This window comes from Geotrypetes seraphini, chromosome 1 (assembly GCF_902459505.1).
Source record: "Geotrypetes seraphini chromosome 1, aGeoSer1.1, whole genome shotgun sequence".
Classification (NCBI taxonomy): Eukaryota; Metazoa; Chordata; class Amphibia; order Gymnophiona; family Dermophiidae; genus Geotrypetes; species Geotrypetes seraphini.
The window spans coordinates 363,630,715-364,784,147 of NC_047084.1; the positions used below are offsets into that span (position 1 = coordinate 363,630,715).

The 1,153,433-nt window shown below is 42.4% G+C and overlaps 1 protein-coding gene across 1 annotated transcript; it reads right to left on the reverse strand.

Annotated features, from left to right (window-relative positions):
• Positions 1 to 6,105: 6,105 nt before the first annotated feature.
• On the reverse strand, positions 6,106 to 821,373 carry LOC117345793 (phospholipid-transporting ATPase ABCA1-like). The gene is made up of 50 exons (XM_033914956.1): positions 821,133 to 821,373; positions 774,141 to 774,346; positions 720,541 to 720,672; positions 700,275 to 700,368; positions 637,164 to 637,305; positions 635,337 to 635,464; positions 554,963 to 555,093; positions 546,150 to 546,347; positions 522,550 to 522,636; positions 514,059 to 514,260; positions 464,591 to 464,730; positions 455,198 to 455,314; positions 452,168 to 452,365; positions 436,771 to 436,976; positions 427,752 to 427,928; positions 386,143 to 386,365; positions 352,242 to 352,463; positions 349,251 to 349,455; positions 341,997 to 342,113; positions 335,068 to 335,245; positions 326,333 to 326,464; positions 324,303 to 324,442; positions 316,651 to 316,788; positions 308,734 to 308,942; positions 305,407 to 305,485; positions 301,916 to 302,118; positions 290,055 to 290,103; positions 289,229 to 289,330; positions 258,897 to 259,036; positions 236,174 to 236,298; positions 229,502 to 229,600; positions 200,916 to 201,105; positions 145,221 to 145,315; positions 140,705 to 140,810; positions 131,895 to 131,969; positions 129,280 to 129,449; positions 125,367 to 125,544; positions 124,140 to 124,255; positions 122,416 to 122,560; positions 119,333 to 119,456; positions 115,883 to 116,012; positions 106,500 to 106,620; positions 94,761 to 94,823; positions 90,663 to 90,769; positions 84,072 to 84,213; positions 66,272 to 66,406; positions 53,880 to 53,983; positions 49,038 to 49,130; positions 22,778 to 23,021; positions 6,106 to 6,769 (listed from the first exon to the last, which is right to left on the reverse strand). The coding sequence occupies exons 3-50, from the start codon at positions 720,604 to 720,606 to the stop codon at positions 6,641 to 6,643; spliced, it is 6,714 nt and encodes a 2,237-aa protein (XP_033770847.1). The 5' UTR covers positions 720,607 to 720,672; positions 774,141 to 774,346; positions 821,133 to 821,373; the 3' UTR covers positions 6,106 to 6,640.
• Between the last annotated feature and the right edge of the window lie 332,060 nt (positions 821,374 to 1,153,433).

A 1,153,433-nucleotide genomic window follows, 5' to 3' on the forward strand; every position in this document is an offset into this window, starting at 1 on the left:
TAGCTAGAGGATTACTACACAGGTCCTGGACCTGTTGGGCCACCGCGTGAGCGGACTGCTGGGCACCATGGACCTCTGGTCTGACCCAGCAGAGGCACTTCTTATGTTCTTATGTTCTTTTGCTCATAGAAATGGAGGTGATAACAGGGGAGAGCCCCAACACTACCACCTCACCGCCCAATCATCGCATATTCAAAAACTTGTTGTAAAATATGCAACTGTTTAAGATATTTGCGTTTGTGCTCTAAGGCTACACTTTTCACTCTTAGAAACTTGATATTATAACTCAAAACAGCAAACTTATCTTATAGCTTGCAAGTTCCGAATTGACACGTTTCTTTTCTGCCTCAGGGAACCAACGGAGTGTTTGAAAAATTTCTAAAACTGTGGGCGAGATAGGCTCAAAGATTTAAACGCTTCTAGCATGTACAAACTTCCTCCTATTGTGATGCAACCGGAAGTTGCATCAGAGGAGAAGCTTCCGCCCACACACATGCAACTGCAGGCACAGGCAGGCTTCGCCGGTTTCAGTAAGTTTATTTTCTAAAGCGCTGCAAAGGTAAGGGGGAGGGAGACATATTTGGCCGTAGGGAGGGGGGCTGCGCGCGATCGTTGACCGTGCACCTTACCTCCCTTAACTGCGGGGACAGGCCATGCACCGCTCCACGGGATGGTGGATGGACTTGTCCCTGTGCCCGCAGTGAGCATTTCCGCCCCCCCTCCCACCATTTTGACGGGTTACCCATGGCTACCCGCAGTTAACTTCCACCGTGTCATTCTCTAATGGGGAGTCCTCATTAGAATAGCTCCAGCCAATGGAAGTGATTCCTGAGGGGGCAAGTAATCCCCAGAATGGGGTTGGAGAGGAAGTAGCCAGGTTGGGAACTACAGAAACTGTAAATGCCTTTCTTTCAATTTAAAAGTGAACTGGCTACTGTTTGTGTACTGTGAAGACTTGCTGTGGCTCTTACCTAGAGTGGGGGATGGGATAGAAGCACTGATATCCCTGCAGTACGGGCTGAGGGGAAATGTTCCAGCTGTGTGATTACTGCTATCTCCATTTGCTCTAACCCACATGTGTCAAACACAAGGCCTGCAGGCTGAATCCAGCCTGCCTGGCTGTTTTATGCGGCTCGCAGTTCAGGGCCAGTGTCAGGGGGAAATAAACAGGGCTTCAAGATGTCGTCTTGGTTTCTGGCCCCAGTGACGCACCCCATTACCGGCCAGTAATTTACACCACTGGTGTGATTGGCAGCGCATCAGATATGAATTTAACTGCCAGCCCCAGCGACACACCCCAGTGCCGGCCCTACAGTAATTTAACAGTGCCGGTCAGTAATTTACACTGCCTTGTGATTGTTAACTTGCGTGTGCCAGCAGCGCACCAGAAATGGATTTAACTGTACCGGCCCCAGCCAGGACGAGTTGCTGGGGTTGGCACAGTTAAATTCATTTCTGGTGCGCTGCCAGCATGCATAAGTTGACAACCACACGGCAGTGTAAATTACTGCTGAAGAGAGAAGGAAGCCAGACCACAAGAGGAAAATTGAGGCACGAAAGGGGGGGGGGGGGAAGGCGCAGCACTGATTATAACCATAGGCTTGCCCTCTTGATTTCCACTTCCCCTCCTGACTTCCTCCTCTAGCTCCACCTCCCAACTGGTCTGGCCCAGCAGTTCAATGTGTGCAGGGGTGGGGGAGCATGAATAACTCTCCTGCCTCTAGTAATATTCAGCACAGCCGCAGTGGTGAGGGAGGAAGATGACGAAGGTAGGGGGAATTATTTTATTTTCAATTTAATGTTTGAATTGTGTCAATTTTGAGAATTTTAATCTGCTATCTTTTGCACTGCACAGGAAGAAATATATTTGTTTATTTTTCTCTGGGGTTGTACTGCATGCAGAGTCTTGAATCTTAGGGTTTCTTTTTTATATATTAGTACTTTTAGTTTTTGGCCCTGTATTTGCATAGGGGTTATCTGTGTTCTGGTAGGAATGAATGTTGAGAAGCAAACAGTGTGCTTTGTGGTAGTTTAATTTTGTGGTTAACCATTATGGGCTCCTTTTAAGAAGGTACACTAGCATTTTTAGCGCACGCTACAATGCCGTGCGCACTAACCCCACGCTACATGGAAAATACTAGCGCCAGCTCTATGGAGGTGTTAGCATCTAGCATGCACGGCGTTGTAGTGCATGCTAAGCGTGCGCTAAAACCGCTAGCGTACCTTTGTAAAAGGAGCCCTATGTGTTAATAAGAGTATATTGTGTGTGTGTATATATATGAAAAATGAATGGAAAAAAATTGTGTTATAATTAGTACTATTATGGGGGCGGGGTCTGGGGTGGAGATTGGGCGGGGTCTTGCCTGCAACTTAGCCTGTGTTTTGGATTTCGGCCCTGTAGTGTGAATAGGTTTGACACCCCTGCTCTAACCTGAATCCTTATCTGATAAAGCCATTAAGGACTAGTGCTGTGCACAAAACCTAAGAAGGAGTAAGGCAGTGAAGCTTTTGTTTTTGTTTGTTTTGAATGATAAGCACTAACCCTGTCCCGGTAAGAGACCCGGGAGAGAGATTTGTAAACCCTGCTTTGAGTAGAGAGAAGGGAAAGACCTCTACTAAAATGTTTCAATTTGCCCTAGAGACAAGGGTTTGTTTTTTTTTCACAAACTGTTTGAGTTTCAAAGTGATTATTTTGTCCTGTGTGAAGCTGAAGATGATTATTTTGAATTGTAAATAATTGCGGGCACTCCCCACAGCACTGTTTGTGGTCAAGTTCTGGGTTTTTTTCTTGCGACAAGAGAAATAAAGAAATTGCTGACTATTATTTGGAGGCTCATAGGAATGAATAATCATGTGTCCATCCAGCTGTCCAGAAGTGTGCGCAACGGCTGACGGCACACCCTAGACCAGGGGTCTCAAACTCAAACCCTTTGCAGAGCCGCATTTTGGATTTGTAGATACTTGGAGGGCCTCAGAAAAAATAATGTCTTATTAAAGAAATGGCAATTTTGCATGGGGTAAAACTCTTTATAGTTTATAAATCTTTCCTTTTGGCCAAGTCTTAATAATAATATTGTAATTTATAGCTAAAGAGACATATGATCAAGAAACTGTTTTATTTTACTTTTGTGATTATGATAAACATACCGAGGGCCTCAAAATAGTACCTGGCGGGCCGCATGTGGCCCCCGGGCCGCATGTTTGAGACCACTGCCCTAGACTCTGTCCATATGTATACCTACCTTCAAACTACATGCCATTGGATTTAGGCACCATTTTATAGACTAGCTCATAGCCAGAATACTGGCATTTGTGTGCATATGATCATGTATGTGTATTCTTGCCTGAGTCTTCTAAAATTGTATTTCTTTTATGATTCCCCCCTGATGCAGACAACTATTTTTATGTTTATGCTTATTTAAGTCATGATATATCATTATTATTGATTCACAGGTCAAAGCAGTTTACACACTAACAAATACAATCTCAATAAAATGAAAGGAACGCTATTAAGTTTAGGAAAAGAATCACTCATAGAAGTGAGAGAGACAAACAGCCACACCTAACATACACCACCCGCCACTGCGTACAGGACCGATACATTAGTTAATAGATGACTTTAGTAGATCTTTTTTTATCTGTCTATCCATCTATCTATCCAGATTTGTATTCTGTACAATCCTGTTCTTGATGGATTACAAAATTCTTTGTTCCCATAATTGCTCTTGATTTTGTATTTTAAACATTTTGATGAATGATTTTTAAATGCTTTTTTAAAAAAATAAATGTATATTTTGATCTAATCATTAATGACACCTTTTGCTAGATATCTTCAGTGAAGCATCAGCAAACTCTTAAAATTGATTTTAACAACAGGGGGCAATATTCAAAAAGGGTTTAACCAGGAAGAAGAGGTGCCTGTCTGGTTAAACTCCACTGAGTGAGTGAGCCACTGATATCTAGCAGCAATTACCCCCTCCCCCTTTTACAAAAACATAGCACAGTTTTTAGCCCTAGCCGCGGTGGTAACAGCTCCGACGTTCATAGGAATTCTATGAGTGTCGGAGCTGTTCCCGCCATGGCTGGTACTAAAAACCGCCCTATGCTTTTGTAAAAGGGGGGTTAACTAGGTAGCGTCACTGAATATCCCTGACTACTGGCCATCCCCTAACTGCTTAGGTTAGGGGCACTCTGGGGACAGAGTTAGGATGAAGCGGCAGCTTAGCCAATTAACGCTGATATTCAGTTCACCAACCAACTGACTCCTTTCACTAAACAGTGGTAGAGGTTTCTACTGTGGGCCAGCAAGGTTAATGCTCCGACGCTCATAGGAATTCTATGAGGGTCAAAGCATACACCTCACTGGCCCGCAGTAGAAACCTCTACCACGGCTTTGTAAAAGCCAGAGTAAATGAACATATAAAATTAGGATAGCAAAAACACTGGCCTAACTTTGGGGTCCTTTTACTAAAGCGCGCTAACTGATTTAGCGCATGCTAATGATTAGCATGCGCTAAATGCTAATGCGTCCATAGAATATAATGGGCGCATAAGCATTTAGCGCACACTAATTGTTAGTGCATGCTAAACCGGCTAGCGCACCGTAGCAAAAGAGGGGAGTTTATGCACAGAGTTAACTGGGCAACAGTCTAAATATTGGCTGGGGCTTGGTTAACTTTTCAGTCAGCACACATATCCCAATATTCAGTGGCAGGAGCCACGCAGAGCCTGGCACTGAATGTCTGGGGGATAAGTGAGCCCACGGCTGGAAGCAGCTTGTTAGGTGTTTACTGCTGCAGGCTGAGTATTACCTCCATTACATTTAAGGAAATTATGATGCTTACGCTGCTGCCGTTGGGGGGGGGGGAACCCCCCTACTTACAAAGGAAACTGTAATTTTTCACTAAAACATAGGGGGAAATTACACTTTCCTCTCTAATGGGGGCATTCCCCCTCCCCAAACCCAACAGTAGCGCCAACACTTCTAAGTAAAATTGGGGGGTTCCTTCCTTTCCCCCCCTTCGAGCGCTTTGAAGTTACCTTTTAATCCGGCGCGCTGACATCCTGCGCGTATTTGTCTTAGCGGCTTTGTCATCAGCAACGCAGCAGAGGAACACCCGGAAGATAGAAGGCTGCGAAGCAGCCTGCCTAGATTGCTGCTGACGCTGCCAGTTTGTTATAAGGTATTTATTTCGGTCTCGCGGTTCAGATGGGAGGGAGAGATGAGTCGGGGGAGGGGGAAGCACTGCTGCTCTCGGCGACTAGGGCTTATTTTCGGGGGTAGGGTTTATATTAAGACCTACCCCGAAAATCATGCTAGGTCTTATTTTTGGGCTAGGTCTTATTTTCGGGGAAAAATGGTAGTAGCCCGTATTGATAACTGTGCCCCTATGTTTCTAAAATGGGTAAGATAAACATTTATATTCAAGCACATAAATGAGTATGTTGCTGTTCCATAACAGAAATGGTGCCCACCTTGAAGAAAGCCATAACCTTATGGCTGAAACGTCTGTTCTACCTACCCAGATGTGGCAAGACCCAGGCAACTGTAACAATCATGATGCCAGCCTAAGAGAACAATATTTTAGATGTTTTATTTATGCATTTATTTTTCTGTATAGTTCTCCCAGGTAAATTCAGAATGGTTTACATGAATTTATTCAGGTATTCAAGCATTTTTCCCTGTCTGTCCAGGCGGGCTCACAATCTATTTAATATATGTAATGTAATTTATTTCTTATATACCGCTACATCCGTTAGGTTCTAAGCGGTTTACAGAAAATATACATTAAGATTAGAAATAAGAAAGGTACTTGAAAAATTCCCTTACTGTCCCGAAGGCTCACAATCTAACTAAAGTACCTGGAGGGTAATAGAGAAGTGAAAAGTAGAGTTAGAGGAAAAATAAAAATAAAATAAACATTTTAACAAGACAGCATTGATCTAAATACTTTGGAAGGTAGAAGAGAGGAGAGAAAGGAATAGAAGCAGAAGGGGGAGCCGTTGAACAGTAGAATTCTGGAGAAATTTAAATGATAGAAATAGAACAAAACAAAGACAAAAGGCAAAACAATAGATAAGATTAAAGATAAATCATAAGCTGGAAAGAAAAATAAAATAAAACTTTGTCTTCAATCCACGGTTTCAGCGTCAGTGATGAAGTGGAGCAAGTAAGTTTAGGAGATATATATATCTGAAACAATGGGGGACCGAGTAACTTGCCCAGGTTCACAAGGAGCAGCATGGGTTTGATGCAGATGTTCATCCTACATATCAACAGCACATAAATGCCCATTTCTCCAAGTAGTTTAGAACAGGCTGTACATCAGATCCTATTCTTTTTTTTTTTTTTTAACTTTATTTGGTTTTTAATGCCAACAAAAAGTGCAATATAATTTTTATACAGATCCTGTTCTGAAATACTTGTGGAATGAGATGGTTCAACCAGGACATTTAAATTCCGGTTTGAACATCCTTTCTAAAATGGTGCTCCACATAAAAAGTAAGTGCTGTATATTTTGAGTTTCCATTTACCCCTGTCGCAAGTTAAACACATTCAACTTTCCTTTGGCCATTTAACGCAACCAAACGGGGCACTAACTGTACTGTTTGCTGGAAATAATTGCTGAGATGTACACTTTTAAACGTTGCTCGTAGGAGACATCTCGTTTGCCAATGGAGGTACATCTGATTCTACTTCAACTGGATTTTCATAGACATGCTCCACAGTATCCTCTTCACTCTGATACTTAGCAAAATTGACAAACACCTGCCAAAAAAATTAAATCATTATAATTAGTTTCAAATTTGATATACTGCCTAATTAACACATTCTCTTAACACTAATCATCATAATCAATTTAATCTTTAGTATCTTAGGGCCCCTTTTATAAAGCTATAAACTAAGCCATGGTAGAGGTTTCTACCGTGGCCCTGGGTGCTAAATGCTCTGATGCTCACAGGAATTCTATGAACATTGCAGCAGTTTCGGAGCATTTAGTGCCCTGGCCCACAGTAGAAACCTCTACCACAGTTTGGTAAAAGGGAGGGAGGTTATCCAGCTAAGTTTATAGAGGCCGAAAATAGACCAGATATCATACTCTATGGGGCTCATAATCAAAACGGAAATACGTCAAAAAACCGGCCTAAATCAGCACTTGGACGATCAGTAAGACAAGTCATCGAAATGCCGATAATTGAACTGGGTTTTGGACGTATCTCAAAATGATTTTGGCTTCTTCAGTGCTGCTGTACACCCAGAGCTAAAAGGGGTGTTTTAAGAGGAGTGGTGAGGGTGGAATTTGGGCGGGACGTGGGCCGACCTAGACTTAGTTGTACTGCAAGTATAATCAAAAGTTTAACCAGGCTGCCTAGACGGAACTTATACGTAGCAATTTAGGCGATGAAAACCAGGTCTAAGTTCCCAGAAGGTTTCCAAAGTGACCAGATAACCACTGTAGAGATGTGGTACAGACCCTCACACACTCCCCCAGTGACCACCGCCATAAAAATCGTAATAATAGCTTACCTGTCTCCAGAACATCAGCACCTGGCATAGGAAAGCCTAGTACAGCAGCACAGAGGTGTCTTAAGTAGTCTGGAACTATTGGGGTTGTAAACAGGTGGATTTAGTAGGTTTTTGGGGGCGTTTTGGGGGATTTACCATGACCTATAAGGGAGTTGTGGTATGATGTTTATTGGCACCCTTTTTGTGAAGTTCGTAGCAGTGCCCAGTAAGGTGCCCCACTACTGTGTTGCCATGTCTAGGTGTCCAGTCCATCACTTTGTTGGCCCCTCCCACATCCAAAAGGTCTTGTTCTAGGCGTTTTTGACTTGGACAAATTTTTGGATGAGAATGGGGTATAATGATAGACGACTTAGAGGTCTGACTGGTCAAAGTGCTGGACGTATAATTATACGATTTTCAAAAAAATATATTTTGGATGTATTTTTTGGGCATGGACTTTAGACACTGCCAACTTTGAGCGACTAGCAACTAAGGCCCAAAAAGGACTTAGACGTTTCTTTTGATTATGCCCCTCTGCGTTTACTAGGCTGTCCTAATAAATGAACTCAGTGCACCTAATTTGAGTCTTTCCTGTTTGCTAAGCCCTTTTTTTAGGATGGCCATAAAATAGCATTTTATTAATTGCTGAATTTCTGGCTATGTGCTAATGTCAGTATTAGGGGTCTTTTTACTACAGCGCAGTAGCTGTTTTAGCGTGCACTAAATTCTAATGTGTCTATAGGGTATAATGGACGTGCTAGCGTTTAGCGCACATTAAAACAGCTAGCGTGCCTTAGCAAAAGGACCCCTTATTGAGTGACAATTAAAAAATTAATGTGGGAGCACTTTCTGTCTCCTATATAGGAGATGGATAGGTTTTCCCATTAGATATTCATTATTCAGTTAGCACGTGCTGAATAGCACATCCATGCCTATTTTTTGCCCCTTTCAAAAAACATTTTCAAAATATTACTGCATGTTTAGCAGGCTCAGATGGAAAGCTTCAGCACTTCCTGCATTAGGCCATTTTTTGCTGCATTTGGAGCATGTTAGCACCTAATGCATTTTAGTAAAAGTTCCCTGATTTATGATAGAATTATATCAAATATATTACTTACTGATAAGAGAACTATTGATTGAAACAAATTGCAAGTTACTTCTCATTTTGTCATGGTCGTATATTTTTATCTCCACATCCACAAACGGCAGTCAAACGTTACAGCAGTAGTTCCCAAACCAGACCTAGGAGAAATCCCAATCAGTCAGGTTTTCAGAATATCGACAATGAATATTTGTGCAGAGATATTTGCATGCATCTCCTCCACTGCATGCAATTCTCTCTCATGAATATATATTGTAGATATTTCAAAAAGCCAGCTGATTGGAGATTGCCCCAGGACAGGATTAGGAACACCTAGAGATATATTTCAAAAAAGTATCTTGCTAAAAAGTTTCAATTTTAAAGTCTAGTTATTTATAAGAACATACATAGTTTATTTAAATTTTGATTAAACGCTTCTCCAGAGGTACGAAGCATTGTACATAGTAATTTAAAATAGATAGGAGATGAACATATTAAATAATTAAACATTAAACAACAAAACAGACATACTTATGACGTGAAAACATTAGGAGAAAAAGGAAGAACTACAATTTTTTACAAAAGAATACATAAAAGGAAAATACAATAGTCATAGGGTTCCTTTTACAAAGGTGCGCTAGCATTTTTAGCGCATGCACCGGATTAACTACCGCCTGCTCAAGAGGAGGTGGTAGCAGCCAGCGCGTGGCATTTTAGCGTGCACTATTCTACGCGTTAAGACCCTAACGCACCTTTGTAAAAGGAGCCAATCAATATCACAAGTAGTAGCAGGTCATTTAAGTCAGTGGTTCTCAAACCTGTCCTGGGGGACTCCGGGTTTTCAGGATATGCCTGACCAGATTTGCATGCCTCCCACCTCCATTATTTGCAAATCTCTCTTAGGTATATCTATTAGGGACATTTTGAAAATCTGACTGTCTGGGGGTCCCCCAGGATAGGTTTGAGAACCAGTGATCTAGGTCAAAAAAGATATTCAAAACTGAAACGTTCAAAATTTGCACATCACAAGCCATGTGATGTCATCATGTGATAATAATAATAATAATAATTTTATTTTTGTATACCGCCATACCCTGAAGAGTTCTAGGCGGTTCACATCAATTAAAATAGAGTTACAAGTGGTTCACATCGATTAAACAGAATAACAGCGGTTCAAGACCAACTTGATCAGAGTTGCCAGGGGGGAGGGGGAGGAGGTGAGGGGGGAGGTTTATTTAGTTAGGAAGGGGCATTAAGGATCCTGGTCTTGGAAGAGGTGGGTTTTGAGCATTTTTCTGAAGCCGAGGTAGTTGGGGGCCTTGAGGGTCATTTGGGTTAGCCATGGGTTTAGCTTGGCAGCTTGGAAGGCGAAGGTTTTGTCAAGGAATTTTTTAGAGTGGCATAGTTTTAGGGAGGGGTAGGCGAAGAGTTGAATTCTGCGGGTGTTCTTGATGATGTGATTCAGGAGGAAGTGAGGGATGATGTAGCTTGGGGATAAACCAAACACTGTTTTATAGACTTCAAAATGCATCCCACAAGACCCACTCCACAGATGTCAGGCAAACTTAAGTCCCCAATCTCTACAGGTCTTGTATATAGTCCAGGCTTTTACTATTCAGAAGAAACACAAACTTCACCTCTATCTTCTGCAGTGCTGGAACCTGCTTAGCTTGAGCAGAGTCCTTAAACCAAATTCCTGACTGCAGCGGCAGCCATCTTGGACAAGAGAGAAAAAAAAACTTCCAGCAGGGCAACAGAGAAATAAACCTCATAAGGTCCAATACTTGGGAAAGTGTGAAAATAAAACTTCCCCCTTCCAGAGCACACCATCAGCTCTAATTAAATTAACTCAATCCAGAGTCCTGGCTTCAGCCAGCAAAAAAATAAAAACAAATTTCTTTTTTTTTCCCCCAAAACCACAAGCAAGCTTAACTTACTTCCATGGCTTCCACCATAGGTTGTTCAGGCATGATTCCCACATCCATGGCTTCAGACCCATTCTTTCCTGCCAGCTCACTGTCCTCCTCAGGACATACCATATCAATGTCTTCTGGCAGTTGGGGCTGCAGCAGCTCCTCCTACATGGGAGCTTCCCCATGCTGCTTCTCTGACTGAGTCTCCTAGGCATCTAAATCTTGCAGAGCTACGCCCAGCCCTGAGCGGGGGTTGGTCTCTCCTCAGCTTTGACTGCCTCCCAACTTGTTCAGCCAGCAACTTCAAAATGGATGCCCTTAAAGGGACAAAGTCCTGTTTTCCCTGGCTGTGCTTGTAAAGTAGTGCAGATAGTGTTCTTTGCCTAGTGTTTGGTCTGGGCTCAGCGGAGTCACAATACTCGGGATTCTGCCCAGCAGAGACACATTGATCTACCTTAACCAGCTTAATGGGGTTATTTCTGTGTCCTTTAACTGGCACAAGGCTGGCACTGGAGTCAGACTTGCGACAACATCCAATTAGTGGTCATACATAGATATTCAATGCCAGGAGCCACATAAGCCCCAGCATAGAATATTGGGGTTTAGTTCAGCCTGTGGCTGGAAACACTTTATCAGCTGAATATCAACCCCCATGTTTATAATTAGGACCACCTTTTATTTGCCCTTTTTGAGGCAGCTTGACACCCCCCCCCCCCCACATACACACAGTAGTACCACAAGACTACCACTAGGAGTTTCCGATACCATTTTGAAAATGACATTGGCTGGGGCAGGAGAAACTGGGGATCACTCTTGCCCTAAATCCCTTAGATCACAGGGATTATATATAAGGTGACCATATGTCCCATTTTGAACGGGATTGTCGTGTTTTGAGATCCCCTGTCCCGTTGTCCCCATGCACAGCTTCAGGATGCCAAAATGTCCCGTTTTCAGGAACAGCGACCCAAAGCTGTGCGTGGTGACAATGGGACAGGCGGTAACTTCCCCTCCCTCCAGCGCCAAAGCTGAAGCCAGCCCCACCCGGACTGTCCTCCGCTGCTGCTGCCTACTGCCACTTCAAACACCCCCCCAGTCCGCTGCCACTGCTGACCGCTGCCAGCCCCAACTAAAGAGAAGGAAGGTCCAGGCACATCAATTCTGACGTCAGAGAGGAAGTTCCGGGCCAGTCAATCGCTGCCTGACTGGCTTGGAACTTCCTCTCCAAAGTCAGAATTGACATCAGGGAGAAGGCTTCTGGGCCAGCGCCTGGACCTTCCTTTCTTGCGGTGCCCGTCCTTCCTGGTGCCGAGGCCGCGAATAGGCTGGAGATATGCGTGGCAAATGTGCTGCCCGCCAAAGGCAGTGGCGAGAGATTGTGAAAAGGAGCCCCTACTAAGCAGTTTTGTAATATCCTGGAAATACTGCTTATCAGTTACACTGTGTAAGCCTTTGAGAGGTAAGGACGAGCCCCCTAGCACTTCCTCTTGCCCTCCTCCCAGATCAGGCACAGCCCTTTTGTGCCTTCCTCCCGGCTTATGGGCAGTCTCGTGGCTGCCTCTCTTTTCTCCTTCCTCTGTTGCATGCACAACCCTCCACTGTCTACACAAGCTGCTTACGCCGTAAGAAGGAGGAGCTGCAGTGCAGCAGCACAAGAGTATTTTGCGATCCATTCTTTATGCTTTGGCGAGTCGAGTTTTAAACAACGTCCTCCTGAAAGTAATAAAATAAAAATAGCCTGTCTTGGTCTAAGTTGGAGAAATGTTGCCACTTGCTTCTCTTCTCCTGATAAAAATTTCCTGAGTAACATGGCCTTTCTAAGGGGCCCTTTTACCAAGCTGCTTGACATGGCCGTTAATACAACCCCCCCCCAAAAAAAAAAAAACCCAAAACCAATAACCAGACAAAGATGGCCTTAGCATGTGGGAAAAACACGCACATGGATGCATTAAGGCCACTTTTTGCCGCCCCTGACTAGAGTTACCATATGGCTCCAGAATAGGGTTACCAGATTTCTTCATGAAAAAAAACAAGGACATGTGGCCCTTCCTCAGTCCACCTCCAACCGCACCCCAACACAAGCCATGTGATGTCATCGTGTCACATTCACGCCTCTTCAGAGGCCTTCCAAACTTAAAGTGACCAGATCCCCAGTCCCGTTGTCCCCCCACACACAGCTTCAAGATGCCAAAATGTCCCATATTCAGAGACGGCGTCCTGAAGCTGTGTGTGGGAACAACAGGACAGGCAATCGCGGGAGAATGGGCTCTCTCCCTGCTTCCCCGACCGCTGCCGCAACTCAACCGCAGGAAAGGCATGTCTAGGCGCCGGCCCAGAAGCCTTCTCCCCGACGTCAATTCTGATGTCAGAGACGAAGTTCCAGGCCCAGAACTTCCTCTCTGACGACAGAATTGACGTTGGGGAGAAGGCTTCTGCGCCAGCACCTGGACATGCCTCTGTGTCATACTTTTAAAATGGAACGCATGGTGGCCATGCAACAGGGACATTATAAGAAGTTTATGGATATTTGGGAGCCATTGACAAAATTCTGTAAGCGTGATTGTTGATTTTCCCCTTTGATAATACATGTCCAGGGTGGGTGGGAAGATATTTTAAATTTTGAGTATAAATTTTTGGATAAGTAGAAGAGGGGAAGATATATGTATTTGTTATGGAATATAATTCTGATTGAATTTAAGTGCTGTTAAAGTATAAGATGACTGTATAATATGTTGCACTTATTTTTGGCTTAAAATGAATAAAGATTTTTTAAAAAAGATATTGTGTATACATGAAAAATGAATGGCGGGATTGAGGGTGGGGTTAGGGCAGGATTGGGGACGGGGTGAAAATTAGTAGATGTCCCCTTTTGAGGAAAATAATAAATGGTCATGTTATGTATATAGGTAGGCTTGGAAAGAGGGGGTATGGAAGGGTGGGGGTCATTGGCAGGGAGTGGAGCTCTTTGGAGTTTTGTGACTAGGATTCTATTTGAAAGAATGTGCTATGGGGGGATGTGCTATGTGCGGATGATACAAGAGGAGTTAAGCTGCAATTCTGAACTAACACAGTTAGTGACTGTTACAGTGAATTCAGGTGCTGTAAAAGCCCAATGTTTGCTGTACCTTAATAACTACTCCCTTCAGTGATAGAAATAAATTTCATATTAGGTATTCTTCTATTATTTGGTCCCAGCACACTGTATGTTTGTTTTTGAAAAGAATTTTTTGTAAGAATTTTTTTATAAAACCACATTAGCATAATGATTGCATACTTTTAAAATGAATTCATATGTGCTGGCCCAGATACATTTAATTGCATTTTGAATAATCAAAAATATGTAAATAATTAACAACAAAGGAAAGTGCAGGTTCTTAGATGCCACCTTTGTTATGATTAACTCCTTAATCTACTTGTAGTAATTATTTTTTATTTCTCCTTGTCCCCCCACATTTTACTAGGAAAACAACACAGAAAAGTCTTTATTCCATAGTCTACAGAAATCATAATTTGATTTGTGTTACCGCTTGTAGTACATAAAAGGCCTCCTTGAAAACACTGTCCACAATGTTTCTTGGCATGTTCAATGAGTTAATTGTCCTGGAAATAATCTCACTCAGCCCAGAACATATCCAGTGCCTCCCCCTCTCCCCCAGCCCCTGCTCGGCAGGTTGTTTCATCCCTCAGCTGTATAAAATACATCACTTGCTCATTCATGGGTTGAAGTGTGCTGTGGACTGTTCTGAATCTTATTATCTTCAACTTAATGTTTCATTATCTCGAGCAATACAAGGATATTAGAATTTGATTGCTGGTTCTCTTTGGAGATTATATCATTTGCGTTGCTATCCCCCCTCTGCATTTTAAATTGTATTTTTATACAACTAGTTACATTTATATTTCATTTAAATCTGATCTTTCAATCTATCGGGGTGATAAGTGTGGTAGGAGAATTCGATTTGCTAATTAGATTTTCTTTAAATAGCACAGCTAACTCCTCCTTTCCTTCACCCATTTAGTACTCTAATAGTAAGAAAAATAATAGAAACCTCTAATTTTTTATCTTTTCAGAAGCAAATGGGCAATCCATTTAGACACCCTGAGGGCAGGTGGTAGGAACATATTCTCTAACAGAAGCTAGGCGCCCAAGAGCAGTTACAGAATGTTAGTGTATTGGTTTGCTTAAGATTTAAATGCCACACCATATATGTGTATATAACTTGAATAATACACTTCAATCCCCTAAAGCTCTCTTTGGACCTCTTTTACTAAGGTGCGCTAACTGATTAGCGCACGTTAATCAATTTAGCGTGTGCTAAATGCTAACATGTACATGTTAGTCTATGGACGCGTTAGCGATTAGCGCATGCTCAGTTAGCATACCTTAGTAAAAGAGGGGGGTTATTACCATAGAACCTCAGCAACACCACTCTAGCCTCAAACAATTCATTGCCTTAAGCTTTACGTGTCCTTTTGTCATAGGTTTTTTTACTTAACTTTGTGGTCGCATAGATAGGGATTAATACTGAGCCAACATGTTTCGCCACAAACTTTTTCAAGGCATAATCCCTAATCTGTCATCCATCATCCTGTTAGATCACTTTTCCAACATGAAGATCTAACACGTAAAGCTTAAGGCAATGAATTGCTTGAACTTAGAGTGGTGTCGCTGAGATTCTAAGGTAATTAAGAGTGCTTTAGGGGACTGAAGTGTGTTATTCAAGTTATATCCAAATACATGGAGGAGTGGAGGAACGTAAATCCAAAAAAATACAGAGTAATAACTCCACTTGTTAGAGCATGGCACTATAGCATTTTTTTTAACAGGAAAGAAAAAGCCTCGGTACTAGTGAACCAATTACTTCAGGCTCTACTTAACTGACATCATAGGCATAAACAACTTTCCTGTAGTAATGCAAGGGAGAACGCTCTGGTAAGTATTACATGAAAAACATGTGGCCAGAGCATTCTCCCTTGCGTTACTACAGGAAAGTTGTTTATGCCTATGATGTCAGTTAAGTAGAGCCCGAAGTATTTGGCTCACTAGTACTGAGGCTTTTTCTTTCCTGTTAAAAAAACACTATAGTGACAGTGCTCTAACAAGTGGAGGTGTTATTCTGTATTTTTTTGATTTATTCAAGTTATATGCACACATATGGTGTTAGAAAGAACCCCAAGCTACGAAAGAGTGCTGGACATATTACAAATAAGATTTAAATGCCTGCATGTACACCAGCCATAGCCAGCCCTAGACTAAATGTGGCAAGAATGTGTGTAACCTACAGTATTATTCTTTGATCCTAACAAACTGGGTTTGATACCCACTCCTTGAGAGGACTTAAAGGGTTTCATAATCAAGGAGTGGTAGATGCTCAGAAAAGTCTTGAGGTTAAGAAAAAAGCACCTTCTGACCATGGGCACTAGCCTGATGATTTTATTTATTTATTTATCTTTTATTGGTGATATTTTTGTATGAGAGTATTATAGACTGCTATTTTATTTGGTATATTTTATAAGTTTGATATGGTTAAGATGTAATTTCTTTATACGCTATAATAAAACCCTAAGTGCATATGCTCACTTCAAACTTCTTGATCCCTGCGTCCATGATCCATACATCCATGCCAGTAGAATGAGCCTGTGGCGTTTTCTGTGCAGCGGTTTTCTGGCTCCTACTGCGCATGCAGAGGCATGCAGTTTGAAATAGCGACCACCACGGCAGTGACTCCCCCTCCTGCCCTCACTCCACTTCCCCCTCCTGCCCAAACTCTGTCTAAGAGGACCACGGACACAAGAAGGCGGAGAACACGGTGGAAACTCCCCCCTCCCGCCCTCACTCAGTCTAAAAGGACCACGGACACAAGAACGGAGAGAAGGTAAGGGAAAAGGGGTACTTCCACAAATGTCCAGGCCTCAGCACGAGGCCGGACTGCAACGGAAGCAGCCGCGGTTTGGGAGCAGGTAATGATGGACAGGGGGAGCAGGGAAGGGGTGCTGCTGGACAGTGGGGATGTAAAAGGTAGGGAGAAGGGCTGCTTCTAGATAGGGGGAGCAGGGAAGGGGTGCGGCTGAATAAGGGGGAAGTAAAAGGAAGGGAGAAGGGCTGCTGCTGGACAGGGGGAGCAGCAAAGGGGTGCTGCTGGACAGGGGGGAGGTAAAAGGAAGGTAGAAGGGCTACTGCTGGACAGGGGGAGCAGGGAAGGGGTACTGCTGGACACGGAGGAGGTAAAAAGAAGGGCTACTGCTGAACAGGGGGAGTAGGCAAGGGGTGGTGGTGGATAGCCAAGGAGAGAGAAAGGCAGAAAGAAAGAAAAGACAGACACACACATCTATTCTAGCACCCGTTAATGTAACGGGCTTAAAGACTAGTTGTACATATTTTTTATTCTACATACATAACATATATATTCTACATACATAACATTATATAACATCAGTTACCAAATAAATTTCATGAACAACAATACAAAATAAAGTGCTCAGTGAACCATCAACCGGCTCTTAGCCAGAATATCACAGAACCCTACATATGAAAGGTTTAAATCTTATATTCATCATATTCTGTTGACTTTTATTCTTCTTTATGTTCTCAAAGTCCGTTTTAAAGATTCAATTAGTTCTAATCACTCTTATTGCATAGTTCAGGTTCCTGTTCGGCACAGCCGTGCCCAGTGTGAAGTAAAGTGTCTTAGGGCTCCTTTTACTAAGCTGTGGTAGCATTTTTAGCATGCACGGAAAAACTAATGCCAGCTCAATGGAGGCGTTAGCATCTAGCGTGCGCCGAGCGCGTGCTAAAACCTCTAGCGCAGCTTAGTAAAAGGAGCCCTAAGTGTTCGTGAATAGTATCAGTTAAAATCTGTCTTCTAAAGATGCCTCCAACTCAAGCTAAGTTTCAACACAATCGTCATCAAGGAGGTTTTAAGAGTTACTGCTAAACAAGATTTTTCATACGTCTCATCAGTTGAGATCTCCAGCTGGGTGAAACAACTTGGTGAAAAGATCCTGCCTGGGCTGGCTACAAGCAGTCTGTTTACAGTGCTGCCTCTGCTGATCGGCTGCCACTGCTGCTTCAAGAGAGCCACAGATAAGTGAAGGGGGTCCATCAGAGGCCAGACCCATGCGGAGGGAGGGCAGACCCCAGGGGGGCAGGGGGGAAGTGGACCAGAAGTGTGTGTGGAGGGAGGAAGGGACATGGATACTGAACCTGCAGGGTGAAAGGCAGGAGAGGGGAGATAGATTGATGGATGCTGGACCCATAAGTGAGTGTGGGGAGAGAGAAGGAGAGATAGAAAGTGCCTAAGACCAGAAAGGAGGGTGGATAAGAAGGAAAAGATCCTGGACCTACAAGTGGGGGTAGGGGGATGCTAGAGAGAGGAATAGAGAGTGACTCAGACCAGAAAGGTGAGGTGGGAAGGGAGACAAACTATTTTTTAATAGTAACTCTCAAGCAACCAGAAGCTATATTTATCCGACATCTACCAATCCCCATGGGTGTTGGATAACTGAGAATTGACTGTATTTACACAAAACTGGAAACCTGTGAAAACCCTTTCAAACATTACAACACCAATTGATTCCACATTTAAAACATACACACACTACCCTTCTCTATTGAGAATATTGGCCATGGTGAATGGTACCATGGTAAGGCCAAGGGATATCTGGTGGCATAATCTACTATAACAAGAAGCCTTTAGTAGTTCAATCCAATGTTCTCACTAGATCTACAGCTACTCTCTCTAGGGGATTCTGCATAATGGGTAAAGAAATCAGTGGGCAATTTTCAGGAATTCATTGGGGAAACTTCTGATACTCTGGTCAGGAATGACAATAATTCTGCAAGCCAGAAAAATCAGGCAGCGAGCTGATCCAAAGTCCCTGCCTCAGCAAAGTGACCAGTCAAAGTGTGAGAATGGGCCATGATTAGTAGGAATCTTCTAAACACAGTGGGAATCATTACTTTTTTTTTCTTTTTCTTGTACCCCATCTCTAGTTACCCGAAATAAAAGATTATTGCTTACTTCAAACCTGGGGTATATCAGATCACGCTTGGGTGTGGTTGCAGTGGACGCCCCCGGGGCAGCCCTCGCAGTCCCGTCAGTGGAGATATCCTCTTTGGCTGGGCCAGGACCCCAAGTTCTATGATTCGTTGGTGGCGTGTTGGAAGGATTATCGCTTTCATAATGATCAACACCGGGAGGACCCTGTTCTTTTTTGGGAAACTGCTAAGGCGGTTCTTCGTGGGCATATTATTAATTATGTTTCGCAAGCCAAAAAGAATCGGGATCGGGAAATTCTTCATTTGTCCCGGCTGCTGGGGACTCTTCGTCGAGCGTATGGCCGTCAGCCCACTGATGTCAACCGGCAGGCCTTGTTGGACGTGCAGGTCGTGTTGAATGAGAAACTTCACCAGCGGGCAGCTAAGAGTCTGGCCTATTACAAATATCGTCTTTATGCTTATGGTAACAAATGCGGTCGCCTCTTAGCTCGTTTGATTTCTCACAGGGAGAGCAGACAGACAATAGTAGCCCTTACATCTTCGGATTCCAGGCCTATTACGGCTGCTGCGGACATTTGTCAGGCTTTTCGGGACTATTATGCTCAGCTATATGCAGAGCCTTCGGTGCAGGGTCTCCCGGGGGAGCTGTATTTGGATTCTTTGGATTTACCTGGTTTGGACCCGGCCCATTTGGAAACGCTGAATGCCCCATTGTCGGAAGGGAAGGTGGATTCAGTTATTCGTCATAGCCCGACTTTGAAGGCGCCGGGCCCTGACGGTTTTCGGGTGGAATTTTATAAGTTGTTGCGGGAAGAAATTGTCGCGCCGCTTACAGCTATGTTCAATGTCATGGTGGATGCGGAGGCTATGCCGGCTTACCTTAACTTGGCTCAAATTATAGTTCTGCCTAAGCCGGGGCGTGACCCCGCTAGGGTGGAATCTTATCACCCTATTTCCCTGCTCAATTGCGAGGTGAAGATCTTGGCTAAGGTTCTGGCCAATCGGTTGGCTTGTGTTCTTCCTGAGCTTCTTCATGAGGCTCAGGTTGGGTTTGTGTGGGGCCGTTCGGTCGAGAAGAATTTGAGACGCATTCTTGCCTCTTTGGAATTTTGTGCACGCCGCCAACTGCCGTCGCTTATGGTCAGCTTTGACGCAGAAAAAGCCTTTGACCGGGTGCGTTGGGATTTTTTATTTGCCACCTTGGCCAAGTATGGGTTTGCGGGCCGTTTTGTTTCGGCGTTGAGGGCCTTGTATGCTTCTCCAACAGCGGCCCTTATGGTGAACGGTTGCAGCTCTTCGTTGTTTGATATCTCCCGCGGAACGAGACAGGGTTGTCCTTTGTCCCCACTTTTGTTTATTCTCACTTTGGATCCCCTGCTGCGTGCGATCCATTTGACTCCTGAGGTGCAGGGGGTTTCTTTTGGTTCCCTTTGTTTTAAGGTGGCGGCTTTTGCGGGCGATCTTTTTGTTCATCTTACGGACCCGCAGCGCTCGTTGCCGGCGTTATTGGAAACGATTCAGGAGTATGGGGACTTTGCGGGTCTTCGTCTGAACTTGGGGAAGTCGGAGGCTTTGTCCACATCGCCTATCTTGCGGAATAACTGGGGGGCTTCATTTCCGCTGCGTTGGGCGACGGATTCCTTTTGTTATCTAGGGATTCGGCTCCCGGCTTCTCTTGGTCGTCTTTATTCTTTGAATGTCGGGGCGCTTTTGGATCGCACGTCGCAGCAGTTAGATCGTTGGAAAGATTTCCCCCTTTCTTTGTTGGGGCGCGTGGCGGTGATTCGCATGGTCATTTTTCCCCAGTGGCTCTACGTACTCAGGATCCTCCCACTGCGTCTTCTCAAGAAAGACTTGAGGAGCCTGCGACGGGTTTTGGCTCGGTTTTGTTGGTGTGGGAGGAAACCTCGTTTGCGTTATGATCTACTGGTGGGGGGGTGGCAGCAGGGAGGTCTTGGTATTCCGAATTTTGGTTTATATAATTTAGCATGTCTTTTGCGGCATCTTAAGGATTGGTTGTTTGGAGATTCTCAATATACCCCCACCTCGCTTGAGACTATTCTGTACGCCCCGTATTCTCTCCTTGCCTTGCTTCACATGCCAGGGGGACCTTGCCACGGGAGGTTCGGGGCTCAATTCTTTTGGCTTCCATGCGTGGGGCATGGGAGGGTCTGGTTAGGCGCCTGGGGGGGGGACCCGCGGGTGTCTGCTCTGTTGCCCCTGATGGGCAATCCGGATTTTGTACCTGGCTCGGACAATTCGAGTTTCCGTCGTTGGAAAACGTTGGGATTTTGTTTGGTAGAACATCTGCTGACCGTCGATGGAGATCTGCGTACTTTAGCGGATTTGAGGAAGAGGTTGGGGCGATGCTGGGGAGACACTTTTGCTTACTGTCAAGTTAAACATTATATTCTCACGCTTCCCCGGACTGCCCTTCAGCACCCGTTGGGGGCTCGTATTAGGGATCTGTATGCCCGGGTTGAGCCTTTTCAGACTTCGGTGTCCGCTTTATATCAGGCTTTGCTTTCTTTTGAGGCTCCTAGGAACTGTCTGGGGGTTCGGGATAGTTGGGCCTCGGAGCTCCATCTAGACCTTGGTACTTGGGAGGTTTCCCGGAATCTGGCGGGCTTGCCGCGTTTAATTTGAGGAGCCATGTTGCAGGAATGTTATGCTTGTATTTTGTATAGAGGGTATATCACCCAAGCTCAACTATTCAAATTTGGGGGTGTTGCTTCTCCCCTGTTTCTCAAATGTGGTCGGGATCCAAACACGTTTGCGCATGCTTTGTGGAATTGTTGGTGTACGCAGGCTTTTTGGGCTGAGGTTATCTCTTATTTGAGCTCGCTTTTGGAGTCGTCGGTAGAGGGCAAGGTTGAGCAGGTGGTACTGGATTTACCGGGAGCTTTTCGTTCCTTGCTTCCGGGGGCTCGATGGCTGTGTCGTAAGGTGTGTCTCCTGGCCCGTCGTTGTATTATGCAGCAGTGGACCTCCTCGAATCCTCCGTATTTTTGGCATTTGAGAGCTCTTCTTCATGAGTTGGTTCTTCAGGAAGCTCGGGAGGTGGGGGGTTCCCTTAAGCGTCGGCGGAGCTTTCTGTTGATTTGGAATCCTTATGTCAATTCTTTGTCTCCTAGGGGACGTGGCCTGCTTCTGAACACCTTGACTTGAAGTGGCTTTCTCCTGGCTGGTTCTGGATCTCGACATCTCTCTGCTCTGGGGTCTAGGGTTTGGGAGGGGGGGTTGTGGAGGGGTTCTGTTTAGAGGAAGGGGGATGCCTAGTTGGTTTTGTTGTCCTAGGGTCATCAGAGTCCAGACCCTGGGGGGGGGAATTTGGTTTGTGCTTTTTTATGTCGGGCGTTCCACTTCCGTAGGGGGGGCGGGGGGGGGGTGCTGGTGAGGGTGGGTTGGGGGGAGGCGGGATTTTGAGATGGTGGGGTATTTTTCTGGGCTGGTATTTTTGACATGCTTCTGTATGATTGTCTGGGTTTATGCAGCCACTGTATCTTTTTCTCAGTGCTGGCATTTGTTGTTGCTGTATTCACTGCTGCGTGCCTTCTCTTTTTTCATGTCAATAAAAAATTGTTACAATCTAAGCCATGGTAGATGTTGCTACCATGACCTGCAGCGCTAAATACTCCAATACTGCTCCAACACTCCTAGGAATTCTATGAGTATCAGAGCAGCGTTGGAGCTTTTAGCGCTCTGGGCCACAGTAGAAACCTCTACCGCACTTACCCCCTCTTTTACTAAGGTGTGCTATGCTTTTTAGCACATGCTAAACACTAACGCGTGCATGTTATCCTATGGACACGTTAGCGGTTAGCACATGTGTTGATTTAGCATGTGCTAAATGAACGCTAAAACGCTTGGCACTGTGAAAAGAGGGCCTTAGTAAACGGGGGGTGAGGGCAATTTAGAAAATATGGCCATATAGAACATAAGAAGTTGCCTCCACTGGGTCAGACCAGAGGTCCATCAGTCCAGCAGTCCGCTCCTGCGGCAGCCCATCAGGTCCATGACCTGTAAGGTGATCCTTTGTCTAAAACCCTTCAATCCCCTTTATCCTTCTATCCTTTCATAATCCTATCTCTACCTCTATCTGTATCCCTCAATCCCCGTATCCTTCAGGAATTTATCCAATCCTTCTTTGAAACCCCATAATGTATTCTGTCCTATCACAACCTCCGGAAGCGCATTCCAGGTGCCCAGGATAAATTCTGTTATAGACCATGTTCTTAAAGGCACAGTAATGCTGTTGATTTAGTAAGTGTCAATCTTACCTGATCAAGAGTTGTCTGGAAAACGGAATAATCTTCAATATTCAGCTGTTCTTTGTTGTCGGTGAAGGCACTGAAAATATTTGACAAGCACGTGTGGCCAGATGGTAGCCGATACTGCAGAGTATTATGATGTTTTTCTTTAAGAACACTGCCAGGGAAGGTGTTTTCAACAAATTCTTCAACTGATGTCAATTGTGGAGTTGAACCAGCAACTCTCAGTATCACTGTGTACCCGTCTCCAAATCTAGAAACAAACATAATTGATTTGTATATACACATCTTTATGTCACTATATACACAAGCATAAACACATATATAAACATTAAATACATAGATAGATAGATGGCAATGTTATTGTAGAGAAATTTGTTGTAGAGGGTAGTAAATGAACATCTATAATGAATGAAAGCATAAGGACAAAATATACTAACTGCAATTTAGCATATGTTGTATGTACTGTACAGTATGATCCAAGGCCCCTGCAGAAAGGTGTATATAGGGAGAACCACAAGACCTGTGAAAGTCCATTCAAATGAGCATACATCCAAAATTAACCATGAATATTTAACTATTCCTTTGGTATCCCATTGGATAAAATGTAACCATCACATTTCTAATATCCTATGTATAATTTTAGACAAGATGGAAGTTGGGTGGATGAATGTACATTTTGGAGAGACTATTGAACTATAAAGACAAATGGATTAGTCACAAGGGGCTTAAATGAAGAATTGTATTGGCTTCCTTAGTAACAGCTTAAATACAAGGAGACTGATGTCATGTTATCTTGAGCTACTGAGCTACACGTTTGAGTAAGTTGAAGAAATATGGACTGTTGATAGGAATTTTCTTTGAAGAAGTATTTATCTCATGAATATATTTAGTCTATAGAAATTAGAATTATAAATTAGACATGATGAATTGAGTGAGTGTACTTGAAGATACATATTCATGAGCTGCACACATTCTAATGATCCACAAAAAATTAGATCCTATTTTGCAGTCTGATTATTCATATAAATCAGAAAGGATGATAGATGTATGGAAAAGCCTCTTACTGGAGGAGTAGGAGGAGCACAAAAGATTTCTGAATGAGAAGTGAATGAGGAGCTGATGGTATTGATGAAAAGACTGATTAGGCCTTATTGCTTTTACCTATCATGATTTGTATTGTCATTGATAGAAAGAAACCAAAACAATGGTTTCTTTAACAATGCTCTTCAATATCAAAAAGCCTTTTTGTAAAACACATTGTGTTATATTACTACAGAGCTTAAACAAAACAGGGTTAGTTAATTCTGATTTGCTATCTCGATGGCAGTAACGACATGAGATCTACAAAATTATTGAAAGCTGATACAAAAGTAAAGAAGATTAAACAGGGAAAAGAGATTGCATATTTAATTAAATATTAAAAAAAGAAACATAAGCAGCTACCATATTTAGAGACTGATTTACTAAAGCAAGATTTACTCAAATTAACATTTTACTCATCTAAGGTATGTGCTAGTAGGGGAGGGGAATGGAGAGTAATTAATATAGGCTATGGTAAGATATTGTATTTTACCATAGCAAAATTTATCATGCAAGTCATTAGCCAGTGACAAGGGTACACATTCATTACTGTACATTTGATTCAGTAGTGCATCTTAAAACATTTAGGGGCTGATTCTGTATAGGATATCGGTTGCAGCGGCCACCTAAGCGGTAGTTGATAATCACACACCGGCGTCCTATACAGAATCTCATCTGTCCCCTAACCCCGCCTAACCTGCCTGATTCTGTAACTGGCACCCATTTCACAGGTGCTGGTTAGAGAATTGCATTGCCGCTGAGCTGATCGTGGCAAGGGAATCCCCCTGCCGTGATCAGTTCAGTGGCTTTGGCAGGGAAATCTCGCCCCCACAAACATCTCCTACAGGAGGGATGCCCAAATCCCTCTTGCTGGCACCTCCCCTGAACACGTGACCCCTCCCCCAAACATCTGACTCCACAAACCCCAAAGCCAACCTGGACCCCGGACCTTTTTCAGCAAGGTCGGCCAGAAGGATGCCTACTTCCTTCAGCAGGCAGCCCGCCTCTTCAGAATGGCGGGCCTTCCCCTTCCCAGTGCATCCTTGGATGTACTGGGAGGGGTCTAAGGCCACGATTGGCCAAGGCACCTAAGGCCCCTTCCATAGACACCTGGACCAACCAGGGAGAACCACAAGACCTGTGAAAATCCATTCAAATGAGCATACATCCAAGATTAACCATCAATATTGAACTGTTCCTTTGGTATCTCATTGGATACAATGTAACCATCACATTTCTAATATCCTATGTATAATTTTAGACAAGATGGAAGTTGGGTGGATGAATGTACATTTTGGAGAGACAATTGAACTATAAACACAAATGGATTTTTGTACTACAAGCATTAGTCACAAGGGGCTTAAATGAAGAATTGTATTGGCTTCCTTAGTGACAGCTTAAATACAGGGAGACTGATGTGATGTTATCTTGAGCTACTGAGCTACACGTTTGAGTAAGTTGAAGAAATATGGACTGTTGATAGGAATTTTCAGGGGAGGCGCCGGCACGAGGAACTGGTCATCCCTCCTGCTGGACACTGTTTTGGATACAGCAGGAGATGGTGGCAGGAGGGATTTGGCATCCCTCCTGTCACAGATAATGTCAGGGAGGTTCAGGGGTAGTGGTGGGAGGAAGTGGGCGCCCCTCCTGCTGCAGACAGTGTCAGGGGGGTTCGGGGTGATGGAAGGAGGGAGTGGGCATCCCTCCTGCTGACTAACTTGTGGTGTGGTTCAGGGGTTCCCTGCCTTGGCCTTTCAACTGACCATGGCAGGGAGATTTCCTTGCTGCAATCAGTTTAACAGATGCGTATATTTGAAATGTAGGCCAGCATTTCAATGGCCTACATTTCAGGCAGCTATCACGGCTCTAGGGAGATGCCTAGGGACACGCCTAGGGCCACAAACTTGTCCAAGACCACTTCCAGGTGAAACCACGCCTACCCCCAGCCTTGAGCTGAGGCGCCTCCTTGCACCTTTGGCAAATGCCTACAATGTAGGCAGCCTGCTTCAGGTTTTTATTTTTAGAAAACATGCGTCCCGATTGACAGGTTAGACAGTGGTAGGACGTCTACCGTTGCCTTCAATTGGGACTCCGTTTATAGAATTTAAACTAAACTAAACCTTAAGTTTGTATACCATATCATCTCCATAAAGATACAGCTCGACACGGTTTACAGGTAATTCAATAAATGAGGGAAGGACATAATAAGAAATTAGAGGTTATGAAGAGGGTAACTAGCTTTACATTTTAAATAGATAGCTTTACATTTTGGAGAAAAGCCAGGTTTACAGATGCTTTCGGAATAATTGGAATGAGCCTAGGTTCCACAGCGGGGCAGGGAGGTTATTTCAAAGCTCAGTGAATTTGAAGAAAAGGGATTTCCCTAATTTCCCTGCATACATGACACCTTTTAATGAGGGGAAAGATAGTTTGAGGATGTGGGCGGATCTGATAATGTCAGGTCTTGAAGAATTCCAGGATTAGGGGAGGAAGAATGCCATGTAGGATCTTGAAAATTAGGCAGGTACATTTAAAGTGAATCCTAGAAATCACCGGAAGCCAGTGAAGTTTTGACAGATGCGGGGAAACATGATCTAATTTGCTTTTTGCGTAGATCAACCTAGCCACAGTGTTCTGGATCCGCTGAAGTATTTGAAGATTTTTCTTGTTTGGACTTAGATAGATGGAAAGAATGACTGATTGTACAAGAACAGCAAAATGTTGTTGGTGGAAGCAGGATCTCACTTTCCTCAACATGTGAAGACTAAAAAAAACATTTTTTTACCAGAGAGTTGAGAATTTGCCCCTTTTAGTGCACACTAAAGTCATTCAGGGCATGCTAATCTTAGCTTAATTTATCATTTAGTGCATTTTAAATTTAGTATACACTATAAAGTCATTTAATGAAACCATTTGAATTTTCTTGCCTGTGCACATCCCTAACCAGTAATTCCTCGGTACCACAAGTAATTAACTTGCAGAGCAGATTTCATTGTGTTCCCAAGAGGGAAACATCTTCTATTCCTGGTCATAGCAATGAAAAAATAGCTGTCTTCAGTTGGATCTACTTTCTTTTAAAAAGGACTGGTAGTGAAATCAATTAATCCCTTACCCCTAACAAATATTATTATACTCTTCTGCCCTCTGACAGTCCAGATTGCTAAAATTTAAATAATTGATTAAATTGAAATTGACGGATATAAGATATGTGCTTGCTTATTAGTTAATATATTTGATCATTGATTTTTTTTTTTATTAACATTTGCCCCACTTTTACTAAACCACGATAGCAGTTATTAGCGCAGGGAGCTGTGCTGAATGCTCAGCGCTGCTCCCAACGCTAATAGTGAAAGGGAGGAGACTGTAGGGATGATTCCTGCCTCACACCTAAGGTTAGGCCTCACTCATGTCAAGCAAGCCTGAACCATCTTTCCTGCCTGAACCATCTCTGCCTGATGCATTCTGGATGTGTTTACAAGAACTGTGTGTTTCAGTCAAGGACAAGGAACCCACCCTAACTTGTCCAGCTTCTGTATGAAACCTGTAGGAGTTATGAACTATGTTATGGTCTATGTTTAGTGCTTATCAACTATGATGCCTTTCAAGGCCTCTGCACAAGAAAAGAAAATTCTTGCTATTCTGCTTTGATTGGTCCTGGAGGCTCATCTGACATGACCTAAGGAGAAAGGTGTTTGCAAGGATTTAGATTATGTTTGGATGTGAGGGAGCTCGGATCTAAACTAAGGTTTCTCTTTACACTACACCATAACAATAAGAACTGATAAAAGTTGCCTCTTATGAGAGTGAAGACACAGAACTGTCTTTTAACAGATCTGGTTTCTATTGCAAAAGGAACTCTAGCTAATATATATTACAGCTGCTCCAGTGACAAACGGACTTGTCTGACCATAAGAAGTTCTTTCATCTTCTAAGCTGAGGACAATGAAGAATTCCATCTCCCGGATCTGCTGAGGCATAATCTAAATGGTGAGAAAAGAAATTATCTCTTCTTTTAGCTGGGCTACATAGAATTGCATTGGTTATGGATAGGAATGTTAGGTCCCTTTGGTGATAAGCTATAATAGATTCCTGCTATTATCAGGACTTAGTATTGTAAGGAATTACTTTGTATGTAAGAATTAGTCATATTTACTAAATTACTTAGTGATTGCTGTGTAATAATTGTGTGCTGAAATATATGTATGTATTCCGATATATTGTGAACAATAATTAGTTATTATTTACTGCTGGCTTGTGAATATTTCATATAGCTTGGGTTTCTCTGTATTCGTATGTTGACATAAATCCAAATCCGTGACTGCATCCGTGGGATATCCTAGATACAAGATGTGCATATGACTTGTTTATGTGGCACTAATTAGTTATACCCATAAATCTGCCTACAAGATAGCCATGATGATGTTTTTCAGTAATAACATGTTTTGGTCCTGCTTCATTGTCATGATGTTTTTGGAGTTAATCTATAATAATAAAACCCTATGCACGCATGCGCACTCCCACTTGCATGTTCCTTGATCAGTAGGGCCCTGGCAGGTAGGAGTGCGCATGCGTGCCTAGAGTTCTGTTTACCTCTAAGCCAGTTCGCCGCACCCGAATCTCCGTTGACCCTCCTACCCAACCCTCCTACCGCAAGACGACCACAAACCTCCCGCCTCCAGCAGCACTACAAACACGCTGCCTCGCGGCCCTCCATTGCCCCGATTTCCTCTGCCTTGTCCCTGATGACATCATCAGAGATGCGGCAGAGGAAATCAGGGCAGCAGAAGGCCGCGAAGCAGTGTGCCAGATGCTGCCAGAGCCAGGAGGCCCATCGGTCAACTCGCAATGGGAGGGTCAGTGGGGTTGGCTGCATGGCTGCGGTAGTGGCGGGGGGGGGGGGGAAATGGAAACATGCTTCTCAAAGATTATACTGCAAATGGGGATGGGTGGGAGGCAGGCTGGCTTCGGAGGGTGGGGAGGGAAAAAGTAGGCACTAAGGACACAGGCCAAAGACACTGGAGGTACTAAGGACATGGGAAGGAGACACTGGGAGCAATAAGGACACAGAATGGAGACAATGGGGCACTAAGGACACTGGCTAGGCACCTGGGCCAATCAGGCCTTAGGATTAGTGGGGATGGGCGGACCTGCTATGCCTAAGGCCTGATTGGTCCAGGCTTCTAGAGCCTGGGCCAATCAGGCCTTAGATTTAGCGGGGATGGGCCAGGAAGGGGCGTGCCCGTCTCATTTCCATGAGGCGGGCCCGTCGGCTGGACGGCAGCAAGACCCGTCCAGCCGACCAACATGTAAAGGTTAGTTGGGGAGGGAGGTTAGTTTTGGGGGTGGGGGGGTCGTCGGGCTTTCCAGCAGGAGGACTGGGCATCCTCCTGCCCTCGATTACCAGTTTGGGGGGGAGGGGGGTTCCAGGGGGGTTCCGGCAGAAGGACTGGGCATCCTCCTGTCGGCGATGGGACAGGCGGCCGCAACTGCGGCCGCGATACTTATTGCAGCAGGGAGATCCCTTGCTGCCATAAGTATAGCGGCCGCGTCTAATTTAACCCGATTCTCTAACCGGCGTCTGTACCATGGACGCCGGTTACAGAATCGGGGTTTAGTGTAGGAACGATTCTGTATAGGACACCTCTCCTGGGCGTCCTATACAGAATCAGGGCCAAATTGTTTGTCAGTGCTTTTTTATAGGATCTGCTTTGTCCTGTTTGAGGAATCACTGTGCATTTAAATTATAGATGATTTGCTCCTTTCTTGTGCTGTTTTAGCTATTGTGTACGTGGATATTTTGTAAACCACCTAGGAATTAGATGGTATATAAACATTTAAAATAAATAAATGTTATGTTATTTGAATCTCCTTTTTGGAAGAAGTGTTCTGCCTGTTATTAGCCATTATGGTATGAAATCTGGCTGCCTGACCAATTGGTTTTTGCAATCTGTCAGGTCTTGGTGAAGTAATATCAGCTATGTGAGCCAAAAAATTAGTAACTCCAGATGGTCCAGGCTTCTTCCAGTTTGGGGGTCTTTTTTTAACATGTTTTCCAACTCTTTGTTGTTACTTCAGGCCATTCCATAACTTTGATAATTGCCTTTTTCAAATTCTCCCATATTTAAAGTAGCCAACTGCTTCTCATTTGTACTCTACAGGGTGCTTGTCTAAATTTCACCAGTGTGTTTTCGTTTCAGCTTCAGCTGGGGGTATTTCACTCTACTAATGCTCTTCCTTAGTTCTCTGTAAATATGTTTTCTTCATATTTCTGCAGCTTTTGTGCTTCAGCTACTGCTTTAAATTTTTTATTGGAGCATATACATTTAAGCTCTTCCTCTGTTAATTTAACATGTTTCAGCTTGATGGTTTGGTTCTTTCTCTCTCTCTCTCTTTCTCTCTTTATATTAATCCTTTTAGAGAACAATCAGGACACCTCTGCACATAAGGATTTTTATCTTTTCTTCAATGCATTTCTCTAAAAGGATTGTTATTATCTTTTTCTGTTTCTTCTTCCTCTGACTCTGTATCCCTGTTGGTAGAATTCTCTTTGTAATAATTTTTACTGCTTGGTATTATATTCAGTCAATTTTTGTGATATCAACAAATGAATAAGGCCCTTAGGACCAGATTATGCAAATGGTGACATTATCAGTAGCCGCCTACAAAATGGCTACCAATCACATGTCAATCATACAATGGCACCATTTGGAGAATCATGGCTACATAAAAATTACATGCCAGAAATGTAGGCCAGGGCCAAGGCCTACATATCTGGTGCCTACCTTCCACGAGAATCACACCTAGAGAGGAACAAAGGCCACTTTTGTTGCTAACCATGCCTATAGCGGCCATAAGCGCCCTTAGATACTTCTTTAGTCAAGACAAATGCACCCTTTTTGTAGGCACCTAAGGGCACCTCCATTTTTTTAAACAATGTTTTAATTGGTTTTTAATTGGCACAGTCAATTGCTGTGCCAAATAAACTGATTAAAATTATTAAGTTAGGCGGCACTAGGGCACCTGTCACTGCTGAACAGTGCCATTTTGAGAATTGGTTCCTTACTGTTTAAAATGTCTGTCTTATTTACATTATGCTTTAGGTGCTAAGTTCCAACTTGGATAATCCTTTCCAGCATATTAATATATTTCTATTTAGGTTAGGATCTCACCTCCGAGTCTTTTTTTCCTGCCTTTCATCTTCCTCTTCATCTGACATCTTAGCTTGTCCTTCATTTATCTAATTCACTTGATGTTCTGGACCTCTTTTCCCCATTGCTAACTCAGCCTTCCATCTAGTATTCCATTCTGAACTTCCCCCTTCTCTCTCTGCTCTGATCCTTTCTGGATCCCTTTCTATGTCTGCATCAGCCCTTCTATTTGTACTTTTTTATTTTATTCCTTCTTTCTTTCTATATCTAAGCCTTTCTTCTGGCACTTATTTATTTATTTATTTTTTAATTCTTTATTGAGTTTTTAAAACCAAGAAGTGCAAGCAATATATATACATATATAAATAAGCATAATAAACACTTATAAATCATCAGTAACAATACAGAGAAAATAAAACCCCTCCCCCATCCAATATTTTCAAGCAAGGAATAAAACCAAACAAAAGGGATATCCTCTCCCATGGATGTGTGTGTGCTATAACAACGGAAAATATATATAAATGACAACTATAACGAAGCCACAAAAGACGTCAATGGACTCCAAACTAATTAAATATCTTATTATGCCCCAACATGTCAGCACTCATCTTCTCATACCTATAACATAAGCATAAATTTGCCCACCAAAAAGTAAAACTAAGGCAATCCCAATTTTTCCAATTGCGAGTAATCATTTGCATGGATATTCCGATCATAATAAGGAAAAGCCGACATTTATATTGGTCCAATGGGGGTTTAATATGCAAAATCATCCCACATATGACTACATCATATGTCAAAGGAATCAATGACTCCAATATAATATTAATCTGTCTCCATAATGACCTCCAAAAGTTGAGTATTAAAGGACAATAGAACAACAAATGATCCAGTGTCCCTATGTCTAGATGACAGTGGCAGCATCTATTAGATTTAGAACTATTTAATTTCTGCAAACGACAGGGGTCCAGAAACTTCTAAGTAACAAAAAAAACCATGTCTGTCTCACAGATGCTGACACTGTACATCTCATCCTCCAAGTCCAAATCCGTGGCCATTGAGAAGTAGAAATCTGCTGCTTAATCTCAATGCTCCAAATGTCTCTCAGACTAGTTTTTGGTTTTTTGTTCAAATATTCTAATATTAATTTATACCACTTGGTGGCCTCATGCCCTAGGAAATCTATCTGGAAGCATAGGCCCGGCAAACTATACTGATCCTTTAAATTTCGCCAATCAGGGAACCCCTTCTGAATGGCCTGCTTCAACTTCAACCATTTATAAACTTGAGACTTTGCTATGCCAAATGATTGTGCAGTTGTGAAAAATCAAACATTCTCCCATTTGATATCACATCATCTAAAGTACGTATACCTGCCTACATCCAATGCTTCCAGATGATCTTAAACTCGCCAATTTGAATCTTGGAGTTCAACCATATAGATTGACACGTGGATTGTTGTATTGGTATACATGTTAGGTTGTCAATGAATTTTAATGTTTTCCATGTATCACAAAGAATTCTATTGTCCTTATAAATCCTTGGCATCTTGATACTCAAAATATGACATAATCGCAATGGGGACATGAGTTGCCATTCTAAATAAAGCCAATATGTTTAAATGATTTTCTGATTTCTGATCTTTTCTGGGGTGGTTTGGAGGGGAGGAGGGTATTTTGGGGGTTTTGATAAACTATTTCTGAATGTTTATAAGTGCTTAATTCTTATGGTTATGACATGTATGTTGTAATGCACTTTTTGTAAGATCTAAAAATTTAATAAAGAATTAAAATAAATTAAATAAATAAATCCAATACGGAAGATGCTCCAAGACTTCAGGAAGGATCCAATACATACCCTGATGCAGAATAAATGTTTGATGGCATCTATAAAAATTTGGAAAATTTACCCCACCCGCCACAATTAGTTTTTGTAAAGACACTAAAGCAATTCTAGCAGTTTTATACATCCAAATAAATTTAGTAAGGATACCATTTAATTTTTTATAGAAGGACTCTTGAAAATAAACTGGTAGCATACTCATTTGGTAGCAAACTACAGGCAAAATCATCATCTTGACAGTTTGGACTCTCCCCTACCAAGAAAGATGTAGTGGGTTCCAATGCTCACACATTTCTTTGACTTTCAGCAATAAGGATTTTTCATTTGCTGCCATTGTGTCTTCCAATGTTTTCTGGATCATGATACCTAAATAACATATCCATCACCTACAAAGCTGCCATCCTAGAAGCGAAAAAGACCTACTACTCTCGCCTCCTACAACTAGCCCCTTCTAGATCCAAACAACTGTTCACCCTCACAAACCAACTCTTCACCAGCGCCCAAAGAAAAAGTCACAACAACCAAACAGAACTTGATAGCGAGACTCTCTCGGACTTCTTCCAGTCCAAAGTACAAACCATCCGAGATAATCTTGACACCAACACCAAACCCATTCCTATTCAGCCCCAACCGATTCCAAATACCCCATCCTCCCAATTACCCCAACCTCCAATACCCCGTACTCCAATTTCATATGGCCACTCATGCCGAGGTTCTCGAAACCCTGAGAGAACTCAAACCCTCCAACACCATCCTCGATCCCTGCCCATCCAGCCTCCTGCTGTCCACAGAAGACGCCATGGCAGAATCCGTCCTCCCCATCATTAACACCTCTCTAACCACTGGGACAGTTCCCCTCAGCTGAAAGTCAGCTATTATCAAGCCCACTCTCAAAAAACCCACCCTTGATCCTAATGAACCCGGCAACTATCGCCCAGTCTCCAACCTCCCATTTGTCTCCAAACTCCTTGAACAAATTGTGCTCCACCGACTTCACCCTTTCATTGAAGAACAAGCTGCTCTATCCCCTGCCCAGTCCGGCTTCCGAAAAGGCCACAGCACAGAGACAGTACTCCTTGATATCATTGATGACAGCTGGGCAATACTCGACAAAGGCAGTGATGCCCTACTAGTCCTACTTGACCTCAGCGCTGCCTTTGACACAGTCGACCACCACCTCCTCACATCCAGACTCTATGACCTCAGAATCAAGGACACAGTCCTCCAATGGATCACCTCCTTCCTCCATCAAAGGACCCAAACTGTCCTACTAGGGACACACAAATCTCACCCCAAGCCTATCAAATATGGTGTTCCTCAAGGCGCCCTTCTATCCCCCCTCCTATTCAACCTCTACATCAGGCCTGTCATTGATATAGCACAGAAATATAGCATTAAAATCCACTCTTATGCAGATGACATCCAGCTGCTCCTCCCACTAGGCGAGAACCGGTCGTCCCAAATTGATAACCTACAACACTGCCTATCTGACATGAAAACTTGGATGTCAAACAACAAACTTCAACTTAACGCCTCTAAAACCGAACTCTTCTGAATCAGGAAAAAAAGCACCAAATACACACGTCCTACACTAGCATGGGACTCCACTCTACTAACAGCAACAGATCAGGTACGCAGCCTAGGAGTAACCTTAGAAGGACACCTATCCCTATCTGCCCACATATCCCAAGTAATCTCCACTTCCTTCTACTACCTCCGCCAACTGAAAAGGATTAAACCCTACATCTCCACACCTGACCTCGCCCAACTCCTCTACGCATATGTCCTCTCCAGAATGGATTACTGTAGCTCCCCATTTAATGGACTAACCAAAAATAATCTCAAACGCCTCCAACGGGTCCAAAATGCAGCTATCCGCCTCCTATACAACCTCAACTATCATGATCCCGTCTATCCAGCACTCCGCGCTGAACACTGGCTCCCAGTTAGCCAGCGCTGTGCTTTCAAGGCCCTAGCAATAGCCCACAAGAGAATTTATACCACCACCCCCTCCTACATAAAATCCAAGCTTCCCATCTACACCCCCACTCGCACCCTCCGCTCAAAATCGGAAATATGCCTATGCATTCCCCCTGGAAGGTCCCTCCTCTCAGAAACTGCCCGCAAACGATCCTACAGCCACTTCATTCCACATCTCTGGAACCAACTCTCCCCTCAACTCAGACAACAGAACTCATTATTGACATTCCGTAAAATGGTAAAGACCCTCCTCTTCAACTAAAGGTCACCCTCAGTCTACACCCCCCCTTAAACCCCACCTCTCTCTTCCCTCCCCTGTCTAACTTCTCCCTAAATTTCAGTATAGTCCTCTCTTAGTCTGTACTCGGATAAATTGTATCTAAACTCAAATAACTTGTACTAACTAAACTACTCATACTAAACTAAACGACATACTAAACTAAACTACTTATACTTAAACTCTACTCTTAATTTGCTGTATACTCCCTGTATTTAACTACTGCACAGTCCTGTATGTCCAAACATTTAATCTATTGTACATCTTATTTGTCTAATTACTCTCCATTGTGTATGTTTATTTGTAGACCGTTCTGAGCTACTGGGAGGATGGGATAAAAATCTAAATAAATAAATAAATAAATACTTTATATCCTCTTCCTTTCAATGGAAAGGGAATGGATCAAATAATCCTATTGCACAATGTATGTTTAACGGAAGAACCTCCAATTTACTCCAATTTATTTTGTATCCAGAAAATTTACCAAACCTATTAATTCCAGCAAATGTGGAACGGTGGATTCGGGACTCTTCAAATGAAGCAAGATATCATCTGTATAAGCAGAGATCTTATATTCCCGACCTGCATAAGGAATCCCCTGTAACTCCTTTGCCTGCTGTATAGCTAACAACAAGGGTTCCAGAACAATGTCAAAAAGCAAAGGAGACAAGGAACACCTTTGTTTAACTCCCCTCTTCAGACAAAAACATTCAGAAAATGTATTATTAATATATAGCCTGGCTGAGGGGGAACTGTACAAGGTTTGAATCATTTGAATAAATCCAGATCCTATACTGAACCATTCCATTGCTTGATACATGAAAGTCTATTCTACATGATCAAAGGCCTTCCCTGCATCCAAAGAGACAGAGAAGGCCAGATCTTCCATTGTTTTTGTTAAATTTAGCATATGAAATGCCAATCTGGTGTTATTGGAAGAATGTCTTTGAGCAACAAACTCGATTTGGTGCATACCAATCATATAAAGGAGAGCCTTGGCTAATCTCAAAGCCAACAACTTAGCCAGGAGTTTACCATCAACACTGATTAAAGAAATAGGCCTGTAGTTTGACACCAAAAGGGGATCTTTATTTGGTTTTGGCAAAACAATGGTTAAAGACTCTGCCATAGTACCTGAAATACAACCTTTAGTTAGTTGTGATTGATATAATTTTAGATGAGGTAAAAGAATAATTTGAAATGATTTGAAAAACTCAACCGTAAAACCATCACCACCCGGAATGGATCCAGCTCTGAGGGACTTCAATGCGGTCTGGAGTTCCTTAAGTGATATAGGCGCATCAAGATTTCCTTTCATATACTCAAGAATTTTTGGCCCATGAATTAATTTTAAAAATTCTAAACCCTCAATTTCTTTATTTGAATAAAGCTCAGAAGAATATAAAGCATTGCAATAATCCAAAAATTGGTTTAAAATACTTCCAATTTGAGAATGGATTTTACCTTTCTCACTTTTAATAGCCACAATATTCACTTTTCTTTCTTTGGCTTTGAGATAATTTGCAAATAATCTTTCCACTTTATTTGAGTTTCCGTAATACAGAGCTTGTTGAGAAAAGAAATCTTTCCCAGCCAATTGTGAGGAAATCTTATTATATTTATATTTAGCTTTCAAAAGAGCCTGCAAAGTGATTTGATTCCAATTTAAGGCCAATTTTGACTCCAAAGTCAGAATAGTTTTTTCCAAATTAAGAAATTCCATTTTTAACAACTTTTAAACATGTGCCGAATATGAAATTATGTGCCCTCTCGTTGTAGCTTTGTAAGCGTCCCAAATAGCTTCTAGAGAGATTTCCTCCGAGTTACTGAGCTGAAAATACTCAAGCATTTTATTTTGAATTTCCTCGAGAAAGATTGAATCTGCAAGCAATGTATTATTAAATCTCCAAACAGGTCTATTAGTATCTTTTTCAGTAAACTGGAACTCTATCCAAATTCCAGCATGATCCGTCAAAAGGATCGGGTCCATACTGGCTTTTACAACCTGTTGAATTAACTGATCTGACACAAAAATGTAATCAATACGTGAAAATGATTTATGAACATGTGAGCAAAAAGAAAATTCACAAGCATTAAAATGAAAAATCCGCCATATATCCTTCAATAGACAGGCTTGTACAAGATTATCTAAGCCCAATGATTTCATCTGCCTACTAGGCTGCTTATCTAATAATGGATCCATGACAGCATTAAAGTCTCCGGAAACGATTAGATTAGATGTAGCCAATGACAATATTGTTAGTTGGAGTTTTTTTTTTTTTTTAAGTCGGCCTGATTAGAATTAGGAGCATAAATATTAAAAATCGTCTATTGGCATATTGGTAAGTTATCCTTCAGCGGGCCCTCCTGACTGTTTCAGGCCCTAGGCATGTACCTACTGAGATATTCATTAATCCTGCCCTGCCAGCATTGAGTTGGCGTTAGTTCTAGCCACGTAGTGTGGGTTTAGCATGCGCTAAAATGCTGTATGCGCTAAAAACGCTAACGCAGCTTAGTAAAAGGAGCCCTAAATGTGATACTGTCTAGATAAAAGTGTGATATGGATTAATGACAGTGTCAGAATTTTGGCTACAGAATAATACCTATTTATAGAATAGCACCTAAGTGTTTCCACATGGATCTGCAGCGGGGGAGGGTCATGGGCATTTCCATAATATGTGTGCAGTGTTATAGAATGGTGCAGGAATCTGCACCCAACTTGCATACTGGGATTTATATCTGGTTTCATTTGGAATAACTCCTCATGCCCAAAGTTGGGTGAGGATTCCAGTGTTACGTTCTATTCTATAAAGGGCACTGAACCTGGAATACCCATTATAGAATGCTTTCAGTACAGATTTTTTTGGGGTGCACCACATTTTAAGTAACTAATAGCAAGTTTGTTACTGATGAATTGCAAAACGAGTAATCTGGGAAAAATCTTTAACAAATAGCAAGCCTCAAAATCAAACAACAAGTTTCAAATTGAACCATTATTAGACTCAGAAGCCTCACTCATATCACTGGCTTAATTTTAATATTTATTTAAAAATTTATATACTGTATATTAACTATATGGTTTACAAAAATTACGATCATAACAGGTTAAACACCACATACAGACACAATTGCAAACAGCTCTCATAAAAAAAAGAAAAGAACACAGGAATGTACTAACATACAATTGAGTTTTCAGCACAGTATCCTAAAATTCCAGGCAACGTATTCCAAAGCTTGGCACCTGCCCCAGACAGCATCGCTACACCAATCCTAACATGAGAGATTGACATCTTGCCCTCTAAACTCAATTTCATACTATTTTCTGATCCCAAACACCTTCTAGGCTGATAAATTTTAAAAAACCCGTAAGACATCCGGAGAAACATAATACAAAATCTGATGTATAGTCGGGAAAAAAACAGAACAGTAAAAAAACTTCACAGTATTGTGAGAGAAAAAAGACTGTTATACAAAAAAACAACTTCCTAATTCCAAATCGGAACCCCCTTAAGCAAAACACCAGCAGTGTAATCCCCTCAGTCACTTATCTTAACATCGTGAATGTCCGTGGAGTTCATAACACATCACATCCAGATAACTTTTTTCAAACCATCTTGTAAATCCCAATCCAGCCAGAGAGGATAAACGATCCTAACAATCCTGACAAAGGCCCCTTGTTTTGGGGCTTCCCACTGCTTTGGGAGAAAAAACATTTTACCTTAACTGCCTTGACCAAATTTTATGTGCCATTTCCTGAATCCACTCCTATATGACTCATATTTTCTTTACTTACGGTTGAAACATGCCATTTTTTTCTTCCTTCAGAACTGTCTTGCAGGAGTTGGTAAAAACTTGGTATATAGTTAGTTAAGCAGTGGAAACTAAATATATTGTCACCATTATGCATTATAAATTACAGAATAATGAAGTGAAAAGAAAGAAAGTGAGCTTGGGTGCTATGTACCTTATGTTGAAACTATTTATTATAATTAGATATTTCATAATGATCTGTATAATGTCAGTAGGTTACCGTGGATAAATGGAAGCAATTTACAGGGTCAGTAGATTTAGTATACTGAGCTACCAACTAAAGCAAGAAAATGAATTAATTCTGTACTGAAAAAAATGATTACTAGAGGACACAGAATAGACATGGAATACAAAATTTTGCTGTGGAATGGTGGGGGGTTCTGAAATATCTAACAATTTTGAATGTCAAAACTTAGAAATTACTATGAACATAGGTAACTGGTATAAACTAAACTAAACCTTAAGTTTATATACCGCATCCTCTCCATAAAGATAGAGCTCGGCACGGTTTACAGGTACTTTAATAAATGAAGGAAAAACATAATAAGAATTAGTGGTTATAAAGAGGGTAGTGAGCTAAGCCTCCCCAACTGCAATCACAAACTCATTTAACCCCCCCCCCCTCCTTTTACAAAACTGCAAAAGTGGTTTTTAGCATAGGCAGTCACACTGAATGTTCTGCGCTGCTCCCGACACTCATAGAGTTCCAATGAGCATTGGAAGCAGTGCCGAGCATTCAGCACGCCGGTCTGTGCTAAAAACCTCTTCCATGGTTTTGTAAAGGGTGGGGGGTTACTTTGGGGGCAGTCCAACAGGGCTTCAGAGGACCTTCTCTTTCTGGAATGGTTTTTCTTGTTCCTCCCTCCACCACCCTATCCCAGCTACTCTACTGCTCCTTTGAACACTGTCAGGATGATGGAAGGGTGTCACAGAACAACCCAAATGCTACTAACAACACTTCAGTATCCTCCATCCTTCACAATCTTGATTCAGTAAAAAAATCACAGCATCGAGATGGTAGTCGCAGTACTAGTAACATACGGCAAACAACTACTAAGCAATGGTCACAGTACAGTCATGATCCAATTTGACCTGAGCAGCACATTTGACCCAGTAGACTTCAATCAAATGTCCAAGATCTGCATTGATTTTGGATTTAGTGGTCCAATTCTCTCCTGGTTCCAAAGCTTCCTACCACTCAGCACTGTGCTGTATGTAAGGATGATGAATTTTCTGGCATCTGACACCTTCCCAATGGGGGTCCACCAAAGATCTCCACTTTCACCATCAGCATTCAACCTTCTAATGCAATCCTTGGGAGCCAACCTAAATCTGGCACGAATAAAACATTTCACCTATGCAGATGACATAATGATAATGCTACCTGTAATGACTGCATTAGCCAACACTCTCACCAATATTAAAAAATATGTCCACATCATAGAAAGCTGGACCTCAACCCACTGTCTCAAAGGATATCAAGCCCTAATAAAACTTGGAAACTTAGGGAAGGCCGAGGCCCCAGAACAGACTATTGTAATCTCTGCAGTGCTGCTACTGGCAGAATAAAGGTAAGTGCAGGGATTATTAGTCCATGGGAAGGGAGTGAATGGCACTGAACAGCATGGGGGAGAGTTGCAGGGCCTACAGGATAGAGAGAGAGAGGGGTGCTGGTGCATTAGTGCTGCTCTTCTGTAACCATTTAGAGGGGGGTTAAAGAGAGGAAGAGGTGCTGAATGAAGAGAGGGTAGGAGGCTGCACTGGGAAAAGGAGGAGAGATACAAGACCATGAAGGGTTGGGAGGAAGTCATACTGGCAACACAGTAGGGGGTGCAGGAGGAAGGGAAAGGGGAAGGTGAGCACCAGGAAGACAGTAAAAAAGATATTGGGCATGGAGGGAGTATAGAGACAAGAACACAAAGGGGCAATGCAGGCTGAACAGAGGATAGGTTCGCACAGAGGGAAGGGGGTAGGGACACGAGGCAATGCTAATCATCAGGTGAAGAATAGGGATGCAGGGGCAATGCTAATCACAGGGGTGAGGGAGAGAGATATTTGGCAATGCTGATCATGTGGTGAGAAATAGGTATGCAGGAGCAATGATAATCATGGGGAGGGGGTAAGGGCATGGAGCAATGCTGATCACAGGGGGTGAATTAGGGACATGGGGGAAACTTAGGATAGGACAAAGTAGGAATACAAGGGAGATGCTGAAAATAGGCGGGACAGGGACACAGAGGGCAGATGTTGAACATAGAGAACGGGATAGTGAGAGAGACACAGAAGGGAAATATGAACAGGATGGATAGGGACTCAGAGAAACAATGAACAGTGGACATGGATAGAGAATAAATGTCAAATGGACAGGAGATCCTGCAAAGACAGGAAAATAAACAGAAAAAAGCTGACATGAGATAATAGGGCAAAAGTGGATTGAAAAAATAAAATGTTCAAATGACAAAATAAAATGTTCAAATGATGAAGGTAGAAAAAAAATTATTTTATTGGAATATCTTGGCTTTTGGAAATGTGCATCTCTAATATTTTGCATTTAAGTGTCTGTTTCTCAGTTGGTGATGTATGCAGAGTCTGACCTTGAAATTTCCAGTTTATTTTATTTTAATTTTTTTGCCTTCATATCTTTTATGATGGCCAGCTTTTCACATTTCTGCTTCCTCAGGGTGTAACGATTCCAATCGACTATCATTTGGACTATCGTTCGGAATCGTTACACCCTGAGGCTGTAGAAATGTGAAACGCCGGCCATTGTTGGTGTACCAGTCAACTTTATGAAATAAATGGATTATTTCATCTATCTTTATTGTTTAAACTTTATTTTGCTCTGCACAGGGCCATTTTTGCAATTCTACGGGTGTTTTTTAATGCCAATGAGGTTTAGCCTGAATTCCTTAATTCCATCTATGGATGGTGGGAGGGTTTGTTGTCTGAGGCTTTTTCCTCCCCGGGTATTATAGTTCTGGCCTGTGTGTAAGCACTGTCTTTTTACCTTGCACTGTCCTGCAGAAGAGAGAAGACATCAGGCTGGCAATAGAAGGGTAGTATCTGTGAATTGCTGCTGCCACTTTACCACTTCTGAAATAATTAAAAGTAGACTCGGAGTGGAAATACCAGCCCAGGAAGGAAAGAATGGAAGAGTTATCGAGGAAGGAAAGCGACAGAGATAACTGATGAGCAGGAAGGCGGCTGGCAGCAAGATGCCGCTCCCAGAAAAGTGCCTCGTTTGACGTCATTATAGGGCCACCCCTGTATTCTGGTCTTATATAAGGTTTGTGTAGAAATCTTGTTGCAGTCTTGTTTTGCTTTTGCTTTGTTTGTTTTTTTCACTAGGTAGCACATTGGTGTTTTAGAGCCTGCCACAAGATTTACAGAACTGCCTTTTCATGTATACGGTTGTTGCTCTTTCAGTCCTGGGAGTTAGTGCTGTTATTGGTATAGTAAGATTTTGACTGTATTTTTGCACAAATTTTGGGTATATAGTAGTGTTTTTCAGGCATGATCTGATGGCTGAGGGCAAGTGAGATGCATAAGAGTAGAGGAGCAGACTGACTGCAGGTGTAGCCCTCATCTACAAACATGTTTTTCAATCTTCTTTAATTCAGTTACCTAAGATATGTATACTGAAGTTTGCACTGCTTAATTTTTTTGCCACTTTATTCTTTGGCTCGGTATATATTTAATATCTACATTTTTAGAAAGGTGTTATTAGCAACTACTTTGCTGAACTTTCTGCATGTTGTCAGATAATTATGGACTCAGGCTCTGTCTACTTTAGCCTCCTAAATTAGCTGAGTCATTGTCCGCCTATGACTATGAATAGCTTTAAGAAAGGATATTTTATAGATGTCTAGTGGAGAAAACCTCAGCTGAATATTCAAATCTATTAGAGGCTAAAAAGGAGCAGATGCATTCTTGGAATCAACCAATTACGTGCATTGCCATGCCAAACCTAGTTTGCTGAGTGTATGACAATTCATTGATTTCCATGTTGTGATTTCTGTATTGTGAAAGTAATAGGAATGTGCAACTGGTTTGGGTTTGTTAAGAATCCTTAAATTTTTTATGGTATGTGAAATAAATTTAACGTTAATTAGCCCATGAATTAATATGCACACATGATTAGGGTAGGGAAATAAAGGGTCTCTTCTATCAATCTGCGCTAGCAGTTTTTAGCGCAGAGAGCCACGCTGAATGGCCCGCGCTGCTCACAACGCTCATAGGAACTCTATGAGCGTCGGGAGCAGCACAGGCCATTCAGCACGGCTCACCGCGCTACAAACTGCTAGCGCAGATTGATAGAAGAGACCCAAAAGCATATAAACTAACTAAAAATATTACAATATCAACAATACTGAAAAAAAGTAAAGAACAGGGCAAAAGGAGATGATTACAATAATTGAGAGAAAAAAGGGAAAAGGCAAAAACATAAGAAGGAGGGGAATAAAATAATCAGTTCAAGGTAATATTCTTCAAGGTTTAAGGTTCAAGGTTTATTAATATTTGATGTATCGCTGAATCTGTTTACAAAGCGATGTACACAAGTAAAAAAAGAGATAAAATTATAGAGATACAAATTAAAATTCATTAACATCCAATTTAAGACAAGACAGACTTGAAATGGGGAGGAAAGAAGGGCAAAGATTACATCTGTTATATCTAGAAAAACAAATACGGGAAAAAAACATAAGGAAACGGGGGTAGGTAAAAAATTAAAAACTAAAATTTTTTTTAATATTGAGTATTAAAAGCATCTTTAAAAAGAAATCTAAGAAAATTGCTATGTACTAAAGGCCTTTGATAAATAGTATAGGGCTCATAATCAAAACAAAAAAAGTCTAAAAAACTATTCCCAATTCATAAATCTACAAAACAGTCTTTATGGGTAAACTCCAAGACCCAAATTGGCGGAGAGAGACTAGTCTGGAAGCACTGGATAATAGCAGGAATACGAATATTGGATGACGTTATTTATAATGGTACTATGCTTGAATTTTCACAGTTGCAACATAAATTTGGTCTTAAAAATTCAGAAAATTTTAGATGGTTGCAACTGAAGCATGCCATTCAGGCGGGGTTCCCTGATTGGAAAAACCTTAACAAACATTATAGTTTGGAGTTTCTGTGTTTTCAGACAGACTTCTTGGGTCACCAGGCCGCCCAGTGGTACAAAGTGTTAAGTGGATTTAATAAAAAGAAATTAAAAACTGGTTTAAGAGATATTTAGAGTATTGAGATTAAGCATGAAATTACTGCATCTCAATGGCCACGAATTTGGTCTTGGAGGATGAAATGTACGGTGTCAGCATCTATGAGACAAACTTGGCTTTTTCTGTTACATAGAGCGTTGTGGACCCCTGTTAGGTTACAAAAATTAGATAGTTCTTTGTCTAATAGATGTTGGCATTGTCATCTGGAAGCAGGAACTTTATATCATTTACTGTTTCATTGCCCATTTATTATGAATTTTTGGAAATCAATTTGGGACCAAATTAATAATTTATTAGATAACCCAGTGGCATTATCCTATGATACTGTGATATTTGGTATGGAAATGAGAGCAAAGAGTCAGATTTCTGCGAATAATAATAAATTACTACTTATAATGACCGGTGTTGCCATTCAGCAAATTACATATAATTGGAAGGATTGGAGGAGATTAAATTATAACTTCTGGTGGAACTCTTTATGCCATATTTATAAAATGGAAAGATTTATTGCATTGCAACGGGGATACTTTAAGAAGTTTCAGGATGTGTGGAAACCATTAACAAAGTATTGTAAAGATTAATTTGAAATTGTTTCCCTTATACTTATCGATTTAAGGGGTAGGGAGGGGGGAATTTTATTATTACATGTTTTATATGATAATGGAATATAAGGGTGGGTGGGTTGGGAAAAGGGAAGGGATATGTTTTTATGTAATATATCAATGATTGTTTGTAAGTGATGTAGTTAATGTTAATCTGAATGAATATATTTAACACTTAATGTAATTTTGAAAATGAATAAAGAATATTAAAAAAAAAAAGTCTAAAAAGTGGCCTAAATGGGTACTTGTACGATCAAAAAACCTGATCGCCCAAGTACCCATTAATTGGTTTTGGACATATCTAAAACCAGCCTAGGTCTTTCCCCTGTCTCTAAACGCATAGAGTGAAAAGAGGTGTTTTTAGAGGAGGGGAAAGGGTGGGAGGTGGGCCGACCTAGACATAGACATACAGGAGGTATAACCAAAAGTTTAGGCAGGTTGCCTAGTCGGCACTTATACATTTTGACTTAGACCAAGTCAAAACAGGTATAAGTGCCGAAAAAGGGCCGCTGAGCTGATCGCAGCAGCTCAGTGGCCCCAGCAACCTGCCTACCACCTACTGCAATGATTATGGCAGGAGTGATGGCTCATCTCTCATGCTACGATCCACCCCTCCCCCCTGATAGGATCGGGCAGGAGGGAGACCAACCCCTCCTGCCATGCCGAAACTCCACCCGCCCGATACAATCGTGATAGGAGGGAGCCCAAGCACTCCTGCCCCAGTGAAACCCCCTACCCCCCACCCCCACTAAGATACGGGCAGGGGGATCCCAGGCCCTCCTGCCATTGGTGCACCCCCCGATTGCTCCCCCAAACCCCAGATCAGCCTCCCACCCAACGACCCCCCGACCCCCCCATACCTGACAACAGTTGGCCAGATGGACAGGTCCCAAGCCTGTCCATCTGGCAGGTCCACCATCCATCGAATGGCGGGCCTTAGGGCCTGATTGGCCCAGGTGCCTCAAATCCCACCCACAAGTGGGGCCTGAGGCACCTGGGCCAACCAGAATCGGCCCAGTAGTCTTAGGCCCCTCCTGTGGGTGGGGCCTTAGGCACAGGCTGGGTCCATCCGGCCAACTGTTTTGAAGTACAGGGTGGGTGTTGTGGGGTGGTGTTGAAGGGTCGGCAGGGGGTGATCGTGGGGGAGGGTGCGCTGAGTGCAGGAGGGCCTGGGATCCCTCCTGCCCATATCTTAGTGGGGATGGGGGTAGGGAGTTTCGCTGGGGCAAGAGGGCTTGTTCTCTTTCCTGTCCCGATCGTGTCAGGCGGGTGGGGTTTTGGCGGGGCAGGAGTGCTTCGGCTCCCTCCTGCCCGATCCAATCGGGGGGGGGTGGGGGTGTGGATCACGGCATTAGAGATGGCTCATCTCTCCTGCCACAATAGGGATCCCAAGTGCCTTGTTTGGCGGCACTTGGTGGTATTGCTATTGCGGCAGGGATGATGAGCCATCTTTCCTGCCACGATAGTTGCTGGGGGGAAGGGGGTGTGAATTCTGTAACCGGTGTTATTTTTGACAGACACTGGTTACAGAATCCAGCTTTTAAGCAAAGAACTGGCTCATCCTTTGCCTAAAAGGCCTGACTTTGGAAGTTTGGGACTTAGGCTTTTTTGGAGTTTATTATATGTCTTAAGTGTAGATGTAGTGGTGGTCTGGGCGTTTAAACAGCTGAATGTAGAGGCAGGCCATTATTTTTTTTAAAAACCCTCCTTTTGGACATTTTTTTTGAGAATGGACAGTTTCCCTGCTTCTACTTTCAACGTTTAGGGCCATAGGCCAAAAGGAGACTTAGACCTTTTTTTTTATTATGCTCCTCCATGCTTTTAGTTGAGCTTTAAATATAAGAAGGTATAAGGGAAGGGAATTCCAAAGAGTGAGGGCCATAACTGAAAAAGAAGAGTTTTTATGAATATCCAAAAAATAACTGCCTGAAATGAAGGAACAGTCAATAAAGATTGAGATGAGGAGTGAAATGTTCTCTGGAGAGAACATTGAACTAAGTAAATAGAAATGAAGGAAGACCACTGGAAAGAATCTGAAAAGTAAGTATGTTGTATTTAAATGGAATCCGATAAGAAACAGGAAGGGTGTGTTCAGCCTTTAAGAGAGGAATAACATGATCAAATTTTGAACAGTGATAGAGTAATCTAATTGCAGTATTTTGAATTAACTGTAGCAGATGAAGTTGATAGTATGGTAAAACCAGTTAAAATAGAGCTGCAGTAATCTAGCTTTGAAAGAACTAAAGAATGAATAAGAATGAGGATGGAATAAGGCTGAGGAAATGAATGAATAGATTGAATTCGATGAAGAGCAAATTGTTTGGTGCACAGTAGAGAATGACACGGTGAAAAAATTGGTCCACGTCACCGCCCCGTCCCCGTCTCACCATCCCCGTCACCGCCCCGTCCCCGTCTCACCATCCCCGTCACCGCCCCGTCCCCGTCTCACCATCCTCTTCACCGCCCCGTCACCGCCACTGCCACCCCATTCACCGCCCCGTCACCGCCACTGCAATCCCATTCACTTTTCTTTATTTACGTATAAAGGAAACATTCTTTAAAACTTTAAAACTTAGTTAAATATTTGTTAATAACTATACAAAAACAAAACACGCAGAGAAAAAATTAATTAATATAAATTCCCTGACTTCCCTGCACTGTCCCCCCTTGAAGGTCTGTCCCCATCCTGAAAGCCTGATGCCCCCCCCCCCGACGTCCGATACATCCCTCCCCCCGAAGGACCGCCGACTCCCCAACAATATCGGGCCAGGAGGGAGCCCAAATCCTCCTGGCCACGGCGACCCCCTAACCCCACCCCGCACTACATTACGGGCAGGAGGGATCCCAGGCCCTCCTGCCCTCGACGCAAACCCCCCTCCCCCCAACGACCGCCCCCCCCAGCCGACCCGCGACCCCCCTGGCGACCCCCACGACCCCCCCACCCCCCTTCCCCGTACCTTTGGTAGTTGGCCGGACAGACGGGAGCCAAAACCGCCTGTCCGGCAGGCAGCCAACGAAGGAATGAGGCCGGATTGGCCCATCCATCCTAAAGCTCCGCCTACTGGTGGGGCCTAAGGCGCGTGGGCCAATCAGAATAGGCCCTGGAGCCTTAGGTCCCACCTGGGGGCGCGGCCTGAGGCACATGGTCGGGTTGGGCCCATGTGCCTCAGGCCGCGCCCCCAGGTGGAACCTAAGGCTCCAGGGCCTATTCTGATTGGCCCACGCGCCTTAGGCCCCACCAGTAGGCGGAGCTTTAGGATGGATGGGCCAATCCGGCCTCATTCCTTCGTTGGCTGCCTGCCGGACAGGCGGGTTTGGCTCCCGTCTGTCCGGCCAACTACCAAAGGTACGGGGAAGGGGGGTGGGGGGGTCGTGGGGGTCGCCAGGGGGATCGCGGGTCGGCTGGGGGGGCGGTCGGAGGTTCTTGGGGGGGGGGCGGTCGTTGGGGGGGAGGGGGGTTTGCGTCGAGGGCAGGAGGGCCTGGGATCCCTCCTGCCCGTAATGTAGTGCGGGGGGGGGTTAGGGGGTCGCCGTGGCCAGGAGGGTTTGGGCTCCCTTCTGGCCCGATATTGTCGGGAAGTCGGCGGTCCTTCGGGGTGGGGGGGCGAGGGGTCCTGCCGGGGGGGGGGGGATGTATCGGACGTCGGGGAGTCGGCCGGGCAAGAGGGCTTGGGCTCCCTCTTGCTCCGATCGCGGGTGCGGGTGGGAGCGCGTGCGAGCGGTCGTTCGGGGTGGGGGTGCGAGCGGTCCTGCTGGGGGGGTGAATCGGGCGTCGGGCGGTAAATAGCGGTTCCTAGAAGGGGGTACATTGGCCCGCGGGGACAAACCTGTTCACCGTTTCCGCGGTCGGTGAATGGCCTTGTCCCCGTCACCGCAGCGACTGCTAGTTTTCTTCCCCGTTTTCGGCGGTGACCCGCGGCTTAAATGCGGTGGCCGCGGGTAAACCGTCACCGTGTCATTCTCTAGTGCACAGTGATGCAGCTGCACAGTTCCACCCTGGCACCATTGGTTGACGTGACCCACTTGTGTGCATAACCCAATACTGCTTGTCAACAGGCAATAAAACAAAATCATTCCTTATAGAGGTTGAATTCCAAGACATCTGAACAATAACCGCTATTTAAAGTGGTCCTTAATTAGAATGGTTGTATTGGAAATGCATACACAATACATTGCTGAGAATGTTCAGATTTTGACAAACTGGATAGAAAATCATTTGATATACTTTAAATAATGTTTGGGGAAAAAAGCACACGTAGTAATTCTACATGCAAAAATACATGAAAGAAGAGGATAGAGTACCTGTTTTTCAAATGTTGGATGCTTCCAAGACATTTGAACTGGCCATTCACCATGATTGCCATTCTGGTGCATAACGCTTCACATTCTTCCATGCTGTAAGAAATAAAAATTGTGAAGTATTAGTACATTGAAGTTGCCACTAGTCACACATTTGGGTTACCCAATCATTACTTGGCGCTGATGAGACTTTTCCCAGAATACATATTGCAAATGCAATATGTATTTCTTGGCACATGCAATAGTTCCTGTGCTCCCATGTCCATGCAACATATCTCAGTTCAATGTAAAAGCTGAAAGTCTAGCTTTAGAAAGAGATGCAAGAAGGGATGTGTGACTGATAATTGTCCTGTCCAGATTAATACCAGTTACATGCAATGATGATTGTGATGGATTCTTTGGCCTGATATTCACAGGATTTATGCTCCTAACTTTGAGAATTATGTTCCTAAAATGGATTATAACATAACATATAGGGGGGTCTTGTACTAAGGTGTGCTAGCCAATTTAGCGCACGCTAAAAATTAATGCACACTAAGGCCTTGATTCTCCAAAGTGCGTCCCGATTTTAGGCAGCTGTAGGTGTCCTACAGCTGTCTAATCAGCCAATTGGGATGCACGTTTTTTTAAAAAAATGCTCCCCAGGCAGGCCGCCTATATTGAAGGCACCTCCGGGAGCCTAGGAAGGCCCGCAAGACACCTAAGCTCGCCTAAGGGCCTTAGGCGAACCTAGGCAGCCCTACGTGTCTCCCTAGTAGAGGAAGAGATGCTTAAAATGTAGGCCAGCAAAATGCTGGTCTACATTGTAAGTAGACGCAGCCGCTTTACTTATGGCAGCAAGGGATCTCCCTGCTGCAATATGTATAGCGGCCGTGGTCGCGGCCGCCTGTCCCATCGCCGACAGGAGGATGCCCAATCCTCCTGCCGGAACCCCCCTGGATCCCCTCCCCCCAAACTGGTAATCGCCGACAGGAGGATGCCCAATCCTCCTGCCGGAAAGCCCGACGACCCCCCCCCCCCAAATCTAATCTCCCTCCCCCAACTAACCTTTACATGTTGGTCGGCTGGACGGGTCTTGCTGCCATCTAGCCGACGGGCCCGCCTTGTGGAAATGAGACGGGCCCGCCCCTTCCCGGTCCATCCCCGCTAAATCTAAGGCCTGATTGGCCCAGGCTCTAGAAGCCTGGACCAATCAGGCCTTAGGCATAGCGGGTCCGCCCATCCTCATTAATCCTAAGACCTGATTGGCCCAGGCTAGGCATTTGCTGCCATAAGTATAGTGGCCGCGTCTAATTTAACCCGATTCTCTAACCGGCATCTGTACCATGGACGCCGGTTACAGAATCGGGGTTTAGTGTAGGACCGATTCTGTATAGGACACGTCTCCTGGGCGTCCTATACAGAATCAGGGCCTAAATGGTTACGCGCCCATTATATTCTATGGAGGCATTAGCATTTAGCGCACACTAAATCGGCTAGCGCGTCTTAATAAAAGACACCTATAAGCTTTTATTTATATACCACAATACACCATTAAGTTTGATGCAGTTTATATGGTTATCCAAAGGCTGGGCATGACCAGAATATGTTATAAATTGGGGACATTTAAAAATGTAGGGCTGATTTCCCAATTTTATACTCAAAATTTCACTAAACTCAAAAATTTAGAGAGATTCCTGCCTGGTTAAATGCCACTGAACTGGTCATTTAACAATACCCCCCTCCCCTTTTACTAAGACATGGTCGAGGTTTCTACTGGAGTGCTAAATGCTCCAACGCTGCTCTGACACTCATAGGAATTCTATGAGCGTCAGAGCATTTAGTGCTCTGGGCCGCGGTAGAAACTTCTACTGTGGCTTAGCAAAAAGGTAGGAGGGCAATATTCAGAGGCCTTTAACAAGGTAGTGCTGCTAAATATCAGCTCTAACTGGTCATTTGCTAACCAGCTAAAACCGACATAGGCATGATTTAAACACACAGAGCAATATCAAATCACAATAAAAGGATAACATAAAAATATAAAGATAAAACAAATAAAATGATCTGACAGGAACAGTCCCCATACTGGCCACATACAATTGAATACATACTAATAAAATTATGTGCCTGAAAATACAAAAATTCTTAGCAAGGTCCTCGCTTAGATATTACTAGTCTTGCTTGATAATAGTAATAATTGTTCTGTGCAAAGCCTTGGACAAATAAGTACACTTTCAGCTGTTTCTTAAAATTAGCTGTCTCAGCTATGTTCCTTAAATCATTAAGAATATGATTTCATTCTTGTAGCTTGGCTAAGGAAAAGGACCTTGCAAGATTGGGAACCTGGGCAGTGGCGTAGTTTGAGGGATGGGGGGGTGGAATGCCCCGGACGGAGGCCATGGTGCCTCTCCTCCCCTATAGCATACCTCTTTATATGTACACTGGCGTGAGCAGTATCTTCCACCCGCTGCTTGCAGAGACTTTCTTCTCCCTTCTGACATCACTTCCTGTTCACGGGACCTGAACATGACATCAGAAGGGAGTCAAGGCCATCACAAGTAGCTGCTCACGGTGGCAAACATTTCAAGAGGTACATGAGGGGCATGAGCTCAAGTGGCGAGAGATGGTGCTCAAGGGGTAGGGAAGAGCAAGGGGTACACAGTAGGACAATGTTGGGCATCACTGCCCCAGGTACCTACCTTCCTAGCTACACCACTGGAAATCAAAATGGAAGATGACCTTTAATGTGAGCAAGTGCAAAGTGATGCATGTGGAAAAGAGGAACCAAAACTATAACTACATGATGTATGGTTGTACATTAGGAGTCACTGCCCAGGAAAAGGATCTAATGCTAGCCAGTACATTGAATGCTCTGTACTGCTCCGATGTTCCTATGAGCGTTGGAGCAGTGCAGAGCATTCAGAGCCCTTGTCACTTGCAGTGTTCCCGCTAAGCTGCGCTGGGGTGCGCTGGCGCACAAAATATTACCTCGCAGCGCACATGTTTCTCGTCACAGCGCACACAGTGTAGAGCACAGTTCTTCAACCGCCGGTCCGCAAACAAAATCTTGCCGGTCCGCGAAGGATTCGGTCCCCGCCGCAACGAAAGGCCGGCGTCAGCTGACTTGCAACTTCCTGTTGCAGTCGCTGTGCCGGGACTCCTGCCTTCGCCGGGACTCCTGCCTTCCACCGCGTTTGCCTCCTGCCTTGTCTCCGCACCTCCAGACCAGCAGCGGCAGCTGTGTATGCTTTTAACTTCGGCACAGAGCTGCCCCTAATCAATAGTTTAGCGCGGTTTCATAAGGCAGCCTCGGGGCCTTTGCTAGGCCGGCCCACATCGCATCATCGAAGCGGGCCGGCTATCAAAGGCCCCGAGGCTGCCTCATGAAACCGCGCTAAACTATTGATTAGGGGCAGCTCTGTGCCGAAGTTAAAAGCATACAGAGCTGCCGCTGCTGGTCTGAACTCTTGGGCCGCTGAAGGAGGGCAAAAAGCAGCTGTCCTGGAGGTTTCCCTTCCTCTCGCCTTTACAGGTTCCTTTTTTCCACCTTTTTTTTTTTTCCTTCAAACGGCAACGGGCCCCAGCATCGACATCAATCAAGTAAGTTCCACTGTCAATCAAGCGGTTCTGCTCGGCCAAAGCTTCCCCTGTGACATGAGCCACCCTCAGGGGAAAGAAAGTGACCCACAAAGGTGAGGGGAAGGGGGGCAGATGATGGAAGTTGGGGGGGGGGAGAGAGAGAGAGAGAGAGAAGGGGCAGATGATGGAATGGAGGAGATGAGAGAGAGAGAGAAGGGGACAGATGATGGAAGTGAGAAGAAGGGAGAGAGAGCAGAAGGCAGATGGATGTCAGTTGAGAAGGGAGAGCAGATGCTGAATGGAAGTGGGGAAAGAACACATACTGGATGGAAGGAGGAGATAAATAAAGGGGGAAGAAAATAGTAAGATAATGGAGGGGTGAGGGAAAGGGGTGACAAGCTGTGTGTAGACACAGTGAAAAGAGGGAAACGGGACTAAATAGTAAGAAAGAATTTAATTTAGATGGAGGCAGAAAATAGAGAAGGAAGACCAGAGAAGAAAAGGGAAGAGAGAGCAGAGAATGATCAGATCTGAGTGGAGGAAATGAGAAGAGAGATATGCTAAAAACCACAGGGGGGAGGGAAGGATAGAGATGCCAGACCATGAGGGGAACAGAAGGAAGATGATGGATGCTAGACCAAATTGGGGGGTGGGGGGGGGGCAGGAGGAGAGATGGCAGGGAAAGACAGACAGTGAATGGAAGGGGCAGATGCTGGACTGAAGAGACAGAGAAGGTTATCATGCTGCTGTACCGGGCCATGGTACGCCCTCACCTGGAGTACTGCGTCCAGCACTGGTACTTTAAGAAGGACACGGTACTACTCGAAAGGATCCAGAGAAGAGCAACTAAAATGGTTAAGGGGCTGGAGGAGTTGCCGTACAGCGAAAGATTAGAGAAACTGGGCCTCTTCTCCCTTGAGCAGAGGAGATTGAGAGGGGACATGATAGAAACATTCAAGGTACTGAAGGGAATAGACTTAGTAGCTAAGACAGGGAGAACGAGAGGGCACTCTCTAAAGTTGAAAGGGGATAGATTCCATACAAACGTAAGGAAGTTCTGTGGTAGAAAGCAACATATTTATTTGGCTCATAACTTGCTGGCGCCCGATATTTTTAGCTCACAGTGAAAAAAGTTTGCTCACAACACCCGCCCGCTTAGAGGGAACACTGCTTGTCAGTGCTAAAATCCTCTTGTAAAAAGGTGGGTTTATTTTTATTAATACTTAAAGATAACAGAAGATGCCAATAGTTTTCAGGAATTCATTGTAAAGGCAGAAGCACACCAACCTGTGTGATGTCAAAACAACTGATCTCCCTTCCTTAATAATGCTAAGAATGCAGTCCCACAGGAAGCGCCGAGCCTTTGGATCCATGCCAGTTGTTGGTTCATCCTACCAGAGTTACACACAAGAATGTGTCAGTGAAAAATACTGGTGTGACATTTTGCAATTTTGGTTTTGAAAAAGCAGATTTTTAAATTACTCTACACCACTCTAGCAAATTCTTTAACAATGTGTCCTTGGCACTAGTGCCTTCCCATGTCCTTAGTACCCCTTCCTATGTCCTTAATGGCCCCAGTGCCTCCTTCCCATGTCCTTATTGCCCCCAGTGCCTCCGTCCTATGTCCTTAGTGCCCCCAGTGTCTCCTTCCTGTATCCTTAGTGCCCCCAGTGTCTTCTTCCCATGTCCTTAGTGCCCCTAGTGCCTTCAGTGCCTCCTATGTCCTTAGTGCCCTCAGTGCTCCATCCTATGTCCTTAGTGTCCCCAGTGCCTCCTTCCTATGTCCCCCTCACTGCCTTCCAAACTTTGTCTCACCCCCACCCTCCAAATCCAGCCTGCCTGCCTCCCTCCCATCCCCCTTTGCAGTATAACCCTTGAGAAGCATGTTTCCATCTAACCCCCTGCCACTACCGCCGCCGTGCAGCCGACCCCACTGACCCTCCCATTGCGAGTCGACCGACGGGCCTCCCGGCTCTGGGCACGCTACTTTGCGGCCTTCTGCTGTCCTAATTTCCTCTGCCACGTCCCTGATGATGTCATTAGGGATGCGGCAGAGGAAATCGGGGCAGTGGAGGGCTGCAAGGCAGCGTGTTTGGAGTGATGTAGATGCTGCGGGAGGTTTCTGGTCATCTCGCGGTGGGACGGTCGGGTTGGAGGGTCAACGGGGGTTCGGGTGCGGTGGAAGGGTGGGCGACAACGACGAACTGCGTTACGGGAAAACAGAACCCTAGGCGCGCATGCACACTCCTACCTGCCACGGACATACGGATCACGGAACACGCAAGTAGAAGTGCGCATGGGCGCTTAGCGTTTTATTATAGTAGATGTTCTTATCAATTTCTAGTCCAAAGATTCTGGATTGTAGTTCTACTGAAAATTCTCTGTCATCTACTGTAACCCTTGGAGTATAGCATGTATCAGTTGAGGGTCCTAACCAAAGGAATTTAGTTTTGTTTAATTTGAGGTGGTAGGCTAAGGTCCAGTTTTTAATGTGGATACATTTTTCGACAGTGATGAGAGTGTTGGCTAATGCATCCATTACAGGTAGCATGATCATTATGCTGTCTGCATAGGTGAAATGTTTTATTTGTGTGAGATCTAGATTGGCTGCCAAGGATTACATTAGAAGGTTGAACACTGATGGTAAAAGTGGGGATTCTTTGGAGGCCCCGCTGGGAGGCCTGAAAATTCACCATACATACATACAGCATAGAAGTGCTGAGTGCTTAGGAAGTCTTGAAACCAGGAGAGGACTGGGCCACTAAATCCAAAATCACTGAAGATCTTGGACATTTCATCGAAATCTGCTAGGTCAAATGCACTGCTCAGGTTGAATTGGATTATGATTGTACTGTAATTTGAATAGTTATGCAGTGTATATAATTAGAGGAGCTCCCAAGTCCTTTGTAGGCTTATTAAAGCAGTTGATAAATGCTCAGATCAAGGATGGTTACTTTTCTTCAGATTCTGGGAAGATTATTTTGACATCTGTAATGAAAAATTCCTCTATAGAGGCCCATGAAATCACCAGTTACAGACCAATTGCATCTATACCACTGCTTCTCAGTAACTAAACCCTCCAGAAGTTTGGTAAGCAGTGGTATAGATGTAATTGGTCTGTAACAGGTGTGATTGATTATCTGTAACGCGTTCCATACCCAAGATGTGTTCCTCAGGGGACACTAAAAACATAAATATATGTTTTTAATAATGTTTATAATAGTGTCCCCTGAGAAAGGCATCTCTGATGCCTAGGATCATCTAGGATCCCTGATAGTACAACATTCTTGAATAAAGACTCCACCATTGGTTGAAAAGACGTCTCCCTTGCCTTTTGTTGGACTGTCTGTATCTCAAGGCGAGGTGTTCTTCTTTTGCCTGTCTGCATTAAGGAGCAAAAATCCAGCCAAGTGTGGTGAGAGGTTTGCAAGCCACTTATCAAGGCATGCATGACTCCCAGCATTGAATATCTGTGTGTATCCAGTGACCAGGAAATGAATCGGACACTGGCTATTATTCATACTGGTGTCTGGTTAACGCAGACATAAAGTTAAGATAACTATTTTTCTGACCTAGCTTTAGCTCCCTTTTAGCTCTGATGCTCATAGGAATTCTATGAGTGTTGGAGCTTTTACCATCACAGCCGGTGGTAAAAAAGCCTAACACAGTTTAATAAAAGGGAAGGGGGTATGTGATTACTTAGCTGGTTAATTGGCTAAATGCTGCTAACCAGCTAATTTGATGCTTTACTCACATTTCACTTCCAGCCTGCCTCTAACCTAGTACGTTAGAGAATGGCTGCTAAAGCAGGGATATTCAGCAGCACTAACCAGTTAAGTATTACTGAATGTAGTTCTACGTCTAATAATAATAATTTTTATAGCACTACTAGACATGTACAGCTCTTTACACTAAACACATAAGACAGTCCCTGCTCCACAGATCTTACACTCTAGTCAAAACAGAGAAATAAGACAAGTAATGGAGTACAGAATTGCTTATGGTGGCTCCAGTACTGGCTAGCTCAGAGGAGTTTAATCTGGCAGGACCCTTTTTAATATCTACCCCTGTATGTTCGGCTAGTATTAAAAGCCATATGCTAAGCTTTCTGAATATGGTTCTAATGCAAGCTTTCTGTATCAGCCCTTAATTCAGCATCAGTGCATCTCTGCAAGAGGGCGCTGAAAAGTTCTCAGCCCAACTAACCAACTTCCTAAATTCTGAGTGTTATTTTGCCATTGTAGCTGAAAAGAGTGTCATCTTTTTCATAAAGGGGAAAATTCTATGACCAGCACCTAAATTTAGGCATCGGTAGGTGCCCTGCCGATGCCTAAGTAATTGAAAAATGCAGTTTAAATAAAAGGCGGCTGAAATGGCTGCTGGAATCATGGCTAGGTAGCCGCTTCAGGCCACGGAACGCCAAAGTAGGCATGGCCAATGCGGAAGTGTCGTTAGGCCGGCTAAAGCAGCTACCCAGCCGTGAATCACGCCAAAATAGGCGGCTGAAATGTAGGCCTGGAAAACCATGGACACACTAGAGAAATACAGGCAGGCAGGGGGCCAGTGAGACAGAGACAGAAAGAAAGACAGACAGATAAGGGGCCAGAGAGAGACACACTGGGAGGCACTATGGACATAGGAAGGGGCACTAAAGACACAGGAAGGGGCACTGAGGGCACTAAGGACATAGGAGGCACTGAGGGCACTAAGGACATAGGAAGGTGGAACTGGGGGCACTAAGAACATAAGGAGGCACTGAGGGCACTAAGGACATAGGATGGGACACTATGGACATAGGAAGGAGCCACGGAGAGACAGACAGGCATGGCGCAACAGAGAAATATAGGCAGGCAGGGGACCAGTGAGACAGAGACAGAAAGAAAGACAGACAGATAGGGGGCCAGAGAGAGACACAGAGAGAAAGAATGACAGACAGACAGCATCCAAGGGTGACAAAGAAAAAAAAAAACAGACATCTACTCTAGCACCCGTTAATGTAACGAGCTTAAACACTAGTAATAAAATAAGAGTTGCCACTGCTGGGTCAGACCAGTGGTCCATTGTGCCCAGCAGTCCGCTCACACTGCGGCCCTTAGGTCAAAGACCAGTGCTCTAAATGAGTCCAGCTTCACCTGAGTACCGGAACTTGTTCAACTTTTTCTTGAATCCCTGAGGGTGTTTTCCTCTATAAAAGACTCCAGAAGAGTGTTCCAGTTTTCTACCACTCTCTAGGTCAAGAAGAACTTCCTTAAGTTTGTACGGAATCTATGCCCTTTCAACTTTAGAGAGTGCCCTCTCATTCTTCCTACCTTGGAGAGGGTGAACAACCTGTCTTTATCTACTAAGTCTATTCCCTTCAGTATTTTGAATGTTTCGATCATGTCACCTCTCAGTTTCCTCTTTTCAAGGGAGAAGAGGCCTAGTTTCTCTAATCTCTCACTGTACGGCAACTCCGCCAGCCCCTCAACCATTTTAGTTGCTCTTCTCTAGACCCTTTCGAGTAGTACCGTGTCCTTCATATATGGCGACCAGTGCTGGATGCAGTACTCCAAATGAGGGCGCACAATGGCATGATAACCTTCTCCGATCTGTTCGTGATCCCCTTACCATTCCTAGCATTCTGTTTGCCTTTTTCGCCGCCGCCACACATTGCATGGACAGCTTCATCGACTTGTCGATCAGAACTCCCAAGTCTCTTTCCTGGAAGGTCTCTCCAAGTACCGTCCCGGACATCCTGTATTCGGGCATGAGATTTCTGTTACCGACATGCATCACTTTACACTTATCCACATTGAACCTCATTTGCCATGTTGATGCCCATTTCTCGAGCTTGATTATATCACTTTGCAGATCTTCGCAATCCCTCTGTGTCTTAACTACTCTGAATAAATTCATATCGTCCACAAATTTAATCACCTCACTCGAAGTACCAATGTCCAGATTATTTATAAAGATGTTGAAGAGCACGGGTCCAAGCACTGAGCCCTGCAGCACCCCACTGGTGCGAATATTGTCCATTTACCCCCCCCCCCACTCTCTGTTCCTATGCTCCAGCCAGTTTTTAATCCATGTGAGTATTTTACCCTCGATTCTATGGCTTGCAATTTTCCGAAATAGTCGTTTTTTGTGGAACCTTGTCGAACGCCTTCTGAAAATCCAGATATACAATGTCGATTGGGTCGCCCTTGTCTATCTGCATGTTTACTCCCTCGAAGAAGTGCAGCAAGTTTGTCAAACAAGATTTGCCTTTGCTGAAATCGTGCTGGCTGGTCCTCATCAGACCGTGTCCATCAAGGTGATCAATGATGCGGTCCTTTATTAGTGCCTCTATCATCTTTCCCAGTACCGAGGTCAGACTAACCGGTCTATAGTTTCACGGAACTCCACTCGAACCTTTTTTGAAGATTGGCATAACATTCGCCACCTTCCAGTCTTCTGGAATCTTTCCCGATTTGATCGACAAATTGGCTATTAGTTGAAGCAGTTCAGCTATAGTCCTTTCAGTTCCTTGATGACCCTCGGATGGATGTCATCCGGTCCCGGGGATTTATCGCTCTTAAGCTTATCAATCTCCCTGCATACCTCTTCTAGACTGATCGTCAGACCTGTCAGCTTCCAGTCTTCGTTTCCAGCATATAGCCTGATGGGTTCCGGTATGCTGTGTATATCCTCTTCGGTAAATACAGATTCAAAAAATGTGTTCACTTTGTCAGCAATTGCTTTGTCCTCCTTTAGCACTCCCTTTATTCCATGGTTATCCAATGGCCCCACCGCTTCCTTCGTGGGTCATTTCCCCTTAATATATCGAAAGAACGGTTTGAAGTTTTTTGCCTCTTTGGCTATTTTTTCCTCATAGTCTCTTTTGCCCTCTTTTACCACCTTATGGCATCCGCATTGATGTTGTTTGTGCTTATTCCAGTTTTTGTCCGTTTTTGACCTTTTCCATTCCTTAAACAAAGTTTTCTTGTCTCTGATCGCTTCCTTCACCTCTACAATGAGCCACGCCGGTTCTTTGTTCTTTTTCCTCTTGGATCCCTTGTTGATAAGTGTTATATTTAGATTTTACACCTCAATGACTGTGTCCTTAAAAAGGGACCAAGCTTGCTCTAGCATTTTTACAGTGCTTATCCTCTTCTTATCTATCCATGAAGCGCCATGTACAATCAATAATAAAACAATATTTCTTTGTGATGGGAAAGCTAAGATCCATCAGAAAATACTTCAAAACAGAGGCTTTCAAAGGCTGTGTTGACTAGACTACTGTAATGGAACACTATGGGGCTCATAATAAAAAAAAAAAACAGTTTAAAAAGTGGCCTAAATGGGTACTTGGACAATCAAAAAGCATGATCGTCCAAGTACCCATAACCAAAGTTGGTTTTAGACGTATCTAAAACCAGCTTAGGCCTTTCCCCTGCCTCTAAAAGCATAGAGTGAAGAGGTGTTTTTAGAGGATTGCAAAGGGCGGAAGGTGGGCCGACCTACACCTAGGCGTACAGAAGGTATAACCAAACCTTTTGATAGGTTGCCTAGTCAGCACTTATACGTTTTGACTTAGACCAAGTCAAAACAGGTATAAGTGCAAAAAAAGGGCCCGCTGAGCTGATGGCAGCTGGCGCGATCAGCTCAGCAGACCGGCAACCTACCACCCCCCACCGCAACCATCACAGCAAGAGAGATGGCGGGGGGGGGTTTCGTAGCTCGCCAGGGCAGTTGGTCTTGGGCTCCTTCTTGCCCCAATCATTGGGAGGAGGGTCACGGCTCACCAGGGCAAGAGGACTTGGGCTCCCTCTTGCCCCGATCTTGTCGGGGGTGGGGAGGTGTGATATATCATGACAGGAGAGATTGGCTATTTCCCCTGCCTCGATGCGATCACCCCTCTACCTGAACTTCTGCAACCCGCAGCAAGAGAAATGCCCAATCTCTCCTGCCTCGGTTTGTGGCAGTTTGGGTAGAGGGATGATCGCATCACATCAGGGGAGATAGCCAATCTCCCAATGATCAGGGCAAGAAGGAGCTGCGACCCCTCCCCATCGATTACGATTGGGCCAGGAGGCAGCCCAAGCCCTCCTGGCCAGTTGAACCCCATACTCCCTACCCCCACTAAGATACGGAAAGTAGGGATCCCAGATTCTCTGGCCCTCGACGCACTCCCTCCCATGATCGCCCCCCTGAACCCCCGATCGCCCCCCCCCCCCCGGTGACCTATGAGACCCCCCACTGACCCCTTGACTCTCTCACCCCCGTACCTGTAGAAGTTGGATGGACAGACGGGTGCCAAGCCCGTCCGTCCGGCAGGCCATCCATCCCTTTAATGGCTGGCCTTAGGGCCTGATTGGCCCAGGAGGCTGAAACCCCACCCACAGGTGGGGCCTGAGGCGCCTGGGCCAACCAGAATTGGCCCAGTAGGCTTAGGCCCCTCCTGTGGGCAGGGCATTAGGCACATGGGCCAAACACACCCACAGGAGGGGCCTAAGGCTACTGGGCTGATTCCGGTTGACCCAGGCACCTCAGGCAGGAAAATTGGGCTCACTCTTGCCCCAATCGTTGGGGGGGGGGGTCACGGCTCATTGGGGCAGGAGGGCTTGGGCTCCCTCCTGCCCAGATGTTGTTTGGGGGGATTCTGTAGCCGGTGTTGTTTTTGACAGACACCAGTTACAGAATTCAGCTTTTTAGGCGAAGGACTGGCTCCTCCTTTGCCTAAAAGCCCTTGTTTTGGGTGTTTGAGACTTAGGCTTTTTTTAGGTTGATGATATTTTGTAAGTTTAGATGTAGTGGTGGTCTAGGCATTTAAACAGATGAACGTAGAGGCAGGCCATTATTTTTAAAAAATCTCCTTTTGGACTTTTTTTTGATAATGGACATTTTCCCTACTTCTACTTTCAACGTTTAGGGCCTTAGGCCAAAAGGGGGACTTAGACTTTTTTTTTATTATGCCCCTCCACATCCTTGCTCTAAAATGTTGCTATCGCATCTACACCTAGTTCAAAATACAACAGTAAGACTCCTATATGGACTATGGAAATCAGAACACCTAAAGCCCTTCTATATGAAACTACATTGTGTGACAGGGAAGCCCCTGTCCCAATGAAAAGAACCTTTAAACCTCCCCAGCATGCATCAAGGGGCTCTGGAAAACCTGGCCTGGAGCAGGCACAGCTGACCCAGCCAAGAGGAAAGGTGCAGAGGCAGGGTTTTGCACAACCTAACAGCCAGGGGGGAAGGGCACTGCAAACTAATTATCTCCCCTATCGATCCTTTCCTCAGAGTGAGAAACCTAAAACCAACCCAGGAGGGGGTGGGGTCAGCACTCGTGGTGTCCGGGACAAGCTGCCTCAAATAGAAGGGAGGCAGAGCAAGCAGGGGAGCTCAGCTGGCTCCAATCAAGGGAGGCCAGCAAGCAGCCGAGACTGCAGCTTCCAAAGTTTGCCTGTTCCCCGACCCAGGACGCTATACAGAGGTCAGCCCAGCAGGAGGGAGATTGTAAGCCCTGGGAGATTTATTGCCTTGCCCAACAAACCCTGGGAGGTTTGCCTTGGAGAGGAAATGATAGCAGAGAGCTGACAAGCAGGCAAGGAGGGGGATGGGAGGAACAGCCCAAGCTAGGGACTTGGAGATACAGCCTGGACTCCCTGACTAGTGAGGGGGAAATGATTAGTGTTCCCGAGGATAATGAATGGGAGGAGGACATGGCTACCGGGGGAGAATGAGATATGAGGGCTGGTGGAGAATCCCCAAGCTAAGGCAGGCTGTGCACAAGGCAGAGGCAGCTCTACCTAAATTAAGGGTAATTTAAGGGAAGTCTGTTTGCCAGGCTTTCCAGTGAACTCCCACAGACTACAGAGGGAAAGTTCTGAGATTTGGTTACTTCTGGGAGGGAGACAATTGGGGGAGAAACGTGTGCTAGCAGCAGGAGTGACTGACTGTGTGAGCGAAGGAACACTGGCTGGGAATTGCCAGCCTGCCCAGGAGGAAGGCGTGGGTCCAAGAAAACTGAGCACACCTTTGAATGTATGTTCTGAATATGTTTTTTTTTTCTGCTGATAAAAACTGTGAGGGGGTGCCCAGTATAAAGCTCAGGGCAGGTAGCCCACACTGGAGCGAGAGTGATTGCTTTAATGGACTAATGGAATATTGATTTGTTGGACCAATTTTTGTTTACCTTATTCCTGGAGGTGTTAATAAACTGGAGAACCATCTTTTTTTCTGAAAATCCTTTTCCTGGTTTTTCTTTCTGCCAGCCATACAAAAGGCGCTACATAAATCTGCCTGTGGTCCGCGGCGGGCTTCCCATCTACTCGGGAACTGGCCCGGCCACAATTGGCTGCCCATAATTACAAGGATCACTGCTTTTAAGATCCTAACAGGCAATGCCCCCAACTACTTAACAGTTAGCCATCCTACTCCAGGGTGTTTCCAACAGATATTTCACAAGACCCAAATTTCTAGCATGCAATAATATAATGTCTGTAGCGTGATATTATATGTTACCACACTTCGTACCCAGAGTGGTCTCTCTTTGTGCTGTATGCCACACTCTGTACACCAAATGGTCTCTCATTCCCCTCCCCCTTTTCCTTTCTCTTCCTTTCTTTCAAGGTTAAATAAGTAATTTGTTATAGTAATTACATCCTTAGTAGACTATGTGCTTCTATTCCCAATTATTATATGTAGTGTTGGAGGTAAATCATTTAAGTGCGTGAAATGATGGACTTAAAGTAAAAATGATTTCCAACTGGGATTCTGAAAAGTTTGGAGTACAGCCCTGCCCCCAGCCATCTTGTCCAGGTGCTGTGCGAGAAGGCACCTATTGCAGGGGCATGGCTGAGTATGCCAGAAAAAGGACTGCGCCAGTTTGCCTTCAGACAGTGTTAAGTAAAAGGACAAAAGACATGGCTAGACAGCTGCAGCTAAGATGAATATACAAAAGCATGGCTTGGAGAAAATCTCATCATGACCTCACCGAGATAAAGACTGCCCTGCTCTGTGATGCACTGCTATATGATTAGATGTGAGATAGAGACTGCCCCTAAGTTTTGATGCATCCTGGAAATTCTCCCTACATCTATAAAGCATAGATACCATGTGGGGTTCGCACTCTTTCCATCTTCCTTTGGACCAGTGCTAGACCTCTGAAAACATGTGCTTCTAAACATGTGCTGAGCCCTATCCTGCGGCCTTTTAAGGACTTTTCAACCAGTAGTGTGAGTAATTTTAAACCTTTAATCTTAGAGAAATTTTACTTTTAATTAGAGTGCAATTGTTGGATATGTATAAAGGGGGATGATATATGAATTTGTCATAAATATAATTTGATAGAAGTTAAGTGTTGTTAAAGTGTAAAATGTCTGTAAAATATGTTGCACTTATTTTTGGCTTTAAAATGAATAAAGATATTTAAAAAAAATCTTAGAGAAATTTTGTCAGTGTATGTCTATTAATTCTTTGCTTAAAGGTCATATCTGTAAACTGCATCTACCGGCTTGGTTGTAATTTTATACCTACTCTAAAAAGAAAATAAACTTTAAATTTGCTTATAAATGTTCTGAGTCTTGGTCCTTAAAAAAAAAAATATATATATATATATATATTTAATTATTGTTACCAAGCTGAGTTTTAATCAAGCGAGCTAACTTCCCCCAAAATTATAAATTTTATTGGTGGAGATTAATAATTTTTATAACATGTCTGCCAGACAAATTAACTAATTCATCTAATATCAAATGTCTGGAACCAACTACCACTTACACTTTGATCTTCTGACCACTATCTCAGATTCAGAAAACTTTTAAAGCATTTCTATACCAAGAAAGGAAGTCAATCATGAAATAACTGAAATGGCAATTGCAAAAGCCTATTTCTAAACTGGCTAATAGAACTCCTGGAATATAATGATAAGCCGATGACCTACTTGAACATATAACTATGTATTTGTAACTATGACCTAACTGTATTAATAACTGAACTAGCAACTCTATTGAATATCTGTGTCAAACTGTCCATTGTAACTTCCTGGGTAACTGACCTAACCTCTTTTAATATATTCCGACCTTGAACTGTACAGGTAAAGGCAGAATAGAAAACCTGATTAACATAACATAACAGATGAACTGTACTTATTAAGCAGAGCTCTTAATGTGATGGAATCAACCAATTCAAAATCAGTCCACGATCTGTCTCCAGGGTTGCTAAGCCTTTCAAAGTGCCTAAGCTGCTAACAGTCCGCAATTTGAATATCCAAATTTGAATTTAGTTGAGATATAATAACATTAATTTTATTTTTAAAAAAATTGACAAGATCAACCTAGATTCATGAATATTATCGAAATGTAAATTAGTATCTTCAATCAATAGAACAAGGCATACAAATTGCTGTCATGTTAAAAAGTGTACACTATCAGGGAAAAAAACCACACCATGACAGCAGCTGTTTGTTGCTGAAGGGCAAAAAAAAGGTCTCCCTTGCTGTCAATATGTGAGCAGTGATTAGCTCATGAACTAACAGGAAGTAAATAATTTAAAAATAAGCCTGCTGCCTCAAGTTGACTCTACCCCACCCTCCAAAATACCTTCATGTCTACTGAAATCCTCCAAAATGTATGGTCAGGTGCTGGAAGCAAAAGTGAGTGGACATCATTTCTGCCTCTTGTGAATCATATTTAAGAGTGGGTTCTTTGGGAGGGGGCAGGAGATTGGGAGATTCAGATTCCTCTAGACTATGAAGGAATTTGGTTGTTGAGGGGATGGGAGAGGGTCAGCCTTTGAGATAGTCCACTATACTACTACAGGAGGAGTCTTAAGCAACCTGGGCCAATCAGAGCCTCAGGCCCCTCCCTAGTGCATCCCAGGGAGAAGGCCTGCCATTTTGAAGAAGTGGCCCAGCTAGCCGGAGGGAGTAGGCATCCTTCTGGCCAACCATATAACCAAGGTAAGGAGGAGAGAGCAGGGGTCGTTGGAGGCATTGGGGTGTGTTGTGTAGTGGCAGGAGAGCATGGGCATCTCTCCCATTGTAGGGGGGATGGTGTTGTGTGGCAGCGGGAGAGCGTCTCTCCCATCACCAAGGTGTGTTAGGGGGGTGTTTTTTGGCAGCAGGAGAAATTGAGCATCTCTCCCGCTGCTGGGGGTGTTGTGGGTATGTGTTAGTTGACGGCAGGAGTAGTGGGCATCTCTCTCACTGTCCAATGGAGGGTTACTTTTCCTTGTGGCTCAATTTTTTTGTTTTTGTTTTTCTGGGGTTTTTTTTGCATTTATTCAGCGCATGTGCCCATCATGCGCTGAATAAATGCAAAAAAACCCCAGAAAAACAAAAACAAAAAAATGCCCATCGCTATCACCAGTGATAAGCACATGCAAACTTAGCAAATTTTTGTTACTCTACACCAACCTCATTTGCATGAGCGTTTTTTTGGAGAATAACTTGGTTTTTAAAATCAGTACTATAATGGCTACGGCAGCGGCTGTCGGTTTTTAACGTGGATTTTTGAGAATCTAGTCCTCAGTATTTTGCCACTGTTTGTTTCAAGTAAACATTTTGATAATTTTTATTTTATTTTTAAAATTTCTATACCGTTTAAAACTAAGCAGTTCACATGATTTACATAAATAAAATTGTAAAAAACATAATTAAGCAAACAAACAAATGAATAGCATGTTCTGTTTAAACAGACAAAATGCACTACCAGGAAAACTATAGGTGGACATCCAATCAGAGCTATGGCTGTTGAAAGTTTTCTCTTGTTTCCTCCACTGTATGTTCCTGCTGACTTTGTAGCATATTTGATCAGTCCCAGTTTCTTAATACCCCACTCAGCTACCTGAAAACAATAGAAACAACATTAATGAGAAGAAAAATCAGTGTAGAATACATTATGAAAAGCATTGCTGCAGAAGTCATATCTCGAGCCAAGGTAATTTTGATAGTGTATTTAATGCATTTTTGGTGGATGCAGTGGTATCCTACCAGAAAATAAATGCCAAAGTATGAATGAATAAGAATGAGTATGAATGGGCACAGCCACCAACCCTCAAGCCTTGCATTGAAGAATGCCGGTGTAGAAGGACTGAGGTTGAGATAAACTTGAAACTTGGGCCCTCTTTCACAATGGTGTGCTAAGTGTTTTAGCGTGCATTTAGCGCATGCTAAATCAATGCATGCGCTTACCGCTAATGTGTCCATAGGATAACATGCATGTGTTAGCATAACATACCTTTGTAAAAGAGGGGGTCGATGTCATTCTTTAGTGTCTATTATGATTTTATATACCGCCTATCAAGGTTATCTAAGTGGTTTTACAATCAGGTACTCAAGCATTTTCCCTATCTGCCCTGGTGGGCTCACAATCTATCTATGGGATAGCCTCCCATGACCACCCGTGGGGACAGAGATGGTGACAAACTCTGTCACCGTATCACTCTCTTTTGTCATAAGGCATATGGGGACAGACTTAAAGATCTAAATATGTATACTTTGGGAAAAATGCAAGATATGATTGAGATGTTTAAATATCAATGTGCATAAATGCACATGAGACAAGGACAAGTAACATGGACACCTGGACTATAAGTCCTATACAAATAATGTGTTGGAAAGGTAGGATAAGTTTTGAGGCTGTTGTATTAAATTGCACTTCTATAAGGGCTTATGTGTATTAATGGTAGTGTTTGCACACTCTAGTTTACATCTGGCAGAAATCACAACTACATTGAAGGCATGGGCCCTGACACCTGCTCAGACACAGCCACCCAAACTTCTCCCCTAAGCATGTTTGCTTGGGACCTGGGTTGGCCACTGCTGGAAACAGGATACTGGGCTTGATGGACCTTCGCTCTGTCCCAGTTTGGCAATTCTTATGTTCTTACTCTATGTGCCCAGGTGCACCACACCAGAATTTTAGACATAAACCAGCATTTTATGCATAAAGAGGTTTAAAATATTGCTCTTTGGGAACAATTCTATAAATGGATGCCTTCTTTAACCCCCCCCCTCCCTGTCCCCCCAATGCCACATAGTAAGAGACTATTCTATAACAGCATCTGGGCACCCAGATTCCATTATAGATACTAGAGTAACCTAATATCAGTGTGCCTTACATTTATGTGCCTGCAGTTATACCAGCCATAGACCTGGTGGATTCATGAGCATCTGAATGCAACAAGCGCAGATGTAATTTGCAATATTCTATTAAGTTATATAAGTGGCAGCCCTACCCAATCTCCACCCAAGCTCTTCTCAAGTGAGCATAAAGAAAGACAATTCCATCATAAATTAAGAACATAAGAACATAAGCAGTGCCTCCGCCGGGTCAGACCATAGGTCCATCCTGCCCAGCAGTCCGCTCCCGCGGCGGCCCAAACAGGTCACGACCTGTCCAAATCACCAGAAGGGGCCCCCATGCCACCCTGGTTTCCCATTGAGTCCTATCTTCCCATCAAAGTCCTAGCCCTCCGGTCTTGCACATGCACGACCTGGTCGGGTTTCTATACTTATTTTCTGGTTAGCTTTCTCAGTATCCCACGATCCCTTTATCCCTCAGGAATCCGTCCAGTCTCTGTTTGAATCCTTGTACCGTACTCTGTCCAATCACGTCCTCCGGTAGCGCATTCCAAGTGTCCACGACCCTTTGGGTGAAAAAAAACTTCCTTGCATTCGTTTTGAACCTATCTCCCTTCAGTTTCTCCGAATGCCCCCTCGTACCTGTTGTCCCCTTCAGCCTGAAGAATCTGTCCCTATCCACCCTCTCTATGCCCCTCATGATCTTGAAGGTCTCTATCATATCACCCCTGAGCCTCCTTTTTTCCAGAGAGAAGAGCCCCAGCCTATCCAACCTCTCGGCATATGGGCAGTGTTCCAGCCCTCTTACCAGTTTCGTTGCTCTCCTTTGGACTCTCTCGAGTACCGCCATGTCCTTCTTGAGGTACGGCGACCAATATTGAACGCAATATTCCAGATGCGGACGCACCATCGCTCGATACAGTGGCATGATGACTTCCCTCGTCCTGGTTGTTATGCCCCTTTTTATGATGCCCAGCATCCTGTTGGCTTTTTTGAGGCCGCTGCGCACTGTGCAGATGGCTTCAGTGATGCATCCACCAGCACTCCCAAGTCTCTCTCAAGACTGCTTTCTCCCAACAATGCCCCCCCCAATTTGTAGTTGAACAACGGGTTCTTTTTCCCTATATGCATGACCTTGCATTTTTCCACGTTAAAGCGCATTTGCCATTTGTTCGCCCAGACTTCCAGCTTGTCTAGGTCCCTTTGCAGGTCCTCACACTCCTCCCTGGAGCTAACTCTGCCGCACAGTTTGGTATCGTCTGCAAATTTTATAACCTCGCACTTTGCCTCCTTTTCCAGGTCATTGATAAATATGTTGAAGAGTAACGGCCCCAGCACCGATCCCTGCGGCACACCGCTCGTGACTCCCCGCCAGTCAGAATATTGGCCCTTTACTCCGACCCTCTGCAGTCTACCCGACAACCAGTGCTCTATCCATCGGTGCACATCCCCTCCCACCCCGTGGTTCCACAGCTTCCTAAGCAGCCTTTCATGTGGCACCTTGTCGAAAGCCTTTTGAAAATCGAGGTAAATGATGTCGACGGGTTCCCCATTGTCCACCCGACTGCTTATTCCCTCAAAGAAGTACAGAAGGTTCGTTAAGCATGACCTTCCCTTACAGAATCCGTGCTGGCTTGTTCTCAGTAGGCCATTTCTCTCAATGTGCTCGCAAATGCCGTCCTTTATCATAGCTTCCACCATCTTCCCTATAATTGAAGTCAGGCTCACCGGCCTGTAGTTCCCGGGGTCACCCCTCGATCCCTTTTTGACATTCGCCAATTTCCAGTCCTCTGGTACCTCTCCAGTTTTCAAGGATAGGTTACAAACATGCTGTATTGTGCCCGCTATTTCTTGTCTTAGCTCCTTCAGAACCCTCGGGTGGATCCCGTCCGGACCCGGTGATTTGCCGCATTTTAACCTGTCTATCTGTTTGAGGACATCCTCCTTACTTACCTCTATGTGCTCCAATTTTTCAGCCTGTTCCCCACTCATGAGCTCCTCTGAGTCCGGTATATTAGATGTGTCTTCTCTCGTGAAAACCGACGAGAAGAACGTGTTCAGCCTCTCAGCTACCTCTTTATCCTCTTTAATCACTCCCCTCCTATCCCCATCGTCCAACGGCCCCACCTCCTCTCTCGCTGGTCGTTTCCCCTTTACGTAACTGAAGAATGCCTTGAAGTTTTTCGCCTCCCTGGCCAGCCCCTCTTCGTATTTCCCTTTTGCTTTTCTAACCTCTCGGTGGCATTCTTTTTGGCATTTCCTGTGCGCCTGGTGATTTTCCTCCGTTGGATCCTTTTTCCATCTCCGGAAGGATACTTTTTTGTCGTTTATTGCCCTCTTTACTTCTGCTGAGATCCAAATCGGGTCCTTTGACCGCTTGTTTTTGCAGCCTTTCCTGAAACTGGGGACGTACATTTTTTGTGCTTCCTGCAGGGTGTCCCTGAATAGGGTCCAGGCGCTTTCCACAGTCTCCATCCTAAAGATGTTTCTGAGCTTCCTCCCCACCATTTCCCTCATAGCAACATAGTTCCCCTTCTTGAAGTTGAGAGCAGTTGTTGCGGTCCTCCTTACTATTGGTGTCCCCCTTTCTAAAGTGAATCTAATCGCATTGTGGTCACTGTTGCCTAGTGGTCCTCCCACTTCTACCCCTCTTGCAGGCCCTCCTAATCCGTTCAGGATGAGGTCAAGAGTAGCACTCCCCCGCGTCGGTTCCCTGATCAGTTGCTCCATAAAGCAGTCCCTCACAGCTTCTACAAATCCTGTTTCCCTAGTGCAGTTGGAGTGACCCGTACTCCAGTCTATCCCCGGGTAGTTGAAGTCCCCCATCACTGTTACACTTCCAGTCCTGCACTCCTGTCTCAGTTCAGCTTCCAAGTCGTGTCCGACTCCTTCCGGCGCACCAGGTGGGCGATAATACAGCCCCAGTTTTATGTCTGCACCCTTGTTTCCCGGCAGTTTGACCCATAGCGATTCCAGCCCCTCTGCCTTCGTTGCCATATCCATCCCGACCGAGTAGATAGAGTCTTTTATATATAGTGCTATGCCTCCCCCCTTCTTGTGGGTCCTGTCTCTCCTGTAGAGCTTGTACCCCGGCAGCGCCACATCCCATTGATTCTGCTCTGTCCACCATGTTTCTGTAATTCCAATTATATCTAGGTCTTCCCCCTTGGCCACGACCTCTAGTTCACCCATCTTGGCCATGAGGCTTCTTGCATTTGCGTATAAGCACCGCAGGTCCCGTTGTTTTTTCTCCACCTCTGCATTCACCTGGGCCGCCTCTCCTGTTCCCTGTACTTCTGCTTTGCCCTCAGCCTTTACCCTCGTAGCTTTCAGCTTCCCCACATTTCCGCCACCCCACTTCCCCGCTTTTCCTCTGGGTTTTCTTGCCCCCTCCTGGGCCCCTGCCTCTGTTCGATCCCCCTCGCCTTGTGTAGCCCCTATGATACCCTCAGCTTTCGCCCTCGCGCCACCCAGTCCCCCTGTGTCTCCATGCCCTTTAGTCTCTTCCCAGCAAGCTCCCTTTACCTGTTGTTTCCCTCGCTGTCTGATCATAAGGTCCACTGGTCTCTCTACTTCCTCCGTGCAGTCAGCCCGTTCAGCATCTGTTCTGGATACTGTTGTCCGAAGCGTCAACATCAGATCAGCTGTCGGCTTTCCCCCTCTCCTCAGTTTAAAGCCCTCTCGATCTCCTTCTTCACATTGGCAGCCAGTAGTCTAGTTCCCTCTGTGCTCAGGTGCAGGCCGTCCCGCCGGTAGAGCTTACTCTTTCCCCAGAAGGACGTCCAGTTCCTCACAAAGTGGAAGCCCTCCTCCTGGCACCATCTCCTCAACCATGCATTCACAGCCTGGATGTCTGCCTGCCTCTTTGCATCTGCTCTCGGTACAGGCAGGATCTCTGAGAACGCTATCCTCCGGGTACTCCGCTTCAGTTTTCGTCCCAGGACCCTGAACTGGTCAGTCAGCGTGGCCATGCTGAAGTTCCTCCGGCTCACATCATTTGTTCCGACGTGGATTATCACCACAGTCTCCTCTGCCTCTGCTCCGTCCAGGATCCTCTCGATCCTATCAGTGACGTCTCGTGTCTTGGCCCCTGGGAGACAAGTCACTAGCCGGTCCTCCCTTCCTCCAGCTACGTGACTATCTACCTCTCTCAAGATCGAGTCTCCCACCACAATAGCAGACTTCCCTTTCCTCAGCAACCTCCTCTGTCTCAGGTCCGTGTCCTCGGTGTAGTGTGGTGTCTCACCCTCGGGGTCTCGGTGAGTCACGGTCTCCTCCTCTTGCGTGGTTCCTTCGCTAGGTCCTTCCTCGGTGTCGCCTTGTGGATCCTGGGTCTCGTCTGCCAACATCCGTCCGTGCAGCTGCTGGTCCTGTCCTCCCGCCTTCCTATAGGCCTCCTCGATGAATCTCTCGAGATCCCTCACCTGGTCCACAATGAGGCCTGCTCCGTCTGTGTCCTTGGTTGACCAGCTCGTCTCCTCTGTGTCTCGCAGTCCCTCCAGTCCCTCCAGTTCCTGGACCTTGACCCTCAATCTGCCGACCTCCATCCTCAGGCTTTCCAGTTCCTGACACCGACCGCATATGTATGCCCGCCTCCCGGAGGGGAGGTAGTCATACATATGACACTCGACGCAGTAAACTGGGTAGCTCTGCTGGGTTCCTGTAGCCTCCATATCCTTCTCTTTGCTCCTGCGGTCCCTCGGTGGTTGAGAGTGGCTTTCGGTGTGCAGCTAGTTGAAAGAGTAGAGAGAGAGAGAAGAGTGAGAAGCTGAAAGGGTAGAGAGAGAGAGAGAGAAAAATGAGAAGCCGAAAGGGTAGAGAAGAAGAAAGTGGAGAGAAGAAAAATTTATTTATTTATTTTTTTTTTTTAAATTTAGGTTAAAGTTAGGTTTGCTGCTGGGCTGCCTGGGCTCCTTCTTAAGGCTCCTTCGCAAAGGCGTGTGTGACTGTTGGGCTGACTGGATGTACTTTGCTTCCCTTTATATTATCCCTATTCCTATTGTATTTATTCTTTTTAATTTCTGTAAACTGTGCCGAGCTCTGTTTTCATAGAGAAGATGCGGTATATAAGCCTAAGGTTTAGTTTTAGTTTATTTATCAAAATTTACTAAGTTACCTGTGAAAATAGTGCCATGTTGAAGCAGGAATCCAGTTATAGAATGGCCATTTAAATATGCATTAATTAACATGAGTGTTTATACACAAAACCCAATGCTAGGAAGATAATAAGATGCAAAATTTTGCTTAGAAAAATATCATGTTTACAAATTTGCAAAATCAAGCAGACACATTAATACAAAAACATCTAGGGTCTGTAGCTAAGATTTTGCAATAGCATCTGCCTTATTAATGCAGATCTCGTGTATTTCATTAACACAAGTCTCTTATGCAAGCTAAACAAAATGCATTAAATAAAAATGATCATATACTGTACTTTAGTATATTAGTGTCATAGAGCACAGTTTCAGAAAATTGACAAAAATGTGAAACATTAGCTCATTTGAACCCGTGGAAAGCATCGAGAAGAGCTTGAGAACCAAATTTTCCCAGAGATATCTAAAGATGCCAGTAGATACAGCACTTTAAACTGAAAGCGTGATGTAGAACTCAAGATTTATATTTGAAAATTATCTTGGAGAGAGTTTGGATAACACTCTGGCGTTATAATACTACACATAACATTTAGGGATTCCTTTACGAAGGTGCGCTAGCGATTTTAGCGCACGCACCTGATTATCGCGTGCAATAGCACGCGCTAGCTGAAAAACTACCGCCTGCTCAAGAGGAAGTGGTAGCAACTAGCGTGCGTGGCATTTTAGCGTGCGCTATTCCACGCGTTAAAGCCCTAGCGCGCCTTCGTAAAAGGAGCCCTTAGTTTTATTGGAATAAATGATCTGTGAATTTTGGGATGTTGAAGAACATCTGTGTGAGGCAGACTTATATGAATGCCCCTCTTTTTCATTGTTTAATTCAATATGATGAGAAGTACAGTAGACCCTCAATATTTGCAGGGGTTAGGGGCAGAGCTAGCCCGCAAATAGGGAAAATTGCAAATAATTTCCTGGGCCGGCTCTGACCCACCCCTGCCTCCCTTCTGTGTCCAGGGCAGCGTTTCTTAATTTAAAAAAACAAGGGGCAAAAAAAAAAAATAATAATCGCAAATAACCAAATTCGAGAGTGGAGAAATTGTGAATCGGGAGTGGGAACTGTACTTTCTTATACAGTATACTCATATTTCTTCATGCCTTGATTCATTGATATCAGTTTTAAAATTTGTAAATTATAAACTTTTAAAATAAATCTTTAGATTTTTCTTAAAGAGATTATAAGACAGTAATTTTTTGATAATTTGGAAGGGGCTGCCGGGTCTGAATTGCCTTATATGAGAAAGAGCTCTCCAATACCCTCATGTATTGAAACCCTAAGGGAGAGGATAAATCAATGTGAGTTGTTGTTCTAGAACATCTATGATTAACAGGAAATGAAAGCAAACTGTGTACATGATAGAGGCTATGGCTCTCAAATATATATTTTTTTAAAATAAAACAAGCAACTTATAAGCTATGGGGCTCATAATAAAACCAGAAATATGTCTAAAAACCTGCCAAATTGGCACATGAATGATCAAAAAGACAGGTAGTCCAAGTGTCGATATACAAAACGGGTTTTTAGATGTATCCAAAGACTTTGTAGGCCTCTGAATCCTGTTGTGCGCCCAGAGCTGAAAGTAGCATTTTTGAAGGAGTGGTTAGGGAGGGATGTGGGCTGACCTATACTTAGTCATATTGCAGGGATAATGAAAAGTTTTACGAGGCAGCCTGAACGGAACTTATACGTTGTGACTTAGACGATCTAAAAAACCAGTCTAAGTGCCCAGAAAGTATCCAAAGTCACCAGATAACCACTGCAGACACAAAATACAGACCCCCACACACTCCCCCATTGATCACTGCCTCCCCCCTCCACTGCCATAAAAATCAGAATAAAAGCGTACATACCTGCTTCCAGAACTTCAGCACCTGTCATAGGACAGCCTAGTAGTTCTGTACAGAGGTGGCTTAAGTAGCCTGGGGGTTGGGCTAGTGGGCCACAGAGAAGAAGACCCAGGCCCATAAGCCACTCTAACCACTGCATTCATGGTGAAAAATGTGAGTCCACCAAAACCCTACTGTACTGCCATATAGGTGGCACCTGCAGCCATAAGAGCTATTGGGGTTGTAGACAGGTGGGTATAGTAGGTTTTAGGGGTCCTTTGGGGGGCTCACCATGACCTGCAAGGGAGTTGTGGTGAGATGTTTATGTGGCACCCTTTTTGTGAAGTTCATAAAAGTGCCCTGTAAGGTGCCACACTACTCTGTTGCCATATCTAGGTGGCCAGTCCATCACTTTGTTGGCCCTTCCCACATCCAAAAGGTCTTGTTCTATGCGTTTGGGACTTGGACGATTTTGGGATGAAAATGTAATATACAGATAGACATACCAGCGGTCTGGACGATCAAACAGCTGGACATAGAAGTAGATTATTTTTTAAAAAAATTTTGGGACGTATTTTTCCAGAAAGAATTTTGGATACTGCCAACTTTTAGCAGCAAATGCCCTAGGCCCAAAACATACTTAGACTTGTCTTTTGATTATGATCCTCCACACAGGTTTATAAAGAACCAGTTTTATCAATGATGGAGTTGCTCTATCAAATTTCTTCAATTCAAAATTTTACTTGGTTGCGTTATTCTGGAGAATTTCAAGCTTACAGAGTAATTTGTCTGTGAGAGATCTATATAAGTTGTTGCAATAGTGTAGAAATGATAGAACTAAAACCTGAACTAATATAATAAAATTTTTTCAGAAAAACACTGTTGATGTACAGTTTGGGGGATGGGTTCATAATTCCTTATGTTGCTACTTAGGGAGAGGGATAAGGTACAGAAGTAGTTCTGATGAATCATTTATTGATGTATGGAGCTGATTTACTATGCCTCTGTTAGCTGAACACTGGGCTGTGGACCATGATCTGGGGGAACCAGAGGGATGCTTCAACATGGATATGGGTTTAGCTGGACTGATTGGAACTGGTCTAAATTCCAGGGCCCTAGGTACCCAAAGCTGATTTACAGTGTCCCTATCAACTGAGCCACTGGGCTAAGGCAAATGCCCATGACTTAAATCTAGTTATGATTTTTTCCATTTTTCCTTAGTATTTTATAAAGACCTATAGGCACCTATGGAGCCTGTTTACAAAAATGTGGTATGCAGTTATTACCTGAATTAGTATGCAAATGATTAGCTGGATTATTCCCTTGATTTTTTTATTTTCACATCCAGGGTGGGTGGGTGGGAGGGTGGAGGGATAGCAGATTTTGATCAATATGTTCAATATGATTTTTATTACTTGTCTGAAGTAATGCATTTTGTTTTTTGTTTTTGTATTGGGGTGGGGGGGGAATGTCTTGAAGTATTTTGATGATTGATTCAAGTGCAATTTTGAAGTTATTTAATATGTCTATGTATATTTTAATGCATTATTTTTGAATTTAAAAAAAAAAATCAATAAATATTTTTTTATGCAAATGCTATTACCACATAACTTCTGAATGACCTGAAAGGGATGGGAAGGTTATGAGCATAGCCAATGTTGGTTTTAAGTGGGTTATGAGCATAAACAATGCTGATTTTAATGATACACTTTTCAGACATGAGCAATTAGAAAATTACACTTACTGCCCAGGAACAAAAATCATGTTTCATAGTGTATTCAGCCATTTCAAATATTTGACCCACTTCAGCATCTCCAATAACCCTTTCCTCTCAATTTGCATCTCTACCCTGATAGCTTACAATTAGTGGTCAGAACTACTATTTTGAGCTAGGGTGGCAAGGACATGGGACAATCTTGGAACTGTTTCTCCCTATACTATCTGATTAGGGATAACCCCGGTACATGTTGGGAACACTAGAAATGTGAAACTGTTTTCCCAAGCCCTTTGCTTTTCTCCCATAGGCTTATGGAGGACAACTTTAAAGGAATTTATACAGATATATAAGTATATTCAGTGTATTTTCAACAGTTTAGACAGATTGAGCCCACCAGTAAAGCTAGGGAAAATGCTTGAGTACCTGATTGTAAATTGCTTACATAACCTTGATAGGTGGTATATAAATACATTAAAGAATAAAAAAAATAAAAATACATTTTAAAAAGTGGTCAATAAATCCCAATAAATAAAAAATAAAATATAACTGGATAACTGGACAAAATGACTTAAAGGAGGAGTGTGTGGCGCAGTGGTTGGATATACAGCCTCAGCACCCTGGGGTTGTGGGTTCATACCCCGCGCTGCTCCTTGTGACCCTGGGCAAGTCACTTAATCCTCCATAGCCCCAGGTATGTTAGATAGATTGTGAGCCCACTGGGACAGATAGGGAAAATGCTTGAGTACCTGATTGTAAAAACCGCTTAGATAACCTTGATAGGCGGTATATAAAAAAATCCTAATAATAAATAAAGTGTCTTCTTCAGGTGTGGCTAAAAGTACCATGAGTTCCATAGTATACTCTTTCAGTGACTTTAAAAAGAGGCATTCCATAGAGGCATTAACTGTAGATGTGAGGAGCAAAATTGCATATATATGATTTTTTTTTAATGTGCATGTGCTAATTTGACCTGAAACAAACAAATAGCAGATGCAAAGTAGGCAGACATTTTAGGACATATATTTAGAGCTGATAATTTTCGTGTCATTGCAATTACATAGCCTGTTATGCTAACATGTGTCCTGATACTCCTTGGCACCATCTTTAAGAGGTTTCAGAAAAAGAAAAAAAAAAAAGAAGAAAATAGTGTTCTTCCCTCCTGAAAGACCCCCCACTCCTTGCTGTAGGCCACGTCCTGAAAGATTCACACATACCATTATAGATCTTCCACAAAGACCTTCAACTCTCTATAACCCTCTACCGGCCCCTCACCAAAAACACCACCGCTTTTAGACACCCCAGGGCCTAATTCTATAAATGTTTGGTGGTCTAGGGTATTCCATATGAGGCAGATTGACTCTTCATGGTAGTACTGTGAGGCTACTGCTAGGGACTGCTGATACAACTTTGAACCTGGCACTGGAAGGTAGGAACAATTTGGGATTGTTCTTGCCTTTGATTAGGGTTACCAGATTTTCCCAAAGGAAAATCCAAACACATGGTCGTGCCCTGTAACCAGACAGACATTGTGCCTGACCTGGTTCCAGCTAAAGTTCCTGCTAAGACACAAAAGAAAACCCGGAAGGGAATGGACAAGGATTGTGCTAGGGATGATTTTCAGGTTAACCACCAGGGGGAGCCTGAAATATCCAAAGATCTCCTGGAAGAGCCATATCTAGGTCACCACAGGAGGAGCCCAAGAGCCACAGGCAGGTCTGCTGACTCAGGTAGAATAGGGCGTGCCCCTGCAGTACAAAAACCAGCAGCTGAGCACAAGCAGGGAGGCAGGCTAGGGAGAAGATTCAGACCTCTCTTCCCTGAGAGTCTCCTCGGGCCAAGCAGGGACGATACAGCCTCACCCATGGAGATACAGGAGGCTGGTGAAATGCTGGAGGAAGTTCTTTCTGATGCTGATCTTCCAATGGAACTGGACAATCTGCCTGAGGAAGTGAGTCCTTGTGAGGAAGCCATGGAGGTTGGTCTTTCCATCAGCTGCAGATCCTAATTGGCAGAAACAGTGAGTGTGGTTTCTGCTCCCTGTGATTGAAAGTGACTGTGTGCTGGAACTGAACTTTTTGGGATTTTTTGCTTTACTTTTCTTTTGCTTTTGTGAAGCTGATAGTGTCTAATTTGGGAGAGGTTTGCTGTTACTTGGGAGGGCAATTTTGTAGGCTATATAGTAGCTAATTGAAAGCAAACCTGTGACACTCTCCTTTGCCTGGCAGTTTAGTGTAGGGCTGCCAGAGGCTTCACTAGAGGAGCACTGTGGATAATGAATCCAGTGCCTTGAACTCTATTTGGTACTACACAGTATAACCTGTTTGGGAGCAGGTTGCATTAAGCTCTGAGGTGAGTCTAACCTCAGGGAAAGAAAACAGTTGGAGCTTCATTCTTTGGAACTGATTGTGGCATTTGCTTTTGTATTTGAACTGTTTTTGTTGCTCTCATTTTTGATTTTGGACTGCTGGAAGATTTATGGTTTACTTACCTGTGTGTTTGGATTCCTGATTTTCCTGATTTTTATTTGGAAGGAATAAAACTGGAGCATTCTGATTTAGAACCTTTTTGAGAAGATTGTGGTTTTTGATTTCCTATTGATGTCAGTCCAAGCCTGCAGGGTGACTCCATTCCGGGTCACACGCTAGTGCTATTGTTTGTTGTAACCACTGAGGGGTGCTGTTGAGTCCCGAGTAGACCACAGTCCCAGTTACAGCCCCCAGGTCCACCCAGTTCCACCCCTATCCTAATCCCCTTAACCTGTTCGTGCATCAGGACGGCATCCACACATGCATGGATGCGACGCCATAGCGTTGCATCCGCGTGTTTGTGGATGCTGTCCCGCATTGGAAGCTTTTCAAAACCCGGACAAAGTGCCGGGTTTTGAAAAGCCATCTGGACCCCCTCAAAAGGAGGACATGTCTGGGAAAATCCGGATGTCTGGTAACCCTACCCTTGATCCCCTAGACCACAGTTCTTCAACCGCCGGTCCGCAAAAAAATCTTGCCGGTCCGCGAAGGATTCAGGACCCTGCCGCAGCAAAATGTACCGGCGTCAGCTGACGTGCAACTTCCTGTTGCCGTCGCTATGCCGGCACTCCTGCCTGCCATCACCGACTTCTGCCGCGTTTGTCTCCACACCCCCAGAAAAGCAGCAGCAGGTCTGTGTGCTTTTAACTTCGGCACACAGCTGCCCCTAGGCAGTATTTTAGCGCGGTTTCATGAGGCAGCCTCGGGGCCTTTGGTAGGCCGGCCCACATCGCATCATCGAAGCGGGCCGGCCTACCAAAGGCCCCGAGGCTGCCTCATGAAACCGCGCTAAAATACTGCCTAGGGGCAGCTGTGTGCCGAAGTTAAAAGCACACAGAGCTACTGCTAGCCTACATAGAGGGAACATTTTCTGGAGAGGGAAGGGAGAAGGGGTACTCCTGGACAAGGTAGGGGAAGAGGCTACTGCTGACAGGGGAGAAGGGAAAGGGAAGGGATGAGAATTACTGTTGGATAAGGGGAGGAGGAAAGGGAGAAGGGGTACTCCTGGACAAGGGAGGGGAAGGGGAAGGGAAGAGAGTTACTGTTGGATAAGGGGAGGAAGAAAGGGAGAAGGTACTGCTGGACAGGGGAGGAGGAACATTGGAAGGAAACAGCTGGCAGGGAGATTAGAGGAGGGGAAGGAGTCAGGATGGAATGGAGAGATCAGATGAGGGAAAGGGGAGAGACAGAGGAATGACAAGGTAGAGAGAGATTGATGCTGGGAAGGGGGGGTCAGATGAAAAATAAGGAAAGAGGGACAAAGATGCTAGATCTGGTGTAGGAGAGAGGGGCATAGAAAGAACGCAGATACCATGTGGGAGGGGGAGGGGTAGAGGGCAGACAGTGGATGGAAGAGGCAGATGCTGGATTGAAGAGACAGAGGGCAGACACTGGATGGAAGAGAGTGAAAAGAAGATGAAAGCAGAAACCAGAGATGACAAAAGGTAGAAAAAAATAATTTTATTTCTATCTTGTGATTAGAATATATCAGATTTAAAATATGTATCCTGCTAGAGCTGATGTTAGACATAATTGGGGAGTGCAAAGCCCAGGCAGTGCGTCTTTAGCTTCCAGCTGGCTTAGGGCTCTCTCTGACCAGGAGGCAGTTGCCCTAGTTGCACTCCCCCTAACACCATTCCTGCCATGTGTGACTGCGGTATTCTGTTAGCATGATATTTGTGTAGTATTATGTAATAATTTGGCTTATTCAGTTTTCTTGATAGTAGAGGGGATATATGTGAAGGGGAGGGGAGACGGGGGTTTTGTTGATCCTTGCCCTGTATTATTTATATTTATAAAATGACAATTGTACAGAATATTGTTTCTTTTTATACTTTAATAAAGTATGTTCAATATAAAATCATAACTATTTGAGGCTTGTGCGGATGGGATCAGATGGTTAACGGGACCGAGCTTGCGGGGACAGGGCGGCAATGGGTTTTTTAAAAATTTCAGTCTTATTAGTTTGCCGGTCCACGAAATAATTACCGTATTTTCACACATATAACGCGTGCGTTATACACGATTTTACAAACCGTGCATAACCTTGCGCGTTATACAAAATTTTTTTTACATAGTTCCCCCCCGACGTCCGATTCACCCCCCCCCCCCCCGCAGGACCGCTCGCACACCCACCCCGAAGGACCGCTCGCACGCACCCGCACACATGCACGCACCCGCACCCCCACCCCGAAGGACCGATGGGGCAAGAGGGAGCTCAAGCCCTCTTGCCCCCCCCCGACTCCCCGACACGATCGGGGCAAAAGAGAACCCAAGCCCTCTTGCCCGCCGACTCCCCAACTATATCGGGCCAGGAGGGAGCCCAAGCCCTCCTGGCTCTGGCGACCCCCCTCCCCCGCTAGTTGTTCGGGCCAGGAGGGAGCCCAAGTCCTCCTGGCCCTGGCGACCCCCCCTCCCCCGCTAGTTGTTCAGGCCAGGAGGGAGCCCAAACCCTCCTGGCCACTGCGACCCCCTACCCCCACCCCGCACTACATTATGGGCAGGAGGGATCCCAGGCCCTCCTGCCCTCGAAGCAAACCCCCCTCCCCCCAACGACCGCCCCCCCCAAGAACCTCTGACTGCCCCCCAGCCGACCCGTGACCCCCCTGGCTGCCCCCCACGACCCCCCCACCCCCCTTCCCCGTACCTTTGTGTTGTTGGCCGGACAGACAGGAGCCAAACCCGCCTGTCCGGCAGGCAGCCAACGACGGAATGAGGCTGGATTGGCCCATCCGTCCCAAAGCTCCGCCTACTGGTGGGGCCTAAGGCGCCTGGGCCAATTAGAATAGGCCCGGGAGCCTTAGGTCCCTCCTGGGGGCGGGGCCTTGGGCATATGGTCGGGTTGGGCCCATGTGCCTCAGGCCCCGCCCCCAGGAGGGACCTAAGGCTCCCGGGCCTATTCTGATTGGCCCAGGCGCCTTAGGCCCCACCAGTAGGCGGAGCTTTGGGACGGATGGGCCAATCCGGCCTCATTCCGTCGTTGGCTGCCTGCCGGACAGGCGGGTTTGGCTCCTGTCTGTCCGGCCAACAACACAAAGGTACGGGGAAGGGGGGTGGGGGTGTCGTGGGGGTCGGCCAGGGGGGGTCGCGGGTCGGCTGGGGGGGCGGTCGGAGGTTCTTGGGGGGGGCGGTCGTTGGGGGGAGGGGGGTTTGCTTCGAGGGCAGGAGGGCCTGGGATCCCTCCTGCCCGTAATGTAGTGCGGGGTGGGGGTAGGGGGTCGCCGTGGCCAGGAGGGTTTGGGCTCCCTCCTGGCCCGAACAACTAGCAGGGGGGGGGTCGCCAGAGCCAGGAGGGCTTGGGCTCCCTCCTGGCCCGATATTGTCGGGGAGTTGGGGAGTCGGCGGGGCAAGAGGGCTTGGGCTCCTTCTTGCCCCGATCGGGGGTGCCGCGGTTGGCTGGGGCAAGAAGGCTTAAGCTCCCTCTTGCCCCGATCGTGTCGGGGAGTCGGGTACGTGCGAGCGGTCCTTCAGGGTGGGGGTGCGAGTGGTCCTTCGGGGTGGGGGTGCGAGCGGTCCTGCGGGGAGGGGGGTGAATCGGACATCGGGGGGGGCATCAGGCTTTCAGAGTGGGGACAGGACTTCAAGGGGGAGAGGAGAGTCGGGGCAGGCGAAAGGAGAGTCGGGGTGGCCAGAGGAGAGTCGGGGCGGGCGAAAGGAGAGTCGGGCAGCATGCGCGGTATACGGGTGTGCGCGGTATACAAATTTTTTTTTTACATATATTTGGGTTTCCCGCGCGCTATACCCGTGTGCGCGTTTTACACGGGTGCGCGTTATCTACGTGAAAATACGGTATTTTATTTCTGCCGGTCCATAGGTGTAAAAAGGTTGAAGAATACTGCCCTAGACCACAAAGGATTCATAGAAGTAGGCCTAGGGGGTGGGACTGGGAAAAACATGGACCTCACATACCTCACCCACATGTCCTTACAAATCAGCTTCCTTCAGCTTTGGTTTCAGGTTTCAATTTCACTCGGACGGAGTTTAAAGCACTCCCCCTCACTCCTGTAAAGGCCACATATTTGATTTAACAGACTTCAACTGTTTACCCCTCCAAATCTGGTTACTTCAGTTTCAAACCCATAATGTGAAGCTCTGACGCCAACCTCTAGGCTACATTTTGGTTGTGTTCTAACCCAGTTCCCCTTTGTAATATAACTACTTCAGATTTAATAAATATTTCAAACAGAAGCAGATACTTAAACATTTGATGGAGATCCAAATGGCTTTTCAAAACCCGGCACTTTGTCCGGGTTTTGAAAAGCTTCTGACGTCGGGCTATGGGTAGGTGAGGGTCTTTGATGTTTTCTGAGGGCTACATTGAGGTAGGTGTCTTTGGGGAAAACTTATGGAGATATGATTCTTTGTGTAAGCTTTGGGGGACCTCAGAAGGTAGAGTTCTTTTGGGTGTCACTTGTGAAAGGTGTGGGTGGCTTAGTGGTGGGGAAACACAATTCTTTTTTTGAAGCTTCAGCTATTTTAAGAAGAGCTCCCTGGGAGCATCAGATCACTCAGCACCACCATGTTTTTTGGGAGCTGAATAATACAAATTGTGAGGTCGATTCTCAGTTGCATTATTCATTTACCACAGAAGTCACTAACCTCCCCAATTCTGTATACTGCAGCAAAAGTTGTGCATGGAACCCTATGCACATTGCCAATTTGCATATACAATTTAATTGTTTAACAAGCCAATCTGTGCTGATAATTGCCAATTAACAAGCAATTATTGGCGCTAACTATAATTTATGCATGCAAATTTCTAAGCGTAATCTATAAAGTGGTGCACGCAAATTCTAGTGAGTGGATCGCAAAAGGGGACATGGCCAAAGGAAGAACATGGGAGGCTCATGGGTGTTCCTAAAAGTTAGGTGCATATCTTAGGCACAGTTTTTTGTCGGCAGAAATGCCTGCACCTAAATGTTACTCATGCAGATGGGTGTTTCTATAAACTGTGCCTAACTCTGGAGGTGGTTTATGGAATTGCACCAAGTGCTGACCTTTTCAGCATCAATTTTGTTTAGGTGAGATAAATAGAATTTACTTATCAGTTACCCTAGGTTGGTGACTATAATGGTAAACATAACAGCGGTAATATGTCAACTTAGTAACTTTCCTCCTAAAATTCTTCATTCAAATTTTGGGTGATTTGAGTCCTAAGATACTGATATATTAATCCATCTCTCACAGATACAAAATTGAATAAACTATTACCTTCTTTACATCATTCTCAGGAACGCCACGGAGGCGGGCATAGAACTCTAAATGTTCACGTCCATTTAAGAGATCATCTAGCGCGTCAAACTGAGGGCAGTAACCCATGTTCTGATGCACCTCTCTCATTTGGGTTAAGATGCTGTAAAATCAAAGATCTGATCACTTTCACAGTTTTAGTTATCAGCTGTAGGGGTATATCATCTGCAACATCCATATTTTACAGCTTAACATAATGTAATAAATGGTAGCAGAAAAAGTCAAAAGTGATCCATCCAGTCAATCCAGTAAAATGCTTAAGGTTATAATATGAATAAAGAATCGGCTAAACAGTCCTCATCCCTTGAGGGAAAAGCAAAGGCTCAAAACTAGAATAATGGACATCAGTATGAGCCTTTATGGATGGACGATAGGCTCGGGCAGTACCTCATGGATGTCTAGCACCAGATATAATGAGGATAGCCCCATACATCATATAGCCCATGTAAATATTAACACTCAATAATATGAAAAACTCAACAAAACTTCATAAAGAGTTCATATGAACTCATATGAACTCTTAATGAAGTTTTGTTGAGTTTTTCATATTATAAGCAATATAAGCAAGGCTATGAACTTCATATTTATGAATTGTATTTTTATTGATTGATTGTTTCATACATTTTCTATTTTTACATAAATTTTTTCTATGGATGTTATCACGTTTACAGCTTGAGAGAAATTTGGACTAACGACTATTGATTTTTCAATTTTTATAACACGGAATTTTATAGTACTATACTTGAATTTTTTCTAAGCACTAAGCACTTGCACTTTAGTTCTTACGCATTTTGTGGTTTTTGGGAGTTTATTGACGCCTGTTTAAGATTTATAGTTTTTCTACAATACAATGTATTCACTTATTATTTGTTCAGATTTTTTCATTATTTTTTATTTAATCCTCCCCCTTGATGGCAAAGTCAACAAGGCATTGATTATTCATTATTTTCACTTATTGAGTGTTAATATTTACATGGACTATATGATGTATAGGGCTATCCTCATTATATCTGGTGCTAGACATCCATGAGGTACTGCCCGAGCTTATAGTCTCTCATTCATCCATAAAGGCTCATACTGATGTTCATTATTCTAGTTTTGAGCCTTTGCTTTTCCCTCAAGGACTGTTTAGCCGATTCTTTATTCATATTGTTTTGGACTCTATTGGCTATTTTAGTCTTTTGGGTTTTGCTTTTTGAGCTGTTTAAGGTTATAATAGTCACTTCATATTGGTAAGCCCTCCCTCCCTTTGCTTAGGGTTTTAATTGATTATACAGTAGAGAAGTTTTGATTCCAAGTTCATACAACGGGAATAAAATGACACATTTCACAAGTTCACTACCATTTATTGCAAATTTATTAGAATATTGTAATGAAAGACCAGAAAGACTTAGGCCCTGTTTTACTAAGAAACAGAGTATGACGGCAGAAAAGGGCCGACGGCCCAACAAGTCTGCCCCCTCAAGAACCCTCCCTCCTTCGAGGATCCATCTTTTAAATAGAGTAAATAAGGTGCGCTAACCGATTAGCGCGTGATAATCTAATTCGCGTGCGCTAAACACTAATGCGTGCATGTTAGTCTATGGACGCGTTAGCGTTTAACGCAAGCAAATTCAATTAGTGTGCGCTAATTGGTTAACGTACCTTAGTAAAACAGGGGGTTAGGGATCCTTGTACTAAGGCGTGTGGGCCGTTTTAGCACATGCTAAATGCTAACGCATCCATTATAGTCTATGGATGCATTAGCGTTTACCACATGCTAAAATGGCTAGCGCGCCTTAGTAAAAGGCCCCCTTAGCTTGCTACCAAAAATGTTTGGAAGTTGTTATTTCTGTCGAAGAGGAGTCAAAGTGCTGACTGAAATAGTGTCCACACTGTTGCAGTTGCTTTGTTTACTTTTATTATTTTAAATCTGTTAAAAATCAGCAAATAAGTAGTAATTATGCACTAAAATGTGCAGAAAGACGTGTTTACCTTTGTACAGTATAAAGGTTGCATCAGCTTCTGTTCACTCAGGGATTCACCGAAGCATGCATTAGATGAAGGGTGCATAAACCATTTCTCACAATTATTACTCAGTCCAAATTGATTCTAACTGGTGAGCACAAAAATATGCTACAGGCTTGATGCTGTAATTTTTCAATAAGCACAAGCAAATAATTGATCCTGATAACTCCACAGAGGAGGAATCCGAAAGGAACAAAAACGTCCTTGGAGAGTTGATGTTCAAGATGTAGGCTTTATTAGAAGTTCAACTTAATAATCCACATAAAAATTTAAGAACCAATGTACTGGGAACATGGACCCAAAACGGTCCGTGTTTTGACAATACTCTCTTCTTCAGGGGATCCAACAGGACCTAACGTGAAAACTTGTGGATTAAAAATAAGTTCAGAAAAACTCTGCACTGAAGAGAGGTTCTCAGTATTGGGTCCATATTCTCTCATCTTTCTTCCAAAGTATACAGGTCTATGAGTCTGACTCTATGGCTCGGATTCTATATAGGGTGCCTGGTCTCAGAAGCCGCCTGAGCAGCTTTTGAGAATTTCACAGGGTTGGCCTATACAGAATTGCCCTAAGCCACCTAACCATCATGACTCTCTGATGCCCATGTTACAGGCGCCAGTTAGAGAATAATGTTGCTGCTGAGCTGATAGTGGCAAGGGAATCTCCCTGCCACAATCAGTTTAGCAGCCACGGCAACCTTCCCCCCTCTGCAAAGACTACCGGCAGGAGGGATGTCCAGTTCCTCCTGTCGGGACCCCTCCCTCCTGCTGGGACCACCCCAACACACCTCTCCCCCGCAAAGATCGCTAGCAGGAAGGATGCCCAATCCCTCCTGCTGGAACTACCCATCCCAAAGATTGTCAGCAGGAGGGATGGCCAGTCCCTCCTGCCAGAACTCCCCACCCCAAAAGGTAGCCTACCCCTACCCCCCCCCAAGTCCATCTGGATTCTGCTTGGAAGGACTTTAGTAACCTTCAAAGTATATAGAAACATTAACTTTGAGGTTCGGTCCCCACCCACTTTAAAATTCAGAAGGATGTTTTATCACGTGGTAGGTAATTCTGCAAAAGGTGTCAATTTTTAGGTGTCAAGAAGGTGCCAATTAGAAATCTAAAGAAATATAGGTGCCTATTTTATACTATTTATACTATTTAGGTGCCTATTTATACTATTTTATGTGCCTATTTATACTATTCTAGTGTATCTAGAATAGTATAAATATTTTAGGCATGACCACTTTATAAATACAGTACTTGCTCCTATATTGCTAAAAAAAAAAAAAAAAAAAGCATGCATATAGAATTTTAGAAATTTAGAAATAGAATGGATGACACTAGTTTAGGCTCCTCCCACCGAACTGATGTAATCAGTGAGGTAGTTAATGAGTCACCTGATTTAAATAGAACTAAAAAATGCCGCGGCCATCTTTACATAGAAGAACACACGTCGGGATGCTGTGGAGCAAAACAAAAGGGGTAATTTTATTTCTAAAACTAGAACTGCTAAGATATTGAGGAATTAGTTTAAAGTTTTAGAACAATGAAACTATAGTATTTTAAGTGCATAATTTTGCATTTTGCCCGTTCCCCACCAAAATATATGCCCACCTTCAAACCAGGGCCGCCATCAGAAATTTCTGGGCCCCTTACTGAGCAATCCTATTGGGCCCCCCACGCACCCCTTCTCCCTCCCCCCCCTTCTTCCATGGGCCGAATACACACATACTTTTCTGCTAATGCTCCACCTAAGCCAGTCCCTTAAAATCTTCTCACATCCATTGGGTAATTTGGCATAGAGGAGATATTCATAAAAAGAATGTCCGTCAAGATCTTTACTCATAGACTGTGCCATTTGCTTTAAATCATCTTCCATCATTAATCCAAATTGCACAATTCTTTCTCTGTCTTTGTCCTGAATGGCATCTGGCCACATTGCTGGATCCTTCCAGTCAACAAATTTATGAGCAGGCGCGGAGAACGCATTTTTAAACAAATGTAGTTTATCCTTGTACTCCTTATGTAATTTTAATCATCTATGGATATGTTTTGTATGTTTATTGTTCAAATGGTTTTATTTATTTCCCCAAATTTATTTTTGTTATACGCATTGAAAATATTTGATATTGCGTTTAAATCAAAATCTCAATAAACTTGAAACGAGTGCCCGTGAGATTGTGTGAGGGTTAAATACTCAAAACTTAGAAGAATAACAATTTACTTAAAGTTTTTGCTATGCCAGCTTTCTGGTATCTTTACATACAGTGGCGTACGTGGCATATGTAACACCCGGGGCCCATCATTTTTTGGCACCCCCCCCATCTGTAAGAAAAACATGATTTTTAGTAACAAACCACACGTCACACATGAGTACCTAGGAAAAGGCAGCATCTTACATATTGCAGTGAGCAGTACATCAATACACCCATTGTAAAACTAAACAAGCCAGACCAGCACAGATCAATCCTACACCGTCAATCCTAACAGAAAACCATGTCTTTCGAACACACAGAACACAGAAAACACCTTCGCCTAGTATGGAATATGTCATCACAAACTAACCCCTCACTCTTTTACAAAACTGTAGTGTGGATTTTAGCCACAGTGGTAACAGCCCTGACGCTCATAGAATTCTGAGCATCAGAGCTGCTACCACCACGGCTGGCGCTAAAAAACGCTCCACAGTTTTGTAAAAGGGGGGATAAAATAGAAATACACAGTTTCAACGCTCTAGCTCAGAGGTGCCCAAACATTTTGAGCTTGTGAGCTACTTTAAAATGACCAAGTCAAAATGATCTACCAACAATAAAATTAAAAAACACAAAGCACACTATACGCTGAGAAAATGTTAATTATCATTCCTATTCTGGGTTTTTTTCAAAGAGGTCAAGGCAGATGACTATGCATTGTCACCTCAGTAACAACCATACAAAAATAGACAAATATACCCTCCATCCTTTTTATTAAACCACAATAGCAGTTTTTAGCGCAGGGAGCTGCGCTGAATGCCCAGCGCTGCTCTTAACGCTCATAGGCTCCCTGCGCTAAAAAACACTATTGCGGTTTAGTAAAAGGGGACCATATTGTAAAATATAGACAGCAGATATAAATTCAGAACTGTGCATAGTAAGTGAAGGGAAGTTTTCATCTCTGGGAATTTACCCAGTTAACTATTAAGTTATTTGGGCAAATTCCTTTGAAAACTGTGGTAATACTGCCTCCACTTTGCTAAATTTAAAATAAAATCATTTTTCCTACCTTTGGTGATTTCATGCACTTTCTTCTTCTGACTGTGCATCCAATCTTTCTTCCCTTCTTTCAGCCTGTATGCTTCCTCTCCTGCACACCTCATTCCCTCCCCCAACTTTTTCTTCCTCTCTTCATGCCCCCTTTCTTTTTTTCTGTTTCTCTTCTTTCCTTCTGTCTCCCTGCCTGCCCCCTTTCTTTCTTTCTCCCTGCCGTTCCCCAAGCCACTGCCACTGCCATCGGGGAACAGGACCTACCAATGGATAACAGGCCCCAAAGCCAACGCCGACGCATGCTCTCCCTGCTTCGGGCCGATCAGTCTTCCTCTCCCCGACGTCAATTCTGCCATTGGAGAGGAAGTTCCGCCCAGCCAGGCAGCGATTGGCTGGCCCGAACTTCCTCTCCGACTGCAGAATTGACGTCGGGGAGAGGAAGACTGATCGGCCCGATAGATTAGATCGCCAAGACAAAGTGAGTCCTGGGTGATCAACACTGCCTAGGACCCTGGGGGAGCCCGGGCCCCCTGTCAGCTCTGGGCCCCTGAATGCAGGACTGGTAGTACTGCCCTGAAGGCGGCCCTGCTTCAAACTATGCACTGTCATATGCACTGTCATTTTATAGAACAGCTTATAGATGGAATATGGCTGGTATGTATGCATAAGTACATTAACAATAATTGTTTATGTATACATAAATATGTACCAGCATTCTGGTCATTTACATGCTTCTTGGCACCTTCATTTTGGTTTCTTCCATACAGAATTACCTCCTAGCTGATTAATATGGAAAATAAAGTATACAAAAAGTTCATGTGCTGTGTCAGCCTTTAACATGGGGATGTGCTGTTAGCCTGTGGCAATTATTTAAAAATTTTATTTAAAAATATCTTTAAATAATCTATCATCGGAGATTCCAAAAAGCATGTCAATAAAATATCAATCAAAATAAAATTTGATCTAGCATTTCATTGATTTAGGGCCCCTTTTCCAAAGCCATGGTAGCAATGCTGCTGTGGTAAATGTACCCACCAAAGCCCATTCAATTCCTATTGGCTTTAGTGCATTTACTACAGCAGCACCACTACCACACCTTTGTAAAAGGGGCCCTTAATACTGGGATCACTATGGCCCTCTTTTACAAAGGCGCGCTAAGCTTTTAGCGCGGATTTAGCACGCACTAAATCAATGCGTGAGCTAACCACTAATGCGTCCACAGGATAACATGCACGTGTTAGCGTTTAGCGCGCTAAAAAGCTTAGCGCACCTTAGTAAAAGAGGGGTTTATGTTTATCAAAGCTTCATACCTGAATCCATTTATGAATGCATCTCCACCAGTAACAGAAATGTCTCCTGTCAGCATTTGGAAGGTTGTTGTTTTGCCAGCTCCATTTATTCCCAACAGACCAAAACACTAAGAAAAGAAAGACTTTAAAATTATGTGTGTGTATGAATTTAAAATCCAAATGTGGACATTTTGCAGAAGATGTACAAAAATCCAGTACCAAACATGCCCATTTTCAAAACTATAAAACGTCTTTCTTGTTTTTCTTAAAAAAATGGCCATTTTTTTCAGATGTGCATCTATCTTTTTGAACCATTTTCGGGGGGGGGGGGGGGGAAATATGTCCAAAACAAAAACACACAAAACAAGCCATTTGGGATCTAGGAGTGGTTAGCATTTTTTGTAGACTGGGCACACAGACAACCCAGCAGAGCAGTGGGACACCTTAGGAAGTACTGCAGTGAACTTCACATAAATAGGACCAGGTATACAGTACATCTCACCATAACCCCCTTATACTGTATGGTGATCCCTCCAAAACCCACTTAAAATCTACTAGATCCAAGTGTATGCCATCCCAGTAGTCCTTATGTCTGCAGGTTTCACCTATATGTAGATACATGGGATATGGGTGGATTTTGGAAGGCTCACAGATTCCATCATAAGTGTAGTAGTTAAGAGTGAAATATTGACTACACCACCCACTCGGCTACTCAAGAGACTTGCTTGCTGCTCTACTAGGACTGGTTATAACATCTGGAGCTATCATACAGTTGGATATGCACTGTTTTATTCATATCTTTGGGTTCTGAGATGGGGTCAGCGACCACGGAGGGAGTGTGGTGAGGTCATGTTTATATTCCTCCAGTGATCATCTTATCACTTTGGGCACATATTCATTATTAAATCAGATCTAGCCCCAAAAGTCCAAAATGTGCCCTGGACGTATTCTTAAATGTTCGATTATGGCATAAAAATGACCAAGAACACAAATAAGAAATTGACCCTTGAAGCTCCACAGAAAATGCAAATCCAGCAAAAACAAAAAAACTGTGGAGATGGTGATGTTCAAGATGCAGGCTTTATTAAAAGTGCAAATTAATAATCCACATGAAATTTATACCTAAGACCCAAAGCGTTGGGAACTATGGACTGAGTCATAACTGCGCAGGTGAGGAATTTGCTTTTGAGAATTCCTCACCTGCGCAGAGTTATGACTCAATTTGTTCTTAGTTATTAATCCATGAGCTTTTATATCTGGATCTTTAGGGACCCCTGAGGAAGACAGCATTGTCGAAACACAGACCGTGTTGGATCCGTAGTTCCCAATGCTTTGGGTCCTAGGTATATATTTCATGTGGATTATTAATTTGTACTTTTAATAAAGCCTGCATCTTGAACTTCACCTTCTCCACAGAGTTTTTGATAAAAATATCTAAGTCATAGGTCTGCCCTAGTCCCGCCCATACCACACTTCTAACATGCCCCCTTGAGATTTAAATAAACTATTGAGTAACAGCATTGAAATCTATCTAGAAAATAGGTTTCAAAAAGAGCAAATTGGAAATATTTGGTGAGGAAAACTTCATTTTTGCCTCTTTATGCCACTTTATGGATTTTTTTCTCTTTTGAAAATGTATATGATAGCATATTCATACTTTATCTTGAATTGTCCTTACCATTATCAGGGCACAGGCCATATAAATCTGTGCCAAGATGATAAAGGGAATGGAACACCTCGTATGAGGAAAGACTAAAATGGTTAAGGATCTTCAGCTTGGAAAAGAGATGGCTGAGGGGAGAGGTGATTGAAGTCTACAAAATCCTGAGTGGAGTAGAGCGGGTGCAAGTGGATCAAATTTTCATTCCATCAAAAATTACAAAGATTAGGGGACACTCAATGAAGTTACAGAAAAATACTTTTAAAACCAATAAGAGGAAAGTTTTTCATTCAAAGAATAGTTAAGCTCTGGAAATTATTGCCAGAGAATGTGGTAACAGTAGTTAAAATAGATGAGTTTAAAAAAGGTTTGGACAATTTCCTAGAGGAAAAGTACATAATTTGCTTTTCAGACAAATAATGGGGAAGCCACTGCTTGCCCTGGGATCGGTAGCATGGAATGTTGCGAGGTTGAGACCACTTGAGCTGCAGGCACTTCCCTGGCTACCCTTGCCTGACATCGGAGGGACTTTTCCAGGCACTACATCTGCCGCCTACCCTGTGCGCGCCCCTTAAGAGCAACTTTGGAGCATTGAGCATTGTGCTCTGCTCCATATTTTGTTTTGATGGGGAAAAGAAGAGGAGGTGTAAAAGGAAAAATTGGACCGAATGAGATCAAAGTGCCAATGGACAAACATCTGACTCCAGCTGGTGTATTACTGCCAGTAAGTCCTCCTAACCTCCTAGAAACTTCCCTACCATTAAGGGGCAACCCTTGAATGGAAGAAAATAACTTTCTAATTTAAATCTTAGTGACATTTCTCAAGAATCTCAGAGAGTTCAATTAGTGGGGGGATGTAGTTCAGTCTTCTCAGACCATAGAAGACCACAACCTACTTCACCCCTCATAATCTGGGTTCAGAATCAACCAAAGCACAGAGACACTTGTAGAAAATCTCCTAGACACAGCCCGACAGCACCTAAGCAAAGGCAGAAAGATGTTGATAATTCAACTTGCTCTCTCCGCTGCATTTGACCTGGTAGACCACACCATACTACTACAAATACTAGAAGCCATAGGGATCTCAGACAGGGTATACACCTGGTTCCAAGGATTCTTTAAATCAAGATCATACAGAGTAAAGACAAACGATCTTAAATCAGACTCTTGGTCTAACCCCTCTGACATTCCCCAAGGGTTTCTACTATCTACAACACTCTTCAACCTCTTTATAGCCTTCCTTGGGTCCAGTCTAGATAATGTAGACGTAACATCATTCAGCTACGCAGACAACATCACCATTCTCCTCCCCTTTGACTCACCAGCCCCCACCTCAATAGAAAAACTGAAAAAAACACTAGAAGCAGTGAAAAAATGGATGATAGACCACAAATTAAAGCTGAACTCAGATAAAACAAAATTTCTACTGCTTGAAAAGGACAAACCCCCATTCATAACAGAATTATAAATAAATGCCACCAAATACCCAATACAGTCCGCCCTAAAACTCCTCAGAGTGATGATAGATAGATGCTGCACTATGCAAGTTCAAATCAACAAGACCATCCAGAAAGCCTTTATAGTCATGCGCAACTTGCGAAAAGTAAGAAAATTCTTCAATAAAGAGCAATAGGCCAAACCCTAGTCCTAGGACTTTGGACTACTGCAACATCCTCTATCTGCCCTGCCCCGCAAACATGATAAAACAATTACAGACAGTACAAAACACAGCCCTCAGACTGATCTATTCACTAGGAAAATATGACCACATCACTACTGCATACCTAGACTCACACTGGCTACCTATACAAGCGCGAATACTATTCAAATTCTACTGTCTATTATTCAAAGTAATGAATGGCACTGCCCCCACATATCTAAACAATCGCCTAAACTGGAACAAATCAATCAGACAAAGGAAAACTCAGATCCCATTTACCCACCCCCCAATCAAAGGTACACAGCGCAAGAAGATGTATGACAACCTACTAGCAACGCAAGCAGCAAAACTTGATCACCCCATCTCCAACATGCTGACAACAACGACCGACTTCAAATCATTTCGAAAGGAAATTAAAACCCTTTTATTCAAAAAATTTATCAAGAAATCATAACACATCTCCATGTCTATCCCCACTCTTGTAAATTTCCCATCAAAGTCTCAACCATGTAAACAGCACCCTAATTTGTAATTTTCCTGAAAATGTCCAGTTATCTTCTTTTGTAATCCGCTTAGAACTGCAAGGTACTGATGGAATAGAATTCACTAATGTAATGTAATGTATTCTGATGTGATTATACTTGCAAACCTAAGTCACAATCCTCACATGGAAAACAGACCTTGTGAACACAGTTTTTGATTACAAAAATAGTATTATGAAATGGTGTGATTATGTAATATTTTCTAATTCAATACCCATGAAAAGCCTGAAGGGTTTTACAAAAGGATCCATTCTTACCTCAGCTTGTGGAACACCCACAGAAATTCTGTTAACAGCAGGTTTCTTCTTCTTTTTATAAACCTATTACAATAAAGCACAATGCATAGCTAAAAGGTATGAAATGAATTGTACAGTATAATTGATAGAGCATTCTGTATAATCAAAGATAACAAAATGGCATATGTGAGCTCTAAAATGACTCATCAACCATCAGAAGAAGATTAAGAGGCCCTTCACCTGAATTCCATATATGGAGCTTAGATTTGGGCATCCAAATGTAGGCATGTTGAGATGCATGCACAAATTAATTGGCTAACAAGCCATCAATATTCCATCTGTTACCAAATTTAGATATTTAGGGATCATTAACCCTTAATGATCACATTTTAGAAGTGATTCAAAAAGGCTTTTACATATTGAGACTTCTGTGCTCAGTAAAACATTATTTTGATGATAAAACCTTACACCCATTAATCGAAGTTCTATTCATTTTTAAATCGGACTAGGCACTGATAATTGAAAACACCATTAAAAACAAATTTAACAAAACATTAAAAATTAATTAGCCAGTAGGCGCCTAACTCAGTAGGTGCCTACACCGAAGTACCTAATGGTAAGTAGGTATAGTTAAGGTCAGATTTGGGGTGGATTTTGAGCATGGTTTGACTTAGGTGTCCTTATTTAGGTCAAGAAAACCCTGGCATAAATGGCAAGGAGTCTAAGGTTTTAATGCCTACTGGCACTTAAGACCACTTAGGTGCCACTAGATACAATTCTATAAACAGTGTCTAGCAGATGATTGACAACCACGCTCAGTGGTACTTAAGAGCTAGGTGCTATTTTTAGAATCAAAATATCATATATTAATTTATATTAATATACCATATATTAATCATTCAAGGAGCTCAGGACCCAAGCTGGAGAGTATGGCATAGTCAATGTCAAGTGTGGAGTGCCTTCATGAAAGCCCAAAATGCAAGCAAAAGGATCTTCAATGGAATATGAAATTAAATTAGTAACCAATGATAATTATTTTCTGCGGGCATGACATGATCTGTTTTATGTAAGTGAAAAAATAGCCAAAAACACATCCAGATAAATAATATTGCAATAGTCCAGTCTTGTCATAAGTGGTGCTATAATTAATGAATGAAAGGCATCAGTGCTTAAAAAAGACCATACTGTGTACAGTTGACATAAGAAATAACAACCAGTTTTACATATTAAAGGCACTTGTGAGGGAAAAACATGGACATCCAAATCTCAATTTTATAAAGCCAGATTATGGATGTTTAAAAACTGCAATGGCAAGGGCATATGATTTGGGTGGGAATAGGGAAGTAACACTTATGGATATCAAATTCTTAATTTCAATAGGAGAAAACAAGTCTATGTCCAAAAAGATGAGTGTTAGTTAAACCCAATACTAGCCACATCAGGATCACAAAAAGATGCTTTGAGTAAACACTTCTCCATTGAAGGTATTAAGGCATGTCACATCCATATGGTTGCTCTTCCCCACCCTCCCTCCAAATGTAAAACTAGCAATGAATACAAGGCTTTATGCCAGTTTCAGGAATTATAGATTTCATGGTACTAATTTTTTTTAAATTCACTTCTTAATATACTTCAATGCAGATTCAGTGCAATGGGCTGAGAACCAAGGGACCCAGATTTAAATTCTACTTCAGCTCTTGACTTCTGTTTACTTAGGGGAAGAGAAAAAATAACTACTGTACCTGAACATGTAAGAAACTTATAGATCTGAAGACCATGAAGTGGTATACATTCAGGTACAGCAGGGTGTCCCTGGAGAGCTCTCAATTTAAAAAAAGTTTACAAACAGCAGAAGTAGGACTTAAGGGTGAATCCCCTTCTCACTGCTCTAACCATTAGGTTATCCATTTGCTCCTCATGGATATCTAGGTGGCACAAAGACATTCATGCCCCTTGTTTTCCCCTGGTTTGTAAAATGGATATTCATGCTGGCCTTTACCAGCAACTGGGCATTCATTTCTTTTTTTAAAATTAATCATTATTTAATTACATATTTCAAATGAAATAATGTAAATGAAATACATAGCCCACACCAATGAGAAGAGGCAACAAGAAATTATTTAACAATTAATAGCTTAGAAATATGGACCCTATCTCCTTTTCACACCGGAACCTCCTTTTATATTTAACATGTCCCCTAAATCCCCTAACCTACTACAGAAACTTTTTTTCAATCAACAATCTCTCAAGCTGAGAAGGGTCAAAGTAAATATATCTATTAGACTGTAAAGTTATTACACATTTGCAAGGAAATTGAAGAAAAAAATATTGCCTCCAAAGGACATAACTCTATCCTTCAATTTCAAAAATTCTTTGTGACGTAGTTGTGTGGACCTAGCCAAATCTGGAAAAATCCAGATGGGTTGACCACAAAACGGAGAATTTTTAATCCAGGAATATTTTTACAAAACATGTATTTTCTCCTGTTATGTTGATAAGGTTGCAAAGAGGGTTTCTCTAGTAATTTCCTCCTGAGAGGATTTAAGGAAATCTGTTAAATTAATTGATTTGTTCACACCTTCCTTTGCATTGCCTTCAACAGTCTCGGCTTTTATCACAGAAATATACCTACAATCAGAAATACTTACCCCCTCTTCTACGAAACTGTGCTAGCAGTTTCTAGCATGGGGAGCCGCGCTGAATGGCCTGCGCTGCTCCCGACGTTCACAGAGCGAGCCATTCAGCGTGGCTCTCTGCGCTAGAAACTGCTAGCGCAGTTTCATAGCAGAGAGGGTTAATTCTTCAACTTTATTCAAAAGCAATACCTCCTTCAAATATTTGCATAACAAAATCTCAGGTGGCAGTCGATAAATACGAAAATTCAATGTTTTAGCTCTCATTCGATTTTCAAGACATTCTAATTGCCTATGTTTAATCAGACTGTCTTTAACAAAAGCTGAGGAAACCGATTGATAGGCAAATTTGAATTGGGCATCCATTTCTCATGTACAGTATTTTAGAATAGGCTGTTCTAACAAGCATGAGAAATGGACATCCACTCGTAACATCCAGAGATGGGCATCCATATTATGAGTTGGATATCCTTTGTAAAATGCTGCTCCACATTTCTTTTCATAACAAAAATGTTGCACATACTGTACAAAATGATACTATAGATTGCATCCAAGTGTGCTACGAGTCCTCCATGCCGAGGCCTGAGATGAGTTATATTTACTTTTTTCCATTTTCCCAAAGCTAGGAATTGTTGCATTCTTATTGCAAAACAGTTTATCATTTCTTTGAATTTGTTCAATTGACATGTAACTGTGATGTCATTAGAAGTCATTTCTAGTAAGAGAAATGAACATGTTCTTGAATGTTCATGAATTGAATTAAAATTCCTTCATCAATCTGTTTTGAAGACCAAAGTCTCAGCAGGCGACTGTCATTTCTCAAATCTAAAACAGTCCATTCTGTTCCATATGAGTTATTATGAATGTGCCCACTGGATTAGATGTGTGCAATGGTTTTGTTTCATTCTGTTTATTTGTGTGTTTTTTTATATATACTCTGTTTTGATTTCTATCAGTACATGTACTGGTAGTATATGAAAGCAAAATCTGTGCTTTAAATTTTTTTTACCCCATTTTTACCTTCCACCCTATTCCCAAGATCCTTTCTCTGGGTATCTAACCCCATCAAAGATTTAAAAGAGGGCAAAAATGATTTCTATTTGCTTAGGCTTCACTGTTGCCATAATCCAAAATGCTGTGAGCTCACCCACAGCAAATTCAATTGTGGAGTAAAGGAATTTTTGTCAAATTTTTACTTTTAAGATATATAATAACTGAACAAAAAAGTCACTACTCTGAACTGTCACTGTACACAAAAACTTAATCAAAACGAAACGCAGACATCGGCTCCTCTTACATGTAAGGTCATGCACCTTGGCAGCAGAAATCCGTGCAGAACTTACACACTAAATGGCGAGGCTTTAGCCAAGACTGTAGCGGAACAGGATTTAGGAGTGATAATCAGTGAAGACATGAAAATTGCCAATCAGGTAGAGAAGGCTTCATCCAAGGCTAGACAAATGATGGGTTGCATCCGCAGAAGCTTTGTTAGCCGGAAGCCCGAATTCATCATGCCGTTGTACAGATCCATGGTGAGACCTCACCTGGAATATTGTGTTCAATTCTGGAGGCCACATTACCAAAAAGATGTGCTGAGAGTTGAGTCCGTTCAAAGAATGGCCACCAGGATGGTCTCGGGGCTTAGGGATCTCCCGTATGAGGAAAGGCTGAATAAATTGCAGCTGTACTCGCTTGAGGAACGTAGAGAGAGAGGAGACATGATTGAGACATTTAAATATATCACAGGCCGTATCGAGGTGGAAGATGATATCTTCTTTCTTAAAGGACCATCGGCCACAAGAGGGCATCTGCTGAAAATCAGAGGAGGTAAATTTCATGGCGACACCAGGAAGTATTTCTTCACCGAAAGGGTGGTTGATCATTGGAACGAACTGCAGGTGATTCAAGCAACCAGCGTGCCAGATTTTAAAAGTAAATGGGATACACATGTGGGATCTCTAGAAGGGTAAAGTCGAGGGGGTGGGTGATTAGAGTGGGCAAACTTGATGGGCTATGGCCCTTTTCTGCCATCATTTTTCTATGTTTCTATGTTTCTATGTTTCTATGTCAGGTGGGAAATTCAGTAAAAAACTCAGACATTTAGTCTGAGAAAAACCTGAACACTACCTGACTGTAGAGTAGGGTATAATCACCAGTGTACAGCCACCTGGGGGCGGGGCCTGAGGCACATGGGCCCAACCCGACCATGTGCCCAAGGCCAAGCCCCCAGGAGGGACCTAAGGCTCCCGGGCCTATTCTGATTGGCCCAGGCGCCTTAGGCCCCACCAGTAGGCGGAGCTTTGGGATGGATGGGCCAATCCGGCCTCATTCCGTGTTGGCTGCCTGCCGGACAGGCGGGTTTGGCTCCCGTCTGTCCGGCCAACTGCAGAAAGGTACGGGGAAGGGGTGTGGGAGTGTCGTGGGGTTCGGCCAGGGGGGTCACGGGTCGGCTGGGGGGGGCGGTCGGAGGTTCTTGGGGGGGGCGGTCGTTGGGGGGAGGGGGGTTTGTGTCGAGGGCAGGAGGGCCTGGGATCCCTCCTGCCCGTAATGTAGTGCGGGGTGGGGGTAGGGGGTCGCAGTGGCCCGGAGGGTTTGGGCTCCCTCTTGGCCCGAACAACTAGCGGGGGGGGGGGGGGGGGTCGCCAGGGCCAGAAGGACTTGGGCTCCCTCCTGGCCCGATATTGTCGGGGAGTCGGCAGGGCAAGAGGGCTTGGGCTCCCTTTTGCCCCGATCGTGTTGGGGAGTCGGGGGGGCAAGAGGGCTTGAGCTCCCTCTTGCCCCGATCGTGTCGGGGGTGCTGCGGTTGGCTGGGGCAAGAGGGCTTGAGCTCCCTCTTGCCCCGATCGTGTCTCGTGTCGGGGAGTCGGGACCGCCAAGAGGAAGCAGCAGGAAACCGGTAGGAGCTTGTACATGATGGGGGGGTTGGGAGGCTGTGGGGGTGCGAGCGGTCCTTCAGGGTGGGGGTGCGGGTGCGAGTGCGTGCGAGTGGTCCTTCGGGGTGGGGGTGCGAGCGGTCCTGCGGGGTGGTGTATCGGAGGTCGGGGGGGGGGCATCAGGCTTTCAGGGTGGGGACAGGACTTCAAGGGGGAGAGGAGAGTCGGGGTGGCCAGAGGAGAGTCGGGGCGGGCGAAAGGAGAGTCGGGCAGCATGCGCGGTATACGGGTGTGCGCGGTATATAAAAATTTCTGTACATAAATTTGTGTTTTTCGCGTGCTATACCCATGTGCGCGTTATACACGGGTGCACGTTATCTACGTGAAAATACGGTACTTAGCTGGGAGAAAAAATAGTAGTGGGTACTCCTATTCAGTTCAGGAACTGTCTCAACTCCAGTTGCACACACTCTGGTCTCTCAACGGCTGGCAGCACACAGCAGGTCCAAAAACAGAAAAAGAAAACTAGCCGTGCTTCTACACAGTCTTACAAAGAGTTCTCCCAGGAGCCAACTTCAGTTGTAACACACACTTGATCCCAAAGGCACACAGTTCTTCAGCAACATCCAAAGGCAGCCCAGCACAATATTCACAAACTTCCCAGAGAGTACTCACAGCCAATGGAAAATAAAGAAACCAAAACAAAACAAACCCCTCTTCAACAAGAGTCTTGTTTCACATTCAAATTGTTTCCTCAGGAAAAAGGGCTTCAAAAGCACATAGCACATTCTTTTCCTTAACCACGGCATCAACTCAGAGACAGCAGACAGATTTAAACTCCTTCCTGGCCCTGCCCTTGATGTCAAAGGGTTCACGCACACTCCCTTTGCTGGCTAATAGCAGGCATCCAAAGCAGCCAGTAATCAGAAAAAGACTTGCCATTCAATAGCTGCATTTAGTTCTTCCGGTTCCATGGACTGCAGTTTAAAAATCCAAAACTGCTCACATTGCCTCAATTTTCTTTTCAGATCCCCTCCTCACTTACCCAAGTGTACTTCTTCCAAAATTAAACATTTTAAAATCTCAAAACAATGTCCAACTGATAGACAATGTTGCACCATAGGTGCCTCAATCTTTTTAGTATTAATGCAGGACCGATGTTCAATAAGGCGGGTTTTAAATGCTCTTGAAGTTTGCCCCACATATAATCTGTTACAAGGGCATTTTATCACATAAACTACCCCTGTAGATTCACATAAGGTTTTATGTCTCAGCTGTAACTCCACTCCGGCTTTTTCCCACTGGAAAATCTCACATTCTTCATTCTCCTCATACAGTGATTACATTTTTTATGACCCATCTACTCATTTAATCTGGCTGACCAAACATCAGATTTACTTACAATGTCCGCTAGATTAGAATTACAAGCAAAAGATATTTGACATTGAATTTGAGATAGCACAGGATGAACTTCAAACAAAGCCAGATGTTTTTTCACAGCTAAAGCTAACAGATTGGATGAGCTGTTGAACTTCAGAGTGCATTGGACCTTATTGTCCATCACAGGCTTAGATCTTTCTTGCAACAAAAGTTCATGGTTATTGCATAAAGCCCGTTTAAACGCATTATGGACTGTCACTGTAGGATAACCTCTGTCTTCCAATTTTTGTTTCAAATTCCCTGCAGCCTGTTTGAATCACATATCAGCCGATAGTGGATAAATTGTGAAAAAGGATTACTAGTCTTGACTTGTTTAGGGTGTATTCTGTCAAATGCCAGTAAAGTATTCTGATCTGTAGGTTTAACAAACTCAGAAGTAGAGAAACCACCATCCACAAGTTATACTTTGATATCCAAAAAAGTAATACTGTGTTTATCAGAGGTACAGTCAAATTGGATAGTCGGATGAAAAGCATTTCATTCTCTTACAAACTTGTAGAAGGTTTGCTTGTCACTTGTCCAAATGACAAATATATTGTCAATATATCTCACCTAGCAGTGCACATGTTGAAAACTGCTGCTGGTATACACGTATTTAGCTTCAAATGCAACCATAAAAATATTAGCTAAAGACGGGGCAAACGAGGCCCCCATAGCCACCCCTCTTAGTTGAAGAAACAGCTTATCATCAAACACAAAGTACCGTATTTTCGCGGATATAACGCGCGCGTTATACGCGTTATTACGTACCGCGCATACCCTTCGCGCGTTATATGCCTGAGCGCGGTATACAATTTTTTTTTTACATATTTCACACCCCGCCCGACGCCCGATTCATCATCCGGAAGGACGCTCGCACCCCCACCGCTCGCACCCCCACCCCGAAGGACCGCTGACTCCCCGACAATATCGGGCCAGGAGGGAGCCCAAACCCTCCTGGCCACGGCGACCCTCTACCCCCACCTCGCACTACATTACGGGTAGGAGGGATCCTAGGCCCTCCTGCCCTCGACGCAAACCCCCCTCCCCCCAACGACCGCCCCCCCCAAGAACCTCCGACCACCCCCCCAGCCGACCCGCGATCCCCCTAGCGACCCCCACGACCCCCCCACCCCCCTTCCCCGTACCTTTGGTAGTTGGCCGGACAGACGGGAGCCAAACCCGCCTGTCCGGCAGGCAGCCATCGAAGGAATGAGGCCGGATTGGCCCATCCATCCTAAAGCTCCGCCTACTGGTAGGGCCTAAGGCGCATGGGCCAATCAGAATAGGCCCTGGAGCCTTAGGTCCCACCTGGGGGCGCGGCCTGAGGCACATGGGCCCAACCCGACCATGTGCCTCAGGCCACGCCCCCAGGTGGGACCTAAGGCTCCAGGGCCTATTCTGATTGACCCACGCGCCTTAGGCCCCACCAGTAGGCGGAGCTTTAGGATGGATGGGCCAATCCGGCCTCATTCCTTCGTTGGCTGCCTGCCGGACAGGTGGGTTTGGCTCCCGTCTGTCCGGCCAACTACCAAAGGTACGGGGAAGGGGGGTGGGGGGGTCGTGGGGGTCGCCAGGGGGATCGCGGGTCGGCTGGGGGGGCGGTCGGAGGTTAAGAACATAAGAACATAAGCAGTGCCTCTGCTGGGTCAGACCAGAGGTCCATCGTGCCCAGCAGTCCGCTCTCGCGGCGGCCCAACAGGTCCAGTACCTGTGCAGTAATCCTCTATCTATACCCCTCTATCCCCTTTTCCAGTAGGTAATTGTCTAATCCTTTCTTAAACCCCATTACTGTACTCTGCCCTATCACGTCCTTGGTTCTTGGGGGGGGGGCGGTCGTTGGGGGGGGAGGGGGGTTTGCGTCGAGGGCAGGAGGGCCTGGGATCCCTCCTGCCCGTAATGTAGTGTCGGGACAGCGCACGGAGAGGCGGGGCAGTGCACGGAAAGTCAGGGCAGGTGAACGGAGAGTCGGGACAGCGCACGGAGAGGCGGGGCAGTGCACCGAAAGTCAGGGCGGGTGAACGGTGAGTCGGGGCAACCAGAGGAGAGTCGGGGAGGGCGAAAGGAGAGTCGGGGTGGCCAGAGGAGAGTCGGGCAGCATGCGCGGTATACCCATGAGCGCTGTATACAAAAGTTTCCGTACATACAAGTGTGGTTTCTGCGCGCTATACCCGTGTGCGCGTTTTACACGGGTGCGCGTTATATCCGCAAAAATACGGTAGTTGTTATATAAAGCCAGAGCAGTAAGCTGCATTAAAAATTCAGTGGGTACTGTCATAGGACGGGGACGAGAATCCAAAGCAGCCTCCATAGTGTTTTGAGCTTCATCTAAGGGAATAGCAGTGTACAGAGATTGCACATTAAAAGTTACCAAAGTACATTCTCCAAATTGTCCTCAAGCTGATTAAGTATCCCTAAAAAAATGGGTAGTATCTTTGATGTAAGATTTGGGATAATCCCTATTGTTGCCATGCATTGAGAGAAGAGAGACAGTTGGAGATTTCTACTATCCCCTTTTTTCAAACAGGATAAGACTGGGGTATAATATGAGATAGTAGATGAGGAAAGGGCTATGGGAGCTTTTGTTCATTTTTGTTTTGGAGTTTCCTTTTGCAGTCAGTGTGGGTTCTGATTTCTTTAAAATCAATTTAAACCATTCTCTTTTTTCATTTTGTTCTACAAATGAACGGAACCAAGATAGAAAAAAATAGCAACATTTAATGAAAGCGTATCTTTACAATCTCTGAGTTTGCTTTTGCTCCTGCTGACTAATGATAGCAATATATATTTGCACCTGTTATCGATCGTTTCAGGATAGGCACGTAAGAGATGGGTGATGTAGGTTTTGTGCTGCTGCCAGCTGAGCTCTGATAGACATACACAGCTCATCTTGCTTACCAATCATGAAGGCACCATTGTTGTAGTCTTACTTGTGCATTTTCCCCCTAATTCTATAAACATGTGTGCACAATTTTATACTTTATTTCTATTTTATATCCCGTCCTACCCAGGAGCTCAGAACGGGTCACAGTAGTACATTCACAGTCACAAAGTTACATGCACAAGTAATAGAATACTGTCAATTATACACAATTCAATAATTACTATAGCTGCTAGTTGGCATTAACCAATTATTGACTATAATCGGTATTAATTGGGCTAATTGGCACCACTAATTAGCATTCCTAATTTTATAACCATCATACAAAATTCAAAGCAGTTCTCGGGACACACCTAAGCAGTCACATTTTCAGGATGTCCACATTGAATATGCATGAATTAAATGTGCCCTACCACTAATATATGCAAATATTTTTCATCTGTAACACTATGGGCGCCTTTTACTAAGCTGCGCTAGACGCTAACGCCAGCATTGAGCTGGTGTTAGTTCTTGGCACGTAGCACAGGGTTAGCGCACATGGCAATGCAGCGTGTGGTAAAAATGCTAGTGCACCTTAGTAAAAGAAGCCCGATGTAACAAACTTTTATTTTATTTTTTGTTCCTGGGTAATGTTGTTTCTTAATTGCCTATGCCACAAAAGTATATAAAATGGCTATCATCTCCCTCAAACTTTGCTTCTGTGACCATGACATTAATATTTTGAAATTTACCTTTTATGCAGAACATTCCAAAAAGGAAAAAACACCAAAAAAAAAAAAACCCACTGCCAAAAAACTCTGGAAGGTAAGACAATTTTGAGTCTCACTAGGATGGTGGAATTTTCTGCAATAACATTTCTTAGAATGTTTAATTTAAAAAAATATTAAAATTTTCAATGTTATTTGAAAATATATCATATAAAAATATGTTGCGAAAATCTCTTACACATTAGCCATAGGTAAAATAAATATATTGTTTTAATTACCACAATTTCATTTTGTTCTTCTACACCATGGTACAGTGGGGAGAAGAGAGCCATGAAGCTTGCTATTCCAAGAATTTGGCAGGATCCCACTGACCACTCAAGCAACTACCGTATTTTCACGCATATAATGCGCATACGTGTATAAAACGCATACGCGGATAGCGCGCGGGAACAAAGCATTGCTGTAAAAAAAAAATCTATATAGCACGCACATGCGTATACCGTGCATGCTGCTATAACCTCCTCCCGCCACCCCCGCTTACTCCCTCTTCTGGCCTGCGAACCGGCATCCTCCCCCCCCCCCCGCTCGCATCACCCCCCCTCTCCCGCGATCCTACATCCCCCCCAGCACTGCAAAGACATCGCTTACCCGATTGGGCACCGGCACCAGCACCAATGCACAGGACGTGCCAGTGCCAGTGCCCGAAGATCCTCCCTCGCCTGGGCTGGGCGGTGCGAGGGAGATCCTCCCTCTTCCCTGTTATGTGCTGGTCTGGGCTTTAAGCATTTGTGCATGCTCAAAGCCTTCTGGTCTCGCTCTCTCCGAGATTCTGAATCTGAGAATCTCGGAGAGAGCGAGACCAGAAGGCTTTGAGCACGCATGCTCAATATTAGATTATTGTAACCTGGGTTGTTTGGGTTGTACTAAGTGTCAGTTGAAAAGGCAACAGACTGTATAAAATATGGCAAACCACTTGATTTTTAGCTTGACTAAATCTGATAGATATAGGTAGATTTCCTATGAAGAAGCTAGATATTTTTTGTGAACATTTTTGATGGAAAAACACCATTCAGATCAATTGCATGAAGATTAATATGAGTTGGTACCATAATAAAAATTTCCTGCATAGCTGGTTCTCTGCTGCATGGTAATGCATAGCTCAGTACATCAGTCAATTCATCTAAAGAACAGGGAATAAAAATGACTTAATTCAATCATTCTGAACTGCATATTAATAATAATACTACCTTGGTCAGTTCACATATTCTCAGAAGATCAGATTGTCCACCTCCATTCAAGATTCGGGCACGCTCTAGAGACACGTCCTTGTCCTCTTTCATTATAGGCAGCACATTGAGTTTGATGGTCCTGCAAAAATGTACAACTAAAAATGTCTTCTATAAAGCTAATATTTAGATGGTATGAATAAATGAGTCGCTAATCCAAAGCATTTATATGGCCAGCATAAGGTGTAATGGTATTAGGCATATTGTTTTTATTGTATTTTGTTTTGTTTTGATTTTTAATTTCAGGCCACCATACTACTACTACCACTATTACTTATCTCTATAGCGCTTCTAGACGTACACAGCACTGTACATTAATATATAAAAGATAGTACATGCCCAATAGAGCTTAAAATCTAATTAAAACAGACATACAGGACAAATAGGAGTTAGAAAATTTCTCACAGCGGGAATGATAAAACAGACATAGGTACTTTAGTAGTTGTTGTTAGGAGTAGTTGTTAGGAGTTAAAAGTAGCCTGCCTCGAAAAAATGGTCTTTTAGCCAAGATTTGAATACTGCCAGAGATGGAGTTTGACATACTGATTTAGGCAGTCTGTTCCAGGCATATGGTACAGCAAGATAAAAGCAACAGAGTCTGGAGTTGGCAGTAGAGGAAAAGGGTACAGATAAGAGAAACTTACCCCATGAATGGAGTTCCAGGGGAAGAGTATAAAGAGAGATAAGAGAAAAGATATACCAAGGAACTGCAGAATGAATGCACTTGTCAGTTAATAAGAGGAGTTTGAACTGACTTGAGGAGAGAGGTAATGTGAGCATAGCTACACTGGCAAAATATAAGTCATGCAGCAGAAGTTTGAACAGATTGAAGGGGAGAGAGATGGTTTAGTGGAAGACCTATGAGACGCAAGTTGCAGTAATCTAGACGAGAGGTGATAAGAATGTGGATAAGTGTTTTGGTATTGTGCTCAGAAAGGAAAGGTCAGATTTTGGCAATATTACAGAGAAAGCTGTCTGTTGAATTTGTACAGAAAAAGAAAGAGAAGAGTCAAATATGACTCAGATGTTGCAAGGATGAGAGTGTTATCCATAGAAAGAGAATGGAGAAAGAGGAGAGGAGGATTTAGGTGGAAAGATAAAAAGCTCAATCTTGGCCACGTTCAGTTGTAAATGATGGTGAGACATCCAGGCAGCAATGTTGGACAGGCAGGCTGAGACTTGGGCCTGGATTCCTGTAGAAATTTCTGGCATAGATAAGTAGATCTGCAAGTCGTTAGCACAGAGGTAATACTGAAAACCATGGGAAGAGAACAAACACTAAGGGAATGAGTACAGATGAGAAAAAAGAAGAATTCCCAAGACAGAACTTTGAGATACACCAACTGGTAGTGAGATAGCACTGGAGGAGGATCCACAACTGTAAAGTGTGATGGTAGAGCTAAGAAGAAAATCAAGAAAGAACAGAGCCCTGAAATCCAAGTGACAGCGTGTCAAGGTCAACAATGTCAAAAGCAGCAGATCGATCGAGAAGGATGAGGATAGAATAGAGGCCTTTGGATCTGGCCAGGAACAGGTCAGTAGAGACTTTAGCAAGGGCAGTTTCTGTAGAATTCAGAGGGTAAAAGCCTGATTGGAAGTGAATCAAGAATAGCTTTGAGAGTGCTTTTGACTCCTAACTCTTCTCACCTTGGGTTCTGCATCCCCCTACCCTCTATGTCATGTCTGCCTGTCCAAGTTAGATTGTAAGCGCTTCTGAGAAGGGACCATCTATAAATGTGAAAATGTACAGTGCTGTGTATACCTTTCAGCGCTATATACGTGATAAGTAGTAGTAGTAACAGCTTGAGATGAAAGAAAGTCAAGACAATGGCAGTGAGCAGCACGTTCAAGTAGCTTGGATAAAAAAAAGGAGGAGGGAGATAAGATAACTGGAAGGGCAGGTAGGGTCCTGTGAGGATATTTTTTGAGGAGTGGTGTAACTATGGCATATTTGAAGATATCAGGAACAGTTTCATTGGAAAGGGAAAGAATGAAGATATGACAGATAGAAGGGATGACAGTAGAAGAGATAATGCTGAGTGGTTGGGTGGGAATCAGATCAGAGGAACAAGTAGTAATTTTAGAGGAGGAAAGAAAATGTGCAGTTTTCTCTTTGATTATAACCATTTCTTCCACATGCTCACTCAGTGCACCTCAAAGAGGCTACAACAGCATCAAGCCTTTACTAGGTGCCTTAAAGCAAAATAATTATGACTGAAAGATCAGAGTCATCAAAATGATGGCATTCTTAATGGGTCTCCAAGGTGGTTTTACCAAGTTTCCTGCTATCTCTGGATGTTGAACACTTTGGAGCGTGTGTTTTTTTGGAGGGGCATTTTCAATATGATGTCTATATCCAGTCCACCATATGCATAAACTTTGGTTAGGCAGGTCAAGGAGTGGCCTAGTGGTTGGAGCTACCGTCTCAGCACCCTGAGGTTGCAGGTTCAATCCCACCACCACTCCTTGTGACCCAGCAAAAGTCACCTAACTCTCCATTGCCATAGTTAGATTGTGAGCCCATTGGGGCAAATAGGGAAAATACTTAGAGTACCTAGTTACTATCCAATGTAAACTGCTTTGTAACCCTTAGGATATATAAGCAGTGTATAAATAAAAATAAAATATATCTGTTTAGTAAAATGAGAGGCTGGGGACATTCTAGGGTAAGACATAAATGTATCCATTGTACAGAGACATTCATCCTTTGTCTACATAAATACATTCATTTAAGTAAACTGTATAAATATCAGACCTGATTTTAAATCAGGGGTTTCCAAACTTTTCCTGGGGGAACCCCAGACAATCAAGTTGTCAGGATATCCACAGTGAATATGCATTTGCACAACAAGGAGGAAATTTATGCAAATAGATCTCAGGGAAACGATGATGGATTTCAAAAAAGCATGGGATAAAAATAGAGGATCTCTAATTAGAAAACAAAGGATGTAAATTAAAGAACTAAGGGCTAGATTCACTAATCTGCTCGATCGTACCTGATCCGTGGCCGATCTGTGGCAGGCCGACAAATTCACTAGAGGCCAGCATGCAAATGGGGGCGATCGGAGGAACGCACCCCCCACCGACTACAAGAATCGCTAGTGAGCGATCCTGAACTATGCGCAGACCATCTTTGTCTGTAGATGGTCTGTGAGCTGCTTTTTTTCTGTTTTTTCACTTTTCTATATACTTCGCAAGACTGTGGTTTTAACCCACTTTAAACCCACAGATTAAAACCACGGGTTCACACTGCGGGGAAGGGCAGGCGAGTCGGGGCTGAGCAGGGCAGGAGAGTTGGGGCTGAGCAGAGCTGGAGAGTCAGGGCAGAAAGCATAGCAGCAGAGAGCAGGGCAGTTGGAAAGGACATGAACAATTGGTCCCCACCAGTCACTTCTTTTTGGATCGGCCAGCCCAATCGGTATTTCTGGAAAAGTTTTGTGAATCGCGTCCTTCCTACTTTGCATGCTGTTTACCTTCATTTGCATGCGCGGATCGGAATCGGGTCGGGGTGACAAAGGGGTTGCAAACTGATTGGTACACGATCGGTTTGCTTAGTGAATCTAGCCCCAAGGCTGGGATTGAACAGACTTTCATGGTCTGTGTCCCATATATGGTGATTTGGTGTAGGATGGGCTGGGGTGGGCATCAATGTGAATTCCACTAATTTGAAACATGAGGATGTTACTGGCTTGACTTTACGATAGATATTCTACAAACAATGGGATGGTTGGATAGGCTGGAGTGAGCTTGGACGGCAAATTCAGCATTTGGAATCTAGGACAATACCAGACTGTACAGTCTATGGCCCAGAAATATCAAAGAAGAGACAAGTTAATTTAATCATGTATTTTTTAAGGGTATAACTTATGGGCAGACTGGATTCCAGTCTTTATCTGCCGCCATTTACTATGTTACCTGGATGACTGAGTTTACCCCAAGATAGGTTTAGGAATCACTGCTTTAAATGGATAATCAGCTTAAATATCCAGTAAATATCAGATATAAAATAAGTAGATAAATTGTCTGTTTAACTTTATGTCTAATCTAATCTAAACCTTAAGTTTATATACCGCATCATCTCCATGAGTATGGAGCTCGACACGGTTTACAAGAACTTAAAATAGTGAGTAGAGAAGAAGAAAAAGGATTACATGAACTTATGTGTAGAAGGGGGGAGAGAAAGGGGGGAAGGATAGAGTTACAATTTGCTGAACAGCCAGGTTTGCAGAATAACTGAAGGGAGCTCAGGTTCCGCAACGGGGTGGTGAGGTCGTTCCAAAGACCTGTGATTTTGAAGAGAAGGGATTTTCCCAGTTTGCCTGCATAGTGGATGCCGCGTGGAGAGGGGAAGGCTAGTTTATGCCTTTGGGCAGTTCTGGAGGAGTCGGGACTGGAGGAGTTGAAAGACAGTGGGATAAGAGGAGGGAGGATTCCGTGAATGATCTTGAAATCCAGGCAGGAACATTTGAAATGGATTCTGGAGATTATTGGGAGCCAGTGAAGTTTGGCTAGGAGTGGGGAGGCATGGTCAGATTTGCGTTTAGAGAAGATCAGTTTGGCTGCAGTATTCTGGATTAGCTGGTGTCTTAGAATACTTTTTTTTTATAGATTTAAGTAGATGGTGTTGCAGTAATCTAGTTTGGAGAGGATGATGGATTGGACAAGGATGGCAAAGTGTTGTTGGCTGAAGTAGGATCTAGCTTTCCTCAGCATGTGAAGGCTGAAAAAGCATGATTTTGCCAAGGAGTTGAGGTGGTCATTGAGGGAGATAGAGGAATCGATAGTGATACCAAGGACCTTGCATGAGAATTTGAGCTGTAGTGTATCGCCTGTGGGTAGTGCGAAAAGTGTGTTCGAATTTTGGGCCGAGCCAGAGTAGTTTTGTTTTTGATTCGTTTAGTTTCATCTGTACCGAGAGGGACCAGGCACGGAGTCTCATTATGCAAGCTATAATGTTTTCGTGGAGGTTGGTGAGGTTCTGGTCAGTCTCAAGGAGGACAAGGATGTCATCTACATAAGTGTAGATTGTTTCCAGGGGGGATAGTTGAAAGAGTTTCAGGGAGGACATGTAGATGTTAAAGAGAATAGGGGAAAGGAGTGATCCTTGAGGGACACCGCAAGATGGAATCCAATGAGTGGTCATGGTGCCATTTGTGTTGACGGTGTAGGAACGGGAGCGTAAGAAGTTTGAGAACCACATTAGGACGGTGGAGTCGATTCCAATCTCGTAAAGTTGGTAAAGTAGTATGTCGTGGTGGACGACATCAAAAGCAGCAGAAAGATCGAATTGTAATAGGACAGCAAATTTGTTACATGAGTGTAGTTGTTGTACCTTTGAAATTAGGGAAACTAGGAGGGATTCAGTGCTAAAGCAAGGTCTGAAGCCATGTTGGTAGGGGTGAAGAATGGAGAATCTCTCGAGATAGGAGGAGAGCTGGGTAGCAACTATGGTTTCTAGAAGTTTGGTAAGTAGAGGGATATTTGCTATGGGACGGTAGTTTGATGGTAGGGAGGGGTCGAGATCGGCTTTTTTCAGAATAGGTGACAAGGCAATGTGGCCCATTTTTGTGGAGAACAAACCTGATAGTAGAGCAGAGTTAATGAGTCTCGTAAGGGAGGAGATGGCCTGTGCAGGAATGTTTTCATAAAGGTGGGATGGGAAAGGATCTAAGATGCATTTGCAGGATTTCAGTCTGAGACAGAGTTTAGAGATCTGGGGTTCAGATATGGGTTCAAATGTCGTCCAGGATCTATCCGCTGGGATAGGGTTTGAGTCATTGGGAGGAAGAGAACTGTAAGAGACTGCTGAGGGGAAAGAGCTCCTTATGGTGGAAATCTTTTCATTGAAAAATTTGGCTAAGTCGTTTGCAGAAGGAGGGGAGAGGGGGAGGTGGAGTCGGTTTTTGAGGTAAAGTTTCGCCAGATGTAGAACAGAGTACTATTTTGATTTTTTGATCTGGTGATTTTATCTCCATAGAAATTCTTTCTTGCTTTTTTTAGTATTGTGTTATAGCACTTGATGTTGTCTCGCCAGGATTGTTTGTCTGAGGGGGATTTCGATTTTTTCCATTTCCGTTCCAGGGCTCGACAATTCTGTTTTAGTTCCCTGTGGTATGGAAGGTACCAGGGGGCTTGTTAAATATTACCACCCCCTTCCCCTAAAGAATTTAGTTCAAACCTGTTTTTAATTTATTTATTATTTTTCCTTCCAATCAATTAGCCTTTGTATTGGAAAAGTATAGACATTAAAGTCAGCATACTTATTTATATATAATATTTGGCAAATCTGGTATAATCCTGTGATATTTCTTATGTAGTTTTTTCATGTGGTTGAACGTATATTTCAGCAAACACAATAGATTTGTTATGTGAGTCAGTAAATCCTAGTACAATATACCCTCATAACTAGAAAATCTCATGTAATTTTTGCATATTCATTTTTAGGGATGTGCATTCATTTGAAATGGCATTTCTCATGTTCTTTCACTCCTCTACCCCCAAAAAAACTAACAACACAGAAAGCCTCAAAATATAAATTATTCTTGAACCCATTTAAGTCAGATGAATTGTAAATTTGGGGCCAAAATTTTAAGAGGGATCCCCTTTTGTGGGGAGTATATGTGTGTGTGTGTGTGTGTATAGGGTTATACAAAACTCATTTTCTGCAATTCAACAAATCTATTTACTTAAATCATCATTAGATAAGAAAGTATTTAAGATATTACTGAATGCACAGACTTTCCTGTATCCCAAGTCAATCATGCATTATGTCAAATGCAAATCCATAACTGATATCTAAATTTGCAGCCAATTGAGACAAAGTTATCTGTCAGTCTTCTCTAAGCAAGACATAAATATATCCATTGTACAGAGACATTCATCCTTTGTCTTTTATTTATTTATTTTATTTTTTGGGGGGCGGGTTGTGGCCCAGAATGCCAGTATTCCCTGAAAATACTGGAGCCTGTCGAGCTTGGAAGGTGATCTTCTGTCGGTTTGAGCGTGTCGGTTTCGTGCAGAGACTATTGTTTTAATCCATAAGTTCATTTTTAGGACCAGTAGGGAAGATGGCCCCTCACTCCCCTGCAAACCCACCAAATGCCCCCCCACTAATCCAACCTCCCCACTACCATGGAACTCCCCATACTAACCTTTTAGTTGGCCCAGTTACCTAAGGCCCCTCCTATGGGCAGGCCTTAGGCACCTGGGCCAATCAAGCCCTAGGCCCCTCCCCGGTGCATCCCACAATGCAGTGGGAAGGGGCAGGCCTGCCATTCTGAGGATGGCGGGCCTGCCGGCTGGCATGACCAGAGACCCAGCCGGCTGTCCACCTAAAAGGTTAGTGTGGGGTTTACAAGGTAGTGCAGGTGTAGGGTTAGTTGGGGGGGGGAAGTTCTGGGGAGTTCGGGGGGGCCATCTTCAGCAGGAGGGCTAGGGATCCCTCCAGCCGGTATTTGCAGGGGTGGGTGGGTTCAGGGGTTCGCCTTCCGGCAGGAAGGCTTCTGATCCCTCCTGTCGGTATTGTCAGGGGGGGGGTTTGGTGGTTCGCCTTCCAGCAGGAGGGCTTGGCATCTCTCCTACCAGTATTCACGGGGTGGGGAGGAATTCTGGGGTGCGACTTTGGCTGGAGGGCCTGGGTTCCCTCCTGCCAGTATTTGGGTTTTTTCAGGGGGGGTCCGGCAGGAGAGGCATCTCTCCTGCCAGTTTGCGACAGTTCGGGGGGGATCGCAATCGCGGCTTGAGAGATTAGGCATCTCTCCTGCCATGATCGTTGCAGTGGGGGTGGGCAGGTTTCAGGGGCTGCTGAGCTGATCGCAGCAGCTGCGATGAGCTCAGTGGCCCCTATTCGGAACTTATACCTGTTTTGATTTGGTCTAAGTCAAAACATATAAGTTCCGACCAGGCCATCTCCCTAGACTTTTGGTTATACTTGCAGTACAACTAAGTCTAGGTTGGCCCACCTCCTGCTCTTTACCCTCCTCTAAAAATGCATCTTTTCACTCTCGGAGTTCAGAGGCAGGGCAAAAGCTTAAGCTGGTTTTAGATACGTCTAAAAGCAACTTTGATTATCAGTACTTGGACGATCTGTCTTTTTGATCGTCCAAGTACCAATTTGGGAAACTTTTGAATATTTTTTTAAAAAATTATTATTATGAGCCCTTTAGGGTTCTTCAGCTTGGGAAAAAAGACGGCTGAGGGGAGATATGATTGATGTCTACAAAATCCTGAGTGGTGTTGAATGGGTACAAGTGGATCTATTCTATACTCCATCAGAAATTACAAAGACTGGGAGACACTGGATGAAGTTACAGGGAAATACCTTTAAAATCAACAGGAGGCAATATTTTTCACTCAGAGAATAGTTAAGCCCTAGAACGCGTTGCCAGAAGTTGTGATAAGAGCAGTTAACATAGCTGGTTTCAGGAAAGGTTTAGACAATTTTCTGGAGGAAAACTCCATAGTCTGTTATTGAGACAGACATGGGGGAAGTCACAGCTTGCCCTGGATCAGTAGCATGGAATGTTGCTACTATTTAGGTTTTTCCCAGGTACTAGTGAGGAAAGGCTACTGGTCTATATGGACCATTGGTCTGACCCTACTGGGCTATATGGACCATTGGTCTGACCCAGTTAGACTATTCTTATGTTCTAATATCTTGGATGTTTATAGGCCTATAAAGCCCCAAGGTTTACCGAGATCAGGCCTTTTTATAGTTGGGTTGTTTGGAATACAGTCTAAAATATCTGTTACATTCTATCAAAGGCTAAATAATAAGTCATCAAGAAATTTGAAAAGAACTCTGGTCTGAAACCATTTGCGGTAAATGAATAAGATTTGTCCAATATTCTCAAAAAACTGAAACTGATGATACAGTTGCTCAGATAAGACAGAAGATCAACTATGTCACCAATCTGACAACTTAATGTAAAACTTTTCCTTTATTATGTTTATTTTCTGGGGGCTAAAACAGCAATCATTACAGGCTGGGTGACAGCAGGAATAATTAATACCAGAAAACACATACCACACTTTATGTACCTGAAGTTTTTAAACAGCAGAATATGAAAAATAATAAAGTTGTGAAAAAATTGCATAGTCCCATTGACCCTATAACACCCAAAACTTTCAAAACTTAAAGATACCCCAATTAAACCCTCCAAACTTTTATAGCCTTTATCTCTGTTATTTGTAACCACCCTTTGGTACCAGTTCATTCAGAAGGTCATAAATAGAGTAATATAATAATAAGTTAATTTCAATTTCAACAAGCATTTTCCCATATTGTAGCATCCAGGGCATGAAAAGAAGGTTTACTGGTAAGTCTTGTTAATGTGAATTCCTACCATGATCTGATGAAGAACTTGTATTGCAGAAGAAGGGTAAAGATGAAGAACACGATGCCTTCTATAAACATAGCACAGATATTTTTCCCTACTAGGTCCCAGTTAAAGGGGTTTTCAAAGCGATCTTCACCTTGGAAAAATAGAAATATACAAGACGTTTTAATTTATATTGTACAAGCAAGAATGCAAGAAAAAAATTGTGTAGACAGCTCTATTACTTCACAATAAAGTCCCAGTCAATTCTTTTCATGCGGCTGACTCCTTGCCAGATCCAAATACTGTGGCAACTAATGTCATCTCAGGTCTCTTCTAAATATATCCCAAATTCATATACTTTAGGAATATCCTGAAAGATTATCTCCTACCTTAGCAGTCTTCTTTCTACACAACTGAAGAGACATTAATCACATAGGTAGTAACAATATATCTAGTCACATTCTGTGGGGAGTGAGCACGTATGGGAAAATTCTATACGAAGTGCCTAAAGCTAGGTGCCTAAATAAATCACTAATTAGTTGGGAGATAGGCACCTATCTTCTTAGGCGTGATACTACAAAAGATAGGCGCCTAACAGCAAAGTAGACATGTTTAGGAGTGGAGAACGACTTAGGCGCCACTAAGCACAATTCTCTAAAGGACTTAGGTGCCTATAATATAGACCTTTAAAACCATGGCCTACATTATAGGCATCTAAGTTTTAATTAGGTGCGATTCTGTAATGCCTTACAGCCACCTACCTTAACTGGTTTAATTAATTAATTTTTTTAATATATATCTTTATTCATTTTTAAATCAAAATCAGTGCATACAGATATTCATACAATTTACATGAAAACACTATCAACTTTCAATAATATTTACGAAAAACATTTTCACCCCCTCCCCCCAATCTCAATGTAATAAGTAAACAATACAGTATTTTATCCATATATAAAATTTTAAAAAAAACCAATCCTAATATGCAAACCCCCCCCCCCCACGGAATATGCAACTTATAACCAGAAATAAGGGAATAATGAACTATTCAAGTAGAATCAATGAAATTAGTCAATGGGCCCATGTCAAATTGAGCCACAATTTTTTGTAATCATTTGGATGGCTACCCCAGTCATTATGCCCAATAACCTGTTTTTATACCTGTCCACTGGAGATTTAGGAAATAACAGCATCCCACATAACACCACTTCATATGATAACGGAACCACAGTTTCTAGAATCAGATTAATATGTTCTCAAAGAGATCTCCAGAAGTTAAGTATCGAAGGACAATAGAATAATAAATGATCCAGTGTTCCTATATCCAGATGACAGTGCCAGCATCTATTAGATTTTGAACTATCTAATTTATTTAAATGAACAGGGGTCCAAAAACTTCTATGCAACAAAAAAAAACACAAGTTTGTCTCTTACATGCTGACACTGTACACCTCATCCTCCAAGACCAAATCCGTGGCCACTGAGATGCAGAAATCTGCTGCTCAATTTCAATGCTCCAAATATCTCTCAAACTTGTTTTTGGTTTCTTATTCATATAACCAGATATTAATTTATACCACTGGGCGGCCTGATGCCCTAGGAAATCTGTCTGGAAGCATAGGACCGGAAGCTATACTGATTTTTTTAGATTTTGCCAACCAGGGAACCCCTTCTGAATGGCTTGCTTCAACTGAACCATTTATAAATTTGAGATTTTAAAATACAGAATGATTGTTGCAACCATGAAAAATTTAACTGGTTTAATTGATAATAAATAGTATGTGGTAACTGACCTTGTCATTTAAAATCAATTAAAAATAATTTTTTTTTTAAAAAAGGTAGGTGCCTGCAGGCGCCTACAAGAATGGCATCCAAGTCCCATCTATAGAGGTGCCTACCAGCATCTATGTCAAAAGTAGGCATGGTTTGCACCAAAAGCGGAAGTAGGCACCTCTTTATATGTGTTGTAAATGAAGATAATGCATATAAATTCACAAACTAAAGAGTAGAAAATCACTTGGACAAGATGATATGCACCCAAAGTACAGACATGTTTTTCTGAAAAGTTATAGAAATTACTCTCATGGTATATTATAGGGTAGATTCAAGAAAGTACATCACAATTTAGGTGCTAGGTTGATGTACTACAAGCATGAATTGAATGAATTGTTAGCTGGATGGATGGCTCTTGTCTGCGTCCGGCCGGCAGGCCTGCCTCCACTGTAATGGCGGGCCTGCCCCTTCCTGGTGCATCTTGGGATGTACTGGGGAGGGGCTTAAGGTCTGATTGGCCCAGGCATTTAAGGTCCCTCCTGTAGGAGAGGCCTTAGGCACCTGGGCCAACCGGAATCTTAGGCCCATCTCTCAGTGCATTCTGGATGCACTGGGAGTGGCCTAAGATTCCGATTGTCCAGATCACCTAGGCCCCTCCCTGGTGCCCTTAGGACCCTCCCCAGTACATCCCATGATGAACCAGGAAGGGGCAGGCCCGCCATTGCAGTGGAGGCAGACCTGATGGCCGGACACAGGCAAGAGCCGTCCGGCCGATTCCAGGTTAGAGGGGGTCTTGGGGGTCCTGGGGGTGTCTGGGTGGGGTTAGGGGTGTCCTGTGGGGGGAGGGGTGAACTTTCAGGGGGGAAGGGTACCAGGCATCCCTTCTGCCGTGTGATGTTTGGGGGTGGGGGTGGGTTCCGGCAGCAGGGATTGGGCATCCCACCTGCCGGTAGTCTTTGCAGGGGTGGGGGCATATTGATGCTAAACTTATCACGGCAGGGAAATCCACGATTCTTTAACCCATGTCTGTTAGAGAATTGGGTTCTTAGGCGGGTTTAGGCACGATTCTGTATAGGACACCTGCGTGTGATTCTCAAAAATCACTTAGGCAACTTCTGAGACCACATATTTTATACAGAATCCGGGCCAAAATGTCCAGATTATAAGCCCACCCTAGTCCCACCCACACCACACTTCTAACATACTACCTAGAGATTTAGACAAATTACAGATGAACAGCATATAAATCCATCTAGAAAATAGGTTTTCAAAATACAATTGGAAGGTTTTGGTGAGAAAAGCATTCACATGTAGCTTTAAATCACTTTTTGGATTTTTTTAAAAAATGAGCCCCTAAATAACAAACCTCCTCCTTAACAAAGCTGTGCTAGCGTTTTTATTGCCAGCTGCCATGGTAACAGCACCAGTGCTCATGGAATTCCTATGAGTGTCCAAGCTGTTACCGCCGTGGCTGTCACTACAAACACTAGCACGGCTTTGTAAAAGAGGGGGAAAGACATTTTGGCAACTCCCAAAGTTACTTAAACACAGCTTCTGAATATCAATCTCCATTTTTTTCCCCCTTCATTTATATCTATTTTTGTGTTGTTAACTTGAATATAAGAGGTTCCTAGATCAAACTGTGGCATGCAGCATAAGTTCAGCATTGAATATGATAAGAGAAATCATGTAACAACTTACCAAACCTGGAAAATGCTGTTGCTATGCCTTGGTTTCTTGCCATGTCAATAAGTCCTCTTCCCAAACAAAAGTGTGGAAAAATCAAAAATATTTTCTTCAGGATATTATTTACATTGTTCAAGTTCTATTACATAAGAAATAAAAAAAGAAAGAAACAATAATCATAACAAGATCACAAATTCAGAACATAGAGCCTCTTCTACTAAACCACACTAGCGGTTTTAGCGCAGGGAGCCGCACTGCTCCCGATGCTCATAAGAACTCTATGAGTGTCGGGAGCAGCGCGGACCATTTAGTGCGGCTCCCCAAGCTAAAACTACTAGCGCGGTTTAGAAGAAGAGGGGGATAATGTTATCATATGGCTCCAGAAAACAGAGGACAGATTGAGACATCCAGATTTTACTTCCATTGAAAGCAGTGTGTTTTCCTTACTTTAATAAAGGAATGTTTTAAAAGTTCAAAATAGAACAGATTGCATAGTTTATGGACCTTTCTATTGGAACATGGGGTAAGAGATATTTTGAGTCAATAAGTGAAAGTAAAATAAATAAATGCAAAATAGAAACATAATCAACATAATTACATAACTTATATATAGGAGTATATTGTGTCCCCCCTGTGAGTGGGGCCTCGGAAGGATCCTGGAACATTTCACTTGATTAGCATAGTTATTCATCTGTAGCAGATATTTTTCAAGGACAGCAGGCAGATATTCTCACATATGAAGTGACGTCATCCATGGAACCCAGCATGGACAAGCACCAAAGTGTACTGTCACTTTAAAAACTTTAGTACCGCCTGTATTGCACGTGTGCCTTCCTGCCTGCCATTGGCTTGCGGAACCCTCAGTTCCATCTAAAAGCCAAGAAGCCAGCTATGGGAGGTGGGTGGGTTGTGAGAATATCTGCTTTCTGTCCTTGGAGAACCTGCTACAATTGAATAACTATGTTTTCTCCAAGACAAGCAGGCAGTTTATTCTCACATATGGGACTTCCAAGCTGCCAGGCTCATGCCTCAAGGAAGAGGGTTAAATATAACTGTCATGAAGATGGCTTCTGAAGAGAGAATACATTTTTGAGATTCCAAATGGATTAGAAGAGCTAAGTCAATTTGTCTTATGAAAGCTGTAAAAGAGAGATTTTCAGGTAGGGATCTTTTCCTAGGGAGATGAGGTGAAGGATTCAATGGAATTCCATAAGACTCCTCAGCAGAAATGTCCTCAGATGTGTGGATGGAGAGATCTGAGTTGAAGTCTTTGACGTGATCTCTTCTTGCAGAATGTGATGTAGAGCTCCGAGAAGAAAATCAATAATATGGAGCAGTGGTGCATCGAGAATGCCTCGAGTGAGATGAAGAGTGTTGAGAGGAGGCTTGGGAGGTATGCCTGGATGAGGAGGCATGTTGTGAATGACATCAAGGTGTCGAAGCACAATGTCATGATGAAGATCAACGTCAAGGCAGTGGAGGTTCCAAAGCATACTCTTATTGCTTTATATCAGGCTGGTATGAGGCCGAGGCCTGCTGTGTCAAAAGAAGCAGTGTCAGATTACATTAAGGACACCAACTCCTACTGCAACAATGCTTTTAACTGTTGCTGCAGTGAAGGTGCTAGTACCAATGTGGACAAAGTTAGAATTGGCTCTAACTGAAACTGACATAGATGTTTTAGAGACTTAGGTGCAAGAGGACATCAAGATGGAGATAGCATCTGCAGTGATAGGAAACACATTGGCCATCAACAATTTTTGAGATGTTGAAGATGGTGATGAGGTAGGTCCGTCTTGGAGGTGCCTATGTTTGTCTTTTTCCAGGGATCTTCCCGACACCTGAAGTGCAGAGGAAAAGGATCTAGAGAATCCCTGAGGAGGCACTGGAATTTGCAAATTCAATGCAGGCAACATTGATGGAGGAAGCTGAGACACGGTACTGAATCCCCAAACATTTTAGATGTACAGTAGAACCGAAAAGCTTTTCAAATTGAAGTTGACACACTTTTAGAGCCCTCTTTTCCATGCAGCCACAAAGGGTACAAGAAATATCCTGATGCACAGGACCAAGATACTGCACACACCAGTGCATACCCAAGATGGTCCTATTACACCGAGTACACTTCTTGAACCCACTAGGAATTGGGAACATTGATGGAAATACCACTGACACAAAATAAAGGGTTCAATTGTAAGGGAATAGAACCATAGTGAAGAGTTTATGTGCACAACAGAAGAGCGGGACTTGGCTTGGGTGTGATTGTATGTGATGATCTTAAAGTGGCTGAACAAGTTGAAAAGGTGATGGTGAAAGATAGAAGGAAGCTAGGTTGCATAGGGAGAGGTATGGCTAGTAGGAAAAAGGAGGTATTGATGCCCCTGTATAAGACTTTGGTGAGACCTCATTTAGAATATTGTGTACAATTCTGGAGGCTGCACCTTCAAAAAGATATAAAAAGGATGGTGTTGGTCCAGAGGAAGGCTACTAAAATGGAGTGTGGTCTTCGTGATAAGGCGTATGGGGACAGATTTAAAGATCTCAATCTGTATACTTTGGAGGAAAGGCGGGAGAGGGGAGATTTGATAGAGTCATTTAAATACTTATGTAATGTAAATGCGCATGACTCGAGTCTCTTTAATTTTAAAGGAAACTCTGCAATGGGAGGGCATAGGATGAAGTTAAGAGGTGATAGGCTCCGGAGTAATCTAAGAAATACTTTTTTACATAAAGGGTGGTAGATGCGTGGAAGTGTCTCTCAGAAGAGGTGGTGTAGACAGAGACTGAATTCAAAAGGGCCTGGAATAGGCACATGGGATCTCTCGGAAAAAGAAAGAGATAATGGTTACTGTGGATGGGCAGACTGGATGGGCCATTTGGCCTTTATCTGCCATCATGTTTCTATGTATGGGGGAAGGGAAGGGGGGCACATGCATGGGGGGGGGGGGGCAGAGGAGAGGTTCCAGTGCCCCGGGCACCTCTCACCTTACTTTCATCATGATGAATGCTTTCAAAGAAAAATAGCCAATGTTTAGAAATTCATTGTTTTAATAAAGAATCTTTTTTGAAATCTGTAAATAATATAATTAAGGACTAACCTCATCTTTAAACATCTCCAGTACAAAAGTGGCCACACTTCCATTGATGCCAATGAACATGTTGATACTTGTCAAAACAACATATGCTGTACTGGGAATGCTAAATATAAAAGATGATGGATACATCAGAGGGGTGATCGACCACCTATAGGAAGAAGAAGGGAAAAGGGTTAATTGGGGTGGGGGCATGTTTACAAAGGCCCCTTAAGCAGCCAGTGTAGGTTGTAGTGCACAGTGACTAAGCACTAGCCTGCATTAACGGCCAACACATGATAAAACAGACTGTAGTAAAATTCTGGTGCTGTCTCCTTTGTGCAGGGTGGAGTAGGGACTGGGCAGGGATTGCACATTTGAGTCAGTGCTCAATTAGTGGCATTAAGTGCAAGGAAAGTGGGTTAGTGCAGTGTTTCTCAACTAGGTCCAGGAGTATCCCCTTGCCAGTTAGGTTTTCAAGATATCCACAATGAATATGCATGAAAGACATTTGCATATAATGGAGGCCTTGTATGCAAATCAAGTTTATGCAAATTCAATGTGGATATCCTGAAAACCTGACTGGCAAGGGGGCACTCCAGGACCGAGTTGAGAAACACTGGGTTAGTGTACTTATGTGTATAGAAACTGTAGAAGGAATGCTGGGTACATCCCCAACAATGCCTGCAAAGCCTTTGCACTTAAGGCACCCTGATGTGTGTAACTTATACAAATACAAATGGAGCTCAGGAACTCTCATTGCTTTATTAGTCATACAGTATATAATTACATGTACTTCCAACTTAAATGAGAAAAATTCCAGTTGTGGACTATAAATTTTTCTGAGGCAGAAAGCAGGCACATTGAAACTGACAGGGTGGGCTATACAGACTCCTATGTGTATTAACAGAAAGATTTTCCAGGAAAGAACCTAATCTTCCATTCTGTTACCAAAAACATAGGAATCTGTATTCTAGGTGATGTACCAAAGTAGTGGACGATGCCTAGGGTGGGACAGATGAGCCTGCCCGCAAGACCAAAGACCCAAAAGTGGTGTCCTCCTGAGCTGCTACATCCACTCTGTAGAATCTGGTAAAGGTATGGAAAATAGACCAAGTGGGCTATAATGGGCAAAAATAGGACTGCTGTTTAGGCAGTGCAATTTGTCCGCTAAACTTAGCTAATCAGTGCTGAATATTGCCAGTTATCAAATGATATAGACGGTTAACTTTGAGCCGCTAACCATGAATATTCAGAAGAGATAAATGATTATCTCAAGCTGAATATTAATAGTTAGCCGATTAAACACTATTTAACTGGTCGGTGGCCATTTTTGGCCAGTGAAATAGCTTTGGATATTGGGGTAAAAATGTCTTCCAAGTCTGTTCTCCTCCCATGACAAGCCCCCTAACATAAAAAGCATTTAATTTGCAGTTTGCCATGCGGTAATTTGAAAAATACACATGGTAAAACCATGTGTAAAGTGCTCAATGTGATTTAGTAAAAAGGATCCTAAATGCAGTTTCTCTCTTAAAATGAGAATTTTAATCTATAGCTTGATGGTATTGTGGATATTGCTTCCACCCGGACAGTTTGAAAATTGATGTCATATTTAATTTAAACATTATCGTCTGCCTTTTCACTCCACACACAAGTAGATTGTATAAAATTTATTTCATGAAACACAGTTATGAATAGAAACACAATACATGAACCAGCATACTATTACTAAGATGGTATCAGTAACTTACCCATAAAGTACTAATAAAAGAATAAGCACAGGAAGATTTGATGAAGACACATAGGCTTTTTGCTGGAAGCACAGGAAGAGAATAATAACGATAACACATGGGACAAGATAGTTGCACTGGGGAAGAAAAAAATATATCATGATATACTGTAATCATGCATTGGAAATTAAACAAATGCTAAATGGCCCTTTTACTAAAGTGTGGTAGGCTTTGCAGTTGGCACATTTTGATTTTAGCATTGATCATGCAGTAACTGCAAAGTCATTGCACTTAATGTAGGATGCATGTCTAGCACAAGAGAGATACGTACCACAGGGCACAGCACTGCATTATGTGCAGTTGCAGATAATATGGCAGCAACAGCATTACCTGAAGTACTGGGCCATTTATCAAATAAATAAATAAGGTCTGACACAGCGCTGTTCACCTCCCCCCCACACCCACACTGCATACATTCCTCAATCAGCACTGTCACACTTCCTTCTACTGCACTCAGTCTAAACCCCAGAACCTCCTGATGCCAATAAAAAGACTCTCCTCCAACAAACAAGCCCCCCCAGCAACAAGCAAATCCACCTCCAGAAGAACCACAGCCTCTGTCATCTGACCTTGTCCCCCACGCTAGCCCATCTCCCTCTCTCAGTTTTCTCCCAGATCCCTTGCTAGGGACAATAGGTGCCATTTTGGTTCCCAGCTCTGATCAGGTAGCAGCATGGGAGGATTGCTTCTGTCTGGGACTACTGACTACCATGGATAATTCCTGGGTAATTGCTGGGATTAGATTAGGAGGTTGAGGGCAGTGGGCTAAGGCAGAGTGTGGGGTTCAATGGAAAAGGACATGGTTCCTTTACCTGGGGAATAGGTTTATCTGTTGGGGAGCTCAGTTGTTGAGGGAGGACCATCTTATTGGCATCAGGAGTTATGTGGCATGTGTTTAAGGGCATCAGGAGGTGTGGGGATTATGATCATATATGCAAATATATTTTCTGATGTAGCAGATCACATGCGACAGTTTACTTGTGAAAGCCAAATTACATGAAACACACACACAGAAAATGTTGAACATAAATCCTTTGATTAACAGGCCCATTATTAATTGCATCTGTTAGATTAATATCAGAATGTTTTAGAAAGGGTGTTTTGTAGTATTTATATTTAAATTTCATGTGCTTTTGGCTCAGCATAGCATCAATAGTGATTGAAGGAATATTTTTAAAATAAACGTACCATATCCCATGCAAAGTTAGATAACCAGTAAACTACTGGATTAACACCACTAACAAATTGCAAATGTTTGGCCTTGGAGACTCTCTCCTGTATCAAAAAGAGGACAAAACTGGCTGGGATAAAGGACATGGCAAATATAACACAGATTGATACTACCACATCTGTTGAAGAAAAAGCTCTGTGGAGAGAAAGAGAAAGAGAAAAATAAAAACACTGTACAACATCCCAAAAAAACCTTAAGGGCTCCTTTTACGAAGGCGCGTTAGGGCCTTAACGCGCAAAATAGCACACGCTAAAATGCCCCGCACGCTAGCCGCTACTGCCTCCTCTTGAGCAGGCGGTAGTTTTTCAGCTAGCGCGTGCTATAGCGTGCACTAATCTGGTGCGTGTGCTAAAAACTCTAGCGCACCTTCGTAAAAGGAGCCCTTAGTTAATATTCAGCCAGGAATGGTGAGAGTTATGCTCTCCCCTGACAGAGTTATTCCTGGATGTTCAAAGTTGGGCCTAATATTCAGCTGGCAGTGATCACCACCTGTGTTAAAGCCAAAAATGTATTGAATTTCTAGGTTTTGGGAACTAGCTAACACATAGCTGGTTAAGTACAATATTCAGCATTTAATTGACTATGGGTTACCGTATTTTCACGTATATAACGCGCGCGCTATACGCGTTTTTACCTACCGTGCATACCCCTCGTGCGTTATACGCGTGAGCGCGGTATACAAATTTTTTTTTACATAGTTCCCACCCCGCCCGACGCCCGATTCACCCCCCCCAGCAGGACCGCTCGCACCCCCACCACGAACGATCGCTCGCACGCGCTCCCACCCGCACCCGCATCCACGATCGGAGCAAGAGGGAGCCCAAGCCCTCTTGCCCGGCCGACTCCCCAACTCCCCGACAATATCGGGCCAGGAGGGAGCCCAAACCCTCCTGGCCACGGCGACCCCCTACCCCCACCCCGCACTACATTACGGGCAGGAGGGATCCCAGGCCCTCCTGCCCTCGACGCAAACCCCCTCCCTCCAACGACCGCCCCCCCCCAAGAACCTCCGACCGCCCCCCCAGCCGACCTGCGACCCCCCTGGCTGACCCCCACGACACCCCCACCCCCCTTCCCCGTACCTTTGGTAGTTGGCCGGACAGACGGGAGCCAAACCCGCCTGTCCGGCAGGCAGCCAACGACAGAATGAGGCCGGATTGGCCCATCCGTCCCAAAGCTCCGCCTACTGGTGGGGCCTAAGGCGCGTGGGCCAATCAGAATAGGCCCTGGAGCCTTAGGTCCCCCCTGGGGGCGCGGCCTGAGGCACATGGGCCCAACCCGACCATGTGCCTCAGGCCGCGCCCCCAGGTGGGACCTAAGGCTCCAGGGCCTATTCTGATTGGCCCATGCGCCTTAGGCCCCACCAGTAGGCGGAGCTTTGGGACGGATGGGCCAATCCGGCCTCATTCCGTCGTTGGCTGCCTGCCGGACAGGCGGGTTTGGCTCCTGTCTGTCCGGCCAACTACCAAAGGTACGGGGAAGGGGGGTGGGGGTGTCGTGGGGGTCGGCCAGGGGGGGTCGCGGGTCGGCTGGGGGGGCGGTCGGAGGTTCTTGGGGGGGGCGGTCGTTGGAGGGAGGGGGGTTTGCGTCGAGGGCAGGAGGGCCTGGGATCCCTCCTGCCCGTAATGTAGTGCGGGGTGGGGGTAGGGGGTCGCCGTGGCCAGGAGGGTTTGGGCTCCCTCCTGGCCCGATATTGTCGGGGAGTCGGCGGTCCTTCGGGGTGGGGGTGCGAGTGGTCCTGCCGGGGGGGGATGTATCGGAGAGTCGGGACAGCGCACGGAGAGTCGGGGCAGTGCACGGAAAGTCAGGGCGGGTGAACGGAGAGTCGGGACAGCGCACGGAGAGTCGGGGAGGGCGAAAGGAGAGTCGGGGTGGCCAGAGGAGAGTCGGGGCGGGCGAAAGGACAGTCGGGCTGCATGCGCGGTATACCCGTGAGCGCGGTATACAAAAGTTTTTTGTACATAAAATCGTGGTTTCTGCGCGCTATACCCGTGTGCGCGTTTTACACGGGTGCGCATTATCTGCGTGAAAATACGGTACTGCATAAAGATAGGATTGACTTTTATGCAGTCATATTTATGTGGTTAACCTGGCCAGTTAAGTGCTGAATTTCATTCAGCCAAGATAGCTGGTTTTGAGTTTGGTGCTAATTGGTTATTTTCGGTAGCACTAACTGGTTAAATGACACTGAAAATTTGTGGTTAGCTCCAAAGAGGCACTTTAACTGGCCAGGAGCCATTTCTGGCCAGTTAAATTACTTTGAATATCGACCCCTAAATTTCTAGACAAAGGAACACCCTAGAGCAAGGATCTCAAAGTCCCTCCTTGAGGGCCGCAATCTGGTCGGGTTTTCAGGATTTCCTCAATGAATATGCATTGAAAGCAATGCATGCAAATAGATCTCATGCATATTCATTGGGGAAATCCTGAAAACCCGACCGGATTGCGGCCCTCAAGGAGGGACTTTGAGACCCCTGCCCTAGAGAGTTAATCTATCTTAGCCTTATGTTTGTAAATTCCAACTATATCTAAAAAGCTCCAACACCCACCAGAATAAATCCACATTAAAAAAAAAAAAAAATGAAACAAAGAAACCCACACACATATAGTAAATGCTCCAGCAAACACCTACATATTTAAAGTTGCACCTGGACATTGTTTAGCATTTAGAGTCAACTGTACCATATATAATAATATTCGTAATTCATATGGTGAGATTAGACTCTGCACAGCAGCTTTGTAACGCGTCTGTCAGTAAATTAGCAATGTTCTCACAAAGGTAGATAATAATGCAATGACCTTCACAGGGTGACAAGTTAAATTCATTATGTTATTCAAGTTATAGCAAAGAACAGGGTGAAAATTGGATGCCAAATCATTCATATGCATGAATATACAAAATTCCTCTCAACATTTTGGTCACATAAATTTTTGATGGTACCATATCCTCTTTCAACACATTTGTAGGCATTAGAGAACAGGAAATCTCATCAAACCATGGTGTCTTTGACATATTCTTTACAGAATAATGTTCTTTTGGCTTTCCATAGATTACAATGCCTATCCTTCTCTGGTAGTTTCCCATTGAGGAACAACTCTATGTGACTTTTGAAACCTGACATGTTCAGGCTCTTCCAAGATAGTGTTGCTGGGATAAAAAAAGATTAACATAACATAAAAATAGCCATACTGGGTCAGACCAATGGTCCATCTAGCCCAGTATCCTGTTTCCACAGTGGCCAATCCAAGTCACAAGCACCGTACCTGGCAAAATCACAAATATCAGCAACATTTCATACTACTGATCCCAGGGTAAGCACTGGCTTTCCCCATGTCTGTCTCACACTATAGACTTTTCCTCCATGAACTTATCCAAACCTTTCTTAAACCCCAGCTATGTTAACCACTCTTACCACATCCTCTGGCAATGCATTCCAGAGCTTAACTATTCTCTGAGTGGAAAATATTTCCTCTTATTGGTTTTAAAATACTTTCCCTGTAACTTCATCAACTGTCCCCTAACCTTTGTCATTTTTGATGGAGTAAAAAATTGATTCACTTGTACCCATTCTACACTATTCAGGAGTTTGTAGACTTCGATCATATCTCTTCTCAGGAGTAACTGGAAAAAGGGGGGGGGGGCAGGAAGGTGAAATGCCACAGATGAAGAAAAAAAGAATGGGTCACTATAGCTGCCTATTTCAAAAATTTCCAAATTGAAAAAATATTCTATAAACATCCAAAGTAGTACAATACATATGATATTGACCTATATGCTATTCACCTTTTCCTTGTCTCCTGATCATATTAGCATTCACTATATGATACCTTTAACTGATGAGTATGAAGCTATATTATTATTGAACTTACAAGGACATGTCTGACATTTGTTGCTTTGTGAGATTGAGTGGATGATTGTACGCTGTTATTCCATAATCTTTAACAGTCTTCCAAGCAGGTAGATTTCCCCGTAGAATAGCATTGTTAGCAACATTGATAAATGACACAATGGCATGCCATCCTTGATTATAAAACCACACCTTCAATGAAAACAAAGAAATAAATACATTTAATGATTTTAAGCACATTACAAGGGGATGCTGAAAAGCTTTCAGCCCAGCCAAAAAGAGAATGTTGCGGATATGATTCAATCAATGATCTGAAACAATGTCAAAACACAGAACTTTGTTTCTGCAAATTGGCACTTAACGATATAAGATAACACTCTTTTCGCTACAGTGGCAAAATCACACTCAGAATTTAGGAAGTTGGTTGGGCTGAGAACTTTTCAGCACCCCTCATAAATTTTTTTTTGGGGGGGCAGTGAGAGGTTATTTAAATGGATGTCTTATAGAAGAAATTTCAAATTGTCCTTTGTGCTGCAAAGTGAACATGCTCTTTCTTGGATTGGCAGCCAGTGTAACTGCTTTAGAATTGGTGTTATATGTGCCATTCTGGGTGTACCACTAACTAACCTTGCTGCAGAATTAATATGCAGCTGCAATGCCCTTATCTTCAAGTTTTTATTAAAATTTGATTCTATCGCTTATCAGAGCTTCTAAGCGAGTTACAGAGAGAATATAAAGGGGATTAAAATTAACACCACCAATAAAAATACAAATGATTATAACATGAGCATTTAAAAACAGCATTTAAAACAAATAGCATTACTAACATGAGACAAGTTGAACTTAACTGACATGAAACCCCCATGTACAATGCGTTGCAGTAGTCTACCCTACTCAAAATTAACGCTTATACTAAATGAGAAAAATCATAATTTTGAAGCATTGGTTTTAACCTGTACAATATTTGCAAATGCATATATCCTACTTGAATTGTCTGCAATATTTGTTTTTCCATGGTCATTGCACTGTCCCCCCCCCCCCCCCCAACACATTCATCTCCTTTTAAAATTAACAGTCACTCTCCCATCACAGTCACATTCTCTTTGTCAAAACTATCTCGTGGAGTTTTTATAATCATCGCCTCTGTTTTGTTCACATTCAATTTGAGATCATGATTATCCGTCCATTCCACAATCTTTTCCATATAACCCTGCAAATACTGTTCCACCTTAAGAACATCATCACTGACTGGGAAAAAGAAAAATACAAGGTCTGCATACAACTTGTACTGTACTCCTAACTGCTGAAATACTGTTCCCAATGTAGACATATATATGTTGAATAGTACGTCAGAAAGAGCCGAAGTCTGAGGTATATCTCTCTTGACATCCACAGCCCTGGAACCACCTAGATGGCTGTGTCAATGGAACTTGGAAACTTGGATTTGTATTCAATGGAGGTAGAGAATGTCCATAATCTGATATTCTAGGCCACAATTATCAATCAGTCTTACTTAGGTTACACTTTACCTCTATTTAACCATTCAAGTGTCCACTTTAGATCAACAAATGGTTCCTGGAATAACATTTTGGCCTGGATTCTCTAAACGGCACCAGTAGGTGACAAAATTCAGTAAAAAATGCAGTTGAAATAATGTTTATAAATGAGTTTCAAGGTGCCAACCAGCACCTAAAAAATCGGTACTGGAAGCCCACCTTCATAGGTGCATGGCGTGGCTAATGCCAGAAGTGGTATTAGATGACCTAAAGCAACTACAGAGGTGCAATTCACATCATAGATAGGTATTAAAAATGTAGGCCAGGAAAATCCTGGACTACATTTCTGGCGCCTACCTTTACTGGAGGTTCAATTCTGTATATGGTGCCATCGCATGATTGACACTACTCGTTATATAATCTGGGCCTTTGTGATCCCACTGTACGTATGAATTTACCACTTGTTTTTCCTCATTTGTTGTCTAAGAAAAGCCCTGGACATTTTTTAAAGGTTTGATTATCCTTATAGAGCATGCAAGTCCTAAGCCCACCCAAAACAATCCTCTAACATGCCCCCTTACGATTTAGTGCACCGGAAGCAAAACAACCAGAAAGAAAGTCTGTTTTGAGAATGCCCACTTGGACATTTTGACTAATAAGTCATCCAAGTGCTAGATTAAGCTGTCTTCTGGATGTCTATCTTTTTTTATAATACAAATATTGTACAATCAATAGCATTCTAGAAAAATACATACAGTACTCCCCTGAAATTTGCTGGGGTTTCTTTCCAGGAACCCTCACGAATTTCGAAGAGAATGCAGCTGGAGAGGAAGGACAAGGCAGCTGGAGTGCAGGCGGGTAAAGAAAATCACTCGCAGTCTACTCTGACCGCCTCTTCCTGTAGTAAAGTCGGGCTACACCAATCAGGAGCTGCTTTGAGATGCAGCTCCTGATTGGTGAAGCCCAACTTTACTACAGGAAGAGGCGGTTGAAGCAGACTACAAATGAGCGAGTCCGCGATTCGCAAACCACAAATTCGCGAGGGAACACTGTACACTAAAACCCAAAACATTATGAAGCCAGATTAAATTCAACAGCCAGATTATGCATTAGAAACTTTTTCAAATATTTTGTGTAATACCTTAACATTGTGTTTTGTGCCAAGCCTCTTCATAAGTATTTCAATGTCTTTAAGCATTTGATCAGTTGTATTACCCTAAAAAATGTTAATAAACCATTAGTTGAGCCACTAACATAGTTTAGGTTCCTCCTGCCTTTAAATTAATTATGCATTTATTTACAAATGTCTAAAACCTCAATTTTATTCAAACTTATCCTTGGTAAATTATTTTGTATAATCAACTATGGAAGTTCTCAAACCTGATAATAAAGTAGATGTGTAGGGTCACATTAGGTTGGTCACAGTTAGAAATAGGATACAGGGACCTTAGGTGTGTCCCATTCTTATGTTTTTATGACTTTTAAAGAAAAACAATATATGGAACAGTGTTTTAAATAAGATTATACAACATAAGAACATAAGAATTGCTGCTGCTGGGTCAGACCAGTGGTCCATCATGGCCAGCAGTCTGCTCCCGTGGCGGCCCTTAGGTCAAAGACCAGTGCCCTGAGTCTAGCCTTTCCTGCGTACGTTCTTGTTCAGCAGGAATTTGTCTAACTTTATCTTGAATCCCTGGAGGGTGTTTCCCCCTATAACAGCCTCCAAAAGAGCAATCCAGATTTCTACCACTCTCTGGGTGAAGAAGAACTTCCTTACGTTTGTATGGAATCTATCCCCTTTTAACTTTAGAGAGTGCCCTCTCGTTCTCTCCACCTTGGAGAGGGTAAACAACCTGTCTTTATCTACTAAGTCTATTCCCTTCATTATCTTGAATGTTTCGATCATGTCCCCTCTCAATCTTCTCTTTTCATGGAAGAAGAGGCCCAGTTTCTCTAATCTCTCGCTGTACGGCAACACTTCCAGTCCCTTAACCATTTTAGTCGCTCTTCTCTGGACCCTTTCGAGTAGTACCGTGTCCTTCTTCATGTACGGCGACCAGTGCTGGATGCAGTTCTCCAGGTGAGGGCACACAATGGCATGGTACAGCAGCATGATAACCTTCTCCAATCTGTTTGTGATCCCCTTCTTTATCATTTCTAGCATTCTGTTCGCCCTTTTTTTACCACCGCTGCGCATTGCACAGACGGCTTCATTGACTTGTCGACCAGTACTCCCAAGTCTCTTTCCTGAAGGGTCTCTCCGAGTACTGCACTGGACATCCTGAATTTGTGCGTAAGATTTTTGTTACCGACATGCATCACCTTACACTTATCCACGTTAAACCTCATTTGTCATGTCACGGCCCATTTCCCGAGCGTGTTTATGTCACGTTGCAGGTCTTTGCAAACCTTCTGAGTCTTCACTACTCTGAATAACTTTGTATCATCCGAATAACTTCGTATCATATGCAAATTACCTCACTCGTCATACCAATCTCCAAGTCGCTTATAAATATGTTAAAGAGCATGGGTCCAAGCACTGAACCCTGCAGCGCTCCACACGTGACGCTTTTCCATTCGGAGTATTGTCCATTTACCCACCCCCACTCCCCTCTCTGTTTCCTATCCGCCAACCAGTTTTTAATCCACATGAGTATTTCACCCTCGATTCCATGGCTCACAATTTTTCGAAGTAGTCGTTCATGCGGGACCTTGTTAAGAACATAAGCATCGCCTCTACTGAGTCAGACCACAGGTCCATCATGGCCAGCAGTCCGCTCCCGCGGCGGCCCCCCAGGTCAAATGACTTGTAAGTCATCTATTACTCTAAAGCATTCCGTATTGCATAGTAGCCCTCTATTTGTACCCCTCAATCCCCTTTTCCTTCAGGAACCTGTCCAGTCCCATTTTGAATCCCACAATCCCACTTTGTTCTACCACTTCCTCTGGAAGTGCATTCCAGGTGAACGCATTCTGAAAATCCAGATTTACAGTGTCGACTGGGTCACCCTTGTCTATCTGCCTGTTTACTCCCTCAAAGAAGTGCAGCAAGTTCGTTAAGCAAGATCTTCCTTTGCTGAAGCCGTGCTGGCTGGTCCTCATCAGATTATGTCCATCAAGGTGATCAATGATGCGGTCCTTTACCAGCACCTCTACTATCTTTATTGGAACTGAGGTCAGACTCACCGGTGTGTAGTTTTCCGAATCTCCCTTCGAACCTTTTTTGAAAATCGGTGTAATATTTGCCACTTTCTAGTCTTCCGAAATCCTTCCTGATTTGATCGACAGCTTGGCTATTAGTTGGAGCAGTTAATAAGAACATAAGAATTGCTGCTGCTGGGTCAGAAGTGGTCCATTGTTCCCAGCAGTCCACCCATGCGGCAGCCCCTAGGTCAAAGACTAATGCTCTAAATGAGCCCAGCCTCATCTGTGTACTTTCCAGTTGAGCAGGAACTTGTCCAACTTTATCTTGAATCTCTGGAGGGTGTTTTCCCCTACGACAGACTCCGGAAGAGCGTTCTAGTTTTCTACCACTCTCTGGGTGAAGAAGAACTTCCTTACGTTCGTACGGAATCTATCCCCTTTCAACTTGGAGAGGGTGAACAACCTATCTTTATCTACTAAGTCTATCCCCTTCAGTATCTTGAATGTTTCGATCATGTCCCCTCTCAATCTCCTCTTTTTGAGGGAGAAGAAGCTCAGTTTCTCTAGTCTCTCGCTATACGGCAACTCCTCCAGCCCCTTAAACATTTTAGTCACTCTTCTCTGGACCCTTTTGAGTAGTACCATAGTACTCCAGGTGAGAGTGCACCATGCATGATAACCTTCTCAGATCTGTTCGTGATCCCCTTCTTTATGATTCCTAGCATTCTGTTCGCCCTTTTCGCCGCCACTGCACATTGCGTGGACGGCTTCATCGACTTGTTCAGCTATAACCCCTTTCAGTTCCTTGATTACCCTCATATGGATGCCATCCGGTTCATGGGATTTATAGTTTTTAAGCCTTTCAATCTGCCTACATACCTCTTCTAGACTGACCGTCAACCCTGTCAGTTTCCCGTCTTTGTATCCTGTGTATAGCCTGTTGGCTTATGGTATATTGTGCATAGCCTCTTCAGTAAATACAGATGCAAAAAATATGTTCAGTTTGTCAGTGATGGCTTTGTCGTCCTTTAGCACTCCCTCTAATCTATGGTCATCCAATGGCCCCACTGCTTTCTTCGCGGATCGTTTCCCCTTAATATATCGAAAGAACAGCTTGAAGTTTTTTGCCTCCTTGGCTATTTTTTCCTCGTAGTCTCTTTTGGCTCCTCTTACCGCCTTATGGCATCTGCTTTGATGCTGTTTGTGCTTTTTCCAGTTTTCATCCATTTTTGACCTTATAAAAAGTCTTCTTGTCTCCGATTGCTTCCTTCTCTGCTGCAGTGAGCCACGCCTGTTCCTTGTTCTTTGTCCTCTTGGATCCCTTGTTGATACGCAGTATATATAGATTTTGCACCTTGGTAACTGTGTCCTTAAAAAGGGACCATGTTTGCTCCAGTGTTTTTTCAGTGCCTATCGTCTTCTTAATCTTCTTCCTCACCATGAGTCTCATCCCTTCGTAATTCCCTTTTCGGAAGTTCAGTGCCATAGCCGTCATTCTGGATCTATGTTTTGTCCCTGTGGATCATATTGTGATAACTGCTTCCCAGCATCCCTTCTACTTCTACACCTTGCACCGGTCCTCGTAGTCCATTTAGAATTAAGTCCAGAATTGCATTTTCTCTCGTATTTTCCTTGACAGGTTGTTCCAGGAAGCAAACTACAATTGAGATATCTAGGATTGGACATCTAAAATTTTGCAAGTATGTTAGAAGTTTTCTACAGATGTTTATCTTTTTTTAAATGCAGGGCTGAACATGCATGGGGTGGCCATGTCTGATGGGAAGACACATTTGAAAAATATACACATTTGTTGATTTAACTGGAAAATTGCAACACATAATACACAATCTTAGACATAATTAAATATCATACCCCCTCTTCTACAAAACTGAGCTACGCTGAATGGCCTGCACTACTCCCGACACTTATAGGAACTCAATGAGCGTCGGGAGCCACATGGGCCATTCACCGTGGCTCTCTGTGCTAAAAAATGCTAGTGCGGTTTTGTAGAAGAGGGGGATAGTCTCCACATGTTAAATCACGGAGAAGAAGAAAAAAAACTATGAAGATCAAATTTAGGTATCTCCTGTTTTGGTTATTGGCACTTGGACGACCTGTCTTTTAGGTCGTCCAAGTGCCAACTTTTTTTGTCTACAGAGTAATTGCAAGTGATAGCTCATCTCCCTCTTGATTTTCAGAATATCTGGTCCTTTGCTCTGCCTTCAAACCCTACTGCTCTGAGGCTGAGGCTAGTATTAGTATCACTGGAGAACATTTGGGGTCAGAAGAATCTCCTCTCCTTCCATTACCACCTTAAAGCGAGATTCAAGACTCAAGCCTAAAATTGCTGCTGTTTCCCCTTCCTGACATAGTTCTCTCAGGGAATTCTGTTTGAATCTCCTTGGCAAGCTTACAGCAGTCAGCTGGTGTGTGTGTGTGCATGTATGGGGGTGGGGTATGATCAGGTGGCTCAATTTGATTTCTTCAAAGCTGAGAAGACCTCCTTCTCCTACTCTGCCAGCAAAGTGTCTTCAGCTTGCTCCTGGGACCTGAAAAGGTTGAGTAAACTTTATTATCAACATTTATTATCAACCCTTCTTTCTGTCTTCTATTTTCCATACAGATATGAACTAATGTGCACACAGGTGATTATAACACACACCTTCTAACACTTCTCAGTGCTCAGAGAACCATTTTTAGCTTATGAGACTGCTGGGTGAAGCAAAATTTTAGCCCACTACTGATACGGCTCAATTCTCAATCAATGCACTGGTCCCTGTAGTATCTTTAAGTATAATACTCTCTCACTTTTTTAAAAACTTTTTAAAATACTTTTTGTCTTTTTAAATGCTCAACTTCAAAACAGACAGCTTTTAATGCAGGGGTTCAATGGGTTCTGATGTGTTTCGCCATGTTGATATGGGTTCTCTGAGGCAGCATGGCAAAAAGCGTCAGAACCTGTTGAACCCCTGCATTAAAAGCTAAGTTTGTTTTGAAGTTGAGCATTTAAAAAGACAAAAAGTATTTTAAAAAGTTTTTAAAAAAGCAAAAAAAGTGAAAGAGTATTATACTTTTAAAAAAACCCTAATGCAGCTTGATAAAAGGGGGCCAGATTGATTAAATCAGTGGCTGGACTTGTTTTGACTACTTTTCTATAAAGTTGAAATAAAATCCTTTCCTTCAGATGAAATATACATGTTCCAAACATTATTCATACATTCAAGGCCTTCCTGTCATAACATTTCATTGGAGATGCAGAAGATAACTTTTCTCTAACAGCAAAACAGTTTTACTGGTACACAATAGAGAAGAAGGCAGTGCCATTTGCAAGAAATAAATCCTGCTTTGTTGTAATTCATTCATTCATTTACATAAATTGCTGAGCAAGAGCAGAAGCCAGTAGCTAAAACAAAACTCTCTCTTAAAAGGGTGCATTTCTATTAATGTTCTTTCTTGCCACTGATATAGAGAACCTAAAGGAAGGAATAATCTGTATACTCTCATCTCCATTGTGACATAGGCTATGAAATCCTGTCCCTTCCTCGGGTTAGGTCAGCTCCTCAGACAGAAAGTTTCCTGGAGGAACCTCCAGCACTTCCCCCTCCAGGCCTTCTAGAAGAAAGGTAAGGACAGCTTAGAGAATGACATGGTGACTGTTACCCATAGCTAACCACATGTAGCCGTGGGTAACCCACAGGAACAGGGAGGAAAAAAGACTTGTCTTGGGTACAGGGACAAGGCCATTCACCGCCTCGTGGAGCGGTGAATGGCCTTGTCCCCACAGTAAAGTATCTGCCGTGTTGCCTCCCTTGCCACCCTTCCAAGTCAGCAGCTCTCCTCGCGATCACGCATCTAGCAGTCCCCTCTTGTGATTGCAACATTCGCTTCCTCCCGATCACCAGCAGCAGCAGCAAAAAAAAAAAACAAAAAACCAACAACAACAAACCTTCAACTCTCTTAAACTGTGTCGGCCCCTACATGCAGGGCTACTCCGACCGGAATCTTCTTGCCGTCAAGTCCCTCCTTCTGAAGTTACAAGATGGTTCCAGTTGGAAGTTCAGGTCGGAGGAGCCCTGCCTGGAGGAAGTTTCGAAGAGGCTGGTAGGCCCACCCTGGGAGCTGCAAAGGAGCCAACACAGGCAGAAATAAGGAAGGGAGAGATAGGGGAGAAGATGCTGAAGGGAAGTGGAAAGAGAGGGAGGAGCTGGATGGAAGTGTGTGTGTGTGGGGGGGGGAGAAAGACAGGGGAACAGACCCTGAAGTGAAGTGGGGAAGATAGAGAGAGCAGAGCAGATGCTGGATGGAAGGGGGTGAGAGAGGAGAACAGATGCTGAAGGGAAGTGGGGAGGAGAGAGAGAGTAGCAGATGCTGGATGGAAGGGGTGTGTGAGAGAGAACAGATGCTGAAGGGAAGTGGGGAGGAGAGAGAGGGGAGCAGATGCTAAAAGTGGAGAGAGAGGGAACAGACGCTAGAAGGAAGTGGGGAGGAGAGAGGAGAATAGGTGCGGAAGGGAAGTGGGGAGGAGAGAGAGGGGAGCAGACACTGGATGGGAGAGGAGAGAGAGGGGAACAGACTTTGGAAGTGGAGAGGAGAGAGAGAGCACATACTGGATGGAAGGAGGCAATAAAGAAAAATGGCGCATGCTGGATTGGGGGAAGAGGATAGAGTTAGTGAGATAGTGGAAGGGGTGAGGGAAAGAGGTGGCAAGCTGTATGTAGACACAATGAAAGGGAAATTGAGGACTGGAAAGCAAAAAAGTAGACAAGAGGTAGAAAACAAATTGAGAAGGAAGAGCAGAAAATAAAAGGAAGGGAAAGGAAAGGGAGAGGAGAAGAGAGAGATATACCAGAACATTGAAGGAGGGGGAGATCTGAAGGAAGGTAAGGAGGAGAGATGCTAAAAACAATCTGGGGGAGGGAGTGAGAGTTATAAGGGGACAGAGGTGCCAAACCATGGGGAGAGTGGAGAGCAGAAATAAGGGTGCCGGACCAATGGGGGGGAGAGGGAGAGAGAGATGGAAGGGAGAGGCAGACAGTTTCTGGTAGAGGCATCAAAATAGATCAGATGCCATATAGAACAAGCAGAGAGAAGGCAGACAGTGGATGGAAGGAGAAAATAACGAGAAGATGAGGAAAGCAGAAACCAAAAGGTAGAAAAAAATTATATTTCTCTTCTTTTCTTTATTTTTGCTTTAGGATAAAGTAGTATTGTAGCTATGTTGATAAATGTTTATAAACAAAGCCCTGCCAGCTTCCTCTAGTTTGGCAGCCAGAACTCTGATTTATAAAATTACAATTGTACAGAATATTGTTTCTTTTTATACTTTAATAAAATAAAGTACAGTATAAAACTTTTCAAGACTTGTGTGGATGGGATCAGATAGTTTGCGGGGATGGGGTGGGGACGAGGACTGAGTTCATGGAGATGGAGCGGAGACAGGGACCGATTTTACGGGATGGAGAGGAGGGAAGGAGCCCTAGTGCTTGGCCATTGGCCAAGGACCCTATCTGCAGTGATTGTGCTATATCAGTGGTCCCGCATGCGGCCTGCCACATACTCCCATCATTCCTCCATCCTACTCGCACACGCATACTCCTTCATGAATACCACCCCTATAGTATCTCCTAGCCAATTCTTCAAACCATATCCCCAAAATTATATTCAGAAACCTAAACAAGCAACCTCCATCTGTAACCAGAATATTTCTTCCCTCAACGTTATGTAATAATCTTCTCTAACCTGAATATATTGCTATTCTTACCTGATATGTAAACTTCCTGGAAATGTCCAGATTTAATCTAATTTTGTAATCCGCTTAGAACCGCAAGGCACAGGCGGAATAGAAATCACTAATGTAATGTAATGTAATGTAATGTGAAGACAAATGCTTTCCCCGTGTCATTCTCTAGGACAGCTCAGAAAGGCAAACAGCTTCAGGAGAGGGGGAGGGGAGTAAAGTGTCAAAGCAGGAAGTAGAGGAATTTAAAAGGAAGAGCCAGGATCAGAACCAGGGGTCCCAGAGTGAAGGAAGGACATGGAGGACCAGGAGAGAACTGTAGCTTATTCCCAACTGAGGTAGGAACCCACTGAACTGAAGTTTTTTTGTTACACAGGAATACGTAAAAAGGATGCATTTTAAAACTCTATCTCGGGGGAGGGGGGGGGGGGGGTTGCATGAACTACGCTCCAGGCTGAATGTGAAGGACTATCATCCAGAATGCTGAAATGACTAAACTAAACTGAGAGGGTATTTGGGGAAAGCAGGGGGTTTTTGTGAGGGGAGACCTGTAATGAAAAAAGACCCCCTAATTATTTGTAAATATAAGCTTATTCTCCCACCTCCCAAGACTGCTTGTTAGCATTTGTGTTACTTTTGTTTGGGTAACTGGGCTATGGCTGTTACATCCATATATAAATGTTATAGATAAATCATATCACCGCTACTTATGAGGAAGAGTGGGGTAAGTGCTTTTTGCTGTTGAGGTTAATTTATGAGGGTGGTTTTAGAAGTTTAGTAAAAAAAAAAAAAAAAAAAATCAGGTTAAACAACTCCAAATTTTTCAAACCACCCTCATATACTTAATGCTGTAAGTAACTAAGAGGAAAGTTATCAACATTGGCTATGTTTAAGATGTGTAGTCTTACTGTTAACCCAGTTATTTCTGACAAGGTCTCAGTGCATAAAAGAGATCCTATATTATAATATCATGTTAATGGTAAAACAGCATGTCTTAACAGTATACATATTTCTCAACCTTTCTTAAATTTTATATATTGACTCCAATCACATAATGAAAGCTATTTTACCTTAGAAATGTTGAAGAGATTTTTCAGCTCCTGGAATAAATATGTAATTTCTGTTGAATTTTTCTGAACCTGTGAGTTTACTTCGCCTACTGAAATTCCCCCATACCTTTAATAGAAATCAGACACATGGGGTATTAGCATATGTTATTTGGCACAGGAGCTAGTTGATGTACTATAATTAAAAGAGCCTGTAAATAAATTGTTCAGGATCAAATTCTATAAATGTCATTGAAAAATCTGCTCAGAAAAAAAAGAAGAGCTAAGAACTATTCTCTAAATGGTGCAAAAGTTAAGCACCGTTTATCGAATAGCCCTTAGCATCAGGATCCATAACTAACTTCAGATGCGAGGATTTACACAAATTAAACCCTAGTGTAAATTCTCATACTTAAATTAGGTGTGGCTCCCCTTTATTCTATAACATATAGGGCCAGATTCTATATAGGATGCCTAGTCTCAGAAGCTGCCAAAGTGGCTTTTGAGAATCGCACATGGGCGTCCTATATAGAATCACGTCTGTCCTCATGGACAGACGCCTAAGTCCGCCAAACAGTACGTTTCTCTAACCGGCGTCCATGTTGCAGGCGCCAGTTAGAAAATCGGTTTGCCGCTGAACTGATCGTGGCAAGGAAATTTCCCTGCTGTGATCAGTTTAACGGCTGCGGCAGAGAAACCCGTCTACCCCATATAGACTAATAATAAAATGATTTATTTTCTTGTATACCGCCCCACCAGCAGTTCTAGGCGGTTCACAACAGAAGAACTGAAATTGGCAGTACCTCCTTTTAGAACCCCCGAAGATGTCCCCCCACCCCCAAAAGTCTGCGACAAGAGAAGTGCCCAATTCCTCCTGCCGCCACACACCCAAATATCCACTGGTTAAGGGATGCTGATTGGCCCAGGCGGCTCAAATCCCGCCCACAGGTGGGGCCTGAGATGCCTCGGCCAATAGACCCAGTAGGTTTAGGCCCCTTCTGTTACAGAATCCAGCTTTTAGGCGAAGGACTGGCTCCTCCTTCACCTAAAAGCCCTTGATTTGGGCGTTTGGGACTTAGGCTTTTTGTAGGTTGATTATATGGTGTAAGTTTAGACATAGTGGTAGTCTGGGCGTATAACCAGCTGAACGTAGAGGCAGGCAATTATAAAAAAAACCCTCCTTTTGGATGTTTTTTATTGATAATGCACAAAATAACTAATAGAGGAACAAACAATAATGCTTCAAATACCTTTTAAATTTGAGTCGTGCTCAGAATCCAAGATGGATGAAAAAACTCGATGTGGGGACGAGCCCCTAAAGAGCTTCTTGCAGAATCTATCATTGCACCATTATGAAATAAAAGGTAATTCGAAGTGCTTATTGAAGATACTTATAACTGTCTGTAATCCATATAGTGAAAAATATTGTCCAAGTTCTAAATAGCTTCAAAAGTGAACATTCAAAAAAACTTAGCTTAAAAGTTCAAACAGCGTTAGTCCAGCTAGGTTCTGACGCGTTTCGCCGCCCTGGCTTCCTCAGAGAACCCGCTCAGCTGCTTATGAACTCCAATTCAATACGTGTCCTGATCCGAAGAAATAATTTTTTCCATTTCCTGTGACGTCACAGACCTTTAGGAACAATTTCTTTTGCTTTGACTATTACCCAGTCGTTTATATTGGGATTCAGGATTTTTATTGATAATGGACATTTTCCCTGCTTCTACTTTCAATGTTTAAGGCCTTAGGTCAAAAGGGGACCTAGACTTTTTTTTTATTATGCCCCTCTATGGGTTTCCATTTTGGTTTTTCTTTATTTTAATATTGATTTTATTGTATGTTTTTATGGTTATTGTAGTTGTTGATTACATATTTTATTACATTACATTTGGTGACAAATTTCACTGCATTATATTTGTTGATAAATTTAATTATCAACATAGCTGCATTGTTCAATATTTAATCATTAACCTATGTATTCATGGCATATATGTATTTTAAAGTTTTTTACCTCATGTATATGAATCATTCTTCATTTTTACTTTATTCATAATATTTTATGTATGTATTTTATACGATGCTTTCAATGTTTTTCATATTTCTGTATACTTACTTATAGACTCCTGAGGAAGGCCTGTTGGCCGAAACGTGTATGTCGAGTCATTGAGTCGTTGGATGTATTTTTATGTCATTGGATGAATAAAGATTCCTATATTATCAGATGCATTGGAGGACACTTTCATTAGTGCACATCATTCTGATCTGGACAATTCCACTTAGCCTTTGGTACATTTGAGTTTGTGGTTTTGTTTTTTTCCCCTGTTTTTGCCCTTTTTTTTTTTTTTTTACACAGTAGTTTTATTGTATTCATTCTTTCAGCTTGTTTATTTTATTTACTAGTATTTTAGCCCGTTACATTAACGGGTACTAGAATATATGTCTGTGTGTCTTTATTTTTCTCTCTCTCTCCCTCCCGCTGTCTGTCTCTCTCCCAGGCCCCCTTTGTCTGTCTATATTTCTGTGTCTCTCCCTGCCCCCTCCATTTCCCTGTTCAGAAGCATTTTTCCCCTCCCCCACTTCCCTGTGCAGCAGCCACAGCATTCCCTCCCCCTCCATTTCCCTGTTCAGCAGCATTTTTCCCCTCCCCCCACTTCCCTGTGCAGTAGCCACAGCATTCCCTCCCCCTCCATTTCCCTGTGCAGCAGCAGGATTTCTCCATCCCCCTAATCTTCCCGTGGTCTGGCCAACTCCCTTGCCGGAGTTATTTTCAGTTTAAAGGTGCCGCCGCAGCTCCTCTAACGATCCTCGCCTACATCGGAAGTCTTCTCTGAAGCAGGTGCGGCTCGTGACAGGAGCCGCGGCGGCACCTGTAAACTGAAAAATAACTCCGGCAAGGGAGCCGGCCAACTGGCAGTTCAATTCGGAGCTTCGGTCTGCCCTGCTCCCTGCGTGCCTTGCCGTATTGTATTTTTTAGTTGAAAGATGCGGCGGTGGCTCCTCTCATGATCCCCACCTGCGTCGGTAGTCCAATCGTGAGAAGAGCCACCGCCGCGTCTTTCAACTTAAAAATGCAATACGGCAAGGCGAGAAGGGAGCAGGCCAGATCGAACAACAGGACGAAAAACAACCCTAAACAGAACCCATTCCATGCAATACCTTTAGATTCAGCATCACTCTAGCCCCTACCAGCAGCCAATATCTAATATAATAAAATGGTAGCCGCGCATGCGCACTCCTACCTGCGGGGAAAACGGAACACGCAGGAGGGAGTGCGCATGCACGGCTAGCGTTTTATTATATTAGATTTGTAGTATTTATATACCACTTATAACCTAAGTGGTTTACATTCAGGTACTCAAGCATTTTTCCCTGTCTGTCCTGGTGGGCTCACACACTAATGTACCTGGGACAATGGGGGATTAAGGCCTAGATTCATTAACCTGGCCGAGTCAGTTCGCTCCGTGTCCGATCCGACACAGACCGACCGATTCACAATGGGCCTGTATTCAAATGGGGGCGATCAATCACTCTCCAGCGATCCAGATGCATGTGCAGACCATCTACTTTGCCTGTAGATGGTCTAAGCATGCATTTGATGTCTGTGTTTTTTAATTTTTTTTTAAATTTTACTCACGAGCCTGTGGGTTTAACCTGCGGGTTTAAAGTGGGTTAAAACCACGGGCTCGAGTCAGGGCAGGAGAATTGGAGCAGAAATCAGGGCAGGAGAGTTGGGGCAGAGCTCGGGCAGACAGCAGGGCTGGAAGATCATGGCAGCAGATTCGGAGCAGAGCTCAAAGCAGAGAGTAGGGCAGGAAGATCAGGGCAGAGAGCAGAGCTAGAAGATTGGAGCAGAGAGCAGGGCAGCAATGGAGCAGGAGAGTCGGCAGGGACGTGTGCGACTGGTCCCCAATACTCGCTTCTTCTGTTGATCAGCCAGCCCAGTCGTTGTCCCAGATTTGTTTAGTGAATTGCATTCCTGCCTACTTTGCATACTATTTCCCCTCATTTGCATGCAAGGATCGGAATCGTATTGGCACAGAGGTTAGTGAACCGGGTTGTAGGAAAATTGGGTTGCAAACCGATCGGTACACGATCAGTTTGCTTAGTGAATCTAGACCTCAGTGACTTGCCCAGAGTCACAAGGAGCAGCATAGGATTTGAACCTACAACCACAGGATGCTGAGGTTGTAGCTCTACCCACTGTGCCAGGGTTTGGGATCTAGCAGCATAACTGTTAATTCATGATTATTTGAGGATTTTCTCTTATTTTAAATCTCCCAACCCCAAACATGGCAAATTTGGCCATAGCAGTGATTGTTTTGAGCTGAATGTTATGCAGCAGCATTCCTACAGAAGCTCTGAAGCACCCCAGCCAAGGTTGACTCAGGGATCTGAAATTCTAATTTTAGGAACTAACTGATGACTTTCCATGTAGAAGAGCCATCTGGCCAATAAGCTAGTTCTAATGAGCAAATGTTAATGCATATAAAATATAATACAGTTGGGGGCAATGTGCTAGCTAGATTTTTTGACACAGTTGTACCTGATTTTATAGAACTTCTGATATGTTTTTAGAAGATAATCTGTAAGATTCCTTTCCATCAAATTCTCCAATAAATCTGTAGTATTTTGAAGTCTCTGAAAATCAAATATAAACAGAACCAGCATAAAACACAGAACTCGAATCCAACACCATTTTCTCTAATTTTATTTTCTCTAAACAGTGGTGCCTGTGAAAAGGTAATAATTAAATGTCATCAAAGCCTTACTCCTATTAACAATTAATTAATGGGAAACAGTAGTGCAAGATCATTGGTCTAGGGGTATGATTCTCACTTTGGGTGTGAGATCCTAAGTTCAATTCCCAGATGAGCTTCAAGATAGCAGAAGGGCATGGCTTGGTACTAGTCAGACTTCTGATTCTGAGAGGACATTCCTTTTTTGACAGGAGAGGAGTAGATGACATATCTCTAGATAAGTCTACATTATTTTTGCTCTGAGATTTAATAATTTGGAGGATAAAATCTAAGTTGTAGTTTCTTTCACATAGACAGTTTAGACATTAAAATAGCAAACTTTACTTAGAACAGAATAAAGGTCTTTTATAGTTTTACAGCTTTTAAACTTGAACTTTTTTCTAGAGATAGTCTCTGGCAGGCAGAGCAGTTACTTCATTAACAAAGAATGGCATACTTTAGATCTAGTTGGTACATGTAGGGACCAATAATATTTATTTATTTAAAAAATTTCTTCTCTGCTTAGTGCCTAAGCGGCTTACAATATAAACATACACAATCATGTATACATAGACCTAGTAAATAACAACATTTTCCTACCAAATCCTCTCAACTCATCACTTTTCCACTAAAACTAGAACATAGTTAATAAAACTTAGATAAAACAGATGATCAAATCTAAAACACCGCTACTTAATAAAAAGCTTTCACAAACAAATATGTTTTTATTTGCTTTCTAAAAGACATCTTATCTTTGCATAATCTCAAATATCCTGGTAAAGCATTCTATTTCAGAGGACCCACCACAGAAATGTAGGAGGTAGGTTTTGGAAGCCAAATTTAGGATCTTAGGTAGAAAGTTGAAATCCAGATCCTCTAGCGTAGCATTTTCAGGAATGCTCCCCATTCCATGTGCAAAACACAAGAGACAGGCAGAGTTCTGGAGTTTCAATGCATGGTTGAAATGATGGTGAAGGGATGAGGGCTTTAGATTTGTTAGGAACTGGGCAACTTTCTTGAAAAGGGGGGAGCTTATTCCAAAAGGATGGACTCCACCTTAACCGGGATGGAACCAGGTTGCTGCTGCTAACATTTAAAATGGAAATAGAGTAGTTTATTTAAACTGAGATGGGGTGAGTCGACAATTGCCTAGGAGCAGATGATTTGATGTGGAGTATCTTTTGAAGGATACTATTGACACAGGATTTTTAGGGAGTTTCAAAAGAGAAGCTTTAATAATGGTAAAAGAAAGTCAGGAGTGTTAAAGAGGAAGACAGTATAAGGGACTAAAATTAGCCCTGTCATCTTCTCAGCAGGCTATAGAAACAAGGAAAAAAAACAACTATTTGAAGTGTGTGTATACAAATACTAGAAGTCTAAAAAATAAAATAGGAGAGTTAGAGTATATAACACTGAATGATGAGGTAAATATAATAGGCATCTCAGAGACCTGGTAGAAGGAGGACAATCAGTGGGACACTGTGTTACCTGGATTCAGATTATAGCACAAGGATAGAGTAAATCAAATTAGAGGGGGAGGTTGTGCTATTTGTTAAAGGGGGAATTGAATCAAATAAAATAAAATAAACATTTTGCATGACATAGATAGCAGTGTGGAATCATGTGAATAGAAATTCCATGTGTGAAGGGAAGGAATTTACAGGTAGAGTTATAGTACCATCAAGACAGAATGAATAGACAGATGAAGAAATGTTTTCAGAGATTAAGAAAACTGGCAAATTGGGCAACAGTATAACAATGGGTGATTTCAATTACCAAACAACAAATTTCACACTCAGTACATATACTGAAAAATGTTGAACTTTGAGCCTCTAGTTAATAGTCAGTACCATTCAAAAAATACTCCCTCTGTTTCATACACTCCTGCAGAATCCAACAAAAAACAGAACAGGCTCAAAGTTCATTTTTCAATATATGTACCAAGTGTGAAATTTGTTGTTTGATTAAATGGTGAAACAAAAAACAATGTGGAGAAATGATGTACCTGAGATGGACTTTATTAATATTAAAATAATATTAAAACTTGACAAACCACATAAAAACCTCTAGGACGCAGTCCGTTGAAAAGCTTTGAACCCTGGACCCAACACGGTCCGTGTTTCGATAGAATGTCTTCTTCAGAGGTCCCTATGAAGTCATATGGTAAAGATACGTGGATAAAAATGCCAGTCGGAAATAAACTGATCTGTAAAAGCTGTGGGCAGGAGCCCAGTACATCCAGTGCCCCTCCCCTCTCCTGCCAGTTTTCTCCCTTATCTCCTCACAGAGATATTTTCTTTCAGGAAACTTTTTCTTTAAAACAACAAAATGAACTATTTCTTTTTTTAAGCGTTAAAGTATTCAATTCTCTCAGTTCGAAAAAAAAAACCACAAAAAAAACCATCACCACCACCACCAACAACAGAAAGATCCTGACAAAAATGTCTCTTCAGAAAACTTACTATGACAGCCAGCAAAGTCTTCCCCGGCAGCCTTCTCTTTCCGGAGCACCATGTTTTTTCAACAGGTAGGCGCTAGGACCGGGGAGAGACCTTTTCTTTCAGCACTGTTAAAACATTTTCTTTCAGCACTGTTAAAACCGCGAAGGATAGCGGTTCCCGCGCTGGCGCGGCTCAGCCCACAGGGATGAAAAAAATCAATGCTGCTTGCTCCATCTTCCCAGGGCTTGATTTTGGCACCGCAAGGGGAGGGAAGCCACCTGCCTCCGATGCTGCAAGTACAGAAAAACCCAGCACAATCGGTAGGCCAGCACAGGAAAGCCCCAATGATTGAGCAGTGCTCTACCCCTTCACCGTGGTCTTTGCCCACCATTCTCATGGGGCAAGAAGTGGAGTTACATACTAAATGGGCTTCAGAGAAGACTCCTGTGGGCTCAGTCTCAGCCTCGCTCTCCTCTCCTGGTCACAAACAGAAGACTTCAAAAGCTACAGGTACGTCTTCCAAACAAGGGAAATCTTCCTCAAAAATCAAGCAGGGGATTTTACCACTTTCTCCCCGGGACCCTATCCCTGCAAAGCGCCCATCTCCGATGACCATACAGATGGACCAAATCTCCAACCAGGTGCTTCCAATGTTATTCTCCTGCTCCAGAGGCTGGTACAGGAAAGTTTACCTTTATTACAGCCTCCTCCAATGTTGGAGCCCCAGTAGTGTTCTCCCTGTCCGGCTCATATTTATTCACAGACTCCAGATCTAGTCTGGCAGCCCTGCATCCTGCTCTGCTCATCTCCATCTCAAAGGGCACTTTCGCCACCAGATTGGTCAGTTCCGGAAGACCTTTCTCTGCCAGATCTGGGTCAAACCATTCAGCCAGACCAGTCAGTTTTTCCAACTGAAAAACTCTCCTATCCTAATTTCTTGCAGAAGGTGTTTTCCTTACTCAGACTCAATCAAGAAGCGATCCCTGTGGGGAGTAAGGATTTTTAAGCCATTCTTCACTTCTGTAAAACCCCAGTGAAAGGGCTTATTTCTTTGCCAATACACTAAGTTTTACAAGATCTCCAGTTGTCTAACTGGCAAAAACCTTTATCTGTCTCTACAGCTTCTAAACGTCTTGATTTGAAGTAAAGTCCAGAATGCACCTGTCACCAGCTTCAGCAGCTACCTCATCACTCGATGGTGTTGGAATCAGCTGTTAAGAAGGCTAAGATATCTACATCACCGTTAAGTGCACCTCCGGGCAAAGATCTTCACTTCATGGATTCCATTGATGTAGAATATACCAAGGATCTATGCTTACTTCTAGAATCATTGCGCACCAACTCCAGATTCTTCCTTTCCAACATTCTGTACTTCAAAAGATTGACTCAGCTTCCCCAGATTCTATGCCTGCCCTGCTGGTTGCTCTTCAAGGGTCTACTTGCCATCTGATCAAGATTAACTATGATCCATATGATATGATGTCTCGCACAGCCAGAGTAGCGATAGCGGCTAGGTGCTCAGCTTGGCTCAGAGTATCAGATCTTAGGGAAGATTTACATGACAGGCTAGCTGATGCTCCCTGTTTAGGTGACAGCTTATTTGGAAAAAAAGGTACAAGCGACAGTCTCACAGCTTAAGGAAGACTCCTCGACCAGTAGAGAACTCTCAGCACATTCTTCAGAGCACTCTCATCAATTTCGACGTCCTTCTTCTTCATCTTCTTTTTCTTATAGAAGAGCTTACCATCAACAATATTATCCACATTGCAAATTTACTCCTTACACTCTTCCTCTTCTACAGAGGTTACATTCTGCTCCTTTTCTCCAGAGGCAGCGTCCAAGAGACAAGAAGCAGATAGCTACACCTCAACTCCCTGCGCTTCAACCTAGTCCCAGTTTTTGACCATCTACCGGGGAAGGGGGCCGCTATCCCATTTCCTTCCTGCCTGGCAGGTCATCACAACAGACCAGTGGGTTCTTCACATCATTGCTCAGGGATACTTCTTCAATTTCCTCCCCGGTTCCATTCCTCTACAACCTTTTCCTCCATCCAATATACCCCAATCTCACATTCCACAACTTGTGACAGAAGTTTCTCTTCTTCTCAGCAACAATGCCATCGAGTAGGTGCCCCACATGGTTGTAACTCAAAGCTTCTACTCCAAGTTTTTCCTTATCCCCAAGAAGGCACATGGTTCCCGTCCTATTCTAGATCTTCATCCACTCAATGCCTGCCTCAAGAAGGAAAAATTCAGAATGATCTTGCTTCCTATAATTTTACCTCTACTGAAGCAACACAATTGGCTGGCCGCCTTAGACCTCAAGGATGCATATACTCACATTTCAACTCATCCTTCCCACTGGCATTTCCTATGTTTCATGAATTATCATTTCCAATACAAGATACTACCCTTTGGCCTCGCGTCAGCTCCAAGGGTTTTTACAAAATGTCTAGCGGTGGTGGCAGCGCACCTCAGAAAGCAATATCACATGGTACTTTCATATCTGGATGATTGGCTTCTTGTAGCTCACTCAAGGGACCAGCTATTTCTCATGATTCAGACTACAGTCCAGATAATGCACTTTCTGGGTTTTCTCATCAATTACCAAAAGTCCAACCTCACTCCTACTCGCTCCCTCACATTCATCAGAGCGCTTCTGGATACGGTTGCAGCAAGAGCCTATCTTCCTTAGGAGAGACAGACCATTATTGCTCTGGCAAATCACTTCAGGCGATCCCCATCTCTTCCGGTCCATGCTGTGCTCCATCTCTTGGGTCAAATGGCAGCCTCCATCAGTCTGGCATCACATGCCAGACATCACATGAGACCCTTACAATGGCACCTAAGGTTAAACTGGGATCTGAGGCATCAATCTCTCAACAAGACAATTCCTCTTTCAGCAAAGTTTCAAGATTCCCTACTTTAGTGGATCTCCTCTCCATCCCTACAAGAGGGCTGCCTTTTTCAACCTCCGGTCCCTCTTCTCACCATCACGACAGATGCCTCCAATCAGGGACAGGGAGCACATCTTGACCAATTGCGAACTCAGGGACGATGGTCAATCACTGAATGTTCCCTTCACATCAACCATCTCAAGCTGTGTGCAGTATATTATACGCTACAGGCTTTTCACCATTGGATTTGCAGCAAGCGCAATCTGATTCAGACAGACAATCAAGTCACGATGTTCTATGTGAACAAACAGGGAGGTTCCGGCTCCCTACGTTTCTGCAGAGAAGCTTACCGCCTCTGGAGATGTGCTCTGTCTCTTCAGGTCCATCGACAAGTGGTGTACATCCCAGGTGAGCACAATGTCCTTACAGACTCTCTGAGCAGGAAACTCGATGCTCACAAATGGTCCCTCCAACTGTCAGTTCTGAACCAAGTTTTTCAGCTTTGGGGAACTTCCATACTGGATCTCTTCGCTCCACAACACAACGTCAAATGCAGCAAGTTTTGTTCTCTTTGAACCAACTCTTCAAGCCATGGCAACAGATGCTTTCTCAATTCATTGGGGTCACAACCTCCTCTATGCGTTTCTGCCATTTCCTCTCATATCCAAAGTACTGCAAAAGGTTTCCAGGGATGCAGCTCACATCATACTCATTGTTCCTCGCTGGCCCAGACAAATATGGCACACACTTCTCCTGGACCTTCTAGACGCCCCCCCCCCCCCCCAATATATCTGGGAGACCATCCAGCTCTTCTGTCTGAACAAAATAGAAACATAGAAACATAGAAAATGACAGCAGAAAAGGGCCATAGCCTATCAAGTCTGCCCATACCAATGACCCACCCCCCTGACTTTACTCCCCTAGAGATCCCACTTGAATATCCCATTTTCTCTTAAAATCTGACCCGCTGTTGGCCTCAATCACCTGCTGAGGTAGCTCGTTCCAATGATCAACCACCCTTTCGGTGAAGAAGTACTTCCTGGCATCACCATAAAATTTCCCTCCCCTGACTTTCAGCGAGTGACCTTTGGTGGCCGAGGGCCCTGTAAGACAGAAGATATCATCTTCCACCTCTATACGTCCCGTGATATACTTAAACGTCTCAATCATGTTTCCCCTCTCTCTTCGTTCCTCCAGTGAGTACATCTGCAGTTTTTTTAGCCTTTCTTCATACGTGAGATCCCTGAGCCCCAAGACCATCCTGGTAGCCATTCGCTGAACCGACTCAATTCGCAACACATCCTTCCGGTAGTGTGGTCTCCAGAATTGAACACAATACTCCAGATGAGGTCTTACCATGGATCTGTACAGCAGCATTATGACTTCAGGTCTTCTGCTAACAAAACCCCTACGGATGCAGCCCATCATTTGTCTTGCCTTGGAAGAAGCCTTCTCCACGTGATTGGCAGCCTTCATATCATCACTAATGATCACTCCTAAATCATGTTCCACCGTGGTCCTGGCCAAGGTCTCACCATTTAGTGTGTAAGTTCTGTGTGGATTTTTTTTACCTAGGTGCATCACTTTACATTTTTTAGCATTGAAGCTTAGCTGCCAAGTCGATGACCACTGTTCCAGTAGTCGTAGGTCCTGCGTCATACTTTCAGGCACACTGCTTTTACCTACTATGTTGCATAGTTTGGCATCGTCGGCAAACAGTGATACTTTTCCTCTAAGCCCTTGGGTCATATCTCCTATGAATAAACTGAATAGAATCGGTCCCAAGACGGAGCCCTGTGGCACTCCACTCGTCACGGCTGACGTTTTGGAGGGGGTACCGTTTACCATTACCCTTTGAAGCCTACCGCTTAGCCAATCCCTAACCCATGTAGTAAGTGTATCCCCCAATCCCATCGATTTTAGTTTGTTCAACAGCCTGCGGTGTGGGACGCTATCAAAAACTTTGCTGAAGTCCAAATATATCACATCCAGGGACTCCCCGGCATCCAGTTGTCTAGTGACCCAGTCAAAGAAGCCAATTAGATTAGATTGGCAGGACCTGCCCCTGGTAAATCCGTGTTGGTGGGGATCACGTAGATTTTCCTCGTCTAGAATTTTGTCGAGTTTCTGTTTGATCAGTGTTTCCATGAGTTTGCACACTATGGATGTGAGACTCACCGGTCTGTAATTTGCTGTCTCTGTTCTGCAGCCCTTTTTGTGGAGTGGAATTATGTTAGCCGTTTTCCAATCCAGGGGGACTCTTCCCATGCGCAGGGAAAATTGAAGAGCACGGATAGTGGTTCCGCCAGAACTTCACACAGCTCTCTGAGCACCCTGGGGTGTAGGTTGTTTGGTCCCATGGCTTTGTTTACTTTGAGTCTTGAAAGTTCGCAGTAAACTCGAAATCTTGAAACAGGTCATTTGGCTGTCTCTTGTCTGTAATTGTGGACCAGCTCCCGGCACTTCACAGGTGAATACTGAGCAGAAGTATTCATCTAGTAGTTCTGCCTTGGTAGAATCAGATTCTACGTAGTTTCCGTCTGGTTGCCTAAGGCGTTCTATCCCATCTTTGTTTCTCTTCCTGTCGCTAATATACCTGAAGAAGGATTTATCCCCTTTTTTAATGTTCCGTGCTAGATCTTCTTCTTTTCGGAGCTTGGCCTCTCTGACTGCCTTTTTGACAGCTTTAGATCTGACCAGATAGTCTTCTTTTGCCTCCCTCTTACCAAGATGTTTGTAGGTGATAAATGCTTCTTTTTTCTTTTTAATGAGGTCCGAAATTTCCTTGCTGAACCATTGTGGTCTTTTGTTTCTCTGGCGCTTGCTTACTGTATTTATGTAGCGGTTTGTTGCTTCGTTCAGGGTGGATTTCAGAGTTGACCACATAGTTTCCAGATTGTCAGTTTCTGCTTGGTTATGCAGCTCCCGATGGACAAAATCTCTCATGTGGTCGAAGTCTGCACCTCTAAAGTTGAGGACCCTCGTTGCTGTGTTTGATTTAGAGAAACCTTTCCTGAGGTTGAGCCATACCATGTTATGGTCACTGGAGGCCAGCGTGTCTCCTACTGATACCTCCGAGACACTGTCTCCATTGGTGAGTACCAGGTCCAGTATTGCCTGTTCTCTAGTGGGCTCTAATACCATTTGTTTGAGTCGTGCACCTTTAATGGATGTTAATATTCTTCTGCTACCACACGTAGTCACGGAGAGTGTGTTCCAATCTGCATCTGGCATGTTGAAGTCCCCTAACAGTACTGTGTCCCCGCGCAAAGTGATGTTCTCTTATGTCTTCAATCAATTCTGTGTCTTTGTCTTCCTGTTGTCTTGGAGGTCTGTATACCACACCGAGGTAAAGTCATTTTTCATTCCCTCTGGCCAGGTTCACCCAGAGGGATTCCCCTGTGTTTCTAACCTCTGTGATTCTGGTAGTTTTGATGTTTTCCTTAGTGTATAGTGCTACCCCCCTCCTAACTTGCCCTCTCTGTCCCGACAAAGTAGATTGTAGCCTGGTATAACCATATCCCACCCATGCGAGTCTGTGAACCAGGTCTCGGATATCGCTACCACGTCAAGGTCAGCATTCATTATCTCAGTTTCTAGTTCCAGGATTTTGTTGCCCAAGCTGTGTGCGTTAACATACATAGCTCTCCAAACCTGTGAAGAGATGCCTGTCCGTGTTAGTGTGGCTCCTACTTTTTTGTGTATATTATGGGTACTTACCTTAGGCTCAGAAGTGTGAGTGCTACTTGCTTCCTCAGGGTGGATCCTTGCTGCTCTGGAATGTGAGTATGTACCCTCCCCCAACTTACCTAGTTTAAAGCCTTCTGAAGTAGGCGGGCTAGTCGATGTCCAAATACGTTCTTGCCTCTCTTGGTCAGGTGTAGTCCGTCAGGTCCCTGTAGTCCTTGTAGCGCCTCTCTGTGGTCTAGGAATCCAAAGTTCATCTCCAAGCACCATTCGTGAAGCCACTCGTTGGTCGTATGGATACGCAGTTATTTCATCCCAATCTACACAGTCTCAGTTTGACAGCCTGGAAGCTGAAACCTCAAACTTAACATTTACCTCATCCTGTGCAGACAGTCCTGCTTGCAGCTAGATGGCCATCTACCAGAAAGTCCTATCAATCCATGTGGAAACGCTTTGCTCTCTGGTCACAGCAACATCAGCAGAATCATTTTATTTTTCCTGTTGGCTTCATTTTATCTTATCTCCTACATTTGTCAGATTCTGGACTCAAATCCAAATCAGTCTGATTTCATCTGGCAGCTTTCCATCATATTATAGATGGGAAACCAATTTCACATCATCCGCTGGTTTCTTGTTTTTTCAAAGGTCTAATAACCTTTGACCTCCTCTGCAAGATCTTCCTCCAGCTTGGGGTCTGAATTTGGTTCTGGATGTTTTGATGCATGAACCACTAGGATCTGCTTCACTTTCTTTTCTTACGTGGAAAACTGCTTTTCTAACAGCTTTAACTTCAGCAAGAGTTAGTGAACTTCAAGCACTAGTCACCTATTACCCGCATCTCTAGTTTTTTTCCTAATAAAGTACATTTACGAACTCATCCCAAATTCCTTCCTAAAGTCGTCATGGACTTTCATCTTAACCAAACCATTACTTTACCTTCATTTTTTCATCATAGAAACATAGAATATGACAGCAGAAAAGGGCCATCGGCCCAACAAGTCTGCCCACTCTAAGAACCCTCCCCCCTAAGCACTTCCTCGAAGTGAACCCACATGCTTATCCCATTTTTTCTTAAAATCGAGCACGTTGCTGGCCTCAATTACCTGAAGAGGAAGATTATTCCAACGATCAATCACCCTTTCGGGTAAGAAATACTTCCTAGTGTGTCCATGAAATCTTCCACCCTTGATTTTTAACGGATGCCCTCTTGTTGCCGTAGGTCCTGTAAGGAAAAAGATGTCTTCTTCTACCTCAATATGGCCAGTAATATATTTGAACGTCTCTAACATGTCTCCCCTCTCTCTGCGTTCCTCGAGAGAGTATAGCTGCAACTTACCCAGACGTTCTTCATATGGGAGATCATCTTCTGTATTCCTCTCCAGTGGAGCAGATGTTTCGTACCTTGGACTGCAAAAGAGCATTACTTTTTTATCTTAAAGCAACTGCTCCATTACATCAGTCAAATCAGCTTTTTATTTCCTATAACCCAGCTACCCTAGGAAAACCAGCATTAAAAAGAGTGATCTCCTCTTGGATAGCACATTGCATCAACTTTTGCTACGCAAAGCAGCAGCTTCAATCACCTAGTCAAATTGGAGTTCATAAAGTACGAGCTACAGCTTCTTCATTTGCAATTCTGAGATCCATTCCTCTTCAAGACATTTGCAAAGCTGCAACCTTGTCCTCTGTGCATAAGTTTCCAACGCACTACTACCTGGATCAGAGTTTCGCTCAAGATATACGATTTGGACAATCAATATTACGGAACCTTTTCACATTATAAGGTTTTTTTTTCCTCCACCCAGTTTTTATTATATCAGCTTGGGACTCACCTGCAAGTGTGCCTGCATTTCCCCTGTTTGTCTATGGAGAAAGCATAGTTGCTTACCTGTAATATATGTTCTCCGTAGACAGCAAGTGAATGCAGCCACACTTGCCCGCCCACCATCCCCTCGTCTCCTCTTCTATTGCTAGGAACAAAACTGATAGGAGAGGGAAGGGGCGCTGGGTGTACTGGGCTCCTGCACATGCCCACAAAGTTCTTAAAGTTTTAACTAGCTAAGGGAGAGCTCCAGCACTTAGGCTTAGCCAGCAGAATTCACCTGCAAGTGTGGCTGCATTCCCCTGCTGTCTATGGAGAACACCTATTACAGGTAAGCAACTTTGCTTTCTTGAGACGAGTGCCTTTCAATTGAAAGGAAGCTCTGGAATAAGGAGACATAGGATAAAGATGAAAGGGGATAGACTAAGAAGTAATCTCAGAAAATACTTTTTCATGGAAAGGGTGGTGAATGAGTGGAATGGCATCCTGGTGGAGGCAGTGGAGATGAAAAATATAAAGCTTTACAAAAATACAATGGATCTCTAAGGGAGAGAAAAGGATAATAAATGGCATAGTTAGACAGACCAGATAGGACATATAGGGCTCCTTTTATCTTGGCGCGCTACGGGGGTTAGCGCGTCGGACATTTCATCACACGTTAACCCCTGCGGCAAGCCAAAAAACTAACACCTCATCAATGGAGGCATTAGTGGCTAGCGCGGCAGGCGGTTTAACGTGCAGTATTCCGCGCGTTAAACCCCTACCCCACCTTGATAAAAGGAGCCCATGGTCTTTTTCTGCCTTCATTTTTTATGTTTCTACATTTTCTATGTCTTAATGGAGCCAACATTAATGACCTCACCCCCCTAAAGAATTTATTTCAGAAAATTTAAAGAATTCATTTCAGAAAATTTACATATAAAAATGTTCCAATCATAAACAGCTAGATCCGTATTAACTTAATAGTACTATCAGAATTGGTAGTAGTGGTGAGTATACATATCGAGTGTTTTGATCGCACTGGCTCTATCCATTTAATTTAGTCCTGCCTGCTGTAGATTACTGCAAAATGGATATATTCTAGAGACCTACTTTGTTCAACTCCCCAAATCTCGCCTCTAATTATACAGATGTTATCTTACCATTTACTGATTTAAATGGCCAGATATTATCCCTATAATGGGAAACTGTGCTTTTGCTATGAGCTGGTGAACAAATAATTTTGCTGCATATCAGCCTGAGTAATTTTAGAAAACCACTCTTTATATGTGTATATCTGTGGAATGCGCTGCTTTCAAGGGGGCTTGTTGTAGGTGCATTTTGGGTGAACCAGAAAACCAGGCAGGTAGCTTCTTTTTTTTTTTTAATCTGGCCACGCAAACTGAGTTAAACATGGATAGTCAGTGCCAGCTCTTATTTATTAATAATAATAGTTTATTTTTATATACCGCCATACCCGGGAGTTCTAGGTGGTTCACATAAATCAATCATTATACATACAGTACAAATAGATATTTAAAATTGAAATCATCTAAAATTTTGGCAAAGTTAAAAGCTTACAGTAGGAAGATACAAACAATTTAAAATGGGAAAAAAATTATAAGTAAGTAATAAGATACATTAGGTTGCCAGTCTATTGAATAATTGAGGTTTTATCTGTTTTCTAAAATCAAGATAAGAGGAAGCTTTTAACGCAATTTTGGCAAGCCATGTATTCAGTGTGGCCGCCTGAAAAGAAAAGGTTCTGTCGAGGAATCTTTTGTAATGACAAGATTTTATTGAGGGATATGCAAACAAGTGTATTCTTCGAGAGCTCTTATTAATGTAACTCAGGGTAAAATGAGAGATTAGATAGCCTGGTATCATGCCAAATACTGCTTTGTAGCAGATACATGAGAACTTAAATAAGACTCTGGATTCCAATGGCAGCCAATAAAGCTTTTGATAGAATGGAGTAATATGCTCCCATTTTTTTAAACCAAAAATAAGACGAATAGCCGTATTCTGAACTACTCTCAACTTTTTGAGAATTTTCTTAAAAGCACCCAAATATACGATATTACAGTAGTCCAGAATACTTAAAATTGAACATTGAGTTAATAAGCGAAAAGAGGCTTCATCAAAGTACTTCTTGATGGTGTGGAGCTTCCAAAGCACTGAAATGCTTTTTTAAAATATTAAATCAGAATGTTTTTCCAATGTGAGGTGTTTATCCTAAGTTACTCCCAATATTTTTAAAGATTGTTCAATAATGTAATCCATCCCATTTACATGTATCATTGTTTCTTTGATTTTATCATTGGGAGTTGCTAAAAAAAAAATTGTTTTTTTCTGAATTTAATTTGAGTTTGAAAACAGCCATCCAGAGTTCAATCTGATTTAAAATGGTTGATAATGAATTTGTAAACTCAGATGACAGACAGGTTAGCGGGATGACTATAGTGATATCATCTGCATAAATATAGAATTTAAGCTTTAAGCTCTGTAAAAAATTTCCTAAAGAAACAAGATAGATGTTAAATAGGGTGGGAGACAAAGGGGAACCCTGAGGAACTCTGCAGAAATTAACCCAGCAGAATGTCGTCCTTAAACACCTGATAAGAATATTATCCTTAAACACCTGATAAGATTGTTTGCCCAGAAACCCACAAAACCAGTTCAGGACTTTTCCTGAAATTCCAATGGATTCCAAGCAATCCAGAAGAATGTTATGATCGACCAAATCAAATGCACTACTTAGATCAAGATGCAAGATCATAGCGTTTGAACCTTGACTAAATAGCGAGTGCAGATAGTCAAACAGAGAAGCTATGACTGTTTCGGTGCTGTAACCTGATCGAAAACCTGATTGGTTATCATTCAAGATGTTGTACTTCTCCAAATATGTGGTTAGTTCAACATTTATCACCCCCTCCAATAATTTAGTGGCCAAGGGGATATTAGCAATAGGTCTGAAATTGGATGCAATATTAGATGGTTCTTTAGTATTTTTTCTAACTGGAAATTTTCTTAAGGATAATAATTAACCCAAATCAGCAATTTAGCCTTAAAATTAACTGGGGCTGTTTTCATGACATTCGGAGGGCAGGTGTCCAGTCTACAGTAGGATTTGGCATACTTATTGTATAATTTACTAAAGGTTTGCCAATCAATAGCTGTAAATTTGTTCCAACTCAAATCTGCTCTGGAAACATCAGAATCCAGCAGAATGGGGAAACTCCAATGAAGATCAGTGGGGTTGACTAAGGCTGATCTTAGATTTTATATTTTAGTATTAAAGAAATCAGCCAAACTGTTTGCAGATAGGGTAGATTTTTCTGCAGTATCGGATATCGTACAAATCATTAACTAGTTTAAAAAGACTGCTGCTATTAATTGATACATTGCCAATTTTTTGAGCATAAAAATTTTTTTGTTTCTCCTTTGTCAAATTTTTATAATTTTTTAGTTTAACCTCCAAGCGTCTCTGTGCTCTTGGGCTCCTGATTTTAACCATTGTCTTTCCAATTTTCTCAAGTCCCTCTTTACCATTAGTAGCTCTGTGTCAAACCATCCGTCTAAATTTCTAAGTCTCTTTCTACAGATTTTAATTGGGGCCATCTTATTTAAGATATGAATACTAGAATTAATCCAAGAGTCTATAAATTGGTCAATCTCATCATTTTGTTCTGAAATTATCTCATAATGAGACCAGAATTCCTTGGGATTTATCCTACCTCTACTGGCATGAAATTTTTTATTTCTTATTGTATTGTTCTTAGTTTTCGATTTAGTTGTCTTTGATTGCCAGTCAATTTCAAATTTACAAAGTCTATGGTCAGACCATAAAGAGTCTGCCCAATTTTCTAATTTCCAACAGATTTTAGAGTTAATCAGTTCTTTGGAAGAAAAAGTGATTAGATCTAATTGATGACCTCTTTGATGAGTTTTAACTGGAGAAGGTATATGAAAACCTAATGACGAGATGAAAGTCCAGAATTCTGTGGTTTCTGAGTAGTCTGTTTGTTCAAGATGAATATTAATATCCCCACACAGTAAGTTGTATGGATCTAATAGCGAATTAGTTAGTAAAAATTCAAAGATATCTTACTTCGCTAAGTTCCATTTTTTTGCAGGGACATAGAACAGGATAGTTGTTAACGCATCCGCTAGAGATTTAGATGTTAAAGTAAAGGATATGATTTCTAGATTAGAGGTGGATTTAGAATTTAGAATAGAGCAATTTAAATAGTCTCTAAAGATTATTGCTAAACCCCCTTTCCCAAACTCTTGCTAAAGATACAATTTTAAAACCTGGGGGTAGGCATTCCTGAATAATAATATCATTATCTGATAACAACCATGTTTCTGTATGTAGTACAAAATCAGGGTTAGTTTCTTTCAACCAATCATTGATTAACATAGACTTTTTTCTCATAGATCTTATATTTAAATAGTAACCACATAGATTTTGATAGCTGGAAGGGTCAATTGGGAGATAATGGGAATATGTAAAATTTTTCATTAATCGTTTTTTTATATAAGGCTTGTTTGGTCTAGGTAGCGGTGGTATAACTGATATTGGAAATGGACCAGATTCCATGTAATCATGTAAAATATGGTGCGGAATCATTGGAATTCTGATTTTAGCCACACAAATTTTAGAATAGTGTACTGGAATCGAGGCAGAGTAAAGTAAAGGGGCTGCCCTACTTCTGGAACTAATTAAGTAGAATAAGAATAGCAGTAAAGTTTCAAGTTTCAAGTTTATTAAAATTTTTGATTAATCGCTTAATCTTACTTCAAAGCAATGAACATACATAAAAAGAAACAATTAAAATTACAATATTAAAAAAATAAAACATTAATTTAAACATAACCCTTAAAATAAACTAGACTATATACAAACTTAACAAACTTGGCAAACTTAACTTGCCAATTCCTCATCCAGGCATCAGAATTGAATATTGGTTGGTCCTAGATAACTTCTAGGTCAGCCCTGAGTCTACCTCCAGTCCAGACTGCCCCTCCCCAAGAAATCCAGCACTAAATAAATAGTACTGAGTGGTCTGCTCAGATATTTTGCAGCACTATCTTAGTACCACAGAAAATCCAGGTTTGAGCTGGTCACCAGACTTATCCATCTAAGAGGAACTCTTAACCAGATAAGCCTTGCTGAATACCAACTCACATGTGCATATTTCCAAATTACTTTGGAGACACTGTACACAAATACTTTAATCCAGACACAGTGTTCACACTTGATCTGAGACAGGTGTAAGTGTCAGGTAAGGATTCGTTTTCAGCTGGAATTTGTACCAGTGATTTGAGGATGCAATTTTTCTTTAGGGACAAGCATTCATTAATATGTGTTCAGTTCATTAGCTTGACTAATGAGAATAATCATGCATTCAACAAATTTTGGCATCTATTACTTTTTGAAGGTTCTAAAAAAAAAAAAAAAAATCAGAAATAATATATTTTCCCTTAATAGGCATGCAAGAGATTATCACATTTTCATTAAATCTTAAGAAACTCTTGTCATACCTACCACAAACCTATCAGAAGGTTCAGAATAAAAAGGTATTTCTGTATTGTTTTGTGGGGAAGGAAAATAACAGAATATTGTGGTGAAGGTTGAGAGGTGGGACCCATGGATGAAGTGCATGGAATAGAAGCATCACGTATGGAAAGTCTGAGAGAGTGAGTCAGCAATGGGGGTGCTAATGAACTGAAAGAGGAAAACCAGGCATAAAGTAAAAAATGGAGAAAAGAAGTCTAGAATAAACACATTTTACAAGAGGCTAAGCTAAATGTAGAGTCACTTGTAAAACAGGTTCAGGACTATGCAGATATATCCTTCCATGTACAGCAGGAGCAGCAATGTCAAGAAAACATACCCCCCTCTATTACTAAGGTGTGCTAACTGATTAGCGCACACTAATCAAATTAACGCACTCTAAATGCTAACATGTCCATAGACTAACATGCATGTGTTAGCATTTAGTGCACGCTAATCGGTTAGCACACCTTAGTAAAAGAGGGCCATAATCTCATTGACATTGCTGTGAGAGTGATTGTCCTGAAGAATTTATAAAGTGTTATTGCTGAGATATTCTCCTGGGTAAGCAATGTTGATAGTTCTATAATTTAGCTTATCCCTAAAGTTTATTCTCAAATAGTGCCTGGTGCGCTGTTTAAAAAAGCATATGCTTGAAATCACTGTTCCTGCTTTCCACGTGCTCTAATCTCGCAAATGGCATTCAGTTCCTTCACTCTTTCCCTTCACAACATACTCAATCTCCCACAAACCCTTCAGCACATCAAACCCCCCATCCTGAGCTCCCTGGAGTGACAAATTAAAGTCCCAACCAAAGCCCTTCCAGAAATGTTGTGGCACGACCTGAAGCAAGTTGTTCGCGCAACAAATCACTCAAATGTTACCAAAACGAAACAGTTCTACATGGAAGAATGGGCCAAAATTCCTCAAAATGATTTAAGACCCTAATCAAGGTTAGAGGAAACATTTGGTGGAAGATCTTGTTGCCTAAGGAGGTGCAACCAGGTATAGACTGCAAGATTTACTTATTTTTTTCCCTCATACAAAGGCATTTATTGTTTTGTTGAACAAATAGAACTCTCTCTTGTCTGAGTTATCTATTCATTATTATCTTTTCTCTCATTAAATTCAGATTAGGATTTAATATTTTTAACTATAAATGTTGTTACAATATAGAGTAGCCTCTATGAGGTTCACAAACTTTTTCTTGGCACTTGTAATAAATAAAATTATAGTCTGCTCTGTATAGGCAAAAACCTGAATAAATTTGATCACAATACTTAAAACAAATATTCTGTCATTTCATATATAATGCTAATAGTAGCAATATTAATACAATCCCTGACATTACCTATTCATCTAATATAATAAAACCCTTACACGCAAATGCGCAGTAATGCGTGTGACACGTGTGCGGCGGTAGAGCCTGTGGCGGTTTGTTTTATGTAGCGTAAGAAGAGCCTGTGGCGCCGATTTTCCCCATTGCCGACATCGCTTCCAGGCTAGGGCAGGGAGGAAAGCTTCAACTCGCTACTCCCGCTTACTTCGGGCCTTCCTCGCTGCCGGGTCCTGCTCCTACCTTCACGCAAAAAGAAAGTAGTTGGGAACCGACGGCAACGAAGGACCGAAGCAAGCAGGAGCAGCGAATTGTGAATGCTATGCTGCCAACGGCTGTGGGAGACCCGGGAGGAGAGGGGAGGGGGATGAGAAACACTACTGTGAGACCACCGACGGGGGGGGGGGAATGCTGCCGACGCCTGTGTGAGACCGCTGGGGGGGAATGCTGCAACAACCTTTTGGGGAGTCAGAGGGAAAGAGGAAGAACGAAAACCAGGGAAGGGGGGAAGGGCTAATGCAGGACAGGGGGAGCAGGGAAGGGGTGCTGCTGGACAGGGGGAGGTATAAGGAAGGAAGAAGGGCTACTGTTGGACAAGGAGAGCAGGCAAGAGGTGCTGCTGCACAGGGAAGGATGGGAGGGAAATGCTGCTTCTGCACAGGGAAGTGGGGGAGGGGGAGAAGGAAAGAGGGCCAGGGAGCAAACTTGCTATGCTTTGGGGGGAGGGGTGTGCTGGGGGGCAGGCAGCAAACTTGGTTTGCTCTGAGGGGGAGACAGAAGGGGCCACGGAGAGAGACAGAAAGAAAGGCAGGCAGGCAGGGGGCCACAGAGAGAGACAGAAAGTCAAGAAGGCAGCACATGAGAATGAAAGACAGATGCACACAGAAAGACAGCAGGCAGGGAGAGAGATATAAAACAAGAAAGACAGACAGACAGACAGACAGGGGGCCAAAGAGCCAGCCAGCCAGCCAAGGAGAGAGAGAAAAAGAAAGACAGCAGCCAAGGAGAGAGAAATAAAAAAAGACAGACAGCTCACATGGTAAGTCTTCATTAAATTTTGTGATCTGTTAAGTCTACACATTTATTCTAGCACCCATTAATCTAACAGACTTAAACACTAGTAATAAAATAATTTTAAGATGACATGAATCACGCATATACCTACATATGTGTACCATTGTTAGTGTTCTGTACGTATTACTACATGACATGTAGATAGACTGTGAGCATGCTGGGATAGACAGGGAAAAATGCTTGAGTACCTGAATAAATTCATGTAAACCGTTCTGAGCTCCCCTGGGAGAACAGTATAGAAAATTGAATAAATGAATGAATATCTGATTCTGTATCCCCACAGCAACACATCCAATCCACCACCCGGAAAGCCCCAGCACAACATATTACCCCACCCCACCCTGAATCACTCCTAAATCTGACATCTGCCCTCCTGCCTGCAGCCCAACAACTCACACTGTCTTTGAATCTCCCTTCTCTGCTCTCCCTCAGAACTGTCACTAGTGGCTTTTTTCTTTACACATCCTTCCTTACTTGGGGCTAGTTATTTAGGCAGCACATACTTTCCTTCACCGCGCTTATATTTAAAGTTCCTTTTCACTCATGCACCCTAGTTATCTTACCCATGCGCATGTGTGGAATCTGTTTGCCGCGCTAGCATTTGAAACCCACATGAACTCTTTTGACGTTTGTGGAATAAATAAGAAAGAGTTTTCACTTAGGCCTCCTTTTACAAAGGTGCGCTAGCGTGCGCTAAAATGCCGCTCGCACTAGCCGCTAGCCCTTATTTTTGCAAGACACATTTCATTTTGAGTTTGCAGTCATACTTAGCCACTCCAGTTCTGCTCGGCTGATGCAATGTGAAGGTTAAAGTCAAACCTCACACTTCCGCCTTACTCCCTGCCACAGCATTCATATAGGCCCTGATTCTGCAAAGTGCGTCCCGATTTTAGGCAGCTGTAGGAGTCCTATTTAAAAAAAAAAAATGCTCCCCAGGCAGGCCACCTATATTGAAGGCGCCTCCGGGAGCCTAGGGAGGCCTGCAAGACGCCTAAGCTCGCCTAAAAGCCTTAGGCGAACCTAGGCGGCCCTATGCGTCTCCCTAGTAGAGGAAGAGACTCTTACAATATAGGCCAGCAAAATGGCCTACATTGTAAGTAGACGGGGCAGCTATACTTATCGCGGCAAGGGATCTCCCTGCCGCAATAAGTGTAATGGCCGCCAGCCCGATCGCTGGCAGGAGGGTGCCCAACCCCTCCTGCCGGAACGCCGCCCCCCAAAAACTCCTGATCACCGGCAGGAGGGTGCCCAGCCCCCTCCTGCTGAAACGCCACCCCCCAAAACTCCCGATCGCCAGCAGGAGAGTGCCTAACCCCTCCTGACGGAATGCCGCACGCCCAAAAAAAACTCCCGATCGCCAGCAGGAGAGCACCCAACCCCTCCTGCCAGAAAGCCGCATCCCCTTCGGACCCCCACGCTAACGACCCCCCCCCCGCGCTACCACCCCCTAACCTCCCCCCAACTAACCTCCCCCAACTAACATCTAAAGTGTTTGCCGGCCGGCCGGGTCTTGCTGCCGTCCAGCCGGCAGGCCCGCCTTGTAAAAATGAGGCGGGCCCGCCCCTTTCCGGCCCATCCCCTCTAAGTCTAAAGCCTGATTGACTCAGGCTTTAGCAGCCTGGACCAATCAAGCTGTAGGCATAGTGGGTTCGCCCATCCCCACTAACCCTAAGGCATGATTGGCCCAGGCTCTAGCAGCCTGGACCAATCAGGCCGTAGGCATAGCGGGTTCGCCCATCCCCACTAACCCTAAGGCATGATTGGCCCAGGCTCTAGGCACTTTAGAGGTTAGTTGAGGAGGGAGGTTAGTTGTGGGGAGGTTAGGGGGTACGGAGGGGGTGCAGCTTTCTGGTAGGAGGGGTTGGGCGCCCTCCTGCCATCGATTTGGAGTTTTTGGGTGGCGGCGTTCCGGCAGGAGGTGTTGGGCACCCTTCTGCCGGCGATCAAGAGTTTCAGGGGGAGTGGCGTTCCGGCAGGAGGGGTTGGGCACCCTCCTGCTGGTGATCAGGAGTGTCGGGGGGCAGCCTTCCGGCAGGAGGGGTTCGGTACCCTCCTGCCAGCGATCGGACAGGCGGCTGCTATACTTATCGCGGCAGGGAGATCCCTTGCGTCTACTCTAACCCGATTCTCTAACTGGCGTCTGTAACATGGACGCTGGTTACAGAATCGGGGTTAGTGTAGGTCCAATTCTATATAGGACACCCTTCCCGGGCGTCCTATACAGAATCAGGGCCATACTGCCTATCAAGGTTATCTAAGCGGTTTACAGTCAGGTACTCAAGCATTTTCCTTATCTGTCCCAATGGACTCACAATCTATCTAACGTACCTGGGGCAATGGAGGATTGAGTAACTTGCCCAGGGTCACAAGGAGCAGTGCAGGTGCTTCCATAAAAAAAAACAAAAAAACACCTTATCAATTCTTTTGTTGTATGCTTTCAGATTTTATATATTCAAATGCCACAGTCATCATACGTCTGCATATTAAAACATTTTGGGATCCTTTTATAAAGGTGCGTTAGGGCCTTAACACGCAGAATAGCGCACGCTAAAATGCCCCGCGCGCTAGCCGCTACTGCCTGCTCTTGAGCAGGCGGTAGTTTTTCAGGTAGCGCATGCTATAGCGCGCGCTAATCCGGTGCGTGCGCTAAAAACGCTAGCGCACCTTTGTAAAAGGAGCCCTTTGTTTTCGGCATTTGCTTAAATAGTGAGTTTGTGTTCAAGAGGCAAATATAAACAAGGTAGAGGAACGGGGACGGGTGGTTAGTGGGGAGGTTAATTACCAGTGCGTGATGGACATTTTTCCTTTTCATGTTGTATTGTTTTATCATTCTCCTCGGAGATCAGGTCTCTCATTTAGTCATTCAGCAGCAAGCTCTCAGACAGCCCCACCCCAAATTAGTATTATAAGCTTGGCCTATTTTCACTGTTGCCGACTTCTGAAAACAATGATATAATCAAGAAGTAAAAAGGAAACCCCCCCCCCCACTGTAATAGCAATTGACAAATTACAGTCATCCTAGTAGGCGGCGAATGCTGTAAATATTAGTGCTTTCTACTTTTCTAAACAAGCTGTGCTGACCTCATTCCCTGTGAGCTTCTTTTTTCCTAATTACACTGCTTGTCATGAAGCTGTAGAGCACTGTAAAAGTTCCCTGACAAACACATTGCTTATGTAAAGGTTGTCTGTTTGTTATGTCAGCAGTGGGTAGTCATTTTTAATATCTACACCCCAGCAATCACGTTACCTCTCTGCTAAAGGTTGCAGCCATAAATTTCACAACCATTCCCTGCAGCAACAGTAATTTGGTAACCAAAAAAAAAAAAAAAAGAATATATACTAATGATGTTTCATTAAATTCCATATTTTATTTTTAAACATGATTGCAGGGGAATTGCATGACAAAGAAAGACAAATGCACAATTAGCTTTTCATATTTCCTTTGCAACTGAGTTCCTTGTATGTTATACTAAATGCTGGGCTTAACGCCTGCTCTGTAATGAATGGGCACAGGAGCCTGTGATTCTGTCTTTTACAGAATCTAATTATACCTGGGATTTATAAATCAGATCTGCTATAAGACTCTGGGTAAAAACATTTTAACAATATGATCACAAATCACAATAACATAAAGGAAAACAATTACAACTGTGCACACTGCAAAATTAAAAAGAATGGCTTGACAGTGAATCAATTTGCTAGATATTTTTCAATACCTTTTCTGTAAACAATGTAGTCCTCCTTATCCAACGGTCAGAATAAATGTAGGCATTTATCAGTCTGAGTTATTAAATCTAGGCCTCTTTCGGATTGCAAAACTGAACTTATTATTCTACTGGATTTGGAGTTAATATAAACATTTCCCCTGAGAGATGAGACAAAGCAATATCTGAGGCAATTCTTAAACTAACATTTACAAGACTATATAGAAAGTGAAGTTGCTTATCTGTAACAGTGTTCTCTGTGAAGACTGCAAGATAAATCAGTCACTCAAATGTATGTGTGTGTGTGTGGTGGTGAGGGGGCTTACCACTTCTAAACCAAGTTTGGCCTACCTTCTCCCATCAGGAGACACATTTTATATGATCTATCATTTGGAAGGCCAAAACATGCACCGTTGTATTTTGCCAAAACAAAGAGAAAGCCAACAGTTCTGCAGTGGAGAGCAAACAACCAAGCACAAAGAAAAACTGCAGAGGCGATAGGATTCAGGAACTTTATTGAAAATAAAAGTCTGTTGTTTTCCTCAGTTAGGTTCTCAATGGTAGAAACCGGGATCTGATATGGTCTGTGTTTCAATAAAAACTTCTTCCTCAGGGGTCCAAGATGTAATAAACCTAACGTGACCATTTATTTTTTTTCATCAAAAGGGGACATCTATTAATTGTCAGTCCCACCCCCAATCCCGAGGTATAGGAGAAGTGGTATGTTTCTAGTCTGTATTCAATAAATACCTATTCATTTATTTTTGCATTGGTGGTATTGTATTGGTATTTGTTACAATTTTAAATCATAAACTCTAGTATACAGCTCCTTAATATCCTACTGAAGTTGGAGGATACTGAAGTTGGGATGTACAATTTATTCAACAGTTTAGTATCCCTTAAAATCATATTGATTTTAAGATGCTCAATGATTTGACCATGTCTGTCTTGCCTTCAAGTCTTGCCTACCATTTGCCCAAGCCTACCTCAGTCCCCTCATTATTCCCTATGCCCCTTCTTGTTCACTCTGTTCTACTTCTAATCTTTTCTCTAATTTTCCCTTCCCTCTTTTTGTCTATTGATTTCCCAGGAGACCAGCTTCAGTTACTTAGGTCCATCCTTATGGAGCTCTTTGCCCCCATTGACCCTCTCATCCGACCCTCCCACCACGAGACGACCGACAAACCTCCCAGCTCCAGCAGCCACAGCACTCTAAAGACACTGCTTCGTGGCCTTCTACCGCCCTGATTTCCTCTGTTGCATCACTGATGACATCATCAGTGACGCGGCAGAGGGAATCACGGGCAGTAGAAGGCCATGAAGCAGTGTCTTTAGAGTGCTGTGGCTGTCGACGCTGCTGGAGCTGGGAGGTTTGTCAGTCATCTCACGATGGGAGGATTAACGGGGGTTCGGCTGCGCCGGGGGGGGGGGGGGGGGGGCGATAAACACGACACTGCTGTCGGCAAATCCAGCGAGGGTGGGAAGAAATGGAGGAGTCTTCCGAGGGAGGCTTTTTTTTCATGCAGGGAGGGACAGGAAGAGATCACCTGTCCCATTGTCCCTGCGCACAGATTCGGGACGCTGTTCCTGAAAATGGGACATTTTGGCGTCCCAAAGCTGTGTGTGGGGACAACGGGACAGGGGATCTAAAAACAGGACTGTCCTGTTCAAAACGAGACATATGGTCACCTTAAATAAACCTCAATTATGGAAAACCATTTGGAGTGCAGCTGAATTGGGACAGCTGGTAAGTTCCACTACCACCAGCTATAGCAGGATCCATGTAGCCAGAGATGCAGCGCCACCCTGACCATGCACGGACACAAGAGCAGCAATAAAGACAGACCGCACATTGGCCATCTACTCTACCAAGTCCTGGTTCTCTTGGCCCACAGGAGGAGGAGGAGGGGCTTCCAGTTCTCCGACAGTGGCAGTGCCCCTTTGTCTTGCTCCCTGCAAAGACCTAATTCTCCCATCAATAGTGTGTTGTCCCCTTCCAGCCAGTCTCTCTCTCCCTTTGTCTCATCTACCAACTGCCTTCACTCAATCTACTTTCTCTTTTTCATGAACCACCCCATTCCCCCCCACCTCCCGGCTTTACCCAGTCTGTTTCTCCCTACCTGACTTCAGTTGTAAAACAAATAATGGGCTTCCTGTTTCCCCGGTATGACTCGACTCTGAAAGTCTGAGCTGCATGGTTTCAGAAGTTCAGGTTGGCTTCACAGTTTCAAGTCTCACTGCAGTGAATGTCATACAAAAGGTCTCAGGTAGACATCTTACCATAACCCCCTTATAATGTGTGGTGAGCCCTTCAAAACCTACAGTACTGAACCCAAATGCACACCACAATAGCCCTTATGCCTGCAAGTGGTACCTATATGATGGTCCAGTACGTTTTGGGTGAGTTTTGGTGGGCTCACAAATTCCACCACTAGTAGATAGAGTGGAGTATGGACCTGAGTCTACATCTCTGTGGTTTACTACACTCATCAGGCTACTCCGGGAACTTGCTCACTGCTCTACTAGGACTGCCCAGAATATCTGAAGCTGTCATACAGGCAGGTATATACCGTTCCATTTACATTTTTGGGATTAGGGGACTAGGAGGAGGTCAGTGACCACTGGGGGGAGTGTGTGTGTGTGTGTGTGTGGGAGGATCATGCTTATGTCCCTCCAGTGGTCATCGGTCAGTTAGGGTACCTTTTTGTCACTTATTTGTTATTAAAACAGATATATCCCAAATGTCCAAATTGTGCCCTGGATATATTTTTAAATGTTTGATTATGGCAGAAAAATATCTACGTCTTAAGCCCACCTAAGTCCGAACCACACCATGCCACCAACACTCCCCTTTGAGATGTAGACTAACTGTGGTTGAACAGCATAGACATTCATCTAGAAATTTGGAAAATAGCAAATTTGAAAGGTTTGGCAAGAAAACATCCTTCTGCCTCTTTATGCCACATTTTGGACATTTTTTATTTTTGAAAATGAGCCTCCTAATCTCTTATGTGTATGTGTAAAGTGTTGTTCGCATCTTGTTGTAACTCAGTGACGTACTAAATGCACGGTCTAGAGATGTATGCACATCTTCATGATTAGGCACTGGTGTACTTAATCTCTATCTTTACCTACCAGTTCTGGGGGCACAGACTGCAGAACTCTGCCCTGCACTGGCCTTACTTTCCAACCACCGGAGTTGCCATCAAAGCCCGCTCCAGTCTTGCTCCTGATCTATCTTTGGTATTTATGGGACCCAGACCTTAGAAGTCTGCCTGGCACTGGTCTAAATTCACGGCCTGTCAAAGCTCACTCCAGCTATGAGATTCTTTAAATTTTGCATTAATTAGATTATAGTAAACCCCCGCAAATTTGCGGTTTGTGAATTGCGGACTCGGTAATTTGCAATATTTTCTGGTTACACTAAGCAGGAGCTGCTTTGACACGCTATCTGGCATGTCAAAGCAGCTCCTGATTGGTGTAGCCTGACTTTAGTACCAGGAAGAGGCGGTCGGAAAATACCGTAAATGATTTTCAGCACCCGCCGGCGCCCCAGCTGCCCTCTCCTGCCTTCGTTCAGCCTCTTAAACCTCATTCACGTTTTTTTTTTTAATTCACGGGTGTTCCTGGAATGGAACCCCCATGAATTTCGGGGGAGTACTATACATCCTTTTTTTTCTAAATAGAGATCCTCTGTGTTTATCCCACGTATTCTTGAATTCCATCACTGTTTTGGTTTTCACAGTTTCCCCCAGAAAGGCATTCTAGATAGAGTTGGCAGATTTTCAAATCGGCAAATCTGGCCCCCTAGACCCGCCCCCAGGCCTGCCCATCCCTGCCTTGTAAATGCCCTAATCCCACCCTAGCCACACCCCCTGCTGCCTGCGCTTGTTGGGCAGGGAGGAAGTCCGCGCATCTGCTGATACCATGCAATGAGATCATGCGCATCGTGGCATTCGTGCATGTGCAGATATCTGGTAACCCTAATTCTAGGCATCCATCATACTTTCCGTAAAAAGTAATTTCTGACATTGCTCCTAGTGCTAGTACTAATCCAAATCTAAGCAGTCTCCTTTAGTTCTTAATAATGCACGTGAGATACCGTAGATCATTGCAGGGAACTACTGAAAGGCAAATATCCTGTTTGATGAACACAGTAGTGTATTCTAATTTTCCTGTTGCTCTGTGTATTCCTGTATTATTTAGAATGAGAAAATTAGCATGAAATATGCAGATTAATTAGTCCTGTGGCGTTCTGAACAGCATTAGTGAAGTAAAAACAATATTTTATTTCAATCAAAAAGCACATTTTAGATTAATAAAATTGTTTCAAAAGCAGGGATTTTAACGAACAGTGTTGTGAGAAGTGCGATCAAGATATTCTCTAGTGTGAAAATGTCCTACCTCTTGTCAAACTTGGAATTAATATTTATGTAATACTTATAAATCAGTTTCTTTAGGCTGTTAAGCACCCCACCGGGGCTCATTGGAAGACACAGGAATTTGGTAGATAATGTAATAGCTTATTTTAATGGGGTCCTTGGATATTTTCTCCTAATTGGCCACACTGAATTTATGAAAACATATCTGAAAGGTTAGCTATCCCTAAAGAAAGCTGAAAATATTTTCAATATAACTACCATTGTTCTCATTAAAATTAATTACAATTCTCTTGTATTGTATCCTGTATTTCCAAGCAGGCCAAACAATCCAGAGAAGTTTGACTTTTCTTCTTTGATTAAATACAATTTGTGTAACACATCAAACTGGAATGCTTTATCAAATAATTACAACCCTTGAGGGCTAGAAAGCATAGAATTATTATCATTATTATTATTTTAGTCATAACCAGAAGTAGATCACACTTTCCAATTGTCATTAATGTGGCCTTATCATTTAAAGATTGCAGAAGATTATTAGGTTGTCATCAATTGGACACGTTATGCCAAGAAAGTATGAATTTTTCACAGCCCCTGAGGTGGTCAGCACAAGTGTCTTTTCAAAGTATGTGCATTAAATTCAATATTCCATAGGCATATTTTTATTGAATTGGTATAAACCCTTGAATCTAAACCCAAGAAAATTAAAACACTGGATGTACTGGATATAATCTGGATGCAGATTGAGTATCAGCCTTAGACATCATTGTTCCAGGGCTCACCTTTTTAAAAACAAACAAAAAAAATTAATGATTGCATTATCAAAGAATTGCACTGCATAGCATACAAACCTGTGCCAATGAATTCACTGGCTGGGCTGTGCAGAGTGAATGAGCTACTGTAATTTAATCTGAATTCCCCTTGTTCCTTCTTTTGAACTAATGGAAAATGAATATTTGCTCGCATTAATTTTTTTTTCCCCTGCAAATGTCCTTGACATCTAACCTAATTTTAATAAGGCTTTCTCCTCCCAAGTTTTGCTGTGCAGTAACATAGCTATTGAGTTCCACGAGTGGTTAAATAATTGTGATTAGAATATTCAATTTACAATTCATTCTAGTTTAGAGTCCTTTCAATTCATTGGCAGGAGAAAGGTCTTTCAATGGCACACCTTTCCTGCATCAGAGAACTCAAACAGTCCTACTAGGACCATACAAGTCAGAACCCAAACCTATCAAATACGGTGCTCCCCAAGGTGCCCTGCTGTCCCCTCCCCCCTCCTATTTAACCTCTACATCAGGCCAGTCATCGATATAGCTCAGAAATACAACATTAAAATCCACTTCTATGCTGATGGCATTCAACTACTCCTCCCACTAGGTGCAAACCGGTCAGCCCAAATTGCTAACCTCCAACTTTGTCTTTCCAACATGAAAAACTGGATGACAAACAACAAACTACAGCTGAACGCCGCTAAGACTGAGCTCCTATGGATCAGAATGAAAAACGCCAAATACACCTGCCCAACACTATCATGGGAATCCACCTCCTTAACAGCAGCAGACCAGATACGTAGCCTTGGAGTAACATTGGACAGCCACCTGTCCCTTTCTACCCACATCTCAGAAACTCAAGTGCCTCCATCAAGTCCAAAACACAGCAATCTTACTCCTATACAACTTCAGCTATCATGACTCTATCTCCCCAGCCCTCCGCACAAAACAATGGCTACTGATCAACAAACGCTGCACATTCAAGGCCCTTGTAATAGCGCATAAAAGGTTCCTTGCCACCACCCCAGCCTATATAAACTCCAAGCTACATATGTAAGCCCCTACCCGCCCCCTCCGCTCTAAAACAGAGAGATGACTATGCATCCCTCCAGGAAGATCACTCTTGATGAAAACTGCCCAAAACCACTCCTACAGCCACTTCATCCCACAGCTGGGGAACCAACTCCCCCCTCAAATCAGGTCACAGAAGTCATTGATGACCTTCCGCAGTGCAGTGAAGACCTTTCTCTTCAACTAAAGTCCAACTGCAAATAGTTTCCTCTGATCTCTCTCTTGCTACCAAGCGAGCCCCTGGTCCAATCTGCTGTAATGCTCCTCCAGGAATTCCCTATGACTGTCCGCAAGTTACTGTACTACCCAGCCTTGCCCTTTTGTGACTATATTTTATAGTATCTATATCACCAAATGTACTGTCCAATGTAACTTCTGTGAATGTTAACTTGTAACCCATTCTGAGCTCCCAGGAGGATGGAATAGAAATCAAATCAATATTAAATATGTGGTCTTGGTAGCTGAGAATCTTGGTGGTATGACTTAGCTCCACCCCCTGTGATACTGACAGAAGTCTGACTTTACCACAAAAGTGCACCAACCCTGAAGCATGCCTAAGAGTGTGACCTGTCCTTTAGTTTTCCTCTTTGTGGACAGCATTGGGGTTAATATTGAATAGAGGATTTTATAATTTGAATTTTATAGTAAATTATTTTTATTGCTTTTTTATATTGTTTACAAAGTGCCTTTATGGTTTACAGATATCCTAAACTTCTGTTGGATACTATTTGTAGTTTTAAGTCTACTGGGGATAATTTTGCAAGGAGGTAGGTTTGACTGTCCACTAGTAAGGACAATCCGTTATCTCAACATCTTCCCAAAAACCAAAAGCAAAATATGAAAATTTTAGGAAAGGCTTGCACTTTGTGAAATGTTCTTCCCTCTCTACAAATAGCATTGAGGTTATAAATGGAAATAGACCATTAGGCCCGGATTCTGTATAGGACACCCGTCCCGGGCGTCCTACACAGAATCAGAACAAAACCTGCCCAAAGTAAACCCAATTTTGTAACCGACGTCCATGTTGCAAACACCGGTTAGAGAATCGGGTTTGTTTAGGCGCAGCCGCTATACTTAATCGCGGCAAAGGATCTCCCTGCTGAGATTAGTATAGCGGCCGAAGCCGCAGCTATGTCCGTCAGTCCCCCTCCTCCCCCCTGACGATCATGGCAGGAGGGTGCCCAACCCCTCCTGCCGACAGAACCCGCCCCCCCAAAGATCGCCGGCAGGAGGGTATCTAACCCCTCCTGCCGGACCCCCCCCCAATGAAACCCCCACCCCGGAACCCCCCCTCAGGCTTACCTGCAAGTTTGCCGTACGGGTCCTCGTACCATCTGGCCAGCAGGCCTGCATCTGTCCAAATGAGGTGGGCCTGCCCCTCCCCTGCCCAACCCACAGGATCCTAGGGCCTGATTGGCCCAGGTGCCTAAGGCCCTTCCCAGAGTTGAGGGTTCAATGGGGGGGTTGGCAGGAGGGATTGGGCACTCTCCTGTCAGTGATCTTTGGGGGGCCATTGGGGGATCCAGGGTGTGGATATTGGGGCATTTTGTTGGGGGGGCCGTTGGGGGGGTACAGCAGGAGGGTTTGGGTATCCTCCTGCCAGTGATCTTCGGGGGGGCAGCAAGAGGGGTTAGGCACCCTCCTGCCGTGATCATCAAGGGGGGCTTACCAGCAGGAAGGGTTGAGCACCTTCCTGCTGGCGATCACAGGTTTTGTCGACAGGAGAGGTTTGGCACCCTCCTGCCACGATCTTCGGGGTAAGGTGGGGGGCCTACCGGCAGGAAGGGTTGAGCACCTTCCTGCCGGTGATCGCGGGTTTTGTGGGCAGGAGGGATTGGGTACCCTCCTGCCACGTTCGTCGGGGAGAGGGGTTGGGGGGAGACTGGCAGCCGTAGCCACTATACTAATTGCGATAGGGAGATCCCTTGCCGCGATTAAGTATAGCGGCCACATCTACTTACCATGTAGGCCAGCATTTTGCTAGCCTACATTGTAAGCATCTCCCGCTATGCTAGGGAGACGCGTAGGGCCGCCTAGGTTCACCTAAGGCTACTGCCTAGCCTTTTAGAAAAAGTGCCTCCTGATTGGCTGATTAGACAGCTGTAGGACGCCTATTGCTGCCTATAATTGGGATGCACTTTGCAGAATCATGGCCTTAGTCTACACACACTGTCATATTTGAACAAGGAACTTGAGTAATTACCGTAGACTTATTCCTGTTAGGCACTTCTGTTCCTTTTATAGATTTTATCAACCAGGTACCATGTTATTGTAATGTGAAGTCTGTAATAAATCATTTTTATTAACACTGTAATATAGTAAACATCAGCAGATAAAAACCTGCATGATCCATCCAGATTGCCCAACAAGGTAACTGGAGTTGTATCTGGCACTCTGCACAGGTTCTGCTTTTTCACGACTTAACAGTGGCATACTTAACCTCTACCTATTCAAGTATAGAAATCTGCTCTGCACTGATCATGCTTCCCAAATACAGGAGTAGCTATCAAAGTCAAGTCTAGTCTTGATCCTGAACTGTCTTTGAAATTTACAGGCCGCAGACAGTAGAAGTCTGCACAACATTAAGAAAAATGATAGGGGATTCTAGGGTGGGGTTTGTTCTTTTCACTGAAATGGTTTACAGATATTGAAAGTCCATTTTTACAGGATATTTGCCCTTTATATTATGTTATATGCCAATGCCTAACCTTAATAAAGAAAATATCTAGGCTCTTTTTTATAAGTCCTTTCTCTCAAACTTTATTGTGTCTTTGGGGTCAATAGTCAGTGAATGTTAACTGGCCCAAAATCTCTCCTGGCTGGTTAAATTGCTTGCTCTGGACTATCTACCCATATTCAACGGCACTTAACTGATTAGTGCCACTGAATATGTTCTGTTAGCGTTCTCCTCAAAATTGTCTATGTTGAGGGGCATTCCAGGAATGGACGCAGCACTTGGCCAGTTAAGTACTAATATTCAGTACTTAACTGACCAAGACAACTGTATAAATAAGAACACATAAAAGTCAATCCTATTTTATGTGGTTTACCATAGCCGGTTAAATGCTGAATATCACACTTAATTGACATAGGTTTTGCTAGCTCCATAGACCTGTAAATTAAATGCCAGAACCTGATCATGGTCTGGCATTGAATTTCCAGGCATGATGCTGATGGTGGTCAGCAAAACACTGACTGCTGCCAACTGAATATAAACCCCCCATTATTGGGCTACAACGGATGACATAAATTTCCAGATCTTCTTATCGCCCTATTTTAGTATTAGATCCCATAACATCAGCATTCACATTCTGTCACCTGCATATTTATAACAAAACCAACAACCAATAAACACACTCGCACTAATTTATAGAACAAGTATTTGGCCGCAGCTCTATTAACTATTCACCTCAACTTAACTCGCAATTCAATCCACCTAAAACATCAAATACCCCAAAGCAGCTTCATAATTCCAGAGAATTATTCGGTGATGAAACTAGCTCCTTTTAATTTTGTACTTTTAAAACATCATACAAGCATGACCCTTAGTAACGTCAGGTCAGGCATCCCCTTGTAGTGATGTTGTCTATGAGTGCATCTGAGACCAGTGCCCCATTTTCTACCCTCATGCCACAGCTCTGACCTCTCTGTCCTACCCCAAACCCCTGTTAAAGCCTAAGCACCACTCCAAGAACCACTAAAACCACCATAACTCAAAACAAAATACACGAGAAGAGGGGGGGGGAGATTGCAGGTGCCATCTAACCCTTTCCTTCCCTGTTCCTCAAAGACTAATCCCTCAAACCCACGAAAAGTTTCCACCAATCCCACTGTTTAACTCCACCAATCCAGAATCTGTTACATCTCTACTTTCTATCTCTTCCATATGCACTGTCCTATATAACTTTCATTGCACACATCACCTCCCTTTATCCCTCCACACCCCCAACCCTTTTACCCAAATCTCACCTGCAGGTGCTAAGCACAGCTAATGTTATTAACACACCAGATTAGTCTGGTGTGTCTGGTTTTATGCAATGGAACCCTGTGCAAAAAATATCATGACTTGTGGTATAATAACCCATCTTAATGGCAGCACATTTTGATAGCGTCTCCTAGGGTTACCAGATTTAACTTGCATAAACTCCGGACCCATAGACCTGCCCAGTTCTACTCATCCCCGCCCCATTATGCCCACATCGGACAAAGCACCAGATTTTGAAAAGCCATCCGAACACCCAGACATATCCTCTAAAAAGAGGACATGTTCGGATAAATCCAGACATCTCCACTATAAGGGGCGTGGCGATGATTTATACTCTGTCAAAATTGCTACCAAGGCAGAATTTGTGTTTTAAACGCATTTCCTTTTTCTTTGCCTTTTTTAATTTGGTTTAGAATAAAGTTTATTTGAAGAAAAAAATGCCCTCCATGTAAGCGGAAAGAATTTTAATTCCCGTTGTTTAAAACCATTATGTATGCTTCCGTTAGTGTAATAAGGGGGGTCCTCCCCATGCACCATATTGGTGGGGGCAGCAGCACCCATCCTCCTCTCTGCTCCCTTGCCTCTTCCAATTCCTCCCCTCCACACACGCGCCCCCTTCCCCATACCTCTATTCAAAGTTGTTTGCGGCGGTCAACAACGTGCTCTTCATGACCACGTCAGCTCTCCCACTGACATCACTTCTGGGTGCTGCACATAGGAAATGGCTTCAGAGGGAGAGCCAACAGGGCCACAACGAGCACGTCGTTGACCACTTCAAAAAACTTCAACTAGAGGTATGGGGAAGGGAAGGGGAGTGCACGCAGCTTGCGGGATTGGGATAGGAGCGGGGGCGGAGACAAGGGTAGGAGAGGGGTGCCAATGCCCTGGGTGCCTCTTACCCTCACTACATCACTGTATGCATCAAACCAATTTCCTAGGTATCTTCATTTAGGAGGCATGGGTTTACATATGAAAAATGTTTCACCGATATGAATGTCTACATCTTTGCTTTTTTCTTGAAGTTTCTTCATATTATCCTTTTTATCTGCTTTTACATTTCACTCATTAGATACAACACACCTTTTACAAAGGTGTGTTAGGGCCTTAACGCGCAGAATAGCGTGCGCTAAAATGCCATGCACGCTAGCCGCTACTGCCTCCTTTTAAGCAGGCAGTAATTTTTCAGCTAGCGCGCGCTAATCTTGTGCACACCCTAAAAACGCTAGCGCACCTTAGTAAAATGAGCCCACAGTGTCTTATTGTTTTATTATAATTCCTGTTAACTTTATTTCCTCATGTACATGACTTCTTGTATCATGATCTGGTCATTACATTGGGAAATTTACTGTGTATTTCTATATGACCAGACACCATGCAAAATTTAATTGTAAGGCCTTCTTATCAAGAGGGAAAATAGATAAAGAGCATTTTTGGCAACAAGTTATTCCTGAATTCCAGGTTGAACATAATGAGTCACATTGAGTGAAAGGTTTCATTCTATTGTCTACAATGACACCTAGATCCTTTTCTTGGACACTAACCCCTAAGATGGACCCTAGCATCCGATAACAGAGCTGACCTTATTTTCAAAATATGAAGCACAGTAACATAGAAGTTTTGCAGCCTTCTGTGGCTGGCCTAGAAAATTCCAAAGTAATTGAAAAATCTCAAGGTGTAGTAGAAATATAACCTAAACATGAAGGAGCTTCCAGGCCTCATACTGCATAATTGAATCATATTTTTGATATACTACCATTTTGTGGTAAAACGAAATTGGTTTACATATTACAGTATATATAGTACAGTAACTTTCTTTCCAAGTACATCCAAAAACATCACCACCAGTCCCTCTAAGATTGTAGAAGTCTGTTCCTAGAGGACCTCGTATTAAAACATCTTCTAAAATACAATGAAACTGAAAGAAGCCAAGAGAGAAATACATCTGGTGAAATAATAAGCAGAAGAACAAATGGCTAGAAATGTAAAGAAAAAAGGAGTCAATTTTTTCAAGTATATTAGGAGGAAAGGAGGAAGGCAATGGAATTGTGAGACTGAAAGAAGCTGTGAACTACTGTACTATGTGGATAGTGATGAAGAAGAAGCAACATGCTAAATAAATCTTAAAGAAGGACCACTATTGACTGGCATGAGAATGGACACCGCACCATTCATGGAAGAAAGCGGTGTATGAACAACTTTAATAAATGAAGGTAGACAAAGCCTTGGGACTGGACAGGATCCATCCCAGGTTATTGAGGGAACTCAGGGAGGGTCTGGCCAGGGCCGGAGTTCAGGGAGGCCTGATGCCCGGACATACAGTGGTGCCTCACACAACGAACTTAATTCGTTCCAGGAGCAAGTTTGTTATGCGAAAAGTTCATTATGTGAAACGCGTTTTCCCATAACAATACATGTTAAAAAAAATAATTCGTTCTGCAGCATAAAATATGCTAAGATGACATAAAAAAAGATAAATTTGTCAAAATGGTGAAAATGGTGGTCTTGCTGAGGCCATACTCTTTGACGAGGTCACACTGTTTTACCCCACATTCACTCCTTCTAATTATTTCCCGTTTCATTTCAACAGAAATCACCTTCCTGCTTTTTTTAGAAGCCATGATATATAAAAAATATTGAGTTTATCTTAAAAGGACGACTGTATACAGTGAGAGAGGGCAGTTAAGCGCAGTGACTAACGACTGCCTGCAGTGCCTGCGCGGAAGGATGCAATACATCGGCAGCTCGGGCGACTTCGTTGTGTGAAACGAAGTTCGTTGTGTGAAACGAAGTTCGTTGTGTGAAGTTCGTTGTGTGAAACGAAGTTCGTTGTGTGAATCAAGACATGAAGTTCGTTGTGTGCAGCGTTCGTTGTGTGAGGCGTTCGTTATGCGAGGCACCACTGTATCTTCCTTTTGGAGATGATTCAGGGCATCAGGGCAGATTTTGAATTTTCCCTCAGAAGGCCTCATTTGTCCGGGTTTTAGTGTTGCAGGGGGACAGAAGCAGGAGAGCAAAAATTAAAAATCAGCGCTGCGCTGCACTGTGCTACTCTGGAGGACCCAGCTGTAGCAGTCGTTGAGCAGACGCATGCCAGCTGATCACCTGATGCTGCGCTGGAACCTCCTCTTCGCCCTCCAACTTCATGCACACACAGTGCAGTGCATGCAAGACGGCCAAAGACAGAAGGTCTCTGATATCGGCATTCACTTATGGGAAGGCAGCATTAGGGGAAGGCAAACTGAACTGCTGCCCATTTCTCTCTCCTTTTTCATCTCGAACAAGGCACTAATTTCATGCCTTTTAATCTTGGTAGTTGCTTTTTATTTTATTGGTGTAGCTGTTTCCCCCAGAACGGACAAAACAAGCTGAGGGTTCAGCCTTGCCACCGGGTTCTTCAGAGTGAAAGTAAGGGGTGATAGGCAAGAGAGGTGAGGCAGAGAAAATAAATAAAAGGAATGGGAAAGCAAGGAGAATTAAGTCCAGTTTTATTGCCCACGTCTGTGTAAGGACTGGGTTTGAGCTACCTGTGTTAGTGTAGTTTCACAGTGGTAAGCAGAAAGTGTTTGTTTCCTGTAATTACTGCTACTCCTGCTGTCCAGTATTTTATTGATGGGAGGTGGCATCAACGTAAGTGCATATTTATGTTCTAATGTACAAAACAATACAAATTCTCTTCCTCAGTGGATGGAGAGAGAAGTGGGTTGGGCTGTGGAGGTAAGGGGAAAAGGGAAATTAAGGTAACAGGTTAGGAAGGAAGAATTGGAGAGCAAACTACAAATGGGAGGGTTAACCACTAACATCATGTACCAATTAGATCACCAAAAATCAGTCTTACTTATCTCACTGGATTTATCATCAGCCTTCGATACTATAAATCATCAATTGCTAATCCATGGGCTTTGTGACATAGGGATCTCTGATCAAGTATTAGATTGGTTTAAATCATATTTTAAAGATCGTTCCTCGAAAGTCCAGTTTAATGGTTCTACCTCTAACACTTTTTCTAACAGTTATGGGATCCCTCAAGGTTCCATTCTTTCCCCTATGTTGTTTAATACAGTGGTGCCTCGCATAACGGCCGCCTCGCACAGCGAACGCTGCGCACAACGAACTTCTTGTCTTGATCCGTACAACGGACTTCGTTTCACACAACAAAGTCGCCCGAGCTGCATCCGCGCCTACTGCTGATGCGTTGGGGGGGCGGAGCTACTCTCGCCGCTTCCCCGATGCTAAAAAAAAAGAAAAGAAAAGTGGACGGTTTGCTCGTTAGGGAGCTTCGTTGCGTTTTAGACATAAAAGGCAGCCCTTCCACTCCCCGAGCAGGAAGTGAAGGGAGGAGCCCGGAGCTCGCGCCGCTCAGCTGATCCCACGCTCGCGCTCCGCTCTAGCCGGTGCAGCCCAGGGCCATTGGAAGAGAAGCAGCAGCCGCTGGCCGTCATGGAAGTGCAACTGGCTCCCTTCCGGGCCTGGGCCGACTTCTTCCCGGGCTCCGATCGCTTCGCCAAGCCCGATTTCAAGGACATCAACAAATGGAACAACCGAGTGGTCAGCAACCTGCTCTACTACCAGACCAACTACCTGGCGGTGGCGGCGCTGACGGTCCTGGTGGTGGGGTGAGTCTGATGGGCCCCGCCCTTTCGGACCCTCTCGAGCCACCGTTTGCTTTCTTCCCGGAAGGGTTTGGGGCTAACTTCAGCTTCTGTGTCTGGAGGTTTTCCAGTTCTAGCCCTATTTTACAGGGATGCTTAAATTAAGAACTAGGACTTCCAATAATGATTAAAAAAAATGGACGTTTAACTGCAGTATTGGGTCCCTTCCTTTTACTTTGCTGAACAGCAGAAGGTGGTAGATGCTGGATTTGGCAAGGCCTTAACGCATGGCACTGCCTGCTCACTCCATTAGGAAACATACAGTGAAGATGTGCAAGATTCGATAGACTCTACTTAGTCTGTCTTTAAATTTAAAAAATGTGTGTTTTTAGATGTATCTAAATGAAAATAATAACAAAAAATTTATCTTTTTTATGTCATCTTAGCATATTTTATGCTGCAGAATGAATTATTTTGTTTTACATGTATTGTTATGGGAAAATGCGTTTCACATAACGAACTTTTCGCATAACAAACTTGCTCCTGGAACGAATTAAGTTCGTTGTGTGAGGCACCACTGTATCTTCCTTGCTCCACTTATCACACTAGGGCAATCTATTGGGTTCTCTATCTTTGCTTACGTGGATGATATTCAATTTACTCACATTGTTGATTTGGACAACCCCGCAGATACTTCTTCTATTAATTTGAAATTGGAACAAATCAGCCACTGGCTAAGCACAAATATGTTAGCCCTCAACATCAGCAAAACCAAAGCAATGATTTTCCCAGTCGAGGACAGTCTTTCTTTTTCCTACCCCATATTAATAAAATCAGTTCCTGTTCAGATAGTCACTTCCATTAAACTTCTTGGTGTTACCTTCGATGGAAAATTCTTATTTTATGAACAAATAAGTTCAGTAGTCAAGAAATGTTTTTACCGCCTCCAAATGATTAGATCACTTGCCACCTTATTAGATTAATCCTCATTGAATATTCTTATTCATTCGCTTGTCATTTCATGTTTAGACTACAGCAATGCATTATATAAAGGAATCACTAAGAAAGAATTAAAATGTCTTCAAATTATTCAAAATACTGCCATTAAAATCATTTCAAAAGCTCGAAAATATGATCATGTCACACCACATTTGATCAACACCCATTGGCTTCCTATAGATCAGGGGTAGGGAACTCCGGTCCTCGAGAGCCGTATTCCAGTTGGGTTTTCAGGATTTCCCCAATGAATATGCATGAGATCTATTGGAGCCGTATTCCAGTCAGGTTTTCAGGATTTCTCCAATGAATATGCATGAGATATATTTGCATGTACTGCTTTCAAGGCATATTCATTGAGGAAATCCCGAAAACCCGACTGGAATACGGCTCTCGAGGACCAGAGTTCCCTACCCCTGCTATAGATCATCGAATTTCCTATAAAATAAGCTACCGACACATAAGAGCATAACTTCCGGCCAACCAGATTTCATCAACAGGTTATTAATCCCCCATATCAGTGGTTCCCAAACCTATCCTGGGGAACCCCCAGCCAGTCAGGTTTTCAAGATATCCCTAATGAATATGCATGAGAGAGATTTGCATACCTGTCACTTCCATTATATGCAAATCTCTCTCATGCATATTCATTAGGGATATCTTGAAAATCTGACTGGTTGGGGGTCCCGCAGGACAGGTTTGGAAACCACTGTCCCATACCCTCCATCGTACACTATGTTCATCTAATCAAAATCTGCTATCCATCCCCTCTTTAAGACACATTAACACTATGCGCACTAATATCTTTTCTGTTACAGCCCCTACCACCTGGAACTCAGCATCAAATTATATAAGAGAAATTTCATCACTTGATAAATTTTAAAGTAACTTGAAGGCCTTTCTTTTTAAGACGCAATCGGAGTACAATAGTCCTTCTAAGGATGGTAATGGAAACCTGTTCCTTGCCATCTTTTAGTCATTTTAACCTATTTTACAAGTACCTGACTATTTATTTTTTCGTTCCCCTCCCTTTTGTTTTAATCCTTCTCCCTCTCTTTGTCTTTATTTAAAATGTATTTCTGCCCTTTTCCCTCTTGTATTGGTATGTTAATGTTTGTCAGTGCGTTTTGATTGTTTGTAATATTAATTGTAATTTGTTTTTAACTTGTCCTTTTTATTCTTTGTTCTCATATTATGTAAAACCGCTTTGAATTTTGATAAGGTAGTATATCAAATTTTTAAATAAACCTGAAACCAGAATAAAGAGAATATAGTATAAACAGCTAAGAGGAAAAAGTGAAGAGGTAGAGTTGAAAGTCTGAGATCTTAAGGTGGCCAAACAGGTTGAAAAGGTGACAGCGAAAGCTAGAAGGATGCTAAGGTGCATAGGAAATAGGAAGAGGTATGGCCAGTAGGAAAAAGGAGATATCGATGCCCCTATTTATATATTCTAAATGAGGACTCTGGTGAGACCTCATTTAGAATATTGTATACAATTCTGGAGACCACACCTTCAAAAAGATATAAAAAGGATGAAGTCAGTTGTGGTCTTCATCATAAGGTGCATGGGGACAGAATTAAAGATCTCAGTATGCATACTTTGGAGGAAAGGCAGGAGAGGCGAGATATTATAGAGATGTTTAAATACCTACATGGTATAAATGTGCATGAGTCGAGTCTCTTTCATTTGAAAGGAAGCTCTGGAATGAGAGGGCATAGGATGAAGTTAAGAGGTGATAGGCTCAGGAGTAATTTAAGGAAATATATTGACTGATACTTGTGATCTGGATTGGCCACTATGGAGGCAGATACTGGGCTAGATGGACCATTGGTCTGACCCTGTATGGGTATTCTTATATACAGATCCAGGGGGCCCCACGGTCTGAACTTCTCTTCCCCTTCTCTAAATCTCCCTCGCTTCCCAATCTGTTACTTTTCAGTGGGGCCCTGACACGGCAGCTGTCCCGAAGCTTTCCCTCTGCGGCGATATGCCCTGTTGTAAACGGGAAGTTGCGGAAGTGGGAAAACTTCAGGGTAGCTTATGAGAATGGCTGCCGTGTCAGGGCCCCACTAAAAAGTAACATTTGGAGGGGAGGGGGAGAGAGGAGGAGAAGCAGTTTGCCCCAGGTGCTCCAAGGCCTGGCGTCATTAACTTCTTTGGGCAGCAACAGCGTTTGCAATTCACTGCTGTTGCTGGCTTCGGGCCTTCCTCTCTGCCGGGTCCTGCCTACTTCTTGTTTCCATGAAGGCAGGACCCAACAGAGAAGAAGGCCTGAAGCCAGCAACAGCAGTGAATTGTGAATGCTGCTGCCTGAAGAAGTTCATGATGGCCTTAGTTCTCTAAGGCCTTGGAGAACCCGCTTAGATGATGCACTGCCAACTGGAGACGGGGTGATAGGGGAGAGAATTGCTGTACCCAACTGGAGGGAGAGAGAGAGAGAGAGGGAAAAGGAAGATGAGAAAGGGAAGGGGGGAAAGGAAGGAAAGGAGATGCCAGGGCAAGGAGGGAAGGGAGGGAGGAAGGTATGCTAGGGCATGGAGGGAAGGAAGAAAGTATGCAAGACCAAGGGAAAAGGAAGGAGGAAAGGAGATGCCAGAGCCGGGAGGGGGGGAGGGAAGGGGAGGAGACAGATACCAGACCTGGGAGGAAGAAGGGAGGAGGGAGACAGATACCAGATCGGAGGGGAGGAAAGGAGAAGGATGCTAAAATCTGCTGGGAGGGAGGGAGAGATGGAAGGGAAAAAGACAGATGCCACACCATGGGGGGAGCGGAGAGAAGTAGATGAATGCCACACCAATGGGCAGGGGAGGGAGAGATAGAAGGAGAGGCAGACAGTTTTCTGGAAGAGGCATAGAAAGAGAGCAGATGCCATATGGAAGAGGCAGAGATGGCAGACAGTGGATGGAAGGAAAGCAGAAACCAGACAACAAAGGTAGAAAAAAAATTGTATTTGTTTTACTTATTTATTTTTGTTTTAGGATAAAGTATTATTGTAGCTGTGTTGATAATCGTTTATTAATAGAAAATGGAAATAAGGTGATCCTGTTTATTGGACTAATTTTAATGCAGTTTTTACTAATTCAGAGACCATAACTCTTTTCCTCAGGTCAGGACAGGGATACTGTAACAGCACTATAGTTTACTGACCTGAATAAAGAAGTTTTAACCTCTGAAAGCTAAGTGAGAAATGTATTAGTCCAATAAAATGACGGGCACTAAATTTTCTTCCCACCATGCCCCATGCCTCCTACCCAAATGCAAAATATAAATTGGTGGGCTTCCCAAAGCCCTGCCAGCTGAAGATCTCTTCCTCTAGGAAGGAAAGGGGGATTTGTTCAGAGATGTTTAGAAGTTGCATAGAAGAAAAACTGTACACTGGTAATCTTTATTTGTTTTGAATTTTAAAATAAAATAAAAATAAATAAAGAAGTAAAGAGGAAAATGGGTAAATAAATGGGGTGGGGCAGAGGGTCCAGTGGACTTGTGTGCCTAGGGGCCCTCAACAAATTAATCCTGCCCTGGGTCTGGCCAGTCCTCTTAAAGATTTGTTCAATAAATTCTTGGAGATGGGAGTGGGATTGGATAAGAACAGATATGGTCCCTCTTCATAAAAATGGACACAGAGATGAAGCAGGAAATTATAGGCTGATGAGCCTCAGTTCAGTTATTGGAAAAATAATGGAAACATTGCTGAAGGAAAAAATAGTGAATTTCTTAGAATCTATTGGGTTACAAGATCCAAGGAAGATGGTTTTACTAAAAGTAAATTGTGCCAAACAAATCTGATTGAATTATTTGACTGGACGACCAGAGAACTGGATCGAGGATGTGCACTAGGTGTAATTTACTTAGATTTCAGCATGCCTTTGACACAGTTCTTCATAGGAGGCTCCTGAATAAACTTGACAGGCTGAATTTAAGACCCAAAGTGGTAAACTGGATTAGAAACTGGTTGATGGACAGATGCCAGAGGGTGGTGGTTAATGGAATTTGCTTGGAGGAAGGAAAGGTGAGTAGTAGAGTGCCTCAAGGATTGGTCCTGGGGCTGATTCTGTTCAATATATTTGTGAGTAACATTGCTAAAGGGTTAGGAGGTAAGGTTTGCCTGTCTACAGATGATACCATGTTTTTTAACAGAGTGAACATCCCATAGCGAGTGGAAAACATGAAAAAAGAACAGCAAAAGTTGAAGAATGGTCTAATATCTAGCTACTAAAATTCAATGAAAGAAGTGCAGAAGGATATATTTGGGAAGTAAAAATTTTAGGGAGCCATTATATGCATGGACAGGGAGAGGGACCTTGGGGTATAGTGTCTGAGGATCTGAAGGTAAATAACCAGCATGACAAGGTGATGTCCGTAGACAGAAAGGCACAGGCTATATAGAAAGAGATGTAACCAGCACAAGAAAGGAGGTGTTGATTCAAGTTTCAAGTTTTATTAAAATTTGATAGACGTTTATTAAAATATTTCTAGGCGAAATACAAAAGTAAAAGTTTTACAATGTTAAAGGCAATAGACATAATGCCATACCAAATAGACATACTGGAACATAGAGGGAAGAAGGGGAGGAACTACATTTGTTATAGAACACTGTGTTAAATTTTGGAGACTGTATCTGGTGAATTATTTAAGATGACTTGAAACAATTCAGAGAAAGGCAACAAACCTAATAGGGCACTTGCACCAAAAGCCATACGAGAAGAGACATATACTCTAGAGGAGAGAAGGGACAAAGGAGATATGAATGACATTTTAATATTTGAAAGGTATTAATACAGAATTAAATCCTTTCCAGAGAAAGGAAAATTGTAAAACTAGAGGGCATAAATTGAGTTCGCAGGGTGGTAGACTTAGGAGTAATATGAAGAAATTATTTTTCACAGAGAAGGTGGTTGATGCTTGGAATGCTCTCCTGAGAGAGGTGGGGGGGAGAGGAAAATGGCAATGGAATTCAAAAAAGCATGGGATGAGCATATGGTAGAGGATCTCTTTCTGATGGCTGGCATCCTCCAAGCACTCCACTTTCACCATCAGTGTTCAACCTTCTAATGCAGTCCTTGTGAGTCAACTTAGATCTTACACATATAAAATATTTCACCCATGCAGACGACATAACAATCATGCTACCTGTAATGGCTGCCTTAGCCAACACACTGTCAAAAAATGTGTCCACATCATAGAAAACTGGACCTCAACCCACCGCCTCAAACAAAATAAGAACAAAACCAAATTCCTTTGGCTAGGACCCTCAACTGTCTCATGTCATACTCCAAGGATTACAGTAGAAGACATAGACTTTCCATTTGAACTACACTTTTGAGTCTTAGGAGTAGAAATTGGTAACCACCTATTCATGAAGAGCCATGCACAATCAATAATAAAATAATATTTCCTTGTGATGGGAAAGCTAAGCTCCATTAGAAAATTCTTCAAAAGAGAGGCTTTCTGAATCTTTGTACAATCCCTAATCCTATCCCAGCAATCTAATTTTAAGATTTTCAAAAAAGATCGAAAGACTTATCTATTTCAATAATTTGTTATTAATAATTCCTAAATATTGTAATATTGTTTAATAATTTGTATCTTCATAATTATTTATGTAAACCACTGTGAACTTCATGGAAGTATTGGTAGATAAATAAAGATTGTATTGTATCTCAACTAGACTACTGTAATGTAACTCTAGTTCTTTGTTTTAAAACATTGCTGTCACATAATAATAACAATTTATTTTTATATACCACCTAATCAGCAGTTCATAATGGTTTACATAATTATGAACTAAGCATACAATATAATAATAACATCATACATAATAAAATCTGAGAACTAATACAAGCATTAAAACTAAAGAATAAGGATAACATAATATCAACTAAAATAAGTGCAAATAAAAAGATAAAAAGTACATTATAACTACATGATAATATGAAAATCAGTAATGTATATTAAATTGTTTAAATAAATGGATTTTAAGATCTTTTCGAAATTGATAGTAAGTAAGAAATGGAGAAACAAGAAGATTCAAACATGAATTCATTAATCCTGCTTGGAATGCTAGGGTCCTATCCAAACATTTTTTGTAACGACATGCATTTGTTGAAAGAAAGGCTACCGGATCCAACAGTATACCACATCAACAGCCCTTATACCTGCAGGTGTCACCTATATATAGGTACAGTGGGATTTGGATGTGTTTTGGAAGGCTTACATAGTTCGTCTTAAGTGTAATAATTAGAGTAAACAATAAACTATCTTTGAGAGGTGGGAGAAGGTCAGTAACCACTGGGAGATTGGTGGTTCATGCCTTCATCCCTCATAGTAGACATCTGGTCAGTTTGGGAACTTTTTTGGCATTTACTGCATCCATTGTTAAAACAGGTCTATACCCAAATGTCCAACTTGTACCCTGGACATTTTCTAAAAATGTTCAATTATGCATCTAACTCATGTTTCTATCCTAGTCCTGCCCATACCAGATCTCTAATCTTGAGATTTAGATGCACTGTGGACAAGCACCATAGAAATCTGTCTAGAACATGGGTTTTCTTGAAAATGTGTCCCATAGTAACATAGTACAAGGTGTGTTCAATAATTTATCTACCTGAATAAGGAAGAAAGTAGTAAGTATGTTGAAACAAGTCTGTGCATGTTGTGGCATGTCTCAAGGTTACTCATGTAGAGCTGCAGCTCAGTGCGAGCCTAACATTCGAAAAGACAGTATGACAGAAGAGTCCTTGTGTGAATCAAGTAAGAAAATTCTAGATCTGGAGCACCATTCATAGTAACATAGTAGATGACGGCAGATAAAGATCCGAATGGTCCATCCAGTCTGCCCAACCTGATTCAATTTAAATATTTTATTTTATTTAAATTTTTCTTCTTAGCTATTTCTGGGCAAGAATCCAAAGCTTTACCCGGTACCGTGCTTGGGTTCCAACTGCCAAAATCTCTGTTAAGACTTACTCCAGCCCATCTACACCCTCCCCGCCATTGAAGCCCTCCTCTGCCCATCCTCCACCAAACGGCCATACACAGACACAGACCGTGCAAGTCTGCCCAGTAACTGGCCTAGTTCAATATTTAATATTATTTTCTGATTCTAAATCTTCTGTGTTCATCCCACACTTCTTTGAACTCAGTCACAGTTTTACTCTCCACCACCTCTCTCGGGAGCGCATTCCAGGCATCCACTACCCTCTCCGTAAAGTAGAATTTCCTAACATTGCCCCTGAATCTACCACCCCTCAACCTCAAATTATGTCCTCTGGTTTTACCATTTTCCTTTCTCTGGAAAATATTTTGTTCTACGTTAATACCCTTCAAGTATTTGAACGTCTGAATCATATCTCCCCTGTCTCTCCTTTCCTCTAGGGTATACATATTCAGGGCTTCCAGTCTCTCCTCATACGTCTTCTGGCGCAAGCCTCCTATCATTTTCGTCGCCCTCCTCTGGAATGCATCAAGTCTTCTTATGTCTTTCGCCAGATACGGTCTCCAAAACTGAACACAATACTCCAAGTGGGGCCTCACCAATCAACACCTTCTTCCTTCTACTGACCACGCCTCTCTCTATACAGCCCAGCATCCTTTTGGCAGCAGCCACTGCCTTGTCACACTGTTTTTTCGCCTTTAGATCTTCGGACACTATCACCCCAAGATCCCTCTCCCCGTCCGTGCATATCAGCTTTTCTCCTCCCAGCATATACGATTCCTTCCTATTATTAATCCCCAAATGCATTACTCTGCATTTCTTTGCATTGAATTTTAGTTGCCAGGCATTAGACCATTCCTCTAACTTTTGCAGATCCTTTTTCATATTTTCCACTCCCTCTTCGGTGTCTACTCTGTTACAAATCTTGGTATCATCTGCAAAAAGGCACACTTTTCCTTCTAACCCTTCAGCAATGTCACTCACATACATATTGAACAGGATTGGCCCCAGTGATAACATTTCTCACAATAGAAGGGAAAAAGCCAAAGGAGATCCATAAGTGCATGACAGCAGTTTATGATGAGCCTGCCCCATCATTCAACAAAGTAAAATTTTAGAGCAAGCAGTTTAAGTGAGGTAGAGAATCCATTGAAGATGACCCTCACACTATACGGCCTGTGGAAGCAACTGCCACAGGAATGTGCAAGAAAGTTGAGGATTTAATTTTCTCAGACAGACAAAATAAGGTTTCCTGAATAGCTGAAGAAATGGCCATCTTGGTGGGTACAGTTTGGAAAGTAAAACATGAAAAGTTAGGCATGTCCAAAGTTAGTGCAAGATGGGTTACAAGAATGCTGATGCCATGTCAGAAGGCCATTAAGCTCCAGTGCTGTCGGGAGATCTTGGAGATGCTCCATATAAACCAAGTTAATTTTTTTTTTTTATCGTTTGGTGATTGGAGATGGGACTTTGGTCTATCACAGAGATCCTGAGTTCAAATTGGAGTCAATGCAGTAAAAGTACAAGTCATCCCCCACCCCAAAAAAGTTTAAAACAGAAAAATCTGCAGGCAAAGTCATGGCAACTGCCTTCTGAAGGACTTTTGCTTCTGGAGTTCATGCCACACAAGACAACCACAACTGGGGAGAGTTATGCTTACACAATGATTCCTTTACGGGAGTCAATCAAGGAGAAAACATATGAACGTAAAATCAAACACTATTAAACTTGAAACTTAAAACATAAGAATTGCCGCTGCTGGGTCAGACCAGTGGTCCATCGTGCCCAGCAGTCCACTCCCGCGGCAGCCCTTAGGTCAAAGACCAGTGTCCTAACTGAGTCTAGCCTTAACTGCGTACGTTCTGGTTCAGCAGGAACTTGTCTAACTTTGTCTTGAATCCCTGGAGGGTGTTTTCCCCTATAACAGCCTCAGGAAGAACTTCTAGATTTCTACCACTCTCTGGGTGAAGAAGAACTTCCTTACATTTGTACGGAATCTATCCCCTTTTACTTTAGAGAATGCCCTATTGTTCTCTCTACCTTGGAGAGGGTGAACAACCTGACTTTATCTACTAAGTCTATTCCCTTCATTATCTTGAATGTTTCGATCATGACCCCTCTCAGTCTCCTCTATTAAAGAGAGAAGATGCACATTTTCTCTAATCTCTCACTGTCTGGCAACTCCTTCAGCCCCTTAACCATTTTAGTCGCTCTTCTCTGGACCCTTTTGAGTAGTACTATGTCCTTCTTCATGTACGGCGACCAGTGCTGGATGCAGTATTCCAGGTGGGGGCGCACCATAGCCCAGTACAGTGGCATGATAACCTTCTCCGATCTGTTTGTGATCCCCTTCTTAATCATTCCTAGCATTCTATTCGCCCTTTTCACCGCCACTGTGCATTGCGCGGACGGCTTCATTGACCAGTACTTCCAAGTCTCTTTCCTGGGGGGTCTCCCCGAGTACTGCACTGGATATCCTGTATTCATGTATAACATTTTTGTTACCTACATGCATCACCTTACACTTATCCACGTTAAACCTCATTTTCCATGTTGCGGCCCATTTCTCGAGTGTTTTTATATGTCACATTGCAGGTCTTCACAATCCTTCCGTGTCTTCACTACTCTGAATAAATTTGTATTGTCTGCAAATTTAATCACCTCACTCTTCGTACCAATTTCCAGGTCGTTTATAAATGTCCGAGCACCGATGCCTGTGGCACTCCACTTGTGAGGCTTTTCCAGTCCGAGTATTGTCTATTTACCCCCCACTCTTTGCTTCCTATCCGCCAACCAGTTTTTAATCCACACGAGTATTTCGCCCTCGATTCCATGGCTTGCAATTTTTCGAAGTAGTCGTGCATGTGGGACCCTGTTGAACACCTTCTGAAAATCCAGATATACAATGTCGACCGGGTCACCCTTGTCTATCTGCCTGTTTACTCAAAGCAGGCATGCTGCTTTTTCTCAACAATGGGTTCACATGTCACAACAATCACAAACTGCAGTGTCAGAATGCGAGTTTGAACAGCTGAAGCATCAATCCTACAGTCCTGACATGGCTCCCTCAGATTATTTCCTATTCTGAGTTTTGAAGAAATCTCTCCGTGGACAGCGGTTTCTAATTGATGAAGACAAGCAAGATGTGACGTCCTGGTTTACAGGTTAGACAAAATAATTATTTTCAAAGGGGTTAAAGTCATTGCAGGAAAAGTGGATGAAGTGTATGGAGCTATCGGGGGACTATATTGAAAATTAAAACATTTTTTGAAAACTCTTTTCTTTCCTACTGAGGTAGATAAATGACAGTCCATCCAGTCTGTCCAGCAGTCAAACCCATTATCAATTTATGATTAAACCAACAATGAATGTGATATAAAATACCTGGTTATGGTCCTTTTTTTTTTTTTTTTTTGCATTTCTGAGACATAGACTTTATAAATCAACCTGGTACTGTTCTTGCATTCTAACTACTGGATCTGCCTTTAATGCCCACTCCAGCCTATCCAAATCCATCCTTGTCATTTGGAGGACATAGACCCTAAAGGTTTGTCTGGCACGGTTCATGTTCTGGTTACTGAAGTTGCTGTCAAAGCTCTCTCTCCAGCCCTGGAGTACCCCCTTGCCAGTCAGGTTTTGGGGGACAGTGTGGTACAGTGGTTAAATCAATGCTCAGGATGAGGGTTCAAACCCACACTGCTCCTTGTCACCCTGGGCAAGTCACTTAAGGGCAAATTCTATAAGAAGCGCCCAAAAGTTAGGCACCTATATAGGCACTGTTCAGCGTGATTCAAGTAAAATTGGGTGCTGTTTAGTGAATCACACTGAGCGGCTCCTATTTGGGCACCTATTTTGGGGGCGCCCATTAAATAGGCCAGCTCTAGGAACACTTAAAAGTTAGGCACCTAGCTGAGCGCTTAAGAGCAGTGATTCTGTAAGAAGGCGCCTAACACATAGCCACACCCATGCCTAACATGCATAGCGCCTATTTTTTTGAAGGCCGCCTAAATTTTTAGAGGCGCCTTGTTACAGAATCGCGTTTTCCTTGATAGGCGCCTGTTTCAATCAGTGTTGATTAAAAAGCTTAATTATGCTTGTTATTCAATTTATATAGGTGCCTATCTTGATGGGCACCTCTGAAATAGGTGCCTAACTTTAGGCGCTGGTTACAGAATTTGGGCCTTAATCCCCCCATTGCCCCAAGCACTTTAGATAGATTGCAAGCCGACCAGGACTGACAGGGAAAAATGCTTGAGTACCTGAATAAATTTATATAAACTATTCTGAGCTCCACTGGGAGAACAGTATAGAAAACTGACTATATAAATCTTTGCATATAATGGAGTCAGTGTATGCAAATGAATCTCCACCATTTCCTCTGGAACAATTCTATAGCTGGAAGGTTATTTCAAGCATTCACCAATCTTTGTTACTAAGGGTTTTTTTTTTACTAAGCTGTGTTAGGTGCTGATGTGCACCCAAAACAGCAAAAAAAAAAATCTAATGCAGGATGTGATAAAGCATACTATATTAGCTTCGGTACGTGTGCGCTAAATGCACATTAATTTTTTTTAGGCTTGCATTTCTGAAGTAGGTTAAAACTGTAAGACTGTTTATAGCTATTCTGCATGCTATTTTGGATTCTTTAATATGTAATTTTTCAATTTTTATTTTGCATTTTTTAATCTTCTCAGCAATTTTATGTCTAATGTTTTTAGGGTACATTTTCATTAAAATTTGTATCACATTTAATCACACCATTAAAGGTATGCTATATATTTATTTTTCCCCACGACAGTGGGACAATAAATAAATAGCATACTTTTAAATGCAATTAAAATATTAATTTAAGTACAGCCTTTTTATATATATATATTTTATTGGGTTGGGGGGGGGGCGGTGTTAGGGCTAAAGAGTGGTTATTCCTGAGCAGTCATTTAGTACATCTCTACACCACTGTACACTAACTAGTTAGTAGATGGTTAATTCAGGAGCCCTTACTGCCACGTAAAGAGGTGGCAGTAAGTTCTCATATAATAAATTTTTTAAATGGCTGTGTGATGTCATTACTGAAAACAGAAAAAAAGCCTTTTTGTTGGCCATGGTAAAAATATTAGTATATGTAAAAGTCCTGTGTAAGGGTATGCTAAGGCCAGTTATTACTACTGCTTAGTAAAAGGACTCCTAACAATTTGTGGACATTATTTCTTAGCATATATCTGGTCACCTTCATTTCTCGACCCCTAGTTCTAAAGCTTCCTTTCCTTTTACAAAGATTTGCTTCCTGCAAATTTTTAACACCAATGTGCATAATTTTAGCCATGGAGGCAATTTGTAGACCATGAGTAAATGGTATTTATACAAAGAATACTTTTATTGGTAGTAGGCATCTGTAAATGTGGTTTAATATGGAGTGTTGGTTTGAAATGGATTTATTCTATAAATGATGACAAGTTCATTGCTTGACATAGTAATTAAAAATCAAATTAGTTTTTAATGAAAGATATAAACAATTGCTTCATCTAATAAAAATGGCCACAAGATGGAGACACCACCACACAAAGTTTTTAAACTAATTTTCAGCAGTTAGGTATAAAATATGAATAATACTTCAGAAATAAAGTAAGAAACTAATACAGCACACTTTGCTCAATAGAATTATAGATTATGATCATACCCTAGAGTCTATCTATCCCAACAGATTCTGTACCACCCATCTTATTCCCATTTATATATTTGCACTTAACCCTTTGGCTACACGATAAGCTGTATTGTAGAAAGCATTAGCACTATATCTATGCTATCCAAATATTCTGTGTGCTATATTCTTGATACTGTTTCTGGTAGTCCAATTATTAAGTTTAAATCTGTTGATTTCAAGTTTACCTATTTATTCTTCCTTTCATCAAGTCACACTGCCAAGCAGCGCAAATTAAATACCAAACTGCCCATTCTAATCATATGGGCAGCTTGGCATTTAGCTCACACTGCTTGACAGTGCGACTTCATAAAAGGGGGAGTTATTGCATTTTTATTAAATTTGATCATTTTACTATCATTACTGTTAACAAAATTGCAAGTTTTATTTTAAACTATACCGCGCTGAGTGGATCTTTTTATAAAGGTGGTCAGTAAATCCCACAAAATAAATTAAAGAAACAAAGAAATACAAAGAAAAACAAATATACTTTCCAGTTGCTTTTTGGGGATAATATATTTGGCTACCAAATTCCTCCCCACATCTTTTTTTTTTCAAGCTGCACTGCCGAGTAGCACAAGCTAAATGCTGAGCCACCTATTGAAATAGAATGGGTGGCACGGCATTTAGCTTGGGTTGCTTAGTAGTGTGGCTTGATAAAAGGGGAGGTATTACTAATATAGCTCTGCCCCTTGCATTTGTTTTGTTGGGAAGTAGGGCAGTTGGTACTTTTTTTGTGCTGTCTAAATTCTTATCCAGTTACCAGAACATATTTTTTATCTATTTTTTGTTTGTTTATTAAGTACATTTTATAACAAAATGGCGTTTCCCTCCCCCCCCGGAGGGGGTTAATCGAAAGGGACGTCTAAGTCCGTTTATGTCCATCTCGCAAGATGTCCAAAGTTAAAAAGTGCCTAAGACACATTTTCGAAAGATACGTCCAACTTTTTTTTACTTTCGAAAATCGTCTAATTATACATCCTGCCAATCTGATCGTCCAAACCACTAAATCGTCTATCTTTATACCACATTTCCATCCAACTTTCCGTCCAAGTCCAAAATGCCTAGAACAAGCCCTGTTGGACGTGGGAGGGGTCTGCAAAGTGATGGACTGAACACCCAGACATGCCACCTAAATATACCTTACAGGGCACTGCTGTGAACTTCACAAAAAGGATGCCATGACTTCTCCTCACTACAGCTCCCTTATAGGTGATGGTAAGCCCCCAAACCACCTCCAGAATCCCCTAGACCCACTTATCTACCACCCCGATAGCCCTTATGGCTGCAGGGTTTGGGGGTGTATAGGGGAGTGCACATGTTTCAGCATCAATGCAGTGATTACAGGAGCTTATGGGCATGGGTCCTCCTCTCTATGGGTCCCTAACCCACCCCCAAGATAACTCTGGGCTGGACGACTAGGCTTTCCTATGCCAGGTGATGATGGTCTGAAGGCTGAAATCTAAAGTTGTGAATAAAATTTTTATGAGGGTGGGGGGGTTGGTGATCACTGGAGTAGTGTGTGGGGGTCCGTGTTATGTATTTTCAGTGCTTATCTGGTGAGTTTAGGTGGGTTTTTGTGACTTAGACCATATTTTACATGGTCTAAGTCACAACGTCCAAATTCCGTCGATCGTCGGGTGTATAACTTTCGGTAATACATGCTGTACGACTAAGTAAGTCTAAGCCGGCCCACGTCCCACCCAACTCCCGCCCTCGACACGCCTCCCGAAACGCCCCATTTAACTTTGGACGTTGATTGGCACTATGAAGGCCTAGGTCATTTTTAAATACGTCCAAAACCCGGTTTTATTATCGGCGCTTGGACGTTTTTGAGAAATGTTAATCCTAGTGCCGACTTAGGCCGGTTTTTGGACGTTTTTCTCTTTCGATTATGAGCCCCTTGGGTAATAAGTACTCTTGTTGCTTATGCCACAAAGTATAGAAAATGGCTATCATTCCCCTCAAGCTTTACTTTTGTGACCAGGACATTGATATTTTTTAAATTTACTTTTTGCATAATATTCAAGATTGATTCCAACTTGAGTAAACATAGGGCCCTTTTTATTAAGGTGATAACATCCCAGAGATGCATTTGCTATGTAGGCGGCCAATTTATCAAGATAAAAGAGAAAAAGTACTCCATAGAAGCATCTGCTAAGATGTCTACGAAGCAAGATCAAAACAAACCTTTGGCATCTCACTTCATATGTGAGCAGTGCCCCCCCCCAAAAAAAAACAACAACAACAACAACTCTGGAAGGTAAGACAATTTTGTTTCTCACTAGGATGATGGAATTTTAATGCTATAAAATTTCTTAGAATGTTTAATTTTAAAAAATATTTAAATGTTAAAATGTTCAATGTTATTTGAAATTATATCATATGAAATATGTTGCGAAAATCTCACACACATTAGTCATAGGTGAAATAAATTTGTTTTCATTACCAATTTTATTTTGTTCTACAGGATGATACTGAAGGGGAAAGAAAGCCATGAAGTTTGCTATCCAAAGAATTTGGCGGGAACCTACTGACCTATTGTTACCCCTATTTTATATGACGAAAGTTGTATTTTTACTGTACACCGCTCAGAAGTCTCATTGAGCGGTATAAAAATTTTTAAATAAACTTGAAACCACTCAAGAAACTCCTACATCTTCATGGTGGACCGTTCCAAATATCAAACTATCTGAACACATATCACATATCCGAACATTCTTTCACCCAGTGCCACATTGCCCTGAGCTCCCCATACCCACTCCCCCAGAGAAAGAGAGCAACTGTCTTGAGAAGAGATCAGCAAGTCAGAGAGTGAAGGCGACGTTGTAGATCCAGCTTACAATATCAGTAGTGCAGCTGATGAGAGAAATCCATACTATCAAAGCCAAAAAGACTTCAATGACTTCTGGTCTCACCAAGTCCAATTCCAAGCTTTTGACATCTAGGCTCAAGCACTGGAACTTCTTGGATGAAAGTTTGCAAATCACAGATCAAAGGAAGCATCACCAAGATTCTTCCACCTTCTTCACTCAAGATGGGATCTGCTTCTGTTAAAATGTGACCAGTCTGTTTGAGGTAATTGGAATTGCCTGTAACCTGAAAGAGTAGTATCTCTGCATTAACATCAGGATCATAAAAGCCGTGCTGCTTCATAACAGGAACAACTGCCCGTCTCTTCCATTGGCTCACTCAGTGCACCTTAAAGAGGATTACAACAGCATCAAAACTTTACTAGGTGCCTTGTAGTATACTGAGTATGGCTGGTGGTCATCGGAGACTTCAAACAACATTCCTAATGGGTCTCCAAAGTGGATTTACCAAGTTTTCCTGCTATCTCTGTTTTTGGGACAGCAAGAATACAAAGATGAACTACCAAAGATGGGACTGACTATAGCAGACCAAGTTCTCTGTGGAGAACCCTCAGAAGGTTCTGATGCCACCACTGCACATCAAATTGGGCCTAATGAAACAATTTGTCAGAGCTCTAGATAAAAAGTCAGCAGCCTTCAGATACCTTCAAGACATCTTCTCTAATCTGTCTGAGGCAAAGGTCAAAGGTAGTGTCTTTGTTGGACCACAGATAAATAAGAATGCAAGGAATTTCCCAAGAAGCTAACTAGGAAGGAAAAAGCAGCTTGGAACAGCTTTGTCACAGTAGTTTGGAGCTTCCTGGACAATCACAAGGCTGAAAGCTACATGGAATTGGTTAAGAATCTGGTGAAGAATTACAGTAAAATGGGCTATAGGATGTCTCTCACAGTCCATGTCTTGATGCTCATCTTGAGACATTGAAGGAGAATATGGAAGCATACTCGGAGGAGCAAGGTGAGTGCTTCCACTAGGATATACTGGACTTCTAATGCTACTTATCAAGGACAATATAATGAGAACATGATGGGAGACTAAAGCTGGGGGCTGATTTTTGAATGTGACTTAAAATATAATTACAAACCTCAACAAACTACTCACTTCTAAATCTTCTGTGATCATCTTTGTAATCTTCAATATAAATACATGTTAATTGTGATTCATATGTTGCTTTCTATGGGCTCCTTTTACTAAGGTGCTCATGCTATAGTGCGCACTAGCCGAAAAATTATCACCTGCTTAAAAGGAGGCGGTAGCGGCTAGCAATTTAGCACGCACTATTCCGCACGTTAAGGCCCTAACACACCTTTGTAAAAGGAGCCCTATGTTTTTATAAGAATGAAAAGATGAAAATTTGGTATTTCCACATTTTAAATAGGCAAATTGCAAAATTAGACTCTCCTGGTCACAAAAGCAAAGTTTTTATGGAAATAACACACATTTTCTATACTAGACATGAGTAATTAGGAAATTACACTTAGTGCATAGGAACAAAAATTGTGCTTCTTAGTGTATTCAGCCATTTTAAATATTTGAGCCACTTCAGATGCAAATATTTACAATTTACATGTATAGTTGAAGAATTCATGGAGTTGATATAAGCTAATGCAGTTATTCATTTTTAAGAGAAAAGGCATTTAAATTTAACAAACTGTATTTAGCAATCTACTTATAAAATCTATTATTGTTCATGCCTCACATACCTCTAAAGGGGGAAGTCCTCCAGCTCCAACAGGGCAGTCTGGCAACATAATTGGCCTTTGTGGTGTGCTGCATCGACAGGATGGAGAAGGATTCTGCATGCTCCAGTTGCCATTCAGAAATATATCTGAAAGTGACTCTGACACTGGTGGAGTATACCAATCCATCCAGCTCATGATACAAGGAAGGTTCCTAAGTATATAAAGAAAACACCAAATGAAATAAAGTATGAGAAAATACATGCATTTTATTATTAAAAATTGATTATATTGCAAAAACCATTACCCATACTATTAAGTTTCTCTACACTGGCTGCAGGGGCTTCTGTTCAAATAGAAGTCATATTTTTAGTACATGTGGGAACATAATCCGTAGACTAAATAACAAAAATATCTATTTTATGGAACAATTTTAACACTGACGTTCATTGGTTGAATAGTATCAAATCCATTTCTACTCCTTGCCTTGCTATGCTTGATGTCCTTAAAAGCCCTGTTTCTATAAAATATGCCTAAATTTAGGTTTCTAGATAAGCATGCCTAGCCTATCTGGGGACCTAACTTAATTTTTTTAATTGACTTAATCACCACCTCCTCCTAAACAAAGCTCTCTGAAATAGGAGTGACAGATACCGTTCTAAATTGGTTTAAAGATTTTCTCATAAAAAGAGAATACCTCGTCATGAAAGGTGACACCTGCTCCAACAACTGGAAGGCATTGTGTGGAATACCCCAGGGCTCTATATTACTTAATCTATATATGAGATCACTCGGAGATATTAAATTCAATGATGAAAGCTTACTGTCATATGCAGATGACATCTTTCTCCTCATTCCAAGCACCAACAACCAATCTGATACAGTTCAAAAAATCTCAGACAACATAGAAAAAAATACAAATATGGGCAACAAACAACAAACTAAGGTGACTATTTCCAGATGCATAGGGATTAGAATGGGGGAGGGGGCCACAGGGGTCATGGCCTCCCCAAATATTGCCCATCCTGTAGGTCGGGGGTACACAGGCTGACTGCTGCTCGCCGCCACTGTTCCTTGCCCGCCGCCGCTGCTCACCGCCGTAACTTCAGGAAGGGAAAGGCTAGGTGTGTGCAGCGAATGCATACGGCCCACAAACCTCCCCAACATCAATTCTGATGTCAGAGAGAGAGTCCGGGCCCCCTTCTTGCCAATGTCAGAATTGACATTGTGGACCGGCGCTGCTGCATTCACCTGGCTCTTCCTTCTTGGATTTGCTGCAGCAGCGGGCAGCGAGCAGTGGTGGACCGTTGAGGGGAGGAAGAATCAGCAGTGGGTAGGCCAGGCTTCAGCGTGGCAGGGAGGGAGGCACACTGGCTTCGGCAGCGGACCAGGGGGAAGGAAGAATTGGCGGCGGGTAGGCCAGGCTTCGGCGCAGGAGGGAGACAGGCAGGTTGGCTTCGGTGCAGCAGGGTGGCAGGCAGGCTGGCTTCAGTGGAGGGAGTGAGACAAAGGCTGGAAGGCAGTGAGGGGGACATAGGAAGGAGGGAGGAAGGAAGGAAGGAGAGAGAGAGAGAGAGAGGCAGAGAAAGGGGAGGGGGTTGTAAGCAGAAGGAAAGCATATAGAGAGAAAAGCCTGGACCAAAGGGGAAAGACAGGAGGCAGATGCTGGACTATGGGTAAGGTGACCATACGTCCCGTTTTGAACGAGACTGACCCCTTTTTAGATCCCCTGTCCTGTTGTCCCCACGCACAGCTTTGGGACGTCGAAATGTCCCATTTTCAGGGATAGCATCCCGAAGCTGTCCATGAGGACAACGGGACAGGCGATCTCTTCCCCTCCCTCTAGCGCCGAAGTCGAAGCCTGCCCTCCCCCCGGACCAGCCCCTGCTGCTGCCTAGCGCCTCTTCATCCCCCCCTTCCCCCGTTTTGAAGGCGACATAGAACCGGCACGCTTAGCTGCCCTGTTCTCACTCCCTCTAACACCGGCCCTGCAGCTCTGGACTTCCCTACACCTGCTCCCCCCCCCACCCAGATCGCTATTATTTTAAATGTTATGGCAGCCACGGCACTGTATCTATCAGAGGAGACTACTAACCTCGGCCTGCCCTGGAACTCTTCCTGCAGCAGCTGCCCGCCTATGCGGGAACAGGAAGTTGCTGTTGCATATTAATAGATGTCCCGTTTTGATGACAAAAATAAATGGTCACATTAACTATGGGAGGTGCAGACAGAGGGGGAGAGACCCTGAGGAAGATCGTAACAGAGAGATGGAAGATCATAACAGAGGAGGGAGAGAGAGGGAGACCTGGAACAAAGGTGGTGGTAGGTACAAAGGAGTACTGACACTGGATCTGGGGAGGGTAAGCAAAGGGAAAAGAGAGAGAGACCTGGACCCAAAGGGGATGGGGCTAGATTGTGAAAGAAATGTTGGATAAGAAATAAATAAATAAATATTGGATTCACAGTCAGAATGAAGTGCAACCAGAGACTCATGAAATCACCAAACAACAAAGGTAGGAAAAATGATTTTATTTCAATTTAGTGATTATATCTGCTGTCTATATTTTGCACTATATTTGTCTATTTTTCTGTAGTTGTTACTGAGGTGACATTGCATATTTTAAAGTTATCTGCCTTGACATCTTTGAAACCCCCCCAAATATAAATGATAATTAACATTTTCTCTGCGTACAGTGTGCTGTGTGGGGTTTATTTTTTTAAATTTTGTAGTTACCATTATGTATTAATAAGATTATATTGTGTGTATATGAAAAATTGATAGAACAAATTGAATTACAATTAGTATTATTATTATGGGGGTAGAGTCAGAGGCAGAGTTTGGGCAGGTCTGGGGCAGAGCTTTTGGGCCCCCCCCCCCAAACATAAAAGTGTTCCTCTGCCTATGTCCAGATGAATTAGTAAGGCAATCACATCATAAGAACATAAGAATTACCGCTGCTGAGTAAGACCAGTGGTCCATCGTGCCCAGCAGTCCACTCCCGCAGTAGCCCCTAGGTGAAAGACCAGTGCCCTAACTGAGACCAGCCCTACCTGCGTACGTTCCGGTTTAGCAGGAACTTGTCTAACTTTGTCTTGAATCACTGGAGGGTGTTTTCTCTATAAGAACCTATAAGAGCATTCCAGCCTATAAGAGTTTTCAAGTTTTCCACCACTCTCTAAGTGAAGAACTTCCTTATGCTTGTACGGAATCTATCCCATTTTAACTTTAGAGAGTGCCCTCTCGTTCTCCCTACCTTGGAGAGGGTGAAAAACCTGTCTTTATCTACTTTAGTCTATTCCCTTCAGTATCTTGAATGTTTTGATCATGTCCCCTCTCAGTCTCTTCTTTTAAATGGAGAAGAGGCCCAATTTCTGTAATCTCTAATCTTTCACTGTACGGCAACTCCTCCAGCCCCTTAACCATTTTAGTCGCTCTTCTCTGGACCCTTTCAAGTAGTACCCTAACCTTCTTCATGTACGGCGACCAGTGCTGGATGCAGTATTCCAGGTGAGGGCATACCATGGCCCGGTACAGCGGCATGATAACCTTCTCCGATCTGTTCATGATCCCATTCTTAATCATTCCTAGCATCCTATTCACCCTTTTGTGCCACTGCCACAGATGGCTTTGAAAAAGGTTTCCTTAAATTGAAATATAGAAGGTAGGAACTGGGCAAGATAGTTTAAAAGGTAGAATTCCCTACTCTTTAAAAAAAAGAACACTGCCCCATCCTCAAAAACTTGCCTTTTTACAACTGATCCATACACAAACTATCCCCATATAGAGAATTTGTTCCTGTCTCCATGGATAATTGACTCCCACGGGTGGGACATGGTCATACCGGGTTACAACTTGCTTCGCCAGGACAGAGAGGGTAGGAAGGGAGGGGGTGTAGCATTATATACTAAAGATGACATTAAGGTCACGAGAATCTCAGATGTCCAGTATACTGGGGAATCCCTTTGGATTAATTTGGCCAGAGGAAAGGACAAATGCTTGTATCTTGGCGTAATTTACAGACCCCCAAGACAACAGGATGACCTGGATATGGAAATAATCGAAGATATAGAAAATATCACCTTGCGTGGGGACACAGTATTGCTAGGTGACTTCAACATGCCTGATGTGGATTGGGTTACACTTACCTCTGCTTCCGGCAGCAGCAGGAGGCTATTAAACTCTATGAAAGGAGTAAGCCTCAGGCAACTGGTGTTGGAACCGACAAGGGATCAGGCAATACTGGACCTGATACTTACCAATGGAGAAAGTGTCACAGAGGTCTCGGTGGGCGACACATTGGCCTCCAGTGACCACAACATGGTATGGTTCAATATCAGGAAAGGTTTCACTAAATCTACTACACTAACCAAAGTCCTCAAATTCAAGGACACAAATTTCAAAGAAATGGGAGACTTCGTTCACCAGGCGCTACAAAGCCAAGAAGAAACCGATAACGTGGAAAACATGTGGTCGACTTTGAAAGCAACCATACAAGAAGCAACAAACCGCTATGTAAAATCAGTAAGTAAACGGCGAAGGAACAATAAGCCACAGTGGTTTACTGCGGAGATCTCAGACCTGATCAAGGAGAAGAAAAAAGCATTCATCTCTTACAAACAATCAGGGAAGCAGGACTCTAGAGCAGACTACCTGGCCAAATCAAAAGCCGTCAAAACAGCAGTCAGGGAGGCTAAATTTCTCATGGAGGAGTCTCTAGCAAAGAACATCCAGAAGGGAGATAAATCCTTCTTCAGGTATATCAGTGATAGAAGAAAAAACTCAGGCGGGATTGTACGTCTTAGGAAACCAGTCGGAGACTATGTGGAAAAGGATTCGGAAAAAGTCCAACTATTAAATGAATACTTCTGCTCAGTCTTCACCCGAGAAGCGCCAGGGCTCGGCCCTCAGCTACAGACAAGGGTTGGCTCAGTTGACCCGTTTAGTAACTTTGAGTTTACGCCCAGCAGTGTCTACGGTGAGCTGTCAAAGCTCAAGGTTAACAAAGCAATGGGGCCGGACAACCTGCAACCCAGGGTGCTTAGGGAGCTGAGTGATGTCTTGGCGGAGCCACTGTCCGCGCTCTTCAACCTCTCCCTTAGTACAGGCAGCATCCCGTTGGACTGGAGGACGGCTAACGTCATTCCACTCCACAAGAAAGGCTCAAAGATGGAGACAGCAAACTACAGACCAGTGAGTCTAACATCGATAGTGAGCAAACTAATGGAAACTCTAATCAAACACCAATTAGATAAGATCCTGGATGAGGAGAATCTACGGGATCCCCGACAACATGGATTTACTAAGGGGAGATCCTACCAATCCAACCTGATCAGCTTCTTTGACTGGGTAACGGGGAAGCTGGATATTGGGGAGTCCCTGGACATCGTGTACCTGGACTTTAGCAAAGCATTCGATAGCATACCACACCGCAGGTTACTGAGCAAGATGAGTTCTATAGGATTAGGTAACACATTGACGAAATGGGTTGGGAGCTGGCTTGGAGATAGGCTCCAAAGGGTGGTGGTGAACGGCACCCCCTCCGAAATGACGGAGGTGATTAGTGGAGTACCACAGGGCTCAGTCTTGGGCCCAATCCTATTCAACATCTATATAAGAGACTTGGCAGAAGGGCTTCGAGGTAAAATAACATTATTCGCCGATGATGCCAAACTGAGTAATGTAGTGGGCAAATGCACAACAGACGAAGATTCAATGCCCGACAACATGATGCACGACCTACTCCTACTGGAGCGATGGTCTAGGACATGGCAACTCAACTTCAATGCCAAAAAATGCAAAGTTATGCACCTGGGCAGCCAGAATCCATGCAAGTCTTATACCCTTAATGGCGAGATCCTAGCAAAAATGGTAGCAGAACGAGACTTGGGGGTAATCGTCAGTGAGGACATGAAGTCTGCCAATCAAGTGGAGCAGGCTTCGTCCAAGGCAAGACAAATCATGGGCTGCATACGAAGGGGTTTCGTCAGTCGTAAGGCGGAAGTCATTATGCCATTGTATAGATCCATGGTGAGGCCCCACCTGGAATACTGTGTGCAATTCTGGAGGCCGCATTATCGCAAGGATGTGCTGAGACTGGAGTCGGTGCAAAGAATGGCCACCCGGATGGTCTCGGGACTCAAGGATCTACCATACGAAAAACGGCTTGACAAATTACAGCTATACTCGCTCGAGGAGCGCAGAGAGAGGGGGGACATGATCGAGACGTTCAAGTATCTTACGGGCCGCATCGAGGCGGAGGAAGATATCTTCTTTTTCAAGGGTCCCACGACAACAAGAGGGCATCCGTTGAAAATCAGGGGCGGGAAACTACGAGGTGACACCAGGAAATTCTTTTTCACTGAAAGAGTGGTTGATCGCTGGAATAGTCTTCCACTAGAGGTGATTGAGGCCAGCAGCGTGCCTGATTTTAAGGCCAAATGGGATCGGCACATGGGATCTATTCACAGGGCAAAGGTAGGGGAGGGACATTAAGGTGGGCAGACTAGATGGGCCGTGGGCCCTTATCTGCCGTCTATTTCTATGTTTCTATGTTTCTATGAAACCAGCCTGTGTAATTCTTTAGTATAAATCTCAGCCTCAGTCCTTCTATACCAAAATTCTTCAATGCAAGGCTTGAGAGTCAGTGGCTGATTCTTCCCTCTCTCTATTTAAAAAATGACACCAGGATGGTTTCCTGCGGTTAACTATGGGGATGGGGATGGCTTACCCCCACACCACCTCAAACTGCTCATTCTCCAAAAAATCACCCTTGCAACATCCTCGCCACCATGGAAACTGTCCTATCCCCAAAAACATAACCCCTGCTGTGGTTCCACACCAAAAACTACCCCCTGAAATTGACATACCGTATATATTTGAACATAAGTCAATCCGAGTATAAGACAAGGTACCCTTTCCCCCCCCAAAAAAAAAGGAGGAAAAAAGGTTGACTTGAATATAAGATGGGGGGAGGGTTAATATTCATGTCCCCTGCAAGGATCTGTGCCCTGCCTACCCTCCCTCACTCCCTCCCTTGCCAGGCTCTGCACCCAACCCCCCTCCCTGCCAGGCTCTGTACCCAGCCCCCTCGCTGCCCTGCCCCCTGTCTCCCCTCTCTCCCGATGTCCTACAGGGCCGGGCCTGATGTATGACATGATGGGCTGCAACAGGAGGGATATCTCCTGTGCTATCCGACACTGCCATTTTTTATTTTATTTTTTTACCTCCCTCCTTCCCACGTACCTTTTTGAATCCCTGGTGGTCCAGTGGTGTACTGGGCAGGAGCGAGTTTTCTGCACTCCTAAGCTGTGCTGAGCCCCTCCCTGAATGGTTGCCTCGAGTTCTCGCAGCTTAGTGTACCGGGCATGAGTGAGCTTTCTTTGCTCCTGGCCAGCACTGAGCTGCTCGCTGACTGACTGCCATAAGTTCTTACGAGTCCCATGAGAACTCAAGGCAGCCATTCAGTGAGTGGCACAGTGCCGGAAAGGAGCAAGGAAAGCTCTCTCATGCCCAGTACACTGTTGGGCCATGAGAACTCGAGGCAGCCATTCAGGGAGGGGCTCAACGTGGGGCAGGAGCACAGAAAGCTGGACTACCAGGGATTGAAAAAGGTACACGGGGAGAGGGAGGCAAAACAAATTGGCAGAGTCAGCTAGGACAGGAGAGATCACTCCTGTCTCGGCCAACCCCACCAGGCCATACAACAGGCCCATCAGAGGCCTGCAACAAGTCTGGGAGGGGGCGGGTGGGCAATGACCCACATATAAGCCAAGACCCCCATTTTTAGGCTATTTATTTGGCCCAAAAATCTCAGTTTATATTTTAGTATATACGGTAATACCCTGAATACTGCCCTAATTGCAAAAATGCCCCCTAAACTGCAATACCATCCCTAAACTACTGTAAAATTCTCCACTCCCCAAGAGCACCCCTCTAATGCCTTATAAACTGCCTCACATCCAGAAACATCCTACCCCTAATTGATAATAACGGTTCATAAACTACCACAACCCTAAAAGCGAATCCTCTGGAAATGACTGATCCTCAAAATTAGTTGACCTCAACTACCCATATATACTGTAGTTGAAACTATACCTGCCCCCTCAACTTTGCTGCCTCACAAGTATCCCCCCAATCCTATCTACCTTCCCCACAGACACAACACATGGCAATACACACATACTAAAGCAGGGGTGTCAAACTCAAATCACATAAGGGGCCAAAATCTAAAACACAGGCTGTCATGGGCTGAATTTTTTATTAAGATACTTACCCCCTCCTTTACTAACGCACAGCGTGGGCTCCAGTGCCGGCAATGGCGGCAACTGCTCCAATGCTCACAGAACTTCTATGAGCATCGGATCAATCACCGCCGCCGCAAAATCCCACGCTACGCGCCAGTAAAGCAGGGGGTTAGTTTTAGTAGAAGTATAGGGATCCAACCTCTCCAACCCCACACCTGCTATGTGTTACATACAAAATAAATAAAAAATACTTTTACTCTCTCTTTTAGGTCCTAGTTCACACTTGCTGTCTAACACCAGCTCTGACAGGATACACATTTCAAATCTGACATATTGTAATCACTAACATTAGCATTCACATTCGCGTCACCTGCAACTGAAAGCTAATCACCATCAATCAATAATCACACAACTCAGTTTTATTGGAATAAATATTTGGCCGCAGCTTTATTATCTATCTGAATATTATCTCCACTTACAATACAATCTGTGTCAAAAACCAACAAACCCCCAATGCATATTTCACACACCCCCAGGGAGCTATTCGGTGTCGAAACTAGCTCCCGTTAAGTCTTTAAATTTATAACATTCCCCCAATCATGACCCACGGTGACACAAGGCCATGCTTCCCCTCCCCTCCCCCCAAACATGACCCACGGTGACGCAAGGCCATGCTTCCCCTCGCAGCGGTATCGCATACGAGTGTTACATTTATTTATTTATTAACTGCTCATCTCCCAGAACCAACTGGGCCAAACCCCATTTTCCGCCCCACCCAAAGCTGCGACCACCTCCCCCAACCCCATAAGCTCCACCAAACCCACCCAAGTTGACATATAACATGTATACCCCCACCCCACCCCACAACACTGACACAAAACATAACACCAGCAAAAATGGGAGGGAGGGAGGAATAATCTTTTCCTGAAGAGACTACTCTACTGTTCCCCTTTCCACACAGAATTCACTCCAGCCTGCCACAACATCCAACCAATCACGTGACTGCTCCAACCCATCACCTTAGAAACCTCCCTAATCATTTCTCTTTCTTACAAGCTCTGTCTATTAACCCTTTCTTACCTCCTCTTATAAACTTGTCAATCCTTATTCTACAGACCCTTGACAACGCCTCATATATTCCCCTCTCCCTCTGCCCCCCCTCCCATTTTACCCACACCATCATTCAATAAATATTACTAGTTGGTGACATTAGCTCAGCTAATGTTATATCACACCAGATGAATCTGGTGTTCTTCTAAAATAGAAAATAAAAATATTTTTTCTACCTTTTGTTGTCTGGTCATTTTGCTTTTAGTCCCAGTTTCTCTTTCTGATTTTGTCTATCTTCTAATTCTCTTCCCAGTGTCTGCTGTCCATTTCTTATTAATTACTATGCATATTCCAAATTAACATCTGTTACTATGAGCAGGACCAGATTAAAGTACAGTCAAACCTCGGTTTGCGAGTAATGCGGTTTGCGAGTGTTTTGCAAGACGAGCAAAACATTCTCGCAAACCGAGCGTTGACTCGATTTGTGAGCATCTCTACCCCCCGCCTGACTACCCATGACCTCCACCCCCAAGAACTGGCATCGCTCCTCCCCGCTCACAAACGCACCCCACGCGAACTGGCATCCTCCGCCCGCCCAAACAGAAGCCTTACCCCATCTGCCACCGGCACGCAGCCCACAGGACGTGCTGGTGAACGAAGATCCTTCCTGTTGCCTGGGCCTTGAGCATCTGCGCAAGCTCAAGGCCTTCTGGTTCTCGCTCTCTCTGAAATTCTCAGAGATCTCCGAGAATCTCGGAGAGAGCGAAAGCCAGAAGGCCTTGAGCATGCGCAGATGCTCAAGGCCCAGGCAACAAGAATGATCTTTGTTCACCGGCACCGGCATGTCCTGGGGCTGCGTGCCAGTGGCTTCTGTTTGGGCTGGCAGGGGATGTGGTTCTCATGGGGGTGTGTGATGCAGGTTCTCGGGGGGAGGGGAGAGTACATAAGAACATAAGAAATGCCTCCACCGAATCAGACCACTGGTCCATCCAGTTCGGTGACCCGCACACGCGGAGGCCAATCCAGGTGTTCCCTGTTTACGTCCTAGGTGTTCCCTGATGAAGACCTGAGTAGCACCAGTTGCCTCAGGGGTGGGGGTGGGGGAATGAATCAAGCGGGTTTCCCTTACTTCCTATAGGGAAACTCGCTTTGATGTACAAGAAATTTGGTTTACAAGCATGCTTCTGAAAATAATTATGCTCGTAAACCAAAGTTCCACTGTATGTGCAAAGTTTACTGTATGTCCACATTTTTGGTGGTGGAGGGATGGGATGGGGGCTGTGAGATATGGTAAGGAAGTTAAGATTGTCAGCTGTCTGGCACTTCTCAGAGGTCAACAACATTTTTTATTAATGTCCAGAAGTTGAGTTCATAAACCCCTATCTGCAATTCTTTAGTTCCCCCCCTACACACACACACATCTCCTCCCATATGAGAGAGCCTGCTTCTGTTGTCAGCAGCAGAGACTGTAGATCAGTGGTCTCAAACTCAAACCCTTTGCAGGGCCACATTTTGGATTTGTAGGTACTTGGAGGGCCACAGAAAAAATAGTTAATGGCTTATTAAAGAAATGACAATTTTGCATGAGGTAAAACTCTTTATAGTTTATAAATTTTTCCTTTTGACTAAGTCTTAATAATAATATTATAACTTATAGCTAAAGAGACATATGATCAAGAAATTGTTTCATTTTACTTTTGTGATTATGATAAACATAACGAGGGCCTCAAAATAGTACCTGGCAGGCCGCGAGTTTGAGACCACTGCTGTAGATGGAATCCAACCAAGAGAAGGCAGTAAGAGTGAGGAATAAAAGGCAATGGTGGAGGCAATCTGGAGATAGCTTCTATACTACAAAAGTGAAGTTTTTGCATTTATTGAGAGGTGGAAGATTAATGAACCCCTCAAAACTGCCCTAATACGTTTCTATGGGAAAAGCAGTTAAAACAGTTGCAGTATACATACTGTATACTGATTCACTTTAACATAATGATTAAGGACTTGTGCCTTCTCCTTTCTTTCTCTCATCACAGACACTTAGAAATCACACACATACACACCACCACCACAAAATTTCATATGTATAGACACATACATAAGAACATAATGATTGCCGCTGCTGGGTCAGACCAGTGGTCCATCGTGCCTAGCAGTCTGCTCATGCGGCAGCCCTCATGTCAAAGACCAGTGCCCTATTTGAGTCTAGCCTTACCTGCTAATGTTCTGGTTCAGCAGGAACTTATCTAACCTTTTCTTGAATCCCTGGAGTGTACTTTCCCCTATAACAGCCTCTGAAGGAGTGTTCCAGATTTCTACCACTCTCTGGTTGAAGAAGAACTTCCTTAAGTTTGTACGGAATCTATCCCCTTTTAACTTTAAAGAGTGCCCTCTTGTTTTCTCCATCTTGGAGAGGGTAAACAATCTCTCTTTCTCTACCAAGTCTATTGCCTTCAATATCTTGAATATCTCGATCATGTCCCCTCTCAGTCTCCTCTTTTCAAGGGAGAAGTGGCCCAGTTTCTCTAGCTTCTTATCGTACGTCAACTCCTCCAGTTCCTTATCCATTTTTGTCACTCTTCTCTGGACCCTTTTGAGTAGTACTATGTCCTTTTTCATGTACGGCAACTAGTGTTGGATGCAGTATTCCAGGTGGGGGTACACCATGGCCCAGTACAGTGGCATGATAACCTTCTCTGATCTGTTTGTGATCCCCTTCTTAATCATTCCTAGCATTCTGTTCACCCTTTTTGCAGCCGCTGCGCATTGCGCAGACGGCTTCATTGACTTGTCTACAAGCAATCCCAAGTATCTTTCCTGGAGGCTCTCTCTGAGTACAGCACCGGATATCCTGTATTCATGATTTTTGTTACCGACATGCACCACCTTGCACTTATCCACGTTGAACCTCATTTGCCATTTCATGGCCCATTCCTCGAGTGTGTTTATGTCTCTTTGTAGGTCATCACAATCCTTCTGTGTCCTCACTACTCTGAATAACTTTGTATCGTCCGCAAATTTAATCAACTCACTTGTCGTACCAATTTCCAGGTCATTTATAAATATGTTGAAGAGCACGGGCCCGAGCACCGAACCCTGCAGCACTCCACTCGTGATGCTTTTCCAGTCTGATTATTGTCCATTCACCCCCCCACTCGCTGTTTCCTATCTGCCAACCAGTTTTTAATCTACGTGAGTATATCACCCTTGATTCCATGGCTCTCAATTTTTCAAAGTAGACGTTCATGCAGGACCTTGTCGAACGCCTTCTGAAAATCTATATAAACAATTTCGACCGAGTCACCCTTGCCTATCTGCCTGTTTACTCCATCGAAGAAGTGCAGTAAGTTAATCAAGCAAGATCTTCCTTTGCTAAAGCCATGCTAGCTGGTCCTCAACAGATTGTGTCCATCAAGGTGATCAATGATGCGGTCCTTTATCAGCACCTCTACCATCTTTCCCTGTACCAAAGTCAGACTCACTAGTCTGTAGTTTTCCAGATCTCCTCTCGAACCTTTCTTGAAGATCAGCATAACATTCGCCACTTTCCATTCTTCTGGAATCCTTCCTGATTTGATCAACAGATTGGCTATTAGTTGAAGCAGTTCAGCTATAACCCCTTTCAGTTCCTTGATTACCCTCGGGTAGATGCCTTCTGGTCCCGTGGATTTATCATTTTTAAGCCTATAAATCTGCCTGCATACCTCTTCTAGACTACCCATCTTCATTTCCTGTCTGCTTCTGGTATATTAGATATATCCTCTTCGGTAAATACAGATGCAAAAAATGTGTTTAGTTTGTCGGCGATGGCTTTGTCCTTCTTTAGTACTCCCTTTATCCCATAGTCATCTAACGGCCCCACTACTTCCTTCGTGGGTCGTTTTCCCTTAATCATGTACAAGAACCCATGCCTACACCAATCTCCCACTCTTCCTCCCACACCCATGCATTTACGTGCAGAAGAATTCAAGTTGTTCCCCTTGCATTAAATTATATTAGAATCATTATTTTGTTACTTAATATGCTCTTATGTATTTCTACTTTGTGCCACTTGAACCCTTTAGCATCGTTAGAAAACAAACAACTGGTCTGTTAATACTCTCTCTATTTGTACATTATCAAGCTTTATAAGATGACCTAATCCAGCTGCATGCCAAGCAGGGGTTGCTCCATGCCAACTGTATGCCAAGTTGCAAGTTGCTTTGACAACACACCATTCATCTTATCAAAGTTTTACCTCCATTTGTAAGCAGCTCATAAGAACCAACCCTAGCTTTTGATCATAATATATTTGCAAATACAGTATAAGCGATATGTATGCAAGTGTGATACTATTCATTCCAGCACACTTAAAGATAAACCTTCCACTGTTATAAGACAAAGCAATCACATCCATTTCTCTTTTCAGTTCTCCATTTCCTAGGATTGTATCAGCAGATTGACTTTCTGTGCAACTGTAAAAAATCGTGACCAGACTGCTAATGTATAATGGGCAGGCCTAAAATCCATCTCTGATCAGGAAAAAGTACAAGATATATGCAAGTTTATTCACAAATGATGTGTTACATAAAATATTTATAGACATATTACATTAAATGTGAAATTAATCCTCCACATAATTAACTCTGAAACAGCTGCGATTTACACAGCAGTGAAATGATACATAGGATATTTTATTCCATGAAGGATGATTATCTTTATTACACAACTGTGAAAAAAACCTCATAACTAATGTATAACTAAGCTATTAACATCTCCCTCAGTTGACAAAAATAGCCCTTTTCATAGTCTGCCCAATTTTTTATTTTTTTTTAATGTTAGATTTCTTTGTCATTTGCGACTGATGTCAGCGGCATGTCTTCATAATGGTTTACTTAAAGGGAAAGTGTCAGGTTTTCTAGAATAGGAATTTGAACATTGCTGACATTTGTTGTCAAGCAGGGTTCAGCTGCAGCAACAAAATATACAAATTAAAGCAACAGATTTGGCTTATCCTCCAGGCCCATTAAAGATCCCAGGATGCTTATCATTATAGTGGCACTAATCTCTCTCTAATGGTTGAATTCCAACACAGGATGCAAGACTTGAACTGTCAAATTTCCTTGTACAGATGGTCCTGTTAGTTTCCAAAAATGTATTTGTCCTTACTTAATCTCTGATATCTCATGTGAAGACTTAAACCATTATATACTTGAGCTTTATGAATAACCTAAAATAACTGTCTTGTTATATATTTATTAAGTCATTTAGAATGGCAACTAGTAAAGTAGCATTCTAATTTACTTAGACTCAGCAATGCAGACCTATGATAAATTAATTTTATGTTTGCAAACAAATTATTTATTTGAAGTTTGTCCATGCTTAATAATCAAGAGCATTTTACATAAATCAAAGGTGTTACGGAATGTGGAATAGAGTGGAAGCATGAAATGGCACTCCAGCTTAGTTTACAAACTGTGTTCTGATTGGCTGCAATCCTGTTCTCCTGTTCTCTTAGAACCACAATGATATTTGGTTTTAATTAGTGAATTAAAACTGCTCTTCACAGTGCCTTAGGGTCTTTTGCCAATTTCACTGCCGCTTCATGGGCAGCAAAAGGCAAACCTGTGAAGGTCAGACATCCAGCTTCCAAAGTAAGTGTTACATTTGCAATGCACAGAAGACAAATCCCCTGGAAATGAACAAAAGCTTCCATACTTTGTAACTGTACATTTAAGTTTAATTTACCAGTGATGAAATTTAATAGGATGTAAGAAAGAGGGTTGTCAATAATAATGATAATAGGGCTGAACAATGAATGGAATAATAACACAATTAATGCATTAATCAAGTTTCAAGTTTATTAGGATTTTATATACCGCCTATCAAGGTTATCTAAGCGGTTTTTTACAATCAGGTACTCAAGCATTTTCCCTCTCTGTCCCGGAGGGCTCACAATCTATCTAATGTACCTGGGGCTATGGAGGATTAAGTGATTTGCCCAGGGTCACAAGGAGCAGTGCGGGGTTTGAACCCACAACCCCAGGGTGCTGAGGCTGTAGATCCAACCACTGCGCCACACACAAGAGTTAAAAATGTTAACGTATTAATATGGTCTGGCCAACCTTAGTCCCTAGAATTCTCCTTGGACAGTCATGGTCCACTTTCCTTCCCTATCATTTCTGGTGTGCTTCCTCTAGAAAAGATATCAAGACTTCAGAGGAACTGCTGTCACCCCCCCCCCCTCCCCAAACTTGAGAACTGCCATTGTCACCTTTTGTTGCATACCACGGTCTACTATGCCCCACTCCCTATCCATGGGGGGGGGGGGGTGGAGAGAGGAAAGAAGGAGAGAAAGTGATACCCAACTACGGGGGTGGGAAAGAGGCATGAGAGAAAAAGAAACCCAACTATGAAAGGAGGAAGGGAAGAAGAGAAAGAGATATGCAAGTACAGAGGGAGGGAAGGAGGAGAGAAAAAGATACCCAACCATGGGAGGAGGAAGGGAGGGAGAATGTAGAATCACAGGAAGATTTCTTGGAAGAAAAAGGTGCAGTCGGGGGGGAGGGGGGTTAGAGTGATGTTTGAGAAATCTTGATTCTGGAAATAGGGATGGAATAAACAAGGGAGATGTCAACAGAGGAGGGAAGGAGAGAAATGGTGAGTACAGAGTGGTAGAGAGAGGGAGGGTTGGGAAGAGAGAAGGGAAAAGAGGGTACCCATGGAAAAGAAAGGAAGGGGATGGGAGAGAGATGATAGTGTCCATGAATGGCAGGGAAGAGAAGAGAACTAGTCAGCTTTGAAAAGGAGGAAGAAAAATGGAAGAAAAGATCATGAAAGATGGATATAGGGTAAAAAGTAAAGAGGAGAACAAAAGAAAGAGGGAAGCAGAACCAGAGCTGAAGAAAGAGGGAAGCAGAACCAGAGCTGAGGAACAAGATGATTAGAAAGATAAAATCATCAGATAACCAAGGTAAGTTTAGTAAGGAGGTAATGGGATTTCATATACTGCTTTTCTATGGGAAAATTGAATTAAAATGTGTCAGTTTTGAGAATTTATATCTGCTATGTATATATTGCACAATATAGGAGGAGATGTGGGAGTGAGCTTTTTGCGATTAATCATGATAAATCATGGGATTAAAAACTATAATCAATGTACAGCCCTAAACAATAATAATAATAAAGATCCATAAAAAAAAATAAAACAAGTATGTAGAGATCAATATTCAGCAGGTGGAGGGCAATGAATAGAGATATCTGTATAGGTTTATGCAAATTTTTTTTTACAAATTTATCCTTATACTGTAAGTTAAACAATAGAATATGTTACCCTAAAACTTGTACAGATAAGTATCCATGTAAAGTTAGGATTCCTATTTATGTGATTCCATTATATAGATAAACATCATGATAGTTGTTGAATATCACTTTTCTATGGACAAATTCAGAACCTGCACCCAAAAACTTGAAACTTGAAGATAAATTAATCTATATAGAAATGAAAGAAAACCTCGCACTGCTCCTTGTGACCCTGGGCAAGTCACTTAATCCTCCATAGCCCCAGGTACGTTAGATAGACCGTGAGCCCACCGGGACAGATAGGGAAAATGCTTGAGTACATGATTGTAAAACCGCTTAGATAACCTTGATAGGCGGTATATAAAATCCTGATAAAACTTGAAACTTGAAATAAGGTGATATCATTTTTATTGGACTAATTTAATACATTTTCCCCCCTCCTTTACAAAGCCATTGGCATTGCAATTTTTAATTACATGTAGAATTTGGAATTAAATAGGTTATCTCAGTGTCCTAATTGTACGCTATTCTGCTTATTTAGCAAAGGCAATTTAGGAAATAGTTTTATTTTAGCATCTAAAACTTCTCTTACAGTTGCACTTACGGTGTTAAAGCATACCATTGCATCAGTGTACAACACAGATAAAAGTCCTAGGAAACCTCTATTTAAAGTTTAATTCCCTCACCCACGCACTTGCCCCTGGCTTGATCTTTCATTTATAGGCCTTTCAACCAATTAGGAAGCAAGAAGGTTTAATTAGAGCTTCCCTATCAGCTAGTAACTAGCTCTTAGAAATGCAGTCTACTTAGCTCTATAGAGGCAAACCTTTAAATAGCACTATTAAAAAAAACCAACCAAATACTAGCATAGCCTATAAAATAACAAACATGTTCTTACTCTATTAGTAACTTAATTAACAAATCTCCAATACTAAGATGCAGACAGCAGCAAGATGAGGGCTCTCCAGTCTTTTAGTATCACTTTTTTTAAAAAATTATATTTTATTGCCATTTAGGGGTCCTTTTATCAAGCTGCGGTAGGGGTTTAACGCGCATTAAACCGCCTGCCACGCTAGCCGCTAACACCTGCATTGAGCAGGCATTAGTTGTTTAGCCGGCCGCGGGGGTTAGCGCGTGATAAAATGTCCAACGCGCTAACTAACCCCACTAGCGCGGCTTGATAAAAGGACCCCTCAGTCATAATTCACAAGAGTACTCTCGCTTCAGAAATGCAGAAAGAAACATTTTAAAGAAAAAATATAAACAGGAAAAATATGCATATCTTCCTTAGACGACAATAATAGGAGGGAGGTCCAGGTAAATGGAAGAGAAACTCAGGCTACATAAAATAAAACAGGTATTGGCCTAACAACTTGTCCCATAATTTCAACAGCTGTTCATAATAGCTAAAACAGTTCCAGCCACCAACTTCTTCAAATCTCAAAAGAGCTCTCACCTAAAGTCATTGTTTCAGTTCTCATTGCCAAAAATAATTTCCTTCGTTCCTGTGTCTGTCTGGTCACATCTGGGAACATCCAAACCCTTTTCCCATAGAATAGAACTTGAGAATTATGATAGTATAATGTGAATATAGCATTAAAATCTTGTTCAAAGACAAATGATACTAGTAGAGTAGCTCTGTCAGAAGTTTCAAATAGATCCATAACATTAAGAGATTCTTTTCACTTATATTCATTTGTTCAATGCCTGGGCTGGCTCCTATTTCATTTTTTACAGGTAAATAGTATATTCACTTCACTGGTGAAATATTTTCAAAATTTTGGGGAAAACACACAATGTACGATTATGATTTTCTAACTGCTCAATCTTTCTATTAACATAGTAACTTGGAGGGGCATAATTTTTTTTTTTTAAGTATAAGTCCCTTTTGGGCCCAAGACCCTAAGCTCCCAAAGTAGGCAGCAAGGAAATGTCCATCTATCCAAAATGTTTTTTGGATTTTTTTCAAGAATGTCCTACCTATACGTTCAGACATTTAATCGCCCAGACCATCACTATGTCTATCTTTAAGCCCTATTCCTGAAAAAAAAAGTGCCAAAGGCCCAAAACAAGACCTGCAATGATCACACGGATCTGGTCAATTGGAATTACAGGGATCTGGTCAATCGGAATCTTAGGCCACTCCCAGCGCATCCCAGAATGCTCTGGGAGTCTGGCCTAAGATTTTGGTTGGTTCCTATGGGAGAGACCTCAGGCACCTGGGCTAATCAGGGTCTTAGGTCCTTGTCTGGTGCATCCCATGATGCACCAGGAAGGGGAAGGTATGCCATTTTGGTGAAGGTGTGCCTGCCAGCTAGAAACTGGAAGGTTCCCTCTGGCCAGCCAACTACAAAGGGTACGGGGTTTTGGCTGGGCTGGGGTGGGGGTCAGGCGGCCTACCTTGGCGGGGGATTCAGGGTGTCCAGCAGGACAGACTGGGCATCCCTTCTGCTGGTGATGCTTGTAGGGGGCTTGGGGGTGTCCAGCAGGAGGGATTGGGCATCCCTCATGCTGGGAAAGGTTGCAGGGGATCACAGCAGATTTGGGCAGGAGGGATTGGGCATCCCTCCTGCCAGCAATCATTGCAGGGGGGATGGATTGCCTGGGCCACTGAACTGATCGCGGCAGCCACGATTAGCTCAGCAGCCTGATTCGGACCTTATACCTGTTTTGACTTGGTCTAAGTCAAAACGTATAAGATCCATCCAGATAACCTGTTAAACTTTTCAGTTATGGCTGCCGGATGACTAAGTCTAGGTTGGCCCATATCACGCCCTACCCACGCCTCCAAAAATGCCCCTTTTAGCTCTGGGCACACAGAGGCAGTCAAAAGGCCTAAGCTGTTTTTTTGATACATCTAAAACCCTGTTTGATATCGGTACTTGGACAACCTGTCTTTTTGATCATCCAAGTGCCAATTGAGACGGGTTTTTAGATATATTTTCATTTTGATTATGTACCTCATAGTAACATAATAAATGACAGTCTGCCCATAAGTTATACCTATTAAAAAATACATGATTAAATTAACTTGCCTCTTCTTTGATATTTCTGGGCCATAGACTGTAAAGTCTGGTATTGTTCTAGGTTCCAAATGCTGAAGTTGCCATTCAAGCTCACTCCAGCCTATCCAACCATCCTGTTGTTTGCAGGATATCTACTGTAAAATCTGGCCAGTAACATCCTTCTTCCTTGTTGGGATACTGATGCCATTTGAACCGGTGTCAAAAACTCAGACTGGACTGGCACTAAAGTGTCATTGTCGACACGGGCAAGGAATGGGTCGGCACCAGCATCAGAAAATGCTCACCCAATTCTTCCCCAAGCAAGTTGTGCATTTTTTTGAATTAGGGTAAGCACCAGTAGCGCTGCTTTGCAGACTAGACAGGCACCGAGAGAGTTGGGGTTGACAAGGATACAGTAAAAAAACACACACCCAATTCCTCCCATAGCTTAAGGGAAAGCACCAGTACTGGCAGTTTTTTCTTCGGTACCATCAGTATCACATTCCGGTCCCATAAGGATGAGGTCGGGACTAGATGGTGATGGAACTCCATCAAAAAACAGTATGGTGAAGCTGAGTCCAGGATGCAAAGAAGAAACACTGGTACTGTTGACTGTTCAGCAGTATCGCTGACTCATCCCATATGGATGAAGTCGATGTCGAGCCTCAGATTGGGATCGGCCACCGACGGAACTGTAGCAAAGGTAGCATGAGTTGAACTTGAAGTGGAGCTTAAGCTTTTGAGTCTGAAGGAAAAAAAAACACTGGTACCATTTGCTTTGTCGCCAGAACCATCGGTGTCAAGGTCCAGTGCCATAAAGATCAATGACAAGGCACTTCACAAGAACAGGTGACGGGTATGGGACATATATTTCTGTAAAATTGCTGTGAATTCCTTCATTGGGCTACTAGTGCCAATTACATTCCAGTAACCTTATCCCTCTTCAAGAGAAGCCTTTTGGGTAGTTCCCTGCTGGGGTTTAGATTACCAACCCTCAACAGGGCTCTGTACTGGGTCTAGGTACCAAATTTTTGGTACTCAGTTATAGAATTGCTCCTCATGTGTATTCCTCTTGTAAAATTAGAAATACACACTCATATTTTGTGCCCAAACTAAACCCTTTTGAAATCTATATGTGGTTGCTCTTTGCACATGTGCAGTAGCTACTCTGGATATGTAAATGCTATTATTTACATGTGGAGATACTTCTAAAATAAACTCCTATGTGTCTTTAACATATGCAAGTGTGATGGATAGGGGTGGGGAGCTAAAGAGATACAAATTCAAACAGAGCTTAACATAAACTACACTTTCATAATTTACTGGTGCGCATCACGAGTCCATTTTAGGAGTGTTGAAAGTGCATTATATATCCAAACTTAAAAGTATCAGTTAGGGCAGTGTTTCTCAAATTGTTCCTGGAGTACCCCCTAACTAAACATCAAAAAAAGAAATAGGCGAGGTCCACAAAAAATATATTGCTATACAAAATTACAGAGTGGAACCAATTGAAGCTTAATGGATCCTGTGTCTACATAAAGCTATACAGTATAGCATTCCCACATAATATTTTTCTAGTTGTTTTTGGTTTGTTTGTTTGTAAGGAGGCAAAAGACCTCGGCACAAATGGAGGACCGCCAAGACAATATTTATAATGGGCCCCCAGAGAAACACCTCAATCATCATTATAAGTATTGTCTTGGCAGTCCTCCATTTGTGCTGAGGTCTTTTTCCTCCTTACAAACAAACAAACAAAAAACAACTAGAAAAATATTATGTGGGAATGCTATACTGTATAGCTTTATTTAGACACAGGATCCATTAAGCTTCAATTGATTCCACTCTGTAGTTTTGTAGCCCCTAACTAGACAGGTTTCCAGATTATCCACCATGAGCATACACAAGGTGGATCTGGATGTGAATCTATTTCATGATAGAAACACGGGGCCTGATATTCAGTGTTATTTAGATGGCCAGGAATGGCTCCATGCTGATATTCGGCAAGCGATAGCCGGCTATTTCACGCTGAATATCTCAGTCACATGACATAGCCAGCCACTGTCAATATTCAGTGCCTTGCCAGCTAAGTTTAGCAGCCAAAAACAACTGCCTAAAAGGGTGGTATATCTTTGGCCATTGAGACTTTGGCTAGCTTATGAATATTGGCATAGCTGGCTAAATCTTGGTAGGCCAAAAATAGACTAGAAATTCAATGCCAGTGGCTAGATATAGCATAATCACTGAATTTTTAATTATATTTATTAAAGGAACCTTGCACAGAAGAAAAATACAGAATCCAACTCAAAAAAGAGAGAACAACAGAAGGCAATGTCTCAAAACAACAAGAGACAACAAAAACAATTAGGTACTCTGATAGGAGTATCTCCCATGCAAATTACAACTTTTAATTAGAGAAAGATGCCTCCCTCCCTCCTACCCGTGCGTCCCAGGACTCTAACCCACAGAATTTTTAAACCGATTGGCGACATGGGTTATCCAAGAAAATTAATTCCAATACCAAGAGACTTTTTATAAACAAATATAGGGAGTGGCGATGGGGGCAACCCTGGCACCCTCAATCGCAAACCTATATTTAGCAAAACTTGAGGATTCCTTTGTCTATAGTTTATTTTTTCTCCAAAGTTATGGTTTGGATTCGGTTCCTGGATGATGTCCTGTTTATTTGGCAGGGCACCCGAGAGGAATTAGATGAGTTTGTAAACTATCTGAATTCTGTGGATAGTCAAATGCATTTTACTCTGACCTGTCATCAAACCCAAATTGAGTTCCTTAATCTTCTGATTACTTTAAAAGATGGTAAATGTTTAACTTCCGTATATCGGAAGTCTATGACATGTAACACCTTCCTCTATTTTGCTTGTTTTCACCCCAAAAAACTTAAATTTAATCTGCCGGTTTCGCCATATTAAATTTAATCTGTGGGTTTGCTATATTGGTTCAGACTTAGCAGATTTTAAACAACAGGTGAAAGGGTTAGAACAGCATTTCTGTCAAGAGGATACTCAAAGAAATCTGTAAAACAAGCTTTTCTTAAAGCAAGATTTGCTCTAAGGGAGTTACTTTTATTAGAAAAAGATAAAACCTCTGAAACATCGGGGCGTTTAACCTGTGTTCTGCCATATTCCCAGGCAGCAACTAAGTTAGTTACTATAATGAAAAGTTACTGGCATGTTATGCAATTACATCTTGCTTTACAGCAGTTTCCATTAGTGACATATACTCGGGGTAAAACAATAGGGCAGATGTTTAATTTTCATAAGTTCCAGTTTTCTGGCGCTAGAAAAAAGGAAGAGATGGGGGAAGTCATAAAAAATGTGGAAGATATCAATGGTGCACTAGCACTATTGAAGGCACTGAAAGGGTTATTCCAGGAAAGAATTTTACACTGTCATCAGCACACACTGGGCAAGGTGTCCAGGCTTACTGGGACAAGATTTGAACACTTGTGAGCCGCGAGAGGCTACACAAGGAAAAGCAAACCCTTGCTTGAAATAAGAATTTTGCCACAAGTTAGGAAAGTTTTATAGCAAATCCGGACTGGATTTTATTATGCTGCATAGCATTAAACAAACAAAAAAGAAAACCAAAACAACCTTTCTGTCAGGATACCAACTTTAAATGCAGTCTTCAAAAATCAAACTTAGTTTCAGCAAGATATTTCAAAGTCCAAACTTCTTTCAGTAAAATAAAGAAAGGCTCTGTAATTCTGAGCCACAGTATTAAGTTCTTTCCAAGAAGATGCAAACTAGAAAACAAACAGTGTTCTTTCCTCTGTATAGGATTCTATCCCAAGGAACAGCAGCACTGCACTGTCTTTCTTCAGCAGATTGAAAAATGCTGGCCAGGTGGTGTGCTCCACGTGCTGGAATTCGCTACACAAAGAGCCCTCAATCCCACCTCAAAAAACGTGGGGCTAAATCCCCCCACCACACTTGGCAAAAGTCAAACAAAACAGTTCAGTGTCCACAAAGACAAAATAAATTGTTGTACCTTTTTCCTTAGGCAGCCTGGGTATTGACCTTGGAGACACATACTTCCATTGGTAGAACTTCAGAGACTGGTTCACTTTCCAATTCCATGGCTTGTGAAATTTCCATGCATTCAGGAGACAAAACAGAATCAGCTTCCTCAATTTCCATACCCTCTGGGTTTTGAAGTTCCTGCAGAGCTCCTAGTCCTGAGCTAGACTGCCAGAGCTGTTCTTGTGACTGGTCTCCTGTTCTCCAGTTCTCCCTCTGTCTTTCTAACTGATCAGCTCTACATTTAAGGAGCTTACAGCCCCGCCCAACCTTCCCAGGTGAAACGCATTTCCTGTCTCCAGCTTTGGGAAGGTGAGGGGGAGGGGAAGCCTGCAACTCTGCTCCTAAGCTCCCTCTGCTGGATTTAGAAGGGAAGTCGGGCAGGAAGGCAAAATGTTCTTTACTTTGCACAGCATGAGAAATACCTGCTCTAGGCATGGGCATAGTAGTAGGGCCAAACCTAGCAGGCTTATCTCGCATACCACAACACACTGTAACAGCAAACAAGTGATATATGCCATCTCATGTCCTTGTGATCTACTATATATAGGACAAACTAGTAGATCTGTAAAGTTGAGGCTCAATGAGCATAAACCCCCAAATTCTAGCGAGCAATGAACAAGCTCCAATGGTTACCCACTGGCTTCAGAAAAGTCATTCAATTGAAGATATTAAATGACGGGTGGGTGGGAGGTACTGTAGAAAAAACTTTAAACTTTAGAGAACAGAGATGGATCTACCGGCTAGCTATAGAAGATCCAGAAGGGCTGAATGTTGAAGTAGAATGGGGGACTTTGGTTTGTTTTTCCCAATGGAAAGCAGGGGGTGGAGCTATGGAGGCAGAGAAAATATTCAAATACGTCATGTAGAAGACGCCGCGGCCATCTTGACTTTGAAAATTTAAGCGGGGTGGATCGATACCGGAGGTTGTGGTAAGAGATGTTTTGAAATGTATATAAATAATGTGTTATGAAACTATTAGGTTTTTAGGGTTGATTTATTTTATAGTTTGCTGGATGAGGTATGAACATAAGAACATAACAATTGCCGCTGCTGGGTCAGATCAGTGGTCCATCATACCCTGCAGTCCACATACGCGGCAGCCCTTAGGTCAAAGATCAGTGCTCTAAATGAGTCCAGCCTCACCTGCGTACGATCCAGTTTATAGGAACTTGTCCAACTTTGTCTTGAATCCCTTTAGGGTGTTTTCCCCTATAACAGACTCCAGAAGAGCATTCCAGTTTTCTACCACTCTCTGGGTGAAGAAGAACTTCCTTACGTTTATATGGAATCTATCCCCTTTCAACTTTAGAAACTGCCCTCTCGTTCTCCTTACCTTGGAGAGGGTGAACAACCTGTCTTTATCTACTAAGTCTATTCCCTTCAGTATCTTGAATGATCTTTTCAAGGGAGAAGAGGCCCGGTTTCTCTAATCTCTTGCTGTATGGCAACTCCTCTAGACCCTTAACCATTTTAGTCACTCTTCTCTGGACCCTTTCGAGTAGTACCGTGTTCTGCTTCATGTACGGCAACCAGTGCTGGATGCAGTACTCCAGGTGAGGGCACACCATGGCCCGGTACAGCGGCATGATAACCTTCTCCGATCTGTTCATGATCCCTTTCTTTATCATTCCTAGCATTCTGTTCGCCCTTTTCGCCACCGCCGTGCATTGCATGGACGGCTTCATTGACTTGTTGATCAGAACTCCCAAGTCTCTTTCCTGGGAGGTCTCTCCAAGTACCACCTGGACATCCTGTATTCGTGCATGAGATTTTTGTTACCGACATGCATCACTTTACACTTATGCACGTTGAACCTCATTTGCCTTGTCGATGCCCATTTCTCGAGCTTGATTATGTCACGTTGCAGATCTTCGCAATCCCCCTTGTGTCTTCACTACTCTGTATAACTTCGTATCGTCTGCAAATTTAATCACCTCATTCGTCGTACCAATGTCCAGATCATTTATAAAGATGTTGAAGAGCACGAGTCCAAGCACCAAGCACTCCGGCACCCCAATGGTGACGCTCTTCCAGTCCAAGTATTGTCCATTTACCCCCTCTATCTGTTTCCTATGCTCCAGCCAGTTTTTAATCCATGTGAGTATTTCACCCTCAATTCTGTTTTGTAGGGAGGACCCTTGAAATAGCAATGTGCGAAACATGTCGGGTCTAACCTTCCTGAACCCAGTTACTGACCAAACTAAAGAATAATGAAATGCTGAGTGATGAGTTGAGTTCAAATTTCTCTGAAAGCTAAAGGCTCCTTTTACTAAGCTGTGTTAGGGCTTTAACGCGCGGAATAGCGCTCGCTACATTGCCACACGTGCTAGACCTTAACACCAGAATTGAGCTGGCGTTAGTTCTAGAAGCGTAGCGTGCGGTAATTTCCTGCATGCTCTATAAATGCTAGTGCACCTTAGTAAAAGGAGCCCTAAGTCTTTTTAAAAAAAACTTTATTATTAATTTATTTCTAATTTATCTATGAATTGAGGTAAATATGAAATGATAAAGCACTATACACTTTACTAGAACAATTAAGCTAAATGTAGCATGAAGCACAGAGCACTTTATAAATTAATTGAAGTGAAAAGATTTAGATTAAAAGAAAAGAGCTGATGAGGATATTACCACATAAAGCTCCCGCTATGAAAGATATTTGATGCAGTGGAGTGGTGGGGCTGAGGCTCATAATTTTCTTTAAATGAAAAATATTTAGGGGTTGCTTTGAGTGTATAATAATAATTAAACTGGAAAGGAATGCGGCATAGGGTGCAGTCACCCACATCTATGCTATGGATGAGAAAGAGCAAGAATACTACACCCCATTCAGGATCCTGCTCCCTTGAAGCTGGTAAAAGGGCTTGTGATGCACCCGCCCTGATAAAGCTTCCAAATAAATATGCCATATCTGTGTCTTTAGCCTGGACTCTTGTCTTTTGGCTTCTCTTGCTCACGTTATTCTAACCTTAGAAGCAGGCTCAGTCCCACCCACAACACAGAACGTTCTGGTAGTCCCAGAGAAAACTGGATCAATCCCATGGCACTTGGTTTAGGGTCCTCCTTCAGTTATTTAGCAACTGTTCTGTTTGGAAAAAATAATAATAAACTCCTGCTGGGTGGTTCTATGAATTGTAGGGGTGCCCCATTTTGGGCTAACCTCTCAATAAACTCTATTCTTACAATCCATTATAGTACTTTTTTCCAGCTGAAAACTCAGATCTGTTGAACAGTACAGTATATCCTCAGCACTGTTCCTAAATTAGAGTCCTTGTGACCTTGGGCAAGTCACCTACCCTCCAGAGCCCCCAGTACAAAACTTAGATTGTGAGCCCACCGAGGACAGAGGAAGTATTGGCATAGAACAGGGGTGTCAAAGTCCCTCCTCGAGGGCCAGAATCCAGTCGGGTTTTCTGGATTTCCCCAATGAATATGCATTGAAAGCAGTGCATGCAAATAGATCTCATGCAGATTCATTGGGGAAATCCTGAAAACCCGACTGGATTCTGGCCCTCGAGGACCGACTTTGACACCTGTGGCATAGAATGTGTAGAACACTGTGCATGTCTAGTAGCACTAAAGTAGTTATTGAATGCATGTCTGCATGAGAGCAGTTCAGTAAAGATTCTGATGTTTTCCTGCAGCAGTACTGTAGAATGGCAAAGTAATATTAAAAAGTAGAGGTAGTGTCCTGTACACATGCACCAAGCCAAAGACAACAGTGACAACCATTTGTGAGATGGTTTCTTGGCAGATGAACAACAGGATGGTTTTATGTTGACTTCCCCAGTCACTGTTATACCTGGCTATTGCTTTACTGACTGAAAGTTGATGGATGGTCATGTTGGCCACAGGTTTAGGGTGATCAGACATCCGGGAAAACGCAGACATGTCCTCATTTTAGAGGACTGTTCAGGTGCCCGGACGGATTTTCCAAAACCTGGCAGTTTGTTTGGGTTTTGGAAAGCCCCGACAAGCTCCGGCTGCGTCTGGAGGGCCTCTGAGCATGAGTGGAAGACAGAGCTTGCGGGGAAGAAGAGAGGAGGTTTGGGGGGGGGGGGAGGCAGGGCTGGAGGCTGAACTGGGAGAAGCTGGGGCATAGCCAAAGGCAGAACTGGGTAGGGCTGGGGTGGAACAGAGCAGGGATATGTGTCCCTGGTTTTGCAGCCCAAAATATAGTAACCCTTCACAAGCTGGCTATCAGACAGAAATCCCAGTGTAGAGTTTGAACTCAAATCTTGGGTACAGCATGGAAGTCATATCACACGGCCCCTCTACAATACTTTTAAGGACAAGCAAAGAACAATATTTTGAACTCACACATTTGTGAATGTGCCATGCATTTGACATGAAAACATTTCTACACTTGCTACAGAAAATGGCAAAAGCTTGCCTTTATTTTTGCAGCATCTCACCTTAAATAAAAATTCAGCTATTCACTTTGGTTCTAAATACGTGTATTTTCAACTGTCTCTAGATACCATATTCTGAAAGCTGATATGTAAACATTGCACTTAAGGAAATAAGAGCTATGAAAACTGAGAGATTCCAATACTGGAGAATACCAGCAGCTGCGGGCTTTATTTCAAAAGGACTTTTCTCTACTCTGTACTTTTGGAAAAAAAAAATCTTTATTGAGTAAGGCCATGCATACCTTTAGTTTTCACAGCTGTTGTAAGCTCTGGCTTAGCTCTATCCTAGTGTGAATATTGTAATTACCAATTATAAAACAGATGTGTTTCATACATAATCCTCAGTATGAATCTTTCTTTAGGCTGCACATGTTATTTTAAATAGTATTTTCCCTTATTGATCATATTTTATTGGGGAGAAGGGTTGTGAGACTTAACAGAAGGATTAATGATAATACGATCCAGATTTGCAATGGTGTCCCACTGGCTCTGGAAGCATCTATCAAACCTTCCTATTTCAACAACAAATTCATAATTTAAAAAGGCAAAAGCACTAAATAATTTGTGAAACGGAAACTCACGGAATGGGGTCATTTCTCATGCATCGTGTCCCAAACCCAGGATTGTCTGTCAAGGAATCTGTCACATGTGACACTTGAGCGTTAGCAGGATCATCATTGCTGTGAACAAACACAAGATTCAATTAATGCTTCAGCATTTTCCTAGGGTCATGAAGTAGTCAGGGGAATGCTTGTTCCTCATCTATGGTGCATTCCAAGCTAATTAAACAGCATGGTGATTAAACAATATGACAGATTTCATATTAAAGAGATAACATTTAAAATTAAAGAGTATAGCTGAACCTACCGTGTGTTGTTGTTGTTTTTTTTTTTTCTTCTTCTTCTTTTTGCACATCTTCATTAGGCTCTATTTTTAAATTCTACAGAGATCTGCAGGAGAATGTTCAAGCTTTCTAAGGGCTTTTTGAATCTGTCCATCTGTCATTTAAAATTTGCACAATGTTTGTGAGGTTTTGGTCTTTTGAAATCAAAGAAAAGAACTATAATGATGTTCCTTTCTAGCTATTATAAGAAACATGCCCTGTCTTTCTTAGCACCACAGCTGAGGCAGATTATCTCATATCAGTCTGTGAAAAATGATTTTTCACTCCAAGAGTACCGGTACATCTGTAAGTTTATTACAGGTAATGTTTTCTCAACTTTCCTAGTACACTAGTATGATTTGTAAAAATCATTCATTCTTGGATTTTGTTTGTGTGTTTGGTTTTTAATATAAATTTTTGAGACTACTAATTTATTTGACAATTACCAGGGAGAATATATTTTGGACTAAGGTATTGTCAAAGGATAAGGAACTTAGGGTATCTTGACAAAGAACATGTGGCAAAATCTATGGGGGTCTATTTATACATTAACCTTTATTAAGGTAGACCTGGGGAACACCACTGCTTATCTCTGAGGGTAAATAACATGGAATCTTGCTACTTTTGAGGAATCTGCAAGATACGGAGAGAGTGGTAGATGCCTGGAATGCCCTTCCGAGGGAAGTGGTGGAGAGGAAAACGGTGATGGAATTCAAAAAAGTGTGGGATAAACATAGAGGATCTCTAATTAGAAAATGAAGGATGCAAAGTAAAGAACTAAGACCGGTATTAGACAGACATGCACGGTCTGTGTTCCATATATGGTGATTTGGTGTAGGGTAGTCAGGGGTGGGCATCAATGTGAATTCCACTAATATGGAACGGGAAGATGTTACTGGCCAGATTTTACAGTAGATGTCTTGCAATGATGAGCTTGGATGGCAACTTCAGCATTTGGAACCTAGGACAATATCAGCCTTTACAGTCTACGGCCCAGAAATATCAAAGAAGAGACAAGTTAATCTAATCATGTATTTTGTAATGAGTATAACTTATGGGCAGACTGGATGGACCATTCAGGTCTTTATCTGCCGTCATTTACTATGTTACTAAATCGTGACCTGGATTGATCATTCTCAGAAGCAGGATACTAGGCTAGATGGACCTTTGCTTTAACCAGCATTTTTTCCATAGATATAAAAACCAGTTAATTTTATATCAGATTGTCTATGTTGGGAGTCCAAACAGGTCCCTGTTTCAAGCCTATTTTGTAAAGATACCTATTCAAAGTCAGCCCCTATTTGACCTTCCAACCTAGCTAATCAGACCACAATTGATTTTCATACTAAAGTTTGAGTAGGCTCAATTGTGGACGGCATCATTCCTGAAATATTTTGGTGAAGTAAAGGTGATCCAACTCAAGATGCCTTAGGGGTATATTGTTACCATGAGAGAATTGTAGAAGGGACGCTGGGAAGTAGCGATCTCAATATGATCCGCTTCGAACTGGATGCAGGTGAGAAACATTAGTCCAAAATGATGGCCACGGCACTGAACTTCCGAAAAGGGAATTACGAAGGGATGAAACTCATGGTAGGGAAGAAGATTAAGAAAAGGATAAGCACTGTATAAACACTAGAGCAAGTGTGGTCCCTTTTGCAGTGCTGATCCTCTTCTTAATCTTCTTCCCCACCATGAGTCTCATCTCTTCGTAATTCCCTTTTCAGAAGTTCAGTGCTGTAGTCGTCGATTTGGATTGATGTTTTGCCTCTGTGTCCAGGTTGAAGTGGATCATATTGTGATTACTGGTTCTCAGCGTCCCTTCTACTTCACCTTGCGTCAGTCCTGGTAGTCCATTTAGAATTAAGTCCGGAATTGCATTTCCTCTCGTATTTTCCTTGACAAATTGTTCCAGGAAGCAATCACCTACAGCATCCAGGAACCTGTTCTCCCTACCGCAGCTGGAGGTGCTTAGGTTCCAGTCTATCCCCAGAGAATTGAAGTCACCCATGTTAACTGCTTTGCCTCCCTTGCAGTTGCATTTACTCTCCTCTGTCATTTTTTCATCAATTTCTTCGAACTGCCCTGGGGATCAGTAATAGATGCCAATCTTCGTTTCCATTCTTTTGTTCCTGGAATTTGACCCAAAGGGACTATAACTTATCCTTCGTTTCCGGCATTTTCTCTCCAGTAGACTCAATTCCTTCTTTGACGTATAGGGCAATACCCCCACCTTTTTGACTTACTCTGTCTTTGCAGTATAACTTGTATCCCAGTAGCACAGTGTCCCAGACGTTTTCCTCGTTTCACCATATTTCCATGATGCCAGTCATGTCAAGGTTATCTTTTTGTGCCATAGCTTCCGGTTTCCCCATCTTATTCCTTAGGCTCCTTGCATTCGTGTACATACACTTGAGTTTGCAGCCTGTTACTTTTTTACATTTCCTTCCCTCGTGTCCCTTTCAATCCGTCAGGATTTCTGTCTTTGCTATGATCCGGCGACTCTTCCCTGCTATCTTCCTGCTCAGTATCCTCTGGGTATACCGGTTCCCTAACCATCGACTCTTCCCCTTCTTGCTAGTCTTACAGTTCATATACTACTGTGTTTTTATTCCTCAAAACAAATAAGCATAAGCAACATTGCAGTTAGGCAAAGAAAAGAATAGGTGCAATAAGAACATAAGAAGTTGCCTCCGCTGAGGCAGACCAGAGGTCCATCTTGCCCAGTGGTCCGCTCCCGCGGCAGCCCATCAGGCCTATTGCCTGAAGAGTGGTCCCTGACTAATTTTGTAACTGCCTCTAATCCTCTAATCCTATCCCTATAACCTACCTCTACTCCTATCTGTACCCCTCAATCCCTTTGTCCTCCAGGTACCTATCCAAACCTTCTTTGAAGCCCTGTAGCGTGTTCCTGCTTATCACATCCTCCGGTAGCGCGTACTTTAGGCAAAAAGGCCAGACCCAAGCTCAATCGTGGGCCTAGGCTTTTCCACAAACAAAAATGTCCTTGTTTCCAGCCTCCAATGGACAACAGTCTTTACTAACACAGTTCATTGACCTTGTCTCACAATTTCTGTTCAACTGGCTCTGGTTTTACAGTAGCTGAAGCCTCCAGCTACTAAGAGCTGGGCAGGAAGGATTGTTGAGTCTGCTTTCTATGGTTTCATAAAGCTTCCAAAAACCCTTTCCCAAGATATATTAGCAGACTCCTCCCAAATAATTTTCAGCGTCTTGCTGAGTCAAAATAAAATAGCAAACTAAAAGAAAGCTCAATACTCTAGCAACACAAACAGTTTCTTCTTCGGCACAATGTGGTGCAAACGTGTAACAAATGTTCTTCACTTTTCACACCACTAGTTTCATTGAGGGAAAATGAAAAACCCTCCACAAACAGTCCAACCATTTTAGGCACAAAAAGAAAAACAATGTTCATTTTAAGGTTTTCAAGTAGAATTCCATGTCAAGGCCAAAACAGTAAGTTGCCAAACTTACACTTACTTCCATGGGCTCCTGAAAGACTCTGTACCAACCATCTTGTACACATCTGTATATTAGCACTTGGCCCATTAGTTAAATAGTAAGCTAGAATGTAGAAAAGCATTAGCATTATATCTGTTTTATCTGAATGTTCTTATGTGTGTTTAATAGGTGTTTCATAGGTATTATGCTTACATTATATTATATCTCTGTTATTTGAATTTCAGTGCTGTTAAATGTGTATATTTTTTATATTGTTTTATGATACTCCTATTAAGTTTCAATTTTCTGATTTCAAGTTCACCTCATCTGTTGTACTTATGCTTGCGTTTGGTCATTTTGTTATGCTGTTAACAGAATTGTAAGTTTGATGTTAAACTGCACTTGCTGTACCCTTCCTCAGGTGAATCTCTTCATAAAGATTGTTAATAAATTCCAATAATTAAGTAAGAAAATAAATAAATAATTGGTGATTGTTGCTTCAGCATCTTGCGCTCCATGAGACTCCTAAACATTCAAAGTATGAGAAGAAGTCAACTCACTGTTGTTGGAATATACAGTATATAGTCCTCAGCTAACCTAAATATTTAACTAATTTCTGAAGATCCTTACCAAACATTAACCTTCTCTTAAATGGAAGCTTAATGAGATAAGACTTAAAAGCCAGATCTATAGCCCAATTGCAAAACCATAACAGACACTTTACAGAAAATACCAGAAGATCATACCAAATCATATATGTCATCTGTTACATAGATCAAGCCTTCCTCCAGTCATACATCTTGCTGAGAATCCTGGGAATCAAGCTCCTGATCTGAATAACTAGACCTCTGAAACCAATAATCACAGACCTTGACCACGTATGAGGGGGTACTGAAAAGTTCTCAGCCCATCAACCAACTTCCTAAATTCTGATCATTATTTTGCCACTGTAGCTGAAAAGAGTGTTATCTTATTTTGTTAAATGCCAATTTTCAGAAATGAAATTTTATGTTTTTGAAATTGTTTCAGATCATTGATTTTATTTATTTATTTATTTATTTATTTATTTATTTGGATTTTTATCCCGTCCTCCCAGTAGCTCAGAACGGTTTACAAATGAACATACACAGTGGGGAGTAACTAGACATATAAGTAGTACAACAGGTTTAGTGATTGGATTTATAGATTTTGGAGAGAATTAAATACAGGGAGAGTATAGCAGAAAGAGAGAAGGGGGAAATACAGTAGTTTAGTTTAAGGAAAGTTATATGCGTTTAGGTACAATTTGTTAGTGGAGAGAGTAAGAGAGGGTTATACTGGAGTTCGGGAAGGTGATAGGAGAGTGGAGGGGTGGGGCGTAAGGGGGGGAAAAGACAGAGGAGATCTTTAGTTGAAGAGGAGGGTCTTTACCGATTTACGGAATGTTAATAATGAGTTCTGTTGTCTAAGTTGGGGGGGAGTTGGTTCCATATCATTCCATATCATTCCTTATCATTCTCTTCTTGGTTGGGCTGAGAAGGGGCAAAATGATTAGAATACGTCTCTAAAAAATGTTTCTTTTTAGAGACATATTCTAATCATGATGCTTGCCACCTCCCCCCAACCCATCCATTAGTGAGAGTAAATGGTGCCAGGAGACTCTGAAATCTACCAGATGAACTGTCTTCTTTCCTATTGTATTGTAATTCCATTCTTTTTAATGAAAACTACTCTGAAAGGACCAAAAAGAGAGGTAAATCAATTAATAATAAAACTTGAAATTAAGTCCCCAAACCCTTATACAATGACAGTCTCTGAAGCTCTGAAAAACTACAGCTGCAGACTCTTCTGTTGCCAATACAAATTGGAGAACCAGAACTGCCTCAGAACAGGGAAACAAAATGGTCACTTTCCTGCAATTTCAGTGAGAGCTGGTCCAATTTGAAAATATCTCCCTGGTGTAAAGAAAAGTTCCTAGACGCTTCCAAAGTGCCATTCCCAGGATCATCATTAGGAAATAACAGTATAAAGACTGAAGAATGGCACAAAGTACAGTGCCCCAAAGCATTGTAACCAGGCAACAGTGAGCATGGTGATTCCTAATCTCCACAGGGGCTAGAAAGTTTTCCTTTCTGTCTGCAGTGACATAGGTATAAATACTTATATTGCCATTGAAACCACCCACAAAAAAGGGTAGCAGACATGAAAGCAGTACTACTATACAACCATTGTCTTCCACTTGCTGGAGATAGAGAAATGCAGATGTGTGATTCTGTTTTCTCGAGTTCAAATATGTTTATTGATTTTCATGAAAAAAAAACATTAGAACAAAGAAAAGAACATTCAGTAAGGAATACATTGAGATATGCATATATGCACTAACAAAGTTAGTGCCTTAATATATATCAGAGTCAGAAAGATATTAGCAAAATAAAGAGTCATAACAATATTCTGGAACCAAGAAATCTCAATGCAATTGTAATCAAATTCTCTATCGCCACCTGCTGATAGATTAGCATAACCCAAGTTTCTAAGTTTATTCAGTACTTACTTTCTTGCACATCAGGAAAAGTATCTAAGCGGCTTACTTTTCTAATAGAGAGCATAAAGAAGGATAGAGAAAAGGGGTGTGTGTGGGGGGGTCAGGTATGATAGTAAGAGGGTGGGGAGGAAAAGGAACTACAATAATTGACAGAAAAAGTAGAATATGAAAGTCATTGAAAGGAGGGATAAGGGCATGTGTCTATGCAGTCTCCCAGGCCAGGGGAGCAACAGACACAAGTGTGAATAAAGGCATGTTTGGGATGCTGGTGAGGATGCTAAGGAATAATATATTAAGCAAAACATATTGTAAGATACAGTACATTTCAAAGGCACTTGAGAAAAAAAAAGTATTTGTTTGCAAAAATTCTAATTTTAAGTCATTACTCACCTGATGAATGTTCGCTGGAATCCATACATCCAAGGTTGTAATTCTAAGTTAGGGTACTCCACGAATGGGGGCATGACCATTGAAAATATAAGTGACAAACAAACAAATGCAGCTGGCAGCACCACCTAAGACAACACAGCAAAAGAAAGGAATAATAATTCATAGGATGCTTGAGGGATATAGAATATAAGTAAATAAAGAATAAAGTAAATAAAAGAATAAATGTAATACAGTGTGACAAACAATTAATTGACTACACTGGACTGGTTAAGTGGTGATATTTAGCACTTAATTAGCCAGGTGAATTGCATAAATAGGTCCACATAAAAGTCAGTTCTATCTTTATGTGGTAACCCATAGCTGATTAACCCCCCTCTTTTACAAAGCCATGCTAGCAGCTACCGCGTGGCAAAAGCCCTGAAGCCCTTTAAAACCCTAAGGGCTTTGGGCTAATTACTAAAGCAGCAGCCACATGCACAGCTATGTAAAAGTGGGGTAAATGCTAAATATCACACTTAAACCAGCTTTGCATTAGTCGGCTCCAGAAACCTGGAAAGTCAAAGCCTGATTCTGGACATGGCCTGGCATTAAATTTAAAAAGTTTAATGCCGGTGATGGTCAGTAAAAAGCTGTTCAGCTTAGCAGTATTTCAAATAAAATCAAGATTAAAAATATGAAATACTAAAGAGTTAAGAGATTATTTGCCCTTTAAGAAAACAATGCATATTATTTTTTTTTTTTTCTCTCCAGTGTTTTAGCTGGTTTTGACTTGCTGGAATATCTTTCCTGAGACAGTGCAGAATTTAGTTTTAAAAATAATTGATTACCATACCATGATAATTTTTTGGGAGGCCTGGTATGTGGCATGTTATAAGACTACTGCTTGTTTGAAGGCTGGCAGCATCTGAAAAGGTTCTTTCTTCTTTCCTGCATGCTATAAAGCACCATCAACCAAGTGCCAAAACATGCCATATTTAATATTAATGGGTGATCCAAATGCCAGAGTTGTAAAAGACAAAAAGAAAGAGCAGCATTTGGAGCGCAATATATTAGCAACAATTTGTTTAGCTTTGTTAACGGAATAACTTAGGGGTTCAGGGTAGAGAATGACACAGGGAAAAAAATCTGTCCCCGTCACTGCACCGTCCCCAGCCCACCATTCTCTGAACCGCCCCGTCACTGCCGTTCCCTTCACCACCCCGTCACCGTCACCGCCACTGCCATCCCATTCACCGCCCCATCACTGTCCCCGCAACATCCATATAAGCCTCAGTACTGCGAAACACCATGAAGACAGAAGAGAGTCCTGCCACTACTACTACTGCACTGAGAATCTGTTTCAGGGCCTCTGCCCTGTAGTAAAAACAGAACATAAAATAAATCAATTGACTTGTCCTCCCTTGCAATGACATGTCCCCCATGTTCACCTATAGTTTGAATCAGGTCAATTGTGCACACTAAAAATGCAGGAGGATCTGGAACGTGAGTGCAGGCAGGCAGTGATATAAAAACAGCAGACACCTGACCGACTGCAGCATTCGGCCATCTCCCTCCCTCCACCTCACCTTAGATGTAGAGTATGCCGGCTTTCTTTTTCGCCCAGCCGCACGCGCGGCTGCTCATTTGTTCAATATTCTCCTCTGACGCAACCGGAAACAGGAAGTTGCAAGAGAGGAGAAGATTGATCAACTCGAGCAGCTGCGCGTGCGACTGGGCGAAAAAGAAAGCCAGCATACTCTACATCAGTGTTTTTCAACCTTTTTACACCCGTGGACCGGCAGAAATAAAAGAATTATTTTGTGGACCGGCAAACTACTAGGACTAAAATTTTAAAACCCTGTTTCTGCCCTATCTCCGCAAGCTCAGTCACCTCAGTAACTATAGAAAAATAGACAAATATAGTGCAAAATATAGACAGCAGATATAAAGTCTCAAAACTGACACATTTTGATCACTAAATTGACAATAAAATCAATTTTCCTACCTTTGCTGTCTGGTGATTGATTTCATGAGTCTCTGGTTGTCCCTTCTGTCTGTGTATCCTTTCTTTCTTTCTGCACTCAGGCCCAAGAATTGTCCCTTTCTATTCCCTCCCTCTTTCCGTCCTATGTCCTTAGTGCCCCCAGTGCCTCCTTCCCATGTCTTTAGTGCCCCCAGTGCCTCCTTCCCATGTCCTTAGTGCCCCTTCCTGTCTTTAGTGCCCCTAGTGTCTCCTTCCTATGTCCCTCTCACTGCCTCCCCTCTGGCCTCGGTCTGCAAATTCTCAGCATGTGCAGCGTGCTAAGATGAGCCTGCCTGGCCGAATACAATAATGTAGTAGATATTCTGGTTTTAGCCCCACCTTTAGAGCAGGACTACACAGTAAAGCTTTTAAACCATGATTTGTGGCAATGATTTGAATATATCTGAATTCTGAAACAAATCAGACTTGCTTTAACAGCAATATAGGTGTCATATAAAGTGTAAATACACCCTCTCTCCCCTTCCTTTGTAGTTATCCCATCCACCATACCAATAATTTTTGTCCCACAGCCCCGAAGCCTGCCTGCCTGTCTACCTTTCTCCCTTCCTAGCCAAAGCCAGCCTGCTGCCTCCCTGCCGCTAAAAAAAAAAAGCCTCCCTCCTTAGCCGTGGGTAACCGCCACCGTGTCATTCTCTAGTTCAGGGCAGCCTAAAAGAAGGAGCTGCCTGAATATGTATCTTCCCTCCCCTGTGCCCAGGTTTGACATCATACCATATCCCCCAAGGTCCAGCATTGCTCCAGGTTTCTCCCTCACAAGCCAGTCCTGCACACACAGCAGAGAGGATTCTTAAACCTGCCATGTCTTATCCACAGGAGTTCCATCAAAGAGGTAGAGTACAGCAGAGGAAAGGTCCAGCTGATCAAAGTGGCATGTTTCAGCACTCTTTTTGCCATGTGTGGAGAACTGGTAGGATAAAGGGAAGTGGAACAATGTGGGACCATGTGTCTGTGTAGAAGAAGGGGATGGAGAGATAATAATAATAACTTTATTTTTTTATACCACTATAACCAAAAGTTCTAGGCAGTTTACACTAAAAAGAGCTGGACAATCAACAAAATACTTGATAAAGAACTGGCTAGTGGGGGGAACAGAGAAGAAGAGAAACTGGATGGGGGGGGGGGTAGAAATCAGAGGGAAAAGAGAGACCTGGAACAAATGGGACAGGGAAGAAAAGGGTAAGATGGTGGATTGGGGATGGGGAATGAAGGAGAAAAAGAGAAAGAGATAGAGAGAGACCTAGAATAAAGACGAACAGGAAGAGAACTGGCAGATGCAGGATGGGTGAGGAGTGGAAAGAGATACTGGACCATGATGTTATGGATTTGTTATACCACCTTTCTGTAGTATAGCAGAAGAGAAAGGGACTGATGCTGGATCAACAGAGAGAAGGAAAGAGAGAGATGCCAGATTACAGAGGGTAGGGAGGTAAGAGGGGTACAGGATGAAAGGAAGAGAGAAGCTGGGCATAGGATGAGACAGGAACAAAGAAGAGACGCTGGTCCTGGAGGGAACATAGGGAAAAGGATGCAGAGTGGCAATACTGGACACAAGAGGAGGGATAGGGTCACAAATGGATATGTCAGATAGGATACAGAGAAGAGATACTGAATATGGGGGGAGGATAGGGACAGGGACACAGATGAGAGATGCTGAACAGAATGGATATGGACATATAGAAAATATAAATGCTAGACATAGAGAAGAAATTTCAAAAGGAAAGGAAAGGAGACCCTGGAGAGAGAGAGAAGAAGAAGAAGAAAAGAGACACACGAGGACAAAAGAAATGCTCAGACAACAAAGGTAGAGGAAAATATTTTTTGTTGAATTTAAAACACTGGTCAACAAAAAAAAAAGTTTCTTTGCTACTGAGAACTTAAGAAGAGTTTTTAGTTAATGAGATCTGTAATTGAAATTCAGCTAGCACATCAGGTTTCTGAGATACACGTTAATGATTTTTTGGGGGGAGCAGTTTGCCATATCAGCACAATATTGCGAGTATGAACTGTCCCACCAAACCTGCATTAAGGAGTTTACTCTGAAAACAAACAAAAGACAGTAAATAGACATGTTACAGCATATATTTATGCCTCTCTTAACTAACACAAAAGTGATGTCAGCGTGTTCAGAAATGTTTGAGATACTTGCTTTTCAGGTTTAGGTTTTTAGGTTTCAGGTTTATTTAAAAATTTTATATACCGCCTTATCAAAATTCAAAGCGGTTTAACAAGATTTAAAAACAGAGAATAAAAAGACATAGGTTAAAACCAAATTATAATTAATAAAACAAACAATCAAACACACAGACAAACGTTAACTTACCGAAACAAAATGAAAAAGGGTAGAAATACATTTGTATAATATAAGAGAGGGAGAAGGATCAAAACAAAAGGGAGGGGAACACAAAAATAAATAATCTAGCACTTTGTGGGAAAGATTAAAAAGAATAAGAAAAAGCAAGGAACAACTTCCTTTGCAGTCCTTAAAAGGACTTTTATACTCCAAATGCATCTTTAAAAAGAAAGGCCTTCAAATTACTTTTAAATTTATCAAGTGATGAAATTTCTCTTATGTAGTTTGGTGTTGAGTTCCAGATGGTAGGGGCCGTGACAGAAAAAATATTAGTATGCATGGTGCTAATGTGTCTTAAAGAGGGAATAGATAGCAGGTTTTGATTAGAGGAACGTAATGTGCGATGGGGGGTGTGGGGGATTAATAACCTGTTGATGAAATCGGGTAGACTGGAAGCTAGGGTCTTATGTATCAGTAACATTATTTTATAAGTAATTTGATGATTTATGGGGAGCCAATGGGCGTTTATCAGAAGTGGGGTGACATGATCAAATTTTCGGGCTTTTGAAATGATTTTAATAGCAGTATTTTGAACAATTTGGAGGCGTTTTATTTCTTAGTAATACCTTTATGTAGTGCATTGCTATAATCCAGACAAGAAATGACTAGTGAATGGATAAGGATTTTTAAAGAAGTTTGGTCTAATAGAGTAGCAAGAGTTCTAATCATCCGGAGGCGATAGAAACATTTCTTGACTACTGAACTTATATGGTCATGAAATGATAATTTTCCGTTGAGGATAACTCCGAGAAGTTTAATAGAAGTAACTATTTGAACGGAAACAGAGTTTATTGTAATAGGGACGGAAGGGGAGAGACCTTCCTTAACTGGGAAAATCATTGCTTTGGTTTTACTGATGTTGAGGGCTAACATATTTGTATTTAACCAGTAACATATTTGATTCAGTTTGATTATGCTTGTACTGTACATTTATCTCTCTTTGCAAGAACCAACAATAATCTCCCATCATACTGGGATTGAACTTTCCCTGATATCTGCTTTCCATCACCTTGATATCTTGGTGAAATCTTTCCCCATGATCATTGCTGACATCAATATTGGTTGGAAGAAGTTGAGGTGAGAATGAAAGAAGTGCATTTTAAGTGACATTCTGGCACCCATTAGCTGATATGCTATCAACATGTTCTCCACAAGCTCAGCATAATTCTATGAACTGTGATTACCTAGAAAATTCTGAACAACCAGCACAAATGCTTCCCATGCTGCAGATTCAGCTGGGTTTAGCTTCTGTTTGAACGCATCATCAAGGATCAGTTCACAGATTTTGAGTCCAACAAAAACACCTTCTTTGATTTTGGCTTCACTTTTCTTGAAACCAAATGCACTTCTTAGGTACTGAAATGCATCACCATTTCTGTGCATTGCCTTGACAAAATTTTTCAGCAGACCCAGTTTTATGTGAAATGCTGGAAGATAGATTTTCTCACAATGTACTAATGGCAAATGCTTCACATTCTATCTGCCAGGTACAGATTCATCTCAGTTTGGCCCTTGTTTCTGCCTGTAGTGGTTGGCATCATCACGACTGTTCCAAAGATACAAGAAGCCCATGTATTTGGTGTTCATGCTAAACTGGTGAGACTGGATTCATTTGGAGCACTGATCTTGACGTAGGGGCCGCCGCGTGAGTGGACTGCTGGGCAGAATGAACCACCGGTCTGATCCAGCAGCGGCAATTCTTATGTTCTTATGTGTACTCCGGTTGTAGACCCAGAAGGAGTGACACAACTTTGAGATCACCACAGCAACAGTATCAGATGGCTTCTGGTTTCCATTGTGTAAAAGTACCACTTTAAGGCTTGCTTTGCTTGTATCAATGAATATTCGCCATTCAACAGAAACATGTTCAATCCCAGTTCATGCATGAGACCATTAATACTAGTATAGAAACAAATATTTCCTTCCATTTGGTAAAAGGAAGCCAGGATGGTGTGACGATCACGTTAAAAAAAAATATTTTGGTGAGTTGCCTTAAGATTCCATTTCTTCAGCCTTGAACCCAACAATTCTGCTTTCTCCTTTGACAGTGTCAAGTCTCTAACCAGTTAGCAGGTGAGGCTGTTTTTTATCCACTTCAGGTTCATTCAACTCCTCCACAGCAGCAGAGGCACATTCTTCATCTGAACTTTCGGCACACTGTGCTGCAGATGTAGAAGGAGGAATTGGAGCTAGATTCTCCAAGTCATGAGGAACGGGTTTAACTGCTGATGGACAATCAGGATACACAATTTTTTTATTTATTCCTCTTTGTGAATGCAGCAATTTTTGTGATGCAAAAATAATCGTCTGAGTGATGATTTGTTGGCTCATGCCACACCATGGGTACAGCGAAAGGCATCTTCTTCCGTTTCCCATTCAGCCACTGTGTTAATCCGGAATAGCAAACAGTCAACACACATGAGGTGCCTTTGCTTTATCTTGGTTGCCAACTTTACAGCCAAAATAATGCTTGTATGCACTTTGAAGTCTGCTGGACAGATTCTTTTGCTGATCTTCTGCAGTAAACTGTTCACAGACATAACAGAAATTATCAAGATGGTTAACACAATCTTGTCTGCTCATAATAATTATAATATCTTAGACAAAAACAAACAAAATATAAAAATTCACAGGTTGAAAAAGCAGCACAATCACTTTTTAGTATAAACTTTCAAATTACTGGTCTACAGTATGTGATCGATGAGCTGTCCTAAAATGCAATATTGTGTTACAGAAACAGAAAAATACTGACACTTTATGGTAGCGATATTAACAAAAATGATATAAACACAAACTGATGCATAACTTAAAAACTGGATGTGATAGATGAAAACTGTTTCAGATTTAGAGTCAGCATGTAGCTCTTGTTAACGTACAGGTGACAGAACTCCAGTAGCAAAATGCTTGTTAACTAGTGTAATTCTAAATTGTCAGCTTAAATGTGCCCCTCCTCCCCCCAGTCTCCGCTACATCGGAGGCAATGGTTCTATAGAGATAACATCTCAATTTTTCCACCTAGGGCCCATTCAATCCTAGTTATACTACTGGCATTAAGGGTGATAGGGTAATTCTTTGATTATCAGTTAGTATGTGGTAATATAGTTGGGCTAACTGGTCAACACAGAAATGCCAACTTTTTGTCCCCAGACATGCTCTCTCGTTGTAAAATTAAAAAAAAAAAAATAATAATAAATTTGTATATAGAAAAATGGAGGCAGAGACTATCCTCCCATATTCAGCAGTATAGTCAGCATGCTAAAAAAGTTAGAAGGGGGTGAACAGAGATTGAAGATGGGCTGAAGAAAATATCCAAATAATATAAGAAGCAGCACAAAAGGAGACATGAAAACAAGGCATTGCACAATCAATTAGTTAACAGGAATGAAAGAAAGAAAGCTATTACTCATAAGACAAACGTGGAAAAAACCATTGCAGACAAAAAAGTCCAACATTGGGAAGAATATTTTAATGAAATACTAAACCACTCAAAGCCTGAAACAGCATTAGACCAGTTGATTGCTGAAACATCAGCAGAGCTGCAAATAGAAACCAGACCATTCACAATAGATGAGATAATCAAGTTTATTAATGGGCTAAGGAAGGGAAATTCACCAGGATTAGACAACATCTGTGCAGAACTTGAAGAAAGGGTCAAATCAAATGACAGAATGGCTTAGTACAATTGTGCAAGATGGCATGGGAAAGGGAAAAACACAAGATAACTGGAAGAAAAGTATACAGTAATTGTAAAGCTGCTGAAGAAAGGAAATTTAATTGCAGTAACTGGAGAGTAATTGATATCATATGTACGTGAAGAAAAAAAAAAAGAGTGCAATGATTCTTAGCTGGTTTAAGGCTCAAAAGGACAACTTACTATGAGAGCAAGAAGCAGGGTTTAGGCCCAACAGGTCTTATGTAGACCCTTTACTAATCATTAGTCTTTTCCTGTATTTAGCCAAATACCATTCATTTTAGATTTCATTCCCAAACAATCCAAACCTTGATCAGAGTGGCAATTATTTTATTTAATTTATTTATTTTAAAATTTTCTTTTCCGCCTACAACCTAGGCAGATTACAATAAAACAAACACAGAATATTTCACATAATCTTCACAACAAAACAAACTACTACTACCATTAATTACTTCAATAGTGATACCAGACGCACGCAGCGCTGCACAGAGTCACAAAGAGTAAGAAAACCGTCCCTGCTTGAAAGAGCTTATAAGCTAAACAGACAAGACAGACAAACAGGATGTCACGGATACAGTTAAGGGGAGCGGTTAATCAGCGGGCTGGGTTGGAGGGCAGAGGAGTAGCGTTAAGAATTGAAAGCTATATCAAAAATGTGGGTTTTCAGTCTGCTTTTAAACAAGGGAAGGGAAGGGAGCTTGATGGACAAACTCAGGTAGTTTATTCCAGACATAGGGGACAGCTAGATGAAAGGAACAAAGTCTGGAATTGGCAGTGGAGGAGAAGGGTACAGCTAAGAGCAGCTGATCTGAGAAATGGAGTTTTCTGGGAGGTGTATAATGAGAGAGAAGTGAGGAGAGCTATTGAGGGGCAGCAGAATGAACACACATATAGGTCAGCAAGTATTCCTACTATCTCATTTCCTCTTCTAAAATTTCAAATAAAAAATCTCACAAAGACATTTCAATGAAAAAGGAATATTTTAAAACATTTTGCTTTAGAAAAAAGCTCGTACAAATAAGTAAGTTTTCAATTCCTTTAAAAAAAAATTTTAATTCCCTACATTATCTCAAATGACCTGGCAATCGGTTCCACAATCATGGACCTGCAATTGAAATTGCTATTGTCTGTGTCCTTTTATAATGAGTCTCCCCATCTGACTCAATCAACAATCGCATTGATGTTTCAGATCTTAAAGAACGTGTTGGTAGGTACTTCCTCAGTGCATGTGTTATATACTAAGGTGCTGATGCACAATTGTCAAAACTTTATATTGAATCCTACACTCCAGTGTAATTGTTTTAATACTGGCAAAATATGCTCATATCTAGGTGCAGCAGAAATCAATTATGCTGCAGTATTTTACACAACCTGCAGAGCTTTCACTCCGTATTTTACGATACCTAAAAGCAATGCATTACAGAAATCAATCTCCTCTTTTACAAAACTGCGATAGCAGTTTCTAGTGCGGAGAGCCACACTGAATGGCCCGTGCTGCTCCTGACGCTCATAGGAACTCAATATGTGTCGGGAGCAGCACGAGCCATTCAGCATGGCTCCCTGTGTTAGAAACTGCTATCGCAGTTTCGTAAAAGGAGGCCCAAGTTTTGTAATCTACACCACTGTCCGAAAATTGTACACAGCCATCGTAGATTTTGATGAACTCTGATTTATTCCTCTCTCAACACATGAAATAGTGAATATTTTCTAAGTATGGTGTTCCAAACACTCAGGAACCAAAAAAAAAGAAGAAACAAAGCTTCGAAATACTATGAGAAAAATAGCAAGAAGAGGCACTGGAGACATCCCAACCAGCATGGAAGTTCAAGTCTTTTATTGAAATAAAGTCATAAAATATCAACAAAATCATTGATATTTTATGACTTTATTTCAATAAAAGACTTTAGCTCCCACTCTGGTTGTGACGTCTCCAATGTCTCTTCTTGCTATTTGTTCCAAACACTCATGCATTCATTGTCTTCTTGAGATAGTCGGGATAAAGCCGGCGATGCTGTTCAACCACTTGCAACAAGGCATTATGCAGGCTTTACCCTGACTATCTCAAGAAGGCATTGAATTTCTGAGTGTTTGGAATGCCTTTGGTAGATGACTACACAAAAGTGTATATTTTCAGCTATTAACAAACTGTGTTAAATTTCTGTTATTTTCCACAAAAAGTGCAGATATTGAAAGTTCATTTAATAAAATCATAAAATACTGCTAGATTTTTTTGCATCAATGTGTGTTTGCTGAGTGTGAAAACTTAAAAGTTATGGGGCTCATAATCGAAAGAGAAAAACATCTAAAAACTGGCCTAAGTCGGCACTTGGATGATCATCAGTCAAAAATATCCAAGTGGCGATAATAAAACCGGGTTTTGGACATATTTATAAATGACCTAGGCCTTCATAGTGCCGCTAAATGACCATAGCTAAACAGGGCGTGTCAGGAGGAGTGTTAAGGGCGGGATTTGGGCGGGACGTAGGCAGGCTTAGACTTAGTCGTACTGTATATATAACCGAAAGTTAGACAGCACAGAATCGATGGAACTTGGTCAAAGTCATAATAACCCACCAAAATGTAACCAGATAAGCACTGCAAACACATAATACAGACCCCTCCCACACTACTCCAGTGATCACTGACCCCCTCCATAAAAATATTAATCACAACTTGAAAATTTTGCCTCCAGAACATCATCACCTGGCAGCCTGGCATAGGAAAGCCTAGTCGTGCTGCACAGAGGTATCTTAAGCCATCTTGGGGGTGGGTTAGGGACCCATAGCTGTTAGGATGGGAGGACATAAGAGAAGTGGAAAGACAGTGGTCTAAGCTGAAAAGAGCGATAAAAATGGCTACGGACCTGTATGTGAAGAAAATAAATAAAAACAAGAGAAAAAGGAAGCTGATATGGTTTTCCAAACTAGTGGTGGAGAAAATAAAGGTGAAAGAATTGGCGTTCGTGAAATATTAAAAAAACCCAAGAAGAGAAGTGCAGAAAGGACTACAGAGTCTGGCGAAAGCACAGGCAGAAGAACAAATGGCTAAAAATGTAAAAAAGGGAGACACAAATTTTTTCAGATATATTAGTGAAAGGAGGAAGATGAAAAATGGAATTGCTAAACTAAAAGATGCTAGGAACCGATATGTGGAGAGTGATGAGGAAAAAGCAAATGTGCTAAACAAATACTTCTGTTCTGTGTTCACAGAAGAAAATCCTGGAGAAGGACTGAGATTGTCTGGCAAAGTTACACAAGAAAATGGAGTAGCTTCTGCACTGTTCACGGAGGAGAGTGTTTATGAGCAACTTGAAAAACTGAAGGTGGACAAAGTGATGGGACCATACGGGATCCATCCAGGATACTGAGGGAGCTCAGAGAGGTTCTGGCGTGTCCTATTAAAGACTTGTTCAACAAATTTCTGGAGACGGGAGTGGTTCCAGGGGATTGGAGGAGAGCAAATGTGGTCCCTATTCACAAAAGTGATCACAGGGATGAAGCGGGAAACTACAGGCCGGTGAGCCTCACTTCGGTTGTTGGAAAAATAATGGAAGTGTTGCTGAAAGAAAGGATAGTATACTTCCTTGAATCTAATGGGTTACAGGATCCAAGGCAACATGGCTTTGCAAAAGGTAAATCGTGCCAAACAAACCTGATTGAATTTTTTGATTGGGTGACTGGAGAGCTGGATCAAGGACATATGCTAGATGTAATTTACTTAGATTTCAGCAAAGCCTTTGATACGGTTCCTCATAGGAGGCTGTTGAACAAACTTGAAGGGCTGAAGTTAGGACCCAAAGTGGTGAACTGGGTTGCAACCTGGTTGTCGGACAGACGCCAGAGGATTGTGGTTAATGGAAGTCGCTCAGAGGAAGGAAAGGTGAGTAGTGGAGTCCCTCAGGGTTCAGTGCTGGGGCCGATCTTGTTCAATATGTTTGTGAGTGACATTGCTGAAGGGTTAGAAGGAAAAGTGTGCCTTTTTGCAGATGATACCAAGATTTGTAACAGAGTAGACACTGAAGAGGGAGTGGAAAATATGAAAAAGGATCTGCAAAAGTTAGAGGAATGATCTAATGCCTGGCAACTAAAATTCAATGCAAAGAAATGCAAAGTAATGTATTTGGGGATTAATAATCGGAAGGAACCGTATATGCTGGGAGGTGAGAAGCTGATATGCACGGACGGGGAGAGGGACCTTGGAGTGATAGTGTCCAAAGATCTAAAGGTGAAACAACAGTGTGACAAGGCGGCGGCTGCTGCCAGAAGGATGTTGGGCTGTATAAAGAGAGGCGTAGCCAGTAGAAGGAAGAAGGTGTTGATGCCCCTGTACAGGTCATTGGTGAGGCCCCACTTGGAGTACTGTGTTCAGTTTTGGACTCCGTATCTGGCGAAGGACGTAAGAAGACTTGAAGCGGTCCAGAGGAGGGCGATGAAAATGATAGGAGGCTTGCGCCAGAAGACGTATGAGGAGAGACTGGAAGCCCTGAATATGTATACCCTAGAGGAAAGGAGGGACAGGGGAGATATGATTCAGACGTTCAAATACTTGAAGGGTATTAACGTAGAACAAAATATTTTTGAGAGAAAGGAAAATGGTAAAACCAGAGTACATAATTTGAGGTTGAGAGGTGGTATATTCAAGAGCAATGTTAGGAAATTCTACTTTACGGAGAAGGTGCTGGATGCCTGGAAAGCGCTCGCGAGAGAGGAAAACAGTTACTGAGTTCAAAGAAGAGTGGGATGAACACAGAGGATCTAGAATCAGAAAATAATATTAAATATTGAACTAAGGCTGAACTGGGCAGACTTGCATGGTCTGTATATGGCCATTTGGGGGAAGATAGGCTGGAGAGGGTTTCAATGGCAGGGAGGGTGTAGATGGGCTGGAATAGGTTTTGACAGAGATTTCGGCAGTTGGAACCCAAGCACAGTACCGGGTAGAGCTTTGGATTCTTGCACAGAAATAGCTAAGAAGAAAAAATTACAAAAATTTAAATTGAATCAGGTTGGGCAGACTGGATGGACCATTTGGGTTTTTATTTGCAGTCATCTACTATGTTACTATGTTACTTAGAGAGGAGGACCCATGCCCATAAGCCCTGTAATCACTGCATTTATATTGAAACATGCGTACACCCCTAAAACCCTTTTTTACTAGCATATAAGTGGCTCCTGCAGCCATAAGGGCTATTGGGGTGATAGATAAGTGGGTCTAGGGGATTCTGGAGGTGGTTTGGGGGGCTCATCATGACCTATAAGGGAGCTGTAGTGAGATAACACATGGCACCTTTTTTGTGATGTTCACAGCAGTGCCCTGTAAGGTACCTCACTATTTAGATGCCATGTCTGGGTGTTCAGTCCATCACTTTGTAGACCCCTCCCACATCTAGGCATTTTTGACTTGGACGAAAAGTTGGATGAAAATGTGGTATAAAGATGGACGATTTAGCGACTTGGACGATCAGATCGGCAGGACGTATACTTGGACAATTTTTGAAATGAAAAAATATTTGGACGTATTTTTCAAAAATGTGTCCTAAGCTATTTTTTTACTTTGGACGACTTGCGACTTGGACGAAAACGGACTTATATATTCCTTTTGATTAAGCCCTCCACAGCTATGAGGGTGTTCAATAATTTACCTCAGTAGGAAAGAAAAGAGTTTTCAAAATTTTTTTTTGCTTAATTCTGTTAGCTGCATACTAGTGCTGCCTGATTCAGGAAAAAAAATTCAATTTGATTCAGCTTATTGAATCAATTTTTTGATTCAATTTGCTTTTCCTGCCCAAATGGGTGCTTTTTTTCAAATATCCTGGTGGGTTTATTTTATCCTGGCCAAGGAGGAAGGAAACAGCCCAAGAAGCCAAATGTGGAGCGGCTAAGAAAACTGCTTGAGAGAAAACATGAGCAGCAAAGATCAAGACATTTTACCATATCTACAACTGTCGCACAAGCAATAAGGCGCCTTCAAATAGTGCAAAACTCGGCATTAAAAATCATTTCAAATGGTTTTCTTCCAAGGAGATGTCAGGGATTGCTCCTCATTCAAAAGCTGATGCTCATGAGCCATCTAAAAGTGTGCGTGTGAGTGTTAATGTCCCGGTGGCCCTGACGCAGCGGATGTATGTAATTCCCGCGAAACACTGGCCGCGTCGGCAGACGGACATGAACTAAATGAGGTTTTTAAAAAAAGACTCCCACAGTGAAGACTACTAAAACAACAAGATAAGTTTTGTGGTCTAGTTTTTCAAAATTGGAATAATATGCACAGTATTTGCTGTAGATTCTTTGAAAAAGTATTATATCTTCAATATTGAGTGGTGAAGCTTTAAGATAAACACTATATTTAAAACACTATTGAGTGGTGTTTAGCTTTAAGATAAACACTATATTTAAAACACTATTGAGTGGTGTTTAGCTTTAAGATAAACACTATATTTAAAACACTATTGAGTGGTGTTTAGCTTTAAGATAAACACTATATTTAAAAATAGCAATATACCAAAAAACAGCACAAAAAAAGTATTTCTTGGCCAATGATTGGAGCAGGAGTATTACAACTACGCGGATCATCTCAGCTTGTGATTGTACTGCTGTGCGTAGGCTCCATTTCTGAGGCCGTTTAGCAAGCCCTAAATCGTTAGGGACTAACAATACTGTTGTGTATTGTTCTACATAAGTGGTATTTTACATTATTTTTGTGATTTTGGGTTTATTTTATAGCCTCTTCACCCCCTTTGCCCTCTCCTACCCACACTGGCGCTGTGGTGTAAACAAAATAAACAAACAAAGAAGACTTTTCCTCTCTCTTTTAAATCCTAGCTCACTTTCGCAGTCTAACACCAGCTCTGGCAGGATACATTTCAAATCTGACATATTGTAATCACAAAACAGAGAATAAAATTATTTTTTCTACCTTTTGTTGTCTGGTCATTATTCAAACACAAAATACACTCCGAAAAAACTGCCACAACCTAAACACCTAAACTGGTGTTCTGTAGCAGTTTTATTCTTGTGCTCCAGATATGTTTACAACATTCAGCTAAGTCTGTTTTTCATTTTGGCACTTTGATTTTTGCTGGGGAGCTGGCTGGACTGGTTCTGTTAGGGGCCGCTCAGAGGTTTCACTTGTTTTTCACCTCAGTTGACTTTTTGATTTGATTTGTGAGTGTTTTCACTTTGATTTATTGCACACATTGGGTGCCCAGTGATGGTGTGCGGGTGGGGGTTTATGACCTCTACCTGACTTGTGAAGCGTTGGAGCTTGTCTCCCGTCGCTGCTCGTTCACACTGAGGGCACCTTATATATAGAGTATTTTTCTGCTTAGTGTTTCGCCGTCTTACGGTGTGTACAGTATTGCCTCTGAGCGCCCCCTTTCCTGAACCTGTTGACTATTCTGTCTTTTCGTAGTATCTGGTCATTATTCAAATCATGTTGATCCCAGGCTCTGATTGCCTTCTGATAACTTTCTTTTCTTGGCTAATACGAACAAACCCCCTCCTTTATCAAGCTGTGCTAGAGGTTTTTAGTGTGGGCAGGCGGGGTACATGCTCAGATGTTCATAAGCATTCTATGAGTGTCAGAGCATTTATCACACTGGCTTACAGTAAAAACCTCTAGCACAGCTTGATGAAAGGGGCCCAAAGTCATGAGACTCAGTCTGAAGTACTTTGCTCTCAAAGAGACAGTATTATCTAGTGAACTACCCAAACAAAACATTGATTCATGTTTATTATTTCCAAAATTTTCCTGATAGTTGGGTGGGTTTTTCTTATTGGTTCATTTCACATATTTGTTTTTATGGAAAACCATTTCCGTTGTAGGCAGATCGCTTACATTTTCTTCCTTTAAAACCAAAGCAAATAAATCATTCAGTCTCTCCACAGGACCTTGTCTGAGTGCCCAATTTTTTTCTCCTTGATGATCTAACAGTCCCACAGATTCCCTTAAAGGCTTTCTGCTTCTGATGTACATACATACCTAAAATAGTTATTACTATGAGGTTTTCCTCTGTGGCAAGTTTCTCTTAATATTCTCTTTTAGTCGCCTTCATCAATGCTCAATGCTGACATTCAGCTTTTCGACCCTCTAGCTATGCTGTGTGTTATTGTTACCATCTTTTGGCTAATTGGTTCCTCTTGTGCCATCAGGTGTTCATTCCATTCTTCATGCCACTGTGCCCTGCAGTACCTTTTATCTCTGTTACTGATGCCTGCCTGCTAGTTTAATAAACTAAGGTGAAACATTCAACGCCAGAAATAAGAATTGCTTCCTCATTGATTTTAATGGAAAATTGAATATGCACAGAACAAAAACAAAATAACTTGATTTAAAAAAAAAAATAAATACACAAGATCAAATGGAAAGAAACATTATGAAATAATGGTATTTTCTGTGCACTTTACTGCACTGAATCCTGTAACAATACTGATGCCTGACTTTCTTTAAACCTTGGCACAGTGGGAATGTGTTTACATCGTTTCTATCTATTGCCATATCATTATTACTGAGATAATTCTAGACTGGAGCAGAGAGACTTGTTTACAGTTTAATCTATACAAGAAACTTTAAACTTCAATTTCTCCTAGAGCTGGTCAGAGCTGTTGCTTTCCTCTCTGGTAAGAACTCTGACAAATTCCATTTTTGCAGCCCTATCTTCTAGAGAAATGCACTAATTAGTACACTTTTGGATAATTATCACACCTTAAAAATGCACCTCCTCTGCATAAGCTCCATAGTTAGTATTGCTTTAAAAAGATTGACTGCAAGATTTAAACATATACCCAGATATTCAGAGCTGGGCCATATCTGAATAACAGCACTGAATTTCTGGTTATAAGTCAGCCACTGGAATTAATCAGGATATCACTGATATTCAGCACCAGTACCTAAAAACAAGTTGGATAAGTTAGGACAGCTATTTTATTATTTAGATATTGGCACTGAATATTAATAGTACCCTAATAACTATTTGGCTATACCTTGGCTTCACCCTCAGAGTACCCTAGCACATCAAGATTTTCAGTAGCATTATCTGGGTACTTATCTGGACAGGGAGTGGCACTTATCTGGACAGGAGGGGCTACTTCCTAGCAGTGGCGTACCTAGCATATGTGGCACCCGGGGCCCATCATTTTTTGACACACACCCCACACTCATCTGTAGGAAAAACATGATTTTTAGTAACAATCCAAATGTCACACAAGAGTATACCTAGGAAAAGTCAGCATCTTACATACTGCAGTGAGCAGTACATCAATACACCCATTGTAAAATTAAACAAGCCAGACTAGTACAGATCAATTCTGCAGTCAATCCTAACAGAAAACCATGTCTTTCGAATACACAGAAAACACCTTCGCCTAGTATGGAATATGTAATCACAAACTAACCCCTCCCCCTTTTACAAAACTGTAGTGTGATTTTTAGCCATGGTGGTAGAATTCTGAACATCAGAGCTGCTACCATCACGGCTGGTGCTAAAAAAAGCTCCACAGTTTTGTAAAAGGGGGGATAAAATAGAAATACATAGACAAAGGTTAAATTGAACCAGCAAGAAGCTGGACTCTGCATGCAAAGCAACACCACATAAACAGTGACACATGTCTCCTAAAGCAATAAATAAATAGAAAATGCTTGTTCTACCTTTGTCTTTGCTGGTTTCTGCTGTCCTCATCTTCTTGTTACTCTCTTCCTTCCATCCACTATCTGCTGTCTCTCTGCCCCTATATGGCATCTTCTCTCCTTCTAAGCCCCTTCCAGAAACTGTATGCCTCCCCCTTCCATCTCTCCTTTCATCCCCATTGGTCTGGCATCTCTCTCATCTCCTTCCCTCTCCCACACCTCTCCTTTGCAATCCCTTTCCCTTTTTTCCCTTATTTTCCTTTTCAATTTATTTTCTGCATCCATCTAGATTACGTTCTTACTACCCTCTCATCAATTTCCTTTTTTACTGTCTACCTATATACAGCTCACCACCTCTTTCCCTCACCCCTCCAGTATTTCCCTAACTAAATCCTTTTCCCCCATCATGTGCCCTCCTTTTATTTATCCCCTCCTTCCATCCTCTTTCTCTACCCCTTCCATCTAGTACCTTCTCCTCTCTCTGTCCACTTCCATCGTCTGCTCCCCTCCCATTTCCTTCCTGCATTTGCTCCCTTATCTCTCCCATTCACACTTCCATCCAGCATAGGCTCCCCCTCTACCCTCCCCACTACCATCCAATGTCTGCCCTTTCTCTCTCCATCTACCCCTTTTCAATCAGAATCTGCCCCCTTTCTTTCCCTCCAATCCAATTACATCTAGTATCCTTTCCCCTTATGCCACTCTCCCCTTTCCCTGCACACCAATTCCATCAATACCACCCTTCCATACCATCCTACCCCCTTTCTCTCCCTCCACCACTCTTCTATACCAGAAGTCCTGCTCCCTTCTCTCCCTTCATGCAGCAAGGTCCCGCGATGAGTACGTCTGCTGGCTCTGCTCCGGAAGAAGTAAGTTACGCTAGAGGGGGTGGACCTGGCAGATGCAGTCATTGCAACTCCCTGAGTCTGCCGGGTCCACCCCCTCTGATGTAACTTATTTCTTCCAGAGCAGAGCCGGCAGACGTACTCATCGTGGGACCTTCCTGCACCTCAGCGCGGCTGCCAACTCTGCTCCAGAGCAAGTACATCGGAGGGGATGCACCGGCAGCCGTGCTGAGGTGCAGTTATTTTTCAACAGTAGGGAAAGACATTCAGGACCGCTATTCACCCCCCTAGGGCGTGCACCCAGGGCGGACTGCCCCCCCCCCCCCGCCCTGGTACGCCACTGCTTCCCAGATAAATGCTGCTGAACATTAGCATGTGCAAAGTTGATTTAATACACCCAAACAGGAGATTCTACCTCCTCAAGGTGGAACAAAGAAAAACAAAATAGGCGACCTATGGTGCTCAATCATTTTATTCACACAAGACCCACTTGTCTTGGGTGAATTAAAAGATTGAGCACCATAGGTCACCTCTTTTGTTTTTCAAAGTTGATTTAATATACACATGATTGATTTTTGGATGTTAAAAGATAACTTTGTAAGTGATGGCAGATAAAGCCCCGAATGGTCCATCCAGTCTGCCCAACCGTACCCTCTCTTTAAATTACTAATTTAATTTAAATTGTTCTTTTTCCTAGATATTTATAGGCCAGAAACCCAGAGCTCTGCCCGGTACTGTGCTTAGGTTCCATCTTCTGAAGCCTCCATCAAGATCACTCCAGCCTATCTAAATCATCTCAGCTACTAAAGCCCTTCCCAGCCCATCCTCAACCGAATGGCCATATATGGGACACAGACCGTGCAAGTATGTCCAGTACTGGCCTTAGTTCTTCATTATATACCATTATTTTCTAATTAGAGATCCTTTGTGCTCCCATGCTTTTTTGAACTTGTCACTGTTTTCCTCTCAACCACTTTCCTCAGGAGCACATTCCAGGCATCAACCACCCTCTCTGTTAAGAAGAATTTCCTAACGTTACTCTTGAGTCTTCCAGCCCTCAGTCTCAAATTATGCTCTCTGGTGTTACCATTTTCCTTTCTCTGGACAAGATTTCGTTCTGTTAATATCTTTCAAGTATCTGAACATCTGAATCATATCTCCCCTGTCCCTCCTTTACTCCAGAGTATACATATTTATGGCTTCCAGTTTCTCCTCATACATCTTTTGTTGCAAACCTCTTACCATTTTCATTGCCTTCTTCTGGACTGCTTCAAGTCTTCTAAAGTCTTTTGCCAGATACAGTCTCCAAAATTGAACACAATACTCCAAGAGGGACCCTCACCAACTACCTGTACAGGGGCATCAACACCTTTTTTTTCTACTGGTTATGCCTCTCTCTATACAGCCTAGCACCCTTCTGGCAACAGCCACTGCCTTGTCACACTGTTTCTTTGCCTTTAGATCTTCAGACACTATCAGCCCAAGGTCTCTCTCCTAATCTGTGCATATCAGCCTCTCACCTCCGAGTACATATAGCTACTTCCAATTTCTAATCCCCAAATGCATTATTTTACATTTCTTTGCATTGGATTTTAATTGCCAAATATTAGACCCTTCTTCTAACTTTTGCAGATCCTTTTCATGTTTTCTACTCCTAGCTTGGTGTCTACTCTGTTATAAACCTTGGTATCATCTGCATAAAGGCAAATCTTGCCTTCTAACCCTTCAGCAATGTGCTCACAAACATATTGAACAGGATTGGCTCCAGCACTGAACCCTGAGGGACTCAACTACTTACCTTTCCTTCCTCAGTGAATTCCATTAACCATCACCCTCACCCTCTAGTGTCTGCCCATCAACCAGTTTCTAATCCAGTTCACCACTTTGGGTCCTAACTTCAAACTGTCAAGTTTGTTCAAGAGCCTCTTATGAGGAACCGTGTCAAAGACTTTGTTGAAATCAAAGTAAATTATATCTAGCATATGTCCTTGATCCCAAAAGTTTGACAGGTTGCCAGACTGTCGCTATCAGATCAGCGGTCCAGGCAACCCATCCCTCTGCACCTGTAATGATCGTGGCAGGAGAGATGCCCAATCTCTCTTGCCAGAACCCCTGAACTGGCACACTCTTCATGGGCAGGAGGGATGCCCAGTCCCTCCTGCCAGGCCCCCCTGAACTGCTCTTCACTGGCAGAAGAGATGCTCAGTCTCTCCTGCTGGACACCCCCCCAAACCGCTATTCAAACTCGCCCATAGGAAGGGCCTTAGGCACATGGGCCAACCTAAGATTACGGCTGACCCAAGTGCCTAAGGCCCCCTCCTATGGGTGAGGCCTTAAGCACCTGGGCCAATCAGGTCCTAGGCCCCTCCATGGTGCATCCCACAATGCACTGGGAAGGGTCAGGCCCACCATTCAGACAAAGGCGGACCTGCCGGAAGGACGGAGGACCCATCCGTCTGGCCATCAAAAAATGGTTAGAGGGGGGTTGGGGGAGGTCCAGGAGTTCAGTGAGGATCACGTAGGTCCTAGTAGGGGTCCAGGAGTGGGTGGGGAAGTCCGGCAGAGGGGTGGGAGGTGTCCAGCAGGAGGGACTGGGCATCCTTCCTGCCAGTGAAGAGCAGGTTTTCTTTTTTTTTTTGGGGGGTGGGGGTCCAGCAGGAGAGATTGGGCATCTCTCCTGCTGTGATGTGTTGGGGGGGGTCACAGCAGGTGGCAGCAGGAAAGATTGGGCATCTTTCTTGCCGCGATTGTTGCTGGGGGGGATGGTACAGTTCTATGATGCTCTAACCAGCATTGTTTATGACAGACACTGGTTAGAGAATCGTGCTTTTAGGCGAGGAACTGACCCCTCCTTCGCCTAAAAGGTCTTGTTTTGAGCGTTTGGGACATGGGCAATTTTTTGGTCAGGAATGTGTTGTAAGCATACATGTAGTGGCGGTCTGGGTGATTAAACTGCTGAATGTACAGGTGGGCCATTTTTGAAAAAACAAAACAAAACACATTTTGGACTTTTTTCATGAATGGACATTTCTCTGCTGCCTACTTTGTGCACCTAGGGCCTTAGGCAAAAAAGGGACTTAGACATTGTTTTTGATTATGCCCCTTCACAAGTATATCTTATTTGTTTAACTTTATCTGTAGATGTTTATATAGTACTGCAGAACATCTGCATAAAGTTAAACAAACAAGATACCTGTTTAATTTTATGCAGTTTTCTTGTCACTAAAATTTAACCTCACAGGATTTTAAAGCATTAAGAGATTAAGCAGGCTGAAAGAAAAATATTTTTACAGGGTTTGGAACTGATAAACGTCTCTTTGGACTTAGACGTCCTATCAAAAATACCCTTCCACTTGAATAATTAAGTTAGGCGCCTAGATTGGCTAGGCGTTCTGATCTAGGCACCTAACTTCAGGTCCCACTTCTAGAATCTTGGTCTGGGTGCAAGATTTGCTTTATGGGTTCTGATGGACTTTGACTGGAAGCAATTCTATAACCTGAAGGTGCTACAATGGGGCATGCTTAGCATCAATTCTTCAACAGCAATTAGGTATGCTTAAGTCATTATAGAATACGAGCAGAAACCAGAATTGGTGCACCAAAACTTAGGCACAACCCCTTAAGCCAAGTCAATGGCAGGAGTACATGGGCATGCATAAGTGCTACAAGTAATGAGTGAAACTGATAGTATTCAAAAAGCTACACACATTACTTAGCACCATATCCATGCTCCTCCCATGTTTATGCTCACCTTGGTGTTATGCATTGTAGATCTTAGTCACTACTTTAATGAATAGTGCATAATGCACTTATGTTCTAAATGCCAATAAAGTGCCTTTGATGTGCATTAGTGGAGTGTGGCTCCAGGCATGAGCTCATAGAATTTCCTTGTTTTAAATTTTATTGTTGCTTTTTTTATTTTTTATAATTCCTTAGTAAGTCTTCTTTGGTATGGAGCAAAACTAGACAAGGATTATTATTATTATTTTTTTTTTTAGTAAGAGTAAGCAGAGTGAGTGACTCCTCAGTGCTTATGAACTCCTAGTTGTTGCTGCTTCCATCCCTAATTTGTTTTCAGATGCTGCAGATGAGCTGTCCCTGTAGATGAACCCACTTGGCAAACCACACCTAAAAAGGGGTTGCACAGGTATTGCGGTAATTGCTTATGAGCCAAGGGTAATATTTACCTGAGCAATAAACCCTTTGCGGCTTCTCCGGGCATGGTGGAATCTTTTTATGAAAAGAGCAAGGAACTGCCTGTAGATCAGTGTCCAGCCAGTGATTACAAAAGAACCTTTTCCCTTCAAGTCATCAATGCTTCCAGTATCTGTATTGAGAATAAAAACATAAGAATAGCTTTACTGGGTCAACCCAATGGTCCATCAAGCCCAGTAGCCCGTTCTCACAGTGGCCAATCCAGGTCACTAGTACCTGGCCAAAACCCAAGGAGTAGCAATATTCCATGCTACTGATCCAAGGCAAGCAGTGGCTTCCCCCATGTCTTTCTCAATAATAGACTATGGGATTTACATCCAGGAATTTGTCCAAACCTTTCTTAAAACCAGCTACGCTATCAGCTCTTACCGTAACCTCTGGCAATGTGTTCTAGAGCTTAACTATTCTCTGAGTGAAAAAAAATTCCTCCTATTGTTTTTAAAAGTATTTCCCTGTAACTTCATCGAGTGTCCCCTAGTCTTTGTAATTTTTGATGGAGTGAAAAATCGATCCACTTGCTTTATTTGTTAACCTCTTTTTAAAAAATTATCCATTTATCCTCACTGAGGTAATTTTCAGATGGAGTTGCTGTCTTAATAAAGACAAAAAACGATTGTATAAGCTACAAAGGTGCGCTAGCGTTTTTAGTGTATGCACCGGATTAGTGCACACTATAGCGCGTGCTAGCTGAAAAATTACCGCGGAGGCGGTAGCGGCTAGCACACATAGCATTTTAGAGCACACTAAGTGTGCACTAAAACCGCTAGTGCACCTTTGGAAAAGGAGCCCTAAATTTAGCTCCTAAATTTTACTACACATCTTTTTTTTTTTTTTTTTTTTAAATTCTTTATTGATTTTCAATTCAAATACACAGTGCAAAAATTTTACAAACAAATAATACAATACAAAATATATTCCCCCCCCCCTCCCTCCCATCCTCCCTGGGTGTGTGTGTGAAGATCAAATAGGAATTAAAAGCTTGTACAATTAATCAGATTTAACAAATTCTGTTACTGGACCCCATGTTGTTTTAAATATTTTATGTCCCAATATTTCCGAATTTATTTTTTCATATCTATAACATTGACACAAAGTTTCCCACCAAAAGGAAAAATTTAGCCTGTCCCAGTTCTTCCAATTCCTGGTGATCATTTGCATGGCAACCCCTGTCATAATTATAAGAAGTCTGCTCTTATACCTGTCTAATGGATTTTTAGCTTTCAACAATGTCCCACATATGACCACATCGTAGGACAATGGAATCGATGTTTCCAGTATCATATTAATTTGTTCCCATATTGATTTCCAAAAATTGAGTATCAAGGGACAATAAAACAACAAATGATCCAGTGTCCCTACTTCAAGATGACAATGCCAGCATCTATTAGACTTAGAACTGTCCAACTTTTGTAAATGAACTAGGTTCCAAAAAATTATACAAATTAACAAAAAATTAACAAAAAATTAACAAAAAGGACAAGGTTTGCCTCATAGATGCTGATGCTGTACATCTTATCCTCTAAGTTCAAATCCTTGGCCACTGAGTAGCAGAAATCTGCTGCTTTTATCTCAATGCTCCAAATGTCTTTTAGGCTTGTTTTAGGTTTTTTATTTAAATATTCAGATATTAATTTATATCACTTGGCGGCCTGATGCCCTTGTAAATCTTTCTGGAAACTAGGGCCCAGCAAGTTATACTGATTTTTTAAGTTGTGCCAATCAGGGAACCCTTTCTGAATGACCTGTTTCAACTGCAACCATTTATAAGCTTGAGACTTTGATATGCCGAATGATTGTTGCAGTTGTAATACATTTAGCATTTTCCCATTTGAGATCACATCATCGTATGCCTGCCAATGTTTCCAGAGGATTTTAGTCTCGCCAATTTGTATCTTGGAGTTTAACCATAGAGAACGACACGTGGATTGTTGTATTAGAGTAGATGTTAAATATTAATACATTTTAATGTGTTCCAGGTGGAAAAAAAGAATACTATTGTCCTTATACATTCTAGGCAACTTGATACTCAAAATATGGCTCAGACGTAATGGGGATATGAGATGACTCTAATATCAGCCAATCTGGCAGATTGTCCATGAATTCAGGAAGGATCCAATATATACCTTGATGCAAAATGAAGGCTTGATGATACCTATAAAAATTTGGAAAATTTACCCTCCCCCCCAGCTAATTGTGACTTTTGCAAAGATACTAAGGCTATTCTAGCAGTTTTACCCAGCCAAATAAATTTTGTAAGAATCCCATTCAATTTCTTATAAAAGGAACTTTGAAAATAAACCGGTAACATACTCATTTGGTAACAAACTACAGGCAAAATCATCATTTTGATGGTTTGGACTCTCCTCCACCAAGAAAGATGTAGTGTAGGGGTGTCCAACCTTTTGGCTTCCCTGGGCCGCATTGGCTGAGAAAAATGTTTCTGGGGACCAGCATACGCTGCAGCAAGACAGAGGATGGAGCCGTCAAGACGGTAAACACCCGTGGGCAGCAGAGGAAAACACTGCGTCGCCCTCGACCGGTACCACACAAAATACATCACGGAGCCGCAGATTGGACACCCCTGATGTGAGGGTTCCAATGCTCACACATTTCTTTAACTTTCAGCAATAAAGATTTTTCATTTACTGTCAATATGTCTTCTAATGTTTTTTGAATCATTATACTCAAATATTTTATTCCCTCTTCCTTCCAAAGGAATGGGAATGGATCCATTAAACCCTTTACACAACGCACATTTAATAGAAGAACCTCTGATTTGCTCCAATTTATTTTGCAACCAGAAAATCTGCCAAAGCGATCAATCAATTCTAGTAAATACAGGATGGTAGATTCAGGATTCTTCAAATGAAGCAAAATATCATCTGCATAGGCTGAAACCTTATAATCTCGACCTGCATATGGAATTCCCTATATCTTCTTTGCCTGCTGAATGGCCAACAACAAGGGTTCCAAAACATATCAAAAAGCAAAGGAGATAAGGGACTTCCTTGCCTAACTCTCTTCAGACAAAAATGCTCTGAAAATGTATTATCTATCATAATAAAATCCTAAGCACGCATGCACACTGTCACAAGCCCGAGTCCAATGCCGGCCTTGTGCCAGAGAAGAATGAAAGAAAACATCCCCTGAAACTGGTCCGGGCTAATCACTGTGTCCCTGATAGGCAGGAACAAGACCAGAAAGCACAGGCTGTGTTCAGACCTAATGCAGAACACAGCCTGGTGAAATCTGGTAAGGCCCCTTTAAATCCTCCATTTTGTGGAAAGCTGGCTAAGCAGGGGAAAAGGCAAACACAGCTGAAGGAAGTTCAGCCCCGGAGTAGGGCTAGGCGTGGTACAGCAGCTTGGCAGCATTTAGAGAGCTGGCTGACCAAGAGAAAGGGAAAGACTGGAGAAGCTCTCATGTGGAAGGAGCCTCCAATTCCTCCAGAGCCACGGGATGTGGAAATGTTGGACTCTGAACCAGTTGAAACAACCTTGGTAAATCCAGAATGTGAAGATATGGATTACAGTGTTTCACCAGAGGTGGGATTGCATGAAGCAATGGAAATCAGTTAGTTTGGAATTGTTTTTTTTTTTGGAATTAAGTTGTGAATATTTCCAATTCTGCTGGGCATGAGGTTTTTGGTAAGCATGCTAGCTAAAGGGATGTATGCTAGTGAAAATGTGTTTGCTTTAATGGGAAGTTTTTTTTTTCTTTTGCCAAGATGGCTGCTATGAAAAGAACCTCAATATTTTCTTTTCATAAGAGGTAAACATCCTGATAGCTGGAACAGGATTTACCCAGCACCTTAGTGAATTGTTTGCAATTTATTTTGCCCTTGATAGCAAGGAGCCGTCTTGATAAATCCGCCTGCCTTATGCCTCTGTTTTTGAAAGGGCAGCGCTGCACAGTGCAGTATAACATAATTGTTTGTCAATTTTCAAATAAGACTTTGAGAGAGTCAAGAACTGCCAGAGACTTTGTGATACCTGGGACATTGATAGTTGAACTTGGAGAAAGTTATCCAGACCAGGCTGGTTACCTGCATATTATTTTGTTTTCATGTTTATAACCAAGACCTTTTGGAATTCATGTTCTTTTCATATTTTTTGCTTGGACTTGTGAATTGAACAATAAATTTGATTTTTTGTTATTTCATAACTTACCTGTGTGAGGCCATTCTGATTAAACTCATAGGATAAGTTTTGCACAACAGGGACTTCCTCCATCTTGGGGAAGCACGCTGGGGAGAATATTGTAAGCGTGGGCCGGATACCGCGAGCCTTGAGGGCCGGCCACGCTACACGTGGTATCAGAGTGGGATACAGCACCCCCTGTTGAAAATTTTTTTTTTTTGGAAAAAAAATAATAATTGTTTTTTTTTGGGACTTACTTTTGAATTTGTTGGAGCTGATTATTGAGAAGCTGTGGACTTATGCTGGTGGACTAAGGACTTACAGACACCGGAAATCAGCTGCGCTGGGACCTTGGAAGCCGGTGTTCCAGTTCTTTTGGAGAGCAGTCCAAGCTCAGAGAGGCTCGGAGTCGGACGCAAGACCCATCCTGGAGGAGCAGTGGTATCCAGACCAGAGTCGGAGTGTTCCCGAGTACCAGAGTGATACAGTGCGCAGACTCATCAGTACCGCGGGTAAGAGTACCTAATCTAACGGGCTGTTGAGGATAAAAGTATCACTCAGGGAGGCTGGTCGGCTACACTGTGGGAGGAGGGTCAGGCAAAACTTAAAAGGAGCCACACTTGGTTTTGTTTTCTTTTTGGATTCCATTTCAGGTGTTGGAGATGGAGCAGCAGCAGGTTTTGGCCCTGATAGCTGGAGAACGCCAGAAGCAGATCCAGGAGATGCAGGAGGTTTTCCAGACAAGCCAGGACCGCTGGAACCAGGCGCAGGACCGCGCACAGACACAGCACCAAGAACTCATGGCTGCAATGGGGGAGCAATCAAGACTGTTTGCACAGTTTCTTCAAGCCCCAAGGCAACCGATGATGGGTGCACCGCTATTAAATCCAGCACCCCAACAGCTGGTAGGAGCCAATCCTTTGGCTTGGATGCACTTACATAAAATTACACCCACTGATGAACCTGATGACTTTTTATCAGCCTTTGAAAGGACGGCCAATGCCGCTGGTTGGCCGCAGGAACAGTGGGCAGCACGATTGCTACCATGTTTGGCGGGCGAGACTTTGGCTGCCTTCCAAACCTTGAACCCTGATTTAGCCAGCAACTACCAAAATGTTAAAGCACACATTTTAGACTACTTAGGCTACACACATGAACATTATAGGCAGAAATTTAGATCGGCCATAATGGGAGAATACGAAAGACCTAAGGCCCTTGTCCAACGCCTAACTAAAATGGCTGAACGCTGGTTACAACCTTGCCTAGCTGACCCTAGGGCACTCTTTGCTGAGATTATTAAAGAGCAATGCCTCGAATCAATGCCCAAGGAGCTCAGAGGCTGGGTGCAAAAGCAAGGATGTAAGAGCTTGATGCAAGTTTTGGAAGTGTCTGAGGCTTATTTGGATGCTAGGGGTTCTGCAGGGGAAGTTAGGGTAGTTCCTTCTTTCCGAGGTGAGGTAGGGAAAGAGTCTATACCTACCAATAAACACACCATGCCCCAAAAACCACCCTTTAGGGAGATGAAAACTCCTGAGCCCGGGGGTCCCGCACGTAGGGAGGGTCCCAAATGTTTCCGCTGTGGTAAAGTGGGCCATATACAGCGGAACTGCCGGGTAAGAAGAGATTTTGTAATAGGTCGGGGAGGCTGTGATATAATTTCAGGGGAATATAGAGTACAGGTGGCCATAGCAGGACGAAAAGTGAATGCTCTGGTAGACACGGGGGCCGAACAGTCGGTAGTGTCTCAATCCTTCTGGCACCAGCTGCTCAGAAAGGAACAAAGTAAAAAGATCGATAAAAAGGTGCCCATAGTTTGCATACATGGGGTTATTAGGAAGTACCCGTTACACCCTATTGTAGTCGATTATGGGGGGGTAAGAAGACATCTATCCGTGGCTGTCTTAGACGCCTCTCCTTATCCGGTGATTCTAGGGAGGGATTGGCTTACCCAGACCCCAGTAAAGGACCTAGCGGGAAGGGGAAAACACAAACAAAATGATTCTCTTACAGGGGTAGCCAAGCAGGTGCTAGGTGCCCACATCCCAGAGGAAAGTGGTCAGTTTAGGCGTCCCTCCTGGCGCAGGTCCCAGGGATGGGGGCCTCATCGGAAAAGATGGACCCCAGTAATTCGGTGGGTGCCTCTTTCTGATAATGCTCACGCCCCTACACAGGCTTATTCACGGGCAGCGGGCTTTGATTTGTATGCTGCGGAGGAATTGATAATTCCCTCTAAGAGTAGAGCCCTGGTACATACAGACCTGCAGGTGTCTATGCCGCCCGGGTCCTATCTTAGGATAGCCCCACGATCAGGTTTGGCCCTAGAACATGCCATTGATGTAGCTGCAGGAGTAGTGGATCCTGATTTTCGGGGTAACCTAGGGGTTGTATTAGTCAACCAAGGGAACGCAGACTATAGCGTTAAGCCTGGCCAACGTATTGCCCAAATGATATGTGAGCGCATTTGGCATGCAAAGTTGGAACGTTGGACACATCTCCGTGACACAAAGAGGGGTCAAAAAGGGTTTGGCTCTACAGGGAACACAGAGGGGGCCGAGATTCAGTGCACTTCCCCGGAAGGAACCCAGAAGAGTGCTGACACTCAGGGGGAAAACTTAGGGGCTCTGCGGGAAGATATTAAGGCGCTGAAAGGGGACTTACAGCAGATAAGCGCCCAACAAAGGGAGGAGTGGAAGAAAGAGCTGGAAGCAGCTCAACATCAGTGGTCAATTCTGATAAGGAAACAGAGGGAAGGCCATGACACTCCTACCCAGGAACCCCCTGAAGGTTGGTCTAAAAAGCTTACAGGAGATATTGTAGAACAATGTCAGCAAGAGTCTAAGAAACTCCAGAGTTTAGTGACTCAGATGGATGACCAGGTACAGCAGGTTAGGATACAGCTTGCTAGTAATTTGTCCCAACAACAAAAGGTTGTCCAGAATATAAAAGACCTTGAAACGGTATGTAAAGCTTTGACTGACAAACAGCAGGAGTCTGAAAAGTGGTCAAAGCAAAATCACATCCCTAAAGAGCAGGTGGAACAACAGAAACAACAGGTTAGCCTGATACAGAACTCCTTAAAGGGATTGGAAAAGGGTATGGCAGATATTCAAGGTCAGGTTAATAAAATACGGGACGAAGAATTGGGTAGTATGGCTGAAGTTATGACTGCCTTAGCCCAACAAGTCACCGATATGGCAACTGAGGAAGAGGAAGAGGCCAAGAGCTTAGAAGCCAAGTATGGCGGGCCAGTTTTGCGATGGCCCGATGACTTCAGGGACCCTGAGCCACCTCCAGTTCAGACAGGCAAGAAGGGCGGTAAGGCCCGTAATCGCTATTAGGCTTTCCCGTTTGCAGGAGAACCCGGAGGAAGTTAGACCATGCCCGGGTGGTCATGGTTTAAGGGGGAGGGTATGTCACAAGCCCGAGTCCAATGCCGGCCTTGTGCCAGAGAAGAATGAAAGAAAACATCCCCTGAAACTGGTCCGGGCTAATCACTGTGTCCCTGATAGGCAGGAACAAGACCAGAAAGCACAGGCTGTGTTCAGACCTAATGCAGAACACAGCCTGGTGAAATCTGGTAAGGCCCCTTTAAATCCTCCATTTTGTGGAAAGCTGGCTAAGCAGGGGAAAAGGCAAACACAGCTGAAGGAAGTTCAGCCCCGGAGTAGGGCTAGGCGTGGTACAGCAGCTTGGCAGCATTTAGAGAGCTGGCTGACCAAGAGAAAGGGAAAGACTGGAGAAGCTCTCATGTGGAAGGAGCCTCCAATTCCTCCAGAGCCACGGGATGTGGAAATGTTGGACTCTGAACCAGTTGAAACAACCTTGGTAAATCCAGAATGTGAAGATATGGATTACAGTGTTTCACCAGAGGTGGGATTGCATGAAGCAATGGAAATCAGTTAGTTTGGAATTGTTTTTTTTTTGGAATTAAGTTGTGAATATTTCCAATTCTGCTGGGCATGAGGTTTTTGGTAAGCATGCTAGCTAAAGGGATGTATGCTAGTGAAAATGTGTTTGCTTTAATGGGAAGTTTTTTTTTTCTTTTGCCAAGATGGCTGCTATGAAAAGAACCTCAATATTTTCTTTTCATAAGAGGTAAACATCCTGATAGCTGGAACAGGATTTACCCAGCACCTTAGTGAATTGTTTGCAATTTATTTTGCCCTTGATAGCAAGGAGCCGTCTTGATAAATCCGCCTGCCTTATGCCTCTGTTTTTGAAAGGGCAGCGCTGCACAGTGCAGTATAACATAATTGTTTGTCAATTTTCAAATAAGACTTTGAGAGAGTCAAGAACTGCCAGAGACTTTGTGATACCTGGGACATTGATAGTTGAACTTGGAGAAAGTTATCCAGACCAGGCTGGTTACCTGCATATTATTTTGTTTTCATGTTTATAACCAAGACCTTTTGGAATTCATGTTCTTTTCATATTTTTTGCTTGGACTTGTGAATTGAACAATAAATTTGATTTTTTGTTATTTCATAACTTACCTGTGTGAGGCCATTCTGATTAAACTCATAGGATAAGTTTTGCACAACAGGGACTTCCTCCATCTTGGGGAAGCACGCTGGGGAGAATATTGTAAGCGTGGGCCGGATACCGCGAGCCTTGAGGGCCGGCCACGCTACAACACTTACAACTTTGTGATCCCTGACTCCGTTATCTGTAGTTCCATGGCAGTGTTCGACGTATTCAGATGGAGCCTGTGGTGGTTTGTGTGCGGCGGACCCTTTTCTCTTTGCTTTAGTTGTGGCGGGCGGCAGCGGTGGCGGACCAGGGGGGTGTTTGAAGCGGCAGTAGGCCAGATGGTAGGTAGCAGCAGCGGGGGCCGGTACGGGGGAGCAGGCTTCGGTGGAGGGAGGCAGGCTGGCTTTAACGCGGCAAATAGGGAAGGAGGTAGGCTGGCTAGCTTCGGGGGAGGGGGGTAGGACAAAGTCTGGAAGGCAGTGAGGGGGGACATAGGAAGGAGCACTGGGGGCACAAAGGACATGGGAAGAGGCACTAAGGACATAGGAAGGAAGGAGGGAGGAAATAGGAAGCGGCCAAGGAGAAAGAGAGACAGACAGACAGCAGAAAAGGAGAGAGAGAGAGAAAGAAAGAAAAACAGGCAGACACATCTACTCTAGCACCCATTAATGTAACGGGCTTAAACACTTGTTAATATATAATCTGGCAGAAAGGGAACTATACACGGTTTGAATCATTTGAATAAATCCAGATCCTATTCCAAACCAATCCATTGTTTGATACATAAAAGTCCATTCTACACGATCATCCAAAGAGACAGAAAAGGACAGATCCTCAATTGTTTTTGCTAAATTGAGCGTATGAAGTGCCATTCTGGTATTGTTTGCAGAATGTCTTTGAGCAACGAAACCCGTTTGGTGCATACCAATCACATAAGGGAGAGCCTTGGCTAATCTCAAAGCCAATAGTTTATCTAAAAATTTTCCATCCACATTAATTAAAGAAATAGGCCTGTAGTTTGAAACCACCATGGGATCTCTATTTGGCTTTGGCAAAACAATGGTTAACGCTTCTGCCATAGTACCTGCTATACAACCTTTACTCAGTTGTGACTGATATAAATTTAGAAAATGAGGTAATAGTATATTTTGAAATGATTTGAAAAACTCCACTGTGAATCCATCACTACCCGGAGCGGATCCAACTCTGATAGCCATCTAAATTCATTCAAGTCAGTTTCTAGGCAAGCAGAAGGGCAAGGTTAGAGAGAGGTATAGAAGTCTGGCAGCTAATATTGATTTTCAGATTTCTCTTCATAACTTGGTCAGTCCAGTCTAAGTGCTGCTTGTGTAGGCCTAAATACTTGTCAAAAACTCACATATTAGTACCTTAGGGCAGTGGTTCCCAACCCTGTCCTGGAAGACCACCAGGCCAATCAGGTTTTTAGGATAGCCCTAATGAATATGCATGGAGCAGATTTGCATGCCTTTCACTTCCATTATATGCAAATCTTTTTCATGCATATTCATTAGGGCTAGCCTGAAAACCCGATTGTCCTGGTGGTCCTCTAGGACAGGGTTGGGAACCACTGCCTTAGGGCATAGGCGTCAGAATGGGAGAGGCCACAGGGGCCATGGCCTCCCCCCAAATTGCCAATTTTATGTGCCACTTTTATCCCTAGTGGTCCAGAGGTGCAGCGGGCAGGAGTGAACTCTCCGCACTCTTGCCCGCTACTAACCCAGTCGATCGCGGCTGGTTTCTTCTGCTGCTGAGCAGCAATGAGCAGGAGTGCGCTTTACTCCTGCTCGGCGCTCAGCGAATCGCGAGAATTTGTGGGAACCAATCAAAGAAACTGCTGAACGCTGAACATGAGCGCCAAAGCTGATAGTCTTCGTGGGGAGGGAGGGAATGGGTTGCCAAAGCTGCGGCTGCAAAACTTATCGCGGCAGGGAGATCCCTTGCCACGATAAGCTCAGCGGACGCATCTGCTTGAAATGTAGGCCAGCATTTTGCTGACCTACATTTCAGGCACCTATCATAGACCTAGGGCAGTGCATAGGGCCGCCTAGGCCCTCCATAGGTCGCCTAAGGCTCCTATGCGCCTCCCTAGGCTCCAGGAGATGCTTACAATGTAGGCGGAATGCTTCGGGATTTTTTTTTTTAATGTTTTTTAATGTTTTTTTAAATGCATCTCGATTGGCTGGTTATGCAGCAGTAGACCACCTACAATTGGGATGCCGTTTATAGAATTTGGCCCTAGAAGTCCAACAGGTACTGTCCTTAGGTTGCCGTTGAAGCTCACTTCAGCCTATCCAAACCATCTCATCATTTGCAGAATTCAGACTGTGAAAATATACCCAGCACCCAGGACCAGATTTTCCTATAAGCTAACTAGGCTTCAGGCTAGGGCCTCAAGATCAAGAGGGGCCTACATTCAAATTGTTAGCAAAATTAAAATTGCACTATTCTAAAAACAGTGAACACTAAAACACTGAACCGAAAATAAGGAGAAATTCTACGCTTCGGGATCGGAACCAGCTCCGGCCGCAACGGGGCGCCCACTCGGCTTCTCCCTTTCTTTTTCTCGCCCTGGGAGGAGGATCGGGGAGGGAAAGACGTCAGTCCGGAAACAGCTGGGCAAAGCCCAGCCTCGTGGGGAGAGAGGCAAAACGTGGATCCGTCAGGACAGGGCGGCCCAGACTGGCATCGGGGGGGTAGGGGAGGGGGGGTGGGGGGTTTCAGGGGAAGGGGGATGGGAGGCAGGCAGGCTGGCATCGGAGGGGAGGTGAGGTGAGGAAGGACACACTGGGGGCACTAAGGACATAGGAAGGGGCAATGTTGTGTGTTATGTTTGATTAGTTATTGTTACAAGTACTATATATGGTGCTGAGAATAAATGTCCAAATAAGTGTTCTCGACTTTTTTTATTTATTATCCGTGTCACATTTTTTATAAAGGTTAGTACCAATAACAACATGTTTCATTTAACATATTGATATATATCACAGTAATGATGTATTTTATTATCTCTCATGTAATTTACAAACTTAAATGGGAGGTGAAAGGGCCTCATAAGTGGCATAGCCTAGGGCCTCTTTTCATCTAAATCCGGCCCTGCCAGCACCGTCCTTGTGTTCCAAATTGCTGGGGCTCTCGTTGAAGCCCTCACAAGCCCATCCTACACCGAATTGCTATACACAGGACACAGATCATGCAAGTCTGCCCGATATTGGCCTTAGCTCTTCAATTTCATACAGCTGCTCTATGTTCCAGTGTTCCAGTTAACCATTTCAATTAATTTGAAAGGAAAATAACATTTTCCATGATCAGTGAGCGAGCACAGTTAAAACTATATACCGTATTTTCACGTAGATAACGCGCACCCGTGTAAAACGTGCACACGGATATAGCGCGCGGAAAACACAAATCTATGTACAGAAATTTTTATATACCGCGCACACCCGTATACCGCGCATGCTGCCCGACTCTCCCGTCGCCGCCCGACTCTCCTTTCGCCCGCCCCGACTCTCCTCTGGCCACCCCGACTCTCCTTTCGCCCGCCCCGACTCTCCTCTCCCCCTTGAAGTCCTGTCCCCACCCTGAAAGCCTGATGCCCCCCGACGTCCGATTCACCCCCCTGCAGGACCGCTCGCACCCCCACCCCGAAGGACCGCTCGCACGCACTCCCACCCGCACCCCCACCCTGAAGGACCGCTCACACCCCCACAGCCTCCCGACCCCCCCATCATGTAGAAGCTCCTACTGGTGTCCTGCTGCTTTCTCTTGGCGGTCCCGGCCCTTCCGCGAGCCCTGCGCCTGCGCTGCTTCCTCTTCCAGCGGTTCTCCCTTTCTCTAACGTCAAGCCCTCTTGCCCCGCCGACTCCCCGACACGATCGGGGCAAGAGGGAGCTCAAGCCCTCTTGCCCCAGCCAACCGCGGCACCCCCGACACAATCGGGGCAAGAGGGAGCTCAAGTCCTCTTGCCCCAGCCAACCGCGGCACCCCGACACGATCGGGGAAAGAGGGAGCTCAAGCCCTCTTGCCCCCCCCGACACGATGGGGGCAAGAGGGAGCTCAAGCCCTCTTGCCCCCCCTGACACGATGGGGGCAAAAGGGAGCCCAAGCCCTCTTGCCCCGCCGAGTCCCCAACTCCCCGACAATATCGGGCCAGGAGGGAGCCCAAACCCTCCTGGCCACGGCGACCCCCTACCCCCACCCCGCACTACATTACGGGCAGGAGGGATCCCAGGCCCTCCTGCCCTCGACGCAAACCCCCCCCCAACGACCGCCCCCCCAGCTGACCCGCGACCCCCCTGGCCGACCCCCACGACACCCCCACCCCCCTTCCCCGTACCTTTGTGTAGTTGGCCGGACAGATGGGAGCCAAACCCACCTGTTCGGCAGGCAGTCAACGACGGAATGAGGCCGGATTGGCCCATCCGTCCCAAAGCTCCACCTACTGGTGGGGCCTAAGGCGCCTGGGCCAATCAGAATAGGCCCGGGAGCCTTAGGTCCCTCCTGGGGGTGGGGCCTGAGGCACATGGGCCCAACCTGACCATGTGCCCAAGGCTCCGCCTCCAGGAGGGACCTAAGGCTCCCGGGCCTATTCTGATTGGCCCAGGCGCCTTAGGCCCCACCAATAGGCGGAGCTTTGGGACGGATGGGCCAATCCGGCCTCATTCCGTCGTTGGCTGCCTGCCGGACAGGCGGGTTTGGCTCCCGTCTGTCCGGCCAACTACACAAAGGTATGGGGAAGGGGGGTGGGGGTGTCGTGGGGTCGGCCAGGGGGGTCGCGGGTCGGCTGGGGGGGCGGTCGGAGGTTCTTGGGGGGGCGGTCGTTGGGGGGAGGGGGGTTTGCATCGAGGGCAGGAGGGCCTGGGATCCCTCCTGCCCGTAATGTATTGCGGGGTGGGGGTAGGGAGTCGCCATGGCCAGGAGGGTTTGGGCTCCCTTTTGCCCCGATATTGTCGGGGAGTTGGGGAGTCGGCGGGGCAAGAGGGCTTGGGCTCCCTTTTGCCCCGATCGTGTCCGGGGGGGGGGGGCAAGAGGGCTTGAGCTCCCTCTTGACCCGATCGTGTCGGGGAGTCAGTGGGGCAAGAGGGCTTGACGTTAGAAAAAGGGCGAACCGCCGGAAGAGGAAGCAGCGCAGGCGCAGGGCTCACAAAAGGGCCGGGACCGCCAAGAGGAAGCAGCAGGACACCGGTAGGAGCTTCTACATGATGGGGGGAGGGGGTCGGGAGGCTGTGGGGGTGCGAGCGGTCCTTCAGGGTGGGGGTGCGGGTGGGAGTGCGTGCGAGCGGTCCTTCGGGGTGCGGGTTCATGCGAGCAGTCCTTCGGGGTGGGGGTGCGAGCGGTCCTGCGGGGGGGGAGGGTGAATCGGACATCGGGGGGAACTATGTAAAAAAAATTTTGTACAACGCGCTCACGCGTATAACGCGCAAGGTTATGCACGGTTTGTAAAAACACGTATAACGCGCGCGTTATATGTGAGAAAATACGGTATATATTTTTCCAGATAGAACATATTGCTAAAACCTGCCACTTCTTGCTCTGTAATATTATCAAAATCTGACCCTTTCTCTCTGAGCACACTAGCAAAACACTTATCCACACCCTCATCACTTCGTGCTTAGAGTACTGCATCTCACTTCTCTCAGGCCTTCTGCTTAGCCATGTCGCTCCCCTCCACTTTGTCCAGAATTCAGCTGCATGACTTATATGACTGAAACAAAACTGTGGAATAGTACATAAGAGGTAACTTCCCCTATTCCTATCAGTCTGCTGAATAGCCAAGCAGAACTAAGAAATTGAAACAGAAATAAACAACACTCCGAACAGGAGTAATAACTAACATAACCAAATGCTGTTGGAAAATGCAGAGTAGAGATCCCAGAAAGAAAATGTCCCCAAAGCTCGCCAGCTAAGCCAGCCGAGCCACAGCCACTGTTATTCAATTCTCCCCAGCCCTAGAAAAATACTAGAACTCGCAGAAAAAACAAAATCTGCCTGTGCAATGTAAGAGCCAAGTCGTAAGACAAGATATTTACTGTAGTACCATTATCCAGTTAGGTGTCACTCAATCTCATGTCAGAAAAAGTTCAGTGGAATTTAACCAGTAAGATTCACTCTTGCCTGGTAAGCTCCCACTGACTTTAAGATGCAGTATAGATTAGAATAGTATTGCTATGGGCAGAACTTTTATTTGTAGGCTGCCTTGACTGACAGCAGAAGTCATCAGGAAACATCTTTGTCTGCAAATCCCAAAGTGGGTTAAATAAAATTTGCATGTTTGGTTGCATTTTCTTAAAATCTTTAATGACACTTGTGTATGGCAAACCCCATCAATTTCTTAGGGATCTTGAGTTGTTTTCTGATGCTTCATGAGGTCAGGGTTTTGATATTTATTTTAGAATGCTGATATGCTAAGGAAAAACTGAGTTCCTGGGTTTAGAAAGGTTGGTGCCTGAACTAGCAATCCTAGAATTATTTCCTGTGTAGGTTGTTTTTATAATGTGGAGAGACCGTTTGTGCATTTGAGTTGTGGTATGGTGCACTGATAATATGGTAGAAGTAGAAGTCATTAATAAACAGGCAGGGCCTGATTATATAAATGGTGCCTAGATTAGGAATTTCTAGGCTCCTTAACCATGGATGCTTAGTGACGCCTAACTTACTCCCACCCCACCCCCACTTTTATGAAGCCTCATTAACATTTTTTATCGGCCACAGATGTAAAAGCTCTGATGCTCATATGAGCATCAGAACTTTTACTGCTGTGACTCGCGATAAAAAATGCTAATGCAGCTTCATAAAAGGGAGATTTAGCTTTGCATGGAATTAATTGTTTTTATTTGGTTTAAATGGTGTGGCAATTGACCATGCCATTAAAAAGTGATTAAAATATATATTATTTTAATCATAAATTTAGGTTGTATGTGGATATCTGCATGACACCTAGTGATGCTTAAGTTGAGGCGCGCTTCGATGCCTAATATCTACCTGAAAAGTAGGGGTGGTTAGAGATGGAGAATAGGCGTGGTTGACTTAGATGTCACTAGGTGTTATAGTTAGTTAGACAATGGTAAATTAGGCCAGAAAACATAGAACATAGAAACATGATGGCAGATAAAGGCCAAATGGCCCATCCTTAGTAACCATTGGCCTACTACTATACCAGCACCTTACCACAAGGACACCTAGAAATGCCAAAGCACACCAAGGTGCCATTTCTTATGATTTTATAAAGGACACCTAGTGGTCGACAACCGTGCAGAGCAGTGTCTACAAGTTTGATGCCGCTAGGTGTTGTTTATAGAATCAGGCCCATCAGGCCTTGACCCTTCATGACAGAGGCTTTGAGGGTGTTATTTTTAAGCTGTTTCCATCTTAATGCTCTGTCAGCACAGCATATTCCTGGGGGTTTGTAATAAAATTGCAGATATATTATCTCATTTCCAGTGGCCACGGTTCTAAGCTTTAGCACCATTTGCAGATAAGTTACTAATGGTGGTGCCTAAGGAATGTTGGAGCATAATCAAAGAATCTTTAGATGCCTGCTGAGATCATCCATGGTTCATGGTAGCTAGCCCAGCACTCTTATGATGGGGCATGGAGATTTGTAATATTTCTTTAGGAATGGAACATTTTTTCTAAGTATCACTGATTTTATTCAGAAGGCATACGGAAAGAGTTGGTCAGCTTATGTATTGACCTCTGCATTAATGATGGTTCATTTGCTTCATAATTTGAAGGTCATGGTTACTGATTGTATTTGTCTGTGTTTGAATTATGTACGTTTTCTGTAACATGCTCAGAATTTCAGGACATATGAGTAAGAAATTCTTAAAAAAAATAAATAAATTTATCTTCTGGGTACGTAAAAGGGCAATGGAGTCTCATTGGAACACTCACTTAGGTTTGGCTGCTTTGGGAATGAGGATCCACTGAAAAGGATTATGAGGAATGTTACGGGAGCAGTCGCCATATGCTAACTGATTAGCACAGAACACTCCCCATCTTGGCCCTCAGAGCCACCCCCAGTGCTAAATTATCTCTAACATTCGAACATAAAAAAAAATTATCATTACTTTGAACTACTATACCAGCTTTTCTTACATGACAATTTTCCTGCTTTATGCTATCACAATGTCAGTAATCAAGAACTGAGCATTCTTTCTTCTAAATTAGCCAAGCAAGTATTAACACTTAAAAATGTATACACTCACACAGTTTTCTTATTAGAAATGTCATCACTATTCAGCACATGCTACTCTGCAAATTTTCCGCTTTAAAAGAGAACAGCCCAGAAATGTTTAAAAGATATTTCAAAGTCAAGTAGTCTAAGAGAATGAAACTTCCAGCATTTCAATTCCCCAGTTGTCTTATTGCTCTTATCTAGATTTGCTGCACTTTCTTTTGATCTTCCAAGGCAGTGACAAAAGTAGTAAGTCCTAATCATCCAAAATCTGAAGATTAATCTAAGCAGCGACAAAGGTTCCTTGTGATGCTAGTGCTGCAGAAAAGCTGCTCTCAGTGATTTCTAAAATATGATTTATGGCATCATGGTAATCTGAGGACACTGCAAAACTTAACTGTTGATTGCAACTCTAAGTACGGTGAACACAGCTTTTAAATGATATCTATGTCAAATAAGTAAACTTTTCAGTTCCTTCTTCACCTCCAAAGGGGTCTTTGTACTAAACTGAAGTAAAGATTTAAATTTACTATGTGCTAAATGCAAAAATAGGAAGCTATACTGTGCATATGATGAAGCTACTAAGTAGCTAAGTAGTAGATTTAAAACTAGAGATAATATTTCTTCACACAATGTGTAGTTAATCGGGAACAACACATCCAGACCAAGGAGAACAAAGGCACACTTTACCCACCCCACAGTCAAAGGCATACAAAGTAAAAAACTATATGACGGACCACTAGCAACCCAAGCAGCAAGACTAGACCACCGCCTCTCCAAACTGATGACCACAAAGCCCAACTACAAAACCTTCAGGAAAGAATTGAAAACCATGCTATTCAAGAAGTTTGTTAATTGATCTAATTAAACATTCCCGACTCCCCAGATCCTAATGCATTTTCCAACTATCAACCTTATAATCTCTCTGGGAATGCCCAGGCCAATTCTTTTGTAAGAACTGAAAGGTATTGGCCGGATAAAAGACACCAATGTAATATAATGTAATGTAATTAAACTCTGGAATCTGTTGCTGGAGAATGTGGTGAAATCAGTTAATTTAGTGGGGTTTAAGAAATGTTTGGATAAAGTCCTAAAAGAGAAGTCCATAGGCCATTATTGAGATGGTTTGGTGAAATTCACTGCTTAATCCTAGGATAAGCAGCATAAAATGTTTTACTATTTGGGATCTAGCTAGGAACTCTGGACCTGGGTTGGCCACTGTTGGAATCAGGATTATGGGCTTGGTGGACCTTTGGTCTGTCCCAGTATGGCACTTCTTATGTTCTTAACATTTGAATTAAGGGTTGGAGTCTATAAATGGTGCCAACATTTGGGTGCTGGAAAAGATCAGCACTAAGCACAAATCTGTAACAGTCTTTAAAGAACAATGCATGGTGCTGAATTCCGTACCCAACTCTGAGCACCAGACTTAAGCATGCTGAAATGTTGTGTAATTCCATTTGGCCAAGTTGGGCATGGAGACACTTTATTCCATAACATGGTGTCAATTTTTTTTTTTTTTTTCAGAATGTCCCTGACCCACCTATGTCTCGTCCCTTTTCAAGTTGTACGCTATGAGATTTGGGCATCTAGGGTTATGGAGTAGTGCACAGGCAGATGCATGTGTAAATCTAAATCATCGCCAATTACCTTCAGTGATTAACATCATTTAATTGATATTAATTGGCTTGTTATACAATTTATTTGCACATACGTTTACAATCTGCACGGAAATTTTGATGTTATCTATAGAATCTGGGAGTAACTGTGCATTTGGGGAAAGGGATTGGGACTTGTATACCACCTTTTTGTAGTTATACAGCTACACTCAAAGTGGTTTGCACACAGGTACTTCATGCATTTTTCCTGGGGCAGTGGAGGATTAAATGACTTGCCCGGGGTTTCAGGGAGCAGTATGGGTTTGAACCCACAACCTCAGGTCCTAAGGCTGTAGCTCTAACTACTGCGCCATACTCTCATCCATTAAGCAGTCAGTGCGAGGGTAATGAGGTAGGGGATGGCATTTGATAAACTGCCTTTCTTTGGTTACAAAGTAGTTTGCATATAGGCTTTTATGTATGTAAAATCCGGACCCATAGACCCACCCCCTGGTCCACCTAGTTTCACCCATCCCTGTCCCCCTCAGCCTGCTTGTCTCGGTCAGGAGGGTATCCACGCATGCGCAGATGCCTCTCCTGTCCAGACATGCCTTCTAAAAAGAGGACATGTCTGGGTAAATTTGGACATCTGGTAATCCTATTTGCATATTATATAGGTATAGCACAGTTACTTACCGTAACAGGTGTTATCCAGGGACAGCAGGCAGCTGTTCTCACATATGGGTGACGTCATCTGACGGAGCCCCAATGCGGACGCCTCACAAGCAGACTTGCTTGAAGAAACTAGAAGTTTCGAGTCGCCCACACCACGCATGCACAAGTGCCTTCCCGCCCAATGCACAGGGCGCATCTCCTCAGTTCAGATAGCTAGCAGAGAAGCCAACCAGGGGAGGTGGGTGGGTTGTGAGAATATCTGCCTGCTGTCCCTGGATAAAACCTGTTACGGTAAGTAACTGTGCTTTATCCCAGGACAAGCAGGCAGGCTATTCTCACATGTGGGTGACCTCCAAGCTAACCAGAATGGGATGGTGGGAGTGTTGGCAACTTAGGAGAATAAATTTTGTAATATAGTTTGGCCAAACTGTCCATCCCGTCTGAAGAAAGTATCCAGACAATAGTGAGAAGTGAAGGTGTGAACCGAGGACCAAGTAGCAGCCTTGCAAATCTCCTCAATCGATGTCGATCTGAGGAAAGCTACAGAAGCTGCCATTGCTCTGACTTTATGGGCTGTGACTTTACTGTGAAGTGGTAATCCAGCCTGGGCATAGCAGAAAGAGATACAAGCCGCCATCCAGTTGGAGATGGTGCGTTTAGAAATTGGATGTCCCAACTTATTTGGATCGAAAGAGACAAAAAGTTGAGGAACAGTTCTGTGTGGTTTGGTGTGTTCCAAGTAGAAGGCCAAAGCACGTTTACAGTCCAGAGTATGAAGAGCTGATTCTCCAGGGTGAGAATGAGGCTTTGGAAAAAACACTGGAAGCACGATAGACTGATTGAGATGAAACTCTGAGACCACTTTAGGTAGGAATTTCGGATGAGTACGAAGAACCACCTTGTCGTGATGGAACACAGTGAATGGTGGATCAGTAACTAAAGCTTGTAGCTCACCGACTCATCGAGCAGAAGTGAGGGCAATGAGAAACACCACTTTCCAAGTGATGAGAAACACCACTTTCCAAGTGAGATACTTCAGATGAGCCTTATCAATTGGTTCAAATTGAGGCTTCATGAGTTGAGAAAGGACATTGAGGTCCAAAACCACAGGAGGCGGTTTGAGAGGAGGTTTGACATTGAAAAGTCCTTTCATGAATCTGGAAACCACCGGATGAGCAGAGAGGGGTTTCCCTTCAATAGGCTGATGAAAAGCTGCAATTGCACTGAGATGGACTCGTATGGATGTGGAATTGAGTCCAGAGTTGGAAAGGTGCAAAAGATAATCTAAAACAGATGATAAAGAGGAATGTTGAGACTCCTTATGATGAGAGAAACACCATGTAGAAAATCTAGTCCATTTTGGTGATAGCAATGTCTAGTTGTAAGCTTTCTAGAAGCTTCTAAAACATCTCTTACAGATTGCGAAAACTGAAGAGGGGTTATGTTGAAAGGTACCAGGCTGTCAGGTGTAGAGACTGCAGGTTGGGATGAAGCAGAGATCCTTGACTCTGTGTAAGCAGAGAAGAAAAAACTGGTAGAAGGTATGGCTCCCTGCTGCTGAGTTGAAGTAGAAGGGAATACCAAAGTTGTCTCGGCCACCGAGGAGCAATTAGAATCATGGTGGCATGATCGTTCTTCAATTTGACTAGAGTCTTGAGAATGAGAGGGAATGGAGGAAATGCGTAGAGGAAGAGATTTGTCCATTCCAGAAGAAAAGCATCTGCCTCGAGGCGGTGAGCAGAGAATATCCTGGAGCAGAACTGAGGCAGTTTGTGGTTGTGGGGAGCTGCAAAGAGGTCTATCTGAGGTGTTCCCCACTGTGCAAAAATGTGATGAAGAGGCGAGGAATGGAGAGTCCATTTGTGAGGTTGCAGAAGATGACTCAAGTTGTCCGCCAAGCAATTCTTCGCCCCTTGGATGTAGATAGCTTTGAGGAAGGTGTTGTGGCGGATTGCCCAGTCCCACACCTTCAGAGATTCTTGACAAAGGGAGGCAGATCCTGTTCCTCCCTGTTTGTTGACATAATACATGGCGACTTAATTGTCCGTCCGAATGAGGACTACCTGGTCGTGAAGATGTTGAAAAGCATTGAGAGCCTTGAAAATCGCTCTGAGTTCCAACAGATTGATGTGACATTGACGATCCGTACTGGTCCAATGGCCTTGAGTACGGAGACCATCGAGATGAGCGCTCCAAGCATAAGTTGAAGAATCTGTCGTGAGGACCTTCTGATGAGGGGGCATTTGAAAAAGCAAGCCCCTGGAAAGATTGGAAGAGAGCATCCACTAACGGAAAGACTTCTTCAAGGAAGGAGTGACTGAAATATGTCAAGAAGGAGGGTCGCAAACTTGCGTCCATTGAGATGCCAGGGTCCACTGAGGAATTCTGAGGTGAAGTCTGGCAAAAGGAGTCACGTGTACTGTGGAGGCCATGTGACCCAAAAGTACCATCATGTGTCTCGCTGGGATGGAAGAACGGGAAGACACTGTATGACAGAGATGAAGAAGAGCTTCCAGGCATTGTTGTGGAAGGAACACTCTGAGTTGGACAGTGTCCAGAACAGCTCCAATGAATGGTAGATTCTGTGAGGGCTGAAGTTGAGATTTGGGGAAGTTGATTTTGAATCTCAAACTTTGTAGGAACCAGGTAGTCCATTGGGTCGCTACAATAACCCCTTGAGATGTTGAATCTTTGATGAGCCAGTCGTCGAGGTAGGGAAATACCTGAAGACCATGGTTCCTTAGAGCTGCCACTACCACAACCAGGCACTTGGTGAACACTCTGGGAGACGAGGCCAGGCCGAAGGGTAGAACTTTGTATTGAAAATGCAGATTCCCCACCTGAAATCTAAGGTATGGACGGGAGGCCTGATGAATGGGGATATGAGTATAGGCCTCCTTGAGATCCAGAGAGCATAACCAGTCATTCAGCTCGAGAAGGGCAGAGAGATGCCAGGGACAACATTCAAAACTTTTCTTTGACCAAAAATTTGTTGAGAGCCCTGAGATCCAAAATGGGTCTCACATCGCCTGTCTTCTTCGGAACAAGGAAGTAACGGGAGTAAAACCCCTTGTTCTGCTGTTCCAAGGGAACTGGTTCGATGGCATGGAGATGAAGCAGAGCTTGAGCTTCTTGAAGAAGAAGGGCGGTCTGGGATGGATTGGAAAGATACTCTCTTGGAGGAAGCTCTGGTGGAACCTGAGTGAAATGAAGAGAGTATCCTTCCCTTATGATGGTAAGCACCCAGAGGTCGGATGTAATGACCATCCATCTGTTGTAAAAATGATGGAGACGACCTCCTATAGGGGGAAAAGGAAACAGAGACAGAATGGTGGAGGTTATGCTCTGGTGTAAACAGTCAAAAAGGCTGAGTAGCCTTAGGTGCAGCAGAAGGTTGGGGTTTCTGTTGCTTCTGAGGCGGCTTCAAAGGAGGGCGAGTGTAAGGTGCCGGCTTTGGAGGAAAACGCTTCTGGTAGATAACAGGAGGGCGTGTAGGCCTAGAAGGAGCTGGCTTAGGTTTAGGTCTGACTATGGAGGCAAAGGATTTGGCATGGTCAGACAATTTCTTGGTGGCTGCCTCGATGGACTCATCGAAAAGGTCATTGCCCTCACAAGGAATGTTCGCCAGGCGATCCTGAAGGTTAGAGTCCATGTCAATGGTGCGAAGCCAGGCTAGACGATGCATGGCCACAGAGCAAGCCGCTGCTTGGGCAGAGAGCTCAAAGGCATCATAAGATGATTGTAGAAGATGGAGTCGTAACTGAGAGAAAGAAGCAATGACTTCTTGAAACTCAAAATGCATGTTATCATCTAAGTAATTCAAAAATTTTGGCAAAAGAGACAAAAGAAATTCAAAATAAGTGATGAAATAAAAATTATAATTAAGGACTCTAGAAGACATCATAGCATTCTGGTAGATGCGACGTCCAAATTTATCCATGGTTTTTCCTTCCCGGCCAGGAGGAACAGTGGTATAAAGCCTGGAAGGATGGGATCTCCTTAAAGAGGATTCCACAAGCAGCGATTGATGAGACAACTGGGAGTTGTCAAAGCCTTTATGATGCACCGTTTTATATCTGGAGTCTAACTTTCCTGGAACTGCTGGAATGGAAAAAGGAGTCTCCATGTATCTAGTAAAAGTCTGATTGAGAAGCTTATGTAGTGGAAGCTTAAGAGATTCAGCTGGAGGTTGAGGAAGATGCATGACCTCGAAGTATTCTTTGGAATATTTAGAGCCAGTGTCCAATGGAACGCTCAAGTCCACAGCCATCTGTCTCAAAAAAGAGGAGAAAGATAACTGATCTGCAGTTGCATGGCTTCGAGAAGGACTCAAGGACGTCGAGGCAGCTGGAGTCGAAGAAGAAGAAGCCTCGGCAGGAAACCGTGTTGCGAAGGAACCTGGAGACTTGGACGAGGCACTGGGAATCGGAATATCATTGAGGGCCGGCATCGGAGACTGGAACGAGGAGTTGGTGGTCTTGTTGAGGCCGGAGGGGATCGAGGCTTCGAGGAATGATGTCTAGAAGAATGCCTCGAAGCAGGCCTCGAGTGGTGTTGAGAACTGTGTCTCAAACTGAATCTCGAGGACCAAGCAGAGGTCGCCTCGGAAGCAGAAGACCAAAGATCTATAGGTGTGGAGGAAGAGCCTCGAAGCACTTTCGAAGACTGGACACCCTTTGTAGAGTGTGAGGTATCCTGTCGATGCACTCGCAAAGAATCTACTCCATGCGTTTCGTGCTTGGAAACCAGACCAAACACTTGCAGAGACTCCGCTCCCTGCATTGAGGAATAGACCGGGGCAAAGGCGGCTCGACCTCGCGGGAGACCTCTGCATGCCCAGGCTGGAGAAGAGTGAGCAGTGTGGGTCCCATGTTAGTGAGGACCTTAATAATCTGCTCCTCCACAGAGGTCTGGAACAAAGCCGGCAAGGAGGGTACCGCGTCTGAAACTGGCCCACCTGCCTTGGCTGAAGGGTCCCACACAGTGGTGTGAGAGTGTTTCAACTTGGGAGGCTTCGACACTTTAATCACAACTGGCGGAACCGAGTGCTGAGCTATCTGACCTGAGGTGACAGGAGAAGATATCGCAGCAGAGGACGTCGAAGCAAGAGCCGCTACAAACGACGAAGGTCTGATGAGGCTCGAGGTGGAAGCAGTAGAGGTAGAGGCTTCGACGGGGGTCAAGGCCGAACACACCTTCGATGTTAAGGGATTAGTAGACTCCATCTCAAAGAGGCTATCCACCAGGATGCAACGACGCTTAAAAGCACGAAGCTTAAGTGTTTGGCAAGGCAGGCACGAGGTAGGATGATGCTTCGGCCCAAGGCACTTGAGGCAGCGTCCGTGAGGGTCCATGAGAGATATCGTGCGCTTGCACTTGCTACACTGTTTGAAACCGGTAACAGGCCGGGGCATAGACAAAAATACAGCCGATGCAAAGTTGAAGCCCACGGGCTGCAGACGAGTGGCCTGTACCGGACGAACGGACGGAAGTAAATTTTTTTTTTTTTAAAGAAAAAAACCCAACAATACAGCGATTCGTGAGAAAAATAAAACACAAGCCGCAGTAAGAGAAGGCACGAACGACGAAGCAACTGGAGAGAGCCAAAAAGATGGACTTCTCGGCTCGGCAGGAAACTAAGAACTGAGGAGACGCGCCCTGTGCACTGGGTGGGAAGGCACTCGCGCATGCGCGGTGCGGGCAACTCAAAACTTTTAGTTTCTTCAAGCAAGTCTGCTTGTGAGGTGTCTGCATCGGGGCTCCGTCGGATGACGTCACCCATATGTGAGAATACCTGCCTGCTTGTCCTGGGATAAATAATGTTATACCTGGGACAGTGGAGGATTAAGCGACTTTCCCAGAGTCCCAAGGAGTTGCAGTGTGACTTAAACACAGTTCCCCTAGTTCTCAAGCAAATTGAAGTAACTAGTAGTAGGCTATTCTTCCACTCCCTATGATGAGCACTGTAGGTGAACTTTCAGACTTACACTCCCTTTAATTAACTTTCAGGGCCCTAGTCTTTAGCCTCTTCCCCTCTCCTCCCTGTGCCAAGATTTGGATAATTAAATTCAGGAATAATGACCATTGCATAAAATATAGGTTAAAGTATGTGCCGAGTGTTCTTTGAGCTTATATTGCTGTTAGGACCTATTGTTTTGCTCTAACTGCAGCTGCTCTTTACCACCCTGAAGAAATTGCCCTCTTAGGAGACAGTCTCGTCTTGCCTAATGTTTGGGTCTGTCCTCACACTGTTCCCTCTAAGCCAGGGGTGTCAAACTCAATCACATAATTGACTGAAATCTGAAAAAAAGGCTAAGTCGCGGGCCAAATTTTTAATTAAGATACTTAGAGGTCCTTATATTAAGGTACGCTAACCAATTTAGTGCATGCTAAATGTACACCTTAATAAAATGACCCCTAAGTGACTAAGGCTTAGTCTTAGTAGAAGTATAGGGTTACAACGTCTCCAACCCCACGTTAGCTCTGTGGTGTAAACAAAATAAATAAAAAAGACTTCCTCTCTCTGTTAGGTCCTAGTTCACACTCGCTGTCTAACACCAGCTCTGGCAGGATACACATTTCAAATCTGACATATTGTAATCACAAAACAGAAAATACAATTATTTTTTCTACCTTTTGTTGGTCCCAGGCTCTGGTTGTCTTCTGATAACTTGCTTGCCAGGGTCTCTTGCCTATTTGCTGTTTCCTTCTTTTTCGTTGCTAACCATCCATCTTCCATCTCTGTCCTCCTCTTCCATTTCCCTTCCCTCCCCCGGAGGTCTGGAATCTTTACTTTTTTCGTCTCAGTCCCTGCAGCAGATGGACCCCACCATCCCCAGATCCACCATCTTTCCTTTTCTCAACTACCCTTTCATCCAGCATCTCTCTCTCCTTCCCTACCACCCCAGGGTTCACAATTTCTCCCTTTTTCTTCCAACTACCCTCCTATCCAGTATCTCTATCCCCCATCTGCACCATTCCTTGTGTCCAACTTCTCTCCCTTTCTATTCCTTCCATCTCTTCATCCCATTGTCCACCATATCTCTCCCTCTCCTCTGTTTTATTTCTTCCTCACTTCCACCCCACCCCCTCCCCTCCCCTCAGTCCATCATTTGCACATCTGGACCCCTTCTTCTCTTCCTCCGGGTACTTCTACACTAGGGCCCGACCCCTGTCCCAAAGGCCTGCATGTTTTTCCTCTTCTTCTTCCCGGTCTCAATTTCAGATTGGGCCTGCCATTCCTACCCTCCCTCCATTCCGGCTTCCTGGTCTCCTCTTCAAAGCAGCCTGCTGAGGCAAGCTGGCCAGCTGTAGCGAACTTCACAGGCCGCCGTCAACCTCGATAGCACGTTCCCTCTACTGCAGTCCCGCCCCTCCTCTGTCGTATGGGATTGCGTCAGAGGGAACGTGCTACCGAGGTTGACAGCGGCCTGCGAGGTTTGCTAGTCGGCCAGCGATCCTCAGCAGGCTTCTTTGAAGAGGAAGAGGAGACCAGGCAAAGGCAGACACTCGTGAAGAGCAGCAGCGGTTCGTGCCGGCGGGCCAGATTAAAATTTAAAAAGGTAAATGTCTGGCGGGCCAACTTTTAATGCACCGCAGGCCAGAGTCTGACATGTCTGCTCTAAGCTGAGCAGGAGACCTCCAACCTCATTGCTGCCAGTGTGTTTTCAATCACTAGGAACAGGCAGGTTCCCTGACGTCCTACACAGCTTGCCAGTCCATCGTTATTGAAAATGTGATAGTGAAACAGCACTCCCCACTGGCAGAATGGTAGATGGAGGACTCCCACTCGGGCCCTGTTTTACTAAGGTGCGCTAACCGATTAGTGCGCGCTAATCAACTTAGCATGCGCTAAACGCTAATGCGTGCATGTTAGTCTATGGACATGTTAGTGTTTAGCACACCTTAGTAAAACAGGGGGTCAGTTTAGAGGGAGCCATACTGTCCTGGTGCAGTTTAATAAAGAGACCCCTTAATGATACAGGCACAAACATGCCACGTAAATAGACACTTTATTTTTGAAGTAACAAAAATGTTAACCTGTAAAATCTTCAAATACTCATTATTCCACTTACGTTCAGCAAAATACCACAGTCTACATCTCTGTAAATTATCCAGATGTCTCTGCTAATGCATTCTTAACCACAGACATGGAATGGAAAATGCAACATCTGGGAAGTACAGAGCCCTGCATAACATCTTGGATTTAATACTCCCAGATCATGTTGTTTTTTTTTCTGTTCAGAAAACTCTGCTTATCTGTGTGATGAGCATTTTATTGGCAGAGCTTTAAATTGTGAATGTCAGCTGCCATATTTTCCCCAGCTCTAACACTGCCTTACTTCAGTGACTTGTCTACTGTTCCATATAGGGCTCCTTTTACGAAGGCGCGTTAGGGCCTTAACGCGCAGAATAGCACGCGCTAAAATGCCCCACGCATGGCCGCTACCGCCTACTCTTGAGCAGGTGATAGTTTTTTGGCTAGCGCGTGTTAATCCAGTGCATGCGTTTAAAACGCTAGCACACCTTTGTAAAAGGAACCCATAATCAGTTATCTCATTGATATTTAAATATCACTAGATATTGTATCGTCCATTATAACTCATTCCCTTTTCCCAGTATTAACTACGTGAGATTGACAAGAGAGCACCAAAATCACAGAATTTTACTGCCCCTTCATCTAAAATAGTTTCATTGGTTAATGAAATACACATATGGAATGTAAATGGTTTTTTTGGTTTGTTTTTTTTAACGCATGGCAGTAGAAAATTGCCCCCTTTACAAAGCTGCACTAGGCTTTTTGAGCACCGTCTGTGGCGGTATTAGCTCTGACAGGGGAGAGAGTGTGGTGCAGTGGTTAAAGCTATACCCTCAGCACCCTGGGGTTGTGGGTTCAAATCCATGCTGTTCCTTGTGATTCCGGGCAAGTCACTTACATTGCATTACATTGGCGTCTTCTATCCCACCAATACCTTTCAGTTCTAGGCAGTTTACTACAAGGGTTGGCCTGGGCATTTCCAGGGAGAATACATGGTTAATAGATGTAGTATGCATTGGGATCTGTGGAGGGTCGATCAGGTTTAGTTAGATCATTTGACAAATTTCTTGAATAGAAATTTTTTAAGTTATTTCCTGAATGTTTGGTAGTTGGGCGTCATAGTCAGCAGATTGGAGAGGTGGCGGTCTAGTTTCTCTGCTCTGGTGGCTAATAGTCCGTCGTATATTTTTTAGCTTTGTATACCTTTGATTGGGGTGTGGGTATAGCGTGCATGAGTTCTCCTTGGTCTGGATGTGTTTTTCCTGATTAGGTGGTTGCTCAGATAGCTTGGTCCATTTCCATTTAGGGCTTTGAATAGGGTGCAGTAGAATTTGTATTGTATGCATGCTTGTACTGGGAGCCAGTGTGAATCTCGGAAAGCAGTGGTAATGTGGTCATATTTTTTCAGTGAGTAAATCAGTTTAAGAGCTGTATTTTGGCTATTTGCAATTGTTTTAGCTTGTTGGTTGGGCATGACAGGTATAGGATGTTACAGTAGTCCAGGAGTCCTAGGATTAGCGCTTGTACCAAGAGTTGGTAATTCCCCCATTGCCCCAGGTACATTAAATAGATTGTGAGCCTGCTAGGACAGACAGGAAAAAATGTGGTCCAGGGGAAGGCAACAAAAATTGTATGTGGTCTGCACCAGAAGACATATGAAGAGAGACTAGAAGTCCTGAATACATATACCCTAGAGGAAAGGAGGGACAGGGGAGATATGATTCAGACATTCAAATACTTGAAAGGTATTAACATAGAACTAAATCTTTTCCAGAGAAAGGAAAATGGTAAAACTAGAGGGCATAATTTGAGGTTGAGGGGTGGTAGACTCAAGAGTAATGTTAGGAAATTATTACGGAGAGGGTGGTTGATGAATGGAATGCACTCCCGAGGGAGGTGGTGAAGAGGAAAATGGTGACAAAGTTCATACAAACGTAGGATGAACATACAAACGTAGGATGAACATAATCAGAATATAATGGGTATACATTGAAGGAACTAAGGCCAGTACTGGGCAGGCTTGCACGGCCTGTGTTCCAGATATGGACATTCAGTTGAGGATGGGCTGGGGAGGACTTGGATAACTGGGATGGTTAATATGGGCTGGAGTGGGCCTTGACAGAGACTCTAGTAGATAGAACCTAAGCACACTAACAGGCAGGGCTCTGGGTTTCTGGTCTAGAAATATCTAAAAAAAGGACCATTTAAATTAAATGATTAATTTATGGCACATGTATGGTTAGGCAGACTGGATGGACCATTCAGGTGTTTATCTGCCATCATTTAAAATAAAACTAAAAACATTCTTGTTCCAGGACGCCTTTGGATAACAACTGTCCTTTCAAGGACAAAATTAAAGTAAATTGTTACTTTTTACCCTAATCTATTGTATTTTCCTTTTATGTTGCACTTTTCTATAACAATTGTAGTTCTTCCCAACTTTCCCATTGTTTGAAGTAGGTCCAAACGTTTTATCTGTGCTTTATTATGACACTTGGATTTTATCCAGTATCCCTTGTTTTTATATGTTTTTACGTTTTAATATGTTTTTATGTAATTTTATATGGTTTAAAAAAAATCTTTTAATAAATTTGAAACTTGATTTACTATGTTTTATGCTTGAGTACCTGAATAAATTCATGTAAACAGTTCTGAGCTCCTCTGGGAGAACTGCATAGAAAATTGAATAAATAAATAATACCGCCACAGCCAATGATAAAAAAGCCTAACACAACTTTGTAAAAAGAGTGTGGGTGGGGGTGGGGGGGAGCAAAACAAATGAAAGTAGTACAAAAAATTAAAACAAAAGCATAAGCTTTTCATCTTTGGTTTTCTTTTCTCTTTTTCTACAAAATAGAATTTAAAATTTACCCCCTCTTTTACTAAGGTGCTCTAACCGAATTGCACGCGCTAATCGAATTAGCATGCAATAAACACTAACGTGTCCATAGACTAACCCCCTCTTCTACGATACTGCGCTAGCAGTTTTTAGCGCAGAGAGCCGCGCTGAATGGCCTACGCTGCTCCCGACGCTCATAGGAACTCTATGAGCGTCGTGAGCCACGCGGGCCATTCAGCGCGGCTACCCGCACTAGAAACTACTAGAGCAGTTTCATAGAAGAGGGGGGGTTAATTGCTGTGTCATATGATAGGTGCAACAAATTAGTGAGAAATAGGTTGACATTTATACCATTTTCAGAATCTGCCCTATGCAGCCCTGAGTTACTTCTAACACTGGAAACACTCAAACGCCTCGATTCCCGGGAGCTTCTTTTCCAGTCTTTTGCTGAACCTAAGCAATAATAAAAGAAAACAAATGTTATAACAACAATGTATGGCTGATGCTGCTACTAAAATCACTGACAATATTACATCAGGGAATCGTGAGCACTGAATCTTAAGGGTAGCAAACAGGTCTGGTGTTTAAGATAAGCAGAAAATGCAAATTAACCTTCTTATTAGATCGCCAGTATTGAAATAGGCTAGATGTCTAGTCAGTGTGGATATTTTATTTATCTACTCACTTAATGGAATTAGGCACAAAAGATCACAAGATCTGTTTATGGCTTTGCAGATTGAGAAGTGAATAAATCTTGATTAAACTGACATGGCAATATAGCAATTCAGTGCTAATTTTAAGTAATTTTCCAGAATATCTCATTATGCTATAGTGTATTTAGCACTGCATGCTTAGTGCATACTTCGATATGCTATCAATGAGTCCTATAAGCCCTATTAGACTAATAGAAGCGCTATTCTTTGCAGGGTGTAATACTTTTTATTGAAACATCATAACCATCCAAAGCCAATGTATATGATACAAATCACATCAGAAGAATGAACGAGGGTGGTTTCACAAATTCATGCTAATAATCCAACTTATTGTCATGGATGCTTATATTTTTGGATCATGCAGGAATTTTAAATAGTCACTAAATACAGCAGACATCTTAGAGGGATAGAAATCACACGTGCATGACTATAGATGGAAAAATAACTAAAGTTATTTTGCTTACTTGTTAGTTCTCTGTCTACACCAGTGTCTTCAGCAATTTTCAAGAAGATCTGCAATAATAAAAGGTAAAATACAAGTGGAGACCCGTTTTACATTGAATGTACAGATCAGAATAGGTTGGGAAGTACTTGATCCTAGTAGCATTTTAGAAAAGGATCTGCCAGCGCAGAATCTGTTCTAAAATACCTGTTAGAATGCACATCTACTTAATGGCATCTGCAGCAGAACCAGCCATTTCACAAAAATGCACATTGCAAAAAACAAATGTTACAAGCCCAACAGCTTCAACATGGAAGTGATACGTCAGAGGAAAGGCCCTGCTGGGGCTGTTGCAAACACAGGCCGTGCTAACTCCTGCCTCAATGCCCTCAGCCTCAGATTAATCCGAGCATTGCCTGGGAACCCCCCTTGCATCATCCAACTTGGACACCCAGACACCAAAGAGTGACACCTATGATCGGCGCATAACACCAGCATCCACCATCAATGCACTTGATAGATGCTTAGTTTCTACATCCAGACATACATCTACTAATAATGCACTTGATAGATGGCCAGCATCAGCTTCCAGACATGCCTCATCATCAAGTGATCACAATTCTTCAACCTGTAGGACCAGCTGAGAGAACTATTACACCTAGAACTAGTGCGGCTGTTGCAAACACAGGCTATGCTAACTCCTGCCTCAATGCCCCCAGCCTCAGCTCAGTTTGAGCATCGCCTTGATGTCCCAGTAGTGTCATGCAAATTGGATACCCTCTACCACAGTGATTCCCAACCCTGTCCTGGAGGAACACCAGGCCAATCGGGTTTTCAGGCTAGCCCTAATGAATATGCATGAGAGAGATTTGCATATGATGGAAGTGATAGGCATGCAAATTTGCTTCATGCATATTCATTAGGGCTAGCCTGAAAACCCAATTGGCCTGGTGTTCCTCCAGGACAGGGTTGGGAACCACTGCTCTACCACATCCAATCTTGCCCTGGTTTTGACAAGCCACAATTACAACACCAGTCTTTGATGGTGGAGTCCACCTTAAAGAGTGCATATCACCAGAACTACTGCCAATACTCCCCACGGCAGAAAAGACAGAACTCTGGATAAGTTTGGATGTAGGGTGTTCCAAGGATCCATACTGGCAAATAGAATTCCAAACTACAATTTTTATATGACATTCTATTTGAAGTCTCTTGTTCAGTAGATGTATACATACGATAAGAGCATCTTCCTTCCTACCAGCATTTAATGAACAATCTCCTCAGGACCAGAAAACACATGGTACACTCCCCATTTGACACTTTTGATATTACCTCTAGAACCTATGCAGTCTCCATAGCAACGCAAAGACATGCTTGGCTAAGGATCTCAGACTTAGACCCTCTTTTACAAAGACATGCTAAGCGTTTTAGTGCAGATTTAGTGCACACTAAATCAATGTGTGCGCTAACTGCTAATATAGAAAACATGCACACATTAGCGTGTTTAGCGTGCACTAAAAAACTTAGTGCACCTTTGTAAAAGAGTGGGGTTATACCACCAACATTCAAGAGCATTTCTCTAACATACCCTGTGTAGGGGACAATTTATTTGGATACTGCATAGAGGAAGCTTTCCAGAGGATCAAATGTCATGCTGATTGCATGACTTCCTTATCCTCCTCAAAGTCGTGTCAGTTCCAACTGCTAAAAAGGTAATCAAACACCTACAAGTGCTCTATTTATTATTCAACAAACACATATCACAGGCCTTCTTCATCTGCTCACCCAGTGGCTCAAAGACGCTCCAGACAACTGAAACCACAGAAAACTGTGTCATCTCAGTCCAAACACCAGCAGTCCTGTTGTCATCCTCTTAGAGAGCATAGCCAATATCCATTGTCATTCTACCCAGATTCTACCCATTGGGAATCATCTCATTCACTACCATCAAGTTTTATTAAAATTTGATATTCCGCTTATTAGTTTCCTAAGCGGTATATATTTCATATCTAAAATCGGGAAGACATAAAATCAGATATAAGGACGAACTGGTACAAAAGGAGGAGGGGGGAGAACTACATGTCAATATAAGATAGAAAGACATTAAAGGATAGCACAGTAGGACCTGTCAGAAATTTTGTGTATTGGGAAGAAAAAGAAATAATTGGTCCCTGATAACATCAAATCTTTAGGTCCTTCAGATAAAAAGGCAAGGCTATACCCTTCATTTCTTGAAAACTCCTTCAAACTCCCCCCCCCCCCCAAACAAAAAAAAGAATCTTCTTTCACCTCCCAAAAGCAATCCCTCCTTCAACAGAAGCTCTTAGCCCTCCTCTGGCTCAATGCTGTAGAAAATGTTCCTCTGCAGGAAGGGAGCAGAGGGCTCTACTCAACATACTTTCTCATATCAAAGAAGTGTCTGATCTAGACCTCCAAGATCTCAACAAATACTTAATGGATGAGAAATTTGTATGATCTCTTTGGGAACTCTGTTGCCACTCTTGTAACAGAATGACTGGCTATGCTCTCTAGACCTCAAGGAAGCATACACCCATATTTTCATCCTTCCTATTCATAGAAAATATCTCTGTTTTTGAGTGGACACTCATCACTTCCAATACAAAGTGTTCCCATTTGGGCTGGCATAAGCACCAAGAGTATTCACCAAATGCCTAGTGGCAGTGGCTGCAATCCTCCTTACCCACACTTTTCAAGTGTTTCCTTATCTGGATGACTGGTTAATCAAGGCTGGTATAAACCAACAGTCCCTACATGCCACAAATGCAACAATTTGACTGTTGCAGCTCCTAGTGTTTGCAGTCAACTATGAGAAATCTTATCTGTAGACCGTAGAATTTATTGGCATCCACCTGGACACGACTCAGGCTTGTGATTTCCTACTTCAACAAGGACTAAATACTCTAATTCAGCTATGCCACACAACCTCCTCTTGTCACCGCATAACGGCACACCAAATTATGTGGATCCTTGGCCATAAGGTCTCTACAGTACATATAATTCTATTTGCCCATCCGCATCTCAGGGGACCTCAATGGGTACTTTCAAACTAGTTATCTCCAACAACTAGGCTTCTTTCACAGCCCTTAAGAGTCACCTCAGATCTCTGACAGGCGCTTCGGTGGTGACTGTCCCCCACCAACCTTCTATTCTGAGCAAGGGACATCAACGCCTTTGTGAAAGCTTCAGGTTTGAAAATAATAATACATGCAAAATGACACCAGCGCAAGGTTTTTAAAATTATAACCAAGATTTATTGAATTATTGTTTCTATTTTTCCATTATTAGATCAAAAGCGTCAGCATAATTGCTTACCGATTGCGCTAATGGGAGATCGTCATAGTGGCCAAATGCTGGCCTTCTCATAACGGTCTCGGTCTCATATCTCCAGATTTTCTATTATATACTGTTAGCTCATTATGACATCAAGTTTGACAACCAATAACATTTCATCAAAGAGGTGGTCTTAACAGTTTAGACAAAACAAAATTCCTCCACGTTTCCAAGTTAGGCAGTTTTAGAAAATTACTTTTGATTTCTGAATTAACATTATAACATTATTCAAGAGAATCTACAATTATTAATAGGGTGCTGAGAAATTCTCAGCCCTAAAGGAAAAAACTCTTCCTAAGCTGACAGGTTCAAACTGCATAGCCTTACACAGAAACCTTACTCTGGAGGAGGAGGGGGAGGGGCTGGTCTCCCCCTCTCCTTTTATGCTGACAGTCTCACACACAAAGCGCAGGAGTAGTCTCTGACTTAATCACTCCCAGATGTTGCCTCAGGATTTCTCTAGGCAAATATATTTTATGTTTTTCAAACCCTATGAGGTTCAACACAGTCACACATATTCATTTATACTTTGCTTGGCCAAGCCTCCATACATTCAATAAATCATAATTTTCATTCAAAACTACATCCAATTCAGTTTGGGGACACGCTATCCTTCTCTACCAGTCTAAAGCAAACACATCTAGTGTTAATTAACACCACGCTGCTGGGAGCGTGAAAAACTCAGAGAGGACAAAGAAGACAGAAAACCAGTCACTGGCCCAAGATAGTGTCCAAAGACAGGACAGATATAGTACACACAGAGAACCCAAAATGGATTCCATGTAATCATGTAATCATGATTTCCACCATGATTTGGCTCAACAGCAAAGTACAGTGGTGCCTCGCATAACGGACGCCTCGCACAGCGAACGCTGCGCATAACGAACTTTTTGTCTTGCTCCCTATAACGAACTTCGTTTCACACAACGAAGTCGCCCGAGGGGCCCGGGGGGGGGCGGAACTACTCTCGCCGCTTCCTAATGTGAGCCGGGAACAGCAGCACCCTCCTGTCTGAATGCAGTGTTCCATCATCTCCCTCCACCTTACCTTAGATGCCAAGTTTTCCGGCTTTCTTTTTCGGCCAGCCACACACTTTCAAAGAGCAGCACATGCGCGCATGCTCTGTTGTTCAATCTTCTCCTCTGACGCAACCGGAAACCGGAAGTTGCAGGAGAGGAGAACATTGATCAACTTCAGCAGCTGCGCGTGCACAGCTTTTTGAAAGCGTGCGGCTGGGTGAAAAAGAAAGCTGGCAAACTCTGCATATAAGGTGAGGTGGAGGGAGGGAAATGTAGGGCTGCAGAATGAATTATTTTGTTTTACATGTATTCTTATGGGAAAACAGGGCTGCAGAACGAATTATTTTGTTTTACATGTATTCTTATGGGAAAACGCGTTTCACACAACGAACGTTTCACATAACAAACTTGCTCCTGGAACGGATTAAGTTCGTTGTGTGAGGCACCACTGTACATACACAGATATTATTATGCTTTCCCTTATATTAATCCTTAGTGTATTTTTCTCTGGCCTTAGCTACATTATATTTAAATTTTTATTCACCTGATTTTCCGTATGCTTCTATTTGGGCGTGGTCCTTAACTGACACAGATGTTTGTATCTAACTAGAATTACCCAGAATCATACAAAAAACTGGCACTTTTGTAGAAAAACTCCACAAAAATACTGCACTATCATGCTCCGACATCCATTCCATTATCGTCCCATAAACAGCACCCCCTGCTGGCCACGAGCCACTACTCCTCAATTCCAGGAGCTGCCACATCAAAAAGTATTGAGGCATAGTAAAAAAAAGAATTTAGGGGTTCTTTTACTAAGGCACGCTAACCAATTTAGCATGCACTAAAGATTAGTGCACGCTAAATGCTAACGCACACATTATATTCTGTGGGTACGTATGCATTTAGCGCACACAAAGTTGATTAGCGTGCCTTAGTAAAAGGACCCATTAGGCCTCCTTTTACAAAACTGCGAGAGCAGTTTCTAATGTGGGGAGCCATGCTGAATGGCTCCTGACGTTCATTGAGTTCCTATGAGCGTCGGAAGCTGCGTGGGCCATTCAGCGCAGCTCCTCATACTGGAAACTTCTATCGCAGTTTCGTAAAAGAGGGGGGGGTTAGTCTTTAAAATGGGAGCTACACTTAGGGCTCCTTTTACTAAGCTGCGCAAGCGTTTTTAACGTGCACTTAGTTCTAACGCTACGCGGCTAGAACTAACACCAGCTCAATGCTGGTGTTGGCGTCTAGCACACGTGGCAATTTAGCACGCGTTAAGCTTGCGCTAAAACCGCTATCGCAGCTTAGTAAAAGGAGCCCTTATTGTCCTAATGGATCTCCGGGAAAAAAAAACATTGTTCACATCAAAATTGGACAAGATTGAAATCTGACTACTTTAAGTTGAATGGTCCATCTACATATATTCAGTTTCATAAGGCTTAAAGGACCATCAGAGGTGAAACTCTCAAAGGGTTGTCAATGTGAGTTGTTTTCAATGCATCTCTTCATTAGTCCCCCCTAAAATTTTTTTATAGCTATTCTCTATTTTTATTTTATCTATCTACTGAGTCAACTGTATTGTATCATAGGGCTCCTTTTACGAAGCCGTATTAGCGGCTTTAGCGCATGCGCAACCTTTAATCACGCACTAGCCGAAAAACTACTACCTACTCAAGAGGAGGCGGTAGCGGCTAGCGCATCTGGCGATTTAGCGCGTGCTATTATGCGTGTTAAACCGCTACCAAGGTTCATTAAAGGAGCCCATAGTCTTTTAAGAAATATTGACTTATCTGTAATTGTATTGGTGGTTTACTTCTGCCGACATGAATTCATGTTTCACCTAAGTAGACTGTTCCAAGGCAATCTCCCTCCCCCCTCCCCCCACAGCATTCTTTTTTCAAAGCTCATCATAGATAGATAGATAAAATAAAAATAGAGAATAATTATAAAAATATGTTTGGGGGACTAATGAAGAGATGCGGTGAAAACAACTCACATTGACAACCCTTTGAGAGTGTCACCTCTGACAGTCCTTTAAGCCACATGAAACTGAATAACTGTTTCTATGAATGTTTATTTGAATAAGCAATGTGAAGTTGGTTCTGCCATTTGATGCTTAATCCTAAGTCATTATAAATTGTGTGCCTAGTTATTTCCACCTATATATATACCACATTGTGGGGAAATAATTTTAAAACCTGTCTTCATCGGAACAAAGTTTTTATATTTATTACCTTCAGGCTTTGCACCAGTTTTTTGTTTTTTTTAAGGGAACACACATGTATTTTGAAAGATGTCATATGACCACATGATTTTATCCTTACAGGTATTGATTTTGTTAAAAAAGTAGGTGTGTCAATTTGAAAATATAATTTCAAACTTACATTTCCTCCCTTGACTTACACAAATCTCCTTTCAGTGACTGTTTTATACAACAATACTTGAAACATGACTAATCGGAGGGAAGATTAGTGGATAGCCAATTAAAATAGGTTAAATGCCTTCTGCAAGCATAAATCAGATTTATGGGGGTGTGAATTTCTTTAAATGATTTAATGTAGGTCATGTGCTAATGTTGTCATTAACACATAGCACCTGCATACAGTTAATGTGGGAATAGTTACTGCCTCCTATTTAAATGTCACTATGTGCTCCCATGTTAACTTTATGCTATCCAGTTAGCATATGCTAGATAACATAGGAACTCTCCTCCCATGACACCCCCTCCAGAAAATATTGTTAAAAAATAAGTAATGCTAACAGGCAAAATACTCTTGTGATGCCATATTGTATAATCAATTGATGTAAATTATTTAGTCAAGAAAGTCTATTTAGATGGGAAATACCTATCAACAGAAATTATGAAAGGTTGGTCAATGTTGAGACCTCCTTGTAATTTTCCAAACTATTCTTATTTATACAGTGGTGCCTCACACAACGAACTTAATTGGTTCCAGGAGCAAGTTTGTTATGCGAAAAGTTCGTTATGTGAAACGCGTTTTCCCATAACAATACATGTTAAAAAAAATAATTCGTTCTGTAGCATAAAATATGCTAAGATGACATAAAAAAAGATAAATTTATCTTGTTAGAGCTGGTGTTAGACACAACTGGGGACTGCAAAGTCCAGGCAGAGGCTTACGGCTCTCTTTGACCAGGGGGGACAGTTGCCCTAGTTGCACTACCCTAACCCTATTCCTGCTATATGTGACTGTGGTATTCTGTTAGCATGATATTTCTGTGTAGCATTCTATAATAATTTGGCTTATTCAATTTTCTTGATAGTAGAGGGGATATATGTGAAGGGGAGGGGAGACAGGGGTTTTGTTGATCCTTGCTGTGTATTATAATCACCCCCCACATACTCCCCAGTACCTTTTTAATCATCCCCCCTCGGTACCTTTTTTAATTCCTCCCATCTTTCCCAGCCAGTGGCGTACAGGCCAGAAGCGCAGAGATCAGGAGCAATTCCTCTGCACGCCTGTGTGGGCCCATGCCGATCTCCGAATGGCTGCTGTTAGTTCTTGTGAGTCCCGCGAGAGCTGACTGCAGCCATTCAGAGATCAGCGCAGGCCCAGGCAGTAGCACAGAAGGCTTGCTCTTGATCTCTGCGCTTCTGACTGGGAAATTTGCTAGACCACCAGTTACGAGTGAGCGGGTGAGATTAAAGTTGCAGCAGTGGTGGCTTTTTAAAAAAAATATGTGGCGGCGGGGGGAGGTTTAAAAATATGCAGCAGCGGCGGCAGGGGGGTTTAAAATATGTAGCGCCACTGCACAGGGAGCCAGGCGGAGAGAGGGCAGTTAAGCGCAGTGCCTGCGCGGAAGGATGCAGCTCGGGCGACTTCGTTGTGTGAAACGAAGTTCGTTGTGGGAAGCAAGACCTGAAGTTCGTTGTGCGCAGCGTTCGCTGTGCGAGTCGTCCGTTATGCGAGGCACCACTGTATATAGTATCTTTTAACAGACCCTCAGAAATGCCACCAGCCACTCAAATGCATATCATAGTGGTTGGATTTATACATTAATTCCTCACCAGGTCAATCCAACTATTTTTTAAATTTTTTATATTGATGATTTTCAAAAAGTGCATTAGTGCCTAGGTAAAACTTTTTATAAATATAAAGCTAATACTTAGCTTAGCTTAGGTGGTCCATTCTAAGGGATCCTGTCACCAACATGTTTCACCCTGCTCAGGTTTCATCAGGGTTGTAATCCCTCAGTTAGAGTTGGTTTCCCACAACGCGACCACTCCCAAGATTTTGAACCACTCCCAAGATATTTTTTAAATTTTTTATATTGATGACTAGCTGATGCCCCGGCGTTGCACGGGTATTTAATTATAGCAATAACACTGTAAATGGATTCAAATAAAGATACTTTATAGTGGTGAATGAAATTATTTTTTTACAGCTTAATAAAAAGTACAATATTCAAATTATAATGTGAAATATTTGACAAAATGAATACAATACAATTAACGCAAAACGTGATTATAAACAACATTTTTAGTTTCACCTCCTGGAGCAAGAACATATAAATTCTTGGGTGAACCCACCCTTGAGCAAGCAACATAGAGTTGTGGGCCGCGAGACCCCCAGAACATATCACCCCAGGTAGTGAGGGATCTGCATATCAAGTTTCGTTCAAATCGGTAAAGCCGTTTTTGAATTACTGTGAGAATGGCAGCTTTTTACATTTTTTCCATTGACATGAATGGGTGAAATCTGATTTTCTGTTTGTAGCTCCGCCCACATGTGCAGGTGGGCCGCGAGACCCCCAGAACATATCACCCCAGGTAGTGAGGGATCTGCATACCAAGTTTCGTTCAAATCGGTCAAGCCGTTTTTGAATTACTGTGAGAATGGCAGCTTTTTACATTTTTTCCATTGACATGAATGGGTGAAATCTGATTTTATGTTTGTAGCTCCGCCCACGTGTGCAGGTGGGCCGCGAGACCCCCAGAACATATCATCCCAGGTAGTGAGGGATCTGCATACCAAGTTTCGTTCAAATCGGTCAAGCCGTTTTTGCGTGATCGCGGCACATACACACACACACACATACACACATACATACCTCCGATTTTATATACAGTGGTGCCTCACACAACGAACTTAATTGGTTCCAGGAGCAAGTTTGTTATGTGAAACGTTCGTTATGTGAAACGCGTTTTCCCATAGGAATACATGTAAAAAAAAATAATTCGTTCTGCAGCATAAAATATGCTAAGATGACATAAAAAAGATAAATTTTGTTATTATTTTTATTTAGATACATCTAAAAACATACATCTCCCTGTCCTTTTACTTCCACTATCTTCCTATCCCATCTCTATTCCCTTTTGTCCCTCTCCCCATGATCAATCATCTCACCACCTCTCTCTGCCCTCACCCTCAGGGTTCAAGATTGCTTCCACTCTTTTTCCTGTTGTTCTCTCTGCCTGTCACCCTATGATTTAGCATCCCTTCTGCCCTTGTCCAATATTTCCCCTTCTCTCCCTCCCTCTCATCCCCTGCTCCAACATGTGCTTTCAGCGGCCTTCTCCCCCCTTAAGCGTCTTTTCTTCTCCACTCCACCTTTCCTCCCTCCCTGCCTCCACCTTTGTGGCGCTTTTGCACCCGACCGACAACAGAACAGGCCCGGTCGGACAAATCTCCCTGTCCTGTAGCCGCGAATCTAAATTACCTTCTTACAGCAGCTGGATTATTGAAGCTGCTGTAAGAGGTAATTTAGATTCGCGGCTACAGGGCAGGGAGGTTTGTCGGCCGGGCCTGTTGTCGGTCGATCGGGGGACCTGACCAGCTGTGCACATTCTTCGGGGCGGACCGCCCCCTCCCCCCTCTTTCGTTCGCCATTGCCTTCTTCCTACCTGCCCTGCCGCAGCCGCACACAGCCGAACGGAAGTCTTCCTGATGTCAGCGCTGACGTCGGAGGAAGGGAGGGCTTTGCTTAAGCCCTCCCTCCGACGTCAGCGCTGACATCGGGAAGATTTCCGTTCGGCTGTGTGCTGCGACAGGGCAGGTAAGGAGAAGGAGACTACCCTCGCGGCTCGACCAACCCCGCTGCGATCCAACCCCGCAGGAACCCCGGACTTCGTTGTGTGAAACGAAGTCCGTTGTACGAATCAAGACATAAAGTTCGTTGTGCGCAGCGTTCGCTGTGCGAGGCGTTCGCTGTGCGAGGCACCACTGTATATAGATTTTCAAAAAGTGCATTAGTGCCTAGATAAAACTTTTTATAAATATAAAGCTAATACTTAGCTTAGCTTAGGTGGTCTTGGGAGTGGTCGCGTTGTGGGAAACCAACTCTAACTGAGGGATTACAACCCTGATGAAACCCGAGCAGGGTGAAGCATGTCGGTGACAGGATCCCTTAGAATGGACCACCTAAGCTAAGCTAAGTATTAGCTTTATATTTATAAAAAGTTTTATCTAGGCACTAATGCACTTTTTGAAAATCATCAATATAAAAAATTTAAAAAATAGTTGGATTGACCCGGTGAGGAATTAATGTATAAATCCAACCACTATGATATGCATTTGAGTGGCTGGTGGCATTTCTGAGGGTCTGTTAAAAGATACTATATATAAATAAGAATAGTTGGGAAAATTTCAAGGCGGTCTCAACATTGACCAACCTTTCATAATTTCTGCTAACAGGCAAAATACAACATAACACTGTAATGCTTTTTTGTTGTAGCCTGTTCTTGTGTGATATTCCTGCATTAAGGACTTAGGGCCAGATTCTCTAAGGGGCACCTAAAATTAGGTGCCTAGCTTGCCTAACTTAATTGGAATATAGACCTTAATAGTTTCAATTATGAGCTGATAGGCACCTACCCAATTCTAAAAAAGGTAGTTGTCTATTGCATGGCGCCTAGAAGCACCTAGTTCTTAAGTGGGTGTGTTTTGGGACAGAGAAAGACGTGGGTGCCACTAGACATGATTCTCTAAAGAACTTAGGGCTCCTTTTATCAAGGTGCGCTACTGGGGTTAGCACGTCGGACATTTCATCACATGCTAACCCCCACGGCAAGCCAAAAAATGAACGCCTCGTTAATGGAGGCGTTAGCGACTAACGCGGCAGGCGGTTGAACGCGCAGTATTCCACGCGTTAACCAACTACCGCACCTTGATAAAAGGAGCCCTAAGGTGCCTGCAATGTAAGCAAATAAAACCCTGGCTTACTTTCTAAGTTTTTGTTAGGCACCATTAAATGTGATTCTTTAAATGAGAAATAAGCATGATTGACACAGGGACAATGTCATTTTTCTAGGCACCGGATGATTTAGGCGCTGTTTACAGAATCTGGCCCTTAGCACCCTTTAGTAAAAGGCCCCCTTTGTAATTTGCTTTCTTAATGTATTTTTTTTTTTAAACTTCTGAATGATTTTTTTTCTGCAGCTAACATTACTAGAGAACAGCTTTTAGAGTTACTATCTGATCCTGAAAGAATGTTAAACATTCCATTCTGTTTCAGTGATTATTGAAGTTTGTAATTTTGGTCCAAAATTACTTACTTCCTCCAGAGATGTGTCAGAAATCCCATAACTGGAAATGCCCAGGTTTGAAAGTTGCATATCTATATCTTCAAAAAGGTGAACAAAAGAGCCATCGTGTGCCCCCTTGTATGGTAATACATAGGTGATCTCTTGACCTATATCCTCTATCAGTTGAGCTTGAGGGACATGTCTTTGGATCAAAGTTGTTATCTCATTTGCATCTGCATAAAGAACAATCACATATGTTGAATAATTCAAACAAGAAAATGGGTCCATGAATAATTTCCAAATGTTTACAATTCCGTAATTCCTGTTTATAAGTTTTTGGAAATCTAATTGTACATCACAATGAGAGAGAGAGAGAGATGAAGAAAAGATGAACATCATAAATTCTATTTAGTATGCACTACATACCAGAAAATGTATTTGCAAAGAAGAAAAAATAATTTTATTTCATTTGCATTTTCATGTCATATCTTCCATTTTGGTCTCTCTGTACTTTTGTTTATTTTGTTCTGTCATTTGTTTGGTTTTTTCATTAGTGCCAAATTGGAAAGATTTTTTTTTCTCTTTTAGACTCTAACTTGAAGTTTTTTTCCCAAAATTTTAGGAAACTTACAGACAGTCTTTGAAACAAGGAGATAATTCTGCCTATAGTGATCAGCATTAAAAAAACAAACAAAAAAACGCTGACTGTTACAGGCTGAATATTGACCGGCATGCTCCTTTGGATATTGTGACTCACAAGCTATTAGATAATATTCTATTTAGTCTTTAGTAGTTTTTCCATTGTTTTCATACACCAAACATGCCAAACTACACTTTGAAGTTTTTAGCTACTTCTTTAGTCTTATCCTTTTTAAATGGCACAACTTTTTCAGTCTCTTGGAATCTCTTCTGTTTGATGATAAGCTGAAGATGTATATAAGGGATATACTCAGTAAGTATTTCCTTGAGCAAGTCTAATATCCTAGTCTATACTTTTTCAGACCTTGTTTACTTTACCCCCTTTCACCCTATACTCCCTTTCAAACTCTAAGCTCTCTCAATCAATTAATAATTCCTACCTAAAGAGAAATATTTCTTGACTTTATATGTAATTCAATTTTTTTTTCCATTCAATTATGGAACGCTCTTCCCAGTCAACCCAGACTACAGACTTCACTTGATACTTTTAAGAAAGATCACAAAACTTTTTTTATTCACTGATGCTTTTTCTTAGTAACACTGGAATTCGCACCACGCTCAGATTGTTCACAATAAAATACACCAACTCAGATATAGAGGCAAAAAACGGGCCGCAGCTTTATTGTCATTAAGAACAAACCTTAATAAAATCAACTTTTCAACATTTTCAAAAAACAGTATAGCTTATTCTCAAAATTCTGGAGCTACTCGGTGTCGAACTAGCTCCTCTTCCGAAATTCTCCCCATTTTCCAATTCCCTTACAGCAAGACTCGCGGTGACGCAGAGTCCAGCCGCCACCCATGGTGGTATCGCACATGAGCAGTTACAAAATTTAATCACCAAATCTGGTGCATAGCCACACTGATCCAAAATTGTTTCTTCAACATAAAATTTTTTCCGCAACAAAACTGCGACCAACCCTACCCCCCCAAAACAAAAAAACGCCAAAGAGATAACCCCCAAAATAGGGAAGGGAAGGGCGGGACAATTTTCCTCACCAACCCCAACCTTCCACACTCCTTCCAAACCCCTAATTCTCCACTGCCTGTCAATTCTCCTCAGAAAACTCCTCCATTTCCCAGCCAATCCTCGCTCGCTCTCATCTACACCTATCCCTGCACCTTTTACTTCCACCCCTCCCCTTACCTAACTTGCCTAACAATCCACTACCCATTCTCCTACCTATCTGCTAATATCTAATTAACCCTTTCCCCCAAAAAAACAATCTTCGCTGGCTCATCCAGCATTATAAGCCCGCAGATTAATCAGCAAGCCACTGTATCCAGTTTTATAACTTGTAATGCCGGTTACACCAGACAAAGTATATAGACTATTCCTAGACCCCATGTGTTATCCTTTCACTTGATTTTCTATTTTAAATTGTATTTTCCCCTCTATCCTTGTGTGTCACACATTGTTTTTATAATTATTTTATTGTTTATTATTTTTATCTTTAGTATTATTAGCCATTTGTATCTATCATAATTTTATTGTAAGCTACTTAACTGTTGTACGATTTGTGAGATATCAAGAATTAATAAACTTGAAACTTGAACTGTGACACAATCATGAACACTCTCTCCTTGCCAATGACAGTGTGGTCACCACACATTTTAAGGGCAGTTTTATAATTAGGCACCAGCAGCTATGTGCCACTTGCATGAGTAAATGTACACTGACACGTGTAAGTGGCAGTACAGTGACTAAGGGGTCCTTTTACTAAGGTGCACTATGGATGCATTAGCGTTTAGCGCGTGCTAATTAGCGTGCACTAAATTGGCTTGGGCGCCTTAGTCAAAGGACCCCCTAAGTGATATTTTGTAAGGGTATCAATAGAAGGGGACATTCATATAGCCAGAAGGAAGGGGCATGGGTGGAGCTGGTGTAACTGTGGACCCAGGTGTGCTGAAAACACGATTCTGGAATGGAATCGAGCATACAGTCAAAGCCGGAGAGAATCAGGTTCTTAGTGTCTACAAATCAGGTGTTGGCAAGTGATCACACACTAATTTATATTAATGGCCACATGCTAATGGCAATGCTACTTCATGGCCAGTAACAGGAAAAATGGTGTCAGGTCAAAAGCACGCCGGGACAAAGGCGCGAGCAGACAACTGAGCGCAGTGCGGAGGCGCGCGCCGAAGAAAAAGACTGTTTTTAGGGGCTACGATGGGGGGTGTGTGGGGGAACCCCCCCACTTTACTTAATACAGATCGCGCCGCGTTGTGGGGGGTTGTAACCCCCCACATTTTACTGAAAACGTAACTTTTTCCCTGTTTTTAGGGAAAAAGTTATGTTTTCACTAAAATATGGGGGGTTACAACCCCCCAAACCTCCCCACAACGCCGCCGCGATATGTATTAAGTAAAGTGGGGGGGGCTCCCCAACAAAACTCCCCGTCGCAGCCCCTAAAAACAGTCTTTTTCTTCGGCGCACGCCTCCGTCTTGCGCTCAGTTGTCGGCACGCGCCTTTATCTTCCGCGTTACTGTCTATGATCCGGAAAAATAGAAAATCACCCATTTTCGTGCTGTGGTCAAAATGACCTCGACATACAGCAAAAATATGCGTAAGGGTACACTAAGGCCAGTTTTTACCACAGCTTAGTAAAAGGCACTCTAAGGGTTTATTTTACAAAGCTGTTCAACACAGGCTGCTGTGGTAACTGCCCCAAAGCCCGTAGGGATTTAAAGGGTTTGGGGGGTCATTGCCGTGTGGCAGTTTGTAAAAAGGGGAACATCATTTATATACAAAATAGGAAAAACACATATTTATATTTTCTTTATATTTTAGTTTTAAAAGGGGTGGGAGGAGCAAACAAACCTTGCAAGTTTTCATCAGCTCCTCTTTCACTACCAATGCCCTCATCCTCATTGCTGGTGTGAAAAAACTCATCTTCCTTCTGCAAAAAAAAAAACACAAAACAAATTCCTCTGCTTGAAATACAGAAGAGTTCTGATTATACTCAGCGTGTCACACTTTGTCCTTGCATTTGATTTCAACTAAATTCAATTACACAGTGTTCTCCCTGCTGTCGTGCGATGAATGGCAGCACGAAGATGAATGAACACAATTGCTGAAACTGATTGATCCAGCAAACGCAAGCGGGTTGATTAAAGTGTCCAAAAGTGAAATGAGCAACTGTTTCCATCTGTAGTAGTGTCTACAATTAAATGTGGGTTTCATGAAAGCCCACAAAACAGACTGAATGTACTTGATTTTATGAGGGTTTCAAGGAGCCTAAGCGACTCAAGTTAATCTTGCATAACCAAAAAAGATTTTGTTAACTTTATTTTCCTGGTTTGCCTATCTTTACAAAATCACTGTTTTACTCAGATGAGAGAATAACATAATATTTGGGCTGCAATTTTTTTTCACATTCAGCCAAATAGATATTTCATAGGCCTATGCACTATAACTTAACAGATATACTAAGGCAGTGTTTTCCAAGTATGTCCTGCAGTACCCCTTTGCCAGTCAGGTTTTCAGGATATCCACAAAGAATATGCATGAAAAAGATTTATGGAAATAGAAAGTTGTGTTGGGAGGGGGACAGACTGTGAAAGAGGAATCCTTAGTGCTAGAGAATCGTTGCCGTGCCAGCAATCCCTTTGCATTTTAAAAGGTGAGAGGGGATGAGGAGAAGAGAAGGATATCTCATGGGGGCCCTCTAAAGTCTTGGGGCTCAGGGCAGTTGCCCTGTTCGCATTCCCATAATGTTGACTGTTCTTCTGAAACAGAAAATTGCATCGGAAAGGGTGGGCTAGGTCATAGGGAAAAGCCCAGTGCAGGCCGCAGGCAGCCTCTCTATATCGCTGTCACTGGTCTGCTGGGTCAAAGACTAGCTTTAAAGGTAGGCAGCAAGTGGGTGGTGAAGAGTTGACACGCAAGGTAGGGAGAGGATGGAGGTGATGCCAGACTGGGCAGGCAGGGAGGTTCCAGAGCCACAAGGTTAAGGTGTGCATGGGGACATAATTTAGTTTAACCACTCAAACCACCTAAGGAAAAGGACATATACAATGAACAACCACCTCAATGTATGCCCTAAATGGAACGCCCGGGGATCTTTGGGACAATGCAAGGCCACGCCACCCTACACACACATCACTCACTCAACCACAACCTGAGAAAGACAGACACAGAAAAAAAGTGGAGAAAAGCCTCAGTTAAGCTTCATATGGTAAAAAAAAAAAACCCTCCACTTTTGTGTCTTGCAAGCATACCAACTGAAACCACTTGCACATGTGTGTTAAATCAGCAATGGTGGAAAAAAATAAGGCACTGTAGGCCCCCCCCAAAAAACCCGCCTCACAAAAAGCACGCCAAAGATTCACAAGTCCAATGTGTGGAAATAATCTGCACTTCAATAGAACAGCCACTATTATTGCAACGTGAGCGGGAAAAAGCAAAAAAAGTCTTAGGGCTCCTTTTACTAAGGTGCGTCAGGGCATTAACGTGCAGCATAGCGTGCGCTGAATTGCCGCGCACGCTAGATCTTAATGTCAGCACTGAGCTGGTGTAAGTTCTAGCCGCGTAGCGCGCGGTATTATCCTGCGTGTGCTAAAAACGCTAGCGTACCTTAGTAAAAGGAGCCCTTAGCTGCCAAAGAAGTCCCAACTGTCTCCAAGGTGCACAGTAATCATGCACCACTGCCCAGAATCCGTAGCCAGTCAGCCCACCCAAAGGGGAAATCTGTGTCTGTCTTTCTCAGGTTGTGGTTGAGTGAGTGATGTGTGTGTAGGGTGGCGTGGCCTTGTAGCGTCCCAAAGATCCCCGGGTGTTCCATTTAGGGCATACATTGAGGTGGTTGTTGACATAATTTAGTTCCCATCCCAGGCACAATTTGTAGAATCCAGATTTAATGCCAGACTACATTCAGGCACTAGAACTATAAATCCAGGTGCAAGAGGACCAATATTTAACCCTTAAGCAAAGACAGGATGATGGGTTTTTGAAGTTTAATTTATCTGGTTATTAGTTTAAAGTGCTGACTCCATCCCAATTCTGTCCCCAGACTATCCACAGCACAGTTGGTTTTGGCTTAAGCGATTTGAGGGGTTATTCAGTGGTAGTATCCAGTTAATTGCTGCTGAATCTTCCCAGATAGTCCTGCACAGGCGATTTAACTAGGCAGAAGCATCTTCTGCCTAGTTAAATCACTTTCAATGTCAAGACCTGAAGTTATATGAACTATCAATGAACTTCAATGAACCATAACCCCCTCCTGCCCCTTCCACCATACTACCCAGCCCACCCACCCCAACCCTCTCCCCCCTGACCTACACCTCCCTTCTATCTCTAACCTCAACTACTTCGCTGCTTCCAACTATGTTCAATTGGTGTGAACCACTTGTAATTTTTTTGATAAACAAATGTGAACCGCCTAGAACTCCTTGGGTATGGCGGTATACAAAAATAAAGTTATTATTATTATTATATCACAATGTCAAGTTATTTGTTTATCCTCACTTCTCATATAGAAGGGATATTGCACAACTTATACAAGGTCTTACAAAGCTGGATATTTCTCTGCAATAAATTCATAAATTTGCTACGCTTCATTTCTTAATTTACTCCCCCCCCCTTTAAAAAAAAAAAAAAAAAAAACGTGCAAGAGGTTTTTAGAGCTGACTGGCGCGCTGAATGCTCTGCGCTGCTCTGACGCTCACAGGAACTCTATGACCGTCGGAACAGCGCAGAGCATTCAGTACACTGGCCAGCACTAAAAACCTCTTGCAGTTTGTAAAAGGAGGGGGTTAATTTCTTTGCAATTTAGATCCCTATGTTTAGACTGAATATAGTTTGCATAGGTCCTTCCTTTATATTATGGAGTTCCATTTTTTTTTTTATTGTTGTATTTGATTTTAAATGTCAGCGGATGAGAACTACTGTAAGCTTCGGCGGGATATCAAATTTTAATAAACATACACCTAATATAAATTATCCCCAGATTTCTGGTATCACGATCGCTTCATGACAATTTTGACAGCATTCTTCTCTTAATCTGCAGATATTTTAGAATTCAAGGTCAAAGAAGCCTGTGTTTCTTTGCCTATCTATTTCTTTAATTTGTACTACTGTGGGGAGATTATCAAGGTGAGCCACACATCATCATTTTACATTTAGAAGGGGGTATGAAAAATTCATTACCTTAATCAGTTCGTTTCGTGCCTCAGGCAAGAAACTGCTGCTTCCTGCTGCTGCTTTAACGAGGGTAAGAAAATAACCACTTCCAAAACATTTCTTCAGAAACATAGAAGAGCCTGAGCAGCAGAGTTTACCATGAGAAATGATGACAATACGGTCTCCCAAAATGTCAGCCTCGTCCATGTGATGTGTAGATAGAATGATGGTGCGTCCTGAAATGTGATTATGTAGTAAAGAAGTATTAGTCTTGCATGCGCAATGTTGGAATGCAAAATCACTTACTGGGTTCTACTTTGGGACCATGTTCAATTTCTATTTGATCTATCAATTTCTTTAAAACTGATTATGGAGTTAATATGTCAAGTTATATATAAAATGTCTCTGCATAGCTGCACACAAACCATAGGTAATAGCATTCTCTTTCCTTATTTGTTACATTGATTGATAGCTGTTTCAAATGTTGAGTTAGCAAAGTAATATTTATGGGTATGCTTCTTAAGATTTGAACCAATATTTAAATATCTATTTAGAGAATATTCAATAACGTGGGTGCTTTTATGCATTAAATACACACATAGGCCCAGATTCTCTAACTAGCACTAATGTTTTAGACACCGGTAGGCACCCAAGCTCAGTAAACAACGCCATTCAAATGAAGTTTTTAACTGAGTTTCAAGGTGCCTATTGGCAGCTAAACAATCGGCAACAGAATCCACTGTGGACATGGCTAGCGCTGGAGGTGACATTAGGTGGCCTGAAGTGCCTACAGAGGTGCAATTCTTGACAGAGATAGGTACCGGAAATGTAGGCCTGGAAAACCCTGGCCTACATTTCCGTCACCTATCTTTCCCAAAGGGGCGATTCTCTACACAGCGCTGTTTCATGATTGACACGCAATCGTCAGCTGCTTTTAAAGCAGACACCGATACTGGCGCCATGTAGAGAATCTAGGCCATTATTCAGGATTCTCTAACCAGTGCTGATTTTTTAGGCACTGGTAGGCCAAACTCAGTAAATAATGACATTCAAACAGTGTCTTTAACTGAGTTTGAAGGTGCCTAACAGTGCCTAAAAGTTGGCACCGGAATTGCACCTCCATAGGCGCTTTAAGCTGCCTAACGCCACTGTGTTTGTGGCTAACTCTGAAAGTAGCATTAGGGGGCCTAAAGCACCTATTTAGGTGCAATTCATGTCAAAGATAGGCAACAGAAATGTAGATCCAGAAAATCAAGGCCTATGTTTCTGGTGCTCATCTTTCCCGGAGGCGCAAATCTCTATACGGTACCATTGCGTGATTGACATGCAAACGGTGACTGCATTTTTAGGCGGCAACTGATATCGGCACCATATAGAGAATCTGGGCCATAATGATTTGCATATATCTGTGGCATTTATATGCATATGTGCCTCAATCTTTCAACATTCTAATACATTCTGTTATCATATCTAAGTTAGATTACTGCAATGCACTGTATAAGGGAATTTGCCAAAAAGATATCCATCAATTACAATTGATACAAAATACTGCCATAAAAATAATCACAAACAGGAAAAAATTTGACCATGTCACTCCCCTATTGAAAAATGCTCACTGGCTACCAATTCCTCGCCGTATCATATATAAAACAGCTATTTTCTCTTTCAAGTCTCAAAACACTAAAGAACCTGCCTTTATTCACAAACTTCTTATTCCTCATGAACCTACAAGACTCCTAAGATCTTCCTCTCAACATATTCTTCACATACCATCCTTGAAAGTCATTAGCACACGTCAGGCCACCTCATTCGCTATTATGGCCCCTATAATATGGAATTCTTTACCACTTTACATCAGGGCGGAAAAAAATTTAGATAAATTTAAGGGAAACCTAAAGTGTTACCTCTTTCAAGATGCATATGACTGTTAAACAGACTTGGATAAAGCCAGAGTTGTTCAATAATCCTATTGTGGTTAACCTTTTATGTGTTCTTTACTTTTGATTTTGTAGTTCTCCCAAACCTCCCTATTGTTTTATGTTGGTCAAGTATTGTTTAGTGTGTATTTACTTGTTTATTGTCTCCCCCTTTTTAATACATACTGTAAAACACTTAGAAGTCTTTGATTTGCGTTTTATCAAAATTTTAATAAACTTGAAACTTGATATAGGTCTTAGCTCTATTCTGTAAATATGCATATACTAGTGTTAAAGCCCGTTACATTAACGGGTGCTAGAAATCAGCCCCCTTTCCCTCTCCAGTTCCTCCCTGACTGTCTCTCTGTGGCCCCCTTCTGTCTTCCTCCCCCAAGCAAAGCTGTCTGCCTCCTAGCACACCCCTCCCCCAAAGCAGCCCCCTTTCCCTCTCTCCCTCCAGTTCCTCCTTGACTGTGTCTCCGTGGCCCCCCTTCTGTCTTCCCCCTCCAAGAAAAGCTGTCTGCCTCCCAGCACACCCCTCCCCCAAAGCAGCCCCCTTTCCCTCTCCCCCTCCAATTCCTCCCTGACTGTGTCTCCGTGGCCCCCCTTCTGTCTTTCCCCCCAAGCAAAGCTGTCTGCCTCCCAGCACACCCCTCCCCCAAAGCAGCCCCCTTTCCCTCTCCCCCTCCAATTCCTCCCTGACTGTGTCTCCGTGGCCCCCCTTCTGTCTTCCCCCCCAAGCAAAGCTGTCTCCCTCACAGCACACCCCTCCCCCAAAGCAGCCCCCTTTCCCTCTCTCCCTCCAGTTCCTCCCTGACTGTGTCTCCGTGGCCCCCCTTCTGTCTTCCCCCTCCAAGCAAAGCTGTCTGCCTCCCAGCACACCCCTCCCCCAAAGCAGCCCCCTTTCCCTCTCCCCCTCCAATTCCTCCCTGACTGTGTCTCCGTGGCCCCCTTCTGTCTTCCCCCCCAAGCAAAGCTGTCTCCCTCACAGCACACCCCTCCCCCAAAGCAGCCCCCTTGCCCTCCCATCCAACCCTCACTTCCCGCGGTATGGCCGGCTCCCTTAGTCTCTTGCCCCCCCCTTCCCACAGTCCCGACAAACGTCCTGAATCCAGCAGCGGCCGCAGCACTCTAAACACGCTGCTTAAGGGGGAGGGTTCTTGAGTGGGCAGACTTGTTGGGCCGACAGCCCTTTTCTGTCGTTATATTCTATGTTTCTATGAACTCTTAAATTGATAATTTAAACCTGTTTTTTAGTTGGCTGAAAACTGACATGATCAATTGAAAAATTTTGGAATCCACACACAAGCATTGCCTAACCTAGGCACCACGTATAGAATCAAGTCCAAACTACTCAGCTGTGTACTGTAGATGAGGCTCAATGTCACCTCTGTCTGTACAGTATATACAGTAGTAGCTGCACTGTTTCTATGGATACTGGCACTGAATATATGTGAATCTCTAACATCACAGCTGGTATTTAGAAAAACGCTGACCATAAGTTTTAAAAATTGACCAATTTGTTTCTCTTCCAATATTATCATAATGTAGTGTTATTATGATGTTTTAATCATGGATATATATGTTTATCATTGACTAAAAAACTATTATATCCATTATATCCCAAATGATACAAATTAATAGTTTTTGTTCTTATTTTAATTTGTATGATGTATCATTAAGTTAACCTTGCCTGACTCCCAGGGAAGCACTGCATTAGATTCTTTCTAATTTCTACTTCATTGCTTTTGTGACCGAATATATACAGGTGCATTTCAGTGATATATAGCAAGTGGATTTATAATTTATCCATATCTCTATACGATTTGAAACAGAAAGCCTGAAAGTCCTCTGCTTGAGGCTATTCTGCCTTATAACTAGATGGAACTTTGATAGAAATGGTGTACTAGCTTCTTAGTTAAAAATTTATGTTCCACGTGACCACATCCAATTTGTAGATAAGACATTATAATAGAAAATTGGATTCTACATCAAATACACCAGTAGTAGGCCTTAGGGACAAAATGAATATTGGCATCCTAATGCCTATGAAAAGAATTAGCAAGAAAAGAAGGTATGAAGTCCACAGTCCTGTACAAAGACACTGACAAAGCTAATTAGTGCTTTTTAAGCTGCTCCTGAGTGGAAACCTTTGCCTTTAGTGAATGCCTTCTTAACGTGTCACATTATGGTATTGCTTATTTCTGCAATTTGATTTGAACTTTTCAACTTTATTAAAATCAACTTTGTGTGACAAAATATACACTAAAATGGAATCATGGATATTTTTTTTAACATTAAAATATGAAAACTGCATTACAAATATAGATGAATTGATTGTGTGTAGGTGATATAACACTGAGCATGATTCTCGAATTAAAATACGATAGGCTGTATCACTCCTATCTCTTATGGCTGATTGCTAAGCAATAACAGTCCAAGATACAATATTAGTTTATTTGAATTCTATTTCTTATGTTCTTATGGTTTTATTAGTGCTGATTTCTGGAGAACAGTCATTGCCAACAGAGTAGAGTAGTGGAGGCGCCCTATTCCAAACTGAGGGGCCCTATTACCAAACTGTGATAAAAAGTGGTCTTACTGGATTCTTAAGAATGTCATTCCCACAAGCTAAGGCCATTTTTACCACTGGGGTAAAATGGATGATTTTTCAATTTTTACTAATAATTGCCACATGCTAATTTTTCCATTACTACCTATTACAACCTATTTTGTAGGCCATAAGGGCTGGATTCTGTAATGGGCACCAAAAAAAGATAGGCACCTATTGCTTGTCAATCACACATAGGTGCCCATTACAGAATTGTGCTTAGCGGCAATTCTTCCTACCTTCCTTCCCCTGTGGTCTGCCATCACTCTCTCCTCTACCTTTCCTTTTCTTCCCTTCCCTGGTCTGGCATTTGTCTCATTCCTTCTATTTCCCCCCCCCCCACACACACACACACACAATTTGGTGGTGCTCCCAGATGGATATGGCATTTCTCTCCCTGTGGAATCCATACCTCTCTCCATCTCCCTCACACTTTGCAATCGCCGGCAGCTTAAATATACTGCCTCCAGTGGCCTCAGAAGCTTTCCTCTCTGCTTCAACTGTCTGCCCCCACAGAGGCAGGATGCTACAGCAAAGGGAAATCTACTGGGTCATTGATGACAGTGCATTTAAGCTGCTGGTGGCCCGATGATTTTAAGCTATAGTATGAGGAAAGAAAGTGGGGGTGCCATACTGGCAGCTGTATGCTTCTTCTCCAAGGCACTCCTGTGAGCTTACCTTGGCACCTCAGGGTGTCACAGCACACAATTTGAGAAATACTGTGCTAAATGGTAAGGACATAGAAAGTGTTAATGAGGAAGGAGGAAAGAGGTTATTTCTGCAAATCTAGTCAAGATTAGTCCAATAACAAAGGTATCATTTTATTTGGCTTATTTTTATTTGTTACATTTTACTTTTATATTTTCAAGTGGATTCTCATGGACACTACACCATTCCATGCTACTGACCCCATGCAGTGACTTCCCCCATATCTTTTTCAATAGCATACTATGGACTTTTCCTCCAGAAACTTGTCCAAACCTTTTTTAAAACCAGCTATATTAACGAGTATATGGAGGAAAAATAAATTTAATGTCACTTGCCTGAAGTGGCCACATTTCACTCAAGGGCTGCATCAGAGGCAAAACTAGAGAGAAAAAAGAAAGCAAGCTTCTCTCTAGTATAACAGCTTATCAAACAATCCAGCGTATATAAACATAAAACAACAACACTTTTCACTGCTGCAATACTCCTTCAACCACTTCCTGTAAATGTGGCCACGTCAGGCATCTGTGACATTAGATTTCTTTTTGTTCCATAAACTCGTTTGGTCTGCTCTTTGTTCTACATCTGAATCATCATAGATCATCTGCCTCTTTTACATCCCCCTAATCTCGTTTACACACCAAGTGATCCACCATGCTATCACTACCAACCATGTTGTCAACTTAAGAACATGAGAATAGCCATACTGAGTCAGGCCAGTGGTGGTCCAGTGTCTTGTTTCCACAGTGGCCAAATCTAAAACACAGTTCCTGTCAAAATACCCAAATAGTAGCACCTTTCCATGCTACCGATTAGAGAATGATAGAGGGACAAATTTTCCCCTGTCTCCACGGGAACTCATTTTCCCATCCCGTACCCACAAATTCTTTTCCTGTCCCTGTCCCATTCCTGCAAGCTCCATCTTCATCTGCACAAGCCTCAAACACTTTAAAATCATAAGTATTCAAGGCTTGTGCAGTTAAGGCAGAGCTTATAGGAATGGGGCAGGGACAAGGCCAGGGATAAAACTCACAGATATAGGACGGAGAAATTGAGTTCCTGCGGGGTCAGGGACAAAATTGTCCCTATGTCATTCTCTACTACCGACCCCAGGGCAAGCAGTGACTTCACCCATGTCTTCTCAATAGTATACTATGGACCTTTCCTCCAGAAACTTGTCCAAACCTTTATTTAAAACCAGCTTCATCAATAGCTCTTACCACATATTCTGGCGATGTGTTCCAAAGCTTAAAGTATTCTCTGGGTGAAAAAAATATTTCCTTCTGTTGTTTTTAACAGTATTTCCCTGTAACTTCATTGAGTGTTCCCTAGCCTGTAATTTTTGATGGAGTAAAAATTTGATTCACTTCTGCCCGTTTCTACGTTTTATGTTAATTCTGTAACTGTGCACATTAGGTACCCAGAAGATTCAGATCCTGATTGGGTAGCATCAAAAGGAGATCCTAGCTGGTCATTACTCCTGCTCAGACCACTGTAGTCTCCTCAGATAGGTCCCAGGGAGAATATCTTGGATAGGAGGAAGGGCTTTAGTACGCCGCCTTGGTCTGGCAAAGAGCCAGGATTTGGTTTTCAAGAGAGGGGGACTGATGTAGACAGGGTGATTGGATTGGGAAGGGATAATGTGAAGGTGGGTGATCTGACATGGAGGGATATCAAGAGGGTTCCATGACATCAGAAGGTGAATTGGGAGGGTTGAAGGATGTTTAGGAGAGGATTTTGGAGACCAGAGGTTGTACTGCCACAGTCCTTCATTCCTGAACAGCCACAATTACAAACAACTGGTAGCTTAGTTGATCTTACTTCCTCCTCTTGAATAGTTCGGCTGCACTACTGGCAGTCGGGAGACCTAATGCGCAGTAAAGGCCCTTGAGCTAGCTGTCACAGCTGACCACATTTGCTCCTGCTCCGGTCATGCTCAGACTTGGCCCACTCCCATGTTAGGAAGCTAATGTGGTGTTTTAACACAAAGGCCATGTTTTAGCACATAGACAGTAGTACAGGCCTGCATTATTGACTACCACACTGAGAACACTTCATTAGCTGCTTAACACAGCTTAGTAAAAGGGTCCCTAAATGTTTACTTATGTATGCAATTTTCTTGTCTTTGTTTAGTGCTATAATGAGTGCTAAAGAAAATGGTACACCGAGTGGCATAGTAAAGACCGTCCCAGGCACTGTCTTTGTGGGGGGTGCCAGCGCCAGTGCCTCTCTTCCTCTAAACCCCCCATCATGTACCTCCTTAAACATTTGCCGTCATGAGCAGCATATTCCACTCCCTGCTCGCGCCAGCCTTGGCTTCCTTCTGATGTCACTTTCTGGGTGCGGAACAAGGATGTAATGTCAGAAGGGAGCTGAGGCCAGTGTGAGCAGCAAGTGAAAGATGGTGATCGTGCCGTCAAACATGTCAAGAGGTACGTAGGGGGTGCTCAAGTGGCAGGAAAAGAGTAGGGGGTGTTTAAACGGTGGGGAAGAGTGTGTGTCTGTGGGGGGAGGGGGGGCACACAGCATGGTGAAGCAGGCTGCCACCATCTCAGGTGCTAACCTATCTCACTATGCCACTGGGTACACCAGTTCTGTCTTTATAAGATATAATAATTATTCTGTTTTTGAACTTTATGGATTTTACAGACCCTTCACTCTATACATTATATAGACATTCACTGCTTTATAATAATAAAGCATTTTAATGACCTTGTTTGAATTTTAGTAGCAACTCCCATATTCCTCTTCTGGCATATGGATCAACACCTGCAGTTGGCTCATCTAAAATGACCACCTTTGATCCACCAACAAATGCGATAGCTATAGACAGTTTCCTTTGCATTCCACCTGTTAAGAAAATCAAAGGTTTGGTTATCTTCATTAAATGAGATTTTAATGTCAACATCAAAGACAAATACAGCTGAATGCATCACAGAAGTTAGGCACTCAAATGGTGGGTAAACATCAGTTTGGCACAGAAATATCAATAAGTGTTGTATTTGGTGCACAATGATACAATATTTTATATATAGATTGTGTGCAAGTATTCGCTCCAGTACCCAGTTCTGTTCCAGTCACACAAGTAAGTGTAAAACATATAAAAATAAATGGCCAGATAACCAGGGCCACAATTAAATGATGTGTACAATTCTGCAGACCACACCTTCAAAAAGATACAAACTGGATAGAGTAAAAATGATTAATGGTCTTCATCATAAAGCAGACTTAAAGATCTCAATATGTATACTTTGGAAGAAAGGAGATATGACATGGGACAAACTCTGTTTTGTACCACCAGCACAGAAGCTCATGTATTGTAACTCCTTTACAGAAGATCATACAAAATGCTCCCCAGTCATTAGTAGCGGTACAAAAGATTTCAATAAACAATAACAGAGTCACAACACCGAAGAAGAATGTTGCCTCCTTGTGCCCTAAATTTCTAGAAAAGTTCTCAGCACTTTGGGCCTGATTTTGTAAAGGACGCCTGGCCTCAGCAGCTGCCTAAGTGGCTTTTCAGAATCGCACAAGGGAAGTCCTATACAGAATCATGTCTGTCCTAATGGACAGACGTCTAACCCCGCCTATTCTCTAACCAGTGTCCATGTCACAGACGCCATTTTGAGAATTGCATTGTCGCTGCGCTGATCGCAGCAAGGGAATCCCCCTGCCACAATCAGCTGAGTGGTAGCGACAAGGACCCCACTACAAGTCGGCTGGCAGGAGGGATGCCCACTCCCTCCTGCCGCCACCCCCAAACCCCCACACTGTCCATAGCAGAAGGGATGCCCACTCCCTCCTGCTGGCACACCCCAAACACCCACCCCCTCAAAGCCCACCCGGAACCCCCCAGTCTTTCCTTTCTGAGCACGCTACCAAAAGCCTCTTGTCACCTCTTGTCTAGACTACTGCAACTTGCTTCCTAGGAGTCTTTTGTTAAGCTATCTCTCTTCCCTTCAATCTGTTCAGAATTCTGCTGCATGCCTCCTATTCTGCCAGTGTTGTTATGCTCACATTACCTCTCTCCACAAGTCGCTTCACTGGCTTTCTATTTGTTTCTGCATACAGTTCAAACTCCTCTTACTGACCTGCAAGTGTATTCATTCTGCAACTCCTAAGTATCTCTCCTCTCCTGCCCCTCCCTATACTCTGCCCTAGCAACTCTGTATGCCAGGCGAGTCTCTCTTGTCGGTAACATAGTAAATGACATCAGATAAAGACCTGAATGGGACACTTCTTTACTGCTAACTCCCGACTTTGCCCCTTTTACCTTGCTTGTGCCTTATGCCTGGAACAAAATGTCTGACTTAATTTGTCGAGCCCCGGCTCTGGTAGTCTTTTTTGAAGTTGCCTTTAAGTCCTACCCTGCCAACTTGTAAAGCACCCTCTTACTACACTACTCCCTCCACCTTTTAAGTGCCTTGTAATTCCCACCTAATATCATATATAAATTCACTTTTGTCCTCTATGTCTACTATAATTAGATTGTAAGCTCTTTCAAGAAGGGACCATCTCTTATGTGTTTAATGTACAGTGCTGTGTACAGTTCCCTAAAATGTAATGCTCCTAGAAATGTACAGCTATCTTAACTGTTATCTTATTTGAAGTTGCCTAGAAATGTCCAATCATCTTACTATCTAATTCGCAAGTGCTACGGAAATAATCCAGCTACACTATCTCATTTGTAACCAAAAATAATTGTAACGTTCCTGGAATTATCCAGCTATTTTACCCCATTTGTAATCAACAAAATTGCAATGTTCCTGGAAATGTCCAGTCAGCCCTTTTGTAATCCGCCTAGAACTGCAAGGTACAGGCGTAATAGAAGTCACTAATGTAATGTAATGTAATGTCTGGTAATGCTTTAGAAATAATAAATAGTAGTATTAATAGTATTAATTACCAGATTATATTCTGACAGCTAGATACTTAATTGACTTAATTTGCTGTTAAGATTCCTTATGACTGACTCTTGATCATCATCCAAGAAAAACTATAACTGGATGTCATTGACAAAACAGTGGAAAGGAAGGGAAGAGATGGAAACTAAGTAGAATTCAGAAGGAAGAAGAAAAATGGAAGAAAGTTGAATGTTAAAGATGGATATAGGGCAGGAAGTAAAGGAGAGAAAAAAAAGAAAATAAATAATGAATAGACAGGAGGCCCTGGACACAGAGTTCAAAGCACAGGGAAGCTGAATAGAGACAGGGAATAAGATGATTAAAAAAACAAAATCACAGACAATAGAGATAAGATACATGATTTTATATTTAGTTTAGTAATTGATATACAGTATGCCAGATTTGAGAATTTACATCTGCTATCTATATTTTTGCAATGTACAGGAGGAAATATAAGGGAGCACTTTATGCGATTAATTGTGCAATAAAAAATTGTAATCACAATTAATCACGTGATTAAAAATTTTAATCAATGTACAACTCTATTATAAATCTTTTTATTGTAGTTTATGAGGACAGAGATAAAAAAATATACACCAAAGATCATCATAAACTTGTACATCCGTGTCCAAGAAAAAACCCTCCCAGTCCAGAAACCAAACTAAACAGTAGGAAGTCTAAGCTCCTATGATGCCCCACTAACAATCAACCAATTCCACACCCCACACCCCCATCCCATGAGTGATGCCAGTACACAAATTGTAATATGAGCTAAGTGTTCAATATTCAACACCAGATTTCAAGCTTAATGTGAGAGATCCTGAAGATATGGGTCCCAAATGGTAAGGAACAGATTTTTCCATTTCAGCATTACTTCGGCATCTCTACCTTCCAGAATCATCAGCACATGAAACATGTTCCTCCAATGCCAAAAGCTTCAGTCCAAACTGCATCAAACACTTATACAGTAGCTGTCCTAAATTAAAGTTTAGCTGTACAGATAGTGACTGAAAATCACTTGCTATCCATACAGAGGTGACAGTCACAACTCTTTATGTATATAAAGTACTACTGCTTCTACGGATAATGGCATTGAATGCAAGTAGAGGTCCTGATATTCAAAGGATTTATGCTCCTAACTTTTGAGAGTTATGTTTGCAAATTGACTTCTTGGAAAATTTGCTAGGGTTGAGTACATAAATTTGTACTCAGAATTTCACTAAACTCTTAAATTTAGAAGCTTAGAAAGTACTTAGCAACAGAGGTGGATTTAGAGCAGGGAAAAGAAGTTAAGAGCTTAACACGGATTTTCAACACTAGGATCATAAATCTAGGTAAACAAATGGCAGGCCTAAATTCATGACTCCATTCAAGGGAAAAGTAATAAATAAATCAAAAATACTACAATTAATTATTCTATTAACGTGTATGAATCTTGTAAATAGGATAACAGGAACGAAAAAGCCTCAGACAACTGTAAGGGAATAATCTCTGAGTTGAATTTCAGACATAAGCATTAAAAAACCTTCTTGCAAATATATTTAATATAGTTTTGTGTCCAAATCAAATTGTATTAAATGTCATCAGTAAGTATATAAAAAGGCAATTATACAGGGCTTACATAGTTTGGTAGGCATGCACTGGCATCTATCATATCTGTTTTGTTTATTGTATTTTCTATCTGATAAAATTTCAATAAAAATATTTGAAATCAAATTGTAGCAAATGAAAAATTCAAAAACCTTAATCTTAACTTAAAATTTCATAGGACTTACCTAGGACTAACTCAGTATTTTCTGAATATAAGGGCCAAAATATTTAAATGCTACAGTTAGTAAAACTCCAGCTGCTCATTGAAGGATTAACCCCCACTTTTACAAAACCACACAAGCAGTTTTTAGCACAGGATGGTGCGCTGAATGCTCTGCACTGCTCTTGATGCTCATAGAGGTCCTATGAGCGTTGGGAGCAGCGCAAACATTCAGTGTGCCTGTGTGCACTGAAACTGCTTCCATTGTTTTGTAAAAGGGGGTAAGTTATCAAGGTGCAGTAAAATTCTGAATTTTTCTGCACCTTAATTTACTGAGGGAAGGACTCAGCAACCAGTGGTAGTTCAGAACATTGTTTGCGATCAACTTTGTAAACAACACCATTCTAACATTCTGGGCACATAAGGCTATAAAGCCTAGCCCCCCCCCGGACCACAATGGATGCTCCCCTGGACCCTAGCAGATACTCTCCCAGACAACCCAATGCTCCTGGGCTTTGCACGGCCCGATGTTCCTGGGTCACAGAAATAACGCCGCTTGCAAAGTAGCTTACAAACAGCATTATTCAGAGATGGCAAAGTTGCCTGTAACATAGGTTCTCTGTAGACAGCAGGGGAATGCAGCCACATTGGTTGAAGTCCTTACACTGATCTTGTGTGTTGCTGCTCTCCCCTAGCTACTGGGCATGCACAGTGACTCCCGCATTCCAAGGGGAGTGCATCATCACCCAGATCAGTCTAAGGACTTCACCAACAAGTGTGCCTGCATATCCCCTGCTTGTCTCCAGATAAACCATAGGTTTCTGAATCCCACGGGGTTGTTATGTTAAATTAACTTAGCATACAACAAACCTTTTTCAGCACAATGATGAACTGAATGCACATCCCTAAAGAATGGGCTTAACCTCCACAAACAAAATTCAAAACAACTAAAAATTCCTCCATTCGAACCCAATCTACACAAACACAGTTACAAAACTACTACTACTACTACTACTACTTTTTATTTCCTTGAGATAAGACATTGGTTTCCAAAACTGTTTTTAGTTGTTTTCAAGTTAGCCTTTTGGCTGGGGTATACTTTATCAATATGTTAAAAGCTGGGATTCTCATCCCATTTGTTGGGATACCCCTGTTTCAAGAAAATATTAGGTTCTTACCTCGATAATCTTCTTTCTGGTAGAAAGATAGATCAGTCTTGACCGGTGGGCTATTTTCCTCTCTAGCTGCGAGTTGTATAGAAGACATCATCTACCTTTTTGCTTCATCTCCTTTCTCGCTGGGCCGTGTTGAAGTTCCTCAGTTTGTCTCAAAGCAGTTGGAAACCATTATAAGAGAAGAAATAAGAAGGAGGGGTACAGGAAACCTATACAACAAATCACTTCTGCTCTGCATGTACAACATAACTTTCCCTGGGCGGTGTTGAACTAGAGGGGTCAAGCAAGTGATTCTGAGCTTGAATCTTCAGCTGACAAATCGAGAGACTGACTTTTTTTGCTTGTTTTGACTTCCAATGACAGCAAATGCATGTCGAGCACCACCAGCAGTGTACAATGCTGTCAAAATCTTTCTGAGATAGAAACTTTGCCAACTTCAATAGTCGAACTGCACATATTCAGTCCCCTTACATGCACTACTGATAGTGCTTGTTGAAGGACTTCTGCCCAGTGAAAACAACAACTGGGCCCCAGATTCAACAGAGCACTTGGTGCCTCCATTCCTGTGGACTTAGGTCACCTCTGTAGCATTGTCTGAGAAAACTCTGACCGCTTTGCTATTCAGGGTTTTCTCCAATGGCTGTAGGGCCAGACAAATGGTTTGCAGCTCCAAGCTGTTGTACCCTGTGGGGCAACCAGCAACCCTGAACAGGGTGATGATCCTCACAAAGACCCTCCCAGTTGTAAATAATATGTGGAGAGACAAGCCTTTTTCTCAACTCTGGACAAAGTCACCAATGCAAACTCTGATGTGTCTCCGCCATCCAGCTCAGCGGCTTCTGCCTGTGGAGACCAGTGAGACAACAGTATTTTTTTGAAGAGGGTGAAGATGAGCTTTTACCCACAGAACACTTCTATGGTTGCCACTATTGACTACGGCACCTGTAGATAGTGCCAAGCCGTTGGAGCTGACATCATTATGAACTCTGGTGTCTTAGTTACAGTTTGCATGTCTATAGAAGAAAAAACACGCCCTCCTGCCATGTTAAAGCAAAATTCCCATGTATTCTAGGTATTGTGTGGACTCCAAGTGAGTCTTCTGAAAACTGATGATCCAATGGGTCCTAAAGCAGTTGGACAACCTGTGTCACTGCTATGTCTCCCCCATGCTTAGACAAAGCTTAGGTAGCCAGTCTTCCAAGCACAGATGCACCTGGATTACTGTGTTACTCAGGTGCTATGGCAACCACCATCAAAGTGTAAATGTGTGAGGCTCCTTTACCAGACCAAAAGGGAGTGCTGAGAAATGGAAATGTCTTTCCATTACAGGGAACCTCCAGAACTTCCTTTAAGCTGGAAATATGGGAATATGTAAGTAAGCCTCTGTCAAGTCTAGAGAGGCCAGATATTCTCCCCACCCCCTTCAGTGCCACTGAAGCTATGACTGCACGCACACTCTCCACTCGGAATCGGGGCATCTTCAGTACTGCCCTGGCCAACTTCATATCCAAGATTGGTCTCCAGTCATCTGAGTCTTTCTTGGACATAAATAAATCCTGATACTTAGATCAGAAAGACATCTTCCAACTCACGTGTAGAAGAAAAGACTGAGGAGCTTCAGCACAGCCCAGTGAGGAAGGAGGCGGAGCTGAAAAAGGTAGATAGTCTTCTACATAATTCACAGTTAGAGAGAAAAATAACCCACTGGTCAAGACTGCTGCACCTTTTGCACCAGAATGGAGGTTTCAAGATATCTACAATAAAAATGCATAACAGATCTTTGCATGCACTGCCTTCATTTTATGCAAATCTATCTCATGCATTTTTAATTTGGATATCTTAAAAACGTGATTGACTGGACTGAGTTAAGAACTACTGGTGTAGAGTACAGATGTATACACTGCCTCCATTGTAAGCAAACACAAATCATGCATATATTGTTCATAGCCTGAAAATCCTGGAGGTATATTGAGAAATCAATAAGATGGGAGAAAAGGTTTCAAAATATTGAGATTTTAGGGTCAGATTCTATAAATGCCACCTAAGCGTGCCTACACTTAGGTGCCACTCCGCACGATTGTCAATCAACCGCTAGGCACCACTTATAGAATCACTAGCAATACTTAAACAGACAAGATTGCTAAGCAGTGTAGAGGTAGGCGCCGATACATTAAGTCAAGTTTTACTAGGCCTAATTTATTGCCGCCTAACTCTGATGCCTAGCGATGCATAAGTCAACCACGCTTATTCTCCATCTCTAACCATGCCTACTTTTCAGGTAGACATCATTAGGCATCGGAGGGTGCCGTGACTTAGGTTTCACTAGGCACCTCTCTAAGTTCCACTCAGAACTCTTAATTGTTGTTTTTTTCTACAGTTTATCAATTAACTTTGATAGTGTGATTAGTTACTACAGCATTTAAACTAATTGAAACAATTTTGTTGTGTACATATTTTTTTAAGGCATCTATAATTAGAGCGCCTAGCAGTTCTTAACTAGGGTGTTGCTTATAGAACTGTCTGTGTGCCCCTCACCTGAAAGGCTCTTGACCATGTCTTTACGCTTGTCTGATAATCCAGTGTCCTTAATCATTGAATCTATCTCTTCTTTTACTTGCTTTGAATCACACCCTTTTAGACGAGCATAAAAATAGATGTGTTCTTCTACGGTGAGCCTGAATGCATTTACGAAAAAATAACATTTTTAGTATTTTATTGCATGTCAGATAATCATTAACCCTACTCTAAGCTGTAGCTTTTAAGTCAAGTGTAGTTACTTACCTGTAACAAGTGTTCTCCATGAACAACAAGATAATGCAGACACACTTGGTAGCCTCTTCTGCAGGCTGCCTAACCGGGACGCTATATAATCTGCAAGCCAGATCAATAATGTCTGTATGAATACTGGTAATCTGAGAGAGTTGGATGGAAGGAAAGGAAAAGCTGCTAAGTTTGTTTATGTTGCTTTGCTCTGTCCAGGTAGTAAAGTAGGGCTCTTCTGCTGTCTAATGATCCTTCCGCTAAGGATGAATGAGGACTTAGGAAGAAAACTGGAAAAACAATCTGGTTGAGTTGAAAAGAGGAGACTTCTTTTTTTACAGAGGATACTGTGTCAGTTCTTGAAGTTAATTGTCTGACTTGTCTGACCGAAGTAATTTCTATTAGGAAAAGAGTCTTGCATGTCTGAAATTATAGGGAAGCTGAGGCCAAAGGTACAAGGGGGGGGGGGAGTAATATATATTCAAATCCCATGATGGAGGTGAAAGTTTGATTGGTGGTTGAAGGTGTGATATGTGAGTCAGAATAGTGAGTTGAAATTGCTGCCAGATGTACTCTAATGGAAGATGGCTTTAATACAGTGTCAGAGTGACGAAGTAAATAACAAATTAGTCTATATGGAGAAGAAAGTAGGATTGGAGTCATATTGTGTGCACCAAATAGTAAATCTCTTCCACTTTTTAGTATACAGTTTGTGGGTGGGATCAAGTACATCATGAACAGTTAAAATAGGAAGGCAGCAATCAACAACCTGAATTTCCATGCTGTTAGGGCCAGCTTTTGGGGGTTAGTACATAGGAGTTTTCCATTTTGTTGTTTTAGAAGATGTGGATGCATGCCTAAGAAGATAACTGGTTTCTACTGACAGGTTGAGAAGTCAAGGATACCATAGCTGTTGAGGCTAATTTGGAGCTATGACGATGATGGTTGCTGCATCCTGAATGACTTTTCAAAAGAGTCTGGGGATTGGTGGAAAGGGAGAAAAGCCATAAAATAGACCATTTTTCCTTTAGACCTGGAAAGGATCCATCTAAAATGAGGCTCAAGGGCAGTCTATGCAAAATTTATGGCATTTGAAATTGTGATCTGAAGCAAATAAGTCAAATGAAGGGGTTCCCCATTAATGGTGAGGGAGAGGGAAGGACGAAGAATTTTGGGAGGCCAGGAAGACAATTGAGGATATCATATTAAAAGACAAAATAGTTATGTGGGTCTCAGCTGAATATTGACCAACACATGCTGAAGCCCCAGCAGCAAGCATTAGGCAATTCAGACCTAGATTTTCAGTGCTGAGGTCCAGACATAGCTTGGCACTCAATATCCAAGGCAAATTTAGCTGCCCATGGTCAGCATTTAAAAAATGCTGACTGCCGCTGGCTGAAACATCAAGGTGCCTATGATGACCATCTTTTCTAGGAAAAGCTAGTTCACAGATTTCTGTCATTTAAGGCATGCAAGCTTCTGGTTCATGCTCTGTTTATTTCATGATTTGATTATCTTACTGTCATTTTTAAGCGTCATGTTCAGTTCACAAACAATTCAATTGATTCACAGTTTTGATTCCTGTCTTGTTTGTCACTTGTTCCACGGTCATGTGTCACCAATCTCGGCAGTCAAGAACATGAAATTGATATTAAAATGCATTTATATTAACACATTTTAGTTATCTTTTCAAATGGATATACCACAGCCAAGAGATGACTTATTTTGCTACCACTATACTTGACAATAGAAAATGGAAAATTGCTGTTGTACTTTAAAAACCTGACATAGAGAAAGACACGTACTGCTCAAACAGTACATTATGCTGCGGGCACATTCCCATGTCTTGTCGTATAGAATCCATTTCAGTTCGAATGTCTCTCCCATGGACTAATGCAGTGCCAGATGATGGAGGGAAAAGTCCTGTGAGAATTGACCTGCAATGAAAAAAAAATTGTACAGTATGTAATTTGTCAAATACAGTGGAACCTTGGTTTACGAGCATAATTTGTTCCAGAAGCATGCTCGTAAACCAAAATACTCGTATATCAAAGCGAGTTTCCCCATAGGAAATAATGGAAACTCGCTTTGATACGTTCCCACCCCCCAAGGCCAGCGGTGCTGCGCTAACCGGCACCCCCCGCCCAAACAACTTGAACTTACTCCTGAAAAATCACTTCCCCCATTTGTTAGGGGCTTTGGATGAATATGAATTTCATTCTGGTTTTTTGCTGAATAAACAAAAGGCTGTGGGCTCCTTTCCACTGACTTGGGCATCTAATTATATTATATATTTGGGGGTTAAAATTCCTAGAGATTTAGATGATCTACATGGCCTGAATATATAGCCTTTGGTAACTTGGATGAGGCTCCGCTTATTGATATGGAAATATTTTCCTATTTCTTTACTGGGGTGCATAGACCTTTACAATATGATAATTCCTCAATGGCTGTATGTTTAGCAAATGCTACCCTTGAGTTGGTCTGTGAAAGTGGAGCAGCAACTGGACCAGCTCTTGAGGGGGTTCCTTTGGTCGGGCGGGTGGCCCAGATTTCCTTTACGACATGCTGTAATACCGGTGGATAAGGGTAGATTGGGTCTGTTATCCATGCAGTGTTTCATCGAGTCTTATATGACAAGCAAGAAAACACAACAAAGTTGACCAATTGGTGCTCTGTCTCTTTGTATTGTATTTGACTCAAAACGATCGTGTTTCGGCCCGAAAGGGCCTGCTTCAGGAGTCTTGTAGTTAGATCATAATAGATAAGATATACCAAAACTCATATTCTTTCACTCTTCATGAGCGATACCACTCCATGTGAAATCAGCGTTAACTGTTAACAGCTGATAGGAGATCCAACGTGTGCTGCTGTCCATGCCAAAGTGAAAGTGACTTTATTAGCTGATTTAAAATTGAAACAATAGGTTAATGTGGTAACTCATCAAAAGGGACATATATTAGATTTAGTGTTAACTTCTGATAATATTGGTAATGATAATTTGGTGAGAACAGAGACTGAACCTTTTTCGTGGAGTAATCATTATGCAGTCAGTTGGAATATAATGTTGGGTAATCAAATTGATAAGAATAGTGGGTCAGCAAAGATAAGATATTGTAGGTCATTGCATTCTATCTCCTTTTTTCCTTAAGCTTCCCTCAGATTTTCTGGAAGCTATATTAGAGGATCAGGTAGATATTTGGAATAAGATTTTACAGGAAGTATTAGATGAACTAGCATCACTGAGAGAAAGAAAAGCACAGACTCTACCATAAATGGTTTCATAAGGGATTGCGGTTAAGAAGGGCAGAAAGAATTTGGAAAAAGAAAAAAAACTAGTTCAGCTTTAGGTCGGTGTAAGAATATCCAAAGCATTTTTAATAGGGAGTTAAAGAAAGCAAAAAAATATTATTTTCTATGGAAAATAAAAGATGCAAGAATTCTAACTAAATAACTATTTTCTATAATATCAGCTTTAAAAAAAGGGGAGTCTAATAATAGAACTAGAATAATGCCAGAGGATAGTATAAAACTAGGTAAAACAAACTGGTCAACTTTTCAACGTTGACAAAACTAGAGAAACTTTTGAGTAAAATGCATATTACTTTTTGTGAGATAGATCCCATCCCATCACAATGGTATTGTGTTCTAGACATGGGCTATCAGCTTTGGCTTTATATATGATACATAACAGTTTAAATATGGGCGAGGTCCCAGTATGCTGGAAAAAGGCAGTTATTAAACCTATTTTGAAGAACAAAGATCTAGATATATTTAATCCAGCTAGTTATAGGCCAGTTTCAAATCTTTGCTTTTTAGCAAAACTGACAGAGTGGATAGTTTTAGAGCTATTGGTCTCTTATATCGCGTCAACAAAAGTTCTTAAATCCAAGACAGGCAGAATTTCGAACTATACACAGTACAGAGTTTCAAGTTTATTAAATTTTACTATACCGACTATCAGCAAGTATCTAGCCGGTTTACAGATTAAAATAAGATAAAAGATAAAACTAATACAATACATAAGAAATTAAAAAGAAAAAAAAGGGGATTGTGAACATTTAGACTTTAACTAGACATACTGGAAAGTGATGGTAACATAGAAAGTGACGGCAGAAAAAGGCCGAGGCCCATCGAGTCTGCCCACACCGCTGACCCCCCCCCCCCTATTTAATCGCTCTCTGATGACCTTTCCCTCGTAGAGATCCGACATGAGCATCCCATCTGTTCTTAAAATCCGGCACGCTGCTGGCCTCGATCACCTGCACTGGGAGCTTGTTCCAGCTGTCAACCACTCTTTCGGTGAAGAAGTATTTCCTGGTGTCGCCATGAAACTTCCCGCCCTTTATTTTCAGCGGGTGTCCTCTTGTGGCGGAGGGTCCTTTAAGAAGGAAAATATCATCTTCTCCCTCGATACGACCAGTGACATACTTAAACGTCTCAATCATGTCTCCTCTCTCCCTGCGTTCTTCGAGAGAGTATAGCTGCAATTCGTTCAGTCTTTCTTCGTATGATAGATCTTTAAGCCCCGAGACCATCCTGGTGGCCATCCGCTGTACCGACTCGACTCTCAGTACATCTTTACGGTAATGTGGCCTCCAGAATTGTACGCAGTACTCCAGATGAGGCCTCACCATGGTTCTGTACAAGGGCATTAGGACGTCGGGCTTCCGACTAACAAAGCTTCTCCGGATACAACCCAACATAAATGGAAGCCAGCAGAGAGGCGAGAAAGAGAGAGGAAGTAGGAGCTGGGAAACACCCAGCAGAAGAGGATGTTTGCTTTCCCAGCCAGACTGAGAGGCTGGAGGACTGGGACAAGTGAATACTTTGGAAGTTATGGATTTTGAAACAACAGAGAATGTACCAGAACCTAGTGTGGAACTGATGGAAATCAACTGCTGTGAAAGTGAGTGTGCTGAGTTGTGCCATTAACTCTCTGAGGAGGACATTGCTATTAACTGTGTTTTGTTTGGAATATTTTGCCTAGAAGAAAGTGTCTTGTGCTGGCAGAAGTTTTTCCTGCTTAAGGACTGTAATGTTTCTGAGCTAGTGGTTTTTGTCTTTTCAAAACTAGCTCTGAGAAACTATTTGGTTTTTCCTATTTTTGTTTTGCTGAGGTTTTGGCATTGAGGTCCATTTGAACAGAGGCAGCTAATTAGCAGCAGTGCAGTGTAGCAGCTGTGCCTGGAAGCCATGCTGAAGGCTGAGCCAGCCTGTGATGAAGAACTGTCTCTTTTATGTCTGCTAGTTTGTGGACTGTAAAGAAGGTAAAGCTTATATTTAATTCTTTTGATTCACTTATAACCAGAGACAGTTATTTAAGAACTCTTTGGGCCAAAAGCTGTCTGAATGCAAACAACCTGCTCAGCCTGTATAAATGGACAGGATACCTTGAAATGTTAAGCCTTTGCTACTAGCTATCTTAAGAACCTGCCTGAAAGTATTGCTATAAAGTACTGTACCTCTCTGTATCTAGTGTCTGTACCTGGCATAGTGCTGGCCAAGAAGCTAAGATTATTGGAAGTTTACTTAATTGCAACAGCTGAGGTGGCTGTTGGCCAGTTGCTGGAAGAAAAGCTGTATTTTTGTTTATTGCTGAAATTCTTCGCTTTTGTTACTTTTGAACCAGTTGAATTGTTTTGTGAGAAACAGGGTGCTTTGAACCCAAACACAGAGACTGGCCAGTGGCCAAGAATAATAAATCTTTTTAAGAACTTGAACCTTTGGTGGAAGTTTCCTTCTGTTTGCTGGAAAGGGAAATCCTTACCCAAAATACTGGGGTTTAACCACAGCATAGGTGTTGCCAGGCCTGAATGGTACCCCAAGCTAAAGGGAACATGCCGGGCCAGTATTTTGTCGTGACCCAGGTGGTCTGCTGTGCTCATCAGAGACCCCGGGTTGTCACATAAGATGATATTTTGTTGGTGCATGATTTATTCCCTTCAACATTGGATCTGAGCCCTCTTTTGGATGGTTTGGATAGGATAGAAGAATGGTTGGGGGAACATGTACTAGTATTGAATATGTTGTATTTCTGGTAACAAGGTAACACCACAACTAGATCTTTCACTACACCATCAGCATATAGAGATAGTAGATAGTTTTAAGTATTTGGGAATGATAATTGACTGTCATTTGAATTTTGAGAAGCAGGTTTCATCTACAGATGTGAAAGGATTTGGGGCATTAAGACAGCTTAGAGCTATTTGAGATTTCCTGGATGAAAAATCATTACATACTTTAATCCATGCCTTTGTTCTATCTAAATTGGATTATGACAACTTGGTATATGCGGGAATAATAGTAGGGCAACTGAAACGTTTACAAACAGTACAAAATGCAGCAATTTGGCTGTTTGGTCGCGCACAAATCTATGATCATGTAACTCCATTATATTTTAAATTCCATTGGTTACCAATTAAATTTAGAATTAAATTTAAAATCCTGATGTTGGCACATAGGGCATTATTTGAGGTACAACCATTATATCTCTCTAATCTAGTGCTATTTTACACACCTAGTCGCTCACTGAGATCTTTAAATGACAATAGAGTAGCTGTTCCCCATATCTCAAAGGCTCACCTTGCCTCAACCAGAAATGGTGCATTTTTCTACTTAGTTCCAATATTGTGGAACAATTTACCAGTAGAGTTAAGGAAGGAAGAATCATTTCCAAATTTTAACAGACATCCCAAATTGAATAATGGAATGGGGACCGCAATCTGCCTTAATTTGTATTAATTTGTACTGATTCGTGTTGATTTGGGTTTGTTTATTTCATATAACAGTTTTAGTGGATATGTTTTAGAAATATTAATTTCTTTGATGCTCTCAAGCTCTGCCAGTGATGGATCTGTGAAGTGTGCTATGCCGGGAGTTGTATTAAGACCTGCACTAAAATATGACTGTTTGTTATCAGGCCGCTTCAGAGACATTTCTATCTCTTAAATTTGTTTTATTTTTAATTTTTTATCTTCTTTCATTCTTTCTGTTTTCTATCTCTTTGATTTTTGATCTTGGAAATGTATTATATGTTGTTATTACATATTTATAGTTTATCAGGTACTTTAGCTAGATTGTGGGCCTTTGGGACAGATAGGGTAGTTTTTCTTAAGTACCTAATTTCATTTTAGTTTGATACATTGTAAACCGCTTAGGTCAGTAAAATGCAGGATCGGTATATCAAATCTTAAATAAACATAAACATATAGCTCATAGCAGGGTCTTGACAGGTGATTATTGATTCTAGTAGTAGTACCATGCTCCCCTGTATCATTCCCACAATGTAAGAGGGTGGTGGTAGGTGGGTTCTGTGACGGTTTAGCATTGTTGACTTGTTTATGCTGATTCTGTATTGTATTGTTTCTGCTTCATTTGCTGTATTCAACATTGACAATCTAAATAAATATATTTAAACAAGCAGCCTGGCGAAATGATCTAGCAGTCCAAGAACAAGCACATAAAAACTAAAATTGAAAACCTTTCAAATGTCAGGAAATGTTAATTAGGCAAAGGCATAGATGAAATTGTAGGCCATCTAAGAAATGTCTCTGTTGAAGAGAAGCTTAATGGTTTGTGGAGTGGTCTGAGAACCATGTGATCTAGGTTAAATTTCCAAGTCACTTAACCTTCCAGGTACAAGACAAATACCTATATCACTAATAATAAAACCCTAAGCGCGCATGCGCACTTCAAACTTCGTGTTCCCTGCATCCTTGATCTGTAACTCCGTGCCAGTAGAACGCTACTGCATGCGGAGTTCGGTGACTACGGACACAGAGAACACACCAATGACTCCCCCCTCCCGCCCACCAAACAAGCCGCTGCTGCTCTTCATTGCATCTGCCCTCCTCTTCAAAGCAGCCTGCTGAGGATCGCCGGCTGGCTATAGCGAACCTCGCAGGCCACCCCTCCTCTGACGTACAGGATCGCATCAGAGGAACGTGCTACCGAGGTGGAGAGTAGCCTGCAAGGTTCGCTACAGCCAGCCAATGATCCTCAGCAGGCTGCTTTGAAGAGAAGGGCAGACACAACGAAGAGCAACAGCGGTGGCAGCGGTTCATGCTGGTGGGCCAGAAGAGACCAGGAAGTCGGGATGGAGGGAGAGTAAGAATGGTGGTTTGGGAGCAATACAGGCAAGCAGGGGGCCAGAGGGAAAGGGGGCTGCTTTAGGGGGGAGGGGTGTGCTGGGGGGCAGACAGCAATCATGCTTTGCTCTGGATGGGGGGGGGAACAGAAGGGGACCAAGGAGCAGCAGGCATGGCTCAACAGAGAAATACAGGCAGGCAGGGGGGCCAGGGAGAGACACAGACAGAAAGAATGACAGACAGGGGGGCCAGGAAGAGACAGACAGAAAGAAGGACAGACAAACAGGGGACCAGAGAGACAGACAGAAAGTGTCCAACGAGAGAGAGATAAAGAAAAAGAAAGACAGACAGCGTAAAAGGAGAGAGGGACAAATAAAAAAAGACAGACAGAGAGAGAGAAAAAGGAGAGAGAGAGAAAGAAAGAAAGAAAGAAAGACAAACACATCTATTCTAGCACTCGTTAATGTAACGGGCTTATAGACTAGTAATAATAATAATAGCTGAATTTATAATCCACCCATACCTTATAGATCCCAGTGGCTCAAAATGTACCTAAGAAGCTGGTCACATCCAGGAATCGTAATAATGTGCAAATTATGGAATTACAGTGCAATTTCTAAACCAATAACACCTAATTTACATAATACGATTTTAAGATATATTTTTAAGAGCAAATTTCATAAACAAGGAGGTTTTGATATTCCTTCAGAACATCATATGTAAATGGATTTGACTGTGGTCATAGCAAAGCAGTATATAAAAACCCATCCCCTTTTCCTTTGTCTACAACAAAATAACCCAACTGGCTATAATTTCAAAATACATATAATAATGAGTTCTTAATATATTATAAGCACTGATTTTGGCATTTTGAAGGTAACATTTTAACAGGGTTAGAAAGAAAGATGACACCTACATTATATTTTATTTTATAAAGAAAGGCAGGTGCCTACTTTATAAAATGTTAGCATTAAGTGGCAAGCATAGACAGTTCCATTAATGTAAATGTCTGCACCAATATTTATCATATACACACATATTTTATAATCTACAGGCACACTTGTGTGTTCCACCCAAACTCCACTCCTGTGCATTCCTACTAGCAAAGTATGAACCATCATAACATGGTATGTACTTTTTAACTAGTTGGTTCTAGAATAGGTCATTTACATGCATATGTTGTCACATTCACATGTAAAAATACCCCAAAGTGGGTGCTTATTTCACTGCTTGAGGTATGTGCCTTCTCATCGAATTACTCCATTAACGCATATCAGTGTGTTATTGCAGCTTAGTAAACACCTATGTTAATATCTTGCATCATGCTATAATTTATAACAACTGGAGTATACTGTTATAACCCATTAGAGAAAAATAAACAATTTCCATTTATTGCTTTTACTAATCAATGGAGCTGAGAATCATTTTAAATTACAATCTCATTCTTAGTAACTGTTCATAAGCATTCATACATTATTTTAATGGTTTATTTTGTGCTATCATCAGCATGCCCACAAAACCAGTTAGTAAGTAAGGATCATCAAGGGGCTATAAATACAAAAGGGTTTTAGATAGGCAGCTATAACTCTTTATTCTCATTTATCCTTTTAAACGGCCTGATTTGCTTTGGTTTATTTTAATTTATTTATTTTTTTGCCATTCTATGGCTATAAGAAATATCTTTATTAAATAAGACCCTAGAGTGTTATATGACATTTTAATTTTGAAAATAACAAAATTATACCACAAAAGCAGTATCTATCAAAATACAAACAAAACAAATTGTTCCAAGCTCATTATGTTGTGACTGCGGAAATCAGTCTACTAAAATAAATTGTTATATCACCACAGAGGTAACGATTTGTTCATTTATGAGAAGAAGCATAGGAGCAAACCTTGTCTGATCTTGATTCTGATTCATATTTTGATCCTCAAATCGCAGCTTAGGCCTCCTTTTACGAAACTGTGATAGCAGTTTTTAGTGCGGGGAGCCGCGCTGAATGGCCCACGCTGTTCCCGACGCTCATTGAGTTCCTGAGTGTCGGGGGCAGCACGGGCCATTCAGCGCTGCTCCCCGCATTAGAAACTGCTATCACAGTTTTGGAAAAGAAGGGGGTTAGTCTATATAGTAAATCATAAGTGGTAAATTCAGTTCAAGCTAGAGTAGCTTTAGCTTATGTTCATACCACTATCTTATTTTTTTTTGGGGGGGGAACAAATCAATATTTAACTATTTCACCTAAAGCAATACCTAATTACATAGCTGCTCAATTAATCCCAAACAGTTGGGAAGATGAAACACTCAATAATGTCAGTCTAATCAACCTGAAGGTGTTGGTACATAAAGAAGTGCACTGATATCATCTGAATGTAGTCAAACCCAGCTTTATACGGTATATAGGTTTTACTGTTTATTATAGAAATGAATAAACAATTGAAGCAAATCTTACATAGTGGTGGTTTTCCCTGCTCCATTATGACCAAGGAAGGATGTGATCTGTCCTTCATAGAAATTAACACTCAGTCCATCCACTGCAAGCTTTTTACCAGTTTTGTAAATCTTTACCAAGTTTTTAATGGAAACTCCTTGTTTTAAGTGGGTTGGCTCTGCTTCAAATACTTGTAGTGCTTAATGAATTGTAAAAATAAAACAATACGTCAATTGCTTATAAAACGATTAAGAAACTGCTTAAAATCTAGAATTAAGATAAAATATACTAAACTGATCTATTATAATACTTTAATTTTTAGTATTATTGACCAAAGTTAGAGTCTTGCAAACATAACCATTTTTTTTTTTACTAACTTTCGCTAAGCAGTTTGGCCCAGATTCTATAAATGGCACCTGAAATTAGGTGCCTATTCTTTTACTGCTTCCCTATTTTATAGGAGCACTGGTAGTGCTACAGTTTCAGCCCACTCATACTCACAGCAGCCCCTGAAACTCTCATTCTTTACTCAGTCATTCACCACTGCCAAAGAACTATCTCACACTGTCAACGCTTTTAAAACTTTTTCTCTGCTCACTTTCAGCTGAGCCACACACACATGCATCCTTTCTCCTTGAAATCCTGGACTCTTCTGGCAAAAGTTTCAACAGCCATCACTGAGGTAACTGGGACTTAGCTTGGCCACCTGACTCTCCTAGCCCAGTCGGCTGTTAGCACACATGGAACACTTTTTTTTGTTTTGTTTTCTTCATAGGACTTTAGAAAATTTTTCATTTTGAAACTTGTTTTTCCCATTTAAATTACTGGGAAAAACAGATTTACTAATAAAATATACCCCCTTTTACAAAACCACACTAGTGGCTGCCATGCAGCAATGGCCTCAAAGTCCATTAAATCCGTATGGACTTTGGGGTAGTTACTACAGTGGCCTGCACTAAATGGCTTTGTAAAAGAGGGCCATAGTTTCAAGTTTCAAGTTTATTAATAAATTTGATAAATCGCCTATTAGAATCACTAAGCGATGTACAAACTCAAAAATAAATAAAAGAAACAAACATTTAACAAAGTTCTTTCGTCAAAAACAAACATGAGTTGGGAGGGAAAGGATAAAAGTTACAATTTTCAGTTGGGGTAGAAGAAATGGGAAAAAACAAAAGGATAAGGGGAAGTAAGCCACAGCATAATTTGGAATCTCGTTGAACATTTAAATATTAAAAGCATCTTTAAATAAATAAGATTTTAAAAGTTTTTTAAAATGTTATAAGGTCCTTTTCATTTCGAATATATTGTGGCAGGGCATTCCACCATAAAGGTCCCATCACAGAGAATATGTCTGCTCTTCTTGTACCGATAATTTTCAAAGAGGGGACTGTAAGAAGGTTTTGACCAGAAGAGCGAAGTAAACATTGGGAAGTGTGAGGTATTAATAGTCTAGATATGAATTGAGGTTCGTCAAAGGCTAGAGTTTTAAAGATGAGCAGTATTATTTAAAGATGTAAAATGTGAAGATTACACATAATTTTAATGGAAATACCACAGATGCCCTTAACAATCCAGTACATTCTGGACCATCTTTTTAAAATTTAAATACCATTTTTTTAAAGAGATATTACACATTTTTATCAAAAATTGACTGTAAAATACAATGACATTTTCTGAAATTTAAACAACATATTTATATAATTTTCCCTATGTGGCTACAACTGACAGAAGTTAAAAATATTTTTAAAGCTTATATTTCCTCCATACCTTGAATATCAGAATCAAGGCCTTAGTGCATGAATTAGTGCACAGCTGGAGAAGCAATTACCACATTGGCATTGCAACACATGATAATTCATATGCCAACTACAGTATTTAGCCTGTTATGGGGCAAGAAATGATGGATTATCTAAGACAGTGGTTCCCAACCCTGTCCTGGAGGACCAGCAGGCAAATCGGGTTTCCAGGCTAGCCATAATGAATTTGCATGAGAGAGAATTGCATATAATGGAAGTGACAGGCATGCAAATCTGCTCCATGCATATTCATTAGGGCTATCCTGAAAACCCGATTGGCCTGGTGGTCCTCCAGGACAGGGTTGGGAACCACTGATCTAAGAGGTGTGATCAGCTATCACTAAATTGAAAAGAAATAAAGCTGCAGGATCTGATAGGTTACTGTCTGAAACAATGTTAGAGCTACAACCTCAGTACCCTGAGGTTGTAGGTTCAAACCCCACATTGCTCCCTGTGACCTTGGCAAGTCACTTAATCGTCCGCTGCCTCAGGTACATTGGATAGATTGTGAGCCCATCAGGACAGATAGGGAAAATGCTTGAAGTACCTGTGTGTAAACCATTTTGAGTGTGGTTGGAAAACTACTAAAAGGTGGTATACAAGTCCCAATCCCTCCCCCCTCCCATATTATATCCTCCATTCATCTATGGTATACATATTGAGGTTTTCAAGTCTCTTTTCAGAGGTATTCTGGCACAAGACCCTTATCATTTTTGTTCCCTTCCTCTGAACCACCTCAAGTCTTTGATATCCTTAGTGAGACACATCCAAAATTGAATACAATACTACAAATGGGGCCTGACCAAAAACTTGTACAAAGGCATTGATATCTCCTTTCTTCTACTGGATATGCCTCTTTCCATTCAGCCAGGCATCCTTCTGGCACCATCCACCCTCTAGTCACATTGTTTCACTGCCTTAAGATCTTCCAGTACTATCTCCCAAAGTCCCAAAGGTTTATACTTATCAGCCTCAAACCTCCTAGCAAATATGACTCTTTTGAGTTCCTATACCTTACGTGTATCACTCTACACTTCTTTGCATTAAATTTTACCTGCTGAACATTAGACCATTCTTCTAATCTTTGTAGATAACTTATATTGTCCACCCCCTCTGGGGTGTACACTCAATTGCAAATCTTTGCATTATCTGCAAAAAGGCAAACTTTCCCTTCTAATCCTTCATTGATGTCACTTACAAATATGTTGAATAGGATTGGCCCCCAATACTGATTCTTGGGGTATTCCACTACTCAACTTTCTTTCCTCTGTGTAAATTCCATTCACTACTACCCTCTATCATCTGTCAGTCAACCAGTTTATAATCCAGTTCTCCACTTTGGGTCTTAACATCAGCCATTCACTTTATTCAGAAGACTCCGATGAGGAACCATGGCACATGCTTCACCAAAGTTCAAATAGAACATAGCTTGCATATGCCCTTGATCCAGTTATCTTGTCACCCAGTCAAAGAAAATCAATCAGATTTTTTGACATGATTTTTCTTTGGATCTTGTAATTCATTGAATTATAGGAATTATGCTATCCTTTCCTTCACCAGTGTCTGTATAATTTTCCTTACCACTGAAGTGAGGCTTTCCATTCTGTAGTTTCCTATTTCTTCTCTTTTACCTTTTTTTTTTTTTTTGTTGAGGGATCACATCTGCCCTTCTTCAATCCCGTGGAACATCCCCTGTCTCCAAGGATCTATTTTACAAAACGTTAAGAGGACCCACCAGAACCTCTTTAAGCTCCTTCAAAATCCATGACTGTATCTCATCTGCCCCATCACTTTTAGCTTTTCTACTTGTTCATAAATACTTTCTTCTATGAACAGTACAATCTATTTGACTCCCACATATGTCTTTGTCAGCCAACAGAGGTCTTTCTCTAGGATCTTCTTCCATGAAATCAGAACAGAAGTATGTGTTTAGTATGTCCACCTTTACCTTAACATTCTTCACGTATCATAAGAACATAAAAATAGCCTTTACTAGGTCAGACCAATGGTCCATCTAGCTCAGTATCCCATATTCACAGAGGCTAAGCCAAGTCACAAGTACCTGGCAAACCCCCAAATAATAGCAGCATTCCATGCTACTAATCCAGGGCAAACAGTGGCTTCCCTTATGTCTATCTTAACAGCAGACTATAGACTTTTCCTCTAGAAACTTGTCCAAACCTTTTTTTAAAAAACTAGCTACATTAACCACTCTTACCACATCCTTTGGCAATGTGCTCCAGAATTTAACTATTGTCTGAGTTAAAAAATATTTTCTCCTATTGGTTTTAAACGTATTACTGTAACTTCATTGAGTGTCCCTTAATCTTTGTAAATCTTGATGCACTAAAAAAAAAAAAAAATGATCCACTTGTACTCTTTCTATACCTCTCAGGATTTTGTAGACTTCAATCATATTTCCCCTCAGCAGTCTCTTTTCCAAGCTGAAGAGCCCTAGCCTCTTTAGTCTTTCCTCATGTGAGAGGAGTTCCATCCCCTTTATCATCCTGGTCAGCAGCTTTCAGTCTCACAATTAAGAACATAAGAAGTTGCCTCTGCTGAGTCAGACTAGAGGTCCATCGCGCCCAGCAGTCCGCTCCCACGGCGGCCCATCAGGTCCATGTCCTGTAAGATGATCCTTTGTCTAAAACCCCTCAATCCTCTTTGTCCATTTATGTTCAAGTTCAAGTTCAAGTTCACTTTATTTTTGATGAATCGCCTAATTAAAACATTCTAAGCGATGTACATTTAAAAACAGATTATAAGAGAACATTCAGTCATATTAGTAAAACATTAAAAAAAAAACAATAAAACACGTATTTGTTAAGTAATTAAATAATACATTAAAAACAAACATGAAAAAGGGAGGAAAGGGGGGAAAAGTTACATATTTTCTAATGGTGTAGGAAAAAAAACATATATTAGGAAAAAACATAAAATAGGGATGAGAGAAAAAAAAAAAAAAAAAAGAGAAAAATTATTCATTAAAAGCATCATTAAATAAAAAAGTTTTTAAGAGTTTTTTAAAAGAGATAATATCTCTATCCTTTCTAATAAAAAGAGGCAGAGTGTTCCAGAGTTGGGGAGTTAAAACAGAGAACATATCGTTTCTCCTTGTTCCCACTTCATTCGTTCTGGTTGTAATACCCTTCTTAATAATACCCAACATTCTGTTTGCTTTCTTTGAGGCTGCTGCGCATTGTGCCGTTGACTTCATTGTTGTATCCACCAGCACACCCAAGTCTTTTTCAAGGTTACTTTCCCCTAGTACTAATCCCCCCATTTTGTAGCTGAACATCGGGTTCTTTTTCCCTATATGCATGACCTTGCAATTCTCTACATTGAAGTTCATCTGCCATTTATTCGCCCATTCCTCCAGTTTGTTCAGGTCCCTTTGTAGGTCTTCACATTCAGTCTATCCAGTTCCGCAGTTCTAACCCTGCTACAGAGTTTAGTGTCATACGCAAATTTTATAACTTCACACTTTGTCCCTGTTTCTAGGTCATTAATAAATACATTGAACGGTACCGAATTCCATTTCAAGCCTTCCTCCTTTCTTCAATAGTTATTTTTTTACTCTGCCTAGTACCTTTATTTAAATAAGCAGATTATAAATGGCAATATTAAATTCAATTATTAAACTATATTGATGATTGATGGACCTGGGGTTATCACACTGGGTAATAGCTATAGAGGCAATATGAAACCAGACCCTTTCAAAGGACACATTCTTCCTGGGTCAAGGCAAGAAGCTCACCACATTTGATGGGGGTCTATAGTTTGGCACCTTTGGCCCTGATGACAATGTGGCTACCAGAACATTAGCAGGGCTGGAGGTAGGTAGGAGAGTTCTCAGGGCATTTAAATATGATATGTTAGGATCAGGCTGCAATGCAGGTATTTAATAAATCTGCCACATTTTGCTTTGGTCAAACCTCTGTGTTGTCTTTTGTGTAATGCTTTGAGAGGAGATGCAATGAAGTGAGCATCTGTCACATTCAAGATGCTCATTTTATTGTTTTGTAGCTTGCTCAGTTATGAAGCATCCTACAAAATTGGTGGACATAATATGACTGATATTCAGGGAGGCCAATTAGCATATAAAGATATGGTCAGTAGGGAAAAGGAGTTATTGATGCCCCTGTATAAGACTTTGGTGAAACCTCATTTAGAATTTTGTGTACAATTCTGGAGTCCGGACCTTCAAAAAGATATAAAAAAGATGGAGTCGGCCCAGAGGAAGGCTACTAAAATGGTGCTTGGTCTTCATCATAAGGCACATGGGGACAGACTTAAAGATCTCAATCTGTATACTTTGAGGAAAGGTGGGAAAATGGAGATATGATAGAGACATTTAAATACCTACGTAATATAAATGTGCATGAGTCAAGTCTCTTTCATTTGAAAGAAAACTGCAATGAGAGGGCATAGGATGAAGTTAAGAGTTGATAGGCTCAGGAGTAATCTAAAGAAATACTTTTTTACAGAAAGGGTGGTAGATGCGTGGAACAGTCTCCCAGAAGAGGTGGTGGAAACAGAGACTGTGTCTGAATTCAAAAGAGCCTGGTTACCATGGATGGGCAGACTAGATGGGCCATTTGGCCTTTTTCTGCCATCATGTATCTATGTTTTAATACCAGCACTAGCCCTTAACTTTATTTATGTATTCAACAGGGCTATCCAGTTCCAATCTGATCATTCCTTATGCTACTAGAATGAAAATAGATGTCTCTAATTCATGGTCTTCATGTGTATGGCTCTACTCCTTCTTTATGGTGAACTGAATCCTCTGTTAAAAATGTTAAGGACACCTTTAAAACATGACTTTTCTGTCAGACCTATTCATAATGCTGATCTGTCTTACAACTCTTGGAGCATATAACCCAGTTGAGGGGTCAAACTATAGACTTTCTCCATGGCAGTGGCAGAAGTATTAATGAGCTCCCAGGCTAGCCAGTCAACTACCTTTTAGATATGATAGGACTGCCATGGAGAAGACATGATTAACATACCATATTATTGAACTTATGCAATGTAAATGCAAAAAAAAAAACAACAAATAAATCCAATGGTTTGTTAAAAATCAGTCAATTGCCAATATACCTACTATTATTTATTGCAAAGTGAATTTTATTTTATTATTTCTCTTACCATTGTTCTTGGTTTCTAATTCAGATAAAAAGGTACCAGTCTCATTTGTAATCCGAACTCTACACCAGTATGACCTAGAAAAAGGAAAATACCATGGACGTGGAATCCCATATTGACCTGCAAAAAATAAATATTTAAAGGTAAGTAAAACTTAGAAAAAAAATCACATGTATGTGGATAAGATATTAGTACGGTGTTTGGGGGAGATTATTGTATTGCAATTGAATATGGATAAGATAAGTATTCACTACCATTAAGATCAGTTTTACCACAAGTTGCACTATTTTTAGCACAGGGTCCTATTTTATGCGAAGAGATCCTGTGATAAAATAGCATGATTTGCAGTAAAATAATCCATCTCAATGGAAGCCAAAGTTGATACTTCCCTTAGTAATTATTACTTATAAAATTTCATAAGATCACATAAAGAAGCCCTTTTATCAAACTATGGTTAAAAGTAGCCTTGGGGCATTTGCAGGTCTTTCCTGCATCCTAAGGCCATTTTTAACACTGGGATAAAATAGCAGAATTTCCTATTTTTGTATTAAATGGTCATGCACTAATTTTGTCATTAGCACATAGTCATTAAAACAAATTAGTATATGAGCCGCCACCACCACCATTATGTTGGTGGTAAGGGCTCATGCACTAAATATATGCTAATTGATTAGCACAGAACACACTCACTCTCTGCCCCCAGATACCCCATCCCCCAAATAATTATTTTTTAAACATATAGGTAGTACACGCACATTTAAAATTACTGTGGAAAGCCTTTTTTTTTGCTGTGGTAGTCAATAAATGACAACATATACTATTATTATATCATGTATTGTTTTCAGTTGACAATGGGGCACATGGACTATTTTCAACTAACCTTTCCAATTTGTTATTTTCAAAACATATGTTGGAGATTGATTTCTATGGTGGTTGTCTTCAATGCATCTAAATCTGAAGGGGCGTGGCTTGGCTAGGACTAGGGTGGGCTTATAATTTGGACATATTTTTCCAATAATCAAATATTTTAGAAATGTCTAAGGCACAATTTGGACATTTGGGGTTAGACCTATTTTAACAACAAATGAGTGCCAAAAAGGTACCCAAACTGATCAGAGAACCATTGGAGGGATGAAGGCATGAACCTCCCCCCCCCCCCCCACACACACACACATACATATGCACACTCCCCTAGTGTTCTCTGACTTCCTCCCACTCCCCAAAGATGGTATACATTTGGATCCAGTAGGTTTTGAGAAAATTTTGGAGGGCTCACCATACACTATAAATCACTTCACTGGCTCCCTTTCCATCTTCACATACAGTTCAAGCTGCTATTGCTGACCTATAAGTGTGTTCATCCTGCTGCCTCTCAATCTCTCTCATCTCTTCTCTCCATTCCTCAGATAATCCGCTCTTAGCTGTACCCTTCTCCTCCACTGCCAATTCCAGACTTTGTTCCTTTCATCTACCTGCCCCCTATGTCTGAAATAAATTATCTGAGTTTGTCTGCCAAGCCCCATCCCTTACTTTGTTTAAAAGCAGACTGAAAACCCACCTTTTTGTTATAGCCTTCAATCCATAACCCTACTCCCCACTGCCCACCATCCCAGCCAGCTTATTAACTGTTCCCCTTAACTGTATCCATGATACCCTGTTTGTCTGTCTTGTCTGTTTAGATTGCAAGCTCTTTCGAGCAGAGATTGTCTTCTTTGTGATTCTGTAAAGCACTGCGTACATCTGGTAGCACTATATAAATAATTAATAGTAGTAGTAGGTTGTGATGTGATGTGTACCTGGAAGTTTTTTTATGTGAAGTTCACTGTAGTGCTCCTCCCCTCCTTGCTGGGATACCTGTGTGGCTTGTTTTGTGCGTTTTTCTTTTGGACATGCTTTATTTGAAAATGGTTCAAAAAGATAGACACGCTGAAGACAAGCACATCTAAGAAATGGCCATTTAAAAAAAAAAAAAATAGATGTTTTTCTGTTTCAAAAATGGTCATATTCGCTACTGGATTTTTGGATGTGTTCCACAAAATATCCAAACTGATTTGGAAATTATATCAAAAATGCCCCTCTATGCCTATTTATCTCTCATTGTATAGATTTGTTTGCATTCCTATTTTAGAAAGAGCATAAAAATCAGAACTCATATGTCCTGGTTGGGATATACTGTATACAATTCTTGTTTCAATATGCAAAAGCATCTGCTTATGCTTATGCAGAGCCATTTCCAAAATATATGGAGTGCACACATGTATGCCTACATATGCAGTAGAAGCGATCACAAAGATACTTGAAAATTTACTAAACATATTATAAGAAAAAGGCATCCCTGAATCCAGGACAAAAGAGGGGTGGTAGGAAAAAGTCTGGTCCCTCAGGATTTAGTTGGGAGTTCCAGGGGAACAGGCCAGAAAAGCCGAGATGGAGCCCAGAGGAAGGGATGTTCTCCCAAACCATAGCATGAGAAAAGCTTTTCACCTTTTTTTCCAGAAGGGGGCAGCAGGGAGCAGAGGCCAATCCCCTGTGTTAGGAACCAGTATGTAAAGCTTCCTCAGGGGAGGAGGGGAGGAGTCATCCCTTGGTTTCTACCCAACAGTCCAAGAGGTGGGACCAGAAAAATCCATAGAGAGGGAGAGGAAGGAGAAACCAAAGGACTGGATAGATGAGGGACTACCTGACCTAGAAACCCTGGAGGCCATGGATTGCAACCTGTGCAGGAACACCAGTACTACCAGACCCTAGCAATCCAGTAGGAGGCCACAGTGAGTGGTGTGACACTAAGTGGGAGAGGGGTTGCCCTCACCACTCAGCAGAGGAAGCAAAAAAAAAAAAAAGAGTTTGGGAGTACAATTAGTATTTGGGAACACTTTACTATAATTGATAGACTTGTGGGAATAAAACCCTGACTGTTTGTGGAGTACAGTGTCTATGGGCTGATCACTTTATCTGCATTTTGGATTACAAATACTTTTGCAGTGGGCCACCCTTGATGGGGTTAGGTTACAGCAAACAGACAGGGGAAAAGAATGGTGGGACGTTTCCTTTCTTCTTGAGTTGGAACCTTGCAATTTTAAAAGAAGAAAACCTGGACTGGCTCATTTCCTGGCCATGAAAGGAACTTTCTCTATCCAAGGAGGTAAGAGCAGCAGAGAGGCATAGCTGTGGGCCTGAGTGCCCCCAAAGACTTTGAGGATCTTCACAATAGCTCCCCAGATGGGACCTTAAGGCCAGACTCAGCAAAAGCAGCCTCTTGTGTTACTTGTAATAGAGCTTTCACCAGCCGCTGAACTAGGTAAGGGTACCTTCTATGGAATGCCCTGGTGATCTGAGGAGGGGAGGGGGGAGGCAAGCCAGAGTTCTTGGGTGGGGTGTGAAGCCCAAGAATGGAGAAAAAAAGGGGGAGGGACACTTGCAAAAAGAGCCACATTTGGGTTTTTTTTCTTGTTTTTCCACTTTCTTTTAGAGTCCAAGCCAGCATGGATACCAAGGACATATTTAAATTGAAGGCTATCCAGTTCCAGAAACAACAAGAAGGTGCTCAAAAGGCCCTACAGGATGTGGTGGAAGTGGCCATAGAGCAGCAAACATTGTTGTTACAATCCCCAATCCAAAATGCAGGAGAGCTCATGCAGAGAGCCTGAAGCCCAGTATTACCGGGGAGAGTCGCTATGCTGGCAGGCCAAAACAATTTTGGGGCCTTTACTTTGAACAAATTGGGGAAGGGGCATGAAATGGAGAATTTTTTAAAATTACATTTAAGCACATTGCTACCGCCATAGGGTGGCCTTTGGAACAATGGACAGTGAGGTTGGTTGACTATATTGGCAGGGGCAGATTCTCCCCTGTCATCAAACTTTAAGATGAGTATTGCCTTTTTGAAAGTATTGCTAAGTATTTAAAAATAAAAGGAAGTTTTTGAACGTAAAAAGAGAATTATATTTTGATAGAATCAATATAGAGTTTGGACCAATGACAAAGATGGTGCATTAGTCTGTTTGAAAAAGATAGTCTTCAACAGCGGCACTGCTGAGGTCATTAATAGAGTTTCTTACTCTTCAGAGTCTGAGGCTTATATTCTTTGAAGGTATTATAATATACCCAATGATTTGAGAGATACTTATTTTGTAGGCAGTAAGGGCTCATGCTCTAACCATTCACTAAATTGGTTAGCACACAGTAGTGTAGCTACACTGTCTGATTAGTGCAGAACACACTTACTCTCTGTCCCCAACCCGGCCCAGCGCTAAAAAATAAACTTTAATTTGTAGCTCACGGAAAGCATGCACACATGCAAAAAATTACCATCAGATGCCTGAGCGTTCCTTGCAGTAAACACTTTTTGCTGTGGTAAACACAGGTTAGTGCTTACTGGGGTTTAGTGAAAGGACCCCTATGATTCATGCATAACTGGAGTACAATGGTTGCAGCTGGGAGTGCATTTGTGTACCTAATTTTAGGCACCATTTATACAATTTGTGTGTCTTTAATTTATTTACATATGTACAGAAATTACGTGATGATATTTTCAGCTGCTCTTGAACTGGTTTAAGTGCTAGTACCTACACATACATGAATTCTTTCAAACCTTTGCTAGTGTTTTATAAAATTAAGGAGATGTGTACTTGAATTTATAAAATATGCACATCATCACCACTCTTAGCAGCACACATGTACTGTATAAACACTATGCTGAAGATCCTGGGTTTAACTAAGACCTGCCTACAAAGGCTCCAACTGATACAGAATACCGCCGCTAAGCTGATCTTCGGAAAAAGTAAGTTTGATCATGTGTCCCCATTGCTTTAAAATCTACACTGGCTTCTTGTCCATCTCAGGATTCATTTCAAATGTGCATGCATTGCTTTCAAGATCCTGTTTGGTATCTTTGTTCCTCTATCTTGGAATGCTCACAGATCTTATCTCATGAGAAGTACCCAAAGTTTCAAACTTTCCTTTCCCTCAGTTAAGGGAATAAAAGCTGTCTGGCTAAATTTCTTATCTTTTATTTTTAAATTTACAGAATTATGGAAAGGCATATATTTTTACTTTAAGAGGTCCTGGCTCCTTTCAATCCTTTTGCAAAACATTAAAAACAATTTTGTTTGCAAATTATTTTGGAAATCACTCTTATTAGTTTTTTTAATATTTTGATTTATGGTCCCTTTTTCTTTATTACCCCTGGTCTAGCTGGTAGATATCTTTACAATTTATTTGGCAAATATTCAGGTTGTCACACAAATCTCTATGCACTGTCGTAGGATTATAAGAGACTAACAGGGGTCTCAAGTGCTCACAGCCAGAGGCCTGAGGTAATTTTCAAAGCCACTGGCTGATATCGTGAGCTATCATCGGTCCCGTTTATGATCTCTATACCTATGATTCGTGCATTTATATTTTTTTCTTTATAAATTATTCATAAAATCTGTAATATTTAATGATTCGCCATTCCATATAATTCAGGATTACTTAGCTTTTTTTCGCTTTCTCCTGCTATTTTATTCCCATTCCATATAATTCAGGATTACTTAGCTTTTTTTCTTTCTCCTGTTATTTTATTCTACGGAAGATCTCCGTTTCGCACCCAGAAATTAACAAGGGGCTTCATCAGGAAAGCACCAACAGCCACTGTAGAAAAAGCAAACCATATCTTTATTATTTCACTTAAAAATTAGACTAAATGCTAACACTCTTACCCATAACTATTTGCGCTAAACAAGGATGCAAGGCGCTGACTCTCAGGAACACTATCTGCTCTTTTAGATAATCTTTTAGATATTCTCTATAATTTATCATATCTATTATTCTTACCATCACTCAATACTTAAGAATTATTACTCTTATTTTTCCTATTTTCTTATTTTCTTTTTATTTATATATTTCTCTATACTTGGAGAACAACTTAGTGTTGGCAACTATCTAAACCCCCATATAGTAAAAGTGCACACAGGGACGCTTAAGGACCAAGCAGAAATATTATCCCAAACCTCATAATGACCTTAGAGTAATAATTCTTAAGTATTGAGTGATGGTAAGAATAATAGATATGATAAATTATAGAGAATATCTAAAAGATTATCTAAAAGAGCAGATAGTGTTCCTGAGAGTCAGCGCCTTGCATCCTTGTTTAGCGCAAATAGTTATGGGTAAGAGTGTTAGCATTTAGTCTAATTTTTAAGTGAAATAATAAAGATATGATTTGCTTTTTCTACAGTGGCTGTTGGTGCTTTCCTGATGAAGCCCCTTGTTAATTTCTGGGTGCGAAACGGAGATCTTCCGTAGAATAAAATAACAGGAGAAAGAAAAAAAGCTAAGTAATCCTGAATTATATGGAATGGGAATAAAATAGCAGGAGAAAGCGAAAAAAAGCTAAGTAATCCTGAATTATATGGAATGGCGAATCATTAAATATTACAGATTTTATGAATAATTTATAAAGAAAAAAATATAAATGCACGAATCATAGGTATAGAGATCATAAACGGGACCGATGATAGCTCACGATATCAGCCAGTGGCTTTGAAAATTACCTCAGGCCTCTGGCTGTGAGCACTTGAGACCCCTGTTAGTCTCTTATAATCCTACGACAGTGCATAGAGATTTGTGTGACAGCGCATTTACGCAAGTGGATAGTGTGATTCACAAAATTTAACTTAGTGGTGAAATATTCAGGTTGACCAATGTTATATGCTTTGAACATCAGGCAGAGCAATTTGAATTCCATACATTTACAAATAGGCAACCGGTAAAGGTCATAAAGAACTGGGGTAATATACATGTACTCATACAGTATCTTTTAAACCCCAGAAGCAATTTAGCTGCAGTGTTTTGGACAACCTGCAAACGCTGCAGATTGTTTTTTTTACTAAGACCAAGAAAAAGACTATTACAATTAATTACACAGTATGATTCCTGAGCGAATAATGGCGTTTCATTTAATAATTTATAAAATGCCTTCCTGGCGTCACATGGAGTCATTTCCAGCAGTGTGCAAAAAAAAAAAACAATTAAAAACAATAAATGCATATTTCCTTTCAGAGTTCAAGTTCTATTCAACATCACTTAAATTGTTAACTAATGGTTGAGGATATCATGAGAGTTCAAGTAAATTGTAGCCTGTGCAAGAGAGGAAAATAAACTTTTGTAGGCATATTTAATTGTTATGCTAACTCAAGTAGGAACAATTTATGTTATGCAGCATTACATGACAACCTAATATATACAGGAAATGTATAATAGTGAGGAATAACATACCTGGAAAAACATTCTCAATATACCATGTCAGCAGAAAATAAAGACATCCATCAAACAGCATCATGATCATTGAAACCAGAAAGCTGTAGCGTTCTCCTTCTACGGGGCTAACATTAATGTTTCCCCACTGGATTCCGATTCCCTGTTGTTCATATCGAGAAAATGCATCACAGCCATATCCAAAAGCTACAGTTGAGAGAAGGGACTGGAAAAGAGGAACATGTATAATATTGAGAGCAAAAAAGTATTACCAGTAATTAATCCAATTATCTTTCTTGTTTACTTCTCTACCACTGGAGAGATAATCATAAATTCTTAAATCAACACCAGCTTCTGACTCGTCCCACCCCACCCCATGCAACCTCATTCCTTACTTTGCCTTCTATAACTGCCCCAAGCATTATTATAATGCTGGTCACCACCATCTCTACTAGAAGGCTACTCTTAGCTCTCACCCATCATTCCCTGGATTCTAGAGTATATATGGCAGATTAACACCAATAATTGAATGCTAACAATTATTGGTGTTAATTGGCCTCAGCTGGGGGTCATGCACACATCTTGCTTTGTGCTATACTATAAAACTATGTGCACAACACTCATGGCATACAATCCAAAAGGCAACATGCCATGGGGCCACAGGAGGATATGAATGAGTCATGGGTGGTCTCACAAGATGCATGCAGTTTACATAATTTGGGGGATATTTGCCTAAATTATGCACTAGGATTTATAGCAGTTTTTTTGTTGGTGTAAATCAGTGTATCATCAATTGTGCCACGGCACACTAGTGTGCCCCAGAGGATTCCAGGTGTGCCCCAAGATGCTGACGAGGAGGAGAAGTGCCAGTGTTAGTTGACTGCTTACAGGACATGCCTCTCGTGGCAAGAGGCACGCCGTGTAGTCAGTCAGTCTCTTCCTCGCTAGCACCTCTGCTCCTTCTCACCTCTCCTTCTGCAGCCCCCCCCCCCTCCCCGGCAGTAATAGGAGGCCCAGGGCCGCGGCTGGAGGACATCCACGCATGCATTTACATTGACATAATTAGTGTGCCAGAAGCTTAACAAGTTTGTGACACACTGGTGTAAATCCTTGTGACCAAAGTTTGCCATGGAAATCAGCTCTAAGCACTATTCTATAAACATGTAACTCTGAGCACTATTTATAGAATGAGTGCCAGATTTTTATTGGGGGGGTCTTATTTTTTCAATGCCATTTTATTGAATGTAGCCCCATATATTGATCCCAGCACTCAGATTTTACTCAATCTGTTCAGAACTCTGCTGCATGCCTCATATTCCGTCAATATCGCTAGGCCCACACAATCCCTCTCCTCAAGTCACTTCATTGGCTCCTTGTTTCCACATACAGTTCAAACTCCTCTTACTGATCTACAAGTGTATATTCTCCGTAGCTTCTCAGTATCTCTCCTCTCTCTCTATACTCCTCCCTGGAATCTCTGTTTATCAGGTAAGTCTCCTCTACAGCCAACTCCTGACTCTGTCCCTTCTACTTCACTGCTCCATATGCCTTGAACACACTGCCTGATTCAGTACATCTAGCTCCATTTCTGGCAGTATTCAAATCCATGCTCATAACCTACTTCTTTGAAGCTGCTTTCAATTCCTAACTCCAACCCACCTGCTAAGCACCTATAGCTGTCTTATTATATCCTCTGCAATTCCCCACCTGAGCACTGTATATAGATGCACCTTTTTTTTGTCTGTCTTAACTAGATTGTAAGCTCTTTCGAGCAGAGGCTTTCTCTTCAATGATTGGTGTATAGTGTTGTGCCTGCCTGGTAGCACTATAGAAATGATTAGTAGTAGTAGTAGTAGTTTGGTGAGTTTTCTTTTGGATATGTTTTTTTTTCTTTCTGAAAATGGTTCAAAAAAGATAGAATGCATCTAAGAAATGGCCATTTTTGAAACAAAAAGATTGATGGGTTTCGGTTTGAAAATGGTAATGACTCACTCCTGGATTTTTGTATGTCTTCCACAAAATATCCAAACTCGGATTTGACTGTCATTATCAAAAACGCCCCTCTACACCAGCCAGAAGATATTTCTGGCTGGTTAAATCACTTTGAATATCAACTCCAAGGTGTGTGCATGCATGTGAATCCTGCCGATGGCCACCCAGGCTCCACATATATGCATGCTCCCTTGTACATATGCACTATGCAAGATGTGTACATATATACAGAACAGTGCTTAGGTAGCATGATCCCAAAGAGTAAAACAGATTTCATTCTGCTTATCCTAGAAATAAGTTGTGGGTTTCCTCAAGCCCATCTTAATAATGGCTTATGGACTTCTTTTTTAGGAAGTTATCCAAACTTTTTTTAAACCCTGTAAAGCTAACTTATTTCATCACATTCTCTGGCAACAAATTCCAGGGTTTAGATTTTCTTAAGTATGACAGGAAAAATTATGCAGATTGCACTGATATTTAGATCTATTCAGTAACTTTATTTACATGCATAATCGCCCTGAAGTAAATATCATTCATATTATATATTTTGCCTACAAAAAAAAAAAGAAACAGCCCAATATTGTTACAATGTGCTATTGATAAATGTTCCGTCAATTGTTAACCTTTTTATGTCATCTTTTGAAGAAAAGTGGATATATTCGTCTCAATGGGTTTATCATTTGTTATGTTGGTGGGGAGAGTGTGGCGCAGTGGTTAAAGCTACAGCCTCAGCACCCTGAGCTGTTTGGCAATGTGTATGCAGTGGGCTTTTGATCATAGTTGTCTTAAACTATTATATTGTTATTTGAACTACTGTATATTCATAGTAGGAGTTTGTTGTTTGGGCTATTAATAAATGACCCATTTGGTATTGTAATTATTTAGGATGGGTTAGTCACATTTCACTTTTTCACTATCAATTCACGCCATACGTTAATGGACTGTTTCACCACTTGTGTAGAATTATTATGAATCAGCTTAAAAATAAAGATTTTCAATATAGAAAAAAAATCTGCTTACCACAATGACTTTGACTGGGAATTTCAGGTAGTCTTGCCAAGCAAGAAGCAGGACATGTGGCAAGTACAACACAAAATAGATAATTCCTCCACAAGCGGCAGCAAGGTTTGCTTTGGAGAAGAAGACGCTAATAAAGAAACACTGCATGATGGTGGAATAGCAGAATATAACCAAAAAGATAAAGACCACAGATCCATCACTGTACTGGAGCACATTCCCCAACTGTTGCATGAAAAAAGAAATATAAATAAAGCTGTTACTTAATCGATAGAGGTAATAGAATAAAGATAATTAACAATTCCTTTGTGAAATGCCTTTTTCCATTTATCATAGTAGTTAAGAGTGATTGTAATCAAGGCAAGAAAGGGAAGCAGACCTTAGAATAGACCAAAGCAGTCCAAAATAGAATTTATTAGCAACAGCACTGGAGGGGTTAACACCATACCCAACTTAGCCAAGTTTTGCCCTCCCGGGCTGCTTCAGGGGCCAGTGGTACCAGACTGGTGTGATAAGTGGGTTGTACAAAATCTAATAAAAATATTCTCTCCCTCAATATCAGGTCTTGTTGCTGTTAATAAATTGCATTTTGGAATACCTTGGATGACTTTGGCCTGTTTTTTGATCTGCTCACCTTTCTGCCAATCTGGATTTTGCAGACTGACCGGACTGCCTATTTGTTTTCTGTGATGTTAATCCTTACCATTACTACTCCCATTATCTGCTTATTATATAGTTCTACATCTAGAGATTCCAGTACAAAATGGGGTCACAATGAAAGGCAAGACTGATAAAATTAATCAGCAGTGTCACCGTTGTACATGGTTTGAAATGTAATTTACCCAATTTTCAAATCTAACAGTCCATCAGTTTGCATCTTATCTTGTTGATTACACATATTTCATTTATGTGTACAATCGCTGATCCTATCCACCATGGACTACTGCAACATCGTCTACCTGGGTATCCCACAAAAAACAATAAAGAAACTGAGATTAGTGCAAAACACTGCAGTTCGCCTAATCTTCGGACTGAGAAAAAACGACCACATTAGTCCATACTACAAAAAACTGCACTGGCTACCAATAGAAGCGTGAATACAGTTCAAATTTGCATGCATCTGCTTCAAAAAAATCTGGGGCCTAGCACCACACAAATAACCAGAAAAAAATCCATCTTTGCATATCTTAAACCACTGGCTGCAAATACAAATCCTTCCTTGACAGAACCTTCATGTTCCAAGCTAACATACAATCCTGGCTGGGGAAACTACATAAATAAAACCAGACAGACCTACAACGCATTCCGAAAATCAATCAAAATCACTCTGTTTGACAAATTCATCACCTAAACAGACCGACCTTCGCTCACCACGCTTTTCCCCCTACAAACCCAAAACAATCTCTCAGGTAACCCCTCTCATTTCCCTCCCCTTACAACCACTCTTATTTTCCCTCCCCTTACTACCCTTTTCTTCTGTAACATTCCCCTTCATGCATTTGTAATTCGCTGAATGTCCAGCCTTCTTCGTCTGACTATGGCGGTATAGAAAAATAAAGTTATTATTATTATTATTTATAGCCATTTAAACATGTATTCTTTATTAATATATCTTTCAATCCATTGGCAGATATTTTTTTTCTGGAAATCTTTCTTTCCTGGCAGATTTTAACAAGGTTGAACACTGTAATTCAACCCTTACCAAGGTCTTAGATTGAACTGCTCCCTTGAAAGAAAAACTAAAATTATGGAACAATCATTCATGGTACACCTCATCACATTTTAGATTTAAAATCTTGGTACATCATGAAGAATAGTACCAGTGGAAAAAAAAGTTCTAAGTGTAATCTTCTTCATTGTAAGAAGCTACACAAGAATTGCTCAGCATGTGGAAGAGTTTTGAAAGAGGAAATTTAGACTTTTATTTTTTTTTTTATAAATGCAGGGGTGAATGTATATCAACAGCTCATGAATCTATCTACCTCTCTCTCACACACACACACACACACTGGAACCTTGGTTTGCAAGCATAATTTATTCCAGAAGCATACTCGTATATCAAAGCGACTTTCCCCTTAGAAAGTAAGGGAAACTCGGATGATTTGTTCCACATCCCAAAAAGCCCCCACCCGAGGTCACTGGCACACTTCCACCCCACCCCCAACAACCGGCATCGCCCCATCCCCCACCTGTCCGCCCATACCCTAACTGTGATCGGGCATCGGAATACAACACCAACCCACAGGATGTGCCGGTGCCGAAAGAGCCTGCCGCTGATTTCTACTGGGCCTTGAGCATCTGCGCATGCTCAAGGCCTTCTGGCTCTCGTTCTCTCCGAGATTCTAATGAGATTCTCGGTTTCTCCAAGAATCTCATTAGAATCTTGGAGTGAGCGGGAGCCAGAAGGCCTTGGGGATACGCAGATGCTCAAGGCCCAGCAGAGATCAGTGGCAGGCTCTTTCGGCACTGGCACATCCTGTGGGTTGGTGCTGCACGCCGGTGCCCGATCGTGGTAAGGGTTTGGACGGGCAGATGGGTGGGGGGGGCAATGCCAGTTCTCATGGGTGGGGGCTCACATATCGAGTCAATGCTCGGTTTGCAAGGCAAGATTTGCGAGGGTGTTTTGCTCGTCTTGTAAAACACTCACAAACCGTGTTACTCGCAAACCGAGGTTTGACTGTGTATATATTGTCGCAACCCGGGCTCCTGATAAGCGCAGTGAGCCCAGTTCACAGCGACTGATACTGCTCCCAGCGCGTTCCTTCCAACTAAGGAATCCTTCAGTCTCCCTAGCCACTAGCATAGGGTGAAAATGTCAGGTAAATGACCACAGTGAAAACAGGCAAGGAAAATCACACACACCCAGAAATGTCCAAAATCAAGATATACTTTTATTCCTGACCCTGAGTCAGGCTGCTCTGGTATTATCAGCAAGATGCAATACTTTTCAACACATTTGTTCAGAAACCAAAACATAAAATGCTGGGCCAACCTGGCCATCCTGGCTTCATAAACAATCGCTTGATTCTTATTTCAAAAATAGAAAAACAAACACATATCAGAATTTTGGCTGGACTTTGGTCTTTGCAAATCAATCCTCTTCACCAGCCTTAAATGGTAAAGATAGGTTTAGCAATGCTCTCTTCCTATAAAGGAGCAGTAGGGAGAAGCACACAAAATACTTGCTGCATGAAAAATAAAATTTTTCAAAACCAAAAAGTAAACAGTTAAACTTGGAATCCTTCACAGGCTACCAGCAGCTAGGAAACTCATACAAATAGAGCTGCTCCTTGACTTCCCTGCAGAAGATTATCTACAGCTAATTAGCCTCCAGCTGTGGGGAGAGGAGGAAAACAAAAGGCTGAGTAGTTTGCAAATGTTTAGGCAGTTCAAGGCAACAAACTATGTGAAAGAATTCTTCAGAGCCTAGCTCTGGAAAGTTTAGACAATTCTGAGCACAAAACAAACTTAGTCCCAAAACTTTCAGAACACAGATAAGCATCAAAAATAGCAAAGCACTTCCAACCTTTTTTAGCTTGTGTCCATTGCTTCCAATCTCCCACTAGGAATAATTGACACACCAATGCCCATGGGTTACCAGCTTTCCAGCTGCCTCTCACTGGTGGGTTCAGACACCTCTTAAATGTCCACCATCTCACAGCCTCTTCCCAGCTCATCAGCATTCAGCTGGGGAGATAAGTCATTCTGCCTCTCAGGCTCATGTTCCCAGCCTCTCTGCTCCTCCCCCCTCTGGGTCTCAGCTGCCTTGTTTTAACAGACCCCAAGCCACCCATCCCTGCTCTGAAGAGGGGGAAGGGAGAAAGCTCCCTCTGCAGCTGTGTCTGCTCACATGATATCTTCCTGCTAGTTCTCTGCCTTTCTGGGAGCTGTAGTTTCCTGGCTCCTGAGGTCTTATGAGCTCTAACAGCAGGCTTGGAAGAGTAACCTGCAGCTGGCCTGAACTCTCCCTGGCAGTCACTGTCTGTCTCTTCAATCTTGGTGCGAGAGGTCAGCGCTATCATACTCAGCAGAGCCAACCTGGTCAGCTCTCCTGCATAAGAGGCATACTGCTCTTCCTCGTTAATCCTGTGACGAAGTTAGGAGGAGAGCTAGATTTGTCTCAATATATATATATATATATATATATATACATACTGTATACACATCACTTCCTGGCCCCGCACTTAGAAAGTGATGACAGATGGAGAGTCCATGCAGGCAAGACAGCAGGTTTGAGGTTGCTGCTCATGCCAGGAACGTTACAGAGGAACGGGGGAATGGAAGCAGAACATCGGGGTGGGGGTGGGGGGTGGGGAAGAGGGCTCTCCTATCTGATCTGATATAGGACATGTCATCAGGTTCCCGTGATAGTTAAAGAAGTTCAAATGTTCAAATGTTCTAGAAACAGATGTAATAGTTCAAAAAAATGGTTAAAGAAACAGATGTCATTCAATCTTAGCGTTCAGTCCTAGAACATTTTACTCATCATTATTGACATTTGAACTTCAACTATCACGGGAACCTGATGACATGTCCGATATCAGATCAGATAGAAGAGCTCTTTAATTAAAATCAGCTGTTTTTGTCACTTTTCAGACGTTCTACGTCAAGACGTCAGTAAGCAAATATATTCAGGTTACTCGAGGCAGTCGCCGTCCTTGCTGATTTGAGCTCAAGAATATAGCCGAGTAAGTTATGGACACAGAGAGAGGTGTTCTTTACTTTACTCATTCTAATATTGCTGTGTTTTTACCGTACAGGAGTCCACCATCCTGACGCAGCCGAGCAGCAAAACGTCAGCTAGCTCCACGTTGGCGGAAGCAGACCAGTGAGGAAAGCAAGATTTTCACTGAAATAATTCAACTCTTGAACAGCCCCTGTCTAAGCTAAGTTTGAGGTTTTTTGATTATCAATTATTCGAAATTAACAAAATCTAGGCAGGAGGAGGAGGGAGGCTGATGAGGTAGTTTCCCTTTCTAGTGCGGCTGATAAGTTGAGTGCTGGCAGCGCACGGGGATCTGAGGCCCCTCCTCTTTAAATTCAAATTAAATTAAATTATATTAATGTTGATTTAGAGATTGAGTTGGTGTATTGAGCACAGACTACTGGTCCATACTTTAACAAATAGAGTGTGTAACAGAGAGTTATATACAGTTGCAGTGTTTTCTCTCTGGTTCCTACATAACATATATTGAGGTTTTCACTGCCCCAGGTACCTTTCACCTTTGCTGTATCACTGGCTCTGCGCTCACATACACTGCCCCTCACCCATTTTAGTTCAGTTTGTATCCTGAAAAAGGAATCAATGACTCTTTACTTCTAATATAAAATAAAAGGTAAGATATCATCTGCATAAAAAAGGCAATGTTTTAACTAGGTGCCTGAGGTTTTCCCCTCCCCTTTGTGTACATATGTGCCTCAAAAACTAGTACTTACACATTTAAGTGCCCTAAGCACTATTCTGCAAAACTTGGATTGTGAGCCAATCAGGGATAGAGAAAATACATGAATATACTACCGTGTTTACCCGAAAATAAGACCTACCCCGAAAATAAGCCCTATTCGCCAGCAGCAGCAGCGCTTCCCCCCGCCGCTGCTGTGTACCCCCACCCAACTGACCCATCTCTCCCTCCCTTCTGAACCGCGAGACAAGAATACCTTATAACAAACCGTCAGCGTCGGCACTCGGCAACAATCGATACAGGCTGCTTCATGACCTTCTATCTCCTGGACATTCCTCTGCTGATGAGATCATCAACATGCCGAGTGCCAACATTGCTGGTTTGTTATAAGGTATTCCTGTCTCGCGGTTCAGATGGGAGGGAGAGATGGGTCAGCAGACTGAGGGTGGGAGGTGTGTGGAGGCGAGGGAATAGAAAGATGCTACACGGGGGATGGGAGGAATGGAGGGTAGAAGCTGCAAGGGTTCTGCTGTACAAGGGCTAGGAGGGAGGACTAGAAAGATACTGCACAAGGGGATGGGTGAGAGGGGAGGAGAGATGCTGCACATATGGGGAAGAGAAAGGAGAGATGATCATTACATGAAAAAAATAAGACATCCCCGGAAATAAGACCTAGTGCCTTTTTGGGGCAATTAATTATTTTCGTGGAAGCACGGTATGTAAACCACTTTAGTTGTAATATAGAAAGGTGGCATATCAAATCTATTGCATTTACCCTTATAAGGATCCATGTAAGTGCTATTGCATGCACATACAAGGGGAGCATACATAAATGGGCAGAGCATAGGTGGGACATGGGTGTGATCCTCAGTTACACGTGCTTATAGAATACTATGGTGGTGATTTTCAAAAAAAGAAAAATGTCTTAAAGTGGCATAAAGGGGCAGATGGACTTTTTTCCTGCCAAATCCATTCAATTCACTGTTATCAGAACCTATATTCTATACAGATATCTATGCTGTTGATCAGTAGTTCGTCTAAATCTCAAGAGGGTGTGTTAGAGGTATGGTGTGGGTTTACAGCAGGGTTATGATTTGGATATTTTTCTGCCACAATTAAACATTTAAGAATATGGCCAGGGCACAATTTGGACATCTGGGGTTAGACCTATTTTAATAAAGAATACGTGCCAAAAAGTTGTCCAAACTGATCAGCTGACCACTGGAAGGATGTAAGCAAGATCCCCACCAATTCTGTCAGAGGTCACTGACCACCTCCCATCCCCAAAAGATGTGAATAAAACAGTACATTCCCGCCTATATGATAGCTTTAGATGTTGTGGTCAGTCATAGTGGAACAGCAAGCAGGTTCCTGGAGTACTATTGGGAGGTGTAGTTAACCATAGAGATGGGAATTAAGGTCCATATTCCACTCTAACTACTATACTTATGGTGGGTTATGTGAGTCTTCTGAAATCCACCCAAATCCTACTGTATCTACATATAGGTGACACCTGCGAGCATAAGAGTTATTGGTATGGTGTATAGTTGGGTCCAGTAGGTTTTGGGTGGATTTTGAAGGGCTCAACATACACTATAAGTGGGTTATTTATTTATTTACATTTCTTATATACTGCTTCTATTCAAAACGATTTACATTCATGTAATCTAAGTATTTCTTTCTTTTTGTCCTGGTGGGCTCACAATCTAACTATGGTACCTGGGGCAATGGAGGATTAAGTGACATGTCCAGGGTCACAAGGGATTGAACCCATAACCTCAAGGGATGGGTTCTAACCCACTAGTCCACACCTTATGGCGAGATGTGTGCCTGGAACTTTTTATGTGAAGTTCACTGCAGTGCCCCACTGCTCTGCTGAGATGTCTATGTGGCCAGACTAATACAATTCTGGCTCCCCCTACATCCCAATGACTTGGTTTATGCATTTTTCATTTAGTTTTTTTTTTTTTTTTTTTTTTAAATGGTTCAAAAAGATAGAAAAAACAAAACAAAACCCCAAGAGAATTGACCCAATGATCTCCACAGACAAATCCAAGAAGAAACAAAAAACAATGTGGAAAAATGATGTTCCTGAGATGGACTTTATTAATATTAAAACTTGGCAAACCACATAAAAACCTCCAGGACACAGTCCGCTGAAAAGCTTTGGACCCTGGACTCAACACAGTCCGTGTTTCGAGAGAATGTCTTCTTCAGGGCTCCCTATGAAGTCCTATGGTAAAGTTACGTGGATAAAAATGCCAGTCGGAAATAAACTGTTCCATAGAAGCTGTGTGCAGGACATGGGCTCCAAAAGCTGAGATAGATGCATATCTGAAAAATGGCCATTAAACCCCCCCCCAAAAAAAAAAACCCAAGAAAATGCCCAGATGCCATGATAACAATTTATGCACTTGTTCCGCATCACAAAGTGGGAATGCCTATTTTGCAGTGCAGGTTCTTTCAGTGATTTGTCTACATGGGATCCCTAGCTTCTGTGAAGATATATGACTGCAATCTACACCTGTTGAAATTTTATGCCCAACAGTCAGTTCTGCACTCTTATCTTGATAGGCGGTATATAGAAAAACCTAATAAACTTGAAAAATGAATAATAATAATATTCATCTCAATGCATTATTAGAAGAAGGTAATGGACCCATCATTATTGGTAGGAATTTTAACTTAGTCCAGGATCCCCCTTTAGATCAAAAAACCTAGCTACACCTGCAAGACTATGTTTGCCTCACTGCTTTAATTTCATTAATCAAATCTTATGGGAGTGGAAGATCCCTGCAGGCTCTCACATGTGACTTACAAAGACTGTCATGGATCGATTATTGGATAAACAAGTAAGCAATTAAAATCATTAGGTTAAGACAATCTTGTGCATTCATGTGGATTGAAAGATAAATGGCAGATTCTTCATTTTAATGCTCGCAAATTTTCCTTTTGCTCCAACGTTCATAAATAATTTTCAAGAATTGATTATATTTTTGTTTCAAATCAGTTAACTCAACAGGTTACAAAAGCCAGCATAGACCTGACCCTTTTGACGGATCGTTCTGGAATTTGGATAGAGTGTCAGTTCACCGAAAAAGATTCAAATTCACCCATTTGGAGGTTTAATAATACATTGCTTGCAGATTCAAACTTTCTCGAGGAAATTCAAATAAAAATGAATGAGTATTTTCAACTCAACACCTTGGAGGAAATCTCTTTGGAAACTATATGGGATGCTTTCAAAGCCACAATGAGAGGGCAAATAATTTCATGTTCGGCGTATATTAGAAAACTGCTAAAAGTAGAATTTTCCAATTTGGAACAAACTATTTTAACTTTAGAGTCACAATTGGCCTCGAAATGGGAACAAAACACATTACAGGCTCTTTTGAAAGCTAAATAAAAGTATAATGAGATTTCCTCGCAATTGGCTAGGGAAGATTTGTTTTCTCAGCAGGCTTTGTATTATGGAAACTCAAATAAAGCAGGAAGATTATTGGCTAATTATCTTAAAGCCAAAAAAAGAAAAGTAAAGATTGTGGCCATTAAAGATGAGAATGGTAAAATTCATACTCAAATTGGAAATGTTTTAAAACAATTTTTGGAATATTACAAAGCCTTATATTCTTCTGAGCTTTATTCAAATAAAGAAATTGAGGGATTAGATTTTTTGAAATTAATTAATGGGCCAAAAATTCCTGAGCATATAAAAGGAAATCTTGAAGCGCCTATATCACTTAAGGAACTCTAGGCAGCATTGATGTCTCTCAGGGCTAGATCTGCCCCGGAGAGTGATGGATTTACAGTGGACTTTTTCAAATCATTTCAAATTATGCTATTACCTCATCTTTTAAATTTATATAAATCACAACTGACTAAGGGTTGTATTTTAGGTACTATGGCAGAATCTTTAACTATTGTTTTGCCAAAGCCAAATAGAGATCCCATGTTGGTTTTGAACTATAGGCCTATTTCTTTAATTAATGTGGATAGAAAACTCCTGGCTAAGTTATTGGCTCTACGATTAGCCAAGGCTCTCCCTTATATGATCGGTATGTACCAAACGGGTTTCGTTGCTCAAAGACATTCTTCAAATAATACCAGATTGGCATTTCATAAGGGCACAATGGACCACAGATCTGACCCAACAGCAGCAATTCTTATGTTCTTAAATTTAACAAAAACAATGGATGATCCAGCCTTCTCTGTTTCTTTGGATGCAAAGAAGGCCTTTGATCGTGTAGAATGGACTTTCATGTATCAAGCAATGGATTGGTTTGGTATAGGATCCAGTTTTATTCAAATGATTCAAACATTGTATAGTTCCCCTTTAGCCAGATTATATATTAACTACGGTAGTCTTTATGCCCGTTACATTAACGGGTGCTAGAATAGATGTGTCTGTCTGTCTGTGTTTCTTTATCTCTCTCTCCTTGGCCACTGTCTGTATCCTTCTGTCTCCCCCGCCCCCCCACGAGCAAAGCTGTGTGCCACTAGGACACACCTCCACCCCAAAGCAGCCCCCTTTCCCTCTCCCTAACTGTCTCTCCATGGCCCTCTTCTGTCTTCTCCCCCCCACCCCGAGCAAAGCTGTCTGTCTCCAGCACACCTCTCCCTATTTCTCCATGGCCCCTTCTGTCTCCCCCCAGCACACCCCGCCCCCCCCCCAAAGCAGTCCCCTTTCCCTCTCCCTGTCTCTCCATGGCCCCTTCTGTCTTCCCCCAGAGCAAAGCTGTCTGTCCCCAGCACACCTCCCTCCCAAAGTAGCCCCCTTTCCCTCTCCCTATCTGTCCATGGCCCCTTCTGTCTCCTCCCAGAGCAAAGCTGTCCCCAGCACACCTCCCCCCAAAGCAGCCCCCTTTCCCTCTCCCTATCCATGGCCCCTTCTGTCTCCCTCCAGCACACCCCTCCCCCCAAAACAGCCCCCTTTCCCTTTCCCTCTCCCCCTGGCTCCCGGTATTGATCCCCTTCTTACCCTCCCCTCCATCCCGGTGTGGACTTATTACTGCTTTTGAACTTTTTTGGATATCGTCCAGATTTGGCATTAGCCTTGGACCAATTCTCCAGCTGTTTGAGCTAAGTATTTGTGTTACTTTTTGAAGTGTTGGGGGCGTTTTGATTCTGCTCCCCCTTAGAGTGAACCTTTTATTGGCCCTTGATTGATTGACTGAGCGCTAGGGCCTTTTCAGCTGGGGTGATAGGCATTTTTAGCTCTTAGTTTTTTAGTTTTTAGTGTGTTCATGGCACTCATATATATTTTTTGATTGTGAATTTTTTCACTTCTTTATGTTTTTTTCAGGGGGAGTTTTGCCCCAGTCCTACGGCACATTGTTGTTTTGGATTTATTTATCTATTTTAGTATTCTTTGTTAGGTAGGGCCCTGTTTATCATCTCCTCATTTTTTGATATTCTTCCTTTTCTAACACCTTTTTGGTTCATTTATTTATGCACTGATTTTTGTACCAGTTTACTTTCACACATCATATAATATATCATATAAGCGGCATGATGATGTACGGGGCAGGATTTATTTAGATTCTTTATCTAGAGTGCGTGTCACTGCATAAACTCCTGCCCGGAGCCATTGGTTATTCTAAGGGTTCCCTCAGGCTTGTACTGATTAGTGCCTATTCTTTATTGATTTTTGATTTTTTTCTTTTTGATGTGTAGGAATTTCCCTACTTATTTGTAGGTTTTTACTGGCAGTGCATTCATTTATACCTTTGATGGTATAGAATTTTTGGGGATTTATATAATTTTTGTACCAATTTTTTGTGTTTTAATTCATTTATATATTGGTATATACTTTGGTTTTTGTTGGCCTATTACGATTGTGCCATGTTTTGAGTATCAAATTGCCTAGGATTTTTAAGGACAATAGCATTTTATTCTCCACCTGGTATACATTAAAAATTATTAATAATTTAACATCTATTCCGATCCATCAATCCACGTGTCAATCTCTATGTTTAAACTCCAAGATACCAATCGACGAGTCTAAACTCCTCTGGAAATATTGGCTGAAGGCAGGTATACGTACCTTAGATCAGTGTTCTTCAACCTTTTTACACCTATGGACCGGCGGAAATAAAATAATTATTTCGTGGACCGGCGAACTATTAAGACTGAAATTTTTTTTTTTAAACCATCGCCGCCCCGTCCCCGCGAGGTCGGTCCCACAAACCATCTGATCCCATCCGCACAAGCCTCAAATAGTTATGATTTTATATTGAACATATTTTATTAAAGTATAAAAAGAAACAATATTCTATACAATTGTCATTTTATAAATACAAATCAACAAAGATCAACAAAACCCCTGTCTCCCCTCCCCTTCACATATATCCCCTCTACTATCAAGAAAACGGAATAAGCCAAATTATTACAGAATGCTACACAAATATCATGTAACAGAATACCACAGAAACACATGACAGGAATGGTGTTAGGGGAGTGGAACTAGGGCAACTGCCCCCTTGTCAGAGAGAGCCCTAAGCCAGCTGGAAGCTAAAGAAGCACTGCCTGGGCTTTGCACTCCCCAGTTATGTCTAGCAAGATACATATTTCAAATCTGATATATTTGAATCACAAGGTAGAAATAAAATTATTTTTTTCTACCTTTTGTCGTCTCTGGTTTCTGCTTTCATTGCCTTTTCACTCTCTTCCAGCCAGTGTCTGCCATAAGAACATAAGAATTGCCACTGCTGGGTCAGACCAGAGTCTGACCCATCATGACCAGCAGTCCGCTCACGCGGTGGCCCTCTGGTCTAAGACCAGCACCCTAACTGAGACTAGCCCTACCAGCGCACGTTCTTGTTCAGCAGGAACTTGTCTAACTTTGTCTTGAATCCTTGGAGGGTGTTTTCCCCTATAACAGCCTCTGGAAGAGCGTTCCAGCTTTCTACCACAGAACTTCCTTACGTTTGTACGGAATCTATCCCCTTTCAACTTTAGAGAGTGCCATCTCGTTTTCCCTGCCTTGCAGAGGGTGAACAACCTGTCCTTAGCTACTAAGTCTATTCCCTTCAGTACCTTGAATGTTTCTATCATGTCCCCTCTCAATCTCCTCTGCTCAAGGGAGAAAAGGCCCAGTTTCTCTAATCTTTCGCTGTATGGCAACTCCTCCAGCCCCTTAACCATTTTAGTTGCTCTTCTCTGGACCCTTTCGAGTAGTACCATGCCCTTCTTCATGTACGGTGACCAGTGCTGGATGCAGTACCATGAGGTGAGGGCGTACCATGGCCCAGTACAGCGGCATGATAACCTTCTCTGTCTCTTCAGTCCAGCATCTGCCCCTTCCATTCACTGTCTGTCTTTCCCTGCCATCTCTCCTCCTGCCCCCCCCCCCCACACACACAATTTGGTCTGGCATCCATCATCTTCCTTCTGTTCCCCTCATGGTCTGGCATCTCTGTCCTTCCCTCCCCCTGTGGTTTTCAGCATCTCTCTCTTCTCATTTCTTCCACTCAGATCTGATATCATTATCTGCTCTCTCTTCCCTTTTCTTCTCTGGTCTTCCTTCTCTATTTTCTGCCTCCATCTAAATTAAATTCTTTCTTACTATTTAGTCCCGTTTCCCTCTTTTCACTGTGTCTATCCACAGCTTGTCACCCCTTTCCCTCACCCCTCCATTATCTTACTATTTTCTTCCCCCTTTATTTATCTCCTCCTTCCATCCAGTATGTGTTCTTTCCCCACTTCCATTCAGCATCTGCTCTCCCCTCTCAACTGATATCCATCTGCCTTCTGCTCTCTCTCCCTTCTTCTCACTTCCATCATCTGTCCCCTTCTCTCTCTCATCTCCTCCATTCCATCATCTGCCCCTTCTCTCTCTCTCTCTCCCCCCCCCCCAACTTCCATCATCTGCCCCCCTTCCCCTCACCTTTGCGGGTCACTTTCTTTCCCCTGAGGGTGGCTCATGTCAGAGGGGAAGCTTTGGCCGAGCAGAACCGCTTGCAAGGAACAGTTGAACTTACTTGATTGATGTCGATGCTGGGGCCCGTTGCCGTTTGAAGGAAAAAAAAAAAAAGGACCTGCAAAGGCGAGAGGAAGGGAAACCTCCAGGACAGCTGCTCTTTGCCCTCCTTCAGCGGCCCAAGAGTCCAGACCAACAGCGGCAGCTCTGTGTACTTCTAACTTCGGCACAGAGCTGCCCCTAATCAATAGTTTAGCGCGGTTTCATGAGGCAGTCTCGGGGCCTTTGCTAGACCGGTCCGCTTCGATGATGCGATGTGGGCCGGCCTAGCAAAGGCCCCCAGGCTGCCTCATGAAACCGCGCTAAACTACTGCTTAGGGGCAGCTCTGTGCCGAAGTTAAAAGCAATCAGAGCTGCCGCTGCTGGTCTGGAGGTGCGGAGACAAGACAGGAGGCAAACGCGGTGGAAGGCAGGAGTCACGGCACAGCGACTGCAACAGGAAGTTGCAAGTCAGCTGACGCTGGCCTTTCGTTGCAGCGGGGACCGGTTCCTTCGCGGACCGGCAAGATTTTTTTGCGGACCGACACCGGTCCGCGGACCGGCGGTTAAAGAACTGTGCCTTAGATGATATGATCTCCAATGGGAAAATGCTAAATTTATCATAATTGCAACAATCATTCGGCATTTCAAAGTCTCAAGCTTAGAAATGGTTGCAGTTGAAACAGGCCATTCAGAAAGGGTTCCCTGAATGGCAAAATTTAAAAACTCAGTATAGCTTGCCGGGCCTATGTTTCCAGAAAGATTTGCTAGGGTATCAGGCCGCCCAGTGGTATAAATTAATATCTGAATATTTGAACAAGAAGCCTAAAACTAGTCTAAAAGACATTTGGAGCATTGAGATAAAGCAGCAGAGTTCTGCTACTCAATGGCCACAGATTTGGACTTGGAAGATGAGATGTACAGCATCAGCATTTGAGACAAGCTTGTTTTTTTCTGTTGCATAGTTTTTTGGACCCCAGTTTGTTTGCAGAAGTTAGACAGTTCAAAATCTAATAGATGCCGGCACTGTCATCTTGAAATAGGGACACTGGATCATTTGTTGTTCTTTTTGTCCTTTGATTCTCAACTTCTAGAAATCAATATGGGGACAAATCAATTTGATTCTGGAGTCTTTGATTCCATTGTCTTATGAGGTGGTGATCTGTGGTACATTGTTGTCACCTAAATCTCCATTGGATAGATATAAAAGTAGAGTATTTGCCATAATGACTGGGATAGCCTTGCAAATGGTTACTAAAAACTGGAAAAATTGGGATAGACTTAATTTCTCCTTTTGGTGGGGTTCTTTATGTTTATGTTACAAATATGGGACAATGAATTCAAAAATTACGTGTAATAATAAGCTATTTAAATTAATGTGGGGTCCATTGACAAATTTTGTTAACACTGATTAGCTGGATTATCCCCTTATTTCCTATTTGATTTACACATCCAGGGAGGGTGGATATTATATTTTTTTGTATTCATTGACTAAATGAAAGTGCTGTTTATGATTTTTATTGTATGTATCCACTTTGTTTTTGTCCTTGAATTAGGGTGGGAGGGAGGGAGGAAATGTTTTGTAGTATTTCTTTGATCGATTGTAAGTGCTGTCTTGAAGTCAATTGTATGTATATTTTAATGCACTGTTTTTGAATGGAAAATTAATAAAGAGTTAAAAAAAGAAAGAATTGAGTGTCATTAAGGCCACATTTGTAGAATTTCAGTCCTGGGCTAATGCTTTTGACCCAGAAGACATGGTGTCACTTTGTATCTCACTCTGGTATAATCCCTATTTTAAAACAGAGAAAAAGGTGGTCAGCTGGCATTGTTGGAAATTATATGGTCCATTTCACAGATATTGAATGTGGAGGACTTTATTATTTTTTTCAAGTGCTATGGGATAAATTTCATCTCTCTGTCTCAGTATTTTCAGTGGGTACAATTGTACCATACCCTGATGTACAGTGATTTTGACCTTGGAAATCTAGCCTTGTGTTTGGCTTTTACTCAGATCATAGCTCTCCTGCATGTTGGCTCTATGCAATATAAATACAGTATTTACATTATTCTGAGAAGGTTTCTATGACAGGACTGAAGCAGTTATGGGAGTAGGAGCTTGAAGCTGTGGAAGAGGAAGTACACTGGGAGAAAATATGGCTAACACTATTTAAAACCTGCAGTTCTGCATCCCTTATGCATTCTGCTTACTCTCTGCTTCATAAAAGTTATTAGACTTTTGTTAAGCAATCTAAGTATCATCCAGAGGTTTGCAACCAATGCTGAACCTGTAAGGCTCAAATAGGGACTCTGTTGTACATCCTGTTTAAGTGTGGCTCCGTAAGAGACTACTGAGATGAGCTCTGGCTTCATTATTAGATATATTTGCTGTTTATCAGCTTCTTACCTATAGGATTATTGTGTGGAAATCATTGGGTTTGACCAACCCACTGCCTCAGGATTTGCAGTGATTATTTGACATGTTAATGAAAGTTGCAGTTAAAGTTATCATTGCTCAGTGGAAGGATACTTGTAGTACACTGGCGGATTACAATTTGCTTATACCATTAATATGAAGGGGTCCTGGCCAATATTCAAAATTATTTACTGGTAATCGGCCAGGAACAGCTCCTAGCTGGTTAAATAGCGATTTAGTCCTAACCATGAATATTCAGCGAGAGATAACTGTTTATTCATTGCCTAACCTGATAAGTTTAGCAATCAAATAGGCCCACATAAATAGCTATCCTATCCTTATCTGCTAAAACGTTAACCAGTTTGCACTGAATATCAGTACAACTGGTTAACCTTTCAACAGTTTTAAAAAAATACATTTATTAATGCCAGTTCCAGCATTGAATATCTGAGTTTAATGTCAGTGACAGCAAAAGAACTGCCTGCCTCCAGCTGAATAACGAGCCCCATATATCTAAAATTTATTGGACTAGGTTGGATACCAATAATCCTACTCAATAATTTCTGTTATTGCTAGATACCTTAGGGGTCATTTTCAAAGCACTTAAACAAAGTACCATAGAAGCCTATGATACTTTGTATGTCTGCGTGCTTTGAAAATGAGCTCCTTGGTTTCTGTATTTAATTTTGTCTCTTTAATGTGCTGATTTAAAAAAATAATAACAATATTTGAACTAAAAAAAAAGTTAAATACCATCAGCATATAAGCACAAATTTACACCAAGACATGATAGTACATGACAAATAGAAACCATATGCAAATTTACTGATAAAGCAGAGCCTTGAGGAAGTCTTACTGTGATACAGATCCAATCTGATCTTTCATTGGCCTTAACACCACAACCACAGTGATTAGAAGGAAATGATTTGAACCAATTCCTAACAGTTCCATCAATACCAAGACCCTTCAAATGCAGCAATAAAAGTTTATGATACATAGTGCATGTATGCCTTGAGATGACCACCAACCCATGGCTGCATGCACAGTGAGGAATCCTCCCTGTGATGTTTCAAAACAGAGTACTTTGCCTAACAACTGTCATGAAAGTTCTAGAACTGTGTTTTAAGTAATGTGCTTCTGCCTTCATTTAATTTTTCCCAGTCCTATGTTTTCTAGCTCTCTTATATTCACTGTGAGGGCCTTATCTCTTCCAAGCTGTCTCAGCCTTCCGTATCTCTTTATGCCTGTGTATGTCCTTGGGCCTGAAACATTGAAGGAGATTTTTCCTTCCTATCCCTGCTTGCTGATAGGAACATTTATTTCCAAGTTTGTTCTATTCTTACAGGTCTTCATACGTTTTGAAATTATCCTTCTATTAGTATCCAGAGGAGAGATGACTTCTCCCACATAGAGAAGACTGAGCTACAAAGAAAGAAGTGCCTGATTTTTTGCAAAGACTGTCCTTAGCTGAGTACTGCGGCCTTACATGGATTGACACAACGCACCAGGAATTTTCTTCATTGACCACCGCAAAAGGACTGATTGCCTGATTTACTATTGCCAACGGGATCATCGTGCTAAAATGGTAGAATGAAATTCAAAAGACTGGCCTTTAAAGTTTTAGTTTGATTTGTTTTGTTTTCTTTGCAACTATGGACTTGTTGCTAATTTAGATTTTTATGAACTTTTGAAGTACCGATTTACTGATTTATGTATGTAACTAAGTATGTGCAATAACAAGATAGTGCTAGACCTATTGAAAGCAATATGTATTTACTATGTGTACCGTTTAGAAGGCCTGTATGGTATTTTTCAACATGTTTTGAATCTTGAACTGTACTCTATTTTTCCTCACTTCATGGGACTCTTCCTATGCCCTTCTTGTGGCCAGCTGGAATGAAGTGCAGTGAAGAAAGGATGAAGATAACATCGGCTGCAATGGAATGGGGACCATGTCTGATGCCTCATGACTGAAACCCAACCAATTTTTTTTCTGATCCAGGGGTAGAGACTTCTCGATTGGAAAGTGGAATTGTTGAAAATTAGAGCATCGGAGATTCTAATGTGGCCGCCCGGATTTCAACATCTTGGACCTGTGAACATGATCCAGAGTAACCAAGTCTGCACAACTTTTCTTAGGAGGGCATGGAAGCAGTCTAGCATGAAGTGAAGAGTTTTGTTATCTTGTCTCTTTAGGTGTAGTCAGCTCATGACAGGATGAAATTATAAGGCCTATTTATATGTACAATAGTACAATGACAGTGTTTATGTGGATTGGATGTTTGAATAAGGATTTACTTACCCATACAATGATAGATGTTGTAAAGTTGTTAATATAGAGTACTGTACCCCACCTTAATGCCCTACACAAACTCTCAACCTTTCAGTTTGATCCTCATCAAAGTAGCCTCGGCTGAGGACTGTTTCTATTTTGTTCCGCTCAGACTCTGCTTTGGAGCATCTGCTCTGCTAGAGCATCTGGGTAACATGTATGATCACCTCTTAGATGATCAAAGGGAGGAGGCTGTAGACCTGGAAAGGGGCTACATGAGGATTAGGCCCCCCAAGGAAAACATATATAATGAAATACAGGCATAAAGAAGATTGCTCTGATATATCAGTTAAGATTTGATATGATAAAAAACTTGCACTATGCCCCAGAAACTTACTAGAACATATTAAGCAAATGCCCTAAGCCAGTGGTTCCCAACCCTGTCCTGGAGGAACACCAGGCCAATTGGGTTTTCAGGCTAGCCCTAATGAATATGCATGAAGCAAATTTGCATGCCTATCACTTCCATCATATGCAAATCTCTCTCATGCATATTCATTAGGGCTAGCCTGAAAACCCGATTGGCCTGGTGGTCCTCCAGGCAGGGTTGGGAATCACTGCCCTAAGCAATAGGAGCTTGTTAAGCAATCAGCATGTCACCTTGACCATCTACAGGAAGGCAGGAAATATAAAATTAACCTCTTTTAGGAACTGATACAACTGCCTCAGGGTGGGCCAACTTTCACCCCTTTTACTTTGTCCTAATAAACACCAAACTGTGCTTATCACTACTAAATCTAACAGATCATGTGAGACTGATACATAGAGGGTAACAATAGGGATTTCTTGCTTGTGTAATATGTATTTTTTCCCAGACCATATGACCCATGGTTTAACATCAAAAAGTGTAAGATTATGCACCTTTGTAACGGTAAACCCTGCAGAACATATACCCTGAATGGTGAAACTTTAACAAGAACTGTCGCAGAATGGGACCTGAATGTAATCATTAGTGAAGATATGAAGACTACCAATCAAGTGGAGAAAGCTTCAACCAAGGCTAGACAAATGCTGGGTTGCATCCGAAGAAGTTTTATCAGCCGATAGCCTGAAGTCATAATGCCGTTGTACAGGTCCATGATGAGACATCATCTGGAGTACTGTGTTCAATTTTGGAGGCCACGTTATCAAAAGGATGTGAAGAGAATGGAATTGGTTCAGCAAATGGCCACTAAGATGGTCTCAGGACTCAAGGATCTCCCATATGAAGAACATCTAAGCAGGCTACAGTTATATTCTCTCGAGGAACGCAGAGAGAGGGGAGACATGATAGAGACGTTCAAATATCTTACAGGCTGTGCTGAGGTGGAGGAAGATATCTTTTTCCTTACAGGTCCCACGGCAACAAGAGGGCATCTGCTCAAACTCAAGGATGGGAGACTTCATGGCGACATCAGGAAGTACTTCTTCACTGAAAGGGTGGTTCATCGTTGGAATGGTCTTCCACGTCAGGTAGTCGAAGCCAGCAATGTGCTCGACTTCAAGAGACGATAGGATAAACATGTGGGTTCACTCCGGGGAAATGCTTAGGGGAGGGTTCTTTGAGTGGGCAGACTTGTTGGGCCGTCAACCCTTTTCTGCCATCATACTCTATGTATTCTATGTTTTTTTAATTGTCTCTTGTTTTAAGACTTTTTATCTAATTCTTTGTGTCTACACTTTAAATATCAGTCACTTTCCTCTATTTTCTTCCCAGAACTCTTGTTATTGGGTACCAGTTGGAGATCATCTGTCACGTTGTAGAGAGGTCAGGACAGGGGTTTACCAAGAATCCGCCTTGTCCGCCGCACTGTTTAATCTGTATCTTGCACCTCTTTGCAAATTGTTGTTGAACTTCGGTGTTTCATATTGACTTTACGCTGATGACATTCAATTCTTTTTCCTGGTGGAGGGAGATTTCAATGCGGCATCATCGCAAATGCAGTCGGTTGTAACTGTAATTAAGAAGTGGATGGGCTGCAACAGGTTTAAGTTAAGCATCCAGAAAACAAAGGTGATGTGCATCGGGAAGTCATTAGGCTTTGATGTCCCAATTGCTCTTGATTTACTGGATGAAACTGTGTCGGTAATGCAGGAGGTGAAATATCTAGGTGTTCTTGTGGACTCAGGGCTCACATTCAAGGGGCAGATGCAGGCAGTAGTATGGACGGTGTTCTTTCAACTTCGTCTGGTAAATGGACTTAGACCTTATTTGTCAATCCATTTGTTTAAAATAGTCCTGCAGACAATTGTTCTTTCAGTTCTTGATTACTGTAGTTTGGTATTCCTGGGTGTACCGATGTCGGTGTTGTGTGCGCTCCAGGTAGCCCAAAATTCAGTGATCAGAACTATGTTTAGGTTGGGGAGAAGCAAACACGTGACAGATTATTATGTGAGTTTGTATTGATTGAAGTTAATGGATAGGATTCACTTTAAGCTATTACTAACCGTTTATATGTGCTTGCACAACTTGGTTCCTAAACATTTTGTTGAGAGCATTCTGCCACGTGTTACGTCTCATCCACTTCGAACTGCAGAACAATTAGAGCTGCAAATTCCATCTGGAAAACAGCTGAGGCTAACAATGTTGAGGGATAGTATATTCCATTGTATAGGGCCTAGGGAATGGAACAATCTCCCTGAGTGCATTCGTCGACAACAGAACATACATAATTTTTTTTAAAAACTGCTGAAATAGCATCTTTTTTGCCAGATGAAATACAGGGTATGAGACTGTAGTTAATGAGGAAGAGATGATGACAGTAAGGTGCTGGTCGCCTATGCATTTTATTGTTTGTATTTTTGCTCTGTTTTGTGGGTGTATTTATTGATGATTTTGTATGCAATTTTGTATGTTAGTTTGTAGCCTGCCCTGGGTAAGGGCAGGATATAAATAAATAAACCAAACCAACATCCAAGTAAAAGTCTTTTCTGGCTTCTTCTTTTTTTTTTTTTTTTTTTTGCACCCTACTCCCTACCTTTTCCAAATAAAAAAGGGAAGCCTAATGTCCTGCTATACTGTATGTACTCTAAAGTGTTCTCTTCTTCCTCTGGTCCTAATGGTGTTTAGCTTTTCCGCAGAATATATGAATAATTATAGTGCCCTGCTATACCATCTCAACCACATTAATTTTATTTGCACAATGCTTCCCACATAAGATTCTCTTTCTCTCTGTTCTGCTTTAGTCTTCTTATTGACACTGAAGATTATTATTAAGAGTCTGAAGAATTCATTGTATAAGTGCTTTGGAAATTCAGATCATCAGAAGTAGTCAGACTCAGTTTCCGTGTCAACCATGGAGGACAGAATTAGACTTCTAAATTAACTTTTAAGGTTTCTCTCTAGTTCTCTCAGTCACTCCATCATACAAAGGTTCATATTCCAGAGAGATATTAACTCTAACAATCTCATCAAAGTTCTGCTTTCACTCACAATCTATTTTTTGTCTGTGCATGCCTCAGAAATGTTTCTTTCAGCAGCTAACCATAAATGTCAGCTCAGATTTCCTTTAGAATGGACTTTACTTGGATGTTGAAGAAATCAATTTATTACTTTCCCAATAAATAATTCTCAAAACAATATCACAGGAGCTTCAAAGTCTCTCACCTCAATGTTGCTGAACATTCAACTCATAAACTAGACTAATAAATACAATGGTGGTTCAGTTACGAATAACTCTCTAGAGCAACCTATGCTGTCATTTTCATTACAACTTCAGCTGTAGTCTACAGTTTTAACCATTTTTCCTATCTTTAACAGCATCACAACACATCATTTCACACAGGCACTACCCTCCCAACTGTCTCTAATGGAACATTTTGAATGTCCACCCTCACCTGGCACTACCTGTCAGTTTGAGCTCCTCTCCTATATGTGCCTATCAACACAACTACAGTGGAACCTTGGTTTATGAGCATAATTTGTTCCAGAAGCATGCTCGTAAACCAAAATACTCGTATATCAAAGTGGGTTTCCCCATAGGAAATAATGGAAACTCGCTTTAATACGTTTCCCCCCCCCCCCCGAGGCCAGCAGCGCTACTCCCCTGCCGCTCGCAAAGGCCCCCCCCCCGCGTGAACTGGCACCCCCCCCCGCACGAACCGGCACCCCCCGCCCAAACAACATTTCCCCCCCCCCCGTCTGGCACCAGCCCACAGCTCACAGGACGTGCCGGTGCCGCTAGAAGATCTTCCTGCCTCTGCCAGGCCTTGAGCATGCATCTGCGCATGCTCAAGGCCTTCTAATTCTCCCTCTCGCCGAGATTCTCAGACCAAAGCTTCAGCTGGTCACAGACACATGTGACCAGAGCAGAGGGGCGCTCTAGAGGGTACTGCACTGAATATCACATTAAAATGTCCCAGGTACACTTCTTACCTCCTTATATTGTATGATGAGCATTCCAAAACCTACCCAAAACCTACTGTACCTACATAAAGATGACACCTTCAGGCACAAAGGCTATTCATGTCTTCCAGTCTCTTCTCGTATGTCTTTTGATGCAAACCCCATATCATTTTTGTCACTTTCCTCTGGACCACTTAAAGTCTTTTTACATTCTTACCCAGATACGTCTTCCAACACTGAACACAGTACTCCAAGTGGGGGCTTCAATACCTCTGTTCTTCTGCTGATTGCACCTCTCTCTACACAGCTCAGCATCCTTCTGGCTTCAGTCACCATCTTGTCACACTGTTTTGTCGCCTTCAGATCCTCAGACACTATCACCCCAATGTTCCTCTCCCCATCGTGCATATTAGCCTCATACCTCCCAGCACATATGGTTCCCTTGGATTTCTATTCCTCAAGTGCATTACTCTGCACTTCTTTGCATTGAATTTTGGTTGAAAACATTAGACTATTCTAACTTTTGTGGATCCCTTTTCACATTTTCCATTCCCTTTTGGGTGTCCACTCTGTTATAAATTTTGGTATCATCCACAAAAAGGCAAATCTTAAGTTCTAACCTTTTAGCAATGGCTAAAACAGAGCTGCTCTTCTTCCCACTTAAACCCACCTCCCCTCTTCCCCCATTCTCTGTCTCTGTGGACAACACTTTCATCCTCCCTGTATTGTCTGCTCACAATCTTGGGGTCATCTTTGACTCCTCTTTCTCCTTCACTACCCAGATACAACATATCACTAAAACCAACCCTTCCTCTCTATGTACACTACCAAAACCCTCATCCATACCCTCATCACCTCACGCTTAGATTATTGCAACTCACTATTCTCAGGCTGCACAACTCATATTCTGTGAGAGCCACTACACTCATGTTACCCCTCACCTAAAGTCACGTCAGGTGCTGCGTACACCTTTCAGTGCTATATAAGTGATAAATAGTAGTAGTAGCAATTTTGTCCACAAATATATTGAACAGAATTGGCCCCAACTCCAATCCTTGTGGCACTCCACTACTCATCTTTCCTTCCTTTGAGGAAATTCCATTAACCACCACCCTCTTACTTCTGTCCATCAACCAATTTGTAATCCAGTTCACTACTTTTAGTCCTAACTTCAGCCTGCCAAGTTTATTCAAGAGTCTCCTCTTAGGAACCATGTCAAAGGCTTTGCTGAAATGTAAGTAGATTACAACTAGCGCATGTCCTAGATCCAGTTCTCTGGTCGCCCAGTCAAAGAATTCAATCAGATTCATTAGGCACGATTAACCTTTAGTAAAACCATGTTGCCTCAGATCTTGTTAGTGATTAGATTCTAGAAAATTTACTATCCTTTCCTTCAGCAATGCTTCCATTACTTTTCCAATAACCGAAGTGAGGTTTACTGGCCTGTAGTTTCCCGCTTCATCTTTGTGACCATTTTTGTGAAGAGGAATTACATTTGCTTTTCTCCAATCCCATAAAACCTCTCCTGTCTCTTTAAGAGGACCCACCAGAACCTCTCTGAACTCCCTCATTATCCTGGGATGGATCCCATCCAGTCTCATGGATTTGTCCACCTTCAGTTGTTCAAGTTGTTCATAAACACTTTCTTCCATAAACAATGCAGTATCCACTCCATTTTCATGTGTAAATTTGCAAGCCAATCGTGGCCCTCCAGGATTTTCTTCCATGATCCAATTAATGTATTTGTAAGGGCATACCATAATACTGAATAATCATGTCTAAAGTCCTTATAGTGCTCCATTGTGACGCAGAAGCACAAGGGAATGCTAATAATAATCTACAGCAGTACACATATATTTACATTTACGACTTTCGGGTAACGGTCCTATGAAATCTATTTGCCAAATCTGGGCTGGCAAATCGCCCCGTGCCCCATTACCTTATGTGGTACTTCCCGTTCTTGATATGTTGACACACCAGACATTTTCTGATCACATGTTAGATCAAAGGAATCCCTCGTTCCTGAGCCCACCTGTAAGTAGCTTTTTCTCCAAGATGTCCACTTTTCTGATGTGTCTAAATGGCTGTACCTTCCAACCATTCTTCCACCTTAGGAATTTCATTAGTAGTTGTTACAGAAATGGTAGCTGCGGCATCTGCTTGGGAATTAAACAATCGTTCCATTGAATCAACAGGCATATGTGCATCTACATGAAATACTGACACTATTGTCTCCTGTACAATTTTTTCTATGTCTTGCCACAATTCTTTACCCCACAGTTAACCAATTATGGGACTTCCACCCCATTAACCATGTAGCAAGACCATTAGCGACCGACCAGGAGTCAGTAAAAAGATATCCCACTCCCCATTTCACTGGGGATTCATGAGCATATACTGGCTTTATGATTTCCAGCTCTCCGTTAGGAATATTAGCTATTTTTTCGTGCAAAGTAGCTACCCCATGCTCACCTATTTTAGCTCTTTGAGAAATGTACCATTTCCATTTAATAATACTTTGTTCCTGAGCATATCCTACTCTATTTGACTTGGGATCAGACATTATCCATTGCATAATTGGAATTTGTGGTCGCAATAGTACTGTATGACCTAAGGTAATCTGTTCGGTCTCAGCCAACGCCCAATAACATGCTAAAAGTTGTTTTTCGAAGGGAATATATTTTTCACCTGCTTCCGGGAATTTCCTGTTCCAGAATCCTAAGGGTACCCGTTTCCCACTTTGTTTTTGCCATACATATAATTCCACTTCCCCCTCTCTCATGGGCCACAAATCTACAGCTGTCTGTATGGCTTGTTTAGCATTTCCAAAAGCAACCTGCTGTTCTTCTCCCCACATAAACTCATATTTTTTATTCTTTGGAGTGGGAAAATCTAATATTTTTCGTTTTGCTTTCTCTGTGATTTCCCTAATATCCTCTATTCCACTGAATTCCTAAAAATTTTACCGACGTTGCCGGTCCTTGTATTTTTGTTGGATTTATTTCCCTTCCCTTCTTTTTCATATGGTCAATTAATAAATCCAACTGCCCTTTCACCTCTTCCTTCGTTGTTCCCTGTATCAATATGTCGTCAACATAATGAGAAATTTGTATAGAGGTGAATTTCTGAAATTCATCTAAATGTTCCGCTACTATTTGAGGACAAATGGTAGGACTATGTAACCATCCCTGTGGTAGCCTAGTAAAAGTAGATTGGGCACGTTCAAACAAACCTGAAACCTACTTACAGGAATATACATTAACATTTTATAACATTTCCAATATTCTTTTATCGTTCTTAAAAACTTATTTCGGACTGCTGAAAAGTCCGCGGCCAGCCTTCAGACAGTGACTAGTCAGCCTGCTTGTTACTACAACAAAAGGCACATCCTTCCTTAACACGTCTCACAAAGCTTTCTTCCACATTCTTGTACGTTCGTTCTACAGACTATCTCCCTGCTTTTAACCATCTCTTAAAGAAACAAGGAAAAGAAAAAAAAATTCAGGCTACATCAGGCAAACAGCTTCTAAATTTTTATCCATAAACCCTTTGGTTCCTTGTTTACATTATTAATTTCATTACAAGTTCCTACATTTAAATCCATAATTTGTTAATATTTAAGCATATTTTAAATATCGATCCCTGTTTTTGCAACATTCGTAGAATTGCAGACAGACCCCATGCTGTCTCTCTCTATTTTTTCTCCCCTTCCCCCTCCCCTCTGCCTAGTGAACAAAGGAGAAACTTAAAAAGCCCGCCGTCGTCAAGCTCACGTGATAGAACATAAGAACATAAGAACATAAGAACTGCCATCTCCGGATCAGACCTTTGGTCCATCAAGTCCAGCGATCCGCGCACGCGGAGGCCCTGCCAGGTGTACCCTGGCGTAATTTATAGTCCATCATATCTTTATATGCCTCTCTTAAGGAGATATGCATCTAGTTTGCTCTTGAAGCCTAGGACGGTCGATTCCGCAATAATCTCCTCTGGGAGGGCATCGAAGGAGGAAAAAGGTGGGGGTGAAAATCCCTCCCTTTGCAGTTTGCTCTTTCAAACAAAGGAACTTTTACTCCAACATCCTATTTATTCGACCGCGCCTTTTATATTTTGTGGCAGCAATATGAACTGCTAATACCCAGCTCCTTCGAGCCAAAGCAACTACATCACCCGATTTATCGGGGCATTTTTTTTTCTAAACTACATCACCCGATTTATCGGGGCATTTTTCTAAACTACATCACCCGATTTATCGGGGCATATTTTTTTTTTCTAAACTACATCACCCGATTTATCGGGGCATTTTTCCTAAACTTGTACAAGATCAAGTGGTTCTGCCCTTCCCAGAACCCAGAGCAACTACATCACCCGATTTATCGGGGTATTTTTCTAAACTACATCACCCGATTTATCGGGGCATATTTTTTTTTTCTAAACTACATCACCCGATTTATCGGGGCATATTTCTAAACTTGTACAAGATCAATTGGTTCTGCACTTCCCAGAACCTTTTCCCATGACTCTGCTAATCCATGATTATTGGCTAGTTCTTGTGCTATTAAATTATACGGTGCCTCGGTCCAGTTGGGCACCTCTGTAGGTTCTTTTGAGGATTTCTCTCTCTTCCTGAACATTCCTGTATCACAAGAGCGCTCAGGTTTTCTTTAGAGAAATCCTGCCGACTACGCCAATTAATGTATTACTATTTTAAAAAGGCAATAAAAGGCCTTCAGTCACTTTCCGCACTGGACAGAATGCCAGGAAATCAAAATAGTATACATATTAAGTTTTATTACATATATACAATATTACTAACCATAATAGTACTTGTTCTGTCCTTGTGGAATTGTTATGTGGTTTATGGACTATGCTGTAAATCAACACGACCCACGATGGTATCCTGTGGCAGTATCACTCAATAAGGACCGAATGTGACACGAATGTGAAACGTATGGTATGAAAGGATTATTAATATTGAATGACACTGCCTAGGATCCATGATAGCTGTTACAGGGAAACACAAGTATTATGAGAACGAGCAAGGCCAGAAATTTTTCAGCACCTGCTGATAAGTTTCCTATTATGAGAGCAGGTCACTGTCAGCACACGAGCAAAGCCAGGAGTCTTCAGCACCTGATGATAGGTGCTTGACAGAATCACACCCTCCCTGCACGAGATAAGCATGCGTTTGTAAATCCAATCTGGCTAGAGGGGATGAGGGAAAAAGTATCCAATCCATAAAGAGGGGCTGGGTATACAACCCACGAGCTAAGCTAGTTGTTTTCAAGACATGCTGATTGGGGATTACCCTCTCAACATGAGGTAAGCACGCGTTTGTAAATCCAATCTGGAAAAAGGGGATGGGGAAAAAGTACAATTTAAGGGAGGAAAGTTACCTGTAAAGCAGGGACATTTTTTTTCCATTGCTGACGAGCTGTGTGATGACATATTGAATAAGCCTCCTGAATGTGGTCCCCCGTCGGAGTGATGATATAATAACCGGTGACGTATTAATTCAAACTCTGTACTTAATCAATGATTATGGCTAGAAATATTGTATATATGTAATAAAATGGCTAGAAATATTGTATATATGTAATAAAACTTAATTTGTATACTATTTTGATTTCCTGGCATTCTGTCCAGTGAGGAAAGTGACTGAAGGCCTTTTATTGCCTTTTTAAATAGTAATACACATGAACACAAAGTAGAAGTTTGTGCTTGTTGCAGGTTTCTGGGTCTCACTGTGTCTTGTCAGAAGTATTTGTTTAGCAAGTTTTCTTTTTCCTTATCACTCTCCACATAGCGGTTTGTAGCTACTTTCAGTCTCACAATTCTATTTTTTGCCTTCCTCCTTTCACAAATATATCGGAAAAATATTTTGTCACCCTTTTTTATATTTCTACTCATTTGCTCTTCAATTTTTCCTTTTGCCAGATATATATCTCTTGACTTCTTTCAATTTCATCCAGTATTTCTAAAAGACATCTTGATTGGTTGGAATGAGTATTGCCTGGAAAGCATTCTTGATTATTGGGTTGTCTATATATGAGCAGCAAGCCCTGGGGTGGGTGGGAGAGACTATATGTTACAGTGAGTCAAACAAGTTCCCTATCAAACAGTACTGAATGAGGGGAAAAACCATGAGACACTGTGACACAATCAAGTTCTGCTAGATTCTAACTCTGCTGGCCCTAGCACTATCTACAGCTAACTGTTCCAATGCTTGCCCCAGGCATAAGATAATTATGCAGGTCCAGGCTGATTATTACCAGAACCCACATTTAAAAAAAAAAAATCTAGAGGCCCTCCAATTTACCCTCTTCTCTGGACCCAATTCCCACCTCTGGTCCCAGAACTCCAATCTCCCTTCCCTCAACCAAGCAAACTCCCTACCTTCTCCCACAAACAGGATAGTCATCCTGTCTACCTGAAATCCCTGGAGGTAGGAGGATTGAAGCCCCATATCAAAGGACTGCCAGGCTACCACTAGAGGTCACATAAGTCCTTTTGAAAAGGCAGCTGTAAAGGGCTTCGTTCCTGCCCCTCACTGCCCCCACTGGACATAAGAACATAAGAAGTTGCCTCCACTGGGTCAGACCAGAGGTCCATCCTGCCCAGCGGTCCGCTCCCGCGGCGGCCCATCAGGTCCGCGACCTGTGAAGTGGTTACTGACCAATTCAATAACCTACCTCAAGTTCTATCTGTACCCCTCTATCCCCTTATCCTCCAGGAACCCATCCAAACCTTTCTTGAACCCCTGTACAGAGTTCTGGCTTATCACCTCCTCTGGAAGCTTGTTCCATGTGTCCACCACCCTCTGGGTAAAAAAGAACTTCCTAGCATTTGTTCTAAACCTGTCCCCTTTCAATTTCTCCGAGTGACCCCTAGTGCTTGTGGCTCCCCACAGTTTGAAGAATCTGTTCTTATTCACTTTCTCTATGCCCTTTAGGATTTTGAAAGTTTCTATCATGTCCCCTCTAAGTCTCCTCTTCTCCAGGGAGAACAGCCCCAGCTTTTTTAACCTGTCAGCGTATGAGAAATTTTCCATACCTTTTATCAGTTTAGTCGCCCTCCTCTGCACTCCCTCGAGTACCGCCATATCCTTTTTGAGGTACGGCGACCAGTATTGAACACAGTACTCCATGTGCGGGCGCACCATTGCGCGATACAGCGGCATGATGACTTCCTTTGTCCTGGTTGTGATACCTTTTTTGATGATGCCCAGCATTCTATTTGCTTTCTTTGAGGCTGTCGCACACTGTGCCGATGGTTTCAGTGATGTGTCTACCATCACCCCCAGGTCCCTTTCAAGGTTACTCACCCCTAGTAGTGTTCCCCCCATTTTGTAGCTGAACATCGGGTTCTTTTTCCCTACATGCATGACCTTGCATTTCTGTACGTTAAAACTCATTTGCCACTTGTTTGCCCAGTCTTCCAGTCTCGTTAGGTCCCTTTGCAGGTCTTCACAGTCTTCCGTGTTTCTAACCCTGCTGCAGAGTTTGGTGTCATCAGCAAATTTGATAACCTCACATTTTGTCCCCGTCTCCAGATCGTTTATAAATATATTGAACAGTAGAGGTCCCAGCACTGACCCCTGCGGAACTCCGCTCGTGACCCATTGCCAGTCTGAGTATTGGCCTTTTATTCCAACCCTCTGTTTCCTGCCTGCCAACCAGTGTTTGATCCATCGGTGGATATCCCCTTGCACCCCGTGATTCCACAGCTTTTTATGTAGCCGTTCGTGAGGTACCTTGTCGAAGGCTTTTTGGAAGTCAAGGTAAATGATGTCTATGGATTCCCCCTTATCCATCTGGCTGTTTATTCCCTCAAAGAAGTGCAGCAAGTTCGTGAGGCACGACCTTCCCTTGCTGAAGCCATGCTGGCTCGCCCTCAGTTGTCCATTGTTTTCTATGTGTTCACAGATTGAATCCTTTACCATTGCTTCCATCATCTTTCCTGGAACCGAGGTCAAGCTCACAGGCCTGTAGTTTCCCGGGTCACCCCTTGATCCCTTCTTGAAGATGGGCGTGACATTTGCCATTTTCCAGTCTTCTGGGATCTCCCCAGTTTTTAGGGAGAGGTTACATATTTGTTGAAGTGTCTCTGCTATTTCGTTTCTCAGTTCTTTTAGTACCCTTGGGTGGATGCCGTCCGGGCCTGGTGATTTGTCGCTCTTTAGTCTGTCTATCTGTCTGAGGACATCCTCTTTACTTACCTCTAGTTGAATCAGTCTTTCGTCGTGTTCTCCGTTTATAAACACCTCGGGTTCTGGGATATTGGATGTGTCCTCTCTGGTGAAGACTGACGAGAAGAAATTGTTTAACCTGTCAGCTATCTCTTTTTCTTCCTTTATCGCTCCTTTCCTGTCTCCATCATCCAGTGGTCCCACTTCCTCTCTGGCTGATTGTTTCCCTTTCACATACCTGAAGAAGGGTTTGAAGTTTCTTGCTTCTCCTGCCAGTCTTTCCTCATACTCTCTCTTTGCTTTCTTGACCTCTTGATGGCATTTTTTCTGGTGTCTTTTGTGTTCTTCCTGGTTTTCCTTTGTTGGTTCCTTTTTCCATTTCTTGAAGGATGATTTCTTGTCGCTTATCGCCTTTTTAGCTGCAGTTGTTATCCATGCTGGGTTTCTAGTTCGATTTTTTTTTTTCTCCCTTTCCTAAACCTTGGGACGTACAGGTCTTGTGCCTCGAGCACTGTGCCTTTAAGCAGTGTCCAGGCTTCCTTTACGGTCTTCACCTTCCCTGAGCTGTTTCTGAGCTTTTTCCCTACCATTTTCCTCATGTCCTTGTAGTTTCCTTTTCTGAAGTTAAGTGCTGTCGTTGTGGTTCTTTTCACCTTTGGTGTTCCCATGTTTAATTTGTACTGGATCATGTTGTGATCGCTGTTCCCTAATGGTGCTAGTACCACCACTTCTTTTGCGGGTCCCTCTAGCCCGTTGAGGATTAGGTCTAGAGTGGCCTCCCCTCGCGTTGGTTCCGTGACTAGCTGCTCCATGAAACAGTCCCTTATCACCTCTAGGAATTTAGTTTCTCTCGTGCAATTTGAGTGTCCAATGTCCCAGTCTATTCCCGGATAGTTGAAGTCTCCCATAACCACCACCCTTCCACTTTTGCACTCCTGCCTCAGTTCGGCCTCCAGGTCCAGGTCGTTAGCTTCTGGTTGTCCTGGTGGGCGATAGTACAGTCCCAATTTGATGTCAGCTCCTTCCCCTCCTGTCAGTTTAACCCATAGTGACTCCAAACTGTCTGCCCTTGTTGTTTCTGTTCTGGATGAAGGAATAGAGTCCTTTATATACAGGGCTATTCCTCCCCCCTTCTTGTGTGCCCTGTCCCTCCTGTAGAGTTTGTACCCTTGCAGGGCCACGTCCCATTTGTTGTCCTCTGACCACCATGTCTCTGTGATTCCTATTATGTCTAGGTCCTTGTTTCTGGCTATAACTTCTAGCTCCCCCATTTTAGTCCTTAGGCTCCTAGCATTTGTGTATAGGCAATTTAAGTCCCAGTTAGTTACCTTTTCTTTAGGATCTACTCTTGATTTGTTGCTCCTGCTGGTCTCCTCACGGGCTGCCTGTGGAGTGTCTAACCCGTCCTCTGCCCGTTTCTTAGTTCTTTGATAGCCCTCTGGTTTCGTCTGTTTCCTCCTTGTCGTGCTTATTTGCTCTAATTTCCTCTCAGGTCCCTGTACTGCATCTTTGGGTTTATGTCCAAAAAGTGTCCATTTTATCTCTGGTCCGCAAACGCCATTTCCTGTTTCAGTATCCTTGCTTGATACTGTGGCCCGGTGTGTCGAGGTCAGATCGACTATCGGCTTTCCCCTCGTTGTCAGTTTAAAGTCATGTCTATGCAGGTCTGGATGTTACGTGCCAGCATCCTCGTCCCAGCCGTGCTCAAATGCAGTCCGTCTCTCCTGTAGAGCTTGTTTTTCCCCATGAAGGTTGACCAGTTTCGTACAAAGAGGAAACCCTCCTCCTCACACCATCGTCTCAGCCATCCATTTGTTGCTTGCAGCTCGGTCTGCCTCCTCGCATCTGCCCTTGGTACTGGCAGGATCTCAGAAAAGGCTATCTTCCCTGTCCTCAACTTCAGCTTCCTCCCCAGGATCTTAAACTGCTCGGTCAGTGTAGTCATGTTGAAATTCCTTCTGCTGACGTCATTTGTTCCGACGTGGACAATCACTGCTGTTTCCTCCGTCTCAGCTCCCTCCATGATTCTCTCGATTCTGTCGGAGATGTCCTTTGTCCTCGCCCCTGGGAGACATGTCACTAGGCGATCCGCTCTGCCCCCTGCTATGTGACTGTCCACCTCTCTCAGGATTGAGTCTCCCACAACAATAGCAGATTTTCCTTTTCTCAGCTTCCTCCTGGGTCTCAGGTCTGTGTCGATGATTGGGTCCTCTAATCCTTCCTCCTCCTGAATGATTCCTCCGCAAGGTTCCTCTCCCTCAGCTCCTGGTGGGTCCTGGCGGCTCTTGGTGGCTCCTGGCGGGTCCTGTCCTCCATCCGTTTGTTCCATTCTGAAGATCGGGTGATCCTGTGTCTCTACCATCCTGCAGGCCTCTTCGATGAATCTCTCGAGCTCTCTGACCTGTTCGCTGATGTGGATTTCTCTGGACCATCAGGGATTGCACATAGGCCCAGGGTACTATTCTGCATGTGGGAGAGATGAAGGGATTTGAGTCCTGGGACTGGAGGAAGAAAGGAGTTTGCACTGGAAAGGTAAGTTTGAGTCACTTTAGTACCTACATTTTTGACCACTTGTTATTTATTTGCATTGCACAACATAGAGCTTTACCAGGCCTTACGGGAGGTTTTTGCCAATGAGGTTTTCCGCTTGAACACCTTATGCCACAGCTGTGGCGGTGGGAGGGTTTTGTCTTAAGCTTTTCCTCCCAATAGTGGTTTACTCGACTCATGTTGTAGCTATTTTGTACTTTTTGCATGATCCATGTGAATGTGTTTTATATATTGATATTGGATTTTTCACTGCTTCTGAATTGTTTGTACTGGTGTTATATATACAGTATATATTTTAATTATGTGGATTCAGACCAATATTCAGCAGGTGCCTGCATAGCTAAGTGCATGAATTTAGGACAACTTTTGAACTGTCTGAAATTCACCCACTTAGCTATGCAGGTCTAGCACTGAATATTGCCAGCATCCAGATAACTTACGGCTCCTCTTCAATGCCATCCCCTGTATCGCTCCCGAACTGCCAGTTTTTCTTTTGGCTAGTCAGAGCTGATATTCAGTAGTATTATACATTACAAATTACAATTGTTTGAATATTGGCCCTTCCCTAAGTATTTTCAAAGTAGCAGCCCAATACATATTTTTGATTTCCTAAATGAAAATGGGGATCAGATATAGGCATTACAGTTCATGATATTATTTAAAGAAGAAATCAAAGCATGCATATATTAAAATGATTTTTAATTCAGAGAGTTTGTCAGCCTTGAACTGAATGATCACCTTAAGTATGAGAGTCAGCAGGAAAGCACTAATGCAGAAAGGAAGGAAGCTGCTGATGAACCAGCTCAGCCAATAGGTTCCATTCTCAAGTCCCATCATTTTGACCATTTCCTTTAGCCGAGCCTCTTTTTCATGCACTATACCTTTGACAATCATGGCCACAGAATAAATCCAAGCCAAAGTCATATAGAGGGGAAGTGAGCGAGAGAGTGAGCGTACAAATCTGGATGCAAGCAACAAGAAAAAGAAAAATGACAAAAGAGATCATAAAAAATCATGGGTATGATATTGGTGTGATGAACGGCAGAGAATTATATAATACATTCAGTTTTTGCACATTTTACAAATCATCTTTCCACTGATCCTTTGATCTCATCTGCAAGAACAAGTACTCATTCATCCTTCAACATAGATGAACGAAGACCTTAGGAAACTGGTCACTGTAGAAATGAGATAATATAACGTCAACATGATTTTTATTGTCAGAAGTGTCTTACCGCTATTACTAATTCAGCTTCAGGATGACAGTTCCTTTCATCATCCATTTATCAATAGTTACCTATGTAAATAGTGAGTTCTGAAAGCTGCCACATATATATACAGGGGATGCCTGAGACTTTGATTTCAAGGAGGCATGTCTTATTGTGTATATTCTATTTTTATCCACTATAAATATTTTAAAATATATATAACACTTTTCCCATTGGCTTTTGTAATTCCTCTGAAACTAGTGTAAATTCCATTAAAAAACCTGTTCCTTTTGGCAAGGGCTTCAAATGAAGTATTGAAGGGTGTATTACCTTTAATCCCCTGTATTTTACCTTCCAAAATAAAGACAACTTTTCCAGTTTTCCCATTTTATTGGTGCCATTTATATATATAATTTTATGAGAAGGTATAGATGCTAGTACTCAGCTGAATATGTGAAAGTTGGCAAGTGATGACCCTCTTGCTTTCTAAATAAAGTTTTGCAATATCTATGATTCTTTCATATGTGCCGGCAGAAATAAATACATGTAAGGATGCTGCCAAATGTGTGTAACCAAAGGCTTCATGTTCAGTAGATCCCTTGGAAAGTGCTGAGGAAACGTGAATGCCCCAACCTGGGCATTCTATTTCCCATGTAAAGCCCTTATGCAAAATGGAGCTTCAAATATTGAAAGGTCAATATTCAGTGATGCCACCATGATTATTTTCAGGGGCACTATCAACTTCAATGCCCACCATCAATCCTATACAGGGATTCCTTGAAAAAGCCTAATTGGTGAAACATGTTGGAGTATTAAATCCCCAAGACTGAGTGGAAAACAGTACCCTGTTTCTTTAAAAAAAAAAAAGTTAAAAACTACGTTATGTTAAGATAGTATTTATAAAATAAAAAAAAATAGAAGAGATAAAAAAGATTTAAGAATGGACTGAGGAGGAGGTGGGTGCTGAATACTTGGTGGCTAAGAGATTTTTGCCCTAAGTGGTACCGCTGAGGTCCAATAAGATTGCTTATTTTTCTTCTGTGTTCTGCTTGTTTCTCTTGTTGACTCATAATAAAAATGATTTAAAAAAAAAAAAAAGTATTGTGAATGAAAGTAATTTTAAACATTTAGCATAACATTTTGATCTACTTACCCCTTGGTACATCAAGCGGTGTATCTAGCATCTGACCTGTATTGACTGTACAGATTAGGGTTACCGCAGAGGCAACACATTAAATCCAGTACCAGATACCTTATGTTATCTGGCACTGCAGAGAATGCATTATGACCCTAACAAAATAAAGGGATGACATGCCACAGCAGCAGTCCCAATACACACACATTCCTCATTCCAAACAAAACCCTCTGCTGACCTCTTGAATCTAATCCCACTGCATCCAGATACTTAACCTGACACATCCCTAATCTAAGCCTTTGATGCCCCATACCCTAACTTGCCAATTGCATTTTTAAACCCCCCACTGCCCGCTGCCATACTCCTCCAATCCCCTGTTTCCCTCAAACAGCAATAGGTCCCTCCTCCTACCACAAGCTTCACCTATACATATGACCACCCCTCAACCTCAGCTGCCCCATCATCCAAGACTTACCAATGGGTTGGTATAATGGGTTGGGGCAGGAGTGGTCCCTCTCTGCTCCTGACTGTCTAGCTCCAGCTTACAAAATGCTTATTATGACCCATAGCAGTACCGTATTTTCACGCAAATAACGCGCACCCGTATAAAACGCGCACACGGGTATAGCGCGCAGAAATCACGCTGATATGTACATAAACTTTGGTATACCGCGCTCACGGGTATACCGCGCATGCTGCCCGACGCTCCTTTCGCCCGCCCTGACTTTCCGTGCGCTGTCCCGACTCTCCGTTCACCCCCCCTGACTTCCGTGCACTGTCCCCCCTTGAAGGTCTGTCCCCATCCTGAAAGCCTGATGCCCCCCCCCCCGACGTCCGATACATCCCTCCCCCCGAAGGACCGCCGATTCCCCAACAATATCGGGCCAGGAGGGAGCCCAAATCCTCCTGGCCACGGCGACCCCCTAACCCCACCCCGCACTACATTACGGGCAGGAGGGATCCCAGGCCCTCCTGCCCTCGACGCAAACCCCCCCCCCCCCAACGACCGCCCCCCCAGCCGACCCGCGACCACCCTGGCGACCCCCACGACCCCCCCACCCCCCTTCCCCGTACCTTTGGTAGTTGGGCCAGAAGGGAGCCCAAACCCTCCTGGCCACGGCGACCCCCTAACCCCACCCCGCACTACATTACGGGCAGGAGGGATCCCAGGCCCTCCTGCCCTCGACGCAAACCCCCCTCCCCCCAACGACCGCCCCCCCAGCCGACCCGCGACCACCCTGGCGACCTCCACGACCCCCCTGGCGACCCCCACGACCCCCCCACCCCCCTTCCCCGTACCTTTGGTAGTTGGCCGGACAGACGGGAGCCAAACCCGCCTGTCCGGCAGGCAGCCAACGAAGGAATGAGGCCGGATTGGCCCATCCATCCTAAAGCTCCGCCTACTGGTGGGGCCTAAGGCGCGTGGGCCAATCAGAATAGGCCCTGGAGCCTTAGGTCCCACCTGGGGGCGCGGCCTGAGGCACATGGTCGGGTTGGGCCCATGTGCCTCAGGCCGCGCCCCCAGGTGGGACCTAAGGCTCCAGGGCCTATTCTGATTGGCCCACGCGCCTTAGGCCCCACCAGTAGGCGGAGCTTTAGGATGGATGGGCCAATCCGGCCTCATTCCTTCGTTGGCTGCCTGCCGGACAGGCGGGTTTGGCTCCCGTCTGTCCAGCCAACTACCAAAGGTACGGGGAAGGGGGGTGGGGGGGTCGTGGGGGTCGCCAGGGGGATCGCGGGTCGGCTGGGGGGCGGTCGGAGGTTCTTGAGGGGGGACGGTCGTTGGGGGGGAGGGGGGTTTGCGTCGAGGGCAGGAGGGCCTGGGATCCCTCCTGCCCGTAATGTAGTGCGGGGTGGGGTTAGGGGGTCGCCGTGGCCAGGAGGGTTTGGGCTCCCTTCTGGCCCGATATTGTCGGGAAGTCGGCGGTCCTTCGGGGTGGGGGTGCGAGTGGTCCTGCCGGGGGGGGGGATGTATCGGACGTCGGGGAGTCGGCCGGGCAAGAGGGCTTGGGCTCCCTCTTGCTCCGATCGTGGATGCGGGTGCGGGTGGGAGCGCGTGCGAGCGGTCGTTCGGGGTGGGGGGTGCGAGTGGTCCTGCCGGGGGGGGGGATGTATCGGACGTCGGGGAGTCGGCCGGGCAAGAGGACTTGGGCTCCCTCTTGCTCCGATCGTGGATGCGGGTGCGGGTGGGAGCGCGTGCGAGCGGTCGTTCGGGGTGGGGGTGCGAGTGGTCCTGCTGGGGGGGTGAATCGGGCGTCGGGCGGGGTGGGAACTATGTTTTAAAACTTTTGTATACCGCGCTCACGCATATAACGCGCGAGGGGTATGCGCGGTAGGTAAAAACGCGTATAACGCGCGCGTTATATGCGTGAAAATACGGTAGTCTCTTAGAGGCCCTTTCACTAAGCTGTAGTAAAAAAAATTGGCCTTAGGTGCTCTTATGGTGGTCTTTATCATGCACTGAAGCTGTGTTTACCACAGCTGTAAAAATGACTTTTAAAAAAATGTATGTCCATGCACTAATGTTGCCATTAGCACACATCCATGTAAAATTATCACATGTGCATTTATTGTCACACATTTTGTAAGTAGGAAGGGCTCATGCAGTACTCTTGTGCTAACCAGGTAGCATGTGGTAATGTAGCTTCCCTGTTTAGCACAGAAATGCCCACTCTCTGCCCCTAATACACCTTGTCAAAAATATGGCAATTATTGCAAGATGCCTGAGCGCATCCCATGATACACCATTTTAAGCTGTGTTAGGCACATATTAACCCCTAATGCAGCTTGGTAAAAGGGCCCTTTAATCACATACTTCATGTAATTTCGCATATATGCATCACATGATGAAATGAAAGAAAATGTATGGCAAACAGAAGATGGAAATCTCAAACACATGCTGCAGTATATTTTTAATTATATGATTCTTTTGATTTAGATCTTTTTCATTAAAACATTTCATCCTATCTTGGGCAACAAAAAAAAGTATCTATAATTTGCCAATCAGCAAACACCAATTACTGTACCAATCAGATTTTTGATTAGATTGATGTTGATAAATCTTTGACTAACCTTTACCAGTATGGTAAGTAGTGCTGAGGATATAGTGAGGATAAGTATATTGTCCACAAACCAGGCTAACCAGAGGATACTCTTCTTAATGCCTGCCATCCTCAAGAACTCCTTCAAGTGAAGTTCTTTTTCATACACTAGACTTTTAATGATCATGGAGACGGAGAAGTTGAAGGCCAGAACCAGGAACATTGGGAGTATGTTTCCAACATATTGGGTAAAGCTGTTTTAGGATTAAAAGTTTGTGAAGAGGTCAGTGTTTTGACTTGTTTCGAACACGGAAACCAAATTATTGCTGGCTTATACAAAGCTGTGGTAGAGCATTGGAGCATTTACCTTGCTGGCCCGTAGAAAACTCTACTGCAACTTTCTTATGTTTTCTGTTCTTTCATGTGAAAGTCATAATGTCAATATTTAATCATGAAAAAGTATAACTTATAGGGAGCACTAGATAGAAATCTGATTGCCTCGTTGGTAAGACTGGATGGACCATAAAAGTCTTTATCTGTTGTGATTTATCATGTTATTGTGCTACTATGAAAAAGATCACTCTCACTTACAAAAGATCTCCGAATCAAATATTGATTTTTAACTTAGCCTCAGCCCCACCACTCCACCGTCTATTAGAAACTCACAGTGGGAAGCATTACGTGGACCTTCATCATCAGCCAGTTAGTAGCAATTTCATCTATATAAATAATGCCTTTTATATCTAAATTTAAATAAACTTATTCACTTTCAATTGTATGTGCATTTTCAAAGCTACTTATATTTTTTAGCTGAAATGACCCGGGAGAAGATGACCCGACATGTTTCGCACAACTGTGCTTTATCAAGGGTCTCCCGTGGCCGCTTCTGTCACCCGACTCACTGTTAATTTAAAGAGCATTTGTAGTGAATTGGGTGACAGAAGCGGCCACGGGAGACCCTTGATAAAGCATGGCCATCTTCTCCCGGGTCATTTCAGCTAAAAAAGATAAGAAGCTTTGAAAACGCACATATAATTGAAAGTGAATAAGTTCATTTAAATCTGTAATAATAAAATGCTAAGCGTGCATGCGCACTCTCGCCGCATGTTCCCTGAGATCTGATCTGTCGGGATGTGCCGGCAAGAGTGCGCATGCGCGCTTACTACGTCACTGGAGGCGGAAAAGACAGCGGACTTCCCCCCTCCCCTCAGAGCAGGCAGAGACTCTCCTTGCCATTTTTTAACTCAAAGCCGCTGCCGTGGCTCCTCTCTCGAACCGCACCAGGCGGGGATCGAGAGAGGAGCCGCGGCATCGGCTTTGAACTAAAAATGAACTTAAGCTGAGTACCTTTTACTTTCGCCCACACCTACGTTTCTTTTCTACTCCCCAGCTTTCAAGGCCCCTCTCCCGCACCGCGCCGCCCCTTCACGACACCAGCCACAACGGTGATGTCCATTGGCTGGCTCGACGGTGGGTTGGAGACAGCGCCGATCCTCAGGTCCCCCTCCCCACCCAGCCGTCAAGAGGAGAGTCAGGACGGAATGATCCAGGCTGCGAAGAACCCAAGCCCCTCTCCCCCCCCCCCCCCCGCCGCACTCCAACACTCCCCCGCAGTTCAGCCGTAGACGAGGTAAAAAACGCCTCCTTCTCTCCCCCCCAACCCAGGCAGAGGCGCAGCCGAATAGACATGAGGGATTCTCAGCACACCCTTCCAATACTTGAAGAAAAATTAAGACAAAGTTCATTTTTAAAATCAAAGCCGCCGCCTCGGCTCATCTCTCGAACCGCACCAGGTGGGGATCGAGAGAGGAGCCGTGGCGTCGGCTTTGAATTAAAAAATGAACTTTGTTATCCGGAGCCGGCACAGACATATTGCATCCGTCCCAGGTCGGAGAATCCCTCAAAAGTAAGCAGAGCTGTTAATGACTCGATACTGCACGTTGAAGTAGAAAAAAATAATAAAATAAGTATTTTGGTGGATAATACGTCCGCTCAGCTCTTCAGCATCACATGACCCCCCTGTTCTGTTTTAATTTAGTGATTTTTTGATAATATTGTATTTCAGATTTTGTGAAATAAATGAACTGTATTTCTGCATTCTAATGCTGGTACTAAATAGTGAAGTCATGATAATGTTGCAAACAACAAAATGAAGTACCTGAAACAAAAATATAGAAAAAGACTGGATGCAACAGTGTGTGTGTGTGTGTGTGTGTGTGTGTGTGTGGGGGGGGGGTTCCTGATCCATCGTACAGCTGGTGGCCGACTGAGTGTCCATGATCCTGCCTGCCATGTTCTTCCTGCATCGATGTCAGGAAGTCCTCCCTGCTCCACCACATTGGCTTCTTTCATTGATCCTTCATTTAGCCATATATTAGACTAACCAGACTTTCCCCCTCCTTTACAAAGCCGCGCTAGCGTTTTTAGCGTTGGCCGCTGCAGTAACGGCTCCGACGCTCATAGAATTCCTGTGAGCATCCGTGCTGTTACCTCTGTGGCCAGCACTAAAAACACTAGCGTGGCTTTATAAAGGAGGAGTGGGTTCGAGAGGTGGTCGTGCGCAGGGAGGAGGGGCCAGGGAGAGAGACAGAAAGAAAGACAGACAGGGGGAAGGGAGAGCGACAGAAAGAAAGACAGACATGGGTCCAGGGAAAGAGACAGAAAGAAAGAAAGGGGGCAGGGAGATAGACAGAAAGAAAGAAAAAAGAAAGAAAGAAATGCCTAAGTCTACACATCTATTTTAGCACCCGTTAATGTAACAGACTAAAAAACTAGTTTAGATATAAAAGCCACTATTTATGTAGATGAAATTGGTGCTAAGTGGCCGATGATGAAAGTCCACGTAATGCTTCCCGCTGTGAGTTTCTAATAGGCTGTGGAGTGGTGGGGCTGAAGCCGAGTTAAAAATCAATATTTGATCCGGAGATCTTTTGTAAGTGAAGGTGGTTATAAGCACTCCGGATTCATAATTATATACAGCTAAAGTTTTTCCATCAGTGTCTGGGAACTATGAAAAAGATACCAGATATAGCCCGTCACATTATACATTATAAAAATCATTGATTATATAGATTAATTATTCTGCTTAATGTGCTTTTTTCCTTAATTAATTTATATAATCAATGATTTCTATAATGTATAATGTGACGGGCTATATCTGCCATCTTTTTCATAGTAGTAGCAGTTCTATATAGATAGCAGTGCTGAAAATTTAGATATCATTTGCAGCATCCACTGTCCATATAGCCAGCAGTAGGCAGCCGCCTATATATTTATTCTGTGCTGCCCCTTCTACAGATATTTCCACAGATTATATGTAAAATATTTAAATGTCAAAGCTGACAAGTATAAAGAAAGATGTCTGTGGGGTTTACATATTGGCCCAACAGGCTGTTGAACAAATATACTTCCAGTATGCATACATTACATTAATGCTGTCAGAATTAAACAGAATCTTCTGAGACAGTTCAAAACACAAAATGTACAAGTGTGTTTATTTACTTCAGAAGCTTTCAAACTATTGGGTCATGTCTAGTTCAGAAGGCAGCATCCTGATTACCATTCCGCATTTCAGATGAGCAAGATGCACTTCCTTTGTTCTTGTGCTCCAGTACATCTTACCTCGCACAGATTCAGTGGGGAGCTCAATTATTCATGAATGAAATAACCATTCCAGCATGAATTATTTATAGGTAACACCAAGGAGACACACAAGAAAAAAATATATATAACTGATAAGGGAATCAGAGCACTGACAGTTTTTATGGTACTCATTCATCAGGTATTTTCTATCACTAATTTTTAGCCCTTTCAAGACAGAAAAGCATTGCAGCACGAATAGCTCCACTTCTCCCCCCCCCCCCCCACCTCATCCCAGCCTGCTGGCATTTAGTTGAAATGTGGATTAAATACACCAGTTAGTTGATAAACTGATTCTTCTATATACTAGTTTTTTAGCCCGTTACATTAGCGGGTGCTAGCAGCCCTTCTCCCTTACTTTTACCCCTTCCCTGCTCCCCCTGTCCAGCAGTAGGCCTTCTCCCTTCCTTTTGTCTAGAAGCACCCCTGGGCAATGTGTAATCTGGCAGTTATTTGGCATTATTTTTAGGGCACTGGTTTCAGGTTGTAAATTGAATGCTGTATTTTTTGTGTTTTGTTGAATTTTGTTTTAATTATGCATGCATCGTTGTTACATGCATATATGCTGAATATGTGGGATATAAAGTTTAAATTAAATAAATAAATAAATAAAGCTGTCAAAATATTCAACATTGTTGTATTTGTCAGTTATTGAACCATTGATCTATGTTAGCATCAGCAAAGGAGAGCCCGAGAGTCTCGTCTCGATGGGCGGCTGTAACGCGGGGATGGAGGGCCTGCGCAGCCTCCCATGGAGACGAGCGCTCTGCGCGAGGGGGGGGGAGGTGTAGGTGAGCAGGAGGCAGCTTAGAATAGACGGGTTTGAAGTTCCCGCTGCGGGGCTGCCTCCTGATAGGAGAGGGAGTGCTGGGCGGAGTTGATAAAGCCGGGACCTCGGAGGACCCGGTCTCTTCCTGGGTTCTCCGAGGCGGCTTTTCCTGGATCCTCCGAGGCGGTGCGAGCATGGCAGGTTCGGACGGCGTGGCGGAGATCTCCCTACTCACCGGCGACTCCCTCAGCGAAGACGAACAGGTGGGAGTTGGCCACAGTGGGAGAGGGAGAGACCGATGCGCCGTTCTAAAACGGCTGCTCTCTCGACCCTCGTGGTGACGGGGGTGGGCCTGGGCGATGCGGGAGGCAGGGCTTCGCGATCCGGTGCGGGGCCTACAGTGCCCATTCATGTGCGGGGAAGGGGGAGAACAGCCGCCCGGAGACCGCGTGACACTGCAATCCACGGTTCAGGAGATCGGCAGGGAGGCCTTCCAGTCTGCCGGTTTTGGCCGGCAGACTGTATAGGCAGCACAGCCCTTCTGCGTCTGCCCCGGGGCCTTCTGTAGCAGGAGAGAAGGAGGTGGCCAGTGTTGTGGGAGGCAGACTGTATAGGCAGCACAGCCCTTCTGCGTCTGCCCCGGGGCCTTCTGTAGCAGGAGAGAGGGAGGTGGCCAGTGTTGTGGGAGGCAATGGGACTGTTAGGGTGGGAGCAGCCAGTGACCGGCTCATGGGTCCACTCGGTGCAGGGCCTTCCTGGGGTTTGAATCCCTGGGGGTCTGTGTGGGGGATACCCCCTTGGATGTCGGGCGGCCCCCCAGCAGGCTTGTCATTTCCATGGGGTTCGGTGCCGGGAGTGGGTTGGCACCCTGGGCAGGGCCAGGGGTGGGCTGATGGAGTCAGGGGTCATGAGGGTCTTGGGGTCCACGGGAGCGGGGGAGTGTCGGTTGCTGCTCCTCTGTCTGGTTTTTCTTTACAGGTCCCGATTGCTGGTGTAGATATTCCTTCTTCGCAGAGGCTGGAGCGTGCGAGAGCGGTGCATGGCGAGTCTCCTGGAGTGATGGCACAGCATGGATCTGGTGAGGCTGTTGCTGGTGATGCTCGGGAGCCATCGGCTGAGCGTGCGGTTGCTACGGACGGCGTAGTGGATCATCTGGCTGGAGTGCTGGACCCTCCACTTCAGGGTAATACGGTGCCTGTGGCTGCTGCTGGGGGTAAGAGGGTTAAGTCAAAACGTAAGAGTCGGGGTAGGCGCGGGCGTGTATCCTCGTCGTCGTCGTCCTCTTCGTCATAGTCTTCTTCTACTACTAGTTCTTCTGCGTCCTCACATGCACGCCCGGTGGGAGGGGAGACGGGTGGCGGAGAGGCGGGGCCGTCCGGATCTCAGGCGAGAGGTGCTCCGGTGTTAGTGGCATTGTCAGAGCTCTGGGAGAGGGTTCCAAAAAGGTTGCGTCACAGGATTAGGAAGCGCGCTTGCGTAGATATCTTCCGCTTAATGGAAGGCAGGTCTCGCCATAGGAGTAAAAAGAAAGATAAGAAGGAGGGCGGGTTGTCCAAAGCGGTGCCGGTGTCGCGGAACATTGTTAATTGGGTTAGATCCTTCTTGCGCTTGGCAAGTGTTTGGGGTAGGGCGCGGCCGCAGAATTACAGGCTTTTACTATCTTATGCTGACTCGGTGTTGGATGCCTACCAATGTTTCAGAGGCTGGTCGTAGCTCAATTACGACGAGGCCTTCCGTGACAAAATGGAGGAGAACGGGTTCATGTCCTGGGGCACGCAGGATGTTAACTTGTGGTTAACCCACATGGCGTGCCGGTCCAGTTCCGTGGTTCAGGGTCCCGGCAGGTAGGTAGTCCGGAGGGGGTAGTGGACGGTCCTTTCGGCCCACAGTTGGGGGGTTTGCAGGAGGGGGCTCAGGAGTGTGTTGGCGCTTCAACCAGGCTACTTGCGCCTTCACTGATTGTAGATTCCGGCATGCCTGTTCAGTCTGTGGTCAAGCGCATTCCGCCCTCAAATGCCCCAAAAAAGGGGGTGGCGCTTCGTCAGGACCCAGTAAAGCGTAGGGCGATGGGCAAGTTGCCCACGCCAGTGCGGGTGGCGTCTCTTCGCCCTTGCTTACAGCGCTACGGGGATCGCGCGGCTGCTGATCAGCTTGAAAGGGGGTTTACGGAGGGTTTCCCTATTCCTTTTCCGAGCGAATTGCGGGAATGTCGGGTGCAAAATGCGTCTTCTGTGCGTCACTTAAGGGAGGTGGTGCAGGCAAAATTGGATGGGGAAATCGCATTGGGAAGGATTGCAGGGCCGTTTCGGGTTCACCCTTTTCCTTCTATGATTATCTCACCCTTAGCAGTGACTCCCAAGAAGGAGCCTGGGAAGTTTCGGCTAATTCACAACTTGTCTCGCCAGGTCGGAGCATCGGTTTATGAGGGCATCCCGGCAGATCTTTGCTCGGTGCGGTACGCTTCTTTTGATAGTGCAGTGCGACTGGTGTTGCGCGCCGGTAGGGGGGCATTGCTGGTGAAGGTCGACATAGAGGCGGCTTTTCGCCTCTTGCCGGTCCATCCTGATTCGTATCCTTTGTTGGGCTTCCGCTTTGAGGGGTTTTACTATTTTGATCGATGCTTGCCTATGGGTTGCTCCATTTCGTGTGCCTACTTTGAGCGTTTCAGTTCATTTCTCCACTGGGTTACGGTTTCACGGTCCTGCTTGGACTCAGTGGTACATTATTTAGATGATTTCCTTTTCGTGGGTTCTCCGGCCTCCGATGATTGTGCTCATTTGAAGCGTGTTTTTGAGCATATGGCAGCGGAGTTCGGGGTTCCCTTGGCGGTGGACAAATCAGAGGTGCCGGTGCATGTACTTACATTCTTGGGCATTGAAATTGATACGGAGGCAATGGTTACTCGGCTTCCTGAGGGTAAAATCGGTCAGCTGCTAGCTTTGATTCAACAAGTTCTCCAATCGCGGTCGGTGACCCTGAAGCATGTGCAGTCTCTGTTGGGGTCCCTCAATTTTGCTTGCCGGGTGCTTCCCATGGGTAGAGCATTTCTGCAACGATTGGCGATTGCTACTTCGGGCGTTCGTGATAAAAGGCATTTTATCAGGCTGTCTGCTGGCGTGCGTGCTGATTTGGGTATGTGTGATACCTTTTTGCATGGGTTCAACGGCACTCTTCGAATTCAGGCTCTAGAGGTGGCTAATTTCGATTTTGAGCTGTTTTCTGACGCTGCCGGAGGTCTTGGATTTGGACTGTATTGTCAGGGCGAGTGGTGTGCGGCGCGTTGGCCGGAGATTTGGAGAGCTCAGGGTGTTACGCGTAACATTACGCTGTTAGAACTGTTTCCTTTGGTGGTTGTGTGCGAACTTTGGCCTGCGTGGTTACGAGACAGGCGGATAGTTTTTTGGTGTGATAATCAGGGTGTAGTAGAGGTGGTGAACAAGCTGAGTGCGCGTTGTTTAGAGGTCAATGTGTTGGTTCGGGAATTGGTGTTGCGTTGCCTGCAATTAAATCTCTTTATTCACGCGCGTCATGTCCCAGGGTCACAGAATTCAATAGCTGATGCATTGTCTCGCTTTCGTTTTTCACAGTTTCGGCTCCTTGCTCCGGAAGCGCGACTGGAAGGTACACCGATGCCCGAAGGTTTATGGGATCTGGTCAAGATGAAGTCTGGGAGATGCTCTGCATGTCAGTAGCTGCGTCGACATGGACTCATTACTGTGCCGGCTTCCGCCTGGTGGCCGCTTTTCTGGAGTCGAGAGGCTGGGTCCCGGGTTCCGTGTCAGAGACGTTGTTGGTAGAATATGTGTTGCACGCTTTTCGATCCGGTGATTCCCGGGGTTCGGTTTCAGGGCGCCTTGCGGGCTTTGCCTTTTTCTGCAGAGCCTTCGGTTGGGCTTGCCCTACGTCGGGGTTCTTAGTGCATCGCATGCTGGCTGCCATGGGGCGCTTAGTGCCGCGTCCTCCGGATAGCCGTTTGCCCATCACACACGACTTGTTGGTCCGTCTCCTGGCAGCACTGCCGGCAATAACTCGCTCCCCCTTTGAAGGGCGGCTTTTTCAGGCAGCTTTCTCTGTGGTGTTTTTCGGAGCGCTACGGGTGGGAGAGTTGCTGGGGACTCCGTCTGTCGGGGGCACGGGGCAGGGGTTGCAGTGTAGGCATGTTTGTTTTTCGGGTCCCACCTTGCGGGTCTTTCTGGCGCGCTCCAAAATGGATCAAACGGGTAGAGGCCATTCTCTGGTCCTACATCCTATCCCTGGCAGTTTGTCCTGTCCTGTTACTTTGATGCGTAACTTCCTTCAGGTGCGGGTTCAGGGGGGAGCTCCCTTATTCCTACATGAGGATGGCTCTTCGCTCACGCGCTACCAGTTTTTGGCAGTTCTCCGGTTGGCTCTTGGTAGCTGTGGCGAACTGCCTACTCGTTATGGGACTCACTCCTTCCGTATTGGGGCTGCGACCAGTGCCCATGCTGCGGGATTGTCTGCTGAGGGTATACGACGCCTAGGGCGTTGGTCTTCTGGAGCTTACAGGTGCTATATAAGGCCTGGGGGTCTCGGGAGGCCGGATAGGGACTGAGTTCCTTAGGGCTTGGGGTGGAGCGATTTGGGGTTAGTACATGGGCATGGGCACCTTATTTCACTAACAGCTACCTGGGATTGTCAGGACTGGGGTTCAATGTGTTCTTTGTTTTGCAACCTCTGTATCCTGGGCCTGTTCTGTGTGGATCGTGGGCCACTCATTTATACATCGGGCTGGGGAGCGGGCACTTATCCGCCCCGGTGGCCGGCATTTGGGCTTGGAGAACTTGGGAGTCCGTGTTTCCTGGTGGGGGCAGCGGAGGATGCGTTGGCATCAACTTCTTCCCCTGATGGCTCGCCAGCGTCCTAATCCCCTTCGGCCGGATCTCCTGTTGGTTCATCTAGGCGGCAACGATGTGGACAACATGACGGTCAAACAGCTCATTGACCGTATTAAAGATGACCTTCGCTGTGTGCTGGACTGGTTTCCCCATTTGCGGCTGGTATGGTCGGATATCATTCCACGCCCGCCCAGATTAGAGTCGCGCAGATGGACTCGAAGGTTGATTAAAATTAATAGACAGGTGGCTAAATGGGTAGTTGGTATGGGGGGGTTGCAGATCCAACATTCTTGGGTAGATGTAACTTGTAAGGGTTTGTATGCACGGGATCAGGTTCATTTGTTGGCGGTGGGGTGTGACTTGCTGCTGGATGATTTTGCCACCTGTTGCGAGTCTCATCTTGTTGCCGCGGGTGTGTAGTCGCAGCTCCTGTTTTTGGGTGGAGGCCTGTTTTGCAGGCCTTGTGGCGGTTATCCGAGCTACGGTATGGTACAGCTCATCAGGAGATGAGCGGGGGGGGGGGGGGGCCGGCAGGGAGCCGTGCCCGAGTTCTGGTACTATGGTTAAAGGGGCATGTTGGGACATGCCACCCCCCAGACCCTTGCTGGCATGGCAGGATCTCAGGACCTTGTCCTATGCCTTAAGTAGTTCTGAGTAGGGCCAGCTTAGTTTACCTGGGCAGGTATGAGTGAGCAAACATGAAATAAAAAAATTCAGCTATTACACTTTCTCACATTGCATCAGGATTTACTAGCTAGAAAAGAAAAACTGTTGATAGATAAGGCCTAATCCAAGAGCAAGTGAGAATGTGGATTAGTAGCTATAAATTAATAAATGAAAATTGGATGAGCTGGAATAAAATGATCAGAAATACAAAAAGTAAAAAAAAACAGGGATTTTAAGTTACTATATGGATTTGATATATGTCATGTGCTTGACGGATATAGGGAGGCAGGCTAAGACATTTTTGTAATTGATGACTACCATATCAAATGTACTCCAGATGGGAAGCTTAAGTTTCTTATAGAGCTTCTTTGTGTTAGAGTGTGACACGAATGTGAAACGTATGGTATGAAAGGATTATTAATATTGAGTGACACTGCCTAGGATCCATGATAGCTGTTACAGGGAAACACAAGTACTATGAGAAGAGCAAGGCCAGAAATTTTTCAGCACCTGCTGATAAACTGCCTATTATGAGAGCAGGTCACTGTCAGCACACGAGCACAGCCAGGAATTTTCAGCACCTGATGATAGGTGCTTGACAGAATCACACCCTCCCCGCACGAGATAAGCAAAGGGGGTAGGGGAAAAAGTATCCAATCCATAAAGAGGGGCTGGGTATACAACCCACGAGCTAAGCTAGTTGTTTTCAAGACATGCTGATTGGGGATTACCCTCTCAACATGAGGTAAGCACGCGTTTGTATATCCAATCTGGAAAAAGGGGATGGGGAAAAAGTACAATTTAAGGGAGGAAAGTTACCTGTAAAAAAGGGAACATTTCCACTACTGACAAGCTGTGTGATGATATTCTATGAGTAAGCCTCCTGATCGTGGACAAGAGTAATGATGTAATAACCGGTAACGTATTAATTCAAACTCTGTACTTAATCAATGATTATGGCTAGAAATATTGTATATATGTAATAAAACTTAATTTGTATACTATTTTGATTTCCTGGCATTCTGTCCAGTGCGGAAAGTGACTGAAGGTATTTGGTAAGCCTTTTTAAATAGTAATACATTAATTGGCGTAGTCGGCAGGATTTCTCTAAAGAAAACCTGAGCGCTCTTGTGATACAGGAATGTTCAGGAAGAGAGAGAAATACTCAAAAGAACCTACAGAGGTGCCCAGCTGGACCGAGGCACCGTATAATTTAATAGCACAAGAACTAGCCAATAATCATGGATTAGCAGAGTCATGGGAAAAGGTTCTGGGAAGTGCAGAACCAATTGATCTTGTACAAGTTTAGAAAAATGCCCCGATAAATCGGGTGATGTAGTTTAGAAAAAAAAAAATGCCCCGATAAATCGGGTGATGTAGTTTAGAGAAATAAAAATGCCCTGATAAATCGGGTGATGTAGTTGCTCTGGGTTCTGGGAAGGGCAGAACCACTTGATCTTGTACAAGTTTAGAAAAATGCCCCGATAAATCGGGTGATGTAGTTTAGAAAAAAAAAAAAATGCCCCGATAAATCGGGTGATGTAGTTTAGAGAAATAAAAATGCCCCGATAAATCGGGTGATGTAGTTGCTCTGGGTTCTGGGAAGGGCAGAACCACTTGATCTTGTACAAGCTTTAGAAAAATGCCCCGATAAATCGGGTGATGTAGTTTAGAAAAAAAAAAAAATGCCCCGATAAATCGGGTGATGTAGTTTAGAGAAATAAAAATGCCCCGATAAATCGGGTGATGTAGTTGCTCTGGGTTCTGGGAAGGGCAGAACCACTTGATCTTGTACAAGCTTTAGAAAAATGCCCCGATAAATCGGGTGATGTAGTTTAGAAAAAAAAAAAAAAATATGCCCCGATAAATCGGGTGATGTAGTTTAGAAAAATGCCCCGATAAATCGGGTGATGTAGTTGCTTTGGCTCGAAGGAGCTGGGTATTAGCAGTTCATATTGCTGCCACAAAATATAAGAAAAGGCGCAGTCGAGTAAATAGGATGTTGGAGTAAAAGTTCCTTTGTTTGAAAGAGCGAACTGCAAAGGGAGGGATTTTCACCCCCACCTTTTTCCTCCTTCGATGCTATCATGTGAGCTTGACGGCGGGCTTTTTTGAGTTTCTCCTTTGTTCACCAGGCAGAGGGGAGGGGGAAGGGGGAAGAAAAAGGAGAGAGACAGCATGGGGTCTGTCTGCAATTCTACGAATGTTGCAAAAACAGGGATCGATATTTAAAATATGCTTAAATATTAACAAATTATGGATTTAAATGTAGGAACTTGTAATGAAATTAATAATGTAAGCAAGGAACCAAAGGGTTTATGGATAAAAAATTTAGGAGCTGTTTGCCTGATGTAGCCTGAATTTTTTTTTTCTTTTCCTTGTTTCTTTAAGAGATGGTTAAAAGCAGGGAGATAGTCTGTAGAACGAACGTACAAGAATGTGGAAGAAAGCTTTGTGAGACGTGTTAAGGAGTCACTGCTTGTAGGCTAGCCGCGGACTTTTCAGCAGCTCATTGATACACAGACAAATTGTCTGAAATAAGGTTTCAGGTTTGTTTGGGGAACGTACCGAAACAAAATGAAAAAGGGTAGGAATACATTTGTGTAATTATTAAAACAGACAGTCAGAAAGGCATATATTTAAGAAACAAAACAAATTATAATGAAAAAGAAGGAGAGAAGCAGCCCTGCCGGACTCCTATCACTTTCCTGTAGACTCAATTTTGGAGATGCAGGATAAGGGAAAGAAGTCAGACTCTAAATTCAGCTTGAGGTACAGATAGAGCAAGATAGTAAATTACATGAGTTTGACATATTGACATACAAACTAAGAAAGGGCAGTTGGATTTATTAATTGACCATATGAAAAAGAAGGGATGGGAAATAAATCCAACAAAAATACAAGGACCGGCAACGTCGGTAAAATTTTTAGGAATTCAGTGGAATAGAGGATATGGGGAAATCATTGAGAAAGCAAAACGAAAAATATTAGATTTTCCCACTCCAAAGAATATACAAGGTAACTAGTAAAAAATATGAGTTTATGTGGGGAGAAGAACAGCAGGTTGCTTTTGAAAATGCTAAACAAGCCATACAGACCGCTGTAGATTTGTGGCCCATGAGAGAGGGGGAAGTGGAATTCTATTAATCAAATGCATGCTAATTGGTCATTATGGCAAAAACAAAGTGGGAAACGGGTACCCTTAGGATTCTGGAACAGGAAATTCCCGGAAGCAGGTGAAAAATATATTCCCTTCGAAAAACAACTTTTAGCATGTTATTGGGCGTTGGCTGAGACCGAACAGATTACCTTAGGTCATACAGTACTATTGCGACCACAAATTCCAATTATGCAATGGATAATGTCTGATCCCAAGACAAATAGAGTAGGACATGCTCAGGAACAAAGTATTATTAAATGGAAATGGTACATTTCTCAAAGAGCTAAAATAGGTGAGCATGGAGTAGCTACTTTGCACGAAAAAATAGCTAATATTCCTAACGGAGAGCTGGAAATCATAAAGCCAGTATATGCTCATGAATCCCCAGTGAAATGGGGAGTGGGATATCTTTTTACTGACTCCTGGTCGGTCGCTAATGGTCTTGCTACATGGTTAATGGGGTGGAAGTCCCATAATTGGTTAACTGTGGGGTAAAGAATTGTGGCAAGACATAGAAAAAATTGTACAGGAGACAATAGTGTCAGTATTTCATGTAGATGCACATATGCCTGTTGATTCAATGGAACGATTGTTTAATTCCCAAGCAGATGCTGCAGCTACCATTTCTGTAACAACTACTAATGAAATTCCTAAGGTGGAAGAATGGTTGGAAGGTACAGCCATTTGGACACATCAGAAAAGTGGACATCTTGGAGAAAAAGCTACTTACAGGTGGGCTCAGGAACGAGGGATTCCTTTGATCTAACATGTGATCGGAAAATGTCCGGTGTGTCAACATATCAAGAACGGGAAGTACCACATAAGGTAATGGGGCACGGGGCGATTTGCCAGCCCAGATTTGGCAAATGGGTTTCATAGGACCGTTACCCGAAAGTCATAAATGTAAATATATGTGTACTGCTGTAGATTATTACTAGCATTCCCTTGTGCTTCTGCGTCACAATGGAGCACTCTAAGGACTTTAGACATGATTATTCAGTATTATGGTATGCCCTTACAAATACAAACTGATAATGGATCACATTTTACGGGAGGGCAGATAAAAGAATATGCTAAGGAAAATAATATTGAATGGGTATATCACATACCCTATTATCCCCAGGTAGCGGGATTAATTGAACGGATGAATGGACTTTTGAAAGAGGCCCTTAAAAAACTAACTACAGATGACAAATATGGGCAGTGGAGGGATAATGTAACCCCCAATTTGACGATTGGGAAACTGTCCATAGCCAAAATCTGGATTAGCAATCCTAAAGGACCTCCGGAACCAGCGGAGGTGATTGCAATCGGGAAAGATAAGGCTCTCCTTGTAATGAAACCGGGAGTGGAAAAATGGGAATATGTCCCTCAGGAGAAATGTTATTTGAGAGAGTAATAATGTTTTCTGAAACTTGCAGATATACGTGTGCCTTGGAATCCTTGGAATATGGTATGGGGTAAGAGGTGCTGCCCCCGGGCGACGTATTACAATTAAAGAAGGGGTCGTTACGTCATGGAGATGGAAGCATTCTTCAATGAATCGGAAGCAAGATAACTTCACTTGCAGCGCTAACTCCAGATGTATCATTGCAAATGTGACAACAAGAGACCATACATGGATTACAGAAATTAAAAGCAATGAACACACTAGAAATGAGCAGATATGGAGGATCGTGTTTAATAAACAATTTCAAGCACCAGAAGTACAATGTAATGATACTCACTGCATAGGAATGTTTAAATATGTAGTGTTACCCCTCATACTAGGGGAACCTCAGAAGCAATTTTTCTGGGCACCTAAATTTAATTTTAACATTTTGTGACTCCACATTGCAAGGGCGAATTTGTAAATTACAATCAATAATATATGATGTGTGTGAATGGACTATATTATTGAAATAGCACCACGCGTAATATGTGTGGTGACTATTGAGCCAATATTACCAAAAATGATAGTACCCTTTGCAGGATGCTTACACAATATGTCAACACTTCTTTGGCAGAATCAAACTTATGTTTGAACACCTGATATAGGATTTAGAACAAATGTATTCTGGGAGAACAACTTTTCCGTTCCAAATTGGGATTTAAAGTTGGGAAAGTTAAAAGCTATAATACTAGGAACAAAAGCATCACCAGATTAGTAATTATACTAACCATAATAGTACTTGTTCTGTCCTTGTGGAATTGTTATGTGGTTTATGGACTATGCTGTAAATCAACACGGCCCACGATGGTATCCTATGGCAGTATCACTCAATAAGGACCGAATGTGACACGAATGTGAAACGTATGGTATGAAAGGATTATTAATATTGAGTGACACTGCCTAGGATCCATGATAGCTGTTACAGGGAAACACAAGTACTATGAGAAGAGCAAGGCCAGAAATTTTTCAGCACCTGCTGATAAACTGCCTATTATGAGAGCAGGTCACTGTCAGCACACGAGCACAGCCAGGAATTTTCAGCACCTGATGATAGGTGCTTGACAGAATCACACCCTCCCCGCACGAGATAAGCAAAGGGGGTAGGGGAAAAAGTATCCAATCCATAAAGAGGGGCTGGGTATACAACCCACGAGCTAAGCTAGTTGTTTTCAAGACATGCTGATTGGAGATTACCCTCTCAACATGAGGTAAGCACGCGTTTGTATATCCAATCTGGAAAAAGGGGATGGGGAAAAAGTACAATTTAAGGGAGGAAAGTTACCTGTAAAAAAGGGAACATTTCCACTACTGACAAGCTGTGTGATGATATTCTATGAGTAAGCCTCCTGATCGTGGACAAGAGTAATGATGTAATAACCGGTAACGTATTAATTCAAACTCTGTACTTAATCAATGATTATGGCTAGAAATATTGTATATATGTAATAAAACTTAATTTGTATACTATTTTGATTTCCTGGCATTCTGTCCAGTGCGGAAAGTGACTGAAGGTATTTGGTAAGCCTTTTTAAATAGTAATACATAGAGTGACCAGCTTGAACTAGGCCAATCCTCAGGGAAATGTAGGCAGACAGGAGTTGGCTTTTGACCTGGTATCCACATACCAGGGGGCCCTAGGTTTGTCATGACTAAACCACATGTGTATCATGGTATAAATTGATCCAAAATTAAGTGTCAGAAAGTTAGGAAAAATTACATAATATAAATTTTCTTAGGTAGCTATAGGTAATAAATTAACGACCAATATAGATTAGATTAGGAATATATGTTATTTTGATTTTCATATATCTGAAATCCTGAAGAGATCCTGATAAGGCAACAGATGGTGTTTGACCTCTGACCTTGAGCAACTTTTTTTACGTAGAATCTTGGTGGGAGGGGTACCTGCTCTTTTCCATCTTTTCTTTGTGCAGTCTTAATGAGACAGAAATCTCAGAATAGAAAAGAACACTGACATTTACAGGAAAGAATATAGAAGCTGAGGAGTTTTGTAAGTATATTATAATATTGGTCTATGTATTTCTTCTTTTTATAAAATATGTAAGCTTAATGTGAGAATGTAACTTTTTTAGATATAAGAATGTAATTTGTGACACGCCTATATGAAGTTAGCCTTATATGGGAATAAATAATGTGAACCAATTAGACTGCAGATGGATTGTAACGAAGGAATGTCGTCATTTAGGATATATATGGACGTGTAACTGGTAAAACGTTGGAATTTTTTATGAGCAAGGCCAGCTTTTGGCTTCTGTAATAATTCTCTGATGCAAATGATACTCAATTGATTTGCTAATCAATTAATTGAGTACTCTTATGATCTAATATTGATATCTAATAAAAAATAAGATTTTGGATTTTATTAAAATATTTTGCATCATTATTTTTTTCCATTTTCATTTTACAACCCTAGAAAGCTATAAGTACGCATGTGTGCAATTATCCTGATCAGATCGGGGGCCGAATATTATTGGTATTGGTTAAGGTGTAGCTCGGGAAACTGTTTTTGTTATGTAAGTGTTAAATTAATGGTTTGTTAATAAACAGAGCTGCGGCTGTTTATCCATATACGTGAGTGGTGTGGTTATTGGAGGGGGAGTTTAGGTGTGGGTGGGGCAGGGGAGAGAGAGTGGGCCAATACATATCCCGCTGTTAAGGAGAGCCCGAGAGTCTCGTCTCGATGGGCGGCTGTAACGCGGGGATGGAGGGCCCGCGCAGCCTCCCATGGAGATGAGCGCTCCGCGCGAGGGGGGGGTGTAGGTGAGCAAGAGGCAGCTTAGGATAGGCGGGTTTGAAGTTCCCGCTGCTGGGCTGCCTCCTGATAGGAGAGGGAGCACTGGGCGGAGTTGATAAAGCCGGTCTCTTCCCGGGTCCTCCAAGGCGGCTTTTCCTGCCCGCCCTCCCGCCCTCTTTTGTCTGGTTTGGTAGGTAGCAGAGTTTCGGTAGGCGGTTATCCCGAGCTACGGTATGGTACAGCTCATCAGGAGATGAGCGGGGAGGTGGGGGGCGGCAGGGAGCCGTGCCCGGGTTCTGGTACTATGGTTAAAGGGGCATGTTGGAACATGCCACCCCCCAGACCCTTGCTGGCATGGCAGGATCGAGGTGAGTGGTGTGGTTATTGGAGGGGGAGTTTAGGTGTGGGTGGGGCGGGGGAGAGAGAGCGGGCCAATACATATCCCGCTGTTACAGCATCCATTCATCTGGCAAGCATTACATGAGCAGAATCTGTTGTTGCAATAGTTGTTCCCAATCATGTTCTTGCAGTCACTAAGCAGCTGTCAGTCTACAAGATGTAAACAAAGACTTAATGAAGTGTTGATACAAGTTGAGCAACAATCCAACTTGTTGAGTAAAATGTGTGAAGATTCTACTCCTGACTTTTCAGCGGTGACACGGGAAGCTGAAAATCTGTTCCACAAACCTCTGCAGTTTCCATGGATCTATGACAGCTGTGTTAAGTATAACTGAAGCAGCTAAAGAATACTACCACAGAGCACTTTACATTCCCTTCTCGGAGTAGAGGAACAGCTTCATGGTTAGTGCAACAGATTGAGACCCTGGGAAATTGGGTTTAGTTCTCACTGCAGCTCCTTGTGACCAAGGGCGTCACTTAACCCTCCATTGTTCCAGGTACAAAAACTTGTGAGTCCACTAGGGCAGGGGTAGGCAATACCGATCCTCGAGAGCCAGAGCCAGGTCAGGTTTTCAGAATATCCACAATGAATATGTATGAGATGGATTTTCATGCACTGCCTCCTTGAGATGCAAATCTATCTCATGCATATTTATTGTGGATATCCTGAAAACCTGACCTGGCTCCGGCTCTCGAGGACCGGAATTGCCTACCCCTGCACTAGGGGCAGAGAAAGTACCTGCCTATGACATAACATAAAATCAACTTATAGACCGCATAACCGTGAGGATCTAAGCGGTTTACAAAAGAATAACTTGTGATTACAAATAGAACAAAGAAAAAATTTAATCACCCCAAAATCTAGAAAATAGATGGGTCTTCAAATGTCTCCTGAACTCCAGGTATGAAATGGATATAAAGAATAGTTGTCTAAAATCTTTGTCCCATAAAGCAGCCTAATATGATAATGCACGTTCATGATGGGTTTTTTTTTTTTTTTTTAATTTGCAACCCTTCACTGATGGATAATTGAAAAAAGCACAAGCTTTGCAAGAGTATTTTGGGTTAGGGACTATGAATGTATCTAGCAACTAAGAGGGAGCTTGGCCAGTTATGACTCTATAGTAAATACAGCCGAATTTGAAAATAATATGGGCCTCCATGCGTACAGCTAATATTGCTATAGAAATGATTAGTAGAGTACCGTATTTTCACGTAGATAACGCGCACCTGTGTAAAACGCGCACACGGGTATAGCGCGCAGAAACCGAAATGTATGTAAAAAAAATTTTGTAAACCGTGCACACCCGTATACCGCACATGCTGCCCCGACTCTCCTGTTGCCGCCCGACTCTCCTTTTGCCCACCCTGACTCTCCTCTGGCCACCCCGACTCTCTTTTCGCCCGCCCCAACTCTCCTCTCCCCCTTGAAATCCTGTCCCCACCCTGAAAGCCTGATGCCCCCCCGACGTCCGATTCACCCCCCCGAAGGACCGCTCGCACCCCCACCCCGAAGGACCGCTCGCACGCACTCCCACTTGCACCCCCACCCTGAAGGACCGCTCGCACTCCCACAGCCTCCCGACCCCCCCCATCATGTTGACGCTCCTACCGGTGTCCTGCTGCTTCCTCTTGGTGGCCCCGGCCCTTCTGTGAGCCCTGCGCCTGCGCTGCTTCCTCTTTCGGCGGTCCCGCCCTTTCTCTGAGGGGGGGGGTCGGGAGGCTGTGGGGGTGCGAGCGGTCCTTCAGGGTAGGGGTGCGAGTGCAGGTGGGAGTGCGTGCGAGCGGTCCTTCGGGGTGGGGGTGCAGGTGCGTGCGAGCGGTCCTTCGGGGTGGGGGTGCGAGCGGTCCTGCTAGGGGGTGAATCGGACGTCGGGGGGGGGGAACCATGTAAAAAAAAATTTGTGCAACGCGCTCACGCGTATAACGCGCAAGGTTATGCACGGTTTGTAAAATCGTGTATAACACGCGCGTTATATGCGTGAAAATACGGTAGTAGTTCTTGGACAGTACAATTGAACAGTTTGATGACAGTTTTCTATTCCATAAGAATATTATTTATTTATTTATTTAACACATTTATATATCGCCTGGGATCTAGGCAGATTCCAATATCAATTATATTCATAAAAATTTCATAAGACCATCAACAAGATAATATTTATTATTTGCATATCTATAAAAAAACAAACAGGCAATATTCATGATTTACATGTATTAGACAGCCATATGCCCAACAGGGCACAAGAATTGTTTCTACTACCTAAACATAGGCATCGACAAATAGTTGATCTTTAATAATTTCTTAAAGTTGAACACAACAGGTAGACTATTCCATAGGTGCACATCCGTGATGCAAAACATCCTCATTTTAGAGGTCACATAACATACTCCCTTTTCCTTTATTGCTGTTACCATGTGATGTAATGCTTTAACGCCAGGTTCACATATCAGACACCTTATTTGACAGTCTGACTGAGGCACTGTGTATATACCTCCCAGTGACAGCAGATAATGATATCAATGGTGTACAAGCAGAGTTCATCTGATAGCAATCTCAATGGCAGGATGTGTCTGAGCCAGAATGACCCAGTGACTGCTAGAACTTGCAGTATGTGACAAGGTATTTTATCCCCATACTCATGTTTTGCTTCAAATTTTGGGAAGTTTACCATTTTTGACCACCACACTAAAGAAAACATTTTCAGTGATGAACATATTCAAAACCTATCTGCGTTTCAGGCTGGCATACATCCACAAGGACATTCAATTGACACTGACACAGTAATCAACCAGTTTGCGCTGAAAAATTGGTGGTTGCAGCTACACTAAGCAAATAAGCAATGTATGGACACCAGTAGTTAACGTATGCATATATTTAGCACTGGTAGTTTGTTTTGTATCCCTTACATTACATTAGTATTCATGGCTCTCTATTATGCCCCAGAAGAAGTTCAATGTGATTTACAATTTAGAAGAGCCTGGCCATATCCAGGGATTGCATTATTTCATTAGAGTTCATGACACAGATAACTTGGTTTGTGTTTGTGTAGGTCTATGATTATGGCATATGGTTAGGAGAGAAGATTGGCTATACCTGGTGTTGTAGTCTTGATATTATGGGTTTTGGTATGGGTATCACTTTCCTGGTTTGTAGGGAGCTTGGTCATCTATCGAGATCAGAGAGGTCATTTGTTAGGTTTTTTGTTGTTGTTGTTTTTTTTGGGGGGAGGGAGTAGGATATTTTCCAAATATATAGATTTTTAGGCCTTTATGAAAGTTTTGGTAAGAGGGTCTGTTCCTAAATTGTGCTAATAAAGGATTCTACCGTTTTGTTGCCAGGTATGGGAAGGTTGTAGAGGAATTGTTTTATAACTGATTCCTCTAGGATTTGGGAATCTTATTGTCATATGATTGCTGCTCAGGTTATATTTGTCTTTGGGTAGTATTGCGATTAAATTGAATATGTAGTCTGGTGTTTAGCCATGGAAAATTAGAAAAATCTCATAGTTTAAAAATACACCTTTCTTCAAAGGGGAGCCAGTGTAGTTCGAGGTACAGGGATGTCACTTCATCATATTTGGTCACTGAGAAAATAAGTCTAGCTGCTACATTTTGAATGTTTATAGGTTTTTACCCATATATTTTCTTTGCATCCTACATAAAGGACATTGAAATAATCTAGTTGGGATAGTAGCAGTGACTGAAGCAAGGTCTGAAAAGTATCTTTGGTGAAGCAATGTCAAATTTGTCTCAGTTCTTTTAGGTTTGTGAATATTTTCTTGGTTAATGTTCATGTTTGTGCATCCCAGAATAGGTTCTTGTCAAATATACCGTAATCCCTCGGATTCTCAGTTCTGATTCCAGTTTCAGTGGATCATTATGCAGTGTTATTTGAGTGTTATCATTGTTGATTGTGGGTGGACTTATCAGTACAAATGTGTTTTTTCCTTTATTTTGTTTCAGTTTCATGTTGTCAGCCCAGTCGAGGAAATCACTTGTCTGTTTTCTTTCTTATAGAAAGGAATGCTTATTATAATATCATAAGCTTAGAGGAAACAAGTGAGGTCTTTCTTTTTCTAATGTTCTATCAATGTTCTAATGTTCTATCAGTGTTCTAATGTTGATATTAGTACAAAACCAAAACAAACAAAAAAATTTCTTGGAATGGGATCAAACTTGGCTTGTGGGGAGGGAAGCATTAAATTTACATATTAAGGGCAATTCTATAGGATTGCACCTTATGTGCATAAAAGGCAGTGGTGTTCAAATGGGGAGGCCATCTGCCCGGTGTAGTAGATCATAAAGGGGTGCTCCTGGGGTCAGCGTCTGGGTCATGGTCAGGAAACTTCACTGCTCTGCCAGCATCAGGACTTCCTCTCTGCCAAGTCCTGCCTTCGCAGAAGCAGGAGAAAGGCCCAATGCCGGCAGAGCAGCAAGTTAAGGCTGCCAATAATGAGAATGCTCTGAACATGCTTCATGTGGCCAGCCTGGGCCTTCCCGCGGCAGAGATAAGTCCTGGCAAAGCAGGTCACACAAAATCCCATGGTGGGGATCGGTTGGGTCCAGAGGTACTGCACTGGGGTTTGGGAGGTAGGGATAGAAAGCTGTTGTATAGGGTGGGAGAGAGGAATAATTGTTGGACGTGGGATGGAGGAGAGGAAGGGAGATACAACAAAGAGGTAGAAAGGGGGTGAGAAGGAGAAATCCTGCTTATGGTGGAGGGGAGGGGGATATGCATGGAGAAGAGAGAAGGAGAAATGTTGCACATAGGGTGGAGGGCAGGAAGAGATGGTGCATGGGGAGAGAGAAATAAATGTTGCACATGATAATGGAGGAAGGGAGAGATGCTGCATGGAGAGGAATAGAGAGGTTTGACCAAGGGCATAAGGCAGGGAGCGAGAGATGAGAGATGATTGACAGTGGGAAAGAAATGTTGGTATGGCAGTGGAAGGGAAGGTCCAGAGATGGAAGATGGATGTTGAGTACGGAGAAAGAAGAAAATGTCAAATGGGTAGGAGACCCTGGCGAGTGAGTTAACAGATGACAAACAGAAAGTAGAGCTTGGGACCAACATGATTTGAATAATAAAATGACTAGAAAACAAAAGGTAAACAAATAATTTTATTTGGTATTTTATCATATTTGAAATGTTTTATCCTGCCAGAGTTGGTGTTAGACAGCAAGCATGAGCTAGCACCTAAAAGAGAGAGGAAAAGTCTTTTTTATTTTATTTACACCACAGTGTGGGCATAGGGTTGGAGAGGTTGTAACCCTATGTAATGTTGTATTGTAACACTGTGAAATTGGGGAGGACAGAATATAAAACTAACTAAAATTACTAAATATATTTTTTATATGGGGGGTGTTAAAGGGGTGCTAAAAAATGATCGGCCCTGGGTATCACATACCTTAGGTATGCCACTGATAAAAGGACCCTTTAATTGGCATTTTTTTGTGCATAAGTGCATTAGGTATTCTATAAAGTAGCTCCTAACTGCTATAGCATGTAATTCAAAGGTGGGTGCAAATGTGGAAGGAGCATGAGCAGATCATGGATGTGGCGCCAATTGACATGTATAACTCATCAGTTACGCATGTCACTTGATGTACTTAGGTGCCACTATTTACACCTGCCATTGACATGACATAACTATACCCCTATAATTGCCTTATGATCTCACAAAATACTCTATCCTAACACTCTATCCTAACATTACTCTATCCTAACTCTCCATACACGTTATTAACTTACCCCATCCCCTACAATTTGCCACACTGCAAGTGTTCCCTGTGCCCTGATACCTTCCCCATAGGCACAATACATTCCCAACATACACAAAGCAAGAAACAGATAAACACATGCAGACTCCACTAATTCCTATGCACACATGGAATGGGAATTTTCAACAGGAGGTGCATCTTTAACTAGGTCAGGGTTATTGCAGAGTTCCTAATCATTAGGCTCTTGCATTCGCAACTACACTATTATTGTTCTCATGTACTTTGCATGTTGTTGAGCCGAAGCTCTGCCTCCCTGGTGACATCACTAAGGCTGCCAGAATCCCTAATTATGTTCTTCAGGGCAACTCTGGTCCACCCAGGAGCTGCCCCACACAGGACCACGAGGCATAAGAGGCATGGGAGCCAAATAAATCCCCAATTAAAGCCAAATTTGATCCTATTCCATTAAGGTGTTGTTGTTTTTTTACAGAAGCTAGGTCTCCTTCACCCACAGAATTGTATTATACCATTTATTTTGAGGTATGGGGGGCTTATTTCTCTAGAATCACAGTCTGATTTGACCCATATTCAAACTCATTGTGTCTCTGTACCAGATTTTTCCTCATGCCAAATTTAATCCCATCCAGTTAAATGTTCCTATAATTATTTAAACCCCAAGACAGACAGACATCTTTGACCCCCTTTGTATAATTATTTTGAACTTCTCTTGGCTTGGAAAGAAGAAAAAATGAGATTATATAAAGAAAAAAAGAATTCTTCCACTTTTTTCTGTCTCATTTGTCTTCACCATGAAAAGGGCACAAACTGTCCTTTCTTTATTTCTCTCTCATCCCTGCTGCAGGCAACAAAAGCTTTTTCACTACCTCCATCTCTGCAACCAAGATCAAACAGGCTCTTCTCTGCAAACAAGTCAAAACCATTTCTGAGAATCTACAGAGAAGTGAAGCACTTAGGGATTTACAGAACTAAAAACAAAAGTTTGATTTGTTTTCAAATTTTCCAGACATGTTCCTTATTTTGGGTTCTTCTCCAGCTCATTTTAGGCATATGTGGTACTTATCTATATGAGGGCGTGATTTATACAGATAAGTACCAATGAAGTCTTTGAACACTGACCTGATTGATTCCATCTTATAGTGCAGATGGTATGAAGAAATGGTAACAGACTGGCATATAGGCAGCCCAAAGTTAGATTTATTTTTAAAATTATTTATAACCCGCTTATTCACAAATCTAGGCGAGAAACAAAATAACATACAAAATACACTAAAAACAAACAAAAATCAGCATTACAGAATATAAGAACATAAGAATTCAAACATTCTCAGAGCTTGAACCAAAAAAACACTCACACAGCAGAGTCTTCTACCCTTTTCTAAAATGCAAAAGCATAATAGTATGGCGCAAAGATAAAGGAAGGGCATTCCAAAGCACTGGGCCCTGGACAGAGAGCATTGACTTAAGATTACTTAAAAGATGCTATGAATCACACTAAGGGCTCCTTTTACTAATGTGCATTATGGCCTTAACACTAGGCACATTAGACCTTAATGCCAGTATTAAGCTGGCGTTATTCTAGAAGCGTACCGCACGGTGTAGCGTGCAGTAATTTCGTGCTTGCACTAAAAACGCTAGCGCACCTTAGTAAAAGGAGCCCTAAGTCCAATTCTTTAAAGGTCATTAAGCTCTAAGCATCCTTATTGGAATAGCGCGTAGTGCAGATTCCAGTTTTGGGCAGGAAGACTTATGCCTGCTGAAACCTGGTATAAAAGCCAGTGTGCAACTAACAAATCTCAAATTTGTGAAAAATGGAACCATCTCACCAAACAATTCAACAAAGTTGGTGTGCAACTAACCACAGTTGGGCTCATAAATGACCCTATTCTATATCACTGAACACTTACGTTTTGGGAATGCCTCTGACCCGCCTATGCAGCTCCCCTAGTCCCTCTCTCTTTTAAATTACACACAAGACAGTTTAGGTGTGCAATGTCATAGATCTCTCAATCCTAATTAGTGCCAATTAACATTCATAATTGTTAATGGCTCATTAACTAATTAGATATCAGCTTATCTGAGATCCATACCCAAATTTGGGCAACTTAGAGAATCCAGAAAGTAGTGTTGTGATCTCCTCTAAAAATATATTGACGCAATAAAGGACATTTTTCATTGCTAGAATTTTTTTGAAACTAGACATTAGGAGTTTCAAAACAGGGAAGAGGATTTTTGTCCTGTAAAATATGTATTTTAACCTTATCCCTCTGATGTTTAGCCTTAACCAAAAGGGATGATGTTTACTAAGAATACAACTTGCAGAAGGACTACTGATTGCTCAAAACTTGTTATTTTTTATTTTATTTTTATGGAAGAAATGGGTTTGAGATATTCAGCACTTAACCAGAGAAATTAACCCAACAAATCAGACAACATAAAGCACAGTCCTGTCTTTCTTCAGTTCAACTCATTTACTTAAGGGTTGAATATTGGCCCTTAACCAAATAAGTGCAGGCTCTCTGCACATAACTGGATATTCAATGCCAGTGTCCAGACATGGCTCAGCATTGAATACCTAGACATAAAGTTGGTGGCAGTGAAAAAATTGTTGACCACTATTCAAAATTTACCCACACGCAGCTAACGTCATTCCACTCCACAAGAAAGGCTCAAAGATGGAGACAGCAAACTACAGACCAGTGAGTCTAACATCTATAGTGAGCAAACTTATGGAAACTCTGATCAAACGACAATTGGATAAGATCCTGGATGAGGAAAATCTACGGGACCCCCGTCAACATGGATTTACTAAGGGGAGATCATGTCAATCCAACCTGATCAGCTTCTTTGACTGGGTGACGGGGAAGCTGGATGTTGGGGAGTCCCTGGACATCGTGTACCTGGACTTTAGCAAAGCATTCGATAGCGTACCACACCGCAGGTTGCTGAACAAGATGAGTTCTATAGGATTAGGTGACACATTAACGAAATGGGTTTGGAACTGGCTTGGTGGTAGGCTTCAAAGGGTAGTGGTGAACGGCACCCCCTCAGAAATGACGGAGGTGATCAGTGGAGTGCCACAGGGTTCGGTCTTGGGACCGACCCTATTCAACATCTTTATAAGAGACTTGGCAGAAGGGCTTCGAGGTAAAATAGCCTTATTCGCCGATGACGCCAAACTAAGTAATGTAGTGGGAAAATGCACAACGGATGAAGATTCAATGCCCGACAACATGATGCACGACCTACTCCTACTGGAGCGCTGGTCTAGGACCTGGCAACTCAGCTTCAATGCCAAAAAATGCAAAGTAATGCACCTAGGCAACCATAATCCATACAAGACTTATACTCTTAATGGTGAGATCCTAACAAGAACGGTAGCAGAACGGGACCTGGGAGTGATCGTCAGTGAGGACATGAAGGCTGCCAGTCAGGTAGAGCAGGCCTCATCCAAGGCAAGACAGATCCTAGGTTGCATACGCAGGGGTTTCGTCAGCCGTAAGCCGGAAGTCATTATGCCATTGTATAGATCCATGGTGAGGCCCCACCTGGAATACTGTGTGCAATTCTGGAGACCACATTATCGCAAAGATGTGCTGAGATTGGAGTCGGTACAGAGAATGGCCACCTGGATGGTCTCGGGACTCAAAGATCTCCCGTACGAAGAAAGGTTAGACAAACTGCAGCTATACTCGCTTGAGGAGCGCAGAGAGAGGGGGGACATGATCGAGACGTTCAAGTATCTCACGGGCCGCATCGTAGCGGAAGAAGATATCTTCTTTTTCAAGGGACCCACGGCAACAAGAGGGCATCCGTGGAAAATCAGAGGCGGGAAACTACGAGGTGACACCAGGAAATTCTTTTTCACTGAAAGGGTGGTTGATCGCTGGAATAATCTTCCACTGCAGGTGATTGAGGCCAGCAGCGTGCCTGATTTTAAGGCCAAATGGGATCGACACGTGGGCTCTATTCACTAGGCAAAGGTAAGGGAGGGTCATCAGGGTGGGCAGACTAGATGGGCCGTGGCCCTTATCTGCCGTCAATTTCTATGTTTCTATGTTTCTATGTATTACAACCTTAGTATTGGTAGTGGAATGATTAAAATATTATTATGCATGTGTGTAAGAATACATTTGCCCCAAAAAATGCCAGCAGGGCATCTAAGTGCTTTACTGCAATTAACATGCCTACCTGACATAGGACATCAATGCAAGGGCATATACATGGGCAGAGCATTGCTGGGGCTTCCAGTTACACACTTCATTGTTGCATTTATGCTCCTCATCTATGTCTGCTGTTCATTGCAGACAAAGAAATGTTAGGCACTCCAGTACCGAGTGACGCTAGTATTCTGCAGTATAATGGATTCTGGGCACCCATGTCTGTTATTGAGTAGCTTTCTACTGTGCATCCTCAGATTGCATAAATGGAGGTGCCCAGTTGTATAATTGCTATAAAAATGGTGTGTGGTCTTCTTGATAAGGCGTATGGGGACAGATTTAAAGATCTCAATCTGTTTACTTTGGAGGAAAGGCGGGAGAGGGGAGATATGAAAGAGTCATTTAAATACCTACATAATATAAATGTGCATGAGTTGAGTCTCTTTCATTTGAAAGGAAACTGCAATGAGAGGGCATAGGATGAAGTTAAGTGGTGATAGGCTCTGAAGTAATCTGAGGAAGCGCCAAAGGCTGTATCACCCTTAGCTGCCACATCAAGCCGGTAAAACCTGGAAAAGATATGAAGGGAAGCCCACGTGGCTGCCCGACAAATCTCCTCAGGCGAGATTGCATGAGATTCAGCCCATGAGGAAGCCATTCCTCTGGTAGAGTAAGCTTTCACCCCAAGGGCTTCTTCCCTACCGCCACATAGGCCGCACATATCCAACATGAAATGGTAGCCTTGGAATCAGGCCAACACCGATGTGCGGGGCCCGCCAGGACAAATAGATGGTCCAACAGACAGAAATCGTTAGTGGCCTCTAGGTATCTCAAAATGAGATGCCGTACATCCAGAGACTGCAAAACATGGTCCTGATACTTGGAACCCGAAGGAACAAAGGCTGGCAAACTAACTTCCTGGTTGACGTGGAAAGTGGAAACCATTTTCTGAAAAGAAGAAAGCACAGTCCTCAAAATCACCGCAGACTCCATGATGCGAAGAAAAGGATCTCTTCATGACAAAGCCGGAAGCTCTGACACTTGCCGTGCCAATGTGACTGCCACCAGGAAGATGGTCTTAATGGTAAGATCTTACAGAGAGATCCCAAACAGGGGTTCATAGGGCGGACAAGTCAGGGAGTGTAGAACCAAATTCAGGTTCCATGACTGGTAAGGCAGGCGCAAGGGAGGCCTCAGCCTTCCCGCCCCCCTCAAGAACCAGATAACATCCAAGTGAGAAGCCAGAGAACCCCTGAACAAAATGGGACCTAAACAGGAGAGTCCCGAAAACTGAACACGTAGAGAAGAGACCGCCAGACCCTTCCTGAGGCCAGCCTGCAGGAAGTCCAGAACACAAGCCACCGACTGTACCAAAGGGTCTACCTGAATCCATGCACACCAAGCTTGAAAACACCTCCAGGCTTTCGCGTAGGCCAATACAGTCTATTTCCACTTGCTCTACAGGAGTGTGGCAATAACCACAGAGGAATAACCCCTGGCTGTCAAGGCTGCCCGCTCAAGCCCCAGGCCGTAAGACCAAAGTGGGTCGGATCTTGAAGTGCAATTGGCCCCTGCGTGAGCAACTTCTGATGGCAAGGAAGACGCAGACCCCTCTCTGAGGACAACCTCACAAGGTCTGTGTACCAAGGTCTCCTGGGCCAGTCCAGAGCCATAAGGATCACCGGACCCCTGTGAGAGGACACCTGGCACAGCACTCGTCCTATCATAGGCCATGGGGTAAAGACATACAGAAGTTCCCTTTCAGGCCAAGGTTGAACCAGAGCGTCTAGTCCTTTGCTGCTGACCTCCCATCGTTGGCTGAAAAATCTATTGGCCTTCCTGTTCTGAGAAGACGCCATCAGATCGAAGGTAGGATGACCCCAGCAGTGCACTATGGTCTTGAATGCCAGCCAGGACAGGGACCATTCTCCATGGTCCCAAGTCTGATGATGAGAAAATCTGCCTGAATGTTCCCTACGCCATCCAAGGCCAACAGAGGTTGCTCCACCCAAGCAAAAAGTAACCGAGCCTCCAAGCCCAGCTGGGGACTCCTTGTACCCCCTTGACGGTTGACATAGGTAACAGCTGTCGTGTTGTCTGAGAACACATGGATAACCTTCTGGCGGAGACACCCCTGAAATCTCAGTAGAGCTAACCGGATTGCTCGCAACTCCAGTCAATTAATGGACCATCTGCTCTCTCGCACCATCCAGCGGCCCTGGACCGGGACTGACATGAAAACTGCACCCCAGCCATAGAGACCCACGTCCGTGGTTAGGATCACCCAGTCCAAGACCCACAGAGAGAGCCCTTTGTTCAGAGTGACCGGGTTCAACAACCTCAACATGCTGCTGTGTGCCGCTGCCAACCAAGGCAGCGGCACCCCCAGCGCATCTCTCTGGGGATTCCACCGTGTCAGAAATGAAAATTGAAGAGGACGCAGGTGAGATCTCGCCAACGGAATCACATCTATGGTTGCCACCATGAGACCCAACACCTGTAGGTACTGCCAGGCTGTCGGTGCCGAGACCGCTAACATGTCCCGAATTGCACTCCTAAGTTTGAGTTTTCTTGATTTTGGAAGAAATACCAGGTTTTGACATGTGTGGAACTGGATTTCGAAGTACTCCAAGTCCTGGGTCGGCTCGAGGCAACTCTTCTTCAGATTGATCACCCATCCGAGACGTTCCAGCAAAGACACCACTTGGTGAACCTCCAAGCGGCCTTGTGCCCACAAGGGAGCTTTGATCAATCAGTCGTTGAGGTACGGATACACGAGCACACCCAGAGATCGCAGATAGGCAGCCACCACCACCATGATCTTGGTAAAAGATCTGGGCGCCAATGCCAAACTGAAAGGGAGTGCCGCGAACTGGAAATGCCTCCTGAGAACATGAAACCTCAGGAACCTCCAATGATCTGGGAATATCAGGATGTGGAGATATGTTTCCATGAGATCCAAGGAAGCCAAAAACTCCCCAGGTGCCACCGATGCTATGACAGAACGCACCGTTTCCATCTGGAAATGCAGAAATCGCAAGAATGCGTTGACTGCTTTCATGTGCAGAATTGGTCTGCAATCATCGGAGTCCTTCTTTGGCATAATGAAGTAAATCGAGTATCTTCCAGAGCCCAAATCGTCCCTTGGGACCGGCTCTATGGCTGCCAGATCCGGTAACTGGCATGCCTTAGCATGCACCTTGATGGCCCTGTCTGGATTTCCCGCGGGAGAGGACAGGAAGAAGTCCGCCGCCGGCCAGAAGAAATGCAAAGACTGTCCCTGAGTACCTTTAGGACCCACAAGTCCGAGGTTATCTTTAGCCATTCTGGAAGGAAGTCCGAAAGCTGCCCCCTGATTCTGGGGGCCTAACCAGAGACCTAGCATCATAATTTTCTCTTGGAAGTGACAGAAGGTTGAGAATTAGAAGGCTGTTGGTGCACTGCACTTCCAAAGCGAGGTCTGTAGGATCCTCTGAAATGCTGCTCCACTGCAGTGGGGTCCAGCGTACTGTGAGGTTCTCTGGAAGGGGCAAAAATTTGGCCTTCTCATCCCCCTGGTCAGACGAGGTCTAGAGCCAGGAAGCGCCTTAGGTCCTGCACACTTACCATAAGGTCATCCAAACCCTGGCCAAACAAAAGCAAGCCTTTGAAGGGTAGTTTGCTCAGTGTAGCCTTGAATGAAGAATCACTCGACCACTGGAAAATCCATAACATTCTCCTAGAAGAAATTGAATAAGCTCCCAGCTTAGTAAAAACTTTCAAAATAATTAACTCCATAAACCAGGAAGATGAGATCTCGAAGGACAACCTCCTCAGGATCCTGATGAAGTTTAGTATGACATGCCCGGGCCACAAAGGAAGTGGCTGCTGCAGCTCGCACTTCCATCACAGCAGAATCAAAAAGATGCTTCATGACAAAATCTAACCTTTGGTCCTAGACATCCTTCAGGACAACCTCTCCATCCGAGGGCAAAGAGGTATGTTTAGTGACCTGAGCCACCGCCAAATCCACCCTCTGTGGGACTAGGCGCTTGGAAAATTCTGATGCCATGGTATACAATTTAGCCATGGCCCTAGCACATGGGCCCTAGCACATGGGCCTTCCAAACCTCCAAGAGCATTTCCACCAGATTCACGTGATCTGGAAAGCAGGGGCTTAGAACTCATGACGGAACATTCCACCTGAACTGTTGAGTCTGAATTAAGTTTCAATGTCTGCAGGGATTCAGAGATAAGATCGGAAAGGTGACTGGACTTAAAAGAGCCTGAACACTATCTAATCCTCTCCCAGATCATGGAAATCAGTGTTCTGGGAATCCTCGAGATCCGCTAGGCTAGCTACATCAGCAGAGCCCGCTGAAGAGCCATGCAACAGCAACGGCATAGAAATTGATGCAGGCACCGAGGCAATAGCGGGAAGTTGCTTCTGGCTTTCAGGAAGACCAGAAACAGAGCAGATTGACATGCTGGAATCCAAAGGCTGAACAGACTGCTGCACCGGAGTCTGAGAGGGAGACACAGGCATAGCCCGCTTTCTTATGAAAGCCTGATACATCATATCCATAAATTCCAGTAGAAATTAGTCCCCAGCGGCCAGAGCCAATCTGCGGGAATCAGATTTGGAATGTTTTGAAGACTTATGAGACTATTCCCTGGAACTGCGCTTGCGTTTCACGAAAGCGCCCTCCTCGTTCAATTTTAGCATCCCAGACAACGGAATCACATTTACGGTGGAATAGGATGAAAGCAGGGCCTCCCTGGAGGAAGATAGTGCGGAATCCATGCACGGTTCACACCCCTTGCGGGCCGCGGTGCACAGAATATAAGGCTGCGAAACCTCAATCCATCCACCGCATTTACAGCATGAATACATGCCATCCTGTCCTGAGGTGGCCATCTGTGGTTTGGAGCAAAAACGAAGCTTCTAAGTCCAACAAATATAGTTTTAAAAATGTTAAAGAAAATCCAAGATGGCCACCGCAGGTGCTGATTTTGCCTGAAAAACGCCCGTTAAAAATACAGGAAAATGCAAAAAAATGGCAATTTTAAGATTTTACAGGTGGGGGGACCAGGGAATTCAGGAAAACCACCCAAAACCTCAATTTTAGCACCCCCCAAAATCGGCAAACGCTGTGACTCACAGACACCACAGAGACGTACTGCAATGAAAGTCTATGGCAGCCTGCAATACACAGTACAAGCAAGGAGATCAGTACCTCAGGAACTGATTAAACTGGATTTTTCAGGTCTTCTGACTGCCTCACCTTCCCTGTCACCTCAGATCACAACCACCAGGACCCCTCAGGGAAATCAGGAAGACACGCGGTGCGGTTTCAATACTTCCATTAAACCGTAGCAGCCTGTGATCTACCCCTTTGTGGACGAACCAGGGGAGAGATGGCTCCCGATCCCAGAGACCTGATGCAATCTGCAGGCTGTCCAGAGGGCTTACTGCAGTTTAAGCTTACAGAGCACCTCCAGAAGCAGATAAAATGTAAAATGTCTGTGATCTCCCACCAAAGGATCACTCGCACAGAGTTTATCCGCAGCACGTGGGCAAACACGCAAAATAAATTTAAAAAGACTAGGAATTGAAAACAAATCACGAGCAGAAGACTGATTTCAACCAGGCAGAGAAGCTGCAGGTACAAAACTGAGCATGACAGGAAACTCCCAGGCAGGTAGCCCAAAGGGGAGGGATCAAGTTTTAGTAGCCCAGCAGCAGAAGCTACCAGACATACAAGAACCCTTGAGCTCAGCCTCCAGAGGGATTGTACAATAATACTGTATTAGTGGTTTGAAGGTATATATATCTGTATTGAATAAGTTGATAATTATTTTCAATGTTTACATGTGTGATCAAAATGTAAATATTAATCTTAATTGGTTTAAAATTAACCAATATTACAACAAATTGACTGCATGTGTTACTATTTAACTCTGACAGGTAGCAATCATGTTGTATAGAAACTTTGTAAGCTGAAAGCAAAAACAAATGCTTCAGTCACAACTTCCCAGCATCTATTTTCTTCATGGTATATAAAAGCTGACAGATGTGAGAGTGCCGAAGGAATGGCTGTCACAAATGTGTGAACAAATTGCTCTCTTTTAGAAAATGCAGCCAATCAAAGCCTATGGATATTATTTGCAAACGGAGAAGGAAGCAGTGTGCATCTGTTCCTCCTGACAGCTGATGCAAAATAAAAAAAGGCAAACAGTAAATTAACAGTGTATTTATATTGCCCTTCTTTGTTTTAGCTGGAGAAAAAATATGTTGAATTCAAATTCTATACTGTATCAGCCGCCGTCATCTGGAAAAAAATGAACTCTTAAAGTCAACAAAATTGAAAGGAGGAGCTTATTAAAAATATATACAATTGAGTTAATACTCAATCAGGGCAATTGGCATTGTTTTGTTAGATGTTGACTACCACTGCTGAATTAAATCCAAATATTCAGTACCATTGTCCATATAGGACTAGATTCAGTAAATGGCGATCAAAAAATGGTGCCGAAAAAAATCCACAGAAACTGTTATTCTATAAATGGTGCTCCGAGTTGTGCTAATACAAAAACGCAAAATGGATAACAAAGGAGGTATTTTCCAATGATAGAACCATAAAAAAGACCCTCATTTGTGAAAGTGCCCAATATCAAAAATTATGTATATGCATATGAGAGTTCCGGTATCCGGGAATTCAAGGTAACTGAGAAATCCCCAAGCAATCTTATGGAACTTTGCCAAGCAAGAAAAAAAATGTCCAGAGTTTGTGCTAACAAAAAAAGAGAGTTAAGGATGTAGCGCGGACTCTGGACATTTTTTCTTTACTTGACAAAGTTCCATGAGATTCCTTGGGGATTTCTGTTACCTTGAATTCCCGGATACTGAAATTTTCATATGCATATATATAATTTTTACTTTTGGGCACTTTCACAAATGAGGTTCTTTTTTTGGGCTCAAGAGTTGTACACAATTTCTAGAATAGCACTTAGAGCTGATTTCCATGCCAAACTTTGAGTACAAGGATTTACACCATAGAAGAGCAAATCAATAGGCACCGCTCTTCTGCACGGGTTCAGTACAGCTTATGATCACCAGAGCTCACAAGCAGCTTTTAATTTGTGACTTGCCAAGGATCAAACCCACACAATCAAGCTGCTGAGGTAGGAGCTCTAACCACTGAGCCACTCCTCCATACTGTTCAGGTCTGTGCTGTGCTCTGATAAGTAGCAGCAGCAGCAACAAAGAAAACAAAAAGAGGTCCGAGGCTAGAATATTTTTATTTGTTTGCTGCTGCCTACCAGCGCTCAAGCTCCAGACCTCCCAAAAAAGTTTCTCAGTAAGAGGTAGGCATTCCCTTCTGTACATCACAAGGAGTTCTCATTTTAATACTAATGAGCTCCTTATAACATATTTGCATAGGGTTCTCAGTGGTTGCTACCGTGATTGGTAAAAGACTCCGAGAACCTTTTTAAAGCATCAGAAACTGAGCTGCATTGCAAGTAAGACCAACTACAACCAACCTTTGACTTTTGAGCATCGGGGCTTCAGTGGTGCTTTATGAATAAGCATTAGCACTGAATACAGAGATAGTGCAGTCACTGCGCTGACATTATCCAATTAGTTTAGGCCTACTATTATCTGTTTAGTAGATAGATATCACTACTAAATTAATATTTTCTTTTTGTGCACCCCACCACTTATTTTTATACAGATAGTATCAGATTGCCAGACAGATTCTTAGCCTCACACTATAGTTATGAGATCTAAAAATCCATGGATATGCAAAATCAAAATGTTCAATCTATATGATTAACAAATGTGATTATAGAGAGAAAAATACAGTGAAAACCTGAAGTGGCTTCAGCTCCTGTGGATGCCTGTGTGGCGAAACGCAACATTGTGTTGGGCTGGCTTGAACATTTTGTCAGTTGTTATTCAAGAGAGAACAAGATCTTATCATGAAAGCAGGAGTTTAATCCATGAAGCACCAGTTTGGCAAGGACATTTTAAATAAAACACTGGATAATGTGGAACTGATTATCCAGGTTTTCGGGGCAACAAGGGCATTTGCCTGGTTGTCTGTTGAAATAGGTGTTTGGTATAAGCCAGAGGGTGGTATATTCAATATATTTATAATATATATGAAAAAAGTAAGATTGATTAATAAATTATTAATGTTGTGTGCATATATGTATTACCGTATTTTCACGCATATAACGCGCACGTTATACACAATTTTACAAACCGTGCATAACCATGCACGTTATACATGTGAGCGCGTTGTACACATGATTTTTTTTTTCATTCAAATCCGGCATTCCCCCTGCGAACCAGCATCCTCCCCCCCCCCCCCGCTCGCGTCACCCGCCCCTCCCCCGCGATCCTACATCCCCCCCAGCACCACAAAGACAACTCTTACCCGATTGGGCACCGGCACCGGCACCAGCACCAATGCACAGGATGTGCCAGTGCCAGTGCCCGAAGATCCTCCCTCGTTGGTTTGGCTGGGCTGGGCTGGGCTGGACAGTGCGAGAGAGATCCTCCTTCTTCCTGTGCTGGGCTGGACTAGGCTTTGAGCATTTGCGCATGCTCAAAGCCTTCTGGTCTCACTCTCTCCGAGATAATCTCGGAGAGAGTGAGACCAGAAGGCTTTGAGCATGCGCAAATGCTCAAAGCCTAGTCCAGCCCGGCGCAGGAAGAAGGAGAATCTCTCTCGCACCGCACCGCACCGCCCAGCCCAGCTCAGCCCAGCCCAACCCAACAAGGGAGGATCTTCGGGCACTGGCACATCCTGTGCATTGGTGCTGGTGCCGGTGCCGGTGCCCAATCGGGGAAGAGTTGTCTTTGCGGTGCTGGGGAGATGTAGGATCGCGGGGGAGGGGCGGGTGACGCGAGCAGGGGGGAGGATGCCGGTTCGCAGGGGGAATACCGGATTCGAATGAAAAAAAAAATGCTCTCTCGGGTAAGCGAGTGGGGGGGGGGAGGATGCCGGTTCGGAGTAGGCGGGAAGAGGTTTTAGCAAGCGCGGTATACGCGTGTGCGCGCTATATTAAATTTTTTTTACATAAACTTGTGTTCCCCGCGCGCTATACCCGTGTGCGTGTTTTACACGGGTGTGCGGTATATGGGTGAAAATACGGTAGTTCTTCTCTTCTTCTAAATGTATGTTATGCATATTTATTAGGGATATCTTGAAAGCCCGACTGGCTGGGGGGTCCCCCAGGACAGGTTTGAGAATCACTGTCATAGGCTGTTCAAATGTTGAACTTCCAGTGTACAATATGACAAAGATTTGCTAGTTTTGTTTGCAGAAATTTCAGTTGCACATTTTATTTTTTACTTACATTTCTTTAGTTTGTAAGAAATGGAATCAATACTTACACATCATCAACATAGCAGGGGTAAGGCATTTGTTGTGCAAATACACCAAGCAGGTCTGACTTGTTTGAATGTAATCGAATGATACCATGATCCAACATATCCTGGATATAGGCAAATCCACCCCACACGTACCTCAGGTCTCTACTGGCATCAGCTCTTGCCCCAGGTGCCCACAACCTATCATTTACAGGAGAAATACATGTTTGCATTGCATTGTATTTCATTCAGTCTTTACATTTTAAGTTACTAAGCATACACTAAAATCTCTCAGGTGCACTTTTTTTCCAAGACACAATAAAATTTAATAGCATAAGCGAGCATTACAGAATGGAGAATTAGAGTAGGGATCAATGTAATTGGGCACAATGTACACCACTCCATCAGAGACATTTCTAGGTAGAGTTCACTGCTCCTTTATTCTTTTTTATATGAATTTATGCAAGTGAGAAAATTATCCAAAGACATGTACTTTTGCTTCATTTATTGAAAATGACTTAGCTGAGTAAAACTTGGAAGATATTTGTTCTGCAACATTTTTTTTCCCTCAACTTGCAAAAGATATTCAGGCCTATTAAGGGGATAGTTGAGTCTGCACTGTGATTTACTACTCTGCATAAATTTGTTTCAAACATGAAGCGTAGTATTCTTTACGAGTCTTAACTTGATCAAGTACTGATTTTGCAAATGAAAATGCACAATGGCTTTCTGAAGCAGCAATATTTCACTGGTATTCACTATTGTAATGCATTCTCAGAATGGTGCTTTTTAACCCCAGTCTGAAGAGTGATAATACACTGGGGCAAAAATTCAGCCAGCAGCAGTGAGCATTTTGCTGACCACTGCTGGCGTTGTACCTGGCTATTCGATACTGGGCCATGTCAGGGCTTCGGCACTTAATATCTGCTTTATGTGGCACCAGCAAACACACAGCCAGCTAAATCAATATTCAGAACTTGATCAGCTATGGATTGCTGACCCATTTCTACTACTACTCATCATTTCTATAGCGCTGCTAGATGTACACAGCACTGTATATTAAACATTCAAGAAAGAGTTCTGTGGTTACCCTGACTGGTTAAGGGTTCATAGACAGTAACGCAGAAGACAAAGGCGCGCGCCGACAACTGAGCGCAAGACGGAGGTGCGCGCCGAAGAAAAAGACTGTTTTTAGGGGCTGCGACGGGGGTTTTTGTTGGGGAGCCCCTCCCCACTTTACTTAATACAGATCACGGCGGCGTTGTGGGGGGTTTGTAACCCCCCACATTTTAGTGAAAACATAACGTTTTCCCTAAAAACAGGGAAAAAGTTAAGTTTTCAGTAAAATGTGGGGGGTTACAACCCCCCAAACTCCCCACAACGCCCCCACAACATGGTGCGATCTGTATAAAGTAAAGTGGGGGGGGTTCCCCCCCACATCCCCCTGTCGTAGCCCCTAAAAACAGTCTTTTTCTTCGGCACGCACCTCCGCGCTGCGCTCAGTTGTCTGCTCGCACCTTTGTCCCGGCGTGCTTTTGACCTGACACCCTGGTTAAGTACTGACTATTGGTGAATATTAAAGGTTGGGCAGTCTCAGGTAATTTAAGCAGGCAGAAGTCTTTCCTGCCCACTTAAATCACCTTGAATATTATCTAGCTAGAACTTATACTGTATAACAATGTTTCTCAAACTTTTTTAACTCCGACACATTAAACGGAGCAAATGTTTTTCATGGCACACTAAACAGAGCAAATGATTTTGCACCACATTATAATTGAAATTATAAAATTGCAAAACCAACAAAAAATTTAAATTTGAGAGTTATTTATTTAAAGATCTTTAAGCTATGTATGGGCAATTGTAACAATGGTGAAACTAAAGTAGATAGAATAGAATTGCTAATCAATGTGATGAATGTGCTTGTTTTTGAGTGCAAATTAGCTCAAAGTGCAGCTTGACAGTCGACAAGCATCATCCACCATTTGCAGTCATGCTTTTTTCCAAAGCAGAAAATCCAAGTTCGCAAAGATAAGATCCAAAATGGTAACAAAGGCTTGATTGCTTTATTGCTCAAGTTAGGATAAGTGCTGCATAAAAAAATACAAATAAAATTACTTGCCATTAGTTTTCAAGGACTAATTATGTCAAAGAATGATGCTTGTCTGGGCAGTTGTATCATTGCACACACAGACGCTCATAACATTGACAGACTCTTGCATACGTGATGTACATGTCATCTATTCTAGTATATACCGATGAAGGGAATTTTAAAAAATAAAGTAAAATTCTGGAATGTCTTTGGAGCACACCACTGTGCAATGGCACACAGTTTGAGAGATACTGATCTATTCGCTCTGCTACCTCTCTGAGTAGCAGTCATTTACTGCCCCCCCTCCGATGAGTCCTTTCTCACGGACTTTGACTCCTGGCTTTCCTTCTTTTTTGAGCCTCCATATCCTTCCCTCATTCTTGGTGATTTTAACATTCACATTATTGACCTCTCTGACCTTTATATTCCTAAGCTTCTAGCCTTAACATCCTCATTCAAACTTCAGCTGTGCTCTACCACCCATATGCAACAGAATGGCCACTGCCTTTATTTTGTCTTCTTCTCTAACTGCTCCATCATAAATTTCTCCACTGAAGTTCTATCCCTATTTTACCATCATCTGATAACTTTCACAATTCATATCCTCCCCACCCCCAAACCCAGCCAATTTCTACCAATATATTTAGGAATCTTCAGGCTATTGACCCTTCATCTCTGTTTCACCTCTCCTCTCAACCACTATGTTATACAAGTCTGTCAATGAGGCTGTCTCCTCCTCTAATACTATTCTCTCCTCTGCTCTAGATACCCTTGGTCTTCCCACTCTGTAAGGCATGCCAAACCTCAGTCCTGGCTGACCTCTAAAATCTGCTACTTATGTTTCTGTGTCAGGTCTGCTGAATGTCTTTGGCTTAAAATCTGCACTCATGCTGACTTCATTTTGACTTAAAACCTACAATCATGCTGACTTCAAATTCCCCTAGACTGCCTTCATTTGCCATACAAGACTACTACACCCATTTAACTCTCTTGGCTCCAACTCTTGTCATCTCTTTGGCACACTGAACAATCTACTCAAAGTGCCTTCACCTACAACCCCTCCATTACTTTCCCCACAGATTATGATTGAGCATTTCTATGATAAAGATCACAAGATTAACTTTAGGTTCTCAATCAAAACACTTCTACCTCTACCTCCCCCAGCCCAACCCTCCTTCAACTCCGCTACCTTTTCTTCCTTTCCTAAAATCATTGAGGTCTGAGTCTCAACCTGCCTGCCCGACATTGCTGCCTGGATATCTCACTGCCACTTAAAACTGAACATGGCTAAGACTGAGCTACATATCTTTCCACCTAAACCTACCTCTTCTCTCGCCCCACAGCCACTTTCTTTCTCTGTAGATAACATATTTAACATATCTCTCTTTCTCTGAATAGATCCAACATTCCAGAAAAACCTGTCATTTCTTTCTTTATAATATCATCAAACTCTGACCCTTCCTCTCTGAGCACACTACCAAAACCCTTATCCACACCTTATCTCTCACCTAGACTATTGTAACTTGCTTCTTTCAGGTCATCCATGTAATCATCTCTCTCCCCTTCAATACATTCAAAATTCTGCTACATAACTTATATTCCACCAGAGTCGCTATGTTCACATCACCCCTCTCCTCAAGTCACTTCATTGGCTCCCTATCCATTTCTGCATACAGATCAAGCTCCTCTTATTGACTTACAAGTGCATTCACTCTACAGAGCCTCAGTATACTCATCCCCTAGAACTCCATCAGGCAAGTCTTTCTTATCTGTACCCTTCTCTTCTACTGCCAACTCCAGACTACGTTCCTTTTCTCTTGCTGCACCATATACATGGACACACTGCCTGAGTTAGTATGTCAAGCTCCTTTCCTATTAGTATTCAAATCCAGGCTAAAAGCCTAAATTTTGGGGGTTGCTTTTAACTCCTAACCCCTACTTGCTTGTAAAGGCACCCATGCCTGAGAAAATTCCTAACCTGCTTGTTTGATTAGATTGTTATCTCTACCTAGCAGGGACTGTCTCTTGAATGCTTTAATGTACAGTGCTGCATATATCTAGCATCACTATAGAAAAGATTAATAGTAGTAGGATGAGTGTATGAGTAAATGCAGACAGTAGAGTGGAGAGGAGTTAGGGCTTTTGGAAAACTGATCACTGAGGACAATATCCCCCAAATACTATATAGGTTGCCCAAAACTGGGCACTGGAATTTGCATGGAGATATAACTTAATGAGGAAATGTGCAATAATCAGCTACTTAATTGGTGTTAAATAGTGCTTTATTGAAGTTACACACAGATCCGGGGAAATCCAGACTTCTGGTAAGCGGGGGGAAGATTATTAAAGGAGAGTGGGATAAAGATTCTTCCATTTCTTATATGGAGCATCTCCTCCAAGAATTATAACATATGTAGAGTTATGGGGGTTTTTCCATCGCTGATCTGGTCATTTCTGTTCCTCCTCTGTTATGTTTATTATAAATCACAATAATATTTATGAACTCAAAACAAACTGGTGATTATGATAGTGCAGTTCTTGGAGAAACCCCCCAAGAAAAAGACTTAGGAGTACTGGTCAACAAGTCAATAAAGCCATCCGTGCATTGTGCAGCGGCAAAAAGGACGAACAGAATGCTAAGAATGATTAAGAAGGGGATCACAAACAGACTGGAGAAGGTTATCATGCCGCTGTAGCGGGCCATGGCACCCCCTCACCTGGAATACTGCGTCCAGCACTGGTCGCCATATATGAAGAAGGACACAGTACTACTCAAAAGGGTCCAGAGAAGAGCGACTAAAATGGTTAAGGGGCTGGAGGGGTTGCTGTACAGTGAGAGATTAGAGAAACTGGGCCTCTTCTCCCTGAAAAGAGGAGACTGAGAGGGGACATGATCAAAACATTCAAGATAATGAAGGGAATAGACTTAGTAGATAAAGACAGGTTGATCATCCTCTCCAAGGTAGAGAGAACTAAACTAAACTAAACTAAACCTTAAGTTTATATACCGCATCATCTCCACAGATGTGGAGTTCGGCACGGTTTACAAGAACTTAAAATATAGGAAGAGAAGGAAAAAAAGGTTTACATGAACTTATATATAAAAGAGAAGAGTAATGGGGGATAGAATTACATTTTAGTGAAAAGCCAGGTTTTCAGTTGCTTGCGGAATAATTGGAGGGAGCCCAGGTTCCGCAGTGGGGTAGTAAGGTCGTTCCAAAGACCTGTGATTCTGAAGAGAAGGGATTTTCCCAGTTTGTCTGCATAGCAAATACCGTGTAGAAAGGGGAAGGATAGTTTATACCTTTGGGCGGGTCTGGTAGAGTCAGGACTCGAGGAGTTATAAGATAGTGGGATTAAGGGAGGAAGGATGCCGTGAATGATCTTAAAAGCCAGGCAGGAGCATTTGAAATGGATTCTGGAAATCACTGGGAGACAGTGAAGTTTGGCTAGGAGTGGGGAGACATGCTCAGACTTGCGTTTTGCAAAGATCAACTTGGCTGCAGTATTCTGGATTAGCTGGAGACTTTGAAGACTTTTTTTTTATAGGCTTAAGTAGATGGCATTGCAGTAGTCTAGTTTGGAGAGGATAATGGACAAGGCGAGGATGAGAGGGCACTCTCTAAAGTTAAAAGGGGATAGATTCCATACAAACGTAAGGAAGTTCTTCTTCACCCAGAGAGTGGTAGAAACTGGAACGCTCCTCTGGAGGCTGTTATAGGGGAAAACACTCTCCAGGGATTCAAGACAAAGTTAGACAAGTTCCTGCTGAACCAGAACGTACGCAGGTAAGGCTAGTCTCAGTTAGGGCACTGGTCTTTGACCTAAGGGCTGCCACGTGAGCGGACTGCTGGGCATGATGGACCACTGGTTTGACCCAGCAGCAGCAATTCTTATGTTCTTATCTCCCCTGTGAGTTATTCTGTAAATTGGTGTCTAATTTCACTGTGCTATTAATCCAGGAAAAGGCCTCAGAATTGGAGCCTACGCGTAGTCCTATCATGGACTGAACTATCAGCGTAGTATTACCACTCAAAGCTCCAATCATAGGCCAGCAAAACCTGGAACTTATAAAATCTTTTAATTTATTAAAAAATAATAATAAATTAAAAGATTTTATAAGTTCCAGGTTTTTCTGGCCTATGATTGGAGCTTTGAGTGGTAATACTACGCTGATAGTTCAGTCCATAATAGGACTACGCGTAGGCTCCAATTCTGAGGCCTTTTCCTGGATTAACAGATAAGTTCTGTTGCATTTCTCGCATGTAGTGGGTTAAAAATTCTTTATATGAGTATTTGTGATCTAGACCACTTGGGTAGTTTATATTTAGGTTAATTTCACTGTGCAACAGAGGTTTGGGGGAATTAATTGTAGTGGGTATTCTATAGTGATTTGGGGATGTTGAATTGAAAACTGATTAATTTTTTGGTATAACCCTCTGATTTTTGGCAAAAGAGCATTATAATGCAAAAATTAACTGCTTCACTATATTTTCTAATGCTTGGAGTAAATGTTATAAGAGTCTCTGAAATATTAAAACAGTTTGCCTCAAATTAGATTTTTAAGCTGAAGTATAAATTTTAATGATGTAATAATGTGCTATATAATTAAATTATTATAGGTGAGGAGGCGGAGCTGGAATGTGCAGTTCTCTGTAGGCCTATTGCATCATCAGCAATTTTCAAGCTTCATCAGCACAGTTGAGATTAAATCGTCAATTTTGTATCAGGCTTCTTAGTTATCAAGTTGTTGCTGTTGAAACGTTTTTGTTGTTTTGTTAGTAAAATGTCAAGAAAGTGTGCGGACCACGCTGACATCTTCTGTTACATTTGTGGGGAGTATATAGTTAAGTCTCAGAAGAGAAATATGACTCCACTTATAAGGAAAGCCCTATTTTGGCTGCAAAATTGGAGATCAAGATAAGGTTTGGGCACCTCACATGTGTTGTAAATCTGGTACCAACAACCTTGGAGCATGGCTGAAAGGCGTTTCGTCCGTCAATGGCATTTGTTGTTCCAATGGTTTGGAGGAAGCAGAAGGACCATTGCACAGATTGTTATTTCTGCTTAACAAAAGTGTCTGGATTTTCTTTAAAAACAAAGTCAAATTCAATATCCTAATCTTGAATCTGCAATATGACCTGTGTCTCATGATGACAATCTTCCAATTCTGAAACCACCTGGAACTTGTACATTGGATTTGGAAGAAGGCTCTGAAGCATGTGCTGATGACTCTATGGAACTGGAATCCAGAAACAATCCTGAGTTCTTGATTTCAAGTTCAGGTGAGCCTCAATAACTCAGGAAGAATTAAAGGACCTCATTTGAGATCTTACTTTATCTAAGACACAAGCCAAACTCTTAGGCTCCAGGCTTTGTCAGTGGAATCTCTTTTGTTGCTGGTTCTAGAGACAGGTATGTACTCTTTTATTCAGATTTTTGGGGGGTGGGAGGGGTCTGTGAGCACTGGAGGAGTATGGGGGGGTCATACCTTCAAATATCCAGTGGTCATCTGGTCAGTTTGCGTATCTTTGTAGTACTTAGACACTGCTAAAACAAATCTAGCTCTGAAGTCTAGCCTCCTCCTCCTCCCCCCCCTCAAAAAAAAAGAAAATTATTCTGTACGCTAAAATGGCACTTACTGCTGGATGCATATTGATGCTTAATATAGCTCAGTTAAAGATCTCCTATGTTATCATGAGATGTTAATAAGAATGAGACAGGCAGTCAGGTGTTATGATTAACATTTTCTGGTAATGTTTTATGTTACTAGTTCTGTTTAAATTAGGGAAAGCTCTGGAAAGCTAGTCAAGAAATGTATTACTTCGGCCAAATAAAAGATATCATTTTATACATGGTGTTGCTTTTGTTGTTAACCCTTATTTCTATGCGCCAAAGTGGATTAATGGGGCAATCACATTATATCATCAGGCTGAAGTAATCTGGGCACAGATTTTGAAGTTTATGTGACTACATTCAATTAGAGTACTTTTATTCTCAAAGTAACTTTAGAATCTCTTTAAAGAGTTAATTTTGTGTCATAATTAGTACCCTTGTCAATTTATCCCTTTACTTCAACTCCAGAAATGATGTCTTCATTTCATTATTACCAACATGCCTCGTAAAGCAATTAACATAAAGCAGAAGGTAAAATAATTGAGTAAAGGCCAAAACAAAATGTTAGGGTTTAAATTTAGGATTGAAAGAAAATAGAATAGGCAAGGTCTGAATATTATTGAGTAATGGCTGTCAAAGAAAACATACTAATGCTAAGAATACTCAATGGGATGAGGATGATATGATTCATAGAATGGCATGAGCACGAGATGGTAAGAATGAGCTAGATAATTTAAATATTTGAAAATAAGAAGGAATCCCCTCCCCCCCTTTGGAATCTGTATTTTATAAGGAGCCAGTAGAGAACATGGCGTTATGGAGTACATAATAAAAGCAGAGGGAGAGAGAAAGAAAGAAGAATGGCTGCAAAAGTTTATAAAACCTGAAGGTGGATTGAAGGAAACCAGTCAACTGTGTATGAAAGAGTTAAAAGGAAAGGGGATGTTGTTTCTGTTATTTGATAGCTAGAAACTGAGAACTGAACAGAGAGCAGATAGTATATGTGTAGAATGGGATAAACAGGAATTGAGAAAGCCAAAAGTTTTTGCAAAGAAAGAAAATAATAGAGGAGCAGAGTCCAGGCTGACGAGTCCCAAGGGTGGAGATCAGATTAGATGGGATATAGAATATCTCAGTTTTTGATTTATGAGCTGTCTAGAGTTTAACAAGGCAGTAGTCACTTGAAGACAGGAGAAAGTGGAAAGGGGATATTAGAAGGAGAGAAAGAAATACAGATCAGTATATCAACAATGTGGCAGCAATAGAGCCATTTAAAAGATGAAATTTCGGTACCTTGTGGAAAAGAATTCTTCCATGGACATTTATTTTAAACTTTACCTGTCCTTGACTTTTTGAGTACTTTCCACTTCATCGATGTCCATTCGAATCTTGTATTTAACATGCGGAGGGATATCACTGGTTTGATCATCCATATTTTGAAAAACTATCCCTGCCCAGAACTTCTTTTCTTCAATTAATGTCAATGACCTGTTAACTAGGTCCCATTCAGTAGGAACAGATTCAAATTTATCAAGCACAAGACACTGTAAAAAAAGTTATATATATATATATATATATATTTATATCTACACAATATATAAAAAAATAATTGAACACAAACTTGCTAACGTATTAAACTATCTCCTTGAGCACAGAACATTAATTTTGCTTCAAAAGGATCATTTTGTCATAAGTTTATAGAAATAAATATTAGATATTTATAATCAGGTTGTCTTCTCAACTGGGCTAGCAGTTATGAAAATCTGGAAGTAAAATTCTCCTGGGGCAAGTCTATAAACTGGCATCTAGAAATACTCACCACTTATGCATGCCAAAGGCATCAATTGATAGCTAGGTACCTATGTGCACTAGGCACTATTCTATAAGGTAGCACCTACTGTCTGTGCCATAATGCCTAACTGCAAGATGGACTTACTTGTAGGCTGAGTATGGGTGAACCATGGCTATAGTATATTCTGGTTGCATCCATACTTTATAGAATACTATAAATTACACACCAGTCAATGCGCCTTGGTGCACCAATTTATGCCTGCCATTGAAATGGTCTAAGAGGGCTTACTTAAATATGGATCACACCAATGAAACCTTGTTCTACATCTCCAACCCACCCCATTCTGCCTCTAGCTCCACCCCATTCCACCTTCAGTTCCACTCCCAAAAAGACTAATCTCTTTTTTCCTGACCTCCAGGCTGCATCTGGAAGACCTCCAGCATGTGGCAATGTACGTGACGTCATCCACGCATGCTTGTTGAAGGCCCTCCAGACATGGCCAGAGCTCGGGGCTTTCCAAAACCCGAACAAGCTGCTGAGTTTTGGAAACTCCAGGAAGCAAGGAGTATGTGATTTACATATGTAAATACTATTATTTACCTATGGAAATACTTTTAAAATGTCATCAGCATAGAAAAGGGTAATAGAATATTGCAGTGTGTGGAACAGCATTGGTTTAACACTATAGTGCAGGGGTAGGCAATTCTGGTCCTCAAGAGCCGGAGCCAGGTCAGGTTTTCAGGATATCCACAATAAATATGCATGAGATAGATTTGCATCTCAAGGAGGCAGTTCAGGCAAATCCATCTCATACATATTTATTGTGGATATCCTGAAAATCTGACCTGGCTCCGGCTCTTGAGGACCAGAATTGCCTACCCCTGCACTATAGTGTTAAACCAATGCTGTTCCACACACTGCAATATTCTATTACCCTTTTCTATGCTGATGACATTTTAAAAGTATTTCCATAGGTAAATAATAGTATTTACATATGTAAATCACATACTCCTTGCTTCCTGGAGTTTCCAAAACTCAGCAGCTTGTTTGGAGCCAGGTCAGGTTTTCAGGAAATCCACAATAAATATGCATGAGATAGATTTGCATCTCAAGGAGGCAGTTCAGGCAAATCCATCTCATACATATTTATTGTGGATATCCTGAAAATCTGACCTGGCTCCGGCTCTCGAGGACCGGAATTTCCTATCCCTGCTATAGTGGCTCCTTAACATGTTGCAGAGGAAAGCATGTTGGTACTGTAATAGACAGGCTGGGATAAAACATGATAGTGCTGACATGGATATAACCTGGACATACAGATGATTCAACTGGACATACTGGCCTCACTTGTGTATGCTGGACACTACAGACCTATATTTTCCCATAGCCAGGCCCAGCCTGTACCTTGCTGTCTGTAAACATCTGCAGCCTTTGCAATGCTAACAATGTTTTTGTTTCCATTCCCTGCTGGGAGGATATCTCTCCAAGGTTCTGCTTAACTGTTATCAGTGCTGTATGACTTCATATGCCAGGCACCCTGGAAAGCCATAAAACTTTTATAATGAGCAAGGATCCCTGCATGACGATGTGGGTGTAGCGAGGTGAGAGAACTTGGTACCAAAACATTTGCTCCTTGTCTCTGAACCAAGTTATGGGAACCAAGCAGCTGGATTGTTGAAAGGTCACCTTTGCCAACTTTCAGCATACAAGGACACCATCCCGGAAATGCACAGACTAATTAACATCTACATATCTCAGTGCTGAAGAAAGAAAGTTCACCAAGAGTTCTCTGTTTCTGCAAGGCCCCCCCCATTACTGGGGAGGGGGGTGGAGGTGAGAGAGGCGTGGACTGAGAGGAGGAGGAGTTAGATATACATTATTTTATGTACCAATAGGGAATTACATAACCAGAATTCGGGGATGGACTTTTTTGGAACAAAGGAAGAATTGCTCTGTATAAAAATCACGTGTATTTTAGGTAGAGCCAGAGAGATTCACTTACTTATGCTACGGGGAACTGCTAGCCCCCTGCTAAGCATATGGGTGCAAATTCTTCTCTCCTTTGCATATTCTGAACTGACAAAACATTTTTCTGATATGTCTCTGCTGCTGTAATACTGTAAGTTTTTATACTAACAATAAACAAATATTGTTTGTTTTGGAAGATGCAATGCCGTCTTGTAGTTATTCCAATGAGGTAAACAAAACAGCCTTTACTTCAGTGCCATTTGAATTGTACCTGGTTTAGAACAGTGTTCTTCAACCTTTTTTACACCTATGGACCGGCAGAAATAAAATAATTATTTTGTGGACCGGCGGTTAAAGAACACTGGGCTAAGTCATGGATCAGACACCGCCCCAGACTCTGCCCCCATAATAGCACTAATTGTAACACTATTTTCTCCATTCATTTTTCATATATACACACAATATAATCTTATTAACAACACATAGGGCTCCTTTTATCAAGCCACGCTAGCGGGGTTAATGCGCATGACGTTTCATCACGTGTTAACCCCCGCGCTGGCCTAAAAATTACCACCTGCTCAAGGGAGGCATTAGCGGCTAGCGCGTGGTATTATGTGCGTTAAACCGCTAGTGTGACTTAATAAAAAGAACCCATAATGGTTAACCACAAAATTAAAATACACAAAGCACACTGTATGCTTCTCAACATTCATTCCTACCAGAACATAGATAACCCCTTTGCAAATACGGGACCAAAAACTAAAGTACTAATATATACAAACAAACCCTAAGATGCAAAACTCTGCATGCAGTACAACTCCCAGAGAAATAGAAACAAATGCGTTTCTTCCTGAACTGTTCAAAATACAGACAGCAGATGTAAATTCTCAAAATTGGCAAAATTCAATCACTAAATTCAAAGATAAAATCATTACCCCTACCTTTGTTGTCTCCCTCCCTCCATGCTTCCCGCCTGTCCATTTTATGCCGCCCCCGGTGTTATCTTCGGGCCAGCTTCAACTTCCTCACTGCTGCAGAGCACAAAACTGCGGGCAGCGGCTCCTTGTGCGTCCCACACCTCATCTGGAAGACTTCTCTCTGACACTTACAGTTCACGTGCAAGACCCGCTGCCCACAGCTTTGTGCACTGCGGCAGTGAGGAAGAAGGAGCCGACCCGAAGATAACGCCACATCGATCGCACCATGGACCGGCGGTTGAAGAACACTGTCTCGGGACTAATACACATGCTGGCCCTGTGGACGGGCAGGAAATTTCTGCAGACTGCCACCGGTCTGTGGACTGGTGGTTGAAGAACAATGGTTTAGAATGTTGCTAAACAGCGATAAGAAGGCTGGCCATTTCCAACCAAGGGGCCACATGATTATAAATTCCTAATTAGAATAAATAGTGTGGTTCAGATCTGCAAGGAAAAAGAGCGGCATTTTGGGGATGACATCCAAATTCAATTTTGGATCTTTTACAAAAAAAACATCCAAAACTCCAATGCCAAACATGCCCATTTTCAAACCAGAAACTTGCCAAATTGTAGATAGTGTGTCTTTCTTTAAGTGCTATTTTCAAACAAAAAAGTGTCCAAGGGAAAAATGCACAAACACAAGTAATTTGGGATGTCTAGGAGCCTGCATTCTTACTAGACAGGGCACACAGACATCTCAGCAGAGCAGGTCAGTCTAGGAGGCACTTCAGTGAACTTCACAAAATAGGTTTCAGGTACCTATCACATCATAACTCCTTTACATTGTACAATAAAGCCCTCCAAGAATAGTAAAATATGAACTGTACCTGACTGGACAGGTGTCACCTATACAAGAACATAAGCATTGCCTCTGCCGGGTCAGACCAGGGGTCCATCGTGCCCGGCAGTCCGCTCCCGCGGCGGCCCTCCAGGTCCATGACCTGAAAATGTTCCCTACCTAACCTAAAATGTCCATACCCTATTTGCTCAGTGTCCTGTGAGGTAAACCTCTATCTGTACCCCGTTATTCCCTTCGCTTCCAGGAAGTCATCCAGTCCCTTTTTGAACCCCAGAATTGTACTCTGTCTTATCACCTCTCCGGGAAGCGCGTTCCAGGTGTCTACCACCCGTTGAGTGAAGAAGAACTTTCTTGCATTCGTTTTGAATCTGTCTCCTCTCAGTTTTTCTGAGTGACCTCTTGTTTTAGTTGCCCCTGCTAGTCTAAAGAATCTGTCCCTCTCCACCTTCTCTATGCCTTTCATGATTTTATAAGTCTGTATCATGTCCCCTCTCAGTAAGCATTTTGTGGTTTGTTTGGTTGTTGTTGTTTTTTGAGTACTCACACTTTCTACCACAAGTGTACCAGATAAAGTGGGATATGGACCTGTGTCCCCTTTCCTACTGCCCACTGCACTGACCACTAGGCTACTCCAAGGACTGGCTTGTGATCTAAGAGGAATGGTCTTTATATCTGTAGTTGTCATAGATCCTGGATTGTACTATAACTTTCACTTCATAAGAGGGTAGTATGGGGGAGTCAGTGACCACTAGATATTAAAAAAGGGTCTTTCCTTTATCCCATCAGAAGTTATCTGGCCAGTTTGGGCACCTTTTTGGAACTTAATTATTATTTGAGACTGGTCTAGCCTAAAAGTTTTATTTCTGACTCTGGACATTTTTAAGAAAGTTCCATTATTATAGATAAATGACCAAATCATAACCTCACTCTAGTTCTACCCATGACATGCTCCCTTGAGATATAGACAAAATATGTTACACATGAGTTTCTACAGAATCAACACTGTATTCTCTCTAACCTTCTGTGATCTGGGATATATATTTAAAGAGAAAATATGTTACACATGAGTTTTGAAAATGGCAATTTCGCTGTTTTTCCGAAGAAAAAAAACAAAACATCTGATACTTTGTGCCAGTTTGTGGACATTTATCTGTTTTGAAAATGAGTCCCATAAGCTAATATCAGAGTAGAATCATATAATGGAAATTGTTTTGCCTGTCCAGAAACTGTATTTAGGAAAGTTAACTATAAGAAGTTAACTGGAAGTGATTTGCAGCTTCAAGCTGTGGGTTTGTTGTAGCAAGCCACAAGTTTGAAAACAGAATAATCCAATAATGTAAATGCTTTTCCTCTTTGGAACAAATATTTAGGAAAGTTTACTGTAAGAAGTAAACTGGGAAGGAGCTATTTAAAACCATAAGTTGTGAATTTGCTGTCTAGTGTCTAGTAAATGTTAATGTTTATATTTGCATTTATTATATTTTCTTAAAGTACTTTTCAACAGTACATCAAAATGGCATACAATTATAGTAGAAATCAGTTGAAATCATATAAAACATTGCAATATAATTACACAGTAAACAACAACAAAAGAATATTCACAATAGAAACATCTGTTGTACTTTGGATTCAAGGTTGCAGGTGGCTATGTAAGTGTCTGTTTGTAAGTATGTCCGACAAGAAGAGGCACTGGAGATGTCAAATCCAACCGAATGGTCAGAATGCCTTATTGATACAAACTGCTAATGAAGGAATTCTGGCCACTCGGTTGGATTTGACATCTCCAGTGCCTCTTCTTATCAGATTTGCTTTGCTTCGAGGCTTGGTACCTTCTTTCCCCTTCCCCATACTGTTTGTAAGTATGGAGAGTTGCTAGGAAGAAGCCTATGGAGGAGCTTCCCATTTAAACTTGTAAATAAAGCATGTAAACCAGGCTTCCCTTATGGCTTCCCTGAGCCGTATTGGCTGGAAAAAGTTTTTCTGGGGCCGCGCAAACGCTGCAGCAAGACAGAGGAGGGAGCCGGCAAGATAGTAAACGCCCGGGGGCAGCAGAGGAAAACACTGCATCACCCTTGACCGGGGCCACACAAAATACTTAATGGGGCCGCAAGTTGGACACCCCTGATGTAAATAGAACACCAGTGACATGCTAAGGCCAATGGTTCTCAACTGTGTTTTGGAGGACCACCAGGCCAATCAGGTTTTGAGGATAGCCCTAATAAATATGCATGGAGCAGATTTGCATGCCTGCAACTTCTATTATATGCAAATCTCCCTCATGCATATTTATTAGGGCTAGCCTGAAAATCTGATTGGCCGGGTGGTCCTCCAGGACAGGGTTGGGAACCACTGTGCTAAGTGATGATAAAGGATTTTATTATCAAATTCCTGTCTCAACAAATTAATCCAGAGGAGACCTTTATCGCAACATAGATTTCGGAACACTTACCCCCTCTTTTACTAAGGTACGCTAACTGATTTAGTGCGCGCTAATCGAATTACCTCATGCTAAATGCTAATGCGTCCATAGACTAGCATGCACACATTAGCGTTTAGTGCACACTAATTTGATTAGCACGCGCTACATCGATTTGCGCATCATAGTAAAAGAGGGGGTTAATAGTGGACAAAATATGATTTATACATGAAATTCATAAACACTTATATATAGAAGTCAACATAAATACGCACTGAATGACAATTTCCTAAAGACTTTCAATAAAACCAACTCTAATGTGCTATGAATACAATGTTAGATTTGCTTTGATCTGTATAAAATGCTGCTCTACATGAAGAAAACAAATATGTCCTTTTTATTCACTGCCTGTCAATAAATCACACAATTTTTTTATGATGGGGACATTTTTTAGTGGCTGCTGCACCTGATCCCATGCTTAATGAGAGCTTTCCATTGAGAATCATCAGGACAATTGCCAACTAAAGTGCATATTCCCCTACAGCTTCCAACAACTGCCTTGACAGAATAGCAGATTCTCAGCGAAACATATTTTCTTTTACAATAAGGTGTCATTCATGACTTATTTGCTTTGCAGATCAAACAGTCAGATGTTTTCACTGTGGGTCATGAACGTTCTGCATATATTTTTATTGAGCTACCCCCACCCCAACAACATCCTTCACTGATGATCTACAACTGCTTCCAAGACTAAGGGCTCCTTTTATCAAGCTGCGGTAGGCGGTTAACCCGCGCTAGTCGCTAACGCCTCCATTGACGAGGCGTTAGTTTTTGAGTGCGCCGCGGGGGTTAGCGCGTGATAAAATGTCCGACGCGCTAACCCCCTTAGCGCACCTTGATAAAAGGAGCCCTAAAACCCGCAGTATTCTAGAATCTCTCAAATTACAAGACACAAAAGCTCTGAACTCCCTTCACATTAGGGAACTGCCAATAAGATCGACTCAAGATGACTAGCCTTTTTACATCATTATATTGTTCTAAATAATAATGTCTTAAAGAACCACCTGTATAATTTTCACATAACATCCACTTGCAAGGCTATATGAGGCAATAAAGGGTTGTTCTATGAAAGAGGCACTAACATTTATCTGTATATTAAGCACATAAATGTTTAAAATAATGGCATATATGCACTAAAGAGAAATTCTGTATGGGACGCCGGTCTCAGCAGCTGCCTAAGAAGCAGCTGAGTATTGCAGACTGGCATCCTATACAGAATTGTGCCTGCCTAACCCCGCCTAACAGCCCTGATTCTCTAACCGGCACCCATATCACAGATGACAGTTAGAGAATTGTGCATGCCCCATTTTCAAATTCACACACTAGAACTGGTGCATACTTTTCATAGAAAGCAATGTTACTTACCGTAACAGTTGTTATCCAGGGACAGCAGGCAGCTATTCTCACTAGTGGGTGATGTCATCCGACAGAGCCCCGATACGGACGTCTCACAAGCATGTCTTGCTTGAAGAAACTCAGAAGTTTCAAGATGCCCGCACCACGCATGCGCCAGTGCCTTCCCGCCCGATGGTCCGGGCGTGTCTCCTCAGTTCAGGTAGCTAGCAGAGAAGCCAACCCAGGGGAGGTGGGTGGGACGTGAGAATAGCTGCCTGCTGTCCCTGGATAACAACTGTTACGGTAAGTAACATTGCTTTATCCCAGGACAAGCAGGCAGGTATTCTCACTAGTGGGTGACCTCCAAGCTAACCTCAATGGGATGGTGGGAGAGTTGGCAACTTAGGAGAATAAATTTTGTAACACGGTTTGGCCAAACTGTCCATTCCGTCTGGAGAAAGTATCCAGACAATAATGAGAGGTGAATGTATGAACCGAGGACCAAGTAGCAGCCTTACAAATCTCCTCAATTGGTGTCGATCTGAGGAAGGCTGCAGAGGCTGCCATTGCTCTGATCTTATGGGCTATGACCTTACAGGGAAGGGGTAATCCAGCCTGGGCATAGCAGAAAGAGATACAAGCCGCCATCCAGTTGGAGATGGTGCGCTTCGATACAGGTCATCCCAACTTGTTTGGATCAAAGGAGACAAATAGTTGAGGAGCAGTTCTGTGTGGTTTGGTGCGATCCAGGTAGAAAGCCAAAGCACGTTTACAGTCCAGAGTGTGTAGAGCTGATTCTCCAGGATGAGAATGAGGCTTCGGAAAAAACACTGGAAGCACAATGGATTGGTTGAGATGAAATTCAGAGACCACTTTAGGTAGGAATTGCGGAGGACCACCTTGTCATGATGGAATACTGTGAAAAGCGGGTCCGCCACCAAGGCCTGAAGCTCACTGACCCTGCGAGCAGATGTGAGGGCCACCAGAAAAACCACTTTCCAAGTTAGAAACTTTAGTGGAGCCTTTCCCAGAGGCTCAAAAGGAGGTTTCATAAGCTGAGAAAGGACAACATTGAGATCCCAAACCACTGGAGGCGGTTTGAGAGGAGGATTGACATGAAAAAGTCCTTTCATAAATCTGGAAACCACAGGATGAGCAGAGAGAGGTTTCCCTTGCAGAGGCTGATGGAAAGCCGCAATAGCGCTCAGGTGGACACGAATAGAGGTCGACTTGAGACCAGACTGAGACAGGTGTAGAAGATAGTCCAACACAGAGGATAGGGAGGCTCGCTGAGGCTCCTTAGAATTGGAAATATACCATGAAGTAAATCTAGTCCATTTCTGGGAGTAGCATTGACGAGTAGCAGGCTTCCTGGAAACCTCCAAGACATCCCTCACCATCTGAGAAAACTGGTGAGGAGTTACGTTGAGAGGAACCAAGCTGTCAGGTGAAGAGACTGCAGGTTGGGATGAAGTAGCGATCCCTGGTGCTGAGTAAGCAGTGAAGGAAACACCGGAAGGAGAAATGGCTCCCTGCTGCTGAGTTGAAGTAGAAGGGAGAACCAAGGTTGTCTGGGCCACCGAGGGGCTATCAGAATCATGGTGGCATGGTTGGACTTCAGCTTGACCAGAGTCTTTTGAATGAGAGGAAATGGAGGAAACGCATACAGAAAGCGATTCCCCCAACCCAGCAGAAAAGCATCGGCCTCGAGGCGATGAGAAGTGTAGATCCTGGAGCAAAATTGAGACAGCTTGAAATTGTGGGGAGCCGCAAAGAGGTCTATCTGAGGCGTCCCCCACTGGGCAAAGACTTGATGAAGGGGTGTTGAATGGAGCGTCCATTCGTGAGGCTGGAGTAGACGACTCAAGTTGTCCGCCAAGACATTGTCCTTCCCCTGAATGTAGACAGCTTTGAGGAAGGTGTTGTGGCGAACTGCCCAATCCCAGACTCTGAGTGCTTCCTGGCAGAGGTAGGCTGAGCCCGTGCCCCCCTGCTTGTTGACATAATACATGGCGACCTGATTGTCTGTGCGAATCAGGACCACCATGTCGTGAAGCAGATGTTGAAACGCCTGAAGAGCATTGAAGATGGCTCTGAGCTCCAGAAGATTGATTTGATGGAGTCGGTCCGCACTGGTCCAGAATCCCTGAGTGCGAAGCCCATCCAGATGCGCTCCCCAGGCATAGGTCGAGGAATCGGTTGTGAGGACCTTCTGGTAGGGAGGAGAGTGAAACAGCAAACCTCTGGATAGATTCGAAGAGGTCATCCACCAAAGTAGAGACTGCCGAAGAGCAGGAGTGACGATGATGTGTCGAGTCAACGGATCCGACACCTGAGTCCACTGAGATGCCAGGGTCCACTGAGGAATTCTGTGATGGATTCTGGCGAACAGTGTCACATGAACTGTAGAGGCCATGTGGCCCAGGAGGACCATCATGTGTCTCACTGAGATGGACTGGCGAGAAGACACAGACTGGCAGAGATGAAGAAGAGCATCCATGCGCTGAGGAGGAAGGAATGCTCTGAGACGTATGGTATCCAAGACCGCCCCGATGAAGGGGAGCGACTGTGTAGGCTGTAGATGAGATTTGGGAAAGTTGATCTCGAATCCCAAACTTTGCAGGAACAGAATCGTAGACAGGGTCGCCGAGATGACCCCCGATGCCGAGGGAGCCTTGATGAGCCAGTCATCGAGGTAGGGAAATACCTGAAGACCCCGGTTCCGAAGTGCAGCAGCCACCACTACCAGACACTTTGTGAAGACTCTGGGAGATGAAGACAGGCCGAATGGAAGCACTCGATACTGCATATGCAGATGTCCCACCCGAAATCTGAGGAATTTGCGTGAGGCCGGATGAATGGGAATGTGAGTGTAGGCCTCCTTGAGATCTAGAGAGCATAACCAGTCGTTCTGCTCGAGGAGGGGGTAGAGAGAAGCAAGGGTCAGCATGCGAAACCTCTCCTTGACTAGGAATTTGTTGAGGACCCTGAGGTCCAAAATGGGTCGCAGGTCGCCCGTCTTCTTCGGAACAAGGAAGTACCGTGAGTAAAACCCCTGATTCAGTTGGTCCGCCGGGACCGGCTCGACGGCCCAAAGCCGGAGCAAAGCCTGAGCTTCCTGAAGAAGGAGAGCGGTCTGCGTCAAGTTGGAAGGATACTCTCTTGGAGGGTGGTCTGGAGGGACCCGCTGGAAATGAAGAGAGTATCCCTCCCTGATGATAGTAAGGACCCAGAGGTCGGTTGTTATGGCCTCCCAGCGATGGTAAAAATGATGGAGGCGCCCTCTGATGGGAAAAACAGGGGGAGGCAGAACGAGGCTGGTTATGCCCTCGACGAGACAGTCAAAAAGGCTGAGGAGCCTTAGAGACAGCAGCCGGCTGAGACTTTGGCTGACCCTTCTGAGGAGGCTGCCTTTTCACAGGTTGTCTCGCAGGTGGAGCTTGCCTCGGCTGATAACGCCGTTGATAGATCAACGGTGGTCGAGAGGGTCGAGACTGTTGAGGCTTAGGCTTCGGCCGAAGAATGGACTGGAAAGACTTTACATGATCAGACAATTTCTTCGTGACTGTCTCGATGGATTCGTCGAAAAGATCCGCCCCCGCACACGGGACGTTTGCCAGGCGGTCCTGAAGATTCGGGTCCATGTCAATGGTCCTCAACCAGGCCAAACGGCGCATCGCCACCGAGCAGGCCGCTGCTTGGGCCGAGAGCTCGAAAGCATCATAGGCCGATTGCATCAACTGAAGACGAAGCTGGGACAGCAAGGAACCACCTCCTCAAACTCAAACCGAGCCTGGGACTCGATGTAAGGCATGAATTTCCGAAGCACAGGCAGAAAGAATTCCAAGTAGGTGGCAAAGTGGAAATTGTAATTCAGGACTCGGGACGCCATCATAGAATTCTGATAGATGCGTCGACCAAACTTATCCATGGTTCTGCCCTCGCGGCCCGGAGGCACCGAAGCATACACTTGACCAGGATGAGACCGCTTGAGCGAGGACTCGACCAGGAGGGACTGATGAGAAAGCTGAGGTCCCTCGAAGCCCTTATGATGCACCATGCGGAATCGAGCATCCAATTTTCCAGGAACCGCAGGGATAGAGTATGGAGACTCATGAAGGTCTGATCGAGGAGCTTATGCAGAGGAAGGCGCAAGGACTCGGCTGGAGGACGAGGCAAGTGCATGGTATCAAGGTACTCCTTGGAGTATCGAGACCCAGCATCAAGGGTAATGTCCATGTCATCCGCCATCTGTCTAAGAAATGAGGAAAAAGACAGCTGGTCCGCCAGCGCCGGTCTTTGAGAAGGACTAGAAGAAGACGAGGCTTTCGGCTCCACAGAGGCCTGTGAGCAGCATGGCGAGTAAAAAAACCTCGGGGTCCTCGAACTCCGGGGCCCAGAGGAGGAGACCCAGCCGAAGCAGCATACCCCATCCGAGGCAATTTTTTCTGAGGCGAGACGGTGGAGTGCCGAGAGGAATGCCTCGAGGAGTGTCTGGATCGATGCCCTTCCCGATGTCTGGAAGGGGAGCGAGCCCTTCTGTGAGAATACTGGTCCCCAGAAGCCTCCAAGGAGCAGATTGGACTCAAGGCCGTTGATCTGAGAGGCGGAAGAGTCGGAGCCTCCCCAGAAGTCACCCAGGCTTGATAGGGGGTTCGGAAGAACTCGTCCTGCTTCCTGCTATGCCCAGGACTGGGAGGTCTCGAAGGGGGACGCCACACCATGTCATGGGGCGGGGTAATAGGCTCCAACGGAGGCAAGTCGCCAAAGGAAGCACTCCTCGAGGGGATAGGCTCCAAGGGAGGCATATCGCTAAGGGAGGCTTTCCTCGAGGGAATCGTTTCCAAGGGAGGCATGGCACTAACCGAGGACCGCCTCGAGTCGGACACCGCCCGCTGCTCCTCCTCGCCGAGCAACGAGGTTGTGCGGCGCGGCGGAGGAGGGGGAGGGGGTGGCCCGCCCCTCGGAACCGGAACTTGGAGGTCACCCTGGATCGAGGCAATCAGCCGGGGTCCCATGGTGGACATGAGTTCCACAAAATGAGCCTCTAAAAGGGACTTCAGCGAAGCCGATATGGAGGGATCCGCACCAAAAGGGGGCCCTTCCGCACGGTCTCCGCGCTCTCTCGGTGTTCTGTGCTTCTGCTTGCCAGCCTTCGGCACTTTAAGCACCACCGGTGGAACTGTAGGGGTCGATACCTGCTCCGAGGAGACGGAGGGAGGCACTGGCGCCGAGGTCGAGGCCGAAACCGGCATGAAACGCGCTGTCAGAGTGGAGCAAGGCCGGCACGATTTCGGAAGGTGATCCGGACCCAGACACTGTAGGCAGCATCGATGCGGGTCCGTAAGCGAAATTGCGCGCTGGCGCTTGCTACACTTTTTAAAACCAGTAATCGGCCGGGACATAGGCCGGAAAATCTCCGCCGCAAGGTCGAAAGCGCGGGGCCCCAGCCACGCAGCCGACCCGGTGTCGGACGAAGAAATTTTTTTTTTTGAAAAAAGAAATCAAAGAAAGAAATAAATGCACGGGAGAGCCAAAAAAACCCAACCTGCGGCAGAATAGAAGGCAAAAAACAGATTCAATGGGCGCAGAATTGAAGTAATAGTCGATCGAGGATCTTTTTGGAGCCCGTGGTTTTAACCTGTTTAAGCCCGCTGGTTAAAACCATGGGCTTGCAGTGCGGGGAAGGGTGGGAAAGTCAGGGCAGGCAGGCAGGATGTTCGGGTTCGGGGCTGGAAGGCAGGCGCGTTCGGAGCAGGCAGACAGGTGCGTTCAGGGCTGCAGGAGGTAGGTGGCAGAAGGCAGGCAGCGTTTTGGGGGCAAGAAGGCAGGCATGTTCGGGGCTGCAGGATAGGGGCTGCAGGGCAGCAGAAAGCAAGGCAGCCGGAAAGGACTTCAGCGACTGGTCCTCAGCAGTCGCTTTTATTTTGATCAGCCAGCCCAGTTGGTGTTGCAGGGTTTTGTTTAGTGAATCGCGTCCCTGCCTACTTTGCATGTTGTTGCCCTCATTTGCATGCGCGGATCGGAGGATGGTCAGAAGACAGGTAAGTGAATCGGGCCAGGGTCGCTAAGGGTTTGCAAACCAATCGGTACACGATCGGTTTGCTTTGTGAATCTAGCTCTATGTTATGTACACAAATCGGTTGTGCACACTGATTTACACGTATATCTTAAAATGACATATACAGAATTTGGGGGTAACCCATTCATTCCTGATTTTAAAAAATATATTTTTGCAAGGAACAGGTCAAAGGCAGAGAGAGTATAAAATCATTAACCAGATAGCACATTAAGGAGTCCTTTTACTAAGGCACGCTAGCTGTTTTATTGTGCGCTAAACACTAACGCGTCCATTATAGTCTATGGACGCGTTAGCATTTAGCGCATGCTAATATTTAGCGTGCACTAAAACGACTAGCTTGCCTTAGTAAAAGGACCCCTAAACTAAGGGCTCCTTTTACAAAGGTGTGCTAACCACACGTTAAACGCTAATGCGTGCATGTTAGTCTATGGACACATTAGCGGTTAGTACGCATGTATATTTAGCGCATGCTTAATGCATGATAAAATGCATAGCGCACTTTAGTAAAACAGGGGGGGTTAGAGTGTGCTAACTGACTAATGCAGAATTAATTGAAAAATCATAAAATAAAGGTAAAAATTATTCTAGTGCAGGGGTGTCCAACCTTTTGGCTTTCCTGGGCCACATTGGCCGAAAAAAATGTTTCTGGGGCCGCACAAATGTGCAAACGCTGCAGCAAGACAGAGGAGGGAGCCGGCAAGATGGTAAACACCCGGGGGCAGCAAAGGAAAACACTGCATCGCCCTCGACCGGGGCCACACAAAATACTTCACGAGGCCGCATGTGACCCTCGGGCTGCAGATTGGACACCCCTGTTCTAGTGTATAGTTCTCTTCCTGTGAAATTAAATTTAAAAATGTCTCCCGCAGATGTGATAAATAGTATGTAAAGATATACACAGATAAAAGCGTTCAAATGAACACATTTTCAAAGAAAAATGTAACTACATCATGTGTGTTACTAAAGTTTTGTAATTTTTTTTTTTTTTATAAAAAGATTGTGTGCTATTTTGCTACTGGATTTTTTTGCGTAAAGCTCATCAAGAAAGGCTGATGAGTGGTAACGAGGAAATTGTGTACATCAATCTTGTATACTATAGTAGAATGGCCTCAGTTAAAATTCAGAAATGTTGTTTTATAGCAGCTGTTTATTTCCTGGAATATACATCACAAGCAGTTTAATTTTATTTGAGAAAATAAATGTTAGTATCTCAAGTGTGAAAATAAATATTAATGTCTTAAGTGTGAAATGTTTTAACAGTCATAAATTAGAATTTGCAAACAGAAATAAATTTTAAGATACAAACCCCAAGAAACTTTGTTATGCTTCTTATTGCACTTGTGATGTAATTATAGACATCTCTCCAGTCATATGGTGGCATTCCAGAAGGTCTCATCTCTGTAGGGCCATTGTACAGAAAACTGGCAAATTGCTTGATGCCCCACCCTATGCCATTAAGTTGGATGTCTACTATTGAAGTTATTATTGGGTTATTCAGCAAATCCTTAAAAGAAAGTAATGCAGAGTTATATATCCATAATGACAGGACTTTATGTATATAATAAAATAATTCTTAAATGATTTTGAGTGGATCTGTGTCATTTAACTCAACCCATGTTGGTTTCCTAGCTGGCTTCTATTTTTATTTTTTTTTACATCATTATGTTTTGACGTCATTACATCTCCCTGATTTAACAGTATAGATTCTTTCAGCATCATTTTCATCTTGCCGCTAACCTGCTGGTGATCTACATTGGATCTTTAGCAGTGCTGTGGTTCCCGATGAAGGGTTTTTTTTCCGCCAGAAACAGAGCCTAGTTGAACTGAAAATTGAGCACGCTTTCATGTCATACTTATATACAAGATAAGTACTGTGTTCCTTTTTGATTTTGGTACCAGCCTTGTCGTTGTTAAGAACAGTTTCCAGGCATTTGATCCTGGACACTCATATATAATTGATTTAAGGATGGACAGCAGTGGCTTTAATTATTGTTTTCATTTACATTGAATCTTATTTTTCACATATAAGGGAGCTCCAGGGATGTATCACAAGTATTGCCCAATCCAGGTTTAACCTGTGTCAACTCTAGAGTTAGGTGTTGGTTCCCCATGTTAGAGTTGTGGTAACTGAGGGCTCTCTTTCACATTTACTCATTATTCATTGGATCATATATGTGGTAGTGTTTATATTTTTTGCCACGTGTCCTTCTTTATTTCTCTTAAATATTTTTTGAAAGAATATATTTTGGTTCCCTTTGGACATTCTTTCTCATTAGGTTCTAGCATTTTGGAAGTTTCCCATATGAGAATGGCATACGGGGTTACAGGGAGTGGTACAGGGATCGAACTTGTAACTTCAGGGTGCTGAGGCAGCAGCTCTAACCACTAATCCTCTCTTCCACTTCAATCTGCATGTGCAAATGGTATTATTTTCACATGTACCGTATTTTCACGCATATAACGCGTGCGTTATACACAATTTTTACAAACCGTGCATAACCTTGCACGTTATACGCGTGAGCGCGTTTTACAACTTTTTTTTTACATAGTTCCCCCCCCGATGTCCGATTCACCCCCCCCCCCCCGCAGGACCGCTTGCAACCCCACCCCGAAGGACTGCTCACACGCACTCACACCCACCCCCCCACCCCGAAGGACCGCTCGCATGCACTCCCACCCGCACCCTCACCCCCACCCCGAAGGACCGCTCGCACCCCCACAGCCTCCTGACCCCCCCCATCATGTAGAAGCTCCTACCGTTGTCCTGCTGCTTCCTTTTGGCGGTCCCGGCCCTTCTGTGAGCCCTGCGTCTGCACTGCTTCCTCTTCCGGCGGTCCCGCCCTTTCTCTGACGGGTGCGCGGTATATGAGTGAAAATACGGTAGATGTTTCCAAAGTATGGTAAGAGGGTCTAGGCATACATCTATATAATGCAAACTCATTTTCACCAACACTCCAGGAACCTGGGATTACTATCTCCTCCACCATTTTATTTCTCTCTTTTGAAATCATGGGGAGTAGGTTTCCACTCCCCCTATTATGATTCAGCTCTTCTCAATTTATATCTCCACACTTGGGCCATAAGCTTTATTCACTTTCATGAGTCAATTTCCTATATAAAATTGTTCCCCCTGAGCTTAAAACAGCACAGAAGATAAGCAGAGGGTCTGTATGGGGAGGGGGAGGGGAAGGTCATCCTAGCATGTATAAACCAATGAATCTTGGGAGTCTGACAAAGGTATAGACATTATTTATATATTTAAGCAATGTCATATACACGCTTCAATACAAGCAGCCTGCTTCCAGTAATGTGGACTCCAGTCAAATATAAAAGAGGGGACGAGTTACAAACAATGTAACAAGAGTGATAAAATGCATATATTGAAATGAGAAAAAAGCACTCCATAGACCTATTCAAAGTATTATATGTATGATATAACAAAGTTCACAGGTTTGCTCAGAATCATGGAGGGGAAAACTGGGGCGAACCCCAGAAAAACCACCTCACAGCCCAATCATCGCATGAAAAGTAAACAAAGCGTTATATCATTTCATATATATTTTTGATGTGAAAAAACTACTGTTTACTAGGCTTGTGGTCAAAGAACTAGACAAACTTAACTTGCAGCTTGCGAGCAAACCTGTGAACTTTGTTATATCATACATATAATACTTTGAATAGGTCTATGGAGTGATTTTTTCTCATTTCAATATATCCAGTAATGTGGAGGCAGAACAGGGGCATATTAGAGAAAGGAGGGGGGAGGGCTTTTATTTTAAAAGGGATTAAGAGGTGGAGGATGTTTAATTCTATGTTGTGTTGTATGGAATGCAAGGGGAGGGTTCCATTGGCCTTTCCATCTTTGCCTTTAAGCTGGCACTTAGGTATGCACGAAGGAGGTTATACACATTCAAATAGCAGCTTTATGAAATTGTTATTTGCAAATCTCTGTTTATTTAGGTACTCTGATATACCACACTTTGCAAGACCATCAAGGAGTTTTTTTACATTCAGGTACTCTACATATGTTCCCCCTATCTGTCCCACCAGGCTCACAATCTACAGTACCTGGGGCAATGGCGAGTTACTGTAAGTGACTTGCCCAGGGTTACATAGAGTGGCACAGGGATCGAACCTGAAATTTCAGGGTGCTGAGGCAGCAGTTCTAAGCACTAAGCCACTCTTCCACTACAATCTGCATAGGTAAATGGTACTATTTTCACATGTGGATGTTTCCAAAGTATGGTAAGAGGATCTAGGCATACCTCTGCATATTTTTTGCTCAGAAACTCTTGTACTTTAAGGCATTGCAAAATAGAAAATGTTAATACCTTACCCTAAGTAAGTTGATTTGAGAACTGTTCTGAAGAAACTGCCAGATTATTGGTCCATATGTTTCCCAGGCCTCACCAAACTCCTTTATCATCTCAAGGTCCCTGAAAGTCTCATTTGCCTGGTATTTAAAAAAAAAAAAAAAAAACCCAAAACAATATAGGCAATGCATAAAAATACTTTAATTCAAATTTTATTATAATGCACAAACCAATACAGCCAACATATTGCACATAATGTCATAAGCCCTTAAAACAATAGATTGTTTGTGATTCCCCTTACTAAATATTACATTGCACATAAATGGGTAAATTCTATAAATAACGCTCATATATAGTGGGGGAGGGAATTTTAAAAAGAGCGCTAAGCAAAGTGTGTGCAAATGGGTTAGTGCGTGCTAACCATTAAAGATACCTATTATTCTCCTATGGGCATCTTTAGCAGTTAGCCGGCACTAATGTGATTGTACACACTAAAACTCTTTGACAAGGGAAGTGACGTCATCGGGAGCGATGGTGGCTTAAAATCAAAGCTCCTCCGAATCGCGCTAAACTTTTAGCTTTCAGTTAGCGGTACGAGGCTAGTATCTTGCATTTTTTGCATAATCGAGTGTGGAAAACTAGCGGGTAGCAGATGGCTTCGAAAAAAGGGCGAGCGGATTTGAAATCCTATGCTTACCAGCCATCGGATGATTCTGGGGCCTGTGAGACTGATGAACCACAGCGCGGTAAGGGCGTTGTCCAGCTGAGTACCGAGTCTGATGCTCGATCGGCCACCTGTGGGGAAATGCGTGCATGGATGGCAGATTTAAAATCTACAATGCTTTCTATCCAAAGCACTTTGCAATCGGAGGTGGCTAAGATTGGGCAGTCAGTGCATGATATGGGGGCTCGGCTGCAGGAGTTTGAAGAACGCGTTATTGACCATGATACGGATCTAGTGGCCCTGCAAGCGCGGTGCGCTCATTTGGAACGCAGACAGGAAGATTTTCAACTTCGCCTAGAAGATGGTGAGAATCGCAGCCGACGGAGTAATGTGCGTGCTAGAGGGGTTCCTGAATCTTTGGCTGCATCGGAGTTACAGGCTCATTTGTTTGAAATCTGCAAGCGCTTTCTTCAGGCAGCTGACCCAGAGGCTTCAATACCTGTGATCGAGTTTGAAAGAGTGCATCGGGCTCTGGGTCCCCGGGTAGGTGATAGGCCCCGGGATGTGGTAGCCTGTTTTACGCGCTATCCAGTTAAAAATCAAGTTCTTCAAGCTGCTCGAAAAGTGGGACATATCACATGGGAAAATTCTAAAGTGGAATTATTTGCGGATTTGTCCGCAATTACTCTACGAAAGCGTCGAGATTTTCAGGAGATTACTCGCTGCTTACAATCCCATGCTATCAGTTATAGATGGCTTTTTCCTTTTGGACTTTCCTTTCAAGTGGCTTCTCAACAGCATAAGGTTACTTTAGTGGAGGAAGCTGCTGCTATATTACGTGATGCTCAACTTTATACATCTTCGGAAGAGCCGACTACATCGTCTGGAACTGGTGCTTCATCGCAGCGCTGGAAACGGGTCCCTACTAGTAGCAAGCGCCTGCAGCGGAGATCTGGCCTGGAACAGAACTCGGCCTCTGGACCTACCTAAATTTTTAAGATGCCTTGTTTGGTTTTTGGTTGAATGATATGCGATTCTTGCTAATTTTTGTTTATTATTGGCATATATGATCTCTTTTCGTACTATTTTTTATATGTTTGGTGTGATTTGGGGTATGTTGGGATGTCACTTTCTCTTTTAGCCCACCATGAGGAGGGCCTATGGTTAGTTTGGGGATGGGAGGGGAGGGAGGTGGGGGGGGGGAATGGGGAAGAGGTTTTTTCTTTCTTGCTGCTGGTTTTTATAGTGGGGTTTGTTATTCTGGGTTGTGAAGGGTTGTTTGCGGGAGTATGGTTGCGTGTGGGTATGTTTGAATGAATGGCTCCTGAAGGTATTAGTTTCTTTACCTTAAATGTACGGGGTCTGAATGTACCTCGAAAGAGGCAATTGCTTTTTAAAGAGGCTGATAGGTTGAAGGCTGGGGTGGGTTTCTTTCAGGAGACCCATCTTAAGCCTCAATATGAAACGCTAGTGAAACATCCTCGTTATCCCCATATATATTTTGCTTCAAATGAGGAGGGGTCTAAAAAACATGGAGTAGGGATTCTTTTTGCAAAGCACCTTGATCCTCAGATTAAACAGGTAGTACGAGACCCGAGGGGTCGTTATTTGATATTGAAAGTTGAATTGCAGCAGGTGCTATATACTTTCTGTAATATTTATGCTCCTAATTCTGAGCAAAAAGATTTTTTGGTAAATTTAGACCAGGTGTTGCGAGGGGTTGTTGAGGGTTCTTTATTAGTAGGGGGGGATTTTAATTTGACTTATGATGTGGGATTGGATAATTCGTCACAGTCGATTCATTATGGAAAATCTGATAGAAAGCAATTGCACTCTTTCTTTATGACTTGGGATTTGATTGATCCTTGGAGACATCTATATCCAACTACCAAAGATTATACTTATTTTTCAACAGTACATGATTCATATTCTCGTATTGATTTTTGGGGTATTGATAAGGCTTTAATTTCCCAGGTGTCAGATGTTGGAATTGCTCAGCGTGTGTGGTCAGATCATGCTGCGGTATATTTTATTTTACATCCTCATATGGCTTCCTTTGGGCGGCGATTCTGGCGATTTTGTGATAGCCTATTGACGGATCCTATAATAGTGTCTCGAATAGAACAGAATTTGAAGGATTATATTCAGTTTAATACTAGTGATGAGATTTCTCCTTTGATATTTTGGGAAGGTATGAAGGCAGTTTTACGTGGTCATATTATTTCTATTGGAGTACATCGACGGCGAGAACGTGGGCGAAAACAGGAAGCTCTGCGCCAACAATTGCATTATCTAGAACAAAAGCATAAGCGGGATCTTTCTTTTGCTTTGCTGACGCGTCTAGATAAGGTGCGAAAAGATCTTCAGATGATGCAATTGGACGAATTATCAGACCAATTACAATCGGTCCAACAAAAACATTTTGAATATGGTAATCGGGCGAGCCGTCAGTTGGCTTATAAGTTGAAAGCTCAAAGATTGAGGAATGTGATTACTAAGGTGACAGCCACTGATGGTTCAGCCTGTTATACGCCGGAATCTATTGCAGGTGCTTTCCTTTCATTTTACCAACATCTATATACTCCTGAACAAGATGTGTCTCAAGTTCAAATTGATAATTATTTGGCACAGACACAGCTTCCTAAATTGACATCTGAAGAAGCAGAGTGTCTGTCAGCCCCTATTTTGGAAGCTGAAACTCAATGGGCGATTTCCACTTTGGCTTATGGGAAAGCACCTGGGTTAGATGGCTTTACGAATAGATTTTATAAATGTTTTAGACATTTGCTGGTAGGCCCTCTTACTCGAGCCTTTAATAGTCTGGAAATGGGTAAGGAGTTGCCTCATTCATGGAGATTGGCGGGTATAACACTTATTTTGAAACCGGGAAAAAATTCTATGCTTTGTGGATCATATCGTCCAATTTCATTGTTAGACACTGATTACAAAATTTTCACGAAAATATTGGCTCGTAGGTTGCAATGTTATATGACTTATTTAGTACAGGATGACCAAGCGGGTTTTATTGTGGGGAGGCAAACATTTGATAATATTCGTAGATTGCTTCATTTGATTTGGTTTGTACAACATGAAAAGATGCCAGCATTGCTGTTGAGTGCTGACGCTGAAAAGGCCTTTGATAGGGTGTCGTGGCCATTTTTGTTGAGCACTTTATCAGCTATGGGAATTAGAGGACAGTTTTTTATGTGGATTCAGATTCTATATACAAAGCCTTTAGCAGCTCTCCGGATTAATGGGGGATATACAGATTCATTTCAGTTAGCTAGAGGAACAAGGCAAGGTTGTGCGCTTTCGCCACTACTTTTTGCGTTGGTGATGGAGCCTTTTGCTTCTCATGTTCGAGCCCAGCAAAATATTCATGGCATGGTTTGTAATGGACTTTCCACAAAGTTATTGATGTTTGCTGATGATGTTATTTTTACTGTAACTGATCCCTATGTTACTCTCCCGGGTATTATAGGTGAATTGTCTGCCTATGGCGCTGTATCTGGATTTCGGACCAACATGGATAAGTCTGAGATATTGAATTTGTCAGTACATCCAAGGGATTGTGCTTTTTTGAAAGCTACTTATTCTTTTAAATGGGCATCTAAATTTATACGTTATTTAGGAATCAATGTGCCAGCGCGGCTTTGCTCTTTGTTTGAAGTTAATTATCCAGCGATTTTGCAATCTCTTTGGGTTGATTTGGATAGATGGGAGAATGTCTCCTTATCATGGTTTGGTCGCATACAAAGTGTAAAGATGATGGTATTGCCGAAGCTACTTTATCTTTTTCAGGCTTTACCAATTCCTTTGTCTGCTGCTTTCTTTCGTGGGGTAGCTAGAAAAATTTTTAAATACATTTGGAAGAGTCGACCCCCACGGGTGCCTAGGAATGTGTTGTATCAACTTCGCTCTCAGGGGGGTATGGCTGTACCCTGTTTGAGGCGTTATTATGAGGCTGCTCAACTGAAGTCTTTTTTGAGTTGGTGTAAGGATAGATCAAAAAGCTGGGTTCGAGGGGAAAAAATTTTGGGATCGGAAGAGCTTTGTCGGGTGATCCCTTGGTTAAAAGTGGAAGAGGCTCGACAATTGTTTAAGGGGGCTAACCCTTTTTTGCAACATACGTTTGTGATGTGGATTAGGTTGCGTAATAGGTTTTTCCCCTCTCGACTGTATTTTCGTAGTACCCCGTTGTGGGTTGCGTGGGGTTTTGCACCAGGAAGATCTGATTGTCGTTTTCGGGTTTGGGCTCAAATGGGTCTTATGGATTTGGGAGATTTTGTGGAAGAGGGGCGATTATTATCATTTTTGGAATTGAGGGAAGCTTATGATTTGTTGCCGACTGATTATTTTCGCTATCTTCAAGCAATAGATTTTATTAGGCGCAGGGCTTTTGATGATATTTGTTTGGAAGAAACCACCCTAGAGTGGGCAATTATGGGTAGTAGTGGTAAGGGGTGTATTACTAGATTCTATAAAGCTCTTATTCAACAACAAGCTTCCCCGGTAAAATATCTATCTTTATGGGAGGGACTTTTACGCCCAGTGCCACCGATTATTAAATGGGAGCGGGTGTTTAGTCGCCTGCTTCGAGTTTCTATAGCCAGCTCTTTGGTAGAAAATGGATATAAGATGCTTTATCAATGGTGCCTAACACCCCAGCGTCTTCATCTCATGTATCCTCAAGTATCTAATTTATGTTGGAGACGCTGTGGTTGTTTGGGTACCTTCCTTCATATCTGGTGGGATTGTCCGAAGGTAGTCCCATATTGGGATATGGTATTTGAACTGTTATCTGATATTTTACATACCACGATTTCTCGAGCTATGGGTAGTGCTCTTTTACATCTACCTTTGGTTCCATTGTCTTCTAATACACATAAATTGGCTTGTTATATTTTTACTGCTGCTCGTCTTTTGTTAGCGGCATATTGGAAACAGGCCTTTCCCCCAGGTCGACTACACTTATTGCGAAAAATAGATTTTATTTTTCGTATGTCTAAATTGACGGCATTGACAAAAGCTCGTCTTACACCCTTTTTTAAGGTGTGGAATCCTTATATTCGGTGGTGTGAATGTCCTACATGACCTGAGTGTTTAGCTACATTTGTGTAACCCTATGTGAAAGCTGATTTTGGGGTGGGCTAGGGGGGGGGGGTTTATTTTGATTTATATGATTCTTGTTTGCATTGTGCTGAAGATTCAAGTACAACTTTATATTTTTACTAATCTGGGGGGAAGAGGTTGGAGAAAGTGTGACATTGTAGATATCTGTTTGCTTAACCTCTGTGTTTTTGTTTTTGTTTTGTATATTTGAAAAATTATTAATAAACAATTTATAAAAAAAAAAAACAAAAAACTCTTTGACAAATTCACCCTTTAAGTGCTAGAAAAAATCTGCACCAAGCTCTCTGAGCTGATCCTGGTTTAAATCCTGTGTTAGGTGCCTAAAGCACTATGCCTAAATAATTTGCCTGCCCTGCCCATGCTCCTTCCATGGTCACTCTATCTTTTGAGTTGCACATGACACTTTGAGCCAAATTCTATAATTGGCGTACCGATTGTAGGCGGCGGTAGGCATCCTACCACTATCTAACCAGCCAATCAGGACGCAAATTTTCTAAAAATAACAACCTGAGGCAGGCCACCTATGGACCGGCGGAAATAAAATAATTATTTTGTGTACCGGCAGTTGAAAAACACTAGGCTAAGTCGTGGGCCAGACCCCGCGCTTCTCCACCACAGATCCCCGCCCCCATAATAGTACTAATTGTAACACCATTTTTTTTCCATTCATTTTTCATAAATACACATACAATATATAATTTTATTAACAACACATAATGGTTAACTACAAAATTAAACCACACAAAGCACACTGTATGCTTCTCAACATTCATTCCTACCAGAACACAGATAACCCCCTGCAAGTACTAATATATACAAACAAACCCTAAGATGCAAGAATCCAGAGGAAAAGAAACAAATGCATTTCTTCCTGAACAGTGTAAAATACAAACAAAAGATGTAAATCAATCACTAAAATTCAAAAATAAAATCATTCCCCCCACCGTTGTTGTCTTCCTCCATGCTGTGGAATGCCTTCTGGCCTGCTTCCGCCTGGCTGTTTTATGCCACCTCCGGTGTTATCTTCGGGCCGGCTCTTTCTTCCTCACTGATGCAGTGCAGAAAGCCACTGGCAACGGCTCATCGCGTGTCCCACGCCTTGTCTGGAAGCCTTCCGTCTGACATTGCGACATCAGAGAGAAGGCTTCCGGTTCAGGCGCGCGTAGGAGCCTCAGCCCGCGGCTTTGTGCATTGCAGCGGTGAGGAAGAGGGAGCCGGTCCGAAGACAACGTCGCATCGATCGCACCACGGACTGGCAGCTGAAGAACACTGTCTTGGGCCTGAAGCATGTGCCGGCCCTGTAGACCGGCAGGAAATTTCTGTGGACCTGCACCGGTCCACAGACCGGCGGTTGAAGAACACTGCTCTGGAGGATTGTGCTCATAAAGGCTCATAACCTCACATTGAGGAGTTACTTATTAGCTTCCAGTGAGCTAGATAGCCATATCACAGCACACTTTACAGTTTATAGTACAGTACAGTACCCCATGAACGCCTACTACGGAAACTGAAGAACCATGGGGTAGAAGGAGATGTACATAGATGGATCAAAAATTGGTTGCCAGGTAGGAAGCAAAAGGTAGGAGTGAAGGGCCACTACTCAGACTGGAGGAGGGTCACGAGTGGTGTTCCGCAGGGGTCAGTACTCAGACCGCTGCTGTTCATTGTATTTATAAATGATCTAGAAACAGGGACGAAGTGTGAAGTAATAAACTGTTTAGTGGAGTTAGGAATATAGAGGACTGCAAAGATTTACAAAGGGACCTGAACAAACTAGGTGAGTGGGCGACGAGATGGCAGATGAAGTTTAATGTAGAAAAATGCAAAGTCTTGCATATAGGAAGCAGAAACCTGAAGTATAGCTATACGATGGGAGGGCTGGTAATGGGTGAAAGTACCCAAGAAAAGGACTTGAGGTTAATAGTGGACAAGACAATTAAGCCGTCAGCACAGTGCGCAGTGGCCTCTAAGAAGGCGAATAGAATGCTAGGTACTATCAAGAAAGGTATTACAACCAGAACGAAAGAAGTTATCCTGCCATTGTATCGGGCAATGATGCGCCCGCATCTGGAGTACTGTGTCCAATATTGGTCGCCGTACCTTAAGAAGGATATGGTGATACTCGAGAGGGTTCAGAAAAGAGCGACACGTTTGATAAAAGGTATGGAAAACCTTTCATATGCTGAAAGATTAGAGAAACTGGGGCTCTTTTCCCTAGAAAAGAGGAGACTTAGAGGGGACATGATAGAGACTTACAGTTCATGAAGGGCATAGAGAAAGTGGAGAGGGAGAGATTCTTCAAACTTTTGATAAATACAAGAACAAGATGGCATTCGGATTAGGAGGGGACAGATTCAGAACCAATGCTGGGAAGTTCTTCTTCACCCAAAGGGTGGTGGACACCTGGAATGCCCTTCCAGAGGGTGTAATAGGACAGTGTACGGTATTGGGGTTCAAGAAGGGATTAGATAACTTCCTGAAGGAAAAGAGGATAGAAGGATATAGACAGAGGATTACTATACAGGTCCTGGACCTGATGGGCCGCTGCGTGAGCAGACTGCTAGGCACGATGGACATCTGGTCTGACCCAGCAGAGGCACTGCTTATGTTCTTATGTAACGTCATAATCTTGAGCTATGACAAAGATACTCTACATTTACCCGCAGTAAATAAATGTGGCTCATGACATTGTATCACTTGTGATAATATTTTCTCATTTTACATGTCTGCTAAGTTTGTCTGTTTGCAAGATTCTTACTTTGTTAGTTATTGGCCACATATAACTGCATTGCACTGTATAATTGTACCTGTAACTGGTCAACGACTATTTGTATGTTTCAAACTTTAATAAAGAAGATTGAACTTAAAAAAAATTTAAATCTACACTTAGGGTTCCTTTTACTAAGCTGCGTTAGGGCATTAATGCGCAAAATAGCACGGGCTGAATTGCCACGCGCGCTAGACCTTAATGCCAGCATTGAGCTGGTGTTAGTTCGAGCTGCATAGCATGCGGTAATATCCTGCGTGCGCTAAAAACACTAGCGCACCTTAGTAAAAGGAGCCCTTACTGTATATTATGTGTTGTTGTTTTTTTTTTTTTTGGGGGGGGGTTAAAATATATTTTTATTGAGAATGACAAACGGCCCAGACAAATAAGTACAATCAACAAAATGTCAATACAGGAAGAACAAGAATAACAATAAAAGAGGGAACAAATATAAGCCTCCCCTGTTTCTCCACAGGGGTCCTTTATATTATGTTCTTTCAAGTACCTTAGGTCTTTTTGACTGTTGGGGATTCTTTGTTTTTGTTTCAAAGAGCACCAAATAGCCTAGATCAAATCCTGGCTATAGCAATGTTGAACATAACAACAAAACAGCAAAAGGATGTGCTCTAAACCATTATAAATTAAAAGCAGCTAGGAAAAAGCTCCACTCCTTTTTTTTTAATTTTGAAACAATTTCATATGGCAACTTTTCCACTTTTTGTTTTCAATACTTTATACAGCTAAGAGATTTGCTTTTATATTTAGATATAATCATCAGAGAGAATTGGAAAGGGTAATAAAGAGTTTCAAAAAAATAATCCAAAGTAAAACTCTGCTGCAATAAGCACCCACCTCTTTGATAATATGCTGAGTTGCTGGATTGTCAGGGGTGTAGAGCACCTTTCCCATCAAAAGAGGACGAAATGTATTCCATAAAAACTTTAAAGATGTTGTATTCTCCAAAGATGTTATGATAGAGTGACAAAAGTCATCTGAAAGAATCAATGACATAAAATCAATGACACCTGTACCTGAATGTCACCAAAATATCACATTTGACTTTCTCATCAAAAGGGTCAAAAGCAGTTTATTTCTCAGAAATACACTTGGGAGTGTGGGAATCTTGCTGGTCTTTTGTGATGATTCACCAAAAGGAATTCAATGAGTTGACATTAATAAACAAAATGGTCATCACAAATACGCCTAGTGAAACGGTTGTCATGAATGACAGGATCTGACAGCTCAAATATATGTATGAATGCCTATTAGAGATGCATAGCCAAAATATTTTTGCTTTGTTTAATTTCCCATGCAATTTGTGGAAATTTTTATTTAAAACAAATTAATCCAAAACAAATGACAAAACTGTACTTACTGCTCAAGAAAAGATATAAAGACAGTGTACAATATACAATCCCAAAATTGATGATAAAAATGTATTATCTTATTTTTCTTTTCATCATCTGGTGTATGTGTGTGTGTGTGGAAGGGGAGACAATATCATAAAACAGTGTGGGTGGTGGGGTGGGGGTACCTTTCTTTTCAGGCAAAAAATGACATAAAGCAACAAGGGAAATGCCATTTCAAATGAACACACATTCTTAATATATATTTTTCTCAGCAACCTTCTAATAATGACCTTTCATGGATAGGTTGAGGTCTCTTAGTTGGTGAAGTAGGTAATTTCCTAACACATACACGCACCCTCGTCTTTATAAAATTATGCTGCTGAGCAGTGTGAACTAAATGCTGAGTCACCTATTCTATTCCTAATCTAATCCTTAGGTTTGTATACCGCATCATCTCCACGTTCGTAGAGCTCGACGCGGTTTACAGTAGGAGAAATAGGACGGAACTACAACAGAGGGTTAGAGGTAGAAGTGTGAAGAAAATTTAGAGGACTTGGGATGCCAAGATATAAGAGTTTCCTTGATTCCTAAGTTGGAGGGAGACTTACATTTTTTGAGAAAAGCCAGGTTGTCAGATGTTTGCGGAAAACGTGGCGAGAGCTCAAGTTCCGAAGAGGGGAGGTAAAGTTGTTCCAGAGCTCAGTGATTTTGAAGTGGAGGGAGGTCCCTAGCTTTCCTGTGTGGGAAATGCCTTTTAGCGAGGGGAAGGATAGTTTTAATTTGTGGGAGGATCTGGTGGTATTAGGGTTTGAGGAATTCCAAAAAAGAGGGATAAAGGGAGGGAGGATACCATATAGGATTTTGAAAGTTAAACAGGCACATTTATAGTGGACCCTGGCGATTATCGGAAGCCAGTGGAGCTTGGCCAGGAGCGGGGAGACATGGTCAAATTTACTTTTAGCGAAGATGAGCTTGGCTGCGGCATTCTGAATCCGTTGGAGTCTGTGGAGGTTTTTCTTAGTTAGGCTTAAGTAGATAGAGTTGCAATAGTCCAATCTGGAGAGGATGATGGATTGGGCAAGGAGGGTAAAATGTTTTTGATGGAAGCAGGATCTAACTTTCCTCAGCATGTGAAGGCTGAAAAAGCATTTTTTTTAAAATCAAGGATTGGAAGTGGTCATTGAAGGACAATGTGGAATCAATGATGATGCCCAAGACCTTGCTCGAGAACTCAAGCTGCAGAGAGGAGCCAGAGGGTAGTGGGATGGAGGTGGGTAGGTGATCTAGTTTTGGACCGAGCCAAAGAAGTCTTGTTTTGGACTCATTCAATTTCATTTGCACAGTGTGGGCCCAGGATTGTAGGTTCATTATACAAGAGGATATGTTCTTAGACAGGTCGGTGAAGTTTGAATCGGTCTCGAGGAGGACGAGGATGTCGTCTGCATAAGTGTAAATTGTTTCAAGGGGGGATAGGTGGAGGAGTTTTAGGGAGGACATATAGATGTTGAAAAGGATAGGGGATAATGGAGAGCCTTGTGGGACTCCACAATTCGGTTTCCAGAGGGAGGATGAGGTGCCATTCATGTTAACAATGTAAGAACGAGAGCGGAGGAATTTAGAGAACCAACCTAGGACTGTGGAGTTGATACCTATCTCAGAGAGTTGGTAAACAAGAATATGTTACAAGCACTACCTCACTCTAAACTGAGAAAGGGTCTAGTGGTTAGAGCTATGGTCTGAGAACCAAGAAAAGCTGTGTTCAATTCCCACTTCTGCTAGCAATCAAGACAGATGAAAAACAATCCAACTTATCTCAAAAAGACGATCAGTACACCAACGGTGACCAGCGTATCACAATTCTGCTGCCTCATGGTGTAACCAATCCAATCGCAAACTTTACAGTGGGACTCGAAAAACGCGTCTCCCTGCACATTAAAGTTTTTCGAGTCCCACTGTAAAGTTTGCGATTGGATTGGCTACACCCTGAGGCAGCAGAATTGTGATACGCTGGTCACCGTTGGTGTACTGATCGTCTTTTTGAGATAAGTTGGATTGTTTTTCATCTGTCTTGATTGCTAGCAGAAGTGGGAATTGAACACAGCTTTTCTTGGTTCTCAGACCATAGCTCTAACCACTAGACCCTTTCTCAGTTTAGAGTGAGGTAGTGCTTGTAAGAAAGCGTTGTAGAAAAATAGCAAAGGAATCTTTTAGAGCAGGGGTCTCAAAGTCTCTCCTTGAGGGCCGCAATTCAGTCAGGTTTTCAGGATTTCCCCAATGAATATGCATGAGATCTATGTGCATGCACTGCTTTCAATGCATATTCAATGGGGAAATCCTGAAAACCCGACTGGATTGAGGCCCTTAAGGAGGGACTTTGAGATCTCTGTTTTAGAGGAACCATGTATGCCCCTACTATATCTGCATCCTTGGAAGATGCCACTCTGTTTCCACTTTCCTCCTATTTGTAGGGGGCATATAAATAGGGTTAGCAAATTATATAAGAGTAAAATTCGGACACAATCTTTTTTTCTTTAAGCAATCTCATGAATTATTGTCCGGAGAATGTATTGATTTGTTACAAGAATGCATGTTTTGTTTATAGAAGTAGTTAATGTTTTGGGCCCATCTTATGTATTTATATTCGTATGGTCAGTTAGTGGTTAGTGGGTCCGCATTAAGATTGTCCTTTTTTACATATATATGAACTGTTAGTGTATTTTGGCATTTATATCATATTTTTATCACACTTGAATCCATCTTTGAATTTTATGAATTGCCAGTGAGTGCCATTTGTATTTACTATTTAGCATTTCATTATAGTATATTTTGTTTATTATTTTGAATTGCACTTTTGTCTTAACTTATCTTATTGTTATTTATCACTCAGCACTTTATATTTTTCATTGTATTATTTCACTTATTAGGTTGGTTTTTTGGGGTGTGTATGTACTTATTGTGCCTTTGTCACCTTTTTCCCTTGGTGCATAAGTCTGAACAATTATTTCTCTTTCCTTGGGAGTGTGATTTTATTCACATGTTTATCTATTTCACAATTGACTATGTGATGTATGAGGCAGTTCTCATTTAGACTGTGGTCTGGTGCTGGTCACCTATGAGATACCGCCTGAGCCATAAGTTCCCATTTATCCACTAAAGGCTCATACTGATGTTAATTATTTATAGAAGTTTTTTTTTCCCCTTAATTCTTTCCTATTTTTTCTTTAATTCAGACTTTTTACCCAAGGGATTAAGTGTTAGCCAATTCTTTAGTAGTATCAACCCTACATGAAAACATTAACTATGACTCTGCTTGCACAGAATCATATTTAATACCATGCCCATTCCACCTGAGAAGAACAAAGCCATTTCTCGGTTCTAGCTCCATTGCTTTCTCTGTCCCTAAGAGACCCCAGGGCCCTGTCTCTTACATTCCAACAATTGCTTATCCTGCCATACCCCACTCCCCTACTGCTATCCCTCTTAACCCCACCAAAAGTAGTCATGAAAGATGGATAACTTAGAAATGCATTGAAGAGAGTCAAGAAAGATTTTTAAGACATAACACACCTACAAACCAAACACAGAGTAGGTGTGTAAGGTATAGAATGAGTGGTATTACAGGTGGCAGGCTGCAGGTGCCTTCCACATAGTAAAAGTAAAATCCCACATAGAATTTCCTCAGTGTTCCCAAGAACAAGCAGACTGACAGAGCCATTTAGAAAAACACTCCATAGAAATCCTCTCGTCAAAGGTAGCAGACTTCGGAAAGGGATGATTCTAACTAAACTAAACTAAACTAAGCCTTAAGTTTATATACCGCATGGAAGTGGAGCTCGACACGGTTTACAAAGCATTAAAAATATAAGAAGAGAGAGGAGAAAGATTTACAAGAGCGTATGGATAGAGGGGATGTAAACAGGAGAAGAAATGTTATATGTTGGAGAAAAGCCAGGTTTTCAGTTGTTTTCGGAATAGTTGGAGGGAGTACAGGTTCCGTAGCGGGATAGGCCTGTGATTTTGGAGAGGAGGGATTTTCCTAGTTTGCCTGCATGGAGGATGCCGTGATTCATTGTAGCCAGTTCATTACGGGATGTTTCATTGCAGCCGAGCTGAATTGTCCCATTCCACTTCCCCTTTACCTTGCTCTCGGTTCCTCTTACCCACGTCCCGTCCACCCACCGCTGCCTCCAGGCTGAAATAAGCGTGCTCCTCCCAACTTCAGGTCAGGAGCTAGCTTTCAAGGCCGGGGAGCAGGGGTGGGTTGGAAGTTACAGATCTGTGGGAAATTTTCTTGCAGTGTTTGCGGTTTTTGGGGTGATATTCAACTATTCAACCAGTGCTCTTCCAACTGTCTCTCTGTGAATTTCAAGCCTTATTATGGGGCTCCAATAGCTTCTCTCATTGTGTGCTTGAGGGAGAGTTGCCAGATCATGGATGGGGGGGGGAGGGTAATAATAATAATAACAGTTTATATACCGCAGGACCGTGAAGTTCTATGCAGTTTACAATGATTAAAAGATGCTACAAATTGAGTAGAATTAACAAAGTTAAAAGCTAGTGATTATAGATAAGTTATTGTGGAATAAGATTGTACAGGTCAGTTACCTAAATACTTCAGGAACAGATAGGTTTTTAGGTGTTTCCTAAATTCCCCATAAGTAGTAAGCATAAGCAATTGTTCCAGATCTTTACCCCATAATGCTGCCTGATGTGAGAAAAGAAATTGATGATGTCTTTTAAATTTACATCCTCTAACCAGTGGAGAAACAAAATTCAAGTGTGAGCTTCTCTTATGTCTATTGGTTGAGAAAGAGAAAAGGTCACTTATATATTTAGGGGCTAAGCCGAATAGTACCTTAAAGCAAAAACATCCAAACTTAAACTTCACACGTGCCTCCATCGGCAGCCAATGCAGAAGTTGGTAGGAAGGTGTTACATGATTGAACTTCTTCAACCCCCAAATTAGCTTGACCGCCGCATTTTGCACCAGTTGTAATCGCCAAATTATTTGGGGGGGTGTGATAGGCATCGCCCCCCCTAAAGATGAATCAGAAAGCTGCCATAGAGAGTGGAAGACAGAGGGAGAGATGGCAGATCACGAGAAGAGATCGGATTCAGCGCTGAAACGGCCATGCTGAACAGGCCACGATGAAATGGCTACAATGAATTTTCCTAGACCCGCAGACTTTAAGTGCCGCTCACATAGGAAGCAGGAAAGTTCTTAATGCATCTCAGATTACACATACCCATATTTGAACTGTGTCAGTTTGCTTTAAAGGATTATAATTTGATTTTTTTGGGGGGAAAGTGTTTTATAATAGGCTTTAAAATTCACATAAAAATGGCAATAGCAAAATAACACATAAAATATGACTATGGTGAGAGAACAAATACTATAACTGCTATACAGCCATTATACATGTAATGCACTTTCTTTAGATGGGGTTAGGAATAGAACTTGAAAGATGAGAGAACTTAACACAGCAACAATAAAACAGGCTCCCATTTCCCATGCTGGCCTTCAGCTCTAAAAAAATATGCCCTTGATCACTAGCACTTTCTTTTTATTCCTGCATCAATGTGAATGAGACATTACAGGAGGGAAACAGATAAAGTACAATGGGCCTGATTTAGTAGCTAGTGCAGCAAATCTATAAGGTTAAATACTGGTACCAGTGCTTAATTGTTTGTGCATTAGCTGTGCTGTTTAACTGGTACTGCTTCATATATGCATTCATTTCTAGTTGCCATATCTCAGAAAAGATATACCGGAATTAGGAAAGGTTCAAAGAACTGTATCAGGAAAAAAAAAACTTGTTCTGTAATTATGGCATATTATAACCTGTTAACTGTAACTATGGCATATTATAACCTGTTAACCTGTAACCCGTCCTGAGCTCTTTGGGGAGGATGGGATAGAAAATATATTAAATAAATAAATAAGTGTGACCAAGATGATAAAAGGAATGGGATTGTTCTTGTTTGATGAAATATTAAAGAAGTTAGGGCTCCAGCTTCAGAAAGAGACAGCTGAGGGGAGATATGATTGAAGTCTACAAAATCCTATAGTTGAAATGTTTTATTGAGCCTAGACAAAGGTAAAACACAAATGTTAACCAAGACATGATAAAATCTAAATGTAATCAATAGAAATGTACACTTATGGAAAATAGATCATAACACATTACAACCATGGGGAATTTTCCCTCTCTCTTTTTTATACGATTTGCATACATGTTACAGCTACTTTTTGTGCTGGTTTTATAATGTCTACAAAATCCTGAGTGGTGTAAAATGGGTACAAGTGAATTGATTTTTTACTCTATCAAAAATTACAGACTAGGGGACATTCAAAAGTTACAAGAAAATATTTTTAAAATCAATAGGAGGAAACACTTTTTCACTTGTAGACTTGTCAAGCTCTGGAACACATTGCCAGATGATGTGGTAACAGCAGTTAATGTACCTGGTTTTTTAAAAAATGTTTAGACAAGTTCCTGGAGGAAAAGTCCATAGTCTGCTATTGAGACAAACATGGGGGAAGTCACTGCTTGCCCTGCGATTAGTAGCATGGAATGTTGCTACTTTATTTTTTAAATCATGTTTATTGGTTGCAATATAAAAGCAAATGTGCTAAAGAAATACTTCTGTTCTGTGTTCACAGAAGAAAATCCTGGAGAAGGACCGAGATTGTCTGGCAAAGTTACATGAGAAAATGGAGTGGATTCTGCGCCTTTCACGGAAGAGAGTGTTTATGAGCAATTTGAAAAACTGAAGGTGGACAAAGCGATGGGACCAGACGGGATCCATCCCAGGACACTAAGGGAGCTCAGAGAGGTTCTGGCGAGTCCTATTAAAGACTTGTTCAACAAATCTCTGGAGACGGGAGTGATTCCTGGGGATTGGAGGAGAGTGGATGTGGTCCCTATTCATAAAAGTGGTCACAGGAATGAAGCAGGAAACCACAGGCCAGTGAGCCTCACTTCAGTTGTTGGAAAAATAATGGCAGTGTTGCTGAAAGAAAGAATATGTGTACTTCCTTGAATCTAATGGGTTACAGGATCCTAAGCAACATGGCTTTACAAAAGGTAAATCGTGCCAAACGAACCTGATTGAGTTTTTTGATTGGGTGAAAGGAGAGCTGGATCGAGGACATATGCTAGATGTAATTTATTTAGATTTCAGCAAAGTCTTTGATACTGTTCCTCATAGGAGGCTGTTGAACAAACTTGAAGGGCTGAAGTTAGGACCCAAAGTGGTGAACTGGGTTAGAAACTGGCTGTCGAACAGACGCCAGAGGGCGGTGGTTAATGGAAATCGCTCGGAGGAAGGAAAGGTGAGTAGTGGAGTCCCTCAGGGTTCAGTGATGGGGTCAATCCTGTTCAATATGTTTGTGAGTAACATTGCTGAAGGGTTAGAATGAAAAGTGTGCCTTTTTGCAGAGGATATCAAGATTTGTAACAGAATAGACACCGAAGACGGAGTGGAAAATATGAAAAAGGATCTGCAAAAGTTAGAGGAATAGTCTAATGCTTGGCAACTAAAATTCAATGCAAAGAAATGCAGAGTAATGCATTTGGGGACTAATAATTGGAAGGAATCGTATATGCTGTGAGGAGAGAAGCTGATATGCACGGACGGGGAGAGGGACCTTGGTGTGATAGTGTCCGAAGATCTAAAGGCAAAAAAACAGAGTGAGAAGGCAGTGGCTTCTGCCAGAAGGAAGCTGGGCTGTATAAAGAGAGGCGTAGCCAGTAGAAGGAAGAAGGTGTTGATGCCCCTGTACAGATCATTGGTAATGCCCCACTTGGAGTATTGTGTTCAGGTTTGGAGACCGTATCTGGCAAAGGACATAAGAAGACTTGAGGCAGTCCAGAGGAGGGCAACGAAAATGATAGGAGGCTTGCGCCAGAAGACGTATGAGGAGAGACTGGAAGCTCTGAATATGTATACCCTAGAGGAAAGGAGAGACAGGGGAGACATGATTCAGATGTTCAAATACTTGAAGGGTATTAACGTAGAACAAAATCTTTTCCAGAGAAAGGAAAATGGTAAAACTAGAGGACATAATTTGAGGTTGAGGGGTGGTAGATTCAGAGGCAATGTTAGGAAGTTCTATTTTACGGAGAGGGTGGTGGATGCTGAGGAGTAGTGGCTCGTGGCCAGCAGGGGGTGATGGTTATGGGATGGTAATGGAATGGATTACAGAACATGATAGTGCAGTATTTTTGTGGAGTTTTTCTACAAAAGCGCCTATTTTTTGTATGATTCTGGGTAATTCTAGTTAGATACAAACATATGTGTCAGTTAGGGACACACCCAGTAGAAGCGTACGAAAAACTGGTGAATAAAAATCTAAATATGTAACTAAAGCTAGAAAAACACACACAGATTAAAATAAGGGAAAGAATGGTGTTCTTTTTATGCACTTTGATGCTAGGCTAGATCATGGAGGAAATCATGGGGGTTACATGGAATCCATCTTGGTTCTCTGTCTTTGCTATATTTTCTGTCTTTTGGAATCCATTTTGGGTTCTCTGTCTTTGCTCCCAGCAGTGTGGTGTTAATTAATACCACATGTGCTTGCTTTAGACTGGTAAAGAAAGATAACGTGTCCCAAACTGAATTAGATATAGTTTTGAATGAAAATTATGATTTATTGAATGGAAGCTTGGCCAAGCAAAGTATAAATGAACAAATATGACTGGAGTGGATGTGTGACTGTGTTGAACAAAAGCATAGGGTTTGAAAAAACATATTTATATATCTTTGCAACCTAAAGAAATCCTAAAGCAACATCTGGGAGTAATTAAGTCAGAGACTCCTGCTCTTTGTGTGTGAGATTGTCAGCTTAGGAGGAGAGGGGGACCAGCCCCTCCTCCTCCAGACTAAGGTTTCTGTGTAAGGCTATGTAATTTGAACCTTGTCAATTTAGGGAGAGTTTGACAACTTTTCAGCACCCTGTTAATAATTGTAGATTCTCTTGAATATGTTATAATGTTAATTCAGAAATCAAAAGTAATTTTCTAAAACTTTGTCTAACTTTGAAACGTGGAGGAATTTTTCTTTGTCTAACTTTTAAGATCACCTCCTTTGTGGATTGTTATTGGTTGTTATACTGATGATGTCACTGAGCTAAAAGTATATAACAGAATGACCGGAGATATTAAGATGAGCTCGTTATTAGAAGGCCAGTATTTGGCAACTATAACGATCTCCCATTAGCGCAACTGTTAAGCAATTATGCTTGATTCTTTTGATCTCATAATGGAAAAATAGAAACAATAACTCAATAAATCTTAATTAATTTTTAAAACCTTGCGCTGGTGTCATTTTGCATATGTTATTATTTTTCAAACCTGGAGCTTTTATGAGGGCGTCAATTCCTATGCTCAATGCCTGGAATGCGCTCCCGAGAGAGGTGGTGGAGAGTAAAACTGTGACTCAGTTCAAAGAAGTGTGGGATGAATAAAGATGATCTAGAATCAGAAAATAATATTAAAAATTGAACTAAGTTCAGTACTGGGCAGACTTGCACGGTCTATGTCTGTATATGGCTGTTTGGTGGAGGATGGGCTGGGGAGGGCTTCAATGGCTGAGGGTGTAGATGGGCTGGAGTAGGTTTTAACGGAGATTTCGGCAGTTGGAACCCAAGCACAGCACCGGGTAAAGCTTTGGATTCTTGCCCAGAAATAGCTAAGAAGAAAAAATTAAAAAATTTAAATTGAATCAGGTTGGATAGACTGGATGGACCATTCGGGTCTTTATCTGCCGTCATCTACTATGTTACTATCGTGCCTAACGAACTTATTGCACTTCTTCGAAGGAATTAACAAACGGATGGACAGAGGAGACCCCATAGACATCATATACCTTGATTTCCAAAAAGCCTTTGACAAGGTGCCTCACGAACGTCTACTCCGGAAACTGAAGAACCATGGAGTGGACGGAGACGTACATAGATGGATCAGAAACTGGTTGGCGGGTAGGAAACAGAGGGTAGGGGTGAAGGGCCACTACTCGGACTGGATGGGGGTCACGAGTGGTGTTCCGCAGGGCTCAGTGCTCGGGCCGCTGCTATTTAATATATTCATAAATGATCTAGAAACAGGCACGAAGTGTGAGATAATAAAATTTGCGGACGATACAAAACTATTTAGTGGAGCTGGGACTAAAGAGGAATGCGAAGAATTGCAAAGGGACTTGAACAAATTGGGGGAATGGGCGGCGAGATGGCAGATGAAGTTCAACGTTGAGAAATGTAAAGTATTGCATGTTGGAAACAGAAACCCGAGGTACAACTATACGATGGGAGGGATATTATTGAATGAGAGCAACCAAGAAAGGGACTTGGGGGTAATGGTGGACATGACAATGAAGCCGACGGCACAGTGCGCAACAGCCGCTAAGAAAGCAAATAGAATGCTAGGCATAATCAAGAAGGGTATTACAACAAGGACAAAAGAAGTTATCCTGCCATTGTATCGGGCGATGGTGCGCCCGCATCTGGAATACTGCGTCCAATATTGGTCTCCGTACCTTAGGAAGGATATGGCGTTACTCGAGAGGGTTCAGAGGAGAGCGACACGCTTGATAAAAGGGATGGAAAACCTCTCATACGCTGAGAGATTGGAGAAACTGGGTTTCTTTTCCCTGGAGAAGAGGAGACTTAGAGGGGATATGATAGAGACTTATAAGATCATGAAGGGCATAGAGAGAGTAGAGAAGGACAGATTCTTCAAACTTTCGAAAAATAAAAGAACAAGAGGACACTTGGAAAAATTGAAAGGGGACAGATTTAAAACGAATGCTAGGAAGTTCTTCTTTACCCAACGGGTGGTAGACACCTGGAATGCGCTTCCAGAGGGAGTAATAGGGCAGAGTACAGTACAGGGGTTTAAGAAAGGATTGGACAATTTCCTGCTGGAAAAGGGGATAGAGGGGTATAGATAGAGGATTACTGCACAGGTCCTGGACCTGTTGGGCCGCCGCGTGAGCGGACTGCTGGGCATGATGGACCTCAGGTCTGACCCAGCAGAGGCATTGCTTATGTTCTTATGTTATGTTCTTAATACAAAACCAGTGCTAAGCATACACATAATTCTAAAAATGCAAAGTCATATGCAAACAAACACATCAAAGCACTTGGCTTGATGTTTATGATGGCATCCTTTTTTATACTAACTCCACCAACCCAAAACCCTTGAAAAATATTAAAATTTGAAAATCCCCACATGCACATCCAGATATTCAGCCACAAACAGACACAACACTCATCCACAAATACACTTAGGGCTTCTTTTACTACGCTGCGATAGCAGTTTTAGCACATGCTTAGTGCACGCAGAATTGCCGTGCACGCTAGATGCTAACACTAGCATACCGTGGGTTTAGCGCATGCAGCAATTCTGTGTGTGTTAAAAACACTATTGCAGCTTAGTAAAAGGAGCCCTAACTGTTGCAAGTCCTTGAAATACATACAACATTAGTCTGGGAATCATCATCTGGTAATTTGATTTTAAAATAATTTTCCAATAACTTCATTGAGTTTCCCTTAGTCTTTCTAATTTTTGATGGAGTAAAAAATAGATATTTTTGTGCCTGTTCTACGCCACTCAGGACTTTGTAGACTTCAATAGTGTCTTCCCTCAGCTGTCTCTTTGCCAAGCTAAACAGCCCTAACCTCTTTAGTCTTTCCTCATAGAAGAGGAGTTTGTCATCTTGATCACTCTTCTTTGAACCTTTTCTAGTGCCACTATATCTTTTTTTGAGATACAATGACCAGAACTGAATGCAATACTCAAGGTGAGGATGCACCATGGAGCAATACAGAGGCATTACAACATTCTTAGTCTTATTTACTATTACCTTTTTAAATAATTCTGAGCATCTTGCTTACTGTTTTGACTACCACTGCACATTGGGCAGAAGGTTTCAGCATATTGTCTATGATGACATCTAGATCTTTTTCTTGGGTGCTGACCCCTAAAGTGGATCCTAGCATCTGGTAACTATGAGGATTCTTCAAAAAGTTTCTGCACTTTCATATTTTCATGGAAATGGCCGGGTCATGAGAAGTAAGAGGGCGGGTCATAGAATGTCATGTGACTAGTGAGTCAGGCATTATGGGGTAAAGACCTTGAACAATTGCTTGTGCCTACTACCTATGGAGAATTCAGGAAATGCCTGAAAACACATCTATTGCTGAAATACTTAGAAAACCAACCTATTCAATCTTAGTCCTTAACAAACGACCGCAAGAACCACCAATCGCTAAGTCTGTACTTTGTTTATTCATTCCATCTGTAACTTTGTTTATTCACTCAATCTGTAACATTTCTAATCATTGTAAACTGCATAGAACTTCATGGTCCTGCAGTATATAAACTGTTATTATTATAACAGGGAAAAGTGATATAATTTCCTTATGGGATATTTAAGTGTTAAAAAATAAATAAAAGTACGGGAACGTTTTGAACATAGAAACATAGAAAAGTGACGGCAGAAAAGGGCCAAGGCCCATCAAGTCTGCCCACTCTATTGACCCACCCACCCTCCTAGCTATCCTTTGAGAGATTGCACTCCGATGTCCCATTCCCTCTTAGAGATTCGACATGAGCATCCCATCTGTTCTTAAAATCTGGCACGCTACTGGCCTCGATCACCTGTGCTCATTCCAATTGTCAACCTTTCTTTCGGTGAAGAAGTACTTCCTGGTGTCGCCATGAAACTTCCCGCCCTTTATTTTCATCGGGTGCCCTCTTGTAGCCGAGGGTCCTCTCAGAAAGAAAATATCATCTTCTACCTCAATACGACCAGTGATATACTTAAACGTCTCAATCATGTCTCCCCTCTCCCTACGTTCTTCGAGAGAGTATAGCCGCAATTTGTTTAGCCTTTCTTCGTACGATAGATCCTTGAGTCCCAAGAACATCCTGGTGGCCATTCACTGAACCGACTCAACCCTCAGCACATCCTTACAGTAATGTGGCTTCCAGAATTGTACGCAGTACTCCAGATAAGGCCTCACCATGGTTCTGTACAATGGCATTATGACATTGGGCTTCCGACTAACAAAGCTTCTCCGGATACAACCCAGCTTTTGCCTAGCCTTGGATGAAGCCTTCTCCACTTGATTGGCAGTTTTCATGTCTTCACTAATGATAACTCCCAAATCTCGTTCTGTTGCAGTCCTTGCCAAGGTTTCTCCATTCAATGTGTACGTTCTGCATGGATTATTGTTGCCAAGGTGCATGACCTTGCATTTTTTAGCGTTGAAGCTAAGCTGCCAGGTCGAGGACCAATGTTCCAATAAAAGCAGGTCTAGCGTCATGCTGTCTGACAAATTGCTGTTACTTACAATGTTACATAGTTTGGCATCATCGGTGAAGCCCCTGAGTCATGTCTCTTACGAATATGTTGAAAAGGATCGGGCCCAAGACCGAGCCCTGCGGCACACCACTGGTCACCTTCGACGTTTTAGAGAGGGTACCATTAACCACCACCCTCTGAAGTCTACCACTCAGCCAATTGTTGACCCATGCGGTTAGTATTTCATCTAATCCCATCGATTTCATTTTGCTCAATAACCTGCGGTGGGGGACGCTATCAAAAGCTTTGCTGAAGTCCAAATACACGATGTCCAGGGACCCTCCCAGATCCAGTTTTCTTGTTACCCAGTGAAAGAAGCTGATGAGGTTGGATTGGCAGGACCTACCCTTGGTAAACCCATGTTGGTGGGGATCGCGTAGATTCTTCTCGTCCAGGATCATGTCTAACTTGCATTTGATTAGTGTTTCCATGAGTTTACACACTATCGATGTGAGACTCACCGGTCTGTAATTCGCAGTCTCCGTCCTTTTTGTGCAGAGGAATGACATTAGCTGTTTTCCAGTCCAAGGGGACTCTTCCCGTACTCAGGGAGAGATTGAAGAGTATGGATAACGGTTCCGCTAGGACGTCTCTGAGCTCACCGAGCACTCTGGGATGTAGATTGTCCGGGCCTATGGCTTTGTTCACTTTGAGTCTTGATAATTCGTCGTAGACATCCCCGGAAGTAAACTCAAAATTCCGAAACGGGTCTTCTGAACATTGCTTTGCTTGCATCTGTGGATTGGACCCCGGTGCCTCGCAGGTGAAGACCTAGCAGAAGTATTCATTTAGTAGTTCGGCTTTCTCTGAATCTGATTCTACATAATTCCCGTCTGGTTTCCTAAGGCGCACTATCCCATCAGTGTTTCTTTTTCTGTCACTAATATACCTGAAGAAGGATTTGTCCCCCTTCTTAATGTTCCTTGCTAGGTTTACTTCAACTCGATGCTTGGCCTCTCTGACTGCCGCTTTCATCACTGTAGACTTGGCCTTGTATTCTAATTTAGCCTCCCTTATCTCCGAATGTTTGTAGGAAATGAATGCTTGTTTCTTTTCTTTAATGAGGTCTGGGATCTCTGTGGTGAACTATTGCGGTCTACTGTTTCTTCGTCGTTTGCTTGCTGATTTTATGTAACGGTTCCTTGCTACGTGGAGGGTAGATTTCAAGGTTGACCACATAGCCTCCATATTATCGGCCACAGCTTTGTTTTGCAGTGCCTGATGGACGAAATTTGCCATGCGTTTGAAGTCAGCGCCATGAAAGATCCCTTGTATGATTTGGATTATTTTTCCCAATGTACATCACTTTGCATTTGGCCATATTGAATTTCATCATCTGCCATTTGGATGCCCAATCTTGCAGTTTCCTAAGGTAAGCCAAACTGGCTATTTAACTCTACCCTCTGTTTTCTGTCCAATAAACAATTTTTAATCCACAACAAAAAATTGCCTCCTATCCCATGACTCTCTAATTTGTTGATAGCTTTCTGAAAATCTAGATAGACTATAAAGCTAAAAATTGCTACCCCTGAGAGTAGATTCATTATGTCCCATTTAGTTAAAACAGATGAGCAGACATTATCCTCATAAAACAAAGCAATTGCATTTTGAAATATTTGTTGGAAATCTTCATTTTTCTAATAAGTCAACTCAATTTAGACTACCTACATGAAATGAATCCAATTGCATTCTGATCACCGAATGATCTGAAACTACAATACCATGAATGTGAGCATCTTTAACAGTTTCCATACGGGTCCTTAAAATTAGAAAGAAGTTGATTTGTGAATAAATGCATAAGCACCTGATAATGAGTGCAGTTTCTCTGGGTCAAGCAAATTGAGTTCATCCATTATGAAATGAAACATAGAAACATAGAAAGATGACGGCAGAAAAGGGCTATAGCCCATCAAGTCTGCCCACTCCACTGTCCCACCCCATTAAGTCAGAGTGCTGCTCGACCCACGTAGAGATCCCACTGGATGTCCCATTTATTCTTAAAGTTGAGCACGCTAGTGGCCTTGATCACCTGCACCGGTAGTTTGTTCCAGTGATCCACCATCCTTTCTGGCTCCAGATCTGGGTTTAGATTTGATTCTTGACAAAACCAACAATCAAAACAAAGATTAAGGTCTCCCCGATGATAAATGGGGTCAGATGCAACAATGTCAGCTTGATGAATTAAATCCTTGAAAAAATAAAGCCTAACGTGGCTTCGTAAAAGGGGGCCTAAATTTGAACTTTCTTGTCATTAATAGAAGCAGCAGTTTTAATCCATTTACCTTCAGAATCAACTTTGAGATGAGAGATTTGAATTGGGAGATGTTTAGAGACAAGTATGGCCACCCCATTATATTTTTTTGTATTGCAGCTAAGAAGTATACTTCTTTAACCCAGTCTCTCTGGAACTTGTGCGATTCCAAATAATTAAGATGTGTTTCCCGAGTGCTGTTTATTGTACTATTTGTTTGTTAACCTGTTGCACTTTATGTTGGCTTTTAAAAATGAATAAAGATTTATAAAAAAAAAAAAAAAAAGATGTGTTTCCTGTAATACATTACATTACATTACTGGCTTATATTCCGCCTGTACCTTTCAGTTCTAAGCGGATTACATCAGAATGATAACTGGACATTTCCAGGAAGAGAAATACAAATTACAGTTAAGGCGTAAGGTCTAAAGCAATTTTGATGAGTAGATTCTAAGAGGGGGAGAGAGGGGAAAAGGAAGGGATTAGGACGTTTGGGTGAATTTCTTGAATAGTAGGGTCTTGATTTCTTTGCGGAAAGCCTTGAGGTCAGTTGATGCTATCAGTAGGTTGGTGATGGAGGGGTCCAATTTAGCTGCATGTGTTGCAATTAAGTTGTCATACATCTTTTTGCGTTTAGTTCCTTTAAAAGGGGGGAAGGAGAAAGGGGATTGGGTTCTCCTCTGTCTGGTTGAGAGGTTCCTGTTTAGACGGTTGTTTAGGTGGGTGGGTGCCGTTCCGTTTAAGGTTTTGAATAACATACAGTATAGTTTGAATTGGATGCGGGCTTGTATTGGAAGCCAGTGTGAGTCTAGGAAGGCGTTGGTGATGTGGTCAAATTTTCCAAGGGAATAGATCATTCTGAGGGCAGTGTTCTGCACAGTCTGTAGTTGTTTTATTAGGTAGGTAGGACAAGAAAGGTAGAGGATATTGCAGTAATCCAATAGACTTAGGACTAGGTATTGAACTATGAGTCTGAATTGTTCTTTTTCAAAGAATTTTCTGATTTTGCGAAGGTTGCGCATGGTGAAGAAAGCTTTTTGTGTGACTTTGTTGATTTGCACCTGAAGAGTGCAACCTCTGTCTACTGTTACTCCAAGGAGTTTGAGAGTGGGTTGTAGGGGATATTTGGTGGTTTTTATTTTTAGCTCAGTTATAGAAGGGGTTTTGTCCTTTTCAAGCAGTAGAAATTTAGTTTTATCTGGGTTGAGCTTCAGTTTATGTTCTGTCATCCATTTTTCCACTGCTTCTAGAGTTTTTTCCAGGGTGCCTGATTTGGTGGGGTCTTGTGTGTCAAAGGGGAGGAGTATGGTGATATCGTCTGCATAGCTGAATGAAGTTACTTTGAGTTTGTCTAACAGGGTACCGAGGGAGGAAATGTAAAGATTGAAGAGCATGGGTGACAGTGGGGAACCTTGGGGTACTCCGCAGGGGTTGGTCCAAGGCTCCAATATAAGATCCTTTGTTTTTACTCTGTATGTTCTTGTTTTAAGGAATCCTTGAAACCAGTTGTATACTTCGCCTGAGATCCCTATTGCTTCTAATATCTGAAGAAGTATGGTGTGGTCGACCAGGTTGAATGCGGCAGAGAGGTCGAGTTGAATTATCAGCATCCTTCTTCCTTTGCTAAGGTGCTGTCTGGCTATATCTAGAAGGGAAGCTAGCAGTGTCTCGGTGCTGTGGTTAGATCTGAACCCCGATTGAGTTGGGTGGAGTAGGTTGTGGTCTTCAAGGTAGTTGGTGAGGTATTTGGCAACCAGACCTTCTATTAGTTTAACATATAATGGAATTGAGGCGATGGGTCTGTAGTTGGAGGGGGTGTCTATTGGTCCTTTGGGATCTTTCAGTATTGGGGTGATTATGATTTCCCCTAGGTCTTGTGGGAATTGGCCTTCCATGAGAGTTGTTTGGATCCATTGCAAGAGGCAAGCTCTAAATTTGGGGGATGCGTTTGTCAGTAGATATGACGGGCAGTTGTTCAGGTCGCATGACGCTCGACTGTATTTTCTGTAGAGTCGGTTCATGTCCAGCCATTGCACCTTTGTAAAGTTGGACCAGTGTCTGTCAGCTGCAGTGGCTTCATCTGTTGTAGGGTTTATTATGATCTCGTCTAGGAGGGACGGTGAGTTGTTGAAGGAGGCTCTAATATTGGTGATCTTATTCTTGAAATGGTTCGCTAGTTGGGTGGCCGTTGGAGTGTGGAATTCCTTGAGTGTTAGGAATGGTTGAGTGTCGGTGAGGTTCTTCACAAGTTGGAAGAGGTTCTTTGTGTCTAAGGATTCTGTGCCTATTAGTTTGGAGTAATAAGCTCTTCGTTTTTCCTTAAGTTTGATCTTGTATTGTTTTATTAGGTTTCTCCAAGCTACTTTGGTTGGTTCTTGGTTCTTTTTTTGCCATGCTCTTTCGAGTTGTCTGCAGTGTCTCTTTAGTTGAAGAAGTTCTGTGTCGAACCATTTGTCTGAAGATCTGCAGAGTTTGTGTTTTGTCTTTTCTGGGGCTAGACTGTTCAAGGTTGTTTCGCTCAGCGAGCGCCACTGGTGAATGAATACATCGTGGTCTATGGAGACGATTAATGGGTCTACTGTGGTCCAGAATGTAGAAGGGTCGATTTTTGGTCGGGTTTTGAAGGAGGTTTTGTGGGTTTCATGCTTGTTTGTGCTTTGAGTCCAGTTGATGTTGAAGGTGAATTTGAAGTGGTCAGACCAGAGGGAGGGGTGCCAGGCCCCATTGGAGATATGAATGCTCGGTGCGTGGGGGTGTTGTGACATGTAGGCTGCAATATCAAGTTGGTGGCCTTTTTCATGTGTGGGTTGAGGATATAGAATTTGGTAAGAGAGTGCGTTGAGGTATGAAATTATGCCAGAAGCTTGTTTGGAGGAGGTGTCTTCTAGGTGGAGATTTATGTCTCCGAGGAGCAGGTTGTGTGTTGAGGTTAATGAGTTCCGGAAGATGAAATCTTCAAGATCGTGTTTTGTGGTGTTCCATTTTCCTGGAGCTATGTAGCAGAGGATGCAGGTAAGGGTGTCTTTGAGTGAGTTACTGGAAATTTGGACGGCAAGCAGGTCTGATTGTGGGGTGGAGTGTTTGTCTAGGACAGTGATGGTAAGGTTGTTTTTTTACTAGGATGGCCAAACCGCCCCCTCGCTTTTTTTCTCGGCAGACTAATTCAAGTTTGTATCCCTTGGGGCAAAATTCTGTAATGCTTGGGTCCGAGTAGGAGGATAGCCAGGTTTCGGATAGGAAAAGGCAGCCTAGCTGTTCATTAACTATCCAGTCTTTTATTAGGTCTGCCTTTGGGCTGATTGATCTTATGTACAGGGGATTGAGAAAAGATGTTTGTGGTAGTTGGGGCTGATCTGTGGGTGAAGGAGGTTCTTGGGTGTATGGGGGAGTTTGTGACCTGACTTCTTTGTGTTGGGGGCTGGTTTTCGTCCCCAAGTGGGTGGGATGCTTTCTTGTTGTGCATTCTATTAGGTGCATTCTTGTTCTTTCTTGTTGTGCATTCTATTTACCTTTTGTTACGAATATGTTGAACTATTTCTAATATTATGTTATTATTCAAGTTTGATTTGTATTATATGTTTAATCTTTTTTAAGGTTTGTATTGTATTGTTTCCCTCTGAATGTATTTTAAATTGTACATCGCTTTGAATTATGATTAAGCGATTAATCAAAAAATCATTAAACTTGAAACTTGAAACTTGTTTCTTGTCTGGTGAAGTTTCTTGGGTGATAGTGTCTGCCTGTATGTTGTTGTCACTATTGGTATTGGTGAAAAGTGGTGGCCTGCTGTTCTCCAGTTTGTTGTGAGTAGGGAGAGAAGTAATAGTGTGCATAGGAGTTTGGTAGTGGGGGGTGACATGTTGTTGGTTAGCGGCTGGAGAGTGACTGTAAGGTTCAATGCAGGAGCAAAAGAAGAGAGCTGTGGCAGAGCTGGGACTGAGGGCGGTTGAAAACCGGCCAGTAGCCCTTCTCTGGTTGAGATCCACGTGGTTTCAGTGATCTGGGGGGGGGGTAGAACTGGGTCGCAACACCCAGTTAAAGTTGGGCAGCGGCAGCCAGATAAGTAACCTGCACTGGCAGGAGGCTTTCAGCGATCCCCGGTGACTGGAGGAAGCAGGGGCTCTAAGGGCGTCGGGCGGAGGAAGGAGGGACAAGATGGCAGAAACTTCCTCCTTCCTCTGCCTAGGAAGTCGCTGGGGGGAGAGGCTTTCGGTGGCCCTCAAGGGCTGAAGAAAAAAATCCGACTCAAAAGTCGGGCTGCGTCGGCGATCCCCGGTGGCTGGAGAGGCAGGGGCTCTAAGAGAGAGCAGAGTCCTCCTGCTTGCACGGCGTCGGGTGGATGAAGTGCAATAGAGGGTTTCATCTTGCCAAGGTAGGTTAGGATTTTCTACACTTGATAGGATTGTTGGGGCCATTTACATTCATTGATATAATACTGAAGTCCATCCAGTTGAGATACTAATTATGATATAATAAATATTTTTGGCACTAGCAGCCAAATAATACAGTAGACAATGGTACAGAACATAAAATTTAGCAAAGATGTACGGCATAACTCTGAAAGTGTGACTTACTTCCTCATATATACAAGAAAAAAATATAATAATAAACAACAACAAAAAAAACCCAAATCCATCTCTTCACCATACACATTCCTACTTTTGATGGTACCAGTCAGCCTCCACAGAATGGTGCAAAGGATCGCAGGGCAGTTACTTTATGGAAACATATACTGGAGCTAGCAAACAAGATATTATACATACATGTAACATTCACTGTGTATATCAAGGTATTCAATAATGGAAAAACTTAAAAGGCATAAAATGTTAATGATAGAATCAGTACATATGTACTAAGCTATCATGCTACTAAGAATTGAAAACATAGCATTCAAGACATGAGATAACAAGAATAGGCATCAGAAAATGAACATGTAAGGTTCATCATTGAAATTTACAGCATTTACTATGAACCTTATAAGACAATCATGTGTCCATACTAAGGAAGCCTTGCTGGTGCAAATAAGCACATAAGCAAATAAGATCTGATAGTTCCTGGAAATTTTTTAAAAATTATTAATTGTGATTCACATCTGGGCAGGGTAAAATAGAAGGAGCCTGTAGCAAATAGCGAAGGGCCAGAATATGGGGAGGGGGGAACCGGGGGGGCTAGGGCAGGACGAGAAAGAAAGGAGCTAGTCGGGGATAGGTAGAGGGGAGGAGCAGCGGGAGGTTTAAATAACTGGTCTCTCCCGGCACAGCCATATTTTTGTGGCACGCCAGGGGAGATCGAATTCCCGCCTGCCCATACCCAATCGTAAGGTAACGGGGTTAGTCGTAGATGGCAGGGGTACAGCTTAATAAAAGGGGGGGGGACCAACACAAGCGGGGGAGGGGGAACATTTGGTAAGGGAATAGGATTGTGCCGCTCTAAAGTGAGGGCTCCTAACCCTCAATGGCTGAGAGACCCCTCTTGGACAGAGGGGCAAGCAGAGGTTTGACCATCGCTACCCCCAATCATTTGAACGGCGATCGGGGGGGGGGTGGGGCAGCCAACAGGGCCCGGGATGCTTGGACGGTGGCTCAGGCCAAGTGGGAGTAGGGCATTCGCTTGAATGGCAGTGCCTACTTGTATGCAGTGCTGATGGACCCCCAGCTTGGCCCCCGCTTGGTATGATGGTATGCCCCTCTCCATGGGATGAGGTTGTTAGAAGTCAGGATAAATTGAAGTAATGTATTTGACAGGTTATTGGTAGTTCAACAATGTTATTCAGTCAGAATTATTGAATATGGTTGAATAGGGTAAAATAGCCCGTACTGTGCATTAATCTTTTTCAATTCAGGCCTTATTGCTAAAAAACAAACAAAACAACTTATGTTTGGCAGTAGTTGTTCTGCTGAAGACTGAACATATTATAATTCTAGGACCCTGCCACTGAAGATGTATCTTTGACCTTGCAGCAGAGAAAATATGCAAAACATGCTGGTAATGAAGTATTCCCACAAAAATTGGATATGTATATTTCTAAGCCAAATGTGGTTCTCCTGAAGATACTCAGTGCACACTATTTTAAGGGGGTTATTCAGCTGCAATGCAAGGACTTCACTGAAGAATTTCTCAAAGAATGCAATCTTGTCTGCTTCTGCATTTCCCAGAATTCTCAGAAGCCTTAAGTTGTTTCTTCTAGTGCAGTTTTGTAAATCTTCAAGCTCCATCTTTAATTTTTGGATGCATTTAATCTAATTGTTCATACCTGGCATTCTTTCATCTAGCACAGATATTTTAAGCTCTAATTTGTTAACCTGTTGCTGAAAATTCTGCATTTGCTTTGATGTCTGAGTGTAAATCTTAATTCCTGTGTGGTTCATTGTGATAAATTCTTTAATCACCTGTAATTCAGCAAGACTAAAAGTTGAATGTGCTGTGCCAGATAATTATGTTTGACCTTGCTGGTGGCAAGATGCTTGACCGCTGTTGTCACTGGGAAGAGTGTGACACAATGGTTAAAGCTACATCCTCAGCACCCTGAGGTTGTGGGTTCAAACCCATGCTGCTCTTTGTGACCCAGGACATGTCATTTAATCCCCATAAACCCAGGTAGATTGTGAGCCCTCCAGGACAGAGAGGAAAAAATGCTTGAGTACCTGAATAAATTCATGTAAACTGTTCTGAGCTCCTTTTGCTATTTAATATATTCATAAATGATCTAGAAACAGGGACGAACTACGAGATAATAAAATTTGCGGACGACTCCAAACTATTTAGTGGAGCTCGGACTAAAGAGGACTGCGAAGAATTGCAAAGGGACTTAAACAAACTAGGGGAATGGGCGACGAGATGGCAGATGAAGTTCAACGTTGAGAAATGTAAAGTATTACTATACGATGTAAAGTACAACTATACGATGGGAGGGATGTTATTAAATGAGAGTACCCAAGAAAGGGACTTGGGGGTAATGGTGGACATGACAATGAAGCCGAAGGCACAGTGTGAAGCGGCTGCTAAGAAGGCAAACAGAATGCTAGGCATAATCAAGAAGGGTATTACAACCAGAATATAAGAAGTTATCCTGCCATTGTATCGGGCGATGGTGCGTCCGCATCTGGAGTACTGCATCCAATATTGGTCGCCATACCTTAAGAAGGACATGGCGTTACTCAAGAGAGTTCAGAGGAGAGCGACACGTCTGATAAAGGGGATGTAAAACCTTTCATACGCTGAGAGATTGGAGAAACTGGGTCTCTTTTTCTGGAGAAGATGAGACTTAGAGGGGATATGATAGAGACTTATAAGATCATGAAGGGCATAGAGAGAGTACAGAGGAACAGATTCTTCAAACTTTCAAATAATAAAAGAACAAGAGGGCATTCAGAAAAGTTGAAAGGGGACAGATTCAAAATGAATGCTATGAAGTTCTTCTTTACCCAGCGTGTGGTGGACACCTGGAATGCGCTTCCAGAGGACGTAATAGGGCAGAGTAAGGTACTGAGGTTCAAGAAAGTATTGGACAATTTCCTGCTAGAAAAGGGGATAGAGGGGTATAGATAGAGGATTACTGCACAGGTCCTGGACCTGTTGGGCCGCCGCGTGAGCGGACTGCTGGGCACGATGGACCTCAGGTCTGACCCAGGAGAGGCATTGCTTATGTTCTTATGTTAAAAGCAGCTTCAGTCTTTTAAAATTTACCAGTTGACATCTACTCAAAGCTGAAAATGAATATACTTAGCAAAAGAAAGCTCAAAAAGTATGCTCCAGTTTGTTATATTAGAATGGAGGCTTCCCACATCTTCACATGCCAAGCTCAGCAGTGCCCCTCTGTCACATTAATTGACTGACTCACTGAATGGCTAAATAACTCACTGACTGACCCATCATTGACTTGCTGACTTACTGATTGACAGATGACCCATTTCTGCCACTCCTTCACCTAATAATCCTCCATGTCTGCCTTTTCAGGGATGCTATCCTTTGCGCTTCCCTCACAATGGTTCCGACAACAGTTTTGGGGATAAGTGCTGACAATTGGAGACTTGGCAACTTGCCATCCATAAAAATTACTGAAGAATCACACTTATTGGGAGCATTGTCTGTAATGTGACCCCCCCTCCCCCCACCCCCACAAACACACATACACTCTGCTGACCATATACCTCAGCTTTTCTTCACCTACAATTTGTAGTCACTAGTGGCCAAGTTACCTCAAGTTGAGTGCCTGATCCAGAGGTGTGATGTCTACAGAGAAATGCACCAGCCAAATCTTGACTTTGGGGTGAGTGCATTACATTACATTACATTAGGGACTCCTATTCCGCCTATACCTTGCAGTTCAAGGCGGATTACAAAAGAGCTAATTGGACATTTCCAGTGAAGTTACAACAGTTTTGTTTTTTATATTTTTTTTTTCGGTTACAAGGGAGGAGAGGTAGCTGGATTAATTCTGGAAGAACTTGCAAATTGGATATTAAATTGACTGTACGTTACTGTGTGATATAACAAATAGATTACAGTTAAGAGTACAAATAAGATTACGTTACATTTCAGGGATCTGAATACTTGGTTGGTGTTTTAGGGAGGAAGAGATTATTTAAGTGGAGGCTTTGGGGAAGAATTTATCTAGGAGGAGGGGGAAGGTTTGGGTTAAGATATCTGGATAAATTTTTTGAAAAGTAGGGTTTTGATTTCTTTTCGAAAAGTTTTGAAGTTGCCCGTTGCCATCAACAGGTTGGAGATGGAGTGGTTAAGTTTTGCTGCTTGCGTCGCCAGAAGGTTATCAAACATCTTTTTGCGCTGAGTGCCCTTGAGTGGAGGGAAGGCAAAAGGGTTCAGAGTTCTTCTTTGTCTTGAGGTGAGGATCTGGTTTAGGCGGTTGTTTAGATAGGGGTGGGGGGCGGAGCCATTTAATGCTTTAAATAATAGACAGTAGAATTTGAATTGAATTTATGCTTGCATAGGTAGCCAGTGAGAGTCTAGGAAGGCAGTTGTAATATGATCATATTTTCTCAGGGAGTAGATCAGTCTGAGGGCAGTGTTTTGTATAATATGAAGTTGTTTTATCATGTTGGCAGGACAAGAAGAATCTGGCCAGGAGGGTTTTTTTTATTTTTTTTTTAGTTTTATCTCTGCAGAGAACTGAAATTACCTTCAGAAAACCTGCAGATCCAAATTGTTCATTAAAATCTGCTGTATAACTACTCTAAGTAGATCACAGATTCTCAGTTTTCAGACATTCCATAAATTATTAATCCTTTCACTCATTGAGCAGGATAATTGCACACATGCATACTTATAGCTTTCTAGGGTTGTAGAATGAAAATGAGAAAATAATGATGCAAAATATTTTAATAAAATCCAAAATATTATTTTTTATTAGATATCTATATTAGGTCATAAGAGTACGCAATTAATTTTATTAGCAAATCAATTGAGTATCATTTGCATCAGAGAATTATTACAGAAGCCAAAAGCTGGCCTTGCTCATAACAATTCCAACGTTTTACCAGTTACATGTCCATATATATCCTATATGACGACATTCCTTCGTTACAATCCATCTGCAGTCTAATTGGTTCACATTATTGACATCATCCTAATCAACCAATAACAATCCTATGGGTGGTCTTAAAGTTGGACAAAGAAACATTCCTCCTCATTTAAAAGTTAGTCAAAGTTTCAGAAAATTACTTTTGATTTCTGAATTAACATTAACATTCAAAAGAATTCACAATTATTAACATGGTGCTGAGAAATTCTCAGCCCTTCCATGCTGACAAGTTCTGAGCCTTAAAGGAAAAAAACTCCTAAGCTGACAGATTCAAATTGCACAGCCTTACACAGAAACCTTACTCTGGAGGAAGGGGGGTTTAAATCCCCCTCCCCTCTGCTGGAGACTGATACAGCATCTCAAATTCTAACTTAACTACTTCCAGATGTTACTTTAGGATTTTCCTTAGTGTTTCTTCTTATAAACCATTTATATCACCACATATCACATTCAGGGGCCCCAAACATTCATAATTTCATTAATATCTTGGCCATTCATACTTCATACATTTTATATCTCAGTTTGGAATATGGAGTCTAATATGCTCTTCCTAACTGGCCTAAGCACATCTGTTATCAATTAGAACCACGAGGCTAAAGGCGGGAAGCTGAACAAAGAACAGAAACTATTCACTGGCACAAGATGGTGGCCGAAGACAGGACAGTTATAGTACACACAAAGAACCTAAACTGGACTCCATGTAATCATGTAATCATGATTTCCACCATGATTTAGCTCAACAGCAAAGTACACAAGAAAACACCATTCTTTTCCTTATATTAATCTTTAGTGTGTTTTTTCTTCTGGCCTTAGCTACATTATATTTAAATGTTTTATTCACCTGTTTTCCGTACACTTCTATTTGGGCTTGGTCCTTAACTAACACAGATGTTTGTCTAACTAGAATTACCCAGAATCATATGAAAAACTGGCGCTACAAAAATACTGCACTATCATGCTTCTGACATCCATTCCAATATCGTCCCATAAACAGCGCTAGCCACGAGCCACGACTCACTCATAACTCTCAATTTTGACCTAAATTTTCTTTCTCACACACAGAGCACACTGTCACAGCGTCTCTTCAATTGCTCTCCCTCCCAGCTGCCACTACTCAGCCAGCTTCCTGACTTGTTCCAATCGGCTTCATGCATTGACATTCTATGGAAATGCCTGCACATTTACTGCATTATCCTTGCTGGATAATATTATTTTTTTTAAAAAAACCAAACTTTTAACTTTAAAATATATATTAAAAACAAACAAACAAACAACTGTCAGGTCTCTCATGACCTGGGCCAGCTGTAACAATATATAATTATTTTGTTACCATTGCCAACAGTAAAAATTGTCTAATAGCATGGTGGCAAATGCCAAATACCCAATCAGCATATGTCTATTGAACAAAGGTAGGTATCCCCAACTTCCTTGAAACTTCCTTACCGACCAGGACATAAAATGAACACTCTCTTAGGAAATGCTCTCTGGTCTCCTCAGTGTCTGATCTTTTCTCTTTGATAACAATCTCTTCTGTTACCAATTCAGGGGGTTTCATATATTTCCTCATAGAAACATAGAAATAGACGGCAGATAAGGGCCATGGCCCATCAAGTCTGCCCACCCCAATGACCCTCCCTATCTATCTTTGCTGATAGATCCCACATGTCTATCCCATTTGGCCTTAAAATATGGCATGCTGCTGGCCTCAATAACCTGAAGTGGAAGACTATTCCAGCGATCAACCACCCTTTCAGTGAAGAAGAACTTCCTAGTGTCACCGTGCAGTTTCCCGCCCCTGATTTTCCACGGATGCCCCCTTGTTGCTGCGGGACCCTTGAAAAAGAAGATATCTTCTTCCACCTCGATGCGGCCCGTGAGATACTTGAATGTCTCGATCATATCTCCCCTCTCTCTACGTTCCTCGAGTGAGTAGAGCTGTAACTTCCCTAGCCGCTCCTCATATGAGAGATCCTTGAGTCCTGAGACCATCCTGGTGGCCATTCTCTGGACTGATTCCAGTCTCAGCACATCCTTGCGGTAATGCGGCCTCCAGAATTGCACACAGTACTCCAGGTGTGGTCTCACCATGGATTTATACAATGGCATAATGACTTCAGGTTTACAGCTGACGAAACTCCTGCGTATGCAACCTATGATTTGCCTTGCTTTGGATGAAGCTTGCTCCACTTGATTTGCAGACTTCATGTCTTCACTGACAATCACCCCTAAGTCTCTTTCTGCTTCAGTTCTTGTCAGGATCTCGCCATTTAGGGTGTAAGTCTTGCATGGATTTTGACTTCCCAGGTGCATGACTTTGCATTTTTTGGCATTGAAACTGAGTTGCCAGGACCTAGACCAGCGCTCCAGTAGAAGTAAGTCATGCATCATATCGTCTGCCATTGAATTTTAGTCTGTTGTGCTTTTGCTCACTACATTGTTTAGTTTGGCATCATCGGCGAATAGTGTTATTCTACCTCGGAGCCCTTCTGCCAAGTCCTCATAGATTTTAACTAATATGGGGCTAACTCTTGCCTGAAACACAGATAGAATCCAGCTGGCAAGCTGTTTTGTCCCAGAACCATTTTATTTTGACCAACTCCTAATGTCTTCTATCATTTATTCCTATGCCAATGGGAGCCTAACCAGCTCCTGTAACACCTCCATTTCCATCTGCTGTGTTCCTGATATTTTTTCTATATATGTCCTTTGACAGTTTTATATTTTTCATTCCATGATCATCCTGTTTTTTAATCTTTCCCTATAGCATTGGAAGAGATTTGGAAATCTGAATTTTCCATAATTCTTTTCAAACAACAGTCATAGCTACAGACAGTCATAGTCACAGAACTTTCAATTGAGCTTGGATTTTATGTATCTTCTTCTCCTCCCCTTCGCTAGAGATCAGCCTATCCAGTTTCTTTTACAGGGCCATGTATGTCCTTTCTCATTGTCTCTGGTAGTTCCTTCTTATTATATGGGGGAATTCCTTAGTCACTTCTTCATGTCTTCCTACCATCTACCTAGTATAGGAAAGCCCTCCCTTATTGACAGCCAATCCTTACACAATTCTATAAACTGTTTCTTAACCTCTTCCTGCTGTAGCAAGGTGGTGTTCAGGTACCATAGTCCCCTTCCTTGTGTGTGCTCTGCTGAGTTGCTCCAGATTTGCTGTCAGGAAGAAGTGTTCAGATAATTTTATCACTTGCATCTTAGGTACCTTAGTCTATGCTCCCCTTTTTATAAATAATCTATCTAAGGAACTCTTGAAAGACCATTTATAAAAAGGGGGGGGGGTCTAAATAATGTAAAAAAAAAAAAAAGTCGATTAACCCAGTCTTTCTCAGCATCATAGACAAAACAAGGCATCATACCTTAATACCCTGGACTTCCCAGCTCTATCTATTATCCCTGTAACTGTATTTAAACACCCCCCCCACCCCACCCAACTACTTTTTCGGATACGTTCAAAAAAGGTTTGAGCACCTGAAAAAGTTGTTTACTTTCCCATTTTGACTAGGGTGCATATATATTGATCAAACTCACAGGTATCCTTCTAAAGATCACATCTAGTACTAAACACTGTCCTGTGAGCGGTTCCATTATTCTCTGTATATCCGCTTGATCTGTTTTGAAGAGAATTGCTACCTTTCCTTATGTCTCTTTTGCTAGGGACCAATAAGATAGCCCTCATGTTTAATTTCTTTTAGCCCTTTGTAAGTTTGACACTACTGCATATTTAGCCTAGTTTCTTATATGAAAATACAATCCACCCCTTATCTAGCCAAACAATCCATATGCCACATGCTGAGCTTTCTCTATACAAATGTTTTCTGTATTCAGTGTGGCCAATGTAAGCACTATAACTTCCATTTCTGTTGACTCTACCCCCTGCTAACCTTTTACCCCCCATCTCTTGGCTGATTCACCAATTGGTAAAAATCCCTTTTGGGACTTCCTCTACTTCCACTATTTTTTCTACTTTTTCTCTTCTGCCTCTGCCTCTCACTCCACCTCTTCTACTCATTTTCTTTCTGTCTACCTTTGTATTTTTTGTTGTTTTTTTTTGTACCATCTGTAATCATCCCTTTTTGTGATTCTCCTTAAGCAAGTAGTTCTTCTCTATGCTGGTTTCCTTTCCTTGCACCTTTTTTTCCTCCTGTCTCCTTATAGCTCTTTTCCTTCATATGGGCTCTGGGCCTTAGCCCATGCTTTCTCACTATTTTCTTCAGTAGACATCATTCTTTTTATAACCACAACTGGTTCACTCTCTGGCTTCGTAGCTGAAGCTTCTAGCTGGAACACCCATGACCCTACCCTAGCCTCTTTCCCTTGTTTCCCTTTTTTCAATTTTCTTGCCAACTTCACCCAGTTCCTTCCTCTTGCCTCCTTTCCAGTATCTCCACCCTTGCCATCTTGCATTTCATGATCTTGCAAGACCTTGAACCTATGTAGGCCTACAATTAAATTCAGGTACTGGACTGACTTAATTTTCCCCTTGCCCCTTCTTTAATACTGCCATCATCTTATTGATCCTTTCCTGTTTCCCTTTTCCCTCTCATCCTTTCCGCTGGATATCTTTGCTGTCTCTATCTCGTTGCCTACCTGCTCCTCACCCATCTTCTGAAACTGTGCAACCCCCTCCTGTGACTGTGACTCCTCTCTGTCTCTCCTGAGGTTCTTCAGGAACCCCCTGGAAGATACTTCTCATCAAGGGGTCTTTGTCTTCCTCCTCCCTACTGTGATATGATTGAGGGCATCTACTGAATGCATGCTCGGCCCTTTGCACAGATTGCACTCTGAATCACAAATTGTTATATTGCGCTCTATACTATTGCATCTGTTGAATTTTATTACTGGGCCTGCATCTGTGGCACTGTCTAGGCCACAGGTGTCGAAGTCGGTCCTCGAGGGCCGGAATCCAGTCGGGTTTTCAGGATTTCCCCAATGAATATGCATTGAAAGCAGTGCATGCAAATAGATCTCATGCAGATTCATTGGGGAAATCCTGAAAACCCGACTGGATTCCGGCCCTCGAGGAGGGACTTTGACACCCCTGGTCTAGGCTATTCTAAATAAAGACACTGAATGTGGTCCCTACCTATAAATGCTGCAGATGGAATGTGCTTGACTACATGATCTTCTGGCCTTAGTTTCTCCAGGGCGTTCCAAGCCCTCTGCCCATACTCTACTTGGGTCTGGAGTCTTGTTCAACTGTGTTCTGAAGTCTGCATAATGTTTATATTTATTCACCAACTTTCAGAGAATACAAATAAAAAGGTTAATAATACTAAAACAAAGTGGGAAAGGAACTACAGTAAAACCTTGGATTGCAAGTAACTTGGTTTGCAAGTGTTTTAACTTGACATACAAGCAATGTCTTGCAATACAAGTACATACAGTGTACACACATCACAACTGAGCCGAGAGAGTAGTGACTGTTCTAAACAAGCAAAGTATTGCAATACGAGTACATAAAGTATACATGCGTCACATCATCACAACTGAACCGATGGTTCTTCTCTCTCTGATGCTGCAGGAGTGTAGTGACTGTTCTAAATAAGCGAGGTCTTGCAATACAAGTATGTATAGTATTTTATATTAAAGTTTTTGGGATGTGGAACAAATTGTTTGAGTTTCCATTATTTCCTGTAGGGAAATTCACTTTGATATACGAGTGCTTTGGATTACAAGCATGCTTCTGGAACGAATTATGCTCGCAAACCAAGGTTTTATTTGTAAATCATCAATGAGTCTAAAGAAGAAGAAAGCAATTAAAAAGAGAGGGTAAAGTATTCACAAAAAAAGATGGAAAGGTAATCAGAAAATAGCAGAAAAAATTCTTCCAGAAGACAGACTGCAATAAATAAGAGATTATGCCAGTGGGAGCCACTGAAGAGACCAGGAACAAACTGGAAATGATAATAATAATAAATATGGTGCCTGTTTGTTTTGGGTTTTTTTTATCATGTAAATCAGGGGTGCCCACACGTTTTGGGCTTGTGAGCTACTTTTTAAATGACCAAGTCACAATGATCTACCAACAATAAAATTTTAAAAAAACACAACGCACACTGTACGCATAGAAAATGTTAATCATCATTCCTATTCCAGGGTTTTCAAAGAGGTCAAAGCAGATGACTCTATGCACTGTCACCTCAGTAACAACCATACAAAAGTAGACAAATACCCACCCCCTCCCTTTTTACTAAACCACGTTAGCAGTTTTTAGTGCAGGGAGCTGCGCTGAATGCCCAGCGCTGCTCTCGACACTCCTAGGCTCCCTGCGCTAAAAATCTCTATTGTGGTTTAGTAAAAGGGGACCATAGTGTAAAATATAGACAGCAGATATAAATTCAGACACATTTTGATCACAAAATTTAAAATAAAATCATTTTCCCTACCTTGTCTGGTGATTTCATGAGTCTCTGGTTGCACTTTCTTCTTCTGACTGTGCATACAATCTTTCTTCCCTTCTTTTAGCCTGTATGCTTCTTCTCCTCCAGACCTCATTTCTTCCCCCCAACTTTTCCTTCCTCTTCCCTGCCCTTTCTTTCTCTCTGCCTCCCTTTCATTTTTTTCTGTTTCTCTTCTTTCCTTCTGTCTCCCTGCCTGCCCTTTTTCTTTCTTTCTCCCTGCCCTCCCCCAAGCCACTGCCACTGCCATTGCCATCGGGGACCAGGACCCAAACGCCACCAATAACAGGCCCCAAGCTCTCCCTGCTTCGGCCAACCAGCATTCCTCTCCCTAACGTCAATTCTGCCATCGGGAAGAGGAAGGCTGATCAGCCCAAGATCGCGATCGACCTATTAGGGGAAATGCTGCCGGGTCCTGCCTTCGCGGAAACAGAAAGTAGGCAGGACCCGGCAGGAAGAAGAACAAATGCTTGTCTCCCGCATTAGCCCGTAGCGAACGCTTGCTTCAGGGCTCTCAACATGTGCGTGCCGGCTTCTCTTCTCTCCGAAACCGGAAGTTATGTCCGGGGGGGGGAGGGGAGAAGGGAAGCCGGCGCGCACATGTTGAGAGCCCTGAAGCAAGCGTTCGCTACGGGCTAATGCGGGAGACAAGCATTTGTTCTTCTTCCTGCCGGGTCCTGCCTACTTTCTGTTTCCGCGAAGGCAGGACCCGGTTTTTTGTTCAGCAGCGGCAGATGACAGCTGGGCGGATCGCCCAGCTAAAAGGCCCTAGGGAGAAAGAAAACTGGAGAGGAAGGCTGATCGGCCCGTAGATCAGGACGGCAACACGAGTCTATCACAGAGCCCGGGATAGGCTCCGCGATCGACTCGCGTTGCCTTCCTGAGCTACTGGTCGATCGCGATCGACGCGTTGGGCACCTCTGATGTAAATGATATATAATGATTTGAACCATATCCAATGCATGAAACTTGATAAGCCATGAACTGCAAAATACCTTACAACTCTAGATTCAAAAAGAAGGAAACCTGTTATTTATTTTTAAAAAATGCATAAAAAAAAACAATCTTTGCTTTGGATTACAAGGATCACCAGATTTATTCTAGTTCCTAATGAATACAGTACTAAGATTACATCAGAAATATGCAGCTGCATAAATTGATTTTGTTTTATATTCAGAGGATTAAAAGTCAAATATAAGAGAGCAGCAGTAGTAAAAGTATTAGAAGAGAATGTATTGGCTCTTATAGCTTAGATATGTGACTGGGGACACTTAGGATATGTGGTTGGGTGCAGATAGTCTTGAATGTCTAAAGCAGTGAAAGTTGTTTTACAGACAGAAATGGAAAATAAAGTTAAATCGCAGCATTCTTGTCATTAATGGGATATTGTCAGAAATTTAGCAAGGATGATATACAGCTGTCAGCCCCTTTATGAAACAAATTGACAAATTATCACTAAATTGAGTAGACTAGCCTACATGAGCCAGTCTTTACACGGATCAAAAAGGACACATGAGGAAAGGAAATGCAAGAAAGTAACAGGCCACAAACTCAAAGTGTATGTACACGAATGCAAGGAGCCTAAAGAATAAGATGGGTGAATTAGAAGCTATGGCACAAAAAGATAACCTTGATATCATCGGCATCATGGAAACATGGTGGAATGAGGAAAACATCTGGGATACTGTGCTACCAGGATACAAGGTATACCACAGAGACAGAGTGGGTCATAAAGGTAGGGACTTTGCCCTATACATCAAAGAGGGCACTGAGTCTACCGGAGAGAATACGCCAGAAACGAAAAAGAGAGTAGAGTTTCTATGGGCTAAAATTCCATGGACAAAAGGAATGGAAACGAAGATCAGCATCTACTACCGACCCCCAGGGCAGACCGAAGAAATTGATGGAGAGATGATGGATGAGATTAAACGCAACTGCAAGGGAGGCAATGTGGTTATTAGGGGTGATTTCAATTATCCAGGGATAGACTGGAACTTAGGCACCTCTGGCTGCGGTAGGGAGACCAAGTTCCTGGATGCTGTAGGCAATTGCTTCCTGGAACAACTTGTCAAGGAAAATACGAGAGAAAATGCAATTCTGGACTTAATTCTAAATGGACTACGAGGACCAGCGCAAGGTGTAGAAGTAGAAGGGATGCTGGGAAGCAGTGATCACAATATGATCCGCTTCGACCTGGACACAGGGGCAAAATATCAGACAAGAACGTCGGCCATGGCACTAAACCGAAAAGGGGATTATGAAGGGATTAGACTCATGGTGGGGAAGAAGATGAAGAAGAGGATAAGTACTGTAAAAACGCTAAAGCAAGCATGGTCTCTTTTTAAGGACATGGTCACTGAGGCGCAAAATCTATATATACTGCGTATCACCAAGGGATCTAAGAGGAAAAAGAACAGGGAACTGGTGTGGCTCACTGTAGCAGTGAAGGAAGCGATCAGAGACAAGAAGACCTCGTTTAAGGAATTGAAAAGGTCAAAAACAGACAAAAACTGGAAAAAGCACAAACAACATCAAAGCAGGTGCCACAAGGCGGTAAGAAGGGCCAAGAAAGACTATAAGGTAAAACTAGCCAAGGAGACGAAAAACTTCAAGCCGTTCTTTCGATATGTTAAGGGGAAATGACCGGCGAAGGAAGCTGTGGGGCCGTTGGATGACTATGGAATAAAGGGAGCGCTAAAGGAGGACAAAGCCATCGCCGACAAACTGAACACATTTTTTGTGTCTGTCTTTACCGAAGAGGATATACGCAACATACCAAAAGCCAACAGGCTATACGCAGGAAACGAGGATGGGAAACTGACAGGGATGACGGTCAGTCTAGAAGAGGTATGCAGGTAGATCAATAGGCTTAAAAACAATAAAACCTTGGGACTGGATGGCATCAATCTGAGGGTGATCAAGGAACTGAAAGGGGCTATAGATGAACTGCTACAACTAATAGCCAATCTTTCGATCAAATTGGGAAGGATTCCGGAAGACTGGAAAGTGGTGAATGTCACATCGATCTTCAAGAAAGGTTTATGGGAGAACCAGGAAACTATAGACCTTGGTACTGGGAAAGATGGTAGAGGCGCTGATAAAGGACTGCATCATTTATCACCTTGATGGACACAAGCTGATGAGGACCAGCCAGTACGGCTTCAGCAAGGGAAGATCTTGCTTGACGAACTTGCTGCACTTCTTCAAGGGAGTAAACAGGCATATAGACAAGGGCGAGCTGGTTGACATTGTATATCTGGATTTTCAGAAGGCATTTGACAAGGTCCCACATGAATGACTACTTTGAAAAATTGCGAGCCATGGAATCGAGGGTGAAATCCTCATGTGGATTAAAATCTGGTTGGCGGATAGGAAACAGAGAGTGGGGGGTAAATGGACAATACTCGGATTAGAAAAGCGTCACGAGTAGAGTGCCACAGGGTTCGGTGCTTGGTCCCATGCTCTTCAACCTATTTATAAACAACCTGGAAACTGGTACAATGAGCAAAGTGATTAAGTTTGCAGAGCGAAGTGATTAAGATATTCAGAGCGGTAAAGATGCAGAAGGATTGCGAAGACCTGCAACGTGACATAAACACGCTCGATAAAAATGGGCATCCACATGGCAAATGAGGTTGAACATAGATAAGTGTAAGGCGATGCATGTCAGTAACAAAAATCTTATTCACAAATTGCACTTCTCTTCCCTCAAAAGCACAACTGGCTTTGATTACATTGGGATACTATTTCTTCCCTAAAAGATTGGAATTGATTTATTATGGCGACTAAGAGACAGGGCAATGGACTCCTGCAAGGATAACAAAATACAGCAGTGTCAGATCAGGAATAATCACAATCCACCCTTCAGGAAAAGAGGCAACTGCAGCAGACAGAATTTGGACTCAATTCCCCAACATACAATGGTCAGAATTCAACAAATTCTACAAAAAATACAGCCATGCCTCCTGTGACCTCAACCATTGCCCCTCATATCTCCTTACCACCTCTAGTGTAAAATTCCGCACCATAATTCTACAATGGATTCAATTCACGCTCACAGAAGGCACATTCCCTGCTGACCTCAGCGAAATCGTCATCACCCCAATCCAAAAAGACCCAAAAGCACCACAAAACCACCCATCTAACTTTAGACCTATAGCCTCAATTCCGCTATATGTCAAAATTATAGAAGGCCTAGTAGCCAAACTCCTCACCAATTACATAGATGACCACAACCTACTCCACCCCATGCAATCAGGCTTCAGAACAAACTTCAGTACAGAGACACTACTAGGCTCCCTTATGGATACCGTCAGACAACACCTTAGTACAGGGAAAAAAATGCTTCTCATACAACTGGACCTAACTGCGGCATTCGACTTAGTGGATCACAACATCCTTCTACAGATCTTAGACGCAATAGGCATCTCAGATAAAGTATACTCTTGGTTTGAAGGATTCCTAAAACTCAGAACCTACAGTGTAAAATCAAACAAAGAAAAGTCAGAATCCTGGTCAAACCCCTGCGGCGTACCACAAGGATCTCCACTATCCCCCACCCTCTTCAATCTCTACACTGCTTCTCTAGGAACGCATCTGGACAATCTGGGCATAACCACCTATAGTTATGCTGATGACATCACCATCCTCATCCCATACGATCATTCTAAACCTACCATGACAGACAAACTTCACCAAACACTTGAAACAGTCACAACCTGGATGAAAAATCACAAACTTAAACTCAACCAAGACAAAACAAAATTCATCCTTCTCGAAAATGACAAGATCCAAACCACAACCAACTTAGACATAAACGCAATCAAATATCCCATCCAAACCACCATAAAACTACTTGGCATGACCATAGACAGATGCTGCACTATGCAACCGCAAATAAATAAAACAATTCAGAAATCATTCGCAATCATGAGAAATCTGAGACAAGTCCGAAAATTCTTTGAAAGAACACAATTCCAACTTATAGTACAATCCCTAATACTAGGTATATTGGACTACTGCAACATCCTCTTCCTTCCTTGCCCTGCAACTACGATCAGACAACTCCAAACAATCCAAAATACAGCTTTGAGACTCATCTACTCATTGAAAAAACATGACCACATCACTGAAGCCTTCATCAACTCACATTGGCTTCCAATCCAAGAAAGAATCCAATTCAAATTCTACTGCATATTATTTAAAACCCTACACGGAGACAGCCCATCATACTTGAACAATCGCCTCATCCAAGCACCCACTACAAGACACAGAAAAACGCACTCCCCATTCATACCCCCCCCAATCAAGGAAGTAAAAAGAACAAAACTACACGACGGCCTCCTAGCCACCCAAGCCGCAAGGCTGGACAACCAGATCTCCAACCTCTTGATGACCACCCCAGACTATAGGACGTTCAGAAAAGAAATAAAAACCACACTCTTCAAGAAATTCCTGAAGCAGCAATAACATCACGACCGTTTAGTAACTCTAAAACTGACATTTGATCTACCCATTACTGCACTAATAATAACAAAAGAACTTCCACTATGACCACCTATTAACTCTTTTACAAACCACCTCACAATCAACAACCCGCTAAATGTTTATAAGATCTACAACTTACCTCTCTTGCTAATCATTGTAACTCTGTTTTTTTTTTAAATTAACCTTTTGTAATCCGCCTTGAACCGCAAGGTAATGGCGGAATAGAAATCCCTAATGTAATGTAATGTAATGTAATGTAATGTAATAATAAAAAAAAAAAACGCATACAGCTGTGTCTAACTTACTTGGTGTTACAACTCTCACTCATGTAGGCAAAGATGTCCGCTGCCGAGAACTGGTCTCCTTTATTCACGTCTGACGTCAAAACTGGACGTCACCTCTGGGAACTCATAGACAGCTGAGTTTTTTTTATTATTCCTGCTCTGACACTGCTGTTTTTTGTTATCCTTGCAGGAGTTCATCGCCCTGATGCAGCTATAAAGCAAATGCCTGCTAGCTTCCGTTGGCGAAAGCGGACATGCAAAGACAGCAGGAGATTTACCATACCTGCAGCATTTGATTAAAGCCCTGCCTAAGCTAAGTCCTCTGTTTTACATTTTGGACAAACAAATTTGTTAGAAGAGAATTAAGAGAGCATTGAACAGATTGTGCTGAATAGATCTGCTAGGCAGGAGGGGGAGTGGGGGGGGGGGGGTCAATGAGGTAATTTTTCTATCTAGTGCGGTTGTTTAGTTAACTCACTAACAACATACGGGGATCTGAAGCCCCTTCCCCTTGAAAAGGGCTTAAAGCATATAAAATATATATTCGAGACAAGTTTAATTGAAAAAATCATTTACCGCTGTTTCTATTGTAAGAAAAATTAAGATTTGATAAGAGAGGGTTTTTTTGAATAAATAGTGGGGTTCCCCAGGGGTCTGTACTGGAACCACTGCTCTTTAACATATTTATCAATGATCTAGAGATGGGAATAACTAGTAACATAATTAAATTTGTTGATGACACAAAGTTGTTTAAAGTTGCTAAATCGCAAGAGGATTGTGAAAAATTGCAAGAGAACCTTATGAGACTGGAAGACTGGGCGTCAGAATGACAGATGGCATTTAATGTGAGCAAGTACAAAGTGATGCATGTGGGAAAGAGGAGCCTGAATTATTGTCCAATCCACTCCACCTCAAAATCACGTACAGATGCAGGAAAGCGCTTGTGTGAGCAGTGAAGCGGGCAATGTTCCAGAACAATGGTAACATACTAAGGGCCTCAAAATAGTACCTGGCGGGCCGCATGTGGCCCATGGGCCATGAGTTTGAGACCACTGTCATAGACAGTGTGTTATGTACTTTCACTTTTGTCAGCATTGTATGCAGAGTTTGATACTGAAAATCCCTTAGAGTCTTATAGTACTTGGAATAATGTACTCCTAACTGTTCCTGATGACCTTGCTCCTCTGAAGTGTAAAATCTCTCTCTCATCACATACTGTTAAATGATATTCACAGGAATTAGCATGTAGAGAATCTAAGTGCCATTGCATTGAACATCAATGGCAATGCTTTCATTCTTTAGATCTAAGACAAATGGAAGACGGCTAGTAAGGCTTATAAGGCAGCTGTGTATAAAGCTAAGAAAACATATTTTTCAGGTCAAATAGATACTGCCTCTTCTTCTAAGCGATTGTTTTCCCTTTCCAGAGAATGTACTTCAGGTCCCTTTCATCAGGATAGTCATCCTTTAGTTACCGTTCTAGCAAATTATTTTTAGAAAAGATAAAAAAAAATTAGAGCTTTTATAGTTTCAGACCTTTCATAGGTTACTGATTTGTCTAATATAGTAATGGGTACTCTTGTTGCTATTCCTACCAACAGGTCTCGGTCCTGTTTTTCTAACATTAACTTTGATATTGTTAAATTTTTACTGTTAAAATTGTCAAGATCATCTTGTCTTTTAGACAGTTGCCCTTCATATCTTATGAAAAAACTACTCATTTAGGTGGGATTATTCTAACTCTGATTCTTCAAAAATCAAACTTAGATCCCAGTTTGTCTGCCAGCTATAGACCAGTTGCACTTATCCCTTTGCTTTCAAAGATGATGGAAGCCATTGTAGCAAGTCAACTAGCAGAATATTTGGCTTATCATAATTGCCTTAGTCCCCTTCAATTTGGTTTTCAATCATTCCATAGCGCAGAGTCTCCTTTATTGGATTGATTTCTAACGCTAGAATTCTTCTGTCAAAAGGAATTGCTTCAATTTTATTACAATTTGATCTTTCTGCAGCTTTCAATATGATAGATCATGATATTATTATACAGTGGAACCTTGGTTTATGAGCATAATTCGTTCCAGAAGCATGCTCGTAAACCAAATTGCTCGTATATCAAAGCAAGTTTCCCCATAGGAAGTAAGGGAAACTGCTTTGATTGGTTCCACCTCCACCCCCCCCCCCCCTGAGGCTACCGGCGCTGCTCCATTCTCCCCCCCTTGAGGAATCCGACACTGTTCCAACCCCCCCCGGCGATCCGGCATCCCCCCCCGGCTCGTGTTGCCCCCCCTCCACCGCGATCCTACTTCCCCCCCCCCCCCGAGCAGTCAATGACACCCTTTACCTGACTTGGCACCAGTGCCGGTGCCCGAAGATCCTCCCTCTTCTGGCGCAGCTGGGCGGTGCGTAGGAGATCTTCCTTCTGGGCTGGGCTGGGCTGTACTGGCTTTGAGCATTTGCGCATGCTCAAAGCCTTTTAGTCTTGCTCTCAATCTCGGAGAGAGCGAGACTAGAAGGCTTTGAGCATGCACAAATGCTCAAAGCCAGTCCAGCCCAGCCCAGACCAGAAGAAGGAGGATCTCCGACGCACCGCCCAGCCCAGGCCGCGCCAGAAGAGGGAGGATCTTCGGGCACTGGCACTGGTGCCAAGTCGGGTAAAGGGTGTCACTGACTGCTCGGGGGGGGAAGTAAAATCGCGGTGGAGGGGGGCAACGTGAGCGGGGGGGATGCTGGATCGCTGGGGGGGATGCCGGATCGCAGGGGGAGGGCGCTCGTACAGTGAAGCAAGCTCGGTTTACGAGGCACCAAGTTTGCTAATGTTTTGCTCGTCTTGCAAAACACTCGCAAACTGGTGCACTCGTAAACCGAGGTACCACTGTATTTAAATTAAGCTTGCTTGGTATCTCTGATAAAGTTCTTTCATAGCTCCATGAGTTTTTGATAAATAGATTTTAAACAGTTAAAATGGATTCTGTTCTTTCAGATATTTGGACTCATCCTTGTGGAGTCTAAGACCCCGATTCTGCAAAGTGCACCTAACAGCGCCTAAGTGTCGCCTGCCATTTAGGCATCCAATTTAAGTAGTTAATGAGCGATTTATGGGTCTTCACAAGCGTTAACATTGGGACTTAGGCGGAGGTAGGCGAAGATAGCTAGCTTAGATGGAGGTAGGCCTTAGAATATAGACGTGAGTTTCGAGCCGCTCCTGCATATTTGTAGGCATTCTCAACAAAAAGTTGCTTCTAAGTATGTAGACGTGGGCGTAACCTGAGCGTGATTAGGGATATGCTCGAGATAGATGCTAGTTGGGCGGCAGAAACATTGCGGAAATTGTAGGCGAATGAAAAACTGGTCTAACTGTGGTTTTAGCTTGTGCTGAACGCAACTTTTTATGGGCGAAACTTTGGTATGCTTTGGGCTTCCGCAATGATATTTTTTTAATAGAGTTCAAGAATATGTTTTTCCTCTTTTTTTCCCCTTCTAATAGATTTAATAAGCCACCATATCAATAGGGCACATCAATACAAACATATTGCATGCAAAACATAGTACTTTTCTGCCCAAACAGCAATATGATTTACTAATTACAGTACATGAAAAACACACACCTTTGGATTTCCTGCTTAAAAAGAACCCCTTTTTTTCTCACCAAACAGCTCTTTCTTGAAAGCAAAGAAAGAACATGAAAAATATATAAATATTGCACACATTACTTCATTTCTCAAAGCTTAAAAATAGAAAAAACAGATACAGACCTTAACATGCATTTTCCTTCATTGCAAATGGAGGTGTGCAGGTGCACAATGCTGACCTCATTGTGAGATCACCAAGGTACACCTGCAAGGTAGAATGCCACAATTAAAAGATGCGCTGGGAGTTGAACTGACAACCTCTGAAAGATTAGCACAGGATTTTAACACATTGAGCTACATCAGCTTCTAATCAAGTGGATCTCACTGCCCTATCATATCATAGCTTACTGACCTACCTATTTATCATCTGCTTAGGAATGATATCACAGTCACCACAAAGAAAGCATTTCTAGCTCACCAAGTTAATGCACCTCCTCTATCCTCTCCAGCTCACTGGTTCAAATCCCACCATCGCCTTCACTAATTTTAACAGCTTCCTATCAGCTCTCATACTATTGGTAGGTGGACTTTGCCATTTTTCATCAGCATATTTCCCTTACCAGGCAAACTTATTTTCACCTTCACATGGCTAGGACATCCTAAGATGTCATGGTAGGAAACTTCTCCTCTGACAGATTTTTCAAAGTTACATCAATTAAAACATACATAAGATAAAAGCAAACCATATCATAAAATCTACATATTTAAACAATTTCTTCTCTGCAAATGTCAACTGATATATTGCAAGAATACAATAGCAAACATGGTTAAGCAGGTTCTTTTCTTCAAATGCCAATTAATAAATCAGAAAATGCACTCTTTCCCGATAGTGCATGCATGAACCATTATGCATATGAGAACCACACATACATATGTGCACACCGTATAAGAAGAATGCACCCTTTTTCCTATAGGGCTATGTCTCCTAAAATGTTCTAGTAAATGGGCTTAGCATATGCTAATGTGGGACTTTACTGTGTGCTAAGCCCATTTCTAGCACAGCCAGAAGATAAGGCAATGGCTGATAGTTCTCTTTCAGGTCGTGCACTAATGCTGGCATCAACACATGTAACCTAGAAAAAAAAATGACAGGAGAACGCTTACTACCTCCCATTTAGGAGGTGCTAAGAGCTCCCATGTTATGGACACATTAACCAATTAGTGCAGGATAATCAGAAAAAGGTAACTGAATAGGTTATCCACGTCCATTCTCTGCCTCTGATACATTCCCTCCAATTAATAGATTCAAAAAAATATATACAAAGCACTTAACATGAAAAACAAGCTACTTACCACAAAATGCTTTATTAAGCTTTGCAGTTCATTAAATATTGTACTCCTCTTCTCCGACTTGCTTTAAAAACTTGTGGAAAATCTATCAACCTGCAAGATGTTTGAGATCTGAGGGAGGGATGTTGCTCATCAGTTTAAAAAAAAAATGGGATTTGCTATGTAAAATCTAGAATATCTATTTTCTCAATTGCCGGTAAGAATCTCTGGAATTCAATTCCAGGTATAATGAGATTATGCAAAGATCATATGGTCTTTCAAGAAATTGTTAAAAATGCAATTGTTTGTGGATGCCTTTCTCTAACTCTGTGGTTATTATTTGTTTTGGATTTAAAGAATTCTGTATTCAGGAAATTTTGGGGAGAAGATTGAGTTATTTGTTTACTGCATTTTAAAATGTTTGTGCTTGAAACTGTGAATGTAAATGTTTTGTACATTGCTTAGATTTATGCAATTCATACATTTTAAAAATAAATAAATAAGTGTTTTCATGTATGCTAAGCACGCTTTTGGGCTTAATGTTTTTTTAGTAGGAATACCCCATAGTGTGCACTCTTTAGGAAACCTACATACACGCTCTTTAAACAGTGCACATTCTTTTGCAAAGAACTATTTTGATGGCAAAAATTATATATATATTGATGGCCCAGTCCTACTAAGGTGCGGCTAGTGTTTTTAGCGCACGCAGGAAATTACCGCGCGCTACACTGTGCGCTACGCTTCTAGAACTAATGCCAGCTCAATTCTGGTGTTAAGGTCCAGCACGCATGGCAATGTAGCGCATGCTATTCCACGTGTTAAAGCCCTAGCGCACCTTAGTAAAAGGAGCCCTAAAAGCACTCCTTTGTAAGTGAGTAGAAATAAGGGTGGAAGAGGGAAGAAGGATTGAGAAAAAAGATTTTGGCTGTCTTGATGCAAAAAGCTGATTGACAAAGACAGAATGGGGATATACAGTGGGAGGAAAAACAGATACATGGTACAAGGATACAGCATGCTGAGAGAAAAAAACTGCAGAACTGTGGGCATTATGATAGTAACAGTGGAAAGATATACTGCAAAAGCCTGTGCTATTGTAGTCATACTGAGATATAAGCTGACAAACTGTAGGTGTTATTAAAGTAACACGAGAAAAGGAAAAGCTACTAAAGCCATTGTTAATTTTCCAACCACATTGACCGACAAAGTTGCAGGATTTATGATTGTTGTTACAGTAACCTGAGAGCGAGAAAAATGCTATAAACATTGAGTCTATTAATACAGGGTGTCTCAAAGGTCCCTATACACTTTTTTTTTGTTTGTTTCTATTTCATTCCAGGTATCATTCGGAGAGACCCGAGGCCATCAGCAAAAGAATAGTTACGCTTTGCAGTTTTTGTAGCGTATCATCCCTCAGCCATAGCTTGCCAATTGACATTAGAGCAGTGTTGCAAAATTGCCGCTTACGTCCGAAGCTGGCAGAAAGTTATCGAGAATAGAGACGCTCATGTGGAACTATACAACTAGTCTTCGAGGCATTGGAATGTGGTGGCAAGCCTAGCAAGTAAAACTGCAGCGACTCTTTTGTTGATGCTAAGAATATGAATAAACTCAGTTTCTTGTGTAATTTTTAAGAATGTATTAAAAGTGTGTAGTGACTTTTGGGACACCCTGTATAAACACATTGGGAAACAGGACTTCAGGAGTTTACAACACACTTAGTAGGAGCCAGAAGTTCTTTAAAGACTACTCGTAAGTTGCAGAAGAAATAGGAGGAGGCAAGATCTAAACTATTGTTGCAGCCATACTGTGAAAAATTGCCAGTAATTAATTTACTAGCAACTCTAGAAGAGTACCTGAGCTTTTCTTTGATATACTGCAGGTTTCTGGTGAAAGAAGTGCATCCTTCAGAGTAGTGCAAAATTAATCTTCATTATATCATCACATTGTAAAGAATGTCTAGGAACTGCAAATCTAGTTCTTGGTGTGCTCTCAACAAAATTTTCAAGGTTATTCTTGTTATTTTAAAATTCCAAATTAATTTTCTATATATTGTTTTCAGTTATGAACACTGAGAAAGACTGTAAAACATACAACCATTTGAGGAACTCAGTTGTGAATAATCATGTCAAATAATAAAGGAAAAGAGGTATACAACCCACATTTTCTATCATAATTAATATGGTATTGGAGAACTGTTCCAGTAGTTGGTAATGGAACTCAAGCGGGATGGGGCCATAGTGGACTTAGTGCTTAAAATGGGAAAAGTGATTCTGATTTTACAGTGGGTATACCCTGACATCCAGTGATCATTGCAATGTGTAAAGAGGTCTCATTCATAAATAAAGGATCTAGACAAAAAAAAACCAACAACTTTATTCAGATAGGGATTATATCAAGGAATTGTCTAGATGGGAATATGGAAGAAGCTGGAAAGCAGTGGACAAAACTGAAAGGAGCTATTATAAGGGCAACAAACCTTTTTGTAAGGAAAGTTAAGTAAAAGTAAGAGAAAAAAAAAAAGCCGCTTTGGTTCTCAAATGTAGTGGCTGAGAAGGTAAGGAAAAAGAGGTTAGCTTTCATAAGCTACAAAAGATCACAGAAAGAAGAAAGGCAAAAATATCTGGAAAAGTTAAGAGAGGCCAGTCGCTATCAGATTTGTGGCTTATCAGACACAACATACTCCTAACATAAATGTTGTTCTATTTTTCACTTACTAAATAATAATAAAAAAAGACATAAACAGAGTGCTTAAATGATGAAGAAGCAGACATCTTTATCATGCTTCAACAATTTTACTCAAAAGGAAGTTTGCTGGAAACTAGAAACAGCCCAATAACGGGCCTGGTGATGCAATGAAAATCAGAGGAGTATCACTAAAAAGTAACTATATAAAAGGGAATTTTTCAGATATAAGTAATATAATGTTTAGTTATTAATTACATTTGCACAAAAGTAATCATTACACTTATTGCTATACTTTTAAAAGTAATATATTACTACCCTAAGTCTAGTCCCACCTAAACCCTGGACCTAGAACAAAGGACGAGTGATACTCACTCACTCCTGCCTCCGGGCACCATGAACTGCAAAATGGCAACAATCTGTCCCGCATGGTATAACCTGGGATATATCAAACAGAGCCTGTCTACCTGGAGAGTGTGTTGTAGTGGTTAGAGCCACAGCCTCAGCACCCTGAGGTTGTAGGTTCAAACCCATGCTGCTCCTTGTGACCCTGAGCAAGTCACTTAATCCTCCACTGCCCCAGATACATTAGATAAGACTACAGAATCAGAAAATGCTTGAGTACCTGATTTGTAACCTGTTCTGAGCTCTTTTGGGAGGATCGGCTAAAAAAATAAATATAAGGAAAAAGTGGTATTCTGATAACTGGAAAGTAGATTTGTGAGGAGGTTGGCACCATGGAAAACCACCCCCCAAAACAAACACACTCCTCATTTCCAAATATGACTTTCAGAAGTTAATGATTGATGTATATTTGGTGTAGTTTCCCCCCCCCCCTCATGATTTTTGTACATGTTACAGTTAAGCACCTAAATATCAAAACATTAAAGAGTTAGGAAGTATATATTGTATGTATTGTTATAAATAGTTTAATGTACATAGCTTTTTCCATGTTTTTTTGCACATTATAATTTTGCAGTTTAATTCTGTAATATACCATATAATGGTTAAAAAGTTTATATTGTATATATATGTTTGTTTTTTATGTTTAAATATAACAAACAAAACCCAATGGGTTTAACTCTTACAGTGTCGTCTCCTGGTAATAATGGAAATCAGGTAAACAATTCCATGTCTTTTTACACGGTATGGTATGACACCCTTTGACTTTATTTATTGTATTATGCTATATTGGGCTCCTTTTACGAAAGTGTGCTAGCAGTTTTAGCACGCGCTTAGCGTGCACTACATGCTAACGCCTCCATAGAGCTTGCATTAGTATTTTCCCCACCCAGAAGAAAAAAGAAAAAAGAAAAAAGAAAAAACTCAAGGGGAGGCAGTCGTACCCACTGTCTCCATGCTGGTACAGACCGTCAACGCCCGCTGCCACAGTTCTCGATAGCAGCGTTTTTCTTTTTTCTTTTTTCTTCTGGGTGGGGGAGGTTGCTCTTTATTTCGCTCCTTTTGTCCTTTTGTCCTTCTGGTTTAGCTTTCCTGGGCAGCTGCATCGGTGTGTGTGCAGGAGTGATTTTTGAGGGTGTGGCTGTATGGTGATTCGAATGTGGTGTGTTTGTTGTGGTCTGTGGTGCGGGTTTGGAGGTTGAGTGTGTCTGGTTGGAGGGGTTTGATATCTAAAACTGTCAATTGTGATGGGCATTCACCTATGGGGGTTTTGTATTGCGCACCTTTGGTGTTATTGACTTTCATACTGTTCTGGATGCTTTGTTTTCTGCTTGTTCTACTCATGGTTGTGTGTTCCTTTGCAATTGTTAATAAAGATAATTGAAAAAAAAAAAAAAAGTATTTTCCGCAGGGGTTAGCGCGCGCTACTCTTCAGCGCATGCTAGAAACGCTAGCGCACCTTCATAAAAGGAGCCCATTGTGTTTTGGTGTTGTGTCTTCTTCAAAAATTTTCGATAAAATCTTACTGGAAGGAAATCAGGGACACATTCTAGAAATATATAGACATCAACATGTTTTCTTGTTTTGGTAATATAAAAATACAGATTTATCACGTAGATTTGTACATCAAATCAGTAAACAAAAATATAAGAGATAGGAACAATTCTATGTTGCACTGATATGGCTGAGACCAACTACCATTTACACTACAATCTTGTGACAAGTGTCTCAGGTTCAGAAAACTTTTAAAAGCATTTACACGTCTCCCTCCGTAGTCGCGGTTTCAGCATTCGCAGTTTAGATTATTTGTGGTTTTTAGTTTGCTGGCTCCTTCCCCCCAAATTACGTCAGCTTGCATAGAGAAATCGCTGATTCCAAGCTTTTACAGAGAAAATCGCCGATTCCCAGCACTTTCTTCACCATGTTTTGCCTCTCCTTCAGGAACAGACCAGATCTCCCACCATGTTATTCATGGTTTCACTACATTCATAATGGTTTTTAATAGAAAACAGCGAATAACATATGAAAAAGTTATTCACGGTTTTTCTGTATTTGCGGTTCTGTTAATTCCCTATCACAGCGAATACGGAGGGAGATGTGTATGTACCAAGACAGAGAGCCAACCCTGAAATAACTGAAGTGGTAATTGTAAAAGCCCATTTCTAAACTGTCTAATGCAACTCCTGGGACATAATGATGAGCCAATGATGACCTACTTGTAACTATGTACAGTAAAACCTTCGATTGCAAGTACTGTAACTTGGTATGCAAGTGTTTTGCAAGACAAGCAAAACATTTTATTAAATTTTAACTTGATATACAAGCAAGGTCTTACAATACAAGTACATACAGTATACACAATCAACACAACTGAGCCAATGGTTCTTCTCTCTCTCTCTCTCTCTCTCTGACACTGCAGGAGTGTCTTGCAATACGAGTATATACAGTATTTTGTATTAAAGTTTTTGGGTTGTGAAGTTTCCATTACTTTTTATGGGGAAATTTGCTTTGATATAAGAGTGTTTTGGATTACAAGCATGTTTTCGGAACAAATTATGCTCGTAAACCAAGGTTTTACCTCATTTGTAACTATGACCTAACTGTATTAATAACTGCACTGATCTACCTGCAAATCATGCACTCAGCACTTGTTGCTTTACCCCCCACCATCCATCATGACACAATGACAATATTCAGGTGTTCATCAACTAGAGTGGAATTTTATTTTGGCCGCAGCCATAACAGCACAATACAATAAAACACGAACTATAATCAATTGAGCAGAATAACAACTCATGAACTATAATCAACTGTACGTCAAAACTGACCATATGAACATGACATAACACTCCATGTATATATCACTTATTAGTTGTATGCAACATATAACCATCACATGATCAGGTGCACTGCATATGCCTCTCCATTAACTCACATTGCGGGGTGCCGTACAAGCTTCCCATTGCTTACCAGACCCATCCCGTTCAAGGATGGGTCCTCTCATCAGCAGTACTTTGCTGTGAGGACCATGGCCTGGCCTCCCCACCATCCAAGCAAGGAGACGTGCCCCTTTTTTAACCAATGTGAAGGTGTATGTCTTTTACTCATATGCTGTGCTTACTCGCCACAGGAATCTGGCTGCGACAGTAGTCGAGAGTGGGCGGGAGGGAAGTCGCGTCTGCCTCCTGTAATCGCCGGATCCAAAAGGGCGACCCCCTTCAGCCCACTGTTAGTCTGTCCCTCTTTCCCAGCCCTACTCTTCACTGATTGGCCTTCTTCTTCGACCCTCCCCTATCTCATCTCTCCCTACTTTTTGGCCCTTCCTTGTCCCCCCCCCCTTTTTGCTACGGCTTCGGCCGATTTGTCTGCGCTCCTCCCTACCCAGAATTGGAGCTTGTTTTTGCTAGCAACTCAAACTGTCCATTGTAACTTCCTGGGTAACTAACCCATCCTCTTGTAATGTAATCTAACCTTGAACTGAATAGATAATGGTGGAATGGAAAACCTGATTAACATAATATTAGTACATTAATCACCCCCAACTGGTCGGGGGAGGACAAGAAGTAAATGCCAACAATATCACTTAAATTATGTTAAGTCAAAAAAAGTTCAGAGTTCAGAATTTCAAAAGACAGTACTTACTGCTGTTACTGCTGGGCGCACTGAACCGATCATTCTTATTTGTAGTATCTGAAGCAGACTCATTGCTTTCTTTTTGTTTCATGTCAAATCCACACAAGAAAATGTTCAAAGAACGGAGAAATTCTTTAAATGAATTACCAGAAATACTTGTGCCTGATAAATTGAAATTGTTTATAGCAGCTGTAGTAAAAAAAGATGGCATCTAGAAATGGATAAAAAAAAAAAGGTTAATACTTTCCTTTTCTGGGCTGTATGCAGGTAATAAAATATATAGGCCTTATTTTATTAGCTCTATTCACGTTTTGTACATCTGAAAACTTGCATTTAAGATATTCATATTGCATGGATGTCCAAATCTGGATTTTTTAAAGGTGGATCATGGGTGTCTAAAACTGCAGTGTGTCCTAGTGGCAAGGGATCTGAACGTGGCATGAGCGTGTTTTGGGCAGGACTAGGGACATCCAACTCCAGTTTCAGAAGGAAAGGTCATCTATGTCTAAAAGCAATTGAAAGAACTGGTACCTGGTATGTCCAAGTTACAGAATGGAGATCTGATTATACAATTCTCCACTGGATAGAGTAAGGGAAGTCACACAGGTATTTTTCTGGAGGGCTTACAATTTATTGATTGATTGATATGAAAGAGCTGTAATGAGATTTGAACCATAGTTCTTTGCCCTCTTTTTTAGTCAACTATTCTAACCATTAGGCTATTCCTCCACATAGATGCTTAGATGGCCACTTTATACCATGGATGCTACGATAAGAACATAAGAATAGCCTTACTGGGTCAGACCAATGGTCCATCAAACTTAGTAGCCCGTTCTCACGATGGCCAATCCAGGTCATTAGTACCTGGCCAAAACCCAAATAGTAGCAACATTCCATGCTACCGATCCAGGGCAAGCAGAGGCTTCCCCCATATCTTAATAACACACTATGGACTTTTCCTCCAGGAATTTGTCCAAACCTTTCTTAAAACATGGCATCCATGGCCCTTGTTTCCTCCCATACATGTTTGGAGGGTTCAGTTTTTAAAATGGATGATCATGATTTACAAAATAATCACTTGGATATATGTACATTTCTCATGTACAGTATATTAAAACAGGCTATTTGTGACAGATTCAGTTCTAAAAAAGCAAGATAAATGGATATTCTTATGTGATCTGTTGACTCGAACGTCCTTATTCTGAGTTGAATGTACTTTCCAAAATTGCCTCATAGTGTAACATTTTGTTTTACTTTTAAGAACTTTAGTAAAAGGAATAATTGGCTAATGGTCATTAAAATAAGTAGAACAAAATTCTATCTGATAGGTAAAATGAAACATCCCAATTTAGCTCCATTATAAATCCAAGTAGGATATTTTGGCACTATGCACTCAAGCTTAATTTGCACTTTAATGGAATTTTGTGTGTGCTAAACAACACATACAAAGAAACAGAATTGTACTTATTTGACTTAACCCCTCCCCCCCACACCTTTATGAAGCCTCATTAGGGTTTTTTATCGCTAGCCGTGGCAGTAAGTTCTCTGACGCTCAAATAATTTCTATGAGCATCAGAGCTTTTTTTTTTGTAATTCTTTATTCGTTTTAAAAGCCAACACAAAGTACAACAGGTTAACAAAACAATTGGTACAATAAACAGCACTTACTACCATCAAATGATATAAGTACATATCACTCCCCCCCAACCCACCCTTCCTAAATGTGTATAACAATCTTACAGAAATCAAAGGGTAATACTAATGATCACGTCAAACAAAATTTTGTTAATGGATCCTAAATTTCTTTGAATTTGTTATAATGTCCCAATTGTAACGAATTCATACGTTCAAACTTATACAATTGGCATAAGGTTTCCCACCAAAAATTATAATTTATGTTATCCCAATTTTTCCAGTGTTTTGTGATTAGCTGCATAGCAACTTCTGTCATGATGAGCAGTAATCTAACATAAGAACATAAGCAATGCCTCCACTGGGTCAGACCTGAGGTCCATTGTGCCCAGCAGTCCGCTCACGCGGCGGCCCAACAGGTCCAGGACCTGTGCAGTAATCCTCTATTTATACCCTTCTATCCCCTTTTCCAGCAGGAAATTGTCCAATCCTTTCTTAAACCCCAGTACCGTACTCTGCCTTATTACGTCCTCTGGAAGCGCATTCCAGGTGTCCACCACACGTTGGGTGAAGAACTTCCTAGCATTTGTTTTGAATCTGTCCCCTTTCAACTTTTCCGAATGCCCTCTTGTTCTTTTTGAAAGTTTGCATTGATTGGACTCTTGGGCATTAATAATGTTCCAAACACTACATCATATGATAATGACAGTGAAACTTCCAATATCATATTAATTTGACCCCATATGGATCTCCAAAATCTAAGTATCAAGGGACAATAGAATAACAAATGATCTAGTGTCCCTATGTCAAGGTGACAATGCCAGCATCTATTAGACTTAGAACTATTTAACTTTTGCATACAAACAGGGGTCCAGAAAATTCCATATAACAGAAAAAAACAAGTCTGTCGAATAGATGCTGACACTGTAAAACTCATCCTCCAAGTCCAAATCTGTGGCCACTGAGTAGCAGAAATTTGTTGCTTTATTACATTACATTACATTACAGATTTCTATTCCGCCATTACCTTTCGGTTCAAAGCGGATTACAAAAAGAGTTAGTGAAGAAGGGTTACAACGTTAGATCAGAGAAGGTTTCCAAGAGAGGGAAAAGTAGGATCTGGGGTTAGGGAGGGGATGGTAAGAGGGGGGTTAAGCTTTATCATGGTATTAAGCTTTAAGAACATAAGAACATAAGAAGTTGCCCCCGCTGAGTCAGACCAGAGGTCCATCTTGCTCAGCGGTCCGCTCCCACAGCGGCCCATCAGGCCTAGTGCCTGAACAGTGGTCCCTAATTAATTTTGTAACTTACCTCTAATCCCATCCCTATAATCTACCTTAACTCTTATCTGTACCCCTCAATCCCTTTGTCTTCCAAGTACCTATCCAAAGCTTCTTTGAACCCCTGTAGCATGCTCCTGTTTATCACATCCTCTGGTAGCACGTTCCATGTATCCACCACCCTCTGTGTGAAAAAGAACTTCCTGGCGTTTGTTCTAAACCTCTCCCCTTTCAATTTCTCTAAGTGCCCCCTTGTACTTATTGATTCCCTTAATTTGAAAAATCTGTCCCTGTATATTTTTTCTATGCCCTTCATGATCTTGAAGGTTTCTATCATGTCTCCACTAAGTCTCCGCTTTTCCAGGGAGAAAAGCCCTAGCTTTTTCAGTCTGTCAGTATATGAGAGGTCCTCCATGCCCTTTATTAGCTTAGTTGCTCTTCTCTGGACCCTCTCAAGTACCTCCATGTCCTTCTTGAGGTACGGCGACCAGAACTGAACACAGTACTCCAGGTGCGGGCGCACCATAGCACGATACAGTGGCAGGATGACTTCCTTTGTCCCAGTGGTCTCAAACATGCGGCCCGCCAGGTACTATTTTGAGGCCCTCGGTATGTTTATCATAATCACAAAAGTAAAATAAAACAGTTTCTTGATCATATGTCTCTTTAGCTATAAATTACAATATTATTATTAAGACTTAGCCAAAAGGAAAGATTTATAAACTATAAAGAGTTTTACCCCATGCCAAATTGCCATTTCTTTACTAAGACATTAACTATTTTTTCTGAGGCCCTCCAAGTATCTACAAATCCAAAATGCGGCTCTGCAAAGGGTTTGAGTTTGAGACCACTGCTTTGTCCTGGTCGTGATACCCTTCTTAATGATACCCAACATTCTGTTTGCTTTCCTTGAGGCCGTGGCACACTGCGCCGATGCCTTCAATGTTGTGTCTACCATCATTCCCAGGTCTCTTTCAAGGTCGCTCACCCCTAGCGCTGATTCCCCCCATTTTGTAAGTGAACATCGGGGTTTTTTTCCCTATAAGCATGACCTTGCATTTCCCTATGTTGAAACTCATTTGCCACTTTTGGCCCATTTTTCCAGTGTTGTCAGATCTTTTTGGAGATCTTCGCAGTCCTCCATGTTATTGACCTAGCCTGTACTGGATCGTGTTGTGATCGCTGTTTTCTAGTGGGGCTAGTACCGTCACCTCCTTAACGGGTCCCCCTAGTCCGTTGAGGATTAGGTCAAGAGTGGCATCACCCCGTGTTGGTTCCGTGACCAGTTGTTCCATGAAACAATCCCTCGTGACCTCCAGGAATTTGGTCTCCCTCATGCAGTTTGAGTGCCCAATACTCCAGTTTATTCCCGGGTAGTTGAAGTCTTCCATCACCACCACACTTCCGCTTTTGCATACCTGCCTCAGTTCAGCCTCCAGATCCTGGTCGATTTCTTCCTTTTGTCAAGGTGGGCGATAGTACAGACCCAATTTTATGTCTGCTCCAATTCCTCCTGGTAGCTTAACCCATAGTGATTCCAAGTCGTCCGCCCTTACTGTTGTTTCCATCCTGGTTGAAGGTATGGAATCTTTTATATATAGCGCTATTCCTCCACCCTTTTTGTGTGACCTAACTCTCCTGTAGAGTTTGAATCCCGGTAAAGCCACATCCTATTCATTGTCATCAGTCCACCACGTTTCTGTGACTCCAATTATGTCTAGGCCCTTTTTGCTGGCTAGGATTTCCAGCTCTCCCATTTTAGCCCTTAGGCTCCTAGCATTAGTGTATAGGCAAAGTAAGTCCCGTTTGTTCACCTTTCTTGCTGTTTTTCCTCATGGTTTGGCGCTCCTGGCCCCCTCGTGAGTTGCCAGACCCCAAGCCTCGTCTCGGTCATCCTCCTCCTGTGGTGTGTCTGTTTCGTCCTCAGCCTGTTCCCCTGTTTTTGGTTGTCCCTCTGGATTCCGTTGTTCTCTATTAGTGCTGCTTGCCAGTTTTATTTGTGCACAAGACCCCTGCAATTCTCCCTTAGGTCCTTTTTCAAAAAGTTCCCACTCAGACCTAAGCCCTCTTTTACAGTGTCCTTGCTCAATATCTTTGGCCCAGGTCCCCTGCATTGCGTCCTTAGGTTCTTTTTCCAAAAGTTCCCTCTCAGTCCCGATCCCTTTTTTACAATGTCCTTGCTCTATGTCCATGGCCCTGGGCCCCTGTGTTGTATCCTTAGGTCCTTTTCCCAAAAAGTCCCACTCAGTCCCCAGCCCTCTTTTACAATGTCCCTGCTCAGTATCCTTACTTGATACTTTTGTCCGATGTGTCAGATCGACTGTCGGCTTTCCCCTCTTCCTCAGTTTAAAGCCAAATCAACGACGCTCTGGACGTTGCGTGCCAGCATCCTTGTCCCAGTCGTGCTCAGGTGCAGTCCGTCTCTCCTGTAGAGCTTATTCTTTCCCAGGAAAGTTGTCCAGTTCCATGCAAAAAGGAAACCCTCCTCCTCGCACCATCTCCTGAGCCAACCGTTTATTGCTTGTAGTTCGCTCTGCCTCCTTACGTCTGCTCTAGGTACTGGCAGGATCTCTGAGAAGGCTATCTTCCTTGCTCTCAGTTTCAGTTTCCTCCCCAGGATCCTGAACTGATTGGTTAGTGCAGTCCTGTTGTTGTCCCTCCTGCTGACGTCTTTGGTTCCAACATGGATTACTACAGCTGTCTCCTCCGTCTCGGCCCCTTCCAGGATCCTCTCGATTCTGTCGGTGACGTCCTTCGTTCTTGCCCCCAGGAGACATGTCACTAGATGGTCCTCTCTCCCTCCAGCTATGTAACTGTCCACTCCTCTCAGAATTGAGTCTCCCACCACGATAGCAGATCTCCCCTTCCTCAACTGTCTCTCTGGTCTCAGGTCTGTATCGGTGATGCAGTCCTCTATTCCCTCCTCCGGATTCTGTCGGGTCTCCTCCTCATCTGCCTGTCCAGATTCTCCGCAAGGTCCTACTCCCATGGCGTCTGGTGGATTTTGTCGTCCATCTGTTAGTTCCCTCCTGATGTGCTTGTGGTCCTATGCCTCCACCATCCTTCAGGCCTCCTCGATGAACTTCTCGAGTTCCCTAACTTGTTCTGTAATGTGGTCCTCTCTGGCGGTGTCTTCTGTTGCCCAGCACTGCTCCTCTATGGTGCAGAGTCCCTCCAGTTCCTGTACTCGAACCTGCAGTCTCCCAACCTCCTTCTTCAGGCTATCCAGTTCCTGGCATCGACTGCATATGTACGCCCGCCTCACGGAGGGGAGGTAGTCTTACAAATGACATTCGATGCAGTATACTGGGTAGCTCTGCTGGGCTCCTACTGCCTCCATTTCATCTATCCTGTTCCTATGTCCCACGGTGCGTATGAGTAGTGCCTGGCGCGCAGCTAGCTGAAAGAGTAGAGAGAGAGAAGAGTGAGAAGAGAAGAAAAGTACCTTAGATTTTTGCTGCTAGGCTACCTGGGCTCCTTTGCAAAGGCGCTCTCGCTAAGGCGAGCGCCTTTGCCGCTCGCCTTTGCCGGACGCCGAACGGCTGCGCGCCGTTGGCCCCTCCCCTTTTAAGGGGGAGTTCCGGGTCTGCTGCCGGTGATGTCAGGGAGTGGGCGGAGTTAACTCTTGCCTCAGCCCCTCACCCTCTGCCTCTCTCCTGCTCCTTCCCTTCTGCCTCCACGTGTCTCCTCTGTCTTGCCTTCTGCTTCTCTCCTCAGCCCTTTCCTCCTCTGCCTGCCCCGATCTCAGAACAAGCTGAAAGCAAGCTGATCTGCGATCCTTAGCCCCTCCCTTTTAAGGGGGAGCTCCGGGTGTGCTGCCGGTGATGTCAGGGAGTAGGCGGAGCTAACTCTCGCATCAGCCCCTCACCCTCTGCCTCTCTCCTGCTCCTTCCCTTCTGCCTTTCTTGAAGAGTATAGTTTTTATTTCCTTTCTGAACATCTTGTAGTCTGGGGTTGTTGTCAATAGGTTGGAGACTTGGTTGTCTATCTTCGCTGCCTGAGTGGCCAGTAGTCCGTTGTATAGTTTTTTCCATTTTACTTCTTTGATTGGGGGGTAAGTGAACGGGGTATGCAATGCATCGGAGCTTTTAATGCCATGGCCAGCTATAAAAGCCCTAACCCAGCTTCATAAAAGGAGGGAGGGGAGTATGAATTATTTTGCTTTGAGCTTATCTATGGAAAAAACTGTTAAGAGCAATATAAAAAAAAATCATAAAATACCATGTAAGCATAAAGATTAGAGTATCATATATAAATGAAACCTGAAGTCCATTATGCTAATTGGCCCTTCCACTTTCAGTTGGTATGTCCTGAGGAGCTGATTCTGTTAGTGCCTGCTGTGTGTCCATCACGGAATGCATTGCTTACAGAATCGTGACTAGCAAGGACCCTAGGTACCGGAAATTTAGGCGAGGATTTTACAGGCCTACATTTATGGCACCTAGGATTCATGCAGAATTGTGGTCAGCAGCGTTTAGTCATGCTGAAGTCCAGTGCCACCCCCAAACGTGCTGAACCCACAGGTGGGCATAACCATGCACCACTAGGCTACATGGGCTCAGGTGCTGGTCCCAGAAGGCATCTAATTTTTTTAAAATCATTTTTAATTATATTGGAAGCTTCACTTTCATTTTCCTATGACATAGTGTTATTTGGAACTTTATTAACACCCAAGAGTCCAATTAATGCAAGAAAGAATAGATCATTTCTTATCATGACAGGAATTGCTATGCAGCTAATCACGAAAAATTGGAAAAACTGGGACAGACTTAATCATAACTTTTGGTGGGAAACCCTGTGTCAATTTTATAGATTCGAGCGACTGAATTCGGTACAATTGGGACACTATAATAAATTCAAAGAGACTTGGGGTCCATTAGCGAAATTTTGTGAAAGTTGATCATTAGTATTAACCTGTGATTTCTGAATGAGTTTCATACACATCCAGGGTGGGAGGGAGAGGGGGGGGGGGGCAATACGTACTTATATTATTACTTGAGAGTTATAAGTGCTGTCTATTGTATCAATTGTTTGTTATTCTGTTGCACTTTGTGTTGGTTTTTAAAATGAATAAAGAATTGGAAAAAAAAAAACCAACAAACAAACCCATTTTAATTGTTTTTTAATGGCACCACTTAAAACCAGTTAAAACACTTAAGGTAGGCATGATCTTAAGTGCCTGCTGGTGCCTAAATTTTGGTGGCTTTTTTGAGAATCCAGTCCTGTGCATTCTCTCTTTAACAATGGAGGGTTAAGTGGCTTGTGCAAAGCCATAAGGAGCTACTGTGGGATTTGAAGCTGGGCTTTCTGGTTCCCAGCCTACTTCCCTAACATTAGCTACTTCTTTGTCCCTACTTCTATTCTAGGCATATCCTATTATAAGAATAAGATCAGCCAAGACTGATTTCTTTGCAATAGACCTTTGCAGGAAATTGTGTACTTGTCCTGCCTATGAACAATTATAATGCCTTGCAAAATATAGGATACTGTTCTTGTACTCGTGTAAAACAATGCTGTGTATGGCTTTTAAACATGCATCTAATTATAGGATTTAAAGATATCACTGGCTGTACAATTTTTAAGATTACCTGTTTGATAACTGTTTGGACATCTCTCATTGTGTTTCTAATCAGCTGCATCTTTTTAGTTGATTTAATTCTAGCTGCATCAGTTACCTTCAGTGGGAAAAAAAAGACTCAATAAATTAAAAATAAGAAGATCACTAGATATTTAAACAATCAGTGCTCTAGTACACACTAAAATCTCTGTACAGTAAAGGTCAAGATGCAAATTAATGCTGTTCAGAACATGCTAAATAAAAGTGTAATATTAAGTGAAACCTGTATAATGCATTGGCAGCTCAATACTGCTGGTTATTGACCCCTGTGATATATGCATAATGCTGCTTGTGATCCACCATGCAAGCAGTGTTTATTCTGTCATCCAGTTTATTCTGCCGACAGTCTTGGGCGCTGCTCTGCCGCAAGGAAAGAAGACTCCAAGGAAGCCGTGTCAGCTGTCAGTGCTCCAGGTAGCCGCGTCCAACAAGGGAGGGCCTTGGAATTTAAAAAAGGTAACGGTGGGGAGAGGGAGGCTGGGAGATGCCCTGCCTAATTAAAAATAGGTACGGGGGGGGGCTGCCTCATCAGCCGCATCAACTGTCAGTGCTCTAGGCAGCCACGTCCAGCGAGGGAGGGCCTCGGAATTTACAAAGAGGTAACAGGAGTAGTTTAGGTATTCGCTCCATAAGACGCATCCTTATTTCCACCTCATTTTTAGGGGTGGAAAAAGTGCATTTTATGGAGCGAAAAATACGGTATCCACAATTTTAGCCCAAACATCAGTCTAGAAAGTTTGAATATGGTTATAATTTACATTCAAATAATACATTTACAAAAGAACCTCTTTCTTACTTGACCAATAAACGTCATTGTATAGACAAGGAAGTAAAAGCACAGAATGAAACACAAGCAACAGGTTCTGAATTGGTTTGAATCCTTCTTATCTAATCACAATTTCGGATTGTTTCTTGTCAATGCAAATCTTAATGGATGTCTATAGAATCAGACTTCCCTTAGGGTTCAGCACTCTTCACTGTGTTTGGGGTAAATGTTTACTGGATGTTCCATCATCGCATAAAGTCTAAATAAAGCTTTCAGATGTTTGGGATTACAGGTCTTACATATGGAAAAATCTCCCTTAGGCTTGAGGTAGATGACATCACTGCTTTTACATACATACATACAGTGTGTAATGGTGTCAATGATCGAGTAAAGAGCATAATTGGTGGACCACATAGCCAAACATTTCTCACAGATCAGGAGAAGCTGATGATTGATGATTCCCCAGGCAGGGTGTCACTGGATAGAAAGCCACAGTAATTTTTTTATTATTTTTTTAATGGGATATGTACTGCTTTCTATGTCTGACATATTACTTTATTTACATTATTTTCTATGAAGCAAAAACACATTGTTTAAGAACTATTGCCTGAGGCCTAGCAGAAATTAGTGTAGACAAGCACATCTACAGCCTGAACTGCTAACACATGCTACCACATTAGTAACATAGTAGATGACAGCAGATAAAGACCCGAATGGTCCATCCAGTCTGACCAACCTGATTCAATATAAAAATGTGTTTGTTTTTCCTTCTAAGTTATTTCTGGACAAGAATCCAAAGCTCTTCCCAGTACTGTTTTTAGGTTCCAACTACTGAAGTCTCCATCAAAACTCACTCCAGCACATCTATACCCTCCCAGCCATTGAAATCCCTCCCCCCAGCCCATCCTCCACCAAACGGCCATATATAGACACCGTGCAAGTCTGCCCAGTACTGGCTTTAGTTTTTCAATATTTACTATTATTTTCTGATTCTAGATCCTCTGTGTTCATCCCATGCTTTTTTGAACTTCGTCACCATTTTCATCTCCACCACCTCTCTCAGGAGCGCATTCCAGGCATCCACCACCCTCTCCGTATAGAATTTCTACATTGCTCTACATCCTCAACCTCAAATTATGTCCTCTGGTTTTACCATTTTCCTTTCTCTGGAAAAGATTTTGTTCTACGTTAATACCTTTCAAGTATTTGAACGTCTGAATCATGTCTCCCCTGTCCCTCCTTTCCTCTAAGGTTTACATATTCAGGGCTTCCAGTCTCTCCTCATATGTATTTTGGTGCAAACCTCCTATCATTTTCGTTGCCCTCCTCTGGACCGCTTCAAATCTTTTTTTGTGTCCTTCGCCAGATACGGTCTCCAAAACTGAACACAATACTCCAAGTGGGGCCTCACCAACGACCTGTACAGGGACATCAACACCTTCATTCTTCTACTGGATAGGCCTCTCTTTATAACATAACATCATACTTCTTAACTGCGTAACCATGAGTTCTAAGCGGTTTACAAAAGATTATAAACTAAAAACAATTTAAGAATGATAAAAAAATATATATATATTTGATAAAGTATTTTAAAAAGAGATAAGTTTTCAGTTGAGTTCTGAAATATTTATAAGAGCAAGCTCCAAGCAATAACAATCGAAATTCTCTGTCGGGAGAAGCTGCTTGGAATGCTAAAGTATGATCCAGAAATTTCTTACTTTTACAGCCCTGTACTGATGGAAAGGTGAATAGGGTATGAGATTTTCTACTATTTTTATACGATGCTAGAGAAAATCTATTTACCATATAAAACGGAGCAGTACCATACATAACCTTATAGTAAAAGCAACCCAACTTAAACAAAACACAAGTCTCCATTGGCAGCCAATGCAATTCACAATAAAATGGAGTCACATGATAATATTTTTTAAGACTGTAGATCATTCTAACCGCTGTATTCTGAATCAATATGAGTAAAACCATGTCTTTCTTGGGAATTGTTAAATACATGATATTACAATAATCCAAAAGACTTAATAATAAAAATTGTACCCAAAGTTAAAAGCATTGTTTCAAATCTTGATATCATCAGCAAAAAGGCACACTTTTCCTTCTAACACTTCAGCAATGTCACTTACAAACATATTGAACAGGATCAGCCCCAGCACCGAACCCTGAGGGACTCCACTACTCACCTTTTCTTCCTCCGAGCGACTTCCATTAATCACACCCTCTGGCTTCTGTCCGTCAACCAGTTTCTAATTCAGTTTACCACTTTGGATCCTAACTTCTGCCCTTCAAGTTTGTTCAAGAGTCTCCTATGAGAAACCGTGTCAAAGGCTTTGCTAAAATCTAAGTAAATTATATCTAGCATATGTCCTTGATCCAGTTCTCTAGTCACCCAATCAAAAAATTTAATCAGGTTTGTTTGACATGATTTACCCTTAGTAATGTTATAAGGTTTGGAAGATAATTGTATGGGTATATTTTAGTGCTTCTTGTGCTCAGTGGACGGTAGGATCTTCTTTTGACTGGGTGGTAGTCTGATTGATTATGTTTTATTCCTTCAGTGTCCCCTCCTGAAGAAGCCAACTATGAAACCTGGGTTGTGGGGTCAAAGAGAGTATGACAGCAGTTTAGAATTTAAGAATGTACCCGGAGCAGTTGCAGAGCTGAATTTTTGCCACCATGCAATACAAATAAGTAACAATCTTCTTATCTATGTAGAGTTTTTAGGTGTAATGGGAAGCAGGTGGCAGAGACAGTGAACATGCTATGATGGTCTCATTTGCAACTGGCTCCATGAAAAATCACTAGAGTTCAGGTTGTGGGTCTGAGTGTTCACTTAATATCACTTTTTGAAGCCAGTTTGATAGTGTAATTTTATTATATATATTATATTTATTATTATCTCTTTAAGGTGATCAGTGATAGAACCTTTAGTAAAGCCATGTTGCCTTGGATCCTGTAACCCATTAGATTCTAGGAAGTTCACTATCCTTTCTTTCAGCAACACTTCCATTATTTTTCCAACAACAAAAATGAGGCTTACCGGCCTGTAGTTTCCCGCTTCATCTCTGTGACCACTTTTGTGAATAGGGACCACATCTGCTCTTCTCCAATCTCCAGGAACCACTCCCGTCTCCAGAGATTTTTGAACAAGTCTTTAATAGGACCCACCAGAACCTCTCTGAGCTCCCTCAGTATCCTGGAATGGATCCCGTCCAGTCCCATTGCTTTGTCTACCTTCAGTTTTTCAAGTTGTTCATAAACACTTTCCTCCGTGAATGACACAAAATCTACTCCATTTTCTCGTGTAACTTTGCCAGATAACCTTGGTCCTTCTCCAGGATTTTTTTCCGTGAACAAAGGGCAGAAGTATTTGTTTGCACGTTTGCTTTTTCCTCATAACTCTCCACATATCGGTTCCTAGCATCTTTTAGTTTGGTAATTCCATTTTTTATCTTCCTCCTTTCACCATTTGCGCTTTCGCCAGACGTAACCATTTACATGCATTATTTCACTACAAATCCCATTTTGTGCAATGAGAATTAGTTACTAATAATTCATACTAGAAGCATCAATGGACGCTAACGTTATACTGCAGTTTAGTATGTTTATCTGCTTTTCCTTGTACTTTGTGCTGCAAGGTGCCACATGAAAGGCTGCTTAGGAAGCTGTGGAACCACGGGGTGGGCGGGGATGTACACAGATGGATCAAGCACTGGCTGTCAGGTAGACTACAGAGGGTCGGAGTAAAGGGCCAATATTCTGACTGGCGGGGAGTCACGAGCGGTGTGCCGCAGGGATCGGTGCTGGGGCCGCTACTCTTCAACATATTTATCAATGACCTGGAAACGGAGGCAAAGTGTGAGGTTATAAAATTTGCAGACGATACCAAGCTCTGCGCCAGAGTTAGGACCAGGGAGGAGTGTGAGGAACTGCAAAAGGACCTCGATAAGCTGGAGGACTGGGCAAACAAATGGCAAATGCGCTTTAACGTAGATAAATGCAAGGTCATGCACATAGGGAAAAAGAACCCGTTGTTCGAGTATAAAATGGGGGGGAGATTGCTGGAAGACACAGGACTTGAGAGAAACTTGGGTGTGCTAGTGGATCCATCCATGAAACCATCCGCACAGTGTGCAGCAGCCTCGAAGAAAGCCAACAGGATGCTGGGCATCATCAAGAGGGGCATATCAACCAGGATGCGGGAAGTCATCATGCCGCTGTATCGAGCGATGGTGCGCCCACATCTGGAATACTGCGTTCAATATTGGTTGCCGCACCTCAAGAAGGACATGGCAGTTCTTGAGAGAGTCCAAAGGAGGGCAACGAAACTGGTAAGAGGGCTGGAAAACTGCCCATATGCTGAGAGGCTGGATAAACTGGGGCTCTTCTCTCTGGAAAAGAGGAGGCTCAGGGGGGATATGATAGAGACCTTCAAAATACTTAGGGGCATAGAGAGGGTGGACAGGGACAGGTTCTTCAGACTAAAAGGGACGACAGGTAAGAGGGGGCACTCAGAGAAACTGAAGGGAGATAGGTTCAAATCAAATGCAAGGAAGTTTTTCTTCACCCAAAGGGTCGTGGACAAATGGAATGCGCTCCCGGAGGAAGTGATCCGGCAGAGTACAGTACAGGGATTCAAACAGGGATTGGACAGATTCCTGAGGGAAAAGGGGATCGTGGGGTACTGAGGGAGGTGCTGGGGTGTTGCATAAGTATAGACAGCTCACCAGGTCGTGCAGGTGCAAGGCCGGAGGGTTAGGACATTGATGGGAAGATAGGACTTCGATGAGAAACCTAGGGGGCAAGGGGGCCCCTTCTGGTGATTAAGGCAGGTCATGACCTGTTGGGCCGCCGCGGGGGCAGACTGCTGGGCGGGATGGACCTCTGGTCTGACCCGGCAGAGGCACTGCTTATGTTCTTATGTTCTTAAGATGTTACTTTGTTACTTTGTTTTTTTAATGACATAATGAGTTATAAAAATTATGGTATGGAATTAGGAGCTGGAGAAGTTGGGCTCATCTAAACACTCAAGTAAAGAGGGGTGATTTCACTTTCTAAGATGAATGTCTGTGGTGTCAACCTCCTTCTACTACCTGTGTCAACTACGAAAAATTTGTTTGTACTTCAAAGGAGAATTCACTCAACTACTCTATGCATACTCCCACATGGACTATTGCAATTTACTATTAGCGAGTCTATCTGTAAAAAATCTACAAAGATTACAGCACGTGCAAAATGCAGCAGTTTACCTACTGAAGAATCTAGTTGTTCACGGCCCCGTCATGTCAGCTCTAGCCACTGTACACTGGCTGTCCATCCAGAAATGCTGCATCTTTAAAGCCCTGTCACTAGCTTTCAAATTCTTTGACAGAATGGTCCCATCCTACATGACAAAGAAACTGTCAACGTACATCCCTAACTGACCTCTGCGATCACAAGATGAGAGAAGACTATCTACCGCACCAACTCAAATCCTTCTTCTAGAAAATGCTCGCAAATATGCCTACTCGCACATCCTACCCAAATTATGGAATGAATTCTCGCCAACTATTAGATCACTGGCAGGCTTATTAAACTTCAGGAAAGCGGTACAAACCCACCTTTTTACCTAATTGTGGCCCATAAAGTCACCTCCAACTCTAAACCAACTGTTTAAATCTACTTCTACAAGAGTTGTGCACATGTTATTGAAAGTGCCCTACCACTCAAACTGTAGCTACAATTAAGTCCCAATGCATAATTTTATTTTTATACTATGCATGGACATGTCTCTCCACTTCATGTATCCACATCATTAGGGTGCCTTTGTTCTTAGTGCCCAAAATGTGTATTTGATCTTTCATGCTGTGTATCGGAAATTATCTTACTCTTGCTGTACATAGACTACCTCATCAATGGTCTTATCACTGTACCTAGTTCCCAAAAAATGTATTCATTCTCTCATGCTATATATAGAAATTATCTTACTGTTGCTGTACATAGTTCTCAAAGCCAATATTCAATCTCTCATGATATACATAGAAATTGTCTCACTACTATATGAGGACTAAACCCATCTAGTTGCTAGCCCTTCAGAGTATGGTTATGGCTCACTAATTTATGAATACAATGCCTACCATGTCGCTAACCACTATTATGAATTTCAGCTTTTAACCTTGTTGCTAACTTTACTATGTATATAAACTTGTAACTCATTCTGGGCTCTTTTGGGAGGACGGGCTAGAAAATTGAATACATAAATAAAATGTTACTTCTCAAAAGCCCTTTTTAAAAATGTAGGCTAGACGTATTTTTTTAAATCTATCTTTAGTAGAGATTTACATGGGAACATTTTTCAGTTTGATTAGTTTTCAGATCACCCCCTCCCCTCAGTTTGTTTATAGATATAGGATTCATTTTGTTTCCTTAGTTTCCATTAAAGTGAAAGGGGCAAGCAATTTTGTATTGCAACAGTAGGATTTTCCATCTATTTTCAATGAAATGTGTTTGAAAATGAAGTAGAATAGCCTAGTTTTTAGAGCAGTGGAAGGAAGGGAAGGGAAGAGTTAAGTGGGGATGGGATTAGAGGACAAGGAAGGGAAAGATGGAGCTAGGAGTGAGTGAAGAGAAGGAAGGTTTTTGTTGGGCTTCATTTCTCTGAGGATAGGTTGGGAGGAAGAGTAGTTATGTTTGTGGGTGGGAAAATTTGTTCCACCCTCCCACCCTGATAGAGCAGGCAGACCTGTTGGAGGTGGTGTTAGTAGGAGGTCTCAGCTTATGGGAAAGGGAAGTAGAATGTGGGTGAAGGACATGAAGAGGGTAACCAATAACATGTTGGAGCGCTTGAGTATGACACTGCCTTAGGCGATTTGGAGGGTAGATGGATCCAGCAACACTGCAGGCCTGTGGAGTGGGGACTTTCATAACAGCTAATATGATTCCATCTAACTAGTCTGGGAGACAATGGGATAAAAATGAGTTACAATGGTTGCATATTTGAATATGTATTTATTTGTGTATGAGTTGTATATATATGAAAATGATTGTAAGGTTAATAAAGCTGTGGACAAGGTTTTGGCACTATATGAGTTGTCGGTCATGAGTTCATTTTGGGCTAGGGGTTTATGGGGAAGTGAATGTGAATGCCTAAGTTACATATGCACCTAAATGTCATAGTGCACAAGTACAAAGGGGATGTGGTCACAGGAGGGGTTAAGAGCAGGTTAAGAGCATTCCCAGAATTTAAGCACAGAATACCTGCATCTGTGTGCCTAACTGCCATCAGTTAGGTGCTTGCATTTACACCTGCCTTTGATAGGCATAATTGCCCACATACAAAATTAAGGATGAAATGTGCACAGTGCCCTTTGCAGACCACTAGCTTAGTTTAGATCAGTGGTTCCCAACCCTGTCCTGGAGGACCATCAGGCCAGTCGGGTTTTCAGGATAGCCCTAATGAATTTGCATGGAGCAGATTTGCATGACTGGCACCTCCATTATATGCAGCTCTCTCTCATGCATATTTATTAGGGCTATCCTGAAAACCTAATTTGTGGGTGCCATTTATTGGCGTTGGCCCTAAGTGTGTGGTATGCATCATTTTATATTTATTTTCTGGAAGAGGTGAAGAATGGGCATAGATGCACTATCCAGCTGGTATGTTCCAATTACCACTTGCTAATTGATAAATATGTCTATGACCCAGGAGCTCTTAGAACCTGAAAAAGAAATGATTGAATGTGCCCTATATCCTGGGTGTGCTAAAAATGGTAAATTCACGCATTAGCATGTGCTAAGCCCATATACCAGCACATCTTAGTAGACATACCCCTATGTTTGATTTTTAAGGATCTTAATGGAAATGGTCAGAGACCTTGAATAACAGGATCTCCCTCTATATACCTCCAAGGCCATTAAGGTACTCCCAATTATTAGCCCTAACAACATCCTCTCTAAATGATATCACATGACTTCTAGCAACAAGCCTTCTCCAGATTAGTCCCCACACTCTAGAACAGGGTTATCCAACATCGGTCTTCGAGGTCCACAATCCAGACAGGTTTTCAGGATTTCCCCAATGAATTTGCATGAGATCTCTTTGCATGCACTGCCTCCATTGTAAGCAAATAGATTTCATGTCTATTTATTTGGGAAAACCAGACCCGGCAAGGACCGAGGTTGGACGCCTGTGCTCTAGAATGTATTCTCTGAAAGGTTTCACTTCGGCCCTCTTTTACTAAGGTATGCTAACTGATTATCACGCGCTAATCGATTTAGCACATGCTAAACACTAACGCATGCATGTTAGTCTATGGATGTGTTAGCGTTTAGCACGTGCTAATTCGATTAGCCCACGCTAATCGGTTAGCGTACCTTAGTAAAAGAGAAGGTTAATACAAGACAATGAAGCAAATGAAAGCTTGGCTCTTCTCCAAAGCCTTTACCTATACACAAGAACTAACAGGCTGCACATATTACAGCAGGAATTGCTTATCCACTTCTACCCTATCTGAGATCTTTCTAACTGCGTGTGTAATGTTCTTTGTTAGTTCCCTTATATTCTATGTCCTTTTATCTGCTTATGGATCCCTTTTACAAAGCTGTGGTAGTGATGTTGCTGCAGTAAATGCACTGAAGCTCTTAGGAGGTGCACTTAATGTGGCAGCATCACTACCACAGTTTTGCAAAAAGAGCTCTATATCAAGGGTAGAGAACTCAGGTCCTCGAGAGCCGTATTCCAGTCGGGTTTTCAGGATTTTCCCAATGCATTGAAAGCAGTGCATGCAAATAGATCTCATGGATATTCATTGTGGAAATCCTGAAAACCCGACTGGAATACGGCTCTCGAGGACCGGAGTTCCTTACCTCTGGGCTAGTGCATAAACATAGAACAGCTATTTATGTGGTCTATTGAGTTTTTATTTTATTTTTTGGCTAGATAATAGTCTATATCTACTACATGAGTTTTGCTGTTTTTCAAGATAGCTCTGGAAAAGAAATGTTCATGAGCAGTCCGACCTCCACTCTTTATTTCCTTGTGATTTAATTTCCTATGTTTTATTTCAGTTTTATTTTAGCTACGTCAGTAAGAATATAGAGGACTAACTATACTTTGTAATAAGGAGATATCTTAAGTATCAGCTTCCGCCTCTTAAATCCCCTGACTCTTGTGAAACTTTGAAACAGCTAATGCTTCTTTTGAAGTGATTCCCATCCTAATGTTTTGCCACTCCCCATTTACTGTCCTTTTTTATTATTAATTTTACTTCAATGTATTTTAACCAACCTTTCCCCTTCCTACTTTCCTTCTGTTTCATGTACGTTAACCTAAATTTGTCTAGTATTTTTAATATTTGGTAAAATATTCCTTTTATTTACCTATTTTAATTGTTTTTTTTAAATCTTTTTATATTGCACACCGTTTAGACACTTGTTTTGATAGACGGTATATCATAAATAAAGAAAATTGAAACAATTTGGAGTTTTATATCATAATTTCACTTTACATTGTATTTTTTCTTGTTTGACTTGTAAGAATGTCAATTGTTAAAACTATAAATAAAGAATTTAAAAAAAAAAATATTTTATTTTATATTACATTCACATTGTAAGTAGCATACTATGCCATAATATATACTGTCATTTGGATCTATATGCCTATATAGGGGGGAGGGGGGTGCTGAAAAGTTCTCAGCCCAACCAACTTCCTAAATTATGAGCATTCTTTTGCCATTGTAGCTAAAGAGTGTTATCTTATTTCATTAACCTCCCTTTTAAAAAACCATAGTGCAGATTTTAGTGCTGACCTCAATGGTAACAGTTCTGATGCACATAGAATTCCTATGAGCGTTGGAGCTGTTACCGTTACAACTGGTATTAAAAACTGTGCTATGGTTTTGTAAAAAAAGGGAGGGGAGTGCCAATTTAAAGAAATTAAATTACATGTTTTTACATTGTTTCAGATCAATTTAAACATATCCACGTCATTCTCTTCTTGGCCTGAGAACTTTCTGGCACCCCCCTCATATACAGATATATCAATTACTAAATCTATATCTTTTTATTTTTATGTTCTGATGAATTTTATGTTGGCTATGTCCAAATTGTTCTTGCTGTACAATGCCTTGGAATAATTTATTTCAAAAAGGTGGTAAAGAAATCCTATTATAAAAATATATTATTTTATTTTATACTGTGACAATCACTGACAGACAATTCTAAGCAATGCTACAAAAACTAATATTAACACTAGATATGAATAATCAGCTTAGAACAAACGCTATAACATAAATTTATGAGCACAATTAAATAATCCTATAAAGCCTCCAAATACACTAACCACCCCTTTTACAAAGCAATGACAGCAGCTGACACGTTGCAAACACTCCAGTACCCTTTAAATTCCTGTGGGCATCTGAGTGATTACCGCAGCAGCAGCTATTGCCATGGCTTTATAAAAGGAGACCTAAGAATATTAGTCTAATCGCATATCACAGTAAGACATATCCAAGGTATTTCTCTTGCTAAAGTCAGGATATCCAAGATAGTCTTCATCACAGTCTCGGATAGTCTTCATCACATTCTCATTTGGAGTCTACATACCACTTTAACATTTTTCTTTATTTCTCCATTATTATGGAATGCTCTACCAGAACCCCTATGCAAGGAAGCGTCTTTTAAAAAGTTCAAAACTCAGGCCCTCTTTTACAAAGGCACGCTAAAGCGTTTTAGCATGGATTTAGCGCACACTCAATCAACTTGTGTGCTAACCGCTAACGCGTCCAAAGGATAACATGCATGCATTAGCCTTTAGCATGTGCTAATATTTAATGTGTGCTAAAAAGATTAGCGCACCTTTGTAAAAGAGGAGGTCAGTTAAAAACACATTGTTCTCCTGGCATTTAGTGGATAGTTTTTCATTTTCTTTGTCTCTCCGGGATCATGGGACCTGTTTCATTTGGTTAATTTATTTTTAATTTTATAATTTACACTTTTTGTTTTAGAGTTATTGTATGGATGCAGTTTTGTTTGATTGAAAATAAATTCAAAAAAATATAAGTAGTGCAGCTTAGCACACAGAAAACAATTATTATAAAATACTTTAATGCACTTTCCCCCCTTTTACAAAACCTTAGTGCGGCTTTTAGCGCCAGTCGTGGCGGTAACAGCTCCGACACTCATAAGAATTCTATCAGTGTTGGAGCTGTTACCGCCGCAGCTGAAACTAAAAACCACATTATGGTTTTGTAAAAGGGGAGGGGGGTTGTGGTGTTAAGTACTTAGCACCTATTAATAGACATATCCTACAGCTCTGTTCCATCTGAGTGGGAGTCTGTTATGTATAACCCTGCCTGTGTTGAGTACCGTATTTTCACGCAAATAACACGCACCCGTATAAAACGCGCACACGGATATAGCGCGCAGAAATCACGATGATTTGCACAAAAACTTTGATATACCGCGCTCACGGGTATACCGCGCATGCTGCCCGACGCTCCTTTCGCCCGCCCTGACTTTCCGTGCGCTGTCCCGACTCTCCGTTCACCCCCCCTGACTTCCGTGCACTGTCCCCCCTTGAAGGTCTGTCCCCATCCTGAAAGCCTGATGCCCCCCCCCGCCGTCCGATACATCCCTCCCCCCCCCCCCCCCCGAAGGACCGCCGACTCACCAACAATATCGGGCCAGGAGGGAGCCCAAATCCTCCTGGCCACGGCGACCCCCTAACCCCACCCCGCACTACATTACGGGCAGGAGGGATCCCAGGCCCTCCTGCCCTCGACGCAAACCCCCCTCCCCCCCAAGACCCTCCGACCGCCCCCCAGCCGACCCGCGATCCCCCTGGCGACCCCCACGACCCCCCCCCCCCCCTTCCCCGTACCTTTAGTAGTTGGCCGGACAGACGGGAGCCAAACCCGCCTGTCCGGCAGGCAGCCAACGAAGGAATGAGGCCGGATTGGCCCATCCATCCTAAAGCTCCGCCTACTGGTGGGACCTAAGGCGCGTGGGCCAATCAGAATAGGCCCTGGAGCCTTAGGTCCCACCTGGGGGCGCGGCCTGAGGCACATGGTCGGGTTGGGCCCATGTGCCTGAGGCCGCGCCCCCAGGTGGGACCTAAGGCTCCAGGGCCTATTCTGATTGGCCCACGCGCCTTAGGTCCCACCAGTAGGCGGAGCTTTAGGACGGATGGGCCAATCCGGCCTCATTCCTTCGTTGGCTGCCTGCCGGACAGGCGGGTTTGGCTCCCGTCTGTCCGGCCAACTACTAAAGGTACGGGGAAGGGGGGTGGGGGGGTCGTGGGGGGCGCCAGGGGGATCGCGGGTCGGCTGGGGGGCGGTCGGAGGGTCTTGGGGGGGAGGGGGGTTTGCGTCGAGGGCAGGAGGGCCTGGGATCCCTCCTGCCCGTAATGTAGTGCGGGGTGGGGTTAGGGGGTCGCCGTGGCCAGGAGGGTTTGGGCTCCCTTCTGGCCCAACTACCAAAGGTACGGGGAAGGGGGGTGGGGGGGGTCGTGGGGGTCGCCAGGGGGATCGCGGGTCGGCTGGGAGGCGGTCGGAGGTTCTTGGGGGGGGAGGGGGGTTTGCGTCGAGGGCAGGAGGGCCTGGGATCCCTCCTGCCCGTAATGTAGTGCGGGGTGGGGTTAGGGGGTCGCCGTGGCCAGGAGGGTTTGGGCTCCCTTCTGGCCCGATATTGTCGTGAAGTCGGCGGTCGTTCGGGGTGGGGGTGCGAGTGGTCCTGCCGGGGGGGGGGGGGGGTATCGGACGTCGGGGAGTCGGCCGGGCAAGAGGGCTTGGGCTCCCTCTTGCTCCGATCGTGGATGCGGGTGTGGGTGGGAGCGCGTGCGAGCGGTCGTTCGGGGTGGGGGTGCGAGTGGTCCTGCCGGGGGGGGGGGATGTATCGGACGTCGGGGAGTCGGCCGGGCAAGAGGGTGCGGATGGGAGCGCGTGCGAGCGGTCGTTCGGGGTGGGGGTGCGAGCGGTCCTGCTGGGGGGGTGAATCGGGCGTCGGGCGGGGTGGGAACTATGTTTTAAAACTTTGGTATACCGCGCTCACGCATATAATGCGCGAGGGGTATGCGCGGTAGGTAAAAACGCGTATAACGCGCGCGTTATATGCGTGAAAATACGGTACTGTTTCTCTAGCATATGTGCAATTGCCACACACACACTGGCAGCAGTGCAGTTTAGAGGGAGCAGTGTCCCAGGGTGACATGAAAGAAACTATATAAGCATGAAATGCTGATGGCCAGGTGTTGAGAAACCCCACTGATTGCAAGCCAATCAGACAACTTAGAATCATAACACACACACAAAAAATAACATGCTCCACAATTACAAGTACAGAGAAACCTAGAACTATTGGAGAAAAAAAAAAAGAAAGAAAGAAAATAAATAAAAACTTTCTGGGATCACTCCATGAATATCAGGCTAGAGCAGAAATGACCATGACCTTCTCACATTCTCTATCTTAAATCCCACTGATAGCATCTGTTCTTAAACTCCTTTATCTGGGTAGCCTCAGAGGTATGCTATCATGTTAGAACATTTGCTATGTATTACACAGATACAATACCTGTAAGGGCTGCAGTAGCTTACACGCAGAGACAATAAAAAAAGCTAGCTCATATTTGATCATTTGCTTACCATTGAGGTTTTTTTAAAAAATTTCTCTAAATAAAGAATATTTGAGATTATACAGATTCTATTGCAAAAATCTCACCACATACCACTTGATTCTATTAATGTTTCAAAAATTATTCTAATACATACTGAACTAATCATTTAAATCCAGCAGGGACATTTTGGTACGTAAAACCTGTTAGTTTTAATATAAAGAAATAGTTCATTAAAATATGTGTGGATTGCATCATTGGTAAATAAAATGTACAGTCCCTCTTGCTAAATTTAACATGACTAAGAGCTCCTTTTATGAAGGTGCGCTAAAGTTTTTAATCGCACGCACTGGATTAGCGCGCGCTAGCCAAAAATCTACCTACTCAAAAGGAGGCGGTAGTGGCTAGCGTGTGCATTAAACCTCTAGCGCACCTTCGTAAAAGGAGCCCTAAGTAATTAGGTCAGATATCAGATCTCAGGCAAGCGAGATCATGGGGTATCCATGTACAAGGTAACTATAACCCCCAATCATCCTGTTTGTCTGTCTTGATTAGACTATAAGCTCATTCAAGAAGGAATTGTTTTCTTCATGACTCTGAACAGTGTTGCGTATATCTGGTAGTTAATAGTAGTATTAGTAGTAGTATCTAGAATATCCCTGGGAGACAGTACATTTGGTATTAAAATGCCACTAGATGTCACTATTACTTCATATTAATGTAGCTGAAGAATAAGAAATCAGAAAAAAAAATGATAGGCACAGTGCCAGGAATGTCTGTTCTTCCATTTTGTGACTGACAGAATTCTATCTCATAAAGAGAATCACTTGATTTTAATTTGTTTCTTGTACTGCATGAGATTACAGAAACAGCTCATTCAAATACTTGTTCTAACATAACCCATGTTTAGGTGGAGTAAAGCTGATAAAGCCATTCTAATTTTGTCCCCAAGTACAATTTTGCACTCAGAATAGGAGGCAATAGATCATTCTGTTCATCTGAAGTTGGCTGATCTCACATATATAATAGAGTTAGGTAATAAACTAATAATTTGAAGAGGAGTCAGGGAATCCTGGAAGAATTAAAAAGGAGAGATGTCTACAGAATGGTGGCGGTGTTAGAATATATCTACCATTTGTATGAGTTATTTTCTGGAGTAACAGGGCTGTACTTAGAAAAAAATAAGTAAATTAATAATTATAGATAAAAGGCAAATGATAAGTAACCCTTAACCCAACAAGGCTATGGGGCTCATAATCAAAACTTTAAAACATTCAAAAACCAGCCAAAGCGTTAATAAATATATACAGTGCTCCCCCGAAATTCGCGGGGGTTCCGTTCTAGGAACCCCCACGAATCTCAAAAAACCACAAATACGGTTTTTCATGGGGGAGCCTGAAGAGGGCAGCAGGAGAGCAGTCGGAGCGCCGCGAGTGCAGGAAATCACTCGTGGAACGCTCTGACCGCCTCTTCCTGCATTAAGTCGGGCCTTATCCAATCAGGAGCTTCGTGTCAAAGCAGCTCCTGATTGGATAAGGCCCAACTTAGTGCAGGAAGAGGCGGTCGGAGCATACCGCAAGTGATTTCCTGCACTCGCGGCGCTCTGGCTGCTCTCTCCTGCCTCTACCTGCTGCCCTCTCCTTGTTGGCGGTTCACAGTCCGAAAATACTGCGAATGACCGGGACTGCGAACCGCAAACAACCAGGGGAACACTGTATATCCATTTTGGCAATAGTAAAATTTTATCCAAATGCATTTTCCTCACGAATGATAAGGGCAGACTCTGCCAGTTTTGACTGAGCTTCTCCATGTCAATTAATAGTTTCACATTTAAAGAATTTAGGGCTCCTTTTACTAAGCTGTGATAGCATTTTTTAGCGCTAGCTGAACTTCCACGCGCGCCAAACCCATGCTAGCACGCGGAGCAATTCAGCGCCCGCTAAAACCGCTATTTCAGCTTAGCAAAAGGAGCCCTTAGTTTATTCAAATTGTACACTATGTTACCACCTGTGAACCTTCTCAAGAGTAGCCCCCATACTCTGGAGCTCACTCTCAGAGGGGTTACGTATAACTTGAGACTACCTCTACTTCAGGAAACAGGTAAAAGCCTGGCTCTTCTCTCAAGCCTTTGTATATGTTTTTTTGGTGACTGACTAACCCCCTCTTTTACTAAGGCGCACTAGCCGTTTTAGCGAACGCTAAATATTAAAGCATGCTAAATGCTAATGTGTCCACCTTATATAATAAAATCCTAAGCGTGCATGCGCACTTAGGGTTTCGTGTTCCCTGCTGCTGTGGTGTGTGATCCGTGGCAGGGAACATTCTGGCCACTCCCCTCCTCCCGCCCTCATTCACCATTTGGAAGCGCAGGCAAGCTCTCTCCCTGCCCACGTCCTCGGCAGGGAACATACCTCCCGCCCTCACTCGCCGCTGCTGCTGCCGCCGCCGCTGATACTCCTCTTCAGAGCAGCCTGCGATCGTGGCCGGCTTTAAAGAACCTCGCAGGCCGCTCTCCAACCTCAGTAGCACGTTCCCTCTGATGCATGGGATCGCATTAGAGGGAACGTGCTACCGAGTTGGAGAGCAGCCTGCCAGGTTCGCTAAAGCCGGCCACCACGATCGCAGGCTGCTTTGAAGAGGAGCAGGCCAGAAGACGCCGGGATGGAGGGAGGGTAAGAAGGGGATAAATACCGGGGGCCAGGGGGAGACAGAAGGGGCCATGGAGAGATAGGGAGAGGGAAAGGGGGCTGCTTTGGGGGGAGGTGTGCTGGGGACAGACAGCTTTGCTCTGGTGAGGAAGACAGAAGAGGGCCATGGAGAGACAGTTAGGGAGAGGGAAAGGGGGCTGCTTTGGGGGGAGAGGTGTGTGCTGGGGCAGACAGCTTTGTTCGGGGGGGGGGGGAAGACAGAAGGACACAGACAGCGGCCAAGGAGAGAGAGATAAAGAAACACAGACAGACAGACAGACATCTATTCTAGCACATGAAGAGGCACATATAATCCTTGCATATATTCCTTGTAGAAGTTTTCTGTTCCTGATTGAATTGCTGATAACAGGTTGTATGTGCCAAGAAATTACAAGGCCATTTTCTCTTTGTGTTCTGAGCTCTGTGTCTTACATCTTGTGCTTTAGAGAGATAAGAAACATTGCTAGACCTTAGATAGAAACTTCCCACTAAACCCCCCCCCTTATGTTTGCTACCTCTTTTTAATGTATCTTGTTACCAAATATGGTCTTTCCTATAGTCATGTTGCTTTTATGTATCCTGTTACCAAATATGGTCTTTCCTACAGTCATATGCTGAAAAAACTAACCCATGTATAATGCTATATAAATGAATGAAGGACTCATAATAAACGGACATCTCCTGGAACATGACGTTCTTTCTAGGGAGGTGCCCCCAGATGCATCTGTACCAGAGACGACAGAGTATGTGTGTAAGGCAGTATTGAGACCAGAACTGTTTCAGCACCCGTTAATGTAATGGGCTTAAAGACTAGTCGAATATAATGGACACATTAGTGTTTAGCGTGTGCTAAAACGGCTAGTGCACCTTAGTAAAAGGACCCCTATAAACTCTTTCTACACATGGACTAGCTTGCAACACGTGGAGGACTATTTTTGATAGCACACCTAAGTCTGATTTGGACAACTTGAGAAATGCATCCGAAAATCAGGAGGCAAAAACATCCATTTTTGAAACCGCTAAATGCCTATCTTTGGGCTCCTTTTACTAAGGCGTGTTAAACGATTTAGTGCACGCTAAATGCTAAGGCACCCATTATATTCTGTAGGCGCCTTAACATTTAGCCTGTGCTAAATCGGTTAGCGAGTCTTAGTAAAAGGACCCCTTTATTTTTTTCTGGTTTTTTTTTAAATCACCTACTAGACATTTTGATCCTTAGAATGTCAAACTTTTTTGGCCATTTTTGAAAAGAGAAATGTCCAAGTTCAAAAGGTCCAAAACCAAGCTATTTGGATGTAGGTGGGGCTAACATTTATACTATACTGGCCACACAGACATTCCCAGCAGAGCAGTGGCGTACCATAGGGGATACTTCTGTGAACTTCACATAAAGGGTGTCAGGTATATATTTCAGCAGCTCCTCCTTATAACCTCAATCATTTTGCCTCTGTCCTCTCCTCTCCCCATAGGAGGTCGTCTCCATCTTTTTTACCATCGATGAGAGATCATTACAATCCGACCTCTGGGTGCTGTCAATAATCAGGAAAGGATACTCTCTTCATTTTGCTCAGATTCCACCAGAGCTTCCTCCAAGAGAGTATCCTTCCAATCCATCCCAGACCGCCCTTCTTCTTCAGGAAGCTCAAGCTCTGCTTCATCTCCGTGCCATTGAGGAAGTTCACTTGGAACAGCAGAGCAGGCTTTTTTACTCCTAGTTCCGGAGAAGACGGGCGATCTGCGGCCCATACTGGTTCTCAGGGCTCTCAACAAATTTTTGGTCAAAGAAAAATTTTGCATGTTGTCCCTGGCATCCCTTTATCCCCTTCTAGATCAAAACTCCCCCCAAACCTACAATGCAAACCTGTCTACCACCCCAATAGCAGGTGTCAACTACAGTATATGGCAGTATATGGGTCTGGTGGGATTATACTTTCAACCACAAATGTAGTGGGTAAGGTGGGATATAAGCCTGGGTAACCCTGTCTCTGGTTCACTACACTACCTACCAGGTTACTCTACACTACCTACCAGGTTACTCCAGATGCCTGCTTGCTGCTCTACTAGTATTTCCTATACCAAGTGTTTTTAGAGAGACAGGTATGTGCTGTTTCTTTTACATATTTGGGGTGAGGGTAGGGTGGGAGGGGGTCATGACTTAATCCCTTTAATGATCATCTAGTCAGTTTGGGGACCTTTTTGGCACTTAAATGCTTTTAAAACAGGTCTAGTTCAGGATGTCTAAATGCCATTCCAGATATCTTGGTAAATGTTTGATTATGACTGCAAGACACCCAAATTCCACACATAACATGCCTCCAGCATGCTCCTTTGAACTCTGGAGGCATTGTGGACAAAAAAACCTAGCAGGACATCTAGGAAGTCAGTTTCAAAAATTGCCATTTGGATATTTTGGTAATTAAAATGCCCATGTGTCAGTTTATTTTGTTTTTTGGACATCTTTCTTATTTGAAAATGAGCCTCATATTGTTACTTTGTACAGAAACCGACAAAAGGGTGAACTATTTTAGATTTAGTCCTTAATGGAGGCATAGTACAGGGGTTAACTGTGTTCGGTCTGCTAGGAAAAAATGATCATAACATGATCAAATTTGAGCTGATAACGGAAGTGATGTCGCAAAAGAAATCTACTATAGAGGCATTTAATTTTCAAAAGGATGACTATGATAAAATGAGGATAATGGTTAAAAAGAAGCTAAAAGGATCAGTTGCAAAGGTTAGGACTGTAAACCAGGTGTACATGTTATTTATCACCCAATGAAGAGTATAGACACCTGCAGAGCTGGGACACATATTTATTTATTTCATCTGAAATAAAGAAATATATGTCCCAGCTCTGCAGGTGTCTATACTCTTTATTGGGTAATATTTGGTTTGTTGTGTACTTGAAATTCCCTTTCTTTGTGTGTCGTAATGGATGTTATTTAAAAATATCATCATGGAAGCCCAGACCAGATGTATTCCACATACTAGCAAAGGTGGAAAGAAGAGGAAACGAGAGCCGGCATAGTTAAAAGGTGAAGTGAAAGAGGCTATTAGTGCCAATAAACACCATTTAAAGAATGGAAAATGAATCCAAATGAAGAAAATAAGAAGAGACACAAGCACTGGCAATTTAGATGCAAAGCACTGATAAAGAAAGCTAAGCAGATATTGAGATCCAAGATGGCGGCGAAGGACTGACCACGGAGACACGCTTTCAGTAATTCCCCTTAAAGTTGCACTTACTTTGCTACGATGCCGAAGAGGAGAGGTAAGAGCGTTGGTGGAGCCTCACGGCGCCCAGAAACCTCTTCTCTGTTTAGGATCGACAAAATACTGAGGCGTCTGGAGCAGGAGACGGTGGCATCGGGGAATCGCCCACTGGAGGTCCCGGTTGAGAGTGAGGCCGTTGTGAACCTCCCTGGGCTAAATGCGACTCTGAGCTCCGACGCAAGGACCCCGCCTCCACAGCCGCAGGGAGCCAGCTCACCCAGAGAGGACAGTCTAGCCAAGGAAGCAGACTTGTTCTCCCAGGAGGCTTCGATGAGCCAGGCTATAGATTTCATCGAGCCCGCGACAGGAACAGCTTTGGAGCAGCTGAAAAGTCAAGGTGAGGAAGAGAGGAATCTGGAGATTTAGACAACTGACCCAATACAAGCAGGTACTTTTGCTTATGCCTTAACAAAGCCTACCAATGTTACCCTGGATTCCTTATGGGACTTAGTCGTCAGTTTGGGGCAGTCATTGTCCCCACAGATAAAGGAATTGGAAAAAACAGTATTAGAACAAAAAGAAGAACTGAAAAACTTTAAACAAGAGATTGCTATAACAAATAATAAGTTGGAAAATATTGAAAAAGAGTTGTTAGGAGTGAAGCAATTACAGACTACCCTTATTAAGGATAATACTAATATGAGAAGAAAAATTGAAAATTTGGAAAATAATTTCCGGTCTACTAATCTTAGATTATTAAATTGTCCAAAAAATCCAATGATTTCCGCAAAAGAAATGTTGAAAAAATATCTTATGGAAAATTTGAATTCAGAAGAAATGCTTCTTCCTTTTGCACAAGTATTTTATTTACAATCGAAAGAGAAAGAACAAGAACAAGAAGATTTTCCTTCTTTAAATCAGGATCTACAAAAGGATGCTGCTGCAATCCTTGAAACATCATTGAAAGATATAGTAAAACGTGCTACATTAATTCTAAAGGTGGCTTTATTGCCGGACAGAGATTGGTTACTAAAAATGTTCTTTTAAAATAGACATAAAGAATTTTTGGAACTAAAGATACAGATGTTCCCGGACGTGACTCAGGATACCCAAAAACGTAGACAACAATTCTTGCTTCTTAAACCAGGAGTATCAATGATAGGAGGATCTTTCTTATTACGATATCCCTGTAAATGTATTGTTAAATATAGATCCAATACATATGTATTTTTTGACCCATCTCAACTAATAGGATTCCTCTCTACGAGGCGCCTGGAAGGGGTTAACAAAATAACATCAATAGTAGAGTAATTGGATACTCCTTCACTGTAGTCAGATGCTTTGCTTTTCTTGTTAATAATATTATTTATTTTATTAGCACTCATTGAGAATCTTAGATCCATATTTTGGGATTAATAGTATTGATTAAGAAAGTTATAGTCCAATGGAGATACTGTTTTATTTTTTTTAATATGAGTTTTCTTTTTCAAGAATGCTATTGTCCAATGGAGATATTGTATTGTTTTCTTTTAATATGTTGTTTTCTTTCTCAATATTCTGTACAAGAGGTTTCTTGGAAAAATTTAAAAGTAATAAATAAAGAATTGGAAAAAAAAAAGAAAGCTAAGCAAAAATATGAAGGAAAACTTGCCAAAGAGGCAAACACTCAAAACAATTATTATTATTATTTTTTTACATCAGAAGCAGGTGAGAGAGTATGAGGACTGGTTCTGGGAAGTGTTGGAATTGAGAAAGAGCCTTCCAGCTCTGCTGCAGTGTTTAAAGACTCCACCCCTCTCTCCCAGTATATCAGCCAGTTCTGTTTCAGAGTGAGGTGAAAAAGTTTGAGGACAGGAAGTTCTGGAGAATGTTGACTTGAGGAACGAGCCTTCCATCTCTGCCTGCAGTGTTTACAGATTTCATTTCCCTTACCCTGTACATCATCCAGTTACATTATAGAGTGAGGCATATTAGCGCGCATTAGTAAAAGGACCCCTTAGGCCCTCTTTTACAAAGGCGCACTAAGCGTTTTAGCGTGTGTTTAGCACACACTAAATCAACATGTGTGCTAACCACTAACGTGTCCATAGGATAACATATACGTGTTATCGTTTAGTGCGTGTTTAGCGCAGATAATATTTATCGTACGCTAAAAAGCATAGCACACCTTTGTAAAAGAGGGGGTTAGTCTTCCATCTCTAGATTCTAACATCAGAACATATAGCATATTCCTTCAGGCCAAAAAATAGCCCCCCTCACATTGTGTTCACTACTGCAAGATATACTTCCTCCCTATTATCTCTGCCTTAATCAACAATAATCTCTCCCCTCTTCCTAATAGCCGTAAAAGTTTTCCATTTCCAATAAAAGAACAACTGGGCTGCTTGTTCTATGTGCCTGTAACTGGGAAAAGTACTCTCTCTGTCATTGATTGAACTTTGTGTTTATATTGGGCATTTAACTTTTGTTATTCAGTTAGCAAAACTGTAAGTACTATGTTAAACAATACCTGCTGTTCAACACCTTAGGTAAATTTCTTCATAAAGGCAGTTAATAAATCATTTAAGCGGCCATGGCAGGGAACCCCCATGGGAGTGGCCTAAGAGATCTTTCCAATCAGAGTCTTAGGCCACTCTCAGTGTATCCCAGAATGCACAGGGAGAGAGGCCTAAGATTCTGGTTGACCCAGGTGCCTAAGGCCTCTCCTATTGTAGGGACCTTAAGCAGCTGGGCCAATCATGGCCTTATGCCCCTTTTCGGTGCATCCCATGATGCATCAGGAAGGGACGGTCCGACAGCTAGAGGCAGACCTGCCAGCAGGAGGAAGTAAGCATCCCTGCAGCTGGACAATGAAAAAAGGTACTGGTGGGGTCTGGGAGGGCATGGGGGTGGGTTCCAGCAGGATGGGGAGGCATCCCTCCAGCCGGGGGATGTTTAAGGGGTGGGGGATAGTTCGTTGCCGTGGCTGCTAAACTGATCACAGCAGGGAGATTTTCTTGCCGTGATCAGCTCAGAGGCAATGTGATTCTCTAACCGGCGCCTGTGACATAAATGCCGGTTAGAGAATCATGGTGGTTAGGTAGGCTTAGGCATCTGTCCATGAGGACAAATGCAATTCTATATAGGATGCCCATGTGCAATTCTCAAAAGCCGCTTAGATGTCATCCTATACAGAATCCGGCCCTTTGTGTTTAATGACATAAGCTTAAGGAATAGCATTTTAGCACAGGAGAACCTCAACATCTTATACAGTGGTAATGAATATTTATGATTATATATGGCTATCTTTATAAAATTCATATACTTACTATCATGGAAAACTTTAAGGGATCAATGTTCTTTAAGAAGATATCAGAGGCTGTTTTCATTTCCTCAGTTGAAAGTGAACAGCTAATGTTCTGAAATATAGCCAGCTCCTCTGATGAGTTAAATTTGACATATTCCTTCAATTCTGATTTATTGCAGACAATGTGTTGGAGGCTAGCATTATTTGAAGTCAGCATGACCTATTAGAACAGCAAAGAGAAAAACCACATATTACTCAGTCTTCCAGAACCATACAATATTGATCATAATCAACTAAAGTTCTCCTAAAATACAAAACATGCATTATCATTTTTAGATTCCCAAGAATATAGAGATATTGACTATTTTTATATTCCATTTTCTTATTATTTATAATAATTGTCTTTAGACATTTTAATGAGAGGGTTGAATTCCTACTATTTCTAAAGACAATTATTATAAATAATCAGAAAATGGAATATAAAAATAGTCAATATGTCTATATTCTTGGGAATCTGAAAATGATAATGCATGTTTTGTATTTTAGGAGAACTATATAGATATATATAATATACTGTATATATAATTTTCTGGTCCGCTGGATTATATAGAAAAACAAAACTCCTTGCTTTTATTTTATTAGATATTTTATAGGCCCTACCGGCACCTAGGCTAATTAAGAAATGTTGATTAAAATGATGAAAAACGGTAAAGTTAATGTACCTACCAGTGCCTAAAAAATCTATGCCAGAATTGCACCTCCTTAGGCTGCCTAACATCACTGTGGGCGTGGCTAAAGCCAAAAGTGGTGTTAGGTGGCCTAAAGCACCTACGTAGGTACGATTCTCAAGAAAGATAGGTGCTGTAAATGTAGGCCTGGAAAATATTGGCCTACATTCCCTACACCTTTCTTTCCTGGAGGCGTAATTCTATATATGGCACCGTCGCATGATTGACACACAATCGGCAGCAGTTGATATTGGCACCGTATAGATAATCTAGGTCTATCAAGGTTATTTAAGTGGTTTATAATCTGTCCTTGTGGCTCACAATCTGTCTAACATACCTGGGGCAAAAGAAGATTAAGTGACTTACTCAGGGTCAAAAGGAATAGTGTGTGATTTGAGTCCACAACCTCAGGGTACTGAGGCTGTAGCTCTAACCACTAAGCCACTCCTTCTTCCAGCTTCTAGGATCCCCTTTGAATGTCATAAAAAAGAAAGTTTGATATAGAAAAGGATGGTTCAATATCCTTTCATGCACCTGTTATATTACAATTATTCATTCTACTTTGTTTGTTCTTATTTAATATACAGACATAAAAGTGCTTTAGTAGTTTGGCCAATTCCTAACAAAATTTGGAAGAAATGCATGCTTAGAAATTTAGCTCAAAATCTATGGGGTCCTTTTACCAAGCTGTTCTAAAAAGTGGTTGGTGCTGTTTTTAGCTCTAAGCCAGGGGTCTCAAAGTCCCTCCTTGAGGGCCACAATCCAGTTGGGTTTTCAGGATTTCCCCAATAAATATGCATGAGAGATTTTATGGTGACACTAGGAAGTATTACTTTACTGAAAGGGTGGTTGATCGTTGGAATGATCTTCCACTTCAGGTAATTGAGGCCAGCAACATGCTCGATTTTAAGAAAAAATGGGTTAAGCATGTGGGTTCACTTCGAGGAAATGCTTAGGGGGGAGGGTTCTTAGAGTGGGCAGACTTGTTGGGCCGAAGGCCCTTTTCTGCCATCATTTTCTATGTTTCTATCAATATTCATTGGGAAAATCCTGAAAACCTGACTGAATTGCAGCCTTCAAGGAGGGACTTTGAGATCCCTGCTCTAAGCTGACAGTACTGTTTTCTTACATAATTAGCACGTGGTCCTTAATGCATGAGCCCTCAATTCTGCAAATTAAGCGTTTGATTCTAAAAATAATGTCTAAGCCATAGATGCTTAAGATGCAGTGCTTAGTGCATGTCAATCTTAAGTTAGGCACTGTTTGTAGAATTGATCCTAGCAGCGCCTAAAGTGAACTTAAGGGTTATCTTGGCCTAGATACTGGTGCCTAAGCCCACTTTAGGTGCCTACACACAAAACACACCCACAATCTACTCAATAACAATACCTACTTTCTGGTAGGCACCTTGGATTAGGTGCATACCTGAAAGAATGTTAGATGCCTACCACTCAATTAATTTTAACCAATTAGATTTCAATTGCTTTTTATTCCTTCTACAAGAGGTTAAAATGAATTAATAGGGGTGGCAAGGGGTGGGAGGGTGTTGACCAGGGCTGTGGAGTCGGTAGATAAATGTTCTGACTCCGACTCCTCAGTTTTTTGTACTTCTGACTACGACTACGACTCCCCAACTCTGACTCCGGTAAACAAACGACCCCGTGCGTGAAACAAGATCTTCATCTGCGTAAAAAGATGTTGTGCGTATGGTGGGAGAGCTTGGTTGGATGAATTTTTCGAGTCTACACCAGGTGATTTCTACCAACAAGGTATTGAAAACCTTGTTGAACGTTGGAAATAAGTTGTAAACAACAACAAGGGAGAATACATTTATAAGCATTGGTGCTCCGAATTGTGCATTGCGTGCCATATAGTGAAGCATGTGTTCGTTTTCCAGTTATGTGAGGCACTACATGCATTGGTCTTTATTCTTACAGTAAAGAAGTCATTAATTATAACTTTTTGTGAATTGGGACATTTAAACTTGCAATCTAAATTTAGTCGGAGTCAGAGTCGGTGCATTGTTTGGCAACTCCGACTCCAGGTACCCGAAATTTCCTCCGACTCCTCAACTCCGACTCTGACTCCGACTCCACAGCACTGGTGTTGACAACATTGGATATTCAAGCTGAATACACTAGAACCTTGTGGTTTAAACACTGAATTGGATTGGATGTCCCTGATGTGATGTTGATGTTAAGCACGTAGGTACGGGGTGACGTCTTCGGGGTTTTAAAACAGCTGATATTGTGACGGTTTGAGTGCAATTTGTAAAAACTAATTTGTATATGCAGCCATGGGTAAAACTTAGTAAGTATTTTAAGATAATTTTTTTTATAGAAACATGATGGCAGATAAAGGCCAAATGGCCCATCTCATCTGCCCATCTGCAGTAACCATTATCTCTTTCTTTCTCCAAGAGATCCCATGTGCCTATCCCAGGCCCTTTTGAATTCAGACAGAGTCTCTGTCTCCACCACCTCTTCTGGGAGACTGTTCCATGCATCTACCACCCTTTCTGTAAAAAAGTATTTCTTAGATTACTCCGGAGCCTATCACCTCTTAACTTCATCATATGTCCTCTCATTGCAGAGTTCCCTTTCAAATTAAAGAGACTTGACTCATGTGCATTTATATTATGTAGTCATATCTCCCCTCTCCCGCCTTTCCTCCAAAGTATACAGATTGAGATCTTTAAGTCTGTCCCCATATGCCTTATAATGAAGACCACATACCATTTTAGTAGCCGTTATCTGGACCAACTCCATCCTTTTTATATCTTTTTGAAGGTGGGGCCTCCAGAATTCTACACAATATTCTAAATGAGGTCTCACCAGAGTCTTATACAAGGGCATCAATACCTCCTTTTTCCTACTAGCCATATCTCTCCTTATGCAACCTAGTATCCTTCTAACTTTCACCATCATCTTTCAACATACAATCACATCCAAGTCCCACTCTTCTGTCATGCACATAAGCTCCCTAATCTGTACCGTTCTCTCTGGTTTTTGCAGCCCAAATGCATGACCTTGCATTTATTAGCATTAAATTTCAGCTGGCAAATTTCAGACCATTCTTCAAGCATCACCAGGTCTTTCTTCATGTTATTCACACCATCCGACATGTCTACTCTAGTGCAGATTTTCATATCATCTGCAAAGAGGCAAACCTTACCCGACAACCCTTCAGTAATATTGTTTATAAGAATGTTGAAAAGAACAGGCACAAGAATAGAAATTTGAGGCACACCACTGGTTACATTCCTTTCCTCAGAGCGATCTCCATTGATCACTAACCTCTGTCACCTTCCACTCAACCACCTTTTGGTGGAATTCTTTATGTCACATTTATAAAATGAAAAGATTCATTGCATTGCAAAGAGGATATTTTAAGAAGTTTCAGGATGTGTGGAAACCATTGACAAGATATTGTACAGAGAAACTGGATACGTTTCCCTTAAATATATCAGTTTAAAAGGGTAGGGTGGGGATTGTGGTATTGATGTGTATTTATATGATTATTAGTTATGAGGTAGGGAGGGATGGGAGGGGGTGGGGTAAGAAGTTATGTAATTAACCAAAGATAGAATGTAAGTGAAATTTGCATTGATTATCTGATTGAATATGTACTTACACTTTATGTAATTTTGAAAATGAATAAAAATTTGGAAAAAAAAAAAAAATCTAGAATCTTTGCTTTTGAATGAGCCCTCTCTAAACCCATGTTAATATTAAACCGCACCATGAGGTGATCACTGGATGCCAGATGATCACCCACTGTAACATCAGAAACACTTTCCCCATTTGTAAGCACTAAGTCCAGTATGGCCCCATCCCGTGTGAGTTCCATTATAAACTAAAAGGGGATTTTTTGAAGAAGATTTGGTATGATTATATATAGAGATAGAGATAGAGAGAGAGAGAGAAAAAGATTGGTGTTTGTTTTTCTTATAGTTGAAACCCAGCCCTGATGCAAATTGTGAAACACGCATGTCGGCATGGGTTTTGGCATTTAAAGATAAGTAAAAATATTATAACAAGATTATGAGCACTTTATATATTTATTGATAAAAATATTTAAAAAGCTAGTATGCTCCTATTGAGCCGGTGAGGAAGCCCGCAACATTTTTCAAAAATAAATTGGCCCACTGTTCCCATGAAATAAGCCACTTCCGAGGCTCATTGGATAAAGTGAAGCACTAACTTGATATATATATATATAAAACACAATATAAGTTTATTGAGAGGGTGCCTGGCTTTTTATGATATGCAATTGCTTCTTATTGGCACCAATTGGTACCAATTAAGCTTTTTAAATAATTAAAACTGGATTTTACTAAACTGCAGTAGAGCTTCTTACTGCAGGCCGGCGAGGTAAATGTTCTGATACACTTACTACAAACTTCCCTGAATTCATTAACAGACTCCTAATTCCATATGTCCAAACTAAAACTTTTCGCTCATACAATCAGCATCTGCTATATATTCCCTCAATGAGACACCTTAGCATGACACGTTCAATCATTTTCTCAGTTACAGCCCCCATGCTTTGGAATGCTATGCCTACTCAATTATGTGAGGAAATGGTATTAGAACAATTTAAATGTAAACTAAAATCTTTTTTTATCTAATGTTGCCTTTGCTTTATAGACTTTGCCTATTAATTTCTATTATTGATGGGCCCCACTCCTTTCATTTTGTCCCTGTAGAACTAGTATATTCAGCAGACTTTTTCATTGCCGAGGCTCAGTGGTGACTGTTTTTTTTTTTCAACCACCTTGAATTTCCCTTGTGGAGGCGGGGTTTGAACCGGGTCCAACCTGGGACCCTAGGGACTACAGGGCCAGTGCTCTGACTGTTGAGCCACGACAGGGGTCCCTGTAGAGCTAGTACATTCAGTAGACTTTATCATTGCCGAGGGACGGAGGCGACTGTTTCCCCCCCCCTTGAAATTCCCTTGCGGAGGTGAGGTTTGAGGTGAGGTTCTATCTACAATATAATTCTTCCCTCTCTTCTTATGTTTCCTGTGTCCTGATCAATATATCCCCCAACGTTTAGCAATGTACGCCGCTTAGAAAACTGATAAGCGAATTATCAAATTTTTAATTAAACTTGGAAACTTGAAATAAGTGTCAGAGCATTTACCTTGCTAGCCTGCAGCAAAAAGCTCTACTGTGGTTTATTAAAAAAAGCCCTATGTTAGATACCTAGATTGGCTAGGCACCTCAATCTAGGCGCCTAACTTTAGGTGTTATTTACAAAATCAGGGCCTAAATGCTCCCGCAAGAATCCTACACTAATTAATCAGTGCATGCCAATGCCTGTGTGTTAACCTCCCCAACCCCCTTTCTTATTGTTGAATCAATAATGAAACTCTCTCTTTTTTCTATATTATTTGTTTAATGGGATAATCTTACTTTATTACTTCCCTTTCCTATGAGGAAAGGTTACAATGGCTAGAGCTTGTTAACTAGGAGAAGAGACAGCTCAAGGAGATATGACAGAGGTCTACCAAATTCTGAGTGGAGTGAAAAGGGTAAATGTGAATCACTGGTTTACTGTTTCCAAAAATACTAGGACTAGGGGCATGTGAATAAACTATTAAGTAGTAGATTTAAAACAAACAGGAAAAAAATATTTCTTCACTCAACATGCAATTAAACCTTGGAATTTGCTGCCAAAGAATGTGATGAAAGCCGTTAGTATAGCAGGGTTTAAAAAAAATTCGATAAATTTCCTAAAACAAAAGTCCATAAGTCATTATTGAGATGTCTTGTGGTAATCGACTGCTTATTTCTAGGATAAGCAGCATAAAATCAGTTTTACTCCTTGGGAACTTGCCATGTACTTGTGACCTGGGTTGGCCACTGTTAGAAACTGAATACTGGGCTTGATGGACCTTAAGTCTGTCCTAATATGGCAACTCATATGAAGGTGTGATGGGAAAGATGGAATGAAAACCAGGAGAGAACAGAACCCTGGAATCCCTGCGAGGACACTGTATCAAGGAGTATGTGGTGATCAACAATATTGAAGGCAGCAGATAGATTGAGAAGGATGAGGATATAGTACAGGCCATTGGATCTGGCCAGGAACAGGTACAGATTTTAGCAAGGGAAGTTTCTGAGGAATGCAGTGGGCAAAATCCCAATTGAAGTGAGTCAAGAATAGCTTGAGATGAAAGAAGGTTCAGGCAATGGTGGTGAAAAGCACATTCTAATAGCTTGAAAAGAAGGGGAGGAGGGAGATGGGGCGTTAGCCCAGAGAAATTGTAAGTATAATTACAATTTTGATTAAAAAGCATTGTTACATTAATTTAGTCAATTTTTTTTAATACTTATTAAATATATACGGTAGATAATCATGTGTGTGATTACATAAGGCAATGTAACAAAAATTGTCTCACTCATGTCAAGTAGGTCCTCTGTTCATGCATAAAAATTTTGCTCACATCTAGTCAGTTTTAGAGGGAAAAATGGGGGGGGGGGTTATCTGGTTGAGAACTCAAGATAAATTTTGTGAACCTTGTCATAGAAGAACTCTACCATTGTCTGGGGAAAGTGAAGGGGGATGGAGGTGAGGGCACTTTGAGTAGAGAGTTAAGTGTACCAAAGAGACGGCGAAGATTAGAGCTAAGAGAGTAAGTTAAATGGGAGTTGTATTCTTGTTTGGCAAGTGAGAGGGCAGATTGGAAGAGTGTCAGGCAGAATTTGAAGTATATGAAGTCAGCATGTGTGCAAGATTTAATCCGATGATGTTCAGTAGACCAAGAACAGGATCTTAAGTAGCAGATATTAGGGGACAGCCAGGACTGGGGTTTAGCAAATCTTATAGGATGTGAAATAGGAGAAACAAGGATATCTAGAGCAGAGGAGAGAATGGTGTTACAGGAGATGATGCTTTCCTTGACAGACTTACATGATATAATAGTTGAAGAGAGGGATGAAACAGTGGTAGACAGATAGATTGAAGGTTCCTAACCATATTGGTAGTGATGGCTGAGTCTTAGAAGGAGGGTAATGAGTTGTGGAGGTTAACAGATGATGGTCAGAGAGGGGAAGAGCTGATGTGCAGAATCTGGTGGTTGGAGGAGAAGACAAGGTCAAGGAAATGGCCATTCTGGTTTGTAGGGGTGCTGGAGCACAGCTAGAGATTAAGGATGTTAGGGAGAGAAACCTGGAAGTGTAGGAGTCAGAGAGGTCATCAACAAGGAAGTCACCAAGGATGAGGGAAGAAAAAAGGAGAGCCAGGAATCAAAGTCAAAGTCAGTGAGGAAGGAAGGAAGGAAGAGAGGGACTTATCATGGGGGGGGGGGGTGTCGATAAATGACTTCTACATGGATGAACTTCAAAGGAGGGACAGCAGTGATATTGAGGCAGAAGAAGGGGTTGATATCTACACAATGGTGAGAATAACAGCCCAATACCACCTCGGTGAGAATAACAGCCCAATACCACCCAATACGACTGGGAGAGGTGTACACTATGTGAGAAAAGATAGCCTCCTTGACACAGGGTGGCAGCTGAAGCAGAGCCTTCAGGTCAGATCCAGATTTCAGTGTTAGCAGGTGGAGAATTTGAGAAATAAAGAGATCATGGATGAAGGTAAGTTTGTTGGAGACAGAGCGGGCATTCCACAGGGTGCATGAGAAAGTGCAGAGAGGAGAAGAACATAAATAATATTAGTTGCATTGCAATATGACCCACATGAGTAGGGTGAGGGTTGAATAGAAGGAACAGGATTGGAACTGATGTCCCCAGCAGAGAGCAAGAGAAGGAGTAAGAGAATATGGTTGAATGTATGAGAAGCATGGGAGGGGCTATATCATGGTTGAAATACATACAAATAGAGAAGGGATAGCTGAATAAGAGGGAGAAAGTATTAACTCTTTATTCCTCACTATATTCATCTGAATTTATAGTGCAATTACACTGTTAAGAGTTTTCTGGTCATGGTATAGTGTTACTATAGCATCAAATCTATCTGTACAAAACATTTTCCTCCATACAAAGCATTTTTCCATAGAAACAGCTAGGGAGAAAAAGCATGAGTACACAGGCCTTTCTGTTTCTGATAATGCATTCTGTGCAGATTCAATGGTTTCTTACCTTCTTTGGCATTATAGAAGCAAATTTTATGCTTGAAATTATTGCCTCTGGAACATATAATTTTTCTTTGAGGTAAGCGGTAAATGTTTCATTGTTTTTCCAAATGTCCTTCAATGGAACTGTTCTTTCTGCTGAAAAAAAAGTATATATTTATGGTATTATATTTATAAGATTTATACATATGCTGATTATATACATTATGGTATCTCAACCCACTAGAAGCCATAATTTTCTTATATTGTTTATATTGAGTTTAGAAGTTTTAGGGAGAAGTTACTAAGGTGTGGTAAAATGCCATGTTTTGCCATAATTTAGGGCTCCTTTTACTAAGGTGCACTAGTGGTTTTAGCACGCGCTACAATGCCATGCGCGCTAAATGCTAACGCCTCCATAGAACCAGCGTTAGTATTTTTTCATTTAGCACATGGTTTGCGCGCGCTAAAAACGCTAGCACACCTTAGTAAAAGGAGCCCTTAGTTTACTGTGGGAGTTACTAAACTGCAGTAATTCAGTATTTCAGGCTATTAACTTGCATAATATTTGAATAATGCAAATTATCATCAATCTTGTAAGCTGCATTATTCTTCTATCTGGAAGCACTGGGCTGCCAAATTAGAATATGTGCTTCCCTTTGCACTGGAAATAATTTACTTCAATGGTCTCCAAAGTGTGGCCTCAAGCATCACGTGTCCCTCAAAGTCCTCCATTGTGGTCTTCAAAAAGATGATTGAAATGCTCTTCAAGTACTCCAAATGTGCTAATTTCAATCTTGGCCCCCTCAAATAGTGTATTAATCGGATCATTTTCAAAGCACTTAACACAAAAGGTACTATAGAAACCTATGATAATTTGAGGGGTATTTTCGATAGGACTTCTAAGTCTAACTCTAAGTTTGGACTTTTTAGGAAAGACGTCCAGAAATCAAGTAGAGAAAATATCCATTTTCAATATAGCAAGACATCTATCTTTTTTGTAATGAACTATTTAGATGTTTTGGCCCTTAGTATATCTATCTTTTTTGGCCATTTTTGAATGTGAAAACATTCAAATGAAAAACACACAAAAACAAGCCATTGGGATGTAAACAAAGCCAGCACTCTTAGCAAACTGGCCACACAGATATCTGAGCAGCGCAGAGGGACACTCTAGGGGGATCTGCAGTAAACATCACATTAAAAAGTCCCAGGTACATGTCATTATAACCTGCTTATATTGTATGGTAAGCCCTCCAAAATCCACCCAAAACTTATTATAGACAATTGTATAGTAGCCCTTATGCTTGCCGGTGTCATCTTTATGACTGGCCATCCCTCCTGCTGCGATTGTTCGGAGGGGGGGAGAGAGGGTCTGGCAGGAGATATTAGACATCTCTCCTGCCAGGGAACATTGGGGTAGGTTTGCAGGTGCTGGGCAGGAGGGACTAGGTAACCCTCCTGCTGTGATTGTTTGGGGGTGGGGGGATTCGCAGCGGCATAAGGGCCTGGGCATCCCTCCTGTGCCAGCATTTTGAGTGGGTTGAGGATTCCAGCATGAGGGATTGGGTATCCTTCCTGCCGGTAGTCTTCGCATGAGGTGGGATGGGTTGCCACTAAAATTATCATGGCAGGGAGATCCCTTGCCACGATAAGCTCAGCGGCAACCCGATTCTCTAACCGGTGCCTATAACACAGACATCGGTTATAGAATCAGGTTTTTAGGTGGGCTTAGGCGTGATTCTCTAAAGGACACCCGTGAGCGATTCTCAAAAGCCACTTAAGCAACTTCTGAGACTGGGCGCCTATATAGAATCCGGGCTAGTATGTCCAAATGGGCTGAATCAAGAAGTGGAGCGGTGCACATTTTTGTGATTTTGTTGTACCATTTTTTTATCTTCTCGGCTTATGGGGACACTTCAGGAAGGGGAACTTTAAATGTTTTTAATTGGCAGGGTTATTTAGTAGGCTCTTTGTGAAATCACTGCTACCAGCATCTTATGCCTCATTTTCATGCCAGTTTTACGGGACATCTTGTCATTTATTTAAAACTTTTTGAACTGTCAAGATCAGAGGATTCAGGTACCATTTGGAACATCATGGTTTCAGCATTTTAAGATAACAGTAACAACTGGATGTTATTAATTCAGCATGAATTTATGAGTTCACTTGTTATGATGCTATGTTTATTCACAGGCATTTTGAAAAAAAGGAAAAAGCTTCTGCTCGGCTTCCTGAGGCAGCAGTTGCGAAACACAGCTCGTGTTGAAGCTGGGGTCAACTTTTATTATCAATTATGAGATAAGCATTTGGAACTCTACATTCTACATATTAAGTATATTGATAAAAAGGTTTTATGTTATTAAGCAAGCTACTTGAAGCTTATGTACTGTGATTAGAACTTGATATGCACCACTGGTAAAAATTACTTACCGTATGGTGCCTTGTGAACTATTGATGTATGAGAACATGAAAACTACTACCTAAATTGATAAATGATTCATGAAGTTGTGTGGAATTGATTGATTATCTGTTTGTTTCTGGGGGTGGGGTTAGTGAATTGTTTATTTTTTGCTCTGTATTATTTATTTGTCTCATTGTAATCCCCTTTTTTTGTTTTGGAATAAACCTTCCATGTGAGTAAGCAAGGGAAAACCAAAATGAGAGAAAGTGGGAGAGTGACAGAGTGAGTGTTGGAGTTTGTGAAAAGAAGGTGGTCTCTAGCCTGGCAGAGGGACTGTAAAGATGTGCCATGGAGAAAGATGTCTCACCAAAACAGAGAGCAAACATATATTCCCTGGGCATAGGTGAAAAATTTCTATTTAATCTGTACTAACACCAGCAATGCTACTACAATGAAATTGCTTTAAATCAGAATTTTTGAAGCAGTACTGGTCTGACAGCAGTTAGCAAAATTTAAATCCATTCATTAAAAGGTGGCAAGTCAAATGCACGCAAGACAAAAGCGTGCGGACAAATGCACGAAGACAAGTAAGCGCTACAATTGAGCGCAATGATAATTGCGCGTAAGACAATTGCACGCAAGACAAATGAGCAGAAGGACAAATCAGCACAATGACAATCACGCGCACGTTCACGTAAACGTGAGTCATGTGAATGCATTCTCGTTACTATGGTTACTTTAGCTCCTTTTTTACGTGCTCAGAACAGCCCGCTTTCCTTTCGCTAGCCTCTTTGTGATTGGTTACGTTTTCTCCTTTTATTTGTGCTCTGACTATGAACCCACTAAACATGGGATAAGCTAGACTGAATATATGGCATTGACTCTGGGTGGAAACCTTAAATATAACATCTTATTGAGACAGAGAGAGGTGAGGAAGGACTACCTTTTCAGTGTTTTCCACCCAGATATGAGGTTTTCTATTAAAATTGTTCCCACAAGAAGGTGAAGGTCTAGCAATCATTTTTTTTTGTACCTCTTGGAAAGTTCAAGAGGTTCCAAATGTATTGGCCTATCCAGAGGTTTTGACAGTTAAACTTTGTTCACATTCTCAATATATCATTCACTGTTTTACTGCCCTCTATCTCTTAGTCCTGATGAGTGGCAACAATGATAGCAAGCACTAGTGAATGCTGTTATTAAATTTCCTAATCTTTAAACTTAGATTTCCATATCCACATCAACACCCACACACAATTGAAAGTATCATACAGTATTTTCTCTCCTTTCCTTTTGAATTGGATATTATTCATTGAGTTCACCCCCAACCCATCAATCTGGATATAATGATCCTTCCCAATGCCCATTCATCCTTTCTAATTTCTGCTTAGCCCCCATATCCTGGTCTGATCACTATATTATTCATTTTTCTTTAAGCTTACCAGCTATTCTGACCATTAATAACCTTTAAGGTCACATTATGACACAAACCCATGGAGTAGATCTCCATTATCTTCCATCACCCTTAACATTATTTCCACAAGACTTCACCATTAGGCCTCTTGCAACTCATATTCAATGCTGGGATGATGTATTTACAAAAACCTTGACTTCTAGTGTTCCACTCAAGACTGGTTATCACCATTAAAATTTAGCAATTAGCACCTAAATGAAAACTAACTATTTTGGGGTGTTCAGTGAATAGAGTCAGCTCTTGGCCAGCTAAGTGCTCATATTCAGCCCGGGTAAAATTGGAATTCATAAAACACCGTCATATTTTTCTGCAGCAACCTATGGCCGGTTAAGTTCTGAATACCAACTTAACTGGTTATATCTTAGCCAGCACCATATAAACTGTATATTAAATGCCATAGCCATCAGGAATAACACTGGTGGTGGTCAGCAAAAAATAAAACATTGCTGGCTAAATATTTACCCATGGTTTATTTTAAAAACTGCATTTATTTCAAGAAATTGCTCTTGATATTTAATACATTAAGAGGGGCATTTTGGATATGACATCCAAATCTGGTTTTGGATATTTTCCAATAATGTCCAAAAATCCAGCACCTACATGGGTATTTCTGAACCCTGAAAGATGTTTCTTTTTTATTTTGAATATTTCCCTATATTAGATACTTTTGTGATCAGAGCATCTTTCTTTAAAACCCATTTTCAAACAAAAAATGTCCAGTTAAGTGCCATTCAAAATTAGTGGATAGTCCCGAACAAGCAATTTAACAGGTTTCTGGCAGGTTAAATTATTTTGATGATAAACCAACATGTTACAAAAAAATTAACAAAACCTTTAATCATGTATTTTTAATGGGAATAACTAATGGGCAGACTGGATGGACCATTCAGGTCTTCATCTGCCGTCATTTACTATGGGGCTCATAATCAAAAAATAAATACATCTAAAAACATGCCTAAATCAGTACTTGGACGATCTAAAAAACAAGTCGTCTAAGTGCTGATAATCAAAACGGGTTTTAGACGTATCTAAAAATGACTTAGGCCTTGTCAATGCTGCTGTACGACCAGAGCTAAAAGGGGCATTTTAGGAGGAGTGGTGAGGGTGGGATTTGGGTGGGACGTGGGCTGATCTAAACTTAGTTGTACTGCAAGTATAACTGAAATTTTAACAAGGCTGCCTGGATGGAAGTTGTACGTTGCCATGTAAAAACAGGTCTAAGTGGCAAAAAGTTATCCTAAGTGACCAGAGGTGCACTGCAGACACAAAGTACAGACCCTACAAACACTGCCCCAGTGATCACTTCTCTCCCCCCCCCCACAACACCATAAAAATCATAATAAAAACATACACATCTGCCTCTAAAACATCAGCACCTAGGCAGCCTGGCATAGGAAAGCCTAGTAGAGCTACACAGAGGTGGCTTGGGGATGGATTAGTGAACCATGGAGAGGAGGACCCAGGCCCATAAGCCACTCTAATTACTGCATTCATGGTGAAACATGTGCACCCCTCAACCCCCCTCAAACTCTTTTATACTGCCATGTAAGTGGCACCTGCAGCTATAAGGGCTATTGGGGTAGTAGTGGTAGACAGGTGGATCTAGTAAGTTCTGGGAGTGTTTTCGGGGGCTCACCATGACCTATAAGGAGATTGTGGTGAGATGTTTATGTGGCACCCTTTTTGTGAAATTCACAGCAGTGCCCTGTAAGGTACCCCACTACTCTAGTTCAATGTTTGGTTGTCCAGTTCATCACTTTGCTGACCCCGCCCACGTCCAAAAGATCTTGTTCTGGGCGTTTTTGACTTGGACAAATTTTTGGACGAGAATGGGTTATAACGATAGACGACTTAGCGGTCTGGATGATCAAATGGCTGGTTGTCCAACTAGACGATTTTCAGGGGGAGGGGAAATATTTTTAACGTATTTTGGGGGAATGGACATTTTCCTTGGCCAACTTTGGGCGACTAGTGACTTAGGCACAAACGGACTTAGACATTTCTTTTGATTATGCCCTTCCACGTTACTATGGGCTACTTTTAATAAGCTATGATAGTGATTTTAGCACGCGCTGAATTGCCGCGTGCGCTAGACGCTAATGCCAGCATTGAGCTGGCGTTAGTTCTAGCCACGTAGCACGAGTTTAGCGTGCGCAGCAATTTAGCATGCGCTAAAAACGCTATTGCAGCTTAGTAAAAGGAGCCCTATGTATATATATATATAACACAAATTGAATTTGTTCAGTATATGCTATGAATTATATATAAATTCTACTTTAGCAAATGATTGTTCTGTGCATATTTAACTCCCATAAAACTAATAAGCAGAAATATCACTTTAATCACATTGTTTATAATTGTTTCAAAGATATTTTGGTATGTATACCATCTCAGTATAAAAATTACACACTTACATGAAAACAGATTGTTAAAATACAGTAGGGTAATGACAAAAATTCATATTACTGGATCTCTGTTTAATAATCTAGTCGCAATGAGAAGCAAATTGAAAAGGGGCATAATTAGATAACTTCAATACTCAATAGAACACACATTTTAATTAGGGTGTTACTGCAGACAGCAAATTTGGCTTACTGCCATAGAAATCAATAAGGTAATTTAGAAACTCATAAATATTAGTGTCCAAGTATAGTTTCATGAATTCTAAATAGGATAAGAAGCCTCTGTATCAGAGCTTACATTAAGCAATATCCCCATGCTACTAGTATGTAAACAACAGAAATATCATGAGTATGTCTACTAAAGGTCATTAAACCTGAATGTATGCTTAGCCTAGATGAACATGCTTACTGTAAAGCATGTTTAAATATTTTGCTTAAACCTTAAATAACCTTTTGTGTGCTTAGCACGCATTATCTATATTTTTGTATTTATTTTTGAGACAGGGTATGTGTTCCTGCATCACTGGCTGTTTTTTTGTTTGTTTTTCTTCAGATTAAGTATGCTAATGCAAACATTAACCTCCAGCCTGAAAGAAATACCTAAAAGAAATGCTTGAAAATATCTTGCTTCCTGGAAGTCCATGCAAGAAAGTCACATGCTAGCACCCTCTTATAGACATGCTCTATACCAGTGGTCTCAAACTCGCGGCCCGGGGGCCACATGCGGCCCGCCAGGTACTATTTTGAGGCTCTCTGTATGTTTATCATAATCACAAAAGTAAAATAAATCAGTTTCTTGATCATATGTCTCTTTAGCTATAAATGACAATTTTATTATTAAGACTTAGCCAAAAGGAAAGATTTATAAACTATAAAGAGTTTTACCTCATGCAAAATTGTCATTTCTTTAATAAGACATTAACTATTTTTTTTTTCTGAGGTCCTCCAAGGACCTACAAATCCAAAATGTGGCCCTGCAAAGGGTTTGAGTTTGAGACCACTATACCATAGTCTTAAATTAGATGGGTTTGTATTTCAGAGAACAGGAACAAAGTAGCAAAAAGTGCAGTGTCTGGAAGACACTTGTAGATGAAGGAAGTAGTAATAGGGTCCTCTGATATAATCTAATAGGTCAACATGGAAGGTAAGGAGTAAATGAACATACTAAGTAGACAGGGAGACGAGGAATTTGTACAAAATACCAATATTAGTAATTTACATATTTAAATTTAATCCTTGAAAATATGAGATTGGTACACTTTAAAGTTGGACTTGTGTTTTTTGGAGTGCATATGATATTACACATGCACTGAATTATATGATCTCCTAGTGGATAAGGTTTTGAAAATATGTGGAGATAAGGGAGCTTACAGTTTAGCTGTAAGCTGATAACAGTGGCTGAGCGAACCCTTATACAGTGGTTACAGTGGGCTAGGGTGGGGAGGGTTAGTCTGTGAGGGTTGGTAGTGGGAGTTGAAGGGTGGCAGGGATTGGTTGTTGGGGTGCTAGGACAGGAGGATTTGTTAGGAAGGGAGAAGGGCGATTGGTAGAGGCATTGTGTGGGATTAAGGGTGATTTAGGCGGGTTAAATCATTTTGGGAAGGATGGAGTGTGGGAAGAGGTGGGTAGACAGGGTTAAATTTGTTCCCTTCCCGTCCTCCCAGTTTTTGGGTGGTTTGGTTTTGGTGGGTGGAGGATGGGTTGGTTGCAGCTTTTGCGGAAATGTGTTATGGGGGTGAATTGTGGACAGTATGGTTTATAAAGTTATGTATTATATGTGCTTAGTCTGCTCATGTGTGGAACCGCCATGGGTGGCTGGCATGATTCTGTGACACCGCGAGTCTTGCTGGGGGAATGTGATGAATTTGGTGAGCTGAGCTAATTCGACACCGATTAGCATCAAGGGGTTTGAGTTTTGTGAGTTGAACTAGTTAGACACCGAATAACTCCAAGGTTTATGGTTGTTAAGCTACACTGAATTATTTATGTATAAAAATGTTATGTTTATATTGCGACCACCACTATAGCCCAGGGCAGGGCTCAGTAGAAATCATGGTGGTTACAACAGACAGTACCTTAGCGCGTGACCCGGCATGGAGTCACCCTACAGGACCGGACTTTCAGCAGCAAACAAAATCAACTCCACTCAAGAATAAAGTCCCAACAGTAGGTAGTTTAAAGAAATAGTTCATTTTACTCAATTCTTTAAAGCAGGTAAGTACTTCTTCAAACTTTATAACATTAGTCAGGGTTCCTCACCACATTCAAGAAGAAAAAAAAAAAACTGCCAAAATGAGCAAGCAAATAAAGCAATGCACAATCAGGTTCAAACTTTCTTCTTCTGCTTATTAAGTCTCAATTAGCTCCTGAGACCCCAGTTCTATAGAGAGCTAGCATTGCCTGCTCCAAAGCAGGTATTTTATCAAAACCAAAAATAAAGTTCAGCATACAAGTTTCCTCAATTCTCAGTCAGAAAAGAAAATCAAGAAAAGCCTCTGGCAGCAGAAGCTGTCTGCCAGGAACAGGAGAGAGCAATAGGTTTTGCCAAAACAAAGGCCTTCAGATAGGCTTTCAAATTCCCTCCCAAGGTGGAAGCAAAACCTCTCCCCACTCTCTCCAAGCCTTCTCTCAAAACCAACATTCAAGAGAAAGAAAAAAAAAACAGCACACAAACAGTTCCAAACGAACCTCACTCACTGTTTGTGGCTTAAAGCCAAGTCCACCTGCATTGGTTCAGGAAAATTGCATTCAAAGCCAGCCCAAGCCTCTTGGAAGTCCATAGGCTCTTCATTCATGTGGGGCACATCTTCAGTCTGTTCAGCCTCAGTCAGCTCCATGGGTTGATGCCTGTTGCCCCTGTTTGGCCCGGCAGGATCCCTAGGGAGGCAAGGCCTAAACTTCCTCCCTAACCGGCTTCCCTCTTTGAATGCCACTGCTGGCTTATCTACCCTAGGGGCGTGCCCTGTTCTGAGTGTGTCAGCTGAATTCCAGGGGCCTCTTGAGCTCCCCCGGTGGTGGCTTGGACAAAATTCGCTCTCTTCATCCTCAGATATATCTGGCTCCTCCTGGTGGTGACTCACATTATTTCCCACACTATCATCCAGGGAGATCCTGGAATTTTCCTTCCGGGATTTTACTTTTACTTTTTTTTCTAAATTACCTGGGACCTTGGCAGGCCTTGTGTCTGACTGGTCACAATATAAATTCATTGTTGGATAAGTTTAATAAAGCTGCGGTCCATGCTTTGCCATTACTAAGTGTTATGTGTCTTTATTTAGTGATGTTTATATGAGGAGTGATGTGAATGCCAGTGTTATGTTCCTCTTTTAGAAGTGGGATGGCAAGATATGCTGATTTGATTCTAGATAGAATTTGTAATGCTGTGTTTTCAACATTTGAAGCCCTTTGATGTCAATGTAAATTATTCTGACATGAAAGAGCATTACACAACCACAAATGAACATGAATAATATTTTTGTTGAGGACTAAAGGCTAGATTATCAAAAATCCATGTTAAAAACCAATGGGCTGCAGTTGCAGCCATTATTGTAGTGATTTTTTAAAAAACGAGTCATTCTCCAAACAATGCTAATGCAAATGAGGCTGGCAGAGAGTAGCAAAGATTCGCTAAATCTGCATGTGTCCATCGCTAGGGATAGTGATGGGCACATGCGCAGAATTAACACACACACAAAAAAAATCAAGCCGCCGAAGTCAAGTGACACCCCCCCCACTCTCTCCTGCCATATCGCACAATTACTGACAGTGCTGTAGTTGGAATCAAAAGGCCTGTTTTGGGGGTAAAAATGGTTTGGAAATTTCTTGTAGGAGAGCAAAGTAATTTCTGAACCTTATTTCTGTGCATGTGTGAGCATCCCAGAAGCCAAATCATCAAGGTTAGAGTTGTGGTTATGGAGAGTTTAGATATTCATTTGGGTCATGTGGGCCATACTTGCTGGATGTCATCTGCATACATTGATCCCTTAGCTCTGTAATAGAATAACTGGAGGTGTGGTAGAAAGATGTTCACAAGAATTAGGGTAGGAATAGATCCATGTGGGGCTCCATATGTTATAGCCAGAGTAAAAGAAAAAAAAGCACATACATTTTTATTTTAAACATAATAGTATAATCAAAGGCATCTGACTATGGTAGAAACCATGGATGCTGATTTGTCCAAATGTTAAACTCCTCTCCTTTCCACTTCCACAACCAGCAGCTGCTGCAGCAATAAAATATAACAGTCGATGGCAAAAACCTATCTGTTTATATGTTATCCAGCCCTGTCTTTACAAGTCCATATATATCACTAGGGAACTGGATTGTAATATAATAGGATATGATTCTACCCCACTCGTGTGAACTTCAAAAGGATGCCTCAGCCCCACCACTCCACCGCTATGTTGTCTCAAAATCGTGGGAAGAATTACATGGTGCCTCATCATTGGCTGTCCATCTTGAGTATAGTTCTGATAATTTTCTACTTAGTCATATTTTCATAATTATAAATTAAATAAATAGTATAAATATAGATCTAAAGTGCGTTTGTACTTAACTTAATCACAGCCAAACCTGGGAGTCTGACCCGACATGTTTCACACAACAAGTGCTGTCTCAAGGGTCTCCCTATATAATAACAAAGGAAAGGAAGCTGAAATCAAACCTTCTTCAACCGCTGCCTCCCCCGTTCAAACTCAAACTTGATTTTCCCTTCTTCATTCACCCCATACTCACCAAGGTCGCCGCCGTCATCTGACTCCAAGTAAGATATATGGGAAAGATGGCGGTGGTGTCATCCCCTAGCGTTTAAATGTAAGCCTTGTGATTAATAGTACCTCCCCCCTGTATAGCCCATTGGCTCGATCAACCACCAATCAAAGTAGCCCATTCAATCTCGCTGTTCAATCCCTGAGGTTCCACAGTGTCAAGTGTAAAAATAAGTCTCTTCTCCCTCTCATTCAGCCTTCTTTGATCAGGCAGCAATAAAATATGCACTTATTGCTCCATATTTGCTGTGATAGGGGATTAACAGAACCGCAAATACAGAAAAACCCACAAATACAAGTTATTCACTGTTTTCTATTAAAAACAATCCGCGAATAACATGGTGGGAGACCTGGCCTGTTCCTGAAGGAGATGCAAAACACGGTAAAGAAAGTGCTGGAAATAAGCGATGTTCTCTGTAAACGCTTGGAATCAGCGATTTCTCTATGCAAGCTGAAGTAATTTGAGGGGAGGAGCCAGCAAGCTAAAAATTGCAAATGCTGGAACTGCGAATATGGAGGGAGAAGTGTAAATAGAAAAATATAAACAAAGAGATAAAGATAGCATATATCATGAAGCCTTTACAAACGAGGAGGTGCTAAAAGGTTTTCATCCCAACCAAGGAGAGAATGACTTGGATATGGTTCAATCAATGATCTGAAACAATGTCAAAACACAGCATTTTATTTCTGCAAATTGGCATTTATCCCCTCCTTTACAAAGTCACGCTAGTGTTTTAAGCGCCAGCCGCCGCAGTAACAGCTCCGATGGTCATTGAATTCCTATGGGCATCTCAGCTGTTACAGCGGCGGCCAGTGCTAAAAACGCTAGTGTGGCTTTGTAAAGGAGGGGGTTAATGAAATAAGATAACACCCTATTCAGCTACAGTGGGGAAATAATCCTCAGAAATTAGGAAGTCGGTTGATTGGCCTGAGAACTTTTCAGCACCCCTTTGAATATAGACTTTTGAAGGTCCTTCTGTATTCCACCCCTTGTCTAATAGCAGATCTAAGAGAAAGAGATAGTGTGGCCATTATGTCAGGACAATTTGTATGTTCAGTACTGATACCTCTGGTTACCATATGGCTCCAGAAAAACGAGGACAAATTGAGACATCTGGGTTTATTTGCACTGAAAGCAATGGAAGCAAGGAGGACAGATTGAGTCATCCCAGTTTTATTTGCCTTTAAAATAATGTCTCAATCCATCCTCCTTTTTCTGGAGTCATATGATAATCCCACTGATACCTATATAACAAGCAGCACCTAATATACATACTAAGGGCCTCTTCTATCAAACTGCGCTAACAGTTTGTAACATGGTGAGCCGCGCTGCTCCCGATGCTCACAGAGTTCCTATGAGCGTCAGAAGCAGCATGGGTCATTCAGCGCAGCTCTCTGCGCTAAAAGCTGCTAGCGCAGTTTGATAGAAGAGGCCCTAAGTAAATCTGGAGCAAGTGGTGGTAGAGAATGGCACAGATAAGAGTGTCTTATAGTTGATCTAAGTTCACAAGGAAGAGTATATGTAGATAAAAAAATAAAGGAGATGTAATCAGGATCTGCAGAATAAATGTACTTAATTTGGACTACATGCAGAAATGGAATGGCCTGAGAAGAAGAGTTAAGTGAGTGCAGTCATACAGGTAGAATATAAGTTATGTAATTGAGTTTGAATAGCTTGAAGAAAAATGGTTCATTGGGAGCAATGTTCCCTCTAAGCCAGGAAAGCAGCTATGCAAGTCATGATGTGTTCTGAGCAGCAGTTGGTTAGGGCTAGGTTGGCACGTGGTGGTGGTAGGGGGTGCAAAGACAAGCAATTATTGAAAATTATGCCAAATTATATTAAAAAATTGAGAAGTCAAATTATTTCTATTGAACTTTCTATAATTTACCTAGCAATGTTTTTGGTAGGTTGCCAAAGGGCCACCAGGCTTCAGCTCCATTAGCCTTCAGTTTGCTGATTACAGTTTTAATTCTCTATAATGATTGTTGAGCAATGGACAAAATAATTTAAGTTAAAACTAAACTCAGATAAAACATAACGTTAGCATTTGCACTCCGTCACCTGCAACTGAGTGTTACATTTATTTATTTATTAACTGCTCATCTCCCAGCTCCAACCAGGCCAAACCCCATTTTCCGTCACAAGAGGTGACAGCCTCGAGCTACATAATGACTGTCGTGAGTTCCCATGGTCTCACAAGACTACAGCGGGAACTCACAGCAGCCATTTTTATTGATGGCTGCACGGGGCAGGAGCATAGGAAAATCACTCCTGCCCCACTTCACTGCTAGGTAGGCTACCAGGTATGGCGTGGAGAGGTCGAAGAGGCAGGGGTGGGTCAGGGTTTAGAAACTCATGAATAACCAAAGTCTCGAGTCCTACACCCATGAATTTGGAGAGAGAAGTGTATATTCATTTGAATCAACATAAGAAATATCAATGACATTTCCCATGTTGTTTCATGCCATTACCAAATGAAAGTGAGCAAATATTGCACATATCATTTTATTTTATCTCACAGTTAGTTTGTATATTGTTTTATGTGCCATCAATAATGCACACTCTTATTATAAAAAAATTATGGAAGTTTGGGAACCATTAACTAAATATTGTAAAGATTGATTTAATTGTATAAATTGGGGAAAACATGCACATCCAGGGATGGGGGAGGGGAATATGTTTTAAGTTCAAATATTTTATTATATTTTCAATAAACAGAAAGCAAAACATTAACGGTAAGATCAAGCTTCCATAAAGTAATGCATCAAGATATACCTGTTTGGAAAATAAATTCTGGGTTCTGACAGAGCATTACAAACCTAAAAGGAATATAAGAAAGAAAACTAACATAATAAGTAAATCAAGAGGAGAAAGAAGAGAAAGAAGAAAGAGAAGAAAGAAAGAATGACTGCTTGGTAAGTTTTCATATGTATGAGAAATGCAATACATATCATATAGGGAAAAGTATCACATCAATCAGAACAATAGTCCAATAATGGTTGCCATATATTTTGCGTTTTGAGCAGTGTTCCCTTTCGTTCAGCAGCAGCCAGTTCAAATTTAGCAATAAGGCATACCTGATTCCACCATGCCGAATAAGACAGTGCAGGCGAGTTTTTCCAGTTAGCCAAAATCTGTTTGATGGTAATAGCTATCAGAGCCTTAAGCAATTTGGCCTGAGGTTCAACTAAAGGAATCTTAAGTCCATAAGGGCCATACAGCACAATTGCCAATGTAATGGGTTCCGATATGTGTAGTATAGCACTAGTAGTAAGCCAAATTTGAGACCAAAAATGTCGAATGATGGTGCACCGAAAAATCATATGATCCAGTGTCCCAGGAGATGCATGGCAGGACCAGCATCTGCCATTCAATGAATCAGTCTGGTGTGCAATCTTGGCAAGTTTTATTGGGGGTCCAGTATGCCTTGTGGAGGAGGAAGAAAAGTGATTGAGTTATAGCTGAGGAAGCAAGCACAGAGTGAGACATTTTCCAAATATCATTCCATTCAGATAATTCCAGTTCCAAACCAGTGTCTCTACTCCATAGTGAGTAAAGAGTGTTAAGTGAGAAAGTATCGTGTTTCCTCATGATTTTATACCATTGCGATGATTCATGTCTATTGTGAGAAAATAGTTCACATAAAGTTAAGAGTTGGGGAGGCTCCTCAATGATTGGTTGTTGTTTTAAATGTACTGTAATGACCAATTTTAGTTGTATCCATTTAAAGAAATGCGACTTTGGTAGTTGATATGTGTCAACCATTTGTTGAAACGGTATCCACTGTGAGTTCGAGTAAAGATGATATAGCCGGGTTATTCCTTTGGATTGCCACAATGAATTGTGAATTGGTGCATTTTGAATACAAATTTTTTGATTTCCCCATAATGGAAAGAGTGTGGTTTCGTGCCATCTCGGAGTAAGCATGGCATCTATATGTTAAAAAGCGGTACATGTAGAAGCAAGGATGGGATGTAGTTGCAGAAGATCAGCATGACCAAGAAAAGGTAAGTCATCCAAAGACATGGTATTAGCTAGTGAACGTTCCAATTGTAGCCAGAGGGGTTCTGAAGTGTCAGGCTTAGTGCAAATCCATCGGGAACCTTGACGAAGTAAGAAAGCAATGTGATAATTTTTGAAATTAGGAAAGTTAACTCCACCGGCCTCCTTGGAATTTCTGAGTTTGCTTAGACTTATACGCGGTGGCTTGTTATTCCATAAGAATGCTGTAAGGATTTTGTCAATCTTAGAATAGAATGCAGGTTTCATCAAAACAGGTATCATACTTAAAGTGTAATTGATAACAGGGGAGATCATCATTTTAATTGTGTCCAGTCTGCCCCACCATGATAAATTCAGCGGGAACCATTTGGAGGTTAGGAGACGGACTGAGTCAATAATGTGAGTAGCATTTAGGTCCGATGTCGCTTCTAAGTCATGAGTAAAGTATAGTCCAAGATATTTCAGTTTAGTAGGCGCCCATAGTAATCCAAGGTCCGTAATGGATTGGCCTACCTCTGGGCAGTTCAATGGCATAACCTCCGATTTAGAAAGGTTGAGTTTGTATCCAGAATGAATGGAGTAAGATGACAATACTTGAAGCAGAGGAGAGATGGACTCCGGTGTGATGTATAGTAGGATATCATCCGCATATGCTGAAAGTTTGATGTTTACTCCCGGATATGTGAATCCATGTATGTGAGGTGAGGTACGGATTGCAATCAAAAGGGGTTCCAGGGCTAAGTTAAAGAGTAAAGGGGATAATGGACATCCTTGTCATGTTCCCCTGCTAGGTTTGAAGGGTAAAGAAAAATATTGATTAGCATATATCTTATTAGTCGGAGAAGAGTACAATACCTTTACCATATTAATAAATTTAGGAGACATACCAAACCATGACATTATCTGAAAAAGATATGACCATTCAACACGATCGAATGCTTTTTCTGCATCCAATCCAACAGCAACTATGGGTTAATCTAAAGAGTTAGCAAGGGATATCACATGAGCAAATGTTCTTGTATTGTCACTAGAAAGGCAATTAGCCATAAAGCCAGTTTGATCAGTATTAATCAATTTGGGTAATATGAGTTGTAGCCTGTTTGCTAAAATTTTAGCATATATCTTAGCATCTGAATTGATTAAAGATAGAGGTCTGCAATTGTGGACTTTAAGCGGGTCTTTATTTGGTTTGGGAAGTACAATAATTGTTGTCTCTGTGAAAGACCCCCTTATGTCTCCAGTGTTCAATAAGTATTTTTAAAGAATTCCAATAAATATGGGGAAAGCCATTTTTGGAACACCTGAAAAAATTCAGCCGGAAGGCCATCAGGGTCAGGTGCCTTTCCAGTGGACATGTGGTCTAGCGCCTCACCAATTTCCTCTATAGTAATATCAGATTCTAGACCAATATTATCAGGTTCGGATAATGTGTTGTGTGCAAGATCTTTAAGAAAAGGGATAGAAGTGCATTCCTGTTGGAGTTCGGATGTATATAGGACTGAATAATATCTGTGGAAATGTGTAAGAATTTCATTTGGGTCAGTAATTAAAGAGTCATCAGTAGTAGTAATGGCAGAGATATTAGTCTTATTGCGCTTTCCCTTTAGGTATGAAGCAAGATGTTGGCCACATTTATTTCCATCAGAATAGTATTTGGCTGTACTCATAAAAACTTGTGAAGGAGCTATTTTACTAAGGCATCTGTTATATTGAAATTTAGTATGTTGTAGTTTTTTCAATGTCTGAATATCACTAGGGTTTGTTTGATGAATTGTCTCTAGGCGTTTCAGTTCAGATTCATACTTCTCTAATTCCTGTTTGGAGCTCTTCTTTAAATAGGCAGTGTAGGAAATTATGACTCCTCTGATATATGCTTTGAAAGCATCCCAAGTGGAAATTCAATTACAGTCTTGGGATGAATTCAAAGAGAAATAGTCCTGAATTGCTGTTGAGATACGCTCGCAGAAATTCTTATCTTGCAATAGAGAAGAATTCAATCTCCAAGCTCTATGTGGGGATGGAGGGGGGACATTGTCTAAAGATAGAAGAACAGCAGCATGGTCAGATATACAAATAGGTTTAATTTCAGAGTGGAGAATAGATTGAACCATGGATGGGGATATTAAGAAATAATCAATCCTCGAGTAAGAGGAATGGGGAGCAGAGAAAAATGTGTAGTCTCTTTCCTCCATATGAGTTATGTGCCGTGGGTCAGTTAAACGAAATTGGGCCATGATATCCTGTAGGAGTAGCCACGCTTTTGATTGTTTATGTCTATATATGGATTTTCTATCCTTGTTAGGGTCAATTATCAGGTTAAAGTCACCACCTATAATGAAAGGAATGGCTTGATAACTATTAAGTAGTTCTGCTAGCGAGGTGAAAAAAGAGCAGTCATCCGTATTTGGACCATATATATTTAGGAAATAATATTCCTGGTTGTTTATATGTAGTTTTGTGGAAACCCATCTACCTTGGTTATCAGTGTTCTGTGAAAGAACCTTTATACAATTAAGGTTCCTGACAAATGTGAGTACACCGTTCTTTTTGTCTATTGCAGGGGAGAAAATAGGCGGGTTTCAAGTTTCAAGTTTATTAAATTGTTTGATTTAACGCTTTTCCAATTTCAAAGCGTTTTACAAAATTAAAAACAGAGTTTAAAAACAAAACTAACTTATACATAATGTTATACTACATAAACTAGGGTAACAACTTTGGACAAAAGAAAACTGGAAACAGTGGGAAAATAGGGACGAAATACAATTTTTGTTTAAAGAGAACATATAAGGAAAACACATTAGGGAGGTAGGGATTATAGAAAGGCCTAAAAAATGTCATTATAGAAGTATAAAGATATATATTTAAGGGAAAAGAAGTTAACTGATATTATTGCTCAGGAAATAACTGATAAAATTAAGAAAGAGAACTATCAGTTAAATGCTTCTTTAAAAAGAAGACATTTTAAGTTCTTTTTAAAAGCTTGCAAATCTTTTTCTAATCTTAAATACAAAGGGAGAGAATTCCATAACATTGGGGCAGTAACAGAGAAAATTGAAGCACGGCGGGTTCCAATAATTTTCAGTGAAGGAACGTTAAGGGTAGATTGGGAGGCTGATCTGAGAACTCTGGATGAACTGTAAGGAATCAGGAGCCTATCTATAAAAGCAGGAGTATTGGTTTTTAATGTGTTATGAACTAGAAGAGCTAATTTATAATTAATCCTGTAAGATATAGGCAGCCAATGAGCATTTTGTAATAGAGGTGTGACATGATCAAACTTTTTGGAACCTGTAATAATCTTTATTGCAATATTTTGAATGAGTTGAAGACGTCTTATATCCAGGGAGGGACAATTTTGCAGAGGATGTAGTATCTAAATGAGTTTCTTGGAGAAATATTACATCTGCAGAGAGAGAGGAGATATAATTCAGAATTTTTTTTAGATTTGATGGGATTATTCAACCCTTTAACATTCAATGTGACACATGTGAAAGGCATTTTGTGTTAAGATATACAGTTTGACATATGTATTTTCCACAGGGCATGTACAGCAAGGTGTAGAAATATTTGTAATATCTAAATACAGTGAAAGAGATATCCAAGCAGTCATTAGGTAAAAGAAAATTAAAAGTAGAAAAGCTATGTAACATTATGAAGAATAGCAGTAACCACGGGTCAGTGAGCCAGGTGGAACCTTACAGCAGCACCGTCCCCGAGGGGGGGGGGGAATATGTTTTGGCATCTGTTAAGAAATATAGAAGGGTTGATAACAAGTATTTTATGAAGTGTTTTGTAAATTGAAAAGTGGGTGGGAGAAAATAAGTCTTGTCTTTATTCTATTAAGTATACTGTGCGGTAATGATATTAATTTATGTAAATGCATCATCTTTTGTGCACAATTGAAGTTTTAAAAATGAATAAAGAATATTTTTTAAAAATTAAAAAAATGCTAACTCTTCCAATAATTCACATTGTTTGCCAAGAGAATATTCTATTCATGTTTATGATTATTTCACTGCTCATATTACAATATCATGCTGAATATAAATTTGCTTATATTACTTACTTGGGGGTTCTCAGAACACCATCCTGATGTATGTACACAATGTGGCAGTTTGACTTACTGACTCTTCCGTTCTCATGTATATTATATATTGTTTATATTATATGTTGTTGTTTTTTTTTAAATAATTTTTTCATCGATTTTCATCAGTTTTTCATTACTTCATACAAACATCTTAAAGTTTTAAAGACAACTTAGCTTTTAAAGTTGCTGCACCAGCCCCCACCGATGCGTTTCATTCTTCATCAGGGTCGGGGTTACTGTTAATGCAGATCAGCAAGCATAATCACTTAACCTTTTTGATTTGCTTGCTGATCTGCATTAACAATAACCCCGACCCTGATGAAGAATGAAATGCGTCGGTGGGGGCTGGTGCAGCAATTTTTAAAGTTAAGTTGTCTTTAAAACCCACACTCCGAGTCAGACTTCGAATCCGAGAAAATTTCTGGGAAAAAATGTCTAGAAGAAGTTCTGTGACGTTTTTGGTAGCAGTCCGAAGAAAAGGCAGAAGTGGATCAATGAAGTTCCTGATGTCTCTTCAAAGAGGAGGTCTAGCAGAAGAGGAACTGCGATGCCTTGGCCTGGAACACCTAACAAATAAGAAGACTTACAGCCCGAAGTAGAAGCTCTAAGTCTCAAAGGAGAGCATTTTTTTAGAAGAAGAACTTCAATGCATAGAACCATGCCTGGAGAAATATCGGCAGCAAGAGTAACACCTCACAGAAGATCCCTGAGCAGTATTTTGATGTTCCAACGGATGTGTTATCAGTACCTTGATGCCTCACAGTGATATGAGCAGGATGGGAGTGTAGGTTCAAATCCCATGCTGCTCCTTGTGACCCTGGGCAAGTCACTTAATCTCCCCACTGCCCCAGGTACATTAGGTAGAGTGTGAGAGTGCCGGGACAGATAGGGAAAAATACACGAGTACCTAAATGTAAACTACTTAGGCTATAAGTGGTATATAAATACTAAAATAAATAAATACCAAGGAGATGCATGCAATGTGACCTAAAAACAGTGCAATCTCCCTGTAAAAGAATGCATATGAACTTCTCTCAAAAAGAGTGCACCAGTAGCGATTGCTCAACAGTAAGTACCGTCAGTGCAGCAGGTTGTTTTGATATGCTGTAGCTCAACAGAACGATGATGATATTTTTTGGCCTGCATCAAGGGACTTGATTCCGTCGAGGCCTGTGATGTCTCCTGAGCAGCATGCACCATACTGAAGGCTCACCAGCTGGAGAGGGTAATCTCGACAAGGATGCACACTTAGTAGGAGATACAACCTACAGATCCTTAGATCGATTGCATCGATCTGTGATCTGCATCAAGAGACTCAATGCTGTAGAGACCTGCAATGCTTGCTGGGAAGTGGATGGTTCAGAAACTTGCTTCCCTGATGCTAGATTTCCTGATGTTGATGTAGGAGTTTTCAAAGACGATGGTGAAAAGGTTCTGGTCCCAATACTGTCTCACACTCTCTGCCGTATGTATCTCAGATGCATCTGGGGACAGTCTCTTTAGAAAGAAAACACACACTTTCATGCAAACAGTTGTGTATCTAAAGAGGTGTCCGTTTATTCAGTGTCCAAGTGCATATATTTATAGTGTCCTTGTGCATACGCACTCACAATAGTTATGGGTCTGTTTCCGTGTATAACCATATGTGGAAGAAAGCTAAGTTTTGTTTCTTTATACATGGTATCAGCTTACAGGAAATAGCAAGCAGACATGATTTCACACTATCAGGGAGGGGGGGGGAAGTTTCCAAACACAGAGCTCTCATAGCAACAGATAACAAAGAGAAAAAAGGTTTTTGGTTTCTTACAGTGCAACAGTGTCTCAGCAGCAGAATAAGCTTACAAAGAATATACTCTTACAGATGGCTCTGAAGTTTTTCCGATGTCCATAGCGGAGCCAAATAGCTTCTACTATTGGATACAAAGTGCTTTAATGGAATGCTTTTGCAAGGTGAAACACAACACACAAATCAATTTGATGATCAGGGCCCAAATACTGAAGACACCAATTATGTGGATTGGTTATAGAAATAGGTCTCTGGCAACTGCAGCACTTTTTAAATCCTGTTGTAGGTTTCGACATGGGAAAAATCTCATCAGCGAGATTGAACTCAATGGTTGAACTAAGTACTGCGAGGGTAAGAACCTCGAGGCTGAAGCCTGAGGTTGAGGAAAAGAAACAGAAATATCTCTATTATACTTTTATTTTCTTTTTTTTTAGTATACGAATAAAAGAAAAACAAAAGAAAAAGTAGACTAAATTTGAAAAAAAACCAAAAAACCCGCATAGCAGGAAGGCAATGCCGGATGAACAAAGTTCAGTCAAAACAGACTTCTTCGCTCCACAGAAATCAAAGAACTGAGGTACCTGATTCCGGAACTTGAAGCCTGGGTAGATGGCTGGCTAACTGCTGAGCTCCCTCCCAAGAGCATTATTTATTTGATTTAATTAATAATTTTTTCTTCTAAATTATTTCAAAATACGGGGAAATGACCTCAACTAAACAAAAGATACAAGAGCCGCATACTAAATCTACAGGAAAACCCAAAAGATTAAAGGAAGATCTACAGTCCAGTGAGGTTCCTCTACGTATGGATGCGCTGCACATGATTGAGGTACTGGAAGAGTTAAAGAAAATCAATTTGAATATAATAAAAGTGAAACAAGAAGTGAATATTATAAACAGTAAATTTGATTTATTAAATAGTAGAATGGACAAGATGGAAAATAGAATGGAAAAAATTGAACAATTACAACAAGATAATAAAGATGATCATAATAAATTATTGGACCTGAATAAAAAAATGTCAGATATGGAGAATAGGTCCAGAAATCAAAATTTAAGAATAATAGGTTTAAAGGAAGGAATTGAGGGAAATAATATGATTACTTTCCTGGAAGAGGTAATACCAACAATTCTTCCAATCAAAATAAAAGGGCCAATAGAAATTGTAAATGCTCATAGGATTGGATTGAAAAACAAAGATAAACCTAGAACTGTAATATTTAGAATACTAAGATTCCAACATGTACTAGAAATTTTAAGAGCAGCAAAAGAAGCTAAAGAACTAAAATATAAAAGTTCCAAACTCGTTTTCCTCCAAGATTTTGCTAAAGAGACCATTCAAATCAGAAAGAAATTTTTACAATTTAAACAACCTCTTAAAAGATATGGGAGCTAAATATGGATTATATTACCCTGCTTTTATGAGAATTACTTACAAAGGAAAATATTACCAGTTTGATGATCCAGGAAAACTTCAAGAATTTTTATCATCACAAGAAGTACCTATGAATTAGTATTTAATTTATTTATAGTACTAAAATTAAGGATGGAGTGTAATTGGTTTTAAATATTTTTATTTAATTGTTTATTTGAAAGAGAATAGTTTGGATTTGAAAGAAAATATAGTTTCAAATACTTAATGGATACAAAGATGGCTGCTGTAATTGATTTAATAACTGAAATGGAATGAGTAGAATAGGTTCTATAACAGAATGAGAAGAAGAAAGTTCTATAACAGAATGGAGGAAGCAAATAAGTAAATGAACTTTAATATATTTGTGCTTACCTGACGACAAAGGATTCTATGCGCGCCATCCCCCTGAACCAGCAGAGAAACATGCTGGGGAGGGAAAGGAAATAAAAACAAAACAAAACAAACAAAATGTAACTGGGGCCAAGTGGAATTGATGTTTCACATTTATTGGGCTTTGCGCTGGAATGATGTGGCAATATATGCTAAGCGCGTCCATAAGAACATAATGAGCACATTAACATTTAATGGCACTAAAAACACAGCTCCAGAAACGAATGGCCAGTTCCTTGACTTCCTGCATTGAGTTCTGCGGGAGGACAGAGAGCCAGAGATCAGCGAGAAGAGAGGAGCGTGGGAGCACTGCTCCGCCCCTCCACCAAACTATCAGGGGTCCTCTGAGTCTAAAAACACAGCTCCAGAGACGAATGGCCAGTTCCTTGTCTTCCCGCATTGAGTTCTGCGGGCTGTCAGAGAGCCAGAGATCAGCGAGAAGAGAGGAGCGTGGGAGCATTGCTCCGCCCCTCCCCCGAACTATCAGGGGTCCTCCGAGTCTAAAAACACAGCTCCAGAGACGAATGGCCAGTTCCTTGACTTCCCGCATTGAGTTCTGCGGGCTGTCAGAGAGCCAGAGATCAGCGAGAGGAGAGGAGCGTGGGAGCACTGCTCCGCCCCTCCCCTGAACTATCAGGGGTCCTCCGAGACTAAAAAACACAGATCCAGAGTCTCTTGCACAGTTCCCCGATTTTCTGCATTGAGTTCAGCGGACCGCCAGAGAGTCAGTGAGAAGAGAGGGGCGTGGGAGCGGTACTCTGCCCCTCCCCCGAACCAGCAAAGGCCCTCTGGGACTAAAAACAAAGTTCCCTGTCTTCATACATTGAGTCCTGCCGGTCACCAGAGAGCCAGAGATAATGAGGTGGGGAGGGGCGGGAGAGTATTGATCCCCCTCTCCCCCGAACCAGCAGGGGACCTCCGAGACTAATAATACAGATCAAGGAACGTGTGGCTAGTTCCTGACCTCCTACATGGAGTCTTGATAAGCGCCTTCGTGAAGAGACTATATGTATTCTGGAAGAACTAAGTCTAATGGTTTGTGATACTGATTAAAGGGCATTAGAAATTGTTGCGGAAGGAATCAAGATGGCGTCGGAGTGAGTCGAGTTATCAGGTGGCTCCTGCTCTGTTCGGCAATTCTTTAAGTTTTCTACAAGAAATTTACCTGTTATGCCCAAGCGCAGGGGAAAGCAGAGGAGTGTGCTTCCTGCCTCCTCTTCCACTTCATTGACTCGGCAAGCGGCAATAACATCCTATGCCGTCCCAGTTGGTGAGGGCGTATCTGCTGACCGAGGAGGGCAGACCTCGGTCTTGGAAGGCGACGTTTCGCTTAGCCCTTTCGGGCCTGGAGTACCTCCGCATCCCGGGATGATGTCGGGGACACCCTCAGACGTACAGGAAGCGCCAGAATTGACGTCTCTGGCGGCGCTGCAGGTTTCACCCCTGACCCTGGATGGGAATTACAGCTTGCTGACTCCCTTGCAGTCAGCATTGAGCTTCGGAGGATCTGGAAGTCAGTGGGAGGCTGGGAAGGTGGAGGCGGATCCCTTGGTGGAGTCCCCCGGAATAACTACCCCTGCTCCCCTGATTAAACCAGCGGTGATTGACATGGAGGCATTATGGAGTGCTATGGAGACTTTACACAAGGTATGCTCCCAAATTGTACTTTCTACACAAAATACTAATAGTAAACTTAATATTTTTGAAGAGAAACTTCAGCAACAGTCTAATAGAATGGACAAATTGGAGAAATCTGTGGCAGATGGGAAGATTACCACTAATTTACAATTCAAGGAGAAAGCCTTATTTGCCAGGAAAATTGAGAACTTGGAAAATGCTAATAGGAACTTAAACCTGAGATTTTTAAACTTTCCTATTTCCAAGTTTCAATCTCCCAGGGATCTATTTCAGTCCTTTTTGAATACCGTCCTGAAATTTCCTGAAAACAATATGCCACCATTACAAAAGATATATTACCTAAATTTACCAAAGGAGGACAAAAATAAAGGGAATGTTATACCAGGAGAATTGGATCTCACTGGTATGCTGGAGATATCTCAAGAAGATATAACGAATAGAGCCACTTTATTGGTAACTTTTGTCTTTCTTCAAGATAAGGAAGCAATTCTTCGCCTATTCTATAGGACTGATAAGGTGGAATTTCATGGATTAAAAATTTCCATATTTCCTGATGTATCTAAATGGACACAAGCCAGACATAAGAAGTTTTTGGCTTGTCGTCAGTCTGTTTTGAGCTTAGGGGCAACCTTTCAATTACGTTTCCCCTGTAAATGCTGTATTACCTATCAGAGTAATAGATATATTTTTTATGAACCCGATCAATTGCAGTTTTTTCTTGAAGGTAAAGTAACTACAAGAATTCCAGACACCTCCATGGAATCAGCCCAGCAGGCCATTAGTTAAATAAATCCAACTGCACTCTGTTATTTGTATTAATTTAGTTTATTTCCTGGAACCAACTACCCTTGGAAGTGATTGATTCCTTCTCCTCTCAGATTGTGGACTTTACTCATAGTTACTATGTGATATTATTTTATAATTAATATTTGTTTTTCCTATTGGACTGTTAAATTTCCTTCAAGCATTGATTGAATGTTAACTTGTAAAAGTATAAATAAAAAATTATAAAAAAAAAAAAAAAAGAAATTGTTGCTATTGCTCATTAAGATAAAAATGTTTAAAATACAAACCTTTTTATATAATTAGCTTAAGTTAGTTTCCAATATGGATTGAAATGAGTACTTTTAATGATTAATGTAAAGGTATTTATATAGAGGTTGTAAGTTTCAAATATGAGTATAGCTTAAAATGGTTTATTTACATTAAGGATAGGTCTTAAGAATTATAAAAAAAATAAATAAAAAAATAATAAAAAATTTTTTTTGAGCTTGGGGATCTATTGAAATGTTTATCAGTATATTATTTAAAATATGCAGAAACTCATTAATTAAATAAAGTTGTTTTTATAACCTATTTCACAGTTTAGAGGGATGTTATACTTCTGAAATAATTAATTTCATGGGTATTATTTTCTATTTAGAATGATTTATGTTAATTTATGAATATTGTGTAATGTGTATTTAAATGTGTGGAATTCTGATTTAGATGTTACGGAAATTGAGTATTTACAAAATTGATTGATCTCTCAACTTACATGTTTTGAAGAAATTTAAATAATATAATATGTTTTTAGTACAAAAATGTGTTACCACTAGTAAAAATTTTGGTAAAGAAATGATAGTGTGTGTCTTGACATTTGGTTTTTAATTTTTAACACAATGAAACAGTAAATTATTCAGTTCTTTATTGGGATGAGTTAGGCAAATAAATATGTAATATGTTTTGGGTGATAGATGAAGAGATATTTAGGGGTTTTAAAAATAAGGAGGAATAATCTGTATATTATAGAAGGAATTGTAATGTATGATGCTTGGGGAGGGGAAGGATGGCTGGTCTGATCCTATGTCTTTAAGTTATCGTATTATACGAAGGGGAGGAATAAGGGAGGGAATAGGGAAAGGTTTTAGGGATTTTAGTAATATATTGTTTAGAACATTATGGGAAGGGTGGGATATGCATTATAATAAACTAAGGGGAATGAATCATAAAAGGGAATTTTATAATAGATTGAAAGATTTGTTGAAAATTATCTATGATAGTAATAATAATATAAATGGAACTTAAAATATTGTCGTTAAATGTTAATGGTTTAAACCATCCAATAAAAAGGAAGAAAACACTTTCCTTTTTAAAAGAACAAAACATAGATATTTGTTATATCCAAGAGACTCATTTATCAGCCTCAGAGTCTCAAAAATTAAAAGATAATTGGATAAAACATGTTTTTTATGCCCCAGCAGTTAAGAAGAAAGCAGGTGTTGCAATATTGGTAAATAAGAGATGCAAAGCTACATTCAAATTTATTGCTGCTGATCCTGCAGGAAGGTGGATACATGTGGACATGGTTCTGGGAAATACTACAATGGCGCTTTTCAATGTATACGCACCTAATTCGAATCAAATTGAATTTTTTAAATCTCTACAACAATTGTTGTTACCACTGGCTGCTTCTAATTTAGTTGTGGCTGGGGATTTTAATGCTGTTATAGATCCTATAATGGACAAAAAACCTAGTAGAAATATGAAATCATTAGGATTGGATAATTTGGTACTAAATTGTGATCTGAAAGATATTTGCGAATATTTCATTTTAATGATCGGGAATTTTCATTTTGTTCCCATGTTCATAAATCTTTTTCGAGAATAGATTATATTTTGATTTCAAATTCATTAGTTCAACAAGTAACACAAGCCTCCATAGATCCAATTATTTTGTCTGATCATGGTGGGGTGTGGATTAAAATTAAGATAGTTGATAAAGAAGATAGTAGACCTATATGGAGATTTGATAATGCTTTGCTTGTGGAGCCAAATTTTATTGAGGAATTACAAATGAAAATGAAGGATTATTTTCTAATACGAAGGATATTTCAATAGAAACGTTATGGGATGCTTTTAAGGTAACCATTAGAGGTCAAATTATTTCTTTTTCAGGCATATCTTAAAAAACAAATTAAAGAACAATTTTATAGTTTGGAAAAAGATATAAAGTTATTGGAATCTAAATTGAAAGCGAAAGGGAAATATAATGAAATTTCTTCTAAGTTAATTAGGAAAGACTTATTTTCTCAACAAGCATTGTATTATGGAAATTCAAATAAGGCGGGAAGATTATTGGCAAATTATCTAAAAGCTAAAAAAAGAAAAACAAAAATAGCGATGATAAAAGACGAAAAGGGAAATAGTTATTCTCAAATTGGACCGATTTTAAAACAATTTTTAAGTTTTTACAAAAACCTGTATTCTTCTGAGCCTTATTTGGATAAGGAAAGGGATGGTTTAAAATTTTTAGAGTCAATTACGGGACCGAAAATTCCTGAGCATATAAAAGAAAGCTTAGAAAAGCCAATATTAATAAACGAATTGCAAAAAGCATTGAAGTCCCTTAGAGTTGGATCTGCTCCAGGTGGAGATGGTTTTACTGTAAAGTTTTATAAATCATTTCAAATTACCCTGTTACCATATTTATTAAATTTGTATCAGACCCAACTTATTAAAGGATATATTACGGATACCATGGCTGAATCATTAACTATTGTTTTGCCAAAGCCAAATAAAGATCCCACACTGGTTTCAAATTACAGGCCTATTTCTTTCATTAATGTTGATGGAAAACTTTTAGCTAAAATTTTGGCTATTCGTTTAGCTAAAGCTCTCCCTTTTATTATTGGTATACATCAAACAGGATTCGTTGCTCAAAGACATTCTTCTAACAACACTAGGCTTGCATTGCATATGTTGATTTTGTCCAAAGCCTTAAAAGACCCAGTTTTCTCTGTATCTCTAGATGCAGAGAAGGCTTTTGATCGTGTTGAATGGACCTTTATGTATCAAGCGATAGAGTGGTTTGGTATTGGATCAGGATTTATTCAAATGGTTCAAACTTTGTATAGCTCTCCTGTTGCTAAATTATATATTAATAATAATTTTTCAGAAGTTTTCAAGTTGCAGAGGGGAGTTAGACAAGGCTGTCCCTTATCTCCTCTGCTTTTTAACATTGTATTGGAACCCTTGCTATTAGCCATTCAACAGACAGAGGAGATACAGGGTATTCCTCATAAAGATCAGGAATATAAGATTTCAGCTTATGCGGATGATATATTGCTCTATTTGAGAAATCCTGAGATAACCATTCCTTGCTTACTTGAATTAATTGAGAATTTTGGGAAATTTTCAGGTTATAAGATAAATTGGTCTAAATCAGAAGTTCTTCCACTCAATGTACATTGTACAAAAGGTTTGTTTGATTCATTTCCTTTTCTCTGGAAGGAAGATGGAATAAAATATTTAGGCATTTGGATTAAAAATATATTGGATGAAACAATGAAAATAAATGAAAAATTGTTATTGCAGAAGGTTAAGGAAATGTGTGAGCAATGGAACCCTTTACACCTTTCATGGTGGGGGAGAGTCCAAACTATTAAGATGATGATTTTGCCTGTGGTTTGTTATCAGATGGGTATGTTGCCGGTATATTTTCAAGGGTCCTTTTATAAAAAGTTAAATAGCATTCTGTTAAAATTTATTTGGCTGGGTAAAACTCCTAGAGTAGCTTTGGTATCTTTACAAAGATCAATTTCAGAGGGAGGGGTAAATTTTCCAAACTTTTATAGGTACCATCAAGCCTATATTTTGCATCATGGTATGTATTGGATCCTCCCAGAACTCATGGAAAAACTCCCAGATTGGTTGTGGATAGAATGGCAACTCATGTCTCCATTGCGACTGTCCCATGTTCTCAGTATCAAAATGCCTAGCTATAGTAAGGACAATAGAATACTAGCAGATACATGGAAAACTTTACGATATGTAAGCAATTTAACAACTATTCCAATTTACAAATCTACAAATCAATCTATATGGGTAAACTCCAAGATTCAAATTGGCGGAGAAAGGCTAGTCTGGAAGCATTGGATGATAGCAGGAATACGTATATTGGATGATGTTATTTCTAATGGTGCTATGCTTGAATTTTCACAGTTGCAACATAAGTTTGGACTTAATAAATCAGAAAATTTTAGATGGATGCAATTGAAGCATGCCATTCAGGCGGGGTTCCCTGATTGGAAAAACCTTAATAATCATTATAGCATGGAGTTTCTTTGTTTTCAGACAGACTTCTTGGGTCACCAGGCCACCCAGTGGTATAAATTATTAAATGGATTTACTAAGAAGAAATTAAAAACTGGTTTAAGAGATATTTGGAGCATTGAGATTAAGCATGAAATTACTGCATCTCAATGGCCACGAATTTGGTCTTGGAGGATGAAATGTACGGTGTCAGCATCTATGAGACAAACTTAGTTTTTTCTGTTGCATAGAGCGTTATGGACCCTGTTAGGTTGCAAAAATTAGATAGTTCTTTGTCTAATAGATTGTCATTTAGAAGCAGGAACTTTAGATCATTTATTGTTTCATTGCCCATATATTATGAATTTTTGGAAATCAATTTGGGACCAAATTAATAATTTATTAGAGAACCCAGTGGCATTATCCTATGATACTGTGATATTTGGTATGGATATGAGAGCAAAAAGTCAGATTTCTGCGAATAACAATAAATTATTACTAATAATGACAGGGGTTGCCATTCAACAAATCACATATAATTGGAAAGACTGGAGGAGATTAAATTATAACTTTTGGTGGAATTCTTTATGCCATATCTATAAAATGGAAAGATTTATTGCGTTACAAAAGGGATATTTTAAGAAATTTCAGGATGTGTGGAAACCATTAACAAAATATTGTCAGGATTAATTAAAATTATTTCCCTTATGTTTATCAGTTTATGAGGTAGGGAGGGGGTATTTTATTATTACATATATCATACAATAATGGCGTATATGGTTGGGAGGGATGGGCGAGGGGTGGGGATAAGAATCTATGTAATATACCAATGATTGTTTATAAGTGATGTACTTATTGTTACTGTGAATGAAAATATTAACACTTAATGTAATTTGTGAAAATGAATAAAGAATTATAAAAAAAAAAAAAGAAAAAAGAACTGAGGTACCACGAGTGTCAGGTGGGAAGGCACTCGTGCATGCATGGTGTGGGCAGTTGTGAAGTTTCTTAAAACTTAAAGTGGCAGTACACTTTTCATGCTGTCCATACTGGACTCCGTGGATGACATCACCCATATGTGAGAATCTGCTGCCTGTTTTTCCTAGGATAAAATAGTTTCTCTTATTTATTTTTAAAGTATTACCATGTAACATCATTGAGTGTCTCCTAGTATTTTTACTTTTTAAAAGGATAAATCAATTCACTTTTACCCATTCTACACTATTCAGATTTTGTAGACCTCTATCATATCTCCCCTCAGCCATCTCTTTTCCAATCTGAAGAGCACTAACTTCTTTAGCCTTTCCTCATATGAAAGGAGGTCTATCCTCTTTATCATTTTAGTGGCTCTTCTATCAACATTTTCTAACTTAGGCCCTCTTTTACTAAGCCGCATGCCTCAGGGTTTCAAACATGCCTCAAGGTTTCAAACATGCCTCAGGGTGCTAAATGCTCTGATGGTGTTCTGGTGCTTATAGGAATTCTATGAGCATTGGAGCAGTGTCGGAGCATTTAGCGCTCTGGGCCACTATAGAAACCTCTACTTCAGCTTAGTAGAAGGGAGAGAAGGGGTTAGTAACAGACTAAATGACAAAAGATAAATACCTGAATGGTCCATCCAGTCTGCCTTTTAATTACATACATTACAATTTAATGATTAAATTAAAATGCCTTTTTTATTTGTTATTTCTGGGCTATAGACCTTAGAAGTCTGTCTTGTACTGTCCTTAGGTTCCAACTACTGGAGTTGCCATCTAAGCTCACTCCAGCCTATCCAGACCAGCTCATTTGCAGAATTCAGACCTTGACAGTCCTCATGTTCCAAATTGCTGGCTCCCATTGGAGCTCTCCCAAGTCTACCCTAAACTGAATTGCCATATATGGGACACAGATCATGTAGGCTTTGATGAAATCTAAGTAAATTACATCTAGCACACATCCTCAATCCAATTCTTTGGTCTGTCAGTCAAATAATTCAATCAGATTTGTTTGGCATGATTTACCTTTAGTAAAACCATGTCTTAGATTTTGTAACCCATTCGATTCTTGGATATCCACTATCCTTTCCTTTAACACCTCCATTATTTTTCCAATAACCAAAGTGAGGCTTACCAGCCTGTAGTTTTCTGTTTCATCTCTGTGACCACTTTTGTGAAGAGGGACCACATCCACTCTTCTCCATTCCCACAGAACCACTCCCATTTATTGAACAGGCTCTTGCCAAAACTTCTCTGAGCTCCCTCAATATCCTGGGATGGATCCTGCCAGGCCCATGGCGTTGTCCACCTTCATTTTTTTAAGTTAATAAAAACTTTCTTCTATGAACAGAGCGGTATCCACATCATTCTCACATGTAACTTTGCCAGCCAATTGCGGTCTTCTCCAGGATTTTCTTCTGCTATATCGTTTTTAAGATATGGTGATCAGAACGGCACTCACTACTCAGGCAAGGTCACACCATGGAGTGATTCAGAGGCATTATAATATTTTTCATCTTTTTTCCTCCACCCTATCATCCTATTTGATTTTTGGCTACCGTTGTATACTGGGCAGAAGATTTCAGCATATTGTCTACAAAGACACTTGCAGGGCTACCTTAGCAACAATAAATATTAGTTTAGTTCAAAGTCCTTTCAAATAAAGTGGTTTATAAATAAAGTAATAGAAAAAAAAACAAGATTTTGTATAGTCAGAGTACAAAATAGAGAAAACAAACCCCGCAACTGAAAGGAATAACAAAGTACTTACATGCAGGTCTCTTAGAATTGGGCACAAGCTCATTAGTTACCATGCAAGTACAGTAATTCTAGTTTTAAGTAGACACATAAATGGTGAGATTCTAGTCATTTAGATGTGTAAGTGAATACTTAAGCACATGAATGATCTCTTATAGAATTCTGACTAGAGAAAAATATGCATCATGCTTTGATAGGCAGAGCACGCATGTAAGTATGTACATTATACTATAGAATACTACTATTTACTTGTGTTCATGCATGCATCTGGTGCAGATATTTATACAAGCTGTAGGACTGGTGTAAGTGGTATCGCCTAAATGTCTACATATTCTCTGCCGCTTGTGCTAGTAGTCTGTAAAGTAAATTAAAGGGCAAATTCTATAAGAAGCGCCTAAAAGTTAGGCACCTAATTAGGCACTGTTCAGCGTGATTCAAGTAAAATTGGGTGCTGTTTAATGAATCACGCTGAGTGGAACCTATTTTGGAGGCGCCCAAGAAGTAGGCCAGCTCTAGGCACAACTAAAAGCTAGGCGCCCATGTGAGCGCTTAAGCACGCTTAAGAGCAGTGATTCTGTAAGAAGGTGCCTAACACATAGCCACGTCCACGCCTAACATGCATAGCGCCTATATTTTTGAAGGCCGCCTAAATTTTTAGAGGTGCCTTGTTTCAGAATCGCACCTTCTTGATAGGCGCCTATGTTTCAATCAGTGCTGATTAAAAAGCTTAATTGAGCTTGCTATTCAATTTAGATAGGTGCCTATCTAGATGGGCGCCTCCGAAATAGGTGCCTAACTTTAGGCGCTGGTTACAGAACTTGGGCCTAAGTGCCTACTTTTTCTTTATTGAATAGGCTTAAAATAGGTGACATAACCAACACCTTACAGTATGTACCCAATTACTGAACCACCCTCCACCTGTTTGGAGGAAAAGACAAGTTTTCAAATGAGTTTTAAAAAGAGTATAATCCATTTCAAATTTTAGAACTAGTTGAAGAGAGTTCTAATGAAGAAATGCCACATAGCTAAAGGTAGAAGAGATAAGCATGGGGGTGGGGGTGGGGGGTGGAGAGGGAATGACAAAGCTTAGGGACCCTTCTACATAACCCCTCCCTCAAGATTTTGTCTTAAGATGCCATAATGTGGTATTTTAAGACTTGGCAAGCTCAAAAATGCTGCATCATGAAGGGACATTTCTACTATTTTTTATTGCAGATCATGTGTTAACATTCAGATTAATGAGTGGCACCTGCTCCAAGTTAATGCTGAAACAATTACTGTGTTAATTTGCATAAGGCAGTTAGCATTTCTATGCCCACTCCACTCCGTGCCACATCCCCTGCCAAAATAAAAAGAGCAGTGTGTGGTTCACATGTGGAAAAAGGCAAACTACCACAGAACTCCTTAATGTGGTCACAAGATAGCCTGGTTCTGGGTATTAACTGTGTGTTAACACCCTTTAGTAGAAAAGCCCTGTAATGTGGTGGTCTCCGGTGCTAAAAATTTGCTTATTTTTTAACATGTAAGTGCACAAATTATTCAAGGACAATTAAAAAGTTTAGTAACTTTTCTAGAATAGGTGAAAGTTGTTTAGCTTACATTTTACAAGGGGGTGCTGAAAAGTTCTCCGCCTAGCCAACCAACTTCCTAAATTCTGAACATTTTGCCACTGTAGCCGAAAAGAGTATTATCTTAGGGGTCCTTTTACTAAGGCGCACTAACCAATTTAGCATGTGCTAACTGATTTAGCGTGCACTAATCTTTAGTGTATGCTAAATCAATTAGCATGTGCTAAATCATTTAGTGCACCTTAGTAAAAGGACCCCTTATTTTGTTAAGTGCCAATCTGTAGAAACAAAATTCTATGGCCAGAATTCACTAACCTGCCAGATCAGGCCCGATCCTGGCAGGTCCGATCAATTCAGAAACCAAAAATATGCAGATGAGAGCGATCAGTGGAACGCCTCATCTGCCTGCATGAATCGCACATGCACAGATCATAGGAGTAGCGATCTTTTTTTTTTTTTACTTTTTTGTACTTTGGGCGGCAGGACTTCAGGGAGACTGAACCAAATGCCATCACCTCCACTGACCCCAACCTGCGTGGCTCCCAGAAAGCTGGTCCTGCTATATATTAATTAATGTTTTATTTTTAATTTTAAAATTGTAATTTTATTTTAAAATTGTAATTTAAATATTTTCTTTTATGTATGTACATCGCTTAGAAGCAAGATTAAGCGATTAATCAAAAATTTTAATAAACTTGAAACTTGAAACTTGAAACTCTTGTCAGCTGCCGCCCTCACTAATAATAAAAAGATAAATGGAGCCCGTGGTTTTAACCCACTTAGAGCCCGCGGGTTAAAACCACGGGCTTGCACTGTGGGGAAGGGTGCAGGAAATCATGGCAGTTTGGGGCAGGCAGGAGAAGAGCTTCGGAAAGACAAACAGCAGGGGATATGAAGCAGGGCTGAGCAGGGCAGCATTCGGGGCGAGCAGGCAGGAGAGATTGCAGGGCAGAGAGCAGGGCTTCCAGTCGGAAAGACGTTTTCGACTGGTCCCCAGCAGTCGCTTCTTCAGGTGATTGGCCAGCCCAGTCGGATCGGAAATTTGGTGCTGTGAATTGCATCCAAGCCTACTTTCCAAGCCTAGTTTCACCTCATTTGCATGCAAGGATTTTAAGCGGATCGCAGGAGAGGTAAATGAATCAGGCCAGATGGAAATTTGATAGTAAAGGGGACGCAAACCGATCGGTACACAATCGGTTTGCTTTGTGAATATAGCCCTATGTTTTGACATTATTTCATATCATTGATTGAATCATATCCATATCATTCTCTTCTTGGTTGGGCTGAGAACTTTTCAGCACCCCCTCATATATATATATTCATATATATATATACACACACACACACACATATATATATATGTACACATATATACATATATATTATATATACACACACATATACATATATATATATATATACACATATACATATATATATACATATATACATATACACATATACATACACACATATATATATATATATACACACATATATATATATACATACATCATATATATATATATACACATATATATACATATATATATACACATATATATATATATATACATATATATATATACATACATCATATATATATATACATACATCATATACATAAGACCATTATTTTTCAGTACATGAATGGATTTTAAGTCAGTTGCGATGATGCTTATGTGCAATTCTGCACAAAAACAAACAAACAATTTACTAGCTTTTATTAGCAGCAAAGTATAATCCATAAAGAATTTAGTCTACTAAATATAAACAGTGTATAATTAAAATTGGTGTCTTGTCACTCATTTATGTGAGACTCACAGGCCAAAATTAATGAGCTGTTAATTATAAAAATCAGTATAAGACACATCTTTTTGTGAATATTATTATCAGTACATCAAGTTGTTTTTCTGGTATATGATAAAGGAGGTGATGCATTAAGTGGGAATCATAATTCTAATTGGAGACCATGTAATTGGCATTTGATCAAAATTCAAGTCTGTGATGCTCAATGCAAGATAATTTAGACAATCAAAAATTACTCTTTGGAGCCAGTTTAATGATTTGGTACTAGAACAGCATATCACAGTCCAGGATACTCAAGTTCTCGCCTCCTGAATACTGTTCTTACAAATGATACAACCATGCTTTAGTTGAGTGGAAGACAAGCTCAGATTCAGGTACAACTACTGTTTGCAGAACTACTGTACATTAAAGGGATTTCAAGGTAAAGCTTTAAAGTTTACAGCTATGACTCAATCTACACTGTATACTTTATTGTACATAACGCCATATGGACTCCATACAAATAGAGCAAAATCAAAATTAATGAATCAAATAAATGCTGGTCCTGTGGCAAAGATTCAAGTACTTTAGTTCACTTACTTTTCCAATGTGAGTATTAACAGTACTTTTGAAAACAAGTTTGGGAGTCCATTTGTTTGTTAACATTCAAGAACTAACCATAAATGTTATTCTGTTGGGCAGAATAGGTCTAAAGGCCCCAATCACAGATGAGCTGGCTAAATTATTGCAAATATTACTAAATTTAGCAATAAAAATAATTCTTTGCCATTGGAAAGATTTTACGAAGATAGAGCATATTATTTGGTGGAAAAAGAGGTAGTTTGCACATATATCGTAAGATATGGAAACCTCTCATAAAAATATAGGGCTCCTTTTACTAAGGTACGCTAGCATTTTTAGCGCACGCTAAAGATTAGCATGCGCTAAAAACGTGCTAACCAAAAAATACTAACGCAAGCTCTATGGAGGCGTTAGCATATAGCGCGTGCGGTATTGTAGCACGCGCTAAAACGCTTAGCTTAGCACGCCTTTGTAAATGGAGCCCATAGTGACTTAGCAGATTTATTTTGTTGAAATGTATTAATGCACATCCATGCTGTTAATTATATGTTGATTATTGTTATCTATTGGTAGTTGCTAGTGAGCTTTTATTTGTGCTTTGTTTTAATTGTGTTAATTAATACTTTTTTTCTGATGTATTATATAACTGTTATTATATATGATGATTAAGAACATAAGAACATAAGAGTTGCCTCCACTGGGTCAGACCAGAGGTCCATCCCGCCCAGCGGTCCGCTCCCGCGGTGGCCCATCAGGTCCGCGACCTATGAAGTGATTTCTGACCACTTCTATAACCTACCTCAAGTTCTATCTGTACCCCTCTATCCCTTTGTCCTCCAGGAACCTATCCAAACCCTCCTTGAACCCCTGTACAGAGTTCTGGCCTATCACATCCTCCGGAAGCGCGTTCCATGTGTCCACCACCTTCTGGGTAAAAAAGAATTTTCTAGCATTTGTTCTAAACCTGTCCCCTTTCAATTTCTCCGAGTGACCCCTTTCTCTATGCCCTTTAGGATTTTGAAGGTTTCTATCATGTCCCCTCTAAGTCTCCTCTTCTCCAGGGAGAACAGCCCCAGCATTTTTAACCTGTCAATTTTCCATACCTTTTATCAGCTTAGTCGCCCTCCTCTGCACTCCCTTGAGTACCGCCATGTCCTTCTTGAGGTACGGCGACCAGTATTGAACACAGTACTCCAGGTGCGGGCGCACCATTGCACGATACAACGGCATGATGACTTCCTTCGTCCGGGTTGTGATACCCTTTTTGATGATGCCCAGCATTCTGATTGCTTTCTTTGAGGCTGTCGCACATTGCGCCGATGGTTTCAGTGATGTGTCGACCATCACCCCCAGGTCCCTTTCCAGGTTACTCACCCCTAGCAGTGTTCCCCCCATTTTGTAGCTGAACATCGGGTTCTTTTTCCCTACATGCATGACCTTGCATTTCTCTACGTTAAAACTCATTTGCCACTTTTTTGCCCAGTCTTCCAGTCTCGTTAGGTCCCTTTGCAGGTCTTCACAGTCTTCCGTGTTTCTAACCCTGCTGCAGAGTTTGGTGTCATCAGCAAATTTGATAACCTCACATTTTGTCCCCGTCTCCAGATCGTTAATAAATATATTGAACAGTAGAGGTCCCAGCACCGACCCCTGCGGAACTCCGCTCGTGACCCATTGCCAGTCTGAATATTGGCCCTTTACACCAACCCTCTGTTTCCTGCCTGCCAACCAGTGTTTGATCCATCGGTAGATATCCCCTTGCATCCCGTGGTTCTACAGCTTTTTTAGTAGCCGTTCGTGAGGTACCTTGTCGAAGGCTTTTTGGAAGTCAAGGTAAATGATGTCTATGGATTCCCCCTTATCCATCTGGCTGTTTATTCCCTCAAAGAAGTACAGCAAGTTCGTGAGGCATGACCTTCCCTTGCAGAAGCCATGCTGGCTCGCCTTCAGTTGTCCATTGTTTTCTATGTGTTCGCAGATTGTGTCCTTTACCATTGCTTCCATCATCTTTCCCGGAACTGAGGTCAAGCTTACAGGCCTGTAGTTACCCGGGTCACCCCTTGATCCCTTCTTAAAGATGGGCGTGACATTTGCTATTTTCCAGTCCTCTGGGATCTCCCCAGTTTTTAGGGAGAGGTTACATATTTGGCGAAGTGTCTCTGCTATTTCGTTTCTCAGTTCTTTTAGTACCCTTGGGTGGATGCCGTCCGGGCCTGGTGATTTGTCGCTCTTCAGTCTGTCTATCTGTCTGAGGACATCCTCTTTGCTTACCTCTAGTTGTGTCAGCCTTTCGTCGTGTTCTCCGTTTATAATCACCTCGGGTTCCGGGATATTGGATGTGTCCTCTCTGGTGAAGACTGATGAGAAGAATTTGTTTAACCTGTCAGCTATCTCTTTTTCCTCTTTTATCGCTCCTTTCCTGTCTCCGTTGTCCAGTGGTCCCACTTCCTCTCTGGCTGGTTGTTTCCCTTTCACATACCTGAAGAAGGGTTTGAAGTTTCTTGCTTCTCCTGCCAGTCTTTCCTCATATTCTCTCTTTGCTTTCCTGACTTCTCGATGGCATTCTTTCTGGTGTCTTTTGTGCTCTTCCTGGTTTTCCTTTGTTGGTTCCTTTTTCCATTTCTTGAAGAATGATTTCTTGTCGCTTATCGCCTTATTTACTGCAGTTGTTATCCATGCTGGGTTTCTAGTTCGATTTTTTTTGCACCCTTTCCTGAACCTTGGGACGCACAGGTCTTGTGCCTCGAGCACTGTGCCTTTAAGCAGTGTCCAGGCTTCCTTTACGGTCTTCACCCTCCCTAAGCTGTTGCTGAGTTTTTTTCCTACCATTTTCCTCATGTCCTTGTAGTTTCCTTTTCTGAAGTTGAGTGCTGTCGTTGTGGTTCTTTTCACCTTTGATGTTCCCATGTTTAATTTGTACTGTATCATGTTGTGATCGCTGTTTCCTAATGGTGCTAGTACCACCACTTCCTTTGCGGGTCCCTCTAGCCCGTTGAGGATTAGGTCTAGAGTGGCATCCCCTCGCGTTGGTTCTGTGACCAGCTGCTCCATGAAACAGTCCCTTATCGCCCCTAGGAATTTAGTTTCTCTCGTGCAATTTGAGTGCCCAATATCACAGTCTATTCCCGGATAGTTGAAATCCCCCATAACCACCACCCTTTCACTTTTGCACACCTGCCTCAGTTCGGCCTCCAGGTCCAGGTCGTTTGCTTCTGGTTGTCCTGGTGGGCGATAATACAGACCCAATTTGATATCAGCTCCTTCCCCGCCTGTTTGATTGTTAGATCCTATGAAAATTTGTTATGACTTGGTTGTATCTATAAGTATTATATAATAAAATTTATTGAACACAAAAAAAAGGATTTCAAGGGTACATAGTTTGGGTGAAACTTAAATTTGCATAGACAGTCTATTCCTTATTTAAAGACAGAATACAAATGTAAGGGGCAAAAGTTCCACATTAGCTTTTTTACTTGTTCAAAATCACACATAGGGCTCCTTTTACTAAGCTGCACTAGGGTTTTTAGTGCACGCTGAAGATTAGCGCGTGCAAACCTATGCGCTAAACAAAAAAACTAACACCAGCTCTATGGTGGCGCTAGCGAAAACCGCTAGCGCAGCTTAGTAAAAGGAGCCCATAGATTTTTTTAAATGTGGTCGTTTCAGCCAAGGATTTACATTAGGGATTAAGGAAGTCATTTTCTTTAATTCTATGTATAAGTTTATATCTGTCTTTAAAATTTAAAAAAATGTAAGAGGTGCAGCTTCTCTATTGACAGCACTATAAGTATAGGTTTGTGAACTGGAGCATTTAAACGTGGAAATGTTGGCATTTACATGTTGGAAGTTGCAAAATCATCATTTCTATGCATACTGACTCTTCAACATGGAAGCTGCTGGGTCTGTACCATTCATTTTTGCAAAAAAAAAAAAAAAAGAAAAATATAGAAAAGAAAAGCACCCAAAGAGCAAACAACAACAAGGCAAATCATTTTTGGTTGTATTTTTTTTTTGGGGGGGAGGACTATTCTGATTCCATCAGAAGTTGTTTTTGCTATTTTTGCTACTACCTATCCAATATATCACGGGTGGTGCCTGACATACATTCTTATTTGTGAATGGTTTCACTGAAATTGACTGACTCCTGAGGCAGACACTCAGGGGTAAATTCTCTATTACTGCGTTTAACTTAGGCGTGCTTTGGACGTCCGATGTAAATGAATAATTATGGAGTTAAGGGTCTAAATTAATGTTAATTGGGAAATAAATGACACATAGACGTCCGTAAGAGGTAGTTGATGGACACACGTCTATAGAAAGCATAGTCCCGTCTCCAGCTCTGGACGTGGGCGTTCCATGGGCGTTTCGTGGGCGTGCCAAATGGGGACGCTATATAGGCGCTATCTGAGCGAATACCTGCGTCTAAATATCGTGTATTATGTAGACGTAAGAAACCCTGGTCTAACTTGAATTTCAATGCCGTTTCAACTTTCGTAATTGCGGCTCTTTGTTAGACGCGAGGCAGACGTTCACTGTGTTTTTTCATCAATAATTCCAATAGTGAGTTTGAATAGGTAATTTTCATCTTTTCTCTGTCCTAATAAATATAATGTCAATGGAACACATTATATTGCATGGATAACAAACCACATTTCTGCCCAAACAATAATATAATTTACACATGGCTTTTACAACCCCCTTTTTTTTCTCAACAAACAGCACTGCAATCGGCTCTCTTTTGAAAGCAAAGAAAAAACAGCACACATTATCAGCACTTAAAAAGAGAATAAACAGATACACACCTTAACATTCAAGCTTCCCTCATTGCAAAATGGAGGTCTTCAGTTGCACAAAACTGACCTCATTGTGACCTCATCAATCTGCACCTTCAAAGTAGTATGCCACAATTAAAAGATGTGCTGGGTGTAGAACTCACAACCTCTGGATGTTAGGAGCACAGGCTGGCTCCTAACACATAGAGCTACAGCTGCTTCTACTTAGGTCCATCTCACCACCCTTTCATATCATACTTGACTGAGCTGTCTATGCTCATTAGCTATCATATCAGGATGAACTCAAATAAGTTTAAGCAAAGGAATGCCTAAAGATTTGGAAGGTTTTCAAGTAGAAAACAAATATCAAATATGTATTAAAGAATTGCAGCACAAATGACGCTGATCGGTAAGGGCAAAAAAACACCACTTTTCCGGGTATGACGCCTAAACGGAACAGATTACTTACAGTCATATATCTATTAGTACAGTGCTTAGAATGAAGATTAGCGTGTGAGAAAAATGGAGCTCCACCTCACATGTATTAAAGCACACTTGGGAATATGGGTTTGGGGCTCAGTGAAGGCAGCGCTTTTAACCATTGAGCTACCACTCTTTTGTCTCAGCCTACTATGACATTATAGCTAAACTCCTTTTCCCTTAGCACTTCACTAAGATATGATATGACAAGGGAGCCAGAGACATTGGAGCAAAAGTTGCTGTAGCTCAGTGAGGAAAGGTACTCTACCAATCCTCCGGGCTTTGAGGGTTCAAATCCCAGCCTGTATTTTACTTGTGGCATATCTGCCTTACAGGTGCACCTTGATGATGCTTTCCACTTCTTATAGGAGTTGAATATAACATTACTGTACAACTTTGCTGTGTAGCAGAAAAATAAACTTTTCCCCCTTCCATGCTAAGAATTTGAGTTCAACTCATCTTATATTTCTCCTTTTAAACATGGCATACTTTGTTAGTTTTTATCATGGTAAAGTATACATTTCTGAAATGGTGAAGAAACAATAATATACAACTGCAGTGTTTTGTCTCCTAGCAGAATTAACTGCCTATAAGAAGCGGTATAAGCAAATCCAAACTGCTATAAGCACAAGAAAGCATTTCTAGGTCAACACGGTAATGATCCTGTTCCGAGCTCTGACCTCTGAAACTCCCCGGTTCGACTCCCACCTTTACTCATTTTAATAAGGTCCTAGTTTTTTCCTATTAGCTCTTATAACAGGGTCTACATGGTGGACTTTGCCATTTGTAAGGTGCACATTTCCCTTTCCAGGCAAACCTATTTTCAACTTACCATGGCTCGGACATCCTAAGCAGTGATGAGAGGAAACCTTTCCTCTGACAGCAAGATGACATTTGTGGATCGCCTGGTTAATGTGTTCTCATCACTGCTTAGGATGTCCGAGCCATGGTAAGTTGAAAATAGGTTTGCCTGGAAAGGGAAATGTGCACCTTACAAATGGCAAAGTCCACCATGTAGACCCTGTTATAAGAGCTAATAGGAAAAAACTAGGACACCTGGAAGGCAGATATACCACAAGTAAAATACAGGCTGGGATTTGAACCCTCAAAGCCCGGAAGATTGGTAGAGTGCCTTTCCTCACTGAGCTACAGCAACTTTTGCTCCAATGTCTCTGGCTCCCTTGTCATATCATATCTTAGTGAAGTGCTAAGGGAAAATGAGTTTAGCTATAATGTCATAGTAGGCTGAGAAAAAAGAGTGGTAGCTCAATGGTTAAAAGCGCTGCTTTCACTGAGCCCCAAACCCATATTCCCAAGTGTGCTTGAATACATGTGAGGTGGAGCTCCATTTTTCTCACACGCTAATCTTCATTCTAAGCACTGTACTAATGGATATATGACTGTAAGTAATCTGTTCCGTTTAGGCGTCATACCCGGAAAAGTGGTGTTTTTTTGCCCTTACCGATCAGCATCATTTGTGCTGCAATTCTTTAATACATATTTGATATTTGTTTTCTACTTGAAAACCTTCCAAATCTTTAGGCATTCCTTTGCTTAAACTTATTTGAGTTCATCCTGATATGATAGCTAATGAGCATAGACAGCTCAGTCAAGTATGATGTGAAAGGGTGGTGAGATGGATCTAAGTAGAAGCAGCTGTAGCTCTATGTGTTAGGAGCCAGCCTGTGCTCCTAACATCCTGAGGTTGTGAGTTCTACACCCAGCACATCTTTTAATTGTGGCATACTACTTTGAAGGTGCAGATTGATGAGGTCACAATGAGGTCAGTTTTGTGCAACTGAAGACCTCCATTTTGCAATGAGGGAAGCTTGAATGTTAAGGTGTGTATCTGTTTATTCTCTTTTTAAGTGCTGATAATGTGTTCTGTTTTTTTCTTTGCTTTCAAAAGAGAGCCGATTGCAGTGCTGTTTGTTGATCACTTTTGTTTCTTTGCATCCTAACAGTTCTCAGAAGTGGTGGAATTTGCTGTTTCTCCTCAGCATTCTGCAACCACAGGTGCATGAGATACTTTCATTTTCTCCTAACTGCAAGCCATTCTAGTAGGAATGTGTTTCTTTTGATGCAGTATAGGCATTGGCCAACAGCTATGAGTTAAATCAAACTTCAGAGGGCTTGGACAGGTGTTGAAGAATGATCCAGTTAGGGGGGGATGTTTTTGGTGGGGGGAGGGTGTTCAGCATGAGAGAGAACAGGTTGCATTAAATATTAGACAATGGGCTGCACATAATAAAAGCTGAAGCAAAATATTGATATGTAAAGGCAAGGCTAAAGAGTTACCAGGTGTCCTGGCTGAGAAATGAATATAAACTATTTGCTAACCTTACTCAAGACTTGAACCCCCTGATGTATGGAAGATGAAAAGCAATGCCTTAAGGCATAGAGCTATAGAGGTAACTTTGTTTAGAACATAGAGCTTCGTATCAAAGCTTAGAGATGTGAAGGAAATGACTACAACGTCACTACAGCTGTATATGGCAAAACGACATCCAATGCGCATCCAATTAGATTTGAATCCTAACGGTTCCTATGACGTCAGACGCTAATTAGGCGTGCTTAGTATATAGAAAGCTTTGGCACAGCCATTTTTCCTATGTAAGACCTCCTCATGTGAGTTGGTGTTTGTGGTGTTCCGTTTCCTCAATGATGAAACTTTGTGCTATGACTTGCCTGTTCTCCTTTATACTCCCTTCTGCCTTTGACACTCCTCCCCACCCCCATTATCTGTATTTCTTTAGTTTATGGATTTTTCTGGGTGCTGGTGTGAGGGATTGTTGAGGACTTAGGTTTTGTGTTAAGTGTGGAGGGGAATCAATTGTTAGGGAAAAGAAGGGGCCAGGTCAGGTTACACACAGATGCCCACACCCACCACTCTCCCTGCTTTCATAATGTCATGGTCTGCCCCACCTCCATTTTCCATATTAGCAAAGTACACCAAAAAGAAAGAGCAGAGGGGGCCTACAACTTTGAATTAACTCCAAGTGGAATGGATGGGAACCTGTGTTTAAATATGGGAAATATGTCATCAACCAAGGCAGCTACAGCACCAAATGGGATACATATTAATGAGATTCTTAAGTTGAATGCAGGAGAGGTGTCTAGATATGGCCAGACTTGGGGGGGGGGGGGGGAGAGATATGCTGGATAGTAGTCTGGAATGAGAAAAGATAAAAGCAAGAGGTGGAGGATGTCATGGAGGCAAGGAGAGATTAGGGATGCAAGGGTATTTGCAAACAGAAAGGGTGAAAGGTTGACACTGGGGATGGAAGGAGATTAGGGAGAAACACTAGGTTTTGAGGTGGAATGGAGAGATGGCATGTAGGTTCCAGCCCTCCCCTCCCCTCCCCTGGTATGCATCAAGGAAAATAACAGAAAAGAGAGGGACAGATGTTGATGCATAGGGAGCTAGGTTGTGAAAGGTGGGATAAGAGGATTGTAAGGGATAGCCCTAATGAGCATGCATGAGAGACCTGCATCTAATGGAGGTGTCAGCCATCAAATCTACCACTATGCATATCCATTAGGGGTATCCTCAAACCCTAACTGGCCTAGTGGTCGTTCATGACACTGTTGGGACATACCTCTGTAAACCATATGATACAGCAATGTAGCTCCGTGAAGCACCTAACGAATACAATATAAGCTGAAACACAAACACACTGTCAGCTATATATATTTCATTTATTTGATGGATTTTATTGTAAAACATAAATCCATTGACTTGCTGTTGTACATAATAGATGGAAATATGCATAATATAGGATGCAACCACAAAAAACAAAAGGGAACAAGCCTGAAGAAGTATTTAATACCTTATTTAACTCAGATGGTGCTCAGAATCCACGGATGGAATAGAAAAAACTCAGGATGGGGAACAAACCCCTAAAGAGATTGGTCATTGAAAGTACTTCATTCTGTTTAGCATGTCCATAACATAGGTGAGTATTCAATGATTCAAAAAAATATAGTTTCAAAAAGTGCAAGCAAACTTAACTTCAAAGTCCATACAGCAATGGTCCGGCAGGGTTCTGACGCATTTTGCCAAGGAGGCTTCTTCAGAGAACCCGCTGTGCTGTGTGCAATTCAAAATTAAATGCTTCCTGGTTCAAAGGAAGAAGTCTTTCATTTCCTGTGACAAAGATGAAGTCAAGCAAATGTCCAGGCTGCCAACAGATGGCACAGGTTGCACCTTAAGATGAAATCAGGCAAATGTCCAGGCTGCCAACAGATGGCACGGGTTGCACCTTAAGATGAAGTCAGGCAAATGTCCAAGCTGCCAACAGATGGCACGGGTTGCACTTTAAGATGAAGTCAGGCAAATGTCCAGGCTGCCAACAGATGGCACGGGTTGCACCTTAAGATGAAGTCAGGCAAATGTCCAAGCTGCCAACAGATGGCACAGGTTGCACCTTAAGATGAAGTCAGGCAAATGTCCAAGCTGCCAACAGATGGCACAGGTTGCACTGCTTACAATTGGAGTGGTGAATGAAGGTAGCAACATGGCTCCTGGAGAGCTACAGATCCTTGGAAGGGTGTAATAGTTATTATCCAACTATGATGCCCTCGATGGGAGTTGAAGCTGATGAAGATTGGCACTCAGGCCAGGAGGCTATCTGGATGAAAGATCTGCAGTGACTGAACCATGATATAGAGGCTGTGGCGTGTACATGCAGAGGAAGTCCAGCGGAGCCCCAGGGTCCATGTGGCATGACTGGCCTGGGAGTGTTCAGAGGACATAGTGGGTCCTAATGGGGGTCCTTTCCTTTTCCCTTTCCCCGCCACGGCCTCGACCCCGGCCACGGGTGACCGGGGGGGAACCCTGCCTGGTGGGAGCCTGGCTGGAGGAGGTCTGGGAGGTAGATTGAGCTCCAGGATCCCCATGGGAGGCAGTCTGGGTGATGAGCTGGGGGAGAAGGTGTGAAAGAATGCCACACATGTCCTCCAGAGCACGGCGTGTCCCTGCCTGCTCTTCCAGCATTGCAGCCTGCAGGGCACGTGTTGCAGACTGCTCGGCCACCAGGGAGGCCAGGTGCTGGTTCATGACATGTGTGGCTTCTTTTATCTCAGCCACCTCCCTGATGAGCAAAGTTTGCCTCTGGTGGATGTGGTCACCCACCTCCACCAATTGACGGTGGAGCTCATCAGGGGGGCCTCCAGCTCATCACCCTGATGGAAATCTTCCTCCCCCAGGGCTCCGACCTCACTCACCTCTTCTTCCCCCTCCAACTCTTCCCCCTCCTCTACTGCCCTGTTGTCATCGTGGGGATGAAGGGGGGGGCGCCGGTGCAGCTTGTGTATCACTGTTCTGAGGAGGAGGGGTGGTGTACGATGTGCCAGCCACTGCTTCCTCCTCCTCCTCCTCCTCATCCCCTTCATCCCTATCAGCAGCAGAAGGAGGATGGGACGCCTCTGCAAAAAGACAAGAAAATACACATTGGTATTATTGAAAGCGGTAACATCTGAGAACATCATTTGAATTGCATCACAGGTCACAATACTGTACATCTGGTCATTTACAAGGTATTATGCAGGCTAACATATGGAACATTAGCAACTTATTCCACATGTTAGGCTTCCAAGAGTATCAAAACAGGCAATGGCTTTTATTGTATTACTATGAATTGCATTGGTTGTATAGTACTGTTGTAGTTTAGAAAGATATAAAATATGAGTTAAAACACCAACAAGTCAATGGCTTCTATGTAAAGTGATTTTACCTTGGTGCCCCAGGGAAGTATCAATGGCTCCCACAACAGGAGCTATTCCAGGACCCACTATGTCCATCACCTCACTCTCCAGGACAGTCAGTTGGAGGTTGCCGCAAGGACCCTGTGCATCAATCCGTTCCTGCTTCCGCCGGACCTCTCTCCGCAGGGCACGCCACCGTTTTTTCAGAGCCTCTATATCACGGCCCTGATGGTGTACAACATCAATGTCACTGCAGATTCTTCTCCAGATAGCATGCTGGCCTTCTATCCCAATCCTATCAGCTTCTCTCCCAAAGAGGGAATCATAGTTGGCCCCGACTTGGGCCACAAGGATCTGCAACTCTCCATACAAGAAATTCGATTTTCGCTTTGGAGCCATATTGCAAGGTGTAGCCATCTTTTCAGGCTACTTGTAGAACACGTTCAAACACACCCCCATAGAACACCCAATGAGGTGTGATGGGCGTGGTTAGGAAGCGGGCCAAGGAACCGCACCCGAACGGCGCCCAATAGGCATAGAGAAAGCTTTCCCGCCATGCTGACGTCAGACGCTATATAGGCATGCATGGGTATAAGAAGGTCCAGGTGAGCAGTGTTTCCTTTGTCTTCTGTCCTATTGCTTATGCAGATGTTTGAGACTTTACTCTGTCTTAGTCTTTTACATTTTTTTCCCTATCTCTGCCTCCCATTTCTCTCTATTCCACAGAGCCATTAACAAGCTACATGTCATTCTAATATGTTGTTTTATCTTTTCTAGAAGCAGCTCAGATTGTAAGTCCAGGTGAGAATGATATTTTGTAAGCTACTTAGGTGTCCTTATGATAGAACTAAAGAAACCAACCAGCAAAAACTGACTTCTCTTTATGGGCTTTCATTGTGTGCTATTGTTTATAATAGTTATTTTATTTCTGATATCTCCTACTCTCCATTCCACAGGGCTGACAAAAATGACTGAGAAGACTGATAAAGACCATGCTGGTAGATATTTTGCTGGTAGAAAAATGGATATGTAAGTAAAATGGATGTGTTCATACATCTGAGAGGGTTTACTCATAGAGTTAAAGTTAATTCTTTGTAGAATCAAATTACAGGCAAGTTAAAATCAGGTGAGGAATGGTTCTGTGTACTAACTCATTGATAAGAATAGGTCGGTTGTGTTGGGGGGGGGAATCACTGCCATTCAGTGGACATCCAATCAGTGTACATGGTTCAGGTGGAAAACTCCTAATGAGTGCCTAATGGCTGCCATTTTTAATAAGGAGTCTAAAGGTATGTTAGCACCTCTGTTACTTCTAGGTGTGTGTTCTGCCACAACTTCAGTGTTTAATTTTGGAGACATAGGTCTTTGTTAACAGTTTCTCTCTATTCTTCATTTCAGGTTAACTCTGCTCATCACCTATGTGTTTGCCAAAGAGAGACCAGACGAGCAGCTCAGCACAACAGCTTGCACCTAGCCAAACAGTTGTAGGTGAGAATGATATATGGTAACCTTTATTTGCTTACTCTACTATTCTTCACTTGAGTCACTCTTCTGATGAGTGAAATAATGTTCACAAAGCTAACATGTTTCACACTTCTATTGTTCTCTTCACACAGGTATCCTTGATGACTTTCAGGAACAATAGTAAATTGATAATGTTGGCCTCATAGAACACCATGGCACACATTCCTGCTGTTATATGCACACAAACTTTTTGTTTTCAGTTAGTCTATTCCCTCACATGAGTTCTAAACAGTAGCAGTGGAGGATTACAGGTGATATTAACCCACACCATCAGCGAGTTAAGGCTATTGCTTTAACAACTATACCACGGTGACATCTAAGCAGCTCAACATAAATGAGGTTAACACATTGCTTCAGGGAAGGGAGGACAGATATGGACCTTGGGGGTTGAACCCCCTGTTTGTGAACCTTGTGTAAACCAGCTTCTCCTCTTTTCTGTTTTCAGGTGTCTTAGACAGGCAACTGCAGTATTGTCAGATGGAGTTTTGTATTACTGAGAGCAGTGCAGCTGTGAGCATCTTTGTGGTTTCCACACCTGCTTAACCAAAATAGTGCAGCTCAAGAACCAGGAGGATAGATTGAGGTATCTGGCCTTTACTTCCATCACCTTCCGTGAAAGGAAGAAAAACCCACATGTCTCATTTGGATTCTCCTGGTGTGGAGCCAACTCTTACTAGCAGTAACCCTATTCCTCAACAACAAATCTACCACAGTGACTTATATTCTCTTCCTTATGTAGCCATTTACTTTGGAACAGGGACTGGCTTACTTTGCACATCATAGCTGAGATGTCGTCATCTACCTACAGTTGCATATACCCTTGCATTCACTTGCTTCTTTCCTAGATTCTGCAATGATTTGACATCAGAGTGGCTAGCAGGTAATAGAATGAATGACAGACCCCAATAAAGATTGTCAAACTTTCTATATGTCACCTTGTCGTTATATTGAAAAGGGCCCATTCAGCAGTCCCTCCTGAACCCCTATCTACCTTGGACTCTGTCCACTAAAATTGCTGATGCTACAAGGTTAAAACCACACAGGAAAGTTTAAACTATAAACAATTTTTTTATTCAAGTATAAAACTTTTAAAAATTTAAACTATTTACATAACACATAACGCAGGGAAAGAGGGTGGGTGCTCCCCAAGAGCAGCTTGAGCTACCTCAGGCGAGGAGGGCGGAAGAGGTGCAGTTATTGAGAGGGTGTATGGCTGCTGGCACCATGCCCTCTTTCGGCTACCAGCCGCAAGAGGGCATGTTCCATCCTCTCTACACACCCTCTCAATACCTGCACCTCTTCCAAGAGGGCAGAGTAGGGCTCTATCTCCCTGACCGCCCCCTCCTGAGGCTGGTCGGGCTGCTCCTGGGGGGGAACAGCAAGGAAAGGGGGTGGGATGGGAACAGGAAGGGCAGGAGAGTGAGGGGAAGGGCTATGGGTGGGGGAAGGGGAAGGTCCAACAGGGGATGGTGGTGGGGGTCCTGGAGGTAGTGGTGGTGCAGGCGGTGGGGGTCCAGGGGACAGTGGTGGGGCAGGTGGTGGAGGTCCAGGGGGCAGTGGTGGGGCAGGCGGTGTGGGTGGTCCTGAGGGCTCCCAGGGAGAATAATCCTCCTCCTCCTCCCCTTCTTCTTCTTCCCTCTCCTCCTCCTCTTCCTCCTCCGCCGAGGACCAGGGTGGGGCTCCCTCCATCAGCTGCGGTGTCTCCTGAGGGGGTGCCTGCGCTGCTGCTTGACAAGAGGGAAACAGGATACAGTCAGATATGTCCATAACACTTTTGAACATGACATTCTTTACTACGTTATTTTCTTCAAATGCTAATAACAGGATGCAAAGCACCTACTCCACTGTAAACATCAAAATGTAGCGTAAGTAAGTAAGGCAAGTAGAACACCATAAAGCCATTGTGACATGATATCACAATAGCAGCTTTACTGCAGATTTTATGATTAAAAATGGTTTACAGCTACTCAAGCATTTTCATCTATTTATTCTGGTAGGCTGATCACAAAGAAACACACGCTGGACTCATTACTCACCGGCTTCAGCGCGCAATTCCTCCATCACCCCCTCAAGGAAGGCCCGCTCCTGGCGCCTCAGCAGCCACCCCCTTTTCCTGAGATCCTCAACCTGGATAATAGAGAGAGAGAGGGAGGGATATGATGAGTGCCATCTAGCAATGTGGCATAACATGTTTACTTAAGTATTGACCTCTATAAGCACATAAAAATGGAGTATGCTGCCCTCCAAGAGCCCCTATCCGCTTTGCTGCCTGCCTCCACCCCCTTCTGCCACGTTTTACATGAATGTATTCACGTACTCCAGCATTTTCCCCTTTCTGTGCTGGAGGCATCGCTATCTCTCTACTGTACCTGGGACAGTGGGGGGGGGGGGTTTGAGGTGACATGGCCAGCATCACAAGGAGGAGTGTGGGATTGAACTCACAACCCCAGGGTGCTGAGGCTGTAGCCTATCAGCACTGCCCCACATTACAGCATGTCCTCGTGAGCTTACAATCATGCAGCAGGGGCAATAAAATAGTTTGTTCAGAAGGAGCAGCGTGGCTTGAAACCCCTGACGTCAGGGTACTGACGCTGTCACTTTAAACGTCATGCCACTATCTCCCTAGACCAGCAGATTGATACAGGAAAGTTGTAGGTATTTGAAATGACATAGCAGCACTTTAATATATTTGTTTTCCAATGGCAAAGTTGATTTCAAGATGTTTCTATTACAAATGCGAAGCTTGTGACCCAAAAATTAGTTGTGTGCATGTTGTGAATGGAATAGATGCCTTCTAGGAGCTGAATTTGTCATTTGAAATCCTACTACTGCTCCTTTGGGATGTGCTTTAATTTCAGTATTCAATGTAAAAGATTTATTATGCACAATTGTAGTTTTTAAAAGGAATCAAGATTTACCCACAAAAACATGACAATTTGATTGAGACAGGCTTCCATCATCATTACATTTGACATGATTATTTGTGAGGGCCTGACTTGGAATACTTACTTCCCTGGGACATGAGGCTCTTCTGTTATACCGCCGGGTCAGGCGGGTCCAGGAGTCCCTGAACTGCAGGTATGACCTGCGATGGCCTGCCACTCTAAAATAGTGGTGCTCATGGACCAAAAAGAGCCTGGCCAGCAGCCTGGAGTCTTCAGTACTGAAGTTTGGCTGTCTCCTGGCAGCCATTTTAGGAGAAATAACTGCGTATTAAGAACGGGCGATTCTATGACGCCACAATGCAAAAAAACGTGATGACGTGTTTGTGCCACTTGGGCGTGCTTGCAGCGGCCGCTCCGCGCTACATCAACACTGTTGATTACATCCTAAACCACGCCGATATCGCTGTTATACAAAAAAGTATAGCAGAATGCTTAGAAGCTTACCATGTAAACCTAATGAAACTTCACCTCCCCCAAACACAATGACAAATTATAAATGAAATAAATGAAGATTGGGAAGTAGGAGGTTCACATATTTTAGCTTAGCTATGCATGTTTGGGTGGGTGGAAAAACAAAATAATATTATGTCTTTGGTAACCTTAGTCAGGACTTGAACCCCTGACCTTTGGAAGATACATGCAGTGCTTTTAAGCACTGAGCTATGTTGGGGATTTGGGAATGGGAGTCTCCAGAAATGGCTTTAGGTACAAGCTTTGACAAGGGGTAATCATTGCAAGTATCTACAGGTGTATTTGATCTATGCACACCCAATGAACGTGCAAACAGATTTCAAAATTCTAACGGCTTCTATGACATCAGACGCTACCTCGGCGTCGAGGGTATATAAGGAGCTCTAATAAACCATTATTTTGTCTCCTTCGTGCTTCTGGTGCTTGATTTGTGATATTGTGACTTTGTACTGTGATCTTATTGTTTCTCCTTTCCCCCATCTTCTCCCTTTTGTTGTGTACTTGTCAGTTGGTGTCTTTGGTCTGGTGTTGGTTTGAGAGATGGCTGACGACTTTTAATTTGTCTTACGTGTGGTGGCCCTTGATAGATTGCTGCGCAGAGGAAGGGGTCTGGCCCCGGCCCCGGGGCGTGGGCAGCTTAGAGGTAGAGGAAGAGGTCCGGCTGTGGCCCTGGGGCATGGCCAGGTTAGAGGCAGAGGCCCAGGCCGACGCCGACGCCAGGCCCCCAGGGTATATAGGCCCAGGGCAAACTTCCTTGATATGACAGATGAGCGGTGTATTGGTCTCTTTAGATTTAATCGGGAGACCATAGTTCATCTCTGTGAGCAACTGCAGGTGGATTTGGAGCGCACCACTCTTAGGGGACATTCCCTTCCAGTTTATGTACAAGTAACTACAGCCCTGGGGTTTTTGGCTACAGGAACCTTCCAAAGGCCCCTGGGAGCTGGGGCTGGCATCAGTCAACCGTCTGTATCCAGGATAATCAATAAGTTTTTGGAAGTCTTTTTAAGGCGTATTGCTATGTATATCCAGTTTCCGATGAGTGAGGCAGAGCGGTGACGCACAATGAGGGGTTTTGCTCAACTGGCACGTTTCCCCTCTGTCCTGGGAGCTATAGACTGCACACACGTAGCACTCAGACCACCTGCTGAAACTGAAAGGCAATTTAGGAACCGGAGGGCATATCATTCCATGAACATGCAGGTGGTCTGTAGTGCTACCATGGAGGTGACGGATGTGTGTGCCAGCTTCCCAGGGTCCTGCCACGACGCTTATATCCTGGCCCACTCCGGCCTAGGTGGCAGGTTCCAGAGGGGTGAAATCCACGGTGGATGGCTGGTTGGTGAGTTAACATACTACTGCAGATAAAGCTTTGCTACATTAACCGCCTTTCTCTCATTTTACCACAGGGTCATGGCTAACTTTGGAGGATGATGCAGAACAATGGACAACAGATATGTGCCCCTTTTCTAATATTGTTTCTCCTTGCAGGTGATCGTGCCTATCCCCTGAGGACGTGGTTGATGACCCCAATTGTGCGTCCCCAACAGCCAGAGGAGGAGCGATATAACCGGGCCCTGAACACCACAAGGACCATCGTGGAACGTGCGTTTGGGTTGCTCAAGTCCCGCTTTAGATGTCTACACTGCTCAGGAGGGCAACTGCTGTACAGGCCCGACAAGGTGTCCAGGATGTTTGTTGCCTGCTGCATGCTACATAACCTAGCGCTGAGAAGACGGATGCCAGACCCTCCTGAGCCGGTCCAAGACAGTGATGATGACGAGGATATCCAAGCTAGACGCAGGCCTCTACCTGAGCAAGAAGAGCGTAGGAGAGGGCAGGTGGTCAGGGACAACCTAATAAGAGCCCATTTCTTGGGATAATAGTGAGTATATTTATGTGAACCCCAAACAGCTTCTCTCTCTCTGTCTTTCTCTGTCTCATGTGAGTGAATGTGATGATGCCTCTTTCTCTAGGCAGCAGTTAAAGTTAAGATGTCCCTGACCAGCAAAGCAAGAAGTTATTAGTAGCAGCTCAAGTATTAAAGGTAGAATAATAGGTAAGAATCAAATATAGCTATCTTTGTTTTTGGCCTCATTCACTATGTTGCTCCTGTATATCATTCCATTAGCAGGCTTTATGATGAATTGCCCACATGTCAAAGAGCTAACAGCTTTCATACTCTTGTTGCAGGTTGGATGTCCAAGACTTTCATCGTCACCATACAAGGGCATCGTAATGTGCTTCTCGATGGCCTGGTAAGAGCTAGCAGTTTAGGACCTCTTGGTTTTTTGTTGTTTTACCAACAACAAATCATATATCGACACATGCTGGTGTTAGGTTAGCATGTGTGTTGATTGAACACCCCCTTAGTTTTAGGTATAAATGACATCTATAGTGGAAGCTCAGAGAAAGCCGATTGGATGACCTATACTGCTAAAATGTTAAAACTATGGCTATCAGAAGCCTATATGCTGCTCAGCTTTCCACACCTTGTAGGAGTTAATGATGGTATTGGTCTACAAGTTTCTGTGTAGCATAAGACTATAGCACCCCCCCCTCCCTTCTCCATGCTGGTACTTCAAGTTCAACTGAAGCTATAGGGTAACTGTAGGTATTGTGACAGTTTGAGGTGGGGGACTTTTCCAATGTATTAACATGCTTCCCCTCTTTGCAGGTGTTCTGGCCCAGCTGATCTCCTCCTCCTCCTGTGGCTAGCATCTCATTGTGAAGCTGTTCCTGTGATACGGGCGGATCCTGTGACGTATTCCTGATACTTGTGCATAGGTAGGTATGAGACATTTGTGCTCACTTCTACTAACCTTCAACATTCCAACCAGTGTGTGTAGGTTCTTAGCTCACATATGGACTCTGTAACAAGGAGGACGGCTTTTATTTCCCTTGCTTCTATGGCAGAAACCTCTGGCCTTTATTCTCTGACCTCCTTACTTTCCTTTCTTCCAGTGCACCGAAGAACATTCTACATCTCTGAATCTGTCTTCCTTTTTCTACATCCTGCCTTACCCTACCATGAGGAAATCTTAATATTTCACAGGCACTGACATTGTACCCTTTCCTCCTGTAGGCTGGGAGTTGATTTGGACCTAGGAGTGGCTTACTCTGTATACCGGTGTAGCTGTGATCCATCTCGGCGAACTGCAGTTGCATGATGTTACAATTTCACACCGCTTTTCTGGACTTTTGAGTGTCAATGAAATGACATGATATTCTACAATAAAAATCTTAAACCATTTAAGGATGTTGTGATTACTTACCAAAGGAATGCCATTATTGTAGCATATAGGACGCCGAATGTTAAGCGCCTAAACGGAATAGATTCATTCAGTAGTACAGTCCGGTTTTAACACCCTCAACTCCTTCAGCTGACACAATACTCATTTGAATAAAATTACAAGATACAGACCAATCACATCTCATTTTCATCTGAAACAGCACATTAGCAATACCAGATATAAAACATTAGAGAAGTTGAATTTGTGTGTGATCAAAACAGCACTTTTGGACTATGTATTCAACCATACTTGAGAATATGGATTTCGGGTCAGTGAAAGCAGTGCTTTACACCATTGAGCTACCAGTCTTTTGCCTCAACTGACTGTGATATGATAGCTAAGTAGAGTATACTTTAGCACATCACTAAGGTATGCTATGACAGGGGAACCAGAGACACAGGTGTAGGTCAGTGAGTAAAAGCACTATATCGATCATCTGTAGGTTGTGAGTTCAACTCCCGGCTTGTCTTTTACTTGTGGCATATCTACCTTCCAGGTGCACCTTGATGATGTCACAATGAGGTCAGCATTGTGTTGCTGGTTACTTCCTCTTCCTGTGAACTAGAAGCCACATTCAGGTCTGATCTGTGTTTTGATTCTGTTTCTAAGTTGGGCCAATGTAAGTTATGGGATTTACCTTTGTTGTGAAGAATGAGCTGATTGTAGGAATGTTTTAAGACCAGGAGAGTGTTCTTTCAAGCAAGATATCACTTCTAAACTATCCTCTCTGAAATAATGTCTCTGGGAAATCGAGAGAAAGCTTATTGGATGACTTAGGGTGCCTTTCCTGCCAGTCTTTGAGGAACTTAAACGAAGTTTATAAGAAGTCTATATGGTGTTCAAAGTCCTATCCTTTCCACTTCCCTGGAACATGAGGCTCTTCTGTTATACTGCCGGGTCAGGCGGATCCAGGAGTTCCTGAACTGCAGGTATGACCTGCGATGGCCAGGCACTACAAAGTAGTGATGCTCGTTTGGTAGGAAGAGCCTGGCCAGCAGCCTGGAGTCCTGTGTAGAGAAATTTGGCTGTCTCCTGGCTTCCATTTTATATGAAATAACTGCATATGAAGAACGGGCGATTCTATGACGTCACAACGCAAAAAAAAAAACACGCGATGACGTCTTTTATGCCGCTTGGGCGTGCTTGCAGCGACCCGTCTGCTCTACATCAATACTGTTGATTACATGCTCAACAACGCCGATATCGCTGTTATACAAAAAAGTATAGCAGAACGCTTAGAAGCTTACCATGTAAACCTGATGGGACTTCACCTCCCACCATGTATTTAAGTTCACACAATCTACATTTGAACAAACACAATGACATAAATGAAATAAATGAAGATTGGGAAGTAGGAGGTTCACATATTTTAGCTTAGCTATGCATGTTTGGGTGGGTGGAAAAAAAAATAATATTATGTCTTTGGTAACCTTAGTCAGGACTTGAACCCCTGACCTTTGGAAGATACATGCAGTGCTTTTAAGCACTGAGCTATATTGGGGATTTGGGAATGGGAGTCTCCAGAAATGACTTTAGGTACAAGCTTAGAAGCTTACCATGTAAACCTAATGAAATTTCACCTCCCCCCATGTATTTAGGTTCACACTATCTACATTTGAACAAACACAATGACAAGTTATAAATGAAATAAATGAAGATTGGGAAGTAGGAGGTTCACATATTTTAGCTTAGCTATGCATGTTTGGGTGGGTGGGAAAAAAATAATATTATGTCTTTGGTAACCTTAGTCAGGACTTGAACCCCTGACCTTTGGAAGATACATGCAGTGCTTTTAAGCACTGAGCTATGTTGGGGATTTGGGAATGGGAGTCTCCAGAAATGGCTTTAGGTACAAGCTTTGACAAGGGGTAATCATTGCAAGTATCTACAGGTGTATTTGATCTGAGAACACCCAATGAACGTCCAAAACGATTTCAAAATTCTAACGGCTTCTATGACGTCAGACGCTACTTTATGGTTAGGGTTAGGGCTAGAGTTAAGTAGCTCAATAGCTCAGTGAGTAAACGTGCTGTAACAATCATCCATAGGTTGTGAGTTCAACTCCCGGCTTGTCTTTTACTTGATTATAACATGAGGGGTTTATGCTGCAGGAGTGTGTTGTTGGGGTGTTGCAGGGGTGTCTAGGATGACAGAGAACAGTCACTTGCGTTTTCAACAACGCATATGAATTTCTTAAGACGGAACTTTAGTGAGCCAGGGGAGGAAGGTCACCGCAATCTCACGCCTCAGATGAAAAGGTTCATTTTTTAGGGACCGTGTAAGCTGATTTGGGACAGTCTTCAGTGACTCGGAGCCCTCCTCCTGGCTGGGCAGAAGGAGGAGGCTTTGGCGGTGATGGTTTTGGTGGTGAGTGAGGGCGGGAGGGGGGAGTCGCCTGGCTGGTGCATCTGCACTCCTGCTGGCCACAGACCTACTGATCACAGAGCAGAGATCACAGAAGCACGCAGGTATGTGTGCATGCGCGGCTAGGGTTTTATTATATAGGATATACACCTATCGCATCTCATTTTCATCACAAACACATTAGCGAGACTATACACAATACATTACAAAGTTGAGCTTGGGTTTGATAAAATAAACAGCATAATTTTAACTCTGTATTATATTTATTGAACCATACTTAAGAATATGGGTGTTGCATCCGTGACAACGGTGCTTTACACCATTGAGCTACCAGTCTTTTGCCTCAACTGACTGTGATATGATAGCTAAGTAGAGTATACTTTAGCACATCACTAAGGTATGCTATGACAGGGGAACCAGAGACACAGGTGTAGGTCAGTGAGTAAAAGCACTATATCGATCATCTGTAGGTTGTGAGTTCAACTCCCGGCTTGTCTTTTACTTGTGGCATATCTACCTTCCAGGTGCACCTTGATGATGTCACAATGAGGTCAGCATTGTGTTGCTGGCTACTTCCTCTTCCTGTGAACTAGAAGCCACATTCAGGTCTGATCTGTGTTTTGATTCTGTTTCTAAGTTGGGCCAATGTAAGTTATGGGATTTACCTTTGTTGTGAAGAATGAGCTGATTGTAGGAATGTTTTAAGACCAGGAGAGTGTTCTTTCAAGCAAGACATCACTTCTAAACTATCCTCTCTGAAATAATGTCTCTGGGAAATCGAGAGAAAGCTTATTGGATGACTTAGGGTGCCTTTCCTGCCAGTCTTTGTGGAACTTAAACGAAGTTTATAAGATCCTGAAGGGTATAGAAAAAGTAGACAGGGACAGATTTTTCAGATTATGGGGAACCACAAGTACAAGGGGGCACTCGGAAAAATTAAAAGGAGACAGGTTTAAAACAAATGCCAGAAAGTTCTTTTTCACCCAGAGAGTGGTGGACACATGGAACGCGCTTCCGGAGGCTGTGATAGGCCGGAGCACGTTACAAAGCTTCAAAGAAGGTTTGGATAGGTTCCTAGAGGATAAAGGAATTGAGGGGTACAGATAAGAGTAGCGGTAGGTTATAGGGATAGTCTGGGACCATTGCTCAGGCAATGGGCCTGATGGGCCGCCGCGGGAGCGGACCGCTGGGCGAGATGGACCTCTGGTCTGCCTCAGCGGAGGCAACTTCTTATGTTCTTAAGTCTATATGGTGTTCAAAGTCCTATCCTTTCCACTTCTAATAGGAGGTGAGTATGACATTCCTGTACAGCTTTCTGTGTAGCATACATCTACCGGTTCCCACCTTCCATACTGATAATGTAAGTTCAACACCCACTCGGTACGTTTTCATCTTCTAGTTCTCCTTTGAAACATAACATATTTTTTTTCCTTGTATTAATGGTAAACTGTACAATTCTGATATCCTAGAGGAAAAAGATACAACACAGCAGTGTTCTCTGTCTGCCATTCCCTACCTCACTGATATTGCTAGATCAACTAATATATAGTTTACAAAATGGTATACTGTGTTTTGGTTATCCTTTTCATCATCCTATACTTACAATGCTGAATGACTGATAATAAAGAGTATAAAAAAAGTATAATCTAAAAAAAAAACCATCGTAGCGACGTTTATCACGGGTCCATTGGAGACGTCTTAATGACGTTTCAGAAACCTGCGTCTATCTTGCGCCAAGAGGTTGTAGGGACGTCTGCCGCACGCCTAAGTACCGTTTGATTGATACTTGCGTTTGCTGGACGTCTAAAGCACGCCGAAGTTAGACGTACTAATAGAGAATTTACCCCTCTGTGCCAAAACACAGTTCTGCATCGAGTCTTTTTTAGTGATGGAATCAGAGAGGTCTTCCTTTTTTATTTTTATTTTTGGGGTGGGGTTCCATTCATTTTTGCAATATGTACATTTGTAAAATTGGTTCTCCTGCTGCAAAATCCAGCAAACACACATGGACTCCAGCAGATATTTTAGAGAAGTAGATCCTTTTCTAAAATTCACCCATATTAAGCCCATCCCAACCCGAATAGCTCAAGTCCATTCTCTATTTTCTATGTAAAATGGAGCTTAAGACATGCTAAAATATGCAAATGTTTGCAAAGCAGCCCATTATGTTATATTTTGCAAGCTGCATATTTCATGGACAATTAAAACAGTACATTTGGAGGAGGTGTTAGTTTTCTCTCAGAGTATTATACTGCTAAAATGTGAGCTTATGATCTCAGGGGCCTAATTAAAGATGGTAAGAAAAAAAATGTTTCCACCCCCATATCTACGAAAAGAAAATAGCTATTTCTATAATCTTCCCCTTATCCACAAATTCCACATACATTTATGAATGGAAGCCACCCAGTCCACCCTCCAAATCCACAGTTAATTTATGAATGGAAGGCCCCCCCCATCTCCAAGAGTGCCTCATTTCCCCAATCACTTTGAAAAAGAAGAATGACTCTGCACCACCTCTGCCTGAACTGCACCTCAGTCTGTAAAATGCAGCTGAATGCCTGAATCCCTTTCCGATTCTTGAAAAAAATGTTCCATCTTTCACCTTTCCACCCAACCCCACTCCTGATCTTCCTCAGCATCTACTGTGTTAGGTGCATTGGGCCAAAAATGTCAGCTGCTGACCACTAGCATAGTGTTGCTTAATACCACTAGGGGGGTCAGAATGCCAAATACGTTTTCTAGGTCGCAAAAACAAACAAAAAATCCAAATAACTCAAAGGAAGACCACAAATATGTAATTTTTAAAACTTTACTGTAGACTTCCCCATAGCTAAAAATAAAAGTGCGAGACTTCACCTACATCAATTGCTTTACTCCATCTGAAAGGATGTCTCTAGCATTGATACTTCACTGAATTGCTCAGAACCATTTCTGCTATGCAGGGTTTCTTCTTCCCTTTCCCTATTTCTTTGCAGGCTCCTGAGAGCTAACAAAAAGCAATTCACTAGCTCCATTGAGCAGGGGAAAATTTATCAAAATGGTTACCAACATGTACCCCAGAGGAGACAAAATGTGATTAACACCCACACCTGCCACCCACAGAGATATTTTCATTTTGTATAAATGATTGCTTCTGGGGACAATACTACTGTTCAGAAAGTACTATGAAAATGAGAACGAAGAGGGGAAAAATGAAGGCACATTGCAGCCTTCCAAATTGCTACTGAATTTTTAAAGAATTTTAAGCACCTTCCAATGGTGTATGCTTTTATAGCAAACTTTAAACCAGTGCTCTATTTTTCTTTTCTATCATAGAAATTAATCTTCTTTGTTTTAGTGTTCTATTTATTGAATTATGCAATGCATATACAAGTACCGTAGTACATCTAGAAAACAAAGAAACTTTCCAAAGAAACTCCTCAAAATTCAAAACAATCACAAGGGACTCAATGCACAACAGGCTGGAAAATTACAGTAAGAAATGAGAAAGCCAAAATAAGCTGCCACCAACTTAATACTGAATCATAAACAGCAAGCTCAGAAGAAAAGAGCTAGGAAGAATGCCATCATTAGTGCCAGATGCTGTGATTTAACCAGTCCAGGATTTTGTTCTTTAGGAAAGCTGTGAAGAATTTAAAAAAAAAGTATAAATCCTAGATACTTAATCAGCCATTTCTATAAGTGTCTAAGAAAGAACAACCTTTCTAAATGCAAAACTGTAGATCTAAGGATTAAAAATTGCTTCCACCTCTTCTATGCAGCTTTGGAAGCATCCTAAAAGATTCCTACACTATAATTTATAAATGAAAAAATGCTTTATCTTAAAAGCATATTTAGCAACCAATCTCTGTCTGAATCCAATGCACATGTAAGCATTAATGTAGACGCTATCTCTGTTCTCTATCTGAACTTCCCAGAAACGTAGACGCTGATGCTCAAAACTTACCGTGTAAGACTGGTTGTAGCCAGTCTTACTTGTAAGTTAACTCAGCCTCTGATGCACAAAGGGTTCTCAGATTCTTTCGTCAATTTGGTAGCAGCCAAAGAGAATCTTATGCAAATGCATTACAAGGAGCTCATTAGTATTAAAATGAACTGTCCGTATAATGCATAGCAAGGAACACCCACCTTTTACTATGCAAATTTTCCCAGCAACTCTGGAGCTGTCGGTGACTTTTCAAGTAGGAGCAGTTTGCTTGAATTTTAAATCCTAATGTGTGTTTATGTCACGCGCCTGATGGCCATATCTAAAATTGCTGTGAAACTCAACCCCCCCCCCTCCAAACTTGCTGTAGAAAACAAGGCTTCATGGCAAGTGAATAATACTTGGTATGAGATGGATTCAATTTTATGTCATTTGAGTGACACTCCCAAAATTATATAGGGGGTTAATTAACATGGCTGAGTCGCCAGGAAACTTCACAGTGTAGGGGCTTAAAAAGTTGGAAGCAAACTAGGGGATAGGTTAAGTTTAATAGTATGGATCAATTTGGTTGTCTCTTAAGGAGATTTCTGGGCATTAGAAGGACTCAGAAAGAAAGGGAAGCTTTGGTAGTGTTTTGGGGAGCCCATGCAGTGAAGGTGTTAACTCACTAACCCTTCCCCTTGTTTTATGGTTTAGATTGTTCATGGGAAGTGAGTGCTAGGGAGAGAAAGAAGGTTGGAGAGATTTTGTGTTTACTGTATTTTAGATAGGGGGAAGTTGGCTGAAAAGTGTGGGGTTTTGTTGTAGCACTATTAGAATCAATTTCTTCTGACTACATTTGAAAATTCTGGGGTTCAGTTAAGGGGATGAAATTGGGAAGGAAAGATGAAAAATGGTTCATGTGTGATATTCAAAAATATCCAAAAGGTGAATTTTTTGTCACAAAAGAATTACTATGTAGTATTAACACACCTATGACAAAATTTGAAAACACACTGTTGTCATGTGCTACTGGCTTTTCCAAATCTTTATCAAAACGAGCCTCAGAACAACAGGCAGGAACTTAATACATGCCATACAATCAAGTCAGCGGCTAGAGTCCAATAATCATAGGCTCCTCTTGTGTCCAGGTGTAATGGCAGCAAAAAAAAACTCAGAAATATCAGAGAAAAAACTGTTATTCACCCGGGCACAGAGATATACTCACTATAGCACAATGGAACAAAACAGTGTTTAATAATTTATATGATGAAAAACAAAATAAAAAACCCCACAAAATTACCAAAAAACATGCAAAAATGTAAAACAAGCCAAATACTTAGCTGCTAGCAGGAGGAATTTGAAGAGATGGAAATGGGAGAAGCTAATCTTCAAGCAGGTCACATATATAGTCCAATGCTGTCCTCCTCAAGTCCTCTCAACCTTGCTGAAACAGTCTGCAAATCTGCAATATCCACAGCATACCAGGAACCAGAAATCACAAACAGTTTGACCCGCCCAAACTCTCATAACCTTCTTCCACTCATACAGGAAGTACTCAAAGCCTTTGTGTTACAGAGACGCTGACACAATATACATTGTCCCACGAGGAAGGCGACGCAACTGGGTCCTAGTTGGGATTTTGCATGTTTTATGATTGTGATTTTGCAGAATTTATGATTTTACTTCAATAAAGACTTGAGTCCCTATGCTGGTTGTGACGTCTCCAGTGCCTCTTTTTGCCACTGTTCTATAGCTTTCCGAGGCCTTGTTTCTTCTTTTTTTGCTGCCATTACTCACGCACACAAGAGAAGCCTATGATTATGGGACTTTAGCTGGCTGGCTTAATTGTCTGGGATGGATTAAGTTCCTGCCTGTTGTTCTGAGGCTGGTTTTGATAAAAATTTGGAAAATCCAGTAACACATGACAACACAGTGTATCCAAATTTTGTCATATGTGGTACTGCCATGTTCTTTGAGAGGGGTGAAGGGTTTCCAGATGATGTGGTAAGAGCAATGTAGCTGGTTTTAAAAAAGGTTTGGACAAGTTCCTGGAGGAAAAATCCATAGTTTGCTGTTGAGACAGACATGGGACGGTAGCCTGGAATGCTGCTACTATTTGGGTTTTTGCCATGCACTTGTGACTTGGATTGGCCTCGGCGAAGACAGGATACTGGGCTCGATGGACCATTGGTCTGATCCAGTAAGGCTATTCTTATGTTCTTTGTGTGGTCATATTTGAACTGTTAATAGAAACTGTTGCATCAGAACAAAGTTGTGCTAAAGAAAAAAAAGACATTCTTGCTGATTGGATTAGACTTCTATTCCACAGAACATAACCCAGGTTCTTTTGTTGTGGTTTGTTAGATATTAATATATTTTGATGTTTTAAGTATTTGTTTTCATTAATTAGTAAAAATATTAAAATAAAATAGTTTCAGCTTAGGATAAGGGTGTTTACTGTGGAAGCTCTTAATGAACCAATGTACTTAATTAGATTGCACCAGATTTCTGTTATTTTCTTTAGGTTTTTTAAAAAATGTTTTTTATATGTCCATTTCCCATGAACGCTTTTCTTAACGCCTATTCCCCACGTGTGGACTATGTATAATAGTGATTTTCCTTTTTGGAATTTCCCCCCCTTTTACAAAACCACGCAAGAGATTTTTAGTGCCGACCGGCAGGCTGAATGCTCTGCGCTGCTCCGACGCTCATAGAAACTCCATGACCATCAGAACAGCGCAGAGCATTCAGTGTGCTGACCGGCACTAAAAATCTCTTGCGTGGTTTTGAAAAAAGGGGGGAAAATTACTGTAATTTATTTTTTTTTCAAAGTTTTTCTTTGAATGTATTCAATACATGCAATTTAAAAAAAAAAAAAGAACCCCCCCCCTTTTTTTCATATTTCTAATCTTTATTATCCCACATCTCTATTCAAAATACATTCTTGATGCTTTAAGTAGAAAGCACATGCTTTTGAAATTCTTGGTTTGTTTGTTCTCTTTTTTCTTCTTCCACATCAAAGAATTAGACGACTCTAACATTGGCAACAGAGAAACACACTGTAATTCATCAGCCTAAGCAAAGGGAAAAATGTGCTGCTGTCCAATTTATAACCAGCCATAGGTGCCAGCAGGTTATTAAATATTTAGACTCTTGCACATTGGTCTCAGATGTGAAGACATTTTTACAGGCTAAAGAAAGCAGTTTGCATAAAGGTATGACTGCCACAGCCACATAGTTATACATTCCATTAATTATTGATTGGAAAATAGAGCTATGACAATAAATACAATGCATTCCTCATTTAAAACAGGTTCCAAATACAGTTAATGACAGTTGAAGACAACTTGTTTTGCATGCGAAAGTGGTTTCCGAACTAATCCTAAAGTATTTAAATGAGTGCAGCACTGAGATGCTATCGACTACGTTAAAGTATTTGCTGTGTACAGTCCTTCCTTTCAGCATCTCTGATATGGTTACAAATTATGTTTCCACTAATCTACAGCCTGCAGTGGTCAGCAGATTTAAAGGTCCTGAATGCCATGGGCTGAATCTGACTTGGATAGCCAATGCTGGGTCTAATTCAGGCACTAGCACTGAATATCCAGATCATAAGTGACTGCCAAAAATTATCTGGATGCTGGCCGATATTCAGACAGTTGCCCCGTTAAAAGTCTTTTTTTGTAATCTTAACTTTATCTGGGCATTTACCCTGCTAATGGGCTTGAAATCGCTGCTAATCAAATAAACTCTGATTCTGCCTCTGGACTTTCCCAGCACCAATTGGATATTGCTGCTGTAGTCTCAACTGATATTAAGTGGTACTAACCAGTTAAATGCCACATGATCAACTTCAAACTTGACATCGGGAAAGGGAAACGTACAAAAACCTTAACCACGACCTTGAACTTTAAAAAGGGAAGATACGATAGCATGAGAGCCATGGTGAAACGACGGCTCAAGAAAAAAAAATGGACAAAGTTAAAACGGTAGATCAGGCATGGTCCCTACTGAAAAATACTATCACGAAAGCACAAAATCTCTACATTCTGCGGATTTCCAAAGAAAGGAAAACTAAAGGCAAAGGAGAAAAGGCATGGCTTACTAGAGAGGTGAAGGAAGCCATAAAAGAAAAGAAGGACTCTTTTAAAAAATGGAAACGCCCGAAAACAACAGAAGCTTGGAACAAACATAAAAATGATCAGAAGAAATGTCACAAGGCGGTGAGGGATGCCAAAAAGGACTATGAGGAGAAAATAGCGCAAGAGGTCAAAAATTTCAAGCCCTTCTTTAGATACGCAAAAGGGAAAAAACCCACAAAAGAGGTGGTGGGACCGCTGGATGACCAGGGAAGAAAAGGGTACATCAAGGAAGACAAACAAATTGCAGACAGACTAAATTCCTTCTTTGCATCCGTCTTTACGAAGGAGGACACGGCAACAATACCAGAAACAGTGAAAGTGTTCCAAGGAGTAATAGAGGACAGCCTCACCACAGTAGAAGTGGACTTGGACCAGATATACTACCAGATCTACAAACTTAAAAGTGACAAATCCCCTGGATCGGATGGAATTCACCCGAGAGTCTTAAAAGAACTGAATGTTGAAATCCGAGAACTATTGCAAAAACTTGCCAACCTGTTAATTAGAACTGGACAGATACCGGACGACTGGAAGATAGCGAACGTCACGCTAATTTTCAAAAAAGGATCAAGAGGAGAACTGGGCAACTACAGACCTGTGAGTCTTACCTCTGTCCCTGGAAAGATGGTCGAAGCACTGATTGAAGATAGCATAGTCCAGCACTTGGATACACACGACCTGATGAGAGCCAGTCAACATGGCTTCAGGAAAGGGAAATCATGTTTGACAAATTTACTTCAATTTTTTGAGACAGTGAACAAACAAATTTATAGTGGAGAACCAGTAGACATAATATACTTGGATTTCCAGAAAGCGTTCGACAAGGTTCCACACGTAAGACTTTTCAGGAAACTACAAAGCCATGGAATAGGGGGGGATATACAAAGATGGATAGGCAAATGGCTGGAGAACAGAAAACAGAGAGTGGGCATAAATGTGAAGTTCTCCAATTGGGAGAAAGTGATTAGCGGTGTACCCCAGGGCTCGGTACTTGGGCTATCTTATTTAATATTTTCATCAATGACCTAGAAGAAGGATCATCAAGTTTGCAGACGACACAAAGCTATGCCGGGCAATCAGATTGCAGAAGGATAGCGAGGAACTCCAGAGTGACTTGTGTCAGTTAGAGAAATGGGCAGAGAAATGGCAGATGAAGTTTAATGTGGAAAAGTGCAAAGTAATGCATTTAGGCAGAAAGAACAAGGAACACGGGTATAGAATGTCAGGTGCAACTCTGGGTAAGAGCGAACAAGAAAAGGACCTGGGTGTACTGATAGATAGGACCCTGAAACCATCGGCACAATGCACGGCGGCGGCAAAGAAAGCAAATAGAATGTTAGGCATGATAAAGAAGGGAATCGCGAGTAGATCAGAGACGGTTATAATGCCGCTTTATAGAGCAATGGTCAGACCACACTTGGAATACTGTGTCCAACATTGGTCTCCCAACCTAAAGAAGGATATAAAACTGCTGGAGAGGGTGCAGAGATGAGCAACAAAGCTAGTAAAAGGTATGGAGAACTTGGAATATGTGGAATGACTTAGAAGACTAGGATTGTTCTCCCTTGGGAAGAGGAGACTCCGAGGGGATATGATCGAGACTTTCAAAATACTGAAAGAAATCGACAAAATAGAGCAGATAAAAAAGTTATTTACAATGTCCAATGTGACACGGACAAGAGGACATGGACTGAAGCTGAGGGGGGACAAGTCCAGGATGAATATCAGGACAGCAAGTGGTGGACACCTGGAATGCTCTCCCAGAGGAGGTTATTGCGGAATCCACCATTTTAGTATTTAAAAGCAAACTAGATGCACATCTCCTTACGAGAGTCATAGAGGGATATGGGTGACTAAAATTATGCCAGGTGTACACCTGGCTGGGCCTCCGCATGTGCGGATCACCGGACTTGATGGACCGAAGTTCTGATCCGGAGATGGCAGTTCTTATGTTACTGAATATCAGCAGGTGATCTGGACAGTGGGATTTAGTTGGGTGGGAACCTTCCTATATGATTAATTTCCTCTGAATATCCCATTTCATATCCCAACTCATGCTTAGTAACCAAAATGTCCCATTTCAATTTAAGATACATCTTTGGCCCATGTCAATTAACTATACTAGTTGGCTATTTCAGAACCTTATCATCTAAACCACTGTTCTTCAACCGTCGGTCTGCGGAAAATTTCTGCCAGTCTGCACAGGACTGGCGAGATCGAGTCAGCAGTTCTAGTTCCTGCCGACTGCCATTCCTCCCAGCCTTGGGCAATCAAGACAGGCTGCCGACGTCGGGGCCTTTCCTCTGTGAGTCTCGCCTGTTCGGAAACAGGAAGTTGAAACAAAATAGGCGGGACTCAGAGAGTGAAGGTCCCGATGTCAGCAGTCTGTCTTGATCACCCAAGGCTGGGAGGAACTGCAGTACCCTCAAACTATCCCATTACTATCCCATCATCCCTAAAACTTCCCAAGCCCCCCAAACTATCTGCACCCTAAACTACTTTAAGGTGAGGATAGTTTGGGGGGCTTGGGAAGTTTTACTATTTTTTTGCAACTACTTCTTTGCAACTACCCCCTCCTACTACACCTAAAGAGCTCCACCCCTAAAACTATCAATGCAACTGCCCCACCACTCCCCCAAACTGTTCAACCCCCCCAAATTACTCATCCTGCACCTATCCCACTACCCCAAATTGTTCAACCCACAAAACACCCCCAGCAATTTCCCCTCACTCCTATAACTAGCCCTCTAACAGCTCAAACCTCTCCTCTATACCATCATCACCCCACAAATCTACTCTTTGCATTTGCTCTACCATCTGCCCCACCCCTAAACTACCCCCCTGCAACTAAATCTAGCCCCCCAAAACACAGATACATACACACACACATTGACAAATAGGATTTGTAAATAATTCCATGTGGGATACATTTAATTCATTCTACAAGGGGTGCTGAAAAGTTCTCACCCCAACCAAGAAGGGAATGATAGGAATATGGTTCAATCAATGATCTGCAGGGAGAGAGCTGCAGGTACAAGGGAGATGGTCAGCGTGTGCGGGAGCATGATCCTGTGGAGCCTTCGACGGTGGCTGTCTCCCCTCCCAGCAGCTCTCCTACTTGCCAGGGCTGCCTAAGTAAATAATTACTTCAGGCAAGTACTGAGAACTGTTGGAAGGGGAGGAAGCCACTGTAGGAGTCTGGGAAGCTGCTAGATAAAGGGAGAGCTGCTACTGGACCTGGAGGGAGGTAGAAGGAGAGATACTGCTGGGAGGGGAGGAGGGAAAGGGATGGGAAGAGAGTTAATGTTTGATAGGGGGAGGAAGGAAGGGAGAAAGAAAAAAGGAAGGAAACAGCTGGCAGGGAGATTACAGGAGGGGAAGGGGTCAGGGTGGAATGGAGAGATCAGATGAGGGAAAGGGGAGAGAGAGGAATGAGAAAGTAGAGAGAGGTTGATGCTAGAAAGGGGGTCAGAAGAGAAATGAGAGAGGGATAAAGATGCTAGATCTAGTGTAGGAGAGATAAAAATGAAGAAAGCAGTGAAGCTGGAATGAATGATGTAAAAAGGAGAGAGGAGACACAAGCTGGATGGACAGGGGAGAGGGGCATAGAAAGAAGTCAGATACATATGGAAGGGGGCGAGGGCAGACAGTGGATGGAATGGGCAGATGCTGGATTGAAGAGACAGGGCAGACGCTGGAAGGAAAAGAGTAAAAAGAAGATGAAAGCAGAAACCAGAGACAACAAAAGGTAGAAAAAAATCATTTTATTTCTATTTTGCCATTAAAATATATCAGATTTGAAATATATATCCTGCTAGAGACATAAATGGGGACTGCAGTATTCTGTTAGCATGACATTTCTGTGTAGCATTCTATAATAACTTGGTTTGTTCAGTTTTCTTGATAGTAGAGGGGATATATGTGAAGGGGAGGGGAGACAGGGGTTTTGTTGGTCCGTGCTCTGTATATTTGTATTTATAAAATCACAATTGTTCAGAATATTGTTCCTTTTTATACTTTAATAAAATACGTTCAATATAAAAACATAACTGCGGCTTGTGCAGATGGGATCAGATGGTTTGTGGGGACCAAGCTCGCGGCGACGGGGCGGAAATGGTTTTTTTAAATTTCAATCTTAATAGTTTGCCGGTCCACAAAATAATTCTTTTATTTCTGCCGGTCCACGGGTGTAAAAAGGTTGAAGAACACTGATCTAAACCACAAGCCATAAACTGTACAGATCGTTGCCTTTGAATTAAATAATCCTCAGATATCATGGCTGGAATAGGAAAAATGGTGATCTGCCAACTCAGTAGGGATCTTGAGCAGCCTTATTTCATGCAATTATATCCAACTCTAATGGATTGGCATCAAACCTCCTAAATTGTCAAAGGTAACATTCTGAGGAGAAACATAAAGAGGAACTTCTAAATGTTCTTGTCAATTGCAGTGCATACAAGGATCCCCCTACTTACAAACAAACGTAAAACAGTACCATTCAGCTCAAAAATGTGTTCTTATTTCATTGCTATTTTCAATGTCTCACAATTATGGTGTTTTTTTGTTTGTTTTATTAGTAACACTGAGGTATAGAGTAAGTGTTGTCGTTTTTTCATTAGAGGTGTACATGTCAATATTAATAACTTTTTTTTTGCATAGATTCTGATTCACACAAGATCTTTCTGACCTTTGATATGCTTATAAAGAGTAGACCTAACTTTATGGTTAGTAGCTACTGAAAATTAAGGATCTGAATTTGTTTGAAACAATTAGGGAAAAAACATGGAGAAACATAAAGGCCCTCTTTAACTAAGGTGAAGTAACCGATTAGTGCGTGCTAATCGAATTAGCATGTGCTAAACGATAATGTGTGCATGCTAGTCTATGGACGCGTTAGCACTTAGCGCACGCTAATTCAATTAGCGTGCACTAATCGGTTAGTGCACCTTAGTAAAAGAGGGGGAAAATTTCAGCTTATTTTCCTTTCATTAATAGTGTACATTATTGAAAAATACAGTAGTTGTATTCTTTGCATAAAGCATTATTAATAAAATTGCCCCACCCTGAAATGAAAATTAAAAACAAACAAAAAAAACCTTCTAAAAATGACAGAAAAAAACCAATGAAGAATTTTGCCCTGTATATCCCTATTGTAAATAAAATATTGCTGAAATATAAGTAAAATAATACGGGGGTCAAAAATCAAAGGGCTCCTTTTACAAAGGTGCGCTTGCGGTTTTAGCGTGCGCTTAGTACGCGCTAAAATGCCGCCCATGCTAGCCACTACCACCTCCTTTTAAGCAGGCGGTAATTTTTCGGCTAATCGTGTCCTTAGTAAAAGGAGCCCAAAGTGATATAACTGAGCAGGAGAGATTGTTATCAGGAAAAGTTATCAATGTAGTCTACCACTGATAGGTTAATTTAGGCCCTCTTTTACTAAGATGCGCTAACCAATTAGCGCGCTTATCGATTTAGCGCACGCTAAACTCTAATGTGTGCATGTTAGTCTATGGGTGCGTTAGCGTTTAGCGTGCGATAATTCGATTAGCGCGCGCTAATCAGTTAGCACACCTTAGTAAAAGAAGGAGTTAGTGTTAAATAATAATAAAATAATAATAATTTATTTCTTATATACCGCCAAAGCCATAGTAGTTAGAGGCGGTTTACAACAAAGAAGGACTGGACAATCAGCGAATATAAGAACATAAGAAGTTGCCCCCGCTGAGTCAGACCAGAGGTCCATCTTGCTCAGCGGTCCGCTCCCGCGACGACCCATCAGGCCTAGTGCCTGAACAGTGGTCCCTGATTAATTTTGTAACTTACCTCTAATCCCATCCCTATAATCTACCTCTACTCTTATCTGTACCCCTCAATCCCTTTGTCTTCTAAGTACCTATCCAAAGCTTCTTCTATAGGTACAGTCAGAGAAAATAGGTACAACAAAGAAGGGCAGGACAGTCTGCGTAAAGGTTCAAATCATGAATGTAGGTATAATAAAGGGGTACAATCAGTGAATACAGGTATAACAGAGAGGGGGTTGGGAAGTCAGCGAAAATAAGTACAATCAGCAAATGAAGATACAGTTTAAATGGGTAAGCAGGATACAGGGGCGATAAAATGGGGCCATAGGTTGGGCATAGAGGTCTTAGGTTATGTTTGTGATGTTGAGTGCAGGAGTGGGTAACCAGACACCCCCTCCCAAAGACTATAAAACTTCATCAAAGTTCTCATGATTTTATATTCTGTATTTCACAAATAATTTCAGAACAGCCATTCAAGTAGTTTGTTTCCATTATTTTATCTAACCCCGCATGTAACTAGGTCTACTTGGGACCCGTGTTAAAATATAATGAGTTAGGATTATTTTACAAAAAGAAATCTTAATGATAGTTCATGTTGATAAAGCCCCCCTTACCTGGTTAGTGCTGCTGAATTATAATAATAACTGATAAAACAAAAGCTGGCTTATTTATGGTTGGTCCAAGGGCTAGTTAGCACTGATTTTGGTTAGGCAATTAAGGGTCCCTTTTACTAAGCTGCACTAAGATGGACAGTGCTATAATTAGTGCATGGAATTCCCACTTGCTAAGGCCACTTATAGCGTGGCTGTAAAATGGCTGCATTTTCCTTTTTTTTTAATCAATAGCCACAAGCTAATTTCCAAATTAGTATTTGGCCATTAGCAGTTGAGCACCTACTTCCACCTACTCGAATCATGTGAGAAGCACACGCACCGATTCCAAAACAACCACAGGACACCTGAGTATGTCTCAAGATAGTGCCATTTTAATCTGCAGTAAGCAGGTGTTAGAGCTTGCTGCAGCTTAGTAAAAGGACCCCTAAGTGCTGAATATTGTACTTAAGTGGCTAAGAGATAATCAGGTGCAAAAACCTGGCTATTCAATGTTGGTGTCCAGGCATGGACCAGCATTGAATATCCAGGCATAATGCTGGAGGCAGACAAAAAACCACTGACCATCACTAACTGACTACTTACCTCTATATATTTAGATTCAATAGGGTTAAGGTGACCATATAATTCAATATTCAGGCAGCCAAGTTAAGTAATGCTTAGTTCTATCTATGCAGTACTGATTCGATCCACTGGCTGCAGCCACTGATGCAATCAGTAGCCCAACAAGAATAAAATAAATACATTCCTCCCTCAATATTTGCAGGGTTTAGGGGCAGAGCTGGCCCACAAATAGTGAAAATTTGCGAATAATTTTTGGGCTGGCTCTGACCCACCCCTGCCTCCCTTCCACCATCCCGGACCTTACCTGGTGGTCTAGCGGTCTTTCAGAAAAGGAGCGATCTTCCTACGCTCCTACCCTGTGCAAATCACTCATACAAAATGGATGCTGTGAGTTACCAAAGTCTCTTGAGTGATTTGCACAGGGCAGAAGCGTAGGAAGATCGCTTCTGCCCCGAAAGACTGCTAGACCACCAGATAAGGTCCGGGGAATTCCGGGAGGTGGGGGTGATTCCGGTTTTAGGAAATCATGAATAATCAAAATCGCGAGTCCTAAAACTGCAAATCAGGAGGGGGAGGTGTAGCTCCAACGTGGGCAGCAAGCAATTTAATTTACATAGGAAACACAATCATTTAAATAATTTTTTAGGACCATTAGATCATATGGATAATCCAGTTACTTCATATTTCACTCTGGATCCAACACATCCTCATAGGTATGGTATTTTTTTTACTTATATATAATATCAAACGGTGTACTTATCTTCATATATTGCAGAGTACAAGAAATCACTATCAGGCTTCTGACATAATGCTATGTTTCGCCACTGTGGCTGCTTCAGGGAAGCACACTACTTCTCACTCTGTTTCCTTGTTAATTTTCCTTGTTAATAGAAACATAGAAACATAGAAAGATGACGGCAGAAAAGGGCTACAGCCCATCAAGTCTGCCCACTCTACTGATCCACCCCATTAAGTCTGAGTGCTGATGACTTAGTTCCTTAGCTCGACCTTCGTAGGGATCTGATCTTCCCACTCCTCCCCCCGCCCCTCCCGCCACACCTGTACCTTCACTTCCCCCCACAGTACTACTAGTTCTTTGCTGGCGTGAGCAACTCCAGCCTGCTGCTCACGCCAGTGTTGGCACTCCCTCTCTCATCACTTCCGGGTCCCACGCCTAGGAAGGGAGAGCCAACGCCAACATGGGCAGCAAGTTGGTGATGCTGATTGCACCAGGAGAGTTAAAGAGGTACAGGGGAAGGGAAGAGGTGTGCACACACAGCAGGAGGAGGGCAGGAAAGGGGTGGGGGGGGGGGCGTAGAAGAGGGTGGGAAGGGGCACCACCACCCCAGGTGCATTTCACCCTCGCTACACCACCCCAAAAGTATATCATATTCACACGATCCTTCCACACTCCTCAATAAACCAATCAACAAAAATATAAAACCAGTTAATTATCTTCACAAATCATTCACAAGAAGGCGCACTTTACAAAACACAGAGAGACAAAATCATCTATTTGTATTATTTGCTTTGAGATGGAGTCTCTTCGTCTCCAGCACTATAGAATCCACACTGCAGAATTTAATAAAAAGAATTTCCAAGTGCACCTGGATAAATTGCCCCCGTGAGAGAGATTCATTAGCAGTAAATTTGATACACTAAAATCATGCTCCACCTGCCTTGGCTTAGAAGTGAGGTTCATCCCTGTCATGGAATAAGCATAACTAAGGGCTCCTTTTACTAAGGTGCGTTAGGGCCTTAATGCACAGAATAGCGCACGCTACATTGCTGCGTGTGCTATACCTTAACGCCAGCATTGAGCTGGGGTTATTCTAGAAGCGTACCGCGCGGTAATTTTGTGCGTGCGCTAAAAACGCTAGCGCACCTTAGTAAAAGGAGCCCTAAGTGCCATTTTTACATTCTTGCCTATCGTGTTGCAGATCACTGGATTGACGGTGCCTGAAGCATTACAAGCAGTGCTACTGCTCCCGAGGAAGGGGGGGGTCTGTTTCCCACAAAATGAAGTCCGTCGAATGCACAACAGCATGCGGAATATCTAGCATAGTTGCAGTTTTTCTACTATGCAGATAAGTATTGGGTTTTATTCAATTTTTGATCGTTCTCCAGTTGACGCTTAACAATTGTGACTAGATTTGTACCTCAATGCTTGAACTTTGAATCTGAGCGCCTGTGAGTTGAAGAGCAGCGCTACATTATTATTGGAAGTATAATTATTTTTTTATTAACTGCACGTTTTGCACTATTATATCTTCACTATGAGAGTTAGCCCATGGATGTTTCACAAGTAACCCCTCTCATTCGGTATGCAAAGCGACAACTTGGCCTATTTGGTTTGTCGGCATAAGTTGTGAAAACTGAGGTCTCTCTCTACACTCAATCTCAAATATAAAACTTATCATTTTTATCGGTAATTTTTCTAATTTTGGCTTACTGCTCTTCGCTTCACATCAAGGAAGAACTTCTTTACTCGACAAGCAAAACTAACGCATTTGGAGAAATTGTCCCATGAGAGATTCACGTATGGCAAATACTGGAAATGTTTCTAGCAGAAAGGCGGCCTCACTAAGCACCTTCAGATCTCAGTTTGTGAGAAAGCATTTTCTTGTTTAGCTCTGTTCAGCCTTAACCATAAACATGGGAAAACTAATAGAGAGAAAAAGCTGAAGGTACACAAGACTCTGATTAATTCAGTCTATGTGAAATGTTTTTTAAGGGCTCCTTTTCCAAAGGTGCGTTAGGGCCTTAACGCGGGGAATAGCGCGTGCTAAAATGCCACGCGCGCTAGCCGCTACCGCCTCCTCTTAAGCAGGCGGTAGTTTTTCAGGCAGCACGCGCTATAGTGCGTGCTAATCTGGTGCGTGCGCTAAAAACGCTAGCGCACTTTTGTAAAAAGAGCCCTAAGGCTGTCGGTCTCTAAATGTTTTGATACAATGCATATCTGGCCTAACTCTATAATATCATGCATAAATGCAATCCATGCCCTCGCATACTCCTTATGATGCCATGGGGCCAATCTCAAAAGAGAAAACATCCAAAAAATAGCATAAAGAGGCAGATTGACATTTTTCTCCACAAACTCTCCCAGTATTTTTGAAACCTATTTTTAGATGGATTTCTATTAATCCACAATTTGTCTAAATCTTATGGGGGCGCGTGGGAAGCGTGATGTTTGTGGGGCTAGGGAAGGCTTATGACGTGGACATTTTTCTGTCATAATCAAACATTTTAGAATATGTCCAGGGCACTATTTGGATGTTTGAGGCCAGAGGTTGTGGTAAGAGCGGTGTGTAGCTAGTTTTAAGAAGGGTTTGGACAATTTCCTGGAGGAAAACTCCATAGTATGTTATTGAGAAAAACATGGGCCAAACCACTGCTTGCCCTGGAACGTTAGTATGGAATGTTGCTACACTTTGGGTTTTGGACAGGTACCAGGGACCTGGATTGGCCACCGTGAAAACAGGCTACTGGACTTGATGGACCATTGGTCTGATCCAGTAAGGCTACCGTATTTTCACGCATATAACGCGCGCGTTATACGCGTTTTTACCTACCGCGCATACCCCTCGCGCGTTATATGCGTGAGCGCGGTATACAAAAGTTTTAAAACATAGTTCCCACCCCGCCCGACGCCCGATTCACCCTCCCAGCAGGACCACTCGCACCCCCACCCCGAACGACCACTCGCACGCGCTCCCACCCGCACCCGCATCCACGATCGGAGCAAGAGGGAGCCCAAGCCCTCTTGCCCGGCCGACTCCCCGACGTCCGATACATCCCCCCCCCCGGCAGGACCACTCGCACCCCCACCCCGAACGACCGCTCGCACGCGCTCCCACCCGCACCCGCATCCACGATCGGAGCAAGAGGGAGCCCAAGCCCTCTTGCCCGGCCGACTCCCCGACGTCCGATACATCCCCCCCCCCCGGCAGGACCACTCGCACCCCCACCCCGAAGGACCGCCGACTTCCCGACAATATCGGGCCAGAAGGGAGCCCAAACCCTCCTGGCCACGGCGACCCCCTACCCCCCCCCCGCACTACATTACGGGCAGGAGGGATCCCAGGCCCTCCTGCCCTCGACGCAAACCCCCCTCCCCCCCAACGACCGTCCCCCCCCAAGAACCTCCGACCGCCCCCCAGCCGACCCGCGATCCCCCTGGCGACCCCCACAACCCCCCCACCCCCCTTCCCCGTACCTTTGGTAGTTGGCCGGACAGACGGGAGCCAAACCCGCCTGTCCGGCAGGCAGCCAACGAAGGAATGAGGCCGGATTGGCCCATCCATCCTAAAGCTCCGCCTACTGGTGGGGCCTAAGGCGCGTGGGCCAATCAGAATAGGCCCTGGAGCCTTAGGTCCCACCTGGGGGCGCGGCCTGAGGCACATGGGCCCAACCCGACCATGTGCCTCAGGCCGCGCCCCCAGGTGGGACCTAAGGCTCCAGGGCCTATTCTGATTGGCCCACGCGCCTTAGGCCCCACCAGTAGGCGGAGCTTTAGGATGGATGGGCCAATCCGGCCTCATTCCTTCGTTGGCTGCCTGCCGGACAGGCGGGTTTGGCTCCCGTCTGTCCGGCCAACTACCAAAGGTACGGGGAAGGGGGGTGGGGGGGTCGCCAGGGGGGGCGCGGGTCGGCGGGGGGGGGCGGTCGGAGGTTCTTGGGGGGGGGCGGTCGTTGGGGGGGAGGGGGGTTTGCGTCGAGGGCAGGAGGGCCTGGGATCCCTCCTGCCCGTAATGTAGTGCGGGGTGGGGTTAGGGGGTCGCCGTGGCCAGGAGGGTTTGGGCTCCCTTCTGGCCCAACTACCAAAGGTACGGGGAAGGGGGGTGGGGGGGTCGTGGGGGTCGCCAGGGTGGTCGCGGGTCGGCTGGGGGGGGCGGTCGTTGGGGGGAGGGGGGTTTGCGTCGAGGGCAGGAGGGCCTGGGATCCCTCCTGCCCGTAATGTGGTGCGGGGTGGGGTTAGGGGGTCGCCGTGGCCAGGAGGATTTGGGCTCCCTCCTGGCCCGATATTGTTGGGGAATCGGCGGTCCTTCGGGGGGAGGGATGTATCGGACGTCGGGGGGGGGGCATCAGGCTTTCAGGATGGGGACAGACCTTCAAGGGGGGACAGTGCACGGAAGTCAGGGGGGGTGAACGGAGAGTCGGGACAGCGCACGGAAAGTCAGGGCAGTGCACGGAAGTCAGGGGGGGTGAACGGAGAGTCGGGACAGCGCACGGAAAGTCGGGGCAGTGCACGGAAGTCAGGGGGGGGTGAACGGAGAGTCGGGACAGCGCACGGAGAGGCGGGGCAGTGCACGGAAGTCAGGGGGGTGAACGGAGAGTCGGGCAGCATGCGCGGTATAATCGTGAGCGCGTTATACCAAAGTTTTTGTGCTTATCGTGATTTCTGCGCGCTATACACGTGTGCGCGTTTTATACGGGTGCGTGTTATTTGCGTGAAAATACGGTATTCTTACATACTTATGACCTGATTTAATAACAAATAAGTGCCAAAAAGTTACCCAAATTGATCAGATGGACCACTGGAGGGATGTAAACATGATCTCCTCAAACTCAGTTGTTTCTGACCCTCTCCCACCTCCCACCACCAAAAATGTGAATAAAATAGTACATATCTGCCTGTATGATAGATTTATATGGTATGGGCAGTCCATGTAGAGCCACAAGCAGGTTCCTGGAGTAGCCTGGTGGTCAGCATAGTAGCTACCAGAGAAGGGGACCCGGGACCAAATCCCACTCTAACTACTACACTTGTGGTTGAAAGTGTGAGCCTTCCTAAAACTGCTGTACCTATATACTGTATAGGTGACACCTGCAGGCATAAGGGCTATTGGTGTGCTATACAGTTATGTTCAGTAGGTTTTGAGTGGGTTTTGGAGGGCTCACCATACACCATAAGGAGGTTATGGTAAGCTGTATACCTGTGCCCTTTTATGTGAAGCCCACTGCAGTGCCCTATTGCTCTGCTGGGATGTCTGTGTGGCCAGTCTACTACAAATACTGGCCCCTTCTAGATACCAATGGATCGCTACATACATTTTTAATTTGGGCCTTTTTTTTTCTTTAAATGGTTCAAAAAGATAGATGCACTAAGGAAAAACACATCTAGAAATGGTCGTTTTTGAAAAAAAAAATATATATATATATATATGTTTTGCTGTTGTGAAAATGACCATTTTCTCTACCATTTTGGGCGTACATATGAAAATGTCTAAACTCAGACATACTGAAAATGGCCCTTTATATCTTTTATGATGACTTTTATGCTGTGAGATTCCTAATTTTAGGACAGACTTTTATAGAATACGCACAGAAGTATTTGCATATAATATTTAATTTGTGTCAATTAATGTTAATTGCTTGTTAACACATGAAAATTATGCTTTTTGAACATGAAAATAATGGTACTATACATTGAATTTGAGAGATTCAGCAGAAATTATCAAATCTCACCGAAAGAGAAATTACCTTTTTGGTAACCTTTGATATGAAAGCTCCCATATACAGTCATTCCTTAACATTACACTGGCACTTGTACACACTTCCACACTTTCCCTAACCATACTTTTAAAATCAAGCCTGCAAGTCAATTTACGAGTGGCAAAACTATGGCCGCAGCTTTATCAACACAACTTCAACATTAACACAATTCCATTACTATAGCAATTGAACTATTCTCCCTCCCTGTGAGGCATTCCATCCAAATAACCTCCCCCAAAATCCAGCTAGTCGGTGTTGAACTAGCCTCATGATATGTACCCATAGCACTCAAAATACAGTAACTGTCTCATATTTTCCCCTGAAGACTTGAGGTAATGCCAAGCCCTCAAATGTTGCTTGTGGTGGTCCCACTCACAAGTTACTATGTATATCAATTCCGCAGCTCTTGGTATTACATACCTCCACTTTGCTGCATCAGGTTTTAGGCTCTCCTACATTCCCGCCTAAAGCGGTGACAGCAATATATTAGACACCACATCCTCCCCTCATCATTAAAGCTGCAGCCATTAGACCCCTCCCCCCACCCCCGAACATGCCTCCAAGACATCCTGCAAGTAACTAAAAAAGATCTTAGATATTCAATATGGTTTAAACCACATTGAGCCGGCTGGCTGCCAATATTCAGTGGCAATTAACTGTACAATGTCCCTGAATATTGGCTCTGACTGTTGCAACACTCTCTAGGCAATGGTAGGGCAGTCCAGGGACAGAGCCTGGACTAGTTCAGGCACCAGTATAATTCAGTACCAGGGCCCGCCTATCTAGATGGGCAAATTGGGTTGCAGAAAAGGCATGCCTAATTCTGCTTGGTTAGATATACAGCTATCACACTGCATACGTATCAGCCATACCCTATAATTTGCAGTAGCTGCTACCAAGTAGGATATTCAATGCTCATGTATGGTTGTGGCCCTTTGGCTGAATATACTGATTTGTTTAAAGCACATTATCAAATGCACATCCCTAGTAAATAATGAACTGTATTCAATTTATCTCAAAATATACATTTTATTTTCATTTGCAACTTTTTTTTAAAAAAAGCATCATTTCCTACCCAAATATGTTGACATTAATTTGAAGTTTTATAGAAAGTTTTCTATAATTGCTTCTGTCAATTATGGAAAACTTCTGTGGTTGGTCTCAAATTGTGCCAAGTTCCTCAGTTTCCTTCTGCTGAGAATTATATCAAAATTAATGTTTACCTGTAGTTTGATTCAGCTGCTCCAAAAAAAGAATCCACTCATTGGCCTCTTTCCAAATATTCTGGTACAAAATGAAATCAGTTGGCCTTGACACCAAATTCTGAAGATCTCTGAGGCCTGCATTCAGGCTACATTTATGGAAAAGAAAAATTTAATTGCATTCTGCATTACAAAAATATTTGTACTGTAATATCTCAGAATCCTTACATTAAAAGAGTAGCTGTATACTTTCTAACATTTTCAAACTTCTGATTATTTGTACAGGAAACTTTGGCCCTTTTTTTTTTTTTTTTTTTTACAAAGCTGTGGTAGAGATTTCTACCATAGCCCATAGCACTAAATGCTCTGACACTGTTCCGACGCTCATAAGAATTCCATGAGTGTCGGAGCAGCATCGGAGCATTTAGTGCTCCGGCTAAGGTAGAAACCTCTTCCACAGCTTAGTAAAAGAGGGGGGGGGGTAGGAAGGAGTTAAGTAAATGTTGTTTAAAATTAGGTGCTGGGATGATGCATACTAAGGGGTTCATAATTTAAAAAAAAAACCCGTCTAAAAAGTGTCCTAAATGGCTACTTGGACGATCAAAAAGCCTGATCGTCCAAGTACCCATAACCAAAGCTGTTTTTTAGACGTATCTAAATCCAGCTTATGCCTTTCCCCTGCCTCTAAACGCACAGAGAGAAAAGAGGTGTGTTTAGAGGGGAAAGGGCGGCAGCAGGTATAACCAAAACCGTAGGCAGGTTGCCTAGTCGGCACTTATACCTTTTTGACTTAGACGAAGTCAAACCAGGTCTAAGTGCCAAAAAAGGGGCTGCTGACTGATGGCCGTTGGTGCGATCAGTTCAGCGGCCCGGCAACCTACCCACCCACCCACCGCAACCGTCGCGGCAGTTCGGGTAGAGGAGTGATGGCATCGTGATAGGGGAGATGAGGCATCTCTCCTGTCATGATACATCACCCCCCACACACATACACACACAACATCGGGGCAAGAGGGAGCCCAAGCCTTATTGCCCCGGTGATTGTACCCCCCCCCCCCGGCCGAGTACGATCGGGCCAGGAGGGAGCCCAAACCCTCCTGGCCCCGGCGCCCCCCCCCCCCCCGACTGGATCTGGCCAGGAGGGAGCCCAAGCCCTCCTGGCCCCGGTGACCCCCTACCCCCACCCCCACTACAATACGGGCAGGAGGGATCCTAGGCCCTCTTGCCCTCGACACAACCACCCCCCCCCGAGCCCTCGATCAGCCCCCCGCCGACCCGCAACCCCCCGGCCGACTCCATGACCCCCCCACCCCCACCCACCCCCTTCCCCGTACCTTTCAATGTTGGCCCGCCCGTCCGGCAGGCCAGCCAGCTCCTGAATGGGGCCAGATTGGCCCAGGCGGTTGACTTGTGCCTATGTATGCATTGACCTATAGGCATCGTAAATGTACACAGTATAACCCTGACCTACATTTTTGGCGCCTATTTTGACGTCAGTCACAATTCTCTTACTAGCGCCGTCACATGATTGACATGCGTCCAGCGCCATTTCCAGAGGCGCTGGCTGATGAAGGTGCCAGTAAGAGAATCTCCCCTCTTAATGCCTATTAGAATAAGGGCCGCATTGACTCTTCTGTTGCTTTCCTGTATGTTAAAAAGAACACATGCATTTCAAAAATAAAAAAAAGTCCAATTTTAATGTTATAGTTTTACAAATAAGGAATTTTTCTCTCGGTTTTTATTCTTTGATAAAACATTTCACAAACTTTATCATGCTGAAATAAAATTATATTTGTTAGGTTAGTTTAGAAAAATAACAAAGCGGTAATTAGAGAAGTGCATACTCACAGTGAACTTTCAAAGTTGTTTACTTGACCTGGGGCCTCCCCAGGGGTTGGGTAATTAAGACAAAGGTTATTCATGTTACACAAGATGGTCTGTATCCATGGAAGTATGCCAGCTGATGGCATGGCCTTATTACGATAGTGACCTATAGAGCATGATAGGAAAAAAAAAGAATAAAATAACAAGGTCATGTGGAAATTAAGGGCTCCTATTACTAAATCTTGGTAGTGGTTTCTACCATGGGCCGGTGAGGTAAATGCTCATAGAATTTCTATGAGCATCAGAGCGTCGGAACATTTACCTCACCAGCCCATAGTAGAAACCTCTACCATGGTTTAATAAAAGCCAGCATTAAGTACATTCCAAATTTATTTTAATTTAATGTTATATTACTATAGAATACTAAAAGTGCAGCAGATGTTTCTATAAAAATCAACTGCTGAGAAAATTAGACTGACCAGAACCTCACCAACCTCCACGAAAACATTACAGCTTGCATAATGAGACTCCGTGCCTGGTCCCTCTCGGTACAGATGAAACTAAACGAATCTAAAACAAAACTACTCTGGCTCGGCCCAAAATTCAAACACCTGCCCACACTTTTCACACTATCCACAGGCGATACACTACAGCTCGAGTTCTCATGCAAGGTCCTTGGTATCACTATCGATTCCTCTCTCTCCCTCAATGACCACCTCAATTCCTTGGCAAAATCATGCTTTTTCAGCCTTCACATGCTGAGGAAAGCTAGATCCTACTTCAGCCAACAACACTTTGCCATCCTTGTCCAATCCATCATCCTCTCCAAACTAGATTACTGCAACGCCATCTACCGTATTTTCACGTAGATAATGCGCACCCGTGTAAAACACGCACACGGGTATAGCGCACGGGAAACACAAATCTATGTAAAGAAATTTTTATATACCGCGTTCACGGGTATACCGCGCATGCCGCCCCGACTCTCCTCTGGCTGCCCTGACTCTCCTCTAGCTGCCCCGACTCTCCTTTCACCCTCCCCGACTTTCCTTTCGCTGTCCCAACTCTCCGCTCGCTGCCCTGACTCTCCTCTGGCTGCCCCCCCTTGAAGTCCTGTCCCCCCTTGAAGGTCTGCCTGTCCCCCCTTGAAGTCCTGTCCCCCCTTGAAGGTCTGCCTGTCCCCCCTTGAAGTCCTGTCCCCATCCTGAAAGCCTGATGCCCCCCCGACGCCCGATTCATCATCCGGAAGGACCGCTCGCACCCCCACCGCTCGCACTCCCACCCCGATGGACCGCTCGTACTCCCACCCGAAGAACCGCTCGCACCCCCACAGCCTCCCCTCCTCCCCCATGGAGAAGCTGTCTACCTTGTTTCCGGATGCCAGTGAGCCCAGCTGCTTCCTCTGCCGGCGGTCCTGCCCCTTCTCTGAGCCCTGCGCTACGCTGCTTCCTCTTCCGGCGGTCCCGCCCTTTCTCTGACATCAGAGAAAGGGCGGGACCGCTGGAAGAGGAAGCAGCGCAGCAGGACTCAGAGAAGGGGCAGGACCGCCGGCAGAGGAAGCAGCTGGGCTCACTGGCATCCGGAAACAAGGTAGACAGCTTCTCCATGGGGGAGGGGGGGAGGCTGTGGGTGTGCGAGTGGTCCATCGGGGTGGGAGTGCGAGCGGTGGGGGTGCGAGCATTCCTTCTGGATGATGAGTCAGGCGGGGTGGGAACTATGTAAAACATTTTTAATATAGCGCGCTCACGCATATACCGCGCAAGGTTATGCACGGTTTGTAAAAACACGTATAATGCGCGCGTTATATGCATGAAAATACGGTACTTAAATCTATCAAAAAAAAGTATTCTAAGACTCCAGTTAATCCAGAATACTGCAGCCAAACTGATCTTCTCAAAACGCAAGTCTGACCATGCCTCCCCACTCCTTGCCAAACTTCATTGGCTCCCAATAATCTCCAGAATCCATTTCAAAAGTTCCTGCCTGGCTTTCAAGATCATTCATGGAATCCTGCCTCCTCTTATCCCACTGTCTTTCAACTCCTCCAGTCCCGACTCCTCCAGAACTGCCCAAAGGCTTAAACTAGCCTTCCCCTCTCCACGCGGCATCCACTATTCAGGCAAACTAGGAAAATCCCTTCTCTTCAAAATCACAGGTCTTTGGAACGACCTCATCACCCCGCTGCGGAACCTGAGCTCCCTTCAGTTATTCCGCAAACAACTGAAAACCTGGCTTTTCAGCAAATTGTAGCTCTATCCTTCCCCCCTTTCTCTCCCCCCTTCTACACATAAGTTCATGTAATCCTTTTTCTTCTTCTCTACCCACTATTTTAAGTTCTTGTAAACCGTGTCGAGCTCTATTCTCATGGAGATGATGCGGTATATAAACTTAAGGTTTAGATTAGATTAGATTAGATTGACTGATTCACTAAGATTCAGTAACTATGTTATCATAGATGCTAACCAAGTATTTTATGTAAGACTTTATAGATCCAGAAATGCTTCAGTGAGCCAATGATAACCTGTCAGGTATCTAGGCACCTGATAATGAGCATAAAGTGCAAATCCAGACATAAAGAAAGTGTCAGGAGTCACCTGGGGGGTGAGGCTTAATGTGGCTGAGTGATCCTTCAAGCCGAGGTTGATTTAGATAATTTGATGGGAGAGAAGAGAAGATAGATGATGGCAAGGCTGGTATTTGCCTAAGGTGTGGGTTGAGATGATTAAGGAACAAACAACAAAGAAGACATGAGAGATGTCCTAATAATCAAATATCAATTTATTGTTTGAAAGCATTTTGTCCTAACAAGGAATCAAGTTTTGGCATAAGGCTAGCATGCCTTCATCAGGGGACACTAAAAATATATAATATATAAAAACATATACACATGAAAGAAAATTGTACTTGTGGAAAGACTTTAAAAACACAATAGAACTAAAAACACATAACTTCAAATACAATATAGTACAAAAACATCAAGAACATGCTACTCATGAGTAAAAGCACCAAGTGAAATGCGGGTAAGAGAATAAAATACGAAGAAGTAAAATATAGTATAAATACATATATGCATATAAACATTAAAATGAAGAATAAAAAATAATGACTTAACAACATAATATGCTAAATATGGTATAAATACATATGTATATCAACGATAAAGATAAATAGAATCAAATGACCAAATAAATATGAATAAAAAAAGTAGATGGAACATGTGTACAAATATGACAAAGAAAAATATCAAATAAGTGGCTATACTCTTGTGTCCATTATGGTGTATATGAAATAGAGATCCATAACAAAAATAGTGACGAGAAATGTCAAATTGTGAGCACCGGAAGCCAAGTCAAATAGGTGAGCTTGCTACTATGTCCTTTATGTTGTGTGTAAGCAAAGGATTAAATAATAAATTAATCCACTATAATTATACATGATATCTCTAAGCAGTCTCTTTTCCAAACACCTACCCTGTTTCCCCAAAAATAAGACCTATCCTAAAAATAAGCCCTAGCATGATTTTTAAAGATGCTCCTAATATAAGCCTTACCTCCAAAATAAGCCATAGGTAAGATCAACCCTCAAAGGCCCCCTGAATTTCCCTGACACTCCCTGACACCATCTCTGACAATAGTGTTGCCTGATTCGCCGAAAAAAATCAGACTCGTCAATTCAACAACCCCCACTCCTGCTGCTTTAGGAGGCCTCAGAGCAGAGGTATATCAGTCTCACGGTGGGAAAGTCAGTGAGGTTCTGCTGCACAAGGGGATGGGTGAGAGGGAAGGGAATAGACTTATTAGATAAAGACAGGGTGTTCACCCTCTCCAAGGTAGAGAGAACGAGAGGGCACTCTCTAACATTAAAAGGGGATAGATTCCGTACAAACGTAAGGAAGTTCTTCTTTAATCAGAGAATGATAGAAAACTGGAACGCTCTTCCAGAGGCTGTTATAGGGGAAAACACCCTCCATGGATTCAAGACAAAGTTAGACAAGTTCCTGATGAGCCAGAATGTACGCAGGTAAGGCTAATATCAGTTAGGGCACTGGTCTTTGACCTAAGGGCCACCACATGAGCAGACTGCTGGGCACGATGGACCACTGGTCTGACTCAGCAGCGGCAATTCTTATGTTCTTATGTTTAGTTGGTGATTCAATCATTAAGCTGGGACAATCACCTTAACTGGCTTGGAACTAGGCTGTTGTGGCTGGGACAATCGCTGATGGGACATTACATGATTATCGGATTACAAATTAAAGGAGTGAGTTGCAAAGGCAGCTAGGCAGCTCAACACTCTTTCATAGATGGATTTTAAGACAGATTTATCAGGACATCATGATTTTTCAGAGATGAAAGGTATTTTAAGAGGGTATTCAGTCATTAAGCTGAGTGGCTGGTGGATGTGAGAATTACTTGTTCACTTGCCTACCTATTGCAAAGACTTCATGTGCACCTAGGTAAGATTTTAGACAGTGCTGGGAGGGAAGCCAGCTGTATTGGTATATGTGGGTACCAGTGACATAGGAAAATGTATGAAGGAGATTAAGAAAGGCACACAGGACCCAAGAGACAGACAGAGCTCTGAATGAGGGATTTTGATTTGTTAAGAACTGGACAACATTACAGGAAAGGGGAGTCTATTCTGAAAGAATGGACTCCACCTTAACTGGGATGGAACTAGGCTGATACAGGAGATAGAGAAGATATTAAACTAAAATGGAGGTAGAGGAAGCTGGCAGTCACCCAGGAGAGCATGGATATTAAAAAAATCCCATAGGCATCTCAGAGACCTGGTGGAAGGGAGAAAAATTAATGGGACACTTACAGTGATACTGTGGATAAAATTGGAAGGGGGGGGGGGGTCATGCCATACATTAAAGAGGAAAAGTGAGTCAAAATAAACATTTTAAATGAAAAAGTAGTGTGGAATCCTTATGAATAGAAATTCCATGTGTAAAGAGAAGAAGTATACTGGTAGGGCTGTACCACCATCTACGAGGACAGAACAAACAGATAGATGAAGAAATATCTACAGAAATGAAAAAAAGCTGGCAAATTGGACAATATAATAATTGGTGATTTCAACTACCAGGAACTTGAATGCATGGGAAAGAGTTAGCAAATCTCAAACACAACCATTTATCAACTTCCTTCTGCAAAAGGAAACAGATAGGCTGGTCCTTTTGCAGTATAAGTGGATAAAAAAAGACCTCAAGACCACATAGGAGTGTCACAAAACAGCCCACAGTTGTATAAAAGTAAGTTCACCGTCATCATAGGTTAAAGAAAAGCAAAAAAAACGATGCCTTCGTACTTACATGCCTGGACTACTGCAATGCATTATTCAACGGTCTAACAGAAAAAAAAATAGCCAATGACTACAGCAAGTTCAAAATGCAGCAATACGACTACAGAAAAATCTACAAGCCCGTGACCCAGTCTCTCCAGCACTGATATCATTTCACTGGTTGCCTATAACCAAACACTGCATTTTCAAAGGCTTAGTGCTAGCAAATTAATCCCTCAACCAGTTAAAAAAAAAAAAGGAGATGTTGGTACTAGGAGTTTGGTTAGACTCTGCACTGACAATGGGATGAAAAATTTTGAAAACAGTTCAGATGGGATATGCACAATTGCATATGCTGTATAGGTTGAAGCCAATGTTAGTACCTTACTATTTTCAGACCATGGTGCAAGCGATGATATTAGGTAGATTAGACCACTGTAATGCACTGTATTTGGGGGAAGGAGGGGGTGAACGTCAAGAGCAGGGCATTACAAGTGTTGATAAATTCTATAGATAGAATGATCTTGCGTGTTTCACAGATGACCCATATTATACTGGTGTTGAAGCAGCTCCATTGGCTTCCTATACAGCAAAGGGTACAATATAAAGTACTATCAATAATCCAGCAAGTGCTATATGATACAGACCGTGCAAAAGTTTTGCATCATCTCCAAGTAATACATTTTTCCATTTTTCTTGCTGGATCACAGCAATATTTCTGATGCCTAGTGTTGCATATTATATACTGACATGTTCAGAATTTTATGCTCTATCACCCTGCACATTTTAAATTGATTTAGGACTTCAGATTTAAGACTTGTAATGCATAAACTGCAGAATGTTGGAAAATGTTGATATTTCGCGTCAAAACCAGATCGAAACAGTCCAATCAGATCACTCCATTTTCAACCAATGGTGTTTGTTTTGAGGAACCAGTCACAGTGCAGCATTCACATGCATACTGTATATGGCAAAGCAGGAAAATCAGTTTTCATAACTGTCTGCTACTCCAGTGATAGTATAATCGTAACATGGGAAAAGTTAGAAATCTTTCAAAAGAAGAACGTGTGGTGTGGTGGTAGTACTTAATGAAGAAGGCTATTCAAGCTGGCAAATTGCAGCCAGGGTAAAGTGCAATCAAAGTACAGGAAGTGTGACTGACAGGGCTCGAAGTGGAAGACCATGCAAATCCACTGTGCAAGAGAACAGGGTTGTTCGACGGATCTCAGTGACAGATCGCAAACTCACATCACCAGAATTGTTAGCCAAGTGGCAGGAAATGTGTTCAGTGAACGTATCTGCCTCAACAGTATGTCAGCAGTGCCTGGAGTTTGGCCTATGTAGCTGTAGAGCAGGAAAGAAGCCGTTGGTAACAGCGATGCAAAGAAAGCGACGGGTTGAGTGGGCCAGAAAGTACAGCATGTAGACTCCAGAGGTGTGGGAAAATGTTTTCTTCAGCAATGAGAGTACTTTCTGTGTGTTAGGATGCCAGTGCAACACGTTTGTAAGATGATTTAAGAATGAGGCTTTCAAAACACAGTGCCTGGACTTGACTGTGAAGCATCCAACAAAAATCATGGTCTGGGGCTGTATGTCAGCCAATGGCATTGTACACTTTCAGGTGACTGATGGCATGATAAACGGTGCCAAGTATCTCTCCGCTTTTCAAAACGTAATGTTTCCGTCTGCAAGGAGTCTCTTCTAGGGTGACTTCCACTTCCAGGATGACAATGTATCCTGTCATCGGGCAAAGATGGTGACAAAGTGGATGACATTGAGCCATATTCAGCGACTGGAATGGCCAGGGCAGTGACCAGATCTCGATTCAATTGAGAATTTGTGGAATAATCTTGCTGTCAAAGTGTTCAGAAAACATCCAAAAACAAAGGTTGAGTTGATTGAAGCACTGATTAATGCTTGGCACCATGTTGTACAGCCAGATGAACTTCGAAAATTGTTTCACTCCATGCCTCAACGCTGCAAGCTTGTTATCAAGAACAAAGGCTAACCCAAGCGTTATTAGAATAGCAGAAAATAACCAGCCCTTTTCAGGGCTATTTCCTCTTGAAATGGATAACAGTTAAAGTACAAATAAACTTAGTACGTATTGAAATAGCTAATGTAATCCATTTATGAAATATCGACATTTTTCGACATTCTGCAGTTTATGTGTTACAAGTCTTAAATCTGAAGTCCTAAATCAATTTAAAATGTGCAGGGTAACAGAGCATAAAATTCTGAACACGTCAGTATATAATATGCAGCAGTAGGCATCAGAAATATTGCTCTGATCCAGCAAGAAAGGCGGAACAATATATTACTTGGAGGTGATGCAAAATTTTTGCACCGTTCTGTAAAGCACCTGTATATTTCCAAGAAATGTTAGTTGTTTCGCCCAAGAAAGGTGTTAAGATCTGAAAATGCCATGAGGTTATTTACCAAGAAAGAGAATAATATAGTGCATGCAAGAGTTAGAAATTTTATGCTTTCAGTTGCAATCCTGGGCCCAATCTGTACAAATGAAACTGAATGAGTCCAAAACAAAACTACTTTGGCTCGGCCCAATTTTAGATCATTTACCCACCTCCATCCCACTACCATCCGGCCCCTCTCTTCAGCTTGAATTCTCAAGCAAAGTCCTTGGTATCGTCATAGACTCCTCTCTCTCCTTCAATGATCACCTCAACTCCTTGGTAAAAAAATGCTTCTTTAGCCTTCATATGCTGAGGAGAGTGAGATCTTGCTTTCATCATTCTCACTTCGCCGTTCTCGTTCAATCTACCATCCTCTCTAGACTGGATTACTGTAATTCCATCTACATAAGCCTAACTAAGAAAAACCTCCATAGACTTCAGCTAATTCAGAACGCCGCGGCCAAGCTTATTTTCGCAAAAGGCAAGTTCGATCACGTCTCCCCACTCCTCTCCAAGCTTCACTGGCTCCCAGTATACTCCAGAGTCCTCTATAAATGTGCCTGCTTAGTCTTCAAGATCCTACATGGCGTCCTCCCTCCCGTTATCCCGCTCCTTTGGAACTCCTCAAACCCACACCACACTAGACCCTCACAAAAACTGAAACTGTCTTTCCCCTCTATAAAAGGTATATCCCGCGCAGGAAAACTTGGAACATCCCTCCTCTTTAGAACCACAGAACTCTGGAACAACCTCACACCCCCGCTCAGAAATTCAAGCTCCTTCCAATCCTTCCGCAAACACTTGAAAACTTGGCTCTTCTCAAAAATCTAATTACCTCCCGTTCTCTTGCAACCGGTCCCTCTCTATCTTCTTATTCCCTCTCCTTTATCCCTTCATTGTAGTTCCTTTCCTCTTAACTTCTGTAAACCGTGCCGAGCTCTGCGCTTGCGGAGATGGCGCGGTATACAAACCTAAGATTTAGTTTAGTTAGTTTAGTTTAGTTTGGAACACATTGCCAGGCCAGTTGTATTTGTGTAGATCCAGAGATATCTTTAAGAGGCTTTTGAAGACACAGCTTTTGGTTGATGTGTTTATGTGAAAAGACCAAGTATCATTAATAGTTGTATGAGATTTTGGATTTTTTTTTTTTTTTTTTTTTTACAAAATAGAAGATACAGTATCTTCTATTTTATTGATGGCATTTTGTGAATAAGTAGGAATATGGTCAGCAGTAGCTTTTATTAGATATAAGATATATTGTTAACACTTTATGGGCTCCTTTTACTAAGGTGCGCTAGCGTTTTTAGCGCACGCACAAGATTAGCGCATACTATAGCGCAAGCTAGCCGAAAAATTACCGCCTGCTTAAAAGGAGGTGGTAGCGGCTAGCGCACGCGGCATTTTAGCGTGCGCTATTCCGCGCATTAAGGCCCTAACGCACCTTTGTAAAAGGAGCCCTAAATGTTGACTGTAAACTGCTTAGATTTATAAGTGACCTATACATTTTTTAAATAAATAAGCATGGTACCCAAATACTTCTCAGACAAGCTTCCTCTCTATACTCCAAGAAGAGTGATACACTCCCAGGATGAAATAAGTCTACACACACCCTCAGCGCATGCCTTCCTGCCACAGACAGCCTGGAAATGATCTTACCCCCATTTCTTACCATATTTCTGGAATAGCCTACCTCCACACATCAGATCCCTTAAAGGACTCCTAAACTTTAGAAAAATAATAAAAAATGACATTTTTGCCTAGCCTTTCCTTCAACCTTAAACTTCCCCTACCCTATCTCTCCATATTGCCTCAGCGGAATTCCCCATGGACTGAAATTTAATGATTAAACACTAGAAGATGTCAATCTATTATGTATAAACTATGCCCATGCACCGAGCAAAGTGCCCAACTCATTTTTTATACTCATTCTAGACTCGATGATTACTTGTTGAACTTATGTGGTCAGACTTTATCATGTATCCCCTTCTTATACAGCTTACCTGGCCACTCACTTGATTCTAAAGTGACTCTGTCCAAGATTCCTCTAAAACTATGCAATGTTTAGAGAAACTCTTTATCCAATCTTGTGATTTCATAAATTAGTTTAGTTGAAAACCTGAAAACCCGACTGGAATACGGCTCTCGAGGACCAGAGTTCCCTACCCCTGCCCTAGAGGAAAGGAGAGACAGGGGAGATATGATTCAGACATTCAAATACTTGAAGGGTATTAACGTAGAACATAATCTTTTCCAGAGAAAGGAAAATGGTAAAACCAGAGGACATTATTTGAGGTTGAGGGGTAGTAGATTCAAAGGCAATGTTAGGAAATTCTACTTTACGGAGAGGGTGGTGGATGCCTGGAATGCACTCCCGAGAGAGGTGGTGGAGAAGAAAACTGTGACTGAGTTCTAAAAAGCGTGGGATGAACACAGAGGATCTAGAATCAGAAAATAATATTAAAAATTGAACTAGGCCAGTACTGGGCAGACTTGCACAGTCTGTGTCTGAATATGGCCATTTGGTGGAGGATGGGCTGGGGTGGCCATTTGGTCTGTGTCTGTATATGGCCATTTGTTGGAGGATGGGCTGGGGAGGGCTTCAATGGCCGGGATGGTGTAGATGGGCTGGAGTAGGTTTTAAGAGATTTCGGCAGTAGGAACCCAAGCACAGTACCGGATAGAGCTTTGGATTCTTGCTCAGAAATAGCTAAGAAGAAAAAATTTAAAAAATTTAAATTGAATCAGGTTGGGCAGACTGAATGGACCATTCGGGTCTTTATCTGCTGTCATCTACTATGTTACTATGTTACATGTAAAAAGATTCTGGACTATGTTTCAAAAAAATTCCCTGACATAGTATGTTTCCAGGAAACCCATTTGAATATAGTGGAATCAGCTAAGCTGAAGATGAAGTGGTCCTTGCTAGCTATTATTTCTCCTGCTCTGCAAAAGAAGAACGGTACAGCCATCCTTATCAGAAAATGTGATAACATCAAATTGATTTCCCAAACAATGGATACAGAAGGACGATGGATCAAAGCCAATTTAATGATCAATCAGACAGCTTTGTCATTGGTTTATATTTACGCCCCAAACCAAGATAAACTGGAGTTCTTCAGTGATCTGCTGTCATCTCTACTGGAAAATAACTCACAAGCTCATATCCTGGCAGGAGATTTCAACTTAGTACTTGATCCAGTTAATGATCGAAAGTCAAAGGTCCACAATAAACCCTCTAAAGCCTGGAGCAGTCTACATAACTTGATTACACAATTAAAATTGATAGATGCCTGGAGACTCATGCATGGTAGTGATACACAATACTCCTACTACTCTGCTCCACACAATTCTTACTCTAGAATAGACTTCTTCCTGGTGAGCAATAATCTTATTGATAGCTTGACTTACTCTGAAATAAATGAGATCTCAGTATCGGACCACGTTTCCATTGAACTTACTTTTGATGGGACTACACTGTCTAGGAGGGGCTCGACATGGAGGTTCAACAACTCGCTATTACAAGATTCGGCTTTTGAGGAGACCATACGTACAGCGATTGAAGAATATTTTACATTTAATAAATTGGAAGATACAGGTTGGCCGACTTTTTGGGATGCTTTCAAAGCCTACATTAGAGGAGTTGTCATCTCTTACCAAGCTTGCAAAAAGAAAGAGCTGAATAAATAACTAATGGACTGTGAAAAAAACTATAAAAGATCTAGAGGCCTGTCAACAACCTAATTCAGCTGATATGGTTGTATTGAAGAAACTACACCAGGCCAAACTAGACTATAATCTATTACTTAGCAGGAAAGCAGTCAATGCAATTTTCATGCAGAAAGCTAACTACTATTGTGACTCCAACAAGGCGGGAAGCGCATTGGCAAGATACCTGAAAATTCAGGAAGAAAGACTGTCCATATCAACGATTAAGTCGCCTGATGGTCAAATGACATTGGATCCTGAGAAAATCATTCATAACTTCCAAAAGTTCTATAAGGAACTCTACACTTCTGAGATAACCGATATGGATCGTTCGCTACTTTTATCCGATACACCGCATCACACCCTTAATAAAGAGGAAAATGATATGCTCTCCTCGAATATTACAGATGGGGACATTACAATAGTTTTGAAAAAGATGGCTAAAAGAAAATCTCCAGGCCCAGATGGGCTAACTTCCAAATTTTACTCTGCATTTCAAGACCTCTTGACACCACATCTCCTGTCTCTTTACAACTACTACATTCACTCAGGCCAGGTCCAAGGCTCATTTACAGAAGCCAGCATTATTGTTTTGCCTAAACCGGGCAAGGATCCACTCCTTATTTCTAACTATCAGCCATTATCACTTATTAACATTGATGCTAAAATATATGCAAAAATCCTTGCCAATCGTCTTCAAGAAGTACTCCCCAAATTGACTGATGTGGAACAAAATGGTTTCATGGCAGGAAGACTATCCAGTGATAATTCACGAATGTTCGCAAATGTAATCCACCATGCAAACAACATCAAATCTCCCTTATTAGTGCTGGCTCCAGACGCTGAAAAAGCATTTGACCGTGTTGAATGGCAATATTTCTTCTCTGCTTTAAAGTGGTTTGACTTTCATAATTCCTTCCTGGCTATGATTAAAGTGCTCTATACAGCTCCTATTACTAATGTTAGGATCGATGGCAATGCATCTGCTACATTCCACTCTACCAGGGGTACTCAACAAGGCTGCCCATTATTACCACTTCTTTTCAACCTAGCACTTGAGCCGTTTCTCCACTCTATACGTAATAATGTTAACATCAAAGGAGCTCAGTGTAGCAGCAAGGAGGTTAAGTTTTCAGCTTATGCGGACGATGTGCTTACATATACTACTCCTGACTCATTACCAGAACTGTTATCAACCATACAAGTATATTCCAATATATCAGGCTACCAACTCAACAATACTAAGACGGAACTTATGCCTTTAAACTCTTTGGGCCATAAATTTGAGGTTAAACAACATATTTTCAATGGTCTGCTAACAAGATAAAATACCTAGGTATCAATTTTGGGAACACCATTGATTCCACCATAGAGCATTGCACTAACCACATATTACAGCTCATTAAAGATCAAGTATATAGATGGACACCATTCCGACTATCTTGGTGGGGACGACTGGAGTCCATCAAAATGGTTCTAACTCTCAAGATTATATATACTGCCTGTATTACCGCACCCATCTTTATACAAAAAAATTGATACGGCCTTGTCTCAATATCTTTGGAATAACAGCACTCCCTGGATTGCACTCAAAAAATTGAAATGCTGCAAGAAGGATGGGGGAGTCAACTTCCCTGATTATTTTGACTATCATTGCGCCTTCCTACTACATCAGGAATCATGATGGCTACTTTGCAATACTCCTTCATCGGTCATTAATATTTGGCTACCCTTTGAAAAGGATCGGCATCATCCTTATTCTTTGCCCTTCATGGAACCACCCACTAAAGATCTTGGCAAGGATCACATTTTATCAGCTATGAGAATGGTCTTTAAACAGATCTAATGTCTGCTAAACTGCACTGGCTTAGCACACTCCACTCCCCAATATGGAGAAATGATCTGATCTGAATCCAAAAAACTATGATTGATTGGCAACAGTGGCAAAAGGCTGGCATTTGGCAGATAAAACATCTATGCTGATGGATGGATACCATTTGATGGCTTATGTAGTAACTCGGGATTGTCCTCAACTAGATATTATAAATGGATTCAACTTAAACATGTCATACAGGGCCTGCTCCACTCTAACCCATTGCTAGATGCCACACCGGACATTCTTACTCTTTGTCTCTCCATTGCATGTAAACGGAAGGAGGCATCTCAATGGTATAAGGTTATACGGCTTTAAAAAAACTTTAAGGCCTCAGGAGATGGAGTCCTGTTGGATTGATGAATTGCATTTAGACCTGGCAGAAGATGAGTGGCAAACCTTGTGGACTCGTACATCCTTTGTGTGCAGGACTGCCTCTTTCCTCCAAACATCCTTTTTTCTGCTCTACAGGGCAAACAGGACTCCCAGTCGGTTATCCAAATTTAGCTCCAATAAGAGCAACAGCCGTTGGTCCTGCGGCAATTCAAGGGGCACGCTTTGCCCCATGCTATTTGATTGCCCGTTGCTCACGATCTTTTATAACAGAGTGTGGGATGATATCTGCTCTCTGCTTCAGGTGACCTATCCATTGTCATACAACACCATTATTTTTGGAAGACTCTGATCTTCAATACCGATAACAAAGGACTCAGATGACCTGTTGCACATACTAATCCTTATAGCATTGATGCTTATTCTTTCAAACTGGAAAAACTTGGAGGCGGTGGACTACGCTGTGTGGTGGAACACGGTGTGCTTGACTGTTAAATTTGAGCGCATTGCTGCTGAATGGACCCAAGTTCGAACGACTGTGGGCCCCACTGTTGGAATTTGCTAAATCACCCTGCTCTGCTACTCAATGATTTCTCAACTGCCTTGGGTTTCTACACCACTGGTAATTTGTACAACATTGTGAAACTGCATGGTTCGGACATATCTTACTGCCTTTATTGCATTTTAGGCAATAGTAACATTATATGATCTAATTGACACACAGGTGCCATCAGTTCTTTTCAGTGTTTTTCTCAGGTCTTTATGTTTCACTTATTTCCTTTCTTCAGTTCTAATTTCTCTTTCTTTCTCTTTTCTTTTCCTTTCTATTTACATATTATGTTATTACAGAGGCATTGTAATGCATTTCTTTAATAATATGTACTGTATATTCTTGAAATGATGCCATATGTATTTTCATGTTATGTTACCAAAAATTCAATAAAAATCTTATGAACTGAAAAAAACAAACTAACTAGTAACTGAAAACCTTAAAAATCAGTTATTGTGTAATGATATATTGTTACATAATGCATGTAAACTGTATTAACCCAATCTGAGCTCTTTGGGGAGGACGAGATACAAAACTAAAAAAGTAAATAAATAAATAAATATGAGAGATTAAAGCAGAATTTACCTTTCTTTGTCAGGAACTTAATCAGCACGAGTAGAACATAAACATGAAATTGCTGAATGGCAGAAAGATTGTAGTTCTCCTCTTCTTCCTCTTGTTACTTTTGTTTGTCTGGTGTATGTACGTTTGTTTTTACTGACATATCCCCCGTGATATGTTCTGTTTTTAATTAATTTTTTTATGCCATTGTAAGCTGACAATGAATTTTATTGCACACCGCTTTGAATTTCAGATTAAGCGGTATAACAATTTTTTTTTTAAATCTTTATTGATTTTCAAACTTTGATAGTGCAATACAAATAGTAAATCAGAAATACTGCACAAAACACACTATTAGCTATACAATTATTACATTAAACAATCATTTTCGCCCATCCTCATCTTAATTCTTAATATAATAATACATATGGTGTGATTACAATACCCTTATATTGTTAATTAGCAAAAGGCTTAAATAAAGATCCCTTTTAGAAAGCATGGTAGTAACATAGTAGATGACGGCAGATAAATGCCCGAAAGGTCCATCCAGTCTGACCAACCTGATTCAATTTAAATTTTTTCTTCTTAGCTATTTCTGGGCAAGAATCCAAAGCTCCACCCTTTACTGTGCTTGGGTTCCTACTGCCGAAATCTCCAATAAAACCTACTCCAGCCCATTTACACCATCCCGGCCATTGAAGCCCTCCCCAGCCCATCCTCCACCAAACGGCCATATACAGACACAGACCGTGCAAGTCTACCCAGTACTGGCCTTAGTTCAATATTTAATATTATTTTCTGATTCTAAATCATCTGTGTTCATCCCACGCTTCTTTGAACTCAGTCACCTTTTTCCTCTCCACCACCTCTCTCAGGAGCGCATTCCAGGCATCCACCACCCTCTCCATAAAGTAGAATTTCCTAACATTGCACCCTTGAAACCTTGAAGATCAAGTCAGTGATTTAAAAACTTTGCAAAAAAAAAAACACTCTCAAAGACTCCTCAGATGTGTGGGACCATTTAGAAGATGTGGAGAATAAGTCCCGAAGTATGAAAAAAACTGCAGTTAATCAAGAATGCGATCACATAGTTCAAGATATAGTTAAAACTTTGTTGTGGGATTCCAGGAACATTGCAGCAGTGCCACAAGAGACCAGCTTGGAGAGAGCACATCATGCACCCAGGGCCTCCCAGGGACAATCACTGCTGGGACATAATTACATGATTCTCGGATTACAAATTAAAGGAGTGAGTTGCTAAGGCAGCTAGGCAGCTCAACACTCTTTCATGGATGGCTTGTAAGGTTGAGATTTATCAGGACATCTCCAAGATTATTTTGCAGAGATGAAGGGTATTTTTAGAGGAGTTACTAATTTTGTAGGAAGTAAGAAGATTCAGGGCTCCTTTTACAAAGGTGTGTTAGGGCCTTAACGCCTGAAATAGCGCACACTAGCTACTACCGCCTCCTCTTGAGCAGGGTGGTAGTTTTTCAGCCAGTGCGTGCGCTAAAAATGCTAGTATACCTTTGTAAAAGGAGTCCTAAATATAAGTGGTGTCACCTGTTTGGTTTGTTGTCGACAGTGCAAGGTTCTTCTTGTAAGGTGCAAACAGTTGAAGAAGCTCGGCATATTCTTATTAATTTGAAAGCTGAGAATATACCAGAAAAGGCAAGAAAAAAAAAAGGTGCTGATTCTAGCTTCAACACCAGTGACACAGTGGCAGAGTGTACTGAAAGGCAGGTGGCTCCAACCTGATTTGAATCATTACACTATAATGAATTCCTTCTTTTTTACATTCTTTTAATTAAGAAATTTGTGGTTTGCATTTCACTGCTACTGGTCAAATACTTGCTAGCATTTAATTGATTACTTGCATGGGGATACATTGGGTTATTCTATATGAATTATTTTGGTGGTTATGATTTATTCTTGACATTGTACTTCACATTTTCCAATGTAACATTATTTAAACAGTAGCTGGCAGCCCAGAGTTGGTGTACACCAGGGGTGCCCACACTTTTTGGGCTTGCGAGCTACTTTTAAAATGACCAAGTCAAAATGATCTACCAACAATAAAATAAAAAAAAAAACAACAACACAAAGCACACTGAAAGGCAGAGAAAATGTTAATTATTATTCATATTCCGGGTTTTTTTTAAAGAGATCAAGATAGATGACTCTATGCAATGTTACCTCAGTAACAACCATACAAAAGTAGACAAATATACCACCTCCCTTTTTAATAAACCGTGATAGCAGCTTTTAGCACAGAGAGCTGCGCTGAATGCCCCATGATCCTCTTGATGCTCATAGGCTCCCTGCGCTAAAAACCACTATTGCGGTTTAGTAAAAGGGAGCCATAGTGCAAAATAAAGACAGCAGATATAAATTGACAAAATGGACACATTTTGATCACTAAATAGAAAACATGATTTTTAGTAACAAGCCACACGTCACACATGAGTACCTAGGAAAAGGCAGCATCTTACATACTGCAGTGAGCAGAACAACATCAATACACCCATTGTAAAACTAAACAAGCCAAACTAGTACAGATCAATCCTGCAGTCAAGCCTAACAAAAAACCAAGTCTTTCGAACACACAGAACACAGAAAACACCTTCGCCTAGTATGGAATATGTAATCACAAACTAACCCCTCCCTCTTTTACAAAACTTTAGTGTGGATTTTATCCACAGTGGTAACAGCTCTAACGCTCATAGAATTCTGAGCATCAGAGCTTCTATCACCAAGGCTGGTGCTAATAAATGCTCCAGTTTTGTAAAATGGGGAATAAAATAGAAATACATAGACAAAGGTTAAATTGAACCAGTAAGAAGCTGGACTCTGCATACATTGCAACACCACAGAAACAGTGACGTCTCCTGAAGCAATAAATAAATAGAAAATTTTTTTCTACCTTTGTCTTCCTCATCTTCTTGTAACTCTCTTCCTTCCATCCACTGTCTGCCGTCTCTCTTCCCCTATATGGCATCTTCTCTCCTTTTATGCCCCTTCCAGAAACTGTATGCTTCCCCCTTCCATCTCTCCTTTCACCCCCATTGGTCTGGCATCTCTCTCCTCTCCTTCCTTCTCCCTTTCCCTTTTTTCCCTCATTTTCCTTTTCTATTTATTTTCTGCATCTGTCTAGATTACGTTCTTACTACCCTCAATGTCCTTTTTTACTGTCTACCTAAAGCTTGCCACCTCTTTCCCTCACCCCTTCCAATATCTAACTCTATCCTCGTCCCTCAATCCAGCATGTGCCCTTTTTTCTTTCTCCTCCCCACTTCTTTCCAGCATCTGCTCCCCCTCTCCCTCACACTTCCATTCAGTGGCTGTCCCTCCTCTCCCCCACACTTCCATTCAGTGTCTGTCCCTCTCTCTACCCCTTCCATCTACTGTTCACCTTCTGTCTCGCCCCTTCCAGTCACTGCCCTCTCTGCCCTTTCCATCCAATGTCTGCCTTCTCTCTCTTCCATACAACATCTTCCTTCTTTATATGCTCCTTTCATAACTATCTATCCTGTGCCCCTTTTCTCCTTTGTACATGATTGATTTCAGCTTTGCCACCTCTCCATTTTTTTCTTTCTGTCACCAACCCAGCCCCTATGCTCTGGCATCTCTCTCTTCTTCTTTCTTTCCTTTGCACCCCACAGTCTGGGATCTGCCCTTCCCTGATTCTCTGACATTTCTCTCCTTTCCTTCCATCTTTCCCTCCCCCTCCATACTCTGAGATCTCCCCCTTCCTTTTCCCTTAGACTGGCATACCTTCCTCCTTCCCTCCAAGCCCTGGCATCTCCTTTCATTCCCTCCCTTATCTTCCTTCTCCCTCCAGCTGGGTACAGCAACACTCTCCTCTGCAGCTCTGGACTTCCCCACACCTGCTCCCCCCAAATTGCCAATGCTTCAGTTACTCTTCTTTCTTCCTCCCTCCCCCCAACGCAGGACCCTGCGGCACCATCAGCTCTTAGTCCCTCTAACGCCGGCCCTGCAGCTCCAGACTTCCCCACACCTGCTCCCCCCCCCCCCGATTGCTATTATTTTAAATGTTATGGCAGCCGCGGCACTGTATCCATCGAAGGAGACTTCTAACCTCGGCCTGCCCTGGAACTCTTCCTGAAACAGCAACTTCCTGTTCCCGCCTAGGTGGGCGGTGGCTGCAGAAAGAGTTCCGGGGCAGGCCGAGGTTAGAAGTCTCCTTCGATGGATACAGCGCTGCGGCTGCCATAACGTTTAAAATAATAGCGATCGGGAGGGGGAGCAGGTGTGGGGAAGTCCGGAGCTGCAGGGCCGTCATTAGAGGCAATGAGAACAGCCGGCTTTGCACCCTCTCAAGGTGTGCACTCGGGGTGGACCGCCCCCCCTTGGTACGCCACTGTTCTTACCTTTGTTGTCTGGTGATTTCACGAGTCTCTGGTTGCACTTTCTTCTTCTGACTGTGCATCCAATATTTCTTCTCTTCTTTCAGCCTCCTGTATGCTTCCTCTCCTCCAGAGCTCATTATCTCCCTCAACTTTTTCTTTCTTTCTCCCTGCTACCCTTTCTTTCTTTCTCCCTGCTACCCTTTCTTTCTTTTTCTCTCTCTCTCTATGCCCCCTTTCTTTCTGTCTCCTTGTTCCTCCTTTCTTTCTGTTTCCCTTCTTTTTTTGTCTCCCTGCCCCCTTCTGTCTCCCTGCTTGCCCCCTTTCTTTCTTTTTCTCTGCCCTCCCCCAAGCCATTAGGTTTGCCGCCACCGCTTCCATTGGGGAACAGGCCCCCAAGCCACCGCCGCCCCAAGTTATCACTGCAGAAGCATCGCGCTAACTAGCATTCCTCTCCACGATGTCAATTCTGACGTCGAAGAGGAAGTCCGGGCTGGCCCAGAACTTCCTCTCTGACATCAGAATTCACGTCGGGGAAAGGAATGCTGGTCGGTCCGACGTTTCTGCAGGGACAGCTTGGGGCGGCAGTGGGGGACGTCAGGGAGAGGAAGATTGATCGGCCCGGTAGATCGGGACAGCAACACGAGTCTACCATAGAGCCTGGGATGGGCTCCACGATCGACTCGCGTTGCCTTCCCAATCCACCGGTCGATCGTGATTGAAATATTGGGCACCCCTGGTGTACACTATCTCATTTTTTGTTTTGGCTGACTAAAGTGTATGGAGGCCAGATGGGAATGTGGGGGGTGGGGGTGGTAGCGAGAGAAAGAGAGAGGAGAGGGGAAGGTGAATATTTTCAGCAGATGGATTTTTTGGGGGAGGGGACATTTTGAGACATCTATATGCTTTGAGAATGAGCACCTAACTTTTCTATCATGTCGCTCCAAGGGGCTGTTCACATGGAAGGGGCAAGGGGCAGGCAATGGGCATGTCATCAAGTAAGATACACAACTTATTGAAAACTGTCAGTTGCACAAACAGGATTTCATATTTAGGCTTGTACATGTATACCTACACCTATTATTAACATGGCATGATATCACAAATGTAATCCCGATCTCAGTTTTTTAAGTGGAGATTCTACAATTTATATCTTCTATTCTAGAATCTGTAGAAATATGGATGAAAGATTTTAAATTGAAACAATCCTGACAAAACCAAATTTTTCTTAGCTTCACTTTCAAATAAGCTTGAGGATTCCTTAAATTTGAATGGAACAACGCATTCCATTCTATCAGGTATTAAAATCTTACGAATCCATTTTGATTGAAATTTATCGTTTGACATTCACACGGACACTCTTGTTAGAAAATGTCATTTCCTGTTGTGGATGCTTCGAACAAGGCGGTTATATTTTATATTTTTTCTGCTTTAGGCTCCTAGTACTATCGCTTATCTTAAGTACTTGTGGATTACCCCTGCCTGCATTGACAAATACAGTACTGGCACCAACAAGGTTGTTGTTATTTAAAAAAACAAACATTGGCATATTTATTTTATTATTTATATACCACTTATATCCTAAGTGGTTTACATTCAGGTACTTTATTATATTTTCCTATCTGTCCCGGTGGGCTCAAACTCTATCTAGTGTACCTGAGGCAATGAGGGGATTAAGTGACTTGCCCAGGGTCTCAAGGAGCAGTGAAGGATTTGAATCCACAGTCCAGCTTCATCACTTCATCACATATTCATTTCAATGAGGCGGGCCTGCCAGCTGGACGGCACCATGACCCGTCCAGCCAGCCAACAATTAAGAGGTTAGTTTGGGGGATCATCGAGGAGTGTTAGTGTGGCGGTGGGGGGGCGTTAGCACGGGGGGTCCGGCAGAGGCGTCCTCCAGCAGGAGGGGTTGGGCACTCTCCTGCCGGCGATCAGGGGTGTCGGGTGGGCAACATCTACTGTAACCCGATTCTGTAATCGGCATCTGTAACAGAATTGGGGTTAGTGTAGGCCCGATTTTGTATAGGTCGCCCCTCCTGGGCATCCTATACAGAATCCTGGCCATAGGCCAGATTCTGTAAACAGTGTCATTGTCGGCGGCCACCTATACAACGGCGTGTACATCATGCAACAGTGTCATTTCTAGAACTGCAGTTTCATGAAATGTAGACATCAGTATGTAAACACCAGAAATACTTTAAAGGTCTACATTTCCGGTGCTTACCTTTTATGAGAATCAAGGCCTTCAAAGGCAGTTTATGACACCTAATGCCACTTCTTGCGGTAGCCATGCCTATAGTGGTATTAGGCATCATATGGTGCCTCCATAGACTAGAGATCAGCAGCCATTTTGGAGTCACCATCAGGTGCCTCCATTTTTTAATTGTTCAATTGATTTTAAATGATGCGGTCAGTTACTGTGCCATTTATCAGCGATTAAAACAATTGTTAGGCGGCAGTAGGATGCCTACCACCACCTAACAAAGCACTGTTGCTAGAATCAGGGCCTTAGTGCTCCTTTTATCAAGAAGTGGTAGAGCATTTTACTGCAAGCCAGCAAGGTAAATGTTCTGAAACTCATTCAGTTCCTCTGAGTGTCGGAGCATTTACTTTGCCGGCCCCACGGTAAAATGCTCTACCACTGCTTGATAAAAGGAGCCCTTAAAATCCCTGTCCATGGTTAACTGGGCATTTTCTGTAATACTTAACCAGATGGTTCCAGTAAAAATGCCTGGCTAATGCCCATGAAGAAACTGGCAGTTTTCTGGACATCCCAGAGGCAGAATCAGCACTGAGCCAGTTAATTTTCATCACTTTACCAGCTAAGACAATGCATAAATGGAACCACATAAAACACATCCATATCTTTATGCAATTATTCTTAGCTGATTAAGGGGTCATAAGAACATAAGCAGTGCCTCCGCCGGGTCAGACCATAGGTCCATCCTGCCCAGCAGTCCTCTCCCGCGGCGGCCCAAACAGGTCACGACCTGTCTGAATCACCAGAAGGGGCCCCCTTGCCACCTTGGTTTCCCATTGAAGTCCTATCTTCCCATCGAAGTCCTAACCCTCCGGTCTTGCACATGCACGACCTAGTTGGGTTTCTATACTTATTACCTGGATACCTCTCTCAGTATCCCACGATCCCTTTATCCCTCAGGAATCCGTCCAATCCCTGTTTGAATCCCTGTACCGTACTCTGCCTGATCACTTCCTCCGGTAGCACATTCCAAGTGTCCACGACCCTTTGGGTGAAAAAAAACTTCCTTGCATTTGTTTTGAACCTATCTCCCTTCAGTTTCTCCGAATGCCCCCTCGTACCTGTTGTCCCCTTCAGTCTGAAGAATCTGTCCCTATCCACCCTCTCTATGCCCCTCATGATCTTGAAGGTCTCTATCATATCTCCCCTGAGCCTCCTTTTTTCCAGAGAGGGTCCATTTACAAAGGTGCGCTAGTGCATCTTAGCGCATGCTAAATATTAGTGTGCGCTAAATGCTAACGCATCCATTATATCCTATGGATGTGTTGCCATACGTTAGCATTTAGCGCGCTATGATGCACTAGCGCGCCTTAGTAAAAGGACCCCTAAGTGCTGAATTTATCTTCACTTAACCAGTTAAGTTTTGGCTGGTTATGTAGGCCCAGATATTCAATACCGGAGCCCTAATATGTCCCAGCATTGAATATTCTGGGATAAAGCCAATTGTAATCAGCAAAATGACCGCTGCCAGATGAATATTAGGCCCAAAATTTCTGTAGAACCAGGAAACAGGGGGAGGGGGGAGTAAACACACTATGAGCAGATTAGAATAACTTGTATGAATAGAATAAGGTATGTTTTCAGTGAAATAAGAATTTTTTTTCATCCAACATGTCAAAAGAAACAAACTTGATAATTTCATATTAGAAGCTTTGTGGAATTTTGTTTATCTTAATCTGAATTGCCTGTACTCTGTTGTGTACAAATATGTCCTATGTATTTTTATAATTCAAGGATATGTTTTTATAAAAAATGCACAGTAAAGCTACTTAATCTTCTCTGACAGTATATTAGAGTCTTCAAGATACCTCATGAATGCTGTTGAAGCTGTGTTGCACAGTTACAGAATTGAAATGAACATATAGCAATGAAAGGCCTGCTGGAGAATTTTAAGTAGGGCAATGCAGTTCTAACTGTATGTTGAGATTTATCAGTCAGGTCAATGTTTGACTGCTAAAATTGTATATGAAATATAGGAACATAATTTTTGCTATCTTTCAATTAATATTACAAATTGAAAAAGTGTACCTATGCTTATAGTAATTGCTTGAGTGCACAATGCATTTTCAGCATTTTTGACTATTCTAAATGGCAAGCCATAGAAAAACAATTATGTCAGAATTCCTAGTTGTCATTGATAGTTTTGTGTGCTTCTATGCAACTTGCAAACTACCATCAGCACTTAGAGCTAGATTCACTAAGCAAACCGATCGTGTATCGATTGGTTTGCAACCCCTTTGTGACCCAATTTTCCTCTGACCCGATTCACTAACCTTTCCTCCGATCTGATTCTGATTAGAGAATGACACGGTAGTTATTACCCGCGGCTAGCCGCGGGTAACCCGCCAAACGGTGACCAAAAAAAAAAGATCACCGCAAGATCGGGGACAAGGCCATTCACCGCCCCGTGGAGCGGTGAATGGTTAGACGGGCGGTGAACAAGTAAGAACACGTGGTGAACGAGCGTTCGATCTGGCAACCCACTCTCTCCCGCCGGCCGGCCGACCATGCTTCTCCCTCCCTCCTTTTCCCTTACCTTTTTTTGTTGAAACTGATGATTTCTATAAAGCTATGAGCTATATTACAGCCGGAGCCTTGAAGTCGCGTCCCGTTGCCTGCTGGAAAAGTCTCCTCTGATGCAACTTCCTGTTTCCGGTTGCATCGGAGGAGACTTTTCTAGCAGGCAACCCGAAGCGACTTCAAGGCTCCGGCTGTAATACAGCTCATAGCCTTATAGAAATCGCCAGTTTCACCAAGAAAAGGTAAGGGAAAAGGAGGGAGGGAGGGAAATACACGGCTGGCTGGCGGGAGGGAGCTGCTGGACCGCGTGAAGGGTGCTGGGGGTGGGGGGATGGAGAGGAGAAGACACTGAAGACGGGTCCAGGGCGATGAAAGAGACAGTGGGGACGGTGACGGGGCGGTGAAGGGGACAGCAGAGACAGGGACGGGGCGGTGAAGGGGACGACGGGGACGGGGCGTTGCAGAGGATAGTGGTCTGGGGACGGGGCGGTGATGGGGACAGAATTTTTCCCCGTGTCATTCTCTAATTCTGATCTGTGCATGCAAATGAGGGGAAATGGCATGCAAAGTAGGAAGGGCCGTGATTCACTAAACATTTTTCTGGCACACTGACTGGCTGGACGATCCAAAAACAAGAGACTGGTGAGGACCAGACACTTGTGCAAAAACCCTGCTCTCAGCCCCGATCTCCTACTCTCTGCCCCGACTCTCCTGCCCTTCCCCGCAGTGTAAGCCCATGGTTTTAACCTACCTACCTTTAAAACCATGGGCCAGCAATGCGCTTTTTTATATATTCATCAAAAACCTTTAACCCGCATGCCTTCCCCCCTCGTGACTATGACCCCCCCACCGATGCCCACTGCTGTCACCGCCTATAGCAGGAGGAAAGCCAACTCCCTCCTGCCACCCAAGGGACACCCCATCACCCCCTGCCCCCAGTACCTTTAACGGAGCAGGAAGGGTGCTCAATCCTTCCTGCTCCAATACCTCCCCACCTACCCACCAAACAAAAAATGAACGGCAGGAGGAATGCCAATTCCCTCCTGCCACCCACCAGATGGCCCCTCCCCATTCCCCTTCCCACCCCTTCCCCGTACCTTTAATGGAGCAGGAGGGGTACTCAATCCCTCCTGCTCCAATGCCTACCAAGGTACCTGGTGGTCTAGCATGGTTTATTGTGGCAGAAGCAAGGCCCTCTCACTCCTTCCTCCTCAAAGCTACCTTCTAAAATGTCTGCTGCAACTTCTCACAGCAGCATGTGGTACTACAGGAAATGCTGAGAGCAGTTGCAAGAGGTTGTGGTAGGCCCGAGGGGGATCTTGGGGATGGGAGGATTAAAGGGTTAGGGCATGGACAGAAGCTTGGCTAAGGGTTGGGGAGGGGAAGGGGAGGAGGGATGCAGAAACCTGTGCTATGGGGAGGAGAGATACTGCTGGACAAAGGTAAGGGAGAGTGATAGTTGCTGCTGGACAAGGTAGGAGGGAAAGGGAAGGGAGAAAAGGTACTGCTGGATCTGGCATGAGGGAGAAGGAAAGAGAAAGGTGTTGCTGGACTTGGAGAGAGAGAAAGCATGCAGGAGACAAAAAGTGTTGGCTGAAAAGAATATATGTACAACCCAACTGAACACTGCTTCAAAATACATAAAGCACTACAAAATGACACGGCCTAGCATGCATATATTCTTTTCATCCACCTCATTGCAGACCCAAAGACTCGGGTAGGCCGAAACATGTACATGTCGGGTCATTGATTTATTGAGTGAATTTATGCGACTCTGGATGAATAAAGGCATTTGGATTCATCAGATGAGTTGAAAGACACTTTCTTTGTGCACCATTTTGATTGGGACAATTCCACCCTGATTCTGTACTTTTGAGTTTGTGGTTTTGTTTCCCCTGTTCTTTTTGTACACGGGGGAGAGGAGACATGACTCAAGGAAGGGTGAGTTCCAGAGTAGGGCGATAAAAGGAGGGAGCGAGAGATATCAGACCAGTGGAAGGGGAGAGAAGGAGAGAGAGATGTCAGACCAAGGAATGGAAGGGAAGGAGGAAAAAGATAGATGCCAGACTGCAGGAAAGAGAGAAAAGAGATTCTAGACTGTGGAAAGAGGGGAAGGAAGGATAGAGATGTCAGACCACAGGGAGGAGGGAGGGAAGGAGAGAGATGTCAGATCATGGAAACAGGGAGGGAAGGAGAGATAGATGCCAGACCATGGGAGAGGAGAGAGATAAGAAGGGAAGGTAAGACAAGGAAAAGTAGATTTTGAGAAGAAAGCAGAAAAATGGAAAAAGGTTGAATGTTAAAGTTAATGCCAAAGATGGTTGCAGGGCAGAAAATAAAGAAGGAAAGAAAAACAGTTAGTGGATAAGAAGGTCCTGGAAATACAGTTAAGAGCGCAGTCAGAAGGAAGTACAACAGAGACTTGGAAAGGATGATTAAAAAATTAAATCACCAGAAAAAATGATTTTATTTTCAATTTAGTGACTGAAATGTATAAGTTTTGAGAATTTTTATATGCTGTCTATATTTTATACTATATTTGTCTATTTTTCTGTAGTTGTTACTGAGGTGACATTGCATATTTTAAAGTCATCTGCCTTGACCTCTTTGAAATAAACTGAATATAAATAATTAACATTTTATCTATGTACATTGTGTAGTTTAATTTTGTGGTTATCATTATGTATTGTTAATAAGATTATATTGTATGTAGAAATTGCATTACAGTTTGTACTATTATTATAGGGGCAGGTCTAGGGTAGAGATTAGGTGAGGGTACTCAGTTGATATTTGTTAGACTTAGGGGGTACTTGGCTTGAAGAAGTTGAGAAACACTGTCTTCATACATCCAGCTGAGTGCCGTAAATAGAGGTTTTCTGGTTCTAAGGTTTTAACTGGTAAAATACCCTAATGCTAAAAAATGTAAAATAGCTATTTATTGGATGAAAACCAGAAAATCTCCACTACTGAGTTCTCTCACCCCTCATCTGGCTTGATTTATGAGTAAAAGCCATCTTGTATATCCTCTATTCAGAAGGTGGCATGAAAATACTGATATTTTATCATCTCAAAGACCTCCTAATTAGCTGGTTAAAAAAACACATTTATTTAAAAATTATAAATACCTATGAATAGAATCCATATTCTTGAGAACTAAACAAGCATATGGAAATGTTTATCAATTTTTTAAGTACTGGTGGTTTTATTTTCATACGAAGCTGATAACGCCACCCTGACAACTGAGTTTTTCTCGCTCCCTTCTTCTCCTCCCTCTCAGTTAAGGCCCTCCTGACTCCCTTCTAATCCCATTCTGTAAGTCACCTAGAGCCCAACTAGGTATGAGCGACACACAAATGGAAGATTAGATTAGATTATTACTTATTGATATTTTACATTCATGCCATTTGATTTGTTTTATGCTGTAGATTTTTTATTTATATTTTATTCATTTAGTATTGTATTGTATTTTATTCATGCAGTCTTGACTTTTACTTATGTAAAGAGTATTTATGTACAGTGTATTTCTTTCAGACCTAAACACACCCCTGAAGCAGGCTTCCACCCGGTCAAAACACGGACCATGTAGGGCCATTCACTGAATCCTTTCATTGTAAGAACATCACTTTTATAGGACTTTTATTTAATGTGCTTCTCTATATATTTTGTTTTAAATTTACAGAAATAAAGATAATTTGTCTCAAGGTTGACGTGTTCTATCCCACTTCCCACTTTTTCTTTTTCTGTTGGATTTTACGTGGCATTTTTGTTCCCTTTTTTTGTTATACATGTGGTAGCACAAAGCACATCTCTGAGAGTAGGACAGACTTTGCTGTAGCAGAAACACTGCCACTGTTGGTAAAAGGGACGTGGGGACTATTTTACATTGTTTCAGAAAACAGTGCTAAATTGTTTAACTATGGACCTACCGACAATATTTCCCAGTTCATCAATTATTACAATTATTTACAGGTATTCTTTGGACTGATGGTAGCGGCAAATGCAACTGAAACCATGGTAATATTACTCTAAATTACAGCGGGTCAAACTGGTAAACCACTTGGCAGAAGTAAAATCCCTCAGGATGGCATGCTATGAAATCAATTAACAATGAACTCATGAACACTGATTAGAGTACAACACAGCCATCCTCTCTTGAGAAATGTACTGTTCTTTTCTAGTTACTGCACTTCTTGAATTCTAATGTACACATTACTAGAAAGACATGAAAGAAGATCATAGGAACATAGGTAAAAAGGAGTGGGCTATAAAATCAGAAAAAACCCCAAAAACAAACAAACATATTGATCATTATATTCTTGCAACCTTTTCTAGCTTTGACACAGAATGTGCTTCACCATCTGGTGGAATGATGTATCTATGACTAATATGTGTGAAATAGCAGCAGCTAAAAAAAAAGAGAGAGAGAGAGAGCAAATGTATTGTTATCATCAAATCTAGGCACTACTGAATAAATTTGTTCTTAATACCCCATCAGTTTATTGTATTTCCCTTTATAACTTTCTTAAATTGACTGCTCGGTGCTGTTCATAATACGTAACTAACTTGTGCTTGGTGCACAAAGGGATCTAGTTACTCACCCAAATTATGTACCTAATGCAAACATTAGTTCATGGTGACTGCAAAACTTCTGTGGTAACTAGTGAAGCCATTCCCAGCATTTTGGCAAAGGCAGCCCTATCACTGATAAAGCACAAAGATCACTACTGCACTTTAATGATGTGCTCAAAAAAGCAGAATGCAGTTAGCTACCACTCTGAAAATGACAACTACTCCACATTATTTGCCACATTAGAAGATAAAGAGAGAAAATGATGCTCATGTGTACAAGGAAAAGTCTTTACCCATTCCTGTGGTAATTCTATAAGGAGCTGCTTAGCTGTAGTAACAGGAAGGCATACAGATAGTGGTATGCTAGCCCCTTACTTACATAAAAGACTATAAGGTACATAATCAAAATGAAAATACGCCTAAAAATCTGCCTAAATCGGCACTTGGACGATCAAAAAGTCAGGTTGTCCAAGTGTCCATAATAATCAAAACAGGTTTTAGACATATCTGAAAACAACTTAGGCCTTTTCAGTGCTACTGTACACCCAGAGTGAAAATGGGCATTTTTGAAGGAGTGGTTAGAGCGGGAGGTAGGCGGGATGTGGGCCGACCTAGACTTAGTCATCCTACAGTGATAATCGAAAGTTCAATGAGATTTCCTAGAGAGAACATATATGTTGTGATTTAGGCTATTTAAAAACAGGTATAAGTGCCCAGAAGGTATCAAAAGTGACCTGATAACCACTGTAGGAACAATGTAAAGAGATCCACACACTCCCCCAGTGATCGCTGACCCTCCACCACCACCATAAAAATTGGAATAAAAAAGTACATACCTGCCTCCAGAACATCAGCACCTGGCATAGGAAAGCCTAGTAGAGCTACAAAGAGGTGGCTTATGTAGTCTGAGGGTAGGCTAGTGAACCATAGCGAGGAGGAACCAGGCCCATAAGCCACTCTAACCATTGCATTGGTGAAACATGTGCACCCACCAAACCCCCCCAAACCCTAGTATACTGCCATATAGGTGCCACCTGCAGCCATAAAGGCTATTGGGGTGGTAGATAGGTGGGTATAGTGGGTTTTGGGGGGGATCACCATGACCTATAAGGGAGTTGTGGTGAGATGTTTAAAAAATGGAAACGAGAAAAAACGATGGAAGCCTGGAACTGTCACAAAATTGACCAAAAAAGGTGTCATAAAGTGGTAAGAGACGCCAAAAAAGTCTATGAGGAGAAGATAGCGCAGGAAGACAAAAACTACAAGCCCTTTTTTAGATATATAAAGGGAAAGAAACCAGCAAGAGAGGCAGTAGGACCTCTCGACGATCATGGAAAGAAAGGGTCAATTAAAGAGGATAAACAGGTTGCCGAGAGGTTAAATACATTCTTTGCCTCAGTCTTCACAAATGAGGACACGTCAATAATGCCGGACACAGGGAAGATATTCACCGGGGCCACAGAGGAAAGCCTAACAACAGTGAAGGTGACGCTGGACATGATTTACTCCCAGATTGACAAACTAAAAAGCGACAAATCCCCTGGACTGGATGGAATTCACCCGAGAGTGTTAAAGGAACTTAAGGAGGAAATTGGCGATCTATTACTAACAGTGGCTAACATGTCAATTAGAACTGGACAAATACCAGAAGACTGGAGGATAGCCAATGTCATCCCAATTTTCAAAAAAGGATCAAGAGGGGATCCAGGAAACTACCGACCTGTGAGCCTCACATCGGTTCCAGGGAAAATGATTGAAACACTAATCAAAGAGAACATTGTACAACACTTGGAAGACCACAATCTAATAAGGGATAGTCAACACGGTTTCAGGAAAGGGAAATCATGTTTGACAAACTTACTACAATTCTTCGAAAAAGTGAACAAACAAATGGATGGTGGAGAACCAGTGGATATAATTTACTTGGACTTTCAGAAAGCGTTTGACAAAGTCCCTCATGCAAGGCTTATGAAGAAACTAATAAGCCATGGAATTGGAGAAGTACATAGATGGATCGGCAAATGGCTTGAAAACAGAAGGCAACGGGTTAGCTTAAATGGGAAATTCTCGGACTGGGAGAAAGTGACTAGCGGCGTGCCCCAGGGCTCGGTTCTTGGGCCTATCTTGTTCAATATTTTTATAAACGACCTGGAAGAGGATACAACATGCAATATAATTAAGTTTGCAGATGATACAAAACTATGTCGGGTGGTTGGCTCTCAAAGGGACTGCGAGGACCTCCAGAAAGATCTGAACAAGCTGGAAACGTGGGCGATAAAGTGGCAGATGAACTTTAATATAAACAAATGCAAGGTGATGCATCTAGGAAAGAAAAACAAGAAACATGAGTACAGGATGTTGGGGGTGAAGTTAGCAAAAAGCGAGCAGGAAAGGGATTTGGGGGTACTGATTGACAGTACCCTAAAACCATCAGCACAATGTGCGGCGGCGGTGAAGAAAGTGAACAGGATGTTGGGCATAATTAAGAAGGGGATTACGAGTAGAACGGAAGAGGTAATAATGCCACTTTATAGAACAATGGTCCGACCGCACTTAGAATACTGTGTCCAACACTGGTCTCCATACCTTAAAAAAGATATAACTCTGCTGGAAAAAGTGTAGAGGCGAGCCACGAAACTTATCAAAGGAATGGAAAATTTGACCTACAAAGATCGACTCAGAAAGCTGGGGCTGTTTACCCTTGAGAAGAGAAGACTAAGAGGGGATTTGATAGAGACTTTTAAAATATTAAAAGGATTTGATAAAATAGACCAAAAAGAAGCATTACTGAAATATTCTGATGTGACGAGGACAAGAGGACATAGACTGAAACTGAGTGGCAGCAGGTTTAGGACAAATGTCAGGAAATTCTGTTTCACACAGCGTGTGGTGGGTGCTTGGAATGCACTCCCGGAGGAGGTTGTGGAGGAGACTACTGTTCTGGGATTCAAACGCAAGTTGGATGCACACCTTCTTGCATATCATATTGAGGGATACGGTAAATCTGGGTCTCCAAAAAGGAGTACCTAAATGGGCCGCCGCGTGTGCGGATCACCGGACTAGATGGACCTCGGTCTGATCCGGTGAGGGCGTTTCTTATGTTCTCATGACACCCTTTTTGTGAAGTTCACAGAAGGAAAGTAAGGTGCCCCAGTACTCTGTTGTCATGTATGTGTATCCAGTCCATCACTTTGCTGGTTACTCCCACGTCCAAATTGAGTTCTCCTCCAAAATTTTGGGAATATTTTTAGATTTTTCCCTTACCTTTAAGGATCAAATAAACTCTCTGGTTATGAAATGTTGTTCAGTTTACGAGTGCTGAGGAAGGTTAGATCTCTTTTCCATCAACGTCATTTTTCTGTCTTGGTCCAATCAACTATATTATCTTGGCTAGATTACTGTAATGCTATTTATACCTTGGCATCACAAAGATCTGCCTCCAAAACCTACAATTGATTCAGAACACTGCTGTGAAGCTGATTTATGAAAAAGCAAATTCGACCACGTGACTCCTTTGCTTTTGAGTCTCCATTGGCTCACGGTTTATCTCAGAATCCAGTTTAAATGTATATGTATTATTTGAAAAATGTTATATGGTATTTTCATTCCTCTTGTTCCTCTTCTGTGGAATGTCTATAGATTTTCATATGCGCGAGGCACTCAACGATTTAAACTATACCTCCCTTCTAGGAAAGGAATTAAAGGAGTCAAGAATTTCAGCCTTTCTCTGGCTTTTAAATTTCCCCAATTATGGAATGAACTTCCTTTAATTTTGAGGTGTCCCAGCTCTTTTCAATCTTTTCGTAAATCTTTAAAAACTTTTCTATTTACTAAACACTTTGAAAATTAATCCCCTTGTATTTTAGCATTTTTTTAACTCATTGTTAACCGTGTTGAGCTTCCTTTGGTTGAAGACCCAGTATATAAAGTTAAGTTTTATTTAATTTAGTCTTGTTCTAGGTGTTTTCGACTTGGACAATTTTTTGCATGAGAATTGGGTATAAAGATAGACGACTTAGCGGTCTGGATGATCAAACAGCTGGATGTAGAAGTAGACAATTTTTTTAAAAAAAAATTTAAACATATTTTTCGAGAATGGACTTTGGATGTTTCTGAGTTTTGGTGACTAGCAACTTAGGCCCAAAACAGACTTAGACAATTTTTTTTATTATGCCGCTCTATGATGCTAATTTTCAAAGCTGATGGATGCCTCAAAATGTCTAAAAAAATCCATATGATAAAAACATCCAAATTCTGATTTTGAAAAGTCAGAATTTGGACTTTTCACACTACAATTCATCCAAATAGCAAGGGGATGTGTTTTGAGTGGGACTAGAGAGGGCAAAAGTAGGATGCCCAGCAGCAATTTTCGAATGAGGAAAAAACAAGCATTCATATCTAAAGAGGAGGAAACTTTTTATCTACACCTGTTTCAATCATGTCCAAGTTACATAAAGGTGCTCTGATTGAACAGCTGACCACTGGAGTGGTTAAGGAATGTACTCCTCCTTAATCCCTCAGTAGTTTCTGTTCCCCTCCCTCTGTGAAAATGAAACCAGAAAGGAAAACTAGGCACCATGTCAGCTGCAGGTATTATAGCTATTCTGAACAAAGCAGTAAACAAGATAGAGAACTAGTCTAGTGGTTAGTGTAGTATACTAGAAACCAAGGAACACCAACAAATCCGCGCATGACAATTGTGCCCTGACAATTGCACGCACGGACAAGTGCACGTATGGCAATGGTGCCCCGTCAATTGTGCCCAGTGACTGAATCTGCCGTAAGTGGATATCTGGAAGGCCCTGGTTTGCTCAGAATCCTCAGGCCCCATCCTTTTGGAGGTCTGGAGGGAATGTCACCTATCGGATGTTGGGAACTTCCGGGGGGGGGGGGAGTGATGGCAGGAGGGAGTGGGCATCCCTACTGCTGGGGGACTCTTGGAGGGGAGGATTCCCTACCACAGCTGTTCAGCTGATCATGATAGGGAGATTCCCTTGCCGTGATCAAATAATGGCAAGGGATCAGATACAATTCTGTAACTGGCATCTGTGACATGGGTGATTCTGTATAGGATGCCAGTGTGCAATTCTCAGCCGCTTCTTAGGTGGCTGTTGAGACTTGCATCCAATACAGAATTTCTCCCTTAGGGCTTAATACCCTTTAGTCAAAGGGCTACTTGATAAGTCTTGTGATTTATATATGGTTTACTTAGTAGCAACAAGTGATCTAACAAATAGTCTTGTGGTAAATTGAAGTCTCATCTCATTACTATGGATATGTTTATATACTCTAGTAGTTTTGCTAGAAATGAGGCAAAAAAAACCTTCAGTTCTCTTATCAGTGTCAACGCCGCAAGGGAAAGAGTTGGTGCAGGCGTGGGAGACCAGCTCTACCCCCAATGGCCCTTGCGGCATTACTTTAAAAAAAAAAAAAAAAGTTTCCTTCTTCAGGGCAGCTCCACTGTTGGTGGGAGCTGCTCCAGCTGAGCTGACCTGACTGCTGACATCGCAAGGAAAGGAGTAGAAACATAGAAACATAGAAATAGACGGCAGATAAGGGCCCACGGCCCATCTAGTCTGCCCACCTTAATGTCCCTCCCCTACCTTTGCCCTGTGAATAGATCCCATGTGCCGATCCCATTTGGCCTTAAAATCAGGCACGCTGCTGGCCTCAATCACCTGTAGTGGAAGACTATTCCAGCGATCAACCACTCTTTCAGTGAAAAAGAATTTCCTGGTGTCACCTCGTAGTTTCCCGCCCCTGATTTTCAACGGATGCCCTCTTGTTGTCGTGGGACCCTTGAAAAAGAAGATATCTTCCTCCGCCTCGATGCGGCCCGTAAGATACTTGAACGTCTCGATCATGTCCCCCCTCTCTCTGCGCTCCTCGAGCGAGTATAGCTGTAATTTGTCAAGCCGTTTTTCGTATGGTAGGTGCAGGCTAGGAGACCAACTCCATTCCAGCTCTTCTGCAGGCAGAGGAAAGAGGACGAAATCTTCCATTTTATCCCTCCTTCCTTGGCCCGACTTTGCTCTACTGCGACGCAGATCAGGCTTAACCTAGCCCACTCCAGATCACACAATCATACACACAATCACACTAAAATCCAATCATCTGCCACTAACAACCACCAAAAGAGAAAACTACATCCTAACCCTCAAAAAGTCATCTGCTACCTCACAATCACCAACCCCTTGCCTCCCATCTTTCACAATGAAAACAATACCCCCAAAACAATTACAAACTATCTTACTAATCACATTGCTCCTAACAAGCTGGAAGGCAGCAGTAAACATCTCCCCAATACCAGTTATTTTAACTGCAAACAGAGTTCACCACCCAACCAGGAGAATCATTGTAGACAGAAACATAACAAACTGCCAGACCTGCATGCAACACATCATTGCACCAACATGAGGGAGAAGACCAACAAACCCACTTAGAACCAATCCACACCCACAACCAAGATCACTCATCTACACCAAAATGACAAACAATGCTCAAACAGAATACACCACACTATCATGTGCCTACATAAATATCAGAGCTCTAGGTCCAAAGATAGAATGCATAAGAGACTGGATAGAAACCGAGAATCTAGACTGCCTCTTCCTCACCGAAACCTGGCTAACCTCAGACTCTGATCCCAGGATAACGGAAGTTTGCCCGCAGGGCTACAAGATAAAGGTGGTCTGCAAAGAAAAAAAAAAGAGGAGGAGGTCTGGCCATCCTAGTTAGAAACTTCCTAAACTGAAACATACAAGACAAAACATCCACCCCATATATGGACCTCATAGCCTGCCAACTATCATGCACCACACTAAAAAGGATCCATAACCTGCATGCTCTGCTACATAACACCAGGGAACTGGAACACAGTAAGACCAGAATTTAAAGATTTTATATACCAAAACTCACAAACGGCAGTATACAACCTAATCCTAGGAGATCTAAACCTCCATCTCGAAGACCAATCCTCTAAACAAGTAGAAAACCTACTATCTTACCTTGAAGTCTTAACCTAGAAGATCTTAGACCTACAATCCACACATGAGAAAGGCCACCAACTTGACATTGCAGCCTTCATGACCCAACAATCCATTCTACCAGAGATTCACACTTCAAATGGAAATTGATCCCGATCTCTCTGGTCAGACCACTACACATACACCTTCAATATCAACTGGGCCATAGGCAAAATCAAACCAAAATCCCAAAGCTTAACCTATAAATCACATAAATACATCGACCCCTCCATATTCTGGAATAAAATAGATGCAACAATCCAAGAAAGTAACCCCAAAAATGTCATCTCACAATGGTGCACACTAAGTACAGCTATCCTAGGTGAGCTAGCCCCAGTACAAACAAAAACCAGAATCAGCAGACAATCAGACAAATGGTTTGACAATGAACTACTCCTACTCAAAAGACAATGCAGATTACTAGAAATAAAATGGAGAAAAAGTAACCAAGAACTCACAAAAACATCATGGAGAAAACTAAACCAACAATACAAGCAAAAGCTAAAAGAAAAGAGAAGGACACACTACACCAACCAAATAGGCATAGAAGTTCAAGACACAAAAAAACTATTCCAGTTACTAAAAGAACTCAGACACTAAACCCTACCTGGCCAATAACGACACTCCATCCCCTTCAGCCACCCTTTTAGCCAAATACTTTAGAAACAAAATTACAACAGCCAGGACAACCTTTGCAGGAACCCCCAATTCACCTTGATGAGATCACAATGCCCCCACAGAAAAAGAATCAGCTGCAGCACACAGAACCTGGTCCGACTTCACCACAATACAATGGTCTGACCTAAACAGACTCTACAAAAAAATATAGCCAGATAGCCTGCGACCTCAATCGTTGCCCTCCAAATCTGTTAAAAGCCTCCAGCCCAAAATTCCGCACTCTCCTCATACAATGGATACAATCCTTGCTCACAGACGGTCTTTTCCCACAAGACCTCAGTGAAATCATCATCACCCCGATCATAAAAGACACAAAAGTAGCAACAGATCTACCATCCAACTACAGACCCATAACCTCAATACGATTATATGTCAAGCTAATGGAAGGCCTCGTAGCAAAACACCTCACCAGCTACCTAGAAAACCACAACTTACTCCACCCTACACAGTCTAGTTTCAGAACCAACTACAGCACAGAGACACTACTAGGTTCCTTCCTGGACACAGCTAGACAACTCAGCACAGGCAAAAAAAAATGCTGGTAATACAACTAGATCTCACCGCAGCATTTGACCTGGTAGACCATGACATTCTACTACAAATACTAGAAACAATAGGAATCACAGGAAAGGTGCACACTTGGTTTCAAGGATTCCTACAATCCAGGACCTACAGAGTAAAGACAAACAAAGAAAAATCAGAACCATGGTCCAACCCCTGTGGTGTACCCCAAGGGTCACCTTTACCCCCAACACTCTTCAATCTCTACATTGCATCCCTCGACACCTGCCTAGACAAATTAGGCTTAACTTCTTATAGTTATGCAGACGACATCACCATCTTCCTTCCTTTTAATCAACCAACACACTCCATGACAGACAAACTATACAGAACACTAGAAACAGTGGCTACATGGATGAAAGAACACAATCTAAAACTGAACCTAGAAAAAACAAAATTTATACTTTTCGGAAAAAACAAAACCTCAACCATAAGAAACCTAGCAATAAACTCCATCACATACCCCATTCAACCCACCCTAAGACTTCTGGGAATGATGATAGACAGAAGCTGTACCATGCAACCACAAATCAACAAAACAATACAGAAATCATTGGCAGTCATGCAAAATTTAAGGCAAATCTGAAAATTATTTGACAGAAAACAATTCCAGCTCATGGTCCAATCCCTAGTCCTAGTCCTACTACTGCAACATCCTCTATTTCCCCTACCATGCACTTATGATAAAACAACTACAAACAGTACAAAATACAGCCCCTGAGACTGATCTATTTGCTGAAGAAATACGACCACATCACCACCGCATACCTCGACTCACGCTGGCTCTCAATACAAGTAAGCATGAATGGAAACAGCCCAGCCTACCTGAACAACTGCCTTATCCAAAGTACCACAACCAGGCAAATGAGAACCCAGACACCATTCACACACCCCCCCAATCAGAGGCGTCAAATGCAAAAAAATGTACGATGGCCTACTGGCCACGCAGGCAGTGAAACTTGACCACCAACTATCAAATCTACTGATCATGACACCAGACTATAAAACTTTCAGAAAAGAAATAAAAACCCGGCTATTCAAGAAATCCATCAAGATGAATTAACTCCGCAGGAAGCATTTCAATCCCCCAAAGTAACCCATTCAACTCTAACTCTTCTGGAAATGTCCAGATAACCTCTTATGTAATCCGCCTTGAACCTCAAGGTAATGGCGTCATAAAAGTCACGAATGTAATGTAATACACTAACTAGTAATACTTTTTGAATGCTTATCTGTCCTACATTAGTAACTCTCTCTTCTACAACATGATCCTTTTCTATAATATGCAAGTTTGTTTGACAAACATGGTTAGAGCCCCATTTCTCTTCCCACTGCTGCAGAACTTAAAATGCATTGAATCAATTTATCTTTCATCCAATACACTTTCATAACAGGGAGATGAGTCCCTTGTAACATCATAATTGGCAGTTTCAATTTCTTAAGATAGATTATTGCTTTGACTGGCTGACCAAATAGTTGGACTGGGAGAAAGCACTTAGATTTCAATAAGGCATCTAACTCTATTACGCTTTAATGATTTATAAATAAACTGATAGTCATTGGTATAGACCTTAAAACTGACTGATTTAAGAATCTGGTTGAACTGAAGGTAACAGAGGACAGTGGTAAATAGGCTTTACCCTGAAGATAGTGATATTACCAGTGGTGTGCTTCAGGGGTCAACCACTGGTCCCATTCTTTTTTATTATTTTTATAAGCAATATTGCTGAAGGACTATAGGAAAAGGTAGTCTTTTTGTGGTAGATTATTGCATATTTTGATTGATATCCTAGAAGGAACAGTATGGATAATATAAGAAGGGATTTATCAAAGATGGAAAAATGTCTAAAATTTGGCAGCTGATTTAATGTTAAATAATGCAGGGTTATGTATTTGGACTTCAAAACCTTAGTGAGCAGCTCAGCATAAGGGATGAACTATTTCTGTGCATGAAAGAAGAGCAGCACCTGAAAAGATGGCATCTGATGATCTTAAAGTAGGCAAACAGGTAGAAAAGGAAACAGCAAAATTCAGAAGATAGGGGCATGGAGAAAGAAATAGCTAGCAGCAGAACAGCAGTGATGTGGAGGGTCATTTCAGTACTGTAGTGTCTCTTAAGGTGCCCCACTGCCCTGCTGGGATGTCTTTGTGGTTAGTCTACTAAAACTGCTTCTCCTTCCTACATCCCAATGGCTTATTTTGTGCATTTTACATTTGTACTTTTTTGGGGCGGGGGGAAATGATTCCAAAAGGTAGACGCACATCTAGAAAATGGCTATGAAAAAAAAAATTTAGATATTTTGCTGTTTCGAACATGGCCATTTTGGGTACTTGATTTTTGGGTGTGTTCCGCAAAATGTCTATCTAAAAAAAAATAAATAAAAAATAAACATTTTCTAGATGTGTGTCTACCTTTTTGAATCATTTCCCCCCCCCCCAAAAAAAAAAAAAAGTCCAAATGAAAAATGCACAAAATAAGCTATTGGGATGTAGGAAGGAGAAGCAGTTTTAGTAGACTGACCACAAAGACATCCCAGCAGGGCAGTGGGGCACCTTAAGAGACATTACAGTGAACTTCACATAAAAAGGTTCAGGTATACTGTACATTACACCATAACACCCTTATAATGTGTGGTGAGCCCTCCAAAACCCTCCCAAAACCTACTGGACCCAACTGTACACCACACAAGAAGCCCTTATGCCTGGTATCACCTATAATTAATATTATCCCGGGTATCGCCTATATTTAATATAATCCCAGTTAAAGGTATAAACTGCTGAGTTTTGAGTTAAGAATCACCATCCCAAAAATAAATAGATAGAGTCCAGTGTGCAATGGCTGCCAGAAAAGGAAAATAGAATGTTATTGATTATTGAAAAATGTTGCAGAACAAAGCAGAGACCATCAGACACTTTGATTAATGCAGTGTATAGTTTTGGTTACCCTATCTCAAAAGGATTATAAAACAAACCAGAAAAGGTTCAGAGAAAGGTGCCAAAAATGATAAAGATAAGCTTTCTTCATAAGAGATATTTTGGTAGATTAGGGCTTTTCATTTTGGAGAAAGTCAACTGAGAGGGGACATGATAGAAGCATATAAAATCAGTAGAATGGAATAAAGCAGATCAACATAAAGAAACAAGAAAAGATCCCATGAAATTAATAGCCAGAAGACTGAAAATGAAAAATAAACAGGATTTATTATTTTTATTATTACTATTATAATTTTCACTTTATTTTATTGATTGATTGCATGCAGCCGATGATCAAGCACTGGAATTGTTACTAGAGAATGTGGTCAAGGCAACTAACTTGGCAGGATCCACAAGAAATTTGGACAATTTCCTGAGAGAAAAAAGTTAATAAAAAATTGTAGAATCAGGTGATCCTTTAATCATACCTGAAAAATGATCTATGAAATCTATTTGGAAGGGATCTGCTGGGTACTTGTGACCCTGCTCAGCCACTGTCAGAGACAGGTTACTGGACTTGATGGATCTTGGTCCGATTCAACATGGATACTCTTATATTCTAATATTACTTAGTAAAAAATGCCCTAAATGTAAATGGTCGCATAAGAAATATCAATAAATAAAGTTCTGAAAATTCAATAAAATTTAATAGGGAAATATATACAAACTTTAGGGGGAAAAAAAGCCATATAATTGCTGCAGAATTTAGAAACTCCTCAAAATATATATATATATTTTAATGTGCATGAAGACTGTGACCTAAATTAGTGGAAGTCTCATTATTAAGGCACCCTTTTACTAAGCCGCGGTAGAGGTTTCTACCGCGGCCCAAGGTCCTAAATGCTCTGAAACTGCTCCAAATCAGGGGGTCATCATCGGTGAATCTACAGTAGGGGGTGGGGGTTTTCTGCAGGAGGGATTGGATACGCTCCTGCTGGTTTCATTTGGGGGGAGGGATTGGGCATCCCTCCTGCTGCGTTCGTTTGAGAGGGTGGGGTGTGGGGGGGACTGATGGCCGCAGCCAATAAGCTTATTGTGGAAGGGAGATCTCTTGCTGTAATAAGCTTAGGGGACACATCTACTTACAATGTAGGCTAGTATTTCGCTGGCCTACATTGTACGCGTCTTCCATTGGCCTAGGGAGACGCATACAGCCAACTACATTTGCCTAAGGTTACTTCTGGGGCAAACCATGCCCACGCCTAGCCTTAGGTATGCTTAGGCGGGTATGCAGGCCTCCCTAGGCTTCCAGATGTGCAGCCATTGTTGGCGGCCTGCCTCGGTAGCTTTTATTTTTAAAAAACGTGCATCCTGATTGCCTACAATTGGGACACCATTTACAGAATTCGGACCTTAGTGTTCTACTACAGCTTAGTAAAAAAAAAAAGGGGGGGTGGATAATTGCACAAACTATAGCTAATGAAAAATGTTATATTACTATTTGCTTCCCCTTCGGTAACAGGAAGAAAATTGTACCGAGAGCTTTTTGGTTGCAATGTGATTGATTCCTGCATTACTAAACAATGAATCTGTGGTATGGAAATAGTCCCTTCTTTGGAAAGCACATCTGTTCTGTGAGACTACTACACTTACAAGGAAACTGCATACTTCTCTTTTTTTTTTTTTAATGGCATGATAAAATATAGTGTATCCTAAGAAGATAATAGCACACTAGGTAATAGAAACAAAAGTGGGAAAGGTTGAATCATTTTTCAGCCACAATTTATTCTGCATTCTTTGTTCTGAACATGCCAAAGAAAAGTAATGAACGGACAAGTTGAGTTTCCAGATGTGAAGTACTTTATTTCATTGGCGGCCTGGTGGTCCCATTCCAGGCTGATTCCTAAGCCTTTGAATGAATGAATGTATGCTTGTTAGGTAGGGGAGAAAACAGATTGCACCATTCACTCTCCAGCCCAAGATCACAGCATACTTCCAAGTAATCGCTCTCATGCCTTTGTTCACCTGGGGTTTCTAGATTAATAATCCTTCACAGCTCTCACCTTCTTTTTGCTAGTTAGCGAAACAGAAAACAAGTTGCAGGTGACAACATTTTTGCAGATCTTACACAGAAAATGTTTTAGTCTTACTTTCAAGAGCTGTGGAGGGGCATAATCAAAAGGGATGTCTAAGTACGTTTACGTCCATCTCGCAAGTCATCCAAAGTTAAAAAGAGCCTAAGACACATTTTCGAAAGAGACGTCCAACTTCCAAGCCACTAAATCGTCCATCTTTATACCATATTTCCGTCCAACTTTCCATCCAAGTCCAAAACGTCTAGAACAAGCCCTGTGGGACGTGGGAAGGGTCTGCAAAGTGATGGATTGAACACCCAGACATGCCACCTATATAGTGGGGTACCTTACAGGGCACTGCTATGAACTTCACAAAAAGGGTGCCATAGCTTCTCCTCCCTACAGCTCCCTTATAGGTCATGGTAAGACCCCCAAACCACCTCCAGAATCCCCTAAACCCACTTATCTACCTCCCCAATAGCCCTTATGGCTGCAGGAGCCACTTATATGCCAGTACAAAAGGGTTTGGGGGGGTGTATAGGGGAGTGCACATGTTTAAGTATCAATGCAGTGATTACAGGGTCTTATGGGCATGGGTCCTCTTCTCTATGGGTCCCTATCCCACCCCCAAGATGATTTAAGCTACCTCTGGACTGGACGACTAGGCTTTCCTATTCCAGGCGGCCAGGTGATGATGGTCTGGAGGCTGAAATTTAAAGTTGTGAATAAAATTTTTATAGGGGTGGGGGGATTGGTGATCACTGGGGTAGTGTGTGGGGGTCTGTGTTATGTGTTTGAAATGCTTATCTGGCACGAGTTAAGTGGGTTTTTGTGACTTAGACCATGTTTTACATGGTCTAAATCATAACGTCCAAGTTCCGTCTAAGCTCTGTTGTAAAACTTTCGGTTTTACATGCTGTACGACTAAGTCTAAGCCAGCCCACGTCCCGTCCTCAACACGCCTCCCGAACCGCCCCGTTTAGCTTTGGATGTTGAGCGACACTATGAAGGCCTAGGTTGTTTAGAAATACGTCCAAAACCCGTTTTTATTTTCGGGACTTGGACTTTTTTGAGAAATGTTCGTCCAAGTGCCGACTTAGGCCGGTTTTTGGACATTTTTCTCTTTCGATTATGAGCCTCATAGTATACTTTTCCTTATTTCCTACTAAAATACTGAGACACTGAACTTTCTCTCCGCTACCACATTTTTACCCAAAATTACCAAATTGTAAACATGAGAATTAAGAAAAATGTGCAACTCTTATCCATTATCAATGGTTTGGTAAAAGAAATGCTTTCAAATTATAAGACCAACAATCTTCCATATGCACCAATGTCAATTTTTACTAGGTTTTTTTTTGTTTTTACTACAGTGTACTGGAAAACTGGATTTCTAGAGTGAAAAGCAACATTCTGATTGCACACTTCCAGGTGTTTGTCTACTGTTTTCTCTTTGTCTACCCTTTCTTCATAACTTGTGATTCTCAAACTGAAATAATTGATATACTATTAACTGTAAGAACACTTTATAGCAGGGGTGTCCAATCTTTTGGCTTCCCTGGGCCGCAATGGCTGAAAAAAATGTTTTTGGGGCCACACAAACGCAGCAGCAAGACAGAGGAGAGAGCCGGCAAGACGGTAAACACCCGGGGGCAACAGAGGAAAACACTACATTGCCCTCGACTGGGACCGCAGGTTGGACACCCCTGTTTTATAGAAACATGATGCCAGATAAAGGCCAAATGGCCCATCCAGCCTGCTCATAGGAAGGAACCATTATCTCTTCCTCTCTCTAAGAGATCCCATGTGCCTATCTCATGCTTTCTTGAATTCAAACACAATCTCTGTCTTCCGAGAGACTGTTCCATGCATTTAGCACCCTTTCTGTAAAAAAGTATTTCCTTAGATTACTCCTGAGCCTATCACCTCTAAAAATGGCACCTAGCTGCTAGGCACTATTAAGCATGATTGCTGTTTATAGAATTGCACCTAGCTGTGCCTAAGCAGTCATATGTATCAGTAGACATTGAGGCCCTGATTCTACAAAGTGCGTCCCGATTTTAGGCAGCTGTAGGCTTCCTACAGCTGTCTAATCAGCCAATCGGGATGCACGTTTTTTAAAAAAATGCTCCCCAGGCAGGCCGCCTATATTGAAGCACCTCCGGGAGCCTAAGGAGGCCCGCAAGACGCCTAAGCTCGCCTAAGCGCCATAGGCAGGCCTTAGGCGAACCTAGGCGGCCCTACGCGTCTCCCTAGTAGAGGAAGAGACGCTTACAATGTAGGCCAACAAAATGCTGGTCTACATTGTAAGTAGACGCGGCCGTTATACTTATTGCGGCAAGGGATCTCTCTGCCGCTATAAGTATAGCGGGCCGCAGCCGCCTGTCCAATTGCTGGCAGGAGGGTGTTCAAACCCTCCTGCCGGAAGATGCCTCCCCCGACACTACCGACCGCCCCCCCCCCCCCCCGACACTACCGATCGCTGGCAGGAGGGTGCCCAAACCCTCCTGCCGCCCCCCCAACACTACCGATCACCGGCAGGAGGGTTCCCAATCCCTCCTGCCGGAGGACGCATCCCCTCCGCAACCCCTCCGCGCTAACAGCCCCCAAACTTCCCCCCTACCAAACTAACCTTTTCTTGTTGGCCAGACGGGTCTTGCCCGTTCAGCCAGCAGGCCCGCTTCGTCGAAATGAGGCGGACCCGCCCCTTTCCGGTCCATCCCTCCGAAGCCTAAGGCCTGATTGGCCCAGGCTCTAGGCGCCTGGGCCAATCAGGCCTTAGACTTAGTGGGGATGGGCGGACCCGCTATGCCTAAGGCCTGATTGGTCCAGGCTTCTAGAGCCTGGGCCAATCAGGCCTTAGGCTTTGGAGGGATGGGCCGGGAAGGGGTGGGCCAGCCTCATTTCAACGAGGCAAGACCCATCTGGCCAACAAGAAAAGGTTAGTTTGGTGGGGGGGGGAGGTTTGGGGGCTGTTAGCGCGGGGGGGGTGCAGAGGGGTGCGTCTTCCGGCAGGAGGGATTGGCCACCCTCCTGCCAGCGATCGGTAGTGTCGGGGGGGGGGGGCGGTCGGTAGTGTTGGGGGGGCATTTTCCAGCAGGAGGGTTTGGGCACCCTCCTGCCGGCAATCGGACAGGCGGCCGAGGCCCGCTATACTTATAGCAGCAGAGAGATCCCTTGCCGCGATAAGTGTAGCGGGCCGTTTCTAATCTAACCCGATTCTCTAACCAGCGTCTGAACCATGGACGCCGGTTACAGAATCGGGGTTTAGTGTAGGCCCGATTCTGAATAGGACACCTCTCCCGGGCGTCCTATACAGAATTAGGGCCTGAAAGCTTAAGAATAATGACATTTAGACTAGAGTTTTCTTAGCCTGAATGATTGTACCTTGCTTGGGATTTTTTTGGCTTCAGCTATATTGAATTTATTTTTATTAATTGCAGCCCTCTAGGCTGTTTTGTGTTCTGGTAGGTTGTTCTTTTGCCATTGCCTCTCAAGTCTTCAGCAAGATTGTTTTTCAACTATTAGGTTTTTGGTTAACTGAGGTGAGGGTTTGGTAGTTCTTGTGTTGCAGTGGCATAGTGGGGCTATTGTGTCCAGTGTTTGTTCAATTGTGTTGGTCTAATTAGTAAGCATTGTGGTAGGATTGTTTGAACACTTGTTTAATAATTCTGAGTTTTTTTCCCAGAACTGGTTTGTGTTTATCCTGCCTCTTGTTAGTGTTTTTTTTATTGGTATTCTTAGTAGATGTACTTTCCATGTACAGGGTAAGATTGAAGGACAATAGGCAGTGACCTGACCAGGGAACTGTAGTCCATTCTGTTTCCATGACGAGGTAGGGGAATTGGAGGTTACAATATCTAAGGTGTCATTTTTCATGTGTAGGACCTGATGGTTTTAGGTCTAGTTGTCTATCAAGGAGGATTTAAAAAAAAAAAAAAAAAAAATTGGAGACACTAGCGTTGTCTTGGGACTCTACTGGAATATTTATGTTGCCTAAGCCAATTATTCTTGTATATTGACAAGTGAGGTTTCAGATAATTTTTTGTTTTGTGGCATTATCTTACCCTGGTCCAGGGAGGCAATATACCAGCAGTAAACCCACATTGCAGGGGTATATATCAGATATTTCTTCTAATTTGCATATCATATATTCTAGATCGGGGGATTGAAGAGTCTGTTAATGTGATTTGGAAGAAGCTTTTGTAGATTAGTATGAGACCACCTCCACGTTTGTTCAGCCTTGGTATGTGGATAACACTGTATCCTGGGGGTGCATAGATGGGGTAGTTCTGGGGAAGTTGTGTCTTTGAGCCAGGTTTCTAAGAATAAGGTGAGGCCTAAGTCTTTGCAGATATTAGTTCATTTAGTAATAATAGTTTGTTGCCTACAGCTCTGGCATTAATGTAAATGCAAGGCATAGGGGTGGTTGTTCTTTCTTTTTCTAATTCTTTATAGATTTTCAAAATTAAAGACACGCATATAATCAGTACTTGAATAAGGATTATTAAAGACAAGAAAACTATATATGGTAGAACCACCACCAATAGGAAACTAAATCATTATTTAGTCCAATGTTTTCCCTAGCGCATTTTAGCCGGGCGCTCCGCCCGGCTAATTTTGGTGAGCGCCCAACTGTCAACTTGAAAGGTCGCGAATCCTGCTGCCGCTGCTCAACAGTTTTTTTGGTTTTTTTTAAAAACTCTCACCGGCTTAGGGATTCCCTGGGCTGATTTAGCACAACCTGAAGAGCCGCCGGAAGTACACAAATCAATCCTCGATGCGGGGCCCATATCCAAGAGGTTACAACCAGAGACTGACTCACCCCGTGATCTCTCGCATCTGAACATCAGGATCAGAAACCAAAACATCTTCAACTCCCGGATAGGTCTTTCAGTCACTTGCTCAGCTGAATCCAGTATACAGGCAGACTGAAGAGCCAATCCTCACTTCATGGGGCAGGGCCTGTAACATTCTATCAAGGAGGGGAGAGGGGCGTGGGTTAGGAGCTTACTCTCCTAGTCTGCATGGGAAGGGGGGGCAGGATCGGCTGGCCAGGAGGGCTTGGGCTCCCTCCTGGCCCGAACGAGTCGGGGGGGGCAGGATCGGCTGGGCCAGGAGGGCTTGGGCTCCCTCCTGGGGGGGGCAGGATCGGCGGGGAAAGAGGGCTTGGGCTCCCTCTTGCCCCGATGGAGTCGGGGAGTCGGGGGGGGGGGCAAGAGGGCTTGGGCTCCCTCTTGCCCCGATATGTCGGGGGTGCTGCGGTTGGCTGGGGCAAGAGGGCTTGGGCTCCCTCTTGCCCCGATGGAGTCGGGGAGTCGGGGAGTCGGCGGGGCAAGAGGGCTTGGGCTCCCTCTTGCCCCGATGTTGTCAGGGGGGGGGGGGTCGCGGTTTAACATGGCAGGAGGGCTTGGACACCCTCCTGCCTGGATCATTGTGGGGGGGGGGGATTCTGTAACCGTTGTTGTTTTTGACAGACACCGGTTATAGAATCCAGCTTTTAGGCGAAGGACTGGCTCCTCCTTCACCTAAAAGCCCTTCTGTTGGATGTTTTTGGCTTAGGCGTTTTTTGTTTCATTATGGCTAAAAAGTGTAGACGTGCTTTGGGGGTACTTTTAGACGTAGTGGAGATTGGGCGTTTAGGCAGAGGAAGGCCATAATCAAAACATGGATGTTTGTTTTGGTTATGGACACTTTCCCTGCTTCTGGGTTGAACGTTTAGGGACTTAGGCCAAAAGGGGACTTAGACGCTTTTTTTTTATTATGCCCCTCTTAGTGTTTTATTATAGTAGATGCCTGTTGGAGGTGTGGAGAATGGGAGGATTTAAAATTAGCTGACTGGAGATTACCTTTGTTTGATGTGATAATCTTCACTGGTTGTTAAGTGGAACATTCATGGATTCCAGATGGTTGATTGTCTTCTGGTCCACTGATGTATGTTGCATTATGGATGTGAGGGTAATGTAGCTCTTGTTCTCATTTTGGATTTCAGTTGCTTTTGTGAATTGCACTAAGAAGCATATCTTTGGCTTTCACCTTAGGCTTGTAACGGGAGCACTGGGGGCAGAGCAACTCTCACACAACGGCCTGACTTACTTCCTGCCTCTGCCAATGCTGGCTCCCTGTGAGGCAGCTCCTGGTGGCAATGAAACTGCCATGTATTTCGGTTTGTTGCCTCCAGGCTCCAATTAATGGTGGCATGTAACAGGAGCATCAGGGGCAGAATGGCTCTCCTATGCTGGCCCGACTCACTCCCCTCCTCTGCCAATGCTGGATCCTAGTGGGGCAGCTTCTTGCATACTACACTCTTCTCAATATTTTCTGAGTAATTGCTTTCCTCTTTCCCTCTCCTCTTTCTTTTTCCCTTTTAACTTTTATGGATTCTAAACCACCTTGGTGCAATAAAATATAGGGATTCTTAGTAAACTGTTACATGTTTGCATTTAACATGCCTTAACAACAAATAATATTGTGCAGTAAATGCAAAGGTCATGTGGTAATTGCCAAGTATACAGTATAAAAAGCTTTGAAGACACACTGGGGTCAATATTTAACCAACGGCAGTGAGTATATTTTTAACTGGCATGGGCATTATTCCTGGCTATTAAATGTTGGGCCGAGATAGGACTTTTAAGAAGTCTGATTTAACCACTATACTTAGGCAGTTAAGTGCTGGTACTTATGCAGTATTTAACTGCATAAGTACCAATTTTGTACAATGGCTGCCTACAAAATAGCCAGCTTTGAACTTAATAGTCTTAACTAATTGGTTAAGTGCTGCTAAAAATCAGCAAATAACCTCGAACAAGCAATTTAACTGGCCAGGAGTCATTTCTGTCAAATTAGATCACTTTGATTATTGACCTCATTGATTCTTTGTTCTACCATAGATGTACAATGAAGTTTGGATCTGGAATTTTTTCTGCACAAACTCCTGGTTTGAACATTTTGGCCTGTAACAATGTTGCCACCATTCTCATTCTGCCGGGAGCCCATGTATTCCACAGATGACTCTTGGCCTTCACCATCCAAGGCTCCTCTTTATATGTTGGGAAAGACCTGAGTTGCTATGCAACAATCAAGTCAGAAAGACTGTCACCAGGGTTAGGTCTTGTGTGCATAACTCTGGAGAAGTGAACAGAACACAATAAAGGAGGAAGAAGCAGAGGAAAAAAAGAAACTGATGGAGAGGAAAAGACTTCACTGGCTAATAGCTTAGCTACAAACTACTGTATGTTTCACTCTCCATCCACAATTTTCCTACAAATGCATGAAAGATTGCCTCTGCCTAACCCTATGGGAACTCTGGAATCACAGGTTCTCCAGGGTGGAGACTAGAGCCTGCTGCAGAGGGTAAACTGATCCAAGAACCAGCTGCTACTTGAAACTACACTGCTTGGGTTTTGTATTAGCCACAAGGAAAGTAAGGCTGCCTAATTTATTTGTATTCCAATCTAGGGTAGTCAGCATCAGTAACTGTTCTTGGGAAGCAAGCCAACTTCTGATATGCTGGTTGTTAGGTGAATTTTACTAATTATGATATAGGATGTGATTACAAAGTCTGCTTAGAAAATTTTCTCTGTCACTGCTTCTAAGGCTTGCCTGTTGGTCCATAATAAAGTTAATATTTGCTGTGGAGTCTGGGAATGAATCCAATGGTTTTGTTATTTCCAACAGACTGAAAATGAATAAGATTCACAGACAAAACTGAACATGTCCAGGTGTATACCAGTTGTCTCACAGCACAGAACAGAAGTTTGTGTTTATCTTATCCTACATGTCCAGCATGTTCTCTATTTCCTGCACTGAAATGTTCTTTAGTGTGTGTTAAACCTGTTTGTAACCAACACGAGGAAGTGTTAAGTGAACTCATGCTAAATACACAAGTGACAATGTGTAGTACATACTGTGCACCAAGGCCTTGATTCTGCAAAGCGTGCCTAAACTTGGGCACACTTTGGGCGTCCAAGATAGGCGTCCTTTGTAGAATCGTACTCATCGACACTCAGCACTGTTTAGATGTCCAATTTTTGAGAAGTCCTTTAGAGAATTGGGTTTTAGGCCAAGAGTTAGATGTCTAAACAATGTCCTATGCTGAAAAATAGACCTGGTATTAATTTGCCTACAATGTAGTCATGCGATGGACGCCTTAGGTCACTCATCATTATGCAAATGAATTGAAGGACACATATATTGAATACTCGCCCATTCCACGTCTAGTACGTTAGGCATGAATTTTCCCAATGGGTATCCATGAAATTGTGGAGGTGCCTATAAAGCGATGTCCACATCCTTTGGATGTCCAAGTGCCAAATATTGCTCTTTAAGACTCCCAACTGATTGCACGGATCGCTAAAGCCCTGACAATAGTGACAGGAGAAGCAGCCTCCTGTCATTGCTGTTAGGGCTTCTGCCGGCTTTAAAAAATTTTTTTTTAAATCGGGCAGATATTTTGCGTGTTTTACACACGCAAAATATCCCGATTTTTTAAAAAAATTACCCCCCTCTCTCTCTCGATAAGAGCCCCATTCCCCCCAAAAAATGTGCCCTGCCGCTTAAAATTATGGCAGGAGAGTTCCCACTCCCTCCTGCCATTAGTCCAACTCCCGGCTTCCTTCATCCCCCCAAAAACCCAAATGGCAGGATGAAGGCCAATTCCCTCCTGCCACCCCTGGACGCCCCCTCCCCATTCTCGGACCCCTCCCCAATCCCCTCCCCGTACCTTTAACGGAGCAGGAGGGGTGCTATATCCCTCCTTCTCCAATGCCTTCTGCGATGAGTCTGAGGCCTTAGGCCCTGCCTCGGTGCATCATGTGATGCACGGGGTGGGGCCTAAGGCCCTGATTGGCTCAGTCACATTGGGCTCCTCCCTGCCATTGGTTTCCTGTGCTGGCCATCAGGAAACAGACTGCCAGTCATTTAGCTGGGATAGTTGATTGATGGAGCGACACGTCAGGGCCGCCTGGAGGGTCAGGAACAGGGTGAAGCAGCAAAGTGTGGAGCGAAGGGTTGACATATTTTGAATTGCTGTGCTAGTGGTGGTAGCCTGTAGTGAGGAGCTGGCATGTGGAGGTAGCGTCACTGAGGGAGGGCGATGGGGAAACCACCGCAGGCTTCTTCAAGTAGGGGAGAGTTCTATTGTAGTGCGCATGCAGAGGCACGGAGTTTAAAGTGTGTATGCGCGCTAAGGGGCTCATAATCAAAACAAAAAAACATCTAAAAAGTGGCCTAAATTGGTATTTGGATGATCACAAATCCAGTTCGTCCAAGTACCGATAATCAAAGCTGGTTTTAGACGTATCTAAAACCAACTTAGGCCTTTCCCCTGCTTCTAAACGCCAAGAGTGAAAAAGGTTTTTTTAGAGGAGGGGAAAGGGTGGGAGATGGGCAGGAGGGAGGCTGACCTACACTTAGTCGTACAGCAGGTATAACCAAAACTTTTGACAGGTTGGCCCCATGTGCCTAAGGCCCTGCCCACAGGAGGCGCCTAAGGCAACTGGATCAATTCTGGTTGGCCCAGGAGCCAAAGACCCCTCCTGTGGGCGGGACCTTAGATGCCTGGCCCAATCAGGTCCTAAGGCCCACCATTAGGTGGATGGCATGCCTGCTGGGTGGACGGGCTTGGGATCCGTCCGTCCGTCCAACTTATTTTAGGTAAGGGAGGGGTGTCGTGGGTGAGGGGTGGGTGTCGCGGGGTCAGCAGTTGAGGGGTTTCAGGGGGGATGGTCATGGGGGTGCGTTATGGGCAGGAGGGCCTGGGATCCCTCCTGCCCATATCTTAGTGGGGGTGGGGGGTAGGGGATGACAGGGGCAGGAGGGATTGGGCTCCCTCCTGCCCGGTTCGGCTGGGGAGGTGGGGGGTTCATCGGGGCAGGAGGGGTTGGGTTCCCTCCTGCCCATATCGGTTCGGTGGAGGGGGGATGGATCGTGGCAGGAGAGATTGGGCATTCTCCTGCAGCGATGGCGATTCCCCCCCCCAACTGCACCACTTCGGGGGGAGGATCGCGGCAGGGAGTGTGGATTCTGTAACTGGTGTTGTTTTTGACAAACACCGGTTACAAAATCCAGCTTTTAGGCAAAGGACTGCCCCCCCCCCTTCACCTAAAAGCTCTTGTTTTGGGTGTTTGGGATTTAAGATTTTTGGGGGTTGATTATATGTTGTATGTTTAGACGTAGTGGTGGTTTGGGTGTTTAAACAGCTGAACGTAGAGGCAGGCCATTCTAAAAAAAACAAACTCATTTTGGATGTTTTTTTTGAGAATGGACATTTTCCCTGATTCCACTTTCAGCGTTTAGGGCCTAGGCCAAAAGTGGACTTAGACTTTTTTTTTATTATGCCCCTCCACGGGTTTTATTATGATTGATAACAGGGTCGGGAATTCTGTTTTCAATAGTCGGGGTTAAATTTTGGAAGTCATTGACAAGTCAGCTATGATTATGTAGATTGTAAACAACTTTTATTGACTGAAAAAAGGCAGTATCATAAGAAAACAGCAAAATATAAGCGCGTGGAGGCAGCGAGGGTAGGCAGCGGCTGAGGAAGCAGGAGAGACAGAGGGAGAGGAAAAGCGATTTCTGGACAGAGGAGGAAGCAGGGGCTAGCGGCAGAGCGGAGCGGGTAGCGAGAGGTAGCTCCGCCCACCCGCACCGCGTCACAGCAGCGTCGGTGCCCGGACTCCCCCCTTAAAAAGAGGGGGGCCAACGGCGCACAGCCGTTCGGCACGCGGCGAAGGCAAGCGGCAAAGGCTCGCCTTCGCGAAGGAGCCGAGAGAAGGAGCCAGGAGTCCAGGCTGCTCAGCAGCAAATTCAATACAATCTTCAATCTTCCTAAATTAAATTATAAAAAAAAAATATATATATATACACCCTTTCTTCTATACTCATTATTTTTCTCTCTCTACTTCTCCACCTAGACACTCGTCGGGTGCACTCCAGTGCACCAACTTTAATCACAGGGAAGGAATAATGGAGACAGCAGAAGGACAGCGAAGCTTTCCAGTATACTGCATTGATTGTCACATGTATGACTACCTCCCTTCCGGGAGGCAGGCCTACATATGCAGTCGATGTCAGGAACTGGCTAGCCTAAAAAAGGAGGTCGGGAGACTGCAGATTAAAGTACAGGAGCTAGAGGGACTCCACTCCTTAGAGGAACCAAGGGAATTTGAACCAGCTGAGGACACCACCAGAGAAAACTACATCAACGAACAGGTCAGAGAGCTCGAAAGATTCATCGAGGAGGCCTGCAGGATGGTAGAAACACAGGATCACCCGCTCTTCAGAAGGGAACAAACGGATGGAGGACAGGACCCGCCAGGAGCCACCAGGACCCACCAGGAGCCGAGGGAGAGGAACCTTGCGGAGGAACCAACCAGGAGAAAGAAGGATTGGAGGACCCAATCATCGACACAGACCTGAGACCCAGGAGGAAGCTGAGGAGAGGAAAATCTGCTATCGTGGTGGGAGACTCAATCCTGAGAGAGGTGGACAGTCACATAGCAGGAGGCAGAGCGGATCGCCTAGTGACATGTCTCCCAGGTGTGAGGACAAAGGACATCTCCGACAAAATTGAGAGAATCATGGAGGGCGCTGAGACAGAGGACACAGCAGTGATAATCCACGTCGGAACAAATGACGTCAGCAGAAGGAATTTCAACATGACTACATTGACCGAGCAGTTTAAGATCCTGGGGAGGAAGCTGAAACTGAGGACAGGGAAGATAGCCTTTTCAGAGATCCTGCCAGTACCAAGGGCAGATGCAAGGAGGCAGACCGAACTGCAAGCAACAAATGGATGGCTGAGGCGATGGTGTGACGAGGAGGGTTTCCTCTTTGTACGGAACTGGTCAACCTTCCTGGGGAAAAACAAGCTCTACAGGAGAGATGGACTGCATTTGAGCACGGCTGGGACGAGGATGCTGGCACGTAACATCCAGACCTGCATTGACATGTCTTTAAACTGATAACAAGGGGAAAGCCGATAGTCGATCTGACCTCGACACATCGGACCACAGTATCAAGCAACGATACTGAAACAGGAAACGGCGATAGTGGACTAGAGACAAAATGGACACTTTATGGACATAAACCCAAAGATGCAGCGCAGGGACCCGAGAGCCAACTAGAGCTAAAGAGCAAGACAAGGAGGAAACAGCCGGAATCAGAGGGCTACCAAAGAAAGAATCAGGCAGAGGATGGGATAGACACACCACAGGAGGTAGCACGTGAGGAGACCAGCAGGAGCAACAAATCAAGAGTAGATCCAAAAGAAAAGGTAACAAACTGGGACTTAAATTGCCTATATACAAATGCTAGGAGCCTAAGGACCAAAATGGGGGAGCTAGAAGTGATAGCCGGAAATAAAGACCTAGACATAATAGGAATCACAGAGACATGGTGGTCAGAGGTCAACAAATGGGATGTGGCCCTACCAGGGTACAAACTCTACAGGAAGGACAGGGCACATAAGAAGGGGGGAGGAATAGCACTGTATATAAAGGACTCCATTTCTTCATCCAGAACAGAAACAACAATAAGGGCGGACAGTCTGGAGTCATTATGGGTTAAGCTGACAGGAGGGGAAGGAGCTGACATCAAATTGGGACTGTACTATCGCCCACCAGGACAGCCAGAAGCAAACGACCTGGACCTGGAGGCCGAACTGAGGCAGGTGTGCAAAAGTGGAAGGGTGGTGGTTATGGGGGATTTCAACTATCCGGGAATAGACTGGGACATTGGACACTCAAATTGCACGAGAGAAACTAAATTCCTAGAGGCGGTAAGGGACTGTTTCATGGAGTAGCTGGTCATGGAACCAACGCGAGGGGATGCCACTCTAGACCTAATCCTCAACGGGCTAGAGGGACCCGCAAAGGAAGTGGTGGTACTGGCACCATTAGGGAACAGCAATCACAACATGATCCAGTACAAATTAAACATGGGAACATCAAAGGTGAAAAGAACCACAACGACAGCACTCAACTTCAGAAAAGGAAACTACAAGGACATGAGGAAAATGGTAGGAAAAAAGCTCAGCAACAGCTCAGGGAAGGTAAAGACCGTAAAGGAAGCCTGGACACTGCTTAAAGGCACAGTGCTCAAGGCACAAGACCTGTGCGTCCCAAGGTTTAGGAAAGGGTGCAAAAAAAAAAAATCGAATTAGAAACCCAGCATGGATAACTACTGCAGTTAAAAAGGCGATAAGCGACAAGAAATCATCCTTCAAGAAATGGAAAAAGGAACCAACAAAGGAAAACCAGGAAAAGCACAAAAGACACCAGAAAGAATGTCATCGAGAGGTCAGGAAAGCAAAGAGAGAATATGAGGAACGACTGGCAGGAGAAGCAAGAAACTTCAAACCCTTCTTCAGGTATGTGAAAGGGAAACAACCAGCCAGAGAGGAAGTAGGACCACTGGACGACGGAGACAGGAAAGGAGCGATAAAGGAGGAAAAAGAGATAGCTGACAGGTTAAACAATTTCTTCTCGTCAGTCTTCACCAGAGAGGACACATCCAATATCCCAGAACCCGAGGAGATTATAAACGGAGAACACGACGAAAGGCTGGTACAACTAGAGGTAAGCAAAGAGGATGTCCTCAGACAGATAGACAGACTAAAGAGCGACAAATCACCGTGCCCGGACATCATCCACCCAAGGATAATAAAAGAACTGAGAAACGAAATAGCAGAGACACTTCGCCAAATATGTAACCTCTCTCTAAAAACTGGGGAGATCCCAGAGGACTGGAAAATAGCAAACATCACGCCCATCTTTAAGAAGGGATCAAGGGGTGACCCGGGGAACTACAGGCCTGTGAGCTTGACCTCGGTTCCAGGAAAGATGATGGAAGCAATGGTAAAGGACACAATCTGCGAACACATAGAAAACAATGGACAACTGAAGGAGAGCCAGCATGGCTTCTGCAATGGAAGGTCATGCCTCACGAATTTGCTGTACTTCTTTGAGGGAATAAACAGTCAGATGGATAAGGGGGAATCCATAGACATCATTTACCTTGACTTCCAAAAAGCCTTCGACAAGGTACCTCACGAACGGCTACTTAAAAAGCTGTGGAACCACGGGGTGCAAGGGGATATCTACCGATGGATCAAACAATGGTTGGCGGGCAGGAAACAAAGGGTTGGAGTAAAGGGCAAATACTCAGATTGGCAATGGGTCACGAGCGGAGTTCCGCAGGGGTCGGTGCTGGGACCCCTACTGTTCAACATATTAATGATCTGGAGACAGGACTAAATGTGAGGTTATCAAATTTGCTGATGACACCAAACTCTGCAGCAGGGTTAGAAACACGGAAGACTGCGAAGACCTGCAAAGGGACCTAACGAGACTGGAAGACTGGGCAAAAAAGTGGAAAATGAGTTTTAACGTAGAGAAATGCAAGGTCATGCATGTAGGGAAAAAGAACCCGATGTTCAGCTACAAAATGGGGGGAACACTGCTAGGGATGAGTAACCTGGAAAGGGACCTGGGGGTGATGGACGACACATCACTGAAACCATCGGCACAATGTGCGACAGCCTCAAAGAAAGCTAACAGAATGCTGGGCATCATCAAAAAGGGTATCACAACCCGGACGAAGGAAGTTATCATGCCGCTGTACCGCGCAATGGTGCGACCGCACCTGGAGTACTGTGTTCAATACTGGTCACCGTACCTCAAGAAGGACATGGCGGTACTCGAGAGAGTGCAGAGGAGGGCGACTAAACTGATAAAAGGTATGGAAAATTTTTCATACGACGACAGATTAAAAATGCTGGGGCTGTTCTCCCTGGAGAAGAGGAGACTTAGAGGGGACATGATAGAAATCTTCAAAATCCTTAAGGGCATAGAGAAAGTGAATAAGGATAGATTCTTCAAACTGTGGGGAGCCACAAGCACTAGGGGTCACTCGGAGAAATTGAAAGGGGACAGGTTTAGAACAAATGCTAGGAAGTTCTTTTTTACACAGAGGGTGGTGGACACATGGATGTGATAGGCCGGAACTCTGTACAGGGGTTCAAGGAGGGTTTGGATAGGTTCCTGGAGGATAAAGGGATAGAGGGGTACAGATAGAACTTGAGGTAGGTTATAGAAGTGGTCAGAAACCACTTCACAGGTCACGGACCTGATGGGCTGCCGCGGGAGCGGACCGCTGGGCAAGATGGACCTCGGTCTGACCCAGTGGAGGCAACTTCTTATGTTCTTATGTTCTTACAACAAACAGTGGCGGGAAATCGGCTAGAACAAGGCAAAACAATACAAAGTCACATGTCAGTTACATCCACCCACATACCCCAGAAATCCCCACCACTCTCCTCATTCCCCCTCCCCCTGTTTCCCCTCCATGCATGGAGGGGGGTTGCAAAGTCATCCCGGGAATGCACGGGAGTCCAGGGAACCCCCTGAGCTGGGAAAGCCCAAAATAAGACCAAATAAGCCAGTCCTACGATAAAAGGAAAAAAGAAGAAACATGCTCCGCCCAGGGTCTGGACTGATGAACCTATGGCACACACAAGGTCTGGGCACCCCTGCCAAAAAACAAGCCCCTCATCCTCCTTCCCCCCCCCCCCCAGAGCAGAGAGATACAAAGATCCAGAACAGCTATGATTATGTAAACCCAGAGATACTTTTAAGAAATTTTTGAAGACAGTTATTTGTCAATGTATTTATGTTAACAAAAATACAGTAAATATTTCTATGATACTTTTAAAAACTCATGAAGATTTAGGGCTCCTTTTACGAAGGTGCACTAGCGTTTTTAGCGCACACACCGGATTAGTGCGCAAAAACTACCTCCTGCTCAAGAGGAGGCGGTAGTGGCTAGCGCGAATGGCATTTTAGCGCGCGTTATTCTGCGCGTTAAGGCCCTAACACACCTTCGTAAAAGGAGCCCTTAGTTATAGGACAATGCATTTATATGAACAAAACAAGTATGTTCATAGTGGAGGATGTAGAAGAATCTATGAGTACATGTTGTATTCCTTTTATTTATTTTGTATGTTATGAAAACTGCCTAGACTTTAGGCGGTATAAACATTTTTAATATGTAAATAAATTATGCAATTACTATTTTTCATTGTGCATAGGGTCTTGGGATACCTGTATGATTTCATTATATATATTTTTTTTTATTATTTATTGTATTGTTAATAACTTTTTCTAATAAGAAAATTTCAATGGACATACTTGGACACATAATAGGACATTACTTCTTATCCTATGACTTTCTAATTTCCTCAGAAGTCTTTCATGAGGTACTTTGTCAAATGCTTTTTAAAAATCTAGATGTACAATATTGATAGGCTCACCTTTATCCACCCCTTTGAAAAATTATACTAGACTACCCAGCCTACTTGAACAACCAACTAATCTAAACAACCACAACCAGACATAGGAAAACCCACACACCATTCACGTACCCTCCAAACAGAAACCTCAAAATGAAAAAAAAATGCACAATGGCCTCCTGGCCACTCAAGCAGCAATTTACTGATCACGACCCCAGACTACAAAACCTTCAGAAAAGAAATAAATCCCTGCTATTCAATAAATACTTAAAGACAAACTAACACAGCAAGAATCATCTCAATCCCCAATAGCAACTCGCTCTACTCCATAATACCACGGGAAATGTCCAAATATCTCCTTATGTATTCCTAAATGTCCAAATAACTCCTTATGTAATCCACCTTGAACCGCAAGTTTTGGCAGAATAGAAATCACTAATGTAATGTAATTGGTGAGGCAAGATTTCCCTTGACTAAATCCATATTAGTTTTGTCTCATTAATCCATACTTACAGTAATGTAATGTAATGTAATGTAATTTATTTCTTATATACCGCTACATCCGTTAGGTTCTAAGCAGTTTACAGAAAATATAAATTAAGATTAGAAATAAGAAAGGTACTTGAAAAATTCCCTTACTGTCCCGAAGGCTCACAATCTAACTAAAGTACCTGGAGGGTAATAGAGAAGTGAAAAGTAGAGTTAGAGGAAAAATAAAAATAAACATTTTAACAAGACAGCATTGATCTAAATACTTTGGAAGGTAGAAGAGAGGAGAGAAAGGAATAGAAGCAGAAGGGGGAGCTGTTGAACAGTAGAATTCTGGAGAAATTTAAATGATAGAAATAGAACAAAACAAAGACAAAAGGCAAAACAATAGATAAGATTAAAGATAAATCATAAGCTGGAAAGAAAAATAAAATAAAACTTTGTCTTCAATCCACGGTTTCAGCGTCAGTGATGAAGTGGAGCAAGTAAGTTTAGGAGGAGCGATTGACGTTTCCAGAAAGGGCTTCTTCAGGGAAGAGACTTGGCAGACAGTCCCAGGATGCCTATGTCTCCTCCCCTGTGATGTTCTCCCATCCATGCATTCCCTCCCAGACACACTGCCCGTGCCCCAGCCGCTCCAAGGAGGCTGCCCCAGATGAGGCCCACGGTGAATGCAGGATTCTCTCCTCTGCGGGAAAGCCGCCCGGAGCCGACAGTCGATCTTCTTAGCGGATTGCATGGGGGGAAGAGTTCACACTCTTGGTAGAATCGGGTCTGTGTGCTCTCGGTGGTTGTGGCTGGTCTCGTTGCTGCTTAGGTGTAAAAGCAGTTGATCTCCACTGCTGCTGATATTTAAAAGCAGGCAGATTGATCTCTCCAATGGACTGCAGGGGGAGGAGTTCACACTCCTGGCAGGATCGGGTCTGTGGGCTCTTGGTGGTTGCGGTAGGTCTCGCTGCTGCTTGTATGTAAAAGCAGTTGTTTTTCTACTGCTGCTGATATTTAAAGCAGGTAGATTGATCTCTTAAACGGGATATAGGGGGAGGAGCTCACATGCCTGGTTGGATCGGGGCAAGGGCTCCTATTATAGGCAGCTGGTCTTGCTGCTACTTAGGTGTTAAAGCAGTTGATCTTCCTAGCGGACTGCAGGAGGTGTGGAGCTCACACTCCTGTCATGATCTGGTCTATGGGCTCTTGGTAGTTGCGGTTGGTCCCAATGCTGCTTAGGTGTAAAAGCAGTTGTTCTCCCACTGCTGCTGATATTTAAAAGCAGGTAGATTGATCTATCCAATGGAATGCTGGGGGAAGATCTTATATGTCTGGCTGGATCGTGGCAAAGGGTTCCCGGTAGTGGCGGCTGGTCCTATTGCTGCTTAGGTGTAAAAACAGTTGATCTTCTTATCGAATTGTAGGGGGGGCGGATCTCACATTCCTGGCAGGTTCGGGTCTGTGGGTTCTTGGTGGTTGCGGATGGACCCGCTGCTGCTTAGGTGTAAAAGCAGTTGTTTTCCCAATGCTGCTGATATTTAAAAGCAGGCAGATTGATCTTTCCAACAAATTGTATGGTGAAGAGCATACACGTCTGGCTGGATTGGGACAAAAGCTCTCGATAGTGGCGGCTGGTCTTGGTGCTGCTTAGGTGTAAAAGCAGTTGATCTCCTACTTCTGATAATATTTAAAAGCAAGCATATTGATTTTTCCAACGGAATGCTGGGGGAAGAGCTTACTTGTCTGGCTGGATCAGGGCAAAGGGCTCTCGGTAGTGGTGGCTGGTCCTGTTGCTGCTTAGGTGTAAAAAACAGTTGATCTTCCTAGTGGACTGCAGGGGGAGGTGGAGCTCACTCTCTTGGTTGGATCGGGTCTGTGTGCTCTTGGTAGTTGCGGATAGTTCCGCTGCTGCTGACGTGTAAAAGCAGTTGATTTCCCACTGTTGCTGATATTTAAAAGCAGGTAGATTGATCTCTCCAATGGACTGCAGAGGGAGGAGCTCACATGCCTGGCTGGATCGGGGCAAAGGGCTCTTGGTAGTGGTGGCTGGTCCTGCTGCTGCTTAGGTGTAAAAGCAGTTGATTTTCCTAGCGAACTGCAGGGAGGGTGGAGCTCATATTTTTGCAGGATCGGGACTGTGGGTTTTTGGTGGGTTGGTCCCGTTGCTGCTTAGGTGTAAAAGCAATTGATCTCCCACTGCTGCTGATATTTAAAAGCATAAAGTATGCATATACTCTTTCATTTTGTTCTCTATAATAGTCCTTACCATTTTGCCTGGCACCAACTTCAGACTCATTGGTCTATAATTTCCCAGATCACCTCTAGAACCCTTTTAAAACATTTGAGTTATTTTGACCACACTCCAGTCTTCCATTACCAGGCTTAATTTTAATGATAAATTACAAATTACTAACAATAGCTCTGCAAATTCATTTTTTTTTTAAATTCTGTCTGTACTATGAGGTGTATACCATCAAGCCTAGGTGATTTGCTACTCTTCAATTTGTCAAACTTTACCTTTGTATCTTCCAGTATTACAGAGATTTATTTGAGTTTCTTTGACTCGTCAGCACTGAATATAATTTCTGATACTGGTATCTCCCCCACATCTAAATTGGTGCAGACCAAATTAAGTAATTCATTTACATGGAAATTCTATAACCAGCACCTAAACTGGTGTCAATAGTTGCCCTGCTGATGCCTAAGTTAATTGAAAAACACCATCAGAAATGGCAGCGTCAATGCATAGAATTTCTATGAGTGTTAGAGCATTTACCACGCCAGCCCACATTAAAAACCCCTAGCGCAGGTCTGCTGAAAATTGATTTCACAGATTTGTAGTAGTTTTACCTATAAAATTCCTTGGACATGCTTGTTTTAGCTGACATATAATTCAAAACATATTATAGATTATATGTACAGCTTCTGATTGTGTTTATGGTCAGAAAATGTCAATAAAATATCCTTGATGGTGAATCTGTGGTTTCCAGTTATAATAATCCTCCCCCCCCAAAAAAAAACAACAAAAATCCTCCTTCAACTCTTCGAAGACATCAAACCATAACTAGATTATCCCCCTGTTTTCTGAAACTGCGATAGCAGTTTCTAGTGCAGAGAGCCACGCTGTATGGCCCGTGCTATTCCCGCCGCTCATAGGAACTCAATGAGCGTCGGGAGCAGCGCAGGTCATTCAGCGCGGCTCCCTGTGCTAGAAACTGCTATCGCAGTTTCATAAAAGGAGGCCAATGTCATTAGCATAAGTCCTTTATAATTTGCAGTGGTAGAAACTTGTCTTTGTCTCCTCTGTTCTCTGCTTCTTCAGCTGACTTGCTAGATGGTTTAAAAATGAGATCAAGCATGTCCTGAGTTCTTGGTTAGAAATGGAAAAATTCCGTTCTTACATTTCAAGTCATCTCACAAATCTGGCTGAAGAAGCATGGCCTGCTGGGAGCAGAGGCGCAATGTCCTGCTGCTATAGAAAGTAGAAGAAGCCTTGAGCTGACAAGGGTGAGGCTGGGCTGGGGCAAGGCAGCTAAAGCTGGAAATATTTTGTGTTACAAATACACTAATAAACCCATATTTTTCTTAGCCTGAGAAAATGCTGAAATACCTCAAAAATATACCCATCAAATTTAAATTGATAAACCACTAAAAGCATAATATATATACATATATAGAGAGAGGGTCTCTCCAATTAGCAACAAGAGGGCATGTAGAAGGACCTATTCTATCAAGAAAAGTACAGTAGGTTCCTACTTTCAGTTATAGAATACTAACATAAATAAGTATTGGCATGTCTAACATTTAGGTGCTCACATTTATACCAGCCATAAAGTTGTAAGTTATTGGAACAATTCTATAAACCGGTGCCTAGAGGTATGTGCACTTGCATCAAAGGTGTTATTAAATGACAATTAAGTACCTTGATATCTTGATATTGGCATGCTAATGCATAAATGCTAATATAGAGCTCAACTGAAACCCACTGCTCGTGCCGATCCAGATTCTTCCATCTGCCGCAACTTCCTATTTATGAAACCACTACTCTCTGTCAAAGAAGAACTAAAGGACTTAAAAGGTACTGGAGTTTGAGCCTGAAGGCCCCCCAATCACCTGTGGCGAGATGGGAGGGTGAGAGGCTGGGCAAGGGATGGGATTCTTGTGCCCACCCAAAACTGGGTGTCTGGCTATGCCTCTGTAATAAAATGATTGACAGTAATAATGTTAGGGAATATTGTCCCTTAATCTTTTCAATCCCTTCATTAAGAGGAGAGTGTGGAGTAGTGGTTAGAGCTAAAGCCTCAGCACCCTGAGGTTGTGGATTCAAACCTCACCCTAACCCTCCCCTGCTCTAGGTACATTAGATAGACTGTGAGCCCATCAGGACAGATAGGGAAAATGCTTGAGTGCCTGATTTGAAACCTGTTCAGCGCTCCTTTGGGAGAACGGGCTAAAACATTGAATAAATAAATTAAGCTACATTTCTCAAGAGGTGGTAAAAACACAGACTCACTGATAATCCTGACGGCACTCTGAAAGTTGATTTCCATTTACTTTAAAATACATTTCTTAATGGTTAAAGGCTCTTTCATAGCTTAAAACTCATTTCTAAATACTATAAGTAAGAATTAAAGGAGAAAATCTTTATACAAACACATACATTACTATGTTTCTACTTACATTGTTCTTGATGAATTGGTTGATTAGTGTTTCTTACAGCGACTAAAATAAGGAAAAGGAACAAGGGCCACAATATCTCAACTATTAAGCGAACCTGAAAATGTAAACAACTTTCCATTAGCACCAACATAAACACTGCACTTGTACTTATCAGACACCACAATAACTTTATGAACTGAAGTAGGACACCCAATAGGACTAGAAGATGTGCTGCATTAGCATCATTCTGCTATTTCAGTTCATTGCATCCTCCTACTCCCCTTTACAAAGCTGCAGTAGTGGCTGCCATGCGGCAAATGCTCCAGTGCTCATTAAGGGCCAAATTCTATAAACGACATCCCAATTGCAGGTGGCCAACTTCTGCCTAACCAGCCAATCGGGATGCACGTTTCTAAAAATAAAAACAAAAAACCTCCCGAGGCAGGCCACCTATATTGTAGGCACCTCCAGAAGCCTAGGGAGGCGCTTATGCCTGCCTAAGCTCGCCTAAGTCTAAGTTTGGGCATACCTTGGCCTGGAAGTAGCCTTAGGTGGGCCTAGGTGGCCCTACACACCTCTCTAGGCCTGTGATAGACACGTACAATGTAGGCCAGCAAAATGCTGGCCTACATTGTAAGCAGTTGTAAGCAGACACGGCCACTCAGCTTATCGCAGCAAGGGATCTTTTGTAGCCACCCATTCCCCCCCCCCCAAAGATCGCTGGCAAGAGGGATGCCCAGTCTCTCCTGGCGAACTCCCTCACCCCCCTGAACATCGTCAGCAGGAGGGTTGCCCAGACTCCTGCCAAACCCCACCCCCACCACTCTGAACATCGCCAGCAGGAGGGTTGCCCAGTCACTCATGCTGGAAACCCCCCCACCCCTAAACATCACTGGCAGGAGAGATGTTAAGTCCCTCCTACCAGAATCCCACATGCATCAACAGCAGGAGGGATCCTATGATGCACCAGGAAGGGTCAGGCCCGCCATTCATGAGAAGGCGGGCTAGCCAACTGGAGGCAGGAAGGATGCCTCTAGCCAGCCAACATTTTAAGGTAGGGGGGATTCCAGGGGGGCTGAGAGGGGCTGATGAGGTTCAGGAAAGTGGAGGGGGGTTCCTGCTGGGGGATATACCTATGAAATTCAGAAGGGTGGGGGGATTCCAGTAGGAGGGATTGGGTATCACTCCTGCCGGTGACATACGGGGTGGGGGGGGGGGCTGGCAGGAGGGACTTCCCTTCTGCCTGTGATCTTCGGGGGGTTCCGGAAGCTGCCAGCGATGTTCGGAGGGTAGGGGGATTCCACCAGGAGGGACTGGGCAACCCTCCTGCTAGTAGTATTCGCAGGGGGATGGGTTGCCACTAAACTTATCGCGATAAGCTCAGCGGCAACCCGATTCTCTAACTGATGCCTGTAACATGGATGCCGGTTAGAGAATTGGGTTATTAGGCGGGCTTAGGCATCTGTTCATGAGAACAGATGTGATTCTCTATGGGATGCCTGTCTGCAATTCTCAAAAGCCGCTTAGTCCATTTGGCCATCAAAAAGGGCTTTTTTTTTTTTTTGTAAATCTTTATTCATTTTCAGAACTTATACAAGTGCAAAACAAAATGTACAATCGGATAGAACAAATAACAGCACTTATCTTCAAACAAATATTAAAACAAAGCACTTTACTCCCTCCCATCCTCTCTGGATGTGTTTAGAAATCAGCAAGGAATGAAAGGTTAATCAATCAATCAGTCTTTTATTAACAAATCAATCAGTCTTTTATTACCCAATTGTTCCACATTCATTATTTTGTTGTTTTTTTTTAAAGGCTTTATTAAAATTATTTCATTAATGGCTATATATTAGTTTTAGCATTAGTAGGTGACCACTAAAATAAAATTATCACAGGGGCAATTACCACCTCCTATTTAGGCAGTATTAATGGCTCCTGCCCTGTGGACACAACCTCAGATAAGACGTGGCGACCTGCTGAATTTAAGCATATTAGTAAGTGGAGGAAAATAAACTAACTAGGACTCCTTCAGTAATGGCAAGTGAAGAGGGATGAGCCCAGCTGATTAGTGCATCTGTGCCTTTTCTCCATACCTGGATATGCCCCCCCCCAAATGGCTAAACTAAAGCAGAATGCTTTTCACAGGTGTCAAAGTTGGTTCTCGAGGGCCGCAATCCAGTCGGGTTTTCAGGATTTCCTCAATGAAAATACATGAGATCTATTAGCATACAATGAAAGCCCTGCATGCAAATAATCTCATGCATATTCATTGGGGAAATCCTGAAAACCCAACTGGATTGCGGCCCTCGAGGACCAACTTTGACACCCCTTCCTGAGTTAGCACATCCTGCATTAGACCATTTTTGCTGCATTAGACCTATGTTAGTGCCTAATGTAGCTTAGTAATTTATGTACACAAGTAGGAACTTTGCTAATGTTCCTCTCATGATCCATTCATGTAAATACTGACTTCCATTTATATGCTATTTATGTTACAAATGACTACACTACAAAATAGAGGAACTGGAGTATAAACACCACTATAAATCTAACCAAAACTCCAGTTGAATATAAGCTAGGTACTTTGTGAATTATTGCTCTCACCCTCAATGTCAGTAAATCATTTAAATGAACTTTAAAAGGGGAAAAAATGCCTCAGAAGCCATGGGGCATACCTTTGCACCGGAGCTATGAGATAAAGAGCTAAGTGTTCTCATCGGCTCTCTCCCATGCTTCTATCATTGGCTAAAAAAACACCTTAGAATAACACAAATTTTAAAGTTCAAAATATACTGGAGCCCGTTCCCTAGAGTGCAAGCGTTTTTGCCGCTCTAGAGCCCCGATGAAACAATTTATTTCATCGCGAAACGTTGGCCATCGTCAGCAGAACACGGCAGGGATTGAGTCCCACTTTAAGTTTCAGTCTGTACAAAAACAGAAAGTGAGCAAAGAGACACAGAGTAATCAGCAGTATTCAGTGGAGCAACACATCTCCAAGATAAGCTATGTTTGCTTTCCATTGTACAATAGATATTTAATTTTACTGAGATATTGCTGAAAAATTGATCAATATATTTTGAACTTTAAAATTTATGCTATTCAAAGGGTTTTGGTTTTTTTTTTTAAGCCAATGATAGAAGCATGGGAGAGAGCCGATGAAAATGCTTAGCTCTCTCTCATAGCTCCGGAGCAAAGGTATTCCCCGTGGCTTCTGAGGCATTTTTCCCCCTTTTAAAGAAGTTAATTTAACCCTCTCTTTTACTAAGCCACGCAACCAGCTTACTGAATAATCAACTGGAATTTTGATTAGATTTATAGCGCTATTTATGTTACATACATCCTTACAGAATAGCACTTAGGCATGTACGAGGTGTTCCCTATGTCACCTTTGCGGGCTGGAAGCCTGACTAGGCCATGAACTTTTCTGAGAAATGAGATGCTACCTGACTTCCTTCAGTACTGGTTTCTGGTTGACATCATCTAAGGACATGTTTGAGTAAAACACCTGGTGCTGACTGTCTTGCCCTCCCTATGAGAAGTTTTGGGAAGAGATGCTCACAAAGAAGATACAGTAGGGATGTTCAGAAAAACCCAAAGCAGCATTAGGTTTTGTTTTGTTTTTATCGCCTGCCGCTGCTGTAAAAGCTCCCGTGAATTTGTATGTGCTAGATCAAAATATTTTTTAGGTCCATTCTGTGGTCACTCAAAACCAATGAATATAAGCAACACTGAAATCCATTTTCCCTTAATATTGGCTCATAATTTTGCACTAAACTATATAACAAATACTCTAAATCATATTGTGTTCTGGACTCATGTCCCCCAGAAATTATTAAAGAGGCGCCACTAGAATTTAAACTATCGTCGCTGCACTACTTAGCCCATAACCTAAAAAATGGGAAGTTCCTCACATAATAATAACCCCAATCCTAAAAAATAGTAAAGAATCATCAGCTCTAGTAACCAACTATAGACCAGTAGCATCCATTCCATTTATTGTAAAAATCATGGAAGGATTGGTACACACCCAGTTGATGGAATATCTTAATCAGTTCTCTCTCCTACATGAAATCCAATCCGGTTTTAGACCTTTATTCAGTACGGAGACAGTAATTGCGGCTATCTTAGATAATCTGCGTCTATTGTTTAGCAAGGGCCTCAATGCCCTGATCATGCAATTTGAAATGAGCTCTGCCTTTGATCTAGTAGACCATGGGAAAATGCTATAATGCCTAGACGCTATCGGTATCAGGGATGAGGTGTTGAACTGGTTTCGTGGCTTCCTTATGTCCCGTACCTATCAGGTTCGTTTCAGTTATGATCTTTCCAATACCTGGAGCAATCCTTCCGGTGTGCCGCAAGGGTCACCACTATTCCCATTGCTTTTCAATGTCTACATGTCCTCACTAGGTGAGCAATTAACCAAGCTAGGGATAAAATTATTCAGTTGCACAGATGACTTTACAGTCATCATCCCATTTGCTAATTCTATCTCAGAAACTATTCCCAAGGCATCTGAAGGTATAAATTTGATGGAGCAATGGATGACTGACTTCAAGCTCAAACTTAATTCAGAAAAAACAAAAATTTTTTGTTGCTTCGCCACAACCGCTTGACACCAAAACACCACTATGCATCAATGAACTTAATTACCCTATTCAGTCTACCATGAAGATACTGGGTGTAACCCTGGATCAATGCCTAACCATGAAAGACCAGGTGGACTCAATCAGAAAGGGATTTTTCACTCTCTGGAAACTTAGATCCATTAAATCATATTTTGATACATCAGCATTCAGAATCCTGGTACAATCCCTCGTACTAAGTCAACTTGATTACTGTAACATCGCCTATTTAGCAATTTCCCAAAAGAATGTGCGACGTTTACAATTGATGCAAAATGCAGCGGTCAGACTAATTTTTAGGCTAAAGAAATTTGATCACGTTACACCTTACTACCGACAGTTGCACTGGCTACCGATGGATGCAAGCGTAAAGTTCCATTTTGCCTGCCTCTGCTTTAAAGTACTATACGGACTAGCCCCTAAATACATAACTGATCTTTTCTCCTTCTGAGCCAACAGACACAAGAGAAGCTCACATTCAAACTTCGTGTCCCCCCCCCCAGTTAGGGGTTGTAAACTGAAAAAACACCATGATCACCTTCTCTCACCTTAGGCAGCATTATGGGGTAAAGATCTAGAACAATTGCTTTCGTCTAATACTTATGAGGAATTCAGGAAGCGCCTAAAAACACATCTGTTCCTGAAGTATCTAGACAGCTGACCCGTACATCTCCTCCTCCTTAATAATGGTTCTCTTGACTTATTAACCACCATCTTTCACCTCTTTTAAGTTCAATCAATTTGTATCCTTCTTTGAATCTTTTGTAAACTGCATAGAACTTCACGGTACTGCGGTATATAAACTGTTATTATGCTATGGACATACATTAACCCCCTCTTTTACTAAGGTGTGCTATGCTTTCTAGAGCGCGGTAGATATTAGAGCTCGCTAAATACACGCTAAACGCTAACGCATGCATGTTATTCTATGGTCACATTAGCGGTTAATGCATACGTTGATTTAGCGTGTGCTAAACGCATGCTAAAACGCTTAGCGCACCTTAGTAAAAGGGCCTAAATGTGTAAGCATAAGTAAATTTGACATTAATTTTCTCAAATTTTATTAAAAATTTCTTATACCGCTCAATCAGGCTTCTGAGCAGTGTACAATTCAAAGTTTTATAGTATCCAAAAAAAATACAACTGGTTAAAACTGACAAGTATTGATGACAGGGAGTATTAATAGAACAAAACAAACATATAAAGACTTACAGAGACAAGAGGGGAAAAAAGGCAAGAACTACAATATTCAAAGTAAAGAGAACAAAAAAGGGACAAACAATAGGAAGGGGGTCTGAGGAGGGATTAGCTGTAAGGGTTTTAGCCCTGATAATTGCACCAAGCAAACAAACAACAACATTGGTTAGACAGTTACATTAATAAAGCTGAACTGACCTACAATGCTTTTAGAAAACTCATAAACACTACCTTATTCGACAGATACATCACCTAAACAGAACCTCTCCAAACACTCTGGTTCTTTTCAAAATGCCCTCTGAAATCCTGAACGAGCAGCATTTGTAATTTCAGGACCTTTCTTCTAATATGTCCCCCCCGAACCTCTAAACAAACTGTATATTGTAATTTTCGCTATTTTTTTTTAAATCTCTAAACAAACTGTATATTGTAATTCTCATTTTTTTCTGAAAGCTGCGACTTTTCTTACAGGTCGGCTCCGAAATTCTTAGCAAACAGTATATTTTGTCATTTCGATTTCTCAAGTCCCTGTACTCTGTACTACTTTTACATATTGTAAATCGCTGAATGTCCAGCTCTCTTGAATGTAAACCGCCTAGAAGTCGCAAGATTGTGGCGGTATAGAAGAATAAAGTTATTATTATTATTATTATGATAAGGGCCATTAAATGTCTAAAGCATCTTGAAATAGCAAAGTTTTTAACTTTGATTTAAATCTAGGTAGAGATGCTTCTTGGCAAAGATGATTAGGGATAGAATTCATGGCAAAATTATTAGATCTAAGTGTATTAATTTGTTTTAGGGAGAGGATTGTTAGGAGGTTTTGAGGTACCGAACGGAGGGCTTTTGATGGACAGTAAGGTATTAAGAAGCTATTAATAAATTAAGGTTGATTACTTGAACGGGTTTTAAATGTTAGAAGGAGGATTTTATAATTAATTCTATATTCACCCGGTAGCCAATGTGCTTTACAAAGAAGGGGGGATACGTGATCGTATTTTTTTTGCATTGAAAATAAGTTTTATTGCAGTGTTCTGAACAATTTGTAGGCGTTTTATCTCTTTTTTTGTTATACCCTTGAAAAGAGCATTACAATAATCAACGCAGGATATTACTAAGGAGTGAATTAGAGTATTAAGTGAAGAGGGTTCCAGGAATTTTGTGAGAAATCTAATCATTCTTAACCGATGGAAACAATTCTGAACTACCGTGCTGATGCGTTGAAGAAATATAAATTTTCTGTCAAAAGTGACAACTAACAGTTTTAGGGAACTCACGATTTTAATAGGCAGAGACTTCAATTTTAGCAGAGCATGTGTAGGTAGGCCATCTTTGCTGGGGAAGATCATAACTTTGGAGTTTTCAATATTTAAAGCTAACATATTTGCATCTAGCCAAGAGAATTTCTAGATTACAATGTCATACAGAAATCAAACAAAAATTCACAGAACAACTAAATGTTTGACTGTCACATGGCTGATTGGTCTTTTTTGGGCAAAATGACATCAGCAGCTGATCTGCTGCCTAAAAAATACGTGTGATTACAGGGTTTAAGTTGCCTATCTGCACACAAGCCATGAATTTTTTTTTTTCCATTTACGCTATGATCAGGAAAATATGAAAAAGAACACTTCAAATGAAGAAATTGCCTACGATATTGCTGACACGGTATTTTGGCAAATGGCCTGCTATGGCTCTCTGGTGTGAATGGAATAGTCTTTCAAAAAAATAAATGAATAAAAGACATTAAAGTGATCCAGGAGGAAAAAGATGAAATTTATTATGAGTGAAGCTAGAAACTTTAATGAGTTCTTAACTGCTGTCAAGTACAGACAAGAAAGCCGATGTGGACGTCTACCTTGATCAAAAACATACTTATGATTCTTGGAGCAGAATCTCTTCATGGTGTACATTTCATGAAGCCAGTAGAGATGCATCAAGCATACTGGATGGCCTACAACATATATAGAACTAAAATGTTCATGTTTTCCATTCAACTGCCATATAAAAAGGAGATGATTGTGAAACTAGAACAATTCATCCATTTTCTGGTGCCACTGTGGTTGAGAGCATGCAGAGCATAAGACACACCCATTCTTGATCTGCAATTTTTTCTATGACATGCGTGACTACAGATGCAGTTGGTTGTTAAGTTGCTGACATCATGTTGAATACGTTATCTAACCACTGATGATACTTGTCAGAAGAAGTTGTACTGTTCACACTTTTCAGCAAACATGCTTTAATCACAGATCATTTCAAATAGGACATTGCTTCAAAGTTGTTGAATACACCAGTGCCCTAACAGTTTTGTTGAGGTAAGCTGATTTTCAAGCAGATAATCCAAAGCACATCACTGGGAGATTTTGTTGGATTTGAAAATATTTTCTGTTTCATGCTCTTGATGTTTCACACTCTTGATATTACCAATGAATGGTTGGCAAAGTTAGTGGACAGATGGTCTGAAGATCCAAACTTCAATACTGATTAACAACTTGTCAACACAGTGAAGGTGGTTAATGACCGAGCCGTGCAAGGTGTTAAACTGATAACTGACTTTGCCAGTGTGAGGTCTTGTTCTAAGGAAATGAACAGCATCGAGTGTTTGGAGAAGGCTTGAGTGTTTGGAACACCATTGGTAGATGACTACACAGAACTATACGAGTTTAGCTATTAGTGAAGTATGTTAAATTTCAGTTATTTTCCACAATAAAGTGCAGATATTGAAGGTTCATTTAATAAAACATTGCTAGATGTTTTGCACAAAATGCCTTTTATCAATGTATCATTGCCGAGTGTGAAACTATAAAAAGTTATAGCTATAATACCAATAAATTTTTTCCATTAAGCAAAAATAGCAAATTCTGGACCCCTTTTATCAAGCTGCAGTACAGCATTATAGAGCAGGCTGGCGAGGTAAATGCTCCAATACTCATTCAATTCCTATGATCATAGGATTATTTACCTTGCTAGCCCGCATTAAAACACTTTACTGCGGCATGATAAAAGGGGGCCTTTAAGAAAAACAGAGCTTTATGTAATCAGTAGCTTTGAGCAGACCCAAGGATGGGCTTTAAAAAAATGATTTTATTATTTTCTGATCAAGCACAATCAAATTCATGGGATAAAACTTCAATTTGCACAGTTTTTTTTCCAACTTTGGGTTATTGTGGACAACCCTAAAGATACAGGGCTCCTTTTACTAAGCTGCATTAGGTCTTTAACGTGCGGAATAGCGCGTGCTATATTGCCACGCACGCTAGACCTTAATGCCAGCATTGAGCTGGCATTAGTTTTTCCGCGTAGCGTGCAGTAATTTCCTGCGTGCATGAAAAACGCTAGCATACCTTAGTAAAAGGAGCCTACAGTGATGTGGTATTCATGATTAGCTGCCTTATTTGCAAACCATTCTGTACTAATCCTGAAAAGGAACACATTCTGGATGGCTCAGAGCCCCTCATTTTTCAGGTTGTATATAATCTACTGGACAAATATATGATACCTAATTAGTCTGGACAAGACACCCGGTGACCAATGAGTCTGAGTCTAGAAGCCGGCTTTATTCAGAGTTTTCATTCAGAAAAGAGTTCAAAAAAAGACCTGGTGGCATTCACAGCCCTCAGAGGAGAGAAACTGTGCAACGCCTAAGAGACTAACCTCTCTCTGATAATTGCTTGAAGTTACAGAGATGACTTCTAGACGCAAACAATTTATGTCTTCCAACAGAGACTGAAAGAGTCTGGCATTGCGTGCAAAGCCAAGGATTATATCTGACTTACCCTGTAAATTATCCAGCAGTTGCTGACCTAGCTTGGTGTTACAAGAATGGCTAGAGCTAAGGGAAGGAGATTCTATCTATTAGAAAAGGGTGCTATCTCCGGGGACATTACTCACTGCAGAGGGAGAGGAAGGTTCATTTCTGGGCATAGTTATTGTTCTTTCCTTAGCTTGCAAAAGACAAGAGATTCTCAAGTACATTTGCTGCTATATTGTAATGACTTCTTAGAAAATCATTGTAATTGTGCTGTAACAAAATATCTGTAAGTATACACATACCTTCATTGTGTATTCCTTGGCTATATAAAAAGGGACTTATCTTGTAAGCTTTCTTGCCATATTTGGTAATTATTATTATTATCCTATACAGTATATACCATATATACTCAAATATAAGATTAAATTTTTGGGCCAAAAAAAAAGGGCCAAAAATGGGGGTCTCATCTTATATTTGGGTCAGCACCCACCTGCCCCCCTCCCAGACTTATTGCAGGCCTCTGCCGGGCCTGCTATATGATCTGGAGGGCCAGAACAGGAGGGATCCCTACTGTCTCCTGACCTGACCAGACCAACTCTGATAATTTTTTTACCTCCCTCCTGCCTCCCTACGCGCATATTTTTGCATCAGGCAGGAGCAAACTTTCCACGCTACTGCCAAATGCTGAGCCCCTCTCAATGGCTGCTGTGAGTTCTTGTGGTCCAGTGGTGTACCAGAGTGAGCTTTTTACGCTCCTGCACAGCGCTGAGCCACTCACTGAATGGCCGCCACCATTTCTTGTGGGACTCACGAGAACTGGCGGCAGCCATTCAGGGAGTGGCTCAGCACTGGGCAGGAGCGTAAAAAGCTCACTCCTGCCCAGTACATCGCCTGGCCACGAGAACTTGAAGCAGCCATTCAGGGAAGGGCTCAGCATGGGGCAGGAGTGCAGAAAGCTCGATCCTGCCCGGTAAAAAAAAATGTCAGAGTTGGCCCTCCTGTCTCGGCCTTCCACTGGAGCACCAGGTCATATGGCAGGCTCGATGGAGACTTGCAGAATATCGGGAGAGAGGGGGAACAGGGTACAGAGACTGGCAGGGAGGGAGGGGGACAGGGTGGGCAGTGCAGGGCGTGAGGGGGGATGGGTGCAGATCCTGTCAGGGCAGGGCACATGAATATTAACACCCCCCAGCTTATATTTGAGTCAACCTTTTTTAGGGGAAAAAGGGTACCAAAATTTACATTGATAATTTTTAGTCATATGGCAGCTTATATTTGAGTTAACCTTTTTCCCTCCTTTTTGGGGGGAAAAAAGGGTTCCTCGACTTACATTCAGATCATCTTTAGTTGTGTGGCAGCCACGAGGTCAGAAACATGGACACTCCATTGCAAGATTGCACCATCGAAGAACAACATGCAGTAGTGAGCTTTCTTTGAGCAGAGGGAGTGAAACTTTTGGAAATTCACCATCAGATATTGACTCAGTATAGACATAGCACCATAAATCAACAAAAGGTTTATGAATGGGTATAAAGATTTTAAGTGGGAAGAACAGGTATAACCGACTGAAGGTTGTTCTGGTCACCCATCAACATCGTGCGCACAAGAGCACATTGACAGGGTGGATTCTTTGATTAGAGAAGACCGATGGATAATGGTTTCTCAATTGGCTGCAGATTTGGATATCAGCTATGGATCTGCATTTGCTATAATGCATGATGACTTGGGATACAGATAAATCTGTGCACAATGGGTTTTCAAACAGCTTACTGATCTGCACAAGCAACAGCGTGTAGAGGATGCGACCCAGTTCCTGAGACAGTTTGAAGAAGATCCGAGTATTCTAGAGAGAACTGTCACCGGCGATGGGACATGGGTGCATCACTATGACCCAGAGAGCAAAAGACAAAACGTGGAGCAGAAAATCCATATTTTCCAGCGAAGAAGAAATTCAAAAAAATCATATGAACCTTCTTTTGGGATATGAAGGGTTCTATTGTGGTACATTTCCAAGTGCATGGGCAAACAGTGCACAGCAAAAATTACTTGTGCATTGTTGTGAAATGAACTTAAACTTGCAATTCACAGCAAATGAAGAAGAATGTTGTCCAAAACAGTATTGCTGAGACATGACAATGCACGTCCTCATACAGCAGCAGTGACAGAAGAGACAATGCAGCAACTTGGGTTCCAATGTCTCCCACATCCTCCTTACAGCTCAGATCTGGCATTTAGTGATTGTCACATCTTTGGTCCACTGAAAGAGACGCTGCAAGGTCACAGATTCACCTCTGATGATGAAATAAAGGAAGCGGTGCTCACCTGGCTTCGGGAGCAGCCGAAAAGCCTCTTCTCTGCAAGTATGCAGAAGCTGGTTAAACGATGCAACAAATGTGTCGTCTTGCACGGGGACTATGTGGAAAAGTGATATTTTTAATTGCTCACAGTTACTTCTATTAAAGCTGTTAATTGTATTTTGCTTTTACCTTTTGATTCTCAACTTGATATTTCCCTTCTTGTGTATAGACAGTATTTGAATCTCTGGGCCAAATACAAGTAGAACATCATCCTCTAGGCTTGATATTATACTAATTATTCTAGCTATAATTATAATACCCTGTAAGTTCTCCTATAGGCACCCTGCTGGCACTTGCACATGTAAATATAGTATTCTATATATTTATGCACACAAGGGGCATGAATGTAGTTGATTAGGTTATAGAATTGCATTTATAAGCTTCAAATTCTATTTTCTTTTAAATGAAGATAATACCAGTCTCTAATGCCAAAGAACAGAGAGCTTTTGGTTCGAAAGTAAGAATGAAACTCAATGATTAATAGTTTGCTTGAATTAGGGAAGGATCATATTATATGCTTATAGATATCACAGATAGCACTTTAGGCTTATTGAGTTATGCATGGGCAGTTTGAGGCCAAAGGCAATACACGTTTTGAATATCTTAGTTATGCATGGGCAGCTCCAAAGCAATTTACTTTTACAATGGCATTTGCAAATTATGCCCTCTTTTGTACACCACCATGTCTTTATTGTACTTTCATGCAAGGTCCTTATCAAGAATACATGTGCAGTTCTGCTGTATAAACCAGTTCTTTGGATTTCATGAATTTGCCTGCTCTGAAGACAGTTTTTATTAGAAAATTTGATTGTTATAACAAATGCGGAAGATTGATCTGTAATGAGGAACCACTGTGATTAAGGCTCAAAGACTACTTTTTTGCAAATATATAGAGAAACATAGAAAGCATGCATGACATATAATGAATGTCTGTTAGATAAAGGTTTTATTCTTATTAAAGATGAGCGGGCACAGACATGCTGAACCAATGAGTTATGAAACCTCAAGTATGAAGAGTAAGAATAAACTGTATTTATAAAATGTATTTAATTTGTATTGCACTTATTGAAAATATTGAAAATGAATAAAGAATTTATATATATAGAAATATAAAAGGATGGGAGGGAAGGGGATAAATTTAATTTGATAAGATAAATTGTAGAATTTCAAGTGATATATCTATGTTAAAATGTTAATACCAATGTTGATGTACTTGATGTAAGTTATAAAATGAATATAGAATAAAAAAAAAAAAGAATAAACTCTACACTTCTCCCTCCGTATTCGCTGTGATAGGGGATTAACAGAACTGCAAATACAGAAAAACCGCAAATAACTTTTTCATATGTTATTCGCTGTTTTCTATTAAAAACCACCGTGAAAAGGGTGAAACCACAAATAACATGGTGAGAGACCTGGCCTGCTCCTGAAGGAGAGGCAAAACACGGTGAAGAAAGTGCTTAGAATCGTCGATTTCTCTATGCAAGCTGATGTAATTTGTGGGGAGGAGCCAGCAAGCTAAAAACCGTGAATAATCAAAACTGTGAATGCTGAAACCACGACTACGGAGGAAGAAGTGTATATTGAACAGGCCAGCCGCTGCCATCAGAATAGGACCTGCATTTTTTGCTATGAAAGAGGAAACATATGGTTCAGGGGGAGCCAGAGGTAGTGGTGATGCTTTCCATATGAGCCAAGGGAAGAGGCAGATGCAACAGGAATCTCTGGGTGCTCCGCATGTGTAGAGAAAGGACTGGGAGAGTTTTGGAAGTTGTGTGTAGGTGCAAACATTTTATTTTGTTTAGTTTTTTTTTTGTATCATTTATGGTTAGTTTGCTGGCTTTTAAATTTTCATTTCAGAGCAAATTTGTTAACAGTTTTCACTATTCTTCAGTGGCACCTATTGAAGCAGCAGAAAAGTACAGTAGAGTCTCAGTTAACCAGGTCTCATTTAACCGGGACTCTCATCCAACTGGCAAAGTAAAGTCCCTGAAGCACCAGCATCTGTGGTCCTGAGCCACAAACCCTCCTCCCTCCTTCAAGCCCCAAAGAACTACAAGTGGTGATAGTCCCACGAGCTTCACCTGCCCCCTGACTCAAAGCACCAGCGCAGCAGCATCCTGAGCCACAAATCCTCCCTCCTTCAAGCACTCAAGCCCCCAAGACCTGAAGCAGCTATGAGCCCCCCTCCCTCCCGCCCCAAAGCACCAGCGAGGCAGTGGTCCTGAGCCACAAAGCCCCCCTCTTTCCTCAAGACCACAAGCCCTGAAGCAGGTGCAAATCCCCCTCCCACGCTGAAGTACCAGTATGGCAGTGGTCCTGAGTTGCAAGGCCCTCCTCCCTCCCTCAAGCCCTTTAGTGGCAGAAGCAAGTGGAGGGCCTGAGCTAAGAACTCCCTTCCTTCCTCCCTCTCTCTTTTCTTTACTCAAAGTGCAGTGGTCAGCTGGAGGCAGCCTCAAAACAGGCTGCTTGCAGCCAGCCCCGGCAGGGTCTTTACTCTGATGCATCACTTCTGAATCGTCAGAAGAAAGGCCCTGCCAGGGCTAGTTGCGAGCAGCCTGTTTTGAGGCTGCCTCCTGATGACTGCTGCACTTCGGGGTAAGGAAGAGAGAAAGGGCAGGAGCGAGGGGGTTCGGGGCTCAGGGCTTCTGCTGCTTCTGCCACTAAGGGGCTTGAGGGAGGAAGAAAGGAGGGCTTTGTGGCTCAGGACCACTGCCATACTGGTGCTTCGGGGCAGGAAGGAAGGGAGGGTGGATTGAGAGTGTGATAGACAAGGTTTCTAACACTCTCCCAATTAACCAGAAAAAGCTATCTGGCATCCACCAATCCCCGTGAGTGCCGGATAACTTGAGATTCTACTGTAGTTCTATAAAGGCTATTTGGAGCCTATTCTTTAAAGGAAAGTAAGTATCTGCAGTTAGTCCACCCCACATATCCTTTTGTGTACAGAAGGTGCATGTGAGCCACACCTACAGATATATGTGCATCCCAATGGATTACGGACATCTACCAACATGAACAACATTAGCACTACAGCTATAGAAAACCAGCAGTTGCAGGATCTCATAATAGTATAAATGGGATTCTGGCAATCATGTGACATAGCTACATTGCACTTGGGCTAGCTACATTGTACTTGGACTACCAACACCAATGTCTATGGCTTGAATAGGTCCTCAATGCTTTAAAGAATGTAGGTATGGTATATAAAAAGAACTAGAACTCACCAGGGTTTTCCTATTCAGGGTCGGCATTAGTTGGAGGAGGGGAGGCAAAGAGGACAGCTGTCCTATTTCCCACAGCTAAAGGAAGGCCCTGGCCCCTATAGTCCATCACCTCTTATCCTCTCTCTCTCTGATCTAACAAGCCCCTCCCTCCTTTTCCCTGGTTTACTATAAAACACATTTTTCTTCATAGTAACATAGTAGATGACGGCAGATAAAGACCCGAATGGTCCATCCAGTCTGCCCAACCTGATTCAATTAAAAAAAAAATTTTTATTTTTTTATTTTATTTTATTTTTTTTTCTTCTTAGCTATTTCTGGGCGAGAATCCAAAGCTTTACCCGGTACTATGCTTGGGTTCCAACTGCCGAAATCTCTGTTAAGACTTACTCCAGCCCATCTACACCCTCCCAGCCATTGAAGCCCTCCCATGCCCATCCTCCACCAAACGGCCATACACAGACACAGACCGTACAAGTCTGCCCAGTAACTGGCCTAGTTCAATCTTTAATATTATTTTCTGATTCTAAATCTTCTGTGTTCATCCCATGCTTCTTTGAACTCAGTCACAGTTTTACTCTCCACCACCTCTCTCGGGAGCGCATTCCAGGCATCCACCACCCTCTCCGTAAAGTAGAATTTCCTAACATTGCCCCTGAATCTACCACCCCTCAACCTCAAATTATGTCCTCTGGTTTTACCATTTTCCTTTCTCTGGAAAAGATTTTGTTCTACATTAATACCATTTAAGTATTTGAACGTCTGAATCATATCTCCCCTGTCTCTCTTTTCCTCTAGGGTATACATATTCAGGGCTTCCAGTCTCTCCTCATACGTCTTCTGGCGCAAGCCTCCTATCATTTTCGTCGCCCTCCTCTGGACCGCCTCAAGTCTTCTTACGTCTTTCGCCAGATACGGTCTCCAAAACTGAACACAATACTCCAAGTGGGGCCTCACCAATGACCTGTACAGGAGCAACAACACCTTCTTCCTTCTACTGACTACGCCTCTTTTTATACAGCCCAGAATCCTTCTGGCAGCAGCCACTGCCTTGTCACACTGTTTTTTCGCCTTTAGATCTTCGGACACTATCACCCCAAGGTCCCTCTCCCCGTCCGTGCATATCAGCTTCTCTCCTCCCAGCATATACGGTTCCTTCCTATTATTAATCCCCAAATGCATTACTCTGCATTTCTTTGCATTGAATTTTAGTTGCCAGGCATTAGACCATTCCTCTAACTTTTGCAGATCCTTTTTCATATTTTCCACTCCCTCTTCGGTGTCTACTCTGTTACAAATCTTGGTATCATCTGCAAAAAGGCACACTTTTCCTTCTAACCCTTCAGCAATGTCACTTACATACATATTGAACAGGATTGGCCCCAGCACCGAACCCTGAGGGACTCCACTAGTCACCTTTCCTTCCTTCGAGCAACTTCCATTAACCACCACCCTCTGGCGTCTGTCCGACAGCCAGTTTCTGACCCAGTTCACCACTTTGGGTCCTAACTTCAGCCCTTCAAGTTTGTTCAACAGCCTCCTATGAGGAACTGTATCAAAGGCTTTGCTGAAATCCAAGTAAATTACATCTAGCATATGTCCTCGATCCAGCTCTCTGGACACCCAATCAAAAAATTCAATCAGGTTTGTTTGGCACGATTTACCTTTTTTAAAGCCATGTTGCCTCGGATCCTGTAACCCATTAGATTCAAGGAAATACACTATCCTTTCTTTCAGCAACACTTCCATTATTTTTTCAACAACTGAAGTGAGGCTCACCGGCCTGTAGTTTCCTGCTTCATCCCTGTGACCACTTTTATGAATTGGGACCACATCCGCTCTCCTCCAATCCCCAGGAATCACTCCCGTCTCCAGAGATTTGTTGAACAAGTCTTTAATAGGACTCGCCAGAACCTCTCTGAGCTCCCTTAGTATCCTGGGATGGATCCCGTCTGGTCCCATCGCTTTGTCCACCTTCAGTTTTTCAAGTTGCTCATAAACACCCTCCTCCGTGAACGGCGCAGAATCTACTCCATTTTCTCGTGTAACTTTGCCAGACAATCTCAGTCCTTCTCCAGGATTTTATTCTGTGAACACAGAACAGAAGTATTTGTTTAGCACATTTGCTTTCTCCTCATCACTCTCCACATATTTGTTCCCAGCATCTTTTAGCCTAGCAATTCCATTTTTTATCTTCCTCCTTTCACTAATATATCTGAAAAAATTTTTATCTCCCTTTTTTACATTTTTAGCCATTTGTTCTTCCGCTTGTGCCTTCGCCAAACGTATCTCTCTCTTGGCTTCTTTCAGTTTCACCCTGTAGTCCTTTCTGCTCTCCTCTTCTTGGGTTTTTTTATATTTCATGAATGCCAACTCTTTCACCTTTATTTTCTCAGCCACTAGGTTGGAGAACCATATCGGCTTCCTTTTTCTCTTGTTTTTATTGATTTTCTTCACATAAAGGTCCGTAGCCATTTTTATCGCTCCTTTCAGCTTAGACCACTGTCTTTCCACTTCTCTTATGTCCTCCCATCCTAACAGCTCTTTCTTCAGGTACTTTCCCATTGCATTAAAGTCCGTACGTTTGAAATCTAGGACTTTAAGTATCGTGCGGCCGCTCTCCACTTTAGCCGTTATATCAAACCAAACCGTTTGATGATCGCTACTACCCAGGTGAGCACCCACTCGAACATTAGAGATACTCTCTCCATTTGTGAAGACCAGATCCAATATCGCTTTTTCCCTTGTGGGTTCCGTCACCATTTGTCTGAGCAGAGCCTCTTGAAAGGCATCCACAATCTCCCTACTTCTTTCCATTCCGCAGACGGAACATTCCAGTCCGCATCCGGCAGGTTGAAATCTCCCAACAGCAGAACCTCCTCTTTCCTTCCAAACTTTTGGATATCCACAATCAGATCCTTATCAATTTGCTGCGATTGAGTCGGAGGTCTGTAGACTACACCCACGTAGATAGAAGTTCCATCTTCTCTTTTCAGAGCAATCCATATCGCTTCTTCCTCTCCCCAGGTCCCTTGCATTTCGTTCGCTTGGATATTGATCTTTACATAGAGAGCTACTCCTCCACCTTTATGACCATCTCTGTCCTTCCTAAAAAGATTATATCCCGGTATGTTTGCATCCCATCCATGTGATTCACTGAACCATGTCTCTGTGATAGCAACAATATCTAGATCTGCCTCTAATATCATGGGGGTCATCAGCAGTGAACGATTCTAATACATTGCTTGTTGAACACAGAAGAGGGATAGCTCAAGGGCTAATTCAAAACCAAACCCTGTATCAGTTTTAGCGACAATCACATTTGCTGACTCAATGCACAAAATGGCTCACCGTGTTTTTCCTCTTGATCGCCCATTTTCCAATCCGGACATGCAAATTAACTATTTAATATTAAAATTCTATGCAAACTACCCAAGTGATTGATACAACAACAAAAAGAGATTTAAAAAAGTGACTGGTCAAGAGCAGTTACTTACCTGTCTTACTGGCACTTTTTATTAATGAGCACAGATGCTCATTAATGGGGCACAATATCTGCCCCATAAAAAAAAAAGAGAGAACCCCCCCCCACACACACACGATGGCCCTTCCCAATGTCTCCCCAATAAACCAGCACCAGGGACTGAGCCCCCTGCGCCAGTGAATATCGACAGGAGAGATGCCCACTCCCTCCTGCCTTGCTGACCCCTAGGCTATTCCAGAAGACACCAAGGACTTCACTGTCACACCCACTTCAAAACTATTTTTAGAAAACACCTAATGTGAAAGGTTAACACACACTAACAGTCAAACTACCACAAAATGCTTTAACACATTTTGTAATAGCCTGATGGCATGTGCTATCCTTTGCATAAGGGCTCCTATATGTTTTTGTAACCTGAAGAAGCATGTACTATTGTTGTTAAAATTTGCCTACACACTTTGCATCTTTTTATCATAAAGTAATATCGAGGCTTTATGATATTAGATGAAGGTGTACATTTAGAAGGGTAAAGTTTAAACTAACTATTTTTTAAAATCTTTATTAATTTTTAATTCAAAAACAATGCATTTAAATATACATATAATTAACTTCAAAATTGCATTTACATCAATCATAGAAATACTTCAAAAACATTTCTCACTCACTCCCACCCCAATACAAGAATAAAAACAAAATGCATTATTTCAGACATATAATGGAAATCATATTGAACTTATTAATCAATGATAACATCAAAATATAATACCCCTCCGCCCACCCACCCACCCTCCCTGGATGTGTAAATCAAAGAAGAAATGAGGAGAATAATCCAGCTAATCATTGTTAACAAAATTTGTCAATGGATTCCATGTTAATTTAAATAACTTATTATTACACAAAATTTCTGAATTCATTTTCTCATATTTGTAGCATAAACATAAATAGCGCACGCTACAATGCCCCACGTGCTAGATGCTAACGCCAGCATTGAGCTGGCGTTAGTTCGAGCCGCGTAGCATTGGGTTAGCGTGTGCTAATCTGCTGCATGCACTAAAAACGCTAGCGCACCTTAGTAAAAGGAGCCAAAAGATTCCCACCAAAAGGAGAAATTAAGTTGATCCCAATTTTTCCAGTTTTTGGTAACCATTTGTATGGCTATCCAGTCATAATGGAAAATAATCTACTTTTGTATTTGTCTAAAGGAGGTTTAGGTGACAACAATGTACCACAGATACGCCTCATACGAAAACGGAATCAAAGACTCCAAAATCAAATTAATTTGTCTCCAAATTGATTTCCAAAAGATGAGTATCAAAGGACAATAGAACTAAATAAATACCTGTTTGTGATTTGAAAGCATGAGATGATTACAAAACAATATTTAAAATTGTTAAAATATATTACTTCTATTTCTTTTTATTCCTATGAAACCATTTTAGAGTGAAAATATTTTCATAGCATTCTCACAGCAAATTGGATTTAATTTACCTATGGAACATCCAATGTTGAACTTTTCAATTCCATCTTTCCATTCTTATCTTAAGTAAAAATGGCTGTTAAGGTTTATTGTTGTTGTTTTTTTACATACATTATACACAAAAGTTAATTATATATTAGAAGAAAACCACAAAACTGGAAATTACCTTCTGTCTCTTCCTAAGAGTGAAGTTCTTCCAGAGAAGAAGTTCCAGCTGATCTAAACACCCCATTGAAGTTATTAGGATTTTCTTTTATCACATTAAAGGAGAGTTATGGTGATATATGATCAATAAATCCTGGAAAATGTATAAAGAATAAAAATTAGATCTAAGTAAGTGACACAAAGGATTGTTTTTTTAAAGCAGCTTTTGAGAGATATAATTACTGTAAATTGCTCAAATAACCAGAAAAAAAACAAAACAAAACCAATATAAAACGCTACTATAGATTTTGCATCTGATATTCAGGCAGAAATAACTGGCTTGATAGTGACTCAGCAAATACCTTTTAGTATACAAGGGAGCTCATTTTCAAAACAGAAAAACATCCAAATCTGTCACAAGGGAGGGTTTGGATGGCCATAAACAAGTTATTATGAAAACTTATTAACCATATGAAAAGTTATTAACCCAACCTACAACTTCCTAAATTCTGAGTGTTATTTTGCCACCATAGCTGAAAAGTGTGTTATCTTATTTCATTAAGTCCCAATTTGCAGAAACAAAATTCTATGTTTTGATATTGTTTCAGATCTTTGATTGAACCATATCCATATCATTGTTTTCTTGGTTGGGCTGAAAACATTTCAGCACCCCTTCATAGGTATAAAACATCCAAATCATATAATCAATTATCTTAAAAAAAAAAAAAAAAAAACACCAAAAAAAAACACTTTCTATCATACTGGATGCTTAGGTATAGGCGTCCAAAAACTGGGCATTTTGTGGGTGGAACATAGGTGTGAATTTGGTGCTATTAGCAGATGAACGCCTTTACACAATAATGGATAGCAAAATGATTTATCTGGGCATTCTGAAACATGCCCAGAGTTAGACCTGTTTTAAACATGAGTAAAGTGAGTAAGAATTTGTCTTTTGATTGTGTTGGAGAGTGGAAAGCAAGAACTGAGCATTTGTTTGAACTACTGGAGAGTCGCTGAGTGCTGTATTGTCTTTCAATTTCTATCCTATTGTCCCCAAAGAGCTCAGAACGTGTCACAGGTTAAACATACGTGGAGGGGCATAATCAAAAGAAACATCTAAGTCCCCTTTTGGCCTAAGTCCCTAAACAGTGAAAGTAGGTGGCAAGGAAATGTCCATTCTCAAAAAAAAAGTCCAAAATGAGATTTTTCTGTAGAATGGCCTACATCTACTTTGAGCAGTTTAATCGCCCAGACCACCACCACATCTATCCTTATCACACATTCCCGGCCAAAAAAAAAAAAAAATTGTCCAAGTCCCAAATGCCCAAAACAAGACCTTTTAGGCGAAGGAAGGGTCAGTCCTTTGCCTAAAAGCAGGATTCTGTAACCGGCATCTATAATAAACAACGCCCGCCGGTTACAGAATCCTAGAACTGCCCCCCCATAGGGAGGGGCATAGGGTCTGATTGGCCCAATCGCCTAAGGCACCACACATAGGAGGGGTCTTAGGCACATGGGCCAACCAAATTGTAGGTTATAATTTATGCTAGACTTGCCATAATTTCAGTACAAGTTTCCAATACAAGTTTGTTCCTAGCAAGACACTTATTTTTTTTTTTTTTCTTTTTTATTTATCATTTTAATACATCCTATATACAAAGATGTTTAAAGAAATACAGAAATATTGTCTCTTAGTCATAATACAAACCAAGAATCGAAATTTAAACATTCAAAATAAATCATATAATACAGTCCACAACCTGGAGAGAAGAGACAAGATGAAATAAAAACCCCTCGGGAAAGGGGAAATATACAAAAGAAAAATAGAAATAAAGAAATAGAGCAGCCTGATCTTATCCTATCCAAAATAAATCAACCGCATTATTAACCTTTATCATTCGGACTGTGTAGAGATACCTTTACCTTCAAGGAAAAAACCTAATTGGGCAGGTTCGAAGAAAATATATTTACTTCCTTGATAGGAAATAAAACATTTGCAAGGAAATCGCAACTGAAAACTTGCCCCCAAAGCAATCACCTTTGGTCTATATAGCAGAAATTCTTTCCTCCTAGATTGTGTCCACCTCGAAACATCAGGAAATATATATACCCTTTCTCCCAAATATGTAATCTGCTTTAAATTAAAATATAATTTAAGCAACATCTCTTTGTCTTGAAGAAATACCAACGAGACCAATAAAGTTGCTCTTCCCTGAGTTTCAATATCAGAAGATTGCAGAATAACGGAAACATCTAATTGAGCATTTTCATCCACTAAGGCTTTTTCTTTCTGCACTTGTTTTAAGTAATAAATTCTTTGTATCGGAGGAAGACTTACTTCAGGTACATTTAAAACATTCAACATAAAGTTCTTAAACAGTTCTTGAGGAGACATGAACTTGGCAACCGGAAAATTAAGAATCCTCAAATTTAAATTCTTTTGCTGGTTCTCCAGGTTTTCAATCTTCCTCAAAATCATCATTTTATCTGTTGTTTGTTTAGAAATTAAATTCTTAGTCTCTGTTGTTTCTTTATCTAATTTTTTTAAGTCCACTTGGTGTTGCTGGGTAATAGTTTCTAGGGAGCTTATCCTGGAAGTAGAATTCTGAGTTGTAGTAAGAAAATTAGAACATACCAGGTGCAAATTCTCTATCGCAGTCCAGATAGAATCCAGGGTAACAGCCTGTGGTTTCACCAACGGTCCGAGGAGGGGGATACCGGCCGGCTTTGGTACGGCTCCTGCGATGGAATTCTGAACTCCTACAGCCTCCCCGACGCTGGTTACCAATGGCTCCTCTCCCCCAGGACGCTGACTCTCCGACATCGGAGTCAGCGTGTCTGCTGTGTGTTTCACTTCCGGGTTCACTTCGGAGAGTGAATGAGCCTCCCCCCACACTCCGGGGGAGCCCTCTTGCCAATTCCTCTGCGACGAAGATTCTCCTGGGATGGGAGGGGTATGCGGTCCTCGTGGGCTCAGCGAGAGAGACATCTCGCTGTCCAAGCTGTGGAGTTCCCTCTCCACAGCAGCGGAGGCGCCCGACATGGAAGGAGGAACTGTGAAAGCTGTTATCACAGTTTGCCTCGGCGTCGAGAAGCCCGAGGTAGGTAGAGGGATACCCCTCGTTTTCCCTCTTCTTTTAGGCATTGAAATATAAACGTTAAAGTTGAAATAAAGGAAATTTTTCCCCAGAAGAGAGAAGTGCTCCTCTCAGCGTCCTGCTCCAGACGCCATCTTGCCCGTTCCCAGCAAGACACTTATTAAGGGTCAAATACTAATACTGTATATATAATATACAGTTTACTGGTTACAATTTACCCTGGTTATTCTTACAGTGTAAATTTTCCAGTACAAGTTGGATTTGCCATAGCTATAATACAGTATTTTACCTTATAAGCTTTCCTTAAGTGACATATATCAGGTTCTGGTACCAATGTACATTTCTTTGTAGTCCATCGGTCAAGGGTAGGGGATTAGGTGAAGAGGTATGTTTTTATTACTTTCCTAAAGTTAAGAAGTCCTTCAAGAGATCTGATCTGCGGGGGCAATCGATTCCAGTGGCTCAATATGTAGTGGGAATAGGAACATTGTTTGGCGGTTTGCAGTTGCAAGGCACGACCAGGGGGCATTTCGAGGTGCATTTCAGACTGAGAGCAGAGCGATCAATTCGGTACATACGGAGGAAGCTTAGACATCACATAGCCTGATGCCATGTCTTGCATGGATTTGAACACTAGAATCAGGCCCTTGAAGTTACGTTTAGCTATGGGAACCAGTGAGCAGATGCTAGAGCCTAGGAGACAGGGTCAAGGGCACAGAGGTTTTCATCAAAGGACCCAGACTGTCCTACTAGGAACACACAAATCTCGCCCCAAGCCTATCAAATATGGTGTTCCTCAAGGCGCCCTTCTATCCCCCCTCCTATTCAACCTCTACATCAGGCCTGTCATTGATATAGCGCAGAAATATAGCATTAAAATCCACTCTTATGCAGATGACATCCAGCTGCTCCTCCCACTAGGCGAGAACCGATCGTCCCAAATTACTAACCTCCAACATTGCCTCTCTGATATGAAAACTTGGATGTCAAACAACAAACTTCAACTAAACGCCACTAAAACAGAACTCTTATGGATCAGGAAAAAAAGCACCAAATTCACACGTCCTACCCTAGCATGGGACTCCACTCTACTAACGGCAACAGATCAGGTACGCAGCCTAGGAGTAACCTTAGATGGACACCTATCCCTATCTGACCACATATCCCAAGTAATCTCCACCTCCTTCTACTACCTCCGCCAACTGAAAAGGATCAAACCCTACATCTCCACACCTGACCTCGCCCAACTCCTCTACGCATATGTCCTCTCCAGAATGGATTACTGTAACTCCCTATTTAATGGACTAACCAAAAATAATCTCAAACGCCTCCAACGTGTCCAAAATGCAGCTATCCGCCTCCTACACAACCTCAACTACCATGATCCCGTCTCCCCAGCACTCCGCGCTGAACACTGGCTCCCAATTAGCCAGCGCTGTGCTTTCAAGGCCCTAGCAGTAGCCCACAAGAGAATTTATGCCACCACCCCCTCCTACATAAAATCTAAGCTTCCCATCTACACCCCCACTCGCACCCTCCGCTCAAAATCGGAAATACGCCTATGCATTCCCCCTGGAAGGTCCCTCCTCTCAGAAACTGCCCGCAAACGATCCTACAGCCACTTCATCCCACATCTCTGGAATAAACTCCCCCCCCAACTCAGGCAACAGAACTCTTTATTGACATTCCGTAAAATGGTAAAGACCCTCCTCTTCAACTAAAGGTCTCCCTCAGTCTACACCCCCCCTTAAACCCCACCTCTCTCTTCTCTCCCCTATTTAACTTCTCCTAAATTTCAATATAGTCCTCTCTTAGTCTGTACTCTGATAAATTGTTTGTACCCTGATAAATACTGCACAATCTTGTATGTCCAAGCATCTAAACCTATTGTACATCTTATTTGCCTAATTACTTCTACTGTGTATGTTTACTTGTAGACCGTTCTGAGCTACTGGGAGAACGGGATATAAATCTAAATAAATAAATAAATAAAATAAATAAATAAATAGAAGCCTAATCACCACATTTTGAACACACTGAAGACGATGTACGTTCTTTGCTATGAGACCATTGAATAGAGAATTGCAGTAATCTATGCGGGAGAGTATCAAGGCATAGAGTAGTTGGGCGAGGTTGGACTCTGAAAAATAGCTCCTTATTTTTTTGGAGTTGTTGTAGGTAGTAATATGAGGAAGATATGGTTGCTGTATTCGTAGGCTGCACACTTGGTCTTTCACAGTTATAGTAGTTGAGCCCAACACAGCAAGGGACTGGCATGGTCGCAGTGTTCTTTGCGGATCCAAAGGAGTTCCATCTTGGAGGTATTTAGTTGTAGTTTGTTGATGGCCATCCAGTCTTGATTTCCGAGAGGCAGTTTAGGAGCTTTGAAATCTGGGCATCACAGGCTTCTCCTAGCAGTAGGTACAGTTGGATATCATTCACAAATGAGTGAATCTGTATTTGATATGTCATAAGAAGATAAGAATTGCCACTGCTGGGTCAGACCAGTGGTCCATTGTGCCCAGCAATCCGCTCCCGCAGCGGCCTCCAGGTCAAAGACCAGAGCCCTAACTGAGATCAACCCTAACTGCGTACGTTCCAGTTTAGCAGGAACTTGTCCAACCTTGTCTTGAATTCCTAGAGGGTGTTTTCCCCTATAACAGCCTCCAGGAGAGCGTTCCAGTCTAACATAGAGATTGAATATCAGGGATATAATAGAGCTCCCTGTGGAGCACCATATTTGATTGGTTTTGGTTTTGATAGCACATCATTGAGCAGATTGCTTTGAGATCTGTTATTCATAAAATAGGTGAGCCATTGTAGCGCAATGTCTCGGATTCCAGTTTCAGAGAGCCATTCAATGAGGCAAGGATGGTCAATAGTGTTGAATGCTGCGCTGAGATCCAGAAGCACCAGAAGGACATCATTTCCCTAATTCATGAGTTTCTAGCAGTTGTCGATGATGTCGAGAAGGATGATTTCAGTACTGTGGAATTTCCTGAATCCAGATTGGAAGGCGGATAGGGCTCCTTGTTTGTCAATAAAAGACTGTAATTGGTTTAATATTGTTTTTACCTAATGTGCTTCCCGTTTTATGTAATTTCAACAAATATTATAATTGTAACTTTTTCCCCTCTTACCTACTCATTCATGTATGTCCAAATCCTCTGTCTAGTGTCTTGTCCCACCATATTAAATGTATTACCAAAATCTGTTGGTTTTTAATTTGTACATCGCTTAGATATTGTAATAAGCGATCCATCAAATGTAAATAAACTTGAAACTTGAAACTTGAAAGGGTAGGTTATAGACAAGTCTAAAGTTGCCGGGCACGTTAAGATCAAGCGTGGGTTTCTTCAGGATTGGTCTGATTGCCAACTTCCAGTTTGCGGGCACTATGCCTGTTTCTAGAGAGGTGTTGATGAGAGGAAGGATGGTATAAGTTAATTTCTGAATTCTTGTCTAAAAAACCAAAAAAATAGTCTTAGGGACATTTGAAGCATCAAGATTAAACAGTATATTTCTGTGACTCGATGGCCACAAATTTGGACTTGGAGGATGAAATGTACAGCATCAGCATCTATGAGACAAACTTGGCTTTTCCTGTTACACAGATCTTTTTGGACCCCTGTTAGGTTACATAAGTTAGATAGTTCTAGATCTAATAGATGCTGGCACTGTCATCTAGACATAGGGACACTGGATCATCTGTTGTTCTATTGTCCTTTGATACTCAATTTTTGGAAGTCAATATGGGGGCAGATTAATGCAATACTTGAGCCATCATTTCCGTTAACATATGAGATAGTTATATGTGGTACGTTGTTACATATTAACCCCCCCCCCCCATAGATCTCTATAACTGTCGTCTCTTCATAATTATGACTGGAGTAGCAATGCAAATGATAACACAAAATTAGAAGAATTATGATCATCTTAACTTCTCTTTTTGGTGGGAAAATTTATGCTCCACATATAGGAATGAGAAAATAAATGCGGATTTATTGGGGCATGGTAATATATTTACATTGGTGTGGGGCCCATTGACATCTTAAATTACATCAGGATAGTTTTTAATTTGGTTAGTTCTATGCACATCTAGGGTGGGTGGGAGGGTGGGTTAAAATGTTTGTTATTTATGATGATTATTTATTGGAAGGGGGAGTGGGATAAAATGATTGTGCATGAATACTTGTATGTTGTATGTGCTGTTTATTAACCTTTACATTGCACTGTTAAATTTTTGAAACTTAATAAAATATATTTTTAAAAAAAGGAAAAGGAAAAAACATGGGGGAAGCCACTGCTTGCCCTGGATCGGTGGCATGGAATATTGTTACTCCTTGGGTTTTGGCCAGGTACTAGTGACCTGGATTGGCCACCGTGAGAATAGGCTACTGGGCTTGATGGACCATTGTTCTGACCTTCTTCCTAATCTTTCCCCACCCTTGATCTCTCCCAACTTCTTTAAAGCCTTCTTGGATGCTATGTTGTTGTTGTTTTGCAGAAAAGGTTATTATAACATCCATCCTTGTGGGAAGTAAGATTAAGTATTACCAAAAACATGGCTCTTTGTTATATTGGCTCCTATCTCTGGAATTCTTTGTCTATTGAATTTCATTAGATTTCTAGTTATTTTATTTTTTGTAAAGCTTTAAAAACTTCATTGTTTAAAGATAATTTTTTTTCCTATGTTTTGATTTAAGCGATTTATATTTTCTGAATATTTTGATTTTTACTTATAATTGCTTTTAAATTGTTGATCACTTTTACAATATTTGAGTTATATGGAATTTACCCCCTTCCCCCTCCTTTTTTTTTACAAAACTGTATCACGGTTTTTAGCTCTGGCTGTGGTGGTAACAGCTCCGACAATCATAGGAATTCTATGAATGTTACAGCTGTTACTGTCATGACCGGCACTAAAAATGCTAATGCGGTTTTGTAAAAAAAAAAAAAAGGGGGGGGGCTATGTATGGGTAGTTATTTATGATTTTTGGGTGATTGTGTTGATTTATTTAAGGAGCAGACTCATTGTCTTATCTCCTGCTCTGCACCAACCAACTTCACTTCTAATTAATTGTCCAACAAATGGAATATCCAAAAACTGCCTCTTTTACAAAGGCGCGCTAACCATTTTAGTGCGCGCTAAATATTAGCACATACTAAATGCTAACGCATCCTTAAAATGGGCGCATTAGCGTTTAGCGCACGCGCATATATTTACCACGTGCTAAAACACATAGCGCACCTTAGTAAAAGGAGCCCATAGTGGCCAATATCTGTCCAAAGGGACAGTGGGGAGGCAATTGTTTAGTGAGAGAATTTTGGACATCATAGACACAAGCATTTTCAACCTATTATATAACTAACTTTAGATGCATTACATCTAGTAAAAAGACTATTCTAACCTTTTGAAGATTTTGATGTTTTCTACAACAAAAGTACCTCATAAAACAGAAGTTCAAGGCATTCTCACAAATGTTATATATCTGAATTTATATACAAGAAGTGGTATTTGCTGTTTTGTTCATTTTATTTCTCTTCTGTCCTGCCCTTTCTAAAATTACCCTAGCCTGGCTATGCCCCAGTAATTGCACTCATTAAACTATGTCACTGTGAAAGTAAAATTATCTACACCTGCCTCTGTCATTAGGACTTGCAATTATGGAATTTTATTAACAGCTAAATGTGTGCAAATAGCTTTCCCATTATCATTTCTTCTTATATTTTCCCACTCTATCTGGTTATGTCTACCCACTCTTTCCTCTCTGTTCACAGGTGGCATTGCGAGATTCACTACTTCATATGATTGCCCACTTATCTTATGTCTTTGGATTTATAGGCTAATACATTCCAGCTTCCATCTGTCACCCTTGTTATCAGGCTGAAACTCTCATTACCACTTGATCTGAACTCATTGCCTTAGACCTAGCTTCCTCTGATAATTGCAACTATAAGATCTTTTATTCCTCCTGATAGAGCCCAGTCTTCCCAAAAAATTCAAAACTCGTTATAGCAGCTCTCTGTCCATGCATTCAGATTACCATTGTGTCATATTTTTCTTCACCTTTTCCACCTATAAACGATACCTCAGAATACATCATTATACACAAAAGCTTACTTGAACTCTCCACCCATAGTCTTGAGCTACAGTCTTTGTTGCTGGCTAGATTTTGCTTCCAGATGGATTATGACATCTGTATTGTCTTCCTTTCATTCTCCCCTAGCGTTGCCAAGAATCTACATTGTATGTTGATTAGCCAATATTTTTGGTAAATATTAAGCAATGTTTTATACCAGCCCTCTTTTTCTGGGGTTCTGTAATATTAAACTTTAGTATTACTTTATGACTGATCAGCATATTGAAATTTATTATCCCAACCAATAACTCTATGGGATTTAGGTTTATTGCCAATGTTGCAAAAGAATTGTATCAGCAGGAGTACTACAAGGGTCTAGTCTTTCTCTTTTTCCTTTTTAACCCTTTACATGGTTCCATTGTCTTGAGTCCATCTGAATATTCCTCCTAGCATTCTCTGGGGTCCAACCCGATCCTCTCAGGGCTTTTACTTCAGATGTCCAGAGCTCTCATTGGCCGATTCCCAGGTGCTAAGGAGGTCTTGCAGCCTATCTGCATATTCTTCCCAGCATTCTCCATGGTGACTTGCAGGTATACCATGATCCATTCAAAGTCTCTGTTCCAGGTGCCACATGCACTAACTGAGACCTGGTTGTGCCTTAAACACTGCTTCAGTTGCTGCCCTTTGTCCGGAAGTTATCATTTCTCCTTTGGTGTTGGGCTATTACTCATCTTCTTGTAGATTTTACCTTCTTCTTCCACCTCAATCTCACTTCTCTTCATTTGAAGTCCACTCCATCCATCTATTCACTCCCCTAGCTCTCTGAGTAGCAGTCGTTTATTGACCCCCTGATAAGTCCCTTTCTTTCTTTCCCACTGATTGACTCCTCGCTTTCCTTCTTTCTTGAACCTTTATCTCCTGCCCTCATTTTTGGTGATTTTAAAATTCATGCTAATGACCATTCTGACTCTTTTGCCTCTAGATTTCTCACTTTAACATCCTAATTTAAACCTCAGCTGTGTTCCACTACCTCTATGCACTAGAATGGGCAATGCCTTGATCTTGTCTTCTGCTCAAAACACTCAATCACCAATTTCTCTACCTCAGTTCTTCCCCTCTCTGACCATCACCCTCCCGTCCAAACCTAGCCATTCTCCACCAACTCATTTAGGAATCTTCAGGCTACTGACCCTTGCACTCTCTCCACCACTGTTTCATCTTGCTTTTCAGCCACCAAGTTATGTAAGTCTGTCAATGAAGCTGTCTCTTCCTATAATACTATTCTCTCCAGTGTTCTAGATACCCTTGCTTCTCCCATTCCATTCTCTGTAAGGCATGCCAAACCCCAGCCCTGACTGACCTTTAAAATCTGCTACTTATGTTCCTGATCTGCTGAATGTCTTTAGGTCAAATCCTATACTCTTGCTGACTTCCTGCATTTCAAATTCCTACTGACCTACTTCCATTCTGTTCTTTCACTTGCCAAGACTAGTACACTTATTTGACTAATTCTCTTTGACTCCAACCCTCACCGTCTCTTTGCAACTCTGAACTCTCTACTCAAGCTTCCCTCACCTTCATCCCATCCTTTACTTTCTCCCCACACTATGACTGAGCACTTCCATGATCAAGTTCACAAGATTTTACCTTGAAGTCTCAACCAGGTCACTTCCACCTCTCCTTCCTCCAGTCCATTTTGTCAATCTTCCTTCAACCTCTGTCACTTTTTCTTCCTTTTCTGAAATCACTGAAGAGGAAACTGAATATTTTATTTCCTCCTCTGATCTGATTCCCACCCATCTACTCAGCACTATCTCTCCTACTGTCGTCTCTGTCATATCCTCAATCTTTCAGTTTTCACTATTCCTGATGCCTTAAAACATGCCACAGTTACACCACTCCTCAAAAAGCCTTCACTGGACCCTACCTGCCCTTCCAACTATTGGTCCATTTCCCTTTCCTATTCAAACTACTTGAATGTGCTTTTCACTGCCCTTGTCTTGATTTTCTTTCATCTCAAGCTATTCCTGACCCACTTCAACCAGGCATTTGCCCTCTACATTTTACAGAAACTTACCTTGCTAAAGTTTCTAATGACCTGATTCTGGCCAGATCCAATGACCTCTATTATATCCTCATCCGTCTCAATCTATCTGTTGCTTTTGACACTGTTGATAAATGCCTACTCCATGAAACGCTGTCCTTACTTGGATTTCAGAGCGCTGTTATTTATTGGTTTTCTTCTCATCTCTCCTCTCACACTTTTAGAATATGCTCTGATGGATCCACCTCCACTGCTATTGGTGTACCTCAGTACTCTGTCTTCGAACATATTTTCTTTTCTTTTTTTACATCTATACTCAGTCTCTTGGTGCTCTGGTCTCCTCCCATGGTATTCAGTCTCAGCTTTAAGCTGATGACTCCTAGATCTATCTCTACTGCTGAAATTTCTACAAGAATCCAGGCCCAAGTTTCATCCTGCCTGTCTGACACTTCTGCCTGGATGTCTTACAGCCATATAAAACTGAATATGGCCAAGTTTGAGCTTCTTATGTTTCCTCCTAAATCAACCTCTCCTCTTCCCCAGTTCTTTATTTCTGTGGAAAACACTCTCATCCTCACTGTCTCATCATCTCACAACCCTGGGTTCTTTGACTTCTCTCTCTCTTTTTCTGAACAAATCCAACAGACGGCTAAAGCCTGTCAATTCTTCCTCCATAATATCACCAAAATCTGACCTTTCCTTTCTGAGCACACTACCAAAACCCTGATCCACACTCTTATCATCTCTCACCTAGATTACTGCAACTTGCTTTTCACATGTCTTTTACTAAATCATCTCTCTCCCATTCAATCGGTTCAAAATTTTGCTGCACGATTTATGTTTTGCCAGTGTTGTTATGCTCACATATGCTCTCCTCGAATCACTTCCTTGGCACACAAGCTATTTCCACAGCTGATTGTCCAGCCTTCTTTCTATGTGAACCACCTAGAAGTCAGTTTGACTATGGCGGTATAGAAAAATAAAGTTATTATTATTATTATTACTAGTCTTATAACCCGTTACATTAACGGGTGCTAGAATATATGTGTGTGTGTCTCTCTTTATTTCTTTCTCTCTCTCTCCTTAGCCGCTTTCTTTCTGTCTTTCTTTTTCCTTGGCTGTCCATCACCACCCCTTGCCTGCTCCCCCTGTCCATTCTCCCTTCCTTTTACCTCTCCTGTGTCCACCACCACCCCTTCACAGCTCTCCTTATGCAGCAGCAGCCCTTCTCCCTTTGTTTTACCTCCCCCCTGTGCAGCAGCACCTTCCTTCTCCCCCTGTCCAACATTAGGCCTCCGTTCCTTTTTCTTCACTCCCCCTGTCCATCAGCACCTCTTTCCTTCTCCCCCTGTCCAGCAGTAGGCGTCCCTTACTTTTTCTCCCCCCTCCTCCTTTTTATCCCTATGTTACACTTACCTTGCTCTGCCCCTGATCAGAGGCTCCCAACAGCTGCCCAGTTGCACCCATTGGAAAGTTCCCTCTGCAGCATCCCGCACCTCTCCTGACGCGACTCCCACTATCTTTTTTTCTGTTTGTCTCTGTCCCTGGCCCCCTTTGTCTGTTTGTATTTCTGTAAATCTCCCTGCCCCTGTGTCTTTCTTCTTTTCTTTCTGTCTCCCTTCCTCCCTCTGTCTGTCTGTCCGAAGCAGCATTCCCTCCCCCTCCATTTCCCTCCCCCCACACCAGTTCCCTGTGCACCTGCCCCTGTGTCTTTCTTCTTGTCTTTCTGTCTCCCTTCCTCCCTCTGTTTGTCTGTGCAAAGCAGCATTCCCTCCCCCTTCCATTTCCCTCCCCCCACACCAGTTCCCTGAGCAGTAGCATTAGCGTTTCCTCTACCCCCTTTCCCTTCCCACAGTCGCGACTACAAATGTGGGCCCGAGTCCTTTGCCGCCCCCCCCTTCCCTTCCCGCGGGCCCGACTACACATGGCGATTCAAGCAGCGTGTGCACCAGTCTTCACACGCTGCTTCGGATCCTTCTACTGCCCTGATTTACTCTGGCACGTCCGGAGCAAATCAGGGAAGTAGAAGGGCCCGAAGCAGCGTGTGAAGACTGGTGCACACGCTGCTTAAATCGCCAGTCGGGCCCGCGGTAAGGGAAGAGGGGGGGCGGCAAATGACTCGGGTCCCGGGCAGCGGAAAGTTGCTGGGCTCCTCGGTGGGGGCGATCCCTCTCCTCCCAGACCCCTCTCCCCCACCCCCCCGGAGGAACGGAGATCGGCGGCATCTTCTATCCACTGCGGCCAACCCTAGCGGAAACAGGAAGTAGTCAGAGAGGGCGGGCCGCAGTGGACAGAAGACAGCAAAGCCAGGGCTTTTTTCTTCATTGAAAAGTGGGTGAGCCGGCGAGAAGGCGGAGGTGGTGGTTTTGGCAGTGAGTGAGGGCGGGAGGGGGCAGTGAGTGAGGGCTGGAGGGGGGGAGTCGCCGGCTGTGCTGTGCTTTCCCGATCTTCCGCCGCATATGCACTCTGGCCACAGACCTACAGATCACGGATCAGGGATTACAGATCACGCAGGTATGAGTGCGCATGCGCGGCTAGCGTTTTATTATATAGGATTATTATACAAGCCTCTCTTATTGACGTACAAGTGTATTTACTCTGCAGCTCCTCAGTATCATTCCTCTCTTTTCACTCCCTATACTTCTCCCCAGGAACTCTTTTCATTAGGTAAATGTCTCTTCTCCTCTACTGCCAACTCCAGACTCAGGGCTAGATTCTCAAAACTAAAATCTGCCTTTAACATGCTCACTAAATCAGTTCCAGATGGTTTAGCTTGCATGTATTTAAGTGGCTGATTATTAAAACGGCTTTACCATAGTCTTTTCCAAGTTTTCTGGCAGTCTCCGATACTGCAATGCAAATACAGTACAACAAGGTCATTACTATTAAAATGAGCACTCCGAGTGATTCTTTATAATTACCAAATGATTCTCTAACCTTGTTGTGCCACAATTGTTGACAAAATTTGCTGACAAGTCTGAGCGGTCATTGCCTTACTTTCTGATCAGCGCTGATTGGCTCAGGCACCAAAAGGAAAGTAAGGCTTGACAGCTCAGATCCCCTATAAACACACACGCAGATTAAAATATATATAAAAAAATACAAAGCGAAGATTGGCAGGAGAGATTCCCACTCTCTGCTGCCATGTCGCACAATCACCTGATACAGCTAACTCCCCCCCAAAAGCCATCGTAAAAAAGGTAAGGGGGAGGGTGCAGGGGGTTGGAGGCATGGGGTGTCGGAGGGGCATTGCTTGGCAGCGGGAGGGAGTGGTCATCTCTCCGGGGGGTTGGGTTTGCTTGACCAGCGGCAGGAGGGAATGGGCATCCCTCCTGCCAATCAACTTTTTTTCTTGTTTTTAATTTTTGTGTTTATTCTGCACATGCCCATCGGTATCACCAGAAAAGGGCACATGCAAATTTAGCAAATCTTTGCTACTCTCTACCAACCTCATTTGCATGCGAGTTTTCTGGAGAATGACTCACCTTTTTAAAATTGCTACAATAATGACTACAACAGCAGTCCATCGGATTTTACCGCAAATTTTAAGAATCTAGCCCTCGATCCCTTCTATCTTTTTTCTTTTTTTTTTTTTTTCCATGAAAGTTTATTGATATTTAATAAACAAAAAACAGAAAAACAATGTACAATGTACAGAGGCAATTTGCATTAACAATAAAGTACAATAAGATACAAAATAGATCTACATTAGGCATGAGCACTGTGTAAGTATGCGGTCAGAGGGGACCATATTGTAGACACTTGTCTGAATTGACCTCTATGTATTTTTGCTCAAAAATTATATTAACCTTTTTTTTTTTTTTTATAATTTTTTTTTTTGTGTGTTTTATTTTTGTCTTCTTTTTTTAATTTTATAATTTGTATGGTTTTTTTTCTTAATTTTTTTATTTTATTTTCATCTTTCCATATTTTTATTTTTAAGTTTTTTTTTTTTTTTTATGGAAGTTGGTCAATCAATCTATATATATATATATAAAAAAAATTTATATACAAAATTTGTTACATTTTATTCCTTTTCTATTAACTCTTTATTTTTTATTTTTTTTCTTGTTTTTTTCCCTTTCTTTTTATCTTTTTTTTTTTTTTCCTTTTTTTTTTAATCAATTTTCATTCCTTTTTCATTAAAGCTAATCAATCTAACAATCTAACAGTCATTTTTTTATATACAAAATTTGTTGTAGTAACCCATAATTAAATCAAAATGTTTGTTTAGTGAAGTTGGCAGAGGTTGAAAAATAAAGGAGTCTATGTGTGGTATAAATCTTTTCGTAAAAACAGGAGATAATTATCTTATATAAAATTTCTCAATGTAACTATAACCAAAATTTTCAAATAGCAGTATACAATAATCCTGGCATGTAATAAAAGAAATATTAGAGTATCTGAGGTAAAGAATATCAAGTCTTGCATTAAGAAAAAGAAAGATCTCTCATTAAGGCAGAAAATTAGTCAATTTAGTTAAAGGTGCCAAGAAAGAAGAAAATAAAATTTCCTTAATCGGTCACAGGCACACAATTATCACTGTATGCTTCCTCTAGTCATTCTCTAGTCCCCATCATTCATCCCCCATTTTCAAAAATAGGAGTGAATCAGCGTAAAAGAAACTTATGCACATACTTTCAGTGATCAACAACTGACACATAGGAATCATAATATATGTGAGAGTGTCAAAGGCAAAGAGATGGAACCCTGAGATAAATAATTGGGTTGAAATTTCATTAGGTGACTATCAAACAAGCCCTAGTGCATATAGCAATTAACATATGTTTCATAATGAACGTAAAATTATTTGAAGTGAAGAAAATAAAAATCCAGGAATAATAAGGACTAGAGATTCCAGGTGGAAGTGTTGTGTAAGTATGATAATCAGATATAAATGCAGAACAACAATTGTGTACCTGAGAGTGACAAGAAGACAGTAGTCAAGAGTGACGTATAAATATAGAGACAGAAAGTAAGGATTAAATCAGAGTATATGTGAATATATGGAGTGGACTAGTTCTATAATTATAGCACTGCAAGAAAGAGTAAGGAAAAGGGAGATGAAGAAGAGTCAATAAACAGCGATACACAATCATGGGTCAACAAAAAAGCCTTGGAATAAGTGAGAAGAGATAGTAAAGTAGGGAGTGGAATAACAAAGATATGTATGCAAGAAGAAAAGAAAATTTAAAAAGTGCAAATATATGGAAGAGAGAAATGAAACCGGCAGACATTAACCCATTCAGTAAATCACAGTGAAAAGTAACATGTAGGCAGTAAAGTAAGTCCCAACAATAAAATGGCAGGGGCAGGAGTCATTCGTAAAGCAGTGTAGAGGCTGACTGAGTCCGACTGCCAAGTCAGTGAATGAGAAAGGTAAACATCGGGAAGTTAGGTGAATAGTGGGTCACCTGTCGTAATGAAGATAGATATAGAGTCTGTATCAATGTAAAATAGATCAGAGAGAAGGGTTATTATGATCTCCTTTGGCAGGTAGGGTGGAGAAAATAGGAAGCATTAAGCCGCAGATCCAAGAAAGATACTCAGGTAGATGACATTCCTTGTGATTGCAGATTATCCAGAAATGACTGAAGGAGTTCAGGTGACTCGAAGTGCCTTGTTGAGTTGTTGAGAGTCACGATCATTCGGGCCGGGTACTGTAATCCATAACGAGCCCCCATGTACCTCAGCCGCGCACGCAGGTCCAGAAAGGACTTCCGTTTTCGCGCCGTGATCTTGGCAAGGTCGGGAACAATTATGAACTTCTTGTCAGCGTAAGTTAAATTTTTTTGCGTTTTGGCCGCAGTCAGAATCTGGAGAGCTTGAGGATATCGTAATAATTTAGCCACAATCGGCCTCGGCCTTGTGAATCCCGGTTTCGGTGAAGATGGCGTTCTGTGAGCCCGCTCAAACTGAAGCGGGAGATCTGTGGTGATGTTTAACAACTTCGGCAGAGAGTCAGCAAGAAATTTAATTAGATCCGATCCTTCAGAATTCTCCTGTAATCCGATTATTCTGATATTATTACGGCGATTACGATTACAGAGATCCTCCAAGTCTTGATCCATTTTTTTAAAACGCTGTTGTACTTGCGTTTCAAATTGTGCAAAGGAAAGCGCCGCCATGTCGGCTCTGTTTTCTAGAGAGTCGACACGTGCCGTGCAGGCAGCAAAGGAGGCGGTGAGAGAGTTTATTTCAGCTTTCATTTCACATGTAATATCGTATTGCTTGGTAATAAGCTCTTTAAGAGCCCGAAGCTCATCTAAAACTGCGTAGGATGAAGTCTGCAGGGACTTACTAGTTGACGGTTTCTCCGGCGAGGGAGGATCGTGCTTGGTGCGCTTAGATCCGGTGGATTGAGTCGGAGAGGTCTCAGTTTTATTAGATTTATTAGCGGACATCTCATACGTTGTTAGAGACAAAGTTTGCCAGGAAAAAGCAACTTTAAAAGCTTGCTCCGATTCGATGATTTGGTGCGTTTAGAGGAGAAAGGAGATTATGCGGCCATCTTGCTTCCTGGCTCAACAGCGCCCCCCCCCTTCTATCTTTTTTCACCATATGCCTGTAATAGATTGCCTGAGTCAGTATATCAAGCTCCTCTCTGGAAGTGTTCAAATCTAGGTTAAAAGCCCACTTTTTCAAGGCTACTTTTTTTTTTTTAATTGATTATTTTCAACATTTATTACATTCATTCAAACATAAGGCTACTTTTAACTCCTAAATCTTACCGATGTCTGTTTTATCGTTCCCTCTGTGAAAAATTCCATAACCCTTATTCGTCCCGTTTGGCAGCTTTGATTAAATAGTAAGGTCTATCGAGCAGAGATTGTTTCTTACATGTTTAAATGAACAGCACAATGTACATGCGACTGCGCTTTAGAAATAATACGTAGTAGTATCTTCATGTACATTTGAGGTGAGGGGAGGCTTAGTGGTAGAGCTGCTGCCTCAGCACCCTGAGGTTGTGGTATCAAATCCCAGGACTGCTCCTTGTGATCCTGGACAAATCAGTTAGGGCCAGATTCCACAACAGCCACCAAACGTTAGGTGGTGGTAGCCATCTTGCCGCCACCTAACTTAATTGGCTTAATAAACTTTAAACAACATAATAATTGATTACCTCATTTAAAAGCAATTAAATTGTCATAAAAAAAACAAAAGATGGCACTGTAACCACAAATACATAGGCACCTATGGGTAAAATAGGTGTGGTTAATGCCAGAAGAACCCTTAGGCATTGTTATGCACCTACAGTATGTAGTTGTGATTCTCATCACAGAGAGGTGCCAGAAATGTAGGCTTTGAAAACCCTGGCCTACATTTTCGGCATCTATCTGTGATGTGACCATGATTCTATAAATGGCACTGTTGCATGATTGACACACAACTGGCACCGCTTGTGTGGATTGCTGCCAATCCTGGTGCTGTTTATATAATCTGGGCCTTTGACAAAGTTCCTCCTGAGATTTTTCTGAGAAAATTAAAGAAACATGGGATAGGAGGCATAGTTCAGTTGTGGATTAGGAATTGGTTATCAGATACAAAAAAAAAAAAAAGAGGGTAGGTTTAAATGGTCTTTTTTTTCTCAATGAAGGAGAGTAAACAGTGGAGTGCCGCAGGGATCTGTACTTGAAACCGATGCTATTTAACTTATTTATAAATGATCTGGAAATTGGAACGATGAGTGAGGTGATTAAATTTGCAGATAACACGAGGGGATTCAAGATGGCGATGAGAGCGGACGCCTGAGAGTGAGGCTCCCTCTCTTGTTCTCGGCCGGCGTTGCTATTTCTGTTGAACTAGCAGTTCTCTTACCTCAACATGGGTAAGAGAAAAGGAGCCCTCCGCGGCAACCCTCCAGCGGCGGTAGCGGCACCGCGTCTGGTGCAGAGCACAATTGAGGAGGCTTTGGCCCGATCGGGCGAATCAGCGGTGGCTACTTCAGGGGTGAGCCCGAATTCGTCGGGCGAACTCAGCCAGCAGCTTCGGGCGATGTTAAGCCCGGAACAGAGGCATCCACCCCCACAACCTGGAAGCAGTGCAGTACTGGGAGTTCCTGATGCATCATGGACCCGGGAGGAGTCTTTGATCCTCAGTGAAGGAGGGCTGGTAACTCCAAGTTCATCTGGAGCCGAAGAAGAAGCTGCAGTACACCGACAGCTTACCCACACTGCAGGAGAGGAGAGAGGAGCTTCGGGAGGAAGTAAGATCACTTTTGGGGTGTTGGAGAAGCCTAAGGTAATTGATATGGAGGCTTTATGGCAGGCTATTTCAGTTATGGACTCTAACCTCAAAATGTCTTTTTCCACTTTAAATACTGACTATGGGACTATCCACTCTAAAGTGGAGCAACAGGGTTTGGTCCTTAAAGATTTAAATGAGAAAATAGAAAAACAGGAGTCAAGAATTTGTGGAATGGAAACATTGGACTTGGAATTAGTGAAAGAAAGAACATTTATTGCTAGAAAAATGGAAAGTTTCGAGAACCAATTAAGGAAAAATAACTTGAGACTCCTAAATTTTCCAAAATGTCCCTTAATTTCACCAATGGAGATGGCAAGAAAGTATTTCAAGGAAATTTTGCTTATTCCTATTGAAAGTTTGCCACCTATTGTTAGAGCTAATTATTTTCAAATCAAGAGACCTGTGGAAGTTTCCACTCCTAATGAGATTCAAGGGACTAACAATGAAAATATGAACTTAACAACTTTTCTGGAAAACTCCTTGGAGGTTATAACGGAAAGGAAAACCCTGTTAATAACTCTCGCTTTGGAAAGTGATAGAGAATATATATTGCGTTTGTATTTTCGTCATATTAATGATCAGTTTTTAGGTTCTAATGTTCGAATATTTCCTGATATGTCTTTAAGATCCCAGAGGCGTAGGAAAGAATTCTTGGCATTAAGGCCAAGAGTCCTTGCCTTGGGGGCAAATTTTCTATTGAAATTTCCTGTAAAATGCTTTGTCTCCTATCAGAATAAGAATTACTTGTTTTTTGAACCTAAACAACTAGTAGGATTTATAGAATCCAAAGAGCAAGTAGTGCCTATGACTGAGAATGTATAACCTGCCATGAATGGCTGTAGCACCGCAGATAATTGCCGCTTTCTAGGTTGGATAAGATTGTTTCTATTGTTAAATTTCTTTGCTAAGAATCTCTTTTAAAAGATTGTGGACTAAATATATTGGAAGTATAAATGAATAACCAAAACACTGATTTAAGTGGAATTGGTTTATAAGTTTTCTTTTTAATAACTTATGTTAATCTGTAATACAAGTAATGTATTGCTTGTTTGTATTGATAAAATTGAATAAACAAATAAAATAAAAAAAATAAAAAAAAATTTGCAGATAACACTAAACTGTTCATAGTTGCTAAAACGCACACGGATTGTGAAAACTTGCAGGCAGACCTTAGGAAATTGGAAAGCTGGGCATCCAAGTGGCAGATTAAACTTAATGTGGACAAATGCAAAGTGATGCATACCTTGGGGGTTAGTGTCCAAGAAAAAGATCTGGGTGTTATCGTAGACAATACGATGAAACCTTCTGCCCAATATGCAGCGGCAGCCAAAAAAACAAATAAGATGCTAGGAATTATTAAAAAAGGGATGGTTAACAAGACTAAGAATGTTATAATGCCCCTGTATCGCTCCATGCTGCAACCTCTTCTGGAGTATTGCGCTCAATTCTGGTCTCCTTATCGCAAGAAAGATATAGTAGAACTAGAAAATGTTCAAAGAAAAGCAACCAAGATGGTCAAGAGGATATAACTCCTCTCGTAGGAGGAAAGACTAGAACGGTTAGGGCTCTTCATCTTGGAAAAGAGACGGCTGAGGGGAGATATGATTGAAGTCTACAAAACCTTGAGTGGAGTACAATGGGTGCAAGTGGATTGCTTTTTCACTCCGTCAAAAATTACAAAGGCTAGGGGGACACTCAATGAAGTTACAGGGAAATACTTTTAAAACCAATAGGAGGACTTTTTTTTTCCACTCAGAAAATAGTTAAGCTATGGAACATATTGCGAGAGGTTGTGGTAAGAGTAGATAGCGTAGCTGGTTTTAAGAAAGGTTTGGACAAGTTCCTGGAGGAAAAGTCCATAGTCTGTTATTGAGAAAGACATGGGGGAAGCCACTGCTTGCCCTGGATCGGTAGCATGGAATATTGCTACTCCTTGGGTTTTTGCCAGGTACTAGTGACCTGGATTGGCCACTTTGAGAACGGGCTACTGGGCTTGATGGACCATTGATCTGACCCAGTAAGGTTATTCTTATGTGCTTCCATTGCACCAGATAGAAAATTTAAGTAGCTGTATAAATGTAAACTACTTTGAATATGTAATCACAAAAAAGCAGTATACAAGTCCCATTCCCTTTTCCCCTTATCATCTTTATGCTGATGATGTGCAATTTTTTTTTCCTTTGATTGTGCTGTGGATGATGCTATTAGGTCACAACAAGGTTTTATGTCAATTGGCTCATGTCTAGTGGAAAATCAGTGTAAATAAAACCGAGGTAGGTTTTGTTTATTTGTTTTTGATAGGTTTCTGTCTCCTGATATTCCTTTATTTATCTCACTTTATGATATTTCATTTGAGGGTAAGGTCAAATTGAAAGTTTTAGTGTCCTTCTGGATAGTTTTCTTACAATGAAACCTCAAATTAATGCTATAGTGATGCCATGATTTTATTACACGTTGGATAATAAGGTACCTAAAACCAATTCTTTCAGCTGAGGATTTTTGTTTGGTAAGTTCATGCACCGGTGCATCCATTGCCATGATTATTCAAATGCGACATACCTTGGGGCTTGCTGGTTTCTACAGTCAAACCTTTGGGAATTCAAAATGCTGCTGCCAAGTTAATTTCAGGTACTTGTCGTTCCAAGAATTGCATTGGTTACTTATATGTTTTCAGATGCAGTATAGAATTCTGTTTTTGGATTTATAATGTTCTACATCTCACTGCATCTTGTTGTCTGACCATAGTGTCAAAGTTTTCTTGAGCAACCAACCCCCTTTTCTACGAAATGCGCTAGCATTTTTTAGCGCAGAGAGTCACGCTGAATGGTCCGTGCTGCTCCTGACGCTCATTGAGTTCCTATGAGCGTCGGGAGCAGCACAGGCCATTCAGCGCGGCTCTCTGCGCTAAAAACCACTAGCGCGGTTTCGTAGAAGAGGGTGGCAAGTCTTTGGCTGTATCAATTTCTGGGAAGGCTGAAGCTAAGTCTAGGTTTCTAGTCCCCATTTCCACCTTTTCCCCGACCGTTGAGTCTTCCTAAGTGAGGGGCATTTTTTTGGGCTGGAAGTCCCAGTATTACAGTTCTTTTATAGTTCTGTCTTTCTGAAAGGGCAGCACAATTAGCCATGCTTGATCATCAGTTTAAAAAGTTACAATTTCATCATGGTTCCAAGCTAAACTTGTCCTACCTCAGTAGAGCTTCTGCAGCTTATACTTCAGTGTTTGAGGCTTAGGGTAGAAAACTTCTCTCCTCTCCTTTTGGTCTCTATTCCAGGGGTGTCAAAGTCCCTCCTCGAGGGCCGCAATCCAGTCGGGTGTTCAGGATTTCCCCAATGAATATACATGAGATCTATCTGCATGCACTGCTTTCATTGTATGCTAATAGATCTCGTCCATATTCATTGGGGAAATCCTGAAAACTCAACTGGATTGCGGCCCTCGAGGAGGGACTTTAACACCTCTGCTCTAGTCTGTCCTGCCAGAGGATTTTTAACTTCCTATTCCTTCTAAACCCCATTTTCTTTCCTGTAAAACTCTTATTCTGTTTGACTCTAGTGCTTTCTTTAATATATATAGCACCATTTCTCTAGCAATTTGATTCATTCTATCATTTATAGCAGGGTTTCTGAGATTCCTATTATCTACCTCTTCATTCTCTAACACTTCTTTTATTTTTATTTTTTTAGGTTTCTAGCATTTATGTACAGACATTTCAAAATTTGTTTGCTAGTTTTATGTACAGCCTAACAATGGAAAAAGAGAAACCCCTAAAATATGGATTTTTTTCCTGGTTTGTTTTATAGATAATATGAAACATAGAAACATGACGGTAGATAAAGGCCAAATGGTCCATCTAGTCTGCCCATCCATAGTAACCATTATCTCTTTCTCTCTCCGAGTGATCCCACATGCCTATTCCAGGCCCTCTCGAATTCAGACACAGTCTCTGTTTCCACTACCTCTTCCGGGAGACTGTTCCACGCATCTACCACCTTTTCCGTAAAAAAGTATTTCCTCAGATTACTCTCGAGCCTATCACCTCTTAAATTCATCCTATGCCCTCTCATTGCAGAGTTTCCTTTCAAATGATATGATATGTCATTTGACATGTTCTATGCTATTTGAAATGAATAAATGTTTCTAAAATGTATGACTGTATTTTTTACACTTGCACACTGTTATAAAATTAGTCAATTAAGGGATAATTTCCAAAGATGTTTACATGGGTGAATCAATAGTTTAAAATCAAAAAGGATGATACAAAACCAATAAATATGTTCTCAAAACAAATCAAACAAACAACCCCCCCCCAGTAATTGAAATAGGGTAGTTGGGGGGTCATTCAGGGGTTCACAGGGTTTGCAGGGGGTGGGGGTGCACCTTTGACAGGAGGGAGGATCGTGATCGCGGCAGGAAAGATTAGGCATCTCTCCTTCCATGATCGTTGCGGTAGGGGGTGGACAGGTTGCCTGGGCTGCTGAGCTTATCGTGCAACCGCGATCAGCTCAGCGGCCCCTATTCGGAACTTATACCTGTTTTGACTTGGTCTAAGTCAAAACCTATAAGTTCCATCTGGCAACCTGTCAACTCTTTTTGGTTAAGGCTGCTAGACGACTGCCCTTTCCCTTCCTCCAAAAACGCCTCTTTTCAATCTAGGCATTCAGATGCAGAGTAAAGACCTAAGCTGGTTTTAGATACGTCTAAAACCAGCTTTGATTATCGGTACTTGGACGATCTGTCTTTGGGCTAGATTCACTAACTCGTTTTTCCTGGGCGATCCATGGCCGATCCTCTCAGGCCCGACAAATTCACAGCATGAAAACATTCAAATGAGGGCACTCGGAGGAATGCCCTCATCAGGCCTACACGGATCGCTACTGTGCGATCCTGCGTATCTCTAGATGGTCTGCGCATACGTCAAGACCCCTGTGAGCCTGGATCATTTATTGTACTATTGTCCCTTGATACTTAAATTTTGAAGATCCATCTGGGATCAAGTGAACAAAATATTGGAAAATCCAGTGGCAATGACGTACAATACCATCCTATTTGGTACGTTAATGAGGGCTAAAAGCCAAATATTTGCTCGGAATAACAAACCTATTTTTATTATGACAGGGGTTGCCATACAACTTATTTTGACGAACTGGAAAAACTGGGATCGGTTAAATTATACTTTTTGGTGGGAATCTGTATGTCACACTTTTAAAATGGTCATTATAAGAAGTTTATGGATATTTGAGAACCATTGACAAAATTCTGTAAGGAACGATTGTTGATTTTGCCACATCCAAGGTGAGTGAGAAGATATTTTTAATTTTGAGTGCAATTTTTGGATATGTAGATGGGGGTGAAATATGTATTCGACATAGAATATCATTTTGATTGAATTTAAATGCTGATATAGTGTAAAATGTCTGTATAATACGTTGCACTTATTTTTGGCTTTAAAATGAATAAAGATATTAAAAAACCCAAAAAGACCCCTGTGAACCACGAGTTTTTTTAAATTTAATTTTACTTTTATAGACCAGCGAGCCCAAGGTTTTAACCCACTTAAACCCACAGGTTAAAACCATGGGCTCGCAGTGCGGGAAAGGGCAGGAGCAGGCAGGAGAGATAGTGAAGAGCAGGGCAGCGATTGAGGCAAAGCAGATCGGTGCAGAGCAGGGCAGCATTCGGGGAGAGCAGGGCGTCAGGCAGGAGACAGATCAGAGCAGAGCAGGGCGGCATTCGGGGAGAGCACAAAGGCATTCGGGGAAAGCAGGCAGGAGACAGATCAGGGCAGAGAAGGGCTTCTATGGAGCTGGAGAGTCAGAAAGACATTTTCGACTAGCCTCCCGTAGTCGCTTCTTGGGCTGATCGGCCAGCCCAGTCGATTTTAAAAATTTTGGTTGGTGAATCGCATCCCTGTCTACTTTGCATGCATTTCTCCTCATTTGAATGCACGGATATGAAGCAGATCGCACGGGAGGTAAATGAATCATGCTGGAGGGAAATTTGCTCATAAAGGGGTCGTAAACCGATCGGTACACGATCAGTTTGCTTTGTGAATCTAGCCCTTTTTGATCGTCCAAGTACCGACTTAGGCCACTTTTTGAACATTTTTTTATTATTATGAGCCCCTTAGGCTCAGGTATCCCATCAGTGAGATTAAAGGAGATATTCATTTTTAGAATTGCCTACAGATTCTAGAGGACTTGTCTGTAGATTAGAGGGGTGTAGACAGAGCATCTCACAGATTTAAAAGAGGAGACAAGAAAGCCTTAGAAGAATTTCAAACCCCCCTTTGATGACTTGAAGAAGAGAGTTTTAACTTCGAAAAGCTAGTTTAAAAAAAAAAAAAAAAGGATTGTTGGGGGGAATTTATTAAAGTGTGCTACCACATTAGTGTATGCTAATTACGTTAATATGTGCCAAATGATTAGCACACACTAAACACTAAAGATGCCCATAGGAATACGAGTGTCTTTAGCATTTAGCATGTGCTAATTGTATACTCTAACACAGGGCTAGATTCACTAACCCTCCGATCCATGTGCGATTGGAGGCAGGCCGACCGATTCGCCAACCATCTGCATGCAAATGGGGGCGATCGGAGAAACGGCCCCAACCAACTGCATGGATCGCTAAAGCCCTGACAGTAGTAACAGGAGAAACATCCTCCTGTCACTACTGTCAGGGCTTCTGCCGGCTTTTTTAATTTTTTTTTTTTAATCGGGCAGATATTTTGCATGTATTACACACGCAAAATAACTGCTCGTTTAAAATAAAAAATAGAAAATGCCCCCGAAGTGCCTCCTCCCTTCCCATACCCCTATAAAATGCCCCGCACGCCGATGCCTTGCCGAACACAAGGCAGGAGAGATGCCATCTCCCTCCTGCTATCTCAAATGCCACCTGGCCGGGCCCAGCCCGGCTCACCTCCCTCCCTGTAGTAGGCCGTTCGGCTGGCCGGGCCAGGCCCACTCCTTCCCTGTACCTTTAGAAACAGGAGCAGGCAGGGTGCCCAGTCCCTCCTGCTCCTCAGGCCTCCCGAGTCCCATGATCTTCGGGAGCAGTAGGAAGGGCAAAGTCCTCCTGCTCCTCTGCTGCGATACCGGCCTTAGGCCACACCTCAATGCAAACATTGTTTATGGCCAACCAGGGACTTCTTTAGACTCCTCCCTAAGGAAGTCCCTGATTGGCTGAGGTGCCCTATGCCTTTCCCAAGAAAGTAGCCCGAGGTGCCTCAGCCAATCAGGGCCTTAGGCCCCTCCCAGTGCATCAGATGATGCATCGGGGCATGGCCTAAGGCCGGTATTGCAGAGGAGCAACAGGAACACTTTGCCCTTCCTCCTGCTCCCGAAGATCACGGGACTCGGGAGGCCTGAGGAGCAGGAGGGACTGGGAACCCCTCTATTCCCAACATTTCTAAAGGTACAGGGAGGGGGTGGGCCGGACCCGGCCAGCCGGACGGCCTACTACAGGGAGGGAGGTGGGCCAGGCCAGGCCCGGCCAGGTGGCGTTGCGATGACAGGAGGGAGATGGCATCCCTCCTTCCTTGTGTTCAGCGGGGCATCGGTAGGCGGAGAGGGGGGGCATCGGCGTGAGGAGGGGGCAGATTAAAACCACGGGCTGGCAATTATATAGAATATAAAAAAAGGAATTATTCTTTTAATGTATTCTATAAAAATTGCCAGCCCGTGGTTTTAAAGGGCAGGAGAGCTGATAAGAAGTGAAGCCACTGGTCTTCAGCAGTCACTTCACTTCGGATTGGCAAGCCCAATCGGTCTTCCTTTTTCAGGTTAGTGAATTATGACCCTGCCTACTTTGCATGCCGTTTCCCCTAATTGCATGAACGGATTTTAATCGGATCGCAGGACAGGTTTGTGAATCGGGCTGCAAGGAAATCTGCTTGCTAAGGGCTCGCACACAGCTCTGTTTGCTTTGTGAATCTAGCCCAAAGTTGTTCCCTTTGAGGAATTCCCCCTTGGTCCAATTAAAAGGTATCACTTTATATTTTTCTTATGTTTTATTTTTAACTTTTATTTTTATATTTTCAAGTAGACTAACACTACAGTATTTTATCCAAAGAAGAAAAAAAAAAACATTATCTATTTTTTCCTTTGTGAAGTTTAACCTATCAATTTTTCTAAATGATGATGAGGTAATTCTCAATTGCTATTCTGCATGCTTAGCTTTTTTTTCAGTAAAGATAAATTCAGTATAAATATATGCTAGGTTTCTTTCTCCTCACATTGGTTGTTGAATAGATAAACATTTTGCCTGCTGTATTTAGTAGAGATATTGTTATTAATTGTCCTTCAGGGAGCTCATTTAGTCCTGACAGAACAGATGTTTCATTAATGTAAAGCACTCTAGCCCTTTTGAGGAAATTAATGATGTTTACTCTCCTCAAAAGTTATGTTGATAAGCATAGTTATGCCAAAAATGATTCTAGTGTTTACAATTTTTTCAAAACAAAATATACTAATACAAAAATTAGAGTTTTGTTGTAATATAAAATCCTATCATAGGTTTTGCAAACCTTACACTAAGGATCTGTCTGAAATGATTTTCCTTTAGATAGAAAATGGCAGGTACATACCCTTCACCAATCATCTTGAGGTCATTCATACTGCATTCGATTTATTAATGTAATGTTGATTCTTCATGCAGAAACCATCTTGGTCTATTTGGTGTTGGTTTTAAATAATGATGCACAAGAGCAGTATAATATGCAATTTATTGCTAAGGTATAATAAGTATGCATTTGTTTGTGTATCAATGTGTGTGCAGGTGATCTTTATTTCAGGTGCCTTGTATTAGAAACATGGAAACATGACAGCACATAAAGGTCAAATGGACCATTTACTCTGTCCATCTGCAACATCCATTATCTCCTCCTCTCCCTAAGAGATCCCATGTGACTGTCCCATGCTTTCTTGAATTCAGATACAGTCTTTGTCTCCACAACCTTCCTCTTTCTGTAATATTCGTAAAAAAATTACTATGCACTATTTTTATAATTTTAGTGTCTCTAATTATTGGGTTTTAACTTTTTTAGTTCTATTCAGTTTCTTTTATTGTTGTTTTTGGTTTTTTTAAACTATTGTAAACCGCATAGAACTTTACGGCCTTGCGGTATATAAACTTTTTATTATTATTATTATTATTATACCTTGTAATTTTTGAAGACTAATTTTTTTTCCCCTTAGCTTTTCAGTTGCTACATTTGTGAACCAAAGTAGCCGTCTTTTCTTCTTACTTTTATATACTGCTAACTTAGAGGTTTGTTGCCTTTAAAATAGTTCCTTTCAGTTTTGTCCACTATTCTATTTCATTCAGCTATTCCCATCCAACTCCTCAAGATATTTCCTCTCAAAAGAGAATCACCAGCCACCACTACTTTTCACTTTTTATTGGCCACTGATCCACCAGCATTGGGATAATTTTTCCCTTAAAAAGACTACCCTACTCTTCCCCTTTTCTCACAAAACTCCCTCCAATCCACCACACACATCTGCCACAACTCCACCCCACATCTCCTCAAAACCCACCAATCCCTTTTTTCTTACAAGCTCCATCAATTAACCCTTTATTACTTACTTTTCCTATACTCACCAATCCATATTCTACAGACTTTTGACATCACCTAATATATTCCCCTCACACTATCTGCCCCTCCCCACCATCCAATGATTATTATTAACAGCTGATCTCAGCTCAGCTAATGTTATATTGCACCCGATGAATCTGGTGTTCTTCTTTATTGTTGGAGTAGTTATGCCTACTATTTAGGGGGGTGCTAAGTGTTCCATTAACTCTGCATTAGTCAGTTAGCATGCATTAAGAATAATAGCCTAGTTGGCTAACACTTCCAAGCCTCCTCTCCTCCCATGCCTTGCCCCTCCAGAAAGACAAAAATAAAATAAAAATCTGAAAAATGCAGTAGCATGATCAAGTTTCAAGTTTCCACATTTATTATTTATTTGATTTACCGCCTATAATTACGTCTAGGCGGTTTATAATGATAAGATAGGGGATTAAAAGAAATCATAATTACCGCAATACATAGACAAAATGAAATAGAGACCGGAGACAAAAGGGGGGAGGGGGAAAATACAATAATCAAAAAATAAAAAACTGAAAAGGCCACACAGGTAGGAGAGGGTAAAGCTAATGCTCTATATTGAGAGAGAATAAGAACTTCTTAGATAGTATAGGCATCCTTAAACAGAAAGGTCTTTAAATTTGTCTTATACTGTATATTGGCAAGGATGTTTCTTGTCTAAGATGGCTTGGAAGGGTATTCCATAAGGAAGGAGCAACAACAGAAAAAATGGTTTTGCGTGTAGTGTCATAAACTGGTGAGATCGTGAGCACAACACTGTCACTTTGTGAAGATTTAAGCAAGGTCATATTAGCCCTGAAGAGACGGCTTAGTGCTGTGAAACGCTGGCATTTTAACAGACTGCTTTAAACACTCACAGTGGTTTCAGTTGCAAAATATCTCAGTCCTCAATTATTTTAAACCTCCACAGTTGCCTGCTGGCTTTTCCAGGACTCATATGAATCCAGGGTCTTGGAATTTATCTTCCTTTTCTCTTCCTATGGTTGAGCGGGTGGGGCGCAGGTTCAGCTGCAGTAGCTAACCCATTTGTGTTGGTTTTCACTGCTGCTACCCAGGTGACTGGGAACCTGTTATACATCACTTTTTCTCATTTGTTTTGAGGGTATTTCTGGTTATAGCCAGGACCTTAGTTTGCTTTGGTCCGTTGCCTTTTGTTTCGTTTTATCTGGAAGGGGAGGGGGTGGATGGGAAGGGCTTGAAGAGGGGTGGAAAATGGATGAGCTTTGTATTATGTTGACTGTTGTTCTTGCTGTTTTCTATGATGTCATCAATAAAAAATCGTTTCAATTAAACCTCAACAGCGAGTTGTCACTCTATGGAAGTTTTTTAGCCAATGATGTGGAGGTGGTGGTTTGAGCTTGAGCTCTGCCAATAAAACCTGAGGCTTTTTCTTCCATTTGAGCAGACTCTCATCCACCTTTAAGTGGAGTTTTTTGCACTACTTTATTTATATTTCCCCACTTCACCTTTTGCAAACTACTACACATAATCTGAACACATTTTTGCAGTAGCCTGTTACCATGTACTAACTGTGCATTACCCCCCAGATTCTATATATGACACCCATCGGGCATGTAATTCTGCACATGAGTTCCATTTCTCCACATAATTTCATAGGATAATTGGCTCTTAATTACAATAAGGATCAATCATTTAACCTTAAGAAGCATTAATTGCAACCAATTAGTAGTCATACAAGGAAATGCCTTAGGCCATATTCTATAATGATGAATGATTCCCTGGAGCAAACGTGCAATCTACAAATATTTTCTCCTAGGGTCATTCTCCTTGATGAAGGCTATTAAGTGAAATCCAGCTTGGGTTGGAGAACGGAGACAGAAAGCGGATTAACAAGATGTGCTGCTTAAATCAACTAGGAGAGCTTTGAGGTGCTATGCTCAATATTTACTTTTAACAGGTGTCCAGATTGCTCTACGCATGAGATAACACAATGATTGTAGTATTGCTGAAACGTGTAAAGGTCTGTTTGTCACATTCCAAAAATAACCCCTTTGCTGGGCAGACAATTGTATACCAAGGTCTGCTTGAAGGGCTGAAGTTAGGACCCAAAGTGGTGAACTGGGTCAGAAACTGGCTGTCGGACAGACGCCAGAGGGTGGTGGTTAATGGAAGTCGCTCGAAGGAAGGAAAGGTGACTAGTGGAGTCCCTCAGGGTTCGGTGCTGGGGCCAATCCTGTTCAATATGTATGTAAGTGACATTGCTGAAGGGTTAGAAGGAAAAGTGTGCCTTTTTGCAGATGATACCAAGATTTGTAACAGAGTAGACACCGAAGAGGGAGTGGAAAATATGAAAAAGGATCTGCAAAAGTTAGAGGAATGGTCTAATGCCTGGCAACTAAAATTCAATGCAAAGAAATGCAGAGTAATGCATTTGGGGATTAATAATAGGAAGGAACCGGGAGGAGAGAAGCTGATATGCATGGAAGGGGAGAGGGACCTTGGGGTTATACTGTCCGAAGATCTAAAGGCAAAAAAACAGTGTGACAAGGCAGTGGCTGCTGCCAGAAGGATGCTGGGCTGTATAAAGAGAGGCGTAGTGAGTAGAAGGAAGAAGGTGCTGATGCCCCTGTACAGGTCATTGGTGAAGCCCCACTTGGAGTATTGTGTTCAGTTTTGGAGACCGTATCTGGCGAAAGACGTAAGAAGACTTGAGGCGGTCCAGAGGAGGGCGACGAAAATGATAGGAGGCTTGCGCTAGAAGACGTATGAGGAGAGACTGGAAGCCCTGAATATGTATACCCTAGAGGAAAGGAGAGACAGGGGAGATATGATTCAGACGTTCAAATACACTTATGCAGATGACATCCTTGTCCTCCTTGAGACTGACCAGAACCTCACCAACCTCCACGAAAACATTACAGCTTGCATAATGAAACTCCGTGCCTGGTCCATCTCGGTACAGATGAAACTAAACGAATCTAAAACAAAACTACTCTGGCTCAGCCCAAAATTCGAACACCTGCCCACACTTTTCGCACTACCCACAGGCGATACACTACAGCTCGAATTCTCATGCAAGGTCCTTGGTATCACTATCGATTCCTCTCTCTCCCTCAATGACCACCTCAACTCCTTGGCAAAATCATGCTTTTTCAGCCTTCACATGCTGAGGAAAGCTAGATCCTACTTCAGCCAACAACACTTTGCCATCCTTGTCCAATCCATCATCCTCTCCAAACTAGATTACTGCAACGCCATCTACTTAAATCTATCAAAAAAAAAGTATTCTAAGACTCCAGCTAATCCAGAATACTGCAGCCAAACTGATCTTCTCAAAACGCAAATCTGACCATGCCTCCCCACTCCTTGCCAAACTTCACTGGCTCCCAATAATCTCCAGAATCCATTTTAAATGTTCCTGCCTGGCTTTCAAGATCATTCACGGAATCCTCCCTCCTCTTATCCCACTGTCTTTCAACTCCTCCAGTCCCGACTCCTCCAGAACTGTCCAAAGGCTTAAACTAGCCTTCCCCTCTCCACGCGGCATCCACTATGCAGGCAAACTGGGAAAATCCCTTCTCTTCAAAATCACAGGTCTTTGGAACGACCTCACCACCCCGCTGCGGAACCTGAGCTCCCTTCAGTTATTCCGCAAACAACTGAAAACCTGGCTTTTCAGCAAATTGTAGCTCTATCCTTTCCCCCTTTCTCTCCCCCCTTCTACACATAAGTTCATGTAATCCTTTTTCTTCTTCTCTACCCACTATTTTAAGTTCTTGTAAACCGTGTCGAGCTCCATACTCATGGAGATGATGCGGTATATAAACTTAAGGTTTAGATTAGATTAGGTATTAATATAGAACAAAATCTTTTCCAGAGAAAGGAAAATAGTAAAACCAGAGGACATAATTTGAGGTTGAGGGGTGGTAGATTCAGGGGCAATGTTAGGAAATTCTACTTTACGGAGAGGGTAGTGGATGCCTGGAATGCGCTCCCGAGAGAGGTGGTGGAGAGTAAAACTGTGACTGAGTTCAAAGAAGTGTGGGATGAACGCAGAAGATTTAGAATCAGAAAATAATATTAAATATTGAACTAGGCTAGTTACTGGGCAGACTTGCACGGTCTGTGTCTGTGTATGGCCGTTTGGTGGAGGATGGGCAGGGGAGGGCTTCAATGGCTGGGAGGGTGTAGATGGGCTGGAGTAAGTCTTAACAGAGATTTCAGCAGTTGGAACCCAAGCACAGTATCGGGTAAAGCTTTGGATTCTTGCCCAGAAATAGCTAAGAAGAAAAAATTAAAAAAAAAAAAAAATTTTAAATTGAATCGGGTTGGGCAGACTGGATGGACCATTCTGGTCTTTGTCTGCCGTCATCTACTATGTTACTATGCTTCCCACGTGGACTCTACTGAGAAGGGATTACAAGCAGGATGGGATAGTAGAAACCTATAAAGCAGGGAAGCCACATGGGGAACCATCAATTCAGACCGCAGTATAATGTAGAAATAGCAGTCGGTACCAGAGCTGCAGGAGGTGAAGGAATTGAGGTTAGTTTGGCAGATACACATGATCTAAGTTGAAGATATTGGAAGAAGTATGTATGGAGTAGTCCATATTTGGTTTGTAAGAAAGTGAACTAATGTACTGCTGAGCCACTGGGTTCCAAAATATCCTCCAAAATATGAATCCCCCTGCTCACTCATTGTTTCCAAAAGAGTGGTAAATGAGCCACTGTAAAATATAAGTTACCCCACAAAGGAAGAGTCCTGGTACTGGCTATGGGGTATTCCACTAGCACGTCTAGAATCCATAAAGCTTTACATACAGCTGCAAGTACAGGGCTTAGGAACCCCTAGGAGACTATTGAGAGAAAGGGGTGCACCCAGAGTTGCTATCAGAAGCCACACCGGCACCTTCTTAGGCATAGGGTCCTGGAACCACCAGCAGGTGCTAAGGAGGAGGATTGCTTGAACATATCTAGGAAAATCTGGAAATCTCCTTCCCCCCCCCCATTTGAAAGTTTTCAAATAAATTCTTGGGGTCTTGTTCCGCCACAAAAATTTACTAAGGATCGTGTCCACAATTTTTAAAAAGGATGGAGGAAATGATACCGGAAACATTTGTAGATGAAATAAGATTTGAGAGGCCACAATCATCTGACTAGCTTCAAGGAAACCCTACCGAGGTGATCATGTATTGGAAAGATCACGCAGGTGGGACAGCATAGATCTGATGTTGAGCTCTAAAGTGTCTTCCCACGTATAGCAGAATTTAATTCCAAGATATTAAATTGCAGTAGAATTCCAAGAAAACCCAAAAGGGGTGAGCATGTCTTTGCTACAGTAGTGATTTAGTGGCATAACCTCCATTTTATCCGAGTTAACAGAATATCCTGACAACTGACCAAAAGATTTAAGAATCTATAAAACTACAGGAACAGTGTGAGTAGTATGGCTTATACAGTATATAACAGAACATAATCAGGAAAGACCTTAAATTCTTTGGACATGATGGAAACACCACTAAAGTGGAAAGAAGATTGTAAGGTTTGCAAGAGAGGATAGTGTAAAGGAAGGTGTCACATATCCATCAATAACTACTCTCGCTAATGGACAAAGGTAAAGAACCCAAATCATGTTAATAAATGCCTCTCCCAAATTAAACCAATATAAAGACTCAAATAAATATGCCCATTCCACCAAGTCAAAAGCCTTTTCGGCGTCTAAAGCCATGACACACATTGGTATCTTAACCTTATGAGCAAAGTGTTGGACATGACTGAAAACTCTCATATTGTCTAATGCCATTCTGAGAGATGGTAAGTGTAGGCATAAGTGTAGCTAAGTGGTCTGCTAATACTTTGGCATATATTTTATAATTGTAATTAATTAATGAAATTGGTCTATTATTTTTGGTAAGAAGGGGATTATGTCCCGGCTTTGAGAATACAATAACAGATGCTTCCATAAAGGAACCTTAACTGGATTGAGTGGCTATGAAGTAGTGAAAAGCTGCCTCATGGCCTTATAAAATTCTCCCGTGAATCCATCATTTCCTGGGGCTCTTCTAAGTTTTAGATTCCAAATGGCTTGATGAATTTCTATTTCAGTGAAGGGGGAATTTAGCTCTTGTAACGCATGAGAATCCAACTCTGGTGGTTTAAGGTTAGCCAAAAAGGTCCATACTAAGGGTACTCAGTTTATTTATTAGATGCCTGTGTGAAGCATTAGGGGTTTGGGATTGTTTGATATGGACTGTGTTGTGATTTTGAGACGATGTTAAGCTGTGGCCAAATAGTTCTTCCACTAATATGAGTTAAGTGATGAAGTAGTTGCTGGTGTGTCTTGTTATTAGTAGCAGGTGATGGAGTATGAATGTTATCAAAAACCTCTAATGAGACATATTACTTTTTTTGATTTTGAGCGTGTACATGTGTATATCCATGTGTATGTCCTGTCTGCCTATCTTGACTAGACAGAAAAGCTCCAAGGAAAAGTGGCTATCTTTAATGTGTTTCTGTCAAGTGTTGTGTACATTTTTGATACGCTATACAAATAATAAAACTCACAAAATCTGAAACATGGAGAAGGATTCCATTTAGGAAACATATATCAACACAAGCATCAAGTTGAATGACTCAAGTGGCCTTGCTAGTCAGTTTTGAAATAGCTACTGTCACAGAGAAGCAATTTAAGGAGGGAGTTAGTAAAGCCCACACTTTATATAACCATCATCAGTCACTTATTATTTATGTCAGAGGTCAGAAACAACTATAATAGGATGAAATAGACTGAAAGAATTGTCCATGTTGAGGAATCTCTCACTCACTAATTGAAATGAAAACTGTTTTAGCTCATTTTCAGTTCATTTTTCTAATAGTTTTAAACATATATACAGTAGCTGATTTCAAACTTTTTAAGTTAATGGGTTTAGGTCTTTTTAACATGAAGAGATTGAATTTATGTATGTTAATTTGTAATTAGCACAGTTTAAACCATTTTTAAGGTGCCAAAATAATCTAAGCGCATGCTAATGAAAACACCTCTGAAATAGGTGTTTAAGAGGCACCGGTAATCCTATAAAATTGAACATCTATGTACTTATTATATATGTAAAAATTTATGTGTACAAATATCAAAATTCACCTCCTACCACCTGAAGATGTGAAAAAAAACAGTGTGGGGTGCTCTAAAGCAGTGGTCTCAAACTCAAACCCTTTGCAGGGCCACATTTTGGATTTGGAGGTACTTGGAGGGCCTCAGAAATAAATAGTTAATGTCTTATTAAAGAAATCACAATTTTGCATGAGGTAAAACTCTTTTATAGTTTATAAATCTTTCCTTTTGGCTAAGTCTTAATAATAATATTGTCATTTATAGCTAAAGAGACAGATGATCAAGAAACTGTTTTATTTTACTTTTGTGATTATGATAAACATACCGAGGGCCTCAAAATAGTACCTGGCGGGCCGCATGTGGCCCCCGGGCCGCGTGTTTGAGACCACTGCTCTAAAGGTTACAGCAATGAATGTCACATTAAAAGTCCCAGGTCAGGTGTCACTATAACATGCTTCTATTGTATGGTGAGCCCTCCAAAACCTACTGTACCTACATAAAGATGACACCTGCAGGCATTAGGGCTATTGTGGTGTACAGGTGGGTACAGTAAGTTTTTGGTGGGTTTTGGAGGGCTCACCATACAACAGAAGCAAGTTATAGTTACTTGTGTACCTTAGACTTTTTATGTGACATTCACCACAGTACTTCTTAGTGTGCCCCTATGCTGTGATTAGTTGTCTGTGAACAGTTTGCTAAGAATGCCAGGGTGGGGAGGGGGGAGGGAATATTTTATAATTTCTTATGCTTAAGAACAATTGTTGGGTAAAAGGGAGGGTGATATTTGATGTGAGTTAGAATTTGATGGTATATTAAGTGATGTTAAAGTATAAAATGATTGTATCTTATGTTACACTTGTTGAAAGTTTAAAAAAATGAATAAAGATTTTTTTTTTTTTTTTTTTTAAGAAAGAATGCTGGTTGCTTGGATTTTGAAAAGATTGCTGTTGTATGTTTTTCATGTAGATGTCTTTATATTTGAGAATGGCCAAAAATGATATATGTACTAAGGGACAACATGCCTAGATAAGTTATTTTTTTAAAAAGAAAAAAGATAGACATCTGTTATTGAGAAAGACATGGGACAAGCCGCTGCTTGCCCTGGATTGGTAGCATGGAATGTTGCTGCTTTTTGAATTTTGGCCAGGCAGTATTGACCTGGATTGGCCACTATGAGAACATGGACCTTTGGTCTGACCCAGTAAGGCTATGCCTATGTTCTTATGGATTTCTGGATGTCTTTCCCTAAACATTCAAACTCAGACTTGGACGTCCTTTTGAAAATGCCCCTCCATGTACCTACTGTATTTTACATAGCATATATTTGCAAGACAGGATGCACCCATGGGCAGAACCTGGATGGATCATGGATGGAATTCAGTGGTATAACTAGAACTGAATGGGCCCCATCAGATATATCCCTATAATACCATCTGTCTGAAGGTATTGAGGACTGAGGGGAGGAAGAGGAAATTATTTCAGAGCTCCAGTAACTAACATGTATATTAACTATATAGTAACTATATAGGTCTGGAAAAAGCATATTCCAGACCTATATAGAAAGCCAGTCACAATAAAGCAGCACCCTAGATGTCATTTCTGTACGGCCAACACAAAATATACAGCCACTGCACAACACTAAGCACTAACTAACTTTTAGGACTCAAAGAATAACAATCGTATCTATGAAAACCACTGTACTGTATATATTACACTTGACCTTAAAACACCAATATACCACTTAGTGAGAAACAAGAAACGGGACTTCTACCTGCTTCTACACAGAAAGTGTATGTTAGCAGAATACCGCATCTTAATCATACGTGCAAAACACAGATACACCCTCAACAAATATGAAACAAGGAACTTTAGACCAATAGACCAGTGAGAAATATGAAGATAAAAAACTGAACACGAAATACTAGAGAAATAGAAACTGAAATGTAATATCTGACTTGCACACTTCCCAAAACTGACATAGTCTAATTAATAAATTGAGAATAAAATATTTTTTTCTACTTTTTGTTTGAACATTTGATTTTTCATAATCTTTGGTTCTGGAGTCTCTTTTTTGCTTTCCTCTGTTTTCCTATCTTTACAAGGTCTCCTGTTCATTTAGCATTTCTTCTTTTCTTTCCATGTCCACCATCTAGCTTTCCTCTTTGTACGTATCTGTTCTGCCCACCATGTTTAAGTGTCCATGTCCTGTACTCAGCATCTCTCCTCTGTATATTTACTTTGCCCTCTCTAGTATCTCCACTCCTCCTGTGTCCAGCAACTCTTCTTTGTGTCTAACTTTTCTCCTATCTTCCCTCCCTTTCCCAAGGCCTGCATCTCTCTCCTCTGCAACCCCTATCCAAAATGGTCCATTATGGTTTTTTCTCCCTTGGTTCAATGCCTTTCTCTCTCTCTCTTATCCCTACTACTTATCATTTCTATACTGCTACTAGATGTACGCTGTGCTGCACATGTTATATGCAGGTACTTTCTCTGTTCTTAGTGGGCTCACAATCTAAGAGATATTTTGTTCCTGGGGCAATGAAGGGTTAAGCGACTTGCCCAGGATCAAAAGGAGCTGCAGTTGGAATTGAACCCAGTTCCCCAGGATTTCAGCTCACTGCACTCTTAGGCTACCTCTCTACTCCCCCTTTCTCCCTCCCCTAGTTCTGGCATTTCTTCCTATTACTTCCCCTCTTCTACAGTCTATTGTTTTCCTTCCACTCTGGGTGATGCCCTAGGTTTAACCTTTCTTCTTCCCTCCTGTGTGGTCCAGAGTCTCTCCATACCCCCTTCCTCATGCATGTCTAACATGCCTCCACCATGGTTTATGGCATCTCACCCCCTCCACCATGTGTCTGGCATTCCTTCCCAGACTCCAGGTTTTACTTCTATCACTTTCAGTGGAAGTAAAACCTATATGTCTCAATCTGTCCTCCTTACTACCATTCCTTTAAATGGATGTAAAACTCAGATGTCTCAATCCATCCTCCTTTTTCTTGATTCATATAGTAACTCTACCTACACACACACCACAAGTCCAGCATCTCCTTTGGGTCTGGTATCTCCTGCTTCCCCTCTTTCTCCAAACTCATGTGTATTGCCAGTAGTGGCAGCCATGAAAACAGGCTGCCTCTGGTTTTTGGCTCTTCTCTCTGTAATTTCCCACCTCCTCTGATGCAACTTTCTGCTGGCAGGACATGACTGAGAGAAGGTCTTTATCTGTCATCATTTTCTCTGTTTCTATGTAAAATAAAAAATGAATAGGTTAAATGGAAAACACATCCAAAAACCTCAGAAAAAACCCTCATATCAATATAACAGGAACTAAATATTATTTTGCTCATGCACATCCTCATATGTAGAAATATTTGATTTTCCCAGCCAAGACATACCTAAGTGAACTCCACTTCATAGAGTAGCAAAGCATTTGTATACCATTTGGCCTATGCATATTTTCAGCCACATTGAAGAGGGCAATTGCAGTCAGCTCATTTTCCTAATTTGCTTTCATAAACTGAAAATTGCTTCCTCCCTTTTGTATAGTCTGTGAAGAATTGGAATATTGCCTCACTTTTTGGCTTCTTGAAAACTTAGCTGAAATGGCAGAAAACTGTTTTATTTATGGTGACATTTGAGCCATGCATGTGGAATACATAAAACATCCTATTACAGTAATTTAGAACTGGTAATTGTCTAAAAAAAAAAAAAAGAAGATTCCCTCAAGCAAGTTAGAAAAGCACATAAAGATGCAGCTAAGCTGTTTTCCTTTTAATTTGCATTATAAGAGATAAGAAAACAGAAGAGCAACCTAAGTGTAGCGCTGTTCACACAATTATATCAAGTCTGTGTAGAAATACAGTGGTACCTCGGTTTACGAGTGCACCGGTTTGCAAGTGTTTTGTAAGACGAGCAAAACATTCACAAAATCGGTGCCTTGGAAACCAAGCGCGCCTCGATTTGCGAGCACCCTCCCCCCCGCAATCCGGCACCCCCCGCCGCCGCCATCGGGCACCCCCCCCTCGCCGCGACCTGAGGTCCCCCAACCCACCCGAACCCTCTTCTTACTTCAGTGTAGCCTCCACACCGCCACAGTCCTGCCAGTGCCCGAAGATCTGCTTCCTGTGCTGGGCCTTGAGCATGTGCTTTGATAAACGAGCATTTTGGATTACGAGCATGCTCCTGGAACGGATTATGCTCATAATCCAAGGTACCACTGTACCTATAAGCTTAATGAAAATTCAAAATCTGGTATGGTAATATGGTAAAAACTAGACAGACAGAAACAAGATTTATTAAAGGTTGTTTTCCCCCTAGTCTCTATCTTGAAGGAAAAGTCTACGACACTTACCCTCAAATTCTATTAACACCCCCCCATACACACACACCATTAAAAAGTGTGCATAATTTTGACTGCATATCCATATTGCTCATGCAATGTAATTGAATAAAAAACTAATTATCATCAATAATTGGCTTTTGTGTGTTAGGTGCTATTGACTTGTGTTTGAATCCTAGGGCTCCTTTTACTAAGCTGCGATAGCGGTTTTAGCACGCTGAATTGCTGTGCGCGCTAGATCTTAACGTCAGCATTGATCTGGCATTAGTTCTAGCCGTGTATCGCAGATTTAGCACGCGCTAACATCCTGCCTGCACTAAAAATGCTATCACAGCTTAGTAAAAGGAGCCCCTAGTGATTTGATGGATTACAGATCTAAAAAGAAATCGGTTTTGTGCGCCTGGTTCCTATAATCTTCCCAAACATGATATCCTCCAGTGATCTCTTCTGGCGGTGTGACCAAAACAAGACAGTCGTAACTTCATCATTTGGGTTTCAAGTAACAAAGCTGGTTTGATCTCTTCCAGAATCGATTTGTTAGTTCTTCTCAGGTTTTAACAAGCAATTATTCATGTTAATAAAAATCAGTTACAAGTTATGCATGTAAATTTTGGATCTGTACCTAAATTTTATGTGCTACTCAAAAAAGAGGTTGCAGAAATGGGTACGGCATGGGAGGATTTGGGCCGTTACTTTCATTGTAGGATGTAATTATAGCAGCTGTGCTTGACCATTAAGGAACAGTGCTGGATTCTAATTTAAACTCTTTGGTTCCTGCAGGATTAAATGAAGAAATTGAATGGATCTCCTTACTATAAAGTTGTTGTTTTTAAATTATTATCAGCAGCTGTCAGAAAAATTGCTTGTATTATTCAAGAGTAAGAAGATTTTTGTAACAGACTATTGTTGCCCCCCTCTGACATTTGAGGATGAGACACGGTGATTGTGGATGCTTTATATAGTTTAACTAGTATTTAAGACCGTTAGATTAACGAGTGCTAGATGTGAAATGTTAACATTTAATCGGAGAGACAATCGGGACTCTTTAGAGAAACTCATTGCACAGTCTTGATCTAGGGAGCGGAAAGAAAAAAAAAAGGGGGGGGGCTCAGCGCGATGAAAGCTGTCTAATGTAACTCTTGAGCCCGTCCACAATTTAGGAGCGAGAGAGAGAGAGGGAGTGCAGGCTGACCGCCTCTCCTGCTTTTGAACCTGGGCAGAGGCAGAGCCGGTGAGAGAGGGAGTGACATCATCATCCCGAAGTGAATAAGATGGGAGAGCAATTTCAAAGCCTCGGGCAGCGGCGGCTCCTCGACCGATCTGCGCTTATAACGGCCCCACACTTGCGGTCTGGCTGGCTCCCCCACCAAAGCCCTTTGTGGCGGCAGCCCCTCCTGCATCCGTCCCCGCGTTCCAAGCCTCTACGAAGGCCGGCTCCCATGAAAATGCTACCCTTCTGTCGGAAGCCTTGTCTCTGCCGTCGTGACATCAGAGAGGTCTCCAAGGCTGGTGCGACTCCCGAGAGAAGCCGCCGCCGCAGCCCCAAACAGAAAAACAACATCTCCATGGGAGCCAGCCCCCGGAGAAGCCCCGGACACAGGACCGGACGCAAGAGGAGCCACCACCGCGAAAAACCCCAGCAAGGGAGCCAGCGAGACCGCGAGTGCGGGGCCGTTGCAACAGCTGACTTCTTCGGCTTCCCCTATTATCTCCACCGCCGTAGACTCTTTTTTAATCTGGGGAAACCGCCGTGCAGAAAATGCCATTGCTGGAGAGCAGGGAGTGCCGCGTTTTAAAATTTCTCTACCGCACGTGGGGCCGTAGTAAGCGCACATGCGCACCTTTGCCAGCTATGGACCTACGGATCATGGAAGCACGCCGATAAGAGTGCACATGCGCCGCTTAGGATTTTATTATAAGAGATATGGAATGTTGCAATGGCAATCTCGACATGTCACTACATATTAATAGCCGTTTTTTTTCAACATCGAGTGTGTAGATCAAAGGACTAAGGCACTGCACACTGCAAATAAAATCAATACAAAAAGCTTATCCTTCCGGCTTCCTGATGTAGCTTAGCGAAACACAGACTGTGTTGGAGCCGTGAACTGACCTTTTCAGGTAAGTGGTCTACTGTTAAACAGCTTTTGTAGAGCCATAACATTTACCACTCCAGTAGAAGCAAGATTCCTAGCTCCATGCAATGTGTTATGATTAAAATTCAAGCACCTTTCCAGCGACGTTGTATCGCTGTTGTGGCGCCTTACTGAAGAACTTATGAGCACATTTAAATATTTTAAAGCCTTTAAATGTTACATGATGTTACCAAAACCCAACATCACCCCAAAACTCTCATCTACCCTGAAACGGAACACAATCAGCAAACAGACATCGCTTCCATAAACTGTGCATATGTAAACATCAGAGCCATAGGACCCAAAACGGACCATATAAAAAACTGGATAACAACAGAAAACCTAGACTGTCTCTTCCTCACAGAAACCTGGCTAACCTCAGACACAGACCCTAGAATAACCGAGGTATGCCCTCAGGGATACAAAATATCAGTGACATGCAGAGAAAAAAAAAGAGGAGGAGGTCTAGCAATAATAACCAAGGATTCCCTTACCCTAAACATACTAGAAAAAACATCCACCCCACAAATGGACTTTCTCGCCTGCCATCTCACAAGCACTACTCTAAATAACTCACTAAACTGCATGCTCTGCTATATAACACCAGGAAACTGGACCACAGCGAGACCGGAATTTGAAAACTTCATTTACCAAAACTCCTTAACTGCGGAATACAACCTTATCCTAGGAGACCTTAACCTTCACCTAGATGACCCAACTTCCACACCAGCAAAAAACTGTCTATCCTTCCTCAATGCCCTGTCATTCCAAATCCTAAACCCACAAACCACACATGAAAAAGGTCATCAACTGGACATTGCAGCGTTCATGACGTATCAACGATCAACCCCAGTAATTCAAACCCCCAAAGGTACCTGGTCCCCATCGCTTTGGTCAGACCACTTCACCTACAACTTCAAAATCAACTGGAACAGGACCAAAACCACATCTCAACCTAACATAAAAAGAACATACACCTCACGCAAATATATCGAACCAACCACCTTCTGGTCAAAAGTAGATGAATCACTCCAAGACCAAGACCCCAAAAACTTCATCTCTCACTGGAAACATATGTCCACCAACATCCTAGATGAACTAACCCCACTACAAACCAAAACCAAAACCAACAGAAGATCAGACCCATGGTTTGACAATGAACTGCTCCAACTCAAGAGACAATGTAGAAGATTAGAAAGAAAATGGAGAAAAACAAACCTAGAACAAACAAAAACTGCTTGGAAAAACATCAACAAACAATATAAACAACTACTAAAAGACAAAAGGAAAACTCATTACTCAAATCTAATAGGCACAGAATTCCAAGACACCAAAAAACTTTTCCAAATCTTAAAAGATCTGACAGACACCAAACCCTACACAACCACAAACAATACCCCACCCCCATCAGCTACCCTCCTAGCTGATCACTTCAAGAACAAAATTATCAATGCCAGAGCCACCCTCGATTCTACCCCATCCCTCCTAAGCATAATCACAACTCACCCCACAGAAAAAGATTCAACCGCAGCAGACAGATCTTGGTCTCAATTCACCAACATACAATGGCCTGATTTCAATAACCTCTACAAAAAATACAGCCACGCCTCCTGTGACTACAACCACTGCCCCTCATACCTCCTCACCACCTCCAGTGTAAAATTCCGAACACTACTTCTACAATGGATTCAATCCACGCTCACGGATGGCATTTTCCCCACTGCACTCAGCAAAATCATCATCACTCCAATCCAAAAAGATCCAAAAGGACCACCAGACCAACCCTCCAACTTCAGACCTATTGCCTCAATACCGCTATACGTCAAACTTACAGAAGGCCTAGTGGCCAAACAACTCACTAATTATCTGGATGACCATAACATACTCCACCCCACACAATCTGGCTTCAGATCCAATTTCAGCACAGAAACTCTCCTAGCCTCCCTTATGGACACAATCAGACAACACCTCAGCACAGGGAAAAAAATGCTCCTTATACAATTAGACCTAACCGCAGCCTTTGACCTAGTGGATCACAATATCCTTCTGCAAATTTTGGACGCAATAGGTATCTCTGATAAAGTATACGCTTGGTTTGAAGGCTTCCTAAAATCCAGAACCTACAGCGTAAAATCAAACAACGTAAAATCAGAACCTTGGGCAAACCCCTGCGGAGTACCACAGGGTTCCCCACTATCACCCACCCTCTTCAACCTATACACTGCCTCTCTCGGAACACATCTGAACAATCTAGGTATAATTACCTACAGCTACGCGGACGACATTACCATCCTCACACCTTACGATCAACCTAAACCCACCATGCCAAACATCCTACACAGAATACTTAATACAGTTACGATCTGGATGAAAGATCACAAACTTAAACTCAACCCAGACAAAACCAAACTCATCCTATTCGAAAATGACAAAATCCAAACCTCAAAAAATTTAGAAATCAACTCTATCAACTACCCCATCCAAACCACCATAAAACTACTAGGAATGACCTTAGACAGAAGCTGTACCATGCAACCACAAATAAATAATACAATCCAGAAATCCTTCACAATCATGAGAAATTTGAGACAAGTCCGGAAATTTTTTGAAAGAAATCAATTCCAGCTTATAGTACAATCTCTAATCCTAGGACTGCTAGACTATTGCAACATCCTATTCCTCCCATGCCCTGCTACTATGATCAAACAACTTCAAACAATCCAAAACACAGCCTTGAGACTCATCTTCTCATTAAGAAAATTTGACCACATCACAGAAGCTTACATCAACTCACATTGGCTACCAATCCAAGGAAGAATACAATTCAAATTCTACTGCATGCTATTTAAATCCCTAAACGGAGACAGTCCTTCCTACCTGAATAACCGCCTCAACCAAACATCCACACTCAGACACAGAAAAACGCACTCCCCATTCATACCCCCCCCGATCAATGAAGTAAGAAGATCAAAACTTCACGATGGCCTCCTAGCCACTCAAGCCGCAAAAATGGATACCCGAATTTCCAAACTACTGATGACCACATCAGACTACAAGACATTCAGAAAAGAAATAAAAACAATACTTTTTAAGAAACTCCTAAATCAGCCCTAACTTCACCTAATTTTACCTCCATGTACACAATTTACTGTAAACTGTAATTATCCTTACCTCGAAACTACCTAACTGCCACTCTAATGTATCTTCAATTCCTACATTGTAACCCCATTTTATAAATCTTTTTGTAAGCCGCCTTGAACCGCAAGGTAATGGCGGAATAGAAATCCCTAATGTAATGTAATGTAATATTATTTGAGAACCTTGCCCAGTATTGATGAGAGGGGTGTCATCTGTGTTTTGATACATCCTTCTTTAGCATTAACTTTTAACATTCTGCTTTCTTCTCAAAATCCATGCCTTCCCTTCCCATCTATCCATGTGTACCATCTCCTCCCTCTGGCTCCCTCTATCCCTCTCCCATGGTCAGACATCTCTGTCTTCCCCCCTCATGTGGTCTGGCATCTTTCTCCTCTCCTTCCCATAGCCTGGAATCTCTCTCCTCTCCCATGGTCTGGCATCTCTCTCTCTCTTCTTCCCTCTCTCTTCCCGAGGTCTAACATGTCTCTCCTCTCCTTTCTGTAGTCTGGCATCTATCTATCCATTCCTTTCCTTCCATTCTGTGATCTGGCATCTCTTTCTCTCTCCTTCCCATTCCAGTGGTCTAACATCTCTCCCTTCTTTGGGTCATCTCTCCTCCCTCCCAGTGTAACATTTCTCCCTCCCTCCTCTCCAACACTATCATGTCCAACAATTCTCCCTCTTTCTTCCTTTCCCCATATATATCTTCTCTCTTTCCCTCTCACATCACACACCTATGTCCAACAATTCTCAGTTCCTTTTCCCTCCCTCACCAGCGGAATTCATTTCTCTCCCTTCCAACAACTCTACCTGTGCAGCATATCTCTTTTCCTCCTTTCCTACCCCCAACCTATGCATTTTTCTTTCCCAACCCTCTCCCATTACGTGCAGTATCTGTCTTTCCCAAACCCCTGAGCATCTGTCTTCCCTGCCTTCCCAACTCCCTATGCCTTCCCAACTCCCTACCCCCTGCACCCAGCCACCCCCTCCCCTGTAAAACTCTGTACCCAGCCACCCCCGTCTGACTCTGCACCCAGCCAGCTACCCCATCAGACTTTCCCCCCCCCAGCCACCCCATCAGACTCTCCACCCCCCAACCACCCCCTGTCAGACTCTGCACCCCCAACCACCCTATCAGAATCTGTACCCAGCCATTCCCATCATTCTGCACCCAGCTAGCCAGCCACCCCCAAACCCTCCACCCAGTCAGCCACCTCCCAGACTCTGCACCCCTAGCCACCCATCACTCTGCATCCAGACAGACACCCTCCCCCATCAGACTCTACACTAGCCAGCCATCCCCATCACTCTGCACCCCCCAGCCACCCCCCGTCAGACTCTGCACTCCCCAGATACCCCCTGTCAGACTCTGCTCTCTACCCCACCGGTCCATCAGATTGCACCCAGCCCCCTTCTCTCCCTCCTCGCTCCCTTGCTGTGCACCCTGCCCAGTCATCCTACCTCCTCTGGTCTGGTCACAGCTGTTTTTCTTCTGCCGCTGAGCTGCAATGAGCGAGAGCACGCTTAGGCACTCCTGCTCGGAGCTCAGTGGCTTCTTTGACTGGTTCCCGTGAATTCTCGTGAATTACAAGAATTCATGGGAGCCAGTCAAAGAAGCCACTGAGCGCCGAGCAGGAGTGTCAAAGTGCGCTCCCGCTCATTGCCACTTAGTGGCAGAAGAAATTTGACGCGATTGACTGGGTGAGAAGCGGAGCAGAAGCCGGAAAGCTCGCTCTTGCCAGCTGCACCTCTGGAACACCAGGGATTAAATGGCATTTTAAAAGTTCAATTTGGGGGAGACCACAGTCCCTATGACCCTCCATTCCAACACCTATGGTGTTAATTGTCTTTTGTTTAGTAATTCACGTTGGTTTACATAAGACTTCAATAAACAGGGAATCAGTTTAACTGAGTTGAGCCCCTACTTCAGGAGAAGATACGGTATATAAATCTAAGGATTAGATTAGATTAATCCATTAGCGTACCTTAGTAAAAGAAGTACTATGGGCTAGATTCACTAACCCTCCGATCCATGTGCAATCCATGTGCAATTGGAGGCAGGCTGACCGATTCACCAACCATCTGCATGCAAATGGTGGCAATCTAAAGCACGCCCCCAATTGACTGCATGGATCGCTACAGCCCTAACAGTAGTGACAGGAGAAGTAGCCTCCTGTCACTGCTGTCAGGGCTTCTGCCAGCTTTTAAAATTATTTTTAAATCGGGCAGATATTTTGCTTATTTTTTTTTTTTTAAATTAACCCCCCCCTCTCCTGACAAGTTCCCCTTCCCCTCCCCAAATGAAAAAAAATCGATCCCGTTTTTAAATTTATGGCAGGAGGGTTCCTACTCCCTCCTGCTATCTTTACTATTTCCCCTACTGGCCTACCGCACCCCGACGGGCCCACCCCTGGTTGGGCTGAGCTTGGCCAGGCTGCCGGACCCAACCCCCTCCCCATATCTGTAAAAATGGTTGGGAGCAGGAGGGGTGCCCGGTCCCTCCTGCTCCTTAAGCCTCCGTGATATCTTCGGGAGCAGGAAGTGCAAAATCCTCCTGCTCCTTCTTCTCTGCTGGGCTGCTTTGCAATACCGGCCTTAGGCCACACCCCAGTACATCATCTGATGCACAGGGATGGGCCTAAGGCCCTGATTGGCTGAGGCGCCTCAGGTTCCTCCCTTGGGAGGGGCCTGGGGCGCCTCAGCCAATCAGGGACTTCCTTAGGGACTGAGTGTGGGTGCTCCACCTAGCTCTTTAAACAGCTGGAGATAGTCAAGCATTCCCTGGATATCTATGCAGATAAAATTAAGTAAGCAAAAAGGCTATCTTAGGTTAAACTGTATAAATAACCTGATAGCAGTTAAATATTTCTGTTTTCCATAGTCCTATTGGTGGTCACTTCTCAATATATTTAATTAGTAAATTCTATGATGATCAAATGTAAACTATATATAAAACAGAGGGTCATTCATATATAGATATATATATCTATATATCTAGAGAGAGAGAGAGAGAGAGAATGCAATCCATTAATATAGCCCTGTTGAGCTGTTAAATAGGCTATATTTGTAAGCGAGACCCTCAGTTTTCCATCACCAAATATATAAAGGTACAAGTGCCTAATGTGCCAAACTAACTCAAAGCTTTATGTCCTGTGTGTCTGTCATCAGGGCAGGATTAATTCCTTGTTAGGCCCTAGACACCCAAGTACATTGAGCCCCCTGGCCCTACCCTTCTATAATCCCACCTCTCCATAACCCTGCCTCTTCCCTGCCCCCTCCCTTCTACACCCCTGCCCCCAGTGTACCCTCTCTCACAAGAATGTACCACCAGGTTAGGCTCCAGATGTCAAAGTAACACCCTCTCCTTCCTTCTTCATTATTCAGTGCAGCCGAACTTGCTGTCTTGAAAAGACCGCGGGCAGCGATTTCTGCATGCTGCCCATGGCCAACCTGGAACCCTTCTCTTTGAAATAAAATCCCAGCATCAGAGGAAAGGCTTCCGGATCAGCCACAGGCAGCATACGCACCACTGCCCACAGCCTTTTGAAGATTGCAAGTTCGACTGAATAATGAAGAAGGCAGGAGGAGGCAGTTCTAGGGTGTCTGGAGCCGGACCCAGAGGCAGGTACACCAACGTCATTGGAGCAGGCAGTGCACCGGGTCCCCCTGAACTCTTTGGGCCCAAGGCACGTGACTACTTGAGTCTACCCTTTAATCCAGCCCTGTCTGTTATAATTAGATTGTAAGCTCTTTAGAGTAGGGACTGTCACTTGCGTGTTTAATGCAGTGCTGTGTGCGTCTGGCAACACTATAGAAATAATAAATAGTAGGAGCAGTAATAATTAGAAAGAAGAGCATTACTGGAAACAGACTGCTTCAGGATTGAGGTATTAGGGATGCAAATCTCTAGCATTGGCCCATATAAGAGGCTCTCTGGGAGCATCTGACTGCATGTTTCCAGCCTAGTGCTTCCAGATAAGATAGATAACACCGTCTCAAACCTGGCATTACATTTCCTTGAATAACATGGCTTGTGACTTTTCATGCAAGCTGCATTATTCATTTTATGTAATAATGATCTGCATTACATGCAGTGTAATTCCTTGTTTGGAATTACATTATTACTTCATCTTTGCTGCACTAGAAAAGGGCAAGTAACATACAATTTTACTTTTCAAAGTGCAAAAAACTGTCTGTTGTTCCCTTAACACATTTTAATAACTATAACACCGAATTGTTTAAGTAGTTTCCTCAAGTTACTGTGTGCTCCAATAGAAGACAAGCTAAATTTTGACAGTTCTGTAAATATTCAAGTATTATCATTTGCAACGCCTGATTTTTTTTTTTTTTTTTTTATAATCTACATAATGCCAAGTCCAATGAAAACAAGTCACAGTTTTACATAGTAACATAGGTGGTTATTTTAGAAGCTATGGGGTCCTTTTACTAAGGTGTGCTAGCCATTTTAGTGCGCGCTAAATGCTAACACATCCATTATAGTCTACGGACACGTTAGTGTTTAGCGCGCGCTAAAACGGCTAGCGCACCTTCGTAAAAGGACCCCTATATTCTTAATTTCCATGAATGTTCAAATCCAGTTTTACAAAGGAAGTGTAAGGACGTGTATCACTCCAGTACATCCATATGGCAAGAGAGCGTGTTTTGGGTGAGGCTAGGGAAGGCCCAAAATAAGGAAATCCAGATCTGATCACAGTAAGGGGAAGGTACCTGTCGCATCCAGGTTACAGAAAGATGCTCTGATTGTGCAATTGTCCACCGAATGAATTAAGGCACGACACCTCCTTAACCCCCAATGGTTGCTATCCCCCTCTTTCTCCTTTGACTGTGAAAGCAGCAAGGGACACCAGGCTCTAGGACAGCTTTGTGTATTAAGGATGAGGAGTAGCTTAACAGTTAGTACTGGGGAATGAGGGGCTCAGGTTGAAATCTAACTGTTAAGCTACTCCTCAAATCTGCATACTATTCTGTGAAGATCATCCTTAATACACAAAGCTGTCGTAGAGCCTGGTGTCCCTTGCTGCTTTCACAGTCAAAGGAGAAAGAGGGGGATAGCAACCATTGGGGGTTAAGGAGGTGTCGTGCCTTAATTCCTTCGGTGGACAATTGCACAATTGAAATCCTACTTCAAGTCTTTGCTTTATTTTTAATTGTGAGCCCTGCAGGGACAAAAAAAAAAAAAAAAAGCTACTATTCCTGAAGATATGTATAAGACACCTGCAAGCCTGAGGGCTATTGAAGTAGTGTACATTCAGGTTCAGTAAAAAATTAAAAAAAAACCAAACAGTTGAACTGGGATTTAAACCTGTATCCCTTGCGTCTCATCTTGCTGCTTTAAGTATTAGGCTATCTCTTTGTCCTGTTTGGATGTCTGTGTGGCTATTTTGTAAGATGGTGCTCCTATGATGCCACACAGATGTCCATGTCCTTTTTTCTCTCCCCCCTCCCCAATTCACAATTTGGACATTTTAGTTTGTTAAATGGATGTTTTCACTACCTGGACATCAATCTCACATGTATTTTAGAACAGGATATATTCAGTTCTAAAATACATGTAAGATGTATGTCAATTTGTGGCATACATACTTACTGGGCGTCCGCATTCTAAGCTGGATTTCTTTTCTAAAATGCCATTCTAAATAACATAGTAGATTAACTAGATTGGCCACTGCTGGAAACAGGATACTGAGCTTAATGGACCTTCAGACTGTCCTAGTATGGCAATTCTTATGACAGCAGATAAAGACCTGCATGGTTCATCCAGTCTACCATACAAAACTCATAGCACGTGGTATGATAACAAATGCATGCTTGAACTTGATCTGCTCTTACCATTTTCAGGGAACAGACTGTATAAGTCTGCCTGGCACTGGTTTTAATCTTCAACTACACAGAAACATTTTTTTTTTTTTCTTTTGAGTTTATGCTTGTTGGAATGGCTGTGGCTCACAAGTTGGGTTGCTGCCTTTACATCCAAAGGTTGTGAGATCAAATCCCAGTGCTGCTCCTTGTGACCCTGCGCAAGTCACTTAATCCTCCGGTGCCCGCTGCTTTGAATGTCAGCTTTAAAGTGACAAAAAAAGGCAGTATACACGTCCCCATTCCCATGGCATTTGGGAAATACTTGCGAGGAATGTATTAACCCTTTCAGGACCATAAGGATCGTAGGCCAATTTTTGTGGTTTTGATGACATTTTTATGGTAAAAAGGGCTTGCAGATGCCAAAAAATTGATTTTTTTTGTGAAATATCATTATTTTTATTTAAAAAATCACACTTCTGGCTTATGGACAGTGTGGCAAGTGAATCTTCTCGTCAATCTGGCAACGACGCTAATGAATGAATGTCGGAACCAGTTTGTTTACATAAAGGCAGTATCATATGGAATCCGTACATATCAAATTTAGAACTGTAGACTATCCCAATCAAAATTTATAGGATTTTAAAGTTATGGGACAAATATGTCCCTTGGTCCTGAAAGGGCTAAAACATTTCATAAAAATCAACCCGAAAGTCACTCTTATCCTCAGTTTTGTTTTCAGTGTATTAAATATTATAATCAAGTAAGTAAATTAGTCTCATGATTTACACAGAGTTCCTGATTCTATAAATGGTGCCTAGCAGTGCCTAAGCAGACTAAAGGTAGGCACCAGTACATGAGGCCATGTTCACTGGCCTAATGTACTTGTGCCTATCTTGGAGGCCTATTGACGCCTAACTAAACCACGCCTATTCTCTACCGCTAACCATACCTACTTTTCAAGCAGGCGTTGTCAGGCGTTGGATGGCACCTCTACTTAGGCATCGCTAGGTGTTGCATGGAATTCTGTGCCTTTTAATTTTTAATCAATTATTCAATTAGTTATTCAATTAACAAAATAAGATAACACTCTTTTCAGCTACAGTGGCAAAATAATACTCAGAATTTATGAAGTTGGTCGGTTGAGCTTTTCAGCACCCCCTGAAGGGATTATTTTATTTCATTAAGTGCCAATTTGCAGAACCCAAATTCTGGTTTTGACATTGTTTCAAATCATCGACTGAACCATATCCATGTCATTCTCTTCTTGGATGGGCTGAGAACTTTTCTGCAACCCCCTCTTACTAGCATCAGAAATCTTAAGCTTAATTTGATAGGCAGAGGGAGCCAGCCTTGATCAATTAAAAGAGGTGTCGTATGCTTGTTGTATGCATTTCTTGTGTTCTTAGCACATGCTCATTTGTTTGGGTACAATCAATTTTGTATGCACATTTTTTTATGCACATTAATCTTTGAATCAACACTTGTGCAACTGATTTGCACATGCAGTAAAAGTGCTAACCTAAGTTTAAAAAGCATTAAACCAACACACATAGTAAAATTTGTCTGTACCTAAATTGTAAAATTCTTATTTTCCAGTCACTGGTATCAAAGTGAAACTTGCCATTACCCTCTCATACCTCAGCAACACTAAATTGTAAGCCCTCTGGGGACAGAAATGTAGCTACTGTATTATGCTGTAACTCATTTTGACCTGCAACTAAAAAAAAAAAAAAAAATTGAGCTAAATCCCAAACCCCTTCTTTGAGTAAATGTCATGGATATTGTAATTCAAATGTGAAACTCTAGTAACCATGCTTTCTAGTAAATATATTTACTATTATATTTTCAGCAGAAACAGTATCCTCTGATCTTCCCTGGCTTACAATAAGATCAGTTGTACCTGCTGATACTTGAGCAATGCAAGAAATGCATGTCGCGTACATAATGCAGAATTTTGTAAAATTCTGAAGAAAATCCTAGTCCTAGTCTTCATTCCTGGTTTAGGCTAACTAAGTCCCTGAAATTAATCCTACCTTTGTCATGGAGTCCTGAGTAGCATTGTTATGCTGGTCCTGTGGCAACCACCGAGGCTGGATGAGCATCTGGGATCAGGCTCTGTCAGTCCGATTCCTTCTCGTGCACACCTGTCAGCAGGATGTTCAGGCCAGGTGGACGTTGGCATGGAGACATTACTCCAGTGTCATGTGCACACACCTGCACGTTTCACTTGCTCAGGGATCTAGGAAAACACAGAACAATTGAGAAGGGTGCAATTAGCAGCTAGGTGAGAGCAAAGGTCAGTTCTTAAGGGATAATTTCACCTCAAAGATGCTACTGAACCTTATCGTGCAATATTTACAAAGATAGGAGTGCTACAAAATAGTTAATGCTAGGCTCCTTTTCAAAGGCTTTCTCCTGTTTTGTGTTTTTAGCAACTGTAAGAAAGAACAGAGAGAGAGAGAGAGAACACAGCTTGGAGTACAGACCTCTTGAGACATTCTGCTACTGGCATGTTTTCATAGAGAAAACTGACCATGTAGCCGTCTTCTCTGTTTTCTATCTTTCAACTAGTTCTCAGTTCACAATTGGACATTGTCTTCTATCCCATGAATTTTTTTTAAATTATTTATTGATTTTCTAAACTTCAAAAGTGCAATACACAAATATATATATCATATAATCTAATATAATAAAGCCCTAAGCACGCATGCGCACTACCACCTGCGGGCTCCCGTTTTCTGTGCGCTGTAGGGATCCGCAGGTAGGAGTGTGCATGTGCGCGGTGGCGCGGAGCCTGTCGGCCGCAGCAGCTCTTGCCGTCTGAAGGATGTGAACTGGCCAGGGTGACGTCAGCAGGGACTGGAACAGACTTTAATTCCTGCCTCCCAGGCTTCTCCTCCTGCTCCAGCTGGGCCTGCGTAAAAAACCCAAAAACCCCCAGAGCTCGCTTCGGGTCCGCCAAAGGCTGCGGGTCCTGAAACCTTCCGATTCAAGCAGCGTCTGCAGCCTGATTTGCTGGGCAGTAGAAGGCCCCGAAGCAGCGGTGTATGACCCACTCCCCTAATTTTTTCCATGAAGAGATCCCACATGCTTATCCCATTTTTTCTTAAAATCTGGCACGCTGCTGGCCTCGATTACCTGCAGTGGAAGATCATTCCAATGATCAACCACCCTTTCGGTGAACAAATACTTCCTGGTGTCGCCATGAAATTTCCCACCCCTGATTTTCAACAGATGCCCTCTTGTTGTCATGGGTCCTTTAAGAAAAAAGATATCTTCTTCCACCTCGATACAGCCTGTGACATATTTGAACGTCTCAATCATGTCTCCCCTCTCTCTGCGCTCCTCGGGTGATTATAGCTGCAACTTACGGGAGATTCTTGAGTCCTGAGACCATCCTGGTTGCCATTTGCAGAACCGACTCAACTCTCAGCACATCTTTTTGGTAATGTGGCCTCCAGAACTGTACACAATATTTCAGATGAGGTCTCACTATGGATCTGTACAATGGCATTATGACTTCCGGCTTCCGGCTGATGAAACTTCTACAGATACAACCCATCATTTGTCTAGCTTTGGATGAAGCTTTCTCCACTTGATTGGCCATCTTCATGTCTTCACTAATGATTACCCCCAAGTCTCGTTCTGCTGTAGTCCTTGCTAAGGTCTCACCATTTAAGGTGTAAGATCTGCATGGATTTCTGCTGCCAAGGTGCATGACCTTACACTTTTTGGCATTGAAACTTAGTTGCCAAGTCGTGGACCAATGTTCCAGTAAGAGTAGGTCCTGTGTCATACTGTCTGGCACTGTGCTTTCGCCCACTATGTTGCATAGTTTGGCGTCATCGGCAAATAATGTAATTTTACCTCGAAGACCCTGAGCCAGGTCGCTTACGAAGATATTAAATAGGATTGGGCCCAAGACTGAGCCCTGTGGCACACCACTGATCACCTTCGACTTTTCAGAGAGGATACCATTCAGCACCACCCTCTGAAGTCTACCTCTAAGCCAGTCTTTAACCCATGCAGTTAATGTTTCACCTAATCCCATCAAACTCATTTTGCTCAATAACCTGCGGTGTGGGACGCTATCAAATGCTTTGCTGAAGTCCAAGTACACGACGTCCAGGGACTCTCCTATATCCAGCTTTCTTGTTACCCAGTCAAAGAAGCTGATTAGATTGGATTGGCAGGACATTCCCTTTGTAAATCGATGTTGATGGGGATCTCGCAGATTCTCCTCGTTCAGGATCTTATCTAACTTGTGTTTGATTAGTGTTTCCATAAGTTTACTCACTATCGAGGTGAGACTCACTGGTCTATAATTCGCAGCCTCCGTCCTGTGTCCCTTTTTGTGGAGTGGAATGACGTTAGCTGTTTTCCAGTCCAACGGGACTCTTCCTGTACTTAGGGAGAGATTGAAGAGCGCGGATAACGGTTCCACCAGGACACCACTCAACTCCCTAAGCACCCTGGGGTGTAGATTGTCTGGTCCCATGGCTTTGTTCACTTTGAGTCTAGATAATTCACAGTAGACGCTGCTGGGCGTAAACTTGAAATTTCAAAACGGGTCTCCCGAGCTTTCCCTTGTCTGCAACTGTAGACCGGACCCCGGCGCCTCGCAGGTAAAGAATGAGCAGAAGTATTCATTTAGTAGTTCGGCTTTATCGGGATAATTCCCGTCTGGTTTCCTAAGGCGTACTATTCCATCTGTGTTTCTTTTTCTGTCACTAATATACCTGAAAAAGGATTTATCCCCCTTCTTAATGTCCTTCACCAGATTCTCTTCCATTCAGAGTTTGGCCTCTCTAACTGCTGTTTTTGACAGCTTTAGACTTGGCCAGATATTCTTCCTTAGTCTCTCGTTTTCCTGATTGTTTGCAGGAAATAAATGCTCTTTTCTTCTTTTTTACAAGGTCCGAGATCTCCGCAGAGAACCACTGAGGTTTATTGTTTCTCCGCTGTTTACTTACTGTTTTTATATAGCGGTTGGTTGCTTTGTATAAGGTAGATTTCAGGGTTGACCACATTACCTCTACATTATCTGTTGCAGCTTGATTTTGTAGCGCCCGATGGACAAAATCTCCCATGCTTTTGAAGTTAGTGCCCTTAAAGTTGAGGACCTTTTTGATGTGTTTGATCTAGTGAAACCTTTCCTGAGGTTGAACCATACCATGTTGTGGTCACTGGAGGCCAACGTATCACCTACCGAAACCTCTGTGACACTTTCTCCTTTGGTGAGTACCAGGTCCAGTATTGCCTGATCGCTAGTGGGCTCCAAAACCATTTGTTTGAAGCGTGCTCCCTTTATGGAGGTTAATAGCCTTCTGCTGCCGCTGGTCGTGGTGGAAAGTTTGTTCCAATCTGCATCAGGCATATTGAAGTCCCCTAACAATACTGTGTCCCCACGCAAAGTGATGTTCTCTATGTCTTCGATTAATTCTATATCCTTGTCTTCCTGTTGTCTTGGAGGTCTGTATACTACACCAAGATATAGACATTTGTCATGTCCCCTGGCCAGGTTCACCCAGAGGGATTCCCCGGTGTACTTGACATCTGCGATTCTGGTAACTTTGATGTCCTCTTTAGTGCATAGTGCTACCCCTCCTCCTAATTTGCCCTCTCTGTCTCGACGAAGTAAGTTGTATCCCGGTATTGCCATATCCCACTCATGTGAATCCATGAACCAAGTCTCGGATATCGCCACCACGTCCAGGTCAGCGTTCCTTATTTCTGTCTCTAATTCCAGAATTTTATTGCCTAAACTGTGTGCATTAACGTACATAGCCCTCCATACCTAGCCCTCCATACCTTATGTATGCTAAGTCCCTGTGGAGAATTTCCTGCCCGAGTTAGTGTTCCTCCTATAGTATTGTTTTCAACGTGTGTATTTACCTCAGACTTAGAAATGGAGTTGCAACTTACCTCGCCAGGATGGTTCCTTACCGTGTCTGTACGTGAGTGGTACCCTCCCCCAACTTACCTAGTTTAAAGCACTACAAAGCAGGCTGGCTAGTCGGTGTCCAAGGACGTTCTTACCCCTTCTGGTCAGGTGAAGTCCGTCTGGACCCTGTAGTCCCTGCAGTGCCTCTCCATGGTTTCAAGTATAGATCTAGATCATACAGTATATATACCAAAGGACAGGTACTATATTAAATATTATAATAAGAGTACAACAGTGACCAAGTGAGGTGATGTGATGATAGGGTGCCAGACTTCTCTGCATTTGCCTTTTCATATTTAGCAGTTAGGCATAGTGTATTCCAATTATATAACACATTTTGTAAGGCAAGAGTGTACATTATGCGAAAGAGCTTGGCCCCATCTAATATAATAAAACCCTTACCCGCGTATGCGCAGTTGAAATGGCATGACCCCTGCTACTGTGATTTGTGCCTCCATGGCCATGTTCCATTTGTGACACGTGTGGCGGCTTGCGGCGCATGCAACGGTTTCAGCGACGGCGAGAGCAATGGCAGGAGGGTGTCCTTCGGCCTGGACGAGGCCAACAGAGTGCGGCTGCTGCAAGGCATCTGGCTACTACTGCTGCACCAGGAAGTGGAGGGGGAGAGGGAAAGGAGTCTGCTTGAGGGGAGGGGTGTGCTGGGGGGTAGGCAGTAATCTTGGTTTTCTTTGGGGGGGACAGAAGGGGGCCAAGGAGATACAGGCAGGCATGGTGCAACAGAGAGAGACTGGCAGGCAGGGGGGCCAGGGAGAGAGACAGATAGACAGACAGACAGAAAGAAAGAAAGACAGACAGACAGGGGGCCAAAGAGATGGACAGCAAGACAGACAGACAGAGACAGCGGCCAAAGAGAGAGAGACAGAAAGACAGACAAACAGACAGAAAGCGGCAAAGGAAAGAGAGAGACAGAAAGAAGCAAACAAAAACAGACATACAGCGGCCAAGGAGAGAGAGAGACAGAAAGAAGCAAACAAAAACAGACATACAGCGGCCAAGGAGAGAGAGAGACAGAAAGAAGCAAACAAAAACAGACATACAGCGGCCAAGGAGAGAGAGAGACAGAAAGAAGCAAACAAAAACAGACATACAGCGGCCAAGGAGAGAGAGAGACAGAAAGAAGCAAACAAAAACAGACATACAGCGGCCAAGGAGAGAGAGAGACAGAAAGAAAGACAGACAGACACATCTATTCTAGCACCAATTAATGTAACGGGCTTAAAGACTAGTGGTATGATAAGCAGAGAGTTATCTGTCTGACCAAAGATAATATGGGAGTGATCAACGGCAAGTTGGTATGGATAGAATATTGGCTATGGTTTTACAAATTTTATCCCAATAATCTTGTTTGAGAGGGCAGAGAAATAGCATATGCTCCAGCGAGCCCAAATGTGTCTTACAGGACCAACAAAAGGGAAAGGCAGCAACACTAATCTTGTGGGAAAGGACAGGAGTCCATGTAGCTCTGTGCAATAAAAAGTACATAGACTGAAGCATCGAGGCTGATTTAATGGATTTAAAAAGATGTGGTCAAATGAGGTTGAGTTCGTAGATATATTAAGTACAGTGAACCATTTAGCAGTGTTGGTGGTCAGATCCGTGTATTTTTTTGATTGAAGACGTTTATACCAGGAAGATGCTGTACCTCTAGAGCAGTGGTTCCCAAACCTGTCCCGGGGGACCCCCAGCCAGTCAGGTTTTCAAGATATCCCTAATGAATATGCATGAGAGAGATTTGCATACCTGTCACTTCCATTATATGCAAATATCTCTCATGCATATTCATTAGGGATATCTTGAAACCTGACTGGCTGGGGGTCCCCCAGGACAGGTTTGGGAACCACTGCTCTAGAGGAAGAAAATTTACCACTGTATACAGCTATGTCTGCCTTTCTTAAGATTGGCTTAACATTCCTATACATTTCGGCAGTATTAGTTTATTCTCCGTACTTGATTATTACTCATTATTTACAATATACTTTTTCATACTAGGCAAATGTCTCTTTTCATGCTTCCTATTTTAAAGCATTACTTTTGTATAATTGTTATGTTACCTGAAACTCAATAAAATTTGCTGAACTTAAAAAAAAAAAAATACCCCTGCACCGGGCTCATTTTCAAGAGAAAAATGTTTAAAAAGAAAATGACATTTTTTTTAGACATTTTTGCTAAGCTGTTTGCCTGCAGTGCATCTAAATCCCAAGGGGGCATGTTTGGTGAGATTAGGGTGGATTTGTGATTTGAATGTTTTGGGATATTTTTTCTGCAATAATGGACATTGAAGAAAATGGCCAGGGCAAAACCTGAATGTTTGAGGCTAAATGTGTTTCAGTGATGAGTAACCCCTCCTTTATAAAGCTGTACTAGTGTTTAGCGCCAGCCACCGCAGGAACAACTCCAATGCTCATAGAATTTCTGTGAGCATCTGAGCTATTACAATTGCTGGCGGCGCTAAAAATGCTAGTACAGCTTTATAAATGAGGCGGTAAGTGACAAAAAAGTGACCAAACTGACCAGCTGACCACTTGAGGCATGCAGCATGGTCCCTCTTAACCCCCGAATGGTCAATGATGCCCTTCCAACCCACAAAGATGTGAATGAAATGGTACATATCAGTTTGTATGACAGCTTCAGATGTTATGACTAGTCCTATTAGAGCACCAAGCAGGTCTCTGGAATAACCTAGTGGTCAGTGCATGGACAGCAGAAAAGAGGACCCAAGCCCATATCTCACTCTAACTATCACACACTTGTGGTTGAAAGTGTGATCCTCTAAAACCCACCCAAAATCTACTGCACCATCATACAGGTGAAACCTGGTGGCATAAAGGTTATACACTTAGGTACAGTAGGTTTGGGATAAGTTTTGGAGGGCTCATCATACAATGTAAGAGGCTTATTGTGAAATGTGTACCTGGGACCTTTTATGTAAAGTTCACTGAAGTTCCCTCTAGGGTGCTCTACTGCTATACTGGCATGCCTGCGTTGCCAGTCTGCTAAGATTGCTGGGTCCTCCTAAGTTCCAAAGGCTGGCTTTTGTGCATGTTTCATTTGGACTTTTTTTTTTTCTTCTTTTTTTCAAAAATGGTTCAAAATGATAGATCCACAGAGGACAAACACATCTAGGAAATAGCCATTTTAAAAACAAAACAAAAATATTTTCCTGTTTTGAAAATGGTCATGTTTGCTACTAGAATTTTGGATATTTTCAAGATTTAGATGCCATATCAAAAACGCCCTCCCACATCAGCTGATCATCCAGACTGCTACTAAGTCTATCTTTGTACCACATTCTCGACCAAAAATTTATCCAAGACTGAAATGTCCAGAACAAGATCTTTTGGACAAGGGAGGGGCCAACATTGTGATGAACTGGCTACCCAGACATGGCAATAAAGCAGTGGGACATCTTGCACAGCACTGCTGTGAGCTGCACAAAAAGGATCCCACATAAACATCTCATCAGAATTCCCTTATAGATTACAAAACCCACTATACTCACCTGTCTACAACCTCAATAGCCCTTATGGCTGCAGGTGGCACCTATATGGCAGTACAATAGATTGTATTTTTTTGGGGGGGAGGTTGGTGGGCTCACATGTTCCACCATGAATGTAGTGGTTAGAGTGGCTTATTGGCATGGGTCCTTCTCTCTATGGTTCACTAGCCCACCCCCCAGACTACTTAACCCACCTCTTTGCAGCTCATAAGAACATAAGAATAGCCTTACTGGGTCAGACCAATGGTCCATCAAGCCCAGTAGCCCGTTCAAGGTGGCCAATCCATGTCACTAGTATCTGGCCAAAACCCTAAGGGGTAGCAATATTCCATGCTACCGATCCAGGGCAAGCAGTGGCTTTCCCCATGTCTTTCTCAATAACAGACTATGGACTTTTCCTGCAGGAACTTGTCCAAACCTTTCTTAAAACCAGCTACGCTATCCGCTCTTACCACATCCTCTGGCAATGTGTTCCAGAGCTTAACTATTCTAGCAGATGCTAATGTTCCCGAAGCAGGTATATACATTTTTATTCTGAATTTGTTGGAGTGTGATGGGGTCAGTGAACATGGGGTGGGGAGGGGGTGGGTGTTCTCTACTTTGTTCCTGCAGTGGTTATCTGGTCACTTTGGGTACCTTTTGGGCACTTATACATGTCTTTACATCGTCTAACTCACAGTGTATAAGTTCCATCTAAACAGTCTTAAACCTTCAATTATCCCAGCAGGATGACTAAGTCTAGATCGTCCCACATCCCGCCCTAACCACTCCTTCATAAGAATATAAGAAGTGCCTCTGCTGGGTCAGACCAGAGGCCTGGTCCATCCTGCCCAGCAGCCCACTCACGTAGTGGCCCACCAGGTCCAAGACCTGTATAGTAACCCTCTATCTATACCCTTTTCCTTCAGAAAATTGTCCAATCCCTTCTTGAACTCCAATACTGTACCTTGTCCTATCACGCCATCTGGAAACGCATTCCAGGTGTCCACCACCCGTTGGGTGAAAAAGAACTTCCTAGCATTGGTTCTAAATCTTTCCCCTTTTAATTTTGCTGAATGCCCTCTCATTCTTTCAGATTTTGAAAGTTTGAAGAATCTGTCCCTTTCCACTTTCTCTATGCCCTTCATGATCTTGTAAGTCTCTATCATATCCCCTCTATGTCTCCGCTTCTACGTGCAAGACTTTGCATTTCTCTACATTGAACTTCATCTGCCATCTCGTCACCCATTCCCCCAGTCTGTTCAGGTCCCTTTGTAAATCTTTGCATTCCGCTATAGTCCTAGCCCCACTAAATTGTTTGGTGTCGTCTGCAAATTTTATTACTTCGCACTTCGTCCCTGTTTCTAGATCATTTATTAAATACATTGAATAGCAGCAGTCCAAGCACCGACCTCTGCGGAACACAACTTGTGACCCTCCTCCAGTCCGAGTAGTGGCCCTTCACTCCTACCCTCTGCTTCCTACCTGCCAACCAATTCCTGATCCATCTGTGTACGTTTCCTTCCACCCCATGGTTCTTCAGTTTCTGAAGTAGGCGTTCATGGGGTACCTTATCAAAGGCTTTTTGGAAGGCTAAGTATATGATGTCTATAGGGAGGGATAGTTAAACAAAGGGGTCCTTTTATCAAGGTTTGGGGTTGAAAAATTTAAGCATGCCGAGGAACAAGAGGCCTTGTATTTTTTACTATGAAGTCCCTGCCCTGGAAGTCACTGGAGTCAAGTGGCTTCCAGTAGAGAACAGACTTGTGAGCAAACTAGAGCTACAGAACATACCTGTACCTCAGAAAGAGGCAGATGAGGTTCAACGTGGATAAGTGTAAAGTGATGCATATAGGTAACAAAAATCTCATGCACAAATACAAGATGTCCGGGGCGGTACTTGGAGAGACCTCCCAGGAAAGAGACTTGGGAGTTATGATCAACAAGTTGATGAAGCCGTCCATGCAATGTGTGGTGGCAGCAAAAAGGGCGAACAGAATCCTAGGAATGATAAAGAAGGGGATCACGAACAGATCAGAGAAGATTATCATGCCACTGTACCGGGCCATGGTGTGCCCTCACCTGGAGTACTGCATCCAGCACTGGTCACCGTATATGAAGAAGGACACGGTACTACTTGAAAGGGTCCAGAGAAGAGAGACTAAGATGGTTAAAGGACTGGAGGAGTTGCCGTACAGTGAGAGACTGGAGAAACTGGGCCTCTTCTCCCTTGAAAAGAGGAGACAGAGGGGACATGATCGAAACATTCAAGATAATAAAGGGAATAGACTTAGTAGATAAAGACAGATTGTTCACCCTCTCCAAGGTAGGAAGAACGAGAGGGCACTCTCTAAAGTTAAAAGGGGATAGATTCCGTATGAACGTAAGGAAGTTCTTCTTCACCCAGAGAGTGGTAGAAAACTGGAACGCTCTTCCGGAGTCTGTCATAGGGGAAAACATCTCCAGTGTTTCAAGACAAAGTTAGACAAGCTCCTGCTGAACCAGAATGTATGCAGGTAGGGCTAGTCTCAGTTATGGCGCTAGTCTTTGGCCAGAGGGCCGCCGCATGAGTGGACTGCTGGGCACGATGGACCACTGGTCTGACCCAGCAGCAACAATTCTTATGTTCTTATGGCATATCAAGAATCTAATAAACATAAACTATGCCCCTGTCTGGTGGTGAGACTATTACTTACACACATACAACGTGTAAATCAAAAATTATTAATGAATGTACAGTAAAACTCTGATTAAGGGGAAGTCACATGCACAAGAAATCATTTTGGTTAGTTGAAAACCAAAGGTTTTTATGTTTAATGGTCACTTGCTTGAGTCAAATATGCAATAGAGTAGAATCTTGTCTTACAGTATATTGAGAAAATGTCAAAACTGAGTATACCTAATCTCCGGGAATTAGTTCAATTTGCCAACATTATTCACTTGTGCTTTCCCATCCTCCAACAACAATCTACTTGCTTATCTGATCTCTTTTCTGGGAAATCCTGTTTTTTTTTTACAACTAACCCTTTCCTTTCAACCCCAGTCCTTTACTCCTTCATTCATAAGAACATAAGAAGTTGCCTCCACTGGGTCAGACCAGAGGTCCATCTCGCCCAGCGGTCCGCTCCCGCGGCGGCCCATCAGGTCCGCGACCTGAAAAGTGGTTTCTGACCACTTCTATAACCTATCTCAAGTTCTATCTGTACCCCTCTATCCCCTTATCCTCCAGGGGAACTTCATGTGATTATAATGAAGAGGTAGTGTCTTTCCTGAGCCTTGCTCTGCTGGAGAGGTGTGTCCTGAAGAGAAGCTACCAGTGACATCTGAAAAGATGGAGTACAGATTGCCTACCCTGCCCTGCCTGGCACAAGGGCCACAAAAGCAATAGCCCACTAAGATAACCAGTCTGACTCTAGACCATCCTCACAACACTCCTGTACTAACCAGATTGTGCTCTGGCTTTCTACCCAGATTTTCAGTGGTACCATCTAGTTAAGTGCCATGAAAATCTGGGTATGGCCAAGCCAATGTGATTTAACCAGCATAATCTATCCCCCTCTTTTACGAAACTGCAATAGCAGTTTCTAGCGGGGTGAGCTGCGTTGAATGTCCCGCGCTGTTCCCAACGCTCATAGGAACTCAATGAACATCGGGAGCAGCGCTGGCCATTCAGCGTGGCTCCCCATGCTAGAAACTGTTATCGTCATACAAAATGTATCTCTTCCCCCCACCCCCCCCCAAAAAAAAATCTCTTTCCTTATAAATTGTAGATAGAAGTGACAGAATGGGGGTATGTGGGTATGTTCTGCCCCAAGTCATGGAGCCAAAGCGTATATGCATGTGGCTGTTGGATCTGATGGCCTATGCCTGAGAAAAGGAAGTTGACATCAGAGGGATCAGCAGAGCCGACAGCCATGTACATGTAGTCTGAGGCTCTGCTCGATGCACCCCCCCCCACCCCCCCACACACACACACCTTACTGCAGGGATGATCTGCTCTGGGTGGCAACCAAACCAGTACACCATGGATAATGGCTCTCAATTTTAGCATGTGTTCAGTTCAGAAACTAGTTTTGTCATCACCTTTGCCCCTAGCTTTACTCTTGGCAGTTGTGCTCTCACTTTCACATTGATTTATTGTCCAGCAGCAACAGGAACATCTCTCTCTAAACTCTCAGACTTGATAGCTGACACTATTTGCCCATGGCCTAATTTACTAGTTCTCAGGGAATTTAATGCCCAAGCAGATATACCTGCTAGTCTGACTGATAAGGATTTCCTTTCACTTATGATTGATCAATATTTCATTCAGCACACACTTTTCTCACCCACTGTTTAGTCCACTCTTTAGATTTAATTTTCACAGCAACCAGCAGCTTTGACATTTTGTGAACTGATCATTGCTTTGCAACTCCAATTTCTGTTTAAACCCCCCCCCCCCACAAAAAACTGACCAAAGTACCTAAGATTACTTGTTCCTTTTACTAACATTAACTTATCTGCCCTAGAATCTCTCGTCTAACTGTCTTTAAAGGGCTTTATATCACTCTCAATGAATGAACAGACTGATCTTGAAATTTATTAAGTTCAGCTTTTGATGAAATGGTACTTTATAAAGGCATCTCTTTTAAACACTTCTTGGGATAACCCAGTTTCACTGAGGTAGCTATCTCTTTAAATACCATGCAGTCAATAGTCATCTGGTGGCAAACAGAGATTTTTAAGCTTTGGCAATCACTAGCTAAATTAGCCCTAGGTATTCAATACTGAGCCATGGCTGGTTATTGACATTCAATATCTGGATATGACCAGAGACATACACTGTCCACCAGTCTGTATGTGTGTCCCAGCCGAAATTCAGCTAGAGCAGGCATAAGACACTTATGTGGGTCCTGTCTAAATATTGGACCTCCATTACCACCTACTTTCTAATTTCCTCAATTCCTCAATTGCCCCATTCCAAAGTTCCAATTCTTACCTGATCCGACCCCCATCCAAGCTGAATACCCCCATTCAGTTCTGCCCTCATTCCAATCCCTCCCAGCTCTGATCCCCTCAATCCTCCTGATCTTCGTTCTTCTCTACATCCAAGCCCCAGACAGGTCTTCCTCTCCCCACCACCCAGAACTCTTAAATGCCCCAGGGACTTATTTGGAGGTGATTCCTGGAAACTAGTGGATTGGGGCTAGAACAGTCCCCTTTCTGTAGTCCTATTTTATTTGTTTTGTCTTTTCTCAGCATGGCGAAGACTGGCCCACAGAGTATCCAAGGTTCGGACATGACTGAATGGATTGTAGTAGTAATAAGAAATTCATTAATGTTCTAGAACCTGCCAACATATTAGTGATGCTGCTGGATTCTTTTAAGATACTTGTAGGTGCCATCCATCACCTCTTTTTTTCATGCAACTCTCTGGTTCCCCCCTTACATTCTATGGCTCTGTCTCAGCTGACAGAATGAGATGAGAAGATTCAGTGGTAGGCTATGCTAGTGCTTCTCTAATCTGTTCTTCCTATGACTGGCATATCTGCCAGTATGCAGTAGAAATTTGTAGAGCACAAGGCAGGCCAAACACTGATCTTGGAAGTAAACTGCATAAGTGGGAAAGTTATCAGTGGTAGGACGAGCAGGTCAGAAAAGTACAGGGTCTGTTGAACTGCCAGTTATGTTCACCTTCTGTCAACTTGGATTGGTCTGCTAGGGAAGGGGGCAGGCCAGATAAGATACGAGAGTGGGGAGGCACAAATGATATTGGCCCTGGTGCTAGAGACCCACAGTTTTCCACTGCACGCCATAAATGTAGTTCATGCAAAATCATTATAATGCACATTAACCTATGAAACCACAAGCATTACAAAAAAAAATCTAACGTATTTTAAAAAAATACACAAATGTGTGAATCACACCCCAAAATTTTCTGAAAATCCAAAAAATAGACCAAACCAACTGAAAACAAAATTGATTTTTGTCTTTGTGCATCTCCCTATGCCTCCCAGTTTCACCACTCAAATAACAAAAGAAAGCTGCTCTTTAATTGTCTACTTGATCTCACTCATTAAAGAATGTTTTTAACTCTATGATCCCTTTAACTTCCCCCATGGGTTTACTTTCAGCTAGGTTGAATAAGGATGAAAGTCTAGTCTTCTCCTCTGTTCTATTCAACCATAGTTTGAGGGAGGCAATAGTTCTCATTTGCTGGTAGGAGACCAGGGTCAAATTATTATTAAAAAGTGCTTACCTAAACCCTTCCAATGATGCCTATTAGAGGCCAGTCTCAAATTTTCTTTCATCTCCAAGACAATGACCCCCCCCCCCCTCCCAGCTACTTGGTGATAATAAGCACACTTCCATTTGCTGACCAGCCTTCCATTCAGCATACAGTACAGATCCAGCATTAACTACACTCCTCTATGAAATGTATATTAAGTTGGACAAAGGTAAGAGTGCTATTTTGGTTCTATTAGACATGTCTATAGCATCTGGCTTAGTCGACCATTCACTCCTGCTAGTCAAACTTTAGGACCTGAAGACCCGCGTGCTGAGGATAGGCAGGGAGTGAAGGAGAGCGGGGAACAGCAGAAGAGACTCGGAGAGGCAGGAGAAGGGAGCCGCCGAAGGAGTTGAAAGGCGGACAGGCAGGCTATCAGCAGGGGTAGCGGCGAGAGGGAGCTCCGCCCCCCCCAACGCGTCAGAGACAGCGTCAGCGCCCGGGCTCCCCCTTAAAAGGAGGCAAGCCGGAGCGCGACCTGCACTGAAGACCCGCGTGCTGAGGATAGGCAGGGAGTGAAGGAGAGCGGGGAACAGCAGGAGAGACTCGGAGAGGCAGGAGAAGGGAGCCGCCGAAGGAGTTGAAAGGCGGACAGGCAGGCTATCAGCAGGGGTAGCGGCGAGAGGGAGCTCCGCCCCCCCAACGCGTCAGAGACAGCATCAGCGCTCGGGCTCCCCCTTAAAAGGAGGCAAGCTGGAGCGCGACCTGCACTGAAGACCCGCGTGCTGAGGATAGGCAGGGAGTGAAGGAGAGCGGGGAACAGCAGGAGAGACTCGGAGAGGCAGGAGAAGGGAGCCGCCGAAGGAGTTGAAAGGTGGACAGGCAGGCTATCAGCAGGGGTAGCGGTGAGAGGGAGCTCCGCCCCCCAATGCGTCAGAGACAGCTTCAGCGCCCGGGCTCCCCCTTAAAAGGAAGCAAGCCAACGGCGCGCAGTCATTCGGCGTGCGGCGAAGGCGAGTGGCAAAGGCGCTCGCCTTAGCGAGAGCGCCTTTGCGAAAGAGCCTAGAGAAGGAGCCAGGAGCACAGGCAGCCCAGCAGCAAACTCTAACTCAAACTAACTCTAACTCAAAAAAAAAAAAAAAAAAAGTACTTTTCTTCTGTTCTCATTCTTCTCTTCTCTATCTATTCTTTCAGCTAGCTGCACGCTGTGTACCACTCCTACACACCAAGGGACTTCAGATACACGTCGGGCACACTCCAGCGCACCAACTTTAGTCACAAGGAAGGAATAATGGATGCAGCAGAAGGCCAGCGAGGCTTTCCAGTATACTGCATTGATTGTCACATGTATGACTACCTCCCTTCCGGGAGGCAGGCCTACATATGCAGTCGATGTCAGGAACTGGCTGGCCTAAAGAAGGAGGTCAGGAGACTGCAGATCAAAGTACAGGAGCTAGAGGGACTCCGCTCCATAGAGGAACCAAGGGAATTTGAACCAACTGAGGACACCACCAGAGAAAACCACATCAACGAACAGGTCAGAGAGCTCGAAAGATTCATCGAGGAGGCCTGCAGGATGGTAGAGACACAGGATCACCTGCTCTTCAGAAGGGAACAAACGGATGGAGGACAGGACCCGCCAGGAGACACCGGGACCCACCAGGACCCACCAGGAGCCGAGGGAGAGGAACCTTGCGGAGGAACCAACCAGGAGAAGGAAGGATTGGAGGACCCAATCATCGACACAGACCTGAGACCCAGGAGGAACCTGAGGAGAGGAAAATCTGTTATCGTGGTGGGAGACTCAATCCTGAGAGAGGTGGACAGTCACATAGCAAGAGGCAGAGCAGATCGCCTAGTGACATGTCTCCCAGGGGCGAGGACAAAGGACATCTCCGACAGAATCGAGAGAATCATGGAGGGAGCTGAGACAGAGGACACAGCAGTGATAATCCACGTCGGAACAAATGACGTCAGCAGATGGAATTTCAACATGACTACACTGACCGAGCATTTTAAGATCCTGGGGAGGAAGCTGAAGCTGAGGACAGGGAAGATAGCCTTTTCAGAGATCCTGCCAGTATCAAGGGCAGATGCGAGGAGGCAGACCGAGCTGCAAGCAACAAATGGATGGCTAAGGTGATGGTGTGACGAGGAGGGTTTCCTCTTTGTACGGAACTGGTCAACCTTCCTGGGGAAAAACAAGCTCTACAAGAGAGACGGACTGCATTTGAGCAAGGCTGGGACGAGGATGCTGGCACATAACATCCAGACCTGCATTGACAGGACTTTAAACTGATAACAAGGGGAAAGCCGATAGTCGATTTGACCTCGACACATCGGACCACAGTATCGAGCAAGGATACTGAGACAGGAACTGGCAATAGTGGACTAGAGACAAAATGGACACTTTATGGACATAAACCCAAAGATGCAGCACAGGGACCCGAGGGGCAATTAGAGCTAAAGAGCGAGACAAGGAGGAAACAGCCGGAACCAGAGGGCTATTAAAGAACAAAGAAGCGGGCAGAGAACGGGATAGACACACCACAGGAGGCAGCACGTGAGGAGACCAGCAGGAGCAACAAATCAAGAGTAGATCCAAAAGAAAAGGTAACAAACTGGGACTTAAATTGCCTATATACAAATGCTAGGAGCCTAAGGACTAAAATGGGGGAGCTAGAAGTTATAGCCGGAAAAAAGGACCTAGACATAATAGGAATCACAGAGACATGGTGGTCGGAGGACAACAAATGGGATGTGGCCCTACCAGGGTACAAACTCTACAGGAGGGACAGAGCACACAAGAAGGGGGGAGGAATAGCACTGTATATAAAGGACTCCATTCCTTCATCCAGAACAGAAACAACAATAAGAGCAGACAGTCTGGAGTCGCTATGGGTTAAACTGACAGGAGGGAAAGGAGCTGACATCAAATTGGGTCTGTACTATCGCCCACCAGGACAGCCAGAAGCAAACGACCTGGACCTGGAGGCCGAACTGAGACAGGTGTGCAAAAGTGGAAGAGTGGTGATTATGGGGGATTTCAACTATCCGGGAATAGACTGGGACATTGGGCACTCAAATTGCACGCGAGAAACTAAATTCCTAGAGGCGATAAGGGACTGTTTCATGGAGCAGCTGGTCACGGAACCAACGCGAGGGGATGCCACTCTAGACCTAATCCTCAACGGCTAGAGGGACCCGCAAAGGAAGTGGTGGTACTAGCACCATTAGGGAACAGCGATCACAACATGATCCAGTACAAATTAAACATGGGAACATCAAAGGTGAAAAGAACCACAACGACAGCACTCAACTTCAGAAAAGGAAACTACAAGGAAATGAGGAAAATGGTAGGAAAAAAGCTCAGCAACAGCTCAGGGAGGGTGAAGACCGTAAAGGAAGCCTGGACACTGCTTAAAGGTACAGTGCTCGAGGCACAAGACCTGTACGTCCCAAGGTTTAGGAAAGGGTGCAAAAAAATCGAACTAGAAACCCAGCATGGATAACAACTGCAGTTAAAAAGGCGATAAGCGACAAGAAATCATCCTTCAAGAAATGGAAAAAGGAACCAACAAAGGAAAACCAGGAAGAGCACAAAAGACAGAAAGAATGTCATCGAGAGGTCAGGAAAGCAAAGAGAGAATATGAGGAAAGACTAGCAGGAGAAGCAAGAAACTTCAAACCCTTCTTCAGGTATGTGAAAGGGAAACAACCAGCCAGAGAGGAAGTGGGACCACTGGACGACGGAGACAGGAAAGGAGCGATAAAGGAGGAAAAAGAGATAGCTGACAGGTTAAACAAATTCTTCTCGTCAGTCTTCACCAGAGAGGACACATCCAATATTCCGGAACCCGAGGTGATTATAAACGGAGAACACGATGAAAGGCTGGTACAACTAGAGGTAAGCAAAGAGGATGTCCTCAGACAGATAGACAGACTAAAGAGCGACAAATCACCGGGCCTGGACGGCATCCACCCAAGGGTACTAAAAGAACTGAGAAACAAAATAGCAGAGACACTTCGCCAAATATGTAACCTCTCCCTATAAACTGGGGAGATCCCAGAGGACTGGAAAATAGCAAATGTCACGCCCATCTTTAAGAAGGGATCAAGGGGTGACCCGGGAAACTACAGGCCTGTGAGCTTGACCTCGGTTCCAGGGAAGATGATGGAAGCAATGGTAAAGGACACAATCTGAGAACACATAGAAAACAATGGACAACTGAAGGCGAGCCAGCATGGCTTCTGCAAGGGAAGGTCATGCCTCACGAACTTGTTGTACTTCTTTGAGGGAATAAACAGCCAGATGGATAAGGGGGAATACATAGGTACATTAGGTAGAATGTGAGCCCGCCAGGACAGACAGGGAAAAATGATTGAGTACCTGAATAAATTCATGTAAACCGTTCTGAACTCCCCTGGGAGAACGGTATAGAAAAATTGAAATAAAAAAAAATAGACATCATTTACCTTGACTTCCAAAAAGCCTTCGACAAGGTACCTCACGAGCGGCTACTTAAAAAGCTGTGGAACCATGGGGTGCAAGGGGATATCTACCGATGGATCAAACACTGGTTGGCAGGCAGGAAACAGAGGGTTGGAGTAAAAGGCCAATACTCAGACTGGCAATGGGTCACGAGCGGAGTTCCACAGGGGTCGGTGCTGGGACCTCTACTGTTCAATATATTTATTAACGATCTGGAGGCAGGGACAAAATGTGAGGTTATCAAATTTGCTGATGACACCAAACTCTGCAGCAGGGTTAGAAACACGGAAGACTGTGAAGACCTGCAAAGGGACCTAACGAGACTGGAAGACTGGGCAAAAAAGTGGAAATGAGTTTTAACGTAGAGAAATGCAAGGTCATGCATGTAGGGAAAAAGAACCCGATGTTCAGCTACAAAATGGGGGGAACACTGCTAGGGGTGAGTAACCTTGAAAGGGACCTGGGGGTGATGGTCGACACATCACTGAAACCATCGGCGCAATGTGCGACAGCCTCAAAGAAAGCAAACAGAATGCTGGGCATCATCAAAAAAGGTATTACAACCAGGACGAAGGAAGTCATCATGCCGCTGTATCGCACAATGGTGCGCCCGCACCTGGAGTACTGTGTTCAATACTGGTTGCCGTACCTCAAGAAGGACATGGCGATACTCGAGGGAGTGCAGAGGAGGGCGACTAAACTGATAAAAGGTATGGAAAATTTTTCATATGCTGACAGGTTAAAAATGTTGGGGCTGTTCTCCCTGGAGAAGAGGAGACTTAGAGGGGACATGGTAGAAACCTTCAAAATCCTTAAGGGCATAGAGAAAGTGAATAAGGACAGATTCTTCAAACTGTGGGGAGCCACAAGCACTAGGGGTCACTCGGCGAAATTGAAAAGGGACAGGTTTGGAACAAATGCTAGGAAGTTCTTTTTTACCCAGAGGGTGGTGAACACATGGAACGCGCTTCCAGAGAATGTGATAGGCCAGAACTCTGTACAGGGGTTCAAGGAGGGTTTGGATAGGTTCCTGGAGGATAAGGGGATAGAGGGGTACAGATATAACTTGAGGTAGGTTATAGAAGTGGTCAGAAACCACTTCACAGGTCGCAGACCTGATGGGCCGCCGCGGGAGCGGACCTCTGGGCGAAATGGACCTCGGTCTGACCCAGTGGAGGCAACTTCTTATGTTCTTACCTCCTATCATGAGGATCAACTAGAACTGGTTCATGTTCTTTCTGTCTTAATGTTTTTACACTGTGGAAGATCACTGCTACAACCAGTATCACGTTCTTTAATTGTATTCCTATGCTCAGTCCTAGCTATATTCTAATCTATATTTTCTAGCAATTTTGGCAACTTTGATACAAAAGTTATGGAATTAGTTTACCGGATTGCATTAAAGTTTAACAGTTACCACCAGGACAGGATTAATTTGTTGAGGGCCTCTAGGCACACAAGTACACTGGGCCCCACCCCACCCCACCATGCGCCCAAGCGGAAACAGGACGCTGCATCAGAGGGAAGCTTTGGGCAAACAGCACCACTTGCACAATTACAGTTCCTGTTGCCTTTCTTACCCACATTGCTTGTTTGTCTTACTTTCCATCAATGGGGGGGGGGCGCATTGCCAATCGATGCTGGAGGGTCCCATCGTCATTTGGAATAAACAATGTTGATACCCTCCTTCATCGGAACCCCCTAACCATTTCGGACCTTAGGCATGTGCCTACTTGGCCACACATTACCAAAATGAACATGTAATAACTGCAAAGCCTCTGCATTAACAAACTGCCTCCCTTCCCCCTTTATGAAACTGTGTAAGGATTTTTTTATTACCGGCCGTGGTAGTAAAAACTCCAATGCTCATAGAATTCTTATGAGTGTTGGAGCTAATACCACCATGGCCTGCAACAAAAAAGCCTATTGCAATGGAAAGCTTGCCCAGACTCATCAAGCCTAATGAAATAACATAACTTTATTCTTCTATACCACCATAATCAAAGACTTGGCAGTTTACAAGGAAGAAGACTGGACAATCAGCGAATTACAAATAGTTAAAATACAACAATTTTCTTAAATATACTCAATATCAGATTATCATGACAACAATATCCACATTTTGAGAAATAAATTTATCAAACAATACTGATTTAATTTGTTTTTGAAATACACCATAAAACAGCATGGCTCCACTAATGACTATTATCCAATGCTGCTCATCCATGTTGTCACCTGTTATCACTAATGATACTGCTAGGTACCCCTCTGAACATCTCAAAAGTGATTTTGTGGCTCTGAGAGAAAAGGTGAAGCAGTCAGGTGCACAGGTGGTCTCGTCGATTATTCGCCGACGACGCCAAACTATGTAATATGGTAAGCGAGGGCAATTTACAAGATAGTATGGCGCAGGACCTGCGTACATTGGAATGCTGGTCCTCAACCTGGCAGCTGGGCTTCAATGCTGGAAAGTGTAAGGTCATGCACCTAGGTAGCAGAAACCCGTGCAGAACTTATACCTTGAACGGGGAGACCTTGACCAGGACTTCAGCGGAACGAGATTTAGGAGTAATCATTAGTGCAGACATGAAATCTGCCAATCAGGTGGAGAAGGCTTCCTCAAGGGCAAGGCAGATGCTGGGTTGCATCCGTAGAAGTTTCGTCAGCAGAAAGCCTGCTGTCATAATGCCATTGTACAGGACCATGGTGAGACCTCATCTGGAATACTGCGTGCAATTCTGGAAGCCACATTACCGCAAAGACGTGCAGAGGGTCGAGTCGGTCCAAAGGATGGCCACCAGAATGGTCTCAGGGCTTAAAGGTCACTTGTACGAAGCAAGACTAAACAATTTGTAGCTCTACACTCTCAAGGAACGCAGGGAGAGGGGAGACATGATTGAGACGTTTAAATATGTCACCGGACGTATAGAAGTGGAAGATAACATTTTCCTTCTCAGAGGCCCCTCAACCACAAGGGGGCACCCGCTCAAACTCAAGGGCGGAAAATTTCACGGCGACACCAGGAAGTATTTCTTCACGGAGCGAGTGATTGATCAATGGAACAAGCTTCCAGTACAGGTAATCGAGGCCAGCAGCATGCCAGATTTTAAGAATAAATGGGACGCCCATGTGGGATCCCTACGTAGGTCAGGGTAAAACATTGGCTAATCTTAAGGGGAGGGTCTATAGAGTGGGCAGACTTGATGGGCCTTGGCCCTTTTTCTGCCGTCATCTTTCTATGTTTCTATGTTTCTTACCTGTCAAGGGTAATGGCCTGGGAGAGATGCTCACATCCTGGAGATCAATATGTGGCTATGTGGATGGTATTGTTGAGAGTGTTTTGGCTTCCTGGACCATGGGATGATTTTCCAAGGGCTGCTGAGCAGGGATGCATCTATCAAAGAAGGTAAGAAGTGTCTTCAGCAGCAGAATTGCTAATCTACTAAAGAGAGCTTTAAACTAGAATCGTTGGGCAAGGTGATCAAAGTACCCAGATAAGTATAAGCCCTCAGGTAAGTGAATCACTAAATATTTCCACACAAATGGGAAAATGGGGTAATGTCTGGAAAGCAGTATATACTAATGCTTAAAATATGAGTTAGATTTAGTGGCAATCACAGAGACGTGATTCAGAACCACCATGACTGGTATATAGTTATACCAGATAATAATCTGGTCAGGAAAAATAGGGTAGGAAGAAAAGGAGGGAAAGTGGCATTATATATTAAATTTCATATTAAAGACACACAATTGCAGGATCTGCAGGCTAAGGGTCAATCTGGAAAGAGAGAATGGAAATGTATTTACATTGGTGTGATTATACAGGCTTCCTTCACAGACAGAAGTGGACAGAGATATGTATGTATACGAATGCTAGAAGTCTAGGTAACAAAATGGGGGAACTAGAGACAATAGCAAGACATGACATATTGGATATCATCGGCATAACAGAAACATGGTGGAATGAAGAAAACAAATGGGACACAGTACTACAGGGATACAAGCTGTATAGAAGAGATCGAGTAGGGCAGAAAGGTGGAGGTATTGCTCTATATGTTAAGGAGGGAATAGAGTCTGTTGAAATGGTTACAACAGAAATGAAAGAGAAGCTTGAGTCACTCTGGATCAAGATTCCTGGTCAATATGGCGCAGATACGAAAATTGGCCTTTACTATCGTCCCCCAGGACAGGCGGAGGAAACTGACTCAGAAATGATGGAGGAAATCAAACAAGAATGCAAGACAGGCAATATAATTATATTGGGAGACTTCAATTTCCCAGGGATAGACTGGAAACTAGCAACCTCCAACTGCGGCAAGGAGGCCAAGTTCCTGGAGGTGCTAGGGGATTGCTTCCTGGAACAAATGGTAAAAGAGCCGACAAGAGGCAACGCCACCTTGGACTTGGTCCTAAATGGCCTCACGGGACCGATAACAGAAGTGGAAGTCATGGTTCCACTGGGAACGAGTGATCACAATGTAATTAACTTTAAACTTGACATCGGGAAAGGGAAACATGCCAAAACCTTAACCACCACCTTGAACTTTAAAAAGGGTAAATACGATCACATGAGAGCCATGGTAGAAAAACGACTCGAAAAGAAGGTGGACAAACTTGAAACGGTAGATCAGGCATGGTCCCTACTGAAAAATACTATCACAGAAGCACAAGATCTCTACATTCCGAGGATTTCCAAAGATCGGAGATCAAAGAGCAAAAGAGAACCGGCATGGCTTACCAAACAGGTGAAGGAAGCCATAAAAGAAAAGAAGGACTCTTTCAAAAAATGGAAATACATAAAGACAACCGAAGCCTGGAACAAACATAAAGATGATCAGAAGAAATGTCACAAGGCGGTGAGGGATGCAAAACAGGAATATGAGGAAAAAATAGCCCAGGAGGCCAAAAACTTCAAGCCCTTCTTTAGATACGTGAAAGGGAAAAAACCTGCAAAAGAGGCAGTCGGACCCTTGGACGACCAGGGAAGAAAAGGGTACATCAAGGAAGATAAACAAATCGCAGACAAACTAAATTCTTTCTTTGCGTCCGTCTTTACGAAGGAGGACACCTCAACAATACCTGAAGCGGAGAAAGTGTTTGCAGGAGAAATAGAAGACAGCCTCACCACAGTTGAAGTGGACTTAGACCAGATATACTATCAGATCGACAAACTTAAAAGTGACAAATCCCCTGGACCAGATGGAATTCACCCGAGAGTCTTAAAGGAATTGAAGGTTGAAATCGGAGAGTTATTGCAAAAACTTGCAAACCTGACAATCAGAACTGGACAGATACCGGACGACTGGAGGATAGCGAACGTCACCCCAATTTTCAAAAAAGGATCGAGAGGGGAACCGGGCAACTATAGACCTGTGAGTCTTACGTCTGTCCCCGGCAAGATGGTTGAAGCACTGATCAAGGATAGCATGGTCCGGCACTTGGACGCACACGACTTGATGAAACCCAGTCAACATGGATTCAGGAAAGGGAAATCATGTTTGACGAATTTACTCCAATTTTTTGAGACCGTGAACGAGCAAATTGATAGTGGGAAGCCGGTGGACATAATATACTTGGACTTCCAGAAAGCGTTCGACAAAGTTCCACACGAAAGACTTCTCAGGAAACTACAAAGCCATGGCATAGAGGGGGATATACAAAGATGGATAGGCAAATGGCTGGAAAACCGAAAGCAGAGAGTGGGCATAAATGGGAAGTTCTCCGACTGGGAGAAAGTGACTAGTGGTGTACCCCAGGGCTCGGTACTTGGGCCGATCCTTTTTAATATTTATATCAATGACCTGGAGGAAGGAACATCCAGTGAGATCATCAAGTTTGCAGACGATACAAAACTATGCCGGGCGATCAGATCGCAGGAGGATAGAGAGAAACTCCAGAGCGACTTGTGTCGGTTAGAAACATGGGCGGAGAAATGGCAGATGAAGTTCAATGTGGAGAAATGCAAGGTAATGCATTTAGGCAATAAGAATAAGGAATACGAGTATACAATGTCAGGTGCAACTCTGGGGAAGAGTGAACAAGAAAAGGACCTGGGTGTAATGATAGATAGGACCCTGAAGCCGTCGGCACAATGCGCGGCAGCGGCAAAGAAGGCAAATAGAATGTTGGGCATGATAAAGAAAGGAATCTCGAGTAGATCGGAGAAAGTTATAATGCCGCTTTATAGGGCAATGGTCAGACCACACTTGGAATACTGCGTCCAACATTGGTCTCCCTACCTAAAGAAGGATATAAAACTGCTGGAGAGGGTGCAGAGACGAGCGACAAAACTGGTGAAGGGTATGGAGAGACTGGAATACGAGGACAGACTTATAACACTAGGATTGTTCTCCCTTGAGAAAAGGAGACTGCGTGGGGATATGATCGAGACCTTCAAAATACTGAAAGGAATCGGCAAAATAGAGCAGAGAAGATTATTTACATTGTCCAATTTGACACGGACTAGAGGACATGAAATGAAGCTAAGGGGGGACAGGTTCAGGACTAATGTCAGGAAGTTCTGCTTCACTCAGAGAGTGGTTGACACCTGGAATGCCCTCCCAGAGGAGATTATTGCGGAATCGACCGTCCTAGGCTTCAAGAGCAAACTAGATGCATATCTCCTTAAGAGAGGCATGTAAGGATATGGTGGACTATAAATTACGACAGGTGTACACCTGCCAGGGCCTCCGCGTGTGCGGATCGCCGGACTTGATGGACCGAAGGTCTGATCCGGAGATGGCATTTCTTATGTTCTTATGTTCTTATATAATAGCTGAAATGGTGACAGCAAAAGCTCAGAGGGTGCATAGGCAGAGGAAAAAGGAGGTATTGATGCCCCTGTATAAGACTCTGGCAAGACCTCATTTAGAATATTGTGTACAATTCTGGATAGCACACCTTCAAAAAGATATAAATAGGATGGAGACATTATAGAGGAAGGCTACTAAAGTGGTTGGTGGTTTTCCTCATAATGTGTATGGGGACAGACTTAAATATCTCAATATGTATACTTTGGAGAAAAGGAGGGAGAGGGGAAATATGATAGAGACATTTAAATACCTGCATGGCATACATGCACATGAGGCAAATCTCTTTCATTTGAAAGGAAGCTTCAGTATGAGAAGGCCTGGGTTGAAAGGCAAATGCCTCAGGAGTAATCTAAGGAGAGGGTGGTAGATGCATAGAATAGTTGGGTAGAAGTGTTGGAAACAAAGGCTAAGAAAGTGTGGGACAGGCACGTGGGATCTCTCAGGGAAAGGAGAAGATAGTGGCTACTGTGGATGGCCATTTGGCCTTTATTTGCCATCTCGTTTCTATTAAAATTACTGTAGATAAATGCAAGCTTGATTTGTTTTTAATCATATATGTAGTAATTCTAGGTCAGTTACTATAAAATCACGTTTTCATTTTCCTCAATTATAAAATAATCCCCAGTGGAGTAACACTTAGCTATTAGAAAAAGAAATATACATATGCAAATGATTTTTTTTTTTTTTTACAACCTTTGATCTCATTAAGTATTGGTTTCATTGTAAGAACGTTTCACAGTGGTGTGTATGATTCCAGGGCTAGAAGCTTTTTACAAGCACAATGTCAGTAAATCTCATTACCTACCATGTTATTGTCTAATTGTTGAAACCACATGCTGGTAAAAATGGGATCTGCACATGTCATCAAATTCATAAAAGCAAAGTTCAATGGACTATCAGTGAAACATTTTTATTATAGCACATATAAAATCAGATTTAAGCAATTGATCTTACACCCTTCCTGCTATTCAACTTTATGGTTGTCTCATCATAGGGCATAGTAAACAAAAAATCATTTACAGCAGCGTTTATTTGCCTTCTATCTCAATTCTACATATCGGTCCAAGCACTGACATAGCCATCTCACAATAAATCAGGGACTTACCTAATCTATCCTGGGTACTGTGCACAGCACAAAACAGAAGACCAATCCACTTTAGGTCAAAGGACAAGCAAACCAACAGCAGAGGAGATGAACAATATAGCCTATAATGTTCCAACAGATTAATTTATTAGTTCAACTCAATATGATTTGTGTTTAAGTTGCTAGGCCTACCTCAGAAATCTGAAATACTAGTTGGAACTGTATTCATAGGAATATAGAAAAACACCTTGCCTCAATGCACAAAAAGTTTCCTTGAAAGTAAGTCTGGTTTTAACCAGTCATACTTGCAAGGAAACTCTTCTCCAATGCTCAAAAGGGTCCTCCATGGCTGCTACCGATCATTGTAGCAGACAACAAGAATCATATGTAAATGCATTACAAGGAGCTCATTAGTATTATAATGAACACTCTGTGTAATAATAATGAGTTACTTTTTGACCACTTATTATGGTCAGAATTATCTGGAAGGGTCTGAACTGATTGGCTCAGGTACTGACAGGAAAGTAAGGCTTGACAGCTGAGACCCCCCTCTGAAAATTAAAAAAAGAAAAAGTAAAAAAAGACCCTGACCTACCTCCCTCTCTCCATGTCTCTGCCGTCCCCCTCCCCCCCCATCGTGCATGGACCCCCATCCCCCACACTTAAAAAAAATTGGCAGGAGAGTGCCCACTCCATCCTGCTACAGGGCCAGGACACATCCCCCAACATCCCCCACTCCGCCCTGTACCTTTTTTTTTTAAGTTCGGCAGGAGAGATGCCAGCACAGCTTATTGACACAGCTTATTAGAATTGATAACCTTTCCAATTATTGTTGTTTTTTAGACTGATATACTGTACAGTATGTTTGTATTTATATTCAAAATCTTTAATAAGAAATAAAGAAAAAAAATTAGCTAGATAGATCTGACAACTGAAACAGATGTTCTGAAATTATCTATGTACTGTATTTATCCAAAATATTTTAACCAGCTACACTCTATGGTCAGACTTAATTAAAGTCTGCTGAATTTCAAGTGAAAGCTTTCCAGATAGCTTTAAGCAGGTACCAGTCCACTGATTAATAATGACTCTACAAATAATTTTATTTTTATTTTATTAAGGATTATGTCTATGAATATATTAGGTCATGCATGTGCCTTAATGTGCATTATAACCTGAGACAATTAATGCAGAATTCTCATTAATTCAAGAAAGTCCATATTAGTGCTAACAGGTCCTTGACTCAGTTCATAGAAATATAGCAAATGACAGTAGTTACGTAGACTACAAGGGGGCCGCTGAAAAGTTCTCAACCCAACCAAGAAGAGAATGATAGGAAATAATATGAAATGAAAAGTGTGGAATAACTTGTAAGTTTCATGGCTCCACATCATTCTCTTCTTGGTTGGGCCGAGAACTTTTCAGCAGGCCCATGTATTGTGATGTCATAATGCCTCATTTCACCAATGCTTAAGAGCCATTCTCACTGGTGATGTCACAATGCTTGGTTTCCCAATACGTGTGCCCATTTACTAGATAAATTTGCCTCATTGAAATGAAAAGTGTCACGAAAAGTGGGAAATAACTTGTAAGTTTCATGGCTCCACATCATTCTGTTCTTGGTTGGGCTGAGAACTTTTCAGTGCCCCCCTCGTACACATCCTATGTAACCACTTAGTTCTTTTATCTCTTCTCACTAAGATTCTCTAAGCTTGACCCATACTTTCTTGAACTCTGTCACAATCTCATCACCTCCATTGGGACGCTGTTTGATGAATCCAACATCCATTTTCTTAGATTACTTCTGATTCCATCCCCTTTCACCTTCATTCTAGGCCTCCTATGCAGTGGCGTACTAAAGGGGGGGCGGGAGGGGCGGTCCGCCCCGGGTGCCAGCCATGAGCGGGTGTTCCTGGCCTTGCCGTTCATTCCCCCCCCACCAACCCCGAAGGACCGCTCGCCCCACTGACCTTCCTGCACCAACCTGTGAAGCAGCCCGCAGCAGGATCGCGACTTCAGAGGAGGGGCGGGAACGCGGCGCAGGAAGCAGCGCAGAGATCGCTGACGTCGGGATCCTGCTGCGGCTGCTTCATAGGTGGTGCAGGAAGGTCAGTGGGGCGAGCGGTCCTTCGGGGGAGGTGGGGGGGGACTGAACGGCAAGGCCGGGAGCATAGGTAGTGCTGCTTCATAGTGGTGCGGGGAGGCCAGGGGCGAGCAATCCTTCGGGGTGGGGCAGGCGGGCAGGCTTTCAAGGAGGAGGGAGGTGACAGACAGGCAGGAAGGCCTTCAAGGGGGGACAGGCCTTCAAGGGGGGGACAGGCCTACAAGGGGGTGGGACAGGCCTTCAAGGGGGTGCAGGCCTTCGGGGGGTTCAGGCCTTCGGGGGGGTTCAGGCCTTCAAGGGGGTGCAGGCCTTCAAGGGGGTGCAGGCCTTCAAGGGGGTGCAGATCTTCAAGGGGGGGACAGGCCTTCAAGGGGGGACAGGAAGGCAGGCCTACAAGGGGGTGGGACAGGCCTTCAAGGGGGGTGCAGACCTTCAAGGGGGGGGACAGGCCTTCAAGGGGGGGACAGGAAGGCAGGCCTACAAGGGGGGGGACAGGCCTACAAGGGGGGGAAGACAGGCCTTCGGGGGTGCAGGCCTTCAAGGGGGGGACAGGCCTTCAAGGAGGTGGGACAGGCCTTCAAGGGGGGACAGGCCTTTGGGGGGGACCCTGGTTTAGAAGTACACGGAGGGAAGGGGGTGTTCAAATAGACGTGCATATGCCAAACTTTGGGGGGGAGGAAGAAATAATGGGTCTGAAAATAGAGGAGAGGGAGAGAGATGATGGACCATGGGATTTAGGGAGGGAAGGAACAGAAAGGGAGAGAAATTGGACACAAGGGATGGTGTGGAGGAGGGATAGAGATACTGGATAGGAGGGTAATTGGGAAAAGAAAGGGAGAGATGGTGGACTCGGGTGGTGGGGAAGGAGGGAGAGATGCCGGATGAAAGGGTAGTTAAGAAAAGGTGGATCTGTGGAGGGAGATGAAAAAAAGGAAAGATACCAGACTTCCTGGGGAGGGAAGGGAAATGGAAAGGGAGGACAGAGTTGGCAGATGGATGGTTAGCATGCAGAAAGAAGAAAGAAGGAGACCCCAAGTTATCAGAAGAAAACCAGAGCCTTGGATCAACAAGATTTGAAATATAACCAGACAACAAAAGGTAGAAAAATTAATTTTATTTTCTGTTTTGTGATTATAATATGTCAGATTTGAAATGTGTATCCTGCTAGAGCTGGTGTTGGACTGCAAACGTGAGCTAGGATTTAACAGAGAGAGGAAAAGTCCTTTTTGTTTCTTTATTTTATTTACACCACAGCGCCAGTGTGATTAGGAGAAGCCAAAGGGGGTGAAAAAGCTATAAAACCCACCAGGAGTTTTGAAAAAAATCACCCAACTGGGCAGGAAAATCGAATTGAAAAACCAATTCAATAGGCTGAATTGAATCGAAATTTTTTTCCTGAATCTGGCAGCATTAGTTTGCGCTACTGTCTTAGACTTTAGGACCTGGGATTGGGGAGAGATGGCATCCTCAGTACTTTATAATGCAAGTGAAACGAGGATTTGGTCAGACTTTTGAAGGGTCTGCAGAAAAAAAATATTGTATAGGCCGGGGACATGAGACAGCAGGAAATGGGAACTTTTCTTCCTTCTATTTTTGTGAATGGGAAGGCTGAGGATGTCAGAGAGTTCAGTTAAAATATGTGCTTTATAAGAAAATATAATAATGTGTTTTATAAAGTTTATAGCATAGCTGGCCTACCCAGTGAGGTGTTCCTAGTGGTGGTGGTGGCAGCGTGTCAATGTGTTGAGAGGAAGAGGTGGTCTGGGAAATTCTGCTGAGCAAACTCCGGGCCCATTTCCACCCCCCAGTTAGTCCACTCCACTCAACTGGTTCACACACTGAGTGGGTCTTTGGGTGTTGTTTTGGGATCTCTTCCAGTGGTTTATCAGTATCTCCTTCTGGTCCAAGGAAGGAAACTTTGTTATCCTTAGCATTGACCTACAGAATATGTTTGTAACAGCGCTGCTTGTGTGGCATTAGGCTATGTAGTGATCGAAAGAAAAAAAACAGACCTTTGCACATTTTTGCACTATATGGTGGGTGTATGAGGAGATTCACATTTCCTGCACAGCTATGTCCATGTGAAGTTACCTTGTGCTGTATTTGACATCTAGCAAGGTCTCTGTTTGAAAGGAAAGATCTAAACTTAAAAATGAAGTGGCCAGAAGTTATGGTAAAAGCAGATAGTGTAGCTGGTTTTAAGAAAGATTTGGACAAATTCCTGGAGGAAAAGTCCATAATCTGTTATTAAGACATGGGGGAAGTGTCTGCTTGCCCTGGATCGGTAGCATGGAATGTTGCTACTCTTTGGGTTTTGACCAGGTATTAGTGTCCTGGATTGGCTACCATGAGAATGGGCTACTGGGCATGATGGACCATTGGTCTGACCCAGTTAGGCTATTCTTATGTTATGTTCTCATCTGTAGAGGCCTTTGTTTTCACTTCTTATTTTAATGTAATTTTTTTCTGGGAACTTATCAGTGTTTTTTATAATGGGAACAAAAATGGAAGAGAATTAATGTGTGTGGGATGAGGGGGTAACTAATTTCTTCAGCTAAATAATTCAATCCACCTCAACCAGACATAGGAGAACTCACGCACCATTCACACACCCTCCAACCAAAAACGTCAAAAGAAAAAAACTGTTCGACAACCTCCTAGCCATTCGAGCTGCAACACTCGACCCCCAACTCTACAACTAATTGACATCGACCACAGACTGCAAAACCTTCAAAAAGAAATAAAAACCCTTCTATTCAAAAAACACATAAAACCGAACTAACACAATCAGAACTGTCCCAAGCATCACCTGCAACTACTCCATATGTACTGATGTCATGACAATTCAGACATAATTTATGTTATGTTATGTTTGGAATATAAGAAAATTTTCACTGCCTGTTTCTATTCTGACCATTTATTCAGTTTCATGGTCATTACAAAAAAATATTTTTTTACATGGGGGGGTGTCAAAAAATGATGGGCCCCGGGTGCCACATACCCTAGGTACGCCACTGCTCCTATGCGTCCTTCTTCCACAGCTTAATTTTACTTTAAAGAGGTCCATCTCCTGTGCAAAGTTGCCATGGAAATATTTAAATACCTATGGAGCTCATTTTCAATAAAGAAAAACATTTAAAAAGTGGCATAAAGGGGCAGATGGGCGTTTTCTCGCCAAACCCTTCCATTTCACTATTTTCAAAACACATTTCCTAGATGGATTTCTATGGTAGTCGTCTGCAGTGTATCTAAATCTAAAATAAATGTTGGAGGCTTGGTTTGGATAGGAATAGAGTAGACTTGTGTTTTGGATGTTTTTCTGCAATAATTGAACATTTTAGAAAACGTTCAGGGCCCAATTTGGATGTTTGGGGCTAGACACGTTTTAACCATTAATAAGTGCCTTAAAGAGGCCCAAACTGACCAGACGACCAAAGGAAGGATGAAAGCATGAACTCCCCTACACTCCTCCATTGGTCACTGACCCCTTCCACCCCAAGCATTTAAATGAAACAGTACATACCTGCCTGTACAATAGCTTCAGATGTTATGTCAGTCCTAGAACAGCAGCAAGAAAGTCCCTGAAGCAGCCTAGTAGGTAGTGTAGTGAACTATACAGATGGGGATTCAGGCCCATTTAACACTCTAACTAGTATACTTATGATGGAATATTTGAGCCTTCCAAAACCTATAGTAATATCATCTAAAAAGGTGACTGCTTCTAAGTGGTATAAAATATTACAGGCTAATGCATTTTCTCATCTCAAGGGAACGGAATCTACATGGCAATTTGATATAAAGGAGGACATCTCTGAGCAGTGTTGGGAGCAGGTTTGGAATTCCATCCCCAAATCATTAATATTGGCTGCAATTAAACAATCCATATTTTTTGTGTTTCACAAAGCCATAGAAACATCTTATAAATTATCTAAAATCAAAAGCGATACATGAAATAAATGTTGGTCATGTTTAAAAGAGGTTGGCACTTTAACCCATTCACTGTACTACTGTGAAACTATACGTGATTACTGGGCAAAAGTTTGGGACACTATCTGTAACTTGCTGAGAATTAAAGAACCACTAACATTAAATATTATTGTATTGGGTCATTTTGGGCTTCGGCAGCCAATATCTGATCATTACTCTAAATTATTAAGAATTTTGCTTAATTTGGCCATTATAATCATCTTAAAGCATTGGAAGGATGCATCAGTGGTAGAATATATAACCTGGTGGAATACTGTTTGTATAACTGCTAAATTTGAATGTGATGCTGCAGAAAGATTAAATGCATTAAATAAATTTAATAAAATACGGGAGCCATTAGAACATTATGATTTGTTTGAACAAGGTATACATTCATATGGTCTCGTTGTATTTATGATAGTATTAATGAATAAATGTTAATTGTTGTTTGTATTGTTTCTTCTTTTTTTTCTTTTATATGTACATATGACTCATGTTATAATGTATTGTTCTGTATTTTGTGCAAATACTAATAAAAATTATTTAACCAAAACCCACCCAAATTCCATTGTACCTGCAGGCATAACTCTATTGGTGTGGTGCATGGTTGTGTCCATTAAGTGTTGGGTGGGTTTTGGAGGGCTCACCATATACTTTAAGAGGGTTATGGTACGATGTGTGCTTGGGCCCGATTATGTGACGTACACTGCAATGCCCCCCTAGGGTGCCCCACTGCTCTGCTGGGATGTTTCTGCGGTCGGTCTACTAAAAATGCTGACCTACATCCTAATTGCTTGCTTTATGTGGTTTTCATTTGGATGTGTGTTTGTTTTTCTAATTGTTCAAAAAGATAGATGCAATGAGGACAAGAACATCTGAGAAATGGTCATTTCTGAGTCAAAAAAATAGATTCTTTTTTTTTTTTTTTAATGTGAGAGAGATTGAGAGAGGAAATTCTCCTTGCAGATCTTATTGTAAAGTCATCAATCCATGGTGCCCAATTGGCTGGAAGCTGTGCTCCCTCTTCTGGTTTTGTTCCCTAATCAGGAAGTGCAAATGGACAAATTTGCTGTGTTACCTCCAGAAAACTGGCCCAAAAATGGGGGTATCGGTTTATATTTGAGCAACCACCTGACCAATGCGATGGCTGTCCTCCATTCAACTCCTGATGACCATTAGGGCTGTAATCTTCAGTAGGATGAGGCCCCCAACCCGCTCTCCCTGTTGAACACCGGCATGGTTATACATGCCCCCGTGATGAACCTTGGACCACTATCCTCCGTGCATACAACCTCCCACTGCCGCCACCCTCCCCCTCCATGCACACTCCCCTCCCTGACATCATGCTTACTATTAGTACTGGAAACCTGCTGCTAGTGTCAATGCTGTATTCTGATCCAGTGCCGGGCCTTGAGCATCTGTGCATTCTCAAGGCTTGCCTGCTCCCACCTTCTCTGAGATTCTCAGAGGGGGCAGGAGTTTTCAGGCTTTGAGTATGCGCAGATGTTCAAGGTCCCGCACTGGATCAGAACACAGCATCGACGTTGGCAGCAGGTTTCTAGTACTAATGGTAAGTGCAATGGCGGAGAGGGAGGCATGCATGGAGGAGGATGGCAGAGGAGGGGTTTTGTGTCCATGGAGGATAGTGGCGTTGAGGTTCATCATGAGGAGGGCATGTGCACGGAGGATAGTGACGCCAATGTTCATCATGGGGGATGGGGATGGGGGTGCTGTATGAAGGATAGGCATGATGGTGTTCAGCAGAAACTTTCTTCGGTATCAACAATAAGCACGATGCCGGCTGGGAGAGGGGAATATCTAATTTCTAATTCTATGCCTGTGTACCGTAAATGCCAGAATGATTTATAATGAAAAGGAACTTGCTTGTGAATAGGACAAGGAGGAAGTGGGGGTAGCATCCATTACACTTAACAAAAAACTCTTTTAAAGAAGTCCAAACTTAGAGGTCATGTGCTGTGAAATACTGAATGACTATCAAAACATTTTAAATCACTATCAAAACAACACAGTTTTCCTATTGTTTCCCAGGAAACTGCTGTAAAGCAAGATTTTTGATTGGTTTTCCAATATGTTTAAGTTTTATTAATTGTTTACTCTTAGGTCATCATCCCTCAATGTAAATCAGTGTTTGTTATTATAGAATTCAGGTCTGTTTTTATCCTCCTAGTACACATGGAAAGGGGCATCAGATCTTGCTGCCTATTCTCTTAATTAAGAACATAAGAGTTGCTATACTGGGACAGACTGAAGGTCTATCAAACTCAGTATCCTGTTTCCAGCAGTGGCCAATCAAGGTCACAATTATCTGAGATTTTCCCCAAAATAAAACAGATTTTATGCTGCTTAGCCTAGCAAAAAGCAATGGATATTCCCGTTTTTGTAGACTGTCTCACCATGATCACCCAAATTTCTAATCTTGGTTTATATTCGAGTCATCCTTTTTTCCTCCTTTTTTTGGGGGGGAAGGTCACCTCGGTTTATATTCAGATCAGTTTATATTTGAGTATACGGTATATCTTTTTCCTATGTTAAACAGCAAGCTAGTGTGAGTGCCCCTTACCTCTCACAGTTGAAAGATGAGGTAATTCCTTGCTCCTACCATTCTAACAAAAAATAAAAATAAAAATTTAAGAAGCCTATATTCACTTTTTTCACAACCAAATGTGGAACAAAAGACCTTGTAAGTTAAGCAAGCACTAACAAGAACTCAGCACCACTGGGACAAACATTCATTGTGTTCTCTTGTGCCCCATACTTATTTTACCAGTATGAAAATGGGAAGGCACTGAGGGTAGTTGGGGGTAGAGCAAGGATGGAGTTCAGAAAGGTACACTGAGGAAGAGAGGCCCTCTAAGCTTTGCTCAGATTGATTGGGTTGGGGGGGAGGGAAGGGAACGATTGAGTTACAGAGGCCTTCTGATAGTGGGATTTGGAGTCCACATTGGTACACAAAGAAAGAGAGGCAAGTGCTATAGTTATACAAAGGAAAAGAAAAAATATCACCAAGAAATAAAGTGTTAGAGAAAGTCTCAAACAGAGGTTTATTCAGCAAGGGATGCCCTTAGCTAGGAAACAGTCAATTATTTTCTAGCTAAGAAAAACCCTTGCTAAATAAACCTCTGGTTGAGACTTGCTCTGGCTCTTCATTTGTTGATGCTATTTTTACTTTTCTGCCCCATTAAAACAGGCATTATTGTTGGGGGAAGCCAATGCATGCTGTTACTGTCTAACTTCTACTATACAGATACAGCTCTCTGCATAGTCCTCGGGTTTTTGTACTGAAGCAAGGACTTCTCTAAGTTACTGGCCACTGTAAGAGTTTCCTGCTTAGCCAACCCCTAATTCCTTAATCTTGATGTCACCAGTCAGACTCTGAATCAATTGAACAGTTCTTTAATAATGAAGCAAACAACTTACTTAGTTCAATGTAGTTCAAGCCTGTACATTCCTTCTCACTCCACTAACATATCACATCTATGATAGGAGTATCCACACTGTGGAGATGACAGCGTTCTCCAGACTTAGAAGTAATCTAAGCTGTATTTGATTGTCAGAGTTAAAGGGCTGAAAATCCTGGTGGGAGAACAACACTCTCAGGCTCTCACTCTAGCATGTGCATAGCAAACATGGTCACTGCTCTCCTCGGACTGAAGAAGGATGCGGGCTCATGCTCTGTCGAAGCAGCCCAGACTACTGGAAGCAAAGCTCTCTGGATAGCTGAGTCCACAGAAACATTAACTGAGCAAATGCCCACATAACATGGGGCATAACAGCATGAGTCTGACAGGGCATCCTGAGCCCTAGCTCATCCCACCAAATTGGATCAAGGAGAGAGATCCTTCTGCAGCGCTCTAAGTCACTTCACAGTGAGTGTTGGATGAGATCTCCTGTCTTCTATCATATCTTCCCTCTCCTGTCTTTCCTCTAAAGTGAGAATTGCATATATGACACCCTCTTGACTTTTTACACTCCTCTCATGACTTATCATAAGAGACTGCATTTACGGGCTTGTCCCCGTTTGTGGTTCTTCTACCGATAAAGGTTCTGAACACTTTCAGTCATTATGAGAGGAATGTAAAAAGTTAAGAGGATGCCAAATATGCATTCTCAGTGCTGAGTGATTTGGAATTCACCTGTTTATGCTTAAGTTTTACCCAGTAGTTTATGTGGGTTTCCTCCAAAGTGTACGTATTAAGATCTTTAAGTCTGTCCCCGTACGCCTTATCTGATGTAGACCAGTGTTTCTCAACCTTTTTAAGCCAAGTACCCCCTAAGCCTAGCATATATCAACCGAGTATCCCACCCAGACTCCACCCCCATAATAATACTACTAATTGTAATGCCATTTCTTCTATTTATTTTTATAAACAACCAATCTCAGCCAAGGTCTTGGTTTCTTATAAACTTCTTCCATTTATTTTTAATATAAAAACAATACTGTATAACCTTATTAACAATACAGAATGGTAACCACAACATTAAACTACATATCAAAACCAGTTATGTTTCACTCCCATAAAGTAAAATGTCTGGCTTCTTGTCAGCTGGTATGTTCTTTCTGATCGTAGTAACTAGTCAGATTCTTTTTTTCATTTTCACAGAGAAATAAAAGATAACTTGGTCGGTCATTATGGGCAAGTTCTCTCACACACATCCCCTCCCCACTTCCAGTGGTCTGACATCTCCCTTCCTTTCCTCCTTTCTGGCCCCCTTCCCAGTCCAATATTTCTCCCTCTCTCATCCCCTGGATTATTCATGTGCAGCATTTTTCACCACTGCCCATCAGCCTCATGCCCATTCCTATCACCCCTCTCCAGCACCATTCCACATCTCTCCCTCCATCACTATGTCCAATATTCCCCTACCTTGCATCCCCTTCAATCTGTCTCTCTGTTCCCTCTCCACCACCATATCCAACTCAATAAACAACTAATCTGTGGAATTTCTTGTCAAATTATTCACCCCCCTAACACAAAAGACACTTAAACACAGCAGAACCAAGTTTGATTTCCACTGTGGCTCCTTGTGATTTTGGGCAAGACACTTAACCCTCCATTGCCTCAGATATAAAACTTGGATTGAAAGTCCACTAACGACAGAGGAAGTACCTATATGTAATATAAATATGCAAACCACTTCAGCTGCAATGTAACACAAAGCTCTGTTTCTAGTAGTACTAAGTCAATTATTATCAAAGCCCAAACAGTCGCAAAACATCATGTCCCCCTTACTGGTCTGAACTGTACTCACTCCTCAGCCCCCAGCACCACTCCCGCAATGGATGGCGCAAGCAGCCATCCACATGCACACATGGCTGACCAAGAAGCCTTCTCTCTGATATCAACTCTGATATCAGAGAGAAGGCTTATGGGTCAGCCACTTACATGCAGCACCTGAATCGCTGCGTGTGCCACCCACTGCAAGGAGTGCGGCCGAAGGCTGAAAACTGAAGGAGCAAGTACGGCTCCAAGAAAGTTGTCGCGGGAGTAGCAGGGGATGAGCAGGAATGCAATATCCTGGGTTGCAGCGGTGGCGGAAGCAGCGGTAGATGGATGAGCAGGAATTGGGTACACATACCGCAGGTTGAGAAACACTGATGTAGACTACCAACCATTTTAGTAGTCTTCCTCTAGACCAGGAATCTCAAAGTCCCTCTTTGAGGGCCGCAATCCAGTCGGGTTTTCAGGATTCCCCCAATGAATATGCATTGAAAGCAGTGCATGCACATAGATCTCATGCATATTAATTGGGGAAATCCTGAAAACCCGACTGGATTGCGATCCTGAAAACCTGACTGGATTGCGGCCCTCAAGGAGGGACTTTGAGACCCCTGCTCTGGACTGACTCTACCTTATTTATATCTTTTAGAAGATGCGGTCACCAGAATTCCACACAATATTTTAAATGAGGTCTTACCAGAGTCTTATACAGGGACATTAATACCTCCTTTTTTCCTACTGGCCATACTAATCTAATCTAATCTCCCATTTGCGAGTCGCACAAACCTCTACAAGCTCAAGGCAACAGTTCAAAGAGGAAGTGGGAAAGTAATAGGGTATGGGGGCATGGAGAAGCAAGAGGAGGGATCTAGAAGTAGGGGAGCTATACAGAAGTTGAAACAGTTAATTGTCAAAGAGGTGGGTCTTCAGGTTTTATCTGAATGTGGTGTAGTTTGTCTCTTTCCCGATTGCTTCTGGTAGGTCATTCCAGGTTTTCACACCCAGATAAGTTAGCATAGAGTGGAAAATTTGTTTGTAGTGGAGGTGTTTTGTGGGTTCCGTTAAGGATTCTTTTTTATGTCGACCAAGCAGTAGAGAATAATTGGATGAGAGAGGCTGCTGAGTTTCCTTAAAGAATCTGGTGTAGGATACATGACATTTTGAAAATTATTTGGGATGCTCTCTTGCATCCTTCTAGCTTTTGCTGTTGCCTTTTCAACCTGTTTGGCCACCTTAAGATCATAACATACTATCACACCCATGTCCCGTTCCTCCTTCATACACAAACATTTTTTACCTCCTTAAACTGTACCATTCCCTCAGGTTTCTGCAGCCAAAATGCTTGCATTTCTTAGCATTAAATCTTAGCTACCAAATTTCAGTCCATTCTTCAAAGTTCGCTAGGTACTGCCTCATGTCACAGAATCAGAGTTATTTACTCTATTGCAGATTTTGGTATCATCTACAAAGAGACAAATCTTACCTGATAGTCCTTCATCAATATCGCTTACAAAAATGTTAAAAAGAACAGGCTCAAGAGCCAAACCTTGTGGCACACCACTGGTAACATTCTTTTCCTCAGATCAATCTTGATGACCCAACATTAGCTTTTCAGTCACTTCCTCCATTCAGTCCTGCCACAACCACTCCTGAATTCTTTCATTTAAAGCAACAGATCAACAGATAAGTGTGCTTCCACTTTAAACACAGGCAGCATTTACTGAGTAAACTTGGAACCTTGAACTGAAATGTAGTCTCAGCTCCTAAGATGGTGTCTTCTGCTTTCTACCGATTTCCTCTTTTTGGCAAGGAAACTTGCATTGGAAGAGGAAGTCAAAGTCGGAATTCAGAGTGTTTGGATGACCCAGGCAGTGGGCAGTGAAATTATCTTTGTATTCTGCAATTAATTTATTACTTTCTGAAAATGAGTCTGATTTAAGGTTTCTTCATCTCTCTCTATCTGTATTAAAAGCCTTTATAAGGCAGAATCATCTTGTATGCCTGTACAGAGTTAAATTATGCTTTCCAACTGCACATGATTGAACAGATATGGTGGCATCAGCTTATTCTAGAATGATTCATACTGAAGGAAGAAATCATTGCTACATCCTGATCAGAAGGATACCTGCTTATCAGCATTTATTGCCCCGAATCTCTGTACTACATTGAAAGTAGAATTTTAGTTTTTTACAACTTCCTGCTTTATTGGATGATGTAATTAAATAGCATCTTTCTCGTATAGTGCTCTGTTCGGGTCTGGGAAGAACGAACCTCCTCTTCAGGTAAATTGTTTGAAAATGATATGCTTTAAAAAGTTAGGAAAAAGAATGAAAAAAAGAAATCAAATGGGATTATGAAAGAATCACGCAGTTGAAAGCTTAAGGGAATCTACCTATTTTTCTGCTCTTTATATTTTGCTTCAAAGACCATCTGTCACTGTTAAGTACTTAGAATGATACTAATGAAACTTTTCAGAGTGTAATAACCTTTCACTTACATTTATTAGACTCAGTGACAGATGGCTTTCCTCACACATAGTGTGAATCCACATTTAGACTGACATCAAATGTGTCTGAATGATCATATTCCACTTTGACCCATTTCAGATCCGATTGTGGTTTTATAATGCCCTGCAGCATTATTCTTTCTCTTCAAGTTTTATAACTCTATGAACTTATTTTCAGTCACTTAATTAATTATTTTCATTTTAAATTATTTTCCAACTATACGCAAGTTTCATCATCTGACAGAAGGATAAGAACTATCATACCTCCTTTCGAAACCCATTGTAAACATGCCCTTAGCCCTTATGAAACTATTCAAGACACAAACTATTCAAATAGTTCTAAGATTCAATACAAGTTGGAAAATAAATACTACGTAATAGAGTTTTTACTGGACTGAACCCACATTTACCTCTACACTGATTCTAGAAAAAACTTCAGATAAGAAAAGGATATTATTTTAAAGATTAAAAAGGTAAGTTAATAGATGGAGTTTACTTATGAACAGAGACAACTTTTAATTATTGGACAAAGCTTCAACAACTTTATTAAGTCATAAACAGCCCATAACAGAAGTCCAAAATGGGGAGGAGGAGTGGAAAGGGAAAGCGTGGGCAGCATTACAAGAGATAGAGGTCTGTATATTCTCCCTCATGGAAATGTCAGCATATTACTTTTCCTTGGGTGGAGGAAATCTGATCTCAGAGGGTGGTCTCAAGGAGATCTGATAAGAATAATGGCATTTTCTTTTGGGGGGAAAAACTGATCTGAAGGGATATATTCAGGAAGGTTCAGGAAGGTGGGTCCAATCACATAGAAGATTCAAGAAGGAAGGAAGAGTCTATTAATAAGAACTAATAAAAAGGTAGGGTCACATTTGTGCTTATCTGTTAGAAATGATTTGGTAGAGAAAGTAACCCTATAGAGAACATTTTGCAAATGTTTTCCAGTTAGGAAGGAAGAAGGAAACTGCTATAACACTCAACTACCTATCAATTAAACTATAGTGACTGATTAAAGAGAAAAGTTGAGTACAGATTAGTATTTTAGGTTTCATTTTGGAGCTTAAGATAACATCAGTTTAGAGCACAGAAAGCAGTTCAGGAAAGCCTCTGTACAAACATCTGAAGGATTGACTGAAGATATAGCCATTTTCAAGCCATTCATAAATTTCTATTATAATAGCTTTCAAATTAATGTTTTGTTTTAATAAAACAATTACCTCCTCCCCCTTACACACTCTACACATCCATTACAAATCATACCCACCAGGACAACACTCTCTCAATCATCAAATCTGCTTTAATGAGCCAAGATTCAGTTACACATAAAATATCATATTTATTCTCCCTCAACAAATCATAGATAATGCTACTTTTTTCTAATATATCTTGCATTTATTAGCCCAATCTTCATCAATTCTATAACCATATGAACATAAGAATTGCAATACTGGGACAGACCGAAGATCCATCAAGCCCAGTATCCTGTTTCCAACAGTGGCCAACCTAGGTCCCAAGCACCTAGCCAGATCTCAAGTAGCAAACAGATTCAATGCTGTTTATCCGAGGAATAAGAAGTGGATTTACCCAAGCCATTTCAATAATGCCCTATGGACTTCTCTTTTAGGAAATTATCCAAACCTTTTTTAAACTCCGTTTAGCTAACTGATTTCACCACATTCTCTGGCAACAAATTCCAGAGTTTAATTATACATTATGTGAAAAAATAGTTTCTACAGTTTATTTTAAATCTACTTCTTAGTAGCTTTATCGCATGTTCCCTAGTTCTAATATTTTTGGAAAGAGTGAACAAGCGATTCAAAATTACCCTTTCCACTCCACTCATTATTTTATAAGTCCCTATCATATCACCCCTGAGCCATCTCTTCTTCAAGCTGAAGAATCCTAGCTGCTTTAACCTCTCCTCATAGGGAAGTCGTCCAAGCCCTTTTATAATTTTTGTCACTCTTCTCTGCACCTTTTCTAATTCCACTATATGTTTTTTGAGATGTGGCAACCAGAACTGCATACAGTATTTGAGGTGCGACCATACCATAGAGTGATAGAAGGGCGTTACAACATTTTTCAACTTTGTTTTCCATCCCTATCCTGATAATTCCTAACATTCTATTTGATTTCTTAGTAGCTGTCACTAGTGCTGCCCGATTCACGATTCAAATCGATTCAATTTTAAATGAATAAAAATAAACATAAAAAATTGGCCTCCCGATTCAATGGCCAACCCCGTGCCTTCCTAAAGCAGGAGCTACAGCGCTGCCTCTTGCTGGCCATCCGTTGCTGTTCCTGCTTGAGGGGGGAGGGTCGGTCAGAAAGGTCTCCCCCAGCTTGCCCGCTCTTGCCTCCTTTGTACTAATAGGGCAGCTTGCAGGCTCGCTGGTGTTAGTGATCTCTGCAGCTACCCGTGGTCCTCAGCAGCACGTTCTCTCTGCCATGATCCTGCCCCTGACATCAGAGCAGGGGCAGGACGTAGCAGGAAGAATGTACCACTGAGGACCACGGGCAGCTGCAGGGATCGCTATAACACCAGCAAGCCTGCAAACTGCCCTGTTAGCGGTAAGGAGGTGGGGAAGGTGCAGGCTTGCAGGAGGAGCAGCGTTCGATCCCGGCGGGGGGAGGGGAGGAGAAGATGTGCCTTTGCGGCGGGGGGGGGGGGAAACAGGCGTTCGTTTGCCGGGGGGAGAGCAGGCCTTCTCAGCAGGGAGGAGGCGAGAAAGTGCCTTCCTGGGGGGAGCAGGCCTTCGTGGGGGGGGGAGGGGGAACAGGTCTTCGTGGCGGGGAGCAGGCCTTCAGGGCAGGGAAGCAGGCCTGTGCAGAGGGAGGAGGAGGAGGAAGAGTTCCTTTGGCGGTTCATAGTCTTAAGCACGCGAGACAGATGTGGGCCGACAATTCAGCGCAAGACTTCAGTGCGCCGCAGAAAAACCTTCTTTTAAAGGGCTCGGACGGGGTGTTGGGGGGAACCCCCTCCACTTTACTTAATAGTGATCACGCTGGTGTTGGGGGAGGTTTGGGGGGTTGTAACCCCACATTATACTGGAAACAACTTTTTCTCTATTTTTTAGAGAAAAATTTAAGTTTTCAGTATAATGTGGGGGGTTACACCCCCACGCCCCCAACACGGCAGCACAATCCCTATTAAGTAGAGTGTGGGTTCCCCCCACACTCCCCTTCAGAGCCCTTTAAAAGAAGTATTTTCTGCGGCGCACTGAAGTCTTGTGCTGAATTGTCGGCGCTTGTTTGTTGGCGCACGTCTGTCTTACGCGCTTAAGACCCGTCATTCCTTTGGCAGTGGGGAGGCAGGCCTGTGCAGAGGGAGGAGGAAGGAGTAAGAGAGGGGAGGAGACATGCCAGACCTGGGGTGAAGTGAAGGGAAAAGAGAGACCAAAAAGAGGGGGAGGAAAGCAGAGGAGAGGTGCTGGACTAATTGAGAGAGGGAGAGAGAAACACAGAAGATGATGGCAGAAAAGGGCCACGGCCCAACAAGTCTGCCCATTCTAATGACCCACCCCCCTAATTTATAGAAACATAGAAGATGACGGCAGAAAAAGGCCACAGCCCAACAAGTCCACAAGGGGAAGGTTACAAGAGGGACAGATACTGCTCCAAAGTAGGTGGGCAAGGTGCAGGATGGCAGGAGCAATAGTAGGAGAAAGCCTGGACCTGGGGAAGGGGATACAGGAGGTAAGAAAAAGAGAAAGAAGAAGCTGGATATGGGGAGAGATAAGATGCTGGGTTTGGAGGGAGCATAGGAACAGGGACACAGAAGAGAGATGCTGGATGAAAGGGTAGATGAGAAAAGGAGAGATAGTGGATCTGTGGAGGTGGGGTCCATCACTTCAGCTGCGGGGCGATGGAAATGAAAAAAAAGGAAAGATGCTAGACCTCCAGGAGAGGAAGGGGAGGACAGAGAAAGAAGAAAGAAGGAGAGCCTGATCAGAAGACAACCAGACCAACATGGGACCAACAAGATTTGAAAAATGACCAGACAACAAAAGGTAGGAAAAATAATTTTATTTTCTGTTTTGTGATTACAATATGTCAGATTTGAAATGTGCATCCTTCCAGAGCTGGTGTTGGATTGCAAATGTGAGCTAGGATTTAATAGAGAGAGGAAAAGTCTTTTTTGTTTGTTTCTTTTGTTTACACCACAGGACCAGTGTGGGTAGGAGAGGGCAAAGAGGGTGAAGAGGCTATAAAATAAACCCACCAGGATGTTTGGAAAATAAACACCCAATTGGGCAGGAAAATCAAATCGAATCTAAAAATCGATTCAATAGGCTGAATCGAATCAAAATTTTTTTCCTGAATCGGGCAGTACTAGCACTAGGAGTTTCAACGTATCCTCAACAATGACACCTAGATCTTTTCCTGGGCAGTGATTCCTATCATAGAACCCAATATCACATAGCTATAGTTCAGGTTCCTCTTTCCCATATGCATCACTTTGCACTTGCTCACATTAAACATCATCTGCCATTTTGATGCCAAATCTTCCAGTCTCACAAGGTCCTCTTGCAATTTTTCACAATCCTCTTGCGATTTAACAACTTTGAAGAACTTTGTGTCATCATCAAATTTAATTATCTCACTAATTATCCTAACTCTAGATCATTGATAAATATGTTAAAAAGCAGCAGTCCCAGACAGAACCCTGGGGAACCCTTCTATTTACCCTTCTCCATTGAGAATATTGACCATTTAAACCCACTCTCCATTTTCTGTCTTTCAACCAGATCTTAATCCATACTAGAACATTACATCCTATTCCATGACTTTCTAATTTCCTCAGAAGTGTTTCATGAGGTTCTTTGTCAAATACACAATATCAACCAGTTCACCTTTATCCATATGTTCATTCGTCTCTTTAAAAAATTGCAGTAGATTGGTGAGGCAAGATTTTCCTTGACTAAAACCACGTTGGCTTTCTCTCATAAATCCATGCTTAAAAACATAAGAATTGCCGCTACTGAGTCAGACCAGTGGTCCATCATGCCCAGCAGTCCATGCACGTGGCAGCCCCCAGGTCAAAGACCAGTGCTCTAAATGAGTCCAGCCTCAACTGCATACGTTCCAGTTTAGCAGGAACTTGTCCAACTTCGTCTTTAATCCCTGGAGGGTGTTTTCCCCTACAACAGACTCATTATTTATTTCTGTATTATTTAAATCATTTTCTATCTCGTTCTCCCCAAGGAGCTCAGAATAGGTTACAATATTCCATGCCTAAAGATGCCTAAACCTGCCTAAACCCCCTGATTCTCTAACCAGTGCTCATGTCACAGGCTCCGGTTTAGAGAATCACAACTGCCTGATTGAAGGATCCCTTACCATCAGCTGATCACAGCAAGGAAATCCTCCATCAGCCATGGCTTTGGGGAGTCCTATCGTCTCAGCTGATGGGGGAGGGGGGAAATACCCCTGCTGTGATCAGCTGATTGGCTGTGTCAGAGGACCTCCCCAAACCCCCAAGGAAAGTATTCTGGCAGGAGGGATGCCAACTCCCTCCTATCACTCTCTCCCCCCTCCCCAACGGAATCTCTGTGACCCACCTGAAGTTGCCTGGCAGGAGGGATACCTACTCCTTTCTGCCACCACCAAACTCGGAACCCCTGAGCCCCCACCCAATGTTTCCTAGCAAGAGGGATGCCCATTATGTTCTGCCACCACCCCATGAACCCCCCAAACCTCCCGTAACCCCCAACACCCTCTCCAATTGGTCTTAGGCACCTGAGCCAATCAGGGACTTAGGCCTCATTTCCGGTGCATTTTGGGATGAAAGGGTTATGACCTAAGACTCTGATTGGGCCAATCAGAGTCTTAGGCCATGCCCCTTCTATCCCAGAAAGCCTGCCAGATCAGCTGTTCAGGGATCCTCTTGCTGCAATTTGCTCAGCCAGTCTTGTTTTAGCTTTTGAAATATAGGTCAGAATTTTGCTGGCCTACATTTCCGGTGCCTTTCACGACCCTAGGGAGATGCCTACGGCCACTTAAGCTCAATCAAGGTCATTTCCAGGCAAAACTACGCCCAGCCTTTGGTAAGATTAAATGTCTCTAGTCATCTTTCTGTACCCGCAACAAGCACCTACAATGTAGGTGGCATGCTTTGCTTTTCTTTTTTCAATGTGCGTTCCGATTGGCTGCCAGATGGTAGTAGGATGCCTACCACTGCCTATAATTGGGACATTCATTTATAGAATTGGCCCCTAAAATAAATCATAAAACAACAAATGCTCTAAACATACATTATTACCAAAGTAAATAAAAAAATAAAAATAATTACAATTATTAAAATCATAGGACAGATAAATAATTGTGATAAAGGAACATGCGTAAGATACTTGATAAAAATATATATTGTCGCTCAGCTGGTACCGGGTCTTGGGGTGAGTACTCTGGCTGAGTGCAATCGCTGATCCTGGCATGCCCTCAAAAGGTGAAAGCCCTTCTGAATGTTCTGAGAAAACAATGGTCAGAATAGCAAAAGTTCCCAATAGGCTTTATTTGTGTCCTCAGCCCATGTTCAAAACATCAAGCAACAACAAAAATTAACATAAATCCAGTGATTACTTTTGAGTTCAACACTCTGTGCACAGTTCTTTGAGCACAGGAAAAAAACTTCCAGGCTTTTCAAATAAAGCTATTCTCACTTTTGTGTTTCAAAACTTCCTAAGCTCAAACAGTCCAATGAATCAAGCTCCAAAATTCAAAACAAAAAACTTCTCATTGGGCCAATTCAGCAGGCCCCACAAACATAGTCCATACCTGGGCTCCAGTCAGCAAAAAAAAAAAAAAAAAACAACAACAACAACCAATAAACACTTTTCTTCCTGTAGCACAAACACTGGCTCTTGCTGTAGCACTGCTTGGGTAGAACCAGGGTTCCCAAGCAGGCTGTGGGGAAATAGCCTGTTCACCATAAGTGTTAGCCGCCCTTCCAAAGACAGGCTTTGGCTCTACTTTCCTCACCCTCAACAAGGCCTTGAGCAGTACCCATACTGCTCCAAACAAGAAAGAAAAGAAAAAAAAACCAAATTAGTTTTAAGCTGCTGGGAATCCAACCAGCCAGCAAACACAATTCTTTTATCCCAGCACAGAGCAGTGTCAGCTTCTTTAGTCCAGCCAGAAACAAATGGACAAAAAAAATCAGCTTTAACTTACATCCATCTGATGGCAGAGCAACTTCTATTGCCTCTTCTAGTCGCAGGCATTGCATTTGATTAGTTGGTAAAGAGTCCTCTCAATCCAGCATTTCTACTTCTTCTCCTTGCCTAACCTCTGGAGCACCTAACCCAGGGTCTGTTTCCTCAGCTGGTTCAGCTTGCACTGCTCCAACTGCCTTGCTCTGTGAGAGCCACGCCCAAGCCTGTGTGGGGGATGGGCAGGCTTCAGCTTTCCCTGTGCTTTCTCCTGCTCTGCAATTAGTCTCAGCAGGTGTATGCCTAAAGCAGTGGTTCCCAAACCTATCCTGGGGGACCCCCAGCCAGTCAGGTTTTCAAGATATCCCTAATGAATATGCATGAGAGAGATTTGCATATAATGGAAGTGGCAGGTATGCAAATCTCTCTCATGCATATTCATTAGGGATATCTTGAAAACCTGACTGGCAGGGGGTCCCCCAGAACAGGTTTGGGAACCACTGGCCTAAAGGGACTAGAGCAGGGGTAGGGAACTCCGGTCCTCGAGAGCCGTATTCCAGTCAGGTTTCCAGGATTTCACCAATGAATATGCATGAGATCTATTTGCATGCACTGCTTTCAATGCATATTCTTTGGGGAAATCCTGAAAACCCAACTGGAATATGGCTCTTGAGGACCGGAGTTCCCTACCCTTGGACTAGAGCCTGTTTCTTAGGCTGTGTTCTAACAGTGACTGGCCTAGATTTAAAGGAGTTTTTGTCCTCATAATGTCCCAACTCCTGCCAGGGCTCCTGCTCTTGGAAAACCTCCCCAGAATCTGAGTCCTGCTCCATGCTAGTTGGAGAGCTGCTGCACTGATCAGATCTCTTCAGCTTCAGGGCTATGTTTCTATGCTTTCTAGCTGGAACAAAGCTAGCTGTAGTGCTGGGCTTGTGACAGTATACAAAGTATAATTAGTTATCTGCTAGTTATTAGTTATTTCTGCTATTTTGTTTTGTGTTTTGATGGTTGTGACCACTTGCAGATCATTGCCTCTCTTTGGCAATGTCAGAGCTATGCCACTACATTCACATATCATGGAATAACATGCAACTCTCACTGACACAGAATAACTCACAGTGCTGCTTTTGGCATCCCACAGGAGCTCCCTAAGCCAGAAGAAAGCCCATGGTAAGACAAATTGTTGTTCAGCTACCCACACTGCTCCATCCCCACTAACATAAAATGAATCGGAGCACCATGATTAGATATAACATGGAAGATTATTTAATGAACAATCACAGTTGCATCTATTTTATAAAAGAAACAACCATGATTTAATTTTCCAGGTGATGATAGAACAGAGAATTGGACCAAACAATAATGTATCATAATGTTACACAGAGGGTAATTTTATAAGCGGTCACCTGGTTTAAGGCAGAAAAAATACTTCTAATCCAAGCTCTTTTTGTAAAGAAAAATAGGTGAAGGAGTCTGGGACTTGTTTTCCTGAGTGTTGAACTAAGTTTTCTCTTTAATAAAATGCTGAATTATGTTTATCTGCAGACCTAACTTATCTCATGTTCTAGCCTGCCTGCACTGGGTGTTTTAGCTTGGGCATTTTAGCTTCTTATGGTTATCTCAGCATACATGAAATTGTATTCCGCCCTCCTGGACATGTAACAGAAAGACTGCAGGGCTTAGATAAGTGGCCTGCTAGTGACCTGCTAGTGTGAACTTAGGACCAATGATTGTTAAGAAAAGTAACACCTGAAAATTTTTTTCTAGAATTCAGTTGTATAGCCAGAAAAATGAATAAATATCTCTGTAACTTCCTGGTTTCAGGACTTCTGAAGCTGCCAACTTGGTGCTCGGGAATCGCATATATGCTGAATAAACCCTGTTGCTTTCTTCAAGTCTCTGATTATTGTGTCTGAGTGACCTTTCATAGGCACCAACATTTCTTGATAAAATACTAACATAAGTGGCCAAAAAATGCACATTGATTTAATGCACAATCATTTACACCAACTCAAGGGAGTATAAATGCCCATGTCTAGTTAATAACAAGAACCCATGTTAATTATGGGCCTGGTCCATGGCATTATATGGTGTTATATCCACTCACAGCTACGGGCTGACATGACCTCGGATATTCAATGCTGGGACATACACAGCTCCCAGCATTGAATATCCAGACATCGGCGTTTACCCAGAAGTTAACCAGGCATCGGTTGATATTCAGAACGACGCCCGGTTAACTTTAGAGCATAAAGTTAAAACAGATTTTTTTTGCCCACCATCAATATACATGCCATGCAAACAAGCTATGTTCTTTTATACTGGTTGGTATTTTATAATAGGTCACTTATATACATAAAGGATTAAAATACTGACACTTAGGTGGTTCCTTATAAAATTGCCCTCATTTTGGTAGTGTAACATTTCAATATATGAGAGCCAAATTACAGGCATGCTCTTTCTTTCTAAGCAAAATACTTTAATATACGCAGCACTCTAAAGTTTATAAACAGCACAGCTACACATTAATAAAGAGCACAGCTATGCCTTCTCATCTGTAATAATCCTCAGAAGCCTCGGAGGTGACTAGTTTCACATGAGCCACTCTGCCCTTTATTCACCTGCATAGTCATAGGCTTCACATCAGTGACGTAGTAAGGGGAGGGAGGACCATTCCAGGCACCATATTGGTTGAGGCGCAGGCACCTCTCTGCCTCCCCCCACACCTTCCGCTGCGCGTGCACCTTCAATTCCCCACCACTGTACCTCTAGCTCTTCACTGGCAAGCAGCAGCTCCAACCTGCTGCTTGTGCTGGCCTCGGCACTCCCCTCTGATGTTACTTCTGGGTCCCGCGACTAGTAAGTGATGTCAGAGGGATGGCCGACACTGGCATGGGCTGCAAGTTAGAGATGCTGCTCGCACCAGGAGCTAAACAGGTACCGGGGAAGGGGAGTGCGCATGGCAGGGGGGACGGAGAAGAGGGTGAAGGGGTGCCAGTGCCCTGGGCGCCTCACACCCTCGCTATGCCACTGCTTCACTTACAAATTCATTTGATTTCCATCAAAGAACATTTTTGAAAAATCATTCATATTATTTTAATGGAGAAAAGTATTTAACTTAAAAATGATGTCCCTTTTTATTTGACACTTCATATCAACAAACCCAAATTAGAAAGATAGGTAGATCAAATATAGAAGAAAATCCTTCAATCTGAGAGGCTACGGAAAACCAAAATTATTTCAGAAATAGGAAGAGATATAAAACTCATCAATCCACTAAATAAATGTGTTTAGGGTCCTCAGTCTTTTTTTTTTCTTTTTTGGTAAATCTTTATTGTAGTGTAATACAATTGATATATCATTAAAATTTCACAAAAACACACTATTAGCTATATAATTATTACTTTAACAATCATTTCTCCTCTTCTAAACTTATTATTTGAGCAATAATACATATAAATAATTTCAATATTATAGTGAAATAAATAAACTTTTCAAAATATATTTCCCACCCTCCCTGGATGTGCAAAGAATATAATGAAAAAAGAAAGAAACATAACCTTAAATATAATACAATAAAATTAGTCAATGGTCTCCATACCTCTTTAAAATAATTAATATTCCCAAAACGTTCTGCCATCATCTTTTCATACTTGTATGTGGTATACTCCGTTACCCACCAACCAACAACTTGTCTTAACAGGGGTTCCTGGGCAGAGTTGTTAAGACTGAGGACCCTATACACATTTATTTAGTGTATTAATGAGTATTATATCTATTTATTTTTATTTGAGGCATGGGCCTTTCTTTCTAAGCAGCATGTTTTCAAAAGTACTACCTCGTCACAAGGAAAAGAGATGGTATAAAGTTGAGAGCAACACCAAGTGATTTACACTCACGATGCATTAGACAAAAGGAGCCATTATTTAGGATAGGGGAAAAAAATCTGAAGCAGATTCAACATCATTGCAAGCTAAAAGTCATCTGGAGTTTTCCCCGGTGCATGGAAATGCTCAGTATTAAATCAGCCCCTTTATGAAACCATTCGCACAGTCACAGATTCAAATTTGCAGCAATGTCAAGAAGAAAATCATTACCATTTGTGGCAGCATCTCGTGCTGGACTATATGAATCTTTCTAAACCTGAAGGCAGATCTGCTATTACTGGGCTTTCATAATAAATTAATGCTGCATAAATGATGAGATTTGACATTTAACCTAGTGTAGCTATAATAGAAAATAGACTGTTCTGGAAGCTTGTGCTAATAGCACAGGAAATGCATTTTCATTACTGGACTGTCAGGGTCACTGATAGCAAAATCTACTCCTAAAGAATTGATGGAGAGGGGAAATGAGTGTCTGGAGCAAAGGCAAAAAATGATGCCTTTCCCCAGCTGGGGAAATTCCTGATGGACAAATCAAACTTGCAATCATAAATCTTTTAACTTCAAGAATTGTAAAAAAAAAAAAAAATACCATTAAATTAGTTTTTTTTACTAGGTTTATATGAGTATTTCCATTTTTCATTCATAGGTATTAATGTAAGCAGTTGTAATTTTCCATCATGCCATCAAGCTAACATAACAGAAGGACATATGCAGGAGTAATGAAGGTCAGTAGTAGCATTATTTAAGTATTTGTCTTCAGTAGGTTGGGGGGCGTTGGTCTTAAGTTATTTATGTATAGTTTCTTCGTGTTTTCTGAATATATTGCTAATTTATGTAAATTTTCTTACACTGTGTGCTCCTTTTATCAAGCCATGCTAGCGGTTTAAAGCGCATAATAGCGCGCATTAAATTATCGGTCGCGCTAGCCGCTACCGCCTCCTCTTGAGCAGGCGGTAGTTTTTAGCCAGCGCGGGGGTTAGCACATGATGAAAAGTCACGCGCGTTAACCCCGCTAGCGCGGCTTGATAAAAGGAGCCCTGTGTATCAGCTCTATAAAGTTAATAAACAATTTTTAAAATAAATAAGTATTTGTCTTCAGTGTAATTAAAACAGGCTCGATATTCAGCTGACGCTTTGCTCACCACTGATGGAATTATTCCCAAATATTCAAAGTTGGTTCTGTGCAGGTTTCAACTTTGAATATCCTGTTATTTTTAAGCCAGCTAATGTTTGGAGGGTATTTTAGATAGGACATCTAAGTCCAATTTTGAATGCTACCTGCAAGATGTCCAAATTTGCAGGTGGAGAAACAGCCATTTTTGAAACCGGGAACACCACAAGATGCCCAAATTTGTTGTTGTTGTTTTTTTTAATCGCTCACTTAGACATCTTGATCACCAAAATGTCCAACCTTAGGATGCCCAACTTTGCCATTAATGGCCACAAAACTATCCAATTTCAAAACATTTTAATGCAGACCATTTGGACGTGGAAGAGGCTTGCATTATAATGGACTAGCCACATAGACATACCAACAGACCAATGGGGCACCTTAGTTGGCACTACTGAGAACTTCATATAAAGGATGCCAGATGTACCTCTCACCATAACCCACTTCTAATGTGTGGTGAGACCTCCAAAACTCCCCCAAACCTACTATACCCACCTGTTTAACACTCTAATATCATTTATGGCTGCAGGTGGCACCTATATGGCAGTATAGTAGGATTTTGGTGGGCTTTGGTGGCCTCACACTTTCCACCATAAATGTATTGGTTGGAGTGGATTATGGTCCCGGGTCCTCTTCTCTATGGCTCACTCACTAGGCTACTTAAGAAATCTGTGTGCTGCTCTACTAGGCTTTCACTGTTTCATTTAGACTTTTGGAGGGTGGGAGGGGATCAGCAACCACTGGGGAAGTGTTTGTGGGTGTCATGTTTTAATTCCTCCAGTGGTCATCTTGTCAGTTTGAATACTTTTAAAATAGATACTTTTAAAACATACCTAAGTTCAACATGTTACACAAAAACAGAACATATGCACATAAACGTGGAGGAGCATAACCAAAAGAATTGTCTCAAAGTTGAAACTGGTAAAATATCCATTCTTGAAAAATACATCTAGAATATTTTTTTTTTCCCAAAAATTGTCTAACTGGACAATTTGATTGTCTTTGATTGTCCAGACTGCAAATATGTTTGTTTTTATACTACATTTTCAACCAAAAATTTGTCTAAGTCTAAAACACCCAGAACAAGACCATTTAGATGTGAGAAGGGCCAGCATTATGACAGAATCGCCACCCAGACATGACAACAGAGCAGTGGGGCATCTTATAAGACACTGCTGTGAACTTTACAAAAAGGATGCCACATAAACATCACACCAGAACTCCATTATAGGATACAGTGAGTCCCCCAAAATACACTATACCCACCTATCTACAACCTCAATAGCCCTTATGACTGCAGGTGGCACCTATATGGCAGTACAGTAAGGTTTTAGGATTTTCTGGTGGGCTCACATTTTCCACCATGTATGTAGTGGTTAGAGTGGCTTATGGGCCTGGGTCCTCCTCTCTATGGTTCACTAGCCCATTCCCTAGGCTACTTAAGATACCTATATGCCGCTTTACTAGGCTTTCCTATAGCAGGTGCTGATGTTCCAGAGTCATGTATGTACAGTTTTATTCTGATATTTGTGGTACTATGAGGGGGTTAGTGATTACTGAGGGATTGTGTGTGGGATCTTTACTTTGCCTCTGCAGTGGTTATCTGTTCACTTTGGATACCTTTATAGCACTTATACCTGTTTTTACATCATCTAACTTACAATGTTTATGTTTCATCTAGGACAGTGGTTCCCAACCCTGTCCTGGAGGACCACTAGGCCAAATGGGTTTTCAAGATAACCCTAATGAATATGCATGGAGCAGATTTGCATGCCTGTCATTTCCATTATATTCAAATCTATCTCGTGCATATTCATTAGGGCTAGCCTGAAAACCTGATTGGCCTGGTTGTTCTCCAGGACCAGGGTTGGGAACCACTGATCTAGGAAGTCTCATGAAGTCCCTGCAGGACAACTAAATCTAGTTTGGCCCATATTCTGCCCAAATACCTCCCTAACCACTCCTCTAGATACGCCCCTTTTAGCTCAGGGTACACAGTGACATTCAGAGGCCTATAAGGTCCCTGAATACATCCAGAAAGTCAGATTGATTATCGGAACTTAGACAACCTGTCTTTTAGGTCATCCAAATGCCGACTTGGGTGGTTTTTAGATGTGTTTCAGTTTGAACCCCTTACTGTCTACTCTAACTATAATGACAATATTTTCACACAAACCTTTTTGAATGAGTGTTGTCAAATATGGGAAATATAACTTCAAACGTGACCAGAAAAATATTTGCCGATTTGCAGATAGTTGAAAACTTTCAACTAGTAAACAGTATGTTTCCATTTATTACATTCCCAATCAAATATACTGGGTCAATAGTATAGCAAGTAGTCTCCCAAAGGATAGAACCAAACAAATAAACAAAAATAAAGGAGAACTCCTTATGTATAGAAGAGAAGACTTTCAACCAGAGAGGTGCTCAGAACCTTGAATAAAGGTGATGAAAAACACTAACTGGGGAAAACCCCTATAAGTGTTTCAATGCTCTATCATTGCATCTTCTCCATTGGAAGAAAGAAATCCGTGAAAAACTTGTGCAAAAACTTAACTGGTGTCAAAAATATATATATATATAATATAAGCAAAGCGTGTTTGTAATAATGTGCTGAAACTTAGCTTGCATGGGTGGTTAGGAAGAAGGCTCACTCCAGCAGGCTCTAACACGTTTCGCCATTGGCTTCCTCAGAGAGCCTTCAAAAGCTGGAACAGAGTGAAACTTCTTCCTCGTCACTCTCTAGCTGACTGAACAATTTAGCGCGGGAAGCATGAGCTGTATGGCATAAGGGGGACTTTCCTTGAGAAAGCCCGATTAGGGCGTAGCATAGTTTCTATGTCGGAGTGCTGTCCCCACCCGCGTAGACTGAGATGAGTATGACTATTTATACTACATGAGTTAATAAAGAAAATTGCACTATCAATCTCAGCGTGTCACTCGTCTGTATGGAAGAAAGTTTGTTTTCATGCAGCTGACACTAATGAGGTTTATAAACTTTAGGAAAGTATCCATGAAGATATACCTTTAGAGACCATATATACTAATAATATTTATTAAATGTAAGCCAGCATTTTGCAGGGCTACATTTAAGGCATTTGTCTCGCATCTACAGAAATGCGCACCGATGCTTAAGCCTGACCAAGGCCACTTTTGGGTGAAAGCACACTCACGCCTCACTGGCATGCTTAAGCATGGGTATGTGTCTCCGTAGATGCGCTAAAGAGGCGTACAATGTAGGCATCCTGCCTCAAACACTTTCTTTAAAAAATGTACATCCCAATTGGCTACCAGATGGTGGAAGGACACCTATCACTGCATGCAATAGGAACAAATGTTTTGGGAATCTTATCAGGCCCTAAGGCCCTGATTCTGAAAAGTGCCGTCCCGATTTTAGGCAGCTGTAGGCGTCCTACAGCTGTCTAATCAACCAATCAGGATGCACGTTTAAAAAAAAAATGCTCCCCAAGCAGGCCGCCTATATTGAAGGCACCTCCGGGATCCTAGGGAGGCCCGCAAGACGCCTAAGCTCACCTAATGGCCTTAGGTGAACCTAGGCGGCTCTACGCATCTCCTAGTAGAGGAAGAGATGCTTAAAGAGACGCGGCTGCTATACTTATCGCGGCAAGGGATCTCCCTGCTGGAATAAGTATAGCGCCTGCAGCCACCTGTCCAATCACCGGCAGAAGGATGCCGAATCCCTCCTGCCGGAAAGCCGGACCCCCTCCGGACCCCCCATGCTAATGACCTCCCTCCCCCCAATGACTCCCCTAACCTCCCCCCCACTAACCTTTAAATGTTGGTCGGCTGGACGGGTCTTGCTGCCGTCCAGCCGACAGGCCCGCCTCGTCGAAATGAGATGGGCCCGCCCCTTCACGGCCCATCCCCACTAAGTCTAAGGCCTAATTGGCCCAGGCTCTAGAAGCCTGGACCAATCAGGCCTTAGGCATAGCGGGTCCGCCCATCCCCACTAACCCTAAGGTGTGATTGGCCCAGGCTCTTAGGCACCTGGGCCAATCAGGCCTTAGGATTAGTGGGGATGAGCGGACCCGCTATGCCTAAGGCCTGATTGGTCCAGGCTTCTACAGCCTGGGCCAATCAGGCCTTAGACTTAGCGGGGATGGGCCGGGAAGGGGTCCCATCTAATTTCGACGAGGCGGGCCTGTCAACTGGACAGCAGCAAGACCCGTCCAGCCGACCAAAATTTAAAGGTTAGTTGGGGGGGAGGTTAGGGGAGTCATGGGGGGGAGGTCGTTAGCATGGGGGGTCCGGAGGGGGTCTGGCTTTCCGGCAGGAGGGGTTGGGCACCCTCCTGCCGGCGATTGTGAGTTTGGGGGGGAGGCGTTCCGGCAGGAGGGATTCGGCACCCTCCTGCTGGCGATCGGACAGGCGGCCGCTATACTTATCCCTTGCCGCGATAAGTGTAACGGTCACGTCTAATCTAACCCGATTCTCTAACCGGGGTCTGTAACATGGACGCCGGTCACAGAATCGAGGTTAGTGTAGGCCTGATTCTGTATAGGACACCTCTCCCGGGCGTCCTATACAGAATCGGGGCCTAAATATCTGCACCTAAAATGTGCATAGATTGGGTATATTTTATAATGGTGTGCCTAACTTAATGAAACACCCACAACTTGTCCATGCCTCTTCCCTGGCCATGCCAACTTTTGAGATCCACACAGTATAATTTACGCACACCACTTTATAAAATATGCTTAGAAAGTTGTGTGTATAAATTCTAGTTTGTGCCAATTAGTGCAAATAATTGCTTGTTAATTGGCAATTATTGTTTGACCAATTAAGTTGCATGAGCTAATTGGCTATGCACACAGATTTGCATGCACAACTTGGGTCACAGTATATAGAATCTGGGTGTCACTGACTAACAATCAAATATTACTTTGCAATTCATATATTTTCAAATATTATGGTGGTGTTTAATAAATGCATTTATAGATGTACCGTATATGGCTATTATATATGTTATATGTAATCTTATATGCCACCAAAACCTTGTCAAGCGGAGTTCAAAGTGGGCTACAATTGGCATTATCACTATACAAAGGTAAACATACAGTGCAAAATCAAAAACAATCAGGGCTCCTTTTATCAAACCGCGGTAGATCTTTTTGCCACAGGCTGGTGAGATAAATGCTCCGATGCTCATATGAATTGAATGAGCATCAGAACATTTACCTTGCCGGCCCCTGGTTAAAAGCTCTGTCGCAGTTTGACAAAAGGAACCCTGAATTCCTAACATAGACTTCAAAGATAGCTGGTTAGAAACATTATTTTAATTACACAGAGATAAACATATGATATAGAATAAGGGTCAAACTAAACCTTTAACAAAAACTTTTTGACAAAGACAGGTTTTCAGATATTTGCAAAGCAAAGCAACATGAATCTCATCAGGAAGTGAATTCCAGAGATGTAAATGAAGAAGTCAAATGATTAGAGTTCCAATGTTTTACAGATCTGCTTAATAGTTCAGTAAATCTATAGAAACTATCAGGAGCATCTCAGTATAAGGTCTTAAATTTTAATCCGCATAACTTAAATTCAACTCACTTTTCTACTGGGAGCCAGTGCAATTCTACGAGCAATGGTACAATGTGGTCAAATCTTGATTTATAAAATAATAATCTTGCTGCAGCTTTCTGAATCATCAAATTCCTGAAAACAGTGCACAGTGGCGTACCAAGGAGGGGGCGGTCCACCCCGGGTAAAGCCTCAGGGGGGGGTGCACAGCCGGTCAGGTCCAGAAAATGATCGATCGCCAAGCCAAAGTGATGGGCTCCACGATCGACTCACTTTGCCTTGGTGATCGACCATTTTCCGGACCTGGCCGGCAGTGCACCCCCCCCTAAGGTTTCCGTCAGAGAGGAAGTTCGGGCCAGCCAATCGCTGCCTGGCTGGGCAGAACTTCCTCTCCGACGGCAGAATTGACGTTGGGGAGAGGAATGCTGGTCGGCCCGACGGTGGGAAGCAGAGAGAGCTTGGGGCATCCGCGGTGGCAGCTTTGGGGCTTGTTCCCCGATGGTGGCAGCAGTGGCTTTGTAGGGAGAAAGAAGGGAAACAGAAAAAAAGAAAGGGGGTATGAAGAGAGAAAAAAAAAGAAAGGGAGGGAGGGAGAAAGAAAGGGCAGGGAGAGAGGAAGAAAAAGTTTGGGGAGGGATTGAGGTTTGGAGGAGAGGAAGCATACAGGCTGAAAGAAGGAAAGAAAGATTGGATGCACAGTCAGAAGAAGAAAATGCAACCAGAGACTCATGAAATCACCAGCTAGGTAGGAAAAATGATTTTATTTTAAATTTAGTGATCAAAATGTGTCTGAATTTATATCTGCTGTCTATATTTTGCACTATGGCCCCCTTTTACTAAACCGCAATAGCAGTTTTTAACGCAGGGAGCCTATGAGCGTCGAGAGCAGTGCTGGACATTCAGCGCAGCTCCCTGCGCTAAAAACTGCTATTGTGGTTTAGTAAAAAGGGAGGGGGTATATTTGTCTATTTTTGTATGGTTGTTACTGAGGTGACAGTGCATAGTCATCTGCCTTGACCTCTTTGAAACAACCCCAGAATAGGAATGATAATTAACATTTTCTCAGCATACAGTGTGCTTTGTGTTTTTTTTTTTTATTTTATTGTTGGTAGATCATTTTGACTTGGTCATTTTAAAGTAGCTCGCAAGCCCAAAAAGTTTGGGCACCCCTGAGCTAGAGCATTGAAGCTGTGTATTTCTATTTTATCCCCCCTTTTACAAAACTGTGGAGCGTTTTTTAGCGCCAGCCGTGGTGGTAGCAGCTCTGATGCTCAGAATTCTATGAGCGTCAGGGCTGTTACCACCGTGGCTAAAATCCACACTACAGTTTTGTAAAAGGGGGAGGGGTTAGTTTGTGATGACATATTTCATACTAGGCGAAGGTGTTTTCTGTGTTCTGTGTGTTCGAAAGACATGGTTTTCTGTTAGGATTGACGGTGTAGGATTGATCTGTGCTGGTATGGCTTGTTTAGTTTTACAATGGGTGTATTGATGTACTGCTCACTGCAATATGTAAGATGCTGCCTTTTCCTAGGTACTCATGTGTGACGTGTGGCTTGTTACTAAAAATCATGTTTTTCGTACAGATGGGGGGGGTGGCAAAAAATGATGGGCCCCGGGTGTTACATATGCTATATACGCCACTGTATGTAAAGATACCAGAAAGCTGGCGAAGCAAAAACTTTAAGTAAATTGTTATTCTTCTATGTTTTGAGTATTTAACCCTCCCACAATCTCAGGGGCACTCGTCCTCCGCGCCTGCTCATAAATTTGTGGAGTATGTAACTTGTCGCTGATGCATATTTTTTTTTGCACACACCTCATCAATCCTTAGAGGGAACATCGGTGCCCACTCAAAGCGCCATTTATACAATAGTCCTCAGTGCTAATTGTTTTTGGTGTCCAAATCCAGCCATAAGTGCACATTAATGAATTTTTAAAAAATATATTTTGTGCATGCTATGGGTGGAGAATGGGCATATCTGTGTTAATCAGCTAGCCTGCTCTGATTAACATGCACTCTCTGGTTAAGAAGAGTTATTGAAGAAGCTTTTCTATGATGTTAAAAATGGGCTTAACATGCAGGGAAGTTCTGCATTAAAACATACTAAGTATATTTTCTAATACAACATATTAATAGTGTCCCTTAATAAGATTGGAAAAATGGCTTTCCAGAGGGAAGGGACTAAAAAAATGCATTGCAGAATGTTGTGTCAATCATGATAAGCAATGGATAGCAGAATAATTACCAGCAGATACCCTTGCTGGGAATAAAGAGATCTTGTAGGTTTGTATGGGATATCTATAGCCCTCTTGTACTAAGCTACGGTAGAGGTTTCTACCGTAATCCAGGGTGCTTAATGCTCCGGTATTGCTTCAACACTCAAAGGAATTTTATGAACATCGGAGCAGCATTGGAGCATTTAGCGCTTTGGACCATGGTAGAAACCTCTACCACACTTCGTAATAGGGAGGTATATGAAACAAATGTTCTGTTGCAAACACAACCAGGAGAGTCACCTTCACAGGTCAATAATATGCAAACAAACAGTGGAGATGTCCAAAAACACAGGTGTACTTGATTATTTCAATACTCTGATTTATTTATGCAATGACTCAGCATGCACGTGTTTCAGCTCAAACGGCCTGCCTCAGGAGTCTACAAATTGTCGACACACAAAATATTAAAAACATATTTAAAATAATATTCATACATATTGATAAAAAATCCCACATATTGATAAAAACCGGACCATCAAACAAATATAATTAAATTAACTGGTAAGCACAAACAATATATACACATATTAATTAAAAAAAACAAAACATCTTGCATATTTATAGAAAACTGAACCATAAAAAGAATATAATTGAATGAACTAATAAGCAAATAAATACAAAATGAAAAATAAATGAAAATGTGTATTAATCAAATATAAACTAAATTACAAACTGAAATATAACATAATTGGAAGAACTATGATCGATTTAACTTTCTTTTCTGGTGGGTGAACTTGTGCTCCTGCTACAAATATGAAAAAAATGAATGCTGAAATTTTGGGGCATAGTAATGTATTTAACTTGGTGTGGGGCCCATTGTCATCTTTTATAGCTTCTATATAGTTGTCATTTCTCTTTTATTTTTGTCTGATTTCCTTACACATCCAGGGTGGGAATGTGGTATTATTTTAAATAAGAATGGATTATTGGAAGAATAATTTATATTATTGATTAAGTAAAGGGGTGGGGAGAAAATACTACTTTCAATTATTTGTAAGTTTAAGGTGCTTTTCTTGATTTGTTATATGTTCGGATTCAAATGTATTGCACTGTTACTACTTGAAAATCAATAAAGCACGGAGTATGCGGTGATCTGATCGTTATGGAGACTTTCCTTGATATAGCTGATAGCGAAACGCGAATTAACGTTGGAGTCCCTCCCTGCCGCCTAAGATAAGTTCTTTATAGGCATTATTAGAAAACTACTGAGTTATCTATAACAATGAAATAAATATGACCAATGAGGAGGCTGGCTGCATATACTCAAGCCTTACATGAAAGAGATGGTTTGAGTGTAGCCACTGAGGTCATTATATGAAAATATGGTAAACTACTTCAAACCATGAAAATACTTAAAGTTGAATGAAGGTGCACTGGAATGCTATTCTAAGATTGAATATTTATGTATTTATTCTCATTTTTTATGTAAGATGAATATAAGAGTGTAGCTCCTGATTTTGGACTGTTTGACTGAACAGCTTCAATCATAAGTGACTATTTATTGACTATTTATTATTGGCCGTTGCATGTGACATCATTTTATTATACATATATGAATCAGGCTGCATGCCAGACGCCTCATCCTATACAATCCATCTGGGCCACTGACCTTAAGGCTAACATTTCTGCTACACAATGGAAGGTCTTTTGGAGTACGGTTTCCGGACCTTTAGGGTCAGCCACTACTTTACAATCCATGCATTATTTAGTTCATAAAGCCTTTTAGACTCCCATTAAGGGTAGGCTGATGAACAAATCCTACTCGGATTAATGCTGGAGTTGTCAGGGGACAGTGGGCACTTTCCAGCACCTATTGTTTGAATGTCCTTCTGTTCAAGGGTACTGGGCAGAGAGTTGGAATATTGTCACTGCTATTTTTCAGATTAAGACCCCACTTACCTATGCTGTTCTTATCCTCAGAGCAGTGGCTTTTACGGATGTACTGTCCTTGGAGTCTTCTCGTCTTTTTAATATCCTGTTAGCAGTAGCTATTCAAATTGTTCTGTCCCATTGGAAAACCACTTCGCACGCTACTGTTCCCCAATGGTGGCATACTATAATACTGTTAAGTACCTATGAATACCATAATGTGGAATGTACTAATACAGTCCATCGACATAGGAAGATTTGGTCTCCTATGTCACAGTATTGTACAATTGCAGATACTCATTGATTCCATCCCTGTACCAATACCTTGTGTAATTTGGTATTCCTTTCAAGATGCTGATGTTTTTCCTACTGCTGTTATACATTTCCCTTAGCTCTTACATGTTTATAACTACTATTGGCCTGATGTTAACTTTTCATTGCCAATAAATGTGACCTTTAACTAGGCAGTTTTGTTCACCAGGCTTTCATTCATATATTGTGATTCCCTAATACGGTATGATATATCACTCTGTTCTTTTTCTTTATGTCTTTTCTTTTGTATTTTGTTCCAAAAAATTAATAAAATGCTTGAACTGAAAAAAAAAAAAAGACCAACATATAATGAGTTTAATGACAGATTGAGCTTTACTTAAATTTCACGAACCCTCCATAACCTAAACTGTTGAACAGATGTAAGTGCAAAGGTATGATAAACATTAGCCAGGATTTTCTTTGAAATGAATGCTGCTACATAGATTAACACTTAAATACCAATTAACAACAGCACCACAAAATACCATTGAGCTCTAAATCACCAATAAGTCGTCTTATGTTCCAGGACTACCACGGTTCAGAAATATATAACAGAAAGACCTTGTGTGGTCAAAAAATGTAACTCACATGCTACCATAATGATTACTATAATACTGTATATAAAAATTGCAGGCATGTGAGAATAAAAAAAAAAAACTTTAAGAGTTTAAAGTAAGTTGTGAAACGACAGGAGCAATGAAAGCCCACCATTCAGGTAGTCTGATGGCTGAAAAAGCCATACTTGCAAATATGTAAAAAGTTTCTTATTTTCAAGGTTCAACATACATCTTTATGTATGTTATTTAAATAGTCTAGCTAATTGAAATTTTGTGTATTTTTAAATATGGCTTGTTCAGCCATCTGACTACCTGAATGGTGGGCTCTCATTGCTCCTGTCGTTTCTACAGATATAATAATAAGAATTTTTTTCTTAGTGCATTTGGAAGATCATACCAAAGCTTTGTTCCTATAAACTCAAAAGATTTGTTCATCAAAAATTTCAAATGACCATATGAACTTATAGAATAGCCAAGCCTCAATGACTGTTTATACTGGGAGGTAGCTCTATTTATTGGGAAAGTTATACTGTGTACTTTATTAAACCTTCTGGTCCCATTCCCTGCAACAATTTATATATAAGTATAAGCAATTTAAAATTTACTCTCTTCTCAATCTTCAACCAAAGTACTTGATTCAGAAGAGGAGTAACCCAGTCATATTTTTTTTTGCTCAAAAAAATCAAACACAAAGCTGCATTTTGAAACAATTGCGGCCTATTTTTTTAAATTCAGAGTAATACCACAACATAAAGAATTACAGTAATCCAACTGAGGCAGTATGATAGCTCTTACCATTGTTTGAAAACTCTCTAAAGATAAAACAGAATGTATTGCCTCTCTTTCCCCCTGTTATACAAAACCTAGCGTTTTTAACACCAGTCACGGTGGTAACAGCTCCAATGCTCATAGAATTCCTATGAGCATCGGAGCTGTTACAGCTGCTGCCGGTGCTAAAAATTGCGCTACATTTTTTATAAAAGATTTTAACAATCCATTTATTTGATTCTCAAACCACAATCCAAAATAATTTCCAAAATCCCAGATTTTTTTTTCTATCATAAGAATTTTTCCAGTACTCAGTACTATGTTCTGGCCAATAAACTCACTTGGATTACCAAAACAAATTTAGTTCTTTTGTTTATTCAGCTGTAAGAAATAACTGGCTGCCCAATTATTCACTAATATAATTACCTTTTGATTAAATCTCAAAGCCTCCTCCAATGCTGGACCAAAGATTTAAAAAATATCATTTATTTATTTAAAAATGTATAGCTTGCATATCCACCAATTCTATGTGGGTAACAACATATCATACATAATAAAATAAAAAAAGATAACATACAATCAACGACACAAAACATCAGAAAACAAATTACATAATATCAACAGTATAAGAAGACTAATACTATACCCATATACCCTTCTACAAATAAAAACACATAAAAATAATAAATATTATAATTGGGAAAGAAAACAAAAATAAGAACCTCTATAGAATCAAAAACAGCCATCACCTCTACAAATCGAGAGTCAAACTCATTACCACCATCTCCTCTTAGCTGACAAAACCACATTCGAACAAGACTGTTTTCAGACCCTGTTTAAATTGTAAAATAGTGGAAGCCTATCTTAACTCCAATGGCAGAACAAACCAGACCCTGTCCTTCACCATAAGATAAAATAAAAATGCCTAAATTTGTCAACCATTCAACCAAAGAGCTCATATACAAATTAAAAAGCAAAAGAGACACTGGTGACCCTTGAGGAACACCGCAATTTGCACTCCAGTACTCTGAGTTTACATTAATTCCTTTAACACAATATCTTCTTGTCCTTAGAAAAACCTGAAAACCAATTTAGCATATTTCCATCCAATCCAATAGCACTCAATCTACACAGCGTAACATTATGATCAATTGAATCAAACGCTGCAGATCTATCAAACTGAAGCAATAATGTCCATTTTCCAAAACTCATAATCTTTTTATCTCAAAAAACTAAAATTAATAAAAGAGTTCCAGTACTATGGAGCAGTCAAAAACCATGTGCTGTAGAGTGCAGAAGATATATAATCAACAAAATTGTTGATATAATATAAATTCCAGCACACCCGAGCTAAGTATCATTAAGGTTACATTATAAAATTGAAATAAGGACCAAAAATGAACTCAAGAAGTTGAATTATAAACAATGATATAATAAGTAAATGGTGCAAAAATAAAAATAATATTTCCATATATATTAAATTGAATAATAAAAAGACGTATGGACCGATGATAGCTTGCAACTTAATGAGCCAAGACAAGTTCTACTAGCTTATAACTCCGTGCACCTGAGATCCTAAGGCATTAATTCAATTTAATTTGATTTAATCATATGAGTTTTTGGGTCTAGCAGTAGCCTACTTTTTGGAAGGGAGTAGTGTGTTCCACAAGTTTTTGAAGTGACGTTGTACTTACAATGTAGGCTAGCATTTTGTTGGCCTACATTGTACGCGTCTTCCGCTGGCCTAGGGAGACATGTAAGACCACTTAGGTCTGCCTAAGGCTACTTCCTTGTCAAACCATTCCCACGCCTAGCCTTAGGAGAGTTTAGGTGGGCTTGCATGCCTCCCTAGGCTCTCGGAAGTGCCTCCAATGTAGGCAGCCTGCCTCGGAAAGTTTTTTTTTTTTTTACATGCATCCCGATTGGCTGGCTAGACAGCAATAGGATGCCTACCGCCTACAATTGGGACACCATTTATAGCATTCGCCCCACAATACTCTGACACTCATAGGAATTCTGTGAGCATGGGAGCAGCGTTGAAGCATTTAGCACTCCAGGCTCTGTAGAAACCTCTACTACAGCTTAGTAAAAGGGGGGTTAGTACATGGTTATTAATAAGAAAAATAGAAAAATTTGCTGTTTTACCCTGGTGGTAAAAATGGCCATAGCATACAATGAGGCTACATGTGAGGCTACACGAAGGCCACATTTTATTGCTGTTTGGTAAAATGTCGCATATATTTTTATTAATTTCAATTGTAAAATTCAGAAATGCATTTCTGGTATTTTGTCTTTACCATAGGAGATTCTAAAACAAATTATCCAGGGATACTCTAATAATCCAAATGTATTTATTGTCTAGTATTTATAAATGCTTTGCAATATCTCTTAGGAACATATATGTTAACTGATATGACAAATTTTATCAAATTTGAAACTGTTACTCCTCTTTATTTTTATGATAATGTAAATTATTTTTAATTATCCTGGACATTGTTACATCAAATGAATTGTAAAATTGTTTTCTGTAATAACTCATATTGTCTATGGGCTCCTTTTTCGAAGGTGCGCTAGCGTTTTTAGCGCACACACTGGATTAGCACGCGCTATAGCGTGTGCTAGCCGAAAATCTACCACCTGCTCAAAAGGAGGCAGTAGCGGCTAGCGCGTGTGGAAATTTAGCGTGCGCTATTCCACACGTTAAGGCCCTAGCGCACCTTCGTAAAAGGAGCCCTATATGGTAAAGCCTGAAAAATGCAACAGATATGGGAAATGAAATTAATTTTGATTGCTGCAGTTTTACCTGATGAAAAAAGCTCTAATCGATTCTAAATCAAGTCTACCTAACCTTTTAATTATTGGAGGATAATTTGCATTACATAGCTAGGCAAATGCTTTAGTAATTCATGTGAATGTGTGCTTAATAGAAATGGTGATCCATTTAAATAGGAAATTAGCTTATATCTGTGCCTTGGAAGATTGAATTAAATTAACCTTCAGTGCTTCAGGATTGCAATAATTAACTTTCAGATTTTAAAGGCCTTCCAGAAACATAACATTTAGAGATTCAACTAGGAGCTGAGGTTTGTTACACAGATTTCCTAACATTGCCTGTAAATATAGACCCCCTCCCCCTTTTATGAATCTGCGATAAAAGAGATCCAAATTTCTTCATTCAAGCTAACATAACCTCAAGCATCCCCCCTTCTTTCCTCTACCTCTCTTCCCATAATGTCTGCAGCTAACATAGAGTTTGGTTTTCCTTTCTAGTTTCACTTTCAGGGCAGAGGGAGTGTGGACAGCAACCCCTGGGCAATGCCTTAATTAATCCTTCCATTGGTCAGCTACCCAATCAGAGCATCTTTTTGTACCCTAGATATGACTGAAACAGGTCTAAATAAAAACATCCTTCTTTTTAGACTTCCCATTCCATTATCAATGTTGGATATCCCACATTTGGGCCCTTCCTAGTCCTACCCAAAACATGCCCATAATACACCCTTGCTACTTAGACAGAGTGCAATGTGAAATGTCCAAATTCTGACTTTACAAAATCAGGACTTTATTTTATTTTATTTTTTTAGCAAATTTACTTTTTTTTAATAGATGTTTTGAGGTGTCCATATGCTTTGAAACTGAGCAAAATAGGCTAAAATTCATAGCTAAAATGAAGCATTGGATATTTAATCTGCCAAAACTCTACCCCCAAACTCACCTACACACAAGTTTCAAAAAAGTATGCACATGTGTTCTTATTGCATGTACTTTTTTTTACTAAGGTGCGCTAGCCGATTTAGCGTGTGCTAAATGCTAATTCATCCATTATACGTATTCTATGGACGCATTAGCATTTAACGCAAGCTAATATTTAGTGCATGCTAAATCGGCTAGCACGCCTTGGTAAAAGAGGGAGATAGTTTTATAAAGACATTTTTGGCCTAGGTTATCTGAACTAGCAATTTCCAAGGTTTCCTGGTAAATGCGAGGGGCCGTTGAGAAGATGATAATGGTGTGGAGTCAAGAAGATTACAAGTTATTCCACACTTTTCTTGACACTTTTCATCTCAATGATATGAAATGAAATGTCAAGAAAAGTGTGGAATAGCTTGTAACCTACTATGGCTTAGGTTACAGATACATTGGATTCCATTTACCATTATGCTGGCAAATGGAATTAGCTTCAACATCAAGAAATTTTCCAAGGTTTAAGGAGTCATTTAGATAGCTCACAGATTTGAAAATTATGGGCCCCTTTTATGAAGCTGTGTTAAGAGGTTTTTAGTGCAAGCCAGCATGGTAAACAGAATTCCTATGAGTGTCAAAGTACTTACCTCACTGGCTTGTGCTAAAAACCCTCTATCATAGCTTGATGGGGAAGGGGGGGGGGGGGCGGTATGTTAACAATGTACTGTAGTCTGAAAGTCTTTTTCTACACTACAGTAGTTAAGAATGGTTAGACCCTATTTTTCCAGTCGATCCAGTAGATTATTCTGTCATCACTAGATTAGTGTAATGCACTGACAGTGGCGTACCTAGCATATGTGACACCCGGGGCCCATCATTTTTGGCACCCCCCCCCCATCTGTAAGAAAAACATGATTTTTAGTAACAAGCCACACGTCACATTAGAACCTAGGAAAAGGCAGCATCTTACATATTGCAGTGAGCAGTACATCAATACACCCATTGTAAAACTAAACAAGCCAGACCAGCACAGATCAATCCTACACCGTCAATCCTAACAGAAAACCATGTCTTTCGAACACACAGAACACAGAAAACACCTTCGCCTAGTATGGAAACTAACCCCTCCCCCTTTTACAAAACTGTAGTGTGGATTTTAGCCACGGTGGTAACAGCTCTGACGCTTATGGAATTCTGAGCATCAGAGCTGCTACCACCACGGCTGGTACTAAAAAACGCACCACAGTTTTGTAAAAGGGGAGATAAAATAGAAATACATAGACAAAGGTTAAATTGAACCAGCAAGAAGCTGGACTCTGCATAAAATGCAACACCACAGAAACAGTGACATATGTCTCCTAAAGCAATAAATAAATAGAAAATTTTGTCTTCTCTGGTTTCTGCTTTCCTCATCTTCTTGTTAATGTCTTCCTTACATCCACTGTCTGCCATCTCTCTGCCCCTCCATATATGGCATCTTCTCTCCTTCTATGCCCCTTCCAGAAACTGTATGCCTCCCCCTTCCATCTCTCCTCTAGACCCCCCCCCCTTTGGTCTGGCCTCCATCATCTCCCCTCTGTTCCCTCACAGTCTGGCATCTTTCTCCTTTCATCTCTCTTTCCCTCTCCCATGTGGTTTTTAGCATCTCTCTCTTCTCATTTCCTCCACTCTGATCTGATATCTCTGTCTCCTTCCCCGTTCTCAGGCATCTCTCTCTCTCCTCTCTCTCTTCCCTTTCCTTCTCTGGTCTTCCTTCTTTATTTTCTGCCTCTGTTTAAATTAAATTCTTTCTTACTATGCAGTCCTCAGTTTCCCTCTTTTCACTATGTCTACCCATAGCATGCCATCCCTTTCCTTCACCCCTCCACTATCTCACTAACTCTATCTTCTTCCCCCATCCAAAATATGTCCTTTTTCTTTATCCCTCCTTCCATCCAGTATGTGTTCTCTTTCTCCACTTCCATTCAGCATTTACTCTCCCTTCTCCATCATCTGACCTCTTCTATCTCCCCTTTCTACCCACTTCCATCATCTGCCCCCTTCTCTCAATCTCTCCATCCACCACAGGCCCATCTTTCTCCCTTCCTCACCTTTCCTATTTTGGCAACAAGATCTGCAATGCCCCCGCCCCCTCCAGACAACAGGCCCGGTCCAACAAACCTCCCTGCCCTGTGGCCAGCGATGTCTAAATTGCCTTCTTATAGCAGCTGGAGCGTTGTAGTTGCATATGGCTGCCATAAAGGTCATCTCTGATGCAACTTCCGATTGTGTCAGAGATGACCTTCACAGCAGCCACACGCAGCTTCAATGCTCTAGCTCAGGGGTGCCCAAACTTTTTGGGTTTGCGAGCTACTTTAAAATGACCAAGTCAAAATGATCTACCAACAATAAAATTAAAAAAAACCCACAAAGCACACTGTACGCTGAGAAAATGTTAATTATCATTCCTATTCTGGGTTTTTTTCAAAGAGGTCAAGGCAGATGACTCTATGCATTGTCACCTCAGTAACAACCATACAAAAATAGACAAATATACCCCCTCCCTTTTTACTAAACCACAATAGCAGTTTTTAGTGCAGGGAACTGCGCTGAATGCCCAGCACTGCTCTCGACGCTCATAGGCTCCCTGCGCTAAAAAATACTATTGCGGTTTAGTAAAAGGGGGCCATAATGCAAAATATAGACAGCAGATATAAATTCAGACACATTTTGATCACTAAATTTAAAATAAAATCATTTTTCCTACCTTGTCTGGTGATTTCATGAGTCTCTGGTTGCACTTTCATCTTCTGACTGTGCATCCAATCTTGCTTCCCTTCTTTCAGCCTGTATGCTTCCTCTCCTCCAGACTCATTCCCTCCCCTAACTTTTTCTTCCTCTCTCCCTGCCCTTTCTTTCTTTTTTCTCTCTTGATGCCCCCTTTCTTTTTTTCTGTTTCCTTTCTGTCTCCCTACCTGCCCCCTTTCTTTCTTTCTTTCTCCCTACCCTCCACAAAGCCACTGCTGCCACCATCGGGGGAAACAGGCCCCAAAGTCACCGCCGCAGCTGCCCCAAGCTCTCTCTGCTTCCCACCGTCGGGGCTGACCAGCATTCCCCCGATGTCAATTCTGCCGTCGGAGATGAAGTTCCGCCCAGCCAGGCAGCAATTGGCTGGCCCGAACTTCCTCTCCGATGGCAGCCTTAGGGGAGGTGCACAGCCAGCCAGATCCGGACCTGGCCGGCTGTGCACTCCCCTATGGCTGCACCCGGGGCGGACCTCCCCTCCCTCCCCCCTTGGTACACCACTGAAGACGTGGCAGCGGCTCCTCTCATGAATCCCCACCTGCGTCGGAAGTCCGAAGCAGTCGGGGATCTTGAGAGGAGCCGCCGCTGCATCTTTCAACTTAAAATACACTAAGGCAAGCAGGGCAGACTGCTGCCGCCGCTTCCTCTCACCTCCGCCTGCCCTCGATTGAGCGACACGAGAAAACGTATGAGTGACACCACTGAAAATAGTGAGCGATCGCTCATGCGCTCAGCTTAGAGGGAACATTGGTGGGCACCATTTATAGACTAGCCCATGGTACCAGAATCTACCCCCAACTTTGAGTGTGAAAATTTATACCAACTAAAACCTGGAGTAAATACTCATGCATAAATTAGGTGTTGACCTTTATTTTTTGGGGGATGGGGCATGCATATCCCTAATGAACAGCAGGACCGCAAATCCACAAATGCAATACAGTATAACCAGAATGGGTTTAGGTTGTTCTTTATGACCTTAACTTATCTGCTAAAATAGGTTGGCAGTATTTCTACAAATACATTCTATTCTAACCACAGCCAAAGTAATCTTATTTAATCATGTTTCCCCTTGTATACTTGCACAATTTGTATCTAAGCAAATGATATATCAGTTTTTTCTATTAGTACAAACACCTTTGTCATCAAAATATTCAACAGTGTGATAGACTAAGAACTCAAAATAGTACATGTGCCTATATATCACAGGGGCACGGTTGCCATGGGAGTTGATAAGAATAATGTGTCAAATCTGAACACATCTATCATTTTTTAATAAGAAAGAAAAATAGTGCTGTCCTGTTCACCCATGTGAGTTTGTTTATTATTTTGCCTTTGGCTTGAATCAGAGAAAAGAAAGCATACCACAGTATAGAAAATCGGATAATAACCTACCCCTATATCAGGAATAGTGGCGTCCAAAGGTCATGCCTAGCATCAGGGCAGCTGCAAAATAGAACGGTATCCCTCTAGAATTTTTTTATGGAAAGCAATCAGAATATTTTTGCCTGTGTTTCAGTAGTCCGGGTAGGCAGTATGAGATGTGGATCTAATCAGAATGGGGATAATTTTATGAAACATTTTCCATGGGACACCTTATACACAGGATAATCTGTGCAGTAATTAAAAAGTAGGTGCACAGCAAAATTGCACCTACCTTTTATGCAGTATGAGCCTGATTCTATAAATGGCACCTAACCAGGCCTAATTTTTAAGCACTGGTTTTTAAAATTTATTTATTTAAAACATTTATGACCTGCATGTCCAAAGTTCCAAGCGGGTTATAAATATAACATACATAAAGCATATCATACCAACAGTTATACATAGTATTTCTTCAGTTTTAAACACTTTAATCTTATCAAAACTGTCACTTAGATATAATGAAAAGCCTTACTAAAGAAATAAGCTTTCAAACTCTTTTGAAAATTTACAAATGTAGGAATACCACAAATTGATTCAGGAAGAGAATAACATAGCTGGGGACCTATAACACTAAAATAAAACAAAAAACCGGGATCGAGTGATTGCCTCGGTTATACAATGAAAGGAAGGAACAACTAACAGATTCTTAGATTGTGACTGCAGAGGACGAGAATCAATCAACCGCTAGGTACCCTTTACATAATCACTCCTAACAGTGCCTAGGCGTCCTTAGGAGTCACTAGCTGTTGTTGAGGTAGGTGCCAGCATATTAGGCCAGGTTTTACCTGGCTTAATTTTCAGGTGCCTATCTTGCACACTTAGCAATGTCTAAGTTTACCATGCCTGTTCTCTGTCCCTAACCATATCTACTTTTTAAGAAGGCATAGTTAGGCTTTGGAGGACACCATGACTTAGGCATTGCTATACAAATATCCATGTGTAACTTTAATTGTTTTTTTAATGTTTTGTTTAGGGTTTTTTTTTAAAATCGGTTTTTAATGATTTGGTTAATTAACATGCCAATTAACCAATTAAAACAAATTAACTGGAATGCAGATTTAGGTTAGGTATCAAGGTTAGGTATCACTAGGCATCCTTGATAAGAGCACCTAGCTGCACCTAACCTAGCCACCATTTATAGAATCAGGCTCTATCTGTGTAGATGTTTCTAAAGGTCACAAAGTTGGGGAAGAATTACGATGTGTGCATATAGGAGGGAATTCAATAAATGGTGCCAAAAATTCAGCTCTGAAAATATAAGAAAGTATGCCCTTTATAGAATGGCATTTGACACGGATCCTGCACCTAATTTTTGGGTGCTGTACTTGCACCTGTAAAACCATGTGTAAATGCTAGCACTGAATTTAGGTGCGCTTTTGGTAAATTCTATAAACCCATGCACAACTTTTGAGAATGCTCCTGACATGCCCTTGACCACACCTCTTTTTCAGATACACAATTTTTTTTTTTTTAAATCTTTATTGAGTTTTCAAGGCTAATAAAAAGTGCAGAACATTATACATACATAATAATCAGAGTAAGCACTTATAATCAATCAATAACAATACAGAAAGAATAAACCCCCGCCTCCCTTCCAACACATTCAATCAAGGAATAAAACAAAACCAAAAATGATAGCCCCCCTCTCTCCCTTCCCCCTTCCATGGATATGTATGCAAATCCATAGAAAATTAAAGGTAAGAGACAACTATACCGAAGTAACAAAAGACGTCAATGGACCCCAAACTAATCTGAATAACTTATTATGTCCCAACATGTCAGCGTTCGTTTTTTCATACTTGTAGCATAAGCATAAATTCGCCTACCAAAAAGTAAAACTAAGGCGATCTCAATTTTTCCAATTGCGAGTAACCATTTGCATGGCTATCCCGGTGATGATCAGGAAAAGCGGGCATTTATACCGATCCAACTGTGGTTTAATAAGCAATAGCGTCCCACAGATAACTACATCGTAGGTTAAAGGGATCGACGAATCCAGTATGGTATTAATATGTCCCCATATCGACTTCCAAAAATTGAGTATCAAAGGACAATAAAACAACAGATGATCCAGTGTCCCTATATCAAGATGACAATGCCAGCATCTATTAGGCTTAGAACTATCTAACTTTTGCAAATGAACAGGGGTCCAGAAAGATCTGTGTAACAAAAAAAACAACAAACAGGTTTGTCTCATAGATGCTGACACGATTCAAGTTAGGCATCACCCTTTATAGAATAGCACACAGGTTATTAGGTTATTAGCACAGGTTATTAGCACCTGATTATTAATATTTATGAGCTCATTAGTCAATTTATTTGCATGCATAAAGTTGGGTATGATATATAGAATCCAGGAGATATTTTATAAAATATGGGAGAGGGGTCATGGATTTAATATATTGCCTTTGTGTGAGTACAACCAGAGTGGTTTACATGTATTAGATGCAGCTTCTTTCTCTGTTCACAGTAGGCTCACAATCTATATTTTGTACCTGGGGCAATGGAGACTTAAGTGACCTGCCCAGGGACATAAAGAATTGTTAGTGACAGGAGCAGAAATACAAGTTCCCACTGCTTTGAGGGATTTGGACTGATAATAGGGCTGGCACAAACTCCCACAGCTGAGGGAGGTACTGCAGAAAAAGCAAATTGGGGTTGATACTGGGGCTGCCATGGGTCTAAGGAGCTCATGATCCTCAGGCGCTTAGGAGAAGAGGGCTGGGAAGAGGGTAGTTGATGCTGAGGCTTGGAACGGGAGAAGATGACTAATTCTGGCACTGGAATTGAGAAAGGGATGCTAATGCTGACAGTGGGGCTGGGAGACTGGGACTGGGCCTGGGGCTAAGGCTAGGGCTGAGAGAAGGAGTTTATGCTGGAGTGGAGGGGAAGAAGGAGGCTTGTGCAATGATTCTGGGGTAGAGGAGGAAGATTAAGGTTGGCTTTGGCAGATGTTGGGGAGTGGGAAATGTTTAATGTCACTTAGCCATCCTTGTTTAAAGGTTTCTTGTAATCTAGTATGATAATAAGCATGAAGTTTATTATGAAGTTATGTACAGTGATATCAGGTTTCAAGTTTATTAGGTGTTTATATACCGCCTATCAAGGTTATCTAAGCGGTTTTACAATCAGGTACTCAAACATTTTCCCTATCTGTCCCGGTGGGCTCACAGTCTATCTAACGTACCTGGGGTTATAGAGGACTGAGAACTTGCCCAGGGTCATAAGGAGCAGTGCTGGATTTGAACCCACAACCCTAGGGTGCTGAGGCTGTAGTTCTAACCACTGCACCACATGCTCCACATACCTTTGCACTTTTGGTTTTTGTGATTCATTTCCCTCAAACAGGGTGTACCCCCTTTTTTTTTCCCCCCCAAAAAAAATAGTATACCACTAGTACATCTTATGGAATCAGATTGTAACTTTCTGCCTTTTATGGTGATAAATTCTCTCAAAAGGTCATCAAATTTTAGGCACTGGGTGATGAATGCTAAGCGTGAATTTTATGATGACAATTCCAAGTGGAACTGTTGTTATGGAATAACAGTGTAAGTCTGCAGTTTTGTGCCTAACCTTAGGGGCTCCTTTTACAAAGCCGTGGTAGCGGTTTAATGCGCGTAATTGCGCACGATAAACCACCGGACATGCTAGCCGCTACCACCTCCTCTTGAGCAGGCGGTAGTTTTTGGGCTAGCACAGGAGTAGCGCATGATTAAAAGTCACGTGCGCTAAAGCCGCTAACGCGGCTTCGTAAAAGGTGCAGAACCAAACAGCAAAAAAAGAAGAAAACTTGCCTCAACATAAAACAATAAAGCAAAAATATATCTCTAAATAATGTATGTTAATTCTTTTCCCGCTATTTTTTTCCCTTCCCCCTTTTATAAAAAAATTGTACCATTTTAACTTTCTTTCTGTTGTTTACATTAGTCTTTGGTTTTTATTTTCTATAAATTTTGTTAAATTTTATGTAAACCACTTACCCCCTCTTTTACGAAACTGCGATAGCAGTTTCTAGCGCAGGGAGCCGTGCTGAATGGCCCGCATTGCTCCCGGCACTCTTAGGAACTCAATGAGCATTCTGAGCAGTGCAGGCCATTCAGCACAGCTCCCTGCACTAGAAACTGCTATCGCAGTTTCGTAAAAGGAGGCCTTATTAGACTGTATAACAGGTGGTATATTAAATTGAAATAAACTTGAAAATTGATGTGCTGCCTTCTGGTGATTGACATGTTGAGATTACTTCACCAAGCTAAGTGTCTCAGTTATTGATTAGGGGGCTCGTAATCTAAACTTTAAAATGTTAAAAACCTGCCTAAGTCGGCACTTGGACATCCTAATAGCAGGGATGTACAAGTGCTGATAATCAAAAACAACTTTCTGAATATGCAGTAGCACTTCTAAGCTGATGTGTGTCCAACCCCCTTTCACCACCCAAAGAGTAAAAAAAATTCAACAACTCATAGGCTTCCCATAAGCTGATCGAGGCTGAGCAATCCCCATCAGCTGTGCAAGTTTCAGGGACTCCTGGCGGCTTAGCTGATGGGGATTCCCCCTGCCAGGATCAGCTGAGCCACAGATCCTCACACCCCTCCCCCTGATATCCACAGACCTTCCCCAACATTCCATTTCATCCCCATTTTGTGCCAATCAGGGCCTTCAGCTCCTCCCACTATATCCCAAGATGCATTGGGAGGGGGAAGCCTGTCATTTGCAGCCCTGTAGGCATGAGGGAGTGGGCTTCTCCCTGCTGTTTTCTCATCTGAAGGTATGTGGGAGGGGGCCAGTAATGTTGGGGAGATTTTTTTTTGGGGGGGGACAGAGATGTCAGGGGATGTTGGGGGGAGATCCAGGATGTCAGGGGGATGTTGGGATGTCAGGGGATCTCGGGGAAGGTCCGTGAATGTTAGGGAGATGTCAGGGGGAGAAGTGTAGGGCGCTGCAGCTCAGCTGATCCTGGCAGGGGTAATCTCCATCAGCTGAGCCACCAGGAATCCCTGAAACTGGCTCAGCTGATGGGGATTCCTTTTGCCGTGATCAGACAAGGTAGTTAGTGGGTACGACCACAAAACTTGCTTTTGTATGCTTTTCACATGATGTTTTTATTTTTGAAAATGGGCAAAATAGGTAGATGTCCTAAGGACCAAAACATATGCCTAGCTCATTTTCAAGAATAAAAGATAGACATTTGGCAACTGTGAAAATAGACATTTTTTCCTACTGGATTTGTGGATGTTTTGTACAAAACCTCAGATTTAGGCACACTTTCAATTATGCCCCTCCACGTGTGGAAGTATAATATGTATGGAGATTATTTATGAGCAATATGTTCTTTGATTATATTTCTGTGCTATGATTAGATTACTATGTGCACCACTGATAGGAAATAATCCTTTCCCGCATGGTGCCTTGTGAACTGGCATTCTATGAGCACATGAAGTACCTATCAATTGATTTAAGAGTTATATAATAAAGTACATGAGACATCGGATCTATGCGGGGCTGATATTGAAGTAGAGGTGATTGTCACGTGGCAGGCACCACTTCCAGAATCAGGCCCTTAATGCGGAGTCTAGAATTGTGCATCTTTATCATGAGTAATAGATGACTATTGTCTGCTAGTAAAATGCATTTGTACTGAACAACATTACTACAATTTTTTAAATAATATTATTTGGTTACATTCCTTTGAGAAAACAATACAAGATTTATAAAGGGAAACATATATGATTGCTATACAAGTGGAGATCTCCAAATGTCTCCTGCTATTTTATTTATTTATTTATTTATATAATGACCCTTTGGCATTTAGGTAGTAGCATTTTTATGTTGCCACAGTACTGATTAAGTCAGACTTACTTTGTCATGAAAACATTGAGATCAATGCAAGACAATAGATTAGTCCTTCCCTCGGCTAATAAAGCAAAGTGAGAATCAACAAGAAATAAAGCATTTTATTTAATTGGCCCCCAATTGTGGAATCATCTACCACAGATGTCAGATTGGAGATAGCATTGAAGGCGTTCTAGATAAGTGCAGTCTAATATAAAGTTTTAAGACTTATAACTTTAGATTTTTGTGAAGTGTTTGGTAATGATTTATCCTTTTGAGAGATTACTCATATTTTTTGAAACTGAGTGATCTTGCAGTGCGACTCCCAAGATTATAGGATTAGAGGACATTCAGATTTAATTGAGATTTAGGGCTCCTTTTATTAAACCGCGCTAGCGGGGTTAACATGCGCGACTTTTCATCACACGCTAACCCCTGCTCTGGCCAAAAAACTACTGCCTGCTCAAGAGGAGGCAGTAGCGGCTAGCGCGGCTGGTGGTTTAGCACGCGGTATTACGCACATTAAACCGCTAACGCGCCTTTGTAAAAGGAGCTCTTAATTTAGTTTTAGAGTTATTTTAAATTGAGGTGATTTTTTTTAATGAATGTGATTTAATTGTTGTGTGAATGTTTGGAGGTCTTTTCTATTATTATTGGAGTTCTTTTTATATTGAATTTGTATTGTAAACCCTTTGGACCTGCCATATGATCAGGTGGTATAGCAAGTTTTAATAAAACATAAAACATAGTAAAAAAAAGGAATGGATGGGGGAGAGGGGAGCATTTTAAGAAAGAAGCAGGCCAGAGATATAATCCTTAGACTGCCCTTTCTTATGCTTAGTTTGTATTATTTTCTGGTATGTCCTTTCAATTCTTCCTCCGATGCGCTCACTAATTACAGAGACATGGCATTTGATTCTTATACCCCAGTGGTACATATTGAAAGTGTCTTGGCTGATTAAGAAAATACTGTTAGCTATAATTAATAAAATTACAGGCTTGAAAAAGAAATCCTTCCTTAGCCCTCAAATAAAACCATTTCTGCCATCACACCATATTTTATTGTCTCTTAGTGACCTGCTGCTAACTTGACAGAAACTAATTTCCTCCAACACTACCAGCAGATTTCTATAATTACTAGGGCACTGGCTGCCAATGAAAAAGTTGAAGAACTTAATAAGATGAAGCCAGGCACATGAAGGTTAAAACACCCTATATTATACTGGGACTGGGCAGCTTTAAAATGTGAGGATAATCCACAGCGGCAGAAGCCATTAGTCTCTCTACTTCAAATGCGCCAACAGCAGGGACAAAGCAGGGCCTCTCAGATACTTAATTAACTGCAATGTATATGCAAATATCCAGAATCTGATGAGGTCTTTATTTCTCACCTCTAAACCCCATATTAGTAATTCATGAATCTACTTCTAATACTGCTGTTGGCAGGCTGTGATGAAAAATTAAGCCATAATGGCTTCAAAGGTAGAATAAAGCAAAATAACTATGCACCTTTTGAGGTTGGTTTTGCTATTGGAGCACAGATTATAATAGCATGTTCTTCACAGACTTCACAGACCTAAAAGCATAGTTAATGAACAGGGTAGGTAGTTAGGTAATAAAAGAGCAAGAAGTGTCTCTGAACAGATTGAAGCTGAGCTCAATTGATTTCAGTTATGAACAAACCCTATTGTGCTTTCAAAACACAAAAGACAGAGATGTGAATTCAGTATTTTTTGTTTGGCAATTCCTACCAAAGGTTTGAAGGGAGCAGTTTTAAAAGTCACACTATTTGTTTGCAGACCTGTGAGTACTTTGTACTTGCAGGTCTGTCTGAATTTTTTTTTTTAACTTTATTTACTTTTTAATGCCAACAAAAAGTGCAATACAATTTATATACAAATAATGATAATCAACCAAGCACTTATAATCAATCAGTATCTATACAAAAGATAAAAATTCCCTCCCCCATCCATCATTACCATCAGGAATAATACCAAAACAAAAGATATACCCCTCCTCCTGCTCCAAACTCCCCTGGATGTGTGGGTTTGTCTGAAAATTTTCAATAGGAATTCTCTAGCAGTTTTCCCTTGAAAATTTAGGAGCTGACCAGCACTGCAATTACTTCTATATCTGTGGGCTTCGCAACACTGATGTGGCTCCTCTAGTAAAGCAGGCTCAAAGCAAGCATTAGAATTTCAAACATATACTCCATGATCAATACTTGCTGGTCCTGCTCCTTAGCAGTGCAAATTAAATATAACCCTCCCCCCTTTTACAAAGCCGTATTAGTGGCTGCCATGCGGCAAAAGCCCTAAAGCTAAGGTTACCAAATAGCTCCAGAAAAAGGAGGACAGATTGAGACTTCCAGGTTTTACTTCCATTGCTTTCAATGAAAGTAAAAGCCAGATGTCTCTATCCATCCTCCTTATTTCCATTGCTTTCACACACACTTTTTGTTCCACCATTCACAGTCCCTCAAATGCTTTCCGATATAAAAATGTCTTAACAAGGTTTTAAATTTAGAGAAAAGACAATACAGAATAGCACTCAGTTCCCCTACCACTTAAGTATATTCTTACCTGAGAATCTGCTATTATTCTTGCATTTATGCGCTCAAATGGTACATTGATATGAGAAATGCTTTTAATGCAGAGAAGCGTTTGCTGCTACATAAAAATGTGCAAAGAAAAATTGATCGATTAATATTTGGTTTCTTGTGGCCTTTTTTTTTTTTTCCTGTTTTAGGACTTTTTACAATTCATTTCATACTTTTTTTAATTAAAAAAAGTTTTAATAAACAATGAAACTTTTAAATGTGCATTATGTAAGAGATCATTTTGATAAACTGTGGTAAGTCTTACTAAAGGACAGATGCTGATGTTCCATAGTAAATTTTTTTATCTGGGTGTGCATACCAAACGCTAAAATTTTTTTTATTTTCTTCCAAGGGAACATGTTAGAGGGTGTGACTGCACTGATTAGTGCATGAGACATTATTGTTTCCTAATTAATTAGTGTGAGGTTAGCACAGAGACTCTTAGGGGCAAATTCTATAAATGGTGTCCCGATTGTAGGAAGCACCCAGCTGCTGTCTATCCAGCCAATTGGGACGCACATTTAATAAAAAAAAGAAAAACACTGGAGGAGGGTCACCTACATTGGAGGCATTTCTGCGAGCCTAGGGAAGCATGTAGAGCCACCTAAGCTCTGTCAAGGCTAGGCGTGGGCATGATTTTGCCCGGAAGTGACCTTGGGTGAGCTGAGGTGGTCCTAAGCGTCTCCCTAGGGCCGCAATAGGTGCTTGAAATGTAGGCCAGCAAAATTCTGGTCTACATTTCAAATAGACATGCCCAGTCCCTCCTGCTAGAACTCCCGAAGCCACCCCTATCCCCAAATGTTTGTGGCAGGATGAGTACCCAATTCCTCCTGTTGCCACACCCCTGAAACATCCCCAGGTAGGAGGGATGCCCAGTCCCTCCTGGCGGAACACCCCCACCCACCCCCAAGACATTGCCCGGTAGGAGGGATGCCCAGTCCCTCCTGCTGGAATCCCCCTAAGATCATCAGCAGGAGGGATGCCCACTCCCTCCTGCAGGAACCTCCCCTGCAGGCATGCCCTCACTCTGACCCACCAGTCCACCCAGATCACCCTGTACCTATTTTTTAATTGGCCGGCTAGAGGGATGCTTACTCCCTCTAGCCGGCAGGCCCACCTTCACAGAATGGCAGGCCTTCCCCTTCCCCGTGCATCATGGCGTTTTAGCCCTCTCCCATAGGAGGTGCCTTAAGCACCTGGGCCAACTGGAATCTTAGGCCTTTCTTCCAATGCATTCTGGGATGTACTGGGAGTGGCCTAAGATATCAATTGATCAGATCCCTTAGGCCACCCATGGGAGTGATGTTTCTAGGCTTTGTAAATGTAGAAGAGCAGGTGAATACCTCTTTCCCCTATGCAAGAGAGGATACCTGAGGGATAATTATAGCAACCCTTAGATATTCTCCACTATGGAAGAAGGTAGAGATTTATAACCATCCTGGGGATGATTCCTTACACATCTATATCTTTTAGTCACAACATAAAGCATAGCTCTCCTCCCCAGAACATATAGATCAATGGATTAAAATTGGGTTTAAACAAATAAAATAAATACATTAAAAGCAAATACTGATTGGCATTTTTAATGAAGCCATTACCATCCTTTCAATGTGGAAATTTATTCTAGCAATGGATAGTGTGACAGGGAAGCTCCTGTCACTGGTTTAAACCCGGTTTTAAACCCTGCCATGCGCAGGGCTGTTCCTATTCCTAAGCCCAGGAAGCTGCCCATTAACCCTGTTCTTATTGTAAAGAGCCAACAGGCAAGAGAGAAGGACAGAAACCACAATACCTGATTTAGGGCACTATAATCCCTTTTATAATTCCTTGCACAGTTCTCCAGTAAAGCCTCTGGTAAAGAAAACTGGCCCAGGAAGGGTTAAGGAAAGGGGTGGAGCTAATAGGCAAGACGAACCCAGAGGGGGAGTGAGCCGAGCCTGCAGCATAAAATCAACACAGCTGGGAACACTGGGGGAACTCAGGAACTGAGGGAGAGAGACTAGCCCTGCAGAGCAGGAAGAAAACAGCTAGGAGCTTTTTCTCACAGCCCAGGGCCAGCTCTCTCGAATTAACAAATCCCTGGTTCCCAGGCAGAGGCTCAAGGGAAGAGAAAGGCTTCCAGAGCAGGGCTGGCCGGTAGCTGCCTCTGAGGGGAATTCCTATCCAGCCTCAGAGAGTGGGGAGTAATGGAAATAGAGGGAGAGGTCTCTGAAGAAAGCAAAATGGATTGCAGTTTGGCAGCCTGGGACCTCCTATCTAACTACAGTCAGTGAGGTAATGAATGGGGGGGAGGGGAATGAAAGGTAAGGTCTCTCAGTGCAGCGTTCTTCATCCCTTAGGCAGGACTGTAAGGAAGTGTGAATGTGAAAGGGGGAGGAGGAGGTGCCCCTGTGAATTAAAGACCTAGAGATAAGCCAAGCAGAAAGAGTGAAGGAGGTGAGAACACTAATTAACCTCCGGGGAAAAGCCTGAACGGGAATTCAGTAACCTGACTTTACATAGCCCTGAATAGGGGAACTTTTGGGTGGGGACTTTAAACCAGTAAGCCAAAGAGTGGACTGTTCCCCAGCCCCTACCCCATGAGTACAAGGGTAGTGGGGGCATTATACTTCAGGTGGGTCAGGTAGGAAAAACTTCCTGAAATATCCTCAGGCACAACTGCTGAAGCCTGAGAGCAGTGGCGTACCAAGGAGGGGGCGGGGGGGGGGGGGGGCGGTGCGCCCCGGGTGCCAGCCCTAAGGGGGTGTTCCTGGCCTTGCCGTTCAGTCCCCCGCCACCCCCGAAGGACCGCTCGCCCCACTGACCTTCCTGCACCACCTGTGAAGCAGCCCGCAGCAGGATCGCGAAGTCAGCGTCAGCGATCCCTGCACTGCTTCCTGCGCCGCGATCCCGCCCCTCCTCTGACGTCAGAGGAGGGGCAGGACCGTGGCGCAGGAAGCAGCGCAGGGATCGCTGACACTGACTTCGCGATCCTGCTGCGGCTGCTTCATAGGTGGTGCGGGGAGGCCAGGGGGGCGAACGGTCCTTCGGGGTGGGTCGGGGCATCAGGCCTTCAGGGTGGGGCGGGCGGGCAGGCAAGCAGGCTTTCAAGGGGGAGGGGGTGACAGGCAGGCAGGCCTTCAAGGGGGGCATTCAGGCCTTCAGGGGGGGTGCAGGCCTTCGGGAGGGGTGTAGGCCTTTGGGGGGGTGCAGACCTTCAAGGGGGTGCAGGCCTTCAAGGGGGGGAACAGGCCTTCAAGGGGGGAAAGGCAGGCAGGCCTTCAAGGGGGGGACAGGCCTACAAGGGGGGGACAGGCCTACAAGGGGGTGGGACAGGCCTTCAAGGGGGGGTGCAGGCCTTCAAGGGGGGGTGCAGGCCTTCAAGGGGGAGACAGGCCTTCAAGGGGGGGAAAGGCAGGCAGGCCTTAAAGGGGGGACAGGCCTACAAGGGGGTGGGACAGGCCTTCAAGGGGGGGACAGGCCTTCGGGGGGGGTGCAGACCTTCAAGGGAGTGCAGGCCTTCGGGGGAGGTGCAGGCCTTCAAGGGGGTGCAGGCCTTCAAGGAGGGGAAAGGCAGGCAGGCAGGCCTTCAAGGGGGGGACAGGCCTACAAGGGGGGGAGAAGCTACAAGGGGGGGGGGCAGGCCTTCAAGTGGGGGACAGGCCTTCGGGGGGGTGCAGGCCTTCGGGGGGTGCAGACCTTCAAGGGGGGGACAGGCAGGCAGGCCTTCAAGGGGGGGACAGGCCTACAAGGGGATGGACAGGCCTTCAAGGGGGGTGCAGGCCTTCAAGAGGGGACAGGCAGACCTTTAAGGGGGGACAGGCCTTTGGGGGGGACCATGATTTAGAAGTACACGGAGGGAAGGGGGTGTTCAAAGAGATGTGCATATGCCAAACTTTGGGGGGGGGGAAGAAATAATGGGTCTGAAAATAGAGGAGAGGGAGAGAGATGATGGACCATGGGATATAGGGAGGGAAGGAACAGAAAGGGAGAGAAATTGGACACAAGGGATGGTGTGGAGGAGGGATAGAGATACTGGATAGGAGGGTAATTAGGAAAAGAAAGGGAGAGATGGTGGACTCTGGGATGGTGGGGAAGGAGGGAGAGATGCCGGATGAAAGGGTATTTAAGAAAAGGTGGATCTGTGGAGGGTGATGAAAAAAAGGAAAGATACCAGACTTCCTTTGAAGGGAAGGGAAATGGAAAGGGAGGACAGAGTTGGCAGATGGATGGTTAGCATGCAGAAAGAAGGAGACCCTGGCAAGCAAGTTATCAGAAGAAAACCAGAGCCTTGGACCAACAAGATTTGAAATATAACCAGACAACAAAAGGTAGAAAAATTAATTTTATTTTCTGTTTTGTGATTATAATATGTCAGATTTGAAATGTGTATCCTGCCAGAGCTGGTGTTGGACTGCAAACGTGAGCTAGGATTTAACAGAGAGAGGAAAAGTCCTTTTTGTTTCTTTATTTTATTTACACCACAGCGCCAGTGTGGTTAGGAGAAGCCAAAGGGGGTGAAAAAGCTATAAAACCCACCAGGAGTTTTGAAAAAAATCACCCAACTGGGCAGGAAAATCGAATTGAAAAACCAATTCAATAGGGCTGAATCGAATCAAAATTTTTTTTCCTGTATCTGGCAGCATTAGTTTGCGCTACTGTCTTAGACTTTAGGACCTGGAATTGGGGAGAGATGGCATCCTCAGTACTTTATAATGCAAGTGAAACGAGGATTTGGTCAGACTTTTGAAGGGTCTGCAGAAAAAAAAATATTGTATAGGCCGGGGACATGAGACAGCAGGAAATGGGAACTTTTCTTCCTTCTATTTTTATGAATGGAAAGGCTGAGGATGTCCTAATCTTCCAACTCTCCGAAATAGGCATAAGCTCCACAGTCCTAGATTGGTTCTCGAAATTCTTACGCTTCCGCTCCTACACCGTTAACACAAACGGTACCTCTTCCCCCCCCTGGAAGCCAAAATGTGGAGTCCCACAAGGCTCACCCCTCTCCCCTATCCTTTTCAACATCTACATGTCCTCTTTGAAACTCCTCCATCCATCCCCCCTAGAAACTCTCTACTCCTACGCTGATGACATCCTCATCCTCCTCGAGACCGACTCAAACCTCTCAAACCTTGCTGATAACATATCCACATGTATAACGAATCTCCAATCCTGGGCCCAATCTGTACAAATGAAACTGAATGAGCCCAAAACAAAACTACTTTGGCTCGGCCCAATTTTAGATCATTTACCCACCTCCATCCCACTACCATCCGGCCCCACTCTTCAGCTTGAGTTTTCAAGCAAAGTCCTAGGCATCGTCATAGACTCCTCTCTCTCCTTCAATGATCACCTCAACTCCTTGGTAAAAAAATGCTTCTTTAGCCTTCATATGCTGAGGAGAGTGAGATCCTGCTTTCATCATTCTCACTTCGCCGTTGAAGGTACCTTTTAGGATAAGGCCCTCCGTTAGTAGTGCAGAGACTTGAGCCAGAGACTGAAGAGATGTAAAAAGGCTTTTATTAAACAAGCATATATGCTGGACTTCTGGGCAGAACTGGCTGCATAAACAGAAGACCCTGAGGATCTCGGACACAAAAGTTATATAGGGTCCTAACCAGTCCAAACCAGTTCTAACCAGCTCTGACCAAAAGGTAACAGCAGAGAGAAAAACAAAACCATAAATCCATCCTATAATCTATACATCAAGGCTAACTAACAGCAACATCCTTTTGCCTCCTGGCCGTGCCTGGTACAAGACAGATACAAAGAGCAGGCCTGCATGCATACGTGATTTCTCAGAGCAATAAAATGGAGTCACAAGTTGTTCTTTGTACTAATTATGACCCACTGATAGTTTCTTCATATACACCGTGACCCAGCTATGTCAGCTAGCTAGGGATCCTTCATTCCCAACTTTTCTTCTGTAGGCTAGCTGACTAGCTGGGTTACGGGAGGTCAGGGCCATCTGTATCAGAGGTGGGGACTGGGTGATAGGAGGAAAGGGCCAGGACTAGGGCGGTGGTACTTTTGTCAATCGTAGTCCTAATAGTACGGTTGAGGGTTTTTAATAAACATGGTAACAGGCAAGGAAGAACACAAAATATGACAGAGAATACCAGGAAAATTATGGTGAGGGCTTTAAAGAGTCCCGGTTTGGAGGCCCAATCAGTCAGTGAGTTGAGTCCAAACATATCAGCAGAAAAACCCTTCCAAGTCTGGACAGGAACGTGAGCTAATCTGGTAATCTTGTCTATGACCTCTTCAACCACAAATCCTTCATCATCCAGTTGTAGACAGCAGTTGGAAAGATTGAATTTTCCACACACCCCTCCTTCAGCGGCCAATAGATAGTCTAAGGCCAGTCGGTTCTGATAGATGGCGGTACGCATCATAGTGTTCGCTTTGGCCAGGGCTCCCAGGGCCCTAGCTGTTTCATTGGTGATAACTTCTAAAACCGCCTGCAGTCGTATGAGGCAGTTAAGCATGTAGATTGGGGTCCGGTACCCAAACATACCATCATCAGCCCAAGTAGCAGGACCGTAGACAGCAATGATGCGCTCCGGGGGCCAAGTGTCTCCCCATTTACCAATCTCCAGGCTTCTTTCAGAACGGGCCCGTTGATCGAATACGGGGACAGCCAGATGTTCTCCTTCGGATAACGGGAGGAGGAAGAAGGCTGGTTTGATAGTGCCCAGAAAACAAGTGCCAGTCCAATTTGAGGGTAGAGTGGGGTATGCCATTTTCCCACAGATCCAGTAGTATCCTTCCGGTGCAGCCCAAGGGGCAGAAGCAGGCAGGTTGAGTTAGACATTTAATGTGGTAGCATTGCCAGTAGTATTCCATCGTCTGGGTATTTTTAACTTAGGATCTCCGGTCCAATAAGTCCAACCGGGCTGAGAGGTGCTGTTTTTAGTCCATAAGGATTGGCACTGCAGGTGTCCAACACGAGTGGTAAAGGATGGTCCGAGGCGCTGTATGCAGTGTTTTGCCAGAATGGAGTTTTTCAGAGGCCAGCTGGGTGCCCCCGCAGACATAACAGTTTGTCAGATTTAAGGTGGCTCCTATGGCTTCAGCGAACTGTATGAAAAGGTTGCGAGTGGTGGCAGAGGGCACAAAGTCTTGTTGGTCAAGTTTCATATGTTCATAAAAGTCTGGGAACACAATGCTGTGTTGTTCAGGGATTCGGTGTCTCTCAACGAGTTTGATGTGCAAGACAGTACCAGGGTCCGTGCCCTTACCATATATCTGTAGGCCCACAAGATAGCGAGCTTTCCGGAAGCTATGGTCGAGATTCCATTTAAACAGCTGTAGAATAGTGAAGTTAAGTGGGTTACAGTTCTGGAGGCCACAGTCAGAGGTAGTCACCCCTTTGGATAATATGGCTCGGGTGGTAGGCAGTCGGGTCATACCCCAAGTGGCCCAGGATACACATCTCCAGTAGTTACGGTAGTAGTGTTCGGAAGACCCTTCACAGTGGGACGGCTTCTGTCCCGCCAGGCACATGTATTTATCGTTGTGCATATATTCCCTCCTCCATGCTAGGGCACCACAACGTCCAAGGAAGGTGGGGTTTTGGTCCATGGCATGGCAAGCATCAAAGAGGACTGAGGCCGGGACATAGGGATTAGTGACCAGGGTTTGTTGAATCAGGGGGCCCTGATCCCAGACTGACCTGACCTCTATCCAAGTATCCCTATTAGTTGCTTTGGGGTCGAAACAGATCTGTGAATCTCCATTATTACATATAGAATATTCAACCTTGTTTTATATACATACAGGGGTCACTAGTTGACCCTTACACTCATAATTAGTTTGAAATCTAATAACATTTTCCGTTTTGCCCCCATTGTCCACTAGTGCCACACAAGGGGCACACCCAGGCGTGGGAGGGGTAGGGGACATGGACAATGTTGGCAAGACGTAAATCACAAGCAGTAAATATACAACAGAGTTCATGTTAAATATCTTGTCAGATCTCCGGATCAGACGTGCGTGATTACTCTTCCAGAGTGTGGGGTAGCCGCGTGATTTTCAGTTGAAGGTCAGTAGGCCCTTTTTCACAAATATACTCAGCAGCGGGCTTCACACGGCTGTAGTGAATCCAAGACTCGTGGCGGGACAATTTGACAGCTGTGGGGGAAGCAAGTAAGACAGTGAAAGGCCCTGTCCAAAGGGGTTTCAGCGGTTCTTTCTTCCATACTTTCAGCCACACTTGATCCCCAGGTTTGTAGAGGTGGACAGGGGTTGTAATTGGTAGCGGGGCTCTAGAAATGACCCAGTTCTGTAATTTCATAATGGTCTTTCCTAGCTGCTTTATCTCTGCGTCTGTGATAGTGTTCCCTATCTGTTCAAGAGACTCAGGGTCTAGACTGACTATTGGCGGGGGTCGGCCATACATGAGCTCAAATGGGGACAACTGATTGCGTTTACCTGGGGTACAGCGGATGCGAAATAGAACAGAAGGGATCAGTTTGGGCCATGGCAGGCGGCTTTCCTCTGCCGCTTTTCCGAGGAGGGTTTTAATAGTTCTGTTGATGCGTTCAACTTGGCCAGAGCTCTGGGGTGATAGGCCGCATGTAATTTCCAGGTGATTTGCAGAGCCCGAGAGACTGCTTGTGTGACTTGTGATATGTAGGCGGGGCCATTATCGCTGCCAATCACTAGGGGCAGGCCATAGCGAGGGATGATGTCATGGAGTAAAACCTTTACTATTTCCCTACTTTTCTCTGTGCACACTGGGTAGGCCTCTGGCCACCCAGTGTGGGAATCAATGAAAACCAGGAGGTAACGGAACCCATGGGAGGGGGGCAAGTGGGTAAAATCTGTAGAGAGGACTTGCATGGGATGTGAACCGATAGGCTGGTGACCAGGAACGGAGGGTCTGACAGAAGAGGGGTTGTGTCGGAGGCAAATGACACAGCGGAGCAGAACATGGGAGATGAGTTGAGAGAGATTCGGGATATAGAAATTCTGTCGGAGAAGAGTGCGGAGGGCTGGGTTACCGGCATGAGAAAAATTGTGTGCACGGTGGACAACAGTGAGGGCCAGGAGTTGTGGAACATACAGGAGGGGGGTGGATGTGTGGGAGGAGGGTATAGTAATCCATCCGGATGGGAGGGTGCAATGGCCAGGTTGCTGCGTGGCCTACTTGCGCTCGGGGTCAGTGTACTGGGGGGAAAGGGAATGAAGGAAAGGTTGAGGGGAGGAAAGGGATAACAGAAGAGGGGGTGTGGGCGGACCTTGGAGGGCCGCCTGGCGAGCCGAGCGGTCAGCCAAGGCATTACCGCGGCTGATGAAATCACGGAGGCGACGGTGGGCCCAGCAGTGCATGATAGAAACTTTGGAGGGTAGCAGGATAGCATCCAAAAGGTCCAGGATGAGTTGGTGGTGTTGGATAGGGGATCCAGAGGAGGTGAGGAAGGAGCGCTGGCGCCAGAGGGCAGCGTGGGCGTGAACAGCTAGAAAGGCAATTTAGATAGGAAAAAAACAAAAATGCAAAAAGGGAGAGAAAAATCTCCAAAAATGGCCAATGGTATAGTTGGTTTCCTTGGGGTACCCCACAAACCAAACAGATAGACAACACAAAGATTACAGGGCATAAACAAACATAGAAAACAGAAAAGGCGTGGAACTTTTCTTCCAGCTGGCAAGGATTCAGAGCTGAACTTAGATCTGCAGAGAAATGCACAGTTATACAAAAACAAACGTCCATCATAGCACGAATCATAATTGTGTGCACACAGTGGCAAAGTAAAGTGCGATATAACACATGGCATAATAATCACATAATCATAAAAGGCATCTATTAATGGTTACTGGAACATCCGAAAGAGAAAACGTAAGAATGTGATCACTCTGGCTTGGTGCCCTGCCAATTACATTCATAAGGCAGACAGGGACGCAACTGCTAGGGTGTGCTTCAATCTTGAAAAATAAGCAAAACTTACTAGGTACAGTGTACAATGTTAAATATAGAGGTATTCTGAAGTATGGCAATGTCAATTCAAAGGGGAAAAAAAGAAACATGTTAAATGTTAAGTGCAAGGTCATTTCAAGGTTACTGAAAGCAGAACATTGTCCTCCTTCTCTGGGTAGAAAAAGGCTCATTGTAACAGGTCCAGAACAGCTCTGTATGTATGACTGCGAAGACAAAGAAGAGACATTTTAACGTGACACCACCCCTGAGGTCACTTAGCCATGTTCCCTGCAGGCAGACCTGGAACCCTTGTCTGCCACCTGGGTCCCGCTACACTCTGAGGAGTGGGCACTGCTGCAGACTAGATGTAGCTACTTTACTCTGCACTGTCCTTACATAATAACTACCCCCTTCCTCTGGAGTTTGAGCTACCAAGTTTATTTGAAAGGTATTTCTCTTTCCAATTGTATTTAGAATCTGATTGATAATAACACTTTATACAAACATGCATGGGAAGAAAGAATTCATAAAGAACACCAGGATAAAGACACAATACGGGAAAGCAAGGGAGACTGTTAGCACAAAAGAAGTAATCTCAATCCATCCGTTATCAATAAAACTCATTCATAAAGGAAAAAAAAAAAGTTGACCACATTACACCGCTATTGATTAAGTCCCATTGGCTACCTATTAGCCACCAAATTACTTTTAAGATATTATTCTTGGTTTTTAAAGTTCTAGCTTTCAATGAGCCTCAATTCATGTCTAGAATGATCATTCCTTATTATGCCCCTCGTTCTCTACGATCATCATCACAAGATTTATTAACTGTCCCTTCCTTAAAAATTGTGGGTACAAGAAGAAATGACATGTTTTCTGTTACAGCGCCACAAACGTGGAATGCACTGCTACTGTACATCAGAAAAGAAAAAGATCTTATCTCTTTTATAAAACTCTTAAAAACTTTGTTATTTAACTTTGTACTTGTGTCTTAAAATTGTTTGTCCTCTAAAATGTTTTTTTTTTTGTTCAGCGCTTAGAATGTTTGTATAGGCGATTCATCAAATAATAATAAAACTTGAAACTTGAACTTGAATTATCAAGCCCATGTTTAGCAAATATTTCAATTTTCAGAAAAATATGGATACTTAACCTCTATCATTGTTAGTCTTGTACTTTAAATCCCCCAACACTGGAATACAAAGGCAGGGATGTGCCCAACACAAACCCCACATGTCTGACAAACGGTTGCTTTTTTTTTTTTTCTTTTTTTTTTATTACCAGCAGACACACTTTGACAACTGCGAGAACACATAAACTATCTGGCTCAACTTTCTTGAAATTACTCACTGTCTGTAACAAATCCACTGCACGCAACATATATCTAAAATCACAGTCCTTATTCTCGTTCATCAGTGCGAACTCACATTCTTAATTCTGTCTTGATCCACATGCATTTTACCCTGTTAAGCAACTTACACTATCCTGTCTGCAACTTTCGGCAAAACAATCATGCTGGCTTGCTTTACCAACCTTTCCCAGGTTTCCAACCTAAATGCTATTTCCATCTCCCTGGGTAATTTCTCAACATCACCAATTTCTTGTTCTCTGTGTCTTGTCAGGTGTCCCCAGAGCTTTTGTTTTATTAATTTGACAAGTATGACAAAAAGTTGATTAAATTCCAAATACTAAGCCTTTGACAACAATAAAAATAAGGGTGAAGAAAACAATAAAAAATCTTAGGGTCGCCATAATCGCCAGAAAAGGCAGTTGTAAAATATTTAAGCATGATCTGAAGGGGGTCGGTGGTGCTCTGACCCATATTATAGAATCTATATATGCACCCAACAAAAGTTCCAATTTCCAGAAACCAGAATCCTATATACCTCTCTGAGCTTCACAACGGATTAAGAAGTTACTAGACAGAAGAGGTAGAGACAGGATAGAGAAGGAATCAACTTCTCACTTACCAAGACAGGTCCGGTACCGGCACAACAAAACCAGGAGCCAGAAATCTCCACCGATTCGTTCCTTCTCGAGGTGCAATCCGTTGTCTTCGACGAGAAACCGTTCCTGGTCAACCACCAGGTTAATGCCGGCTATTACGGGTCTCGTAGGAGGCAAGGTTTGAAATCCTCCGAGGGAGACGATCGTGCCAAACAGGCTCAAGTCTGTAGATCAAGTCCCTGTTCGGCTGCGCCAAATGAAGGTACCTTTTAGGATAAGGCCCTCCGTTAGTAGTGCAGAGACTTGAGCCAGAGACTGAAGAGATGTAAAAAGGCTTTTATTAAACAAGCATATATGCTGGACTTCTGGGCAGAACTGGCTGCATAAACAGAAGACCCTGAGGATCTCGGACACAAAAGTTATATAGGGTCCTAACCAGTCCAAACCAGTTCTAACCAGCTCTGACCAAAAGGTAACAGCAGAGAGAAAAACAAAACCATAAATCCATCCTATAATCTATACATCAAGGCTAACTAACAGCAACATCCTTTTGCCTCCTGGCCGTGCCTGGTACAAGACAGATACAAAGAGCAGGCCTGCATGCATACGTGATTTCTCAGAGCAATAAAATGGAGTCACAAGTTGTTCTTTGTACTAATTATGACCCACTGATAGTTTCTTCATATACACCGTGACCCAGCTATGTCAGCTAGCTAGGGATCCTTCAGCCGTCCTCGTTCAATCTACCATCCTCTCTAGACTGGATTACTGTAATTCCATCTACATAAGCCTAACTAAGAAAAACCTCCATAGACTTCAGCTAATTCAGAACGCCGCGGCCAAGCTTATTTTCGCAAAAGGCAAGTTCGATCACGTCTCCCCACTCCTCTCCAAGCTTCACTGGCTCCCAGTATACTCCAGAGTCCTCTATAAATGTGCCTGCTTAGTCTTCAAGATCCTACATGGCGTCCTCCCTCCCGTTATCCCACTCTTTTGGAACTCCTCAAACCCACACCCCACTAGACCCTCACAAAAACTGAAACTGTCTTTCCCCTCTATAAAAGGTATATCCCGCACAGGAAAACTTGGAACATCCCTCCTCTTTAGAACCACAGAACTCTGGAACAACCTCACACCCCCGCTCAGAAATTCAAGCTCCTTCCAATCCTTCCGCAAACACTTGAAAACTTGGCTCTTTTCAAAAATCTAATTACCTCCCGTTCTCTAGCAACCGGTCCCTCTCTATCTTCTTAGTCCCTCTCCTTTATCCCTTCATTGTAGTTCCTTTCCTCTTAACTTCTGTAAACCGTGCCGAGCTCTGCGCTTGCGGAGATGGCGCGGTATACAAACCTAAGATTTAGTTTAGTTTAGTTTAGTTTAGTTTAGAGTTCAGTTAAAATATGTGCTTTATAAGAAAATATAATAATGTGTTTTATAAAGTTTATAGCATAGCTGGCCTACCCAGTGAGGTGTTCCTAGTGGTGATGGTGGCAGCGTGTCAATGTGTTGAGAGGAAGAGGTGGTCTGGGAAATTCTGCTGAGCAAACTCTGGGCCCATTTTCACCCCCCAGTTAGTCCACTCCACTCAACTGGTTCACACACTGAGTGGGTCTTTGGGTGTTGTTTTGGGATCTCTTCCAGTGGTTTATCTCCTTCTGGTCCAAGGAAGGAAACTTTGTTATCCTTAGCATTGACCTACAGAATATGTTTGTAACAGCGCTGCTTGTGTGGCATTAGGCTATGTAGTGATCGAAAGAGAAAAACAGACCTTTGCACATTTTTGCACTATATGGTGGGTGTATGAGGAGATTCACATTTCCTGCACAGCTAAGTCCATGTGAAGTTACCTTGTGCTGTATTTGACACCTAGCAAGGTCTCTGTTTGAAAGGAAAGATCTAAACTTAAAAATGAAGTGGCCAGAAGTTATGGTAAAAGCAGATAGTGTAGCTGGTTTTAAGAAAGATTTGGACAAATTCCTGGAGGAAAAGTCCATAATCTGTTATTAAGACATGGGGGAAGTGTCTGCTTGCCCTGGATCGGTAGCATGGAATGTTGCTACTCTTTGGGTTTTGACCAGGTATTAGTGTCCTGGATTGGCTACCATGAGAATGGGCTACTGGGCATGATGGACCATTGGTCTGACCCAGTTAGGCTATTCTTATGTTATGTTCTCATCTGTAGGGGCCTTTGTTTTCACTTCTTATTTTAATGTATTTTTTTTCTGGGAACTTATCAGTGTTTTTTATAATGGGAACAAAAATGGAAGAGAATTAATGTGTGTGGGATGAGGGGGTAACTAATTTCTTCAGCTAAATAATTCAATCCACTTCAAACAGACATAGGAGAACTCACACACCATTCACACACCCTCCAACCAAAAACGTCAAAAGAAAAAAACTGTTCAACAACCTCCTAGCCATTCGAGCTGCAACACTCGACCCCCAACTCTACAACCAATTGACATCGACCACAGACTGCAAAACCTTCAAAAAGAAATAAAAACCCTTCTATTCAAAAAACACATAAAACCGAACTAACACAATCAGAACTGTCCCAAGCATCACCTGCAACTACTCCATATGTACTTCTGATGTCATGACAATTCAGACATAATTTATGTTATGTTATGTTTGGAATATAAGAAAATTTTCACTGCCTGTTTCTATTCTGACCATTTATTCTGTTTCATGGTCATTACAAAAAATATTTTTTTACATAAGGGGGGGGGGGGGGTGTCAAAAAATGATGGGCCCCGGGTGCCACATACCCTAGGTACGCCACTGCCTGAGAGAAAGCATTTTTGTATGTTTTTGGTTTATTGGCCTGAGGGGCAGTTTGGACTCTCTCTAAAGGAGAAACATTGCTCAAGTATTATTTGTTTCAAATACCTTCAGCCGAGGGTATCCGAGGGGGGCTGGTTAAAGACCCAGTGCCTTGAACTGGGTAATAAAAAGGACAAACTGTGAACTCTCCAAAGTTAGCAGTGTGTGTTTTCTACTGGGATTATCCAGCAGGGTCCTCCGGGGAGCGCTCAGACATGCACCTGGGGCGGGAGCCGGGTTGCCAGTGCTAGGCTTATCCCTGGCCCCGCCACAATAGTAATGAATAAGAATTATTAAAAAAAAAAAAGTGGTCACTGAAAAAAAAACCCTACTGAAAACAAATGCAGTCCTAAGAAAACAAATAATAATAATAATATTATCAGGAAACAATCAAGGACTGGAGTGTGCCAGGAAAATACAAAGTGCATTGATTCTGACACAATCATTTGATCAGTCTTCATGAGAGAATGGCTGTCCAGTCTAATGGAATGCTATTCACTGGTAAAACAGAGAAATAGATGACAACTGGAAGAACATAACAAACAATTACAGACATGCTTGCTGATGATATTCAAACTGTAACTCGAATTTTCACTAAAAGAATATTGAATCATACGTCTGGAATATCTTTGTTCCCTCCTGAATAAAAGAGTAACTGCAGAGATCCATGTGGAATGAAGGATAAAATGATACTGAAAAATTCAAGGAGACAGAGAGCAAATTTATGAATGGTCTGGATAGATTATAAGAAAGTTTTTGATTCACTACCTCATATCTTGATACCGAAGTGTTTGAGAATGTTCAGAATTAGTGAAAAAATAGAATATGCTAGAAAAAGCCTTGAAACAATGGACAACTTTGTTAGTAAATGAACAAGAACTAAGAAATGTGAATATTAGAAGGGGATTATTCCAAGGGGATTCACTATCTTCCTTGCTATTCAACATTACTTTGACATTCTTATATCTTGAACAAAACATACTTAAATTAGGTTAGTGTTAAAACAGAGTGGAAAAATATTTTACTAATCATATGGGATCTAAAGCTTAATGGGAAGTAGTTGAAATTGGATCACTGCTATACAAGTAAGAATTTATAGTAAAGATATAGTAACTTAGTAGATGACGGCAGATAAAGACCCGAATGGTCCATCCAGTCTGCCCAACCTGATTCAATTTAAATTTTTAAATTTTTTCTTCTTAGCTATTTCTTGGCAAGAATCCAAAGCTTTACCCTGTACTGTGCTTGGGTTCCAACTGCCAAAATCTCTGTTAAGACTTACTCCATCCCATCTACACCCTCCCAGCCACTGAAGCCCTCCCCAGCCCATCCTCCACCAAACGGCCATATACAGACACAGACCGTGCAAGACAAACACGGATTTTGGTTTTGACAAGTGTGTAATAATCAGCATGAAGAAGGGCAAATTCAATGGAAAACTGGTAAAATATTTGCCCATAGACAGAAGTTACAAGCACCTAGGAATTTTAAGATTAGATAAAATCTTACATAGAATAGTTGTTCCTGGATATCCTCAAAAAGTAAATTGAAGGATTAATTTTTGCAGGGTCAAGCTTCATAGACTAAAACAATATAGCCCATATCAAGGGGAGATGAGAAGAAACTTATTGGCACATACTTCCAGCCACTCCTCTGTTCATGCACGCTTATTTCCATCCAAACAGAAATAAGCCTTCATTGACAAATTTCTTGGCAAATTATTTCACTGCTTTATTCAATTACAATTAAGTTTTAAACATCATTTTTGTTTACAAAATTGCACAACATAAATTAGCAATTCAAAACCCATCAGCATTATCCCCACCCCCCCTCCCCAGTGCAGCTACTCAACACCCTAGAACTATTTGGTGTTGAAACTAGCTCCCATAATTAGAATCATATTCTTTGTCCGTGGAAGATATATAAATGTGATATTTTGAGTTTAGAGACTCAGAAGAATAAAAGAATAAGATTAAATAGGGATATAAAGTTGAGCACATGAAATGTGTTTCAGTTGACTGAATTCAATAATTGAACTATGAGGAAACTGTGGGGATTTATAAGTTTAGTGATATTATAAATGCTTATTTTTAAAAATCTTACGCAGTTCAGAGCCCTCTGATCTACTATAAATGCAAACTTCCTTAGATAACTGTGGCAGCACAATGTTTTCCAGGGTTAGCCTCTGTGCTGCAAGCAGTCCCCATTTGAACTGTGAACATTGCAAAATATAAATTTCCATCAGAAATTGGCTTGCCATGTAAGGGTTACTGGAATAAATAATAGCACTTCCTAATTTTTTGGAATGATATCCTTAGGACCTCTTAACCCAGTCATCAGGACACACCTAAAGGGTCAGGCTTTCAGGTCATCCACAATGAATAGGCGTGAGATGCAAATTTATCTCCTGCATATTCATTGTGGATATCCTGACACCTGACTGGGGGCTCCTTTTACTAAGGTGCACTAGCGTTTTTAGCGCACGCAAACCCCACGCTAAATGAAAAATACTAATGCAAGCTCTATGGAGGGGTTAGCGTCTAATGCGCACGGCATTGTAGTGCACGTAAGCGCGCACTAAAACCACTAGCGCACCTTAGTAAAAGGAGCCCTGGGTGTGTCAAGAGGACTGAATTGAAAACCACAGGTCTAGTGTTTAAGCAGTGTAATTATATTGTTTTTTGAAATCTAAATGCTTATCACAACAGGGTTGGTGAAGTGGGAGACAACCACTGGAGGTATCTAGCGACTGCACAAAGCAATTTCATAGTTAAGAAACGGCATAAGGGCACCTTACCTTGAAGAAGCACCCAGGTCTTTACTAGAATACCAAGTTTTTATTTTTCCAAGTTTCCAAGTTTATTTAACATTTGTTTCCTTTTTTCTTTTTACTTTGTACATTATTATAAATTTTACCTGTTGCCCTTCCTATTGTTCTTTCCTTAAACTTTATTTAAATTAATATGGATTGTAACCCATTAATAATTTTACCCTCTGCCTTGATGTTATATGTATAAGTTAAACTATATATAGAAATGTTTGTATTTAGTATTTTAATTTGATCTGAATATTGTCTGTCTGTTCTGTTCCCTATATTTGATTATTTATGTAAACTGTACATCACCTAGAAATTGTGATAGGCGATTAATCAAATTATATAATAAACTTGGAAACTTGGAAACTTGATATACCGTATTGGCAAAACTACTATATGGTTTACATATAGTAAAAATATTTAAAAGATAAATTAAAATTACCCCCCCCTTTATAAAACCGTGATAGCGGTTTTTAATGCCAGCTGGAGCGCTGAATGCTCTACACTGTTCCCAACACTCATAGGGCTCCTTTTACGAAGATGCGCTAGTGTTTTTAGTGCATGCACCGGATTAGCGCACACTAAAGTGTGCGCTAGCAGAAAAACAATCGCCTACTCATGAGGAGGCGGTAGCAGTTAGTGCGTGCGGCATTATAGCGCATGCTATTCCACGCATTAAGGCCCTAACGCCTTCGTAAAAGGAGCCCATAGAGTTCCTATGAGTGTTGGGAGCAGTGCAGAGCATTCAGCCTCCGCTAAAAACCGCTATCACAGTTTTGTAAAGGGGGGGGGGTAAATAAAATCAGAAAATAGAACTACATAATCAACAGTAAAGTAAAGGAAAAAGTTTAAAACTGATTATTTGCTCCAAGTTTCAGATTAATCCTCACAGGACCTGATCAAAGATATTAGTCTGTCAGCCGAATTCATCCATAAACAAAAATGTTTTAAAAATAATTTTAAATCGATCAAGATTGGATTCCATTAGAATATGATTTGGAAGAGCATTCCAAAGTGGTGGACCATTGGCTATGGCTTCTTCACTAGCCCCTCTCAATATATCTCCATGTTTCTTTTATTTTAACTTTTAAAGTGCTTAATATCAATAACTTATTTGCTATAAAAACTATTTTATATTATAAAAACTTATCTTAATATGTTCATTCTTGTTTATCTTATCACGTCGGGAAAGGGACCTGTCATATCGACATGTTTCGCCAACAGGCTGCTTCAAGAAAAAGTCCCCCCTTCACAAATTTCTCTGCACCATCCCGATCCAGCATAACAGTTCCAAAGATCGGGATGGTGCAGAGAAATTTGTGAAGGGGGGACTTTTTCTTGAAGTAGCCTGTTGGCGAAACATGTCGATATGACTGGTCCCTTTCCCGACGTGATAAGATAAACAAGAATGAACATATTAAGATAAGTTTTTATAATATAAAATAGTTTTATAGCAAATAAGTTATTGATATTAAGCACTTTAAGCACTTTAAAAGTTAAAATAAAAGAAACATGGAGATATATTGAGAGGGGCTAGTAAAGAAGCCATAGCCAATGAGAAGCATTTTGGCAGCCAAACAAACACAAACAATGTGTGGTGACCGAATGGCATGTCTGAAGCCCTGATAGTCTGATCAAAGAGATTAACAAGAGAGAGAGGTATTGCGACGTGAGTGGTATTATGAATGATTTACCAATGCCATATTAGTGACTGAGATTTTCACATAGTATAAAGAATTACAGTAATCAAATGTACTGATTACTAAAGAATGAATAGGAATATTAATAGCAGAAGAAAGTAGGAGGTGTGCTAGTGAATGAATTAGATGTAGTTTATAATAACTACGTTGTATCACACTAGAAATTTGTAATTGAAAAAATAATTTTGAATCAAGAATAACACCCAGAATTTTCAATTACAGAGTACAGGAGGAGAAGAAAGTGATTGAGTATCCATTGTAGTAAAAAGTAAAGCTTTTGATTTTTGAAGATTCAAAGATAAATGGTTTATTAAGCCCTTCCACTTTAAGATCTCTTTCATCTCCAAAGTCAACTTTAATTGGACATTATAAATACGGCCATTGCCAAAATTGTGATATTACGATGTAGTCTGACAATTTTATGAATCCTATGGCCGCTAAAAAATACAACAGTAAAGCCTTCAGTAACTGTAGCAGCACTCATGTTGTCTATCGTATCCTATATCCCTGTGGTAAAATCTATGTGGGTAAAACAACAAGAAGTTTAAGAATTAGATTAAACGAGCATAGATCTAACCTAAGAAGGATGAAAACAGAAGCTCCCTTGGTAGCTCATTGCATAGCATTACAACACAAGTTCAACCATTTAAAGTGTTGGGTAATCGATATCATCAATAAATCAACAAGAGAGAGAGACCCTCTGGGTTGCTCTGGGTGACCAGAGAGCTGGATCAAGGACATATGCTAGATGTAATTTACTTAGACTTCAGCAAAGCCTTTGATACAGTTCCTCATAGGAGACTGTTGAAAAAACTTGAAAGGCTGAAGTTAGGACCCAAAGTGGTGAACTGGGTTAGAAACTGTCTGTCGGACAGATGCCAGAGGGTGGTGGTTAATGGAAGACACTCGGAGGAAGGAAAGGTGAGTAGTGGAGTCCCTCAGGGTTCGGTGCTGGGGCCGATCCTGTTCAATATGTTTGTGAGTGACATTGCTGAAGGGTTAGAAGGAAAAGTGTGCCTTTTTGCAGATGATACCAAGATTTGTAACAGAGTAGACACCGAAGAGGGAGTGGAAAATATGAAAAAGGATCTGCAAAAGTTAGAGGAATGGTCTAATGCCTGGCAACTAAAATTCAATGCAAAGAAATGCAGGGTAATGCATTTGGGGATTAATAATTGGAAGGAACCGTATATGCTGGGAGGTGAGAAGCTGATATGCACGGATGGGGACCTTGGGGTGATAGTGTCCGAAGATCTAAAGGCAAAAAAACAGTGTGACAAGGCAGTGGCTGCTGCCAGAAGGATGCTGGGCTGTATAAAGAGAGGCGTAGCCACTAGAAGGAAGAAGGTGTTGATGCCTGAAGTAGGCCGCTGTCTAGGCCTGCCTCGAGATAGAGACCTCACATGCTATATACTGGTTTCAATCGATAAGTATATTTATTAGCAAATCAGTAACAGCTTACAAGAATAAATCATTCAGTATATAGAGTAACAGAATGTGATCTTCAGGCCTGAGGATCCTCTGATGTCTGTTCTGCCCACTTCCGCTTACAGGCCTGTTTTTATACATTTCTTGGTGGTCAACACCACGTTGGTCTAAATCACATGATACATCTTTATTGGTTATTTCCTTACACGTCATTACATAAGTAGATTCATTTATTGGCTTGTGTCACGCTATACGTCTGTTCAGTTTACCGTAAGGCCTAACCTTTTCCCGCAAATGCCTCTTTCTTTTACCATATAAGCAATTCCGAGCCTCAACCCCCCTCCCTGCTTCATTATCACAAGACATGTCTTGCTAAATGATATTCTTCAGAATTCTATTTTCTGATCATGAGATGTGTTCATCTTTGCATAATATCCTGCCAGGTGTGAGCCCTATTGCCATGCAACAGAGTTAAGTGTTGTTTCTCATAAGTTTCGCTTAGCCTAACAGCTAGCTCAGCAGGGTATTTCCCAATCAGTATATGCCAGCTGGCAAGTGTATTATGAAATGTCTTTTACATGGTTAATATACTGATTTATTAGAGCAGGAGGGAGAAGGGGGGGTTTTCTTCTTCCAGGTCTGGTTTTCTTCACCTTTAATGTTATCCAAAGGACTTAATATGCTTCACCTGTATCATACAAGGACTTTATACCAGAATTTTCCATGATTTTCTTCTTCTTCTCATCTTCCTTTCCCTCTCATGCCCCTGTACAGGTCATTGGTGAGGCCCCACTTGGAGTATTGTGTTCAGTTATGGAGACCGTATCTGGCGAAGGACATAAGAAGACTTGAGGCGGTCCAGAGGAGGGCAACGAAAATGATAGGAGGCTTGCACCAGAAGACGTATGAGAAGAGACTGGAAGCCCTGAATATGTACACCGTAGAGGAAAGGAGGGACAGGGGAAGAGGGACAGGGGAGATATGATTCAGACGTTCAAATACTTGAAGGATATTAACGTAGAACAAAATCTTTTCCAGAGAAAGGAAAATGGTAAAACCAGAGGACATAATTTGAGGTTGAGGGGTAGTAGATTCAAAGGCAATGTTAGGAAGTTCTACTTTACGGAGAGGGTGGTGGATGCCTGGAATGCGCTCCCGGGAGAGGTGGTGGAGAGTAAAACTGTGACTAAGTTCAAAGAAGCGTGGGATGAACACAGAGGATCTAGAATCAGAAAATAATATTAAATATTGAACTAAGGCCAGTATTGGGCAGACTTGCACGGTCTGTGTCTGTATATGGCCATTTGGTGGGGGATGGGCTGGGGAGGGCTTCAGTGGCTGGGAGGGTATATATGGGCTGGAGTAGGTTTTAACAGAGATTTTAGCATTTGCACCCAAGCACAGTACCGGGTAGAGCTTTGGATTCTTGCCTAGAAATAGCTAAGAAAAAAAATTTAAAAATTTAAATTGAATCAGGTTGGGCAGATTGGATGGACCATTCGGGTCTTTATCTGCTGTCATCTACTATGTTGCTATGTAACAATGGATTTCAAGACTGAATTCACTCGAACCCCATGGATTGAATGGCACACATTTTTTTTTAAACATCGGTGCCTCTGTTCAGTTTTTCAGTAGTTTTCAGTTGTTTCTGAGTTATAGTCGCTATTTTTGAATTTCTATATGCATAAATATTTGTTTAAATCCCGACGCCATTTTGTGAATGTTTTGAGAACTTGGTAGAGGCGACTACGTAACATGTAAGTTGTGCTCTCTGACTCTGTTCCAGGTTAATTTTTCAATCATTTAAACTATAGTCACGATTTAAATAAGAATTAGATGTAATGCATTTCTTTCTCTCTCTTATTTTGAAGATAACCGGACAACTGTTAATCAATAGAAACTGGCACCCAACAAGCTTCAGTAATTCCCCTGAAGAAGCCCGTTGGTGTGAAACGGATTTGGCCTCCATCGGGTCATAAAGATAAGTGCTTATTGCTAGTTTCATTACAGCTTGCCAGATTTCAAGTCCTTTGTTATATTTGATAGTTGCCAGCTCTTCATTTTTCATCAATGTGGAAGAAATTGAAATTTGAATTAAAACATTTATTTATAAAAAATATTTGTAAACATATACATAAAAAATATTTAAAAATAGATTAAATTATTTATGAATTTAAACAGAGGTTTTGATCGATAATGAGACCCAAACCCCAAATTGGAGTCCTTCTATTGATTGGATCCCAGGGGTATTTTGAGATCTTTTTCCTCTGGTTTGATAATATCATGCATTTTACACTATTTTCATGTCAATTTTACTACATTGTTCATGTCAATTTAAGGATTCTGGTTTTTGAACACTCAATTAAGGTCTTCACTGAATTAGCACAAATGGTTTGTATATAGCCATGAAGAAATCAAATCAAGTTTTCGGTTAATACACTGACATCTTCAACAAACTTCTTTCTGTCTCTCCTTTTAATTTGTGTAGTAACCTCACCCGTCTAGTGATATCACTTACAGCAATGATACAGAGCGAAAGAGCTGAAAGGGACACAATTGATACTACTGGGAAGTTGTATCTAACTAAGCAAACTGATCGTGTACCGATCGGTTTACGAGCCCTTTGCGACCCAATTTCCCCCCGACCCCATTCATTAATTTTTGTAGCGATCTGATCCCATCCGTGCATGCAAATGAGGGGAATTGGCATGCAAAGCAGGAAGAATGCGATTCACTACCCTTTTTTCTTGTCACACTGACTGGCTGGCCAATCAAGAACAAATGACTGGTGAGGATCAGTCGTTTGTGTAAAAAACTGCTCTGTCTTTGGTGAGGCTCCACTCGGAGTACTGCCTGCCCCGACTCTTCTCTGGCTCTCCGGCTCTCCTGCTCTCTCTGCCTCACCCGACTCTCCTGCTCTCTGCCGTGACCTGCTCTCTGCCTGCCCTGACTCTCTTTGCCTCTCCCAACTCTCCTGCTCTCTGCTGTGACCTGCTCTCTGCCTGCCCTGACTCTCTTTGCCTCTCCCGACTCTCCTGCTCTCTGCTGTGACCTTCTCTCTGTCTGCCCCAACTCTCTCTGGTTCCCCCAACTCTCCTGCTCTCTGCCGTGATCTGCTCTCTGCCTGCCCTGACTCTCTTTGCCTCACCCGACTCTCCTGCTCTCTGCCGTGACCTGCTCTCTGCCTGCCCTGACTCTCTTTGCCTCTCCCAACTCTCCTGCTCTCTGCTGTGACCTGCTCTCTGCCTGCCCTGACTCTCTTTGCCTCTCCCGACTCTCCTGCTCTCTGCTGTGACCTTCTCTCTGTCTGCCCCAACTCTCTCTGGTTCCCCCAACTCTCCTGCTCTCTGCCGTGACCTGCTCTCTGCCTGCCCTGACTCTCTTTGCCTCTCCCAACTCTCCTGCTCTCTGCTGTGACCTGCTCTCTGCCTGCCCTGACTCTCTTTGCCTCTCCCGACTCTTCTGCTCTCTGCTGTGACCTGCTCTCTGCCTGCCCCAACTCTCTCTGGTTCCCCCAACTCTCCTGCTCTCTGCCTGCCCTGACTCTCTCTGCCTCCCCCGACTCTCCTGCTCTCTGCCTGCCCCTACTCTCTCTGTCTCCCCGACTCTCCTGATCTCTGCCTGCCCCGAATCTCTCTAGTTCCTCGACTCTCCTGCTATCTGCCGCCCTTCCCCGCAGTGCGAGCCCGTGGTTTTAAAGCGGGGCTACACTGCGGGGAAGGGCGGCAGAGAGCAGGAGAGTCAAAAATTGCCTGCTTTTAAACACTGGGGATCGCCCTTCCAGAGCAGGAGACTCAGGGCCAGTAAAAAAAAACAAAAAAACCCCAAGCCAAAACAGACACAAAACACATGCGCAGACCATCAGCAGGGAAAGCAGATGGTCTGCGCATGCGTCAGGATTGCACACTAGTGATCCGTGCGGTTGGAGGGGGGCGTTCCTCCGATCACCCTCATTTTAATTTTTTTTGTGCTGTGAATTGGTCGGGCCTGCACGGATCGGGCACTGAAAGAAGGTAAGTGAATCTAGCCCTAAGTTCTTCCATTTCCTTGGAACATGTAAATAACTTCAGGAATTTTTTTCCCATGTGTTAACACAAATAAAGTACAAACGCTCCACAAAAATAATCAACTTCAAACACCAAAGAAATTCATGCACATGAAAGCAAAAGCCTCAGTATCGGGTGAGTCATAAGACCCTACCTCCTTCCATCATTGGCATAAAAAAACTTTAATGAAAACTTTAATGAAATTATTTAATCAATAGTTGTTTGATACATCATGTAAAAAAAACTTTTTCTACTAGCAAGACAATCTACTGTAAAGTTCAGGATTCTAATCAGAAAATGGGTCAACGATCGTTTTGTGGCATTCTGCCACTGCCTCAGTACCACAGAACCTGACACCAGTGCCAACCTACAAGAGAAAAAAACCTGTCCTGTAGGAAAATAATGCTATTTCACATCATACAAACTTTAAAAGTCTACAGATACTCAAAACAGAGCAGTAAACTTTCTGCTTCCTGGTAGTACAGACATGGCGCTCAAACTGACAAATAAAGCCCACAAGAACCAATCACATGCAACCTTCATCTGATTGGCTTATGGAGCGCTGGACAACTAATAGGCTACCGAAAAACAGACTTCATACAAACTGAAGCTGAAAAAATGCTGACAGAACACTGATTTTTAGTATCGGAAGCAATGCTGAGTTAATTCAGAAAAAAAAAAACCATGATGTGATATTGGGTATGAAATATGAGAAGCTATTGATAGCTTCTCTGCCAAACCAAGAAGAGAATGATGTGGAGCCATGAAACTTACAAGTTATTCCACACTTTTTTTTTTTACACATTTTGTTTCATTTCATATTGAAATGAAACGTGTGAAGAAAAGTATGGAATAACTTGTAAGTTTCATGGCTCCACATCATTCTCTTCTTGACTGGGCTTAGACTTTATCTGCGGCCACCTTGTATATTTATTTCCAGGGAGTCAAGGAAAAATTATGTTAACTCACATCCCAAAGAACATGTTAGTAACTAAAGGAGAGGCTATAACATCTGATGCTGTCATACAGACAGGTATGTATTATTTAATTCATATCATTGAGGGATGGGAAGGTATCAGTGACCACTTGGGGGAATGTGGGAAGGTTATATCCTCATGCCTCCAGTGGTCATGTGGTCAGTTTTGGCACCTTCTTAGCACTTATTTGTTATTAGAACAGGTCTAGCTCCAAACATCCAAATTGTACTCTGGATATTTTGTAAAATATTTATCGATGAAAAATGTCCAGGTCATAAGCCCATCCTAGTTCTGCCCAAAACATTTTTCCTACATGCCCCCTTTAAATTTAGACAAACTACTGACAAATGGCATAGAAAACCATCTGAAAAATAGATTTCAAAAAAGTGATTTGAACATTTTCACGATTAAAATATCCAAGTTCCACTTTTATCTTTTTTTTTGTATGTGTTTGTCTTCTTTGTATGTGTTTGACCAAAAAGATGAATTATCACCAAATAGTCTACCAGAGGTGAGGAGTGTCTTAGTGGTAGAGCTGCTGCTGTAACACCCTGAGGTTGTGGGATCAAATCCCAAGGCTGCTCCTTGTGACCCTGGATAAGTCACTTAATCCTCTATTGTCCAAGGTGCAAAATAAATACCTGTATATATGTAAATCATTTTGAATGTATAACCACAAAAAAATGGTATACAATTCCCTGTCCCTTATTTTTACTGAAAGCCCAGTTATGAGTAACTAGGGGCTCCTTTTATCAAGCCGCGCTAGCGGGGTTAACACACGCGATGTTTCATCACGCGTTAATCCCAGCGCTGGCCTACAAACTACCGCCTGCTCAAGGGAGGTGGTAGCGGCTAGCGTGGCCAGAGGTTTAGCACATTAAACCGCTAGCGTGGCTTGATAAAAGGAGCCCTAGATCTCCTTGCATGAAATGGGACTTGTGCTAAAATAGACTTGTGCTAAAATAGCTAAAATCAGCATGGTAGATAGCCCATGCTGATAACTGTGCCCTTAAATCAGTAGTGTCCAATATACAGCCCAAGGTCCATATGCATTAATTTCGGTCTTGCCCGTTTGATATAGTAACTACAAACATTCTCTTAAGTATGTTACTCAGATGTCTCATTTATAGAATTTACTTCTGTTGACAGTCTAAAATAAAGAGTTTTTAAAATAACTCTTTGTTTTAGATTGTCAACAGAAGTAAATTCTGCCATAAATAAAGTATTGTTAATGGAAGAATTATAAGGGGAGAGTGTGGCACGGTGGTTACAGCTACAGCCTCAACACCCTGAGGTTGTGGGTTCAAATCCATGCAGCTCTCTGTTATTCTGGGCAAGTCACCCAATCCCCCCATTGCCCCAGGTACATTAGATAGATTGTGAGCCTACCGGAACAGTGAAAAATGCTTGAGTATCTGAATATATTCACATAAGCCATCCTGAGCTCACTTGGGATTACAGCATAGAAAACTGAACAATTCTCTTAAAGACATGCCATTATCATGAGCTTAAAATATTTTCAATTCCATAATTTAAATACGGTATCTTTTTAATACAACAATATAGCCCAGAAATGAAATGCTATATACAGTAAAACAGGAACAAAGGTTTCATAACATCTTTTAGTAGCCATCCTAAAAACCTGTCTCAACAAAGAAGATACATCATTTTAAAAATGCTCCTTGGGTTTTTTTAATGTCTTAATTCTTTTTAACTTTTTGGAAGGTTTTAGATATCTGATAGGCTGACAGAAGCTTCTGTTTTGATGAAGCTTTGCACCGTACCAAGCTGTCTTAAGTTATGATACATTTGAAACCATAGATCACACAAACAATTCATATCTGTGGAAAGCACAGTTCATGGCTTTCAAATAACAAGAGTTATGTGTGTGTGTCAAAGAAGTCTGGAAAAATCATTGCTTATAAAGATTTTGACAGGATCAGAAATCCTGGCTATTGAAAAGTTGGTTTTCCCTTTCTACACAATGTAATATTTCAAAGACACTCACATCACACAGTAATGCTTACATTATTATTCTACCATTAGTTTTTAACCTTAAGATTCTCCCCTACAATTCCTTTGTACCCATAGGTTCACCCATACAGGATTACAAATTAAAAAGAAACATAACACAGTGGCAGATTAAATCCTTGTTTTTCCTTCATATTGTAGGGAATCTCTATTTCATCTCCTACATTAACCTTGCTTTCTAACAGCTGTGAATTCTGCTACCCTATGCTATTCTGAATTTCAGTACAATTTTTTTTTTTACTATCACATTAATTGTATGCTGTGACTGTATCTTTGCTAAATAATTACATCATTGTATTACTCATCTCAACCTAATTCTATTGAAAACAAGGCTTTCCTGTTGCTCACTGTGTGTTATTTATTATTGGTTGCCTCTATCATATCCCTAATTCTGTATGCATGCTTACTTGTTTCCTCAACACATGGAAACTATGGTAGACTGACACCTAGAGAAAGTATCATGAAAGTACTGCTAGGAGTCATAGCAGCTATTTGATTCTGGAGCAGAAGAGGATTATTCCTACCCCAGTTCTCTAAACTACAAAGGAAAAACTGGGTGAATCTGTGGGGTTCCTGTTGTGAGGTATCTTGGAAAGGGGGGTTTATCCTGACTGGGCAGGGGGATGACTGTGGTGGTTCTTGATTATATAAGAGTGGCCAACTCTAGGAGGGGGAGGGCTGATCAGGGGTCAAGGATTTAGCTTCACAAAGCCATGGCCACTCTCCTGATCTACTTGTATTGTGGTTGCACTTAATACTACCTCTTGTGGCCATTGTTCTATGAATTTAACTTCTCTTGAATATTTTTGTTATCCTATTACTTATAAGAAATACTGTATTAGTGATATAATTTTATTAATTTCTTACAATATGTTAAATATATGTGATGAAAAAATGATTTGCCAAGTATTGAAGTTGTCTGAAAACAAAATTATAAGAAACTTCTGTTGTTCAACATTATTATTTTTTATCAAGATTTTGAAGAATTGCTTTAGTTCATAACTGATAAGGTCTCATGCCCATTCCAGTGAGGTAATAGTGTTGGTGTTATCATGTTTAGAACAATGATGGATTTTTTAAACTTAAAGCTATTCAACCTCATGGTTTAAATAATGACATTAAAATAACAGCAATATAATCACATCAATTCATTGGGGAGTATGGATGAATTGTTGTTTTTGCTCGGGGGGGGGGGGGGGGTTTCGACCTCTTGCACAGGGCTGGTGTCTGGACACCCCGAACAGATGGCTGATTTGAAGGTGACCACGCTTAATGTTGATGGGGTTACGTCCCCTATTAAGCGGTCCCGGATACTTGCCCTGCTTAGGAAACAGGTGACCGATATTGCATATTTGCAGGAGATGCACCTTCCTCAGACTGAGCATGCCAAGCTCTGAAGGAGATGGGTGGGAGAAGTCTACTCTTCTTCTTTCAGTGGGAGCCAGCGGGGAGTCACCATATTAGTGCATAAGAGATTACCCTTTACTCTACATAAGCAGATTCAGGATAAAGAGGGACGTTTCATTATTGTTTTGGGGGACCTGTGGGGGATGAAGATTATGCTTTGCAGCTTCTATGCCTCTAATGATTACTGTCATAAATTTTTTTCCTCGATTCTTACCCACCTCGCGGGTTATCCAGATTAACAGATGATTCTAGGGGGTGATCTGAACACCACTTTGGATCTGAGTATGGATTGTAAGCCACCCCGACCACACCCTCGAGATCATGACCTGAAGGGAGTGGGTTTTTTGTCTCAGCACTTGGATCTTGTGGATGTGTGGCGAGCCCTACATCCCTTTGACATGGATTTTACTTTCTACTCTCTTGCCCATAATGTGTATTCCAGGCTGGACTATCTCCTTCTTGATAAGCAGTTATTTGCTAAAGCTACCAAGACGAAGATAACTGAAGCCACTGTCTCTGACCATGTGCCTGTAGTGCTTACTCTGACTGTAGCCCTACTCACAAGGCTTCGTCTTGGAAGTTGTCCCCTCACTTGTATGCTGACTTGAATTTCCGAGCATTTCTGAGAGCTCGTTGGGTGGACTACCAGATCTTGAACGACACTCCTGATGTGGGACCGGTGACCTTTTGGGCTGCTTCTAAAGTGGTATTACGGGGCCATATCATTGCCTACACTGCTGCTAAACGGATAGAGCGGGATAGGGAACATCTTTAGCTGACCCAGCAGCTACATGCCTACCGGAGGGCGCATATTACCTCACTATCTGAATCGGACCGTCTATAATACAAAACTCTTCGCAGTAAAATAGAGACCCTGGTTAATTCGTGCCCGGAGCACTTACTTTCCTATCATAGATATCAGCTTTATCGGTGCAGGAGCAAAACCAGGAAGCTTCTGGCCAATCTGGTCCGCCCTTTCAAAAAACATCAAATTAACAGGCCATTCGTGATACCCAGGGGATCCGCTATGCAGGGGAGCAGCAGATTGCGGAGCAGTTTGTCCGGTTTTACTAAACACTATAGTTCAGGTAGCAAAATCCTATTTCCAGTCAGTTGAGATATTTAAGAATAAAATCAAAGGCACTTTGCAATTTTCCAGATCAGATTCTTGTAGAACAGCACCTAGAAGTCAACTGCCAAATGCTTCTCATTTCATTCTTTCTGAGCCTTGTTCTCCTTTAGGCCAATTCTGTGTGGAAGATTAATTTTAACCCCTACCAACTGCAATCACCACCCCTCAGCACTCCACTATAACCTACTCTCCTCATTCACCATACCCTAATACCACCACCAAATATGTAGAAAAAAGGGAGTTGATAAAGGAAAATAAACAACTCGACCCTCTCTCTTACCAACTTCCTACCCCATTGTCTGTTAAACCTACCAAAACTTTCAGTTCCCTATTCTTATTCCCGCACAGTCTCTTTTCCTTTGCTCCCACATACCCTATGCCACAGCACACCCTACCTTCCAATTCACTGGAGTCTTCTCAGCTTCCCAACCTTTACCACTCACTTCTCCTCCCCACTTATACCAAGCGCAGTTCCACCACCTCAGAGGGCTATGTTATGTGCCCTCAATCAAGACTGGGACATTATAAGAAATTCAAGAAGGTTTGGGACCCATTGACAAAATTTTGTAAAGATTGATTATTCGTTTTAGCGTCCTTTGATTATACACATCCAGGAGGGGTGGGGGGAGGGGGGATATGCCTTTAAATGATTATTTGATTGTAATTAGTTGGTCTTGATCATTTGTATTACTCTTGCTTATCTTTATACAGTATGTAAGGATGGGTGGGTGGAGGGAAGGGATATGTATTTATTATATCAGTGTTCTTCAACCTTTTTACACCTATGGACCAGCGGAAATAAAATAATTATTTTGTGGACCGGCAAACTACTAAGACTGAAATTTAAAAACCCATTTCCGCCCTGTCTCTGCGAGCTCGGTCCCCGCAAACCATCTGATCCCATCCACACAAGCCTCAGTTATGATTTTATATTGAATGTATTTTATTAAAGTATAAAAAGAAACAATATTCTGTATAATTGTCATTTTATAAACATAAATATAAAGAGTAAGGACCAACAAAACCCCTGTCTCCCCTCCACTTCACATATATCCCCTCTACTATCAAGAAAACTGAACAAGCCAAATTATTACAGAATGCTACACAGAAATATCATGCTAACAGAATACTGCAGTCACATATGACAGGAATAGTGTTAGGGGAATGCCCCCTGGTCAGAGAGAGCTCTAAGCCAGCTGGAAGCTAAAGAAGCACTGCCTGGGCTTTGCAGTCCCCAGTTATGTCTCTAGCTGGATATATAGTTCAAATCTGATATATTCTAATGACAAAATAGAAATAAAATTATTTTTTTACCTTTATTGTCTGCCCATTTGTTCATGTTTATCCCAGTTTCTGCTTTCTTCTGTCTTTTCTTAATTTTCTTTCCAAGGTCTTCAGTCTATCTGCCACTTCTGCCCTTTCCTGTCTTCTACTTATTACTCCAATATCCAGAACCTCCTTTTTCTTCTTACTGCATCCACCCTGTGTCCAGCATCTCCCACCTGTCTTCCTACACAGTCAAGTCTGATTTTTTTCCTTCTCCCTACAACCTCCAAGTCCAACATCTGCCCCCCCCCTTCTGCCTCCCCTTTGTTTCTGGTTTTTCCCTCTCTCTATCTTCCTTCTGCTAACATTTTGAGTCCGCCCACATTTGATCTAGGTCTTTTTGTCTCTCTTACTCTCTTTGCCTTCCCCCTCCCTAGGGCCTGACATCTCTCTCTCTCTCTCCTCGGTTCAGGGTGTTTCTCCTCTCTACCCTCTCATCCAACATCTGCCCTGTCTTCCCCCTCCCTTTTGGTTCAAGTCTGCTTTCCCGCCACTCCTCAAGGTCCTTTTCTGTCCCCGCCCCCAGTGTCCAGATCCAGCATCTCAATGAGTTCTCCATTTGGTGTCATTCCATTTGGTGCCAGTGCATTGTAGGTACACACACATACAAGAAACCCCTTTTTATGCCCATCTGCCTACTGCTGCAGTAAGCCTTAATGCTTGAAATGTCATGCGGAAAATTTTTTTTTTACCATAGCAAGTGCAGCGCGCCTGCAGTATTGTTTGCTGCAGGGCAATATACTACTGTGCCTTAGTAAAAGGGTCCCTATGTTTACTCAGCTTCAAATCAATCTGGTGTGCTCTTCAAAAAAATGTCTCCCTGTATAGGTACAAATTCAGTTTAAATGGGTCCGCATTCTTTTTAAATTGTTTGAAGGAGTTGGCCCTAAGTATACAGTATGCTTTGAATCTTCTCTTATCCTATTAAAGCTAAGATTTCCAGATCTCATTCAGTGCTTGTTCTTCATTTTCCCTACCAAAGGGTATACGGTATCTTAGGATCTTAAAAAATTCCTTTGGGTTTCAAGATGTTCAAAGCTGGAATTCTCTTCCAATAGATATTAGATTTTCAAATTCATGTTTTCATTTTAGATGATCACTGAAAACTTACCTAGTTCAGAAATATCTTGGTTGATATCCTCGTGTATTTGATATTTTCAATCAAATACATAGGGCCTTACCTCCGCTGCTTCCCTGCCCCTACTCCTTCACCTGATGGTGCATAGCACTGATGTTGCAGCCTGCCGCCACCGGGGCCATCACAACGGCTGGGGCTTTACCTCCGCTGCTTCCCCGCCCTTACTCCTTCACCTGACGGTGCATAGCGTTGATGTTGCAGCCTGCTGCCCACCGGGGCCCTCGCGATGGGCGGGAACTTATCTCTGCTGCTTCCCTGCCCCTACTCCTTCACCGTGAGCAGGGAGGGGTAATTTGCTTAGCGTTACAGGCCGCACGCCACAAACGCTATGCAAATTACCCCTCCCTGCTTACGAAGGAGTAGGAGCGGGGAAGAGGGTTGCCACGTGGCCTGGAACGCTATGCAGGGGAATGGCTTGCGGCTTCGATGCTGGTAGAGGGATGAGCAGGGCGATCTGTGGATGCAAGATGACAGCCGGGTGCTCCTCTAAATTAGCCAGGCAGAGCGCTCGGCTAAAACACGATAGGAAAAACACTGCGGTCCTGCGCAGACCAGCAGGAATTTTCTGCGGACCGGTACCGGTTGAAGAACACTGTTATAGGATATCTTCTTCTTTCTCTCCTAGTTGAGGGAGGGAAAGGGAGGGGACTGCCAGAAGTGTGTGTGTGTGAGATGGGGGGGTCTATTTCTCCTAGGAGAGAGTGGAAGGGAAATGAATTATTTTTTCTACCTTTTTCTTACTCCTTTCCAATCTATCCAGAATTCGGCTGCACGACTCATATTCTGGGAGAGCTGCTTTACTCACCTTATCCCTAACGTGACCATTTATTTTTTTCATCACAAGGGGACATCTATTAATTGTCAGTCCCGCCCCCAATCCCACCCTAGTCCTGCCCCAATCACGCCCTAGCCCCACCCCACCCCTAGCCCCACCCCCAATTTCATCCCTTCATTTTTCATGTACACATATCTTATTAATTCATAATGGTAACCATAAAATTTTAAAAAACTACAAAGCACACTATACGCAGAGAAAATGTCAATTATTTATATTTGGGGGGTTTTCAAAGATGTCACGGCAAATAACTTTCAAATATGCAATGTCACCTCAGTAACTAAAGAAAAATAGACAAATATAGTGAAAATATAGACAGCAGATATAAATTCTCAAAACTGACACATTTTGATCACTAAATTAAAATTAAAATCATTTTTCCTACCTTTGTTGTCTTGTGATTTCATGAGTCTCTGGTTGCATTTCCTTCTGTCTGTGTATCCTTTCTTTTGTTTCTTTCTTTCTGCACTCAGGCCCAACAATTGTCCCTTTCTATTCCTTCCCTCCTTCTTTCCCATGTCCTTAGTGCCCCCAGAGTCTCCTTCCCATGTCCTTAGTGCCCCCAGTGCCTCTGTCCTATGTACTTAGTGCCCCCAGTGCCTCCGTACTGTGTCCTTAGTGCCCCCAGTGCCTCCGTCCTGTGTCCTTAGTGCCCCCAGTGCCTACATCCTGTGTCATTAGTGCCCCCAGTGCCTCCGTCCTGTGTCCTTAGTGCCCCTTCCTGTCTTTAATGCCCCAGTGCCTCCTTCCCATGTCCTTAGTGCCCCTTCCTTTTAGTGCCCCCAGTGCTTCCTTCCCATGTCTTTAGTGCCCACAGTGCCTCCTTCCCAAGTCCTTAGTGCCCCTTCCTATGTCTTTAGTGCCCCCAGTGCCTCCTTCCCATGTCTTTAGTGCCCCTTCCTGTCCTTAGTGCCCCCAGTACTTCCTTCCCATGTCTTTAGTGCCCCAGTGCCTCCTTCCCAAATACTTAGTGCCCCTTCCCATGTCTTTAGTGCCCCTAGTGCCTCCTTCCCATGTCTTTAGTGCCCCCAGTACCTTCTTCCTATGTCCCTCTCACTGCCTTCCACACTTTGTCCCACCCCCCAAGCCAGCCTGCCTGCCTGCCTGTCTACCTTTCTCCCTCCCTCCCTCCCTCCCTGGCCAAAGCCAGCCTGCTTGCCTGCCTACCTATCTCCTTCCCTTCCTGCCGCAAAAAAAAATAAAAAAAAAGCCTCCCCATCTTTCCCCCTGTCTGCTGCTCTTACTGTCCTGCCCTGCTAAACCCGACAGGACGTCAGAATTGACGTCAGAAAGAAGACTTCCTGTCGGGTTTAGCAGCTATAGCGGCTGGGCGGTAAGAACAGCAGACAGGGGGAAAGAGGTGGAGGCGCTTTTTTTTTTTGCGGCAGGGAGGGATAGGAAGTGATCGCCTATCCCGTTGTCCCCGAGCACAGCTTCGGGACGCTGTCCCTGAAAACAAGACATTTCGGCGTCCCGAGGTTGTCTGTGGGGACAACGGGACAGGAGGTCTGAAAACGGGACCGTCCCGTTCAAAACGGGACATATGGTCACCTTACTTATCCCTCTCCTAAAGTCACTTCATTGGCTTCCCATCCATTTCCGAATACAATTCAAACTCCTCTTACTGACCTATAAATTGTCACATGCTAGGCCCCTGCCTATGTCCGCAGGCAGTGTTAACAACGACCTTCTCAAGCTTGGCATGGCTCCCCCTTGGAAAAATGAGGAGGCCCTTCAGGAGTTTCAAAACAGGCAACCACCTGATATATTCAGCAAATGCTATATAGTGCAAATGAAATATGACTCCCAGGAGTCAATGTTCATTCATAAGGTCTGAATTTTATTTGGACCTTCAACTGGTCAATATTCAAAGTAGTCACTTTTTATAAAGCATGAAAATCAGCTGGCAAAACATAAAAAGGTCAACATTCCATTTTGGTAACAAAATAAAGGTAATGCACAAAACTCATTTCTTTTCCCTGGGCTTTTCAGCTCCTTGGAGAAAGTTCTCTTCACCAGGGAACAAGGTTAAAGTTCTTTCAGTGCAAAAGATTTCTCCCTTCATACAGGTGAATGAACTCATAAACTTTAATCATGAAAAGAAAAAAAAAAACCCAAAAAACAAGCAGCAAAAACTTTCCAGCTTTTAGTCCAAAAAGTCCTGCACTGCAGATTATTTGTGCTACTAGGCTTGAACAGTTTTGAACCAGCAATAGTAAAATATAATGTTCTTATAACACAGTTCAAGCATACATAAACTGCACTAGCTTCCAAACCCTCTCCAACTTGGGGGTTTCAGAAGCTTCTGCCAGGTTAGCTCCAGCAGTGCTTAATGAGATTATCTGCAACAGATAAATAATGGCAAACCTATTCAGCAGATAGTGCAAACATTGAATTTCATTAGGCTTTGACCAGCCTTAGAACCGGCAAGGAAAAGTCCCCAGCAAAAGAAAGTCAAATGCAAACAAACATGCCTCCTTTCTTCCTTGGAAGGAAAGCATAGCTTTATCTTTCAAGGGGGGGGGGGGGGGAGGGGACTTCCACAGAGCTTATTTGCAAACAGCCAGTATTTCTTTCTTTTCCTGGTTCAGGATTCAACTTCCATGGAATCCTGTAGCAGTTGTAATAAAAGTTCACCTGTGTCCATCAGTTCTCCAACCTCTGAGCACTGAATAACTGGTCCCAACAGCGGTTCCTCTTCAGCCATTTCACAATCCTGCCCATTCCATGGTTCCTCAAGGAAGTGATTCCCCTCAGCTTCCTGTGGCTCCTCCTGCTTCCTGTCTTGCCTCCTGTCCTGAGTCCTGTTCTCACTCTCGGTCTGCCAAAAGAGCCTAATTAGGTTACTAAAGAGTATCTCTTCATCTGACTTGAAGAAAAGTGCTGCACAGTTAGCAAAGAAAATTCTGACCATTGAATTGTATTATATGGGTTTAATAGATTTCTGAAAGAAAAATATATTGAGGGGCTGATTCTATAACAGGCAGCTAAACTTAGATGCCTAACTTATGTTGGGTTTTACTAAACTGCAAAATAGCTTCTTAGTGTGGGCTGGCAAGATAAATGCTCCAATGCTCGTAGGAATTAAATGAGCATCAGAGCATTTACCTTGACAACCCACGGTAAGAAGCTCTTCTGCGGTTTAGTAAAAGGAGCCTTTAATTGGCAAAATACCCTTAACAGCCTCAATAATTGGTTTTAAGAAATGTAATTAGGCGTTAGGTTCTTATACGAGTCTATAAAAAATGATGTTTCTATAAACAGCGCCTAAGCGTGATTGATACACGACCGGCGTCCTTTTTTAAGGTGCCAGCTGATTTAGGTGCTGACCAAAAAATCTCTGAAGACCCATCTATTTAACGAATTCTAATCCCAATTCATGTCCAATCCCTCCAACTTTCCTCTTCTCAATCCCCTTCTCTCTAGATTTTAGATTACTCAGCTCTTCCCTTTAGTAATTGTATTCTAACCCAAATCATTTTTCCCTGTATCAATCTTCGACTATTCACATCTTTAGATTCAAAACAACTTGGTTCTCTTCCATTTGTAATTTGTATCCCAGTTCAAACTGTTTTTTCTCCTCACTTCACATACTCACTGTATGTATCTTGTTGTAAACCGCTTTGAACTTATGGTATAGCGGTATATAAGAAATAAAATTATTATTATTATTTATAGAATCAGCCCCTAAAAGCATATCTGTTTTATATTGTACAAGTGGTGCCGTTGTCTTTATCAGATTTCATATGGTATTGTTACAGTAAGCATAATTTATTTTTTGTAATGGTATGCTTGTTTATAGTTAATTATGCATTCTTTCTTGGTGACCTCCCATTATTAAGTTATGACATGTGTGTTATAAATATAATAAAATAAAAGAACTAAGAATTATGTAATATGATTAACAGGCTTTTCATGAATTTGCTACAAAGTGGTCATAACAATGATTCAAAAAAATTATAGAGGCATGGCTGTTTGCTAAAGTTTCAGTATCAGTACTCTTAAAGTCACGGGCATATTCCTTAATTTGAGAAAAATCACAAATGCATTCATGGAATTTTGGTTGGATAAAAACTAGCCCCCTCCCCTCCCCTTTTATGAAGTCGTGCTTTTTTATTACCGGTCGCGGCAGTAAAAGCTCCAACGCTCATAGAATTCCTATGAGCGTTGAAGCTAATGCTGCCACGGCTGGCGATAAAAACACCTAACGCGGCTTCATAAAAGGTGGCCTTAAAATATGCATATTGAGTTCTCACAAAGCAAATGACCAAGGCTTAGCTTTCATCTGGTTTGTCATAACTTTGCCTCCAGACAGTATTCTACATGCCTGCAAAGCTTGAATTCATGTGCATTTATCCCCTCTTAGCATTTTGTCAGCTATCTCCTTGTAATACATACCCACAAGGTCTCCAGTTTAATGAGTCATCATTAACTTGTCATTACAGAAATGGATAGTAAAGTGCAATTGTACTTGGAAAATCAGTTCTAACCTCTATATGTATGCAAAACACAATGAATGGAATCAGGGACAATACATGATTAACTCATTGTAAGTGCTATTTCACCTGCTTTATACTTATAGTAGCAGTGAATGATATTGAATTAAAGGCCAAAGTTGCATTTCAGCCTCAGAGGACTGCTGCTGTTCATAAACCACTCAGGTTTGAGATTTACTGTTTTAAATACTTATAGGTTTAACCTCTTTTAAAATGCCACCTTTTGGTTGAGTGGAAGATATTACATTATACCAAATACATAAAAAAAATCCAGTTGAAAGATTCCATATTTGGAGGCCTTTTGACTAAATCTGCACTAAAAAGTGACCTGTGGTATCAGTCGTAGGGGGGCTTTCCTGCGCACTGAGGCAATGTTTAGTTCAGCTGTAAAATGGCCACATGCTAATTTCCCAATTAGCATGTGAACATTAATGTGGGAGCCCTTACTGACATATAGGACTAGATTCACAAAGGGCATGGATCGCATACAATCCATGAGTGATCCGATCCGTGTCCGGGGGGCTAATTCATGAATTGCCCTCTCTAACGATCCCGACGCATGCACAGACCATCTGTAGATGGTCTGCGCATTCGCTGGCCCTCCGTGCCTGGCAGAGCAGCAAAAAAACTTTTTTTAAAAAACATTTTTGCGAGCCCATGGTTTTAACCCACGTGTTAAAACCACAGGCTCGCAGTGCGTGGAAGGGCAGGAGAGTCGGGGCGGCAGGAGAGATTCGGGGCAAGAGCAGAGTGGCCAGAGCAGGAGATCAGGGTAGAGAGGAACAGGAGATCGAGGCAGAGAGCAGGACTTTGACACAAGCGACTGATCCTGAGCAGTCGCTTGCTTTTGGATCCGCCAGCTCAGTCGGTGTGCCTGCCTTTTGTTAGTGAATCGCGGCCCTTACTACTTTGCATGCCATTTCCCCTCATTTGCGTGCGCAGATTGGAATCGGATTGGAGGTGATCGGCCATGAGGTTAGTGAATCGGGTTGGAGGGAAATTGGGTCGCAAACCGATCGGTACACGATCGGATTGCTTAGTGAATCTAGCCCATATTTACTAGTCTAGGTGGTAAGGGCTCCCGCGCTAGCCACATGCTGTGCTAACTGATTCACACTGGGCATGCCTACTCTCCACTCCCATACCCACCCCGAGCATTAAAAAATATTTTTTAGCACATGGGTAGAACACACTGAACGCAAAACTAACATGGGATGCATGAGCATACCCCACAGTAGTGGATTTTAACCTGCACTAAGCACATGTTAGTGCTTATCGCAGCTTTGTAAAAGGACCCCTACATTTATTCTTTATAAAGTACTGTATGTGTTTTCTTGTCTTTATGTTAATATAGGTTAATATATCTAAACCCCATTTAAGTAGAATACTGAAGGGCAATTATCTAGCTAAATTTGATTGTTTACCCACAACACGATGAAGGAATGAGTGGGGGGGGGGGCACATAACATGGCTGATCTTGAATCCATTCGCTTAGGAGAGGGAGGGTGAACAGGTAAAATGTAAGGGGTGTGAGGACGGGGGGGGGGGGGTTCAGTGATGGTAACGGTGAAAGGAAAAATTTAAGAGTGAGCATAGGCGGCTTATTTTCATCCTGCAGGGGCATGGTTCTACAATTCAGGTAGGCGGAGCTGAAGTGATAAATTAATGATTTTAACATTAGCATTTGCATTCCCGTTACCTGCAACTGAAAGCTAATCACCATCAATCAATAATCACACAACTCAGTTTTATTGGCATAAATATTTGGCCGCAGCTTTATTATCTATCTGAATATTATCTTCACTAACAATACAATCTGTGTCCAAAAACCAACAAACCCCCAATGCATATTTCACACCCCCCCCAGGGAGCTATTCGGTGTCGAAACTAGCTCCCGTTAAGTCTTTAAATTTATAGCATTCCGCCAAACATGGCTCATGGTGATGCAAGGCCATGCTTCCCCTCCCCTCCCCCGAAACATGACCCATGGTGACGCAAGACCATGCTTCCCCTCCCCCAAACATGATCCACAGTGACGCAAGGCCATGCTTCCCCTCGCAGCGGTATCGCATACGAGTGTTACATTTATTTATATATTAACTGCTCATCTCCCAGATCCATCTGGGCTGAACCCCATTTTCCGCCCCACCCAAAGCTGCGACCACCTCCCCCAACCCCATAAGCTCCACCAAACCCACCCAAGTCGACATATAACATGTACACCCCCCACTCCACCCCACAACACTGACACAAAACATAACACCAGCACAAATGGGAGGGAGGGAGGGATAATCTTTTCCTGAAGAGACTACTCTACTGTTCCCCTTTCCTCAGAGAATTCACTCCAGCCTGCCACAACATCCAACCAATCACATGACTGCTCCACCCTATCACCTTAGAAACCTCCCTAATCATTTTTCTTTCTTACAAGCTCTGTCTATTAACCCTTTCTTAACTCCTCTTATAAAATTGTCAATCCTTATTCTACAGACCCTTGATAACACCTCATATATTCCCCTCACCCTCTGTCCCCCCTCCCATTTTACCCACACCATCATTCAGTAAATATTACCAACCGGTGACATCAGCTCAGCTAATGTTATATCACACCAGATGAATCTGGTGTTCTTCTAAATTGTTCTTTTCATAGATATTTCTGGGCCAGAAACCCAGGGCTCTACTCGGTAATGTGCTTAGGTTCCATTTCATGGAGTCTCCATCAAAGCTCACTTCAGCCCATCTAAACCATCCCAGCTGTCGAAATTCTTCCCAGTCCATTCTCAAATGAATGGATATATATATATATATATATATATATATATATATATATATATATATATACCATTATTTTCTGATTAGAGATCCTCTGTGTTCATTCCATACTTTTTTAAAACTCTGTCACCCCCTCAGGAGCACATTCCAGGCATCAACCACCCTCTCCATAAAGAAGAATTTCCTAACATTACCACCCCTCAACCTCAAACTATGTCCTCTGGTTTTCACCATTTTCCTTTCTCTAGAAAAGGTTTTGTTTTACTACAATACCTTTCAAGTATTTGAACATCTGAATCATATCTCTCCTGTCCCTCCTTTCCTCTAGGATTTACATATTCAGGGTTTCTAGTCTCATCTCGTATATCTTTTGGTGCAAACCTCCTACCATTTTTGTTGCCTCTCTACACCAAGTAGGCCTGATTATGTGATGATTCAGGGCAGACTTTAGGCATGGTTTGATATAGGCATTGGTAGGCATCTAACTTTGGTTCACTCATTTAGACCAAGAAAGCCCTGACCTAAATGGCAGTGTGCCTAAGGATTTAACACATACCAGTGCCTAAGACATATGGAGGCGTCCAAAGCCTCCATCGCACGATGGGTCCAGGAGGACATTCTTTACGCTTGCTTGAGATGGCAGGGAAGCGGTTGGCGAAAGAACTTCATGACCATTCCGCCAGAGCGATGGCTACTTCTTGGACTCAGTCCAGAGGTTTTTTCCTTGGAGGAGTCTTGTCTCGCGGCTACTTGGTCTTCCGAGAGTGCTTTATCTCAGCATTACTGGTTTGATGTGAGGGTGCATGCGGTGGATGCGTTTAGTGCTTCGGTTGTTGCGGAGGCGGCGTTTGCTTCCCACCCAGATTGAGGATTGCTTTGCTACATCCCATTGGTCTCTGGATTCATCTGCTGCTGTTGCTAAGGAAGGAAATATTATGTGCTAGATGCAATTCTACGAGGACTGGTTCGTAAGTCATAGTAATTACTTTTTTCTCTCGAAAACGAGAGAACAATTGAGAGAACACTGGAAATCTAATACACTGTATACATTTGAAAGTGTGTGGCGTGTACTTCTTAATATTGCCACAAGATGAGAGATGAGTACAGTGGTCTCTGGTAGGGGAGAAGCAAACCCCTCCCCCCAAAAAAAAAACCCTGACATTTGAAATATTACACCATTTTATTATGGCATAGAGTGCACAACATGAACAACAAAATACAAGTACAACATCCTTCAAAGTAGTCTCCCAGGTTGTCTTGTGTGTCATCCAGTTTATGAGGGACATGCATGTGAATGCACAGTATTATAAGTCATTTCTGCAGTGCCACCTGCATCGTGCAGTGTGGGAGAAACATGCAGAACTGTTGCAGAATTCAATAATCCTACATGGCAATGCTACAGCTCACACCGCAGACTGTTGCTTACAGCACTGGGGATGGGAGACTACTTTGAAGGATATTAACAGTTAAATATACTCACTCTCAAGCTGATTGTGTGCTTGGTTTAGTGAAAGAGCTAACATTTATTACTTGTTTATTAATAAAACAATGATTTCAAATGTCATGTTTTTTTTGCTCCTCCCCTACCAGAGACCACTGCAATCATCTTTCATCTGGTGGTAACATTAAGAAGTAGATATCACAAACCGTTTCTGGACATATGAATCCCATTATTTGCAACAGAAAATGTAGTATGTCTCTTCACAAACTTGAAGACTTCTACAGTATAATATTTCATTAAAACAATGGCCCCAGCTTTGGAACTCCTGAGTGCACTGTCTATCAGCTGCATCGATGAAACAAACTTTATACTTTTTATTGTATAGAGTTTATTGGATGCCGGTGAGATTACACAAAGTAAATAATGCAAATTCAAATAAATGCTGGCACTATAATCTAAAGGTGGGAACTCTAGATCACCTTTTATTTCAATACCCTTTAATAGTAATTTTTTGGAAATTCATATGGAGCAAGATTACTCTTATTCTTGAAGTCCCCCATTTCATTAACATGCGGAATAATTATGTTTGGAACTTCTATAATGAATAAGAACCCTCTTAAAAATAATGACGGGTGTGGCTCTACAAATGATTAGTAGAAAGTGGAAGCAATGTGATAGGTTAAATTTTCTATTTTGGTGGGAAACGCTCACGTACGTACCATAGATTTGAAAAAATTCTAGCAGAACATAAGGGCGTTACCCGGAAATTTAAAGAAATCTGGGGTCCATTAGATGATTTTGTTACACACGTTCAAAGTAACTGAAGTTGTCATAAATTAATCTATTTTACCAGATCTGATATTACAAGCTTAATACATTTCCAGTAAAGGGAGGGAGAGTGGGCAAGAGAGATTATAAGACAGAGGTTTCTTTTCGAATATATATTTGTTATATATAAGTGCTTTTATGAGATTAGTTTCTTGTATTTGATTGCACTGTCTGTATGGTTTTCAAAATCAATAAATAAAATCAAATAAATAAAAGTCAACAACTTAGCTAAAGATCCCAAGTTATTCCCCATATATAAATTTTTAATTCACTACAAAATCATTATACTAAACTCAGGGCTCCTTTTACGAAGGTGCGCTAGGTTTTAGCGCACACACCGGATTAGCGCGCGCAAGCTGAAAATCAACTGCCTGCTCAAAAGGAGGCGGTCGCGGCTAGCGTGCTCGGCAATTTAGCGCGCACAACTCTGCGCGTTAAGGCTCTAGCGCGCCTTTGTTAAAGGAGCCCTCGGTAACTACTGGCATAAACAAGCCCACATAAAACTCACATACATCAAACATCTTTTCAAACCTCTCTTTAGAGTTACAGTTCATCTAAAATACAGCAGCCAAACTGATTTTTAGAAAGAAGAAATATGATCACGTGTCTCCTCTTTCGAGGGTACTTCACTAGCTTCCAGTTCATTTCAGAATTCAGTTTAAATGTGCATGTGTAGTATTTAAGATTCTATATGGAATTTGGGGTTTTTTTTGCCTTTGGTCTCCATTTCCTTTAACTCAGTGGTCTCAAATTCAAACCCTTTGGTTTGAATGAGGGCCACATTTTGGATTTGTAGGTATTTGGAGGGCCTCAGAAAAAATAGTTCATGTCTTATTAAAGAAATGACGATTTGCATGAGGTAAAACTCTTTATAGTTTATAAATCTTTCCTTTTGGCTAAGTCTTAATAATAATATTGTCATTTATAGCTAAAGAGACATATGATCAAGAAACTGTTTTTTATTTTACTTTTGTGATTATGATAAACATGCCGAGGGCCTCAAAATAGTACCTGGCGGGCCGCATGTGGCCCCCGGGCCGCGTGTTTGAGACCACTGCTTTAACTCTATATGAACTATGAGATCATTAACTTTTCAATTGTATAAACTTTCTTTTCCTTCATTTAAAGGACTAAAGGTACCCGGCTATATTTCTTGCTCCTTTATATACACCTTCACTTCAATCTAGAATGAGCTTCCTGTAGAGATCAGATAGATTTCTTCTCTTTATACTTTTAGAAAATCTCTAAAAACAATACTTTAAAAAAAAAACCCATTGTATTCATACTAGAAGATTTAGCATTGTACTTCACTATTATTTATGTAAACGGAGTCGAGCTTTTTTTTAAAAGGATGACCCAGTATAAAAACTAAAGGATTGGATTGGAACCATACGTTGAATCTCCAGAACACTGTTCTTTCTGTCTACTCATCTGCACTAAGTCACATGATATATACTATCCATTAACTTTACATTCTCAATCTTCCAACCACAATCCTATACTCAACTTCACACTGTGCTAGCTATCAATACCCACAAACAAGCCGGTATTAAATTATCACTCAGCTCAATACAATTCACCTTAAAATATCTCAGAATATTTCAACCACTCTTTATCTCTGTTGCATTACATGGTTCTTATCATCCAGTCATGTTTAGATGCTTACTTATATACAACAATGCTATACAGGCTTTCAGAATCACTGTGCTGTCAAAAGAAAAAACTCCATTCAGTTGCAGAATTCAACCTTAACTGAGCAGTGGATTTAAAAAATCATAAATCCACTGTTGCATGAACTGCCATAATCTCAAAGATCTATCACCACCTCTATTACTGAATGAAACTGTATCAATGCAGAACCATCTTAAATATGAAAATCTGTGGTTCTTTTTACATAATGAGAAACCAAATGAACATTAATTATTTGAAATTACAAACAACTGCAACAATATTTTCTGAACTGTCTGCCTGACATACAGCAATTCATAAAAGCAATGTATCACATAAACAACAAAGCTAGAATTGCATGTTGAAAAAAAAACTATCTCAATACAAATCTCTAAGGTTAATTGGATTAACAGATTTCCACTACTATTGTAGTAGCCATAAAAATGGAGGACAACACTCTGTACACTCATCAAGGTTAAAAAAAATCCTATCATATACGATGGCGATTCATCCCAAGATCATTATTATTTTGCAACCTTAAATCTTGATTGCTAAATGACACAGGGCTTCTTGTATAAAGCCAGCTTAAGTATAACAAAATAACTATACCGGGCCAAACCAAAGGATTATCTAGCACAATATCTTATTTTCAAGAGTGGCTAATCCAGGTTTCAATTCCTATAGGCATCATCACATTTGCCACGCGGGAATCACTAGTGCAGCTTTGTAAAAGGAGTCCACTATTTTTTAACCCTGCATAATGATCTCTAATAGAGAGAGGCTGCTGTATAGGCTGGGAGCGGGGGTAAGGGAGGGAGGGAAAGAGAGAGAGAGAGATGTTGACCCACTTTGGGCTCAAGCCTACCCAAATTGGTTGTTTGGCTACTGCACTGTAACAGAGGCATTCTTGGGGGAGGGGGGAGTCACCTATTTTAGCCCACATATTTCTTTTTACTTGGTTTCCTGTATATTACTTCTACTCTCAAAAGACCATTTTCTGATTAGTTTTAACAATGCTTCTTCTATTTAAATTGAAGTAAGCTAGATTCAGGATCCTTCATTCAAGTCTTCACAGTGTTGATTTTCACAAATATGACCTTTCCACTGTGACAGGATTGACTTGTAGAACTAAGATATACATTTTCCCTTAAACACTATGGGGCTCATAATCATTTTTTTAAAATGGTACTTGGACGATCAAAAAGCCAGATCGTCCAAGTACCAATAATCAAAGTTGGTTTTAGATGTTTCTAAAACCAGCTTAGGCCTTTCCCCTGCCTATAAACGCCTAGAGCGAAAAGAGGCATTTTTAGAGGAGGGGAAAGGGCAGGAGGTGGGCCGACCTAGACCTAGTTGTACAGCAATTATAATCAAAACCTTGAACAGGTTACCTAGTTGGAACTTATACGTTTTGACTTAGACCAAGTCAAAACAGGTATAAGTTCCGAAAAGGGGTCGCTGAGCTGATCGTGGCTGCTGCGATCAGTTCAGTGTTCCCGGCAATCTGCCAACCCCCCACCGCAACAATCGCGGCAGGAGAGGTGCCTCATCTCCCTTGCCGCGATAGCAATCCCCAAACTGCCGCAAACTGCGGCACTTTGGGGTGAAGATTGCGGCAGGAGTGATGAGGCATCTCTTCTGCCACGATCATCACCCTGAAGTGCTGCAGGTCACGGCATTTCGGGGGATCGCTATAACGACAGGAGATTCTCTCCTGCCACGAGAGAATCTCTTGTGGCAGATTCTCCTGCCACGATCCACATCCCCAGACCGATAAGGGCAGGAGGGAGCCCAACCCCTCATGCCCCTGCGACCCCCATCACACCCCCTAAGATACGGGCAGGAGGGAGCCCAACCCCTCCTGCCCATGACCCACCCCCCATGACCGCCCTCCCGAACCCTCGATCACCCCCCCAAACCTGCAACCCCCACGACACTCCCCTCACCCCCTTACTCCCCTTACTTACAATTAGTTGGACGGATGGACGGGTCCCAAGCCCGAATGGTGGGCCTTAGGGCCTGATTGGGCCAGGCGCCTAAGGCCCCATCCACAGGAGGGGCCTTAGGCGCCTGGGCCAACCTGAATTGGCCCAATTGCATTAGGCCCCCCTCCTGTGGGCGGGGCCTTAGGCACATGGGGCCAACCCTCCTGCCCATATTGGTTCGGGGGTGGGGGTTGAGTCTCGGTAGGAGAGGTTGGGCATCTCTCCTGCTGCGGGTTACGGCAGTTCAGAGGTGGGGCGATTGCTATCGTGATCACGGCAGGGGATATGAGCTATCTCTCCTGCCATGATCGTTGCTGAGGGGGGGAGAATTCTGTAACCAGTGTTCTTTTTACAGACACCGGTTACATAATCCAGCTTTTAAATGAAGGACTGGCCCCCTCCTATGCCTAAAAGGTCTTGTTTTGGGCATTTGGGTCTTAGGCTGTTTTTTGGTTGATAATGTGTTGTAAGTGTAGACGTAGTAGTGGTCTGGGCATTTAAACTGGTGAACGTAGAGGCAGACCATTCTCAAAAAAAATCTCATTTTGGATGTTTTTTTTTTTTGAGAATGGACATTTTCCCTGCATTAGGTCAAAAGGAGATTTAGATGGTTTTTTTTTTTTATTATGCCCCTCTATTGCTCCAGTTCACAATCACACTATACACGTATGTGTGATGCAAAAGAAATCCTGGGTTATTGTTTATGTGATGGTAGCAAACATTGACTTGGAAAAGGCATGGTAAAGAACCTTTCTGAAGATTATGCAATCATTTGAATCGGTAGCACTGAACTTCATAGCCATACTGTTATGTCTACGAAATTCATTTTTTTAAACAAATTCTTTAATTTTGATTTTAAATTGACCTAAGCAAGTATTTTAGATTTCTAAAAGTTTTCAGCATTCAAATAGCATCTTGCTTGCAGTTGATGAATCATGTATGAAATACTGTAGGTGCAATTGTTTAATTTACAGTATTTTACAAAATCCCTGCTTTCTGGTATCCCTTCCAATACCTAATGCAAAATATAATGTTCTCTCAGCTATTTCTTAAGAATCATATGATTCACCTCAGCCTTTGTTCTTGGTTTCTTCTTCACTGGGACTACTGACCTCATCCTGTAGGCGATTTTGAATCAAGTAAACTATTAATCTCTCTGAAGCTAACAACCTGACCTTGGGACCTATGCCCAGCATGGATGATTAAGGCCTCTACAAACAGTCTTACTGGTGCAATGAAATCCATAACTAATACATCATTATCAAAAGGTAATTTACTTAAAGCTTTTAAGGTAGATATATACACTGTATGTTTTTTAAACATTAATCATTTTTGGCCCCGTTTCTAATACTATTTTAGATACATTTATAGAGGTCTTGGTGCACACATATTGGGGTAATCTTGTGGATCTAAACTCTCTAGACCCTTTTCCAGATTGGTTTTTGGGCTGCATAAAAGACTGATAAGCCCCCCTCATGGTCCTCTTGGCCTCAAATTGTAACTAAATAAGGGCAATGACATTATTTAAGTTTCCTTTTTAACTTTTACGAAGACGCGTTAGCGGTTTAGCACGCGTAATACTGCGCACTAAACCGCCGGACACACTAGCCGCTACCGCCTCTTTTTAAGCAGGCGGTAGTTTTTCAACTAGCGCATGATGAAAAGTCGCGTGCGTTAAGCCCACTAGCGCGCCTTCGTAAAAGGAGCCTTAAGTGTCTTTACTCTTTTTTTTTTTTTCAAATTCTTTATTCATTTTTCATCTTACAACAAGTAAGATTACATATTATATCATTTAAAACTTTTACACATCATTTGAATTTCTTTCTATTGTCATCGTAAGTACATAAATTTATTCCCTCCCCACCCACCCTTCCTACAAAAATTTCAATCAAAAATATCATATAAATATTGTATTCTTATCTATTGATTAAACCTTCAATAGAACTTTATACCATCCCCCCTATGTATAAATATATTGTCAGTGGAAAATGATGTCTAATCATTACAATAATTTGTCAATGGCCCCCAAATCTTTTTTAAATTATTATAATTCCCTTTCTGTATAGCAATTGTTCTTTCCATTTTGTAAATGTGGCACAACGAATTCCACCAGAATGTATAGCTAAGATTATTGTAATTTTTCCAGTTACTGGTGATATGTTGCATGGCGACTCCTGTCATAATCAATAGAAGTTTATTATTACTTGATGAAATTTGACTTTTTGTTCTCATTGACATATCAAACAGAATTGTATCATATGATAATGCTACATGGTTTTCTAATAAAGAATTTATTTGAGACCAAATTGATTTTCAAAAGGCCATGAAAGTTTAGAAGGGAAGCTTAGTTAAAATGCTTTGTGTTTACGCAACTCAGACACTTTTTTTTCTGTTTATAGGTTGTTTTCCAATGCAAAGTATAGGTGGGACATTTTTGTATACAAGGAGTTAATTAGGATTTTCATCATAAAGTACAGAATCCTAGATTAATTGTAATTCTTCTGCAGGTCATTGACAAACAAACAAACAAAAAAATACACCAAATAAACTTAAGGGACCTTATATTATTTAAGCATTCCTACTGCCTTAGCAGCTTTAAATAACTACCATATTTCCCCGCATATAGGCCGCAAAAAATGCCTATACAAATTTTAAAACTGGTAGATAAGCCGCCCCATTATATTAGCCGTGGCTTATCTAGCAGTAACTGCGGCAGCCTTCTCTGGGTTTTAAAATCATCCTCCCCTTACCTCCCTCGTTGGATGACGGCCTCCTCAAATCGCTCCGCCAGAAGTGCAAGGTGTACTGGGTTTTAAAATCATCCCCCTTACCTCCCTTGCTGGACGGCAGTCTCCTTGAATCACGTCACCAGTGGTGCAGGGCAGGAGTGATCTTTTCATCTCCAGGCCGGTCCCGCGCTGCTTCCTGCATGGCTTTGCCGTCAGTTCTCGTGGGACTCGTCTTGCGGGACTCATGAGTCTTGTGAGAACTGACGGCAAAGCCTTTTCTTTATAACTCACACTAGAACAGCATATGCTGATCCATTCAATAAGTTGTCTCTATAATCATTGGTTCACAATCCCCTCCATTCACTATATAAATATACACATCTAATTTTAAGGACAAATTGATTCAAATTGGGAACTTAGCTTTAATCGCTGAAGCTTCTGATCAACTAAATCCGGATGTTAATCACATTACACAAGTCGGGTGCAAATCTGCACTACTCTATAACACTGCGTGCATTTTAAGGACCAACCATGACCTGCCCATGCCTCTCCCATGTCCATACCCCCTTTATTGATCCACATGGAAACACTTAGGTGCTATTCTATAAATAGGCATGTATGTTTTCATGCAGATCTGCTGTTTATTTCCCATTTCAGCTCCTGCATCTGTTATGATGCTTTTCTACACCTCTGATATTTGCATGGATAGTTCAGATATAAATGCCCCTAATCTGAGCCACCAGAGATCTTAAAGCTACATGTACAGTATGATTATTTTTCAATTGGTGAGAGATCACTTCTGGACTTAGGGCCTTCTATGGGAGTGGCCTTAAGGATCTGGCCAATTGGAGTTTTAGGCCACTCCCAGTATGGTAAGGAGACCTAAGACCATTTGGCCCAAGTGCCTAAAGCCCCTCCTATGGGTGAGGCCTAAGGAGCCTGGGACAATCAAGTCCTTAGACCCCTCCCTGGTGCATCCAGGATGCACTGGGATGGGGAAGGCCTGCCATTCGGAAGAGATTGCTGGCCAGAAGGAGTGGGCATCCCTTCGGCTGGCCTTCTACAAAAAGGTACGGGGAGGGTGCAGGTGGGTTTCAGGGGGTGGTGGTGTTTAGCGAGGATGCCGGCAGGAGGGATGGTCCATATTCTCTTCTATGAGTATTATAGTGAGTTATAACTTCTGTTTTGTTTCCTTTACCTCCAACAACTCTGTCATAATACAGAAAGCAGGATAACATTTTTCTTCAAGGGTACTTATAAAACCAAGGTAAGTTGATTGGAAAATCCAGGCGTTTTCTTGTTTATGTGGATTTAACTGCATATCAGCTGGACTATCTTGAATATTTTTCAGAACTCCACCAACATATGTCAGGTGGTGAGTTAGAAGTTCTTTTGTGGTCGTAGAGATTAAGCCGGAAACTACAGGCTGGTAAGCTTCACTTCGGTTATTGGAAAAATAATGGAAGCATTGTTGAAAGAAAGGATAGTGAAATTCCTAGAATCAAATGGGTTACAGGATCTGAGGCAACATGGTTTTACAAAAGATAAATCGTGCCAGACAAATCTGATTGAATTCTTTGATTTGGTGTCTGGAGAATTGGATCAAGGGTATATGCTATACGTAATTTACTTAGATTTCAGCAAAGCCTTTGACATGATTCCTCTTAGAAGACTTTTGAACAAACTTGACGGCCTGAAGTTAGGACCCAAAGTGGTGAACTGGATTAGAAACTGGTTGACGGACAGACGCCAGAGAGTGGTGGTAAATGTAATTCGTTCGGAGGAAAGAAAGGTGAGTGGTGGAGTTCCTCAGGGATCAGTACTGGGGCCGATCCTGTTCAATATGTTTGTGAGCGATATTGCCGATGGGTTAGAAGGAAAACTTTGCCTTTTTGCGGATGATACCAATATTTGTAACAGAGTAGACACCGAGGAGGGAGTGGAAAACATGAAAAAGGATCTGCAAAAGTTAGAATGGTCTAATATCTGGCAACTAAAATTTAATGCAAAGAAGTGTAGAATAAAGCATTTGGGGATTAGAAATTGGAAGGAACAGAGACAAGATGGTGACCAAGTAGGAAGCGTGAGCGTGAGCTTGCTCATCGGCGTTCTAAGGAATTTCTTCAGAAAGATTTATAACTTACTTTTTTCATGCCTAAGAAGAGAGGTAGGCAGAGGAGTTCCCCCCTGCCTCTGTCGGTATCAATGCCGCGACAAACTGTAATAACAGCTTTTACAGTTCCTTCGGCGTCGGGCATTTCCATGGCTGGACCCCAGGAGTGATTCAGCTTGGAGAGTGAAGTTTCACTCAGCCCATTGGGACCTGACCCCCTTCCCAATCCTGGAGGATTGCAAAGAGAGGACCGAAGTTTAGAGGGACCTTGAGTAGGATCGAGTGTTTCGGGATTTCCAATGCAAGTAACCCAGGAAGGAGAAATCACTATGGCTTCCGGGTCATCTCAACCAGACAAGAGGTATGCACTGGGAGCAAATGGAGCTGAACTCGGAAGAGGCACGAATCAGCATGGGGAGCCACTAGCTGAACAAGATCTTTGCTGATTACCGGAGTTTTAGCCACTCGCTAAACCGCCAGTGGTGACAATGGATTCTCTATGGTTTGCAATTGACAACCTCCAATCAGTATGTATGAATTTTATCGCACCTTTGTCTCAAGTATCCAATAAATTAAAGAATTTAGACACTTTGGTACAGAACCACCAGGAGAAGATAGGAGAAATTCAACAGACTGTTCAAGAGTCTAAAAATACTATTAAACAGCAAGTACTGGATAAAGCTTTTCTTCTCCGGAAAATAGAAAATCTGGAGAATCCAAAATAGGTTATTAAATTTGAGAATTTTGAATTTTCCGGAGCTAAGTATAAATCTGCTAGAGAGACCTTTAGAGACTTTTTGTTAACTACTTTGAAAATTTTGGACACAAATATACCACCTATTCAAAAAGTTTATTTCTTAAATAAAACATTAAAAGAGACTAATGCTGCTTCTAAGCAGGATTTATCAGCAATATTGGAGACATCTGAGGTTGAAATAATAGGAAGAGCTACAATGATAGTTTCATTTGTTTTTCATCAAGATAAAGAGTTAATTTTAAGATTGTATTATACTATGAAACAGGTGTCCTATCTTGGGGAAAAAATCTATATATTTCCAGATGTCTCTAAGTGGACTCAAATAAGAAAGAAAGAATTTCTTGTATATCGTGAAAAGGTTGTTTCTTTAGGGGCTATATTTCAATTGAGGTTTCCTTGAAATTGTTTTATTCTGTACCAAAATACTAGATATGTTTTCTATGAGCCAGAGAAGTTACGTTTTTTTCTTGAAGGGAAGGGGATGTCTGCTGCATCCTATGATAACCCATTGTTAATAGAGTCGGTATATATTAGTGCTCGAAGGTACCAACTTATTTCCTTGAAATATCGGAATAATTTATTTCATTTGTTAGATTTCACTCTTGTCTCTCTCTCCTTATATGAGGACTATAATATAACAGAGAATTGTTTCTTTTGATTTTTAATTTAAAATCCAACTGTTTATCAGGATGTGATTATGTATTATTTTTACTAGAGTTTCTGTAAAGCATTATTAAATATTTAATTAATTAATTAATTTACAAAAAAAGAAATTGGAAGGAGCTGTATGTGCTGGGAGGTGAGAGGCTGATAAGCAAGAATGGTGAGAGGGACCTTGGGGTGATAGTGTCTGAAGATCTAAAGGTGAAGAAACAGTGTGACAAGGCAGTGGCTGTTGCCAGAAGGATGCTAGGCTGTATTGAGAGAGGCGTGATCAGTAGAAGAAAGAAGTTGTTGATGCCCCTGTACAGGTTGATGGTGAGGCCCCACTTGGAGTATTGTGTTCAATTTTGGAGACCGTATCTGGCGAAGGACATAAAAAGACTTGAAGTAGTCCAGAGGAAGGTGACAAAAATGGTAGAAGGTTTGTGCCAGAAGACGTATGAGGAGAGACTGGAAGCCCTGAATATGTATACCCTAGAGCATGGGTGTCCAACCTGCGGCCCCCATGAAGTATTTTGTGTGGTTCTGGTCGAGGGCGATGCAGTGTTTTCCTCTGCTGCCCCCGGGTGTTAACCGTCTTGCCGGCTCCCTCCTCTGTCTTGCCTCAGTCAGTGGACCTCTTCAGTTTGCCGGACTTGGCATCCTCACCAGCAAAGGTAGCACTCAATGCTGTTGGGGGAGGGAAGGGGGGGAACTTGAGAAGAAATGTGGAGCCCTGACCTTAGAAACTTCCTGGCTTGATTAAGAGACATTCTGAAACATACAGATAGAGAATTGCAACTTTTACAGATTGATTTTGTTCAATATTAATCAGGAATGTTACTCATCTACTCTGTGTCTCTAATTATCCTATCTACTATTTGAAATGCTATATTGGTACCTGCTTTTTAAATATAATCCCAAGTGAAGATTTTTCATTTTAGGAATATACGTGGAGGGGCATAATCGAAAAGGACGTCTAAGTCTATTTAAATCCATCTCACAAGTCGTCCAAAGTAAAAAAACAGCTTAAGACACATTTTCGAAAGATACGTCCAAATTTTTTTTCGTTTTGAAAATCGTCTAATTATATGTCCTGCCGATCTTATCGTCCAAGCCACTAAATCGTCCATCTTTATACCACATTTTCATCCAACTTTCCATCCAAGTCCAAAATGCCTAGAACAAGCCCTGTTGGACGTGGGAGGGGTCTGCAAAGTGATAGACTGCACACCCCGACATGCCACCTAAATACAGGGCACTGCTGTAAACTTCACATAAAGCGTGTCATGTCTTCTCCTCCCTACAGCTCCCTTATAGGTTACGGTGAGCCCCCCAAACCACCTCCAGAATCCCCTAGACCCACTTATCTACCACCCCAATAGCCCTTATGGCTGCAGGAGCCACTTATATGCCAGTACAAAAGGGTTTTGGGGGTGTATATGGAAATGCACATGTTTAAGTATCAATGCAGTGATTACAGAGGCTTATGGGCATGGGTCCTCCTCTGTATGGTCCCTAACCCACTCCTTAGATGACTTAAGCTGCCTCTGTGCTGGACGACTAGGCTTTCCTATGCCAGGCGGCCAGGTGATGATGGTCTGGTGGATGAATTTTAAAGTTGTGATTAATATTTTTATGGGGGTGGGTGTGGGTTGATGATCACTGGGGTAGTGTGTGGGGGTCTGTATTATGTGTTTCCAGTGCTTATCTGGTGAGTTTAGGTGGGTTTTTGTGACTTAGACCATGTTTTACATGGTCTAAGTCACAACGTCCAAGTTCTGTCTAGGCTCTGTTGTAAAACTTTCAGTTATACATGCTGTACGACTTAGTCTAAGCTGGCCCACATCCTGCCCAACTCATGCCCTCGACACGCCTCCTGAAACGCCCCATTTAGCTTTGGTCGTTCAGCGGCACTATGAGGGCCTAGGTCGTTTAGAAATACATCCAAAACCCGCTTTTTATTATCGGCACTTGGACGTTTTTGAGAAATATTTGTCCAAGTGCCGACTTAGGCCGGTTTTTGGATGTTTTTTTCTTTCGATTATGAGCCCCTTAGCTCTTACTTTGTAATGTTTATTTTCTTTTTCCTATTGCAGTAATGAAAAGAATAGATGACAAAAAAATGAGAGAAATTGTTCCGAGTCACTGTGTGATATGAGTTTTAGTTTTGTTTTATAATGTTGAAACAAGTCTTTTTATTTGTATGAATATGTAGTATTAAAAGAAATGAAAATGAAATTGTGTCATTGCATTATTCAAATGTAGACCTTAGCTACCTTAAGCTAGTGAACCTGAAATTAGTCTTTTTTTTTTTTTTTTTAATTAAAGACAGTATGATTTATTTTGTGATGAAAGTATATGACCCAATTAACCAAAAAAGTACACTCTTGTGTAGTCTATCCAGTCAGAAATTCAATCTGCTGCTCACCATAGTATTAACACAGGCAATTTGATCTAATAAAAAGAGTTGAGGAAAGGTTCCCTCCCCCCCTAATTTTGATTAGTAGAGACAATGAAGTAATTGCAAAATGCTTAATCATGATTTGATTTTCAAAGTCTTCCAGGAATAGAGAAAGTAAAAAAAAAAAACATTTTGTAAGGTAGCGCCAGACAAGCAGGCCCAGAGGAAATGCAAATTTGTCTCACTGGTGAGAGACAAAAGAGGCAAAATCAAGCAGCTATTCATTTCCCTGAGGTTAGAGTCCTTTTTAGACAGCACATCAATATAAAGTATGGATGTGCATTCATTAGTGTGCATTCAGGGACCTTTTACGAAGATATGCTATGAAATGGGCTTAGCATGCCCTAATGCAGGACTTTTCCCACATGCTAAGCCCATTTCTAGTGCATCAGTGAAACAGGGCATCTTCAATTTTTGTATTTTCTGGTCAAACAGTAAAGTCATTAGCACATGGCAACTGTAAATGAACATTGGATGCACTTATTGCCTCCTACTGAGGAGTTTCTAAGGGTTCCTGCATTAACCCTGTGCTATTCAGTTATGTGGGCTAATGCAAGCGCTACCTGGATAGCACTTCCATGTCTATTTTCTGCCCCAGACATGCCCCTTCCTAAAATAAATGTGATAACAAATATCACATGGTTAGTATGTGCAAAAGGAAACATTTCCACAAAACACCTTCATGCAGTTTGCAGGAAACCTTTTTTTCCCCCATATTAAATGTGACTTAGGGGTAAATTCTATCTGAATGACAAAATGTAGGCACCAGTTTCAAGTTTATTTACCCCCTCTTCTATTAAAGTGCAATAGCAATTTTTAGCGCAGACAACTGAGCTGATTGGCCTGCGCTGCTCCCGACGCTCATAGGAACATTCAGCAGTAAAGAAGGCAACCTCTGCCAGATCCTCCTTGGAGCGGCTGGGGCACGGGCAGTGTGTCTGGGAGGGAATGCATGGATGGGAGAACATCGCAGGGGAGGAGACATAGGCATCCTGGGACTGTCTGCCAAGTCTCTTCCCTGAAGAAGCCCTTTCTGGAAAAGTCAATAGCTCCTCCTAAACTTACTTGCTCCATTTCATCACTGACGCTGAAACCGTGGATTGAAGACAAAGTTTTATTTTATTTTTCTTTCCAGCTTATGATTTATCTTTAATCTTATCTATTGTTTTGCCTTTTGTCTTTGTTTTGTTCTATTTCTATCATTTAAATTTCTCCAGAATTCTACTGTTCAACGGCTCCCCCTTCTGCTTCTATTCCTTTCTCTCCTCTCTTCTACCTTCCAAAGTATTTAGATCAATGCTGTCTTGTTAAAATGTTTATTTTATTTTTATTTTTCCTCTAACTCTATTTTTCACTTCTCTATTACCCTCCAGGTACTTTAGTTAGATTGTGAGCCTTCGGGACAGTAAGGGAATTTTTCAAGTACCTTTCTTATTTCTAATCTTAATGTATATTTTCTGTAAACCGCTTAGAACCTAACGGATGTAGCGGTATATAAGAAATAAATTACATTACATTACATCCTCCACAGCAACCACCGCAGCAACCACCAGACCCTGCCCCCCACCCACAGATCTGACCAGGGTGTGTTGCAGCAGAGGATCCATGCAGGTAACATTTATTAAAGACCAAATTTATGTAGATGTCACTATATAGTTTTATTAATGATTACACATCTCACAAACACTACCACCACAATCCCCTATAACTGTGACCCCTCCAGCACATAAGAACATAAGAACTGCCGCTGCTGGGTCAGGCCAGTGGTCCATTGTCCACTGCGGCGGCCCCTAGGTCAAAAACCAGTGCCCTAACTGAGACTAGTCTTACCTGCGTACGTTCCGGTTCGGCAGGAACTTGTCTTTGTCTTGAATCCCTGGAGAGTGTTTTCCCCTATAACAGCCTCCGGAAGAGTGTTCCAGTTTTCCACCACTCTCTGGGTGAAGAAGAATTTCCTTACATTTAACTTTAGAGAGTGCCCTCTCGTTCGCCCTACCTTCCCTTCCTCACCTTTCCCCAGCACAGACACCCAAATCTTGGGCTCCCTGCCTACTTCTGTACTTCCCTTCCATGTCTTCTGAGATCCCCCTGACCCACTCGGTCACAGCTGAAGCGGAGGAGGCAGCCTCTGCTATCTCATAGCCAGTGTCTGAGTCTCCTTAATCCTCTATGCTGCTGCTATTAGTCCCTGTGGTACCATTTGTTACTACTGAGTAGGTTGCCTTGCTGAACTGAGGCCAACTGATGGGTCCTGAAGATGGCTGCCATAACACAGGCCCAGAAAGGGCCCCTGCCCCATCTGACCCTGTATGGTTAGGAGTTGACTTCTTGCAGCCGCTGTAGTGCTAGAGGGTACGGGTGGTGGAACAGTAGGGTTTGGGTGGCCTGCACAGCTGCTGTCAGGTCCTGTACATCCTTGCATACTCCCAGCAGCTGGCACCAGATGTTCCCACTCAACTCCCATCTCTCCTGTCTCAGCTGCTCAATGGCCTGGTAACGCTGACATATCTGCTCTACCTGCTTTCTCTGAGCATCCATCCCCTTGCATAAGAGCTGAAACTTCTGCTGCCTTTAGTATCCCAAGTTTACATTGTGGTCTAGGAGCCTATATGCCAGGTGGAGAAGCTGCTCCTTCTGTTAATGGGTTCCTCTTCAGACAGGCTGGACACACTCAGTGCCCTCATCTAGGCCATGAAAAACAAATGATGAGAAGCAAATACCAGAGTCATACAAACAAGAAGCAGACCAGACACAACAAGTGATGTGGAAACCAGACTGTTTCATTGAAGAATACAGGAAAGCACTTTTTAATTGTGCCCCTTTTGGTTGTTAGACCCTGATGCAGCCTAATTTTAGTTGAAATGTAGTCACATTGGGCAGGTATGAATTGACTATTTTTCAATACAACAGTCTGGAATCCACATCGCTCGGTGTGTCTGGTCTGTTCCTTATTTGTATGCCTCATCTGCATTATGGCCAGGATCTGAGAAGTCCAGGTTGGGGGGGGGGGAAGAGAGGTTGCTATTCCTGGCAGTCTGATTCCCCCATGTCCCCTTATCCCCTGACTATGTTTGGGCCTGTGGCTCTGCAGGCTGATAGCCTGTGACTAAGTAGTCATCTGCATAGGGAAAGCTGAGGAGATGTGTTTGGTGCCTATCTATCCTGCCACAGTTCACCAGCATTGCTGTCTTTGCCCTTCCAGACCTCAGTTGATGAGCAATGCCAACATCATATAACCCAAAGATGTCAGCCTCTACATGCACACCTGTCAAAGCCAAATTTGAAGGTGCACTGTGTCCTTCAGATGCCAAGGCACCTAACAGCAACACAACAAGGTGAGAACAGAAGAACTGTGAAGAACTGTGGTTGGGGTGAAAGGAACACCGAGGTGTGGGTGGAAGATGTTCACATTGTTTGGTGATGGGAGGAGGATGGATGGCATTGGCCAAGGCCAAGTCCAAGGGATTTCCAGTCACTTAGCCACAGGGCCACTTGGCTGCCAAAGACTCCCACTCCCTGTTGAACACCTGAACCATGCGCCCTGCTACAATGCCATTCAGGATGTACCCTGGCATGCCCTTCTGCCCCCTTTGTCTCACATCTAGGACCCGGTCCCTCCTCAGGTATCTGGCCAATCGGAGTCTTAGGCCATTCCTACTGCATCCCAGGATGCACTGGGAAGGGGAGGGTCTGCCATTTTGAAGCAGTGGGCCTGCCAACCAGAGACAGTAACAGCAATAAGTAACACTTAAATGAGCTCAGAGTGACTATCAAAAAAGTTTATAATTCAAATTCTCATATGTGGAAAGGTTGTGCTCAGAGATATGGAGGAAAAAGGGGACGATTCCCCAAAAAACCTCACCACCCAATCACTGCTGTACTTCCACTTGCAAAATAATAAATATAGTGCAAAGCATCAAATGTTGAGACAACAGCACTTATCTTTATTATGTAAAGTTCTTTGGCCTCGACGTGCCACGTTTCAGTATTTCTTATGGAAGCCAAACAAAGCCTTTAAAAGACAACAGTCTTCTATACTGGGTGTCAGTCTCTTCTGAAGCTCATTAGTTGAAATTTAACAAATTACACTCCTCTGCTCGCTTATTACTTATTGCTGTTGGATCAAACTTTTCACGCTTCCTTTTTAATTGTGTTTTCTCCCCTTTTTGGTTTTGACCAGAGACTGTATGCATCCCTCCGGACAGACTGTCATTGGGAAAAGTATAGGGGGCATGGGGGGGGGTGGCTTAGGGGTACCAGGGGTTTACAAGTGTGGAGGACTGGGGGGATCTACAGGTGTGTGTGGGGGGGGGGGGTCTGGAGGGATGTATTACAGGTTGGGGATTGGGAAATTCTGGGAGGTGGCAGCAGGAGGAAGTGGGCATCCCTCCTGCCCAGGTACTTTGGGGGGGGGGAGGTTCAGGGGCAAGAGGTTTGGGCATCACTCCTACCCTGCTACATTAGGATAGGTTCAGGGGCAGGAAGGAGTGGGCATCCCTTCTGCCCCGCTGCTTCAGGAGGGGTTCGGGGGCAGGAGGGAGTGGGCACACTTCCAGCTGGGTAATTTCTTGTGGATCATCTGCAGTTCCAGCAGGAGGTAATAGGCATCCCTCCTGCCGGGTGACTTCATGGGGGGGGGTCCTCTGCCACAGACGCTCAGCCATGATGGCAAGTGATCAGGTGTGATTCTCTAACTGGCACCTGTTACATGGGCACCAGTTAGAGAATTGGGGTGGTGAAGAAGGTTTAGATGTCTGTCCGTTAGGGCAGACATGATTCTGTATAGGACACCAGTGTGTGATTCTCAGCCGCTTCTTAGGCTGCTGCTGAGACTAGCGTCCTATACAGAATTTTTCCTCCAAATATTTTTGGGCTGGCTGGGCTCTTTAGTTTGAGTCTTCCTATATCAAAGAAATTAGATAATTAGAAGCCCATGTAGATAAAGCATGCAAATAAAAATATCAGTGCCCTGCCATATTTATCTAAAAGTGAAGATATTGCTAAGATCTTGATCTATGGACCTATCAATAAATCTTCTTTTGATTGTCCCATCCTTGATGACCCTTGGTCCTTTCCTGTTCTGATTTTACATAGTGTTCTATGACCCTCTTTGCCACTTTATGTGGGGCAATTTTCTGAAATATCTTACCAGGATAAATAATGATTTCCCAGGGTCAATTGGACCTTTAATGTTTGCTTAAACCTAATCCAATTAAAAGTACTCATGGACTTCCAAAACATACATATTTTCAGCACAGGTAAAAGGATGCTTTCCTAACGACATTTTAAGATTAGAATAAAATAGTGAAGGCATGCACTTCGCATTTTTGAAAGTAAACAAGCTAAGCCCAGGTCAAAATCTACGCGCAGATAAGCTGGTGCAAAGTACATGACCACCTACAGTCCATGCACTTTACACTAATTTTTAAAGAGGGTGTTATGAAAATTCACATAAATTGTGTTAGAAGACATGCGTTTCATACCAGCACAGTCTTGTTGAAAAATGTACCCCACGAAAGTACCACAATACATGTTTGATATACTAAGGAGAAAAGATTTTTGCAAAAAAAAAAAAAAAAAAGAACTGGAACCACACAAAACCCCTAATTCTATAATCTTTTTAAAAAATTGATAAATACAACAAACTATCAACATACTTTACAATGTGTCCTTGTCTCATAGCTAAACAAATCAACACTTTCTACTCCCTTCCCCCCTCAATTCCTGTTTCCTATAACCTCCTGCATTGATTGGAGTTTTATCTTTGGGCTCCTTTCATCAAACCATGGTAGAGCATTTACTTCACTGCAGGCTGGTGAAGTAAATGCTCCAACACTCATAGGATTTTAATGAGCATCGGAGCATTTACCTCGCCAGCCCATAGTAAAAAAGCACTACTGCTGTTTGATAAAAAGAGACCTTTCTCAGTAAGAAAGAACAACAAGATCACATGTTAAGAAGATATCATTAAAAATTGCAAACATTTATGTAAATGTAATATATGGAATCGAAACATAATCAGAATAGACAAAATGAAAGCCCCCTTCTACACCCGTGGGAATAGAGGTTATATCAAGTCATTATTTCAGTCTACCCAACCTATCAAACCCAACCCCCATTCCTTAAGAATCTAGCTAATGATTGTTCCATGCTAAGTCATGGGGCAATAGCTCATTGACACGCCCAGTCTAGTATCAGGATGAACACTATATTGCAATGATACAAGAAGCGAGTGTATGAAGAGGTTTGACTCTTATACCTCCCCACAATATAAATTATAGTATGAATCCTCAGTGTGAGAAATTATGTGAAAAGGAGAAACAGCCCCATAGGGGAACAACTCCAATGCAATACACAACCCCAATAATGTCCAATAAAGGGAAGTTTCCCACGAGGTTAGTTACATACCATCATAGGAATTCACCACATATGCATTTAACATATGCATGTATAATTCGTGAAAAAGTAAATAAAAATAGAGATTCAATTAAATTTAAAAATGCCTAGTTAAGCAAATGCTACCCCTACTCCAAGATCTGTCCACCGAAAACCAGAAAACTCAAAAGAAGAGAGCAGGACTTAGCTTTATAAAAGTTGGTGTCAGTCATTTATTCCAGGAAAGATGGCATTCCATGACATATCTTCGCTTCCCTCGGGAGATACAAATAGTGCCCGGCTCAACCAGGCTTGATTTCAGGGCACTAAGCCCCTTCCTTGGGAATCAAGTGACTCCAACATCAATGCCAACACTCCTCAAAAAATTCAGTTTCAAACAAAAGTGCAGTTTTTGTCTGTCTTGTTGCTTAGAATTCAGCTATCTTAGCACAGATAATAAGGTACTGTGCATTATAATAGGCAGTTACTTGTTTTGTGTAGATTTTGTACTATGTTTTCCTAAAATCAAATAGAAAAATCAACACATGCCACATAGGAAATTTTTCATATGAAATTGCACATGATATTTGGAATTTTTTCATATGGAAATGTGCAAAGTCCATTGGTCTCTATATTTTCAAAAATTTGTTCCTGTACAAAATCATACCTAGGAGAAAGACAGAAGGCAGAAAATATACATTTATCACATCTATAGTGCGTTGTTATCAGCATAACTGTTCCCTTAAGTCTATCATGTAGCGATCATAAGGCTAGTATGTTGCTTATTCCAACCATCTGCTTTTTCCGCTGTACTTTCTCAAGCAAAATGGTCTCTTTCTATTCCCACCTAGTATTAATCCCACAGAGACCCACTCCTCAGCACTGCATTACGTCAGACATGCTCAATAATACTTATTGAAGCATCGCCTGCTACACATAGGGAGTAGAATTGTATTGCATTCAGATGAAAAGTAATTATCAGTTCCATGTTATTAATCTTACTTACAATTGGTTGGTTATGACACATTTGCTTGATTATGTCACATTTGCATACTGGACACATTTCTTTTACACTAATTATCTGAAGAGCAGAATACCAAGACAGGGATTCACTTTCTTTTTCAACATGATATATAGAAATAAATAGAAATAAAACGAAAACAAATGAATAAAGGCGATACTTTTTTATAAGAACAAACAATGCCTCCGCTGGTTCAGACCTGAGGTTCATCGTGCCCAGCAGTCCGCTCACGCGGCGACCCACCAGGTCCAGGACCTGTGCAGTAATCCTCTATCTATACCCCTCTATCCCCTTTTCCAGCAGGAAATTGTCCAATCCTTTCTTGAATCCCAGTACCATACTCTGCCCTATTACGCACTCTGGAAGCGCATTCAAGGTGTCTACCACACGTTGGGTAAAGAAGAACCTCCTAGCATTTGTTTTGAATCTGTCCCCTTTCAACTTTTCCAAGTGCCCTCTTGTTCTTTTATTTTTCGAAAGTTTGAAGAATCTGTCCCTCTCCACTCTCTCTATGCCCTTCATGATCTTGTAAGTCTCTATCATATCCCCTCTAAGTCTCCTCTTTTCCAGGGAAAAGAGTCCCAGTTTCTCCAATCTCTCAGCGTATGAAAGGTTTTCCATACCTTTTATCAGACGTGTTGCTCTCCTCTGAACCCTCTCAAGTAACGCCATATCCTTCTTAAGGTATGGTGACCAATATTGGACGCAGTACTTCAGATGTGGACACACCATCGCCCGATACAATGGTAGGATAACTTCTTTCATTCTGGTAGTAATACCCTTCTTGATTATACCTAGCATTCTATTTGCTCTCTTAGCGGCCATTGCGCACTGTGCCGTCGGCTTCATTGTCATGTCCACCATTATCCCCAAGTCCTTTTCTTCGGTACTCTCCTTCAATAACATCCCTCCCATCGTATAGCTATACCTTGGGTTTCTACTTCCCACATGTAGTACTTTACATTTCTCAACGTTGAACTTTATTTGCCATCTCATCACCCATTCCCCTAGTTTGTTCAAGTCCCTTTGCAATTCTTCGCAGTCCTCTTTAGTCCAAGCTCCAGTAAATAGTTTGGTGTCGTCCGCAAATTTTATTATCTCACATTTCGTCCCTGTTTCTAGATCATTTATAAATATATTAAATAGCAGCGGCCCGAGCACCGAGCCCTGCGAGACACCACTCGTGACCCTCCTCCAATCCGATTAGTGGCCCTTCACTCCTACCCTCTATTTCCTACCCGCCAACCAGTTTCTGATCCATCTATGTACGTCTCCTTCTACCCCATGGTTCTTCAGTTTCCGAAGTAGGCATTCATGGGGTACCTTGTCAAAGGCTTTTTGGAAATCTAGATATATGATGTCTATGGGGTCTCCTCTGTCCATCCGTTTGTTAATTCCTTCGAAGAAATGCAATAAGTTCGTTAGGCACGATCTCCCCTTTCAGAAAGCATGTTGGCTGGTTATCAGAAGTTTCTTTCTTTCAAAATGTTCATCAAAGTTGTCTTTTATCAGTGCTTCTGCCATTTTCCCCAGACTCACCGGTCTGTAGTTTCCCAGGTCACCTCTTGATCCCTTTTTAAAGATGGGTGTAACGTTGGCTATCTTCCAATCCTCCGGGATCATGCCTGTTTTCAGGGATAGATTGCAAATTTTCTGCAGTAGTTCCGCTATCTCTTCCTTTAGTTCCTTCAGAACCCTTGGATGGATTCAGTCCGGACCCGGGGATTTGTCAGTTTTTAATTTTTCTAGCTGCCTGCGTACGTCTTCAAGGCTCACTTCCATGGATGTTAATCTTTCTGCTTGATCTCCATTGAAGATTTGCTCAGGTTCCGGTATGTTGGATGTGTCTTCATTTGTAAATACAGACAAAAAGAACACATTAAGTCTTTCTGCTACTTCTTTCTCCACCTTCACCACTCCCTTCCTGTCTCCGTTGTCCAGCGGTCCCACCTCCTCCCTAGCCGGCTGCTTCCCTTTAACATATCTAAAGAACGGTTTGAAATTTTGTGCTCCCTGGCTAGCCTCTCTTCATACTCTCTTTTGGCTTTTCGAACCATACGGTGACATTCTTTTTGATACTTCCTGTGATCCTTTGTCCTTTTTCCATTTCTTGAATGAATTTTTCTTATTTCCTAACTTAGGCCCTCTTTTATCAAGTCGCACAGCAAATGCACTGAAGCCCATTCAACCCCTATGGGCTTTGGTGCATTTAAAAAAGAGGCCCTTAGGGACAGATTTTTTTATAGGACACCATTAGGTACCATTAGGCGCCCTAATAAAGGATGCCTAACTGTGAAATCCACGTGCAACTTTTTTAAAAAATTGGTGTGATAAAGCAACTTTTTGCGAAACATGTCGGATCATTCAATCCCAGGAGCATGAGAGTATGATGAATTTAAGTTAAGTATGAAATTCATCAGAAGATTTAATTAATACTTTCATAAAAACTTCTAAAAAATATATGAATGTTAAAAATTAAAAAATTGATCAAATGAAAATAACTAGGAGAGATGTGAGGAGAATGTAGGCCAATGCGGATACTGATACACCAATATTCCCACCAGATATAAATTACTATCAAGGGTGGAGGAGGTGTACCCGAGGCCACATTCACCCATCCTATATAATAAAACACTAGCCGCGCATGCGCACTCAGACCTGCGTGATCTGTAATCCCTGATCCGTAGGTCCGTGGCCAGAGTGCGTATGCGGCAGACAGATCGGGAAAGCACAGCACAGCCAGCGACTCCCCCCCCTCCCGCCCTCACTCACTGCTAAAACCACCACCTCCTCCTTCTCGCCGGCTCACCCTCTTTTAAATGAAGAGAAAAGCGCTGCACCGCGCTAACGCTGGCTTTTCTGTCTTCTATCCACTGCGGGCCGCCCTCTCTGACTACTTCCTGTTTCCGCTAGGGTTGGGCCGCAGTGGATAGAAGATGCCGAAGCCAGCGGCTGTAGCCGCTGATCTCCATTCCTCCGGGGGGGGGTCTGGGAGGAGAGGGATCGCGGCCACTCAGCGCCCCCACCGAGGAGCTCAGCAACTTTCCGGTGCCCGTGACCAGAGTCATTTGCCGCCCCCCCTCTTCCCTTACCGCGGGCCCGACTGGCGATTTAAGCAGCGTGTGCAGCAGTCTTCACACGCTGCTTCGGGCCCTTCTACTGCCCTGATTTGCTCCGGACGTGCCAGAGTAAATCAGGGCAGTAGAAGGACCCAAATCAGCGTATGAAGACTGCTGCACATGCTGCTTGAATCGCCATGTGTAGTCGGGCCCGCAGGAAGGGAAGGGAAGGGGGGGGCGGCAAAGGACTCGGGCCCGCGTTTGTAGTCGCGACTGTGGGAAGGGAAAGGGGGGTAGAGGAAACGCTAATGCTGCTGCACAGGGAACTGGTGTGGGGGGAGGGAAATGGAAGGGGGAGTGAATGCTGCTTTGCACAGACAGACAGAGGGAGGAAGGGAGACAGAAAGATAAGAAGAAATACACAGGGGCAGGTGCACAGGGAACTGGTGTGGGGGAGGGAAATGGAGGGGGAGGGATTGCTGCTTTGGACAGACAGACAGAGGGAGGAAAGGAGACAGAAAGACAAGAAGAAAGACACAGGGGCAGGTGCACAGGGAACTGGTGTGGGGGGAGGGAAATGGAGGGGGAGGGAATGCTGCTTCGGACAGACAGACAGAGGGAGGAAGGGAGACAGAAAGAAAAGAAGAAAGACACAGGGGCAGGAATATATACAGAAAGACAAACAGACAAAGGGGGCCAGGGACAGAGACAGACAGAAAGAAAGACAGCGGGAGTCGCGTCAGGAGGGGTGCGGGATGCCGCAGAGGGAGCTTTTCCAATGGGTGCAACTGGGCAGCTGTCGGGAGCCTCTGATCAGGGGCAGAGCAAGGTAAGTGTATCATAGGGGTAAGAAGGAGGAGGGGGGGAGAAAAAGGAAGGGACGCCTACTGCTGGACAGGGGGAGAAGGAAAGAGGTGCTGATGGACAGGAGGGTGTGAAGAAAAAGGAACGGAGGCCTAATGTTGGATAGGGGGAGAAGGAAGGTGCTGCTGGACAGGGGGGAGGTAAAACAAAGGGAGAAGGGCTGCTGCTGCATAAGGAGAGCTGTGAAGGGGTGGTGGTGGACACAGGGGAGGTAAAAGGAAGGGAGAATGGACAGGGGGAGCAGGCAAGGGGTGGTGATGGATAGCCAAGGAAAAAGAAAGACAGAAAGAAAGAAAGCAGCTAAGGAGAGAGAGAGAGAGAAAGAAATAAAGAGAGACACACACACATATATTCTAGCACCCGTTAATGTAATGGGCTATAAGACTAGTATAATATATTAGACATAACATGAATATGGATTACAATATATAAAATACACTGATATCAGTGTTAAACAGTTTCAGCATTGGGGGGATACAATGGAGATTCAAGTCTGAACCCTAATTGCAAATTTATTATGACAAATTGCGCCATCTCTAGTGGCAGTACAATATACCGTAGGTGATACATAGAAACAGTACAATGTACAATGATACATAGAAATATGGAAAAAAAGATGGCAGATAAAGACCATATGGCCTATCTAGTCAGCCTATCTATGCTATCTACTATCCCTTCCTCTCCCTTAGAGATCCAAGCTGTCCCAAGCTTTCTTGTATTCAAATACAGATTTCATCACCACCACCTCCACCAGGATGCAATTCCATGCATTTACCTCCCTTTCCATGAAAAAAAGTATTTTCTGAAATTATTTCTGAGTCTATCCCCTTTCATCTTCATTCTATTTCCCCTCATTCTAAAGTTTCCTTTCAGTTGAAAAAGACTCATCTCATGTGCATTTATGCCACGTAGATACTTAGAGCTCTGCCGCGCTAGCGGGGTTAATGCACGTGACTTTTCATCATGCGTTAACCCCGCGCTGGCCTAAAAACTACCACCTGGTCAAGAGGAAGCGGCAGCGGCTAGCATGGCCGGCGGTTTAGCGCGCACTATTACGCGCGTTAAACCGCTTGCGCGGCTTGATAAAAGGAGCCCTTAAACTTTTCTATCATAGCTCTTCTCTCCCACCTTTTCTCCAAAATATGCATATTGAGATCTTGAAGTCTGTCTCCACATGCTTTATGACAAAGACCACTGATCATTTTAGTAGTTGTCTTCCAGAATTGTACAAAATATTCTGAATGTGTCATATAAAAAAAATTTAAATGTGAAATTGATTATAATAAAATAGAAACCAATGATGATGCAAGCAAGCCATGGAGATTGTATCTCCAAAATGGCTACCGTGAGTTCCCATAGTCTCTCGAGACTACAACAGGAACTCATGGCAGCCATTTTGGATGAGTGATCTGCCCCAAAAGACCGCTAGACTACCAGGTAAGGTCTGGGGAGGTCCAGGAGGCTGGAGGGAGGTGGGGGCGATTCCAGTTGTAGGAAATTGCGAATAATTGAAATCACAAGTTCTAAAACTGCAAATCGGAAGGGGGGAGTGTATACTTCTTTCCAGACATTACCCCTTTTGTCCTGGATTCTATAAGTGCCATTGTCAGTGGCTGCCTTTAAAGCGGCTGCTGGTTGCACATCAATCACACAATGACACTATTTATAGAATCACACCTTCAGGAAAGGTAGGTGCCAGAAATGTAGGCAAGGGTTTTTGAATGTCTACATTTTCGGCAGCTACCTTTAACATGAATTGTACCTATGGAGGTATTTTCAGTGCCTTATGCCACTTCCGCATTAGCCACATCTACAGTGGCATTAGGCATAATAAAGCGACTCTGCTGGCGCGATTGTGGTGCTGTTTTTTTTAGACGCTGGTAGGCACCTTGAAATTTGTTTTAAAGTGCTTTTAAACAACATTTTGCACTTAACGTAGGCACTGGTAGGGTGCCTACTAGTGCCCAAGTTAAGGTGCCTTTTATAGAATATGGACCTTAATGCTTCATTTACCCGAGGGCTCATACTAACCAATTAGCACAGTACATGCCTACTCTACCATAGAGAATGACACGGGGACAAATCTTTCCCCATCCCCGCAGGAACTCATTTTCCTGTCCCATGCCCGTGAGTTCTTTTTCTATCCCTTCCCATTCCTGCAAGCTCCATTTGCATCTGCATAAGCCTCAAAAACTTTAAAATCATAAATGTTCGAGGCGTGTGCAGTTAAGGCAGAGCTTACAGGAATGGGGCAGGGGCAGTGACAAAACTCACAGACAGAATGGGGAAATGGAGTTCCTGGGGAGATGGGGACAAATTTGTCCCCATGTCATTCCCTACTCTATACCCTCCGACATGACCCTTGTGCTAAAAATACATTTTATTTTTTAGAGCATGGGTAGCATGCACACATGCAAAACTTCCCATGTTAATGCCTGAGTGCACCCCGCAGGAAGCACTTTTTTTGTTGGGATAAGCATGCATTAGTGCTTACTGCAGCTTAGTAAAAGGGCTCCAACCATTGTATAATGCAAATAAAATAGAAACATAGAAAGATGACGGCAGAAAAGGGCTATAGCCCATCAAGTCTGCCCACTCTACTGTCCCACCCCATTAAGTCAGAGTGCTGCTCGACTCATGTAGAGATCCCATGTGGATGTCCCATTTATTCTTAAAGTCGAGCACACTAGTGGCCTTGATCACCTGCACCGGTAGTTTGTTCCGGTGATCCACCACCCTTTCTGTAAAGAAATACTTCCTGGTGTCACCACCAAATCTCCAAAATGAGGGCATTGTTGTATAAACATCTAAGCAGTGGAGATATCTGTGCTTCTTCAAATATGATTATTGAGTAGTGACGCCTATGCTGTCAGGTTTTGATTTCCGTATAGTGTTTCAAACTATAGTAATTCAAAAATTGGATTATTGCAAAGCCCTTTATTTAGGCATTTTGTCATCACGGCGTAGAGCCTTGCAAATAATTCAAAATATAGCCGCACGTCTGATATGTGGTTGAAGCAGATTTGAACATGTTACACCAAGTTTGAGAAAACTCCACTGGTTACCTGTCAAATTTCATATTGTTTCTAGGTTCTGGTATTAACTTTTAAAGTCATTTATTATAAGATCCCTTGGCATCTAACACGATTAATGAGGCTTTATCAGCCATCTAGGCCAGTGGTCTCAAACTCAAACCCTTTGCAGGGCCTCATTTGTAGGTACTTGGAGGGCCTCAGAAAAAAAAATAGTTAATGTCTTATTAAAGAAATGACAATTTTGCATGAGGTAAAACTCTTTATAGTTTATAAATCTTTCCTTTTAGCTAAAGGTTCCTTTTACTAAGCTGTGCTAGCAGTTTTATCCTGCGCTTAGCGTGTGGTACAATGCCACGCACGCTAGATGCTAATGCCTCCATTGAGCTGGTGTTAGTTTTTCTGCGTAGTGTGGGGGTAGCACGCGCTAATCTGCAGCGCATGCTAAAAATGCTACCGCAGCTTAGTAAAAGGAGCCCTAAGTCTTAATAATAATATTGTAATTTACAGCTAAAGAGACGTATGATCAAGAAACTGTTTTATTTTACTTTTGCGATTATGATAAATATACCGAGGGCCTCAAAATAGTACCTGGCGGGCTGCATGGGTTCCCCAGGCCGTGAGTTTGAGACCATTGGTCTAGATCATTAAGATCAGAGGGAAAATTACGACTATCAACAGATGGATTAGCGAATGTGTATTATGCTAGTATGAGAACACCTGTAATATCAGTTGAAGGTGCTTATTATGGAATAATCTAACAGGACAGCTGAGGTTGCTTTCTGATATTCAAAAATTTAAGAAACTATTGAAAACAACTTTGTTTGTGGAGGCATTCTCTTGATTGACCTAGAATTTTAATTGAAGATATTTTAGATATATTTGTTTTCTTATTTGTATGTTGGTTATATGATGATTATGTTTCTAGTTTTGTAAACCCCTTTGGGCTAGGTGGGTTAGAATTTTTTTAAATAAATAAATAAAATAAGCATTTGACTTCTGGTCAAAAGTACTTAACTCAGAAGATCAACTTGTCTTAATGCTAAGCAACCTTTACAGAAACAGTGCTTATCATAGATTTTAATTGTGCCATACTTTGGGTGCTATTTACTGAATTTGTTCTAATGGGTGTACATAATGCATACATTATGCCCTGCCTAAATCTATATTCCTAGGAGCAGCATTCAGATAGAAAAAAATGGTACAATCTTGAGGCACTATACACAAACAGGAGATGCTACCTCCTCAAGGTAGACCAAGAAAAAATAAAACAAAAGAGGCGATCTGTGGTGCTCAATCCTTTTATTGATTCAAGACTCAACACGTACGTGTTTCGGCCGTTGGCCTGCTTCAGGGGTCTTTATTTGTAATTGTCCTCTTATAGTGAATCAATCTAAATCTAAATGAGCGAATAATGATTGAAAAAGAAGACCTTTAAAAGCCTAACTTCTGAGTGTAAGAACAATGACGTGTCTCCACTAAACAGAAACTGAGAGTGCCCTGATGCCGCCAATTTTAAAAGCCTTCTGTCGGCGGGAAATCTTGAGGCACACCTCCTTTTTACAAATGTACCCCGATACAACAGCCATTTTATACATATAAAATATGGTTTTATGTGGGAAAAGCTTTATAAATTTACTCCTACCTAACATTACATTTCATATTTCATTTTTATTTAACATACCACAAATTACAAAGTAGCCAAGCAGTTTACAAAGAAAATCAATTTACATTATTTATAAATCTTTATTCATTTTAAAACATACATAAAATGCATACAAAAATATAACAATTGGCACCAAATAACAGCACTTATTACTAACAAATAATAATATAGACATTTTTCCCCCCTCCCCCTTCCCTCCCAACCCGGATGTGTGTAAAACTCAATAAAATGAAAGGCTTGGACTATTAATTGGTGGATACATAATTTGCTAATGTGCTCCAAATCTCATTGAAGTTTTTACCATAACCCTTTATTTCCAAATTCATACGTTCGTATCGATAAAAAATCAATTTACATTAAATATAAGGTAGGAATAGTCAACATACAGAAAGGTCTTACAGTATGTTACAATCAATATCATATGAGGGTATGGGGGGAGGAGGAAAGGAACTCAGCTAAAAACTAAGAGACATGGGAGGTGGGATTGAAAAGAATTCACTAGACACTGTGGAGAGAGGGATGCATTTGGGTTATGGTGGAGCAATTAAAAAAGATAATTCACAGTGTTATCATGGTTTAAGTGCAAAATCTCCACAGTACATCTAAATAGAAGTGGAATGAATAAAATGAATGAAAAAGACAACTGGGAACTTAACAGGAGTAAGCAATAATTGACACCGTTAGAACCTGTGCCTCATGCAGAAGAAAAAAATGTTCTGCTTCTACTGATCAAATATAAGCTAAAAGGAGGCATATAGTAGTAATAGATACATGATAATAATAATAACAGTTTATATATCGCAGGACCGTGAAGTTCTATGCGGTTTATAAAGATTAGAAATGTTACAGATTGAATGGATTAAACAAAGTACAGACTTAGTGATTGATAGTTCTAGCGATCGTTTGTTGAGGACTAAGATTGTATAGGTTGGTTTCCTAAGTATTTCAGGAACAGATGTGTTTTTAGGCGTTTCCTGAATTCCCCATAGGTAGTAGGCTCGAGCAATTGTTCAAGGTCTTTACCCCATAATGCTGCTTGATGTGCGAAAAGATGTTGGTGGCAGTTAAAGGCCAAATGGCATCTAATCTGCCTGTCCACATCTACAGTATCATATCCTCCTCTCCCTAAGAAATAACACGTGCCTGTCCCATGCTTTCTTGAATTCAGACACAGTCTTTGTCTCTACCACCTCTACTGGAAGACTGTGCCACACTTCTACCACCCTTTCTGTAAAAAAAAGTATTTCCTTTGATTACTCCGGGGCCTATCATCTCTTAACTCCATCCTTACCCTCTCATTTCAGAGCTTCATTCAAATGAAAGAGACTCACCTCGTGCACATTTATTCCACATAGGTATTTAAACATTTCTATCATATCTCCCCTCTCCTGCCTTTCCTCAAAATTATATACATTGAGATCTTTAAGTCTGTCCCCATAAGTTTTATGATGAAGACCACTGGCCATTTTAGTAACCTTCCTCTGGACAGACTCCATCCTTATTATATCTTTTTGAAGGTACGATCTCCAGTATTGTACACAATATTCAAAATGAGGTCTCACCAGAGTCTTATACAGGGGCATCAATACCTCCTTTTTCCTACTGGCCATACCTCTTTCTATGCACCCTAGCATCCTTCTAGTTTTTGTCATCACCTTTTCAACCTGTTTTGTTTGTATAGTGGACTGAGAACCAGGGGAACCATTGCAGGTCCTTGTGATCCTGGACAAGTCAATTAAGCCTTCATTGCCCCAGGTACAAAAACAAAAACAAAAAAATTGGATTATGAGTTCACCAGGGATAGATAAAGTAACTGCATTTAAACTGCTTTGGTTGTACAGAAAGGCAATATATCAAGAATCTAAAAAATAAGGAAACACAGAAAGGCACTTTATCAAATGCATGACCCATACCCATCCATAGGGCAAACTTACTTATCCTAATAGCATATCAATAACAATTTAGATTATTCATGTACTATGAATGATCCTTTGTCAAAAGCAAGAAATTACACCCTTACAGGGTCTTTTTTCAATGACTTTAGCAGTACTGATTGAGGGTAATTTTCAGACCACCATTTAACACAGGCAACATGCTTCTTCATTGTACTACAACTACTCTTAAATTTGTTTTACACTTACCCCCCCTCCAATTCTATACTGTATATGATGCCTAAAGTTATACACATACATCAGAACACTTAGCTGATACAGTATACAGTATGGGGCTGATTCTGTATAGAGCGCCGGTCTCAGCAGCTGCCTATGAAGCAGCTGAGAATCGTACACTGGCATCCTAAAAAGAATCATGCCTGTCTTTAAAACCAGACACCTTAATCCCCGATTCTCTAAACAGCATCCATGTCACTGGTGCCGGTTACAGAATCAGGCCTGCCTGATCGAGGGATCCCTACAACAAAGGAATCCCCAATCAGCTGAGATGGCAGGCCTCCCTGAAGCCATGGCTTCAGGAGGTCCTGTCAGCTCAACTGATTGGAGGGGAAATACCCCTACCATGATCAGCTACGCTTGCTGCAGCAGGGGACCCCCTGACATGTACCATGAAATAGGCAAGAGGGATGCCCACTCCTTCCTGCCGCTGAACCCACTCAAAAGCAGTGACAGCACCCCAAATGAAGAGTGGCAAGAGGGATGCCCACTCCCTTCTGCCAATACCCCCCAGAAGTGGTAACAATCCCCCATAACCCTCCCAAACACGGGAACTCCTGAACATCAAACCCCTACACATCTGCCCAAAAACCTCCAGACATCTATCCTACACCCCTAAGCCCACCCCAACACTCCCACCCTGTACCTTTTGGAAGAAAGTCCAACCGGAGGGATGCTTACTCCCTCCGTCCAGCAGTCCCACCTCTTCAAAATGGCAGCCTTTCCCTTCCTGGTGCATCCTGGTATGCACAGGAGAAGGGCCTAAGGCCTTGATTGGCTCAAATGCCTAAGGCCTCTCCATAGGACACCTATAATTTGGATGCCCATTTATAAAATCAGCCCCTATGTACATAATTAAATAAAGTGGTACGCTCCTTGTGCAAAGGACATAGTTAAAAGTAGGCATGGTCGGGGTGGATTCGGGGTGTATTTTTGACTTAGGCACCTTTGTGTGCGCAAATTAGGTGCAGGTATTTAGGCAAAGTAAACCCTGGCATAAAAAGGGTATGCTTAAATGTTAGGATGCCTAGCAATGCCTAGCAATGCTTAGGTGGCACCAAGCATGATTCTAAACAGTGTGTATAACTTTTATAGAATTGCGCTTAACACTGCACTAGTTGGCACCAATTTTTTAGGTGGCTCACATAAAATCTGGCTTTTAGGAAGTAATTTTAAAAAAAGGTCACCTATGTTAGGCTTCACAATTTATATATGCATCTTTATACAATACCAAGTAGGACAATGCATGTGTAGATACAAATTGTTGCCACTAGTGACAATAATTGAGTGCTAGTTCCCAATTACTGGAGTTAATTAGCTCATTATTTAATTAAACTGCATATGCAAATTGGGGCACACCTAAATTTGTAACGGCCATTATAGAATTCTAGCACAAGTTCCCATTAACTTTAGTCATGAGCCACTTGCTTAATGCTAGCGGATGTATATGCATCTAACTGGTATCAGTGATAGTATTCAATAATCTGCACATTCTAGGTCACCATCCCCTTTCCAATTCTACACTCTAGATTTTGGCCCTGATCTGTAAAGTGCGTCTACATTGAGGCGTGGTTTGGACGTCCTCGTAGGCGCGATTCTACAAAACTTAGATGTCCTTTAGAGAATCATGCTCAGCAGCGCTCAGTGTCAGATAGACCCTTATATCATTTATTAACCACTTAGTTTGGATGCCTAACTCCCGCACAATGTTAGGCGGAACTTAAGCGTCCTTTACAGAATCAGGGCTTCTGTGTGCACTGTCTATAGAATATTAACTAAGGTTAGTTATGTGTATAATTGATCATTTGAACTAACACCAGTAATAAACTATTATTCATTTTAAGGCCTATTTTCCAGTTAAACAATTAGGGATCCTTTTATCAAGCTGCGGTAGGGGTTTAACGCGCGGAATACTGCGCATTAAACCGTCTGCCGCGCTAGACGCTAACGTCTCCATTGACGAGGCATTAGTTTTTTGACTTGCCGTGGGGATTAGTCCTTGATGAAATGTCCGACGCGCTAACCCCGCTAGTGCACATTGATAAAAGGAGCCCTTAGTTTATGTACTGTATATAACTGATCATATCCTATAACTTGCATTGCAGAAATTTGCATATTAAGTTGTCAGCCCATGCAAACGTATAGAATTGGGGGGTTAATTTCAAACAATCTTTAACATTTGGCACACAATCGCTTCTGTTTTTTTTTTGGGTTTAAAATGTTTTTTATTATGAAGAAGCATATCGACAAACAATCAAACAATGGAAATACAACCGATCAATAATAATCAGGTGCAAGGTACAAAGTATAAAGTACAATGTGAGAAAACGGTACACAATGCAAAAGGCCTAAAAGGCCAGGAAGAAAGAAAGGAAGGATATAGGAGAGAGGAACTGAACCATCCAGGCACACAAAATGAACAACAAGCCCCCCCCTCGAAACTCCCCAATATCAGCCAGTACCCGCAAGACCCAAAACCCACCAAACAACCCTGAAGAAGAACCAATCTGGCCGCATACCTCCTTCGTTTTCTCAGAGAAGAAGCCCCCTCCCACCCACCCCAAACCAGCCCAAAACCAAAACCACCCTACTACCCCCCCCCCCCCCCAGCGACAGGAGAATGGAGAAAGAAAGAAAGAAAGATAGAAAGAAAAGACAGAAAGAAGAATGAAGAATGGAAAAATCAAGAAAGAAAGGGCAAATGCAAAGACAATAAGGAAACGACAGAAATGGGAGAAGAAAGTAACGAGAAGAGAAGAGAAAGGAGAAAGAAAAGAAAAGAAAAGGGAACAGCCTCAAATGGGAGCAGCAAGCGCAGTAAGCTCAGCAAGAGCCCGCTCCCAGATAGACTGATACAACAGGGTCTGCCCCCCCGGCTGTCCCCGAACACCCCTCAACTCCCAATGTGCCACCTCTCTCAAGGCCCGATGCCACCCCACTAATACCGGTGGTTCCACAGCAATCCATTTGCTAAGGACCCCCCGCTTGGCAACCAGGAGAGCAACATAGACAAATCGCCACTGAGCAGCAGTGAAACCCTGATCCAAGAACTCCACCTCATGGCCCAAAACCAAAATCCGATAAGACCATTGGACTGGCACCCCCAAGATCTGAACAAGAAAGTCCAAGACCCCATTCCAGAAAACACTCAGGGACGGACATTCAATGATCATGTGCAACAGTGTCCCCGACGCGCGCGCACATTTCGTGCAATCCGCTGAATCCCACAGACCCGCCTGCAGACCCCGAAGCCGAGTAAAAAAGGTACGATGGAGCAGTTTGAACTGAAGTTCCTGGAGCTGTACACTGCGGGCCCCCGAGGTAACATTGGAGAAACATGCTTGAAGCTCCCCCGACGTGACCTCCTCCCCCAAGTCTCCAGACCATCGAGCAGCCAGGTCAGGCAACAAAGTAGTTGCCCTCTCCGCCCTTGCCGTCCGATACCAAAAGGATAAGGAATTGAGAGCCAGAGGTAAGGACAAGAAAATCAGGTCCACCCGTAGAAAAGAGCCACCCCCAGGCGTACGACGAAGGCTAGCCATGTAAAAATGCCTCAACTGGAGGTAAGCGAAAAAGGGCATACGTGGCAGGTCCCACTTACTACGTAGGGTGTCAAAGGAGGGAAAAACAAAAGGATCAGAGCTCAGCGCAGACACATGGCCCAGGCAGAAACAGGGGCCGAATCGCGTCTCCACTCCCGCTGGGGGTCCCACCCCCGGGGGAAAGTCAGGATTGTGACTGATCAGTTGAAGAGCCCAATTGCCCTGTCCCTGACCAATCCGATGCCTCCACCACCGCAGTGCCCTACAAAGGGGAAGGAACCAGACCGAAGCAAGACCCAATCGAGGGAGCCTCCACCGGGGGCAAGTCAAACAAGCAAAAGCTCTATGAGGTGTCGTCCAAGAATCGAACAGCCCCCCTGGGGCAAAACGAGGAACATCCGTAAAAAGCTCATGGACCCATCTCATCAGGGCAGCGACATTGTACAAGCGTAGATCTGGTAAAGCCAGCCCCCCCCCCCTCCCTACTCAGAGTAAGCTTCCGCCAACTAATTCTTGCTCTCCGATTGTGCCAAATAAAGGAACCAATAATAGATCGATAGAAACGTTCATCCACCGCCTTAATCCAGATAGGGATCATCTGCAAAGGATAGAGAAGTTTGGGGAGCAGCACCATCTTCACCAAAGCAATTCTGCCGCACAAAGAAAGAGGCAGCTCACCCCATCGCACACAAGAGTCTTGCAATGTTTTCAATCGATCAGATATGTTCCGGCGATACACAGTGGACCAGTCTGCTCCAAGGAAAATACCCAGGTATTTGAGTTCCCCCGCAGCCCAACGGAATGGAAACCCAGGATCAGAACGCGAGGCACACGGGGAGGAAACTGGAAGGGCCTCTGACTTACTAAAATTAATGCAAAGTCCCGAAAATGCCCCAAACTGCCCAATAAGGGCAGTCAGACAGGGAATCGATTCCCGCGCCCTACTCACAAAGATCAGCATATCGTCCGCAAAAAGAGAGACCTTACACTCCTCAGCGCCCACCCAGATGCCCGAAATATCTGAACAAGTCCTGATCTTTTGGGCCAGAGGCTCTAGAGATAGGATAAACAAAAGCGGAGACAGTGGGCAGCCCTGCCGCGTACCCCTAAACAACGAGAAGGACTGCGTACGACACTTATTGATAAGCAACTGGGCCGTAGGAGACGTATAGAGATAAGTAATCCATTGATGGAAGGCCCCAGAGATACCGAATTGCTGCACAACCCAGAAAAGATAAGGCCAAGTCACTTTATCAAAGGCCTTCTCCGCATCCAAGCTAGCCAAGAGATCGTCCCCTGTGCGAGTCCTACCCTCCCCAAGGGCTACCATCGCCCGCAAGATATTGGCAGAGGCAAATCGGCCCGGGACAAAGCCCACCTGATCAGCATGAACTAAGTGAGGAATCACTTGAGCCAATCGGCGCGCCAAAATTGCTGTAAGGAGTTTCATGTCCTGGTTCAAAAGGGATATCGGCCGGTATGAGCCCACCAGCTCCGGATCCTTCCCAGGCTTCGGTAGGACTACCACATGGGCATGGCTCTGAGCAGGGAGAACCCGTCCCGTACTCTGCATGTCAGCGTACATGGCCGCCAATGCCGGTCCCACTTTAAATTTCAGAATCTTATAGAATTCTGGCCTCATACCGTTCGGTCCAGGAGCCTTCGCGAGTTTCAACGCCCCCACCGCAGTGGTAATCTCATCACACGAAATAGGGGCATTCAGCAGGCTTAACTGCTGGTCCGATACTCGGGGTAACACAAGGTCCCGGAAAAAAGTGTCACGCGCCTCCAGATCATAAGGGCCCGGACCGTAGAGATCCTGATAAAAACGAACAAATTGATCTTGAATCTCAGCCTCCCCTGTGTAAACCGTGTTAACGCTCGCCCGTATGCGAGAGATACGAGTAGCCTTACGAAATGGGCGCACCAGATTGGCCAATAATTTACCCGCCTTATTGCCCCATTGATACAACCGAAACTTGTAGACGTCAATATGAGACATAGCTCTCTCAGTAAAAATAACATCAATTTGTTTACGCAGGCTCAGATATTCCGCCCTACAGGCCTCCGAAGGTGCGGCATGCAAGGCACTCCTACACAGACGTAATTGACGAGTGAGAGATACCAAAACTGCGTCACGTTGCCGACGTTGTGCCACCGTATAGGCGATAATTCGTCCCCGAAGAAAGGCCTTAGCAGCTTCCCAGAAGATGGTATCAGATACCTCTCCCCCACCATTAGTTTGACAGTAAAAATCCCATTCCGTTTCAAGATATGCATGAAATGTTTTATCTAAATAAAGTGAAGGGTTCAAGCGCCATATACGATCATGGACAGGACCCTGCCAGTGCAAGGTAAGGGAGACTGCCGCGTGGTCGCTGAAGGGAACATCGAGGATGTGAGTACGTACCACCCTACCAATGGCCTGTGACGGCATCAAGATGTAATCCAACCGGGAGTGGGTATGATGCACTGCGGAGTAAAACGTAAAATCCACTTCCCCAGGATGGTGAGTTCTCCACACATCTACCAGTCCCAGCTCGCTCATCAAAAAATTTACGCCAATGCGCTCATTATCTCCCCGCACCGCCCTCGGAGGTCTGCAGTCTAGGGTGGGATCGCTAGTGATGTTGAAATCCCCTGCCAGAATGGGCTCGTAATTAGGCAAGGCCAAAATATGGGCAAGCACAGCGGAAAAGAAAGAGTGATCATACACATTAGGGCCATAAATGTTGCACAAGAGCACCGAACGATCCTGAAGGGTGCCAGCCCAAAGGACAAAACGGCCCTGGGGATCCACAATGGTCTTATGCGTAACTGCCACCACCGCTTTATTGATAAGAATCGCGACCCCACGCTGTCTGGAGTTATAAGAAGAGTACACCGCCTCCCCCACCCAATCCCTGACCAACTTGGAATGTTCACTAGATGTAAGGTGGGTCTCCTGGAGGAAAGCCACTGACACCCTTTCCCTCTTCAGGAAAGACAGAACCTTCTTACGTTTGATGGGAGAGTGGAGACCATCCACATTAAGAGTTATATAAGTCAAATCAGCCATATCCATGTGATCTGCAAAGAAACAAGAAAGAAAAACATAGGGTCTCATATTCCCAAAGAGCCTCCCAGCAGAGCCCTCCGGGAAAAAGGAAAGAAGAGAAAGACTCCCCGTCGCCAGGGGATACCCACCCCCTAACCCAGCCCTCCCCCTTCCAAGGCCAGACCAACCCCCTACCCCCCCAAAATGCCACCCCCACCCATCCACTCCTACCCACCCCCCACCTCCCCCCCATGTAGAAACCCGGGGAGTGCAGCAGGGAAGCCCTCCAGATCCCCCATCGTACCACAACAACCCTCCCCTGCCAAATCTGGAGGATCCCATGGAGAAAAGAGTACCCACAACCTCGCCTCCCCCTCCCCCCCACCCTGCCAACCACACCCCGCAAACATTCCCCAAAGCCAACACACAAACAACCCCCACTCAAACCCCCCCAGCCACACAGCCCGCACCCTATTCCCCTCCCCCTTCACTACAACAAAGTACACATCCCATCCCCTACCACCCGGCAGGCTTGCCCTCCCCCCCATCACCCACAACCCCCAAAACCAAAAGGTAAAAAACATCCCCATATAGCCCTCCCCCGCCCCCCTCCAGCCCATCCACAAAAGAACAGAGAAACAATGAACAGTGCAAAAACTTAGGAAATACAGTGCAAATTCCAGAACCTTCAGAGAACAGCAAGAATAACAGCCCAGTTCAGATCATGACTCCATCGATCCCATGAAGGTGAGCAACCCCCAAATGAGTTGCCTCCACTCCGGAGTCAAGCAGACAGTATAGAATCATTAATATCCCCAATCTATACAGGCAAATAAACAGACAAACAAATACACAAACAGAGCTCCCCCCCCCCCCCCCCGGGAAGCAGTATAAGCCAGCATTGCGGACAATACAAAGTCCGCCATCCATTTCGGGGGGAGAACACAGTCCAGGCGCCAGAAAATGACAGGCCCAAAGTGAACTGGGACAGGGCAGTCAGAAGCCAAGGGAGCCCCCCTAGGGGGCCACCCCCCAGCACCCAGAGTCACTAACGGCACCACCCCGCTCCCCCAGTCCACAGAAGGGTCCCATATGAGCCTTAAGGAGTCAGTGACAGCAAGGACCTGGTATGGCAGGACCAGGCTGCCTAGGACGCAGCCTCCCCGCGACGCTCCGCCAAAAAGGCCTGCAGTTCCTCCGTGTTCTCGCACAGACGAGCCCCATCAGATGTATGAATCCGGACCCTGGCTGGATAGAGGACAGCAAATTTCATACCACGGTTCCGGAGCTCCGTGCAGTAGGGAGCCAAGGCCCTCCGTCTCCCCGCCACATCAGCTGAGTAGTCATTGAAGAGCAGGAGCTTCGCCCCTTCATAGGCCAAAGTCCCAGATCTGCGGAACATCGCCAAAATATGATCCTTAACAGCTGCATTCAGATATCGGGCAATCACCGGTCTGGGGCGCGCCTCATCCCCTCTCGAAGTCCCAATGCGGTGCACCCGCTCAATCACACAGCCTCCTGCTTCAGGGTGCAAGCCCACCTGTTCTGGCAGCCATTTTTCCATGAGGTCTCTCAGCTCCGTTTCTTTGACCCGCTCAGGGAGGCCAATGAGCCTCAGGTTATTTCGCCGCCCCCTGTTCTCCTGGTCTTCTAGACGGGAGTGGAGCAACTTGCAGGTGGCTTCCAAGTCCCGGACCCGCATCTCAGTCAGCCCTGCCGCATCTTCCCGGGCCGAAACCCGTTGCTCTAGCTGGGTAATTTGGGACCCTTGGCGCTCGACGCAATCCTTCATCTCGTCCACCGCCGCCTGGAAACGTGCAAATTTTTCATCAATCAGGGCCGACAGATGCCGAGTCAGCTCCCTGATAGTCTCCTCCTGCAGCGCGACGGTGGTTTTTGGAGAAGCGCTGGCGGCCGCCATATTTGAGGGGAGCGTGGTCTGTCGCAGTTTAACGGGCCGCGGAGTCTTCGAGGGCATGACCCAGGACCCGACGCTGTCCCCGAGGCAAATTCGCGCCACCACCTTGTGCTACGAGGTCTCAGCTTATCATGGAGACCAAAAAACAAGCCCGGCCACGAGGTAAGCACAGCTATAAAAGGCTGGAAGGGCTGGAAAGGAACGGAGCTCGGGCTGGAAGCCTCCGCTCAGCTAAGCCTCATCACGTGACCCCCGCTTCTGTTTTACTTATTTGGTGATTAACAAAGTGAATCAGGTATTTATGATAGAAAAAGGAAGTAATCAGTATAAGAAAGTAATTAGAGAGAAGCATAGTTGATTTCCCCTTGAATACACTGATTTCAGCTGGGCTGAATGATGTACTAGAATTGATTTTTCCATAAATAACAGATGAAGGTGTCATTTAACTTATTGTTGAAATATTAGTCACCCAATTTAATTTTTTACATTTGCTGAAGCGTGACCTTTGAAAATCACAAGCGAAAATCACAAGCGAGATAAGAATTTATCTGAAGCATCGACTCGTTATTTGTCTTTCAGTGCGCCTTCAAATATGCTAATGGAGAGGGAATCATGATGATGTGCCTGATAAGATGCCCTGTTGTAGGATGTACAACAGTCTGTTTGCTTTGGACGGTTCATACCTTTAGGGAATAAGGTATGAACCGTCCAAAGCTAACAGACTGAGAAATCTTGTGCCAGCCTCAAAATCGGATAAATGGGAATTATACTAATTGTGATTCAAGTAGAATATAAGAATTTAAAAAAGGCTATGCTTTATTAGGATGCTAAAGTTGATGGATCTTGGCCTGTCACTGCCAAAGGCCAGCTCAGGTCACAAGTACCAAGTGCATCCTAAAAGTTGATCTATTTCTAATAATTCATCCCCAGACTAATAATTTTGTTACAGACTTTTCCTCAAGGAATCTATCCAAACCTCTTTTTAATTCCAGTATGCTAGATTGTTAGTTGTCTTGATCACATCTTCTAGCAATAGATTTTGTAGCTTATTTATGCACTGAATGAAAAAGAGCTACTTACTGTACTGTATATTTGAATTTGTACTTCATTCTTCTGTTTGTTAATTTCATGGACTATCCTATTGTTTATATTTTTTTATTTTAATTATTTTTTTTTATGAGTCTCTCCACCCATAATTTTATATACTCTTCTTTCAGTTGTCTTTTCTCCAAAATGAAGAACCCTAACCTGTTTTGTCTTTCTTCATAAGGGAACCGTTTTTCTTACCCCCTTTATCACTTTTGTCCCCATTCTCTGAAACTTTTTGAGTTCCATTATATCCTTTTTGATATGGAATGGACAGAACTTCACACAGCAGAGACGTACAGCATAATATTATTCTCATGTTTGATCCCTATCCCTTTAAAAATAATCCCTACCATTGTATTTGCATTTTATGACAGCTGTGACATATTTCAACATACAGTATAGTCCACAATAATGCCAAGATTTTTTTCTTGGATGATAACTTCTGACTCAGAACCCAGCCTTTCATACTTGTAGCTGGGATTGGTTTTCTCTGTGCACATGCCCCATCTTCTTTTCTCAAAAGATCTTTCTGTAAATTCTCACAATCTTCTAGTCTTGTAAAGATTTTAAATACACTTGTGTCATTTGCAAACATCACCTTATTCATCATTCCTATCTCCAGATCATTTAGGAATCTGTTAAAACAGCAGTGATCTCAATTCAGGCCCTTAAGGACAATTCTATAATTGGATGCTGTGTGCACAAATGCACATACATGTGGAAGTACACTACATACTATTCTTTAAGGTAGTACAAAGCTACAAGGGGGTGTACATGTGGGCAGTGCAGGCTTATCCAGCCTACAATCCATGGGCCAGAATCTAGCCCACCATGTGCTTTTTTTGAATCATGGAAGCATGACAATTCTTGTGATGCTTACAGTGGAATTCCTACTTCACTACCATGGTTCTGCTCTATGTAAGCTTGAGCCACACAGTGCTGGAAATTTGGGTTGGTCTTATAGTTTCAAGTCTCAGACCAACCCAAACTTCCAGCACCACGTAGCTCAAGTTTGCAGAGAGCTGAGTTGCAGTGGGGGAGTAGATAAAGCAAATAAAGCCAGATGAGGGGAAAGAGACTGGGTGAGGTATGGGGAATACATGAAAAGTAGTGGCGTAATAAGGGGGGGCAGGGAGGCGGTCCGACCCAGGCGTCATGTTGGTGGTGGGCGCTGGCACCCCTCCTTTTTTTCGCCCCTGCCTCTTCCTACTCCTCCCCTCACCACGTGCGTGCCAACTTCCCTTCCCCGTACTTCTAGTTGCTCACCACTGTGAGCAACAACTTTAACAAGCTCCATACGACCGCATCGTCTCTCCCGTTGGTGTCACTTCTGGGTGCCGCGCATAGGAAGTGACATCAGAGGGAGAGTCAATTGGGTCACAAGGAGCACATTGAAGTTCATGTTGCTTATGGCGGTGAACAGCTAGAAGTAAGGGGGAAGGAAAAGGAAGGTGGACATGTGCACAACAGGAGAATCTGGGAAGGAGTGGGGGGGTGGGTGGGCAGAGATGAGGGTAGGAGAGGGGCACCCCCACCCCAGGCACCTCTCACCCTCACTATGCCACTGCATGAGAGAGAAAGAGAGAGATAGAGAGACTGTGTGATGGCTGTGGGGGTACATGAGAGAACAGGAGAAAGACTGGGGTTATCAAAGAGAGAAAGAAAGATACTGAGTGAAGGTTGAGGAGGGGACTACACACCATTCTATTTTGCCACTCTTTGAAAAAACATGAAGCAAAATATGATGGTGTGTTTTGACTCTCTTAATGTTACAAAATGTTACAAAATTAGCTCCTCCCCCCCCCAAAAAAAAAGCATGCAGGAGGCAGAAAGAAGGAAAGAAATATCGGATGCACAGTCAGAAGAAAGTGCAACAGAGACTCATGAAATCACCAGACAACAAAGGTAGGAAAATGATTTTATTTTCAACTAGCTGATGCTCCGGCGTTGCACGGGTATTTAATTATAGCAATAACACTGTAAATGGATTCAAATAAAGATACTTTATAGTGGTGAATGAAATTATTTTTTTACAGCTTAATAAAAAGTACAATATTCAAATTATAATGTGAAATATTTGACAAAATGAATACAATACAACTAACGCAAAACATGATTATAAACAACAATTTTAGTTTCACCTCCTGGAGCAAGAACATATAAATTATTGGGTGAACCCACCCTTGAGCAAGCAACATAGAGTTGTGGGCCGCGAGACCCCCAGAACATATCACCCCAGGTAGTGAGGGATCTGCATATCAAGTTTCGTTCAAATCGGTCAAGCCGTTTTTGAATTACTGTGAGAATGGCAGCTTTTTACATATTTTCCTTTGACATGAATGGGTGAAATCTGATTTTCTGTTTGTAGCTCCGCCCACGTGTGCAGGTGGGCCGCGAGACCCCCAGAACATATCACCCCAGGTAGTGAGGGATCTGCATACCAAGTTTCGTTCAAATCGGTCAAGCCATTTTTGAATTACAGTGAGAATGGCAGCTTTTTACATATTTTCCATTGACATGAATGGGTGAAATCTGATTTTCTGTTTGTAGCTCCGCCCACGTGTTCAGGTGGGCTGCGAGACCCCCAGAACATATCACCCCAGGTAGTGAGGGATCTGCATACCAAGTTTCGTTCAAATCGGTCAAGCCGTTTTTGAATTACAGTGAGAATGACAGCTTTTTACATATTTTCCATTGACATGAATGGGTGAAATCTGATTTTCTGTTTGTAGCTCTGCCCACGTGTGCAGGTGGGCTGCGAGACCCCCAGAACATATCACCCCAGGTAGTGAGGGATCTGCATACCAAGTTTCGTTCAAATCGGTCAAGCCGTTTTTGAATTACAGTGAGAATGGCAGCTTTTTACATTTTTTCCATTGACATGAATGGGTGAAATCTGATTTTCTGTTTGTAGCTCCGCCCACGTGTGCAGGTGGGCCGCGAGACCCCCAGAACATATCACCCCAGGTAGTAAGGGATCTGCATACCAAGTTTCGTTCAAATCGGTCAAGCCGTTTTTGAATTACTGTGAGAATGGCAGCTTTTTACATTTTTTCCATTGACATGAATGGGTGAAATCTGATTTTATGTTTGTAGCTCCGCCCACGTGTGCAGGTGGGCTGCGAGACCCCCAGAACATATCACCCCAGGTAGTGAGGGATCTGCATACCAAGTTTCATTAAAATCGGTCAAGCCGTTTTTGCGTGATCGCGGCACATACACACATACATACACACATACATACCTCCGATTTTATATATATAGATTTAGTGATCAAAATGTGTCCATTTTGTTAATTTATATCTGCTGTCTATATTTTGAATTATGGCTCCCTTTTACTAAACCGTAGTAGTGTTTTTTAGCGCAGGGAGCCTATCGCGTTTTAGTAAAAAGGGAGGGGGTATATTTATCTATTTTTGTATTGTTGTTACTGAGATGACATTGCATATTTTAAAGTCATCTGCCTTGACCTACTTGAAAAAACCCCTGAATATAATTGATAATTAATATTTTCTCTGTGTACAGTGTGCTTTTTTTAAATTTTATTGTTGATAGATCATTTTGACTTGGTCATTTTAAAATGACCAAGCTCGCAATCCAAAAAACGGTGGGCACCCGTGTCATAGAGCCTCATAAGTACTGTCATTTTCACCTTTTAGGGGAGATTAAGGGAGGGTCATGCCTTTATCCCTTCAGTAATCATCTGGCTAATTTGGGCACTTTTTTGGCACTTAGGGCCTAATTCTGTAAACGGTGCCTAGGTTAGGCACTGCTAGGCAGTGGTGTAATGAGGGTAGGAGGCATCCGGGGTGGTGGCACCCCCATGCCCTCTTCTCCACCACCACTCTTTCCCCCTCACTCCTTTCCCACACTCCACCACACTCCCACCCTCCTTTCCCCCCATACCTCTGAATCTTTGCCAGCAGAAGCAGCTTCTCTGGCTTGTTGCTCGCACTGGTGTTGACTTTTTCTCTGATGTCACTTCCTAGCCTCGTGACCTGGAAGTGATTTCAGAGGGGGCCAGGCTGGCGCAATCAGTAGGTTGCTTGCGCTGACAAAAATTTAAAGAGGGAAGGGGGAAGTGGTTGTGAGTATAGTGGGGGGGGGGCAGAGAGGTACAGGTGCCCCCACCAAGATGGTGCCTGGGATGGATCCCCACCCCTTACTATTCCACTTCCACTAGACAACCTAATCATGGACACCTACGGCCTCTTTTACAAAGCCATGCTAATGGCCCCAAAGACCATAGAGATTTAAAGGGCTTCGGGGCCGTTGCTGCGCAGCTTTGTAAAAGAGGCCGCTAGTGATGCCTAACTTAATGCCATATAGAATGCAGTTGTTTTTAATTGGTTTAAAAGGTATGGTAATGGCAATACCATTACGCCTGAAAAGTAGGTATTATTAGGGGTTGGAATAGGTGTGGCTGACTTACGTGTCAGGCATCCTAGTTAGGCAAAACCTGGATTACTATACCAGCACCTACTACTAGGATGCCTAGCAATGCCTAAATCTACATAGGTGCTGCTAGGTGTGATTCTATAAAGGGCGCCTAGTGGTTGATTGACAACCGTGCTGACCAGCATATACGTGTCATTTATAGAATCAGGCCCTTAGTCATTATTGAAACAGGTGTAGCCTGAAACATCCTATTTTGGCCCTGGATATTTTTATAATGTTCCATTTTTCCAGATAACTGTCCAAATCATAAGACCACCCTAGGCCCACCCAAAACATGTTCCCAACATGACCTCTTGAGATTTAGAAAAACTGTAGGAAAAAAAAAAATCATAAAAACTAGTTTCAAAAATAGTGATTTAAACACTTTTTTAAAAGTCTATCTTCTGCTTTGTGCCTTTTTTTGGATGTTTTTCTGTTTCGAAAATGAGCCCCTAGATCTTTTATGAAAAAAATAATAATAATCTTAATACACGAGCATAACCCACACAATTTTATAATAGGAATTTTGGGCCCAATTCTAGCTTCTCTAATCATGGATGCCTAGTGACATCTAAAATCTAAAATCAGCATGCAAACAAATTATATTTTCATTGAGTAAATGTTGTGGTAATTGACCATTAAAACATGATTAAAAATATATTTTTTTAAATTACTAATTAAGGTTGGAAACGGATATCTATATGGTGCCTACTGATGCCTAAATGGAGGTGCCCTCCAATGTCTAATGATACCTACCTGAAAAATAGGCATGGTTAGGGGTGGAAATAGCTTGGTATACTTATGAATTGCTAGAAATAGGCTTGGTAAACTTATGAATTGCTAGACATGCGACCTAGGTGCTAGTAAATTAGGCCAGGTAAAACCTGGCCTAACATACCTGTACCTACCTCAACGATGTTTAGTGACAGCTTAGTCTGCCTAGATGCTGCTAGGCATGATTCTATAAAGGACACTTAGGCCCTCTTTTACTAAGGTGCGCTAACCGATTAGCGCGCGCTAATCGATTTAGAGTGCCCTAAATGCTAACATATGCATGCTAGTCTATGGACGCGCTAATCGGTTAGCGCACCTTAGTCAAAGAGGGGGTTTGTGGTTGATTGACAACCACACAGTCCGGTGCCTACAAGTTAGGTGCAGTTAAGAACTGTTTATAGAATCAGGCACTTTCTTCATGCAAAACATGCTTTACAAGAGCAAAATACTTTATAAAAATTATTCCCTGTGGGGGTATGTCTATAAAAATCATGCCAATATTTAGGATCACCGACTATACATGTGCAAATGCCGACATTCTGATCATGCACAGTGCTGCATACTGGCACTAAAATGTGATGGCATGTAGTTTAAAGGTGGGCATACATAAGGGTGAAGTCTGGGTAGAGCATGGGTGGGGTGCTCAGGTACTTGCAAACATTATAGAACACTATAATTTGTGCTTTTTTTTTTTTATATAATCTATGTGGGATCTGCCCTCTTCGTGACTCTGTCTTAATGTAAGGTCAGTGACCATATAGCAGAGAAACAATTATAAGTAATCTCCACATTTTCAATGTCTTATAGGTCCTGACATCATACACGTACAGCTTTTATTTCAGGTGACTGATTCTAATGATTCTTTGTGTTCTCTCAAAAGATAGCACCGTAGTATGCTCTCAAGGGTGCTTTTCTACTGAGGAATATATTGATTTTGACTATTTCAGTAGATTTATCAAAATGATCAAGCAAATGGAAGCTGTGAAGTTATATGTCTCACTAAAAAGGTTTTACTGCCTTTTCCTGGAATACCAAATATTTCTGAGGACAAAGCTAATGTAGCAAAAAGCCTGGAACCACTTGCGTGTCAATGATCAGTGAGGAAGGATTTTCATGCTGCCAGATCACCAGCAAAGTCACAGCACAGTCACAGCGTGGTAGTGAAGATTGTACAAAAGAAGAAAGCAACAGGTTCAGTGGCAGATAAGCCTCAGTCTGGTTGTCCACATGCATCAACATGTCAGTGTCAGCTCATCAACTATTCATCGTTGGTGCCTGAAGTTTGGTCTGCGGGACTACAAAGCACACAACAAGTCACTGATAACTGACGTCCAAAGGCACAACTGGATCGAGTGGGCGAGGAAGCACTCAAGCTGGACATATGATGAAAGCACCTTCTGCCTGTTTGGTAACCAGACCCACATCTACATGAGAAGGTTTCCTGGAGAGGAGTTCATGTCTCAAACTCACTGTGAAGCATCCTTTGAAGGTCATGGTCTGGGGCTGCATAGCTGCCAGTGGTGTCAGACATCTGCACATCATCTATGGAATGGTCAGTGGGACCAAGTACATCATAATACTGTAAAAGTGCATGGTGCCATCAGCTCAGCAGCTGTTTCCAGGCCAGTTCCTGTCTCAAGTTGATAGTGCACTTTGCCATCGCTCCAAACAGATGATCAACTGGAAGAATCAGAACAATTTTGAGTCAATCGACTGGCCTGCCCAATCTCTGGATCTGAATCCAACCTAGAACTTGTGACACATGGTAGCCTGAGAGATATCCAAGAGACATACATCAAAACGTGAGTTGATTGAGTCACTCATTGTAGCCTAGAACCACATTGTCACCCATGATCACCTCATCCAACTGATTCACTCAATACTGACACGGTGCAGACAGGTGATCAAAAACAGAGGGTGTCTCACCAAATATTGATCCATCACTGACACACAAAGCAACCTTTTTCAAGGCCACCTACATTAATATGAAGGATAGATGATGCTCATAAGTACTTTTTTGACCAGCGAAGTACATTACTAGATTTACGCAGAAAAACAATTAACATGGTAACTTTAACAATCACAGAAATTTAAGGCCAAGCTAGAATAAAAAAGTTGATTCTAATAGCCAAATGTATCCCTTATAATGTGGTGTGCAAACAAATCTATTGGGTCAACAATAGAATTAAAATATAAGGACAGAAAGTTGAAAGAATGCAAAATTCACAAATGATTCTAGACTTCTGTACACCACTGTAACAGCATTTTCTCATCTCACATGAGAGTATTGTAAAGATAAGGATACTGTGCAAAACTCTTCTGATTTATTTTCAGACTAAGGGGGAATTCATCAACAGCTACTATGTTAATGTGTACTAATCATGTTAGCATGAGTTAATGATGGTGATCACACCACAACAAAAAACGAGCTTAGAAAGCTTGGACTGTCTAGAATTCATTGGAATCTCGAGAAACGTCCTGAACTGGTTCCATGGCTTTTTGGGCAAAAGATCGTATCGGGTGTTTAAGGATGGCATCTTCTCCTTTTGCTGGAAAAATTATTGCGGGGTTCCCCTCTTTCCCCTACTTTGTTCAATATTTATCTAGCTTTGTTGGGAAATCTGCTTCAAAACTTAAAGTTTAAGTTTTTTATTTATGCAGACAATATTACTATAGTCATCCCACATACTAGTCTATCTCCTAAATTTTTTAATCTCCTTACATCCACTATAAATCAGATTGAGCTTTGGATGACAGCTTTTAAATTGAAATTAAATAAGGAAAAAACTAAATTTTTTCTAGCAACACCTAATGACAAGCTCTAAGAAACAATGATATAGGTGATTAGATTATAAGATAGAACAATCTATAAAAATATTGGGGGTAACGTTGGATAAACATCTTACATTGGAAAATGATACTAATTTTCTGACTAAGAAATGTTTCTCGGTGCTCTGGAAGCTCTGTACCATTAAGAAGTACTTTGACGAAACCTCTTTTTGGCTGTTGGTGCAATCTTCCATTTTAAGTATTCTCGACTACTGTAACATCGTATATCTAGGGGCCCCTATGAAAATTTTAAAGAGATTGAGAGTACTTCAAAATACTGTGGTCCGCCTTATTTACGGTCTTAAAAAATGGGAACATGTCACTCCTTTCTACCTGAAACTACACTGGTTGCCGGTGGAGCTTAGAGTGCTGTTCAAGTTTTCATGCATCTGTTACAAAGTAGTGTTCGGTTTGTCACCAGGTTATTTACTTTCTCACTTTTCTTAGAGTCATTCTAATAACAACACACGGAGAGTGCAGTTATTTACATATCCCTCTGTAAAATCTTGCCAGAACCTTTTCTTTTCAGGCCGCCAAATTGAATATATGGCTCGGTAAAATGATGTTAGAAGCTTCTTCTTATTTAGATTTTAGGAAATTGTTAAAGACTTATTTATTTAATAAGTTGATATCTTAATGTTTTTCTTTTAACTTAATTATGTTTTTTATCACTTGCATTTCTATTTATATGGCATGCTTTTTATTCTGATGTATTATTGAAATGTATGTATAGCTCAATGTTGTATTTCACCAGGATATTTTGATGGAATTGTATGTATTGTTTCCTGTGTTGTGAGCCGCTTAGAACCTCCCCGGTATGACGGCATACAAATAAATTATTATTATTATTAGATGCTTGCGCAGACCATATACAGATGGTCTGCGCATGCATCGGGATCACACACTAGCGATCCATGTTGGCAGATGGGGGCATTCCTCTGATCACCCCCCATTAGAATATTGCCAGATTGTGAATCCATCGGACCTGCCCGGATTGGACACAGATCAGTCACGATCGGGTAGGTTAGTGAATCTAGCCCTATAACCTTACAGCATAAGTGCTTAGAGCCAATTAACTCCAATAATTACCAATTACTGGTTGCTAATGCCAATTAGCACCTAAGCTAGCAATTAAGTCACAGTAACCACCCTTTTCTATAATCTGCATTCACAATTTTGCAAGCTAAGGGTAAAAATGTGCATGAGAGATTACAGAAAAATACCTACTGCACCCGAATGTTCACTGCTTCAGTAGCATTAGAGCTTAAAGGTGGCAGATAATAAATCAAATCAAATCAGATTATAGAATTGGGGGAGGCATATGTGTAGCTGTTGAAAGTCAGTATTACTGACTAGTCATGTGGCAGTGCTGAATATGGAAGGAATTTAATAAAATGACACTCAATATTCAGTCTTAGGCCACACCCATTACATTTCAGGATGCACCGGGAAGGAGATTTAAGGCTATGATTTACCCAGGCACCTAAGGACCCTCTTATGGGAGTACATTTGAGCCAATCATGGCATTAGGTCCCTCCACAGTGCATCCCAGGATGCACTGGGAAGGGGAAGGTATCCCATTTTGAAGAGGTGGGCCTGCTGGCCGGAGAGAGTAAGCATTCCTCCAGCTGGTTTTTCTTCAAAAAGATACAAGGCGGGGGGTGTTGAGGTTGGGGTTTTTTTCATTTGTGGGTATGTCGGGGGTGTGACCACTCAAACTCTGTGCCAATGTGTTCCCAGCTAGAAACCCCAGGAGAGGCAGAGACATGGCTAGGAAAGTTGTTTCCAAGCCTCGCAGAGCCTAGCAGCCTAGGTTCCCAGAGTGCACTAGGGACAGCCCAGCTCTGCTAGGTTTGCTCCTAAGCCTGTGAATATTAGGTTTAGACAGGATACTCCTGTAAGAAAACCCTGCAGTTACCACAACATCCACAGGGGGAGCCCAAGAGAGCCTCAGAACAGCACAGGCCACCCAGAGCAGGGCGTGGCTTTCCCCCTAAAAAGCCAGCTGCTTTCCCTTCAGAATCAGAGAAGACAAGGAAGGGAAAGGGTCCTTTCTCCTGTGCTCAGCAGTCAGCCATACCAGAGCAACTGAATAACCTGGAACTCATGGAAGCGGAGAAGGTAGCTCCTTGCCAGGAAGCTGAGGCCACACCTCAGGTAGAAGAAATGGAGGTTGGCGAACAGATATTTCCAGAACATGAGGCAATGGAAATAGGTATTGCCCGCAAGGCTAATAACTAAAAAAACTGTGTTTTCTTTTTGGGGAGTTTTTTCCAAGCTAGTCATTGCTTTAAAGTGAACTGTTTTTGCATGCTGTTTTGAAGTTTTTTGTGGACAATTAAAAGGGCTTGTGTTACAGCCTGCAGCTTAGTGACAAAGAGGGTTTTTTTTACACTTTCTCCTTTTTTTACACTTTCTCCTTTTTGCTACCTGGGCGGCGAATTGAGTCGGTTCAGCGAATGGCCACCAGGATGGTCTCGGGGCTCAGGGATCTCACATATGAAGAAAGGCTAAATAAATTGCAGCTGTACTCACTAGAGGAACGAAGAGAGAGGGGGGACATGATTGAGACGTTCAAATATGTTACGGGCCGTATCGAGGTGGAAGATGATATCTTCTGTCCTATAGGTCCTTCGACCACCAGAGGGCATCCGCTGAAAATCAGGGGAGGGAAATTTTGTGGTGATTCCAGGAAATACTTCTTCACAGAGAGGGTGGTCGATCATTGGAACAGTCTACCTCTGCAGGTGATTGAGGCCAGCAGCGTGTCAGATTTTAAGAGAAAATGGGACATTCACGTGGGATCTTTAAGGGAGTAAAGTCAGGGGGGTGGGTCATTAGAGTGGGCAGACTTGATGGGCTATAGCCCTTTTCTGCCGTCATATTCTATGTTTCTATGTTTCTACTGTGGCTCAATGCAAGGCCCAAGGCAAGGGCAGGGCTCTTTAGCTGTGATTGCATAAAGGACTATGGCTGATGTTTTCTCTGTTTGTTTGTTGGAGAAAGATTTTGTTTTCTTTTTGAACTGCTTTATTTCAAGTTTGAGTGCCATAAAACCTAGGAATTGAGAACTCTTCTAAGAGGAAGAAATTTGTCAAGACCTCGGGTAGGAATATTTGAATATTGCATGATATTGGAACACAAACTTGACAGCTCTCCTGCCCCAGCTCTGGAGTGGAGCTGAGGGCCTCCTGAACTTTTTGTTTTGCGAAAGTAAGGCAGTGAGGAATAATTCACTGTAGTGTTTGGACTCTGCTATCTTTTAGAGACAGGCCCAGTTCTAGGGCCAGAATAAGGCCTTGGCCCAGGGGAGGCCTAGCTGCAGAAAGCTGTGCTGTACTGCTGAGGTACCAGAGTGTTTGTATATCCTAATTTTCTGACCAGGATTTTTGCTCTGAGTTTTTCCTTTTTGTTTCTTGTTTGCCATTCTGATTTTGTTTTGGTGGAATAAAGAACCCTGGATAAAATTTAACTAATTACCTGGTTTCCTCTTGACTGGTTTATCTGATACTTGGCCTGTGGGGACTGTCTCCAGTTTGAGCAGCATGCCAGCACAATTTACTTGTGGTCCAACTGGGGTGCTATTCACCTAGTTCAGGGCCCGGTGGCCACAGAGGGGGGAGGGGGATTGGCATTTGTGGGTATGTCAGGGGTTTGTGGGGTATCAGTGGTTCAGGGGGCTGGCAGCAGGAGAGAGTGGGCATTCTTCCTGCCAATCTTCAATAGGGAGTGTTGGAGGTTCAGAGGGGTGTCAGCAGGAGAGAGTGGGCATTCCTCCTGCCAATCTTCAATAGGGGGTGTTGGAGGGTCATAGGGGTGTCAGCAGGAGGGAATGGGCATTCTTCCTGTCATTCTTCAATGGGGAGGATGTCAGGGGTTCAGGGGATTTCGGCAGGAGGGAGTGGGCATTCCTCTTGCCAATCTTCAATGGGGGGATGTTGGGGGTTCAGAGAATGGGGGTGTTGGAGGTATGGAGGGATATCAGCAGAAGGGAGTGAGCATTCCTCCTGCCAATCTTCAATGGGGGGACATTGGGGTTTCAGGTATATGTTGGCAGGACGGAGTGAGCATCCCTCCTGCCATTCTTCAATGGGGGTGTCGGGGGTTTATGGAGGGGGTGTCAGGAGGGAGTGGGCATCCGTCCTGCCAATCGTGATGGGTTGTGTGCAGTGTTCCCTCTAAGCGGGCGGGTGTTGTGAGCAAACTTTTTTCACTGTGAGCTAAAAATATCGGGCGCCAGCAAGTTATGAGCCAAATAAATATGTTGCTTTCTACCACAGAACTTCCTTATGTTTGTATGGAATCTATCCCCTTTCAACTTTAGAGAGTGCCCTCTCGTTCTCCCTGCCTTAGCTACTAAGTCTATTCCCTTCAGTACCTTGAATGTTTCTATCATGTCCCCTCTCAATCTCCTCTGCTCAAGGGAGAAGAGGCCCAGTTTCTCTAATCTTTCGCTGTACGGCAACTCCTCCAGCCCCTTAACCATTTTAGTTGCTCTTCTCTGGATCCTTTCGAGTAGTACCGTGTCCTTCTTAAAGTACCAGTGCTGGACGCAGTACTCCAGGTGAGGGCGTACCATGGCCCGGTACAGCAGCATGATAACCTTCTCTGTCTCTTCAGTCCAGCATCTGCCCCTTCCATTCACTGTCTGTCTTTCCCTGCCATCTCTCCTCCTGCCCCCCCCCACCCCCCAATTTGGTCTAGCATCCATCATCTTCCTTCTGTTCCCCTCATGGTCTGGCATCTCTATCCTTCCCTCCCCCCTGTGGTTTTTAGCATATCTCTCTTCTCATTTCCTCCACTCAGATCTGATCATTCTCTGCTCTCTCTTCCCTTTTCTTCTCTGGTCTTCCTTCTCTATTTTCTGCCTCCATCTAAATTAAATTCTTTCTTACTGTTTAGTCCCGTTTCCCTCTTTTCACTGTGTCTACACACAGCTTGTCACCCCTTTCCCTCACCCCTCCATTTTCTTACTATTTTCTTCCCCCTTTATTTATCTCCTCCTTCCATCCAGTATGTGTTCTTTCCCCACTTCCATTCAGCATCTGCTCTCCCTTCTCAACTGACATCCATCTGCCTTCTGCTCTCTCTCCCTTCTTCTCACTTCCATCATCTGTCCCCTTCTCTCTCTCTCTCATCTCCTCCATTCCATCATCTGCCCCTTCTCTCTCTCTCTCTCTCTCCCCCCCCCAACTTCCATCATCTGCCCCCCTTCCCCTCACCTTTGTGGGTCACTTTCTTTCCCCTGAGGGTGGCTCATGTCACAGGGGAAGCTTTGGCCGAGCAGAACCGCTTGATTGACAGTGGAACTTACTTGATTGATGTCGATGCTGGGGCCCGTTGCCGTTTGAAGGAAAAAAAAAAAAGGTGGAAAAAAGGAACCTGTAAAGGCGAGAGGAAGGGAAACCTCCAGGACAGCTGCTTTTTGCCCTCCTTCAGCGGCCCAAGAGTTCAGACCAGCAGCGGCAGCTCTGTATGCTTTTAACTTCGGCACAGAGCTGCCCCTAATCAATAGTTTAGCGCGGTTTCATGAGGCAGCCTCGGGGCCTTTGATAGCCGGCCCGCTTCGATGATGCGATGTGGGCCGGCCTAGCAAAGGCCCCGAGGCTGCCTTATGAAACCGCGCTAAACTATTGATTAGGGGCAGCTCTGTGCCGAAGTTAAAAGCATACACAGCTGCCGCTGCTGGTCTGGAGGTGCAGAGACAAGGCAGGAGGCAAACGCGGTGGAAGGCAGGAGTCCCGGCGAAGGCAGGAGTCCCGGCACAGCGACTGCAACAGGAAGTTGCAAGTCAGCTGACGCCGGCCTTTCGTTGCGGCGGGGACCGAATCCTTCGCGGACCGGCAAGATTTTGTTTGCGGACCGGCGGTTGAAGAACTGTGCTCTACACTGTGTGCGCTGTGACGAGAAACTTGTGCGCTGCGAGGTAATATTTTGTGCGTCAGCGCACCCCAGCGCAGCTTAGCGGGAACACTGGTTGTGTGGCAGGAGAGAGTGGGCAGCCTGCCTCAGCTGGCTCAGCTGATTATGGCACAGGTATTTTCCCCTGATCAGCTGAGCTGGCAGGACTCTCTGAAGCTGCAGTTTTAGGGAGTCCTTCTGGGTCAGCTGATCACATATTCACATTTACAAAGGTCTCTAACCAATACTGGGCGCCAGCTAGAGAATTGGGGGGTGGGGGGGGGTTAGGTGTCTGTCCATTAAAGCAGACATAATTCGGTTTAGGATGCCAGTACATGATTCTCAGCCACTTCTTAGGCGGCCACCAAGACCGGCATCCTATACAGAATAGTGTATAGTGTATAGTTGCAAGGAGGCTACATATTGGGAAAGCATGGGTGGGGGCACCAGTTACTAGTATAACTTACAGAATACATATGACCCTACTGCATATAGGTGCCTGCATTATAGCCACATTTATGGCTGGTATAACTGTGAGCATATAAATATTAGGCATACCAATATTGGGTTACCTGGTATTCTCTAATAAAATATAGTAACATAGTAGATAACGGCAGATAAAGACCCGAAAGGTCCATCCAGTCCGACCAACCTGATTCAATCTAATATATATATATATATATATATTTTTTTTTTTCTTAGCTATTTCTGGGCAAGAATCCAAAGCTCTGCCTGGTACTGTGCGTAGGTTCCAACTACTGAAGTCTCCATCAAAGCTCACTCCAGCCTATCTACACCATCCTAGCCAACTGACACCCTCCCCAGCCCATCCTCAACCAAACAGCCATATACAGACACAGACTGTGCAAGTCTGCCCAGTACTGGCCTTTGTTCTTCACTATTTACTATTATTTTCTGATTCTAGATCATCGGTGTTCATCTCATGCTTTTTTGAACTCCATCACCATTTTCCTCTCCACCACCTCTCTCGGGAGCATTCCAGGCATCCACCACCCTCTCTGTAAAGAAGAATTTCCTTACATTGCTTTTGAGTCTACCATCCCTCAGCCTTAAATTATGTCCTCTGGTTTTACCATTTTCCTTTCTCTGGAAAATATTTTGTTCTACGTTAATACCTTTCAAGTACTTGAACGTCTGAATCATATCTCCCATGTCCCTCCTTTCCTCTATGGCAGGGGTGTCAAAGTCCCTCCTTGAGGGCCGCAATCCAGTGGGGTTTTCAGGATTTCCCCAATGAATATGCATGAGATTTATTTGCATGCATTGCTTTCATTGTATACTAATAGATCTCATGCATATTCATTGGGGAAATTTTGAAAACCTGACTGGATTGCAGCCCTCGAGGAGGGACTTTGATACCCCTGCTCTAGGGTGTACATATTCAGGGATTCCAGCTCTCCTCATATGTCTTTTGGCACAAACCTCCTATCATTTTCGTTGCCATCATCTGGACCACTTCAAGTCTTCTTATGTCCTTCGACAGATACGATCTCCAAAACTGAACACAATACTCCAAGTGGGGGATTCACCAATAACCTGGACAGGGGCATCAACACCTTCTTTCTTCTACTGGTTACGCCTCTCTTTATACAGCCTGGCATCCTTCTGGCAGCAGCCACCGTCTTGTTGCACTGTTTTTTCACCTTTAGATCTTCGGACACTATTACCTCAAGGTCTCTCTCCCCATCCTTACATATCAACTTCTCACCTCCCAGTATATACGGGTGCCCAGGTTCTATTATAAAATAGGCTCCTATGTCACTTGTAGAATTAAACTCATATAGCATTTCTATAAAAACTGTATTTGGTCCTCTCATAGATAGATTTCTGATAATGTGGCCCACCATTGCAAAAGACTGGATTCTGATGACCTAAAGGAAGAAAATATTTAAGAATGGAAGTGAGCAAAGTTTTGTTCTTGAGACAAGTAGAATAGTGCTCCAGGTTCTGAGGTAGGGTTCTCAGACGTCCGGATTTCCCTGCACATGTCCTATTTTTCGAGGACATATCCGGAGATCTGGACAACTTTTCAAAACCCAGCTTCCTCAAAATCGTGTCGGGCTGGAGGACATCCGTGCATGAGGGCAGGGCTGTGGCGGGGCTCAGGTGGGATTGGGGGCAGGACTGGGGCTTAATGGGGCAAGGATGGGTAGAACTGGGCAGGCCTGGGGGGGGGTCTAAAGGGTCCAGATTTAACTAAAGTAAAATCTGATAACGCTATTCTGAGGGAACTGTGTTTTATTTCATTTCTCCTAATTGCTGTCCTTTCTGGGGATTCTATCAGCTGGTTCAATATAGTAGCACGGAGGGACTCAGATGTGTGATCTACAATCTAAAAAGGGGTCTTCTAACAAACCATCTAAAATGAGCCAGTATTTATGGCTGGTGCTGCCTTAATGGCATGGAGAATGCCTCCTATACACAGCTTTCAGCCCAGAGCCTCCACTTGCATCCAGTTCCCAGCCCACAACTTCTTCTGGAGTCCCATGGGAGGACAGTCCACCTGTCTTCGTTCTGCCATTTCAGAATGGGCTGGTGGAGCTGCAGCACTTGGTTCCAACCTTTCAGGAACAGGAAAATTGAAGTGGAGGAGTCACTTTTGTGGTACCGGCCTGGGCAAGCCTGTCTCGACTATTACCTCCGTGGCCGGCGCTACAAACTGCGCTATGGTTTTGTAAAAGGGGATGGGGGCGGTAAATTAATTTAAATCAAATAAAGATAACTCATTAGGCTAGTCAAAGTGGATCATTTGAAAAGATTTTCTAGAGGAATATAATACATCCCATTACCCTGGCTGCTAGAATCTGCTGCCTAGGAATAGAAGAGTTTTTGAGTGAAAAGGACAAGCCACAATTTTCTGGCAAATAAAAAAAAGCACAGATCAAGGCCACAGTCACCCTCTTACTCAAGCTAAAATGAGGTAAAAGAAGTACTGTACATTCAAACCGGTTCCAGATTGGCAACTGGCAAATCAAAACCCTGCTATTCAAAAAATGTATCTAGATACTAAAACTCTTCCCCTTTTTTTCTTCCTCCCATGTAAATTCCCCCTCAAAGCCACCACCTCTCTTGTAAGTTTCCCTTCAAAAACTCAATTATGTAAACAATGCCCTAAATTGTAACTTTCCTGGAAATGTCCAGTTACCTTCTTTTGTAATCCACCTAGAACTGCAAGGCACTGGCAGAATAGAAGTCACTAATGTAATATAATGTAATGTAATCTGGCAGCAAACCACCAGATTTAATGCAGAATGGTATTTGGATCTAATACAGGTAGGAAAATGGTACTTGAAGGGTTTTTGCATCGAAATGTTGGTGCTAAATACTCTTTAATATATCGAACAAGCAGTGTACTGTACTTAGTATAGCTAACAACAGTTTTCTGAAAACTAATCAGACACAAATTGCATTGAAAGCAATAATTAGGGAGATTTTAAAACAGCTTGTGTGAGACTTTTTCAGTTTCAAAGTGATAAATCTAAATATGTTTAAATCCTCTAAATGCTTCAGATCATATTACACTTCCAAACAGTTCTTCAGTAAATGTGCTATCTGCTATCTATTGTTTGTAATGATAATACACACCTGCTAGGCAGAACCAGTGTTCTTCTATGGTCCCACTTCCAGCGCTTCAACTTTGAACACAGAATGGAAATATTTGTTTAACAATTCAGCTTCAGCTTTATCAGCCACTGTGTATTCTTTCCCTTCACCTTTTGAGTCTCACAGTGCTACTTTTGTACTTCCTCCTATTGCTAATATATGTCGCAGAAATAAAAACTACAAATCAAAATTAACAAGGCTACGAACTATTAGACAATCGACGTAGATTGACAGAAAGAAAAAGACAGGCAAAAATATTTGGAAAAGTTAAGAGAGGCTGGTCGAGTACTCAGGAAAACAAAGATGCAAATGGAAGAAAAAACAGCCGACACAGTAAAATGAGGGGGACAAAACATTTTTTTGTTATATTAGTGATAGGAAAAAGTGCAAAAGTGGTAGGAAGAAGTGCAAAAGTGAGCCTTAAAGGTGAAGTGGAGGAATATGTAGAAGCTGATAAAGATAAGGCTGAATTGCTTAAAAAAAAAAAAAATTTCTGTTCTGTGTTCATAGCTGAAGCATTGGGAGAGGGACTGCAGAAGACAAAACCAAATAGGGCTGGAGATGTGGCAGATCCTGATCAATTTTCAGAGAATTGTGTTCTTGAGGAGGTACCTACACTAAAGGTGGGCAAAGCGATGGGACCAGATGATGAACATCCTAGGCTCCCCCAGGGCTCCCCCAGGGTCCTAGGCCACAGTCTAGGGAGGGGGAGGTCCGCCCCAGATGCACAGGAGAGAGCTGGACGGGGCATCCTCGGAGTTCAATACATCTCGAGCCGCGAGGCTCGTCTTCTGTTCCTACCTGCCCTGCCGCTCACATTTAGCCAATTGGAAGTGTTCCCCGATGTCAGCGCTGACGTCGGAGAATACTTCCGGTCGTCTATTTGTGCGTGGCAGGACAGGCAGGAAACAGGAAACAAGCCTCTCGGCTCGAGCTCCGTTTTGCTGAGAAAGTTGCAAAGATGGGCTGGGAGGTAAACGCGGAACACAAAAGGGGGGGAGGGAGTGCGTTTTGGACACAAGGCATGAACTTAGGAGAGAGGAAGGGAGGGAAAGATGCTGAGGTGGGGGAGGAAATGGGTTTTTGGACACAGAAGGCATGGACTTGGGAGAGAGGAAGGGAGGGAAAGAGATGCTGAGGTGGGGGAGGGAATGGGTTTTTGGACACAGAAGGCATGGACTTGGGAGAGAGGAAGGGAGGGAAAGAGATGCTGAGGTGGGGGAGGGAATGGGTTTTTGGACACAAGGCATGAACTTGGGAGAGAGGAAGGGAGGGAAAGAGATGCTGAGGTGGGGGATGGAATGGGTTTTTGGACACAGAAGGCATGGACTTGGGAGAGAGGAAGGGAGGGAAAGAGATGCTGAGGTGGGGGAAGGAATGGATTTTTGGACACAAGGCATGAACTTGGGAGAGAGGAAGGGAGGGAAAGAGATGCTGAGGTGGGGGAGGGAATGCATTTTTGGACTCAGAAGGCATGGACTTGGGAGAGAGGAAGGGAGGGAAAGAGATGCTGAGGTGGGGGGGAATGGGTTTTTGGACACAGAAGGCATGGACTTGGGAGAGGAAGGGAGGGAAAGAGATGCTGAGGTGGGGGAGGGAATGGGTTTTTGGATACAGAAGGCATGGACTTGGGAGAGAGGAAGGGAGGGAAAGAGATGCTGAGGTTGGGGGAGGGAATGGGTTTTTGGACACAGAAGGCATGGACTTGGGAGAGAGGAAGGGAGGAAAAGAGAAGCTGAGGTGGGGGAGGGAATGTGTTTTTGGACACAGAAGGCATGGACTTGGGAGAGAGATGGTTGTGTACATGGGGAATAGAAGAAAGGAGAATTTTTGGTCATAGGGAGGGAGTGAGGTACAGATAGTGGCATACCAAGGTGGGGGAGGGGCGGCCGCCCCGCACCAGGTTTACATCCCAAGAGGGTGCACAGCTGGCCACCCTCCAGTGTTCTCCCTAGGCCCACAAACTGCGGCTCTTTAGCCACTTGAGTGCCACCGCCGCCATCGGGAACAGGCCGGCGCCAAGTTCTCCCTGTGGGGCCGACCAACTCTCGCCACTCGCGTCAATTCTGACATCGGAGAATACGTTCTGGGCCAGCCAATCGCTGCCTGGCTGGCCTAGAACGTCCTCTCCGACGTTAGAATTGACGTCGGGTGGCGAGAGTTGGTCGGCCCCACGGGGAAGAGAAGCAGGGCGAACTCGGCGCCAGCCTGTTCCCGATGGTGGCAGTGGCAGCCTATTCCCCAGTGGCGGTGGCAGCATTTTCCCAATGGTGGTGGCATAGGGGAGGGTAGGGAGAAAGAAAGAAAGGAGGGGACAGGAAGCCAGAAAGAAAGAAAGGGGGCAGGGTGAAACAAAGAAAAATGGGGCACAGAGAGAGAGAGAGAAAGACAGACATACAGAATGAAAGAGGGTGTGGAGAGAGAAAGAAAGAAGGGGGCAGGGTGAGAGAGAGAGAAAAACAGACATACAGAAAGAAAGGGGGTATGGAGAGAGAGAAAAAGAAAGAAGGGGCAGGGTGAAACAAAGAAAAAGCTTGGGGAGGGAATGAGGTCTGGAGGAGAGGAAGCATACAGGAGGCTGAAAGAAGGGAAGAAATATTGGATGCACAGTCAGAAGAATAAAGTGCAACCAGAGACTGATGAAATTACCAAAGGTAGGAAAAATGATTTTATTTTCAATTTAGTGATCAAATTGTGTCTGCTTTGAGAATTTATATATGCTGTCTATATTTTGCACTATGGCCCCCTTTTACTAAACCGCAATAGCATTTTTTAGCGCAGGGAGCCTATGAGCATTGAGAGCAGCGTGGGGCATTCAGCGCAGCTCCCTGCGCTAAAAATCGCTATCGCGTTTTAGTAAAAAGGGAGGGGGAATATTTGTCTATTTTTGTATAGTTGTTACTGAGGTGACATTGCATAAAGTCATCTGCCTTGACCTCTTTGAAAACCCGCGGAATATAAATGATAATTAACATTTTCTCTGCGTACAGCGTGCTTTGTGTTTTTTAAATTTTATTGTTGGTAGATCATTTTGACTTGGCCACAAAGGTAAGGGGGAGGGAGGGAGGGGAGCTGCTGAAAGACATCTAGTAATCCTTGCAGGCTTGACTGTGCAGGGAATTATTTTTGTAAAATCATGTTTTGTTATGTGACTGGCATTATTTAGACTTTAATTTCTATGAATGAATAGAATGAAAATGATATAAATTACTTGCTTGTTTTTATGTGCGTGCGCTGAAGGAAAGTGGAGAGAGAGTGGGCTGAGGACGCTGAAGGGAAATGGGGAAGAGAGAGTGGTGAGAAGACGCTGATGTATAAATTGACAATTGTACAGAATATTGTTTCTTTTTTATATTCATCCATAGCTGCATGTTAATGATGTGCTCATATGCACTTATTTATCATCATAACATATACATCATCATTAACATGCAGCTGTGGATGTGTAAGGACAGGCTGAGGAGGATGGATGGGAAGGAAGGAAGGTGCACATATCAACATATCGTACATTTTTAACATGCATGATGCAGCTATAGGCAAGCTGAGGAGGATGGGATCATACAGATGTGTATGTTCAGATATGCGCTCAGATGTGTAGTTTTTTCTGATATATTTATTAAGCTTACAGTATTTATAAAAACACATTTAATACTTGTTACAAAAAATATTGTGCAATTGTGATCTACTTCTGGCCTACAAAGGTCAAAAGAAATCCTTAACTGAGATTTTACATTCAAAAGTGAATTATAGCTACTAGCACTATTATTTATTAGTTATTTATTATGCAGATGTTTGTTAGTTTGTTATTAGTTCAGTATTAGACATATGTTAGTTTAGAATAGATAGGTATAGATTAGTTTAGTTTAGGTTAGGTTAGGGCCCTGCTGAAAGAGTCTACCTTGACGTGGTTGCAGACTTACAAATCTTTTGGTCAAAGAGTGCGGTGACAGAGAAAAGTATGTGTGTATTCGGCCCATGGAAGAAGGGGGGGTCGGGGGGGGAGGGGTGCGTGGGGGGCCCAATAGGATTGCTCAGTAAGGGGCCCAGAAATTTCTGATGGCGGCCCTGTCCTAGGGTACTGAGAGAACTTAGGGAAGTTCTGGCATCTACGCTGGTGGACCATTTCAATGCTTCTCTAGAATCAGGAGTGGTATTGGAGGACTGGAGAAGGGTGGAATGTGGTTCCTCTCCTCAAAAGTGGGAGTAAGGAAGAAATAGGGAACTACAGTCTTGTAAGTCTGATTTCTGTGGTAAGTAAATTAATGAAAACACTTTTAAAACAGATAATAGTGATGTTTCTGGAATCTAGTGGATTACAGGACCTGAAGCAACATGGATTCACTAGAGGTAGGTCTTGTCAGACAAATCTGACCAATTTCTTTGACTAGGTGACCAGAGAATTGGATAGAGGAAGAACACTAGATGTAGCGTATTTAGACTTTAGCAAAGCTTTTGACAGTGTTTCACACAAGCATCTAATAAATAGATGGAGTGCCCTCGGTATGGGCTCCAAAGTGATGGACTGGATCATGAACTGACTGAGTAGAAGGTTACAGAGGGTAATCAATGGAGATTGCTCTGAGGAAAGGTGTGCCTCAAGGTTAGGTTTTTGGCCTGTTCTTTTTAACATTTTTGTAAGCGATATTGCTGAAGGACTCTTTGGTAAGATTTGCCTCTTTGAAGATGATACCAACATCTGCAATAGAGTAGGCACTGCTTATGGTAAGGACAATGAGGAAGGACCTAGTGAAACTTGAGGAATGATATGAAATTTGGCAGGTAAGATTTAATGCTAAGAAATGCAAGGTCATGCATTTGGGCTGCAAAACCCAAGGGAATAATACGGTTTATGGGGTTGAAGAAGTTTAATGTATGAAAGAGGAGCTGGACTTATGTGTGATAGTATGTGATAATCTTCAGGTGGCTAAACAAGTTGAGAGAAGGCAATAGTGAAAGCTGGAAGGATTAGATGCACAGGGAGAGGAATGGTCAGTTCAAAAAAAGTAATAGTAATGCCCTTGTATAAGACCCTGATGAGACCTCGTTTAGAATATTATGTACAGTTCTGGAGACCGCAACTTCAAAAAGGTATAAATAGGAAGGAGTCAGTCAAGAAGAAGGATACTAAAATGGTCATAAGGTGTACAGGGACAGACTTAAAGATTTCAATACATATACAAGGTCTGTTCATAAAGTTCCAAGACATTTTGAATTGTGCACTAACAGAAAGTTCTTTTGAGATACCCTAGGCAGCATTGAGTAACTTCAAACTTCACGAGTAACCTCTTTTTTTTCTGTTTATTGATATCTGTTTTAATCTCTGAACTACAGCAGTTTTTGTGAAAGTGTGTTTTGTGATAGGCTATATTTTATCATGTGCGACCTCAATGAGCAGTGCTACAGAGTGAAGTTCTGTTTTAAATTGGGAAAGACCACTACAGAAACTTATGAAATGTTGAAAGTGGCTTAAGGTTTTGGAAGGTGGTTTGGATGGTATTCATACTTCAAAAGTGGTCATGAATCAGTGAAAGACAATTTGCGAACTGGAAGACCATCAACATTAACTGATGGCATTCAAGTTAATCAAGTGAGGGTTCTTGTGCGCGCTAATCAGTGATTAACTGTTAAAGAATTGGCAGAGGAATGCAACATCTCCATTGGTTCATGTCACGGCTGAGGGGAGATATGATTGAAGTCTACAAAATCCTGAGTGGAGTAGAACGGGTACAAGTGGATCTATTTTACACTCCGTCAAAAATTACAAAGACTAGGGGACACTGGATGAAGTTACAGGGAAATACTTTTAAAACCAATTGGAGGAAAATTTATTTCACTCAGAGAATAGTTAAGCTCTGCAGCGCGTTGCCAGAGGATGTGGTAAGAATGGATAGCGTAGATGGATTTAAGAAAAGTTTGGACAAGTTCCTGGAGGAAAAGTCCATAGTCTGTTATTGAGAAAGACACAGGGGAAGTCACTGCTTGCCCTGTATCAGTAGCATAGAATATTGCTACACCTTGGGTTTTGGCCAGGTACAAGTGACCTGGATTGGCCACCGTGAGAATGGGCTACTGGGCTTGATGGACCATTGGTTTGACCTAATAAGGTTATTCTTATGTTCTAAAGTTTGTTCCACAGTTGATGACTGACAACAAGAAGAACAACTGTGTCATAATCTATTAGAATCTTCTTGAGCAGGCAAAAGAATACAAAACATTTCTTGATGAAGTGGTAACTGGTGATGAGACATGGGTTATGGTTAAGATATGGAAACCAGAGTTCAATTGTCTTAATAGAGAAACAAAATATCGCCAAGTCCGAAAAAAGCTCGGCATGTTCGGTCGAACGTCAAAGTGATGTTAACAGGTTTTGTTTTTTTTTTTAAGTTGTAGTGTTGTTCAGTATGAATTTCTGCCACAAGGACAAACAGCCAACCAAAATTACTATCTGAAAGTGTTGAAATGACTCTGAGAGAATCGGGTGGAGGCGGCTCGAACTTTGGAGGAAGCAGTCATGGTTCCTCTATCATGACAACACACTCGCTCATGTCACCAACAAAATTCACAAATTTTGCACAAAAAAACTCAATGACAATCCTGACTTGGCCCCTGCTGACTTCTTCTTTCCTAAACTTAAATCCACACTGAAAAGAAAGCAACTTTTGGTGATTCCTGAATATGTGTTTAAGGACTATTTCCAGAAGTGGAAACAACATTGGGAAAAGTGTATACGTAGGAAAGGGGAATACTTTGAAGGAGACCCAATGGAATAAGTTGTAAGATTGTTTAATAATTTTTTATAAAATCAGTCCTGGAACTTCGGAGGAAAAGCAGGAGAGAGGAGATAAAGATGTTTAAATACTTATGTGTCATAAATACGCAGGAGGTGAGTTTCTTTCAATTGAAACTCCAAAATGAAAGGGCATGGAATGAAATTAAGAGACTCAGGAGTAATCTAAGGAAATACCTTTTTACAGAAAGAGTGATAGATAAATACAATAGTCTCTTGGTAGAGGTAGTGGAGACAAAGACTGGCACATGGGATTTCTAAGGGAGAGGAGGAGATAGAGGATGCTGCAGGGCAGACTGGATGGTCCATTTGGCATTTATCTGTTTTCATGTTTCTATGTTTCTTTACTGAGAAACAGAGAACACTATTTAGTAACAGTTCATGCTACTGTGCAATAGTTCACACTATTGGCAGCATGGCATTTCAGGTTAAAACATCATAATGAAACAATATGGGCCATATCCCTGACGTTTCTTATGTCATTTCAAATGAATGTACACAAATGCATATCCTTAATATGGAGTTTAGATGAAGAGAGTTGACAGCACAGACGCAACACACACACACACACATTTACAAAACAATTGGCATTTATTTGCAGAACACAGGTAATGAATTTACATGCAAAATATTAACAGAAGCAAATGCATTTTTAAAATAGTCCGTACTTCAACATATGTGAGAAACAATGAATAAATGGACATAAGGACTATACCATCAAAAATTACAGACTGGGGAACATGTAATGAAGTTACATGGAAATACTTTTAAAATAAATAAGATAAAATATTTTTTTCACTCAAAAAACAGTTAAGCTCTGGAAATCATTGCCAGAGAATATGGTAACAGCAGTTTGGATAAGTTCTTGGAGGAAAAGTCCATAGTCTGCTATTGAGACAGACATGGGGGAGAAGTCACTGCTTGCCCTGGATCAGTAATATGGAATCTTGGTACTCTTAGGAGTTCTGGAATGTTGCTACTATTTGGGTTTCTGCCAGTTACTTGTGACCTGAATTGGCCATTGTGGAAACAAGATTCCAAGTTTGATGGACCATTACAGAATACTTTCAGTTATATATCTAACTGTAGGCAGTTAAGCATGAGCATTTACACCAGTTTGCAACACTGAAGGTTTGGTGCATAAATGTGGATTTACGCAAGCATTCTGTAGTAGCAATTGTGTGTATATCTTTGTTTAGTGTGCAGCATCCCGACACCCAAGGTGTCCTTTTGAGAACTGCTGCCATACTTTGTAAATGTATCTCTGAGAAACTGCATCTTTTCTAAGCTAAATAAATGAATTCCAGCCAATTTTGGCTTGTGGGAAAATATTAGAATGCTATAGTTGTACTCTAAGTTCAGTTCTAGCAAAGAGAGAATTGGGATAGTAACTCCTTCCATGAGAAGAAAAACTACATGTAGATACAATATCGCTATGATGTCTTAGAACACATTATAGTAATGATGTACAGAGACATTGCCAGAAGCATAGCTTAACAAGACATCTCTTAATTATAAAGAATGCATGAGCAGAGTGCCTGCAAGCAGAAGTATCCAGCAGTGCCTCAGTGATTTCAGTGGAATTACAATAACATGTCCTGGCGACCAGCAGGGAGTCCACAGGATAACCTTGAAGTGCCAAGAGTTTGAAGCTGCCAGAAATCTGTCTAGTTGGTTAGGCTGAGGGAAGAATAGAGATCAATCAAACCCAGCTTGCTTTTTTGGTCATCTTAAAAAAACTAAAATAAAAGAATATGACATAATGGGGAGATGGATGGCCACCTGTCCACAAAATGTCCACTTCAGTCTATATTTATCAAGGCTAAAAAGATTCAATTAATCCTATCATGCAGTCTTAGAAAATGAACAGTCCCACCAGTGAAGATTATTGGGAGGTGCCCATGAAACCTAGAAGCATATATGTTTAAAAAAAACATTCTACACATTAATTTTGAGTGAAATAAGATGAAATATATAAAGCACTAGGAAAGTTTTGTTACAATACTCATGGACCAATGAAGAATTAGCCATTTTTGAGTTATATACTCTAATGGTCATATGAAGATCCTTAATATAAACAGTGTTTGTAACAGAAGATAGATAGATAGATAGATCATAATTTGAAGAATTCTCTAAAGTTTCACTGATGGGATTTTTCATTTTGTTAAGATCACATATTACCAAAACGTAATCAAAAAACAACAAAAAAAAGAATTGCAAAATGCTAGTCGTCAAAATCAAGACATCTGTAATGTAGGCGTTCCAAGGGCACGATGTATGCATGACATGGACTGCATCAGGGTATGTGTATTTTAGCATGATAATGGTTAGCAAAATGATTTTTTTTTGTTGTTTGGGCATTCTGAAACATGCCCAGAATTAGACTTGCTTAAATAGTGAATAAGGTGAACAATTTGGTTTTATTGGAGATTAGAGAGCAAGAAGCGAGCATTTGTCTGAACTACTGGAGATGTGCTGTATTGCCTGTCTGTGTCCCTTGTTTGAACCTTCACCTAACCAGCCCTGCTCCTCTGCCTGCCACTTCTGTCATCCCATGTACATACAAATCATGTGAAAATATTAGGACACCCCATGAAATATTCAGTTTTTTCTTAAGAAATGTTCACATATCAATGTGCGCCTTTGCGAAGGATCCTTGAGAAGGAGACCAGGCAGCCCAGCAGCAAACCTAATTTTCTAATTTTTTAAAAAACCTATCTTTAAAAAAAAAAAAAAGGACTTTTCTCCTCTTCTCATTCTTCTCTCATACTCTTACATTTACTCTCTCCCTTTTGTTATGGCAGGGCGGACGAGGAGTGCGAAAACTACAAGCAAGGTTGGCATCCCCTGCACTGAAGTGATCCGGGAGATGAACTCGGCCTACACACAGACGGAGGAGAACACAGCCCCGGGAAAGAACGTCTCCGCGCAGAACAAGGCCATCCCATAGCAGTACATCACGGCCTCTACACAGAGGAGGTCGGTCAGCGGGATGAAGACATCATGCAGGAACTAAGAAGCCTTAGGGAGGAGGTGAAACGTCTGAGAGGCATTAGAGAGGATGAGGCCTACATCGATGGGATAGTGCAGGAACTATCCCAAATCACAGAACGGGCCCGTGACGGATCACCCATGATGACTCCAGGGCCGCCGACAAAGAAACCAACTGTTGCAGTTCAGGAGATGGATGGAGACACTGACTCCTGGCAGTTAGTGTCCTCCTCCACAGGAAAACGTAGGAGACCCCCCCCCCATTTACAATCTCCTCACCTTCTCACTCTTTCTCTCACCAGGGCAGCTCCACTTCGACTCCACAGCTGAGCCTGAAGAACAGATTCCAGGTCTTGCAGGAAGAGACTACCGACGTGGACCAGGATCAACACACTTCTCCATCTCCGGGGACGATGGATCGACACCCCCAAAAGAAGCGTAGAGTAATAGCCATTGGGGACTCCATGTTGAGGGGCACCGAGGGACCAATATGCAGACATGATAAGCAGTCGAGGGAAGTCTGCTGTCTGCCCGGAGCCAGAATAAGAGACGTGACCACCTGTCTCGATAGACTTCTCAGGCCCCAGGACCACTTCCCCATGCTGCTCATCCACGTCGGAACAAATGACACTGCCAAGAACACCCTGGAGGACATAGCGAGAGACTTCGGAGCTCTGGGAAAGAGGCTGAAGCAGATAGGAGCACAGGTAGTATTCTCTTCCATTCTTCCTGTTAGGGGCAGAGGAAGGGACAGGGACGAACGCATCCTGAAGACGAATGAGTGGCTACAACGATAGTGCCAGGAGAAGAACTTCGGATTCCTGAATCACGGAAAGACACTACAGGGACTACAGGGATCAGACGGACTCCACCTGATCAACAGAGGTAAGAATGTCTTCGGACACAGACTAGCCCGCCTACTTCGAAGGGCTTTAAACTAGGTAAGTCGGGGGTGGGTACCCACTTTTACATCGGAGTAGTAAGTAACAATCCTGATGTAGCGAACCAACATTACGCTTCTAGGTCTGAGGTAACGAATCACTAGGAGACAATTTGACTCAAATGGGTGGCTCACAACAGGAGCTTAGCAAACAGAAAGAGTGGAGAGCTATGTACGTTAACGCACACAGCCTAGGAAATAAATTTCTAGAACTAGAAACAGAAATAGTTAATGCAGACATAGACATAGTAGCAATATCCGAAACATGGTTCACAGACTCTCATGGGTGGGATATAACCATACCAGGATACAACCTGATTAGACAAGATAGAGAGGGTAAGTTAGGTGGTGGGGTAGCACTTTATATCAAAGAGAACATTAAGACAACCAGGATCACAGATGTAAAGTATACTGGGGAATCCATCTGGGTAAACTTGGCCAGATGTGGAGAAAAATGCCTGTACCTTGGTGTGGTATACAGACCTCCGAGACAATCGGAGGAAAAGGACGCAGAATTAATTGAAGACATTGAGAATATCACCTTACGTGGGGAGGCTGTTCTATTAGGAGACTTCAACATGCCTGATGTAGACTGGAACACACTATCAGCGACAACTTGTAATAGCAGGAGGATATTAACGTCCATGAAGGGAGTACGGCTCAAACAAATGGTACTAGAGCCCACTAGGGCCCAGGCCATCCTTTACCTGGTACTTACAAATGGGGAAAGCGTCTCGGACGTCTCGGTGGGAGAGACGCTAGCCACCAGTGACCATAACATGGTATGGTTTTTAACCTTAAGAAAGGCTTCCCTAGATCACAAACAAAAACAAGGGTACTCAATTTCAGGGGCACTGACTTCGCACGCATGGGAGATTTCGTCTACCAGACGCTGCAGGTTCAAGAAGTAACTGATAATGTGGAAGCTATGTGGACAACCTTGAAATCGATCCTTCATGAGGCAACTATCCGCTACATAAAATCGGTAACCAAACAACAAAGAAAAAGGAAACCCCAGTGGTTCACAGATGAGGTATCATACTTCGTCAAGGAGAAGAAAAGAGCATTTCTATCATACAAACACATGGGGGAAAAAGAAGCAAACGTTGAATACAGGACAAAGTCTGCAGCGGTCAAAACAGCAGTCAGGGAGGCCAAACTTCGTATGGAAGAAACTCTTGCGAAGAACTTCAAGAAAGGGGACAAATCCTTCTTCAGATACATTAGCGACAGGAAAAAGAACACAAACGGGATAGTACGCCTTAGAACGCCAGACGGGAATTATGTGGAAACTGACTCCGATAAAACCAAACTACTGAATGATTACTTCTGTTCAGTCTTTACCTGCGAGGCACTAGGGCACGGGCCTCGGCTGGCTGGATGCAAAGCAAAGCATGGATGACCCATTTCAGAAGTTTGAGTTCACACCAGCTGATGTTTACAAAGAACTGTCAAGACTCAAGGTGAACAAAGCCATGGGACCGGACAATCTGCACCCAAGAATGCTCAGAGAGCTATGCGATGTTTTGGCGGAACCGTTAGCCATGCTCTTCAATCTCTCCCTAAGTACGGGGAGAGTCCCCCTGGACTGGAAAACTGCCAATGTTGTTCCTCTGCACAAAAAGGGTTGCAGAGCGGAGGCTGCGAATTACAGACCAGTAAGTCTCACATCAATAGTGTGTAAACTCATGGAAACTCTACTTAAAGGGAAATTAGACACGATATTGGATGAGGGGAATCTGAGGGATCCCTGTCAACATGGATTCACTAGGGGAAGGTCATGCCAATCCAATCTTATCAGCTTCTTTGACTGGGTGACAGAAAAGCTAGACTCGGGAGAGTCTCTGGACATAGTGTACTTGGATTTCAGTAAAGCGTTTGACAGTGTCCCACACCGTAGACTATTAAACAAGATGAAATCGATGGGGTTAGGTGAGAAACTAACGACATGGGTCAATGATTGGCTGAGTGGAAGACTTCAGAGGGTGGTGGTCAATGGCACCCTCTCTAAGACATCGGAGGTGATAGCGGAGTGCCGCAGGGCTCAGTCCTGGGACCATCCCTTTTTAACATATTCATAAGGGACTTGACCCGAGGGCTTCAGGGAAAAGTAGCGCTGTTTGCCAACGACGCCAAACTGTGTAATATAGTAGGTGAAAGCGATCTCACGGATGGTATGGCGCAGGATCTGATCAAGTTGGAAAACTGGTCCTCAACATGGTAGCTGGGCTTCAACACAAAGAAGTGTAAGGTGATGCATCTCGGCAGCAGAAATCCATGCAGAACATACACCTTGAATGGAGAAACACTAGCTACAACCTCAGAAGAACGGGACTTGGGAATAATCATCAGTGCAGACATGAAGGCTGCCAAACAAGTAGAGAAGGCCTCATCCAAGGCAAGGCGGATGATGGGATGTATCAATAGAAGCTTCGTCAGCCGTAAACCTGAAGTCATAATACCACTGTACAGAACCATGGTGAGACCTCATCTGGAGTACTGTGTGCAATTCTGGAGGCCACATTACCGTAAAGATGTACTTCGAACTGAGTCAGTCCAGCGTATTGGCACTAGGATGGTCTCCGGACTCAAGGGTCTCTCATACGAGGAAAGACTGGGCAAGTTGCAGCTCTACTCTCTAGAGGAGCGCAGGGAGAGGGGTGACATGATTGAGACATTTAAGTACGTCACAGGTCGTGTCAAGGTGGAAAACGACATATTCTTTCCTAAGGGACCTTCAGTCACAAGGGGGCACCCGCTCAAACTCAGAGGAGGGAGATTTGGTGGTGACACCAGGAAGTATTTCTTTACAGAAAGGGTGGTGGATCACTGGAACAAACTACCGGTGCAGGTGATCAAGGCCACTAGCGTGCTTGACTTTAAGAATAAATGGGACATCCACGTGGGATCTCTACGTGGGTCGAGCAGCACTCTGAATTAATGGGGTGGGAAAGTAGAGTGGGCAGACTTGATGGGCTATAGCCCTTTTCTGCCGTCATCTTTCTATGTTTCTATCTTTTTTTTAAAAAAAAATTTATCGCTGGAAAAGAAATTGATGTAAAAATGTTTCTTGATTTACTCAAGAAACAAAAAATATCCACAAAAATGTGTATTCTAACTGAGGAATAAATTAGGACACCCTACACCCTAATAGCTAGTGTTACCCCCTTTGGCTGAAATAACTGCAGTGAGACACTTCTTGTAGCCATCTACCAGTCTCTGACATCGGTCTGAGGAAAGTTTGGCCCACTCCTCAATGTAGAATTATTTCAGCTGTGAGATGTTTGAGAGGTTTCTTGCATGTACCCCACAGCCTCTCAATAGGATTAAGATCAGGGCTTTGACTCAGCCACACCAGGACTCTCCATTTCTTAGTTTTCAGCCAGTCCTTTGTGGATTTACTGGTATGTTTTAGGTTATTGTCATGTTGCAGTTTAGGTCATTGTCATGTTGCAGTTGCAGTTTTGCTTCAGCTTTAATTTTCTTACAGATGGTCTCACATAGTCCTCAAGTACCCTCTGATACACGGTAGAATTCATGGTGGATTCTATGATGGTGCACTGGCCAGGTCCTGCTGCAGCAAAGCATCCCCAAACCATGACACTTCCACCTCCATGCTTCACAGTTGGTATGAGGTTCTTTTCCTGGAATGCTGTATTTGGTGTATGCCAGACATGTCCTCTTTTCTGGTGTTAAAATAATTATATTTTAGACTCATCTTCCATAGAACACTATTCCAGAAGTCCTGATGTTTGTTTATGTTCTCTCTGGCAAACTTCAGTCTGGCCTTGAGATTTCTCTTAGAAAGCAAAAGTTTCCTCCTTGCACACCTCCCATGCAAGTTAAATTTATGCAGTCTCTTTCTGATTGTAGATACATGCACTTTCACATCAAAAATAGCAAGAGCCTGCTGTAGGTCCCGTGATGACATTTTAGATTTTTTGGAGACTTCTTTTATCATCATGTGGTCTGTTCTGGGAGTCAACTTGCTTGGACAGCCAGACCTGGGCATGTTGGCAGTTGTTTGGAAATTCTTCCACTTGTACACTATTTTCCAGACCGTGGAATGGCTAATGTCAAATTCTTTTGAGATCTTTTAAAATCCCTTACCAGACTTATAAGCTACTACAATCTTCTTTCTGAAAGCCTCAGACAGCTCTTTTGATCTCACCATGGTGTTCACTCTCACCGCAGCAATCATGAGCACACCAAACTAAATGTCCAAGGTTTAAGTAGAGCAAACCTCCTTCAAAATACTGAGTAACGATATTCTAATCATGTGCACTTGTGTGTGATTTGAGGCACTTTAAGTGTGTGTGGGGGGGGGTGTCCTAATTTATTCCTCAGTTAGAGTACACATTTTTGTGGATATATTTTGTTTCATGAGTAAATCAAGGAAAAGTTTTGTTGTTTACCTGCAATTACATCACTTTCTTTCCAGAGATACATAAAAAAAAAAAAGATTTGACATCAATATGTGAACATTTCTTAAGAAAGAACTAAATATTTCATGGGATGTCCTAATTTTTTCACATGACTATATATGCCAGGCCTCTGTCACCTTCTTCCCCCACTGCTCTTACCTGCTTCTTGTCTCCCACCCACTGTTCTATTCCCAGTCAGTCACTGTGCTTTATGTCACTGTTTTGTTTCTGTGTGCCTGTACACTGTGCTAGGAGCTAGAGAGTTAGTGCTTGTGTCACCTGTCTGTGTTTGTAATGTGTGAGGGGCGGGGGGGGGGGGGGTTTGAGTGACTACTGCTGTTGCTATGTGTGTCTGAGACTGGAAGAATGTGTGCTGAGGCTGGAAGAATGAGTGCCTGGGAATCATCTGACTTGGAAGGGGAGCATTACCTGTGGTAGGTGTAGGTACACACAGTAGTATTTTGGGGGATAGTGGGGCACACCTATGGTGGTGGATGATGAATTCACTCTGTACTGGTGGCGATGGAAACTGTGATGCAGGGCCAGTGATAGTAAGGCCAGATCTCAAATGGAATATAAACTAATCTAAATACATAAATAGATAAAGGTCCCGGGATGTTTGCAATTTCACATGTATGTTTGCAAGGAGTGGTTATTTCCTTTCAATAAAAACTAGATTAGGTTCAGAAGCAGCCTCCATCTATCATTCCAGCTGCAATGAAAGGAAAAAGGCAAGTTCAAAAAGGCTTCAGTTCAATCATGAAAGCGTCCACCTATCTGATATGGTGTTGCCTGAGAGAAAAATCACTGCTGCCTGCAAGCACAGTATGAAAGGGAAGCTCCCTGCAGAGAATCCCTTTGAAAATCCATAGGCTCTGTTCCACAATACCTGTAATTTCAGTAGCATGGCAGTGGAGAGGTTGGGAGGAAGGATTAGACTGGGAGAGAAAACTATGAATGCAGTTTTAGCTAGTAAAAGTGACTTCTGAAGGATATTGTGCAGATCTCTACAGGTGATGTTTCCTTGGGCAACTCTCCAAGTGAACCTAGGGTTACCTGACATCCGGATTTCCCCGGACCTGTCCTCCTTTTGAGGACATGTCCGGTGGTCAGGACGACTTTTCAAAACCCGGCACTTTGTCCGGGTTTTGAAAAGCGTTCTTTTGCACAGTACAGCATCCGCACATGAGCGGATACGATGTGATAATGTTATAATGTCATGCGCATGTGCGCATGACATCATCGCAACAATCCACACATGTGTGGATGACCTGCCCGATGAGAGCTGGGAGCGGGGCTGGTGTGGAATTGGAGGTGGGGCTGGGGCGTGACCAGGGCATGACAGGGTAGGGGCGGATAGAACTGAGCAGGCCTGCGGGGCGGGTCTAGGGGATTCGGATTTTCCAGTGAACCTATGTGTGTACTTTCACTTTGGAAAATGGATCAAAGATGGCAGATAAAAACAGGGCTGTCCCAACGGCTGTGCATGCGGTGCGGCCGCACAGAGTGCAGTTGTCTGGGGAGCAATTGTATTGGATCTGCTCACACCTTTCCCACCTTGCAAATTGTTCCAGTTTAATTCCTAACGACCAGTCCCACCTCTCTCTTAACATAAGAACATAAGAATTGCCACTGCTGGGTCAGACCAGTGGTCCATCATGCCCAGCAGTCCGCTAACGCGGTGGCCCTCTGGTCAAAGACCAGAGCCCTAACTGAGACTAGCTCTACCTGAGTACGTTCTGGTTCAGCAGGAACTTGTCTAACTTTGTCTTGAATCCCTGGAGGGTGTTTTCCCGTATGAAAGACTCCGGAAGAGCATTACAGTTTTCTACCACTCTCTGGGTGAAGAAGAACTTCCTTATGTTTGTACGGAATCTATCCCCTTTCAATTTTAGAGATTGCCCTCTTGTTCGCCCTACCTTGGAGAGGTTGAACAACCTGTCCTTATCTACTAAGTCTATTCCTTTAAGTACTTGAATGTTTCAATCATGCCCCCTCTCAATCTCCTCTGTTCTAGGGAGAAAAGGCCCAGTTTCTCTAATCTTTCACTGTACGGCAACTCCTCCATCCCCTTAACCATCTTAGTCGCTCTTCACTGGACCCTTTTGAGTAGTACCGTGTCCTTCTTCATGTACGGCGACCAGTGCTAGACACAGTACTCCAGGTGAGGGCGCACCATGGCCCAGTACAGCGGCATGATAACCTTCTCCGATCTGTTTGTGATCCCCTTCTTTATCATTCCTAGCATTCTGTTTGCCCTTTTCGCCGCTGCCGCACATTGGATGGACGGCTTCATCGACTTGTCGATCATAACTCCCAAGTCTCTTTCCTGGGAGGTCTCTCCAAGTACTGCCCCAGATGCCCCGGACAGCTACTACTACTTTTGGGGATAAATTAATGCACCAGGAGATGTGAGATTTGGTGCATGAATCTCCCCAGCCTAGGCAAAGAACATTAGCAGTCTCTAATTCAGGGCTGCCTATGTGTTAAAGGTGGTTAGAACAATGTGGATTCCAGCAGCTCTGGACTGGAGTTGCTGCCTCTTAGTACAGGTTCCTGAAACCTCATATACATTGATACTGAACAGGAAAAAGAAAAAAAAAAAAATCTTGCAAGAAGGCAGTTCGAGGCCTAGCTTTTGGATTTCCAGCAACTTCTAGAAATGTGCAGTGCATGAGATCCCAGGCAGGGCTTGGATCTCTCTGAACGGTTGATTCATATTAATATATGTGACATCATCAGAGGTTTCTTAAACTCCTGCCTTGGGTGGGAGAATTAGGTTTAAAAAATCTTCGGGCCGCAAAACCCCAGACACATGACCCCGCACTGTTCCACCTCCAGCCTATTAAATTCCACCGCCAGCTCATGTAAATGAGGTTGGCTGAGAGTAGTGAAGACTCACTAAATTTGCATGTGCCCAAGTAGGCCAGCATTTTGCAGAGCTACATTTATGGCATCCATCCCACACCTATGGAGACGCATAGGGATGCCTAAGCACGCCTAAGGCCATTTCCAGGTGAAACCACGCCCATGTCCCAACTTGGGCATATTTAAGCATCCCTACATGTTTCTGTGGATGTGCTACAGACACCTACAATCTAGGTGTCCTTCATCGCACATTTTTTTTTTTTTTACGTGCATCCCAATTGGCTGTCAGACAGCAGTAGGATATCTACCGCCACCTGTAATCAGTACACACATTTAAAGAGTCAGGCCCTTAAAGTGTAATGTCCTGGCCTTGATCCTGGACTCTTAGGATGGACTTGAGCTATAAATTCCATAGAGTAATAACCCTAGCACAAGAAGTCTCTGTTCTTTTCTGAAATTTACTTTATTTAATAAATGTAGTTAATTTACTCACAGTTCATAGATTGTCAGAAGCTTCTTGCCCTAAGGCAAGAGATTTCATAGTACTAGGTGAAGATGGAAATTTTATTGAATTATTTATTTATTTAAAATTATTTATAACCCATTTATCCACAAATCTAAGTGAGGAACAAAATCACATTAAATAATACAAATAAATTCAAAACAGCAAAGAAAAACAGGATAAAAAAGAACTGCTCCAACTCACACTGTCACATAGCTCACACCAAAAAAAGCACTCAAATAATTGTTTACACCCCCTTTCTAAAATACCAGAACATATCAGATTGGTGCAGAAACAAAGGTAAAGCATTCCATAGTGCAGGGTCCTGGACAGATAACATAGACTTGCGATTCCCCATAAGCCTCACCACTGCTAATGATGGAACTTTTAAACTTGAGCTATATGAAGACCATAACTTGTGCAAAGGATGATGCCACTGCAGAAGAGAGTGGACACTTGACGTGCAATCATGCTGAAGAACCTTAAACATCATACAAAGAAGCTTAAATTCGACCCGCATACCAATTTGCAACCAGTGAAGCTCTCAAAGTATCTGTGTAATGTAATCAAATTTTGAAGCATCAATGATAAGACGTGCTGCAGCATTTTACGCCAGCTGCTCGCAAGACATATTAAGGCAGACCTAAATAAATGGAATTACAATAGTCAAGCAAAGGCGTTATCATTAACGTGATGACTGTTCGAATGTTATCATCTGAAAGACAGTCAAGCAACCTCTGTAATGAATGCAACTTGAAAAACATGCAGATATAACAGCCTTAATTTGAGTTTTAAAGGACAGTGTGGAATCAAACACAACTCCCAGGTACCTATACTGCTTTTGTACAGGAACAACTTCATCTGCAAGTGAAATCTCTGAAGGACAAGCTTCCAAGTTCTTTCCACGGCCAATGTATAACACCTCAGTCTTATCAATATTTAGTTTTAATTGATTTTGAGACATCCATTCCTGAATGACAGGAAAAACAGTCATTCAGGTATGATAAAGCTTCAGCCTGTGATTTTTCCACAGGAATAAGGATTTGAATGTGGGCAGCGTAAAGATGAAACATAACACCCAACAAACGCAACACCTTACACCAGTGGTTCCCAACCCTGTCCTGGAGGAACACCAGGCCAATTGGGTTTTCAGGCTAGCCCTAATGAATATGCATGAAGCAAATTTGCATGCCTATCACTTCCATCATATGCAAATCTCTCTCATGCATATTCATTAGGGCTAGCCTGAAAACCCGATTGGCCTGGTGTTCCTCCAGGACAGGGTTGGGAATCACTGCCTTACACAATGGGAGCATGTAGATATTAAATAAGACCACTGACGGGACAGAGCCCTGAGGAACCCCACAGGACAAAGGAGCCCAATTAGAGCATAAGAACATAAGAATTGCCGCTGCTGGGTCAGACCAGTGGTCCGTCGTGCCCAGCAGCGGCGGCCCCTAAGTCAAAGACCAGTGCCCTAACTGAGACCAGCCCTATCTGTGTACATTCCAGTTCAGCAGGAACTTGTCTAACTTTGTCTTGAATCCCTGGAGGTTTCCCCATTCCTTGGAGAGGGTGAACAACCTGTCTTTATCTACTAAGTCTATTCTCTTCAGTATCTTGAATGTTTCTATCATATCCCCTCTCAGTCTCCTCTTTTCAAAAGAGAAAAGGCCCAGTTTCTCTGATCTCTCACTGTACACCAACTCCTTCAGCCCCTTAACCATTTTAGTCACTCTTCTCTGAACCCTTTCGAGTAGTACCATGTCCTTCTCATGTATGGTGACCAGTGCTGTACGCAGTATTCCAGGTGAGGGCGCACCATGGCCTGGAACAGCGTCATGATCACCTTCTCCGATCTGTTCATAATCCCCTTCTTAATCATTCCTAGTATTCCATTTGCCCTTTTCGCTGCCGCTGCGCTTTGCGTGGATGGCTTCATCGACTTGTCGACCAGTACTCCCAAGTTTCTTTCCTGGGGGGTCTCTCCAAGTACCATCCCAGACATCCTGTATTTGTGTATAAGGTTTTTGCATCACTTTACACTTATCCACATTGAACCTCATTTGCCATGTCGTGGCCCATTTCTCGAGCGTATTTATGTCACGTTGCAGGTCTTCACAATCCTCATGCATCTTTACTACTCTGAATAACTTTGTATCATCTGCAAATTTAATCACCTCACTCGTCGTACCAATTTCCAGATCATTTATAAATATGTTGAAGAGCAAGGGTCCAAGCACTGAACCCTACGGAACTCCACTGGTGATGCTTTTCCAGTCCGAGTATTGTCCATTTACCCCTACTCTGTTTCCTATCCGCTAGCCAGTTTTTAATCCACGTGAGTATTTCACCCTCGATTCCATGGCTCACAATTTTCCGAAGTAGTCATTCATGTGGAACCTTGTCGAATGCCTTCTGAAAATCCAGATATACAGTGTTGACCGGGTCATCCTTGTCTATCCGCCTGTTTACGCCCTCGAAGAAGTGCAGAAGTTCATCAAGCAAGATCTTCCGTTGTTGAAGCCAAGCTGGCTGGTCCTCATCAGATCGTGTCCGTCAAGGTGCTAAATGATGCGGTCCTTTATCAGCACCTCTATCATCTTTCCCAGTACCGAGGTCAGACTCACCAGTCTGTAGTTTCCCGGATCACCCCTCAAACCTTTCTTGAAGATCTTCCTAACATTTGCCACCTTCCAGTCTTCTGGAATCCTTCCTGATTTGATCGACAGATTGGCTATTAGTTGAAGCAGTTCAGCTATATCCCCTTTCAGTTCCTTGATTACCCTCGGATGGATGCCATCCGGTCCCAGGGATTTATAATTTTTAAGCCTATCAATCTGCCTGCATACCTCTTCTACACTGACCATCAACTCTGTCAGTTTCCCGTCTTTGTTTCCCACGTATAGCCTGTCGGCTTCCAGTATGTTGTGTATATCATCTTCAGTAAACACAGATGCAATAAATGTGTTCAGTTTGTTGGCGATGGTTTGGTCCTCCTTTAGCACTCCCTTTATTCCATGGTAATCCAACGGCCCCACCACTTCCTTTGCGGGTTGTTTCTCCTTAATATATCGAAAGAACGGCTTGAAGTTTTTTGCCTCCTTGGCTATTTTTCCTTGTAGTCTCTTTTGGCCCCTCTTACCGCTTTATAGCACCTGCTTTGATGATGTTTGTGCTTTTTCCAGCTTTTGTCCGTTTTTTACCTTTTCCATTCTTTAAATGATCGCTTCCTTCACCGCTACAGTGAGCCACGCCGGTTTCTTGTTCTTTTTTCTCTTGGATCCCTTGTTGATATGCGGTATATATAGATTTTGTGCCTCGATGACTGTGTTCTTAAAAAGGGACTATGCTTGCTCTAGCGCAGTGGTCTCAAACTCAAACCCTTTGTGGCGCCACATTTTGGATTTGAAGGTACTTGGAGGGCCGCAGAAAAAATAGGTAATGTCTTATTAAAAAAATTACAATTTGGCATGAGGTAAAACTCTTTATAGTTTATAAAACTTTCCTATATAAGCTATAAAGTTTTACCTTATGCAAAATTGTCATTTCTTTAATAAGACATTAACTATTTTTTCTGCGGCCCTCCAAGTACTCTATTTTTCTGCAGCCCTCACATTTAAAGTTTAATATCTTTTCTTTCTCAAAACTGACACATTTCAATCACTATATTGAAAATAAAATCATTTTCCCTACCTTTGTTGTCTGGTGACTTTATATTTCTGTACTTTCAACTATGTTTCCAGGGCCTTCTTGTTCTTTGACTGTTTTTCTCTCCGTCTTCACATTCTGTCTTGCATCCATCTTTGGCATTAACTTAATGTTCAATTTTTCTGCTTTCTTTTCAAAATCTACGTTTCCATGTCTTACCTTTCCTTCCTATCTCTCTCTTCTTCCATCCTATTTCCATGGTCTGGCATCTCTTTCCTTCCTTTCTCTCCCTCCCTCCTTCCTTCCTTTCCCCTGGTCTGGCATCTGTCTCCTTCCCTTTCCCCATGCCCTGGCATCTCTCCCTCCCCCTCCATGGTCTGATATCTCCTTTCCTTCCCTCCCTCCCATGAACTTGGCTTCTCTTGTTCCTCTCCTCTCCCTTCTCCTTCCTTTCCTCTCTTTCCCCAAATGGGTGCAGCAGCAACAGAAGCAGCATTTCCCTTCCCCCTATCTTGTGCAGCAGAAGCATTTCTCTTCCCCTTTCCCTCCCCCTCCCTTTCCCTGTACAGCAGCAGCATTTCCCTTCCCCCTTTCCTGTGCAGGAGAGGCATTTCTCTTCCCCTTTCCCTCCCTATCCCTTTCCCTGTACAGCAGCAGCAGCAGCAGCATTTCCTTAGGGTCTCCCTTTCCTTTGCAGCAGAAGCATTTCTCTTTCCCCTCCCCTTCTGTTCCCTTCCTTGTAGAGCAGCAGCATGTCTGGCCAGCTCAGTTGATCTTTCCGTTCAAAGCTGCGGGTGGCGGCTCCTCGCGAGATCCGTGTCTGTGTCTGAAGCCTCTCTGATGTTGTGACGTCAGAGAGGCTTCCGATGCAGGAGTGGATAGCGCAAGGAGCCGTCAACCTGCGGCTTTGAACGGAACGATGGACTGAGCCGGCCAGACACGCTGCTGCTCCAAAAGGAAGGGAAGGGGGAAGAGAAATGCTGTCTTGATCGCGTCCAGACCACGGGTCGCAAAGTAGACTTGGAGAGCCGCATGCGGCCCACGGGCCATGTGTTTGAGACCGCTGCTCTAGTGTCTTTACACTGCCTATCCTCTTCTTAATCTTCTTCCCCACCATGAGTCTCATCCCTTCGTAATTTCCTTTTTGGAAGTTCAGTGCCGTGGCTGTCGTTCTGGATCGATGTTTCACCCCTGTGTCCAGGTCAAAGCAGATCATATTGTGATCACTGGTTCCCAGCATCCCCTCTACTTCTACACCTTGCGCTGGTCCTCGTAGTCCATTTAGAATTAAGTCCAGAATTGTGTTTCCTTTCATATTTTCCTTGACAAGTTGTTCCAGGAAGCAATCGTCTACAGCATCCAGGAACTTGATCTTCCTACCGCAGCCGGAGGAGCCTAGGTTCCAGTCTATCCCCGGATAATTGAAGTCACCCATGATAACAGCGTTGCCTCCCTTGCAGTTGCATTTAATTTCATCTGTCATTTCTCCATCAAAAGACCCAAACCAATCCAACATCGTACCTGAGATGCCCATAGCCCATAATCTTGCTAACAAAATTTGATGATTAACGGTGACAATGGCCGCAGAGACGTCCAATAACACCATAAAGTACATGATCAAACCCACCCTTTAAGGTGTAAAGCACGGAAAGGACAAGAAGCTTGGTGGAATGTTTTGATCTAAAACCAAACTGATAATGATCTAAGATTGTACTCTTGCCCAAAAAAGCTCTGTCCAAATTAGCTCTGATGCTCAAAAAATTCTATGAGTGTTGGAGCTAATGCCACCGTGGCTGGATATAAAAAAGCCTAACGCATCTTTGTAAAAGGGGGGGGGGGTATTTATTTATCCATTTCTTTAGCCTGTCCTCCCAAAAGAGACCAGAGTGGGTTACAGCCAGTACATACACTGTATAGATCATAGGCAAGACAGACAGCAGACAGCACGTAGCTTGGTGGTGTGTAATATAATACCTGAGTTATAGTAGATGCATGGTATAGGTCAGGGACAACAAGATAATGTATGTATTTAGGCACTGAATATTAATAACAAAGTGGTCTAGTTAATACTCCAGCATGGTTCCCATGAACCCTCCAGGATTGCTATATTTAGAGGAAAAGGGTGATGCAACTGCAGGAATAAAAGAAGGTAAAAATTCAGACATAATATATATTATATTGTATTATCTTTGTTCATTTGTTTGTATATATTATGTATATTATTTACTGTTTGAAATTTTAATAAATATATTTGGGGAAAAAAATTGAGACATAATATTTAAATTTTTCTTTCATATGTTTTTTTATCCATATTCTTGTATTGGCACCTATGAAACTGCATGTAGTAGCTTTAACATTTTGGAGTAGTGATTAGCATCTGACCTGATTTTAGTAGAGTAATTAATGGGTTAGGTTATCAGCAGGAAGCAGATGCATTTGGTATTGGAGACTGAAGGTAAGCGGGGAACATTACCATTCCTGCAGTATCTTTTACTCTAAAGCAATCAATAGGTTTAATTAGATTGAATGGCCGGGCATGGACGATACAATCAGAAAGCGCATGCCAGATAAATTAGTAAAACAGCAAAGCTAAAATTGGATGCATGTAATTGCTACACTTTTTTATGTTTGTTGTCTGTAGCACTGGGAGTGCATAGGTCATAAGACAGAAAGCATGCAGAAAAAAAAGTTAATTATAATCAATAACTTTCATTTACTGAAATGACAATAGGGTCAATAGAATCTGTGAAATCAAACAGAGAAGGCTTACATCTTGAACACACTCATAAAGTTCAGAAAACTAAGGGATTCTTTACAAATACTTGCTAATCACTAAAGGATGCTTAACACAGGAAAAATGGCTTAATGGAGGACATGTTAAAACATTTTATGTTAGTTTTGTCACTTGTATGCACTGACCACATGGGATCTTTTTTTAGAGGGAGGGATATCAGTGGTAGAGAATGAGAGCGGAAGCTCTGTTCAGCTATCATGCTGACAGCTGTACACACTAACGAGCTCATAATAATAATAATAATAATAAAAGTTCAAAAAGTGACTTAAGTCGGTACTTGGATGATCAAAAAGACAGATCGTCCAAGTTCCGATAATCAAAGCTGGTTTTAGATGTATCTAAAACCAGCTTAGGCCTTTACCCTCCCTCTGAACGCCTAGAGCGAAAAGAGATGATTTTAGAGGAGGGGAAAGGGCGGGAGGTGGACCAACCTAGACTTAGTCATACACCAAGTTTAACCAAAAGTTTAACAAGGTTGCCCAGTTGGAACTTATACGTTTTGACTTAGACCAAGTCAAAATAGGTATAAGTTCCGAATAGGGGGTGTTGAGCTGATTACGGCTGCCGCGATCAGCTCAGCAGCCCAGGCAACTTGCCCCTGCACCTCGCAATTACTGGCAGGGGAGATGCCCAATCTCTCTTGCCTGAAAGAATCACCCCCCCAAACTCCGAACAGATGACCCACAGGAGGGGCCTAAGCTCAGGCATCTCAGGCCCCACCTGTGGGCAGGATTTGAGCCTCCTCAGCCAATCAGGCCCTAAGGCCAGCCATTCAATGGATGGCTGGCCTGTCGGACTGATGGGCTTGGCACCCGTGCGCCCGACCAATTTTGAAGGTACGGGGAGGAGGGGGTGGGGGGTCAGCGGGGGGGTCACGGGTCGGCGGAAGGGGGGATTGGGAGTTTGGGGGGCCCTTGCGTCGAGGGCAGGAGGGCCTGGGATCCCCCCTGCCTGTATCTTAGTGGAGGTGGGGGATTCGCCTGGGAAGAAGGACTTGGGCTCCCTCCTGCCCCGATAGTGTTGGGGGTTCGGGGGTGCCGTGGGGCAAGAGGGCTTGGGCTCCCTCCTGTCCGGATCGTTGTAGGGGGGTGGATTCTGTAACCGGTGTTGTTTTTGACAGACACCGGTTACAGAATTCAGCTTTTAGGTGAAGGACTGGCTCCTCCTTCGCCTAAAAGCTCTTGTTTTGGGCGTTTGGGAGTTAGGCTTTTTTTAGGTTGATTATATGGTGTAAGTTTAGACATAGTGGTGGTCTGGGCGTTTAAACAGCTGAACGTAGAGGCAGGCCATTATCAAAAATAAACCTCCTTTTGGACGGTTTTTTTTTTTTTTTTTTTGATTATGGACATTTTCCCTGCTTCTACTTTCAACGTTTAAGGCCTTAGGCCAAAAGGGGACTTAGGCTTTTTTTTTATTACGCCCCTCCACCTGTTTGTGCATAACTGAATAACATGGTGCATGCTTGGTAATAAAAAGAAAAGTAACCGGTTAGTCAAAAACATAACAACACCCAATTATCTACTGGCTACTTATTTAATGGTAAATCTATAACTACTTAGCTTTAACCAGTTGTGCTGGATATCTGGTTTAGAGGAAGTATACTGTAGTAAGCAAATGCATTAATGAGGTATATGGAGATAATAATATTTGCAAAAATAGGGTAAAGTGCTATTCTAAGTTAAGCCAATGTGGATGGATAGAATTTAATTGAAAAATACACTTATTGGAGCTGATATTGGGATGGAGGCTGGCTACCTCCTGCGGTGAGTGCTGAGTTCTAATTTTCAATGTCAAGCCATTTACGGTGACCAGAATTGAATATCTGGTCTATCTTTGGATGGTTCAAACTTAGCCATCTATGTCAATTTTAAGCATTGGCCAGCTAAGTTATAGTGGCCAAAAATAGACCCACTTTTTGTGTGTCTCAACTTGGCTGCTGATTTTGGCCAGACAGTACTTAAAATTGGTGGCTATCATATGATATAGCCAGCTAAATTTAAGCCGGTAATCATTAATAGTCAGTGGAGTTAGTCAGCTATCTCCTGTTGGATAGTAGTGTTTAGCCGTTCAAATGCTATTTAACCAACCAGGAGCCGTTCCTGGCTAATTTAATATCACTGAATATCGGACAGATTATGTTTGTGACTAACCAATTACTATTCTTTAATAGTTCAAAACCAGTCATTGTCTCCCCCCCCCTTCTTTTTAATAAGCTGTGGTAGAGGTTTCTACCATGGCCCAAAGTGATAAGCGCTTTGACGCTGCTCAAATTTCTATGAGTGTCGGTGCAGCGTCAGAGCATTTAGAGCTCCGGGCCTGGGCAGAAACTTCTACTGCAGTTTAGTAAATGAAAGCCTGCATTTTTTCTTGAATCTTCCACAGTATTACTTTTTCTCTTTTTGATATATTTTGCACCACCTAAATGACTTTTTTGATTAAGAGCAGCATATTAAGATTCCGGAACTTGGAGACATAGGAAATGGCTGTGTAGCTGTTGAGCTCTCATCCCTGGGCACCCTTTTGTTGGTTTTCAGCTTTACAACTTTTCTCCTTAAAGGCAGAAAGTCTGGAAATTTTTCAACTAATGGCTTCTAATAAGCAATCTAAGCCTGAAACAGCTTCAAAATCAGGTGGGAAGTCAAAGAGACTAAAAGAAGATCCACCCACTCCTACCAAGACTCCCCTGCCTGTGGACGCTTTAGACATGATTGAGCTATTAGAGGAGCTGAGAAATATTAGATTGGCTTTGAAGGAAGTCACAGAGCAGATGGTAGCGATGAAGGAAGAAGTGGCAAATCTGGGACACAAAATAGAAATGGTCCATACCAGAATGGATCAGGTAGAGACCAGAATGGAGATAGTGGAGACTAAGCAGCAGCACTGTAAAAAAGACCAGATGAGATGAGATGTACGGCGTTGGCATCTATGAGACAAACTTGGGTTTGTTTGTTTTTTTGTTACATAGAGCAGTTTGGACCCCAGTTCGTTTATAGAAATTAGATAGCTCTAAGTCTAATAGATGCTGGCACTGTCGTCTCGAAGCTGGGACATTAGATCATTTACTATTCTATTGTCCATTGATACTTTGCTTTTGGAATTCCATTTGGGGTCAAATGAACAATTTACTGGAAAATCCGGTGGCATTATCGTATGATACTGTGTTATATGGTACATCAATGAGAGCTAAGAGCCAAATATCATCTAATAATAATAAACTTTTGCTCATTATCACAAGGGTTGCCATGCAGCAAATTATGAAAAACTGGAAAAATTGGGATTGGCTGAATTATAATTTTTGGTAGAATTCGTTATGCCAAATCTTTAAAATGGAGCGGGTAATAGCCATTCAGCAGGGGAATTTTAAGAAATTTAGGAATGTTTGAGAGCCATTAACAAAATATTGTATAGAATGAATATTATTTTTTCCCTTTGTTCATAAACGTCCAGGGTGAGGAGGGGGTGGGTGGGGATACTTTATGTTTTCTTATGCTTAAGAACAATTGTTAGGTATAAGGGGGAAGGGATATTTGATGTGAATTAGACTTTGATGGAATATTAAGTGATGTTAAAGTGATTGTATCCTATGTTGCACTTATTGAAAGTTTTAAAAATGAATAAAGAATTAAAAAAAAAGCAGCATATTAATTTAAATAATTATAAATGTTTGCTTCACAAATGAATTTGGGTAAATTTTCCAAGAATTTGTTAATGTGATGTTCTTTTGCTGATTTTTCAAATAGAAGCACTATGCTCTGTGTGGCAGTATGTAGAGCCCTCCCTCTTATTAAATTTGGCTAAGCTCCATTGTTTTTATTTATGAACAAGTATATTTATGAACAAGTATATTCAGGTCTGGATGACTCTGGCAGCTTTAACGCACAGGGCTCTGTTTTAAACATTTCTTTTTAACAATTGTTAATTCTTCTATTTGAAAATAATTGAAAATAATAGCTTGTCATGACAGCCTTGAGGATATAAAACAAAAACAGAATAAAGGGACAATAACCAAGACGAATAACTATATCATTTTAAAGTGTCCATTTCTTGGTGAAACTGTTATCTTCTAGAACCAAAACCTAGAGGCAAGCCCAGCGCAACCCATGGAACTGGACATTGAAAATAATAATCAGCCAGAAGCAGTGGAAGTCTGCTGAAGGAAGGAAGGAGTTTTACTCATCTGTTACAGCCAGTGTGAGGGGGAGGGGGGGGTTCTCTGAGGAAGCCACTGCCGAAACGCATCAGAACCTGCTTGAGTGAGACAACTTCCTAACTACCACACCTTTAATGTTAAGTTAAGTTTTTCAATATACGTGCACTTTAATTTATAGAAGATAACAGTTTCACCAAGAAATGGGCACTTTAAAATGATATAGTTGTTCAGACAAAATTTAAACCTTTCTACCGATTGAAGATGGTGCGATGATAGACTCTTGAATACACTTACAGGGTTTCGTCCCTGGTTTGGTGATTTTCTTACCATTTACTGGTTCTGAGCACCTTCTCGGTCATAAAGGATTTCATCTTGGTTATTGTCCCTTTATTCTGTTCTTGTTTTGTTCAAAGATTTTGGGGACATTTTTTGTCTAAACTTCACCCAGCAGTTGTATTGGGGAGCCTTGAGGATATGCCTTTTGTGCCATATCTATCTATCTATCTATCTATCTATCTATCTATCTATCTATCTATCTATCTATCTATCATCTATCTACTCAGGCATACATTTGTCAAATTCCCCTTAAAGTAAGATGGTTTTCAGAAACAAAAAGAAAAAAAAATCTCTGGTTGAAGTGATTGTGAAAGGCAGACATTTTTCTCTCTATCTGAAGTAAATTATAACTGACATGCTCTATGCCACTCTGGCAGTAAGCCTTTAAAAAAGTAACATTTTAATATATTCAGTGAACTGAAGAGCACAGCTGCCTGGATATGTAAATTGCTGCTGTAAGGAAATATACAGAGATTCTGTATTGGATTTTTGATTGAGAGGGGGGTAGGGGGACTTCCCTCTATTACGGAAACTCTGGAAATCCAGGCCACAGGCTCTATAGGACTAGAATCAAAGAGTTCTATATTCACAAAATAAGTAAAAGCTGTAGACCTGCAAGGGAAGAGACTCCTGAATATTTGAAAAACTCAGTTCTCTAAAAAGTGAGCATGGTTAGAGATGGATCATGGGTGTGTTTATGTGCCTTTGTAAATTAGGTGCTGATACCAGTGCCTATCTTTAAGCAGACTTCATAGATTCAGTGTTTGAATGTCCTGATGTAAATGTATCGACTTCTGCAAAATATAGGTACCTCAAACTCTGTGGTTCACAGCCAGATATCCTGAGGTAAATACAATAAACAACTTTAATGCAAATTCCTTCCAGGAATAATCAAAACTGCAAGCAGTTTTGTGCAAATGAAACCTGATAATAATAATAATTTTATTTCTTATATACCACTATACCATTAGTTCAAAGCGGTTTACAACAAGATACATACAGTGAGTATGTGAAGTGAGGAGAAAAAAACAGTTTGAACTGGGATACAAATTACAAATGGAAGAGAACCAAGTTGTTTTGAATCTAAAGATGTGAATAGTCGAAGATTGAGACAGGGAAAAATGATTTGAGTTAGAATACAATTACTAAAGAGAAGAGCATGAATAATCTAAAATCTAGAGAGAAGGGGATTGGGAAGAGGAAAGTTGGAGGGATTGGACATGAATTGGGATTAGAATTTGTTAAATAGACCTAATTTTGTAGAATGGATACCCATGTGCCATTTTTCATTGAATATGCAGAACTGAAAGCTGTTTGTGGAAGTACCCAGATGGAGAAATCTTTCCTGATGTGCATGTTATAAACTACTTCTGCAAACAATTGGATATCTCAAGCCCTTTGTTTCCTAGTCTGCTATATCCTGAAGTAGCTCCGTTCTGTTTGGGGAAGAGGGGGCTGAATTCTTCTTGTGTGTGATTTGTAAAGAGTCTGAATAGTAGGAAATATGCAAGCCCTGCAAATATGATCAGGATTCTTTAAGCCTTGACCACCCACCAACCTAAGCTAATAATGCAAACACACTCAGGAATGTACAGGGCTTGACCACCAGACTGCCTTTATGTGATTACCATCAAAATAGCTTACCTATTAGATGGACAAGGCTTATTGTCCTGCTTTTGTCTCATTCCCTCTTCCTCCAGGGAAAATATAACAATGAATTGCAATGCATTACGAATCACCTGAATCAGTGCCAAATCCCTGTCAGGCTGTGCTGACTGAAAGGAAGTGGTTGGGGCCATGGAGTTTCAAGACTTACCCACTGGAGAGGAAACCATTAGATTAGCAGTATCATTCAGCAAAGACTTTTTCAGCACTGTCTGCCAAGGATGTATCATGATGTTCTGTAAGCTGTGTGACAGATGCTAAAACAACTAGCCAGTCAGTTACATTCCTCCCACCTATATATGGAGCCACTCATTCCTCTAGGCAAGTGACTTACCTAAATACTGAACTTTTTTCAATGTTTTTTAAAATCCAATTTATTAGATTAAAACTCTTTCTTGCTGCTGTTGTACAAGAACTGTAGAAATCTCATTCCTCTCTGCTTTGCAGTAGCCACTGGATGTAATGTTACAAATCTGCCCCTACTAAAGATGGCCACCAGCGCAGCTCACATAGTAAAAACTGGGCAACATGCCCTATTCCAAGATGGCTCCTAGAAGGAAGTGATGTTACCAATTTGCCCCCAATAAAGATGGCCACCAGTACCACTCCTAGTAAAACAGGACATGTCCTATTATTCCTAGATGATCATTGAACAGGAAATGATATGACAAATTTGCTTCTACTAAGATGGCCACCAGTTCACATGGTAACATCATGGCAATATATCTTCTTCCAGGATGACTACTACAACACTTACTTTTTAAATGAATATCTTCTTTATGAACTGAGAAGCTATCTCTACTCTGCTTGGAAAACACCATGTAGATGAGGGATAAGTCCACAGGCCACCTATGGCTGCTAACAGCAATACAAACAGTGTTAAATGGCTATAGCTGCCTGCCTGTATCTATGTGGTGAGATTGTTCGTAGTGCAACAGTTATTTAGCTGCCCCTTCCCCCCAGATGCTGATAGGTTTTTCCACTACAGATAGAAATTCCTAGTTCAAGCTCAGAGCACCTTATGCTTGCTGTTGTGAAAATGGCCGAATTCCAGCTCTGAGCAGAAAATCTTTTGTCCTCAGGCCACCTATGGCAGGTAACAGCAATAAATAACAAACACGCATGCACGCACAAAATCTCTCCAGCATACCTGCTAATCTGCATACGCTTTCCTCCTGATTGCTGCTGTATGGATTCTACAGCTACACTGTTTTCCCAAACCCTGTATCAAGCACATGGAGCAAGGTAAAAAAAAAAAAAAGGTTGAGGGGGGTAGAAGCAAAAACCAAACACTCCATGAAGCATAACTTTTAAACATGTGCATAGTACAACTGCACAACTTCTAAAGTTGCCCCCCCCCCCCCCATGGGTCTGCCATAGGATCCTGCTATTGAAAAGAAAAAAAACCCCGCTCACACTCCATATCCTAAGCACAAATTTCCTGCAGGCAAAGATCTCTCTTGCTCCAGCTAGTGAAAATTAAAAATGTAAATATTCAGAATTTAAATCCTGAGGGTCAGAATCCCCACAAGCCCTGCTAACATCATGTATTCTGCTAGGGAAAAACTCTCTTCTCCTTTTCCTCTTTCCCCACAAACAATGCTCTGTTCAAATGCCTCAGGCATGTTAATGAGCTGGGATTCAATGTAGTTCTACCCCTCCTTCCCTGAGACTCAAGTATGTAAGGTTGATATTGGTTACTACATGTTCTTTTACCCCATTTTTATTATGAAAATCACTTAGAAATTTGATAAGCATTGTATCAAATTTTTTAATAAAACTTGAAACTTGATAGGGTTTTCCTTTGAATTAAAGAATGACACAGATAAAAGTTTGTCCCTGCCCCATCCCCGCAAGCTCGGTCCCTGTCCCCGCAAACCATCTGATCCCATCCATACAAGCCTTGAATAGTTATGATTTTATATTGAACTTATTTTATTAAAGTATAAAAAGAAACAATATTCTGTACAATTGTCATTTTATAAATACAAATAATACAGAACAAGGATCAACAAAACCCCTGCTTCCTCTCCCCTTTACAAATATCCCCTCCACTATTAGGAAAACCGAATAAGCCAAATTACTACAGAATGCTACATAGAAAATTCATGCTAACAGAATGCCACATTCACACATGACAGGAATAGAGTTAGGGGAGTGCAAATAGGGCACCTGTCCCCTAAGCCAACCAGAAGCTAAACAAGCACAGCCTGGGCTTTGCGGTCCCCTGTTATGTCTAACACCAGCTCTAGCAGGATACATATTTCAAATCTGATGTATTCTAATCACAAAATAGAAAATAAAATTATTTTTTCTACCTTTTGTTGTCTCGTCATTTTATTCTTCAAATCATGTTGGTCTCAGGCGCTGATCTCTGTTCTCTTTTGTCTTCTCTTAACTCACTTGCCAGGGTCTTCTGATCATTTGACATTTCTTTTTTTTCCATGCTCACCATCCATCTTCTGTCTCTGTGTATGTATTGTTCCCCATATTCAGCATCTCCCTTCTCTATGTCTCATATATCCCTTTCTAGTATTTCCCCCGTGACCACCTCCCTGCCTTCATCATCACACCATTCTATGTAAACCCCCTGTGTAGAGTATCACTCCTTTATAGCCATATCCCCCCCTTGCCCCCCTTGCAACACTGCAATCTGTAACGCTGCTGTATCTAACTATAGCAATTGTAACCGTTCTGAACATATAACCTAACTGCCAAAATAACTTCACAGCATATTCATTGTCAAGAAATGTAAAGGTAACCTGACCGAATCTGTATCGTCCAAATGTAAATCTAACCTTAATGAAATTGTAACATCGCTGTAAATGTACAGTCTCTTCTTCTGTTAACCGCATAGAACTTCCATGGTAATGCGGTATACAAGAATAAAGTTATTATTATTATTATTATTATCTTCCTTCTGCATTCTTATTCTCCCCCATATCTAGCCATCTTCTCAATGTGTCCATATACCCTCCCATGTCTAGCATTACCCCTCTGTATTCATATACCATCCCCATGCAACATTCTTTTTGCACCTGTTCATATGCTCCCATCCATGCCTACCAGGACCTTCCTACGGCTCCTTCCTTCCGATGTAACTTCCAGCAAAACTGGAAGTTACATTGGAAGGAGGGACTAGGCTGAAAGAAGGTCCCAGAGCAGGCCTGTGATGTTGCCTCTTCATCGACAAAGCTTCTAAGAGGCTGGTAGGCCCGGGGCGGGAGGTGCAAAGGGGCCAACTCAGGGGAGTTGCAGGTGGGTTTTTTTATTTTTTTTTTGCCAGTTTTGAACAGCGATTGGGAGAGAAGGTGTGAGGGAGGGGGGCTTTTGGACCCATGATAGGGTGGGAGGGAAGGAGGAGGCTGCTGTACTCACGATCATGAGGATGGGCTGCTGGACATGTGATTGAGAGAGGCGACTCGCGGCAGATCCTTTACTGCAGGGACAAGGCCATTTACCACTCAGCAGGGCGGTGAAAAACCTTGTTCCTGAACCATGCTGCAAATGGCCAATTTTTTCCATGTTCCTGTGGGTTTGCCCCAGTCAACCATGGCTAGCCGTGGGAAACAGTCCTCATGTCATTCTTTACTTTGAATCCTGCACTGTAACTTCCTTTAACAGTATGGTTAAGATCATTGCATTAACCCCCAGAGCAAGGCACAGCTCTCTCAAAATAAAGGAAGCTTTAAAACAGGAGCAGTTTTAGAAAAGCACAGCTGTAAAGACTTTTTTGCTCTTAGCTGCAGCATAAAGCACTGTGTCTCATCTCACATAGAGGTCTGCACAGGAATGGGAATCGCAGGATCATGGGAATCCTGTGGTTTCTGTGGGGATCCCCCCGGGTCCATGGGACTCCCACAAGGATCCTCCTAGGTCCACAGTATTCCCACAAGATGGACGCTGGTTCTCCAGAGTTCCCACAGAAATGACAGCCTACCTTTGTTCCAATGTTCCCTCTAAGCTTCTTCGATCCCTCAGCGCACCAGTTGCTGATTGCTGCTTGTAGAAGTGCTCCTGATTGGCCATCAAGCTCCAGCTCTTTATCCCAGATTAGTGGATATCCCAGTAGTGTGCCTTGGGGTGAGATCTCCCCTCAAGAATCTCGATGGCTCAAGCCCAGCACCACTCACTGCAGCTGTGCAGAGGGGTGCAGGAGAGACTGGGCAGCATAACTGTGCAGCTCCGAAGCTGGACTACCCTGCATAAATTGCTTCAGCCCAGCAGGTAACAACCTTAAATATGTAACTTAAAAAAGAGAAAGGGGGGTCACGTGATGCTGGAGACCTGATCGGACGTGCCTCTCTTCAGCTCCGGGCCACTCTGCCTTAAAACCTGCTACAAACCCTGCAAACCGCGCGAGTGACCTGTAATTTTCTATCATTTGCTGACCCAGGGAGTGGAGTGTGTTCTCGTGTTGTTTCCCCCAGCGCTTTTACGTGTTATGCCGACTAAAGCCCAGCGGGGAGTTAAGGCCTAGACCAAAGTGCCGGAATCTAAGATGGTGGAGAAGCACGAGGTGCCTATGTTCACTTTACAGGAAGCCGCCGTTCAGGAGCTAACGCGCTCCCTCATGCTAGTGATGGAGGACAAACTCACTAAGATTCAATATTTTATGGAGGAAATGCGGGAGCGCTTATAGACCCAGTCGAATCATGTGCAGCGCGCTGAGGATAGAATTGCTCAGCAGGAAGAGCGCTCGGACAACTTCGAGGAGCGTCTCCGCACCTTGGAAACCTCCAAAGCAACCCTAAAGGAACGCGCCGAGGATCAGGAGAACTGCGGTCGCAGAAATAACCTGCGATTCATTGGGATCCCTGCTTCGATGCGCGACGTGGATCTCCGAGCCAAGCTTGAATCATGGCTGCCTACGGTCTTTGACATCCAAGCCCCTTTGGCGCCAGTGCTCATCGAGAGGGCGCACCGCGTGGGGCCCCGTAGGGAAGGAGAACAGCGTCCGCGCCCTGTTATTGCGAGATTCCTCAACTATGCCTTAAAGGAAAGAATTCTATTTCTCTACCGCAAAGGGAAAGAGCTGCAGTTTGAGGGACAGAAAGTTCTTCTTTTTCAAGATTTCTCTCCTCATGTTTCCTACCAAAGGCGTGCCATGGCTCCTTTCTGCAACGAACTCTTCAAGCGTAACATACGGGTCACTCTTCTGTATCCGGCGCGGGCTCGCATTTTCTATAACAACAAGGTTCTTTTCCTGGACAAGCCACAAGATCTGGAACGCTTTATTCAGCAGCTTCCCCCTGCCCTGGAGCTTCCTCAAATGGCTGACTGAGAGTTTTTAGCCCTGGGTTTCCTATGGCTGACCACCTCTATTTGCTTTGACTGGGTGTTCTTTCTTTCTGGCCTAGCACCCTGCGCTAACCGGGGGCCTTGATTATTGATTACTGGCTGCTGCGGCTGTAAGCGTAAACCCGCTATCGGGATGGAAATCTGTCTCTGATTGCTGTATTTGGTTATCCAACCTGAGCTCCCTGGACTGCAGTTGGGGTGCCTTATGCTATGGCCTGCTAGACTGTTTGTTGTGGTTGCTGCATGGCGGGAGCTGCCTGCGCAGAGCACTTGTTGCTGTTGTTGTTATTTGTTATTTTTTCTCACAATTATTCTCCATGTGCTCTGCATAAGTTGCTTATTTTAGACATGTGCACATCTCCTAGTGTTTGGTATTGTAGCTCTTATCTTTTGTGTTCTGCTTTTATTTCTACTGTGTTTGCCACTGTTTAACTTGGTTCTTTTAGGGGTTTTCCTTTCCATGACCTTATGTTTCCTACTTGTCTGGGAGTGGCCCGGAGCTGATGTCTCTAAGCTGTCATGTGGTGTGGGGGTAGACTGTGTAGTCTGGGGAGAGGGGGTGGGGGGGGGCTGGGGTGGGGGTTGGGGGTGTGTGGCTGTGTGTGAGTGTATGTATGTTTGGTTGGCTTGGTTGGGTTTGCTTCGGGATGCAGAGGTGCAGAAGCTTGAATATTACAGGGATGTTGAGTGGGCAGTTTTTCTTTACTGCAGGTGAGATGGGGGGATTTAGCTGGGACGTCCCCTCTCTTCCGAGGTATGGGTTTTGGTTATCTGCATTGATTTTCATTTCTCTTATTTCTCAACTTGGCTACTTTAAATGTTAATTCATTAAATGTGGATGGCTTCCATTCACCTGTGAAGCGAACCAAGGTTCTTGCTTATCTGAGGAGGGAGAGGAGTGACGTAGCGTTTCTTCAGGAGACCCACCTGTCCGCCACTGAACATCTCAAACTCCGAAGGGATTGGGTGGGACAGGTGGGTTTCTCTGCTTACACTTCTCGGAAGCGTGGGGTGGCAATCTTGATTCATAAAAACATTCCCTTCTGTATCCATAAGGAGATCAAGGATCCAGAGGGTAGATATTTGTTTCTGATTGGAGATTTGTGGGATGGTAAGCTGGTGCTAGGTACTATCTATGCCCCCAATATCTATTCCCATGATTTCTTTTCCTCCTTGGTGGGGATTTTGGCGCCTTATTCCTCTCATCAGTTGATCATAGATTTTAATGTGGTGGCGGAGCCCCTTGTAGATTGCAAGCCTGCTAAATCTGCGACTCGGGGTCATTATGACAGAGGGATCCCCTTCCTTCTTCAAGAATTGGGGTTGTTGGATGCGTGGAGGACCTTAAACCCGGATGACAGTGATTTTTCCTTTTATTCTCATCCCCATAACGTTTATACCAGAATTGATTATATACTTATCTCTGATGTATTGTTTTCTAAACTGACCAGGGCTGTCATGGCCGCCCCTCTGGTGTCTGATCACGCTCTCCTGGGAACTACTTTTCAGTTTTCTCCTGCTGCCCCTAGTAGGATCTGGCGCATGTCCCCTCACCTATACTTAGATCCCAATTTTGTGAAGTATCTGGGGCAGAAGTGGGAAGATTTCCTCCACACCAACAACGCGGGGGACGTGAGTCCGGTTACATATTGAGAGGCGGCTAAGGCTGTTCTGCGGGCTCACGTGCTGGCTTATTCTGCTGCTGCCAAGAGGAAACGGGATGGGGAGTTGCTGACTTTGACCGCGGAATTGCAGCGCCTGAGACGCTCCCATATATCCAGTCTCACGCGAGCCTTGCGGGAGAGGCTTCATAGTGTTAAACGCCAGATCAACACTATCTTAGCTCACCGAGCATCTAGGAACATATATTTCTACAAATACAAATTGCATGCTTGGGGGAATAAAACCGGTCGCCTGCTTGCCAATTTGATAAGACCTCCAAAAGCCAGACATGTAATTACTCGCATTAAGGATGGCTTGGGGCAGGTGCATGTACAGCAGAAGGCGATCACGGATCAATTTGTCCACTTTTACCAACAGTTATATGCCGAACAGCCGCCTGATGATGAGGCCCGGGATGCCTTCTTTCGTAATCTGCCTCTGCCAAGGATCTCTGCTTCGCAGCAGAGCCTGCTTAATCAGCCGATTGTGGGGGATGAATTGCAGTTGGCTATCTGTAAAATCAAGCTGGCTAAGACTCCTGGGCCGGATGGTTTTGGCTTGGAGTTTTATAAGCTTCTGCCCCCATCTGCTCTCTGCTCTTTACAGGCCTATTTCGCAGGGTTACGGCTAGAAACACCTCCCGGTAACACTCACAACAATGCCCACATCATTATTTTGCCGAAGCCGGGTAGACCCGCGGACCAACTGGGTTCCTACCGACCCATTTCTCTTCTAAATCAAGATATTAAAATCCTCGCGGGGATTTTGGCGTCGCACCTCAATAAGCTCCTTCCGGATCTGATCCATGAGGACCAGGTCAGCTTTTTCCCTGGTTGGCATGCCTCTATGAACTTACTTAAGGTGCTAGCGGTCTTACAGCTTCCTTACCAGGCCTCTGATCGGGCTTTGATAACCAGCTTAGATGTAGAGAAGGCATTCGATATGGTCTCTTGGCGACACCTTTTTTGGCTTCTTGACCGCTATGGCATTTCGGGGGATTTTGTCGCCTGGGTTTCTGCTCTGTATACTCACCCCACATCCCAGCTATTGATCAACGGGGGAATCTCCGAACCCTTCCCTCTGGGTCGCGGTACTCGACAGGGATGCCCCTTATCTCTTCTGCTTTTCCTTATTTCTCTTGAACCTTTGGCTATTCGCATTCGTCAGGACCCGATTCTTCAGGGCTTGGGCATAGGAGAGCACAATTTTCGTATTAGTTTGTTCGTTGACGATATGTTGCTCTATGTCAAGCATGCTGACGTTAATCTCCCTCGTCTGATGCATATCATCAACTCGTTTGGACTCTTTACTGGCTTAAAAATTAACTATGATAAAACTGAAGCTCTGCTGTTGCATAACTCTCCGGGGGACGCCTGGTTCGAACGGCTGGGAGTGGGCATTGCGCATGGGAAATTGAAGAATTTAGGGATCCTTCTGTACCAGAATCCTAAACAGCTTTATGAAGTTAATATCTCCGCAGCTATTGGACGGATTAAGTCCCTCTGTCACAGGTGGCGCTCTCTCCCTTTATCTCTGATGGGACGGGTGGCCCTGGTGAAGATGGTACTTTTTCCAAAACTTTTGTATGCTATTCAGTCGGTTCCCTTTTGGATCAGCCGGGAGGATGAATGTCACTCTAACTTTATTATTCGACAGTTTATATGGAACGCTAAGCAGGCCCGTATCAGCTTCCACAAATTATATCGAGCTAAATCGCAGGGGGGGGGCTTGGCCTTCCGAAACTCCGCCTTTATAATGCAGCCTCTCTTTTCCGCTGGATACATGAGCACTTGACCTCCCATAGCCGATATTCTCCACCTAATCTTCTAGCAGCGTGTTGTTCTCCTTTGTCTTTTATTTCCTACATCCATGGGGTCCCGGGTACATCGGTCTCTTTAACGCATCCGACCTTAGTTTTTCTCTCTGCCTTTCGAAAGGCTTGGGCTTGGTGGAGGGGACTCCAGCTCCGTCCATATCACCCATCCCCCTTTTTGTCTTTGATTGGTAACCCTGGTTTTCTGCCCGGTCTTCAGGGCCTGCCTGGCTTGAGGGGTCGTAGCGCATTTCATACCACTATAGGTGACCTGCTGTATTTGGGGAGTGATGGGTTTCCTCCCTTCTTGTCGCTGTGTACTCAGTGGGGGCTCCCCTCCACTCATACTTATCTCTACCTCCAGATTAAGCATTATTATGATTCCCTTGCTACTGCACCTATTGCCACCTGGGGCTATGGCGCTTTGGTTGAGAGGGCTCTTGGTATCCCGCCTCCTAAGAAAAAGGTTGCCACCTGGTACGCAGAGGGCCGAGATTATCAGGGGGAGCTTTGTCTTCAACCCCTTGTGTCTGAATGGTCCAGGGACCTGGGCTTGACGGTCTCCCTTTATGATATGCAAATTTTCTTCCAGAATATCTACCTGTTTATTAAAACTGTTTCTTTGCAGGAAACCCAATTTAGAATATTACATCGTGCTTACCTTACTAGAGTTAGAGGTTTCTCTATTGGGTTGTGGCCTGATGAGCTTTGCGCTAAATGTCATCTCTCCCCAGGAACTTATCTGCATTCTTTTTTTGACTGTCCGGAGCTCTCTTTCTGGGACTCTGTCCGCCAGTGCCTGGATGCCACACTTAGCTGCATTTTACATTGGAATTCGTCTGCTTTACTGATGGGCGATGTGCAGGACTTGTCTCAACAGCATCTCAGCATGTCTGCACAGAAATTCGTCTTCCATGCAGTTTTGGTTGGGAAGAAACTCATCCTGCAACACTGGGCCTCTCCAGAAGCACCCACTTTCCCCGTGTGGTTGACCCGCATGAGAACTCTGGCACTTTATGAATTGCAGACTTATTCCTCTCGCTCTCAAGAGCATTGGAAGGAATACTGTACATTTTGGGATACTTTTCTGGTCGCTTACCCTGCAGCCTCGCCCTAGATGCTGCATACCATACCTTCCTCACTGGTCTTCTTGTTGGTTCACTAATTGCTTTTCTGTGTATTTACAGGCTTGTTTCTGCCTACTTTTGCAATTGCCCGGACACTGTATTTTGGATAATCTTAGCTAATCTGGGCTAAATTCTTGTTTTGGTTTTGGTGCAGCCTACTGGCATCCCGAGCACTGTACTGTATTGGACTGTCTGTGTGGTGTGTGTGTGTGGGGGGGGGGGGGGGAGAGTGCTTGTTGTTCTGGTTGTCTGTGGGTTGTTGGGTGATTGCTGGTCTGTATGAGGGTTGTGTGCATGTGCTTTTCTTTCAGGGTTTTCTCTTTCTTGACTGAGGGGTGTATAGCACTCCCTCGCAAATAATGGGCTCTTTGGGTGACGTCACTCCTGCCTTTTTCTGTTTTTCTCCTATTTTGGGCACTGTGTTGTTTCTAACTTTCTCAATAATATGTACTTTTGCTGTGTATTTTGCCCTGTATTTGCTGTTGAAGTTGTGCGTTAACTCATTTTGCTCAATAAACATGATTATACAAAAAAAAAAAAAAGAGAAAGATTCTGCTTGTTCTGCCCTGCAGTACCAGTGGTGTACCAACAGGGTGGTTGTCGGGATAGCAGTTGTGGTGCTCCACCAACTCCTCGAGGGCCGGTGTCAGCAGCAGCAGCAGCAGCAGCATTCATTGGCCTTGTCAGCTTCAGGCCTTCCTCTCTGCTGGGTGCTGCCTTCACAGAAATAGAATTTAGGTGAACCCAGCAGAGAGGAAGGCCCAAAGCCAACAAGAGCAGCGAGTTGTGAACGCTTTGTTAATGACCATGCAGGGTGACAAAGAGACGGAGGGAACAGAGGGGGAGAGAATTGCTGCATTGGGCATCTTCTTTCTGTTCATCAAATTACATTATACCTTAATTCTACTCCTTTGGGATAACATTTTGTTGATATGGCAACCCCATCCTACTAGGGAGAGGGAGGGAGAAGGGGTATTGGTTTTATGCCTGTTTTGGCCGATGTTTGACTTTGTTTTGAATTTTCTGTAAAACTCAATTAAAGCTAAAATCAAAACATTCACAAGTAATTGCTGCTTTTTATGGGGGACAGATAATTTTTTTGGGGGGATGGGCATGGATCTGGGAATGGAGGGGATTCCTCACTGGGACGAGTTAGGATGGAGGAGGTTCTGGCAGGGGTGGATGGGGATGGGCAGGATTTCTGTCCCCACTCTCTAATCCCACTTGCAGCCTTATTTCTTACAGAATCCAGTGCTGAGAAGTGTACATCCAGCAACAGAGTATATCTTGTAACAACCCCAGCCCTAGAGCTAGGCTTGTTACATTACATTACATTACATTAGGGATTTCTATTCCGCCATTACCTTGCGGTTCAAGGTGGCTTACAAAAGATTTATAAATGGGGGTTACAATGGGAGAACTATTGATTTGCTGGAGTGGAAAAGAGTAGGTCTTTTGATATTTCTCTGGTAGTTAAGAATAAGGCGGCTTACAAAGATTTATAAACTGGGGTTTCAATGGGAGCACATTTGTCCTTGCTATGATAGTAAAGAGTAGATCCTTTGTCAATTTAACATTGTTAAGAGTACGTGAAGTTAGAGTTGTTTCAGGAATTTCTTGAAAAATATAGTTTTTATTTCTTTTCTGAATGTCTTGTAGTCTGGGGTGGTCATCAGAAGGTTGGAGATCTGGTTGTCCAATCTTGCTGCTTGAATGGCCAGGAGGCTGTCGTGTAGTTTTGATCGTTTTACTTCTTTGATCGGGGGTGAGGGGGGTATGAATGGGGAATGCGTTTTTCTGTGTCTGGTTGTGGATGCTGGGATGAGGCGGTTGTTCAGGTAGGACGGGCTGTCTCAGTTTAGGGTTTTAAATAACATGCAGTAGAATTTAAATTGTATTCTTTCTTGGATTGGTAGCCAATGTGAGTTGATGTAGGCTTCTGTGATATGGTCATGTTTTCTCAATGAGTAGATGAGTCTTAAAGCTGTATTTTGGATTGTTTGTAGTTTTTGGTCATAGAAGCTGGGCATGGAAGGAAGAGGATGTTCCGGACAAAAAGTCACAAAATCCTAGCATACAGCTGAAAAGAGCAGATCAGTGTGTTAGTTCTGCTGCCCCAAAATTCTCAGACACTGAGCCTAGGAAGTCTGCTCGAGTGCAAGAGCTCAAAGGGGAGGGGGAACACTATAGGAACAGCCTAGAAGAGCCTGAGACTGCCTGTAGAAAGGAATAGCCTAGAAGTCAGCCTAACTCTGGAAGTGCTCAGCTGCTGAAGCTAATTAAAGCTCAGGAGAAAGCCCAGCAGAAGCAGCAGTTTGCCCTTCCCCCACACAGGTCAGGGTGTTTCCTGTTTAGAACCAAAATCTCAGAGCCCAGGGGGTTTAAATCAGTGAGCCCTGAGCTGGGGAAGAGAGAGGTCACCAGGGCCAGCCCTCCTGAAGAAAAGCTGGATAATGAGGTTGAGATGGAAGAAGTGGAAGCTTTTCCTGAGACAAGCCAGCTAACCAGTCTACAAACAGTAGAAGCCATGGACACTTCCTTTGAACCGCTGAGGTTTACATGGATGAGAGTTAAGTGGTTTTGCTACTGTTTTAATTGCTTTTACTGAATCCTTTTTTTTGTGATACCTGGAAGCTTGAGGTTTTTGCTGACAAGTGTGAGCAGTGCATGGCTCACTGCTGAATATCAGCGCCTTTATTTTTGGGACTTTTCTGTGAGCTTGTTTTTCCTTTTTTGTTCCTGCTTATATGAGACTCTAAGGTTAATTGAGGGTAGTGTGGGGTGAGTCCCCTGAAGATCTTTTGGGTTGGGATCGTGGGGCCAGTTTTGGCAATTCTTGATAGTGTGGACTCAGCTATACCCCTCCCCCACCTGCATATAGAGCTGGTGTGGGAAGCCTGTTATAAGCCAGGCAAGTCCAGTGTGCTGGACTGGAACGGAGGAATTCCTTTAGAGCAGGGGTGTCCAATGTCGGTCCTCGAGGGCTGCAGTCCAGTCGGGTTTTCAGGATTTCCCCAATGAATATGCATGAGATCTATTTGCATGCACTGCTTTCAATGCATATTCATTGGGGAAATCCTGAAAACCCGACTGGACTGCGGCCCTCGAGGACCGACATTGGACACCCCTGCTTTAGAGGATTAATATAAGGACTTTGAAGTATTGGTTCCTAGCAATGCGATATTTTGTTTTGAACTGTGAAGCAAAGATTGTGGAGCCATAAAAGAAAGCAGTGTGAGATTGTTTTATACTTACCTGGGAGTAAGGTGAAGGTCTGTCTTTTGCAAGACCACTCTTTTTGTTTTGTATACAAGACTGTGTGAAATGAATTCCTGAACTCTGGCAGGACTGCTAATTCAGTGGTACTGCATAATTAAAAGTTTGCTCTCATTAAGAACACTTGGTTTTTTTTCTGACTTTATTCATATCACTTTTACTGTTGTGCCAGCAGAACTTTCAATTTTATGAAGGCACGCTCGGGGCTATTATTCTGCACACTACCCGGTAGCCCAGGTGAGGAGCCGGTACCGGGAGTGTGACAATCTGCAGGCTGATTTGGGATTTCAGCAGTGGCGTACCAAGGGGGGGCGTGGGGGCGGTCCGCCCCGGGTGCGAAGCCCTGAAGGGGTGCCCCTGGTCCGGTCCAGTTCCCCCCCTGCACCGGATGTCGCATCTGGAAACAGCCTGCAGCAAGATCACGATGCCAGCGATCTTTGCCTGCTTCAGCTGTTTCCTCCGCCACGGTCCCGCCCCTCCTCTGACATCAGAGGAGGGGCGGGACCGCGGTGGAGGAAACAGCCGAAGAAAGCAAAGATCGCTGGCATTGCGCGATCTTGCTGCAGGCTGTTTCCTCAGGGAAATGAAGCGGGGAGGCCGGGGGAATGAGCAGTGCTTCATGGTGGTGGGGCCGAGCGGTCCTGCGAGGTAGTGGGGGGGCAGCAGTCCTTCAGGGTGGGGCGGGCAGGCAGACCTTGTGGAGGAGGGGAGACAGGCCTTCAGGGGGACAGGCCTTCATGGAGAACAGGCAGGCAAGCCTTCTGGGGGGGGGGTGCAGGCCTTCTGGGGGGGTGCAGGCCTTCTGGGGGGGTACAGGCCTTCGGGGGGGGGCAGGCCTTCGGGGGCGCAGGTCTTCAAGGGGAACAGGCAGGCAGGCCTTCGGGGGGGTGCAGGCCTTCGGGGGGGGGTGCTGGCCTTCAGGGGGAACAGGCAGGCAGGCCTTCAAGGGGGGTGTAGGCCTTCAAGGGGGGGACAGGCGTGCAGGCCTTCGGGGGGGTGCAGGCCTTCAGGGAGAGTGCAGGCCTTCAGGGGGGCAGGCCTTCAAGGGGAGCAGGCAGGCAGGCCTTCAAGGGGGGGACAGGCCTTCAGGGGTGGGATGCAGACCTTTAAGGGGAGGACAGGCCTTCAGGGGAGGGGAGGCCCTGGTGTAGAAGTACACGGAGGGAAGGGGGAGGGGTTCAAAGAGACGTGCATATGCCGGACTTTGGGTGGGAAGAAATAATGGGTCTGAAAATAGAGGAGAGAGAGAGAGATGATGGACATGGGTTTTAGGGAGGGAAGAAACAGAAAGGGAGAGAAGTTGGACACAAGGGATGGTGTGGAGGGGGGATAGAGATACTGGTTAGGAGGGTAGTTGGGAAAAGAAAAGGAGAGATGGTAAACCCTGGGGTGGTGGGGAAGGAGGGAGAGCTGCTGGATGAAAGGGTAGTTAAGAAAAGGTGGATCTGTGGAGGGAGACAAAAAAAAGGAAAGATGCCAGACATCCGGGGGAGGGAAGGGAAACGGAAGGGGAGGACAGAGATGGCAGATGGATGGTTAGCACGGAGAAAGAAGAAAGAAGGAGACCCTGGCAAGCAAGTTATCAGAAGACAACCAGAGCCTTGGACCAACAAGATTAGAAAAATAACCAGACAACAAAAGGTAGAAAAACTAATTTTATTTTCTGTTTTGTGATTACAATATGTCAGATTTGAAATGTGTATCCTGCCAGAGCTGGTGTTAGACCGCAAACGTGAGCTAGGATTTAACAGAGAGAGGAAAAGTCCTTTTTGTTTCTTTAATTTATTTACACCACAGCGCCAGTGTGGTTAGGAGAAGCCAAAGGGGGGTGAAAAAGCTATAAAATAAACCCACCAGGATGTTTGAAAAAAATACCCAATTGGGCAGGAAAATCGAATCGATAAACCAATTCAATAGGCTGAATCGAATCAAAATTTTTTTTCCTGAATCTGTTAGCACTAGTTTGCGCTACTGTCTTAGACTTTAGGACCTGGGTTTGGGGAGAGATGGCATCCTCAGTACTTTATAATGCAAGTGAAAGAGGATTTGTTCAGATTTTTGAAGGGTCTGCAGAAGAAAAATATTGTATAGGCCGGGGACATGAGACAGCAGGAAATGGAAACTTTTCTTCCTTCTATTTTTGTGAATGGCTGAGAATGTCAGAGAGTTCAGTTAAAATATGTGCTTTATAAGAAAATATAACAATGTGTTTTATAAAGTTTATAGCATTGCTGACCTACCGGTGAGGTGTTCCTAGTTGTGGTGGTGGCAGCGTGTCAATGTGTTGAGAGGAAGAGGTGATCTGGGAAATTCTGCTGAGCAAACTCCGGGCCCATTTCCACCCCCCAGTTAGTCCACTCCACTCAACTTGTTCACACACTGAGTGGGTCTTTGGGTGTTGTTCCTGGGTAGTTGTTTTGGGATCTCTTCCAGTGGTTTGTCAGTATCTCCTTCTGGTCCAAGGAAGGAAACTTTATTAACCTTAGCTCTGACCTACAGAATATGTTTGTAACAGTGCTGCTTGTGTGGCATTAGTCTATGTAGTGATCGAAACAAAAACCAGACCTTTGCACTATATGATGGGTGTATGAGGAGATTCACATTTCCTGCACAGCTAAGTCCGTGTGAAGTTACCTTGTGCTGTATTATTTGACATCTAGCAAAGTCTCTGTTTGGAAGGAAAGATCTCAGCTTAAAAATGAAGTGGCCAGAAGTTATGGTAAAAGCAGATAGCGTAGCTGGTTTTAAGAAAGGTTTGGACAAATTCCTGGAGGAAAAGTCCATAGTGTGTTATTAAGACATAGGGGAAACATCTGATTGCCCTGGATCGGTAGCATGGAATGTTGTTACTCTTTGGTTATTGACCAGGTAATAGTGACCTGGATTGGCTACAATGAGAATGGGCTACTGGGCATGATGGACCATTGGTCTGACCCAGTTAGGCTATTCTTATGTTATGTTCTCATCTGTAGGGGCCTTTGTTTTCACTTCTTATTTTAATGTATTTTTTTTCTGAGAACTTATCAGTGTTTTTTATAATAGGAACAAAAATGGAAGAGAATTAATGTGTGTGGAATGGGGGGTAACTAATTTCTTCAGCTAAATAATTTAATCCACCTCAACCAGACATAGGAGAACACACGCACCATTCACACACCCTCCAACCAAAAACGTCAAAAGAAAAAAACAGTTCGACAACCTCCTAGCCATTCGAGCTGCAACACTCAACCCCCAACTCTACAATCTATTGACCTCGACCACAAACTACAAAACCTTCAAAAAAGAAATAAACCCTTCTATTCAAAAAACACATAAAACCGAACTAACACAATCAGAACTGTCCCAAGCATCACCTGCAACTACTCCATATGTACTTCTCATGTCATGACAATTCAGACATAATTTATGTTATGTTATGGTATGTTTGGATTAATGGTTACATATATGAGGTTCAATAAAAGAAAATTTTCACTGCCTGTTTCTATTATGACCATTCATTCAGTTTCATGGTTATTACAAAAAATATTTTTTTACATGGGGGGGGTGTCAAAAAATTATGGGCCTCGGGTGCCACATACCCTAGGTACGCCACTGGATTTCAGGATCCTAAGGAAAGGACCATGCAGAAGCACTATGGAGTAGGCTGCTTCCTGTGCAGCAGGTAATAAAAAAAGGGAAGAAGTAGAAGCACTAGAAGAACTAGTAAGGCCCCCATTTGATTTAATAGTAGTTTGAAGTTTAGATTTATGATGCACCATAAATATTTGATCTTCGATCATGATTATGTTTGAATGTATTGATCAGTTAATATCAGAATATATTCTCCCGTTATGTGGACTAGAGGAGATAGTGAATTATACTTGAAATATTTTCTTTATTATTATCTGTAAAAATGATAATGATGACAACTTGATAAATAATTTTTAAAAAGTCAGTTTCTTTAAAATTGTTTCTTGAAGATCAGGGCACACAAGTTGTGGAGAAGGCTAACTATGGAACAGCAAAATGTATGGAAATTGACAGTGACATAGGAAAAAAGAATCATATTTTGAAGACGAATGCCTGGAGAAACAACAAAACATGCTGGTCTTATATTGCCAGAAGAAACCAAAAGAGCTATGTTTGAATATCTTGATTCTTTTCACCAAGAACTGAAGATTTGTTCTAAAGGAATAGATCAAATAATGTCAATGTTTGCTGTCATTTGGCCATTCCCTCTGATTTTTGCAGAGGAAGAAAAACTTCACAAGTTTTTTTTACCAAATATAGCTGAAATGCATGATGAATTTCCTGGTGTAGATATCTTACTGGAAATGTTTTGACTGCAGAGACATTTAAAAGGTGCTTGAATTAATCCCAAAGAAACAAAGACATGGACAGCATTGCAATTTATAGAATTTATTGTGAAGTGGGATTTTTATGAATCTGTGCCAAACTTATCATTATGTTTAAGACTTTTCCTATTTCTATATCTGTTGCTTCATGTGAATGAAACTTTTAAAAATTAAAATTAATAAACAGTGTTCTTCAATCAATTATGAGCAAAGATAAATTGACAAATCTGGCTATACTGTCCATTGAACATGAATATGCAAAGAAGATCGATTTTGGTGAAGTCACTGACAAATTTGCTGAAGCTAAGGGCCTCTTCTATTAAACTGCTCTAGCAGTTTCTAGCACGGGAGCCGCGCTGAATGAGTTCCTATGAGCGTCAGGAGAAGCGCGGGCCTTTCAGCGTGGCTCTCTGTGCTAAAAACTGCTAGCGCAGTTTAATAGAAGAGGGGGTAAGACTTAAAAACAGAAAATGTAATGTTATTATTTCTTACTGTGAAAGACCTCTATGGACGTATACATTCATTTAATTAAAAAGGATTAAAAACATATATATTAATGTAATTAAAAAGTGTTAAGTTTATTTTTTCCCTTTTTCTACTATAATATTTATTTAATATGTTTGTTTTTACTAGCATAATGGTTAAATATATGAAGTTTAATAAAAGAAAAAATTAACTGCCTGTGTTTCTATTCTGACCATTTGTTTCATCTCATGGTTATTACTAAAAATATTTTGATATAGAGGAGGGATCGACCCTGGGTGTCACATACTCTAGGTATGCTACTGAGTAAAATAACTTGTATATCCTAGTGACCATAGAACAACTATTCTCCACCATTGAACCAGTTCAGCTAGCACATAAATCTTTACTTGTGTGTCTATAGTTTGTCTTAAACTGTATAATCTGGCTCTATTTATTTTTAATGCTTCCTTTTTGTCTTCATGTCTTTTATGAATTATTTTCCAGTCTTCTCATTTCTTTAATTTATTTTTATCTCGTGTGCTTGTCCTTCTATAGTCTGTCTCTCTCTTCATCTTCTCTCATCTCACTTCCTTCTAGCATCTCCCCCTCATGCTATTTTTTACCCTTGTCACCTTCATGTTTCTTCCCTCCATCATGACCTCTTTTTTTCTTCTCAACTTTCTCTCAGCCCCTCTTTTCACAATCCCATAAAGATGCAATCTATCTCTTTCAGCTTCTCTTTCCTCTGCATCCATGTCTGCTCTTCTTTCTCTCTTCCAAATCGGGTTTCTTTCTCCCAGTATCCTTCCTCCATGCTTTCTCCCTGAATTCGTCTCACTGTTACAGCTTGTTTCTTCTCCAAAATTCTTTGAATAGATAGGATCTCTGAAAACCTGTATCCTGTATAAAGTTAGAAGGGGAAATTATTTACTTAACTTTTATACAGTCTCTGTGCCACAGAAAAGTGACCTCATCGAGCTCAGTACAGCCTTCAAAGTAGCAAATTTCCCTTTGTTTTTGACATTTATTCTGTGTTCATTGTCTTTGGCATATCAGCGTGGCATTATTGCAGATTTCTGACAGGGATCAGCACAGCATGCAGATATCACTGTGATTCAACAGATGGTACAATTTTCACTCACAGCATATTGCCTGGCAGCTGTCAGACAACAGGAGTGAAGAACCAACAATGCTAACTAACGTATTAGGCAATGACAGAATGAACGTTTGTATACTTTAGTTTAAAATCTGAAAATTCTAAAATATTTCATAGGGGCAGATATTAAAAAAAAAAAAAATTGTTCAAGTGCAAAAATGACTCTAATATAATAACAGACTTGTTATTCAGTTATGCTTATCCAGGACCAGCTACTTATTTTCAGCAGCATTATCAGGATAATGCCATTGAGAATCCTTACAGACCATCCCAGTGTTATCCATGTAGTATCTTCTTTTCATTCTTATAAAGTCATAAAAAGCAACACATGAATTACAATTAGCTTGAATTTATATTGGAGTTATTCATAGTTGACCACAGAAGATTTAGAAGTGAGTAGGTTTATGAGATTTGTGATTATATTGTAAGCCACTTTAATAAATCAGCTTCCAGATGTCGTCTCTCATCATGTTCTTATTATAATGTCCTTGACAGCAGCATTCAAAATCCAGTATATCCTGATAGAAGCATTCACCTTGGTCCTCTGAGTATGTTCCCAAGTTCTCATTGAATACCTCAAGATGAGTATCAAGGACATGGACTTTTTACTGTAATTCTTCACCAGATTCTCAATCAACTCCATGTAGTGTTTGTACTTGTGAATGCCCAGGAAGCCCCAAACCACTGTGACAAAGATGTTCTAAGCCACTTTCTCCATCCTAGTTAGCTTCTTGGGAAATGCCTTGCACTCCAGGATCTTCTTTATCTGTGGTCCTATGAAGACACTTGCTTTGACCTTTGCCTCAGACAGATTAGGAAAGATGTCCTGAATAGTACTTGAAGGCTGCCGACTCCTTATCTAGAGCTCTGACAAATTGTTCCATTAGGCTCAATTTGATGTGCAGTGGTGGCATCAGCACCTTCTCGGGGTCTGACAGTGGTTCCCATTTAACATTGTTTCTCCCCACAGAGAACTCAGTCCACTGTGGCCAGTGCCACCTTTGGTAGTATGACTTTGTGTCCTTGCTGTCCCAAAGGCAGAGACACTTGGTAAAACCGCCTTGGAGACCCATTAGGAATGCCACCATTTTGAAGTCTCTGATGACTTTCCTGCCATATTCATCATACTTTAAGGTGACTAGTAAGGTTTTGATGTTACCATGATCCTCTTTGAGGTGCACTGAGTGCACCAGTAGAAGAGACAGGTACTTGTTCCCATTATGGAGCAGCACGAATTTGATACTCCTGGATCAGCTGTCAATTAAGAGAAGTTATTCTTTTGGGTTTCAGGCAATTCCAATTGCCTCAGACTGGTAACATTGTGGCAGAAGCAGAGCCCATCTTGACATAGGTGACACTTCCTCTAATCTGTGACTTGTACACTTTCATCCAAAAAGTTCCATTGCTTGAGCCTAGATGTCAAAAGCTTGGCATTGGACTTGGTGAGACCAATATCTCTGATCTAGATGTTGAGGGCTTTTTTTGGATAGTATAGTTATCTCATTAGCTGCACCGCTGATATTGTAAACTGGATCTACACTGTTTCCCTCTCTGTCTTGCTGCTCTCTTCTGAAGACAACTGTTTTCTCTCTCTGGGGAAGTGGCTTTGGGGAGCTCAGGGCAATGTGGCACTGGGGCGATGGATAAAAGAATGTCCAGCTATGTAATTGCAGATACCTGCTTGCCAGTTTGACATTTGGAAGGGTCCATCATGCAGAAGTAGCAGTTATCTGAATGGTCAATGGATTCCCACCAAATTCTTGGGATAGCAAATTTTATGGCTCTCTTTTCCCCTCTGCAGAAGAACAAAATTAAATTGTAGCAAAGAAAACAATAAATTTATTTCACCTATGACTGTGTACAAGATTCTTGAAACATATTTCATATATGATATATTTTCAAATAACATTGAACATTTTTAAAATGTAAAGTTTTTAAAATTAAACATTCTAAGAAATTTTATAGCAGAAAATTCCACCATTCTAGTGAGAAACAAAATTGTTTTACCTTCCAGAATTTTTTCAAAATTGCTCAGATCTGTGTCCGTGGCTCTTTCTCTTAAACCCATCATAGTCGGTGATGTTATCAACAGCGAAACAAGGACTTGCAAGTTCTCTTGTCGGGATTTGTAAACTTGGGATATGAAGTTGATGTCTTCAGTACTTGGAGCCCTACTGGAATCTCAATACTGGAAGTGGCAACAATTGAAGACTCTGGCATCTCTAAACACAGGGACCAGTATGCTGCGGAACAAGAGTTTAACATAAGCTAAGTACCGTCTTTCTTATTTATTTTGTTGAAAGCTGTTTGTGCTAGGTAGGCAATTTGAGTTTAGTATATACACCCGGTTTTTAACCTAGAGAACTTTTCTCCTTTATAGTGAAGTTTTTCTTCTCTGCGGTTTTTCTGGGTGGAGCCAATGATTATCAATAAACTCCCTATAAGCGGCTATATCCTCCTGGAGTATCAGTCTGTAAGACTTTGAGGCATATTGTTTAATGTAATAGTATTCTCAGCTGCAAGGTACATTCGTTAGATAGTTTATATCAGGGCTGCCCAAGTCCGGTTCTTGAGATCTACTGGCAGGCCTGGTTTTCAGGATACCTACAATGAACATGCATGAGAGAGATTTGCATATCAAGAAGGCAGTGCAGGCAAATCTCTCATGCATATTCATTGTGGATTTCCTGAAAACCAGGTCTGCCAGTAGATCTCGAGGAACAGACTTGGGCAGCCCTAGTTTATATAGTCCTGTCACCTGTCAGGCCTGGGAAAAGATGCATAGAAGGGTAAGTGACTTTGCTGAAACCCACATATTCCTTTAGTTTTCATCTGGTCTTCTTTCATCTGCCTAAATGTTATGCTGTGTTATGTGTGGTCTTATATCCCACCAAATAGTCACTTAATGGGGTTCTAGTCGGGCTATAAATATTGAAAAAAATACATAGACTTAAATACATTTACAGTAGACTCACTGTGTCAGCAGTATACTATACAGTGAAACCTCTGTTTGCGAGTAACCCGGTTTGCGAGTGTTTTCCAAAACGAGCAAAACACTCAGCAAACTTTTGACTCGCAAACTGAGCACTGCCCCGATAAACGAGCACTTACAGTCCAGGAAGCGCCACTTCGGGTGATTCCTCTTCCGTCTTCCGACCAGCGTTCCACGTCGGGTGCCTTCCGCAGGTTGGAGGACCTCTGTCTGGGCCTGCGTGGCCGGGTGCCGTCCCTCCTGCGCGTTGTGTGTGACGCGCACAGCATCAATCATCAGCGTTGTGAATATTGTGCGTGGCGTGTGGGTGGGGCGGCGCTCAGCTTCGTGGGCTCGGGTGGGGGCTCTCCAGCATGCGGGGAGCATCTGACGTGGAGGGCTGGTCAGCGGATGGAGGAGGCATCCCTCTGAAGCGGCACTGCGGGGTTCTCCGGCGGCTGGCAGACATTAGAGGCATCCCCCCCCTGAAGCGGCACTGTGGGGTTCTTCTTCAGATGACGGACGGAGGAGACGGCACTGCAGCACCCGGCACCCGACAGGTACAGACCCCAGGTTCTGGAACGAATCGTCGGTGTTGCCACTATTTTCTATGGGGAACTTTGCTTTGATAAATGAGCATTTTGGATTACGAGTATGCTCCTGGAACGGATTATACTCGTAATCCAAGGTACCAATGTATTTATATGAAAAGACAGAATGAAACAGTTGTAATGATCTGTATGTATTTCTTTAACATGGTGCACAATCAATTGTGAAACCACATTGTGAACTATTAAATGTTGCAAAGAGATTGATGGATTTTGAGGCAACTCGAACACCCAAGAATCCTGAGGAGTGAGAAAATGTCAATATTTGCATTTCTAAATGAATCCAGACTTAAATGCATGATTTCTCTGTTTTGGCAGATATGAAGAATTATAGCTGTTGTTTAAGTAGTGATGTGTAACTGAAAGTGAAACTTGCAAAGAGAACAAGACTATTCATATACATCGTCACTCCACAGTGTTGTTTTTTTGGTTTCTTCTGGATTTTCTTCTCTATGTAACATTGTCACTCCATAGTGTTTTTTTGGTCTAATCATATATATTGCCAGACTTCCTGCGGCCACTGAATTTCCAGTACATTTACCCCCTCCTTTACAAAGCCTAGCATTTTTAGCGCCGTCCACAGCAGTAACAGCTCAGACGCTCATAGCACAGCAGCTGCCACTAAAAACACTAGCACAGCATTGTAAAGGAAGGGGGTTAATTCAGATGGGATTTGGCTAAGTTCTCATGATTTTCTATTCTTAGCATATAGCACTTTAATGATTTTCTACAAATAGATGAATTTTTGATGAACTTTTTATAATTTTTTTTTTTTTACCTGATTTGATCTTATGCCTAATTTGCACCAATATATTTTAAAAAATAAAAATCGGACTTGATGATGTATGGGGCAGGTCTTATTTAGACCCTGTGTCTGGTGCTAGTCATCCATGAGACCTTGCCCAAGGTTAAATCTTGCTTTTACTAGTAAGCTTTACCCATACTGATGTCCCTTTACTATTTATTATTGTTTGAGACAAGTTTTAGAGCAGGGGTGTCCAACCTTTTGGCTTCCCTGGGCCGCATTGGCCGAAAAAAAATTTTCTGGGGCCGCACAAACACTAACAATAGCCAATAAGCCAAAAAAAGGTTGAACAGGTCCCAAATTTGCAATCACTAATATAGAAGATATATGTATCTACTAGCTGATGACCCGGCGTTGCACGGGTATTTAATTATAGCAATAACACTGTAAATGGATTCAAATAAAGATACTTTATAGTGGTGAATGAAATTATTGTTTTACAGCTTAATAAAAAGTACAATATTCAAATAATAATGTGAAATATTTGACAAAATGAATACAATACAACTAACGCAAAACGTGATTAAAACAACATTTTTAGTTTCACCTCCAGGAGCAAGAACATATAAATTGTTACCCACCCTTGAGCAAGCAACATAGAGTTGTGGGCCGAGAGACCCCCCAGAACATATCACCCCAGGTAGTGAGGGATCTGCATACCAAGTTTCGTTCAAATCGGTCAAGCCGTTTTTGAATGACAGTGAGAATGGCAGCTTTTTACATTTTTTCCATTGACATGAATGGGTGAAAGCTGATGTTCTGTTTGTAGCTCCGCCCATGTGTGCAGGTGGGCCGCGAGACCCCCAGAACATATCACCCCAGGTAGTGAGGGATCTGCATACCAAGTTTCATCCAAATTGGTCACAGTGAGAATGGCAGCTTTTTACATTTTTTCCATTGACATGAATGGGTGAAATCTGATTTTCTGTTTGTAGCTCCGCCCATGTGTGCAGGAGGACCACGAGACCCCCAGAACATATCACCCCAGGTAGTGAGGGATCTGCATACCAAGTTTCATTCAAATCGGTCAAGCCGTTTGTGAATTACTGTGAGAATGGCAGCTTTTTACATTTTTTCCATTGACATGAATGGGTGAAATCTGATTTTCTGTTTGTAGCTCCGCCCACATGTGCAGGTGGGCCGCAAGATCCCCAGAACATATCATCCCAGGTAGTGAGGGATCTGCATACCAAGTTTCGTTCAAATCGGTCAAGCCGTTTGTGAATTACTGTGAGAATGGCAGCTTTTTACATTTTTTCCATTGACATGAATGGGTGAAATGTGATTTTCTGTTTGTAGCTCCGCCCACGTGTGCAGGAGGGCCGCGAGACCCCCAGAACATATCACCCCAGGTAGTGAGGGATCTGTATACCAAGTTTCGTTCAAATCGGTCAAGCCGTTTGTGAATTACTGTGAGAATGGCAGCTTTTTACATTTTTTCCATTGACATGAATGGGTGAAATCTGATTTTCTGTTTGTAGCTCCGCCCACGTGTGCAGGTGGGCCGCGAGACCCCCAAAACATATCACCCCAGGTAGTGAGGGATCTGCATACCAAGTTTCGTCCAAATTGGTCACAGTGAGAATGGCAGCTTTTTACATTTTTTCCATTGACATGAATGGGTGAAATCTGATGTTCTGTTTGTAGCTCCGCCCACGTGTGCAGGTGGGCCGCGAGACCTCCAGAACATATCACCCCAGGTAGTTGGAATTACTGTGAGAATGGCAGTTTTTTACATTTTTTCCATTGACATGAATGGGTGAAATCTGATTTTCTGTTTGTAGCTCCGCCCATGTGTGCAGGTGGGCCGCGAGACCCCCAGAACATATCACCCCAGGTAGTGAGGGATCAGCATACCAAGTTTAGTTCAAATCGGTCCCACAGCTTTTTATATTTTTTCCATTGACATGAATGGGTGAAATCTGATTTTCTGTTTGTAGCTCCGCCCATGTGTGCAGGAGGACCACGAGACCCCCAGAACATATCACCCCAGGTAGTGAGGGATCTGCATACCAAGTTTCATTCAAATCGGTCAAGCCGTTTGTGAATTACTGTGAGAACGGCAGCTTTTTACATTTTTTTCCATTGACATGAATGGGTGAAATCTGATTTTCTGTTTGTAGCTCCGCCCACATGTGCAGGTGGGCCGCAAGATCCCCAGAACATATCATCCCAGGTAGTGAGGGATCTGCATACCAAGTTTCGTTCAAATCGGTCAAGCCGTTTGTGAATTACTGTGAGAATGGCAGCTTTTTACATTTTTTCCATTGACATGAATGGGTGAAATGTGATTTTCTGTTTGTAGCTCCGCCCACGTGTGCAGGAGGGCCGCGAGACCCCCAGAACATATCACCCCAGGTAGTGAGGGATCTGTATACCAAGTTTCGTTCAAATCGGTCAAGCCGTTTGTGAATTACTGTGAGAATGGCAGCTTTTTACATTTTTTCCATTGACATGAATGGGTGAAATCTGATTTTCTGTTTGTAGCTCCGCCCACGTGTGCAGGTGGGCCGCGAGACCCCCAAAACATATCACCCCAGGTAGTGAGGGATCTGCATACCAAGTTTCGTCCAAATTGGTCACAGTGAGAATGGCAGCTTTTTACATTTTTTCCATTGACATGAATGGGTGAAATCTGATGTTCTGTTTGTAGCTCCGCCCACGTGTGCAGGTGGGCCGTGAGACCCCCAGAACATATCACCCCAGGTAGTTGGAATTACTGTGAGAATGGCAGTTTTTTACATTTTTTCCATTGACATGAATGGGTGAAATCTGATTTTCTGTTTGTAGCTCCGCCCATGTGTGCAGGTGGGCCGCGAGACCCCCAGAACATATCACCCCAGGTAGTGAGGGATCAGCATACCAAGTTTAGTTCAAATCGGTCCCACAGCTTTTTACATTTTTTCCATTGACATGAATGGGTGAAATCTGATTTTCTGTTTGTAGCTCCGCCCAGGTGTGCAGGTTGGCCACGATACCCCCAGAACATATCACCCCAGGTAGTGAGGGATCTGCATACCAAGTTTCGTTCAAATCGGGAAAGCCGTTTTTGCGTTGGCAGCTGTTTTACATTTTTTCCTTAGACATGAATGGGTGAAATCTGATTTTATGTTTGTAGCTCCGCCCACATGTGCAGGTGGGCCGTGAGACCCCCAGAACATATCACCCCAGGTAGTGAGGGATCTGCATACCAAGTTTCGTTCAAATCGGGCAAGCCGTTTTTGCGTTGGCAGCTGTTTTACATTTTTTCCATTGACATGAATGGGTGAAATCTGATTTTATGTTTGTAGCTCCGCCCACATGTGCAGGTGGGCCATGAGACCCCCAGATCATATCACCCTAGGTAGTGAGGGATCGGCATACCAAATTTCGTTCAAATCGGGCAAGCCGTTTTTGCGTTGGCAGCTCTTTACATTTTTTCCATTGACATGAATGGGTGAAATCTGATTATCTGTTTGTAGCTCTGCCCACGTGTGCAGGTGGGCCGCGAGACCCCCAGAACATATCATCCCGGGTAGTTAGGGATCTGCATACCAAGTTTCGTTCAAATCGGTCAAGCCGTTTTTGCGTGATCGCGGCACATACATACATACATCCGATTTTATATATATATATATATAGAATAAAATAATAAACCTTCATTAAAGGGACACTGTGGAGAGGAATCCTAAAAAGCAGTAATACTTACCCTGACTGAATGATCCTCCACGTGCACTGCTGACAGTGGGAGCAGCCACAGGCTTCCACATCCCCACTCTGATGAGCAGGGATGTGCGCTCCTGGTTCTCCCATTCACTTCTATTACAGCTACGGTGAGCCTCTTCAGAGGTGAGCCTCATCAGAGTGGGTATGCTAAATCAGCTGTCAGGAGCGCATGTGGAGGATCGTTTAATCAGGGTAAATATTACTGCTTTTTTGGGCTTCCTACTTGGAGCTTAGGCTCCCTCAAAATGAACATCTCCCCTGTTGTAGCTAGAAGGGATCTCCAAGCCTCACCAACTGACAGCCACCTCCTCCTCAACTTCCCAAGTTCTGCAACTGGCAGCAATATTGCAGAGCTGCTGCCTTCCCTCTTCCCTGCCCCCCCCCCCCTTTGGCTTTCATTCATGCATGAAAGCAGGAGCAGCTTGAGGATATTGCCATTGGCTGCAAAGCTTGGAGATTTTGAGTTGCCAGACTGGAGGAAGATATCTTCAGTTGGCAGAGCTTGGGAATCCCCACTAGCTCAAGTATTTATAAATTGCACTCAGGCAGGGAGAAACTTTCGTGCCCATCCACTAATTTTAGGCTCATCAACTGAATACAAAAATAATTGTGATGCACATATCCCAAAGCTAACATATTCCAGTTAATAAATTCAAAATAAAACCATTTTTCCACCTTGTTGACTGGATGTTTTGTTTTTCCATCATCTTGGTTCCAGTTTCTCTTTCTGTTTTTTTCTCTATCTTCAACTAATTCTCTTTCCATTGTCTGCTGTCCATTTTTTTCTCTTCTTCTCTCGTTCCATTTCCTTCTTATGCCTGTCTCCAACCTATTGATTTTTCCCTTTCAGCTTTCCTAACTTTTTTTTTTCTGCCTTTGTCTACTCAAATCTTGCTTCTTTCTCACTCTTCTTTTTAAATGTTCAGCTATCTCTCAATTCTCCATCTTCTCTGTCTTTAGCTCTCCCATTTTCCATCTCACTCCTTTCCCAGCCTCCTATTCCCTTCTATCTACTCTCCATTACCACATTTCTACCACTGTACTCACTGCTCTCTCACTCATCTTGTCATCTCCATTTTGACCTCATCCACATGGCTCACCATTTTCAGAATCCCCCTCCCTCTTTCCACTGATCAGGCTATAATGATGTCCCTTTCTTTCCATCCCCTAGCATCATCTTATCCCAGCTCTCTTCCCTCCTGCCCTATCATGGTTCCATCTCTCCTCCTCTATCTCCATGGTCCAACAATTTGCTCCCTCTCTTTTCTGTTTTTCATCTTGCCTCCCCCCCTTGATGCTGAACAATGAAAATGGAGGAAAAAAAGAGAGATGCTGCATCTCTCTGCCTTCTATCCACAGGCCTAACATTTCTCCTTCCCTCCCATCTCCAGATCTAACTTCTCTCCCTTTCTCTTCCCAACTGTCCCATCCCATCTCTACCCCTGCCTGCCTCCCTTCTCCAGGTCCACTATTTCTTTCTCTTCCCAACAGTTCTCCCTACAAGTATCTCTTTCCCTCTTCCTCCGCACTACCCCAGGTCTAACTTCTCTCCCTTCAGACCATTGCCTACCATCTCTCTCTGTCCTCTGTTTCTGGTCCCATAAGCTCTCCCCCCACGCCCAATCTGGCACTTCTTTTAATACCCTCCCATCTCTGAACAAACCCCACTTGCTTTAATCATCTTATCCTCACTCTCTTCTTTCTAGACAGCATCTATCCTCTCTGTCTTCCATGTAGCATCAGCCCCTTCCACCCACTGTCTGCCCACTCTCTCCCCGTTCCATATGGTATCTTCCCTCTTTCTATGCTCCTTCCATAAACTGTCTATCCTGTGCCCCTTCTCTCCTTTTGTATATGATTCAGTTCAGCTTCACCCACTCTCCATTTTTCTGTCTCCACCCCTCCCCTAAGCTCTGACATCTTTCTTCTCCTTTCCTTCCCTCCCCCATGCCCTGGTACCTCCTCTGTGGCACCTCTTCTCCCTCTGGTCTGGCATTTGTCTTCTTAGTTTCCTTTCCCTCCCCCCATGCCCTGGCATCTCTCCTCTCCTTCCAACTCCCCCTTCCCCTCCATTATCTAGCATCCCCTCTCATTCCTTTCTCTCCTTCCATCCTTTCCCCTGACCTGGCATCTGTCTCCTTCCCTCCCCTCCCCTCTCATGCCCTGGCATCTCTCACTCCCATGGACTTGACATCTCTCATTCCTCTCCCTTTTCCTTCTCCATCCTTCCCTCTCCCCAATTGAGTGCAGCAGCATTTCTCTTCCCCCCTTCCCTTCACTGTGCAGAAGCAGCATTTCTCCCCCCCTCACACACCCATCAGCAGCGCAGCATTCACCACCAAATTACCCCTCGGGGCCAAGTGAAGCATTTGCTTAATACTGCTGATCCCTTACCCGTTCTCCAGCAGGGTCATGTGGAGCACTGGGTTGTTGGCCTTGTCCATGGAGCAGCTTGTATGTTCCACCTGGCCACGTGCAGCAAGAGTCGGCACTTGTGCACACTAGGGAAGGGCTCGATGGGTGCTTGTGCCACCTACAGCTGCCCCAGCCCAGCTCACCCCCAGCAGGGTCATCAGCTCCTCTTCAGTGGCCGCGTTGATGTTCGTTCACCATGGGCTTCCCAGGATCAGGCTGAAGTTACAGGCGGCACTGAACTTGTGATTCTTGGAGCAAAAGCTCTGCCTGCAGCGTTTGCTCAAAGCCGCGGGCAGCGTCTTCCATACGCCTGCTGCAGCTGATCTGGAAGCGTTCCCTCTGATGTTGCAATGTCAGAGGGAACACTTCTGGGTCAGCCGAAAGAGGCACATAGGATCCGCTGCTCGCGGCTTTAAGCAAACGCGACAGCAAGACAGAGGAGGGAGCCGGCAGAGGAAAGCACCGCATTGTGAGCGGGGCCGCACAGAATTCTTCACGGGGCCATGGGTTGGACACCCCTGTTTTAGAGTCTCTTATTTTGGCAAAGTTCCATCAGGCGATAAAGTTTGTTGCCAGTTGTGATTTGTACATTCTTAGGTATAGTTTTGGCACACCTTTTGGGTTCTTTTTTGTAACTTAATTCATTAATACCATCTGTGGCTTAATGTAGGGGATAAAAATGAAGATGTATTGGACCTCGATATTTACTATAGAATTAGCTTGGTCTATGGGGTTCTAATTGGGCCCCAAACGATGGGTCCTTTTACTAAGGCATGTTAGCCATTTTAGTGTGTTCTAAATGCTAACACATCCATAGACTATAATGTCACTGCAACTGAAATATCACTGCACTATCCCCTTCCTTTTACTAAACTGCGGTAGCAGTTATTAGTGCAGGGAGCCGTGCTGCTCCTGACGCTCATAGAGTTCCTATGAGCATCAGGAGCAACATGGAATATTCAGCGCGGCTCCTTGCGCTAATAACCGCTTTCACGGTTTAGTAAAAGGGGGGTATGTTTAAAAAAGAAGCATTAGGGCCGTTTAAGACATGGTAAGGGTCAATTACTACGACATAAAGCCCTAATATTGTTTGATTAATTCCCCTCCCCCTCCCCTTATTGTTTACTGGCTCTAAGGCAGCATGTAGGGTTTTTTTGAATATCAGACTTATAAATATCAGTATGAGTTTATTATATTTTTCTGGGTTATTTTTTATATCCTCTATAATAAAATCTTAAGCATGCATGCGCACTTATAATGGCGTTATCCCTGCCTCCGTGATTTGTGCCTCCGTGGCTGTGTTCGATTTGCGGCACATGCAGTGGTTTGCGGCACTTAACGCGGCGGTTTGTCTCCTGTGGTGTGGCGGTAGTGATAGGAGGCAGCAAGAGGATCGGCAGGAGGGTATCCTTCGGCCTGGCCGAGGCGGAAAGGGTGCGGGTGCTGCGAGACATCTGGCTGTCAGAAGAGGTGTTTAGCCGAATGAATGAGTTCTCCCATGCTGATAAGAATTACAGGATGGAAATACAGGGAAGTGAAGGAGCAGGAAAATGCTGCTGATGCACAGGGAAGTGGAGGGGGAGGGGTGGGAGACAGACAGACAAAAGGGGGCCATGGAGAGAGACAGACAGACACAGCAGCCAAGGAGAGAGAGACAAAGACAGATAGCGGCCAAGGAGAGAGAGAGCGAGAAAGACAGACATCTATTCTAGCACCCGTTAATGTAACGGGCTTAAAGACTAGTGTGTGTGTATATATATATATATATATTCCCATCGCACAAGAGGAATAATTTTAAATGGGTAAGTTATCTATTATATTATTCGGCATATCAAAGTCTCAAGCTTATAAATGGTTGCAGTTGAAACAGACCATTCAGAAAGGGTTCCCTAATTGGCACAACTTAAAAAATCAGTATAGCTTGCCGGGCCTATGTTTCCAGACAGATTTGCAAGAACATCAGGCCGCCAAGTGGTATAAATTAATATCTGAATATTTGAATAAAAAACCTAAAATGAGCCTAAAAGACATTTGGCACATTGAGATAAAGCAGCAGATTTCTGCTACTCAATGGCCACAAATTTGGACTTGGAGGATAAGATGTACAGCGTCAGCATCTATGAGGCAAACCTGGTTCTTTTTGTTACATTGAATTTTTTGGATCCCTGTTCGTTTACAAAAGTTGGACAGTTCTAAGTTTAATAGATGCTGGCATTGTCATCTTGAAGTAGGGACACTGGATCATTTGTTGTTTTATTTTCCTTTGATACTCAATTTTTAGAAATCGATATGGGGACAAATTAATGATACTAGAAACATCGATTCCATTGTCATATGTGGGACATTGCTGAAAGTTAAAGTTCCATTAGACAGGTATAATTATGACAGGGCTTGTCATGCAAATGATCACCAGGAATTGGAAAAATGGACAGGCTAAACTTTTCCTTTTGGTGGGAAACTTTGTCAATGTTACAGATATGAAAAAAATGAATTTGGAAATATTGGGACATAATAAATTATTTAAAGCAACATGGAATTTGTTAAATCTGATTAATTGTATAAGCCTTAAGTTCCTACTTGATTTTCACATACATCCAGGGAATGGGGGAAATATATTTTGAATTATTATTTGATTGGAGGTAGTGGAAGGGAGGGGGAAATATATTTTGTATTATTATTTGATTGGATATAAGTGCTGTTCAATGTATTTCTTGTTTGTAAATTTTTTTGTACTTTGTACTCGAATTGAAAATCAATAAAGAATTATAAAAAAAAAAAGATATATCTAGATTTTCAATTATATCCCTTGGATGAGTAGTGCCACAGAAACACTGCATAAAGTTAAACCAATAATATATTTATTTGACTTTATAGGGTTTCTGTGTCACTGATTGCTGCTTTTTTTTCTTCTTGAAGACTTTCATGGACTAAGAATGCATTGGTTGCATATTTAAAACCTGATGCTTGACAATGTAATCAGGTTACTGCTACTACTGTATTAAAAGACTCAGGGTCTGATTTATGAAGGCTGTTTGTTTGTTTGTTTGTTTATTTATTTATTTATTTATTTCCTACATCTATAGGGAGAAAATAAAAAATAAACCACACAGCAAGTTAGACCTGAAATAATTAATGATTCTTTCTTCCTACCTGCATGATTTTATATATACTTCCTCAGGCATTTCTTTCCAAACAGAAATGTCCTAGTTTTTCACTATCTCCTTATATATGGCTCTACATTTTATTTTGCTTATTACAATTTATTTAGGCACAATTGGATTTATTTAGCTGTGTCTTTTAAAGAACAGTTAAACCTTGCACCTGACAAAATATAGCATATTTATTTCCCCAGTGCAAATTATGATTCACAATTCTCAATCTGTCTGCTGGTAAATGTATAACTCATTTTGAATATCATGCTAATTGTTTATTATTCTTTATAACAGTTTATTATGCACTTCATATTGCATTATGACAAGGCTACTTATTAAATAAATATAATAAGTAATTATATATAAATAGTGAAAAGAACTTGTGAATGCCACAACAGGGTGATTGCTGGTTCCTGGAACAAACATCTCCATAGAAACTAAATAGGATATCTGTACCAAAATAACACAAAATCTATTGGGATACTTAAGAGGCTCAAAAACACTTAAGTTAAGAGAACAAAGGCTGATAAAGTACACATTAGAACTAGGGTTTCCATTGACACAGAGAAAAAAGGAAAATGCAAATGGTTTATTCAGAATGTGTACAAAAAGTAGAAAATGCTGTATTTTCATGTTTCCTGTGCACGGGTCCTCCATTTGCATTCCTGTGGGTAGGTGGGGGGAGGGGGATGCAGTTTCTGTATCACATTTTCAATAGCAAGCTCTGAAGGACATCAGAAAACCTACCTGCCCCTAGTGACTGAAAACACAATCGTGTCAATATTCAAAGACTAGGGGACACTTGATGAAACTGCAGGGAAATACTTTTAAAAATCAATAGGAGGAAATATTTTTTCACTCGGAGAATAGTTAAACTCTGGAATGCATTGCCAGAGGTTGTGGTAAAAGCAGATAGCTTAGCTGGTTTTAAGAAAGGTTTGGACAAATTCCTGGAGGAAAAGTCCATAGTCTGTTATTAAGACATGGGGGAAGCCTCTGCATGCCTTGGATCGGTAGCTTGGAATGTTGCTACTATTTGGGTTTTGACCAGGTACTAGTGACCTGGATTGGCCACCGTGAGAATGGGCTACTGGGCTTGATGGACCATTGGTCTGACCCAGTTAGGCTATTCTTATGTTCTTAAAGCAATTTAACCAGCCAGACACAGCTCCTGGCCAAATAACTCATTCCCTCTTTTACTAAGCCCATACAGGCCCATAGGGATTGAATAGGCACTCACTCACATGGCTTAGTAGAAGGGAATTGGTTACTGCCACTGAAAATAACTGGTTAGCGATGAACTGAAAACCTGCTATTTTAGGGCATTTCTGAGGCAGGAGTTGGCACTTCACTAGCCAACTTCACTAGCCAACTTCACTAGGGTAACTGTATAAATAAGACCACATAAAAGTTAGTCCTATCTTTATGCAATGCCCCATAGCTGGTTAAGTGCTGAATATCACTATTAAGTGACTTTGCAATAGCTGACCCTGTAAAACTGAGGGCTCCTTTTACAAAGGCGCGCTAGTGTTTTTAGCGCACGTACCGGATTAGCGCGTGCTACCCGAAAAACTACCGTCTGCTCAAGAGGAGGAGGTAGCGGCTAGCGCACGCAGCATTTTAGTGTGCGCTATTCCATGCTTTAAGACCCTAACGCACCTTTGTAAAAGGAGCCCTGAATCATCCATGAAAAAGACAAAGACAAAAGATGACCCAGCATTCTACAAATCCAGGGAAGGGCCAAAGGCTGTATCCTCAAAGTTGGTACCAGTCACACAGTAATTTGTTGGGTTTCCTTGAGAAGGATATGTTAAAGTAATATAGGAGTGAACTAAAGCCACAATAGCTTTGTATTGAGGATGTAAGAATTTATCTGAATCTACTCATGGGGAAGTCTACAAGGTCTCAGCCCAACCAAGAAGAGAATGATGTAGAACCATGAAACTTACAAGTTATTCCATACTTTTATTGATACATTTACCACCCCTTTTTAAATTTATTTTATCTTGATGGATTGGCTACCGTGAGAACGGGCTACTGTGTTACTGGACCATTGGTCTGATCCAGTAAGACTATTCTTATGTCTTTTGAGAACCAAAATGGCCTTCTTTTTCTCTTACTTTTACTTACTTGCCTCACATAAATGTTTGTTGCCCTTACAATAACTCCTTTCAGTTTTGCCCACTGCATTTCTACTCCTTCCTGATGTTCCCATTCAGACAACAATTCCATGACATAATCCCCCATCCGTTCTAAGTTAGTTTTTAAAAAAAGTCTAGAACCTTTACTTTTGAATGAGCCCTATCTATATCTGTCTTAATATTAAACCATACCATGCAGTGTTCACTGTAACATCAGAAACACTTTCTCTGTTTGTAAGCACTAAGTCTAGTATGACCCCATCCTGCATGGGTTCCATTACCAACTGCTGGAACAGGTCTCCTTATAGAGAATCAAGGATATCCCTACTTCTAGAAGACTCTGCAATAGGGATACCCCAATCACCATCCGGCATGTTAAAATCACCTACTTCCCCTTTTTTAGATATATTTTGAATGTCTATTATTAAATCTCTGTCTACTTCTTCAGTCTGTGGAGGCCTGTATATCACACCAATATAAATATTTACCATTCCCTCTTTCCAAATTGATCCAAAATGCCTCTTCCTTGCTCTGCAGATCCTGCAATTGTGTGGCTTTAATATAATTTTTAACATATAATGCTACTCTCCCTCCTTTTCTTCCTACCCTGTCTTTTCTGAACGGATTATAGCCCGGTAGAACTATATCCCAGTCATGGTTCTCCGTGAGCCATGTCTCTGTGATTACCACTATATTCAACTTATCTTCTTCCATCACTGCTTCTAGATCGAAAATCTTGTTTCCCATACTTTGAGCATTAGTATATACTGCTTTCCAGACATTGCCCCCTTTTCCCATCTGGTACATCTGTGTAGAGGTATTTAGTGATTTACTTACCTAAGGGCTTATACTCACCTAGGGGCTTTGATCACCCTGCCCCATCACTTCTAGTTTAAAGCCCTCTTCAGTAGATTAGCCAGCCTGCTGCCAAAGACACTTCTTCCCTTCTTTGATAGATATATGCCATCCCTGCTCAGCAACCCTTGGTAAATCATCCCATGGTCCAGGAAGCCAAAATGCTCTCAATTACTCCATCCGCATAGCCATGTATTCATCTGCAGGATGTGTGCTTCTCTGAGCTGACCCTTACCCTTGACAGGGAGGATGGACAAAAATACCACCTGTGCAACTGGCTGCTTCACCTTCTCTCCCAGAGCCACAAAGTCACTTTTGATATGTTTGCAGGGTTACTTGGCAGTATCTTTAGTGCCAATATGGATGAGCAACATCGGATAATAGTCGTTAGGTTTGAGTCTTGGCAATCTCTGTGGGCCCTGATCTTCCTCAGCTCAGAACTGATGTGATCAAAGACTTAAGCACAAATCAAATCTATGGGTAAAGAACTGTAATTACCATTAGAACAGGTGTTTTGCTAAAGGATCTGGCTCTGTTGGAAATAAGACCTGTGTCACTTAGCAGAAGACTCTATACAGCTCTAAGGTTCATGAGAATATGGATTTCCCAGCATAAAATCTGAAAGGAAAGAACCTGAAAAGCATAAGAATGATTGTGGAGTTCTGTGTTGGGGATTACATAGTAAACTGGTACAATATAAAAATAAGTAGCAGTTGGACACAAGGTCATAGGTGTCTCCTCTTCCAGCTACAACTGTTGAAAGAATAGTGTGCAGTAGTGTTGCCCGATTCGAATCGATTCACCTTGGGTGAATTGATTCGAATCGGTTTCCTATTGAAGAAAATCGGTCTTACCGATTCATTGGCCCCCTTGCTACCGCTGCTTTGGCCTGGCCAGGGAGGAGAGGAGAGAGCCTTGTTGCCCCGATCTGCACCAGAGACCCGTTCTAGAATTCTCTCTGCCACTGGAGTCCTTGCTTCTGATGTAACTTCTGGTTTTGCAAAGCTGGAAGTTACATTGAAGCAAGGACTCCGGTGGCAGAGGGAAATCCCGAATGGGTCTCTGGTACAGATCGGCGGCAGCAAGGCTCTCTCATCTCCTCCCTGGCCAGGCAAAAGTGGCGGTAGTGAATGCAATTCACTACCCTGCCGCTATTCTGGGCATCTTCTCTCCATTCGGCCGCCCAAGTGGAAACAGGAAGTTTTCACTGAGGGCAGGCCGCAGTGGAAAGAAGACACAAGGAGTAGTGGCAGGAGTGGATTGCTACCGCCACTCGCAGACCTCTTCCGGACTCTCTTTGGGAAAGGTACGGGGGTGTGGTAGTGGTGGGGGCTTAGGAGTGCCATAAAAAAATTAAAAAGGTAGATGGCGGGAGAAGGGAGATGGGAAGTTGGTGGACTGGAGGAGAGATGGGGAGAAGATGGGAGAAATGAACTTGGTTGAGGGGGGAGATGGACTTGGGGGAGATCATGGAGAGGGAAGATGGGGGAAGGATAGAAGAAATAAGGATCAAAAACAGGAGTGGAAGAGAGATGGTGGACAATGGGACTTAGGGAGCAAAGGAACAAAAAGGGAGAGAAGTTGGACACAAGGGATGGTGTAGAGGGGGGATAGAGATATTGGATAGGAGGTTAGTTGGGAAGAGAAAGGGAGACATGGTGGACCGTGGGGTGGTGGGGAAGGAAAGAGAGATGAAGGATGAATGGGTAATTCAGAAAAGGTGGATCTGTGGATGGAGATGAAAAAAAGGAAAGATACCAGACCTTTGGGGAAGTGAAGGGAAATGGAAGGGGAGGACAGAGATGGCAGATGGATGGTTAGCATGGAGAAAGAAGAAAGAAGGAGACCCTGGCAAGCAAATTATCAGAAGACAACCGGAGCCGGGGACCGATAATATCTGAATAATGATCAGACAACAAAAGGTAGAAAAAATAATTTTATTTTCTATTTTGTGGTGTTAGACCACGAACGTGAGCTAGGATTTAAGAGAGAGAGGAAAAGTCTTTTTTGTTTGTTTATTTTCTTTACACCACAGCGCCAGTGTGGGTAGGAGAGGGCAAAGTGGGTGAAGCTGCTATAAAAGGGGTGAAGAGGCTATAAAATAAACCCACCAGGATATTTGAAAAAAACATCCACTTGGGCAGGAAAATCAAATCGAAAAATCGATTCAATAGGCTGAATCGAATCAAATTTTTTTTCCTGAATTGAGCAGCACTAGTGTGCAGAGGTAAGGAAGATAGTCATGCCTGCAGTGAGAAGGTCGGTATGTTCTGCAAGCTATATTATGCAGTGAAGAGGAACAAGAATGACGAGATGCAGTGAAAAAAATATTGAAGATCAGAGATGAAGGAGATGAGAAGACACAGCTTGGAGATAGTAAGTTGAGACTCAGGAAAACACCATCCATCAACACTGAGGCAATGACACTCACCCAGCTCCTTGGCTTGAACTCTGGAGTCTCTGAGCCTCCTTTTACCTGTACTGAGACAACAGATCAAGGCATTTCTGAGCAAGCCAATGATGGTTCCACACTGACCACCACACACTAAGTTCATAAAAAGGTGTGCAAAAATGACAACTGAGGTTGCTGGTCATATATACAAACAGGACAGGAGGGGACATTATTTTAGGGGTCAGGTGGTCAGCAGGGAGCTCATGAGCCTAAACACAGGCAAACAAGATATGGCCTCTTTGCTGAATTTTGTTACAGTTAAATTAGCTGTATAAATGACTTTTTAAAAACAATTATGTCTCTAAAGATGTAGTTTATTTATTTATTTTAGCATTTATAAACCACTTATGGCTTAACTGGTTTACAATCAGGTCAACTATTTCTCCCTATCTGTTCCAGAGAGCTCACAATTTGACTAATGTACTTGGGGCAATGAAATATTAAGTGACTTCACCATGGTCACAAGGAGTAGTGCTGGGCTTGAACCTGTAACTTTAGAATGCTGAGGCTGCAGCCTTAACCACTAGGCCACTCCTCCACTCCAATAGGTCAAACTATTTGTGCATTCAAATAAATATTACTTAGGGCTCCTTTTACGAAGGTGCACTAGCATTTTTAGCGCGCTCTGAAGATTAGCGCGCGCTAACCCCGCGATACACGAAAAATACTTAACGCCAGCTCTATGGAGGCGTTAGTATCTAGCGTGCGTGGCATTGTAGCTCGTGCTAAAACCGCTAGTGCACCTTCATAAAAGGAGCCCTTAGGACTCCTTTTACTAAGGTACACTAGTGTTTTTAGTGCACGCAGCATTTTAGGGCGTGCTAAACCCACGCTACGCTTCTAGAGCTAACGCCAGCTGAATGCTGGTGTTAAGGTCTAGCACGTGCGGCAATTTAGCGTGCGCTATTCCATGAGTTAAGGCCCTAACGCACCTTTGTAAAAGGAGCTCTTAATGTCTATATAGTTAAACTAAGATTTGATATAGGTAAAACTCGCTTTAAGCAGTTTCTGAAGATAGCTTCAATCTGCATGCAAAACTGCATAATTTGATTGCTAGAGTTTGTAAAGTCTGAAAAATTAAAAATATACTCCTAAAATTGGCATGCTCTATTATGTTGTACTTCTTCCTACTTGATCTGTTTATACCGCAGCTGCAGCAATTTGGAATTGTATTTATTTGTCCTGTGCTATTTGAGTTTGCAATTAGAGCAAAAAAACAATATAAATTTATCTTAAATTTCAGCAGTGACTCAGGCAGATAGCAACACTTAACAGAGCATCCATTTCACAACTGCTTCATCAGGAGCCACCCACTGCCTGAATGCTTTCCACTCGTGCTACTTATCCCTATTCAAGCATGCACTCTGCTTCACCACTGTAGAGATTTTTGCTCTAATGGATTATGAAAGAAGATTATGAATTTGAAATCTTTTCCTCCTTGAATTTGAATGTTCACATTAACTTTCATTTTGGATTCTATTGTTGTGAGACTTTGCTTGAGTAATGCATTATTAAACATCTTTTTTTTTTATTAGCAAATTGGAGTCTTCTATACCCCCCAAAATAGAAGGTTTAGTATAGAATATATATATTTTTTGCTTATGCTTTGTTTAAGTAATGAATTATTAAACATATTTTGACCTTTATATCAAACTGGAGTCCTCTTTAGCCCCCCAAAATAAAGCCCTGTTCACCTACTGTATATGTGGATGCTTCCAGCATGCCTAACTGACACCTAAGTCATGCCCACCTAACTTGCGTCTACCTAGCACCCAGCTCACGCTCAAAAGTAGACCTGTTTTTGCAACATCTACATTTTTAGGCATTAGGTAGACGCATTAGCACACTCAGTGTCATGCAATTCTGTAAATGGATGTCTATTTCAAAGCCACACCCTGCCACGCCCACACCTATCCTGTTAGGCGTGACTTTTTCTGATGGGCGTCCACAAAATTGTGGACGGATATTTTAGAATTGCATCCAGTGTTTGGATGTCTAGGTTCCAATTAATGCTTGTTAAAGTCATTAATTGGGCTTATTATCCACTTTATTTGGATGCCTAAGTCGATGGATGTCCACATTGTGGATGCCTAAAGTATATCCTTTACAGAATCTGCCCCTAAATATTAGAGCTTAGTGGCTATGTCACAAAACTTAGCTGGCTATCCACAAAAGTTAAAGAACTGCCTGACTAAGTTTAGCAGCCAAATCGGGTCACATAAATAGCTGGTCAATCTTTGCCAGTGCTGAATATCTACTTAGCCATCTAAGTTTATAGCTTCCATGAATAGTCTGGATATTCTAAGCTGGTTTCTGGAAATGATGTATGCAAATCTAACTCATGAGTATTAATTGTGGATAAACTGAAAACCCAATTGGACTAGGTATGCTCTGAGGACTGAGTTAGGAATGGATGCCATAGTGCAATAGCTATTACTGTAGTGAATGTGAAATGTACCTTCAGTACGCATCTAAAAATATATAACACTTTATGCTAACCATATAAAAACATAGAAACATGATGGCAGATAAAGACCAAATGGCTCATCCAGTCTGGCCATTCACATTAACCATTTCTTCCTCTCTATCCCATGCTTCCTTGAATTCAGACACAGTCTCTGTCTCCACCATCTTTTCCATAGAAACAATATGTTTACTCACATCTTGTTGAATAAACCCCATAGTCTATATTCATCTAGTAGATAGCATAGCTTGGAGCATGGAAGCTGTTCTTACTTAGAGGAAAGCAGGCTTTGTTAAGTAACTACTAGCCCAGATTTGATGAGAATCAGTCCTTTTGTAATCCCTGATTATGCTCAAAAACTAATTCTGCTTCTTGAGTCTCATTTTAAAAGTCCCCCGAGCACCTGAATCCATCAATTAGTAAATTAAGATAATTATCTTCAATTAAAATCAAAACAGTTTTGCTGGTGTATGCTGCAGTTCCCTTGAACTTCTCAACATATCCAATTAGTGACTACGCAGGAAGTCAAACACATTTTTAAGGCTACCAGAACAGGTTTTAACCCTATACATATCTTGCTATAATAATCAATGTGCTGTGGGAAGCAGCCATCCCATCACACATCCCTTGTTGATCGTATTTCAATAGTTTATTAGAATAATATACTGTAAATGAACAAAATGAGTTTCTTTTTAAATTGAGGGCCTCAAGAATAAAAGTCAGTGAATGATTTTAGCCAACACCAAAAATATCAACAAAATAACACATTTTTACAAATTATAACAACGATTAAAAAAATATTATTTTCAAACATCTTTTCCTGCTTCTTTGACCTAGCAGCTCAGTTGGAATTGGCTTCTATCAAGCTAGTGCACCATCAGTGTTCTCCCCAGGACCTTTTCTATGAGCGTGCTAACCAATTTTTCTGACCATCTGGCTAACTCAACAGAAAATTATAATACTATACAGTATTAATTATTATTATAATACTATTAATAATTATTAAGAACTATTAAATAACTATTAAATAAGTATTAATAACTATTAATAATTATTATAATACTATACAGTATTAATTATTAATTATAATACTATACAGTATTAATTATTTCCAAAAAGCCTTCGACAAGGTGCCCCATGAACGCTTACTGAAGAAACTGTGGAGCCACGGGGTGGAAGGGGACATGCACAGATGGATCAAAAATTGGCTGGCGGACAGGAAACAGAGGGTAGGAGTAAAGGGGCACTACTCTGACTGGATAGGGGTCACAAGTGGTGTTCCGCAAGGGTCAGTGCTGGGACCACTGCTGTTCAATATATTTATTAATGATCTAGAAATGGGGACAAAGTGCGAAGTTATCAAGTTCGCGGATGACACAAAACTCTCCAGCAGGGTCAGAACTGTTGAGGAATGCAAAGAACTGCAGAGCGACCTGAACAAACTGAGTGAGTGGGCAAAAAAATGGCAGATGAGCTTCAATGTGGAGAAATGTAAGGTCTTGCACATAGGGAAAGGGAACTCCATGTACAGCTACGCGATGGGAGGGAGGGCACTCGGGGAAGGCAAACAAGAAAAAGATCTGGGGGTATTGGTGGATAACACAATGAAGCCGGCGGCGCAATGTGCAGCAGCCTCAAAAAAAGCGAACAGAATGTTGGGCATTATCAAAAAAGGTATCACTACCAGAACGAAGGAAGTTATCCTGCCACTGTATCGAGCAATGGTGCGCCCACATCTGGAATACTGCGTCCAATACTGGTCGCCATACCTCAAGAAGGACATGGCAATACTCGAGAGGGTCCAGAGGAGGGCAACGAGGATGATAAAGGGTATGGAGAACCTTTCATATGCCGAACGGTTAGACAGGCTGGGGCTCTTTACCCTGGAGAAGAGGAGACTGAGAGGGGACATGATAGAGACTTATAAAATCATGAAAGGCATAGAGAAGGTGGAGAGGGACAGATTCTTTAGACTAGCAGGGACAACTAAAACAAGAGGTCATTCAGAAAAACTGAGAGGAGACAGATTCATAACGAATGCAAGGAAGTTCTTCTTCACTCAGAGGGTGGTGGACACCTGGAACGCGCTTCCCGGAGAGGTGATAAGACAGAGTACAATTCTGGGGTTCAAAAAGGGACTGGATGACTTCCTGGAAGCTAAGGGGATTACAGGGTACAGATAGAGTTACCTTATAGGACATTGAGCGAATAGGGTATGGATATTTTAGGTTAGGTAGGGAACACTTTCAGGTCATGGACCTGGGGGGCCGCCGCAGGAGAGGACTGCCGGGCACGATGGACCCCTGGTCTGACCCAGCAGAGGTAATGCTTATGTTCTTATGTATAGTGCTCACTTCCCCCACCCAGCTGCTCTTTCATCCCACTCATCTGGTAAAATTTGGGGAAAGAACATTGATCATGGTCCTTTATTCATAACCTTCAGTGTTTTTCTTCTAATATTACAACTAATTGTTACCATATCGCTCCAGGAAAAGGAAGACGGATTGAGACATCTGGGCTTTACTTCCACTGAAAGCAATGGAAGTAAAGAGGACATATTGAGACATCTCTGGGCTTTACTTCCATTGCTTTCAATGGAAGTGAAACCTGTTTGTCTCAATCCATCTTCCATTTTATGGAGCCATATGGTAACCCTACCCTTACTCATTTCACTCTGCTATTAACAATTGTCCTTAAGTGCTGGCCACAAACTAGAGCTCCAAAATATTTTATTGCAAGCCATTAGTCTAGCTACTGTGCGGAGTAGTAGCTGAAACTTCCTTTCCAGAATACTGTGAAACTGCTTGGGCAGCATCACCATCCATGGTCAACCTGTGGAGCAAACAAAGTCATCCAAATGGCAATATGCAACACTTCCAAGCAATTCACATCACTGGCCTCACTCCTACATATTAGAGGGAATTTTCGAAAGTCTTGCAATGACAATTACACATACAGTTAGTCACATTTAAACAAGTAGATGGCACAAGGTCCAAAAAAGAGTATTTTGGACATGGTTTTGTGAGGTCAATGATGCAGTAAGGAGAGGGGGGCTAAGGGGCAGATTGCCCCAAGTACCAAATTAGTGGGGGTACCAGCACCTCTCTGCCCTGCCCCGCCATGCTCATGCCATCCCTCTCCTCAACCCAGTATCTCTGTAGATCTTTGATAGTATGAGCAACTTCTCCTGCCTGTTACTCGCACCACTCTGAATCTCTTCTAGGTCATAGGGGTAGGAAGTATATAAGAGGGAAATCCAAGGCTGGTGCTAGTAGCCACTCACACTGGTGCTAAGAACCACTCACGCTGATGAAGATTTAGAGATATGGGGGAAGGGAGAGCGCGAGTGTGGAGTAGGGGACAGGAAGGAGCAGGAGTATGGAGAAGAAAGCACGGAGAGGTGCTGGGTGGCTTGGGCGCCTCCTACCCTTACTACACTGGTGAGGTCCAAACAATTATACATATGTTCCTTATCTTTCATGGTATTTTTTAAGGAACTTCCCTGTCAGCTTTAGCATCTCATCTGAGGCTTACCTAAATGATAGCAAAATACACATTTTGGCTAGGTCTTTGAAATAATGATTGAGAAGGTAACTGTGCTTAGCCTTTTGGTATTTTAAATTACCTATAAATGTAAAAAAAAAATGCCTTTAGGAACAACATTGGTAAATGTAACTACCACTCTAAGGGAATAAAAAGCTTCTAGCCAAATAATGCATGTCAATGGCTAAAGAATATATTATTTGTCCTTAACATATGTTTTGGCAGCGGAACACCAGCAAAATAATAATGACATACAAAGCATACAAATGCATACAAAGCAGCTCATTAGAATGCAAATTGAATAACACAGCTTACGTCTGGCTTCTTTTAAAAAATATTTCCTCTGTCCAACTTTGCTTGTGCTTTAAAATAATCTGTTACCCATATTGCTCTGTTATTATGATTTTGTTGCATATACTCTTAAAAATAGATATTTTTATCCCTGCCTTGCCTTTCTTGTCTTTGCCCTCCTCTACTCCTGTGCTGGCTCTATAACATGAGGACATCCTTTGCTGCATATATGTTTAATGTTGTTTTATTTTTAGTTTTATTTCTATGATCCTTAATGATTAGTCTGTGCTGTTTTCAGTGCCTGAGGCTTATTGAGATGTCTGCCTCTAGGCATGCTGGGAATAAAAGAATTCTCCCCTTCCTCTACCTGATCTGAGGAGAATGAGAGACAGAGATAGCAACTGATAGCATTGACCATTAGCTTCAAATATGTCAGAGTGCCATTAAATTCACTGAACATTGAGGCAACTACCCCAGCTGCATTATTTCCCTGTTAAAAAGTCACAAAAGCATAATAATCAACAGTAATCACTACCATAATTTCAATAACTGAAAAACTTAGAGTACAGGGTAGATAAAGCTTTTATGAAAGGAAGTGCTCTCAACAATAAATATATATCACATTTCTCAAAATTCCAGAAGCAAAAAGAAACGCGCTTAAAGATAAATATATATCACATGTCTCAAAATTCAAAAAACAAAATGAAAAAAATATCAGAAATAAATAAAGCAATATATAAGAATAAGAGAGAGAAAAACATCAGACTCATATTTTTTTCTAGGTTCATATGGCATCCTATAGCACAAAGCTATTTCAGTGCCTGCCCCACAGATCCGAGCCGTTAATAATTTCATTCTCTTCTCTGAAAACTAGTACCCACAAGCCTGCATATTTTATAGCCAATATCACAAAATGTGGAGGGGCATAATCCCAAAAAAAATCTAAGTCCCCTTTTGGCCTAAGGCCCTAAACGTTGAAAGTAGAAGCGGGGAAAATGTCCATTCTCAAAAAAAACTTCCAAAAGGAGTTTTTTAATATAATGGCCTGCCTCTACATTCAGCTGTTTAAACGACCAGACCACCACTATGTCTACACTGAAGACATATAATAAACCCCCCAAAAAGCCTAAGTCCCAAAAGCCCAAAGCCAGGCCTTTTAGGCCTTTTTGGCAAAGGAGGAGCCAGTCCTTCACCTAAAAGCTGGATTCTGTAACCGGTGTCTGTCAAAAACAACACCGGTTACAGAATCCACCCCCCCCCCCCCCAGCAACAATCGCTGCAGGAGAGATGGCTCATCTCCCGTGCCATGATAGCGATACCACCAATTGCTGTCAAACGCAGCACTTGGGATCGCTATTGCAACAGGAGAGAGAGCCAATTTCTCCTGCCACGATCCACACACCCCCCCCAATCGGATAGGGAAGGAGGGAGCCCAAGCCCTCCTGCCCCGCCGAAACCATACCTGCCCTTCCTCTTGTTTTTTACCTTAAATGTTTTTCCTTTAAATACCGATTGTAATTTTTTAAATAATTCTCCCTCTTGTTCTGATATTGTCTGTATAAGTTGTTTTATTATGTCTAATAGACTTAGACTTTGTCTAGGATTGTTTGTATTTGTTCATTTAATATGATTATCTGTCTAAATCCATGTTTGTGAGATATGTTTCCCATAATTTTGTATTTTATTTAATGTGCATCGCCTAGAATTTGGAATAGGCGATTAATCAAATTTCATAATAAACTTGGAAACTTGGAGGGAGCCCAAGCCCTCCTGCCCTCGATGCAACAAACCCACGATTGCCTCTCCCAAACCTCCAGTCGGCCTATCGAACCCCCCCACCTGCTGACCCCACAACACCTCCTGCCGTACCCCACGACTCCACCCGCCACCTCCGCCACCCCTCCCTTTAATTTAAAAAAAGTTGGCCAGACGGACGGGTCCCAAGCCCATATGGATGGCCCGCTATCCTCAGAATGGCCTGATTGGCCCAGGTGCCACAAGCCCCGCCCACAGGCGGGGCCTTAGGCGCCTGGGCCAACTGAAATTGGCCCATTTGCCTTAAGCCCCTCTTGTGGGCATGGCCTTAGGAACATGGGCCCAACCTAGCCCATCTGCCTAAGGCCCTGCCTACAGGAAGAGCCTAAGGCCCCACCTGTGGGCAGGGCTTGAGGTGCCTGTGCCAATCAGACCCTAAGGCCCGCCATTCTAAGGATAGCGGGCCCGCCAGAAGGACGGGCTTGGGACCAGTCCATCTGTCCAACTTTTTTTAAGGTAAAGGGGGAGTGTCGGGGTGGGGGATGGAATCGCCAGGTCGGTGAGGGGTGTCATGGGGTTGGCAGGTGGGGGGATTTGGTGGGCTGATCATGGGTTTGGGGGGCAATCGTGAGGGAGATGCGTCTAGGGTAGAAGGGCCTGGGATCCCTCCTGCCCGTATCTTAGTGGGGGTGGGGGGTAGGGGGTTTTGGCGGGGCAGGAGGGCTTGGGCTCCCTCCTGCCCGATCTGATCGCGGGGGTCGCTGGGGCAGGAGGGCTTCCTTCTGCCCGATCTGATCAAAGTGGGAGTGGATCATGGCAGGAGAGATTGGCTATCTCTCCTGCCATGATAGCGATCCCAAGTGCCACATTTGGCAGCACTTGATGGTATCGCTATCGCGGCAGGGGAGATGAGCCATCTCTCCTGCCGCGATCGTTGCGGTGGGGGGTGGGCAGGTGGGGCTACTGAGCTCATCGCGGCAGCTGCGATCAGCTCAGCAGCCCCTTTTTCGGTACTTAGACCTGTTTTGACTTGGTTTAAGTCAAAACGTATAAGTGCCGACTAGGCAACCTACCTGAACTTTTGGTTATACCTGCTGTATGACTATGTCTAGGTTGGCCCACCTCCCACCCACCTCCCACCCTTTCCCATCCTCTAAAAATGCCTCTTTTCGCTCTATGCGTTTAGAGGCAGGGGAAAGGCCTAAGCTGGTTTTAGATACATCTAAAACCAGCTTTGGTTATGGGTGCTTGGACAATCAGGCTTTTTGATCATCCAAGTACCCATTTAGGCCACTATTTAGATGTTTTTTAAAAAAAATATTATTATGAGCCCCATAGTCTATATCAAAAAGTATGAGGCAAACCACTTAACTTTGTCTACAAGGGTCCACCTTATGTACCACCTTATGTATCTGTGATATTTTAACTTTACCGAGGCTCGGTACCAATTCTAATTTTTACCCTATCTATCGATCACATCCCTGTTAATATACGAGATGAGGACTGGGATAAAAAAACTTATATAGTGCAAGTAAAGATGGATATTTTGACTGAATTCAGTTGAGCCGTCAGATCTCAACATCAATATTGAACCCCATGACGCCTTTGGTGATTTTTTCTGACATTTGTTTGTTCCATTCAGCAGCTATAGGGTGACATCATAATGACATGTTTATCCTTGATTGGTTCCCCTGCAACGCGCAAGTTTTGCCGAGGCTTTTAAATCTGCCCAATGCTTTTGTTTGATGTGGCATGGGGAAATCTCAGCCCGTTGTTAAGCATGCTGAAAAGTAATGCTCATATTATCCTGTATGCCATGGTTCTTAAATAAAATTGACCTTGCCTTTTGTTTATCAATTTTTCTTTTTGTTTTCAGAACTGTAACTGCACTACACAGAATTATATTCACAGCCGCACATTCTCCTGAAGAAGCCGTTGGTGAAATGGAGACACTCTGTAGGGATACCAGATAAGTGTTGGCTTGTTTTGTGCAATTTACAATATTTAATAGTTAGTTGGAGAGTTTTTTGACTAGTGATTGAAACTGGATATGGTTAATACTGCCTGAAGTTCACTATTGCGGTCTGTCCCGTTCACTGAGGTCTTTTTTTCCTCCGTTTAAAACAATAAAAAATATTCATGATATAGTACTGACAGCAAGTTTATTAGAGTCAGCCACTCTTTCTTTCCAACTTATTCCACATTTTCCCATCCATAGTTATGGAGTTTCTCTCCTTCCTATATTTTCTTTCCCATTTCTTCCTATAATATTATTCTATCAACGGGAACTAGGTTTTCACTGCTTTGCCATTTTCCCCTTTCATTTTCCATATGTGTCAACCTGTGACACGAATGGCATCAACTAGTTTTTTTTAATCTGGTCACTCTTATAAGTGCATCTTTCCAGTATCTAATCTATTGTTTCTTCCTAGATTTTTTTTAGGTGTCTCCCTCTCCTATCCTCAGATTCACCTGCTGCTCTGAAGTTGGCTTCTATTTCACAACCTCCATACACATTGGTTTTGTTGAGTCCTTATCTTTCACTCTTGCCGAGGACGGTTGCATACCTCTTATTAGTCCTCTATCTATTTTCCTTCTCTTACTCTCCGCCAACTCATATCAGATAATGTGTCTTCTTCTGAGGCGTGGCACTAAACATCTCTCTTTCTCCTTGGAGGCCAATTCTCAATCTATCCCTTTTAGTAAAGCTAGGGAGTTCCATCTGTGAGAACATGCTACCTGCTTGTCCAAGGATAATGCACAATTATTTACCATAATGGATATTATCAGGGGACAGCAGGCAGATATTCTCAAATCCCACTCACTTACCCAAGTTGGCCTCTACAGTTGGGCATAGAATTGATGACCTCACGATTTGGCATCAGCCGGGACGGCACTCGTGCATGTGCAGTGCGGGCAGTCTCAAAACTTTCTTTTTTTTTTTTTTTTATAATCTTTATTCATTTTTAAATAATTTCAGTAAGTGAGGAATAATAAATAAAACATTTACACTATAGACATCACTTAAACTGTTACAAGATTCTTACAGACCAGTCTCAAAGCTTTCTAATGCTTAAAGTGACAGTCCACTTTAGCACTGTCCTTACTGGGCTCCGTGGATGACATCACTCATCATCTGTGAGACTATCTGCCCGCTGTCCCTGGATAACACCCATTATGGTAAATAAGTGTTCTTTAGGAGAAACCAAATTCACTCAAGGAAAATGTAAAAAAAATGCCAGTTATTATTGCTGGTAACATTTTCTCACGCTTCATTTCTATTTCTTAAATGAGTTGTATCCTTCATAAAAGCAGCCTAAACTGCTTTAAGATCCTTTTATCTCTTCTTCTGCAATTCTTTGTCCATAGTTTTTCTGTATGAAATGTCCTTATCTATTTGACATTCTAATTTAAACTTTTTGTTGAAGAAAATTATTTAACAATAGCATTGTCTTTCCCAAATCTACCATGGTCTGCCACATCACCTCTAGGGCAATTTCTGATGGGTTCACAGTAAAGAAAGATAGGAACTCCAGTTTTCAGTTCTAAATAATGAAGCTCAAAAGATTGCTCACCTATTGCTCTTTGAGGCAACTCCCCAAAAAGTGTGTGGAGCCCCTAGAGCCTGCTTTCCTTCTACCAGGTGTTATTCTATCTTCTCTTGTTCCAAGGAATTACTTCCTATTCCCAGACATAAAGTTGTGGAAGCCAGCCCAGTGAGTCTATGAACTGCATCTGGGAAGGAGGCGGTCTAATATCCAGGCTGAGCCTGATTTCAGGCCCAAGAGGAGTCACTGATCCACCACACATCATTGACTCTTCAAACAGACCCTCAGCATTCTTCAGAAGTGTCTATGAGCTGAATTTCTGAATAACTTTCTCATAACTCCTGGTGTGCCTACAGCAAAGAGCATCTTAAAGAAGGAATAAAATGAGCATATAATGAGCAGAAACTCCTGCATGTCAGGTCAGCCAGCCATCTTGGATCATTTTTCCAGATATTAATATTTTCTAGGACCCTTTTTTCATGTGTGCAAGATTGTCTTAATGTATATAATAAAACTTGTTTTGTAGGCCTTTGCAGTATAATTGTAAAATTATTTCACATGAAAGCTAAATAAGGCTGAGCAAGTACTTTGTACTAGCCAGTAATTCTTGGGACATGCTGAATTGTTTCCTTTTCCTGATGGCCATTATATTATGACTTTAATGTTCACACTTATAATTACACTGTCAAATGCTGGGTCTGCAATAATTCTGTAAACTCAGGTTTTATTCAAATAACAATGTACTTTTGCAGTTCCCATTTTATTATAGTTATAGAGACAATAGTTTATATTTAAGCCAAAAAATATGCCTAATTAGGATGGGCTAAATACAGTTTGTCTATTTTAAAATTGAGATACATTGCATTTTTTGCACCAAATAGCTGGAAGAAAAACATGTATACCATTAATCTCAGTAAAAATAGGGTGAGAGCTGCATGTTATGACTTATAATTTAATAACAATTAACTGCCCATAGCCTCACACAGAAACTTACTCCAGATGTGCATTTTCAATAAAGCACTTAGCAGGATCCCACTGATGTAGGAAAAAAACATAAGTGGAACTCACCCAGGACTGTAGCCGATGCATTCTGAGATCACTCCTAAAGAATTATATCAAAATATGTGCCAAAATGCTGTTGAAGTGGCTCAAGTGCCTTTTACTAACAAAACAATTGGCAAGGATCAATTAGGCTTTATCAAAGACAGACAAGTTTTGAACTGCACAGTACCTGTGAACATACCTTACAAGATTAAAGAAACTCAGAATCCTTGGTTCTTTTCTCTAAATTACATTTCAGAAGGTGGTGTGGTCCTATATAATTATAGTATAACAAAATAAGTAGGTAACGTCATCACCTTTCTTTTATTTGTCCTGAATATGCAGCAATGAATAGAGAATATTCATACCTTAAAAGTGTGACTGTCTGTGCTGGGATCAAAAGATTCCCCTATTTGTGAATATCTTCTTACATGCCTGGCAGCCTCTTATTTCTTAAGAAGCCTTTGAGGGACTGCAAAATCAGATTGGCAAAATCTCAAATTACAGAGTAAATTGGAACAGGTTGGTGATGCTATTGCTAAGCGTCTAATCTAATCTAGTATTTTATAAGTTGCTCTATACTTGAAAAGATTCAAGGATCTATCCATATGAGACATTAATGACAATGGGGTAAATTCTATACAGGTCACTAAAAGTTAGGCACCAAATGTTGGACTCTAGGCTAGTATTCTATAAACCCAGTATAAAAAATGGCAAAATACTTTTTAAATGCTGGGGGGAAAGAAATAAATGTCAAGTGCAGTGGCGTACCTAGCATATGTGACACCAGGCGCCCATCATTTTTTGACCCCCCCCCCATCTATATGAAAAATATGATTTTTAGTAACAATCCACATATCGCACAACAAGAGTGTACCTAGGAAAAGGCAGCAACTTAAACACTGCAGTGAGCACTAGAACACCAACACATACATTGTAAAACTAAACAAGCCAGATCCCGCAGTCAATTGATCCTGCAGTCAATGCCAACTGAAAACTATGTTCTTTTCATACATACAGAACAGAGATACACCCTCGTCCAATATGGAATAATCACAAACTAAAAATAGAAATATGTAGACAAAAGTTAAACTGAACCGCCAAGAAACCAGACTCTGCATACAACACCACAACACCACAAAAACAGTAATATATGTCCTCTAATACTGTGCAAAATATAAAGACAGTAGATGTAAATTTGAAAAAACTGATACATAACAATCACCACTTTACAAATTAACAAATAAAAATAAAACAAATAATGAGAAATAAGAAAATACCATTTTATTGGACTAATCCCCATAAGCTTGGTCCCCATCCCCGCAAACCACCTGATTCCATCCACACAAGCCTTGAATTTTTTTATATTGAACTTATTATATTAAAGTATAAAAAGAAACCTTGAAGGAATTGAAGGTTGAAATCGGAGAGTTATTGCAAAAACTTGCAAACCTGTCAATCAGAACTGGTCAGATACCAGACGACTGGAGGAAAGCGAACGTCACGCCAATTTTCAAAAAAGGATCGAGAGGAGAACCGGGCAACTATAGACCTGTGAGTCTTACATCTGTCCCCGGCAAGATGATTGAATCACTGATCAAGGATAGCATAGTTCAGCACTTGGACACACACGACTTGATGAAACCCAGTCAACATGGATTCAGGAAAGGGAAATCGTGTTTGACGAATTTACTCCAATTCTTTGAGACCGTGAACGAGCAAATTGATAGTGGAAAGCCGGTGGACATAATATACTTGGACTTCCAGAAAGCGTTCGACAAAGTTCCACACAAAAGACTTCTCAGGAAACTACAAAGCCATGGCATAGAGGGAGATATACAAAGAGGGAGATATACAAAGATGGATAGGCAAATGGCTGGATAACAGGAAGCAGAGAGTGGGCATTAATGGGAAGTTCTCTGACTGGGAGAAAGTGACTAGTGGTGTACCCCAGGGCTCGGTACTTGGGCCGATCCTTTTTAATATTTATATCAATGACCTGGAAGACGGAACATCCAGTGAGATCATCAAGTTTGCAGACGACACAAAACTCTGCCGGGCAATCAGATCGCAGGAGGATAGTGAGGAACTCCAGAGCGATTTGTGTCGGTTAGAAAAATGGGCGGAGAAATGGCAGATGAAGTTCAACATGGAGAAATGCAAGGTAATGCATTTAGGCAGTAAGAATAAGGAATACGAGTACAGAATGTCAGGTGCAACTCTGGGAAAAAGTGAACAAGAAAGGGACCTGGGTGTACTGATAGAAAGGACCCTGAAGCCTTCGGCACAATGCGCGGCAGCGGCAAAGAAGGCAAATAGAATGTTGGGCATGATAAAGAAAGGAATCTCGAGTAGATCGGAGAAAGTTATAATGCCGCTTTATAGGGCAATGGTCAGACCCCACTTGGAATACTGCGTCCAACATTGGTCTCCCTACCTAAAGAAGGATATAAAGCTGCTGGAGAGGGTGCAGAGACGAGCAACTAAACTAGTGAAGGGTATGGAGAAACTGGAATATGAGGATCGACTTAAAACACTGGAATTGTTCTCCCTTGAGAAAAGGAGACTGCGTGGGGATATGATCGAGACCTTCAAAATACTGAAAGGAATCGACAAAATAGAGCAGAGAAGATTATTTACATTGTCCAATTTGACATGGACAAGAGGACATGAAATGAAGCTAAGGGGGAACAAGTTCAGGACTAATATCAGGAAGTTCTGCTTCACACAGAGAGTGGTTGACATCTGGAATACTCTCCCAGGGGAGATTATTGCGGAATCGACAGTCCTAGGCTTCAAAAGCAAACTAGATGCATATCTCCTTGAGAGAGGCATATAAAGATATGGTTGGCTATAAAATAATATAATCAGGAAAATAGTATATAATACTGCTCATACTGGACAATACATATCAGTATTAGAGGCCCAACATACTTGAAGGGCTCTGGCCTCAGAATCGGAGCCTACGCACAGCAGCGAATCACAAACTGAGAAGATCCACGTAGTTAATACAGCTCCTGCTCCAATCATTGGCCAGTAGTTTAATCTTTTTTTGAAAAAAATTTTTATAAAGCAATTTAATGAAGCTAAAACCCTTTCAACTTTAAAGGGGTATTATACATATGTAGTAGCCAGGATTTGAAAAAATGTGAGACCAAAAAGACTTATCTCAGAACTTGACTTGTCTTTATACCATGTTCAGTCACCAGTGTCTAATTTGCCGACGCGGCCACGTTTCGCGGGAATTTTTATCATCCGCTGCGTCAGGGCCACCGGGACACTCAAAATCACAGGCTCACCACGCCCGCTGCTCTGACTGAATAGAGCACTGGAAAGCGAGAATTCAGTCAGAGCAGCGGGCGTGGAGCCTGTGATTTTGAGTGTCCCGGTGGCCCTGACGCAGCGGATGATAAAAATTCCCGCGAAACGTGGTCGCGTCGGCAAATTAGACACTGGTGACTGAACATGGTATAAAGACAAGTCAAGTTCTGAGATAAGTCTTTTTGGTCTCACATTTTTTCAAATCCTGGCTACTACATATGTATAATACCCCTTTAAAGTTGAAAGGGTTTTAGCTTCATTAAATTGCTTTATAAAAAATTTTTTCAAAAAAAGATTAAACTACTGGCCAATGATTGGAGCAGGAGCTGTATTAACTACACGGATCTTCTCAGTTTGTGATTCGCTGCTGTGCGTAGGCTCCGATTCTGAGGCCAGAGCCCTTCAAGTATGTTGGGCCTCTAATACTGATATGTATTGTCCAGTATGAGCAGTATTATATACTATTTTCCTGATTATATTATATGCTGCTGGGGTAACTAGTTTTTGGCTATAAAATTAGCCAGGTGTATACGTGTGCGGATCGCCGGTCTTGATGGACCGAAGGTCTGATCCGGAGATGGCGCTTCTTATGTTCTTATGAAACAATAATCTGTACAATTGTCAATTTATAAATCAGCGTCTTCTCCCCACTCTCTCTTCCCCATTTCCCTTCAGTGTCCTCAGCCCACTCTCTCTCCATTTTCCTTCAGCGCACGCACATAAAAACAAGCAAGTAATTTTAAATTATTTTCATTCTATTCATTCATAGAAATTAAAGTCTAAATAATGCCAGTCACATACCAAAACATGATTTTACAAAAATAATTCCCTGCACAGTCAAGCCTGAAAGGATTACTAGATGTCTTTCAGCAGCTCCCCTCCTTCCCTCCCCCTTACCTTCATGGCCAAGTCAAAATGATCTACCAACAATAAAATTTTAAAAACACAAAGCACACTGTACGCAGAGAAAATGTTAATTATCATTTATATTCCGCGGGTTTTCAAAGAGGTCAAGGCAGATGACTTTATGCAATGTCACCTCAGTAACAACTATATAAAAATAGACAAATATACCCCCTCCCTTTTTACTAAACCGCGATAGCGGTTTTTAGCGCAGGGAGCTGCGCTGATTGCCCCACGCTGCCCTCGATGCTCATAGGCTCCCTGCGCTAAAAAACGCTATTGCAGTTTAGTAAAAGGGGGCCATAGTGCAAAATATAGACAGCATAAATAAATTCTCAAAATGGACACATTTTGATCACTAAATTGAAAATAAAATCATTTTTCCTACCTTTGTTTGGTAATTTCATCAGTCTCTGGTTGCACTTTGTTCTTCTGCATCCAATGTTTCTTCACTTCTTTCAGCCTCCTGTATGCTTCCTCTCCTCCAGACCTCAGTCTCTCCCACAACTTTTTCTTTGTTTTACCCTGCCCCCTTTTTTCTTTCTCTCTCCATGCCCCCTTTCTTTCTGTATGTCTGTCTTTCTCTCTCTCTCTCTTCATACCCAATTTCTTTCTTTCTCTCTCCATGCTCCCTTTCTTTCTCATTTCTTTCTTTCTTTCTTTCACTCTGCCCCCTTCTTTCTTTCTCTCTCCATGCCCCCTTTCTGTATGTCTGTCTTTCTCTCTCTCTCTCTCTCTCTCTCCGTGCCCCATTTCTTTCTTTCTTTCATCCTGCCCCCTTCTTTGTTTCTCTCTCCATGCCCCCTTTCTTTCTCTATGTCTGTCTTTCTCTCTCTCCGTGCCCCATTTCTTTCTTTCTTTCTTTCACCCTGCCCCCTTCTTTCTTTCTCTCTCCATGCCCCCTTTCTTTCTCTATGTCTGTCTTTCTCTCTCTCCGTGCCCCATTTCTTTCTTTCACCCTGCCCCCTTCTTTCTTTCTCTCTCCATGCTCCCTTTTTTTCTGTATGCCTGTCTTTCTCTCTCTGTGCCCCATTTTTTCTTTCTTTCTTTGTTTCACTCTGCCCCATTTCTTTCTTTCTTTCTTTCACCCTGCCCCCTTCTTTCTTTCTCTCTCCATGCCCCCTTTCTTTCTGTATGTCTGTCTTTCTCTCTCTCTCTCTTCATACCCAATTTCTTTCTTTCTCTCTCCATGCTCCCTTTCTTTCTCATTTCTTTCTTTCTTTCTTTCACTCTGCCCCTTCTTTCTTTCTCTCTCCATGCCCCCTTTCTGTATGTCTGTCTTTCTCTCTCTCTCTCTCTCTCTCTCCGTGCCCCATTTCTTTCTTTCTTTCATCCTGCCCCCTTCTTTGTTTCTCTCTCCATGCCCCCTTTCTTTCTCTATGTCTGTCTTTCTCTCTCTCTGTGCCCCATTTCTTTCTTTCTTTCTTTCACCCTGTCCCCTTCTTTCTTTCTCTCTCCATGCTCCCTTTTTTTCTGTATGTCTGTCTTTCTCTCTCTGTGCCCCATTTTTTCTTTCTTTCTTTGTTTCACCCTGCCCCCTTTCTTTCTTTCTGACTCCCTGTCCCCCCTTCTTTCTTTCTCCCTGCCCTCCCCCATGCCACCGCCATTGGGAAACATACTGCTTCCACCACCGCCGAGGAAAGGCAGCCACTGCCGCCATCGGGAACAGACTGGCACAGAGTACTCCTTCCCTGCTTTTCTTCCCCGTGGGGCTGACCAACTCTCGCCACCCGACGTGAATTTTAACGTCAGAAAGGACGTTCTGGGCCAGCCAGGCAGCGATTGGCTGGCCCAGAATGTTGGGCGAGAGTTGGTCAGCCCCACGGGGAAGAAAAGCAGGGAGGGAGAACTCAGCGCCAGTCTGTTCCCGATGGCAGCAGTGGCAGCCTTTCCCTGGCGACAGCCTATTCCCCAGTGGGTGGCAAGCTGTGCACCCCCTTGTGGCATGCAGCCGGGGTGGACCTCCCCACCCTTGGTATGCCACTGGTCAAGCGGACTAATAAAAAACCTACAGTCCTCTAGAAAACATCTACAATTAATATGCCAACAAAACCTTTTTGAAAACAAATTTTATGTGCGCTCAGAAAAACGTAGAGCCCAGCAGATCCTTAGATCATAAGTAGATTCACTTTATCAGCAATCACTGCATACTAAAAAGGAAATTCTATAAAAGGCACGTAAAGATAGGTGCCAAATAGGCGCTTACCCCTATTTCACAAAACCATGCTGAATGCTCTGCACTGCTCCCGACGCTCATAGGAACTCTATGAGTGTTAGGAACAGCACAGAGCATTCAGCGTGCCAGCCTGCACTAAAAACCGCTATTACAGTTTTGTAAAAAGAAAAAGGGGGGGTAATTAGTATATTGGCTTTAATTATGTGCTTTAATAAATTCTGAATTGAAAAAAAAATAGGTGTGTTTAGGGGCAGAGACGGACTTAGGCACCATTATGCACAATTTTCTAATGCACTTAGGTGCCTATAATGTAGGTTTTTTAAATCCTGGCTTACATTTTATTTATTTATTTATTTCATTTTATAGCCTGTCCTCCCCAGGAGCCCAGAATGGGTTTAGGCACCTATTAGGTACCTAAGTTTTACTTAGAAACCCATTACAGAATTGTGCCTAAGTGTGATTGACATGAGATAGATGCCTAACATTAGGCACCTATCTCTTTAGGCACCCAATTACAGAATCTGTTCCTTAGGGTTTGATTCTATAAATGGTGCCTGAATTGGTAGGCGCCTATGGAAATGGTGCCTACCGCATGTCATTCAAATCCATGCATCATTTATAGAATCGCCCTTACTGGCGCCTAAATCAAGTTACATGCCTGTATATTAGGCCAGATTTTTCCTGGTGTATAATATTGGTGCCTAACGCTTTCATGCCCAAACTCTATGTGTGCTTTTCATATAGGAACCAGTAGGTGCTTCGGGGCAGGCGCCAGTTGGTGCAAAGCTAATTTATGTATAAAACTTTAGAGTTCAAAGTTTTTTATTAAGTTTCCAAAACACACAATACAAAGGAAACAAACATAAATGCATTTACAAAGCAGGGCAAATACTTGGAAGTCATGAGTCAAGCAAGCAGCTAGTAAAAGTATGCGAAAATATTATAGACTACACCAATATTAGTGCAATGCCAATAAGCAGGTCATCATTGTGCAGGAATTATATTATACATAATGTAGTGATCTAATTCAAGTTACAAATTCGAACAATATTGATGAACAGGAGACCAAACATGTTTATACTTGCTAAGGGCATTCAATTTTTCAGCTAGAACCTGTTCGTATTTACCATGAAGACACAGAGTGTTCCACCAAGTTTGATATTCAACATTATCTAGATTTTTCCAACAAAAGAGAACATTTTGAAGTGCTAAAGACAGCATAACAGTCAAAAGGTGGCCCTCATGTTTATCTAATGGTAAGGACAGGCCTTGAGACATTAGTATGAGAATTCTGATAGTGAGTAGTTCAGAAATGGCTAAAATGCTGCATACAGTGTCCCAAACCTTAATCCAATAAATGACAAGATGTTTACAGTTGAATAACAGGTGTTCCAAAGAGCCATCATCACTATCACAAGACCAACATTTAGATGAAGAGGAGGGGTCTATTTTATGAGATAGTGTGGGGGTCCAGACAGCGCGATGTAGTAGGAAGAAAATGGACTGAATCACTGAAGCAGATTTTATGGATTTATGTAAGGTTAACCATACATTGTTCCAGTCTATAGCATCGGAAGGTAAATTCAAGACATATTGCCATTTAGCTTCAGAAGAGAGGGGACTTTGTCAGAGGCCGATTGGATCACCTTGTACCAGAAGGAGGCCTTATAGGTAAGTGCTGTTGACTTGTCAAAAAACGTACTTAAGCTCGGTGTATCACCTAGAGCCTGCAGGTCGGGAATAGCAGCGCGTAAGCAGTGTGAAAGTTGAATCCAGGCGTAGTATTGATTCTTAGGAATATTCCATGCTTCGGAGAGGTCATGGAAGGACAGCCAGCCATCCGCATTCTTCAAATCCTCAACCGTCTCAATGCCCGCCCTTTGCCAAAGGGGCCAAGGGAAAGGTTTGGACTGAATCAAAAACCTTTGATTATTCCAAATGGGCAGTTTAGTAGATTGTTCCCATCGAATAGACATGTTGGATTCAAGAACCTGGAGTGCCAGTTTATATGACAGTAGAATACAATCCTCTTTATCCTTGCGAGATAGCGTATGACCAGGGAGGAATTTCATACGTGACGCTCCATAGAGGAAATTTTCCAAATTAGTCCAACTTGGCTTATCTGTAGATCTATTGTCAATATGACTATGAAACCAGTGCCGTATGATAAAGGAGCTGTGGTACCTGTAAAAATCTGGGAAATTCACCCCTCCTTCTCTCTTTGCCAGTTTTAGCTTACCAAGAGCAATACGAGGCTGTTTCTTGTTCCAAATGAACTGCGTGAGGATAGAGTCTAAGGTGTTGTAGAAAGAGCGAGGCAAGAAAAACGGTAACATGTTTAGGACGTAGTTAATTTTCGGTACAATCATCATACGTATCGACTCCAACCTTCCCCACCAAGATAGGTTTAGTGGAGACCAAGCAGATGTTGTGTGACGAGCTATCTGTAATAGGTACTCAATGTTGAGTTGTATTGTTTCCTCCAGAGTAGGTCCGAAATATAACCCCAAGTATTTCATTTTAGTGGCAGACCATTGTACACCATATGATTCCACTTCAGATTTAACCTCTGGGCAGTTAAGTGGCATGACCAACGTCTTATTCATATTCAGTTTGTAACCAGATATGGCAGAATATTGTCGGATCGTTGAGATTAAATGCGGAAATGATGCTGGAGTAATGTAGAGGAGTATATCATCGGCATAAGCTGAGATTTTGGTCTCATAAGCTCTGTTTGTGAACCCTTCAATGTGTTTATTCTCACATATAGATGTAAGTAGAGGTTCCAGTGCAAGATCGAACAGCAGAGGAGATAAAGGACACCCCTGTCTGGTACCTCGTGATGGTTGGAATACCGAAGACAATGTTCCATTTATGAATGTTCTGGTTGATGGAGAGGAGTAGAGTATCTTGATCTTCTTAATGAAATCTGCAGAAAAGCCATACCAAACTAGGACCTTAAACAGAAATAACCATTCCACACGGTCAAAGGCTTTCTCAGCGTCCAGCCCCACCGCAATAAGATCTTGAGAGCTATCCTGAGATTGAGCAATGATATGTGAAAAAGTTCTCGAGTTATCAGTGGCGAACCTCCCAGTGATGAAACCACTTTGATCTGTCTTGATGAGTTTGGATATAACTCCCTGTAATCTATTGGATAAAAGTTTGGCATAAATCTTCGCATCCACATTTATAAGGGAAAGCAGTCTGTAATTCGATACCAAACGTGGATTTTTATCTGGTTTAGGTAGAACAATGATATGAGCTTCTGTGAACGAGCCATGAACTTGACCAGAGTCGATGACAGACTGGAGGAATTGTAGATAATAAGGGTTAATAACATCTTGGAATTCTTTGCAAAATTCTGGCAGCAATGTTTTTCTTATCTACTCTTTTCTTAAGATAAGAGGCCAGCAAGTGGCCACATTTGTTGTTGTCTGCAAAATACGAGGCAGACTGTAGAAACACTGAGTTGGCAGCTGTTTTGCTGAGCATGGAGTTATAGAGAAAACGAGCCTTCGCAAGCTGGTTAAGGGTAGTGATGTCTGTTGGGTCACATTGATGTTCCAGTTCCAGCTCCTTAATACCATTCTCCATCTTCAATGAGGCAGCCATCTGATTCTTCCGTGTATTAGCTGCATGAGAAATGATGACTCCCCGAATGTAGGCTTTGAAGGCGTCCCAACATGTGACCCAGGATGTATGTTCCGGTATATTGAAGGTAAAGTATTCCTCTATAGCCTTGCGAATGGTTATTTTAAATTGAGGGTCTTGAAGCAGGGAGGAATTAAAGCGCCATTGTCGGTGAGGAGGCTGTTGTGTTTTACAGGTGATCTGGAGTGATATGGCTGCATGATCCGAAACCGATATAGGTAGAATTTCTGCAGAAGTAACTGAGTCGCATAACGACCTGTTGAGTAAGAAAAAATCTATACGTGAATAAGACATGTGAGGGTTGAAGTAGAACGTGTATTCTCTATCAGAGCCATGTGTATGTCTCCATATGTCAATCAGGTGAAGATCTGTGATCATATGTTGGAGAGCAAACCACAATTTGTTTTTTTTGTATCTGTATTGAGAGTTTCTATCAATTTCTGGGTTCAAAACCATATTGAAGTCACCACCCAGTATCAGATGTGAGTCAGAGTCTATAAGAACCGATGAGGCAATATTATGGAAGAAATCAGGATTGTCTATGTTCGGGCCATACAAATTGAATAGGGTTATCTTCTGACCACCACACTCAATGATAACCTTGACCAATCTTCCTTGCAAGTCGTGAGAGGAGGATAGAACAGAAATGTCTGGTTTGTTTCAGATCAGAATCATAACTCCCCCTTTTTTTTCCAAGGCAGGTGCTGGACTGGTTTCGAGGATTCCTTACGACCCGCACCTATCAAGTGCGCTCCAATTGTAACCTCTCCAAAATATGGAGAAATCCATCAGGCGTTCCACAGGGGTCCCCACTATCCCCACTACTCTTCAACGTCTACATAGCTTCACTGGGTACGCAGCTGACACAGCGAGGTGTAAAAGTATTTAGTTATGCAGACGACTTCACAATCATTATCCCATTTAATACATCGCCCTCCGAAATCACCCCAACAGCAACTGAAGCACTAAACATGATGGAACAATGGACCACAGACTTCAAACTGAAGCTCAATTCAGAGAAAACTAAATTCTTTATAGCCTCGCCACAGGCACATAACACGACAAAATCACTACACATTAACAATCTTAACTACCCTATTCAACCAACGATGAAGGTCCTGGGAGTAATGCTGGACCAAGGTCTAACCATGAAAGACCATATAGACTCCCTAATCAAAAAAGGGTTTTTCACCCTCTGGAAACTTAGGTCTATTAAGGCTTACTTCCACACTTTAGCCTTCAGAATTCTAGTACAATCCCTTATACTAAGCCACCTGGATTATTGCAACATCACCCATCTGACAATCCCCCAGAAGCAAATGCAAAGACTACAACTCATACAAAACGCAGCAGTCAGGATGATTTTTGGGTTGAAGAAGTACGACCACATAACCCCTTCTTACAGACTCCTACACTGGCTGCCGATGAAGGCACGCACGAAGTTCAAGCTAGGATGTCTCTGTTTCAAGGTATTAAACGGTCTAGCCCCTAAATACATCACAGACCTCTTCTCATTCCCAACCAACAGACATGAAAGAAAAACACACCTGAAATTTGTCTCCCCACCGGCTAGAGGGTGTAAATATAAGAGATACCATCAACAACTGTTATCGTACCAAGCAGCCACATGGGGCAAAGACTTAGAAAAACTAATTGCACATACAACCAACTATGGTGAATTTAGGAAACACCTAAAAACATACCTGTTCTTGAAATACTTAGATAACGAACCAGAACATCAGCCCCCTTTATAATACCACAACATACCCAAATCATTAAATTATAAACCCCAACCCAATCACCAACCATGAACACTATATTCAATTTAAGGAACATTTCTAATCATGTGTAAGCAGCACGGCACACAAACTGCTGTTAATATTTATTAATGTTGGAACTACCAGATGTACAATGTTATACCCTTTAATCCGCTGTATGTACAGTCTCTCTTTATTGTAACTACAGTTTATCTATATTGTAACTACAGTTTCTCTATATTGTAAACCACTTCTCTTTATTGTAAACCGCCTAGAAGTCGCAAGATAGTTGGCGGTATATAAAAATAAAGTTATTATTATTATTATTATTATTATATGCAGGTAAAGCCCAACCGAAGCGGACTTTGTCAGAAGCCACTCTATCTAAATGGGTCTCTTGTAGCATAATGACGTCAGGTTTTAGTTGATCAAGGTATGTTAGTATTTTCCTCAGTTTAATCAAATTATTCAGCCCTTTAGTATTTAGAGAGATACAATTAAGGGACATAGAAGTTATCCCTGTGATTAATAAAAAAATTGATACTGACCTGCTTTACATATGAAGCTAAATGTTTTACTATGAATAACCTGCTGCATAATCAGAAAAAGAAAGACATGTTAGCATACATCATGACCTGCAATTGTATAGGACCAAAATAACTAAGAATTGACCTAAAGTCAAACATTACCAATCCCATGTGCACTGTGAGAGTGAAAACAGCAGCTACTATAGTGAAGCACCCATAAGCTGAATCAGTAAACTGAATATGCAGTGAGCATGTATTTCAGTACTGAATAAACATTTTAACAGCAAGTGATATGTTAAATACATGCAACAGAAACAATAATAAACTTCATTTAACTGAACAATAGTGAACTATTGCAGACAACAAGGCAGCATACTACATACAGGCTTAGGTGAAGCAGCCTGGCAGCTCAAATAAACACAGTCAAACCTGATGAATAGGAGTAGGAGACTGCAGTTCAATAAAGGCTGCTAAATCCTCAGGGTTAGTGTAATCTTTGGTTTGATTATGAAGGGTGACTCTCATCCTGGCCGGATATAGCATCCTAAATTTAGCATTAAGCTGTTTCAGTTGGGGCCGGTATGAGAGCAATTTCTTTCTCCGTGCTGCAGTGGTCTTGCTCAAGTCAGGCAGGAAGAGAATAGTGGCTCCCTCGTGTGTAATAGGGGCTCTGATTTTGGCACGCTGCATAACATCTAGCACATGTTGGTATCGGAGTAGCTTCAGAACCACTGGACGAGGATAGCGGTCATTTGGATTTTTGGAAGAAGGAACTCTGTAGGCCCTTTCTATTTCGAATTCCCTAGGAAAGGTGAGGTCCAACATTTTAGGTATCGGCTCCTCCAGGTGTTTGACCAGGTCACGCTCCTGAGACCCTTCCTTGAGCCCAAGGAGACGAATGTTGCAACGGCGAGATTTGTTATTGTTATCTTCCAGCTCTGACTCTAAAAAGGCAATTCTGCGGGTCTGAGCTCTCAATTCAGCCACGTGCTGAGTAGTGGCATCCATCTTACTTTCCAGCGTTACTACACGAGTCTGCAGCTGAGAAAGTCATTTGTAAGGGTAGTTAGCTTATCATTTATTTCTTCAGTGGCAGATTTAGTATCAGAGACTAGAGTTTTCAACTCGCATATTTCAGCGAGAATTTCGGAGGCACTTCCTGTTTCGGGTCCCGGCAGCGGCACTTTCGATGGCGACGGGGGGTCAGGTTTGTGGCGCTTATTAACTTTCTTATCCGCCATTCCCGCCCTTGAAAATTAGCGATTCCAAGTGTTAAGAGTATAATCTTGCCTGTTCTTCGATTTTTGCCGCGACTGCAGCCGCGACTGCTGCGCTGAAAGTTCAATTCGTGATCGGGTACAGGAGCTCCACAATTAAGCTGCCATCACACGTGGGCTCAACAGCGCCCCCCTTATGTATAAAACTTTAAAAATAATTGTTTAATTGTTTTTTTAGATGACGGGATAATCGCGCGTCAGACACTAGCACGCTGACAATTCTGCGCAAGAAAGAAGCGTGCCGCGGGAAAACTTATTTTTAAAGAGCTCCGACGAAGGGTGTGGGGGGAACCCCCCACTTTGCTGCATAGAGTTCGCGCTGCCGTTGGGGGGTGTAGGGGGTGCAACCCCCACATTATAGAGAAAATGGAACTTTACCAGAAAAAAATCTGAAGAAGTTCTGTTTTCTCTATAATAGAGGGTTCCAACCCCCCAAACCCCTCCCAAAACAGCAGCGCGAACACTATGCAGTAAAGTGTGGGGGGGTTCCCCCCAAACACCCCCATCGGAGCTCTTTAAAATAAGTTTTCCCGTGGCGCGTTTCTTTCTTGTGCTGAATTGTCAGCGCTGGATTGTCGGTGCACTGGTGGCTCGTGTGCCACTGATATGAACCGTTTTTTTAATTGCCATTTTCAATTATCACACCATTTAAGACAATTGAACCAATTTAAATTCTGCATGAAAATCAGCTGGGCACCACTAGATGCTGCTAATCAAAGTGCCTACTGGCACCTAGTCTAGGCACCATTTATAGAATCAGGGCCTTAGAGTTATCAAATGTCCATAAATGCCCAGTGGTGAATAATTTTTTTTTTTAAACCAAAACAGTTGTGCAAAACACCCTTGAATTATAATTAGATATACACTTATCTTGAAGAGGTCCTGGGTCCTGATTTGTACCATGTTTCACCTATACTGCTACTTCAGGAAACCCAAGTAGAAAAGAATCAGTAATGTACATTGAAAACAATGTGGTCTCTGTAAAAAAAAATGCAATGTTGTTACCAGCAGTCCATATACTGTTTTATGTCATAACAACAATCGGAATAGAGTGACAATAAGTCATAGGTACTCACCATGCGGGTACCTCACTATAGTTCCTTTCAATAGTCAGTTCAAAAGATGCATGATGCCTAAAAGTAATGCTTATACTGCATATATTCAAGGAAGCCATGACATCAACAGAACTGCCTCCATGGACTGGATATGTGAGTCACAATAAACTATCACATGGATTGGCTGGGAGCATTCATAATCAGCATTCCATATTTGTATTTGATACTGAGAAAGATTTGACATTGTGCTGGCTATGTATGCATTACTTTTATTGAATGTGATTTTGAGAATGTTCATGATATAGGGGTCCTTTTATTAAGTCACGCTAAATGGATGCCTTAGCATTTAGTTTGCGCTAAATCAGTTAGCACGCCATAATAAAAGGACCCCAAAGTGTTTATAGAATAGAGAAGATAGTTAGGATTCTATACATATATGCTCCTGGTGGATTTTTTTCAGCCTATGATTGATGGTGAGCCTCCCAGTTTTGTATTCCCCACTGGGGTTCAACAAGGTTTCACCCTTTCTACCCAAGGCTTTTTCTCCACCTTTTGATTGAATGTGTTAATGGTGACTGGTTCTGTTATGATTTAATAGTGTGAGGAGAGATTTGCCCACTTTTTTTGTGAAAGAAAGAGCAATGGCAAATTGTGGCAATATAGAGGGGAATTTTCAGTCATCTAAGCACAACTTGAAGGTTTTCAAATACTATGGCCCTCTTCAGTTTTTAGCGTGGGTAGCCGTGCTGAATGGCCCGCGCTGCTCCCGACGCTCATTGAGTTCCTATGAACGCCGGGAGCACCACGGGCCATTCAGCGTGGCTCCCCGCACAAAAAACTGCTATCGCATTTTGATAGAAGAGGGCCTATGTAGCGTTATGTAGAGAACATTAAGGTGTTCATTCTTGAAAGAGAAAAACATCAAAAAATGGCACAAAGTGGCAGATGGACACTTTTTGTCGGCTAAACGTCCAAATCACTTTTTTCTAAACCCATTCTTTTAGGTGGTTTTATATGCAGTGCATATAAATCACAAGGGAGCATATAATGGGCATATTTTGGGCAGAACTAGGGTGGGCTTATTGTTTGGTCATTTTTCTGCAGTAAAGGAATTTTGTAGAAAATGTCTAGGGTAAACATTGGACGTTTCAGACTAGATCTGTTTTAATAACAAATAAGTTCCAAAAAGGTGCCCATACTGAACAGATGACTTACTCCCTCAGTGGTCACTGGCTCCTTCCCATCCCCTCCCCCCCCCCAAAAAAAAAAAAAAAAAAGATGTGAAAGAAATACATATCAGCCTTTCTGACAGTTTTGGATGTTATGGTCAGTTCTATTAGAGCAGCAAGCAGTTTCTGGAATAGCCTAGCAATTGGTGCAGTGGACTATAGAGATAGGAGCACAGGCCTCTATCCCACTCTAACTACAGATAGTACACTTGTGGTGGAATATTTGAGCCCTCAAAACCCAAAAACCTACTACTGTATACCTACATGCAGGAGACACTTGCAGGCATAGGACTATTGTGGTGGTGTACAGTTGGGTTTTGGTGGGTTTTGGAGGGATCCCCATTTGATATAAGGGGGTAATGGTAAGATGTGTATCTGGGACCTTTTATGTGAAGCCTATTGCAGTGCCCCCTAGGATGCTCTACTGCTCTGCTGGAAGGTCTGTGTGGCCAGTCTATTGAAAATGCATACAGGAATCACCTCTTCCTTCTTCCCTGAGCTTGAGGTGATTCCAGTATGCACCTTGACTATAAACCCTAGACGCTCTGCTTGGCTGAGATTCCTGAAGCAGGCCTTTTTGGCCGAAATATCGTTGTGTCGAGTCTCAATAAATCTAATAAAGAAATTGAGCACCTAAGGTAATCTTTGCTGCTTTCTTTGCATTTCTACCTTGGGAAGGTATTATATCCTATTTCTTTGTGGTGAACCATGGGTGGGCCATGGGAATATCTCCCAGTTACAGATGTAGCTTATGGAACACTATAAACTATACATGTGACTTGGCAAACCTAATTACACCAATTTGCACCTGCAATTGACATGACATAAGAGGGTGTGCCTACAGATGAGTGCACTGATGCTGACATATGCTAGTATTCTATAACAAAATCTTGCTGCCGAGATGCCACTTTAACATTTGTGCTAAGTACCATCATGAGACATCGAGACTGAGGTTCCAATTTATAGAATTACCCTTTTACTACACAAATGTCTCTTTTGTGAATCTTTCAAAATCACAAGTCAATTAGTTTACTTTTGAAAGTTAGCTATAAGATATCCAGATACAAAAGTGTTAATATGCTTCACTTAGAATGTGCACAAGGAAAACCATTTTGTCCAGTTCCTTTGGCGTTTTTCTTGATTGTTTTCTTGTTCATTTTATATATTTATTTTAATAAAAAATAATAATAATGCAATTCAAACCTTTTTAAAGGTAATTACTAAGGCAAGTTAAGGCAATAAAATTTTAAATGCCCCTTAAGACATGTGAAATGTGTTATATTAAAAGTACAACAATGGAATAGGGATAAAAATGGACATCCTCGTGAAGATCAGTCCTAAAACACAAAGGGCTCCTTTTACTAAGGTGCGCTAGTGTTTTTAGCACACGCACAAGATTAGTGCGTGGTAGCTGAAAAATTACTGCCTGCTTAAAAGGAGGCGGTAGCGGCTAGCACGCATGGCATTTTAGCTTGCGCTAAAACCTCTAGTGTGCCTTTTGTAAAAGGAGCCCAAAGGCTTCATGTGGAAGTCCATTTTCCATCCCTATTCCATTGTTTGGTTCACTAACGTACAGACTGATCTCCAATTTTCTTCTATTCTGATATATTACTGTAACACGTGTTAATTACAGTTACTGCGGGAAGAATAATAATGAGATGCAAAGCATGTAAATGCATGCTATCACACAGCTATCCCCTGCTCTGACCGGCAGGCGGCTTAGCTGTGCCGAATCTTGACCTGTTGACGTTGCTTCCTCAGGAAAGAGGAAGGCTTTTAAGGTAAAACAGACCTAGGCTCCTGCCTAGTCTGCCAGGCCACACTGAGATACTTTGCCAATAAAAGAGAGACACAATTCAGGTATGTTCAAATTCTCATTCTTAGGATTTTATTGAACTGGGAGTCTGAATACTATCAGCCACCCTCATGAAATGCAAAAATTAAGCACAAAGCAAAAAAAATACCATACAGTTGTCATAATTGTCAAAATGGCTCAAAGTCCATGTATGGCATATAATTGCAATCTCCTGGACTTTCTCTATTTAAAGATAGTCCTCTTCACCAGGGTTTGAATAAGCAGAAAAGTCATGAAAATAAACTTCCCAAAAATGAAAGTAAACTGCATAAACTTAGCCAGTAGAAAAGAATAGCAAACTTTAAAGATAAAGTTCCCAGCTCAGGCTCCATTCAGTCCTCTGCCTTGAACTCAAGCTCATCAGCATCAGCTGAGCTTTCCAGCCGTCGGAGCACAGCAAGGTATTAGATAAGCTAATAGCTTTGTAAAGGTTTTTATCACAGAGGCTTCACAAGTTCACAAATACAGTCCCTTTATCACACCATCACCTCCGGCAGGGCAGCCTCTGAGCCAAAGGGAGAGGTTTTCCTGCACTCACTAATCAAGGCCAGCTGATCTCAGGTTAACAGAGAGCCAGCACACAAACGCAGCTTTGTTGCACTTCCTCTCATTGACTAACCTCCATTCCCTCTAGGTTATAGTCAGCTTCCTGAAGTAATTCAGTGGTGTCCATTGCCTCAGCTTTCTCAGCAGCTGGGGTCAGGCTTGGGAAGTCCTCTGTCATTTCCATGTCCTCACTACTGTGGGGTTGAGGAGGGAGACTTCTCTCATCTATGCTGCTGGTGCCTTTGCCTTGATTCCTCAGCTTCACCTCTGTTCATGCCTGTGTTCCTGCCCTCCTCTGTGATTCAGGGCTCTGCTTTTACGTGTGTCATAGCCCCACCCCTCTCTCCTAGGAGCAGAGGGGTTGGGCAGGAAATCACTAGAGAAATAGCTCTCATTTCTCCTAGGCTGATAGTGTGCATACCTTGCAGGACTAGGTCTCCATTTTTCAGTAAAAATCCTATCAGGCTTTCTGATGAACTTATTCTGATATGGCATTCTCTGCTGTATATTCTTAGGTTTAAATCCTTCCTGCTCTACCTCACTGTCTGAGGGGTAGTCAGCCATTTCACTATCCTTACTTTTAACCTGGTCAGCTCTCCTGACCAGGGACCATGCTCTGCTTTTATTCATTACAAGGACAAAGTTGGCTAGGGGTTTGTCACAATGCAAACACCTAATTATACATGATATATTATTGCAGGAAAAATAAGAATGCCCCCCTCAAAGAGAATCCCCCTAACACAAATACAAATCTATTTGAAAAGGTCCCCACAATGAATATTTCTCCTTGGATGTCTCCCCCCAAATAAAAAAAGTCTCCTTTCCTTTCTAGCAGCCTTCTAAAGCCCCTCCCTCCTCAGGCCTATCTCTTTGAATATGTGTTGATATAGGGTAGGGAGGTGAGGAGAAATTCCCAATGGTTGCTCCTAATGCCAGCATTACATAGATTGAGTTGAGGAGGATGGTAAAGCCAAGAGTATGAAAATATGTCTTTATTGAGAAGATGGTAGATGCTGGAATAGACTATAGGGAGAGGTAGTAAACAGAATTTGTACATATGTAGGATAAATGCAGAAACCAGTATCAAAGGTCGGTGAAAGTAACCACAAATTTCAAAGAGATACATAAAAGTATAAGTGCCACATTGAGTCAGACCAGTGGTTTGTCGAGCCTGGCATCCTGCCTCCAACACCGGCCATTCATGGTTATTTGAAAGCAACTTGCAGATTCTGGTAGGAAAATCTGTTCCATATTATTGCTACCTTACAGAAGTAAGAGGTGACAACACCAAAAGGATCATTTTCGAAGCTGATGGACATCTCAAAGTGCCCCCCCCAAAAAAAAAAAAAAAAAAAAAACCACACAGAAAAAAAATCCATCTGCCAAAAATGTCCAAAGTGTGATTTTTTTGAAAGGCAGAATCTTTACTTCTTACACTGCAGTTTGAAGAAATAGCAAAGGGCATATCAGAGGTGTTTTCTGGGCAGAACTAGTATGGAAGATAATGGAATGGGAAGAAATATCTAAGGCAAAAAAAACAGTGCTTCGTGTCCAGACTACAAAAAGATACCCTGATTGAGCAGTGGTTATTAATTCTCTCTCATCCTTTTTTTCTACATTTATCCTTTTGTTTTCTTTTCAATGATGTGTGCTATAACAGAAACTTGGCGCTCTGAGACAGGTGTACTTTATGTACATCAGTTTGTTGAGTCCTTTAGGATATAATTAAATGCATCAACCTAGATTAAATTGTAAAAGGAGAGGGGGTTGCTTTATCAGGAACAAATAACCCTCTAAGTGCTATTGGATCTAGGTAAGGATTTTGAGTGAATATTAGTTTACTTTGATTGTGGTTATTATTATTATTATTATTATTTTTTTTACTTCCATCCCCCTGGCTTATTGCTGTTGATCTAGCTAATTTAACTGAATTAATCAGCTACTTGTTGTTTAGACAGAGCTCTTAGTAATCTTAGGGGACTTTAATGCACATTTAAAATAGAAAGTGATAAAAGAGTCAGCAATTTTTTTTCCACATGGATACAGTTTTTAGAGCTGATTTATGTATTAAGGAATTGCCTATCCAATTATTTAGTTTAAGCAACTCAGATCAAGAGAAGGGGTTAGTAAACAGATTTTTTTTCTCCATATTGGTATAGATGTTTTTGCAAGGATTTGGTGAGAAAAAGTGAATGAAAGTATGAATAATGCAATAATGAAAGTAATAAATAATACAGCTATAATGTCTGAAAGCAAATATTTTGATCAATGGTGCATGGCTTTAGAAGAGTTGTTTAAGTTGATACCACCACCTATGCCTAAAGTTAAAAACCCAAGTCAAAAATGAGATACTGTTGCCTCTTGATGCGATCATCAGCTCACTCTAGTGAAACGGCATCTGCGTTAACTGGAGTGCCAATGGCAAAAGAATAAATCAGATACATTGAAGGTTAACTACTTTGAGCATATGCAAGTATATCATTTTCCAGTACAGGAAGTCAGAAAATGTTGCTTTGTGAAAAGAAATTGAGCTGCTCTAAGTAAGCCTAATCTATACAACAAGACCAATGAACATGCGGAAACAAAACCAATTCAAATGCTGTTGCAAAAACTAATGCATATCTACTGTACATGTGTGGATTGGAAATGAAACCCTCACTATTATATTGACCCAAACAACACTCCTTGTAATTTACCAGCAGTCACATTGAACGATATATATTGTTTTGTCATTAGTGTTGAATCCTGGCACTGACTTATGTTGTAAATTTGGCTATGCTGTTTGAAGTTGGGACCATTAGCATATTGTAAAGACCCAAGTGCTAGCTATCATAACCATATAGTTTAACATTTCATTTAGTATAACAATGTCTTCATCCCTATGGGGTTAGGGTACTTTAGAATGCCATCCTGGTAAAATACTCAGGATGGTAGCAGTCCTCATAGGTTCCTATACCACCTCTCCTTCTATTGTTTATGCTAAGAACATAAGAATTGCCACTGCTGAGTCAGACCAGTGGTCTATCATGCCCAGCAGTCCGCTCACACGGCGGCCCTCTGGTCTAAGACCAGCACCCTAACTGAGACTAGCCCTACCAGCGCACGTTCTTGTTCAGCAGAAACTTGTCTAACTTTGTCTTGAATCCTTGGAGGGTGTTTTCCCCTATAACAGCCTCTGGAAGAGTGTTCCAGCTTTCTACCACTCTCTGGGTGAAGAAGAACTTCCTTACGTTTGTATGAAATCTATCCCCTTTCAACTTTAGAGAGTGCCCTCTTGTTCTCCCTACCTTGGAGAGGGTGAACAACCTGTCCTTATCTACTAAGTCTATCCCCTTCAGTACCTTGAATGTTTCGATCATGTCCCCTCTCAATCTCCTCTGTTCGAGGGAGAAGAGGCCCAGTTTCTCTAATCTTTCGCTGTACGGCAGCTTCTCTAGCCCCTTAACCATCTTAGTCGCTCTTCTCTGGACCCTTTCGAGTAGTACCGTGTCCTTCTTCATGTACGGCGACCAGTGCTGGACGCAGTACTCCAGGTGAGGGCGTACCATGGCCCAGTACAGCGGCATGATAACCTTCTGCTTTTAATGTTTAATATTAAATATGTTTTCTTTATTATTTCTCCTTTTCTTTTAATAAATATATTTAAATATTTAAACTATTGCTGGTCAAAAGGTTACTTATCTTAAAGCACCACCTCGATTTCATCAGGGAGCGGGGTGCCGACCTAACAAAAAATTGCCAAACAAAATTGAATTAGTTTTATTCTTTTTATGTATACTGTAATTCAATTTTGTTTGGCGATTTTTTTTTTAGGTTGGCACCTGCCTGGAAGCTGCTATAGCTCGATAAGTAAAATACCTGTGCTCCTCTTCCAGGGGTCATGGATTTGGATCCCAACCAGTTCCCCCAGCACATATTTTAATTGTGGCATTCTACCTTGCAGGTGCACTTGATGATCTCAAAATGAGGTCACTATTGTGCAGCTGTAAACCTCCATTTGCAATGAAGTAGAAGCCATGCTAAGGCCTGTATCTGTTTTTTTCTGTTTTTAACCTTTTGCAAATGAAGTTATGTATGCAATCTATGTATTTTTGTCATGTGCTTTATTTGCTGAATCCACCTGTTTCAAGAATGACCTCATTGGAGCAATCTTTAGTGAGAAAAAAAGGGTAGCTTTTTAGCAAGAAACATAAAGCTGTTTTTTTCATGTGTTGTGCTTCAGTTAATGAAAGCACAACACAGTGCTTTCAGTTAATGAAAATTTTAATAGTAATTATTGTAATGGAATATAATAGGGCGCTAGAGTGCAGAGCTAAATGCAAGCTGAGCTAAAATAGTGCAGAGCTAAAATATGGCGCTTTCATTAACTGAAAGCATGTGTTGTGCTTCAGTTAATGTGTTGTGCTACAGTTAATTTTCCTCTAATTAGCAAATACCATTACTGTTTGCCCAGAAAAATAGAAGGTTTTGCATGCAATAGCTTTATATTGATGTGCCCTGTTTATGTGGTAGCTTATTAAATGTATTTTGAGCTTAATAAAGCAAAAATTAAAACTCAGAGAACTATTTAGCAGATCGCATTAAGGATGTCCAAACTGTGCTTAAGTTCCATCCTTAGAACTCAGGTCTATCTGAAGCCTAAACTATGCTCAAAAGTAGACTTCCTTACAATGCCTATAAGACCTAGTTTTACAATTGCTATGCAGCTTGCTAGCTCACTCTGTAGCATACTGGTTAAACCTACAGCCTTCTATCCTAATGTTGCTGGTTCAAATCCCAGTCACTTTGTCTGATGGAAGAAAAATAAATAAAAGCATTAAACAGATCCAACTCCCAGTATTACAATTATAATGAAAAATAGCATAAAATCTCCATTCTATAACATAATGATAAAATATTATAACATTAAGGACATTGTTTGGACGTCTAAATCTCACCTAAACCTGATTTTCTAAAGGACGCCTACAAAAGTTAGATGCCTAAACAGTGCTGAATGCCGCTGAGAACGATTCTACAAAAGATGCCTAAGTTAGGCATCTAAATGGCGCTGGGTTTTGCAGAATCAGGGCCTTAATGCTCTAGCTTCTACCGTGGCTTAGTAAAAGGGGGGGGGGATAAGAAGGCGGCAGTGGGACACCTACCATCACCTAACGTATGCCATGGTTTTTGAGAATCAGAGCCTTAGAGTATCCTTGAAACTTTAAAGGTTCTTCAAATTTATTTATTTTTTTTCTGGCAGAAAAATGTCTTTAACATCAAGCAAGACTTGAACTTGTTTTAAACAAGTATTTATTCAGATATTCCACTAAGAATATTTATCAAAACTTCTTCTTCAAAAGAAATTTAGGGCTCCTTTTATCAAGCCGCGCTAGTGGGGTTAGCGCATGCGACTTTTAATCAAGGGCTAACCCCACGCTGGCCAGAAAACTACCGCCTGCTCAAGGCAGGCGTTAGCAGCTAGCGAGGCCGGCTGTTTAACATGTGCTATTACGTGCGTTAAGCCATTAGCGCGGCTTGATAAAAGGAGCCCTTAAAGTTAACCTTTCCTCTCAAATAATTTAAAATTTACTGAGTACACTTCCAATCTTTTCATACACGTCACATTCATCAAATTCTTTATTATTCCTTTCACAATTCTCACTTTATTTCTCATAAAAACGCCTCACATAGGCACACAATACAGCACCTCCTCACTCTTCATTACCTTCCATTACTCTATTCCAGCAGCTGTTTTTGCCATTCAGCACTCAGCTTGCATTTAGCTCTGCACTCTAGCGCTCTATTATATTCCATTACAATAATTACTATTAAAATTAACATTTCTAAACTTCATTTTTGAATCTCATCCAAACAATTCAAGTGTGCTAACATCTAAACTCCCTGTTATCTAAAAAAAATTTCCAAACCTCAAGCTACTTTACATTTTATTTTTGACTCTAGCCATTTCATGTATTTTCTGAGCCTCTGTAGCATTTGTGCAAAGCTGCAACCCCATAGCACAGCCCAACAGAATTCCAGCACCTTTTCTGGTCATGTAAAATATTTTAATTTTATCAAAATTTCATTTTTTATTTTAAATAGGGAGCTGGTCTCTAGGCCAGGCTCCTTTGACTCAAGTACGCATGTGTGAATTTTTGCGCTTAGGCACTTCTGTGGGCATTTCTGGATCCCTTTATTCTATCAGGATCCTCTGGACCCAATCACAGCAAAAACCAAGCATGTGTGATCATGTAATGTGAATTGTGCCTCAAAACTGTCCACATATGCAGGGACCCTTCCTGGGTCAATTCTGACTCATCCATCTTTTTATTTTTTTTAATCACCTGTTAAAGGCTTTTATAATACTCTGAGAGTTCCCGGAGTCTGCAAGCCCAGTTTCCTCCCTCCCATTCATGTGTGGATGACACACATGCTGATTTCAGCACTTTGCCATTTCACCATGCAGACATCTCCCACAGCCTAAATAGGCCTCAGACTAGGCCTGGAGATTTCCTGCTTCTTCTTCCAGCTCCCTGCTATCTCTAGAAGCCGAAAACATCTGCAAACATGATGGAATCACTCTCAGCAATCTAGAGTCAAAACCACCAAGGGATCCACTTCAGGTAAGCTCCTGGGCTCTGGCTCAAGCCCGGGAGTGGCCAAATATCATTTTTAAAATTTTTATAAACCTTTGGTTACATAAAAATTGCCACACTAACATCCCTGCAGAGCTGAGGCATAGTCTAGTGATCAATGCAGTGGACTTTAAACAATAGAACCCAGATACAATCTCTCCTTAGTTCATTTATGTGGTATTGTGAGCCTTCCAGGAACAGATTAAAAAAACTACTGTACCTAAGGGTTAACTACTTCAATAGCCATCACACTCACAGGTGTCTTATATATTCAGATCCAGTATGTATTTCTATGTTCCAAGATGGCTCACATATATGTACAGAAATAAAAGAGTTAAACTCCGAACCATTAAGAAATACTTCGATGCAGCTTCGATTCGCTTGTTAGTCCAGTCATCTATACTAAGTATCCTTGATTACTGTAACATAATTTATTTGGGAACCTATAAGAAAACTTTTAAAAGACTACAAGTGATAGAAAATTCTGCAGTACGGTTGATCTTTGGTTTGAAAAAATGGGAGCATATCAGTCCCTATTACTAAAAGTTACACTGGCTGCCGATGGAGGCAAGAGTCCTGTTCAAATTTGCCTTTATTTGTTTTAAATCAATATTTGGTATGTCTCCAATCTACTTGGTTTCCCATTTTCTCCTGGATTGTTCCAACAAGTCCATACGTAAAGTTCGTTTATTTGCATATCCAACAGTAAGAACCTGTCGATTTAAGAGATTTCTTGACAGAATTCTTGCCTTTCAGGCAGGCAAGATGAATGATTGACTTGGTAAAATTATCCCATGCGTTTCATCTTACCACTTCTTCAAAAAATTATTAAAGATGTAATTATTCGATAGATTTGTAACCTAAGTTTTAACTGTTTTAGCTTTTAGCTTATTATGTATTTCTTATCATTTGTATATATCGCTGACTGTACAGTTTCTCTTGCTGTAAACCGCCTTGAACTATTGAGGTGTGGCGGTATATCAGAATAAAGTTATTATTATTATTATTACACATGGGTCGCATTATTCAAAGTTCATGTCACTGAACACTAAGGGCTGGATTCACTAAGCAAACCGATTGTGTACCGATTGGTTTGTGCTCATTTTCCGACTACGGCTCGATTCACTAACTTTCCTCCAGACCCCATCTGCACCCGATCCGATCTGCGCATGCAAATGAGTAAAAAGGCATGTAAATTTCTTAAGGCATCGATTAATGAAGCCATTTCGTCCAAACCGACTGGTTTTTCCGATCCAAAAAGTTTTGACTGCTGAGGACCAGTCGCTTTACATCCTCGCTGACTATTCCTGCCTAGCAACTGCCGCGTGTATGTTAAGAACCCCATTAAAAATATATATCTACCCCACAAAAAAACTTCCAGTTGCATCAGAGGAGAAGCTACCGCCCACAGATGCACATGACTGCTTGCAGGCTCCGATGGCTTTGAAGAAGTTACTTAATCTGAAAAGGCGCCGTGAAGGTAAGGGGGAGGGAGGGAGATAGATAGATAGATTCAGGTAGGTAGGAACGAGGGAGGAGGCTGCACGAGGGGTGCCGAAGGGCAATAAGGTGGCGAGAGGGAAGAGTGGTGGAGGAAAGGAACAGACGCTGAAAGGAAATGGAAAAGAGATAGTGGGGAGAAGACTCTGCAGGGAAATGGGGAAGACAGAGTGGGCAGAAGACGCTGAAGAGAAATGGAGAACAGAGTGGGCAGAAGACGCTGAAGAGAAATGGAGAACAGAGTGGGGAGAAGACACTGAAGGGAAATAGGGAATAGAGAGTGGGGAGAAGACACTGAAGGGAAATGGGGAACAGAGAGTGGGGAGAAGATGCTGGAAGGGAAGAAGACAGAGATGCTAGACTATGGGGGGAGTGGAGGAAAGAAGATGGGGGGAGTGAAGGGAGAGTCACAGTAACAGACTGGAGCAAATGGAAGACACAGAGAAAAGACAGACAGTGGATGAAAGGAATTGAATGAGAAGATGAAGAAAGCAGAAACCAGACAACAAAAGTAGAAAAAAAATTTATATTTCTTTCCTTTTTTTTTTTGCTTTAGGATAAAGTAGTATATTAGTTAAGTTTATAAAAATTTATAAACAAAGCCCTGCCAGCTGAACATCTTTTTCTCTAGTTCAGCAGCCGGAACTTTGATTGATAAGGAAGGGATAAGCTAAATATTGCAGTACTGAGGCTTGTATGGATGCTGCAGGGATAGTAGTCGCGGAGAAGGGGTGGGGACATTGGTTACGGGGACGGGGCAGGGACAGTTGTCGCGGGGATGAGCATTGACAGGGATGGTGGTCACGGGGATGGGGTGATGATGGGGACAAATTTTTTTACCTGTGTTATTCTCTAGTTTCAAACCAATGCTTTTCCTTCTGATCCTGGGCAAATCACTTGCTCCCCTATTGCCTCAGGTACATTAGATACACTGTGAGCCCACTGGAACAGACAGGGAATATTTCTTGAGTACCTGAATAAATTCACATAAACCATTCTGAGCTCCCCTGGGAGAACAGTATAGAAAATTTAATGAATAAATAAATAAGGCATAACCCCTCTGGGATTAAGTTCCAGAGTGTGGGGGCTACTCCTGATATGGCTCACTGGTGGGTATCATATCTTTTGATGAGGGAACAGACTTTTAAAACAATACAGTGCAGAGTGATGCATTTTGGGCACAGAAACTTAAACGAATTGTATGAAATAGAGAGGAGAGGCTTGCATTTGCACACCAACAGAAAAATCATATGGCAATACTATTCAAGTATCTGGAGGTGATAAAATAATGTCAACAAAGCCAGAAGGGTTCTAGGCTGCTTAGAAAGGAGCATGACCAGCAGAAAGAATGAATCCATAATGCTGTTGGTAATGCCTCACATGGAATAAAAACAGAAACATGACAGATGGCCAAATGATCTATCCAGTCTGCCCATACGCAGCATCCACTATCTCCTCCTGTCCCTAAGAGATTCCACATGCCTGTCCCATGCTTTCTTGAATTCAGACACAGTTTTTGCCTCTATCACATATCACCTCTACCACATATTTACCACCCTTTCTATAAAAAAAAGTATTTCCTTAAATTACTACTGGAGTTTCCTTATAGTTGAGAGAGATTTACCTCATTCGTATTTATGTTGCGTAGGTATTGAAATGGCTCTATCATATCGCCATATGCCCACCTTTCCTCCAAAGTATACATATTGTGGCCGGGCCAGATCCCGAGTAGATGGGAAACCCCGGCTCAGACCACAGGTAAGATTTTTAGGAACTCCTTTTGTATGGTTGGTTAAAGGAAAACCCGGACACTGGACTTTTCAAAAACTACACCGGGTTTATTAAAGTAAAAAAAAACCTTTACTAAACTGAACACTTGTCTCAGGCTTAGTCATTAATTTTGTAGTATATTGTACACCAGTCCAGGGCACGTTTGAGGTGCCTCTGCCTAAGACTGACAAGCTTCGTCAACACATTGGCATCATGAAAACAAACCAAAAATGCTTCTGCAGTGTCTTCACTGCTTCTTTATTGTCCCCTCCCAGGACTAAGGGCTTCTCCTAGCCAGAGTTGGCTTGTTACTTTACAGCTGAGCACAACAGGTGTCGGCAAGCTTTCCACTTTACTTTAAAAAAAACAAAACGTTTTTGACGTTTATTATTTTTCCTCTCTCTCAATCTGTCCCTCCCTTTGAAGGACGTTCACAACCTGGACACAGGCTGTGCGGGGCAAACCTCCCTTGCTAAGGTCTTCAGCCCACTCATACATGCCCCTAACATCCTGAACTTTATTTCAAAGGGCTATTGGGAGAAATGAGGTTCTAGGAAATACTTTTTTCTTTCTTAATTGGACACTGCTGCCATGCCTTTTTCAGGGAGCTTTCCTCCTGCTCAGGTCTCTATGTCCATGTCTTCTCCCCACATACATTCTTCAGTGTCTCCCTCACTGAACATTTCCCAGGCTGTCTCCAGGAACTAGGGCTCTCCACGAAGTCCTCCATTTCTGTCTTTTCCTCCCATCCCCCTCTTTGAATACCTGCCAGCCTTCTCAAATCATTTTCCCCTTCAGGAACACCCTCCAGCTCCTCACCCCAAAACGTGCTAGGAAAGTTATGGTACTTCCCTGGAGGTAATCTCTCTCCCCTGGTGGGCTGGTGTCCTGGATGTTTTCTTGGCTGGCTCATGGAAGAAGGGAGATAGCAGCTACCTTAGTGTGCTGCTGGGCTCCTACAATCAGGAACAGCTGAGCCTCCTCCTCCTCCTCCCTGATTACTCGGCCTTCTGCCTATTTGAGGTTTGCATGGTTGCAGGGCTCGGTGACCAGCTCCACCCCCTTCTGCCTTGATTTCCCTAACCTTGGGAAAGGAATAATAGGGACTGGCTTGTGGTTTCAGTGCCCTCCCTTCCTGAATTCCGAGCTGGCTCCACCCCTGCTTTTCCTCCATACTATTTGGTTGTACTACCCTACTGCTTTTCCCAGGGTAAACAGGCTTTATTTTAGAGCTTACAGCCTTAAGGGCTGTACTTCTGATTGGACCCACAGTCTTTTTACCTGTGACAGGAGCTTCCCTGTCACAATATTGAGATGTATGAGTCTGTCCCCATACACCTTATGACATAGATTACCAACCATTTTAGAAGCCTTCCTCTGGACCAACTCCATCCTCTTCAGAATTGTATACAATATTCTAAATGAAGTCTCACTAGATAGACTCTTATACGGGGAGGTGTGTGTGGGGGGAACCCTCCTTTTTTCTCTACTGGCCATTCCTCTCCCTATGTACTCAAGCATCCATCTAGCTTTCACCATTGCCTTTACAACCTGTTTGACCACCTTTAGATCATCACATACTATCATACCCAAGTCCCGCTCCTCTTTCATACACAAAACTTCTTCACCCCCTAAACCAGGGGTGCCCAAAAGGCATCAGGGATCTCCAGCAAAGGGGATGGAGGCATTGTGCTGAAAAAGGACAGCTGGACACAGATCACCAGACTCTCCAAAATGAACCTTACTACTCCGTCTTCGGTTGAACTGAAGAACTGGTTTGCAGCCCTGGAGGTAGAGAATATAAAAATACCACAAGGGGACTTTTTCTGTAGTTTTTTTTTTTTTTTCCTATTTATGGGACATGTTGTTAACATTTCCTTTTATGTTTCAAATCAACATATCCCTACTATTTTGCAATGTGATATGTGCTTAACTGGAAAGGAATGAATGGAAGGTGTTCTTTTATTCAAGTATGTTTTCTTCTACTGAAAGTTGTTTTGCTTGGTTTTGGGAAATAAATACTGCTTGTGTTTAACATTTCCTGCTGTGACAGAATCAAATTGCTAGTTCACTCTATTTTCTTCATAGATATTTGAGATATGTTGATATTCGACTGCTGTCCTTTACTTTTCATTCTTGAGTAAAATGATGGACCCTATGGCAGCTTGTCTCCTATACACTCCCAATTTCTTTTCTGTAAGGCATTTTTTAATATTCTGAAAATGCCAAAGCAAAATGAAAAATTACCACATAGCCCCTTCTATGAAAGTAGTTATTATAAAAAACAACAACAATTAAACAACAACAACAAACTAACAATACTTGATTGTTATTTCCATCCAAAGCTGCCAATACCACATTGACAGTGGTCAATGTTTTTTGTGACTATTTTCAAATATGTCCATTCTAATGGTATATAAATGAACTGTAGTTATGAGCTATTTTTTTTAAAAATGTGGGAGTGTGTGGTGCAGGGGTTAGAGCTACAGCCTCAGCACCCTGAGGCTGTGGGTTCAAATCCCTCACTGTTCCTTGTGATCCTGGTACACTAGATAGAGTTTGAGCCCATCAGGACAGATAGGGAAATATGATAAAAGTACCTAAAACAAATCTATAATATATATAAGTAATATCATATTTGGTAACTAAAATCAGACAATAAATTTCAACAGATGTCGAACATGAGTATCACTTGCCATTATAGTGTCCTTACATGCAAAACATCTTTTGGTAGCTACAATGGAGTAGTATATTACAAAGTTAGTTCCCAATAGACTTCAGCTAGAAAGAAAAGCTATCCCATTAATTAAAGACTTAATTTACATTTTAATAAGGCCAGTCTTGGTAGTTGCAATGTATTTTCCATTCCGGTGATTATACAGCAACAATACCATTCAATTCTCTGGCCTTTTCATCAATTTCATTCCACATTCCACTTTAATGTCTAAAAGCTGTAATAGTGAAAATTCCCAAAACTGTCTAATTTAACTCTAAAAGTTTCAGGAAGATAATATTGTCAGCAAAAATATACAGTAGATTCACATAGTGCCAATATTAAGTATTAATAAACAGGAAATGATTTCAGCTAAACAATATGGGCTGAATTCACCTAAAGTTTGGATTGAAAACAGTTCCAGCAGACAGATATTTAGCTATCTTGGTGAATACAAATTTTAAAATATTATGTTAGTCCTCATCCTGTATATGGTGGTCCGTATCCATGGATTCTGCATAGATTCCAAATCAGTGAATAAACTAATTAGTCAAATAGGCCCTAAAAAGTTATTGGCATTTACAAGTAGTAAATTGGTAGTAATTAGGAGTTACATACAGATTTGCCCTGTACACTATTCTGTCCTATAACAGCACACCTAAATTTCATAACAGAAAACTCCAAAGGGGGCATGCCTATGGGAGATGCATGGACAGGTCACAGGCATTCCGAGGATTCAGCTGTGATGTTATAGAATACCTACAACACTTCCCTCCCTCCCTCCTCTGATGCTACTGCTTGACACTGATGCTGGCCTATGAAGTCACATCCTGCTGGAACTGGGAAGTAGCATCAGAGGAGGTAGAAGGGAACTGGCTGGGGGATGTGGGGTAGGGCATGGGAATGGCACATTATGATGACATTCGAGTTACTGCTGGGTTGAGCACCACTAGCACTGCTGTGGGGGCCATGGTAGGAGTACAGGGTGGTCAAGCAGTAGTAGAGAAGGAACTCATTGTGATAGCAGTGGAAGGAAATACTGCACAAATGGCTGAGAGATTGGTTTCATCTTCAGCTGGAGAAGGAGGAGGTATTTCCCCCCCCCCATTTCACAAATAATACAAATATACTCTTTTATTGTCAAAAAGTTGGCTGCAGCTTTATTTAGCATCATCTTCAATAATAAATTTCATTATAAAATATGACATATAACCAATTCTCAACAATTTCCAAAACTTTTGGCAGATCTATCTCCTGGAGCTAATCAGTGTTGAAAATAGCTCTAGTATCCACCTAACATTCCCGTGTCGTCAAGCCACCTGAACTCATGGTGGTGCCACCCATGAGGATATAGTTCACTCCCCATATCATATTTCTTAAATTTCCAACTGCTTCTGATCAAATGATCTCTAGGCCCACCCCCCAGCTGCAACCCCCTCCCAAATCAACCCCACAATATTTGCTTCCTCCCTACCATATCCTATTCCATTCAGCCTCCTACCCAAACTGGGCAGGAGGGAGGGGAGCACTGATTCCTCCCAAACCATCCTCGTATTCCTCCATCCCCACACAAAATGATTTTATGCCCACCAAAATCCTATTCCCTCCTCTCCTCTCATCTACCAATCCCTACCTCCTGAGCACCCACCAATCATATTCCATCCCTCTCTGTCACTAGCCTAACCCCTTCTCCCCCCCATCCTCTCCCTGTTTACCTTTGCGTTGGGGCCTCGACTTTACCCAATGTTATCAGCCACCCAGCTTAAAACTGGGTGTCCCCTTTTATCCTTAACTACCTTTTCACCAGTGAAACAACAGGTATTTAATTTAGAAGCTATGTGGAAAACTATAGAGTATTATAGGTTGGAGTTTGTGCCTGCTGAACGTAAGAAGCTTTAAGTTTGATTTGTAAAAGTATAGACTGTTAACTTTGTGCCTACTAAACAAAAGAAGCCTTAAAAATTCTGTTTAGGAGTTTCAAGATTGAAGTATAAAAATGTTGACTGTTATCAATTGAATTTTCAATCTGCTGAATGACAGAACCCTAAAAGACTCTGTTCTGTATATGTGTTTGGACTCATTGATTATGTGAACTGCTTTGAACAGATGTTGCAAAATGATCTGCAAGCAAAATTGGATAATACAGGGTTCAGAACAGAACTTTATAATATGGGGGAGTATTTTTATATGACTTATGAAGCTCTCCTATATTATTTTTTATATAGTGAAAGAGGGGCTTGAAAGTTATAAAAGAGGTATATACTAGTGGGTTCTGAGATAGTTGAAATTACCCCTTATTATTGCATTACCCAGTTTTTTAGCCTCCCTAATTTCTGATAAAATTTGAGCATTTGTCTGTTCATTCTGGTCAGACAGATGGTCCTACACTCCTATCACTATCTTTTCCTCCTTAACACATGGGATTTCTACCCATAGGCATTGCAAGGTGTGTTTCAGTTCCTGTCGAATTTTGAAGATATTTAAATATCTCTATGCTATAGGACCTCTTTCAAATTAAATGAAGCTCTGGAAATAGGAGTCACAGGGGAAGGGTTAAAAGCAGTAGACAGGCATAATCTAAAGAAATATCTAATTAAGTTATGATACATGAAACAGCTTACCAGGTGGTCGAGAGGAGGATCATATCTGAATCATGAAAGCACGGCACAAGCACAGAGGATCTTTGCAGGAGAGCATCCCAACCCTATGGGCTCCTTTTACTAAGCTGCGTTAGTGCGTTAACGCATGGAATAGCGCACACTGAATTGCTGCGCATGCTAGACCTTAACGCCAGCATTGAGCTGGCGTTAGTTCTAGCTACAGAGCGTGCAGTAATATATCCTGCGTGCGCTAAAAACGCTAGCGCACCTTAGTAAAAGGAGCCCTATATGTCATGTCTGTCTGTCCAAGTTAGATTGTAAGCTCATCTGAGCTGGGACTGTCTATAAACGTCAAAATGTACAGCGCTGCATATGCCTTTCAGCGCTATATAAATGATAAGTAGTAGAAGTCGAGCAAGGGATTGTAGAGCATAATAGTTGGTTTGGACAGACCGTATTCTCTGTCTCTGTGTTCAAAATCTTTCTTAAAAATTTACAAACTAAGGGCCATGGGAGGAAAAAGTTTATTTACATATACAGGTATGTTAGATTACCTTTCAAAAACATATTCTTAAATAGGACATGTAATGACGAAAACCTGGCAAGTATTAAAGCTTTCTGGACTGGACAGTATACATCCCAGAGTGCTAACAGAATTGGAAAATGAACTTGCGGAGCTATTGTTAGTAATTTATAATTTTTTCTTTAAAATTCAGCATAGTTTAAAGAACAAAATGATAGAACATATACATAAGCATGGATTAATGAGAGAAAGCCAACATGGATTTAGTCAAGGGAAATCTTGCCTCACCAATCTGCTGCATTTGCTGCATTAAAAGTAGTATATCTTATTTTATTAAGTAACCAATGAGAGTGGACCTCACTTTCTCTGAGTGCAGAACTTTTATATTATGAGCCAACTTAATGAAGAGTATCTTTCTCATCAGATAAAACTCCAGGTGGGACAATGCAAATTGTAATTCATAATTAAGCAGTGCACCCAGAAACTTAGTTAATTAAAAAAAAAAGAGCATGTTTTGTTTTTTTTCCTGAAAACTTCTAGAAAAGTATGCTAATCACTATAGTTTAATTATAGGCATGCTTCCTCTGAATAAGACTTTAAGAATTCATCTATTTATTCTTTAATTAGTTTTAAGGGAAAAAGTAAGGAATGTACAAATTACAGTTCTAGCCTTTGGTTCAGTATATGGATTAAAAGTTAAAAGTACATTTTGTAGTAATAAATATAAAGACAATATAAGAAAGCAAAACTGCTAATACCATTTGTACCATTAACAAAGTAAATTGCAAGTGATTAGGAACAATGTGTTAACCAGAAAGCTAATTTCTTTCTATGTTAAGTTTCCAATGTTTTATAATTGTCTGGTGTGAAATATATTGTTCCTTGAAAGTAATAGTTGCCATAGCAACAATAGGTAAGATAAACATGCAACGGGATGACAGCTTTCAAAAGACTTTACCAATGTAAATATTTTAGTAGACATTTTTAATACTTAGCCCACATTTGGTTTATTAGTCATTTTAGAATTTAAAGCTCGATTTTATATAGCATGTAGATGTAGATGGTTCACAACCAGTGAAGATCATCATACTGCACCAAGGTAATCTCCAGTCAACTAATTTGAAATATTCCCATTCTCCACATCTCCAACAGACATTGCAGAATAAACCTCAGTCATGAAGTAGTACTGTGTACTATTTCTAATCTTTCTAGGTCTTTTAAACCTAACAGGAAACTGCCAAACAATAAGTAAACCTTTTCAAACTGGGCACCCAACAAGTCATAACTCCAAATCATGCGGACCCTCCTCACAAACAAACCTATACTTTAAGAACTACAGTCTCATCCTTACAATCTCCAACAACCAGCACACAAACAAAAAGAAGCCCAGATCCCCTCCTGCTAGAACTCACTCTAACCTATGCTATGTTTGCATCACTCATTACCACTTAAAACAATGAGCAACCACCCCTGTGCCTTGCATTTACCAGAGATCAGTACAGAGAAGTAGGCAACAAACTAGTTACTAAACAAATTGATATCTGCTAAGGACTTAGGCCTCACATTCTTCTCAGAAACCTGCCTCAAAGACACAACCTCCCCAGAACTATGCCATCTATGCCCACCAGGATAGTGTTATCCATATACCCAGCCTGAACAAAAGTGGAGGTGTTCTTGCATTAGCCAACAAAAGCTTCCTCCAAATCACATTAACAGACTCTTCAATCCTCCCTGATCTAGAATATATGATATGCAAATTAGAAGATAAATCTGATATACTGCTGGTATATCGCCTCCCTGGACCATGGTCACATAATACCTTAAAACTACAAGAAATTATCTCAAACCTTACCTGCTAATATGAAAGAGTAATTATCTTAGATGACAAATATTTCACTAGAGTCCCAAGATAATGCTAGCGTATTTAATTTCAAAAATTTCCTCCTCAATAGTCAACTAGACCTAAAACCAACAGGTCCTACACACAAATAAAGGACACACCTTAGTTATAACATCCAACCCCCCCACCCCAGTTCATCATGGATACAGAATGGATTGCAGTTCCTTGTTCATATCATAACCTACATTCCTTCAATCTTACTCTGTACATGGGAATTACATCCATTAAGGATACCAATTAAAAAAACACTAACAAGAGGCAGGATAAACACAAACCAATTCTGGAATAAAGTCTCTGAGCTATTAAACATGTCTTCAAACAATCCTATTACAATGCTTACTAATTGGAACAACACAATTCAACAAGTGCTGGATACAATAACCCCACAATGCCACTGCGACACAAGAACTGGCAAACCCTTGTCTTGATTTACCAAAAACAATCTTGCCAAAGACTTGATAGACAATGACAAAAAAGTAACCTACCAGAACACAAAACAGCCTGGAAATTTTCAAACAATAAATACAAATTCAGTATCACTGAAGGCTAAAACCCCCACTACTCTTGCAAAATAGAAAAAAAAAAATTTTGATATAAAAAAATAATTTTGCCAATGCACATCATGACCATCTCCCAAATTAGGCCTATCCAACAATTCCCTACCAAATGTCCAAATAAATAGCTGACGCCTTCTTAAACAAAATAAAAAACGTACTAACTGAGGTTGATAAAACAACTGTCATTGTAATGCCAGAATACACACTACACCCATCCCTGTATGGCTGACAAAATTTGCAATACCTTCAAGCCTTAACAACATCTGATACAGTCTCACAGCTAAAAAATAGCATCCATGTACAGCAGCATCATTACTAAATGTCTCATTTGTTTATTAGCATATGTCCCAGATCACATTATATCCTGGCTGACCAATGTCCTAAATAACCTACTAAGCATGGCCACTTACCCCCTCAAATGGATCATATTGCCCTATTCCCAAGACCCAAAACACAGATCTCTCAAGTCATAGAAACATAGAAATAGACGGCAGATAAGGGCCACGGCCCATCCAGTCTGCCCATCTTAATGACCCTCCCCTACCTTGTGAATAGATCCCATGTGTCGATCCCATTTGGTCTTAAAATCAGACACGCTGCTGGCTTCAATCACCTCCAGTGGAAGACTATTCCAGCCATCAACCACCCTTTCAGTGAAAAAGAATTTCCTGGTGTCACCTCGTAGTTTCCCCGCCCCTGATTTTCCACAGATGCCCTCTTGTTGCCGCGGGTCCCTTGAAAAAGAAGATATCTTCCTCCGCCTCGATGCAGCCCGTGAGATACTTGAACGTCTCGATCATGTCCCCCCTCTCTCTGCGCTCCTCGAGCAAGTATAGCTGTAATTTGTCTAACCGTTCTTCGTATGGGAGATCCTTGAGTCCCGAGACCATCCGGGTGGCCATTCTCTGAACCAACTCCAGTCTCAGCACATCCTTGCGATAATACGGCCTCCAGAATTATACACAGTATTCCAGGTGGGGCCTCACCATGGATCTATGCAATGGCATAATGACTTCCGACTTACGGCTGACGAAACCCCTGCGTATGCAACCTATGATCTGTCTTGCCTTGGATGAAGCCTGCTACACCTGACTGGCAGCCTTCATGTCCTCACTGACGATCACCCCCAAGTCTCGTTCTGCTACCGTTCTAGTTAGGATCTCACCATTAAGGATATAAGTCTTGCATGGATTTTGGCTGTCTAGGTGCATAACTTTGCATTTTTTGGCATTGAAGCTGAGTTGCCAGGTCCTAGACCAGCGCTCTAGTAGGAGTAGGTTGTGCATCATGTTGTCGGGCATTGAATCTTTGTCTGTTGTGCATTTGCCCACTACATTACTTAGTTAGGCATCATCGGCGAATAATGTTATTTTACCGCGAAGCCCTTCTGCCAAGTCTCTTATAAAGATGTTGAATAGGATCGGGCCCAAGACTGAGCCCTGTGGCACTCCACTGATCACTTCCGTCATTTTGGAGGGGGTGCCGTTCACCACTACCCTTTGAAGCCTACCTCCAAGCCAGTTCCCAACCCATTTCGTCAATGTGTCACCTAATCCTATAGAACTCATCTTGCTCAGCAACCTGAGGTGTGGTATGCTATCGAATGCTTTGCTAAAGTCCAGGTACACGATGTCCAGGGACTCCCCCAACATCCAGCTTCCCCATTACCCAGTCAAAGAAGCTGATCAGGTTGGATTGGCATGATCTCCCCTTAGTAAATCCATGTTGACGGGGATCCCGTAGATTCTCCTCATCCAGGATCTTATCCAATTGATGTTTGATTAGAGTTTCCATTAGTTTGCTCACTATTGATGTTAGATTCACTGGTCTGTAGTTTGCTGTCTCCATCTTTGAGCCTTTTTTGTGGAGTGGAATGACGTTAGCCATCCTCCAGTCCAATGGGACGCTGCCTGTACTAAGGGAGAGGTTGAAGAGCGTTGACAGTGGCTCTGCCAAGACCTCACTCAACTCCCTAAGCACCCTGGGGTGTAGGTTGTCAGGCCCCATTGCCTTGTTAACCTTGAGCTTCAACAGCTCACCGTAGACACTGCTGGGTATAAACTCAAAGTTACTAAACGGGTCAACTGAGTCAGCCCTTGTCTGTAGCTGAGGACCAAGCCCCTGTGCTTCTCGGGTGAAGACTGAGCAGAAGTATTCATTTAATAGTTGAGCTTTTTCGGAATCCTTTTCCACATAGTCTCCGTCTGGTTTCCTAAGACGTACAATCCCACCTGAGTTTTTACTTCTGTCACTGATATACCTGAAGAAGGATTTATCTCTCTTCTGGATGTTTTTTGCCAGAGACTCCTCCATGTGGAATTTAGCCTGCCTGACCACTGTTCTGACAGCTTTTGACTTGGTCAGGTAGTCTGCTCTGGAGTCCTGTTTCCCCGATTGTTTGTAAGAGATGAATGCTTTTTTCTTCTCCTTGATGAGGTCTGAGATCTCCGCAGTGAACCACTGCAACTTATTGTTCCTTCGCCGTTTACTTACTAATTTAACATAGCGGTTTGTCGCTTCCTGTATGGTGGCTTTCAAAGACGACCACATTTCTTCCACACTATCGGTTTCTGCTTGGCTTTGTAGCGCCTGGTGAACAAAGAAACCCATGTCTTGGAAGTTTGTGTCCCTGAATTTGAGGACCTTGGTCAGCATGGTAGATTTAGTGAAACCTTTCCTAAGATTAAACCATACCATGTTGTGGTCACTGGAGGCCAATGTGTCGCCCACCGAGACCTCTGTGACACTTTCTCCATTGGTAAGTAATAGGTCAAGTATTGCCTGATCCCTTGTTGGCTCCAACACCAGTTGCCTGAGACCAACTCCCTTCATAGAGTTTAATAGCCTCTTGCTGCTGCCGGAAGCAGAGGTAAGTGTATCCCAATCCACATCAGGCATGTTGAAGTCACCTAACAATACTGTGTCCCCACGCAAGGTGATATTTTCTATATCTCCGATTATTTCCATAGTCAGGTCATCCTGTTGTCCAGGGGGTCTGTAAATTACGCCAAGATACAAGCATTTGTCCTTCCCTCTGGCCAAATTAACCCAAAGGGATTCCCCAGTGTACTGAACATCTGAGATTCTCCCTGATCTTAATGTCATCTTTAGTATATAATGCTACACCTCCTCCCATTCTGCCCTCCCTGTCCCGGCGAAGCAAGTTGTAACCCGGTATGACCATGTCCGACCCGTGGGAGTCTGTGAGCCAGGTCTCAGATATCGCCACCACATCCAGGTCAACATTCCTTATTTCTGTTTCCAATTCCAGGATCTTGTTTCCCAAACTGTGTGCGTTGACATACATAGCCCTCCATGTTGTATTTTTGTTACGTCTCAGTGGGGATATTCCTGCTTGAGCTGCTTGAACACCTTTAGCATTATTTGCGTTATTTATGCTCCCCCTAGACCCAGAACTACAATGTGTACTCCCCATAGACCCAGAATTACAATGTGTACTCCCCCTAGACCCAGAATTACAATGTGACCCATATTTATGAGAGAATCCAGGCCTATATGTACAGTACTGTGTATGCCCTCCAGCACTATAGCAATGATAAATAATAATAGTAGTGATGCTTAGATGATGAGGGAAGTGGCAATTTCAAGCAGGAAAGTAGGGAGTTGAGTGTCTGTGTGCTGGGAGGTATGTGCATGTGGGGAAATAGAGAAAGCATGTGGGGGAATAGAGAAAGCTGAAAAGAGATACAGAGAAATTCAGTTGTGGCGAGAGTGGTCACTGGGAGACAGCAATGGAAAGGGAGTAACAAATGCCATAGGTAGGTATGTTTATTGAGAAAGATGTGTAGGGGCATTTCCTCTGTGTGGGAAGGGCGAAAGGTTGAGGGGAGTTAGCAAGAAAGAGCTCTTTTGTGATGTGTGTGCTGGGAGGTGAGAGAGAGAGTTATGGGAGGCATATCCTCAGTGGGGGTGAGGTTAAAAGGAGGCAGAAGAGAGAGAAAGAGAGAGAATGCTAAAGGGATGTATGCAGTGGCGTACCAAGGGGGGGACAGTCCGCCCCGGGTGCACGCCCCAAGGGGGTGCACAGCTGGCCACCCACAGGAGAATAGGCTGCTGCCGGTGAAAGGCTGCCATTGGAAACAGGCCGGCACCGAGTTCTCCCTCCCTGCTTTTCTTCCCCGCAGGGCCGACCAACTCTCGTCACCCGACATCAATTCTGAAGCCAGAGAGGACGTTCTGGGCCAGCCAATCGCTGCCTGGCTGGCCCGGACAGGTCTTTCCAACGTTAGAATTGACGTTGGGCAGCGAGAGTTGGTCGGCACCGTGGGGAAGAAAAGCAGGGAGTGAGAACTCAGCGCCGGCATGTTCCTGATGGCAGCAGTGGCAGCAGCATGTTTCCCAATGGCAGTGGCATAGGGGAGGGCAGGGAGAAAGAAAGAAAGAAGGGGGGACAGGGAGCCAGAAAGAAAGAAAGGGGGCAGGGTGAAACAAAAAATGAAAGAAAAGAATGGGGCATGGAGAGAGAGAGAAAGACAGACATAGAGAAAGAAAGGGGGCATGGAGAGAGAAAGAAAAAAGGGGGCAGGGTGAAAGAAAGAAAGAAATAGGGCACGGAGAGAGAGAAAGACAGACTACAGAAATAAAGGGGGCATGGAAAGAGAAAGAAAGAAGGGGGCAGGGTGAAAGAAATAAAGGGGGCACGGAGAGAGAGAGACAGACATACAGAAAGAAAGGGGGCATGGAGAGAGAAAGAAAGAAGGGGTCAGGGTGAAAGAAAGAAAGAAATGGGGCACGGAGAGAGAGAGAGAAAGACAGACATACAGAAAGAAAGGGGGCATGGAGAGAGAAACAAAAGAAGGGGGCAGGATGAAACAAAGAAAAAGTTGGGGGAGGGAATGAGGTCTGGAGGAGAGGAAGCATACAGCAACTTTTTCTTTGTTTCATCCTGCCCCCTTCTTTTGTTTCTCTCTCCATGCCCCCTTTCTTTCTATATGTCTGTCTTTCTCTCTCTCTGTGCCCATTTCTTTCTTTCTTTCTTTCACCCTGACCCCTTCTTTCTTTCTCTCTCCATGCCCCCTTTCTTTCTGTAGAAAAAATGATTTTATTTTCAATTTAGTGATCAAAATGTGTCCGTTTTGAGAATTTATATATGCTGTCTATATTTTGCACTATGGCCCCCTTTTACTAAACTGCAATAGCGTTTTTTAGCACAGGGAGCCTATGAGAGTCGAGAGCAGCGTGGGGCATTCAGCGCAGCTCCCTGCGATAAAAACTGCTATCGCGGTTTAGTAAAAAGGGAGGGGGTATATATGTCTATTTTTGTATAGTTGTTACTGAGGTGACATTGCATAAAGTCATCTGCCTTGACCTCTTTGAAAACCCGCGGAATATAAATGATAATTAACATTTTCTCTGTGTACAGTGTGCTTTGTGTTTTTAAAATTTTATTATTGGTAGATCATTTTGACTTGGCCACGAAGCTAAGGGGGAGGGAGGTGAGCTGCTGAAAGACATCTAGTAATCCTTATAGGCTTGACTGTGCAGGGAATTATTTTTGTAAAATCATGTTTTGTTATGTGACTGGCATTATTTAGACTTTAATTTCTATGACTGAATAGAATAAGAATGATATAAAATTACTTGCTCGTTTTTATGTGCGTGCACTGAAGGAAAGTAGAGAGAGAGTGGGCTGAGGACGCTGAAGGGAAATTGGGAAGAGAGAGTGGGGAGAAGACGCTGATTTATAAATTGACAATTGTACAGAATATTGTTTCGTTTTATACTTTAATATAATAAGTTCAATATAAAACAATTCAAGGCTTGTGTGGATGGAATCAGGTGGTTTGCGGGGATGGGGACCGAGCTTACGGGGATTAGTCCAATAAAATGGTATTTTCTTTTTTCTCATTATTTGTTTTATTTTTATTTGTTAATTTGTAAAGTGGCGATTGTTATGTATCAGTTTTTTCAAATTTACATCTACTGTCTTTATATTTTGCACAGTATTAGAGAACATGTATTACTGTTTTTGTGGTGTTGTGGTGTTGCAATGTATGCTGAGTCTGGTTTCTTGGCGGTTCAGTTTAACTTTTGTCTACATATTTCTATTTTTAGTTTGTGATTATTCCATATTGGGCGAAGGTGTATATGTCTGTGTGTATGATAGGGACATGGCTTTCTGATAGCATCGACTGTGCAGGATCAATTGACTGTGCAGGATCTGTCTTGTTTAGTTTTACAATGTATGTGTTGGTGTTCTAGTGCTCACTGCAGTGTTTAAGATGCTGCCTTTTCCTAGGTACACTCTTGTGCGATATGTGGATTGTTACTAAAAATCATATTTTTCATATAGATGGGGGGGGGTCAAAAAATGATGGGCCCCGGGTGTCACATTTGCTAGGTACACCACTGGATGGGAGAGAAAATGTCCTTTTTCACCTCAGGCCCACCCAGCAGCAGCTGGCCTGACTGGCAGAACAGAAAAGAAGCCACTATGTGGCAGTTTTCTGCTAGTTGATCTATGGACACAAGTGACACTCCCTCCTCCATGGATAACTCCTTACTTGTGGCACAGTAAGGGTGTTTCTGTGAGGCTGAGATACTGCAGCGCAATCAGCATACATATTGTTGGGAGATCCCATGCTGCCTTCTGAGGATGACATTGCTGCTGTGTCTTTAGATGAGTAAGGGGTTATCTACCACCACTGCTATGGCCTTCATCTCACAGTCCAAGGACCTACAGCAATATCATCCTCAGAAGGCAGCATGGGATCTCCCATCCATGTGTGCACTGATGGTTCTGCAGTGTCCTGATCCAACCCTTCCAGGACTCAATCTTCCTGTTTCTGTGAGGGTGAGACACTGCAGAACAATCAGCACATGCACTGCTGGGAAATCCCCTTCTGCCTTACGAGGATGACACTACTGCTGTATCTTTGGGTGAGATGTTTGCAGTCATGAATAAGGGGTTATTGAAATTGCAGGGCAGGGAGTTGCTGTATGGAACAGGAGGATTTGAAGAAGAGCTATAGGGTGTGTAGATGAGAAAATAAGTACCCAGAGAAAATATGATAGGGCACTCAGGGGAGGGGAAGGAGAAATAAAGAAGAAATGCTGGATGGTGAGTTGGAGAGAGAGAGGATATAGAGAAGGAATGCTGGACATGAGGGGGAAATGGGGGGGGGATCTGGAGGAACAGGGAGGAACAGGATTCAGAGAAGGCATATTGGAAACAAAGAAAGGAATGGGAAAAATTATGGCTAAAGGGAAAGATTACACACAGAGGGATGATTGCAGACACAGGGAGGAACAGGGCACAGAGCATGCTGGACATGAGAGAAGAAATTGGGAAAAAGTATGAAAGTAGGGAAGGATTAGGCATGAGAGAAGGATTGGAAGGAGATTCTGGACATGGAGGGACAGGACACAGAGAAGACATGCTGGGTATGAGGAAAGGAATAGAGGAGATTCCAGACATGAGGAAGGATACAAGCAGGTTAAAAGAGGTGAGATGCTGGATATGGGCTCATGAGAACAAATACACAGGTGGGATGCTGGACACAAGGGAGGATAAGGACAGAGACACAGAAGAGAGATTGAGGGTGGACATGTATAAGTTAGGTCCAAGGAGGAGTGTGAGGACCTGCAAAGGGACCTGGACAAGCTGGAAGACTGGGCAAACAAATGGCAAATGCGCTTTAACGTGGAAAAATGCAAGGTCATGCATATAGGGAAAAAGAACCCGTTGTTCAACTACAAATTGGGGGGGCATTGTTGGGAGACAGCAGACTTGAGAGAGACTTGGGTGTGCTGGTGGATGCATCACTGAAGCCATCTGCACAGTGCGCAGCAGCCTCGAAAAAAGCCAACAGGATGCTGGGCATCATAAAGAGGGGCATAACAACCAGGACGCGGGAAGTCATCATGCCATTGTATCGAGCGATGGTGCGTCCACATCTGGAATACTGCGTTCAGTATTGGTCGCCGCACCTCAAGAAAGACATGGCGGTACTTGAGAGAGTCCAAAGGAGAGCAACGAAACTGGTAAAAGGGCTGGAACACTGCCCATACGCCGAGAGGTTGGATAGGCTGGGGCTCTTCTCTCTGGAAAAAAGGAGGCTCAGGGGAGATATGATAGAGACCTTCAAGATCATGAGGGGCATAGAGAGGGTGGATAGGGACAGATTCTTCAGACTGAAGGGGACAACAAGTACGAGGGGGCATTCGGAGAAACTGAAGGGAGATAGGTTCAAAACAAATGCAAGGAAGTTTTTTTTCACCCAAAGAGTCGTGGACACTTGGAATGGGCTACCGGAGGAAGTGATCAGGCAGAGTACGGTACAGGGATTCAAACAGGGATTGGACGGATTCCTGAGGGATAAAGGGATCGTGGGATACTGAGGGAGGAGCTGGGATGTAACACAAGTATAGAAAGCTAACCAGGTAATAAGTATAGAAACCCAACCAGGTCGTGCATGTGCAAGACCAGAGGGTTAGGACTTCGATGGGAAGATAGGACTCAATGGGAAACCAAGGTGGCAAGGGGGCCCCTTCTGGTGATTCAGACAGGTCATGACCTGTTTGGGCCGCCGCGGGAGCGGACTACCAGGCAGGATGGACCTATGGTCTGACCCGGCAGAGGCACTGCTTATGTTCTTATGTTCTTATGTTATCCTCAAGAAAGATAGATGGAGAGGCAATAAAACACATAGATTTTCATTTTCAGGCACATTGGGGGTAATATATTTGTCCCACAATGGTCAGTGTTTTTTTAAACTTTGTTAGCTGTGGCCAAAATTAGCCCCAAATATTTCGTGTATGCACCCTGGAGGTCATTTATCTGCACTTTTGCCTCTTTGTGGGTCCATAATAACTTGCTGCTTCAGCCTCAAAATATCACAAAGTCTGTATTGCTCAAAGTATTTTTTTTATGGAATCTACTATTCTACACCACAAAGGGCTCCTTTTACTAAGGTGCACTAGCATTTTTAGCGCGCGCAAACCACATGCTAAATGAAAAATACTAATGCAAGCTCTATGGAGGCGTTAGCATTTAGCGCACGCGGCATTGTAGTGCGTGCACTAAAACCGCTAGCGTACCTTAGTAAAAGGAGCCCATAATGTCAGTCTGTGTATAACTCTGAAGGATAGAGTTTAAAAAAGTAGTAATGATAAAGAACTTAAGTTTATTTGCATCAATACAGATGTCAAAAGGAGAAGCAGCAAACATAGTCAGGTTTTTCTGGATTTCTCTAATGAATATATATGAGATTATTTGAACGCACTGCCTCCATTGTATGCATATTCATTGTGGAAATCCTGAAAACCTGTCTTGACAAGGGCCAAGGTTGATCACCCCTGGTTTAGCTCATCTAGTGAATCCCCTGCTATAAATGTCACTGCATGCCATTGTATGCATCTTACATATGTACACTATGCCCAGTCCTATGCCTTTGAGACACTATCACTCCAGCTTCCACCCATATCGTTTGAAATATAGTCTTCCCATCAGCCAGTTTCTGAGGGCCAAAAAAATTTGTTCGACCCTTCAAGATTGCAGCAAAAGAGTTGGAAAATCGATTCAGGAGTAGGGGATACCCTAAAAGGGCAATCAAGCAGACAAATTTGAGGGCACAGTATGCCAAAAATGAATTACTCCTTCAAGAGAAAACACAGAGAACTGAAAGTGATAAAATTATATGTGTCTTACCATTTTCAGTAAACTGCAAGTCCATGAAGATGGTATACATAACCGTGTGCCCTTGTGATCTGGTGTATGTGGGTAGGACTAAGAGATCGATTCAAGTACGACTAAACGAACATAAATCACACATCACCACATTAGCCTTACAAGCCCCGGTGGTCCAACATTGGACCGAGAAACAACATGCAGTTGAACAGCTACAGTGGCAGGTGGTGTAATAGCAGGGAAGGAGGGAGTGAATTGGGAGGAAAAATTAAATTTCAAATAACAAAGATAGGTTTATTATTTAAAAACAGTCTCCCCACGGGGATTAAATGCAGGATTAGAATGGTCTACATTACTCTGAATGGAGCTGCACAGAGGAGGAGTCATGAATACTATGAATAAGTTTTGCCGACGTGACCCATTCAGGCTGATTATGTATGTATCACGTGGGCTTCAGTTGTTGGTTTTGCGCCAGCATTTAAACTGCATAGAGAACACCACCACCATCTTCGGATGATTTGGTGGCCTATGAAGCAGGGAACAATTAGCTAGGTAAGCTATATATTCATTATTAAAATGATCATTATTTTACTAAAATTTATTTTAGATTGTTTGAAATATTTAATAGTCAAGGCTGATTTTAACATCGGGACGTCTAACAGGTTCTGTATTGTTTTACTATTTAGGGATGGTTGCCTTGAGAAAACCCTTCGGGTGAAACATGTTGGCGAAATAAATCCCTTTATCAGCAGGCCACAAAGCTAATTATCTTATTAAAATTCATAAATAAGTTAAATATATATATAAAAAACAAAAGTAAACAAATAGTCACTTTAGCTGTAAAGATCAAGCTTTGGGTAATGAGACTGAATCAAACCCAGAGTGGTGTTGCTGAGGATCTGGATGTTGTGCTCATCTGAAGTGAGGGGATAAGAAGATGCACTAAAATTCAGTTCCACCTTCCTTGGACACTATCAATCCTAGGTCTACTATACCCACCCACACAGAAATTGACTCACACATTTCTTGCAAACCTTCTGAGACACACTTTATCATTGTTGTTTAACTGAGTTCCTCAGATAAACATATCTTTGCATATAAGTATCCTCATTATGTCACTCTATCAGACATATTAAATTCAATTCCTTAGATTGTAGTAAAGATATAAAACGTTGCTCAAGTGTTTCCAGTCCAGCTCTACCACAGAACTGAAAGATGCTAAAAAAAATATCTCCAAATTTTTTTTTTTTTTTTTGCATTGTGAAATTACAGTCCTTAAAGTATCAAGAAGAGAGCAGCTCTTCCTTCTGTTTGAGTGATGATGGCTATTATAGTGCATTGGGAAAATTAGATACTTTTTTTTCTGTCACAAAAGTTGTTCTCCAATAATAATTATTCTTGCTTTACCATTCCCCTTCCAGAAATGTGTGACATGACTTATGTGGGCTTTTAAATGGAAAATTAGCTGCTGATAAGGTCAAATGCATTTATTTACTCAAAGTATAGTCAACATGTTCAAAGTGGAAAGAAGAAAGGTTTGAAGTATAACTGATGGATGTGCATCGAACAATTCAAAAGATTTTTTTTCCACAGCCTTCCTGAAGCAGTACAAACTAGTAATGTAAGTTTTTTCCCTCCCAGGCATAGATACCATTTCCATTAGCAATAGCGAGCAAGAAGCTGACACACAGCAGAGACCGTAGTAAAGCATTCATTGTCTCTGACAAGAACTGATGTTGCATGAAACCACAGACACATATATTTTAGGAACTGTGTGATTTAGGGCCAGTTTTACAAAGCCACGCTAGCGGCTGCCGCGTGGCAACAGCCCTGAAGCCCTTTAAATCTCTATGGGCTTCGGGGCCGTTACCGCGCTGTAGCTGCTAATGCGGCTTTGTAAAACAGGCCCTTAGTGTAGGACTAAAATTCAAATTATTGCTCATACAGGTTTCAGACTACAAAGCCTGTAATATTTTTTGTATTCATAAGCGTCAATAATACAGCAGCACATGATTACGTAATAGGACTTAATGATATGTTTCATTATTCCTTTAATTTGGCCCATATATTTTGAATTTTATAGCTAAATAAATCACTATGTTGAAAATGTAGTTTCAGTAGATTTATATACCACAAACAACATAAGGTGCTACTAACAACAGTTATAAAGCTTAAATATTTTTCTTCTCACTCATGTCTATCCTCCAAATTAATTCCTTCTATTGACAAGAACATTTCAACATTCATGAGTTGGCTGGAGGCTGATGCATTCACAGTTGTCCAAAACAGTGGTGGCTTATGAAGGCTTTCAGTATTGTTTGAGTTGTGGGTGGCTGCTCTAACAGCAGAGGACAATGTGAAACTTTTTGGAACTATCTAGATTTTAATATGAATCAATGATTGTGGGTTCAAATCCCTCGCTGCTCCTTGTGATCCTGGGCAAGTCACTTAATCCCCTCATTTCCCCAGGTACATTAGATAGAGTTTGAACCCACCAGGACAGATAGGGAAATATGATAAAGTATCTGAATTTAAACCACTTAGGATATAAGTGATATATAAGTAATAAAATAAATAAATAATATAAAAAATAATATACATATTTCACACAAATGAAATACAAAGAAATCATAGTCATTATGAAGGGAATAAACTAACTGAATAATATACATGAAATTTTAATTCAATAAATTGAACCCCACCCCAATTAAATCCAAACTCTTTTTTAAATTTATCTATATCCACTAAACATTACCCCTCAAAAAATGCTTCTTTTACAATCAGTAACACAGGTCAACACATCATTTTATCAGGGGTATTGAGTGGGTTTTGTAGTATTTTTCATTCTGATTTCAAATGTGTTTAGTTTTTCACTAACACGTCACATTTTTGTGATGAGGCTCATTATGTATAATTATAAATGTTAATTGGGTGATATATCATGTATTTATAGGATAAACGTATAAGGAGGTTTAACGACAGTTGTCTTTGTTTTTTATGCTACAGACATTATTTATGATGATTAATATCAGTCTTTATCATGCCAAGACATTGTACTAATCATCTAGATAATTTCTGTTATGTCTGTGGTTCATTCATGAAGAAAACACATCACCCAATTACCACAGATCTGAAGAAGGTATACAAATTGTACTTTGTCCACTGGATGACCAGAATAAGTCTTGGGCTCCACTTATCATCTGTACCAGTTATTCCAATGGACTTCGACGAAAGGCAGCAATTTCATTTGTAATCTCAACGATATGGAGGGAACCTCAAGACCATATTATTGTGAACACAAGTAGATTCTCAGCTAAAACTAAGAACAAAATTATAAATCCTACTCTGGATTCTGCTATTAGGCCTGTTCCTCATGATGGCTCACTGCCTGATTCTGTACCTCCACAAGATGGACTTGCTTCTATGGAACATGATGAGGAATGTGATGATGATAAAGCAGCTGGTCACAATTCAGAATTGTCTGATCCTGATGTGAAAGATGAAGATTCATAACCAGAGACCTTTACACAATCTGAGCTCAATGATCTTATTTGTGATCTAAATCTTTCAAAAGAAAAAGCAGAACTTCTTGCTTCAAGGCTTAAGCAAAAGCACTTGCAAAAGTTGCTAATATAACTCATTACAGAAAAAGGAATCATAACAACAATATTCTTCACTGTAAATGGCTCATTGTGCTTTTGACATGACATCAATGGGCTCTTCAAGAGTTTGTCACAAGTACATTGTACAGAAGAATGGAGTCTCTTCATTGATTCTTCACAGAGATGCTTGAAGGCAGTGTTACTGCACAACTGAAATTCCAAACCAAGTATGCCAATTGCCCATTTTGCTCATCTAAAGGAGTCTTATGAGAATTTGAAGAATTTACTAGAAGCAATCAGTTATAAAACACACCAGTGGAACATCTGTGGTGATCTGAAGGTCATTGGCATGTTAATGAGAATGCAAGGAGGATTCACTAATACTGCTGTTTCTTGTGCTTGTGGGATATCAGATCTACAGCTTAACATTATGTCAAGTGTGTCTGGCAGCTGAGGAATACTTATAACCCAGGGACAAGCAGTGTGAAATTTATGCCATTGGTGGATCCTCATAAAATATTTCTTCCACTTCTTCATATCAAGCTGGGGTTGATGAAGAACCTGGTAAAGGCCATGGGTAAAACAAACTTTACAGTTTTTCAATATCTTGTTAATAGATTTCAAAAAATCAGCAAAACAGAAGGAAGGGATATTTATAGGTCCACAAATCAAGTCCGTTATGCAGCATGAAGATTTAAGCAATCACTCTCATCAGCTGAGCTTGAAGCTAAGGAGGCATTCAAGTGGTTAGTGGAAAACTTTTGGGGGAAATATAAGTCTCCTTCATACAAGGAAGGAGTTCAGAATCTCATTGACTCATACAAATACACTTTTTGCACTCATATCTTGATGTTTTTCCAGAAAATCTTGGTATGGTGATTGACAAGCAAGGAGACCATTTTCACTAGGACATTCAATTAATGGAGTGTCGCTACCAAGGTTTCTAGAATGAGAGTATGATGACCGACTACTGCTGGATGTTGTGCCATGACAATCCAGATACAACTCACAAAAAGAAATCATACTCTAAGTATTTTTGAAGAAATATTGGTTGCTAAGTGACACAGCCCAGTATAATTATGCTATGCTGTGTGCTTCTTTGACTTTGAACCAAAGATACTGCAACATTTCTTTAAGTTGATGCTGCAATTCTTAAAACCCTATATGCTAAAATGCTATAAACTAACATTAATCATAACTTTAAAAGTTTACATGACTGAAAAAAAACTAGTAACAGATCTTAAATCAGCGTGAAAAACTGATTTAGAAAAATGTGTTGTGTTGTCAGATGATTCCTTAAAAGTTTTTTTGGTGCTTTGTGTAATCTTTCAAGCTTAGTGGAATCAAAGTAAATATATCTCATAGAATTCAAAGTTATCATACATTTACAGAGGAACTGGATGGAAACAAAACTCCCCCTACAGTTGTTGCTGTCTTTCAAGGTAAGAAATCATTTTCGATGTAGCTATGTAGTCCTTGCCACATCCAGAAACATCCGGACTAGGTGACCACAAAACTGAACATGTATTTTTCCAAAAACACAACTTCAATATATTAATTTTTTTTTCCTGCTTAGTCAAGAGATTGACCTAGAGCAGGGGAGTCCAACCTTTTGGCTTCCCTGGGCCGCATTGGCTGGAAAAAAATGTTTCTGAGGCCGCACAAATGCATAAACACTGCAGCAAGACAGAGGAGGGGGCTGGCAAGATGGTAAACATCCGGAGGCAGCAGAGGAAAACACTGCATCGCCCTCAACCGGGGCCACACAAAATATTTCATGGGGCCGCATGCAGCCTTCAGGCCACAGGTTGGCCACACCTGACCTAGAGGGAAGTCCTGGTAGTAATATCTTATTGTGAGGATTCCAGGAAAATAATCAAACTGATTGATTCTGCTAAAAAAAAATAATATGAAGAGATACTTGCTAAAGAGACAAAAACTTATAGCAATAATTTTTTTTTAGGTACATCATAAACAGAAAATTTGTGAGGGAATTCATGGGACTGTTGAATGATCAAGGAGCAAAAGGGGCACTCAGGGAGGATAAGATCATAGCAGAGAGAATAAATTAATTCTTTGTTTCAATCTTTATTGAAGAAGATGTAAGAAATCTACTTGAACCGTAAATAGTTTTCAAGGGTGAGAGGTGGAGCTTGGCTACATTCTAAGATGGCTTTGTGAATCAGTTGTTTCCTCTGCCCTGCTATTTTAAAGCTATTTTTGAAGTATTGCAACTGCAGTTTTATTCCTTTTAAGTGTATAATTTTACTGTCAAGATGGTCTCAGATAAACAAAATAAAAAACTGGAAGACAATGTGGAATCTGGAGGGACTGCAAAGCGTTTGAAGAAGGATCTACCAACACCATTGAAAGTTCCCTTGCCTAGAGATAAATCTGAACTTTTAGAGCAGGTGATAAAGGATCTTGCTACCATAAAAGATATGCTGGGTCAAACTACTTCAGCATTAACCTCCTTCCAGCTAGAGGTCTCTGTGCTGACAAATCAGTTAACAGTGAGTAATGCTCATGTGGATCAATTAGAACAGAGGATGATGGCTGCTGAAATACGTGTTGCTCAGTCAGCTAAAGATCACAATATGCTAACCCAGCTGGTTCAAGATCTGGAAGAAGCTAACAACAGATCCAGACAGAAAAATGTTAGGATTTTGGGTTTAAATGAAGGAGCAAAAGGAGGTAATACAATTCAATTCTTCACTGAATTCATACCAAAGGTCCTCTCTCTCACGTTTACACAGTCATTTGAGATTGAGAGGACACATCGTGTGCCATTCCAGCTGTCTAATTCTCAGAGGGGTAATAGACCTCTAATTTTTAAAGTCTTGCATTTTCAACATGCAATGGAGATTTTTGTGGCAGCAAAAAAGGCAAATTCAGTCACCTGGCAAAGGTAGAAAGCTTATGTTCCTCCCTGATTTTGCAAAAAACACAGCTTCTCTCAGAAAACTGTTTTTAGACTTAAGACCACAGCTCAGAGAGTTAGGATCTAAATATGGACTGATTTATCCAGCAATTATGAGGGTTTCTTTGAATAATAATACTAAACATTACAGGTATCCTAAAGACTTACAAGATTATATTAATAATCAACTGCAGCAGTGTCCTAATGCAGGATTCTAACTGACAATTGGAAAGTCCGTTGGATCTCAGTATTCAACTTAGCATCATTCTTACTTTTAATCAACAACATTAATTTTTACTTGTTAGTAGGATCGAGATAAAGTCATTTGAATATTATACCAACATTTCTAAAGTTTTGTTAAAGCCATGTCTGTCTTCGTGTGCTGTTGGGCTGGAGGGAACATGCTTATGGAGGAATATGAAAAACTTATCAAATAAGTTAGAAAGATTTTAAACATTCAAATGACATGATCAAATTTGTTATTTATGTATTATGGATATATTAAACTGGGTTTCATCAGTTACCTATTGTTAGTTTTATTAGATTCGAGTTACAAGTCCTTTTGGGAAAATTTTATGCTAATATTAAGAGACTAATGGAGTTCCTGACATACAAGTCTTGCATTGGATTCCTTATATTTATTTTAACATACTGGAGTTATTTTTACATATTTTTTTCTTCATTCCTCTTGGATATCTGAATAAAAAGGATATATTGAATGTCAGAGAAGTATGGTGACAATTGGAAGAGGAAACAAAGGTGTAGGATGAAAAGTACATCTTCGTGGGGATTCTATAGATTAACACCTTTGAATTGAGTTCTTTCATCAGTGCTGTGATATACGCCTTTCAGATGAATAAAATTGGCAGGCAGAGAGATAATTATTCCTTTCTGGATGAATCTGGATCTCATGGGCAGGCGACATGAGTGCTCATTATGTTGTCTGCCTGTTTGGTCCAGTGGGGAGAGAATTTGATCTTTCTGACCCGGATGCCTTAAAAAAAAAAAATTATCTTCCTGCTCATCTAAGTGACCCTCGTTGCAATGTCTCTGGCTGACTGAAGCTCCCTGGAGAAGATTTAAGCAAAGGGCAGAAAAAAAATGTACCCTGTAGACGTGATGGAATGCACATACGACTGGCTCCCTGCTGACTCGTTGCACCCTTGTCAGTTCTAAATGATCTGGGGAACAGACAGACCACATGGCTGCTGTTCAGCCAATCCATGCCGGCTCCTCTAACGTGCAGGAAACACCAAGTCACCAGGAAAACAAGAGCACATATTGCCGATTCAGTAGATAAAACCACTTTTAAGAAGATCGGGGAAAGTAAAAGGGGAAATAATTCTTTCATGACAGGATACAATTACAATTCTCGGACGTCAGCAGACTGAAGTTTGGAATATAACTGGCGTGTCTACATTTTTTGGGGGGAGAATTCCATATATTTTGTTTTCTTGACCATCTTCCTTCCCCTTCCCTTATCTATGAGTTATTCTTGAGTGTTGTATAGTTGGAAAACCAAGAAGTTTTCAGAGAAGAAGGGCCTTAGTGGAAAGAAGATGCTGGGGCTGGTGGCAGGGCAGGGCTGTGCCTTTACAAGAAATTTAAGTTAAATATGCGGCGGGGGAGGGGGAAAGAGTGATTTTGAGGAAGGAACGCGGCAGAGGTAGCCGATCAGCAGATATGCTGGCTGGTAGAAACAGGCTGCTTCCACCAGAGTGCCATCCAAGACATTTCAGATTTGGGGGTGGATGGGAGAGATGGACTGAAATGAGGGAAGGAAAGAGAGATGTGAGACTCAGGAATGGGGTAACGGAGGGAGGGAAAGATGTCAGATTTGTGAGGGATGGGGAGAGATAGACTTGGGGATGACAGGGGGTAGAAGGAGGACAGGGAGAGATGGCAGATTGGGGATGTAGAAAGGGGACAGTTCTTATATATTTTAGAGATCGCAACTATATGGATGTTAAATTTATATTAGTTCTGAAGGGTTGTGGGTTTTGCATATTCTCTGTACCTGTTTGGTGTCTATTTGCTCTCTAATTATTTCAGAGGCGAAATTGTTATGGAAAATGCATTGTCACTTCTGCTACCTTGTTTGTATATTTGAATATTGAGGTTATTTAGGGTTTTATATATATATATATATATATATATATATAGTGGCGGGGCCAGGGATAAGCCTAGCGCTGGCAACCTGGCTCCCGCCCCAGGCGCATGTCTGAGCGCTCCCCAGAGGACCCTGCTGGATAATCCCAGTAGAAAACACACACTGCTAACTTTGGAGAGTTCACAGTTTGTCCTTTTATTACCCAATTCAAGGCACTGGGTTTTTAAACAGCCCCCCTCGGCTGAGAATACTTGAAACAAATAGCACATAAGCAATGCCCTTCAGGCAAATAAACCAAAAAGATATAAAAACACTTTCTTTCAGGCTTCAGCAGTTGTGCCTGAGGATACTTCAGGAAGCTTTTCCCACCTGACCCACCTGAAGTATAATGCCCCCACTACCCTTGAGCTCATGGGGTAGGGGCTGGGGAACCGTCCACCCTTTGGCTTACTGGTTTAAAGTCCCCACCCAAAAGTTCCCCTATTCAGGGCTATGTAAAGTCAGGTTAATGAATTCCAGTTCAGGCTTTTCCCTGGAGGTTAATTAGTGTTCTCACCTCCTTCACTCTTTCTGCTCGGCTTATCTCTCGGCCTTTAATTCACACCTCCTCCTCCTCCTTTCACATTCACATTCCCTTACAGTCCTGCCTAAGGGATGAAGAATGCTGCACTGAGAGATGTTAACTTTCATTCCCCTCCCCCATTCATTACCTCACTGACTGTAGTTAGATAGGAGGTCCCAGGCTGCCAAGCTGCACTCCATTTCGCTTCCTTCAGAGACCTCTCCCCCTATTTCCATTAGGGACTCCCCGCTCTCTGAGGCTGAATAGGAATTCCCCTCAGAGACAGCTACCGGTCAGCCCGGCTTTGGAAGCCTTTCTCTTCCCCTGAGCCTCTGCCTGGGAGCCAAGGGTTTGTTTATTCGAGAGAGCTGGGTTACAGCGTGTTTTCTAGCCCTGGGCTGTGAGAAAAAACTCCTAGCCATTTCCGTCTTGCTCTACACGGCTCGTCTCTCTCCCCCAGTTCCTGAGTTCCCCCGAGTGTTCCCAGCTGTGTTGATTTTATGCTGCAGGCTAGGGCTCACTCCCCCTCTGGGTCTTGCCTGTCAGCTCCACCCCTTTCCTTAAGTTTCAAGTTCAAGTTTATTAGGATTTTATATACCGCCTATCAAGGTTATCTAAGCAGTTTTTACAATCATGTACTCAATCATTAACCCTTCCTGGGCCAGTTTTCTTTACCAGAGGCTTTACTGGAGAACTGCCCAAGGAATTATAAAAGGGATTATAGTGCCCTAAATCAGGTATTGTGGTTTCTGTCTTTCTCTCTCTGCCTTGCCCTGCCTGTTGGCTCTTTACACTAGGAACAGGGTTAATAGGCAGCTTCCTGGGCTTAGGAATAGGAACAGCCCTTTGCATGGCAGGGTTTAAAACCAGGTTTAAACCAGCGACAGGAACTTCCCTATCATAGTATATACACACAGTATATATTATACACTCCTGTTAGCAGTAAATGCAGTAACTACTGCATATGCACAAAACATAGAATATAGAGCACAAGCACTTAAAAAAAAAATAAACTAAGGTCTGATGATGAATAAAAGCCAGAAAGAGAAACAAGCCGTCAAATAATTTGGCTGGTGGTTGGCTGGAACTGAAGACCATAGAGGTACTTAGGTATTATCTGAAAAAAAAGATCATTTAGAAATTAGGCATTTTGAAGTTTATTATATGCCGTTGTGGATTGATGGTGTATATTACATAGACAACGTCATAAACAACATTGGGCTATTTTAATACATATATAGACTTGTACATTTCTAGTAGTACCACATGATGTCTTGAGTGTGAAATAGAAATAAGCTGCATTAGCTGGTTTAGCAGCAGTCTGCTAACCACACAATTCAGAAAGGGTCCCCACCGAGGCAGCATTCCTACTTTTTCATATGAAAAAGACAAAATATTGTGATGATAGCAGGAACAATGGTGAAAACAACCGTCTCATTAGTGCTTCAGATATTACTGCTGAGTCAGTAGAAGGCTGCTCCCCCATTGTTCCTTTCTTCCCCTGGTTACTCTTTTCTTTTCTTTTTTTTGGCTTATAGTTTCCTGCTGTAAAGAAAGATTCTAACAGCAAGAATGATACAGTGGATGAATACATGAGTAGTTTGAAAGGCCCTTAAGAGAGTCAGAGGAGAGCACTTATGAAGGCAGTGGAGAACAACTGCCAAGTCAATAGAGAGCAATGCAGTATCAGAGAGGAAGTCAACATTAAGTAATAAGAATACTCACAGGACAGGAGGAAGAATTAAAAAAAGCAATATGTAATTTTTCCATGACTGAATTCTGGAGGAAATAGGATTTTAAAACAGGATTGATTGAGCTATAACCAACTTAAATTATTCCACACAGAATGATTCAAGATGTGTTCCATTTAATCCAGTGAGAGTTGTAAACTGCCAAAGAAATGTTCCATGTAGAGTTTGTTGTTAATGATCTATAGTGCTGAGCTAAAATAACCTAGAAGCATCATAAAATGTATTTCACGGGTCCCACAAGAACTGATCCTTGAATTTAGCTAGCGCAAAACATGCTTTGAGTATTTGAAACTGTGCTTTCTGTTCATTGTCACTTATGCTTTTTCACTACAATATTTGAAGACCCATTTTGTGTAGAGGCTTCACATATGACATGGGATGCCCAGGAATGCACATTCACATTTCCAAAGTGGAGACTTTTGTAAAATTCCTATAAGGATGCCAACAAATATAATGGAACAACAATTTTAGTATGTTATAAGTAGAAAAAAAGAGAAGAATTATTTGGCTGATAATGACCAGTCAATATTCAAAATGATTTAACCAACCAGAAATGGTGGTAGAGTTGGGTTAAGTGCTGATATTTAGCCCCTCACTGCATAAGCTATTTATGGAGTCTGTTTTAAGTAGTTTCCTTATGCGGTGAGGGGCTGAATATTGGCTCAAAAAACCCTGGATATTCAATGCTGAAGCCTGGACAGGGTCCAGCCTTGAATATCTGAGAATAATGCTGGTGACGGTCAGCAAAACACTCATCACTGCCATCTGAATATCATCCGGTATTTCTTCCTACCATTAACATAACATACCACCTATATGGAGTTTCCAAGTCTCTAATCTTAAACGTCTCTGATGTATTTTCCTCACAAGTGGAGGGGCATAATCGAAAGGAATGTCTAAGTCCTTTTTTGTCTAAGTTGCAAGTTGTCCAAAGTAAAAAAACAGCTTAGGACACATTTTCGAAAAATACGTCCAAATTTTTTTTCGTTTTGAAAATCGTCTAAGTATATGTCCTGCTGATCTGATCATTCAAGTCGCTAAATCATCCATCTTTATACCACATTATCGTCCAACTTTTGACCCAAGTCAAAAATGCCTAGAACAAGCCCTATTGGATATGGGAGGGATCTGAAAAGTGATGGACTGAAAATCCAGACATGGCACTTAAATAGTGGGGTACCTTTCAGGGCACTGCTGTGAACTTTACAAAAAGGGTGCCATGTCATCATCTCACTACAGCTCCCTTATAGGTTTTGGTGAGCCCCACCAGAATCCCCTAGACCCACTTATCTACCACCCCAATAGCCCTTATGGATTCAGGAGTCACTTATATGCTAGTAAAAAAAGGTTTTTGGGAGTGCATATGTTTCAATATCAATGTAGTGATTATAGGGGCTTATGGGCATGAGTCTTCCTCTCCATGGGTCCCTAACCCACTCCCAAGATGGCTTAAGACGCCTCTGTGTAGCACGACTAGGCTTTCCTATGCCAGGCTGCCAGGTGATGATGTTCTGGATGCACAATTTTCAAGTTGTGATTAATATTTTTATGGGGGTGGAGGTAGGTGATCACTGGGGTAGTGTGTGGGGGTCTGTATTATGTGTTTGTAGTGCTTATCTGGTCACTTTAGGTGGAGTTTTGTGACTTAGACCATGTTTTAAATGGTCTAAGTCACAACGTCCAAGTTCCGTTGATCCTGTGCTGTATAATTTTCAGTTATATGACTAAGCTGGCCCATGTCCCACCCAACTCCCGCCCTCGACACGCCCCATTTAGCTATGGTAGTTCAGCGGCACTATGAAGGCCTAGGTCGTTTAGAAATACATCCAAAACCCGGTTTTATTGTTGGCACTTGGACGTTTTTGACTGATGATCATCCAAATGCCGACTTAGGCCGGCTTTTGGACGTTTTTCTCTTTCGATTATGAGCCCCATAATGTACAGTTTCAAAAAACAATCAAATAGGTAAATCTATAATAACAAACTGTTCAAGGCAAAACAAAAGACAGACCATATACTACACTTATATCTGAATCTTTACCATCTCTAGTATATATATCTTTATCTATCTGTAGATAGATAGAAAACTTTCTCCAAATACTTAAGTTTCTATTTCTGTAGGGAACCTTTTATTAGAGAGTGAAATCCTGGACGTTATTCATAAAAATAAAGAAACTGGAGCAACTGACACTTTAAAACAATGAGGGAGAACAGTAAAGCAAATATTCAATAGCAAATGTAGGTTAAAGGATCCAAATAAACAGGGAGAGGCAGATTATCTATCTATAGTACTCGTACATAGATTGTGACCACTCAGACACGAGGCTTGCCAAGGTCCCAGTTAGGTCAGGGGTAAAAGTAAAGGGGAAAACCCGGAAGGCAAATTCCAAGGTCTTTCCGGCCCAGGATTCTGATATTTTCTCCTTTGACCACCAGAGGGAGCCTGATCTAGCTGAGATTGAGTTAGGTGAGCTGTACCCAAGCAACCACCGGGGAAGCCCAAGAGCTTCCGGAAACTCTGCTGACTCAGCCAGAGTAGGGCGGGGCCCTAGAGTATGTAAGCCAGCAGTGCAGATTAGACAGGCAGGCCGGCTAGGGAGGAAGTTCAGGCCTTGCCTCCCTGAGGATCCCCCTGGGCCAAGCAGGAGCAATAGACCCATTCCCATGGAGTTAACAGAAGCTGGACAAGCTGAGGAGCTGCCAGTGTTGGATGTGGAACCCATGGATTGTCAAGAAAGTTTTGCAGAGTGTGCTACTGACTTTCCTGAGCTCATGCAGACCGAGCCAGCCCAGCCTGCACCAGCGAGGCGCGCGTGTGAGCCCCGCTCCGCCCCTCCCCCGAGTCAGGGATTTTCTTCAAAGAATCGCTCCATCGGGAGCCATTACCGACCGAGCCAGCCCAGCCTGCAACAGCGAGGCGCGCGTGTGAGCCCCGCTCCGCCCCTCCCTCGAGTCAGGGATTTTCTTTTCTTTAAAGAATCGCTCCATCGGGAGCCATTGCCGACCGAGCCAGCCCAGTCTGCACCAGTGAGGCGCGCGTGTGAGCCCCACTCCGCCCCTCCCCCGAGTCAGGGATTTTCTTCAAAGAATCGCTCCATCGGGAGCCATTACCGACCGAGCCAGCCCAGCCTGCAACAGCGAGGCGCGCGTGTGAGCTCCGCTCCGCCCCTCCCCCGAGTCAGGGATTTTCTTTTCTTTAAAGAATCGCTCCATCGGGAGCCTTTGCTGACCGAGCCAGCCCAGCCTGCACCAGCGAGGCGCGCGTGTGAGCCCCGCTCCACCCCTCCCCCGAGTCAGGGATTTTCTTTTCTTTAAAGAATCGCTCCATCGGGAGCCATTGCCGACCGAGCCAGCCCAGCCTGCACCAGCGAGGCTCGCGTGTGAGCCCCGCTCCACCCCTCCCTCAAGCCAGGGATTTTCTTTAAAGAATCGCTACATCGGGAGCCATTGCCAGAGATTAAACACAAAGGCGATTACCTTCACCAGAGAGGTGAGCGAACAGAAACTCTCTCCTTCCTCTTCCATGACAAAATAATATTAAAAAAAATAAAAAAAAATAAAAAAAATCTTCTCGAAATCACCAACACCATTGCCACAGCTCAAACCAGAGAGATACCAGAACCAAAGAATCTTCCACTCCACAAACAAAATGGAAAATCGCACATACAAAATCATACTTGCCCTCCTAATACTCTCACTACTCATTTCCAACTGGCAAACCACAGGATATCACCTATCACCCATCCCAATTCTGACAGCAACCTACAGACAACCACAACCACCCAGAAAAATCCACACCACGAGAACCCTAACATCCTGCCCACTGACCAGCCAAGACCACATTCCCACCGTTTGGGGAAAAAGACCTCCACCAAAGCACAAGACTACTACTCAAAAACAACAAACACCACCAAAAAATATCCTCTACCTTAATTGCAACCTTAATTCCAATACAAAATATACCTCGTTAGCCTGTGCCTACATGAACATAAGATCAATTAGCCCAAAAGCAAATCTAATCAAAGACTGGCTGATTAAAGAACAACTAAGCTGTCTCTTCCTAGCCGAAACCTGGCTAACATCCAACTCGGACCCATGCATAACCGAATTCTGCCCCAAAGGGTACAAATTAGAGCTGGTTTGTCGAGAAAACAAACGAGGGTGGGACTAGCTATTCTAGTAAAAAACAACCTCAACCTAAAAGTTCTACACAAACACTCAACCCCTCACTTAGACCTTCTTGCATGCCAACTCTCCGACAACACACTCACAGGCACCTTGAACTGTCTGCTATGCTACATCACTCCAGGAAAATGGAACACCTCAAAACTTGAACTCGAAGAATTCTTATTCCAGAACTCTCTAACCTCCACATACAATTTGCTCCTAGGAGACATCAATCTCCACCTCGAGGACCACACATCCAAACAAGTAGACGATATACTCTCATACCTCGACACCCTATCCTACCAGATCCTCAATCCTGAACCCACACTCGAAAAAGGCCACCAACTTGATATAGCAGCATTCACGTCTCATAACCTCCACACCCCAAAAATTCACATCACCAATGGTACCTGGCATCCCTCTCTTTGGTCAGACCACCACAACTACACTTTCACCATCAACTGGCCTCAAAATAACATAAAATCCAAGCCACAAAAAACAACCTTCAAATCTAGACAGAAAATTGAACCTACCACATTCTGGGATAAAGTGGACCCTGTAATCGTCCCCACTGACCCTACAGACTTCGTAAATCACTGGCGCACCCTAAGTGAAACAACCTTGAACGAGTTAGCCCCTGAAAAAACCAAACACAGAATCTGCAGACCCTCAGACAAGTGGTTCGACTCCGAACTCATCCTACTAAAAAGGCATTGCAGACAACTTGAAAGATCTTGGAGAAAAAAGAAAAATGATCAAACCAAATCCGCTTAGAGAACCCAAATCAAACTATATAACATCAAACTTAAGGAAAAGCACAAAATATACTACACTAAACTAATTGGCACAAACACCTCTGACACAAAAACACTCTTCAACTTAGTAAAAAAACTTACGGACACAAACCCATTCCTTGCCACTCAAGGCAATAAACCACCAACAGCTTCCCAACTAGCAGACCATTTCAAACACAAGATCATTACAATCAGAACTACCTTCAACAACTCAACTACCAAACTCGACGAGATAATAACAACCCCCACAACGGAAGAAGCCATATCTGCAGACAGAACATGGACCACCTTCCCAACTCTACAATGGCCTGATTTGAACCGACTATACAAAAAAATGCAGCCACACCTCATGCGACTTGAACTACTGCCCATCGTATCTGCTTACAAATGCCTCCCGTAAATTCAAAACCAGCCTCATGCAATGGATACAAAGCACTCTCCTAGAAGGCCAATTCCCACAAGATCTTGGAGAGATTATAATCACACCCCTACTGAAAGACCAAAAAGGTCCTATAGACGTTCCTACCAACTATAGACCTATCGCTTTGATCCCATTATATGTCAAACTGATTGAAGAACTTGTGGCTCAATACCTCACCAACTACCTAGTTGACCATAATATACTTCATTCCTCTCAATCAGGATTTAGATCTTACCATAGCATGGAAACATTACTAGCAACTCTACTAGACATAGCCCGACAATACCTCAGTAAAGGACACAGGATCCTAATTATCCAACTAGATCTTTCCGCCGCCTTCGATCTAGTTGATCATACCATACTACTCCAGATACTTGATGCAATAGGGATCTCAGGGGTGGTTTACAACTGGTTCCAAGGATTCCTTAAAACAAGAACGTACAGAGTTAAGACAAACGACACAAAATCTAACCCATGGTCAAATCCATGTGGAGTCCCGCAGGGGTCTCCACTATCGCCCATTCTATTCAATCTCTTCATCTCCTCCCTCGGTACCACTTTAGACAACCTAAATGTAACATCATTCAGCTACGCAGACGACATAACTATTCTCCTCCCCTTCGAAATCCAAGACCACACCTCAACAGGACACCTGGAAATAATACTGGATGAAGTAGAAAAATGGATGACAAACCACAAACTGAAACTAAACTCGGACAAAACCAAATTCCTAATGCTTGAAACGGACAAAAACCCATCCATAACAGACCTAGAAATTAAAGCAACCAAATACCCAATCCAGACCTCACTCAAAATCCTGGGAGTGCTGATAGACAGATGCTGCACTATGCAGACTCAAATCAACAAAACTACCCAAAAAGCATTCTTCACAATGCGCAACTTAAAAAAAATAAGGAACTTCTTTGACAAAGAACACTATAGGATCATTGTACAATCCCTGGTACTAGGTCTTGTGGACTACTGCAATATCCTATATCTACCATGCCCCACAAACATGATCAAAAAACTACAGACCATCAGAACACAGCTCTCAGACTAATCTACTCACTCGGAAAATTTGACCACATCACCAATGCCTACCTAGACTCACATTGGCTACCGATTTGAGCCAGAATTCAATTCAAACTATACTGTCTACTCTTCAAAGTAATTAACGGTACTGCACCTACCTATCTAAACGATCGCCTAAACCGTAACCTTCCACCCAGAACAAGAAGAACACTGACACAATTCTCATACCCACCACTCAAAGGCACTCATCGCAAAAAGCTTTATGATAACCTCCTAGCAACGCAAGCAGCAAAACTCGAACCCTCCATCACCAGATTGTTAACCACAACATCTGACCTCCAAGAGGATGTACTCAAGCAGATTGACAGACTAAAGAGCGACAAATCGCCGGATCCGGATGGCATTCACCCAAGGGTACTCAAGGAACTAAAAGACGTAATAGCGGAGCCACTTCGACAAATATGCAACCTATCCTTAAAAACCGGAGAGATCCCGGAGGATTGGAAAATAGCAAATGTCACGCCCATCTTCAAGAAGGGCGCAAGGGGGGACCCGGGAAACTACAGGCCGGTGAGCCTGACTTCAGTTCCGGGAAAGATGATGGAGGCACTGATTAAAGACGGCATCTGTGAGCACATCGAAAAAAATGGGCAGCTAAAACCAAGTCAACATGGCTTCTGTAAGGGTAGGTCATGCCTCACAAACTTATTGTACTTCTTTGAGGGAGTGAACAGCCAGGTGGATAAAGGGGAATCTATAGACATCATTTACCTTGACTTCCAAAAAGCCTTCGACAAGGTGCCACACGAGAGACTGCTTAAAAAGATATGGAACCACGGGGTACAAGGGGAGGTCCACCGATGGATCAAAAACTGGCTGGCAAACAGGAAGCAGAGGGTTGGCGTAAAGGGCCACTACTCAGACTGGAAAGGGGTCACGAGCGGAGTTCCGCAGGGGTCAGTGCTGGGACCGCTCTTGTTCAATATCTACATAAATGACCTAGAGGCGGGAACAAAGTGTGAAGTCATTAAATTTGCAGATGACACCAAACTATACAGCAGGGCTCAAACCAAGGAAGACTGCGAGGAGCTCCAAAAAGATCTAACGCAGCTGGAAAAGTGGGCCGAAAAATGGCAGATGAGCTTCAACGTGGGAAAATGCAAGGTCATGCACGTGGGGAAAAAGAACCAGATGTTCACATACAAAATGGGGGGAACACCACTAGGGGTTAGTAACCTGGAGAGAGACCTGGGAGTGATGGTAGACGCAACACTGAAGGCATCGGCACAATGCGCCACAGCCTCTAGGAAAGCAAACAGAATGCTGGGTATCATTAAGAGGGGTATTACGACCAGGACGAAGGAAGTTATCATGCCGCTGTATCGTGCAATGGTACGGCCGCATCTGGAGTACTGTGTCCAGTACTGGTCGCCATACCTCAAGAAGGACATGGCGGTACTTGAGGGAGTACAAAGAAGAGCAACCAAACTGATAAAGGGAATGGAAAATCTCCCATATACCGACAGATTGAAGCAGTTGGGACTTTTCTCCCTGGAGAAGCGAAGACTTAGAGGAGACATGATAGAAACCTTCAAGATCCTGAAGGGCATAGAAAAAGTAGACAGAGACAGATTTTTCAAATTAAGGGGCACCACAAGTACAAGGGGGCATTGGGGGAAATTGAAAGGGGACAGGTTTAGAACAAACGCTAGGAAGTACTTTTTCACTCAGAGGGTGGTAGATACATGGAACGCGCTTCCAGAGGCTGTTGTGGACAAGAAAACACTAAATGGATTCAAAGAAGGTTTGGATAGATTCCTAGAAGAAAAAGGGATTGGGGGGTACAGATAGGTATAGACCATTGCTCAGGCAATGGGCCTGATGGGCCGCCGCGGGAGCGGACCGCTGAGCAGGATGGACCTATGGTCTGCCTCAGCGGAGGCAACTTCTTATGTTCTTATGTTCTTATTCCATAAAGAAATCAAAACACTGCTGTTCAAAAAGTATAAACAATCTACCTAATCTCCCTCTCCTCTTCCTCACTTCTCCGACCAGGCTCTGCTCTCTCCCTGGCACCATACCCTCAATCGACCAATAAAAAAACAACAACAACAAAAAAAACGAAAGGCAAAGAAAGCTACCTGAAACCTAAATTATCCTACCGAAATCGACTATCTACCAACGTATGGAATCAGACTACTTGCTATGTAATGTAATGTAACCTGACTTATCTTCCAATGTTATTAAGTCTTTACCCTCATTCTGTTATTAAGTCTATACCCTCAATCTGTATTCTCCAATGTCATGTACCCTCCTGGAAATGTCCAGTTCTCTTCTTATGTAATCCGCTTTGAACCGCAAGGTACAAGCGGAATAAAAATCACTAATGTAATGTAATGCAAGTGGACCTAATTACTAGCCACAAAGAGTGAGTGTTTTTGACTGTTTGCCTGTTTGGACTAATTTTGATGTTTTTAGAAAGCTAGGAGTGTCAGTTTGGGGAGAGGTTTTGTTAACACCCTTGGTGGGATTTTGAAAGCCAGTCCTGAGGTTTTACTTTACAAAACCTGTGGCATTCTCCTTGCCTGGCAGTAGTATAAAGTTGCCAGAGGCTTTATTTAGATTTAAACACTGTGAATTGCTGGAGCCAGTGCACTGAACTGCATTTTGGTAGATTGCACAACCTGCTTTGGAGTAGGTTTGTGCTGGCTCTGAGGAGAGCTGAATCCTTAGTTGCCATTGTGACTTTATTTTTGGTACTGCTTTATTTTTCCTGCCTTTTGTATTTTGCTTTGCTGGTGTTTTGCCTACTAATATTTGATGAACCGCTTACCTTTATGTTTGGAGTAGTAAAGCTGAACTATGTTTTCATACACCTTGTTTGTGTGACTTTGATTTTTGGAATTTCTGCTTGAGTCCAGTCCAGTCCTGCAGGGTGACTCCATCCCGGGTCACACGCTAATGTAATACATCTAAGTAACCTGTTGGAGCGCTGTGGTGTCCCAGCAGGGTCCCAGATTCGCTTCTGCATGTCAGCATAATTTTCATGAATGTGTGACAAGATCTCAATATGCTACCCATAACAGGAATTTGGAAAGCTCCACGGGACCCTGTGGTCGATGCACGGTGTGTGCCCACGCAATTACTACACAAGTGTTCACCCATAGAGATGTCACTTATGCCCTCCGGGAGTCTACTGACTGCCTCACTGCAGCAGCTGTTTATGTTGTTACATGTTCCTGCAAGAAGATATATGTGGGGTGTACCACTAGACTTATAAGAGCACGCATACATGAACATCTTGTGATTCAGCCAGCACATAAACAGGATACATCCATACAAGCATATTGAATTTAAAACTGCCTAAAGAAGCAATGTTATTAGCTAATTACTGTACATGAAAATCACAGCTATAGGTTTCAAGCTCCAAATAACATCTCCTTTCTTTCTAAACTTTGTTCCAATCACCTTATTCTTCAAAGAAAAGAAAGCCCATAACTTCATTTGGCAAAGCTTAAAAACAGAATAAAACACAGAACAGAATGTGGCTTTTAGTTCATTGCAAAGGGAGGTGTGCAGCTGCACAATGCTGATCTCATTGTGAGATCATCAAGCTGCACCTGCAAGGTTCAATGCCACAAGTAAAAGACGGGCCAGGAGTTGAACTCACAACCTCTGCAGGATCAGCACAGAGCTTTTACTCATTGAACTACACCACCTTCCACTCCAGTTTCTCTGGCTCCCCTGTCATATTATAGCTTAGTTATCTGCTAAGGTATCATCTGCTTAGCTATCATATCACAGTTAGCTGAGAAAAAAGACTGGTAGCTCAATGGCTTAAAGCACTGCTTTCATTTTCCCAAAAGCTAGAATCTCAAGTATGGCTGAATAAATGTGACATGGAGTCAAATACTGCTGTTTTTATCAAATCAAACTCCACTTTTGGAATTGATTGCTTCTAGTATTGCTAATGTTGTGCTGTTTGAGATGAAAATTAGATTTGATTGGTCTGTAGCTTGTAATTTTTATTAAAATGAGTATTGTGTCAGCTGAAGTACATGAGGGAGTTGAACCCACACCAGGCTCACACACCTATCTTCATTCTAACTGCTGTGCTACACAATGAGCCATACAAGAATAACAATTGAGGTTTGATTATACTGTTCTGTTTAGGTGTTATTATAGCAGTAGCTACAGCGTGCTTGTGGCTCTGTAGAAGAGCGCTGGAAGCATGCCTAAACAGCTGCATATCTTAATCTGGCAAGGTAGGAAACTTCTCCCCTGACTGAAAGAAGCCATTTCTGGCTCACCAAGTTAAGGCACCTCTTTGCACCTTATTTATCCTCTCCAGCTCTTATATAATCTCATTTCCTCAATTATGCTGGTTGCAGGCTGTGAGACAGGAGACATGCCAGCTGCCCTGTTTGCCATCCCCTAAGGGCCTCCCCACTTCTCTCCTTTGCAGCCTGGGCCTCATGGAACACTAGATAAGACAAAGGTCAATGTGACAAAGTAGCTGAAGTGGTGCTTATTAGGGAAACACTAATTCCCAGCTGCTACTCAGTGTAAATAAGCACTAGGTGAAAAATAGTTTAAGATTTCTATTGCACAGTCTAGGAAAGCAGCATGCAAGTGTAATATCAGGCAACTGCAGTTCGATGAGATGGATGACAGGTATGCAGAATAATCCACTCCTAGGTCCAAGTTGTTACTGTGGTAGAATTGTTAAGGTCCCATAATCTGCTCCTAGTAGGAGAAAAAGGAAGATGGATTGAGACAAATGAAGAGCTTATTGGTGAGTTTTAGGCTCTCTTTTACAAAGGTACACTAAATCAATGCATGCGCTATCTGCTAACGTGTCCATAGGATAACATGCATGCGTTAACATTTAGCACACGCTAACAATGCCCTAAGTGGCACCACTTTAAGCATGTGGTAAATGTTAACGCGTGCATGTTATCCTATGGACGCGTTACTAGTTAGCACATGCATTGATTTAGCGTACCTTTGTAAAAGAGAGCCTAAAACTCATCAATAAGCTCTTCATTTGTCTCAATCCATCTTCCTTTTTCTCCTACTAGGAGCAGATTATGGGACCTTAACAATTCTACCAAAAAAAGTATGAAATATATTAGTGTTGTGAAAATCTATATAATTCAACACAAGGGCAAACAAAGCAAACAAAGGTTGCAATACATCATTCTCACCTATTCTTTCTGTTTTGGTATTTGAGCTGCTGGCTCTTTGGCCAGGTGTAAGCTGGTGTGCTGAACCCAGTTTGAACAGACCTGCTCTGGCCTCTGGGAAACACAAGGGGAGTCATTAGCCACTCTGGGAACCTGAAATCAGGAGAAAAGGGGGAAAATGTTAGAAAGATATCTGTGGCAAAAATAAAAAGCAGAACTTGTGGGAGAATATGTCACAGTGCAGTCTCAGAATAACAGCTAGAACGAACAAAAGCACAAACATTGTTCCCTTTTTATAATAAGAATGCCTAACAATTATGACTCTAAAAAGATTTACCTTTAGTTCTATGAGGAAAAGCACTGCTAAAGGTTCCACATATTCATGTAACTTGCATAACCATTTTCCTGGCACCAAAGTTTCAAACAGCATGGGTGTTTTTTCAGCCAACACACCTGGAACCAAATTTTATCATCAATAATTCTTAGACTTGCTAATGACCCTGTGGAATGGAGAGAGTTGTGGCAGATATCAGGAGGACAAAAAGTTAATGGAGAATCACTATAAGTAATAATACAGAATGGGAGTCCAAAAGAATAAAAACAGTTCTGCCTGAGTTTTTATCTAATAAGGGCACCTAAGTAGCTAGCAATATATCATTCTTACCTGGATTTGGTATCTGAGCTGCTAGCAAGGAGTTCCTTGCATGAGTGCAGCATATTCACCTGGAAAGATGAAAAAGGTTAGAAAGACATCAAAATCGCAAATTACTATAGCTGCTAATGGTCCTATGAAATGGAGAGAGTTGTGGCAGATATAGGAAAGAAAAGGTTAAAAGGTAATCAAGAAAGGTAAGGTCTCAGAAATCAGCATAAGCAATAACATAGAATAGGAGTCTTAAAAGAGAAAATGCTGCTCTGATGGACCTTCTTATACTAAGCACGCCTAAGTAGCATCTGACGTCATAGGCACCGTTAGGACTTCCCGCCAGAAAACTTTCAAATCTGATTGGGCATGCTTTGGGTGTGGTTTGGGCAAACACACCTGTACTGACTTAATCATTTCTTTCACTTCTCAAAGCTTTGACAAGAAACCATTTGTCATCTGCTTAGTCTGTAGAGGCTCTATTACCAAATTCTAAATGAAGTTCCCTCTATAGCTCTATGCACTGCTTCTATATATCAGGGGTTCAAGTCTTGAGTGCGGTTAGCAAATATTTTATATTCATTTCTCTACCAAAAAGAAAACCTTCAAACTCTTTGTCCATTCCTTTGCTTAAACATATTTGGGTTGATCTTTAAAATGTTCTGCAGCAATTCTCAGATGTCTAAAGCAGCCTGTTCTCTCATCCTAAACCCCCTCCCCCACCCCAACACACACTCCTCAGGCATGAAACCATACCCACAATTCTCAAGCCAAGCTGAATTTACCCATACTAATGTCTATAGGATACATCTCAAAACATGTACCTTCCTTCAATACCTGTGCAACTTTCTGAAGTTGTAGTAAACTCTTATACCTGTTTCCCTGTGCATATATTGCATAAAAAGAAATCTATTCCTACCATAATGGCTTGTAGTTGAGAGCAGATGAATGTGTCTGATGCGCCTGTGCCTGCAAACTGCATAATGCTGATGAAAAACAGCAAAGTCCACCAACTTATGAGAGCTGTTAGGATCTGTTAAAATGAGTGAAGGTGAAGGTGGGATTTGAACCGATGAGGATAGACAAGATGCAACAAGGCGCTTGAACTTTGTGAGCCACAAATGGCTTCTTTCAGTCAGTGGAGAGGTTTCTTACCATGAGAGCTTAGGATGTCCTAGCCATGGCAAGATCTAAATAAATGTGCCTGCAAATTACACAATGCTATTGAAAAACTGCAAAGTCTACCATATATACACTCCTATGAGAGCTTAGGAAGCTGTTAAAATGAGTGAAAGTGGGGGTGGGATTTGAACCATGAGCTTGAGAATATGGACAAGGTGAGCCAGAATATGTCACATTTATTGAACCATACTTGAGATTCTGACATTTGGGTCAATGAAAGCAGTGCTTTAAGCCATTGAGCAAACAGTCTTTAGTCTTAGCTCACTGTGATATGATAGCTAAGCAGATGATACAAAGGCAGGTCAGTAAGCTATTATATGACAGAAGAATCAGCAAAACTGGAGTGGAAGGTGGTGTAGCTCAATAAGTAAAAGTGCTGTGCTGATCTTGCTGAGGTTATGAGTTCAACTCCTGGCCTGTCTTTTACTTGTGGCATTGTACCTTGCAGGTGCACCTTGATGATCTCACAATGAGGTCAGCATTTTGCAGCTGCACACCTCCCTTTGCAATGAGCTAAAAGCCACATTCAGGTCTGTTCTGTGTTTTATTATGTTTTTAAACTTTGCCAAATGAAGTTATGGGCTTTCTCTTTGCTTTGATGAATGAGGTGATTGTAGCAATGTTTAATGGGAGAGTGTTGTTTAGAGCAAGGAACATAAAGCAGTGATTTTCATGTGCTGAAATTGGCTAATAACTTACTTCTTTAGGCAATTTTAAATTCAATATGCTTGTATGGATGTGTCCTTTTTATGTGATGCCTGAATAACAAAATAAAAAATCCCTGAACTGTATTTAAAAGATCACTTTGGAAACGTCTAAAAACATCTCTCAAACAACGTCTATGGGATGCCAAGAGAAAGCTCATTGGATGATCTATGCTGCCTAAATAAGAATGTATCCTGCTAAAGCCTTTCTGGAGCTTAAACCACGTCTATCTAAAGCCTATACGATGCTCAAACTGTTATGCTTTACACTTCTTATAGCAGCAAATTTTACCATTACTATGCAAATTTCTGTGTAGCACAGGAGTGAAACTTACACCCTTCTACAATGATGTTTTCAGTTCAACTCCCAATTAGTACCTCTCAGTCAAAAAGTAATATTATACTTATCCTTTTAAACATGGCATACTTTGTTACTTTTTTTGTTTTTATACTGTTGAAGTATACAATTCTGAAATAATGAAGATAAAGGATATGACAGGGCAGTGAGATCTACCTTGTTCTGTCTCCTAGCAGAATTAACTGCCATTTACTACCTATAAGGAGCAATATAATCAAATCAGAATTGCTACTATTGCATGGCTCGTTGTCTACCACAGCAGATTAGAAAGAAGATTAGCGTGTAAGCATGTCACATTTTTTCAAATTTCACACTGATGTTCCCAGTTCAACTCCAATTTAAACTAATATATTATAAATATCCTTTTAAACATGGTATACTATGTTTTTATTATCCTTTTAATGACGGTATATTTTGGGTTTATTATGTTAAAGCTTGAATCCTGAAATAATGATAACAAATCAGTAAAAAAACACATTTTTGTATATAACTAACATCGTAGGGATGTCTATCTGGCATGTATATCAGAAAAAGTGTAATTTTTGGGAATGGGCATCGGACACCTACCCGACGCCTATGTAACGCTGATTGCAACATGCGCCACACAGATGTCTAAACCACGCCTACAACTAGGTGCAGTTTACTGAATCGGGGCCTTACTGTCTGAAGTTTATTTATTATTTCATTTTATTTATATTTATTTATTTATTTATTCAATTTTATTAGTACAAACAAGCAATGCATTACTTGTATTTCAGATTAATAGAAGTTATTAAAAAGAAAACTTATAAACCAACTCCACTTAAATCAGTGTTTTGGTTATTCACTTATGCTTCCAATATATTTAGTCCACAAACATTGGAGGGAGATTTTAGAAAATAAATTTAACAATTGAAACAATCTTATCCAACCTAGAAAGCAGCAATTATCTGTGGTGCTACAGCCATTCATGGCAGGTTATACATTCTCAACCATAGGTATTACTTGCTATTTGGATTCTATAAATCCTACCAGTTCTTTAGGTTCAAAAAACAAGTAATTCTTGTTCTGATAAGAGACAAAACATTTTACAGGAAATTTCAACAAAAAATTTGCCCCCAAGGCAAGGACTCTTGGCCTTAAAGCCAAGAATTCTTTCCTACGCCTCTGGGATCTTAAAGACATATCAGGAAATATTCGAACATTAGAACCTAAAAACTGATCATTAATATGACGAAAATACAAATGCAATACATATTCTCTATCACTTTCCAAAGTGAGAGTTATTAACAGGGTTTTCCTTTCCGTTATAACCTCCAAAGAGTTTTATTATTTCATTTTATTTTTATCTTTGTTTTATTTCTAATGGGTTTTGTGTTCATTCAACTTTAACTACTCTTTTCTTTTCTTTTGATTTAATTTTTGTTATTTAGTTTTTTCCTTTTGGTCTGATTTTTTTGTACTTTTAGTAAATAAGTAATTGTTTATACAGGTGCTTTAGTTAGATTGTGAGCCTTTTGAACAGTTAGGATGTCCTATTTAGAATTGAGTCTGCACTCCTAGACAGACGCTTTCAATGTAGGCTAGCATTTGTCTCCTGTTTGTGGAGATGTGTGCTAATATTTAAGCCCACTCAAGGCCACTTCTAGGTGAAACCATGCCCATGCCCCTCCTTGGGGGTGCTTAAGCATACCTGTGCATCTCCACAGAGGCAGCACAAATTATTTCCTTGCAGGTGTCCTTCCTTGGCAGCATTTTTTCTAAAAATGTGTATCCCAATTGGTTGCTGGATGGCAGTATTACTACTGCCTAAAATAAGGATGCACAGTTCGAGAATCAGCCCCTTAGTCCAAGGATTTGCCACCTTTTTCGTTCCGTCAGAAAAATATGGAACAAAAAAATGGAAAATCGCTGGACTAAGTGTATAGTCCTCGATGGAGACTGCCCCAACTTTGTTAGTTGGGCTGAGAACTTTTCAGTGTCCCCTTATATTTATTTGTATTTGCTTAATTTAAATATAAGGTCATTTCAACCTCTTATGATGTGGGCTTGATGGAATAATGGTTTTTGTAATATAAGAGGTTTAATTTATGCTTTCCTGGATGTTTTCTATATCCTGTAACATTCTTTTGAACATATTTTGATAAAGAAAATATTAAATAATAAAATAAAAATAGACACACCATGGACAAGTACATCTAACAAGTACTAGGGCCAAATTAGACTACATATTTTCCATACATTGATCTTGTTCTTGAATTTCTTATTAATACCACCAAACTTCCCCTCTATTTCTTTATATTTCAAGATATTTGTACTCAACAAAGAGCATAACTGAGGCAAACAGTTAGTCCATGATGATTATGTTCTACAAATTAATTGCCAAATTCCCTGGAAAGGTCTCAGAGAAGTAGAAACAGCAATGGCATAAATCTCATCACATGAGTAATTCAGATCAAGAATAAGTTTCTACATCTCCTTCTCTGTCACAACAGAGGTGCTTAGCATTTTTTGAGTATCAAAGAAATCTTATTAATTTTCCATATGTTAGACTTATTTCTCCAATGAAAATGCTTAATAAGCATTGTATGGATATCCTTCATTTATGGCCCAAAAATGAGAGTCTCGGTTTATATTTGAGTCAGCACTCACTTGCTCCCTTCTCAAACCTATTACAGATCTCTGCCGGACCTGCTGTGGTCCAGCAGTGACCAGGACTGTCCCAGCCAATTCTAAGAATTTTTACCTCCCTCCTGCCTCCCCCACATATATTTAGTATCCCTGGTGGTCCAGCAGTGAATCGTGGCAGGAGTGACCTTCCTTCGTTCCTGCCCGAACAGAGCCGTTAACTGATTGGCTGCTGTGAGTTCAAGGCAGCCAATCAGCTAATGGCTCTGAACAGGCAGGAGTGATAAATTGAAAGTGTAACAGCCCCCCTCCCCCTTTTGCCCTTTAAAAGGGAAAAAAAAGGATTCTAATGAAAAGAATGACATGTTCAGATGCATAACCTGTCAACACGTGTGCCTTAATCCAAATTTACAGTTATAGTTTCTAATTCCACAGTGCTAAAAGTGAAAAGGATCAGACTGTCATAAAATGCATCTGCATTTAAATGCAAATGTATATGTCTGAATCTGCAAAGCTTTAATTGGAGTTAGTTTAATTATAGCTATTTAATATGGAAGCACTCAAATTTGCACAGTAGACTTATTTTATAGTTAAACTTCTCATCACATTATAACCCATTTGTGTAGGTTAATTGTGGCTTGAGTTACTGTCATGTTTATTAAACTTGACCTCAGCACAGTTTTCTACATCCTCTGCCTCAGCACAGTAAAGTAAAATGCAGGCCCCTCATCTCTAGGGACTTTTATGTTTGCATACATCATGTCTGACACCATTCTGTCGAATATGTCCGTCTCCTTTCTGGTGACAATGCTCCTGTGAGCTGTCACATCAAATTAAAAGAACAGAAAAATAAAAAAAAAATCAAGTCTAGAGCAACTATAAAAGCAGTTCCTGAAATAGAGACTTCAGTGGAAGATTGATTAAGGTGCTTACTGCTGGCATAATCCTCAAGTCAATTGTTGTATATTTGGATTAATGATAACATATGACATTAGATAGAATCCCTCTGACAGAGATGCTGATTATGCAGATACTCTGGGCCAGACCAAACAGTGAAATATATTTGCTGGTGTGGTGCAAACTCAGCCTGAATGGTCTGCAAAACCATAGAGGAAGTGTGGAACAATATAGCAACAGTGCCCCTATGACTTGTGATCTGCAATTTAATTCTTATTTTAAAGTGAAAAAAAACCCATCCTAACTCCACAGGCAAAATCAGAAAGCAGACCGTTTAGCAGCATACTTTAGAAGGTAAAAAATTATGATAATCTAACTCAAACCCATATAGGAGTAGAAAACTGGACCATAAATATAATAATAATGAGATGATTAGCCTTATGGTTCATTTTTCCTTTGGATTCATTCAAGATCAATAAAATTAACAATATTTTACATAGTAGCACAATATATGACAACAGAAAAGACCTCATGGTCCATCCATTCTGTCCAACAAGGTGGCCAGAGTTGAGCCCACCACTCTGTGCAGGCCCCAGTCACCCATGTTTAAATACTGGTTTTGAAGTCATCACCATGCCAACCATATAGGCAGCCATTCACGATGGAGATGATACATGATTATAATCAAGACTCCAAGTATCACTGTCAGTATTAAACTTACCAATCAAAACACCTTTTATCCCACTCTCCTCACCCTTAAGCTCCACAGCACCCACACTCATAGTATGTTACAATAAAATGATCTAATACACCCAAACAGGAGATTCTAACTCCTCAAGGTAGAACAAAGGAAAACAAAAGAGGAGACCAGTGGTGCTCAATTTTTTTATTCACTTAAGACCCGATATGTACGTGTTTCGACATAAGGCCTGCCTCAGGGTCTACAATAAAATAATACAAAACATAAAAACCATATATATATATATATATATATATATATATATATACACACACAAAATTAAAAGAATATATAATAAAACCAAATATGTAATAAAACATATAATAAAGCAATGAGACATCATTTATATAAAAAAGGAAAACATAATACCATTATATTGAACATATACATATCCATACTTAAAAACTTCCATATAGAAAGGAATTGAAATGTTTATAAACAAAATTGTACATTTTAGGGGAGATACTAAAAACATGTAAAGTTGAAATTTAATGTGAGCATGAGCAAAATGATGCAAATACAGAAAAAAACCAATCCTAACCCACAGGTATACAATGCTGGATTCTATCCAGGGTTCTGTGGAATCCAGGGATGGAATAAAACCTTATATGGTGAATGGATTCTCAATGGTAATTATATAAGGATATTTTGCCCTTATATGGTGGCTAGGGAATGCTGGTGCCATTCTGAAATCAGTGCTGGCAGATATAGGAGTGACTGAGGATCACTACTGCCTGTACCTCCTAGAGCAGTAGGGATTAATATAAATGAACTGTGGGATTAAAATGGGGGAGGGGGTTATTAGGGATCTTTGAAGGTAAATGAGCATTGTTCATTTTCTGGAGTCTTTTAAGAATAGCTTCCCAGAAGAATTGGGTCATGCTTTAGTGTACCATGCTTCTCAGGAGATGAATAACAGTTTGTGAGGTTTACCATGGGAGTCACTAACCTACAGTACCAAGTACCGAGTCTTTATATACAGTCAAACCTCGGTTTACGAGTGCACCAGTTTGCGAGTGTTTTGCAAGAAGAGCAAAACATTCTTGCAAATTGTGATTCGCAAACCGAGCATTGACTCGATTTGTGAGTCCCCTGCCCGCTAACCGGCATTGGCCACCCGCCCGCAAATGCTGTCCCCTCGTGAACTGGCATCGCCCCCCCTCGTGAACTGGTATCCCCGCCCGCCCAAACTGAAAACTTACCCTCCAATGTGGCACCGGCACGCAGCACCAACCCACAGGAGGTCCCGGTGCCAGTGCCCGAAGATTGTGCCTCTCCTCTGACTGCCTTGAGCATCTGTGCATGCTCAAGGCCTTCTGGCTCTCATTCTCTCCGAGAATCTCATGTCTTTTGGGAATGTGGTGGGGTGGGGTGGAGCAGTGCCGGTGGCCGGAGAGGGGGATGAATCAAGCGAGTTTCCCTTACTTTCTATGGGGAAACTCACTTTGATATATGAGTAAATTGGTTTACGAGCATGCTTCTGGAATGAATTATGCTCGTGAACCAAGATTCCACTGTATATATATATATACAGTGGTACCTTGGATTACGAGCATAATCCGTTCCAGGAGCATGCTTGTAATTCAAAATGCTCATTTATCAAAGTGAGTTTCCCCATAGGAAATAATGGAAACTCGCTTTGATATGTTCCCCCCCCACGAGAACCAGCATTGCTTCCCCCAAAGGCCCCCTTGCGAACCAGCACCTCCCCCCGCGATGCGGCACCCCCCCCCACTGCGATTGGGCACCCCCCGCCACGATCCGGCACCCCCCACAACACGATTGCGCCCCCCCGCCACTATCTGGCACCCCCCCTGACATGATTGAGTACCCCCCTGCCGCTTCTTACCGTCATCTGGGCACCGGAATGTCCTGTGCTTGCTGCCGATGCCCGAAGATCGGACTCCTCTTCTGCTGGGCCGGTGCCTTTGCCCAGATGACGGTATGAGGCGGCGGGGGGAGCCCAATCACGTCAGGGGGTGCCCAATCGAGTCGGGGGGGTGCCAGATCGTGTTGGGGGTGCCGGATCGCGGGAGGAGGGTGCTAGATCATGGGGGGAGGGTACGGTTTGTATACCGTATCATCTCCACGTTCGTAGAGTTGGACGCGGTTTACAGTAGGAGAAATAGGAAGGAACTACAACAGAGGGTTAGAGGTAGAAGTGTGAAGAAAATTTAGAGGACTTGGGATGCCAAGATATAAGAGTTTCCTTGATTCCTAAGTTGGAGGGAGACTTACATTTTTTGAGAAAAGCCAGGTTTTCAGATGTTTGCGGAAAACTTGGAGAGAGCTCAAGTTCCGAAGAGGGGAGGTAAGGTTGTTCCAGAGCTCAGTGATTTTGAAGTGGAGGGAGGTCCCTAGCTTTCCTGTGTGGGAAATGCTTTTTAGCGAAGGGAAGGATAGTTTTAATTTGTGGGAGGATCTGGTGGTATTAGGGTTTGAGGAATTCCAAGAAAGAGGGATAAAGGGAGGGAGGATACCATATAGGATTTTGAAAGTTAAACAGGTGCATTTATAGTGGACCCTGGCGATTATCGGAAGCCAGTGGAGCTTGGCCAGAAGTGGGGAGACATGGTCTGTGGAGGCTTTTCTTAGTTAGGCTTAAGTAGATAGAGTTGCAATAGTCCAATCTGGAGAGGATGATGGATTGGACAAGGAGGGTAAAATGTTTTTGATGGAAGCAGGATCTAACTTTCCTCAGCATGTGAAGGCTGAAAAAGCATTTTTTACCAAGGATTGGAGGTGGTCATTGAAGGACAATGTGGAATCAATGATGATGCCCAAGACATTGCTCGAGAACTCAAGCTGCAGAGAGGAGCCAGAGGGTAGTGGGATGGAGATGGTAGGTGATCTAGTTTTGGACCGAGCCAAAGAAGTCTTGTTTTGGACTCATTCAATTTCATTTGCACAGTGTGGGCCCAGGATTGTAGGTTCATTATACAAGAGGATATGTTCTTAGACAGGTCGGTGAGGTTCGAATCGGTCTCGAGGAGGACGAGGATGTCGTCTGCATAAGTGTAAATTGTTTCTAGGGGGGATAGGTGGAGGATATTCTGCATATCCTACAATTCTTTGTGAATTACAAATTATTCAGGTACTCAAGGATTTTTCCATCTGTTCCAGTGGGCTCCCACTCTATCTAATGCACCTGAGGCAATAGGAGGATTAAGGGCTCCTTTTACTAAAGTGCGCTAGCAATTTTAGCATACATAGGAAATTACCGCATGCTACGCTTCAACTAATGCCAGCTCAATGCTGGCATTAAGGTATAGCACGCGCGGCAATGCAGCGTACACTATTCCATGCATTAAAGCCCTAGTGCACCTTCGTAAAATGAGCCCTAAGTGAATTGCCCAGGTTCACAAGGAGCAGTGCGGGATTTGAACCCACTACCTCAGGGTGCTGTAGCTCTAACCACAGCCCCACACACTAACCTGAGCCATTGCAGGTTACTGATTTCCTTAGCAAACTACCCCCCTCCCTTTTTATCAAGCTATGCTAAAGACTTTTAGCGTGGGTCAGTGAGGTAATTGCTCTGACACTCATAGGAATTCTATGAGCATCAGAGCATTTACCACACTGGCTTGCACTAAATATCTCTAGCACAGCTTGGTAAAAGGAGCCCTGAATTTCATTAAAAAGTCCTGTTTATTTATTTCATTACATTACATTACAATGTACTTGTTAACCGCATTACCAAAAGTTCAATGTGGTTTACAAAAAAATATTAATTATAACATATTACATAGAAAGAATGGATCAATTAGTCAAATATTTAAGGAAAAAATAGGTTTTCAATTTTCTCCTGAAATGTTTGTAAGAATCAGTGGAAAGCAGCAGTGAATGAAATTCCTTTTCGTGAGAAGCTGCCTGGAATGCTAGAACATGATTAAGGAATTTCTTACTTTTACAACCTTTTACGGGCGGGAAATTAAACAAAGTATGTGTTTTTCTACTATTTTTATGTATGGCAATAATGAAACTATCAATCAGATAGATTGGGGCTGAACCATAAAGAACCATATAACAAAAACAGCCCAGCTTAAACAAAATCCAAGCCTCCACAGGCAACCAATGAAGTTCATAATAAAACAGCGTTACATGGTCATATTTTTTCAATCCACAAATCAGTCTAACTGCTGTATTTTGAATTAATGATAGTCTTGATAGCTATTTCTTAGTGACTGATAAGTAAACGATATTACAGTAATCAAGAAGACTCAATAAAAGTGATTGAACCAGTAGCTTAAAAGCAGAAAATTCAAAGTAAGGTCTAATTGTTCGCAATCTCCATAAAGTAAACTAACTTTTGCGTACTATGGCTTCTATCTGACTTTTCATCGTGAGATGTTGATCTAAAATGATTCCTAATATTTTAATCGTAGGGTGAATTTTGTAAGATGTTGAATGGAGTTTAATAGAAGGTTCATGAGTGATTTGATTTATCAGAATTAAGCTTTAGTTTAAATTGCTGCATCCAAAGATTCATCCTTTCTATTACAGTTTCAGTTGTAGTAGAAATCTGAGATAGAACCAAGTTATAAGGTATGACTATTGTTATGTCATCAGCATAACTAAATAATTAAATATCCAAGTCTTTTAGACATGAACAAAGGGACGAGAGATAGACATTAAATAATGTAGGTGATAACGGAGATCCTTGAGGGACACCACATGGGTATTTCCAACTAAAGGAGAGTTGAGTCTGGAATCTAACTTGATAGGATCTTGATTCCAGAAATCCCTTAAACCATGAATAAACTTTCCCATCTAATCCTAAAGCATTCAAGCATATTAAAAGATTAGTATGATCTACTAGATCAAAGGCACTAGTCAGATCAAACTTTAGTACCAGAGCACTTTTACCTTTGCTTATTAAGTTATTCAGGTAGTCTAATAGAGCAGCTATTACTGTTTTGGTACTATGCAAAGATCTAAATCCTGATTGTGAATTATGAAATAATGAATGTTATTCTAAATAGTCTCTTAATTGAAAATGAACAACACCTTCCATAATTTTTACAAAACAAGAGATTGAAGCAACTGGTCTGTAATTAGATGGTAGCGAAACAGATTCTTTAATATTTTTAACTATCAGAGTAATTATTATGTTACCCTCTTCCGAAGCTATAATCTCTTGTTAATAATATTACTTTCTTTAATTTGATTTAAATATTATTGTGAAGTGCTCAGACCAAGTAGCCCAAAATATAGTGAAGTCACTACAATGAGGTTAACAAGGGGACCATCATCGCCTTCACCTGTCCCCTGCCCTCCCTAAATGACCAAAAAAACTTGATCAGATCAACTTGATGTACTTATCTGAATAGGGGGGTAGTTGGTTTCGTTAATTCTCATTGATGACTGTTTATTAATAAAGTTCATGTGCTCCGTTAAAATCCTAAAAGTGTTCATTCGTTCTTCCAATCCCGTCCCCCCGACTCGAGTTTCACCTCTTCATCAGGGAGGGACACTAAGGAAAAATCAAACCAAGTTCAAAAATCGCAGCTCAAACTTCTTGAAACATAGTGAAAAGATTCAAATTAAATTAAATTATATCTATGAGTTCTGAGTACTATTTGGTAAATACCAGTGTAGTAACTTAATCATAATCTTAAAGCTCTTAAAGTACCTATATTACCTGGTGGTGGCTCACTGAGATCAGATTCACTCAAAGTACACGGGCCAACTGAATCTATCGCTCGGCTTGTGAGTTTTTAAAGAGGACTAACCGGAAGGTTCAGCCAAACCGACAACCGGAAATAAACCCTAAATTCAATTGATTTCACTGAAAGAGGGGTCATTTTTTTAGACTGCTAGCCATTCTATGTCTAAATTTAAACCCTTTGGCGCCAGGGTCTGCCAATTATATATGAAGCGTTGTTCTTTTTGTATTAATGCTTTGGATATATCACCCTCAGTATTATGTGTTTGAATCAATACCGTGTATTTCAGATCTTCTAGTGAGTGTGACTGCTCTAGCCAATGGGAAACCAGGGGGGCGGAGATTCGATTTGTCCTGATGTTACTTAAGTGTTCTATGATACGGGTTTTGATCTTTCGGATCGTTTGCCCAATGTATATTTTTTTACATGGGCACTGTATATAATAAATCACCCCTCTGGATTCACAATTAGTCCCTGTGTTCAAAAAGAAATGACGTCCCCCTGAGCACGGTATTTCCACAAAAGTGGCTTCCAATATATAACGGCAGACCCTTCACTTGCCGCAGGGCTTATGAGGAGGCTTTGACACCGATCTCTGGTTATGCAAATTATGTTTTAACTGTTCGCCCAAATTCGGTGCTCTTGAAAAGGCAAATTTGGACAAGTCTTGTAATGATGGATAATACTGTAGTATTGCCCAATGTTTTAAATAATATGTTTTATGGCGTTACTATTATTGGTGTACGGCATAACGCAAACAATATCTTGATCTTTTTGTTTGTTTTGATCTTTTAACATTAACCAGGGACGGTGGCAGTTTTTAGCTCTTTTCCATGCCCTCCTAACGATCTTCCCAGGATAATTATTTCAAATTTGAAAGTGAGATATACCTCCAAACCAAGGGAGTGGCCATGGGGGCCACAGTTGCCCCCACATTGGCATGCTTATATATGACTCAGTATGAGGAAACACATGTTTACAATTCATCTCATTTTCAATTCGTGACCTGTTGGAAGCGATTTATCGATGACATATTTTTTGTGTGGAGTGGTGGGGAAGATGCTTTAAAAAGTTTTATGGAGGAGCTTAATCAAAAGGACGCTAATATAGCATTCACGTATAAATCAGATAAGGATCAAATATCTTTTTTAGATATAAAAATCTTCAAACAAAATCAACATATCTCCACCACTCTCCACAAAAAAATGTCAGATCAAAATACTTTATTGCAATACCAGAGTTTTCACCCACGAGCACTGAGAAATAGTATTCCTACCGGGCAATTTCTCCGTATACGGAGAATCTGCTCGGAGGAATCAGATTTTGATAAAGAAGCTATTGAGATGTATACTAAATTTACACAAAGAGGATATCCTGGGAAGATTGTTAGGAGGGCATGGAAAAGAGCTAAAAACTGCCACCGTCCCTGGTTAATGTTAAAAGATCAAAACAAACAAAAAGATCAAGATATTGTTTGAGTTATGCCGTACACCAATAATAGTAACGCCATAAAACATATTATTTTAAAACATTGGGCAATACTACAGTATTATCCATCATTACAAGACTTGCCCAAATTTGCCTTTTTAAGAGCACCGAATTTGGGCGAACAGTTAAAACATAATTTGTATAACCAGAGATCGGTGTCAAAGCCTCCTCATAAGCCCTGCGGCAAGTGAAGGGTCTGCCGTTATATATTGGAAGCCACTTTTGTGGAAATACCGTGCTCAGGGGGACGTCATTTCTTTTTGAACACAGGGACTAATTGTGAATCCAGAGGGGTGATTTATTATATACAGTGCCCATGTAAAAAAATATACATTGGGCAAACGATCCGAAAGATCAAAACCCGTATCATAGAACACTTAAGTAACATCAGGACAAATCGAATCTCCGCCCCCCTGGTTTCCCATTGGCTAGAGCAGTCACACTCACTAGAAGATCTGAAATACACGGTATTGATTCAAACACATAATACTGAGGGTGATATATCCAAAGCATTAATACAAAAAGAACAACGCTTCATATATAATTGGCAGACCCTGGCGCCAAAGGGTTTAAATTTAGACATAGAATGGCTAGCAGTCTAAAAAAATGACCCCTCTTTCAGTGAAATCAATTGAATTTAGGGTTTATTTCCGGTTGTCGGTTTGGCTGAACCTTCCGGTTAGTCCTCTTTAAAAACTCACAAGCCGAGCGATAGATTCAGTTGGCCCGTGTACTTTGAGTGAATCTGATCTCAGTGAGCCACCACCAGGTAATATAGGTACTTTAAGAGCTTTAAGATTATGATTAAGTTACTACACTGGTATTTACCAAATAGTACTCAGAACTCATAGATATAATTTAATTTAATTTGAATCTTTTCACTATGTTTCAAGAAGTTTGAGTTGCGATTTTTGAACTTGGTTTGATTTTTCCTTAGTGTCCCTCCCTGATGAAGAGATAAAACTCGAGTCGGGGGGACGGGATTGGAAGAACGAATGAACACTTTTAGGATTTTAACGGAGCACATGAACTTTATTAATAAACAGTCATCAATGAGAATTAACGAAACCAACTACCCCCCTATTCAGGTAAGTACATCAAGTTGATCTGATCAAGTTTTTTTGGTCATTTAGGGAGGGCAGGGGACAGGTGAAGGCGATGATGGTCCCCTTGTTAACCTCATTGTAGTGACTTCACTATATTTTGGGTTACTTGGTCTGAGCACTTCACAATAATATTTACCGTATTTGCCGGCGTATAAGACGACTGGGCGTATAAGACGACCCCCCAACTTTTACAGTTAAAATATAGAGTTTGTTATATACTCGCCATATAAGACTACCCCTTCTTCCACACACCTTCTGCACAACAAATAAAACTTTAAAGAACATCAGAATTTATTTCAACAATTTTAATTAATTCACTAAAGCTGAATAGAACAATAAACCCATGGGAGCTGCCATGCTATTTGTTTTCTAAACTGTTAACCAAACTGAAACTGTCAATGATAGAAGGAAGATAACACATAGAGGGAGAGAGCAAGTGCCGGGCAAGTCCCTAGCAAGTTTGCTGGCATGACAGTTTCCCTTTAAAAGCCTTCAAAAGCCTCCTGTTCGCCCCCGCAACTTCCTTAAGGGCTAGACTCCACACACGGCCGCATGTGCGAGAGACGTAGTAAAGAGAAAAGGGGTGGGGCCAGAGCGCCGCTGCTTCCCGCTGCGCAGGATGAAGGAGATGGCACCCTTGTCACACTGATGTCCCGCTATGGCCCCGCTGATGTCCCGGCAGGTTTACTAGTACCGTAAGCACCGTAAGGAGGTAAGGAAGGAGATGTTAGGGCATGTAAAGTAAGGGCATGTAAACAGTAGAGAGTTGCGTGGGGACAGAAATCCCACCCGTCCCCACCTGTCCCCGCCAAAGTCCCATCCGTCCCCACCCGTCCCCGTGAGGAATCCCACCCGTCCCCACCCGTCCCCGTGAGGATTCCCTCCATCCCCACCCGTCCCCGCGAGGAATCCCCTCCGTCCCCACCCGTCCCTGCGAGGAATCCCCTCCGTCCCCGCCCGTCCCTATAAACTTCAGAAATAGTTATTTCATTTAATTATGCTACTGAATTAAAGGCTCTGGTAGAAACCCATTTACAAATAAGCAAAAAGACTTTATTAATTTGAAAATATTAATTGGGAAGAATACATACTTTGCAAATGGGTTTCTACCAGAGCCTCTAATGTTTATAAATTTTTATCAACACAACTAATATACTACTTTATCCTGAAGCAAAATAAAAAAAAAAGAAATATAATTCTTTTCCTACCTTTGTTGCCTGGTTTCTGCTTTCCTCATGTTCTCATTCAATTCCTTCCATCCACTGTCTCTCTTCCTTCTGCATCTTCCATTTGCTCTGTTACTGTGCCTCTCCCTTTCTTCCCCCTTCCAAATTGGTCTGGCACCCATCTTCTTCTCTCCGCTCCCCCCATAGTCTGGCATCTGTCTTCTTCCCTGCCAGCGTCTTCTCCCTACTCTCTCTTCCCCATTTCCTTTCAGCGTCCTTCTCCCCCCATCTTCCCCATGTCCTGTCAGCGTCCTTCTCCCCCCTCTGTCTTCCACATGTGCTTTCAGCATCCTTCTCCCCCCTCTGTCTTCCACAAGTTCTTTCAGAGTCCTTCCCCCCGCCCTTCCCATGGCCTTTCAGCGTCCTTCTCACCCCTTTGTCTTCCACATGTGCTTTCAGTGTCCTTCTCCCCCCTCTGCTTCCCCATGTCATTTCAGCGTCCTTCTCCCTCTCTGTCTTCCCCATGTCCTTTCAGCGTCCTTCTCCACCCCTTTGTCTTCCCCATGTGCTTTCAGCATCCTTCTCCCCCCTCTGTCTTCCACAAGTGCTTTCAGAGTCCTTCCCCCCCGCCCTTCCCATGGCCTTTCAGCGTCCTTCTCCCCCCTTTGTCTTCCACATGTGCTTTCAGTGTCCTTCTCCCCCCTCTGCTTCCCCATGTCATTTCAGCGTCCTTCTCCACCCCTTTGTATTCCCCATGTGCTTTCAGCGTCCTTCTCCCTCCTCTGTCTTCAAGTGCTTTCAGAGTCCTTCCCCCCCCTCCCGTCTTCCCCATGGCCTTTCAGCGTCCTTCTCCCCACTCCTTCTCTACCGCCCCGGGTGCAGCACAGCCGGCCAGGTCCCCTTACTTTTGTGGCACTTCCCCGACCGACTGACAACAGCCCCGGTCCGACAAACCTCCCTGCCCTTAACTGCGAATCTAAATTACCTTATTACAGCTGCTGTAAGAATATAATTTAGATTCGCGGCTACAGGGCAGGGAGGTTTGTCGGACCGGGGCTGTTGTCAGTCGGTCGGGGAAGTGCCACAAAAGTAAGGGGACCTGGCCGGCTGTGCTGCAACCGGGGCGGGGTGTGGCGGGGCGGACCGCCCCCCTCCCTTGGTAGCCACTCGAACCGCGAGGCTACTCTCCTCCTTACCTGCACTGCCTGCAGCACAGAGCCATACGGAAGTCTTCCCAACATCAGCGCTGACGTCGGAAGGAGGGAGGGCTTTGTTTAAGCCCTCCCTCCCCTCCGACGTCAGCGCTGACGTCGGGAAGACTTCCGTTCGGCTCTGTGCTGTAAGCAGAGAAGGTAGGGAGAAGAGCCGCGCGACTGAGTACATCCAGCCCCGCAGGAACCCCGCGACCCTCGGAGGCGTCCCCACGGGATCCCCGCGACCCTAGGGGGCGTCCCCATGGGATCCCCGCGACCCTAGGGGCATCCCCACGGGATTCCCGTGACCCAAAGGGGGAACCCGCGGGATTCCCGTCATCCCCGTTCCCGTGCAGCTCTCTAGTAAACAGTACCCGGCGTATAAGACGACCCCCGACTTTGGGGAGGATTTTAAGGTACTGAAAAGTCGTCTTATACGCCGGCAAATATGGTAAATCAAATTAAAGAAAGTAATATTATTAACAAGAGATTATAGCTGTGATTACAATATTATATAATAATTTTCATCACAGAATACTAAGTTTTATCTCCCTATTAAGTAAGAAACCCTCTTCCGAAGGAAATTTTCCCATATCTAAAGAGTCAGATATCCATTCAAATAATCTCAATTTAAAATGTGAAGGGGCTACTGACATCAAATTTGGAAAACAAGGGTCCAACCAACAGTAAGATTGTACATATCTTTGAAATATCTGAGTGAAATCTAACTAATCTGGGTTTTCGAATGTTGACCAACTCATATCTGTATGGACCTCACCTTCCTTTAAAGTAAAATTAAAATAAGAAACTGTGTCTAAAGTACAAGATGAACTAGAAGATCTTAAAGCTAGAACCTTTGAACTAAAAAAGCTAGCTAGATCTTCAGTGGAAGGAAGGGATATCCAAGAGGATTGTGTTTTATTGGTTACATTGAATGCAGAGTTAACTAGTTGGAATGTTTTTTTAACATTGCTACCCATAGTCCCAAGCCTGGCCAAGGAATAAGCCTTTTGTTTGTCCCTTAGTATTGACTTATAAATTCTAATTTTATTTCTCCATATTACTTTATCCTCAATAAGTTTTGATTTTAACAATTTTCACTCGAGTTGTCTAACAGATCGTTTCATCCCTAATAGTTCAATATCATACCACTTTGTAGCATCTTGTGATCGTCTTTTTATTGTATGTTTGGGAGCAATTTCATCAAAGATCATATTACAGTTCTTTTTCCAATTTGATGGAAAATCTTGGATGCTCCCAATTGAGAAGGGGGTCATTATGGTTCTCCATCAAAATAGTGTCAATTCTTTTCCAAAATTCAACTAGATCTGGTGATTTCCTAACTAGGATTTCAATATCTGTTAGCATATTAAGAATTAAAATGACTTTGTTAACAAGAATCAAAAAATCATTTAAAAAAATAAACAAAGGTGACGTTTCCCACATAATTAGAGGTGATTAAAGAAATATAGAGAAAACATAATCTACAAATTTATAATATGGATGAGAGAACATTTAGAATAATATATCCCAATAAACAACACTATTACAAACCATTCCCATTCTCTTATTTCCTATTTCTAAATTGACATTAGATGTTAATCACTTTCTCCCAATTTTACTAGATCAAGAAATACGTGGAGGGGCATAATCGAAAATGTGCCTATGTCTGAGGTTGGATGTTTTGTGCAAGACGTCCACAAATTCACTAGGAAAAAAGTGTCCATTTTCAAAGCTGCCAAATGTCTATCTGTTATTTTTGAAAATGAGCTAGGTATAAGTTTTGATCCTTAGGACATTTACATTTTGTGCCCATTTTCAAAAATAAAAAAGTCCAGGTGAAAAACGTACAAAGCAAGTTTTGTAGATGTACCCATCAACTGCCTTGTCTGATTGCGGCAGAGGAATCCCCATCAGCTGAGCCAGTTTTGGAGATTCCTAGCAGCTCAGCTGATGGAGATTCCTTCTGCCAGGATCAGCTGAGCCATGGAGCCCTACATCCCTCCCTCTGACCTCCCCCTGCCATCCCCTATCAACTCCACCCCCCTACAATCCCCTAACATTCCTGGGCCCCTTCCCACATCCCTGACCCCCCTCCGTACCTTCAGATGAGATAACAGCAGGAGATAAGCCCACTCCCTCCTGCCTAGAGGGCCATATGCTGCAAATGATGGGGCTTCCCCCTCCCAATGCATCCTGTAAACAGGAGGGAGTGGGCTTTCCTCCTGCCATTTTCTCATCTGAAGGTACAGGGGGACCAGGAATGTTGGGGGGATGTAGAGGTGGGTGGAAATGTCAGGGGATGTTGGGGAGGTTTGGGATGTCACAGATGTCAGGGGGAAGTCATGCAGAAATCTAGGGATATCAGTGGGATGGGTGTAGGACTCTGGCTCAGCTGATCCTGGCAAGGGGAATCCCCATCAGCTGAGACACCAGGAATCCCCAAAATTGGCTCAGCTGATGGGGATTCCTCTGCCGTGAACAGCTGATGGAAAGCCTATGGGATTTTTTTTCACTCTTTGGGAGGTGGAACCATCGAGGGAGTAAGGGGGGGAGGTGTCATGCCTAAAATCCTCCAGTGGTCTTCTTTTCATGTTGGGTACCTTTGTGGAACTTAGACGCAACTCAAACAGGTCTAACTGTTGTGTCTAAGTTCCCTCTAGGAACGCTATGTTTATGGCTGCAGTACGTCCAGGTTGAAGCCCGCCCGATTCCTGCCCATAACACATTTCCAAACATGCCCCTTTGCTCTCTAGATGCACAGCAGCTTAGAAGTGCTGCTGCATGTCCAGAAATTTGGTTTTGATTAGGCTGGTTTTTGGATTATGTTTTGATTATGAGCCCCTTAGTATTTCTCATCTTTGACTAATATCTGCATAGTTATGGTGGATTTGGTGGTTGGTTCTTTCTTTTCTTTTATTTTAAAGACACTTGTTTTCTCCTTCTAATACAGATACAAATAATTTTTAGTTTTTCATTCTATGTTATAGACTCACTTGAGCTACTGTTTGGTAGCCCATTGTGTTAGAAATTCAGATTTCTTTATATTGTTGTTTTTTGGGGGGTTTGCAAAGAAATTTTGGGGCAAGCAGGCTGTAGACCCAGATCACCAGGCATTCACTGGACAATTGAAAGTTAATCTTTGTAAGTGAGGTATGAATTTGCCGAGACAGGACCAGTTTAGTCTCTCCTTTTGGGGGAACAAGGACAACTGAATAGCTAAGTTTATTACTTCTTTTTTTTTCTACAGATATCTTTGATTTGGTTGGCAAATATTTAGCATTTCTCATCTTTGACTAATATCTGCATACATGTGGTGAAATTTTTTAAAAAAGCTTGTTTCTCCTAATACAGATACAGATAACTTTTGTTTTTTCATTCTGTTTTAAAGACTCATGAGCTACTGTTTGGTGGCCTATAGTGTTAGAAATTCAGATTTCTACACTTACATTCCCTCCCACTATTATCTGCTATGAATGTGTTTCCATTAATTTACTTACCACAGAAGTCAGACTTACCAGCCTGTAGTTCCCTATTTCTTTCTTTCTTCCTTGCTAGTGAAGAGGTTCCTTTGAAAATAATGGGGCTTATATTATTTAACATTCTTTAAATCACACTAATGCATTACATTTTTTTCATGAGGCAATGGAGTGTAAAATGACTTGCGTAAGATCACAAGGAGTATCTGGTATTTAAACACTGACTTCCCTAGTTCTTGGTCCTCTCTTCTAACCACTAGCCTACTTTAAAGTTCCTTAGAATAGTCTTTATTTTAGAAAATTTATTTAAAATGATTTTTCTCACAAGAAAAAAGTGTATTAACAGATAAGCAATATACATATTCTGCTGTAAACATGAAGATCAGCATTTGTGTCACAAAAAATATGTTATAATGACTTTAAAGGGCTTAACCTTACTTAAACGCAGTAAAACAATTAAGACAGCAAAACATAATCCTTTAGTAAAAGTGCCCCTGAGAGCAATTGAAAATGGTCACATAAGCAGATATATAATAGGAGACACAATTACTGGAAGCAGCACATTAGGACTTGGATATAATATTTAAGGCCAAGACATTTATATACATTCAAACACACAGGGGGTCTTTTATTAAGGCGTGCTAGCCGATTTAGGGCACGCTAAATGCTAACATGCCCATTATATTCTATGGACACGTTAGCATTTAGCGCACTCTAATATTTAGCACATGCAAAATCGGCTAGCGCGCCTTAGTAAGAGACCCCCACATTTTTTGAACCAGATGTCATTACATGTTACTGAAAACTTTAACATTTAAAAGGTGTTTTCCTTGGGGGTGGGGTCCAATATTCAGCTGGCAGCACTCAGCGTTTTGCTGACCACCACTAGCGTTACACCTGGAAACTCAATACTGAGCCACGTCCGGGCTTCAGCACTGAATTTCTGCATTTGTGGAACTGGCTAAAGCACAGCTGGTTAAGTGTGATATTCAGCACTTAACAAGTTATAGGTTACTATATGAAGATAGACTGATTTGTATATGATCCTATTTAAATTTATATATTTATTCAGTTATCTATTTTGTTCTCCCAGGGGAGTTCAGAATGGTTTACATGAATTTATTCAGGTATTCAAATATGTCTGTCCTGATGGGCTCAAAATCTATATAATATACCTGGGGCATTGACCTGCCAAGGTCAAAAGGAGCAGTGTGTGTCAGAACCCACAACCCCAGGATGCTGAGGCTGCAGTTCCAACCCCTGCGCCTCATTCTCAGACATAATATGGTAGGAGATAGCACGGCAAACATTGTCTGACAGGGATGGCAGAACATAGCTAAGAACATAATAATTGCCATACTGGGTCAGACCAAAGGACCATCAAGTCAAGTATCCTGTTTCCTGCCAGGAATGTGAGATCCGCCCCCCCTACAATCCGATAAGAAGATCAACTGTTTTTACACCTAAGCAGCAATAGGACCAGCCGCCACTACCGGGAACCCTTTGCCACGATGCTTCTATTCCTTTCTCTCCTCTCTTCTACCTTCCAAAGTATTTAGATCAATGCTGTCTTGTTAAAATGTTTATTTTATTTTTATTTTTCCTCTAACTCTACTTTTCACTTCTCTATTACCCTCCAGGTACTTTAGTTAGATTGTGAGCCTTCGGGACAGTAAGGGAATTTTTCAAGTACCTTTCTTATTTCTAATCTTAATGTATATTTTCTGTAAACCGTTTAGAACCTAACGGATGTAGCGGTATATAAGAAATAAATTACATTACATAGTAACATAGTAACATAGTAGATGACGGCAGATAAAGACCCGAATGGTCCATCCAGTCTGCCCAATCTGATACAATTTAAATTATTTTTTTTATTTTTTTTTTTTCTTCTTAGCTATTTCTGGGCGAGAATCCAAAGCTTTACCCGGTACTGTGCTTGGGTTCCAACTGCCGAAATCTCTGTTAAGACTTACTCCAGCCCATCTACACCCTCCCAGCCATTGAAGCCCTCCCCTGCCCATCCTCCTCCAAACGGCCATGCACAGACACAGACCGTACAAGTCTGCCCAGTAACTGGCCTAGTTCAATCTTTAATATTATTTTCTGATTCTAAATCTTCTGTGTTCATCCCACGCTTCTTTGAACTCAGTCACAGTTTTACTCTCCACCACCTCTCTCGGGAGCGCATTCCAGGCATCCACCACCCTCTCCGTAAAGTAGAATTTCCTAACATTGCCCCTGAATCTACCACCCCTCAACCTCAAATTATGTCCTCTGGTTTTACCATTTTCCTTTCTCTGGAAAAGATTTTGTTCTACGTTAATACCCTTTAAGTATTTGAACGTCTGAATCATATCTCCCCTGTCTCTCCTTTCCTCTAGGGTATACATATTCAGGGCTTCCAGTCTCTCCTCATACGTCTTCTGGCGCAAGCCTCCTATCATTTTCGTCGCCCTCCTCTGGACCGCCTCAAGTCTTCTTACGTCTTTTGCCAGATACGGTCTCCAAAACTGAACACAATACTCCAAGTGGGGCCTCACCAATGACCTGTACAGGGGCATCAACACCTTCTTCCTTCTACTGACTACGCCTCTCTTTATACAGCCCAGTATCCTTCTGGAAGCAGCCACTGCCTTGTCACACTGTTTTTTCGCCTTTAGATCTTCGGACACTATCACCCCAAGGTCCCTCTCCTCGTCCGTGCATATCAGCTTCTCTCCTCCCAGCATATACGGTTCCTTCCTATTATTAATCCCCAAATGCATTACTCTGCATTTCTTTGCATTGAATTTTAGTTGCCAGGCATTAGACCATTCCTCTAACTTTTGCAGATCCTTTTTCATATTTTCCACTCCCTCTTCGGTCTCTACTCTGTTACAAATCTTGGTATCATCTGCAAAAAGGCACACTTTTCCTTCTAACCCTTCAGCAATGTCACTTACATACATATTGAACAGGATTGGCCCCAGCACCGAACCCTGAGGGACTCCACTAGTCACCTTTCCTTCCTTCGAGCGACTTCCATTAACCACCACCCTCTGGCGTCTGTCCGACAGCCAGTTTCTGACCCAGTTCACCACGTTGGGTCCTAACTTCAGCCCTTCAAGTTTGTTCAACAGCCTCTTATGAGGAACTGTATCAAAGGCTTTGCTGAAATCCAAGTAAATTACATCTAGCATATGTCCTCGATCCAGCTCTCTGGTCACCCAATCAAAAAATTCAATCAGGTTCGTTTGGCACGATTTACCTTTTGTAAAGCCATGTTGCCTCGGATCCTGTAACCCATTAGATTCAAGGAAATACACTATCCTTTCTTTCAGCAACACTTCCATTATTTTTCCAACAACTGAAGTGAGGCTCACCGGCCTGTAGTTTCCTGCTTCATCCCTGTGACCACTTTTATGAATAGGGACCACATCCGCTCTCCTCCAATCCCCAGGAATCACTCCCGTCTCCAGAGATTTGTTGAACAAATCTTTAATAGGACTCGCCAGAACCTCTCTGAGCTCCCTTAGTATCCTGGGATGGATACATTACATTACATTACATTACATTACATTACAGAAGCATGATTGGAGTGGGTCAAGAATAGCTAGGGATGGCCGTGAACAGCACATTTAAATAGCTTGGATAAGAAGGGGAGAAGGGAAAGGGGGCAATAGTTGGAAGGGCAGGCAGGGTCAAGTGAAGTTTTTTTTGGAGAAGTGGTATAATTATGGCATGTTTGAAGACGTCGGGGACAGTTGCAGTGGAAAGTGACAGATTGAGGATGCGACAGATGTAAGAGATGACAGTAGGAGAGATAGTGCTGAGTAGATGGGTGAGTTTGGAGAAGAAAATAAAATGTGTAGTTTCCACTTCAATGATTGCAGGGAAGGAAAAAAAGACAGCAGGGGTTGAAGGAGGGTTGACAGAGTGAGTTGGCGGAGGGAAAAGTGGAGATGGCATGGTTGAGAATTCAAGGTTAATCTTGTGAACCTTGTCATAGAAGTACTCAGCCGTAGTGTGGAGGGGTTGGAAGTGAGGGCTTTTTGAGTAGAGAGTTCAGTAATGAACAGAGACGGTGAGGGTTGGAGTTGAGACAGTAAGTCAAATGGGTGCAGTAGTCTTGTTTGGCAAGTGAAAGAATAGACTGGAAGGAGGTCAGGAGGAATTTGAAATGTATGAAGTTAGCATAGAGCATAAATGTGGGATTAGAGAATGACATGGGGAAAAAATTTGTCCCCATCACCGCCCCGTCCCCATAACCACTGTCCCCACCCCATCCCCGCGACCACTGTCCTCGTCCCATCCCGTCCCCTTTCCCGCAGTATCCATACAAGCCTCAGTACTGCAATTTTTAGCTTTTTCCTTCCTTATAAATCAAAATTCTTGCTGCTGAACTAGAGAAATAGATGTTCAGCTGGCAGGGCTTTGTTTATAAATTTGACAGGTGGGATTCCCTGAATGGAAAAATCTTAATCTATATATATAAAATCGGAGGTATGTGTGTGTGTGTGTATGTGCCGCGATCACGCAAAAACGGCTTGACCGATTTGAACGAAACTCGGTATGCTGATCCCTCACTACCTGGGGTGATATGTTCTGGGGGTCTTGCGGCCCACCTGCACACGTGGGCGGAGCTATAAACAGAACATCAGATTTCACCCATTCATGTCAATGGAAAAAAAGTAAAACGCTGCCATTCTCACAGTAATTCCAACTACCTGGGGTGATATGTTCTGGGGGTCTCGCGGCCCACCTGCACACGTGGGCGGAGCTACAAACAGAACATCAGATTTCACCCATTCATGTCAATTGAAAAAATGTAAAAAGCTGCCATTTTCACTGTAATTCAAAAACGGCTTGACCGATTTGAACGAAACTTTGTATGCAGGTCCCTTACTACCTGGGCTGATATGCTCTGGGGGTTTCGCGGCCCACCTGCACACGTGGACGGAGTTACAAACAGAAAATCAGATATCACCCATTCATGTCAATGGAAAAAATGTAAAAAGCTGCCATTCTCACAGTAATTCAAAAACGGCTTGACCGATTTGAACGAAACTTGGTATGCAGATCCCTCACTACCTGGGGTGATATGTTCTGGGGGTCTCTCGGCCCACAACTCTATGTTGCTTGTTCAAGGGTGGGTTCACCCAACAATTTATATGTTCTTGCTCCTGGAGGTGAAACTAAAAATGTTGTTTTTAATCACGTTTTGCATTAGTTGTATTGTATTCATTTTGTCAAATATTTCACATTATAATTTGAATATTGTACTTTTTATTAAGCTGTAAAACAATAATTTCATTCACCACTTTAAAGTATCTTTATTTGAATCCATTTACAGTGTTATTGCTATAATTAAATACCCGTGCAACGCCGGGGCATCAGCTAGTAATCAATATAGTTTAGAATTCTTATGCTTTCAGACGGACTTTCTGGGACACCAGGCCGCACAGTGGTACAAATTAATATCTGGATTTATGAATAAAAAACCAAAGACTGGTCTTAGAGACATTTGGAGCATTGAGATTAAACATCAAATTTCTGCTTCTCAATGGCCACTTATTTGGTCTTGGAGGATGAGATGTACAATGTCTGCATCTATGAGACAAACATGGTTTTTCCTGTTGTATAAAGCCTTATGGACCCCTGTTCATTTAAAAAAAATTAGATAGCTCTAAGTCTGATAGATGCTGGCATTGTCATCTTGAAGCAGGGACTTTAGACCATTCTATTGTCCATTTATTATGGAATTTTGGAAATCAATTTGGAGCCAGATAAATTGCTTATTATAAAATCATGTGGCATTAACATATGACAGTTTTATTTGGCATGGCGATGAGGGCCAAGAGCCAAATATCCTCTAATAATAATAAACTATTGCTCATTTTGACAGGGGTTGCCATACAACAAATAACACATAATTGGAAAAATTGGAACAGACTGAACTTTAGGTTTTGGTGGAATTCAGTATGCCATATTTATAAAATGGAAAGATCGTTAGCCATTCAAAAAGGAAATTTTAACAAATTTTAGGATGTGTGGAGGCCTTTATCAGAATATTGTAAAGAATAAATATATATTTTTCTTTCCTATTTAGTACAAATGAAAAATAGGGTGGGGAGTGGGGGGATTTTATTATTTAAGAAAATGATTTTATGAAATATATAATGAAGGGAGGGAGGGGGATAAATTTAATTTGATAAAGATCAATTGTAAAATTTCAAGTGAATTATCTATGTTATAATGTTAATATTAATATTGATGTACTTGATGTAAGTTATAAAATGAATAAAGAATTAAAAAACAAACAAATCCACAACTAATATACTACTTTATCCTAAAGCAAAAAATAAATAAATAGAAATTTTTTTTATACCTTTGTTGTCTGGTTTCTGCTTCCCTCATCTTCAAATTCAATTCCTTCTATCCACTGTCTGTCTTCTCTCTGCGTCTTTCATTTTCTCTGTTACTGTGCCTCTCCCTTCACCCCCCCCCCCCCCAAAATTGATCTGGCAGCCTTCTTCTTCCCTATGCTCCTCCATAGTCTGGCATCTCTGTCTTCTTCCCTTCCAGCATCTTCTCCCTACTCTCCCTTCCCCATTCCCTTCAGCATCTTCTCCCCACTCTGTCATCCCCATTTCCCTTCAGTGTCTTCTCCCTACTCTCTCTTCCTCATTTCCTTTCAGCGTCTTCTCCCCACTCTGACTTCCCCATTTCCTTTCAGCATCTTTGCCCCACTCTGTCTTCCCCATGTTCTTTCAACGTCTTCTCCCCACTCTGACTTCCCCTTTTTCTCTCAGCGTCTGTTCCTCTCCACCCCCCTTCAGCGTCAGTTCCTTTCCTCCACCACCATTCCCTCTCGCCACCTCACTGCCCTTCGGCACCCCTCATGTGGTCCCCTCCCTCCTTCCTACCTACCCAAATCTATCTATCTCCCTCCCTCCCCTTTACCTTCACGGCACATTTGAGTAACTTCTTCAAAGCCTTCATAGCCTGCAAACAGTAGCGTGCGTGTTTGGGCAGAAGCTTCTCTTCTGCTTCTCTTCTGATGCAACGGGAAGTTGCATTAGAGGAGAAGCTTCCACCCGCACACACACGCTACTGCTTGCAGGCTCTGACAGCTTTGTGAAGAAGTTATTTAAAATGCACCATGAAAGTAAGGGGGAGGGAGTGAGATAGATAGATAGATTCGGGTAGGTAGGAAGGAGGGAGGGGGCTGCGCGTAATTGGTGACCATGCGTGTTCTTTCCCTTAACTGTGGGGACAAGACCATTCACTGCTCCACAGGGCGGTGGATAACACTTTTTCCCCCCTCACCGTTTCAGCGGGTTACCCACGGCTACCCATAACTAGCTGCGGGTAACAGCCACCGTGTCATTCTCTATGTGTGATTTGAGCCAAAGATGTTCAGCAGACCTGGCACAGGAACATAAGTAGTGAATTTTAGAGGTCAGCTAGGGATGGGGTTTAACATGCCTTACAGAACATGGAGTGGGGAAAGTGAGGTTATCTTTCCTTAAATAGCAAGGTGTTTTTAATTATAAAATGTTTTACACACAGAAAATACTTTATAAATGTACTCCCTGCATATGTTTTTTCTGTTTTATTATAGCTTAGTATTTGATGCCTTCACACCAGAAAGAAAGCTCCCAGTTTTATCCTTTTTTAATAATCTTGTATAAGCAAAGACACAGAAATGACTTCCAATTTATAAAGAAAAAGCCTGAAAACAACTAATTTTAGTATTTCCTTCTCTCCAGGTGTGTTTACAGCTTTAACTAGCGGGGAAGCAGAGGAAGAAAAATACAGATGTAGCTAATGAGTATAATTAAAGATAATGCTGCTCAATCTACCATTAAAAATGTACTGACATCTTGTTTGAAACTGAAAGAGGTAAACAAAATTCTTTAAAACTCTCTAACACTCCTTTTATCAAGCTGTGCTAGACGTTTCTTTTGCAGGCCAGTGAGGTAAGTGCTCTAATTCTCATAGAAATTCTATGACCATCAGAGCATTTGCCATGCCAGCCTGCACTAAAAACCTCTAGTGCAGCTTGATATAAGGGGTCATAAGTCCTTTATAAAATACTCACTGTCATTATAAAATAAAAATAATTTTGTGGATAAAGAAATACACTCCTCCCTCCTTATTCGCAGGGGTTAGGGGCAGAGCCAGCCCACGAATAAGGAAAATTTGCGAATAACTTTTGGTCCAAGTCTGACCCACCCCCGGACCTTACCTGGTGGTCTAGCAGTGGCATGGGGCAGGTGCAATCTTCCTACACTCCTGCCCCGTGCAGAGCCGTCATCGAAAATGGCTGCCATGAGTTCCCTTTGTGACTCGTGAGACCACGGGAACTCACAGAAGCCATTTTTGATGATGGCTCTGCTCGGGGCCCACCAGGTAAGGTCCATGCATGAAATTGCCACCGGAGCTGCATCCACGGCTGAGGGTGCAATTCAAAACTGTTTGATACGCTGAATAGTGAAGAAGCAGTTTACCAGGGCAGATCCAAGCAGCACTGAGACCAGCATTCCATCTCAAACTGAAGGGGGAGGAAAAAGGGTTGAGTAAGACTTAGGATGGGAAGAAATTAGCAATTCTAGAGTTTTAAAGTAATGAGCTAAGCAGGGTTTTGATGTATAAATGGAACATAAAGCAGTATTTCTGGGACCTACAGGGCTGTGCTCCTGGTGCGGCTGCTCTCCTCTAATCGCTGCTCTCCTCATGCCCTTTTAAACTTGCTCTTGAGGAGAAGCCCAGGGAAGCAGAGTGGCCCTCAAATGAGTGAGGTGAGACCTCTAGAGTGAGTGAGGTAAGTGAGGTGAGACCTCTAGAATGAGTGAGTGAGTGACTGAGACCTCTAGAGTGAGTGAGTGAGGTGAGACCTCTAGAGAGATCAATCCAAGATGTGGGTTGAGAAGGCCAGAGAAGCAGTGGTCCTCAAGTGGATGTGAGAAAGTCTGTCAAGATGAGATGTCTGTTATCTCTTTGAAGACTGTGATAATAAGTGTGCAAGGCTGAAGGCAAGTGCAAGGCTGAAGTGTGCAAGGCTGTGTGTGAAGCTGGATTAGTTGGAGGAACTACAACCCTGTGTTTGGGGTGTGGTAGGATCAGCCCGAGTAAGACTGTCTATGGGTGATTTCATAAGAAATATAGATATTGTTTTCTTTGGTAAATATTATTTTATTTTTTCTTTCCCTTAGTCCATCTGTGTTTCTGAGCGTCCTTCCTGTCAACTAGTCGCATTATTACCCTGTTATTAAACATTTTGGGGTCTTTTACTAAGGCGCACTAAATGCTAGCACGCCAATTATATCCTATGGATGCATTAGCATGCGTTAGCACTTAGCGCGTGCTAAGACCCTCAGAAACATGCCATAATTTATTGCACCATTTTTCTATAGATGGAGCTGCATACTGTTTCTAAGCACTAGCAACAATCAGATAAATCATATTAAAACTGTGTCGGACAAATTGTTGCTGAGTTTGTCTCAATTAAGGCACAAGCTTGTTAAAAAGAAAAAAGGCTAGATCCCAACGTATCCTAATTGGCAACCAACACTGCATACATGCATGAATAGTTTTCCAGAAAACCTGCACTTTGCTACAAGACCATCATAGGTAGCCCATTGTTCCTCTTTCAACACAGCACCTCCAACAAAGTGGTGATTCACTTGGAAAAAATATGATTAAGGCCTACCAGAGTCATTATCGCTGTTGCTTTTGTGTCTTCTAGCTGCTTTAATAGATTTGTCTATTTATGGTCAGGATTTTCAAAGATCATTGATGTACCTAGAGTCTTCGTGACTTTGAGCTTTGATGCAGGTATTGTAGCTGAAGCTTGATTCATGTTGAATCAAGTTATTGTTGTCACAAAAGTGTTCAAAAGGATCACCACTGATTGTTTTGTGTTTCTGTCAGCCCTGCAGTTGTTTCCGTGTACTGGAGTCAAATAGCATCAATAGAGAACTCTAACACACTTTTCCTGAATATTAACAGCAGTAGAGACTCGAGGCAAAGCTACTTTAACCCTTTAGTTGGCAGATGGTGAAACAGCTGCTTTATGTAACTTGATGTTGAATGAGAACAACAGTGCCAAGTAATAGGTATTTAGAGATGCAGATCTCCCATAGCAGCCATAGAAGATACATGTTGCTTCTGAGCAACAATGCCAAATAAAGGGGTAAAAGCATCCCACTGGGACTCTTCATATATAATACCCAACTCAGCCCTCCACTTCCGGCAGTGTTCTGTGCAAGTTGGGAAGTTGTTATGAAAATAGAAGAAAAGGGTCAAAATTAAAAAACTTAGGGTTCCTGTTACAAAGCTGTGGTAGTGATTCCTGGCACAGCAAATGCGATGAAGACCATAGGAATCAAATGGACTGCGTCACATTTGCCGTGCGGGAATCATTACCATGGTTTTGTAAAAGGGGCCCTTTGTACCATGATAGTCTTCACAAAGTCTTTCCAATAAAGTCAATTTAGGTTTGATATCCCTGAAGGACAAGAAAAGTAACATAGTAACATAATAGATGACGGCAGATAAAGACCTGAATGGTCCATCCAGTCTGCCCAACCTGATTCAATTTAAATTTTTAAATTTTTTCTTCTCAGCTATTTCTGGGCAAGAATCCAAAGCTTTACCCTGTACTGTGCTTGGGTTCCAACTGCCGAAATCTCTGTTAAGACTTACTCCAGCCCATCTACACCCTCCCAGCCATTGTACTAGATGATAAGCAAATATATCATGTTGGGGCATTGAAAGTCCCTAGATAAGTCAGAAAATAAAACAAAATCCTTATAATCCCACAGTTATCCCCAAGAAATCAAATCCTGAGACCTTCATCTGGTGAAAATAGAAGGTTCCATACCTAAAGGAAAAAGAGGGTTAAATGCAATAGACAAAAATTATTATTTTAAAAATTTTTTCATTTATGCAATTTCAAATGATTCACATCACAATATGTGGTTTAGGAAAAACAAGAAAAAATAATAAGGGAAGAGATGTTATAAACCTCAGATATGTAATTCAAAATTCATTCACAAACATATTGAGAGGCAAGAAGGAAAATGATTAAGGGCTTCTTTTACAAAGCAGCATAATAGCATTTTACTGTAAGTTGATGAGGTAAATGCTCTGATGTTCAGTGAGTTCCTATGAGCATCAGAGCATTTACTTTGCCAGTCTGCAATAAAATGCTCTTACACTGCTTACTTCAATAATTATGCAATTTCAATTAATTCCCTCTGCATTTAGAGCCAATAATTTGGACATAAGAATTCCCGCTGCTGGGTCAGACCAGTGGTCCATCGTGCCCAACAGTCCGCTCATACGGCGGCCCTTAGGTCAAAGACCAGTGTCCTAACTGAGACTAGCCTTACCTGCATACGTTCTGGTTCAGTAAAGGAACTTGTCTAACTTTGTCTTGAATCCCTGGAGGGTGTTTTCCCCTATAACAGATTCCGAAAGAGCATTCTAGTTTTCTAACACTCTCTGGGTGAAGGAGAGCTTCCTTACGTTTGTACGGAATATATCCCTTTTTAACTTTAGAGAGTGCCCTCTCATTCTCTCTACCTTGGAGAGGGTGAACAACCTTTCTTTATCCACTATGTCTATTCCCTTCAGTATCTTGAATGTTTCTATCATGTCCCCTCTCAGTCTCCTCTTTTCAAGGGAGAAAAGGCCCAGTTTCTCTGATCTCTCACTGTATGGCAACTTTTCCAGCCCTTTAATCATTTTAGTTGCTCTTCTCTGGACCCTTTTGAGTATTACTGTGTCCTTCTTCATGTACGGTGACCAGTGCTGAATGCAGTATTCCAGGTGAGGGTGTACCATGGCCTGATACAGCAGCATGATAACCTTCTCCGATCTGTTCGTGATCCTCTTCTTAATCATTCCTAGCATTCTGTTTGCCCTTTTCGCCACTACCGCGCATTGCGCGGAGGGCTTCATTGACTTGTCAACCAGTACTCCCAAGTCTCTTTCCTGGGGGGGTCTCTCCAAGTACTGCACCGAACATCCTGTATTTATGTATAAGATTTTTGTTACCGACATGCATCACCTTACACTTATCCACGTTAAACCTCATTTGCCATGTTGCGGCCCATTTCTCCAGTGTGTTTATGTCACGTTGCAGGTCTTCGAAATCCTCCTGCATCTTCACTACTCTGAATAACTTTGTATCGTCTGTAAATTTAATCACCTCATTCGTTGTACCAATTTCCAGGTCGTTTATAAATATGTTGAAGAGCACGGGTCCAAGCACCAAACCCTGCGGCACTCCACTCGTGACGCTTTTCTAGTCCGACTATTGTCCATTTACCCCCACTCTCTGTTTCCTATCCACCAGCCAGTTTTTAATCCACGTGAGTATTTCACCCTCAATTCCATGTCTCACAATTTTTCAAAATAGTCGTTCATGCAGAACCTTGTCGAACACCTTCTGAAAATCCAGATATACGATGTCGACCGTTCAGCCTTGTCTATCTGCCTGTTTACAGCTTTGAAGAAAGGCAGCAAGTTAGTCATCAACCTTGAACTAAATCTTTAAGCAATCATCACCTCACCAACCAACTATAATAATTTTATTTATTTTTTAGTTCAATAAATTTTATTATACAGTATAATACTTATAGATACAACCAAGTCATAACATATTTACATTATACATAGGAACCAACAATCATCCTATACAATAACAATTATATAATACATCAGAAAAAAAGTATTAACATAATTAAAACAAAGCACAAATAAAGATAGCTCACTAGCAACTACCAATAGATAATAACAAATTGAGCAAAACCAAAATTAATGAATCAAATAAATGCTGGTCATGTGGCAAAGTTACAGATACTTTATTTCACTTACTTTTCCAATGTGAACATTTAGAGTACTTTTGGAAACAAGTTTGGGAGTCCATTTGTTTGTTTAACATTCAAGAACAACTAACTATAAATGTTATTCTGTTGGGCAGAATAGGTCTAAAGGCCCCAATCACAGATGAGCTGGCTAAATTATTGTGAATATTAGTAAATTTAGCAATAAAAACAATTCTTAGCCATTGGAAAGATTTTATGAGGATAGAGCATATTACTTGGTGGAATTCTGTATGTCTCATAGCTAAATTCGAAAGGGCTTTTGCTGAAAAAAAGAGATTGTTTGCACACATATTGTAAGATATGGAAACGTCTCGTAAAATATAGTGACGTAGCAGAATTATTTTGTTGAAATGTATTAATGCACATCCATGCTGTTAATTATGGGCTCCTTTTACGAAGGTACGCTAGCGTTTTTAGCGCACGCACCAGATTAGCGTGCGCTATAGCACACGCTAGCTGAAAAACTACCACCTGCTCTAGAGGAGGCGGTAGTGGCTAGCACGTGCTATTCCGCGTGGTTATGCCCTAACGTGCCTTTGTAAAAGGAGCCCTATATGTTGATTATTGTTATAATAATTTATTTTTATTTTTTCTTCTTCTGAGCCTCAGCACCACCACTCCACCGCTTCAGTAAACTTTCATGGCGGTGAGCTTAGTTTATGTGAGAATATCATCACTGGTTCAATCTTAATTTTTTAGTTTTTCTATTATTTCTTACATTATAATTGTATTAATACTTCTTCAACTTCTAAAGTGCTCAGTGCTCAGTACTCTATTTCCAAATGTTTTTCCTTAAGTTCATTTTAAGTAAATAAATAATTTCAAATTTAATAAATAGTTTCCACTTTCAACCTATTTCAACAGGCAACTTATCTTAATAGATTTCTTCTTTAAGAATAACTTCTTCTTTTAAACTCGGCCCGGGAGGGTTGGACCCGACATGATTCGCATACTACTTTTTCAAGAGTCCTCCCTATAAATCATAAAAATTAATCAGTACTTGCAAACCTTAACCTTTTTCTTATAAAAGCCTCAAGCAACCATCAATTTCTATAACCTAAGCTTATTAGAGTAAAGATGGTCACGGCATTCTTTCTAAACGTATGTATGCACATTTTAAACTAAACAGCTCAGTTTCCCTGCCCCCTATTGAATAATGCTTAACCAAATCAATGAACCCCATTCCACCTCAACATTCAACCCATTAGGCTCTACCGTAGCCCATTGTGTGGCAGCGGCCAAAAAAGCAAATAGGATGCTAGGAATTATTTTAAAAAAGGGATGGTTAACAAGACTAAGAATGTTATAATGCCCATGTATCGCTCCATCGAGCAACATCATCTGGAGTATTGTGTTCAATTCGGGTCTCCTTATCTCAAGAAAGATATGGTAGCACTAGAAAAGGTTCAAAGAAGATCGACCAAGATGGTAAAGGGGATAGAACTCCTCTCGTATGAGGAAAGACTAAAATGGTTAGGACTCTTCAGCTTGGAAAAGCTGAATGAAGTCTACAAAATCCTGAGTGGAGTAGAACGGGTACAAGTGGATCGATTTTTCACTCCGTCAAAAATTATAAAGACTAGGGGATACTCGATGAGGTTACAAGGAAATAATTTTAAAACCAAATGGAGGAAATTTTTTTTCACTAAGAGAATATTTAAGCTCTGGAATGCATTGCCAGAGGTTGTGGTAAGAGTGAATAGCGTAGTTGGTTTTAAGAAAGATTTGGACAATTTCCTGGAGGAAAAGTCCATAGTCTGTTATTGAGAAAGACATGGGAGAAGCCACTACTTGCCCTGGATCGGTAGCATGGAATGTTGCTACTCCTTGGGTTTTGGCCAGGTACTAGTGACCTGGATTGACCAACATGAGAACGGGCTACTGGGCTTGATTGACCATTGGTCTGACCCAGTAAGGCTATTCTTATGTTCTTATGTACTGCTTCAGGACTGGAGGGAGGGGATTTTGTGACTCAGGACCGCTGCTGTACTGGTGCTTCGGGGTTGGAGGGGGTGGTTTGTGGCTCAGGACAACCACTGCTTCTACTGCATGGGGCTTGAGGGAGAGACAGGGGTTTGCGGCTCAGGTCCGCTGCAACTGGTGCTTTAGGAGACTCTTTTTTTCCTGGTGATTTTTTTTGCCAGTTTGGTAAGAGTGTTAGTTTGTTTAATGCCAGTTAACTGAGATTCTGCTGTACATTGTACTAGATATTGATGCAGACAGAGATCCAATGTAGAATCATGAGGAAAAAGGAATCATGCATATGTCAGTTCTAGAGAAAGATAAGTCAAATATCTGAATTCTGAATAGACTGTAGGGGCAAAACACAATCCAGTTGGAAACCAGTGAGGAAATGGCTGCAGTAATCTAGGGCAGAGATGAGAAAATGGATAATGCTTTTTGATAGCTATTCAGAATGAAAAGGGAGGGTTTTATTGATAGAACATATTAAATCTCAGCTGCCTCAAACATTTATCTAAGCATGGCATCTGCAAGCATGTGTTCTTTGTTTATCACAGCAGGACTTCCAACTTGCCAGACTGCTTCGGAGGAAACTTGGCAGGTTCTAGTGGAAAAATAGCCTGTTTTTGTCAGTCAAATGTATGTCCCTTTTCCATATTTCATCAAATATTAATATGTTCATTGGATTTAAATGATGAAGAAAACAACAACTATATTATACCAATGATTTGATGGTTTAATCTATATAGTTAATCCAAACACATGCAATTTATCAATTAGGAACCTAAAGAGTCTCTATAATTAGTGAGCCCTGACAAACAGCCCCTGTTTTTTCACCCTAATCCTGATCTAGACATGAATCAAGCACATAATTTAATATATGTAAATCGTGGTTAAAAAATTGTAAAGATGGGCAGGAGACATATCCGCTTATCTTTATGTGGATTTCCAGTTACCTATTTCAGTTTCACATTTAAAATATTTAATACATTTAAACAGAAAGTAGCTGAAAAAAATCCCAGTGTTATCCGGTTAAGTTCCAATTCACTTTCCCAGAATGACTGTTACCACCTCCTTTTATGTTGATCTGATCAATATTCAGCCAACACAGCAAGTGTTTTGTTCTTGTTGTTGTTTAATGCCAACCTAAAACCATATGGGCTGGCTGTTCAAAAGGATTTACAATTGTAGCAGCCACCACTGTATGGAGAAGTCCCCTATCCATGAATTTTCAGCAGCTCTATACAGACAAATGACAAATCTATACCTAGGCACTCACATTTACATGCATTTTACATGGATAAATGTTTAGCTTACTAGAATTTATATGCATTTATGAACACATAAACACATAGGTGTTACTGAGGTACCTAAGCATCATTCTGCAAATACCTTTTTAACTTATATAACATGAATTTGCAAGGGAATTGTACACCAGGAAGGAGAATGAATGGGATACTGGTGGGAGTACCATTTATGCATACACTTCCCCCTCCGTATTTGTGGGGCTTAGGGGCAGAGCCGGCCTGCGAATAATATTTGGGCCGTTTCTGCCCCAAACCCCCATTTCCCCTGGCTATTTTAAGATCTGAAAGCCCCCCCCCTTAAGCCTTACCTGGTGGTCTAGCAGGTTTTCAAGCAGGAGCGATCTTCCCACGCTCCAGCCCCGTGCAGATCGCTCAGAGGAAATGGCTGCCTTGAGCTCCCGTAGTCTCTCGAGCCATTTCCTGTGAGTGATCTGCACAGGGCAGGAGCATGGGAAGATCGCTCCTGCCCTGAAAACCCACTAGACCACCAGGTAAGGCTTAAGGGGGGGCTTAAAATAGCCTGAAAAATGAAAATGAATTTTTACATTTAAAACCGCGAATAAGCGAATCCGTAGATACAGAATTTGTGAATATGGAGGGGGAAGTGTTTAACGTACAGAATACTGTAAGTTATGTACATTCCTGATCCCCTAAGTGTGTGTATTTAACTAGGTCTATGGCTGGTATTATTTATTTATTTAATTTGTTTTCTATCCTGTCTTCCCCAAAGAGATCAGAACGGGTTACAGGTTAACCTATATAATATACAGTTAACAGGTTACAATTTGCCATAGTTATAAGTACAAGGTTTTTCAATTCAAGTTTTTATCCTGACTTGACACATACAGAGGATCTTCTATCAATATACATTTCTTTGTAATCTATCGGTCATGGGCAGGGGGACTTAGGTGAACAGGTATGTTTTTATTGCTTTTCTAAAGCTGAGGAGTCCTTCAAGGGATCTAATCTATAGGGACAGTTGATTCCAGTTTGGTTTGAAGTGGGAGTAGGAATATTGTTTGGCGGTTTGCAGTCGAAAGGGACGTTTTGAGGCGTATGCCTTACTTTTGATGCATTGATAGCATTCTGTAATGGAAAATAGATATCTGGTTTGTGCTGACTAGGCTCAGAAATTAGATCATCAAACTACCAAGGTCTAAGCTCCTGAAGAAAGGGTTTGGCTTTGCAGGGGGATAATGTGAATTGAATGAAGGATAAGGATTTTGTCCAATAGAAGGTGTAATATTTGAAAAGTCAGCTAAGAAGAATTGATTTTTGTTTTATAAACTTTCTAGAATCCCTGATGATTTCACTTGTGGATATAATTTGTAAATACCTTAAAGCAGGGCTTTTTAACCCAGTCCATGGGGCATACCCAGTCAATGGGAATTTCAGGATATCTATAATAATTATACATAAAATAAATTTACATACCAAAGAGACAATGCAAGCAAATCTCATGTATGTATAGACATGTTGGATATTCTTTTTTTTGTAAATCTTTATTAAATTTCCAAAATACCATAGTGCAAACAAACAATTTCAATATATAGATAAGTTTACATGAAAAGCACATTAAACTTATAGACATTAATGCACAACTATTCCCCCCACCCCCAACAAATAATCAGAAAAATTACATACCTACAGGAAATCCTCCATATATTCCCCGAATGAAATTCCAATGCAAAACCCTCCCCCCCACCCACCCTGGGTGCTTAAGGGTCGATAAAATAAAATCAGTTATCATTCCTTACATTGTGGATATTCTAAAAACCCATCTAGTTGAGTGTATCCCAGGGACTGGGTAGAAAAACACTTCCTTAAAGACATTTTGGGGATGGCTTTAGATACACCACCATCTGTGTGAACACAAGCAAAAACTTTCCATGGTCAAATATCATTGTAAACATAAATCAGAATAATCCCACCAAGAAACAGCTGATACTTGCAAGGGTCTTTGTTTTCCATGCATTCCCCAGTCACGGTGAACTAATAAGTTCAAAACTTTGCAACAGCTTAGTCAGTTTCTACCATTGGATTGATACTGTCATCAGTCTATTTAGTACCTTTTTGAGATGTGGTGATTCCTCCCCTGAAGACGTTAGAGCAAAACGGAGTCTCCCATTGGGATTTTCAACCATTGGATTTACAATCTTTCACAACGCATTGGTGGTGCGATGTATGTACCTGAGGAAGGAAGGTCCAGCAAGTTTGAAGAGAATAATATGTGGGACGTTGTTACACCTAAAGCCCTCATTGGATATATATAGAGGGCGGCTTGACGAGCTTGGGAGATTTGACAAATGATATGTAGTTGGTGGAGTTTTTTTTTATGAGTGTTGATTAACTGAGAACTTACTCGCTAGTAGCTTTGGCTCCTTGATAAGCTTCTCATATTAAGTGAAGGTCTTTTTTCTCCACCATAATTTAATGCTTGCAGTCAATTTCCTTCCTCTGCAGAAGGTGATAAAGTCTAGTGTGTTTAAGTGGCTGGATTTATCTCTTTCAGTGATTTTGATAGTTTAAATTACCCATTGTTATTATGTTACCCAGTTTGTTAGTCTCCCTAATTTCGGATAACATTTCAGCATCTATCCATTCATCCTGGTCAAGTGGACAGTAGTACAGTCCTATCACTATCCTATTCCCCTTTACACATGGAATTTCTACCCAAAGGGATTCCAAGGTGTGTTTCATCTCCTATAGAATTTTTAGTCCATTCAATTCAAGGCCCTCCTTAACATATAATGTTACGCTTACACCAATTCAATCCCCCCTAACACCACAATATAATTTGTACCCTGGTATGACAGTGTCCCATTGATTATCATCCTTCCACCAGGTCTCAGAGATATCTATTATATCTATCTTTTCATTTAGTGCAAAATATTCTAACTCTCCTTTCTTGTTTCTTTCTGTTTTGTCATATCTATTTGCAATTTGCTCATCAGTTGGTATGGATAATTTGCAATCTTTAAACTTTGCCTGCTCTGTATATAAGGAAACCTGGTCTACTGTGGCTTATAAAATAGGTCTAACCCAAAATGTTTAAATTCTGTCTAGGATATCAAAATGTTTGATTATAATGGCAGCATATCCAAGTCTAAGCCCACAAATAGCATGCCTCCCAACACACACACAAATGGCATGCCTCCCAACATGTCCTTTTGAACTCTGGATGCACAGTGGGACAAATGTCCTACTAGACATCCAGAAAAATGAATTAAAAAATTGGCACTGGGATGTCCTGGCAATTAGGATGCCCAAGTGCTAATTTAGGCAGGTTTTTGGATTATTTTCTTTTTTTGAAAATGCACCTAATTGTGTATTATCTATAAGCAACATATTCTGATGTTTAATATGAATAGATATTGCTCTCCTGTTTATAGTCTACCCTTTTTAATTTTTCTGCTGCTCACATTATGGGCTATACTATTGATTTAAAATTAATTTCCCGGAATGTACATGGTAATAGATACCCAATTAAAAAAGAAAAATCTGGCTATTAAAAACATGAATCCAGTGATTGCCATGGTACAAGATATTTCACATTTGATATCACATTTCAGATATCAAATCAGCTATAAAAGATTTTAAAAAATGAGTTGGGGAAAGTATATGACTCCTCTGCCGATGGTAGGAAAAATAGTGTGTTAATATTATTTCATAAAAATGTAGATATATAAATTCAAGAAGAGGTCCCACTTTATATAAAGACAAACTGCAGACCTCACAGGATAACCTGAAGCCAAAGCATAATGGCTGAAATGTCAGTTCTACCTACCCAGATAAGCTAGACCCAGAAAACTGCAACAATCATAGTCAATATTTCTTTGAAACCACAAAGTTGCTGAAGCAGAGGGCAAGCAGGTGATCAAATGAGTGCCAGCGAGGGAGGAAATAAGTGAGAGAGATAGTGGAGCAAGGCTGGATGCTGGTAGTAGAGGAAGATAGAGAGATGGGCAATAGTGGTGATTGATGGAGAACAGAATGGGGGGGAGGGGAGAGAGAGAGAGAGATGACATTGCATCAGGGGCATATGGGGGGAGAGAGACAGACAGGAGATCTTACATGATTGGGTGGGAGGGAAGAGATTCCCACAGAATAAATGATGCATGGCCTAGGAGAAGGAGGGAAACAGACAGGAGATCTTGGATGATGGTTCAGGGGTCCTGGGAGGATGGGTTTATGTTTGTGGGGATGGGGACGGGGATGGGGGAATATACACAGAGGAGATGCTGCATGGCTTGGAGTGAAAGACACAGAGAGGGGGAGATACTGCAAAGCTGGGAGAGAGACATTCAAGGAGAAAGGAGATGAATGATGAACATGGAGGCAACCCCCCCCCCCCCCAAACAACCACCAATATGATTAGAAAAATTAAATGACCAGACAATAAAGGCAGAAAAAATAATTTTATTTTCTATTTGGGATTATAATATGTCTGTTTTTGGAATTTCCATTTGCCAGAACTAGGATTAAACATGTCCATTTTAAAATCTCTGCTGGCTGAGGTACTTATTTGAAATGTGTTCAACTTAAGGGATACTTGACTTGAAATTATCTTCACTGACAGGAAACAGTGGATAGAATTCTACTGCCCAATGTAAGTTGGTATGGGTTTTTTTCTCTTTAAAAGAATACTGCCAAATTGAATTTATGAACCCATAGGTTTATCCAGAGTTTGTCAATTCACATGATGCATTATTTTAGAAAACATTATACCTCTCTAATCACAATGATAGAAATAGTAAGCAAATATCAAAGGTTGTTGAAGAATAGTGCTGGGGAGGAGCCAGCTGTCCTGGTACATGTAGGTACCAATGACATAGGACAATGTGGAAGGGAAGTTCTGGAAGCCAAATTTAGGCTCTTAGGTAGAAAGCTGAAATCCAGATCCTCCAGGGTTGCATTTTCAGAAATGCTCCCAGTTCCACATGCAGGACCCAAGAGGCAGGTAGAACTCTGAAATCTCAATGTGTGGTTGAGATAATGGTGAAGGGATGAGGGTATTTAGATTTGTTAGGAACTGGGCAACCTTCTGGGAAAGGGGAATTTGTTCCAAAAGTACAGACTCTACCTTAACCGGAATGGAACCAGGCTTCTGGTGATGTTTAAAAGCTGACAGTCACCCAAGAGCGGATGGTTCGGTGTGAGGTATCTTTGGAGGATTCTATTGAAACAGGATATTTAGGGAGTCCCAGTGGAGCGGTTCCAATAATGGTGAAAAAAAACCCAGGAGGAGGATTTAAGAGGAAGGAAGAGTAAAAGACTCAAATTTTTCCTGTCTTCTCAGCAGCCTATAGTTGCAAGGTAAAAACACAATTTGAAGTGTCTGTATACAAATGCTAGAAGCCTAAAAAATAAAATAAGAGAGTTAGAGTATATAGCACTGAATGATGAGATAGATATAATAGGCATCTTGGAGACCTGGTGGAAGGAGGACAATCAATGGGACACTGTGCTACCTGGGTATAAATTATATTGCAAGGAAAGAGTAGATCAAATTGTGTGTGTGTGTGTGTGGGGGGGGGGGTGTTGCACTATATGTTAAAGAGAGAATTGAATCAAATAAAATAAACATTCTTCATGACATAGATAGCAGTGTGGAATCCTTATGGATAGAAATGTCATGTGTGAAGGGAAGGAATATAAAGGTAGGGTTATACTACCGGCCCCAGGACAAAGTGAGCAGACAAATGAAGAAATGTTTTCAGAGATTAGGAAAGCTAGAGAAATGGGTAACTCTATAATAATGGGTGATTTCAATTATCTAGGGAGGTAAAATTCCTAGATGTCATAAATGACTACTTCTTAGAGCAACTGGTCCGGGAACTGACAAGAGGAGGTGCTATTTTAAATTTGGTCCTTAGTGGAATACAATACATAGTACAGGAATTAACTGTGTTGGGTCCACTGGGAAACAGTGATCATAACGTGGTCAAATTTAAGCTGATACTGGGAGTAATGTCACAAATGAAATCTACTTTAGGGGCATTTAATTTTCGAAAGAGCGACTATGATAAAATGAGGAAAATGGTTAAAATGATGCTAAAAGGATCAGTTGCAAAGGTTAGGACTGTAAACCAGGCGTGGATGTTATTTAAAAATAACATCGTGGAAGCCCAGACCAGATGTATTCCACTTATCAGAAAAGGTGGAAAGAAGAGGAAACGAGAGCCGAAGTAGTTAAAAGGTAAAATGAAAGAGGTTATTCGAACCAAAAAAAATGCTTTAAAGAATGGAAAAAGGATCCAAATGAGAAAAATAAGAAGAAACATAAGCACTGGCAAGTTAGATGCAAAGCATTGTTAAAGACAGCTAAAAAAGAATATGAAGAAAAACTTGCAAAAGAGGCAAAAACTCATAGCAATTTTTTAGGTACATCAGAAACAGAGAACCTATGAGGGAATCTGTGGGACCGTTGGATGAACAAGGAGCAAAAGGGGCACTCGGGGAGTATAAGGCCATAGTGGAAAGACTGAATAAATTCTTTGCTTCGGTCTCTACGGAAGAAGATGTAAGAGATCTACCTGAACCAGAAATGGTTTTCAAGGGTGATGATGTGTAGGAACTGAAAGAAATCTCGGTGAATCTGGAAGATGTTCTAAGCCAAATCGACAAGTTAAAAAGTGATAAATTGCCAGGACTGGATGGTATACATCCCAGGGTACTAAAATAATTCAAACATGAAATTGCTGACCTACTGTAACCTGTCGCTAAAATCATCTGTAGTACCTGAAGATTGGAGGGTGGCCAATGCTACGCTGATTTTTAAAAAGGGCTCCAGGGGAGATCCGGAAAATTTAGTGCTGGGCAAAATGGTAGAAACAATTATAAAATATAAAATTGTGGAACACATAGACAAACATGATTTAATGAGACAGAGTCAGCATGGGTTCAGTCAGATCTTACCTCACAAATTTGCTTGACTTCTTTTTTTTGTAAATCTTTATTAAATTTCCAAACTACCATAGTGCAAACAAACAATTTCAATATACATACATTTACACAAAATGCACATTAAACATAAACATTAATGCACAACTATTAAAATGTGAATAAACATGTGGATAAAGGTGAGCCAGTTGATATGGTGTATCTAGATTTTTAGAAAGCTTTTCATAAAGTTCCTCACGAGAGGCTCCTGAGAAAATTAAAGTGTCATGAGATAGGTGGCAAAGTTCAGTTGTGGATTAGGAATTAGTTATCGGATAGAAAACAGAGGGTAGGTTTAAATGATCATTTTTCTCAATGGAGGAGAGTAAACAGTGGAGAGCCGCAGGGGTCTGTACTAGGACCGGTGCTATTTAACTTATTTATAAATGATCTAGAAATTGGAACGATAAATGAAGTGATTAAATTTGCAGATGACACTAAACTGTTCAAAGTTGTTAAAACGCATGCAGATTGAGAAAAATTGCAGGCTGGCCTTAGGAAATCAGAAGACTGAGCGTCCAAATGGCAGATGAAATTTAATGTGAACAAATGCAAAGTGTTGCACATTGAGAAGAATAACTTGAATCACAGTTACCGAATGCTAGGGTCCATCTTGGGGATTATCGCCCAAGAAAAGGATCTGGGTATTATTGTAGACAATACGATTAAACCTTCCACCCAATGTGTGGTGGCGCCCCAAAAAATCAAGCAGGATGCTAGGAATTATTTAAAAACGGATGGTTAACAAGACTAAGAATGTTATAATGCCCCTATATCACTCCATAGTGCGACCTCATCTGGAGTATTGCCTTCCATTCTGGTCGTATCGCAAGAAAGATATAGTGGCGCTAGAAAAGATTCAAAGAAGAGCGACCAAGATGGTAAATAGGATGGAACTCCTCTCATATGAGGAAAGACTAAAATGGTTAGGGCTCTTCAGCTTGGAAGAGAGACGGCTGAGGGGAGATATGATTGAAGTGTACAAAATCCTGAGTGGAATAGAACTTGTACAAGTGGATCGATTTTTCACTATGTCAAAAATTACAAAGACTAGGGGACACTCGATGAAGTTACAGGGAAATACTCATAAAACCAAAAGGAGAATTTTTTTTTCCACTCAGAGAATAGTTAAGCTCTGGAACATGTTGCCAGAGGATGTGGTAAGAGTGTATAGCATAGCTGGTTTTAAGAAAGGTTTGGACAAGTTCCTGGAGGAAAAGTCCATAGTCTGTTATTGAGAAAGGCATGGGGGAAGCCACTGCTTGCCCTGATCAGAAGCATGGAATATTGCTACTCCTTGGGTTTTGGCCAGGTACTAGTGACCTGGATTGGCCACCGTGAGAACAGGCTACTGGGCTTGATGGACCATTGGGCTTATGTTCTTATTTATCACTTATATAGCACTGAAAGGCATACGTAGTGCTGTAACTTTGTAATGACATTAAAACATGCTTATTATGATTAGAAATAGTGCATCTACATAGTTTGGTATTTTCTTTTTGTTTCTCATCAAGGTATAGTCATATACCCCCTCCTTTACTAATTCGTGGCATGGGTTTTAGCACTGGCAGCGGTGGTAACTACTCCGATGCTCATAGTGTGCATCAGAGCAGTTACTACTGCTGCCGGTGTTAAAACCCATGCTACGCATTAGGAAAGGAGGGGGTAAACTGGAAAATAGACAAGCTTTAAAATCTAACCCCTTCTAGTATTGGGCTGTGCTAGAGGTTTTTATCAAGGGTCAGTGAGGTAAGTGCTCTGACGCTTATAGGAATTCAATGAGCATTGGTGCATTTACTACACCGGCCCATGCTGAAAACCTCTAGTGCAGCCTGATAAAAGTCATCCTAAATTAAATCATTTTGATTGGATAATACTTCTGGTGACATTGATCTTTATTTTTTTGTGACCCTGTGTTTGGAAAAGCTGTATTCTCTTTTACTAGATACACTTTAGAATGCATTTGAAAGCAAATCGATGATCCTTTGATATATTTCAAAAGTAATTACTTGTCATGTGTTAGCACTTTGCTACTGTATCACTACAATAGCCAACATAATGTAGTTTTTTTCTGGTCGATCTTTTATTAATATTTAGGATATGGTAGTAAAAAAGAAAGGTGCTTATATAACTATCAATCTTAATGGCTAAAGTAAAAATACCCAGAAACATAAATCTGAATAAAATGGCAGGTTTAAGTGATGGTGAATTCAATCACAGTAGTACTAGACTTATAAGAACCTGTTTCCAATATTTGAGAATAAAGCAAAATGCATTAAATGGGAAATAACGGAAAATTATTTTGCTTTCTAACATGCAATAAGCCTCTACCTTTTATAAATTTCCTATTGTACAAAAGCAATAGCTTATCTCTAACAGTGAACAGAGGCATATAAGAAGGGTATTGTGCCAGGATAAAATCAGAGGTCTCAATGCTCTATTCTTCATTGTAACTCAGATATAAGTCCACTATTATTTTTTTGTTTTGAATTTTGGTTCCCTACAAGATTTTGTTTTGCTTTAGTCATACCAAAGAGTCAAACTTTCTCTTAATCTTACTTTGCATTTTGTAGAAGCACACACTTAAAAATGATCTAATTTGGCTTACCCAACTAACCTCCCCCAAAATAATCCAGCATTTAAGTAGTAGTTATAGTAGAAGGGACAGGGCTTTTCATTTCTATAGCCACTGCTAGATACATGCAGCTCTGTACATTAAAACATTCAAATGACAGTCCCTGCTTAGTAGAGCTTACAATCTAATCAAATAGAACAAACAGGAGAAGCTGGGTGTTAGGGAGTTTCTCAGGCATGGGTTCTTTACAAACTCTCCACAATCACACAACTCCAAGGAAACCAATTCAGTACTCCACCTAGTGGATAAACTCACTTGTTCCCTAATTAAAAGGAATTAATTTTCAATATAATTTTATATTATCATGATATGTTCAGCTCAAAGGATACCATAAGGAAAGGAGGAAAGAGCCTCAGACTCCCAGCCTGCCACTGTTCATTACATTTTAAGCAGGCTGTATTCATGAGCTACCTCATTGGCTCAAATACCTCCTCCTCCCTATGTTTCTTTATTCATTTTATAATTCCCAATCGATTTTATAATTTCATAAGCAAATCATTAATTTTATAATTTTTAATTTAGTAATAAATCATTTTATAATTTTTAAATAACTTTTTATATTAAAAAAAAAACAAAAAACTCCTCAGAGCTAAACACTACATTCCAGACTTCCTTTCTTAAGCTGGAGGGGGCCTAACAGAGGTACTCAGGAGTGACCATAAAATCACTTTACAAATTCCCCAGGCTTAAAGACATGATACCATTGTAAAACAGTATCCACATTATAACGTTCCCTCCCTCCACCCAGACCTTTCTCAGTAAACCATGAAAGGGTTGTAGGGAGGAGGTGAAGCTTCAGGAGGCATGAGTAATCTCCACTCACTTTTTCCCCACTGATTCCATTTTTCAAAATAGTATTGGATAATCCCTGGTGCTCATTTGACCCAAATTCTCACTTGTTTTGGCCATATCAGTGCTATCATTCACTTCTTATTGTTTTCCATGTATCTGAGAAATAAAGAAGTACCTAGGATCAGCTAGAATCAGTTTGAAAGATGGACGTTCCATACAGAAATTATCCCTCTCTCCTAAAGGTCCTTAGAATTTAGTGCTAACCCTGAGAAGGGTGTAAATCAGGGGTAGGGAACTCCGGTCCTCGAGAGCCGTATTCCAGTTGGGTTTTCAGGATTTCCCCAATGAATCTGCATGAGATCTATTTGCATGCACTGCTTTCAATGCATATTCATTGGGGAAATCCTGAAAACCCGACTGGAATACGGCTCTCGAGGACCGGAGTTCCCTACCCCTGTATACCAGATAAAAACC

Bases quoted from the DNA above. Each gene is read 5' to 3' on its own strand.
- LOC117345793 (XM_033914956.1), bottom strand. From the start codon at position 720,606: ATGGGGTGTTTAGATCAGCTGGAACTTCTTCTCTGGAAGAACTTCACT. The intron at 131,970-140,704 runs GTAAAATAGCTT...AACATTTTTTAG, and splicing joins ATCTCTTCAACATTTCTAAG to GGTAATACAACTGATCAAAT. The intron at 66,407-84,071 runs GTAATAGTTTAT...TATTGTTTTCAG, and splicing joins CTGAGAATGATGTAAAGAAG to GTAGCTGAGTGGGGTATTAA.